This window comes from Melozone crissalis, unplaced genomic scaffold (genome assembly GCF_028551555.1).
Source record: "Melozone crissalis strain CALT ecotype California unplaced genomic scaffold, PUWL_Pcris_2 ptg000029l_1, whole genome shotgun sequence".
Classification (NCBI taxonomy): Eukaryota; Metazoa; Chordata; class Aves; order Passeriformes; family Passerellidae; genus Melozone; species Melozone crissalis.
The window spans coordinates 7,744,664-8,832,641 of NW_026535807.1; the positions used below are offsets into that span (position 1 = coordinate 7,744,664).

Sequence of the window (1,087,978 nt, forward strand, 5' to 3'; positions counted from 1 at the left end):
GGGGCGGCGCGGCTCAGGCGGGCAGCAGCGGCGGGGCGCGCATGCCGCGGACGGACGGGGCGCTCACAGCCGCCTCCGCGCACGGGCGGGCGGGCGGCGGTCAGCCGGGGCCCCGGCGCGCTCCATCCTGCCGTACAGGAAGTGGCGGGCGAGCCCGGATCCTGGCGGAGACTTTAAAGCGGGGCGAGGGAGAGAGAGGGAGAGAGAGCGCGGCGCGGCGGCGAGGCGAGGCGAGGAGAGGCGGCGGCGCGCCGGGCGCCCCGGCGGCGCGCCCCCGCCGCCCTTAAAGCGGCCGCGGCGGCGGGGCGGGGGCGCGCTCCCGTGCACGCTCCCGCTCCCGTGCACGCTCCCGCCGCCGCCTGTGTGCGTGGATCTGTGGAGGACGCCGCCGGCAGCGGTGGGCTTTGGGGCCGGTGTGTCACCGAGCCGCGGAAATTCGCAGTTTCGGGCTCCGCGCTCTCGCCCCTGCGAGTTCCGTGTCTCGTTCTGCCGCCCCCCGGTGCGTGCTGAGAGGGGGCTCTGTCCTTCGTGGGCCCCCCGCTACTTGTGTGCATCACTCGGGGTGCTGTCACAGGGGTCCGGCCCCACTCCCCGCCCCAAACCCACGCGGTTTCCCATCCCCTTCGAATCTGTCCCCCACAGAATCACGCAGCTCAGCGCTGCTCCCGGTATTTCCAGAAATCCTCATGGAAATCGTACAGATTTTGTTCTTCTCCAGTGGTACGTATCTTTTTGGGTGCCGCAAAAGACACCTCCACCCCCACTACCCCTAGAATCACATAGATTTTTTTCCTCCCCCAGTAATACTCATCATTCTGGATATTGCTGGAAGCATCCCACAAAATGCTATTTTTCCACCAGTATTGTGCATTATACTAGATATTTCCAGAGAGCCACCTCAAAATGAGATAATTGTTTGGTGTTTCTGCAAAGTCAGATGAAGGCTGTCCCAAGCCACTCTGCATCCACCCCCCACACCTCTCCGGCAGCAGTTTCTGAATGAGTGATAATTTTGCACAGGAAACAGAAGCAGAAAATGGTGTGAATTCAGGATGAAGGGATGGTTGCTTGCACTTGGTATTTCCTGGCTGTGCTGTGGTCTGCTGATGCTTAAATTTCATTCAGTGGTATTTTTTTGTCTGTTTCTTTGTTAATTACATCCATTGCAGGGATTCTGTTTCAGAAAGGAAAGGGTTTGGCCAGGTTTATCAGCGAGTGATGTGCTCAGCCCCGGCTCTGTCAATTGCTCTGCTCCTCTTTCCCTACCTGCAAACCTTCCACATTTGTGGTGTTTCCAGAGCAGAGGAGATGGTCGGCAGGAGGAAGAACGGAGAAGGAAAATTCAGAAGTCATTTATGGAATGGCAGTGATTTTCTCTCCCCCTTCCTCAGCTCGGGGGGTCACTGGAGCAGTGCCCTCAGGTAATGAGCACTGTCTGCAAGTGGTTGTGTGTCCATCCACGTTTACCCCACTCATCACAAGATGCCAGGGCAGTGGATTATGCTGCATCCAAAGGGCCCCTCATCAGGAGACATTTGTAGCCTTTCCTTTGACTTTCTCTCCACATACCAGGTCATGACTGCCAAAAAAGTGCAGTCCTCATTGGCCAAAACTGCTCATCCCAGTAGGGATTTTTCAAGTCTAAGGATTTAAGGACCTGATATTTTCTGCCCTTGAGGACACCACACGTTGGGGTGTGCAAAAATTAGAGAAGGTACTTGTGTAAAGATTTGTCTAAAGCAAAGCAAAAATTTATAGGCCCTGGAGAAAGGTCTCATCCAACTTGTCCATTACATCATTTCCCAGAACATGGTTTCAACTCTCATAAAAAACAAAGATACAATTTTAAGAGCTAGATTTTCTAGGTGTTTTTTGTTCCTATGAAAATCAAAATCAAATCCCCACCTGCCTTGACCTTTCAGATTCTGCCGTGACATCTAGGCTCAGTTACTTATTGGGCTGTTCAGAAAAACCTGCAAAATATTCCCCTTTCAGCAATTGATTGCAACTTTGCTGTTCTCTTTCAGCAGATAGAGAGGCAGGTTCTACACCAATACTGAGACTTGCCTCTTCAAGTGATGTCTCCCTGGTATTACAAGAGGCAATCTTAAGGTGTTTCAATCTAAAAGTGGGTTTCAACAAGTCTCATTACATGAGAAAAGTTATTACACACTATTGCAATATCACAAAAGAAGAGTAAAAGCAGTGGATTTTTTTTCCAAGAGCAGTTTGAATTAGTATTTTTCTCACTAATTCAAAATCCTTTGCAAAAGCTGTTGATTGCACCATTTTATATTTAAAACATATTTTTAAATTAGTTTACGGTTTTCTTTCCTGGAAAATGACAAACCTGAAACTGGACCCCTGTCTTGGAATTGGAGGAATTTTGCATTTTCTATTCTTGCCGCAAACATGACAGTAAGATATAAAATGCATAATCAGAGTTCTGAGTTCTGTCTCCTGAGGAGCACAGATGACTTCAGATCTCTCTAAGCTGCTAAGGAAGATTTTAGAATGGCAGAGCTCCCATCAAAAACCAGAGGTGTTCAGGCTGGATATCCACAGAAGTTGCCTCGGGTCTGAACTTCTTAAAACAAATCTGCAAAAGCCCAATGTCAGCACGACCAGCTTGGTTCAGCCTGCTGTGGTACAACATGTACAATGACCCACTTTTCCTGGAGTGGGAAATCAATCATTGCATCCTCACACATCAGTTTAGGAGCTCTGGTGGCTGAAGTAGCTTTGTTTCCCATTAGCAATTTGGGTGGGCAGAGAAATGGAAAGATGGATGATGGAGATGCGGAGAACAAAATTAAACACGGTTAAATGAGGATCCATTTCCTGCGTGCAGTATCTCTGAGCCCGAGGCACGCTGCCTATCAACAGTGCACAGGTACAAATGGGCCTGCAGACGGATCTTTAGCGGCCCAAGCACAGCAAAGTGCATCAGCACCCGCCCAAACACAGCAAAGTGCATCAGCAGGATGCTGCTCTGCTGGGCTGGGGCTGCCTGGCTGTGGAGCAGCCAGTCTGACAGGACAGCTGATTCTTCCCAGGGACTGAAGTACTGTGGCTGGTGTGATTAAAATAACTGCTGCTCCATTGAAGGGATTGAGAGGGGACAATTATAACCCAGTGCAGCTAAACCAGACCGATGGGTGCTCTGCAAACCTTGCAATATTTATGGTTAGCAAAGCAGGTGATGTCAAGGTGAGAGGAATGGGACCAGCAGTTTGCTTGGAACAGTGAATAAAAGATAACTTTTATCCTTCTTTTCCCCCCTCCTGTTTGAACAAGTAATATTTTTATGCTGTCTTCACCAACATATGGGTATGACTCCTGGGAAAGAAATGAAAGTCTGTTAATTTATTTGATCAGACATGAGAAATAATAGAAAACTGAAAGGAAGAGTTGTATTTGTCGTATGTTTGAATTAGTGAAAAGCTGAAGAAAGCAGAAAATATTGCTAGGAGTTCAAAGATGAGAGGTTTTATTGAATTAGAAAATTATTAATAGCATTAATCATTTCCAAAACAGGCTTCTTAACATCTATAATGACTAAGTAAAGGATTGGAGAAATAAAAATCAAAGAAAAAAGTCAGATACACAAAGTTACACTTGTTTTTGTGTCTAGAAAGAAAGGGATGAGTTTTCCTTTATTTATAGCCAGCCTCATTGGAATGGTTAATCTGTGGGGAAAAGACCAGGTGAGGATCTAGCCCTGAAAGGATAATTCAATATGAAGTATGAAGAAGCAGCTACAGTTCAGATTATAAGTAATGTGACATAAAAACTTCTAGATTAATTCAGCAGCCCTAGTTCCTGTTCAGTTTTGCATGGAAAGGAAAAAAAGGATGCTGAGTTTCATAAATTATACTATTGCAGAATTAGTTTCTTGAAGCCTGAGGACAGATGCATTCTTCTCAGAGTATGCTGTGAGGCTTTGAAGGTCTTAACAAGGCATCTGAGAACCTGCTGAGAACCAGAGGTGGAGGGCAAGCAAAGTGCTGTGACAAAAGAGAGGGCTTTATTTCAATATAATCATAGCGATGAGCTGTGTTGTTTGATTTATGAAGACATAAAAATAAATGAACTCAGAGATGCAGGTAAAGGAAAAGGTATGCAAGACGTTAATGGGTGATGCAAACTCTGGCTAAGACACAGAGATTGCTGCAAGTGTTACAGGCTGCACATCCACAGCTCAGCCAGCATGACAGGAATGGGCACTGACTTGGGAGATACTCCAAGATGTCCTGGCTGGGAAGGGTCCCACAGGGTTTGCACAAAGCTTTTTTGAAAGACCAATATATTTATTTTCTTGTGTTCTAAAAAAGGAGCCGCCACCTTAGGGTAGCCTTAGGCTAAATCACTCAGAACAGACACTGGTCACATGCTGAGATGCCTACTTGAAAACTTGGAATTAACCTTGAAGTCAAACAGTTCTTTTGTCTCCCGGAACGGCCCCAAAATGGCTGTGTTTGTAAAGTGTGTGTGGAGGGTTGGACTGATCAGCAGCGAGTTTCTCTCCCAAAAGCAGCTGCAGTTCAGAGCCCTGTGGTACGACCTTGCTAGGGCCCTGGGTGTGTGTTTAATTCACAAATCCTCTCCTGGTAAGAGAAGAATATAAAAATCTATCATCAGTGTGGCAGCAAGCAGAGCAAGCATGTTCATGACTGGAGCTGAGGGATGAGATGAGAGACCCAGATTTCTGTCCTGCTTGTCTGTGACCATGTCTGTGGCTCAGTGGAGTTACTGCCTTGGCAGAATTTAGGGTGGAAACTAACGAGACAACAGACTTATGGTCTTCCATTATTGGTGCAAATATTGATTGTAGGTTTCAATACTATTTGGGTTCAATGAAATTCTCGGGATCCTCAGCTGCAGAGAAGCAGAAATGCTTTGAGTGAGAAGGCTCTATCCACGCTCGATGTTTTTCCACTCTCGTGCAGCTTGCCAGGAAGATAACTGCAACTGTTAGGTTTTCCTACACAGTGAAGTTGACTCAAGGACAGGCAGGGTTTGCAGGCATGTGAACTCAGGCTGAATATAAGCTGCTGTAAGGAGCAGCAGGGGTGTGGTGTGCTGGATCCAGACATGCTACAGACACAGTTACCATGAGCAATCTTCTTGTCCACATTCCAGCCCCCTGTTCTTCCTGGACTCCACAAATCCAGTATCATAATGAGATACCTACTCTTTTAAAGGCCTCATGCATTCCAAGCAAAACATCATTAAAAACACAGACAAAATTGGTGAGAATTAATAAATTCATTGAAGGTGGAGTTTCTGCTCTTCCTTTCCCCTCTTTCACTCCTCTGCTGATTCCTGCCAAAGTTAGTGTGATATGTCCCTGTCCTCCTGCACAGATGTCAAAAAGATGTGTCAGAAGCTGCTGGTGAAGGGTAAAGACACAGGTGAGCTGTGCTCCCAAGGGGAGAGGCAGTAATGACTCTGTAACAACGTGTGACCTTCTGCTGTAAACCCATTGCAAATGGGGTCCAAAGCCAGGCCCCCGAAATTGCTCCACAATGAAGACCAATCAAGCAGACTGCAAAAAACCACTTTCCTAGTCAATCCCAGGAGAGCACTTTCAAGAAACAAAAATCTGTTCTATAAATGGTAGAAGCAGATTCTCAATCTGTTTAAGGAAAGAAAAGAAAGTTGAAGAGCAACGTTTGCCATACTCATGTTCACTCAGAGATGCACTCTCTTTGCAGGAATATGATGTGCAAACTTGTATATTCTGGCTATCTTTTTTAGTTGCTAATGTCTTACAAGAGCTTGTACAGATGTGAATAATTGCATTCCAGAAACTAATGCAGCCTCTGGTGGGAGGGTGCGGGAGGAATGGCCTTGACAGAACAAGGAAAGAAATAACACTTGTGAGGGACGCGAAAAGTAACTGTTACTTTATTTTGGGTCCCTGTGTTTCAACAGAGAAATTACAGCATAGCTCTGGTTTTGCTATTCCTCTCTGGTTTCAGATATCTGTGTTTTTTGCTGTTTGAGGGGGTTTTTTTTCTTAAAACATTAGCAGTTACTCAAATATAGACTTGTGTAAGGCACTCTGGATTTGAGTGTGGACAGGCAGTACATTAGCTAATATGATTCCATTAAAAAAGGATTCCATAGCCAGTGCCCCAATGAAATGAAGAAGTGTCAATATTAATAAACCTCCCAAAGAAAGGGATAAAATCAGATGCCCCAGTGACCCCTCAGACATGAGTGATTCAGATCAATACATACCCATAAGCACCGATGGAGAGAGATAAACAACAACAAGGTATCCAGGCCGCTGAGGTTTGGCAGTACAGCACACCCACAAAGTCTCCTTTGTTTGCTCTGTTTTACTTTCCATTCCCTTATTCTCCAGTGGCAGGAGCATGAGCTACTTGTCTGCAAGCTCCAGTTTCTTGCTTGGAGTTCATCCTGTCTCCTCTTGATGCCTGGACTAAAAAGGATTTCTTGGAAGCGTAAAGACGCCATCCAAAACATTGAATAAGCAGTAATCCAAATCCCTGACAGCTTACATCCCTAATGCAACCGAAATGATTTTCATTCATCTTTTCAATTGTCATCAAATACAGATCCACTGCAGCTGGGCACAAATCTACTGGGTATTCCCTTTCCTGGAATTGCACCTACTTGGATCCAAGTCAAAGTTTTGCCAGGGCAAGGAGGGATGTGACCAAGTACCGCAAAAATGCAGTTGTTACTTTCTGCAGTGTTTTGCTGCTGTGGGAGTGTGGCAAGGCTTATCTTTTCTCCCCAGATTTTCATGTTCACGATGCATATCTTCGTGCCATCAAGGTCTGGTAGTTACAATGCATCCTGCTCACAGCTACAGTGCTGGAGGGTTTGAAACATTTTAGAATTTCAGCATCTCTTTTTGTTGTTTTCAGATGAATGGAAGAAGAGGATTCCAAGTTCCTGAAAACAGTAAACACTTTAATAAACACAATGAACACTGGGCCCAACTCTACCTTTGTCTATGCTGGTGTAAGTCTAACCTCTCTTCATGCAGCTGACAGGTAATTTGAGACTCTAACATGGGACAGAGTCACACCCTTTAATTTGGAAGAAGACAATTGCTTCCTCTGGCCCATGTCCAAGAAAAGATATATAACATATACAAAAGAGACATAAGACATACATAAGTAGTAGAAACTGGGGTTTTTTGGGTTTTTTTTTGTTTGTTTTTTGGTGGGTTTTTTTTTTGGTTGTGTGTTTTTTGTTGGTCTGGTTTTTTGTTTTTGGGGGTTTTTTTGTGGTTTTGGGTGAAAATATTCAGTTCTGTACTGAAAACTAGGCTTTCCTAGCTAAGCCAAAAGGAGGGAATGTTTATCATAAGTGACCTGAAGAGTACAACTAACATGTGTTTAGAACCTTGAACTGTTGTGTTAGTCCACGCAAATTTATAATGCCACTTTTAAAATAACTTATGATGTCCAAATCATCATTATGATGGAGGGAAGCGAAGGAGGGATCTATTAAAGGTATCATCTTAAGACACATTGATGGGGAAAAAAGAAACTGAGAATTAAATTGTTAAGACTAATTCATAGCAAAAGAATATGAGACCTCACAATTCCTCCCACGGCATCACAGTTAGTAAAATATTACACCTTTTTTTTTTTTTTTTTTTTTTTTTTTTTTTTTTTTTTTTCCTGTAGCAGAAACACAACAGAATGGCATTATTCTCTCGGGGTCAGTATTAATTGCAAGCCGACGGCCACTCGTGAGCACGGGGGTGTTCCCCGGGTTTGCTGCCGAGCATCCCCAGCCCGGGGCTGAGCCCGAGGCGCCTTCGAGCCACACGGGGGAGTCGCAATGCGCGCACGGCCGGGACCGCGCTCATAAATCACTCCTGCCAACCTGATTCCTGCGTGCTGCCGCCTTGTCAGTCTGTCCGGGAGATAACACCAGATCTGCAACACTTAGCGCAGCAAAAAACAAAGCTGGAAACGCGGTGTTTCTGTAGCAGAACGGGCTGTGAGTATGGTGGGTCGGGGTTTTTTTAGGGGGGGAAATCTGTGCCGAGAGTGATTCTCTTTACTGAGCGCTGAGCCGCCAGCTTGCCTGGTGATGCCGTGTAGAACAGTAAGAAAAGTTAAAGAAATCTCAGTCATCAGCAATAAAGCACTAGGGATTTTGTGTAACCCATTGGGAAAGCAGAGGGTGTGGCAGGCTCGTAGGTGACAGGACAACACGGAATCTCACAGCGGCAGCGGAGCAGGAGCCAGGCCCCATCATCAGCCCTATCACCACATTTCTCACTGCAAGGGTTGCACAGCCCTCCACCCGATAGCTGCAGGGAGAGTGGGCACGGGCTCTGATGCTCCTGGCCCAGGATTTAATGGTCCTGCAAAACCCACCTTCAGTGAGCACAGGCCATGAGCAGTGGGATTTAATGATCCTACAAAACTCATCTTCAGTGAGCACAGGCCACGAGCAGTGGGATTTAATGGTCCTACAAAACCCACCTTCAGTGAGCACAGGCCATGAGCAGTGCACACACAGCCTCCAAATCCTGCACCTGAACCATCCTGAACCATCCTCATTCCCAGGTCCATCCCAGGTGGAGGGCACAGCGGTGATGAGGGTCCTGAGCAGGGCACAGAGGGAGGGAAGTTCGACCGAGCTCTCTCAACATGGCACAGGTTTTCTTGCAGCACTCCGGCCATCCTAGCGAACATTCCCTTGGATTTTCATACATCGTTCTTACGACCTTACCATCTCACACAGGAGACTTGCTTTCCCAGCTTATTGTTACCTGCCACTAATCCAGACGGCTGCTGGCACAATGCACCATTATCCAGCAAAACAACGCGTCCTGACAAACGCTGCTCAGTGAGCGCTGGCCACCAATCCGAGAGAGCCGGGGTCGCTGCTGAACAATACCAAGAGAGGTCTCACTAGCTTCTTCTCCCTCCTCCATTCAATGGGCTGTTAATAGACAAGCTGTTAGAGAGAAAAAGAACTAAATAGTTTACAAGCTTACATTTGAAGGCCTGTGAATTGCATTAGCTGAGCCAGCTGAGCGAGAGCCAAGGCAATCTCCCCACGATTGTAGAAAATGGCATTGAGGCATGTGGAGGCAAAGAAAGAATGACAGTGACCAGGTTTACAATATGCAAAGCTGAAATAATTACTGCTTTCTGTGGCATAGAATTTTTAGCTGAACTGCAATATGGAATCAAAGCATTCTGTTAAATGCACAAGTGTGTTTGTGTCTTCATATTTTTAAACTTTCTCTCTTCTATGCAAATATTTATTTACAGCGTTAATAAAAACTTCCTGAAGCTGATTTTTATTATTTCCTCATTGAGTCCCCTCCTACCTCTCATTCTCTGCAGAGGCCACTCTCAGTATGAGAAATGACCACAGTATTTTTCATTACTCTCTGGGTTTTTTGGGGCCTAGCAGTTATGAATATGAATGTGAACCACTTTCAATACAATTACTTGGACAATAATTTGGGATCTGTGGAGCTGGAATGTGCAACTGAAAATATTTGTAACCCTTTAGTTACCACCCAAGTAATTGACATAGTTCTTTTTAATATTTCATTCTGTCCTTTAACTTTACCAGAGGGGGGAAAAAAATTGAAAAGCAGCAGAACAAGACAAATTAATAATGGTGAAATAGAAAAATTGAAAAGTAAAGAATGGAACCATCAAATAATTCATTTTAAGACATTCTGTGGCAGAAAAGAATGAAGGAAAGAACAGTTAAAAACCAGCCACTATCGAACAATCATAGTTCAAAATTTGTACCTTTGAGAAAAGCTCAGAAACTTTCAAGGGGACCATACCTTCAAACAAAAGGATTGGTGTGGATCAAGTACAATTTCAGGTAAAAGATTTCAACTTGCTTACTAATTTTGTTCTTTATATTGTTCTCCCCATTTTCCATAGCCTTTGGTTAGAGAGAAGCCAGGTGCTGTCTCTAACACAGTCCTGCAATGACAGCAGGGAGAGCTGAGGGAGCTGCTGTAATGCAGCCCTCACAAACGACCTGAGGGGCTCAGGCAGGGGCTGCTGGGGCTTCCAGCAAAGCACACTGGTGGCTTTGGCTGTAACCTCCAATAATGGGCAGCTGTCTGTGATATCTCACTCAAAGTCCAGTTAAAGCAGCAAAAATCAAAAATCAGCTTGACAGCAAACACAACTTTGTTTTATTAAAACAATTTTTTGGTACATTTTCACATAGATCATTCAGAAACTGGACTTACTTGGGTCAGTGATCCAGAAAACAGCTTTTCCAGTCAGTCTTGTGCTTTGCCCATTAAACTTTGCCTCAAAATCTGAGTATATTTACCAAAGAGAAACCTTTTCGTCATGCTTAGAGTACCAGCCATCTATTGCTTATATCTGAAAGGAAAGTAATCCAGCATCCCTCTACATGGGGTAAGAATTTCTGCCACTATTGTAAGACCAATGGCAAAACTCATCTTGACCTTAGAATGGACAGACTGATTTCTGAATTGTTAAATGCTCTCTTTTGGTTCTAGTCCTGCAGTGTCAGTGCAGGTAAATGAGTTTCTGGAATTAGGCAAGTGAGATCAGAGCAGAGATTATGGATTTTCAGGTCCTTGATAATGAACATTTTTCAAGTAGGCTGAGAAAAATTCTCTTTGGAGGCTTCAGAGAAACCATCATGTCAAGGGTATTTTGTTTTAGTGAAAGGCTGAGGATTTATCTAATCAAACCTGGGAATCATTCTCTTTTGTTTTGGTGGGTTGGTTTTTGTGAGCTGTTGAGTGTTCCCTCCTCTTAGGTCCTTTCATTCACGTTAGTAGTTTCCTTATATTGGCTGATCTTTATTTCTGCTTTTAATATTCTCTATCGATTTTATTGTAGTGCACTTACATGCTGTTCAACAGTCCCCTATTACTGTAAATAAAGTGAGATAAATAACTTGGCTTTCTTTCTGCATGTGAAATATTTGGCAGCAGCCATCCCCACCCTCAACTGAGCACTTGACAGTGTCACAGTCAGTGTGTGAGAGCAGCTCTGCATGCCCTCACATGTCACCAGTGCCCATGCTGGTTATATAAAGCTGGCTTGGGCTCTGCTGATATTGCTGGCTGGCTTTATCTAGCAGGCAGAGGTACCAGTGGCATCTGTGCATCTGTTGGATGTGCAGATGGAGGCAGCTGCCCTCTCAGACACTGGCAGCAATAGCAGTGTTAACACGGGCATCTGTGACCAGGCAAGATATTGCTTATCTGCAGAGCATGGCAAAGTCACTGAGGCTCCTGTTTTCAGATCAGGCAGGTGTTATTTCTATCTGTCACTGACAGACTCGGGCTTAACCAGTCACTTAAATAACAACGATAAGATCCAAACCACAGCTTCATGGCTGTTCCCCTTGGGACTCCTGCTGGCTCAGGGAAATACCCAGCACAGAGCGCAGGAGGTGCATTCCTTTGGCCAGCAGGGTCTGGATGGCATTCCCAGCAGCTGCCCTCCCTCCAGAGCCCTCGGTGTTGGCTCTGTGTCAGCTGGAGGTCGAAGGCTCTGCCAAGGGCTGGGGCAGCTCCAGGGCAGCACCTGGCCCTGATCCTCAGCCTGTGCTGGGCTCTGGGGCTGTGCCTGAGCCTGGGCCTGCCCTGGGAGCACACAGCACAGCCCATCCTGCCTGCCTGGGGCACTGACAGCAGCTGACCTGAGAGCCTGACTGAGTGCCAGGAGCTGCTGGAGGCTCTGCAAGGCCAACTTCATTATTTCCCCCTGCCCCAGACAGATCAGGCTGGGTGCTGCTCCAGCAGTGCCCAGGACTGGCTGCACCATCAATGGCACTGGTGTCAATGGTACTGACACCAATGGTACTGATGTCAATGGTACTGACACCAATGGTACTGATCTGGCTGCACCATCAATGGTACTGGTGTCAATGGTACTGATATCAACGGTACTGATATCAATGGTACTGATGTCAATGGTACTGACACCAGTGGTACTGGTGTCAATGGTACTGATATCAATGGTACTGATATCAATGGTACTGATGTCAATGGTACTGACACCAGTGGTACTGATATCAATGGTACTGATATCAATGGTACTGACACCAATGGTATGATATCAATGGTACTGATATCAATGGTACTGACACCAGTGGTACTGATATCAATAGTACTGATCTGGCTGCACCATCAATGGTTCTGATGTCAATGGTACGGACATCAATGGTACTGACACCAATGGTACTGATATCCTCTGCCAAGGTTACAGTCCTACTGCAGGTGATGCCCTTAAAGTCCTGCAGGTTTATTCCCTGTTATTGTCTGTAGGCCAGCTCTGAAGATCAAACCTGGGTGGAGGTTCAGATCAGCACTGCCAATCTGGATTTGTTCTCCAGGAATACACAGATGCATCTTCCTGCTGTGCTTTGTGTGGCTGCAGCACAGATAGCCTCTCAAACAGACCTCCACAAGGGGTATGTTCACATCCAGACATGCTGAAACTATGCCAGCATTTTATCTGGTGTCTCAAATTTTAAAGTATGGAGTAACAGGTTTTGATTCACTTTTTCTTTAAATACAGACTTGAGATCTAAAAAGATTGCATTCTTTTAATTTTGTTATTGCAAAAGCAAATCTATTCCAGTTAGTTAATGCAAACTGCTTTGAAAAGAGCTGTGGAATGTCCTTGTAAATATTGTGTAGAAGCAACTAATTAAAATAGTCAAAATAAAAAGTAAAAATCACATGACTTTAAGAAGGCACATAAAGAGTAATCAAGCAGAGTAAAACAAATAAGATTAATTGAAGTTACAGACTCAGTATATAGTGTATTGTATTCTTTGGACTGAACAGAATTACATGCTGTGCAAGGGTGTTCTGAACTCCATTAAAGAGTAATCTTTGTACACAACAGTAGTGCTGTGCAAATAAATGTAGTGAGGCAAAATAAATAAGTTTTGAGAAATGAATGACTCTAGAAGGAGTTTGTCAATTAATTAGAACAAAGAGGGAAGTCTAGCGAACAACACAACGAGATGAACAGGAAAGAGTTCAGTTGCCATAACAGCTTTTGTTACTTTCTTACTTTACTTTTTGCTAATTCTGCCTCTCAAAAGCTTTGTGGGATTTTCTTTGAAGAGGAAAAGGGGCCAAGAAGGCGTGGTGACAATTTTGCTCACTCTTAAATGCTATCTTTAGGTCTTTGCTCAAAAAAAGTTAATTTTAACTTGATCATTTTGTTTTAACAGGGCAAAGGAGTGTGAACTAGAATAGAGAAAGAATTACAGAAGATTTAGTTCAGTTACATTTACTGTAGACAGCAAGAACTGTTCGCCAAAAGTGGTTAAGGAATTAACCAGTGCAATTTCATTATTATTAGTTATCATCTCTCAGAACTCGTGGAGGACAGGTCAAGTCCCAGAAAACCAGAGGAGGACAAATATAGTACCTGCTTTCAAGAAAATGGAAAAAGGAACTCTCAAGAAAGCATGTATTTCTTAGCCTAACTTTAAGCAGGTTATAACTGGAAAAAATAAATTAGATATTGTAAAATTTGTAAATGACAGCATTTTGGAAGGAACTGGAAATACCAGAGCACCACAATTAGAACTAGTGCTCTTGGTAAACCAGGGGAATGATTCCAATTTAACTGGGTCACATTCACTCAAGTGAAATAAAAAGAGCTATATCTAGGCAGGAGAAGCCAAATCTCTGCACACCAAAAAGGCAGGAGAAGCCTGGAAGATCTGAAGGTGATAACATCCCCAGTAAATGAGAAGTGAGATGTACTCATAGGAAAGCAAATCTTGTAAAATGTACCACCAGTAGCACTGCTTGTAACATGACAAACATCATTACTCTGCTGTGCTCAGAAGGATTGGAGGTTTACCAGCTTACCCAGAATGTGGTTTAAGTACCATATTTTTAAATAAAAGGTTCAGTCCCACTGGACAGGAACAGGAATAAATAGAACCTATAAACTAGGAGAAGAGGTTGGAGAAAGTGAGTTTGTTTCCTGTACACAATTGAGGAGGGTTTGATAACTGACTTCCAGCACATAAGAAGCCACTAAAAGGAGGTACTAATCCATTGTCCTCTGAGGTTAGGACAAGAAATATTGCTTTAATTTCCAAGAAAGGAGATTTGGGTTATCTTTCTAACTATAAACCTAGGTAAACACTGGAACAGGCTGCTGGAGTGTCTGTAGAATCTCTATTACTTGGAGTCTTAAAAACCAGATTAGATAAAAGAGCTGTCAGTCTTGTTGGATATATTTGATCCACATTCCTCAGCAGAGGTGGGCTACACCAAACATCCTCTAAGCTCCTTGTCAGCCCTACTTCCTCAGCTCCTGAAATGCTGTAGTTGCACTTTTGTTGCGCTCACACACAAATTTTAATAAAAAACAGACACAAAATCAATCAACAAAACAATGCAAAAAGGAACTGGAGAAGGTGGTTCTTGGCATTGCAAAGATCAGAGGTGAGTAAAACAAATCAGTACCTTTTTGCTCATTCTGATTATTCCAAATCCAGCTGTGTTTTAACAGAAGTACAGAACTTAAACAAAGAAGGAGGATGCTGAAGGTGGGGAAGGCAGAATTGGGAAACAGCAATAACTATTCTGCTACCCATCCTTTAAGACTGTATTGTATCTCCTGGAAGAGAGGGGAAACTGTGATTCTCTTTTTTTTCTCTCTGCTTTTGCAGAGTCCAGGCAGAGTTGCATGACCAAGAACCCATTTGGAGCTGAAAGGAGCACACCAAGGGTCACTCTGACCATCCTGGCCAGCATTCCCATGTTCTTGTCCAGCCCCACACAGCCTGTGGACTGAGACTGAGGATCCCCAGCATGGAGCCCAGGGGATGTGGAGAGGCAGCAGCAGCAGAGGAAAACAAGAGAGTGGTTCGTGCAGATTCCTCCCCCACACTGAGAAAGCTCCTTCCCCACACATGCCTGTCCCAACACAGAAATTTGCTGGGACAAAAGTGGCAGATTCAGCAAACACTGGGGGGTAGGTTAATATTTCTTTAACTATCCTCAGGCACTATTTTTTTTCTGTATGTTCAATTAGCCTGTGGATTTATTGATAAATAAATCAAGTCTCTGCTTTCAATTTTTGCACAGAGGGAAGGCACGGCTGAATAGCAGAATTTCAGGAATACATTCATCTAAGCATGTGAAATTCTCTTTGGTCTTTGAATCCTCTTGCAGATAAACTACTCTTACCATATTTATGGAGTACCAGCTTTTCAACATTTATTTTATAATCCATAGTCCTCTGCCCTTTTGCAAATAACTTCTGTTTTGTCTAGAAAAGCAGCCTCTCTCAGCTCACACAGCCTATGTGTTTGTGCCAGTCTGCATTATTTATATCTCCACTAAAGCCATTCCTCTTTCCCATGTTCTTATAATGGTGCCTATCATGTAATGCTTGGGCAACTATTTGTTGTTGCTGATGAGACTTTGGCCACTGCTCCCACCTTTATGGTACAAGCTTTCAGCAGAGCTCTGAATTGTTGGGCATCCAGCAGAGTCTCAGTAGCAGCAGATGTCCATTTCACAAGTGAGTTATCAGAGGTATCTAAGGGTGTTTGGAGTTTGATCTCTGCTTTTCTGAATGATGCTTTTTCATTTTGAAAACTCATGGTGTTGATGCTTGCTTCTAAGCCATCACAGCTTTTAAGTTTCATCCAGCAAGACATCAAAGTCAGAGCCCACACTGTATATTTCTTGCTCAATTACACCAAGAGAGGTGTATGTTCTCTTTAGACAAGTTGCAAGCAGTGGTTCCTGCAGATTAAGTCCCTGTTTGGAAATATCTGTATTTCACACCTGAGGGATGAAGGGACCAATACTGTCCTCTTTTTCTCCCCAGTGTGTGACAGTGTTCACAGGGGTCTTATGTTGAGGGAAGAGACGAGGATCTGACTCCATGTTTCAGAAGGCTTGATTTATTATTTTATGATATATATTACATTAAAACTATACTAAAAGAATAGAAGAAAAGGTTTCATCAGAAGGCTAGCTAAGCTAAGAATAGAATCAGAAAGAATGATAACAAAGGCTCTGTCTCGGACTCTGTTCAACCCAGCTGGGCTGTGATTGGCCATTAGTTATAAACATCCAACATGGGCCAATCACAGATGCACCTGTTGCATTCCACAGCAGCAGATAACCATTGTTTACATTTTGTTCCTGAGGCCTCTCAGCTTTTCAGGAGGAAAAATCCTAAGGAAAGGATTTTTCATGAAAAGATGTCTGCAACACTAGCGTAAATGCCTTAACTAGGAAAGATCCCTCCCAATCCTACCCATGCTGAGGCTCAGAGCAGTGCACTGTGACACCAGGCCAACCCTGACTCACTGATTCATGAGGATTCCCCCCATCCAGGCCATTCCCTGACTCGTGTGGATTCGGCAGCTCTTCCATCCCCACTGCCAGCCCTGAGCAGCTCCGTGCTGCTGCTCCCCATGGGAACCACAGCTCTCCCTGCAGGACTGGGAGCTCTGAGTCCTCCCAGAGCAGCTCATTCTGTGTGCCCTGCAGAGGGATTGTCACTGCACTGAGATTTCTAGCACAGCACCTTCTGCTGAGCTACTCACACATTAAAGGAATGCCCAATCCCTACAGTGGGATGCACCTGGGAAATAATCTGTTCCCAGGAGTTGCAAAGGAAAGGCTTCTGGGTTTTCAATATCAATATTTATCAAGCTATACACCCCCAGAGGAAGTGTTTGGTCCCCACTCCAGTCTGTTGATACTTTTGTCTGAACTAACCAACTCTGTCAATTGTAATTACAATCTAGAAATATTTTATATGACTTTAAAATCAGGTTTTAATATATTTAAATTAATTTGGGCTGGTGAATTAGATAGCCAGGAATTTGAAACTGAGCTTGTCTAATCCTCTGAGCTTCTCTTTTCAGCTTTTAGCTGCAGCCCAAACACTCCCACTTTCTGCAGGAGGAACCAATGGGAGAAAATTTAACTTGACTCAGTTATCCACATTCTGTGTTTTCTTGCAGCTATTTCATCTCACCCAAACCAGACTGAGTGTCCACCAAAAGTATGAATTTGGGTGGATGGGCACCACAGAGGGTCTGCCTGAGCCTTGTAAAGTTTTACAGTACAACTGGGATTGATCCGTAAAATGTGAGCCTCTTGTGATCTATCCTGCAGTCATGCTGTGTGCTGTGCAGCATGTCCTGGATTTCCTAACCTGTGCTTCAGCAGCAAAAAGGCTCAGTGAATTGTCCCAAGATATCCTTTTCCACACTGTATCCAGTGACCCTATCAGGGTTTACAAAGGATATTTTCAAACTCTTATGTGTCATAGATATGTCATGGTAATTGCCAGTATGTCCCAGAAATGTGCTAAATTCTGTAGTGACTACTTGCAGGAATAATCCCACAGACTATATGCTCAAAATTTAGTTTTTAATTTGTCATTTGTGATCCATATAAAGGAAACATCAAGAGCTCAATGTTACTAATGTGACAGTTCATTTAACCAGAGGCTTTGGTAGTGTCCTGTTTGAATTACCACTGAAGACTATGTTGAGCCCCTGAATTTAAAAGGCAAGGGAAACTATTATGCTTACCAGAGTCGGTTTTTAAGAAAACTCTCTTTCTTATATTAAGAAGTTCAGACAAGCTGTTAGCTTTAATAACTAGCTACTAGGATGAATTTCAAACCAAACACTGTCAGTCTTATTCATCTACCAGTTTGTACAGTGAATGCACCTTTCAGGAGAAGAGGAGAAGAAAGCAATCATGGATGAAGGAACATTCCTGTAAACTCCATTACCAGTTATGGAGTTAATCACTTCTCACTCTTCGACCATAAAGTGCAAAATTATATTTTAGAAATTTTCTGGTGTGAAGCTCAAGTTACTGCATAGTAAAGCACAAAGTACTGAAGACAAAGCTGTGTGTATGAAGCTGTGCCAAGGAAGGTTTAGGTGAGATATCAGGGAAAGGTTTTTCACCCAGGGAGTTGTCAGGCACTGGAACAGGCTCCCCAGAACAGTGCTCACAGCAGAAATCCTTCCAGAGCCCATGGAACACTTGGAAAATGCTCTCAGGCCCATGGTGGGGTTGTTGAGGTGTCCTGTGCAGGGCCAGGAGCTGCACTTTGATTATCCTTGTGGGTCCCTTCCAACTCAGGATATTCTGTGAGTCTTTGATTAACTGATGCCTGTCAAGTATTACAGTAGAGTTTAGGGAGGTGGGAGGCCAGTGTCTTGCCTCACACACTTGGAACTTCTAGAAAAAGTAGGAAGTTTAGGACAAGCATATATTTAGGATCTTTTCCTTAAATCTAGATCTTGCTCTAGATTATTACCTTGTGTATTATCCATAGGCTGAAGCAAACTATATTTTCCCCTATTATCCTACTTAAACCCTAGAAATAGGGTTTATTTCGCACACAGTGACTAGGTGGGAGCAGAGAGAGGTGTGATTGATTTTTGCTGTGACAAAAGCCACCTGGTTCTCCTGGAGACAGGACAGGGAGGGGGAACCAGGCACCCTCTGATGAGATCTTCATGTGTTTCTGCTCTACTAAAGTTTATCTAAGGCCATTTTCCCCACTTTGCTTCTTGGCAAGCCATACTTGGCATTCAAAGGAAATCTGTCCCAGGACTGTAATAATGGAATTAATAGACCTATGCAGGGCTTCCCTGAATCTGCATTCACTGAAAAACCCTGTACCCAGCACGTCTGTGAGGAACCATTCAAGCAGCTGCCTCAGTGCATAAAGCATTTGAAAACACTGGCCTTATCTCCTCAAGAGTAGACAGCAAAATGTACAGCCATGTTGAGGTTTCTGGCAGGTCTAGAAATAGTGCCTGCTGAGCAAATAAGGTCAGAGTGGGTGGGTGAAAATAGATTGTTCTCAAAATTTGGCACATAGAACTTTAAAAGTGCTTTATGAACAGAAATCATTCTCTCAGGTCTTGATCCTGCAAAAGCTCATGTGGGTAGACTTCTCAAGATCATAAATTTAAAGATCTGTTTATGTTTTTGCAGGGTGGGGATTTAGGCTAAATAAAAATGTGAAAGATTAGCCACAGGAGGCTTCACCTGGAAAGGAAGATATCCCTGCCTTTCTCTTTATTAGTTTTCCAGTGAGAAAAATTCTTGGCTAACTTTTTTTTTTCATTTGCCTACTCTTTCAAAACTTAAGAAGCAGTTCCTCTAAGGCACTTGTTTTGATTTTTTTCACTGAGGTATTCTAGGAACTCGCTTAAATCATTTGATGTTTGTGTTAATAACATAAAATCCTAGTGATCTGAAATCTTTATGTAATTAAGCAAAATAATACAGTTCCCTACATGGAACTAAAGTAGTTGGGGGCAACTCTCAGTGGAAATAAGAATGACTCATTCCTCAAGCAACACCAAGAATAACATATATATATATATGCTGTAAGTTCTCAATTGGAACATAGAAATGTGAGAGCTGCACTGTCCTCTGAGGGTTCAGGCTCCCATGTGCTGCTGGAGGGGACTCACACATGAGCAGTGGGTGAAGAAATGGATGGAGCAGGGAATATGGTGAGAGGGGTGGAGGGCGGAGTGAGGGATGGAGCTGCAGTGTGCCTGGAGTTCGGGGCTTTCTGCTTTAAAAATCCTAATCCTAGGTGTAACCCTAACCCTAGGTGTAACCCTAACCCTAACCCTAGGCCTTGGCAGGTAAATCAGCCAAAGGTTAGGGCTGGTCCCAAGTGACACCGGCCGGGGGCTGTGTACAAATCACAAACAGGATGGGGCTGCTGTGGAACTTGCCCTGAGCTGTTTTATTTTCCAGCATCACTCTCATTACATGGTTATGACAACGGGAAGATGCCAGCAGCTCACATCCCAGGCAGCAGACCAAGAATTTATTGTTACACCTTACTTTATAAGTTTTTTGGCCAATCACACAAAGCAAAAGCACATTGACAGTAGTTCTATCCAACCACTATAAGGACACGTACCTTTGGTTAAAACAATGCTTGCTTATTTCAAATACAACGCCTACTTGTAAGCCTTAAAACACAATGCACAGAGCTCCATTATTAAGCTTCAACCTTCCTAATATCTTGCTAGATAAACTTTTCTGTAGCTTAGAGAGTTACTCTAGCCAAGCGTTAATACACAGATCATTGTTCAATTTGTCCTTGCTTTTCTACAGTTTAAATAATTTTTCTGCTGACCAATCTCATGGCTGCTGCTTAGCTCTGATCAGAGTTCTACTGCCTCTGGGGCCTGCCTTTTGCAGCTTTCCCAAAACCCTCTAATTTTGTGGATTCCCATGCCAAAGAAAAAGCTGTGGGGGCAGCCACATTGTGGCACTTTTGTGCTCCCCTTGGGATGCCTTTTGCAGCTGCAGTGTGCCTGGAGCTCTGGGCTTCCTGGTATAAAAACCCTAACCCTAGGTGTAACCCTAACCCTAACCCTAGGCAGGTAAATCAGCTGAGGGTTAGGGATGATCCCAAGAGAATCAGTGTCACAGACATCTTTTCATAAAAATCCTTTCTTTAGGATTTTTCTCCCTTCTGAGAAGCTGTGGCCTCAGCAACAAAATGTAAAAAATGGTTATCTGCTGCTGTGGAATGCAACAGGTGCACCTGTGATTGGCCCATGTTGGATGTGTATAATTAATGGCCAATCAAGGACCAAGCTCTCTCTGGGACAAAGTTGGAGAGAGCTCCTTTGTTATTCATTCTTTTCTATTCTTAGCTTAGCTAGCCTTCTGAGAACGTTTCTCTCTATTCTTTTTAATATAGTTATAATGTAGCATATATATCATAAAATAATAAATCAAGCCTTCTGAACATGAGGTCAACATCCTCGCCTCTCTCTCTTCACCAAAACCCTTGTGACCACTGTCACAAATCAGTGTCCATGCTGACGGCTATATAGACCCTTAATATCCACAGGTGAGTGTCAGTGATATTGGCAACACTGTTTGGTGTCCCACAGCCCTGTTTTCCTCACCCCAGAGCAATTTGGAATCCCATATTATTTACCTCTTGTGGTATTAGACCCTGTTTCCCACTGAAATCTCATGTTCTTGTCCAGAGGTGGGGAACCAAGGCAGGAGCAGTCGTTTCCCAGAGCTCCATGGGCACAGCATGGCAACAGCAGTGTCCCACTGTGAGGGGACACACAGCACTCAGGGATTCTCAGCTGCCACAGGGGTGGGACTGCACAGTGACCAGAGCCAGGCAGCTCTTGGTGACCTCTCCCCTTCCACGTAAGAGCCACTCAGCTGGTGACAGCAACAGCTTTACTGAGCCCACGGCTTTATCAACACCAGCACTTCATTCCTGCTTCATCCCCTGTCCTCCCAGAGCCTGTCAGGAAGCCCAGTGTCCATTTTCCACAGATGAGCCTCTTCTGACAGTGAGCTTCACTCCCTGTGTGTCTCTGCTTACACAACACACCCAGCGACCCTGCTTCCCTCCTAGGGAGTGGGATGTTCTTTAAACTGATACGAGATTTGATCCTCCGTGTTTATGGTGCATATTGGATGAATGCTAAATTGCAGGAAGTTTTTACAAGCGGAAAACCTTGCTGAAACACATATTATTGAATGGACATCTTGCTGGGCTTGGATCAATGAAGCTTATACTGTGGCTTAGGTCTAATCTTACGACAATTCAGCAATTGAATCCACTTATGTTGGGCTACTGGCAATGTTGCAGGATGCATTTTGTATCTACTGATTAACTGTGTTCAGTTTGTGCTGAAAATGAAAAAGAAATCAATGAAAACACTTAGAAAACTAAAACAGAGAAAGAAATGAACATATAAGAAACCAAAAAGAGGAAACAGTCTTGTAAATTCTGTAGTGATGTTGAAGATTTCTCTCAATTAATGCATTTTTCTTGGTATCCTAGAATGATTCCTAGGTCATCACACTGAAAATTTAATTTTTAAACATTTAGTGCTTAAACTCTTAAAATAACAGCAGCTCTGGACATGTGGTGACTTAATGTGGGACCACTGCAAGATGTCCACTGGAAAGCCATTGACCAGCACACAGGACTGTGACTAAAACATAGTGAAGACTGTGACTAAAACATAGTGAAGAAATGGTTCAGATTGCTTTCCTGGAATCATGCAGCTGTGGGAATTAGCACAGGGATGGAGGTCTTTTAGACTTTTCTTAAGAACAGTTTGTAGGCAGTGAGTACAAAGAGGTGATCCTAATGTTTTTGCTTAGGAGGAAAAACTTCTATTACATCTCATGCCTTATTAGATATTGGGAACTACACAGAGGCAATCTGAGCATACTCCACAGAAAACCACGCAACGTTAGTTTGGTTTGCTCAGGGAGACCTCGTTACTAATACAGATCTGAGAATTCAGTTCTCCTAATTTAAGTGTTTTGGAAGTGATTCTCACCATTAGATTAATCTCCAAATGGGAAAAAATGGAGACATAGCAGTCTAGATTTGGATCTTCCAAAGCATTCCCAGGATCTGTCATTTGAGTCTTGCTAAGTGGCTTCATGCAGCTAGGGATATATCATAGCATGTGTATTTAATGCTTCTGAAAGGTGCTTAGCTGACAGCCTCAGAGGATGACTCCTGGGCACATTCTGCCTTCAGTTTTGTGCAAGCTACTCCTCTAGACATCAGTGAGCACTGCCTTTGCTTATGAGAGATGTAGGCAACTCACATTTTCCTCCTGTTTCTCCCCTGCTACTCTGACATATTGGCAACCTTGAATCTTCTCTTTTAATTTTCACTTTTAATTCTTACATGATTCTTAAATCTTACGTGATAGATCAAAGTTTTCTCACTGGAAGTCAGTGCTGGAACTGCAGCTCTATGAATGCTCTCATAAGTTTGTTTCATCATTTTAATCCTTAGACAAGTCTCAGCATCCCTTGATGATTTCTATAATTCTCCCCAAACACCTCTGCTGAATACATTATTCTGTATTTGTCTATGTTCTTACACCTTGATCTGATGCAGAGTTATCTCACATTGGATTTGTGTTCTGGTGTCTGTTTGTGTATGTGCATCTCTTCCACTGCTTTCCAAACGTGTCTGCATTGCTAAGCTCCTGTTCAGAGATTACTGCTTCCCCTCTCAAAGATGTAAATTTGCTTTAATTTCTTTGATCTTTGACTACTATCTTGGCCCACAGATCTCTCCCTTCCAGTTTCACTCTGTTTTATTCTGGTATCCAGTGGTGCTCACAGCACCATCCAGATTGGGCTTGGGCAAAAATATCCCAAGTATCTTGAGTGGCAGACAATCATTGCTGTCAGAATTGCCAGGCTTTGGCTGTGGGACATCTCTGTTTTTCTCACCCCAGAGCCACACTGAGCCACAGCTCCTGCTGGTGCCACAGCAGAGGCCAGGGCAGGCTGGATGGGGCAGCACCATCCTCCTGCTGCCCCCATGAAAGCAGAAGGTGCTGCCTTACTGTCTGCAAATCTTCTCTTGCTCCTCAGTCATTTCCTTCAGAAGACCAAGAACTAAATTTGTCAGTGCTTCTGAGAAACAAGGAGCTTTTTTTGATACCATGAGATTGAAGCATTGTGCGCTCCACACTTTGCTTAATATTCCCCCCGCCAGCTTCTGTTCCCATTGCTTAGGCTTTGTCGTGATTTGAATCATCTGCTTTCTGAGAGTAATCAGATTAAAATATTAGTTTTCTATATCTGAGATTCCCTTTCCTGAAACAGAAAAAAGCTGTAAGATGACGTGGTTCTTCAAAAAGTGCCATCACAAAGTTGTGTATTTCAACTACATTGAAATTCACATTGTCTATACTCTAAACATCACTTGCACAGATTATTTTACCATTACCATTAAAAGACAACACCAAGTTCTTCTTATGCTGTACTGATTTTCTAACTCCTTTTCCATTTTAATTTAAGCTAAAAGCTAACCATATGTCCTAGTTTAAGGGACAGGTGTCTGCTAGGGAAGACACCTCTGTCCTTCCCAAGAGAAAAGCTCCCACCAAGAGACTGCAAGAGGTGCAGCCCTTTCCCCCACCTTGGCCACTTCTTTTGCCTCTCTTAAGCACCAGTTGTTATCATCTTTTAGGCAACAAATAGGACAAAAGTCCCTGAGAGAAGGAAGAAAAAAAAAAAAAAGGAAAAATCCTAACCTCCAGCACCACAGCATTCCCACTGTTCAATCTATTGCTTCTCTGACAGAAAATCATCTGCTGCAAGTGTTATATTTGTAACTTAACAGAACACAAATCAGAAAGGAATTTTTGGTTTTCAGAGTTATGCCCAAAGGTTAATAACTGCTGATTGCACTGCCAAATACTTTTCTCTGTGATGTTACTGTGAGCATGCAAGCAAGTCCTGCTTTTCTCTGACTAGGGGGAAAAAATCAGATAACCTCAAGTGAAAATCATATTAAATCTGAAAAGATGCTAATGTGCTAAGAAGCTGGTGAGGTCACAGATGAGATGAAAAAAAGGCCACTATTTCCTAAGAAATAGATTCAGGTGAAAAAGATGAATAAGGTCCTGTGGATAAAATGGGAAGTAAAGATCTGTCTCTTGTTTCCAATAAAGTGCTGCAAGAGGTTTTCCCAAGAGATTTCTGTTAGTCTATCTCTTTGAGATTGCTGAAGTTTAGTTGTTTCAGCACAAAACCAATGAAATAACATAAACTCATGTCACAGCACATCCTTTTGCCTTGGTATCATCTGTCTGAAGACTTTAATGTTGACCAAGATACTGCATCTCATTATTTGTAGTTTAGTTTAGGTTCATTTTTCACGGAGCTAATGGATTCTTTGAGGCTTGCAAGCCTGAGTGAGCTGGACAGGTGAGGGCTGGCAAAGATCCATGACATGGGTATAACTCAACAGCTTTCCTATAGTTTGAATATCATAAAAGCTCAAATTTGATAACAGATTAGTGCATCATTACTTAGTGTAATATTGTACAGACTCTGATTAGTTAATTTACATTTTATCAGTAAATGTAGCCACATATACACAAAACTCATACATTAAACAATGCTGACATGAACATGGTTATGTGTGTGTGTATGCCTTTCCTTTGGTGCAGAAAGAGTAATTTTTATTGTATTTAATTATAATTAAACTGCAACAGCCACATTTTTATTAGAAGGTTACAAATTTCCTTAGCACAGGACTTCTCAATCCTCAAAGAAACAAAACCACCAGGCTCTGTCTCCTTACCCCTGTGCATGGATGGAAGAGGAACAGAGAGGGCGTTTGTCCCTCCTTGGGGACACAGGAGTCTTGGGTGCACACTGGAAAATACCCTTGCTCAGACATCATGAGATTACAGGTTGCTGACTGCCCTGCTTTGTATCTCAAAGACGATAATTTTCAGAAATTGTCTAATAAGCAAGAAACACTCCTGAAGTTTTGGAATTAGGTTTAGGTGATTTTATGCAATTCTCGCCTTTCAACTATTGGTTTCAACTTTGCCTTTCATTCTTTCAGGTTGTTCCTTGTCATGTTCTAGTTCAGAAAACATTAAAAGTAACCTTTTCCTAATGTTACAAGATATCAGGAGAGTTGTCTGCCTCAGTAATGGAAGTGTTTAATTTCAAGAGGGGGGCAAGTTATCATCTGGCTAATACAAAGGAAAGGAATTATGTCTGGAGGCAAGGTCCCTGGACTGGGACTCGGGGACCGTGTTCCCTGCTCAACTTTGTGCACTTCTTTCTACTGAATTCTCTTTTAAGCTTTCTATATCTCATTTACTTAGGCTTTAAGTTCTTTAGGGTTGAGGTTGTACCATGAGGTTGTACCATGAAACTTTGGGGTCCTGATTTTCACATGGAATGTCTGGATTCACTCTAAGAATTGGAAAGAAAAAAAAAAGCTCATGCCATTGGCTTAGTGTAGGAAACAGGTAAAGACAAGTCACAGGGCTTCTGATTCTTCTTCTAGATTCACTCCTAAAGACACTCTGTTCATCATCTCAGCCTTTCACCACCATCCGAAGTTGTTCTTTACAAAACAGGCTATGTAATGCAAATATTTTTTGCACAAGTTCCATCCCACCATTGCATGCTGCATTTTTGCTTGCAAAAGAACTATTCATTTGAAAAAAGAGAACAGGAAATATCACTATATTCAGAGAATTGTTCTGCTGAGGAAAAATAATTTATTTAATTAAAGTGAATTGACTAATTTGAAGATGTCTGGAGGCACCTCTGGGCAATACTAAGATAAAGGACAAAATGTATAGTTTACAGGAAACATGGAAAATGTTAAGATATCATTATATCTTCTCTGATGATTGTCTAAAAGTATTTGATGTGAAATGTCTCTTAATGAAATTTTTCCCCAAAATAATGATTACAAGGTGCTTCAGGAAATATTTAAGTCTAATTTACCTTTATTTCTGGTGTTCTAGGTTAATGAAAAGCATTCCCTAGGCATCTGCACATTGCCTGCTGTGTTTTTTCCTACTATGAATCTCATGACATAAAGCATAAGAATATTAAAAAATATATACATGCTACAAGGTCATAATGCACTTACAAGGAGGTGGAACACAGAACAACCTGGCTACCTGCTCCAGCACTCCTCTCTGGCGTCTGTGACATGAGCAGCAAGAAACAGCAATTATTTGTGAAGCATTATCTGTGTTCTTTGTTTAAGAAAGGAAAAAAGTAGTGAAACATCCCAGTTAAGGTGCTGAAGCACTGCAGCACCATTTACCACCCTAACTCCTTCCTAGTGGAGACTTCTTTGCTTGAAATACAGCACACTGCATTAAGTCTGTGCACTTTTCAAAGAACACCTCCAAAGATATCTGTAATGCAAAGGTATCTGCATGCATTGATATGGTAATCAAGTGTAAATGTCATAGTAGGTTACTTCAGATTATGTATTTTACAGCACAATTACATTCCCATTAAATTAATACAGGAATCTTGCATTAGCAAGTCACACTTGCTGGCAAATACTTACTAAATGGTTGTCTGCTACAATACAGAAAAATGGAAATTTTGACTGATGTTGAAATACACTATTTCATTGCAACAGACAAACAATAGCTGATCCATTTCTCAGATGTTTGTGGGTTTCTTTTTACTCATCCAACTCTGTGTTCACAACCTGGGTACCTGATACAGTGACCTGTATTTCAATATGTGCTTGGAAAAAACCCCAACAATCCCCCAGACATAATCACTGTGAGAATGGATGTTTTCATGTCCAAGGGGAGAATGTTCAAATTATTTATGTGTCTAATGCTATGCCTTCTTTATCTTCAGCACACACCTCTAAGTTCCAAACTTAAATAGTTTCCTGACTTGGGATTTTGTGTTGCAAATTTAAAGGTGGCACAATTGATTGTCCCATTTATAGCCTTGAGTGTGTTGGCATGTTACAAGGTTCCTACATTAATGATTTTTTCCTTCCAGTTGATGGTGTAGAGCTCTGAGTATTTGGCAGTGAGCACACCACTGGTGCTGGGTTACTTTGATACCAAGAGCTGGAATCCTTTTTTACTTTTTTCTTGCTGCAGCAAGAAAATGGAAATCCCTACTCACAGCCTCCTGATTTGCCAGGAAAGATGGAGAAAACTCCAGAAGGAATTAGCCTTCTAAAGAATTCCACCCAGAAGCTGTGTCCTTTTCCCAGAACTCTCCAGGACAAATTGGTCATTTGTTTAAGCTGGGCTCTTTGACACGCTGGGAGACATTGCCACTGTCTAACTTGAAATGCTTCCATAAGAAATACTGGATGCTGTCATCTTCCTCCAGTGCCTGAAAAGAGGCTGCTGAAAGTCATGGGGGCCACTGCAAAATAAAAACAATGGGATGGAAAGTTGGAGCCATTTCCTTGGCTGTGGTGGCTTACAATAACTTTCAAAAAGTCAATACTGCTACACTTAATTACTCTGAGTAAAAAAATTTGCTCCATATTTTCATCAGCCTTTCAGAGCAATAGAATCTCAGTCACCCCCAGCACAGCCTTCATGGTGGCATGGACCAGAATTAACTCTGGCTATGGAACCAGCCCAGATCGATTGCTGAAGTAAAAAGCCTTGTTACTTACAATGACAGACTTGCATTAAGTATGCACAAATCATAGGCTGAGACAGAAGAGTCTTTCCTGTAGCTATTGTCAAAGGCACTGAAACAAAGTATTTGTGTAGATTCAGTTCTCATCATATTAATGCATGCAAAATCTTTTTGGATTCCTTTCTACAGCCACAAACCTTAGCTCCATCCTTAATCTCACAATTTGGCCTCAAATTTACAAAAAAAAAAAAAAAAAGAAAGAAAAAGCCAGTCATGTAGCTTTTGCAGCTGTCTGCAACATAATTCATAGTGGAAAATTCATTTCAGCTTGATTTATTGAGGGTGCTCACTTAAATCTTCTGCAGCACGATAGATTGCATCTCAGTAAAAGGGGCCAAACCAAATGGTATTTGGATGAAGTATAAAGCTTCAGATCCTGACCTGAGCACATTCCTAAGGCTCGATGACTTCATCATCCAGCCATTGCTAAATTAAAGATGAAGAGCGTAGGAAGTTGTGCGTAGCAGATGCAAATGTGTTTTATATAGAATATGCTAACTTTGACTATTTTTTGGTATTGTTTGCACACCAAAGGAACATAAGATGAATTTGTACAGATTCTCTGTGGGTGTAGGAATGCACACTTATCTAATAAAGGAAACTATATATGAAAATTCAATTTTCTTGGAATTTTACCAAATTCATCTGTGTGAAATAGATAGTATTTTCACACTCATGCACACACATAGAGATATAATTTTTTTCTTCCAAGTACTAAAAATAATCCATCCTCATCATGAGTACATTTTAAGAGATCCATTATATGAGTTCAATAGTACCAAAATGCATAGATTACATGAAAATTCTGTGGTGATGTTCTTCCAGGACAAAGACTAAAAGTTTGCAAAGCTCAAGCTGAATATGTTTATAAAGAAAAGAAGTTTTAATGTCTGCTCTGGAACTGAAAATAATTGGGAAAAAAAATCTCCTGTATGCTAAGAAAGAGGTAAAATGGAAAGAAAACTTGAAAGCTGCCTCATACAGCAAGTAACATTATCTGTGATCTGCATTTTAAGAGCATCTTGAGAAAGAACTAAGTCAAAACAAGGATTATCAATACAAAAGTATCATCAGCAAGGATAGAATTTTATGGGCCTTTTTCGATGCTTACACAAATAGAAATAAACGTGCAAGTAGGAGGCTGAGAGAGGATTATGACATTGTATGGAATGATTACGCTTTTATTTCCACAAGTAAGCAAATGGAGAAACAATCAAGTAAAACTGAAGATATCTTGGCATCTTTTTGCCCTTTGTCACTCCAAAGAGGAAATTACAAATTTATAAGTGAAGGAAAACAAGGGTTCACAAGACATTCCTCCATCCAGTGTCAGAACTGCCAATCTCTGCCCGTTTGTGTGGGGATTGTGAACAACAGACCTTGGGCATGGCTTAGATTTGTGAACAGACACGAAGGGCCTCCTCTTAAAGAAATGGGAACATATAAAGCATGGCTGCTAAAAGGGTAAAATGTGTGCAAATGGTCATTCATGAAAAGCAACATTCGGTGGTGAAATAGCATTTTGGTTACCATGCCAGTGAATGGTACAGCTCTCATCTTTCTCCACCTACTACTTCTATCCCAATTTTATTTCAAGTGTCATTGTCCAAAACGCCCTGACCAACTGTTTCAAGGTGACACTGGGATGCTTGAGACATCTTCTCCACTTTTATTTTTTGATGTATACTTGTTAAATAATTCTTAAATGTTCCTAAGAAAGAGCTGGTATTTTTTTCTATTTCTGTATGAATGCCTAGCCCTCCTTTTTTTATATAAGCACAAACAGTTTCACTCATTGTATTTGACCTAAACCTTCCATTTTTTAACACTTTATTTATGTACAAAATTTACTATATCAAGATATTATAAGTCAATAGAAGAAGCAGTTACATTATAAAAAGCATGCATCTATTTCAACCTGATTTACCTTGTTACAGCTTGTCATTTGATTTCTTAATTAAAAAGATGCAATTTTGTTTCTATAGAGCACCCAAGGAAAATGAAATTCTGAGCCAAAAATAAACCAAACCTCTTCTGGAATATATAAAGAAATGCCCTATCACACTCCAATGCAAAATGTCATTAATTTGCTGCCTCTGACTAATTATAATAATTTGGTAAAAAAAATGTTTCTCACCTTCATTAATATTTTTCTTTACTATAGGAATAGAGATCTGAGACTTGGACAAAACAAGAAAGGTTGCAAATAGATAATTATTCTTTCACTCCTTTGAGAATCTACTGAAGTCTTCAGAGAGACAAGTTATTTAAGAATGTGCTTAAATGTCCCTTGTCACTAAAGAACATCAGCACATCCCTCTCTTTGCTTGGAGATTTAGGTATCTTTTTATTGTACTTGGTTGAATTGAGGAATCATTCTAAATTCAGAGATTGAGCACAATTTGTACTGTAAGACAGAAATATAAACACAAATTCCAACTTCCTCATAAAAGGGAATCTTAAGAATATTTGTCAACTTCGTGTAGCAGGGATGAAAGAAGATTTTACACAAGAATACTGCTTTGACAATGGTGCTTTGCAGTGCAGATTGCTTCTTGAGTCTTCCTTTCCAGAGTCTGATACCTATGAAGAGCTCACCTTTGTGGTGGCAAGTTCTGGAAAGCAGCTCTCAGGGTTCCTATCAAAGTGGTTTTGGGATCAGCATTTCAAGCAAAGGATATGCTACAATTGTTTTACTAATGCAGCCAAGCCCAGCAGTGTTCAGCAGGTGATGCCAAAGAGGTGTTATAAATGTTGTGACCAGTTACATTGTTAAGGGTTATTACTTTCTACATAATTTTATAATCATTTTACAGACATTAATGCAAAACATAAAAGAAAGCATTCCAGTTGAAGTTTAAAAATAAACTCAGGACTGTAAATGTTTATATGTGTTTATAATAATGTTGCCAACCCAAACTAAGCACTAGCAAGTGTAACATCACCTGGCATATGAAATTCCCAATGTGAGTGAAAGCCCTCAGAAATCGATATCAGTAAGTCTGTCTGCTGACATCAGCAAGCTTGCCAAACACCAAACCAAATGTGGGTCATTCTGAAAGCTGGTTTTGTCTGGTTTCTCCTGGAAAACTGCATTGTGGCACTTTTAATTTTTCCCCAAGAGTCAATTAAAAAATGAATGCAGGAGGAAGGACTTTTTTGCTGAGAGAAGTATCTTCTTGAGCTTAGATGATTATAGATTTAATGACTCATTTCATTAGCTGACACTGCTCCGAATGGCTTTTGTTAAGAAACTATCAATCACTGCTGGAAATTCAGCTTCAAGTATTTGCAAACAGTTAACAGCCAAGATGGATGGCAGGAGATGGAGAGGAAGGACATGGCAGGAGATGCTATGGTGCTGTACAGCCTGTTGTCTATACAGCAACCAGATGCCCATTGCTCAGCCCATTCCACAGGCTCTCTGCAGAGATTTCCTGCAGAGCACAAACCAAGGCAGGGACCTTTGCCTTGGGGCTGCCCTTAGAAAGTTGTGAACTCTCCAACATTGAGCATTTAGTCCAAAAAAGGGACACCTTGTCATCCACTGTCACTGAATGACATCCAATTCATCCTTGCCACTAGATGACAGCACAGCAACACACATCCAGGAAGGAACCTGTTTGCTATGGGTTAAGAATTCCTGGGGACACAGGTCTCAGGAATTTTAGGACTAGCCCCATGGAGGCAAGAGACGACATGGGATTTCTGTCTCTTTGGACTTCTCCATCCAACATGAATGATGAGAAGGAACTTGCATGGTGTCTGTGCTGCCGAGCAGGACAAAAGCCTCACCAGCCCTGGAATGCTCTGCAGATGGATGGTTTCCTGGTGTTTCTACTGGTAAAGCAGAAAGTGGGAGAACATGGAGGCCAGCACAACCTTCAATGCCAAAACACAGACCTGGCTGCTAAATTCAAATGTCTAAGGAAGGTATTTGGTACAAGTAGAAATTAGGATCCTTTTGAGATGAGATGTCTTCTGATGCTTTAGTTTCACAAGTCTTTTCTCAGCGCTGATCTGGGAACTTCAGGAATAGAGTAGACCTTTACATATTGGAAGACTAGAGAACGCTGGTACTGATGGATGCTTTGGGATGGAAACCACCAATAATTCTGTCATTATTTCATGTACACTTCTTGACACACTCAGGATTTCTGGTAAAATACTTCTGTCAGATGTTCTAATGAGAAATTAAAGATAACAAAGAGAAAAAACCAGTGAGTTCAATTTCATGAGCATTAACATTCTGGAGAGTTGATGCAAACAACAATCTTCCTTTTTTGCTTCTTTTTCTACTCCAAGTTATACTATTCTTCCAAAAAGAGAAAGAAGAGAGCTACCACACAAACAAGTCCCTGCTCCAAACTTCTATAATCCAGTCCACTTCCTGTGCTCAGTGCAGGGAGGTGGAATACATGATCTGTTGAGATCCTTTTCAATCCCAGTTTTCTTCCTTAAGTAATTGTGATCCTTGAGTTTGAATGAATACAATATTTAGTTATATTAATTCTTCATCCTTCATCTAGAAGGATGATCTAGGAGTAGGTCAATATTCCTGTGCCACAAGACAGGGCTCTACACCAAACTCTAAGGAGAAGGTCTCTCATGGTAGAGTAATTATTGAAGTAATTAACTGTTCCTTCAAAGGAAGTCTTGCAATGGTCTCCCACATTTGTGCAAGCACTCTACCTTCAGGATATTCTGAGATCAATCCCAGTCTCTTTCCTCTCCTCTGCCCTTTCCCATATATTTCTGAACATAAGACTTTTCTTTGCTTGTCAAAAAAAGCGGTACATTCTTGTGAAAACTTTTGCTTTTGAAAACCCTGCTTTTCCAAGAAACAGTCTTGTTTCCAAATTTTTTCCAATCAACAGATGGGGAGAAGTTTATAGTTTTCTGTGTGGCAAAAAAGAAAAGAGGAAAAACTGTGGATTTCATTTCAGTGTAAGATTTTAAACCACCCTCCAACCCCTCCCCCCCAGAAAAACTCCTGCCCTGCTAATCTGTCCTTTCTTAAAGGTGCACATGTCCAGTCCTGAATTATTAGAGTGCTTTCCTCCACCTTTGGTCAGTCCCTGATAATTAGTGCTATTGCATATGTGTAGGTATTCACCACATGCAGGTGGTGACACAACAGGACTGCAATACATTAGCATTTTGTGACCAATTCTTTAACATGTTTACCACTTTTCTTATAATTCTGCTTTCTTTCAAATGGTAAGGAGAAATTACAGCCCACTGAGAAAGGAGGAGAGAATAGTTGTGTGTGGGCAGAGAATAAGTGTATTACAGGATTTTGGGATTTTCTTTCATCTATTTCTTTCTATTTGATAATAGAGCTGGTTGATACCATACAGGGCATACTTTATCATTGGCAAAAAATGTGTAGGAGAAAAAAAACCCCAAGCATGCCATTAATTGCTTATAAATATATGCTCTCAACACTAGCAATCGGCCTTTAGGATTTCTAACCTCTAAATTCTGTTCAATTCCTTCATTTGAATACAATTATCAACTTGTATCTTTTCTAGCATGATTAAACACATTGCTTGCAGGCAGGTTATGATTAAATAGGAAATATTTGCATTGTTTGAAGTACACAGTATCTGTGTCTCTCTGTAGGTGTGTCTGCGCATATCCATGTTCCACTATAAACTTCTACATGTGTGGATACACACATGAATGTGTTTGCCCATGCCTGCAAGGAAACTGGGGAGTGAGGAGCAGGAAAGAGGAACCAAAGCTAAGTTCCATGGAATGATCTAAATGCTCAGGCCAGATTCTTCAATCTTCTGCACCCAGTTGCATCCAGTGTGACATTCATAAGAGCTCAGTACTGGTTTCTCAGGGAAGTTTAAGACCCAAGCTGCTGAGCCTTTCTCACTCTTCCAAGCACATAGCTTCAGGAGCTCAGCTGGAGGTTGTTATTTCTTTCCTAGAAGACCTGTGTTTTAAAAGCAAGTAGGAATAAAAAAGAAACTCTCTCAGCTTGCTGAAAGCTTTTTCTTTAGACAGTCATGCCTTGCATACATATGGTTGCACCTGCAAACACTACAGGAATATTTGTGCAGGCCTGTTGAAAAACTGGCCATAAAAGTAATTTTCCCCAAAGCCGTGGCCATAAAAAAAATTTCCTTACCCAAATTTTACATGCTTTCAAATATGTTTTTATTTCCCTTATTTATTATTTACTGTCATTCTGCCTCCCCTCCCACCCTACACAGCACCAAGGCTATGCTTGAGAGAGACACAAATATTCTCTCACGTTATGATCTGATGTTATAATGTGTTCTAATACTGAAATAACAAATGAGAAATTAGTGCCAGTAGTACAACATATCAGTATACAAAAGTATACAACAGGAAAAACCATGAGTGATGGCAGAAAGGGAAGTACCTCGTTTCTGCTCAGTGGTAATAGGGAATAATTTGGGCACTTCTGCCTATGGCAACTGAGTCTGAGCTTCACTTTTCCCTCACTTGGCTGGTTTAACACTGACACAGCACCATTGTGGCATTAAGACCAACTGACACTGGTAAAAACAAGGACAAAGTTAAGCCTCCTCTACCTAAATGTCATCCAGTTGGTCTTCTTTTCCTCACAGTCTCTACCTTTTCTCTGCCTGTGGCCAATTAAGTAGGAGGCTTCTTGTCCTTCTAGGGCAGGACATTTAATTTGTTGTTGCTGTTCATCTTGGAGTTACAGCTGTCAATCAGCCTCAAGCTGATTAACTGTCAGTTATGGTCCCAGAGGGGCAAAATGCAGAGAAAGGCCATGTTACCATTTGCACTTGCACTTCCATCATGAGAATCAGCAGTTTATCACATTAATATGATTATGATAAGAAAAATGCTATCCACGCATGACAAATTCTAATGTCTTAGGATCCACACTGTTGGACAGTACAGCCTTTGTCTTCATTCATGAACTTGCTTTACAGCACTGCTGAGAGACTCTACTGTACTCCTCAGCAGAGACACTTGCAATGCAAATAGCAGGACAGACAAAAGAGAGGAAAAAGCAGAATCAGAATCTTCATTCTAGTCAGGCCTTCTGGGTCCTCATGAGATTAAATGAACTGTCCAAGGCTGCACAAGTAGTCTGTGGCAGTGACAGTTTTCTGTATTTCATAGTAATTTGTAAACCTCTTTGCTACACCACCAACAGGTTTTCAAGTTGCCTTTTGATCTGTATTTCATACCGAGATCTTTTGCCTCGAAATAAGATCATGACTACTCAACTCTGAGGAATTTTGATGCCTTTTACAGTAGTTATCACACCTGGGAAATACTGAGCAGTTTCATTTTCTGATTCATCTCCCTCACAGTTCTGCCCATGTGGACTGCAGCACAGCGGTGGGACACCAATTTACCCTTCATGCATTCTCCCTGGCTTTGAAACCTATTGGTGCAAATGGCATTCTGCCTTTTTTCTTCTGGCATTTGTGATTCTGATACTATCAACAGGAGTCAATGATCCTTTGTAGCAAAAAAAAATAAATTAACCTCATCTATAACAGGACTTTTACAAAGATAGGAAGACTGATAAAGTTAAGGACTAAGAGTAGTTTTGAAAGTGTATTTGGTAGACACAAAGCAAAAAAATTTCAGAAAAGTCATGTATGCTGAAACACTGCTGATTTCAGGTAAATTGTGCAAAGTAAATTTGCCCCATTCACTTCTCTCTCATGTGAGGGGTAAGGGAATAGACAAAGTCAGAAAGGACTAAAACAATCCCAGATAATTCAGATTAAAGGAGCTTAACTGTACAGTTGACTAGGAAGTAGAAATGACTGTAGTTGGACAGGAAAAATCCAGAATTATTTTGGTAGTTGCATGGACTGCACTTAGAATGTTTGGGAATAGCATCCATAAGGTGCTAAAATGCTCTAATAAGCCAAATGTGTATTTGGGTATGTCGGAAAATCAGTTGAAAAGACTAAGAAAAGGTGGTTACACATATGGGGCAATGCTAGCATGACAGATGGTATTTGTTTTATTTATGTCTTCACAACTGTGTTTATGTTCTTTCAAGAAGCCTGTCTGGGTGGAGTCTTGCAGAGAGGTTGTACAGGCTCCTTCCTCAGGGAAGCTGTTGTGTGTTGAGACAGAAACAATTCCAGGCTTCATGGGGCCAGCAAAAGAGAAAAAGAATGAAGATGATGGCTTGAAGCTCATGCAAAGACACTGCAGAGATGAGGAGGGTGAAACCAGGCAAATCTTACAAGAGATGCAACAAGAGAACAGAATTTCCTCAGTGACTTAGGGAGTCATGGAGTTAGCTGGGAGCACCCAACCAGCTGCAAGGACAGAGGGACCTGGGACAGCTACGTACAAAACATTGTATGCAGCTCTGTCTCCTCCACCTGTCTTAAATAGTATTTAATAAATAATTCCATTTCCAGTTTTTCTTCAAGTAAATGTTGGTTTTTCTGAATTTAAAACCATTCTGTCTGCACTAGGTTGAAGGTCTAGGCACATCAAGTGTAGTGCTTGGTTGACTCACTCTTCTGGCAACAGTCAAAAAACAAAAAGCATTAAGACAACCTAATTTTATGCAAACACCTTTTAAATGTTTTCTGATTTCTTGGGAAAACAGAAAGTACTGGAAATTCTCAATGATAATGAATCCTTGAATTACAATTTCAGTCTTTAAACCTTTCTTTCAAGAGCAACAAATTGTATTGAGAAAAATATATACAGTAAGTAATATGCTTCAGAAATTTGTTTTCTTGCCAGATGTTGAGCTTTGGCTCAAATAAATTTTCTTTTAGAACACAGTTCCATCTCCAGGTAAGTTTCTGAGCACATCACTAAGGTATTGCTTTTTCTTTTCAGTTCTTCAGATAACTGCTTCAGGTGCTTTTGGCTACAGCAAAATAGAGCTCCTCTATGGTGAAATTATTTTGGTTTTATTTTTCAAGCCATTCCCTAGAGAATGGGATCATTCAGATGTCAGTTCTTGTTAGGTAAACAGCACATCTTAGACCTTAATGCAGAAGCCTCTCATTGCCACCACTGCATAGAGGATAATGCAAGCAATTTATACTTTCCATTTATGTTAATAGTGACTTATTAAAAATTCATCTGAACAACTGAAGCTGGTAGAATCCCCCTGAACACTAAATAATTAATAAGTCTTCCACAAAGGTGACCTAGGCTCAGCATGCAATATGTATTTTTTTGGCTTAGCATGGGAATTTCTTGTTCCCTACCAGAGGAAATAACCAGTGTCCCTATGCCAGTGCCAGGGAATAACTCAGTATCTTCCAAAGCTACATTATTGGATAAGACACTGCCAAATGCAACTGATGGTAAACGCCAAGGAGAGAAAAAAAATATTTCTTAATTTCCATTCTCTTCTGACACTTCCCCCCCTCAGAACATGGCAGATGTCAGGGGCTGGCTCTCTGTTTCAAATCCCTCTGCACAACACAGAGTGAGAAGCAGCAGTGGTGTTGCTACCATCTTCTATCTGGTGATCAATGGTTAGAGCAGGAAGGATATGAAAAATACAGACTCAAATCTCATTTTAGCTTCAGCAGATTTTAAGATAGATCTTCCTCCTTCTGTTTTCCCGAAGCCTGGTTGATTTTGAGAGTTGATTTCAGTTTTGACTGCTATAATTTTTATTTAATTAATATACTTATTTCAAAAATACAAAGTCATTGGAGAAAGAGTCCAAGACTCCTCATTTACCAAGTGAAAAGACAGATTTTATTTGCAGTGACTTTTTAAGCCTCTCTCTAAATACAAATATATTGAATTTTCAATTAATAAGCTTTTTTTTCTGTGCAGTATGCTATGAGCTCAAGAGACAAGTATTCTCTCTTAGAATAATCGATAACTGGGCTTTGAGGACAACATGACAGAATTTGCAGGGTCAAGTCACTCAATATGGATCTGTCACATCTCCAATTTCTGCATTCAAATATTTCAGCAAAATTGAGACAAACTCTGAACTCTTCAGCACTGGCAAAAGGAATTTCTGATCATGATCAATTACTTCTTGGCTGTTTATGATCATGGTCAATTACTGCTGGACAAGTTTGACACTTATAGACTCCAAGTGGTAACTGAAGAGTGACTCTGAGGATTAAATGAGGTGTGTGTCTAAACTCACTCTCAGTCACCTCTAAGGAGGTGTCTAAGGCCAGTGTAAGCGCTTTAGAAGACCTTATTCTTACTGAATTGCTCTCAGGTGAAAAATTAGGTCTGTAAAAAAGTGTAATTCTGTGCTTTTCATAAGCCATGTATGAGTAAATCCAATAGTTCCACTTGTACCAGCTGACAAAAGAGGGACACCTTCAATTCAATTCTGTAGAATGGGAATTATAAATTATTGAAATTTTTAATATATTATAATTAGAGCAATGACTAAAAATGCAGTAATCTTAATGAGCAATGAAGGTCTGAAGTCTGTTAAAACTTTACAAAACAATACTGACTTTTATAGCTGTGAAAGTTAAATTATTTATGCAAGTGGGATTCTAAGGTACTGATCAGCAAATCCAGTCCTCCAGTGTGTTAGCTCTTCTCATTCCATAAAACTTAAGTATCCATAGTCTTTTCACAGTAATTTAAAAAATGAACATGGAAATTTATTTCCCCTTCAAAGAGGCTCCAATTACTAATTCAGCTGGTTTGATAGAGCAAGGATGGTGAAGTAACTCAGTGCTGAATCTGAGCCTGCCACAACAATCAGTGTTTTTGGACTGCCAGACAAATCAGTCCTAACAGCATATGTTCATTCCAGAGTCTTGACAAGTCTACAAGGATGCAATACATATTTTCTTACTGTTACCAACTTCATGTCAATCACCAAACACATGAAATTGTAATGGTTACATATTTGAGAGGACACATATCCAGCTAAGAAGGACTGGAATATAAAATAAAAAAATGTTAGCAAGTTAGAAAATCATGGCACAAAAAAAAATCTTTTGGGCTGAGGGCTGTTAGAAATAGACAAAAAGAGGCCACTGGTGAGATTTTAGCATTCAGACTTGCAGACTCCCCCTATTATAACCTATTTATTAGGCACAGGAAGAATTTATCTGCTTAGCAAAGGAAAAGAATTCTTATTTGTTCCTCACATAACCTGGTTTTTAAATGCCTCTGTGACAGTTCTGTCTCCTGGTCTTGCTCCTATATAGCAATAATAATAAAAAAAAAAAGATATAAAACTATAGAACTTATATGTAAACAGTGTACTGTTTCTATAAAGGGAAATGCTTTGAGTGGCTTTAATGCTCCCTTAGAGCTCCCTTCATCAGTAGAGTGGCCAATGGAGCTACACAGCCCAAGGGAGACCAAACAGTAACCTGGGTCCCCAAAAGAGAGGGACAGCTCCTGTGGAAATGAGGAAGTTCCTCTCCTGCTTCCCCCTTCACTCCCTCCTTTGGATTCTGATTGTTTCTATGTGCTTCTCAGAGGAGACTGGCTGTCTCTAGCTGAGTACAAAGGTAACTTTAATACCTCTGCCTCACCTTGAGTTCTATTCTATTAGAGTGTCCTTGAATCCTATCAGGGAAAACAAGCCTAATGCCTCATAATTGCTCTGCATCAAAGCATCTCTCATAAGCAGGAACTACCCTGACTTCCTGCACTGTGCCCTTCCAGGAGTGATAACATCCCATATCTGATAAGGTAATCAAAGCTGACTGCAATATTGCAGGTGGAACTAGATTTTATACATTATGTCTTTTCATTAGTATTTTCTGTGTCGGCATTTTCCTCTTCCTGTGGATGTATTTCAGCAAGTGTGTGTTTTTTTCCAATTCACTGGGATGATGACTTCAGGTAGTTATTGGAAATAGCCCTTATCTATTCTTTTTCTGGTCAGTATTCTGCACAAATTCTCTTTTTAATAGGTACTTCCTACTTCCTTATCCAAGTCCAAATTACCTGTATTGTTGGAGACCCTGAATGTCAGTTGCTCCTAATTCAAATACAGTTCATATCCCTTGGTAAAAGACTGTGAATGCCCTGTGGTTCTCCAGCTATGCAGCCTTCCATTATATATCCATGGACTCATAAGAGTTGCACATCCTGATACTCCTGGCTGATGAGCAAGGAGACAAAGAGGAAATCATTTTACTTTGTCAGAAAATGTCTAGGTCTCAGAGTTATTATTACTGAGCCCACACTCTTTCTTGCTTGCTGTGAGAGGCAACATTTTTCTTTAAAGAAACTAACATCTAAACAGACGAGATAAAGGATTGAGAAAGGAATAATATTATCCATTTTATAGATAACTAACAAAGGTACAGGGAAAGTGAGATACACTCCTGTGGTCACACAGGAGGTCTTCGGCACAGGGGTGTTCCAAACAAAGCCTTCACTCTTTGGTGAGGAGTCTATGAACTGTGAGTTGCAAGGATGTTAAAGCTCTTTTGTTAAACCACAATTTCTCTTTTAAGCTACTTACAACAGGGCTTTTTACTGGAATCTCCTATGATTTAATTAATCATCTCCAGACTCATCATTGCAGATTCAGTACCTGTATTGTTATCAAGCTGGAATTGAGTTTGGGATTTTTTGGGTTTGTGAATGATGAAGCCTACCTGAATTCCTCCATGTTCTTTGTTTTGTTTCTATTAAAGCTCCCTGTGCCCCTGTTGCTGGCCAACGACCTGTTACATGAATGCTCTGTTCCCCATGTGCAGCAGGTGAGCAGAGTTGATGCTGCAGGTGCAGCCTGGCTGTGCCTGCACTAAACCCAGGATGAACTGTGAGTGTGGACTGAGCTCCCACTGAGCTCTGTGTTGTGTGGAAGGAGTAAAATTTACCCCAGCCCTCACCAAGGCTACACAGTTTAACACTGCTCCATAATCTATATTAGGGTCTCCCTGTCCAGCAAATAAATTGGTTTTCTCTAGGATGGGGTTAGGTAAGAAATGAGTGTGTAAATGGTGGGGACAATGGGGAGGATTTGACTGAGATGAATCAACACAGCAGTGCAGCTAATGCTAATTGAATCCTTCCACTCAGCACAGGATTACTTTCAATTGGTTCTAGAATGGCCTTTTCCCCGACACACTCACAGATGTCACTAGGATTAGGAAAGGACACACAAAGGACAACCATGAAAAGCTGTCTAATGGCATCATTCCCTTGTATTCCCTTCCTGGTTTGTCCCAGTCTTACAGCATGGCCTGAAAATGACCTTTAGGGAGGACAAAAAAATTCCCAAACGCCTTCAATAATTTGCATTGTTAGACATGATCTGAGTCTCCAGGGGTTTCTCTGGCCCAGAGGCCAATGCTACCAGGGTCAGAAGCAAACATGGATCTGCTTCAGAATAGTTTTATTTGGGAATGGGGAGAGTCAGAGATAACTGGCAACATTTGATATGAAAGAGACAAAACCACAACTGCACTTCTCAGGGAACAGTTTCTGTCTTGGATACATAGTTAAAAATGGGACTGAATTTGCATGTGTGCTTATGATCTCCAGAGTGGGTCAGGGCCTTTCTGGGCTACAGAAGCACACAACAGAAAAGCAGCCACAAAAAACCTGCATCAGAGACAGAAATTACTTTTCTGCTCTAGGATTAAGTGTATTCATCACATCATCTTAGCTAGAGTTTTTGTGGCTTGGTTTCCTTTGTTTGGCTGCTTTGTGTGACTATTAAAGGATGATTTGGGGAGGAAGAAAAAAATGTCTCTTAAGAAACAGAAACACAAAGAAAAAACCCTTTTGTTTGCAAGGGCATCAGACCTTAGAAAAGTATATAATCCATGGACCATTGGCACGATCAACTGTAATGGCTCCAAAAGAGCCATTGTGTTAATGTAGCTGATGAGTATTGCCTCTGCATACTAGAAATGAAAATTTAAGAAACATGCAGACAGTAGATAAGTGAAGCATATAGTCTTTGTAAAAATTGAGAACACAGCACTGTTTCATCAGAATGCAGAATAAACCACCAGCAAAATGTAACTTTAGCAGCATCTGATATTTTTTCTCAGATAAAGTAACTGATTTTTTGACAAAGTAAATGAAGCAGGTCTCATTCATCTAGATTTCATAAAAGGTTTTGATATAATACCATTTGAGAAATTACCAGTTAAGCAAGAGAAGTTGGGGAATAGTAGAGGAAATCTAAAGTAGGCAAGGAAGTATCTAAAGGAGAGATAACAATTTAAAGGGAAAGCATTGCAATGAAAAGAGCATGCTAATGGAGTTCTTCAAAGACTCACTTATTATTTTCATTAATGAGCATGACACAGAAAGAAAAATGTGTTAATGAAATTTCCTCAAAACAGAAAACTGGGAGAGATAATCAATGCAGAAGAGGACTAGAATAACATGTGGGTCAACTTAGATGATTTGATGATCTCAGAAATACAAATAGAAGAGCATTTAATATTGCATACTGCGAAGTCATGAGTTCAGAGATGAAAAAGAGGATTTTTGCTTTCAATTGGTGAAAGTCTACAAAGGGACACCACAAGACAACTGTAATGCAAAATAGAAGAGAGAAAACTTCATCTTAGGATGCATCAGGAAGGTATGGGAGACAGTATTGCATTTAGACAGTGATGTAAGACCTGATCTTGAATATGACTCAGAATCACAGCCTGAAAGAACAGGATTAATAATGTGATTAAAGAAAATGTATAGATTTTCATTTGCCTAGCAAAAAAACACCAAAGGCTGGGAAAGGTTCTGTTTAATGCCTGCCAAAAATGAAGAGAGGTAAACACCTGACATTTAAATCAAAATATTATCAATAATGGGAAGTTTCACATTGGCAATGCATTTGTTGTAGCTGAAAATGAGGAGATTTTGGCCACTGCAGGAGAGACATACCAGAACAACTTCCAATAGAAATCAGTGTCAAACACCCAGTGGTCTCTAAAACAGGGAGTGAACATTTTGTCAATGGGATGAACAGGAGATAGTGGTGGCAGCTCCCCAGATGGGAATCCATTTGGATCCCAGCTGTGATCCTGTGCAATAACAGATTTTGAACAGTGATCTCACTAACTAACCTCTGAGTGACTGATCCAGGATCTTGGCACACGGCCATGTGATTCAGACAGACTTATGTCACATTGTCTCATCTGTATGAGGACTGGCATTGCTTTCCATCTTACTGAGTTATACTGGGGATGAACTTTTGCATACCAGTAGTTCTGTACTTTAAAATAAATGTGTAATTCTAAGTAATTTTATTTGTACCCCTCTTGATTGTTTCTTTTTAAAATCTTTGTTCTTTAGCTTTTCAGTTTCTACAAATTTGTAGCTAAATATTCTGTTTTATTGTGCAAGTAATCTGTTTACTTCCAAATCTTAATCTGGGTTCAGTTTTTTGACACCCATTAACTTATGATTTTATTCAGCAATGACTAAGACTGAATGACACTAACAAAGTAGACAGAGATGGACAGAGACAGAATTTAGAGCCTCAAAAGAGTATTCTGATGTTGCTGTGCATGAAATTATACACTATTAGTTACATTATGTACTCTCATGTCCTGTATGGCAGAAAATCTGGGAGCTTGTTTGAAATTCTCTGGTTTTTACCTTTTTCTGCTTCCTAGGATATATCCCTCTTCAATCCTTTGGTACCTAACCTTTTTTCGGTGAGGTCTCAAAGATGTCTGTCAGATCCATCTCAGTCAGTTCCTTAAGATCCTTTGGTTGAATATGATTTAGATCTTCTGAATAATAAATATTTAAATTATCTAAATATTCTTTTACTTGCTTTTTATTAATTCTACTGCTAGATATTCCCAAACCTCATTAATATTTATCTCACTGAGCTCCATGATCTCCTTTTCTTTTCTATTAAATATAGAGAAAAAATGTAAATGTTGAGCAATCCTTTTTCTCTCTGGCCAGTATCAGTTGACCTTCCTTTTGATTTAGGAGATATTTATTTTCTTTTATTCATAGTGTATTTATTTTCTTCATGTCTTCTCCCAGGTTACTCCATTAACTTGAATTCTTTTTTGCCCTCTCCCATCCTTATTATTTCTATATTTCTGTATTACAGATGTAGCTGCTTGTATTTTTAGCTCTCATTTATTGTGTTCCTTGCCTTCTGTCAGTTTGTAAATGGACAGTGTTGCCATATTTACAACTAAGGGATTTTCTACGTAGAACTTGCAGATTGCCCCATAAAAATATTAAAATATGTGCTTTATATATTTGTCATACATGCAGCTATAGAAGAATAATGCCTGTTCACTTTTGCTAATTTGAAATACTGGTATTAGAAGTAGCAATTTAAGGAGGGCTGTTGGATGCAGGTATTTGAATATGAAAACTATGTGATTAAATACTGGCATCATTGTAGTCTTTGACATATTGCCATTGACTTCAGCTGGGTGAGGATTTTACTTTGATTCTGCATTTGTACACAGCTTTAACTTTAGAACTAGACCGATGCCTTTAGCTGAAGTTGCAACACAGTAACATTATTCCTCTGCTTAAGAGCTTGCTGAACTGGGCAATATTTTTCAGGTAAGAAATATATTTCAGGTAAGAAATGTTTTCACACATAGAACAAATTCATGTAGAATGAAGATGTTCCTGTTTTAGAGCTCATGAACAACTTGAGTGAATTCTTCCATTGCATTTGCTCAAAAAACAGTATCAAAATATTTGTGGACAATGTGTTATTTAAAAATATCTGATATAGTCACAGTCCTATTTGCAAAAGTGTTTTCCTGCAGTGCTCCATCCACAATACTCTTCAAAGAACAACTGAAACAATATTTTATTAATTATCATTAAGAAATAAAAACATCCTTAAATTGTGACATTATGCAACCCTAATTCAAAACTGGAAGGACTTCAGTCCTTCAGTTTTATTGTTGACAGGACTTGATGCAGGTTGCTATGTTTGAAGTTTGGGATAATGTCTAACAAAAATGCCTAAAAATACTAATGCTAGGCTATGACTACTCCCACAGTATGGGTGTGTATGTGCATAAGTGTTTTTTAAACAACGGTTATTCCACAGAATCAAAACTTGAATTGTGTAGATATTTGGAGCATCTTAAAAAATTTAGGGCCTGGGGAGGTTTTCTAATTGCAGAGAATTCTGCAGGACATGCATCTGATGTTGATCCATGTTTGTGAGTGTGGCTGAAAGCTTTGGTGGGACTATGGCACAGTGCATGGCTGCAGGCTTGGCACTTAAGGCTGTCTAGAAATACAGGCACCTTTTTCTCATCTGACTTTTATTTACTGGGTGTGAGCAGTTCTTTGAGCTGCATCATGAGTTTTTAAGGAATTTCCTTTCTTATGGTGTGCAATTAGAAGTCTCTCTATAGCAACAACAATACTCACTCTTTTAAGTTCTTTGTGCAGTTTCTTATTTCCCACTCAATAGATACAGAAATTTTGAATTTCTTAAAAATTAAGGCTTGCATGATAAAAAAGACACTATTTAAACTGCACCAAAGCCACAGTTTGTTGTAAATATCAGGGCTCTAGCTGTAGCTTATTTTATTGTAAAAGCTATCTTAATTATTTCATTCAGAATCAATAATGACAAATAAAACAAGCTCTTCAGACACTACGTAAAAGGACAATATGCAGACTACATTTCAAAAAAGTCTGGTTTTACAGGTTATTAATATGGATTCAGATTACTGTATTTTTGTAATTCAGATTCCATCTGGTTTTAACTTATGCTCTAGAAAATGAAAGTTTAGATAGAGATCTTGAGTATCTGTCTTACTGGCTAGAGCTGCTCAGAGCTGTAGTGCCAAAAGAATGAATGAATGTGAAAACTGACATGCAATGAAGGCTGATAAATAGAGATGCAACAGCATGAAAATTATAGTTATGAATAAAAGATTTATCCTCAACCCCATGATTTTTTGTATCATTTATAACATGATAGTGTACAATTTTCCACTGTCACTTAGTCCATGCTTCCGAGATTCTTCACAGGAAAGTAACTGATACTTTCAAGTCAGAAATACCAGCAATTGTTCAATAGCTAAAACAGGCAGTTGCAGGAGAAATGGCCATAACAATGAGCTGGAGCTGCTCATCTGGGATCATTTTGTTTATATTGATCTCTTGCCAGTGTTTGCACAGAATAAAATATCTTAGCTGGTTTGTAGTTTGGAAATAAATATAAATGTCTAAGGATGTATTGCCTTTATCCTTTCCCAAATGCTGGTGTGCCAGCAGGATGCTTTCCAATTTGTTTGTCTTCTTTCTTAAGTCTGTAAAAGCCTGTTCATACCAAGAATAATTAAAGTAATAAACAGACATTACTGGGTCCAACTAAATAGAAAATGAATATTCCTAAATATTTACTAAAGGCTTGTTGCAAAATGGCAGCATTAATCAAGTAAATCAACCAATATGGCCCCCACCATTAACAAATAAACATGTATGAAAAATGAACAGAATCCCCACTACTTTTCCACCGTTGTGCAGCTTTGACTCCATGATTGTCTCCAGTGTGGCAATGCATTAATGTTGAATTTCAAGCCTGGCAGCTGCTAAAGATTCTCTGTTCCCATAAGGGGAAGGAGTAGAAACAGAATGGAGCCTGCACTACAGGATGCTCCTCTGCCACAGGTTCTTTTTCAGAGTATAATGTTTTAAACCTCAAATCAAACACTGTGCTCTGGTTCTGGACCATCATTTCTTCACCTCACATTCATCCATTGCCCTCTGGAAAGTGAGATGTCTCATTGCTAAGCAAAGAGGGGAGAAATTGATGCAGTTGAATTCTTACAAACCTCCTGCAGATTCATATTGTATCTTATAGAATACTAAATACAAAGCAGATACAATTTATGCTATGCAGTAAAATTGCACTAGGCAGCATATTTATTGTTTATTTATTTGAAAGTGGAAAATTTCACCATGATAACCATTCTCTGATATTTAATACTACTCATGTTTGATTACAGAAAGAGAGTATGGATTTCAAAGTTAAAACCTTCATTTCACTTGAGGTGTTACGCACAGCTCGTTACATGAATTGAACACAATTTTGCACAAAATTATTAAAATCTTTTTCCTGCATGAAATTATTCAGGTTTTTCTAATTCATGGGAGACCATGTTGGATATGTCAGAGAAAGGTGATTTTCTAAAGTGAGTTGCAATACATACTTTAAAAAGCTTCTTCATATTGTAAGTACAAGACAAGTCCAAAAACGCTGAATGTGAATTTAATATGAAAATTCAGGTCAAATTTATCCCTCAGACTCCAGTAATATCTTTTTCACTGGCTTATTTTACTGAAATCATGGTACAAATACATGAACTTACTCTAAATCTTGAAAATTTTCATCAGAATCTGTTTGATTTAGTAAAAATTGTTTTCTGCACTGCTTAAGTTGATGTCACTGTACAAATATTTGCATATCTTAGTATTCTTCAGGTATAATCCCCCATAGCATTTAAGTGGAATGTCTGCAGTTTTGTAATAGCAAAATTACCTGCACAGGGATAGGCTTTACATTTTATGCTAAATATATTAAAATTCAAATTATGTCTTATGGAAAAGAGACCGAAACCAAGAGCTATTTATTAAATATTGCATAAAAATTTTAGAGCAGCCAGAGCCAGATTCTGCTCCCTGTGGAGACAGATCATAACAAAGGGTAGAATTGAGAAGAAGGCATTAGGAAAAAACATGGCAACCTTCTTTTTCAGCACAATGAGATGGTTATAATTTCACCTCAGTGCCCAAGGATAAGATTGCACTCTTTCAAACACTGCAGCTGCAAGATGGAATAGTCTTTTACTGAGTTTCTAGGTATCCTATTATCTATATCCTCTTCCCAATTTATCCACTGTATTCTGCTATGGTGTTACTAGATCCAACTGCATCCAGCTTTGTTTTTAAGCAGAGAGTACATTTTGGAGACTGAGTGAGGACCAGAGAATCCTTCCCCATCTTACAGGAATCATAAAATATATCAGCTAAGTCAAGCCTTTTTGCTTACTCACTGTGTGAGTGGAATGCCAATCTAGGTTAATATTCTGCCTATAGCTTATAGTCATTCTCCTCTACCAAATATAAAATTCTCCTCTAACCAAATGAAGGGATTTTTTCCCACCACTTATTTAGGGAAGCATACTACATTGCATTTAAATGTTCCTGTGTGGCCTCATGTCTGTGAGACTGAGACTGGAATTTATCTGAACGTTTTTGTTGCCATTTTGTTGGCAATCAGTCCAGGCTTGCTGTCTTGCCAACTAAGGGATCTTAATAGTACTGTCTGTTTCTTGAGTAGCACCATTTTTCTCTGTATTGCTCTATTTGCCTCTCATGCTAATTCTGCTTTGCTTAGAAGTTTCTTGTGATAGGAATGCAGTTTTGCAGTACTCTAATATTTAAAAAGAAAAAGGTATGAAAGCAGAACAACAATTTACAGATCTTTGTGTTTCTCTATTGAATTATTATGTTCTGGAAGACAAGCGGTTTCATAATGAATCCAGTTGGGAGGCATATAAAGTACTAATTTGAAACCTCAAATATCTTGGTCTTTCCCTGGAATTTATCAATATAGCTTTTGATTCATTCATGCAGCCTGTATTTTTATAAGGTTGGTCTCAGCTGGTTCAGCTCATAGCAGCCACAGCCACGGAGTACTGATGAAGAAGAAAGCAGATTGGCAGCCTTCAGTTACTTACTGTGAATCATCCATAAACCCAGACCCCTTCAGATTCTCCCTCCCTCCAACCAGCAGTAGTGGCACTTTACTGATAGCCCAATTTGGAATGCCTTCCTTTCCCCAAAGGAGTGGTACAGCTGAGAATGAAGTGACAAGACTGTGCTGAGACTGTGAGACAGTGAGACTGAGTGCTGTGAATTTTTGTCAGTCTTTGCACAGGGCCATGCCTGCTTTTAGTGCTGCCTTCCTACTTTCAGACTATATTCCCAGATTAATGCCAGAGAAAACTGGTCATGGTCTTCCGTTAGTCAATGAACACCTATTCAAAACTCCTTGGGTTTTTTATTGAAAGAAAGGTAAGACAGGGTCCTAGGTGCTTTATTAAAACTCCCAAATATGAAGAAGACATATTACCTGAACTTGTGTGATTCTAAACCAATGTCAGCAAACAAAAAGCATATGGACATCCAGTTAATGCTAAAAGTAATAGTTCTGACACATTCTGAACAGGGTTGAAAAAACTGTTTGGCTACAGCTGACAAATGAAGAATTTTCCAGGCCATGTTTGTGATTTATATTGGTTAAGAAATGGCACCAAACCCAAGTTTCTTAATGCCCAAATCATAATTGTGATATCTGATGCGAAGCTTCCTCCTGCAGAAGTCACACAAAGTTTGAATTTGCACAGTGTATTTGGCAATTCCAGTGTGGAGGCTCACTCTGCCCTCTTAGCAGTGGCAGGAGATTTACAGAGACAGCTTGCCAGATCAGAAGGGGAGGATCACGGTTGTCAGTTGTTCCCAGTGCCTTATCTGACTTGGGCAGCATGGCACAGGACCAGGGAGAGACTGTGCTGCTCTGTGCACTCCTTCCCCACCTGCAGCTCCACGATCAACTGTCCTTGCAACTGTTCCCAATGATCTTGAGGAACACTGGTTTGATGACTCCCATTTACCAAAAGTACTGTAATAATATCAGCTCCTTATGACTTAAAAGGTCAGAGTATGCGGCAATAAAAATTACTATGAGAGAGTATTTTAGAAGAGTTTAAAACTTGTTCCTGTGTTTTCTAGCTCCTCTCCTTTGCCAACTGCATAGGTGCTCCCAGAGGTAGGTGCAGACACCGTTTATGAAACCTACAGTCACTTTCAATCCCCCTTATCCCCCTGAAAAAAGCATTTTCCAGAGAAATCGAACAAAAATAAATCTAAAAACATTGGAATATCCTTACCTACTCAAAATAGAGCATAAAAAGAAAAACTCAAAATATTTAAGCTATCAGGAGTGTGGATAGTTTTCTGAGTTTTCTGTGGCCTAGTCAAGATTGCAACTGCATTTAAGTAGCTGCTGGCACAGCTGTTTCAACCACTGAATGTTTTTCACAAGCACAAGAATTGTCAAAGGATAAGTTACATTTTTGTCAATACTTTATCATCCTGTTCTTAAGGTAAATTTCCTTTGGGTAATCTATGGATTCTAAAGACAAGCTCTAAGATAGGCCAGCAGAATTTGATTAAAAACAGTAACTGATTTAAATCAGTTTATGTGATTTAGAAAGAAAAGTTCCTTAAATGACATTGTGTAAATGACAAATGGAAATTTTAGAAACATTACTCCATAGCTATACTTAGTCCTTCAACATTAGTTCACCAAACAATTTAAAATACATTTGAGCAAACCTGTGATTGGTTTTGTTACTTCCAGTGAGGTGCTTACAAGAGAAATTTAGTCCCCTTTTCTCTGTAAAACAGAGTTCTAAATCAACTTACCTTATCAAATCTTCAGAAGAAAAAGATAATTTCAAGCTTTCAAAATGAAACCTCTTCATGTAAAAAATTTAGAACTTTATGTAAGTTCTGTAAATCCATATGAACCATATTTTTCACCTCGAGCTTGTCTGTAAGACTAGGCCTAGGCTGCCAAAGACCAAAGATTGTAACCATGCTTACCTATGCTGCTTTAAGAGCTGTGTCTGTCCTGCAACTCTCCTGCCTTTTGCTTCTGCCTTCCTGATAAAGCACAATACTTTAATATACTCAATATATCTTGAAACTGTTTTATAATTTCTTTGGACATGACATGTCAAACCAAGTGCCAAAACAAAAGCAATTTTCCCTTGACTCTGCAAAAATGTACTCCACTTTGATTTATGCCTTTGATAGTGTCACAATATGAATATTCTTTGCATTAATATTCCCATCAATAGTTTAACAACTTCTGTAGGTAATACATGTGATGCTCAACCTTTTCTTTTATATTTAATTATTTAATTATTGTAATATGTGTTTTAGTTGCTCTGGTTTCTCACAAAATTGCCTAGCAGATTTTTAAGGCTAAATAGGCACCTTTAGTTAAATAGGCACCATATACTATATTTTGTTTTCAAGCATCACAGAAAGAATTAAAATAAAATCTGGAACAAAGTGAAAAGATTTACTGTTGTTTTTAGAAAAAGTGATCATAAGAGTAAAGTAAATACTGAAGTCTTTGTGTATAAACCTGTTTGCTTTTCTGCCTTTAAAATTTTAACACTTTGTGTCCCTTGTGTAAACTGAATATCTTCCATTACCAAAAATATTTGGGTAAAAAATACATTAAGGAATTTCACTGCTCTTTAGTTTCAAACCACAGAATTTATTTACTTGAAAGAGAAGTTTTCCAGCATCAGAAGACAAAGATTGGTCTTCATTCAAAAGTACAATGTTAACAATCTAAGGAATTACCTAATTTATTTAGTCTGTACTGATTAACTTCATTCTTGATGGAGACAGCTGCTATTGCATGTGATGACAAATGAAACTCCCTGCTATGCTGCAAAGTTTTCTGACTAAATTGGCTGGTTTCCTAATAGTCTCAATGGCCACAGAGAGCATGAAAAAGGGAACAGATGAAAGAAGGACTTGTGGTGTTTTTTAGGGTTTTTTCTTCTGTTCTTAAAATTTGAATTCAAATTATCAAGCTGTGTTGATTTGAAAATTGGTGTTTATATTTTATTAATTGTATTGTGTGCTGTGACACATCAGTGAACCTACAACAATTAACCAGCTTATTTTTCCAAGATATGAGTGTTGTTTCAATTATCCTTTTGAAATTTTATTTGTGGCGTGCTGTAATTATACCTTGCACATACATTTTGTAAAGTTTCCCATTGAACAGAGAAACTGCGCATTGTGTTGACAAACCACAGCTTTTTGTGTTTGCTGCTTTAAGCGTGCTGCTGTGAAAGCTGGTCCCCTGTGCTCCAAATGTAAATTGGACACAGCTAATTGCACCTACAGCTGGTGAGCAGGTTCAGTGAGTGCTGATTTCTGGAGGGAATGTGCCTCCACTCCTCGTGCCTAGATAGAGCTTTGAGTCCTCCTTTAGATGTGCTTCATTATTGGCAGGGGTAGGCTTCACTGCCACTGCTTCTTATGGGAGAACAGAACACTCTGTACTTGTTGGTACAAACCCAGAAATGTTTTTTCTGTTTTGAATGTAGACCATTTCTCATTTCTGCCTGTGCAAAACTCACTTCCCAAAACCCTGAGTGTTGAAACTCATTCTGAAAGTAAAAGCAACCTTACAGTCTTGTGCTGTTTGTAGAGTCCTTCGCTCCAGAGAGAGGTACAACACCTAACACAAAGAGAGGCTGCAGTGCTGTGGCGAGCTGCAGCTGCTGAGGGAGGGAAGAGGAGAGTCCAAAAAAGGATGTGGTGTTCTTATTGAAAATTCAGTCACTTGTGGGTGCAGTTATGGGAAATGCATAGAGTGTAACCTCAGCAGACATCTAGTGGTAACAAGCTACCAGAGAGGAATTAATGGCCAACTTCTCAGAAGGAGCTGTTTTGGTTAGATGCAGTATCATTGTTACCCTGCCGGATACATGAATATTTTTCCTGGCTTTTGAGGAAAAATGACTAAAAGCAACTTAGAAGGGACAGCCAGTTGGTCTTAAGTAGCTGATGTGTTGACCAGTGGAAAATACCTTGTGGCTTGAAGAAAATACTTAGTGAGAGTAAGCCTGCATCAGTAAGGAAGAAGTTGCCATGAAAGTGAAACTGTGCATGAGCACCCAAGGCCCAGCCGCCTTAGAACAGTGCTAATCCCACAATCTCTGTATCCCACCTAAATAAAACCAACAAAAGACAGCTTTAGAATTGAATGCTAAAGGAAGGAGTGAAAACTTCTTTAAAAATCCTATGACAGTTTGCTGATTTTCTGACAGCTACACACAGATTTTGGATTGTGAATTATATGATTTCACATAAAAGAAAAGAAGTAAACACACACTTTAAATTGCACAACCCAGCAGAAAGAGACTATGAGAAGAATCACCTTATTTTATCACAAAACTGGAGATTTTCATTTACTTATACCATTTTTACTTCTTCAGAACTACTATGTTCCTACTTCTTGGATACACAACAAATACTGAGGTAAAAGACAATAGAAAGTTTGACTGAAAATACATGCTATGTAACATCACAGATCTAAGGCTTGTACTTTAATATAATTTAAGACAGTTTCAAATTGGAAAACACAGAATTCATTGAAAAATAAATACAATTACCATGCATCACAGAGGAAGAGAGATTCTCATGTATCATTTTGCAGGTAAAACACCTTTTATAAGGACTTGACTTACTGAAACTTTGAAATTGGCAAAGTCAAGATATTAAGAGCTTGTGCTCCTCTTAGGATTAGAGGGAGGAAGAATACTTTCTGTGTTAGTATAAAGTAGCTCAGCGTAAAGGAACAAAGTGAACTGCCCCATCAAACAAAGAAGCAGCAGTGAGCTAAAGGAATGTTTTCCTGGGATCTCTATCAGGCTTTTCTTCAAGAGATTTCATGCTCAGCTGAATGTTAGAAGCAGATTATCTACAAACACACTTCACTTCTACTCATGTATTACATTTCCCTGTTAATAATAGAATATTAAAGCTGTTTTCTTGGTAAGCCAATGCTTCTGATGTAGCCCACCTCTTTGTGTGTCTCTCATATTTTAGCAGCTGCAAGTATTTACTTAACACATAATCTCTGGTTAAAGACGGGTTGCGGAGGTAGAAGTGGAGAATTATGGCTAGAGCTATTCAAAGAGATTAGAATTTGCAGTTTGTTTTCAACAGTGTGGAATAACATTCAGGATTGTTTGTTGGTGGTGTTTTTTCTGTTGGTTTTAAAACTTTGTGACATATTTAAGCAGATTTTCTGATGTGCTGCTTTACTGAAGTGTCTGCTTTCTCAGCATATATTTCAGTACAGTGTTTTCACAGTATCATGAGCATGGGCTTGGCACAACAAAACTGTCTTAAATTTGTATCTTTTCATGTTGACCTTAAAAGAGGAAATATTTTTGAATCTTTTATAAAAAGATGAGTCAACAAGAGACAACTCTCATAAAAGGAATGTATTTTCATGCGGGTGTGATGGGCACATCATCTTACACAGCATTCCTTGATTTGGATGGATTTCCATCTGCAAATGGCAGTGAAATTGTCCATATACAAGTTTGATGGTCTTTGCTTTTACTAATGATATGGTATCCTTAACAATTAACGACAGTAAAACATGCCAGGAAGGGTAAAGTGTGATCAGTAAGAAAGAAAGTGACCCTGTGATGGCACAAAACTTCACTTTTACTAGGTAAGGGAATTGCTCCCACTGTGTTTGCTTTTCTAAACAAAATGAGTGGTCAGGATGTTTCTCAGGATCAAGTGCATACAGGAGGAGCAGCCACTACTGGATTCTCAACTGCTTAATCCTAGAAGACAGGTGAACACACTGTAAAAGGGACATATCTAGGGTAGCTTTGCAGACAAACGTCTCAAGGGACCTGTTGCTGCGCAGTGTCACAAAGGGCTGACAAAATGTGTAACAGCAGGGGGAACTGATGCTGTCACTTCAGCACAGAGTGGTTTTTGGGATTAGACAAGGGACTTTGCTGTATGGGAAGTACAGACACTGAGACATAATGCACAGCACTGGCATCAAAAGGCAGTCTTGGTGTTCTATTGGCATTCAGTACACTTGATACCAGACATTGATACCACATTCATGGGTTAGCGACAACAGCTTCAATGTGAGCTTACAGGATAAACTATGACAACTGGAGTATGGGCCATTATTTGTGACAGTGTTCATTAATGCAGCAGCAGAAATGTCTTGCACTAATTCTTAGTGGTACTGATTCCAATACTGAACTGAAGGAGCTCCAACATCCGTGTCTGTGCGGGAAATCAGCAGGGACATCGCTGCCTGCACGGAAGCACAGACTGACAGTCTCACCGTTGCTACACAGAACTAAAAATCAAGGCAAGATGAGAGCAAAATGGAAGGTATCATCCCAACTCGTCTCCAGCAGGGTCTACACCAGATACGTAGGGCAACAGCACACACTGTAACATCACTTTCCCCACTTGTAATGGTGTGACCCTCTGGTATTGCCAAGGGAAGCGTCCACACAATTAATTAGTGAGGCTTTTCCCTGCGGGCTGCCCTCGGGCACGGCCGGCCCCGAGCACGGCGCTCCTGCACTCCCGGGGGTCCCTCAGCTCCGGGAGGGCTGGCACCGCCGGGGCGGCCACCGCGGCCAAGCAGCCGCTCGCCTCACCAGCCCCCTGTGCCCGCCACAAGAGGGGAAACCGGCGACAGCGAGGAAAATCGGCGATAAGGAGGAACATAAGCGATAAGGAGGAAAATCGGCGATAGGCAGCAAAATCGGCCACGGCCGCTCAGCCACCGTCCCAGCTGGCCCTGAGATCGCGGCGACCCCGCCTCCCGGCCGTGCGCCACCACAGGCGGGGCCGCGCACGCGTGTCACAGCGGGACTGTAAGTCTCCATTTTGTGTCAATTTCACCCCTTGTCCCTGTCCCTGTCCCCGCTGCCGATCGCTCCAGCGGCAGGAGCGGGCTGCGGGCGCTGCCGGGGAGCCCGAGGGCAGCGCTGCCCGCTCCCTGAGGCGGTGCCGCTCCCGTGCCCTCAGCGCCCGCCGCCCCCTCACGGCCCCACCATGCTCCCGTCCCTCCCCTCCGGATATTGTAATACCTCGTGGGGACGTTTCGCGCTAATTAAAATTGGTTTTTTTTGCCCCTCGTGGCGATGCTGCGGCCCCTCGGTGAGCGGCAGAAATAGAATGTGTTATAGCAGATCCATTCATTCCCATGCTCAGCAGAACGCAAGACAGACATTGCAACAGCCAACCCATGCTTGCATCGCCGAGACTGAGCAGTGGCTGAAGTTTAAATTTCTGTGCAAGGCAGTAACGCTTAAAACATTTCAGAAACCTTACGTGCTTTGTCGAAGTGATCGATCAAGTGCTTTTATACCAGTTCCTAAATGATTTTAGCTGAACATGGGTAGGCTGCATGACTATACTATACACTAGATAAAGGTAGCTATGTTTTTCTGAGGATAGCATATGTCCAAGGGATAGATTCATATTGCCGATTCCTAGTAACCCATTTCAGAAATTAATAAAATCAAGATTAAGGACAAGAAAAATCCCCACTCCCTACCCCCTCCCTAAAATAGTCCTCTTGTTCTTGGCTGTAGGATGGAACCTAAAATGTGAGTTCAGGGATTTTCAGCTAAAAGTTTTGAGACAAAGAATTATTTTAGGTTTAATTTTTTTTGGAGGGTGTAGTGTAATAAAAAATCTTACATGATTTTGTAATCTTAAAAAGAGTAAAATACAAAGTTCAGTTCAAGGAGCAATTGCACAATATGCCCACCTGTAAGCAGTTTTTAAAGTACTTAAGATGTTACAGAACATGTGCTAAGATGTTAATTTAGAATTGAATCACTGAAATGTCTAATGGAAAAATAGCATTAAATATTTTGTCTTTTTTGTCAGGACACAACGTCTCATTGCCAATAAATAGCAGGTCCCCATATTCCATAACCTACATTTCCTTTCAAATGCAGTTTTACACATTCTGAATAATTTCAAATCTTTAAACAACAGGAGAGTACTTTTCCTATCTTTAAAAGGTACATTTTGTGCGTTGAAAAATTCAAGTTAGGTCGAGCTGGCAACTCACCCGTGCCCATAGAAACCCTTCCTGCACAGCCCTCTGAGGGACAAGGAGACAGCACCAACAAAACTACTGAGCTGTGCATGGAAATGTGTGCAGACAGCTCACACTTGGATGAAGCTGGAGTTTGGATGAAGTTGGGAAAAGCAGCCTACAGCCTCCTGTTACCTGTGCAAGCAGCCTGGGGCTGTGGCTGGTTCCAAGGAAAAAGCTGTGGAGGCAGCTGTGTGGTCGCAGTTTTAGTCTATAGACCCCACACTGGTTTTATCCTGTGTTTGCCTTAGTGCCGGGAAAAACCTGAATTTAGTTTACTTATCAATTTCACCACTTACTATGAAACCTTGGGTTTATTTCTTTCAGTTTGATTTCCTTTTTTTTTCCCCTTTTGGGACATTTTGTCAGAGGTGCTGCTAGTTTCATTCAATGGGAACTATTACTTTTAAAAGTATAACAATTCTAATGTAAGTTCTAATTCAATCTCTTTGAAATGTACTATTATAATAATGCTAATTTAATTGGCATTGTAGCTTTAAGAAAACTTAGAAGAAATAAGGCAGGAATATATGAAAGCTGTGAGGTGTACTTGTTTTCATTCACTTATTTATTAAACACTTACTCAATTTTTCAGATGCTTTTATTCAGCTTATAATTTTGTTTTCTTTGTTAAGGTTTATGTCTCAGTCTTAGAGTGCAATGAGAAGAATATGTTACACAAAGTCTGGAGTCATAGTGATATATTTTAGTTTGACAGCCTTTGAAATGTGTGTTTGCAGTTTCCACTGACTTTGCTAGTGACCAAATGAATACTTTTACATTCTGGGAAAATTGGAGGACATAGAGATGCTATTGGAAACAATGGGTCAACTCATATAATTTAACACTGAACATGGGATTATCCACTTGTCTTGCATATTACAACTGTGTATGTACTTTATAGGATTTGCCCTTTTGTAGTTACAATGTATAATCCTCTCATTCGTTTTGTCATCTGTCGCATGAATCCTTTTGTGAATTTGCAGAAAATTGAATTACTCAGTTTTATACATGTCAGTCATTCTTTCTTCTCCAGAATCTGCAGATTCAATTATGTCAATTACATGTATTTATATTGTAATTTTGCCTATTTCTGCAAAGGTTAAAAATATTGTCACTTTCTAACTTTGTCAGCTGATTTGTGTATAGAATGTCTTTAGTGTGTAAATAAACAGCTTCAGACAAATTGGCCATGCTTACTGCAGAGGGCCAAATGTTGATATATTAAGTCTCCAAGAAAAGCGTTGTTGACTTCTGTAGCTCAGATCCTAACAGAAGAATGATTACAAAATGCAAATTGATTACTTTCAAGTATTTTGGTGCTGTGTAGGCAATGTTTAATTTTGTGTATCAGTCTAAGTTGATCCAGTTGATCCAGTATCATCCATATTTTCTCCTTATTAAAATAATATCTCAAGTGTCTTTTTTGCCTTCCTATAGATATTTTATCACTTAGATTTAAGTTATTCTTACAGGGCTACATCGTTTTGTTGCTTTGTTATTTCCATAAGCTCTAGGGGCAGATGGACGCTTTAAGAAAGTCTTAATAAATTACATTCATTCTTCTTGTCTTTCTCAACTCCACCAGTAATTTATCAAATAAAACTCTCAGACATGTTTGCTGCAATGTGTTCCTTGTGCATCCTTGCAGTTTATAGCTCATGTTTTCCGAGTGCAGTGTTCAAATGCATATGTAATCGTGGTTTTTTGTTTGCTTGTTTGCTTTTTATTTCTTTCTTTCTTTTTAAGGTCTAACCAAACCTTTGGGATTTTTTTTGCTGATAAAATGCCTGTTGGGTTCCTTTGGGTACCAGGGAGGGGAAATATGATTGTCCCTAAAGCTACAGGATAATTCTGAGTATCCATGGTAAACAGTCAATGTCAGAATAAGAAGCCATTCACTTTTGCATGTAAGTTTTTGTAGTGAAGGAGTCACCTCTCCACATAATAATGTGCACACAAACTATGGATAAAATTGGCTTGTATGGGAAAAACAGCTTCATAATCAGCATTTCAAAAGCTTTACTGGTAAAAAGGGAGCTTGCATTAGTTGAATATGATTCCTGTTGGAAAGGGTTGGATCTGGCCCGGATTGTGCCTAACCCAGCAGCCTCAGTGTCCCTGCAGTGTCACTGGGGTCTGTGCAATTAGATTTCACTTGTGCTCTCTGTGACTCAGCTCTTGAAAGGGTTTCTGCGGAAGCCCTTAATTAAGACTAGTTCCTCCTCCCTTCCCTTAAATTCCAACACAGTCTGCTGCCTGTATTCCTACATGGAACAGACTGGGAAATTGCTGTAAGAGCTCTCCTCCGCCGGTGCTGGGACTGTGAGGGGGAATCCCCAGCTATGAAAGGCCCCAGAGTGGAGGAGGTTCCTGGGCCTGTAATCCCTGAGGGGATGTGTCAGGGTGGGAGGGCTGAGGGTACCTGCAGAGGGGAGCAGGTCTTTGCACAGGTCCTGCAGATTGTTACAGTAAGAGGATAGAATTTTTCAAATTGATAGAGTGCTTCTCTTGGAAGTGGCGTGGTTATTCTAGTAGCAAACTTGAAAAATTGTAAAGAGGTCTTGGGGAAAAAAGCTGGTTTTAATCTTTTGGACAGTACTAAAGAAAATGTCCTAATTGTGAGATTTAAATAAATCTTTTTATTTTATTCAGATGATGTGCTTCTCCTCTCATCAATTTGCACTGCAATACTGAATATTCCCAGTGTAGCTCATCAGATTTGCATTGTAACACATAACAACAGCTGCATTTTCCTGCTTCACATTTGTAGCTACTTCAAAGTATAGAATTTCTGTATTGGCACTGCAGTGATGCCTGTTACTTTATCAAAATAATGCTCTGTCTTACTGCATGAGGAGCCAAACCCATTTGTGTCAATTTTTCTGAATATAAAGGGTTTTTAGCATTAATGTTTGCAGAGATTTAGCAAGGTCTTAAGTCACTAAAAATCTGATGTGTCTGGTAGGTATTGGCCTTGGCAGGTGTTTTGTTCAGAAGTCATTGCATACTGACTTGTTGGAATACTTCATATATGTCATTTATTTTGCTTTCAAAGTTATTTCTGAAATGTTAAAGAATAAGGCTTTAAATTGGCGTAGTGCTGATGCTTGGCACTAAGAATGCATATTATTTATCCTGTTCAGTGTTATTATGCAAATACTGAAAATTAAGTACCTTCTAAACTGTTTTGCTGGATTTGTGCACAAGTCTTAACTGAGAACTGAGAGATAATGAAGGCCTGTTAGAAAGCAGTAGGTAACACATGAGGCTCAAATTTGCATTTAGCTGGCATTAGGAATGAACATCAGTGTTCTGTTAGTGAAAACAAAATAACGATTCCTTAAACTAGTAGGAGTTAAAGTGTTTCATAGGGACTTTGGATTTTGAAATAGCTTTTAAATGGCATTAATGCAGTGATGTTTTTCTAGATGGTCACCTAAATAAAAAGGTGTTGATTTTATTGTTTTCTGTTGTCACTACTTTGCCTGCTTTGATGCTTTACCTGACTTTTTCTACCTTCCTGATAATTCCCTTTCAGAAAGAAAAAAAAAGAAAAAAAAAAGGAAAAGTCATCAACTTTGTATACTTTATCCATGATCTTTTAGGCCTTTTTATGAATCAAAACCAATAGCTTCATTACTTGCTTGTTTAATATACAGCAGCAGAGCAACCTAGCTGACAGTCTTTAGATCCCTCTGTGAAAGGACTTTGAAATTGCACTTGCAGAGAAATCTGTGTCTCCTTTTTATTTCTTGTGATGTGACATCTAATGATTTCAGGCTTTCAGTCTCTTTTTTGTGCATGTTGTGTTATTAAATATTTAAGAATTATATGGTTGTGATGAATCCTATTTCAGAAGAGCAGAATTTGGTTCATTGCAGAGAAATTTTCAGATGATATTTGTTTTTAAAACATTCAATCTTAAAAAGAGAGGGGGGAAGGTCAGAAGGGAGCTTGCCTAAATCTGGGGTTTATGAGTCTCTTAAATCTTATTTTTGCTCAGGCAGATGTTTTGCTGAAGAAAATGTGTAGTCTTCTTTAAAAATATGGTTATATTCACATAATTATCAAAAAACCAAAATGCAGACAAACACAGCTCAAATGAAGACCTAATGGTCTATCTAATATTTTTCTAGAAAATTTTAAGACCCAGGAATTCAGCTTCCATTGCTCTGCAAGCCTTTGTAGGAGTTGGATTTAAACTGCAGTGATGTTATTTTTTGGGGAAGTGTTGATTGTCAAACTATTGTCAACTAAAGTGCTCAGCTGTCATTATAGACGGGTGTAAAACAGGTTATTTTCCTATTAAAAAATGTAGTTTTAAAATATTTATATTATTAAATGTATTTATATTATAAATATAAGAAGTTTTTGTAAGTGTAGCTATCATGAGTTGTCCTGCTAAGGACTGAATTGGAAAAGGGAGAATACAGAGAGTATTCTTTGCACCCCCACTGTAGCAAGGCAGCTGTTCAGTGAGGGATAATAAATAGTTGTGGGGTGGGAATAGCTATTTGTTTGCAACTTTGTAACAAAAATCAGGATTAGTATTTGAGGTTCTGTGAGAGGGTTTGAATCAGGAAAGAGGTGGTTGGATATTGAAGCTGAACAGTGCAAAGAATTTAGTCAGGATACAATCTGAGGCACTCGAAGGTTAGACAAAACAGTTCATTTTAGCGTGGGTATTTTGATAGGAGTAGTCAAATAAATGAAAATTACTTTCTCAGGAAAACAAGTTTTTTTAAAGGTGTTTGTTTGTCTAAAGATGTAGAAAATTGCTTAAAAATTTGAAAGGAAAATATGAAACCAAAAGTTCTATTCCGTTTGGCAGCTGCTTTTCCTTTATTTTTCTAGTGTAATGTTTCTTTTTTGGTCGTGTGTGAGCATTCCTTGAATATTGAAAATAGGAATACAAAGGCAGCATTAGAAGGGATAAAATCATTCTACAATATTTATTAAATGTTTTATAGTTATTGTAACACATTGTAACAGGTTCTCTGTGTATTGAGACTGGATGATGCAGTTACCAAAAATATTTTCCAATATTGTAAGGAGCCACCCACTGCACTCAGTGTGATTTATTTCCAGGTGCCAGGGCCTCTGTAACTCTGTTTGCTAGGTCAGAATGCTTCACACTGACAGACTGTGCAAGTGTCTGTACACAGTGATCAGCTCCCTTCTCAGCTTCCTGATAAGCTGAATAAATTAAACTCCTTAGTAGGAAAAGATGAGGATATCAGATAGCTGTTGCAGACAAGCTGTAAAATTCTCTGTGAGCAAAGGAGAGAGAAGAAGACCAGAAGAGTGTGGCAGAAGAGAAATGTGGTTGTTGCCATAATCTGAAAGGGTTGGCTGGCCTGCAGCAGTTTCAGAGAATGAATCAGTGACACACAAATGGAGGAATGCTGTTCTGGAAAGCTGTATTGTGCATGATCCCACCTCAACATGTGTTAGCTCTCAGCAAAGCTGGTTTTCAGAACGCTGTTCTCTTGCTTATTGTCTCAGAGGCCACATGAAATAGTACCAGGTTTGCTCACAATGGTCAGAGTGTGGATAAAGGGAACAAATTCCTTAGAAACACATTTGACTCATCTTGCTGCTCATAAGAATTTCAAGGGTAGTACAGGTTCTACAAAGAAACAGCCAATATAGAAAATTCATTTGTGAGCCATGAATACTTATAATTTCATATAGTTAACACTATTTACTTTACATTTCCTTTCCAGCTGTTCTAAGTGGTTTATTAAACTGAACATCTCCTTGTAAATGCTAAGTGAAGCTCTAAAAGCAACTAGACCAGGAGTAATTTGGACTGGTGGTGTTAGATAAAATGCAATATTTGACAAAGCTATGTTATCATATTGCATCCCCCAGCTGGGCAAATAATTAATGAAGATCTCTGTCCTGCTCACTGTTGCTTTTTCTCAAAAGTACCAATGCCAAACTTCAGCTTTTAAAGTGCCTTTGTTTAGTTGCATTTTACTCTCATGCTGTCTCTTCCAGCTTGGGCAGAATCCTCTGGTTGCTGTTGGCATGGAAGCTCTAATTTGATGGAGGTTGAACATTGTGAACTTCAACAGGGCTTTTGGCTCCCCATGCTAATAATTCTCATTTCATCAGGCACAAGTGATAGAAGCACTTGCAGTGACCTGCTTTGGGGCTTCTATAAAATATAATTTTTGACTCCTGGTGTAACATTTGTCCTTCCACAAAGGAAGGTGCTGCCGGCTAGTTCAGCTAAGGCTCATTTGTGCATATTTCTGAGAACTTCTGCTCTTTGTAACTAGAGTTTTTTTTGCTAGTCAGCACTGCTTGTCAGGTTTTTGCTGTAGATCTTGATATTTTTTGGTCGTTAGCTCTGAAAAATCTAAGATAATCAATGGAACTGAGAAGCTTTAAGCAGCCATTGTATGCTAGATGATCAAGGAGGTAACTACAGGCCACTCCTACAAAACCTGATTTTTAAAATATTTGTGTAAATTACTTTTTCTTTCCTTTTGATGTCAAGTCTTCATCTCAACTGAGACAGAAACTTGCAAACTGGCAGAAAGGGCTTCTCTGTCTAGAGCTGAGTTATACAACTTCACCTGATATTGAGGGAATAGAATTTCAGAGGAATCCTTTCTGAAAAGAAACGATCTTTTCATAGGGATATTTAAAAAAATATTTAAAGATGGTTTTATTTTGGTAAAATGTTGTCTTTTTCTTTCCTTAAGTAGTTTTGTCATCTTTGTGTTACTACAAGGAACCTGAGACAGACTAACATTGTGCAAATCTGATTAAAATGATCTGTGCTGTTTCAAAGGTCAGGCACACTCAGTGAATTTGCTTTCAAATTATTTTGTTTATTCTGTGTACATATGCATCTTGAGCTCTATAAAGGTCAGGAGAAGAGATTAATTTTGGAATTTAAAATAATTTGGGTTTTTACTGCTGGTAGCCCTGGTTAGTTTCATTTGAACTGATGAAAATTGTTTTCTTTTGTTGGTTTTGTTTTGCTGTCAGTTTTATTTTTCTTGTGAAACTTGTTTGTAACTATGAAGTCCATTTGAAAATAAGACAGTATTAGTAATGCACTTTATTTTTTTAGTATTTTATGTGATCTTAAAAATTAAGTACTGTTTGTACAAATTGAATAGTAATCTTACTTAGTTTTTGGTTGCTTGGCTTCTTTAATTCATCTTATAGACTGTTTTCTCAACTAGAATAATATATTTAAAGGATACACAGCCTTTAACTGCCTCTTGCCACAAATGGTTTAATAAAATAGGCATTGTGATGCAATTCCTGTAGAATTTATGAGTCCTGCTATTAATGTTCAGCCTGAATAATATAACCACAAAAGGATTCGTGTGTGTCTTGTGAAGTGTAACTAATTGCAGTTTTCAGTCACAGAAAAAGTGACAATTAGTAAGGAATTGGGCTTCTATTAAATACAAAAGGAACTGCATTGCAAGAGCCTAATATTTGTCCTAAAAAAGGCTGTTATATAAACCCCCTTGCATTCCAGTTCTGTCTCTAGAATGGTTGAAATATTTGGGGTTGTTTGACACAAAAAAAATGTAATGGTACTTGTAGGCATGAAGAAATTTTCAAAACAATAATAATGATTTTCACTAAAGAAGAGGATATTTTTCAAAGTTTACATTCACTTGAAAAGTCTTGAGCTGTTTAACCAAATCAGATTTTCCTGTCAAGAGCATTCTGACATTTTCTTTTCTGACTTAAGGAGGTGAAATCTGAATGAGGCAGAACATGCTGACTGAATGAACACAGTACTAGAACGTAACAACATTCTGTGTTTTAATGCACATTTTACTGGAAGGATGGACAAATTGTGCAGTTATATGCAAGGTTAAGAAAATTGTTTTGAGGCTTTTTATGTGTAGAAGAATGTAAATCTCATGTGGGCAATTCTATCTCATGTGGGCACGTGTGGTGCTTTCAGAAGTGAGTAATAGATGTTGTTGTAAGCAGAGCACTTGTCTACCTTGCCAAAGATTGGTTCAGTGTCTATTTAACCTGCAGTTGCTTCAGTTTGTGTGGATGTAACCAGGCTTGGCCATCAGTAGCAACACACTGTTTTCTTTTTAGTTTATGAAAAAAAAATTTTAAAAATTATTATAGCAAGTCAGGGATTTGCCCAGGCTGTTTGGCTCTAATTTCATAGGGCAGACTTGGATTGCTGGGTGCCTCCTTTGAAGGACACAGAAGATGGTGGAGCCTCAACTGGGTGCCTTTGCTTCTGGGGGTTTTGCCAAGATGCTGCTCCTGCTTTGAGGCTCTTATTTTTCTTGCCTGCTTCTTACTAATTAGTATAATTTGTAAGCTTCCCTCCACTGATTCATTATTTTTGGTAGCAGGCACTGTCATTTCTCTTTACCTGAGTGTTTTCAATGAGAAAGATTTCTGTGTCAGCTTTTCCTCAGTTTTGCTGTTTGAATGCTACTCCATTAATTAACTTCAGTGATTTATACCTGTTGTGAGATGTAGCCTTCCCAGTGCTGCAGCTGAAGCTGTAGCTGTTAGGCCTTGACAGTGTAATGTAAGAAAAATTTTTAAAAAGTAAAATTGGGAATTTTAGGATATTTGAATTAGAACTTAGAATACATTTTATAACAAAAAAACCCAAAATTCCAAGTATTGATAATACTTGATTTACTTGGAAAAATTTCTGTTAAATAATATGTTATCCTGTTTTTCACTTTCTCAGGTGTCAGGGGAAAAAATTGCCTTCTAGTCTTGTGATAATAACACTTTTCATGTCACGTTAATTCTGATGCATGGCTGGTTTTTAGAAGACTTGCTTAGGTGGGATAACATCCCAGTGTGATGGATGCTGTGATGGCACAACTCTGAGAGGAGAGTTTGAGGGTACTGACTATCAGGGTCTGAGTGCAGTGGAGTAGAGAAGAACAGAAAGGAAGAAATGGTGGAAATACTGTTCTTTAGAGGAACATTAATAACACTTAACTTTGGGAGTGATATGTGAGGGCTGATGTTGCGCATAATCAGGATTCTGGCTTATATAAATAATTTGAATGCTACTTAGAGCTTCTAAAATTACTTTTTTGTTTTCTTCCAGAGCTGTGTTATGATATAGAATCACATTCATTTTCATATACTTACATGTAATAAAACATCTGTACCAGTGGAGATCTTTTTTATACAAAATAAACTCTTTTGAAAAGTTTGGGGTTGGTAGTAGATTCTAAGGTATTAGATACCAAGCGTCCTGTGAGATAAATTTGGAATCCTAGAATTAGGAATACTTTGTCCTTGAATTTTTTTCTTATTATTTGATACTGAGACCAGAGCAGTGGCTTTATGGAAATTTGGTGTATGGTGTGACTGTGGTATTGTGGGCGCTGCATAATCAAGTACTTTGCTGCGTTTGCACGTTTATTTTATTTTATTGTCATTAGGAAGCTTATAATATCTGTTTCTCTTGCAGTGTAGGAGTTACTTCCTAGATAGAATTCTCTAATGGATGGTTTCAAACTGGTGTAGCTTTATCTGAATATATATATTAATTTTGATATATTGTATTGAATCTGTTTGCTGCCATGTTGTGGTGGATTGCTTCGGTTCCCTTGGGTGCTTCTCATTTATTCTGCGTGTGCAATGCAGGTGATTCTGGGAGCATTCTGGGACTCTTCCTTTCAGATTCCTGTGGATATGCACTGCAAACAATGGAAACTCAATCTGAGCACAGCTGATGTTTTCTGAAATACAAAGCACACAAGTGCCTCGCTGTTCTGCAGTTGTGTGTGCACCTGGGATGGCAAATATCAGTGGCTGCTCTTGTCTGCTAGCGACAGCACTGCTGCATTTGTGCCTGTAAACTCCTGAGGCTGAAAAGTTGTGGCTGGATTCTTCCTTTGAGCATTATTCATTCTGTCCATATATATCATGTGTTTCTCTTGTTATCTGCTTAGGGTTCCATGCTCAAAATTGGCTGAATTAGTTATGCATTTGTTGAGTTCCCTTTTGTTTTGGAGAATGTGTGCCATGTCTTCAGGAAGTTTGAAGAAAAAAACTGGAGAATTATAAAGAATTAAGTATTGTTGGTGCTGATGAAAAACCTAAGCCAGAAAAAAAAATTGATAGCATTGTTTAAACAACTTCTCATAAATGTGTAAGATTCTCATTAGTCCAACATCAGAAGTCTAATGAATATTAATGAATGAGATCAAAGACATTTAGAAATCAAAGCAAGTAAACAACAATTATTTTTAAGAATTACATAAGTTTTTAACTGCACAAAATTATGAATCATCTTAATGGTATGGCTCCATGAGAAGTTTTTCTTGAAAATATTTTTCCTGAAAATTTTTGTGTTGAACTAGAAAGGCAAGTATGTAACGTAAACCAGAAAAATAGATACATCAAAACCTGAAATATTTAAAATGTCTTCATTATGCTGTATTGAAATACCTAAGTTAAACTGTGGAGTCTAACAGGCTGGGAATTTTTACTTGGCCTGAGTCCATGATTTGAGCTTGACTCAGACTGTCAACACAAATTGGTAAATATTGAGAAGGAAATTACTTTTGGATGTCTCAGACCTTTAATGTTTCTTTCTACATTTCTAGTACTTTTGGACTAAATGTGTCCGTGCTGAAACATATACATAGTGTAATTCTGTTTAAAAAGATGGCTTTACACATCATTTAATGCATACAAGATTTTGATCATCAAATATCAGAGTATGACCAGAACTATCTTCATCTCATTATCTGCTTTTCCAAATCTTATCTAGAACCAGCATGTGGTGTGACCTGTATACCACAGTTATTTAATCTTTGAACAGTACATGCTTGTAATATAGTATGGGGTATTCCAGCATCACAGTATGGTGTGAGTAAATCTTCCAAGACTGAGGGAAATAATTTGAAGAATTTATTAAATATTGCTTTTAATTTATCTTTACATTTTTATGACCCTTCATTTAATAATTATTTTATTTCACTAAAAACAAAAGCTTAATTTTTATATGAGATGGTGATCTAAAAATAAAAATAATAGATGCAGGCAACACAAAATAATAGTGTTCAGGCATCTTTTATTTTTATTACAGCAATTAACGAAAACATTTTCTATCTGTACAATTTTCTTTAGAAGTCTGTGATGATTTTAAGGCATTTAATCCACAAAGGCCATGATGGTGCTATAACTCCAAAGGCCCCACTCCCCTGGTGCAACGTGGAGAGTGCTGTGCCCATAAAGCACCCGCTCGCTCTGGGCAACAGTGACATTATTTGACAGTTGGTGATTCCAACGAACTTCAATGGCAAAGAGGATCCTTCAAATACTGTCAGAGAAACAGTTTCATTTTGAACTTGGATATAAAGCTAATGGTATCTAACAGCTTTTAGTGTCAGTGAATCAAATTCCTCAAGTAGAAAGAAGGGGTGACATTCTGTTTTAGAGTGACCGTATGTTTGACCCAGTTTGGCGATGGCGGTGTCATCACAATTGTATCTTGCTGCTGTAGGCTCTTGCAGCCTGACAGGCGGAACAAGTTGCTTTAGCTCACAGAGCTCATCTGTCACACTGAGCAGTTTGCAGCTTTCTGTTATCTGAATGAAATGTGGAGCGAGGACTTCTCCCTGCTCCCTGCCTATCAGCATAGTCAGCAACCTGCTCACACCCCATTCACATGAAATGAAATGGTAGAAGAAGAGAGAATTAAAAAAACGATTTCCAGAGATGCAAATGTAAGCCACATTTAATAATTAAATGACATGTGGTTCAAAAATAATAATTAAAAAAAGCATGTACAGGAACTAGATGGAAAGTTAATTTCCAAAGAAGAATTGCAATTTCCTTATCTGAAATGAGAGATGGAAACTTTTAACTTTTAAGACCAAAAACTAAGAACAGTTTTATAATTTGGTAGGGCAGTGACAGGCATCTCTTTTTTCATTATGAGCACTTACTTAGCATTTGAAGTGTTCAAACCTTTATTGAGATTTTATTACATTTTCCCAAAATAGTGCATCTAGAATTTTGTACCTTAGGCCAAATCTTGCCATAATCTCTCCACTCTTCGTAGTTCTGTGATAGGAGCAATGTTAGGGCACTGAGTTTGTGCTGGTTGCTCTTTGAAGTTCATATGTGACTGACTTGGCTGCTTTATTGTTGCAATGACCAATTTTTACTTGTTTTGAGAATATTGGCAAAAGGTGCACAAACTACAATTCTTAATAAATGCTGATTAGTGTTTTTTCCTATGTTAAGCATTGGAAAAAATTTTTCTAGCCTGTTATGTCCTGTTTTAAAAATATTTTTACTAGAGTAAAATTTCCAAATAAAACTTCAGCCAGGAACAACTACCAAGTGATTTCTGTTTGTTATAAAAGTAATAATGATTGTGGCAGTCCACAAACAAAATGATCCACATGTGATGCATGTCAGGAATGCCTTCTATCTCAAAAATGAGATAGATTATAGTTGAGGAGAAACCTGTTAATAATATTTTATTCAGAGTGATGCTGTACAACATTATTCAAAAGGAACACACCAGTTGGAGTTTTCATCATGGAAATGATGAGCTGAATCACCCCAGTCTAATGAAAAATAGGACTATGGAATGTATAGTGTGAATCTGTGAATTAGGAAGATATTTATATCTTTGGATTTTGCAGCTTCAGTGGAATAGAAAGGGTCGTTTTGTGATCGATGGATTTGTGGTGAATTGCACAAGATCTGAGAAAATGAGGATTGCATTTATCACATCTAAGGGGAATGTCAAAGTGTGTGTCTGCCCATAACCCCATCAGTGGTAAAATGATGACAGTGTGCCTTTGGGAGATACCAATCAATATGACTGTTGTAAAGCTCAACGACGACTGATTTCATTCTATCTGATGAGCTCTGGGGGTGGCTTAGAGAGCTGTGGAAAGGAAAAAACAAAAACATCAGGTTTGTACCCAAGACCTGCTTTGCAAAAGTTTGAAATAAGTCTCATGAAAATGAAATGGGACATAATGTTCTAGGTTTGAAAAATTATATAAAGATGTTCAGCTGAATTCTGTTCATCTGATCATTATAGACAGATCACTGAGAGCGTGACACAGAACCAGAATGAGTGTGCAATGAACTTTCCAGAGTGCAGTTAGTTGAGGAAACCAGTGGTTCTTGGCCTCCTTAAAACAAAGTAAAAAAAAAAAAAAAGTTGATGATAATTCATTCAGAAAGCTCACTGGTTTGCTCAACAGAAATAAATCCTATGATTTGTGGCCAGAATAAATCATTGGCAATGTCACAGATAAAGAATATCCAAAACAAGCTTAGAAGTAAAATGGAAGTGAACAAGGACATTTTAAACAGCAGAAAGCTGCTGCTTCTGTCACAAAACCTGTAACATATAAAGGCTAAAATATATTTCTTATATTGTTTTTCTTTTCCCAGTAAGAACTCTAAAACCTGAATCAGATTTTCTGTGGACAAGAGTGAGGGATTTCTGAGGGAATAACCCAAATGCATGCTGATAAAAACATGCATATATAATGCATATAGGCACACTTAAAATCTCTCTAAATATTTTCAGCAGTGGTGAAGACAAAAGCACCTGAAATCCGTGGTGCTATTTCCTAACTCTGAAGTTCCTAGCTAAAAGATCTGCAGCTTTGTTCCTTCACTTGACCTGTTTTTGTTGGAATGGGTATCTTACTCCTTATGAAGACAGCTCTTGCTAGTCTAAATAATTTGAAGAATCATTATAATTTAGGTGCAATTCTGAAATTAAAGGAGGGAAGAGGGTAGAAGTGGGAGTTTTTTTGGCTGCGGTGACAAGGTGCAGACAAGAAGTAATTCTCCATCAATTTTTCCAGGAAAACTGAAGGAAAGACTCAAACAATTTTGGTTTTGCAGAAATTTGTGTTTCTTCTTGTGCTAAACTTAGATAAAAATTGTACCTAGGGTTATGAGGTAGAGATGGATAGTTGTACAGATCAGAAGAGATCACTGAAGTTCTTCCTTTGAACTCCTGCATGGGGAATGTAAATGTCTCTCATTTCCCTTGATGGAGGCTGGTAACGCTCAGCTGAAGTGGATCTGCTGGAAAGCTTCTCTTCATTTGAAGAGACTGAGAGGGATTCAGTGCCCACTTCCCTTGGTAGTTAGTTCTACCTGTTTGTTAATCATCTTCCACATTAAACTTGGGGTTGTACAAGTTCATCTTTTGTCTGTGTTGAGTTGTCTCGCTGACATGTAAGGCAGTCTCTTTTAACTTCTGTGGCAATTTGGCATTGGCCAAAATTGCTTCAGCCTTGGCTCCCCTGTCCATGTACAGGACTGCTGGATGAGTTCAGTGTTAGTGACCAAACAATGGGGTCATTAAAGCAGCAGTGGGAAGCAACATCTGTTTGTACAGCCTTTTTCCATACAGTAGTAGCTGTACCAAATAAACATGATTATTAATGTACATGCCAAACATGTGTTTATTATCCCTTTGTAGTCCCACATTACAGAAGGAGGATACTCTAAAGGTAAGTGTATTTCTTACATTGCAGTGATAAGCATTGCCTCACACCCTTTGTGTTACATTCACAGATCTGCATGCAGAGATTGAAGCTAAAGCTGACAGGACAACTTCTTTAGCCACCTGGCTTCACTATCAGAAAAAAAGGGTGAGTGATAAAGGGAAAATGTAAAGAAAGTTGATATGCTGGAAGTTGATATGCTGAGGGTCTCCAGATCTTAGAGAATAAGTGCTGACTTCTGCTTTGTTCACAGTGGTTAAGTTGTGCTGGTGTAGTTATGTTTGCAAAGATTAATGCCAGTGTATTTAAAAATAAATGCACTGGTCCTGCATCTGCTCCCTTGATTAATAATGCCAGGTGGGAAAAACAAGAAAATTGAAAGTGACTTTTTAATGGTTCTTCTGAATTTGCATGAGGCTTGCTTATGTAGTAGTGTGCATCAAGGATTTCTGTGGAAAACAGGAAATTAAGATAGATAAGGCTGCATAACTGTGGATTTTCACTGTGTATTGAGTGGATAAATACCTAAAATTTAGGTAGTAGAGCATAATAGTAATCTGTGTGTATAATATCACAATAACTTTAGTCTTTTAAGATAATTCAGCATTCTATACTTGCTCATAAATGTGTAACATAATTGTTCTTTGATTAATAGCTAAACTAGAAATAGGGTGGCTTTTTTACTAAATAGAGACTGGATGTTATATAAGGCAGCCAGACAAAGACCCATTTTCATCAATAAGCTATTTTGCTGAGATTCAGGTATCCCATAAGCTTATATTTGTTTCAGCAACTTCATATTTTCATTTTTCACTTAATCTTCACCTTTTTCTGTTGTCACATTCAGAAAGTTGAAGTGGGATAATTAAAGCAGCCTGCAACATAAAAGAAAGATGTAGAAATTCAAGATAGTCACACTATGCAGTGAAATTTAAATTTCAAGTGTTTTTTGAAATAAAAATTTTCAACACTTTAAAGTGTTATAAATTGTAAATTGCTGTGATCAACTGTTTAAAGACCAGTTAAACACTAGATTTGTACAGCCCAGAAGAAGCAAATGTGTGCTATGCTGTGGTGTGCGTTTGCTTTTTTTTTCTGATCATGTTTGCCTTTTATGACATGGTACATTAATTTGTAATATATATAGGCAGTTGAGCTGTTATTAGGTAAAAAAAACATATAAGAAAAAAGAGATCGGAGCAAGCAAATATTTCTCATAACTAAAAGTATTTTCAAAGGAAAACATTTAAGAGATGCTAGAAAGTGGAGGTCTGTATGTGGCAGCAGCACTCTAGGTTTACAGCTGTTTGTACCTGTCTAATCTTCTTTTTACTTGAAGTTATGTGGTAACTGTGGTGTTGCCTGCCATAGGTGATCTTGAACCAAATAGCCTCCTTATAATTATCTTTAATTTAGATAGATTTGGCTTCCATTTCATACTCACACTTGCACACACCCAGTTCTTTTTCCTGCTCTTTATTTGGGAACAGGCTGAAAATGTCCGTTCGATCCCTCACAATACCTGTGTCCTTTAGGTGGCACATCTGCACAGCGGCTGTCAGGTGCTGTTACCCACATTAATTGTCAGACTTGCTTTTCCTTGGAGAGATCCTGGCAGGAGGAGAATTCTCTGGAGAGGAGGTGGTGATTAATTCTGCCCTCATATGAGCACATTTCTTAGATGCTCTGGTTGTGTGGATAGAAAGTCACCACACCTTTGTTGTGAATTGGTTTACACGAGCCAGCTCCATCCTGATGCTTCTGTCTCACCCCTTTAGCTCTGAGTTCAACTCAAGCTGCTATGATTTGCCCCTTAGCATTGGCTGCTGGTCTGGGTTTGATGTCAAATTAGGAGAACTGTGCAGCTTTTGTTGGGATTGAAGAGGCAGTTTGGGTCTGTCCTTTGTGTGTTGTGGAATGTTAAGCACAGGGGCTGGGTGAGCAGAAAATGGCAGTGAAGCCACGCTGGACTGCAGAACCTTGTCCTTGGCTGTAACAGAATTGCATGTGGTGATCTCTGTGGCTCGTTGAGGGCCTGATAGCTTTGCTTTTGAGCCCTGAGCAGCCCTGGTGAACTGAATCAATTTATCTTTTTGTGAGAACATGTGGCTTGAATTCCTGATTCTCTGGGCATGTTTGTGTTTGAGCTGATATTAGTCTGGCTTCAGACAGAGAAAACAGGAGCTCTGAATGTAACTTAGAGAAGAAAGGAATGAAGGGTCTTTCCTTCTATAATTCTATGCTCAGTTCAAGTAATCAGCAGAGGAGTTAAGAATTACAACACTTCTCTTTCTTGTTGGTCTTTTTTATAATGTGGAATGTATCTTTAGAATTGTTTAGATTGGAAAGACCTTTAAGATCATTGAGTCCCACCATTAGCCAAGCACTGCCCTTAAACCATGTCCCCAAGTGCCACATCTGCACATTCTGTATTTGGGTATAGGATGCTCGTGTACTTAGACTGTATTAAATATGGGACTTGCTTATCATGTCACTGAGAATTAATTTTATGTACTGTCAGTTTTAAAATAGTCTCAGATTTTCCAGATGGAGGAAGAGTGAATAAAGTAAAAAAAAAGAATAATAAAACCTTAATCACTGGCATATCACAATCTGGCAATAACAGTACTATTTATTAGGTGGAAAGATAGAAAAGTTCCATTTGCAAAGCAGCAGACTATGTATTCACATTTTTTTACTGCTTGCATTGCAGTGGATCTAAATTTGATCAAGTATCTTTGTCATTGAGAGGCAATAAATGTTTCCCCACTAATTGTTTCTAATGCATTTCTTTTAATTTTTGTGGACATGAGAGTTGAAAACACTGAAAATTGCTCAGATTTCATGAAAGAGCTGGAGCAATATTGCCTTAAAATAAAACAGGAGTGTTGAGTTCCTAGAGGAAGAAGTGTATTCCCTGAATGCAGTTTTTCCAAACCAGCTCTTTCATATGTCTGAGATTTTTAAGACAATTTTCTCTAGTATTTGTTTACTTGTAAGATGATTGACTTTAATATTTTTCTGGGACCATTGTATATCAGAGGCATCAGAAGGTTATATAGATAGACTTTGAAAATATAATTGCATTGACCATCATAGATTTAATTTTTTAAAGTAAGTTATCTGAATTTGGAAGCACCTAACTTTGGAAACCTGCTATGTCTTGAAAGAATCATGGTAGAATGGGAGTGTGTAGTTAATGTGTCCTTTTTAAAGAGAATATTTGTAGTTCCAGAATACCAATTACGTTATTGGTCCTGCAGAAGAACTGAAAGGTGATTGCCTGAATTAAGGTGACATTGGGCGGGAGTGTGATCGAATTTAAGTTCCCTCTTACCAAACACAATTGGTAAGCCCTTAGAATCTCCAAATAAATACTTGTGCTTTAAGGTCAGCCCAGACCTCATGGATTGCTTTTCCTTTCCCTGATAAAAGCAGATGCAAGCATGCCAAATTGCTTTGCTCCGGCTTAACCCCAGCACTGTTTGAATTCATAAATGCTACAAAAGGAAAGCTTATTACCGCATGTGAGGGTGAAGTGGGAAATGTCATGCCTACCTAATCTATTTCCTGGGAAGGGGAGAAAAATCTTTTTATTCTTTTACTAAGACCTGGGGAATAAAGTAAGGACTGGATGTGATGCTGATAATCAAGGATTGTCTTTCATATATTGAATTGATATCAACCCTGTGTTTTCTGTTGTCTCTGATATATTTTCTCAGAAATGAGACAGTAAAGGAACGTTTTTTCTGTATTGAATAATATACTATATTTAAATAGTTTTTTTTTAAAACTTATTTTACTTATTTCTCTACTATTAAGCAGCCATTTCTCTGAAGCTCTTGCTTTAAGGATAGATTGTTCAAACACTGACACATCATTTAGCAGATGGAACAAAGCAGTGCTGCATTTGGGCTGTACATGGTAACTATAGCAGTATTAGAAAGGGCATCAATGGGAGCTTTGCTCTGAATTGATAACAAGTACATAGTTTTAAATAACTTGGACAAGAACAAAACACTCCTAAAATAAAGTGCTTGAGGGGAAAGTAGGTTTTCACACTGTAAACAGTGTTCTTTGAAAGCTGGGAGAAGGAAAAAAATACTGTAGCACAGTGCAGTAAGTTAAATCATTACATTAATTGAACATTTGTCTATTTGCAATGTTTTTGCTTTGTGGATGTCAGTAAGATGAATGGTTGAGAAAGGAAGTGAAAGGGAAGTAGTAGTGGGTAAGGTTCAAAACAAAGTAATTAACATTCATAGGCTGTAAATTGTGGGTAATGTGTTAAGTTCACTTTCCTAAAACTGGTTTAGTGGTGTTGTAAACTGCTACCTATAACTGACTTAGCAAATCCACAAACACAACTTTTGTGATAATATATTCCTCAAGTTTTGAATGAGGATGACTGACATCTTGTGTTCTATCGATGAATCTTATTTTGTTTCATCATAAATGTTTCACAAAATTTTACTTCATTGTAAAGTTGAAATTCTGCATCTAACAGGTGTTGAATCCTTTTCTTTTGGAAGGTAGTGCTTAAACCTGAATGCCTCTCATTGTGGTTCTAAGCCTAAAATAGGGCAGATACTTCTTAAGCTATTTAGTAGACAGAGTATCAGCCCAATGAGAAACTGACAGGATTTTATAGGATGCAGATGCTGGAGGAAAATGTAGTATTTCACTGTTAGCATTTTGTTCCTGATGACAATCCAGTTATTAAGTTGCCGGTTTTCTCACAAAACATAGCATGTGGCTACCTAATTAGATTGCTTTAAAGCCTGTTGGAAATGCCGATATGTTTCTTATAATCCTTTTGCCTTGGGTTGCTGTTGTTAAAGGCTGACTTCTCCGTCTTGGAAAAAAGGCTTGTTCACTGGGCTAAACATGAAAAATGCATTATGCTTGATGTTCTGCTTGATGCTCTTGGTTAAAGTGTAATGTGCAACAGAATTCTCTCGATTTTGTGGCTCTTGAAGCTGTAGCTGGTGGGCAATAATGGCAAAAAGGTGCTCTGATTACAGTTATAGGGACGCTACTTAATCATCGTTGGTAAGAGATTAAACTTTAATAATTCAATTAAAGCTTTTGATGCAACTTTTAAAAAAAAGAATATCACTAATGAAAAAACTTGGTCTGGATAAGTGTGTGTTATTTGACACTGCAGACAGCATTGTCTTTGTACAGCATACTGCATATATATTTTACTGGAAGGGTTTGCATTTAATGAGGTACTTGAAGAAAATGGAAGGATTTTTTAAAATATGCTTTAAATTGTCCATGGATGAAACCTACCTGTCCCAGGCTTCACTGTACACTTTTAACTACTAAAAAGGGAACTCACATCTCTGTGTGAGAGCAGTAGGACTGAAATATAATTTTAGGGAATTGCTTATTTAAAGGCACCCAAAGGCAGTTGCAGACAAGTGAAATCACCAAGAAAATTTAGCATAATCAGGGTAAACACAAAACTAAAGTTTGAAGCTATTCAGTTGTCTTGTGAGCAAAAGCAGATCCCAAACTGGCATGTATTTATTGTTTTATTGATAATACCTCTGAAGAAGAGCTACTGAAATGCATCTTTACCCCCACACCACGTTTTTGTATCTCAGTCTATTATTCATTTTCAAATTATTCAAAGAATTTCTCGGAATCTCTGCCAATCTTCTCAAAGAAACTATGTGAGCAAGGAAGGTGGAAAATAATTTGTTTGTTCCAGCTGCTGTCCTGGAAAACTGTGTCTGGTGGCTGTCTCAGTCCCAGGTGAGCTGATTGCTTGCAGTGAATGTTCAGGAGTGGCTTCACTGTACAGAAACTCAAACTTGGGTTCAGTGCCACAAAGTGAGGGTGACTTTTGGCCATATTCCTGTTATGAAATGTCGAAGTCTTTTTGCCCTTTCAAGTGTTGGTACTAATGGTTAGAACACAGAAGCTGCAGTAGCCAATTGATTGTTTTTTCCAATGTCAGCATTTTTTATTCTGCATGAGGAACATAAATCCTTACCATAATTCACACGTACAATTTAAAATAATAGGCAAACCTGTTAACCTGCAGGTAGGTGAACCTGCTTATTCTTGTTATCCTGTGAAAATGAGATGTTGAATAAGACAGCAGTAATCAGAACCTATTATGTTTTATGCTACTTGAGTCAATACTTTATAAACATTTGTTTCAGTAGATTCCTGTAGTTAATGCTATAGTAATACTAAGCATTGTTGCTACCACTGTTTAAATAGTTTCGCAAACTGAATTTTTTCCAGGAAAATCTCTGCTGACTTCTAAGCCTAGACAATGCTGAAACAGCCTAAAAAGGACTTGCTCATTTCTTATGTGTTTAAAGACTCATTATAAGAATAAGAATTTAGTGATGAATTCAGAATTCCAATTTAATTGGAGAGTAGTAGAATGCATTTTTCCCCTCTTCTAACTTAGAAAATGATTTTTTTTCCTTTTTTTCCTACATGACAAAAGGTAATTTAAGCCAACCAGATGGTACATTCAAAATCTACAGAAGTTTGGCCCTATTTACTGAGTATTGCTCCCTGGGTATATCTCAGCTTCCCCTCACAGGACTGACAGATGCCTAAATGTAAGAGATTGTTCTTGTCATCGGAGGCACTGACACAAATTCAGCTGTGTGGGTTGTTGGCTCTGTCTGATGTTGTCCCTTCTAACGCTACTGAACAAATCACCTTGCACAAGGTAAGCAGCATGCCCTGTCTGCCTTTTATTGAAAGCTGTTTCTTCTGATCTGTCATGTCAAGATATCCTGTTTGAATAGTGTTCTTGAACAGTCTTGTGTTCAAGCCAAACTTTCACAGCAGTTTTCTGTTGCAGAGTGATCTCCCATGCAGCGTTTGACTGTGGATGAGTATCAAAGGGCCTGTTCACTGCAACATGAAAGGCTTTTACCTGCTGTGACTAAACCATGTTAAATTGTTACAGACATGCAGGTGTACCGTGTGTTGGCAGGAGTGTTCAAGCATAAATACCTTTGTTCAATCACCAGGTAATGAAACCAGCAAACTTGATTTGTCTCCTTCATGTGAATTAAAGAAACAGATTGACTAAGGGAGATCTTGCTGAAGGAGCATTGGCTTCTGAAAAGGTTCTGTCTTTCCTTTGAAATATATTTTGTTCACTATATTTTATGGGTTTTCTAATTGCATGTTGCTCAGAAGAGGTTTACTGTAAACCCTGCATGGTGTGCTCACAGTTGTATTGAAAGAGAATGTGATAAGCTACAGCTTTGTTGAACTAATTAAGTACTTCCTGGCTTTGTTAGTGTTCAGAAAACCTGACAACAGTTGTATTGTACTTTCCCCTGTATGTTTTGAAAAAGCTGTATTGTAAATGATACAAGGACAATTTTTTTGCTAGAGTGGTACCTTCTGTTGCACTGTTGACCCTGATGGAAAAGCTAAAAAAGACAGCTCTCGTCATTTTTTCTCATTATCAGCTGCCTAATAAAGTATTTCCCTATGCACATTGTACAATAAAATCATTTTGTAAAAGTGTGGGAAGGTAGATGTTCCTGTTGACACTCTTGGTCTAGGAGAAAAAGTGTTGGTAGAGAAATCTGCTCTCCAAAGGAGGAAGAATCATTAACAGTCTTCAAGAGAACTTTTGGAACAAATACAGGTATGGGCAGCCCTCTTTCTTGGGAGGGAACAGTGTGAGTGAAATTTAAAAAAACTCATAATGGCCTATGGATTCTGTGTACACTGGAGTGTCCATGCTGCAGAGTGCCATGTTTGAGCTTGAGTTCCCAGAGCAAGCTGCCATGGGTAGGGATGAGATGTTCACTTTTATTAGAGCTGTATTCTAGTCAAGGCTTTCCCTAGGTTTTTTAGAACAAGTAGGATGTACTTGGGATGTGAAAATGAGATGTTGGTTTGCTTGAGAATGCAGTTCAGAGCATCCTGGAGTTTTTTTATTACAGTGATGATGTTTTTAGTGTTTTGGTAGACACAATGAGGTGGAAGGAGCAGAGGCAAAATACAGTTATCTTCAGTAAGATGAAATAGAGTTAATAATGTATTCCTCTACTTGAAAAACTTTCGAGAAATTTTTCAGAAGATATTTTGATGAGTTCAGAGAGAAGTTGGTAGTATCATTAAATAAGTTGACAACTTCTGTAATCAGCTTTTTGGTATTATAGCTCAAGGGAAAGTCAATAAACTTTGATTCCCAGCATTAATGTAATTATTTTTCCTCTCTTTTTTTTTCTTTTCTGGCTCCTTCTGCAGAAGACTGCAGTAATGTAATATCAGATGGCCAAAAGCAATTCAGTGTTCAGAAAGGCAGTGTCCCCTAGGATGACGTACAAATGTAGGAAGACTGGGGGTGGAATAAATCATTTTCTCTGATCTTGTTAGGGATGAAATTATTATAGAGAAGCGAACGTAATTCGCTGAATATTCTGTGAGATAGAGAAGTATGAAGCTCCTTTGATTATCTAAGGTATTTTTTAAAAGTTTTTGTTTTCCCCTCACCCACAGTATTTTCCTTACACAGTACACAAAAGTGTGTTCTCATTGCCACTTGTTTTGGTAGCTGTAATATCCTACTTTAAGTCAGCTGCTATACTGATATAAGTCAGCTGCTATATTTTTGTTGATGGGAAATTGGACTTTAATTTTTATCTTCTCCTGACCTTAGCCTAGTGAGAAATTACTTCAAATGTTTCAGTGAAAAAACTTGCATTGTTTTTCATATTATTTAATTATTCTCATAATAATGTATTCAATTTCATTCTCAAAAGAGAATACAAGACAGGTGAGATGAGTGAATCATTACAATATAAATGCCCTGGTGAATAGCATAGGCCAAAGAACTTGCAAATTGACCTAAACCCACAAAAGCTTGATCAACCTACTGTGATAATATTCTTTTTTAAGGGGAAGAAAAAAAAAAAGAAAGAATATTAAAGGTGATGTACTGAATCTTTAAAACAAACTTTTCCATAGGTTAATCATCGGTGTGGTTATTTGAGGCTAACCAATAACATTCAGTTATGTCAGGTGCAGCATTAAAGGTGTGATTTCAGGTGTGATGTGGCAGCTGTGGTTGTGTAAATCTGATTTCAGTCATATAAACAGGCAGTAACTAGTAGCCAGCAGAGCAGACTGGCTGTGGTGTTTGTCTCAGTGTAAGTCTGCCCTGAAGAGTCCAGCACTAAGAACTTTGACTGGGTAAGTACAACTCTCTCTAATTCTTTAACTTTTATAGTCTGGGTTTTGAGGTGCGTTGCTTTCCAGTTTAAGCCTGAAGTTGCTTAGAATGATCAGTTATTGTTATGAAGGTTTAATGTCCCAAGTGCTTAAGTTTAGGGGTAAAAAAAGATACTCCCAACTGACTGGAGTGCTTATGTTCTAATTTGAGGAGAGACTTGCTTTTGAATAAGGTGGACACATTTTTATCTCATGAATTCACTGAACAGTAAGAGATACTGAATTTCCTCCTTGGTGGTTTACTCTGTAGTTATTCCCTGGGTAAATATTTGTAGAGCACAACTAATACAAGATGCTTTTCTCTGCACTTCCTCAACTTAAACTTACAGACATCCAGAGAATCAGTAGATTGTGTCATGGTTGTTCTCCCCTTTGTCTATCTTAGTAACTTCCCCAGAAAAACAGTCTTGGAGCCTTGTCAGTTCCTCCTCCTTGTCAGTACAGAGGAACAGGTTTCACAAGGCAGTTCCACGTTTGGATGATGTACCTGAGCATGTCTTATAAATTCCACTAATGTGCATTGTTATACAGTGAGAATTTGGTGACCTGTGGTAATTATATTGTGTGATCTTTCAAAAGGAGGACCAAGCTCACGTAATTGGCTTAGCTTCTTTGAAAAATGGTACTTTTTGATGTTTATCTTATACAACTGATATGTTCTGGCATTTAATAGGGAAAATATTTTACTATGTGTAAAACTGAACCTGAAATAAGTAATTTAAATGTTCTTTCCTTGTTGTTTCTCTTTATTTTTTCCTTCTTTCCCTTTTGGAAGAAACTGGTAATCAGAGTAGCAGACCTCTGGCTGATAAGACCTGTTTTATGTAGCTGTAAGTAGGGGTGCAGGGGTAGACTTTGAAATGCTGACAGGCCTTGCATAAACCAAGAGCTGATTTTTCTTGCCCCATGGCAAGAAAGCAAGATCACGATGCTTTATTATTGAGACAGGTCCTTGAGTAGTGTAGCTAGATCTTAACAAAATTTACCAAATGGAAACTTCATTTCTGCAGGTAGTAAAGCTGTGTTACCTTCTATTTTTGTTGTGTGTGCTTTGTTTTTTTGTGTCACTTCCTTAAAATGGTTGGTTGGTTTGTTTTTTCTGAAGGTATAATTTCACCTTTCCTGAGCACGTAGTTTACCCTTTGAAGTTATCATTAGAGTTTTTCCTTTGGCAATATATTTTATTGGAGCATCAGCAATGCAGCTGAGCCACTGAAAAATGTGGGAGCCATGGGCACATGAGGCTTGCCTGGTAGTTTTGTGTTAGTATAGGATTTTTTTGTAGTGGTCTTTAGTAGAGACAACTGTCAGTCATGTTTACCTTGGCAAAAACAAGGCACTGGGAGTAGAATAAGCCATAAACAGAGTATATAGGTAATACATGATAATAATGATGGTGCTTATTAGCAGATGCCACATTTGCATGTGAAACAGATTGGATAAAGAGCTGTCCTATACACTCTACTTCTGGAACAGCCAGTGCCAGTTGATAAATAAGTATTTAATGGGCTTAATGACTTTTTGCATGATTTCTTGAAGAAAGTGTGTGGTTACAGTTGATGATAGCATCACAGGATTATTTTGCATAGTGACTCGTGTTTTCTTCTTAGGTATGTGTATATAGAGATCATTAACTTCTGTTCATGGTGCAAACATTTACATAGGTTCAAAATCCTGAATGACCAAGCAAATTTTATAGTTTGAAGTAATCTTCCACAGACAGTTGACTGTATGACTAATAGAATTACATATGCGTAAAATTGCTTTTACTGGAGAAGCCAAAATGCAGAATAATAGCTTGTCAAACTGTCATTTGCCAGTGAGAGTGTAGATTTTGTAGTCCAAATTAGGTTGTGTTCTTTTTCTTTTTGTCAGGTCACATTCTAATAACCATATTGTGCATTAAACCCTGTGATTATCTGAACACTTGACAGATGGTAGGATGTTAATTTATATGTAAGAGACAGTGAGTGCCTGTGCAGCAATGGCATTCAACAAAATATGAAATGTCAAAATTCCCTTTTTTTGTTATGTCTTCGCTTATTTCAGCAAGGTAATTCTAGCAGAGGAATATTTTGTGTAGTTAAACATGTGCTTCATTTACTAGTATTAACAGATTTTGGAGTTTTGAATCTTAATTTTTATATTGAGAGGTGTTTACATGATGGTCTAGTATACAAGAAAATTGTAGATTACAGTGAAAGTGAAAGAGGTTATTATATTTATGAATCTAAAGTTTTTAATATGCATGTGTTTTAAGGAAAATGAGATTACTTTTAGGTTTACTTAAGAGTTACTATGATACCCTGAGCTGGGTTTATGATAACACAATTGTCCTAACTTAGACCAGAGTTACAGTAATTGTTATCAAAATGAGTAGTTAGTTGCTCCTAATATCTTACTTGTAACCTTAAGTTGTGTAAAATGTCATGGGAAAAAATGTGTTAGAACCCAAAGGATTTTGCCTTTTTTCTGCATTTGAGAGAGTTGAGGCTGTAACATAGAGCTGAGGAAGAAGTGTAAAAAATGGCACAGTTCAGCACCACACACTCCATGAAACTTGAAACAACTTTCTAAAGCTGCAGTACAGATACCCAAAGAAACAAGCTAAGGTTATAGTTTCCTTTAACAGTGCTGTTTTCAGAAAATTCTTTCTACCTTGAAATCTTGTCAAGGCATTCCTTATTCCCTTCAGTTCATTGTATACAATTCCTCTCTACCTGTGGTTCACAGGATTTGCTTATCTGTTACAGATTGCTTATCACTGTTACTCATGTTATCTGCTGGACCTTCAACTAAATGGTAGCACCTTTGAGTTGAAAAACTTTTCTTTTTATGAGTCAAAATCCCCAGGATACTTGTCTCTTGAACAAAGAGTTTAAGTTTGTTGTTTTTCAGTACTGAGGAAAAGAAAAAGAGGAGGCCAAGTATTTAATTTGCTTGAGACAGTTTTCCAGCAGAAGAGAGTTGAGGTAGAAAATCCCAAGTTTTAATGATGTATTTTTGTAGTTCAATTGTCTTTGCCTGAGACATCATTATTATGCATTTATAATAAATCACTGCTGTATTTAGGTATTCAATAACTCTTGACTTATGAAAGAATATGTTCCTTAATCACTAAGAAAATTAGTTTTCTGTAAACTGTTGCAGTACACGAAGAAAGGAGTCATCAAGCCTAGAGAGTGGTAATTACTTTTCTTGTGCCACAGCGGGGTTGTGTTGCTGTTTTCAGTGTGTGGGAAGGGCTGTGAATTGGTACTTCCAGAGTGCAAACAGCCAAGATCATTGCTGTTGAGTATGTAAGTCACAGCAATTCCTTAGTGGCTTTCATGCTTGGGGAAAAACGTGGTCATAAGGGTAGTCAATATGTGTTATGACAATACTTAGTATGGAAATATTGTCTCTGAAGTATAATTTTCTTTAGGAAGAACATGTATAAGAATTCTCAAACATACTTTGTAGGCTGCTACTTCAAGCTGAATGTTGTAATATCTCTCACCTTGTAGGTTTTGCAATGAACTCCTTCCTGTTACAATCTTGTCTTGAAGGCAGATAAGAATCAGGGAGTGAAATAATAAAAAGTACAGTGAAATATTTCAATATTTGCAGTGGAGCTACATTGGAAATGAAGTTTACAGCTTTGCAGTCAGAAGTGGTTTTTGTGTTATGGATTCTGGTGAACTAGCAGACTCTTGAGTAGCTCTTCAAAGCTGATTGCAATGTTTGTGGCTGCTTCTGATGAGAATCTGGGTTCTATAAATGCATAGTGATAATTCTCTATGTAGCTGAAAGAAGAGATGTAGTTTGTGGCCTTTTTTGTTATTTTTCTTGTGATTTTTGATATGGTGTGGAGTATAGTTTCAGTGCACCTAAAGTCACTTGAGTACTACTTATGAAGTGACATTTTACTTGACAGTGAGGTGTGTTTTCAAATAAGAATTATGTTTCAAAGTACAGTTTGAAATACTGAGCTTGTTTCTCTTTCTACAGTATATCCATCTAAAGATCTCTCAGTGTTTCATAAGCATTAATGAAATAAGCTGCACTGCAAGCCAGGTATTATCCCAATTTCACAGATTGTAGGGAGGTTAATTAACTTGCCCAGAGTCACTCAGTGGTCTGTGATGAAAATTGGTTTCTATTTAAAAATGAATTTGTCATCTCATGCTTTAGCCATTAGGCTGTGCTTCCAAAATAATATTTGTGGTTGCAAATAATGTTTGACTTATTATATACCATATATACCATAAGCTTTGTCTATGCACAAAATTGAGTAGAAGTGACCAAATCAGTTTTAACTCTACCTTTGTACATTCCAGCTGAATGGAGTTGGGTTTGAGCTGGGTTTAATCTAAAAGAAATTTAAACCAGGTAAATAGAGGCATAGACTTGGCATTAAGTTTATTTAGTGTGCAAATTTGTGCTAGTTTATTTCAATGGTCCCAGTAAAATTAATGTTCCTTATTGTCTGAGCTTTTAATAGAAGCATTATACTTTCACTTAATCTGGTTTAACAGAAATATCATTATTTGAAAAGTGAGGGGAAAAGTCATTTTTCAAATAACTTTAGAAGTCCATCAGGCATGTGACCTGTTCATTCCCGTTATTTCAGTTGTATAGCCACCACATTTAATTAAAAAAACCCCGTGAAAATTAGTTTCCTGTTAAGTGTTTTTACTTTCATTAATGAAACATGCAAATTCAGCTGGAGAAACTTATTAGTTTTAAGCTATAAAACTTTATTTCTGGGAGAATCCTTCTCTATAGCTTTGTTGGCTTTGTAGGAAAGAAAGTAATTTAGGAGAGAGGGCTTTATTTTTCTTGATTTATAGCCTTATTTTCCCTCGTTCTTTACCCAAGTATGCAAATCTGGTTGTAAAAGTGTTGATGCTTGGGTCTTAAGAAAGCTGCAGCTTCTTCACACTCCCACTGTTGACTCTTTGTGTCCTCTGACAGGTCATTTCAGCTGGTTTTAATATAGTTCCTGGGTTTACAAAATTGGCATGATGGTTATGAAATGCTTTGAGAACTTGAAATAGGTTTTGATTGGGAAAGTATTAATTTTATTATAAAAGCATAGGAAGCTTTTCAGAACGAAGTGATCTTTGGTTTTGACTTTAGCTGGGATTTACTGGATTACACCTAAATGCAATTCTGTTTAATGAAGAAGAATGGAATTCATCACCTAATTAACAGCACTTGACTTTATGCACCAAAATGCCTGGTTTTAAGGTAGCTATTTATTTCAAGTTTTTATTTTAGGGTGTAAACCTTTTTTTAAAATGCCACATAAATGTCACCATGTAATTGCTGATTACCTGTAATGCAACACCTATGTAAGGCATGCAGTTGTGGATCTTTTCTTTGAGCATTGCTGCATCTAAGGTACTGCAGTAATGCATAGGTGAGTGCTAAATTTAAACTGATTTTTTGCATCTTCAAATGCAGTAAGTCTTTAAAATCTACGTTAATACATTCAGAGATAAATTTTTTTAGGACTAAGGTGTTCAATGAGCCTTTCGGTGCTTCCTCCTCATTATCCCTCCTTTCACATTCCTTGATTTTATTTGAAGTCCAGCATATATTTGTAGCTCACCAACTGAAGTTTCTCTCAGTTTCTTTCTTTATTTTTTTGTCCAAGCAATGAGCAAATTTCTAAGACTGTTCTGAAGGTAGTGGTCTACTTAGTGCTGACAGCAAAAATCTGTCTCTTCACTTGTATCTAATTTCCATAAGGACACTGTGGCCTCTAAGTGCAATATAATATAAATAATGCAACATGCCAACCAGGAAAAAGAGTTTGATTTAATTAATGTTCATCCAACACATTAGTCCTTCATTACATATAATTACTTGGGGACTGAAAGTAGGCACAGCTGTAATATGGCTGGTGTTAAAGTTGAGATTTCTCAATAATGCATCTCATAGGTTACTTTTTCATGTTTTCTTCAACTTCCCTTCTCTTAGTGTTGTGCAGAAAACAACTTCAGTTAGAAGTGGATTGACCAGGGAATGTTTAGTCTTGCTGCCACTCAGATGTCTGGGAGAGCAGACCAAATTGTTCTGTTACAGGGATGTTAAATTTATAGCAGGTAAAAGCTTTCTGTGTTTGTCAGACTATTCCTTGAACACCAAGTGATTGCACCCCCAAGGCAAAGAGCCTCAATGAAAAGTGGCTGTACACAAATACAAACTAAATTCCTAGCCAAACAATTCCTAAACTTCAAGAACATGTTGCAAAGGAAAGCAGAGGGCCAGCCAAAGGCATGTGTCAAGATTTGTCTAATTATATTTGTACTGTACAACAAAGAATAAAGTTATGTTTCATCACAGTATTTAACTTCATACTGTTCGTAGTCTTGGTCTTAAACTGCATTGTTGAAAGCATTTATTTGTCACTTTTTGTACATATGGATGCTCTGGCAAAGGGACTTAATGACCTGCACTTGCGTCCAGCTAATGCTCTTCACTGTAAAAGAAATGTCCAGTCAGATAGAAAATTGTTCTGAGTACCTGGCCATGCTGAGAACAGAACTTGCTGAGAGTAGCACCCAGGTTTTCTGTGAATGGAAGTTCAGTCTCTTCTGTTGATTTATTCCTGAACAGAAAAAAATTTTGTGTGATATTCTCAAAAAAAAAAAAAAAGGTGCCACTGTTGAGAGAATAGATGAGTAGATATTCAGGTAACACTGTACATCTATAGGTAGGACAATATTCATTGGTTGTGTATTGCCTGATAACAGGGTCAGGTTTGTTATAGTCATGTTTTCTCTTAATATTGCCTTCAAATATTTTCATCATTTGATCATTGGTGTTGTCTATGCCCCAAAAATATGACTTTGTGTCCCAGGTCAGTTAGAGGCTGTTGAGAATTTATTTCAGGTTTGTGTAGATATGTTTGAGTGTCTTGTCAAAGTTGGAAATCAAAGGGTTAATTATTATTATTATTATTGATAGATCTTGGTAACTTATTTCATGTTTCTTTGTAATTGCTGAAGGTTAAATACTTTACTTGGTAAAAGACTGTAATTACATTTATCTTATAGTTGTTCTTAGTTTGCTATATGGCTGTTTTGGTACTCTCATCTGTCATGTCATGTCTTTTGATCAAAAGTCTCAACACTTCTGCCTCTTTCAAGGCACAGTGTTTAGCCTGGGAGAGTTTACTAATTGTCCTTGGCCCCTTTCACATTCAGGAGGGGGAGAATCTGCTGCAGAGTGACTGAGCACCTCCAGCACAGCTCACCAGGCTCTGCTGCCTCCAGGGACTATAAAGGGAGCTGTGCCTCACTAAAGACACACAGGTTGCTGTCATGCTTTAATGTTCCAGATTTGATTTTTGTTGTAAAGCAAGGAAAGTGAGATTTTTTTTAAGACCAGGCTCATAAGGTTCTGTTATGATTTGACCCTTGTTTTATAAAATATTTTTGTTTTAGTTAGAGAAACTGCTCATCAACTGTGGGGTTTGAGGTCACTTCTGCCCAGATTTGCAGCATGTCCCAATTTAATGTATTCACATAATAAGCATGATATAAGACTTGTCATACTTGAGAAGGTCAGAACTTGTGACTTGAACTTGAGTTCTGGCAGTTCAGAGGATGTGATGCTTGGACTTGTTCTGAATGTGCTGGATTGTGGGGTTTTTTCCTGGTTTGGTTTTTCTTTTTCCCCTGGAGAACAGTAGTAAATAACAAAAAGTGTCTTTTCAGTGATTGCTGAAGTTCTTGGTCTGAAGTAAAGATGAAAATTCTCCAAACTTTGACTCAAATAACTGATGATAATAGCCTTTTTTTTTGAATGGCAGGAAATATTTTGATCATAACTTGATTGAAAAACATAAGACTCAAATTGCTGCTCTAAATTTTACTGTTTCTTGTCCCTGTGCAAGGAATGAATTACTGGTGATAGAATATACTAATTATTTATTTTGAGAAAAGAAAATTAATTTTTTTAGTTAAATTTTATTAGGACTAAATTTTACTTGAAGTTGTGGTACATGCAATTTCTAAGACATATGTAAATGAACTCATTAGTGCACAGTCATATTGAAATCTATTTTGGCCCTGGGATAATTTGTCTTTTCAAAGCACAACATGCCATTACTGATTCTGAAAAATATTTTTCTTTTTCTTTAAGTGTGATATTATTTCTATTTCTTCATTCCATCTTTATATATATATAGCACCCAACCATAAGGGAGATGTTTTCTTTCCCCTCCTTTGTATTTTCAAATACATGTTCAAACAGACTTCAAAGTTAGTGTTGCAGTTAGGCCAGTGGAGAGAGCAGAGTAATGTGTGGTGACAGGCAAAGGGAGGAGGGTGGAAAGGATCCTTCTGAGATGGTGCTAGGATCGCATTTATGGACTCATCCCAGGGGAACTGCTTGGTATCCAAAGCAAGTAGGAAAGTGCTTGCAGAATTGGCAGCTGAGTGCAAATAGAATATTTTAGGTGGCACTTCAAATATTGTGATAAATTTGCTCAAAATAAATCTATGCTTTCTACAGTCATTTTAGGTTTTGTTGTTGCTAAAATAAAATCTCAGTGTGCTCGGAAATTTGTATTTACCATGAAACATGTAAAGTTCATTTTCTACACTTGTGCTAATTCTTTTTCTGATCTGATTTTACAGAAATAGTCGTATAAAAGTAGAAAAATTTGGTTGTACTATTACTCTGCTATAGTATTTGGTTGGAGTTTTTATTTATGTCTTTTTTAGTTTTGTTTTTTGTTTCAAGGAAAGTATCTGAGCGGCTTAAAAAGCCAAATGGTGCAAATATAAATGGATTGATTCACAGCTTTTGGATCCTGCTAATGCCTTCAGGGTGTTGGATTTGTACCATATTTGTTAATGGTATGGAGTGGATCTTCAGTAACAGATTAATGTCTTTAAGAAAGACAGGGTTTAAAGTTTCAAGTGTTTATGTGGATATAAACTGTTTTTTTCAGTTCTTTGTTTGTAATTGTTTGGTGTCCTTGTCTCTCTCCTCCTCTGAAATGTGTTTGTGAGATAATCTGATGTATGTAATCACAGCTCACCAAAACGTTTGCTGGTTTCTGCTTAGAATCTCATTGTGGGGGGTTTGGAGAGGCCTGAGGCTGATCTGCACTGAGCTTTTTGTTGACAGACCTTGAATTGAGTTTGCTTTTCCATGACTTTCTTCTATAGCACTTAGATACAGGGATCACTTTAAAAAACAATGGCAACCAAACCCAGAAGAAACAACTAAGCTTTATGAAGTTATTCTAATCCAACATCAGAAAAAACCCTAAGCAACTATGAAAAATAATTAAATTTGAGATCACTGTAAATGCCCTAGGCCTGTGAATATGGAGGCCTTTTATCTGTTAAATTTGTTTATGTAATAATAGATTATATATCTAGTATTCCAGTTTATAATTATAATAGGTACCTTAGCTTTAGAGAACTTAAAGACTACATATTTTTCTCAAACTTTAGTTTACTGAATGTGCCCTACCTTCTAAAATTAATCAGTCTTGCAATTGGAATGCAATTACTAGAAAGTGTGTTGGATGTTCTGGAGTTGCTTTGTGAAAAATAATTACACACACCCCCAACCACCACCTCCTCCCTGCAAAAGCAAAGCAAAATAAATCCAACTCAAACCTTAATTAATTATTAACTAATTCATTTGGAAAGAAAAAATACTTGAAGTATATTCTCTAATGTGTTTCATTTTGCCAGAGATCTTGACCTCTCTGGCATACCCGAGGTACCAGATGCAAGATTCTTAATGAGCAGAAAAAAAGTTAAAATCAAATGGATTATATAGATTGTGGTTTAAGAAATTATACTGGCAGATGTTAAAAATATTCCTTGGAGTGTACAATTTGGTTAATGTAAATTATTTTTGTGGATTTAATGATCCATGGATAGTAAATGTTTCTCATTTGTTACAAATATCCTGTGTCAAATCAAGAATAAGCTGCTGTTTTGTTTTGCTTCATATTTACACAACCAATTTAGTTCCTTTTAACCCTGCTTAAAGAAATTATGAAGAAGTTGCCAATGGTGTTAATAAATTTTCAGAATTTCTATCTTATGTCCTTGAAATTTCCGTTTAAGTCTCCCTTTTTCTAATTGCTTATTAAAGTTACGTTGAAAGCACAGCAAACATAACAGAAAGAAATAGAGTCTGTCTGGATCCTTGTTTTCTTTTCTAAGGGATATATGGAAAAAGAAAGCCTTTGTGCCAAATATAATGTTGGGAAGGGATACAATCTGAAATGGTTTCAAATGCTCTTCTTTTTTGAGGAAAAAATCCATTAGGCTTGCTCTAGAGTACACAGTATTTTGATTATGGCAAATGGGATGTGATCTCATGTTCACAATCTCTTAAGAACAGGATGAGTAGACAGAGCTGGTTCCTGGTAGTTGTTCTGTCATCCTGACCTTACCACTACTTTTGTTTCATTCTGTGAAATACAATTGACTCCTTAAAGGCAATTTGATTAAAACAACGTTGGAATCAAAACTGGGCCATTGAAAATGGAATTCAGTTCCTGGTTGTGGTTCATGTTCCTTGTAACCTTGATATGGAGGCCAAATTCAGTTGTTTCAGTGTCTTTTAATATGTGGTAATAGGTATTTTAGAACAGTAATTTAGTGAAGTATGAATTAAATAAAAAGTACAGGGGTTTTCCTTTTTTTATTAAGTACAGAAAAAGTGAAGTGCAGGGAATGAAAGTGTTTTATAAGATGAAATATTCACATAAATGTTTGAATTTTTCCATTTTGCTTAAACCTTTTTATGTTCTTATTTGCAACAGACATGTGCTGCTGCTGACAGTGATGGCTGAACCATCCTTACCTGCCCTCTTTTGCAGCTTCACAGTGGGAAGTCTTGCAGCCCTTCCCATTTGGGCAGGGTGACCAGTTTGAGGGAACAAGCTTTTTAGCTCCATTTTGTACTTAGCACTCTGGGTCTTGATTGCTTCTGGTGGGTTGATTGCTTCCAGCTCTCTTCAAAGGGACTTGCCTGTAATCACACAAAATTGAGCAAAAAGAGTTGCATGTGAATATAGTGAGGTGGCATATTGATAAACCAGTGCTGCCTTAGCAACCATTGGTGCTCAAGTGGTTTAAATTAAAAAAATTGTCATTAAACCTCCAAGTAGCCTGTGGACAACTTAAAAGCACTGATGGAGGAAAAAGAAGCTGAAGGAATTCATGACTTATTTGGTGATACTTGAGAACTTTTCAGTGTTGGAGATCTCACCCAGTGTGATAATGCCCTGGAGGACTTGGCTCACCCTGGAACAAGGTGACACATGGCCTACTCCTTTGTGGCCATGCTTACTGCCTAAAGAATGTCTCTTTATGTGATGAGGAATAGAAAATACCACCACAGAATGGCTTGGGTTGTAAAGGACTTGAAAGATCATCTTGTTGCACCAGCCCTGCCACAAGCACCTTTCACTGGACCTGGTTTTTCAGTGCCCCATCCAATCTTGCAGAGCATCCAACTCTGAGCAGCCTTTTCCAGCACCTCAGCACCCTCACAGGAGAGAGGTACTGGGACAGGCTGCCCCAGGCAGGATCCTATGCTAAGAGTTGGATGTTCTCCAGGGGCTTGAAAAAAATACACTTATTAACTGATTGGGAGAGGAGAAATATAAAATAGAGATATATTTCACAATATTTTTTGTTTTGGATTTTTTCTGTGGATTTTTAAAATGTTTTCTGGCTTTAAAGACATTTTGCTTACCACTTAAGAGATGATGGATGATGTGCTTGCATTGAGGAACAGTATACCTTTAATGTAATGGGAATCAATTTATAATAAAGCTTTTTTCCTACCACAGGAGAATTCTTAGCCTTCAACAAACTTGTTCTTAAATGCTGACTTTTTTATAGTACAATTTAGGTTAAGTTGTTTAAAATGAGGGTTGAACATAACATTTTTTGGTTTTTAATACATGTCATGGTTTAACCCTAGCTTGTGTCTCAGTACCACATGGCCCCTTACTCACACTCCCCCTTCATTCCCCAGTGGGAAGGAGAATCAATTGGAGACAAAATGTAAAACTCCTGGGTTAAGAGTGGTTTAATAATGGAAACAAAAAAAAAATAATAATAGTGATAATAACCGTGACAATAATAATAGTAGTAATAATTGTGATGAAAGGGAGATAGTGAGGTCTAAAAATGGAGAGAAGCAAGTGATGCTCAGTACAATTGTTGAGCACCCACTGGTGCCCAGCCTGTCCCTGAGCAGCCACTGGCAGCTCAGTCTATACCAAGATGAAGCAGATTGGGTTTTTTTCCTCAAAGGTAGAAGAGCTTGCTTGTGTGTGAAGTTTATTGAGGAAGTGATAATAGATTAAAATGTGTGCTTGGGCATTTGGTGTATAGAATTTCTAAAGCTGTATCTCATGTAAACCAGCTATGTTCAGGACTCAATTATTGGCATTTTAGATTCTCTTAGACTCTGTTATACTGTTATACTCAGTTTTAGAGTTGCCTACATTTATTGATTTGGGACAAATGCCAGTCCCTAATTGTTTCTTTCAAGTAGCATTTGTTGAGAGTCCCGACTCCATTATACAAATTCAGACTGTACAGTCCTTTGCCATATTTTGACAAACTCTCTGAGCAATTTTAGGAACTGTGGACTTGATCCATCCCAGTCTTTGTCTTGCCAAATTCTGTCTTTGATACTTAAAGCATCTTGAAACTACTTGTCTGTTGCTAGTTGCTGTATTTTTTTTTCCACATGTTAGTCTGTGTAGTTATATTGTGGATATCAGTCAATATCTCTGCCAGGTGGAAGCATTCTGTGTGTCACTTTACCTCTGAATCCTCTTGTGTACCATTTTCTCTCTGCAGTCAAGCAGCTCCTCAATCTTTTGGACAGATTTATGCAGCTCTTCTCCCTGGAGGAAATTTCAGTTATGCTTTTTGCTGGTTGCTTATTTTCACATCCTGTTCCCCAAGCCCCCAAAATTAAAAAAGTGCTTATGCTCCAATCCCTCAGTTTTCTTTCACTGCAGCTCAGAATCTCATGTTTTGATTCTCCTTTCATTCCATTATTTGCAAGTAGTTAGGGAGGAGAAAGTAGTCTTATTTCATATATATATGCACACACATCCATATTATAAATGTATATGGTTTGTTAGAAGAAATAAAGGATGTTTCCCTATTAGCAATACTGTTAGTGGAAGGTTTTTGGGGTGATGGTTCATTCCTCTCCCCCCACATTATAATTCTGAGAAGTTTTTTTCCTGAAAGGTTTTAAATTGAATGCAAGGAAATTTCTTTTTTTAGTTAAGTTCAACCTGCATTTTGGAATACATGTCTCTTATTGAATGTGACAGACACCTATTTGACAATGAAGATTATTTCTAGTCTTTAAATTAGTCCTGGAGCTGCAAAAATCACAGTAGTGCTGAAGAATAAAGGAAAGCCTGGGGTGAAAGAAGTTGATTTAAGTTCAGCAGATATGAGTTCAGTTCTTGTCTCTTGCTCTTTCCTGACTTCATTCCTGACAGTGGTGAAATAATTTTGGTTTTGACCAGTATTTTGAGGATTGTCTTCATTATTCCTACGGACTTACAATGTAAAAGGAATGTAGATGTGGATGTAGGTTATTTAGAAAAATTTTACCTTTCATTCTTTGCTTCCATCTGAGAGAGATGATGATAACTCCGTTCCTTTATCTCAATTTATGTTATGTTCATCAAAAAGGGGAACTGGTTTCTTGCACCAATAGCACCATCCCAGTAGGACTTTCTGAGAGTTCCAGAACTCACAGATGGCTGTAGGGGTTTCATTCATGAAAGTGCACCAGGCTGTGTTGAAGAGTCTTCGAGGTCTTGAAAACTGCAAGTGAAAAGCACTTTTCTTGGTGCATTTGTACAGAAATATAGTACAAGTTTCTGTTGTGTCAGCAGATTTCTTAGCTAGGCTGATGTTTAGCATACCTCTAAAAAAAGCAATGTAGTACAGTTTTGGTGGATATAGATTCTTTATGCAAAATGCCCATGCCACTGTAGTCTCTGCATTAAAATTCCAAGGAGGAATATTTTGTTTTAGCTTTCCAGTAGGAAAATTAAAACAACAGAATATGAAGTGGCAATAAGAATTCAACTTCCCAGATAGAAAAAGTAAGAGAAGAGTTTTTGTAAGTGTTTGGTTGTTTTAAATGCCTTGTCAAGGGGCTGGCCGGAATTGGATTTCAGTCCAAGTTAATGGCAGAACTGATAATAAGAGCTGTCAGCAAGGAGCAATAGGAGTAACTCTGATTTCTTGGCATGTCAAGAATTCCAGGAAGTACTGTGTTTCCCTGAGACAGAGTGACTCCTACAGTTGTGTGGGAATGTATTCAGTGTCTTCAGAAGACAAATAACTTCCAATCAAAATTAACCTGGATGATGCATAAAAACCTGGGGACTGAAATAGCAGCTGTTTGTGCTACCTGGAAGGCCACAATTTCAGTTGTGTCCTTGCCCTCCAACCTGTGCTGCTCTGTTTCAAAAGATGCCTTCCCAGCCGCTTTCTTTTTAGAACAAAATGAAGGTGTACTTTGCTTGTTGACACCTATGGGATCATTTATTTTTCAATGTAGAAATTATTAAAGTTAGAGAAGAGGTAGGAACTTTTTAATAGTTGGTGAGGAGATTTAAAATGTGAAGGCTTTTAGCAACAGAGTAAGTGGTAGTCTTATTTATGGTGCTGCAGAAGAGTTTTGTTTTGTCCTATGTTGACTGTTTCTTAGGAAAGCAGTAGTTCAGGATGTAGTGCTGTCTAGGTCATTTGTGCAAACATTAGAAGTGCTGTTGGATAATGCTCAAGCCTTTTGGTGATAAGGCTGAAAACATTTCAGAGGATTTCAACATGGGAACCTGTCTAATGGTTTCAGGTAATAGAATTATTGTAGTACTTCCAGGAATTGTGTATTGGTAGAATTATTAGGAAACACACATTGAATTAATCTAGTTCAAAAGTCTGAAATCCCATAGATGTCACAAGGAACTGAAGGTTACAAAGGTTTTCATTTGGAGGGTGAATAGGACAGGGCTCTGCTGAACTACTGAGGGTGTAGATTCCCTCCCCCTTAACTGTTACCTACAATGGACAGTTAAACAAGTTGTAGTGGCTGTGCAGCTTTGCTGCCTGATTTATTGTGCATTTAATTTCATTCACTAAAGGTGACCTTTTTGTATTTCAGTACACTGATACAAACTTTGCTGGCTCTGATAACCCAGGCTTGCATTGGGCCTTCCTGTGGTGGTAGAAAGGACACGATAATTGTACACACATGCTTATATGGCCTGGCGTTTGAGTGTTTATTTAATTGATTTGACACAATTTGAATGTCCTCATCAGAGTTGCTCACTTTTAGGGGGTTGGCTAAAAATGTATCTCAGCCATGTCCTTACCCATTATGTGCGAGCTATCCTAAGTGGCAGCTGCTTCAGCACAGTGCAGAAAATGTTTTGGACTCTTGTTGAGAGTTTGAGCTTCTGATATAGGGAGGAATTACTTTGTTATGTATGCACACACACTCTGGTGCCTTTGAAGGTACAAATCATAATTTCACCATTTCTTTGGAGATAATAGGTATCATATTGTAAGATGGCTTTTTTTTTTTGTTCCCTGAGTACTTTTTTTGGAGGGGGATGGTAGTTGTAGGTGGTTGTAGTTGTGTTTTGCCAGACAGGAATTGATCCCTGCAGAAGCTCTCCCAAGGGATGTAAATTAAATAATTGTTTAGACAAGGAGCACAAGGCTTCACTCTGGTCTTTTACCTGCCTCTCATACTTAAGGTTGTAACAATTGAATACCTGATAAGCCTTTCACTGTGACAGATCATCTCCTCTCTAGCTCTGGATTTTCTTTGTCCTTCCTGGAAGTCACAGGTCTGAATTCAGTTTTCTAGGAAAGTCTTAATCAGTAAAGCTGAGTTCCATTTCCTTAGTATACAATTCCAAGGGTAAATCTAGGCATTTACTATGAAATACAGGTTTTTACTCTGCCTCTTTCTTGTTTCTTAATAAAATGTCTTAGAGTAGCAGTATTTTTTTCTCTTTTCAGCTCCAGTTTAATGCTAGGATTCAATATAATTGACATATTTCAATTTTCCAAAAGAAGTTTGACTCTGATTTGATGTTTAGACACAGGTTGAATCTTTGCATATTAAGTATTCTAGAAGGGGATCTGATTTTCACAGCAATAAATTTCACCAACTTCTGTTTGTACAGCATTAGAAAACATCTGGTGTTATCAAAACCCAGACAAATGAACTTGCTTTAGAAAACACTGTGGTTTTCTGCTTGTAATGGCCTCAGCTGTTTATTTTGCCCCTAAATAAAAACCCAAATTTGTGTGCATGGAATAACATCAAGACCCTTGCATTAATAGATTTTGTTATTATCTAAAGTCTGGGGAGCTCTTTTTGCTTATGCAATGGTTTGTAACGTAGCTTTTTTGGCTTATGAAAAAGTGCAGTGTAAAAGCTGTTTTCTTTGAACTTGTAGAGAATTCTGTGTGTTTTTGTAGCTCTGATACTTCAGTTTTTCTTGTAAAACTTACCCAAGGAGCAGAGTAGTTTAGTGCATAAAGGTTTTTTAAAATGCCATGGATTTTAGAAAGCTGCTGTGCATGTTTGCAGCTGTGCAATCCACCTGTGGGAAGGAGACGTTATTCTCTTGACGTTTTGTTCACACTTCCATGTGCAACAGATCTATGGTATTAACTCTTCATTAATATATACTGTCTCTAGGTGAACTCACCTTTGTTAATCTGGCTGCTACCTCTATTTAACTTTTTAAGTATGTAGTAATATTTAAAGGAGCAGGGAATAGAACATTATCTAATTTCAGGGACTATTAATGATGTGTGCCTGATCCTCAGTGTACAGAGGATAACTGATTCTTTTTTTCCTTCCTATGAAGTTTGAGGATTATAGTGCAAATACAGATGAAAAGCAGGATAGTTGTCAATAGCGTTTAATCTTCTTGAAACCCACCTAAAATAGAAGAGACTGTAATTCCACCTGAATGGAAGTGACCCTAAGGCACAGATGTAAAAGATACCTAGTCTGGAGCTACACACCGCCTGCAGAATGGCAGTCTTCATGGTAGTTGTTTCCAACAGTCATTGCAGCTTTTCAGAGCAGAGGTGACTTTGGTGTTATGGACATTTCTCAAGCAAAATGATATCCCAGTTATTGGATTTTCTTCTCAGCTTTCAGGAGTCCTGAACTTGACCAGGACTTGGGGTGCTCTGAGCTGGAGCATTGTCTCCTTGTGGGAGATCAGACTAATATGTTTTCACTCATCCATTGACACCTTTTCAGGTGCATTATTTGCATCATGCCACACAGGTGAAACCGCCAAAGATGCTTGTTGCCATTGTTTGGCTGCTTTTGCAATTTTAGGGATTCCTCAACAGATTAAAACTGATAATGGTCCTGCTTACACTTCTAAATGAGTTTTCTCCTTTCTCACCCTATGGGGAATCTCTCATATCACTGGCATTCCTCAGTCCTCCACAGAGCAAGCAGTTATTGAATGTGCTTATTCAACTCTTAAGTGTCTTGTAGCTCAACAGAAAGGGGGAATGCAGGGATGTATGCCAATGGAACAGCTACATAAAGCACTGTGTGTTTTCAACTTTTTAAGTTGCTATGCTAATAGCAAAGCTCCCCCTATAATAAAACACTTTTCTACTTCTAAAGAAATGTTATTAGACTTAGGGCAAAAAGCACAAGTTCTTGTAAAAGACCCAGAAGGTGGGAAAATCATAGGCCCATTTCCCCTCATTACATGGGGAATGGGTTATGCTTGTGTTTCCACAGATACTGGTCCTCATTGGGCTCCAGTCAAGAACATCAGGCCCTTCATCAAACAACCAGCTGATCCAAATGCAGAAAAGGATTAATGTCTTTGAAGAGGTGGTTTGGGTTTCCTAGAGACGTCAAAGTCATAAAAGACAAGTCTTCTGTCCTCGGGGAGCCGGTGGATCGTATGTCCAGAGGTGGTCGGTACTTTGCTCCTTTTCCTTTTGATGACCTTTTTCTTGCTCTAGACTGGCAACACCCAGATCCCAGCCAGTTCATAACATCTTTTGAACGTGAACTTTCTGCAGGTCTGTTAATTTCCTTTCCCTGCTTGACCTGTCACACAGGGCATCATCAAGCATGGACTTTGTGTGAGTGTCAAAGGTGTGGGTGCCTTTGGTATTGTGCATCTCACAGAAGAAGAGCTCTCTGTCGACATTGTGACCCTTTAAGGAGCAGTCGGAATAATATACAGATTAAACAGCTGGTGTGTGGGTATCAATATGGTTTGTCTGAAGATCAAGAGTTATCAAGTGAGCAATGGCTTGCTGTTGTTAATGATTTTTGTACTGTTAGTTGAACTCCTCCCACAGCAGCAATGTGGAGTCCTCTATTGCCATTGCCTCAAGCTAGTATTTGACTTACACTAGCAAAGGATTTTCTAGTATTTCTTCCTGTTACTTTTACTTGGCCTGTTAATCAGCCAAAAACAAATGTATGGATAACTTTAGCCAATTTAAAAGGGCAAGATACTTTATGCTTGGCTACAGCCTCTCCTGAAAACCCATCTACTACTTGTCTTGTTGGTTTACCTTTAGATACAAGGCCACATCGCCTTTCAGCTCATGCTCTTCATTTTGAGAATTATGCTGATACGTGGAAACCAATGGGTCCTGTATGTCCCTTGGGCAGCCCTTGAGACTCAGGAATTAGAACTCTTAGGATCTGTGAAAATGGACCTTGTGTTAAATTTAATTATTCTGGGACCAGCCAATCTATAGCATGGGATGTTTCTCCAAGCCAACTCATATTCAAGACTGCAAGTGCATGGTGTAATTACACTTCCACCAACATCTCTCACTCAACTAATGTTCCATTATCATTTCCAGCAGGAGTGTTTATTTCTGGAGACAGAGCTCAGGCTGCTATTCCATCACATATTGAGGGAGGCCCCTGCAGTTTAGGGTGACTCTCGCTGTTGACACCCAACACATCCATGATTTTACAACATAAATTTCTGTGGAGAGGGAAGCGCAGTATTCATGTGTTTAGCCCTGACTGTGATAATAACCTCAACTTTTGGTCACTACAACAGTGTTGGGCTGTCTCCTTTTTGCTCCAGGAGTAGTGTCTGCAAAGACACGGATTGTTAAACCCGCTAGACTGCTTGTTAGCTCAACAAACTAATGCTGCTTCACTTGCTTTAACAGGATTGTTAACCAATATGGATTTGATTCAACATGGTTTACTGCAGAATTGAGCCCCTGTTGGGTTTTTGCTTTTAGCACATGGACATGTATTTGAAGATTTTTGATATGAACATTTCAGATCACTCACAGTCTATTCCTGTGCATATTAAAGCTTTAAAAGATAATGTAACCAAATTAAAAACAGTAGGTGGAGCTGATTGGCTTAACAGTCTTTTTGGAGACTGGGGGATCACTGGATGGGTCAAAAATTTTATTAAGATGGGAATGTGTGTATTAGGGAGGCTATTAATTATAGTGATACCTGCCTTGCTTGATTCAATGTATTCAGAGATTGAGTAATAAGTCAATAAAACAAATAATGATTGTAGAACAAAAAGGGGGAAATGTAGGAGATCAGACAGCTACAGAAGTTGAGTTGGGTAGCACCACAGACCTCCTGGCCCTGGTACAGTGGAAGCCATGGGAGAGATAAACTCAAGGCAAGAACAAGAAGTGAAGACATCACATCTGATTGCTCTGGTGCAAGAGGATATTAACAAGGACCTGATAACTGAAAAGATTATGTTGCTAAGGGAACAGGGGCAAGGTGTTCTGAGTTGAAAATTTTGTGTGGAAGTAACAGAACTCCAAATTCTGGTGATTAGTGTAATAAACTGGCTTTGCTTGCATACAGCATGGTCTGTCTCTCTCAATTGCTGCATCTCCTGACTCATGGGTTGGCCATGGGCTGCCCTTTGTGTTCTGACAGGAGAAAATCCTGATACAAGGCGCAGGTTCCATGGTTCCAGGAAAATACTCATGCTTCCTTCTCCAGCTCTGAATGTAAATAGCTTTGCGAGGGCAACCTTGCTCACTCCTTCCAGCCCTGGTGCTCTAAGTCACACTCCTGTTTTCTCAGGATTAAACTCATAATTGCTTCTTGGCCTTTTAAAGTTTTTTCCTTCTGGCACCTCCACCAAGCTGGGGTGAGGTCATGAAGGTTAAATCAGTGGAATGCCCCAGGCTTTGCAAAAACATTTCTACTACTTCAAGGTTGATTATTTCCCAAAAGTAGCTTCTAACAGAGACCTTTTAGGAGAGATCCAGTGACTTGGTAAACAACTTCTGCTGTTTCAGCTCCATGAATGTTTTTTAAAAAGCTTAAGTGCTTATATAATTTAGCCGAAGAAAGGTGATTTAGAATATTAAAATAAAAATAATTATTGCAAATTTCACAAACTACTTTCAGATTCCAGTTAGTAACTTTTTGGATGAAAATCTGCACAATTGAAACAAAGCAGCTGCTGTCTGCAGAGAAGTGAACATTTGGACAATTTGTCTACTTTTGGAAAAACCACAGTACCTTTTATGAAGATATATGGAAAAATAAAGGAAGGCTGTAATTTTAGAAGAAAATCCAAATGGTAATTTTCGTTACTTTCATATTTTAAAATTGATAATAAGATATTCCATAGTATTTCTTGCTTTGTGGAGAGGAAGATCAAAAATTTTATTAGATACAACTTATGCTAAAAGCATTTTATTCAAGGAGGTCTTAATGGTTGTTATTGAGCACTTAGACTAACAATCCTTACCCATTGTTAGTGCTAAATTACATTTCATTTTGACAGTTGACCATTGTGTCACTTTTCCAGAGACTATTTTCTTCTTGCAGTGAATGTGACATAAGGAGAATCGTTTATCTATGAATGTTGTTTCTTGTAGATTTTTTGTTCTTACCAAGATGCTTTAACAGGCTTCAAGATTTCTGGGAAGAGTGGGGTTTTTTTCGTTCTCCTGAGTTTTTTTCCGTGCAAAAGTCGTAAAGTGTTGAAAGCATAGATTTTCGTTGATTAATGTAGCCTTTGAGATTCTCAGCTTCTTGGCAACCTGTCCCTGAAGATTCCTTTTCTTTCTTTTTTTTTTCTTCTCATCACCTTCTTCCTCTTCCCGCCAAGATACAGAGGAGTAAAAAGGTATCTACCTGCTAGGGAAAAATATGCTTGAGCATAGCAGGGGGAATTAGTCTTATTCCTAGCTTTAAAGCTGAAGTTGTTCCTGAAGTTGTATGGACATAAGGCATAGTGGATCTGTGAAAACAATGTGACATAACAGAAACTTGATTTAGTGTAGCAACAGTTAAGCCTCTGATTATGCACTCCCGTTTCTGAATTGTTGTCTGTAGGTCTTTGCAATTAGAAAGCCTTTAAAAAAACCGGACTCTAGTGATTCAAAACCATGCTGGTTTGCTTTAGATTAGGAAGAAAACCCAGTTATATGTTGCCTTTGCATTCAGAATAATGTGACTGTCAGAAAGTAGTGAACACAGCGTGCATAGTCTTTTCTAATTGTCTTGAGTTTCTAGAAGATGCTTCAAGTTGGGGTTTCCCCTTTCTGTGCTTGACTCTGGAAATGCCTGTTGTTAAGTGGTGGTGAGTATGTCAAAGTACTTGCAAGAAAAATTTTTACTGTCTGTTTAGGCTTAACCAATGACCATTAGAATAAGCAGTGCAACTGCAGAGGAAAAAGCCACAGCTCTCAGGTTTTTGATGTTCAGGTTGTCATGCCTTTTTTCTCATTGGCTCAAAATCTTCCCTTTTTTTGTTCTGAACATTTTAGGAAGTGGGCTACATAGCAATGACTCTTGATGCTGAACATGGGGATTCTTAACTGCAGCTGTCCTGGAGGACAGCTCGCCGATGACATAAATAAATGAGGACACTTCTCTTGTCTGTGAGAAGTTTACAAAGCTGCTTGCTCTCTCTGACAATTAATGAAGAATTGGTTGAGACTTAAACAACCTTAAGACAACATTTATTCATAACATTTTCTCACTTTTTTTTTAATATTTCTTATCTGAGAGCTTCCTTGCATTAATACATGAATTTTGAGGTATAAATACCTCTACTTAAAAAAGAGCATTACACATATATATTTTCTATATGTAACTGTGTCTGAGGGAACTACAGTTTGGGTTTAGTATAACTAACTCTAAAGTTCAGAGGCTATTATTTATCATAGTCATGACTGACAGTCGTTTAAAAAAAATATATATGAATAGCTGGGGTCATTGTGCTAAAATATGGCCTTTTTTTTCCACTTGTGCTGGAGCCAGATTAGTTTTATTCACGTATCCTCAGTTACTCAGTATCCATTTCCTGATAGAGCCTTATGAGGTCAAGACCCTCATTTGGGACAGGACATTTTGTGTGTTTTGTTTACACAAATGTGTATTTAATTCACTTCAAGGTGTATGATAAAAATTCCTCAACTTTTCTTTGTAAGGTTCCAGCATAGACAGCTACTTCTACAAGAATCTAAAAGGGTGTGAAAAACTGCATTTGCAACTTCTGAAAACTAGTAGAATATGAAAAGTACTAGGATTTAGAGCAGGTTAAGTATGTCTTCTACTTGTATCTCAAGGTATTGCAGCTGTTGACAATCAAACATGTTTCTTACCAACCAGTTTTAGGAAATCAAAAGGTATTGCCAGATTTGGTACATAAAATAGCAGCTCTGAAACAATGATCTGAGTTACTGCCTTTCCCAGGCTTTGTAAATGACTGCTGTGGCTGATCAATAGGTTTTCTCTTAGCAGAGAATGTGGTGAACCCTCCTCTCTTGGTCCCATTCCAGCGTTGGATAATAAGACATAACTAATTCATCATCTCTCTACAGTTTGCCAGTAATCTGTTATTAATGCTTGTATTCAAGTAAATAAAACTAAACCTGACAGATGTAAAAACTGTTGCATTCACATCCTTATGATGCAGTGAGGTGTAAAAAATTGGCTAGGAACTGAAAAGTATAGCTTTTCATGAAACCTAATGACAGTGTCTAACTTCCTGATGAAAACACATTTTTGTGAATGTCAGTGCACAGAGAATTGTTTAGACAGACTGCAATGATGATTGCTAAAGAAATATTGGAAGCAATAAAATATAGAATAGCAACCTTCCTTTGGTTTTGTTATAATTCAAATATGTTTTCACTTGTGTAGTATCATGTCCTGTGAAGAGTCACATAGAGTGTGACAGCTGATCCTTGAAAAGGAAGTCGTGGGGAAAAAGGTTTTCTTCTGATATCTTGAAGACTTAATATGGATGTTGTCATGTGTTTTGTGTCTAAAACCCAATATTATGGAAATTTGAGACGGAAGACACTTTGAATTAAACTTTTTTTCTTGTGGATGGTGTTTGAGGCTCCCATTAACTTTCATTAGTAATTAAAAGATCCTCTTCTAAAGAGTATTTGGGGAGTAATCTTACTCAGTGGAAATACTTTGTTGAAGGGAGCATCTGGTTGCATTGTTTTTGCCTCTGCAAATCAAGCCAGCCAAAGGAGGCTGCTCTCTAATGGTATCCAATACAAAAGGTTACGTTTCTGAAAGGTGATTGTTTCCTTATGATTGTTTATATATTGCATTTAGGCTGAGGTACTGCTTATCTAATAATTGCAATACTTAGTGTATAATGACTTTTTTAGAAAGGAAAAGTTTTTATCCTCTTAAAATAATGGGTCACTATGTACGTGAGTTAGCAAAACCCTTTGAGTTCCCTTGACATTGGAAATAAATTGCGAATCTTTGATCTCATTCATCTAAATTATACCTCCGCTAGGAAACATCAATTAGAGGTTAGCAGGGTGCAGGCAGTAGAGCTGCACTGCTTTAGGTTCTTACAACAGAAGGAAGCCTTGAGGGGGGCTGTGTGTGTGCTCTGCCTAATCCCTGCTCTCCTGAAGCCTGGAATGCAGCAGGGCTGTGCAGAGCTGTCTGCTGCATTGGGCATTTGGAGACAAGGCCGCATCCTCTGAATGAGCTCAGGAGTTTGGCTGCTCTGGGGTAACTCTTAGTCCCCCATTATCTGCTGCCTTGACAAGAGGTGCGTGTCCTGTTATTGGTGTCAGTATCTCCTTGAGGAGTCAGGGGCATTCTCACTCAAAACCAGAAAGCAGAACTCCAGGTTCAAATGATTGCTCAGAGCAGAAAAAATCTGCCCTGAATTTACAATATTTATAATAATGTGTTCTCTAGCTGTTTGTAAAATCTTCACAAATCCCAAGTCTTTGCTGCCTTAGCTCCACACACCCTGTCCTTTCTGAATGAGTTAGGTTGTCTTTAAAGCAAATGAAAATATCACATTGTTAATTTGTCTGTTCTACTCTAGAAAATAATTTATTAACATGATCAGCAAAAAATACTTTAGGATACAACTTTGACACTATTTTTCTTTTTTATTTTCAAACCTTAATTCCGTGTTGCTTTTTAAAACCTTAATTCAGTGTTGATTTACGGTATCATGGGAGGGAAACAAAAATGAACTTTGAAAGAATTGAATTTTATTTTCTCTTAAGAGGTTAAAATAATGTACCTGTAGATTGTTTTGTTGTAACAGTATTTATCAGAGTAGAGTCGATTTAAGCTTCTGCTCTGTTACATCTGTGGAGAGACAGATGGCTGAGAAGAATATAAAGAATGTAGTATTTTTCCAGTTCTTTCTGTTTTCAGTGAAAGTGCTCATTGGGTTCCATGGCTGCCTGAATACAGATGGAGAAAACAGGAAGAGATAGTGCAAGAAAAAGAATTTGTATATGAAATTTCATCCAGTGATATACAGAAAAACTCCCCATATTTTCCACTTCTTCCAAACCAAATTACTGAAAGCTAAGTTACAACAAAATCCTAAAAATTCATATCTTAACTGAGTTTTTAGATTGGTCATGTTGTGTGCTCTTGGACAAACTGGGCTGACTTTTTTTTAGATGTTAAACTTTTATAAGTGACCGCGCACAATACTTTGTTCTGTCACTTTGAATTTCTGTTCATATCTCCAGTTCAATAAACCTTTTCCAGTGGTATCAAACATGACTCAGTATTGAGAAATGCTATCAGAATATTAAATTTGAGGTGCTTTGTTTCATTTTCAAGTTTCATTTATTGATAGGGCACATCCCTCTAATATGCTTAATTAATGAAACACCTCAGGCCCAATCCATCTGAGTGCTGCTGGCTATTCAGCTGGTCGCAGAGGGATCATCACAAATACCAAGCCCTTTTTTTGCTCCACTGTTTAAAAACAAAAGCTTTTCTCTCTCTCAAATGATATATTTGGTATATATTTGTTGAAAGAAGCCCCAACAAACCACAAGAAACTGTCTCCTGGTGGTAAGGTCACAGAGGTGATTGCTGTCACACAAGGGAGGAGCTTGACTACTTCTGCAGGGAGATACAAGAAGAGCTGGCTTATTGAATTGACAAATTCTGCCTCTAAAAAGGCAGTGAAGGAGACTTGCTGAGACTTCAGGATCAAAGAAAAGGTTTTTAAACATAGACATGGTGGAAGAGTAGATAGCCAGGTGATGGGAAGCTGAAGAAAATCTAAGAGGGATACCTGGCAACAAGAGATGTTATGGAATGTAAAGGAAGTTTTAGACTGAAGGATGTATTGGAATCTACAGAAGAAATACATTTGATATAGGAGATATGGTAAAATATGGAGTGCAGGGATGATGAGTTACTATTTCTAATAAGCAGCTTGCACTTACATTCACCACTGCATTTCAATAATTGAAAAATCAAAACTTTATTTAAGGAAAAGAAATGTTCAGAAATAGCCCTTTATATAGTTAATAGCCTGTCTGGTCAGTGAGCTGCCAAATGTATGCTGAGCTTAGTATTCCCACTGTGATTTCCTTTTCCATAATGGAAAGAGCAGGAATGGCTTTCATAAAGACTATTTGTCATCTTTTAAAGGATGTATTGGATTTTTTATTTTTTTTCATTCTGAAAACATGGCCTTTGGCATTCACAACATGCATTTTTCATAAATGCAATTCCTTGGCAGAGTGAACTATTCTGATGTTTGTAAGAAGTAGGATTGTATCAGGAAAAAAACTTCAAGCAGTTGAATGCAGGATACTATAGAGTTTTTATAATGCAGAAAAAGTGTTTCCTAGACAAAAAAACATCAGATTGTTTGAAGGTTTTACTGAAAATATTTTACTTCGAAAGCTTAAATTATATTTGATCTGTTAAAATTTTGTGCTTTTTCCTACATTCCTGCTTAAATTGTGATTAGAATGTTAGTTCAAAGATACAATTCCTAATGAAGCCTTCTCACATAATTTCTGGAAAATTATGTTGGGATTGTTGGAAAAATTAAGTTTCCATAACTCTGGTAATCTACTAAAGATAAAATGAATTAGAGTAGAATCACAATTCTTTTTCTCTTTCCCTCAAAAAAAATCCCAAACCCAAACTACCCACCCCAAACTTGTCTTGTTGCTTAAAGGTATTCTCTATAGATAAACCTTTTGGTGTTAGAATAAGAATTGTTAGATTTCAGTTTAGCAGAAAATAGTGCTGACCCCCTCTCCTGTTGGCCTTGGTACATTTCTTACCATTTGGTGTGAAAGGAAGGAATCTGAAAAATGAACAATAACTGCCAGCAGTATGAAAAAGTATATTTTAAATTACTCTATTAAAGCTGTTTAGCTCACTAGCTTGGATAGTGATAGCTTAGATATCTTGGATATTGAATAATTGCCCAATTTCTGTTACTGTAGTTGAAAAATTGTAAATCTGTTTACTTTCTCAAAAATCTACAATGCCTTCTAAAAATCACATTTGCAACACTTTTTAAATGGCATTCTTAAATCCCCACTGTTATCAGCAGCAGTAAGACTTTAGTAGCTAGTGACTACTGAAACTGTATATGACTTCAGTATGAAATATTCTGTTTTACAAGGACGTTTATGGAGTAAAAAGAATTCTCTGCCTCCTTCCCTCCCCATAATTAATAATTTTGTCATGTGCCCTCTCTGTGCCTCTTCTGTAACCATGGCTCACCTTAATACCAGGGTTTGACATTAGAAGCCTCTCCAGAGAGGAAGAAAATCATTCAGAAATGAGCTGTATAAAGGTTATTAAACCAACACTTAAGATTCTAGTCCTGCACATTTTCCTTTGCCCCTAATTACATGCCAAGAACAGCAATGTAGAATTTTTAGTATATACATATGCTGAATGTATCTTTATCAGTGCAAAAGTACCTACAGGGAACTGAAAGTTTACTCCTAGCAGTCACATATATTGCTTATAAACATTTGGAATGCTGTTTTTTTCAAGGATGAGGAGGAAATCTTGGGGGTTGAGTGTCCTAAAATTACACATTGAAGTACATATGCAATAGGATTCTTTTCTTACCCTTTGTTATATGGGTCAGGTTTTTAGCTGATGTTGTTTTATTGACTACACTGTTACTCTTTCTGTAAGTAAATGCAAATTGCACAAGAAAGTTTGGAACATTGAGTAGATGCTGTGTAAATTTATCCCTGCTTGCAATCTTCTCATTCGTCACCTCCCAGAAAGCTCCAGGTCTAACCTGAATATCAATAGCCACAATACATGGAACAGTGAATTAATTTTCTGAGTAACTTTGAAATGTAGGCAAAAACCCACTTACGTTAAGTTTTTCTGTTTCTAAAGCTTCTAAATTCCATGTAGACTGGGGAAAAGTTAATTTTTAACCACCAGAGCGTAGCATGCTCAGTTACATTGCCTGTACAGGTAGCAGACAGGGGCAGCTGCAGAGCAGTGATAATTTGCAGTGTGGCTGTTCCAGCTTGCAGTGAGTGACCCTGGTGAGGTGGGGTCCTTTCAATTAGCAGGATGAGGCAGTGAATTCCCCTGCCATTATGTTCTTGTTGCCAGGATCTGCTGCTGATTTACAAAGTATTGCATAGGTTGGCCATTAAACTCTAATTCCTTCAATAACAATTTAACACAAGCTTCCTTTCCTAATTTATAAAACTATCTGAGTCTTTTTTAACCAATATTTTCAACCTTGTGTGTGTCAAATGAATTATTTGAGACTGTAAAAGGTCTCTATGTCTTTATTTTTTGTTGGCATTTTCAGTGAAGTTTGCCTCATAATGAAATTATTTTGCCCTCATGAGGGGTAAAGAGGTAATTCAGCTTAGCTGAGCAAAGGTGCAATTTTTGATATTTAGTGCTTACTAAAAAAATTCAAGTAATTGAAGCATTTCTAAAAGCTTTAGAATTCCCAAACTGTTTAGGCTGCTTCTGCTAATTAATAATAATAAGGCAGCACCACAAAGGCATGTTTGAGCCAAAATGAGAATTTCCTAAATTGACGGAACTTTTAATAGAGTTTTTTCAAGAAACAGAAAAGGCAGTGCTAGAAAAAAAGTTGTGAATTATGAAAATCTGGAAATTCTATTTTATCCATAGGCATGGTTTGTAATATAGCATTTAAGTTAGCCTATTTCTCAGTTCTCCAAATTCAGATATTTTTTGACAGTAAAAAATTGGAATGCTGAGATTGAAATCACTGATCTGGCTACTAAGTCAAAAGAAGAGACAGATATTATAGAATTATGCTGGGTGTGTATGTAATGCTAATTTTTTTGTCTTGTTCATGGTTCAGTTTTCAGCTAAATACCCACTATAAAAGGTGGGTTAACTGGGCATGAACAATTATCAGGGGTCATGTCTTTAATGGTTGTTTTTCCACTTTAACATCTATGAATACAGATTTTGTTTTCTTAACAAAATATACATTTTTTCTTATTATAAAGCTTTCCCTCTTTCTTTATTTCAAGAATGCATCCCCATTTGTTTTGGTTTTCTAAGCACATGATAGTCCTAATTTGTAAATCAAATAATTCTGTTTATTTTGAAACACTTTCCCCAAGTGTAGTTTCGATGTTCTGGCCCTTGTGTCATTATTGATGTTCAGGGCAATGGGAATGGGGCAGCATTTCTGCTGCTCCTTGGCTCTTAAAATTCATGTCATTTGCTTAAAAATTAACTTTCATGGTGCACAAGCAGTGAGGGCATCTGTTGAAAAACTTGTTGATGTTATTTTTAGATATTATTCATTTCAATATGTGTTGCTTTTAATATTCTACTTCTTGGTCAAATGATGAGGAAACAGCTACACTGTAGTGTTATCACTATTGATACCTGTGGAGTGTTTATACTCAATTAAAATATGCAAAATTGAGAAATAAGTTTTGATTAAAAACTCATTTTACTTAGCTGATGTGAAGTTTGATAAAGGTTTTGAATCTCTGAACTAGCATTCATGTTATTGCACCAGCATCTGTGCTGTGTTCCAGATTTCTTTCTGATATTGCCTTCAAAATGAGTATCATGTCTCCTTATAGTTCTCTGTTGGATATTTTCTGGTTTGCCAGAAGGTGTTTAATTACAAACTAAGCTTATGCAAGTATTTGATTCAAACTGAAAAATGTGATTCTGATTTTTGGATCCAATCCTTTGTGATGTTTTTACTTATATAGATTGTACTATGTCTATTTTAGTAATTTAAAAACCTTTAGGTACTTTATATTTACTTTCAGGGTTGTCTGTTAAATTTTTCATGTGATGCAGTCTGAGTTCCTCACTGTTACTGGTGTGGCTTCTCCCTTGCTTACACGCAGGTTGTGTACACATATTTGTATTTTTATACTTGTAAGTATTTCCCTATGTACCTGACTCTGTCTTCTATCTTGAAAAATAGTTTGGGAACATGCAGTTATCAGTATGTACAAAAAAATTTTAATCAATAATGCTGACTGCTCCTACTTTGTCAGAATCTGTTGTTCTGTTGTAAAATGAATAAGCAGATTTAATTAGGGGAGTTAGAAGGAGTATTACTTGAGAGAGAGAAGCATTCTGGTGCATAATTGGTGCTAATTCAGGTATTTTAGGTACAAATTTTGACCAAATGCTTCCTGCCTTGACACCTGGAGGATGCACTGTTTGTGTGTTGAGGGAAGGAACTGTAGGGTCACTGTTTATATGCAGCTGGCCAGGGGATTGCAGCCATTCATTTCCTAAAGGTGGTTTTATTATCTGCTTGCTTGTAAATTTTACTGTTCCAATCTTGTCCCACCCTCTTTTTGAGGTGGCATTGAGGAAAGTTCCTGCTAACAGGCAGTCAAAGCACAAGTCATGTCATGGCCCACTGGGGTTACCTGGTTCTCAAGCCTCAGTAAGGGCTTTAAGTTCCTCTCTTGATACTTAGTCTGGAATTTAGTTATTTAAGAGTCTGACTTCTATCTTAAATCTCTATGAAATGAGATTTGTTGGAAAACATGCACAGCTTGAACTTCACTCAAAAGCCTGCATTTAGGGAACACATTCCCTTTCATGGTCACCCACAGAGCAAACATTTAGAAATGCTTTGCAGACAATTGATTTGCTTAATCCTTTATCAAGTTATGTTTTGGATCTCAGTTTTTAAGAGCCGATTTTGTAACACATTTTTTTTGTGATAACTGTATTATTGATACCTGCAGAAATAAGTATTCTATTTCTTGTGTTATCCCAGGCTTTTTCTGACTGTAGTTAATTCACTGTGTATTATGTCCCTTCCACAGAAAGTCAAGTGCAAGTAAATCCCATATTTGCTTTCATCATGGGGATTATGGCATACAGGAGTGAATCAGTTCTACATTTGACCAGTAACTCAGTAACCAGCACTGAATCACTTTCCTAAATAAAATCCTGACTTTTAAAAAGTCTCATCAAATGCGATGTGTTTTGTGCACTGAGTGCGTGTCTCCCTTCCAAGAGTGGCACTAGGAATGGCAAACTGATCGAAATTCTGGGCAAGGTACAGATCAGATTGATTTACTTGGTGTACAGTTGCTTTGAACTTGTTTGCAATGGAGACTTGTGGTACTAATGAAGGTCTTTTCTCTTGGAATATTTTTACTCCCTTGATCCTCATTTTTTCTGTTTGGTTCTTTTTTTTTTTTAATGGTAGTGTTGCACCATCTTATTGCACAATAAACTCTGAATTTGTTATAAAGCTGTAGTGTTCCATTAAAACTATTGTAACTGCTTGCTTAAATCCAGTTTTGATAAAGCAGAAAATTAATTCAGTTTCTAAACCAAGTAAATCTCTACCAACCTGTCTCATTTTATCAGTGAGAACTTGTGAGATTTTGTAGTTTCAGCAATCTTTCTCTGTTACTGGTACAGATCAGTGGAACCGTAGCAACTTAATATTTTTGTTGGAATGGGGATGAAGGGATAGACTTTCCTATGCTAGCAACAGGGCTAGCTGTAGCCTATAGAAAAATTGATTATAAGGATTTTTTTTATTGCATTACTGATAAACCCAGGCTGCACTGGTGTATAGTATGCATGGACACCTCCCTTGTACTTGATTTATAGCAGTTCTATAATTTTTAGAAAAAGAACTTTTGAATTTCTTGTAATAAGAACTTTTCATATTTTCTCTTTTTCTATGTGATTTATAAGAAGTATATTTCTCTTTTATACATTGCCCTGATTTCTAGGAAGATTTTGTAAATGTTCCTAATTGCCAGTTTGCACCCAGAAATCAGAATTACTGATTGCTTCGGGCCAATTTATAACACATCTCTTAGGCCTGTACTGAGTTTAGCAATTACAATATCACAATATAGTTCTAATAGAGGCTGAACTGCTTTTTTTTTTTTCTCATATTTGTCATTACCACTCAAATAACTCACTCCAAAGTGTCTGTTGGTGTGCTGCCTCATGAGTGTTTAATGATGACTTTCATTCAGTCTGAGCTGTCAGTAGGTCAGAGATGCCTCATATCTTGGACGGAGTTATGAAATATCCTGAGTTTATTACCCTATTAAAATTCATTTTAAATGTCAAAGTTTCTAATTTGAACAAGGAAATTTAGTTTAGGAGCATCTTCAAAGTAGGACACAATTTCCTCCTTGAGTATCAAGTGAAGTATCAGATAAAAATAATTTTACAGCATATGATATTTAATTTTTTCTGTGTTTTAACTTCAGGTCGTTTGCAGAGGGGGCTATAAGAAAAAATCATTCTGTGGTCTTTTATTATTTACTTTTTATGTTAAAAGCAGTTTGGAGAAAAAGCTTGTCTAACCAAAGATACTGATTATTTTAATAAAACAAACTCAAGCATTCTTAGCAAAGCCCACTGCGATTTTTTCCTTTAGAAAAATCTATGCTTTGCCATTCCCAGAATGCCTCATTGTTTGCTTTGACCCAGTTTGTTGTCTGTTCTGTGATGATAATTTAATTTTTCTCCCTTGCCAAGCTGTGGCCTGTCTGCCCAGGCCTTGTCCTCTCTGCTGGCTGCATTGTGTTGGGTTCTCTTCTCACAGCAGTGAATGTTCGGGTTGTTGAAGCTGCAGGTGAAATATTATGGGGCAAATAGATGGCCAAGCTAGATGGTAGTGTGAGTCTAGAATTGTCCAGATGAGCATGAAGATTATCAGGTAATGATCAAAAGAAATGTTTTTCTGAGCCTTTTCAGTGTGGTTCTGTTTCTGAAGTTGGACCCACAGTTGTTCTGTCAGCTGCTTGTAAAACCTGAAGCTGGAGCTTTGATAAATAGACTCTTTTCTTGTTAATAAAGAAATGTCATTAATGATATCAGATATCAGAGGTACTGGCTTGTTGCTCTCTGATTAGTTCCTTGCGTGGAACTATGAGATTAACCATGGACGACAAAAGACATGATAAATTCATTTAGTGATAAGGACTTAGAGTAATCAGGAAGTAGGTTGCTGGTTTGTGAAGCTTAAATTTAAAGTTCCCTCACAAAAAACCCCCAACAGTTGTGGTGTTCTTTTCAGTATCACTAGATCACTGTTGAGTTTTGAGAATGGCTCATGTGAAGCTCAATGAGGAAAATGTGCGATGTCTCAAATTCTGTCAAATAGTCAGATAGCATTTGGTATCACACAGCAATTTCAATTTCCAAAGGAAATTATAGCAGCATAGGAGAAAATAACTGTAATTTTTGAAATGGTAATCAATTTTGTGTGTTACAAGCCTCTTAGTCTTTGATACCTCCATCATAATGGTGTGTAACACTCTCTCCAGAATTCCCCCATTACTGTAACTTGCTCTCCAGACTAATTTACATGTTTGCATGCTCAGAGTCTGTACTCTGAGAGATAGAGATCATTTTCAGAGATGCTGGCCTGCATCCTGAATTGATCGTTGCTGTACCTGTGGGGCTGAGTAGCTATCCCTAATGTCAGTAGTCTATTTTGAATGTTAGAAGTCTGTATTGTATTCTGAATTACTTAATAAAGCAGCCTTAAATTGCTTATATAAAAAAAAAAGACATTAATGACAATGAACACTTGGATTTAATCATCACATTTTCATGACTTGAACTTCAAAAGTTTTAATGACATCCTACATTTATTTAGAATGTAAGTCACAGTTATTCAGTCATTATCAAATATTAGCCTTCTCAGCTGAATCTGTTCCTCTAAAAAGATTTGCAAAAAGTACTTGTTTCTTGTGGCCGCACAGAAAAGAGACTCTTGTTTTTGTTCTACAACATGAACAAAAATGCAACCTGTCTTAAATTCTGGTATTGATGTAATAAGAGTTAATATTGGGAAATTGAATTACTTTCATGTGCTCTAAATAAAAGTTTCAAGACAGTTAATTTCAGAATGACGTTTCTCAGCAGATGTGTGGAATTTATAATAGATCTCATCCTCACTATGAGCCTTAATATACAATTATATAAAAATTCTAGAAATGTCAAGTAGGGAAAAATTCTTAATGCAAATCAATAACAATTTGGCCATCTTGCTAGATCAGTTGTATTTTGAGGTTTGTAATTTTTCAATGAATAGACAATAATGTTTACATCAGCATTGTAATTTCTTTTTATATTGATTTGTCTTGATAGTTCCTGTAGTTATTAGCATGACTATTATTTGTTTGACACTACCACCTAGTGAATGTGTTTCTTGTCATAAGCTGCAGTGCAGCTTCCCGCTCACACACAGAAGATACCTTGCCAATAATACCAAAAGCAGGACAAAATATTATCTCCCTTTTACAGATGGTCTGCTTAATGTGAGTACTTACCTTGGCTTCTGGGCAGAGTTGTACAATGCATGGTGGAAACTTTGCTGCCACAACCACGTTGTCACTGGTTCTTTTGGGATTCAAATTGAAGCCATTTGGATTCTCTGTGTATAAACTGCAAAAGCAGCTCTTGATTTGAGCTGTAGGGTTGTGTACCATGCACTTCTATGGGGTGACAGGTTCTGTCACCAGTTCTCTGTTATTAAGAGCTAATAACAGAAGAGTCTTCCAGGCTGTGTTTGTTTAATCCACCATTCAAAACAGTCTCTTGGAAGTTAGAGCCTTGCTTTGGTGGGGTCTCATGTATTCAGGCTCGTGTTTTGTATTAAGGTCCAGAAAAGAGTTGAGTGCAGGAATCACGTTGCTGCAGAAGCATGAGTCCCTGCAGTTTGAGCAGCTCATCTTCCCTTCTTCTCGTGCTTCTCTCTGTTGTTTCTTTGCCACAGGATTTGGGAATCTCATCACTGCTCCCTTCAATCAGGCCCAGAGGTCCCTCTTCTGTTGCACTTGTGAGTTGGTGGTAGTCTCCAGAGTGATGCAGTGATGGGGTTTGGGCGAGGGGGTTGTGCTTGGTGGTGTATTTTCAGTGGCTCTTCACTACCCTTGTGCATTGCTGGGTTCTTTACTCACGTGCATTCACATAGATGAGGACAGACTGCAAAGAATGTTCTGGTTGTTCTGACCACTCTTGTGATCCCCTGAGTTTTATTGATGCAAATTATTGTATCTTGATAACCAGGGGCCTGTATCATGTGCTAGCTCAAACAACAGGTTCATTTGGTTTGCTCAATTTGTGTGTTTTTAATATTGTTTAGTACAGGTACTGTTGAGTGAGCACATATACTCTTAGGGGTGACACAAATTAATTCCACTCCCATCACAGAATCTCTCCATGGATTTATCACAAATTGCTGCAGTTGTGAGTGATTCCATGCTCTCATGAGAAGCATGAGATTAAATTCTGTCACTACTGTACTGTTTTTAATTAATTTAACCTCCAAACTAATCATTTCCCAGTGTCAGTTTCTTTCTCTTTGGTCAGTAGATAAATTAGTTAATGGCAAATTAATTAGTTAATGCAGTCAATGTTTAAAAGTTCCATAAAAGGGATAAGAATGACTGGTGCAGATTCTGTAAATGTTGCAGAAGTAGGGGTTCATGTCTTTAACAGGGAATACAGAAGTTGCATTTTTGCATTAGTTGCTTGACTGCTACTGTGGAATTAACTGTGGAACATGCTCAGCTACAAAACAAGAGTGGAAGCTGAAATATTGTAGTGCCAATAGCTAGATCCTGAAGTGATGTTTTTGTGATAGTTTGGAGAATAACAAAACCAAACAGGAATAACTCTGATCGAGCTGAAAAGAATTGAACTGTGCTGTTTGCTGAGGAATAGGCTTTTTTTTTTTTTTGAACATTCGTTAAGGTATCTCAAAAATAAGTTTTTTTTTTAATTTTTTGAAAGAATCTTGAGTCCTTAACATTATCTATTAATTAATTGCTTAGTTTAGTCTGTGCATTCTTACTCAAAATGTCTTTTGTGGTGAATAACAGGAAAACAAATGCAGTGAACAGAGAACTGTTGCACTTTTACTGTTTCAATATAGAGTGCTCGTGCATTTGGGTTTCCTGGGAGATAAGCCTTACAAGGAAGGCTTAAATAGGCAGCAGAGCAGTGACCCTTGAAGAGACCCATGGCCTGAGATAGCAATGTCTTCTCCTCATCCTCAAGTCCTGGCCCTCATCTTTGCCGAAAGTGAGAAGCTGGAGCTCATTGCAGTGTGTGACACTGAAAAAGACAGGGGCCAGTGCCAGTCACCATAGTCCCATTTAGCAGTATCTGTGCTCTGAAAATAGGTACTTGTAATTCAGTACTGGTAGAACACAGGGGGTTAAGACAGAGCTGTGTCTGCCCAGGGCTTGGGGCAATCACCAAGCATGGGTGAGACAGGATGCAAACATCTCTGGCTTGGGGAAGTTGAATATACTTGAAACAAATGACTTCTTGGACAGGTGGAACCCTGGTCTCTCATATATCAAATCAGGTTGTTTCTCTCTTCTGTAGGGGCTGGCACCTCCTGGTTGTTAATAACACAGACAATTTGGATTTCTGGATACTTCCAAAGAAGCCAAGATTGAGTTTGAGTGTCTCTGCTGATAACAATAACTGCTGAACTGGACTTGGGAAATGTTTGCCTGCAATATTTTCCACTAAATGAATCAGTGTAGTAGTTGGAAAAATTGCATATTGCTGCACCAAAATTAATTTTGAATCTCATTAATTATTTGAACTAGTCTGACAATGAAATGCACACCTTGCCCTTTGTACACTGTCAGTTGCCATATTAAGAACTTCAGCGCTTGAGTTTGATTAAAAGTTGTTTTAAATTGAATTTACTGCTTTTAATATAGATACTGGCTCAACAGAGAGGATGCAATGCATGTTTTGCAAGTTTAATGAAGCATTCCAAATGACGCTTTGTTATTAGTTTCAAAAGTGACATTGTGTTTTGTCATGACTTTTTCTAAATCAAATGTAAATGGGAAAAACACTGGAAGTTATCCTGAGGGTGCTCAGATAGGAGACAGCAAAAACTGTTTAATCTATTAATATATAGAAAATGGAATTATAAAGTGGTTGAATCCTTGCCAGTTAAATGGGTGTCAAAACAGATAATGGTTAACATGATCGGAAAAGAGGCAATTTCTTCAAAATGCAGTGGCTCATATGAAACAATTGCATACACAAAACTCACTAACAATTTTAGAAAACTGTCTCCTGTTACACTGCGTTTGGTTGACCAGATTTAGTGTTTGTCACTATTTAGAGATACAGACTTGGACTTGAATTTTTAGGAAAGACTTTCTAGCTTCAGAGAACCCAGGCTGGAGAATGTCTTCTCTAAATACATTATTTGTGTGAGTGTTTTGAGTGTTCTAGGAGACTTTAGTGAAGATTTATGCCCTGTTGGGTGTATATGAGGCTAATTCTGCTGTAGTTTGTGTTTAATACTTCATGGCATGCTCTGTGTCTCAGGTCAGTGTGTATAATTTGAAGCCTAATATGCTTGCTCAGTGCTCACAGGATTCTGCACTTTGAAACTTGAATTTTGTTTTTTTGGTATTGTTTTGGGTTTTCTTCTGGCTCCCCCAACCCCCCCATGCTACTTGCTCTTTAAGAAATAATGGTATTTCTCCTGTGATGACTCAGGTGTACTTTGAATTTTATCGGTGTTTCTTGTGTTTCATGCTTAATCTTTTCAAATGCAATTATCCATGTGATGTATTATAAGCTTCTGGGGAGAACAGAACATTATAGTTTCTACATGAATAGCTTGTAAGAAAATGACTAAGTGGACCTGTTTATAGACCTAATGCACCGGGATTCAACTCTAAAAAGAATGTAAGAACAATGAGCCCTGGTTAACATTCTGTGGAAACCAGCAGCTTTGATGTATGTATTTGTAGATGTCTGCAGAATACAGATAATCAGCATGTGAGGTGTGCAAATTAAAGATCTACTTGACCAGTCATAATTACAGCACTGTAAGGGCAGAATGGCAGTGAGAAGTAATAAAATGGTTTTTAATCTCTTGCACTGTAAATTGTAATCTGTTTGTGGTTAAGAGAAAATGTTTTGGTGGCTGCAGTATCCCATTCATGTGGCTGCTAGGGGGGATTTTCTTTCCTTCCAGATTTTACTTTGAGCGGGTGTTGCTTACGAATTTCCTCAAAGAGGAAAAGCCACTAAACTTTATTTATTGATTAAAGGTTCATCTGTCATGGGGGTTTGACTGTTAGTCTGACTTCCTTTTTAGTATTGAAAGACAGTTGGGGTTTATTTTATGATGTTTTAGCTGTCTGAATGATATCTTAGCATTTTGAAATTTAAAATATTTGTCTTCTGATTTGTGGAAAGTGTCTCCATTTGATTGTTGTCAGTTTTACCCAATTATTAGTCAGGGTTTTTAGGTGCAGTACCTTTACTGTGTTTTCTAACTCTGCTTTTTTATTTGGTTTTTATATCCCCCCACTAAATTTGGATTAATTATACTGAGTAGAAATACAAGTGTTTCTTATACTTAGGCTCTCTATTACAGCAACAGAAAGCAAAAAATATATGATAACACAATTCAGTAATTTTGATCTGCTGGGTGCTCTAGTTACTAAAACTATTTTCTCTCTATTAATATGAGAATAACTGATTGTTTTGATAACTGTTCTATGAACACTTGAACAATAATTTTGTCTTGAAGAGTATTTTTAGCAGCTATCTGCTTTTGTAACAATTTTGGTAACATATCAAACAACTTCAGTATTTATGAAAAGAATAAAGTTACTGAGGTCTTAATAGCTGAACTTTAATTGTATTGATAGTAATGAGGAATATTGTGAATTTAGAGTTAGAAACTTGGCAAGATTGAGAATCTGCTGGAGTGTTTTTTCTTCTCCCACGTGAAGAATGACTTTTCATTTGTTTCATTTCTAGCTTGGCCAGATACGCTGAAAAATTGGGATGTGATGCAGAGTATCTTGGTTGCAGGCTTGCAGTTCAGGCTATTAAATATAAGCTATATTTAAAACCTCATACAATTTTAGTAGCTTTCCCAGTAATGTTAACAGAATTGTCTCAACCTTTGCTGTGTTGTTTAAAGTGCTGACAAAAAAGGAAGCCTGAACTATAGCAAACAGAGATTTTTTTTTTGTCCTTTACAGAACTGCCATTCTCTTGTTTCTATCCTACTTTGATCATTATAGTCAAATAGTTTCAAGCATAGTCCTTTCATTGACTTCTTTTTCTTTCAGCTAGAGTTAGTCCTGTTGCACCAGTGCTATTCAGGAGAAGATGAACTGATAGTAACTCTGCTGTGTCTCTCTTGTGACCACACCAAAGTACTTTAGACCTTCCTAATCTTGCACTGTGTGATAAAAGCTTTAATGTCCTTTGCTGTTGCCCTGGTGCCAGTGCAGCTGCCTCACCCGTGGTTCTTGTTATCCCATCACTAACATCACTTTCCTTATATTGGCTAACTGGAAAAATCTGCTAAAAAAATTTCCAGTGATAACTGGCAGGAGAGGCAGTACTGTTTTTCACAGCAAATGCTTGTGAATCACTTAAAACAAACACACATCTGTCTTCTATTTGAGTGGCAGTGTGTTTCTATGATTCTTAAGTGTCTTTCTTCATCTGAAGCAGGCACCTGAAGTCCAAGGAGTAGTTAGAATGGAATACATGTTTTAAATTGGAGAGAAGGATTTATTTGCCTCTAAGTAGAATTTCACAATCTCTGGACAGATGCTTTCTCCCAGTTAATTCTCTCCAATGTACACACTCCATCTGACAGTCAGGATATGTTTTTTGTTGTCAGATGATCTTCCTCTGTGCATTGCAGCTTCTTGACACTCTGCCTTGCTGGGAAGTGTAACTCTAGCAGGAAAGCAAGATGGAAAACAAAAAACAGCAAAGAAAATGCAGGATTCCCTTAGGGCAGTAAGTTTTGCTTTTATGTAGCAGCCATTTTCTGACAGGACACATAACAAATTCCTTGTGTTTTTTCCTTGTGTGACTCTCCATGTTCCACACAAGGCATACAGAGATGTTTATGCCTTTTTCTACTTCATTAGAGCACTTCCTGGAGGAACAGTTCCTTTCCTCTCTATGGCTTTGCATGGCTTGTTTTGTATAGAAGTACAAAGATGGGGGAGGTTAATGCTGTTACTTATTTCAACAGGAACAAAATATGTGGTTTTTTAAGTACTATATAGAAGCAGGCTTGCAGGCAGGGTGAGTGTGTAAGTAAATACAGCTCTTACAGGCATCTGGTTTATAGACAGTAAGTATTTATCAAGCAAGACAAAAGCCATATCTGTATGAATATAAATGATATCCTGAAATTTGATTGCTTGTAAATGTGTACTGATCTGAAACATTCTTCAGAATGGTAGAAATTATTTATTCTTGTCTGTTATAATGCCTATTTTTTCATCAGAATATCTCTGAATAGAATTCTCTTCACTTTGACATAATAATAACATGGAAATCTGGAATGTCACTGGCAGAACTGATGGACCTAGAGTGTTTTAAAGTTGTATATATATTTGTTTAAAACCAGAATCAAGATACTATCAATAAGGATTTGATGAATTTTATCCTTTGGAGTGGTGGAGTTTGAAAAAAATGGTGAAGAGGGGGATTCAAAAGACACTAAATAGTAGTAATTAGCTTAGAATTTTATACCAACAAACCATTTTAGCATGGTTCTCTTCAGCTTTTGTGAGACAGGAACCTTCTGAATAGTATTGGAAAATATGTTAGTCTAAAGATGATTTTTATGTTGTTTTGTTTTAGATAGAGCAGTGTCAGATGTCCCATATTGCTCTGTCATACAGAGAGAAGTTGAATAAGCAGAATTAGAAATGTTTTTTTCTTTAGATGATTCTCTTTATTGTCTCAAAAGAAACATGGAGAATGCTTTTTAGGTTAATGTTTCTGCAAAACTCCCATTTATGGTGTTTCAGATGGTTCAGATGTCATTCCCATGTATGAGAAATGGATCTAGACCACTGCTGCTCCTCCTCTGAAAGCCAGATTTCCCTGAGCCAGAGAGGAGATGTGGGGCACTGATGTATACCAGGCAGATGACAGAATGTAGACATCATGGCATGTGTAATGAAAATTTACTGAACAATGAAATAGATATTGACAACACAGATTTCTTAGAGAAAGACAAATGACACGTGACATAATAGAAACATGAAGTGCAGTGTTTTGTGTTACACATAAACAACTCCTTTGAGAAGCATCTTGTTAAATAGAGACATTACTTCCACTGGATTGAAATGCACATTTTTACTACTTCTGCTTTTCTTATGACAGCATATTTATATTAGGAAAAAGCTTTCTTTGATTCTTCTGAATGCAGATGCATCACTGAAAGTTCTCACATTGGTGTAATTATTCTTCCTTAGGAATTAGTATTCCGTAACACTGATTTATATCAGTAAAATATATCTGTTCTATGGCTTTTATTGGTGGATCAAGTGAATACTACAGCAGTAGTTAAGGTATTACAGCTTAGAAAACTCTAAATTGTTCTATTGGTGGGTCTGGATAACAGAAAGTTTGCTGGAGTATCATCCTTAGAACAACTGCATCCAAGGACTGTACTGTTGCTGCTACAATTTAACCCATGTAGAGTGTGTTGTTAGAGAAAAGACAAATTTCCCCATAAAAATTGTCTGTGCTGAGAAGTTTGATCAGTGATTTAACCTTTTTTCTTGTGACTGGTATAGCAGGGCCAATGCAGATCTTATCTTATGTATATTCAGATTAAATGATTTTGAATTCTGGTCAAAACCAAGCTTTACACATCAATTATCTGTGTTCTTTTTTAAGCTAGACTTTGAAGCCTAGTAATGCTTAGAAAGTGTCATTGAAGATAAAAGGGGGTAGTTGAGAGAAAAGACTTTGGCCATAAAGGTTAATAAATATTATAAATACTCAACATTGGTCTAATTTGCTTCATTTTGAGAGGTCTTTGAAACTTGAATTTTGAATGCTGGCTTTCCCTTTTTGAAGGTTGTGTGCTTGTTGTAGGGGTGCATGGCAAATGGGTTAACTTTAAAGAATTATCAGGCATGTACTTTTTCAAAGTGATTTGAGCATGTTGCACTTTGGAGTGGCTTAGCCATTTGTGTATTTAGGGATGTTGTATAGGATAGAATATTCTATCCTAGGTGTCAGAATGCTCTGAGAGAACTGGCTCAAACAGGCTTCCCAAGTCCTTTGGAATCTTTAGATTTTTTTTGGCATTAAATAAAGGAATTAGAAAAGAAAAGGCGAAAATGAAAAAATAAAGCCTGCCCTAGAGCAGTCACTGGGGACACTATAATTTTTATTTAGGATAATTGTGGAAGGTGGTAAAAGAGAGTTTTAAAAGATGTGATGTTACTACCTGTTTTCTCAGACTTCCTGCTGTCTGCTGATGACAGCTGCTTCATTGAGATTATTGGTTGTGGCTTTTATTATAAGAGTTTGGAAGCTGTTAATGAATAATGTATGAATAAACCAAATGGAAGCATATCCATATCTACTTCATTAGCAAACAGACTTACAGGAATATACCAGCTTTTTGAACTTGCAATACCTAAAGTCAGTCCTTAATACATGCAACAAATTTCTTTTATGCTTTTGTCCCCAAATGACACCCTTATACTAAGTGACTTTTCAATGGGAAGCTTTGCATGAAAATAATGGCAAATAGGTGATGTGGCAAGAATCTCCAAATTAATTGTGTAATTAAAAAATAATTATTTATCAAGTGAATATAATTTTACTTTGAGTTGTACTTGACTGGGAATTCCTGTACTTTTTGGTAAGATGCTGAAGACAAGAACATATGACCTCAAAATAATCATGATGCTACCTGACTCTGGCTGCATTGCTGTCTTTGTATGTACTGAATTAGGTTTTGATTGACTTAATATATTTCTTTCCACTCTTTGTACATGTTTATGTTTTTCTTGTCTCACCTATTTGTGTATTTCTACACCTTCAGTTCATTTATATTCTTTATGGATTTGTTCTTTTACAGCAAATTGCCTCGTGTAAGGCTTAGGTATTTCCTGCAGTGGACTGAACCATCGGAAATCCTTTTTTTCAGATGCAAATTCTTGGGTGTAATAATAGTTTTTGCTTCAGTTACAAATCCATTGGATTCATAAAACTTTACCTCTTCATCAGCACTTAAGCATGTTGGATTACTGTGGGCTACCTTCCTGTTGGTAGGCTGGGAAGAGTTTATTTAGGACTAGATTTAGGTCTATTTTAGAAAATGCAAGTAACCCTTTGTGCCTTATGTGTATATTTGATTTAATATCTGCTAAATGCAAGGGGATGCAATTAGCTGTGGTTGTTGTTGCTGTTGCACTATGAAAGGCATATAATTCACCTCTCTCCTTTCCAGCCTTGGCCCCCTAGGCCCTTCCAAAAAAACTCATAAAAAACATCCTAAACAATCTCCAAATTCCCAAGACAGTAAAAGGACTGTGGGTTTTGGGATAACTTTTAGAGAAACTTGTTCTCAGTATCTTTTCTGAAGCTATGTGCAATCACCTGTACTGTATAATCTCCTATTTGCCTACTACTGCACAGTTCCACTGATGTGGAAAGGTCTCATGGAAAAGAAATTCAAGATTGTTATCTTTTTACTGCACTGAAAAATATCTAGAGTTTTACAAAGCTTTCAGTAAATTATTTGCAGTCCATTTAAGGAAGCTGGCTGAGCTATCAATAGGTAAGTCAGGTTTTTGCTTGTCTGATGTATCCTTAAAAACATGAATTTTTCTACTTGAATTTAACAGTGGCAGTTGTTCCAGAGTTAGCACTGAAAAAAACCACTGCATATTTTTATCCAGCTCTTCTTTGCTGAAATTGTAATGAAGGCTGCTGAGAGCGTTTATTTTTGATAATATAAAATTTTTATTTTACTTTTAAAGTAACACTCTGGTTCAGAGACCACTTTCAGATCTGCGAGTTCCTTAGGAACTTTGCTACAAAAATAATAGTATTTCCATCTTTGAGACTGAAGGTAGTTTAGATCTTGCCTTTTTACTTTTATGGTTCATAATCAGGTTCTATATTCCCTGTGGCCCTTCGGGGAAGGGAGCATCTCAAACTCTTGGTGTACAAGTTCTGTGGATCTTGTGGTTATCCCCCCCCATGGAGAATTTCCTTCTTCTGATGAAATATTTCTGACCACTGAAATCTAACACGTGATCTTTCTCCAGAAAGAGATGGAGTAGTTCTTACTAAATTAATCTTTGCATTAACTCTTAATTAGAAGAAATACTGAAGGTGCCATTATGGCATTATGTTTTGTAAGGAGTGCTCACATGTGCTCACATGGTCTATAATTAATGTAATTAATGGGCTATTATAGTTGGCAACAAAAGGTAACAAGAACTAAACTATTAATAAATTATTTTGTGACATAGAAGTATTTCCCTAGACTTTACTCTGCACATCTATTATTGGTAATTTTTTTAAGTGGAACACAAGGCCCAGGTAGAATGATTTGAGCCATACCTGAGCTGCTTAGGGTTGTTAAATATGCAATAAATAATTTAAGAATAATAAGATCAATTTAAGATGAGTAAGAGATTTTAAGGTCACTCAAATTCCATATAAACATTTTGTAATCAAGCTTTAGGCTTTACAGTTGGAAGGCCTACCCTGCATAATGAAAAAAAACATATTAAATAAACAGACTTACAACTTTTGAGGCACTGATACACACAGAGGGCAGGTAAAAGGATGTAATTGAAATATTTAAGTACAGACAATATTTGTGAAGGATGCATCCATAATTTTCCTGGATAAATGAAATTGCAGTGGGTTGCTGTTTGTTTTTATAAGCTCTGCTGCATCTGGCTATTAAGTTGACTTCTAATGGTGTGTGTAAAGGAATACCTTGCCCTTCATTAGTTCAATCTAAAATTCAAATTCTTAGAGCAGTGTGTAATGGCATTAGAAGTATTCAGACAAATTAAATGATTCAGTATGGTAACTTTGAAGAATCTCATTTCCATGCGGGGAATAATTTTTATCATCTGGCAAAAAGACAAAACTGTGAATTTTACAGTGACTGCTTTCTTTTGTAATGTTTTGTTGCATGGGGTTTGCTTTACCGGTAATCCATGCTCAAATCTAAGCTCGTAAATGCTTATCTAATGTTACTGACTTTTAATGCACATACAGATTTTAATCTGCTTATTCTTCTCTTTTGCACATGTTACTGTGGTCTCTGCTGGAGCAATTATGGTTTTGATGCAGTTTTTAATCATGACTTTATTTGGGATTTGTACTCACCTGTCTCTGTAGCACCATTATAATTTGTAGCATAATTATGGATGTAAAGCATTTAAAAATCTATACATGGTGAATGTGATGCCTGCAAGATACCTGTGCTGTATTCAGTTTATCAGTATTTTCATAATCTTTTGTTGCTGTGTGTGTTTATAAACCAGATTAATTTATCCTTTGAAAAATTTTATTCTCTTTCCAGTAGCAAATGTCAGGACTCTAATAACCTTTATTAATATTTTGTCTGAAATACTGAAAATTCACCAAGTTGGAAATGGCATCTGGGCTGCGTGTCCACCCGTCAATAACTGGTATTGAGTTGGGTGAAGTTGCTTCCAGGACCGCAGAGAATTCCATGCCTGGCTGACAGCAGGTCACTGCCTCAGGCTGCCAGGGGGATGGACTGAAGTTTCAGCAATGCTTTGGAAGGAAAGTTGGAGAGAGCTGCTGGGTAAAAGAACTTTCAACTGTGCTCATATTTTCTGTCTAACATTGAGAGTTCAGATGTCATTCTTCTGGTGCATTCCTTTTGGAGAAATCTGGGCTGCTTTGAAGTGACTGCAAGTTCACTGATTCTAGATCTACAGTTCCTGGCTATGTATTCCCATTTAGCTAATGAATTTGGATTGCAGAACACTACATTTTCTGCCTCTTTTTCAGTCATTTTTGGTTTTTAAATTTTTTTTAAAAATTATTTTATTTTTATTGTAAGGCAATAAGGAAAAGGTTAAAAATTACTCTGCTTACGGCAGCTCTCAATCTGAAGATTTTTGTAGCCATGCAGGAAGGTGATCAGAGCATTGCCCATAATCTATTGTAAATCCTTTACATGTTCTTAGAAAGCTCATGCATAATGAACCTTTGCTTGAAATTATTGTAAGCAGGGAAGAAACCTCCCCAGATAAGCATGAAAAATACAGTGGATCTTTCTAGGTGCTTCTTTCCTGAACATTTTATGGTTTATTCCCAAGTGAAATTGAAAACCATCAGGTCAGCAGCTGCTTTCCCTGGCAGGGGCCTGGCTGATCAGAGTATTTGAGAGCTTGGGAATTCTGTATAGCCTTAGATTCACATCAGGACAGAAGTTTGTTTGCTGCTTTATCATGTGTAGCAAACCATGTTCTGAAATCTCTGGTTGGCAAGGACATGCTCTTAGAGAACAAAAAAGAAGCATGAAAGTCAAAATCCTAGAGGCAGTTTCAGGCATGGGGTTGCAATAGTGGGCGTGGCATGACATGCTGACATAATCTATGTGTCTGTGAGGTTATTAAATCAAATCTTGACTTGATACTTCAGTTGTAGCCTTTGGGCAAATAGTCATTGAAACCTAAATGTTTTCTTGTCTGTGGCCTGGTTCCTTTTGGCTGATTCTAGTCTTTGTTTCTCTTCTGGTGATGTACAAGCTATTAGACTTCCAGGTGTTGTTAAAACACAATTCTGGACTTACTGAAAGCCGCCCTAAGTACAGGAGAAAGTGACTCACTGAAGGTTTTGCCTTATTTGGCCAGAATTCTGAGCATTCATCTTTTTGGAAAATTCCCATTGCTCTCTGCTAGGTGAGGTACAGAAGGTATTTATTGTACTGAGTTGGACTCAGAAGGACTCCTGGGAGCTACAGGTTCAAAGTTCAGCCTACAAAGTTGTGGATGAGAAACTTTATCCTCTGTGTATGCTCAGGGATGTATTGTGAGAGTTTGTTTGTTTTAGTGATGGTGTTTTTTCTCTTTTTCTAAAAATGACAGAGTAGATAGAGGAGCTATTTCAAAGAGGATAAATGAAGTTCCAGGCCTTTCAAATGAGAAGAAAGACATTTCCCCAAAACTGAGGGAGCATGAGAAAATGGGGCATGAATATGTCTCAAGTTGATAAATATTTCATGTTTTTTCTTTTCCTTGGGTTTACTCTGTTTCCTGGCATTTGGACTTGCAAGCAAATCTGAGGATATGACTGTGACTATCTTCTTTAGTTATATGTCTACTTTTTGGCAAAAAAGTTCTTCTCAAAGTACAGTCTCCTTGTAAAATGCTGCAGTTTGATATCCTACCTGTTTGGAAAATAATGACCTGGGAAGTACAATCTAAGTCCTGCCTTGCTCTAAAAAAGTGGAAAGCTGGTTGTTTTCACAGGCTAAACTTTGTTATCCTCACACATCAGTGCTGTGAATAGGGGGGTAAATTCAGTAGGCTCGTTTGTGTTGTTGACTTTTCTTTAAAGAAACTTCTGAAATGCAAGGATTTTAGATAAAAATATAAAACAAATATGCCATGGTCAAGGCAAGGATCAGACCAGTTCACTGTCCCTCCCATTTGTTGCAAGAGTTTTTGTAAATTTGCTGCATTCTTCAGTATTTGTGCAGAGTTCAGCCCAAACGGAGTACCTTAAACGATGCACTGTTCAGTATTGCAACAAATCCCAAGCTCTTCTTTCATGATTTCAAGAGATCTTTATCTTCTCATAAAAGATTTTTTAAAAAATCCTGGGGAGGAAGAGAGCCCACAAGAAAGATCTTTAAAGGTCTCTTCCAACCTACAACACTCCATGATTCTATGATTGGAAAAATGATTAAGACTGAAAACATTTTTTTGCTTTTCTCCTGTGGATCTCTACATTTTGCATGTAAGAGTTCTGGATACAAACTGTTTCTCAAAACTTAAGTGTGTTGATATTCCTCTCTTTATGGCATTCCCTAAAGATTCAGTTCCTGAAGTTTCTGTATTATCTTCAAGAATCAGAATTTTAGGATGGTTTCATAGTGACCAAATATAGTCATTGTGTTATAAAAAGCCTTACCTCAAAGCATTGCAATAAATTGTTATGAGGTCCTTCCAAATGTTTTTGAAATTTCTGTATCTCCTAGCAATCTGAAATTTTCCCCAGATGTCTGATAAACACAAGATTTCAAGCAGTATAGTAGACATGGCAGACACTAAATTCTGCAGAATGTAAATTACAGCCAATGTGCCCATAAATCCTCTTGGCATTTTTCTCCTGTAGGCTCAGCACAGTGTTACTCCAGTGAGTCCCATTTACCAGGAGTCTGGAATTTACCTGATGAGATACCAATTTAAAAATCTCAAGCAGGTCACTAGAAGCTTTTGATGTTACAAAATTTACTTGCTACTTTAGGTCTTTGATTTTTCTCATTTGATTTTGTGTTTTGGATTGTTCTAATGTCGCCATACTCTAGCAGTAGATGCTAGAACAAGTATGCATCCCAAAGTCTGTTCTAGTGGAAGCTGCTCTTAAATTACTATTTTTTAGCAACTTCCACTTAAAAGCTTGTGCATATGGGTTTTAGAAAATTAGAGATTTCAATTTTCAAACATCTTCTCTGTGTTTTCATATGACTGTTCTGTGTTTTCAAATTGGTCCAAGCTCCCGGTACTCCCACACAATGGTAGAATTTTACAAGTATTTGAATTTCTCAATGTATTTCATTTTTCACATTTTAAAAGTTTGACAAACCACATTCCTGTAAATTGAATTACTTTAGTAAGGAGTGATTAAGTTGAAAATCAGGAGCCCATTTGAGAGCTGCCTTACAGACCTACAGGGAGGAAGTTCTCTGATCCAGGGAGCTTAAGGCCTGTAAGTGGAACCTGGAAACAGCCAGTTTGGGCAGATGGATGTGAGTGTGGAACTTATTGAGAGGACAAATTCAGGAACCTCCTCCATACACCCTGATAAAGGATTGCCTCCTTCTCTCTTCAACATTGCAAATGCCAAATCCCTATAAAAACTTCCTGATAGATATATAAAATTAGTACTTTCTGCTCTGATCTTGCTGTATTTCTCTCTGAGTTCTCTTCATCCTCAAAGCTATGTGGTAATTTATGATAATTACTAATTTACTGCTTTAGGTTGCAATGAAAAGCCCACCAAAATAATCAAGGTTCTTGCTGCTCTTTGTTCGTGCCCTGTAAAACTGAACTTACAGTTTTGAGATTTAGATTCTGTGTGCTTTATCCCAAGGAGTGGAAATGGTGGAATTTACAGTCAAAACACAGGATAAACCTTCCTGGAACTGGGAACTGATGGAGTTTTAATGTAATGAGCTGAAATCCTGCCTATAACCTTTGACAGTTATTTTCCAGTATCTTTCATGTGTCTGTCTGCTTTAGTCTTAAATAATGATCCTAAGAGAAATGCTGAGGAGCGAGTGTGTGTGATGTCAAGGAAGGTCAAATTACTGAAACATTGGTATAGTTCTAAAACATACCTGAAATATGTTCAAGAATAAAGCTTCTTAATTAGTAGATGTGTGAGCTTTTTGTTAACATTGTCTCTGTCAGTCTCTTCAAAGTGTTGGCTTGAAACCTCATGCTTATACTCATATATGTACAAATAAATTTATCTAAATTGGCCTCTAGAGTTACCTTTGTGCTGCCAAATTGCTTGGCTCAAAAATAGGGGTATTTTTGCAGACTAAAGACTAGAATGTTTTAGCACCAGTCCTAGAGTAACCATCCTAGCGTGGTCGCTAACAGTCAAGTTTACCTTTTACAAGTCCTTAAGGTAGATATTTTTAAATCCCATGTCCCTACCAATCAGAATTTTCTCTTCCTTCAAGCCTTTATTTCCCATGTTAACTTCTTGTAATACCTAATGCTGTGATTTTTGTTGTTAACTTTTTGTTTACCACTGAGAATGATGCTTTGGAAGAATAGAAGACCAAGTATGAATTTCTCCATTCTTCTGATTCAATAATTGATCTCAGTTTCCAGAATTACATTTCTGGAACAAAATATTTCCTCTTCATAAAGGTTTATGCTACTTCTATAAAACCAAAACGGTTTTACTGGATGACAATAATTGTATGGTTGGCAACTAAACAATGGATAAGTTACTGGCAAGCACAGAGTGGCACCTAGATAGAGGGATTTAATAAAATCATTAAATTCCATTAATTTAATAGAACTACTACTTAGAGCACTTTCCAGTGTTTTTAAACTCTCTGTAGACTGACAAAATGCCACATTAGGTTAGTTCTGTTCATGGTGGCTTTTTACTTATACTGAGAGCAATCTTCATGTCACTAATTTGCAATAACTGTGGATTGTTGCAGAATCTTGTCTCCTAAACACTGGCATATTTCTTACCCCAGGCTCATATTTCCTAATAACTCATTATCAAATCACATTTGGAGAAGGGATTGCTGAATTACTTAGCTAGAATGCAGTCATAGGTTTGGCCTTACTCATGACCTTCACCAAATAATAAGAGGCAGCTGCATAGATCTTGTGCATGACAGCAATGTTAATCTTCACTCTCCTATAGCACACCAGTGTAATTGATGGTGAAATGCATAGGGGCATATTGCCCCTTCCTTACACACTGCAAAATCACTCTCATCATGCTCTGCACTGAGCTGTATGGTACAGGCTTTTGTTCTTAGGCTTGGAGCTAAAATCCTTGGGTGGCTAAAATAGGTTCTAACTAGGAGCTCCTAGCACTGTCCAAGAATGAGAAATATCTTTGCTTTTCCTTCTCTTCAGACCATGTATTATTTTACTGTATAGGTTTGGGAAGTTCATGTCAATTAATGTAGCCCTGTCAGAATTTTGATTACCTGTAGCTGTGTGATCTGTAAGGATAGAGTTGGGACTTGTTCTAAAGCAGATCTAAAGAAAACCTGGAATTCATAATACTTGGAGTGAGGCTTAAAACCTGAATAACAAGAGGTAATGTTGAAAATTCTCACCAAAGAAACAGTTTTTTCAAGGTTTTGCTTTATGACAGAATTCCTATTTGGTGCTTATCATAAAATATATTATATTGGTGGTAATGATTTCCAATCCTGTAACTTTTTACTAAACTGTCTATTTGGTGACTGGTTCTTCAACAGATAGCAGATGATTGATGCTCTAAATATTAGTGACTATTGAATTAATTTTGATTTTATAGTTTTGTGGCAAAAAAAGTAAAATACCAATTGATTTCTCCCAAAGTGAACTGTTTTGTTCTGAGGAATTCAGTAAGGCTCCCATTGAGAGTACATCTCTTCCCACACAGCAAATACTTATGCTTGAATTTCTCCACTGAATAATTTTGTGACCCACTCTAGTAAAGTCCTCCAAGTTGTGTTTTCTTCCAGGTGATTGAATAATACATGGAAGAGGCCTCCTGCAACCTCCTGATGGGAGCATGTATTTCTCATATGAGCATTCTGCTCTGGTTGCTGAAACATGAATAAGACCATCAGTGATTTTCTTTACAAGGTTGTGCAGCAATGAACAAAGAAATGAATACCAAAATCCATGTGACATGTATTCATTGAGTCCTTAAACAGTGATTGCAAACACCTTTGGGGGAAAAAAAATCCACCCCAAATCAGGTAAATCATGTAACAGTGACCTCTGTGGGTCTCTCAATCTACATGCCTTGTCTTTGAACTGGGAGCACAATATTGTTAATCAGAATGTTTTGGAAAGAAACTAAGGATTATTACAGATCCAGTAATGTGAAACAGCTTTAGGTACTCGGGACAAACTGCATATAAGGCTCTTTTGAATGTGAAATGAGGCTGGACAGTCCAATCCCCAGCAGGCAGAGCTGGGGTGATGGTTATTTCGTGATCTCTGATTGAGCTTATTCCTCTATAGCTCTTGCAAAAATTTTTTAATCCAACCACAAAAGCCAATTCTATGAAGCCAAGAGGCTTGGCATTGGTAAATAGAGTGCCCAGCTGTACACCCTGACCCCTGGAGAGGGATTGACTTTCTGCTGAAATATGTTGTTCTCCTGCTTTCTTCTGCTTTCCTGCTTGTAGCCTTCTGCATCTTCTAATTCTTCACTAAGCTAATGTTATTTAATGGGGAGCTGAATTGTGCAGCTGGTGTGCCTGTGAGAATTCTGAAATTAAAGTTTCATCAAGCCAGGATATCTCCAGACATTGAAACTTTCGGTCTTTCCCGTTCAAATGCGTGTAGCAATAATGGAACCCCAAGTGACCTTGCAAGTGAGCTGGTAACTGTAATAGTAATTCCCCAGAGAAATTATGTAATGAAATCAAAACCTTTCAATACTGAGCTGTTAGTTTTGCAGGGAGGAAACCTCACTGGTTTTAAAGCTAAAAGAAAAATCTTACTATAAATCTTATAAATCCACTTCTTATAAGGAACTACCTTGATACTTCTGGTTTGGAAAGTGGAGGTTTGTACATTAGTACACTGAAGATTTGTACATTTAGGCTTCATTTTCTTGTTCTTGCCCCTCTTTGACAGGGCTGTGGGTTTGTTTTGGTAATTGCAGTGGAGTGCAATGGAAATTATTCAAGAAAGCATGGGACAGAGAATGTGGGTGGCACAAAATGTATCCAAGTATCAAAGCCTTGGGTTTACCGTAAATTAATAATCTGTGGTCTCAGCTTTTGGAGGTGGGGGGAAGTGTGATCTATTCCCACTCTGTAAAGAAACTTCTTGGCAAACATAGGGGTGATCGGGTTGAAGAGGAGTCTCACTTGATTTATCATTTTTTGAGTACTTCTCAGCCTCCAAGTTCCCAAGAATTGAGGTTGTTTAGCACACAAGTGATCATTGCAAAGAAGGGAAATACTATAATAACTTTTTTTTTCCTTAGGCATAAACAGAACAGCTGAAACAGAACTGATAGTTGAACAAATTTTGAGGTTAGATAAGAAATACAAGGCTAGTTGAGCATGCAAATGGATCAGAAACCCAATAATCTTCTCAATATGAATAGGTTAGGAAAAAAACTTGTGTCAGGCTACCCTTGCAGATCCTGAGTTCTTTGATCACCTTTGCAGAGTAAAATGGTAAATACAGACGTGACCTGGGTTTATCCTGCCAGAAGTAAAAATATGAATTAGATTACATGCAGGTTGTTTGCTTGCACTTTGACTCAATGAGTGGCAGAAAATGTACATGCTGCAGGAAAGTGCATTTGTATTTTTATGAAGACAAGGAATTACCATCAGTCAGTTTATGAAAAAAATCCATTATTCAATATGTGATGTGAAAACTGTTACTTGAAAAGCACTGTCTCCATTAATTGTTAATTTGCATTCTGTAAGAAAATGTTTTGAGATTGCTGCTTATGCAATAGTTTAGCTATGGAACGAACAGCTCTAGCAGCTGATGTATTGGCAGACACATACCTAGTAAATTGGTTTTATATTATTCACTGCTAACCAGCAGCTATCACATATGTGATATTCATCCCTCTTCTCTTGTTTAAAGCTTTGGATGCTCAGTATTAATTCTTTATGGAAGTAACTATTGCTTTTTGATGATAGGGAAAAGGATTTGCTCTTTAATTTTGTGCTTTATTTGAGGAATTTCTACTTCCTTATCTGTGTCAGAGAATTTTTTTCCTTTGTAAACATGTCACTTGCAAAGGGGAAATAAAATTTAGAGTTTTACACTTTTACATAAATCTTTTTCTTGCTTTCCTGCCATGATCTCTGCTTTTCTCCAGCGACATGAGGTCTTGTCCAGCAGGGGGTTACTCAAAGCTGACCAAATAGCAGGAGACATGTTCATTCTAGTGACAGAAAGGAACAAATAGATGTGTCTTCTCCTATCCCAGCTTTATAATTAGAGTCAGAAGGAGGCAGAAAAAAGCCAGACTGAGTCTCTTAGAGACAGCTTGTTCCTCAAAGGAGAAAAAAAAGAGACAGTGGAGTGCTAAGAATAGTGAGGGGTTTTCTCCCCTGCAGTTTGTTTTATTGTGGGTGGTTTTTTGCCCCTATTCTGTTTCTCTCATGAAAGGGGCTGGAAGGTGATGCAAGCACAACCGAAATGTGTTTTCCTGGAGTGCAGCAAGGTGAGACTGATGGCTGTGAGCTCTGTCCTTACACTGGAGGTGAGCAAGGTCAGGGCTGCTCTGTGAGACGAGCAGCAGCAGGGAGTCAGGGAGCATCAGGGCTGGCTTGCCTAAAATATACAGAAAATACCAGATATCCACGTATGTTGGTTTTAGTCTCTGGTTTGGGTGTGTGGAGATGATTGTTCAAATGCAGTGGCCTAAAGTTTGCAGTCCATTGACATGATTCTCTTAACCATCTTGATCTTCAAAGATGTCTTGACAGAAATGTACTGTTCCCCATAACGAGATCACCTGGGTACACCTGGAGCAGTATCTATTTTTCTTCCATTTAAATAAATTTAAAAATTGATACAAAACTAATAATGTTTTTTTAAAATCTGAAAATAATTGTATCATTTTGAATCTTTGCAGGATCATGTACATAGTGTACTGCTTTTGAGACAAAACTTATAAATTAATATTAGAGATTTTTATTACATGATGTGTTTGACTTTGTCAGATAAGAGATGCTTGTGACTCTCTGCTTCCTGAGAACAAATCAGCTGGTATTTATTTGGGAACTATTCAGAAAACACCTTCTTGTTAATGATTCATTGCATGATCTGGCATCTGGTAAGCTACTATATTTTCTTTATGGTGAAAGTCCCCAAAAATCATTGAAGAACTATTCAACATCCTTATGCTTTCTAAAATACAGTAATTATGATAAAAATGTTCTTATTAATAACATTACTGAATGATGGTAAGCCAAGATCAATCTCATAGAAGAATCTGTTAGCACAGATAATAAAATATGTTAATTCCAGAGGTAGTCTCCCTCTTCAGCAAGCAGGTGGTTGTGGTTAGTGGAGCTTCTTTCCTGTTTTGCATATGGTAAAATACAGTGGAGTTAATTTTTAAAGGAATCTTGTAATTTTTAGCTGTTTTATTGATCCCTTCACTGAAGAACTGAGCATCTGGATCCATCTTGATTTGATTATATATATTTGTTTCTGTGATATTTTTTATGATCAGTTATTTTTTACTTTTGAAACTCTGTATGCCCTTGAATATGTAATGAAGACGACATCCAGTTCCTTCTTGAACCTTCCTGAGAATACAGTTCCAAATGCAGCCTGGATTTCCCCAGAGGCGAGTCTCCTTTATAAAAGTTTCCCTTGTCTATTCTGCAGCTGGACTTAAGAAGTAATATTCAACTGCAGTATTCAAAAGTATATTCAACTTGATATTTCATAGCATGGTTTAAAAAAAGGGGTTTTCTGACATTTGAAGATGTGGGATTTAGAGTGGTATCCAGATGACAGAAGATAAATTTTCAAGGTTTTTTTATATGTAACTTGAGTGTATTTTTAATGGCTAGTCACTTAAGATTATGCGTTTGGTTTATAAAATGCAAATGATTGAATCAAAACTTGTTAAAGTGAAGACTCATTACAAGAGAAATGAAGGCTCTGAAATAGATAGGGAAAGATTTATTCCTGCACTGAAATGAGTAAGTTCAGGCAATAACATTTGTAGATGGAATCTCTGAGACCCATTTCAACTGTCAGGATCTTCTTGTTAGATCCTTCAGTCCAGTTTGGTGTCAATTTTCTCTTTTTAGTGAACTTCAGAGGCAGCAGATAGGGCTGAAATGCTGGTGATTTAAAGACGGATGGGTGCAAAGTCTAGTTTTGAAAAGGCCAGACAGCTCTCTCTCCCTCTTTGTATATTTGCACAATAACTGTCTCTCCCATGCTTGTCACCCTTTAAAGTTTATATCACTTGTTGCAAAGGTTGTCATAGCAGTTTATTTTCCATCGCAACCACTCGCTCTGTAAAACCTTTCTTCCAGCATTCCCTTTGAAGATGACCCTTCCTTAGCTTAAGTTCATGCCCTTTGTTGTTGTGTTTGACACAATTTGCTATGGCCTTATAAATGATATCTTTTGTTCTTTTACAAAATTCTTGTGTAACTTCACAAAATCTGCTGTTAATTTATTTTTCTAAGGGTTAGATCTCAATCCTCTGAGTTTTTTTATGATCACAGATCTTCCAGCACCTACGTGATTCAGTGATGTGTTTATATCATTATTTTTTGCATTCTTCTCATAAAACAGTGATTGAAAACGTAGGTATTGTTAAACATGTGCTTTCAGTCTCATATCTGTGCAACAAGTAATGTTCCTCTGCCTAACAGCATCTTCATACATGAAACCATTCAAAATTGTATAAATGAGTAATCATTGCATTTTAACCCACAATAGAATAGGATTAAATGTTCTTTTCCTTTTTTTCAGGATGGCTTTTACTCAAAAAATGGTTCTGGGTAATAGACAACTAAAGTAGTAACCCCATTTATGGGCATAATCTGCACTAGAAAAAGTCAGTTACTGACCAAAAGCAATCTGGCTTTTTTGTCACTGAATTGCTGTACAAAATCATACACCTGCTTTAAAAGTACCTGCAAAACATGGAAATTTATCAAGGTAAATCTGTAACTGGTTTAAACTATTTTGGGTTCTGTAGGAAGAAATTCACCATTCAAAAGGGAATTGAAAAAACAATAAAAAGAAGTTTAAAGGAGTCTTCAAATTATTCCTTTTTATGTGCCCCAGAATGCTATTTGTAGCTTCATTGTTTATCTTCTGAAATTGACTCAAAATTTAAAATTTTCTCAATTTTGATTCTGTTTTGTTGCATGGGTCATTGCAAGCATCTGCTGATTTCTTTTGCCTTCCTGTAAGGGAAGGGACCAATTTAGTAATTATCACATAAAATTGAGTTTTGCACTGTGCAGTATGATAGAAAACAGGCTTTCTAAGGAAACTGTCAGCAAGGTTGATTAGATAATAATATTTTCTTTAGAATTCTGTAATATTTAAAATTAGCTGCATGGAAGGATTATGAACTTTGTTATAAATGATTTTTCTATCTTTTCATAGAATAGCATTAGTGATGTCTGTAACACATGCTGGTTTGTCAGTATTATATTCATGACCCAGGATTATTAAATACTGTAGGATTGTGGCAGGTTGACCCTGGCTGGATGTCAGGTGCACACCAAAGCCTCTCCATCATTCCCCTGCTCAGCTGGACAGGGGAGAGACAATGGAATGAAAGGCTCATGTGTCAAGAGATCACTCACAAATTACCATCCCAGCAAAAGAGATCTGACTTGGGAAAATTAGTTTAATTTATTACCAATCAAGTCAGAACAAGGTAAAGAGAAATAAAGCCAAATGTTAAACCCACCTTTCTCCCTCTCCCACTCCTTCCTCCCTTCCAGTGCTCAACCCTCATTCCTGCCTTTCATATGGGAAGTATCCCTAAAATTTTATTTTCCAGTGTAAAATAAACTTAACTAATTTTGATTACAGCTTCTTAGTTTTTCCTTATAAAAATTCTTTCAGAATATTTTAATATTAACAAAATTTCACTCTCTCTGTCTGAAACCATACTTACCTGAAATCTGCTCCCTCTGGCATGGATTATTTTTGCAGTTGCTCACAAATAGCTGGCAGCACCTTTCTGAGAAAAACAGGCTATGAATACAAAATATTAATAAACCAGAAACATGCAGTTCCAAGACAAAGAGTTTTTTAAAATTGCATTATGTATACTTAATGCCTAACTGACCTTTTCTGCTATTTCTTAAATCTCTTAAAAATTCATCTAATTTCAAAGCCAGAGTATTAGCCCATTTATATGTAAATTGCCTTTAATTCATGCATTGATTTGAAAGACTAATCCAAAAGATCCTTTACCACAGGTGACCTTTTTGACACTGCACTTCTGGGAAGACTGTAAAGTGGTTTCTTATGACCTCACATCCACCTGTAGCATAAAACATGTGCCTACTTCAGTCTGTATAAATCAATCATAAGAGAGTGGTTTTCAAGCAACATTGAATTATTAACACTGTAACTGTCTTGGTTAGTCATAGTTAAAATAGGTCCTATTTAAACCAATAATCATTTTCTGTTGGCATCCTTGCATATTTTAGATGTTAAACACAGTTAAGGCATTCACTGATTATGCCCCTTAAATAATAAATAGTAGTATAATCTAGTTTTTAATGATGATCTCCAAAGGTTGTAAATTTCAACAAACATTCAATATTTATTATTTGTCAAAATTTCATTCACCACGAGAGCTGCTAGAAGAAATATGCTAAAGCTGACTTCTAAGCCCTTCCCTTTGCAGAGGAGAGTACAAAATTGGAATGATTAACTATTAGGATTTAGAAATATGTTTTCATCCATTTGTGCTCCAAAAAGTGACTTTTGATCCACACCTGCTGCAGAGTACATTTCACTGCACAGTGAAGGCTCACCTGGCTTGATGGACAGTCTATTATTTATTATTTTCTCCCCATGACAGGTTTTTACTGGGGAGCTCTATAATAATTCTTCTGAATTACTGCAGGTTTTTATTAATAATACATAGTGTTGAAGAAAATAAATGCTGTATTTGCTTCTGATTTCTTTTTGAAAATAAGATTCATTTTTTCAATCAGTTAATGCTTCAGAAGATAAATGGTACAAAGAGCTAACATTAAAGATCATTGCCTACTTTCATAGTCATCAATAAAACAAGAAATGATTTCATGTTCTGAAAAACCATCTTAATGCAGAAATTAAGAATTTTTTGGACTAAAGAAACCCAAAATCTACCTTTTAAAATCCATTTAGGCAATGAAGTGTACCAGACAGTGCACGCCTATATTATTATTATTATACAATAAGTGAAAATTATTTGTGTTGCATGGTTCATATGAGAAGACATAAAATATTTTACCAGTTATAATAAAGGAATAATCCCTTGCCAAGGTACATACAGTCTTGGAAAAATGCAGTAACTGAAAAAAGTGTGGAGATAATGAGATCCAAATTGGTCTCTGTCTAGAATTATCACACACTTCTCTGTTTTATCAGGATAAATAAATACAAATGGTCTTTTTGGAGGGACAGGCCTGTCTGCTCTTTGACTAAGGAGCTTTTTTCAGAAGAATGAGAGCAAGGTGACAGAAGTAGTGTTTTATCATTTTCTGTTAACATATACACACAAAAAAATCCCCAAACTCATATGGCATTGTTTGCAGAATAAGATAAATTGCTTTCAGAAGAAGAATGCTAAACTTCTAAAAGAAAGTAGCTGTTGTGAAAAAGAATATTTCCTAGCAGATCTTTTTAGTAATGAAGCTATCTGCTTACCTGTTGTTTTAGCCACAAGTTGTTAATTACATTCTAATGTGGCTTGTTGAGATTTCCTACCATTAATAAGCTGTCCATAGATATTGGTTATAGTGTTTATTTTCTCTTCTGAAATACTGTTCAAGTGTAGCTACCATGTTAAACAGTGTTGTCTGGGCATGTATGGATCAAAAGGGATTTTATGCCGGAACACTGGCAGAACACATTTGGTGACAAAGAAGTTGGCATTTTGATGAGATTGGGAAAGATTGGTAAATGGAGCAATTACATGTTGAAAACATTTATTTCTTAAAATAACACCTCCAAAACACCTCCCCCAAGCCCCTGTTGATTGTGGGAGGGCATCTTTATGATCTCCCTTTTTACTGATGGCCTGAATGGCTGCAGCTGTGAAAATCACACCCACAAGGGACGGGGGTAGATGTCAGTATCCTTCTCTGGTCTGCTTATGCCTGTGATTGATTATCCTTGTTATTTGCTATGGTAATACAGTTGTCTGCTCAAAAATTAGATATAATTAGGGAATTGAAGGGATAGATGTCGGAAAGGGTACTGAAAATTAGCTGCTCCTGCCAACAGATGTGATGGTGTTTTTGGCTGAGCTAAGATGCCTAACATCAGATTGGTAATTCTGAAAGTTTTTCTGGGTTTGAAGATGCATGTGAAAAGCTTAAAATGGAAATATTTGATTTAATTACCAAACCTGGCAGGCAGTTTCCATGTAAGGACCAATTGGTTTTTCTGTTATCATGGGGTGATATGATAAAGAGTAGGACATTGTTTCCTGTCACAGACTTTGTCGCCTTCTGGATGGTTGAGAGTTAAAAAAAATTCAGTTTGTCTTACACTGGTGTAAATACAGACCCAAATACCTGTGTGTATCTGTTTGTGGACATGGGCTTATTACCCAGTGAACCAAATGCAAAGGTTGTAGTGTTAACAAGTGAATAGGAATGAGAGGGAAATAAGTTTTAATTAGTATTTAAATATTCTCATTATGTTTTCCCTGAGTGATAACTATAGTTGATGTGTTATGTTCTGGAGTGTACACAAGCAGGATGGAGGAAAAAAAGCCCAGAAAGACCCCAGCTGTCAAGTGTTTTCTGAATTGGTCAAAAATGTGTTACACTATGGAGAGTGATAATACTCTTACAGCATTACTACAGTTTATTCCAGCAGTGAATCTGTGCCAGTAATGGCAGTGTTTCTGAAAGCTGTGCATTATCCTCCTCCTGACTGGGGGCTGGGGTTCTGGTTAAAATGCTGGATTTTGATACTGGGTAGCAGTGCAGGGGAAAAATACTTCAATTTTCAGCTGTTTTAAATGGCAAGGATTCTGCTTCATGATGTATGCATGCAAAGGTCTCACTGTTGTGTGCATACAAATACTTGTCTTATACTAACTGTGTGCTAAGGGAATAAAATGAAGAACTATTTTTTTCTGTACATGTTTAATCAGTGTTTTTATGAAAGCATAAAGGGGAGTTCAGTGTGACGGGGGAGGTGATACTGCACAAAATATTAGGTTGAATGGCACTTTGTGTGGGTGGGAAAAATTAGCTGGAGCTTCCAGGGTCCATGTTTTTGCTCCTGTTGTTGCTGAATGTTTTTCTTCACCACAGAACACAGCAAACATGTCTCTCAGTAGTGCTGCTTTCAAGTAAAGCCTCTGTTGCAGCAAGTAGCATTTAATGGGGTGGGACTTATGACTTTATGCAAGTCAATTCCTGAGAGGTGAATTTATGTACAAACCTGGGAGGATCAGGGAGATTGATAATGATATATTCACAGGGTAGCTGTCAGCAAGAACAGGACTGCAGTACCAGGGATAAATGAGGATCTTGACTCAGCAACATAATACTTCACAGAGTGACAGCGAAAATAAGATGACAGAAAAGATTTACATTGATCAAAAGAAATACTGGTCTTGGGCAAAAGGACCAAAGTGATTAACAAAAAGTGATGCAACTGGAATTCCATGTGTAAGTTTTGACAGGATTCAGTGATCACACCTTGGAAATCCTGTGAATTCACATGTGAGGAGATGCTTTGATGGCTCTTTTAGTTCAGAAATATTCTTCAACAGGATGCAAACATAAAAAAGGATAAAGGGGCATGTTCAATGGTACCCTCAATGTCAGGAGTTGAGGAAGGGCTGCATTAACCTCTGAGTGCCACAGGGACAGCCCTGTCTGTGAGTGAGTGTGTGCATGCAGGATGGGCTGATTTACTGCCCAGCAAAGGGATAACAGGACTGGCCTTCATAAAGGATGTTCCAGTTCACCGGGTTTAATGTGCTGTGTTAGTGTGCTTGTGTTTTATGAGAGTTACACGTGTTACAAGGAGAATGGGGGCCCTTTCTGTAAAGACAGGAGATGCTCATTATTCCCTACCGTGATTTCCATGCCTGGAGTTGCACTATGTTACAGTGATGAGGTATTAATAAAACAGGAGATTAATTTTCCTGTTGGGGGATAGGGGCAATCCCCTCCTGTCACATCCCATGGGTGTTCAGTGGCCTGATGTCTCAGCAGAAATGTCAGCTGCTCAGGGATGGGCTCACTGCTCTCTTTGGTCCTCCAGTAAGCAGGGTAGGGCTCTGTGCTCCCCGTGAACTTGTGAAATACAGGGCTCAGGCCTCGGTGAAACATTGTCTGACTTGTGCTGTGCCTCAGAGGAGCAGCAGCAGTGCAGTAAATAACTGTGTCAAAGACAAGGTTCTGCTGAATCCAGGGAGGGGAGTTGAACAGTGCCATGGCATAACAGCCTGAACTGTGACAGGGAGGAGGAGGGTGGGGGTAAGGGGTAGAAGGACAAGTGTGTTTGAAGTGGCCTTACCTTTCACAGAGGATACTCTGAAGTGGTGCTCAGGATGTACCTGTCAGAAAATCCATGCAAAGTGAGATTTGCCTCTAAGCTTCTATTGCACTGGAATTTATCTCCTTTTTAATTGTGTTTTTAGGATACTCTGATTGATATGGAGAGCAGCTTAGATTTTTCCATGGAATTTTCAAAGAATGGCTGTTATGCCTTCTAAGGACAGAACTCCACTATTTCCTAAACCAGTTTCAATAGAAGTAAATGAATGAAACCCTATCAGCATTGCCTGAAGACATGTCTTGCAGAGGAGAAGGCTCTTGATATAGTAATGCTCTTTCAAATTCTTTCTAACCCAAACCACTCTATGATTCTGTGGCATTTGCATCTTCAGTATCAGTTTTGTTTGCATATCAGGCAGATGGAAATGTGGAATGGAGCTGACCCACAGCTTCTTGAGTCCTAGCAAAAAATATTATATTTCTGAGGTGAGATAATCAAAAAACATGATGACAGGCTTTGACTATGAAATTTTGTTGAGAAAACTGTTTCATGCTTTTACTGTCTCTATTCCACTTTTGTTTCCTTTTAGAGTATTTAAGTTGAAAATATTCCTGCTAGGATTCTTTTACTTCCTGCAGCTTAACAACTTCCAGAATTTTCCATACTGACTTTGCTTCATCCAGTTCCTAATTTCTTTAGCACGTTTATCTTTCTGTTCAAAAGGGATCACAGCTCACAGGTAGGATTTCTAGCAATCCTTTACAGACTCTTTGTTAGATGCTGATCGATGTTCTTGTATTTCTGGTCCTTGCTGCACACAAATATTCAGCAAAGAACCCGTGGAAGGTTATATTTCTAATTTACAAGAAACAGTCTGAGAACCTTTATATCTTGCATTTCTTTTGCCATTTGAATTTTGATACTAGACCAATTACATTGGGTTTTTTTTTTATGACCTTCAGTTTAGAGCCTTTTTTATTGTTCCTTACAAACTTTCTTTCCATGACAAGTGAATCTGATTTTCAAGATGTTTAATTTTTTTGCCTCTTGATATAATAGATAATCCAAATACCATGCAATACTGGGAGAACATTTTTTGCCTTCTGCAAATAGCATTTTCTTGTGTGAATTCTGAAAAGCAAATTGTTTTGCTTGTCCAATTTGTTTTGTGTAATTTTTGTGCAGTTAAACCAAAGGTTAAGGGTCCCTTGTTCTTCCTAGCTGCTGACTATTTTATAGTTTTGCTGTAGTAGCTAGTTCTGGGCTAATTCTCTATATGTGTAGAGCCTTATCCATGAGGCGTATTGTGTCTGATATTAAAATTTATTTTTTCTTCTGGAAATGAAGCAAAATGGAATATTTACTTGTTTATACCTCCCGTTGGTTATTTCAATATCTTTGTGCTGCAGTATCTCTTTGTCATTCTTGTAAGTGGTGTGCTGGTTTTGCTGGAGAAGAAAACCTTATCTAATACAAATAACTTGATTCTCTTTCAATCTCAGCCCAAAGGTGTTTAATGTTACCAGGCTGTACATCTCAGCATTACATCTTGTTAGGAGATCTCGAGTATGTTACAAGTGTTAAAGATGCGCTCTGGCTGAGCAATGGTTTAGCCTTGGATTTGGATTAAAGGCAACTGTTGCTATCACAGAATTAATAAACCTGTTTGGGGTTGAGACAAATACCTGTGTTCCAGCCCCTTTTCCTTTTAGGATGAACAGAAGTCTGGCTCAGTGTCAAGGAGTGGATTTCTATTTTGATTTTTATGTTTTGCTGTTGTTATTTTTTTTTCTGTGTGTGTTATTCACATCTTTCAGTATCAGTTTGTTTTGATAATACATGTCTAATTTCTCCATAACTTTAATATTTTCTCATCCCACTTGATATGATGGAGAAAAACAAACCTTGTTTTCTGGTTACACATATTTCCTGAAAAATTAACTTAAAACCCTTTCCCCTTAAATAGCAAAGCAGATATCTCCTTAATGGAGTTATTTCTCAGTTTTCTTTTCCTGAAGGCAGAAATATATTTGTTTCCAAATTAAGTTAGAATTACTTAATCAGAAAAATGACTTTTATGCATGAGCACCCATAATTTACTATCATTGCTTTATTATTAATAGTTACAACAAAGCCACAGAGGTCAGTTTGCCAATGGCATGGAATTTACAGATTCTGATGTTTTTAGTAACGTTAAAGGTAATTAAATCCAGCTTTGCTGTTCTAATGGGAGGTGCAGTTGATCTCACATGCCTTCATGGCTGGCTGGCACCAAGTGCTGCACGTTCCTCCTGCCTGCTGCTGCTCCAGCTTCACCTGAGGGACCGTTCAGTTCCTTCCTCTGCCTGCCTGAGTGCTGGGGGCTCAGAGAAGGCACTGCAGTTCCCCAGGAGCTGAATTGTGCTGATATTCCGGATGTTTTGGGCAAGAAACAAAGTTTCAGCAGGTTTGATCATCACCTCAGAGTGTTACTCGTGTCAGGGATTGTCCCTGGCTGTGTCTGTGCTGGAACTTGGAGTGGATGTGCACAGGGACTCCCTGCAGAGCCACTGAGGCTTCCCCAAGCAGAGAAGGTCATACTTTTGTCTATGTTCAGGGCCAAAAATAGGGAAAGATTACAACACTAGGTATTTTAATCTGTCTACAGATATCATTACTGTTTTGCTTATTGGGTAGGTTAATATATCACTGAGGACTTAATACAGATAACATTTTGTATTCTATTGTAAATAATGGGTTATGAAAAATGAGAAATAGAATAGACTGTAAATAAATAAATGGCACTTTTGGTGAAATATCCTTCTATAGAGTTTCCCTTTGGAAAATTTCTTAGTCTCCCTAAAAATGGCTGTTCTCACATCCTGTTCTGTGGAAAATCTGTTGATGTGAACTACTGTGGACTGGTAGAGCCCAGCATGGTGATAATAAACCAGTTTAAATCTTTAGTGTGTTAACTAACAATTGCATATTCTAACATCCCACTGATTGACTTTCTCAAGAGCCAGCCTGATTGCATTGTGATTCTGTGAAGGTCAGGACCTTGGTTTAGAAGGATCATAGAACTTGCTGTTCTCTTCAAATGGTGAACAAGAATAAACCCACTAGATCAAGCAAATACTTGACATTTTTCTTCCTGAGCTAGAGGACTCTTATCAAAAAACACATCTGCCTTCATACACTCTGAAGCATAGGAAGGCTCTCTTCATATTGATTATGGGTTTTCTCTCTCTTGTTACTGATTGCAGAATTTGTTCCTTGAGGAAAAGAAAATCATAAACTTCCCATGTTATTTACTGCCTGAACATCTAGACTTCTCAGAATTTTCCCTTCCAGAGGATTCTTCAGAGTACTTTTAGAAATAAATAGCTCATCACTTTGGTAGTCTTCTTGAAGTAAGTGTTATGTAAATAATGGCCCGGGTTTTATTGGCTTCAAAAGAACAGCAACAGCAAAAGGAAAATTCAATGTCCTCACTTTGCAAATACAATTATTAAACAAAATTATTTCAAAGGCCTTGATTTATTTATTTGGGAATCAGTGAACTTTGGATCAAACAGAAAATTATTTCCCCTTCATCTCTTCTTACCTCCTGTCTAACAAACCTGTTCCTTTCCCCTCTCCTGATGATTTTTAGGTGATTTTATATATATATATATATATATATATATTCCACTCAATTTAAACAAAGACCAGAGCCACTCATAATGCTGCCTAGGGAAATTTTATCAACATCAGGATAATATTAAGAGGACGAATCAAGCAATTAATTTATTTCAAGGTAAGATCAGCATATCTGACTAGATATTATATTACTATGTGTAGCAAAATTTCAAAGTTAATTTAGACTATGTGAAGTAAAGTCATCCTTTTTCAAGTGCATGAGAAGAGATGATTAAATTCCAGATTCCAGTGTAAATTAGCTTCTAAACATAGAGGTTTGCAGCTTGAATTGAATCAAGGAGTGTTTCAGAGGTTCAGAGTGTTAACTATTTGCTGATAGCTTTGCTCAATTCATTTCTAGAAAGGATATCTCACTGGGCTTGTCCAATTCTCAGTATATAATGGATTAATGGCTTGGAACTTTATCTATAATTCCTTGGTTTTATGTTTAAACACTTCATAAACTCTTGATATCCTTTTTTCCCTCTTGAGTTCATTAAGAAAATACCATAAAGCAAAGCTAGCCCTTTCTATTCTTTGTATTTAATTATTTAGAAAATGCATGGTGATATCAATATTCTAAACCACTGTAATGTAATAATTTAAGGACTTTGGGAAAAGTAAAAAACAAAACTCAGTTTTTTGTTGAGTCTTCTCTGTTAAGAAGAGCTGTAATGAGCAAATTCATCAAATGCCTGATGGGAAGAGTGGTTACTTTTATAAAGCTTAGAAAGCCAATATGCCTTTTGTGCTCAGCTTTTGCAAACTGGGAAGTGGTGACCATGCAAAAAGCAGCAGCTTGAATACAGAGCACTGGTTTTATTCTCTGCTCATTTCATTAACTCTTTTAACAGAAAACCTGACTCTAAAATGCATAATTTGCATTCCTGTGCCAAGGTTTAATCATTGAGTGTAAAGAAACATTTTGAAGCACTTTTGATGCTTCATATTTTCATGTTCCTTTTGTTACTGTTTCTTACCCCTTTCCCTAAAGGAAACAAAGTAAAAACAAGCAACAGCCAAAAAACCCAACAACCTCCTGGTGCAAAACAGCACACTTTGCCAAAACCCCCAAACCAATAAAAAACCCAACACCCACGGGGAGCTTTGTTCAATATATACAATATATATACACCGTGATGTTTCCAGCATCAACAAGCCCTGCCACTGTGGAAGCAATTCTCCTTTGAATGTTCAGCTCTTGGTGCCTAAACTACAGCTGATTCAAGTCAAGGAGGCAAAGGCAAAGTGTGGTTTCTCAGCATTTCCAGAAGCATAAACTCTTGCAAGGAAATATTTTTTGGCTTGGTAATGCCAAGTATGAGATATTCAGTGGCTTCTGTCATCTGTTTTATATTCTGGAATTTATACTTCAGCAAAGGACCCATATTATTAACAAATAATAATAGCATTGAGAAAAAGGAATCAAGATGGGTTTGTTTTGCTTAGTTCCAAATGTATTTAGCCAAATTCTCTGTACAGAGATCTGCATATCACCAAATAATTTTTACTCTTTGCTGAAAAGCAGTACAGCTTTTTTTGTGCTTCTTGAGATTCTGAACTGCTGGGAAGCAATGTGAATAATTGATACCTTTTATTACTCATTGCTCATTGCTTTTGCATAAAGAACAAAAAATGTCCTTTATAGTTTGCTCTCCTGTGTACTAAACTGGCTTTAGGCATGGAGAAATTAGCAGCTATAGAGACTACTATTTCTGAAGAGGTTTTCTGTTTTGTGACTAGCTTGATGGACTTGCACTTTTAATTAACAAATCAACAAGCTCTAATGTGGTAGCAGTAGAGCTTAGGTCAAACATAATCAGCCAAACCCGTTCTAATGAGTGAAATTACGCTAGGGATTAATCTGATGATGCAAAATGAAAGGGCTAGGAAAAGAGCTGCTATTCCACTTCCTTAGATGATACATGGTTTTCCTTCCAAAATATTTTAGCAACACTAAGATTTTGGATGTTACACACTCCTATGCTGGGAGCTAGTCAATATTTGAGGTTTATGTGCTGCTCCTATTTGTTGTCAAATGGAGTATAAAATAGGGCATTGCAATTGTGTTAAAATGTATTGACACTAATTCTGGTTCTAGCTAAATTCATCTGAAAAGAACAAGGAATTAATTTTACAGGTCAGCTTGAGATGTTCTCACTGGTGTGTACTAGAAGCCGGTTTAGAGAAGGTTTTGCAGGCTGCTGTCATGGTATTTTTAATACATTTTAACTTTCCTTTGGCACAAAGATACTCTAATGCTAGTAGGCTTTATATTTTCATGTAAATTATAGGATAAATGTGAAGCTCTGTAGCCTTGCAAGGAGGATAAGGAACAGGATGTCATATCTAAATTCTGTCTCTAGCTTTTTCACTGTTAAGACATTTGCCATGTTACTTATCCTTTTGTGCCTTGTTCAATAAAAAAGGGATAATGATGCTAGCTTAATATTGTAAAGTGTTTTCAGGATGAGAAGAACTTGCAGTGTGGCAGCATTGCTTTTCTCAGTGTGTTACTGGTGAACTTCAGTTCTAAAAACCACTTTGATCCTTTGGGAGAGAACATTCTCAGGTCTGTCCCCTGCATGTAAGATTTGGGGAATGATGGTGCTTTGGGTGTTTTAATGAGAACCGTATTTAAAAACTGCTGCTATCACAAGAACAGAGGGTGCTCTCTTACTATATTGAAGTGAATTAGTGACTGTTCTGGGGTTTTTTGTGGTTGTTTTGGGCTTTGTTGTTTTGTTTTGGTTTTTTTTTTTTTTGGTTTTTTTTTTTTGTTTCTTTGGTTGGGTTTTTTTTGTGTGTGTTTTGGGGGTTTTTTAGTTTTTTTTTTGGTATTTAGTGCCCACAGAAAAACCATATTGGACTCAAGTAAAAGAATAGAAAACAGGAATTCAGGAATAAACCATTTTGCAGAACAGTTCGGTCTTGTTTTTCCCCACTGTATGTCTTTATAGAATGATGAAATAAAGCACAAATACTTAGCCATGATGCATTAGAAATAAGACACACACAAAAAGGAAAATGAACAAACTCAATACAACATAAGCACAATGTTTTCCTTATCACAAAATGAATTTTTTTATGTCATATGCTTTCCCAGTTCATTCTTGTCATGGGAACACAATGCTGTTATCGACACAGCATTCCCTAGCTTGCTTTCCAGAACATCTCAAGTTCATTATTCTCTGTTAAGATATTTAGGAGCTAAATTGAGCAATGCCATTTCATTACAAAATATAATGATTGGAAAGAGGACAAATGGTTGTATCCTGAATCTTGTTTATCAGTTAATTCTTTATTATAGTACAGCAGCAATTGCATATGCAAAATGGAATTCTAATTACATTCTGCATAGCAGTGTAGTAGTTTTATCAATGCTATTTAGTTGCATAATGCACAGAGCACAAGCTATGGTACAGCAATATAAATAATTAGTTTAATTTGCTGTTAATGAATCTACAAAATGAAATTATATTAGTATTTTCAGAACAAGTGGTTAATTACAAACATGGTTTGCATATTACCCTCTGTTGCTGTTGGATGTATTTTTTGACATTGGTTGCAATTATTTTGTGTGGAATTTCTCATAGTGGGATGTGCCAGGAGGTTTGTGCCAAGCTGTCTAAATTTTGGCCCAGGCATTTCCCTTTAGGCTCCTGCACTAAGCTGATAGTGAAGGTATACTGGGGTTTGAGTAGTTTTGGTAATGGGCAAATAGAAGAAAGTGGAGGAGACATGAGGGGAAGTTGCTTTTTCTCACGTACCACAGGCATGGTTTCATCTACCTTCTAGCTATAAAACAGATTAGGTCTGAAAATGTGATTTATCAAAGATCATTCATGCTTTGTCTTTTCTGCAAAGAATTTTGCTGTCAAAAGGTCATGGTGTTTCTGACTGCAGCAGTTCAGCAGTTTTCTCATGTGGGCTGTATTTTATGGCTGCTTTTGCAGGAGGAATAAAATGTAAGTGGGCCCTGAAAACCCAGTCAGTTGGCAAACATAGCATGAGGTGTAATTACCCAGTCACTGTGTGGTTTTTAGGAAAAGAAGCTAGGGGGTAGTTAAATACACCTGGAAGACTGGCCCCAGAAAGCTCCCTCCTCCAGTTCAATCAATATCTTATTACATAAAAAACCATGATAGAGAGGTGGGAATTATGCATTCATGGCCGAGGCTTTGTTCTGCAAAGGTTGCTGGAATCAGGTAATCAATATAATTGTTATTGCCAGATGTTATCTTGTTAGGGGAAAGTAGCACTGATTACATCTCCTTTGTGGACAAGGTAATACTTATTGCTAACTGTGGGGAAAAATTATTAAGTTTTTAAAGCTGAAGTTCAGTTATGTTGACTGTCATTTGAAAATAAGTGTTTGAATGTGTTTTTGTCTGCCTTTGAGCAGGCATTCCTTTCACTCTAATCTCAAAATTCCTATTCTTGTCCTGTTTTTATGAAACTTGCTGGCATTCTGTGTTGATCATTATCTTCAGTAAACTCCAGTAAGGCTGAAAGAGCAACAAGCATATTTCCTTTTCATCTTTTAGCTCTAAGTGGTTCAGTATCTTAATTTTTTAAAACTATATTGTGCTGACAATAAGCTTCTAATCTAAATAACTGTTTGCTCAAAGGAGCTGAGCACCTAAATTATCCAGCTGCTTGCACATCTGTCTCTTCATTGATACCTGAACATGAGCTGCCTGAAGGTAGATGGTGCATATCTGGGCTACCTGCATTTCTCCCTCCCCTGTTGTCTCTGGACTGAACAGTGGCATCCTATCAAACTTTCAGTCTCCACCTCTCCTGGCCTTCAATTGTCTGTTTCTGTGCTAGGGCTGCTTCTAGGGATAGAGGAATTTTAGTATTTACCACAGTTGTTTGAGGTATTTATCTTTGCAGGTCTCTTTTGATCGCTAAGAAAAAAGGGTATAGAAAAAACAACATAACCTGTTAGTGGAACGAAGAGAACAATTCAGTGTGCATCAGCTTCAACTCAAGGGACAAGCCTGACTTGCCTTGGGTCCTGTTCCCTGTTTTTCAGCTATTTGAAAATACCATCACTTATTTTCTGGTCTGAGACTGTTCCTTTGCTTTGTTTTCTACCAAGTGATGTTTTTGGCTGGTGATTTCAAAAATAATTCAACAGTTATCTGAAATGTTGTACTTTAAACTGCTGCAGGCTATTAGCTAGCTGCTCTATAAATGTTTTGCTTAGAGTAATAATATGTGTCCTGCCCATGCCCAGGATGCCTCACATCTTCCATCAAGAGGAAAATGCAGCAGCACATATGAGCCCATGTTCTCAATGCTTCTTTCTTCAGCATCACTCGTCAATTTGCTTCTGACACTGACCCTCTCTCAATGGAGTCAGCAAGGCATGACATCGGACATTTCAATTATTTGTCTGTATTACTTGCTCCTTGATCACTCTTTTTCATCTTAGAGAAGAGTTTCAGTAGCCTGGGGATTTCAGTTTCCTCACATGAGAAGTATATGTTTGAGGGGGAGGTGAATAAGATGCTGAAATCTCTGCCCCTGCTTTTCTCTTGATTCTTACAGACTCTTCCATGTAATTGTGCTGAAGTTGTACTTCACTTGATTCAGGATTTTGTTCAGTTAACTGAAATGTCTTTGGTTTTCCACTCTGCTTTTTCTACTCTAATAAGCAGAATGAGGATTGTTGCTGTTGAAACATGTACACTTTCTGTTAAGCCACGTGGACCTGCAAATCTTTTTGGTCAGATTTGAAAAGTCAGACATTAAGGGGAATCACAGATAGGGTACTGACTGGTCAAAAGCAAGTTTATTCAATTCAGTGTCACAGTTAGACTTATTAGGCTTCATGTCTGCTTCTCTGGAAACAGAACTGCAATTTCTTTTTATCTCCTGTGGCTGCAGACTCACAGTACATGCATTAACCAGGGCAAATGTTCTGTAGTTAGTTTAGGAATTTACTCTAAAACAAAACTGGAGATTTACCCTTCTTTCTGGTTTATCAGTCTTGTTTCCTGCTGTGTTCACTGTTCTTGGCTTCCCTTCCCAGCTGGGACAGATTGCTGCTGCCCTGGGAAGGTTGGATGAAAGTTGAGGCAGTTTGTGTTGCACCACTGCCTGCAGTTGGTGCTCATGGGCATTCCTGCTCCAAGCCCCTGGGAATTCCCTGGCATTCATCATTCATATCCATGCCTCTGTTTGATGGGTAGGCTCTTGCTTCCAGAATAATTTCTCCAGCCAGGATCTTGCCTTTTTTTTTTTTTTTTCCTAGATCACTTCTTCTGAGACTCGTGCTTCTGTTTTTCCCAAGCTAAACTGTCTGTATGCAGAAGCACAACATGTCTTCATCCTCCAGGGTGGCTGTTCTCATGTCACAGGTCAATCCCCTGCTGCCTGGTAGCATTCCCAGTGTAAGTTGCTTTTCCCACATGCCAAAGTTCTGTAGTCAAATTGGTAAAATCCGATCTTTCTCAAAGCAAGTTAGATTTTTCTCTTATTTTATTGTTGGTATTTTTGCTTCCAGAAGAGCAGGTTGCATCATTTTCCTAATTTGCAAGCAGATTGTAGTGTAGGGTAAAATTTTCACCTGCACTTTGATGAACAAATGATAAAATATCTACACAGCCCCACTGTGTGCAGAAGGCCTGTGTCACTATGTGAGAGAAGGTTTGTTCATTTTTAACTGAAGTATTAACTGCTTAGGCCCAGACTTCTTGCACAATATTGATTTGTAACTTTGCAAAAAAGAGATCAGTGTTTGTATTTAAGAAAAAGGAATTGGGAAGTGCTGCATCAGAGCTGTGGAACCACAGGAGAAAGATGAATATTAGCTGCATCTGACTACTTGTTATTCTATCTCAGCATTTCATTAACATTGTAAGATTGTTTTGCACTTGGTTTCCCAGGGAATATGAAGCTTAATGTTGAAAGACATCTAGTCTGGCAGTTCTGCCCTCTGGAGGGTTTAGAAAGGACTTTTCAGAGGACCTGCCCCTTTCAGGGCCTCTGTTGTTGGTCCTGTGCTAATTACTTATACAAAATTTGATTTTCCTTCAGCAGACATCAAAGAAAATTTTTCTAATTTATTTTTGAGGATTTGTCCTGGAAATAGAGATGACCACTTAGAAAGTAAGAGCTTTTTCAATTTCATCAAAGCAGTCCTGCATAAGGTCATCCTGAAAAAATGAGTCTTCAATTAGAAATATGAAATGGACATATCAGAAATTATCAATATTAAACATTTATCAACAGAAGTATTCTAATATTGAAATAGTCTGATATTTCTTCGTGGGTTGCTCAGTAGATTTGTGAGATTTAACTTCAATTCCAGATAATGGATTTGACATTATAATGAGGATAATAGTAACTACTGGAAGTATATGTTCTGGAATTCTTTAAAATCTTTTCACTTGCACTTTGTTTTCCAAAGTATTTTACCCTACAGGTTAAAATGCAGCATCCATAAAGTTCTCTGAAAATGCCATAGAGTATTCTATTGCATTTTAAAAAAATCTCAAAAATATTCAGAATTTGTGAAATACAGACAGGGTAATATACTTGTTCTAATATTCCTATTTGCTGATATTGTTGATGTCGCTCCTCGCTCCTTATGCTGAGTCCATAATTTATCTTTGCATTAGTGCAACTTTTGCATTTCACTGTGAGTACAGTGGCCAAGTTTTTTGTGTTGCCAAAGCCTGCTAACATTGGTAGCACTTGTATAGTTCTGAAGACAATGAACTGGATGATGCAGTAGGTAATCCAGTTCAGTTGGGCGCTGAGCAGAATGATAACTCTGAACTAATTTAGAAGCAAAACCACTTTCCGAAATCTGAGTATCTCTTTTCTCTGTTAAATGGAAGGTTTATAAAATTTAATTCACAATGTACTTTAACAACTGTGTTCTTAACTCATTATCTCAGAAAAATGAGGGAAGTTGAAGAAATCCATTTTATTTGGCAACATATGTAGCCCAATTTGCAAAATACTAGTATAAGGATCTTCAACTTGCATAATTTAATTCGTTTGGAAAAACAAATTTGTATCTGAATTCTTTGAAAGTATAGCCAGGACTTCCTGTTGTGCACTGATTTGCTACTTGGGGGTGGTGAGTTTTGAACCAACACTGTGTATCCTTTGTGTTCCTTTCACCTGTTACTGTAGACAAGGTGGTGGCATTTTTAGTTTTCTTCTCAAACAATAATGAAGGTAGAGAGCTTCCTGTGTCAGGAGTTTATAACAGAAATTCTTCATCATGTATGTAAATTCTGTATCCTTTAAAAAGGATACAGAATTTTTACTGGATACTGAACATTTCAGAAATGTTCAGGTGTGAGAATGGATTGTTGCTAAGGAGTCACTGCAGTCCCTCTCCTGGGAACCACATTTGGCTCCCTTGGTGGAAGCAATGGATCAGCTCTGAGCAGCTCATCTTGAACTTCAGTCCACAGGCAGACGAGTGAGGGCTTGTGCTTTGTGGCAACCTGGGGTCAGCTTGTAGCTCCTTATTCCCAGCGGTTAAATTTCATAAAAAGTCAAGCAAATTATGTTGGAGAGCTTCCTAAAATTACTGCCCAGTATAAACAGTTTCACTTGAAAATGTTTATATACAAGAGTAAGCTGTGTTTACTGTGTAAGTAATGGCAATTTTAAAATAAATTGGCTATTTGTGTTTTTGATTATTGTTGCTTGCACTAGGCAGCATCAAGCAATTTGTGTTTCAGGTGCTGTCTTATAAAGTACATACTTTCAGGTAGTATTCTATGATAGTCATCAATTGACCATGACCCTCCAAGTTTATAAAATAAAAATCTTTCTGTCTGAAAAGCAGTAACTTTTTCAGCTCAGGAAGTTTGATTTGAATGTCTGAGCAAGTACAGACTTCAAAGCACTTGACAATGACTAAAGAATTCAGATTTGACATGCTATTTGTAATTACTGATACATGAAAACACACAGCAAGGGGAGCAAACTGGAAGAGTTGGAAGTTTGTGCAGAATTTCAGGAGCTTGTTCTGCTTGGTGGAGGTTGGTAGTGGGGCAGTCTCCTGGCTGGAGTGCTGAAATGTGGATCCAGGATTAAGAGACTGGGAATGGGGAGTGCTTTGAATGCAGGGAGCTCTGCTTTGAAACAGGAGATGAGTCCATGGAGAGCTCTTTGGGTAAAGATCATTAAGTAAAATGATCATCAGGAAAAATCTTTCTCCCTTACAGCGTTCTAGTTTGAATACTAAGGACTGGAAATACTTGGCATCAGTTTCCTGAGAACCTTTTGTCTCAACCCCTTTGAGACTGGCAAACTTTAAGGGGAGTATATAAATATATTATGAAGTATTTGCATATAATATTGAGCAACCTGCATACTAAAATTTAGAAAACTAATGTAAGGTATTCCTTCCTTGTTATTGCTAAAGAAAGGGCAAGAAAGAGTAAAATCATAGAGATGTGTAAAAGCAGATTGCATTCTAAGGAGAGATGAGAAAATCTAGGTTTTTTTGGTCTGTGTTTTTTTATTCACAGATCAGTGGTGCCAGGAAGATCATAAAGTGACAAATATGCATTGGTATTACTGGGAAATCTCCTTGTCCTTTGTGAGCAAAGGACACAATTTCCACAGGGACCTTCTTCCTATTTTGAGGCATCCAGAGGCTAATTGGAATCAAAAATAAGTTTTACCTCATGATGAAAGATCACAGGGTTGATAAGGTCTACCACAGTTTTCTCAGTTTTCTAGGCATGGAATAAGCTGGGTTTGATTGCTTAATACTTTCACTTTTTGGCCAGACTTAAAAAAAAGAAGATTAAAAATTCTATGACTAAACCTCCTACTGTTCCTGTGAGTTTTCTGAAATCTTCAGTATCCAGTAATTCTCATTATTGTTTATATAAGTCTCTTTCAAAAAAACAGATGAAGATGATCTATACTCTGGAATGCAACAAGCTGGAAATAAAATAGATTTTTAGCATGTTCCTTAGTAATGAGATACACTTGCTTTATCAAAATAAACAAAGCAGAAGAATAGAGGCATGTCTAGTCTTTAAAAGAAATCATAGGCCTTGCCTGATAATGAAGAACTGTTCAAGAGCAATTCATCCTTGGTAAATGATTACCTCTGTCATCCACCCAAGGTCAGTGACACGTTCAGTTAACAGCTACATCAAAGGCAGAAGCATAAATTAAAAGAATTTTATGACTTCAAGTCAGTTTGAGCATAAAATCTAAAAAAACCTGCAGTTTGTAGGGTGTCCCTTAGCCTTTTCAGTTTTTGCATTAGCTTTTGTTGTATTTTCTGTGCTATTTGTCATTGTTGATAATTCTTTACCAAATTGCTTCCAGAAGAGCCCAGGAAAATCAAATCTTGGTTGTGCTCTGGTACTGCCAGGATGCTGCAGACAGTGGACAATTCTCTAGGTGCACACAGTCAGTATGTTGGTGAGCCTGGAAATAATCCTACTAAAATGAATTTGACTACTAATAGTTGCCACTAAGTAAAAGAGGAAATTTCTGTCCTCAAAAGCAGAACATTTCCAGTGCTGGGGGCATGGAGGCAGGCACATGCCCTGGCACTCAGACTCCACAAGTAGTGCTGTCACAGCCAATATTTATATATGCATGAGGGTGGTTATTTTATTTGTGTCCAACACAGACATTTTAAAAGTTAAAATATAATTTGGAAGGATTTAAATTATGCTGTTGCATTTTGTGCCCTACTGCCCCAACAGTCAACCAGAATCCCTTATCGCTTCTTTCCCTGCAGCTTGATTTAAAGGTTATAAATAATTCTCCTCAATAGGTTTTGCTTTGGAGTCCAACTTTTGAACTTTAATATACACCACTCTACTATATTGTTACATTGGCAAACAGTTGACTGAGAGTAGGTAATGTGATTATAAAGCTGTTTGCTCTTGCCTACTTTAATAAAAAAAAGAAAAATAACAACAGAAAATGTGACTTAAATAGGCCTGAATGGTGTTAGGGCAAGATTATTCTGTTACCACATGAGAAACCTTGTTTGGTGTCACATGGGAGTATTGGGGATGCTCTGTAGCCTCTGAAGGAAAATAAACTGTGGTGTTTAAAGTTTTGTGTTCCCTTCCACTTCTCTCTGTGAACCCCCTGTCTGTCTGCTGCAGGGATGGTCTGAGGCAGAGATCACGTTGCTTTTTCTGCCTGGATGCCATGCAGTGACTCTGGATACTTGTTTGAGAACTTAATGTAATGAGAGTTAATTGCACAACACTGGCAGGGGCTTCTTCCTAGGTATAGACCCTTCTGCTTTATGTAGCATGACTTGTGGGGAGTAAAGTTTTAAGTTTATTTCCTCTTTGCTTTGACTTTACAAATAGCTGTTTTTAGAAGCTTCTTGTACTTTATGAAGAAGGTTTTATTTATTTTTTAAATTACAATGGCTGTGATGCAGGAACAGGAAGGAAATGAAGCTCTGTTAATCAGAGCTGTCAGCTCTTGTTACTGGAGCACTCTTTGTATCAATTTTTAAAGTGTTTAATAAAACATAGAGACCGTTTCTCCTCTTTCTAGTCTGTAGTCATCTGACTACACTGAAGTCAAAGGAAGGCACTTTCCATGTGCAGTGCAGTAATGAGAAGAGAATGATAGATTCTTTGCTGCTGAAGGTTTCAGCATCTGGTAAGCAGTTTCTTTTTCTAGGTTGGAAAAGAAAGCAGCAGTAGGTAGTGGCCTCTGTTTAAAACTCTTGATGCACTGTTGGCAGCTTTTCCTGGCTAGCTCTCATGTACTGGTTATCGTCCATATGAATTTTGGGTCAAATTCTAAGTAATTTTACTTCTGAAAATCAAATACAGCTCTAATTCATTTTGCTTGTGGAAGGACTGAGAGGATAATTTCATCTCTTGGTTTTATTACATATTCTGATTTTGCAATTTCATCCATGTGTATTAAAAACAACTGAGAGTGCATGTTTTTTCATGAGGCCCAGAAATGCAGTGCCATCCTTTCTGAAGACTCTGAAGTCTGTATTGTGTGCTAAGTGCATCAGTAGTTCTGGGTTTCCAGGCTGCAATCATTCCTGAGGCAGACTTTGGCGGCCACATAATTAAGACAGGACAGAGTGCACCAGTTTAGCTCTGGAAACAAGCAAGAGTTTTACACTGAATTGAGGTGGAAATTATGAGGGTGCATCTCAGTCAGCTCAGGCTATCCAGCTGCTATAACTACAGGAGGGAAAGGAACTCTGCACTTCTTGCTGATGGAAAATAAAACTTGTTTCACTATGATTCTATAAGAAAAGACATTGAGTAAAGGCATCTCTGTAAAAGTTAATACTGAAAACGTTGCAGAAGGAAATAGAAAAGTGTTTACAAGAACCATTTAAAAACTTATTAGAGTGTAAAGTAGTTGCAGGTCTGACAGTGGTGTGCTGACCTTTTTATTTTTTACTTCCTTCTTTTCCCATTTATAAGATTTTCATTGTATTTTACATCTGCAGCCTTCAGAACAAATTCTGGCAAGAGTATTCAGTGTCAGGCTTTCCCGTCCCTCATCAAATCTTATTTCCCAGAGGCCCCACCCCTGTTGTTGATGGGCTCAGCCTTGGCCAGGGGTGGATCCATTCTGGAGCTGCAGGAATTGGCTCCACTGGACATGGGGGAAGCTTCTGGCAGCTTCTCACAGAATCCACCCCTGTGGCCCCCTGCTACCAAAACCTGGCCACACAAACCCAACACAGTCACCATGAGGATGAGGGGTTTCCTCAGGACAGAAAAAAACCCAATTGTTATGAATTCTTGTTTCCTGTACAGAGAGATGCCTTGAACACTCTATAATGAAATTTTTATATGTGAGAGAGATTGTCAACATCATCCTATATTGTTCTTTGATGTGCCCCAAAAATACTGCAGCAGAAGGTGTTAAAGAATAAATCATGTGCACAGCCCCCCCCAGCACAGTTTGTCTCTTCACTCTTAACCAGTTTGTGTCAGGGTGAATTTCCTCCTTCCCTGGGCTTATCCCTTATGAATTCCCCATGGGTTTTCTGTTTGTTTCACGGGTGTGTTAGTACCTTCTTGCTCAGCGTTCATTATCACATCATTTCATCATTTCAGGGGGAAAAGTAAAGCAGTAATAATCTTGTGTCAATGTCCTTTACACAGTGGAACAAACTCCTTTACCCTTTGAATGCAAAGAAATGCTTTGCACAGTGGTTGTGTTTTAGTATCACTGAGCTGGTAATTGTGTGAAAAACATTAGGTCCAAGTCTTTAAGTATCAGCTGTTGCCAGTCTCTAGAGAATTTGCTGTGACCTGTGAGTATATCAGATGTAAGAAAATCGAGAAATGTGTGCATCTCAGTGCACATGACCTCCCCTACCCACACAACTGCATTAAAAATTAAAGAGCCATTTCTTTTCACTGCTGCTGTGGTTGGTCTGTGTTCTTCTCACACTGGGATATTAAGATCAATGATTTCCCCTCTTTCTCACTGCAAAATCCTAAACTCCACTTCTGGATTCAGAGCTTAGGTTGAATATATTTAAATTTTAAAATTTGAATAATTAGAATTTTATTTTCTCCCTTAAAGAACCTTGTACCTTTCTAATTTTTAGTAATGGAGAAATGTAAATTAAACAGAGCTCACTCTTTAGTCGTTCTTACTGGTTTTTGTTCTTGCCTTTTCATAGATAAGATCAAGGCTCCAGCCTTGCCTAAAGGGCTGCTAATCTATTTGCTCTTGATCTTTTAAACCTCTTTCCAAGAGGGCACAATTCTGACTCTAAGGTTTCTGGGTTGCTCTTTTCTTTGCTTTTCAATCCCTAAAGACTACAGGGCCTCCTGCTACGGCAGCTATTTTTATGTTCTTTCCTGTAGTAAAAAGTGTGTTGCATTTTAACGAGACTTCTGTTTTTAAACAAATGAAGAGGGGCCCTGAGCAGAGGTACTTGTACAACACTGTAACCATTAAAATGGTTCTCTTCAGGCAAAGTGAGATGCAGTAAATAAGGTCCTTTCTTGTCCTGACTGGAATTATTAGTGTGGGAGGCTGATAAAGTATAGTTGTAAATTCTGAAGGCATGTGGGCTTTGTGGGGGTGTGTGTGTTTGTGTTGGGACTCTTTGCTGTTTCACCTCCTCAATGTGGGCAAAGCTTTTTCTTGGCTCTGAGAGACCTGGTCCCCTCTTATCATTGAAGTGCTATTTGGCATTCTTGGGCCTCTGTTTATGAATCCATCTCTTCAGCTTTTGAAATGACATGGCAAATTCTTTTCCTTTTTTCATGCTGGAGCTGATGCCTAGCATTACTGATTTTAGAGGTTTTTTTAGTTTTGCTGTAGTTCTGAGAAATTACTTCCTTGTCTCCACATCCCAATGAAAGGAGCATAAAGAAAGAATGATTCACGGAGCATTCTGATGGAGATGGCTCTGTACACTAGAGAAATGTTTACTTTTCCCTCAAAAACCCAAGTCTGAAAGCAATGGATAGGTGAAAATAGAGACATGTAGATAATAAAAAAAATCTGCACTCTGCTAAGTGATGTTTTCTTGCCAGAGATTTAGTAGTGGTACTTCTGCTGCCCCTGGAAGGGGTTTGGAGCCCAGAAGCCTCTCTGTTACTGCTCATCCCTTCTAGCTGAAGATAGTGGCACTTCTGTATTGGTGGTGTAGCTGCCATACCTGATTCAAAGATGGCTACATTTCTGGAATCAGGGAAATTACTCCCATATAAGTAATTTCTAAATTGAATTTTACAGTTTGTCAAAAAAGATTTGTTTATTTGGAGGAAATAGCCTCTGTTTAAAACTGTCTTTCTTGTTGGAAGAGTTCTTCTTGGATAAAATTAGCTGGACTTGGTATGCAGGCTAATTTTCTTTTGTGAAACTTGATTTTCCTTTTATAGTTGTTAGCCTTACCTTGGAATGCCTTGGCTTATACAGGTCTGTAAGAATTGCATCCACCTTTCATCCAAACTGGAGGCAGGATGTGGATAGAATGTGCTAGCAGAACATTGCAGTAAGTTCCAGTGCCAGAGGAACTTGCTTGAAAATGACCACTGGACACAAAAGACCACTTTTCCATGTGCTGGTTCATAGGACTCCCCAGGGGTTACTTTTTCTGGTACTGGTTATGAGCTGTGGTACCTTGTGGTAAGCTGGTAGCTGGAAGTTGATGGAACTCCAGACCATACAGACATTTAACCATCTGCTTTGTATGTTTTCTCTTGATTTAGCTTTGCTCAGTTCAAGCTAAACCATCGTGGAATAAGGGACTGCAGAGACAAAAAGCCAAATATTTGTTTACTTTTTGCAAATGAAAATATTGTGCTAAGTTTACTGTAAATTTAAAACTTAGTTTTCTACCTGATTGCAAATAGAAACATATGTGTGATTAGTGACAACCAGCCTTCCAACTGTCATCCTAAACTCCTTAAGTTATATTTTGGAAGTAAATGAAAATCACTCTTTTTCTGCTTGTGATGGCAGGCATTTTTGGCACTTAGAAAAGAGGCTGCATACCAAGTTTTTAAAAAGGTACAGAGATAATGTTGATTAATGTGGGTTATTATGTAAGTACTGGACCAGAATTCATAACAGAATTAAAGGTGTAATAGAAATTAAACTTACATTTAATTTTAATTACAGATTACCTCATTTACTCAGTCCCCTACCACACTGCTCAATGATCATTATCATGACACAAAAAGCACCACAATATTTGTGAGCCTGCCATGTGCAGTAGTAAAATTCCTTAAAGGAAATAATTCCTAGTTTGGAGGGGCTGGCACTCGTGTAGTCACCTTAGAGTGCCTTCCACTGTCCCTGGACAAAGCCATACCACTTTCCCAAATACATTAATGTTGGAATTACATATTTCAGATCATCCTAATTTATTTGTTAAAAATTACTCTTGCTGAAAGATCCTGACCTGGGTAATTTTTCAAATAATGAGTTATCCTTAAGTGAAACGTACCAAACAAAACATGCACTTTATTTCTGAGCTCATATCTTTTAATAGTTGTCATTTTCCATCAATAGAAGCTTTTATACCTTTTTGTTTCTAAATTGCTAAGCTCTGTGTGGCTTGTAGCTACTTTTGTTCTCAAGACACTCCTCAAGCTTCCCTTCAACAAGAGAGATAGATGGATTTCTGTGCCCCCTTTGGCAAAGTATGCTTTCTAATTGATTTGTTGTTTTTGTGTTGCTTGAATATTCTCCAATGTATCTGCCTGATTAAAAAAATTATAAGTCCTTGCATGAGGCCTTATTCCAGCTCTGGCTGCACTGGTGCCAAGTGCAGAAAATAATTTAGGATCCATTTGTGTGCTTGGGACTTGCCTGTGTGCATGTGCAGTGATGAGGCTGAGCCTTTGCTGAAAAGTCTCTGACACTGATCTCAGTGACTCCAGAACTCTTCTAAACTCCTGATTCTCAGTGTATGCTCTTGATATGCAAACATGGCAACAGATACCTGATAATTTGATGTTTAGCAAAGCCTCTGCTTCTCTTTGCTCAGATTTCTCAGTCAAATGATTTTCTTGCTGAACATTTGTGTTCTACTCTACATCAGAGCATTCTTCAGTCTATTATACAAAAGCCTTATCTGCAATGATTTTAATTTCCTTTTAAATACCAGTAATGATGCTAGTATGGAATTAAATGCCAAATTCTGCAGTGTTCATCTAATCTCAGATTATTCTAATTTACGGTTATTTATTAGTGTCTATTAGTGATTAAAAAAATAGTGTCTTATGTCATGTTGAGTTGTTCTAGTTCTTAATGAAAATGTCCTGCGCTGTTTTTTTTGAAAATGTACCCTTTTGAAGGCTACCCTAATATTGAGGATGTACCCTTTTTTATCAGTCAAGGTTTCTAATGCATTTAAAGAAAAAAAAGGGTGAATTCTAGGTAGCTAACTTTATTTCCCATACATCCACCTCATATGGCATTAATTTTGCCTTATTTTATTGCTTATTAATAAAGTCATGCATTAACCATTCCAGTATTTTGCCTGACTTGCTCAATTTATGGATATTGGTTTTGCTTGTTTGTTTTTTTTTAACTTAGCAATGTAATCTCTTTGTGACGCTCTTTTTGCTGCTTGGCTAGCTGTCTCAAAGTTTTGGGATGCAAATTATCCAGATCTATTTCATTTCAGCAACTGTTAATTAACTTTCTCTAATTATTGTAGAAAGCACTCACCCTGCAATGGCATCATCTCACTTTTTCCTGAAAACCAATACTTAGTGAATGCTTTTGTCTTTTTTCTGTATTATTACTTCTATTAATACTTCTGCCACAAACCATGCATATATACAGCACAGTTATAAATTTAGTGTTCTTAGTGAAATCACTTAGTGTCCTCTGCGGCCCATTTTTTAAATATTTTTTTTTATTTAATCAGTTTTGCAATTGCTTAGTCCTGACTCATATGCATTGCTGGCAATGGCTTTACTTTCTTTTCTTCATTATGTGCCTTTCACTAATGATCTAAATCATGCTGGTTATTTTGAATTTTTTTTCAATATTACCTAATTTCTGTTTGAGTTAGGACTATCAATGAACTTGGAACTTGTTCTTAAACAGTGCCCAACTTTATACAACCCAAATCACTTTTTCTGTGTTGACTTCTATAGTGAACAATTCAAAAGTTTTTTAAATTCAAATTTCCATTACTGCAGAGTTCATTGAAAGTTGGCTTAGTTTCCTGTCACTTCACTTTGCTTGTTCTTTTGTATGGGGAGTTTTATTTTGTACACCTTGATCTTACAGTTTTGATGAAGGGGAAGCAAAGGCAAGAGGGTGATGTGTTCTAAGTGTTCTTCCAAGAACAGAGCCATCACATTAATTTATTTTTTTTAGTCTAGGATTGATAGATCAATCTGGAAGTCTACAAATTTATTTGTAAGAGGACACATCTGTTAGATGAAGTGTTCAAATGCTCTCATCTGGAAGAGAGATTTTGAGGTAGAAGTTGATAGATTGAACACTGAAACAATACCAGATACAGATTGTGAGTTTAAGCTTGGTAAACACAATCATTGTATTATCCTCCCTCCTCACTTGAATATTTGCTGAGAAAAAACAGTTCCTTAATCATCTGGATATAAAAGGACATTTGAGGATAGCAAGTTTTTGGATTTTGAACATTTTTTGATTTTTGTTTTCTCCAGTTGGTACTTATAAAAGCAAAAATTGTGCTTCAATTTGGCTTTGCTCTTGTATGTGAACACTTGTCTCCTATAAAGCTGCATAAAATGTGCTCAGTGTAACAGTGAAAAAGAATGAACTCCTGGAAGTTAATCAGATGACACAGAAAATTAACTTGTATCATCTTAGGGTTATCTTTGATTTCAGAAATCACTCTTTGCCCTGAGTAGGTGGCTCAAATAAACTGTTCAAATAGACAATGAGCTAATGGAATAAATTAGGAGGGGATTAACAGTAGATGTACTTTATTCATCAGAGAAATGTCAGAGTACTGTATATGCACCACTTAAGAAATACATTTTCCAGTTTCCATGTTATTTCATATTATTTTGATATGAAATAATGGGATGAATGAAATAATAGGAGTGGTCTTGAGTGGATTAGGCATATCCATTTATAATCCACTTTTTATTCCTCTTCAAGTTTGGGTAACTTGATTTTATTAATGTCATTTAAATATGGGTCAAATACAAGTCTCATATCTGGGAGATCCATACCACTGACTGATGAAATGGGCATATAGGCTATAAATTCTTTCAAAGAGTAAAATACATTAGGGAAAATTTACCTAAATTAATTTTGTGTTAATGAAGGGGCACTAAACAACTGCAGGGAAGACTGGACCTACAATATTGGTGTGATAAGTACCATTTCTGAGAAGATCTTTTGAGTTCAATTCAAGTGTTATGGTAATTTTTCCTTCCTGTGGAAAGGCTTTGGGTTGTGTCTTTGGTAAATTAAACCACAATAAAATGAGAAATTAATTTAAAACTATGTTGATTCAGAAATAATTAAATAAGGCAACTCTTACATCTAGTACACTCAAGGTCTGTAAGTGAATACATATTGTACTTAGGCTGTCCTGAATGTGTACCTATTAGATGCTCTGCAGTATAATAGTTTTAAATGTCTTTAAATGCAAACTGCTGCTGCAGTTTGATTGTTGATTTGAGGTAATACTTCACTTGTGTTTGGAAAAATTAATTCCTCTGGGGAAATCAATATTTGTCCTGTCAGATTCCATACCTTGGTTTTTTGGGGGACAGAATGGCCTCTGGGGAAATGCTGATTGTTCATATTCATTAGCAAGAACTATTTGTGGAACAAAGGATTGCTCAGTCCAGATCCCTCTGTCATTCTGCTCTCTTGTGTCTCTTCCCTTGAACATCCTGCACTGGGGTGGGTAAATTCTACCTTGTGAACTTGAGAAAGTAAAAGCTCTGCCTCCTGCTGCCATGGCTTGTTTCCTCTGCAGCAGCAATGTTTGACTGTGTGTGTGTTCAGTAGGGATGGGGAATATAAATGTGTGGGAAGGACACAGGGCATTTCAAATACCTGGAGGAATGTTAGTGAGGTTCCTCTCCAACTCAGAAATAATGACAAGCCACACAATGGAACTGCCTTGTTTTCCTTTCTTGTTCAGTGGGTGTAGGCATATGTGTATGTGTGCAGCAAATGTGCATAAAATAAATGACACACTACTGATATGCTCTGATTTGTCTTCAGAATTCTCCCATGAGTATGATGCTCTGAAGAAGACATCACACATATTTATTCTCTCTAGAAATACTTTTGTATCCAATTTAGTAAGCCATTCTCTATGGACGTGTAGAAATTGCAGGATAAAAAAATTACCCAAGCCAGGAAACAAAGTCACTTATCCACCTGAGTAGGCACGAGGTAGGCAAAAGCAGGATCCCTCCTTCCAGAAGGTGAATCTCCTACAAAACGGGGTCACTGCACTGTTTACCCCATGCACAGAACTACAGGTGTTCACCGGGGGAAGTGAGGCTGCTTTGGGTTTGAAATCACATTTCAAGGGATGCAATTGCTTCAGGGATTTCTTGTGAGGTCCTGTGACTTCATCTGAGATTCTTCATCCCAAATTGCTAATTCCACAGAGTAGCTGTTATCAGGAGTGCAGTGAGCCCCCAAAGCCCCCTTGCCTGCTTTAAAAGTGCCAATGTCCGGGGCACAACCTTAGAGGCTGCACCTGAGGAAATTTAGAGCTGCAGCATCCTGTGCTGTACATTCTAAAGAGATGGAAATCAAAGTCCTTTGTAAAACTAATAATTTTGAATAAAATATTCAGCTGTAGGAATATGGATTAGCCATTGCCATGACAACCTGTACACATTCTTCAGTTAAACAATTAATTACAGAGTATCAGTTCTGCATCTTAAAAGAGCAAGGCCCAACATTTCATTCTTTAAGGTTAACACAGGTGAGTCACAGCTTGGAATATCTATGTGGAACTGGAACAGTTGCTGTGTAACTGTTGAATTTCTCTTTCCATGTAACAAGTTGAAGGGGCTAATACATATCTAACATAAGAATCTGCTGCCCCAGAAGGTTTGTGATGTTTTTGGTGGGAACCTAAGGATCATTTTCTTTAGTTTTCATTCATAATCTACGTTTTCCCCCCTCCACATTGAAGAATATTGTTTCTGGGGTTGGTTGTGGAATGTCCGTCCCTGGAGATTCAGCAGGCCAAAGCCATGGTTGGAATGATCAAGTGTTTGCCAGTCCCACTGTTATCCTGAGGTCGGAATTTACACTTGTAGATCTCCCTTCCAGCCAACATTTTCTAGACAGCATCAGAGTTCTAATAGAATGAGCTACTCTTTCTCTCTTCACCTTTGATTTTCTGATGCTGGGGGAAGAGGAAAGTGCACAGTTTAGCTGGTTACATTGCTGTCAGAAAGAGAAAATAGCTAAGTCAAGTTTGAAGGTAAGGGGTTTTGCTTGTTACTTTATTTTGGCCAATTTGTATTTTTAATTTTTTTTAATGATTATTGATGAAAGTTTTTAATTTCATACCACTTTGGCATTGGAAAACACAAATTTGCTAGCAAGAAATGACACCTGTGTTTGATATTTTCAGGTTTTTACAAGTCATACCCTTGAAATGCATGGAAATTTCCGTAGTGATTTTGTAGCAGTGTTTGTATGTTTGTGTATTTGTTGCTGTTTACTGAAATTTGGTTACTTGGCAATTAAGTACTTCAATCGAGAGAAAAGTGAGAAAGCTTTCTTTGGAATTGTTTTTCCCTTTTGTTTTTTTCAAAAAGCTCATGAAGTGAGAAATGTATGCCCATTTTATTAGTTGTGTGATTAAATTATATGTTGTTTGGTTTTTTTTCTTTTTTTCCTTTTGCTAGGAAATTTTAGATCATTTATAAGATTTCTAGTTTCTGGATAACTTTTTAACATTTCAAGAAGCCAGAGTACTTCAGTACATTCTTGAAGATTTTAAATAAACCTTTTCTAAATTAGTGAAAGAAAATTAGAAAATTTCCAGGGAAATCCCTTGCTAGGTATCACGTCTATCAATTCATGTAAGCTGGAGTAATTTGCATCAGCTTCAATCAGCAGTTTTGTTCAACACTCAGTTGTAGTATTTGCTAAAGAAAAATATAATTATGTTAGGGCATATCTCAATTTTGATCAAGTACCAAATATTTTGCTGTTGAAACTGTAATGTCCCAACTTATATCAACAATGAACTAGTTAAATAAAAAGCTAAAAAAATTTCTGAAATGATGCTCAACAGTGTGAAAATCTCTGGAGACCTTCTGTAAGCAAAGTGAAACAGAAATCACTACCCTTGCAAGTACTAACACACAGAGATGTTTGTCTTCATCACTAGCTGAGAATGTGGCACATCACTATGTAAATTTGATTTGAATCCTAATTAAATATTTAAAAGATGTTGGCTTTCTGTTGCCTTTTTGAGAAGATGGCATATTCTAGATAGAAAACCTCCTGGCTTCTTATTCCTATATATTTGTTATATTATGAAAGATTCGTTCACAAAGTAAAACGAATTTGGTGTTGATTTGAACAAAAAATGCCTGCTAATTACTCTCTGAAGACAGATATTTTAGCTGGAATATAACAGGTTTTACTTCTCTTGGGGATGTTTAAGAGCACTGATCATACATAAATGATATTAATGAAATGGGAGTATTATTTTCTTAAGGGTTTGTGCAAGTAGTCTCTGGGAAATCTACTTTATTTTTTAGTATTATTTTGTATTATCAAAATTAGTTTGAGTTTGATTACATTATCCTATTTTAATACTTGAGTTCTAGAAAACTTTTTGAGCTGCAGCATCTGGGTCTGGTCTTCTATTTCTGAGTGTGACTCTTCTGGATTTTAAGGAGCAACTTAGATGTCAGCAGAATGAAGTCAGGCCTGGGAGCTGTCCGTGTTCCTGGAGTCTCTGCCTTGGTCAGGGGCCAGAGCTGTTTGTGTAGGGCTCTGTCTGGGAGGGCTCTGCTCTCCCAGGGCACTCACAGAGGTATCCATTGCCTTCAGTGTGTTTGTGCACTCTGGAGCAGGAGATTGTCACCAGAAAAGCACCATCACCTACTTCTGCAAGTGCAGAGGGGATTTTTTTTGACAAGGAATAAAGCACTGGAGAGCATGCTGGAGAGATTCTATTATTCTGTCATTCCCAAGTGCAGTTCTAACTTAATTTCTGCCTGATTTACTTCCACAGGAACTAGCAAGGGGAACACATCAGCTGCTGTTGTTGTTGAGAATTAAAATTTAATGCCTTGGATTAAAATTGAAAGGACAGTGCCCTGGTGTGTTTTCCCTTCCCAAGTTTCTTATGGCAGTGCACCGTAAGTGTGAACAGAAGGAACACTTGGATCATTCCAAGCAACTGAAGAGGAAATTCAGTGGAAACCTGCTGAATTTACCAAGCCTAGGCAAACGTGGTATTTTATTTTTCTAAAGAACTTTTTCTAAACCAAGATTTCCTTCATTACCACTTCTGCATAGAAATCAGAGATTCACAATGAGATTATAATTAATTCTTTTTTATATGAATCTTACATGTATAAACTTCACGAAGAGAACATTATTAAGAATTCAAAAGCAAGTGGGCACAAGAAGAGAGTGTTAAGACTGGAATTGCGACAGAAATTGAACTTCTCTTATGCATACACATTCTGATAAAGTAATCAGAATTGTCTAGAACACATAATATTTTCCAGAAAACTTCTTCCTTGCTCAGTGCACAAGATGGACAGTGCTCAATTAATGAGCAGCTATTAGAGATGTTGTTTTATCCTGAATGTTTGATATGTGGCCCTAAGCCTTATTTCCAGCACATTGTTCAGACCCTGCTCAGATGTCAGAATTATTAATTTCCTCATAGGCTTTTCTGTTCTGCTCATCACTACTGTATCCAAGTGCTACACAGGTTTTAAATTAAATTTATCTCCACAAAGCCCCAGTGAGGGATGTGGTATTATCTCTGTTTTACAGATGGGGAACTGACAGAGATTAAGGTCAGAAAAATTCACCAAATTTGGATGTACATTTTAGAACACAAGATTGGATTTTAGCGCCCTTCAGATGATACAGGATGTTCTGTGTTCAGGAAACACCACTTGCTACTTCAACATCAGGTGTGTTCTTGTTGCTGCATAACTTCCCCAACAGCTCAAGGCTGCAAACTGAACATTTACATGGCACTACTTATCACTAAAGAAAGCTCTGTGTTTGATATCTTGGGCAGTATCACACAGGCACTCAGAGCTTTCTCTGAAATAGGCAGAACTTCAGTGAATCACCTGCAGAAATGAGGCACTGGGGCTTGCTGAAAACTCTAATATGACTTTATTATTAAAGACTGTTCCTTAATGCTTGCACGTGAATTGGCTTTACACAAGCCTTCTGAATTCTCATCCTTGTCAATTTGGTCATTTGATTTTTGCAACAGAGAAAGATTAATTTGGAATATTGGAATTTGTGATCCAGTTAATTTGGGGAATGAATATTAATTGAGAAACCATATTGCCTCAAAGATGGTACTGTCTTCTCTGTGATAAACATGAAGAGGATATTTCCAAATGTACTTCCATTTATTTTCGTTGTATATTCAGAGTTCTTATCTCTGTGAAGATATTCTACATACCATAAGATTTGTGAGTAAGTCTAGCAAAATACTGTTTCTCTATTTGGGAAAACTTTAATTGGTGATTTTTACGTATTGTGTCCACATTTTGTATACTGAGTACATTTACATGATTTTCCTTGCATTCATTTTCTCCACTGGCAGTTTAATCCATGCTAGTTTTTGTTTTAGGCCTGCTGAATGCTTATAGAGTAGCATAGAGAATTTGAGGTAAGCCCTTAGTTCTTCACAGCTCTTTAAAAGCAGCTGCATAGATTTGCACCACAGCTAAACACAGTGATTTATTAGTCTTCTTGAGAATTTTTGTGGCATTAATTTGACCAGGGAATAAAGATTTCACTGTATCATTTTGTGCCCCTTAAAGTCTATCTCTGCTTTGTTTTCTTATCTATAAGGTTCATATTTCTTTAAAGTTTCCCAAAGCTCTTTGAAATCTTTAGCTGACAATGATTAGAGAAGTGAAATGTTTCTCACATTCATCAAGAAAGGTACCAGGATAGTGGCTGGTATGATAGAATTATGTAGAGAGTTAGAGAAACCCTTTCTTTAAACACCTTTTTAATGTTAACCTACAAAGCTTCTCATTAGACTGCATTCCTCATGCCAAGTTCCTATCTTTTGTGGACCTGGGGGACTACCCTGTGTGTATGGAGTTGGAGAGTTTTCTCCTAGCTATGAAGTGCACTCGGGGAAGCCAAAACATCTCTTATAACAACACAAGAAAATTAATTTTTCAGTAGTTTCAAAGTCTCTTTTGTTTACAGTTGTATTCATTTCCAGACTGCTGAGAGCCAGCTATTCCCAGAGCTTTATGGTATTGCTGTGGCATTACTTACAGAACAACTGCTTGCTATTGAGGAAAAAATGAAAGTTAGTGAGAACTTTGCTCGACTAAGTGTGATTTCCTACTGGGCAGCTTGGGTAGTACATGTGTATTGTGCAAATCACCTTTTAAATAATAAATTGCATCCATTATTCAAGAAGTGCAATGGAAGTCCAAAGTTTTCATTGGAAATAAACCATTTATGCCTACCTTCTATAAAATATGCTAGTACTGGAGCACTCAGGGCTGTGGGTGCAGGGCTGAGGCACTGAGCTGGCAGCCCAATTTATGAGTTCCCTGTCCAGAGGAGTCAGAGGAATTCAGAAATAAATCAGAGTTTCAGCTTTGACAAATTCTTGGAGCTACAGAGGGGTCCCTGGTTGAGATCTCTGCCAGTTTGCCATACTTCAGCCTAAACATTTATCCTGCAGATTGCAGATTAAGATTTAATCATGTCTATAGATTTCTAATTACTCATGAGTATCTTATTAGAAACCCTTGGCTGGCAAGGAGCTCCAAAGACCTTTCAGTAAATCGTAGAAAAAATTTGTTCCCCAATTAGCTGCAGAACAGTCATCTGGCACCCAGTTCTTGTTTAAAATGTTAGCAAGTTTACAGAAAAATGAGAACCTAGTACTCTCAGCTATTCCAATCCACCATGTGACCATAAATGTTTTTTAATCTTGAAAAGTTAAAAGCAGGAACACTAAAACATTTTTTGTTGATGCCTGAAGTGATACAGTGTAGGAAAGCGAGCCAGAAATACAGCAGAAACATACAAAGTTATTTGCTTGGTTTATGGCTTGATTATGTGACTCATGCAGTTCTCCATGGTGAGTCTAGGTTAAAAAAATAATGATATAGATTGTTTTCTAAAAGGAAAAAACATGAAGAATTTTATGGTAGTTAGAGATAGATGAAAAGGCATATTTTTCGGGACATTTAGCAATCATGAAGTAAAAAGCAACCAGGAGAATGATGTGCACATACAGCAAAATGTGTAATTATCAGATGAATAAGAAAATTAAAATAATACATTTGTGAAAATAATGAGCACTTAAATTTCCTATGTTTATTCAATTTTTTTAAAGCATTTCTTCATCCTTTACCAAGGACAATGCAGGCTAGCATATTGAAAATAGGTTTAGGCTCTTTATCAGATTTGGTTTTGGTTTCTCTGTATTTCTGCTTCTAGTATTAAAGTGGAGAAAATGCTTTATTACATCAATGATTTTGAAATTTGACTTGAAGAATATTGACAAGATCATCTTTGATTTCTCTTACTTCTGCAAATCAGTCTAAGGAGTTGCTGGACTTGTCTTAAAGCCTGATTCTGAAAGCAACCTAGTGAAGCCAAAAAAACTGTTTAATAGATTTCAGTGATTAATTTGCTAAGAGCCCCTGTTTAGTAGGAAAAGATTCCTGAAGGGCAACTTGAGGTGAAAATGTAACCCCAGACTTCTCAGGCTTTGTGTCCTACTGAAATAAATCTAATGTCTGTATATATTACATAACAGGAACTGCAAGCCGCTTTCTCTCAGCAGAAAATATCTTATGAAAAGAAGTCATAATGTAATATTCAGTAAGTAGCTGTATTTTAATAGAACTGTGTTTTCTGCAACCAGATATGAAACTTCTCACAAAAACATCATGTAAGACTGCCTGTATTTGCCTACATTTTTTGAGTCATAGTGTTCAGGATTAATCTAACCAAAAATCTGTAAGCAGGTTCCTGTCATGCTTTAGTGCTGGTTTGACAGCGAGTGCTCCTTTTTCAAAATTGGCTTATTCTTTCAATTGATTTGCAACCTAGCTTTCATTCAACATTACCTTGTTCAGCAAGGACCCTCACAGTGCTCTGTACAAAAATCCAGAAAACTCTGTTTTCTGCCACAGGTTTCTTTGAGAAAGATAAGGAAGTGACCAGAAAGCAGGAATGGTATTTGCCATTTTCCAAACATGGGCAAGTAAAGAGAAAGCATTTGAGGAAAATCAGAGGGAAAACCTGTGCAGAGGGGGGAGGTTAAACCTAGAAAAGTGCTCTTTGCATGCAGTCCACAATTTGACTGGTGTAAATGAACCAAAAATAGTAAGAACATGTCACACCAGATTGCATTTTTCCAATGACTGTAATAGGAACTTAAAAAAAAAAAACCTGTCAAATTTCAGCATTAGAGCAGCACTTCTTCTTTTTTTTATCCATTGGATATATATGTGTGCCATGGTAATTCTGTAATTAGCCTGTACAGTCCTAGCAGTTCACTTTTTGACCTGCTCTGCATGGTGGGAGCCTCTTTTTCCTCCTGCATCTCCCCAGGGTGCAGCCCTGGGCTGGCAACTCTCCACAGGGATAACCCTGCTGGAATCACCTGCCTGGGATGCACTCAGGGCTCTGGCAGAGGGCTCTCATTCTGGGGGGGACAAAAGGAGCTGGGGGAAAGATGTGGACATAAATCCTTTGAAATGATGCTTCATTAATTCCAGCATTCATGGAACAATCTGGTTTAAGTGGTTTTATGTTGGAGAGCAAGCACATATATAAAGTGATGAAATGAGAACTAATGGGATTTATCTTAAGGATTCCAATATCTAGAAATAAACATAAATGTGCTGTACATAAATGTGAAGGACCCACTATCTTGTCTTATTAGCTAGATATAAATGTAAATATGACAATAAATTTTCATTAAATGTCTATTTTCATTTATATGCCTGAGGAATTTTTAGACTAAGTATGGTGTCTGCATTTTTCTCTGAATGTGTTACATTTATTAATTCAGCAAGCTGAAATGCTTGCAGAGATACTCAGGTCTCACAGGAATAGCTCTAAATATAATAAATTCAAATTCACAGTATTACCAAATAGCCATGGTCTAATAATAATAAGTTTGCATTCAGAATGAAATTTTGGGCAAAAGGGCAAAAGAATAAAATACAAGAAATAAATCTTTAAAGGTGTTTACTGATTCAGGAGAGCTTTTGGAAGTGATGTAGCTGATTTCTCAGTAAAGAAATTATAAAATTCTGGACTGTATCTGGAAACTCATCATCCAACATTTCTGGCTCATACCTCACTTCTTTTTGCCTGGACTTGTGCAGGAGCAGCCTTTTGCCATAGCACACCCTGTGCTCTCTCTCTATCTCTCTGATTGTGCTTTGGTTTATACCACCATAAAGTTTTGGGAAGAGCCATTACTCTTTTCTCCCAATGGACTTGTTCACTCCTTGAATCTTTTCACTTAACTCCCTGCAGCTTGTCTTCTGCAGCTCTCTTTGCCCATCTCTGCTGTCCGACACTGTAGATGTGCAAATTGCATGCTCTCAGAGGAAATAGGAAGCCACTTCAGGGGAAGGCTTAGTCTTGGTGTGTATTTCTAAAGCCTGTAAAGTGACTTTATGTTTTGCAATGTAAGTAATAATAATAATAGTAAAAGATAGAACTGCTTTTTCTTCACTCCCCATTTTTAAAGCCACTTTTTTTTCCAATGAAGGGTTCAGCAAAAGAACATTCCTGGTTGTTCCATCATGTCAGCTCTCAGTCTGTAGCTTCAAAAGGAATGAGCTTGCTCCCCCATCCCTCTTTTTGCTGGGGTAGAGTTTCCCTTACATTTATATATCTCAAGAGATGTCACAGTCTTTTATTGCTCCTCTACCATGTAATGTAGCCCTAGGTAGCCACACTAGGAAAAAGGATTTTCATGGTATAATTTCTGCCATTTAATGCATACTGTATAGCATTTTCTTAATTTTTTTCCTTTTTTGCCTTTCACCCCTCTGCTTAAAAAAAAAGGCATGATTGATATTAATATTTTTCCCTAATAAAAATGTATTTTCCCTTGATCTTGGTGTTGGTAATACATTTTTCACTGTTCCTTCTTAATAAAAGCCATTGGTTGTTCCATTACTCACAGCAGTTATTACAACACTAAAGGTCTCATTCATCAGAATGACTTGCAGAGGCAAAATCAAACCTTTGAGTTCTCCATGCATCAGGATAATAGCTGTGGTACATGCAAGTTGTTAAAGAATTGAAATTTAATGTGGGTTTTTCTGTTTTGTTCTTTTGGTAAAAGTTGTTAGGAATGAATTGTTGATTTTGATAGATTTTATCCTGTTTCACAAAACATCCTCCTTAAAATCACTGATATAGTTCATGGATTTTGAGTTTCATGATTACCAGACTTGTCTTTGAATTCCTGCTGAATTTTGTTTGAGGAAAAATGAGGAAAAATGGGCACAGTTTTTGAGCAGAGAAGATTGTGAGAAGTTCTAGATCAAGTCTTGGGGCTAGAATTCTGCTTGAAAGATGACTTCTGTAATATTGTGGTGCATTGAGTTGGTGCATTCTGGCATGAAATGGACACAAACCAACTGCAGGACAATGCAAGACAGCAATTCTTTTTTCATGCTCCTAATTGTAAAAGGCTTTTAAAAAAGTAAAGTTGCAGGCCTAGCTAGGATGTCAAAACAACAACAACAAAGTGATGTTTGGAAACAAATCCTCATATTTGAAGTTGGCTGTTACCTCAGCACAGTGGCAAACAAGGGCTTCCACTGCCAGAGTGATTTTCTCAGCATGGTTAAATGGTGTGTGAGTCATCTTCTGAGGCACACAGTGTACACATGGACACTTGAAGAATGTCGAGCCTGTTTAGTGCTTTCAGTACTCTTCGAAACCCTCATTTTTCTCCAAGTTTTATGTGTTATACAACTCTTTTGCCTCTACAAACCTTTTCGTTTATTGTTTGTAACTTTGCACTCTTTACCTGAATTATAAGAAAAAACCAAGTTGGCCTAATTTGTATTCTAAAATGCTTGCTGTAGAAATGAATTTGACAACTACATCTACATCATTTAAAAATATTTATGCCCTCTCCATGTATTATGGATGTTAGATCGCCTTTGATGTCTAGCTTGATTCTGCATTTGCTGATTAACTTGTCAAAGTTGCAATTGCTCTACAGTGCAGCTACATGGTTGCTCACTTGCTTCTAAGTGTCTGCATTATTCTTGGTCAACAGGGTTCTGGGTATCTGAAGTTTGAGTTGTTTAGTTGGTTTTTGGGGTGGTTGTGAGGATTTTGGGAGTGGGGGAAAGTATTAAAAAAATTGCTTTGATGATGGACCAGAAAATTGGGAAAGAGGAAACTGAGGACAGACTTATGTACATGTTACCTGTGTGTGCCCACACATTACCTGACCAGGTGCAGTAGACAGGATGTGTAATGCCTGAAGAGGGATAGTTTTGAGAAATAAATGTGTATGCTAGTACACAAAAAAATGAGAATGCTAGTATTTTATTTGACCTGTAGCTTTTAAATAGGCTATAGTCTTTGTTTGAATTTTGTGTGTTTTCTGCTTTAGATAAGTTGATGGGACAGCTGGACTGGTTGCACAAAGTATTTTGAGACAGGTTTGGGGGGAATGCAGCTTTCCTCTCAGGAGCCAAAGGTGAAGATGTGCATCAGCTCACTGGTGATGGGCAGAATGGAGAAAATGAGAAAACCTCGTACAGCAATAGCCAAAATATTGGTGTCTTATCAGCGCTGATTTGGTTACAAAACCAAACTGCAGGACCTTACTGGCTCCTGTGATCCAAAGCCCATCCCAGTCAGACCCAGTACAACTGGGAACTCTCTGGTTTTTCTCAGGAGCTCAGAGCTCCCTCAGGTCACTGCTCATCACACTGTCCATGTCCTGTGCTGATCTCTGGGGTGGAGCTGCTTGCCCAGGGAGCTTTGTGCAGTCTCCTCCTTGGCCCACTGCTGCCACCCAAAAGGCACAGCCAGGCAGGGAAGGGACATTTCTCATGATGGTCACAGTCATGACCTAGGAAAACCCACTATAACAACAACATGGGGATTTTGAGGGGTGAGACTGTGAGAGCAGAATGGAAAATCCTGTCCCAGAGGGGCTGGGAAACGCTGCTGCAGCTCAGGGCAAAGGGAACAGAGCTGCAAGGCAAAGGCTGTGGGATTGCAGATGGATGTGTGGCATCACACATGAGAAGGTGCTGAGGTGCTGTGCAACAGGCCACAGTCTATTTTCATTGTAAGTGGAGATAATTTAGCTTGATTGACCATGCTAAGAAAACGGCTATCTATTTAAACAGTAATAATTTTGATGTTTTCTTCCCTGCTAGATTAAGCAGGGGAAGCCACGTGTAGTGGATTTGAGTCCATCATAATCTGTCTGTGATGGGAGGAATTGGTCCTTGTCAATGCCACAGGATTGGTTGCATGCATCACGTTTAATGGGCTTGCTGTTCAGTAGCTTCTGTGGGTGGTGAAAATGAAAAATAATCCACACAAGCTTTTCCTTTCAACATCGTCTAGAGCATTAAATACCATCCCCATGGAGAGAATCTAGGCTATGGCTGTCAAAGATACAGGAGCACCTTTTCTAGTTTTGTAATTCTTCTTGGCTTTTTCAGAACAGAAATGGCATAGTATGTGATGTTTTGGCTTACTGAGAGGGAGAACAGTTTTTAATTAGAGACCATTTTCTGGAACTGGAAGAACACAAAATATGTAGTTTAAATTTTGTGCAAGAGTGGGAGTGAAGGGTGCTGAGAGATAAAGCTGTTCTAGGGACATAGAGCCAGTAGAAAACCTAAGTGATTTTAGAATAAAACAATTTCTTTCTATTAGTGTTCTTAGGTATTTCTTGATGAAAATGTCAAATCCTGGCTGCAAGCAACAAGCACATTTATTGCTAGGTGCTTGAGTTAAATAAGTAATATTCTGGCTTGTGTGGATTTCATCCTTACAAAGTGGCAGTGAGAGGAGAAAATAAGTAAAAAATTCCAAAACATGAAAAGAGGGAAGGTAGCCTGCAGTGCAGGTCTTCATTGCACATTACTTCCTGAATATGGTGCAGAATTCAGATGTCTAAGTAGGACTATCACTTTCTCCATAACCAAACCTCTGAAAGGAAACAATGACAAATAGGGATTTAAGGATATAGGTACTCTGTTCCCTTGACTACAGTGTGTAACACACATTTTCGTATCTTGATGAATTAAAAAAAAATTAGTATTTTTGTAAGACCTTAAAGAAAATTAGAAAGGAGGAAGTTTTGTTTTGCCACATAAATTTTCAGTGTTTTTACATGAATTTGAGTATTGGCATCAGGACTGTCAACATTCATGAAGAGGTGATGTTAAATATGGTAAAACAAACTTTAAAATTTAAGAATACTCCTGGGAGTGTTTCTAAAACAGTCCTTTCTATTAGCACAGAGAGATAATGGTATTGTAATTGGTTTCCTTTAATACACACATTTGAAGTTAGCAGCCCATTTTGCATTCTCATCTTCTCCCTTTACAACCAGATGTGCAGCTTTCCTAAAACAGTGCTCAGGGGATTCTCAGCAAAAGCCTTGAGCTTGGTTCTCAGCAGGTGCTGATCTCAACACCTTGTTCTAAGGAGGAGTAATTGTATTTAAAAAAAAAGAGGCATTTTGGAGTACCAACACCATATCAATTAAGCATCCAATGGGGAGCTCTGTGGTGGCAGGAAGAGAACATGAAAGAACTGCTGCCATCACTCCTTGTAGTCAGCAAACTTCCAGCACTTTTCCAGGTCTCTGATTTTAACTATGACCTGTAACAAGCAGACACTCATCTTGATGTCCTGTGGACCTGTTTCTAGGTGAACTTACCTTCTGCCCAGAAGTGAACTTATTTTCTGTTCAGAGCTCTCACTGGGTATTTGACACAAATGATTCCACAGCTTATGCTGTTTAAAAACTGAAGCACAAACCAAGGCCTTAACCTGAAAACTGAATAAATCTGAAAAAGTGAGAAGTGTATAAATTTCCTCTCAAAAATACATTTAATATATGAGTAGTACTTATACAGACTGGGGAAATGCCATGTGCCTATTATGCCTTTTTCTTGGATCCAAAATTAAGAGCCAGGCATGGTTAAGGGATAAAGGGTTTTTATTTTGGTATTTAATAAGGATCCTTGTGGTGCAACATTTGGCCAAGGTGGAATGCACCAAAATGCACATTCAGGGTAGATCCTGCATACAATTTTATAGACCTTGCAAATCAGCATATTCAACAAAAATACCTCAATGAGAGGCTTGAATGAACAGTGTGATATCTTCCTATCCCAAAGTATCTCCTTCTAGATGGGCTTAATTTTAGTTTGCAGGATGTGTTCTAGAGGGGACCTTGGTTTCTCTAGCTGTTGTAGGGCTTTCTGGCCCCCCATTGCAAGGCCTTTAGGGTGTTTGGTCTCCTGGCCTAACAAAATACCAGGACTATGCTAAGTTATCAGACTTAAGGAATTACAAACACTTTTTTTTCAGGGCGTAATGATTTTTCTTAATTTTAACACTCTTTTTTCAGGGTGTAATGTGGATTTCCAGTGTCTTTTTTTTTTTTTCTTTTCCTAGTATGGGTTATACAGATTTCAGATCTGTTGTGGCTGTAAAATTAGCCTACTTGCTGTGTTAGCCTTTAATACTGTATTCCCACCTACAACTGCAGTAACACAGCTTGAAGGGAATTTAATTAGGAAAATGAGGCAGATGAAATAGGCAATGTAATGTATATCAGCAATATGAAGAAGAGTAAATACACTTTTCATCTGAATAGTCAGAATAGAAACTGTGTTAAACTGGGCTGAAATTTAATCAGAAATGGATTTCTTTCATTTTCTAACATTACTGTGTAATTGTCCTCCTTATTACTGGGGATTAGAAAGGCTACCGTCATAAAAGAGGAAACATCTTTAACCAATTATGTGTTGTTTCTAGTTTGTCTGGCACTGACCTCCTCTTTATGTGAAAAATGGAAATCCCTGGAGGAGCAGACTCAGCGTGGTCATTCCAGTCTGGGAATTGGGAAGCCTTGTGCACACACAGTTTGCATCTCGTGATCTGTGTGCACACACCTGTGCTCATTGATTCCTGCTGCTTTACAGACCATGCAAGCCATAAGTGGTAGAGTTCAGGTGAATAAAAACTTGCTCCACCAGTAGCAGCTTCCTGCCTGGCAGCACTCTGGAATATTCCAGCCTTGCTGCGCAGTCATGGATATTTCACTTGTACTCATTCCTTATTTCCCTAGTGCATTTTTTAGCATTTGTGTTGGTTCTGAGCACAGATGATTGTACTGTGCAGAAAAACACAGAGCATCACTAGGGCAGAAGGCAGCTGAAGTAATATATAATAGATTATGAATAATTGTTTAAGAAAAAGTCTCCCATAATCCCTTTGCAGAATTGGAGAGAGTAGCACTGGGAGGTCTGCAATATTACACAGCACAACCAGTACAACTCACACATTAGTTTGAAGCACATTTATCTAGTCTGAATCAAGAGATAAAAATACTTTATTCAGATAGATTTTTGCATAGTAAACAAACAGGGTTTTAATAAATGCTTTAATTCTATATCAAGCCACTTGGGCTGTAATGTGATTCTTCAAACTATTGCAAAGAGAGGTATGAAATTAGTGCTTTTACTTTACTGATTTTTCTAGGTATTTTAAAAACAAGAAAGGTAGTAAAGTAAGTAAATATCATGTGGTAGGTACATGATGAAAACATAGTACAGGCAACCTAATGTCACCAATCTTATTCTGCTACTTTTTTGCTGTTTTTTGCTTATGGCAGCAATCAGCCAGAGGACTTCTCCAGCTGATTACCAAATCTCAGGTTCTCTCCCTCCTTAAGTCGAATTTCAAATCATCATATTTTACGTTTAGCATTTGTGATTTTGAAGCCTTGTTTCTGTGCTTAATTCTGTCCCTTGTCTCTGGACAGTACCTTTATTTATCAGTGTCCTCAAAGACAGAACAAGAAAACATCAGTAGTGCTTTGATTTTTGTCCATAGCATTGCCAAGTGCCAGGGCAGGTGGAACATTTGATTTTTCAGCTTCCAGAGACACCAGCGTACCATTTCATCACTGGAGGGTATCCTGGCTATGGAATGCGTTTCTCTCATTTGTCAGAAGCATTTCCTTCCTTGCAAAGTGAACCATGTCTCTTTACTGAGTTGTGTGAAAACATTCTGCATGTTTTAATTGGAATGAAAAACCCCCATGGGGGGTTGCTGATGGACTGCTTAAGAGAAATGAGGCAGATTGATTGAAGTTCCTAATAGTCATTTTTTCAAGCATCAGCACAAGATAGCAGGTGTTTTCTCTGCTAAGCAATTCTTCTAGTGGCTAAAGAGACTTGATTTTTGTATGTTGTCAACTTTCAAGTTTAATATATGCTAAGGGACAAATCTCAGACACTTAATCTTCTCTTGTCTTTATGTGGAAAAGAATGTAGAGCCTTTTCACATCTTTGAAACAAGCATAGTTAAAATCTCCACTCTTCCATAATCTGTTTAAGCATTTCCTTTCATCTGTGATTTTCAGAAATAAAACAAGACATGATGCCTGCTTAGAAAATGTTTATTACATGGAAATTTAGTAATCTTATTTGTTACTGTATCATATACTTAGATTTATATGTGTTTTTCTGGTGTAAACCCTGATTAGATGCATCTGCTGCCCTTAACTTACGTTCTTCTGTGGAATCAGACCACTACAAAGCCAGAAGTTCCTTTAGAAGAACAAGTATTTCTCAAAGACATTTTCAAAGTGTGTGCACTTGGAGGGGGTTGTTATGTGTACTTTTTTATGGGAGCAGGTACAGGTGTGTGGGCACACAGTTTGTGGTAATTGGGGTGGGGCTGTGGCTGAGCCTCATCCCCAATGAGCTACAGCTGTGGGAAACAGGTGAGCAGCATTGACAGCAACGAGCCATGGTGTGCCCAGGGGCACTGACCAACCACCAAAGGGAGCAGAGGGCACACAGGTGCAGTGCATTAACCATGAGGGTATAAAAGGTTGGGCTAAAGAACAAGAAAGGCAGATGCTTGCAGCCTTCTGATGAGGTACGGTGTTATTCTGTTTGGGTGGATGCTTAAAGATTTCTGAAATTGTGTGGTGATGTTCTGTGTGTGGTGGCCATCTCAACTGTGATATATGCTGTGACACAAGTGGGATGATAAATCAGAATAAATCTCTTAGATTAAGACCAAGTTTAGGTCTTACTGTACAGAGTAAGCTTGCAAGTAAAGAACTGCCACAGAAGACCCTCCATGGCTGTAGCAGTAGTTTTCCCTGTCTCAGGCAACATATGAAACTGAATTTCCTGATTAGTCACTTGGTTCAAGTTGGGTAATGTGAGTATAATGCTTCCAATGTGTCTCAAGTATTGTCACATGAAATTTGTCATTTCTTAATTTTTCACCCTGCAGTACCTTGGATATTTCTGATTGAATTAAATACTTTAAATACTCTAGGGCTTAAAGACCTAAAATAGACACAGTTGGGACTGTGCTGTAGCTATTTAAGAGGGATTTTCATTCTTGTCACGAAGAGAGAAAATTTTAGTGAATGAAAGTGGAATTCTGTGACTTTCTGTAAGAGAAAATGTAGCAGTGATCATCTTCACGTTCCAGTTGCTCAAGCTAGACCGTGTGGATGGAAAATGTCTAAGTAAACTTTGTTCAATTTGCCAGTGTTTCTTCAGTTGAGGTATTTAATGGAGAGATTAAGAAAATGTGGTTTATTTCTTACATCCTGTGTGCACTGATTTGCATTGTGTCAGAAAAAATGTGAAATCCTATTTGTGCTTCTCAAAGAACATATGACCCAAATGTTTACAATGCAGGACAAATGAAAATGGGAGGGGGAAATTGCATTCCCTAGAATTCTGTAGCCCTGCCAAGATGATGAGAATAGACTTTAAGAAATTATATGTAAATTTTTTGCTTTGGAAAGAAGCCTTTTCCACCCCTTCTTCAAAGACATGATCAATTTATGGGAGGTATAACAACCATTCCAAGACTCCCAATTGATGAGCCCAGGAGGCACTTTCTGCTGGAAGCTGCACAGGCAGTTGGATTGTTTTATTCCTGTTGCTTGGAAAAGGCAGAGCCAATCTCTTAATTATCTTAAACATTGTTTCTTTCAGACCTTGAAAATCACCTCTGACCATGCTGAGATTTGGGCAGCACCTGATCAAGCCGTCGGTGGTGTTCCTGAGGACAGAGCTGAGCTTTGCTCTGGTGAACCGCAGGCCGGTGCTGCCAGGACGTATCCTTGCCATGCTGCTGCTCCCTGGGAAGGGCAGGACGTGCTCAGGACATTTGGAAGGCCAGGTAGGATGTGACATGGGTTTATTCCAAGTCCAGGCAGTGATGCTTGATCAGAAGATGCTTGATCAGTGTTGCAGAACTGCTGAAAACAGTTGCTTAGCAACTGTGACCTTCGAGGTGAAACTCTATTGACCTTTTCACCACAGAAGATATATAAACAATCAGGTGCTACTAAAGGCATTTTAAAGTCTATTGGAGTGGGTGCTGTTTAAATTCCATATTATGCTGAATAATACATCCCACTTCCCTATTAATAATGTCACTTATTTTTTGATGTGGTAACTCTTTTATGGAGGATTTTCAACTTTTCCTGGCTAAATGTATACCATTTGTCAAATGCCAGTAGAACCCTGTATGAAGACTTTGAAGACTTTTTGGGGGGGATACAGATTGCTTTGATTAATTTAGGTGGGAATGAATTAAATAAGCCATCTGTATAGTGCACACATTTCATGATGAAAATATGAAGCCTCATGGTGTAAGTAAAATGCTTGAGTTTGAAACTGCATTGTAACTTGGTTATACAAGATGCTCAATGTACCTGTTTAATGTGTTGTGTAGTGTGTTATTTTCCAGTCAAAATTCTGCTGCTCTGTAATTTGTGCTGATTTTAGTGGCTGGAAATGAAATTTTTCAGAAATAATTAAGACTGATCTCCTCTTGTGTAGAGGTTCATGATAAAATTTTAGGAGGAGCTCAGGCAAAGAATGAATGTGTTGGGGAAAAAAAGGAAGTTTTCTGGAGTTTATTGAAAGCTTTCTTGTTAGTTTTGTAGTTTTATGTTGATTTTTTCATAACTTAAAATCAAGTGATTTTTAATATAGATTTTTAAACCTAAAATTATTTTTCCTCTGAAGTGTGGAACCTTTCTTTCCTCCCACCAGTTTTGTAGGTTATAATCGTTCAATATTGAACTTTTTTCTCCAGCTCCTTTGAATGGTGTTTGTGTGTACGAGAAGTCAGAGCATGGCAAAGATGCACAGACTTGATAGAAACTTTAAAGGTGGTACTGTCTCACCAATACACTTTAATGAATTAAATTAACAGTTTCTCTGATCTTTGAGTTTCTGAAATTCCAGATGTAAATCCAAGGCGATTTACAGATTTCTCATAACAAAAACAATTTCCAAGCTACATAAAGACAGTGTCACATCAATCACTGTGTGATGCAGGGCCTGTAAGTGCCTGAGCAGTTGCTGTATGCATTGTATGGATCAGAGAATAAATAAACTCTTATCTGTTCTGTGAGTGCAGGTTTTAAAAACATTACTTGATCTTATTTTAAAATTAATCAGTTAAGTGAACAATTGCATCTGTTGTTAAAAATAGAGTATTTCAGATGAAGTGTTCTTGTTTTAAAGTTTTTTGAGCACCTAGTAATGACGAGTTAAGGAGCCTATAAAACTTAATTATTACAAGCTTCTTTTCTTCTTAAATAATTAAAGATTATAAACTCTCATTGTGTAATTATTGCTGACTTTTGGCAGATACATTTATTTGCTCAGGGTTTAGCTTTGTTATCCCATAATGAGTTTTGCAGTGTATTTTATAGTGTCACATTGTTTTAATAGCTTGTGTTGTAATATATAATGTAGTCTTTGTTTCTCCATTGAATAAATGTTCAGGTAATAAAAACCCAACCCTTTTCCTTTCTCATTACAATGAGAAGAAATTAGGAGAGATCTTGATGTAAAGGCTAGAAAACAGTATGTAAAATAGAGCAATTTGCAGTTGTAAGCCTTTTAAAGTGTCTGTATAATGCAGCATTCATCTTGAGACCTGGCAGTAAGAAGTGTATTTTCTTTGTTTTATTGCAATAATTTTATCTGCCTTGTCTTTGGCACACATGTGACATTTTTTTCAGTAGAAAATAAAATATTAATGTATGTGAATTAGAGAGACAAAGGAAATCAGTTTGAAAGCCAGATCACTCCAGGTGGTGGCTTTAATTAACTAGTAAGGTTGAAATTCCATCTTGAAACAGAACATAGGGTTGGAATTATGAATTTGCAGTAATAGTTTTAAAATAAAACTATTCTCTGGGAAAAAATCTGTCACAATGGCCTTGTGGAGTTCAGTGTGACTTCAACAATGCCAAAGCAGGCTTGTTCACTTAACACATTGGAAAGTTTTGTTTTGTGTATTTTGAGCTGCCAATCCTGTGAATTTATCTTGACATTTGAAAGGCAAATTGTGCTAACAGTTCAAAATTAGGTAGAGTAAGAATATGGTATTTATGGTAAGGAAAGGGTTCTCCTCTTCCTGGACAGAGGTGCCTCATTTTACCCAGCATTAGATTTCTGCCCACTGGGTGCTCTGAGTTCACAGACTCAGGAACTCAGTTTGTATTGGGATCCCTTGGTGTGATTACTGCAGATTCTTGGATAGGGAGGTGCTGGGTACTCATTGTTGAGTAAGGATATCCAACATTAAACTGGGATTTTCAGTATGTAAGCTGCAATGTGCACATTTGTGGGACAGTAGGAAGTATTGACCTCTTCTGGCACAAGGAGACAGAGGAGAGCTGCAGGTGGTCAGGGTGCAGGGTTAGTGCCTGTTCCCCTCAGGAGATCCAGGCCCTTTGCTGTCACCTGGCAGGCAGAGACTCGCAGGTGTTGGTGTCTGCACAGGCTGTCTGGGGACATTGTCACTTGTAATAATCAGGGGTCTGTCTCTGCTCTGCTGTTGTCTTCTTGTTGTCTGATATCAGAGCAGAAGGCACATGGCATTGGGGACAGTGTTGATTAATGAGGTACTGGATTTTGGAGTGTACTTTTATGATGCCTTTCTGACATTATTGCAGAGCCAAGAGTCTGGGTGGGAACCCAAATACTGCATTCAGTGCACATCTGGGCTGTAAGCTTGGAGTGGGGAGGAGGTAGCTGGGTGTTCTGGAAGCTTGCTGGGATACCCTTATACAGGTATCCATTCCCTTTTTTACAAGAGTCCTTGTTTCCTCTCTGTTCTGTCAGCTTGCTGCTTTGCAGAGGGTGATTGTGAAAAGCAGTCACTTGTGGCTCCCTTGAACAGCTCTGTGGTTGTTTTGGAGGAGGCAGCTATTCAATAGCTGGAGCAGTGCAGGGATGTGTCTATAGTCAGCAAATGCATTGTTTCTGTCACACAAAAGGCACAAGGCGAACTGAATCAGCTCATGCAAGCAGCATGAGCTCAGCTTCTCCTTGGCTTCTTGTTTGAATGACTTCATTCAGAACCTTGCTGCTTCCACAGAGCAGAGCTGTGGTGCTGTTTGAAACAAATTCCATCTGCTCTTGGACATGGACCTTTTGTGCTTTAATATGATAACAGATACCTTGTGAATGACCTACCATTGTATTGATGTTGTCTTAGCCCTGCACCAGAGCTTTACATGGTTTCACTGCCATCTTCAATAAAAATGAACTGGTTTTTATCACTGCCTTTCTTACAGTGTTGTGCAGGGTACTTGTTTTCATCTTGTGTTAAATATGAAAAATGAATTTTAGCATTAGCTGAATCCATTTGGAGACTAGGAATTTTTATTATAAATAAAATTATTCATTAGTTATGTCCATTTTTTTTCAGTAGACAAGGTATTGATCTTTAGATTTGTGTTCAGGGTGCCATAAGAACTAGCAAAAAAGGAACACAGCAACATTTGTAAATTGATTGAATGCAGAGTGTAATGACAGAGACAAACAGCAGATCTATGGCAATACTATATTATACAAAGCATTTTTCAGCAGTTTATTGAATTGGTTATTAAAAGGAACAATCTTTCCAGCTGGGAACAGCAAACTGAGGGTTATTGGGACCAAGTAATTTTGTAGAAATTTGTGGACACTTTGGCTCCCTTAGTAAGGGCACATCTATGTATGTAGTAAATAAGAATAAATATTTTATGACAACTTTTCATATGGGATTGATTATGAAAAGGTTTTTTCATCTAAAGAAACCCAACAAAACAGAAATGGAAGATTGTTTAACTGTTACATCCTGTATTTCACTAGACTATTTTGTACTGCTCTTTTCATAGATGTCTAAGTTTTCCCACCAGAAAGTATTCTGATTGTGGGGAATAGACCATGTATGAAACCCCAAAGCATATGATATTTTCTGGCACCTTCATCTCTACATGGAGATAATGGTCATTATTTGTGGCCGTGGCTGTGTGCTGTTCTGTGAGTTCCTGCCGCTTGTTCCCGTTATTAATGAGCAGAGAAAACATTAGTTGAACCAGATGCTGCCTTCAAAGGCCTGCTAACACCCCGAGCTGCAGTGTAATTGGTCTGCTGCAGGAGTGGGATGGGATCCAGGGTCAGGCAATGTGAGAGCAGCATCTGCTCTGCTGCACAGTTTGTCTGGCTGGGAGCTCCCTGTCATCTGCTGTCACTATGGCTGTGTCTCTTCAGACTGATGTGTTCTGTAGTGCCACAAATATTTTCCTAATGCTTTCCTTAAAAAGAAATGGTCTTTTAGAATTATCATTGTTACTTAATATATTTTCCAAGTAATTTTCATTTAGTTTCACATCTGACAGATTTTCCACTCAAGATAGTACACTAGAAAGAACAGTAGTATTCTCTCACAAGTTTGGTTGAAAACCATGGTATTTATCTTGTATATGAAATTTTAATTCTTCATAAACTTACAGAATTGCTGTTATGATTTTTTTGTACATTACACATTTATCATATCTATATTTATGCTCTGTAAGTATGAATTTGATGGGTTTCAGCCTAAATAAGTGTTAATATTACCCATAAAACTAAGATTAAGAAAATAAAATTGTTGTATTGCCAAATATATGTTTATATCTACATATTCCAATAATGTGCGCTGCATGTTTGCAACAACTTGTTTGAGTTATCTAATCTTGTAGGAAAGTACTCTTTAGTTCTCATTACAGAAGCTTCCTATACATTACCACTATTATTAGTTTGTTTAGCACAATGTGAAGGAGCAGTCATGTTCCATTTAGATCTTTAGCAAAGAGCTAAAAATAAAGGGGTTTGGTAAAGGCTGTCTAATTTAAATAGGAGGCTGGAGATGCAAGGGAATACAATGGAGACACAAAATGTTGTTCGGTGCAATAAGGCCTGGACTACTTACGTGAATTTTTCAAAATGTGTAGTAACTCTAGAAGAGGAGGGCATTAGGAGGAGGATGCAGTTCCTTTGCTGCTGCAGCAAAGAACTCCTGAAGAACTGATATAAATGATGCATCTTATTTGAAATTGGGAGAGGGGGTGGGGAAGTATAGAATATCTCTTCATCAGGAATGCAGAGGAAATTCAGACTTTATGTATTGTAAATGTCTGAAGCTCTTGAGAATTGCTGAAAACTCCTGAATTTTTTTACCTCAGATCCCAAATAAAGCTGTTCCATGACTCTTCCTTACTGATCCCTCAAGTAGAGTTTATTAATGCCTTATAATGTTTACTTGTACAAATAAGTGTAAGAAAAACAGTTCCTATGCTTAATAACTAAATAAGTGTAAGAAAAACAGTTCCTATGCTTAATAACTTTCAGCAAAATTAAGCTGTGCTGTGCAGAGGGCAATGAGTGGGACTGTGCCCTTGGCAGCACCAAGCCAACAGAGTATTTGCTGTGTTCTCCAGCTCCCTTCTGGGAAAAGGGCTCTCCTCCAGCAGCCCAAAGGATGACTGATCCCCTCTGTGTATGCAAACCACTTGAACTTGCTGGTGATAGAGAGGCCAGTTAATTATCTCAGGGCTGGAGTCATTTTGTTTGCCGTCTACAAACAAAAGGATGGTGTTTGAGTCGCATTAAGAAATGCTGCTACTGAAGATAAGAGATTCAGGGCTCTGTGCACAAAGGCTTGTCTGTATGACTTATTTGTGGGGATGGAGTTCAACTGTCTCATTTGGTCTGATAAAAATGCTTTCTCCCCCTTCAAATCTTGTCTTGCTTGGAAGGTGCTGACTGTTGAAAGAGGATGTCCTTCACCATAAGGATACAAAATTCTGTTTGCATTGTTAGAGTTCTGTTAATATAATGGTGTTGATGAAAATCCCATTCTAAAACCTTTGTGCCAGTATTGTAAATAGAAAGGGAAAAAAATTAAAGTAATATGGTCAGAAGTATTTCTTGCCTATTTGCAAATGGAATAAATTACCAGTTAAATCACTTACAAGTATTAGCAGATTAGTGGTAAGAATTCTCAGGCTGTAGCACAACCTACATTGGAAGAGGTGTTAGAAAAGTTGTGCAAGGCCACATAAGGGAGAGGCAGCAGCTCCTAGGCTGGAACCTGTTGCGTCTTACCAGGGCTGTGGAGGGTAAGCAGCTGCTTATTAGTCATGTGTTGAACCAACCTTCAACCCTGACTGTATGGAGAGTAATGAGATCTCTGGGCTTGTAAGCAGTGTCATAATAGGTTGGATTTATGCAACTAAATTTCTTGACTGCATTGCTAACAAATATTAAAATTCAGCTAAAAACTCCAATTTCATTTCTGTTGAATGGCTTTTATTCACCTGTTTGTCATCATTGTTGATTGGAACTTATAAATGGCTTAAGGCACATCATGCATGAACCTCTCTACTGCTCTGTGTGTTTCAGGGGCACTCACTGTCCAGTTCTGAAGGTGTGTTAGTAATGTGTGTCTTCTAAAAATGGAACTGCTTGTCCTTATGAGCTCCAAGGACATGCAGAAGGGCTCCCATTTTGTCATGTTTACCCTTGTTATCAATTCTCAAAGCATGTTACAACTTTAGTTTCAAAGTAACTGAAGTGAATCTTCTTTGAGGTTTCTGACATTGGGGTGACAGAAATACCTGGTAAAAGAATTTATTTTAGTATAGCAAGAAACCTGGCCAAATGTTTAGTGAGAAAAGCATCAATCTAAGGAGCTGGAAGAAGTCAGGCTTAAGAAGCAGAAGAGCAAAGCAATGTGGGAAGATATGAAATTAAGTGGTAGCAAACTTTTGTATGAAAAGTGGCAGGGAAACTAAGACAGGACTCAGGAAACATTAAATGAGTATTTCCTTTGGTATTTAACACAATAATGGGCATTGTTGTTTAAAAGACTGTCAAGTCCTGTGTGTCTTATCACTCTACAACTGCTTGGAAGGAGGTTGTAGGGAGGTAGAGATCAGTGTCTTCTCCCAAGGAACAAGAAATAAGACAGAGTAGTGGCCTGAAGTTGTTCTGAGAGGGGGTTAGATTGGACATTAGGAAAAATGTATTTCTCAAAAGGGTTGTCCAGCCCTGGCACAGCTGCCCAGTGCAGTGGAGAAGTTGCCATCCCTGGGGGATTTAAATGAAGTGTAGATGTGGCACTTGGGTACGTGGGTTAGTGGTGGCCTTGGCAGTGTTGAGTAAAGGGTTGGACTTCAAGGTCTTCCCCAACCTAAGCCATTCTACGATTCTGTAAATAATGAATACTTTTAGTCCAGCAGTTACTTTCTAGTCTAGTAATTTGTAATTGGTGTGCTTATTGAACAAACCTGTAATTTTATCCTTTTTATCATATCAGTAATACCCCAACAAACAAATGGACGGTAGATAACAAGTATAAAGGAGGTGTTTGCTGCTGTTGCACTTTTGACACTATAGAAAATTTATGTTCCTGCATCAGTAGCAGATAACCACAAGCTTTGCATTCAAATTCCAATTACTACAAACTACAGAAAAGAAAGGAGTAAAAACAAGTTTTTTCCCCCTCAGTACTTAACTGGATTTAAGTTCAGGTTTTTTTACTCATTCTGGCTAATGAAGGAGATGACAGTTACAAGCCATTCCTGTTACAGTTTGTGCACCTTTTGTCCTCAATATAGCCATTAGAAAGTGATATGCAGCACACACACAGTTAACCAAGTCTGGGCAAGCTATTGCATGACTTGTTCTTACAGCAGAATATAATTAAAAGAGATGATTGGAATACATGGTTATTCATAATAGATGTCACACAATTACCATAAGTAATGCAATACATGCAAAATCTCCATTTGTAATGAGAATAGATTTGCTGGAAAGTCAATTGGAAATTTCATTTATTGCTTATTGTTTCCAGCATATTGGGCTATTTTGTGCTATTCAGTGTAAAACAAGTATGTGTTTTCTTCAGAAACACATTTTTTGAGAGGCATCTGGCATGAACTTTCTATTGCAACTCCTAAGAGGAGATACAGTGATTCAATGTTAATCTGTCATCTCTTCTTGCTGTGAAGAGCCTAATATATGGTATTTTTCTGTTGAAACATACATTAATATTCCTTAATGTACCATAATTATATTCTAAAGAAGATATTTCATCATTTCACAAGTAACCATTTTGTACTCCTTATATTTTGAGTACCTCTATCATGGTTTAACCCTCGTCAACAGCTAATCACCACACAGGCACCTTCTTGTTCCCCTGCAGCTGGAAGAGAGAGAGAATTGGAAGGATAAAAATAAGACAACAGTGTTAGGTATGAAGACAGTTTAACAGGTAAAGCACAAGCTGCTTACATGAGCAAAACAAACCAAGAAATTGCTTCTCTGGTTCCCATGGGCAGGCAGATGTTCAGCCACCCCCAGGAGAGCAGTGCCCCATCACATGGAACAGTTCGAACACCCCTTCACTTCCTTTTTCCTGCCATACCTTCTTTAGATTCCTTCTCCTTCCCTTAGCTCTGCATGCTGACCATGACCCCTCGTGGTCTGGGACATCCCTTGGATCAGTTGGGATCAGCTGTTCCAGCTGTGTCCCCTCCCAGCTCCTTGTGCCACCCCCACAAGGTGGGGTGAGGAGCAGCAAGGCAACACTGCAAACATCCCTGAGTTGTCAATGCTGTTTCCAGCACAAATCCCAAACTGCCCCAGAGCAGCTCCTGTGGACGCTAACTCCCCCCCAGCCCAAACCAGAACAATCTTCAGCAGCCAAGAGGGAAGTAAAGGGCATTCCATGTACATGGGAGATAGGCAGGAATGCTGCCTGGAATGAAGGAACAGGCCACTGTGCTCTGCCATCCTAGTGCTTTCTCCAGGGCACAGAGTGATCTATATCTCTTCAGACTGCCTGGTGTAGGGGTCAGTCTTTTGAGGGTAAAGCCAATTTACTGTACTCCCTCAATGAGTGCAGGTGCAGAGGTCTAGAGAGAGTCCAGTCACCAATACAGATTTTTTTCAGATGCACCATAAAGAAAAAGGAAATCTTGAGCACGATTGATTTGCTCTGACACAGTACTAGACTTCCACATACCTGTGTAAAATAGCTTGAGTTTTGAGATGCAAGGCCTCAGGTCTGTTTGGCTTCAGCTCTTCTGGCTTCTATTGTTTTTAGGTAGGGTGAAGTCCTTCTCTCCCTGTTTTCCTCCTCTCCAGTGCACAGCGCAGGTAACTCATCCCCAGTGTGTTCTTTCCCTCTCTGGCTGCTCCAGAGGGGAGCACGTACAGGGTCTCCCACCTCCTGTGTGTCCAAAGGTGCTCACCTGTGCTCCTTCTTTTGTTCAGGGGATGTTTTCCTCTGTGGTTTGAAGTGATAAGTGAGATTATCAAGTACAGTGATTCCAAAAGGCACCATAATTGCTTTGCAGAGCTCAGCAGAGGGTCAAGCACCTTCTCTTAGCAGGTAATTGGGTAAATGATGTTTTAGTAAGTTGTCTTGAGTAAAGTTAGATATCAACATAGCAGACAATGGAGGCTTTGTTGTAAAATGAGGCTACAGTAGGAAGTGGAGTGCATAATTCATGGATACAGATGTATTTCACTTTATCACTCATACCATATCTGGGTTTCTAAGGCTGCACAAGTGTGCACAGGCTGCTATTCATTTGCTAATGTATTTTACTTGTGATGCTCCTTGTAACCTGCCGACTTCTACTGCTTCTAATCAAAACATGAACACCTCAGCATCTCTCAGTGATCTCTCTTGAGAAAATGTTCATCTTGTACAATAAAAGTTGAATATTCTCCTTCTGATGCTCCAGTGTAACATTGTACTGCATTCAGATGAGTGATCTCTCTGAGAGGCTGCCTAAGAGCTGTTGCTTTAGTTCAGGATTCAATGATCTTTTCCTGTTGGTAACTGGGAATGTATTGAGATGCCCTGTTACTATTTGCTTCATAGAATTAGAAATTGTGTGCCGTGAGTATGAGTTTAAGTATGTAAATTTGGAAATTCTACTTTTTGTTGGTCTGATTTTTTACTGGTGTGATGAGCATTTCTCGTCTGATGAACTTTGTGTATCAGAATACAAGACTTTGCTCCAACGTGTATGTAAAAATGGAACTATTTATGAACATATTTTTAAAATGTGTCATTGTATCATTCAGTATTTCTTTTTCTGTCACTCCCAGGTAGAATTTGCCTGCTTGTAGAGAAAGAATATATGATACAGACTATATATTTAAATTAAGCCATAGAAGTGAACATTGCCAGAATTCAGGCACTGTGAGCACACATTGCAGGAACACTTTCTTAGGCTCAGTTTTGTTCATGATGATTTAGTTGGGTAAAGCCTAACTAATTTGGGATTTAATTCACTTTACTACTTTCATACACCAAAGATAAAGGTGAGGAAAAAATATAGTGAGCACATGGCTCAGTAAATAAACCACATTCCTGTCTGGGAAGAATCCTAGAGCCCAGTTGTGAAAGCATTACATTTCTGGTGACATTATTGAGTTAAAAATCATGTGTGATTTGGGGAGCAAGAGGGAGAAAGGGGAAGGGGAACCAGGTCTATATATCTGGGAACAAATTTTCCAAGAATTAAAGTTGTAGATTAACAATGGAATTAATAAGAGTTACAGCTGTAAATCTGAATCTTGAGATTCCTGAATTAGGAGCAGTGATTTTTTTTTTTTTCATATTTAGAGTAGACTTTGTGACTGAAACAAATTGCTGGAGATGAGGAACATTTGTTATTATCTGGTACTTTGAAATCAAGATTGAACTTCCCTTTAAGATTAATAAGAAGCTAATATCTGTATGGAGGAATAATAATGGGATCTGGGTTGACATGGAAGAATTGAGAATAATTTCTCTTTTTCTCTCATTCACTGACTGATGTGGACTGTTAGTGGGACAACAATGAACTGTGACCTTTTTTTGCCATTCTCAAGCCTTCAAAATGGAATTTCATCTTTAAAAGAAAGATTGATATAAAAAGGAAGGGAAAAAGGTGCATTAGGAAGTGAAGCCAAGATAATTGGATAAGCTTTCAAAGGAGAGGTGCATCTTATTTCTGAAGGGGTATCACTTAACTTTGATAATAGGGAGAATTACAAATAAAGCAGCTTTATTGACCTCTTAAACTCATATTCCTGACAGGAGCTTGAAAGGGAACATAAAGTTATTCTATTTCTAAATATCTGTTAATAGCTTATTTAGAATTTGTTAAAATTCTGTCTAACTCATATAGTAGTGATTGTATTTCTATGAATTTTTAACACTTGTGTGAATTGCATTCACTCTAAGGCAAAATTCAATTAATTTGGACTGCATGTGGAAAAAAAGTCTGTTTTGGGTTTTTACTGCCTGATCATTAGGATGTAGCAGGACACCTCTGCCAAGCTTTACCTACCTGTTGAGTGTTTGGTGCAAGCACCACCAGCAATACTGCAAACAATCTGATGCTTTCTTCTTAGAGCCAATTGCCTCCTGTCTCAGTGTTCTGTAGCAAACTTTGGCATATTTTCAAAATGAAATTGTGTGTTCTTCCCCCTGCCAATTGCTTTAGCTCCAGGTAGTGCAAATTAAAGACGAAATGAAGGCAAACTTTTAAATTCAATTTGCATAGCTCTGTTATGGTGGAGAGAAATTACGTTGGGAGTGAAAACTCTGTAAACACTTTGAAATAGGATAAATGTATTTTTCTAATGACTCTCCTTAAAAAAATTTAGTGAGGCACTTGAGACATGTCTGCTTACACTGAGGAGCAGAGGAACTAGCAGAGTATTGCAATAAAGTTTTTTTTTTGGCTGTGTTTTTTTTTCTACAGTCATTTTGAGTGAATGCAAAACATAGAATTGACACTCTTCTTAGGTAGTGAGAAGATTTTCAGGATAAAAAAAAAGAAAGCTACTTAATTAGTGTCCAGTCATGTGGAAGCATACTAATGACATTTCTGCTCAATTAATGTTTCCTTGCTATGACCCTATCAATATTAATAAAATAAGTTATACTTGCTTGTCTTTCAAAAAAAAATCTGAATTTGACCTGGAGAAAGTTCATCACAAAAATATTGCGGAGTTGTACAATTCTATTTTTATCAGCAATGTTACTGGAGCACTGCTGACTTAACATAATATTTTGCTGAGGCATTTTAGTTTAGAAAACAATGCAAATTTTTCCCTTTTCTCTCATATTCCTTAACAAAATTAAATTAATTGCATCTAGTATCAATTATGACTTATTTATAAATACCTGTGGAATTGAATATGTTTTTTTAATGCGGAGAAACATCCTTCTTACATGAGAGTTTGGTGTTAAAAGCAAGGACACAATGGTTTTTATAACATTTATAAATGTTTTTATAACATTTATTACATCTTTATATACACATCTTAAGCTTGTTTGACCCATTTTTAAACTGTAGAGACACAAATTCAATATGAGCTTTCTTTTTCTGCATATGAATGATAACCTTAATCCAAACCTCCAGCAAGAGTCCAGGTCAGAATTTATTCATCCTTAAACAAGAAAAATTTGGTTTATCTGGCATTCACAGCAGCATTGCTTGTTTTACTGGAACCCTGATGTGTGGTGTGGATTCTTTATTCTTGTTGAGGACTGGTTTTTTACATTTTGTGGTGTTTTAGAAGCCCATGGATTTATGTGCTCATTTTTATCTGTCCAGTGCTTGTAGTATAGCAGACAGTTTGCAAAACTGCCTGCTAAAACCAGGGGCATTTTTGTGTGCAAATTAAACAGATGATTTTATATACCTGCCATAGGTAAGAATTGAGAGAATTATACATGGGCTGTATTTGGAAATGTAATGGGGTTTGATCTTCCTAATTTAAATACCAGCACACATGAGTATTTTGATATGAAACAGATCCAAAGCATCTGGCACTACTAAATGAAAGGGTAAAAGAATTACTATTTTAAATAAGCTGTAAAAATGCATGATCCTCTTCTGTGCAATGGTTAGATGGCTGTTGTACCTATGTATTCAAAAAATCTACTGCTTTTGAGATATTCTTCTCTCTATTCCACGTGGGGGCATGGTGAGGGAGCAGGGGAAAGGGAGTGATGTGCAATCCAGCTTTGAGTCTTTATCAGATCCCCCTTGATCTTTAACCATCACATTGATGGTACCTGAATGAATTTAACTTTGTACCTCAGCTAAAGTGTTGTCCATGGGGGATCATTTTATATTGCCTACAAGATATCAGAGTAAAGGAAATAATGTGATTTGATACCTGTGTTTTGTCACGATTGAAAAGGCACAGAGAGATGCTCTCTTTGTCTTTTTAAATAATGAAAGTTGAATCAAGATTGTCATCTGATCTGTCAGAGGATTCAGCAGCAATAACTGTCTCCCATCTTATTACTTCTCCTTCTCTTTTTAAACTTTTTAATCTTTGCAAGAAAAATTGGCAACTGTTGTAGATCTCCAGTGTTTGTTGTGCCCATTTACTGCATGACATAAGGATAGGTTCTTACTTTTAAAGCTTATTTCCCAAGTTGGTGATTTTGTGAGGAGATGACAGTGTTCTCACCTGTCAGATACCTCCTGTGTTCCTTATCCCTTCAGGTTTGCAGAGAAAAAACAAAATTTTACTAAATCCATGCTCTTTTTCCCTGCAGGTTTGAAGAGAGAAAAATCATGATTTATCTAATCTGATTCTGTTTTTAATTTGTAGTTTGGTTTTAAATGGTATTTAAGGCTTTTTCTGCCATGTGTATTTGGTGGCTTTGAGTTTTCAAAGCCATTGTTGAGAGCATTTTGCAGGTCTCCTTTGATAATTGTTCCCACTCATAGGCAGGGGCAATTGCATTAACTCTAAAAAGATCAATATTTGTCCTTCTTAACCAGATGTGCATACTTGTTATTCTTAACACTGGACCAGTTTGTCAGTAGTCACAGGCTGACCAAAATTGTTCATTTCTGCCATCAAGGGGTAGAAGATAGCTTTAAGAGTAAGGTACTCTGACACATAAGGAATTTGAGAATATTTCCCAGTTGGAATTTGCATATTTGGGAACACATGACCATTAGAAAGATGTATTTACAAGTGCTTTATTTAAAAACTAAAAGTGCCAATACAAATACTGAACAGAAAAGAAAAATAAAGAGGGTGGGGATATAAAATAGTGTGGAGGTTTTGTGTTTCTCATGAGAGACAGTGGACCTTTGACTGTCCCATTATTGCAGGGCTGAGGAACTTCCCTGTGAGTTCCTTATCCCATTGTCCTTGTTCCTTGCATTGGAGTGTGGTGAAAGCCAGCAGACTCATCTAAAACTAATGTTATTCCAACTCTTGAATCTAATTTTTGTTGCTTGTCAGTTGAGCTGCTGCACTCTGCAAAGCCTCTGCTGTCAGAGCCACAGAATTCTGAATATCTGTTTAAGAAGGTCCTTTGTGACATCCTAATTATATTCCATGACAGCCTTATTTGTTCAGTAAAATAATGAAACTGAAAACTTCCAAAATTAGTTTTAATATAAACAGATATTCTATGCAACACAGTGATAAACCTTGTGAAAGTGCCATTCCCATTGAGTAATTAAATATCATTACCTGTAGTGACTGCTGGGTTGTCTGTTGTTTGTTAGGGAAAGGGAAGCATAAGTGTGCTGCATATACTGAAAGTGATTTAATTTGGCCAGTTAGCAGCAAGGTTTAAGATTGATTTCACTTTCATGATTCATCTCATGATATTAGTTGCTTTGTGCCTTTTGATGTAAAAATATTGGCCCTAAAATGTTTTTTTTTTAATTTTATATTGTTGAGGCTTAAATTAATTGAAAATTAAGTTTAAAATATCCATTCCATATGAAAGAAAAAAAGGCAGTCATCATCTTTCTGTCCTCCTTGCTGGAGTTCTGGATACACTGAATGCTGAGGATGTGACACAGGCTCCTGTTTTCTTTAGGGCTTTAAATCTGCTCTGTTAGACACTGCATCCCAGGGCCTGGCCTTCACCACTCTGCAGTATTTGGTAATAAGGATGTGATGATGCATTTGGCACTAACAAAAGGAAGTAGAGAAGTAATTAATTAGGTTTGACTCTGCAGATGACAGTGTAGCTCAGATCACTTCGGACTGTAAAAATACCACAAATGAAAGACATTTGGAAGTAGTTCTCAGTAAGTGGAAAATATCTTCTTTACTGGAATATAATTTTAATGGAGCTGGAGAAACAGTAGGGGAATAACTCAGAAACTGGTAGACTCTTTATTCCCAGTTCCCTCCAATACCTTTTGGCAGCTATCAGAGGTTTAGAACAGTGAAGAATAGGTAATGAGAAGGAAAACAATATTTTTCCCCCAGTTCTTTAGAAGGCAAAGCAAGATAATTAAACATAAATAAACTCTTTAGACCAGCTAGTTGTATATGATGGCAGCTCTTTACTCAACTAAGATGTCTGCATTTATTCCAAGGCTGTTCTGGTTTAGTTGTTTCAGCTGTAACTTAGGGATGCCAACAGATATACATTGCTCTGTGAATAAGGCTGGACTAATATGGAAAAGGAAACCCTCTAATTTACTCACCTCATGTTCAACAGGATTCTTGAATTTTGCTGAACTTCTCTAGTTTGATACATGACTGAGTTGATTTGGATTACTTAGAAGCACATTGCCCATCAGTGGTTCAAGCTAGATGAGGAACTGAAGAACATAACTGCTGTAATATAATGAATTTTCTTCTTTTCCCATACATAAAATACTGTAATAAATTAAAGACAATCTGATAAAAAGTCTGGGTTTGTCTTTTAATATTAGACTCAGACTCATTTCAGAAGTAACAAATTTGTAGCTAAGAGGAAAGCTGGATTTTAATAAGACTTTTGTAATCTGGTAAAATACAATATTCAAAAAAGGTCTTGTCCTTACTTGTACTTTTTGTAGATTTTAAACATATTTTTCCTTGTATTCATTTTTCCATTTCCTTCCCTATTGTGTATATGTCTCATTTAGAAGATTGTAGTTGAAAGGGGATTCCTAATAAAGTCACAAGGATTTCTTAAAGAGTCCACTGAAATCAATAAGTAGCTACTGATAGCTTCTTAATGGCTGTCTAAGAACCTCTTTATGTTTTTCTTGACAATTGTTTTGATGGGGGAAAATAAAAGTTGTATTCATGCAAAGCAAGTCTTTTAGATTACTTCCTGTAGTGGTTTGATAGTAGGTATTATCACTGATAAGCTGGGCTGAGTGTAGTGTTTTGTAATGTTAGGTATACTAAAATAGAACTCTTTTAACTCCACAGCTGAATATGGTTCTTGCCTTTTTCTGATGTTGGTTTTGATCCTCTGCAGCAGATTTTGAGTGTGTTGAGGGAAACTTTAAGTCATTGTTCTCAAGAAGAGGAAAATATTACTGATAACAAATTTCCTTGCGTAAATGCTACATTCTCATTTTGAATCCAGACAGCTTTAATCAGCAATCAGTTTCCTGGGGCAGTTATGTCTCAGTGTTTGAGCCCTTGTTAGGATCACTAAGTAACCCACAGGACCAGCAGATATGATAAACTTGGTGTGTGCAGAACATGGTGGTTTTAGGTGTATCAAGTGAACTCATCTTCACATCAGGATTTGCTAGAGCTGAAGAACTACTGTTTGAATTTTCAATTTATTTCTTTGTCACCAGCAAATATTCAAAATCATGATCCTTCTTTTAAATGGAGATGCATCACACAGACTCTAAGATCTAAATGATATGTGCTAGTTTCATTTGGAAGTATAATTAAGGTGTATAATGTCATTTAACTGTTTAATGAACTCTGCATAATGTAATGGAATACAAATATTTGACCTTCCTGACAGTGACTGATGGATTGAAGTTGCACAGCATGATATCATTAGAATGTCAAATAACATCATTATTCATGATTATCAGGAATTATTCAGGTGAAATGGCAAATGTAATAGAAAGCTATTATTTTTGTGGGGGCCTCAGATTGACTTTCTTTGTCAGTATCAGTCTTTTGATGATACAGGGGGAAGATACTCAAATTTATTGAGCTACAAAGAATTAATGTTATAGGTTAAACAAATGTCAGTAATATCAGTAAAGTACTTTCAGTAGGTCACGTCATGTATTAAGTGTCTAAGAGTACTACAGGTAATGTTTTAACTTCTGCTAAAAACTAAAGCCATCTTTAGATTACAGGTGTTTGCAGCATAAAAGTATATCAATAACCACTATTTTCTGGCTGATATTTTTGATCAGCAGAAAGGAAAAATGCCATACAGTCTTTACAGTAGAACTGCAATTTCACCCTCTTTTCTCAGAGCCTACCTTGGGAGCCCAGACCTTTGTTCTGAGAGAATTTAAACTGAAATCACAAGGTGTTATTCTGTCACTTAAATGCTCAGGAAGTTGATGACTTGGGGCAGGAAGTACCATGGACTTGGAACACTCAAGTGCTTAAAAATATGTGATTGACCATTGTAGATGGCTAAGACTAACCATCCTCCTGGTTTCTGTAGCTGCCTAGGTGAACACATGCTGTCTGAAGATATTAAAACTACTGCCTTTGTGAGGTACTCCTACAGATTAGCCACAGACAATAGAATTTAGCATGGAATTTAGTACAATTGGCTTTTATTTCACTTCTCTGTTGAATTTTGTAATTTTTAAACTTGTATACACCCTCAGAGGAAGCATCCCTTCTTTTTACCCTCTTTTCCTCCCCCTCTGTAGATAACACCGACAGCAATTTGGAGTGCTTCTTGATTTGTGTATTAAACCTAAATCACAATCCTAATGCTCCAATTTACTTTTTGTTCATGATGTGCAAGTCATAAAACCCCTCTTAATTTGGTAGCTTGGGAATTTATGTGGAAGGATATTTTCTCTTAAGTGCCTGGATGATGTAAATGTGCTTGAATGAGCTGACAGAAGGCCAGGTGATTTCCAGTACCTATTTTTAGGGTGTTAAAATCCTCTGAGTATTCTTTTGCTCCTTGCTGCTCTGGGCTTCTACCTCAGTCAACAGGTTTTCAATCTCACCAGAACTCCCACTTCACAAGTTGTCAAAGGGCTGCTCAAGCAGGAAATGGGAACCTTGAGCATGGTGTGTGTGATTTGAGGTGTGGATTATTACCAGGGTGTTGAAAAGTAGCCTATCCTTGGATATGCAAAAGATGGTGAGATATAACCCTGTATTGATTAGGAAAGTCTGGCAATGAGAGAGAATTATTGTTGTCATATATTTTTCCTTTATAAAGCACTGGAGTACAATTACAAAACTTTGTTGGGGTTTCCAGCTGTTCACCCCCAGCAGCTGGGTGGGCAGTGCCTTGCATGCCAGGGGCTGCAGCTGCTGCAGTGCCATGGCTTGGTGACAGAGTGGGGACAGTGTTTATCAGATGCTTCCAAGTTGAACGTTGTGCATAGACAGTGTGTTGCTCCTCTGAATACAGAGGATCCTGGCTTGCAAAGCAGTTCCTCAAGAAAAATCCCTGTGCCAGAAAGCTCCAAGGGTGCTGACTGAGTCATGTGTACAACAGAAACAAAATCCTTTGTGATTTCCATCATCATGCTCTGTTATTTTATTGCACTTAGCTTACAGAACAGAATAAAACAAACACAACACCAGTCAAAAGGGTGCTGATTTGACCTCTGTGTACTTGTGTGAATGGTCCTTATTAATTTGAGGTCTTTCTATTTATTCAAATGAGGCCATTTAATAAAACAAGCTTTGAGTAGAACTTTCTAGGAGCAGATGCTGTATTTATAGAGCAAAACCATAATTTTAAAGCTTTATGAAATCATAATAAAAATAAAAGATTATTACATATTACTGTCTTTGATTACACATTTATAATTTATTCTAAATAAAAGGAATTATGTATATGAGGGGTCAATAAATTGTTTTCTCATAGATTCAACTGCCTTTCCTGAGCTTGCCAGTTTGGGCTGAATTCACAAGGACAGTAGTAGAAAGGATTTTGGATGTGAACATTTATCACGTGTGTAGCATGATAAAATTTACGTTTTTCACTTTAGGTTGGAATGTTAATTCCCTGCCAGATTTGGCAGAGGGGCAGATTGTATGTCAAAAGTAAGTAGGCAGCAGAGTGGAGGAGAGATACTAATGGGGACCCAAAATGAAGATTTTACAGGGGTTTGCCTTTTACTAGACAGTAGAGAAATTACACTAAACTGATTCCCTGAGGCATAGATCTGTATGAAAACAGTTTGAGTTTGGGTGGGTTCTTAAACTGTTCTCACAGTTATTGAAACCCTTTGTTTATTGTATCATTAGTAAAATAGAAATGAATAATGTCTTCCTATTTAAGAATCACATTTCCCTTGAAGCCTTTGAAATATTTTACTAAGCATATAATATTGTAATCAAATTATAGCTTAAAATTCATCTGAGACTGGAATTTGTGTATTCAGATACTACTTTTTGATTGTTGATCAGGCATGTGTTTTATTTTCAGGAAGCTGCAGCACTAGTACAGTATAATTTAGCTGATTCCTTTCTCTGGTTAGTTTGTTGCTTTAGTCCAATGCTTGTGCATATGTTATCTTGGTTGATGACATGGGAAAAATTGTAATGGATTAAAATGCTTTTTAATGAATTATAATTACCTGTATTCATAAGATATATGAAGAAGAAATAGCTTTGTGAGCCATAACAGTTATAGGAGGAGATATAAATTCTGTAAGGGTTATATTTATTTCAAACTGATGAAAAGAGAAACTGAGTTATGATATGGAAAATAAACACAAGATTTAGGCTTTTATCCTTTCCAGTGCAGGTGACTGAGGTTTTCCATAGGAGGATACATTTGGTTTTACTTGATACAAGGTTTTACTTGAAAGAGGGCAAATTATGCATATGTGGCATCCTTGATCTCTTTGTAGAGTCTCTCAACTCCTTTTCCTTTGGCTATACAGGACAAACAAATAGAAAATCCCTAATTTAATGATTACTAGTTGCCTCAAGAAATAGTAGGGTGGAAAATTGCATCTCATCAATTTTTTATGGCTGTTATTGGAGTCAGGGACTGTGTTCAGCAGGTACTTTGCACATTGATTGTGAACAACTGCTAGGTTCTATCTTGGGTTCTCAGTCTTTTCTGCTGGCTTGTAAGGATTGTCAGGTCTCTTATAGCAAGTTTAATGGATCAACAATGAGATTTGATATAAAAGATACTGTTTTCCTGTATAATAAAGAAAATCTCCACTCTCCTAGGACTTGCTTTCTTTAGTTTTCCATCCTGTCTGACCATGGATCCAAGCAGAAGTTTCACATACTTATTATAAGGCTATTTATATTCATGACTATTTCTACATAGAAGCAACAAAACGAACTTTTGAATAATACCTTCATTAGAATTAAGAAAACCCCAACTTTTAAGAAGTCTGTTGTTTTGATGTAAATATGAAGTAAGGAGAACACTGCTTCATCTTAAAGATACTGGTATTTGAATTCCACATTTTTTTCATCATCTTCAGGGAATGTTGCTTTTTCAACAGTGTAGGACTGTGAACTGTAAACATAAAGAGATATTAGAATGATTACACATTGAGTACTTCTCATAAATATCTTTTTAGTCTAGTTTAGACACTAGAACAAGTACTGTTGTAATGGCACATGTAGTTCTCTTCCTGATGTAGTAAATTTTAAGGGATCAATAACAGCTTAAAGACAGAATTAGTAGCTACCTCGCATGTCTCCATATGAATGTAATGGCTGTCTTATCTGTGAGGAGCTGATGGCTATAAAATGAAATGCATTTAAATAAATGCCTAAGGATGATTAAAATATCATACAGAACCAAAGCACTTCAGCTGTAGATAGTCATTAAATTGACCATTAATAACTTACAATATAAGGGAATATTACTGTATTCATAAATTTTGCATGCAGATTTTATTAAGCTGGCATATTATATGAATTGATTCCCTGACACCTTCTGGCTGTGGCTGTATAGATAATAGTGTCTTGTAGGAGTTTTCTATAATCTGGGAATTCTGATTGACTGTTTCCAGCTAGAAATCAGAGTTTTGTTCTGGGTGGCAATTCTTCCAACCAGCTGTTAATCAAGGAATGTAATTAAAGCATTTTGTTTAGAATGCTCATAATGTTTTGCCAGCATTTCTGTCCCAAACTCCTTTTCTTCCAATGCTTGTAACTTGAATATGAGAACACTCTCAGACCTGTCAATTGTGGTTACAATGTTTTTAACTTTTTTAGACCTGTTTTTAACCTCTGAAGAGCAGCTGTAGTGACTCCTTGTATTCAGCCAGGGTCACCCCACCACGGTTCTGTATTTGCAGAAAGTGTGTATGGGGTTGTGTGTGCTTAGACACAAATGAACACAGCCTTTATATTTGTAATACCTGCCCAGTGTAATCAGGCCTTCAGTGACATTTCTTATATGTGAATTAAGAGCAAATATTCCAAATTATAAAATAAGGTATATCTTTAGCATGTGATAATCATTGTAGAATGTTTTTTAATACTGTTCAGGGAGAGAACTTGTAGGACATAGCAACAGTAACCTAAAATTTCTCTTTATTAAAAAAATTTAAAAGTAGTTGGAAATAAATCAAAATGAAAAGTTTGAATCTGATTATTTCCACAGCATAAACTTAGGTTGATTTCAAATGCATTCAGTAAAATACAATATGTGGATCAAAAGGAAAATGTAATTTCTGCGTTTTGACAATATAATTTCTCTAGTATGAAAATATCTCCTGCTGATCAATTTCATCTTTCATACAAAGTATGGGGTTTTTCTCAACTGGAATATGTTTTAGTTTTTAGAATCATTTAAGTAAAATTAACCAAAAGGATAAAGTTGAAATATTTTAAACTTATCATGAGGTGAGAATTCATTTAAACACTTCACCTGTAAGAAATGTTACTTTGAGCAACCTCTATTTGCAATATGCTTCCATTTTAATATGAAGTCTTTTTTTCAACAGAAAACAAGTTTCTAAACAAAATCAGGTTGTTTAAGTTTGCTTAGAAATAGCAGATTGCCAGAAAGGTGGTGAGGAAACTCCAGTTCTTTGCAAAATGCCTTTCTCTGAGTGTCCCTGTGTGAACATTTTCTGCTTACACTTTCTTCTATAAGAAATATTCTGACTTGTTTAGAAGCAAGTCTTGTTAAAGGAACAACTTTTAATGTGCAAGGCAGTGCTGATTTATCTCAACCCACAGCTAAAAGTTAAATTCATACTTCAATCAGAACTACAGCACAGAGCAGGGCTGTTTTAGAGGGCTGGAACAAAAAGTATGGTAAGAGAGTTCTGCATTAAAGAGTTTTCTACACGTTAGCTCTTCGAAAGGCAGTAGTTTTTGTTTTCCCATATTTCACTTGTATTGGCACTGGGGCTGAGGCTGTAGGAAATGTTACTTTAAGGGGATCCTGGTCAGCAATCTCAGTGCTTGAGCTCTGGAGGGTGCTGAGCACACAGAGCCCAGACAGACAGATGTGGGAACCAGCATCAACCAGGGGCTGCTCTGGCTGGGGCAGGGTGACACGGGGCTTTTGGCTGGGTTAGAATGACACAGGGCTTTTGGCTGGGTTAGAATGACACAGGGCTTTTGGCTGGGTTAGAATGACACAGGGCTTTTGGCTAGGTGAGGGTGACACGGTGCTTTTGGCTTTACACATCAGTTGTTCATAGGTGTAAGATGCTCACAGAAATTTAAAGACATTGCTAGCATCAACTTCCTCACATGATTTAGCTGTGGGTTGCAGGCTTTTTCTCTGAGCTTCTTCAGCCTAAAGCGGACTCCTTATCTGCTAAATTTGCCCAATGCAGAATTTTTTGACACTCAAATACACACAGAGGAATGCTCACAGACCAATTTCCATGGCAACCCTGAAGTCACCTCTCAACAGACTTCATGCTGCTTTTCTATCCAGCTCTTTTGCAGTACTATTACCAGTAAATAAACTGAGAATTAAAAGTTTCTCTCAAAGCATATGTTTGGCAGGTGTTTGTATGACACACAGTGACCTCCATAAGAATCTGTTGGACTCTGAATTGTTTACCTAACTTCTTATTTTAAGTGTATTAAAGTGTAGTTGTTTAATGAGATAAACTAAGAGAAATTAATGAGAAACTAACAGAGAACATTTTTGGTTCATACTCCAACAAGGAAAAATCTCATCAAAATTCAGTTAAGAGTGCTTGAAGTCAAAAGTTTATGAAAACAAATCCCAGACACTCTTATTATGATTCAAAAAAGGAACCTAGACCACTCCAAGATGCTTCTATATATTTTTCATCTCTCTGATAGATACCGCCTCACCTTGCTAAGGTTAAAGAATTTATTGTTGATTATATGTGCATTACTGCACATAGTCCTGGTAGGAGAGGGAATGAGGTTTGAAAAAAGAGATGTTGGAACATTGGCAGTATTTTCAGGCTTGTGCGAGGCAATAAGGGAATTGGATATAGGGTTGTACAGGAAGGAACTTTAAATAATAGTCTATAAGTATTTATTGCTTTTTTGATGAAGTGTTGTCACATGTACTGTCCTACAGTAAGAAGTAGCAAACTAAAATAACTGAAGAATCTGTTGTAGTCAGTGATACATTTTTTAAAAATAAAATATAAGTAACAAATAAAAAGGTTTGGGGCGTAACTGAATATAGAAGAAGCTGCCTTGGCCTAAAATACTGATTTGGTGTTACAGGCTTTCCCCCTCAGCTGTATTCTTACTCAGATATATTTCCTTTTGCTTCTTTTTCCCTGGATGAAACATTCCCACACTTGACAGACAATAACAAGCCAGTCCCACTGAGCCCAGCGGGGTTAGTCAGGGCTTGGGAGTTATATACTGAGTGTTCTCTATTACATTGCCTGTGGTACATATATTTGTTTCTGGTGTTATTGTGGATGCTTGTTGTGTAGCAGCTCCACTGGAAAGGTTTAGATTGTGCTGCTTTGGAACTGGTCAGTCCTGCAGCTCTCTGAGCTGTTTGGGTTTGCTGTCTGCCTTGGATGCTGAGAGAAGCAAGCACAGCAGCACTGGAGGGTGACCTGGAGCAGTGCAGGAGCAGCAGCACAGGGGGACGAACCAAGCTGGTGTGACTGGGGGGCTGAATCCCATGAACTTTCCTTTTGCAGTGCTGAATATTAATCAGGGAAAGGATGGATTAAGATGATTTCCAAATAGTGCAAATGATACATGTGTATGAAGTATGTTAGATTGAGAAGCTGATAAATATTACAAAAAATGTCTGTAACTTATTTCTCTTTGATGTGCCAGAATGCTTCCTGCCATACACATTATCTTTGATACATTGAACTGATATTCGAAAGTCTTATGTCTAATCCTTTCACTTATGTTGAGCTTTAGAACTTAAAACACTGAATTTTAATTTAAATTAACTCTTTATAGTCTCTTAAAAAAACAACACTTAACTAGCTGAGCAGAAATCACATTTTTGCCAAATTTATGCTTGCCTTCAACAAATTCTTTCTCATCAACAAACCATATTGGTGTCAGAAAGTAAAATTTTGTAGTTTTTTGATGATCTTTTTTGTTCAATATGTTGAATTGAAATTGTGGAAGCAGAAGCATAAAAATGCTGGGGATCCTGTCACATAAGGTGCTGCCTTCTCTTGCTTGCTTATTTTTGGTGCTTCAGCTGTTCCTTTGGTGCCCTGTATCCCTGCTTGCAAAGCTAAGGCTGAAAAGCCAGAAGATGAAAAGAGACCTAGTAAATAGAAATCTGGTAGAGAAATCTGGTAACTGAAAAAGTCAGGAACTAAGACAAAACTAGCAAAAATCCTGGTCAAATCTTAGAAAGTAATGTTGGGTGGTGAGCTTAACAAACATAACCATGTGGGCTGCTTAAGCCAGTTGAGTAGAAACAATATTCTCCTTATTTTTTTCTTTGCTGAGGACAGAATGAAAACTTTCCAAATTTTTTTGTTTCGATTCAATCACAAGGGTTTTTTATTCTTGAACATAAAAGTGTTGAAATTATATTTGTGTTGAAATATTAACACAAATAAAATTTCAATTTAAGAGCTGACAGTTATTAGAACTTGTATTTCTGAAAAATCAGAAATATTACATTAGTGAACACTAGTTTAGTACATCTTTTTAAGGGATGCTTAAACCAACTTTTTCTTGAGCTTCTTCTTCAAGGGCAAGTGTTCACCTCCTTCCTTTGCTGACAGACTTCTCCGGTTAGCCATCTGCATTGAATTTCTATTCCTATGTCCTTGTGCTCTTCCTTTTTAGCATTCAGGTCTGTAAACGGCTCTCTTACTGCCGTTGCATTTCTTCTGGACAGGCTGTAAGGACATTGTCCCATGTGCTCTGTAAATACTGGTGGGGAAGGGGAGAAAAGCTTACACATCACTCCTTCTGCAGTGGGAGGAAAGGAAGAGATTTGTTCTCTCATGCAGTATCTATATTTCACTTCTCTTTCTTCAAGCCCATTAATGAAAGACAGATGCACTTCCTAGACATTGGAAGGGCAGTGAGTCTCCAGAAGAGCAGAAGCCAGAAGAATGAGAATCTCCAACTTGTTTTTGGCATTCCCAAACAATTAATAATGCTCAATGTGTCTTTGAGCCTTTCAGCTGGAAGAGCTTGTTTTAATGTCATTAATTTGGATTGTGCTTAATCCATTGCTGCCTCCCAGCAGATCACAAAAAGCTTTGTGGAAAATTTGTCCAACATTGCTGTGTATGCTTCCAGCAGGTTGTTACATGGCTTTGATGGATAGGATACAGGTAGGAAAAATCACCACAACATCTGGGAAGGCAAGAATGCAGGCAGAGATACTCTTCTGGAAGGTGACTACCTAGAGATGCTGACAGATGGTGAATAAACAAACTTGTCATGTGATTTGATCAACTAATTATGTGTTTGGACCACAAAGTGCAGTGATATCAAGCCAAAACCAGTCTATATTTGTTGTTGATTTGAGAGTACCTGGCACTTTGACTCAACTTAATCTCTGTTGTGTAACTTCTTCCACCTCAGCAATTATGATGGAGGAGAACATTGTTCTGTCCCTGACACTGCTGTCATAAGTAGTGTCACGATGATATCAACGTGAATGTTGCTATCAAAGGAGGCACTGAGGTTATTCTTTGTGCAGAGGATATAACTTACACCCATTCTGCCTGAGACAATGATGGATTGCTATGGAACGTTCAAATAGAAAAGAAACTTTTATCAAGTCATGGAAAGTAATGTGCTGGAGATTAATATGACACGATAGGGAGGGAGAAAAAGCAGCAGCAGAAACCTTGACTGTCACCAAGTTCCTGAGAGTAAGGTGTGCAATTTATGTATTTCTAGTCTGTTATGCCTTGTATTTTTAAAATTTAGGGGTTAAAACCAACACTACATTATAGGACAAGGATTCTATGCTTGTGGAGAAGTGCTATGAGACGATTAATAATCATTATTGAAATTCCTAAGAGTCTTTGACATCTGGGAAATTAAGGCCTGAGGGACTTCATCGCTGAGCTTTGCAATTCTAAAAAGTGTGCAGCATTTTTTACTTGTCTTATTGATGGTAACAAATTAGACTTAATCCTGATTTATCTACTTTTCCTGAAAAATCAAGACTTAACTGAGTTTTTTAATAATATGCATATATTACTAATGAAACTTGATCTACTTAATTTAACATGAAGAATAAATGCAGACTTTTCTCTTGTATGCTTTAGCATTCAATGAGGCAAATGGTAGATACCACTGTTTGGGAGGAAGCAAGTAATGTTTATTCAAGCCACTTGATTTTCCTGCAATTTATGGGATATGATAATTGCTGCAATTTTAAGATCAAAAAGCCATTTCTATTCATTTGAACACTAATGTCTTTAGGGGTTTGGGACTTTCTATTAATCCAAAATGTACAAAGGCTTAAAAAAAAATCCCAGATTTTAGCAATGAGTTTCAAGGAGTGCATGAAATATGATGGTTCTCTGTGTGAAATGAATATCATGGACAATTTTATCAGTGGGGGTGAATTAAACACACTAGAAATCCATGAATTGCCAATGCTGGAATAAAGAAATCTATGTGCTGTGCTTCATTATAATGGGTTGGAAACACAGGGAGTGTATGTACATGTATACAAATATGCAGTTAGAGAACTTAAAAAGCTGTTATCGAGAAAAAAGTATTAGAGTATTATAAGAAAGTTTCTAATTCTAATGAATGAGCTCTTTAACATGCTGGTAATGCTGCTTCATTTAAATTGAAAATAAAAGATTATATGAAAAGAATATTCTCCAAATGGCATCCATGGACTAGAAATAAATGCTCATGCAGTTAGCAGAAGCGCTGTGCTTTAATCCTTGTGCTTTCAAGAGTCTGTGTTATAAAATGTCTCTTCATTTGTGTGTGTCACACTGGAGCAGTGTCTGCAGCCTGGTCCTGAGTGAGGCTGTGCCCAGTGAGGCCACGTAGGGTGACAGGATGAGGGCAGGCTGGTCACACTTGCACTTGGTGGCAATAGCCGTGAATGATGTTTTCTCCTTGAGATGGTTCTGAAGTTTTGTCAAGCTGTGGCTTGTGCTCAGGACAGTTTGTGCATCCTTCTTGGAAAAATGCTGTTGTGCTGTGCTTGATCCAGTCTTCTCTTCCATGGTGGTTGGCACAGGGCAGACTCTTCAGGTTGCAGATTTTGATCCATATTGTGCCACTTCCTGGCATCTTCCAAAGGCTTTGTAAAGGCCAGCAACGGACTTGCCAAGGTGAGGTTGTTGGGACTGGAGTCCCTGCTCCAGGCTGCTAGGGACCATATATAGTGCATTTTATCATGAACCTAGTTGCATGTTAGGGCCTTAATATTTGCAGGCTGGTGTATTTTTGTATCTATTCTTAGACAGTCTCTTTTTTGGTAACAAAAATCACTGTGGTTAAATCATAGTGCATTCAGCAGAATTGATAATCTTTCCCCTGGGAAGTGCTTTCACTAATGACAGGATCCATAGGCTCTTATCCTAGATTGTGTGCCTGTTATTGTCAGAAATGGACCTCACTCAGCACAACCAGCTTATGGATGAAAACAATGAACTGCGATCTTACAAGAGTGAAAGCATGTGCATCCAAGTCCTTCTAGAGGGATGTTTCTCTGGGTGATATTGCAGAAGTGCACAAACTGTGTAAGTTCAAATATGAAAAATTAGGAACCTAAGTTTAAAACCAGTGTGTTGACTGCAGTTAACTATAAATTTTCCTCAGTATTACCTCAGAATCACAGATCATTCACCTGTTTGCACTGCAGGGAGATGTCTTTTGCACCAGCCCCTGGTAATACTGACAGGCTCAAACAATCCTTAGAGGAAGTGGTCTGGACAAACACGGCCTTTTTGGCAGGCCCTGTTTGGGTTGGTACACTTTACTGGCTATAACTTCTGATTGTTTGGTGACCATTGTGGAATAAAACCCAAAACCAACCAACCAAACCCCCAGACAAAATAAAAACCCCACTTGCAGGAGGATGACTGCCACCCTTCCTGCTTGCTGTGCCATGCCCTCAGAGTCATGCCACACCTGTTTGCCTGCTCCTGTTCACTGCCCTCCCCAGAAACTTCTTTTAATTGCACCTGCCTGTGCCTGAATGGCTAATAAGAGGACTTCATTCCCATCTGCCCGTTTGCCAGCATATTAAGATATCAATTGTGTGAAACTTGGCTGTAGTTTTCTGGGGTCCTTAAGCAGGAAGGTTACAGAACTCAAATGCTGTTAATCTTTTTCCTGAATTGGTGGTAAAACCTGAAAAGGTGCTCTAGACTGAAGAGCATTAGAAAAATTAGCCAGGGCTAATCTGGGACAGAAGACATCACAAAAATTTGCATCCCACTGTAATGACAGCATAGGATCCTAAGGGTTCAGAGGACTGGGTAGCTAATTATTTTAATATGTAAGTTCTCACATTTTGCAGATAGCTGAGGCATTTTTAGTGCCATATGACTGGGGGGAAAAAAGGAAATATTTGGAAAAAACCCTGGGAGGAAGAGAAACATATCTGCTAGGCAATTGGAAAGGCTTCCTACTGAGAAGCAACATCTGGCAGGTGTCATACTTTTGATAAATTTTCTAGGAAGCTGTGTCACTACAAAATAATGGGAAATGGGCTTTCCTAGGTGTTAGAACTTCCTTTCCAGCTTAAGATAAATCCTTATACTTCAAACGGAGGAAAGAAAGAACAGCTGGTAAGGTTTAAAATTTGATTAACACACAAAAAAAGGAGGAAGGAATGGGTTCACTTCTGGAATGCATCCAAGGGTTTTGGCTGGTATGTAATGCCATTTTTCTGGAGCACATGCAAGAATTCAATGAACACATATTTACTTTTTATAAACTCAAGTTGCCAGTCCATGTTTCCTTGGTCACTCTGAGTTAAGAGGGTTGCATATGGCTGATGTTTAAGGACAGTGAAGCACGAGAAAAAACAAACCTGTGATCCTGTGGTTGGCATTAATTTTTATTATAGACCTTAAAATAAGAGGTTAGAACCTAGAAAGAAAGGCAGATAAAATGTCATTTTTATAATTGAATTCTCTCCAAAGAACTGTGCCAATCATGCAACTGGTAAATTGCTATCACCCAAGATGAGAATTCAAGTTCAGTGGCTTATTGAATTATAGCAGTTGACTGAATGATTAACTTGCCTGTTTTGTTACCAGTGCATGGTGTAGAGGGAATATACAAATAAAAAAATCAAAGATTCCATAGAGTTGATACATTTCCTCATTTCTCTTTTGTGAACTTTATTGTTTAGAGAATCAAGTAATTTTAACTTGGAAGCTGTAGTGGAGATTTTTGGGAAGAGTTAGAGTGTTCCACTTGAATGCAAAGAATTTTTATTCTCTGGTAGAAGGCAGCTGTTCTTTTGAAAACTAACACAGAAACTTTACCCAGTGGGTTTCTTGCTTTCTCTCCATGCAAAGATGTACAAAAATTAAGTTTAGGAGCTATTTTTGTTGCTACTGCCTTATAAGTGAAATAATGTCACCTTTCCTCAGACTGCTTAGCAAAGTTGTGATCAAGTAAAGGTTGTGCTGCAGGGTGTGAAGAAATGAAGGAGTGATGAAATCAGGAGGTAGGTAAGTCACAGCCCAGATTTCTTGCTGCCTTGTGGTTTCCTTACGTGCTTGTTCTCGTTGGATTCCTGCACAGGTATTGAACTGAAAAGCTGCAGGTATGGAAGCCATAAAGAACTTCATGGTTTTTGGAATTGGGAGACATTTAAAATCATTTTTATTACCTTCTGTGATTCACTTTAGAACATATTTCTTTATTGTCATATAAATATTTGAAAAATATGAAGTGGAAATGAAGAACCACTGGTGCTTGATTTTGTAATGTCCATTTTCTTGAAAACAACTCAGCACTGGCTGTTCATGGCATTCTTTTGGGGAGCCAAGATAATGAGAAACACATAAGGAACAGTCTGGAAATTCTGCCTTTGGATGTTTTGAAAGATACTTCAAGGGAGTTTTTTGATCTTGTGCCTTTTAGGAAGATGTGTGGCATTGGTCTTCTCTCTTCTCTAACCCTCCACACCCCTCAAAAATTTTAAACAATAAAACACACAGCAAAAATAGAATTTTCAAGATCTGACTGAATGAAGAAGAGTTTTTCTGAGAAATTTTTATATATTAAGAAAATAGGATATATCCCAATAAAGATAAATTTCTAAAGTGATGGGAAATAGTCACAGATATCCTTTTTGAGGTTTTTTTTTCTTTTTATTGTCTTTCTTTTTTTTTTTAATAATTGTTCTAGCATACATCCGTATAGTATCAATTAAAAAGGGGAAAAATTACTGGAATTTCCAGGCTTGCAACAGGGATGAGGAATGAATACTTCTACTGTTTGCAAGAAGTCTTAAATCTTAACATTTCAGGTGAAGTCACATCCTTCAAAATTAAATGTACAAACCTTTCATCTCCTTAGGAGCCCTAAATCCATACAGAAAGCACTTCCTTTGTGAGCAGGGTTGAAGACATCTGCTCCACACCAGCAGCACAGGCAGTGAGTGGGATTACAGACTTATAATGTAATGGCCTGAGAGACCTATTTTAATATGGCTAAGAAAAAAAGTAAAGTATAATTTCTTTTTATCCTCTCATAAGAGTTTAATTAAAGGTTTTGTTTTCTCGAGGCAATCCTAATCCTGGCAGTACAGTAGGAGTAGAATAAATTGGTGTGAAACTTGCATGGTAAAAAGGGCAAAATCTTGCACATTTTAAACATGTTTAGTTTTTGGTGTTTTTCTCTGGAGTTGTTAAAACAAATTTCACTATAAAAATTATAAGTATTAGAAACTCAGAATATCTCAAAATCTTTCTTAAAACCAAGTTACAGAAATCTTGACTGGGGGAAGGAAATCCCATCTATTGCAATACTTATTTTAATGAAATGTGTAGATATTAATGGAAATCTGAAAGAAAAAAAAATTTTGTGATGCAAATAATGTGAGAGCGAAGTACACCAATCTTTCTTTTTAGATTTTTTTTTTTCTTTGAGTAGTATTACTGACTTTAGTGTTGAATTTAAAGCAAGAAAACATTTTGGTAGATTGAGCTCTGAGTTGTGCTGTGTCTGGAATGAGTAGGTTCAGGGAAAGGGTTGTTTTGGCTGATTGTATGAAAAGCCACACATTTTTTATCAAAACTCCATTAGTTCACTGCTGTTTCCCAGCAGTACAAATATATTATGAACTCACTTTTTATAGGTTTCTGTTTGACTGCTGGGGTCATCTTGCTGTTGGTGGGGAAGTCCTCAAAGCATCATTACTGTTCAGGCACAACTGTTGTGTTCCTGCAAAGGGGCAAATCCTGGGACAGAGTGATCAGCTTGTTGTTAAGGCTGGCAGTAAGGTCTGCAGAATGCTGGATTCCCTTCCCAGCTCTATCAGTGCCTTTCCTTTACTTTTATCTTTGTCTCAGAAACTCGGGAATGGCAGTGCTGTCCCCACAAGGCTGAGCAGATGTTTTTTGATCCCAAAATGTCTGGTATTTGACACTGCAAATAGAATAGGAATGGAAATACTTCTAAGATGCTCTGACATCATCATCATCATAAACATTCTTAAATACTGTGAAAAAGCATGATGCATTTAAAAATAGCGTGGCAGACAGGACACTCTTTCCTTCAGCCAAAACAAGATCAGAGAGATGCAGATTTTGAACTACCTTGTGATTCATCCCCAAAGCCTAATATTAATAGTACCCAATATTTCATAATTTGTTCAAACTTTGCTCTTAAAGAAGAGAAAATTATGTATGGGTGCCAGATAGGTTCTGCTGCTCGCTGCAAAAGTGGAATGCTCTGCTTTGAATCGCCCTGGTTAGGTCATTCCTTCCTCTTAGATCCATATGGTACTCTTTAAAAATTAAAAATCTTCCTGAAGAATAACTTTTAAAGTAAACTTTCACAGATGGGTTTTGGTAAGATGTCAACAAACATGACCTTTCAATCTCCAGTGCAAATGGCAATAAAACCCAAGCCTATCTAATCTGCCTGCAAATAGCTGTAGCTTCACTGATCTAGTCTAATCAAAGGAACAAGCCCACGGGGGTTTAAAGGATTTCTTGCTGTTGCTGCAGCCATTAATTTAATTGCTAGAGTACGGTGAACTCTCAGAGTACAGTAAATGTTTGGATCTGCAGGGGGATAAACAGCTGAACCCTTGGAAATAAAATCTAAAGCAAATAGGGTTTTCTCTGCAATTAGTGTTGTCTTAAAGTATGTTCTAAAAGCAGGCCCCAGTAGAGCTGACATGAGTTATCATCTGCATTTCCATGTGATGTAGCACTGGTTATTCCAGCATGTCCTGCAGGAACTCCAGTGAATTGCCTGCAACTGCCAAGTGAAATGCTGAGCAATAACAAGTGGCAGGAGTGCACGTGGGGGTGGTAACACTTATTCCATCATCTGCCTGGCTGCTGCCATCCTCGTCCTCCCCATTTTGAGATGCTTTTCCCCCCAAGGATGAATTTTCAAGGTGCTACTGTACTTTTTAGTTACATTTAAAGGTAATTACTATACAGGGCAGAGATTAAATTATTAGTGGAATGTAAAAAACTGATGATATGGATGAAAAGGACTTCTTGAACAGAATCTCAACTGTGCAGGTCTAAAGTGATTCCAGATTGAGGAAGGTGTCTGAATTTCAATTTTATGTGGTGCTTCTCAGGGCAGAGTTGCCTTCCTTTCCATCTCAAAGAAAGTTTGCTTTCGGTATTAATATTAATAGAAGCATAGCTTTAGCAATTTTTGTATAAGGTGTCTTTTTATTTTAATCAAGAACAGAAAATGAATATTTTTTCCAGGAAAAATTGTTTCTCTGTAAAAGTCTGAGCAATTTACTGGTCAGCAAAGTTGGGTGCTTTCCCTTTTGGCAATGCATATTCCCACTTATGGAATGATGAATCAATTTCATTTAATAATGAGAATTGGCTTGAGGCAAAGCCAAGCTTAGAATAAAACAAAAGAGATCCTTATTGGGTTAGAGTTTAAATTGCCCTCTCCATCCCAGCTCTAACATGGCTGCTTTGGCTGCCCTCTTGTTGGCAGATGTAGGACTGGACAAAGTCACTGTCCAGCCTGTGGAGGTCATGGGGCAGAGGAGGGTTGTATCAAGATGCAAATGTTCATCATGAAAGGAGAATTCAAAATCACTTGTAGCTGGAAATGCAGAATGCCAAGTACAGCTGTAGCTTCTTAAGATGTTTGTGGGAGATTTTCAGATATTTTGATGAGCAAGGACTTACATTCATGACCGTGAATTCTAATTAATTGGTGAGCAATAAATACTGAAGATTTAAGTGTAGCTTCCAGTGCTGCCAAATATTTAGGAGAAACAAAGCTTCTCATGATATCTTTTTAGTGAGGAGTGTAGGAGTACAGATGTATTAAGGAATTCATGTGTATGCTTTCTTTTTAAAGGAAAATTGAAGACCCCCTTTTGGTTTCCCATTGACAATCACAAACCCCACTGGAATTTTGTCATAATGAAGGATAGGCGGTTTAGTGCTTCCTCCCAGCTTCACAGTGTCATGTGGGTCATCCCTTATCATCCCTTCCCATGTACCATAGGCAGTTTTATGAAATGTATTTTTCACTGGGCTTGGATAATCCAGTAGAATTATTAATGAGAAGGTTAAAAAAACCCTCTACAAGTTGGCAAGTTTATTTATAGATCAAATGTGACCACTGAAATGCAGGAAATCTCTAGGGAAAACTGTTATTACCTGCCTCTAACAGTGTGATCCACATTAGAGTCTTTTATAAATGTACAATTGAAACAACCCCTGCCTTGCCAGTAGAACCTCCCCTGTGTGGAGCCCTCCATTGATTCAGGCACGTTTTTCTTTAATGCAAATGGCTTTCCAGTGTAGTTATTCAACGAGCAGTGTTGCATCAGCAGGTGCCAAAATGGGGCTTGGCAGCTTTTTTTGCAGTACTGTGCAGTTCTCAGGGGCACACTCTTTGTGCATCATATGTGTGACACTTTCTGTCAGCAATGTATGAGCTAAGGATAGGCTTTAAGCGGTGTTTAAGCACTAAAGATGTAGCTGACTATCCAACAATTTCAAAATTACTTTGGTGAATATTAATGTTTAATGAAAACCTTTTCAATTTCTGTTTGACCACAGCCAATATTTCTAAAAAGAGAAACATGAAGTATCACTTAATGCTGGTTGGTGACTTTTTAATCCATGGAGTGTATGTGGTTTTTTGTTTGTGTTGTGCTGCTGCAGAAAGGAATGAATTTCTATAAACTAACATTGTAATCTAGGACTACACTATCAATGTACTTAAAATCAGTCAGGACTATACTATCAATTTACTTAAAATCAGTCAGGTACAGAAGTAAGAAAATTCCAACAATGCCCTAATTTTTTAAAAAAAAGGTTTGCTCAGGCATGTGGTAATTAAACTGTCCATGACCGCATGTAATTACATCATTATGTACACAGTCCTGTTTCTGTAATTTGGATCATTGGACGGCAAAGTGTCAAAATCTCTCTAATGATGTTTAATTCCATTCTAACATTTCCTAGAGGAATTGCTTTGAGTTTATTTTCAAACCACAAAACTTAGGAAACCTCTTGAAGTTTGTGGAATTATGTAAGTTACAGCTGCTTTTCTGAACCGGTTTGATCATGCCATCACTAGTTGCCATACCTTCTGATCTGCCTCTTTGATTCTAACAAACAGGCAGCATTTAGAGTAACCTACTTCTCACAGATTTTCTCAGTACTTTTAGGAGCCTGAATATGGATTGAAGTGATTTTATTTTAACACAAATACATTCTTTAATTCTTTTAGGTTTTAATTACTTTGAAGAACTTCTATGTGTTAGTATGACTTTTTGCAGTGAAGTACAGTATAGGAATTGCCATTGGACTCTCTATTGAAATCTGCAAAATAATCCAGTATGGATTTTATTGTTTATGCTGTGCTCTCATTTGCTCCGTTTAAAAAATGAGAAGGGTGTATTTTAAGAGCTATAAATATAAATGTGGGCTTTTCCCCCTCAGTTAAGATTTTTTCACTTTGCAGAAATGTTTTCAAAGTAATTATATTCCTAGAATAATAATTCAGAAGGTTTGTGATTAATTACTACGGTTCTGCCATTAAATCTCAAGATATTTAAAGACACTCTTTCTTATAGTTGGATTCATCATTGAAATGACTAACTGCAAGGTTTTTTAATAAAAGATTTAATCTAGGTTGCTCCTAAGAGTCTGACCATTGAATTCAGTAGGCTTTGAATCGAGATGTAGAATAGGATAAAGAGCTGCACTGAATCTTACTGGATGTGAGGTCAATTCTCTGGTCTTTCAGTGACCAGCTCTGGTGCTGAAATGATTTTTGCCTCTTGCTCCCTCATTTTCTCTGTTTCAGCAATAGTCACACTATAATCACAGTCACTGAAAGCTCCAAGAACACAGATTACTTTCTGAAATGATGTTGTGGAAGAAGTGGCAGTTTCTCCATGGATGATGGAGTGTGCCTAAAGCAGCAGGAAGGCTAATTAGGCACAATCTAAGCCTCTGTGTCTCTGTTTCTGTATACGAGAGCAGAATAATTATTCCACTTCCCGCCCATGTTTTTAAAAATGCACTCATTAAAATGTAACCTTTTTGAGACAGACTCTCCCTTATTATGCATGAAGTATAATAAGGGGCTATTTTTACTCTAAATTAATAGACAAATAAAAAATATTTTGGGTTTAAAAAATGAACAAAATAAGTGAATTTCTTAAGCAGACACATGCTTATTCTGGAAGCCAGAGAGATATTTTGAAATTTTTATACAAAAGTTTTATTTTTAAAAGTGCATAAAATACCAGTAGCAGTTTGCATTGAGAAGAAAAGTTATCTAATACCAGGTAGTTTGATTCCTTCAAGAGGACTGGTAGCTCTCCAGAGGTCTGTCTATAATTGGCCTCTTGGGATGTCTGCTTTGTTTTTTGTGTCATGGACAGGGTGAGCATGATGCCCAATTATTAACTAGTACAAGCCAACAGAGTAATCACTTTAAAAAAAATCTTGATGCTTTTCCCAAGCTTAATAATACTGTCTGTTTGTTCTACTTTGGCTCCAAGGGACACAACCTGGAAATCAGGAGTGCTATTAAACTAATTTCAACACAGACCAAAACATGTTCTTGCCCCAAAAGGATGAGAGTGCAGAATATACACAAATTGGTTATGGTTCCTTTAATAGTGGTGTGTATGAACAGTAAATGCCATTTGTACCTGCCCTTTCTATTTATGGAGATTTGCAGATACAGAGACAAGAGCTGAAAGAAAATTACTTTCCCCTACCAGATTTGAGAGGTAGGGACAGACCAGTGCTTATGGAAAGACAATTCATTGTCTGAGTACCAGGAAGATGAATTCATTTACTAGAACTCAGCATCAAAGTGGACAAGAGACACTGCTGGACAAACAAGACTTCCCAGATTCCTTGTAAACATACTGTAAAATGTCCTAGCAAGTTGTTAGATGAGAGAGGATGGCAGCTTTCAAGTGCCAAGGAATCACTGAAATGCCTATTGGCTACAGGAAGAAAAATGAGATAGCATGGGCTTTTAAAACTTGGAAAGGTTTCCACTGCCAGGCTTGGAATAATTAAAGAATTTATTTCATGGTGAACATACTAGACATATGAGAAGGCAAGAAAGCTTATGAGAACTTTATAAGGAATATTTAGCCCAAAATGAGGAGTAGATAAGCCAAGTATCCCAGGAAGAGAATAATTAGAAGAAGGCCAGCAGTCTAAAGACAAACAATTAGAAACTGGCATACATCCAGCTGCTATAAAGTCAGATTATTTTAGGGCAAGAAATATACCACTGTATACTGAAATTACAGTCAGCTTATCTTAAGCAGCAGCTTGTATCCAGGCAGTGTGTGGTATTCTGTTCTGAACAAACAGAAACCATATCTCATTGGCAAAAGAATCAAAGATAAATTTGTGTGCAGAGGTGCTACTCATCAGGAATTATGTATTTCAACAGACAAATTCTTCAGGATGCTGATACTGTATGTATTAGGGGGAGAAAGAGAGAATTTTGAGGTTAGACAGACACCATACAGCTACTTCAAGAGTGCACTTTGTGAAAATCTTAAAATGCTCTCTGAGGGAAGATCTTGTTTTCAGCAGTGTTACCTGGCGTAGAGTGAGGTCTTGGTGAGGTTTTTGGGGGAGATGTCAGTAAACTTACAGTGTTTCAAACTGTACCTAATGAAATATGTACTCTTAGTGCTTTCATAGAGAAGTTCATTATTCACTTGAAGAACAAGTTCAACAGCATGAAAGCGCCTCTGTCCCTTCCTGCTGCATCCAAAGAGAGCTTCTGGTGTGATTATTCCAAATATATTTGGCCTTTGACCTCAGAGTAAGATTGACATGGCTCTTCATATTGTCAAGAACCTTCTTGTATGACTGTGGGGAAGGTGAGAAGTTAGAGGTTTCAGCTGTGTCTTTCAGGTAATAAAGGCTAACATGCTGCCCTGGTAGTGTTTCATGAGCTTTTTCCTGATTTTTATTATATCAGTTCTTAAAATGTAAACATCAATTTGCAATATACAGAAGAGTGGCTGAAACAGTCAGTACAGGAGTTGGCTAGCAGTGATGGTTTAAAAGAATGGGACAGGTCATTTTGGATGGGAGGAGGCTGAAGAGAACATGATGGTTTACAAACTTCCTAAGAGGCGTGGCAGGTTTGTAAAAAAGTGAAGAGCACATATTTTCCTCTACACTTCATGCTGAATATCCATATCCAGAGCCTTTCCTCTAGACTTTGACCTGAATGCTTCATAAGGTGTTCCTGGAATTTCTCCTCACACAGCATTTCAGAGCATTAATAAATCCACAGTCTGCATTCCCTGTTCCCTCCACCCTCCCCCTTGTCCTTCTGTTTCTGTTCTTTGATGTAACACCAATGACAACATTTTTAACGAAAGGTCTAAAATAGAATTGTTCCAGTGGTATATTTTTCTCTCCCTCCACCTGCTCCTCTAAAAAGCAGTTGCTTCCTGAAAAGCATGTCAGGAGCAACAAGCTTGCTGTCAGGCAGCAGCATTGCCTGGCTTTGTTACTTCTGCAGCCACAGACAGCACATATTGGAAAAGCACATTCCCCAAACTGCCTTCCCTCAGGGTCAGCTGCAAGCCACTTTTACATATCTGAGCTTGTTTTCAACTTATTTTCCATTCTTGTCATGATTATTTGTATTTCACATGATATCCTTACCGGTAATACTTCAGTATCTAATAGAAAAATGGGCCATTCTGAGAAATTAGTCCTCTATTTAGGAGTGTTTTATTTAAATATGACAATGTTTTCCCAAAATGACAACTCTTCAGAGTCCTTTTTGCCAGGCCAATCTTGAGAGCTTTAATTGTAATCTCAGCAGCAGGAAGCTTGTTCCAATGCAGTCAATGGAAGAATATCTGTCATTCTGTAAATCACTTTAATAATAGGGCCTTTTCATCTTCAGTAAGTAAAGCCATTATTATTACCAGGAAAATAACATGTCTTATTTGCTGGACACAGCTTGTCATGCTGTGTGAAGTCCAAACACAACTATTGAAGACTGCAAGGAAAGAGGACTGCCATCCTTCCAAGATAACTCAATCTTGTCTGTCTCTCTATAAATGCAGAAAACCTAGAACAAGACAGATATTTCAAAGTCAGTCAGGAGTTAGTAAATAGCAGAATTAAAATAATTTTTACAAGTTTTTGGTTCCTGTATATACACATCAACTCTAATTACATCATCAAATTATTTATTACTTTCAGATCTCTGCATCTTTCAGTATGCAGAGACAGTGGTGGAAGCTTCCGAAGCAGCTGTTGAGAGTTTTGCTTCCTTGCATGATTGAGTATATGGCCCTGATTTTTATACACTGTGCTAGGGCTAGCTGCAGTATCATTTGCTTTATAGACTTTCCTGTGACACTTATCAAATTGTAGGTGCTTCACAGAAGTAGTGAACCTCTGCTCACAGTCTCTGCTGAGAAACCACGTGATGATTTGTATGCTCATTTGTCTTCATAGAGAAATAGTGAGCGTTAACATCAGCTAATTTGAGAAACTCAATCTGAGTCATTATTTTTCAGAGCTCTGTTTCATGCAAAGTTCATATCTTCCTTTATTTGCAGCTATGAGAAATCTGAAGCACACAATTCAATAATTCACTATTTATGACAATTCAATATTATGACAATTCAATAATTGCACCACAACATGTAGGGTTTATTTCTAGATAGGGCACAATTCTCCTATGCCATTCCCTTTAGATGGTCTCTGTCCTTTCCTCTCATGTCACCTGGCTATCTGACCAGATTTTCCCTCATTCAATCCTTTTCTAAGTCTTCACACTTCTTTGTTTTTCTTTCTTCACCTCTTCTCTTGGTCTCTGAGCTCTTAACAGGATGAAGAAGCTTAACTGCTTATAGATTTGTGCTGTAAGGTGTACTCTGACCACTTAGTTGAATTTTCCACCATGGTTTGGGACAGTTTTTCGTGGCAGCAGAACCAAGAAGTTCCTCCATGAGAGGTGTAGTGGGGGTTACGTACAAGCAGTTGCATCTCATGAGAAATGCGTGAGCAAAAGAAACGTGGGAATGATTTTTTTAAGAGCAGAGCTGGTCCTTTAATTTAGCATTAGGAGCTCTGAAAGCATCAAACCTCAACAGAGGGAGGCTGTGTGGTGATGTAATTATTTGACTGAGGTGTTGGAATGGCAATCTCCAGCTGGCTTCATTGCACATCCAAATGGAGAGGGATTTTTGGCAGATGCCCAGTGAGCTCCTTCTTCCCACTGTTCATGCCTAAAGTGCAGGAGGGTAATCAAAGAAAAGGTCACCAAACCTTTATAGTAGGTAAAAGAAAGTTATCCACCATAAAGCCCACTGACCAAAACAGCCCCAAAGGCTGGTTAAATGCTATCTGCTTGGAAACAATGGTTTTGGGCATTCAAAGAGGATTTAGCTGGATAATGAGCCACATGCAGAAGTGCAGCACATTTTTAACAGCTCTTTGCTGAAAAGGAAATGTCCCAATGCTTTTAAAATTTTTTTTTTTTTTTTTTTTTGCAGTGGGGTTGGTGGGCAGTGCCAGTTCCTTTGGGTTTGGGACTGGAAAGGTCTGGATCCATTAATGCAGGGACTACAGTATAAAGAATGCCTGCATTTCCAGTGAAGTATCAGGACTGTAAAATTAAATATTTTATTACAGTGTAAAAGCTGGAAATTGGTAGTTTGAGGAACATGACTGAATCGGGTATTTTAGTATAGGCCTAATGTCATAACCATTAATTTGTTAAAAGGTGATAGATCTTTGTAAGCACAGTTCTGCTGGATGTGTTGTGTAGTACTGTAATTGTACATGCTTCTTTAGACTTGGGATGTGAATCATATTTACCTGTAGAATAAAATAATTTGATTAGTGAATGTATACAAATAGCCCATTTTGCAAAAGAGTCTATACAACAACAAAGATTGGATTTAACCTCTTTGTTGCAGAAGGCACATTGTAGTTTGTCAGTGCATATTGGACAGTAAATCCATCTTCAGTAAAGATCTGCTTAGGATTTTTATTCCTTAGCAAATTCCTGCAGTCACTGTGATATTTTACACAGGATGGGCAGAGCAGGCAGCCAGAGTCACCTGGCAGGGCTTCTGCCAACTTTCACTGTAGCCCTTTGTGAGCTTCACTGCAAGCTTTGTGTTCATGTGTGTGTGTCTGTGGAAAGGAGGGAAAAGAATTCGTGAGAGTGTGTATGTGCATGGTAAATTTTCAAAACACTGTACAGAAAATTGGCATTATTTTATTAAGGGAAAATTTCTGGAAAAATATCAGTATGGTGCTTGGTTTCTAGGGTGCACTTCCAACACCTTAGATTATATCACTTAGGGTTTTGGTGCTTGTTTTTTTTCCATTTCTCAATGACAATTAGCATTAATACTCTTGTTGCTCTGCATATTAGTTATTTAACTTATCATGATACTTGGGAAATCTAAAACTTGGATTTTATTTTATGATTCCATAATTGCAGGAAACAACTCATACTGGGCATTCAAAAAGTAAGACGCTATTTAAAATAAGTTTAAAGTAAAATTGCTGATCTTGAGTGTCATGAAAATACCTGGTGATGTTACAGGATGATACTGTGGAGATGAGATGTACAGTTCGTGGCTTTGGGAATGATGGGACAAAAGTTCTGCACTTCCCTCTGTCCTTTTCTTGGTGTTGTTTCCTATTTTTAGAGACTGGCCAGAAGGCTCTTCTAGGAGCCATTTTGTTAGGTTGTAACTAGGAGATTGCTGTCTGTGTTGTATTTATTTGGTAAGAGAAATGGAGCATTAATCAAATATTTTTGCAATTGATTGGTCTCCATAGTGGGAATTCTGAAGGAATAACTGGGTTTGGGAGGAAATTTAGATGATAAATGAGCTGAATGCTCATATTGTGTCTTCTAGACCTGTTCTAATCACTGTTATAAGTGACTCTGTGTGTTTTTTTTTAATCTTAAATGAGGTAGGATTGTTTTTACTCTCTGCAGATGTGATTGTCTTTGAGAAGAGCATCTCCATTTACTTCTTACAAATTGCTAGTCACAAATTTTATCTGCTGCTCTAGTTTTGCATATAAACAACTTTGGATTTTCTTTCTATAAAAACACAATAACGTGAAACAACTTTTTGAACTGTATTGTACAAAGAAACAGATCTTTGTGAGGTTTAAACAGGACAAGTTCAATAAAATGACTTTGTCATAAGGAATTTTGAGACAGTCTTAACTGTATTTGCAAAAATATGTCAGAGGCATTTTATAGTCCTCATGTTTTAAGTGCCCAAAATGCTGAACTACCACACATAAAAACTTTACTTTTAAAAATAGCCAGTTATTAAATTTGCTTTCATTTGAACAAATGAATAGATGCAAGACAGAAATTAGTTTCCTACTTCTAGAACTTGATTTATCTTCAGAAGATATATGCAGCAGCATTTTTCTTCTATGTGTTTTCTGAGTTAGAGCTTCTCAGTGTAAGTAAATATGTGTGTTTTTCTCATTACTTGTTTTCCAGTGTATGAATATATTTATAACCTCTTGTAGCTTCACAACTTCTTCCATAATGGCAGAAAAAACATTGCTACTAAGTAAATCTGTATAAAGCAATATTTTACTTCTTTTGCTTTAATAAGATTGTGTACACTCTTATTGGAAATCCCTACAGGATAAGTTTAGACTTTGAGTATCTGCAAGCACTGCAGAGCATTTCAGGGAATAGCTCTACAAGACCTCAGCAAGAGGAGCCCAAGTCCCTTCCTTGGGCTTAGCACAATCACGATTAAGCTGAAATCTTGCTTAGATAAAGGCTGGAACTATTTCAGCACCTTTGTTTCCTTCCAGAGCTGTTCTGTGCAGCTCAACATACTAAGTAATCATTTAAGGAGAGGGAAGGAGTAAGTTCTTGCTCTGTGGAGGACTCCTGGAGTAGCAGTCTGGCTCCAGAGAATGCAGTGGAGCAGCATGAACTGTGAGGCTGCCAGGACTCCACCAGCCAAGGGGTCTGTGATCTCCAGGGAGTAGAGAGAGGCAAGTGAACATGGATTTCTGGGCTTAGGGAAGGGCATTTTAAGTTTGAGCTATACCATTAAAAGGGAACTGGCTCTACCTTCAAATTTTTGAAGCAGGTTCTTGTTTTCTCTTTGCCTTGCTTATAGGTACCCAGAATAAATATTTGATGTCAGATTGAATTAACCATGTTGTTCTGAACTGAGAAAATGTTGTGCCACTTCATTGCAGTCTGTTGGGGAAAAACAAGATAAATAATGAAATAACTTAATCAAAAGCAGTTTGGGGTTCTTCAGTGTGTTCTTTGCTTCGTGTTTGATTTTTTTTTTTTTTTTTTTTTTTTACTTTCTAGTTCCAACTTTCAGCTGGAAAACCACTTATTGCTACTATTCCTCTTGTGGAGTCATGTACTGATTTGTGACCCAACTCACTTGCAAAGGATCCACTGCAATACTGAAATCCGTGATGGTTTCAGAAGCAGTGCCAAACAATTTTTTCAATGCTGTGTATCAGACAGTATTGAAGCCATTAAAAAAATAAAAAAGGGTGAAACTTGTGTATTTTGTATATTGACCATAATAAAATCTGTTGCTATCAGGAAAATGAAAGGAAAAAATAATGACTTCAATATATGAGGATGTGCAGTCACTTAGTGTGCTTGAAAAACATTCTCTGTATCTTCATTTATCATCATTAGAATGCATTTGCAAAAGAGTGAATTTACCTTCATCAAGTTGGAAAAGGCATTTGCCTTCATGCATCCTTACCCATGTAAACTAAAATGTTTTATTTTGATATTTTTGATTAATGCACGTGTGCATTACTCTTCATAAAATTCTAAATGACAAAATATGGGTGCAGTTTTTAAAACTAAAAATAAAATAAGAAAAATTGAAAGTTTTATGTAAAAATATTAGGGCCAAAGGGAAAAAATCAAAGATTTGACATAGAACACTAAATACAGAATAGCAGTTTGTTCTATGCACTAGAGTTCAGCAGCAGGAAATGATGCATTATAGCTTTCAAATAATTTGCACAGTTTAAGACTATATTTTAAGTAAAATCAGTAGCCAGAGTCTCAGCAGGTATAAATAATGTCTTTCCATTTACCTTGAGATATTTTTGTCATCTGTTAAAATGGCTGTGGAAGAGGAGAGCTGGTCACAAGCAGAATGTTTTCCAGTATAGGGCTGGATGTGTTTGAGATAATCTCCAGAGCTGTGCAGCATCTGATGTGGCTGCAGACTGGAATTGTTTAACCTACCAGTTTACCCTAAAATCCATCACAGTGAAGAAATGTGTCTACAAGAATTGAAAACTCCTTCCTCATACTGTTGTGTGTGTTAAGTTTGGCACTGAGCAGCAGAAGGTGTTTGTGGTTTGCATGTCAGTCTCTCGTGGGCCTGGCAAGAAGCCACATGCAAGCTGATGCATCCTGAGCCTCAACAGAAGTGATAAACAATCAAAATAAACCAAAAAGTGCCTCTGTCTGCACAAGCAGCTTCCTCATGCAGAAGGCAACTGATGAGTGGTGACATTTCTCCTCCCTGTGTTTTTGCAGCAGTTCCATTGGTTACGAGCAGGCACAAGCTGTGATAGGTATCGAGTACATTCCTTGTTTTTATGTCCTGGGGATGCCTGTGGGCAAAAGAGAATATTTTCTATTTTTGAGTTTGATTGCTCTTTTGCTGCTTTGGGAATATGAATTAAAACTGCAAAATGAGGATGCTATTGAGATGAGCAGGTTACATCTCTCAAGAAGCGCTGAAAGCTTAAAGTGAGCTGGCTGGGTTCTGTGAATTAGCTGTTAATTTTTGTTGTCTTTTGTGGATGACTGCAATGGGGTGACCATATTCTCCTGTTTTTATATCATGCCTTTTTGTAACTGGTTTTCCTTTTTATTTTCTTCCCAGTTTTGTCACCTTTGCTCTCAGTCTATGACTTTTCTAAATCTATGATCCATTCAGTAAAATCTCTATTTTCCCTGCTAGATTTTGATCCCCTTTAGAACTTATCTGTCTTCTACAGAAAGGAGAAATAGCCTTTGTTTTCTGTAAATACATGCATATAACAAATGGTATGTTTATTTATCTTGTCCTGTAACACTTATGTGCTCCAGTGACATTAGAGGCAGGTTGTGCCTGCTCTGCAGTAGGGAACTTCTGCTTCTGCCTCATGGAACTATTCTATTTCATTACCTCTTTTCAGTGTTGAGACAGGGGTTTGGTTGTTTTCTGGTTATTTTTTTAAATAGCTCCTTTGTTTGACAGTTCCTGTTCATAGCCAGGTTAATACCTTGTGTATTTTCTGTGCCTGATATGCCCATGATTTTCACTCAGGTAAATTAACATACTTGGTTTTCCTTAGCTGGCAGTTCCTCTCCTGTTGGCCCCTCTGAAACCCAAGCTTTGAAGAAATGACATGGAGGATATACAGTGCCAGTGGCATCTGGGTCTTTCAAAGACTGACACTGATGCTGGGAGCAGCAGGTCTTCTTCACTTCTCATATTTGTTCCTCTTTTTTCCTCCCTCTGCAATGTTTGCAGTCCATTTTATTCTATTTTTCTACCACTTTTTGTTTGTTCTGTATCCTGTAAGGCTGAACCAACCTGTCCAATAGGTACCAGTAGAGCTTCAGAGTTCCCAAAGGTGCTGTGAGATGAGCTGTGAAAAGCTTCCAGCCTTCCCCTGGCTGCCAAAATGAGTCAGGTAGCTCTGATACTGCATGAATGCTGACTTTCAGAACTGTGAAAAGCAATGAGGGTTCTTTTTCTGAAAATTAAAAATCTTGGCAATATGAGTCCCTATTTCAGACCATCCTTGTAATATTTTTATTGCTTTATAATTAGATGTATTTACTAGTGAACTGTGCTTTCTTTCTACTAGTTCTGTCCTCCAACTAAATCAGCATGGTCCTTATTAGTCTTTAATTTCTTTGAAAGCAACATCTATATTCTACTTTTTGCCATTTTCCCTTTGTGGTGTCACATCTACAAGTGCATAAACTTGTCATGCTCCCTAATCAAAAGCAAAATTTAAAGCCTTTTCATTTAGTGGAATATATAAATTTCTTTTTCTCTCTTTTTAAGAAATTCAAAATATGTCTATTTCAGGTAATGGGAAAAAATGAAATTCAGGATTAAAAGACAAATTTTCTGGCACGACCAATTCTTGCTTGTTTCTGATATGAGTTCAAGTTAAATATTGCCCATAAAATTGCTGCCTTGTGTTTCTCTTACAGAGGCATAACAATGATGAAAAAGAGCTTTCTCTATTTCTGTATTACCACTATGGACTGTTTCACATCTGTGTATTTATAGAGACATACCTGCTGTGCAACAATTATTATTTTCATAAACACGAGAATAAAAAGATGAGTTTGCCATTATTCTGCATCAGAGGTAATGACAAAAAAGCTTGGCAGCTTTTTTTGAAGTAGCAAATGAAGACAAGGACTGCAGATGCCTTGGTCAGGCTGGCCCCTGCAGGTGTCTGAATGGGAAGCTGGGGTAGGATGTGAAATAAAGATTACATTTAGACAGATGACATGATAATTTCACTTCTTCCACTAGAGCTTGAAATTGCATCTTTTTATGTTTCTATGATCCATTATTTTTGAAAGGAACACATGTCTTGGAGCATCCTGCACTGTCACAAAGATCTTGCTGTAGGTGTGAAATGAATCTGTGCAATCTCTGTGTTTACAGACAAACTGTAAAATATTTCTTCCCTTTACTAACTGTGAGCTGTAATCATGGGAAAAAAGTGTTCAGGTTTTGAAAGGAACAGCACATTTTCTGTAATTGAGATTGCTAATAATAATAATAATGTAATTTTAAATCACAATTCTATATCTTGATGTGATACAAGAAAGAGAAAATTAGAAATGTCCTGGAGTAAAGATGCTGCTTGTAAGGGACGAGAATGATAACAAGTACAGTGCTGATATAGCTGAGGGACAGAAGTCATTTCAGAGTTGTTAGTAAATATGTGGATATATAATATACTATGGAAAGGAGGAAAATAAAAATTTTAAGCTGAAAATGACAGTCTGAAGAAAAGAAAAATATTTTGATGATTTTAATATTTGCTGCTCTTAGGAAGTCTAGAAGAAATACAAATACATATGGCTTTATAATAGCAGTGTGATTTATTTTGTTTCCTGTGTTATATCCTTGCATATGCAGTTCTTCCAGAAAAATAAAAAAACAAAGTGGATAAAAGATCAAATACAAGTAATGATTTTGAATTTATAGAGTAAATTAATTTTGTTTAACTGTTCAGTTGAGCTGGTTTAAAAAATGTATCGTTTCAGAAAACAAGAAAATATTTTTCTGTAATACAGCAAAATGAAGTATGACTGTAGCAGCTTTATTCTTTTATCCTCCCTTATAGTCTATTCTGACCAGTTATTTCATGGCCTGAAAAAGGCATGAAGAAAGGAAGAACAGACAGTCCTGATTGTGGCTGGGTAGATTCCAGTGGTATAGAGGGGATGTGGAATACATAAAAGGAGTAAGAAGAGATAAAAATGATTGGATATGACATTTAGGAGACTAAAGGAATACTGGAATAATCATAAGCAATGTAATAGTTGCAAGAAATGAAGTCTTTCATTAGATCAACTCATATTGCTGGGAAAAGAAAAATATATTTTGAGTCAGAAACATGTTTTGAGACAGAAACATGTTTTCAGCTCTTTAGTTGTGGTCCACTTACTCTCACTGTGTCCTGATAGACTCTGCCTGTCCTTCTCCCTTATTTTTTGTACAGTATCATTTAACTTTCACGTTTTTTCAGAACTTGTCTTCAGTTTCAGGCTTAGGAAGTATGGTGGCTGGTTGGAATAAATATCTCATCACAAGGTGAATTAGCTGCTCAATGCCTGATCTGGTAGATATTTTTTAATAATCAATTTTGCATGTGATGTCTTAAAGTTCACATGAAGGGTTTGAGAAATTTCTTGTCAAATGCAGAAATTTCTTCAATCATTAGAGTGGGACAAGAAGTTTTGTGGCCTACTAACCCTAAACGATGCCAATAATGGAGTTCTAAACCTCTCCTCTCCATATGAGGTACACTTGTATAAAATGCTGCTGGAACATTATACCTTTAGGCTGTGGCTTCAGTGATTTTAATATATAGTGTCCTACTGTTTGTAAAAAATACAAAGTTTACCTTGCTAACAGCAGAATTTATGTTAGGTATCTCTATTGCACTCAGCACTGAGAAATATCACTTCTTTTGATTTATGTTAGGGAAATCGTGCTTGCCAAAGCACAGAATTTTGAATTTGAAATTAGGACATTTTTTGTTTGACTGCCATGACATCTGTTTCAGCTGCTTCAGTGCACATGGCTCTAGTTTATTGCACATTCTCTGGAAACAGTTTTAAATTGCAGGGCAGGTGTGTATTTTGAGTATTTTAAGTCCTGTTGTAAGGCATTCCCTGCACACATCTGAGACAAGAAAATAGGTCATATACAGGTGGCACTGGTATTTTGGGTAAAAGATTTAAACCTTTTTTTTTTTTAATGGAAGATATTTTTGGTGATGCTTAACTTAGACCTTGTGAGAGGAGACAGGCATGTAAATGAAGTCAACTTTCAGACCTCTGGGATCTATTACAGCATGAGTTACTCTTAACAGTTAATTAGCTGGGGCTGTTAATCAAGTTTAGCAGGTGTTGAGTAATGGACCGAGGCAGGGCATCTGCTGTGACCCGCCTCTCACTCTAATCTGGTTAGGGAACCTGATGCCAGTTGGAGCCCAGGATGCTTTGTAGTGACATCCAGCACTGCACTTTCCTGGTGCTTCCATCAGTGCTGTGACATCAAAGGATGTTGACTTTGCAACAGGAATACATAAGGAATCAGTCCAAAATTCCCAAAGTAGAACCTGTTAATGAATAGGTTCCTTTTCTTTACTTTGAAAGCATTTCTTTGCTTAAACTGAATGAGCAGTTGAACTTTTCTCTATGTTTATTATCTGTTTGCCTTCCAAAATGTAATGAAATCCATTTTAGACTGCTGCTTAACTAGGATCATATAGAGCACTGTTGTCAAAGTGGCAGGAAATTATAGTTTCAGCATGTCATTTCCAAGACCTCTCTGAAATAAGAACTTTTCAACTTCCTATTATGTGTTAAGTGATTTTGCATATTTAAGAATTGCAGGCTTTGCAATCCATTGTCACTGAGTAGCAGCTTCAACACTTTGATCTTTCTATAAACTCCTACCTTGACCATTGAGCTGCCTGTTTTTCCCAGCATTCTGTCCACAAAGTGGGCAGTGGCAGCTTGGAGTGTGAGGATTGATTGTTAGGAGCACACTTGGGGCTCACTTTGGGTCAATCAAATTGTTCAGGGAAGGGGAATCCAGTGCTGCTGAGTATGGTCTCTGTGTGTTGTGTCAGAATACAGAGTAATTTCCTATGTTTTCATATTTTTTTTTAATATCACCTTGCCTCGATTTATTTGCTGTACCCTTTACATCTCTTTCCAACTTTTGCCCAAAAGCAAAAAATAACTCAAACTTTAATTTCCTTCCTCTTACTAGATTAATCAGAGATGCTTCAAGCAGAAATGAACGCTGAGTCATGTTGTGAATATTGCAATTCTGTGCTTCTAAGCAAGGCTGAGGCTTTTAGATCTGTTTTGCCATTAAATGGCAAAACCAGTGTAATGTTGTATCTTTGGCTATTTTGCTCCAGAGCTCTTTCATAATCTACTTGTGCTGGTCATTTTCTCTCTCTGTGATCAAATTCATAACAATGTTTCATAGCTATTCACTTTTTCAGTGCAGCATGGACTTGTGTATCCAATAATTAGCATAATGCATAGAATAAGTGTGTTTAAAGCCAGTGGATAATTCAAAGTGGTAACCAACATTCCTGGCAGAAGAAACAGCAATATTTCTACTGTTGGCAGTGTTTGACATGTGTCTTTTGATTGGTGTGAGAGATTATGGTGCTCTCATTTATACAGGACCTAAAGTCTGAGATTTTGATTATAGATCCCTGAAATGATCACAGGAATTAGAAAACCCTCTGCAATATTTCCTTACATGAAAAGTAAAATTCTGATCCAGTGGGCTTGGCAGGCAGTTCCCACTGAGCTCAGGAGATTTAGGTTATCACCTGGCAAGTCAGGAAAAGCTCAGCAGAATTGATATAATATAAAGCAAAAAGTGAGGTGAGAAACAAGCTCAGAATAACTACATGGGAATTCAGAATGAGGGAGATGAAGATATCACACAGCTACAGAGAGAGCAGGAGGAAAATTGAATATAATCAGAAATTGTGCTAGGAAGAGAAGGAGCATCACATAGACTGTGAGTTTTAGGTGAGCAGTCTGGAGAAGATCAGGAGAGGAATATGGACCAGTTGGTCACCTGGGGATGGGGAGAAAGCATCCCCAGTGCAGTAATGGAGGAGCAGAGTCAGAAGGCCAGAGAACCTGTGCCTTGCTGCTCCTTTTCAGGAACAGGCATGTGTTTTTCTCATGTAATTTTTCTTCTGGAAGGTTGTCAGTATGGAGTTGTGCTTGGCAGTTTAGTTAGCTCTATCTTTTCTGTATGTTTGTTTGCCTTTTTTTAAAATTTAGGATATGTAGTTTTCCCTAATGGGAGTAATTCCTGTCTATTATGTACATTAAAAAGTATGGTAAAATTCCATGGGAAAGCTCTCAATATATGTGCAAAGTAGCCATAATCCAAAGTAGCCATATTTAATTCATGGATATTTGATATTTCATTTTCCCTATCCTCAAAAGTATGAGAAGTGATCAGCCCCTATTAAAGACTTAGCCAATTTTATTTTAAAATTCTGGTTTGTAGTGCTGTGATCTTTAAGACCCTCTGGGAAATTGCATGGAGTCTCATGACAAGAGTGATATTAACCTGTGCAATTATTGCAAGTAACAATTTTTAGAGCTTCTGAATGTGGTTTTCCCTTTCTCTTATTAATTTTGAGACCTTGTTCATCTCTTCTGCATTGGCCTGTGTAACCTCAGGGAGGATTATGGTTCTGCTTAACTGTTTGCCATCTTAAGACATCTGGATAAAGATGCCTTCCTTTCATTGTGGTAGTAAGACACCTTTAACTTTCAGAAAGAGCAAAATTAAATTTTAGCTCTTTGTCTCTCCTCTGGATAAAAAAAATAGGTGTCAAAACTTTGGACTTCTCCCTTGATATTAGTTTTGCCAACATATATACCACTGGCTCTCTAGACTTCTTTCCTGCATTCGGAATTAACCTGTCTGTTCCTCTGAGCCTTTAACCTTTGCTCCAAAAGATAAATCACTTCCTGGAAATGGCTGAAAACTGTTTGAATGGTTTTTCCCCCTCAGCTATGTCTTTTCTACAAATGCTTTTGTTAAGTAAAGTGGGTTTTAGTACTTCATAGGTCTGTTACTCTTTAGCAAGTTTTAAATTATTTTTAAGTGATGTTTTCTTTCCCTTTTCAGGTTTTTGCACTTCAAACTTTTGTTGTTTTCAGAGTGCTTTAATAACAGGCAGTACTGTGTGATTTTTGTCTTTTTGTGAGTGCATAGTGAAATTGCTTTGTAAGTAGTCAGAGTATTCTGTTCATCTCATTTCATACATGAAAACAAATGGTCTCTTTGAAGTTAGATGGTCCTGTGTGTTACATCACTGGTAGTCATGTAGGCTCCAGAAAGTAGGTTTTTTTGTCCAGTCCTTGCTGCTGATTAACTTGTAGATAGAATAGCTGCAGAAGGCAGCTATAGCTGTGGTGTATGACCTTCAAATTCTTTTAATGGCAGAGACAGAGCTTTGCAGACTTTTGAAAGTTTCTCCACAAGGACTTTAACTTTATTAATTTGGCTTTGATATCTATCTGAGAGTATGTAATGGACACAGCAGAAATGTGGATGTGTGGCAGTGGGTTGTCATTCTCTGATCCCAAAATGCACACTGCTGTGTACATAAGGATAATGTCTCAGTCTATCCTCTATTCCTTGGCCAGGAATAGAAACTGAAATTCTTTTGTGTTTCCCCTGGATTTCTGCCACATGCATTTTTGATTATTCCGGTTCTACCAGCAAATCAGAACAATCACAAGAAACTCCATGTCAAAAGTGCTTCCACAGAAACTTTTCAAGATTATTCAAATAATCTTAGGAGTCTTCTACTATTTCCACTCTGTTTTGGAGGTGCCCAGTATTATTAATGAATCAAAAGAGAAATGAAGTATAAACTAATATTAAGATAAATTAAAAGTACAAGTTTATTTATATGAAAGTATAAATTGACAGTTGTTTCATTCAACAGATGCAGCACTGTATACCCATGAAGTTTGTCTGTATTAATTGATCTATCTATATGTATAGATATGGGTGCAGAGATCAACTGTCCAAAATTCACTTTCTTCTTTCCTACCAGGATCTATTGCTGAAAATAATAAATTTTAGTTTCTAAACTTGGTATGTTTGAAGATTCAAAATTTTTTTCTGAGGGTAACAGTTTCTGTGCAAACTGACACCCAGTCACTCCATCAATTATGATCAATCAATCACATCAATCAATTATGGTAGGAGCATATGCTGATTCGTATGGCCCAATCTAAAACTTCTGCATTGCCTTGGTTATATTGATATCTGACATGCAACTGGAAGCAGTGAACACCCCAGGCTTAGTTACCAGCAAGTGTTCTGGCTTTTGGTGTAGAGGAGAAAGGTGCAATGGCTGTATCTTGGTTAGGACGCTGCTCCTGAGACTGGAAGGGAATTCTCTTCGATTTAACCAGGGCTGAGAAAAAGGCTCTTGCTTTCTGTCTGTATGTTGGTGTGCATCTGACAGGTGTCGGCTTCAAAGCCAAGACAAAGACATGAAAGCATATTTTGGAAAGTCTTTTGGGAGAGCAATTCTTGAAATAAATATTGGATAGGAAAAATAGTTGTGGTGCTTCAGCCAGATGAGAATTCATAGGGCTTGACAGGGGGAAGTTGGAGGTGGCTCAGTCTGTGTTACTGAGCCTATTTCAAAGCCACTCTATTTGGCAGAGAGGCACAGGATGCTGACTGCTGTGCAGGAATCAAGAAGCTGCCTCCACTCTTTTACTATTTGCTGCTCAGTGTGTTTAAGTCACTCATGGTCTTTGGCACTGCAGGATTTGTTTCAGAATGGTTTTTGGGACTGCCTTGAGCTCAGTGTCAGCAGCCTCAGAAGCTTGTTCCTACATGGCTGTATCTAAGTGCAGCCTTTTGCAGTGCTTGCTACACTGCCCACAGCAACACTGACCCTGCATCACAATCTCCTTATTTGTACTCAAAAAATGAGTTTATAGTATTTTTATTTGCCTTCCCATTCCACTCCCACGCATCCACCAAATCACTTTTAAGTGATTTGCTTTTGAAGCCAAGCAGAATCATAAATATTTAAAAACAATATTTTAGTGTTTTGAGACCTTGTTCAGGTTATGAGAAGAGTAAGTGAAATTTGGAATGTAGGAACTGCTGTTAATGACTGCAACAGTAGTGTAGGTTTGTTTGGTTTTTTTACATGCCAGACTTTGTTTGTTTTAGTGAAGTGAACCATATTATATTTTCCAACAGGAAGGAAGCTTCCGTGGATCTTGGTTTTTATAATTCTTATAATAGCATCAAACTGAACATTCTTACAGCAGAGACATCTGTTTTCACAGTTGCCTTCTGTAGGAAGAGACTTTGTTTTGTTTTGAAATTCATAGTTCATGTATTTTAGCAGATGATCATATTTAAGCCAGATTCTGATTGTCATCGTACAAATTGGGAATTAACTCAGTGTATTTCACTTCATCTCTCCCAATTTATGTTAGTGTAAAGGAAAACTGAATCTAATGAATTGGCTGTTCTATTTCTGTGTTTAATTGTGCCGACAAGTATTTTTGGAGAAATGAGACGATGCAATTGCAGATAGCTCAGAAAGCTCCAGTATTCTGGCAGCTTATTGCATTTATTTTGCTGTCCAATAGAGTGATTAGAAGACTTCATTTGGGTTAGACAAACAGTATGAGATACTGCAGCCTTCCATATGAAACTTTGAGCATGCTGGCACATTCTTCCAATCTAAAAAGATTTTGTAAATCTTATTAGAAGATTTTGTATTTGTTCTCTCAGATGCTTCATTCTGTATAGATTTTGTAAAACCTTTAGATTTTAGTATTAGGTGGAAAAGGCTCACTTTCCAGCATCTTGCAGCTACTGCAATACATTTCCTAAAACACGAATATCAGTTGTGCTCTGAAGGAGCACTGTGTGAACTCTTTCAAATTATACTCCTAAATCTGTGCAAGCAAATGTTCTGACTTTTGGACTTCAAGGCAAATTTGAGAGCCACACTTGGTTTCAGTGTGTGGAAATTCAACTATAAACCCAAGTATGTTGGGCTCAAATTGGTCTATTTTTCTTCCTGGTTTTATTTAGCTCTTGGAATGGAAATAGATGTCCTTAGTAAATCCTGAAGCTTTTATAGCTCTAGTTTTATCTCAGACAAATTATTGGAAAATGCATAATGCCATTGATCTGACTAGAACTAATAGGAGTTTTAAATAGCAAAGAAAATAAGACCTTTAATGCTGAAAACCTCTTCCTCCCTTTTCTTTCTTCCTTCCTTCCTTCCCCAAAACATCAGCAAAAGGACCTAATAAATGCAATTGATTTATTTTGAAGTGCTGTCTGTCTTTTTCAGTTTTCTTTTGAATAGCAGAGTCTGTGCCAGCCCTGGCTCCAGATGTCTGCGAGACAAGCTGTAATATGTTTCAGAAATCCCTGTTTGATGGCAATTGTCTGGGGAGAAAAACGAAATAAGCTTTGTCTTTGCTACAGTAACACTTGGCTCCTGAGAACAGCATCACAAGGAGAGAGGGCATTTCTGATCTAGGATTAAAAAACCTCTGTTTGCAGTTGTTGTGGCATATTTGTAGTAAGCACAAGCAGAGGTGGTTTTTTTCTGCAGCACATGCAGATGAACATCCTGTAGTTGTACCTTTTTTCTGCAGCTGCTGGGGCAATATAGCAGAATGCAGTGAGCCATTCTGGAGTCTGTGGCTTGAAGAACTTTGTCCCAAACATGTTACATAAGAGGTCTGAAGTTTTGCTCACACAGAGCAAATATTTTAAGCATGAGTTGTTTATTTGATGGGCCTTAGATTCCTGAGAATTTGGAATGCTGCACCCATCTTTCTTGGAGGTACCTTCAAATATTTCATTAGAGCAGAAAAGGCCAGAAGTCAAGGTGCTCCCATGCTGTGTTTGCTTTTCAGTTTGTGTAACACTTTGCTGGAATCACAGGGTTTTCTTTGCCATCAGCACTGGTTAGTGGTCAGTTCAAACTCTGCGTGTATTCTGGTGAGAAAATTCAAGATGTAATTTCCATGTTGGGAAATCTGGGCAGCATGACTTGAGTGCCTCTCTTGCTGGCAACATCCTTCAAAGCATTTAAAATGGAAAGAAAATGCAAGGAATTCCACCTCTGCCCAATTTTTAAAGAAAGGACAGTAACAGCAGAAATTATCTAACCTCACCAATCTTGACTTTACAAAGGGATAATTTATTATTAATGTTTTTTAAGGTTAAACTTGTTAATGTGTGTCAGATATAGTCTAACTAATTCCATGTTCTTGGCTTATGTGCCACATTTAATTGCAGCAATTGGAATGGATTTCAGGAAACCATATTCCCAGTGTCAAGTGGGTTACATTTTCTTGTTTGTTAAAAATGAAAAATTCTGGGAGTTGGATCCTGGCTCTAAGAGAATCAGCTATATTTCTCCTGAAGTGTGAATTCCTTCCCAAGTTGGCTCATTTTATTTGTCCTTTATTCAATTTTCAGTGGAAACATAGTCAGCTGTAGCCAGAAAAATGAAGCTAAAATTTCTTTAGGAGATTTTATGCATATGTGAAAAGATTCTCAAGGTATGTCCGTGTGGATTTGCTTTGGTGAAGAACAGTTACTGAGTACTAAGTCTCCAAACAAGTTGGAAAAGAACAATACCAAGATTTGGTAGAGTTGCTTTCCTAGAAAGAGCAGTTTGCTCACTGAATGTGGCTTTTCTCATTGGTGTTTTTTGTCTGTGTTTTGTAAGTGAAGTGATGCTTCCTTTTGTTTATGGAATGCCTAGATAACAATTAGGGATGTGTCTAATCCATGTCTAGAGCATGAATGTAACCATGCTCTACTCCTGAGCTGTGTCATAGGAATAGTACAAGAAAATTAATCTTATATTTGCTACTAGTGTCACTTACTACCCTATATACCTATTGTACTAAAATCTATTTAAAATAGTTTTTTGTTTGTTTTCAATTTCTGTGTAATAGCATTCTTTGCTGGTTTAGAAATAACAGATTTTTAACCATTTTAGACACTGGGTCTCAACCTGTCCTCAGTGGAATGCAGTTTTTCAAATAAAAGTTTGCATGAATTTTTTACTTACTGTAAGAAGAAATATTCTCCTTGCTCTTAATGCTCCTGGTCAAGGAGTCTTGTTTGAGTAGTTACTGCTAATTTGAAACTTCTTCTATTCCACGTGTCTCTGTTTATTTGCACTGTAGTTTTACTCTGTTAGCTCCCTTCCAATCCAGATATGAATGTGGATCATCTGACACCACTGTGAGTTAGGGATGTGTAACTTGCACCAGTCTGAACCTTGTTTCTGCCTCCTCTTCTAAAGGGCTTCGCAAGAGTCTTGTTAGACTTTTCCAGTTTAGTGAAATCAGTACGATTAGAGTCACCAGTCTGTTCTGGTCTCTACTAAAGGAAGCTTGATGTCCACAACTCTGTATCCTGAGGCCTTGGAGAACCCATTTTCCTGATATTACTTTTTATTCTCCTCTCTAAATAATGTCTTGCATTAAATGTAGGTACAGAGACTAAATGAAAGTGTTGTGAGAGAAAGCTGGCTTGTTACAGCCCTGATTGCTGCTGGAAGTGAAATACTGCAGAATAGACCAAATCAAAGCATTGGGAAGTGAGATATGGAGAGAAAACATTTCCTGGCTTATAAAATATCAAGGGAAGTAAACAAATGCACTCTATTTTTCTTGCTATTGAAAACCAGAATGTCCTTTTTCCATTAGGAGTGTTTTGCTATTCTTTTGGAAATCTCTTTTAATTAAGGCTGTATAATATGTTTCCAAGGATATGAAAGAAATAATTCACCATGGCTCCAGCAGCCACTGTTCCTTCCTGATGAAGAAAAGCAAATATTTCTTATCACTTGGAGAGGCAGCAATGATTAGAAATAGTCTATAGTCAGAAATCAATTACTCTTTCTCTGGACAGCTTCAAAATATTGTTGGCCATTTTGCTGTGTAATTCTGTGGTGTGATGATACTGCAGTAAGGTGTTGTGATCCTTTCTGTGCTGGGACATTGCTGGCAGAGCTCTCCAGCACATGAACTTTGCCAAACCCATTTCAAAGTTAGTGGGGTGCTACAGAATGTTTGCGATATCATCACAGAAGCCACTACAGTGGGTTTGACATGGAGTAAGGGCATCCAAACAGGAGAAGAATTACTCTGAGCTCCCCAGCTCATAAAGCTGCCTGCCAGCCTGGGGGTGTTGTCAGGGCACTTTTATCCAGAATGAACACAGTCCTGTTTTTGCAGTGTCAGGTGGACAAAGAGGAATGTTTTATTAGCTTCCTGTACTACCACAGAACTTGCTCAGAGTAATTCTTGGTTGTCCCAAAAAGAGCAGGAGGTGAAGAGGGAGCACTGACCACCGTGCCAGTGACCCTGGAACTGAAGAAGAATCTTGTGTGTGCTCCTCAGAAGTACAGCAGGGTTTCAGCTTCTGCCCAGGCTGCTCCAGGACCTGTTAATGCCTGCTCAGGCACAGTCTCCCCCTTCCCTCACCTTCACAACCCGACCTGAATTCCTCTGTCTGCTTTTTGGTGATTAGCTTAGTCTCCTTCACCATGTGGGGTCATCATAGGGAAAAACTGCCCGACAAGAGGGAACGTGAGCTGCTAAATATGGCAGTGCTAGAAAGTAAAAAAAAGGGGATCTTTCTGCATTGCAAAAGGTGATGTCCTTGTAAAAGGCTTCAGTCTGCTTTTTGTTCAACATTTTGCTGAAGAACTGTCTGTCTCATTTACTTGCTCACCACTAACAAAGAGGAGCACTGACAGCACTGGCTCCAGGTGTCTGTCAGGAGAGCAATAAAAGTTTCAGCCATGCCCAGTGTGATTGTGTTTGATAGGTAAAAACAGGCAGATGCTAATTTCAAAACTCAACTTTCAAGCAGACAATTCTCTGTATGTCAGGTTAAGGAAATGAGAAGTACATGTGACTTACAGCAACAAGTCACTCAGTTTCTTTTGTGATTAAAAATATTAAATTACTCTTTCTTTTTCTAGTGCTGATCATAATTTTTTACCAATAAGGCATGTGCATTTATTTTCTGCAGACACTGCAGTTTTACTGTCTTCCTTCAGAACAGAGATGTTGGAAATGAATCAAATGTGATTCACTGGACATACAATGACTACCTTTGAACAGCACTAATGGCTCCAAGAGCAGGATGTATCCAGTATCATCTCTGATGTACAAACCCTATAGTCAGTGGGGATAAAGTAGACAAAAGCCAGGCCCCTATATATTTTCCTCTCTTTTCCTTTGCTTTTTCCTGCTATTCTCCCTTTTACATTTTATTTTTAACTTCCATTTTAGGTGTGTTATTAAAGTGCTTTTAGCAAATTATTGCTTTATTTAAATGAGGGTTAAAGGGTTGGCATGGGACTGAACAGCACTTTCCCTTCAGGGCTCCAGGAAAGTTCTGTTAGGAATTGCTGAAGGATGCTGGACCTGTTGATTCAGCAATAGTTTGGTGTGAATATGGCATCTACTTGGACATTTGAGATAACTTATTTGTAGTACAAATAGTAAACATTTTATGAGCGTGCTCAAGTGGCAGAGTTAACCGGCCTTCAAGTTCTTGATAGACCACTTTCAGTGGTGTTAATATAAATAACACATTTCAACATACAAGTAAGCAACTTCTACATAATTACATGAAATTGTTTACTTGTAAGGACACTAAGGCTTACATATGAAAAAGGGCAGTATTTATTTCCAGAATGCACCCTTTTCTCCCTCCACTAGGTGAATTTACTCTCAATATGCTATTCTGTACCATGTAATTGAATGAAAATTTAAAGTTTTTATCTGGAAATTGCATTGATTTCCTTTTTGCTCCTTGGATATTCTTCAAAGTGATGGTGCTTGTGGCAAATGTCACTTTATCAACAGCCACACAGAACGTTATTTCCAGCTACAAAGCACCATGAAAGTATTCAGAGAAGCAAATAAAAGCTCTGAAGGATTGTTAGGATGGACAACTGCAATACCATCACCACCAGAATTACCTTAAATTCATTGCATACTCTGTGTGTTTTAATTAGTGTGTTGGTGAAATAAATGGGGACGTATGTTACCACAGGAAAGTAGCAGGAGATGACAATCCATTAAGCCCTGACAGGTTTTGTAGGCTTGAGAATGAATAATGAAAAAAAGTGACAGTAATTAAAACATGTTTACTTAAGATGACAATTACTTGAAATACGGTTGCATAGTAAAGACCTCATTATGAGCCAGACTCTGTATGTAAAAATTATCCTTATGCCAAGGGGTAATTAATTTGTTCTGGTAGGTGAGTGATAGGTCACTTGTGGTTCTGTCTCACCTTGTTTACATTTGATGATAATGGAGATGGTATTGTACTTTGATTTCTCATATACTTTAAGGTTCAACATGATGGTTTTATTGTTGCTTTTAAATGAAAGTATCTTTATGGATTCTGAGTGAAGACATGGTCAAGTCTTGAAAAGTATGTGGACTTCCAAACAATGTGTTCTGCATAACAAGATTTCCTGTTGCTGAAATAGTTGTTGCAGCCTATTCGCATCTTTTATCTCCCAGTTTTTACTTTGGCAGAGTGGAACTAAGAACTGTAATTGAACTATTACAGTTTCAGGAGAGCATTTGAGAGATGTAAAAATAATCCAAGAAAAGCAGATGATATATTTTAGAGATGCCTAAAACAGGAGTTTCCAGGAAGTCTCAGTACTCTGGGGTTTGTTCAAGGCTCATGGAATCATTGGACATGTAGCATTTACAATGTTCTAAGAGTCCCAAGTATGGTGAATTTTTTTTAGAGTTCAAACAACAGATGCTCCTGAGGTGGCTGCCAGTCTTTAGCATTTTCAGAGCCTTGTCTAAGGATGTGATACAGATTTATATTTGTGAGTAACCTCAGAAGAAGAGCTGAAGATTTTTGAACCATTTTTACATTTACTTTTTGGATGTCATTTTTTCCCCCCTTCATTGTAAGTGCTTACAGAAAGAGAGATGGCCACTTCTCTTTTTCACTTGCCACCCTGTGCCATGATCTTCTGCTGGAGTTCAACTCTTTTTGACTACAAAAGTTTGGCAATGTGAAAAAATGGAAGCTTGTAGAGAATCCCCAATGGATTTTTGTTATTGCATTTGAAATACACTCTGTATAATAAAATGCAGTAAAATAATGATAATGTCCATTACAAAGTTGTCTTGGGGATGGTTTATTACCCCGTACCATTTTGGGGTTTTTGATCTGTTTTGTTTTGTTAGTGCCCAGGGTGGCTGCTGTCCCTGCCCCAGCCCCCATCCTGCCTGGTCTGGGGCTGTTGCAATAAATGGGAGCTGGGCTGGGGTTCCTGGAGGGAGTTGGGTGCAGGTGAGAGGCAGCCCTTCCTTTGAGTGTTCTGTTCCACTGGACACACGTGGCCAGTACAGCAAAACCACCTTTTTACAGCATTTAAATGTAAGCATTATTAAAAAGAGGATGTGGTGTTAAAATGTCCTCCATTCCAAATAATTCATATCTTATTTCTCACTGCCTCTTAGGAGTGAAAGATACTGAGTTGCCAAACTGGTATCAGAAACATCTCCCCTGCTCAGTGTGTAGTGTTGTCTCATTTTTCTTGTATGTATTAATTGTTAATCAGTCATGGCAGTGTGAAGTCTGATAAACAAATTGTGCTTTCACTGCTTCACTGAAGAACTAACAGATCCTTTTAATGTGTCTTGGGAATGCAAGAATTGCTTTACAGCATCATGCTACTGGTCTGTCGTGTCCATTATCCTGTTTCTCTAACAGTGCTGAAAATCAAATGCTGCAAGGAAAATGAAACAATTCACTTACCAAAGCATTATGAATTGACGTGGTACTTGGGTGAGGTTGGGAAGAAAAATTCCTACACTGTGAGCTTCAGAAACACCTGATCTGCTTTTTGTTTCCACCAAGTTGCTGTACCAACATTTAGACACCTTGTCCTCTACAGGCTTCTTATGCTATGGGTGAGGGAAGAGGGATTGAGGAAAGTTCTTCTAACTATTGTCCTTTAACAGGAAGAATGCATTAGGCATGTCTTTGCTACATTTTATGAACTCTTACTTTTGTCTTAATTGGTGGTATCTGAATATCTGTACTATTGTACATAAATTTTGACCAATGATCATAATTCACTGCTCATCCCTCTGTACTTATTTTCCTAAATAATCTTTTGCATGGGCCTTTGGGGAAAAAAATTATTCTCAAATATTTTTTTCAAACCATGTTCCTTCATGTTTCAGCTTCATAGCAGGTCAGCTGTACATTCACACAAGGTTTTTGCTGATGTGGGAATGACTTGATAAACAGACACAATTATCTCCATATCATGATTTTCATAAATACAAATGTTAAGTTCTGACTTGTTCTGTTCAGGCATTTGATTGCTGCTTTCCTGCTGTACTGTTCACTTCTTGCAGAGAAAAACACTTTTCCTTCAAACTCTGGCCATCTGAAGAAACCTCTGACTTCTAAATTGAAAGGAAAAATTGATCCCAGGGTAAAAGATAATACTCATGGTTTCCAGGTCTGCAAGGCTGACTGTAGAAAATGGGGAGGAAGGATGCTGTCACCTTTGGTCTCTTCTGTGAGATGCACAAAATATAGGATAAGGATGGGAAAAAAACTGTGGGAAATATGTGTTACATTTTTAGTTTCAGAATATGGATTTTGAATTTTGTAGATCTTTGATATAAGCTTGGATATCAGCTTTTCCACTAGTGTGAGATTATTTGACCTTACTAATACTTCTAACATGACACCATTTTTCTGTATATGCATTTTTAGGATTAACAAAAGCCAGCATGTATATAATTCCTATTCTGTATATAATTTTGACAGTTAATGGAACAGGTAAATATTTTGTATTTTATTCTGTGATTTTAAAAAACACATTTCTTACTTAACTATTGGACTTTTGAAAGAATTTTATATTTTTTATCTCAAAGTGTCAGATTTAGTATATACAAATCCCACTGTACTACTATAGATAAAGGAACAATAAACTTTATCTTAATATAATGCCAGATTTTCTGAGAAGTTGTTGGTATAGACCACATTGATTAAATTCACAGTGAATTTTCTACCGCTTTGTGTAATTTCAAGTTAATATTTAGTAGAGCTCAGTCTTAGCTGGGAGTGAGCCCGCTGTGGTCAGTACTTACCTTCTTTCTGCATTCACTCCTATTGATTCCAGTAATTTAGTGCAGAGATTTTGAATTCCCACAACTACTCCTTGACCTGCTATTGAAGAATAGGGTGGATTTGTCTTGGCAACACAGAGTTGGAGTTCCTTAAATACCCATTAGCTTTAAGTTTATCCTTGTTTCACTTAGACACACACGCACGCACATGGAGCCATTTGTTCGCTCTCAGCTTACATTTTCTGGATCACATCTACTTATAAAGACATCCTTGCAGAGAGCAAATGCTCATTACTATCTCAGTAATTCCCCACTAAGGTCTAATTGATTGGCTTGTAGTCCCCAAGTCTGCACTGGAGAAGGTTTTATCCTATTAGAATAGCTGGCAAATTGCTTAACTCCCATTGCATGACGGGCAAAACTGTCCTTGATGAAAGTAAAATTATTCTGTGACATGCAAAACTGGCTTTAATGGGAGATTTATCTATCTGTGATTCCTTTTGTGCTGGGATTCCTTTTGTTTTGGTTTACCTAGGGTTTTTTGTGTTGGTTATTTTGGGTTTCCCCCACTGGAGGGTAAATTCTTCATGACAATGCTAAGAATTTATAAAATTAAGTAAGCTTGATTTGATATGAAAAAGAGCCAAATCTGTCATTGAACATTTTTCTTAGTTTTAGAAAAATAAAATTCAACTGCAGGCAAAATCAGACACTTGGCCCAAAGTAAAATTTTGCTTTTCTCAAAGGGATCCTTCATAATTTCAACAGTCAGAGTGTGGCTTCTGAGAGAGAGTAAGAAAAGCTGGAAGCATTGAGCCTATGTTTTCATGGAATCAAAAGGAAATTTGAGATAAAATTGGTATGAACCATGATTTTCATTTACCATTTTTGAAAGCAGTTGGATTTGGTTTTGATGTTTTTTCCTATAACTTCCCCAGTCATTTAAATTTCTTATTTGAATAAAGACTCTCGGGGGCATATTGGGATCTTGGTCTGTGCCTGAGATTCCCACTGACAGCAGTGGGAGATCTGTGTGTGAGCCAATGATGGTTTGTGGCCCATAGTTTTTCTGTGCCTTAGAGGCACAATACACTCCTGCCACTAAAGATTTCATTTACATATTCATTTTACATGGGGCTACCCAGTTCTTTCCCATAATAGTTCTTTAAAATATGCAAGAAAGGAGATTTGCTGCTGTTACAGTGCCCTATTGACCAAATCTGCAGAGTGACTTGGCCTTGGGATGCTGAGCTGTCCCAGGGCAGAATTGGCCTTTGGAGCTGATGCTGAGTTAATGTTCAAGCTCCTACCGTGAAATGTGTGGGGAGTGGGATGTGGCAGCCACTGTCTCTGTGACCTGAGCTCATTCCCACTGAACTCAGAAGAGTAGGTGTTGTTTAAATCCTACCCTGTGGGGTAAAGTGCTTCTGGCAGAGAGCAGAACCTCTGCAGGGTGGGCACCTGTACCATCAAAAGCTGAACCAGGAATGTCCCTTTCTTAGAAAGCAGACTGAAAAGGGGATAGTGATGGTGCCTCCTCCACACAGCAGATGGGGAAGGGCTCCCTTGGTCAGGGTGGTCCATCCTCAACTCTCATGGGTCAGGACAGGCTCTGTGCCACTGCAAAAGAATGTTTCATCTTCTCAGGATATTCCATGCCTTTTGCAAAGGAAAAAAGTGAGGATGTGCTTATATATTTATGAATATTTTCAAGCTTCAGTCAACCAGGGCGAGAGAAGGGAGAGACTGATGCAATGACCTAGAGACTGGGGAACTTAGGGGAAATTATAGTCAGGAATCCCAGGATCCAGTCCCTGCTCCAAGGTCTTCCTATGCATTTTACATTAACTGAGCACTGCAGAAAATGAAACTTCAGGTGATATTGCCTGTAACAGTTAGCAGCATCTGCTTTTGCTGATTCACAGGGATTTGATTGATGTGTTTTAAAATTGCTTTGAGGTTGCAAAATCCACATGGAGTATGAACTCAATATTTATTAAACAGAAATTTTTGGCCAGCTTCACATGATGGCTCCTAGCTTTGCAAATAGCATTCAAAACTATTCTAAAATTACAAATTGCCATTTTTATGCATGATGCTGATGTAGAGATGTCCAAACCCATGATATCCCATTCAAATGTCTTGTTTTCATTTGCTTTTAGATCTTCCAGATTTTATTTTCATGGCTAAGATCTGATACAAACACATTTTAGATCTGAGGCTGAATGGTTTCATGATGTTTGCACTTTTTTATTGATAATATTGCAAAGTTTAGGTGAAGTTATTAATCTATTTCCAAAAAGAAAATTAAGGAAAATGTTTTTGAAAATGTTCCTGTGGTGTTCCCTTTGAAAAAGTTTTTTAGTTTCCATGGAATTCTGATCCTGAGCTGTGTCAGCATCTCCTAAGGGACAGAGTGTTGGAGAACAGTCTGTACTTCAAGCATTCACACTCCTCATTCTGTTTGAAAATAAAGGTGCAAAAACAGGGAGAGGAAGAGAGAGCACTGAAATTAAGGGCAAGAGGAGTTGAAATCATGTCTCACATCATGCCTTTGGACTGGTGCGCGAGGAGAGCCTTTCTCACTGATGGAAGTGCTAGAGTAGCAAAAAAGCTATAAGCTTTTTTCATAAAGCTGGTTTAAGTTTTATCCAGCCCTTGCTTTATCTACTATATTTTTTCTGCAATTTCTGTGTGCTTTCAACCTCTCCTAATAAGATAACTTTCAGACCCCAAGTGATGCTTCTATGTACAGCCTTTGGGAAAAAAAACCAAAAGTGGTTAATGGATTGGGCTGTGAAAGTCACAGAATTATGGAAAACTGAAATATTTATAGACAGACCTGACAAAGAATTTGCTAAATAATAATGGAAAATTACAGAAGCAAGGTGGTCTCATATTTGGTACAGAATTAAATCAAGCAAACAGCAGAATTTGTTTAACCTCTCTGTAAAATTGTAATGAATTGCATCAGGCAGCAGCAACTCCTCTGCAGACCCTGTGGGGTTTTTTTGTTTTTTTAAAAAACGTAGTTCTAAAAGTTCATGGTGAAATTTCCTGTAGACAAATCCTTTAAGGTCACTTCTTGAGCCTGTTTTGGGGGAGTGATGAGGTTTTAGTACACACATCCAGCCTAGTGCTGGGGCTGTGATGTTTGACTGCTGCTTGGCCGCTTTCAGGTGATACTCTCTCACAGGGCAGCCTAAAGATGTGTCTGTTCTGATAAAGCATTTGTATTGCTTTGACTGTGACACATCCAGCCTCTCCCAGCCTGCAGACAGGGAATATGAGCCTTGTTAGCCTTCCAGTGTGTGCCAGAGTGGAGTGCACTGTGTGTGTGGCACCCAGCATAGCCCAGATTAAACACAGGAACAATGAGTGTGCTTTGAAACAAGTGTGTTTGCAGACAGTCTTATCTGAAGTGAAAGTCATCACTTATGTAACATAAAGCTTGGCCCTGAGAAGTCTTTTGTCCAACCCTTTCATCTTGTTAAAAGGTGATTCAAGTAGTTTTTTTATTTCCCTCTGGGCAGTTGATTGCCCTGATTTAAAGTCCAATGGCTGGCACAACAGACATGCAAATGGAGCAAGAGATGGAGATAAAGCAGGGTCTGTTAGAGGAACTTGGTTTTGTCTGTTCAGGACACTAAATGTTATTCATTAAATATACCTCTGTAGCCACAGATACAGTCACTTTTATGACTGTACTCAGAGATGGCTGGAGTTGTGCTTCTTTAATGAATGAAAGTCTTTCCTCAGTGCTTTAAAAATATACACACTATTAAGGAAGGTAGAAAGTTTTACACTTACTTTTATTCTCTGCAATCACTGCCTGAATGAGTTCAGTTTAATGAGAAATTGATACTGTACTAATCCAAATATATTTCAAAAAACCCTGAAGTCATCCTGAGTTCAAGTCAACTCTAATTTTTCCCTGTAAAAGACTGATGAAAGGCAATGACATCAGCCTTGATAATAGCCCTTCCTTTAGCTTATTGTTAATGATCACCATTGAATCAAATGTAGACTTGGTGGAATTCCAAGGACTTAAATGGAGCTGCACCAGAGATAAATTTTGCCCAGTTTACATACCAGGAATACAAACATTGAGGCCCATGTCATGCCCAATGAGCCACTTACTGCACTAACAGATGCTTGTTCTTGTTAGGACAATGGGAATTCAGTAACTCTGTCTTTCCCTCTTAGAAACAATTGCACCAATTTGCACATTTTAATAACTTCCCTCAGCAAGTCCATCTGTATCACGGCTTTTTTTACCTCCTTTTCAGTGTTTTGCCTATGTCAAGAGAAAGCCACATTTTGCAGGAATTATCACCATGCAAAGTACATATTGTCAAAGGAACTTCCTGCTGGGACACATCTGTTGGCTTGATAAGAAAGCAGATACAGAATAATACCTTTTCTACTGCAGCATGCTGTAAGGAGGTAACACAATTAACATAGGCTAATTAGTTGTATTTTACTCATGATATTTTATCATAAACATAAAACTGCCTAAACTTGTGGAAAACTTACTACAGGAGCATCCCTGGAACAAAAACCATTTATTTTTCTGATTATTCTTCCTCCTTTTCCTGTATTAAAATGCAGAGAGAAGATACTTCCTTGGCTATTTAAAAGCATGGTTAGGTTCATCAGCTGGAATTGGTTTTTTATGATGTTAGTGCTCTAGTTCCACTGGTTGTTATCACCTGAATATATTCCCTTTTAGTCACATTAATATTTGCTAGAAACTGAAGATTAATCAGATGAACTCCACAAGCAGCTATCATTTACAGGTTGAAATTAGGAGGAATTGTTTGGGAGAAAGGTTATTCTATAGCTGAAATCTGTATTGCAGTACAGGAATAGAATGTGTAGAACTAAGGGATCCTGAACTCTGGAATTTCCTCCTCTGAGAATGCTTCACTTTATGATATTCACATTTTGAGGTGGATTTCTGCAGAATCTTAGAAGTTGTGGGTGGGAAGGGAAAGTTTTTTCAGCATGTACTGGTGAATTGGGATTGAAGAGTTTTATTGTTTCAATATAGAATTTACAATATTCAGAGCTCTAAGTTCAGTTAGGTGTAATTTTGTTTGCTGTGGTGCTCAGCTCTTCAAGTCTTTGTGTCTGTTTTATGACAGTGCACTGATTAGACAAAAGAATCATAAAGATCACAATGACAAAGCAAAACTTTCTCTAAATTGAGGTGCTTACATAATGACCACAACTCACAAGTAGATTTCAAGCAGCAGACTGAGTCACACCTGTATATGAAATCATTATCTACATGACTTAGCAATTACTGCAGTTATTTGACAGTGGTGCTTTGGATAAGGAAAAGGAATGCTGGGAACTCCAGTAAATAAGTTCTTTATATATCTTAATTGACAAACATTTTTGAAGTTCAATAACCTTTCAGAAAAGCCTTTTATCACTTGATTTCGTGCTCTGCTTTTTAAGCTGTTTAAGTTTACAACTTATGCATAATTTTGTTTCTGTACAAAGGTTCTTTTTTTTAAACAAATGACATGGATTTCATATTTGACAAAATAAATGTGTAGCTTTTGGAGTATTTTTGAGAACTAAATGTCATTATTATGCTTTCCCCTTTCTTTTTTTTGTAACACCATCTGTTTAGTAAACATCAAAATGGATTGATATGAAACTTAAAAAGTTTATAACATCAACAAAATAATGCATGACAGATTATATAAGAACAAGTCATTAAAATGGCCTATAAAAGGACAACCATCTGTAGCACTAAAATAATCTTTCTATTGAAGACAGTAATAACTTTCTAAGTCAATGACAATTTTGGATTTACAGCATAAATAGTAATCATATGAACCAAAAAATTGGAACGTATTTTTTGTAATTAATGAACTCTTCCCCCCCTCACCAATTACTGTTATGAAGAAGAAGAATTAAAACAAAATACACATGTATGCTTAATAATGATTTGTATATCTTCTCCCAAGTTCACATAAAGCAATTATAAGTTCATGAAATATTATATAACTCTAAGTCTGAAGAAAATAAGCTTGTGTTTATGGAGAAAGTTTCTGATGTCCTCTGTCACTCTGAAAATCTTGGCAGTAGGCAAGAAGAGTGAAAAATGCTGAGGCTGCAACTTCAGTAAAGATTCAGATGCACAGAGATCCCCTCTTGGAGAGGCCAGTGGGTGTTTTCTGAGCAGAGAACAGCCAGCAGGTGTCCCAAGAGGAGAATATCTGTGAATTATTTTAATTAAAAAGCTACCTGTTCATAATGGTTTGATTTTTTGACCTGTTCAAGGGCATGTTATAGGGGAAATGTCTATTTTAGTTGCACACAACCTCTGCCTGGGAACCAGCAGCTGCCTCGCTCACACCAGGATGCCGTGGTCACCTCTGATGATTTGTGTCTTGCTGGAGGTCTCCTCCCTCTAACAGATTGATCCTGTTGGGAATTGATTTAATTCCTTGTACATGAAAATTTATGTTCTTGGACTTCAAGCAACCCTTGTAATTCACTTTCAATGCAAAAAGGAATCCACTGAATAGAAGGTATTACCTTTACTTCTTTTATTAGGCGTATAGTTAAAGCTTTTAATCTCCAAAGTACTTTAAAAATGCTAATTAACCTTCACAAAATTTCCCTCCCCTTAATGGTAGGTGGCACACGAATGACTCCCTGCTACATTATAATCCAGCCATTTCAGTAATTAGTTTTGAAGTACAGCACATGAACTAATTAGAAAATTGTGCAACTACCAGGCACCTGTTGGCCACAAATGCCTGGGAACTATCCAAAAATGTCACGTACTTTCAAGTGATGCTGTAGCTGTGTACCTCATGGAGTAATTAATTTTTTGTATGCCTTGAGATGGGTCTCTGGGAGCCAGCAATATGGGAGCTTTCCTCCTTCCCAGCCCCCACTGGGCCTGTGGGACTGTCTCTCCGTGTTGGAGAACTCTCAGGACCCTGGAGGGCTTTGCCAGGGAGATTTTATTTTTTTATTTACATGGTTTTTTCATTGCGTGTATTGTGCACAGGCAGAGCTGTGGCCAGGAGCCTTTCCTGACTGGGGTCACAGCTGGGTTGTGTCACTGAGAAGGGGGAACAGAGCACCCCCAGTTTTCATGCAGAGCCCAAAGCCATCACAAGGCATGTGGAAAAGGAAGCTTGGCCAGATGCTTCAGCTTTCTCTCCTGTCAGGGAGGTTTTACATTCCTGCTAAAGGAGAGGCACAGTAGGTCCATGTTGAGTGCTTTTAGCTTTTCAGGTTATTTTTCTTCTTTGTACTCAACTGTAAAGCAGAAATGAAACTTGCGACAAATACTGAGCACTTGGAGTGTGCATTACCTGAGTATGTAAGTGTTGGCTATAAAAACACTTCACCCTGTCTGTTCTTGCTGCTGAGTCTGCTCTCCTGAAATAAACTCCCTTGGTGTTTCTCAAAGCCTGTTTTGCTGCTGAAAAACAGAGTTCTAATTTCAGCTCAGAAGTTTGTCTGGATTGAATAAGCAATAGCCATGTTTCTGTGACATAAACTTAATTAAAGAAAACTATCTCCAGTCAAACAGTTCTTGCCCTAGAAGATGGAGCAAGCAAACATGGCTTCATTTGGGGGTCAGAACTCTCAAGGACAACAATCTGCTGCTTTGTGCTTCTCATGTTTACTGCTCAATGCACAGCCAAGCAGAACAGCCTGGAAGGGGAAATGGAGTGTTGCACTTCTGGTTTGCTGCAGTGGCACAGTCCTCATGTCTTACTGATGGTGATGCTCTGATTTATATGAGACAAACTCTTTTGTTCAGATAAGCACAGCTGAATTCCAGTTGCTTCCCATGTAGAGTAGTGAAGTTGGTTGCCTTTATCAATGTCATGGTATTGTACAGCCTAGGATAAATCCATTTATAGCATGGATTGTGACACTTGGGAATGTCATATCACTGTTTTTTGTCTGAGTTGAAGTTTAACAAGTTCCTCTGATACTCTGTCCTTTGAAGACAGATCTAATTTCCTCCATTTTAAATTCAAGTAGCTTTGTGTGATCATGGTTGTTATTGCTATGTTTGTGTTCTATAACTCAACATCCAGCTGCATAGAGTGTACAATGATCACTTCCAACTTTTTGGCATTTCCCTTTTCTCTGCTGCCCAAACATCTCTCCAAAACTCAGTGGTAAAACCCCATAAGCAATATTATTTCACACTAAACCCGAAATCATTGCTTCTATTTAAGACAGGACTAAACTGTTTAGGATGTTTTTCCAGAATTTGTCATGTCAACTTTCAACAAATTTGTTCAGTTGTTTCCCAAGATGAAAAAATTTGACTAGTTTTGCACAGAGATGCGTCGCTGTGGACTTTTTATCCTTTGAGGCATGTGCTGAATCTGTTATTTAATTTTGGAATTCTTCAAAAATTTTGTTAATATTTTTTTCAGTGAGAGAAGAGTACCCATTCTTCTATGCTGGCAGAGTTATGTTGGTGCCAGTTTGTGTAGAAATTCACTACTTCACAATCAGTCCATTCCTCTGCCTTCCAGCATCTCTCCAGCAGAGCTTACTGGGTTTCAGGAGCTGCCCAAACTGGTCTAATCAGCTGCCTGGAGCAGTCCTTACCCTGAGGGCAGAAGGGTTTGCTCTTGTTGTCTGCTGTGGGTTTTTCTCAATCACAGTGATTTTCTTAAGATGATGATTTTTCTGTCTGTGAGGTTTGAGGTTTCCTGTAGATGTTACATAAACTTGATACAAAATCAAGCCATTGAAACTTAATATTTCTGTGCTTTTACTTTCCATACTTTCAAAGGAAAGAACATTTTTTTTTTTGCCAGAAAATCTCATGTGCATTTCCTTTAATCGCTTGCTCTCAACCTTCTTCCTGAAATTAATCTGGTTCTCATCCCCAAGAAATAAAAATCAAAATAAATATTGAAGATAGTTTTCTTTTAAACTTGAAATTGTATTTACTCCCTACAGCTGTGTTTATCCACACTTGTCTTTTTATTTAATGTTGAGTGCCTCCAAGGTTTGTGGACCTCAGTGTAAGGCTTCTTGTTGATCAGTAGTTTTGAAAATATAATCTTTTCCTTAAGTAGGCATTAGACATAAATGTTAGACTAACATATACTTAAAAAACTAAGTAATTTTAATCTTTTCAGTACCAATAATCAGCTATGAAGCATATTAGAGATGTGTCACAACAATAAAAACCCTTTTTGTTTTTCTTTTTTCTACTGGTTTAGTAATCATAATTTTTAATTCTCACCTGCTGTGCTGCACTAATTTAATATTGTTGAATTGTGGTTGATTGAAACTGTAAACTTTAGCAGAGAATTTAGTGCTTTAATATTATTAATGAATTCAGTATTGGATTTTCTAAGCACTCACTGAATGAGAGAAGCAATAAATTAGGAGCTGTTTAGTTTAGTTCTTCAGCACTGGCTTTGCAGGGGGTTCACTGGGGGTGATTTTATGGAAAAAGATTCTGAGCAACTGAGGTGGATTTTCTTCCTTTCTTGTTTCCCCTTTTCCTTAGACAAGCTGAATTATTTAGGGTGTTGGTCAAAGAAGGCAGGATAATAGCAGTGACTGTTCCTTAGGAAAGTAAAAGAATTTGAGAAGCTGTAAAAGCTGCTGGAACCACTGTTAATTCAGGGTGGGAGTTATCATGGTCCCCTCACCACCTCAATGTCCTCATCTTGGTTGCCCAGGGAAAGTTGGGGGTTTTCAGGCATGCCTGGGTTTTAGCAATGCTTGTGATAGGAAAGACTTTGAGATTTGTTTCACAATATTTATAGGGTTGATTCATCTAGTATTTATTGGATATTTTTCTGTTTAATGAGTTTTTAAGGGTGACAACTGCAGTTAAAAAAATAGTGCATTTGATTTTGTGAGAACCTGCATCCTATCAAAACCTGCATCCTACGTTTCTTGACAAGCTCATCTGATTGCTAAATTCACGTGATCTGTAGAAGAACTTATATTATTAATTATATATTAATTTATATAAGTGTGTCCCAGCACTTTTTTTTTTTTAATAATACTTGGTAAAATACTTCCTTAGATATTCACTGCACAAAAATAGACATAGTGCTTGGTGGCCCTTGCAGACAGCACTAATCCTGTCCTCTCAGGGCATACTCAGACTTTACTAATGCCTTGTGTGATGTGTGATTGTCACCAGCTTCTCCTCACAGCTCACTGGGTAACAGGATTGTAGGTACTTTGGGTAAGGTAGGTCTTGCAAGTTCAAGAGCAAAAGTTGACTGATTCGTGTGTGATGAGTAATCCTCTAGAATTTGTCATCACAAGTAAAGGTTACAGGTGCCTCTTAATAATTCACAGTCTGTAGTATATTTGCAATATGAAGCTTATTAAATTTTAGCTTATCATTTGGGTGATAGGGAAATTAATGTAAAAAAATATTCATTTTTTCACCCGCAATAAACCTGTAACTAATTAACAAATTTATGACTTGCCTCATGTGGTTTTCATGGTGTTTTGCAGTCTGAGAGCTCCTTTGTCAAATGTGTCCAGTCCTTGCTTTGGCAGAGATGAGCACAGAGGTCACTGTGCCATGTGTTACACACTGGCCTGGATTTGCTTACTCCATAAATGACATTTGTGCATATGTGCAGGTGCTGACACTCCACACATTCTTGAGAATTTTATTTATTTTCTTTAATGATGTTGTTAATCAGAGAAAAAGATTAATCTGCATTAGCCTGAGGGCAGACTCAGTGAAAATGTCACGATCAAAGTGGGTCACTTGCTTGTTTTATCTCATTCATGGTTTATTTATGCAGAAACCCTTGGGTGTTCCTGCACAGGCTGAGGCCCCACTTGCACCCAGGATGCCCCCCTTGTTCTGAGATGAGGAACATCAGCTCTGCAGCCTTGGGCAGCTGCATGCAAGGCTGGGTGTGCTGAGCAGGGCTTTCCTTGCCCCAGGCAGGAGTTGCCCTCACCCACAGCATCTCCGGGCCCACACTTTTATCACCTGGTGGTCCTTATATCATTCTGCTCTTGACTAAGACATGTTCAGTTCTTGGCTGATTTTTTTTCCTTTTTTTGTAATACTCAAAAACCAAACAAATAACCACTTACTAATTTATTCTCCTACCTTACACTTACCTTTTTTCCTGCATTGTCCTTTAGCTTAAAGGTTCTTGCCTCCTTTTGTCATTTCCTATCCCATCTCAATCCCTTAGGGCAGAGATGTTTCAACACCTGAGAGTTCTTTGTCAGCTCCTATTCTGGTACACTGAACAAGTCTAAGTTTTCCAATAATGAGATATATTGAATAAACAGTTAAGGGTATGGCAATAAATTAAAAAATGAGCATTGCTTTTCTCTAGCCCAGTTAATATTATCTTGTATATATCTTGGTAAGTCACTTAGATTTACTTAAGTACAATGTAAAGTGCTATTACCTCTTCCCTTGCTGCTTCCCTAAAAAATAGATATAACATTTTTATTTGGTTAAGCAGATATTTTGGCTAAGATAAAAATGGAAACACAACTTTCCAGGCTGTGGTAGTCTTTTAGGATTCTACACTAGTTTAAGAAGCTGGTCATAGAAGATAACTTGACATCAACCTGCTTTGGTTTTCCCTTGGTTTTGGTTGAGTTCTTAGTTCTTAGAAGAAGAAAGTAAATGGTAAGGCTCCCAGGTATCTCAGATATGATCCAAACTATCCATGGCAAGAATACATAGACATCCTATTAACTGCTGTTGTTTATGGTATACAGTGAGTGCTCACCTGCCCAAGGAGTGCTAACTACTCGGTAAGGCTGCAATATTCAGGGGTGCTGGAGAAAGGTTTGGGTTTTTTTTTTTTTTTTTTAGTGACAGAATGGGACTAAGGAATATGATAGATGTCTTTGAAACCTGACAATATTTTAACAGGCTAGAACTAAAGCCTGTTTAAGCTTTAAGCTTTCCCTTCTGCTTTTGCATAAATCTGACAATTTTTGAGCTCATCACCTTTTCCAATCTAGGTCTCATTATAGAACTGCTAAAAGAGAACTTTGTAATAGGAATTGATTGCAACGTTAACTTGGGAGCTGTTATTTCCTTTCCATAATGTTCTTTTCTCCCTCCTTCAGTTTACTCTTTATTAAATCATTCTCTCATGCTGCCTGTTTGATGCAGGCACAGTTGTGTTGCTGCTGGCCCATAACAAAACATTTGTGGCACAGGTGCTTTGGGGAGAGCAGGAGCTCTTCTCAGGCCATCAGCTGCTGGGTGCTTTGATGTCTGGAAGACAGCTTTCTTAATTTCATTAGATAGAAGATGGCCCAGAAAATTAAATGTGCTGACAATTCTAAGCAGCCAGTTATGGGCTGTTTATTAGTCCTTGTAGTTTCCTGACAGCAATTTTTTAAAAACTTATACATTCAGAAAAAACAATGAAAATCAGGTAAAGCATTTAATATGTAATGAGATGAGGGCAGCTTTTATGCTGATATTGTGGATTTCTTTTCCCTCTAGTTAGGCAAAGTTTTGTTCAAAAATCATCACCATCACTGTCCCTTTTTAGAGACAAGAGGAATATATTAAAAATTGAGTGGGTTTTATACTTTTGTGCTTTGTCCTTCTCCAAAATTTTTCTGCTATAACTCTGCCTTGGTTGCATTTGTCTATAACATGCACTTGGTTGCATGATTTCAATATTGGCCTTTCTTACCTTTATGCTTCAACAAGCCCATTTCCCCCCGATTCTGTTTTCTGCTTTTCAGTTAATAGCTGTTCCAGTAAATGGGTATCATGCTCCAGAACCTTCACTCATGTTTCTTTGGCTGAATTTACTGTAAGGCAAACTTATGATTCCCCAGCTGTCACAGCAGCATAGTCCTTACAACCTTTGTCTGATGTACTGGAAATGCTTTTATTTCACCATGGAAGCCTGTGAGCATGAGGATGTTCTTTGATTCTGCAATAGTTTGGGGAGTCTTTTTTGATTGTGTTTTTCTTTTGTTGTTGCTCTTGTTGTTTTTGTTGTTGTTGTTGTTTTGTTTTGTTTTTGTTTTTTTTTAATACACAGTAGGAGGTGGCAATGTCTGTAGTTTTCTGACTTCAGTCTAAGGAACTGTTACTCATAACCTTCCCTTTACTGTGCTTTATATACTGAACTTCTTTATTCCCTGTTCAGGGAAAGTTCAGGCACATTCTCCTTAGCACAGCATACTGGCCAAAGGTTTGAGAGCCCTCGGTTCAAGCCTAGTTGTCCCTTTTGCTGTGTGTAATAAGCTGCACGAACAGCAGTCTCTGAGCTTCATGCCCTGCTTTCTTTATGGCACACTATATTTGTAAACACGTTTCTTAACTTACTTCAAAACATGTTTGTTCTGCCTCATTTATTTGCAGATAACTTACTGTCTCTTGGATCTTTAGCTTCTTGTTCTAATGATTGCTTTGAAATATTATTTTAATGAACCCATGTAACACATCATTGTATTCTTTTTTTTTGGTCGGACCGCTAATGATACCCATCCATTAAGTAAATGGTTTTGTAAGCAATACAAATGTAATAAATAAAGTTAGTTGGCTCTTTTTTACCACTTCTGTGCTGATAGGCATACCACATGCTGGGGAGGTAATGTTTCATGACCAGAATGTTTCAGGCTCTAGGCAGCCCGCGAATCTTTGTGTTTAGGTTCAGTCAAAGAGCTTCAGAGAACTTCCTGAACTATGGTTTATATACACTAGAGTTTATAAATTTTGAATCTGGTTGCAATGTCCTGTGGGAGGTGATCCTGAAGGGCAGAGAAGTCCAGGAAGGTTAGACATTGTTGAAGAGGGAAATCTTGGGTGCACAAGATCAGGCTGTTCCTATGTGCTGGAAGAGGGGCCAGCAGGGATGAGACCAGCCTGACTGAACTGAACTGAGAGCTTTGGCTGGAACTCAGGAAAATGAAGAAAAAGAAAAAAAGGAGAGTTTATGAATGTTGGAAAAAGGAACAAACAATGCAGGAGGTATACAAGGGTGTCATGAGTTTATATAGGAAGGAAATTTAAAGGGTCAAAGCCCAACTGGAACTTAATTAGGTTACTGCCTTAAAAGACAATAAAAATATTTCTATGAATAGGTTAAAGGAGGCTCTGGGAGAATCTCCATCCTTCATTGGATGGGAGGGAAAGCATCACGACCAAGTGTGAGGAAAAGGCTGAGATACTTAGTGCTTTCTTTGCTGCAGTCTTTAAGAGCAAATTGACAGCAATTGTTCTGTGAGTACCCAGTCCCAGAGCTGGAAGAGGGAGCAGAATGAAGACCCCCTAAGCCAAGGTCAGTGACCTGCTCCATGCACCACTTGGACACACACAGCTCTGTGGGGCTGGATGGGATCCACCCAGAGGCACTGAGGACCTGCTGGAAGTATTGACTGAGCCACTTGCCGTGGTTTACCAGCAGTCCAGGCCAACTGGGGAGGTCCCAACCAACTGGAAGCTGGCAAACATCACACAAGAAGGGCTGGAAGGAGGATCCAGGGAATTGTCAACCTGATCTTGATGCTGGGAAAAGTCATGGAGCAGGTCATCTTGAGTGCCATCAAGGGGCATTTGCAGGACAGCTAAGGGTCAGGCCCAGCCAGGGTGGGTTTAGGAAGGGCAGGAACACTTGAGCCACTGCTGAGTGGGAGAGGGAAAGGCTGTGGATGTGTCTACCTAGACTTTTGTGAATACACTACATATGAGTGGCTATAAATAACATCATTTCTTTAACCAGCAAGGGTTAGCATTGTGACAAGCTCTTATTTTTAATATTTCTAACATGATCACTTACGGTGATAACTCAAGGTGGATAGCAGGGGTTAATTTTTAACCATTAAATAAAGCCATTGCCCCTGCCATCCTAAATGAGGAATTTTCTAAATGAAAAGAGGTGTTTCCTTTGAGTTCTTGAGAGATCAATAACAAATGTCACTGTAAAACTTCTAGGGATGTGCCAACAGCATAAAAAAATCAAGCTGCTTATAAGTTATAAATGAGACCTTTGCTTGAACTACTAGAGATGATTCCCTAATGAGATTCACATCGCTTGATTTATTTTTTAATATATTTTAATTCTCAAAGGATATAAAAAATCTGTAAATTACAGCTCTGGAATGTAATCAGACTTAGTCACAAGAAGGCAAGGTTTAACCACGCATATGGAAATGACATAATATTTTACCAGGTAATTATAACTGGAAAATTTAGGTTGAAAGGATGGGTCAGAAGTCCTCTTTGAAATGTCATTAATTCACTGAAGAAATGAGAGTTACTATAAAAATTATTATTTTATCCCCTTTTGGAGAATATAACGCCTTTGCACTACTTCCAATGATTTAGTAAGATTTAAGCCAGATGGCACAAGCAAGCGTTCTCTTCCCCTAGAATTGCGAAGGTACCTGCCACTAAAGATCAAAGCTGACTTTATTAATGTTTTATGAGGTCTTCTACAATCACTACTAATTTTGGAGCAGGTGTAGGGCAAGCATTGTCAGCAAGAATGCTTCTACTGCCCCTCCTTTTTTTTTCTTTTTTTTTTCTTTGAATAGCATTTTAACATGATTGCCTCAGGCATTCATTCAGGGAAAGCATAGGGGTGATGGAAAATGGCAATTTTCATGTATTCCACACATTAGGATGATTTGGGGAAATTATCCCATTTTCTAAATATCCTACCATCATGAATTGCACAAAAGATTAGGGTTTGCTTTGATTGAATGGCATTTTTCTTAGATTTTGACTGTTCTGAACTCTAGTCTCTTCTTGACTGGGAACTGAAATACAGGGCAGGCTGCAAATTCTGGATTAAAGCTTTTGACTAGCGGAATTTTAATTTTTTTCAAACATCCTTCTACAACGCACTTAATAAAGGCAAATACGAATTCAGGTGGCATTTTAGGTTGATGCAAATTAGAGTGAAATGTTATCCTAAAAGTTCTGCATTTTGATGGAGAGAAATTAAGGTGAAGTTAATACAGGGTTGATAATTTTCTTGTGTACTGCATGGAGATGTTAGGTCCTGGGCGTATCCTGAAAGAAGAAGTCATTCAGGATATTATTTATAATATAGAGATACAGATTAAGGACACAATGCAGAAGTTTTGGGTTGGTTAGGAGGTGCTTGCTCCTTGAATTGACTCTTCTGAACCTCTGAATTCCTAAGTTGTTTTTTTGCACTCCATGAAACTCAGATTTTTATTTATTTATGTCTAAATACAATACATCCTACAATTTCAAAGATACTATCCCAGGAGATGCATTAATAATGGAGATGTGTCCTACTCTCCAGACACTGGATTCAAACATCTCAGGAAGAAAAAAAAAACCTTTAAACTATTGGGAAATACTAAGATACTTCTGAGCACTTTTTGCTTTGAGTTTTAGAATGACCATATTTTTCTGATTCAGTTCAAAGCTACTAACTTAGAATTACCATCAGTATAGGGGTGTGTACAGAAAAATTTGGTGTTTGCTGATAAACTGGAATGTATGGTTAAAAGACAAAAAATACACTTCATTGAGGACCTTTCCTAAATGACAATTAATTACTCTTTTAAGGTTTTTGGCTTTTTTCCCCAGAGAAATGCTTGAACTGCTTAACAGTAATTTGGAGTTGGCAGACCATGGACACTTTCCTGTCTGCTCTCCTCCTGCTGGCCAGCTTTTGTTGGAACATTGCAGGTTTCCCATTTGGAAGTGAAGTGGGAAATGTTGTCCTTTAAATTTTAGCTGTCGTGTCAAATTAGGTCAGAGTTTACAGCATGCCATGGCACAAAGTGATGCAGTGTGTTATGAGCAGAGCCTGCTAAACCCTGGTGCCTTCTGCTGCCAGTTGTACTTTATTTGAGAATGAAGTGACTTTCTGCTTATAAATCTTCATTAGATTCATAGCTCTCCTGAAAAGATGAATAGTGGGAATTACTGGGTCCTGCAATGTTGCAAATCACTTGTGTTGTTTGACTGTTCTGTTGGAAAATCTATTGCACTCAATAGCTCCGGTTTTCTGAAGGGTGGAGGTCTGAGCAGAGCACTGAATCACTTAATAAAATCATTTCTGTGCAGGAAAGTTAAGCATAACACAATTTGAAGCCCCAGAGATTTTCCAGGTGGCTTTACTGATTTACTGATCTACAGAAATGATTGAATTGCTATCAAAAAGATTAAGAAAAGGCTTTGTTTTTGTATGTAAAAAGAAGATTGTGAAGGAGAACTCCACCCACTAGAAAAATGGAGCTCTTCTGTTCCCAGGCCATTAAAGCAATCTGTTAAACCTTCTGACAAGAGCAATCCATGATATTGGCCTTTTTAGGCTGGTTCTGTTACTGGAAAAACCTGTGACAAACCTGGACAAAGGAATTCATGAGGTAAAAAAATAATGCATCCTGCTCCACCTTCCCTTAAGCATTCCTAAGATGAGAAAAAATGGATTGATGGGCATTATCTAGAACTGTTTTAGCCAGACTTTCCACTACCCTGGATATGAGTTGAAGGGTGAAACCCATATCCAGAAAAAGCACCAGATGGAATAATGTACTTCAGGCACAATGTCCTGGTGAAGGTCTTGTGTTAGATGTGGAAAATCAGTCCAATATCCCAGTGCTGGCTGTACTAGCTGGGATTTATTTGCCATACATGGTGCCAGGTGAGATATTGTCACACGTGTTTCCTGCCACCACTGCTTGATCAGGAATTGCACAATGCAGGAGATAACACAGGGATGGAGGGGAGTGCCAAGGGCAATGGAAGAGCCTTGGAAATGGAAAAGCCTATGGCTTTTATGAGCCATATTCCTCACAAGCCAGAGTTATTGGTTAAACTGATTCCTGGTGTTTGTGGTGTGCTCAAAATAAAGAGTGTGTAACAGCAGGTGTCATAAAAAATGTGATGAATGAGAGATTGCACTTCAGTGTTCCTGGCCTGCCATGGGGGACAATGACCCAGCCACACTCCTTATCTTGTGTCAGGCAAAAACAGTGCGGAGCTCTGGATTAAACTCCTTGAGGTGCCAGTGAAAACTGAGAGCTTGTCTGCTTGTTTGTCATGGTAGTTTAGATAAATTTGAAAGATAGCATGACAGGATTCAGAATAGGAGCAGATAAAGAAGTTCTGGCTAACAGCCTGTCTATCACTTAATGCTCTGATAAAGCAGCAGCACTGACTCTCAGGGCTGTAGGTGAGGCTGCTGAGTGCATAATGGCTGCCGTGTTTATTTGGCAACAAGGAGCACTTTGCTCTCCTTTAGCATGCCTCCTGCTGCTAAAGGCTTTGCTGCCTCTTTCTCTAATATGTCCATGGTAATTCTATACCTCAAAAAGGCCATTATTACTGTTAAAGAGAAATGGAAATGTGTGTATATGAACAGAAAAGCCTGTGTGTGCACACAGACATTGCAGATGTTTATCATTCTGCACCATGGACTAAGAAACTGTGTAATACACTGATTTTTAATTTTTTTTTTCCAATTTGAACTGAGGTTGTCTGCATCCCTCTTTAAAAAGGGATGTTAAAAAAACTAACCATGGAAATGTATATTGTTATTTATATCATGATGAAATGTAATGGTCCAAACTAAGTACTTGAATTTCATAACATTTAAATATCTGGAAAGAGATTATCTCCTGCTCTGAAAATCATCCCATTAGAAAGTGCAAAGTCCATGAATGACTGTGAGAGCAAAAGACTTAAGATCTAAAGGGTCAGCAGATTTGGTCAAGGTTAAAGATCAGCCTCAAGACCTTCATGGTCAAGGTTAAAGATCAGCCTCAAGACCTTCATGGCTTAAGTGAAAAGAAAATTATTCTCCCAATAATAGTGAATTTCTTTCATTTGCATGCAAATCAAGAGAATTAGAAGAGACATTTGGGTGAACTTGATCCATTTGGCTAAGATGTGCTTGGTTCCCTGTTGCTGTTTCCACTGAATTTTCAGCTGCTTGCATGGAGTGGAGAGTCCCCAGAGCTCCCCTCTGCCAGGAAACCCCTGACTGCTGGGCTGCTCCCTGACAGCCACCACCAGTTTCCTTTGGCAGCTTTGTGATTTTAGCCTTTAGCACCTCCTGTGTGCAGGTGATACTGGTATTAGATGTGTTTTCTCTGTATGTGCAAAATGTGTGGCAGGGCTTGAACAACATTGCTCAGCACGTTCACCACAAACAATTCCCTGGAGCTGTCCTTTGACAAGGCCTGACAGGTAGGGAGGATCCACAGGCTGGGAAGGTAACAGCAGGTCAGCTTAGCCTGCTAGGGGCTGCTCTCCATTTGTTTTCTTGGCCAGACAGACATGGCTGAAGATTCCCAGCGTTTCTCCCTCTGACGCTTCCAAGGAGACTCACTCCATTTTTAAATTTTATGTACTAATATGTTATTTAATAGATTCAGTGATGAACGAGTAAATAAATCAGTGTTATGCTGTATTTGTGGAACCACAGCTGCTTAAGAGGGATGTTTCTAAGTCCAGTAAGTCAAAACCAAAGGATTTTGAAATAATGGCAGTGCTTGATCTGAAATTAAAATATTTGGATGTCAGGTCACCCCAAGAAGCATAATCCAGCTGTTTTGTTCATGCTTGCTGTGACTGATTGACAGTGCACTGCTCTGCCTTTTAAAAAAAAATATTTTTCAGTTAGGAGAAAGTCCACTAACCACAGGGAAATCCCTGTTCTTAGACATCCCAGAGTAACAATTTGATGAAGTTAAGAACAATAATGAATAATAAAGAGATGAGACTATAGAACATCGGCCCCATCTGAGCTAATTTACCAGGTGGATGGAAGCAAAGATCTCAAGGCCTTTCTGGCCATATCTGTCACGCATCAGGCAACACAATGCAGATAATTTCAGCTATTCATGTGATTTACTGCTCTTAAGAAACAGAGAATCATCCATTGCTGCATTGGGTTCAGAAAAGTGGTTTTTATTGTGTTGGTTTTGTTTGTTGTTTTGGTTTGGTTTGATTTAAAAAAAATAAATTAATTCTGATAGGATTTTTTTGTCTTATTGTGAGCCCTAAAGACAGAAAAGAGCATTATAAGGCTCTGTGGAGAAGTGGTGTGGAGTTTGGGAGGTTAGGGAATGCAGACAGAGCAGCAGACCTATAGGGCTTGAAATCTGGAGTTTTGTGTGCCTCACAGGGATGTCACAAGTATTGTGTTCTCTCCAGTTGAAGGACAGGGACATGGGAAGCCACTGGCTTTAGACACATCTTGATTCAATTTTCTGTCTAAATGTGATGATTCAGTAGAGCATTTGCTTTAACATTTTTGCAAAGTTTATGCTGACTTGGATTTTCTGATTTTCAAGTGAGGTGTCAGATATGTAAGTGGATTACTTACTCTTCTTCCTGGCCCTAAGCAACTGCTTATCAGTCAGTGTGATCCAAGCTTTTATGAGAGTCATATTCCTCACAGAGTTATTTGCCTTATGTGTGCATGCAGTACCCAGCTAAACCTATGTTTTCTTTCTTTACTTTATAACCTTTCTACATAGAGCATTTTATGCATGTTTTAACCCCAGAATTGGTGTCATAGTCTGAATCAGATATTTCAATGTAATTATTACATTTTTAAGCTATCCCATTTATAACGTTATGGAGTCACAGACCAGTTCAAAACATCCTGATTTCCAAAGGCTGTTGCCCTGGAGCCTTCATAGCTCACCACATCTGTGAGCTATGACTGTGTTTCCTTTTAATTTCCTCAGGATCTGAGATACACAGATGATGTGTGATTCTGGGACTGAAATGAACACAAAAGAAGTGTTTAAGAGGTGTTTAGAGGTGTTTAACACAATTAGAGGTGTTTCATAAACCCATCTGAACTCCACAGAGGAGGGCAGAAATTAAGCAGAAGACTCTTTTTGTCTTGCAGCATGTGATGTAGGATGGCATTATCCAATTGCAAAGCTGTCAAGAAAGGCTGTCCTTGAACATGCAGCTTGTAGACAAAATCTTGTAATACCCAAGAATAGCTGAATCATAGAATCACAGAATGCTTTGGCCTGGAAGGACCTTTAAAGATCATCCAATTCCAACCCCCTATGATGGGCAGGAGCACCTTCCATTAGAGCAGGTTGCTCCAAGCCCTGTCCAACCTGGCCTTGAAGATTTCCAGAGGTGGGGAATCTGCAGCTTGTGTGGGCAATCTGTGCCAGGGCCTCCCCAAATTCTCTCTCTCAAGAATTTCTTCCTCTCTGATGTAAATCCACCCACTTTCAGTTTAAAGCCATTAGCCCTCACCATGCCCATGTAAAATATCCCTCTCTCTCTCTACCTCCCCTGTGGCCCCCTTCCAGTACTGTGAGGTGCTGTAAGTCTCCCCAGAGCTCTCTTTCCTCCAGGCTGAACAACTCCAGCTCCCCCAGTCTGAGCAGAGATGTTCCAGCCTCCTCTGAACCCTCTCCAACAGGTCCCTGTTCTTGTATTAGGGGACCCAGAGCTGGATGCGGTGCTCCAGGTGGGACCTTATGGGAGCTGAGTAGAGGGGGAGAAGGAAAAACTCTTCTAAAAGCTTGGAGTTTCATAAGGGAAATGATACCTTTCATCATGCGTTTGATTTGAACAATTTTAAGCTGACATTGATGAAGAATCCAAAGCTTCCATAATAAAATAATGGGGAGGATGAAATAAAAGATGTAATCATTCCTGTAGTTGCTTAAGTTATTTGGTTAGTGTATTTTGTCATATTTAACTTGGAACATAGATTAAAACTGAACTACATCCCTATAAACATAACAGTACATATCCCAATCATAGTCTCTCTTAATAAAATACCAAGGAGTTTTCAGCTGGAAGACGTTGCTGGATTTTACCATGTTTTTAGTGCAGATACAAATGCACAGATTGCTGCTGATTTAAAGCATGTGGAAAAAGCCCATGGAGATTTATATTTCTTTCATGATTGAATGCTGGTGCTTGGTGTTATGTGGAAAAGCAGTCACTTGGTTTAATAGTTGCACAGCTGGTGTTATCTGAAAAATAATCATTATGATAGAAAGCACACATTTTTCATGTTTTTTGTCAGGTCTGTCAGAATATGTTCTGTGCTAAGTCTACGCACTCCATCTGACATTCCTTAAATTAATATATTAACATATAATACTTTTAAGAATGTCAGTTATAAAATGTGACTGTAATTGAAACATAACAGAGTATGGCTGTGTGAAACAAAGCAATTTGCAGGACCCATAAAGTGAGGAAGTCACTGTGATCCATGTTTAGAAACAACATAACATTATTGTCTGGGAAACAAGTGACAAATTGCAAGAATTAAAATTATGCATAACCAGTTCAGCTTGGTAATATGTACTGATTTGTACATCTTTAAATTACAGCAAATATGAAAATATTAATTTGAAGTACAAACCAGCTTGATTACAAAATCTAGATTTCTCTTTGCTCCTCTGTACCTTATCAGGGCTTTTCAGCAAGTGAGGAGAGGCAGATCAATTCAGGCTGTAAATGAGCACATGATGTCACTTGTGAGGAGCTGGGGACTTGCTGGATGTCCATTATTTCTATCTGTGGTAACTGGAGAGCTGAACTTTTTATCTTCTCAGTGCCAGAGGCGGGGGTCAGCCTGGGAAAAAGAAGCTTATTTACCCAGTCTTCTCTCTTTTTTATATGTTAATGGACAACCCACTAACACATAATTCTGTCCTGTGTGGACTCCAGCAATAGGAGGAAGGATAAGGAGGGGTTAGAGTGTGAATGCAAAATGATCTGCGGTTGCACAAGTTATGGGGAGCTCCTCCTCTTGTCACTTTGTCAAATGGCAGAGGTTTAATCTCCCAAATAAAGGGATTGTGTGAGCTCCAGAAGGAAATGTTTCTAGTTCTGAATTTGAATTATCTCCTTTTAAACTCGTGAATGGAATGTGAGTGGCCCCATGCTGGATTGAAACTCCTCACTGTTAGAGATGATTGTGTGTCAGGAAGGAAAAGTGGTGAGTTAAGTTCCATGTGCTGGTGCCTTTTCCTTGGCTATTCCACATGTGCAGTTCCTACAAGAAACAAGATCTTGAGGAGGAAGAGGTTCTGTAATGGAAGAAGCAGCACACTAATTCTGTACTCAGAAAGACTTGTAGAATTTACCTGAACCATAAACCTTAATGGGTAAATGATATTGAATGTAATCTGTTGCTATCAGAAAATCCAAAGATTTGACTTAGGAAAACTCATAATATTTATATTGCTTGCTTTTACATTGCCATGACATTTTAAAACTCTTCACAGTATTTAAAAGCTTAACCCCACACTAAAGAGGTTTCTCTTTTTTACCATGAATATTTCATACCAAAGAAGAATACAGTAAGCTCAATTCAAATAGAAAAACTCAGGATTTACATGGACGTGTTCCAGCATATGTTATTGTTCCAGTTAGCTGCTTCAGGAAAAATCCTATAGAAAATTCACCTTCCCTGACATTAGCAGAACTTTCCAGGCACTCATAGCCAGGGTTCATTTGATGAAATAGCAACGAAATAGACTGCCCACTTTTAGTTTTCATACAGGTAGCAAATATAAGGATAATAGCAGAAAATATAACCTGTAAGTTATCAGAGTGCCAGTGATCCTCAGTTCCCCACAGTGCAGGCAGAAAAGAGAAAGTGTTTATGATCCAAAATGGAAGAAATCTTGAATATGTCCTTAATACAGAAGACAAATGCATTTAAATGTTGCGTTCAAGAAGTTCAGTTCACAGAGATGGCTCTTTTATTTTGGTGATTGAGTGGTTCTTTGGAAAGATAAAAAGTGTTCTGCACTACTGAAAAAGTGAGGTTCAGTTGCCATGGTGGCTTTGAGATTGGTAGTAAAAGGCTGTTTGTTTGCAAATGTAACTGTTTCCCCTCTCTCTGCCCTTGCTTCAATACTTGGCAATTTCCAGAGTGAATCTTGAGCTAATTGCTGATATTGCATTAGTGGTTTTTTCACCATGTCTCATTCACCCTCAGAAACACAATGGACACAAAAGGAAATGGTTTGAAAGAGAAGTAAAGTCCATCAGAATGAATTCTGATCTGTTTAAGCAGCGCTTATTAGCAGTGTTCACCCCTATTGTGCTGTTTTCATTAATTAATTTGCCTTTTCATGGCAATTTTCAGTGCCCTTTACACCCATTTTTGTCGGAGTCTTAATTGAAGACACCAAGTCATGATGAGCCTGTGCAAGTGCTCTGACAGAAGGAGCTGCTCTGGTCCAACAAGGGAAACACTGTGGTTGTCTTTGTCACTAATTGTCATCTCTACTTTTTGGTGAGGGGGATGAATTGGCTGCCACTTAAATGGGCTGCACTGTGCCAGGCCGTGCTGTAGCACAGGACTATTTCTGTGAACTCCAAAAACGAGCCTGAAGGAGCTGATCCCAAGCAAATGTGTGGTAAAAGTGTTGAGTTACAGTAGAGACACCAAGGTACCAGACCTCATGTTTAAATAAATGCATAGTTTTGAACAGCTGCCTCATTCCTGTATTAATTTTAGTGCTTGTGTTTTAAAACATTCTAATTTCTTGTGTTTTTGCAACACAGTGATATCCTGCTGTGTGTGGATCAATCCAAAATACTGTAATTAGTCAAGAGAAGTTTGACTTGTTTCTGAAAAGACACTTGTAAATCTAATGTGCTGATTTTTCTTTGCAGTTAGAAATTTACTAAATACTATACTGGTGACACAAGGAAGTGCATGCTCATTCGTAGTTTTTCAGCAAAATCTCAAGCAAGCATATTTTGTTCCTTTTTTTTCAGGACACAGGAATTTAAATATATGGAAAATAAAGACCCAGTGTTGTTTTTTCATATTATAAACAATGGCATCAGGAAAAACCCAAGTTAGAAAAAGACTTTGTCTTTTAAAATGAGGTGATCCCTACTACTGTGTGTTCTGGCTGTGGTTTCACATACAGAATTCTTCTAGAATTTTCCAGGAGTGTTAAGGATATTAAGGATGAGCCCATGCTTCCCACCTTCCCAGTTGCACACAGATGAGTGCAGCCAGCACGGATCCAGCTGGAAAGTTGCTTTTGCTTTGATCTGCAAGAATATTGGTGATTACACTTGCTGTGACGCGAAGCGCGAGTCAGGATGTCCCTTGTTGCCTGCCTGGCCCAGCAGGATGAGCTTCCCTCTCCCCATCCCATCCAGGACCTCAGGCCTCCCTTTGATCCTGACACTGGGCTTTGCACTAAAGCCTTTAATGCTTTTGAAGTGAAAGCTCTTCTCTCCCTCTGTGTTTGGGGCCTAGCACACACTAAAGAAAGAGCAGAATTTTGCCCTTTTATGTTTATATGATGGATTTTGTCTTTATAGATCCCAAATCACTTCACAAAATTTGTAGGTTGCAAAGAGACCTTGAGAGTTTATCCAGTTTATCCCTCTGCCAAAAGGGAGCCCAAATTATACCTGATTGATTCTTGGCCAACTTAAACTTTTTGTATTCTTGTCACTGGACAATTACAATTTTTTTTCAAATCTGAGTGCTTTTTTGTTTGATTGTTTTTAATTTCTTCGACATTTTGGTGAAGGTATTTTTTATAAGGGTCATCTTTTATAAGAGTCATCCCTGTACTGGTTTAGGAATTGAAGCTCCAGATTAGAATCGAAGAGAATTATATGCTCAAATTTATTCTAATAAGTAGTTGTTTTTCAGTAAGTGGGGTTACTCAAATATGATGTAAGTCAATCCCAAGTTTATATACTTGGCTGGACAAGACTTTAATATCCAATATTGCAATTTTTTTTCCAATGCTTATGAGATTTTTAGTTGTTTATTATAAACTGTATATTCTTTTCAAAGCTTTCTGGTGTCGCTATATATATAACATTATTATTTATTATCAAATAAGGTCACTGGATCTGTTCAGACTAATCTGTCCTGAGTATTGTAAAAAGGTTTCAGATTGCTTTGGGGTTATGTGTTTCTTGTTTCACATGCAATGGTTTATTTCTTTTTCATAAAATATGGGGCATTGAAAACACAGCTTGATTTCCAGGCCTATTTAGTTATGGGTATTGATCTGGTTCTAAGTTTGAGAAGAAAAGTACTTTGGATAAAGAACCTTATATAGGAGTTTGGATTAAGAACCTTATATAATAACAGCCATGGTCATAGGAGCCTCATTTCTCCTTATCCTGCTGCTGTATTAGTGCTGAAAACAGTACAAGGATCTTGTAAAACCCCCATTATTGAAATACAGCTTCTGCTTTGGTTTATCTTGCTAAATACTATGATTTATGCTTTAATATTTTGGAATATAGTCAGAAGATTTTCAACTTAAAACAGTTTTACATTAATAGAATATATTTTATCCACCTGCTAGTAGAAATGTATTTTATATATTCCTGAATTGCTTGATAAATATGCATGGTGAGAGAAATTTGGTTCGGAAGCGATGTGATAGGAATAACTTGCCTGTTTCCAAACACAAAAGATGAAACCTCTCAGGGATGTGTGTGTGTGAAAGGGACTGGTGGGTGCTAAACACAGCTCTCTGGTGTGAAAGCAGTTTTGGGCTCATGGGACTGCCAGCCATCCCTCAGGAGGTTGGTTGAACGATGGTTTTCTGTGGGAAACACAGCTGGAGCCAGAGGTGCTCCATGGAGCCCCAGAGCTGGGGCACTGCGGAGGGTCTGGGCTGTGCAGGGGAACTGGGCATCCCAGAGGGGCAGAGACAGAGCTTCCTGCTTTATTGCCCTGCACCTGTGTGTACCTGGGCGTGTCTGCACTGGAATCCCCCAGGAAGCCAAGAGACGATTCTCACATAATGAGGGAAGTGCAGTTGCAAGGCAGAGCAGAGACAGGGATTGTGTAGGGATCAGACCCAGCTGGAAAGGCAAAGTTGGAAACCGCTTTGGTTTTTTCTTCTTTTCCAGTAAGTTTTTTATGTTGCAGCAGAAGAACACTTGATTTACATCACTGGGTTTTTTTTTTGTCCTCCTGGGAACATGACATCACTGTTACATTGGCTGACTCCTTTGCTGAGGATAAAAAAAGAATCCAGTCTCAAATGTACACCTGTGCATGTGCAGCTGAATGAGTGAGGATTCATTCTGCATGTTACAGCAACCCAAGAAATTAATTATCATGTGTACAGCCTCACTCCAAAACATGAGCTGAACAGAAAAGCTTTATTTGTTTATAGCAGTGATGAGAATCTGAGCTAGATTAATTTTGGGACTGTATGAGTGTGGAATTGTGTGGCTGTAGGATGGTGTAGAGAAAGGGAGCAACTCTTTTGTGGAAGATTTTATTGAGCCAGCCAAGCCTAGCATTAGATTATTACAACACTTTTGTAGTGTATAACAGTGGGGTTTTTTCTCTTTCTCTCTCTCTTTTTTTTTTTTTTTTTTTTTTTTTTTTTTTTTTTTTTTTTTTTTGCATAGGAGCATAATTAGATATGAAAACAGCACAATCAAAGCATTGTGTCCCAAGCTGCCAGGATTGTGTTGGGTTTTCATTTCATGCTTGTAGTTTATTGTAGCTGCCTTGGTTATATGCCAGGTTATCTGAACTGTTGCAAAAGCAAATGTTTTGGGCTATTCTAAGCACTTTGAGCTTTTTGAAGGGCAGTTTCCTTTTGTGTGCTTAATTTGGGCTTTGGCTTTGAATGAATGATTTCTAACATTCAGTGCTCTGCCACACTCCCAGTTTCTGTGCCCAGGGGTACTCTGGCACCCCTTTCTCCTCTGTGCATTTGTCTTGAAGAGCTTAAACCCAAATGGCAGTGCCTGATTTCAGCACCCAGTTTTGGAAATCTGAATCTACATTAAAAAGCAGTCTTAGTGTGAGGACCACCAGCAGAGTTTAGAGAGTGTCTTAAATTACCATCACGGCAGTTATGATTAATATATTTGTCTCTTTAGGGCTTTTGTGGCACTGATAATATTTGCTGTTCTCACTAAGTCTCGATTAAATGAGTGCCTGAGACTGACGGGCAGTTTGTCTGTAATGACAAGTGCTTTACTGTAGCAGAAAAGGATGAGCTGCCCCAGGGAGACATCACCACCCACTTGAGCGAGATCCATGAAGGGTTTATGACCCGTTTGAATCCTGATTGAGCATCACTGTCTTGACCCTCAGGGAGCCAATTGTCTGGAATACTTGCTCTGTCAGTCTGAGCGATGTGCTCAGAATCCCTCTGAAACCTGGATGTCTTGATTGTGTGTAATACACACTGTGAATTATCAAAATGGTATAAAAGATAGGGAAATACTTTGTCACCGGGTAGCTGGGTGTCATTATTTAGAGAGCACACTGTTTTACTTGCCAAGTAAAATGTACTGTGAGTTAACTCTTTCAGGAATAAATTATTTCAGATCTGGCATTTAATGTATGAAGGGTGTCCTTTGAGGCAAATGTGTCTGATAGGTGATTACTGAATAAAATTAAACTCATTGAGGCAGAAAGTCTGTGCCTGGAGCTCTGGGGAAGGCTGGAAGCCTCTAAAGCCAAATCCAATTGCAGGGATGGTCAGTGCCCCTCCATGGGAGCCCAGGTGGGCACAGGCTGGTCACAAGTTCTGGCAATAGAACAGCTCTAAGGGAAAGCCAGGCTGATGGGGAAGGCAGCACTTAGCACAGACATGGCTTCTGTGCTTCTTCTGGTCATAAAGAAGGTTTTGTGAGTCCACAGCAAGAGTGGAGCTGGAATCCTGTCTCTGCAGTGGGGAGTGTTGGGAAGGGGCAGTTCAGGAGGGTGTTGCAAGTCTTTTTCTCTTATTGGTGTCATTGGCCTTTTAAATCTCAAGTGCTCTTGTACCAAACTCAGGATGGTCAAGTCATAACCCCCTGTGGAACAGGAGAGGGGTGCTCCTGTAATAAATAAACTGTGCTTCATCTGCTGGGCAGCCTCTAGACTGTGTGTATATGTAGTAGGGAAGAAGGAGATAGTTGACTGTTGCTGCAAAAATTTTAGAAGAAAAAAAGCCTCACAAAAAATCAAAACCAAAATTCAAACAACAAGATCACAAAAAGAAATCTTCCTCCATTTTACCCTCATCCTGCAAAAACAGAAAACAACAGCCAGTATGAGAAATGGGAAAAAAAATCCTCCTTTGTTTTATAGTTAAGTGTTTCACAGCCAGCTAATCTTTATTATTATGGCTATTGAAGCAATTAAACAGATTAAACAGAATTAACTGTTGTTTTTCTACTAATATAAAGATGGCCTCTTAATCCCAAATGCCCTTTTTTCTAAGTAAATTATACTTTCATTTCTAATTCCAAGAAGATTGTGGTGGGGTATGTATTTTTATCTATGCAGGTACTGTTGCTGTTAGCAACATTTTTTAAAATGACCAACTAGTATATGTAACTAAAACCTTGTTAAAAAACTCATTAAATCTTAAAAATGGTTAGATAAATTAAAGGAAGTAGTAGCAGACTCCTGTATAACTCAGTACAAGAGAACATCAATATTGTTCATTGAACAGTCTATTCTTCTAATTTTAAAAGAACAACTATTTGTCATGGTTCCTGTCCTTGGGCTGGCAGTTATCTAATTAAATGCATATGAAATTCAAAAGCATTTACTGAGGGACAGTAATTTTCCTTGGTTGTTTTTAAAGTCACCAAGAGGAAAGAAGAATTACATTGAACAGATAATGGATAAATTTCTCCATTGTGCATTAAGGTCTTGGATTGACTAATCATCCCATGGTTATTAATCAATGTGTTATCTTATAATTTGAAATTAGAGGATCCGTTCTCATTATTGCTGTCTCCAGGTAACAATACTTCCAGTCCTTGATTACCGTGACAGGCCAATGCACTGCCTTGCAAAATACCACAAAACTAATCAAAACCAGGTCAGATCTATAAAGAGCATCCCCAGTGCATTATGTTTACATGACTCTTCAGCAGGGTATTTTTCAGTCTAGGCGCTCCAGAATGCCCTCTGTGTTGTTTTTCACATTGATCTCTGTCTGCCCCTTTTTCCTTATCACCATCCAAATGGGATGTGCTGGTTTATATTTGATGGCATTGGAAGATAGAGACACTGCCTGAGATTTTTGCTTAAAGGAGGTGATTCCCTCAGTCATGCCAGAACAATTCCAAAGGGTGGATTGTTGCAGGGGGCCAGTAAATACATGTGCAACATAGACAGAAAATAGCATTTTAAAGTTGTGATTTCTGTACTAAATATAATGCAGTGCTCAAAGGGAGTTTGTAGGCATGATCTGGCCCTGACTGCACCTTGTGAAGATAGCCTGGCAAATTAGAAGGTACAGCAATATGTAAATATATATATTTAAGCACAATTAGGCATATATTCTGGTATTTTTGAAGACCTGTTTTTGACCACTGATTGTATATAAAGATGAAAAGATATTAAAGCAGGAGATATGAGGATGGACTCATGGGAAGGTTTTGTTACTTTCACCCCTATAGTGTTTTCCTATTTCTTTACTTCTCCCCTAGGGTCAGAAATCATCAGGCTTAGTGCACTTGAGGACCTTCTCTCCTATGGCTCATACTGAAGTTATATTATTTAGAGAGAAAAATAGTCCCTGATTCTGTAATTGAAGCTTTTAAGGGCATGATACAGACGCAAAGATCTGACTATTCATGTGCAGCTGTGGAATTGGGATATCAGAACTAGATATTAGAATTGGAACAATCAAGTTTAACAAGTCTTGATCTGTACCACAATTATAGTGAACAATCCAGAGGGTGATGTTGGTTTCTTAACAGATCTGTGGTATTATGTAGTTTGAATTCGGCATTAAAAAATACACTGCAAAATGTTTCTCATCAATGTCAAAGACAGTGCACTGTTTAAGGAGCAGAATGCTGCTTCTAACCCAAATTATCATTTAGTGAACTGCCAATAATGATCTCGGCTCAGGAATTTCCAGTATTGAGCCCTTTTGATGGCAGAATAATGATGCTGTGAACAGACTCCTTTTTCTGGTTTTGTCTACATCAGTGTCATGTTCAAAAGCAGTTAAATAATTCTAATTTTTGGGCTTGTTGCTGTGTGAATGCACACTTCTGTTGCTTTTTTAAATACTGGAAAAAGGCACTAAAAAGTCATTTCATGAATAGTGCATGTGGTTCAAAGCTAAATATTTTAGAGGTCTAGCATTCAACAGAGGTGAATAATGATAGACTTCACATTTAAAAAGTGAGGTATCCATTGTATTGGAGGAAGTCTGAGAAAGAGCAAGTCATTATGCACAATCAAATGAAACAACCTTTCTGTGGTGTGTTGGGATTCATATTATCTACTTTAGCAGATAAGCTACGACACAGCAGAGATTAATCAGTTATTTGCTGTAATTAAATCACAAAAGTGCTTCATCAGCTTCCTGATTTCAGTGCTCTTCCACTTGCTTATATCCTGGCTGTGCTTGAGCCAACACAAACATGGGAAAAAAATGAACTCTTTGAAAGAAATTATATCCCAACATGTCAGAGCTAAAACCTCCACAGTATTAAAATTATACCCTGCTGAAACTTATAATGTCCTGGAGAGATTTCATTATGCTATGTGCACTGAAGTTTGTGCTGAACTCCAAAATACAGTTCACACATATGATAAAATATTAAAGAAGGACAAATGTAGGGCTTGCCAAGCTGAGGTGCTGTACACTTGTCCGTGCATATTTGGCCTTTCATGACTTCTCGTGCATCTTTATTTATTGCTTCCAAATGAAGTGTATTGTCACGAAAATGACATTGTACTTGGAAAAATCCTATCAGGCAAAGTCAACCCCTAAAATAAGTGTTATAATAAATATGCAGAAATGTCATTCTTTACATTAGCCCAAAGGTTTTGTATAGCTTAAGGATATGTGCAGTAAGCTAACTATAAAAATAGAAGCTTGACAGTGGGGATGAATGTGTGTGTCAAAATAATATTACTCTTTCTGGGAGGATGGCAGAAAAAATGACACTACATCCACCAGCATGATTTTTATAGATCTGCCTCTTTGCCAGATGTCACCTTTTATAAACTACTTTATAAAAACATGACAGCGTAGTGAAGTAGTGTGTTTATAGCTTGATAAACTTTTGTAATAAAGTTAGGATTGGCTGAAAATTAAAGCCTTAGAGCCTACTCATTAAGCATTTGAGAAGCTTGCTCAGATTTAAAAAGGAAAATATTAAAGAAATATGCAGAATGAGTCACAGGCAGTAAGTGGTCTTTTTCAGGAGAGAATGGCTTATGGTTGTGTTTACCAGTATGCCATGCAATAACCTTTCCAGATATATTACTGGGATTTTAGAGAATAAAGTTTGCATTACTTTAAATGTAAACACACAGAGACAAAATATACAGTGTGTATTAAATTATATGTTTCCAAAGAGTGCTGTGAAGACATACAGGATTATACTATAAATATCAGGCCAGCACACAATTGTTTTATTACATAATAAAGGTCTGTATATTACCCTCTGCTGCACCATGTGACACATAATTCAGATTTTTTCTGACATGTCTAATTTATACAGGTCTCTGGCTCTGGAAATCATACAGGAATAATATCTTATACTCAAACTGTTTTTAGTCTGAAAGACTTCAACACTGGAATTGCTATCCCAGAGCAAACACTGCTCTGTGGAGGCTGGGGTCACCTCTCTGTGTGCTTCACTAACTGCAGTGCAGGGAGAAAAGTCCCCTCTGGTCTGCAGGAAGCTTTGACAGACACCTTGAAGGCAGAGATGCAAAGACCTCCTGTATACCCTCTTGTCTCTTAGAGAATTCCTGTCATACCTCCCTCCTTCCTTCTTCACCAAGAGAAACTTTTGAAACTCTTCCAGCAGACTTTATTCCATCCATATTAACACTGGTGAGGAGAGGCCATGGGCAGTACATGCAGGGTCCTGGGCATCAGCTGCCATCACAGGGGGGCTCTCCTGGACAATATGAGGTGAAATCCTCTGTGTGCACATGGATTGCTCATAACTGAAAGTGCTGATCTGCTGAGAAGCAGAAATGCCACCACCACGTGAAGAAACAAACCCGTGTTTATTTGCTCAGCCACCTCTTTTTGACAGACAAAACTTGAAGTCAAAATCATCCTCTAACATAGAGAATCTTCTGTACAGGGTGAACCATAAGCAAGCTGCTTTTTCACAAGTCATTTCTATACCTGAGAGTTTTCTAGCAATGTGAAACATATTCAAGCCAATGTTGAAAATATTACTATCCTTTTAGTTGTGTTTGAAGTTCTTAACCTTTCCCACTTCTACCCTCCCTAGAGATGCACTTTCTTGTGTAACTTCAAACTAAACACAGTCTTTCTCTTGGGCTATGTAGGTTTGCATTTTGTGTGGAAAAACACACACAAACACGATTTAGAATCACAGGAAAATAGGCTTGGAAGTCTCCCAAGAGGCGCTCAGTGCACTCTGCCATCCCATGCAGTACCAGCCTGTGTTGGTTTATGCTGATGCTCTGCCTCTCAAGTGTTTGTTTAATCCTTTTTCCCCACAGATCTTTGGTGATGGAAGTTCCACAATATCTCCAGGAAAATCCATTCCAGTATTATACTATTAATTTAGGGACATGTTGGGGGAAGGGTTTTTTCCCAGGTGTCTAACCCAGCCCTGTCAAATTTCCAGAAAAAAACAGTTTGGTATTTTTTTTTTGTTTTCTCAAGGGGTTGGAGTTGGGTTTTTTTGGTTTTGGTAGGGTTTTTGGGTTTTTTTCCTGGGGGGGGGGGTGGTGGGAGGGGCAGGTGTTTGGGTTTTTTTAAGCCTAGTTAAAAAAAGAAAAAACTGTTCTATGAAATTTTACTAAGCCTAATTTGTAGTCCTTGTGTATCCCAACAAAACGCTGCAGTACCACAGCAAGAGCACGAATTTGCTGGACAACTTGAAGCTGAGCTTTACTTTAGTATTTAGTATGGAAATCAATCTAAAAGAACCTTTTGTTCCATAATACATCTAATGGATGGGAGTTCTGCTTTGGCTGGCATAATAGGAAAAGTGGCTTGCTCGTGTGATTAATGGTCTCTTGCAGGTACAGTCACAGTGGGTGCCTCTCTAAGTGGGAAAGCTCCCACAACAATATGGAGGGCACAGGATACTGGATTTTTGTGGGAATTGTTCCTAAAGCTGAGTACACAAGAGCATGATGAGGGAGGGCATCTCCTGTACTGCCTGCAAGATCCCAAATGACACCAATCCCAAAACCCCTCTGTGACCCATCAGGTAACAGAGCAGTGAAGGAGTCACCTGCATTACAATGCCCAAGAGGGCATTGAAGGGCTCCTCGGGAAGGAGAACATGGCAAAAGCTTGAAATGGAGTCTCACAGAAAATAGCACAGAATATTTTTTTCAGAAAACAGCAGAGATTTCCTTCGGCCCATCCTCTCAGTGAGGAGCAGCCACAAAGGAGGTACTTCCAGGGCATGTCCTTCCTGTGCCCATCTCCTGGAGCCCAGTCTGTTGATAGCTGATGTGTCTCTGAGCACTGCTGACAATTCCCATCTGAGGAAAAATGTAGGTTATGCTAGAGACAGATCTGCTCCTTAAATTCTCTGCCCCATGACACTTGACCTCACAGATTCTGACAATGGCGATAGATTTTTGGGGAAGACACCTGGCTGTTTGGGCCCAGTGTTCCTTACATGTCCCTGAATTTATTCTGTTATTTATGCAGTGCTCAAACTGCTCATGGTACTTATCAGACTGTTAAGCAGCACAGTCCTTGCCTTAGAGAGGCAAGTGAATGCTCTAATGGAGGAATATGAGGTGCTCTGGTAAATATCTAAGTACTCAAGATTGGTTGAAATGGAAATAGAGGAAAATTACATTATGGCATTAGAATGGGCTAGATCTTATGATACATTTTTTGTGTGGTGAGGGTTAGTTTTGTTCCTCTAAGACTCCATGTAGCTTTAAACATGGGATCTTAGAAAACATTGATTTTACTGCTGATCCTGCTCTCTGTGGTTTAAGTAAACAAGTTTCACTTAGTTCCCTATGCTGAGCTTCGTGCTACTGCAGCCAAATGCAACTATCCTGAAACTAAATAGTTCAGACTTGAGGTTCTTTGGCTTGACTGCTTTTCTGCTGATTTTGTAGACTGAGTGGACTCCCTGAGGAGTCACATGAGCAGTGGGGTCAACTGCACTGTAGTTTGTCCAGAGAATTTTTTGACTGTACAATTATTTGCAGGTTCTAATACACCTGTAAATTTCTATATTCAGGTGTTGGTGTTGTAAATTAAAGAATTTCCAGATGCATGTGTTCTAGTGATGGAAGGAAGTTCTTATGTTACAAGTGGAGCACTTAAACAGCATTGCCTATTTTCTTCTAACATTCTGGTTTTTTCTTGATCGTTCTCCTGTCATGTTGCTTGTTGTGTTTTTTAGAGTCTTGGCAAAATGAAATCCTTTGTGGCAAATGTCATTTTTCTATGCATGATTCCAAAGGGATGGGGCAGTTTAGACTTTTATCTTTGCTTTGCTTAGTTCTAAAGAAAAAATAGGGGGGTCACCCCCCACCAATGTTGTACTTGTGAAGACAGATCAAACTTAATGTAACAGCATCAAAATTACACTGTGAATCGTGTAGCCATTTCATGCATTCTCTGTATATTATGTGTGTTAATTTGCACGAAATTCAGTCTAAGTGCCCTTGGAAAGGTGTAGGCGCTCCCATGCGCAGGAGGTTTAACTCTGACTCTGTGCACTTCATGGGCTCCCAGCTCAACCTGTGCAAGTCCTTCACAGAATGTCCCAGGAGGGAGCTTGACCTGTGGGTTTGTATCCAAAGCTGGATTCAAGGCCCAGAGGAATGCAGAGTGTTTTGTTTGGCTCCTTTCTGTGGAAGGTGCTCGCTCCCTGCCAGCTCTGAATGTCAGCTGTGAAGGTATGGGGTGATTCTGCACCACACACAATGCACTGCCTTCTTCCATTCCATTTATTCAATACTTTGTCCTTTATGTTTCCACTCTCTAGTCCTTGATGGTTCTTAAGAAACACAAAGTGAGGTTTTGTAGCTGATTTGGGAAATAGAATTATGAAAAGTTCTGTCAGGTATATTATATGATGATTTGATCATTTCCCATATCTGCTACTTCATTTCTTCATGTTATTTTGAAAAAAAACAATGAAATTTCTTTAAATTCTACTTGCAAGTTATTTTTAAATTGATTATACACAAAATATGAAGTAATTATAAAATAAAATGAAATAAAGTGAAAGAGCCTTCCATTGTATGCCTAAGCATTAGGCAGGAAAGATTTTGACCAAACTAAATATGTAGCTGGCCATTTCCTTGTTTGAATGCTGATTTTTTTTAAATGGAATTTTATTGTACTTCTCTTGAAGTAACTTCTGGAAACAGTAGTTTTCCATGACTTGTAGCCAGTGAGAGCTGTCCGGATCATTGTCAGGTATTCAGGCTCCTCAGCTGGGGTTTCTTATGCTGAGTAAGTGCCTTCTGAAATTTAATGTCACAGTCTACCTTCTTCTGTTACTTTTGGAATATATTGCAAAGACAAATGGAATTCAATTAGTTTTAACCCACAAGCTCCACTTCTTTTGCTCAGCAGGAAAATCTCTCACCCTCTTAATCTTCCCTTGGTTTTGGGAGATTGAGCATGAAGGCATGGAAGCAAGGCAGCAATTAGGAAATGTAACTAAAGATCTCAACTCTCAGAGAAGGAAAGATGCTAGAAAAACTGTACTTTATGTAGAGGAAAGGTGTTTGATTAACTTTGACTCAGTATCTGACTCAAAGTAGGTCAGCAGTGAGACACTGTGTGACAGTGTGATGAGATTGGAGAGAATTATTCCAAAAGCAGGATAATCTCTGAATTAGAAAAAGCACATGGCGGAATGGATTAAGAAGGGGTGTAAGTAGAGTGTTTTCCAGAATATTAATAATAAAACTTTTTAGATTATTGTTTCTGGTAAAACAGACAATGTTCTTAAAACTGAATAAGGTTTTTCTGGATGAGTACTTCGGACTTCGTGGCAATAAATCATTACTTAGTTGAGAAAATCCTGTCAGAAAAAAGATAGAAGGAAAGCTTTTACAAGTGATCCATTCACTTTTTTAACTTCAACTTGGATAGTTATGAAACTCATCCCAGGGATGTTGTTGTCTGGAATTATCATTTCGGTAAATATTTGAGCGAGGCTTACAGAGATGAATACAGGATTATGCAGGTGCCATTTAGTATCCATCATTTTTTCTTACTACTTTGCTAAATAATATTTAATTTTATTTATAAGTGAAAGATACAACCAGTGAAATATTTCATCTTTCTATCTTAATATTAGCTGAAATAAATAATTTTGTTTGTGTGTCACAAAGATATAGGCCCCTCTGTTTCTGCAGTCTTTGGCAGATGCAAAGTAGATTTCTTTTAAATAAAACTGCTTAAAACAAACAAAAAAACATGTCCAGAAAGTAAAGGAGGCTGTGTAAATCACGGCACTTACAAATTCAGAATCTGAGAATCTTGGTAAATGACTTCCTTTGACTTTGAAATTTTTGCCTGTGCATGTGATTGTTTTCTTTTACAAAGAAAATTAAGTGAAATGATCAAAGCACCAATTTTCATTACTCTTGTTTTCCTGACTACCCCCAAATGATGATGATTGATGTTTGTATTTTAACAGCTTCAGCTGAAGGGTCCACTTAACTGCATCTGTTTTCTATTTTATAATGGGCCAAGGTAAATAATCTTTTTCTTATATGTACAGTCCACCTTTGTTGGGGTTTTTTTGTGGGCAGAGGAAATCTACTTAAAATTCCATTAGTTCTTAAGAGCTGGTTCTTGAAACCATATAAAACATGTCCAAAAATGTGAACCATGAACATACCAGAGCTATTCACCCCAGCTGTCAGAGGAATATGTGTTATTCCTCTGTGTTCCATGCTTTAAAATAAATACTTTGTGGTTTTCATTTCTGCAGTCTCTGGCTACCCTGGAAGTGATGTTGATCTTGGCCACATGGTATAAAGACAATAATTGTTTTCCACAAGGTAATAATTATGTTCTGTTAATGTTATTGAAGTTGATTAACAAATATTTTACTTGTGGAATTCTGCTTTTCCAAGTAACAGTAACTATTCCTCTGGACATATAATATTTTAAGTTTGTGTGGTACAAACTACTCCAGTATAGGTGATTTCAATTTTTTGATGGGCTCCAAAAGAGAGCAACAGGGTTCACCTTGTGGAGTTGTAATTTCAGGAATGTCAGTTACTGAAATTAATTTTCAGATAAACTCAAAAGAAATATAGACAGAGGGAAACTTTGTGACAGATTAAAAGAGTTTGTAGTTCATCCCAGTAACAGGAACTAGGCAGCCAGCAAGTTTGAACTTTTAAGAAGAAATTTCAGTTCAGATTTTGATTAAGGGACTTCTTGGTCTGCAATTCAAGGACCTGTTCATATAAAAGCCCTGGAATTTCGTTGCAAACAGATTTGAAAGAGAGAGTTAAACCACCTCAACTTCAACCTCAGACAGAATGGATCTTCTTAATCATTATGAACCCGTGCCATTAGTGCTGAGGTGGATGATAAATAGCCTGTCTGATGTCTCCGTCCAGCCATCCTCCCTTGTAGCTGTGCTATTGCAACACTTTAAACTTCCACTTCTTTCTGGTGAGCTAGGAGACCATAGATAATCCCTTCAGTTGAGTTCATATTAATTATATTGACAGCAAAATGAAGTATCTTAATTTCCCACAATCGATCAGAAGATTCTTTGTGAGGCTGCAGGGCTTGGATAGCTGTCTGTTGGACCTGGTCTTCATGCCAGAGGTCTGCAAAGTGTCTCATATGCAGCCTTTTGCTATCCTACATAAAATCTAATTTCTCATTTGATAGATGTTTTGTGTACTGACCAACACTGGGATTTGACTTTGTGCATTGAAGGGGTCAGTCTATAAGGCACAAAAGGAAAAGTAACCTGTTTATATCAACCTGGAATGTCATCTAAAATCTCATGAGGAGCCAGTGCAGCTCAATGTGTGTGAAATGCTGCAGATGGAGCTCTGGAAAGCATCCTGGCCATGTGAGCAGCAGAATTCTTTTCCTGAAGGTGGGAGGTTTTGTAACAGCCCATTGTTAGCAAAGTTCTTGGTTTATTTTTAATTAATCATGTGCTGCTGTTTGACAGTACCTAATAGAACTAGAAAGCAATCACTTACAACAGGAAGCAACTGTCAATTAATACACTAACACACTAATGAATCAAGTTTACCAAAGGTGGAGTGATGGGAAAAATTAAACCCTGAGCTTCTGTGCACAGAAAATTCATCCTTTAGCATTTCACCTCTCTTTTGGTGGTTTTCAAACAGTGGTTCCTCCTTGTCCTTGCAGTGCTCATGTTGGTTCATGCTGATGCTGAACTTGCACAGGTTTAAACTTCCAACGTGATTAAATCTCACCTCTACAGCTCAGAAAACCTGAGTGTTTATTTTATTGAAAACAGGAGAAGGCTCTGAAGCCAGTGCTCAGTTTGATTCAGCAATGTTTTTATTATTATTCAGGTAGTCATTGTTTTCATAAGAGTGAGTCACATAATAAATGTGGTGGTGTACCAGACATTACCTGTAGTAGGTATTCCTAATATTTGACAGCCAGACAGATTTATTGGTTTGGGGCCTTTTTTTCAGATCTGGCATATCACTGGTACTTGCACACAGAGTCCAAAATGTGCTGGGGTATTTCTGTTTGCAATTCTGTGTACTCTGCCACAGGTAGGTGAAAACAAAAGCCTGAGACATTTCCATTTCAGAAACAGACTCCTGGCAATTTGGTATTGTGCCTCAAGGTTTCAGTAACCCATATTTCAGATTTCATTACAATGTGTTCTGTGATGTTGTTCTACATTATTTTTGTTTCCTGTTTAAAAAAGAAAAACAAAAAAGAATGCAGTGATTTTGTGAGCCTTAAGATGCCTTTGCAGTAAGAGTTGGCAAATCTCAGCACCCTCCCCTGGAATCTAGGCATGGATACCTATCTTTTGGAAATAAATCCTGCTGAATTGGCATCAGATGCACTGTGAAGGGGATGCAAACAATGAATCTATGAAGCTGTCAGCACTGTATATTGCCTTGTGGGCTGGGGTGTCCAGCAGTGCACAGTTCTTTCCATCTCCATGGAGGAGCAAGGCTGTGGAATGCCATATATATGGATTAATCTCAAACATGCAATTTATGGATTTGAAAGCTGCTGTAAATTTACCCCAGTGTTTTGCATTGAGGTGATTTGTATCTTCAAGCAGGAAACTGTGTGTATTTCCTGGACAAATCACTGTGATATTTTAAGTGTCCTGGAAGCAGTCTGGCACAAAGGAACGCTGCAGCAGTTCTGCTGATGGAGCTTGCCAGCTGTGGACATTGTGGTCAGCACTGAAGCCCTGGGTGTGGTGTAATTATGGTTTTGGGTTTATTTCACTGATTTTAATTCATATAGGCACCTGTGCTACTTGGATTTGGGTTTTTTACTCTCTTGATAGAAAATAAATTTAGATGACTGTAATTATGTTTGAAGTAAAATGGACACAGCCTTTTAAATTGGCTTGTCCTGCTGTTTCAGGAAGGGGTGTTCCTTGGGAAGCTGACATGAGGTTTGAAAGTGTCAGTAAACTAGAACTTTTTTCAGGTTGCCGCTGTGTGTTCTGTACATTAAAATATTTAGAATTAGCTTTTGATTTATGTAAAAAATCAAGTAAGGTTTGGCTCTATATTGTATATTTTCGAGTAGTATGTTTTAAATATTTTGCTTCGTACCTGCTTTAAAAGTAGCAAAGGCAGCAAAAACCCATTTTATTATAAAATTTGGTTTAATTATCTATGCTGAACAAGTCAGCAACACAGCATAAATAGGAAATAATATTGCTTTTATACTTTAATATATATATATAAGTAGCCTTGTAAGTTGTTCTCCTGCTTGAGGCATTTGGCAGTTTATTTCTTATTTCCTGAATATTTCAAGATGTAAGCTTTTTAATGTTCAAAAGAAGCAGGGCCATAAAGCAAATTGTTTTGAAACTCCAAGATGAATGGACGATTGCAGACATCGTTCCTTTAAAGCACCAGCTGGGAGACTCCATTAAGTTGTGGCAGCAGCACACGGACCCACATGGAGATTTCTGCAGCCTGAAATATTGTTATTGGCAGGTTTCTGAATAATTTCACAAAGGCACTTCAGGCCAGGAATCTTGTTAGTGGAACCCAGTCTTTATATCTCCAGCATGTAAAACTCAGCTGTATCCTCCTAAGACTCCGAGTATTATTTTTTTATTCAATTCACTGGCTGTGATTGACAAGGACCTCTTCATGAATATGTTAAGAAAGAACTGTTTCCTGGATATTATGTCCTTTCATATCTGTCATAACTAGAATATTCATGATGCTGTTTTTAACAGGCCTTCTATTGTAAAAGAAATATCACGGAAACATATTCTAGTTTTTATAAAGTCCAGGGAAAAATGAATGCCTTTGGGGCTGATAGGTAAAGGGTTTTTTTTAACAATTTAGAAATACAATGTGACAGCTGGCAGAATATATATCAGTGAGCAGAAAGCTCTTAAATATCGCAGTCACAGGCCTAGAATCGATAAAATGGTAGGGGTTGTATATGTATTTTTGTATTTTCTCATGGCTGTAGTTACATAATAGTTCCTGGTACATATCTCCACTTAAAGATGCAATTATGAATCAATTTCTTTGCAATTTTTATTTCTGGTTGCTGAGAGCCTTTTTTTCTGTAAAATCCTGCCAAAACAACATGCACAGCCATATGTCTTTGTTATAGAGGAACATTGGGCTGCTGAATGCCAGCTGCCCTTTGAGGTTCAGTGCTGGCATCTCCAAGAGAGGGATTCTGTGACAGAGAAGAAGGCAGCAAAACTGAAAGCCATGAAGAGCAGCCACCTCTTCCCTGAAAAAACAGGCAGATACAACACCCCCATGTTTTAAAGCAGGCTGAGTTATTTGTGGGAGATATTTTCTAAGCAAAAATATGATATTGTCAAAACAAATTTTCTGTTTAATAGAAAATATTTATTTGGTCAAAAGGCTTCTTTCAATAATAAATAGAAGAGAATGTTCTAGTGAAGATGTCCCTGCCCATAGCAGGGGGTTTGGAGCTAGATGGTCTTTAAGGTCCCTTCTAACCCAAACCATTCCATGTTTCTATGATTTTATGATTTTCACCTAACTTTATTTTGACTTGCAAAGGTAGTCTAATGTCAGTTTTTGAGATTAAAAGACAAATAAGATCCTTTTTTGTAGTCAGAATTGAAATTTTGACTTTCAGTATCATGTGACTTTGATCTCAGTCAAAGGTAAACACATCTGCTTTTTAGAGGAGTTAATTATTTCCCATGAACATATCCTTCTTATTTGTCTTAGCTTAGAAACATTAAAGCTTCTTCTAGAGAAAGAAGGTTTTTCTAGCTAATTCTAATGATTTCTAGTCCAAGAGGCATTATGTGTTACTGAACAGTTCAGCTGTGTTACATAACTTCGTTAATGTTGTACTGGGCATTTGCAGCATATTTCCAAATCAGTGATGGCGACACTTACAAATGTGTTATCCACTTTAATGCAGATGAGGGGACTTCCACCACTCTACCTGAGGCTGGAATTGTTAGAATTCAGCTCATTATTTCCTGGGAAAAGATTGGTCTAAGTGTTGCATAGATGCAAGTAACTCTTCTCTAACTGCTGGATGCCATCAGCTTATTCAAAATACATTGGTATCTTTTTATAGGTGAAAAAAAAAGAAGAAGAAAAAGAAAAAAGGTTAATGTGTTTTTGGAGAAACACTGTATTCTCTGTGGCTATTCACAGCATCCTTTTGGCTGGATATGCCATGGGCTGGGTACTGGGGGCAGATCCCTGCGGGCTGCAGCAGCGATTCAGGCCCGATGGAAGCGCATCTGCCACTGCAATTCTGTGCAACAAATGGGGCAGCCCCGTGTTTTCTTTTATTAATGTAAGAGGAACAAAGCTGACAGGAGCACTGTGTTCCACCTGCTCTCAGTGCAGCACTTTCCATCAGCAGGATCTGGTTCTCCCAGGGCTGAGTGCTCCCGTCCCCACCCGAGCTCAGAGCATCCCTGGGGCTGCAATGGTCCCTGCGGAGCTCAGGGCGTGGTGCGAGATGGAACTGCATAAACTGGGCTCAAATTGAACACACTGACCTGCAGGTGAAAGGCTCTGCATCCTATCAGACATCTTAGTGTCATACAATCCCCCAATGTAAATAAGTCCTGATCAAAATGCAGGAAAGCAGCCCTGCTTAGAAGAAGCGCGAACTTATTTTGTGGATCAGCGTGCTTAGGGAGGTCATGCCTGCCTGTCTCTGGGAGGGAGTACAGCTGGGTATTTACCCTGTCAGAAGGAAAAAAGATGTCTGTCACAAGGAAGAGTGAGATGTTTGTTCCCTGCCTTGTTGGTTTCTCTTCAGATGTTTTCTCAGGGCTTTTGTTTTTATAGGGAAGTTGTATGGCAGTGAGAGAAGCTCCAGTTCACTTTGAATGTGCAATGATCCCGGGGTGATGGGAACTCCTGGAAGAACTAAAAGGCACTGGGTTTTGCTTTGTCTCCAAAGAGCTTTCAGCTGGCACTGGCTGTAAAATCAATATAACACAAGTTGTGCAGGCTTCACTTTGCTTTATGTGAATGATCCAGGCAGCACAAGGGAAATTAGAAATTAGGGGTGCTCATTTTTGCTGTGTTGCCTGTCTAGATGGGTTTCCCACCTTTATGTTCAGTAGGATCTGTACTGGCATAAACTGGATAAGACTGACCCAGGGCCTGCAATTCACTGTTCATGTCTTAAGGATGCTCATAATAGAGATATTAATATTTTATTTCTAATAGCTAATGGAGTCCTAAAGACTTTATAGGCACTTTACCCCTTTATGTCACTGGTTTTGCATCGTAAGTTGCTGGTGATTCATTGGGATCTGAGCACAGGTCCACAAGATTCCTCCACAGGCATCATTGAACTAAATATTAAATTACCTTTTTCTTGCTCTTTGTAACCTCTGTCTGTAACTCTTATGGCTAAAGGGAAAAAGAGAAAACTGAGCTGGGATGAGTTAAACCTGGATGCTGTCTGTCTAAAACATGATTAAGTAGGGAAAAAAGAAAAGCAATCAAAGTGGTGTTTTTATGCCAAAAAGCAGTGAATAAAGAATGCTGCTGGCTTCTGTCTTAATCCATAAAAATTCCACAGTCAGAATGTCTATGGAATAATCCTTTCTGTAAGAAAGAAAAACAGGAAGAGAGAGAATTCACATTGACTAATAACAATGCATGAGTGTTAAACTGTGCTCATCAGCACAATGAACCAAATAGAGCACCACAAAACCAAACAAACAAAACCCCAGTCAGACAGGTTGGCATCCTTGGTGCTTGTGGTACTTAGTTCATGTGTGGGTTTCTCTTTTGGTGTGCTGCAGCTACATGTCTGGCTCTTGACTGATTTGGCAAAATTATGATAAATGAAAGAAATTATGATCTTGTGTAGTTTGCTTTTTGTCACATTTTGGTTATAAATTTTCTCCTGCTTTGAATAATTAATACAAGCTAGTATTTACTGCTGCATAGTGATGAAAGAAACATGGATGAGGAGGAACTGTATGTTTTCAGTGAAGAAATTCTTAATTTCTATGTAGGTTCCCTCATTTGGGCATTGATTGGTTAGAGACATGTAGGGATAAAACAATCTGACCAGTTTCACAGTGCTTGTAGAAGATAATTCACATCCCAGGTAATACAGGCAAATGCCCCTTTGTTGTGTCTGTAATGCACAATAATGTCTCTATGGAATGTTAATATTCTGAGATTTGTATTTATTTCCTCTTAGACCCTGGTTTTGTGAAGCTGCAGACAACTGATGAAGTATCAATATAGAGACATGTGAGGCAATTAGAGCTGTGCTTGACAAGCAAGTCTGTGTTCAAAGCATGCACAGCCTGGGTGGTTGGGAAGTGCTGACATGAAGGGGGAAGGGAATATCTGAAATAGCAGAGAATGAGTGACCTCATTGTGATGGTGAAATGGTGAAACAGGAGAACTAGGGGCTGGGAAGAAGGGAAATGGCATTGAGAGATTTTGGACAGAGGGTGATGAAATGGAAAATTCACATTCAAATGATCTTGAAGAATAAAGCTTGAAAGGCTTCTTGGGGTGAGAGTTGTTTTACTATACAGCAGCTTTTGCTGAATCTTGCAGACCCAGTGGGGCCATGTGCCACTCCTGTCCCCAAGGTGAGCCCTGCCTGCAGTGTGGCTGCTGTTGGAGAGGAGCTGGAGGCATTTCCAGCTGATGTCCCTCTCCATTTTGGAGCTGAAGGAGTGACCCAGAGTGACAGCAGAATGTTCATGTGGGACAGAAAACAAATGGTTGGGAATGACAATGGCTTGCTGACAGGTCAGCAAAGCCTCAGTTCCCAATAATGTCCTGTGTCCATCCTGAGCCTGACTCTGGGAAGTATTCTAGTGGTACATTTCTGAAAAGAGATGGTAACTTTTATTATTTTATTTTATTTTTTATTTTTAATTTTATTTTTTATTATTTTATTGTGTTTTCCTAAAAATAATGATGCGAGATTATTGGGGCAGAATGTGGGTGGAATGTAGAACACAGTGATATCTCCCCCATGTCTCTGAACAGAAAACAAATCACCAAGTAACTTTTTTATCAAATGCTGCAGCTCATCCCCAATAACAGCCATCCCATAAAATGTTCACCTAAAGTCTGTGTATTCCTGGCCACCATTTTAGGATATGTTTAACAAAGAACATTGAGCATCTTTTGTACAGCACCTCCAATACTGAATAATTAGAATAGGAAGACTTTCAAGTTGGCTTCAAGTTTTAGGTTGTTATATAAATAAGTTCACAGGAATCTCAGATGCTTTACATAAATCTGACAGCAACTATAAAAGGCTTTTGAACATTTTTGTTGCCAAAGTCCCAGGGATTGCTGGAATCTTAAATAGCCTGTTTTAAGCTTCAATTCAGAAGCTTTTTGTCATGTTTAATAATGTGGTGAATAATTCCTTTTCTGTTCTTAGTTTTCACATTTATAATCCACAAGGATCTTTGAGGCATGGAATAGATGCTTTCCAGATCCATGAGGGTGAGGGGTCTTTCCTACCCCAAACTCCAAACTTGCTTTCAAGCTCTCTTTATACTTGTCTTTGTCTGTGTCTGGCTTCTTCTAAAGGGCTGTCATTAGAAGCTGCTAAAATCAGAAGTTGTTAGTAGTCTGCAGAATTATGCTTGAGATATCAAAGTAAGAGAGACTAACCCTGATGATTAATGCTTTGTAAAACCAGATGTGCAACATGCAGCTGGATTAGGGAAAGGCCTGAACAGCAATGGGTGGGACCCATGGCTTAGGCTCAGTCCAGCTCCACAAAGCTGCACTGATGCATTTTCAGAGAGAATTGTGCTGCAGTGCAACAAGGCAATTAAAGCAAAGAACGTGCTGGAACACGAGGCACAGACATTCACAGAGGCTCAGAAATGCCAGCACCTGTCATCCCTGGATGACACAGCGTGTTGTTCCTGCTGTCACTGTCAGCCTGGGAGCTCCTAGAGCTGCAGGGTCAGAATTTCATTTCAGTGTAGTAGAAATGAGTAGAGCTTTGCCTGGTTTAGCTGTATTTAATGGCATTCTGAATATGAATTACACACTTCCCATCCACCAGCCAGGTCAAGTTTCAAAAGTGGCCTCATGCTAACTATTGTAGTTCCTTCAGCATTTGTGCAGGCTCTGAAATTGCACCTGTGTGTGTGTTACATTCCCAAACCTGGTTGTTAGTTTCAGGGGTAAGCAGGTAGGTTCTCTATATAATTTTTCTTTTAAAAATTGATTTTGAAAGGTAGAATTGTTGGAGTATACCTGATTTTGTGCCTTGTGAATAAGTCTTGGGAATATTAGGATTTAAGACAGTGTTTATGAAAATACATCTGTGTTTGAGCTAAACAGTTTTCTTTGAAGTTCCACTTCTTCTTCTTCATCACCACCATGAGAAAACACTATTTCTCAATGCACTGTGAAGGAATCATTATTTAGCAAAATCATTTCAGAAAGTATTTTGCTATGTAAATATGTGGAATAGGAAATGTTCTTAAAGGCATATCTTTTCAGGGCTGAACATACCAAATGGTGGCTTATTTGAAATAGTTTAAGTCCACACTAAAGCTATCTACAAACTTTAGAAATATCATTCTAGCACACATGAGTATTCTGAATAGCTCTTTTGTTTCAAAACCATGGAATTTGTCACAGGCCTTCATTTTGTAATCAAAACTTTAAGAATTTTAGGAAAATGAAACGGATTTTTAAATTACTCTAAAATGAATCTTATTTAATTAGACAGCATTGTGTAAATTGGGTTTTCATTTTGTGATCGAATGAAAAAGGTTTATCTGCCTGTTTTCATACCTTTTACTGATTCTGCCTCAACGATATTAATGCCCCACATTGTTGAGCTTTCATCAAAAGATGCAATAAAATGGTTTTCTTTTCATGAATAGCTCTGCTGTTTTGCAATCAAACATCTCTCTGCCATTTGTCATTGTATTTACCACCCTCCAGTTTCACTCTTTAATAAGCTTCTTGTATTTGCTGTTGTACATTTTCTGAGAATAATTTTTCTGTTTCAGAATAGAGGTTTGGTTTACTGTAGTTTTTCTAATCTCATTTGATTTTACAGACTCATAGAGTGAGATTGTCTTTCTTTTCTCCCCATTTTATTGTATGGCCTTCTTATTACATGGTTCCTACTATTTTATGACACACTCTCCTACTTCACTTTGCAGTTATTTCCAACAGATTTAGCATTTAGCTGTCCACATCCACTTTATGGCTATGTATAATGTATGGATGGCAGTACAGTGCCATTAATTTTTAATGAATTGGCTCTTTATCTAGTGCTATCTAATAAAGATGATCATCAGAGTGCATTGTCATACTGCAGGGCCCAAGAAACTTTTTAATATTCCTTATTGCATATGCATATTCCCAGATCCTCTCTTGCTCTCATTTGGTTTACCATGGCTCAATCACATTTCCATTATTTAGTTGAAAATCTGCATGTTTCAGTCCTAATACCTTGCAGCCTGTGTTGAGCAGTAAATTGGCAGAGGGATGTGCAGAAATATTAAAAGTTCCAGTGAGCACTGACTTCTCACTATAGTTTTAATCTCTGCTTTTCTGGAACTGACAATTACTAACTTAAACTGAAAATTAAACCAAATGAGTGCATCTGTGCTGATCCATTAAAGACTTGGCGTTTCCAATTGCTTGGCTTTCTTACTGCAGCTTCTCTGATGTCTCCCAGGTAACTCAAATGGGACACTGTGATGAGGCTGGGCAGTGGAGGAGGCAGAGTTACATCTGCTGAGTTAATTGTGGCTCTGCAGATGCTCTGGCAGAGAAACCCTGAGCTCAGAGTAAATAAGTATTTATTCACAAAATTATTTTATTCTGTCTCTAAGCACACTACATCTGCCAGCAGTGAATGAGCTGAATTTCTTTCTTAGAAAAGCTATATTTCAAGTTCTCAAAGAACATAACCTGTTCTTTGTGCCATGCAGAATGCTTTTCCCCATTGCCTCTGTACCTGTCTGTGGTGTGCCTGTGCAGGTGTGGATTCAGCACTTTTAGAGGTGAGAATGAGCAGTTCCAGAGGAGGAGCTCAGTGCAGCCCAAACCAACCTGCACACCAGGCCCACATTGTTCTCATTCCAGAACCAGTTTCCATGAATCTTGCTTAGCCATGGAACTGCCAAAATGGCAAGAGATTGCAGCTGTGCTGTGACAGCTGTCCATAAAAGCATGGAGTAGAGCAGGGAGTTAATTTAACAGGGGTCATGTGAATGCCCCCAGATGGTCACAACCTTCAGTCACTCCTGAATTTGAAGCAAAGATGGGAATGGAAGCATTTGTATTGCAAATGTTTGATTTCTGCCAGTGCACAGGTTTATACAGTAAATGTAAATACTCCATTCAGGTTTCATGTTGAGGACAGGTTGCCTTTTATAATCAACAAGGAGTATTTAGCATTAAAATGTAATGGGCTGCTGTTAAAGTCCCTGAAGTCAATTTGACATCATCTCTCTCCATTCTGGTGTTGGTGAGAACATTAAAAGCCTTGAAATCTAAGGCTTTAGTTTACATAATTAAATGTGAACCAACCTGCTGCATCAGATCTTGGACTGTTCTGCCGATAACTCTCATATCCCCCATTATTTCTCAGTTTTCTTCTGTGGCTGATCCAGAGGCAATCTCCCCTTGCTTCTCTGCTGTGTGGCCTGTGGAGCCATTTCTCACCTCCTCTTTGCATGTTTCTGAAGCACCCTGTACTTCTGAGGAGCAAAAGTAAATGAGAGTGGACTTGAGGCATGCCCAGAGGATCATCACCCCTCTCTGTGCTCATGGCAGCACCTCAGCATGTTCCAGGGAAGGTGTAGGGCCACAGGACACAGTGCTGCCATCTGAAACCCTCCTCTGGCCTCCAGTGAACATGTTAAGGCACCAGTTTTATTTTATTGCTGTAAATGCTAGATGTTATCATGTTCTGATAGTCACATAACTTAATAATTGATCTTCAGATACAGACAATTCTCTTGGGAATATACTAAAATTACCATTTTGGTTCTGAGTGGTTTTGTAAGTATTTGAATTTGTTTCTTTTGCTAGAACTAAAGTGCCATCTGTGTGTCAGTGCATATATAAAGTCCCTTTCTGTTAAGTAAGTGGCTCTTAAAACCCAGGAGATAATATTTAATTGCTGCCTTGAATGGGTGCTGTCAGTATTATTAATGTTGACTGGATTCGTAGTGTAATTTGAAACATTGGAAAACAGGTTTTGTTGCTTAAATAAAGGCACTTCAGTTCTAATTTGCTAGAAGACTTTTTAATTTTAAGCCTTCTTTATGAAGAAAATAATAAGACTATTACTCTACTGGTATATTTTCTATAAGTATATCTGTACCAGATCCAGCTGAAGCTGGGAACAAAGGTAGCTGTGTTCATTTACACACATGATATGTGGGGAAGCCCTTTGGTCCTTGCTCAGGCTGTAAGATTTTGAATTATATTTGGTTTTCTCTTATATTCAGAGGACTTTGTGCTATTTCAAGACATTGTAAGATGCTATAAATGCTGCTGACTTTTTGGTATCTGCTCCTAAAATAGATGTTGTGGAATAACATTTGGCTTCAAAGAAGCACTTTGTAAGTGAATCTTGACTGCTGGAATGAGACAATGGCAGCTGAAAAAAGAAAAACACTGAAGTAGTTCATGGATTTCTGGCCTTATAGAAACACAGTGTCCCTGGGAGCATCTGTATTGTAGTCACTTCTGTAGCTTGCATCAGACCTGTCCTGGCTTTGGACTGTTCATAGAAAGCTGTGGTTGGCATGGCTGGGACAGGAGTGCCATAAATCCCAGGAGCACTGGTGGGCAGCCCCCACTGGGCATCAGGGCACTGCAGCACCCAGCCCAGGCAGGGCTGGACAAGCTGCAATTCCTGCTGGTGATTCACAGCATCTCCCTTTACATTTGTACTCTCACAGCTACTGAGCATGTGGCTTGTGTGGTTTTATCTGGCATCTGCTGTTTCTCATCCTCTGTTCCTGCATATAAATCATTTAGGGGGCAGGCAGAGGGAGTGTCGAACTCCTGCAGTGGTGTTGAATTACAGCTGTGTCTAAAATCACAGCCAGCACAACAACCAAGAATTTAAAAGCAAATCTAATATCTTCTTTTTTATCTATAGTTTGTCTTAGTTGTTTTAGAATGAAAAAGAACAACCACAGTTACTCAATATTGGCTTTCACAAAGATAGAGGTCTTTCCAGCAAAGCAGATAAAAGCACACTCCCCAAACCCACTAGAATACATTTTCCCCTCCTACACACCATTGTTGTGTTATCATTATCCTCCCTGTCCTTCCCCCTTTGCCTAATAAGGATGTTTTTATATGACCAAAAAAAGAATGTCAAGTCTGTCATAACAGTAAAAAATGTACTTGGTACATGTCTGTATATTACAGTGAATAAGGATGCTTTGAAATAGCATTCTTTCTTTGAAATTTTGTTTCAATGGTCAAGGAACTGGCAGTTATAAAGACTGAGGTGATAGTGAAGCTCTGATAATGCAGCTATTGATTTCAGTGGGGCTAGGGTTCCACTCCAGGAAAGAATTATTTGGCTATCGTTCTCCAAATGGGAGGAACATGTGATATTCTCCTGCTGCTGAGTATAAAATATGTTCATTTTCAATAAATAGAACTTTGTCTTGAGGTTTATATTGTTATGTGTTATATTAATTATTTGAACATTCTCCACAGAAAGTCCAAGGCAGCATGTTCTTAGATTTCATGGATCCTTTGCAATTTCTGTTTTCAGGCTGAAACTCTTTCAGGGATCAGGGACTTGGTTAGTTTTTTGGTACTTTGGATGTAGGCTTCTGGTGTTCTGGGAAATATGTGGCATTATTTCTGTTTCAGAGCAATCTGCTTGGTAAGTAGTGCTGTCTGGTTCTGTGGAATTCTTGCTTCCTAGGGTTATCCCATTAGCTTAACTGTTATCCCATCAGGAGGAAAAGGGCAGTTATTGTAGGAAGCTATGTGAAGGTTTTATCTCTCCTTAGCAAAAAACAAGTATTGAGCAAGAAAAGGGGAGATATGCCTGAGAATACACAGGAGCAATTTCTGACTGCACTGTCCCCAAGGGCAGCAGCCTTGATCCAATCCAAGTCCTTTTTAACTCTGTCCCAGAACAAACATCTACCTTCCTAAAAAAATAAATTTAAAGGGATAGTTGTGTCACCAGCTGGACAATTTTCAAAGTGAAAATAGATGATTTCATGAGAGATGTTAAAATCTCCGTTGCATGTGCTTATTTGTGTGCCTGATGCCTTCTGTCTTATCCTCCCCATTCCCTGATCTCCAACAGCAGTGACATTATCCCAGCCAGCACTAGTTTGACATTTCCAAATTAGTGAAAGGAGCAGGCTACATTACTGTTTCCTTAAACATACATTTTAGTAACATCCTAAAAACAAAGGCAGGTTATGCAAATTACTTTCAAAAAAAAGGAAACAAGTTCCTTTTCTCTGGGGTCAAGTTTCCCAAACCCGATTACTGAGGGTTTTGTGTGTAATTTGCACTCACAGAAGCTACTTGTGCAGGAAAAGATGTCATTAGTCCCCTTAGACTTGCAGCCAGTGGTGGCCAGCCAACTTTTAACTCAAATATGCTCTTTTTGACAAGAATGGACAGCTCCCATTCTCTCTCCCAGGGGCACAGGCTGGGCTATGCAAGGCTCAGCCAAGGTTTGTCCCTGGCTCCAAAGGCCACCTGGCTGCCAGCAGGTCCTTGGGGTGGGAGCTTTGTTCTGGGCTCCAGGGGGGCTGCAAACATCTGCCTGCACACATCAGCTTATGCTGGTTCAGTGTGAATTAGCAGAGTTTTCAAATGAGCTGGCAGAGTGTTTGATCAGAACAGCTGTGATTTTTCTTTTTTCTTTTGCTGTCACATATACAGACATTTCTCGTTGCTCCGGAACTTTGTCTTAGTTTGTAAATTCTCAGGAGACAAGCAAACCCAGAAACTTCTAGAGCAAGGATATGTTGAACCAGAAAAAACAGGACCTGCAGCTTTGAGACACTGAATCTCTCTCTTGATAAGAGCTGAAGCCCTGGGGCATACATATATATAGCCAAACCCACAATAAATGTCAATGCACAAAATGTGTCACCAGGAAAGGAACTGAGAATTCACTCTGGGAACAAAGATCTGCAAATCAATAAAAAAGGGGAAAAGAAAGATTTCATAAGAAAACATACTGTGTTTCAACAATTTCACCACCTGCCCCACCCCGTGACAAAGGGCAGGACTTTACATTAAAAGCTCTGCTGAGATAAGTTGTGCTGTGATTTGCTCACACTACTGCTAATTTTCAAAATTTAATGCCATGACTGTAAAACTATCCTGATGAAAGAGAATGATATGTGAGCCTGGATATACTAGCACAGTGGCAGAAATGTGTTTCTCTTACAGATGGGCACCCTCAGTTCTATACTGAGCTTTTGTTCAGAGACACTGCCTGCTGTGGAAATCATGGCACATCTGATGTCAGGACCTCCAATGGTATTTTAATGGTATTATTTACAACTTGCATGCAGTTGAAGGCTTGACAGCTGCTTCACAAACAAGTGTGTTGGGAGGATTGCAGCCACATGTAGCTTATCACACAGAGGACATGGTGAAGCCAGGGCAAACATATTCAGTGGGAATATTTGCCTGTCAGTCTTAGTCCCAAATTGTTGGGTTTATTAGCTGGAACAGGAAAGCAGCCTAACTAGATGCCTTTAAGTAGAGGAGCTGTGCTCAGGAAGATATGGAAAAACTGGGGGTATCTGTGTATATATATAAAAGTTAAGCATGAGTGGGAGAAAGTAAAGACCTTCCAGAGTATGGAGCTGAATTATTTGGGCTCAGGAGGATGGGAGGGTGAGAGGAAATGTGTGAAGAGAAGGAGATGATATTTGAGAAAGCAGAGTGACCCATCACACTGAGCAAATCCAAGTGTGGAAGTGCAATAGTGGGAAGGCAAATATGTGTGTGGAAATGAACAGGTCTGTTGGGGAGCTCTGAGATCAAAACATGCAGTGTTTCTTATAGACTATCTAAAATTAGGCATACATGTAAAATGGAGGAGAAGAGCTGGGGCTGATAAAGACCAAACCAAGTCATTTTGCTATTAGTTCTCCTAGGAGAAGTATTGCAAATATGTGTAACCTGGTCTCTTGCCCCTAAGAATTTCCTTCCAGGTAACAAAGTGTTAGTTTGGTATTTGGGATCAGGTCCACTGGAGGAGCTCACTTTTAGGGACAGGTTCCTTGCACTGAGTTAGTCTGGGTGATGAGCTTGCAATTTGTAAATGCTCTTGAAGTGCCCTGGCTTTGTCAGTGGGAGAAGTGACCACAATGGACAAGTGATATTGACCTCTTCCCCCTCTCCATCCCCTGTGGCTGTCTTTTAGAATCATTGACAAAACCAAGCAAACAAAAAAGCATGTTGAAATTGCATACTATTTTACATCTCCACTTTTTAAAAATCAGATATGCCAAATGCTAAACTAATTACAGACAACTCCTGCGCTTATCAGGATCTCTTATCAGGTTTTTCATTCTTCTCTGACCACTGCCTACGTGACCTGAATTTGTGTGCAGCCTGGGCACCTCCTGGGTGTGCCAAGTTCTGCACAGGTCATTTGTGTAACACCGACTTTACAAAGGAAACCAGTTCTGCCTTGTTCAAACACTTTTCTATATCAGTAGAATACTATCAGAGATCTAATATAACCTGATTCAGGATTTCTTTTGGTCATTGTAACCCTAGATTAAAGCTAATTACTTGATAGTATCAGTCAGTCAATCAAGGAAGCCTTGTAAAATCAATAGAGCTCGTAACATAATAATATCCTTTGTCCAGGCTCTTTATACATCATCTGCCACCTTAATTGGTACTGATGTCAAGCCACACAATGGTTCAAATCTGGGCTGATTTGTTTTAGCAGCAACATGTTACCCAGCTAATGCAGGATCATTAACATCATTTTCCCAGTTACTGACCTTGGGGCAGCTGTTCATAGTTTGCTTATGAAAATTGTCGTTACCCTTTACTTGTTTTTATTCTTCTACTTCTTTCTGGATTACTCTTGACAAGAAGAGTCCAGAGCTAAGTTTCAGCTGATTGCTGAACTTATTTTTTCTAGCTGCTATGAATTATTTTGCAGCAATGAAGTTCTTATGATAACTAAGCAAAATGAAATCTCTTCAGTGTGTGACCTCCAAAATGATGATTCTACACATCATAAGGCTTATGGATCAGCAGTAAGAGCCTGGAAGGAGACTATTGCTTAACTTATTCACATCTTTGCCCCTATAATGCATATTAATATAGAATCTGACAGTTGTTGTATGGACATTTAAAAGGATGGAGGAGAAATTGTTTAAAAAATTCTTAGGAAGCCCTTTGGATTAACCAGTTTCCTGTCACCCAGTGTGCCAGATGACTGCTCAGACTATAGAAATTGCATCCTCCAAAACTTTTCTGTGCTTGAGAAATTTATCAACTCTGTCACATTTAAGAAATTTCTTTCCCTGCGATATGAACATTTCTCCAGGGATTTACAAATTTAGCAAAAGCTTTGCAAATAAATGGGATAAATTCCCTAGGCCAAATCCAAGTCTTGCTGAAATCAAAGGAAATTGTGACGATAATTTTTAGAGACCAAAATGAGGTTTAGCACGTAGCTGTATACATTGGAAGCTGATGTCCACTGGAAGATGGTAAATAAGATTACCAAGAAAAATGAACATAGGTAGAATTTATGTTGCTGCATGAAGATTACATGATATCTGCCAAATAGTGATAAGGGTGAGCAGCAATCAAAATATGTACTGTAGGATATGACCTGAAATAAGATACTTCATGCTCCGTGAAAATTATGCTAGTTGTTACCTTAGAAGGTGCCATGATAGCAGGCAAAAAATTTGTATATTATTATTATTGTTATTATTATTATGTTATTATTATTATTATTAGGAAATATTTGTTTTGGTTCTGCTAAATGATCCTCCAGACAGAGCTACCCATTTAACACAAAACCTTTTGGTAGTGTTTTAGGTTTTGATGGCTTTATTTTCTAGATAAATAAGTGTGTGTCATATTAAAATGACAGACAGTGTCTTGCAGAACCTATTGAGGGTTGAAGTACTCTGCTTGTTGTTAATAGGGATAGGGTTTATACATGCCACATGAAACATGATTTAAATATAGATATACATGAAGGAATTTTCCTTTTAGATTTCTTTAAATATCTATGCCTGCCAGTTAAACAGTAATACTATAAATAATAATAAAACAGTAGCAATGACCATACGGGGAACATGTGACCCTCAGATCTGTTCAGACCCAAAGTGAATGCAGTGCTCATGGACTTCATTTTCAGCACTGCTGCCAGCACCTTCTTCTGTGCCCTCAGGCAGGAGTCCCAACGTACTCCCATAAAATGATGTTGTTTCTCCTTCAAAACACTCCTTAAATATCTCATTTTCAGCGGAATATACACACAAATGTACTGGTCATGGGCAGAGGTTGTTTAGGAGCTAGAGACGGCTGTGGAGATGATGGAGGGCAGGTTTTTGTTGTGTGTTTCTGTTAGGGTTCCCTGTATTCTGCTCGATGATGAGGTTCTCATGGAAGAGGGCTTTATAAATCCTCCCTGAACTGCTCCCACTCTGGGGCTTGTGACTTGTTTCCCACATTCTATGTTAATGTAAATTATGAGGGTGGTGACAATCTTGGGTCCATCCCTTCAGGGCCTCACCTGGCCCAGCCTTTTCAAAGGATGGGGTAGAAAACCTGCTGCCCTCCTTGTGAGGATTATTGGCCATGAAACCTACGGGAGCTGCTGAGCTCTTCGTGCTGCTCTCTGCAAATGCTGCCAGGTTGCATTAGGACCTCCCTCAGCCTCACAGAGCCACAGTGAGGAGGTTTTGCTGCTTGCAGGGAAAAAGATTAAAAATTACAGCACTGGCAGGGTGGCCATCATCAGTCCTTCACACTTACTTGGTGGAAGAAACCAAGGGAATTTGTTTAGATATGCAAAACACAGTCCCAGGATTTTAATTTTCTGTACACATAACAGAAAAATTCCATTAGATCCAAATCTGAAGGAATACAGGTATTTTACTTCATCAGGGTCTATTAATTAGATGCAATTCACAGCCTTTAAAAGAGAAGTAGATGTAGCTGGTATTAGTTTAACATTTAGCTGCCATAAGTAAAGAAAAACAACCTCAAAATAACCTTCCTTTAAGTCTCCCCAGGCTTGTCTACCACGTTTCATTCTCATATTCACACAGGATGAAAAAAAAATAAAAGAAGGCTGAAACAGAATATTGCAATGATTCAAACCCCTTTCATCTGAGCTTCTCTCAGCATGTTATTCACCATATCACAACAGAAATGATCACACCCCTCAGATTTAATTGGCAAATCCCATTGTTATGAGGCCTCAACATATACTAAAGTGTCTCTATTTTGCAGTGAGCTTGCAATGTGCTATTCTCTGCTGAACACAATGAATATTTATATTCTTCCACTCTGGGAGATTCAGAATTGTTTTGCGGTAGCTGCATCCTTCAGGACTCTTTCATTTTGTTTCCTATTTCAAGCCTGTGTATTTTCAGTGATTGTGAAAGTGCCTTGCCAGTTCCTTCTGTCACTGTCAGGTCTTGGTTCTTAGACTGATGCCTATGGTATATTTCTGGAAAAAATCCACTTTTTCTTTGATATTGTTATTTAACATAATGAGAAACTGGAAGATGAGTTGTGACAACAATAAAATCCACCTTAGAAAAAGTTTTGTTTCATGCAAAGGATATTGCCTCCTCTTCCCTAACAGTGAATTATCATAAGGATAATTTAGAATCTCACCATCAGTATGTGATTTGTGAAGCTACTTTGTTAGAGTAGATGCAAAGAGAATATAATTATTTTACCTAAAACTAATCCCAAAAATTCTTAACTTTCCTTTGACCATGAGAAAAAGAAAAAAAGTGCCATGTACATGATAACATAGAAAAAGTATTCATAATTACTGCTTAAAGACCCTCTGTATTGTGCTTGGGAATACGATTATCTCAGAAGGCATGTTAAATACTATACAAGTGCTGGAATAATCCCAAAGCTACCTGCTACAGACAATTCCAATTTTATTTAAATTTGTATTTTCACATGGATATCACTGTCCTTTCTGAGGGATACAAGGTTTTACTATTGATTTTATGGGTGAGGTTGTCAAGAGTATCTGTAAAGCTTGAATTGATTTAATGTCAAATCCAAATACCACATTACTCCTCTGGAAATCTAATTAATTGTAATATATGCCATTTTAACATATTTCTAGTGAATGCTGTTCACCAACACTTGTAACAAATAGTTTAGCTTCATTTCCCAGGGGAAGAGAAATGAGGATTTCTTGATAATGGTAAAGAACATTTTCTAATTTGCCTCAGGATTTGCAGTGCATAAAAGTTTTATTCATGTGGCTACTTATGGATGGAACTACATGAGGATATTCCATATTCAGTGTCCTTTTTCACATGTCTTGCTAGGCTGGTTGCAATGTATTATGCCCATGTACTAAACCCTCTCTCCAAACAGCTAAAATGGAAGCAGAAGATTATTGGTGAATGTTTTTGATAAAGTCAGCTCTGATGGAAAACTCTCAAAACTGAACAAAAATAAAAATAAAATACTTGGTAGGCATCAGTGTCCCTGCATTGCTGTTGTGAGATCTGGTGATACAGGGACTGGAACCCTGATTCTGTGTCAAACAGCACTACATGTTATTGCATACTTATACTTTATTTGCATACCATACCTGAGTTTTGAGACTTAATAGGGGGAAAAAAAATGCAGTAAGACTTAATTTATGTCAGAATCCTTGTTTCATAGTGAAACCCTGAAATTAGTGCCTCAGTAGAAATTTTTAGCTCAATAATTTTTTGTGATGGCAGTTGTCTATGGACATTTGATGTGTAATAATAACATGGTTGGAAACTGAAATGGAAATTTTTGAGATCTCTGTTCCTGGAACTCTTTTTCATTGTAGACTATGTGTCACTGTACTTCTTGAGGTATCCAAGTTATCTCTCAAATTATCTCTTTTTAGTCTTCAAGATTTCCTTTTTGCCACAAAATTAATTGGGAGAAGATTTCTAATTACACTGAATAATTTGAAATACTCGAGGCAGAATGTACCATACTTTAAAAAATAAGACATTTAGAAGATTTAGACACGTTTTTTCAGGCTGTTGCATCTAAATAGCAATCCCACCGGCAATTATTGGTGTTGTCTGTCTACTTCTCATGGGATGCTTTGAAAAGGTACACCTCTGGCATAATGATGCAGAGATACAATAGCATGCTGTCATCATCAATAATACTTATTTTTCCTTCAGAGCTGATCATCCATACTGACAATTTAATGATTTTTCATGGAGACTCCAGACGGGTGGAAACTATGTATGTATTGTTTAGTTACCTCATTTGGAAGATGGCTACAAACATCAATATTCATTACCCTGAATGCAGCAGACACCCAACATTAGTTTTAGGTGCAAAAAGTGGATAGTTTCCTTTTCTGACCAACATAAATTAGAGCAGTTGGAGGAGACAGCCAGGAGAGAGCAATGCTTGGTTGCAGTGTGGTTATTCTGAGCTGTGCTCAGATGTGGCTGCACTCTGGCATGCCCTGCTCTGCTCCCCCAGCTCTCTGCAGGAGCTGCTGCTGCTCCCCGGGCTGTGCTGGGAGCAGAGGAGCTGTGCTGGGGACAGTGGAGCTGTGCTGGGGACAGTGGAGCTGTGCTGGGAGCAATGGAGCTGTGCTGGGAGCAATGGAGCTGTACTGGGAACGGTGGAGCTGAGCTGGGGGCAGTGGAACTGAACTGGGGGCAATGGAGCCGTGCTGGGGTCGGTGGAGCTGTGCTGGGGACAGTGGAGCTGTGCTGGGAACAGTGGAGCTGTGCTGGGAGCAATGGAGCTGTGCTGGGGACAGTGGAGCCGTGCTGGGGTCGGTGGAGCTGAGCTGGGAACGGTGGAGCTGAGCTGGGAACAGTGGAGCTGTGCTGGGGACAGTGGGGCTGTGCTGGGGACAGTGGAGCTGTGCTGGGGACAGTGGGGCTGTGCTGGGGACAGTGGGGCTGTGCTGGGGACAGTGGAGCTGCACTGCTGCAGCACCAGTGCTCTGCACGTGCCTGCCAACTCACTCATGGATCCAACAGATGTTTTCACTTCTTGGCCAATGGGAACTTTGTGAACCAGCTTTTCTCTTTCTGATAACAAATAAGAAAGTAGAAACAGCTGAAACAGCTTTTTTCTTTTTTGTGAAATACAAGTGACTTTATATTACCATGACCACACATCCTTTTGTTTCTCTGTGGTTTTAATATCTTTTTCCAAATAACAGACCCATCAAAGTATTTTTTATTTTTTCCATATTGAAACAAGGTGGCTTTAAAATAGTGCATATGGAATTTCAAATGAAATGTAGATCTCATTTCCATATCACTGTTTTCTTTACTCTTTTTTTTTTCTTCAGAAAACAGTTAAGGAGTCATTATATTTTCCAGCAAGCTGTCTTGTACACCCTGAAGGGAATATTATAAGATTAAATGCAGAGTAGCATTCCTCCAGCAAGGTGAATGTTTCTCATTACAGAGATCCCTAGTTGATCTCCTAAATATAATTCCCTGTAATAATGTGAAACTTCTGAATTATTTATTTTTTCATATTAGATCAGGAGTATAATTTCTGAAAATAAATTTATTGTCATGAGAAAATCAGCTTATGAAGGTTATCCATAACCATGGAATGAAAGAGAACAGATGCCGTGTTTTGCAAGACGATCTATTGTAGCCACTTTTTGGCTTTTAGGAGGAAGCTCTAAATGTGGACTTAAAAATTGATGAACCACGATTCTGTAAATGTACAGGCTCAGAGTCATAGCACTTTGTGTCTTTACTATTATATTTGATTGAATAAGAACATCTCTGAGTGAAGGTCTGTGCTTGGTTCTGACCCCCTCTGCCTGCCCAGCCCCAGGGACTGCCTGGGCACTCGGGGATGTGGCGGTGCAGACACTTCACTGAGCACTGGCTCAGCTCCCAGAGGGCACAAATCACTAGTGACTCAGCAATGCCACCACTTTACAAACCTCTGAAGGGCCTGTGAACTTTTATTTGAGTCTTTTCAGGAGTTACAGGTGCCTTTTATTCACAAACTCCTCCAGAAACAGAGTGGCTTGGATCAGTATGTCCCAAGCTTCCAGCTCCATCAGATATTTCCTTGCCTTCTGCCAGGTTCTTAAAGTGGTCATTGATGGCTGTTCCTCACAGTGATTTCTGGCACTGCTGGATCTCTTTCAGTGCAGTGAAAATAACAAAGGGGAAATATTGCTGAGTGTCAGGGCGTGCCAACCAAGGGCCCTGATCTTGGTAAAGATGGACCTTGGTTCACGTTGAGCTTTCTCTGGATATAGCACTCAAGGTGCTTGGGGAAAATTGAAGGGGGTATCTTCACGATGAGTGAAAATTTCTCTCATTTTTCCAATGCTTCTGGGTTTTTTTCCCCAATATGTTCACCCTCTCTTTGTGTTTGGGTGTTCATTTTCAGTCTCCCCAGACTCGAGGAGCAGATGAGGAAGCAAGATCTGTGTTTACTAATAGGAGACAGACTAGGACAAGTTTTGGGTTCTCCTGGCAGAGGGAGAGCCCTCTTTCTGTACAGGTCTTGGCACTGGCAGCTGACATTGCATTTCATCTTCTCAGGGCATCTCCAGGAAGGGGTTAAAAAGCTGCTTGTTGACAAATCACAAGCACAACAGTGTGTCAGCTCATTAGTAAAATAAACAGCGGTGTGCAAAATCAAACTGGTTTTTAGTCTGACAGACAGTACTCAGAAGACTACAAAAACACTTCCACAGAATGTTTTCTTCTCCAAATCCTGGCCTGTTTTGCAGAGCAGGCATTTACTGTTCTATATCTGATCAGACACTTAGGAAAAATGTTGCCCATGTTAGGCTGAAGGACTCAGCAGGTGAAGTGCCTGTCTCCTGTCTGGGACAGAGGTTTAAGTCACAGTTGAAGTTTCAATTAACAGGACCTCGTGGTTTCCTGCTGTGACTCTAATGGATAATGGTTCACATTAAAAAGAACTAAACATAATTTAGCACATTTTGGTGCAGATGGCTGTCGATGTTGAAGAGATGGCCACCTGGTGACTGTATTATTTTTCACCCCTGAAGAATGGCTGCTGAGGTCAAGTTTTCAATCATTGGCAGGGATGTGGAGGGGAATTTGTGCTGTGACTCTGTGTGCCACCTGGCCTCTCTAATTAAGGACTAACATTGTCTGCTTTGATATCCCCTCTGCCTTGGCGTCCACAAAATTCAGAATGATTACAGGCATCTCAGACTAATGAATGCTCTCTGGATCCGGGGAGGAAAACATGGTGATTTTTTTCTTTGTTCATTCTGTTTTGTAATTAAAAAATATAGAAGTGAAGAAAAAATGTTTTGTTCTGCGCCTGCCTTGAAGTATCCTTCAGGGAATTGATATAAAGTTAAAATCATGCCTGAATCATTGCAGCTGAGAGAGAGCAGGCAACTGCAGACCTCCTGTGTGCAGCAGTTTCCTTAGCTGTTACGTTGCAAAAAATTCTTCCAGGCCATTTATGCAAGAATTGTGTTACAAAATGTTTTAATTATGAACAATTAAGTAGTTGTCTAAGAGTCAAAAATTGCATTTCTTCTATCCTTGTGCATCTATTTTATCACTCGGGTAAAGCTTTGAATACAAATTCCAGCAGAGGAGTTTACATAATGCATGTGAAAGACCTTTCTTTTTAATATTAAAAAACAGGAATTATAATTTCAGCACCAAGCTGGGAAATGATTCATTATTTGGATAATCAGAGAAACAAAGATGAGCTGGCTCAGATGTATTATGATCCCTTTTGTGAGATTCATTAAATGGAGCCCCTGACTTCTAGAATCCATATCAGTGTTCTCTGTCTTAGGGGGATTAAACTCTGTTATAGATTATATTTCATTCAACCATAGTGGATTAGTTGCAGTTTCTACCTTTTAATTAAACAGCTGCTGTAACTAAACACAAATTTGAATTATTTAAAAGTCCACAGAATTTTAGTCAACTTACAGTGCTTGGATTTTTTAATTATATGAAGCTATACATTTTTTATGATGAAGGCTTCAGTCAGATCAATCGACAGTCACTAATAACTCATCTTTTCTAGAAGGCTGCAGCGTTTTCCCAGTGCATGAAAGTATTCCAATTAAATTAAAAATATAAAGCTTTCTAAGAAAAGGCCAATGTCACCTAAATTTTGTTTGTGGCTTTTGATGAGATGTTTGTGGTGTCTTTGTTGTTTTTAAAACTATTCTATTGGCTTAGTGTGTTGTCTAATTTACAATGTCTGTCTCATTATATCCAAGTGTAAACACTGCAGCTAAGTTTAAAAGGTGGTTGTTGTGCTGGATTGATGAGTATCATGCTCAGATCAAAATGTCATGATACTGGGAGTGTGTCAAAGCAAATATACCTTTGGTAGTTCTGTTTGTAATAATAGCTGCTGTGAATGCACAGACTACCTCTTTATGACGTACACAGAGCAAATCAATCAGTCAGGTAACTGTTAGCAACAATAATTTGTGCAGCTGAAATAATCCATTACCCGTGGTTAACTTTTGTCTCTAAGGCATTGCTTACTTTTTAATTTCTTGGAATAAAAATGGCTGAATAATTCTGGGTATCCATGAACCCTATATGTCCTAAAAGAATTTTTGGAGCAATTATAGAAAATGAAAATTGAAATATAGAAAATGTCAAACTTCTGGGTAGCAGTAATATGAAGGGCAGGTGTGAATCCTTTGACCAATAGGAGGAAAATATAGTGAACTCTGTGAAAATACTATTGACAAAATATAATTAAGACCGTTAAAGTCAAAAAAATTCCAGGTGCATGAAGGGTGCGCGTGAGTTAGAGAAAAAATCTGAAAACTCAGTGCTGAAGTGGTCTGATATATAAATACTGATATGACCAGATTTGGAAACAGTGTGAATTTTTTTGTCTACAAAGTAATTTTGTTAGGAGAAAATCTCTTATTTTATATTTGATTATATTGATAGTCTCAATGGTCCAAATGTTTTTCCATGTTAGTTTGTTGATCAATCAGAAAGTAAGTGCAGAGCCTTATTAAATCAACATTTTTTTTTTAATTTAAGCTGTTTCAAAAGAATTTATTTTAAGACTAATAAAACTCATTAAAATCTGAATATTTATATGAAAATTATAATAATTTTAAATTGAGATTACATTGTGGTTTGGATGAGAAAACCTGGAGTTTGAGAGTTGAGCAATTTATAGAATTTCCTGGCCGGTCCTACTCATAACTACAGAGAAATGAAACCCAGGATCCAGAGTCTCAGTTCAGAGGTATCAATTCACATTGCCCTTTGGGGTGACTCTGCACACCTGGAAGTTTCTGACTTCCAAGCTCAAGAACCTCAACATGTGGGTGGCTTATTACAGAAAGGTGAAGTTCAGTGCTTGGATTTTTTCTCATGTTGAAAAATTAACGCAGCAGAATTCAGGGAGCAGGGTAGTCACTCACTCCTTTTTTATGTACCAAAAGGGTTTCCACACGCCATAGACCTCCAGGGAAGGAATTGGCTTTCCACTTGAAACACATGTCTTCCTCTGAAACTAGAAAGGTCATTATTGAAGGATAACAATACAGAGAATTGGAAAAAAAAAAAAAAAGTTGCACTGGTAAGGATAACTAGAAATTCAACCAGACTCTCTGTGTCTTCTTGAAAGTGCATTGTCCTCTGACCTCTGACACAGAGATTGCACACAACAGATGCATCAACTGTGACCAAGCAAAATTATTTCTGTCATCTTTTCCTTGCAAGATTTTCAGCATTTCTTCTACTTGAACCTAACACCATGTATGTGCACTTCTGTGAAATACTCTTTGCATGCATAAACTGGTTGTTTAAGTCCTTATGAGGCTGCTATTTCATCCATTTTTTTTTTTAAGGGGCATGCTGTATTGAGGTGTTTGTGTCCTTGATGAGTATTTGTCCTGTACTGTAGCCTAATTTTTGTGGATTTTGATTGCCCAATTTCTGAGCATTCCCACAGCAAAAATGTGAATGCGCCATGGTCATTGTGGAAAGCAGAATAAGCCTGAAGCTGTGTTGGCTGTAGCTTGGAAAGTGTGGCTGTGTTTTGGTCTCCAAGCTTTTCAGCTGGGTATGATCAGGTGCTGTTGACTGCAGTCCTTGGCTGAACTGGGCTGATTTTCACTGCAGTGTGGGTTCTCTGGTGTTGGTTCACTGCTGTGGGGCTGGGAACAGCTGCTGGGGCTGAACCTGCTGCCTCTCGTGTCCTTTAGCTTGGCACTTCCACCACAGAGAGCACTTGGTCAAGTGACCACTTGAGGTTTGTTCATTCAGTCCTTGCCTGAGAATATGAACCTCAGTTACCTCGTTGGAATGCAACTTGGGAATCTGTTCCTGTACAAAAAAAAGGGTGTTTGGGGCAGCAGTGACCTTCAGAGTGTGGGGTCTGTGTAGGATCTTGGTGTGTGTTTTGGCTGAGCAGGTTATTTAGCCTTTAGGAAGGCATTTTCTCTGAATGTAGTGTTTTCCCTTGATACCAAAAAGCAGCAGGAGTGTTTGGGTCTGTACTTTTGGATAAAAATCCCCATAGAGTACAATCAATGCACATTCTATGGATTATTATTTATGTATTTTTCTTTAAAACCTACGTGCTGAGACTCCTCAGGGCTGTAAGACTGCTGATGTTCAAGTTACATGTTCAGTGGCTGTTTAGTTAGGGTTAACCTAATGCATTACAACAAATGTATTCTGAAAGGAATGCAAGAAATAAAAATAAGAAAGAAAGATGACTAAATATTGTTGGCACTTGAATAAAACAAAAAGCATAGAGTAATAATTTCCACAGTCCCTGCAGTCATTCCTGAATTTTTAATATTGCTTTGTTTATTGTACCTTTACATTGCAGTCATGTTGTTTACCAAATAATTTCAGGTCATTGTAGTTGGAGAGTGATGGCTTCCCAGAGTCACATTTTCTAGATGTCAATGTGTGGTAGAAGCTCCTGGCTGGGCTCTGTTCCTATTTGATTTATTTGATTGTAGGCTGTCAAGTTTGGGGGATTTTTAAATAATTTTTTCAATTGTGAGGTTACAAATGAGTCATTCTGAAGTGTTTCCCTTTCAGTGTTTTTAATGTTTGGGAAAAATAAGTCTAAAAAGGTCTTCATGTTTTTTCCTCACTCTTTTATTACCAGATCTTGCAAGTGAAAGTCCTTTTTACAATTACTTTCAAGATATAATTACAGCCCCATACATATAATAAATAAAAAGTTTTAGAATTCATATGAAGTGCAAGCTGCAGAGACATTTCAACTGCAATGTTATTGCATTAGGGTTATACTCCCTTATTTTGGCAGAGGGACCCAGAGAAGTTCATTTTAGGCTCTCTTCTGCCTGAAGGAGCATAGATTACCCTGGTACAGCAATCACAGGTTCCAAAAAGGACCAGCAGAACTGGGCAGGTAAATAGTTCTGTCCCCTGAAGTAATTCCCAGTTTCCAATATGGATGTTTTTTAGGATAATGACTGAGCTGTTAATGTTGTTGAAGGAGCAAACAGCAAGGGCCTTGCACTACACCTACACCTCTGGGAAAAAGGTGTTCACAGGAGAAGATGCCCAACCAAAGTGACCAGCTGTACTTTTAATTTGGCTGCATTGCCTTGATGGGAGGCACAGTGTTCCATTTGTGTGTGTATGAGGCACACTCTTCCCTCAGCTGCCTTTGACCCTTTCTGCTGCATTTCAGACCCTTTCAGCAGTGCAGAGGGTGCAGGCTGTGTTTATGCTCCTGCAGCCGTGTCCTTTGCTAAGAGGGATCTGAGCCCAGTGGAGATGGAGATCTAAACAGTGCAATCTCCCAGTGGCATCCTGCATCCTGCTCCTTGTATGCCAGCTCCTCTGTTCCTTGTTCAATTTTCACAGTCTTTACAGAAGCAATTTTCCTTTGACCTATATAGGTGTTTGCTTGACTGAAAAAGGAGTTCAGATGCCAGATTCAGCTCACTTGTGGCTGAGATGACAAATAGACTGAGAATGCTGTTACATTTGGGGTTACCATGTGGAAAGGGTGAGTCTGGTTTTGTTTACACATTTAATTTGTGTACACTCTCATCTAATTTTTAGAGAAATGGATATATGTTAACCATGAGGAAAATGAGAATTGATGCCCATTCTTTTCCCAGGGTATATATAGGACTGTGAAAATTATTCTACTCCAGTGAGTGTTCTGTTACATCCATAGGTCAGGATAATTTGCAGGAATGTTTTTTGACCAGCTATGTCAAGAACCTCCAGGCTTTTGTGTCTCAGCTGAGCATCCTTTATAATGGGGACAATGTAGAGGACTATGCTGCAAGCATAGTTGACTCTTGGATTTTCAGACTAGAAAGGACCTTTAAGATAAGGTAGGCAGTTCTTTTGAGTAACACAGCCAGTGGATGGATCACAGAATACCCTAAGCTAGAAATTATCCACAAGGATCATTGACTCCCACTCTTAACACCCATGGTAGCCCCTTCAGACAGAAATTGCTTGGTCTGAGCTTGTTTGCTAGGTTGGAGCATGACACCAACATCTCCTTTAAAGAAGGCTTTGGGCATTTTTAATTTAAACTTTGGTGAAAGAAATTGTGCGTGCAAGCAGAAATCTAGGCCTGTGTAATTGGAATAGAAACATAAAGTGACACTAAAGGAGGAAATTCATTATCATGCAATGTTATCAGGTATGGCAAGCTCCTGGTCATTAGCTTTTACATGTAAGAAGGAGAAACCATAGTTCAGGGAGATGCACAGAAAGAATAATGTCAAAAAGAGCTAAATTGTACTTGCAATTAAAGTAGTACAAAGAACACAGTATTTCTCAAAAGATAATGTATATAAAAAATGAGCTCTGCAGAGGAGTGGGGGACAACAACCAGGCTTGAAAGTCCATCATGAATCCTCATGACAGCAGAGAATCACCCCCAAAAGAACCACAAAATTAATTGATAAAAATCTTAAAAATCAATTTTTTAAGCATCCTGGAATAACTGAAGGAAAATCAAAGTGTGCTTAATATGCTGAGGTTGCTTAACACAAGATGTGGCTGTTGCACCTGAATATAAAGTATGCTGAAGTCTGACAGAGGAATATTCCTGTAAACCTGTAAATACATATTTAATAATCAGGACATGGTGTTATACATTTACTGTATGAACAAACAGCTGCCACATAATGTCCTCACACTGCTGAAGGGAGCCTATGAATTCTTCTTCATCTTTCTGATTAAAGTGAAGCCAGACATAGCCATTAGAGCTGTCTGCAAATGAAAGCTTTTAAATATACCTGCTCTTTCTCTGGCTCAAATCTTCCCTGGCTTATTTTAATCTTTATCCCCATCTTGGTCAGGCAGAATAAGGATATATTTTTTATGTGATGGTTCACAGGTACTAGGGAGCCTTTCAGCTTAAGGAGGAAAAACTGACCTAGTTTATAGGATGCTATTTATCTCTAAAGTATTTCTTCTTATTTGGTATCTGCCACATAATGAAGAATTTTGCCATACATGTTGTACTTTGATCAGAAGTCACAAAAGGAGCCTTAAACTTACTATCTTTCAGGGAGATATTGGAACTTTTGTTCTTGTGAATAAGGTAGGTGGTTAATACTACAATAAGAAATACTGGGTACAGCTAGAAACTAATGCAGAGTATAGGAAAAATCATCTGAAAGGAAGGAATAAAAGGAAGACTCATCTTTCTCTTAGGATCTCTAGGCATTTTTAAGCCTCAGTTCATAATTTCAAACTGCTTAAATAAAGGTAATTTCCAGTTAGAAGGGGGCCAGCCATTAAAAAAGCACAAGCAGTATCTTCTTGTATCTCCTTTGTAATATTTTATGTGCTTTCCCTAGGACAGTAGAAGGTACATTGTATAAAATCTCATTTGACCCCAAACATGATCACTTTTAAAATGTAAAAAAGGAGAGATTTATGTGGTACCTTATTGTTACAGTTGAATTCCAGCTGGAAATGCAAAGAGGAACATGTACAATCAGATATTGTCCTTATGATTTCCAAACTTATTTTTCAGAACTTGCTCTCCCTTGGATTTTTTTTGAGCCAACCCTCAACACTTTAGATAACCCACTCCATTTTTTTTTTTCATAACTATCAGAACAAATAGCTTCAGGTCCAGTTGTTTCAGGGAATGGTGCTGTAAGCAATTGTTTTGATGTCATTCTGAATAGGCTCCATTCATAATCCTGTGTTGAGCCTCATGCTTGGTGATGGGGAGACAGGTCCATGGAGAAACATGAGTGGTTGTTGTGCCACAGACATTTTTCCTTTGTACTGTGTGTGTTGGGGAAGAGATATTTCTAGGTAGGAAGTTTCCTTTTTTTTTGCTGAACATGTTAGCTGGGTGTTTGAGCCACACATAAATGTGGAGTTTTCTACTGGGAGAACGTGTGCCCAGTTTATTTTTTGTGTGCCCAAGCTTCAAAGCTATTGAGAAGTTAATGGAATGCAGTGTCAGCAGCACCTTTAGGAATGGGGAGTTTAGGAACAGCAATGACTCTACTGATGCATGTTCTCCTTCTCTCTTCAGCTAGAACGTGCTTCAAATGAAAAATTGCTCTAGGGGAATTAGGAAAGGCTGTTTTTTACCCATCAGTGCATTTAAGTCTATGTGTGGAGGGTCACACATGTAGGAGGTTTCCATAAAATTTATAATCTCAGAAATACCATACTATCAGCAAGCAGTTAATATTAAAATGCTTGATTCAGTCTTTGATGTTCCTCCTAACACACAAGTCCTCAAAAAGTAAGATATGGAAAGAATAGAAAGAAAGCAAAACAAAACTTCTCCATTAGACCATGTAACAGAAAGTTATACTTTTGTATTCACCTGTAACCTCATCAGGGGATGCCAGACAGTAATTCCTTTCTAGCTGCCACATAAAAATATCTTCAACAAACATAGTGATAGCTTCCCAGGAAAAGACTAATCTTTAATACAACAATAAAAAGGGCAAGGAAGAGGGAGGGGATGGTTGATGTATGAGTAATGTGTAGTATATTGTACCTGCTCAAATTTAAAACCAGTTAGAGCACAAAAGGCACATGTACCCCAAATCCTGGGCTGCAGAACAGGTTAGGGAGGGAGTTCTGCCCCTCTGCCCTGCTCTGGTGGGACCTCACCTGCAGAGCTGCTTCCAGCACAGATGGGACATGGAGCTGTTGGAGAAAGCCCAGAGGAGGCCACCAAAATGATCACAGGGATGGAGCACCTCTGCCATGAGGGAATTGGGATTGTTCAGTCTGGAAAGGAGAAGGCTTTAGGGAGACCTGGTTGTGTCCTTCCAGTACCTGGAGGGAACTTGAGGGAAAAATAGAGAGAGACTATTTACACAGGCAAGAGGGAATGGTTTTAAACTGAGAGGGGATTTAGATTAGATATGAGGGAGAAATTCTTTCATGTGAGGATGTTGCTCCACAAAGAGAAGTGACTCAATCTTCCCACTATCCCTGGAAAGCCAAGTGCTATTGGCACCCTGGCATTTTTCTAGCAGCTAAATCACAGTAACCATCAAGGCTCTTCCTTGACATTCTGTACTAACAACAGTGCCCCACAAGTGGAGGGTGGAGGAAACTCTTAATTCATTGCAGCCTGATTTGCATTGTCCTCTCATCTGTGCCCTAGAATCCCCAAATTTCTTCCTATTTCCCTGCAAGCCAGAGCAGGGTCTCTTCAGACGCTGTGGTGCAGGTGTTGCATTCATGCTTTTACTGATCTAGACTCTTCCATGGCTTCTCCTGTGTTTTTACCACTGATAATAAAGGTGCTGTTATTGCTGTGCCCAAGGTTTCACTCAGAGCAACATGACACCATTTTAATTGTGTGGTATTATCATAAAAGTGACCCAGAATTCAGTGTGGAGGCTGTGGAAGAGCCTGATTTCTCTCTGATCCCTGCACAGAATCATCTGAGGTGTCACTGGAGCTGCCTCTCCACAAACTTAAACAGATTTTTCCAGAACTAATGTTCTATTTTAAGGCTTTGAAAGTGCATTAACATAAGGATTTGTACCTAACACTGCTTTCTTTTTCTCTAGGCACGTGTAGAAATGCTTTTGTGAAGGAGAAATCTAATGATCTTATTGCAGAACTTTGAAAGATAATTGAGTTGTCTCCCATAAACTAATGTCTCTTATTCACTACTGTTGAAAGATCACAAATCTTTCTTTGGTGTGAGCTAGTTCTTATGTAAATTGTAGTAAATAATATATGTATGCATGGGCCAGCTAATGTAGGACTATACTCTGTTTGGTTTTGAGGAATTGTACACACTTGGCAGTGCAAAGGCAGAGAGGAAGGAGGAGGAGCAGTTAGTATTTCATATCCATGCATTGCAGGAAATAAAAGTTAACAGCTCTAGTAAAATTCATATGCTAGACAACTGTAGAGCTGAAGAGACAGTGAATCCCAGAGGGTTAACTCCTCCTCACCTAAGCAAAGTAAATTATTTGACTCTTTGAAATGTCTTCTGAAATGTAATAAAATCTGAAGGGGGTAAGGATCTTCATCTCATTAATACAGGGTCCCAGCAAATGTCATTTTCTAAGCTGCTTTGGGAAATGGGATTCTTTTCAGATTTCAGCGAATAGTTCACAGTCACAGTGTATTACTTTAGCAGCACATTTCTCTTCCTTACACATTACATGCAGCACAGTTTAAACAGTAGAGTGAGCTTATTTTGGCTTCATTCCTTTATATGAACAGAGAGAATTTTGATTTGCTATATATTTCACTGCTACTGTAGATTCCCTTTCCATCTTAAATGGTAGTTTATTAAGATTAAGTGCTTTCTTATGTAGATGTATTGAAAGGACCTTTGATTTGGTTTAAATTAAATTTGATTCAATTAAAATGTAAGATAGATTGAAGCACATTTGTGAGGAGAAAATGAAAAAGGCTCCATTAAATAGAACCCAAGCCATAATAGACATGGAATCAGGAGGTTGCTATCAGGTAGGCAAGTTGTGAAAATTGGGTACCAGAACATTACTTTCAATGAAGAATCCAACCTTGTGGTATCTAGGAGGGGATACAAAGAGCAAATAACATGGCTCATGCCCTAAGAAATTATCCAAAGTGACTAACTGGCTGGGTCAGGTCTTGTTAGCATTCAGCACCACTGCTTGGGCATGAAGGGAGAAAGAAGAAGAGAAACATGAAAGGAGACATTAAAGGAGGGGAATGAGAAAGGAAAAAAGGAAGGATTTGTGAAGGCATTATGAACCCAATCCTTTCTTCTTTGTACTCTCCTCGACCCACATTAAATCCAGGCTCTAGGATGTCCTCTGGACAGGGCAAAAGAGGATTGTGTGTAGCTCATCTGCACGCAAATCACTGCTCGAGACCTCTGAAAAGTTTGCCTTGGTGCTGAACCTTGGAGTAGTCTCTCACCCTCACCCAGGTGGGTTTGTGAGTTCAGAGCAGTGGGTTTGGAGCCCAGGCACTTCTGTAAAACACTTGTTCACTAAAACATGAGTGTCAGGCACCCCAGCTGTGCCTGGGAGGGGTTACAGCCTGCAGAAAAGAGCTGAGCCTCTCCTGGGAGCTGGCCCTGACCTCCTGCCTGCTGAGGAAACTTTCCAAGGTGCAGACCTTATCCACTCCTGCAAAGCCACTGGTTTTTTCCACAGACCATGTCACATTTAAGCAGCTTTTGGTCATTTTCAACACAGACCGAATTTAAATCAGAAGCCTTGAAATAGGAACTATTTTATTTTATTGTGAGCAACTAGAGCTGCTTAGCCCTTTGCATAAAGTTTAGAAAAGCTTTCTTTTTATCCCCTTTTTTTCTTTGCATATGTATGCTTCATTTCAGACCTGGAAATGCATAAAGGCTTTTGCATTCAGTAGCATTATATATAGATAAGATATTTTACCATTAAGTCATTGTATGGTTATTAGTCCCTATGATCAATGTAGCAGAGATGTTGGTTTAGCCATTCCAATACTAATAGGCCGCCAAAGAAACAGTTCATTTTGTCAGTTATGTATAAACTCTCTTCTCATTTACATAATTGAAATTCTTTAAAATGGTTGGATATTTTTTTCAGACTGTCAAAGTTAAATATTTAAATTCTCAGCACTGCATTGAAGATTTTATTTTTTGCTTTCTGAGGCAGTCACAAATATGAAGTTTAATGTTAGAATATTGATTTTAGAAACAGTCATCTGTAAGAACGCCAATTTCAACACTTTGTCTTGATTTAGTGAACTGCATTTAGATATTTTTCAGTCTGTTTATTGAGTAATATTACACATCAGATATACTTCACTTGTCATGTTGACCTAGATCTGATATTTTTCACATGTATAAAGTTATTCGAACTTGCAAAAGTTTTTTCCTCTTTGCTGCTTGGTACCAGTTATTGAGGCTTTGTCCGTAACTTGGTATTAATGTGCTATTGTTAAAAATTGGGATTTGGATGTTGCAAAATGAAAAAAAACAGTGTGCATGAGTGTGCCCGGGTGTGCAAGGGTGTGCGCGAGTGTGAGTAGTATCCGAGAGTGTGAGCAAGTGTAAGTAGTGTGCAGGAGTGTGAGTGTGAGTAGTGTGTAAGAGTGTGAGCGGGTGTGCAAGGGTGTGCATGAGTGTGCCAGGGTGTGCCCAGGTGTTCCCAAGTTCATTTTTCAAAGGCAGTCCCTAGATTCAGAGCTGTCTCTATGCACGCTGTTCCTGTAGTGAGTGCACAGATCTGTGACTTTCTCAGCAGAACTAACTCATGTGTTCTGAGTGCACATTAGGAAGAAAAAATAGACTGTGGAAAAATGTATTAGGTATTAAATAGGTCACTAATATATAATGTGCATTTCTGTTAATTGATGTAGCCAATGTACAGTGTAATAGCTGCAAAGGAGCTGTTGTGGTGCATGCTGTGAAGACATATTAAAACAATACACAATAGTAATTTAAATTCTAATAAGTCCTTTAACATACAGCAGTATTGGATCCAAGAGTATCTCTATGATTTCCCGGTCTCAAAGGGACAAGCTGTTTGGTTTCATTTCTACAATATTAAAAGAAAAGAAATTATGAGCCCAGCTACTTCTAGCGTATGGACTAAACGATGTGTATGCATCATGTTTTGGTGTGGTGTAACCTGAGTTTATTTTAGCTTAAAGAAGATTGAATAATCTTTGTGCTTTTAGTAGGAGCATCTAAATAGCAGTTCCCGATAGTACAGTGCTGATAACTACTTTAAAGGGTCTTTGCTGATTAAAATGCAGTTTGCATGATTCTTTTAAACAACTCTATACTTACTTGCCCATGTAATCTAATGCACTTCAAACATGGGAGATGTTCATAGTTTTTGACCTCAGTAAATGTGATAGCCATGGATAAAGAATTTTTCAATTACTAGAGAACAAAGCTTTGTGGCTAGGATAATACAGTGATACAGTAAGATACAGTATTTGTGGCACAGAAGGAAAAATGGGCACTGAACAAGGAGAAAGGATAATAAAGGTAAACACAAAGGATGTTATTTCCCTTGTATAATTCTCTGGACAATACTGTATCTTTAGGAACATGATGCCCAGAAGCAGTGATCACAAATTAATCAAATATCACCTGAACTAGGGCTGAAAAGGATTGAGTTAATAAAGCAGAGGGGGAGCTAAAAGTAAGGATAGCATGGGAAGTGTTGTTTGTCTACTGGAATACAGCAATAAAGATAAAGATGAGTGTTCTAAAAACTGCAATAAATTCATATCTCACAAAGAAATACTATGATATTTTTGTAGTTCATGTATTAAAAAAATAAAATAAAATCTGCCTTTAGGGATTTATACTGTAAAACCATAGAACTAATCCTTTTATAGGATCACCATAAAGGAAACCTCCTAATCCTTGTCAATGACTGTGTATGCAGTTATTGCATCAGTTCAGAATATTTTTACAAATTTCGCTGCAGCCAGACTTGTCTTGGAGCAAGATATTCTTAAATGTCTGGAACAGGCTGTAGAAAAGCTGCTCTTTCTGTGTGAGACACTGTATAGACCCTTTGAAAGTTCATCTAATGAATTTCGGTTTATACTAAAGAACTGTTGCTACTTAGCTGTCACCTCCCATTTGTCTTGAATGTAGCACTGCAGGAAAGTTCAAAGGTGTGTACCAGAATTTAGAGCAGTGGCAATTGTTGGAGCTGAGTTTAAGGTAGACCTCTTGGCAAGATTTACAAATGTGTCCTGGAACTCAATTTTTACACCCTTTAAATCATTAATAATTAGATACGTTGATCCCGTTTGCTTTTACTGAATGGGAAGAGTTCAGTTGGCTGAATCACTTTTAAGGAGACAAAAGATAATTTGTGCTGCAGCACACAGTGACAGTTTCAATCATACTCCAAAACTAAACCCTATGGCCATATTTGATTTCACAGGAAAAGTACCCCACAACTTGCTTGTAGTAGCAAGCCTGGACAAGAATTTCTGGCTTGCACAAGCTAATTTTCAAGCTATGGTGCTTCAGTTTGGAAGGAAGGGAAAGGCTTTGCTGGTCTGTGGCAGTGCTTGTTTCTTTTGGCCCAGCAGAGTTTTTCTGCTTTTTGCAGCCCTGCTGATCTGCAAGCTGCCAAGCATTACCACCTCTGTCTCTTTTTAAAAAAGAGCTAATATCACATGTGAAGGGGAACAAGCAAGTGCCTTCTACCCAGAGAGCAGCAGAATGGAAGAGATCACCATGGCAGCAGTGTTATTAAGTGCAAAACCACTTTTCAATCATTTTCATTATATACCAGCTCCCCAGCTGGATTCTTTTCCCCTAAAGGTGGCAACTCTATTGCAGGCTGGCTGCCAGGTCCAGGTGCCCGCTTCAGCAATGCCTCACTGAGGTAGCTTTGAACCCAATAAAAACACAAACCCACTGCCTTGTAAGATCTCTGCCCCAGGCTCCAGGTGCTGCAGGGACAGATGTGGATGTGCTTTATGGCAGTGGTGTCACTTCACAGGACTGATGTGTTGCCTTCCCCTCTCTGCTAACAGGGTATGGGTTTATTTTTTTCCCTTGTCAGTGCCTCTTCTTTTCAGTGAGACACAGCAGGGAATAAACTCATGAGTGAGACACCTTAGGAGCTAGCTACATGAGATGCACTTAGATTCCTCATAAAGTCCTGGAGCTGCAATAGGTTTGAGATAATTACACCACTATTATGCTTGATTGCTTAAATATACTTTAAGAATTCATAAACAAGCATAGACTCCTCATGAAATAATAATGAAATAAACATGGCAGATGCAAATTTCCATTTCAAATTTAGATGAGGTGCCTCTGAGTTCAGCTTGTTATTAATTTTACTGAAATACAGTATATGTAATTTGGCTATTTAGATGCAACATTCTTCCCTGTACCCTCTGGCCTGCTCTGTGTACACTGCCTGAATGTTGCACTGAACCCTCTGTGTCTCATGGCACATTTCAGGCAGGTTGTGCTGTGTCTGTTCTGTTAAACTGGGGCACAGGGGTGGCTGCCCCATCCCTGGAAGTTTCCAAGGCCAGGTTGGATGGGGCTAGGAGCAATCTGGGATAGTGGAAGGTGGCAGGAACTGGAATGAGATGATCTGTAAGGTCCCTTTCAACCCAAACCATCCTGTGAATCCACAAGGTGTTACCAAATCTGCAGGGAAGTGATGGGTCACATTCTGCCCATACCTTCAAAAAAATGAGCTGTTTGTGTCCATCTCTTACTGTGGTCTTTGCTTGGTAATGAACTTTCCATTTTAGCTCAAATAATGATGGAGTGACAGGAACTCATGTTGTTTAATCTCCTCAACAGGTTCTACATCTGTCTCTGCTGCCTGATTTCTTCTGTGGCAGTGAGTGCAATGGGCTGGCACTGGGATTTAATGTTTTCACTGCTCTCTGGACAGCAGGACTCAGTCTCTTGGGGGCTATAAAAAGAATGTAAAATATCCTGTCTGTTGGTCTAGGAATGCCATGCCTTCTACTGGCTGGGGTGCATTTTTCACCTTCAAATGTCTTTAAGGATAGCACCATTTTAAGCAAAAAAGGCAAAAAAATTGCATAATAACAATACCAGAAGAAAAGAAAGAACAACACTGACCAAAGAAAGCTCAAATTTAGTATTTCCATGTGGGTCTTTCTAATATCTGAATTGAAGCAGACAGAAAGAGAAAATGCACTGTTCTTTCTTTTTAAAAATGAATAGTACTGTAACTATTCCTTTTTATTTCAAGGAAGGAATAATTACAACGACTTAGTGTTTGAGAGCTCTTGGCAAAAACTGTTTTCCTAAAACAGTAACTGTATTGCCCAAGGAAAATAAAAAGGTTAAGTTTCTCAGAGAAACCCAATTGAAGTGTGCTTTTGCTCTAACAAGCCTTCTGCATATTGGTGAGCAAAACAAACTTATTGGTTGAAATTTCCTATGAAGGACATGGTGATGGGATAAGCAGGTATTCATCTCCAGGGAGTAATTTTAGTAACTCAGTGTGCTTTGCCTTTGCTGGAAACACAGGACATGGAGTTCACCCAGGGATTCTTTAGATTTACCAGTGGTTGAGAACAAAAATTATAGGTAATTTTCCTTTCATCTCTTCTTGCCCATTTATATTTCAGGGTCATCATCATCCCCTTAATATCAGGACCCCTCCCTGGAGCAATATGTGAAGATTACTCTTATTTTCTTGGAGGTAATGCTATGAAATTACCTATAGTCTTCAGGTGATTTACACAGTCATGTGGATGAAATCATATTTTTCCTAGAGAGATTTCCATCTGCTAGTAGACTGCTTTGCTGCCATGTTGGACAAGATTTACCAAAAACTCTTGACAAATATTTTTTAATCTTCTATAAATTCAGTATTTTAAAATGTATTTTCATGTTGCCTAATGTGTAGTAGTAAGCTGTATTTAGTCAAGTATGAGGGCTGACTTCACTCCATGAGGATTGTGAAATCTTTTAAAATGCTATAGCAGGTTTAAACAAGGGAAAAAGACAACTTCTATATTTTTTATTAAAATTTGCTAACTTTAGTTTCACATTTAATAGAATATTTATATCTAGTTTTTATCCCTCACAATCAAAAGAAGCTGGTGCCAGTATTCACCTGGCAAGTATTTATACAGCAATTGGAAACTGATAGAGAAAACTCTCCTCTTGCTAGCCAAAGAAGGAGTGCTATTAGATTACAGAAAATATTATCCTCTGTGCAGTACATTTTGCATTTATTTACCTTCAGATTTTTTTCCCATTTTATAATTTCTGATTTCCTGCACTGATTTCAGGAGAAGTATGCATAACCTCATGAATGAAATTTAATTCATGTCTAATAATGGTTCTGAGGCTATGTATAGCCTCAGCAGTGTGAAACACCATTAACAGGGAAGGTTAATGAAGGCACAGAGAAACAAAGTTGTTTGCTGATGCTGCATTGCTAAGTTTAGGACAGAAGACAGAAGTTGAAGTAAGATTGCTTCCCTTTCTGTCAAATATCCTAATAAAGGGATTTCCTCATTTCTGTGGGGATGTAACATAGGACACATTGCATTAACATTTTTAGGTATTGACTGTAAGGTCACTGAACAGTTCATAACTAAAAGCACTCAGTGGGAAAGAGCCTAATGCCAATATTTGTAATTGGAACAGGACTTGTTAAGACAAAGAAAAATGTGAAAACCAAATAACACTGATTGGTTGTCCATCAGGAATTGGACATCAGCCTCCATTCAAAAATTCTGCAAAACTTGGCAAAGAGGCCTTATTTAGTTACATTTTATTGTGGGAGCCTGTGTTGAGTTCTGCTGAGTGAAAGCTGTTCCCATCCTTATTTTAATATTTGTAATCCATGGCATGGATTGACACTGCTAATGTTCATTTCTAGTGTATATTGTCTATATTGTGCATTGTCTATCTCTTTTGCACACACACCCACCCCCCTCTAGTTTTGGTTTCCATTAGCTGCCCAACCTGCCCACTGCAAGAAATTGGGATGGATGGAAATTGGTGAGATGCTGTATAGAGGCTGTCTAGGTCAGCCCAGGCACAAGGGGGATGTGCTGGCTACATTTTAACATCCTGGAAATCTGGTGATGGAACAGCCTCACCAGCTGAGCCAGATGTGTGGGAGAGGAAGGGGAGTTAGACAGGAGGGTAGGCAGCAGCTTCCTGTGCTGTGTTACAGGTTTTGTAACATTGAGCTTTCCCCAGTTCCAGTGTAACACACTGGGTGGGTGTGCAGGAGGTCATTTTATGGCTGGATTTTGCTGTGTTTAAGGAAGGCTTTTATTTATTTTTTTTACAAGAGAACATGAAGGCAGTATTTCAGTTTTCAAGGTACTTCAAAATCTCTGAAAAGGACCAACTGAGAAAGGTCCCTAGCAGTTCAAGTTAAAAGAAGTGAAGATTGTAGTTTCTGTGCCCTTACTTCTTTAGATAACTTCTTATTTCAATAGATTTAGGTATTAACAGGCTTTTCCTGTACCCTTTCAGATTTTGAATTTCACTCTAGGCTCATATCAATTTTTTAAAAGTGAATTTACAAATAATATTTTGTGATTCCAGGGCATCCTTGGCTCACTTCATGCTGGGCAAGACATCAAAGAAATTGGTCAGGTTTCCAGCAATGGCACACATTTATATCACTTTCCCTATAAGAATGTGATTAATTTAATAATAATGGGGTTTTGCCCAAAGCATTCTGAATTTCTTTGATTTAGCATATCTTCACAGTGACATGTTTGGCTTTCTCATCATGTCCTTTATGCAGATTAAAGGTAAATATGTCCTGAATGATTGATCAGATGGAATCTATACTCTTTGAATGTATAATTTTAGCAGCTATAATTTAGCAGCCTCTGCACGTGTGTGTTGATATACAGCCAGGTATTTAAAGACAGCACACACCTCTGATTTTCTGTGTGCCCTCCTGATGCACACATGGTAGATTCTGTATATATCCTGTCTCACTGGATACTCTCCAACTTTCTGTCTGGTAGCAGGCTGTGTCAGGTTTCTCTTGAAAATATCTGTGTGCCACAGAGATTTCATCATTCCCAGCCAAGTGAGGGATTTCACTGATCAAATGTAGTACTGAAACCGAGGTCAGGGACCAATTTAAGCTACTGTGTTTTCCAACACACCAAATGTTACCTTGAGTTTTTCATCACTTGAGCAGAAATTTCTAAATCTTTCTGGACCTGTCAGGTGTGGAGAAAATTAAAAATTGTGTCATTTCCATGTCAAGAGATTACTTTGTGTCATTTCCACACAACCAGGCAGGTGAGATGGAAATAGTCACAAAGAGCTTTATTCACAGAGGCTTCTGTTTCTGTGGGCCCACAGCAGTTCTGGATGAACATCAGATCAACCACACCAAAATCAGAGAAAGACATTTTTAAACTGCACTCCTGTAAGGTAAAGAGTACTGAACAAAGTAAAGCAAATTGATGAATAGCTGTTGTGAGTTACTCATTTCAGAAGCTTCTCCCAAAGTGTCCAGCCAGCTGTGGAGGTGGGAGGTTGTGCAAACCCTTTGTCCCTGAGGGCTCTCCAGCTCATGGTGCCTCTGTGAACACCCTGGGTGCTGCATGGGGCTCCCCAGGACTGGGCCCACTGCACAAATGCTTTTGAATACTGTCAAAGGACCATGTGATGGCAGCAGGAACTTCAGTACTAAAAAACCTCCCCCAGATTTTTGATTCCATGCATTTATGGGTGCTCAATGCACCTTTTAACCAAGAGGTGCAATCCTCCTTTGCATGGAGACACACTGGCTTAAAAAACCTTGGGGGTTTTTAACCTTGTTTGATAACACTGTATCTCCTCCTTATATGGAAAATGTGATATTTTAAAAACACAAACTGTAGAGATACAGTGGAGTTTTATTTACTTTCCTTGAGCTACCAATGAACCCACAGTCAGAACATCCCAAGTTTCTGATAGTAAGCAAGGCCTAGTTGAGCAATGCAGTTTTTTGAAGTTTTTTGAGGAAGTTATCATCCTTTCATCTTTCTTTACTTCCTTCCTGAATCCCTGTAATTTACAATGTGTTTGCAGAAGAATTGGGGTTACATGGCCGTAGTTGGAAAATTAATTGTGCTGAGAAATCTCTGTATTTATTTTCCTTTTGAGTCTATAATGCAATGTTCTGCTTGGGTCCTCTGAACACGGCTGCAGTCGACTTCTAAAGACAAATCTGCCACCCCTCTTATCACTGTAACACATAACTGTTCAAAAGGAAGTGACAGAACTAATTTGAGCTTTTTCCCTAGGAGATGTCAGCTAGCAATCTTTGTTTAAACACTGTGATTGTTATTGAACTTAGTCTTAATTTAATTTTTAATCTTAAAATTAGGCAGTCCAGCTTTGAATCCATTCCCATTGAGAAGTGAAGATTAGGTCTATGTCTTGAGCAGTCAAACAGATTTGTAATCTGCTGTGTGGCTTTTAATGCAGTCCAGGTTCTGTGCCATTATGAACCATCTGAATCAAGAATTAGTAACTCTGAACATAAATATACATAATATATACTATATGTGTAATTTGTACTTCGTAGATAAAATCCAGCCAATGAAGACAGCACTTGTACTGCTGTATCCTTGCTGATAGTTTTAGGAGGCTATATTGTCATAGAAATATCTGACTCTTGCACACAAGATTCATGGCAGCAATGGGGTACATGTTCTCACTTAACAATGGAAATTCAGTCTTGCAGGGATCTTGGAGTGTCATTTTACAGAGGCATGAATTTTCATCCTGTGTCTAGTTCATGTAATGTTGTAAGCAAAGATTAATTTGACATGTCAGAAGTTGAAAGGATAGCTATATTTAGGACTATAATCTTCCCTTATAACATATCAATGACAGTTTTATATGTCTGTCAAAAGGAAAATGTACCTCTTATTACCCTTAGTAGTAGAGTAAAATTTATTTATTTTATTGGTAAGACAAAGGACACAAGATGTGAATTGGTATTTCAGCCAATTGTCTTAAAAATTATAGAGTGTAAGGGTATAATTTCTATCTTCCAAAATGCTGGCTGGATTTCTTAATGATGCCTAAAGGTTGTGGTGTCACTTGGAGCAATTACTGTTATGTCTCTCATTGCTGCCCTTTAGCATGAATGAAGCCAGAGGCCTAACTGCAAAAGTCAGAAAAAAATACCAATCCATTAAATTGACTATTCTGTTGTAACTACTGGAGATTTAACTGATGTCTTTACTGCTTTGTTGAAAATAATTGATTTTCTGTAGTACCTCAACTTCTTGCAATAGGTGATAAAGGCAGAATGCTGAGATAAATTCAGTTATTAAAGAAATATTTACTTCACACTTTAATGAATCAAACCATATTTGAGTATTTCAGATCAAGGCTATTGAGAAAATTAATCCCGAATTATCTTCAAGTTTTTTGAGAAGATTGAGGTAATTTCATTTATTCTTGAATGAAGACATGTAGAATGTCAATATGGCTGGCAGAAAAACTCCAGTTCCAAGGTGCACAAAAACATGATGCTGTGAAATCAGCTTCATTTTCACTGGAATGAAAAGGCCTTTTGAGAGATTTTACAAAATACAAGTGCAAGTAATCTGCTGCACTTCAAAGTTACTAAGTGCTTAGGGCATTCCTTTGGCAGGAACCAGGTTCAAGTTACTGAGAGAAACAGCAAAGGGATTTGAAGTTAGGTTTTCTGCATCCTAAATGAGTGTTCTGGTTTTTTTTTTTTTTTTTTTTTTTTTTTTTTTTTTTTGTTTAGTTTTTTTTTATTTCCCTTCATTTCAGTATGTTGACTGCTGAGTACATTTGTTCTACACATGGGGCATGGACCATTAAAGGTGTGGTGGTTTCCCATTGTCCCTTGCTAACAGGGACAACTTAAAGAAGTTTCTCTAAGTGAAGTGTGTTCAGATGAACAGTTTTGGCCATCCCTTGAGGTCTGTCCAAGCTGACTTTGTTTATTTGCCACTCTGCCATGTTACAGCCCCATGTGCAGCTCCATAGCAGGGGTGGCTTTGGTGGGGATGTCCTGGCTCCCTTTAGCTCAATCACATTCCTCGCAAAGCTCCTCTGGGATAATTTGTCTTCTGGCATGACCGAGCTGCAAATCCATGGAATCAGCTGGAGCACTGCCTCTTTGTTCTTTTGGCCTTGAACCTGTGTTTCCAAGCTTTAAGGAAAAGAGCACCAGGGATGGGATTTTTTGGAAGTTGTCAGGAGGCAAAAATTACCTCTCAGCTCTCATGCTCACTCTGTATCTGATCTGTGTTTTTGTGGGGCATGAGGAACCTTCTGCGGTGGATGGTGCTGGAAGCTGGGCAGATCTTCAGTAGGAAGACAGTAATACCAAGTAAGCTGAAGAATTAGAAATGCTCGTGCTTTCTGGTAACTCAGAAAGGTGATGACACCCTGATGTGAGCTGGAGGTTTTTTTCCCCGCTATGGCTACTCCCATAGTTGAGGAGATGCTTCAGAAAAGTGTTCCCTGTAAATACATGTTCTAAAATTCTGTCTCTGCTTTGGTCCCCTTCGAAATTTAATGGGAAACAGTTAGTAGAACACTTGATAAAATTTTTGGTTTTCTATTCTAAAAGCTTTCCTTAGGCTGCCTTATGATTTCTTAAGTGGCACATTTCAGTGGCTGATTATGCTACTGGTTATGCAGTACATAACTTGTAACAGAAAAAATCCATTATAAGGCTGTAAAAATGCATATGGGCACTGCCCTTAGCTGCCAGATCCATCTCAGTCATGCCATATCAGTTGATATTAAAATCTTGGTAGTTTTATGTTTTGTGGATTAGGTGCTGATAAAGAAGTGCTGAGTTTATCAAGGTTTTTTTCTTTTTTTGCTTTATGAACATCATGTAATCTGTGAAGAAGGAAAAACAACAGGTCAGTAGGAGACAGGACTGGCCCCAGCACTGTTGTCTGAAGTGGGCAATGTCCAGTTTGCTGGAACTGAGGGGCAGAGCCAGTGTGGGACAATGTGACACAGGACATCACCCCTCCATCAGAACTGCAACCTTGCTCTCTGACCTAAACCAAAGCTGGAAACCCACCAAGTTACAGGCTGCACAAGCACAAAAGAAGTGATTTGGAAAGGACTGAAAGCTCAGTAAGTGTAAGACACAAATATGGCAGGAGGACAGGGCTGAGATAAGATGTTGTTTGGAGAAGATGGTAAATGAATGGCAGAGCTCAAATAGACTCAGGCATCCTGACATCAACACTAACATTCTGTCCCCTTCACTGCATTTCTTGTGAAAACATCCTGCCCTGAAAAATGGCAGTAGGTGCATACTGAAGTAACCTGTGTCAAGCTAGATGTTTCATTTTATTTTCATTTATAATTCAGGAAACATTTTGCAGAAAAACGTCTCAATGGTTATAGTCATTACAAGCAGTGTGTGCTGCAGGAGGCTCATTCTGGGCAGAGAAATATTGTGCTTGCCCTCTGGATCTTTATTACAGCAAACAACCATCTTAAGCTCTGAATTGAATATTTGTGATTAAAGATATGTTTAAAACTGGAAGAGGCCAGGTAAATAGAATAAATATTTCCTTTGAGCAGGACAGGTGATGCCAGTGCCATCTAAATATTTAGCATTCCTTTTCTGACATGTTCTTCTGACTGCAGTGACACCTACTGAAATGGTATTGGATTCTTATTTGACAATACCCTTTTTCCAAATTAATTGCCTATCCGTAATCAGTCAACCATGGCTGCTGTTTGCAAGCAACATCTCCTGTACAGCTCTGAACAAGTGAATTAATGCCAATTAATTTCCAGTTATTATTCAAGAAACAGAATGATAGTTGGGGCAGTAGTGTCTCTTGCTGTCTTTATGAACAGTCTCTTGAGATCCTAAGGTCCAATGAAATAAAAAGAAGCAGATAGGAGGAGAGCACCATCACATGCTTTGTGAGAAATGGTGTTTGGTGATTAAATGCCTTTCTCATGAAGGGAACTGGAGTGCTGGGTGTTGAGAGGAAACTTTAAAGCAATAATCCCACAGGCTGAAAAAGGAGCATGACACTGCACAACATGCAAAGGCTCCGCTTTGAAAACAGAGCTCTGTTAATAGCCACATAGTGATGTTGTCCCTTGCTACAGGTGACCTTTTCTTTTTAGGAAGATATTTAGATATTTTGAAGTTTCACCTATAGATTTTTAAAAGTTATTACTCAGAGAGATTTTTTATTCCTACTAGGAGATGGTCCAGTTTGCAGAGGATTTTTTGTTGCTGCATCAGAATAGAGATGGAGTTTTAAACGGAGAAATTTTTATCTAAAATGTGTAAAATGTGATCTGTTTGGACATGACTACATGGTGGAAGAGAATTTCAGCCAGGCCAGCCAAAAAATTAGGCTGTGAGAGTGTGGGTCCTCCTGGGATCAAACCAGGATGGCAAAGGCAGGAGAAGCTTTGGGCTGGGTTGTGTTGGGAGCACTGCTAAGAGGAGCTGGAGCAGGCTTGGGAAGGAGACGAGAATCAGTGAGAAACAAAGTCTTTCTGCTGAGGATGCAGAGATAATGGACAATGACAACATAAGGTGATGAAAATGAATATATGTACATATGAATATATAATTGCAAAAAGCCTTGTTAATATATTGGAATTTATTCTCATGCTGCCACTAAAAAGCACACTTAGAATTCAGAACAGTCCTCTTGCCATCAGAGATGAACTGACTCTGGAACAATCAGACTATGCTTTTGTTTTTAGTATTTACAAGGCTGAATTAAGCTGCAAAATTAATACTGCTAAAATCATTGCTGGGTCTATACTTTTTAATTTAATTTTTCTTCTGTCTGGGTGAAAACTAAGTGAGAGTTTTTTTTGTAAATGCTGGTGTCCCTATGTTCATCTCATTTTCATTATTGCACATCAAGGCATCTAAGACTGGAAAAACATCAGGATCTCCCTTTGAGACCAGTGCTGAGCATGTAGGGCTGGTTCCTTTGGGTGGATTTTCCTTTCCTGGCTTCAGGGACATTCTGCATTTATCTCTTTTCATGTGCATTAAACATCCTGCTGATTCTCTGTAACTTATGTAATATTTTCTTACAAAAGGGTCCAGAATTATGATTCTCTGAATTGAAACCATTGATAGAAACATATAGACTTGTGAAAAAATTGGGGTTTATTTCTTGTGACTCACTTGAGCTGTGATACTAAGTGGATTCCTATTTGTTATTAAAGTCAAGAATACAAGAGGGATATGAATCTTTCCCTGGAAAAGATGAAATGTAATGAGGAACTGATCCAAACAAACTGAGAATAAGGCTAATATCCTTTCTGTTTCTTATTTAAATTAAAAATAATTATTGGGGAAAAAAAATTTGAACTGAACTATTGTGTGGCTATTGAGTTAGAGACAGAATTTGGTACCATTTTTTATTCATAGATCATAAATTATTCCTATAAATTTAATGTTTTTTAACATAATACCTACATTCATTTAAAAATAATTCTTAAAGAAAATGTTTTAGACATCTTTTGAGTTATGTGCAGCTTTTTAGAGGGGTGTATATATATTGCTGTGTCTATTTTCCTAGACAGGCCTATTTCCTAGTTTATTGACAAGGTATTCTTTTCCATCAGGCTTTAATTTGCTGACACATATCTATCTGTTGCTGTGTGCAGCAGCTGAGTTGTTCTATCTAAATGTAAAGAGTTTTCCTGGCTGGGATGCAGGGCACAGGATGAGCCAAGCCTCTGGGGTCTTGCTCACAATCATAAGCTGACACTGAGAGCATTTTGCAGGTGGTGCTTGAGTGGACAAAAGAAGTGAACATATACAGATCTAATGAACGTGCTGAATTGGTTTCTGTTCAACATTTCTCACTGGACTACCAGAGAAAGGAAATTAAATCAACTCACGACAGCTATCTTGCACATCTCACCTGGGAAGGTATGCATGAGGTAGGACAGGCACTGCTTAACATTAATCAGTCTCCTGAAGTCATTACATTCATGAGGAAATGTAATTCACATGTGATTACTTTTTAATTTACTCTGTAATCACATTCCAAGTGAACAGGGCAAGCTTAAAATGAAATTTAAAAGTCAAATACTGCTTTGTATTAAGAATTCACAATTTTTATATGCACTTAGGTTAATAAAGATTTTACAATAACCATTTGTGACTGAATATATAATTTTTGATGGAAGCTGGTGCCATGTTTTGGGTAAAATGTATTTGAATTTTGTCCAAGCATTGTAGTGGACCCTAGGCTTTAAGGATTATGTTTCATATCAAATTTTCCTCTTGTTTAAACTTTCTTATTTTAATAATAGAACAAAACAAAACAGATATATCCCAGATCTCATTTTGCATGAATTAATGCATTTTAAATTTCTGCTTTGCCTCTGAGGCAAATTAGATACTTGTTATATCCATCATCAGGAAAGGCAGGCAGGATTTCCTAGAAACAGAACTGATTTTATAGAATGACAAATGTGGATGTACAGTCATTTCATGCTTTCTTCAAGAGTTTCTTACACTTTTGTTTTGGTCCTAATTCCAGTGAATCAGTTGTGAAATTCCTGTTTGTCATAAGCTCAGGGATTTTCAGAATAACAAACCTTGAAATCACCTAAACTTTTCATCATTTTTAGCTCTAAGCTTATCACTTCCAAGGAATTGTTGTTTGAAGTGAGGTGGTCAGAAGATAGTTCAGTGTTACTGCAGCTGTGTATTGTGAGGGAAGGTGAGTGCTGGAGGATGTCTGGGGTAAATTAAAGCCAATTTACCTTGGTTTAGTTTAAAAGCAAAGTGAGCTCTTTCATGTAACACTGGATTTTTGTTTTATTGGTGCAAATCCAGCCCTCCCTGTGGGCTGTGAATGACCTTGTTATGCTTTCCCAGAGTGTGCAGAGCACAGTGGTGTGTCCCAGAGAGCCCTGATCCCCATTTTCTTAGCCTGGGAGAGGGGCTTGGTCAGCAATAGAGGGAGGACAGAACCATGAATTCACCTCTATACACTCACAGAGCTGAGGATGGAGACCAGATATCACACTGGCTGTCACTGGGGATTTGATTCTCTGAGTTTTTGGGTCCAGAAAGTTGAGTGGGGCCCTCTCCTTTGAGCTGGACTGCCCAACCTGTGGATGAGGAGAGGGCTGGATGGGTGCTTAGTGCTGAAAAAGGGTTGCAATTAGTTTTTTTTCTGGTTGTGTCCCTTAAAAGAATGAGAAAAAACTTTTTTTTCCTTCACAGTTGGCTCAGTGGAAGTGTTGATTTGATACATATGTTATAAATGATCTCTTGGCAAAGAAACACTATGATTTAAAAAGGTAGCAGCCACCTACATACAAATACATGCAGTTTAGAATTTTGGTTCATTTTCTACTGAGAACACTCCCTACACTCTTTATTTCTGCACAGAGTGATAGGGACACTGTGAATTAAGATGGAGAAATTCCTGTTGTCTCCACCCTTCATCAAGCAAGAAAGAATATTCTGCCACTAGAGCTCTCTGAGTCTCCCCAAAGTCTTCTGCCCTTTGGTTTGCTTTGCAGCATCTTCCAGAGTGAGAAAACAAACAGAAAATCCTCACCTGTGGATCTTGGCAGGTTTGTGCAGTCCCTGTCTTCAAAGCTCTTTGGCTCTCTCAGAATGTCCCTTGCTTAGTGGGCACTCCTCATGCCCTGTGTCACCTGGGACTGTGATTTGTGCCCCTCCTGAGGGAGGAATTGGGGGAATTTGGGACATTGCTTTTCACTGACACCTTTTCATGGAGGAGACTCATCTGAATCTCAAGTTTCCTCTGCTGTTCAGCTTGTGGCTCACTGCTGGTTTGGGGATTTCTGATCCCAGGGGCTGGAAGTCATCTGCAGAAGGGAGACCATGCTGCTAACATGTAAAATGTAAATACAGGTTTTTAGCTTGTGAAGTATTTTCATCTTTGTGACCATCAGTATAAAATAGATGTTTTGGTAGCATTTCTTAGTTGACTAGCAAAAGCCTGGTTTTTCATTTTGAAGGCTTATTGTGTAATATGGTAAAATGTGGCTAAGAACTGGTTTAAACTAAAATCCTTAGTCTCCTAAAATGCAAAATAAACAACTAAAAATCCTTTAAGAAAAAAAAAAATTAACTGAAACCATGGTTGCATGATCCGTCCTGGGCTTTTTAAATCTTTGACTCCTTCATGTTTAACAGCACAAACTGTTGTTAGATGAGCCTTCAGGTAAACTTCTGGATCTAAGCTGCTTGGGAAGTTTTACCTTCAAAGCAGAGATTGTCAGTTAAATCAGGCTTTGTTGTGTCCCTTGCTGCTTGTGTGACTTAAGCTATCATGATGTGTTTCAAGCTTCAGTAGTGAAAAACTTCTGTAAAAGGACAAGCAGAGGCTTTATATATTTCTAAGGCAGATAACCTTCATAAATAAGGGCACTGAGCATGCTGTTGCTAAATTACACCTAAAATATGGTGAGATAGTTGGAATTAGGTTTCCCATGTGCTTGATCTGTGCCCAGTTCTTCGTGTGGGTTTATGGAGCATGGATAATGAAAGAGACTTTGTACACTAACATCTGGAAAGCCATAAAAGTGTATTTATCACCACCCAAGATAGCAAAGCTGAAAAGTGCTGCAGACCTTGCATGGGTTGCAATAGTGACTGAGGAGGTGACTTTAATTGATAATGCTCTCCTGAGTATCTTCTGAGCTATGTCTCTTGTCAGATTATTAGAATTGCAATTATGATCAAGATAATTATTGTCTTTTATTGTCAAGGACTGGGTGAAATGCAGGTCATGTTCTGCTGGCTTTGGCCAGGACAGCATCTCAACAGCTGAAATGGGCTGTGAAGCATGCCAGAGGCTGTGCTGCAGTTGCTTTGCTCATCCTTTCTAGGGAGAGATGTGGAAATCTTTCAGTAGTGCCAAGTAATATGTAAGACCTGGAAAAAAAAAATCCATCTTTCAGGCCTCAACAATAATGTCTGTAAGGAGTTGTGGTCAAAATGTAGCTGAAAATCACCTACAGTGGCAAGTTGCCCATTCCTGAGAGTATACAAATCACCATAGGAATGAAGAACACCAAAGCTTCAGGTCCAATGTTTTGGTGGCAAATCTTGATTGACTCCTCAGCCCCCACCTGTCCTTGCAGTGAGATCTGCATCTGTAATATTTCAGGGGGATGCCAGAACAATCACCTCTCAATCACCAGGGCTTCCCTGGGCTTCACCTGGTACTGCTGGGTTGGAGACCTGCCATGGGATGTCTCCTGTCCCTGCATTTCACTTCGAGTGAAATGGCCTTGTTATTTTTTTAAAATCACTTTTCTGGGGAATTGATATCTAGAATTCAGTTTGAAAATATTAACCTGTTAACTTCAGGGGACAAACTGCAGGTTGTATGACCACAGAACCTTTTGTTTTGATGAATTTGAAGCAGTCTTGCTCTCAGTGGAGCTGCTGAAATGATTTCCAAAGCCTTTCACTTTCTCACTCATCACATCAGGGAGGCCAGTGCTAGGATACCATGCTCAGCTCTGGTGCTCAAAGGACATTGAAAAAACAGTGAGACTGCAGAAAAGAACAATAAATAGTCAATCAAGAAATGTAGAAAATGCCTGCAAGTGTAAGAGAGTAATGTGTATATAAGAATAAGGCAGAAAGAGCCCTCAAGGACCAGCTTCAGATGGGGTTGCTCATGTCATAAGCTGTGAGTAACAAAAGTCAAAGTTTATCCCACAATTAATTAAGAGAGAAACAACAACCAAATAGTTTCATACCACTTTAAGCAAAGATACAGAGGCAACTCAATTTGTGGGTTTCGTTTTTTTCACACAAAGAGCTTATCTGCTGCTTAAAATGGTCAATGAGAAACATGTTTCTATGGTTAGCATGCAAAGCTGTAGGAAAATATTCCTTAGATTTGACATGTTAGAAATAAATAATTTGAATTTTTGTTTTAGAATGACATTTTCTTCTGAGATCAGTCTTATTTAATTAAGCAGGTTCCATCATCACACATGCATCCTAACCTGGAAATAATTTAGTAGGACTTGAAGGGACAGCTCTGGCTACCCTGGGAAAAAATGTGTCATATCGGATGGTTTGGCTAGGTTTTTTTGCTTTTGTTTTAATTTAAAAAATCCCCAAATTTTACATATTTTGACATTGTGACATTATAGCTTCTCTGTTTGTTTTTATTTTTTCTCCTGTTTAGACAATGATCTCAAGAAGAAATTATTTAATAGCTCTAGACCACCTTTACCTGTTTTTTTTTTTTTTTAAGTTGTACAAAAGATTAGCAGAGAGCAGAATAGCAGATGAATGTGAATATCAGCATTTCTGTAAGACTTTAACAGTAACTGAAATTTCCTGTTTTCTTTGGCCTGTCCAGGCTACACCAGCCAGGTTTTACTCTTTCCAGTGAGCTTCAATAACTGCATTTCATTTGAGAGCAGAAGACAGCATTCTCTAATAAAACACATCTGGTGTAGCTGAAGGATCAGTCATGAGCTGACCTGAATGTGGGCTGGAAGTGCTCCTGAGGGGACACTTCTTTCTTCAGTCCTTTTAATCTTTTTTAAATCCTTAGAAGTGGCAGCCCAGCTCTATAAGTAGTTCCCAGTCCTAATTAACAGCCCTACCTTGTGGATGTGGTTGTATATAGACTTTGCTAAGCCAGAATTCAGTGAGACTGATTTGTGTTTACCTTTCATTAGGTCAGTGTCTCTTCCATCACAGAAACCCTTTTCTTGGAGGGAGCAGTCACAGGTAAATGTCACACAGTTTTTAAAGGAGACTTTCTTCATGCATTCAAGTTTAATTAACCCAAATCTGCTTTGAAAGAGTGTTTTCAGGGATTTCTCTGTAGCTTGGCAAGGTGTCCCCAGCAACAGGTCTCTCCCAGCAGTGTGACTTTGCTGAATCCAATCAGATTTATGTGCAACCCTGTTATATAGGTGCTGGAACAGAGAGGGGAGCAAAGTTGTGCTGCTCAGCAGAACTGTCCAGAACTAGGAAACAAAAGCTGAAGTGATTGATTGGGTGAAGATTTCTGCAAATGATACCAAAATTAAAACATTAGGCTAATGACTTTAAAGAAAATTGCATTGCCATATGCAATTTATTCACTAGAGAGAAAGCAAATGTGGTTTTACTTTCACAAAAAAAAAGACTTAAATAAAATTGAGCAAAGAAACCTTATTTCCCTCCTTTCTCTGTCTGCTTCTCCCTGGAACTTCAAAACTGAGTGGCTGTCAGAATGTTTCATCCATTTGACCTGTCACAGGAGAGGTCAGCAGTGATCAGTGACTACACTTTTTAACAGATGGAGGGCTGTAATTGACAATAATTCCTCAGCAATTTGGGAGACAGGGGTTGTTTCAAACTGGCTTTCAAAGGCAGTGCCAGAATGGAAATGTTAGAAACTCTGTAAGTGAATCAGGTTTTATTGGTGAGGCTGCAAATTTCTTTTTTACGTTGTTTCTGGGTAGGTTTTTTTGTTGTTGCTTTGGATTTCTTGGGGGGGAAGGAGGAGATGGGTTTTGTTGTTGTTTTTGTTGTCATTTGGTTTATGGGTTTTCTGTTTGCTTGGGGTTTTTTTGGAGGCATTTTTTTTTGTTTGGTTTTGTTTTGTCTGTAATGAAAAAAACTGCAGAATAAGAGCACTCACATTTTAAACAGCCATCTATTTTCCAGAAATTACTTGAAGTGTAATCAATTTTTACCATCTCCTGGGGTGCCCTGCAGCTAAGCTGAGAAGGAGCCCAGAAATGCAGTGACAAACAGCTGATGGGGAGGGCTCAGATGCCCTGGGCTGGACATGTGGCCCACACAGCTGATGCACAAATGCCCAAGCAGCTGCTGCACCCTGGGTCCATGCTCAGCAAGAGAGGCCAGAGAAGAATTTTAGACCTTCTCTGGAGTACTACTTGCAATAAATGAGTTTATTTGTTGAGCACTTGGTGAGAGCCAGGGAGCCCAGGTGAAGCTTCTGAGGCACAAAAATGGGTTAAGAACTGCACTCCGTGCACAGGATGGAGGGAGCTGTGGCACTTTGTGCTGGCCTTTGTGCAAGGACGAGCCAGTGAGCACAGGGGAAGTGTCCTGACCCAGGATTTATAGGAATTGCAAGGGAAATGCACAGATCAGTGTTGGGGGCAATGCCCAAAGCCAGAGTTCCATGGGGGCTGATAAGGAGCCCAGGTTTGTGCTCTCCCCATTCATCTCCTGAGGCAGAGCAGCCCTTGAATCTGAGCCACTCCTGTCCCCCTGCCACCACCTGCAGCCAGGGGCACACAGCTGTACTGGCCTGGGTATTGGTGTGACTTTTGGGTGGCTTTTTGGATGATGAGGTTACATATCTTGTGTTCAAGGACACATTCTGCTAAATGCCAATCTATGGCATTTTTTTCTCACTTCTTTTCTGAAAGTAGCAATTGGTTCTTTAGTTAGAAATCTGTGAAGCTTTGATGGGTATAAGAATTTGGATGGCTCAATACTGCAACATCTCTAAAGTCCTTTCTATATTTTTTTTTACTGAAAGTATTGCATATGTTTGTGGGGTTTATGTTTGTGTTTTCCACAGCAGCTTGGTTCCTTCCAAGAATCCTGTTTGGAGTTGTCACAGATGTTGAGGTGACTGTTCATTAGGTGCTGACAGGTTAGGCCTGAAGGAATTTTAAAAATATAAAAATTGTAATGTTTGCTTTTCTTTAAACTTTCTCCCAACCCACATTTTTCAGCTAAGTAAATCCCTTTCTTTGTCTTGCTAACACTGTGTAGAAATTTCAAAAACTTCAGGTCATTTGAATACCACTAACAGACTGCAAATCCTGAATGAGAAATGTCTGTTAGTGCTGCAGTTCCATACATTTTCTGTACTTAGACCTGATTATGTAAATTAATATGTTCAGCTTGGTAATGTAAATTGAGTTGATTTAGATCACAGCCCAGGCTGAGTACAGTGACTATTTGGGGTTATTTGGCACGATACAATATCATTCCCTTCCTCTCCACTGGATATGACTGCATGCTCCCCACAGGCCAGAGCACAATTAATTTAGAAACATGATCAAATTCTGCAATCATTACTGGATGTTGTCCACAGTCTCCAGAGACCACTGATAAGAACAACAATAGACTAAGACATGATAGTCCTCTCATCCAAAGTCTAATTACAAAGTTACACACTTCAGTTCTCAAAGGAAAACCTTTTAGCACAACTTCAGCATCTTTTGATTATCTTTTTGCACGATATCTATAATTTGATCCATCTTTCTTTCTTTCTTTCTTTTACAAATCATAAGAAACAGGGGCTAAATGTGCAATAATGCGAGTCCAGAGTGACACAATTAAGGACTTTGTCCCTTATGGATTTGCTGCTGTGATTTCTGTATGTGAGTGACCGAGAAATCTTTATTTTATCATCTGGAAACAGACACAGAGAGAACAGGGAAGTGATTCAGAATTCCTTCCATTTCATTTCTCGTGGTGCCCCTGGGACAGCAAAGCATTTCTTTGACCTTGTCTTGGATCTAATTGCTTCCTGCAGACTGTAATTATGATCACAATAATAATAATAATAATAATAATAATAATAATAATAATAATAATAATAGTAATTAATAATGGCATCAAGAGCTCTGGGGCAGATAGACCAAAATGATCACATAGCTTGAATAAAGGGAAAAGATTTACTTTTAGAAACTGAGAAATGAGATGAAATCACAATTTAAATATCACCTCTGAATCATTAAGTCTCAGGCAGACTTTAAACTAAAAAAGTAACATAATTAAAGACATCTTATTTATATTTGATAATTTTTTTCCTTACATTTTAGTGTTCTGAATATAAGATAGCGTTTCTAATCTTTGTTATCTCCACATTCCCAAATATTAATTTATAAAAAATTTCTTACTGCTAGGCTTTCTATCCTTCATCCAGATGGAGCAATGACTTGAAAAACAACATGGTGCTACATTCTGATCTGTGAAAACAATTTTACGGGTTCCTGCATTCAGAATTTGCACATTTTTTCTGGAATTCAGAGGTCTAATATGAACGAGTCAAATCACAGAACAAAGGCATCTTACAAATATTGATCTGTTTGATTTGAGCTCCAGCTGCCCTGGTTGGCAGACTGGACCCAGAGCTGCATTTGTGCTTTTCCATGAGGCAATTCCAGGAAGGAATTCCACAGGAATAGGACAGCCTAGGAAGCCTGAATTCCCAGGGAAGTACCTGAGTTACATTAAATGGACATTGAGGATAAATGCAGCAAATCTTGACTCAGACTTCTCTCAGTACAGGAGTAGAGGAATCCTTATCTGTATTAGAATAAGTTACTCTACTCTTCTTGTATTGCAGCTGTGTTTTGAGATTTAAAATATCCAATCTTTAAAAAAAAAGTGATTAATGTCAGTGAATGTAATGATGGGACTTTTTTCAGTGAGAAAGTAAAATTGACTCTTTTTTTTCTTGCTGTTTTTTTAAGGTTTTGGGGAGGATTAGCTGGAATTACTGTGCTGTATAACAACACATCCCAGTTAATTCTCTGTGTATTCATAGCAGGCAGTTCTGTAATGCAGACTCTTAGCACACATTTTGATTGATGTGAAATAAAGAAACAATTGGGTTACCTGGAACAGGTGTAGTGGAGCAGAGCTTCATTTGGCACAAACAACAATTAGTGAATGTTTCCATTTTGGAATGTAAAACAAAATAATTCTAAACATTTACTTTTTTCAGTTTCTAAAATGAAATATTTTCCATTTTCAGAATAAGGTTTCTTTCAAACCATCTTCTTAAAAGTTAGCACTTCTTTACTTAATTTTTTTTAAGTTCTAGACTGAAATGTAACATTTAAATTTTGTTAAAGAGAAACCTTTATTCCACTATTTCTGATCTGCTAGTTTTAATAATTGGGTTTGTTTGGTTTGGTTTGGTTGGTTTTGGGATTGTTTTTTGGTTCTGGTTTTTTGGTTTGTTTTTTTTTTTTTTTCAATTTTTGGTGATCAAAATATCTGGCTTGATTTTTCCCTCTGACTTCTAATGTGTGAGAATTTATTTTAGTATACACGGAGAGGATATTAATTCAAATTAAGTTTTGCTCAATAACTTTATATCATGAATAAAATTTCTCTAGGGTTTTTAAAAACACAAACCCCATGGAAACCTGGTTCTGAGGTCCTGCTGTCATGGCAAAAATATTGGTAAATATAAACCATACCATTTGGCCCATCAATATCTCCAGAAGGCAGAGAGACAAATGTGTGGGATGTCAAATCATCCTTGGGATTTTGCACTGCAACTTCGTCTAAAGCTCTGTTACTTGTTCTAAGTATTTTTATTGGTAAAGCTGTACACTGAAGTTCTATTTATAGTTTCATCATCTTTATGCTGAAGTGCTAAGGGACACAGACTCAAAGATGTCATGTTAATCTTCATAAAAATCCTAGCTTGTATGGCCATGCCCCTGATCTGGGTTTTTAAGAGAGCTTTGGTTTGATTATTCTGGCTTTTTCAATTCCCCAAAAAGAGGCACCAGTAAGAAATGACTGCTTTTTTTTTTTTCTTTTTCATTCTCTTGTTTTTGTAAACATAAATTTTAAGGGAAAAAAATTGCTGAAGTCTCATTGCCACTAAACTGACTTTACAAGTTAAACTGGAAGAGAGCTCAAGATACCACTTGAGCCATAAATGCAGTCACTCCTTTAATGCTATTAAAAAGTCTCTGCCTAAAGAAATCCATTGATGCTCTATATTCTAATTTACAGTTCTGTGACTCACATTTGTAGCTATCAGCACCAGCTGCCAACACAGTCAATTCCAGCAATTCAGAGTATACTGATTTATGATAAGATTCCCCTGGAAGAAAGCTCAGAAAAACAGGTACTGGAAAAAATAAATGTTATTGTATGTTGCAAAATGATCTTGTGTTCATTCCGTTTTCCAAATAAGATTACCAAACAGGCAGGAAAATGATGTCAAGATCATCTGATTAAAATGACTATTAAAAGTTAAAGGTGCCAAAGTACCTCCTGTAATTTTTCCCTGCTGTTTGTAATAGCACCCTGTGAGGCTTGAAATTGGAATTGGATTGTCATCTGCAGTGTTACTGTCCAATGCTGCTTTGCATCTTCTCAGCATCTTTCCTGGGAGTGTTGGTGCTGAGAATGGCTTGAAAGAAACACATTGCACTAAAATCTGCTGCTCTGCAGTGCCATGGGGAGCAGGGCAAAGGCAAAGGCTGAGAGTCTCCTCCTGCTGAGGTCCATCAGGTGGAACTGTTGCTAAACTCCCAAAACAAATCTTTACAAGCACCTTTGGGGGTTCTGTGAACACAGTCGTTATAAAATTGTTTCCTACATGCAAGAGGAGAGAACAGTGGGCATGGGGAGGTCAGGTGAGCAGAGCCCTGTGTCCTGAGCAGGGTAAGGAACAGCAGGGACCAGAAGCTTCAGGCACCTTGGCCTTGCTCTTTAAAGAATCCCTGCTATTTACACAGCCTGCATTTCTTCTAATTTGTAGTGGTGAGATACCCTGAAATACTGAAATACTGAAAGGTTTATACACACAGGAGTGGAGACAGAGTGAGCCAGCACCTTCCAGTATTGCCATTGGCCAAGGCTGTCAGTGGCCAATGCTGAGGAGTGCACATTCCAGATCTTTTCATTTTGGGATGAGTTGCTGTAAAACCAGGGCTGATTTTGTCCTCTGCTTCCTACTCCATATCCCCAGTGATCCTGTTCTCATGATGCTGTTTGAAAGGATTATTCAACTTTTGCTCATTCTGATGTGTTTCCAGTTTAAATCTGTTTTCTGATGGCTTGTTTTGGTGAGCCTTTCTGAAACCATGCTTACTGAAAGAATATGAATCTGTTGGGTAAGATTTGTCCTTCTCTCTATTTCCTGCTGCAAGGTAGTTTCATATCTCTCCCTTAGTCACATCCATCATTTTGTACTGGGGGAGTTCCTTCCCTTCTCCACATTTTATACTAAACAGTTGCTATACTCATAAATGGGATTAAAGGCTCTGCATGTGGGAAAGGCTTTTCAGTAGGGCTCTGCTGGTGACTGAGGGCTGTCTGCTGCTGTCCCTGTGAGCAGGGAATTCAACCCTGTCACTGTCCAGCAGTGAATAATAGCTGTGTTATGGACCCATGTTTGTGGGTCTGATTCTGCAGAAATTGAGATAAACACTCCAACCCACAGTGGTGTGAGCTGGGGTAGTGCCAGTGTTCACCACCTTGACTCACTGATTGCTGGATTCCTGCCAGTGACTCATTTGGGACCCAGCCTGTATCAGAGGTACTCCTGTGGGAACATTTGCAGGATCAGATTTTGTGTTTGTGCTCTGAGGTCATAAATCTCCCAGGGAAGAGTGTCATTTTTACATGGTGTTTTAGACATAAAATCTGTTTGATGTTTAGGGTAGAAAATTTGATTAAAATTCAAAATTAAAAATTTTAGTACCTCATCATTTGACGGTACCTGTCAACTTCCAGCCCAGGCTATGCATTTCAAATTCATGGGATATTTACTTGGAAATAAATTACAAAATTATGTTGTGTGTGGGGTTTTTTAACTTCAGAATGTAGCTTGTGTATCCCATTATAGAATATTTTTACCATCTCCTGTTAACCATCAAAAATGGATTTGTGTGTAATTGGTATAACTGGAAAATAATATGCTAAGATGTAAGTTGTTGTTTTTTGTGGTAATAGCTCAGTTAAATCGCTTTCAGTTATTCCTGCTGTTTGCAGAGTACTTCAAACCCCCTACCTGACTCTGGTTTCTGAACTTCTTTTTTTTCTTTTTATGCTGTGTGCATCATTTAAATTCTGTTTTATGCTTTGTAAGCAAACACTAATATTTTGTATTTTGCAAAAGACAGCTGTGAGGCTCCTTATTTTTCTCTTCAAGGCTTTTTACAGTTTCTTTACACATACAGTGTTAGAATACTTCCCTTGTTTTCTTCACCATTGAAATGCTTCTGCTTCCAGTCTGACAATTTTAAGCTCAACTGGGCTGTTTTCCCTTTCATCAATTAATTTGTCAGGAAAACCTGTTTGTTTCCCACTGCACTTCATGAGACATTGGTGAAATGACTGGCCTGGAATAAATCCAGACAGATTTTGGTACATTCAGAGATGCTAGAACCTCCCTGCACTCCATCATTAGCCGCACTGATCCTGGTATCATACAACAAATGGCATCACAACAGGGTCCAGGTGGAATAATTTTAGCTGAGACACTGCCCTTGAGCTTGCCTGAAGAGAAGCCAGTTGTCCCAGTCTTTCTGTGTTACAGCTGAGGAAGGATTCTCATCCTTTTCTGAAAAAGTGAAATCATGTGAGAATACACATTGGGGCAGATCACAGCCACAGCTGGGAGCTGCTGCTCTGCTCAGAACAGGAATCATAAGCCTGCCTGGGCTCTTCCAGTGCAAATCACAGCAAGGTGGCCTTAAACAGTTGAAGATGATTTAAGCAGAAGTGTTTTCCTTTGCTCTGAGCTGGAACTGGGTGCCTCACGTGCCTGGCCACTGAGTCTCAGCTGAAGGGACATAGATTAAGGTTGAGCTGCCTGAGCAAGGTTATTGCCCCAAGAGAGAGGCTGCTGCAGTGTCTCAGGGGAAGGAGAAGCCTGTAGAGGAAAAAGGTTCAGCAGCACTGAAGTGCTGGAGATGTGGCTTACCAAATACCAGTATTTTAAAAGTTCCCATATTGGGGTGGTTTTAAGCAGTATAACCTGATGCTTGCAGTGGTGATTTGCAAAGTAGCAGAAGTTCTTATAGCCCTGGTCACTCTCTGCTCTAACCTGTAGCACTTGTAGTTCTTCCTTCTATGTTTCCTCAAGTCACACAATGGCGAGGAAATGAGAAAGGAGCAAATGTGTCTTTAACTTGGGAAACCAAAAGCTTCAGGTCACTTCATGATGAGTCCATTCTTGGTGAGAGGCAGGAGGTTGTATTATTTTTAATATTTTATTTATTAGAAGCAGCTCCCCATGCATCTTATTTTTAGGCACCATTTTCCTGCACTGGGCCTGAACTGGTGTCACAATATTTTCTGTCTTTAGGTAAAAATTAGAATTAATATATTTTTAATTAGACCTTGCAACTGATAACAGTTGCAAGGTCTAATTAAAAATATATTACTGCAGCTAAGCTTCTCCTGCTGCTTTTGGCTTGTGCTTCTTTTAGAAAAGGTTTGTCACAGAGTGAGTTAATTTATATGTACCTGAGTGCATGGGCTATCAAGAGAGGCCTTGTAATTTGATGTGGTCACTGCATTTCTGGTATGACCCTTTTTATCACCTCTGTAAATCCCACTGAAAAGCTTTGCATTGGTCATATATATCTATATTTATTGTGAATACATTACACACTGTGGCATTTCTCTCTCACCTGTCAACTAAGAGCAATTAAATTGTACCCTGACAACAGAACAAATAATCTTAAACAATATGAATATACCTCATCTCCCAAATCCGAGAGCTGTTGCTTTCCTGTTGGTTTACCTACTCGTGCCATAATCTGAGAATATTTTTTGCTTTTCCTCCTGTTTTTAGAGTGCAGTTTGTTTTGCATTTATCTACATAGCAAATGTGGGAGAGCACATAGAAGAGAGGAATGGAGTGTCTTGACCTACATTAACTCACAGCTGGGGAGCAGCAGTGTTTCTGATTTGATCTGACAACATCTGCTGAAGTTGATGCTTTATCTTTCCTCGCTGTTACTTTTGGAGATCACTCTCTGTGATCTCCCCTGCCTGTCTGTGCTCTCACCAGCCCTCAGCTGCCCAGGGCATTTTTGTTCTGGGGAAGATAGTGGATGACTGTGCAGGCCCATGACCCTTCCCCAAGCTGTGTAGGAAGGGATTCTGGAGGAGGGTAGGCAGAAGTGATTTCTGTTCTCAAGTAGCAGTGCTGCCTATTTGAGAGCCTTTATTATGTATGAACTGCTCTGGAGTTGGAGACAGAGAGGTGAGGAAAGACACAGAGCTCTGGCTGCCATCCTCATCCTCTCAGCAGAGAGCCCTCTGTGGTCACAAGGAGGGATGGATGGATGGACGTGCACATCCCTCTGGGTTCTTCCTGGATCTTTAACCCTTTCTGAGAAGGGTTTATTGACAGCCCTGTTTCCAATAATCAGCCTGTATGTCTTTGTGTTCCTGACAATTCAGCAGCTGTTCTTTGGGCAGCTTTACCTCTGCTCATGCCAGTTACCCACAACCTGCTTTGGAGCACTGAGGATGTCCATGTTAGCTCTGGGTACCCTGGCAGAGTGAAGCTGGACACTGCTTTCACTGACAGAAAAAAAGAGGCATCAGCTCCATTGCCTGTGTGCTGGATGGGCCAGCAAGGGTGAGACACAGGCAAGCAGCTGAGAGTTACAGAGATGGATTGTGTCAGTGGCTCCTTCCAGCTGGGCATTAAATACAGGATTCCAGTTCTGATGAGTGCCCAAGGTGTGAGCACTGCCCTTTGAGAATGAAGCTCAGCATTTATTCTGCAAGTGCTTAAATAGGCAGTGTATCAATCTTAATCTTGGCCCAGTTTAGCTTTATTTTCCTTTACCACATTTGATCTGTGTGAATGGGCTTTTTCTGCTCTTAGAAAAAACACCAGTAGTATTTGCCTTGTGTTGGCACATTCATGTACCTTTGACTTTCAAGATGTCCACAGTTTGTTTAAGAAAGCATCTGTCTGTGCTGTTGGCACTCCTGTAAATGCAAACCCTCACAGTGCATCACAGCAGACCAACACCCTCCCACAGGGTATAAAACACTGCTCCATCTTAGTGAACAGCTCTCCTCATTTCACAGCCTTAACCTGAAACTGCAGCACAGCTTCATAGCATGCCTTAGAAGGCAATTGATGTGGACCAAAGGACTGGAGGGAGATGTTGGTTTCAGCAGTCTGCCATCTGCTGCAGACCTTCATGTGTGCTCATGAACCCTCTTCACCCTCCAGGAAAAGTGTGCAAACACTTCTTCCTCTTGCAGCCCCTCTTTTCTCTTTGTGTCTCTGCTATATGCCTCATTGCCTGCTTTTATTCCAGATGAATGCTGCCTCTTCAGCTCTTTGTGTGTTTCTACTCTTTCTACTTGTGTGACAGCCTTCAGCTCCTTTGAACACTTGTCTTTGTAATTCTAACTTTTCCCTACAAAACTGTCCTTCTGCTGATGTTCTGCTCCTATCTGTTGCCCATCATTCTGCACTTCTCTCCACATATTTACCTTTGTGCTGTATCCTTTTGTGTGTCTCTTCTCTCATCTGTGCAGTGGAAAATCCAGTGCTCCTCTTTCCTATTGTGGAAAGAGGTGAAAGTTATGGAGAGGAACAATGGTAAGTTTGGAAATCCTCCTTGCCAGACTTGATATGTTGTTCTCTTGCTTGTGACATGGACATTTCCCCATCTCTTACCCAAAACCACACATTTTCCTGTATGGCATCTGCCTTCCCAGATGTTTCTTCTTTTCTGGCATGCAAATGCTGGTTGTCAAGTGTCTGTCTGGGTCTTGGGACTACAGCATGGTTTCATGTTCAGTTATTCTGCTTTGAGCAATTTCTAGTGCTTTGTTCTTTCTAGGCTGGTTTTGTCAAAGGCCATCTTTGATTTTTTCCAATAATTTATATCCCAAACTAGTCTTGGTGTGTCTGAGATAGGCTTCCCAGAGTGTCTATGAAAATGGAATCCCTCTCCTGGCCAGTCATGTATTATATTTAAACTGTTGTGTAATTGCTGCCAGCTTAAGGTTGTGGTAGTTTGTATGTTACTGTGCAGCTTCTTGAAAGATTTGTTCCTGAGAATATCAGCTGCTCTCAAACTTTTAATGAAACTGTACAGTGTGTGTTTTTTCAACCTGCAAATTTCCAGCCCAATGTTCCTTACCATATTACTCTCAGTGCAGCCTGTGAAAGGGTTTCTGTATATTAAATCCAGTCCCTCTGATCTGAGCTATGCTGTGTAATTTCACTAATGTTGCAGTCAGATTCTCTAATGTACACTTAAGGTGATTAGAAAGAGTTTAGTGTTCTTTCTCTGTCTCTTACAGTCTTTATTTTTTCTGTCACTGCTACCCAAAGGAATTAAGAGCAGAAACTGTATGGAAACACTTCCCTTGTTACATCATTGCTTCACATTGTCAAATTCCCTATATAATGTATTCAATACCCTGTAATTATTCCCACTGTAACACTGGGAACACAGCTCTAGTAATTCCAATACTCTGTTTCACCACTGAAGTAACATTAGTTTTGGATTTAATAGGACAGTATATCCAAGTTTAGTGTATCTCACAGTTTTACAGCATTGGCATTCAGTGTACTGAGATTATCCATTTTCAACTGCTGCATATTAATGCTGGCTTTGTGTGTATGAACTTCTGTTTTATGAACATGCTGCAGTGCACTGGGCTGAAATTTGCAGATAGGCCTAACATAGCATTTTGGCTATGCAAGATAAAATTTGAGAGCACAGTAATAGCACAGCTTTCTGACAAGTGTAAATGCTGCTTGGAGAGAGTGCAGCAGAAAAGCTGAGGAGACAACCAGGAAGATTGTTCCCAACTATTAGGGGAGATTGGAAAGAGAAATCCTAATCCTTGTGTCACACACTGTTCTTGCTAGTTAAAAGAATTGCTGAGAACTCAGGTGTCTGTGAAAGCTCCTGCTCAGACTGTGGTTTCAAAGTACAGGTAAATATTTAACCAAAATCCAATGGAACAATTACCCTGTGATATTGCTGTTCAAATGAATGCTGTAAATCCTTTCCAGCAGCAGCCTAGTGGAGCCCAGTCCATGGGAGGGATGCATGGGTATCATTAGAGACAGCAGGATGGAAAGGGAATAAATGTCCCTTGGGTTTCACCTTCAGCTCTATGCATCCCTAGGTTTCTTCACAATTTGTTTTCTCAGAAATTGCCTTTCACATGTGACAACTGTTGCAGAATGCTGAGGAATCAAAGCTTGACCAGGACTTTCAGCCTTGTAGAGTAAATGAGGATGTCCTGGGTTCTACTAATTCCTGAAAATTGCATTGCTCTTCTTCCTAAGCCTACTGAACATAATGTATAAAATGTGATATCCTGGGTAAATTGTTAGTTTCAGGATTATATTCTATTTTATCTATATTCCTCCTCCTGCACTGTAATTACCATCTTTTTCTTAGCTTCCCACACAAGAATATAGCCAGTGCAGATTATACACAGTGGGTTTTATGGTCCTTGTACTGAAGATCTGCAGCCCTGCCCAGTGAGGTTTGGAAGCTCTGTGAGAGGTACTGTCAGTGAACTGGCTGCACTTTACCTGAGGGTATCCTGATTCTTCTGTGTAAGTCAGAAGAGCACTTGAAATTAAAGGCATTATAAAAATGCAATTTACTACTTAGAAATCTAAGCATGTCTATAAAATCAATCCAGTTTTATTTTTCAATCCATTGATAGTGTATCATTCTGGCTGTCTTTACTCCACCTGTGTTTCTCACTAATGGCTCTTTTGGGGCTCTACAACTGGGAAAAAAAAAGGAAAAAAAGGATAAAAAAGCAACATCCCTACCATCATTCACCTTGTATTGATACTGCCCTGACTACCAGCCTAATGGCACACACATGACATCTTAGCTACCTTTCTTGTACCCAAGTGGTTTTTGGCATTTCTGAAGGTTTTCAGGCACTTTTCCTGCTGAGGTGAATTGCATTGCTTTGGGGTGAAAATAAACCACTGAAAAAATAATTGTAAAATTTGATTGACAGGACTTCCTTTCACAATCCCCACATTTCCAACTCCTTCTCTGCAGGAAGCAACCATAAAGAACAGTTTCTACCTGGTACTTAAAGACCTAGAAGCTATGTTTTTACCCTCACTGCAATTTCCAGCCCAGGTTGCTTTCTGGGATTTTCAAATCACATTTTGAGGGCTTAGATCACATTGGCTAAACTCAAGAATGTTCAGCTGCCACAACAGTTCATTTAACAATTTTTCAAATGTTTCCCTGATGCCAGTCTCCTACTAGAGAGAAAATGACATCTGTTCCTTATTAAATCTGTGCATTCCTTTTCCCTTTCTGTTAAAAGGTGATGTCTAGCATTGGCCTGGTCAATGGATTAAGCTTTTTTCCTCTGTTTAGGTCACGTCCATGCTTTTACCTGGTGTTACAGAATGTCCTGGCACAGTTTCAAGCAGTACCCAAGGGCTGGACATCTGATAAATTTTGTTTGATGATTCCCAACACATCAAGCTGGTCTTCCTAATTTGATTTCTTCAGGGCTTGTGGTGCTCTTCCTTAGGAGCTTTAAAACATATTTCAGTTTTTATTTTTTAAAGGAATGAGAGAACATAACTGATCAAACTCGAGTTTTTTCTTAGACAAAAGTAGCAGTTGTTAAAGAAGGACCCTCTGACTTTTTCAAATGACTTTATGTCCAATTGTACTGATAAGCTAAAGAGTACAGATGTACAGAAGTTGAACACGAATACTTCTTTAATTGGCAACAGAATAATGTGTGCAATCATTTGGCTTTATTCTTTTTTATTCTATTTTATTCTTGATTTTTTTTTAACTGAATAGTCAGTAGGTACAACTACTACTGAAAAAGAATCTTTTATTGGGAAAATTAGCTGGGCCTGCAAAACATTTCAAGTGATAGGATTAACACAGTGGAGTTGTAACTCCTAAGAAGACAAACGAGATGCCTCTGTGTTTTGGATAGAAACTATTGCTGGATTAGTGACTGGCATTGGTATAGATTTGGAGCAGAAAATGCAGTTCAATACAGATGGGTTTGGAAGCTGTGTGCTTGGAAAACATTTTATGCTTGGAATTGTGTAGAATGAATCAAGCCATTCAATGGTGACTGGAGAGTCTCTCACTGGGTATTTGAGAAACATCAATTTCTCATCAGTCCTGGTGTGTTTTTTAAAGTAAAGATCAGGGCTTGTGAAAAGTTCTCAAAGTGTGATGATGTCCAGAGAGCTAGAAAAAGACATTTTGAAAGGTGTAAACTCAAAGGGGAAATGGTGGTTTCCCAATGCATATAAATAGCTGTAAACATTAATTTTGTGAGACTCCTGGCAGTAAGGTCAAAAAGGGTTTCCTAAAGTGTTTTGATTGTCCTCTAAGTTGTCAGTTCTGACAAAACAAAAAGGCAGCTGGAAATGAGAGGAAACAAAAGCCGATCTTGTCTGAGCTCACAGTCATTAAAATGAAAGGCAGGCATCCTGCAAGGGACAGCAGAGCTCTGCTCCTGCCTCACAGGCTGCTGAGGGAAGGTGGGAGCAAACAGCACTCAGGAATGTTTATTCACTGCTGGCACAGGGAGCTCTCTGGAGGACTCTGTGCAAGGTGTAAAATTCCTGGCAATATGACCTTTCCTGAGGTCCTCACAGAGAATTCTTCAGAAGAAAGCTCTAAAGGCAAAATAAATATATTAAAAGGACTCTCCTAAAAAAGCATTTCTATACCTATTAAATTATCCACTGAGTCTTCCCAGGGCATGAGGGTTGGTGTACATTATCATGTCTATCAGATGGGAGCATCTAAGGCCTTCAAATGGCTTCTTCTTAAAGTAAATCTAGCTGAGTCATGTCATCACATGTGTTTGTATCTTCTTTGAGAGATATTTGTAGGTATATTGAACATTTAATGCTTACAGAGGCTGCTTGGAATCAAAAGGCTGTATATTCAAGTTTTTTTTTTAAATTCCTTTGTATTTAAATGGACCCTTGAGGCACAGTCTAGAAGAAATTGGGAAATCCAGTGTAGTAAATGCTTTTCAGCTTTGCATTTATTGTTATTCAGGAAAGTTTGTAGATAAAATGAGTGCATTGCTCTGAACTTCCAAATCTCCTTTCAGCCATGCAGTAACACACTGAAGGTGGCCCCCGTTTTGAAGTTAGCAGAGGAGCTCTGGGCTCATGAACTCACAATATATTATTTGCCCTTACTAAAGTCTGATTTCTCTGGTATATGGGTATATGACTTTCTTTGCTATATTCTCTAGATCAGGGTTGTAAGTGAACTCTGTTTGAGTCATAGAGAAATCCATGGAGGAGTCTGCAACTATGAGGACCTTCACTTTGTGCCCCTAACAACAAAGCTTTTGTCCTTTGCAGTGCCTGCCAGGTACCTGTGTTGTGCCTGAGGGCAGAAGGAAACACTCATTTGAGCCAGAGGCACTTTCAAAAGATCTGCACAGGACATGCCTGAGGCTCTGGGCTCTCTGAGGACACAGGGAGAAAGAGAGGTCCTGCCCAGAGGAGCAGAACAAAAATTAGCAAAAGAAGTTCAAACATGTGAGACTGAAAATGTTTAAATTACTGTCTGGTTCTCCTCAGAAAAGGGTATTCTGGGCCGCATTTCCATGTGTGCTCACACAGAGATCACAGTGAGAAAAGCACTGTCTGAGCACTCCTGAAAATGTAGCTCAGTCTTGTTTTGAAGTGTTTTCAAGAGCTGTGGGAATAGTTGGATGAATGTTTGAATCTCTTAAACAATGGAGGAGAGAAAGAAAAGGTTAAAAGCTAGACAGTCTTCCACCCCACTCTTCAGACAGCCCAAGCTCTAAGAGGGCTGCACAACCAATAAAAAATGGTGAGATTTTTCCTCAGCAGACAGTTCGGATCCCAATTTTAATTTAGTTCAGTTTCTTCAGTTTAGTTTGAGCTTGCCTTTGACCTGGGTTTTTTTTTCTGGTCTTTATATGTTGACTGCAAACTCTAAAAGCAGAAATTGTGCTTTTCTGTCGTTTGGTGCCTGCCATGGTGGATTCAGCAGTGGGGTGGCATGGGAAGAATGGCAATGAGCAGGGATTTAAATGTGGGATACAAAAGGTTTTACTTGCCTGCAATAGATGGTGTCCCACTGGTGAAGGACTGACAACTACCTAAGTGTTTTCCAGAAATTTTGAGTCTCTTGGATTGGTATTTTCTAACATCAATCCAAGGGTTGAAATCTTTATAGGAAAGTCCAACAGCCATAAAGCCATTAAATCTTTCTCCTTCCCTAACACAAACAACAATATTAGACAACTCAATTAAAATCAACTTGGTTGAGATAAAACTAAAAGGACTTGTGTGGTGGCTGTGTGTACCAAGTCTCAGCTTAGAGAAATTTTGCAATTTGAGTATAAACCCTTGCAAACTGGGACTTGCACTGGTAGCAATGGTGCAGCCTTGAGCACAAATTGGTTTTTTAGCATAGCCGAGAGCAGTTGAACTAAGGGAGCAAGGTCAGAGTAGACTCCTTCTCTGGGTTTTCCTTTTGATCACTGAAAACCACCCAAGTACAGATGGCATGCAATCTATGTGCCTGAAAGCACCTGCATTCTAAATAATTAACATGACATTTACAAGGCTGTTTGCTTACTCTTTTCCTCTATTTTTCTACTTTTTTCTTTTTACCAATTACTTCCAATAATGGTAGCAAGTAGGTTTCTGCTCCTGACTGAGTTAGTGATTATAATGTCAAAGGGGCTTGTGTAATGTCTTCTGTGTCTTAATAAACCTGTCAGCTGAGGTTACATTGCTTTCTAATTTTCACCAGTGTAACATGCTGCTGCACAGCTGGGGAGAAATGGCAGACTCAGGAGCATTGTAGCCTGCTGCTGTATTTTATTATTAGATTGTGTCCTGATAAAACCATGCAAAGTGGTTAAGCTTTAAGTTTACAGATTAATCTTACACTTTAGCAATCAGTCTGCTGCTGTCTTTGTGTGCTTGGTTTGGAGTGTTTGATCTGTATTTTCAGCCTTTTGCATCATTTTTCTTAGTTTTCTGGGCAGTGCCTCATTTTAACATGCAGAATATAAATTCTGTTTGCAGCAGAGACAAACAATTAGTAATCAATAATAATAGCAGCTAGGAAAGCCTAATGAATTGCTGTGGAATATGTATGTCTTGATTTGTCTCTGTGTGTGTGATGTTTTAGAGCAAACTAAAGCAAGAAGTTATGGGAGGAGAATCCATAGCTCTGCAGATGGCTGGAAATAAAAGCATCTTATTGCTAAGGTGGATGCAGTGGGAGCATCAGATTAATGGCTGCACTGTGTGAGTTCAGTCCCTTATATTTACTGTACATAATGATTTGCTTATAAGTAAGTGAGGCCTTGCAAACAGGTCTGCAGAGACAGTGCATTCAGATAATTGTGGTTTCTACCTGGCAATTCTCCCCTTTACTGAAATTTCCAGGAGATGAGCAGGGGCTGTTTGAAGGGGAACCCAGGGCAGCTGTCCTCAGCTTCCTGTGCTGGTGCAAGAGCTGCATTCCTTCCCTCATCAGCATCCACTGCTGCAGGGGGATAGAATATAAGGAAATAAAGATAGTGTAGACAGTAATCTTACCCCTAAGGAGTTGCAGCTGGGCCAATTATCAAAGATTGGGAACAGGCCTGACTTTAGCAGGCCACAGCTGTAAGCAATGAGAAGAAGATGCTATAAAAGAGTGGGGTGGCTGGGTGAGAAGGGAACTGGGGTTAATTGGATGCTTTGTGAAGAAGGAAGAGTCAGAGCTCTGAGGAGTTGTCCATGAGAAATACCAAGAAGGTCTGAAACTTTGTGATAAGGAGATAACAGCATGGAACCCCTGCAATAAGATGACAACACACTGCCACTGGATATTTATTTCTTGTTTTACTCCGTCTCCTTCTTTCCTCAAGCACAATCTTTGTTATTCCCTGGCTTGTTTTTCCCCCACTCTTGCCACCTATGGGTTTCCTCTTTGTTTCCTCAGGCAGGATCATCTTGCCTGACAATGTCACCTCTCCTGGGCACTGGGCCCACCCCATCCTCTATAACATGCATAATTTCCAAATTAATGACTTAATCAGCCATAGAAAATATCAATGGTGCCTCTATCAGGGGAAATGCAACTCTGAGTATGTGACAAAGGTTGAAAGGACCTGGTCCAGCATGCTGGACACAAATTCAGCCTGCAAAGGGGGCTGGATTCAACACTTCAGTTAATTTTGACAAATGTGAGAAATTTCTTTTGTCTTCTTCTCATTACATTTTCAAATTTGCATTTCACAGAGTTAATCAATTATTAAAAGTGCCTCAAAATCTTCTCAAGACATATGGGGATTATTGGCATCTGTGTGTTTAAGGAAGCAGGTATTTTACAGCTTGAAAATAGCATATGCCTAAGGTTCTAATGTAACAATTTAGTTTTCAAGAGCTGCAGCAGCAACACAAGTGCCTGTAACTCACCTACCATATGCTGTGGTGTGAGGGGACAGCAACAAACACGTTACATATCCTGTTTCTTTGCTGCAGCTAGCTAAAAATGTGTATTGAAATGCGTTTGGGTGTTCAAAATAGAAAATAACATTAAATTAATTTTTTTTTAAAATAGAAACCAGAGTTTTAGTGGGTTGTGTTTAATATAGAAATGAAAACTGCCATGATGGTCCTGAGCAAGCTGGGTTTCTTGTATGTATGAAGTATGTATGTAAAGTATGAAGTCCAATGGATGTCACCAGAATTCTGTACCTTGGTCACTAAAGCACCATTGACAATTCCATCTGGAAGCCACTATTCCATGCATTCCAGTTTCCATGTTTTTCAAGGGCCGTGAACCTGCAAACATCGATCACAATTTAAAGCATTTGTCCTTTATTTAGTTAACAAGAAGGCACAGCTGTTTCCCTCCTTTGCCCACCAATCCCTTTTGCAGCAAAGCTGTCTCAGAGGACTGAGCTTACCTTGAGTCTCTCCACTCATGTAATTCTCCGTATGTTTGGGGAAAGCATTTCCCCAAATACTTCCTGAGTATCTTTCTCCTAATTAAAAAAACCCAGGGTATACCCTTAAATAAGGTGTGAGCCAACCAGCATTTAGGATTTTATGTGATCTTAACAGGTTGCTTAAGACACTGAAGGCAAATTTGTCCACTTTTTCTTAAAGCCTGACTTTAAGGTAGAAATTTCTATTTTAGTAATTTATTTTATGGCTACTTTCCTCCCAGGTCATATTTTAGAGAACATTAAAGCCATTGGCCCAAACACAAAGACTATAATCTTTCCCTTGGAGGAATGCTGGCTGACAAGGCTGCTAATGTGTCACCTTCTAATAATCTGATAATTATAAATGATGCAAACAGGAGCGTGGGGTGGAGGAGCAGCAGCACACACCAGGCAGTGCTGGCCTGATGACTGCAGCACAAAAGGGAGGGGGATTTGTAAGCTACAATCCAAAGGCTGTACTTGAAACACCAGGGGCATGTTTAATTACCCTGCAAGGCACAGCCTGTCATGTTCCATTGCTATTGCAGGTGTATTATGGGAATAAGGTGTTATTTATACATCACAGGACTTATTGTAAATTATATTCTGCCTTTTATGAATTTAGAAAAGAGGTTGAGTTTTGTCATCAAATCTGGCGTTCTGTTCTTCCAGAGGAAAAAAAAGTATAATTTGTACTTTAATTAACATTTTTTTTCTAGATTGCAGCCTGTTTTGCAACTAAGAGAGTGTTATTGGTTTGGAATTGATTTTGGTGTCATATGTTGTCATTTGACAAAAAACAGTTTTACTAAGCTGTTTGACATTCGAACAGCTGGTAATGTCACTTTTGTTAATGTCTTTAACCACATTTTTAACAAAACAGCAGATGCTCATCACAAAAGCCATTTTCCTCTTCCATCCAAATGTGTAAAATCAGCTAACTTACTGCTTCAATTAGAGCTGAACCTTCTAAACAAGGGAACTGACCTGAAAACAGGCAACCCTTTAAGGAATGCCCTTTGGGTGTATATCTGGTTAACCTCTAATCCTAGGAAATACCTTTTTTGGAGAAATCCGTTCTTCAGTACTGCAAATGGTCCCCAGACTTGCTATCTCTGAATGCTGAAGGATCTCTTTCAGTGCTGAAATACTCAGCAGTCATGGAAAGAATTGTTAGCTATGTATATAGAGCTATATGTTTTAACATCATAGAATATTTACAACTGAATAGTGGAGGAGTTAAGAGGAGCTGTAGTCTGGGATTTTGTATTTGTCAGATTGTGCCATATGTGAAATTGTTTATGCTTGTAAAATGTGACTGCATTTTGTTTGGTCACACAAAAGAGGATTTCCAGCCAGAGCTGCATGTCAGAGATTATTCTGACAGGTCAGAACTTCCCCAGAACTTGATCCTTTTATTGGTGAGTGCAAATTTTATGCATATTTGATTTAAAGTGAAAACAAAATTAATATGCATTTAGCAAACACAGCACACATAGGTAATTCTTTATGTTAGGTAATTTTTTGGAGTTTCTCAGACATCAAAACTTCAATTTGGCTTTTTACTGGGGTTCAACCTGGCAGGCAGCTCAGCACCACACAGGCACCCCCTCACCCTACCCCCAACAACAGTGATATGGGGTGACAGCTGGAAGAAAAAAGGTAAAATCTGTGGGTTGAGATAAAGAGAGCTTAATAGGACAGGAAATGGAAATGATGATGATTATCATAATAATGATAATAATAATAATTTATGATGATGATAAAATAATTAGACTATACAAAACAAGGGATGCACAGTTGAATTGCCAGCACCCACTGACTGATGCTTGGCCAGTTCCCGAGCAGCAGCCCCCAGCCAGCTTCCCCCAGCTCTGTGTGCTGAGCTGTGTGACCTGGGATATCCCTTGGATCATTTGGGATCCAGCCAGCTTCCCCCAGCTCTGTGTGCTGGGCTGGGTGGCCTGGGATATCCCTTGGGTCATTTGGGATCAGCTGTCCCAGCTGGGTCCCCTCCCACCCCCCTGACCCTCCCCAGTTCCTCACTGCTGGGATGGGATGGGGAGCAGCAAAGGCTTTGACTCTGTGTGGGCACTGCCCAGCAATACCCACAACACCCCTGAGTTACCAACGTTATTCTCATCTTAAATCCAAGGCACAGCACTGTACCAGCTACTAGGAAGAAAATTAACTTTATCCCAGCAGAAACCAGGACACTTTTGCTGTCAAGGTGACAGACTCATCCTCTGTGTCGTATTTTAGCAACACTTCATAAAATCTGAGCTTGGATGGTGAAGTGGGAAATGGCTTAACGGGGGAATTATTTAACTCTTCCAGGCATTTTATAGGAAGCAGTTTAAACGAACCTTTAGAAATGGTAGCAAAATAATTTTTAAAATAATTTTATATTTTTAATAGTGCAATACTGTCTTCTTGTCTTTTTTCTTTTTTGTATTTTCTCTTTTTTTAGCTGAAGGTCAGTTACAAAACTGTAACTGTTACTAGGCAACAATTAAAAATGCTATTTCTACAGCTTATAAATTCTGTTTATTACATAGAATATATTAAGCCTGCACATGCTTACTATAAAAAAGAAATTATTTGGTTCTCTTTATATGTGTGATGACAGCAAGAGATACCAATATATCATGATCAAGAAACATTTAGTTCATATTCTGAAATTGACCTTAAAAAATAATCTATGTCTGTACCAATCCCTGATAATACAAATTTGTTAAACTTTGTTACTAATTGTTACTGACATAAAATAGTAAAATTACCAGAATTTAATGTGAATTAGGTAAATGTTTTTCCAATTTATCATTTTTGTGATAATATTGTGGATCTAACAGTACTGCCCTTGTAGCTGTTATATTGTGCTCCAAAATTTCTGCTGCTGTCTTCTTCCATATGCAGCCAAGTGAAATACCTGTTTGTATGTTTACTCTCTCTGGGATTATTATTTATTATTTGATTATTTACTCTCTCTGGGATTATTATTATATATGCACTAGGCAGACTAACAGTAGGAAACAGTAGGAAAAGTTAGTTTTTACCAGATAAGGCACAATGCTAATGGAGAGGGAAATTTGTATTCCTAAGAGTGACCATTCATGCTCTGTGCTGGATTACAATAGGTACAAGTTTCAGTTACAGAAAGGAGATTTTTAGGTGGTCTCCATTTAGTGGCAAATTAAAATAAACTGATCCCAAATGTCAGGTTCTGAACATTTACTATGAACTGTATCTTACACTCTACTTCCCTGAAAAATTATATCTGTTCCAACTTCTGAAGGCATCCCATTGACCAGCTAGAACTAGAAAGGTAAATGATAAATGGTTGATTTAATAACAGCGCAGGCTAAATTCAAGTTGATTTACTGTGTTTAGAGTTTCACCCACTTAGACAAATGAAAAGTAAAAAGGTTTTTGTTTTATTTTTTGTTTATACATTACTATCTTATGCATTTTCATTACATAGAAAATACTTCAGCAGAGTAGCCTGTTTTAGTTGTTAGAGAGTGTGGCAGAGCAGGTGAAACTTCAGTGTTGGCTGGCAGTGTGTGACTGTGTTCTGAGTTTATCAGAGGATGACTCTTGTAGAAAGGCTCTTAGGCCCTTATTTTCACATTTACCTGACAAATTTCTTCTCAGTATTTCTCTTCCTTACTGGCTACAGTTTATTCCACTTGTGTCCAAACCATCATGGCTCAGTTCCTCTTCTCTTGCTTCTTTGACCCAAATAATAGCCCAGAATGCTGACTCATATTTTCTGCTCAGTGATCACAAATTGTTCATTCCTTGTCTACTTTTCTCTTTTACCCAGAATGACATTCCTGCAAATGGAGGAGTGATTTTGGAGCTGACTTTTTTGTGTAGGTTTTTCCATTATGTTTTAGGTGCACAGAAATCACAGCTTTTCTTGGAGTCACATTCACAACTGTTTTCCTCTGCTGCTTTAATTAATTTGGAGTGTTTGTTGGGACAATCTCTGAGTTTTGAGTCAGTCTCCAAGAAGTGCTTCTTGTTCTTACTCTGAAGTACAATTTGCCCAAAACCTTTTAGATGATGCTCTGGTGTGTGTGGTTCCTCACTGCTTCCAGCTGCTGCTCCATCCTTTCTGCCCAGATCATGGATATTCTTTCTGTTTGGGCAGAAAAATGCTTCAAGGAACCTTTTGTGTTTCCTCCAACAAAGGTTTCACACACTTAAAATATGCAAAATGTGTGCTATAAATCTCTACAGAGATGTTGACTCACTACAGGTAATTAACTATCATTTTGTTAAGATCCCTTTCACTTTCTGGAGAGTATGATCTAAAGGCCAGTAACCAGCTTTCCACTGACTTCAGCTTGTATCAGATCAATTCTTGATCAGTATCTATATTCTATATCTATTCTATATTCTATTCTATAGAATAATTCAATTGAGTTTAAAGATGGGTTTTAATTTCAATATCAGTGTTTTTCTTTAAAAGTACAAATAAATTATATTTGAAAGTGGGAAATGAAATCCCCAAAGTACATCCTCCAAAAGAGTTGTTTATTGCTATCATCCATCTTTTGGTAATAATAACAACAACTCAGAAGTCAGGAAATACTGAAGATTAACAAGCCTAAAACAAGTCTGAATAATGTGTTAGTTCTATTCAAAGTGGTTATTGAATGTAAGCTGATAAAAAGTCAAGGGGAAATTTGCCATAAATTATTCCCAACTGTTTCTTTTGTTTTCAGAAAGTCAATCTTTCTCTCAGAAGTCAAGAGTAATTGAAGTTGTTTCTCTGAATTTTCATGATAATTCCTTTTTTAAAAAGTGGTTGAGGTAATTTGGGTAAATAACTTAAATATCTCAAGAAAGTGACAGATTTCTATAAATGATGAAATGCATGCATTGCATTGGTTGTTGGTAACCACCTGTGCCTGAATGTAGCTGAATTGTTGAACTATTCAACTTTATCAAACATCAAAAGCCTGAACTCAATTTTTTAAAACATGATATAATTTATATAGTGCACAAAACTATTTTAGAAACACATACTGAAGCAGAGTTAGAAAATTCTGAAATTAAGATTGCCTGTGCAATTGACTGGGAAAAGTTTCTTTTGCCACTTGGGTCCAATCACAAAGTAGAACCAATGGACAGTGTGGGGTGCCTGGTTTTAATTCCATTGAGATGCAAACCTTGCATGGCCCATCCTGGTGGGATGTTGCTTGTGAAGGGATGTCCCACACAAACAGGTCCCTCTTGCAGAGTTTGTAATGGATTGAGCCACAAAACTCCAGGTAGAGTCTACTGTAAAGGGCATCAGGGAACAAACAACAGTTTTAGTCTAGATGTTTAATGTGCTGCTGGGAGAAACTGGTCTATTATGGGACTAATCATTACATAAAAATGGGGTGTGTGTGTATAAATATATATATATATATATATAAATATATATTCTGGGTTTACAACTTTGAGTGTATCAGCACTTGCTTGTGTGGGTCTTTGGTGAATTACACAACAAATCCCTTCTCTAGCAGCTTGCACAGCCAGTCTGTATTTACTCTCTGAGTCCTCAGTATTAGACTTGAAGTATTTGGATTTAACTGATAGCTCAGCCCACAAATGCCTTTCCCTGGAAAGACAGATTCCCTTTATCTGCTCCATTAGCAGTACCACCAACAACCTGCTCTTCTTCTGCACTTCAGGAAAGTCTCATAAACTGCACACATTTTTTTTGACTTGAAGTTTTCCTTGATCTGTGTGGCTTAGGAGATATGTTGTACAATGATAAAGTTTAAGCTGCTTCATTCAGCTGAGTGTGTTTCAGCTGAAACCTCCCTGGTTCAATGAACTTTTCTGCATGTGCAATAATATTGGAACTGTCTGATCTGGCTGAAAAAAAATGTTAATATCACTTTTTCAACCACAGCTGCCTGTGAGCCACAACTACCTTTTTGCCAGCTCCAGTGCTGATCAAATTCACATAAAATCACAGAATAATTCAGGTTGTAAGGGACTTCACAACTTCAATGGGATCTTCAATTTGTCTAAACTTCAATCTCTTACTAGACTGCAGAGATGTGGGAATAGAAGGAAAGGAAGTTTTTCATTTGTCCTGCAGTTTGTGACATGGTTTGGGGATTTGTGATTTTTCTTTTGTCTTTATCCAAGAACTGTGAGCATGAAAGATAAATGGAGTAAAAGAAGTGTGACACCACAGAGGAACAGGAGATAACAAGCATCCTGAAGAGGAAGGAAGTGCATGTGTATGCAGAGATGTATGGAGGGAAGGGCTGAGGGATCCTGGCATGGGCTGGGAAGTGTGCTTTGAGGAATTAACATTGTCTTTGGGGAGAGACAATGCTGGTGGCAGAGAGAAATATGAAGGTGAAGAGGAAAGATATGAAGAAGAGGAATACAGATGAAAAGGCAGAAGGGATGTGGGGATGTTTGGGACATGGTGAGCTGTCTCTGTCTGGGAAGGAGAGGAGGAGGGACAAGCTGTTCCCCAGCCATGGAGGAGGGTTTGTGGGCTTTAGGCAGCCCCAGTGGTGTGGGGAAGGAGGACCTGACCAGCCAGGAGATCAGTGTGGAGCAAGGGATGGAAACAAAGGATGGAAGTTCTGGACTTCTGCAGAGAATTCAGTCTATGGAGCCAGACCCACTGCTATCCCATATTTCTTATGGTAACTTCACTAAAAATCCCAACCCCTCAGTTCTGTGAGGGAACCCTAATATTTCATATTCATTGCAGAGAGTGTAGATCTTTGAGTGCATAATGAGTTTATTATATGTTGTACCCAAAGCTGATGTCACATTTTGCTGAATAGCACATAAGACATTTTGACATAATGCAGCTTTCTTGTTCCAACCTTTCAGCTAAATACTGCAAAGTAATAACAACAAGAAAATAGTTTCTGCAAGGAAGAAGAAGTATTTTATGACAAAAACAGCATTTGGAGTAACATTCTAGAAGAGCAGAGACTGTTTTTTTCCCCTTGTCATTCTCATTAAGGCTCTGAGAGATTTTTTTGTACTGTCTCTAGCTGTTGGAATACCTGTCTCCAAACAGCTTTCTGTAGTGGAAAATCCAATTTAATCTCAAAGAGTTTTATCACTTCTGCACTACTTTTTTCTTCTATTGGAAAATAAAATAAAAAGATCATATGTCAACTAGACTACAAGGTGTAAAGCTTCTGAGCTTGCATTAATAAATGTATGCATCAATTATATGCTTGCACATTCATGTATGTATAGCTGAAGGCAGCCTCTTTGTTGGCTAAGGTTTATTTATGCTGCATAGAATATATTTTTCCAATTTCTAGTGTTCTTGAAAGGCAGAATTTTTCCAGAGATTGTCCAGCTTTCAAGTCTTCATGAGATGAAACTTAATTTCTTTTCCAGGGATGAGGAACATGGGAAATTAAATAAACTTTCAGTCTGAGAATGCTACATGCATTTAATTACTTTAATTCAAATGTTCACCTTTTTTTTCACTGTGTGCTCCAGCTGGTGGAGGAGGTTGCATGTACTCACTTATGCTGTGCCTTCTACAAACTGGGGTGGGCTTGGAGAGCCCAAAGGAAGAGCTTACAGAAGACTTTTGTTTGAGCTCTGCAATTCACAATATATTTCACACAGAATTCACAGAATGACCAGGTTGGAAGAAACCTTCAAGATTATCGAGTACAACCCATGCCCTAACACCTAACAATATATTTGAACAGAGGGATCTCAAAATTGCCGCCTTCTCCTCTCTGAATTAAGGCAGACACGCCTGCCAAGGCTCCTGCCCCATGTGCAGCCATCTCCAGGGCTCTGATTGTGCTCAATTCTCCCAGGACCTCCTCCCACACCCTCTCAGCTTTCTGCCCTGAGGTTTCAGCTTAGCCCTGAGCTGTGCTTGTGCCTGTGTGCAACCCTGGGAGGGTTCTGGTCTCTGGTTTGCTGTTACTGGGATGGTTGAAGGACTCTAGAGGAAACATCTTTCTTCTCTCCCCTGCTTTTAGTGGCCTCACACCAGTGATTTGCCTGTGGCACCTTGCTGCCTTAAAGCAGCATCATAGCAGCTCTGAATTTCATATCCCTCTCTGCCTCCTGGCTCAGGTGTGTCCATCAGCTCTGTGGGTTTCCCTACAGCTGTGCAGGGAATGTGCTGCAGGAGGCTGGAGGGGCTGCCTGGAGGAAAACCCCTCTGTGCCTGCTCTTGGCCTGGTTTGGGGGCAGCCCTGTTACCTCCAGGGCTGGAAGATCAGCTCTCATCCATGTGAATGTAAGAAGGACTGGAAAGAGAAGCCCAGTTTCCTTTCTAAACAGCAGCTGTGTAGTTGTACCCCTAGGAGAGAGTGCTTACCTTGGCTGTGAAATAATGCCTGTAGCTAAAAAGCTTTCGGCATTGTAAATGATCACACACTTCATTTTGAGGCATTTTCCCTTTCCTTTGGGCAGTGTTGTACAGCTCTATTCCTCAAAACATGATGCTAGTTAATACTGCATCAAACACTTGGAAAATAACACTAATGCAACAGTAGAAATAAAAAGTACCCCAAAGTCAGGGAATACCAAGGGTCTTGCTACTTCTGCAGCCATTTGCTTTGCTATCCTCTACCCTCTTACATATTTTATGATGTTCTGAGGTATCACACTGCTAACACATTTATAAGGTCTGGGTTTGTGAAAGAGCAATAGAGACAAGCAGGTGAGGCTTCAGTTAAAATTTTGAACCTGCTGGAGTTTGTCAGTTCTTGTAGTAAAGCTTGCCTGAAGACCAAGTTCTTTGACCTTTAATCACCTGTTTGAGGTGGGCACAAAGCTTTGTCTGGAGGGAGTGTAAGATGTCAGTGTTGTAGGGCTGCCCTGGCTGGGCTCGTTGGCCCTGACTGTCTCACTGCAGCTGTACCTGGAGGCTCAGCTTCCCCAGAGTCCTGGTGTGTGGTGGGGCTGGAGCAGCCTCAGGGGGAACAAGTGGCTGTGGGGAGGTGCTGGCCCTGCTCAGGGCTCTGGTGGCCACAGGAGGGATGAACACTGAAAGAACAGAAGCCATCCTCATGGCTCTCCTTTGGATACCCTCCAACAGCTTAAAGTCTCTGCCTGTGGCCTGTGCTCTTATGGAGTTTTTGAGAGGGTTGTAGCACATGTTGGTACCCAAAACAGGTGATACCATTGTACTGGATGGGAAATTCCAGGCCAGGAGATGCATCTGCCACACATCCCCCTCACTGCAGGACGGCTGGGAGGGGACCTTGTGAGTGGGGACTGGGGCTCAGCTGGAGATGAGGAAAATCCCATGGCAGATCCCATGGAGCAGCTGTCAGGAATCAGAACCTTCAGCTGATCACAGGTGTTACATTATTTTCACTTGGATATTAACTGGTAGTTGGTATTTTGTGTGACCATGTACTGCATTTAGTGGTCCTGAAAACATCAGTGGTCTTTACCTCATCATCTGAGCTGTGCTTCAGGTAAAGCCATCTTTGCCTGTGTTGTGAATGTTTATTTCTTGCCTCCATTGTTTGTAAACATAATTTATAATGATCTGCTGCTGGTTATTATCAAGTATGGTGCACTCCTTTGTGGAAAATAGTATAATGTATTAGGGTTAGTAGTGAATCTTCTCAATAATGTGTGTGTGGGCATGCAGATTGTCATTGGTTCTGATACAAAGGGGGAAAAAAGGGAGACTAAAACAGTAATGCAGATGACACAGACAAAAATACTCCACAAGGCTTAGTTGGTGGTATTTTCACATTATTTTTTTTAAACCAGGCTGTAAAGCATGATAAGTGTTAGAGCTGTGCTATTGCATATCATTCTGGAATCTGTGTGGTGCCTGATTGGAGAAATTTTTATACAAGCCTAAGCTGCAGAAAAAGCTATTTGCAATAAGTGCTGGTGATGGATAGACTTGCAGTGGTAACAGCCTTGATTTTCACAGCTTTAATAGTAAATCTACTTTATTTATTGCTGTAGGTACTATGTATGTTAAATGATCAGTTAGGGGACTTCAATGTAAGAACACTTTGGTGTTCTTTAAGGAGATCTGAGCCCATGAGCTTTTTGAAGAAATTATTTAAAATGTTTTGTATGATTGAAGTGGACTAAGCAGAAAAGCATTCTATGTAGTTCCTCAATAGGGTAGAATTTTCATGCTGACAATCTGCCTGATTGCTGGGTGTCACTGGAATATGTTCATTTTATTTGACATGTACAGCAGAAATGAAAAGTAGCCTCTGATGTGAACAATATCAGTGTTTGGCTGTCACATCTGACAAACAACAGCTGAGTCAAACAAGGGCCCTTAGCTCAGCTAAATGCATCTGTGTGCATCTATAGCAAAATGTGTGTCCAAGTCAGCTTCTCTTTGCTCCTTTGGCCTTCAAAGTCACCTGCAAACTTTGGCCATGACCCTGCTCTGCATGGCAGTTAGGGAGGGGTATCTCACAGGAGTGGAGACACACTGAGGGCTCCTGGGATATCACTGGTACAATGATATCAGCACTCCTTATCACCCTCTTGCATCCTGTCCTCTGGTAGTATTTACTTGATTGACCGAAATTACACTTAAGTAAAACTTGCTATAACAGCAAAAACAATCACAGGGCAAGTGGCACCTAGTTTGGGTTTTCATGAGGTCTAAGCATCTGTTATGTGTATTTAAATAAACACAGCTTCCTCTGCCCTTTCTCTGTCCAAAGGGTTGATATCTTTCTCTCTTTTAGCCTCATAAAGATTGGGTGTGTTGGGAGATGTGTGCACGTCAGTGTTTAGAAACATCAAAAGAGATGTTGTGCTCGCATCAGTGATCAGCACTGAGTATCAGGCAGTATTTGGGAAAGAATCTGGCATATCCCTCAGTGACTTATCCGGGAAGTGTGAATGGCATTTAATAAAACAGATTTTCCAGCAAACGACAGGCCAGAGCCTTGAAGCAAAAAGTGCTTCTGCCCCGTGCCAATCATTCACTTTCTTCCAGCTCAGTGATTTCTCCCATGTAAAAGGTTCTTGTATTTAAACAGCTCCACACTGCAGCATTAGTAAGGTGTCAAATCCCTCACTGAAGCCATATAATAAAATATGAAAACCTGACCGCTAACCAGAGTTAGGTTACTCATCACTGCATGGCCTGCCTGCATCCTGTGCCGGTGCCTCACCATCCTCACAGGAAAGGATTCCTCCCTAATATCTCATCCAAATCTACCTTCCTTCTGTTCAAAGCAATATCCCCTTCTCCCATCACTACATGTCTTTGTGGAAAGTCCCTCTCCAGGTCTTCTGGAGCCCTTTTAGGTACTCAAGGGACCTCAGGGTTTCCCCAAAGCCTTCTCTTCTCCAGGATGAACAACCCCAGCTCTCTCAGCCTCCCTGCACAGCAGAAGTTCTTCAGCCCTGTGAGCAGCTTAGTTCTTCTCTGGACTCATTCCAACAGATCAGTGTCATTCTTGTGTTGGGGACCCCAGATTTGGACAATCCAAAAACATCTCTTTACCTTTCCTGCTCCCCTGTGCTTACCCTGGGTTTAGGTTTTGAGTTTTCATTTCATTCCATTTACCTCATTCTTCCTTGTATTGTTCCTAGTAACAATAAGCTTGTTGCCTAGTACACCTTTGAAGCTGAAAATTGTAGTGTAGACAAGATACTTTTGAATTTTAATATGCACTGTGCATGCTAAGAAAGCATTAGTATTCTGTCTCGTTTGCTTCCACTAATAAAATTATAATAAAAGTATAGTTTGCCTTATCTAACCTGATTTTTAACACATTAGATACCTCTTAGCCAATATGTTCCTTTCTTTTTTCCCCATAAAATTGTTGTTCAATGTAAATGATGCTCTAGCCACCTTTTCAGAGTTTAAATCATACTGTCAGGTACATCAGCATTGTCCATGACAGAAAATAATGCCCTATTGTTCCAAGGTCTTGTGCTCTTTTTTACAGATCATGAAAAAGTAATGCACTGCAGAATACTGTGACATTAAGCAAGTTCAGTTGTATTTTGAGGTTGTTAATTACCCTTACAAGGTGGATAAGAATTCTTGTGGGGAATCTCTTAAAAGAGAAGTGCTTTGCCCTTGGGATGTGTATTACCATATGGAAAGCAGGCTTATGTTCTTAGTTAATTATCTTTGTTGTTTCAGTTCATTTAAAGGAAATGTAATAATTTGTTGGTTGTTAGTACCTGTGTATTTTAAACTGGGAAATTGTTAGAATAATAAACACCCCAAGGGTGTGCTTATAGTGCTTCAGGAAGACACTTTCAATTATTTTTTCCCAAGGCATTAATTTTTTTAAGTGGAACTGACAAAAATATTAAACAAAGGTGATGTATGGCATCTTTGGGAAAGCTTATTTCATTATTATTGCTATTTTTTGCAGATGGTTTGAAACTTTTCTCCCAGTGATAATCACATTCTTAATACTTTCAGTGAGAGTGGAATCACACTGAATTTGACAGCTTTGAGCAACAAAATATCAACGTAATAAAATTGAAATTGGATAGGATGATAGTACTTAGTCTTGTCTCATGGAAATGTGAAGGTCTTGGAAATAGGTGAGGGAAAAGCTCAGCATTATAGTAAACAAATGGATATGGGCAGGATCCTACTGAAAGGAGAGCCTGGGATTAGTTCACCTGGCTGGTAACAGGATAGCATTTCTGTCACAGAAAATAGAAGTCCTTGCTGTGTAAGGTGTTAGGAAGCTCTCTGTTATTTGGGCAGTGTGCATCCTGCAGAGCTGTGTGGGATGCTGGTGATTCTGCTTTTCTAAAACATTTTCTAAAACGATCATGTCTGTGCCCAGGACTGAGGCCATGCTTGTTTTCCTGCTCCTACTGCAATTGTTGCTGCACAGTTCTATTGACTTTTGGCATTATTTGGAAAAGAATAATTTTTTATTCTTTAAGGTAAAATTCGAGTAACTTTTTCCTTTCAGTCAAACTAAAATTGCAGTTGATTGTTATTTATAATTTGTAGCTTTTGCTAGTTGAGTATTTTTTTATGTAAGCTTCTGAAAATGAGGGTCAAATTGAAGAGGTTATTCTACTGATTTCAAGTACTTGCTTTGGATTTACCTCCCTGAGACTGAGAGGAAGAAGCATCATCTAAATAAAAGAGCAATTGTTTCCAAAGCACTCAGAAATTAGCGGGTTTTAGTGTGTTTCATTTCCTAGAAGAAAACAAAATCATGTCTAAGCATTTCCTTCCTCAGCATTAGCTTAGGAAATCATCATTATTCTCCCAAGCTGAAGCCAAAAATGGTTGGGAGCTTGCTATACATGTCACAGATTTGGTGTACCCATTCCACCTGACACTGGGTTGCAGTAGGATGGATAGACCTAATTTAGGAGGAAATAAATTGAACAATTGGCATCTGTTGCTTCCCATGAACACTAGGAGTCTTATGGGTAAGATGTTCTGAAATGGAAAAAAAGCCTGAAGAGGAATTAAAGCACCCCATTTGTCCCTGTGTCAGCAAACAGGGAAATCAGTGCTGTGCACAGCTCCCCTGTGCCAGGCACTGGAAAAACTGATGGACCCTTTTGCCAGTGTTCACAGGCATGAGTGGAAGTGTTCAAATGTGTTCCCAGAGGGGTTACTGGGGGCTTGGAATGGACTTCATCTAAAAGTCCTCACTTAGACTCTCTTTTCAAACTGCAGCAGTTTTTTCCTCTGCTTACTACAAATAGCTGGTTACAGAATTGCTTTAAAGTTAGAAAAATCACCTTAGAATGTTTTGGCCAACAAACCACTCTTGTGTACATGCTGAGCCACATGTGCTGCCTTTCCCACATTTGTACTTGCTTTGTATTCCAGTCAAACTCCCAGAGCCAGGATTGCCCAGGTGTAACTGAGGGCAGGGTTTGGTCAGGACAATCTTTCTGCTGTTGCTGCTGCCATCTCTGTGGTGGGAGCCAGAGAGCACAGCTTGACTTTCAAAGGCCTAAGGTTGAGTTTGCAGAAAGATGAGCAAATTTGCTCTGGAAACATCAGTCAGACTGATGCCTTAAGTTTTCACTTTTATATTTTTCAGATCAGTATTGCTTTAGTGTATAACTCTGAACTCCATAGCCTGTCAGCTATTGTTCTCTCACTTTATTCAGACAAAACAGTTTCTCTCTAGGCCTGAAACTCAAGGACACCTCACTTTCTCAGGCCCCAAAAAATGTAAACAACAGTGAAGTAGGGGGGCAAACTGGGGAAATGTGACTCCATTACCTGAAGCTGTAATTGGACAATTGACATCTGATACACAAATAGACCAAACTTATATCTGTCCAAAAAAACCTGCGACCATCATCCATCTTGGGTGCAGCCTCTGTGAGACTCCTGCACTGCCTGAGGTGTATCCTTTGAAGGCCTTTCAATAAATGCCTACTTTTATCTTTTAGCCTCTGTTCTAGGTAGCCTCTCCAGGCATCAAGACCAGAGCAGAACTGTGTTTTAATTTGGTGAAATGGCCAGTTCTGACTAGCCTGGGTCTGGCAGTCTCCCTTCAGTATTGGTTTGGGCCTTCCTTAATCAGAGCATTTTAAGGTAGTAAGGCATCTTTAGCAAAACAAGTTTTGTTTTGTTCTCTCCCCTCTGATAATTTGTCACATCAGTTTATTAATATCTTTCAGCAGAAGAGAATGCAAAAACATATTACATGGAATGGAGGTAATTCTGCTGTCTTTGGGGAAATGTTTTGGATGTGTGTGGGAGTAGAGATTGCACTTAGGTATTTCATGTTCCCAAATCCAACCCTGCCTTGTTGGATGGGGGCTCTGCCAGGCTCATGGGGTGGCATGTGAACTCTATCTGAAAATAGACCCATTTGGTTCTGAACTGTAGTTCTCATCTAGTCTTTTAATTAAGTGTCTTTATACTCCAAGAAGCATCCAGCCTTACATTGTGAAGCTCTTACCTGCCTGATTATATTCCAGTTTGATTTCTATAAAATCTACTCTGAAAAAATCAATTGAAGGTAAACTTATGCTGGTGATACAGACAAGATTTTCACTGGTCATGAGCTCTGATTGGACATTCGCAGGTGGTCATTTTGCAGTGCTTTTCAGATATAGGCAAAGGATATATTTATCTTCAGAACTGTTATTTTAAACATCATAGCTACAAATGAGAGTGACAGTAGCTTGTAGTTTAGGTTACTTAGGACATCCCGGATTATTATGAAACAAGCACATAGGCTGAGGTTAAACACTGCCCTGTTTTTTTAGGAGAGCCACCCATATTTGTGTGTAAAACTAGGAGATCTTGGCTTAACTTGTCTAAATAACTATTAGCCACTGCTTTAATCTTTATATAAGCCTTTCTTCTCAATTAGCAGGGTATAAATTTGTTTTCAAAAAGTCTTTGTTTTCTCTCTGGTGTTGTTTACTTTCACTTAGATGATCTCATTTGATCAATAGAAATGTAGTTATGGAGAAGGGAAGGACGGAAGGAAGGAGAAAATGTAAATAGCATGTTCATTTGAATGTCACCTCAGTATGGTGAAACAAAAGATTGGTTGCCTTTACAGCAAAAGGGAGTTTCTCTGCTGTCCTATTTCATATTTCTCTCAGGTAATGTGAAGGGTTGCTGTGTAACTCCAGTCAGGAGCCAGTGAGCTGCCAAATGATGCCCAAGCAGCCCCTGTGTGCTGCAGTGCTTCTCTGTGGCAGCCTCCTCCTCCTCCCCAGGGTGGCTGTTGCTGGTCAGTCTGGTTCATTACTGCTGAAGGAAAAGTTTGCTAAAGAGCCTTGGTCAGTTGTGGGCAGCTCAGGCTCCTGGTTCAGGGTAGGAGGAGATAGTCTGGGCTGAACTGTGGTCCTGAGTAGAGATCCAGCATGTATTTGCCTGAGCAGACAACTGGAATCTGCATGTGTGGACAACTTCAACACTTTAAATAGGCCAGAAATAGTAAATAAGCAAGGTATAAGCTTTATTCTAGCCTTCCCAAAAGGAGATAGAGCTTGATTAGAGGTTAAATGACACTCAGCCTCCTTTGGGCTAGCATTGCCTGGAATCTCTGTCTGGTGTTGGAGGTAGCAGACAGAAGGGAAGGCAATGTAGCCACCATCAGCTTTGCCCACAGGAGAGTTCAAAGAGCAAGATGGAGAAAATAACTCATTCAAAGCCATCCAACCATTTATCTGTGTGGACTGGAATGTGTGAGGATGTCCTGCTGTGTGCTCAGCAGCCTGCAGGTTTTTCACTGTGGAGTGAAAAGCACAGCAGCAGCTCCAGGAATTAACTCTTGAGAAGTTGGTTCTCCTCACTGCTCCTTGAAGGATTGCTGATAGGAGAGGGAGGATTCAGGACAAAAGATTTATCTGAGATATTAAGCTATATCACCGAAAAATGGACAGGAAAACACCTCAACAAGCTGTGTGAGGAACTCAAAGGCCATTTAGCTGGAGAGAAGCTGCAGGGTATTCTGAGCATGGAGCACAGAGAAGCTGAAGAGATACTGTGCATTAGACTTTAATGAGCATTACACAAGATCTTCCTAAAGTATTGATTAGCTAGACATTAGGGACTTTTGAACCTTAAATGCCTGCAAAAGCATGCAGGGTTTAAAAGACTCATCACTACTCCACAGAATAAGAATCAGGTTCTGGGTAAAAGGACTGAACACGGCAAAGGCTTTGGTTCAGCTATTTTGGGCTACAAAGAGCCTTTGAGGGCTCAACAATAGCATCATGTTCAGAGCCCAAGAAGGAAAAAGAACAGACAAGCCATATATTGTGAAAGTCATCTACATGGCATTGAAGCTTGGCTGGGAGAGAATGAAAAGATGCAGATAAAACATGGTGCTGCATGAAAAAGCCTTTCTCTCATTTACATCCTCACCTCCTATTTGGAGAGACTTTTTAGAATCTAGGGCTATGAGAAGGAAAAGACACAATGAACAATATGTATTTCTAGTGTTTTCAGACCTCAGTACTTCATGGTCTTGAGGCTGGGATAATTTTTATAGTCTGGTAGTACTTTACGGTGGTGCAAATGTGCTCAACTCTTCACCCAAAATGACAGCTCTGAATATCCTTAGTCCTAAAAATCAAGGGTGCCTGAGTCTGCTGAGGGCTGGGTGTGCCAGGAGGTTAAGGTGACCCCACTAAAGAGACAATAGGAGAAAGCAGTTATCAAAATTATAGACTTGGTATCCTTGGTATTTGATGTGTTCCACCTACTAACTGCTTTGGTTTGTTTTCTTTCTCAAAAACTTGTAAAACAATCAGAAAATTTAAAGTAAATTATGAATGTTGTTATTTTGAAATTCATATAAATATCTGCCTAGATCTAAATATATATTAAATAGATATAGAGAAAGATGTATGACACAACAAGAAGTAGAAAAAAGTTACAGTGGATGTAAAAGAACAGAGTGCTAATTAAGAGGTCTGTGATGACTTGGCCAAAGAAGATGAGCATCAAAGATAGATGAACATTATTTGAATTTCCAAACAGAATAATGAACCAGTCTTTTTCACTTCAAATATTCACATAACACCTGTTCCATATAGGGATGCTCAAAGAGATGGAATAAGACTGAAGTTGAAAGGACAAAATTCTAGAATTATATACTCTCTTTATATGGAGGAAGGAAGGAAAAGAAAGAAAGAGAAAGTAAGAAATTAAATCAACTATACTAAATAAAACTGAAGAAAATGAGTCAAATAAGCAGAAGGTGAACCTGTATCTGATGGGAGCATATTTGTGCAGTGAAACACTGCAAGCCTTGCAGGACATGCTTACTTTAACAGAGATGCTGGTGCAGGTATAATGACCTGGGATTGGTCCAGTACTAGAAGGAATGGTGTTGGGACAAAGTGTGCTTGAAGCACAGTTTGCATAATTACTATCTTTTGGATCTTTATATAAGCAAGAACTTGCCATGTAGTGCAAATTTTGTGGTTATGTTTACTACTTTTATACACACTTGGGAGAATACTGCTATTTAGATGTGGCTGATCTGTTATTTCACCACTGGTTAATTTACCCAACATGGATATGTGTCTGATAAAAATATAAACCTTTTTTCCAAATTCCTACTAAGTTTTTATGAGATGAGACATAATTTGGATTAATTCCAAACTAAGCAAAAGAAATTAAAGATTTTTTTTTTTCTTAATTCTGTCTCCTCAGCATTTTACTGAATATTCAGGGATTTACCTCTGTGTGGTTATATATATATATATATATATATATATATATATATATATATATATGAGAAACTGCACTGTGTGAGAATCAATGGGTAGTCCAACAAAGAATTAGCAAAACATCTCCCTGCCTCCATGTGGATGTACAACAGGCATGAGAAGGGCATGCAAACATCCTTTCTCAGCTGTTATTTGCTGAGGACAGTGAAAGAGGAACAGCATGGCTTATGCTGGTGTATATTTGCAATTAACAGCTTTCACAGCTAATGTGCATCCTTATCTTTCTGTGACATCTAATCACCTGCAGAAAGCACTTTTTCACTTGTATATTCTAACATGAATGTTATCCTTTAATTGTAAACAGGCAGAAGTCAATTACCAGCAGTAGAGAAAGTCACTGCAGCAAACAAAAAAGAGAATATGTAGTCAAAAGATTTCACTTAACCGCCATTGCTCATTTTTCTACCAGACCTCCTACATTTCAGCATGCTCACTTTCTCCTGGGAGCTTTTTAGTCCATTGTCAGTCTGTAAAATTAGAAAGAGGAGTGAGTTAAAGCCTATGTAGAGACTAGAATTTTCCTATTAAAAATCATCTCTGCCTCAGTAGAATATCTGCATATCCATCCATTACAAACTGTTCTGAAACCTTTTCATCCTGTTACAATATTCCTCTCACACTACTTTAGTGCATTTAGCAACTACCCAGTTTGCCTGGGTAGTGCTACATAGGTGAAAGTAAATTCTCATGAGAGATGGAGAAAAGGTGAGGCAGGCAAAGTATGACAGGTCTGAGATGTATGCAAAGTTGATATGCAGAGTCAATTCCTACTAAATAAACAAATGGCTGAGCAGAGATAGTGAACAGGGCATTTTAGCAGATGATTACATTATTATAATGTTAAAAGGATAAAGACACTATGGCTCTGTTACTCTTCTGTACATTGAAGTCTGTCACATTTCTCTTAGATGAGATGGTACTTGGGCAGATTTATGCACAGGAAATATGTCAGTTGTCAAAGGCCAGATCCTGCAGCAGGCTCCACAGTGGGGCTGTGGTTTGCTAGAACAGGGCAAAGCCTTTCCTTTGGACATATAAAGTGTTTTATGTAAAGGGGTAGTAGATTGCAGCTCAGCAATCCTTTTCCATAAAGCACAGGACTGGATTAGTTGTAGCACATGACATGTGCAAACACAAGTAAAACAAGTAAAAGTCTAAGGAGGTGGGAAATTAAAACATCACAGTCTGTTTAAAAGGGTGGCTTCTAAGCAGGAACCTGGTAGTCCAGAACACTGAACATCCCAGTAATCCACACTGCTGGGACTTGTGCTGCTGCTATTGCAGCAAGGATTAGACTATCACAATAGGATGATGAATGAATAAATATAGGAATATATCCTGTTAGTGCTGCGTCTCAGGGGAGAGGAACAGTGAGGTGGAGAGGTATTGATTCAATTATTTTCCTAATTAAACAAGAAATATTGCAGGTAACTAAAGGCAAAGAAAGAGGTAGCAGAAATGCCCTCTGTGGAAAATGCACACAATAGAGTTGTTAAATGTGCCAAGGACATGGTGCTCATTCAGTCCCATCTGTGCCCTGTGCATGTGGGGACAGTGTAGGGGAGAAGATATTTAGATTGCTCTGGATTCATTAGCACAATAATGATGGATCTACAGAAGGAATTTTCAGAAGTTTTTGTGGCCAGGATTGCCTAGCAGAAAGATCACCATGACACAGAACTTTCTGTGACTCCACATTTAATTTGGATAGCAGTTCTTTCAGATAGATATTTTCTTAGCAGTTGATTTAGCAGAAATACCAGTCTTTCAGTTAAGCTGTCTTGTTTCTCAAATGTATATTTTAATTTGATAGGGTATTTGAAACAGCAGTATTTCTTACATGATCAGGCAATTAATTGTCCAGCTTATTCAATTTTATATGAAGAAATAGTGTCAACAGGATAACAAAATCCTGTAGCTCAGCACTGGCATGAGGTTTGTAATATCTGAATTGTGCAAATGTTTTAACTTAGAAATAAACATGAATAGGGTTTAAGCATATTTTCAGGGAATCTCCTGTGATGACACTTGGAGGCCTTGCTCCTGTTGACAATCAGAAATGCTGTTGCCTTGCACAGGTAAAAGCAGTAGTGGGCAGCATGCAGAGCCCAAATGCTCTGTGGGTGTGCAAAAGGAGGAGACATTTTTGCTCGTTGTCAGTTCTCACCTGCCTGGGCACACTCAAGGTGGTGTTTGAGTCTCCAGGTGTGTGTTCTGTACTGCTGGCATAGAGCTCTGCCACAGCCTGCCTGATTTGTCTGAGGACATGGTACCTATTTTCTTATCAAAAGATAATTCATGAGTATTATTAAGACAATGGATTTGACTTTTCAATGAGTTTATGTCTTTAAGAATAGTTTTCAGAGAATGAGTCAGCCATATGTTAAATCAAATTTAACATCCATTATGAAACACTGAATCATACTTTATATCTCTGTAATGATAATAAATGATCATCTCTCCCATGTTCCCCTCATTTGTACTACTGCTCATCAATCTTGCTAATATCACAAAGATTTATTAAATGAATAATCTTCAAAGTATAGCTGCTTTAATATTAATAGCCCCATTTTATGTTGTTTCTCTTACGATAATTCCATTTGTGTTTAAGCATGCTGACTTTAAAAGTAATAATCCTTTTTACAGTGAAATTTAATGAATAGAAAACCAGTAAATCAATAATAAAGTCCTTCTTAATGAGATTTTGTAATTATACCAATACATTACGAAATACAGGAAACTTCTGAATGCCCTTCACATGTAGGAGAATCACAGAATTAACAAACTATACCATGAAAGCTGAGGTAGGACTTAAATGGAAGAGATGCTGAGATACCATTGTGAATACATGCAGATGAATAATATATTTAGTCAATGTTTAACAGTATCCCAAGGCTGTTGTGTTATGCTCAGTGAGTTATGACTCACCTCACTTCAGAGTAAACTCTGTTAAAGTACATTCTGCATGGTTAGCTCTCCTGACTCTGTTAACACACCAGTCCTGGTGGTAGTCATAGTTGGCTTGTCTTAATTTCTGTTCTCCAAGAGTCTTTGGTATGCCTTAGTTGTGTTTCCAGGCTGACTGGAGGGAGGAATCACTGCATTCTCTGCTAATACAGATATATAATCTTTAACCCCACAACTGAGTAATGTGTTAAGCACCTTCTTAGTAAAGTTTCTCACATTAAAAAAAATGTTCTATTCAATATCAAAGTGGTGAAATTTGAAATATTAATTTTTTAAAATTATTCTCATTCTAAACTAGAGAGCTGGGATTTACATGTGTGAATTGGGTGATTTCTAGGAGAATTGAGAAAGCCTGGCCAGTCTTGAATATTTTCCTTTTAGTGAAATAAATAGGTTTGAGCAGATGAAGAGTGGGTCAGCTGGCTGAATGTGACAGGAGAATCCCTGGGCTCTGGGATGGTGTGAAGGCAAATCTGCTTTTTCCCAGGGTAGGGGAAATGAATGTTCTGATGTGTGGAGCACCACACAGTGCTCAACAAGTCCTGAACCTCTCTCTGCCATGTCATTAATAACCAAATAACACCCAGAGGGGCCAGATCTATTTCTTGGGCTCGCTGCTGGTGCAGGTATGGAGAACTATTATTAGAGGCGGGTTGGGAGACAAGAACTGCAGTTTGCTGCCTTGCCTGAGGTTCTTGTTTAGCTCTCAGCATGGGTGCAGTGGGTTGTGCTCACTGACAGCTCCTTATCCCTCCAGCTTCAATATTTTTGCTGTGTTGCAGTTTGTGAAGTGCCTGGTCTGGAAGGCATGTGAACAATGTGTTTTGATAATCCAGCTGAGACGTAATGAAAGCATGAATGACAGCCTAGCACCCTCCTGAGACAGCCTTGGTTGTGGCTGTACTTACTATCCTCTGCAGATGTGGAAGTTTTTGTTATGTAGCTAAACTGATAATCAAAAGCTGGGCTGATATCAAAGGTGACCTCCAGGTCAGGAACCTTCAAACCAGACACTCTGAAACTTCCTTGAAAAGGAGCTGCAAAGGATGAAGTGAAATTCAAAAGGTATCAGGCACCAGCCAAAATAAGTTCAGCATTTTAAAAATCTAATTGTAGGGCATGTTATTCTGATATCCACAGCTAAATGTCATTTAGGTGTTTCCTCAAACAGGAAATTACTTTCCTTGGGTCACCTGTTGCAGGAAAATAAACCTGGCCTTAGCAGTATAAGAATAGTTTCAAATTATACCTCTCAGCCATAGTTCCTAATAAAACCCTAGGAACACATGGCAGGCACCCGTGAATTTCAGCCTGAGTCTCCAGAGCACATTTCTGGAGAGAAAAAAAAAATTAAAAGGTCTTATTCTGTCTGTGTCAGAGAAGACAACAGGAAGGCCGCTTGGGATGGGGCAGTGCTCCAGTGCATGGAGTTAAAAAGGAGTGGTGAGGTTAATAAACCTGGTTAATAAAGCAAACAGGGGACTTGAGGCTGAGGATCAGTTCCCTGATCTATGTGTGTCTTAAAGCCTGTCCCATAATTTACTTTTGCTGTTCCTTTTCAATTAGGATTTTAATGAGCAGGCAACATGAAGTACAGTGTAGCTTTTATCAGAGCTGAAGTCTGTCACGTATTCTATTGCACAGGTGATGAAATAATTCCTCTCTGTGTTGGTCTTGTTGTTTTAACCTCATGTACTTCCCAGATAAAAATGTCCTCATAAAAGTATCTGGTTTTCCCTTTAAAAGGTTTATACCTTAATTCTACTGTCATTTTACTCTAAATTTTAACTGATAAACTGAATTCCTGAGAACTGGGATCATGAGGTTACAGTATCATAACAGCAAATTCCATGGGTTTGGTTTTGGTTTTTTTAAAATGTAAAATCTAACGGAGCATTTGTGTATAACTGACCCTACAGGAAACCTAGCTAACAATTACTGACAGTTTCTAAAAGCTGAATAGTTGCTTCCTTCTCACCAAAAGGAATTTAGCAGCACATAAGCTCTCTTGAGCTGCTGCACTCAAGCATCACAACTCCTCACTTTGCCCTTCTTCTAGTCTCCCAAGCTTCTCTGACTTCCTGAAATCAGACATTTTAGATGACTTGGGCCTCTAGGGCTCTCGCATTTTAAGAAAAACTCTTCCCCTTCTGGACCTCAGACCTACCTACTGGAAATCTTATCATCCATTTAGTTCAGCTTGTATTAAAATTCGGCAATTAATTATCTGCAGTTCTAATCCAGTGAGTCTGTGCAATTAACATCTGGGATTCAGCACATCCTTTTGCTGACTTTTTAATTTTAGGACTTGGAGACAGTAGATCCCCTCTAGGAGAACTGAAATAAGTGCAAGTAACCTATACCTGGTTATTTTTAATCTTATCTTAGAACCCGTCCTGTTACTCACTGGCTCTCTAGTACTTTAATGCTTCTGAGCAGTTCCTTTAATGTGTGACAGCAAACTTGTGTAACCTGAAGTGTCTAATGGATACAGAGAATGTGGAAATGGGGATTACTCTGTTCTCCCTTCCATAGCCAGCAGATGACATTGGCTTTTCTGTCTTTTTGTGAAATGGAATCACAGAATCATAGAATGGTTTGGGTTGGAAGGGGCCTTGAAGACCTTGTTACAATTCTCTGCCATGGGCAGGCACACTGTCCACTCGACCAGGACACTGAGAGCCCCATCCAGCCTGGCCTAATCTGAATGCTCTTTCTGTTCCTGGTATGACAGATTCAATTAATAAACAAACTTATCCTGAAAACCTATTACAGGAAGTTATAAATGTGGGAAAAGACCCCCTGACTACTAACGTTACCAAAAGCTTTTTCAACCCTGCCAATGGAGCTTGGTTACATATTCATAGAATCATAGAAGGTCTTGGGCTGCAAGAGACATTAAAGATCATCCGGTTCTAGTTTCATTTAGCAGTCAGGGCATTTACTATTAAACAGAAAGACAAAAGAGTAGAAACAAAAATTAAAATTCTACATATGCCTAGTCTTTCATTCTGAGGAACAAGGGGACTTCATTTCTAGGGAACAACAGTGGACAATGCAGCTATTTGTTTCACAATAGAAAATGGTAGGTAACTCTCTTCTGGAAAGGACAATTCTAGAAATGACTCGAAGTTTCTGAGCAGTCAAGCACTCAGCCATACCTTATTCTCAAGCAAAGCATCATCCATTCTCCTCACATCTTTTATAGGCAAAAGCACTGTTCAGGACACAGTCCTATTTTTTGCATCATCAAAGAACCTTAACTGCATCAAAGGAAAAATGGACATTTGTTCTTCATTCTCTGGGTGTTTAGATGCAAGTTGCACCTGTGTTACTTAAAATCCTACTGACACCTAAAATCCTGCTGACAAATCCTACTTAAAATCCTGCCCACAATTCATAAATTCCTTATTATTCAGCTGTGGTGAAATACAGTGACAACAAAATGTCGTTTACAAAATGACACAGCAATGTCCTGGTAGACACCATCACCAGTGATGACTCAGGTTTGTTGGGGTAAGTTCCTTTAGCATGTTACTTAATTTTTCAGTATAATGTGCTTTTCTTTTGAAAAGACACTTAATTTCAATTATGTATTTGTAGTGAAGGAAAAGTTTTGGGAGGAGATAAAAGCCCACTTTTTTTTCTTTCTTATCTATACCTCTCTTGTACAATTACATCCTGCATCTGTTCTTCTGAAGGATTTAGCATTTAGGATGGACTTGAGGTAGATTATCTGCAAAGGTGAGAATTGGCAGGTTTCTGTGTTTCAGTACTGTTTTTTCCTCTTGCCTGAAATATTCCTGAGCACTGCTGGAAGACCTTGTCAGAATATGTAAAGGCATAACTTAATCAGCCTTCACATCATATGTGGATGTGCCACAGAAGGAAATATAAAAAATCTAGAATAGTGTAACTTCTTACAGATGTTCAGTGATTTACAGGATTGTATCTAGAAGCTAGAATATCATGTAGAAGGTGTGGATTAAATATTTAAGAGCTTAGAGACAAACTCTCTTTAGTCTCTCTGTTTGGCTGCAGGCGTATGGGAAACACAAGGGAAGATGAACTCCTGTGTTTTTAACTCTGATCTTTTATTGTGTAGTGATGGCTGTGAGTCATCTACACGGGCAAAAAGCCTGAGCCTCCCCCAGCTGGTGTGGAAAGGAGTGGGCTGAGGGCTGGCTGAGCTCAGTGCCCACCCTGCAGAGCCCAGCTGAGCTCAGTGCCCACCCCACAGGCCCAGCTGAGCTCAGTGCCCACTCCACAGACCCAGTGAGCTCAGTGCCCACCCTGCAGAGCCCAGCTGAGCTCAGTGCCCACCCTACAGACCCAGTGAGCTCAGTGCCCACCCTACAGACCCAGCTGGGGTTCAGGCTCCATGTGCTCAGAGCCAGGCACAGCTGTGGGCTGGGAAGGGGCTGCTGCAGTGACCCTGTGGAAAGGAGAGAACAGCCAGGTACCAGGCTCTAGAGGCACCTACCTGAGCAGTCAGTTTGTAATTCCTCAGCAGAACCCTAGAGATAGGAAAGAACATATTGATGTTGCTTGGGGCTCAAGTAAAGTAGGGAAACGTCTTGGTTACAGAACATCCTTAGCTCAAACATGAAAATTCCTTTGCAAAAGGGGAGCTTCCATTAAACCATTATTAAATGGGCTTAATAGTGGAAATGACAACCTTCAGGTTCTAGGAAGCATGGACTTGCCTTTGAGAATTCTAAAAATTGACTTAATAAGGAGATTCAGAGGAAAGAGACTAACCTTGGACTTACTATTGTTTGTGTTTTAGTTTCTGAACATTTTGGGTGCATTGAGATACATTTTCAGGCTTTTCTTATCAATCAGGAAGAATAAAAAATAAGACTTGTGTTTGCAGTAAAAGCAGGAATATTTGAAAGCAATTTATCCCAACAACAAAAGAGAAAATCCAACTGTTGCAACAGTGAGCAGCTCTCCTGGAAGATGAAGCATGAGACTATTCTGCCTGTAACATTCACTGAGACAAGCTATATGAGTGGTCCAAAATGGATTTCACCCATGTATTGTCCATTTGAAAAGTAAGATTAATGCCAATAGAAGCAAAAGCCTTTACAGAGAACAACAGAACTCTGTCTATCAGAGATAGGTGCTTCTACCAAGCACTATGGAGGTGCAGCCTCCTTGTAATGACCTAAAGAATGCTGTCATCTGGCTCATTGCTTGTTCTGTTTATTTTGTCTTTCACCTTTGTGTTTTAATTAGCTCCTTTTTTTTCTTCTGTTGTAGTGATTTAGTTTACATGCCATGGAACATGCATTTGATTTCAGTGCAGCATGGCATGCATGCAAATAATACTCAGGTAGGTGCTGTCTGTTCAGAAGTTGTAGGGGGGTGATCCATTTTCTCACCTTAATCTGTTTAGAGTGAATAGATTTATGTAAAACAATTAAGAAAATAACAGCAGACTCCTATTCAATTAGAAAGGCAGATGTAATTCAAAACCAGGAGCTAAAAGTGGAGGACCTAAGGAGTACTGACCCTTTCTCCTTTTGCTGTTATTCATCTTTGAAGTGTCCTGAGTTAAATATCTGTTTTTTGAGACAGGACCCAGTGACTGAGTTTCAGCAGCTGCTGGTTTTGCATAGCTGTGTGCTATCAAGGACTAAGGATGAGGAGCAGTTGTTAAAGGCTGGGAGGGGAAGGGTTGGCTGAACAGCATTTGCCTTGGAATTTAAAACTGAAACTTACAGATTTATAACATGCTAAGTGCAGCACCTATTAACTGGAGTGCAGTGTGATAATATAAGCATTTTTCCTCACTCTTTCCCTAGACCTTAGTGTTTTGTAAGCCACCCTTAGCATTTACCTTTTTGTTTGGGATTAACAGAAAAACACAGGGAGCTTGAACTGAGGTCAAGAGCAAAGCCTGCCAGCATCCATTTTCCTAATGGTCCTAACCCTGAAAGGAGGAAAGTTAGTAAAAGAATATATTTAATGCAGCTTTGAGTCTCTGTAGGGGACAGCACTGGTTTCCATAGCATCACCAGAAACATCTCTCTGAATATGGAAGAGGATGTTTGGGCTCAGGGTTCATCAGGTTTGGCAGCAGGTGTGGAGTTAAAGCACCTCAGTCCAGAATGCTTTTTCCATGGCCAGTGGGCACACAAGGGCATTTCCACAGGATGAAAGCATTTCCTAATAGACCATTGAGGTCACCCAGTATGAGGAGGCTTCTCTTAAGAGGCTGATTTTAGAGGTGAAAAGAAGTGGGCAGTTTCACAAGCATATAAACCAACTGAGATACACATATAATGCTACAGTGCCTTTGACTCCTGCTCTTTCCTCTTGGCAGCTTGGCTGCTGAACTCTTTTGCTTCATGGTTTTACAGGAAATATGCCCCATTTATTTCAGCTGGGCTGTGGTTTCACATTTAGTCACAGCTTAATGGTTTCTGTCCTTGATGTTGTCCTGGTTCCTGCTCTCCACTGCAAGCCACCCATTGTGTGTGGTGGCAGAGCTGGTGACCTGGATCAAGGGACTTTCCTGGCAGATTACAACCCATTATGTGGATCCCCAGCCTCACAAAGACAGGCTCAAAACAGCCAGGAGATTTTCAAGTACTTCTTTAAAAAAGGAAATTCACATGAGCAGAGAGGGGGAGATAAGGAATCTCTGCAATGGGAGGTGCAGATAGAATTTTTTCCAGGGTTATCTGGCAGGCTGAGGCAGAATATTTCTTCCCTTAGAAGTGGAATACACAACTTTGTATTTTCATCATCTTTGACATTAGCAGTCTATATGACTAGCTCTGGCTATTCTCTTTACACTTCCACTCATGCTCTACAGGACTCTTGAGAATGGATTGGAATATCTTTCAGTTTAAAATAACTTTTTCTCTATAAATCTCTGCACAAAGATGTTGTGGGCACTAGTTAATCTAACATTTCCTTTTGGCTAGTATGTTATAATTATAAAGTGCAGATGATTTTAAGATAACTCTGATTAAATGATATTTCTGTCTTTGCAGCTGCCATTAGAGAAGCAACACAATAAAGCTTTGGAGAGTCACAGATTTTGTGTGTGTGCACATCCAGCTGAGTGAGACTTTTTTTTAAAACTATTTTTTTATCTGTTTAGAAATTGCCAGGAAAATAAAAAGTAAACAGCAATATTTATTCTGTGGCAGGTCTCTCTATTCCTGCTAATATCAAAGGCATGAAGAGCTTCAGGGAAATGACCACTGTGGGTAACTTTGACCCTTTCACGTTGCTTGTGGTGAAGGTCAGGCCTAAGGCCCAGAATCTCATCTTCAGTGTCCCCTGAAGGGACAGGAGGTGCTGAGCCCAGCTGCTGGCCCTTCTGGCAAGGGAGGGGCTGCAGGTCACTGAAACACCAAAAGGGGAGGGAGGAAAAGGGAGGGGACATGTATATACACTGATATATGTGACATGCCTGCATGTGTGTGTACAGAAAATAAATGGGTCTCTTGGTGGATGTTGCTCTGTGGCCTTGCATCTAAAAGCAGTCATTTAATATTTTCCTCTCTGGAGAACCTTACACTTGTTTTATTAGTATGTATTTTTTAATTTATCAAGTAAATATATAAATAACTAGAGCAGATATATTATTAATGCAGAACACTTGTGTAAGTCACTGAAAGTCGCAGATGTGTCATAAAAATAGATGGCAATCAATAGTCACAGGAAAATGTTATTTGTTTCTTGCAAAGCTGCAGCTATAAACTCCCCTTCCTGCTAGTAGGAGTGTTACTGCCAGAGCTCTGCATAGGTAGTTCAGAACAGACTGTATCATTCACAGTTTTAAAGAAATCAGCTTCAAGAAGCAGACTTCCAGGCAAATGCAGCACTGGCCTATATTGCAGAGTAGGGCTATTTAAAAACAAACCAGAAAAAGATGCCCAGGCTCTGAAAGTAGAGACATCTTTACATGGAGATGAATATTGCCTGTCCTTAATGTATGCACAGTTTTGGCCACTGTTTCTATTCGTTTTCTCATGGCAATGTGAGAGGGAAGAGGGGATTTACTGAAATTTACTTATTGCTGTAAAGCTAGGACATGTTTAAGCAGGCTTGCAGGCTCAGAGGTGTGCATGGTACCTAAGTTATTCTGTGACTGCTTCATTTGATAACATGGATAACATTCAGACAGCCCCTCTGTGTGAGTCTTCCCTTTAATTTCAAGGAACAGGTATTTAAAAATCCCTTTTTACAAAAAGGAGGCAGTGCAACACCTGTGCACATATTTCCTTCCTGTGGTCATGGGCCCATGTGCAGATTAGAAACTGTCCATCTTTGTGATTGCTCCACTTTGCTCAGTCCCTTTGATAGGTCTCCTCTAAAATGCATTCACTAAAGATTATTTTTTTTAACCTGTTGGCGTGGCTCAGTTTTGATGGCTTTGATTTTTCTGAAGTGATTTCATTGTTTGGTGTCAGTGTGTCTGGCACTCACTGGGGGTTTTGTAAAGGAAAGGGAGCTTAGGTTTCTGTGTGTGCCCATGGGAAATAGGTGTGAGGGAGACCCCATGGAGAACCTGCAGGTGTGGGGTGTCTACATGCAAACTGCACCTGTGTTACTTAAAATCCTGCTGACAATTCTGCTGATATCTAAAATCCTATTGACAAATCCAACTTAAAATCCTGCCCACAATCCATAAATCCCTTATTATTGTGGGATTTATGGGGTGCTGAGCTGGGGTGTGGATTTGGCCGCACTTCAGCCATCTCTGCCTCTCTGCCAGGCCTACCAGGTGAAGCACAAATTTTCCCCTTCCCACTGTCTTGTGTAAATTATTCCAGGGTGGGATTACACAGCCTTTCTTAAGCATGGCTGGGCAGTACCTGTCTTTACATTCAAGTCTAATTTTCTGCCAAACAGGAAGTGTTGGTGTGTAGCTGTCACCTTCTTTTCATAGGTATACAGTTTCTGTGACTTATGAATCATGAAGTATGAAAATGAAAAACCCTGTTGTGATGTGCTTTTGGCATCTTATTTCTTTTCACGGATTTCTTATTACACTTTGACAGGTGTCTGACACAAGAAACTGTCACTACTGTGATTTAACCTTGCTGTAGCACCTCCAATTTCAATGCCTAGGACTGTGAAACAATAGAACTCATCTGAGCTGTTGAAACATCAATAAAATTGCATTTAATGTTTTTAGAGTTGCTCTGTATGTTGCAGATTTTTTTTTATCCTGGTGCTCAGGATAAAAGCCAAATTTGTACACATTTTGGTGATTTTTAAGTTATCTTTTATGGGAATTTTTCTCAGAGAGGTCAGCTCAGACCAGCCTGATGTTTTGCAAAGAACTCAGTAAAATAGAGACAATGCTTGCTAATTCCTTATATAATTGTAAATTGATTCATTATGAATATCTAAGCTGTTAATACCAAAACAGTGTCACTTGGATAAATGGAAAGTAAAATCTATACAGGTATTTTTTTAGATAATTTATTCCCTCAGAAACCTGTGGTGAGTCAACAGCAGTCTACTTGGGTGCAGCAATTTTGTTTAATTCTCCAATTCCCAGAATCTGTGACTAACAGGAAAATGCCTCTTGGTGTGTTTGTGACTCTCTGGGGGCTGTGGCAGCACCCACTGCTGGTCTGCCAGAGCTGCTGCCCTGTGATGCCCCAGGTGATGTCTCTGCTGTGCTGCACACAGGGGCACCAACAGCCCCAAACTGGGCTCCTGAGGCTTCTCTGCAGCAGAATCCTGTTTTGTGAGCCTGTGTCCAGACCCAGCAGTGCCTGGCCCAGTTTCCAGCCTGGCTTCCAGCATGATTTCCTGCAGAGTGAGAGGCCCCTGGTGCTGACAGAGGAGCACCTAATCCAAGTCATTAGCGATCGTGGCACTGTGATTCCTGCCAAACTGGAGCCTGGCACTTCAAAACGTGCTGCCCTGTGTCAACCCCAAAGTATCAAAGATGAGGCTGTTGTCACCCTGCAGTGCTGGTAGGTGCTGTAGAACAGGCTGTCATCTGGGCTTCATTGATCACACTAAGCAGCTTCTTTACTTTCAATTACTCACAGGTGTCAGGAGGAGAAAGAGAACACTGGAGAGGTATTATACGTAGTGGCACTTCAAAGGTGATTACTCTTTCTTCCTATCAATCATGTTAAGGAAATTCTGCTAGTGCACTTAATAATCCTATTTTCCTTTGAAGAAAAGAAAAAGTCTTGATTTGAAGCTAGCCATAGAATTAGCAGTGTCATTACACATTTTTGAACTCATTAGAGTGTACTTAGTATGCCTGAGATGTAATAGATTTGAAAAGCAATTTCTCCAATGATGGCTTCAAGTGGATAACAATTTTTTCCCAAAACAAATTGTGAATCAACTAATCATTATTTTTTTCCATAGATTTTCATGTACAAATGTATCACAGTTCTTTAGCTGTGTGATTCATGAGGGGTTAAAATTATAATGACACAATATAGCAAATAACATACATAGCATACATTTTGATTGAATGCAAATTCTTCTATATGATTTCCTAGCCTGTTGTGATGGTTCAATTTTCCATTGCTTAAATCATGGTACCTACACACTTAGATTAAATCCAAGATTCATGTACAGCCAATCTATACAGAGGGTTTTGTTTACTTTGAAATCAATAGATTTGATAAGTGTGGGGTGGAGCAAGATTTGAATCTTAATAAAGATAAGGGATTTATTGTCAGCCCTTTCTAATAGGTTATGCCTGCTCCCCTGGCACTTTGCAGAGAAACTGTTTTGTGAGAAAATGACACTGACTTGTCTGCAGCTGGAGCATTGAGGTGATGCATGTGGTGCACATTGGAAAAACTCTGCAAAGGACTAATTGTTCACATCCCATGGCTCTTGTCTTAAAACAAATCTCAGCAGAGACTGCTGGGTTTGCTGCAAGAAGTGGGGTGCCTCTTCGCAGGCTTTTCAATCAAGTCTTCCAACTTCTCTCCTGTCTTTATTTCCTTTATTTTATAACCCTTTCCCAGTTTATCTTACAAGTGTCAGAAAGCATGAGCCCCTTGAGCTTTTTAGGGACCACTAATGACTGTGTAAGCGAGCCCATTTGATTTCCCTTTGGGCTTGATTACATGCCTGACAGAGCAGAAGCTTCCCAAGGGGTCAAAGAGTCTGAAGGGAGAAAAAATACAGACAAATCAAGAGAATTTCAAACAAATCCCCCTGCTTCATCCCCCAGGCAACATATGTGAGTCCGGCAGTGTTTTGAGCTGGAAACGAATGGCTCACTTTGAGAGATTTCATTTGTTGTTAGTTCCTCTCCAGACTCAGCATGGTTTGGACACTACAGTCAGGATCTTCTATTAAGAATGTTTGCTGTTCTGTCTGAGTGCAGCTGCTGGGAATCATTTTATTTTTATTCATGTATTAGTAAATAGGTGGAAAATACAGCTGACTGCTCTGCAGTATGACCAGGATCACCAAGACTGTTAATTTTCCTGGGATACCTAATCTGTCATAAACCTCCACCTGATTTACATAGTTAATTTTTCTGTAGAAGGTGGCACCCACCAGGTCCTTCATTTCCAAAGCCTTGTGAGCTGGGCATTGTGCATCAGACTGACAACCAAGGAAGCTGAGACACAGAAGAGATGGATTTCCCAGTGCCACGATAGGGAATCAGGCTGTGAATAGCACAGTGTCCATCCCCTACTCATTTCTAGATATAAGACCTAAACAAAGGACAGTGCTTGGAGAGAAATCATTTGAACCAGCATTCTCAACAGCTTTTGGTTACAACATGTTGAACTGTTATAACACAACCACATCACACCAGTTGGGCAGAAGTGTGAGTGTGAGATCTGCAGAAGGCTGCAAACATTCTCAGTGTATCACAATTATAGCCATCACAGCACCCAGCAGCACTGTGAAAACACAGCCTTGTGTAACCTGCAAGTTCTCACATCTTCCCTGTGCTGGGGTAGATTTTGGGTAAAAATAGGACAGCACAGGATAAATCAAAAGGATTTTGGATTTGGATTGCCCCTCTCCTTGATGAGGATCTATTTTTGCTTTGGTCAGCTCATGACAATCCAAAGTGAGAATCAAACCCTGCCTTTGATGTGATGGCAAAATGCCTTAATCACTCTCCAACGTATTGAATTTCTAAAATCCATTGTTTTTCAAACTGTTTTGGCTGCCTCTAACTGCTGGGAGCAGCTGCTCCTCCAGGGCTGGGGACAAGAACCTGCACCCAGTGATTAGTGGCTTCAGCAGCAAAGTCTCATTCTCTGTCCCTGAGAGCTCTGCCAGCCGTGGTTAATGTCAGTGCTTTGTGATCCTTTGAAATCTTCGGCCTCTCTCTGCGGAAAACCATTGTTTTTCTGTGGTTTGATAAACACTGAATGAGTCTGTTTGGGCTCTGTTAACAGGTAGTTGGCACAAAAGGTGTGTGGGGTTCAGCAGAGAGATTATTCTGCCAATCTGCAGCAGATCAGTGCTCCCACAGCTGCCTCTGCAGGAAGCAGAGGAAGATACCAAATATCTCAGACTTCATTCATTTCTGTTATTGGCATAGCCTGTTCTAGCAGATCCCTTTGTTACTCAGGGTGCTTTTTTCTGATGTGATGAGTGTTAGGGAAGAAAGCATCAGGCTCTTGGCATTGTACATAGGTCTAGAGGACATTCAAACACATGTAATTTTAACAGGTGTATTTGTTTGGTTGGTTTTTTGTGGTGACTTTCAAGCATGTTAAAAGCTTAAATCTTACATACAATCTTTAAATTATTTTAAAGAGATATGAAGATATTAACCAGAAATACATAAGAAAAAGATAAAACTACTTGCCTGAAGAAAATGTGGCTTTGATAAGCTAAGAAACATTTCATCTTGTCCTTGGACAATTGGTGAAATACTTGATGGTCAGGGAGGCCCCCAATGGCTCCTTGCTTCTGCAGTCATCCAGGGATACCTCGCAATGAGGTATAAAATAGTAAATAAATACCTGTGTGAGCTGTCCTTCACACCCAGGGCTGGGTTGGAGGCATTGCCAAAATGTGTAAGAAAAGACCTGTGTCTTGATTCAGGTGGAATTTCAGAGATAATGATTATTGCTAATTGCAGGCTAAGAGGCCAGGGGAGATAAATGATATTTAAAGAATGGAGTGACTTAAATGATGGGGACTGCTTAAAATGATGGGGAACATGAATGATTAGAATTATGTGTTTTGTTTGCACTTTTTTGCACTTTGATATCCTCATACCTTTGGGACAGGCATACATCTATTTTCTCCTTCTGTCCAGTGCTGAATACACTGCTGACTGTTTGCTCTCTCTCAACAAAAGATGAGACATCCCTTAACAGAAGGCACTTAATTATGGGCCTTACCATATAAAATTCTGATTTTATCTTTTGAGGTATTTTCCCCTACTAAAATAAGAGAGATGACAATTGGTTTGTGGCAACTGTTTCCATAATAATTATAGTTGCTACCTTTGATGGAAAATTAATGCTTTTCCTGGAGCTGGGTCTGTAGTAGTTTCTGGTGTAAGGTTAAAGAGAAATTGCATTTTAAAAATATCAGAGAAGCATTTTTTCCCCTAGATTTCTCTTTTGGGAATTAACCCAGATTGTATTATCAACATAATATATCATTAAAATAATGACACTAAATGATAGTTTACAATGTTCAGTACACACTCAAGTGGAAAAATATAATTAGCACATCTCTGTTGTAACTCTTTATTAGTTGGTTTAACACCAGTGTAGATTCTGGTAAGGACCCTAAATCACAGACTCTGTCACTGCAGTCCTGCTGCCAAAAGGTAGTTGGAGCCCTTAGATGAGAATTACCAAGTTTTCCGTGCCACTTGCTTTTGTCACCCCATAGTCAGGGGTTGTATTTTGCTGTGACTCCTTGGTGGCTAGAAAATGTTGCAGGGTTCAGGGGGAGCCATAGAAATTAGTTATAAACTGGAGTGAGTGCAATCTTCAGATTTTTTCCATGCCTTTTCCTTTTTTCTTTATTATCTTTTTTTACCCTTGATTACTACTTTAAAAGAAGAGACAGAAAAATGAGAGGGTGGGACAAAAAACATTGACAGATGACAGCAGAGAAATAGATGGGGAGCAATACAGAATAAATGGACAGAAAGGTTCTGGGCAGATAGAAAAAGAATGGAACCAGAAAGAAGGAGACAGGATGATGTCCTCAGAAATGAAATGAAATGAAATAAAACCTTCTGCCCCGATTGGCCTCATGGTGCCACTGAGCTGCCAGCCTCGTGTTGTTATTTTGCAAAGCTTGTTTGTGTGATGGGATTCACAAGCACAGGTCTGACCAGGGTGTACAGGAGGCAGCAGATTTGCCAAGGAGCTCAGTAGAACCCTCAGTGCTTGCCTGGTCCTGGTAGATAAAACCCCTACATTTTAAAAGGCACCATCACCTTGTAGCTTGCATTTGTGCATTTCTGCACATTTCTGCACTAGCATCCGTAACAATTTGCTACAAAACACAAGGAAATTATTTGTAAAAATGTATTTTCTCCTTTATCTCATGCAGTTGTCATTAGTGAGGTACTTAAGCACAGTGCCTGGGCTTAGAACTAGCTAGAGGCATAAATCAGTGGAATTGCTGAGAAGGTAGGCAGCACCTGGAGTCTGGCAGACTATTTCCTCAGGGAGGGGAAGCTGATGAGCCAGACTGGATTTCTTTGCAGCCATCAAGTTTATTCACAAAGAAAGCACCCTGTGACCCATTTCTCCAGACACATTAGACAGCAGATAACAAGGCTACTTCTCTGTGAAGCCAAGTCTGTCTTGGTTAGGGCTTTAGTCAAAGGGTCTGTGTCTGGTCTCACAGGGCAAATTACCAGTTCTGTTCTTAGTGCATAACTTTTGGGATGTTAGCACTTAAAAGCTTTAAGGTGTTTCTCTTCTTTCTGCTTTCTACATGCATACATATCTTGACATTATTATCTGGCAAAACATTTCTGTCCATATAGGCTGATTCCTAGCTTTCCCCAAGGTTTCTGTTTGGGTGGATGAGACAAAGCACAAAACCTGGCTGGTCCTGGAATTACGTGGATATGTCAGACCTGGATTGTATCTCTGTTAAGCTTTTTGCTACAGCGTATTAATCCTGGTGTTCCCATATCCTCTTGCTGGTTTCCAGTACTTCCTGAAAACCATTGAGCTGGAAATTTGATCCTTCCATGTTAGTGGTGTCAAAAGAATAGCAGAGATAGAAGGTCTATTCCAGCCATGCTTGGGCATTTCTGATTTAGCTGAGGTCCCTTTCATGGCTCATTTGGACAGCACAGGAAAAGAGGGATCCTAAAACCAAGCATAGGCACTTACATTCAAATCAATACTGGTTCTTCAGACTCACAGTAAATATGTTGTTCCTAATAAGATGACCTTGAACCTTCAGAAATGAACTGGAATGGTACAGCCTCATTTTCTGTGTATAATAATGGGCCAGAGATCCTAATATATTACTCAGGTCTCTTTCTGTATCACGATCACATCAGATGATCTTTCTTATTTCCCCTTTTGCATTGCAGAAAACTAATTTGAAATATAATTATGTTGCTGCTGGAGATCAGCGTGGCTGTTGGGCTGCAGAGTGCTCACCATTTGCTGGGTGACATTGTGTGATATTATCTCCTCATCTATCACAGTCCCTTCCTCTCTCATCCTTGCACAATTCCAGCTAATACCCCAGCCTCTGCCTGGTGAGCCTGCATGGATAATGACAGCTGTGAGTTTATGCTTGTATGTTTTTGTTTTGTTTGCTTTCATCCCAGGTCAGCAATGATTGCACAATGCTGCCTTAATACAGGAAGAAACACAAAGGTTTGTAATCAACCCGTGGTTCTATCAGCACAGAAATTGGAGCTGTTGTATTCACCGATGCTTTTAATATTTTTTAGGAAGGATTTTTTGAAAGGTCACTTGAAAATTAAAGCTGATTTTCCTTTTCGTTTTTAAAAAAGCCCCTAATGTTACATTGGCAGAGGGAGGGTGTTTTAATGAGAATGCTTCAGTGAGGGCGCCTGCTTTTCTACAGTGCATTGCCTGAGGATTTGATCCCATTTCGATCTGTGAAAGCATCACTTCCTTGTCATGCTAAAAAATAGAGTTTTTTTGTTTTAAGAGTGCAACTTTCTGACACCTGTCTATGCTTTGCTGTTTCCTTTTCTTATTTTGTAACAGGTAAGCCTTGGTATTTCAGCCTTTGGTTTTGTTTTGTTTTCTGAATGAGCTTGTATGAGGAGCACTTGCAGTGCTGTTTCTGTGGTGCACAAAAAAGCAGCTGGATGGTGGGGAAAATGGAGCATTGGAGCAGGGAAAAGTGGCCTGTGAATCTGGGGGCTTTCACACCCTGGACTATATTAACATATGGAGCTGTCCAACTTTAAGGGTTGCTTGAGAAAAACAGGATATGTTTTCACTTGAAATATTAGTTGTTGTGTGTCCATGCTTCTGCTTGAAGAGATTCTTTCTGGATGAATCTTAGAAGTAATTGGCACTGCGTTTAAAATCTTTAAATAAAGACAACTCTTTCTTCTCCCCCTCAGGAGATGAAAGCCATGCTGAAAGCTGTGTCTTTGAAAATGTGTTTCTGCTGTTGATGGGTCACTTGATGTGGTTGTCCTAAGAACCAGCCAACCCTGTTCTACAGACTGAAATTATACCTTTTTGAAGTTGGGAAAACATGTCAATATGTGTATTAATCTTGCAGTTGGAAGAAAACAGGCTGTTCCTTTCTGGGTCTCTGCGGGGGGAAAAGAAGGAAGACCAAAATCCTGGATAAAATCATGGGGAAGTCTCAGGAGTGCCAGTCTGTAGTTTATCCTCTGTACTTGGCAAAACTTCCTTGGCTGTCTTGGCAGCTCTGTGTGCACAACGTGCCCAATGATGAGACCAATTTGACCTCCTTGCATCAAATGTCTGTTTTATAGCCAGTGACTCTAAATTGGTTTAATTGTTCATTGAAAATGGAACATCTCTTGAGTTCTCCTCCATAACATCTGCTGTTATCTAGAATTGATGCATTCCTCAGCTTGCTATGGGAACCATTTGCTAGGGCTTTTCCAAATCTTACAGCTTCCCCATCACGATGAACGCAACATGTGCCAGAATTATATGAAAAACATTCCAAAGACATTGTTTAATCTGTTTTCTGTCCCAGAACTTGTCACCTATGCTTTTATCAGCAGTGCAAGGTCCGTCAGTCTCTTTGGAAACATCTGCCCTTAAGCCCAAGTTGGTAGCCCTCAGAAGAAACATTTTCTTTTCTCTAGTGGTCCCCTTGTGCTGCAGTTTAAGTTCATTATGTTTTCTGGCCAGACACACCAAGAACAGTGTTTTCTCTTTGCAATAGATCTATATATACCTCAAGATTGCTATGTTCACATATTTCCTTCCTTAGGTTCCTCTAGCCCATTACCAGTGATGTCATTTAAGATTTTTATCTAAAGCCTTCAGCATCCTCCCTCTAGGCAGAAGAAATCTTCCAGAGCTCAGTGGTCACTGATGTGTGACTGCTCGTTGTAAATGACCATCACTAATAGAGGCATTGTACATGCTGACCAAAACCTGATAACAGAAGCAGGAAAATTCCTCTGTTGTCCACTTTATTCTGTCCTTCCCATTACAGGTTTAAATGCTCACATCTTATAGGTGTTCTTACATATAGCATGGAGAAAATAGCTGCCCTCGTTGTGATTTCTTTGCCAAGATGTGCAAGATCTCTTTAATTTTGCAATAATTCTTTCCAAGCTCATTATGTCCTCCTGTGGACAGCTGATATGTGTTGGTTGCTTCAGCTGTGCCAGGATGCTTTGCTTGCATTAGCAGACATTGAGTTGAGAGGCATTTTGGTTTTATTAGCATGTGTCTGCCACTCTCCTGCTCACATAATACTGTGCTTATTTGCTGTAATGTACTGAAAATCTTTCCTACCACAAGAAGAAAAGTAAAAAAGGCAGGAACAGCAGGCTCACTATGGACATTCCTGACAGTATGCAACTCCCTGGAATTTTTGCTGCTTCAGTGACTGAGTACCTTAATATTTTAACTTGCACCACATTATCTGCTGTATTTCTCAATACTGGCATCAATGTGTTTTTCATGTTTTTCTTTTACTTTCCTTTTTTTTTCCTCCCTGGGTGCCAACAGAGGATAATGTGCTGTCCTTGCTGGTTTTGCCTACAGCAGAGTAATTTCAATATGCCATTCTTCCTTTGGCAGAACAGGAACAGATGACACTCATAAAACAGATCTTTGCATTAGTCCTGAGCCCTTCTCCCACATCCCTGGCACCAGTAAGATTTATTATTCTTCCAAATATCTCCTGGCAGGCTACTCAGAATGTTGAAAAAATTATAATAAAGGGTTTTATCTGAACACAAACAACATGCTTTGCTGCTCAAAAAGTATGGTAAACTATATTCTTCTGCCTGTTAGGCAGACACTCAAAGATGTATCATAAAATTATGAATAAGTAAGATGCTGTGTGGACCCTTAGGTTTGATCTGGCTGAAATGGAGAGGAAACTTTGTCTAAACTAGTGCAGGACCTCCAAAGTCCCCAGTTATTATTGAAGGTCCTGTTGCCCCATCTCTATGGAGCTGGAAATTGCCCACAGAGCCTAGGGGAGGCTGAAGGATGAGGAGATGGTGTGATGTGCTCTCCAGTGCCTCTGCTCAGCACTTTAGCTGAGACACCTTCACCTTTCCCTCTGCCTGTCCCATGCTGCTCTTTCACTAAGGTTGGATAATTATTAACAAGTTTTATATATATATATGTATATATATATAAAGGTAATAGCCTGGAAGTATTTAGACTTTCTATAGAGTAAAAGCAATTAAAAATATAATTGGAGACTCTGGAGCTTCCAAATCCACAATCTGCATAATCCAAAGCAAAATGTAAAGGGTTTTTTTGCCAGTTACTTCTGAAAATATGACAATTCTGCTAATAAATGCAGTGCTCTGGAGTTGCTATATAAATGGAGTGTATAAGCAAAGCAGTTTTGTAGTCTCAAGACAAACTTTTCTTTTCATAAATTTAGGATCTCCAGGGGTTATCTCAGTTAGAAGCTAAGTTTAGTGCTTCATCCACTGGATCCTTTGATCCATTGCAGATTACTCAGAGAAAAAAAAAAAAAAGAATCCAATCCTGCACTGAAGGAATCCACCAAAAAAATTTGCTGCTCATGGCACCACTACCCCAAAGTTTTTGTCTCAGGATGACTGAAGTTGTGTTGGGCTGTGCTTTTTGTTTAATCTGTTTCTGACCTTTCTGTCTTCCAAATGTGTGACACACATAAGTCAAATGATCAGAAAACTTATTTTTGCTTGTGTGGAGGCACAGCTCTGTCCCAGGGTTGGAACCTGTTGCAGTTTTTTCCCCCTGAGTCTGTAAGTGAGCTCGGTATCCCCCACAAGTATCCCAAATGAAGGGCAGCAGTTATGGTCATCACTCTCAGCAAGGTTCCCTGCAATGCACCACAACATTAACAGGTTGTACTCACAGGTTATTTCCAGTACCACTGACACAACATTGGGTTAATATATTCATTTAATGGGAGCCCAGAGGGAAATGAGATAGGGGATGAGAAAAGCCTCTGCAAATATGACAAGATGTTGATTCCCACTAGTAAACCTCTTTTGGGTAATAGTATTAGAGACTGTAATATCCTCCCTGCTGAAGTAAAACAGTTTTCCTGTTCCCAGCTGCTGTAGGTTGAAGAGTTGACGTAGCTGGGAGAGCTGCTCTGACCAGAGAGGCCAGAGAATGTCTGCTCTGCTCAGAAATATTTATTCAATAATGCTGCAAAATGCAGGGTGCTCTATTTCGGTAGTGTGCAGGAAGGTGGGAGATGCAGTGCTGCATGAAATCCAGTTGGGATAAAATAAGAGCCATGCAAATACTGTCACCTGTGTAAAACACCTTCCCAACAAGCAGCACCAATGAGCAAACAGCAGTTTGCTGCACCCTGTGGGCCCTGCCTAATGGGGGTGATGGTTTCAGTTTTAGAAATTTCTTTCAGTTATGTGACATTTCAAGGGAAATCATAGAGGGAATGAGAGTGGTCTGTTCCTTTTCTAATGGTCCTAATTAGGGAGCTACTGTTGCTTTGAGTGCTAGGGGGATGATGCATCCCTTTCTCAGAAGAGGGCTATTGCAGCACTTTGCCTACTCACACACCTATTTCTCAGGAAGTCTGAATGTTCCCATTCTCCATGGTTGTTGAATATTTCTCTTTAGATCTTGAGACTCTCCAGGTTAGCTATAGCCCTCAGGGCATTTGTGTTGGTTTCTCCCAAAACCAGAACTTGTGATGGGGGAGTTTAGAAATCCACATTTTGCATCTCCCCCTACTGCTGTTTGCAGTCTGAAACCTAAACTGCAAACTTCTCAGAGCAGCTGTCTGATCATAAATGGAATAACACATGGAGCGCACATCCTGTCCTACATCCCTGACATTCCAAATGTGCCAACAGCCCCAGCAGCTCTCAGAGGCTGTGGCTGCTGCTGTCCCCAGCCTTTCTCTCAGTGTGATGTTATCTCCAACACTCCCTTCTCCTCCTGCCAATTGCTGTGGAATACTTGTGAATTTTTATGTTGAGAGTGTTCCTTGCTGAGGTGTATCAAACCCCACTGCTCAAGTTCAAGATATTTGGGGACAGGAAATGTGGGGAAGGGAGGCTGGTGCCCAGAGCAAGGGACACAGAGCAGGTGTATTGCCTGGGCTTCTTCCTCTGAGGACATCAGGAGACTGCAGCACACACTTAGCAGTTAGATCACATAAAAAATTCAGATAAGACTTGCAGTCTGAGGGAAGGACCTTGCTCTTTTTCTTTACTATCAGGCATAAGAAATGGACCAAATACTTTGGGAAAAGGATGCAATTCTAATGAGATGCAAGATTTCATTCATATTTCTCTTGAGAGGCTTGTAATACTAATAGCCAGTGTTCAACTCTTCCACAAAACTTCTCAGAAAAAATAAAGTTTCACTTATTAGTAAGCAGTGCATGATTTCTAGACATCTGTTGGAGTTTTCCCAGTTTATTTAGTTGGAAGTGGTAAATGTCACACTACCCAAGGTGGAGGAGACAGTGAGGATTTCTCCTTTGGAATTCAATTCTTCCTTAAAACATTTTCACAGTATTTTATGAGCATTAACTATTTAATCATATTTCTTCTTTAATAATTTAAAGGAAATACAGCTCTGTAATCATACAAAGAAAAATCTTGGATTTTGTTGTTTTGGAGTTTAATAGCATTTAAGGTCAGTGCTTGAAAAGTAAACATTTCAATGGCAAGATCATTATGAAAGTGCTTTTGCTCTGCCTTGAGACACAGTGTATTTAATAATCTTGAATTTAAGAAATATTTATTTAGTAAGATACATTCTCAGATGATTTCAGTGAGAATATGGAGCTAACATACAAAGTACTCGTGAACTAGGGATTGCTTTCCAGCTGTGTGGGGAAAGAATGTTCTTAGTTAAGAGGCTCTCCTCTGGTAAGAGAAACTCAAATATTGCTGTAATTTCACTTCCTTTAGCCCACCCTTTATGAAGAGGTCTCATTTGGCATGATAATGTATGATTAAATTTATCAATTTTTCCCAGTATACCCTGCTGGCACCAATATGGAGAAATCTCCAGAAGGAACCCAACAGAAATAACTTATGTGCTGTGATTTGCTACACTTGCCTTCTGTAGTAAGGAAATATAGATTACAGGGATAATTCAGCTATTGAAGAGGACCTTCTGTTGGAATACACTGGCACAGGTTTCCAAGTTTCTGCATTTTCACTCGGTTAAGGATTCAGCCCTTCACCTCCCCAGAAAATTGACTTGGAAAACGTCGCACCTTTTGTGATCCATTAAAGATGCATTATGGAAAAGCAATAAAGAAGAAAAATGGGAGAAGTTAACAGCTCCTGTGGCCTGTCCCCGTGGTGTGCCTGTGTTTGCCCATTTTCCTTGGTGGGGATCAGGGCAGGTTGTTTACAGCAGGAGCAGGCAGTGCTGAAAGGCCCTGAGTGTGCTCCGCTCAGATGCAGGGCAGATCCTGTTCAGGATGGAAGGAAATGACAGAACAGAGCAAAGCAAGTGCAGCACATTAGTCATAGTTACACTCCTTCATTACTGCTTCAAATTGAAAAATGCCAACCACTGCACAGCTCGCTGGAGTAAGTTCAGAGAGAACTGCACACATTCAAAGGTCAGGAAAAGGAAAATTATAAACTATATTGTTTTACTGCCTCCACAAAGTGATTTATTTTTTCTTTGTCTTTCTTTCAAAGTTTAAAAGAGAGAGGGATTGTGCTAGGGAATGAAATTTTAGAAATTAAATTTACTTGCAATGCAACAGCTCTTTTATTTGAGTGGAAAGCTGTAAAGCAGGGCTGTATTTAGAGGCTTCCTTTGGGAACTGAGCCTCGCAAGGTGAGATTTGAGCAGTATTGGAGGCTGATTTCTGCATACAAGGCATGATAATTTAGCAGGATAGTGGGAGTATTTGCCTCTCCTAACTGCCTAATTTAATTTACCATTTTTTATAATTAGCTATAAAACACTTTTATTTATGTGATTTCCATGTTGTGAGATGACATTATTGTACACACTTGAAATGTTCCTAATTCTTTTTACTCTAACAAATAGGATGTGAGAAAACTTCACTATCCAAGACTTGTTCTGACTTCTTGGACTTTGTTTTCTCTCTCTCTCTTTTTTTTTGTTAAGCTTTGTTGTTGTTCTTTGGTGGGGTTTTTTAGGTTTCTCTTTTTTTTTCTCTTTTTTTTTCTGACGCATTCTGTTGTTTGACTGCATGCTCTGGAATTGCATCTATTTATAAACCAAAAACATAGATATATGACTGTGCTGAGAATCTTATGGGGTAAATATTCCTGTGTTGTTTGGGGTTTGTTTTCATTGCATACTTCTGGTGCAAATATTTTTGTTTGTACAAACTTCACGGTAATGGGTCTCAATGCAATTTTGTCTGATATTTGCTATGTTTTCTTTTTGAAAACAGACAAATATAAAATAGACATAAAAAGTGTGTTCTATTTCTGGTTGAGGCTATTGTGTTAACCATAATTTGCAGCACAGTCCACTGGTCACACTGACACAAAAATGGGCAACTAAAACATCCCTGGGGGATTCTGATACAAATAAAATGCCAATAATTATTATTTCACACACAGATAGCAAAGAGTTTAGATATTCTGAGGGATTGCTGCTTAAAACCTGTTGGTTATGTCTTTATAAAGCAATTGTTATTTCTGTATGTGTGGTAGATTTTTAGATTAGATTATTGTATTTTATTCTATTTTTCTCAAAGTGTGGCTAATTAAAGCAGCCTCCATGATTTGAAAGGTTTTAGGCTGATTTATCTCAAGTATGCCCTGGGTTTTTCAGCCAGGGTATTGGAGACCTGAATGCAAGACCAGAACTTTCTTTGTCACTGGAAAGCTGCTCTGTGGAGATGAAGATTATTGATGGGGGACAACATTTGTTTAGTGCTGTTTAAAAAAAAAAATTCTTCTCATGTACCTCTTGTATCCCCTTTAACATTTTCTGAGGGTGAGGTGCAAAACTGAGAGAAAAAAACCCATATTCTAGCATGATATAATTTATTAGCAATGCAATTTGAGTGGCAATGTTCTTTGTATGTAATGCAGTGAGTCACTGATAAAATAAGAGATTGAAATACACAAATACAATGTAGTCTGTTTACAAGGTTTTAGCACAAAACAGTCAAGCCAGTTGTCTTTATAAAGTAGAAAAATATAGTGATTTTTTTTTTTTGGGTAGAGTTTATTTGAATAATTTTCATTTTAAATTCTCCTTCTATGTTAGAAGATGTAGAGGTCCAATTAGCATCAAGCTCCCAGAAAGACTGAAATGACAAGGAAGCAAGCATGCATTTCATATCTCCAGTTAAGAGCATGAAGCCTATGAATTTTGTAACATGCTCTCATTTTTGAGATGACTTTAATTCCTTATGTAATATATTCAGCACTGAATTTTAATCAGTACACAGTTTGTTGATTCTTATTGTGTGAATTTGTAAAAATAGCTAGTAATTGTGCCCTGCATAGTAATAGGATGGTATTTTCATGGATCAATAATGAAGGATTCAGTGATCCTTAGTAAATCCCTAGATATCGATTCCATGATCTAAATTCATTTTAAGTTGATTTTTCTCCAGCTTTACTGTAGTGCTGTCCTCTGAAATCTCAGTGGTATTCCTCATTTGTTTTATTAATATGTATTACACACTAAAGATATGTCAAATTATTCAAGCAATTTAAGTGACACTTGATTGCTGAGATACTTGTTTGGCTTGGGGTGGTTATTATTTCCTTCTAATCATAATAACCCATTTGCTGTGAAACTTCATCTTTTTATTGTTCAAACAAGGTATAGAGCTTTCCAAGGGTTATTGTGCAATTTCATGTTGCCAGTGTCTGTCAACCATAAATAATTGTGACTGTCTTGATTTTTCTTTACACATCTAGATAGATTGCCCAGTGGAGCAGAGAATACCAATTTAACACTATTTAGGACAGGATTGTGAAGTGTATCTTGAGCTATGAATTATCACTCAGGAGATGCCAGTGTGAAGCTAAGTTCAAAAAGGATGTTCCTAAGAATGTGAATTCCTTAAACACAGTTCCTGTGTGCTGATTAGTTGGGTGCAAAAGGAAAAAGGTGCATTCTTTGGTGGCCTTTTAACAGAGCAGAGGTTTTCCATCAGAGAGATTATCCTGAGTTCTTTCTAAAGTCAGCCTGAAAGCAATTAAGAATGAAACACTTTAAAGCCACCAAAGTGTAGGACTCCAAGAGATGGAATAATCAAACTGGGTTTTATATTGGAAAAAAATACTGTCTCAGATTAAACCAACACTGATTAAACTTGGGGGAACCTGGAAGAAGAAAGGTTGGACACTGACTTCCAGAAAACTTAGGCACAGAACTTTACAAAATTTAGGAGTCTGACATGTCTTGAAATTAGCTCCATAAGTTACATAATTGTTGCTCAAAATGGCTTTCATGGTAGAAGTTTGACTCACAATGCTTCTATAGTCAAGTTTGCTGAAGCCAATAGTTTTAATTCTTAACACTGAGTTACCATAAGTTAATGGTGAATACAGTTGAATGAGTTACTAATTCTCTTCTGGTCCTTAGAAGTGGCAATCAAAAAATCCCAAAACACATATAAAATATTATATAACTGTATTTCATAAAAAGTTCCTACTTTCAAAAAAGTAGTTTGAAACTATTTAAATATTGACCTCTGTTATATTTAGACAAAAGTTGGATTTTGCTTATTTAGTCAATTGAAATGGTCAGCTCCTGGCACCCAAACTGGGTGGAATTTTTCTTGGAAACATTTTTCCTGTAAGTGTCATCAGCCTAGTTTATGTTGCTGCCATTACAGTTAGTGAAATATTAGGTACATAGTAGGAAATAGGTTACTTAGATAAACCTTTGAAATACGAAGTGCACTTTTTAAAAATAGTTTGTCTCATTTATATTTTACATGATATGCACAACTTTGTTATTCAGATTTCACTGTCTCGCTTCAGGGAGATATTATGAACAGCTGAGTTGTTGTTTGTTATATGCATATTATTTATACTCCCATTTTGTGACACATTATCTGCTTGATCATAGAAAGTAACACAATTTCAGGAACTATGTAAGATATTATTTCCCCTGCCCCTAAAATCAGTAGGTACAATTCCCTAGAGGAAATCTATCACTGCTTGTTCTTCATCTGTTGCTTGGAGCTGTGCCACTCTTTAGTCAAAAAAAAAGCTCTGTAGGACCTGGCCTGAAACTCAGGCAATTCACTGAAAACCTTTCAAGTGACTTTGTAAAACTCTCAGAAAATTGTAAGAATGGTGGAAAATACCCTATTTTGAAAAAAAAAAAAAAAAAAAAAACCGAAAACAAAACCAAACAAGTAAATTTCAACAAACCAAACCCAAACCAGTAGTCAAGCACTAAATAGAAAGCTCAGTCTGGGCTGTCAGAATCCAGCAGAAGTTAAGACACCTGTACTTATGTAGGTGTGCAGGGATTCCCCTTTGGGAATAACAGTGTGGCAAAAGAAATCAAATTATCTGGGGCAGTCAGGAAAGCCTCAGTCCAAAACATGACTTTTCATTGACTGCTGCCCACTAGGCATCTGCTGAGCACTGCTTGTTTAGCCTGATTAAAGGAAACCTTGGAAGGATATTTGGCTCTGTATTTCCATGTATGTGTAAATATAATGAAATGGTAGAACAAAAATTAATTGCTTTTTAGCCTTCTTCCCATTTCTGTGTAGTCATTCCCTGGCTCTTTGAAGCCAGCCTTGGTACCCAATATTGCTACCAGGGAAGTGTGGTAAGCTATGGATTAATTTGGCTGAAAGAGAGACCCAAAATATGGAGTGAAAATAAATTTCATTGAGATTCTAGAAATTCATCATCTTAGGATTTAAGTTCCAATCTGTGTTATAAGTTTGCATTCTGGCTTTTGAAAAGAGAATTAAAAAGACGTTTAGATAATTTGTATGCTGTCTGGAGGAACCCCTATTTAAGTGTAAAAGAAAATGTGTTGTCACTTGTTCTTGACTGGAAGACTGTTTACTTCTGTTCTTGATCTGAGGCCTTGGCACAAAAGGTATTCACTACTATGCCAAGAACAGCAATGAAATAAATTTCTTTTTAAATCACATCTGGATTTGAAGAGATTGAGATCACACTGGTTTAGGATGTTATGCTGCAGACCCCTGCTGCTATGGCAGTCTCACTGCCTTACCAAGTAGAATTCTTTGGACATTCTTTGTACCTCCTCAAATCCATTACTAAAATATCTTTCTTTGCTCTCTCACCTCAAGCCAAACACCTTTCATCTCTTCATGAGGTTACAGATGTACTGATGTGGACATGCTGTATTTAGCATTATGCTAACAGTATGCTCACCACTGCCAAGGAGATGCCAAAGAGCTTTTGGGGCTGGGCAGGAGGGAAGTGTTGACCTCTGTTTTCTCTTTAAAGAGGCTGATCCTCAGTCTTGCTGAGGTCAGTCTTTTGCTTTTTTGATTCTTATTTCTTATAGTTTATATATTTTCAAGTCAATGCTTTTGTTTGCATGGATAATAATCATCAATTCAACAATTACACTTTGATCCTTTTGCTCTTATTTTACATGGCTTTAGCTCATGTTCTCTATTCCAGCTGAAGCAAGTTTAATCAGTAAAGCTTGACCAAGGTCACCCAGCAATGTTGCTCCAACTAATCCTTGGGCTATAGGTATTTGAAACCTGGCCCTGGGTTGTAATTTTGGCAGAAAGAAATACCTGAGTAGTTTAGCTGGCTGTGCAGGTGGGTGCTGTGCTGCTCCTGGGCTGGGCAGAGCACCCTTCTGGCAGCTCTGCTTAGCTGAGCTTCTGTTCTCAAGTATTTTATTCTGGAATAAGCAAAACTACCTGAAAATGAGCCTGAAAGTACTGAGAAATTGCAGATGTGTTATTGAGAAGGCTGTGCACAATACAGGCAATGCAGAAGGGGCATAAAGCTGGGTCAAGAGTGGAATTAGAAAGTCTTAAGCATAAATGGCAGCTTTTCTTGTGGTCAAGCTGTCTGGCTGCTCAGTTTCTCTCTCTGTGAAATGTTTTTTTCTGATATGTATTACAGAGCAGACAGTGAAGATTACATGATTAATGCTTTGCATGGTATTTTGTGAATGCAAAGTGCCATCTATCTTCTAGATGAAACTGTTAGAAGCAATATATAAACCTGAAGTGCAAAGATTCTGTTACAAGTTTAGTATTAGCCCTTATCTAAACATTTTAATTCAAAAAACTTTACTATATATAGATTTGTCTTCAGACCAAGTTATTTAAAAAGCACAGATCTTTCTATCATGTCATACTGCAAATCATTTGTGTTTAAAAATGGGATTTTGATCATGTAACATCTGGCTTGATTAAGTTTTTCTGACTTTCCATCAAGTTTGTATTTTTATTTTAAAATGCAAAAACTATCCCACTCAGTGTCAAAATCTCAATATTTTTGGGGGAGAGCTTTCATTTTTGTCTATTCAAAGTGAAAACAAATGGTGAACTCCCAGAATTTTCCTTTAAAAGAAAATTTCATTTTCCAGTTCTTTCAAATATTTCAGTAATTTTGATGCCAGAACTGTCCTGTTTTCCAGTGACTGACAGTTGTCTGTACATGTAGGTAGAGCAGGTCCATGGGGATTGTTTTCCAAGGCAAGGTGGGCCACTCTCAGCATTGCTCAGTGTGGAAAGAAGCTCAGCTGGTGCAGGAAGCAGGTTCTTTTTTATGTTCTGGCCATTATATATTTTAAAGCCAAAATAATTGATTGGGGAACATAAGCTGTCTTTGTACCAGAGTGAAGGATATTCAATAAACAAATAACTGCTTATTTTTGTACTCAAAGAATGAGGGAACTGGAAGATTATTCAATGGCCATTGTGATGGATTTCCTGTGTGTTACAGACATCTCAAATGTGTGATTCTGCTCTTGAGTCTTTGCACAAAGTTTTATTTGTTCATAAATATTCTTGTTACTCTGTAGATAGATTTCTTTATACTTTAAGTATTTGTATGGAAGAGAGGAAACCTTCAGAGCAATGCCACTGGGCTTGAAGATTCATAATCAATGTGGAGCATTAGAACTGTGCATCACTCACCACATTTCTCATTGCCTTTTCTGGGTGGAGGATTCTGTTTTAAAATACTCTCTTCCATCTAGAGACTCATGTGTCTAGAAGAGTGTTTGACAGGAATTTTTTTCTCTTTGTGCTAAGGCAGGGTAAAGTGACAAGGAGATGCACACTAGAGATGTCAGTTCATAGCATCCTGGATCTGGAATTGCTAATGAAGTCTCTTCTGTGCCTCACAGAGGATGTGCCAGTGCATTTCAGCTTCAAGAGGAGAGAAGTACAAAGCAGTCAAGGGTACCTTCCTTATCACATAAGAAGAGAGGTTAAAAATACAAAAGAATGAGACTGTAATTCTGAATGGGAATGTTCTATTATTCATAAAGTATTTTGTTTCTGTAGAGAATCATATTATGAGATGACATTCAGATCTTATTACTCCTTTTGTTACTGTTGTGCTGTGAGGCTGTTCCACATTAGGGGGCTTCTCCTCCATTTGTTTTGCAGAACAATCCTTTTTCATATATTTTGGGTGTGGTAAGGCAAGAAAATTTGTGCTTTCTTGGATTTTTGGCTATGTTAAGAACTATTCATCATTTCTCTCTGAGTCACTAAGCAATGTGATTGGCTATAAGAAATTAATACCAGAATTGAAGATAAGGAATAGCAATAAGGGATATATAAAGAAAAAAAAAAATCTTCAAAATGCTGATGAACTATGCATTTATAACACTCTTCATATGTTGTTTTACCCTCCTGCATTTTAATTGTGACACTTAGGAGTAATACAAATGTTTTCCACAGCTCATTTGTATGCAGTGCAATAATTCTCCCTAATTTTGTGGGGCTTCTGTTCCAAGTGGGGAACAGGAACTTCCTCTCTACACCTGTATGATGTAATTTCTGACTTCCAATTAGTAAGAGTAGGGTTTTTTTCTGCAGAAAATTCTATTCTCCATTTCATTTTAAGGCTATTTCTTTCTTCTCAGTATGGCACTGTGATTACCCACTGTATACCTGAGCAGAAATTTGGATAAATGCTTCTGAAATATAGTGCACTGCAAATCAGCACAAAATGTAGATAATAGGTGAGTGACTGATTTAGATTTTCTGTTCAGGTCTTGAGGGGCATAAACATACCCCAGATTTTTCTCTCTAGTGCATCTTATCCCTATTTGTAGTAGCACCATTTCCAACAAACTTTCTATTTAATGCTGGGTAGGAAAAAAGAAAAAAACACATTGCAATTCTGAGTAGCTCTGGTGAATAAAAAAATATTTAGTCTTAGATATGATTTCCTTCCATGGAAAGGAAAATGCCACTCTTTCCATAGTGCATCAGCTTAACAAATTCACTGTGAAGGGCCAAAGCTGGCACAAGAGGAAGCAAGAGCTGCAGTTCCTTCATGCCACTTGGTTTTTCAGCAGGAGCAGCTTCATTTGTGGCCCCACCAGTAAGCTGTTTGGATACAAGCAAAGCCAATCATGCATAAATGCATGATTGTGGGTAAAAAAATGTGTAGATGATTTGAATAGGAAGTAATAAAAAAGGCAGTCAGGATGCTGTAAAATACAGAGCTCCTGGAAGTTTTCTCTTACATATTCAAGCACACTTATTTTTGTCCCATAATAGACATCATATAATCTAACTGTGATCTTTATGTGGTATTAAATAGCAAATATTTGCAATTTATCAAGCTAATGAAACAGGGTGAGTGGTCTGACACACAAACCTTTGGAACCTGACAGGTTTCCAGAACAAGAATTTCCATGCTATGGTACAAAAGTCTGAAGTTAGAAATGAAAAAAGAAAAACAACTTTGTGAGCAGGTGAGATGTGAGGTAGGAAACACAGCCTGCCTTGGCATGGACACCTGCACGTTTCAGGTACTGCAAGTTTGTGTTTGGTTTTTTTAATGTGCATTAGTGTTCAGAGAATCAAAGTCTAAAGTAGTACAGGAAGAGAAATATGCCATTTTCTCAGTCCTTGTGATCTCTATTAATAGCTTTCATCCCTGGTGTGTGCTGGGATTTACATAACAGAGACAAACATACAAGAATCTCTGAATAAGAGCACAATATTCTCCATCTCCAGCCCTTTGAGAACTCTGTTCCAAAATAATAGGCACTAGGCAAAACAAGATCTTACTGCTTGCAGTGGGCCACAAGACCCTTGTTGTTTGCCACAATGTTTAATTTGTTTCTTTCTATCTCCTTGGCTGATAATTGGAATACTCCACCTATGACTTTTATTAAGCTGCCAGTCCCAAGGTTAATAGACTGAAGTTTTGTAGATGCTTTGACTTCTTGTGCTTGGAATAAATTGCCCACAATAGAAAATGTAGATCAAGACCTCAGAAATCAAATTGACTAATTTTAGGAAGAAATGAGAGCAAGAGAGACTGTTATTTACAATTACTGTTTCTCTTTGCACGTTTGATCTCCTTTTCTTTTTGTTAGATAAATGCCTATGCAGGCAGATATATTTATCAATTTGGACATGTGTGTGGTTCTGCAAATATATCAGCCATTCTGCTGCCTTGCTTTTGCTCCCCCTCCCTGAAGCTTTATATCCCAGTGATTAAAAACATAGCTAGGTGTCTATGGAAATTTTGTAACTTTAATATTGGGGGAAAGCTTTAAATTTAATTATTTCTAAACTTTAAATTATGATCTGTGACAAAATAATTAGGAAAAATCAGAACTATCTCAAAGTTTCATGGGACTTTAAATGCTTGGTATTCTGTTGTAAATCAGAGTTCAGACTGGTAGAAATGTGATGTGCGAAGGATAAGGACAGATCTTCCTGGTAGTGTTATTCATCCACTTCTACGTGATAATGATTGAAACAGGGATTACCAATTAGGAACTTGAAATTTTGCAGAATAATTTGGTAGTCAAGGAAAAGTCAGGCATTGTTTGTTTCTATTTGTTACATTTAACATGTAGCTTACATTCTTAAGCTTTTTAAGAGTTGACCATTAATGTGGACTGCTAATAAGACTCTGAAGACTTTGATTTCCAGAAGAGTAGAGCAAATCTAATGTTGTGGTACTATTTAAAAGTTGTAAGCTTGGCTTTTATGACAAAATAACAGAGAGATTGATGTAAGTTTTAATTAATAATGCTGATGAAATGAAAAGATGATGCTTATCACTGTAAATTTGGAGCAAATGGTTCTTGTGGGACTGGCTGGGCAGACTTAAATTTGATTTCAAGCTGATAAGGCTGATAATACTGCTGTAAGATTTCCATATATCCTTCAACTTGGCTTCACTTGTCATTCTGGTGTTTCTGTCAGTAGTGGGGATGAAGGCAGTGGGCTCTCACTGCTCAGTTTTGCAATTACACAGACCAGAGTGACACAAATAACAAAGAGAATGACTTGCTAACACTGAGCACACCTGGACACAGCACCTAGTCTAAGTGTTAGAAATCAGGATCTACTCCCAGATGTTTTGGTGCCTTTGTAGCACACATTGCCTGCCTGGCTGCTGTCCTGATACACTTGACTGTAATTCAGCACAAGTTCATGACACCACCACCATTTCTGCTTTCTGCTGTCTGTAATTTGTCTTCCACAAACTACAGTTTGTGGAAGACAGGAATTGATGACTTTCCCTTTTGTCTGGAGTCTGTAGGGTCTGGGGCTGTTGATCTTTAGGAGCCAGGGGCAGCCTGTTCTTCCTTGATCAGAAAGCAGTCCTAGGATGAAGCCACGAGCCACGCAGAGTCCCCTCATCCCCTTGCTCCTCCTGGGGCAAGCTGAAATCTCCATTTGCTTGCTGGGCACAATATCCCCTCACACACTCATACCCTGTAGTATCCAGCCCTTCCTTTCACATGGGTCAGCACTGGCAGCCATCCAGGCTGGAAAGAATCAGATTCCAGCAGGCAATTCATCCTGTTTGCCTGAGATAGCTGCCACAGGACAGGAAAATTGCATTCTAGAGAAATCTTGCTTTTCCCCCTGAGGGATGGCTATAAACTAGATTTACACACATTTAAACTATCTTAATATTTAGATGGCTAAAGTTAGGTGAAGTGAGCAAAAGGTGTAGCATGGAATGAGGGAGAAAGTTCAAGACTTTTATATTTTCATATTTAGGACCTAAGGAGAATTTTCTCTCAGTTCACCCCGCAGCATCTATTGGATTCAAGAACAGAAATTTTTCTTTCTTAGCATCTTGAGAACCAGCAGGAAGCTGCCTGGGCTAGAAATGTTTCTAAACCACTGCTCTCAGGCCCTTCCCCTGCCCTCAGTAACAGAAATAGCTCTGCCATTGCAAGTGCTGCTGAGCCACACTTGCAGCAGCTCCTGACTGTCTCGCTGCCTGCAAGAACATTATCTGGGAAGAACCTACTTTGCCCAGATCCTTAGGAGCCCATAACAATTCCTAGAGAATATCACTCAACAGGGACACCTAAAGAAGAAATAAAAGATAGTTTAGCTACTCCCAAAGTTGAGAGTTGCTTTCAAGCAGTGTCTAAAATTCAGTGTCAGGTAACAGGCTTTAGGATTAACTCTTGGGACCCTGAGGAAATGGCAGGGACACCTGTTTTTATTCTATTCACAGTTAGGCACCTGGCTACTTGAAATGCTGCCCACACAAACGTGGCTTTACTCCAGAGTAACCCCCAGGTGTGGTAAAGGCACTGCACACGTTTGTGTATCATCAGGAGCATGGTGAGAATGAGCCAAATAAGGGAGTAACTAAGAAGCCTTTGATGGGGAACTGTACTTGCAAGTTATAATTTTCCCTCTGTTCTGATCCCCATGCAATTTATTCTGAAGTCATTATGTAAAGAAACTGCAGGCTTTCTGTCAGAAAGGTGCCTGTGAGGAGCGTTCATTAGAGCAGCAGAGAAAGGAGTGACACTGAGGGTATTTGCCTGTCCTCCTTCTTTCCTCCCACAGAGAGCAGGAGCAAACGTGCCTGTGGCTGCTTCTACCTTACACCTCTTGAAAGAAGTTTCTTTGAAAGTCTCTTACACAAGTCTTCTGTAGAGAGCTAAATATGCAGGTGGAAGTTAGCTGAGTGCACTGTGTACCACAGGATACTGGACTTGGGTGTTTATTCTGTAAACACAGAACCCCTGGGAGGGAGCAGCTGATTGATGTGGAGCACTGGCAGCCAAGCCAGAAAAGCCCTGACCACTCTTATGGGCAGCACTGGGCCATGTGTGATGGTGCAGCTTTGGGGTGCTGTTAGCATTTTGTGACAAACTTCACAGCCTCTCTGCACGGGGCACAGTCCACACAAGATGGCACATGGACTGGTATTTTATATCCCTTCATCCACAGCTCTATGCTGGTCTCACATGAGCAGGGCTTGCTCCAGTGCTGAAAGTGTGAGCTGCTCTGGTGGTACAGCAAGTGATCTGCACTTTGTGTAACTGGAAAAGAGCAGGGAGGACAGGGCTCTTCATGGCAAAACAAAGACAAGACTGTGGCAAGCTGGACACAGCATCATTTAAGGGCTTTCTAAACCTCATAGCTACACAGCAATATTTCCCTGACCACAATCTAAGTCCCTTCTATTCATTGAGGACTGCTAGAATGCGCTGTATGGCTACTGTGATTCAGCTGAGGTGTGGTAGCTTTGTGTCCCTGGCAGTTCTGCAATTATTTGTTGTTTACATATTATAAAAACTCAGGTAATGAGCAAATATTGTATGGGTCAGGATATAAATGTTTTGTAAAAACCACGTTTAGTCAGCTCTTGATGCTTGGTAGTCAGGCAAGCAGCAGTCAGGCAGAGAGGTGGCAAGTTATGCTGCCCTAAAGCCATGTAGACTTATGTGAAAATGTCCTGCTTATGCAAATGGATCATAAAAAAGGACAGAGTCTGGCCTCCAGCACATTTAATAGCATTCTTAGACTTTGCCAGGCAAGTGTTGCTTCCTGCCTCATGGTTTTGATAGATGGAAAGTTACTGCTAATGCATTTTTAACTCTGAGTATTGTAGTGAAAATGTCACCGACTGAAATGCATTCTCTCTTCTACGTGTGCTGGCTCCCTTAACATGTCAAACTCTGCTAAGCAGATAAAAGGTGTGGCTGCCATGTTCTGCCTCTGCTCTCTCAGTGTCCAGAATTTCCCATACCAGCTACTTCTATCCCCCTCATTCTAACCAGGATCCATCATGATCAGGACCCTCACTGGTGCCTTCTTATTCAAAGGAGACAACATGTTTTTAAGTACATTTCCTGCTAAAAAAACACATGGGGATTATTAAAAGCTTATCCATGTTTGTCTCCTTTCTCAGGCAAATAGTTGATTTTCCTGTACACCTATGATGTGGCATATTCTCTGCAGTCCATCCTTTTTCTGCATTCTCACTTTTGTATCAGTTATAAGAATGTTTTATTTATGAAAATAAGGAACTTTAAATCCTTTTTAGGGGAAACATTGCAGTTATTCATGATTTCCAGCATCCTCTGCTTTTCATTTAGCGGGAGCAGAGCCTGCCAGGTTGTGCTGGGGGCTTGTGGGGAGTAACTGTGGCCAGACAGCTGATATGTAACTACTCAAACTTAAGTATTCACTGAAGCATTTTCTTGTCTGAGAGCTCTCAAATCTCGGGTATGTGATCTGTGTGCTGAAGCTGTGCCAGCCAAATATTTACTATTAGCCTACTGCTTCCTGAAAAAATTAGAGTTCACACATATTACAAAAAGTAGCATTTTTCAGAACAGACATGACTGAAAGATGTGCTTTATTAGTTAAAATGGTTTGTTTTGCACTGTTGTAATTAGGGTTTAGCTCAGACAATGTTTTCTCAGTAGCCTCATGTTGTTTGAATAATTCAACTATGAAGAATATTCTGAGCTAAACTCTGCTTTAATTCCAGCCAATTTATGAACCTTCATTCAAACACTCTTCAAGATGCTACCATTTTAAAATTAAAATAATTTGCCTTTCTAGTTCCTGATTTCAAATATCTTCCTTCTGTTTGTCTAACATCCTTTGTTTAGACATAAAATACAAAGTGACATAACATGTTTTTGGCACTTTTATCTGATGGAAATAACTAAACTTTGGTACTGATTTGCTTTTTTGTTGTCTTAAAATGAGTCCACATGGATAGGAGGGTTCACATTGCAAACACTGCTGGGTTTTTTAGTGATCTGCAGCACTGTTCTGCTGAGTTAGATTATGGAAGATATTTAGCACAGTTTCCCTAGGAAATGGCATTTATATTCTGGTGCTGCACACCTCTGCTTTGAACATGTGCTTTATTTCTTCTCCTTCTGTGTTCCTGTCCCCAGTCTCTCCTGCATGGTTTCAGAGCAGGGACTGTTTCCTACTTCATCTGTGCAGGACCTCACACCTTGCCTCAGGTTTGGCTTTTGGGGCCTGAAGGGATTTTAGAGTGCAGATAAAAAAAACCAAACCAACAAACTGATGTTGATAATGAGCCATCTGCCTTGCCTGCCTTCAAACCAAGAGAAAAACTGGATTCAGATCCAAGCATTCCCTGGAACTTGGAGCCCATTTGACCAGCTTTGAGAGGGAAGTGGTCTTCAGTGGTGGGAAGGGAAAAGGGAAAGGGAAGGGGAAAGCAAAGACTTATTTCCCAAATATGTCCAGAGGTTTCCTGGTGACCATGTTTGGGTGCAGGAGGCATATTCTGAGTATCCTTTCTCATCTCCCTTTTCTCTCAGGGAGGGCTGGAAGTGTGAACTGACAGCAGTAAAGCACAGGCCCTTGTAAATGGGAACCAGCAGAGAGGAGCTGGGTCACAGTTTGCAAATCCTGCACAACAGGGGCCAGTAGTCTTTGAAATGCAACCCAAAGCCAGACTGCTCCTTTTTAAGCCTTCCTTGAATTTGTTAATAAACCAAATTTGGAGGAATTCTTTCTCACTATGAGGAAAAATATAATTTTATTAATCTTTAAAGAAAGTCCTTGTTCCCTTGGCCTGTAATTCCACCATATCTAGTACTTTGGAGGAAGGTCAACATTAAGTGAAACCAAGCCTGTAGTAATTTTTAGGAGCAGTGCATACCCAGTGAATTGTGAAAAATACAGGGATTAATATATAGGTCTTAAACCTTAGGGAAACACTTTGGACTTCTATAGGCAGCTTAATCTAATCTAAAGTGTGGGCATGGTTCTAAATGTATTTTCTAGTGAGCTCTGTGTTCCTGGAAGCGGTAGAGAAAATTGCTTGACCAGTTAATGGGATTAGCCAACCCCATTCAAAGGTTTACAGTCCACTATGGAGCATCTAATTGAGTAAGATGGATATTTCTAATATTCATTGCTTTAATTTTTATGTTTTATTAAAGTATGAAAGGCTCAGTGCCTGCTTGTAAGATAGCTGGAAGGTCTCCTGAGAGAGGGATTGTTTAGGGTAAAATAAACCAGGAAGACAGTAAAAAGAGGCAGAAACAAAATGTTCTGAGAGCTTCTATTGTGCTAGGGATGTTTATGCATCCATACAAATTGCTCAACTGGACCATATTACCTTCCTGTGATGGTGTCATTGATGTGGGAAGAAATTGTTTCTTAAGAAGCAAGAATAAAGGATTATGGAAATAATAACTGTTGTTAGAATTATCTGAAAATGCAGCTGGTTTTCCCTGTTTGCAGCTGTTGTAGTGCTTGCAAGAAGAACACAAAATGCAAGGACTACAGGCTGAATCTTCCTGTGCAGGATTCCAGCTGCTGTAGGAGTGGAAGGATGGTTCTCCCTGTCCTTTCTTCCTTCCCACCATGTCTTCTCTCTGCCCCTGGTGTCTGAACAAAATGTAGCTGTAAATGCATCTCTGTGTCCTTATTACCTCTGGCCTGGGGACAGAGGTGACAATGGTGACAGTGGTGACAAGGTGACAATGTCAGTGTTTCCCTGCAGGGTGTGGGACCAAGGATGCCTGAAGCAGCCTGGCCTGAGATAGGGTCCCTGGCTCAGCCAGGCTCCATGGCACTGATATCAGACTGATATCAAGTCCTGGAGTGTCAGACCCCCAGTCTGAGTCATTTCAAGGCTTTTCCAGTCAAGGGACAGGGACAGCTGCGAGTGGAGAGAAGCAAACCCCAAATACAAACAATTCTCACTCCTGAGGGCAGCACCAGAGGGGATGAAGCATTCCCACACGTGCAGGGGGATGGCCAGAACTGTGGGAAGTCATGGCTGGCCTGCAGGGCAAGAGGAATTCCTTGCAATGAGCTCTATTTGAGCATTCCCAGGTCTTGTGGGTGGGAGAGCCAGCCTGCTGTGTGTGCACTGAGGCACTTCTTGCTCAGCTCTGAACAAGCGAGGCGGAGGGCACACAGAAATGTACATTTAACATCTCCAGTGGTACCTTGTCCAAGTAAGGATGGAAACAAGCATGCTGCAGGCCTTAGGAAAGAAAGAAATAGATTTGAACAAAATCTCTAAGATACTTATGCCATAAACACATAAGAAGTCATCCTGATAATGAACATACAGAAGGTTGCAAAGGTAGTGGGGAATTAACCCCATTAACTTGAAAGGGGAAACAAAAGCATGTGTCAATAAATATTTACTCTCCTTCTGGTATTTGCAAGTGTTCTTATGTGCAGAGCAAACTGAAATCTTTTCTGTGGGATTTTGTAGAAGTAATATTAATATTAACTTTGTGTCTTTGTTGCTTTATTTTATTTCTTTGAAACAAGTAGTAAATTTACCATTGCAAAAATGAGATTTTTTTTCAGTTGTAAAATTTATCTCAGCTCATTTGTCATGAAAATTTGCCCCTTAGGACTAGTTTGAACAGTATCCCAGGTGTTTAATGTTGTTCACCTAATGAAGGCACAACTCATGAAAACAACTATTGAACTGTGGTACACTTCATGAATACTGAGGAGGCATTCAATTTTAAAATGCATGTAGTGGTAACTGGGTCTATAAACTGCTGCTCCTGAAGCCTCAATGCTGGATGCATATTTCTCCAAATGAATGTTTTTCACTTGCATGTTTTTCTATTTACTGAAGCAGTTTGTAGATCTCCATTTAGCTTCATCAAGCTGCAGAGAGTACAGTTATAATTAGTTTGGCCGTGGAGGGCTTGGCAGATTTTTTTTGTGAAATACTCAACTTCATAACATGCCTTACTAGTCACATTTCTGTCCTCTTAAATAAGAGGAAATGAATCGTGGTTGGATGCAAATAATGGAGGAGAAGAGGTAGAGAGCAAAGAAAGAAGGCTTTTATACCCAGGTGTGAGGGCCTGCTGTGCATCACACTTTGTTAAAAGAGCACGCTGTGTGAGGAGGAGGCAGGGATATTGGGTGGATGAGGAGAAACCTGCTGAAATGTGTCCAAAAGGAGTGTGAAAAAAAGGAAAAGCCTGACCCAGTTGCACCCCTTAGAGAGGAAGGGAACCAAATAAAAGGATCTGAGCACCACAGGAGCAGCTTCTGCCCGGGCAGAACAGGAGATCTCCTGCACAAATGTGCCATTGAGATGCTCCAGCAAAGCTGGAGGTTCTGAGATGGGAATGTGCCTGGAGTGCCTGCCCTGCAGGACGTCTTGGGGTGAAGCTGCTGTTGAAATGAGATGTCACCCTTACTACAGGGGAGCTGCAGCTCTGTCAGTCATAGCCTGGAAACAGAAAGTCTGTATTCCAGGGAGCTGAAATGAAATAGCTGTCGTTGTCTGCCACCCTGATGACAAACCCACTTTTCCTTTCTTTTTTCTTTTTTTTTTTTAAGCTTCATTTTGCAGTGCCTGGCCCAAAGGCAGGGGGATTTTGCTCTCTTCTCTGAGCTGATGTTCCTTAGCTCTACTAAAAATGCGTATCAGCATTTGCCAGACTCAAATCATTGTTCTTGACAGATTATGCAACTTGGATTATAAAAATCCAATGTTTTTCTCTTTCTGTCTGAAAATTCACAACTTGCCAGCATGGTGGGAGGCATTAGTGTTCTCATTTAATTCTGAGAATTAAGCATATTTTCAAATTTAGGCTGGCTAAAAGTAAGAATTCTGTTCTGAGAAAAAATGGTTGATGTGCTTCTGTCTGTTGTTCTGAAATGGCTGTTGAGTTTCTCATTAAAAATCACCATGAGTGTGTAACACACCACAGAACAGTCAGGATGCTCATAGCAGGAGACAGGTCTCTGTGCAGAATTACCAGGCTCCAAATAAATGCTCAAATGCCCATATTTTTGACTGATCTGAGATCACTTTGAGTCTGGAATCTCAATTTTTTTTTATTTTATTTTTAACTAGTAATTGTTTTGTAACCCTGAAAAACATTTACTTGTGAACCATCACTAACTGCATCCGAAAAATAAAAAAGAATGCCAGGTAGCTCTATTCTTCAACTTTTACTGTATCCCAAAATAGCTCTAGACCTCATTCTGCTCTGAGATCTGCAGTGCACATCTCTGCTCTGATATGCTGCTCTCTGTCCTGTATTTTTAGGGAAACCAGTAGGAGTTCAGAGCATGTGGGGCTGCAGAATCCTCGATCTTCCTTGCTGACCTGAGACTAGGTTTTCTTTCTGTGTTTGAAATGGATGTGCTGCTGTGATATTAAAAATGACTGTGAAAAATTTCATTCTTGCTGCAACCAGGTGGTCAGCATTTTGCATTTAGCCCTTTGTGTTTCCACTCAAAGAGCAAAGATGAACTCCTGATTCTGGGGATTTATTTTACTTTTGTTTTCATATTGAAAACACTGCAGATTCACTACCTGGTGTCACCTCTGCCATGATTCCTGTGCCTGAGATACAAGCAGATTTTTATTTAAAGAGCCTAAACAACCAGATTTGGTAAATGATGTGTCTCATGTATTGAAATGGTGAAAAGTGAAATGGTGATCTGGTGAAGAAATCTTATTGGCAGATCAAATTTCTTAGCTGTTTTGCTTGAAAGCCAGACGCTTAACATCATTTTAATGCAGTTTTTGTGTTTGAATTGATATAATAAATGTCAATGTTGAATAGCATAAGGTCATATTTTACTACTTTGACCACAAGTGCAATCTTCCAGGATTCAGTTTTATTACTATTATAACAGTCAAGCTGGAGAAGGTCACCAATATATCTTTCAATAGGAAGTAACATATGAATGAATAGTTTATACCAACTTTATTCTCTGCAATGTGCTGCGAGCTGTATTGACAAGGACCTGCCTGGGAAATATTCTCTGTAACTCTGGAGCTGCGGTAATTGTGTGTTGCTTATGATCATTAGGGCCTTAGTCTTTGCAAAGAAATGAACCTTTGAGGTTTGTACTCTGCTACTTCAAAAGAAAAAGGGCATTTTCTTCAGCAGTATAGATATTTACTCTGAAAAGCACAGCTACGCACCACACAGCATGATGAAAATGATCCAGCTTTTGCATACATACACTTTGGTTGAACAACAACAGTCCCCAGCAGGGCCAGATTTCAAAGGTAATACATCAAGAGAGTGTATCAAAACCTGTGTGCACCCTCTCTGCTTATAAAGAGAAAGACTACACTGATCTTTAAAGCTGAAGTAATTGGACACCTACCTGCATATTTACATTGCCTGACATAGTGTTACAATTACTCTTTTTTTTTGTGGATTCCATGGTGCATTTGTACAAGATGCAATAGAGACCCTTGATTTTTGATTTTTCTTTTGAGTGAAGGGCTGTGTTCCAAGTGAGGCCATCTCTGTTGCCCTCTGTGGAAGCTCCAGCACTACTGATTTTCTTCTGTTTGGGATTCATCCTGGTTTGTTTTTTAAAGAATTTTTAATGAATTTTTATCATGTGAGGATGAAATGCTCCTCAACTTATTAACTTGTATATCTTACTTCCTTAGAGAAAAGTCACCAGTTTTTGTGGAAATTGAGAGTGGGGAAAAAAATGAGGGGTTAAAAGGTTTAGCAACATCCAGTGCTGTACTGAATTATGTAAGGCAAAAATATTAAGTAATAATATTTTTCTTATTGCACATAGTCTGTTTGGGGATTATGTGCAGCAGGATATATGGATCCCAAGCTCCTTCCTTTACTTTTTTGGAGGCTTTAAAGCATTCTTGTAGCTAAAAAAGTTGTTACTTTGGAAAACTTTTTTGCCTTTCTTTTTCTTTTTCTTTTTTTTTTCAGTATCTCAAGGGTTAGCATTACTGAACAGTAAAACTATTTTGTAAAGCTGAAGTCCCCAAACTGTTTCTGCTTTGTGTGGTGTTGAGTGCACAACAAGCAATATCAGCTTGCTGCTGCTGCTGTCAGTCAAGATCTCGTATAGCTGTTGCAGAAGATTTGTGCATCCCATGCCAGAGGAGCTGGGTTTCAAATCTTGTCTGACAGCTCTGGAGGAGCCTGTGCTGTGCATGCAGCTATTTCTGTGCTGAAAGCTACGTAATGTGGGATGTTAGATATTTCAGGTGGGTTTTTCTGTGGCTGGATTTGTGCTGTGGGCTCCCTGAGCACTGTGAGGATGCGCAAGATGAGACCCCCGAGGTGAGAGCTGTGTCCCATTGTGCTGCACCCTCCTGCCCGTGGCTCTGCTCCCTGGGCTTGCTCTCCTGTGTGCCAGCAGCACATCCAGCCCTGCTGGGGCTCCCCTTGCTGTGCCCAGGCAGGGGAAGGGGTCCCAATGCTCTCCCACCCTCACAGGTGTAATGGGAAAATGGAGCTGCAAATGTCCCGGCTGCTCAGCCCAGCCTCTTCTCCATCAGTGCTAAGCCATGTTTCAGAAAAATATTTTGAAATCCTTCTCCTTGAAGAATCTGAATCAAGGTAAATAATTTTCCTGACATCTGCTTCCACAATGTTTTCCTTGCCATTATGTGCAGGTCTATTCTATTGCATAGCACTTGCCAGCGTGGGAACATTTTGTGCTCTGATGTATTCAAAATTATGTTTAATGACTTTGGCCTTCACCTATTAGGACTTTTATTTCTGAAAAATGTTTATAGCATGCAAACAGAGGAAGCAGGTGTGAACGTGCAGGCACATAAGCTAAATCTCCAAAAGAGAGTTTTAGTTGTCGGTAAATTTTGGAAGTTTTGTGATAGATCAGCGGCAGTCTCAGAAATGTCATCCTCCAAAACACAATTGTGTGCCTATGTGAGTTAAGGCAAGAAAATAATTTTTAAAATTTTAAAATTGTATTTTGAGATGCTTATTCGGACTCTCTCCTGCTTTGTTAAAAGTGATTTCCTTTTGTCCTGTAGGTTGTCCTAGAGCACACTTGGGGAGATTGGAGATGTTTTGATATTGGAGTTCTGAACAAGGAAACATGCTGAGTTTCAATGCACGTACACATCTATATATCTATGGCTTACACAAGTTTAAAGGAAATCAATCAGCAATTGACTATTGCAGAGCAGTGGTGATAGCATCTGCAAGTGGGGATAGTTTTCTAAGTCTAAACAAGGTTTTGAATGTTTTACTACTTTTTGAAGGCAAAATAACTCAAGGAGGAACCTTGAGTAATTGCAGAATTTCATTATTTTAGTATTTCTGTAAGTGCAGATGAAAATGTAGAGGTGTCACTTGTCACCAAATGTTTCCAAATCCAAAATCTGTAAAACAGAGCTGCTCTTTAGGCATTCTCTAAGTGGCCCCCATGGCTTTGGCCTCTGTCTGCTCCTGTTGACCTTTAAAGTGTGCTGGAGGGCTACCCCCTTCCCTGGGCCCTGAGGAGGGAGGGATGGCTACCAAATGTAATTCCTGGTGCTTTTTTCCTGCTCAGTCCTTGCTGGTTGGAAGGCCTGGGTGAAACTGCCCAAGGGCAAACACACTGTCCTGAACAAACAGAGAGAAAATGAAAGCGTGTAAAGCAAAACGAGCCCGACCATTCCTTCTCAGCAGCAGGGTTTGCTCTTAGCTTTATTCAAACATTGGCTCCCCATTCCTCCTCCCACTGGAAAACATTAAATTATTATAAGTGATACTGAGTGTTCCATGCATTTTGCAGCACCTCAGGTCGCAGAGGTTGCCAGTAAGTGCAGTGTTTTACTGCCAAGCTTGGGCCTCTTGATGTCCTGGCTGCTGCCACTGGAGGTTTGGGTGTCAGAATTGTGCTGCTTGTGTGCTGTCAGCTCTGCCTGTGAGCACAGCACAGCTCCATCTCCCAGCCTCCTAATGGCTATTAGAGGGGACAGCAGCAACCTTGCAGCTGGCATCTCATTCCATCAGAGTAGTGATAAACTATATTCAAAAAATCCTCCTGTCACTGCAAAATCCTTTAGTTTTGCTGACAAATGTTGGGGCATATTTGCATACAAATCCTTTTCTTCCAGGAAAAGGCTGATTTTTTTTTTTTGCTGGTGTTGTTTTTTTAATGTTTTCTAAACATAGTTTGTCTGAAAGTTTTATGAGCCACTCCTCTTTTTTTTCATGCACAGCCTGATGTGCTGTCTGCTTCTGGAACAGAAGATACTGAAACAACATTAAATTGCTTGTTGGTTCCTCTTTTGAGGGCAATCTAAGCATGTTTTGCTATGGAACAATTTCCCTTGCCTCTTACAACTCTTTGGCTTCTCATCTCCATTCATGACTTTGCTTATCTTGCACATATAAATTAGCAGTACAAATATAATTGGATCTGGCATCATGGCTGCAAGGGATTTTTAAAATTTTTCACTATTGGTTTAACTTTTTTTCAAGTTTGGTTTAAAAGGCTGGGGGTTTTATTCATTAACTTTCCATTCTAATCAACTGTCCTAAGAAAGTGGCAGTCAAATGGAAATTTTGTTTACTCTTTCTGATGGGAAATATGGTTTAAGAGAGGTTAATTTTCCCCTACTGAAAATCTACCCTGTAGAAGCACTTTTATCTCTTGATGACTGGCTGCATGGCAAAAACATCTCAGCCTAATCTATCGCATTCTTGGGCACCATTTTATCTCCTCTGCAATCGAATTTGTCTGTAGTGGAACCAACATTCTTTTTATCACCCAAGGTCTGATCTTCCAGCTTTCACCTTCAAAAGCACAGCCATCCTTAGGCAGACTGGTAGCTCAGAATGATTTATAACTGAGGAGAACTTTGAAGTTCCTATAAATAACCAAAAAAAAAGCAGTGTTTTCTGCCTTTTTTAGTTACACTGCAGTTTGCTTGCTTATGCTTAGGCATCTCTTGTGTCTTCCATTCTCTATCAGTGACATGCAGCCAGTAATGACTGTGCCACCAGTTTCTGAGTGGCCTGATAAGAATCCCAAGATAGTAATGTAAAGCCCAGGGAAAAATGATTCTCAAGTGTTTTTCACACCAGTGGTAAGGATCAGCGTGGGGCTGCATGTGAAATGCAGACACCACATTCAAGGGGACTCTGTAGAGAGCATGTTTAATTTCCAGAGCAGCAAGTCTGCACATCACTTTTGCAAGACTGAGCTCTCCAACTGCACACAGCCATCACTGACATGTTGGGAGGCTGCTGAGTGATTCACATCCAGCAGCTCAGCAAGGGGAGGCTGAACAAATGACACTGGAGATGCTTTCATTTGGAGGAATACCAAATGTTCCTGCTCTCTCAGCCCCTAGATATGGGATATCTACTTTGTGACCTTCAGAAAGAGAAAGAAATGCACATTTCTCAGCAAGATGGCTTTGATGGTGATCATAAACCCCCAAGATATGCTGTGTGCTTGTAATTTAAGGAAGAAACACAGAAATCTGGAAATTCATATGCAGATACCAAATTCAACATCAATTTTCTCCTTCACATCCAGGATGCAGTTGGAATACTGTCATCTTTGTTGGATTTTTGTCTCAATTGTTTGTCTGTTTTTGGCATATATTTAATTTCTCTTTTAACACTGATAGCATGTCAGATTTAAACCATTTTTTTCCCTTCCCTCCAGGGAACTGTCTACTGGAAATAAGTGCAGTGACATATTGTTGTTATCAGCTCATATTATGGTAACACAGAGAGTTCCAAACCAAAGATCACAGCCCAAATCTTTGGGGATATGTAGACATGCTGTGGAGCTCTAACAGCTACTCAGATCTTGCTCCAGTGAGACTTTTAGGACTGGGATTAATTGGGAGTGCACAGGGATCTTGCAGGTTGTCCCACTGGTTCCAGCAGTGGAAAGGGAAATATCCAGTATTGAGGGTGAGGTAGGATGTAAGGGTTGAAGGGCCATAAAATCAGATGGTTCTCTTAATGGACATCAGCCTAAAGTATCTGAAAACCTCACACTCTACAGCACTTACAGGGAGCTACATGCAATTATTGAGGTTCTTAAGGATGTTTCCATCTGGAGCTTTGCAATAAAGTGGAGAAAGGAGGAGAGCAGGTTTGAGTCTCTGCAGAGCAGAAACCACACTCGTAAACACAGATTTCACCTCTGCAAACATCCTTTCATACCCCTTGTATGGTTGATTTTTGTGTTGATCTCACACCTACAAGACATTCAGGGTCTCCCCTTGCTACTTGTGTGTTGGAGCATTTTTTCCCAGAAGTGACCCTGTGCTGGGCATGAACATCCTTGGCTGCTTTCAGTAGTATCAACATAGGGAGAAAACATCAGTGGCTTTTACAAGAAGCTGATGTTGTGCAGGAGACAATTTTTAGACTTGGCTCTTCAAGAATGTGTGCATTTCTTTGCCTCTCCACAAAGCTGGCTGTGGCTGACACCAGCACAGGAGGATCTGCACCCAGCTGCTTTCCTGCAGGTGATGGGAGTGGAAATGCTCCTGTGGGCACAAAGCCATGCCAGCTCCTGCTGCACAAGCCCTGAAGGAATTTTGGGCTGCTTGGCCCTTACAGAGGGCAGAGGAGAGGGAGGAGATGCCTTCCCCCCCATCTCCTCCATGAGCACCTGTTAAAGAGCTAAGCATACACTGTTCTGGATTTGCAAATCATTATAATGACAGACTGTGACAATAAAAAGAGCCATGAAAATAGATCATGTAAAGAAGTCCTGGATTAAAAATCCCCTGATACACTGGGACATGATAAAACTCCACTAAGTCAATAATCTGTGCATTAAGAACTCCTCTGGTTATGTAAAGGAACTAAAACAGTCTGTTTTTCTCAGTGAGCCAGAGGAAGCAGTAGCTTGGGTATGTAATAGGATGATAAAGAGTGCTTGCTTTTCAGTAGCCCTTACAGTGTAACTTGATTTACAGATCAGATCTCTGCTGCTGACAGTAGAAAGACTGTAATGATGCCAATGACCGTGTCTAAGAGAGTCTCGGTTGTGTCTTTATTCCAAGTCCTCAGAAAGGAAATAATAAAAACAGATAATCACATTAAAGTAATGGTTTCAGATGACACTCACACAAAATAAGGTTATTCAGTTAAGCTGCTAGTTTGTCTTCTTCATTCCCGTGTTCTTGAATATTGCAGGAGTTCTGGATGAGAGTATGAATTTATGTACCGTGCATGGCGGAGCCATTCAGCAGAGCTGGGAACAATGTGCATTAATGACAATAATAGCATTAGAACAGCATCTACAGAGGCAATCATGACACAGGGCCCTGTTGTCCTTATCCAAGAGAGCTTATTATGCAAGTGAAAAACAGGAAGGAGACCTACTTTCTGATTCCCCCCTCCTTTACAGCTTTCATTGTCTCGGGTGCTTTGTAAGCTATGTTTTAGCATCTCTGCTTGAGTTTTATTTTGTATTAAAAGGAGTGCTCTGTACGGATAGTTTCGTGTTGAAGATGTACTCCACATCTGTTTTACATTTTCTCAGCCCTTAAGTATGACTTTCTCAAAACTGACTCCCTGGCAGGTGAAGAAAAATGCACCTTTGGGAGCATTTTGTCCTGACACACACCCTCTCTTTGAACCTTCTCATCGACTCCAGGCTTTTTGTGTTAAAGCAGGTATGAAATAAGTTGTCAAAATTAAGTAGCTAAAGAATAGTGGCTTAAAATAATTTCTTTTCATGTTGAGCTGCCTCTTAGTCTCTGCTTAAATGATATACAGGGTCTTTGATATTTCCACCCCACCTTTCTACTGCAGCTGAGTGAGGGTTGATTCCCTGCTTAGCTGCGCTTGTGGTTTTAATCCCCAGAGACATAAACTACAGAAGAGACTATTGCTCTATCCCTTTTCCTTCTGAAGTACCAGTGTCAGCCCCCACTTGCTTTCCCTTGTTTACCCTTTCAGTGTCCTTGTCATGCAGCTGTCAATGTTTGCAAGGGTCTCCTGACACACAGAGGGGTGTGTGTGCACCTGGGCCTCTCTGGTGAATGCTGCAGAACTCCTGTGGGTGCTAACAGGGCTGCTCTCTGTAGTCCTGCTAAACAGCAAAGAAATTTAAATTTACAAAGCCAGTAATCAACTCTCTTACTTGGAAAGTCATTTCTCTACTACATCCACTTCAACAGTGGCCAATGCAGTAGAGATGCACATCCATTATCATGGACTTTGCAATTTTAAGATTCAAAGGAAGTGATGAAAATACACTGGGACATTTATCACATCAAAGATGTGATATTGCAGGGCAGAGATATTATAGTTTGTCTCTCTGTCATGCATGTGTTATGAATGGCTCTTTCACAAGGGAGACAGAAGATTCTGTAATTTTTTGCACTGTTCCTAAAGATGCTGATGCTTTAACAGAGGGCTAAGCCATACCTGCAAGGGGTGTAGTAATTTAGGTTCCTCCTACTCTCATGGAATTCTTTGAGGAATACTTAGTGTAAGATAGCCTGAATTATCCAAATTCAGTTTTCCAAAACTCCCTGTTATTCATGTTTCTCATTATCTATAAATTACATTCAAAATTGCCTTAATTACCTGAAACCTTGGTTATCCAGACATATTTGTTGTCCCCTGTGATGCTCTGGTAATTGATCTTGTACTGCATTGCTCCAGCTGATGCTTCAGTGGTTACAGAATGAAGGCACTGTTGGTCTGGATGTGCTGCTACAGGTTTGTCTTTCTCTCAGCATAAAGTTGGTGCAGAGCTACAAAGAGTACATGGGAAGCTCTTAATCATTGCATTGATAGGTATTTGGAGAAAGTAGAGCTGTTTTCAACCTCTTCAAGTCTAACAGGACCTTCCTTGACTTAACTCTGGAGGAAACAGAAGAGGATGAAATGAAACTTCCGAAGCAGTACTTCAAAACTGCCAATAAAGATCTGGCTTTTCACAGTTCCAGATGCACCGGTTTACTCTGGTCAAACCAATTTGCCTTCAAAATTAGGTGAGAGATATCCCAGGGTGATTCACCAATTATTAATCTGATTAATTTACTACTGTCACCCACCATAGATGCCCAAAACAGAAAAAATATTTTACTTTTGAGTGCCATAGACAAAAATGTCACTAAATGCTTATAGTTTGTACAGAACCTTAATTCCCACATTATGTGGTATCTTTCTACCGTGTAAAATCTTGTTTCCAGGAAAACTTATTGTCTGGTATATGGCATCCAATAAATTTCAAGAAAGTAAATTTATCATAACTAATATTTAGTAATTAGTTATTCCCTCATTATAGCTCCTGAATCATGACCTAGAATATAGCTTCATAATGATCACCTTAGTTTTTGAATATGATGGTGCTGCAGCCTTAATTAAGACCAAATGCTGAAGCATTTTCTCACAATATTCTCAGGTGGAGGGGTTGGATCACAAACTCACTTTCTCTGTTTGAAATGAGGCATTGCAATGGCATGTTAAAATGTTATAATTCCAGCAGGGTTATTTTGGTAAATTGAATTTTTCTGGTGGCGCAGGTCATTTGGACAAGGCTTGTAGCTGCTGAGTAGCTTTGCATGAACAAATCAGTTACTATGACAAATGCCATCACTCCAATATTTAGACCAAAACCATGATTTTTGACTGGTGCACCCCAAATGTTGTTTGGTCTCTGCTGTCAGCTTTGGGTGTGGCTGTTTATTTCAGTGGTCTTGTACATTTATAATTGCTATAGGGGCATTGATAGCTTCATGTAATTGTGACCAGTTTTGTCATCCATTTAGAAAAAGGATGCATCAACTGGAGCAATAAAGATGTATTTCTTAGCTGGGATGGGCTGCTGTACAGCAGGATTTCTTTACAGGATCCCAGAGCACCACAGCAGTTAGAGATGACATCCTTCTATATTGGAATTTCTGCATTTCTGTGTTGGTCCCTGGTTATTTATTGCTTTTGGGCCTTCCAAGATCAGAAGCTTGCTGTGACTCTAGGAATGTGGTCGCGATTCCTGTTACAAATGTAAGTTTAAACCTTGAGTAAATTTCCACCAGATGGGACTTGGATCAGAGGTGGTTTCTGAGCCACAAAGTCCCTGAGCTGCTCTCTCTGTGGTTCCACTTTGGTACCTGCTCCTGCCCCAGGCTGTCCCCGAGGCCAGGACCCAGCAGAAAAGGACAAATCCTGCAGTAAAATACCACTTGCTATGAGGAACTGAGCTTTTAGTTGACCTACTTGACATACCCTAAAGGCATTTAAAGGGAATATCAAATATATGAAAGACTTGTTTAAATGAAAAGTGAGCAGTTCTGAATCTCACATTTCCCCACTGTGGCCCTGTGTCTTGTGGAGTCACTGTACTTTGTGTAGCAGGACTTTGTACTTTGCTGTGCTATCTAGCAAGATTCAGACTATAACCCTTATCTATATTTAAATTAATAAGCCATATCTATATTTAAATTAGATGTATTGACTTTTAAAAGTAATGTTTATTGTTCTTTTCTTGGAACTATTGCATGTTTCACTGACATGAAAAGTTATTTTAAGTCCTTTCAGTGGGGTGAGAAGATCAAGTAGAATAAAAACCCCTCTGTATAAAAGCTGCAATGTGGTCTTCAAAGAGTGTACTTCTCATAGTGTGGAGAGATCCATGTCAAAGATTTGCAGTGATTGTTCTTTGTTCTAGTGGAACCACTAGTTCTCTGATATATTGCATAAATCTGATCTTCTGCATTAGTGTAAACATGTACTGAGCTGCCTTATCAAGATCAAATTGTTTAGATAATTTGTCTTATCTTTATGGCTTTTTTTTATTAATGCTAATATGTAGCAGAGCAATATATAAAAAAGTTGTATGTGGGTTTAATAGTCTGAAGCAATTTTTAAGTTTTCATTGTAACTTTATTGCATTTGCATTGGTTCTTAATCATCTTTATTGTTCAGAGTTGTTTTTTCCCAAACTAGCAAACTCTGTGAGGTACTGCTATTTCCCATATTGTACCAAGGCACTCCTCTAACATGTATTTAAATACAGTTCTACATGTAAAATCCATTAAAGAGTTCTCCTTCATGCTTTCCTATTATGAGATACTTACTCTTGATCCAGACACCTCCACAGATTTCCTCCCTAAAGTCAGCCCCTCCATCTTTCTGAATAAGGCTTGTTCTGGGCTGGGGGAGATGTCAGGTTTTGCATTGCTACAGGTTTATGGATGTCCTTATTATCTGGGTTTACTGGGAACTGAATGGGTGCCTTGACATATTGTTGCAATGAAGCAAAATATGCATTTGATTAATTTTTAAAGGCTTTTTTGATGCCCTCTGTGTGTACAAGTGTGTGCTACTTCAGTGTTCTCTTCCTTCCTAACTCCTCCTCTAAGCAGCATCTCTGAAACCATTATTGTTTTCCTCACACAGAGAAATTGCTCCCATAGCCTTCAAAATTTGAAGAATTGTTCAAGGGCAGAAAAAAGATAAATGACTGGCAGTTGTTTTTCAGTTATATTAATTTTATTAGTCATGCATTCTCCTGTGTTTTTTCAGAGCTTTGGGATTTCTTTCTCTGAGCAATTAGAGCTTTTTGAACAAAGCAAAGTTCTGCTTAGATGCAATGATGAATTTAATACCCCTGCCCACACTCCTCAGCTGAATCTGGAGACATTGTGGTGGGTTTTAGTACCTGAAGCTTTGTCTGTGTGATTCTCTCTGCTTGGGGCTCTTGATGCAAATTCATGTAAAACAGTGTAAGAAGAGAATCATCCCTCCCTCTGCCCCCCACGGCACATTATTTCTGCATTCCCATCAGCCTAGGGGTGTGCAGAAGGGTTCTTTCCTGCAGATGCATGAAATAGTTGGAAATAATCATTTATTACAGTTTTCTGCAGCTGGTTCTCCCAGCCCCTGAGCTCCCAGCACCCCCCCAAGGCAGTGCCCTCCCTGCTCACTGAGGGCTGGGCTGGTTCCCGCGGGACATCTCCCATCCCCACCCAGCTCTTGGTACCAAGAGATGGTGGCAATATCCCATCTGCATTGATCCCAAAGTGAGCACAGCCGCCATTCCCAGGGCAGGAGGAAATCCCAGTTGGGGGCTGCTCTGTGAGTGACTGAGGTGTGTTCAGCCTGGAGGGAGAGCAGAGGCTGCTGGGCTTTAAGTCACTTACCTGAGCTTATGAAATGCATGCAGGAATATTCTCTATAGTTCAGGACAGTTTTTTTAATGAAAACCAGTTAGTCAAAACCGAAATATCAATGAAAAAGTAGTTTTTGAGGTGTTTCCCAAAATTAAATCATTAAGGAAAATTTTGAGTATTAACTAAAACACTTTTTATGTAAAAACTAGAATGCTAAAAATACATGTTTAAGACTTCTTAAACTTTTGGAGATTTTATTTTAAACTTTTAGGGATTTTATTTTGGAGATTTTGACTTTTTGTCATTAAAATCTTTTGTTGTTTTTGTGGGGAGTTTTGGTTGTTGTTGTTTGCTGCTTGGTTGTTTGGTTTGCTGTTGTTCTGGTTTGCTGTTGTTTTGTAGATGTTGACTCTTGCACTCCCTCTTGTGAGAGGGAAGACTGTTTAATGAAATGGGAAATGTTTCTATTCTAATGTGAGCTATGAATTCCTGACTGTGTGAAAATAAATAATCTTCCTAAGTTAAAAAATTTTATAACAAATGGTATAGAAAGCTAACAATATTGGTGAAACCCAGGAGCTTCATAAAGTAGCAATTACCCTTTCACTTTCAGATATTTTGCCTTTTTTCCCTTGTATTTTGTTCTTTTAAAGCCTCACATATTAAGAAAACCTGTCAATTTTAATGTTTTTAAGTGGCTCCTCAAAAAGACAAAGAGAAAAAAAAGAACTTTATTCCTATTGTTAGAGTGTCAGTACCTGGAGAGCCTTTAATTTTTTCCTTTTTAAAGCTTTGAATTGTTCTGTTTGAAGTTCAAATTCAGGAATAAAACAAGAGTCAAAACTGAAAGTATGTTTCTATATAGCAAATTAATGGACTTAACCAGGAAAAAGCTGTGTTTAGCTCTAAAGCTTGTCACATAAAAGGAATTGTAACCTCTTTGGGATTTCTTTTTTTTGGTTTTCTTTCTTTTTTGACCCCCCCAAAGGCCATTTTTCCAACATTTCAGAACTACAGAATGTGTGTACCTTGATAGTTATGTGTGAAAATTTATAATAGGCACTTTGTGGGGTTGAGTGGAGTCCCATTGAAGTGAACAGAGAGCTTGGCCTAGGCTTTAAATACACAATTACAATAATTTAAGCTTCTGAGTCAAAATCTATATAAAGCAAATAAAAATTACTGCTGAGCCTTTGAATTTCAGCCTTCACTCTGTGGGAATTAGTGGAAGGAAAATTACATTTGAAGTGGTCACCATGCAGATGTTGGCCAGGAGTTTTGATTTTCTCGTAGAATTTGATTTTTCTCTCTCTGATCAGCTCAAAGCCAGCGTGCAGTTAGCACGTGCTCACTTTTCAGTCATGCCCCAAAATCCTCAGGGTGAGCACATCCTTCAATCCACAAATCCAAGAGGGATTTTTCCAACACAGATTGATTTGTGTATGCATATTCAGGTGTTAGGGAGAGAAAGAAGGCTGTTGAGAGACTTCTGCAAGATTTAGAGAGAGAGAAACAGTTGTTACAGATTAAAATAAGGTGCAAAGGTTTTTCACTCCCTAAAATGGAGAAGCTGACATATTAAATTGCATGTACTCTGGTGATGTGGACTGACTCAGAGAACTTGAAGGAAATAACAGCTGTGCACATCAAAGCTTAAAAATAGAAACTTCATCAGTCAGTAGCAGTTCAGAATGAATGAAGAAATCAAAAACTTATTAATTACAGTGCTTAGAGAGAGGAAAGCTAAAGTTCAAACTTTCTGAAGTTAGAATGCTGTCAGCAGTGCTGCAGCACGTCTGTGCTGGGTGGCAGCACCTTGTCCTGCTGAGCCACTGTTACAGGGGGCTCTTGGACACACACAGGCACCTGTGGCCATTTCAGACAGCCCAGGAGGACTCAGGGGTCCCACCTGAGTTATGATGTTATGGTGTAGGGCATATGGGAGACTCCTGTCCTTCTGGAGTGGCAGCTGGATACCCTGAGGCATCTCAGATGGGAGTGGATGCTTCAGTCTAAGGAGTAATTGCACATAAACATAAGCACAGACTCACTTTCTGTCACATTTTAATACATGATCACCTGAAGTGGTTTCATAGCAGGGTTTGCAGTGGGTTATTGTAGAAAGCAGTGAACAGTTTATCTAATTTTAAACTTAGTAAGAATTCTGAGGTGAATAGAACAGGTGTACAGCTTAAAATCAAACAAGGTATAAAATTAAAAACTATCCTAGTGTCAAAAACTTTAGTTAAAAACTATGATTTAAAGTTGCAGTGGATGGTTGTTTTCCTAATGACCTCGAATTCATGAATTCATTCTAACATTTTCCTTTTAATATATTCATAGTTAAATATAACTTGAATGTTGTCCTAATTACATTCTCATGTTAATGTAGCTCTGATTCAGAATTTCTATCATTATTCTTTGTAGAATTATTTTGAAATGATGGAAAGTTCAGAGAAGATGCTCCATTCTATGATTGTGCCTTTGAATTATTTATCAAATTCCGAGACAGAAATATAGCTAAGATCTAGTTTGGGTTATAAATGAGTTTTGGTAATGTAAGGAGGAAGTGCAAGTCCTTTTTGAGGAATGCCACAGGTGCAGCATTAGGTGCTGCAGGAGCACTGGGGGCCCCACATGAGCAGAGATGTTCTTGGTTAATGAGAAACCTCCACTGCACCAGCTGGCAAGTGCTGTCTAAGCAGATAAGACAGATGATGTATGGAAGAGGAGAGACGAAGAGAAATACAGAGAACTTGCAAAATGGCAGTGCAGGTTAGTGATCAAATTAAGAGAAAATCTGTCCTGTCTTGGCCAGAACCAGCCATCGCTCCCTCTGCAATGAGCCATGGAAACAAAAGCTCTCCCAAGAACTGTTTGCCTCACGTTTTCCACAACCCATTGCAGTGGCAAACAGCACAGTGCTAACATCAGATTGTAGAAACCAGCATTAATGCAAAAATTGTGGCTGTGGCCCTGAGCTAAGTAGAGAACAAACAATTGCTGGTGAGGCGTGCGCGAGTCTGAGAGGGTGAGACGCTGCTGGGGAAAACTCGAAAGGAGAAAAGGAAACTTGTCTTAATGTAAGCAGCAGTTTTGCTAGAGGTAAGTGAGGGGAAATTCTTCATTTATAAATGGTTCATTGAGCCATGATAATAAAGCAGTGCTGCAGAAGAGGGATAATTATCTACTTAAGTATCAGATGCCCTAAGGGTACAAGCTTCCCTTCTCTCCTTTGGAAAAATGAACTCAGATTAAATGAATGTCCTTTTTCCTGTTTTAGTGTTGACATGGATTTCCTTCTTATGAGTAAAATTAATTAGTTTTTCTATTCCTTTATTCCTGGTATGGAAATCAGGTCTGCCAATCAACTTTGCAGCTCTTCCCTTGGGCCCCAAGTTTAGCCAATAGCATCATTTATGGATGTTCTCTGTACAATGCACTGGGAAGGCACAACTGAATTACAAGGGGTTTACTATGCCTGGTAATTTACCAAGGGACACAGAATTGCAGGACTAAAACTCCACAAAACTAGGGGTTTTGTATCCAGCCAGGATTGTTTTGTTTCCAAGTACCTGCTTTCTAAATATATTTTTCTCCTTTCTTAAATGTTAATAACATAAGCTGTAACAAGCAAAAAGGAAAACAGGGGTGGCATAGCTGATTCTGTACAAAAAACCCCTGAGAGACAGATTTTCAAAGCAGATTAGCACCCACAGCTGGGACCAGTCTCCTCCTGTTCTCTTGGGAGCTGCTACAGGTAGAGCTTGCTCAATTCTGCTCCCACTATAGCAAATATCCATTACAGACTCGTCTGTTCTCATCTGGATTTAGAAAAATGATCAAAACCTGCCACTACATCTTTACTTTGAGAAAATGTCTGGTTTTCTGTCCTATCAGAATGATAGGTGTGATTCTTATAATACAGCCTTGGTGTATGTAAACATGTTGTCTCTGTGCTTATGGAAATAATTGATCTTTCACATGTATTAATCTCTCCTTATTTCAAATGTCTCACATGGTTCTTGACAATCAGGTTGATGTAACCTTTTTGTGAACCTGTTAACTGCAGAGCAGCTCCTAGTTACCTTTCCTGGATTATACAGAATATTCCTGAACACCTGCAGGCTTCAAGATGCAGTAAAAATAGAGATGACTGTAATACAATGGCATGGAACTTAATTTTCTTCAAATAGTCTTTTGAATACTTATTTTAATACTGGAAAAAATAATTTTCATAGCCTTTGGTCATGAAAGTTCAAGTGATGTTAAAGGTTACTTTAAGGTCTTCAATCTGCAAATTCTATTCTGTAAGTCAGCAAAGAATCCTGTCTGCAGGGAATTGAAATGAGAATCAAGTACTTGCTTGTTGGATCTACACAACTGAGGCTCTGCTAAGAATTCTGGACCATATTAATATGCTGCATAATTGACTTTCAAGTGAGGAATCATAGCAATTATTAATTACTGTGAACACAGCAGATCAGATGACTGTCAGCAGCATCTGTGTACTTCCATTATTTAGTTTATAGCTTCATTTCACTGACTGTCAAATCATAGTCACCGAGGTAGAATTAAATCAAAGTATATTTACAGGATTGTGAACACTGTGCTTAAAAAGAAATAGTCTTAATTATCTTAATCTATTTTAAAAACATGTTATAGTTACAACAGGTGAGCATTCCTTGTGAATTGTAAATAATGTGTATAAATAAGTGAACTGCTATGATCAGCATAGTGCCAGCTTGTCATATTTAGGTGCCTAAAATTAGAGGTGTCAGATCAAGATTTTCAAAAATATATATCACATATGGGGAAAAGCATTGTAAACTGCTGTCTCAGACAACACATCCAAAGCCCTCTTAAATTTCTTTGGCTTTCCTCCATTTTTAATCACAAAAGAAAATGTCTCTGGTTTTCACAGGAGATAAATACCAGCATTTCTCCATTGAGATGGTAAATTTGAGTCTGTGAAAAATCTGCTTTCCTTTTAAGGTCTCAGTATAGCACAAAAGCCTTATTAATTTTATCCATATCTGAGGGGTTTGAGGAAAAGAATTCTGAACAGAGCATCATACAATTCCCTGTAATGAGCCCTGTGTTTCTGATGCTCTTGCTGTGTCACCAGAGAGGAAGAGCTCAGGCGATTCAAGGGTGATCAGAACCAGGTTCCAGGCTGGGGATTGAGACTGTTATGTCTCGGGGTCTCTAGCTGGTCAGAGTGACGCTGAGAAACATTAGAAAGTCTCTTTTCCTAGCCCAGTGGTCAAAGAAGGAGTCGGAGCTCTTCATTTCTCATTCTCAAGGTTGTTTATTATATCTTATCTATAAAATTCTTTCTCCTGACCCACCGAGGTCCGCTCAGCAAGACAGTCCGAGGCACTCTGCCTTTCCTGGGGTGGTATCTTTTTATACTAAAAACCACATGTACAATATTTACAATAACTTTCCAATACCTATCACCTATGTTAGACAGTGAGCTTCTACTCTAAACCAATCTATAAGTGCCAGCATCACAGCAGAAGATGGAGGCCAAGAAGAAGGAGAAAGGCAGGACATGCCCAGATTGCTCCATCTTGCCCCCTGAACCTCCGTTCTAAAAACCCCAAAAATCTATTTTTCCACTCTGTGATAAATTCACTATCCTTCTACTTAAACTTTCATGGCTTGTAATTCTTCCTATAAAGGTTGGTAATTGTTTTTTCCAAGGGCTAAATCAAAGGCACAGGGGTCTTGGGCTCTGTGGCAAGGTCTCTGAGCTCCCTGACAGGGTCTCGAGTCCTCCAGGGCAGCCAGAGGAACATCCTGGGTTCCCACAGTTCTGGTCCACTCAGCTTTGTGTTTGAGCCTTGACATGGCCCCCTCAGATGTCCTTGTGTGTCCCCTGCGGCCGGTGGAGCGTTTCCGTGACCTGCGTCCCGAGGAAGTGGCTGATTTGTTCCGTACGGCGCAAAGGGTCGGCAGCGTGGTGGAGAAACACTTCTGTGGCACCTCTCTCACCTTCTCCATCCAGGTTGGTAAAACAGTCAGCTAAGAAAGGTTTAATGGTTTGTTTTATCAAGCTTTCAGCCTTTTTCCCCAGCCCAATCACAAAAGGAACTTCAAGTGGCATTAAATGCAAAATAACAGCAATAACCGACAAGAAGCCAAATAACTGCATTGCAGTCTTCCAGATTTGCCATTGAGAAATCTAAAGAGGAAACCAGTGGGAAAGTGCGGTTAATTAATTACTGCAAAACCTTGGATAAAGCCAGCAAACACTCTCAAATGCTGTGCTTGTTTGTGAGTATTTCAGGAAATATTCCTCTTTCAAAGAAGTGTTGGCAGGGTTGAACTCTAGAGAAGGCAGCCACAGCCCCTGTTGCACACACAACCCACTGCACACACTGGAGATAGGTGATCCCTCCTCACAGATATTTATATGCAGCAGAGAGCTGTAGCCATGTAAATACATTATAAATTCTGACCTTTCAGTTGTTTGTGCTGGGTGTTTTTGTACCAAAAATGAACTCTGTTTAAAGCAAACCAGGAGACTAAGCCCATTCATTAGAATCAGAATTTAAGCAAGCACAGTTTGATTAAATTCTTACTTCCGTGTGTGATTTTATGTTCACAAGGATCAGAAATCTATTGCTACCTATTGAAAAACATAATCTGAAAAAATGAAAAATAGAAACTGTTGTTTTTGTGATATGAGATAGTTTCCCTCTTTGCTGGGGTTTCATATGAAAAGAAGCTTTGTCCAAAGACTTAGTGTTGAATAGTCCTCAGGAAAAACATGCTAATTTAACAGACTGTAATTGATGTAAATGATTATTGAGTAAGATTTCTGAAATCCTGTGTGATCCTTGTTATATCCTCTAACCTGAGACTTTTCCCTTTGCTTACAGGATGGCCCTGAAGCTGGACAAACAGTGAAGGTGAGTGCTCATTATGCAGAATACAAATTAAGACACAATTATAGGAACTAATAAAAGATCAAAGCTCGTCATCTGCAGTGCATTGCTGTAGTGTTACTTTATCCTTGAGATCAAAAAATCCCAAGTGTACAATAGCAGTAAATACTTTTTATTGAAATTGCACTAGCTAATGTTTACACGTTTGCTTCCTGGACAAAAATTTTCAATCAAGAAAATATCTTTTCTATGCTGCTGGGTGTATTTATGCAAGGAAAGCCTCATGAAAAAGGCATCTGGTTATGTTTTTTGTTTGTTTTATGGAGAAAATATTGCCCTTCCATTCAGGATCTCTTTGTTTTTCTGTTTATTGCCTAATGAGTTGTAGCTAATTGTAGGAACAGTTAAACTGAACCACATTATGAAAATATACCTTTTGTCTATGCTTTCTCTCAGTGTATTCATATCACATTCTTGTTACTGAAGTTCAAATGTAATGGGCCCAGTGAAGCTAAAACCCAGATTTTAAGTGTACTTCCAAAAAAAAAAGGTGGGAGGGCGGAAGGGAAGAGAAGGATTTATGATTATATTCTCCACTTGAGTAATAACGCAGATAACATCCAAGATGTCTCTCCAGCCATGTTTCACTGCCTCATAATGCAAATGCAATTGCGTGTGTATTAGATGATATGCCTCAACGTTAGATAAAGACTATTTTTTACATTTGGAATCAGAGGAAAGTCAAATATAGCTATGGGTTAGCACTTTGTAAAATCAAATTAGATGTCTCAGAGAACCTGTTTGAGTTGATTAAGATAACTGTAACAACTGAATGATGGTGGATAGGAACATTTTGCTTTTTTTTTCAATTTGCTGAATTGACCTTATTTTTCCTTCTGCCATTTGCTGCCTGCTTTGAATATTTAACAGAGAGGTAATAGGGAGAGAGAAGAAGAAATTAGAATATCATGAAACTTGGGATGTGATGAAGGAATGTAACATGATTTATTTCTGTATTGTGACAAAACAGATTCCTTGACTCATGACTTTGAGTGCATTGGGTGGGTTTCACTGGCAGGGTCTGTTGATAGGTGAAATAGTAAGTTAAAAAAAATACTTGTGAATAAATTTTGTTATTATCACCAGTATGATTATGAAGAAAAACTGAGGATTTATTTTAATAATTTGGACGAGTGTTTTTCTCTCTACTAAGAAAAGGTATAGAGGAATGGTTATATGTGAGAGGAATTATTTATATGAGTGAGCAAAGATGTAAAAATTCCCATCTTCTGTGACTGTGAACAGTAACAAATGCTTATGTAGGCCTTAAAAAGGCAGAAAGTTCTGTATTGCTTTGGGTTTGTACTGGAAACAAAGAGCTTTAAGTGTTTATTACAAAATGGCAGCCACCCTTCATGCCTCCTTCTCACACTTTTAATAAACACTGAGATGAAAATGACCCAATGCTTACAACTTTGAACCCCTAGACTTTGCAATTATGAGTGTGTATTCATAAATCAGAGGTTATCAGTTTAAATTCTCTACTTTTCTGCATCATTGGGCAACACTGTAATTTATCATCATCGCTTTGGGATGTTTATCATCCAAAAATGCCAACAACTATTTTCTTCAGAGAATTTAGAGCTTTCAAAACTTCAATCAGGAAAGAAATTACTGTGATCAAGATCTTCTTTTAAGTGAACAACAGGGTGGATACATAAATAGCTGGTTTCATTTAAACTTTTCTGAATCACAAAGCTTGAAACAACACCTATGTGACCTACAAACAATTTATGAACCTTAAATTCAATGTGTCATGTTTCTGGATGTGGATTTATTTGGGGTTTTCTTTTCATGTATGAGAATCCACAATAATCCAGTCTCCTCTGAGAGAGCTTTTAATTAAAATTTCTGGAACAGACCAAACATTAGAAAAACATTCTAAAAGTAAAAATAGCAAAACATCACAAATATCCAAGGGAGTTTGTGGAGACTGTTTAAGTAGGGTAGGCAAGCGTATCTCAGGAGCTAATTAGGTGTAGCTGATTCTGCTTTGAATGGGGTTACATACCAGATGGTTTCAAGAGTCTTTTCCAGTTGTATTTTTTGTAATTCTGTGTACCTGTATAAATATATAAATAAATACTGCATGTGTTATGGAGGAACAGAAATACAGGAAGCAGAGGAGTATTTACTTTTCAATTGCTCAGTACAAAATTTTACTACAAAATAGAAAGAGCTATCGGCCTAGCTGAAGACAAAATCTGAGAAATTTAGTCTGAAAAAGATTAAGGAATTCTCCTTCTTTGTCCACAAGAAGAAATGATAATCCATGAACGAGAAAAATCTTGAACCTGAATATGAGTCTCAGGTCTGTCTTAGCAATGGAGATGCTGAAAATCATATGTGCAATGCATGCAGCAGGTTGGAGGGAGAAGACCTTTTCTATGTGATTTTGGCTAGAAATCAGTGATAAGATTGTCTGCCAGGGTTATGTGTCCCTTTTGGTGGTGAGAAAGCTTCTGCTGTGTGCATTTTGTGTTAAAGCCTTTCTATTTACCTAATGGGAAGCTGTTAATGATCTAACTGTAGTTTCACTATTGCTGTACTCTGTTCCTCCTTTGCATCCAAGGTAGCAGAGCCCGCAGTCAATGTTCTAGGGCAGCTGAGGGCAAATTCCCCTTCACTGTGCTTTCACTGGATGGGTCTTTGGAAGTAATTGTACCTGACCCTCAGTTCACCACTATTTGTGAGTATAGGTGGGTCTTTTCCCACCCTTTAGCAGCTGGAAATGTACACATGGTAAGGAATTCTGAACCATGTCCCCAGTCTCAGACAGCAAAATAAGGCAAAATATTCCTTCATAACATTTTTCATAGCTTTCCACCTATTGTACCTATTCCAGCCCTGTCACCTGTTTATGAGAGAAACAATTGTCCTTCTCCAAAGATGGTCACAGAATTGCACACTGTTTTATTGTGAGAGGTTCTTGAACCACTCACAACAGAGAACTTGAGCATCTCAGGCACCTGAACAGTGTGTCATCAAGCAAAACCTTCTTTTAGCATTCAAGAGGTTTTGAATACTTATTTCTTATTATTTGAGAAAGGGAGGAAATTGTGTTTAGGTATTCCCTTAAAGACTATTAATCTCTGCAATTTTGAGCTCTCTTTTTATTGGAGAACACAAAACCCACGGTGTCCTTGTGCCAGGAATGGAGGGTGAGTTTCATGCTGGTTCTGTTTGAGAATGCCTTAAATATCCAGGCAATTTCATGGATCAGGGAAATCAGCTCTGCATCTTAATGCAGGGCTCTTATTGCTATGTCAAGTGAGCGACGTTTCAAGATTTCCCTGGTATGTTTTATAGCCTTCTTTTCATCATCAAGTCAGCAAATGCTCTGGCTGCCTGGGTGGATGTATAGCTTAGTGTAGAATAAGCTCTCAGGTTTACCTTTTACGTGAGATTCAATCACAAGAAACTCCATGGATTCTGTACTCTGTAAAGGCTAAACAAATCAAGCTGGCAGGAGCATGAAGCAACTAATTTATCTGTAGAGACAAGATAATATTGCACAGCAAGTGTCCATTGCACAAACAGGTATGAACACATCCTCTATTTTGCAGCAGTGGTGAAGTCTCCAGCAGCTCAGCACCTCCTCTGTTATCCATGAGAAAGGAAGAGCCTGTTTGCCAATTTAGGTTCCCCTAAATAAATGAGAAAGCAAAGCTGATGGTGGCAGTGTGGGTATGTGTGCAGAAACTCATTTTATATGTCACACATTCCACTGGTTATTTTACTCTGAGAAGACTGTCTCATGATTATTTTTGATGTACATATTTTTCTTTTCCAGATGTTTTTTAATGCTGTGTTAAATCAATCCACTTGGCTTGCATTCCTCAGAAATCTTAACCTGAGCTGTGGAGCCCAGGGCTCATTTAAGCCCACAGCAGACTTCTCTTTCATCCTCTTTGTCTATTTATGTCTTGACCCAAAGTACTGGACTTGAGGTTTGAGTCTTAAAATTTAATCAGATCTCATTGCAGACTAATTGCATCGGAAGGATTAAATTTGCTAACTGCAATGCTTTTGATGCCTCAGCCTTCTTTCCCTGCAGACCAGCACAAGTGAGCCCTGGTTTAGTGAAGTACTAGAAACCCTCTTTTGCTCTCTTAGAAGAACAAAAAAACCTGGTGTTTGAGAAATGTGAAGACTTTTCTTACCTTTAAACAAATCTAAAAACTCAGATACAAAAAGACATGGAAGCAACAAATTTTTGAAAACCAGATTGTACTGAAACATGTGAACAAATCGTCTCCTGTGCTTTACCCTTAAGAATGATAATTCTCTTGGAAGCTTGTGAGACATCCAAAAATGATTTGAGAAAGTGCAGCAGTGTCTTTGAATTACTCTGAGAACCACACTAATAGTATTTGGTTGGAGACTATGTAATATTGTGGACAGGTAATTGGTACAGCAAATTCAGTAGTCTCAGGGCTGCTATGTCTGGTTTGAGCTCAAAATTTTCTTTCTATTTCAGTACTGTATTTAGTTTGGGGTGGTTTGGGGTTAGTGATGTATATTTGCAAAGCTAGGATTATACTGCCCCTTACAGAGACAGAGAAGCAGCAGGATCATCCAGATAGTTTCTCCCTCCCTTCCTTGAAGTCTTTTACCAGCTCTATGGTTTCCACTGAGTCAAAATAATAATTCCTGCCCTTTCCTTCAAAATTTTTTCAAAATCTGCCTTGTGTTGGTCTAAATCCCCTTTCAGTCCTTTGGCCTGACCTGTGTTTTCTATAATGCAAAATAAGTCGTAATAAGTCTTTGCTTTGTCAGGTCCTTACTTCTCTTCATAACATGTAGCATTCAGTTTTTGACTGAACAATAAAGAAAAAACATATTGGTATTTTGTTTGCCGGGCTTATAGATTTAAGAGGCACTGGTAAATCTGTAAACCCTTCCTCAAAACAAATAATAATATACAGGGCCTAGAATGAAAACAGTTCTTTTGGCCCCCATAATTTGAACAGATCAGTTCCTGTACTTCAAACAGGTGACAGAAGTAAGAGGTGTCTGTGTCCAGCATATACCCATGGAAAGTTTAAGAGATTGTTTTGAAGACTGAAGAAGATGAAAGAAAAGTGTGAATGTGGAAACAGCCCAGTGATTGATGGACATAACACCATCCTAGCTGTGAATACCAAAGGCCCCAAGGCACTGATAAATTGAAATGATGACCTGGATAATGAAGTCTGATCTAGAAATACTGGGTTGTGAAGTTCCCTGAAGGGATGGGGACGGAAATTTTTGAAAGATTCTCTTTAGCAGTGAATTATGATAGTTCTGAATCTAGATTATTTTGAATTTCCAGTAGTGAATGTCATGGCATGCTGTACCTCTGACTTGTAAAGCAATATAATCCTCTGTCTCTGTACAAACACAGAATAGTCTGTATAGTCTATAAACATAAAAATCCTAAACAAACAAACAAACAAAAAAAATCACCCAAAAAATCATTGTTAAAAATAGGCTGGTATAAATGAGGATAGTAAATGAAATTTCCAGAGATTTGAGTTAAAGAATGGTGATGAAAAGGAACATTTTACTATTCCATGCTAGCAGTTCTACCCTTCTTTCCTGCCATATGGATTTCTTAGATGAATGTTCTCTTTAGGTAGTTTAATTCCAAAAATATCCCCAGAGCTAGTCACAGATATTGACACTGTCTAAATTAAACTATAATAAGCAAGTAAGTGGGTTCAAATGCTTGTTTAAATTGCTTTGGCATGCAGATATTAAAAGTCCTGCAGCTCTGCTGGCCACATCCGGCTCCTCCTGGCTGGGCACGTTCCCCTTCAGCCCCAGGGGTTTCCTCTCCCAAAATCTGGTGAGTGGGAGCTGGACTGTGACAGTGTTCACAGGGGTTTCAGGTTGAGGGAAGAGATGAGGATTTGACTCCATGTTTCAGAAGGCTTGATTTATTATTTTATGATATATATTACATTAAAACTGCACTAAAGGAATAGAAGAAAGGATTCCCTCAGAAGGCTAGCTAAGAATAGAATAGGAAAGAATGATAACCAAGTTTTGTGGCTCAGACAGAGTGTCTGAGCCAGCTGGGCTGTGTTGGCCATTAATTACAAACATCCAACATGAGCCAATCACAGATGCACCTGTTGCATTCCACAGCAGCAGATAATCAATGTTTACATTTTGTTCCTGAGGCCTCTCAGCTTCTCAGGAGGAAAAATCCTAAGGAAAGGATTTTTCATAAAAGATGTCTGCGATTCTGGACCATGGAACCTGCAGCTCTGTGAGCCAGGAGGGGAGTGAGCACTGCCAGGAGTGTCCCTGGGAGGGTGATGTGCCTGTCCCAGCCTGTCCCAGCCCCAGCAGCCCCATGGTGGCTCAGCAGAGCCCGGGGCTGTGCCAGCAGCTGCTCCAAGTGGAACCCAGTGATCACCTTGGGTGACCTCACTAATCCCTGCAGGAAAGGGTTAAACTCTGCCAGTGCTCTTCATTCTGCCCCTCTGCAGCTCCAGGACAGCCTGCTCCTGCTTTGACAAAAGATTTTCAAATATCCTCTTTTTTTTCCCTTTTTTTTTTTTTTCTGATATATGTTCAGTTATTTGCATGACAGAGGAATCTTGAACAAATCAGTCTTTTTTTTTTATTCAATAAACAGAGTTGCATTTCCAAATGAAAAAATATTTCTTGCAAAAAGGTAGAAATATTTTCCTGTGAAAATGCTATAACTGAGTATTTGACAACAAAAACTTTTTCTTTGTGAAAACAAAACCTCCTTTGGAAATGCTGTTGTATTGAATTGACATGTTTTGACCAAAAAAACCCAAACAATAGAGGGAGGGGTGTTGAGAAATCCATGACATGCTGCTCTTTATTTGCCCCACAATGACTGAGATTAGGATCAAAAATCCTCTGTTTTAATTAGAAAGTATCTTTCACTTCTTTGTTCCCCTGTTACAGCAATATGTTTCGCATTTAAAGCATTCTCTGTCTCAGAGTATGTACAATCAATCAAATGCCACTCTTGAGTACAGGTCCTACAAATACTGTATTGTACTTGAAATGTAAAACCTCTTGAAATCCCATGCATCAGATCTAAAATCATTAATAGCACAGTCAAGGCTGTCTGATTAATTTTTGTGTGGTTAGTGTATGAATTTCTTTTCAAGCTCCATCTCATCCATAATACTTCTCTTTGTCAGTCTCATATCTTATAAAACTCTTCATCAAAGAGGAAATATTTGAGTTTGTTTTGTTTCTCCTTTTTTTCCAATTTTGTTACAAAACATTGTTTTTCAACTAAAATGTATCTCACCAAGAAATGTGCAAAATTATTCCTGTTTAATTCAGATGTGTAACTTGATGTTTTTCTTTGTTCTGTAGTAGGTGAAAATTGTTTATTAAGCAAGTGTTGTAAAGCTAGATTTCAGCTAAATAGGTTTCTGACTAACTCTTTCTTAAAGTTAATATAATGCTTTAAAATGAAACATGATGTGACTGTGCTCTGATCTCATGTGATTTTGCACATTTGTCGTTACATTCTTACCTCCCAGGTACTGCTTTTCCCAAGATCCACAGAAAATTATTCATTTGCTGACCACAGATTAGAAGGGATGTGACAAGACTTTTCTGCCTCATGCCAATGTGTGCCTTCCACAAGCAGGCATTAATCCTGAATATTCAAACTGTTCATGGTTGGGTTTATGGGGTGTTCTTGCCCAGGGGCATTTTCAGCTGACTGCTCTGAGCTAAACTTTGGTGCTCCAGTGTCCGGATGCTGTGACAGGGCAGGATCAGGGTTCTTTGTGTGTGGTGCTGACCCAGTTTTGGCCAGACAAAGGCAGCCACCCACTAGAGCCCTGGGTCCCTTATCAGTGCAACAAGAAGGAAAAAGTTGGCTCCATATTTTTCCCCTGAAAGTCATCTCCTCCTCTGAAAAGGAAAGAAGTGTGTACTTAAAGCTGCCCTTGCATATTCCCAAAGAGCCTGCACAGCTTGGAGGAGTTTGCTTCTTAAAAATGTCAAAAAGAAGGAGTGTATGTAACATTTTTGCATGTAATAGCAAGGGAATGGTGGCCTTTCCTTGCCCTGTGTTCCTGTGACACATGAAAGTGGTTACACTGCCCTGTTATCTGTGGAAAGCACATCTGAAATACAGGAATATCTGACCTAGCCCATTTTAGTTTGATCTGGCAGCACCATGTTAGCCCATGCAGGACTTTCTTTCTTAAAGTCTCTGCTTGAAGTGATTTAGAAATGGAAAACTAAGGTTAAAATAATAGAATAAAACTTGCTCAGCAAGCTCCAGACAGGATGACAAGGGTGAAAAGTAGGTAATATTTTTACTGTTTTAAAAAAAAGAAAAAAAGCCAATAATTCAGGATACTGCAGTGTGTTTCAGATCATGCTCACATTGGACAAGCCAAGAGCTTCCTGCAAAACAGCAAAACTCCCAGTAAAACAGGGAATCTCTCAAGCCTCATTTGCCCCATCTCTCCTGAAAGCTGCTTGGGTGCCACTTAGGCCACTCTCATGCCGGGTCTCTGCTCACTGCATAAAGCTAAGCTGTCCTTTGAAAGAATTTGAAATATGCCCTTAAAATCCAGTCTCAGGGAGCTTTATCCTCAGCTCCTGTGCTCACATTTTACACTGACCTTTCCCTTGTGTGCAGGGATGGGGTAAAACCCTGCCCTTGTGCAGTGCAGCTCAGCTGGGACTCCCCAGGGCAGGGTCTCAGCCAGGGGGGGTTTTGGAGCTCTGGACTCCCCTCTGCCTGCCTGGTTTGCAGTTTCAGGGACAGCTGCTGAGAAATCCTCTGAGAAATCCTCATCTTGCTTTGCCAGGCAGGTGGGGTGCAGCACTCCCTGCAGGGAGATGCACCCAAACCTTCTCTTTGGCACAAATCTCTCTCCAGGTGGATTGGGCACACCCACACGTACCAAATGTTAGGAGATGTGCCTTTAAAAAGTGAAAGGAACAGTCACAAAACATAGCCTGATTCTTCCATAAATGTAGGCAGTTACCTGCTAAAATCAGGTTGAGATGTTTGGCCTTTTCTCAGCTTTGGATCACATAAAAAAAATCAACATCTATGGGTGCAGTTCAGCACAGCTGCCTGCCTTTTTCTGGAGAGGAATTCCTGGTAGATAACTGGGCAGTTCAGGATTAGGATTCTTAAAATAAATTATTCTATTTCTGAATCAGATGCTGGTGCTCAGGATTTTCTTTCAATGCGTAACCACTGTTCAGTCCCTTGCTTTTGAAGGAAAGAAAAATTATCATTTAAACGTCTGCATAGCGAGTTCTGTAAATAAAAACCATCTCTGGGTATTTTAGTAATGATGCCACAATTGACATAAATTGGGGAAAACCCCAAAATTAATCTATCAACAATTACACTGTCTCCTTAACTGAGATTACAGACAGAAAATGTGAGCAAAGTTATACTTTTTGTGAGATACCACCTTCATTGCTACCATGAAATCTTCATTTCATGTCATCTGCCTGGCATCAGCGATCAGAATTCTCTCTGTGAGAGGCTGAAAGAAAATAAACTAGAAAGAAAATAAACTAGACCAGATGGAAAGTGCTCATGTGAATGATTGTCTTGATCTTATTTGTAAAGATGTTAAATCTCTAATGATGAATAATTCCTCTGATTTCATGAATGTTGAGTTTCTCAGATTTCAATTATAATTTTTAGTATTTGAAGTAAAGATAATGTCCAGAGGTAACACTTTTTTAAAAATGGATCTCTGAATGAGCTTTATTAATTCCCCATTGAGAAGGTATAGAAAAGGTAATATCACTAATTCCCTCACCTGGCCTTCCAGCACCCCGGTGGAGGGGATTTATCTTTAGGGAGTGGTCAGCCTGCCCAGATTGAGGAGTGCATCAGTTCACACTGCATTTAATCAATCCTTTTTTCCCTGCAAATAAGTCATGTCTGTGCTCAACAAAAGCCATTCTTTCAATTGTGCATTTTGGTGAGGCCACCCTAAGTTAAATTCAGAATTATGATCCAGCAGAATATGAATTTATAACCTGTCTTCGATTGTCTGAGCCTGATGTAAGTAGCACAACCTTGGTGTCTGGGGCAAGATTTTTCTCTGGTATAAATGGTTCAGCTCACTTGTGAAAACATGTGAAATAAATCAATGGGGCTTTTTCCATTCCTTTACAAACATTTTTGATCCTACAATAGTAATATTTTGATTTCATATAGTGTATAATTTAAGCCTACAGTTATTAGTGATGTGTGTAAATCCAATAATTCTGAATGAAAAATAGCATTTTGAGAAAATAACCTATGAAGCATAATTCAATATAACATTTTTTATTTTCTCTTTAAATATGTTTCACTTCACCTGGAGAAGTTCAGTTATAATAACTATAAAGTAAAATTAAAATACAAATAAAGAAGGAAAATACCAGTATTTATTATGTTCTAATAAACTCCTCTCAGTGCATATCCATTTAGTATCTTTTATTAACAATTATGAGAATCGTGCATGGATCCTGGGAAGAATAGGCCCTGTTGTTTCATTTCTCATCTTTTTTTTCAGTACTAAATCTTGTCCTGCAGTCAGTTCCATAGGGCAGACAGGCATTCCCACTGCTCAGTTGTTTCCTCTGCTCAACACATACAGTTTGAGCACCTCCTTTAGCATAGTGAAGGTAAAAAGTTCATAAATTCAAAAAAAAAAAAAAGCTGACAGAATTTGTGGCCACGCATAAAAACAAGGGATATGCAAATTATTGAATTAATAGATTGCTATTGATTACCAGTAAGGCCTAATTAAATAATAAATTTTCCCCCACACAATTACTTGTTTCATGTTATTCAATGATCAAATCCATAACTAGTTTGGAAGCTCAGCCTCCCAGAATTAAATGAGGTGCTCAAGAGAGCAAAGTTGTGTTTTGGAGCAACCAAGACAGAGGCAGGGTCTAGTTACATGGATTTATGATTTAATTTTCTATGTAATCTAATTTAATGTAACTATTGAGTTTCTAAAAAAAATGAACTTTGATTAGATTTTGTTGACAAAAATAAATACAAAATACAGGGTAGTTTATTCATTATCTGTTGCATATTGAAAGAAGTGGCTCATGGGTATTTCTGTACCTTAATGGGCTTTTTTTCCCCATTTCCTCTGCTTTTAGCAGTCCTGCACAGCAGGCACTTATCCTTCAGAGCCCGTCCAGGTGCAGCATGTTCCAAAGGTACAAAATCAAAAGGATTCAAAACTCATTTCTGTGGGATCCTTAATTCATTTTGTATAACTAACAGCTCCATCACTTCTCATTTCTGGATAGGCATCAATATTTCACAGCATTAACTGTGTGTGAGTCCAGGAAAGGCTGCGTTGGAGAAGGAGAGTGAGCAAATCAAACTCTCCAGTTTGAAACACTTTCACTGAATTGGGAGCTTTAAGAGCAGATCATGGGAGCAGGAAATGAGTCTTTCAGCTAATTCCCTCCCGTATAGAAGATGCTTTGTGCCAAAGCAGAGCTGTCCTGGTGAGCACATCCTGGAGTGAGATTCCTCAGCCTGGGGCTCAGGGGGTGCCTCCCTGGCGGCTCTGGAATTTGCAGCACATTTCAGGGCAGACCCTGCATCTCATGGGTCAGCTTTAGAGATGTTTGGTCTCTTCTCAGCTTTGGATCACATAAAAGAAATCAACCTCTATGGGTGCAGTTCAGCACAGCTGCCTGGCTTTTTCTGGAGAGGAATTCCTGGTAGATAACTTGGCAGTTCAGGATTAGGATTTTAAAATAATTATATTGTGTCTGAATCAGGTGCTGCTGCTCAGGATTTTCTTTCAATACATAACCACTGTTCAGTCCCTTGCATTTGAAGGAAAGAAAAAATTTGCTCGGGTTTGCTGAGCTTGCCTGGGGTGGGGAGACAAGATCTTGTTCCGTTCTAGGACTCCACATCTGTATGGTCCTGGTGTGGTTTTATCACCACTGTGCTGGGAGTGTGCTGTCCTGGGCTGGGGCAGGGCTTAGGAGAGCCCAAAGGTTTTGGCAGAGCACTGTTCCAGCTGGGCTTTATTTGTGTGATGCCCTGGGGACTTTGGCTGGCTGTGCCCATCCTGGCCTGGGGCTGCTGCAGGGGCAGGACCGTGGCTCTGCCCGTGGTGATGTGTGGGGGGATAGAAGATAAGGAAATAAAGATAGCATAGAAAGTAATCTTACCCCTAATGAGCTGCAGCTGAGCCAATTATCAAAGATTGGGAACAGGCCTGACTTTACCAGGCCACAGCTGTAAGCAATGAGAAGAAGAGTACTTTAAAAGAGTGGGGTGGCTGGGTGAGAAGGGAGCTGGATGCTTTGGGAAGACAAAAGAGTCAGTACTTGGAGGAGAAGCCCATGAGAAACACCAGGAAGATGTGAAACCTTTGTGATAAGGAGACAACAGTATGGAACCCCTGCAATAAGATGACAACAGCGATGGTCCTGGAGAGAGGAGGGATGGCTTAGGGATACAGGGATTCATTCTAAATTCTCGAGGCCCTTTGAACAAGCTGCATATGGGAAATGCCAACACTGTCCTTCCCTGAGAGCTGGAAGGGTTTGCTTTCCTTCTTCAGCACATAAAATGCATGGACCCATTTTTAAAACCCCTCTTCCTTGTCTTTCCATTTTCTTGTGATTAGCATATTCAATTTCTATATGAATCTTTCTGTTTGCTGAATACCTGGATACAGGAGCAAAAAGCAGTTGCTCTGTAGTAGCCTGCCTGGGTGACTCTCTAATTAGCAGCAGATTGCAATGAATGACATCCTGTTCCTTAATGGGCAGGGCTGTGTTTTGCTGATGTTGGGTTGACTTGACCTCAGGAGGTCTGGGCTGGCAAGCAGATGTCAGCTCTTTTCAGTAGACTAACTTCTGGTCACTCCAGTAAAACAGGGAATATCTGTGCAGAAGTGAAAGGCAGAATATTTGCAGTAACCCTTGAGTGAAACATGCAAACAAATTTCAGTAGGCAGGCAAAATCAGGTTGCAAACCCTATTGGGAAATGATAAATTGCTGTTAAATGTTGTAATTATCCCATGACATTCAGGACTGAAACTTAAATAAATTTTGCTGAAAACTTTAAAAAATAATGGAGAGCAGTAATATGATTTAATAAATTAGCCACAGAGTAAGGAAAAAAATAGAGCACAACAGAAAATTAATATTTATCTTTTACCAGTATGTAACAGACTTTGTTAAAAATTGTCAGAAAGTGAAGAAGAGTTTGTTAGACAAATTATAATTTTAATTGCAGACGTAATTGATTATACACAGCATGCTCATTAGGTTAAGGGAGAATATGAGGTAACTCTCAAGGTCATTACAGTAATAGATATTGTAGGCATGTAATTTGTGATAAGCTGGTTCCTGAACATCTAATTGCTCATTCATGGCAGTGTGTCTGGCACTTTTACTCCCCAAACACCTCTTTGTCCAATTTATTTAACACCCCTTAATATTCCAGGGTCAAATTTACTACAGGAGGCATCAAGCAGTGAATTTTCAGCCTCCAAATGATTACACCACCTCACCCTTTTTGTGCCTCAAAGACAGAGCATGCATTACAAAAATTAGTGGTCTGGCACTAAGCAGGGTACATACAAATGTAAATACTCACCCACAGAGATGAGCTGGGATTTCTCATGGAAAACAGCTGTTCCCTGCCCTCCCCAATGGCAGCCAGACATTGCAGTAGGATGCCAAAAGAAATGTTCTTTTTTAAAATATGCACTAATTAATGAGAAGTTTGTATTGTTCCCTGAAAGAACACACACTAGCAGTGCCTTGTTAATCCTTTCATTATTTTGTTTCACTGCTTTGACACAAAGTCATCAGTACTAGCTCAATATTGTCTCCTTGGATGAACATTAGTTGGAATGTCACTCCTCAGTTCTTGCAGGCAGACAAAATGGAAAGAAGCTCTTACAATGTATATCCACTTAAAATGAATATCAACTATAAGTGACAACCCTTCCTCACTTTGATATCATGCATTATATTCTTAAAGGGAATGAATCACTGTCCTCACTGTTGACATGCAAATAGTTGAATCCAGGCCACAGCACCAGGACAGGACTGGAAATTGAAGCCAGACATCCTGAAGTGCAGGTTGAATGATTTTCTACCCCTCTCTCCAGTCATTCCACCTTAACCCAGGATCATGCAGTCCCAAGGAATTAATCAGTGCCATCAGGTTATGCAGCATTGCAGAGCGGTGGCTGACATAAGAAAACCAAATTCATTCTCTTTAGACTAAAAAGTAAGGAGAAAATTAAACTTTTGATTCAAATATCTTTGGCTGTATTATCAAGGAATCTAGGACTCAGAGTTTTAGTTAGGATTTGCTTTTTTGTTTGTAATAAATAAACAATGAGGCTCTCAGAGCAGCATAACTTTCCTTTATAATTATTACCTTATTTGCAAGATATTATCTTCACTTAACATGACATAGCCCATAATTATCTGTTGTTTAATGCTGACGAGTGCAGTAGATACAGCTATAGATATTTATTCTTACACCAAATGAATCCCAGTATGATTTCACAGTCATTCTTTGTTAATATTATTTTTAAGATTCAGAGGTTTGAAGTCCTTCAGGAAAAGGATTCTATCTAGAAGCATCATGTTCCATTACTCGTTCTACTCTTGGTACTATGGTTTTGCTCTTTAAAGAATTGTCCATAATGATATATATTTGCTAAATCTCTCCTTTGCAATATAGAAATTACTCTGTTGACTGACTGACTGTCTGATTGATAGTGCAAAAATAATCCCCATGTTCACCAATATATATCAATCCCTATAACTACCTTGTAGATTGACCTGCCCAAAAAAATTGTTATGCAAACACACTGCCATCTGTTGTGTAGTTATTCTTCAGTAATAGAACATAAACTGGGGATATGTCAAAGTAATTTAGTAACTCCACAAATGTAAAATGAGACTTGGTAAATATAGTGTGTTACACTGAGTTTATAAACCCTTGTCATGTGCAACCACATAACAGGGATACCCAATGTCTGCAAGGCTGGCTTGTTTTGTTTCATCCATCAAATGCTGGTGCCAGATCTAGTTATGAAAAACATGATGTGAATTATAATAATTAATTTTAAAGTAAGGATTTAAAGAATTCTGGGGTTGATACAAAGCCCACTAAAAATTCTGGGAAGATCCAAGCAATTTATAAGACTGTCAGTGAATTCTAAGCATCTTCATTTAATGAGTTCAGAGTGGACAGTCACATTTATACTGGTGGTTGTGCTACCTGTTCAAGAATGTATATGTGGATTTGTTGCTCATTTTAGCAATGAAACCAACAGTACCCAAATAAAACAGATATCTCCTGGAAGTAGGTGCTGTTTTTTAATTGGAGAATTACAGTAAACTCAATAAGTTAATGAAAAAATTATTATTTGGATTCTGGTTCTCTAAGTGCAATTCTCAAAATGTGTTTAGACATCGTGATAATTAATGAAGAGGTTTCAAATGCAGCATTTTCCAGTATCCCTTCCCTTTGCTAATTTCCATTTTTTTAATTAAGAAAAGATAAATTGTATGCAATTATTGAAAATTATGTAGGTCATTATCTTGAATGAAACTGCAATTAAACTCGGCTTTCACACAGAAAGAGGAGGTTATCTTGTCACAGGGTAGGTGCTGGTGTCCCTGCCTTGGGGCCAGGGCCACTGTGGGGTCAGGTCCCGCCTCAGCCCAGGGAGCTGGGTTTGGCTGGGGCTGTGCTGAGAGACTCCCAAAGAACTGGAGCCCAAACCCCACTGGGTGCAGCCCAAGTGTTCACTGTCTCATACAGCTTTTGTTTAAGCAACCAGCAGGGCATAAATCCCCTTTTTCCTGAGCAGATGTTCCCCTTTCCCAGGCAGAACAAGCAGCAGAGGCTGGGGTGTCTCTGTGGGGTGATCCCTGCCCCAGCTGCTCCCCAGAGCTCTGTGGGATCCAGAGCCAGGCTGCTTGTCTGAGCCTGGGCACCAAGGCACAGATTTTGTCCCAAAGGACTGATAATTCCCTGTGAATGGAAGGGGACAGCATGGTGAGAGCTCTGCTGGATCCCACCCCTCCTGCTGCTGGGAACCCCTTTGGCATCTCTCCCTCCTTTGGCCAGGCAATGGGCACAGGTGCTGGGCTTGAAGGAGAGAAACCCTGCAGGGACCTGTGAGAGCAGAGAGAGAACATCCCTGAGCAGCAAAACTGAGAGGAAAGGACAGGGAGAGACAGTGACCCCAAAAAACAAGCTGAGCAAGATTCTCCTGCATTTAGCAGGTCTCTAATTTGACCCCAAATAATCTTTTTCCTTTTAAAATAAACAAGCAAAGCCATCCAAGCATAAAAGCAGGAGAATTTTATTGAAAGAATTAAGGAGGGCTACAGGTTATTTAACTGCTTACATTACTCAAATTGCTGTACCTGAGGAAATGTAAAGAAACTAAATTTATTCTGTTTTCTAGCCAATTTTAATAAACTAATTTAACCCTCTAACTTATGTTAAACTGCTTTAAGGTTTTCATATTAGATTCACCTTAGATTTAACTCTGATTATTACAGGCTTGGCTGCAATCATTGGTAATTACAGCTTCCCATCCTTTTCCAGAAATATAGAATGTGAAGTGCTTTGCACTTTAAACTTTTTTCTATTTATTGTTCCCATCCAGTTGGATGTACTAATAAGCATTAAAGTGCAAATAATTATCACCAGTATTTGATATTCATAGAGAACAAATGCTAATACAGTTTATACATCAAATATAAAAGTCTTTTAATTCAAAAAAGAAAAAATATTAAAAATATTATCTTTTTATATAAAAAAGCATTTGCAATGATTATAAATTCTATTGAGTTTGCAGAAAACTTGAGCTTTGGGTTTGCATATCATTAATGTTTAGCCTCAAGAAAGAGTTTATAATAAAGGGACTTAGGCAGACAACAGATAAATAGAAATGATACAGCCGAGAGGGTTGAAGAGTCCTGGGTATATTTGTTGTCATTCTACCATGCTGATTTCCATCAGAGGTGCTGAATATGCTAAGAGTTATGTAGAAGACAAAGTGAAATGCAATATGCATTGATAACAGCTCAGCTTGGAATGCCAGGAAATTATTTTCTTTTGGTTCTCCTCTAAGTTTCTTTTTCTTGTTATAACTTCCTGTGGGATGGAACAGGTTAGCCCTGTTCTTGCAAAGTCAGCTGGTTGGGCTAAACCTGCAGATCTCAGTGGAATGGTAATTGGGAGGAATCTAATGTGCTGTAAAGCAGAGGTCAGTGTGGGTAATCTGGTGTCCCCTGCTGGCTGTAACAACTGTGAGTGTCTCCTGCAGATGGGAGGGAAACGTTTCTGTGTAGGCACTGTGTGCCTCTGTGGCTTTGCTGCTTCTGTGCACTGGAATCCAGGCCCCTCTGGGTGGGACTGGGGCTTTAGTGAGGAAAAGGGATAAAAACAAATCTTCTTTGTTTTTATGGCAAGGCTGAGCTGAGTAGTTTGCTCCAAGGTGGTAAAACAAAACAAAACAAAAAAATTAAAAAAAGAGACTACCATTTGTTGCAGACAGAATTTAGTTTATACTGGGAGGAATACCTGAAGTATGAGGCTGGAAGGGAAGAGAGGATGCTCAAGAGCAATGGAGGGGGACACAGAGCTGAGATTAGGTGGGAAAGGGTTGCAGGATCCTGTCTGCAGCTTGAGTTGGATGTGGCAAGAGCTCAGCAGGGAACACTGAGGTATTTGTGCAAGGTGCACCACCATTTAAGCTAAACCCCTGTAGGTTTGGGATCAGACCACTTGGAAATTCTGTGTGCTTCTGTTGAGTTGTGTAAGTGTCCCTAAATAACATCTGCTAAAAGCAGTCCTCAAATGAAAAATGAAAATGCACCAGAAGTATGAGCAATATCAGCACTTTGGTTTCACAGTGTTTGCAATAAATGCTTTCGGTGTTCTGAGGCTGAACTAGAAGAGTTCTTTTTCTAAATAGATTGGGGTTTTTTTATAGCCTCGTCAATAAATGCTAGTAACCATAATCTCTTTCCCTAAGTGTCATTATGTTTTATGAATTTTTAATAGAAATTAATCACTGAAATATTTAAGTCTTAATTAATTAATTACACCAGAAATTTACAGCCAATGTAGTGTGATGTCTGTTAGAAAAAAATATTTAATAGGTTTTTAGTCCTGCCATTGTCCTGCCTTGTCAATGAATTACTTAAGTGTCATTTGTTAAATAAGTTAGGTCAATAAAGTTCTTTAGCTGTTTTTCAGAGAGTGAGCATTATTTCCAGATAATGTATATCTAATTCTCTTTTTACTTTGGTCTGTCTGTAATGGCTAGTGTGGGTTAGTATTAATTAGCCCTTCAAAGCAGATTAGGCAGGAGAGATCATAACACAGTCATACATAAAGGTTCACAGTGACAGAATTCTTTAATTAGGAAGTGTGGGTTAGTGGTGAGCAGTGTCCTCAAATGGATTGCCATCTGTTAAATTAAAGCTGCTTTCCTTCATTTGCTTATGTAATGTTTCTAAAGAAAGTGGCTCTTTTTATTTATGGAAATTATATATTCCCTTTCATTATTTTCTCTTAATTGATTCTGCATTCCTGTAATTAGTAAGCAATGGAAACTCAGTGCAGGAGGAGAGCCACAGTAATGGACAATATGACCCTGTAGTAATTGCCATATATACTGGAGAATATCATTCTGCTCTAAGATGTTCCTTTTGAAGTGTTCGGATTAAATGAATGTAAATTTAAATTCCTGTTTCCAGGGGAATAAGCTGCATCAGTTTGTGTCCTTTTTTATTAGGTTACAGCAAACTCTGGAGTGGGCCTAGATATGCAGGCTTTTCTCTTTCAGCTTTTTTAGATAAAGATTCCTGCTTTCACATTCTTTCACAACGTACTGATTTGGTTTGTAAATGACTGAAATAATTAATCTTGGGTTACTTAAATAATCATAGTGTGCTGGGGGCCAACATAAACAAGGAAATTCACATAAGGTAAATCGATTTTTGGGAAAATTTCCCTGGTACTCAAGGACATCCTAGAAATCTTGGACTTTTATTGACAGCTTTGGCGTCCATAGTTTTGTGGTTTTGCTTTTTCACAGCAATTTTCATGAAAGACCATGAAAAACAAAACCTCCTTGAGCTGAAATTCTCTTTTCCTCCTTTCTCTGATTTCTTTTAAAGAAGGAGCTCTCCGGTCCTGCAGTAATGGCTGTGGAGGGAAGGCAATTAGCACTCAGCCTCTGATAGCTGTGCAGACACACCCTTCTCACCAGGGAAGGAAAACCCCGCTGCTGTTGTCAGTGCCTGCAGTAATGAACTCAGAAGTTTGGATCTAGTGCTGGGCAGCTTCTGTTTGAAGCATGACATCTGTGATGGCACAAGTTACAAATTATAGTTAAGTCAAGGATTATATCTCCAAGTTCAGCAGCTATTGATTGTCATGTGGAGATATAAAGAGCTCTTCTTTCTCCCCTGGATAATAAAGATAATTAGATGTGCTGTTAAGAGATATTCAGCTTCTGCTGCAGCATCTGGCAATTGCCAGTCCCACAGCAAGAGATTGGCCCTGATGGATTGCTTGGCTGACTGGGGGGTGGTGGCACTTTTGGTGTCAAGGGTGTCACAGGGTGGTGTTAAAATGGGATGTGCTGGAGGCCTTTCAGAAAGGAGCAAGGAAAGGGTCTGAACTTAGTTAAAACTTACCTTGTGCCAGAAAATCCCAGAAATCTCCTCCACTGCATCTTTGAGGGTTTCATGTGGGCTTTCCTTCACTTGTGCAACATAGATATGGTAATTTGTGCATTATGTATTGAGAAATGGATCAATTAAAAGCATGGAAACAGAATTAATCAGATGTTCACTTTATTTATGAACATATGTTCCATATTATATTTCCACCGGGATAGCTAATGAAACTAAGTCAGAAAAAGAGCAGTTCCTAACATGCTCCTTATATGTTCTTCCATCTCTGCTTTCAGTTAGAAACAAAGTTGTTTTTAGTTTCTTTGAATTTCTTTTTAATCTGGTACTTGATGTAGCTTTAACAAGCAAGAAGTACCATAGAAGTCTCTGCAAAGCTCAAAAACATTTCCTTCACCAACAAGTTTAAAAGCAACAGAAGGAAAAGAGTCAGAGAGAGTTTAATTTAAAAACTCAATATACAATCCCTGAAGATACCCCCAAGAGGATATCACTGAGGAGAACAAGTGCTAGATTGCAACATAAAAATATTCTACTTTAAAGTTATCTCACCACAAAAGGGTCTTTAAATTGGAGCAGAGAAGTTGAGCTTGTGTCAAGCTATGGACAAGGCATTAATAGCAATTTTTTGGTTTGGTTTGGTTTTTGTCCTCTTGGGTGTTAAGATCTGATGGGGGGAAAATGCCAAGACCTGATACAGAACAGATAAAACACATGGAAAGGAAAAAAAGGCCTTTATGCTGCTAGTAGAAAGAATGCACAAAAGTATGTGCATAGGTAATATCTTCTCTAGCATTTATTTTCTCATTTCCAAACACACTTTACTTTTGAAACAGGTGAACCACGGAGAGAGACATATATTGTAATTTTCTTCTTATAGTCCCAAACTCTTCCTGAAAATGCAACAAAGCAACTCAGCAACTTTAGTGCCAGATGGATGAAAAAAAAATTGCATATTAAGCTTTCTTTGTTAATTAAAAATGGAATACCAAGGTTTAAGTTTACAAATGTCTCCAAACAGGGTGGTATCTTGGGACAGGGTGCTGCTAATGCACTCAGTATTGGCCTTGGATATTGTTTTCTTTGAATGTTAACAAGGTGATGTTATACAAGAGAGAAAAAAAGGTACACCAGGAGCAGGTAAAACAGCATTTCAGTGCATACCACAGGAAGCAGTCCTGCAGGGGTAGGGGTCCACACAAGATAGCTGCAGAATTTTGTTCTAGGCCTAATGCTTATCTTCCTATTTGAAGTCTGTTGCATTTATGTCAATTTAATGGTGCTTAAGTTTAGCCCCCCAAGCGAGAGGTGGGCAGAGAGCGCTCGCACACACTCCCAGCAGAATTCAATTAGGGCTCTCTGCAGTCCAGAGCCCAGCTCACCCTGCAAGGCAAAGCCTCTGCTGAATTTACATTGCTCATCTCTGTAAAAATGATTTAGCTGTGGCGTGCTGTGGGTGCAGGGTTTAACTGATGCTCCTCAGCTTTCTCCTGTAGGCCCAGCAGTGTTCAAGGTGAGAGAAGTCACAGCTGCCTCTTTGCTGCATCTCAGATAAAAAGGGGAAGCTGTTTGATCAGAGGCAGGATTCTTATCATGATACACTGCTGGTTCTGTTTGTCTTGTATCTCCTGGAAATCACATAAGGGCTTGGTTAATAGGACTGGATTTGGTGGCAGGGTGGGGGGTGCTACAAGGGTGGCTCCCAAGAGAAGCTTCCAGAAATCTCCCCTGTGTCTGATGGAGCCAATGCCAGCATTTCCAAGAGAGACCCTCCAAAGCTGAGGCCATCAGCACCAGGTTAGTGTCTCTGAGAGACCCACATTATTCTGATTTGATTGGCAATAAATTAAATAAATTTCTCCAAGCCAGGTCTGTTTTGCCTGTAACAATAATTGGTGATTGATTTCCGTCCATCCTTATCTTGACCCACAAGACTTTCCAGCTGTGGAAAGTTAGTGATAAGGGGCTTTGGTGGGCAGCTGCCATCCAGTCAGGGTCACTCCACCACACTATAATGCATTCAGGTTCTTCATGCAACTACACAAGTCCATCTGCTGAGTTGGCCACTCTGCAGTGTAATAGGGAGAGAGCTTGACAGGAGAGCATCAGGTTTTATGCCACCAAATTTAATGATAAATGCCAAAATAATATCTGGTAAGTATCAGGCTCAGGCAGTACCAGATCAGTGCTGACATTTTTTTTTCCCCTACACAACAGCTGAGTGTAAAGAGATGAGTGGTTTTGCTTACCTTGCAGCTGCTCCCAGGTGACAGCTCTGTTACCACCCAGAAAGTCTGACACAGAACTGGCTGCAACAGATTGCCTGTTCCCACATTCCTCAACTGCTAGAGAGCGGTGGATTACTGTATTTTTAGAACAAATGAGGATAAAAGCCACACTGTCGTTTTAGAGGGCCAATCTGGGGGTTAAATTCTGCTGTTCAGTGGTATTTTTCAGTAATTTCTACTCTAAAACAGGAACGAGGAATGAACATCTGTCATATGTAAAGGAAATAATGCAGAGTTACCCTCTAAGAACAGAATAAGTATATTCCATAATACAAATTCAGTGGATGAAGATGGATGATATTTCAGCTTCTGCCTATCACAACTCTCTATGTGCCTGGCTCATGTAATTTTGTCTGTTTGAAAATGTTGGCAGAAATTAATTCTTTACTAAAAAGCATAAGTACATCCATTTCCTTTACTTAAAAAGCAAAACAAAATTATTGCCAGGCATTGCCTCTGTCATAGCAGAAGTCTTATAATCAGACTTGCAATTATACAAATGTTGTCTTTATCTTAAAATAAAATATTTGACAGCAGAAGTGAACGCAACAGAAAAGTGATAGAGATGTCTCTCACAAGAGAAAAAACGTTAGTGTTTGGTGAAATCAAGAGGAGACAGTGAACTCATGCAGGGATGAAAAGAGGGAAGCAGGATGTTAAAAATAACCAGCAAAGGAAAGGTATTTACAGGATTTGGGGTAGGTGGAGATGAGATTTGCTGTGATCTCGGGCAATGCCCTGGCCCAGCGAGGCAGCAGTGGCTCTGGGCTGGCAGGGAGGAGCTGCACTCTGTCCCTGGGGAGTGGGACAGGCTCTGCACGGGGACATCACCCAGGAAAGGGAGGGAGCCGAGGATCCAACAGAGCATGGAGAGGGGATGGCAAGGAAAGTGAAAGATTTTCTAAAGATATACTTAGAGAAAATCAAAGAGTAGAAAGTGACCCAAGAGAAGACTGACTTTTACTGGCAAGAGAAGGGCAGGATTTAAAGGAGAGTTCATTAAGAAAAGACAGCTGGAAATACAACAGCCAAGAACTCCTCACATTATCATATTTATGTTACAATAAACTATGTTTATGGCCAGAAGGGCTTATTAGAAATCCTGTTGCTCTGTAGGTTTGCTGAGATCTGATTTTTGCAGATAGCTGAACAGGAATCTGTCCCTGAATGTTGCATTTCTCTCCTAGTCTCAAAGGCTTTTTGTAGAGGAATTGTCATGTCAGAAAACCAACCACACCAGAATGTTTTTAGTTTTACAGGAGAAAATACACTTTTTGTTTTTACTAAACATAAAACCAGGAACCATAAGCCTGTTGGCAAAAGAAGGAGGTAAAAAAGAGCATGAATTATTTAAAAAATAAAATCATAGTAGAAAACTTGACAACATAGTTAACTTCATTTGCTAACACACAGAAATAATCACACCTTTCCCTCTGCTTCCTCTGGATATTGCATTACAAAGAATTTTTAAAAAATTAATTATTTTTGGCATTGCCCCTTTCTTATAATACTATGTCAGAACTTTGAAGACATTTTTATTTTTATAATGTCAATGCTGAAATTTAAAATTCGAGCAGAATAAATTATATTCTGTATGTTCTCCAACAAAAGATATTCCTTGATATTCTTACACAATATTGATACTTCCAAGGCAAATGTGAGAAGAGAGATTTGTCTGAATAGTGAATTTTTTGTTTCATCTTACCACTAAAAGGATCAGCCTTGAGTATATCTCTGGTAGTAAGTGCTGCTTGTTCTCAGAGGATTTCATGTCAACTGATTTTTAATAATAATCAATAACTTTTTCTACTTTTGCTGATCCTGCAGTTAGTTCACACTCTTGAACAGATATCTATGGTCCTGATGGGTTATCAATGTGGGCCAAGGTAAAGTGGGTTTTGAGCTCAGTAACAGCATCCCTCAGTAAAGCCTTTGTGTGTTCCACTATTTTTTTACTTTATGAATTTTTGAGCTTAATGTCATCTACTTAATGCCCATTTGAACCACTTATTTCACACATGCTTATCCATATATCTGGTTTCTGGTGATTTGCTGACTTTACCAAAGCTTTTATACTTAATTTCTGTTCTAAGATAATTGAAAAATTAAGATGCTACAAATTTTCTGTTTTCTTTGTTCAGCAAAAAAAAAATTGCCTTAATACCCTTGTCTTTCCTGTGTTGTGAAGCTGCTTTGTCAGTGCTGTGGGAGTGAGGCAAAGTCTCCACTGTGAGGTCCTGTCACTGATTTATCTTTCATAGAACTTTATAGCTTTTTTCCCATAACTTTCATAGAACTGCTCTGTCTGATGTGGGTGTTACTTTGGGTTGGCAGTGTCCAGCAGAGGTTTAGGTGCTGAGCTGTTGCCCAGCACCTTTAGGGCAGAATCCCTGCTTTTGTTTTGCCGTCCAGTGAGTCCCAGCCCAAGGAGCCTGGCACACAGCAAGCATTGCACTCTCTGCTGCATCCTTGGGAAGCAGCAGGGTGTAAGTGATGCTCAAGTGAACATTATGTTGCAGTGATGTAGCTGTGCTATAAACCTTTTCATCTGTCCTGTGTTTTAATTATGCTGCGGAGCTCCCTGGTGAGGCAGGTAAAATGATATATTAAAATTATTCCATCTGTCAGAAAACAGAGCCACATCTTTGGAAAAATACACTGCTATCATTTAAAAGCTGCTCAGGAAAAGGTCATAAGAAAAATCTGATGGCTGGTTAAAAGGTGGGAGAGTGGGATGTAAATCAGGAGAGGTATTTCTCCTTCACTTGTAACCTGCCCAGGATGTTGGTGTTTATAGAAAACAGAGGGCTGGGATCTAATCTGGGAAGAGCAGGAGACAGAAATTCAGCCTTGTAGCTTTGCTGAGGGTTTGTCTCTCTGCCTTTTTACCTACAGCTATTCAGTTTCCCATCATTCACCTAGTTGATATTTTTGTGCATAGAAATCTCTGGGTGGAGAGTTGGTTAATAAATGAGCTTTCTGCTTCTGCAGATAGCTGGATGTGACAGATGTTTCACCTCCAGCCACTCTGTGATCCAAGGCCCTTTTCCACTCATTTCCAGTTTGAGGGTTTTGTCTCTTGTAGCTTATCAGTGCCATATGTAAGCTCTGGGGACAGGTAGCAACCTTTCACCTTTCCTACAATCCTTTTTTGGGTGAATTAACATTGTTCTGCATGAACAGATGAGCCTAATGAGGCTGAGTGTTTCAGGAGGGGTGAAGGTGATCGAGCTGCTCTCCATGCTCTGCTCTTTAATCACTGCAGACTTCCTCATTCAATCCCCATAAGCAGTAATTGCTCCTTATGCCACTGAGACAGGCATGAATAAATGCACTTTTGGCACTGTTCAGGCAAACTTTCAGCAGTGACTCTGTGGGGGATCCCAGGAGGGATCCCCCAGGGTTATTGTGTGACATGCAGGACAGCTGGAGGAACTGAGCATCTCTCAGGGTGAACTTGTGCTGCTGATCCACAGCTGTGCCAGCACAGGCTCGTGGAGCTCCTGAATTGCTCGACAAGGCTCCAGTGCAAAAGCCTTTGAGATGTGAGGGGTTGTGTGAGTGCCAGGAAAGGGCTCTGCCTGTGAAAGGGTGATGGAATCAAAGCTCTGGCTGCAGGCAGGGCAGTGCCACTCTCTGAGCATTCCCATGGACTCTTTTCCTGGGCTCCACAGTGCCTTGCTGCTCGTCCCCTGTAAGTCAGTGGTTAGTGGTGTGACTGTGGGCAAGCCATCCCTCATTATTTCCTCTCCCACCCTTTGACTGTCTTGTCTGTTTAGGCTGAAAATAAAATGTTTCTTCAGGACAGTAACTTGTCTCTTAGGATGTATTTGTTCAGCAAGTACAAATAAGATCAAGGCACCATGGCTGGGGTTTCTATGTGCTCCCACAGCATGAATAATAAATAATAGCAGAGGTAAACTGATTGTGTTAGTACCATTTATGTGCAGAGGTATTATTGAATGAGACAACAAAGGAATACAATGGGAACATTCCCAAGTATTGCAGCAGAAAATGATGATTTTTAAATAGTGGGGGGGAATTTACAGAGCAGATGTCTGCTTGCAAATGATGCAAAGGTTGCACTGTACTCGTGTGGTAACAGCAGTGCTTTTAATCTCATATATGGAAATTCTGTTGTTACTATTTCAGGAATGGAAAAAAAAATTAAATTGCTGGTCTTCTTGAGATAAACAAAAAAGGACTCCTCACCATCAAGGAGGGTTTGACAGTAGCTGAGATTTAAACCTTTGAGTATTGTGAGTGTTATCTACTTCCACAGAAAGGCTGCCTCATTTCCCTCTGGGACTTCTGATCCCAGCCACACGCTAAAACTATGCATGGCTGGATGCTAATGTTGCTATCTATAGCTTTGAAGTGATTGAACTCCCACCAGAACTTAGATTTTAATCATCACTTTGATCTGAGGCTCTGCTACAAGACCAGTTACAAATGTGTCTCGAATCTGTAAACCTCAAATTGTGCAGGACTACTACGTGTCACCTATTTCAGGAACAGTGCAAATGATGGTATTTGTGAATCAAAGTCAAATCCAAGGGGAAGTGTATGCAAAGTTACTAGAGATTCTTAAATAATCTCTTTCAATTTGTCCTGTTCTGTTTCTTTAGCTAGAAATAAGAACATTCTAAAGATATTGTCAACTTTCTACATGTTTACTTTCTGAAGTAGGAGAGAAAACTAAGTTCCTCTTATGACAATGGTCAAAGAGTTGATGTTATTGTCTATTTTTTAGTGAAAGGATATTTTTGGAGTGTTTATCATCATCCTATCTCCCCTTGTCTGACTTCTGCAATTAAACTTCCAGCATTTACAGTACAGGCTGAATCCAATGCTGGTTATTTCCTTAAAAGCTGCCATAGAGTTCATTCTTGTCTACACAGAAATAACTGCCAGAGACCCATTTGATGACTTCAAGTAAGCCAGTATTTTACTGTTTTCATCCTACACTAAAGCTAATGAGCCAAGTGGAAATTTCATATCTGATCAGCCACAGAAGTAAAAGGTGAAGGATTATCTTCTCAGGGTATTGTATCTACACAAATAAAGCCAGAACAAATGCATATTTTCAGAAAACTTTTCTTAGTTATAGAAGCATGGGAGTTCCTTAGCACTAAAGCAGGATGAAATAGTTGAAACAGACTTTCCAGATTAATTCTTTCTTTGGAAAATTCATTTTGTTGTTACTGAGCTTATTTGTGTTACAAAGAAAAAGATCATTATTGCATGAAGGATCTTTCATGTCATAGTTGAAACAAGGCAGAGAGACATGAAGGGCATGGTCAGCAAAGCAGTAATGTTATTTATTTGGGGATGTTTCTTGAAGCATGGACAGAAACCATTCTGGGTGGTAGACAGGTGTGCACTTCACCATTTTAGAGAAGTTTCTTTCTACTTTCACAAGTTTGTAATCAAAAGCTATCAAATGGATAGACATGCTTTTATATATATTTATATTTACCTTTTCTATAAGCATTTTGATGTATCAGGAGCATAAAACAAATAAATGAGGGTGGGTATCAGACATGGAGGCTGGATACCCCCATGTCTGCCAAGCACACCTGACTCAGGCTTGAGAGAAGCTGAGTGTGAAATTAATACCAGAGTCCCAAATGGCTGTGGATGAGACACTGTTTCACCACTTCATTTCAAGACAGGAACTCTGATGGTTTATCTGCATGGTTTTGGTCCAATTTGCCTAATTCAAGTTGCCTTTTTTGAGGGACAGAAATAAGATTGTGAAGCATTCGGAGCATCTGTGGTGTGAGCATAGAGCTCTACTGTGAGAAGTCCTTTCTTTCTTATTTAAAACTAAATGCTGAAGCTAAAAGAAAAAGGAACAACTGGCACCAGTGTATGCTGAAAAACACCAGAGTAAGGCCTGACTAATTTTGTTCCTTTGTGGAATTATTTTGGATTTTCAGTACCCAAGAGGGAAGATCAAATTTTGGGTCAATCACTGAGGATTTCAACTGAAATGCATTGCTCTTTTCCACAGACCCATAGGGAAGGCCTTAGGGCTTCTCTCTGGAAGGTGAAAGGTTCACCATGCTAATTAGAGTGAAAAAAGGAAAAGTGTGCTATTTTGACTCAAATGTTTTCAAAAAAAGTTATACTTAACAGGAAACTGTTAGTAGAAATAAGAATTCAGGGTGCCTCTATCTTCCATAATTTTATCTTATTGTCTTTGTAGACTTGGAAGTGAATTTTGGCTGTTGAGAATTGAAAGTCATTGCCCTAAACTTCAGACAGGGAGCTCAATGAGCCTTCCAAAAAAACAAACCCATGCACACACAAAAAGCAATAAAGTTTAAAGGTTAGGATTTCTTCTCCATTTCAAGGTTTCTTTGTGTCTTTGCCCTGGTATGATTGTGTTTCCCAGCTAACAGTGTTTACTCCCCAAATACTCTACCCCTAAAGTCATGCAGCCCCCTGAAGCTGAGGGGCCTTTTATAGATTTAGGTCTGATGAACTTGGTAAATGAACACTGTTAAATATGAAACAGAGAAGATCCTTAACAAAAAAAAAATTTAAAAAAAATAAAAGAAAAAAGAAAAAAAAGGTCCCAAACAAATAAAAAAGAAAAACCCCAAAAGACTTTTCTGTCCCAGTTGTTTCTGCATTGCACTCAGCATTACAGCTGGCCCAGGGAGCATTCACAAAATTGCAGGATCTCTGCCAAAATGCAGAAAACAACAAATATTAGGAGGTGTCTCAGAAGTATATAAAAGAAAGGATTTGCTCATTTGGGCTGTGGCTTGGTAAAATCCCTCCACATCTGCTGTCAAGTGTAGCCAGGCTCAGTGGAAAGCATGCTGGACACAAGAGGTTGTTCCAGGTGTTGGGGTATAAACTGATCCTTTCAGGTAGGAATGCAACTGTGCTTGACAGACTGAATTTGTCCACTTTTCATAGAGGAGGGAGCTGTTGTGTTACAATTTCCCATCCTACGCTAATAATACCTAAACAACAGCTACTCACATTTGTATTCAGTCAAATACAATCAATAGACATCTGTTGGTACATGAATGACTGTACACTGGTACCTGTTTACTGCTAATTAAGCTTCATTAGTGATTAGTTTGTCTTCAGAAGGGGAAAGAAACAACTGTAATTAAGGGCTAGCATTTTATGTGGTCCCATATTTTCCCTTTTCAGAACTTGCATTCTAACAGGACCATTAGTCTGCAGTGCATTTGTCTGTATTTAAGTGTAACTACATTTCCTTGAAAAGACCATCTGTTCATAAAGACCATCTTTTTCATGCTCCCTGCACTAAACTTTAGAGAGTGGTAGAATTAGCAAAGGACTGTATTTAAATGAAAATATATGTGGATTGAAACTAGGTAAAGCTGTTCTGTACACAGAATAGTTCTGTGCTGGAAAGATTGTAATTATCTTCCTCCTTTACTTTTACAGAGTTATTAATCTGCACTGAATTTTGCCACCTTTGACTGAGTAATTTTGTTCTTTCTACCTACACCTGAATGGAAAGTACCAAGTGGCAAATTATTTGAGTAGTGATTGTGGTGAAGGTGGTTTTACTTTGCAGAAAATGAAGCACTTATATTTTCATTTTGCTTGGATTGATCATAAATAGTCACATTTTAAACCTGCAGTATAAAGGTCTGGATTTCACCCTACCACAGTTCCAGTGAGTGCTGCTTTATTCCACAAATTGTCCTGTTGTAGAGTTAGGTAGTATTCAGTTTTAGAGTGGCCTGGATGAACAGCAGGTTGGTCTCTTTTAAATAACAATTTCAGTTTAAATTAATCCTGTACATAAACTGGGAGAGTAGACTAAAATGAATGTTAGTGAGGCAGAACTCACCACCATAGAGATTTCTATGAAAGAATGTGAAATACCCAGCAGTATTTTTTTAAAAAAATACATGGAAAATTTGTAAATGTAAATGTTTTCATATTGCACAAAACAGATCAAGCATTCCTGCTACTTCAGTGTAGATTATGCAAATACAGCCCTTGAAGATCTGCACAAACACAAGAATGACAATAGAGAGCAAACAAGATAACATTCTTATCTGGAATGCAGACAAGAAGGATAAATGTTAACTCCATGAAAAAGTTAGGATAAACTTTTTTGGTTTTGTTTAACAGTTCATTTCTTGTACAACTAAACTGTGTATCCTGGGCTTTCTTAGAAACCTCAGCAAAGCACACAACAACTTCAACCAGAAATAATGAACTGAGCACTGCTGAAGTACTTGGAATGTGATTAATTTTTTTCCTCAAAGATAAAAGAAAAATCTCATTAGCTAATAGCTGCTTCTCATGCAGTAATCAATGTAACCAACAATAAGGGAATCCTGTGACCATGAGTTCTATTGAAATGTCTCACAGAAGTAAATTTCTGTTTAGCAGACAAAAATGAGTTTGTTTTATGGTGCAACCAAGTGACACCTCTGCACTGTGGGACTTATCAAACCTTCAATACCAGTATGACCTTCTGTGTACTCTTATCACAAGCATGTGCATCTCTTCCATGACAAGATAACTCTGTATGGCAGAGAGGCTGCCAAAAAATCTCATTGCCTGTGTTCTCCACATGCTGTTATCTAGAGGAGCTTCACATTGTAGGGGGATAGAATATAAGGAAATAAAGATAGTGTAGACAGTAATCTTACCCCTAAGGAGTTGCAGCTGGGCCAATTAGCAAAGATTAGGAACAGGCCTGACTTTAACAGTCCACAGCTGTAAGCTGTGAGACGAAGATGCTATAAAAGAGTGGGGTGGCGGGGTGAGAAGGGAACTGGAGTCAGTTGGTTGCTTTGTGAAGAAGAAAGAGTGCTCTGAGGAGATGCCCATGAGAAACACCAGGAAGGTGTGAAACCTTTGTGATAAGGAGACAACAGCATGGATCCCCTGCAATAAGGTGACATCATCACATAAGAGGTGAGTTATGTATAAATGCAAAAAGTTTCCATTTTATTAAGAGCTTCTTCTACTGGAAAAAAAAAAAAAACATACCTGGGACTCTGCCTGAGCTGCAGCTCAGGGGGATACAGGGCAGCACTGGTCCAGAAGCCCTGAGGCTGTGCTGGCCCCAATGGTGAACCCCAGTTAATGAACCTGGAACCCTGGGCTGGGTTGTCTCTGGATTGTGGTCCTGGTGCTTGGATCTACCCTGGCTTGCATCCCACTGTCTGGACAGACAGAGAGCTCCTGTATTCTTCAAAAGCTGTAGACGGACCTAAAGCTGGAGGATGAGGGGTTTTCTAGTCCTGATTGACAGGAGGTATTTTCTCCTTTCTAATCTAGAAGCATTTTCTAAGGCTTGTTTTCTGTAAGTGGGTTGATAAGCTAGGGTAACAGAGTGTATGTGTTATGGTTCTACATATATTAGGCAAGAGAGGAAACTTTAATCAGCATTCAGATTTCCTCCAATACCTTCTACCTCTCTGCCAGTACTATGCCAGGAATGCAGGGGAAGAAGCAGTATTACAGCCCTTGGATTTGTCCAGATTTCACATTCATGTTTTGAAGATACATAAATAAGGCAGAAAATTGAAAAATATTAGGGTTTGGTTGGTTTGTTTGATTGTTTCTCTTTACAGATGGCATAGTTGGATCAAAAGTGGAGAGCACTGGGTAACAGTCCTTAAGAAGTGCAGATGGATCTACTGAAATTACAAATGTCTGTATCTGAGTGTGCAATTTCAACACTGTGAAAAAGCTCAGGAAGTGCTAAAGTAAATTTTGCATTACAAAGACAGCAGGCCCGTCTGTGCCTGCAAGGAGTGTATAAACAAGTGAGATTTAGTAGGAATATGTCCTTGAGCTTGCTTTCAATTGCTCAGCATTACTAAAAGCCACATCCTTTCTCTGACATGAATTACAAAAATCTAAATCAGCATAAAACAAACTATACAGCTTTGATTTCAGTTACAAAACTGTCTATTTATTTCTCTTTATGGTGCTGTTCTGCTCCCATTGTGCTGGTGATGATCTTGAGAGTGTTTTCAGTTGTGATTCTTGCTGCTGTTTGATGCCTTCTTGGTGCATCAGACTTGGAGATAACATTTGTTTAATGCCTCTGAAGTTCTGTGTCAAGTGTCTCTGCCTGCAACTACAAAAGGGATTCAGCCAAAGATTGTTCCCACTTGGCTTTTTGCAAGTCCCTTTTCCAGACACATTTCAAGTCCCTTTTCCAGAGACCCCCTGTTTTTCTGTGTCTTGCCCAAATGGGCTGCTCAGCTTGCACTGTTTGTTTTTGTGCTGCTCAGGTGCTCCTGTGTTCTGCAGTTGCACTGTTTGTCCATGTAACTCAGGTCTAATTTCAACGGCCTGTTAGAACTCCCTAAGTAATGGAAACACCCTGCTTCTGTGTTCTCCTTTCTGGTCATTTTTTAAAAACAGTTTTTCACAGAGGGTGGACAGCTGTTGAGCTTTCAGAAAAGAGAGGCTTGTCAGGGCTGTTGAAATGGTGCTTGTTGGAGTTCCCCTCACTAATTGCACGTGTTTATTAGCACTGTTTTAGAGAGGTAAGAAACAAAGAGGTTATTTTGTGCAGATGTGCACCAGCAGCCACCTTTTCTCTCTATACTCTTGCTGTCACCAGAGGAGCCTTGATCTAGAGCAGCTTTGCACACAGGTGAGAATTGCAATTACATGCCTCAGAAACATCTCTGCAAAATTAATCCTGTGCTCTACATATAAGCCCTCCATCGTAAGCAACTAAACAAATCCTGCCCATCATTTCTGTGATGTTGCTCAGAAAATGTGTAACAGGAAAAGAAATCAATATAATATCAATGCAATCGTTATTAGACGCAACTTCTTAAAGCTAGCATGAGATTAACTGAAACAAATCTGAAGGCTGAAAGTTTGATGTTGATGTCCTAAATCAAATTAAAATTGAGCTAGAATCGAGCACAGCATAAAATCTTATTTACACAACTTACACATTCTATTAAATCTTATCTCATTAGTTTAATCTTACTTGATAGCACCTCAAAATTTCTAATTTTAAAAAGATCCCATGTCCTTATTTAATGAATATAGCAATTAAATGTAATGCTATGTTATGATTCATGGGATCATTCCATTAGGATTTACTGTGCTAGTATACTGGATGTAAATCACTCTTGCCAGAGATGGGTGAATTATTACTGATGTGCAAAAACTACTATGTTTAAAGGAAGTTAGAACTGTAAAATTAAACTCTGAAGGATTAGGAAAAGGCAAATTAAGGCTGTATGTGTAGCTTTAATTTGGAAGATGAATGTGATACAGTCTTAAAGACTTGATCACAAGCTGCTACTTTATTCTGTGCTCAGGGTGGACAAGATCAAGTGTTTATTTTTATCTGCATCGTTCAGTGAAGTTCCAGATGCCATCCAAACTCTGCCCTGAATACAAGGTTATTAATGTCCTCTGAGCTTTCTCACAGAGCCTCTCAGCAGAGTATCTGAATGGCTCTGAAGCATTAATACACATATTTTATACTTTAAGTAATGCTCATTCTCTTTGGGTGACAACTTAGCTTTAGAGCTTGATTTCTTTTGCATACTTAGCAACCTAAATGACAGATTCAGCTTATGGCTCTTAGAGACTAAAGTTAAACTTGTCATTGCTCAGGGTTTCTGCAGACCAGTCCAGTGCGTTTCATGTGGGTGCCCAGAAGGTGACCAACAGTGAGATGTTCTGGCTGAGGTGACTTTCCCAGTGGTGCAAAATTGTGGCAGAGAGAAGGATAGGCTCACTTCTATAAACTGCTGTCTGATTACCTTATCCATGGATTTATCCTTAAATAAAGCAGCCTCATGTACAATTTGCTGTGCTTTCTGAAGTGTCTCTACCAGACAGAGCAAGGACCAAATCACAGAAAGCCTCACTTAACCTCAGTCTGCTGTTAGAACTCTCTTGAACCTTGCATGATACCACACCTTTCTTGAAACAGTATTTTCATTGTTCTTGCTTTTGATTAATGCTTTAACTGATAGCAATGCAGTATAGATGCATAATTATCATCATATAGACTGATGAAAATTTAATTTTCCAACGTGAAGCTGGTTCAAAGCCAGTGTGGATCATGGTAGGCCGAGTCTCCTTGGAACAGCCCCTGGTGAAAACCTCTGCCCTGCAGCTGTTGAACTGGATGCCCAATGGCTCACAAGGCTTTCTTTAAATTCTGCTCATCCCTGGTGTGAGCACCTCAAGGACCTAATCCTCTGCAGGATCATGTACACCAGTTTTCCCTCTCTGGAGGTGTTCTAAGCATGTTGTAACCCCTGGAAATGCTCTTGTACAGGTCTCTGTTCCAGTGTTGGTGGGCTCTGGATCTCTGTGAAAATGTGTCTCTGCTCTTTGGGAGGAAAGGATCCTTTTGGCTTTCTTGCCTAGCTGTGATGCAGGGCTGGTTTTGGCTAATTTCATCCATTATGCAGCTCAGGGAGAACTTAACTGAGCAACACATTTTTGCAGTGTTTCAACAGGCAGGGGAAGCAAAGTCAAAATTTCCTTCTGCGGTCTGTAATGACTGAGGCTGGGAAAACTCCAGCATTGTATTTGAGAAGCACTGGGATTAAATGATGTCATTTAAGAACTCATTAGCCTGTCTTTCAAGTGTATGCACTTTGGGGAATAATCATCTTTCCTCTCTTGCTTTGCCTTTGAGTTGTTCGTGTGTCATATCTCCCATGCCTGGGAACTGCAGCTTTATGGCACTTTGGATTGGATAAAACCCCTTAGCTTTGAAATGTTAAATCCTTCAATTAGTTCAAGATGAAGACTAAAGGCCAAACATTTCAAATGTGGGCACCTGAAGTCGACAGGAGCTGGAGGCATTCATCACCTTGGAAAATCAAACCAGATCATTTAGAGAGCTAAATTTAGACTCAGATACCTCACTTTGGCCAGTCCAATTTAATCACTGAGTCCCATAGTATTACTCTGGATCATATGTTTTTTCTCTACCCTTTGGAGTTCTGCTTTCCTTTCAGTGGAGGGAAAAGGCTGGAATTTATGTTTAGATATTTGTATATAATGTCCTCCTGTCCCAGCAAGCTGCTCCCTGTGAAAAGCTCCATCCCACTCCTTGTGCTGAAATCACCTACTGGGTTTAGCAGTCTAAAAACAAAGTAGGCCCCTAAAAATTGCTTAGAGAGGTCTACATTTACCTGCCAAAAACAAATACTAGTTTACATTGTCTGGGGGAACCTGTGGCCTGTTTTTCTGTCATCAGCCACTATCCCTCCAAGATGTGCTTTCTGGCTATCAATAATGCATGTCCTCTGGTCAAAAAAACATCTGTCTTTCTAAGCCTTCCCTTTGAAATGTATTTGGACACTATGAAGACTTGTATCCTACTCATAAGTTTTGACTTACTCCATAGTTTTGAAGGGAAAAAGTGATCAATTGAGGGTTGTGTGGTTTGAACACCTGCTTCTAACTGTACACATGGAAAGAATTGATTTCTTTAACTGATTTTTTAACTGAGTGAAGTGGCAGAAGGAGTATGGACAACAGTTTGCTTGTTCAAATTTAGGTGTAGTGGTGCAACTGCCCAAAGAAGTAAATCCACTGGTAAAGAGAGTTTTTTAGAGATTTGTATTCATAAGATGAAAAGCTTCTGAAAGAATGCAACAACTCTGGGAATCAAATGCCTTTCCATTGCCATGATCTTCTGCTTCTGCTGATTGTGAATGCTGAAAGTCTGCTCTGCTTCCCCAGAGTCCTGATAGGAAATTCATTGTCAGAACTGGAAAGGCAGAAAACTAGCGGAGACAAAACCCCAAACAAACAAAACTCTCAAACCCCCAAACAAGGAAAGGAGATTTCTTAATTATAGTTTACCCTAAGCAGATGTTAACAAGTCTATTTAAACCTGTAATCTGCTGCTGGCCTCCTGTCCTCATCTGTGGTGGCATTTCCCTGATCAGCTAATTCTGCCCTGATTAGCATTTCAGAAATTGAGGGGTTTTGTCAAACAGCTTCAGGAGCTGCTTTGGAATACCCCTTTGGGTGGTTGGTTTTTGTGAGCTGCAGATTACAAAGGATGATTTCCCAGCCTGCTCCATTATTTTTATTCTTGCTTTGATTTGAAACGAGAAGGATTTGTGACATTGAGATGCTCCTCCTTGCTGGACTTCGCAGTTTCACTGCCCCTGCTTGGATGGTCTCAGCCTTGCTCATTATCCTGCTGCCATCCCAGCATCAGCCCCTCTCTCCATGTCCTCCTACCTTGGCAGGGCAGTCCCTGCTTCTCTGGGTGAAAAACCTCTCTAAAGAGGCAAAGAAGAGATCTGCCTGTCCTATTATCTCCCCAGCTTTTCCCTCTTGTGGAGGGGACAAGGATCTGGTTCCATGCTTGGAGAAGTACAAAATTGAGAGTTTCTTTCCTCATAGAAATGGGGGAGAGAATTTCTTTAAGTTGTTTTCAAGTTATTAAACTGGTTTTTCCCCATTAAAATTTGGGGGGAAAGCATTCCCTTAAAATTCTTGCTAGATGAGGATTTTGGTGTAACTTAATTCATTGCACTTTTTATTTTCTTTGTGGAGAAAGAAGGTCCTTCTTTTTCCCTGGCCATGTTTTGTGTGGTGCTTCCCCAAAGGCACCTTCTTTCCTTGGGTTTGCAAATATGGACCTCTTCCTTTCTCATGACTAAGAATATGGAATAGTTCATCCCTGTCTTCATCTTCTTATGCTCTCCTTCTACCAATACAAGAGTATTCTATGTCCCTGGATATACCATGTGCTGCTTTCCCACACCTCCTGCTAAGAGTTGCTTGTGGCAGTTCTCATTGGAAAATACCTTCTTATCACCCAAGAACAACTTCTTTTCCCAGAGTTATCAAGATTCTCTTAATATCTGGTCTTTCTCCCTCTCTCCAGCAGTAGCAAGAGGAGGCTTGCTTGCTCAACTCAGTTTGGAACAATACAGAGGTAAATGTTCCCAGCAGCTGAGTTACCAACAGAGGAGTCTGTGTAATGCTATTTTTAACTTGAAGCTTGTCTTCATTTTACTTATCTGAGATGAAGGTCCTGTGATGATAGAAGATTTTTGATAAATAGACACAGTGGGATTGATCCCAGTTTCTTTACAATTTTGGATAGATTGAACTAGAAAATAATACCCTGTGAAAAGGGCCTTGACGGGTCTCTAAAATATTCAAAGAACAGCTTCTGAAGTGCCTAAACACCATTTGGAATAAAACATATAGGTAGAAGTTTTCATGAGAGCTTAACACAGATGAAACAAGGTTTTCAGAACTGATTTGCAATAATGCAGGTGGCTAATTTCTTTGAAGTGTGCTGAACATTGAAGTGCTTTGAAAATCTGACAAGACATTGATGTCAGTTGCTCCTCATTGCTGAGTGAATTTAGAAACTTGGCTTTAAATTTGGATGTGTGATGATCTGGCTTAAGAGCAATGGCTACCTAAGAAGCAAATAAACCAATGCATTTTTGCTTTCTTTTCAGGTTAGATGCCCAAGGGAAAGCTCTTAAGTGAGCATTTCTAATTTCTTGATTTGTGATTTGAGTTTCAGAATATCACTTTGCTTGCTAGTTGTCACTTTGCACACTCTAACTTCTAACATAGAGGCTAGTTCTGTTCATGTTGTTTAGCAAATTCCTATGTAGTAGGAATGGCATCCACTCTCCGTGAGCATGGCTTTCACTTCAGGTTTGTCCAGTGTCTATATCTGAAGCTAAAATTCAGTGTTATTGTTATGTTTACAGCCTGAACTGTGAGGTTTTGTATTTATTGCATTCTTAATCTGCTGAGATGCCAAGAGACTGCCATGATATGATTCACACAACTGGGGTTTTGCTTACTTGACTATAAGAAGATAATAGCAATAAAGACCGAGCCTATCCCTGATGCACGTCCTGGAAGCAGGGACTGTTCTGCTGAGGAGTAAATAGAGCTCATTAGGAGTTTCTCTCTGTAGCTGCTGCTACTTATCAGAGAGTCAGAACTGCTGCATGCAGAGCAGCACCCCAGGAGCATTACCCTTCACCTTCTAGAAATGTGCCCTCATGTAAAAATGCCTGTCTGCAGGTGCTGTTCTGGCACCTGGCTGCAGGGAAGCATTGAGCTGCTGATGCTGGAGAGAGGAACAAGTAGTTGGCACCTCTAAAATTCAGGCTTTTGCTCCTGGTGAGCTGAGAGAAAACCCAAGACTGCAGACTGATCTGGGGAGCTTCAGACTCTCAGAGATAACAGAAGGTTTGAGGGGAGCTTTGGATCAAGTCCAGTCTTAGCTGACCTGATTTGCTTATTCCCAGGCAGCACATATTGCTCTCTGAACATCCCTTGTTAGGAGTGCAGACTACATTTCTGGAGCAGCAGCTCCACACTGTACAACTAGCACCTTTTTTTTTAATGTGTAACTGGCCTGAAAGTTGGAGTGCCCAACTCTGCTAATTACATGGAGCTCTTTAATGTGATTCTGGAGGTGTTAAACAATGGTACCTGCATTAAATATGCTGTGCTTATGCAAACGTGGCACACAGATTGCAAGTTCTAAAATTTATCAGGCAGACTAATTATTTAAATGTGAGCTATAGGTTACATAAATAAATAGCTCTCCCTCAGTAAATGGTAAGGTGTCATGGTGTTAACCACGTGGCTTGTAGCAGAGTAGAATTAATGTTAACACTTCTGTAGCTTTCTTTCTCTGATTACTAATTCTTTCGATGTTGGTAGATGAACTGAATTTATGAAAGTTTTGCCTGCCCTCTAGGTCCCTATTTTGTATTCCTTGTGCATTGCAGCTTGCTTTTGACTCTGGCAGCAATGTTGGATACTAAAAACCATGGATAGCTCAGGCTGCCTGCTCAGCGTGTGGGATGAGGCAGATCCAGACCAAGCTGGGAGCTTTACTGGGGTAAGATCTCCACTCCCCCAGCTCTTGCAACCTGGTCTTTCAGCTACAGAAGCAGCCAAAATATAATTAGCAGCATTTATATCTTAGAGCAATGACATAGAATTGCATATATGCCAAGAAAATAGAGATCGCTCTGGTAATGAATCAAGAGTTTGCTGTGATGGGCTCCTGACATTTTGCTGTTATACGTGTGCTGCAGAAAAGGTGCATTTGTGTTCACAGAGGCACAAAGTGATAATATGCTGCCTGCAACTTCTGAGAATGATTTTTGAGTGCAGAGTTATGAAAGCTCCAGAAAATCCTATATGAGAAAAGCAGCTCTAGCTAGTCAGAGAGAGTTTCATTAAAGTTTGTTGCTGTTATTAGTTTTAAATTCACTTACGTCTCCTCAGTTTCATTTCCGGAGGCACCTGCTCTGGTGGTTTTCTGGCAGAAACACTGCAGAGGGTGGGGAGTGTAAAGTGACAGGTTGCATATTCCTCCTTGGTCTCCTAGAATTGCCTTTTTTTCCCCCTCCAGTCATGCTAATTTACGCACAGCTTTCATAATGAAACTTGAGCAGGCATCCTTCCCCATCTGCCCCAATTCCCAGTCCTTTTCTGCTGCACCAGCCGAGTTGCCTGATTTCACAGAAGTGAAAGGCGGGTGAGTGTTTCACACTTCACCCAAGGGCAGGCTGTGGGTCTGATCCTGCCGCCTTCAAACGCTGCTCCGGCAAAGCACAGGGAAGGAGCTGAGCAAAGTGCTCAGCTCTCAGAATCTCTGCTGGTCAGAGTGACCCCGAGATATGTTAGAAAGTCTCTTTTCCCAGCCTGACAGTCAAAGGAGGAGTCAGAACTCTTCTATTCTTGTTCTCAAGGTTGTTTATTGTTTCTTATCTATAGAATTCTCTCTCTGACCCATTGAGGTCTGTCTGGCAGGTCGGGTTGAGGCACACTGCCCATCCTTGGGGTGGTGTTGTCTTTTTATACTAAAAAATATGTGTACAATATTTACAACAACTTTCCAATACCTACCACCTATGTTAGACAGTGAATTTCTTCTCTAAACCAATCTAAAAATGCCAACATCACCCAGAAGATGGAGGCTAGGAAGAAGAAGGAAAAAGGACAGGGCATGCCCAAATTCCTCCATCTTGGGACCCTGAGCCCTCATTCTAAAAACTTCAAAAATCTATTTTTCACCCCGTTACAAACTATTATTCTACTTAAACTCTCTTGACTTGTAATTCTTCATATAAAGGTTGGTAATTGTTTTTTCCAAGGGCTAAATCAAAGGCACAGGGGGCTTGGGCTCTGTGCCAAGGTCTCTGAGCCCCAAGGGCAGGGGCTTGAGCCCTCCAGGGCAGCCAGAGGATTTTCCTGGGTTCTGACACCCAGCCGTGTGCAGGCTCCCAGCCCAGGCACTGCTTTGCTCTCCTGCATCTCAGGGAGCCTCTTGCCCACCCGTTTCATGGTGGATTTCGGAGGAAGATCGCGGTTTCATGGCAGTCATTCAGCAGCAGCGCCTGCGTTGCCGTGTCTCCGGAGGCAGCAATCGGATCAACTCCGTTAGTGCAAGGGATTAAAAGAAGCCAGATGCTCTCTTAATGGACAAACATACGGCGAAGTTGCAAAGTTGGCCTTTTGGGGAAACTGAAAGCAGTTTAGTTCAGGTTCAGCTTAAAGGGTTGGGAAAGGAATTGTCGATTAGTGTCAAACCGGGCTGACAGCGCGTCCATACCGAGCTCGCAGCTGCTCTGGAGCCGCCAGGCCGAGCCCCGTTACTGTGAGGGGCCTGGGGCCGCTCCTCGGCCTGGCAGCACAGCCCGGGGGTCCTGGGCAGCACCTCCCGAGCCCAGACCTCAGATGGTGCAGGCAGGGCACGTCTGTGCAATGGCAGCTCTGTGCAGTCCGAGGCAAACCCTGCAGTGCTGCTGCTGCACCGAGCCCCACAGCGCCGGGCTGGGAGCGCCGGAGGGGCCGGGCTCGGTCACCTCAGCAACCCGCGGCCCTCGCTCCTGGAGAACTCACCGGCTTTGGGCCAACCAAATCCCTTCCCAGCACCCTGAGAACAGGGAAAGGAGGCAGGTTGTGAGCCCGAGTTCCAGGCTGCTCGCAGCTCTGATCCCAGGGCAGCAGATCAGCATTCGAGGCTGGTGGTGGAGCTGTGCTGTAACCCCTCACAGGTCACCTTTGTACTCAGTGAAAATCCAGGTTGCTCTGCTAGTCTTTTCCTAGTTTGTGGAAAGGGAACAGACAATAATGGTGACTGCAGCTCCTTCTGTTTTCATTTTATTCTGTGAACAGCCACTGGTCAATCACGAGACTGTTGTTAAAGTACAGTTACAAGTTCTACATAAAGTTAGAGTGTTTAAATTTATTTCAATTCCTTCATTACTAAATGTTTCCTTCCGTTTCCTTCCGTTTCCTTCCGTTTCCTTCCGTTTCCTTCCGTTTCCTTCCGTTTCCTTCCGTTTCCTTCCGTTTCCTTCCGTTTCCTTCCGTTTCCTTCCGTTTCCTTCCGTTTCCTTCCGTTTCCTTCCGTTTCCTTCCGTTTCCTTCCGTTTCCTTCCGTTTCCTTCCGTTTCCTTCCGTTTCCTTCCGTCCTCTTTCCCTCCCTCTTGTTTTCTGAGCAGTTTCTCTATCATCAAGGTGTTGAGCTGCAAGCACAGAAGGCCATGCAAACAAGACCAAGGCAGATGCGCAAGTTTTTCACGCTTTAATTAAGTTGCGGGGCTTCAGAGGAATTTGGCTCCAGTTTCTGATGCTTCCATGCCCTGTCTTCTGTTCCAGTGTGGATGTTAAACCGTGCAGAAATGGACCGTGACCTACCTTTCATGCCAGCTGATCTGGCTGTAGCTGTTTTTGTGTAACTAATTTAAAAAGATTGATTGTTGGTTAATTACATTAATGAACTGAACCAACATGGGCACAGACCAGAGCTCAGCAGTCTCCTAAACAGTCATTAAGAATAGACATCTATCTTTTTACCTGCTTGTACAGCCTCCTGTTGGGTGGCAGAGTGTGTGGAATGGTAATTCTGAAGGTTAAATGACTTAGGGACTAATCACAGACTGTTCACCTCTGCTCCCCCCTGCCCATATGGCCCTGCTTGTCACAGTCAAAGTCCATTTGGACAAAGTGTCTGTTGAAAAGTCTCCAGGACAGCAAGTCTGGTGGTTTCAGCCGGCCTCCTGGCAAACACCAGCCTGTGTTACAAATCCACCAAAGTTCCCTGTTGAAAGGAATCTGTGGATTTAAACAATTTTGAAATAACTTCTGTCCCAATTAGGGTAATTCATGTTTATTAAGGTGAAAGTGTACTGAGCAGAACAGTTCACTCTTCTCTCTAGCCAGCTCATGAATATGAAGAAAGATTGAATCAATAATACATTTCTCTAATTAAACTGGTAAGTTAAAATCCAGGTTCCAAGTTAATCCAAGTTAAAATCAAGTTCTTGTTTTAGCAGGTGCTCAATGGAAGATGCATTTCTGGGTGTTTATCAGTGATGGCCTTGCAGCCATTCACCACACCTAGGTGAGAGCTGTGCAAATGTTGCCTGCCACACAAGGGCTTAGAAAAGTACCCTAAGAAGTTAATAAAATGTTTGAGAGAGGGCTATTGGTACATTTTCTAAACTAACTTGAAAATCATACACAGTGAATAAAGGCAATGGAGTGCATTTTATTTGCACTCCATTGGTGAGGTTTGGTGAAGTCTGTGGACATACTATTGTATAACCTTTGCCATTATTAGCCCATCTGTTTGCCAGATTTAGTCAAACCAGGAAGGACTTCAGCTGAAGTTAATAAGTGTGTTATCACTGGCTTGAGCAGAAAAAGAACTGAAACACGGCTGGATATTATGAAAGATGGTGAGAAAAATCTTAGTTATTTGGGAAGTCAAGGACAGTACTTTTGCACTGGTAGCCTGGGGGAAGATATTGGTCTCTAAAGGCTGTTGTCAGAATCTTCAAAGGTGTCAGTGCTGCTAGCACAGTGTTGTGCAAAGCCTGATCCAACAGGAACTGAGGAGTTGTTGCAGGGATTTCAGTCCCCTTTGGGTGATATTCTAGGTGCCCTATGAAGTCTGATGATTTTCAAGGAGGCTTTTTTGTATCCCAAATTCAACACTGAGTGAGGGAAGTAAGTCAAAGAAAAATGGGATTGACCTGCAGTCATAAACTACAGGCTGAAAATCTGCTTTCTTCATTTTCAACTGTCATTGAAATGGTTGAGGTGACAAAGGAGGAGACCTAATGCTGAGGGGTTTTTGGAGACTGCTCCATTCTCCATGGTCCCAGAGGCTTCCATGGACTGTTGAGGGGTGAACACCTGAGTGGTTGCACAAGGGGTTTCAGGCATTGGTTCATGACACCTTAAAAATACTTTAAATGAGAGGCAAAGAAGTTGTGGAATTAGGCATATGCAAATAGCATTAAATTATGGTTTTATGTAAGATCTTATGTTTCAAGCTAATTGAAAGACAGAGGCCATTGCTGCAGGAGAAAAATATGAAAAGAAAACTATACTGAAACATAAAAGTGTTTCTGATCAAGTAAAATTCTGTTTCTGTTGAATGTTTTATTTTGTTCCAGTCACATAAATTACCATCTTTGAAATACTAAAACTCCCACAATCAGCTTTTTATAACAGAAAATAATTTACATTTAAAAGGTTTAACTGAAGCAGCTAAACCTTAGTGATGAATGTGCACATTTGGCAATAAAACAGGGAAATAGCCCATGTTTTGGAACCCATAGCTGCTATATATAATTTTAATATTATAAAGAACTAAATACAGTCGAGTGAGTGCTACAGGTATGCACTAAGATATTTGCTAGTTCCTGGGAAATGTATTCTTAAGGGTATATAGTACTGACACAGAGCTTTGGAAATCTCCTTTAGCACTGATGGTTTCTGTGATGAGAGGCAGCATGGCTGGAATGCATTTCATCCTCCACAGAAACTTATGAACTTGGTCACATTGCCATCATCAGAAGCCATTTCTTTCTCAGGGCAGCAGCACCTCTCTTCCATCTTGTGGTGGGCTGGCCCTGGCTGGACACCAGGTACCCACTCTGTCAATCCCTTTCCTCAACTGGACAGGGGGGAGAAAATGCATCAAAAGGCTTGTAGGTGGAGATAAGGATGGGCAGAGATCAATCACCATTTACTGTCATCAGCAAAACAGACCTGCCTTGGGGAAATTAATGTAATTTATTACCAATCAAATCACAGTAGGGTAATGAAAAATAAAACCAAATCTTAAACCCGCCTTCTCTCTACCCCTCCCTTCTTCTTGGGCTCGACTGCACTCCTGATTTTCCCTTCCTGTGGCACAAGAGGATGGGGAATGGGGGCTGTGGTAAATACATCCTACTTGTGTCTGCTGCTCCTTTCCCCCACAGGGGCAGGACTCTTCAGGACTCTGCTCCCCTGCTCCAGTGTGGGATTCCCTCCCACAGGAGACCAGAAAACCTGCACCACCATGGGCTTCCCATGGGATCTCAGCCTTCTTTGGGCATCTCCTGTCCCACTGTGATCCCCCATGGGCTGCAGGGGCACAGCTCCCTCTCCATGTTTTGCACCAGGGGCTGCAGCAGCTCCTGCTGCTTCTGCTGCTGCTCACACCCCTCCTGTGGTGTCTGCAGGGCTGTTTTTCTTGCATCTCACTTTTCTCTCTGGCTGTACTTGCTTTTGCACAGGGCTTTTTTCCCCCTCCTCAAATCTTATTTCCCAGAGGCCTCACCCTTCTTGTTGATGGGCTCAGCCTTGGCCAGGGGTGGATCCATCCTGGAGCTGCAGGAATTGGCTCCACTGGACATGGGGGAAGCTTCTGGCAGCTTCTCACAGAATCCACCCCTGTGGCCCCCTGCTACCAAAACCTGGCTGCACAAACTCAATACACATCTTTAAATAATGAAAGAGGAGACAGAGACAGTATTTTCATTCTGCAGGAACCTTGTCATCATCCTAGAAGAGATTGCAGCAGTTGTCTAAAGGGACCACAAAATAGCCACAAAAATTAGAGATAATGATTTCCCTCTCAGAATAACTGGCATGTAAGTCTTGTCTTCCCCCTGTCACATACATTGCTGTTTTATTTTCTCTTCCTCTCCCCCACTCCCTGCATTAAAGGGGGAGTGGGCCATTGCTGCTATAATGCTCTTATTCCCTGCTAGAGCAGAGAAGATATATTTCAGTTTTATGCTCTCCTCAAATGTACTCAGACATATGGAAGAAATACCTTACAGGTGTTTGTATTCTTGCAGAGACTCCAGAGAATTGAAAACCCTCTGTATTCCAACAATAATCTTTCCCTTGACCTAGTGTGCTTTATATCTCACGTGGGAGGCTGAGTCCTGCTATTACTGGAGTCAGAGAGAAAATGGGTGGAAGTTTCAGCAAAATGGGGATGAGACCCTGGGTGTTAATTGTGGAGCTGCAGGGCCCCGTGGTGGGAGCAGCTGTGCTCAGCTTTGTGCAGCACTCAGCCTGCCCTGACTGAGCTGGATGTTGCTTTACATCTCCAAGATTTGCCTGGGGAATTTGGTCCTTCCTCTTATTAATATCAGAAAGTGAATTAGCTTTATGTTGTCCTTCATATCAGCCCTTTAAGGGGTCTCCTATCCTTTTAATTTAGCCTGGGTCTCTGAGGGAAAAACCCAGTAAAAACACACCGGTGTGGTGATTAGTAAGCACATTTTATATAATTACAGTGTTGGCATCTCAAGGGGAAAATGAAAGTTTGTGCTGTCCCTTTAACAGGACAATTTGATAATCCTCTTAGCATTTTCTCTTTTAGTTGATAATATTTCACACAATTTTACTTTGTAAAATATTCCTAAAGGGAGGCTTAAGCTATAATGCACAGATTATGGAAATGACTCTCATTAAGTATAGGCAGAGACTTCAGCAAAGCCATGAACTGCTTCGAAACATGTAACCCCCATTAGGAGCTTCATTTAAATGTTTATTCACAGAGCAGTAAATGTTTATAATAGAACATTTTATTGAAACATAAATTAAAGAACCCTAATTATAGATATTACAAGTATTCAAACAATATGCATTTATCAAGACTTAAGTAAAGATCAGAGATGGAGGAAATGCAGTTGTGCTTTCATTTGCATCTCAGCAATGCCAAATTTGCACAAAAATACCTGGGCAAAGTGACCCTGAAGGAAGGCACAGGGCCTCAAGGCAGGTGCTCTCCAGCTACCCCTGAATATGTGCCACCTTCTAAAGTAACTTCAGAGGCACCTCTTCTGATCATTCCCATCTGTAAAAAACGCTGGGGGCTGCCAGGGTTTTGGGTTGTTTTTGCAGAGTAGTGGTTGCTACGCCTGCAGATCTGCCCGGGTCAGTGCTGTAGAGGGGATGGACAATGAGTAAAGGCAGTTGATGGTCCTTGGCCTGACCCTCCCACCACCATGCATGGACCCTCTTTCCTAGACTTGCAGAGCAGCTTAGAGGTCAGGAAGTACAAGTTCAAAGAATCAGTCGACCTTTATTTCCAATTATTTTATTCCTTTGCTGCCTTTCAGAGGATCTCTTAAGAGATGTTCAGAGAGATGTACGTTGGGATCGCCACTTCCAACAAGCAGGCTTATTACCCTCATTATTGTGCCAGTTTTCTTGGGTTTGGGGCTGAAGGGGAGGGTTCTTGCAACTGCTAAAGCTGCCTTTAGCCATGGAAGTTTTAACTCCAGATATCAAGTGGGTTAAATAAATCTTCCTGTGCTTGTTTTCATGAGGTCTACATCCCTTTTCTAGCTCACCCACAGCTCGTTTCTTTAAACTTCATAGCAGTTGACATATGCATTATTTATTGAGAATGCTGAATGTGCACATTCTGAACCTACATGTTTGAAGATGTACCCTGCTGCAAGTCCCCCACTCGGTTTGGCTTCTGACACATTTGCAAATTCTCTTAATTTTGTTGCTTTCCAAAGTACCTGTTTTCTGTGCTGAGAAAGTGTCTGGATAATTACTCTTCCAGAGGCAAATCCATGGTGTAAGTGTTGGTGGGGATTATTGCAAAGCTTTATTTTTCCTCCTAAGGATGTGTGTACTGCACAATGTGATGCAGATTTACACAAAGGGCCCTCACTCTCCAGCTTGGTAGCACGTGGACACCCTCTGTGACCTTCTCTCCCAAGGCTTGTTCCAGTTTCTGTTTTCTTTCTTTGCAGTCTCTTTCTGTACAACATTTTTGATTCACAAAATTTTGACCACTGCCTTCATTCTATCAACAGCTTCAACCCTCCCTGTTTTCCAGTGGCTCTTCCAGTCCATCCTCACATCTGTCTCTGCTGTTTCCCCTGCTGCTCTCCTGGGCTTTGAGACAGGCATGGATTTCCCTGTCCTTCCCTTGCAAGCATCAGTCTGCTCCCCTGCACATCCTGCTCTCCAGCCTGGCAGTCTGTGCCACTCCTTTCCATCTGTACCACGTCCTTATGCTCCTCACAACAGCAGAAAAGCAAACCTCAGGTTTGTGTTTAAATAAACCAGAGCCAGGGGTGCCACAGGGGTGTGTCAGGCCATGCAGCCCCCCTGGATTTGGAGCAATCCTCACCCCCAGCACTGCAGAGCTGCCAGCTGGGGAGGAGATGCCAGGGGCCTGCACCTGTGCAGCCTCGTGCTCAAGGCTTCAGCAAAGCTGGAAAGGAAAGCACTGATTCCTAGAAATGGGGCGGTTTTGTAGGAAAGGAATGGTTTCAAGCAGTTTCCTGTCATGTTTTATTATTTTATAAAAATTAGCTCCTTTAAAGTGGTCTGTCTTTGACTAATTTAGAACTCCTAAATGAGAGAAAAAACACTAATGCAGGCAATAATTTTAAAGGCTGTTAAAATTGAGTGGTTTAGTTGTCCAAAACTATTTCCCTAATGTTGGATAGGACTTTTTAAAATTTTTTTAAATTTGTTTCTCCATCTTAAACCAATTCAGGACTTGGAAAATCATCAAGAACTCATAAATACTCACTGAATAGAGACTGTTTTCCCACAAAGATGTCTCTGCCAGGACTTACAGGTCAAGGGCCCTGGGAGTGAGCTTTCAGTGCCTAGAAAGAGCAATGGTACCAGGTGTGCCTGTGGCTGGATTTTCAGGGGCAGCAGAGGGAGAGCTTCCTGCTAATGAGCTGAGGATATACAGGCAGAGCTTTCCATGGAATAACTTTGTAACAGGGACAATTGAGCAGTTAATCAAGAATAGCAAACAAGGGCTCCATGGAAGCCCAGTTTACAGAGAGGACAAAATTGCCCTATTTTTCATGTGGCTATCTCTGTATTATGGCTGATTTTCTTTATCACCCACTAACAGTCTCACTTGGAGAATGGTTATTAGTTTGGAATTTCTACAGTTAATCTGGTAGTTTAGAAGAAGCATTATCACAGCCTCCCATAGGAAGCCCCTGTCTCCGTAATGGACAGGGCACTTTGCAGCAAGTGAGGTCTTACCTGAGAGCCACCATCCCTTTTTCCAGTGAAGTGGCTGCTCAATGTCTCCTGGCCAGCTGCTCTTGCTGCCTGGAGCTGCTGATTCCCCTCCAGCCCTTCCTCCTGCCTGGCCACAGCCATAGCAGGTCACAGCTTTTCCTGTCCTGCTGCACCCTGAGACCGTGGAAACCCACAGCTGCCAAGCTTTGATGCAGAAAAAATGAAAAGTAACAAGGGGAAGGATGAAGCTGCTGAAAGCATCTGGTTTTGCTGCAGGAAGGCACAGGTCAGCCATGCTCTGCTTTTGCAGATGTGGGGGGAGCAGCCCCTCATTCTCAAGGTTGTATGACCCTTTGCAAGCTTTTATGTGTTCATGCTGTAAGAACATCTATTGCTGATAGACCCTGGGTGCTGAGCAGCTCATGTGAAGATTATTATCTCCATTTCAACTGGAAGCTGAGCTCTGTTGCTCTGCTAACCAGCACAGCAGCTGAGTGAAAACAACATAATGTCTGTGAGTTATTGCAGGCAATGCCCATGTCCTCCCCAGTGGTGAGTGGCAGGGTCATCTGCTCTTCACTATTCTGGTCTACCTGGGAAATCTCTTTCACTGTCTATTTTTGTCTGGTGTTTTCACTTTAAATCACATGCAGTGGCGACACATTGGTTATTTGACCATAATTCAGTGTATAAAACCAGCTGTTACCAGTTACATTGCTTCCTGCATGGCCTTGAGTGCTCAAGTAAAACTTACCTGACCTGAATGCTTGTTCCTCCAACAACACAAGCTCCAGGTCTTTTGGCTGAGACTTTCTGGGCGTTTTGCAGCCCTGGTTCACTGGAGAGCAGCTTTAGTGGTGTAATCCCACAAATGCCTGTGATGCAGCCAGACTTTGGCAGTGTGGGATGAGTGCCCATGAGCAGCTCTGTGCTCCCATGGTCCTGATTGGAGCCATGGAGCTCCTCAGAGCATCCTCTTGCTGTAGTGGGAGGCCAGAGGCATCTCACACTGGCTCTGGCTCATTAGTTCCCCATGGTGCTACAGATCTGTTACTTGCAGTAAATTTTCTGATGCTCTTGTCATTCTGTATAAAGGCCTTGAAGAAACTTCTCTTGTGAGTGATTTTGCATCACCTGTAAACACTCACCATTAGAAGTTTCTCAAACTGAGATTTTATTTACATTGCAAAGCAGGGAGAGCTGCAGTCCCTACCGTAGAAGAATGTCAGTCTAATAATTTTAATTTTGAAGGTCCTATAAAATCCAGCTCCCACAGCCTCCTTCCAGCTACTGCTGTTCTAAATATCCCTGACTGGAAATCTTGCCCCTGGTTTCAGAAGCAACTAGCAAGGTTCAGGCATCTTTAACTCACACAGTCCACCACACCTGGAGATTTCTGTTGCATCCTCACATTGTCACTATTGTCACACCCAGCCTGGCAGTGTCCTGCTTCTTCCATCAGTGCCTGAGGAGCAGGGGATGGAGATAAGCAATGCAAGTGTGTGCCTGCATTTTCCTGCCCTGATGTGGGTGATATTGATTGGTCCATTAATGTAAATGTCTTGGCTGTTGTGTGTTGCTTTCCTTGCTTATTAATCAAAATCATGCAAAATGAGGGGAAAGCAATTTTTTTAGGAAAAAAAATGAAATGCCGTCAACAGTGAGTGATTACAGCCTGCTGGAATGTGATGGGGCTGTCTGCCACCCACCAGGCATGAGGCTCCCCACAATAACTGGGGAAAAAAATTAAAATGCTTTATTTTGACAGTTTTGGTCAATTTTAGATGTTTTCTGTTCCAGCAGTGTTTTGATGGAAGGTTTGCCTAAATCTATTTGTTTGGCTTAAAAAAAAAAAAAGGCATTCCAGTGTTTTGTTTGTATCCGACGTATTTCAGTCAATTGCAAATGGTTTTTTTTGGATGTGCAGGTTTTTGTTTTGCTTGGAAAAACAAATGAAAGGAAACAACTTTCATTTGTGGGCACCTTGAAGTTATTTTTGCTACTGCCATTTAGGGAGACCTCTCTATAGCCAGCAGTGGATGGAAAACACTGAGACATAAACAAAACATTTGGGATGTGAATATTCCCACTGAAGCAATGCACAGGTTGGAAATGGAGCTGGTGCTTAAGTGCCTTGGTGAATTGAGGCTTTAGCAGTAACAAATAGTACTGAGGAGTAAAATGATCAATTAAAGATCTCCTAATGAATCAAAGTATCAGCCACTCAGAGTAGAGAAGGGCAGAAGCTGAAAGGCAGATTGGAGAAGGTGTGAAATCTCCTGTTCGGTGTTTCTGACTGCATGGTAGCCACAGCTCTGCACTGCTTGTATTTCTTGGTAAAACTGAATAGAGGGGAAATATATGAGACACTGCTGCTGATCCTGTTTGTTTCTGATATACAAACAGTGAGGAGAATCCAGATATTTATTTCTTTCCCATACACAGAATTAAAAAAAACAAAAAAAAAAAAAACAAAAAAAAAAAAACAACCAAAAAACCCCCAAAAAATCAAACCAAAAATGGATGACTGGGAAAAATTACTCTCTTTTAAATTGATTGTTGTTACTTCAAACCTTGGGAATATTCATTTGTGTTGTGATACAGTTGATGGATTCTGCTGTGCAGCCTGGCAGTGTGTGAGAACATAATGCCTGTAGTAAAGGTGACTAACCCCTGAGAACATCCCCACCGATGCCAAGTGGCCCATATGCTGTCATAAACACTTTTTATTCTTTTTTTATTTTCCACACTGATCATAAGAGCCCATTTTGGGTAGAAGATCACATTAGGCTCATTCACTACCTGCTGTGCTGGTCTGTGCATCTGCAGTGCAGCATCTCTGCTCTGAGCTTTGGACTCATCCCTGCGTGTTTTCTGATATTCCAAATCCTCTGTCACGGGTATACATGGATCTTCTCCTGTGCATGTCCTGGAGCATTCTGCACCAGAGATAAAAATTATGCTTAAAGGTGGCCAAATTTCTGGGGAATGTGGTTGTTGATAGCTGATGTTAGGTTTTATATGTATCATCAAGAGAAATTCCTGCAAATTGATACTTGTAGCAAAACTATCGTTCCTTGTAGCAGAAGAGAAGGGAACTGACTGGCAGATGAACTGGCTCTATCCTTATGAATAAATTTAAAATCTAATGAGAACAACAGGTGTGTGACAGTAGTGAAATTTTACAGTACCCCTGCAAACTTTAATCTACACTTTTATTTCTCTTGAAGGTCTGTCCAAAAGTGAAATTTCAGGCCTAGGGCTACTGAAGACTGTCTTTAAAGTTGCTTTGTGATTTTGAGTAATACATCATACCAGCAGTGATGTTCAGATGATACATTGCACTAATACATCACAGGAGCACTTTTGCTCTTATGATATATTAGTATAATACACTATCAGAACACTATCACTGATATATTACTCAAAAACACAGTTTCTGACCCTCAAGATTCACCCTCATCTCTAGTCTGAATAGACTGAAAGCTGTGGATAATGATAAGAATAAGAAATCACATATTCAGTTTCTCTAGGGTAAAGCTGAGGAAAAAAAATAGTGTGGTATTTGGAATATTTCATTAACTGAAACATCCTTGTGTTTTCATTTTATTCACTGAGCAAATGTTATTATGGATAGAAGCTAACACAATATAGGTGTGTTTGAATTTTCTTACAAATAGCCTAAGAAAACCTTTTTTGATTTCATATTTCAATATAGAGTTAAGCCATGTTTTGAGAATGTTTCCATGAGGTGCAGGAGTTTCAGCTGATTTCTACCTCATCAAATTGAATCAGTTGCAAGCTATCTAAATTCTTTGCAAACCATTTGGTGCAGTTTCTGATTTTCAGTCATTTTTTTTAAAGGATTTAGGCACCATCTAAAAAGATCTGAAGGTGCATAAATGTGATCTATCACTCAGATTATTTGCTGCCTCTCCTCACTGAGGTGTTGGGGTATTTTTCCCTGAAGAATTATTCTCAGTTATTGTTTTTCTTTGCTAAAGAGTGAAAGACAAAGGGAAAAAGAAAAAAGAATGCATTGCAATTTTGTTAGTAGCTCAACTTACTGCAGGAAAGTATTTTTCCCAGTCGAGTTTGGGTCTTGAGGACCTTCCTTTATGGCATGAACAGTGTCAAGAAAAAATAAAAAAGGTAATAGTAATGACACAACACTAAGGGGCCAAGTCATGTATTTGTGTTCTTGCCCATAATTTTGTTTGTATTCCCCAGTTCTCATGAGCACTTTTGATGAAAACACATCACCACTCACCTCCTTCCCAAACTGGGTAACCCAAAGCTGCCTGTGCAGCCTTTGTGCAGCTCAGTGCCCAGCTCTGCTACCCCATGGGCAATGGCCCTGTACCAGGAGAGGGACACACTTCAGGCTCTGCCAAACTGGGCTCATAATCCTTATGCCTCACAGGTTTTGGGCCACCTGGCTCTCTGTCCCTGCAGGTGTGTCCCCAGCATGAGGCTTGTGCCCCACAGGTTTCAGTTTGTTGTGTTTGGGCTACATCCTCCAGGGAGGAAGAGAAGCATTGAAGTGTTTTTAACTTTGTGGGAGGCGCTGTCCTCTTCTGCCAGCCCTTGTGCCCATGTGCTGTCCATGGTGTGGCAGCTGCTCTGTCCCCAGAAGGGAGCCCTGAGCCCAGGCTGCCCACACGAGCTCTCCCCCACATCCCATCTCCAGTACCTTCTTATTCCCCTCTCTTCCAAAGCCACAACACTCAGCTCCAAGGGACATTGTTATTTCAAAGCTGTGCCTAAATATGTCTCTGACTGACAACTATGAATAATTCCACAGAGCCCCTAAACTTCCAGGCATTTCACTCTGAAGCTCATATAATACACCAGGGCTGCTCTCTAATGTTTTTCATCTTTTATATTCTCCAAAGAGTTGAGATACAGTTATGGAACAGGTTAATGTATTTTCCTCTGAATATAATGCTGTGGGAGCCTGTGCACGGTTACTTGTGTGTGTTGAGAATAATGCTGACAGTTCAGAAAAGAAAGTCATGAACTTGATAATGACCATTATTTTGTTTCATGTTTCCAGCATGTTCATGTCCATGTGCTGCCAAGGAAGGCTGGAGACTTCAGCAGGAATGATGATGTCTATGAGGAGGTAAGATTTACACTCCATCTCTTCTTCAGAGTTGGTTTTGCTGTTAGTAAATTGTTTTAATGGTCCAGCCCCTCCCATGGGTGGAGGGGTGGGATCTCTGCATTTTTGTTGTTGCAAATATCCTGTGACAGTGCCAAGATCTGTACTGGGATTTCCTTGTGAGCTCCCTCTCTGAGGGACGATATAGTTGGCACCTTTGGTACTTCAGTCTGTCACTGCACACAGGGTGCATATCTACAAATAATTGTGGTCTCTTATTTTGAGGGCACAGGGAAAAAGGGTGACCACGTGGCCAGCCTGACATGCAGGGAGGGTGTCCTGCACCAGCTGCTCGCCTGGGGTGCCAAACCTCCCCCTTTCCACCAGAGAAAACACAGGCAGCTTGTTACTGCTCAATCACAAACTGCCTTCTGCCCTGATTTTGGTAGGGCTCTGTTCAGCTCTGGACAAATCACATTGCAGCCCCAAAGATGAGAACTAAAGAGCAACTCTGCATATGGATGGACTATCTGCATGTGTGCAGATTGTGCAGCAGAGCTCAGCTCATGAGCTGTTCCAGTGTGACTGAATCACTGGCTTTTGTTTAAATGAACAATTGTACTGGCATTAACAAAAGGTTTTCCCCAGTTTGACAGCTGTCATAATGATTCTATGAAAGAATCTCACTATTGTTAAATTTATGGCTTGTTCTTCATAGGTTTGGTAGGATCCTCTTTCTGAAATATGACATCTCCTTCTCTTCCTGAAAGTAATTAATATAAACTTGTTCAGTGCTACTGTAATACCATCTGCTTGAAAGAGACATCGTGACATTTTCTGCTTTGGTATTTTTTCCTTTGTGAGATCTACATGATGACAAGTCCCCACTCACAAAAAAAAAAAAAAGGTGGAGTGTTTTAAACTTTTTCAATTACTTAAATATGCAAAAATGGAGAAGAAAGCATATTAGTGACAAGTTATATGAAGTGTAGTGCCTGAAAACTGTGCTAGTAAGGGTAAAAGCTTAATGAGGCTGCTGAGCAAGGAGGTCCAATGGAAGTAAATGATGGCAATCTTTGCTGGTGTGGTGGTTAAAAGCAGTTGAGTGAGACAAAAGTTAGCAGGGTTAAAGGGTTGTCAGGCACTGGAAGAGACTGTTCAGGGGAGTCACCATCCCTGGATGTGTTTAAAGGATGTGTGGATGGGGCTCTCAGGGACCTGGGTTACTGATGGGCTTGGCAGTGCTGCCTTGATGGTTGGATCCGGTGGCCTTACAGATGTTTTCCACCTAAATGATTGTATGGTTCTGTGATCTTTTCCTTTCACATGTGTTAAGGGGTTTCAGATGCTGCATCAACCCATCAAATCTCTTTCCATTTCTGTCATATTTACAATTCCATTTTCTTCTTTTTTAACACAGTTATTTCTCTCCTGTTATAGCTGAACAGAAACAGGCAAAACTCTGATGAACTAGACTATATATTTAGTGTTCTTAGATGCAAAAGGGTGGCAAATTGGGGAAGAATTTCTTTTTTATTTTGTCATTTCCAATTACAGCAATTGTAGGTGTTGCTTTTAGCAAACAGGAACCATAAATATTTAGACATAGATGTGATAATGCATCTTTTAGCAGAAGAATGTATAGCCTCAGAGTCTAACTAGCTATTCTTGAACACCACAGAGCTAACACACTTTTGTACAGACTGTAGCTGAAGAAAGATTTAAATTTTTTTGGATGCCAGGGAAACAAAAACACATTTGCTGCTATAAAAAGTTTGGTGCCGAGTTCCATCACTGTCTGGATTGAGGATGGAGGGACTTAAGAAACTTGCTATCACAGGTGAATAAAGCTATTTTGAAAAATGAAAAAGGGACAAATTATTGAAAATACAGCTGACTTTGGAAATAATTTGGAGCTTATGTCAGTACAGCAAAAACATTTTGATATAATGCATCTCTGTGATGTCAGCAAGTCATGTCCTTTTGACAAGAAGATACTTTAAAAGATTTAGGAAGATATGTAGATCATGGTGGGGCAACAGGCTGGAAATCAACAAGGGATAAAGTACCATTAGGTGAGATGTGGGAGCTGGAGAGAGCTTTAAATCTATTTTTTATGAAATTTGTACTTTAAAAATCCAAAACCCGTTCATAAACACTTCATTTCCATGTATTTGAGTGATAGATGGAGTTGTAGTTTAGGCAGCAAAGACCACCTTCCAAAATCATCCCATTGGCCTTTTCCTTGTAAAATGTGACATGGGGGCTGATCAGCCTCCCTCAGACACTCTGTGCAATTGTGAAGCACACTGAGGATAAATTGTGCATATTGCAGTGCCTGGGTTAGCTACCACAGCTAAAGGTTTAACAGCAATTGGGAGCAATTTTCACAGGCTCCAGGTCTCAGCTCTGGCTCAACATGTCTTTTGCAAACCCCTTTCTATCTGTAAGTGCCTTTGAGCTCTCCAAGCTCTGCAGTTGTCATCTGTATATGCTCAGCAGATTGCTGATAAATCCCACTGCTCTTAGTGTCTGACAGTGAAAGGAATGCCCAGATGCTGAGACATCACTCCTCTTAGGAGCCTTCTAGAACTGAGACAGCCAGAAAGTGCTTGCAGTCTCTCACTGTGTGCTTAATTTCTCCCATTCAGTTTTGGAGTGACCACTCATCTGATGGAAAAGGCAGAAGAAAGCACATCAGGTTATTCCCTGCTTAGTCTGTTTGCTGGGCTCTGAAATCTTCAGGCTTTTGGCTCTGAAGCTCTGACACAGCCCTGTCTAAAGCAGTTTTTAAGTGTAAAAAGTATAATTAAGGGTAAGGTGTTTCTTAGCACTTGTATTTTAATCAGGTATCTGATGGACACAACTGTCTGCTGATTTCTGGACATATTTTTAGATCTGTGGTAGTGGAAAATTAATTGTGGAAGGAATAAAACAGGGTCTGACACTTATTTCACAGCACCTTCTCTAAGGCACTCCTTGGTAGAATGTGTCACTTAATATTTTAGATTTTTTTACCTCAGTGCATATTAAAGAAGTCACTGTGTGATTTTTCCAAGATACAAAGAGAATAACTAATAGTAAAAAAAAAAAAAAAAAAAAAAAACTTCATTTAATATTTTAGATGTAGTTCTTCTGCATCTTTGCAGGTCTATTTCTTGGAAGAGTATTTCCTGGGAAGTGTTAGTTATCCACTCTCTGGGCTCACTGTAGTGGAAAGCTAAAGCTATAGTTTATCAGTTCTTACATTTCTCTGCAATTATTTGAAGCCTAATCCTGCAAGTGTGCACATGCCAAAGTTAAATTGGTCTTACAGGATTTTTTATAGGATCAGGCTCTTCATCTTTTACTATTGCTAGATTACTTTTCTCATCTTCCTCTTGAGTAGTTCTTATTCACTGATTCTTTATTTCTTGGACAGCAGAACAATAGCAGCTAAATATTAGGAAAACCTTCTCTTAGAATAACTCTTTATACCTCTGCATTTTCTGTTTGGTTTGAAAGAGATTATATTTCACATTTATTAATCAAGAAACTTTAAAGCCTCTTATGAAGTAGTTGCTTGCTTTGAAGTAGATGAGTTCTTTGCTATTATAAGGGCATGTCACAGTGGCTGATAAGAATTTGGTATGAAAGAACATCTTTACTGTAGAGCAGCCCCCAGTGTTGTTGCAGTCAGCACAAGTGCTGCAGTTGTTGGAGGTCATTGTGTCCAAGACATTCAAGAACATTATCCTGAAGAGCCTTGGCACTTGCGTGGGCAGCCCTCATTCAGTGGGTGTTTGAAAAGTCCATAGCACAGCCTGTCCCTGGTCTCCTCTGAGTGGTTAGCCATTACTGCAATATAAATAACATTCATCATCCTTTAGGCTGGCAGGTAATAGCTGTACTGGGCCAGAGACGATGGGGCTCTCTCAGAAAGGAAGACTCAATCAAAACTCTGCACTCCTGTTATGAGTACTGACCTCAATAAGTTAATTCTGAGCCTGACAGACTCAGATGGGTAAGGGCAGCCTGGCCTCTCAGTGGAACCCTGAGCATCCCTGGCATGCTGAGGTGGGTTTTGTGGGGCACACCCCTGTTCCTCCCCAAATTCTGTTTCCCTTGGTGCCTGCAGCCTCCTGTAGCAGATGCAGCTGCCACAGCAATGCACATCCATGGCTGTGCATGCAGGGCAAAGAATGCCCAGCCCCTCCCCAGCCTTGCTCTCCTGCCCTCCTGGTTTCACTGCCTGTCTGCAGTGCCCAGCCTAGACTGGAGAGCACTGAAAAAGGGGAAGTGTGAAAAAGAGAGGTTAACCCAAACCCCAGTGTCTCCATCCTCCTCTGCCTGCCAGACCTGCATCATGGATCTCTTCTAATGAACCTGAGTGAAACTTCCTACTGCGAGTTCTTCAGTAATTTACGAAATTTTGTAAAAAGCCAGCAAAAGAATTTGCTTCATGCTATCCTCCTTCCCCTCTGGCATTCAGGCAAGCAGTGAGAGACTCACTTAGGAAAAGATACTTTGACTTAGTGATCTCATTCAGCATGTTATGCTAAATCATTTCAGCACGAATACCTATTAGTAATCATTTCCAGTTCCAGGAAGGATGAAGGAGGCATTTTGGCATATGAGTCAAGAACCTGCTGGGCTGTTTCTTCAGGCTGGCAAAACAGGGGAACTGTGGTGAATTCAGAAGTTTAGTCAAACAAGCCAGAAGTTTAATTCTCCCTGAATGGCTTTGACTGTGACATGCCATCACTCGGAGCTGCAGACAGCATCCTGCCTGCTGCTGGGCACTGAACCTGGCACAGGGCTGGAAACCTGCACAGCTGCATGAGCTGCTCAAAGGCCTTAAAGGTAAGGAGTGAAGTAAAAAGATAAATAAGCCCTCATCCAGGTCTGTGAGACAAAATGGAAAGATGCCCAACAGTTCCTGTGAGCATCAGATTGAACTATTCATGAAAATTAATGGCATGCAGAGCTAATAGGCTGTTCCTTGGCCTCAGAATGATATTGTACCTTCTGGGAACATATTGTAGCCTGCTGGGAGATCAGTCTGCTGTGTCTGAACTCCCCTGGGGCCAGACCCTGCTCTCTCTGCACCCTGCATGGTTAAACCATAGAAAAGAACAGAGGCAGCACAGAATCTCAGTGGTTTTATGGGATGTTTTTTAAAGCTCTGCTTTCCCCAGGTACAAGTTTATTTCCTAATCTCCTGATGCAGCAGCAAATAAATTCTTCCCAGTAGGCTTCAGATTTTACCCTGGTCTTGCCAATGCTGCTTTTTCTGACTGCAGGCATCAGAGGAGGCTCTCCTAGCCAAGGAGTATGTGCCTTTCCCAGTTGATTCCTGAATCTTGTGATATTTTAGTGACTCCTGCAGGGCAGGGCAAATGAACTGTGTGTGAATATTTCCAGCTGGGTGTATTGCAATAGAACCTAGAACTGTGCCAATAATTGTGGTTTTGATCTCGTAGATGGATGGACAAAAAATAATTTTTAATTAACCTGAAATAATGTTTTTTTCCCATCAAATGAATTTCCTTTTTGTTTTAAACAGGATAATTTATTTTCTGGACCATAATATTTTGTCTGATTAGGATTTGAAATCCTGTATGATGCGGGCATGCCCTGCAAGCTTATTCCATATCCTCAACCTACATGAGGCAAAACTGACAAATTTGTCAGTAAGGCCCAGTATCAATACTGGAAGACATCCTAGGGTCACATTTATCTCCCTAGATGAAACCCCCACTGTTTGTGGCATTTTCTGGCCTCATCAGCCCTGTCAAGTATTTCTTAATTTGACACCTGAAATCTCTGAGACCTTCCTCTATGCTGTCTGTGTTGCTGCACTTAATTCAAGATAGCAGGATATCATAATGTGATCTGATTAAGAATCATTTCATTCATTTGTCTGGATCCTATGGAAGATCTTCCATAGCATCTAGAGAAATGGAAACAGCTATAGAAAAGAATTAGAAGTGGTTGAAGGTTTCCCATTGAGGCAGCCATCCCTCATGATCACACAGTGCCCTTTACACCTAGGCTTTGTCTGGAGGGCAATGTGCATTTGGCATTTCACACACCATGGATCAGCCTCACTGCCCTCTACTCTGGCTGTCTCTCTGCATTCCATCACTGCTCTTGATGCTTCTTACCTTTCCTGCCTCAGGGGTTTTACAATCATTGTCCTCCCAGGTTAAAAGACATTGGCTTCCAGGATTCACTTACATTTCATTTATAATATAGTAGATGCAAATTCTTGTGACCATTGCAAAGGATCTCTTGGCTCCTTGTGTAGGATGTTTGTTGTGTTTAGCTCATGGAGTATTTGCTCTGCTGTGTCCTTGATGGTGCTTCGTTGGCAAGTGACTTTCTGACAAAAAACCTCCAACCAAGGACAACTTGCTGCTAAGAAGATTAAAGTGAACATGGTCTCTGAAGCCTGATCATGCTGTCAGTGCTTAGGCTTGCTCAGACGCTTCCTGTGTATTCCCAGCCCTGAGGTAAAACTGTCTTCAGATCTCTGCTTATCCTTGGAGGCAGTGTAGGTTGAACTCATTCTGGTGGGAGAACATGCCCCATTAGTATCCTAGGTGCTCATGTTTTTGGAATTGATGATATGGAAACCAAACAAACCTATCAGGGAGCTGCCATTTTCTAAAGAGAGGTTTTTCTTTGCCAAATTAAAATGCTGCCTTAAACTTCAAATGAAATGCTCCCCTGTTCTCTTTAAGGTTCAGGATATTGGAGAAGGTAGTTGGTAAGCACAAACCAAATCACACTGAAATCCAGTGCAGACCTGGCAAGGGATTAAGGCCAGAAGAGAAGAGAAGCTGATCACAAAATGAGGATAGAACGAGAATGGATTTTATCTTTTGTTGCAGTGGTTTTGCCAGGAAAGCAATGCAAAGTAACCAGAGATCTGTTGCTGTACTGGGGGCAAAGAAAGTGTTATTTTAGTTTGAGAAAGGAAATTCTAATAATACATTGCAGCAGAGTGAGAATTTAGTTTAACAGAGTGTTAGCATAATTGTGCACAATTTGGTTTTATTTAAATACATTAAGCACCATTGTTTCTTTTCCATGTTAAGGATTGACTTTGGTGGTAGGTTGCAGCAGTTTTCCTTAATTGCTTTAATCCTTGGCCTTAAGAAAATGAATACTTTAAATTCACACTTGTTAAGTACACTGCTAATGAAGAACAGGCTTTAGCAATCTTTGGTGAGCCCAAACTATATGTTAAAAAAAAAAAAGAGGAAGCAAAAAGGAAAAAAAAAGAGAGAGGGAGAAGCTAATCACCAACCATTCTGTTAATGCTTATTTTAATCATCTTGCCTGCCCTTGCTGGCAGACAGAGCCATTTGGCTGCAGAGGCAGGAGGCAGCCATCGCCTCAAATGGCACTGATGTTGAGAATTGGGCCCAGGAGGACAATCTGACTTGTCAGTTTATATAGACATAAAGCTTCATTGTTGTGCACAGACACAACTAGCTTTTTAAAAGCCTATTTCCCTCCTGATGATGTGAGAATCTGCTCCCCTCTCTCCCACTGTTCTCCAGCCCTCAGATTTATTAGACAGTGTTTGTAGCCCTGCTCAGTGTGTCTGTGGTGCCACAGGGGCAGGTGGGGACCAGCAGTGCCACAGTGACCAAATGACCAGCTTTGAACCACGGGGACCTGTGCGGGCTGGGGGAGTAAAGAGCTGTGACTGCACACTGGGTGATGTCTCCTCAGAGAGTTTTAACACACTGATATCCCCGACGGAATATTCTCTGTGGAATTAAGTGTGTGTTTAAAACATACAGGATGCTCAGAAGTGAGGAGCTAACAGCATTTCCTTGGGGGCCCGAAAAGAAACATCTCCAAAATTCAATTAATTATGAGAAATGTATGATCTGTTTTCAAAAACTATTTTGCATGTGCGGGAAACTTTTATCTTTCTGACAGCTAAGAGTTGCAGCTAGCAAAGTGAGCTTACAACTTCTCCTGGCTGCCTGTGCCTCCCCGTGCTGCAGGGAGCCCATGGAAGGGTTTCAAGTGGCGCAGTGCAGCATTTTTCCCATTTCAGCTTTTGTGTCCTGCAAATTGGAGAAAGTGACAACTGGTGCCCACATCAAGCAGTGGCATTTACTGCTCCAAGGAAAAGAAAGCTTCAAAATTCCGCTTGGCTGAGTTACAACCCAATTATAGCTATCCAAGCACAGGTATTCCAAAAAAACAGGGAAACAGGGAAGTGAGGCAGCCTTTGTCCCGGTTTGGCCAGATAGCTGGAGCATTGTGTATGAGGTTGCCAAAAAATCCCCTCCTGCATTTAATTGCAGAAATTGATCATAGGTTTGTGGTAAACATGCAAGCAAATCCAGCTAAACCTTTGTGTCTCCCTTTTGCTACATAAATTACTTCAGTGGACTGGTATCTTGCTTCTAGGGGTTGTAATCTCTGTGGGAGTGGGGAGGTCTTGCAATAAATAGAGTTTTAATGGAAGGCCTGTTTTAGAATTTCTCTTTTCTTTGAACTATGACCTTTTTCTTTTTTTGTAAGAAAAAATCTATTCTCATTCATTACATGTGTGTCTCTGAAGGGGCAAATGCACACAACTGCCAGGCCACGTACAGCATGGGCTCTGTGCAGGGTTCTCTTCAGCTGAGACTTGACTGGGAGCAGTAATTGAGATTAGCTCCCTAGGAGATGGGCCTCTGCTCTCCTCCTGGCTTTTTTCTCAGTAAAATAGTTGCATTTAATGCATTTATGAGTAGACTATAAGTGCTAAGATACTTTCTTCCCATACCCCTGCCATTTCCATGGCAGGCTTCTGAAGAAATAACAATACATAAAGCTGCATGAACACTTAAGGTCTTCAGTGTCTGCTGCCATTGGCACTTTCATATTTTCTATTTGAAGATAATTTCATTTCACACTTTTTACATCTGAAGAGCCTGTTTTTGAAGACCTCCAAGTATATTTTTAATGTATATAATTGAAGTTTCCTCCTGCCTCTGTGAGTACATTAAGTAACAGTATTAGCAGGTTTGATGCAGAGAGGTGAAGGGACCTTGTGAAGTTCTGGAGTGAGTCAGGGCAAAACAGCTGAGTGCAGATACCTCCCTGAACAAGCAAAAGGTGGATTGATCACCCATCTACAGCTACATGGAGTAATTAATACAATATATGAAGCCCTTGCTTCCCTGTATGAAAGTATGGTCCTAAGACAGCTGGTAGATATTCTAGGATGTGCTCCAAAGGGTTGAGCAACACTTAAAACTGGAATGACTCTCAAGAACTTTGCTTCTATTTTTGGGTTTTGGTTTTTGCTTTGGTTTTGTTGGGTTTTTTTTGTTTGTTTGTTTGTTTTTGGTGGGGTTTTTTTTTTGGTGGTTTGTTGGTTTTTTTTTTTTTCCCCTGAAGAATAATGCTGCTGACATTTAAAGATTCAGATTGTCACCTGGTAGTGCACTGGCTTCATTCAGCCAAGGCCTGTGAGCAGCAGCAATTGCTGCTCTCTGAAGGTGAACACCTCAGGTGTTTTAACAAGAGGTGACATGTTCACCCAGCTGTACAAAAGGGGGTCTATCTTCAGTGGTATGGTGTCTCCTGGGACACCAGGAGGGAAATGCTTAGGGAAAAAATGACAAGAATGAACATATGTATGAAATGGTGCAGCTTTTTGTCTCCATAAAGGCAGATTCAGGGAGTCCTTTGCCATAAGTGGATTCTCAGGTGGTTTTCTAAAAAACGATAAGCAAAACAGCCACTGACTTTCAACAAGAGTCAGATGTCTGAATGCCTTAAAGACTTTGGAAAAGCCAGCCCTTTATCCTCTGTATCAGGTTCAGTGGCAATATTGATACTCAGCAGGATGTTATTGGCATGTGATTCTCTCTTTTCATCTTGCACAAGGGCATGAGGCAGAATTGCCCTCTGCTGCTGCGTGAGCAGAGGAGTTGTGGATTGATGTATCAGCACTTCGTGTTTCTGGGCTGTTCTCAGGAACATGTGCAAAAGGGAAATAACAGCAGAACAAGGACACTTCCCAGGTTAGGTAATGTGCTCCACTGACATCCTTTACTTTGCTTTTAAGGGTGATAAGCATAATGAAGCTGAGAACAATCTGGTGTTTTTCCACCACTTTTAGTAACTTCTTGTCATTTTGAGCTGCTGATGTTTCTTCTCAGGTGCTACCTGGTGATCCTTTTAACGTGTTTATTACTGTTGCTTCTTCTCAAGAAATAAATTTGCTGAGAGTAAAGAAAGTTGCTCATTAGGGCAATGTAATTAAAGGAAAAGTAGACATCATGCCAAGTTCCGTTTTCTCTACAAAGCACCACCTTGGAGATTGCCTGAAACTCAATTACTCATTGCTATGCTTATTAGGGAGAACAATGTGCTGAAATGATCCCCACTTCTAATAACCTTGTTTTCTACATGTGAATCATGTTAATACTTTTTGCTTTAGTGCCTTAATCGCCATGTGTAAAATGGGTCTGTTTCTAAAGGGGGAATAGGGAAGGTGGGCCACATGGTGGGTGTTCTCTGAATTGCCACTCTCCATGGAGAGTTTCTTGTTTCCTGCTGGTCCACAGTTATTTTGTGGCACTTTTTTTTTGTTGTTGTTTTTTTCTTTTAATTACATGGAACAATATTTATTAACAGATTACATCTTGATAGTCGGATTTCCTCTGGTGAAATGAAAATCTTTATCCTCTGCCTTGCTCTCTCCCTTTGGGGGAAGGAGTGTTCGGTATCTTTCATGTCACAGTCTCTTCTTTGTTACCTCATGGCTTCACCAAGACAAATCATTTCTGCAACAGAAAGCTGGTATTAACACTTGCTAAATAACCTTGTTCTGATAATCAGTCTGGTGCCCAGTTTTTTTCCTTGATCAGAGCTACTCTGATACTTTCCTGCTGTCCTCCTAACATGATGTCTTCAGCTTCTCTGAACAGGCTATGGCCCCAAAAATCCTGTGTACCCCTGCAGGTGTGTTAGAGGGAGGTGTAAATACCAATATTCTGTCCAGGGCTTTGGAAGAGACCTGAAGCCATGAAGGAAACATAATGTTCTTCCATCCAGCCCACAACATAATTACTCTCCTTAGCTTCATGCTCAAGCCTTCTCCTCTAAACATGCAGGAAACCTTTGTTAATGGGGTATTCCATCAGAACTGAAGGACAGAAGTCTTAATCATGCTAGTAAGGACAACCAAAATTGCCATGGGAATGTAGGGAAATTGTTTGAAGTTCAGGCCCAGTGGTGGCTAAGTTCATTTAAGATACCAGTAAGTTTCCCTAAGATTCTTCTTCAAAAATGCCACAAGCACTCATAAAATAGTTGGGTACAAACTTCACTTTTGATCAAAATCATGGATGAAACCATGGAAGTGGCTGAATGTTGAAAATATGTAAGGGACAGAGAGGGAGGTCATTTGTTCCTAAGCAAAAAACTTGACTGGCAAAGCTTCACTCCCAGAGTGGAAAAGAAATGTAAGGCTGTTTTCTCTTTGGTGCATTTACCCATCCCTGGAATTGTTGAGAGCCATATTGCATGAAGCTTGGAACCAACTCATCTCGTGGAAGGTGCTCCTGCCCCTGACAGAGGAGTTGGACTAGATAACTTTTAAGGTCCTTTCCAAGCCAAACCATTCTATAATTCTATGATAGGAAGAGGAAATTAGTCCAGGACATCAGTTCATGTACCACTGGTGTCTTATATATCATGTAAGACAGGTATCCTTGTTACCAGCTATGTCATATGAATATTAAGAAATCACTGCTCCTAAGAAATTCTGTGTGTTCATCTCAGAAGGAAGTGCATGTCTGGGCAGTTAACCATTCCTTCTCCTCCTTTCATGTCAGAATATTTCAGTCCTTTTATGCAGAGCACAGGCAGACATGATTGAAAAGGAAAGTCTTACCCTTTGATGTTTGTTTGTTATATTATCCACTTTTCATGGCTCTGTTATTCCAGAATCCTATTGAGCCATTCATTGGCAAGTGGAAATTTCCACTGCAGTCAGTAGGGTATTTCTGCCTCTAAATCACTTAATTTGGCCCCTGATACTTAACTTGGGGCCAGATTATCAAAAGTGTTGAGCACCAGCTTTCTGAAGGCTTAGCACCTCCCACTGAGGAAAGATTTTCAAACTGCTCTAAACAGAGCAGCTCCTGTTGTGACCCTTTAAGGACAGATTTGCAAAAGAACTCAGCAGTTCCATTTCACCAAGGAGCCAAGTCCTTTCCAAAATCTGTCCAGCTTTGCTTGGTGCCAGGCTGGAAGATAAGGACTTTTGAAAATGTAGATTTTAGCAAGCTCTCTGATGTGGAAAAATACTAAGTTCCAAACATTGGGAAGGACTTGAAACAAATGCTGGCAAAGAGAAAAAACCTCCACGTTTCAAGATGTGCCAATTTTATTGACTGATAGAGGGGCTGGAAGAAAATTTTGGATCTGAACAGGTTTTCCCATAATTGCCCACTAGGAGGTTTTCTGCACATTCTCCTGCAGCAGCTGCCAGGCAGGATGCTGGGGCAGAGCACTGCTGTGCTGAGGCAGCACAGCAATTCCTGTGTTCTCAGAAATGCATTCACTTAGCAAAATGTGGTTTATAAGCAAAGTGGCACAAAGCAGCCATTATTCTTCTACCAATCTTTCTGGGGAATAAAATACACAAAAAAACCGACACAACAAAACAAGACAAAAAAAAAAAAAAAAGGCAAAATACTGATTTGAACCTCATAAAAATTGAGTGAATTTTACAATTTTACTTTTGAAATGTTAGACCCAGGATTCCCCTTGCATGCTCTATACTGCCTTCTTTTCCAGAGAGCCTTTTCTGGTGTGGCTAGCAAGAAAAGTCTTCACAGAACAGTTTGTGTAACCTTCTGCAAGCTTCTGGGTTTCTAGGTGAGATTTAGTTCTTCACCTGAAAGTTATTGTAGGCAGGTGGCAATGGAGGATGTGATGCAGAGAGGATATTTCAGTATCTAAAATTCATGACTTTAGGCTTTAACCCTAGGCAGCACTTAAGCTCCCAGGAAGGCAGTTCTTAAGACTTTCAGAAAACTGAAGGTGTACATCTTGCATGTGTGTTCTGGAAGGTGGATGTTCCCTCCCCATGGGAGCTGGCAAAGGAGCACTAAAGCCTCAGCAGCCATTTGGGGACCTGGCACAGCCCAGTGCAAAGCAGACATTTGATTTTGGTCCCCTGTACTGCAGGAGCCTTGGCACATACAGACTTCAGGCCTCTGTGAACTTAGAGGGTGCTTTTCCTTTGCTTATCCAGCCCCACTTTGACAGAAAGTACTTTTTAAAATAATGAAATAGATGTAAAAGAAATAAAGCAAAGGAGGAGGCACAGCCTTGCTAAAAGCCTTTACTGCTGTCAGAGGACTGTGCAGCTTCTGTGATTATCCCTTGCCTTGTTCAGCAGTGTATAATTTAATGATTGCATTCGGGGCATGCTATTAACTTTCTTTTCTACTTCTATGACCCCAAAGCTCATTAATTCTTTTTCCTATTCCCCAATTGACACGTGTGTATGGGGAGGGCAGTGGCTAAAGAAGTGTTGTGGATTTCATATCTTTGCTTCGTCTGCCACATTATAGCAAATGACAGTTGATTAGGTCTTTCTATAGATCATTACCAATTGTTTTCTACCTTGCAAATGCTGCTATTACGACAAATCTATCATATCCTGGAGATCCTGTGCAGCTTGTTATTTCTGTGTGATTTATTACACTCGCAGTAGAAATGTTGTTAGCGAACATTGGGGAAGCAGTGAATATATTGAGAAATATCAATGTATCCTCATGTTCTGGCTTGCAGTGACAGTCAGTGATCCATCTCACTGACACTTACCTTGTTAACATTTTGATCAGATGGCAAATTTGTCATTTTTCCTGGTAACAAGTATAAGTTTGTACAAGAATTGCGGAAACATGGGGAAGATAAAGGGCCCCTCTCTTAGTTTTTTCCAATGTGATGTAATCAGTAATCTTTCTGGAAAATGAAATAATTACTCTGTGAAAAAGCTTATCCACTAGAAAATGTGCCAGTGTTAGAAAGCTCAGATTTCTCTTCATTTGAGGATTGAATGAGTTCTCTTTGCAGCCATTACTGACACATTGATTAACACACCAAACCAACATGAAATGATAATATAGAACAAAGAGGTTTGCAGTCAGATTTCCTCTCCTTGATTATAGTGAGGAACACAAAGATCTTGCAAGTAAAAGGGAAGGCATTATCTCTGGCAACAATGGAGTACAAAATGCTACAAAAACAACGTTGCAAATTTCTTCTCATACTCAAAGCTTTTTCTCAGCTGGGCTGTCGGCTCTGCAGCTCTCCTGTTCCAAAGCGTGGGCATGAAAACTGTGCTCGCAACACGAGTGGCTACATAGGGGGAAATTACAGCCCCTAATGAAATAGAGTCACCTCAAAGAGCCAGTGACTCACTGACAGCCCACAAACATGGGGAAGGGGACAAGAAGAAGAGTGGGATGTTGCCATTGGAGATTTAGAGTTGTTTGCCATCTCTGTGCATGGCATTAATAAGGGCTTGCCCATGCAAGGGAATGAACATGGCAGCGCTGACACAAAATCATAGAATCAAAGAATAATTTAGGTTGGGAAAGATTTCTAAGATCATCAACTCCAACCATGAACCCAGCATTGCCAAGCCACCACTAAACCATGTCCCTGAGTGCCACCTCTACACATCTTTTACAAACCTCCAGGGATGGTGACTCACCACTTCCCTGGGCAGCCTGTTCAGTGTTGGACAACACTTGCTGTGGAGAAATTTTTCTTAATTTCCAATCTAAATAAGCCTGTAGAGAGGATGTATGTTTGACTCAAGTTTCAGTTCAGGACCAAACCAGAATAAACCCTACACAAATAGCCTTTATTTCAGGACTTGTATGAAATTTTCTTTCATTCCATTGGGGTATTTTTCAGTTTTATCCAGTGAAAATTTGGCTGCATTATTTCAAATGGCCAGTGCCAAATGTAAGTTCTCAGTCAACATAATGAAAAAAACAGAGGTCAAACAGTTCTTCATTTCAACCAGATAGCTTAAAAAATAGAGTGGATAGATCTTGAGAGTACTTGTATGAGAGTTTAATTGAAATGATACAGCTTTTCACTCTCATCTTCACTAAATGATTTGGGAGGTCTGATCCTCAGCTGGGTTTGGTTTTATCTTGTTGCTGCTTTTCTAACTTTCTTTGTAGTGTATTGTCAGGTTGTAATGCTGTGAACAAAGGCTCAGATTGTATTCAGAGAGCACACACAGAAGCTGAGCACTGCTTCAGTTGTGTCATTTTGGTCATAGCAGTATAGCTTGGAATTGTTTCATTCCTCTGATGTTATGCATAGCAATGCAATAGTTCAGGCATCAGAGAACTCGAGGAACGAATCTTAGTGTTCTACATCAGTTTGAGAAAGCACAATGTCATCTTCTAGAAAGTCTAATTGTTATGATTAATATTTAGCATAGGGAAGTCTGTGTGGAAGGGCAAAGTTGCATCTGCTTGTTGAATTGAATGAGTTATTGATTTTTCATTTCCTTTTATTTTCAGCATCCCACTGAATAGCAGAAAATGTACAAGTACACATTTTCTGTAGCAGTGTCTCTTGGACTGTGCCTCTAACAAAGCCACTCTTCAGGGCAGCAGATACAGGAATGGGGATGATGAGGTGATAAGAGACAGGAGTCAGCTCTGGAGAGGGGTAAGGGCTGGCTTCACTTCTTGAAACTAGCTCTGACAGGGCATCTCACAGATATATTGGACCTGATGGCACAATCTTTCTATTGAACAGTCAGTCCAGCACCATAATTGCAACTTCCTGGAAACTCTGGTCACTTAGTAAGTGCTTCTCCTCACTGAAAACAAAGGGTCTTCATTAAAAATGAAGAAAAATATGAAAATTCCAACAAGTATTCCTGAAGAAACTTGGGCAAAATGTTTTTTGAGAGAAAAGCTAACAGTGAAACAGGTGCAAGGAGAATACACAGCAAAGTAAGTTTAACAGAGCTGGTTGACAAGATATTGCTGCAATTTGTCTTTAGGATCACACAGAAGGCTGACAGATTTTGCTAGGTCTTGGTGACATTCATATAAAAAAGTTTCCTAAATCACCAGCTGAAATTTCAGACAATGGTTTCTGATAAAGGGATGTCAGAAAGTTTCACCTTCTGAAATTGGTGACTCATTTACCATTATCTTCATTGAACAGCTGAGATCCTTCCTTTAGGAAGAGAAATGAAAAATTATCTTTGAATGTACCATATTGCTTCCAATTCCAGAGAGGAGAAGGGAATTAATGTTGAGGATGGTGTTGCAGTAATTAGTTTCAGATGCAAAGGGCTGAAAGTAAATCCCAACAAGCAGCAAGAAAGGGATTCACCAGCAGAGCAGCTGGAGGGTGGTATTTTTTTTCTAGAATATGCAATCAGTGTTGCTCATCAGTGTTTTGCTCCTTAATAATTAGAGCAAGATTAAAAAAAAAGAAGAAGAAGGAGAGCAGATTATTGCTGGGAACTCATTTATGGCTGTATCAGGAGTTAATATTGAACTCTGAAAGTGCTTAACACTTGGTGGAGATTGTTCAGTGCCTGACAGTGGGAATGCAGAGCACCAGCTCCTGCTCTGTGGTTGTGAGCAGTGTGCTCACACAGGCTGCTTGGAGTCCAATTCATTCCTATTTAAACCAATGTGAAGATCTATTAAGCTTGAATTAAAAATTCTCCATTGAGTACATGTAAGACTGCAGAACCCTCTCTTTCCTTTTCATTCAAGTGGCAGAACTCCTGCTCTTGGGCTGTTGGCATCTCTCTTTAGCGGTCATTGACACAGAAGAATTTCCTGGCCCTGAGGATTGAATTTTATCAGGTCATGGGACCTGCTGGATCTTGCAGAAGAGTGTTTTCTCAGACTGTGTTTTATGAGCTGGCAAATTGAAACTTGTGACTCTCTTAGGAGCTTTATTCAGTCATTTAGGTTTTACCTGTTTCTAAAATAGAATTTTTCAGTCAGCCCAACTTATTTGGGTTTACAAAGAACAAACATGTTTGTCCTCTAATTTGCATTAAGGAAAGCTTTCATTACTCTTGCATTTCATTTCACTACTGTGAAAACTAAACCCAAACCAAAATAAACCAGCACCACTGATGCAGCAAGAAAGAAGGTGTTGTTTAGTAAACATCTGTGCCTTTGATGGCTGTGGATAAGTGCTTGCTGGTGCCTGGAAAACCTGGCTACAGACTCAGAGTGAGGGCTCCATCCTGTGATGACCCAAAATTGCAGTAGCACCGCCTGGCAGTTGTGATATGCATAAAGCTGAGCCACAACCCACCTTAGGAACAGAGATCAAAATCTCAGAGACTGAAGAGGACCAGGAAAGAGGCTCCTTACTGGCATCTCTGCATTTGCAGGGAGTTTTCTTTAGATTAAACTCTGCTCTCACAATAAATCCAATTGGGTGCCTCTCAGTTTCTCAGTTCAGTTCCGTGTCTGCTGTGCTGGGGTTTCTCCTCACCCCTGCACCTTGAGGGTATGTACAGGATAAAAGAGAGAGGGAGGTGGGGGCTCTGGCAGGGAACCCTGATGGCATTTCCAGGCAGCAAAGTGGGATCAGCCACAACACAGTTCTTCGACTTCAGCTCAGTTTGCTGGGGTCCCTGGCTGACAACACTCCCTCCCTGCTTCTGCTACTCCAACATTTATTTCACAGTAAATGCTGTGAAATAAATTTCACAGTTTCATATAATCATCAGTATTCTAGGACTAAAATGACCTCCTTTTTATTTTATTTGTTTTACCAAAAGGTGAAAGGTAAATATCATTTCAGTACAAAGCTGTAAGTAACATGATTTCTGTGATTTTTCTTCCTTCACACATCCTCAGCCCTATTCATAGATACCTGATAAGGAAGCAGCAGCAGATGTTAAAACAGTACATCTTGCCAACCGTAAGATGGGCCATCATCAAAATAATGTTTTGTATGCAAGTGTTTATTTTTTTATTTCTGGCATCCAGTATCAGTAGGGAGGTTTTAATCTGAAGCTGAAAAAGCCTGAACAGGGTGTCCAAAAGCCAAACTTTTACCCAAGTGGGTGAGGAGAGCTCTGAACTCCAATGAGGTTATAGGCAGATATTGAGTTTTGCTCATTGCAGGCTCAACAGCCACTTAGCACAGCTCACTGGCCCTTGCTAATGGATGTGTTGTAATGCCCTGCATCTCTCACAGCCAGGAGTTTAGTTTTTAATGGATCTGAGGTCACTTGGGCTGAGAAGTCCATACCCCGACTTCTTGCTAATAGTGCTTAACATTTCTATGAAACTTAGTTGTGTTTCTTAATTTCTTTATTATGGGAGTATTGCACTCATGGCCCTGCTGAAATGAGGATGTAATGGATTCCTGCCTTTACCTCCAATTTTCCACTGCTGAGCAAACCTTCCATTGGGAGAGCTGGACTTAGGTTGTTGTGGGCATGAGAGGCATAACTTAGGCAGGATTCACAAAGAATCACAAAGGGTTTTGTGGAACTACTGTGGGGTTTGTGTTTGCTTTTTTGCTGTGTGATGGGCTGGCAACTTGGTAACATGGGCTGAGTGGCTGCCCATGTCTGTGTGGTATTATTTCTCTGCAAGTGCCAAATTGTCTTGTCAGGAAATCAAACCCACGGAATATATTTTCGTTGCCAAAATTATTGTAAAATTAGGGTTGGGTTTGTTTTTTGGGGGTTTTTTTTGGTTTTTTTTTTTTTTGTTTGTCTTTAATTTTGGGGGGCACTTTTCCCAGGTTTTTTTCTGGATGTTTGTTTTGTTTTTTTGGGTTTTTTTTCCCCACAGAATAGGAGTTCTGCTTCTATCTTTGCCTTGCCAGAGCCTCCTGCTTTCATTTCTATCCTGGCAGGGCCAGCCTGACTTTGTTTTGCCAGAAATCTGACAGCACTTCTATATTGCAGAGTTGTTATCAGAGTGTTTTAACAGCAGGTGGGGGACACTGGTGGATCTCAGGTGCCCAGGGCACAAACTGTGTCTGTAGGAGCCACAGAGAGCCTGCAGACCCTTTCATGCAAAACTTCAGCTTGGATTGGACACTAACTTAATCAGGGATTTGCTTAGTGTGAAAATACACATTTTTTCACATTTGAAATTATTTATTTAATTTTCTTGAGACTGTGTTTATTCCACTACATTTTTTATTAGGAAATTGGTGCTTGTTTCTTTGGTGTGGTGGCCCTTGGTTGGCATTCTAGTGTGCTGCAAAGAGAAGTCAATCTTCTCTGCCACTGTTTTTCAAAATATTTACCACTAGGAGATAGAACTCAATTTTAAAAAGCATTGAGAGCTTTGCATATCAGGGCATGTTGGATTCAAATGATATGAAGTGTGTACACAGAAAATAAGGGGTTAAGTCAGAGATGTTCACTTTTGCTGCAATTACTGGGATGAATACCCCCAGTTGGAAAGATTTTAAATAGACTGGGCTGGATACATGGGAAAAGCAAAAAAGGGTTGAACCGATGGGAGCGTTTTGTCAGGATGATGGAGTGAAAACTCCAGCAGGTATTTTCTGTCTGTTAATGTACCAGGCTGTGTAATGCAGTTGGGCTCTCCCACCTGAGGGATGTGTGTGCCAGTTGGCACCAGGCTCCCCTCTGGCTTGGCATGGCTGCCTTTCTGGGCCAGCCTCACTGAAGGAATGTGATTTGCTGTGAAAAATGTGTTGATCAGGCTTGGTTTTGTGCCACCAGGCAGATTAGTGAATTGCCTTGTCTGCCTCCCATTGCTTTACTCCAGCCAGCAACATCTAAGCCTTTATGATTTTGCAGGTCTTCATTAAAAATAGCTGTTTCTATATCTGATTACTGAGCCCCATCTGGGGAGAAATGAGCCTTTCATCTGTGTATTATGAGGCCATATCCGAGCACATTGATTCCATAACAGAGTAAAATCAGACAAACTTTCTGTTCAATTGCTTTTTCAGCTCATCTCCAAGTTCTCTATGAGCCCTGTCCTGTCCCCAGCACATAATGTCTGGGTTAGGGCTTTTATTTTTTGTTTTAATTGCTCTTTTACTGCTAAATGCAATTTTTGTAATTGCTTACATAACTCCAGGGTTTTATTTTTAAATTAATCTAACTTTGCAGTCATTCTACATATGTTGCTCCTAACATTGCCTATTATTTGGATTAATTCCACTAATTTATCACCTCTGTTTAGATATGCATTGTTTTTATAATCCTTACAACTGAATTAAAGCACACTTGTTGGGCTAAAGGCAAAGTTTGCCTCAGTAAATCAAGTGGATTTCTTTTCCCTCTCTGTTACTACATATTTACTTGGACAGGGTTTTTTTTCTGTCTGTGCTCAGGTAGCTGGCTGTAAAATTAGCAAATATTTGAGTAAATAAATTTAAATTATTTTGATCATAGAATAAAATGAATGGGTAGTGCTGACATTTTTCTTTTTGTCAAATTCTAAAATACTTCTCAAGATTTCAACACCTAATTAACAGCCAACTTCTTTTACCTAAGATTAGCACTAAAGTTTGATGGTGGCATTAGTGAAAGGAGCAGAAGTCATGATTAGCTTGAATTTTGAGTTGGTGCCTGGCTATTCATCCCTTGAGTATATTTTTAAATGGTTGGGTAGGCATCACCTAAAAGCCAGTACAGCCTGTCCTCATAAGCAGAAGCTGTGCCACCAGGTGCTTTCTTTATGCACAGAGCAAATGGAGACATTTAATGGTGGTGCTCATCTCTCATCTTCCCATTTTCCCCACCAATGCATTGTAAAGGGACCAAGCAAATACATAATGTGAGACTTATGGGCAAATTACTTTCTTAAAGGAAAATTTCCTTTGAAAATGGGCTTCCACTGTGAACAGGCTGTTCTTCCATGGGTACAGAACCAGAAACGCTGAAATCTTTCACTGCCTATATATTGAAGCTGTCTTTAGGGATGTGGAAGAAAGGGTTTTTTTCTGAATGTGCATGAAAGGAATAGCACACAGTTTATTGTTCAACAGCCCCTGCCAAACTCTTTTTTGATGAATACATGCATATATTTCTGGGATTTGGCATGTGAAAAACCCTTGTGGGATATCTCTTTGGGAATGATAGAATGTTAAAATATAACAGGTACCAAGTCCAACGTTTTCTCAACTGAAAAACTCCTCCATTGATGGTGACACTGCAAACAGCAGAAATGTGAGCCAAGGGTTTCTCAGATGTGCAGCAGAGCTCAGCTTTCCCATTGACTGTGAGCAGGCAAGGATGATTCTTATGGCTACAAAAGGGTGCAGGCTGCATTAGTAAAGGGCGACTCACATTTTGTCTAAAATGAGGAGTAGTCAGGGGTTTTCTCCTAACTCAGTGGCTGATCAATTCAGTACATGTGAAAAGATCTTTTTAAACAGAAACAAACCAATTCCCATGGATTCCACTATTAATTGCATGTAACACACAGTGTATCTATTATTTATTTTACTATCATGTTAACATTATTGAGATTGCTTATAGTTATTTTTCTTCCAGCATGTGGCGCTTTGATGATTTCTCACAAATTGCAATTTTTAATCTTAAATTGAAAATGTGTCCAGAAATTTAACTAGGCCCAGACTTGCATTGTAGAAAATAAAGAAAAGGATTGCAGCTCTCATAAACTCTTATCCATGAGTAATTATCTTGTTATGTTAAAGTGGTTCTCCTGAATATTAAAATAATTAGGACCAACGATCTCAGCAATACTTTCCTCAGATGTTGTAATTGGCAGGGGGTGTTAACTAATTAAATGTATTTCTATTGCTGGCTGGCTAAAGAAAAGGATGAAGCACTTATAATTGCTGAGATTTAGCAAGAGCACTTGTTTACTACAGTATAAACACAGAGATTACGGTGTTTGTGATGGGCTAATGGCTGAGACAGGAACAGAAATGCTTCCTGAGGGCATTTTTCCTTGCTCAAGGGGAGCTGGAATAAGGGGTGTTGGCAGAGGGATGGGGCTGCTGCAGCAGTGATCTCACAGGAAGGGTCCCCAAGCACTGGAGTTGCTGTGGGCTGCAGGGAACAGGAACACATCTCTCTGCAAGTCTGCAAGGGCTGAGCTCGTGATGGAAACAGGCTGGCAGGTCATGCATCCACCCCTGAGCAGTGTCTGTGTACCAGTGCTGGGTTAAACACTTGCCCTGAGTGCTGTATCCTGGGATCCCATTCCTGCAGACATTGGGTGGGTCTGTGCTTCCTCCCCTCCTCTGCAAACAACCACTGCTGCTGTCTCAAAAAGCTGGTGGTTACTTGCTCTTATTTCAAAAGGGGCTCTTTCTCTCTCTCTCTCTCTTTTTTTTTTTTTAAGTTCATAGGAAAGACTTTAAAAAAATCACTCTAAAATTGGCTATTGTCTGATCTCTGAAGTAATCAATTTTGGATTCAGCCCCCTATAACAGTTTGACATTTCAGGGTCAGCAGAACAACTTTCTGGCAGATTGAAAAGCTGTGTTTCTGGCCCCAGGGTAGATTAGAGTAAAACTGGGCCAAATAAAATGAGGTTTCAAAGCATCTCACTTCCATTTCACTGCAGTTGGAAAAGGCAGCAAGGGCTGTTTTAGGGAGCACAGATGCCAGAAACCTTGCCTCTTTCCATGCTTCCCTGTCTCCATTTCCCCACATGTGCTTCCTCCTCTTCTTTTGGAGCAATCCCAGGCACTGCACTGGAGTGACCCAGCCAGGCTGGATCAGCCACAGCTCCTCCCCAAAGCATCCCTAAGCTGCACAGGAGGGACTGTCCCCTTGGAGAGGTGGGACATGAAAACAGGGAGGTTCATCCCCCACCCCCAGCGTTTTCCTGCTTCCTCTCCTCCTCCTTCACCCTCCTTTATTTCCTTTGCCCCTCCTCTCCCCTCCTACTCCAGCTTTGTTCTCTGCTTTTTTTCATTCTCCTGCCATTTCTTCTTGTACTCTCTGCCCTCCCTCAGTCCACACTGACAGCGCAGAACAGCAGCAGCCTTTTCCCCAGCTGGGGGAAGCTGGAGCCCATGAGCTGCCTCAGCCAAAATCCACCTCCCCTGCTCACTCCTTGCTTTCAGCCTCCTTAGAAATGAAAATTCAGTTCACTAGAAAGGACATATGTTTGCGATCCCACAGCTGGTAGGTACATGAGTAGCAGGAGCGTGTGCCAAGGTTATATAGACGCATGTCACTTTTATCCCAGAATCCCATTTGGTGCCTGGGAACATCTTCATGCTGTAATGCTGTGGAGGTCATCATTACTCCCTGTAATCCTCCATGAAGGTTTTCCATTTTCATTTATACACAGTAATAAAATACACATCTCAGCATCAGGCATTAGGATTAGCACTGACAAGGCTTAAGCTGAAATGTTTTAAGGATGCATTTCCAATATGGATAGAATAGCTAGCACACAGCATGCAATTATGCTTCATGGAGGGCAGGATTCATGCTTCAGCACTGTTCATATCACAGTGGCACCAGCAGCATAAAAGAATTTTTTTAAAATATGAAGATTGAATTAATTTTTTCATTGTAGTACTAATCTAGTATTATTAATTTATTTTAAGTTTCTCATGTTGATAAGCCACCAGAAGTGTGAAGAGAAATGCCCTTTCTAATTTCATCATCTCTTCTTTATTTCTTTGGGGAAGTTGAAATCCTGGGAGGCTGCAATGTGGGGTTGGCTGTGCTCAGAGCAGGGACTGGTGTGTGGTGGCTCTGGACAGAATTGCCTGGGGACAGAGTCAGTGCCTGGGCAAGGCTCTGAGCCTGCTGTTCTTTGCTAATGCAGCTTTGAGCTCTTGTGCTTAAGTCTCTTTGCATCCAGCAGGGCTCCAGCCCCTTCCTAAATGTGTGTGAGCACCAGCCTGTGCCTTGCAGAGCTAGCTAGTGCCTGTGCATTTAGAGCCAGCTACACCTGCTGCAGGCAGGCCAGGCTGTGCATCCCTCTGTGGGCTGGGAGAGCTCACCCCCTTCCTGTCTCCCATCTCCCCTGAAAGTCACAGCCCTGCTTTAGCAGCCAGGAGAAAGCTGTTCTCTCCCTGGCATCTCCTGCCATCTGCTTCTCCTCTTCCTCAGCTGGAAGGAATAATGTGATAATCCTCTGGAGCATCCTTGGAGTATGCATGAGGACTGGATGAATTGGAAATGAATGGGAGATGCTTCTGGTGCAGCCAGTGGGTGTGACAGTCCTCATGTTGTTGCCTCATGGCCAAAATGTGGGGTAAAACTAGGGCTAACCCAGTAACACAAGGTGCATTGCTCCAGAGGGAGTCCTGCCTCCTGAAAATCCCTGTCACACACCCCAGTCCAAGCAACAGAAAGCTTTAGACCTCTCCTCCCCTATCCCTGCATCATGGAGGAGCAGCTGGCCTCATAACAAAACATAAATTCCCAGTGCAGAATGAATGAGAAGGAGCAAATGGATCCAATAAAGGCAATCATGTTTGCCCAATTTTTTCTGAGAGCCTTGGTTATTTAAGTGGAGGAGCCTGGCACAAGCATGGTCAGTGGGTTATGTATTCCCTTCTGGTTTCTGGCCATTCCACACTACAATAAACACAACTGTGGAGCCCAGCAGGTTCAGGCTGCTCTTACATTGCTAGATTTACAGTTGCTGGCATAATGGAGATATGAGGAATTGAGAAGCAATTTCATATATTGCTGTTGCCACTGCTGGCAGTTCCCTCCCCTTCAAGATATTTGTTGTGATAGTATGGAACCACCCCCTCTGAAGGATATATATTTAAAAAGTCCAAGGTGCTGAAGGAATGATGTAGCTCAGTGTGCTTGCCAAGGTTTTAGTAAATATCATATATATTTAGTATAAATGTCATTATTTTCTGTTTCCTTTTCTAATTCATAATTGGAGTTTAATTGCAGCCTTAAATGTCTCTTTATTTAGCGGAAATAGAAAAAAAATTACACAGCCTGTCATAAGAAGGAAAACAGATACAAGGAAACCGAAGTTTGTGGTATTAATTTTTCCCTCCTGATTTCCCCATCTTTGTGGTGAAAAGATGCAATTTGGTGCCTTGCAGGATGGGTGCTAAGAGAAAGGCAAAACTTAAAGACCTTAATTCACCAGCCTTAGACAATTCTCCATAAGTACCTACCCCTGACAGTGCTGGGTGCTGAAACTGCCTGAAAAATAGTGTGCGATGGGGAAAGCCACCCAACCAACAGCTCTGGGGCAGCTCTCCATGGTTTTTGTACTGAGCATGTCCCAGTGAGACCCAGCAGCTGCCCTGAGCAGTGCACAAATGCAGTGGCAGGAATAGCTGTAAGTGGCAGCTGCACAGTGCCTCTTGCAAAGCACCAGGCACTGGTGTCATATTTTATGGCTGGTGGAAATTCAGCCACTGAAAAGCCAGGAGAAATGTGTATCAGGTGTTGTCTCAAGTCAGACAGCTAAATAATACAAAGTCTTGTTGCAGTTGTGAATCAGGTCTCTGAGTAACTTACTTAGCTCAGCTTCCACTAGAGCCTCAGCACTGTTATTACTCTGTGATGTAACCAGTTTATGGAGCAGCATTGTTTGTTTGTGGTGGGGCAGTTCCCAGGTCCTGGAGGGGCTGGGAATGTCAGGATTATCCCAGTGGAAGGGCAGGGAGGCAGAGGCAGCCTGGCCCTGCAGGAGGTGCTGGCACTGTCCCATCACAGCTCTGCACGCTGTCCCCTGGCCATGCTGCTGCTGTCCTGGGCATTTCTGTCATGTTCTTGTCCATTTGGTGGCTAATGTCTCCCTGTGTAGATGAGAGCAATTTCTGCAGCTGCACGAATGGGGGCACACACACATCCCCTGAGCTGGGCAGAGTTTGTGCTCACAGCTCTGACAGCCCATAAGTGCTGCCAGCTCCTGCTTCCCTCAGACACCATTTCTGTGGATTTCAGGGCGTCATTCCTCCCAGGACCTAGTGCCCAGACCCCAGGGCCTCTGCTCTGCTCCCTACATAAACCCAAGCTCAGAAGCAGAGCACTGTTGTTCATGCATCTTCTGAAATTTAAGAATCAAAAAGCACATTATCATTGCAATTCATTATAGTGCCCTACATGTCAGCTCATGGGACAAAGGAAATCTGTGAGCAATACCTGATAGCAGGTCCCTAGCACAATGAATATTTTCCTGGTATAAAAACTTTTCATGATGAAATGGCCTCATCTCTGAGCAAAATCATTGTATTGCCCAAGCTGTTGTCAAAAACTTTTATGCATTGACTGCTTTTTCCACTAGATGATATTTACACTTCTCCATTCACCCCATTGATCTTCATTTTTGCAGGAAATTTTTTGGGGGTAAAATATAACCTTTTTTTTTTTTTTTAAAGGTAAGCATCCAAGAATTGTACTCGAGGGAAGATATACAGGGTAGACATAGTGACAACTTAATAGCCTGTAGTATATCAGATGTCTTCTATGCTGCCATCTTCTTGGGGAAAGTATTTCTATTCTGTGCATTAAACTATGCACACAGAAAGGTGTATAAACTCCCTCATTTTTTCTCTTTCAGGAATAAGCATTCTTGGCACTGGCAGAATGTGTGTGGTGTACAGGAGCTGCACAGCTCCTCTGCTGCAGGAAATAGAATAAAACATTTATTCCATTGCTCCCACATTCACAACAAGCCTGTAGATTAACTGTCTTTTCACAGAATACTATTTACTCGTTTCACAGAAAATACATTATTTCCTTGATTTAGTTTCTATTTGGTGTGCTAAAGAAATCAAATTTCCATATAGAAAAGTATACACAAAGGATATGACCTTTTAAGTTTAGCAGGGAAAATAACTGAGTGAATGTAATTAATATGCCATATAAATGCCAACAACAACATTAATGCACCATAAAATCAGGACAGTTAAAATGATATAGTCTGGAAATGAAAAAGTTAAGTTTCTGGTAGCTTCATTAATTTGCTCACATGGTATTTCAGTGAAAAAATCACAATCTCCTTATCTGAAGCAGGAGAATAGATATGGAATGAGAAAATGTATTTTTGTGAGGAGGAAACTGGATCTTGCTTAAGGCTTGACCAAACTCCTGAGTTGGCAGCCCTACTTATGCAGTTGGCATCATTTTTCCAGTGCTTGTACCTTTTAATTTTTCCCTAAAACCTTCTGCATGTCTCAGATCCAAAGCCTGTCCACACCTGTAGGTCTGTCAGCAGTAGTGTAGTAAAATACTTGCATTGCCATAGTTATACCACTGCAGTGTATCTTTTTCTAGACTAAATATTTTTTCCTGAACTTGCTTTCTCATTGAGAAAATTTCCCTGTCATGTTCATAGTCCCACATCCTCCTGTGGATAAGGTCTTCACAGGGGATAAGTGCTTCATAAGATTCAGATGGGCAGCTTGTACCTGACTTTAACAAAGAGGTCTCCGGGGAAAAAAAATGGGTTTTGGGTATTTTTGTAGTTCTAGAATGCAAAAATAACAGCCAAATTAATAGTTAACTTTCCAGCAAGGGGTTTACAGTGGGGCAGGGGTCAGCCAGGCAAAATGTGATCCCCACACCATGGGGATGCTCTTCAAGAGCTGAAACCATTGGAAGTCACTCTGCCACCTCTGTGCTGGGGCTGGCAAATGCTTCCATCACTGCAAGGGTATGTTGTGGCTGTCACCACAACTAAGGCACCTGTCCAGCTGTTCCAGGCTCAGGTCAGTTATTAGAGGTGAAAGAAATGGTGGAGAAAAGCTTAAAATAAGAGGGGATCTATTCTTCCCACTGTGTGTGCCCAGCTCCCATTAATAATGAAATGTTAATGATAGTTATGTGTTCACATCAAAGGCAGAGCACAGCCTTTCATCTCACTTAAATCTTATTCAAATAATTAATGGAAGTAGTTGTCTATAAAAAAAAATATTAAGAAATTCCTTTGTAGAGCATTTCAAACTTTGCTGCCCCTGGGGAGCAGCTCCTAGAATCAAGGATGCTAACAAATTGCATCTAAGTGGGTCTGTCCCTGCTTTCCACCAGCCTTGACTGCATTGCATCCTAAAAAACTGTGAAACGTTATTGGCATTGCAATAGATAATCCAACCAAAATCAAATCAAAAATCCCTGACAAGGCCTATGTTATGAAAATAATCATAAATTTTCTGCTGTGGTAGCTGTGTGTACCAGCATTAAGCATTCTGCTCAGGCCTGTGTCAACATTTAAAAAATAGGGGAAAAGATGTCATCTGAAGTTCTGATATCTGCTCTGCATCTGTTGTCTGGTGTGCCTGGTCCTGCCAAGCACAGGCACTGCCCCTTGCTCTGGTCACAGCCACAGGCCTGGAACAGCTCCCCTGGAGAGGCAAAGAGGGATCAAAGCCCAGTCCCCAGCTCTCATTAGCTGGTATTAGAGCCAGCCTCATTCCTGTTAGCTTTTAGCCTTCCTGCAAAGACTGACATGGCCCCTGCAGCTGGGGAATGCTCTCTGGGAATGCTCTCTGGAATGCTCTCTCGGATTGCTCTCTGGTTTCTGTTCCAGGATTGCTTCTGGTGGTGCTGTCCCAGGACATAGAGGTGGGAATGTGCAGCCCAGCTGGGCTGGTGCTCCATCTCAGGAGGGCTCCACATTGCTCATCCCAGGTACTGCAGCCTTGGGACTCAGGGAAAGCTCTTCATGGGCATCAGGGCTGCAAGAGGGGGCTTGAAGGAGCTGCCTGCTTCTCACAACCCTGACAGCACTCACACAATTTCTGCTTCTACAGCTCCACTCTGCCTTGCATGATCCCCAGGCCAGGAGAAGCTCCTGAGGCACAGCACAAATATTGATTTCAGGGAGAAAGTTTGCTCAGTGTTTTGGTTGCTGTCTGGAGCCCTCCCTACCCTGGGTCACTGCTGTGTGTACAAAGCTGGAGCAAACAGCGTTTGCTGGAGATGCAGAGGCACAGCCTGCCAGGAAGTGCTTCCTTGGATATTCATGGGATAATTACTCTGAAAATGATGCTGGTGTGCATAATGTCTGTAACAGAATGTAGTTCTGGGGCAGCAGTTTGGTACTTTGGCATTCATTTATCCATGGCATGTGGATCCCTGCCATTTGTAGTTCTGGGGCAGCAGTTTGGTACTTTGGCATTCATTTATCCATGGCATGTGGATCCCTGCCATTTGCAAACCATGACTCCTTTAATCTGTGACTTCCTCAAAAAAGACCTTGAAAGTAGAGGACAGAAATATATTTTAGAACTTCAGAAATCAGAAAGTTTTTTATACATAGATGTGCGCCATGGAAGTGCCTATAAATAGATATTAAAACGTGCAATTTATAGCCTATCATTTCATGGCCTTTCAAGGCTAGAAATAAAGCCATATTTTACTGTGAAAATGAGATTTGTAGTTTTCCATGGCTTAAAGCTCCTGTTACTAACCCTGATGGGCTGCAAGATGTTGGACAAGATACCTGTCACAGGTCTGAAATATATATTTATATATATAAAATATCTATGGATATAAATAAATTAGTGAAAATTATGATGTTTCCACCAGTAAAGGAACAAGTTAAGAGATTGTAAGATAACTTGGTGGTGCCTGGGGGGAATACTTGCAGTGAGAGTAATTTTTATTCCTCAGTGGTGGTGACAAAGGCAATTAATCCACTCTCCCAGCAAATGAAGTCGATGGAATCATAACCTCCTAATGGTGCTCCAAGGTAAAATGAGCTCTCTGAATGCACTTCTGAAATAATTCTGAAGGTGCAGAAACTCCTCTGGCAGGAGACCAAGGGTCCTGCATGGAGGATCTGGCTCCAAGGTTGGCTCCCTCCTGGATGGGATGTGCTCACTCCAAGCCTCCTGTGGGCTGCAAAGCAAAAGATTAATTAACAAAACGAGTGACCAATAAGCAAGGGGCTCAATTTCATCCTTAGACTTGTTTCTCATTTGTCTCTGAGTGTTTCACGGGGCTCAGTGATGTGTTATATTTGTATTAATCCATGCAAGGGCATGACCCCTCCTCATTCACAGAGACCTCAGCTTGTCCTGATGGCAGGGGAAGGGGGTGCTGGACATGTCACTTGAATTAGATGCCTCAAATCAGACTTGCTGTCCTCGAACCTCCTCCTGTTCTTGATTTTTATGTTGGTGTCTCCAGAACTTTTAGACCCAGTTTTCCTTATAAAAGATAAGGATTTGAAAGAATATGTGAACAAGATATTGCTGAGCTGCTAAAAACTTTAGTGAATAATTTAAATAACTTATTCAATATATATAAAAATTAAATGACTAGCAACAGTATCCCTCCTTTAGCATTACATATTTATTAAAACAATTTGGAGATGTAAATTATAATCAGTCATAGGTATGTGCCTAACCCTGAATTTTAATCTTAGCTGTTCCATCCCTCTAAATTAATTTTTAAAATGTATGATTTTTTTTCGTAATCTAAATCTAGCCAGAATTTTTATTCAGAAGTGTTTTAAAATATAACTGCTGCGTCCCAAACAAGGATTGCAAATGAGATTCTGTCTTTAGCTAAAACATAGTTTCTGGCCAGATAATTTATTTTGGTGAGATGATAGTTGCACAAGTGCTAAGTTCACTGTAACCTTGTAAGAGGTAATAGTTTTTGAAAAAAAAATATTCTTACTAATTAAAAAATGCTGATAGAGATATTAATTTGAACTGTAGAACTGAGAATTACTGTGCTGTGGTTGGGACACACAACAAAGATGGGAAATTACAGAAGAAAACAGAGACATTTTTGATATATTGAAATTCAGCATCCATTGTAATCTTCTTTCCCTTTTCTTCCCAGAATTCAGTTTTCTATGAACAGAACTTCCTCTTGGGCATATGGCATTTATTATATTTGGGCAAAGTACAGCGCTGAATTTTTTTAATTTAGGGAAATTTCAGTGAAATCCATTAAACCAGGAGAAATTTCAGTGAAATCCATTAAACCAGCTTCAGGAGAATCTGCATGACTTCCCTGGGAAGGCAGACTGAACAGGTCAAGGTCCTCTGGCTGGAAAAGAGAAAAAGAAGGAAAAATATCCCTAAAAATCACAGGACACCATGGAGGGGGTGAGTAGGAGAGGGTTATCCACTATTCCTCTGAAGAAAGGACAGGACATGTGGAAGTCTGAAGCAGAATATTTGGTACAAATTCTAGCATTAGGTGGTGCATTATTGAGCTGTGAAGGGTGGGAGCAGTTCTGGGGATGTGCTGCATCTCCTGGCCCTGCACGTGGCTGTGGCTCCTGTGTGGGTGAGGATTCACATTTGTCACCCTGAGCAGCTTTGGCAGATCACTGGGATGGCCGTGCTGGGCCCCTTTAGCTTTGGAGAGCAAGAAAAGGAGCCCCCCAAACCACAGACTGATTCCCAAACTGCTGTCTGCTCGTTTAGGATTGTTCTGTGGCACTGACTTTGTGACTGGACTTGGGGAAGTCCCTGGCCCTTGGATACCGAGTGCTGCCAGGGAAGCAAAGGGTTAAATCTGGTGGAAAAAAAGCCACAAAAAACCCCACTTTTTTGTTGATCACCTCCATTAAGCCTGGGAGAAGAAGCAGAGCAGCCTCCTGAGGGAACCTTTCAGTCATACATTTGTCAGCCCTGGAAAGGACAGTCGCTGGGTGTTGAATGAATGTGTCTGCAGTGGAGTTTCCCCAGGTCCAGGTTTCCCTGGCACAGCCACTGCCACATCAGGGACCTGCTCATGTACAACAGGGATGCCTCATGTTTGTCCTCTGAGGGGATCAAAGTGCCCTGACCTGCAAGAGATGTGCAAGGGAGGGGTTTAAATTGAAATGTTACATTAAAAACTTTGCAAATTACAGGCTCATTTTCAATTTCTCACCTCTTAGGTTAGGGTACTTGCGCTGAGACTGCCTCATTAAGTGCAATAACGCAGCCTCTAGGATCTCTGTGCTGTTTGATGAGGCAGATATCCTATCTTTGCTGTAATTTGGGAGAAGATATGTACCTTTTTCTTTTGTTTTTTTTTTTTCCTGAGGTCTGAGGTCCTCTAGTGTTAGACTGCATCTGAATTTTACTGTAATGTGGGAGCTCAGCAAAGTCACAGGATTCTGCTCACTGGATGATTGGTATTTCATGACTTCAGAATGTTTATTCATGAAGCTAGACATTATGAACTAAGCTGGATGGCAAAGGGATGTATTTGTTGTTTGGAAACTTCCTAACAAAATCTTCAAATTTAGAAGTTTGTCTCTAGATGATGAAGACTGGCAGTTTTCTCTCATTTGGATGCTAATAGTTGCTCTTCCTCTTTCAAAATTTGCATGGAAATCCTGACAGCTTTGTGTTAACAGTTACTGTTACATTTTTTTCTCTGAAGCAGGACTACTTCTGTCAAAGAGAATTTAGTTTAGAAAACTTCATCCTCTCACAAACGCAGCTCATTTCCTCACCTCCAGATGAATTTCTGTGTGTACACATGCATATTTTTCAACAGAGGCACAAAGTTGGTTATTGAGGGATGTGAGGGGTGTTTCTATAATTTTTACATTTTGGGGAGAAAGGCATTAAAGAGATGAAATATAACTTTAAACTGGCAGAGCAGTAACTAGAAACTTTCCATAGTTATGCCTGTTTGAAACTTGTGGGAAAAAAAGTAATGGAAGCAGAGGATGAAAAATTAATCTCTGAAAGTGCAGCAGTACCAATAGTGGGTGAAGCAGGGCTGGGAGACAAAAGCTCTTACAGTTCACCAAGAAGGACTTTCTTTGTACTGGAGAACACAGCTCACAACTCCACAGAAATGTCTTAGATGTACAAAGTTAAAAAACAAAACAAAACCCCACATGTATTTCTGGATGCTGTGGGAGAGGCTGCTTCCAAGGGGGGAAAACTTGCAGCACTGACTGCAAAGAGGAAAACAGAAAATGCACTTGAGGCTCCCAGAGCCACAGTCCCTCTTGGAGGGGGAGCAGAAATAGCCTGGTCCAGCTGAGCCAAATGAAAATACAAAATGAATCCAGGACTAGGCTGTGCCTGCTGGGATGCAGGATCAGGCTCCAGTGCCTCCCCTGGCTGAGCTGTTAACATTAGGGACAATGTCACCATTGTCACAGCTTAGGGGATTCATTCCCAGCTGACCTTTCTGAGGGTGGCAGGGCCAGCTGTGCCCACCCACAACACTGCTGAGGTGCTCCATCACCTCAGGTGTCCCAGACTCCTTTGGATGCCCAAAAAAACAACCCCAAATTTTCACTTGATGCTAAGAGCTGAAAAGGCAAATAATAAATTTACATGTTCTAATCAACGTATTTTTACTTTGCAGATATTCTAAAGACTAATTAAAATCTGAATTTAGCTGAGCAACTTAATAAATTATTAACACTTCTGTTTAGATGCATAATTTTTATATAAATGGAAAAAGGAATTTTGTGATGCAGTTTCAATTTTAAGTGCAGTCTCTGTGTATATGCTGTGTTGCTATCCATTTTAAAAAGGAGCTTTGATAACCATGATTAATCCATGGCCCTGCATTAAAGCTTTTCTCCAATCTCATGTTTTTGCAAATAGTTAAGAAAAGGTACAAATCTTGAGAGAGACAGAGAATCACACAAGGTGCAATACAACCTTGCCATCTCAGAGAGACAGATTAGGATTTATAAACTTTACAACTGCCAGGATAAGAGTGAAAGGAATGAATATTAAATATATGAAGCCAATGCCAAAACAGAATGGAAGGTGTAAAGCCTGCAACATATAAATCAATTTTTTCTCTTGGTGGATAAATTCTGTTGCAAGAACACCCAAATGCTGGATGTTCCAACAATCTTTGCTGCAATATTGTTTGTGAATAGGTGATGGGCAGCACGATGGAAATAGTGTCAGACCAAGCTGTGACTCCAGCAGTAAGAGAGGAAGGCTCTGAGAGAAAAAAGAAATCCCAGTTTGAATAAAAAGCACAATGAAAGCACTGATAGCAGAAGTAGTGCTTGGAGGACATGTCAATTGACAAATGAATTCCTGAAATTTTTAAGGAGTTTCAGGATCCTCAGCAGCTGAGCAGTGCTGGAAATATGTATTGGCAATTCTGTGCTGCGTGGCAGAGCTGTGTGGAGAGCTGCAGTGTGTGATGGAACGAGGCACCATCCCCTGCACACAGAGCTGGGGCCTCAGGGGAAACCAGCACTGTGGTCACTGAGGAGGAGTTTAGGGCTAGTGCAAGGCTTAAATTTGGGAGGGATATAGGGGGATGGAATATAAGAAAATAGTGTAGAGAATAATCTTACCCCTAAGGAGTTGTAGCTGGGCCAATTAGCAAAGATTAGGAACAGGCCTGACTTTACCAGGCCACAGCTGTAAGCAATGAGAAGAAGATGCTATAAAAGAGTGGGGTGGCTGGGTGAGAAGGGAACTGGAGTCAGTGGCTGCTTTGTGGAGAAGAAAGAGTCAGTGCCCTGAGGAGCTGATCACGAGAAACACCAGGAAGGTGTGGAACTTTTGTGATAAGGAGACAACAGTATGGAACCCCTGCAATAAGATGACAAGAAGGGTTGTGGGATTCTGTGCTTAGCAGGGCTGTGGAGACTTCCCTGGGAATGCTGGAGCTGAACAGGGACAGGGCTGGGGCTTCCCATGCCTGCAGAGGTGTGGGAATGCACTTTGCCTGCACCTGCAGCAAGCTCTGAAAGCTTAGAGTGCAGTTGGGACTGATCTCTGTAAATCAGCTTATACCCACAGCACTGTATCCTTAAGGAGACACTCTTGTTTCTGCGCTGAAGAGGCAAGGGAGATTATCCCTTTTGATGCAGGCTTGCTATTAGAAGAGCAGCTAAAGATGGTAATTTTTTAATCCCCTTTCCGAAAAAACTTCAGAGGAAGAAGACTTTGTTTTGTTTTGTTTTCTGTTGTGGTACTGTTATATCAAAGAGATTATCTTGAGCAAAACAGATTTACTTTGAATAGATCTGCCCCAATACTGCTGAAAAGTTTGGGGATTCAGAAACTGATAGGCTCTGAAAATTGCATAGAAAATACAGGATTTTGGAGATTGCTTGTTAATTTGGTGTCCCGGGTGTTCTGCCTTGTAGGCTGAAAATTGACAGAGCCACACTACCATGCATAAGGATTTAAATGTTTAATTATTTTGTGACTTTGTCAGTAAGGGCCTCCAAAGCTTGCTAAGGATCAATTCTGATTTTTAGCTAAATCAGAATTGCTACAAGGATATTTTATTCTAATATGAATATCAGATTTTATTGAAAATAATAATTTTTACAAATGGACTGTTGAATAAATATCATTTAAAATGGAAGCTGTTAGTTTTCCCATTGATAAACTGTATATTTAAATGCTCATTCTCTAGTATTTTTCTGATACTCTTGAATAATCTGTTTCAACAAATGTAATATAGGTACTTGATTTGTTCTTTAATCTTATTTTTAGGCATTTAAGTAAGGGACTGAATCTCCATAAATGCCTATTACCCAGAAATTTTGTTGCCTGAAGGAACTTACAGCAAGTGCCTAAACAGATTTCCAGGAGAAAAGTTGCAAAATATATGCAGAGCATTTATATAGGGGACTTCCTGGAGTTCCCTAGTCCAACTTGTTATTTGGATGTTAAAATCCAGAAATCCATAGGGCATTTCCCCATTCTCTGTTAGGTAAAAAGAAAATGTAACCCCATATTGATTTTTCTTTCCCTTTAAATAGGGCTGTGTATAGCCCTGTGTAATGGAATTCCAGTGTTAGGTGCTAACAGATGAAAATGCTTTGTTTGACCTCCTGTGACATACCCAGGAAAGCAAAATGGAATAGCCTAAAAACATGGAAATAAAAATGGGCAGGGTAACACATGAGAATAAATTGATGGTAGTACAATAAAATTGTTTTTCATATGCCTTTTTTGACATACCTCCAATCTGAAATATACAGGGGGAATTTTTTTTTTTTTTTGGCTTGATGATGTGCTGCCCAGATTGCTGCTGGTTGCAAAATTATGCAGTGATAGAAATAGTGTTTGAAGATGCACTCTAGGAAACTTCATCACCTTTATCTGCTCTTTTGGGTTTTTGGATCATTGTCTTCACTTTGGAGCTGAGATGGATGCTGACTCCATTAGTTGTTAATTGGGAGGAGAAGGGAGAGATCTTACTTCAAGTTTTTCCAGACTGCTCGGGGATGTATTTTCAACTAATGTCAGGCAAGCTTCCATCTTGCACTAATGCAGGGTTTTCTTTTAATTATTTTGCATCAATTGTAGCAGAAAGTAGCTGGTCTTTCATTACACTATTGGTAACAATAAAAGATGAGATGAATGCATTAGCTGCATTATTCTGTGAAATAATAAAACACATTTCCTTTCTCAGAAAGACTCCACCCAGGCATCCTGCACATGCTGTGGTTTAAATAAGCAGGCTGCCCATGTCAGTCCACCTCACTGAATCAGAAAATGGATTTCAAGCAAATAGAATGCCACTCTTGTTTCTAGCAAGACTTGAAAGCTACAGTTTTATTTAGCTGTAAATTTACTGAAGAAAGATTCCTTTAATATTTTATGACTCTAGTGGATTAAACCTTGTATAAATCAACAAATTAGCAGTTACTCTATATTTGCGTTCAGGAGAGGGCTGGGTAAGGTGAAGGCAAGATTACTCCTTCCTGGCAGGCTGACCAAACTGCAAAGCTAAATTGAATGACTTCAGCATGCTTAGAGCAATGCAGGAGTGAGGTGAGGATGATAAATAATACACACTGGATGCAGCTAAAGCAGGTGCAAAGTAGCAGGATTTTCATTCTTCTTTGAAGTTTTCTATTACTCCCCCTTTGGAGTGGATCAAAGGCATCTCAGTTTTGGGGGGTTCTTTGGGAACTCAAAATCCATGACATGGTGACTTCGATGCAACTTTTTCTGCTCTGATATATGTACATCTCTAGTCAAGTTTTCAACAGTGTTGCTTGCAACAGCTGGCCAAAAAAGAATTCAGTCTCCTTAAAATATTCAGAGGCACCATGCCTTCTCATAATTCCTCAACTTTTTTTGTTTGTTTACATAAATAATTTAAATCAGGAAAGAAATGCAGATAGATGAAAACAGGTGCTCCAAGTGTGGAGTGGGCTTTGGGGACTGATTTGAAACAGAAGCAAATGGTCCTTGGCATCTTGTGAGAATGTTGAATGGTTCTATTGTGCTTTCCACCCACCAGTGTGGTTTCCTTCCTTGTAAGTAGCAAAGTGCTCAATGCAGAGAGGGTGACTCTGTGTCCAGCAGAGAGGAGCAAATGCCCTGCAGAGAGATGCTGCTGTCATATTCCATGGTTTGTTACAAACATGGTGTGAACCTGCATGGCTGAGCCTGTTGCCAATTCAGGTTTTGAGATTCAAAATCAGAACGGCACCTTTGGGAGAAAGAACCTAAGAAAGAGGTGTGCCTACAACACATGAAAACATTTGAAATACTTTAAAAAATTCAAGCCTTAAGGCAACTGGTTTTCTGAAAACAGAGTATCCTACAGTTGGTAGTTTGGAAAATTAATGCAAAAACACCATCTGCTAAACTTCAGATGTATGAATACTATTTGGTCTATAGAGAGTACAGACTGTACAGGAAACTATTGATCCCCCATCTGCCTCAAAATTATCTTTTAAGGATTTCTCTCACTGAATCAAGTACTACATTAGTAACATAACATTATACAGAGCACAGCTTCCCAGTTGCTGTTAGAGGTGCAGGAAGTAGAGATGTTCTTCTGTCACCCTTCAGCCACCAGAGCACAGAAACAGCTCTTGGCTTTCTGCAGGTTTATTTTCTGTGCAGCCAAGAAAATCTCAAGTAGATGCCCTTGTCTGCTAACATCATGGGTTTGGAAGTGTTGTCAGATATTCATGGGGGGAGACCACACCTTGCAGACAGCGAGCTTCCTTCGTGTCCTCTTCCTCCTAATTAATAATTAGATAATGTCCAGATGGTGAACCAGTAGGAAGTCTAGTTTTTGTTGCTGTACTTCATAAAGTTCTTGTCCCTGAGAGCATTGGGGCTGAGATTTCTGTTCTAAACCTTCATCCCTAAGACAAATATTCCAACTCCAATATGCCAGTGGAATTGAAGCCCAGCTGAGCAAGGTGCCTCCCTGAGCACAATGTGCCTCTTTCCAAATCCTGCACTTCTTTATATGTAAATACCTCCATATTTCTAGACAATTTGCTGACCCTCTCATGGGTAGCCATCAAACATCTAAAATCATGTTCTGAAAAGGAGAAAATGTCATTTGTACTTCATTGTAACAGACTGCAAATGATTAAGAACAGTTAGAGTAAAATAAGCAAAAAAATAAATTACAGAAAGATGCCCCCAACCAAGAATGCTCTGCGGGTGTCTGTGTGGATTCACAAGACAAGCAAATATTTAACTTGTTTAATTTAAGAGAATACTATTTTATTGTTGGAAAATACATGTGTTTAAAAATGTATTTATTTCTGTTGTTGAACTTCTCCTGGAATGAGATCTGTGCAGAGGTAAAAGTATCAGATTTTCACCAAAACTGCAGAATAATTCTGATTTTGCCTTTCCAAGGAGTTGGTTGGCTTAGCATACTTTTCAATGCCAGCATAAACCCACAGCTCTGTCTTTCCAGCCTTTTGGGCCAGCATCCATTTGTCAGTGCCCATAATTTCTTAGGGATAGCATGCAGACTCATCAAGGAGCACTAAATTTAAAATACCCAAAGGGTGTTATGTCTCTGTGGGCCAGATCAGGTTTCCAGCAAGGGCTGCACAGGCTGTCAGTAATCTGTGTACCTTAACTCAGGAAGTGGTGACACAGAATATCAGTCATTCCCTGCAAGATTCACAGCCCCTTTTGCAGATCAAACTGGCTACACTCCATACAGAGTTCCATTTATAAATTAAAGGTTAATATATTAGCGTTAGCAGTGATATATCTGTTCATCAGGGAGCCAGTTGTTATATAGCCCCACAGCTTCAAAAAATAATTATCACTGTTATCTCTAAGGCTTTCTTTTGTTGTATTTAGGACCATGTCTCATGCATTATATTCATGTCTCTGCATATAATAACTGTTAACCATTTCTAGGCTTTTGTGAGCAACTTAGAAAAGCCTGGCGCAGGAAATTCAGGGTAGGAGGAGTTTGGGGAAGTACCAACATAGGCTCAGCCTGCTCTTTTATGCTTTTCTTGGGACCCAATTCCACTCTCTCATGGAGACAGGTCCTGGGCTGGAGGGGTTTGTGGTCAGACCATTCTCCCTAATGGAACACCAATCAGGACTTTGAGTTCAAACCTGCATTTGAACCCTGTAAGGAGGGGATAAAAGACCAGGAGTACTGCACCACACAAAAGTGTTAAATGTGAGCCAGTGATGCTTCCACTTAAATAGAAACTGTGAGAAATTAAATGTGTTGTGAAATGCATATAAGCCTAGGGACTGGGGTGCTCAAAGACAATTAGCAACTAAACATTTCATTAATGAATAATGATTAATTATAATTACTAATTAAAATTCAGGATTATGGTGTTGGTTTTGAGCATTAACAGGAGTAATAACATTACCATTTTTAATGAAATTCCAATAAAGAAAATTATAATACAAGTTAAAAAATTAGGTACAGGCAGCAGCAAGATTAGGAGTTATTGTTAAGCCCAGAGGCATAGAATTTTCCCAGCTGGTGAACTTAAGTTAAGTAAATTTAGTGCACTGTAATTTAATTACTAATCACAGTTTTTCTACACAATGGGAATTGATACTAGGTTTCTGTTTTACAAGAACAAAAATGAGAATTTGAATACCTGCTCTGTGATTGATTGGTGATGACATTCTGCTACGGGCTACAAATAAAACAATATTTTGCAGTATAACATTTTTTATGTTATTTTTTAAAAACAATATTTGCTGTAAACCATTTGGATTTAAATATATTAGAGTATGATTTAATTATTATTTATTTAATGATTATGATTTATTTAATGATTACTGTATTAGAAATTAAGTAGTCCCTATAGGTTTTTAATACAAATATAATGCAGCCTTTGTGAAGAGCATACTCAATACAATTTTGTATATAAATGGAATATATCTTTGAATAATTCAGAGAGACATATTAGTAAATGTCAAATTCCCAGAAGAAGAAGGAATTTGACCTACATTAATAAAGCTATTTAGGATTCATTAATTGTAGACAGATGTCTTAAGCTATTTGCTATTATTCACCTTTTCATGCATAATGCAATATGTTGGCTTAAATACAATTCCTAATTTACATACTGTTGGATCTGTTGCTCTTCTTGCTATTCACTATTTGACTTCTCTTAACCTGCCTGACTCATAGGTTCTCTTAGTAATTTGCTAACTTGTGAAGTTCTCAAATATCAAGTTCAATTAGAAGTTTTGTCACAGTTGGTTGAAGCCGAGCAATGGATGAAATTTCATTTTTCCTGAATTTTCTGGGAGAATTAGGAAGGATTTAATGAAACAATTTTGATGAGAGACCTGACTCCTCTTTCCCTTGCTGGTGAGGGAGATGGATTCCACAAAAGGAGACTTCATTCTGTTGGGTGTGCATGTTAGGAATATAAAACCAATGTGAAGAGTTTTGTCAACACTTAGTAAATATATTTGTAATTCTTCAAGCTGAAATATGGAAGCCACATACATGCTGAATGTATCTAGGTTCAAAGAAAATTTGCCTAGAGAGATAAAAGGCTTTTTATTGTTATTGATATTTATAATGAGGTCTTTATGCTCCAAAGAGATATTGCAACCAAGACAGTGAGCAAATTGGCACAGAGCGTGCCTGAGTATGTTCAAATAGATATAGAAATGGCTCTGTAGGAAATGTGTGAATCCAGTCCAGCAAAAAGGCTGATGTGGTGGCAGCTCAGGAATATTAAAATCTGTTCACTAAATTTGTCATTAGCTCTCTGGGAGGTTTGGGGCAGCCTCAGCCAGCAGAGATGAGCCATTCTCTAAATGAAGTTGGATATGAAGCTGCCGTGGGACAGGCAGTGTGGAGAGTTGCTACCCTAAATTAATGGTGATGTGAAAGCCCCAGGTATACTGTGGAAGACAGGTTTTTGAGGAATGATGCTTCCTTCTTGTGTTTGGAAAGTAATCAAATCTTCCTGAGAGCCATGGGCTTTCAATCACCGCCATGTGTGTTTGTGTTGGAGCGTTAGAGGGAAATCCTGTCTCAAGAGATGACAACCAAACCTCCATTTCACCATTACTGCTTTTTGCTTTTGTAATCTTTTCTTCTTTCTGTGTTTGTATTGTGGGTAAAATTCAAATCAACAAATTGTTGTTGTGATTTCAGCAGGTAATTAATTTGAGGAAAGCTGAGCACGTTGCCAGCTTTTCCTCCTGATGTTGCTGCTGGCAGTGGTGTGTTTTGCTGTTTTGAAGAGACCCAGAGACTGAGCATATCTGTTACCATAATAAAACAACTCCATACTGTTAAGCTACATAAAATAGCATGGAGAGGCAGCAAAGGAAGCCCAGTTTTGCAAACTAGGCTCCTAGGTTTTGTAATTAGTCTGCAGCAAAGATGAAGTTTGACAGTCTTGCTCTTATATTGCTCTCTGGGGTACAAGTGCATACATAGCTTTCCGAGAAGAGCTGAAAATCAACTAGTACCTGGAATACTAATCTGTTATCTGTACCCTTCTGAATGACAAAAATGTGCCTTCTGGCAGACTGGGAAATGCATTGGTTTCGTGCCTCTCCGTTGCTTAGAGGCTGTGTACAGTGGTCACCATGGAGAACCCAATAACTGGGGAGTTTCTCCTTACATTAGCATGTTTCCATGAAAAAATTGCACACAGCCGTAAAGTACTACTAATATTTGTGACATTAAATATCAGCTCATTTGTATTCTTCTTCTGTCCCAAGAGTCCTGGTCAGGCTGCAGACACTCGGGGTGACCTCCCAGGCACAAGAAGATCTTTGGCTGAGAAAAATAGCAAATAACTGTGACATCCCATTGTCCCCACTGAGCTGAAACAATCCTTCAAAAATCTTAGTTGGGTGCTGTGTGCACACATATTTGGCAGGGTAAATAAATACAAAAGGATCTTATTAGTTCTTAGAATGTAAAACTTACAATATGTGATAATTGCAAAAACTTCTAATTGGATATAATTATAATCTTCAAAGCATGTTGAACAGGGTAGTGTTTGATCGTGTTGTTGACCTTTTCACTCCACTTTCAGGAGAAACCCTCAGAAATGAGGTGTTGTAAAATTCATCAGAGAGCAATTAATTTGTGTAATTAGAGGGATATAATCTGAATTAATGCCTATGTACATATCAGAACATAAATGGACTTTAATGTGGCTGCACAGACTTCAGCTGGTAATGAGAATTCATTGTATGACAACTAAGAGAATACATGAATAGGACCTTGCTCATGCGAGACAGGCTCGGTGGTAGTCCAAGCATAAGTGGAAAACCAGTACAAATTGTCATTGACTATTTGAAACTTTTTATCTGATATGAAAAGGCAAAGCAATCTATTTTCTTAAGCCCAAGTTCTTGTCAAAAGAAATAAACCTTTAATATTTGTTTAAAAATAGGAATTTTCTGTCTCATTTTACATTTTCCAAAGAGTAGGATGTCCTATTTTTCCTTGGCCTGTGTGAATTGGATCCACCACGGTCCTCACTTTAAAACAGGCTAAGAAAGAGCTACCTAAGCCTACTGCTGCTGGTCCTGTGTCTTTGTCTCAGGATATCATTAACCGATAGCAAAGAGCACAGCAAAACTGGAACACTGCATCATTCATGTGACTCTGTTCACTTTAGAGACTCAAATCCAATCTGCAGGCACCATCTCTCATTGCACTGTTGCTCTTAGGTATAAATTTTGCTTTTCAATTAAAGGACAGGAAGAAGGATATGAGATAAAAATTGCATAAAGCTATAAATAAGAAGTAGACGCTCTCATGAATCTGTTTTTCTTTTGTATCTCTCTGGGAAAATGTTTTCTATTACTGGTAACTGGATCAAAGACACAGATTTGATGGGGCTTTTTCTGACTCATATAGTCCAGAAGCACAATTCTAAAAATATGTATTAGTTTGAATTAAAACTTGATGCTCCCAGGTTTTTGAAGCATAATTACTCTTTAGTTATCAGATATTCCTTTCATATTATATTTTTAGATAATATTTTCAACCCACCACTCCACTTATTTTTAATTTTACTTCATTAGCTCTTAGTTTTCTGTAAAGTGTGGTCATTGCCCAACACTGGGTACAAATCTTTGCTATTTCAAAATCAAAGTGTGATTTCAGGCTCCTGCTGTGATTTCAGATTCCCCAGCTGCAATGAGTGCTCATGAGGAGAACTACCCCTCTGTGAGCATCCCATGCTCTTCCTCTTCCCATTCTGTATTTTCTAAATTACTGAAGCACAGCTCCAATAAATAAACCTACCTTAAAATCTGTGCCAGTCAAAATATTTTTCACAGTTTTATGTGGAGGCATACATTGTTTTTATGCAGCTGTCTCTTTCTGAACTAATTTTATTGCCATACATCAAGCTTTAAAGACCATCTCATGTGAAACTTTGCCAATGCTTTAATGGGCTTAAAGTGCTAAGTATTCTTATTTATTTCTCTGTATTTACTTATAGGCACTGTAATGACAAGCAAATGTATGATCAGTGGCACAGAAAGCAGTATATTCAGGCTGAACATAATGCACATGAGCACGTGCATTCTGAGTGTAAGGAAATCCATAACCAGGGGAGCCTGTGGCTGTCTCCTCCTCCACTCTGCAGATTCTCATCTCCCATGGGGAGCAGGAGTTGGTGGACCCCCATACCTGCTCCCAATTCTCACAGGGCACTGGGAGCCAGGCCTTTTGCCCAGCTCTCAGCCCACAAAATCCCCCAGAGCTGATTTGGACTGGTAGGGGCAGAGGTGAAAATGCTGAGAGCCAGGGGCAGCTGTGGCACAGCTGGGGAGCAGCAGCCCCAGACACATCCAGAGCTGCAGTGAGCCTGGGATAAGCTCTTTCTGCCTCACAACAGCAGTGTTGTGACCCTCTAGTGCCAGAGGGTCACATTTCCATTTCCACCCAGGCTGGGTGGTGGAGTTTGTGCTGCAGGCAGGTGACCCCCATGGATCACAGCTGCATCCTGAGACAGCTGATTACCTCCTCCTCTGGCTGCTTTGGTTTTGCTGCTGCTCTCCTGCTCTAGAGGAGTTGTTTCACTCAGCCATGGCTGGGTAAGTGGTTTTTCTCCTGCCCTCAGCAGCTGAAGGTTGAATCTGAAAATCTCTGCTCAAAGTGACCCCTGTGGCTCCTGCCCTCAGCCTCACACCCAGGATCCAGCTGGCATTTGAAGGGTACTGTCCTGGTGGAAGTTGTCACGTTGTAAATGGGCATTTCAAATGAGAACAAATGCAGGAGGAAAATTAAGTCGTTGAGACATTTTAACTGAAAGAGGGAAAGGGAGACTTCAGATTGATAAAGCTGTAAAAGGCTGTTCTGTGCATCTCTTGGAAGCCTGAAGCTCACAGTCCTGCTGCAGAGGTGTCCCCAATAACCTGAGTGACCCCAGGAGCCAGGCTGAGATATGTGTCAGTAGAATTCCCCCTGTGGATAAGGAGCCCCTGTCCCCTGGGGAGAGGCATTGTACTGACCTCAGCCCAGTTGACTGAGGGCAACTGCATACATAGGGTGTCATTTAATATCTGGGCCAGGGAACTAAAATGTCTAGAGGGCTTGATAGGCAGAAAAAATTGTCAGAACTATGGTTAAAAAGCAGCTGGTTCCATCTGCTAGGTGGCAGGATTTAAGGCTTTGCTGTAGCTTGGCCAGCACAGTTGTGCAGCCACAGGAACCCCCTGAGAGGCTCCTGGGCTCACTTCACCTGTAACTCTCCATGCCAGAGTCAGAGGTATCTCTGCTTGTTTCTGTTTTCTCTTGTACCTTTATAATATTGGTGTCCGTTTTCTCCTCACCCTTAAACAACTTCCAACATTTTCATTGCATGTCCAACTTAATGAGAAACCTGGGATGTGCCTGGAGCTGTATCCAGGGCTGTGCTCAGATGTTGAAACCACTGCCTGAAAATTGCCTTCCTATGTAATAACCCAGAGCTCAGTGGATGAGGTGTACTGTGCTGTAGATGTTCTCTCAGTGCAATCTCTTTGAAGAAATAAATTACCACTGTGTTTTGCGTTGGGAGAAAGAGTGTTTTGTTGTTATAAGTGACCCATAAAGATAACAGTTCCAGAATTTGGCACTTTACCTTCGTGGGTCTTTTTCAATAGATTTAAATGATGATAAAGGATTTCTTATTATAAAGGTCTCTGAATTACTTATCTAAATTATGAGTGAGGTGGATGTTATCCTTGAAAGGATAAGCTTTCTGCTTGCTGTGTTCCCAGACAAAGTATTTTCCAACAACGTGGTCTTCAGCGTTTGCCCATTTTTGCACTGTAATGAGATGTATGCCACTACAAACCTGCATTAAAGGACTTTTTAATGCAGTGGGGAGCCACAGCTAACAGGCCTTCTATCAGTGTAAGTGCCATAGCTCAAACTGATAAAGAGCTAAATCCCTAACAAGCTCTAAGTTACAGCATGGAAATAGAAAGTAGACTTTCTCCATACACGTTTTAAGTACCTCATTAGTTCTCAATATGTCTACATGAGCTGAAAGTCATTGATCTCATTACTATGTATGTAAATGTGGCAAATTTCTTAAATTTTGCAACTTAGCTATGTTCAATTAACCAGTTTGTTAAAATATATGACTCTTCAATTAATTGCAGGAGTGAGAGCGTGAAAGGGAATGTATGCATATGTTAGGGTCTAGAGGACAGAGATTCTGAGTCTCATCCAAGTCTCAGCTATGGAATTTTTGGATTTTGAAAAAGCCACCCTCCACAGAAGACAGTGCACAGAAAGGGGTGTTGGCTGCTGGGGTGGGAGAGCAGCTGTGCCCTGCTGGGTGGTGGCAGCTTCAGTGATGCTGAAGATTGTTCTCTGTGTTACCCAGAGCATTCTTCACACTGTTTTGGGGTGTTTTTTCCCTTCTGGAACTGTCTGGGAGAACCTGACCTTCCTGCAGAGTGTAGCCAAGTCTGCACTGGTGCTTAAACTGGCTTTGGTGGATCCATGCAATGCACCTGCAGCCCAGGTGTGAGAGTTACTGAGGTGAGACCTCTGGTGCAATGAACAGTCCTTGTGTTCACTCTGCTTAAGGGATTTCATTCTCTGCATCTCAGTACTAAGAGTAGATTTGCAGGCTGGATTCCCCAAGCCTGAGCACAAGATGGTTCCCTATAAATGCCACAAAATGCAAAATGGCCACAAAGTCCTTAAACAATCAATTCCTCTACATCCTCTGCATCTCTGCAGTGCAGCAGTTACTGCTCCCCCAGGGCTGAGACATTTCCTGTCCCCTCCAGGAGAGCCCAGCAAGAGGTGGAAGTTGGCCTAAGGTTTGTGAAAGGAGCAGTGAGGGGCTTGTTCACATGCACTCCTAGCCCTGGGCAGAGGCCTTGGGGGGAAAGTGGTTTCTGTGGAAGCCCTACCATGAGGGGCTCGGGCTGTGAACTCACATCTGGAAAGATCAGGGTACCTAGGAAACAGTCCACCCAGGCAAAAGAATTGGGCTAGAACAAAATAAAACCATTTAAGGGGAAAATGTATGGTAGTACAGTATCTGAGATATTGAAATAAATGTGATAAGACTGGGAAGTCCATAGTGCAGCCTGTTTAATACACTTCTGTAGAAGATCTGTAACTAAAATTGTAGTAGCTGTGACCAAGTAGGGTGATTTCTAACATTCCTTGAGGCTTTATTTGTTATGTGATATTCACTGATAAAAAAATGAGCCATAAGGATGGGACAACTGACATGGGGGTTTTATTTTTACCTTCAGAAGTTCTTGAGCTTACCTGGACATCACGTGCTCCTGGCTAAGGCTGCCCTTAGGCAAGGCTTCCTGGTCTGCAGTGAAAGCTTTGCCATGCTCAGAATTACGAGATTTGGTTCTGGGGTTATTTCTTCCTTCAATGTTCTGACAAACTGCTTTCCCCTCCTTAGAGCTTGTGACTTCTAAGAATTTTTTGAACAAAGTGATTTGTTCAGTTAGTTGCACTACAAAAACCATACCTATAAATGTTTGCAGCGTGCCCTGCTACTTCTTCTTCAGTAATAAAAGAACATGTTCTTGTTCTAATAATTCTATCTTTTGGAGGGCAGGGGGTTATTTGTTTTGTGAGTAGTTTTGTGTGCGACTTTACCCATAAACCAGATGTTAACACAAGACTCCACATGTTTGTCATCATTAGACAATATTAAAAGCTATCATTCAATCACCATTTGGGAACATGAACACTGGGGGTTCTGCTACCTGCAAAGCAATAAAATTATTATCTGACACGTTTACAATCCCAGGACTGGCAATCTGCTTTTGCACAGAATAAGGTGTGTTGATACAATACAATGTCTTGCTGAGCTGTTCATATATAACATTTGCATTAGATAACTTAATTTAAATACATAGAGCACAGTTGTAGGTCTTATAAGTAAGGTAATGAGATAATCTTCAGATAGGTACTTCTGTAAATAATTGTGTCATTCTGAATTAATTCTGATTTTTTTTACCTGTTTTCTGTTAACTTTTGCCATTTTTGCCAAAGAGATTATAAAAGGCTGGATATTTGCAAACACTTGAGAACTATATTTCTATTTTATTTAACCATTTTTTTAAACATGGAAACAGTATCAGCATATTTTCCCGTTTCCAGAGGGTTTTGAAAAGAATGATAGGAAACCATAAAACTCCTGAAAGGACTTTACCTTGGCTGAAGACTTTATATATAAAGAGATCAATTTTCTGATAAGATTCTCTGGAATGAAAGGACATTTTGTAATTTTAGCAAACATGAATACCAAAACTAGGGAAGGCTGATTGGGACCTGGAGCCTGATACAAACCTCATTATAGACTGCACAAAGTTTCCTGGAACTTTTATGGCCTTTGGATCTGGTCCTTTAATGTGTCTGGTAAGGTAATGGTTGAAATAGCTTCAGTGTTCTGGCCTGTTCCCTGAATGTCACAATGCTGCCAATTTCTGTGGAAAGGCTTTAACTCTCTGGGAAGTCATTTCAGGGTGGGGGGAGAATGTTCCAGTGTTAGGAGCAATTACAATGCAATATTGCACCTCCTAGCCTGTCTGTTCCAGCCTAACATCCATAACGAGAAGCAAAGCCTGGTTATCTGTGCTGATTACACAGTGACAAATAACTCCTGCACAGTGCCCCGTTTTCATGGCAGTCAGTCAGCGCTCAGCTGACACCCCTTGCACAAAGGAGACGTGCTCTTGTTCAAAATTCCCACTGAAGGTGCCCAGCCTGGGGCTGTGCTGGCTCTCCTGCAGGCTGTGATTGCTGTGCCCTCATTGTCACCTTCCCCTTGCTCCTGACTGATGGGAAGGTGTGGGTGGGACATGAATTTGTGATCACTTTGGAAGGCGTGTGCATGTGTTACCCTGCTGTCCTAAACTGGTGCTGGTGATGCCTTTTGTAATCAAATCTGGCGTGTCAGCAAAATGGACTCTTCTAACCCGAGAGCAGTGAGAATGTTTATAGTTGAACAGATCTCCAAAAGCATTAGTATCAATTGCCTTTGTACTGTACTTGGATATTAAATGCAATGATTTCATCAGAAATTTATGAGTTTTTTTCTTTTTGGAACAGAACTGGAAATCTACTGAGATCAGTAGGAAAGTAAACTTGCTGCAGTGCTGTTCTGTCAGGTCAGGGCTTCTCTTTTCTCCATGAACTCCCTGAGAAATGCCTGCATGAGTTCAAAGCAAAATTTTTCTGTGGTTCTGTGGGTTTTAGTTCCAGGCACAGGCTGCATGGCTGCTTTTGGCCACATTAGCTGTATCATAATTAATGCTTTCTGCTCACCAGGAGTTAAGGATGGTGACCAGCCCAGCTTTGCCCCTGACACTGGGCTTCCTCCAGCTGCACAGCTCTTCCTTCACCCTCCCTTTGCCAAAACCTTGCCTCCAGTGCTGTGCTTGGATTTGTGGGATTTTTGTGTGTCATTTCCAGCACTGTGGATGCTGCCCTTCAACCTCAACAGCCCTCTAAGGCTCACACAGCTCACCTGCATTGCCTGGTGGGTGTTTTAACCCTATTAGCAGGTAGAAAGTGCAATTGAAATAGGAAGATTTCATTCAGCTGGAAATGTGCACAGACCTTCAATAAGGAGGTGGCCACAGAAATAAGGAACGTGTGACAACCTGAGATAAACCAAAGGGATAATTGTAAGAGGGGAAAAGCCCAAGGAAACAGGGTATGAGCAGATAATTGATACAGTAACTTTCTCAGTTATTTGCCTTGTGTATTACTCAAGTTTCTAATTTTTTTTTTAATTACTATTTTTTTGTTCCTTGGTTGCTGGCTGAGTTTAACACTTTCCAACAAGAAAGGCTCCTGACAAGGAGGTGGATTGTATTGCAGGTCGAGGTCCTGGATGGCTGCCATGCAAAGTGGTTTAGACAGAGAGGCTCCCACTAAGTGCTACAGTAGTTGCAAATTGGCAGATCTTCTCTGTGTGGATGCCAAATAGCCAATTCCCACTTCACAATGTTGAATAATGAGCATTGTTTCTACATTCTTTCAAGAATAAATTCCATTAAGATGCTTGGAATGTAAATACTTCCTCTTAGAGAAAGTAATGATTTTAATTTGTTTTAATTCTATTATTAAGTCTGTTAATAAAAATGCCTATTTAAACTATTTAAGACATCCACTGAAATTCTACAATATTAATTTTATGGAAAACTTCCAAAGAACTCTATTAGTTTTCCTCCATTAAGATAACATTATGGACTTTTAATAGAGCTCTTGGCTACAGCAATTTTTATTGACCTAGTTAGTAAATGAATTAATGTTAGTCCCAGTGTCTTCAAAATATGTGATATACTTTTAAAAATAAAGTTTAAAAAAAAGTATTTAGTAATTTATCTGTTACAGCAACTTTTACCACCCCTTGATAACACATATACATGCACTGGGTGAATTTTAGGTGTGATTTAGTTTTGCTTAGGACTTTCTGGACATCTCAAATAATGATTTTTCATCTCTCCATAACCTTATTTTTTAAGTCGGGCAGAAAAATCAATTCTTACATTATCTCACCCACAAGTTGGTTCCATACAAATAAATCTCAGGACGGGATGTGTTAATTCTTTTAATAATACTCTTTCTGCTCAATCAGATTGAATAAATGCACCTAGGTTACCTACAGTGGTGGCTGATTTCTTTTTACCAAATTGTGTGTGAGCTTTAGCCATGGTTGTTTTCATCTTGTTCTATTTTTGACAGGATTGTTTTTTCTGTAGTCTTGGGCAGAGATTGCTGTGGTTTCCTCGGGGGTTGCACTGAGCTCCTGCCCATGACTCTGAGGAGGACCCAATCCTGTTCAAAGAGCTCAGATCTGCTCTGCTCTGACAGCCCAAGCCCCTGCTCAGTCTGGGGAGCTCAGCTGCATCTCAGCATGGTCTCCCAAGCAAAGGATCATGACTGACAGTATCCCAAATTCATTATGAAAACATACAATTCTTCTGGTCCTGGGGACATTTGTGTTTCTCTTGCACAGGCATTGGACACACAAGACATTTACATGGTCTTTAAAGCACTGTGCCATTAATTAGTCCATCCAGTGGTCCACTAATGAGAATTTTATTTGAAAAGTAAAAGCAAAACAGATTAATGGTGTCTGAGTTAATAATTAGCTGAAGCTTATTTAAATTCTGTGTTAGGTAGGTTATAGATGAACAATGTAACTTTTTTTCAAGGGCTATTTCTTATAAAACAGCACTGTCTTATCTTCAACGTGAAGAATGATGATTTAGGTTTGATTTGTTGCTTTTCAGTGAATCCATCCACATTGCATTTCATATTCTGACCTGTCATGCTCATGAGTATGAGCCAGTAGCACATCATAGATTATTTGTGTAATGCAAGTCCTTTGTAATCACCCATCATCCTCAAATCTGAGCATAAAACAAGAGGTAGCCAGAAAAGAGAATCTATACTGCTGCCAGTTCTTTGCATGCTGTTTTGCTTGGGTACACTGGACAGATTACATCCCTGCCTTGCACAGCTGACACCAGAGAGATGGATGCTTAGCCACTGTGCAGAGTCCCACCAGTAATTCAGTAAGTGACTTGGGCTTTTCCTGAGTGCCCTCTTGAGGGCTTTTAAATTACCTGTAGGTTATTTACTGGGTTTCTGCATAAGAATCAAGCTCATTTCTGGCCACTGAATGCCCAGATGTGCCAGAGTGACTGATTCCGTGTTGTAGGAACTTGTGGTTTAGGTCTTGATCTTTTAAACACTTGCTACTTAATTTAACTTTATTCCTGGCCACAAAGTTGCTTCAATTTCTTTTCATTTACAGCTTTATTGGATCTGTCTGATAAATGTTAAGCACAGCATTTTTACATTTGGGTGTTCTGCAGTGAGCAAGACTTACATGTACAAGCACTGTGGCTAAATCCTGTTTTGATGCACCAGGATCTTCTTGGGAGTGGGCTGGCACAGGCTGCAGATGATGGGCAAGAAAACAAAGCTGGATATGGAAAAGAACAAGGTTTAAATGTGTCACTGCTGTCGTTCTCTGCTTGAAAATGGCACTGTGGGAGCTATGTGTGAGCACTAGACCTTGCTAGTCTGAAAGCCTAAAGGTTGTGGAGACTTGTTAGTGGAGGTCAAGGGAGGGATGTTTATTTTCAGCACTGTTCTCACACTGACAACTTGAGAGCGAAAGGGATCCATGGATGCGTATGCTTGGTGATTTCAAGTAGCACTCTTGCCACTTAGTTAGAACTGAGTAATTTCTGGCCAACACATCTATGCCACTTTGCCACTCATGTATCATAGCTTCAGGCCCAAGAGCTAAATTTGAGATTGTTTAGTGTTTGTTTATTAATATTTTTAAAACAGTGTAGCGTAGCGCAGTTCTGTTTGATTTTTCAAAATGTAAAACAATATGGTGATACTCATGCATCATTTCAGTCTGTGCTAAAAACTCCTCAGGTAGCAGGGTATTTTTAGGGATTGACTTGTCTACACTGTATGTAAAATACAGGGACCTCATAAGGCAAATCTGACATGTGTGCAGTATATGTGTACTGCTGAGAGGTCAGGTCAGCTCTGCACTTGGGCAAACCTTTGAAACAGAGTTTGTGTGGTAGATAAGTGATTCCTGGTGTGCATGTGTACTCCTTGTGTGGTGCATGGAGATTTCTGTGTGTGCCAGTTGCGAATCAGTGCCTGGCAGAGTGTGTAATTGCATGTTCCCTTGCCTGTATGGGGAAACAGAGGCTCCTCAAGGACCCTTTCACAGCCACAGTATCAGGAGCCTTTAAGCAATCTGACCATGCTGAGAACAAAAGCTGCAGCATTTTCAGGGTCCCTCCTTATTTCCAAAAGCAGTGATGCATCTCAGCAATTCATGCAGCCTTTGCTTGTCTTTTTGCAGGCTCTGCAACCACACCATGCTCCTTTGTACAAATTCTTGCCACTCTAGCTTAGGAACCCTTGCTGTTGTTTCTACCATCTGGAGCAGCGTCTCTGTATCTTTCTGCCTCATCAACTCCTCATCTTTTCAACTTTTGTCTTTTTATCTTAAGTAGATCTTCTCATCTGTGTATGCCTCTGTTTTCATTTTTTTTCCCTCACTCTTTTATTGGCCTTGTTGCTCAGTGCCTTAATTTATTCATCAAACAGTGTCTTGACAACACTTTACATCAGTGTATCACAATACACACATCTACTGTGCATTGCCTGAATTCACTTCTTCCTTCTATTTAATGCTGTCCATCTGGGAATGCAGTTGGTATGAAAGGCAGTAGAAGTTGTAAAGTTGTATTATATTGTGAGAGAGACAGCAGCATCTGCTGCTATACATATAAATACTCTAACTTTGCAACACTTCAACAAAGCAAATCATTTGGGCTAGTTTTAAACAGGAAAATTATTAAGTGATAAGATGCATGCAATGACTTTTAAAACAGAACTTGAGACTTTTAAGAACAGGGGTCAAGGACAAGGTTTGTTAACTTTTGTTTTTCATATGTATAATATGTACTAAATATATTTATATATAATATATTTAAATATATATTTGTACATGTGTTTGTGTGTACATATTTATTTTTTATATAATGCAGTATTGTTAAAAATCTGGTTTTGGAGCTCTGGGATCAAAGGAAGCCATTGCTTTCTTCTCTTTTCCTTTGGTTCATCTTTTTGACAATTTTGAAAATTGAAGCTTTCACCAGGGGAGCTCTGCATCTGACTGTCCTGGCTCCCAGGAGTGCAGGCTGCCTTTTATATCTGCACTTCTGTGCTGGAGTTTGCTGTTGGCACAACACCTGAGCTACTCTGAACCTCCTTGTCTCTCTTTGCAGGTAATCTGAATTCCTCAAGTTATAAGACAGATTTGAGAAATGTACCTCATAAAACAAATACCTGTGGCTTTGTTTGTCCAAGTGAGAATTAAATTCAAAATTTGATTTTCAGAAATCTCATCAGTCAAATAACAGCACTAATGCTGTTCTATCCTCCCAGTAGTGCATTCCTGGGGCTGAAAGTCTCCACCCCTTCAAACCTCTGAAAGCTCTGAGGTTTTCCAACACCCTCAGGATTGCACAGCATGTGGATGCTGGATTTTTTTTGATCTTGTGAGTCCCTTCCTCTGGCAGGGGGCTCTGTAGGGCTGAGCAGGATTGCTGAGGCCAATCCATGCCCCAAAGCAAAGGCAATCAGGGTTTAAGTGTTCAGGGGACAAAAGCAGTTAAGCATGGTTTGTGCTCAGAGAATCCTGCTCCTGGTCATCCCAGGACTATCCTGAAATCCCAAAGGTTTGTGGGTATGGCTAACATTACTGTTTTAATGGTGTAACCAATATTTGTTGATTCTCTGAGGGTTTTTTCTTCACTCATTCAATTTTGCATCCTTTGTCCAAGCTACTGTTTGTCTGAACTTTGTAAGCTGAACTAGAATAACAAGAGACAACTATTTAAAGAAAATAATTTAAACATGAGTGTGTTGGTAATAAAAAGAGTTAATCTGTGCAACAATATTACATTTGCCATTGTATTTGATTACTAATGAACACAGAGTATTCATCTTAGCAACAAGCAGAAAAGGGGAGGAAAGAGCTTTTGTATTAAATCAACCAAACGATGAACTGAGTCAGTGGAGGCTGTTTCAGTGTTCAGAATGCAAAATGTGCAGCTCATAACTATGAAATTTACTGTACCTTTTATAAGCATATTTTGATTGTAAATGTGTGAGAGATAAAAATGCTTCGTTTTTAAGGCAAGATGGACAGCTAATTTTTTTAAAGCATGACATTAATGGCTGGAACTGTAATGCCCTTGTTATTCAATCTTGGAAAAGTTTGCTTACAGTTCACTTCTAATGGCTCTTTCATACCATTATCAAATGACTGATAGTCATTGCAAGCATTTTAGCAGCTTTCAGATCTGTTATATTTTTAATTAAATTGGCTGTGAATTGTGTAAGTAGCAAAGGTTGACAAACTAGCACTCAGTGCAGCATCACTGCTTCTCAGTGAAGCTGTCACAGGACATGCATGATCTTGATTTCTTTAAACACTTTATGATTCTTTTAATCTGTATCAGATGTTGGCTTGGAACAGCAAGTAAACAGCTCTGGAGAGCAGGATGGGGTGTTGCAGAAGTTTCCCTGAGGTGCTTCCATGGAAGCAGCCTGGTTCAGAGTGCATGGAGCAGCCTGAGCTGTGTGATGGCTGTGGATTTGTGGAGAGCATGTTCTCTGTGCTCCAGGCCAAAGGACTTGTATGTGGTGCACATGTGCATGCTGCCAGCACTGTGCCCTGATTTCCAGCTGGAAAATGTCAGTAGGGTCTCTGGAGCTTACTGTTATTGGAGCAACAGCCACTTTCCTCCCCAGGGAGCTGCAGATAAACCTTCACCTCCTGTGGGCTGCTGCTCGGGCAGCTGCTTGCTTGCAGAATGAAAAATCAGAGGTTTCCCTCTTTCTGATGTGCCATTTATTTTAAAGTATTTAAGTTTCTGTTATCATTATCTTTGCTGCCTTTGTCTCCTTCTGCAAAGCACCCTTCCAAACTGGTAGAGCATCACTGCAAACTTGGGAGAATGTGGCTTTTCTTGTGTTAGGCTGATTTGCAATGTCTCATTCAAAACTATCTTAGACCAAACTAGTTCAGCCTTCCCAAAACCATGGTACCGTCAAAGGGAAGTAAAGCTGGGATTTTTAAGAGCTTAGTAAGTCCTAAAGAAAATAAACTCATCTTTAATATTTTGTTTCCAAATGTATGAGCCAAATCTTGAAGACTCATTAGTTTGTCTTTACTTGGGCAAAACCATATCAGAGAAAAAAGGCCTGAGGAAAAAAAGATCTAGTCTAGAGTCTGACTTGTTCTCAAGAGTTTACCATTTTTTCTCCTAATTCTTTTGTTTTGCTGTGTCCCTTTCTGTGTACATATCACTTCCTAAAAATATCCTAACACATTCTAGAATAGACAGAAACCTTCAATTTTTAGAACAAAAAGTGCAAAAATCATTGGTTTTCATTGCTTTCTGAGTTTCTGCTCTTACTTGACCCTTGTATTTGGTGTCAATGGGCAGCCACAGTTTGCTTAGAGCTTTGATCCAAGAAATGTGATATTTTCAAGCTTAGCAGGCACCTGATCAACTTCTGTGCTTGCTGTGGGGCTGCTGTGCTTGCTGTGGGGCTGCTGGTGGGGTAAAAGGCACTTGTTTGCCATCAAAGTGCTCTGCAGTGATTCAGCCAGGGAAAAACACTGGGGGAAGGCTCTTCGGGGAGCTGCTGTGTCTCATCTTTAGAGCATCACCTGATAACCTCAGGCCTGGCTCAAGATAGCAGTGAAAATTCAGGCATATACAAACAGGTTTTTTTTTTAAGAACAGAGAAACTTGAATCTAAATTCAGCCTCTACGGGGGTTGGCTGCAGCCAATGGGGTCAGATCCTGCCCTGCTTCACCAGGGTGGTAGTTTGTGCTTAAATGGATTAGCAGCCATCCATATCCTCTTGTTAGCATTGCAATTACAAATTAGTACAACATAAAAGCTTGGTATAATTGTGCTGGAAATGAAAAATATCTCTTTATGTTGCACATTTCACAGCCACATTAGCCTTGCAGAGTATTGTGTCAATGATTACTTTTTGCTGAGGGGGAGAGAAAAAGATAAATTACTTCTAAATCACCACATGACTCAGCCTGCAAACTCTGAGTTTATTTGTGAGACATTTATCTCCTTGTATACTTAGCAGGAAAAAAAAATTATCATTTAATTAATAAAGGTAATAGCCTGAGGTATTCTGATCAATAAGAAATAGTTTGAGAACAGGGCCTGATGCAGTGAAATATTGAGTAGTCTGCAGACAAACCCATGATTTTCCTTAAATCCGATCATACTTCTGCCTGGTTAGTTAGGGGAGCCTGCATGGTAAAGCACAGTGCTCTGCTGAAAATCAAACTGATAGACCAGCTTGAACAAAAAAATTGAAGCAGCTCCTTGTGCCTTGAAACAATTTCCCCTTTATGTTTGCTCTGCGTGACCTTTTGAGCTTTGTTTCCCTGCTGGCGCTGAAGCACAGAACGAGCTTCCAGGGAAGCCAATGGATGCTGCAGAATGCACCAGACCCTGCTTGGGTCAAATTCTGCTGCCAGTGGGGCCTGGCTCTCCTGTGGCATGAGGTCAGAGCCCCATTACAGCTCTGCAAATCCAGAGTTCCTGTGCTGGCTCCAGGGCTGATCCTGGATAACGCAGAATAACCAACAGCAAGACATGCCCTGGCCTCGTGTTGGACGTGAGCAGGGGGAGCTGCTGGCAGGATGGGCTGTGTTTGCTCTCCCTCAGCCCCAGGATGATTTCACTCCTTGCCAAGGCAGCCAAAGGCTGAGGTAATGCTTGCTGGGGGAAATACACAAATGTGTCATTTCTTTCGTTCAACCCTGCTAAAAATGTGTCCTTAAAGAAAAGAGCTGTGCAGATTGGGCTTTGTAGGCACTCAGAAACAGCAGGAATTCTTCATCTCAGTTTGCAGGGCAGCTTTGCAGTGGCAGATAGAAATGGAAGCAATACACCTTTTCTCCCAGACAGATGCAGAGAATTAGCTCCACATGTCATTCTGACATCAGTGGTAAGTGAAGTATGGGGTTTAACTGGAACATGCTTTAGAAACAAGAAGAAACAATGCTATGGACACCAGAACTTGATTGGGAAGTGGTGATTCTCAGTTCTTCCTTTCTGCATTGAAAAACCCAGATGCCCCCATGGTTCTCCTCTGTGGATTAGGTACCTTGTGCTGGGTGCTGCACAGCATCTGCTGGGGCATCAGATAAAACTGAGAGAAAAAGAAAATCATAATTGAAATGGAAAAAGAGACAAAGGAAAGGAAGGATGGTCAGGATGGTGGCGGATCCCCTTCAAGAGCTGCAGTTGTAGTCTGACAAATATGCTGACCTCAGTGTAGTTGTGGCTGACACTGAATATCTGGAGCAGAAATGAGCCCTCTCTTCACTTCCTCTGGAGCCTGCTTCACCCCTTTTGTTCTCAGACTGCCTTTTGAAGCTCCAAAGTGACATGGAAACACTAGTCAGTGTTATTCACCTTAATTTTCACAAAATTAATGTAATTGTGTAATTAATGTAAATTGTGCCAATTATGATCCACTAATTTATCCTGTGTTAATCACAATATTGAGTTTATACACAAAGCTGTCTTGTTTGGATGAATGGAGGCTCCTCCCTTTCTGTGCTGTTTTTATTAGCAGTTGTTGCAGTTTTCCAGATTGTTGTGTTAAACCTTGCATTTCCCTGTGCTGAGGGAAACAATTATGGAAGACCTGCAGACCCCAATTATCACTGCAGGTCAAAGGGCATGCTATTGAAATGCTCATGAGTAAACACTGCAGGATGTGGTCTTTCCTTGCTGGGGCTCTTTTTACCCCTTAAGCACCGTGCATATTTCCTATCTTTTTTTATAAAAAAGATCAAATGTTCATTAGCAACAACTGAAACATGACAGTGGTGAAGAGTGATAATAAGAGAAACTTCTGAAGATGCAAGAGAAGAAACATTAACAATGAAGGAAATGTTGTTTTCCTAAAATTTGTCAGAAGGTTTGGGTTTGCACTAGCAAATAATATTTTCATGAAGAATTTCATCTAATGTCTCACATTTTTTTCCCTAGTGTTAATCCAGCCCTACATGCAATTTTCTGACTCACATGATGACTTAATTTCTTTCTCTGTCAGCATTCAGATGTCTTCACTTGATCACTTTAATTAAAGCAGGAGTCCTTGCTCTCACATGTGGACAATGCGTAACACAGCCAGCTCTGCTTGTTAGGCTCAGAAGGGTTGTTATAATTATAGATGTGCCTACTGGTATTCAGTGCAATCCCACTTTAGCATTTAAGAAGCGATCAGCTTAAGTGAGTTCAAACACCTCTTAAGCATTGAAAGAAAACTTAAATGCCCTGCTGAATGGGGACATGAATCAGCTTCAGATTTACTGGCAAATTTGTCTAGAGAGAATGTCCTTCCTACCTAAGATCTTATTACATGAGTTGGAGATTTTCCTTTTCCTAGTGGTGCCAAAATCAGCACAAGGTTTGTCTTCACATCACAAACTGCAAATTGACACACACTATTTTGCTTTCTTTAGTTTATTGTCAGCCTTTACCACTCCCTTTATTAAAGAATGAACATGAGATACTTGTCAGTGTTAATTTTCAGGAGGCTCTTTAGATGTGGACTGTGATTTTTTCATTTTTTTAAGAGCCAATTTATCCAAATTTTTATGGATGTTCCAAAGCCCCAGAGATGAGTTGAAAGGATCAAAACTCTTGACTCTACCTGTGCCACTGAAATAATCCCTAGGAGAGAATTTACAGCTTTCCTAATGTTCTCAAGGCTGTCTCCTGAAATGTCTCCAGTTTCTGGGTACTGTCATCTGCAGCAAACTCTTAGGGAAATAAATATGAAATTATCAGCTCAGATAGTGCCAGTAGGCTGTGATAGGAGGCAGTGAATTGCTACCCCATGGGCTCTCTCTGGCTCCAAGGCAGCTGAGAGTCCTGCCAGTGTTTTTTGGAGGCAGGATGGCCCTGGCTGGCACCAAAGCCAGGAGAAAGTGTGGGAGGAGTCTGGAGGCTGCATTTGCTCAGGTGGAGCCCCACACAGAGCTTTGGTCCTGAGTACCTGCTCAGGGATAATAGTGCCCATTTCATGTAAAGAATTTCTCCTTAGAGGCAGAAGGATCCCCCTTGGCTGAGGGGATCAGAGCCACTCCAGGAGCCCAGAGACACTTGACAAAGAGTATGAGTAAAATCAGGCTTGAAACAGGTTTTGACATAAGAACAGATTCATGCATAAATGCAGTGTGGTGTTGGTTATAAATGGATGAAGTGGAAATAGAATGTTAGCAGAGAGTTTATTTTTAACTACTATTTAGACTTTCCAAAGTGTTGTATGTGATAAAAACCAAGGGCTGATAAAAATTCAGGTAAGGGCAAAATGTTACAATATTCAGTATTCTCTGACAGTAGATAAAACACAGAGAAGAATGTTATTGTGATAATGTGATAAGAAAACAAAATACTCCATCTAAAAATATTAGTTTATAATGTTAGCTAAATTAAGCAGTTATTGATTTTTAAAATTTGTTCTCCTCTTACTGGCTTTTCTTTTTTTCTTTGGAAGCGTTCAGAATTTATTATAGAATGCTCTCACTTTGAGTGGCACAGTGGAAGATATAGGCTCTGCAGCATGCTGGCTGCTCTGCCAGCAAAGTAAACAGCACTTCAGATAAGATTTGGGCTTGCAGCTTCTCTTAATGAGAACATCATCTTTCAGGGAACGGATTTGCTCATGTAACCAAATAGGCCATGCATGCCCCTATTTATTATGAAAATTAATATACAAAACAAACTCTATGTATCTATATGGGCAAGCTATATTATGCCTGTGTCTTATCTGCATAACTTAATTATAGCAGTGCTCAGCAGCTCAGAGAAGGAATGGCAGTGAAGCTCTGTGGCATCACATGGGTGCTTCAGCTGGGAAGGAAAATCCAGCATTGCTGATATGAGAAGGAGCCCTGTGCTGCATCCCCACTGCCACACTCTGCTGGCAGTGCTCCTCTTCACAGGGAGCTCCAGATGATATGCACAGCGCAAAATGCTTAGCTCTACACTGAGGTTAAAATCAGTATGGAATAGAACACAGGAATTGGTGCTGTGTGGTATTTGATGATAAACTTAAATTGGATGCCTGTAAGAGGAATAGCAGCTATGCCATATTGCTGCGTGGATGCTGTTATCTTACATGTGTGTTCATTTTCCTTAAATCTAAAATAATGCTGCAAACATGGAGTGAAAGGGAAAATAACGTCAGATTTGTAATCTGTTCACAAATGCTGCTCCTTTTACCACAACCATGATGCAGAGCAGGAGCTTCCTCACCATGCTTCCCCATTAAAGTGGGAATGGGATTAAATGGCACTGTCTTTTTATAAAATTCACCAGGAAAAACAAGGAAGGGAGAAGGGCAGGGCCATGAGGCCCAGCAGCTGCCCTGCTGTTGAGGCTGCTCAGTGGCTCCCCTGTCTCAGAGGCATTTGATAACTCTGTGAGATCTCTGTGAGAGATCTGTCCTTCTACCAGTGCCACACCATCAACAGGGTGTGCTGGTAAAACTTCTCTTTATTTTTCAATGCCTTTTTGTAGTTCCACAGTGGCGTAAAAGGCAGTGTGTTCTCCTTCCAGACCTATCCATAAATCTGTTGTTTTCCATTTTTTTTCTTTTTAAATGAAAATAATTTAGTTGTACCCATTGAGTTTTCTTTCCTATTATAAAACCTTCAACCAAAAAGCATTCTTTAAAAACTCTAGAGATGAAAAATGTAAACTAAACTTTAAAATTTTCTAGTTGTAAATTTCTTTGTCTTTGGGTTGTTGCATAGCAGATCAATTCCAAGTAATTATTATGTGAAAAATGTAGGACTTTTTGGTTCATATGTGTATTGAAAAGATGCAAAGCCAATATTAAAAGAATTTTAATTGGTTTGAGATAGTAGCAGGAAATGATTTTCCTTCATTTGTAGAATCAAGAAAAAATGAAAGTATCTCAGCTATTAAATTTGGGAAAGGAGTGCGTATTTCAGCACTGCAGTTACTGATGTGTGAAATACAGAAAAATGTTAATTGAGGTAGGCTTGTGAAGTGAAATTAGTTGCAAGTGGACTGTAGATGAGCAAAGGGATTCTTAGGGTGTTGCACCTCAGCCATACTTTGAGGTTAATTCATTAGAGATAATTGGAATGTTAAATAGCTTTCTATAAGGAATCGCTGCTACAGTGGTCTAACACTTTTAATCTGATTGAATGAAATGCTAATTACCAATATTCAGATTTATGCTATGCTTATTTATGTACTTGCCACCCTTATTACTTCCTTGACTGCTGATAATATTTTCTGTCAAGGGTGACAGCCCTTCAATCATCTGAAAATAAGGGCTTGAATGAGGGAAACCAGCAAGGGCTGCCTGTCCTGTCTCTATCCATGAAGTCTGCTAAACCACAGGAGCAGCTGAGCAGTCTTTAATGTTTCACAGCAGATTAAATCCTCACAACACCTCCAGAGCAAATGCAATGCCTTTGGTGGTTTCTGTGGGGGCTTGAGAGCATTTATATCCCATTGCACCAAAATTCCAACAAATGGCAGTTCTTGCCATAGACACGAGTGGGTTTGCAGCCTGAGTACCCAGATGTGGTCTGGGTGCCTTTGTGACCCACCAGGACCTGTTGCACTCCAGCCAGCAGGACAGACCCAGGGTTCTGGAAGCAGGGAGAGGAGATCTGGTCCTCCAGGCTCTGTCCCCTGGGCCGAGGCCATTCCTGTGGGGGGACACAGCATCCATGCCCTCAGCCAGGAGTGAGACAAATCAAATAATGCAGGATATATTCTCCAGAGAACACCAAGGTGAGCTGTCAGGAATGAAGAGAAACGCTGATTTACACCAGAAACCCAAATACAAACCCATAGCCTGTCACAGATTTTCTTTTTTTCTTTCCTTTATTTATGACTGTGACATAAGTGTCCTCTGCATCTATTTACTCTTACCTGGGGTCTCAGGCTTGCATATTTCATTTGCCCATATGGGCTGCATCACTCAGTGAAGGATGATCTCTGTGCTGAGAGGTGCCTGTGCCAGGTCCATGCATGTTATCTCTTATTTATTGCCTCCCTGGCGGCAGCCTGTCGCCAACAGGCAGATAATTAGAGTGGCTCAGGCTGGAGACCTGTGGAAAGTCTGAGTACTTTCATAATTAGCCCATAAATGCTGTAGGTTTGTGCTAGAATCCTCCACAATTTCCGCTATCAGAAGTTCAAGGTTCTTTCTTCGGTGACATATTTATCTTTTATTCTTATAAAAAGAGGAAATCCTTGCATTATGGATCTATTCTCATTTGTGTTGACTTACTTTTGATGGCTTCCTATTTAAAACAGACAGCTTTTGTTTTTGGAGAACCTTGGAATCATTTAAAGAGAAAAACTGTCCCTCTTTCTGCTTGTGCTCCCACCCTGTGCAGAAAGAGAAAAAGCAAAAGGAAGAAGTAAGAATAGGAGAAAAGTGTTACCAGAAACAGCTAAACCAACAGCATAATCTGCAAGTTCTGTGCGTACTGTTATGATATCTGAAACATAATTATCAAGCTTAAGTTAATTAGACTAATGCTTAGAAAATCTGGCATGGCAGATTGTGGTAAGCAATTATATATCCCGATTAAAAGATGTAATGTGCAGCGAGCAAAAGCAAAAAGAAAACTCCATTTGACACAGCCAGTGAACACAGACAATTAAGAAGTCAAGTAGATGAGCACCGACAAAGATACTGAACTTTGTGGAGGATGATGGGCAAGATGCCAATTTTTCAGTGGAACAGATTTTGCATAGTATCAGTCAAACTTTTGTTTTATGAAAATCCATGCTACTGTTTCCTAACTGAAATCCACGAAGGGCCACTTGCTTTTGCATTAGGGCTAGCTGACATGAATAGAAGGGAATGTGCAAACAAGAATGTGACATTGGAGTACTAGTTTACATATATATAGAAGTTGTGTAAATGGCTTTTCTTAAAAGCAATTCACAAGATGTCATATGAGAAATAAAGCTGTGAATACAGTGTCTTCTGCAATTAAGTTTAATAATGATTATGGGTCAGGATGAATGGGGAGAGCTTGTGTGCCTTTGTACCACACAGAATGTGCACAGGAAAGCCCTGAAACACACTGAAAACATGATCTTTTTTTTTTTAACTTTTGCTTGAAGAAGAAAGTTTTGCTAGAAGATAGTTTAAATAAAAAAGACCTAAAGAAAGGAGAGAAATGTAACAACAGACCTGTGAAAGAAGTTCAGATTGCAACTTCAAAATGTGTCTAAATAAATAAAATTATTTTGCAAGTTCTTCACAAAGTGTGTGACTGTACAACTGATTCCCCAATCAACTCCCTCCTGAAGGAGGAGTGAGAAACCTGCAAAGCCCTAGTCTGGTAAATTCAGATGAAGCAAGTCCATGCATGATCCATTCTCTCAGCATTTAATCCACAAGTTTTTGACTGTGCTTCTGGAATAACGTGCGAGTTCTTCTCAGCAGAGCCACGTGTTTTATCCATATCTGCTGGAAATTGCTTTCATTTCCGTTCATCTCATTGTTTCCTAAGGCATGAACAAACTGATTGAGCTGAAAGCATACAAAATTACTTTTTTGTCTCTGGAAATTGGGAGTGTTTGGGTTGCTTTAGGTTGTCTTTGTAGCTTTCCTACCCTCCATCCTGCATGGTGATGTGCTCCCCCTCCAAGCAGTGTGGGATTTTCTGTAGCTCTGGAGCATGTCCTGTGGATTATGCAAAGAGAAGGTGGTGATCTGCTGCCAGGGTATCATCACCAGAACAGAACTTGCAAAAATATTGCAAACTAAAAAAGTTCCTGTGACTTTCAGATGAGTTTTTTTAAAAATATCTGTGCTCAAAGGTTTTAATATTAATTCTGTCCAAAAGCAATGGTACTGAAGTCTACATACTAAATAATAATTGTTATGCAAATGCTATCAGTTTATGATTTCTACATAGAAACATGGGATGTCTGGGAGGTTTTAGCATGGGGAATAGCAACTGGTTTTTCCTAGGCAGTTTAATAATATTTTCAATATATTTTCATCAAAAACACCTTTCTACAAGTAGAAGCTACCAGCCTTAATTAACTGCCAGTCTATCCAGCTAAAATTAATTCTTCACAAATTCACAGTCCCTTCACTTAAATTAATTTCAGAATATTCTATTCCATGGCTATTATGCCATCCTTATTTTTCTGCATGGGCATTATGTGGGTACAACTTATTCCCAAGAAGGATTTCAACAGAAGGCCAACACTGCAACACAAATACATCTTTGTGATGTTTGTACAATAGGGAAAAAATTACATGGGCAAAACCTCCTGTGATGCCCCTTAATAAGACAACTTCCTGCATAAGTTTTACAGCAATATTAATGGGCTGGGTAAACTGGAACAGGGGATTGGCCATCTGAAATCTCCAATTCTGCTCCCATATATGGGTCTGGTACTATCCACTGCCACTGTATTGAGACATGGGAGCCTCCACTGGGTTTAAAACTGTTCCAGGTATTGAAGATTTTCTTCCTTTTTCCTGCTGCCACTTTAAGAAATGAATTTACAGACTCTGGGGCATTTGCCCTTGATAAAATTTGTTTGGTTCTTATCCCACTAGGTCAGTGGAATATCAATAGATCCTTAATGCAGTCTGTCTTTTAGAGTTTCTTTCATTTCTCAGAGCAAAAGTAAATGTCATTCATATTGGCAGGTTGTAATGGGAACATTGAGACAGTAGTTTTTAAAAATATACACAACTTCTTTCAAATAGTCTTTGCCTCTCTCTTGTTTCTTCAATGTGTTTATAGCAATTACAAGGTCAGATATCCCTTAAGATGGTAGAAAAGGTCATTTTGTTGTCTTTTCTACCCCGTGCCTCAGTGAAATATTCATGGTACAGCTCAGGTATTGGGCTTGGGTTTAATGTTTCGATGCATTGCCATCTGTTTTTTTGTTGAAGTTGTTGTTGTTGTTGTTTCCCTTGGAGGGGGTGAGGGAGCCTGGAGGCAGCAGGGAGGGATGCTGGCACATGAGCCCAGACCTGATGGAAGAGAGGAGCAGTGAATCTGCAGGAGCAGAGCAGCTCCTTTGATCCTCACTCTTCTTTTTTAACATTAAAAGTCCTGCTGGTGAAAACCTGCCATTGTGCATGTGGCTCATCAGTAGTAGATGTGGGAGGCTCTGTGCCTCCTCAAAGGCTAGGAACCCACATTAAAGTAGTCTTTTATACTATTTGCAAAGTTCATTTGTATGACAGCACAGGCATTGAAGCCCAGCTCTCACTGAGCCAAGGGGCATTAACAAGGCCCAGGGTGTGTGGAAATCCAAGAGATTTCCAGAGTGCTGCAGGGGCTCAGGGGCAAAGGGCAGCCTGAGCAAGGATGAACCCGTGAGGGGATGCAGAGCACCGGGAGGACTTGGCAGCAGGTGCCCAAATCCCTTGGCCACAGCCAGCTGCCACCACCCAGCTGTGACAGACCTGGGGACACCACAAGGACACAGAGACCTGGGCAGAGAGGGTTTCTCTACAGTGGGTTTCTCAGGGGTGAGTTTAAAGCTCTTTTTTGTGACTGTTTTTACTGTAATGAGACTGTTTGGCCCATAATGACTCACCAGGATTTTTCAGATTCTTTTTGATCATCTTGCTCTTTTTCAGCATTTCCCTCTTACTGCTGTTGATTTAAATGTCATGACATTTTAAACATGACTTATTATAACAAAACAGTATATAAAACAATATGCTGCATAATAAATGCAGCCATATTTTTTTGAGTGAATGTTAAATGAGAGCAATTTACTCTTCAACCTGTTTTACTACCTACTTACTAGAGGGCATTGGCTGCCTAAATCCCAGGGAGGCAATCTAGGTGGTGAAGTAGCCTTGCAAGGCTGAAAGCCAGAGAAGTATTTGAGGGGTGCCTGGGGGAAAAGGCTGACCCTGGGATGTAGCTTTATCCAGGAGTGTTGGGATCCTGAGCCCTGGGAAAGCAGAGCAGGCAGGATCATCCTGGGAAGGTCTGTTGGTGAGTGAGGGGTGCCCACAGAAGCACACACAAAATCAGGCTGTGAAGCCCCTGTGGTTCACCACAGTGTCATTTCAGACCCTGAAGTCTCCTTGAAATCCTCCTAGAGCCAGTGGAGGGAGTGACTCAGAGTGTGAGTTATTCCAGAACACATTGATGGAATGTTTTCATCTTCATTTCACGAAGTGTTGCAGGGGTGAGGAATTTTTTTAATAGAAATAAGCTTATTCCCCAGAGAAGAAGAAATACACTCTGACCACTATGGGCTCTTCCTGCACATCCCAGAGATGTGGTGAGAGAGGTGGAACTCCCCCCTGGAGATGAGGGCATGCTCCCATTCCCCTTGGTGGTGAGCTGGCTTTGTGCCAATGCCACAGCCCCTGCAGCTGAGATCCTTTGTGCTGTCAGAAAAAGGCAAAGAAAGCAAATAAACCAAATCAACCTCCTTAACACACATGTGTTTTCCTTGGCATGTCGTGAATCTTATTGAGAGTATGGCAAATATTTGTCTAAAGTTAAGAAGATTACTGAGGGGAGTTGTGACTTTGAGACTCACTGCAGCAGGAGCCAGAATACATCACCCTGATTCAGGCACCTCGAGGTTATCTCTGCTCTTGGAGTGGGACACGCACACGTCTCTGCAGCTCTGACCTCTTGGGAAGAGCCTTTCAGTCAAGTAATGCATGCACCTGCATGAAATTTTTGAATCACTGACTCTATCCTTGATTAAAGTGCTTTTCCTTGATTAAAAATAGCCTTTTTCCAAATGAGTAATGTTGCATGACAGGCTGTGCACGCAGGATAAGGTTTCCTCCAACGTTATCACACTGATGACATTGCCATTTCTTAGCCAGGTCCCTGTGTGACACATTTCTCATGTGCAGACAGCCCTCTGTAGCCCAGGCCATTAGGAAGCTCCCGACAAAAATCCACCTTCTCTTCCCAGGTGAGGAAGACTACACAGGTGTTCTAACATTATCTGCTAATTAGGAGGATAATGGGCATGGAGAAAATGTATCTAAACACTTTTATAGATTCTTGCCTGGATTGAAATCAGGTTGTAAATAGCAGTTCCCCAAGTCTTTGGCAAGACTTCTTACCCCAGTGGATATTCCTTCAAGTCTCTTCTTTATAATGTGCTCACTTTCCAAGAATTTTATCTCAGTTGGAGCCAAACTGGAAGTATGTCAAGATCTGAGCTCTTCAGAGTGCAATCTACATATTTCACTGAATGGTAAACGTGTTTTCCGTGCAACTGTCGTTCTGCTCATGGGCTTGCTTGTCTTTTATATTTTCAAAAGCAAATTTCTTAAGATTCCTTTTATATTTAGTCTTTTCTTTTTCTTATCAGAATTGTTAGAAACGGTGGTTTGCAGAGTTTATTTTAGCCAAGCACTTAAACATGTATGCTTAAGGGTTTTACTTAACCTTTATGTGTTTTCACAAAATTCTCTTCATCTAAGTGCTAAATAGGGTGTAGTTATTCATATGTGAAGTGTGGGGTTCAAGTCTTTCCTCAAAGCACAACAATAAAACTGAAAAAATATTTGCAGTCAGTATGACAAAGAGTCGACAGGAGGGTAAAGAACCACCACTCTCTAAACCACACTTTTGATAAACGGAGGTTTCCAATGGAATATGTGCTTTGCAGCAATATCAGCAGCTGGGAGGTAGCAGCATATTTCATGCATAAGCAGTAAAACAATTGGAGAAGGATTTTCCAGTAGATACTTTAAAAATTGCCTAATATAAAATGCAGATAATTTAGGCTTTTTTTCCCATCTCCTTAAATAATTCAGATTTAATGCAGCATGTAAAAACCACCCCAAAATCAGGGATTTCTGATTCATGCAAACACAGATATCTGTACGATATAGAATCATAAGCAAAGTCAGCAGATGAGAAAATTATAGGATGTGGGTTTTTTCTGCAGTGTTCACTGTAAATTAGAGCAATTAAATTACAGCAGTTTTGTAGCTGTAATTAAATATGGAGATGGGCCCAGAGATGTGGAAAGCTCTGAGCTGCTGAGGCTGGGAGGGGGAAAGGGGCTTGGAAAGGGGTGCTGATCCCACAGCAGCTGCTGGGGCAGAGGGGCCTCCAGCACCGATTTAACACAGAGTCTGGTGGATTTTGTGTGTGTACCTGCTGGGCTTGTTCTCTGCCTTGTTCTTGCCTTTCCTGGGCCCTGGGCAGAACTGGGGTGATCTCAGCTGGGAGACGAGCCCAGGGCTGGGAGCTGCTGCAATGATTTCCCCCCATGGTTTTTCCCAGGTAGGTGGAACAGGATGTGTAAGGGCATGTGATTCCAGCATCCCTGAGAAGCTGCTTTGTGAAACTGCTGTGCTTCATCCATTATTCTTTCATTTTACATCGCAAGTCAAATCAGGACTTGAGGCACAGCTGAAGGCAAATGGGATGGGGGCAGGAGGCTCAGACTGGCAGAGGAGGGCACCTACCAAAAAGCTCACACTCCTTTCAGCAAGGCAGCAGAGAGTGAGGAAAGGCTGGAGCATAGCAGGAGGTGCAGATAATAGCAGTAAATGCTGCATTTAATCACATTGTGCAGTGGGGTGGAAATGAAGTCTTACTCTGAGGTTATAAGTGAAATACAAAGAGAAGTGAAAGGAAAGAAAGCACTGGGGGAAGAGAGCAAAGAGGGGGAGCAGGGCAAAGGGGGGGAGAGGAGACCAGGGGGAGCAGGGCAAAGGAAACAATTCAGGAGTTAAGTTGTAAAAGCAGCAGCAGAGGAGGCTTACATGGCTGGAAGCCATCACCAGGACCATCCCACTATCACCAAAGGAGTTTTCCCCCATGGGGTGGAAGCTGCCCACAGCTGCAGTGCAAGAACAGGAGCAGGGGTGTGCTCTGCAGTGTTTGGGTCACAACTCTGTTGCCTTAAGGGAGTTGGGGGAAGCAAGGTGTAGCAGCAGCCCTGGGATAAAGTTTGTCTTCAGCCTCTGGAAATGGTTGCTACTGGTGAGAAGAAATTAGATTTTCAGCCTCCTCATGGTTCATGTGTTAATCTGATGTTGAGATATCACTCTGAATATTTCACCACAGTGTGATTTGACCATAGACAAGATGCCTGGATATCCCAAGGTGTGTTGGTAATAATGAACACCAGCAGCTGGGTAATGCCTGATATCTGATTCAAGCCACTGGCAAAAATTCATTCTTTCTATTTTTTGGTAGCTACTGGTTTTGATAATACTATATTTTATAATTGCTGAAGCAGCTGAGTTTGGTTATGTTGCTGCAGTTTTGTGTAATTACTCTCCATCACTATAATTTTTCTTTTAGTTAAATGCATTGGAGGTTATAAACTCTTAACTATCAACTGTAAATATTCATGGGGAGTGAGAATAGTTCTAACTACCATAAAAGCTTTTTCCCAATAATTTTGGCTAGTGCTCTGTATTTACACAGGTTGCTTTGCTGATGGTGTTATGGCATAAGTAGAAAAAAAATATACATATCACTTCAAGCAACAGCCAGTCATAGCCCCAGGTCCCCTGTAGTCTGCTCTGCTGAGAATTCTGGGCTGCTCCACAAAGGGCAGGAAGGAGAGGTCTCCCAATGTGAATGTGCTATAAAACAATATTGTGTTTCCCTTAAGAATTGCAGTGATAAAAACATAGCCCATTCTGCAGCACTAGCAACTTTAATAAAATAACATAAAGCACAGCTGTCAGGTCTGCCAGCATCTCACACTGGGAGACATGAGTGAGAAAATTAACACTTTTCACAAGCAGAAATATTCAAAGAGCTCCACTGTTTACATGTAATCAAGACTGACAGTCATAGATTATCGGTGGAAGAGCATTTTCTGCTTGAGGTGAAAGAAGAGGATAATTTATCAGGAAGCCCAAGAAGTCAGACATCAGTAATAATCTGCTTGAAGAAGGGCATATCTTAGAAATAGTGCATTTATTTGTACTGCAAGGCAAGAAGATGTTTGGAGTTACAAACACGAGCCTTGGTGCTTGAGGAATGTTGAGCAGATCCAGTGTGTAATTTGCTGGGCAGCTGTGATTAGAGACCTGACTAATGTGTGTCCCAGTGCTGGTTCAGAATATTAAAAGAAAAATTTAGCATAATACAGATTGTCTAAAAGAGCTGCTTGTGCTCTCTCATCCTGTTCCCTCCTTTGGGAGTTGTCCAGGCTCTGCTGAGGGCGTTGCTCACCTTCCTGCTGATGCTCAGGATTCAGAGATGCTCCTGCAGAATCTCTATAAACAGGTTGGGTTTTAGAGAATTTGGGGCTTTTGGAGTTTTGCAGTAAAACATTTTGTCCACCTGGTGCAATGCTTTTGCATCACCTTCCTCTTATGAAAACAGGCCAAATATCAGCTGCTTTAAAATGGTAACTAATTTGGAGCCCTACAGAAAAGGTTTTATAGGCTCACCTTGCCTTGGTGTGCTGTGAGTTTGCAGAAGTAGGATTGTTGTACAGAAAGTAGCACAAACTTCAACTAGTCTGTGTTTGGATATATCTGAATAAGGATGTCAGCTCAACTTACCCAGCTTTTACTCTGACAGGGGTAGGAAAGATGGATAAATCACTATTTTTAATGAATTGATATCTGGCAAATAGAGGCACTTTTTTGCCATTTAGGTTGAGCAGAACCTTGGAGTGTTCTCGAGGTGCAAGACAGTGTTGCTTCCTCAGCTTAATCCAAACTTTCAATACAAGTCAGATGGTTGCAAAGATTCACAGCTGGGACTTGGATGTGTGTGTCAACATGAGCACACTCTGAGGCACAGAAGTCCCCAAGAAACAAGTATCAACTGCTATGTTTGTTCCCCACCTGAATTCTAAATCAGTACAATTTATAACTGAAATATCTATGTTCTCCTCTCCTGAATGCAGCTTTACAACTTTTCAGCCATGTTCAGTTCTCCCCATGAGGGCCTCTGTAAGCTACTTTTTACTTTTTTTTTTACTTTATGTAAAATCATACTTTATGTAAATTTTTTACTTTATGTAAAATGTTTTTGTTTGTTTTAATTAAGAGAGATTAAGACAGTCTCTGTAGTATTTTGGCTAGGCTGCTCTGTGTCCTGGGGCTGTGCACTGGCAGAAGGGCTGCTGGGCTTCCAGGCAAGTTTCAGGCTTCATTGCTCCTCTCCATACATCTGTTTTAACCTCAAAGATTGATTATTTTTAAAGGTTAGCACTTATGTAGCAGAAGAAACCCTCACCTTTGCCAGCTTTGAGAAGTCACTGTGGTCTGTAACTGCACAGTTTTAATTTAGACAACAACAACAGCCATTGCAGTTTAACCCTCCTTATTACCACTCACTTCAGTTTTCTTGAACAGGAAAAAAAAAAATCACCACCTACCAGTCACACCCTCATTTCACCAGTCTCCACATGGAGCCAGCTCTCACCTGGATTGTGCAGAAATGAGAGAGAAGGGAGAGCAGCAGCCAAACCATATCACTGAAAGCAACTCTTCTGGGTAAACAGAGAGACCTTGAGGAACAGGGACAGCTCTCCCTTGCCTTCCAGCTTTTGCCTGTTGCACCTCCTACCAGCATTAGGTTGAATCAAAACTCTGCTTTTTTCAGAGAACAGCTCACACCTCAGTCAGATTTACCTCCCCTTGCCTTGTCCTGGTGCATTCTCTTGTGAGGTGTGAGCATTCCCAGTGCACAGAAAGCACAGGATTATGGATGCTCTTTCCAATAACTCATGGCCAGGTCAGCTGTGGTGCCTCCACACCCTGTGGGTGTGAGCAGAGGGTGACAGAGACCTGGGGACCCAGGGCTGACAATGTGTACACTGCACCAGTCCCTGCCTTTTGAATCTTTCTCTCTCATTCTGTGGCATTATTACAAGATGGATTTATAACATACTTAGCACTAATGTAACAATGAAGATTAGTCTTCTCTGAGTCGAGCAGTAATACACTTTAATTTGCCTACAGCTACTGCATTGTATTGGCATGAAAGGAAATGATTTTCTAATGCAGCTTTATCTGCTGAGCAGGGGGAAATCTGTGCTGCAGGGTATACAGCTACATGGGACTCTAGCTGGCAGCAAAATTCAGAGTAGGAGAAACACAGCATAAATGTGTTTGTGAGTTGGAGGTGTGCTAACAATCTTAGTTTATTGCTAAACATTCCATATCCAGTAATGCACTTTGCTTGGAGCTTCATCATGGCTTCATCTTTGTTTTTTCACCACTTCATCTTCTACACTATAATTTTTCCTGGAATAAGAAATTCAATTAGTTTTCAATTCATTAGTTTTCAATTTTTCTTTTTTTGTGACATTAAGAGGAAGTTGGTGATATGAAGTTCCTTAGAAGCACTGGTGCTGTTAATGCAGTCTGTGCTGTGCTCTAAACCTAGGGAACCACTGGAATCTCAACACTTGATCTGTTAAGTAAATGTTTCTGCTGTCTGGTGTAACTGCTGCCTTCACTTGACAAGTGTCAGGCGTTCTTTGAAGGGACATGTGCACAAACAGTCACTCAAGTGCCAGTATTTACCCTAATGTGGAACTTCCCTCTTCAGGAAAGCAGCAAAGCTGTCAGCTGCTCCCTTCTTCTTGAGTGGCAAAGGAAGAAATTATCATGTCTGGGACAATCTCATGTAACAGTTCCTGCATATGGGATAGAGCAAATTTTTGTGGGCATAGTGTGCCAGTTGGACACAAAAATTATATGTTTCTTATACTTTTTTTTTTCCCAAGAAATCAATCAAATATAATTATGCTTAAAATAGCAGGTTTTGTTTCTAGACCAGGGATGTGTCTTGCTTTCAGCAATGGCAGGGAAGGATTGATAACTTGCATGCAGAGAAGGAATGAAAAAAAATATTAATATAAACTCCTGGTGGGAAACAATTGCAACAGGGCCTTGTTATCACAATAGGTCTTTGATAGGAAAGTTGGGCAGAGGAAATGACAGAGAGAAAAATTCACAGGAAATACTGACAAGGTGTCCAGCTCACTCCACTGCTTCAAAGGATGCTGAGTGTTTTCCCACTGTTTTACCTGCCAGTTTTGCATCAATTGCCTACAAAGTGTCTGAGCATCAGCCCACAGAGCTGAGCCTGTCCCTGCCTGTCACACCCTGGCACCTGGTGCTGTCCTGGTAAATGCAGCCACTGTCACCACTCTAAACCAGCAACCTTCACCTTTCCTCTCTTCATTACCAGGTTCATCCATCCTGAAGGCACATGGAAGAGTTAGATTGATTGCCCTTAATTTGAAATCAAAACTGAAAAAATAATAATCTGATTTTTTTTTCTTGTCTCCCTCAAAAAGCTGCAGCGCCACGACAAAGATGATTCCCCTGACAAGTGGAGGACAGAAGAAGAAATGGCAGCTGAAGCAGAAATTCTGAAGAAATATTTCCAGGAAAATTAAAGGTAATGATCTCAACATTGACTTAGTCCTGCAGCACCCAAGCCTTTGCTCAAACCTCCAGAGGCTTCTTGAAGGCAACAAGGCAAATATCTAGAATGAAACAAAAGAAAGCAAAGCTCTTAGTTTTGTGTTGTTTCCAAAAGGTCACAGCACTCCAGCAGTGGCTGAAATGAAATGCTCCTTCTTGAACAATCAGCACCATCCTACAGCATTTTGTTTCCAGACAGCAAAAATAATGGTGCATCTAGAAATGAGAATCATCAGCATTTACTTAAGAGGAGTCTTTAACCTAAACCTCTGTTTTAAGGACAGAAAACAGCCCTAATACCTCTACACAGAGCTAAAACTGATATGTCTGTGTACAACATATGCATATGCACCTATACATACAAAATTGCATCAGAATTCAGACTATAGACGGCATAAATTATAACCTCACCTGTCAAGTATTAACTTATTTGATCAGTTCAACTTCCAAAACCAAGCCTGCTGGAAAACTGCCTGTTCTGCTAAATTTTCCACTGACCTTAAAAGAAAAAGAAAGATTTGCAGGGAGGAATAGAAAAGAGAAAACACTTGGCAAACACTAACATTGGTGCTCTAGAAATTGAGAGTTTTTCATTTTGTACCTGGAGTCCCAGGAGCCAGATTCTTCCTGCAGAAATGAACTGGCCCCTGGAGATCAATGTGAGTTGAGCTGGGATGTAATACTGCAGCAAGGATGCCAAATCTCCCGCTCCCCTGCTCCCCATATGCTGTTTGCCATCATCCAGCACTCTCACTTCTCTGTCATTTCTGGCTGTTTCATGTTTTTCCTCTGTAGAACCAAAATCCCAGAAATAACCCTCCTTTCTCTCTATGACTCACTGCTTGCAGCCTGGCTTGAGAAATCTTGAGCTAAACCCCACATTGTATGGGTGGCACACTGAGGTGGCAGCTCTCATCTCCTGTGCCATTCAAATGGCAAACTGAAATGCTTATTTGGATGGCATTTTGGATGACTCCATTTGGAGTTCCTCAGATTTCCCCTTCCATTTTTTTTTTCTTGCATCGTGACCATGCTCTTGTCTCCTCCAGCCGAAGTAGCTGTGCCAGCCCTTCTGTGGGTGCACAGAAAAAGCCATGGAACACATTTATTCCCATCTGGGGAGGAAATTCCTCCCCAGCAGCTGGCACCTCCAGGGTTTGGGCTACACAGTCACAGTTCTGCAGGGGCTGCTGGAGTTGCACTTAGACACCCACTTCTCACCTTCTCAGAAATATGCTGCTGAAATGTGAATTACTCAGGCAGGAAGAGCATATCCTTGGTAATGCATGTGTAAGCACTCTGCTCTAACAGAGGCATTATGTGGTGCTTCATCTATGGCCCAGCAACCAATGAATAGTACTTAGGGGAAAATGGCACATCCCTATTCCAGTGTGATATTGTTTCCCTTTATTGATTTGGTAGGTTTTGGGGGGATTTTTTTTTTTTTTTGGTCAGAAATAAATTGGAAATGCCTTTTTTTCCTTGAGATTCTCAAAGGGGCTGAAATTAAATCCCCACATATCAATAAAATGTTCTTTATTTCTTCTGATACTAAACACAAGCTGGATAGATGATATAAATCCTTTCCTGCAAGCAAATTAGTGTGGCTGGAGGTCTATTTCCATTTATTATGAAAATGAGTCAGTGTGTGTCTGCATGGATGACCTCTTGATACGTTTCCCGTGATATTAAGGTCATTACCTTTCCTAGAACAAACTGGTAAATTAAATCTTCCTGGCATCATTATCATGAGAGTGCCTAGTCCTTCCAACCCTTGATTCCCAACATCAGGCATCACTGTCAATCTCTTCTCCCCAACATTATTTTGCTTCTGAAGTTTAATGCTCTGAACCTGAGATAAAGATATATCTATGCATTCTGCATTTCTCAGCCTTTGTCTTCTCTCTTAACCTTGCTTCTAAAGCAATGAAGATGGAAAACTTTTGGCAAATTAACAAGGTTATATGCATCCTTCTTTGAAGCCATTTTTGCATTTCACCTACAAAGGATTTATTTTGCCATTTGTGGGTTTACCTGGATGACACTTGACTTGAGGTTTTTTCATGCAGCATGGGGAAAGTCAGAAAGAGCTGAATGTGGGTGTTCTGCAGCCAATAAATAGCAATTTTTAAGGCTTCATGCATTATTTTTGTGCTTCATTGTTTTATTTAAAGAAGCCCAGCTTAGCCAGCTTAGCCTGGGCAGACCAAGCTGTGTTTTAGGGCTTTTCCAGCTACCCTCACATTTATCACAAGTCCTTCTCCACCTGCCATAACTCCTGTATGACTGGACAAGGTCCAGTAGCACCTTTTACATGTATTTAGAGACTATCTAATCAAGAAGGACTTGCAAGTAACTTTTTCCTAATAAATACTTGAGTAAGGCAAGCAGCTCTTAGTTCTCTCCCTACTTCATTTGCTGGTGCTGATCCCTCTTGGCTGAATAACTACAGTTAAGTGCTTCTACATCAGTCCCCAGATGACCCAAAATATCCACCCACTTGCTTAAGGAAATGAACACATTTAGCCTTGCTAAGTTTCTACCCTTGAGAAAAGGCTTATCTTTAAATATTTTATCTGTGTGTGCAATATCAGCGAGTGAATTTGTGCTTTGCATGTGTTTCTGCTCTTCCCCTGGGTGTCCCCATGCCACTGTGTCCCACGTCATTAGAAGGACTTGTTCTTTCTGCTCACAGAACTGTGCCTGCAGAGCTGGAGCTCAGGAGAACTTCATGTGGCTCTGGAAGAAAGAAAGAAAAACTTTCTAGGGGAGGAGGATATTTAATATAGAATTTCCCCAGTTAGTCACTCTCTTGTGAGTAGCACCAAGATTTTACCTCTTTACAGCCTCTTTGGGAGCTGTTCCTCATTCTGTCCTCTGGTCAGCTGTGTTTGATAACTTGGTTGCTTTTTGAGGTGGATGCACAGGGAAAAGGTCCCTACTCAAAGAGCAGGATTTGATGCAGCACCCTAATTTCCAAGCCTATTTTCAGATGTGCCTTTTGAATTTTCTAGCTATGTATAGCTGGGTGTTTTGATAGTCTGTTTTGAGCATTTTAAATTGCACATGCCAGCAAAAAGGCTAAAGATTAAAAGACTTTAACCTTCAGATGGTATGTGAAAAATGTTTCTCTTCAAAGGCAGCTTCACTCTGTGTTGTTATTTCTGAAGAAAGAACCAGGCTGTACAAGTTTCAGTAGTTTTCCTATTTTGTGCATAACTGAAGTAATACTTTCATGCCATTAGAAAAGTAGTCAGTTTTAAGTACAATGTCAAAATGTCCCTTTGCATAAAGAAGTTGACAGTGATATTCTGTTGCCAAGTGCTTGGAGTTACAAATATTCAATAGCTTTTAATTGCTTAACCACCTGAATATTTTGCATACTGCAACATGCCAAATTCTTGTAGAAATCCCTTCAAATAATGTGTCCTGCACAGTCTTGCAGGATTTCTGATGTCAGTTCTCCCCCTTGTCCCCAGTCTGGCAATGTTTCTGGAGAATATAGTCTTTCCAGCTTTTCTAAAAAGTATAAATTTTATTCCTTTTTTCCCCACTCATTCTTTGAGAACACTCATCCTTCCTCACAGCTGCCTGATCTGCACCAAGATTCTGCATGTGTGAAAAAATGCAGTTCTATTGCCTTCAGCAGGGAAATTACCCCTGATAGCAGCAGCTGGCCAGGGGGGAATTTAAACTGGCAATTTGACTTGCATCTGATGCTGCTCCAGCACCTCTGGAGTGTGACAATCCATGCTGCATGCACGAGAGTGAACACCAGAGCAATCCCATCACTTCCCTTAAATTGAGGCAAGTATACAAAATGACTTGCAACACCCATCTTTGCTTGTTTTACTGTAAGAAAAACCCTCCTATCATTTCTGGTACTTTAAACTGCACAGACCCACAAAGAAATGGCTGTGTCTGTGATCCAAGGGGTGCATCTGGGATGCAGTGAGGACAGTCTGTCCCAGAAGATGCTGTGCCTGCACTTGCAGAGCAGGCTGTGCCCTGGGTGGGCACCACAGGCATGGTCAGGGGTATTTTCTGCACTTGGTGCTGCCTGTTGGCAAAGCAGGCAGCTTTGAGGAGCATAGCAGGCTGAGCCATGGGAAATGGGAGCAGGGACAAGGCTGCAGCAAGCACAAACCCTCAGTGTTTTCAGAGCCTCACTTGTTAAAGCAGGGCAACCTTTTGAGTGCTTACACTGGAGTCAGAGCCAGTGGTGCCAGGGCTGGGCAGTTCCCAGAGGACATGGTCTAGGAGCTGTTTGTGTGTAATCCTGAGGTAAATACACATCCCAGTAATCTGCTATAGATTCCTCTGCACTCCAGACTTAAGTGCTATTAATTATATCCCCCACTCAGAAGCCTCCAAGAAGCATTAATTAGAAAGCAGGAGCTGGCAGTTTTCTTGCCTGTGTGAAACTATTATGACCTGAGAATGAAGTATAAGCTTCAAAAGAAACACATTTTATGAAGGTCACCTTGAAAAATATCATAAAAATCTGTCAGAAGAGAATGCAGCATTCCAAGTGTGCATTTCAGTGTGACATTATGCTTTAAGTAGTTGGAAATAGCAAAGAGAAGATGGATCAGATCATGGGGTCTGTGCTTTTCCACCCAAAATTCTCTTTTTTCTGCAGTAAGTACATATACAGTAATGTTTTTGTCATTTCAATGGGATGCAAGGAAAATTAATTATCAACACAAATCCAACAAACATAATCTGCCCTTGCTGGTATTTTTTAAGTGTAAAATATCCAAACTCTCCAACTCTGCAGCAGGGAGAAGGTTTATACAGGAATTACATTACCTCTTCAAGGTGTAAACAGCCAGCAGTGGTGCAGTGACTGCTCAGCAGTGACACCCAGCCTGGAAAGCTCAGGGCAAAAGGCTTCCCCAAATAAATGTGCTGTGCTAATGCACAGCAGCCTCAGTGCTGAGGCTGATTATTTTTCTGGTTGAAGCATGTGATTATTTCTTATGAAAACAGAGCTACAGGAGAGCTAGCTAGAGTTATAAATGAAATGTCATCCTCTTGTGAGAGGCAGTGATGTCCCCCTCATACACTTGCCAGGGCTCTGTTTTGAGGCTGGAAGCAGTACTGTCCTGAAAGTTATACACCTCATTCTCTGGACTTTATATATTATTATACAAAGTTATTTCATTTCCCTATAGATGGCCATTTAATTCAGCTATCCAGTACATGAATTCCATAGAGCACTGCTTGGATCCTGTAATTATGGCTACAGTAGAAACATCAGGGCCAGGGACACAGACACGATTGTAGAGCAGAAATGCAAAGCAGCAAATGTGCTACTGTTGGTGAAGGAAGCTGACAGCCAAATGTTCTCTTAACCTGCACATCCACATCCTGAATGCCCACCTGGCTGCCTGTCAAAATCAAATATTGTCAGTGGGATCAGTTCTTGATTCATCGTTGGCTTGGTGTGTCACATTGTATGAGAGGAAAATGGGGAAGCTGAGCTTGGTGGTGGACATTTGCCTGAGGACCTGGGGTGAAAGAGCTGAGGTGCAGGACAATGCTGAGCTTCAAATAAGGATGATATCAACTGTGACTGGGCATTTTTACACCCAAACCTGTGCTGAAATGGTGCTAATCTCTTGCCCCCAAAGCTGCCAGAGGATGCTCCTCGCGAGCAGCCAGACCCTCCTCGAAGCAGATTCACAAAATCCGTGCCAAGCGATTCACAGGCTGCCATCGAACTGTCACTCACCAGGGGCTCACAATGGAAACTGTTGCTCGAAATGCCGTGGGAATGGGAAACATATGTTTCAGAGAGAGAGACAATCAAACAGAGGAGTGGGTGGCTGGGGAATTGCAGCCACAACAGCGGCGAGAGCTGAGCCCTGCGCGCAGCCCCGGGAGTGAGTTCGGGGCCGTGCCCTCATCCAACACTTGGGTAACAGTTCTGTGTTTAATAAGCTGAGATAATTTCCCCAGTGTTGAAGCCAGCTCTAAACATGCTCTGAAGTGAAGGTACAAAACTGAAGATACCAAGCCAAAAGCCTATTTCATGCTCCATTATTAGCAAAGGTTTGTATGGTGGTATCCTGTTGCTGTAGCTGCTGCATAATAGAACTGCCCAGAGAGACATTGGAACCAACAGCTCAACATGACCTCAGAGCTTCAGCACTGCCTTTGTGTGAGTGTCGGTATCCAGGCTGTGTAGGTGGAAAGGCATTAATAACTCCTGCAGTAAGTAGTTATTTGAGAAGGGAAGGGGGTGATGGATGTTGGAAATATGTTGGACTGAGCGTACTTGAGGCTCTGTTGTGTGCCAGGGTGTCTCTACACAAAAGCAGAGGAATGTCAGGGATAAACTCAAATGCCCCACTTGTGTCAGCACCTGGGGCTGCTGCAAGCCTCCAGCTGCCACTGCAGTAGCACCTGTGCCATGGGTTTGTGCAGGGATTTCACACACAGCTTCCACGGCTTCAGGCGCGCAGGATTTCTATTTCTCTGCTACAGGAACACCTTCACATCTGTCATGGCACCTATTACAGGGCTTTTACTAGGATGGACCACCAAGAGATGCATAAAATTGGAGCAGACATGGCAAGAAATGCCCCATCCATTCTCCAGCGTGGGGGCATTTTCTGGGTGATGGTCCCAAATCACTGGTGTGTAATTCCTTGGCATTAGGCAGAGTCCCACCACATGGTCAGGATGGAGGAGGATAAACAAGAGATGATAGTCTTGAAAGATTATTTGTGGGAGTTTATATAAGAGATCATGAGCCCCAAAGAGTCTTGCATGAGGCTATTACAGCAAAATAGATTTGAAGAGTAAGAAGCTGGATTTGATGACACAAGATGCCCTTTCTAATCCTTTGTTCCTATGAGGAGCGGTCAGCAGAGCTGGGGACTGTGCTGTCTCACTCAGGGACATCAGAGAGATGGCCTCACTTCATGTTTGTTTTTTGTAAAATGATCCTGACCTCTGTCCAAGGGTGCTTTGTGAGTTGGGAATGAAAAGCCTGATGTGAAAGGCAGGCATTACTATTATTTGCAAGTGCAGTTTATTGAAAAAGCAGATAAGAAATAGGACAAATCTCTTTCTTACTCTGGTAAATAATTTTAAAATAGTTCTGTGCAAGGCTTTTCTCCTTCCTCTGTTCCAGGGGCTGTAATGGGAGCTGCAATGAGCTGTGTGGGGGTTTAACACTGAACATTTCCTTTTGCCTATTGCTGTCAGTGACTCCTGTCAGAACACACTAATGAGCACCTAAGTCGTTAGTAATAAACAGCCTCACATTTTGTCTTACTAACAAAGATCAAAGCTGCTATTATATGTAATGATCTGTTATGTTTGATACTTCTCAGGTAACAAAGTGCTTGGAACACATCCCACGACACCAGAAAGTCCCCAGAAAGAACAACCTCATTCTCCAGTTCTCAGTGGCCCTGGAGCTGCAGCTTGACAATTTTATTATATTCTACAAATATGGGATTCTTCCATGAAAAATTTTATTGGACCTTTGGATATCATCAAGGTTGAATTCCAGCTAAGACAACTAAACAGCACTGGTTCAAACTATTGCTCTGAATTGTAACTCATATTTTTCTGAATTGTCTACTTGGGAATGAATCTTTTTAAATTGTCCCTTGGCCTAAATAGAAATAAAGTGCCAGGAAAATCAGGTAGCTACTATGTTTAGGTACATTATAAAGTGTTTACTCCATGTTGTGCTCTTTGATTCAGTTACTGTACGTAGGCTATTTTATCATAGAAAAATTAGATTTTTTAGCAGTGTGGCAATTCATACAAACCCAGACTTTGTTACAGACTAGCCAAGATAAACTTGGAAAGCTGCTTTTTCTTCAGGTGAGTTCTATACCAAGAAATATTAAGCTTCCTGAGATCTTTTTTTCTCTGTTCTTTTAATGCATTATGAAAAGGCCTCTGGAGTTTTAAGGGATACAAAACACTTCTGTAAAACAATTAATATGGGAAGTTGCTCATGGGATAGTAATCACATTAGGATTAGGCTGGCAGGAATGGCTGCTCCCAGCCACAAACAACACATGGAGCAATCCCTGGGCAAGAAATGCTGCGCTCAGAACCCTGCACAGGAAGAAACCCACTGTGGGTTAGTTGTTGATTGCAGGAAAAGAAGTCAAACAACAGATGGAAGAGAGAAGAAATGAGTCTGTAAGATGTGCATGAAAAGAGCGCCCATAATCCTCCTCTGGAAATGCAGGGAAGCAAAAAACAAAAGCTTTCTGTGTCCCACAAAGTCAGGATGAAAACAAAATGCCCCCAAATCTTTCAGTAAGAATCATGCTGAGGGAGGCCATGGGTGCAGAGCCTGCCAGAGGAACTGAGGAGGTCAGGCAGGTCCCAGCCAGAGCCTGGTGGAGCTCTGCCTGCCTGGCAGCACAGTGTGATCATGTTCAGAACAAATTCAGCTGCTCCATGATGGTCTGTCCTGGAGGGTTACAGCCTGACCTGAGCACTATGACAATGCACAATGGATGAGTTCTCACCATTTTCACCAAGTCTCTCTCTGCTCTCTACTGCAGAGCCATGCAGTCCATTGGCTTGAAGTCTTTATGCTTGTCAAATTTAAATAGAAATACTACAGCAAAATCACTCATATTTGATTCCTGGTTTTACTGTCATGCTATTTAAATATTGCCCCTGAAAACCACTTTGATTCAAAGACTTACCATGACCCAGTCTGGCCCCCAGTATCTTGCATTAGCCCTTTTAAAAACTGTACAGATTGTAACACTATTTCTTTTTCTGTGCAGAAAAAATGAAAAGTCCATTTTGATGGAGTCTGCACTTTTTAGACCCTGAGCAAGGGCTGAATAAACAGGAAATGAAGGTCAGGGAGCAAGAAACAACAGAGAAGGTAAGGTGAGCAGACAGACTGGTGAAAGATGCTGGCAAATGGGCCAACATAAATGGTTGTCCTTTTGCACTTCAGCATTTCAAGTTGCTGTGATTTCACACAGAAGGAAACAATGGTTGTGCTGCTGGGGAACGCTAAAGAAAAACCTCAGCATCAGTTACATTTTCAAACCTGCTGCTCAATGGTTTCCTATTTATTATGGAATATTCTGTATTAATTCTGTAGCCTGTGATGAGCAGGCTCTGTGCCAGCCATCCTGCATGGGGGCTGCAGAGCAGATGAGTGCTGAGCTCCATGGAAGATTTCATTTGTGTAAATGAGGAGCCCGTTATCACAGCACTAAAGGTCCTGGTTTTAAAAAAGGCCTCCTGTGACATTATGCACAAAACAACCTCTTTATGCAGCATGAAAATATTTATGTGCTTCGCTCCAGCTTAAAAATGGAATTTGCAATAGATGAGGGACATGAGAAAGGATTGGAGAGAGAGATAAGGAGAGATTAGAAAAGGCAGATCATGAAGTACATGACATCCTGCAGCAGTATGTGGAGTAAACCCTCGTGGTTTTTTTAAGATATGGACCTTGAAGATGCTGTCTGGATCATTTATATATTCTTACAGAGTTAATTTTCCACGGGCAAGGAGCTGTATGCAGAAGGTGCCATTGCTGGAAATGTGAGGAGATGCTGTGCTGAAGACACTGATGAACTTTGTAACCATCTTTGTCCTTTTCAGCCTTCATCTCTCACCCTCATGGGGGTCATGCCTGGGCTGGGGAATGCTGCAGTGCTGAGCTCCCTCACCCAAAGCAGGAAACACAGGAAAACCCACCAGTACAGGGGCTCAGATGGACGTGGCACAAGAGGAGTCGTCCCAATGGGGTGGCTGCATAACAGGACAGAGCTCAGACCCTCATTCCCTGTCTTTACACAGAAGGAAATTTCCCAGATTTTTTCAATTCCTAAGAGCTTTTCCTGAAGCAGCAGTTCCTCTGAAGGGCTGCAAGGGCTGTGTGCCTCTTTATCCATGAGTAAACCAGATATGGTTCAGCCACAGCTCTCCTCACTGACTTGTAGGAGCAGCCTGGGAGCTCCACACGTGCCCTGAGTGCCCTGGAACTTGCAGAAGAGGTGACTCAGGACACACACTGGAGAGCAGATGGGTTATTGGGAGCTTGATCTGATGGGGACACATCAGCCCATCCACTGCCATGCCAGGCAGCTCCAGTGCCTTCAGCAAAGGCTGTGAGTGCAGCATGGGGATGTTTGTTATTTGTCTTTCAGCAGTTCAGCATTGCTCTTGCTCCAGGTGCAGATGTACGAGCTCCAGGTTCTCCCAGGCAGCCCAAAATGGGTGTGAGCTGACAGATGAATGGGCTGGGGATGGGCTGTGTCAGCTCCTTGAGGACATTGTGTGTTAATTCAGAAACCTCTGCTGCTTCCAACCTCCCCCAGCACACACTCACCCACCCCCCAGGTATCAGGCTCTCTTTTGATGCTGTGCTTGAATAAGCCAGTGTTTTGTTTTTAGGTAATGTTGGAGAAGAGGGAAATGTTCTGCTGGCTCTGTGGGAGTCTGACTGGGCTGCAGGCTCAGGCTGATGCCAAGACAGCAGGTCCTGGCTGCAGTGGGGGGATCAAGGTCAGCTCCTGGCATGTGACAGTACCCTGAAATGTGGCCAGGGACTGAGCACTGCTGAAATAAAAATACCTGAATCCACGTGGAATCCAGGGTGATCTCATACCCAGCCATAAAGCAATAAAAATCTAAATGCCCAGTACCCACAGAGCTAATGAAAAACTCTCAAGCCCAAATACCCACACAGTGACAGCCATGAAAGTTCCAAAATAATTCCTATGCCAGCTTTCTGTGTCCTCCCATCCACTCCCCAGCTCTCACTGTCACTGTGGTCGATGGCTGCTGAAAAGCCTTGTCCAATTCCTGCATCCTGATGTGCAGGCCAGCAGCTCTGTGAAGGAGAAAATGCTGCTGCTCATGTAAGCTGTCCTGTGTGTTGGCAGGGCTGTGAGTTTCAGAGCAGAGTGATATATTTCAGCTCTTGTGAAATTTCTGAATAATCAGCTCATCAAAAAATATCATGCAGAGTTCCCTTGTAGTCCTTTCCAACTTGCCACCTCTCCCGCCAATAGCTCTGTAGGGTGACCACAGCTTGGCAGAGCCCATTAGCACAGCTCTGCACAATCACTCATGAGGAGAGCTGGCTGGAAAATACACTGCTCCCTCCTGAAAAAAAAAAAAAAAAGAAAAAAAAAGAAAGAAAAAAGATGAGGTGGGGCAGAGGGTGTGTTTGAAGATGAAGATTTTTCCCACTTCTCTCTCCAGAACCCTCTTCTGCTCCCCCATTGCTCCTCACCTTTTTTCCTCCTTTGACTTCAGAAAATAAAAATTCTGCTTAAAGTAGCAAAGACATTGGATGCTGTTTGATCTGCTGGTGATTCCTCCTGGCCCCCAGGCTTGGACTGGCACCAATGCACCTTCTCCACCAGAGACTCCTGAGCAAGTTGTCCTCGGACCTGAACATTTTGCTGCGACTGCCCAGTTTCTTCTTTGGAGTTTCTTAAGCAGATATTCTTGAGATAGATTTCTCTCCTTGAGCAGCACAGCAACCTGCTGTTTGGGCATCTGGGAGCTGGTACCTTGTCTCTGTGCATGGTGAGATGGGGGATGCTGGAAGGGCCTCAGTGCTGCAGAGACCAGGGGCTGAGCAGCCAGAGTCCCTCCAGCTGCTCCTCACAGACCTGGGCTGCCTCCAGGCATGCCCCCTGTGTTTCCCACTCATTGCAGACAGCTGTTCCCAATCCCAGGTGAACATGGCTTTGGCTGGGGAGAGCAGAGTCCCTCTGTGTCCCCTAAGGATGCTCAGCTGCTGCACTGTGGGGAGGGGGCTGCAGAACCCCCTAGGGCAGGTGGCAAACAGGTCCTGCAGAGGAAGGTGGTGCAAAAATCAGTGGTTAGTGCACTGGGATTAAAGCTGTGGCAGGAAAGCCTTGTACGGCTCAGGTTATTATAATTTTTTAATATTTTTATTATATTTTATAATATTTTTTTGTCTGTGGTAGCTGCATTGGCTGTGACACTTGGTGCAACTTGGGTTTAGTACTTGTGTCACATTGCAGACCCTGTGTGGGACCAAACTGCGTCCATCAGCAGCAATGGCTCCAGCACAGGTTTCCTGTTCTGCCCTCCTGGCTCTGTCCTGACCCACCTGCAGCTGCCAAGCATTTGCTCTGTCCCTCTCTACTTGTGTCACCATACCTTTCTGCTCGGGCTTTTGTCATGTCTTTTGTCACCATAGTGACAGGAAAAGAGTGATGATTGCTGGAGTAATTTCCCATATTAGCTAGCACTGGCTTTTCAGCCTAAATCAGCACTTCATTTTCCCTGTGCTCTGGCTGAGCATCACTGGGGAGCAGTGGCACCATTAAGGAGCAGTGGCAGAGGAGCCTTGGTGTGTTGTGGTGCTGCCAGTGCTCCCTGGGGACAGCCAAGGCAGGGACAGGGCCTTCAGGTCACCTCATGTCCCACCAGGAATGCAGAGAGAGAAGGGGAAGACAAAAAAATGTATTTGCAAAGGTTTCTCTCTGAGTGCATTTGCTCATTCTCAAGGTCAATAAAAGCAGGAATTTGGGCACTTGCACCTGTCCTGGGCAATAGGAAGAGCTCCCCAGAGGGGAGTGCTCTCCCTCACTGATACAGTGAGTGGGAAAAGAACAAAAACCCCCCTGTGCCCCCAGGCTGTGCCCTCTGCTCTGCACAGCCCCAGCCTGGGCTGGGACCAAACCTGGGCTCCCAAGGGGTGCTCAGTGCCAAATCCTGCTCTCTGCCAGGCCCCATGAGCCATGCAGTGCATCTCAGAGAGACACCCAGCACACACACACAAATACATACCTAAAAATCAAGATCATTAAGTAAGCAAATGTGTTTAAACAGCAAACAAGCTACTGAAAAGCAGGGAAAGGTCACAAAATGTGAAATGAAAGCAGCTCTTCTGTTCCTCATGCCAGCAGCACTGGTCCTGCCTCAGAGGATACATTAAGAGTCAACCTTCATTTTGAGCAGGCTGCCTTTTGTCCTTCTATCACAACATTAACATTATCCCCACATAATTTTATGTATTTAATTTTACAATAGACTGTGTCAGTGAGCACTGCCTGTAAATATTTGATCACCACCGTTCCTCTAGGATTATCTTATCAAGAGTAAAGATATTAAAATAGAAATCTTGTCATATTGCTGCCTTTATACTTCCAGCCTAAGAATTGATTGACAGAAAATGAACTGCCCGAAGTAGCTGTAAAGTGTCTTTTCACTGAGAGTTTTAATGCCAGAGGCTATAGAAAAAAAGGTTTGCTAGTCATTGGGAACGTATGCCTTAGTTACAGAGCTTTTGTACTGAAGATTAAAAAATATGAATCTGCTAGGGGTATTTTTACAAGTGTAAAATGGCGTTGGTCTTTTTGTATCTTTTTGCCATCACTAATGAGCCTTAAAAAGAGCTTTTCCTTTTTTTGCTGCACTTGAATTTTAGATGCAGCTTCACTGCAGCTCACAGACACAGGCTGAAGTTTTGCAAGAACAAGCTCTTGACTTTCCTAACCTAAAAAATTTCTTTTTGGTGATAAAATGGCTTGCAAGCCAGGACTAAATGTTCTTGTCTAGCTTGGAATATCAAACCACTGTAGACAAGTCAAGGTTTCTATTTATGGCCAGCTAAAGACACACTGGTAATGCCGTTTTAATGTTCCTAAATTGTGCTGAAATTGTCATGTGTCTGAAGAGCACCACACTGCAAATATACAGCTGCTCCCTGAGGGCTCGCTCAGCCTGAGCTCCAGCACGGATCAATGGGAGATTTTGCTGGAGTAAGGACCCAAGTGCCAATTCAGGAAGGTACAGCACGAGCAAACTTTAATCACAGGCTTAGAAATCAATAAAGAAGCTGGCTGGGGTGAGCAGACAGGGAGGGGTGTGGCTCCCACGTCTCTGCAGCTCCTGCACCAAGGTGGGCACTGGGGCAGCAGCTCCTGGCATCCTGGCATCCTTAATAAATCTGGATTAGTCTTGGCCTGATCCTGGAGGGCAGGAGAGGGTGGTTGGTTCACAGAACTGTCCCATTGCAATGACAAACTGCAGCCACCAGCATTAAACCACCCAAAGTCTTCCAGACATTAACAAAATGTTATTGTGGGATGGCTGAGGCTGGAGTGGCCAGAGACAGCAACCTGGAGCTTTCTGCTTTAACCAGAGCAGCCCTCCCACTTTTCTACCCTCCAACATGAACAATAACTGTATGAAATGAAACTAATTGCACATTCAGCAGCCCATTGTTGAGCTGTCATAAAGGGATTTACATGGGTGGCTCCATTAACAGCAGTGGGTGGGCCCCTCCTTGCTCTCCCTGGGCTCAGAATGTAGAGAAGCTTGTTCTAACATTTCACTCATGAGAAAGGTCAAGAGCTGTGCTTTTTGTTCAGAGTGCTCAATATATTCAATTAAAATATACTGCTGTGTTCATCAGCTATTAACTGTCTTTGCAATAGCTGTAATTAAACAGGTACTTCCCTGTGAAAGAAAATCTTTCAAGACGAATTCTGACATGGGGAGAGAGTGGGAATTTCTCCAGAGTGGGTTTGCTTTGTGTCTCCACATGAATCCCTCAGGCCCTGTGTGTTTTCCTTTTCCTGTTGTTGAAGCAAGGATGGCTTGGAGGTGATGGGCAGGCCAGATCCAGGTCCTGGCATGTCCCTTCCCTGGGCACACTGGGGTGAGCTGGACACCAGCAGATGCTTGGCAATGGTGGGAGAATAAAACCAGCCAGGCAATTTCTTCAATCAGGCAATTCACTTGCAGAAACAACATTTACAAAGTTCCACTTAGAGCCTCAGGGATAAGAAATGGAGAATGAGAGGAGTTGGCTGCTCAGGGAGAGTTTAACAAACTCAGAGGTTTCAGAGGGTTCAGCAGCTGGTAACACCAATCCAATGGGTGGAAGAGTTAAAAGCCACACAGCCTGCTTTGAAAACTTCCTCCACAAAGCCTGAAATGAAGAAAAACCCCAAAAGCCAGACTAGAGGAAAGCAGAGGAAGGAACTGAAAGAAGAAAAAAAGAAATTACCTGAGCCAACTGTTCTAATTATATACACACAGCAGTCAAACAGTGATAGCAATTGTTGGCACTCTTAAGACGGATAGCAGGGAAATGGAGATACAGTGGCAAATAACACACATTAAGGAATTAGTATTCAATTATGCTAAAGAAGGGGGTGTGTATTTACATTAGTCAGAAATCAGGCATGCAGAGAGATGGGTGACAGCAGGGAGAAGTACAGCAAGAAAGCCAGAGCGTGGCTGTGACAGGTTTCCCTGGTAGCTGTGAACAAGGGGGTGCTGAACCAGGCATGGCACCACCAGCATTGCTGGATTATGTCACAGCTTTTTGCATCTGACAGCATGCAGCATCAGTTGCAGAAGCCTCCAGGCACAGGGATGGAGCAGGACATGAGGAAATCCAGAGCCTTGGTGCACCACATGGGATAAACTGAGTGTTCTCCCTCTTGCCAGGGGGCTGTGGGGACAGTGGAGAGCCTCTTACCATGCTGTACCAGTTTTGAGCTCCTGTGTGTTCATGGTCCTCCAGGTCCTTTCACTAAAATATCCCAAAGCTCCTTGTGTGTTTGCCATCATGCCCACCAGATTCCCTCAGCAAACAGCCCTGTTCCTCTGCTGAGGCCTTTAATACAGAATGATCAAAGTAAGCTGCAGCCCAGTCCTTGAAAAAGCTCTCTTACCATTACTGGGCCCTATTAGCCAATTCCTCACCTATTTCTGGGTTATTTAATTAATGCCCATCTTCTCCAGCACAACTTGCACTGTTAGATATTCAGAGCACAAAAGCAGGGGATTCACTGAAATCCTGGAGGAGGGGAACTGTTGGATTTCCTTTATCTACAAGATCAGTTAGGGATTTCAGGTTAATCTTGCTTGATAAATCATGTTGCATTTTATCACATTTGCCTTCATGTCTCTGTAAATGGTCTTTATCTCAGAAAAAAGTGACCAAGCTCTCAGTACTGGACCCAGCAAGCTTTTCTTAAATACCTGCACAACATCAGACACACTGCTTGTACAAAATCCACCCCTGAGCTTATAAAATGGTCAAGCACCCACCTTGAAAACTGCAGGAGAGACTGCCCACTCTGCTGTTGGGAGCCCAAGCCTGCTCCTTAGGTGCCCAATAAAACACTTTATTTACATAAAATACCCCAAAAATGTCCTGTTGTAAGTTCCTGCTGGTTGACCAGAATCTATAAAATCCAGCTCAGCATGGGCTCATGTGTTTGGGATTTCATTTCTGCACATCTTTCTTAACCTCCAGTTTTGCTCCAAATCCTCCTCCTCACCCAAAACCCAGGTATTTTTTCCCACTTTGAAGAGGAGGCCACATAACCTGTTCACATACTCCTGCCCTGTGCTTTGAGCCAGCTGCTCTCCCTCCAGCCTGCTCTCCCTGGTCCTCCTCATGCCCTGTGTTTGTAGAAGTTGTGCATTTGAAAAGTCTTCCTCCCAAGGTCTAAATCTCAGCAAGTGTCCCTTCATCCTTCCCTTCCTGACCTATTCACACAGCTTGCTTTATTGCCAAAACTTCTTTCATTATGTTACTTAGATTCTGCTAATTCTTCTTCTTTTTAGTAACATATTTTTCATCCAATTCTGCTTCCAGTTCCTTCCTAGATGTTTTTTTTTTTCCTTTTAAACTGATCTGGAGCAGGTGGGACCTGCCTGCTGAGTGACAATGCAGATGGTGGAGTTGCAAAGCTCCTTGGGTGGTCAAGCACTTCATGAATTTTGAGCCAGAGATAAACAAAAAAATGGCCAAAATAAAAGTCTTTCCAGGGAGCAGAAAATCAACACAACAGCTTTGGCTGGCTGCATGTGGGGAGGAATGTGTCACTGCCTTGAGCTGCCCAGGTGTGTGTGCCCACCTGAGTTTCCAGCTTCTGCCCCATCCTGAATTTATCCAGCAGCACTTGCAAGCCCCACTGAGTCCCCCAACCAGAAGGGAAGGGAACACTGAATCCCAAGCCTCTCCTGATGCAAACCAGGCTGCAAATGATAAAAAACCCATCAGTATCTGTGCTACAAACACTAAACAGAAGATTTCTAGTCAAGTCCAGCAGCTGAGAAGCAAAGCATCCCTTTCCACCCTGGGTGTCCTCTCCAAAGGCCCAGCCACCTCTGCTGGCCCTGCAGCAGGAACCTGGCTCTGCCCTGTCCCCAGCCCCTCTCCAGAGCCACTTTTGGACTAGGCTGAGACACTGACTGTCAGGAAAACAAGAGGGAAAATTAACAGTGGCAAGACAGCAAGCCTGGGTGTGTGCACACCTGTGCATCTCCCTCAGGACAGACTGCAGCACACTCCCTGTTTGTCAGGCTAAACACAGCCAGATGCCAGGAAATGCTCACAGGGGTGGCAGAGGGGGAACTGAAATCTCATTGTTTGTAGAGTGGCATCAGGGGACAGAGAAACAAATACAAATGCTCAGGCACAAGCTCAGCCAAGGGTGTTTGGGGCACTCAGTCACAGTCCCTGAACAGGGAGGCAGCAGCAGCAGCTCACAGAGATGGGGACTTCCCCCAGACCTTCTGGGCAGGTGAGATGGGCACTGCTGAGCACAGCTGAGCCAAGCACCAGAGCCACAGCCTCTGCAAAATGCTTATATTCACTAGATACAGATGATATATAGATATAGAATGTGTTCATGTATTTATATAAAAAGATATTTACATATCTAAACTCCAATGCTTTTTAATGTTTAAAATATGTGCATATATATATAGTGGTTGTATATATATAAAAAGACCTTTTAAAAAGTCTTTAGAGATACACACATGCATGTGCATTTATAACACTTTTCTAAATATATTTATACATACACATATTCTATTATTCTATTATTCTATTATTATTATATTATATTATTATATTATTATATTATTGTATCATTATATTATGTTATTATGTATTAAAGATCTCATATAAATGTAAGTATATAAAGGTCTTTTAGAGGGCTATATGTGGATATATATATTTATATGCTTTACTTATTCATATAAGTATACTACATTAAATTATTATAAGCAATAAATATTATTAGATATACATATACTATAAACCATTAAATTACCTAATATTATCATGCATCTCAGAGTATTGAGGAGTCAGTGCTGAGATGATATGGAGGGGCAGAAAAAGAGGCCAGGTTGGATCTGGTATCACCCCAGTTTGTCCCAGGAAAAACCACCCAAGTGCAGCCACCAAATGTGCACATCTTACTTTTAAATCCATGGGCTGCTGCCTTTGGGTGTGACAGGTGCCCTTACCCCTCCCTGTTGCTGCTGCCCCATCAGGAGCTGTGCTGTCTGTCTGTCTGTCCAGGTGCTGTGTGCTGGCTGGTGCCAGGTGCAGCTGGGACAGAGGAGCTGTCAGGCTGTGACATTTCTCTCCTTCTCTGGCAAAGGGATCCTGCTGAAAGAAGTGAGGGAACAACATGAAAACCCCAGCCAGAGGCTGACAAGCAAACTGACATTTAGCAAAAAAGAAAATAAAAGTAGGTGAGGTGGGAAGAAAAGCCTGGGTGGGTAGTTCAGATTTTGTCTACAGCTGCAAATGTTTGGGTGGGCCTTTCTGACTCCACAAATGCACTTGCAGACACTTCCAGTCCTAAAATGCCAGCACAGGTATTTCCCCCTGTTTTTGCTGTCATTAGCAGCTCTCCCTGACCTGCAGCAGCTCTCCCACACCCAGAAGAGCAGCGATGGCTGAGGAAAGTTTGTCACCAGCTCCAGCTCCAGCAGCAGAGGGAGGTGGGCAGGCAAGGGTTAAGTAACAATTTATTTACAAGTGACAGGAGTGTGCAGAAATCTGGAAGATTCTTTTTCCAATTTTCATTTGATGACAGACACTTTATGGGCAGTTCTGCTGTCCCAGGGAACGTCAGTGTGAAATGGAGAACTGGTGACATTTACAGGCTGAAGTTTCTCTTTGTCCTCAATGACAAAATTAAGTGGAAGATTTTAAAAACTAACCCATGAATGTTCTTAACCAGGAGCGCCTCCAGCCTGTTTTTATGCCAGCTCTCACTCTGGCTGGTTAGACTCACTGCTTTCTGCAGAGAGGTCTGGTTGAGCTGCTGGTGGACAGCACTGCTCTCCACTCAAACTATTTCTCACTCAATTCTACCCTGCACTTCCACTGTTACAGAGAGCAGATGTGAAGGCTTACCTTGGGACAGATACATTCTGTACACAGCATTAACTTCACACCCATCCAGTCCCCATTTTAATTACACAGCCTGTGGGGGACCCAGGATAGTTTGCTGGCAGAGCAGTTGGTTTCATCAGCAATTCCCAAGCTGTCTGCAGCATCCTCACTCATGCAGGCTGAGCTGCACTGGAGATCCAGCCCATGGCAGCCAAGGATGCACTGCCTGACTTCAGGGAAAACACCCCAGAAAAGTGTAAAACTGCCAGGGCACACCTCTGGGCTGCGACAAGCTCCAGCCTGAGTTTCATCTTAAACATGAGTATTTTGGAGAAACCTTAATGGGATACAAAATGTGAGGCCAAAGTATATTGAAAGGATATGAAAGACAACTTGGACATAGATCACTGAGAAGTTTGTTTGATCTGTGACCCCTGTCAGGGAAACATCAGTGTGACAGGTCCCTGCAGGCTGCATCTCCGTGCTAATAAAAGCCTTTAGCAGCTCTCAGAGAAGGGTTTGATCAGAGCCTCTTGCTGGGTTTAACAGGTGGCAGAGCACAAGGCAGCATTGGTTTGTCACTGCATTATGAGCTCAGGTGAGTGAGCAGAGCATGGGGACAGCAAAGGGACACTGCAGAGAGCTGGGTGCCATCACCAAGGGCATCACCAGCAGAGACAGAGCAGTCATTACCCCACTTTACCCAGCCCTAGCTGGCCCACACCTGCAATTCTGTGCTCAGTTCTGGGCCTGTGACATAAAAAGGATGTGACCAGGCAGAGAGAGCCCAGAGAAAGGCTGCAAAGGTGAGCCAAGGATTGGGAAGGGCTGCCACGTGAGGAAAGGCTGAGAGAGCTGGGTTTGTTCAGCCTGCAGCAAACAAGCCTTGGGGAAGGCATTTATAGCCATGCTCCAATATTTAGAGGGTGGCTACAAAGAAACAGAGACTCCCTTTTCACAGGATCCCAGGGAAAAGGGAGGGATAATGGCTACAAATCACTTCTGGGAAGATTCCAACTAGACACAAGAACATTTTTCACAGTGGAAGCAATCAGCCAATGGAATAATCTCCCCAGGGAAGTGGTGGATCCGCTGACATTGGACACTCTGAGATTCAGCAGGGCAGGGTGATGGACCATCCTGTCTGACACTGCTTTTGCCAAGAAATGTTGGACCAGGCGATCCTTGAGGTCACTTCCAGCTTGGGGCTCTATGATTTGACACATCTCCTCTTTTAAGTGACACAAGAAATGTCCTTTTGCTCATGCTACAATAAAGCAGGGAAAAATCTAAAAGAGCAGCATTTAATCCATCAAACCCACAGCATCACACCCAGGTAAGGAGACTGCTTCTGCAGTTGTTCCTTCCCAAGGTGAACCAAAAAAAGGGCCATTTTGCTGCTTTCTCCTTTAAATTTCTTTCCAGGTGACAATTGGCTCTCCTGAACCCTTTCCCCACAGCCACTTCTTGTTAGCAGAGCTGCCCTTCTCACTGCCCAGAGTGCAGCAATTCCATCCTCTGGTTCCAGCCCAGGAGAGAAACTATCAATATCAACGTCAGGTGAAATTAAAATTGTCCCTGTGAGTTATTCTATGACACAAGCTAGCACTGGCTATATTAAATCTTATTAATTAACGTTAAATTAATTATTCTCCTTGCCTATAAACACGGAGTGTTACTGTGGAGCACAGAAGCAATTATTATCCAGGATGCTTCAAGGTACAAGTTTCAGAGTCAAAAAGCTGCATATTTGTTAGAAACAGAATGACAAATCTGTCACTGTTAGAGCCACTCTACCAGGACAACAAAAATCCTGAATAAACTGCAATAGGTCAACAATTTGCCAGAAATATCAGCTGAATCAGGAGCCTGAGGTTTCATCTCACTGGAACACTACACAGTATGCGCACAAAGAGCACTACCTCAGCATAACTCTGTGTCGCTTTCTGAGGGGCCAGCAAGGCGTAGCTCGTGTTTCACTGCCTTCTGCTCATTCAGCCTTAATTCTCTGCTGCTCCTCTGCTTTGGGGATGGGTGAGGAAGGGCATGGGGGAGCTTTGAGGATGGTGGGACAGGCAAACTTTGCCTCTTGCAGGACTGTGCCCTTCACAGTGGCAGCTGGTGGAGCACAGCAGTGGGCAAGACTCAGCTGAACTGAGCAAGTTTCAGCAGGCAGGGCACTGACTGCTCCTCTCTGCCTGGGAAGGGAGGCAAAAAGCAAGAGAGCAAGTCTCTCTTTGTTTCTGCTTGCTGGGAAAATGTTCTTCCAGCCAGCAGTGCTTTTGCAGTGCCCTTGCTGTGCCCTCCCCACGTGGCTGGTACAGACAAGGGGTGGCTGCCCTGTTCCCACAGGATCCTGCAAACCGGGGTGGAGTGGTATAAATGGGTCTATCAGGCTGGGGGATAACAAGCCACCAGCTATCTGCCAGCTGCTCACCAGGTCATGGCTGTGCTCCTTCAGGAGGCAGAAATGCTCTTGGTGTCCGTGCCTCCCAGAGAGACTGCTGATGACATTTATCCAGGTCATGACTTTCTCAGTGGTCCTGGGAGACCTGGAAGACAAAGCTCTCAAACAAAAGCCTTGATGGCCTTTTGAAAAGCTCATCTCTCTGTTTCCCTGCTTGAAGTAGTAGAGGGAAAAAAATGCCCCTTTACTGAAGTTGTTATGCCATGAGTCATTTGTGGTGCACAGGAGATGGGCCAGCTTCCCTCTCTGCGCCGCAGTGATTTGACTAATTACTCCTATCTGCTCCAGCAGAAGAGCAGCCTCCTCCAGCCTTTCTGCTGCCTGAGCCCTGTCTGTCAGCAGCAGAGGAGGGGGAGGTGATGGGAAACAGTGTCCTTCTGCTTTGAGTGGTGGCATTTGGTCTGGTCCTTACCCCTTCTGGGTGGCAGGTCCCAAATTCGAGCTCCGTGAAACACCGGAGCCCCCAAAGCCCAGACTGGGTAGACTGGTTATTCTGGGCTGGACTGGTTATTTGGGGCTGTCACACAGGTGTTCTCATCCCCCCCAACAGTCACAGTGGCCCCTTTTACACCAGCCCATGTCTCCATGTGCCCCTGGGGCACAGGACAGGGAGGATGCACATCCCATTCCCCCTGTGGTGCTCCCAACCATCAGAGCATCCCCAGGGTTAAGGCATGGAGCAGCCATCAGGCTTCAAGGGAAACAATGGAATTTTAAGGCAGTATTTTCTTTCAGCTTGCATCTGATGAGTTCTCATGGAGGATTTGGGGGCTGAAGGGTCACAGGTCTCACTCCAAAACGTCATCCAAAACATCTGGACAGAGGGTGAGGATAGGGACAGCCATGGGGCTTCTTCCAGTGCTTCCAAAATGCTTCAGTCTCCTCTGAGTGCTAAACAGGGCCCAGGGTTTCCACAGCTGTTAATTGGAGGTGAATGTTATTAAAGAATATTAGAAGGAAAAGACAGCTGCATATACAAACTAATTGTATTTTTACACTTGTTTAAAATCACAACTCTGATTTTTAATTATAGTGGATCAAAGAAAAGAACCATATTAATCCAATGTAATCACGTGTGAATTGATAACAACACTGTATTTAATTGGCAGTAAGCTCAGGCAATGTTAAATACAAATGAAAAGCACTGACACATTCTGAAGACTAATTAATATGACAGACTGGTAGCAAATGCATTGTTTATTAGTACTAATTTCCAGTGGCTGGTTCAACACCATTTTGTTGCCACAATCCCCAGTGCTGTGTCCATCAATGCATGATATTTAAAAGGAAAATTAAATACTATTTATTTTAAGAAGGAACAAAGTAGTTCAAAGATAATTAAATTATGTATTTCAAATACCAAGTTGCAGATAAAGAGCTTTAAAATACAGGATTTTTCTCTTTCCCCTTGATATGTGCATATAATTCACATTAATGTGCTACATCAGTGACAGAAGACATTTCTTTCTCTGCACATTTTAATGCAGTTAACAAATGGAGATTTTTTTCAGGGCTGACACAACTCTCAGAGAAGTAAACAGAAGGATTACCCTCAGGACCCTGCCAAAGCCCAGCAACTCATTGGAAGAATTTCCCTTGACTCCCATGGACTCTCAATCATATTTTAAGCTTTTCAGATCAGGACCTGTTATTTTCTTTTTTCATCCTTAGCAAGTACCTAGCAGAAATGAAGACCATTCATTCAGGTAACATCTTTTAAATGCAGTGTCCTGAAAGTTTGCTAAGGCTTTCCAGAGATTTGTGTGCATTAAAATTCTCCTACCTGACTGCACCACCTTGCACAGCTGGTTATGGACTGCAATGGCACATATTTGTCACACCTTGTTACAGCCTTGGTCAATAGAATAATGGAATAATCAATCATCTATATTTTAGTGTGAGACAAAATAAATACAGTGCATAATAGTCAATCAGGTCTTCACCAAGGAAAAGTTGAACAATTACAGTGGTTGTCAGTGATAAACTGCCTATGATAAGTATGCAAACATTGACCCCAAGTGTTACACTGAGAACATGGAAATTAAAACCATCTATCTTACTTGATTCAAAGTCTCCCAGATAACAAGGGTGGTATTTAAGGAAAACCTCAGCTGGACTTGGATTGCTTCTTTCTGTTAGATTAGAATTAAATTCAGTCAAAATTTAGAAAATAGTGTTTTAATTAAAGATACTTCACTAGCTCATAAATTATACATTCTCTGTCCTGTTGCAAAGTGTGGGTCTGATATAAGGTGTCAGATCTGCAGAGGATTCCTAAAGGTTAGTTCACATTTATGTGCTGTATAAGCAGACTTTTGGGAACGAAGGAGTAATTATTGAAGTTCCCAAATTGCTACCCCAGTCTGCTCAGCAAGTGCAGCCTCCCAGATTTCAGCAAAAGCAGTGTTTTCTTCAGAAGCTTAGTACTAATATGCAAAATAAGATGGTCAGAAGAGACCTTGGCCAAAAGCAGACATTGGCATAGAATCAAGCATGAAATATTAATAGATAATCATCTAGAAACTAATTACAAAATGTAAAAAGTCCAGCTATCTTGCACAGACCACTGCAAGGAAGAGTATTTCAGTTTCATTAGCACAGTAGCAGAAGGAGAATCCTTGCAAAGTAGTTTCTGAGCTTCCTACTGCTCATACCAACGTACATCTATGCTCGATAAAGAAATATTCATTTAAATTAGCAGCATAAAAAAATAACCTAACAATGAAGGTAATAACTCACTGAAACATACTTGTCCTGGTTTCAGCTGCTATAGAGTCAATTATCTTCTCAGTAGCTGGTGCAGGGCTGTGTTTGGGTTTTGGAGGAGAATAACACCAAGAACACCCCAAAGTTTAACTGTGGCCAGGCTGTGCTCACTCTGAGGCAGGGAATTTCCACAGTCCCATGTCCTGGCAGGGAGCAGGGCATGAGGAGCCGGGAGGGGCCTGGCTGGACTGTCCTGACCTGGCCAAGGGGATGTTCCACATGCTCGGGGCATGAACTGGGGGGAGTCACTGAGGCTGAGCATCCATCTGTGGGTGGTGAGAGACTGTCCTTTGAATCATTTGGAATAAAATCATCCTGGTTTTTATTCCATTCTCTATTTTCTTTTTATACCACCACCAACAACAACAACATCATGTTGTTGCTATTATTCTTGTTAATATTGCTATAAAGTTATTTACATTATTAAACTGTTCTTATCTCAACACATGAGTTTCACCTGTTTTCCAGGTCTCCTCCCCATTGCACTTGGGAGGGCAGGGAGTGAACCAGTGGTTGTGGGTTCTCAGTTGCCAGCTGGGATTAAACTGCGTCAATACTGTTGATACAAATTAGAAAACAAAACAAAACAAAGAAATATTGAGAGCAATGCCTTCCTAGAAATTCTGGATTCCAGTGCACCTATTGGGTCATCTCTAGGAACACAGACCAAAATGAAATGGCTGCTCATATAAAGGTGGCAGACTTTGTAACTAACTTGAACTTAAAATATCCTCTTAAAATTCACTTGGTCTAAACAAATTAAAATTAAATTCTGTGGGAATTATCTGGACTCAGATCTAAGAATGCATCAAAAAGCCATCTCTGGACTCTCCATTCTAGCATTGCTCTGTCAGCAGTAGTACCAAACTCTCCTGCCAACACCTCCACACCAGGAACTGGTTTGTGCCAGCACACCTAGCTGTGGCAGTCCTTCCCTAATTGCTAGGCCAGGTAACAAAGGCAGCCTTGCACCCTGAGTGGATTTATTCATGCATCTAATGTCAAGCTTATGCCCCACCTGTGCCCTGGCCTTGCCCACTGTGGTGAGCAAAGGGGCACAGCCACATCCACCACCCAAGGTCTCTGCTGAATCCTCTGCCATCCTGCCAAGGCTGCCCTTGCAGCCCAAAAGGAGCCTGGAAAACTCTGCCCTGAGGAGTGGGGCTGCCCTGCGTGACACAGATCCTCAGCAGCCTCTGGCCAGGAACTGCAGCATTTCCAACCCAGTCTCCAACACACACTGGCAAGGGCTTGGCACTGAGACAGTGGGTAACAGATGCCCATCAGGGCTGGAGATGAAAATAGGAGGATGGGAGAGGTAAACAAGGAATTTGGAGGAGAACTGGAGACATTATTGATTTGCAGCATTGCTGAGAGGCCTCTTTGCTGCTAGGCAGAGCTGGCACTCAGCAAGATGAGACCCTCCATCCAAAGAGTGGCTGTGATTGCCTGAACCACTGCTGAAGATGCACATCAGTGCATCCTGAAACGTCCTTGTACACTGACCCAGCAATTAGCAGGCTGCTGGTTCAGAGCAGGGAGCTGAGCCCTCTGTGCAGCTCTCAGCTGCATCCACCACATCGTGGAGCTTTGCAGAACCACAAAAACCCCTCTGAGATGGTTTCAAACACCCAGCACTGATTATTCAGATAAGCCACGATGAGATAAGCTGTGATATCGTCAGAAAGGGTGCAAGGCACTGTCACAAGAGGGAGAGAGATGGGAAGGATGTGAACTCTATTGAAGCGGTCCCACAGTGAAACAGTTTGCAGAGAGTGCACAACTTCCTGACAGCTCTCTGTGAGCAGCTCCTTTGATTGCACTGCTCTGTGAAGGAGCACTTGTCACTTTTTATTGAAGGAGAGGCAAAGAAAGCAAAGCAGCTTGTTGCCAGGAGAAAAGATGCCACTCACTTTAAGTTAAAATATAGACAGTTGCAATGCCCTGGCTGCTGGTGATGGAGGACCAGCAGAAGTGTGAAGGAAGTATCAATGCAGGGCAAGAAAAAGAAAACAGCAAGAGATTAAAAGCACAGAGCAGGGAAGGATGAGGCTCAGACTGCCTGTTTGTAACTGGGAATGCCTGACCATGCACGAAGGGAAAACAGCAGCCATATGCCCTCCAAAACCAGCAGCTCCATCAGGCTGAGTCGGGGTGCTGTTCCCACAACTCTTGTACCCAAACTCCTGTGAGACACCTGGACTGGGATAAACCCAGACTCAGAATGACCCAGTGCAGAGGAGCTGTTTAAATCCCCTCTATTAACAGTGCAGTTGTTTGGCATTGCACTGGTCCCTCCTTGTTATCCTCTCCCAGCAGGTGAGCAGCTCTAATCGCCCTGGGGAAGAGCTGCAGCCCTGCTCAGCCCGTGCTGCAGCTCTGCCTGCCCACACCATCAGGCTCAGTGAAATCCCCCTTGCAGAGCTAGAAATCCCTCACCCCAAAGCAAGAGTATTAAAGCTTTGTGATTGCATCTCTGTAACCCAGCAAGCAGAGGAAAACAACCTGGAGAAGGTACAAAAGCTCAACGAGAGCAGGCCCTTCCCCCCCCCCCCCCCCCCCCCCCCCCGCCTTCATTTGTCAGGATTCTGCTTGTTCAAGATAGTAATCAGCAAACAGAAAACCCTGCACAAAGAGGCTCTGGTGGAGAAAGCCCAATTTCCCCTCAGCCTCTGGTGCTTCTGCTGAGAGTTACTGTGGAATATTAAAAGGCACAAGAGATGACAGAAGTAACTGCAAAGATGGAGGAAATGACTCTGCAATATAGAACAAAAATGCAAGGCAATATTACAGTATCCCAAGTACCACAAGGCAAATCATTTCCCACAGGAACTGGCAAAGCTGCTATTTAACAGCTGGATCCTGCAGACTAACAAATTTGCTTCCACCTTGTTTTTACTTATAGCAAAGCAGAAAATATAAATAGCTACTGTTTTGCTAAATTCAGCTTCATCCTTGCCCTATTTGTCAACACAACTGGTGTAATTTCTAGCAAGACTCTTAGACTGCACCTCCTCACCCACACTTTGGGAGGTGTTTTTGCAATTCCAGCCACTTGTCCAATGGCAGAGAAGCTCCAACACCTTGTCCCAGCTACCAGGTTTGAAGGATCATATTCCTGTGCAATAGAAGGGTCTGGAGCACAAATCTGATGAGGAGCAACTGAGGGAACTGGGGGTTTTTAGCCTGGAGAAGAAGAGGCTGAGGAGAGATTTTATCCCTCTCTGAAAGGAGGTTACAACCAGGCAGGGGTTCATTTTTTCTCCCAAGCAAAAAGCAACAAGACAAGATGAAATTTCCTCAGCTGGGTGGGTGTTAGGCTGGATATCTGGAGCTTGGTAGTCTCTGCTCTGGTGCCTGCAGCACCCCCTCCCCTCCTCCTTCCCCAGCCATGCTCTCTGCAGAGCTGCTCCTCTCCCAGATGCTCCCCCCTCACCCCAGCTGCAATCCTGCAGGGTTTGGTTTCCTCTGCCCTTATTAAACCTGTTATCCCAGAGGCACTGCCAGCCTGCACCACCCCTGAAGGGCTCAGCCTTGGCCAGGGGCAGCTCTGCCTTGGCTCTATCAGACATTGGGGAAGCTTCTGGCAGCGTCTCACAGAGGCCACCCTTGTATTCCCCCTGCTACCAAAACCTTGAAATTTGACACACAGGCCTGACAGGATTGCAGGATTGTAAGATTCTAGGTGTAGAAATCACAAATGGTGTATCTGTCCTGAACAGATAAAGGATAAAGTCACTGAAATCCCAATATAGAGGCATATTGCACATTGGCATGCTGCAATGGAGGGTAAAGTGGAGGAGCTCATTTTTCATTGTTTCTAGTCATGCTGTATTTTCCTTTCCCTATGAGCACAAGGGCTCACTCAGATTCCACAGGGGTGCCTCTAATGCCAGTGTGTGTCTCATAGCAGCCCACAGCCATCCATCCTGGCAGTGGAGAGCCCTTGCTAAGGAGTTACACACACATTTGGCAACAGGCAGTACCAATGTCACCTTCCAAACCAAGGAGCAAACAGAGGAACAGCCTTTCCCTGGAAGCAGAGCAGGCAGAGGCTCCAATCCTGCAGTACTGGGCTGTCATCTGGACCTGGCTGCATTTCCCTGAGACTCATTTCTCCTCATCTCAGCCTCTGGCAGGGACAGGTGGCATATGGACATCTTCCTGCTCCTGCCCATCCTGCCAGAGGTCACAGCTTTCTATTCCCCAGCAGCCTGGGGCTGGCTCCTGGAAGCACTGTGGGCTCTTCCCATCCCCTCTGCCTTTTGGGCTCATCATCTCTCTGCTATGCACTGGCTTTGTGTGTGACTCCAGGACCATGGGATCTTTTCCTCCAGTGAAACCCCAATTTCTGTACAGAGCTCCAGCACACCCCAGGCACTGAGCCCTGGGAGCATCCCCCATGCCAGCAATGAATATGGGATAAGGGAACCTCACAAGTGTCTGTTAGGAAAATTAATCCACAAACATCAGAGGTTTATGTCCAAAAAGGAGACAAGGGAGTCCTTTTACTTTATTCCAATAAAGGGAGAGGCCATGGGGCATTCCCCTGGGATCCCTCTAATTTTTGGAGGATGTAGCCTCCCTTTTTATCCCAATTTCCAGCCGCATTTCCTTTCTCCCTTTCCCCCTTGGCTGGGGTACTTGAAAGGTTCAGACTTCCCAGAACACCTGATCCCAAAGATTCCCCTCTAATGTATAACCTTCTCTTTCAATTTTTAATTCTTATGAAATTTAGGGGGTTTTCTTCCCCATTGTTTCTTTCATCTTTCAATGTCTAATTTCACTTCTCAGCAAACCTAAAGTTTATTTGTACAAGCAAAATATCTTTTTCCATTCATCAACCAGCAGAACCCTTCCCATTGTTTCCTTTATCTCCCAGTGCCAGTTTTATCTACCAGCAGACCCAGAGATTGTTTGTAAAGACAAATCCACCATTCCTGTCATGTCAAACACAGCACGGCAGCAGTGCCACGGCCTGTGGGGACAGGTCACACAGCACTGGGGACAGGTCACACAGAGCCCCTGGGGACACAGAGCCAGCGCTGTCCCACGGCACCTGGGGAGCACAGCGGGTGTGCCTGAGCTGAGACAGCATCTCTGCTGTGTGAGGAACTGAAAAGGCTTTTTTGCTGTCTTTTGAGGTTGTTTTTTTCCTTTGTTTTTAAGAGAGAAGACTGCAGATCTTGTCTGTCCCGGGAAATGCGTTATAAAACTGCAATTTGCCTGTCTTGGCTCTTTCACCCCAGCACTGACCCCAAAGATGAACTCCCACAAACAAGTCTAATCCTGTTTTTCATGTTTCCCCAGGCTAATGAATATTTATGAATTGTTTCTCCAGAGCCAAAGCATGGCCCTTACAACCGGCCATGATAGTTCAATTTGTTTGCTTGCCAATTCTTCCAATTGTTTTTTTGTTGTTGTTCTTTTTGAAACTTAGAGGAAAAAAAAAGGATCTCATTCCCAGTTGGCTCTTATCAAAGTGTGTGGGGTTTTTGTTTAGTTGTTGGGATTTTTTTTTTAAACTCAGCTGGTGCTTGGAGACTTTCCAATCGGCTTGAATGATTAATGTGTTGCCACTGACTTGTTTTGTGTTTGTATTAACAAAAAAAAAAAAAAAAAGCACAATTCATGTATTCCAAAGAGCCAGTTAGGTATCTCTGATTGAGCATACCATGTAAGTTTTAAATTGTTCTTTGTATGCACAAAATGTATAGTGAAAAGGAAGCATTTCCACAGAGATGAATCGAAAATTCAGGGTTAGAGACATGGGCAAAATACCTCCTCTCAGCAAGCTGTGTATTAGACTGTAATCATTACAAAGCCAGGTCTTAATATCTTACATTTATTTAGGGGAAAAGATTTGTTCTTTAGCCTGCTATTTATTTAGCTAGTCTAAATTCAGTTTGAATAGCAAAACAGCTTTCCCAGTTTAGCTGCATTATCAAGTCAAGGTCATTCCCCTCAGAGAAAGATCAAGATCCTCTACAAGGAAGAAAAAAAAAATAAATTACTCTCCCCCTGATTGATCTACTGAACATCATTAGCGAAGGGTAAGAGATATCTGAACATGCTCTGCAGCCCACTGATGTGCATGGTGCTTTTCAGTGTGAAACAGAAGGAAGTTATGCAATTACCTTGAGGGAAAAAACTGTTCCTTTAGTGGTGTTTGGAAATAAATAGAGTTGTGAAGGGGGGTATCCTGAAGGACTCCTACAAGCTGCATGTTTGTGAGCCAATAAAGAGGTAAAGAATTGCAGCTCTCTTGATTTGCATTATGTGCCTCTTTGCAGGTGAGAGTTCAGCCTTTTCCAGTGCTTTTCATCCAACATTATAATAATATCTGCAGAAGTTTAATAGCACTTAATAGCATGTATTCCTCTAGAAATAATAACTGTTTGTGCTTAAACTCGTTAGATTAAGATGTGCCATTGTAAGGCCATGGCTCAGAGACTGCTTGGCAAAGCACACAGGGGCTCCACCCAGCAAGGGGAAATGTCACACCAGCCAATAGATATTGCATCATAAACCCCCAAACAACAAAAGTTATCACACTAATTTCTGTTATTTTATCCCTCTGTCAAAGGGGGAAAAAAAGGTCATTTGAAATCTGAGAGTGAAGGGCAGCCTTTCCCAAATCGTTTTGCTGCAAGGAGACAGAGCATTACATTACCAGGGATCCTGAAATTTTTCCAGGGGTTGAAATGACTCACAAGATATTATGGGGGTCTTGTCCATGTGCTCAGAACTGCCCAGGGTGGGGAGGGGGTGAGTGGGCCCTGCTGCATCTCCAGGGCAGGAGCTGCTTCCTCTGATTATTTGAGCAAAAGCAAACACAGCTGAACCCCAGAGAGGCAAACGACCATGAGCTGTGGTTAGGGCAGCACTGCAAATTCAGCACAGGGCAAGAATGCAGGGGGGCTTGCTGGCAGGAGGTGACACTGCTGGGGTGACTGACCCACTGAAGCCCAGCCCAGAGCCCTGGGCTGCCCTCCCTGCAGCCCCCAGGGACAGCTCAGGGCCCCCAGGGCACCTCTCTGCCCATTGTGCACAGACATTAAAGAGATGCACACACACCTCAGCCCCTGACAGCTCAACCAGCCACACCTCAGAACTCTCTGGAGAGGACACCTGGAAAAGGTCTGGGAAGGCTCAGTCAGTTTTGAACTGTAACTCCTGTTCAACAATTGAAAGTGTAAATAGGGATGGCTGTGAAAAGAGCCTTTTTATCCACAGAAAACTCCACAATCCAGGTGGCTCAGCCCCTCTGGAGGAGTGGAGGTGCTCTGTGTGACTCCAGCACACTCTCAGGGATGTTGGTGGGGCAGGGGACTGGTCTGAGAGCAGCTCAAGGTTTTGAGGAAAGGCCAGCACAGCTTAAACTTGTCTGCTGGCAGTGTCCTGCAGAAACCACACCACAGATGAGAAATGGGCTACAACAATCCCCTCTGCCTCCCTGCCTGGCCACTGCCCAGGCTAAGGTGAGAACAGCCCTGCTATGGCTAGCAGTTAAAGAAAATGACAATTTTTTGCCAGCTCACCTGGGTCACACCCACATTCACCCCGCTGGTAATGGTGAGTCAGTGAGCTCACACCACCCACGGCAGGAGGAGATTCCCAGAGTGGGAGTGATGATAACCAGAACCCAAATCTTAATGAACCATTAAGGAAAAACATTGCAGAGAGCCCCTGAGATCCATGCAAGTTCCTTGGGCACACACATCAGGCAGCACACTGCTGGTTATCAGTGCTGTAAATCAAAGCAGAATTAGCATAATTTTTCAGGTCTGGGGTTTGTTTTTTACTGAGGTCATAAACAAGCTGATAACACCGGGGGTTTTTTACACCACATTGTAATTGTGTTGGCAGCCTAATTTTCAACACTGTGCTCACCTATGCTCAGTCACAACCGCGTTAATGCCAACTTTCTTCGAAAGAAAACCAAATTGTTCCAGGAGCAAATCTGAATTCAGTGATATTTCTGTCAATCCAGTGGGCTGCCTTTCCTTCTGCCTTCCTTAGGAGACAATCATTGCCTGCTGGGACTTTATGCATAGATTGCTAACTTGCTGTGCATAAGCTGATGCAAAGAATGAGCTTTGTAATTTAAATAACAGACTGTGCAATTGGTGACAGACACACATGGTCATTCACCCAGTGGCAGAAATCTGACAGTGAAGGCTCCAGCAGGAAGGTGGAGAAATATTTTGCTTTTCTCAGGGAACAGACACACAGCCTGCAGCCATGGACATCTCTTGGAGGAGGACACCATATGCAAAATGAAGCAGATCCCCCCAAAACAGAAGGGTTTACACATATCCTGCTCAGAGCAGAGGGGCCTCCTGTTCTGTGCTGCTTACTCCCATTCCACCTGGCTGGATCTTCAGTCTGCATGCAAAGTGAAGATGTTCCTTGCTAAAGGATTAGAGAAATAAGGTGGGCTTTGGTAAAATGCTGCTGGTGGCTGCGTGGTCCCTGAGAGGGGCAGCTGGGGAGCATCCATCAGCTCAGGCAGGACAGCCCCTCTCTGCCAGGCAGGGTCACAGCCACCAACAATTCCTGCATCATCACTGGGCTCCCTCAGCCTCCAAACTGGGCCTTTTGCCCCTGGACACGCTGATTTACACCCTGACCCACTGGTGCTGTGTCCCACAGTCCCCCTGAGCCTGCACTGAGCATCCTGGGGACCCTCAGCTGGAGCAGTCCTGGGAAATACCCTGTGCAAAGCAGGGTCATGCTGCAGAGCAAATACCTGTTCAGGTAAAATAAACCTCCCTAATCTGGTATATCTTATTTGCATAACAGCAGAGTCTTTGTTTGGGGGTTTTTTTTAAGGTTTATAAATACCTTTTCTTTTTTTGAAAAGAAACAAAGTCTCTGACAAGGACTTTCATCATAAAATCAGTACAAACAATATTATAATACATTAGACTTGGAAATTACAACCTGTGATTATGCATCAACTAATTAAATTAGTACTGACAGTTTTCAAAGTGTAGGAGAAAAAGGCAAAATACATCTCTTGCTTTCAGGGATGATTTTTCCTGGAAGAAGTGAAGACAGACGAGCTGCTAGTGCTTTCTATCTGGGAATGAGGATTCACACAGGAAACTCCCACACCTGAAACACAACCTCTACTGATGCTTGCCAGGAAACCGATTTCACAAGTGGGAGCTATGGATGGTCAGCAGTGAGGAATAAGCAACAAGTGAAAGCCCTGCTTATAATGAAACCCAGGGAATTTGCCCTAGAAAAGACCAGGTACAGCTGCTGTGCCACTGAGCAGGAGCCAGCAGCCTTCTGGAAACAGATTGAGTTTCACTGCTCAGGAAGATGAAAGTCTTCACTTGGCTGAGAAACAGCATAAAAACAATTCTCAAATGAGCAAGACAGAGTGTATTTATGCATAAGTAGCATTAATAGCCTTTTGAGGGCTCTTCTAATAATTTAGGGTTGCTATGCAACACACAGGTCCAAACATGATTCCAGCAGCAGCAGAACTGAGCAGCTCCTCTGGTGGCTTTTACAGCACCTGGAGGGAGCCTGCACAGCCACTGGGCTGCACCCAGCAGGGTCCCAGCTGCCCAGGGCCAAGGGGACAGGCTAAAAGGCAGCCCCTGTAGAGTCAGTGCTCTGAGGAGATGCCCATGGGAAACATCAGGAAGATATGAAGCTTTTGTGATAAGGAGATAACAGCATGGAACCCCTGCAATAAGATTATAACAATTGGAGACCCCGACATGATTCGGCAAAAAGGACTTAAATACTGAACTATATGACCCCGTGGATTTGGGAAAAAGGACTTAAGTATCAACCAATGTGGTCCCGTGGTGATTCAGGAAAGAAGACTCAAACATTAAGCAATGTGATCCCATGGTGATCTGACTAGAGAACTGCATGAGGAAAAGTAAGAAGGGGAGAATTTACTAAAGCAACTGTATGAACTGGAAAAAGAATAGTTCTATTATTCAGTACTATGTGTTTATTGACTAGTGAAATATATTAATTGCAGCTATTAATGTTTGTTAAGCATGAGTATAAAAGATTTTGAAGATAAGTACTTTGTAAACTGAGAAAAACTGCAAAACTGAACCAACACTTAGAAATATATATTCATACTGTAATGTGTTGTTTGAAAATTTGTGTAACTATTAGCTCTAAATGAAATATATGAATGTGTCATAATATTAATTTAGTTGAACATGGCCTTCTAGAAATGCTGCAACTCTGTAATTAAAAGAAAAAGGGGAATTGTAGGGGGATAGAATATAGGAAAATAAAGATAGTGTAGACAGTAATCTTGCCCCTAAAGAGTTGCAGCTGGGCCAATGAGCAAAGATTGGAAACAGGCCTGACTTTACCAGGCCACAGCTGTAAGCAATGAGAAGAAGAGTGCTATAAAAGGGTGCTGCTTGAGAAGGGAACTGGAGTCAGTTGGTTGCTTTGTGAAGAAGAAAGAGTCAGTGCTCTGAGGAGATGCCCACGAGAAACACCAAGAAGGAATGAAACCTTTGTGATCGGGAGACAACAGCATGGATCCCCTGCAATAAGATGACAAAAATTTCCCCAGAGCTCTCACCTGGGCTATGAGGAGATGCAGATCCATCAGGTTTAAAACATCCAACTTTTAAAGCCAACTTTCTGTCCTCTAGTACACATCAGATAAACAAACCCAGTGTAGAACAAATCCAACCTGTACTAAAAAAACTCCTGCAGCCAGCAACTATCTTCTGCATATTTTATCCTATAATCCACTGCACTAATACTTAACCACCACACCAAGCAGGTGGAAGTTTGAGGGCCATTGAGCACCGTGAATTTTCCCAATGCATCACAATTACCAAAACACCTGTGCTAAATAACTTTGCGCTGAGCCACTGTGAAAATTCACAGAGTGCTCAATAGCCCTTGAAATTTCTCATTTCTACCTGGCAGCAGAGTGGCTGAGCGCTCACACATCACCCAGCGCACACAGACACCGGAGCAGGACCTCGGAAAGGCCTTTTCTCCTCGGCAGGATGTTCTGCCATCCCTGGGATTTGCAGGCTGCCCCTACTTTGTCTCTGCAATTACACTCACTGTGAGCTGGTGAAGTCTGTGTGAGCAGGCTGGGCACAGCCGGGCTCCCCTGTCCCTGCTCCCCAGCCCAGCCCAGCCCAGCACTGCTGCCTGTCCCAGGCCCTCCCTTCTCCTGTGGCAGAGCCAGGGCAGAGGCAGGAGAACGCAGTGGCCGTGACAGACTGAACCCCAGCTCAGGGCGGCCCCTCCCCGCTGCCCCTGCCCGGCTCCTGCACACCCAGAGAGGGACCCAGGACTCAGCTTCCTTCGGGGCTCAGCGGCAGCTCGGGACAGGCCGGGCCCTGCCTGAGCCAGGCCGAACTGGTTTGAACTGGTCGGAACCAGGATGAACTGGTTTGAACCAGTCAGAACTGGTCGGAACCGGTTTAAACTGGTTGGGACAGGTCAGAACTGGTTTGAACTGGTCGGAAGCTCTGGTGGGGATCTCCAGGTGCTCAATGCATACCATCTGTCCCTGTCCCTGGTCAGAGATGTCTCGTCAGGGAGCAGCAGGGCCCTCACACAGAGAGCAGTCACACAGGCTCTGCATTCTGCCAGTCCAAGGCATCTCCAGCTGCAGCGGCTACAAACCAAAGGCATTTCTACAGGGAAATCAAATCGCTAGTGGTGCAGAACTGAGGTCATTCATTACTCAGTGGAACAATTTACCTGAGGATGAGACATTCTCTGTCACTTCAGCTCCTTAAGTTGGACCTCTGTGGGACATCTGAACTCCACCCGAGCACCTTCGTTTTGAAGGCTGGAAAGGCAAGGGGAAGTGTTGCAGGAGAAATTGTTAGTGCAGGCTCTTGGGGCTCCTGCATGTCACCATGTGTCCCCAGAGCCCTGCAGTGCCAGGCTGTGTCCTGCTCTGTGCCCTTTGCTGCTCTAAAGGAGCAAGGCAGCAGAACATCTGCTCACAGGTGGGGTGAGCGTGGCCGCTGTGTCCCCTCTGCCGTCCCCACTGCGGGACAGGAGCTGCCCAAATCACAGCTACCAGGCTGGGCTGGGTTCCACATCCTCCCTGCTCCCCAGCTTGTATTGCTGTCCATTGTGGGCACAGGCAGCAGCTCCCCTGGACAGGTGCATGGCTCATTTTACATCAATAACAGCTTTGGTTTCCACCCCTGAGCAAGAGTCACCCAAGCAGCCCCTTGGAAACCTGGGGCTCGCTGCTGCCTCTTCACACACTTCTTCCCAGCCAAAATGCAATCAGAAAGAGGAATAGGTTTGCTCTGTCTCTCCCCAGCTCATTAGGCTGATCAAACATTGCCTATGCAAGCCTGGGATGAATTTGGGCCAACAAGGAAAGAGGTTTTGCCTGCCTTGTAGGTCTACAGATTGGGTTTCCTGCTTTTCACTGCTTCCCAAAGACCCTTCCTCTGCCCTGTGGATGTGACAGTGATTTGGTTAATCCAGAATGGGTACAATGACAGCTCACCAGCCACTTCAGCTCATCTGTGGGACTGCCCAACCTCAGCTTCTCTTTAACAACTCCACCACTTACTTGTAAAATGTTGCCATAATAATGAAGTTGAACTTCTATAGCAAATCTGTTGATACAAGTACTATAAACCTAATTTCCAGGGTTGCTTAGCTCATTGCTAAAAGGTTCACTGCATCTCTAGCAACCTCCAGCTGAAATCCAGATTATTTTTCAAGAGATGACTTTTTAGAAGTCTGAGGCTTTTATGTTACTTCTTGTATTTTAGAAAAGACATGTTTTGGAGCCCTTGACACAAATAGGAGGTGAAGTTCAATGGTCCCAATTTAAATGTGTTTTAGAGTTAGTGATGTTTAAATATGGCTATTTTTGCTACATTAGCATAAGAATGTGGGGACAAAAGCCCAATTTTTCTCATGTGGTTTTCTAGGAATTAGACACTTCTGATTATAAAATTATATAAATGCATCAATTCAGTAATACTAAGTGAAATAATTTAAAAACTCAAACAAAAGAGAAAGGAGCAAATCACATATACAGAAACACAAATCACATACAGACACAAACAGAATCACATACACACAAACAGAATCACATACACACACAGACAGGGGAGTTAAAACCTGGCTGGACAGGCACAACATCCCCCTTTGCCTCAGAGCTCCATCACACACACTCATCCAAACCAGGGGCAAAAGAACCTTCAACACCAAGCTCTGGAAAAGTAACTTCCTGCTAAATCCTCACGTAATGAGGCTGCCTGGCAGATTCTCATCTCCACAAAAAAATCCCAGGGCCCCCTGACTGTCCACTCACAGCGTGCACCAGGGCCAGGAGTATTGGAATATTTACCAATATTGCCGGATGGGACGTGCCTGAGCTTGTCTGGCCCTTGCTGCTGAACCAAATAGCGGCACTATGGTGTTTTCAACCCAGAGACACCTTTGGCTGGCTGGGTGCTGCAGCTGGGCACTTGGGGACAAGGCCAGGCCTGCAGGAGCTCAGGTTTACCTTGGTGGAGAAGCTTTAAGGCGATGGTGAAGGAAAGGAGTCGGTTCTGATGGAGGGTTTGGATCCAGAGCTTCATTCTGGCCCACAGGCCTCTGAATCCAGCAACAGCTCCAACAGAACTCTTTAGCCGTGTGGTTGCTGTTCCTTTTAACCCTGGGGAGAGGGAGAGGGAAGGGGTAGGGATCCCACTAACCAGGTACAGGAGGGGAGGGACAAAGGGACAAAGGACACCTGGATGGCCCAATGCCCCCAGGAGTAGAGGACATCCTTTGAATCTGCCCAATCCCTTCTGGAATGCCAGGACTGACAGACTGTGCTGGGAGGGGAAAGGAGAGGAGACTGACACACCTGGGGAAGGAATCTTCAGGGAGAAACTCGGGGTACCTGAGGCAAACCATGACATCACACCATAACACATGAGCCCCATCTGAGCTCCAGATGCCCCTGATGAGCCCCACTCTGAGCTGGGACTCTGCAGGGCAGCACAGGCACCCCCAGCCAGCCTGGGCTCCAGCAGCCTCTCCACCAGCTGGGCTTGTCCCTGCCTCCCTCTCCTGTGGCCACAGGCACCTGGTGAATGTGCTCTTGCTCTCTGCCACTGCTCATCTGCAGACAGCAGGACTGTGTGACCTCAGGGCTGCTTCATAAATTGTCAAACAACTGCCTGGGCAATAAAACAATTTACGTTCTCCGTGTGTTTTGGTGTATTTCTTGTTAGGCAATAACCAAAAACAAACATTACATTGCTCTGAGTACATAAAAGGCTTATTTCACTGATTACCCAGGCTTTAATTTTCTTTAAGCAACTCTAAGTGGGTGGTATTTGGGTACAATTAGCCATCCAATAATCACAGTGTTGCAGCCAAGAACCATTGCAGGCTGTCCAGAAGTCTCATGACTTCACTATGATGCACGGAGAAGGACTAATCAAAGTCCCATTATAATTAAAACAAATCCAATGGCCTGCTCATTAGGTCAATGTGGACAAAAGTGACTCTCCAATGTCTCTCTGTGCTGGATGGTTCACACAGATGCTGCTCTCTCTGCAGCAAGCAAGAGACCACTCCAAATGTGACTGGAAGGTTGTTTGCTTTGTAATAGGCACCTGAGTTTTATTTGGCTGGCTTCTAAATGATTCCCCATTCCTTTCTGATTAGGAGAGCTTTCAGATCTTACACTCAGAGCTCTCAGGCTCTTTGTTACTCGGGAATTCTTTTCTAATTAAAAAATAAATAAAAACACACCAAAAAAACCCCTCACATCTGCAAACAGAAATGCAGGAAGACAGCCAAAAATCAGATGCTGAGCATTAACATTTAGCTGTGGCTGTATTTCACTGTGGGCCTGCACACATCTTGTACAGAGGCAGAGGCCCTTCTGCTCCGTGTCCCCTGGAACAGGAAGTACACATGCTCCATCCATAATTGATGGCCCAGCTCTTCCACAAGCACCAACAACTGCATCTGTTCCTGCCTGCTGAGGGTTGGACCCTCAGGGTTCAGCTTCACCAGACTAAAGCTCTGCCTGCAAAGCAGCCACCCAGGACACGCTGGAGCCAGGCTTCATCTCCAGGTTACCCAAGGCTGGCTTGGATCCAGCCTGTCCAGGCTTGATCCCAGGTGCATCCAAGGCAGCAGCAAACATAACCACACTACACTCATCCTCTGAAGTCAACGCTGCCTTTGGCACCCATTTTGAGGGCAGTGAGCTTGGCCCCAGGCACAGAGCTGTCCAAGTGCTTAGGATTGGGACTAAGGCCTCCTGAAGCCTCAAGCAAGCTGAGAGCCCTCAGCACCCCTGGCAAACTGAATTTCTACGTGATTGCAGCCTTTGCACTGCCCAGAGCACAGACACAGCCCAGACACAGCCCAGCACTGCAGAGCTGTGCCTGCCCCAGGCACTCAGCACTTCAGCTCCAGCAGGGCACAGCCATGCTCCTGGCAGCCAGGCTGCTGCTAAAAGGCATCCAAAGTCACCTGGAAATGGTTTCATTGCCTTGTTACCTGGTGCATGGAGTGAGAGATGCCCTGAGTATATTTGTTCTGCTGAGGTAACCAGAAAGAAAGCCTCACCAAAGCAGGCTCTCTACTGCCAGAGAGCGGTTTTGATTTTCAAGGGAACACAAATATGTTTTCGAGCACAGACTTGACCTGTAAACAATTCTCCATTCCTTTTTCTTGTGGCTTTTATTTGTGCTTCTCTTCACCCAGTGAGACAGTCCCCTCTTGCAGCCCCTTGAGAGGCTTCTCAACAAGAAAAATAGAATTTTGGGCCCATCAGAACCATCAGAGGCTCCGGATCTGCCCTAGGAGAGCCCCCCATGCCAGGCCTTCCATAGCTGGTGGCCCAAACGTTGCATGGCAATATTCTTCAGTCAAAACAAAGCATTCTGCTCCAGGAAAACCCCTGAAAATAACACCCACAACTATAGAAATAAAACTTCTTTGTCAGAACACCCCCACATGGGTTCAAAAGACATTGGTTGGAAAAATTCACCCTGATATAACTGGTCTGTTTTCACCTCTGTTGTCTATTTCTCTTTGTTTTACATGATTCTTCTGTACTTTGGAGTGATCCATGTAAAACTAAAGGGATAACATGAAGGGAACAAAGGTGGATAAAAACCTTAGAGTACTTGCCAAACTGAAAAAATAAAAGAAAGAAAAAAAGGAAAGAAAACATCAAGTCAAGCCAATACAAATATCCCTCTACTTTTGTGTGCTTTGTTACATTAAGTTTATTTAATGATTCATTTGTAACAAAGTAGGGTGGATAATGCAGACTTGCATCACAAACCTCTGCATGCATAAGAAATCACTCATGCTCCACAAAGCAGGGTTGGATAACAAAAACAGAGCCCTCTCATTTGCAAAAGTGGTTGGTGGTCCAAGCCTGAGTGCAGATCTCTCAGAGCCAGTTCCTCCAGCAGGGCTGAACTGGTGGCTCTCACATGGAAGTGGTCAAGTCCTCACCAGAGCACTCCAGCCCTGTGGAGACAGCCCAGCCCTGTATATTCAGGCCTGCCAAGACATCCTGAAAGCACATCTCAGAGCACAGGGTGGATTTGGGGCAGCTGCCTCCAGGTGATGGCCCAGGAGACACCCACGTGTGGGTGGGCCAAGAGATCTCCCAGAAAATGCTGGGACATTTCAACCCTGTCTCAAAAGTGCCAGCAGGCAAAGGTCTGAGGCTGCTGAGGTCTGAGTCTGGCTCAGGGAGCTCAGGGATAATCTTTCAGTTCAGGGTCAGCTCTATCTCCACACTCAGGCTCTTTTAGTGTCAAAGCCCAAGATCTCCAGGCTTGCAAACACAAGGGAAAACGTCCCCTGTCCAAGCTGCTTGTATTTCTGACTGAATGGGTGGACAAACACCAAGGGGAAGCAAGCAGGTGGTGATATCACATAAAACAGACCAGGCTTTGCAGATGAGTTCATTGCCCTTCCAACATGAGCCCCTCACACTGCAAAATTCCTGCATCTTTCTTGTTTCCTTAACATTCCAAATATTTCACTCACAATTCTATGGGGAGTTAGGTCTCAAACATATTAGGCTTTCCTAAAATTCAACATTTCTACATGTTAATCCCTGGCTGTGCATGCCACTTGTGTCCTTCATCCAGGATCATGGAATGCCCCAGGGAAGCAGGGAATAACCCCAGCTCCCATCTGCTCCAGGAACAATAACCTCAGTGCTGGAGAGGGCATCTCCCAGGTGACAGGCAGCCAGAAATGAGCTGAGCAAGCAGGAAAAGAAGCATCCAGGGCTGTTTTGCAGAAAGGCTGCAGGTGTTACAATTATTGTAGGAGTTTGGCAAACCAGGGGAACAGCACACGTTCCTAAAGCGACAGCACAGCTTTTATACTTTCATTGCACATCTGTGCATCAGTGTCTCAGCCACTCTCCCAGGCATTTCAAACACACACCAGAGCCACAGAAAACCTTGGAGTGAAGTTCCAAACTCTCAACAAAATGATAAACGGGATCAGAACCTGCTCTGCTCCCTCACGCCACCCAGACCAGCTGCTGAGGATGGGAACGTGTGGCACAGAGAGAGGTGATTCAAGGGGATGCTTCATGGTGCTGTGGCTGCTACAGAGAGGGGAACCTGTCCCTGCTGGACACTTTCAGCCACTTGGCTTGGTGAATCTTTATCAGCTATGCAGAAATAAGAGCAGAGCATTCATTTGATGCCTTTTGCAAACTAGCCCTGAGGGAAGAAGTAGCCGACAGGAAAAGTTTCCACTTCTGCCAACTCCCCTCTTCCTTTTTTGTTTATTGTTTGCCCTCATATTTTCAAACACTTGCCATTTTCCCCAAAACTCCTGTGTAAGAATATAGATTCTTTTCTGCTATGAGACCCCAGCAATAAAGGAACATTTATTAGAGCAAGTATTTCCCCATCTCTGCTGAAGCAGAATTTCTTCTTTGGAAGGGGAACCCAAGCAAGTTTACCACTTTTGCTTTTCTGTGCATCCTGTAAACACACATTACCATTTCCTGCCCACCAATCCTGCAAAGGGGCACTTACAGTGCATTCAGAAAGGTTTTCGTCCCTTACCAGCTCCCTGTGGTCCCATCCAGTTTCTGATCTGAAGGGCAGTCAATAAAGAAGCCCTGCCATCCATCGAGGCTCCCAGTGAGAGCAGCAAACCCACCGTGCTGGTTTGTTACCCAGCAGCAGCAGCTGCCCTGGGCAGTGCCAGTGCTGGTTTGGATGTTTGTGTTTGAGTGCCACAGCAGTGAGGGCTGGGGGAGCCAGCAGGGCTGTTCAGTGCCAGGCTGCGCAGATTCACCCCCCGAGCTCTGCAGCTCCAGCACAGGGCGCTTTCGCCAACCGCCTGCATGGGGGTGGATGTCCATGGCACCATTTAATTTCTCAGAACAGAAAATGGGTGAATTTCTGGCTTGTCAAGGACATTGTACAGAAAAGAGACATTATTAATCTCTCCAAATCCTAGCTGGTGAGCGGGGCCTTAAAACAGCAGAACAGCAAAGCAAACACACTCAGCAAGTGGGCAGCGTGCCACGGTGAGGGACAGCATGGACAGGGCTCCAAGGGAAGGTGCTGCTGGCTCCTGAGCTCTTCTCCAGCTAATAAATAATGCTAAAAAGCCTGGCAGGAGGCAGCATAAACAGAAGGTGCTGCTCCATCTCATATAGCTTTCAGAAAGAGGGATATATTTTCTTGAGGCACCACAAATGTTTTTTATGCACCCCTGCACTGGCAGTGCCAGCAGCTGCTGGTGCCAATGGGGTGTGCCAGTGCCTGGCCTGCAGGAGGCAAAGGCATTCCCTGATGCTGCCAGGGAAAAGAGCTGCCCGGCTGGCCCAGAAGTGGCCTGAGAGACTGCAGACAGCAGGGGCTGTGTAGACAAGCTCTGTCTGCCTCTCCCACAGCCGCTGGGATCTGTGCTCTGCAGCATATCTGTGCTGGCATGCTGGCTATGGGAAAGCAGCAGGATGTGATAGGAAGAGCTGGTTTGCAGGGAGCTGAAAAGAGGAATCCCATCCTGCCCCACTGAGAGTTTTAAGTGCATTTTAAATTAAAATGAAACCAATTCTCTAAAGGTTTTGGCAGGAGGGGGATGCCCTTGCAGGGAAGCACTGCCCACCCATGGAGGATTTATTCCTCTGTTACCTCTCTCCTTGGCTCACCAAGATCCAGTCAGTCACTGCAGAGAACACAGCTGCACGGGGGAGCAGCTCAGTCCAGGGTTCCTCATCACACCAAGGAAGGTTCCAGGCTGGAAGAATCAGTTTAGTTAAGTCAGTTTAGTTTCATTCAGTTTAGTTTATTGGGTTTTTTCTTTACCCAACACACCCACTGGTGGAGGAAGGGGTGGGAACCCCTGACAGACACAGTGTCCCTATTTTCTCCACCTGCCCTCACATCACCATTTTCCCTGCCTTTAACTCAGCTCAGCCAGTGAGTCTGAGCCCAGGCTCACCTTGCTGCACATCCACTGCTGGACCCCAGCTGCCCTCCTGCTCCCTTTGTCCATCACAAACCACCCAGTCAGTCACACCACTCCCTCAAACCAGTGACTTTTGAACTTAGAATCAGATGCACAGCAAAAGCAGGTCCAGGCTCCAGCCAGCACAGCCTAGCACCTCAGAAGGGATGAGCAGACTCTGTTCCAGCAGGCAGCTAAACCAAACAGCTGCCAAATGCAGAGTCCTCCCCCACAGAGGTTCTAAACCTATGTTTGGGTACTTCAGGAGCACAGAGCTCCAACCAGCACTGAGAAGGAAGCACATCACAGGGCCAAATCTCTCCCAGACAGCACACTGCCTTCTGCTAATGGTCTTAAATCCTTCTTAACCACAGAAGTGCAAGAAGCAGATTTGGAAATAAAGGATGATAGTGGTCACTCAGCAGGGGATGGCATTATCCTAGGTGAGCCTCCCCCAGGAGGACAGCAGAGATCATTAGAGGAATTGCTTGTCCTTATTTAAGCCTCCCCAACTCTACCAGGAGCCCAGCTGACCTGCTGTTATCTGGTGGGTAAGCACAGATACAAGAGACTCATTACTCTAAGCTAAGGCATTGCAGGTCACTGTGCCACCTAAGAAGTAAAAAAGATAAAAGATTCCCAATTTTCCTGCTTCCTGGGAGCAGCAGCCATTTTGCACCTCCATAAAGCAGGTCTCATCTGAGCAATTTGGCCTATACAATAAGTAGCCAGCACTAACTAGCTGCCAGCTGAACACTAGCAAAAATGTTATATTCCTTCTTCAGTCCTATTTTTAAGCACTGACATTAAAAGAAAAGACACAGGGGAATTAAATCTGTGGGAAGTCTTTAAGAGAGAACACATTTCTTCCACCTGCACTTTGCAGATAACACCCTACATTTCCAGCTTTTCTGATTTATTCCCACTCATTTTTCTCTTCTTCTACCCACCCAATGAGTGGGATATTAGCAGACTAGGCAGACTGCAGACACCTCTCACAGGTAGATAGTTCATCCTACAGATGAAGGTCTCTTTTCCAGCTGCCTTCCAGCTCATCCTCACAGTTCTACATCCCTCTCTTAAGTAGTAAATTTCTTCCTCCTACTGAGCCCTCAGGTGATGCACTCCCCATCTGATCTGTCTGTATTAACAACTTGGCTACTCCTAATAGAGGGGAGGTTTGGTTTGGTTTGATTTGGTTTGGTTTTGTTTCTTTGGTTTCGTTTGGTTTGGTTTTCCAGGTAAATATTCAGACTGGCAGCTGCAGCCAAGAAACAGTCTCAGAAAATTTTGGTGGTAAATGGGCACAGAGGAGGAAATTAAACTAAAGGATGTCCTGGCAGGCTAGGGAGATGCAGGAGAGCCAGGCAGTCCCATCAAAGCCACTGCTGCCAGGCAAAGGCTGTCTGGAGGAGGAGGGACATGGCTCCGACTTTCATGCAGGAAAGCTGAAAGGAAAAGCAGCTGCTCTACTTAGGTAGTGCTTTAAACAGGGAGATTTTCTAACAATTTCTGTGCTTTATGACTGTGCTTTACAGGATTTTTGCCTGAGACAAAGCTGATGCTCCAGGCCAAACAGGGCTGCCAGGAAGTGACAGCTCCCCAGGGATTTCATCTGGCTGCTTGCCCGGGCCTTTCCACAACTCCCAGCAGGGCATCTCTCTCTCTCAGAGCCCAAGAGGCACAGGCTTGAATAGGCCTGGCAGTTCCTACCAAATTGGACAGGACAGACAAGAACCCTGGATCCAGAGGGTCCATAGCAAAGCCCAGACGTGGAGTTTGGGCCAAATCCCACCAGAGGTTTGCAGGGTGACTCAGCTTGGGTCTCTCTGTCCAAGCTAGTGTTGAGACATGCTAACAGGCATTTCACAGGGTCTCCAAATTACTGAGTTGGTTAGGATGACTGGCAAGGTGGCCCCAGGGCTGTAGTCCTCTGAACAGAAAGAAACATAGTCCTCCCAGGATTTTAGAAGCAGTGGGAACCTTAGAGAGAAGAATTCAAACAATTGTTATCTCTCTTTCTGTAACCATTGTTTATAGATATGGTTCTCCAGAGTGTGCTATTCATAGTTCACCAACAGTGTGAGAGAAGATTCCTAAAGGCCAATCAGGTCTTAGGTCCACCATTATTTCTATCAGAACTGTAGATTTCTAATAATAAAATGTCTTTTTCATGCCTTCTGATGATAGAGTCTCTGTATCACCTTTGCCTGTCCCTGATACCCTTTTAGTGATACAGGGCCACACTCCTCCCAGGATTGTCCTCCTCCTCCACCAAGCCCATGACACAGCTCTCCTCCTTCAGTGCACTGCAGCAAAGCAAAGGTTGAAGCACAACTGAGAAACGGCTGCAAGGTCTGTATCTGCCCAGCAGTGCTGCTGTAAGGCTTGGGTTGAGCCTCCAAAGCTGAACTTCCCAGAGCTCTCTCCATGCAGCACCTGAAACTCTGGCTGTGGCAGGACAAACGGCTCCTGCCATGCAGCAGGGTAAATAAACGGCTCAGTGCCATGCTGTGCAAAGCCTGAAGCACTGATGGCTTCCTCTGCTGCTGTAATAGCCTCATCTCCCCAGCTCTTATTAAGCCCAAGCCCCATGGATCCAAATCTTCACTGAGCAGAGCCCCAAGTAAGGAGATCAATCATTCATTCTGCAGCGGATGCTCCGTCACCACGTGCTGCGCCGCCATCCGCGCTGCCCAGCGTCATTCAGGCCCTGCAGAGGGGAGCTGCTGCTGCTGCTGCTGCTGCTGCCTGGGGTGCCCCAGAGGGCTCAGCAGCCCTGCAGGCAGCTCCCCACAGTGCCACACCCAGCAGGAGCCCATGGCATCATGCCGTGCTAATGGCCAGGACAGATCACTGAGCTGCCCCAGGGCCCTGCTTGGTGCCAGCGCTGCTGTGTCAGTGACAGGGCAGCATCAGTCACCCTCAAATGCCAGCCAAACCCCTCAGCCCTCCATCCCCTGCAGGCAGCCCAGCTGGGAGAGGGAGGATTACCCTGCACTGCCAGGAGCTCCTCCCTGTGCTGAGCTGAGAGAGAAAAGCCTCAGTGCTGGTGCTCAGCACCCTGTTCCCTGCAGAGGAACCTCTGTAGAGACCCAGCTGCCTTGTAGGAATGTTCATCTATGATTCAGGGCTTGCAGAAAACCACTGTACAGAACTAAGCTACATGCATGGAAATGCCAGTATTCCTCCCCCTTTCCCATATATGAATTTCAAATACCTCAGCATCCAAAGAGACCTCAGCATCCAAACAGGCTGGAGTAAGAGCTGTCTGCTGTTAGCAGCAGGGACTTGTCTGTGCTGGGGAAGCTGAGAGTCAGTGTAAGCACAGGCACAGCATTGCCACCGGCAAAGTCCATCTCACTCTATGTGCAACACAAACTCATGCTCTGAAGTGCACCAGGTGTGCTGGGGAGGGAGAATTGTGGCAGGGACTATCCCAGATTATGAGCTGGAAGGCTGCAAATGTGCACTGGCAGTGCATTAACTTCCCTATTATATTAGAATTTAACCCTAGACCTTAAAAATTCTCCTGGCCCCTGATAAGACACTGTATGTGACTTTCTTGTTTGCCTTACTCTCCCTCACCCTACACACTCAGCATCAGCTTTAGCATTGTGGCTGCAATCACTTTATTTCTTTATATTAATTAGTAAGTTGTAAGTTTTCTCCCCCATGAGCTTACAGGAGCTCAGTCTGGATCTCCCAGTGTTTCCCAGGCAGAGAGGGAGGAATACCTGGCAGCTTGGCTGGGCTCCCACTGTTTCACTGGACACAGCAAGGAGCAATCCAGGGAGTTTTGTGTTTTGTGACTTCTTTCTAACGAGGTCAGGCATCATGGTATTTCAGCTGGATTAAGGGTCTGTAATCACATGCCTGGTCTTTGGTTTCCATGAGCTGTAGGGCCTGAGGCTGAATCAGTCACTGCTGCGCTGGAGCTTCACCTTCCCTGCAATTAGCTCAGCATTTCTGGAGCAGCACCGTGGCCTCTGCAGCCTGAGGTCCTTGCACCCATCAGCAGCAGGACTCAGCTCTGCAGGGCTGGGTGACAGGAACACACCACTCCAGGCTGCCCACGGTCCTGGCCTGAGAGCTGGCAGAGGAGCGCAGGGCTCCTGCACCTCAGCCAGACTGTCCAGGGGGGTTTCAATGCTACAGGCTGAGAGACCACCCCGATTTTTGGGAAATATTCCCCAAAAACGAGAGGAGGCTGCTGTGGGAGGGCTGGGGCCACTCTCACACTGCAAAACAGAGAGCTCCATTTCTCGCTGCCCCACAAAGGTTTCTGCCTCTGGGTGAACCTCAGTCACAAGCACAAAAGAAACATAAAGCCTGCACATTCAGGAGGGTAAAGGTAACAGGACACTTCTATGCAAGATTGGCAATGGTGTGAGCAGCTTCCTCGAAGGAGAGATTTAAGGGGCAAACTGCAAACACCCAAGAGCAACTCGAGCTTCCTCTCCCACACAGCTCAGTCCAAGAGGGCAGTGGCAATTCCTTAAAACCCCTGGGAGGAGCAGACTTGGGAGGGGCACAGAGAAAACTGCAGATGAAAAAGGCACAACACAGTGAGGGGTGAAGGCAGGCACAGCCCCAAAGGCAGCTCTCATCTCCACACTGCTCCCCTGGCAAAGCACGCTGTGAAATGCAGTATTCTGTGTAGTGTTTTGGAATCAAGACCAAAACAGCTTTCATGGAGGAAATCTGAGTTAAAAGTAAGAGATAACTCAAAGGATGACACATCCTTAGTGCCTGCTGAGGAGCTCCAAGGGGAGCCCAGCCCAGAGCTCTCTGCATACAGAATATACAGAACTGCACTGAGCTGCTCTCCTGGCACTGCCTGGGCACAAACACACTCCATATCACAGCAGCACCTTAAGGCAAGAGCTTTGAAAATCCAGAATTAGATGTTGCTATTAGACATTACAAGAGAAGAGATGCTGGCTTTTCTTGTTGCTTCCATCCTGAGACTGGTTTGCACAGATAGGAAGAAGCATTGTGTGTGTTTGCATTACTCACCAGGAGTGAAGGTACCAGGAGCACCCACTGATAGCACAGCTCTCTGTCATGGACAGGCATCAGCTTCTGCTCAACTCCAGCAGCAAAACTGTCACAGGCAGCATCTAGCCAGAGCTTTGTTGCATGTAGACTGTAAGAGCTTGATCCAGTTCATTTTCTGAGGGAGAAATTAAAAAATCTGAGTTGTAGAGATTTGTTTCAGCAGACAAGAACCAGCTCTCCGTGTCTGGCTGGAGCTGTCCTGTCTGTGCACCTCTGTCCCATGCAGGACAGCCCCCGGAGCTGCTACCCTGTTAGTAATAGCACAAAACAGAGCATTGTTCCAGGAGAAAAATCCGTGTTTATTCCATGAAAGTGGGACATGGAAACAATTTTAATGCCAGCATTATTTGCAAATACATGACCTGCTGCCAGATGACTCCACAGTCACTGGGCAGTGCCCTTCTCCAAAAAAGATCATCAAAGAAAAAAGGCTGAAAAAAAGTAGTGATCAACCCAAAATCAAATTGTCCACACTTATTTATATATCACACTAGAGGCAGAAAAGCCTTATAGAACAATGTCAGAAAAAGTTAAACAGTAGAAAGGAAAAAGACTGACTGCTATGTCAAATTATCAGACTGCCAAGGAATAAAACCTTGTCATATATCATTCATGCACTAAATACAGCACTCTCACTTCTGCAGCCTCTTCCTTCCTTCCTTCCTTGGATCTCAACACTGTTTGCAAACATAAATGAATAAACCCTCTCACCTCCTGTGAAGCAGGTAATTTGTTTTTATTAATACATAAATGATAGAGGAAATTAATTAAGGAACAGAAAGGGCAAGAGGCCCAAGATCACACAGCAAGAGCACTTTAATCACTACATTCTGGCCACTTAAGAGTAGTGCTTGCATGTTAATGCTTTCCTGTAGGAAGCCAGCATTTCCAACACACCTCCTTTCCTCAGACTAAGGCCTCCCCCAGCCCTGGCTAACTTTCCAACTTTGCACCATCAGGGACATGGAGTTGTTCTTCACATTCACACCACACCTCTGTCCCCTGGTTTAATTATTATTTATGCTGAATATAAATAGCACAGGAGATGATCCTAAGATGAATAATGTAAAGGCAACAAGAGACAGAAAAACTGCTCCAGTCAGCTCATCTCCTACCTGCTTTATATTAAACACATCTGAGCCCTGGGTCTCTGCATACTAGAGGAGGATGGGTGAGTTTTAGGGCCATTGCACAGTATGAACTTTCCCAATGTATCACACTTACAGAACCTCCCATGCCAAATAACTTTGTGCTGATCCCCAGTGAAAATTCACAGTGTTCAACAGCCCATGAAATTTCTAATTTGTGATTCCCCACAGAGGAGTGGTGCAGGGGTGCATTTCTTGCTGCATCCCCTGCCTTGGACAGGGGATCAGGTACTCCTTGGAGCCTGACTGCACTGCCCAAAATCTGTGCTCCTATTTTAATTAATAAGCAATGTATATCTATCTGCTTCCCCATTTGCATCTAGTGCTGCTAATGACAAGAAAATACATCTTTTTAAAATGCTAACCTAGTAAGAGGTATTAGGAAAAGCGAAAGCTATTACATGTGCAAATTTCAGAGCAATTAGTCACAGAGGCAGAAGCACAGACAGGAGATTAGTCCTCAAGTCCTCATTCCCATCTGCTTCCCCAGTGGAGCCAGCAGTTTTGTGCAGACCCAGGAGGTGAAGGCCAGGCTCAGCCCCACCAGGAGGTGTCAAAGCAATTTCCCTGCATCCACCTTGCTGTCAGCAATGCCCTGCACTCAGCATCTCCCACAGCCTGGCTGGAATCAGGGCTGGGTGTCAGCAATGCCCTGCACTCAGCATCTCCCACAGCCTGGCTGGAATCAGGGCTGGGTGTCAGCAATGCCTGCACTCAGCATCTCCCTCAGCCTGGCTGGAATCAGGGCTGGGTGTCAGCAATGCCTGCACTCAGCATCTCCCAAACCTGGCAGGAATCAGGGCTGGTGCAGGCTGCCAGAGCCTGGCCAAGGGGCAGCACTCACAACAGGCTCACATCTAAAGAAACAATTTTCTTTCCCCATTTCCCTGCAGCCAACATGATCCCACTGAAGAAAAAAGCACTGAGTGCATCTAGAAAGAGAACACAAATAGCTAAATTCTGTTGGTGTGAAGATTTCTTCCCCTGACAGTGCTATTCTAGATGCATCACTGCATATTTGCAGTGGAAGATGGAAATACTTCTAACATTAAAGATAGTGACATTCTCAATTTATCTCACTTGGTGGAAAGGTGTGTGTGGGAGTGTGAGTGACTCTTAGGAATATGTCCTGAGTAGTTTGATGAAGAATAGTACACATTTCTCCCAGGATTTTTTTTAATAAAGCTCAAAATTGTAGTAGAAGATTCTTGGCAAGAGTTTAGAAAAAAAAAAAAACAGCTTTGGGAAATAAATCTCATATTGTGCTCCTTCTTGTAGGATTTTTGAGTCCTCTATCTCTCTCTATAAAAATACATTAAATTATTAAAAAATGGAATCCAAATTATTCTACAGCACTTTTGAGCACTTGATTGCTCCCAGTTTTTTAACAAATCTGTGGCTAGGGTTGCGGCAAGGTAAAACTGTGCCTGAACAGTCAGTGTTTGTCACAGACCTGTACCACTAAACTGCTTCTAAAAACAGAAAAAAAAAGAAAAAAAGAAAAATAAAAAGGATCTGGTTTTCAGCATCAGAATGTTGTCAGCTAAAATCACTCTCCAGGGATGTGGCGAATTTTAACCCATTTGAGCAGAATCAGCCACCCCTGCCTGAGCTCTCCAGCCCTGACCCTCATCTCCCCCCGGGGCTGGGGCAGCTCCATCCCCACCCAGAGCTGGCAGGGGCACCTGAGAGCAGGGCAGGCTCCCAGCTCAGCCTCAGCACATCCACAAGTGCCTCCCCACACCCCCAAAGCTGCTCCAATTCCTCACAGGAAATTGCAGAGTAAAAGTGACACAGGGCACAGACGGGGCTCCAGATCCGCCCCCCAATACAAGAGCTACAAATGCTCTATTTTCCTCTGGCTGACAATACATTAGCAGACACATTTTTGTTGTTCGTGGATGCTCACAGAAGACCTAAAGATAGCCTAGTATTGTCAAGAGAAAATGCAATTCTATTCCCTAAAATATCAGGAACACAGGCTATGAAGAGTTTGTTTTTCCCCAGTAATGCACTTTTTCATTATTGCCCTGGATTAAAATTAAATTGCTAACATAAGGACAAGCAGATGAATCTGTGGTTATGATAGCATAGAAAAATGTCAATACAATGCTTGTACACTGCATGCTCCTTCAGTAGTTAAAGATTCTTATCTCCAGAATATTATAAACTGAAACACATTGTGAGGGTCTCATGCTATTAAATCAAGCAGTGCTGCTCATATTGCTTCACTTCTGCCATCAGCCAGGCAATGCATCACCTCTGGGGAGAAAATTTCTGGGTCTCCTGCACAGGGAAGCAGCATTTTCATAGCTCAGAAGCACAACAGGAATGTGTTTTAATGCATGCAAATCTGACCCTAACATTGGCAAAATAAAACCCCTAAAATTTGATATCAACCCTAATCAAAACAAGTCCTGGCTCACAGCATCTTTGTAGTGGGGACACGGAGCTGCCAGTTTTTGGTGACAGGCAAAGTAGCGGCTCAAATTCTAAAACATTTAATAAGACAGTGACTTAAGGAGTCAAATGAATTGTATAATTTCTAATTCCACAACAACAAATAACACAACAATATAAAAACAACAACAAAAAATAAAAACAACATCCAAAAAAGCGATATAGAAACAAACCGCCATTTCAGAAAAAGACACATTCATACATTCTTCCAAGGTGCTTTACACAGACAACCTTTGCTCTGAAAATGTCTTTTCTCTTTCCAGGGTAGCAGCACACAGAGTTGGGGGCTGCAGCCAAATGCCACAAAACTGGATTGAATCTCATTGCCCCACACACTCCCCCAGACCAGGAGCTGGTCCTGGCAGCTCCAGCTTCACCCTGGAAAAGTTCCCTTACAAACCCTGCTTTTCCCAGTGTCAGTGTTCTCCTTGGATTTCCTTTTTAGCTGGTGAAGGGTGATTTAAGTTGCAAAATACATAATTTCACATGTTTCCAAGTAGTTTCATCACTAAGCCCTATGTAAATACACGGGACCAGAGACTGACAGAAGAAGGTTGCCAAAACCAATCATTTTGAACCAACTAATTGGGAAACACTTTTGACTGATAGTTTTGTTTTTTTCTTAGCAGCTGTATTTTACAAGGGTTATTCCCAGGATTCTGCACAAATGGACTTTCCCCATGAGCCCAGTGGCTGGTGTGGACACTTGGCAGTCCCAGAGAGAGAAAGGAGCAGGATTAAAGCACGAGAAGCTGCATGAAATCAGGCTGTGGAGTGTGTGAGCCCAGTGCAAACTGCACATTGCACATGCTGCAGGCAGCCCTGCTGGCTCCTGGGCTCTCTTAGGAGATCAGACAGGAAACCAGGGCTTTGTTCTAGGAAAGGCATAAAGGCCCTCAGAAGTCACATTACCAAAGAACTCTGCAGGCATGGGCCAGAGTGCAACATTTTGTTATGTAGTCTCACCTGGCTGGAAACACACTGTCAGCTTCTAAGGAAAAAGAATAAGGATTGGATTTATTTCTGTAAACCAAATCCTTTCTTGTTTTACTTGCTGGCCAACTGTTGAGGCTCATGCTTCTATATATTGCTGTTTGGAAAATATTAATTTAAAATAATATGGACAAAAAAAACCTATCACTGGTTATTGTTGGAGTCTCAGGGGAACAAAAAATGGCAAAAAAAATATTTCTGGACAACTTCTGCTCTCCTGTAATGAAAAAAGTAAAGGGAAGTTTCAAAATGACACCTCCATCCAGTAGAATTAAGGAATTGACTTTTCCTATCTTGAGTCAGAACACTGCAAAAAAATTCTGACAACCTCAGTTTAGAAAGCTGTCATAGGGAAAGCAGGTAATTCACTCCTCAATGCAGCCCTTTAATGTATAAGAAAGTATACTTTGCAAACTAATATACCTACTGAATTTCACTCTACATTATTTTTGTCTCACTTTTCACTTCCATGCTTTCACTAATTGAGCTTCTGTCTTTTGTTATTTGTACAACAATCTCTCAGGGGATCCTCTTGTTCTCTTTATAAAAATCTAGTTAAAGTGCTTCCGTTATATAACCATGTCTCTGTATTAACTTGTATTAGTGGGTGTACTTCAGCTGCATGGCTGGAACATTTAAACATACTGGAGAGGATGCAGAGAGTATAGAAAGCTTGGATGGTGTTTACATAGCCTTCCCACGCATTTTGGCAAAACTGTATTGCTCCAAGTCCTGTGACATGCTAAACAAAAACAAATTTGAGCACCAACAAGGGCAAACCTCAAGAGCAGAAACACATAATATGTGAATACAAGTGTTATTTACCATAAATCATATGGCTGAGAGCTTTAAAAGGAGCTCTTTTCCTATAGGATCTTGGTGTTACTGAAAGGAGTCACCCTTCAGGATGTGATACTCCCCACAGGAGAGATGAACATTAGTGCTCCACAATTATGTTTCATGAGACCTCACCATATGCCACACACAAAACTCATGTAGTGCAGCAATCAAGGCTCTATCCTACAAGCAGCTATGAGAAAGCTCAGCCATATTCATGCAAGGAGTGAAAAAAAGTAAACCTAATTATTGAAATTTATGGGTTAAGGTATTTACATAATGATTACAATTAACAAGGTGTTTATCTCTATTTTTGTTCTTCATCTATGTGCTTGGCATTTATATCAGTCATAGAAATTACATATTTTAAAAAGGAGAAGGTAATTCAGGTCAGCCAGGAAAAGCTTTTTGGGATCAAACTGGAGCAAGAGCTTCCCAGAATGGAAGCAGCCCTTCATGCCTGTCAGCATTTAGGGTCCAGCATGGCAAATATCAGACCTGGGAGCTCCCAGAGACCTCAGCCCCCTCAGCCTGGCTGGGAACACAGAGGTGGCAGCAGCCCCGTGCTCCCACCAGGTGAGGATCCTGAGGTGCCCCACAGCAAAGGTGACAATGGTGACAACAGCTCCCAGGTAAACAAACAAACAAACAAACAAACTTACCCATCCAGAAGGAAACCTGCCTGTGAGTGCAATACTTCTGCAGCAGCCCTCAGTGCTCCATGCTGGGGACAGCTCTGGGCCAGTTTGTGGGCAGAAGTGACCTCCTGACCATGCACCACAGTCTGGGTGTGCAGAGGGCTCCTCGCCAGCTGAGAGTGAAACCTTGCAGGGATGGGACATAAAACCTATGAAGATGAAATCTGGAGAGACAAGATCCCAGAGGAAAACATCCATTTCCAAAACTAATCTCAGAGGGCCACTGACTCCCAAGGGCCGGCAGAAGCCACGTGGTGTGTGCCATCCTCATTCCTGAATCTGAGGCATCCTTTGCAAAAGCAGAGATGCAATGACAGGGAAGACTAAAGGGGTTTGCTGGGGAAAGTGCACTCTGCTTACTGCTGCTGCTGCTGGATTTTAAACTGATAATCAGAGACTGAGCCTCTTCTGAAGCAATAGTGAGAAAACTACTGCTATTATATTGTTCAAATTTAGTTCAGTATTAGCAAAGGAAGTAGAAAACAACTCGGCATCTCCATCTTTCATCCTTGACTGAACCTCTTCTAAAGCAATAGTGAGAAAACTATTTGCTCTTCCTGCCCCTCCAGGGCAGATCCCAAGTAGTGAGGAGACTGTGCTGGTGCAAATGGGTCACAGAACTCCTTTGTGCTGTGTCACAGCTGGCCCTGGTACTCACAGCCCCTTGTGCTCCACTTGAATGCCCTCTCTGGGACATTTTCTGGGACTTTCCTTGGGCTTCATTCATCTTTACACAGCAAATGAGCATTTTTTTTGTCAACAATCAGTTCTTCACACATTTTGGCACCTGACCTACACATGGCACACCCAGTCAAGCTGCATGATACATTACAGAAACACTGCAAGGAAAGATAGATATAGATAAAAATGCAGATGTAGATATAGATATACAGATTAGATAAATAAAGCTATAGATATAGATATAGATACAGATATAGATGTAGATGTTGATATAAATATATAGAAAATATATAGATGATATAGATATATAGATATAGATAGACATAGATGATATAGATGAGATAGATATAGACAGATTAGATATAGATATAGATTAAATTTGATATAGATATAGATGATATAGATATAGATATAGATAAGATACATATTATATAGATAAGATATATATTATACAGATATAGATACAGATATAATATATATTAATACATATGCACTGTATTGTTTTTCCAAAGTGTCAGATCACTACATTATAACAGAGAGGCTATTACAGACAGGTTTAGTTAGCTGTGCATCATTTCACACCTTCATTACAATCTTTACTGGGAAAATGGATTGCTTTTGAGGCTCTCTCCATTCTCATTAAACTTCCACTCTTGCAGGGTGTCAGAACTGTAAAATGCCTAATACAGACAGTTAATTATAACAGCACTCACTACTTCAGCCTTTTCAATTACCCACATTTCCAGCAGCTGGAGCAGCCAAGCTCCCATCCAGGGTGAGTCACAGCACCACTAACAAGGGAGACCAAGGGTGGCCAGGGGACAACACGCTCTGCCAGACCATGCAGAACCTGGAAAACCATCAGAAAGCTTTCCACTGGCAGGAAACAGCATTGCTTGGGAGGTTTGTGATCATGGAAGGATGAAAGATGGAGATGCAGAGTTGTTTTCCACTTCCTTTGCTAATACTAAACTAAATTTGAACAAGATAAACATTATTAAGGAAGCTGTCCTAGGAGTTGCTCAGGGTAATAGAAGCACTTTGTCAGATGAAAAATTGGCAGAAATTAGCTTGAAATTGTTACCGAAAATGAAATCACATAAACAACTTTGATTTCTGCTCCAGGACACAAGCTGCCAGATAGGAGTTACCTCTCTCCTTGTCACATTCAGGCATGTGTGGCAAGCAGAAACCTCAGCTGATTGCAGGTCCCAGGGATCAGACACTGGAAATCTCGTGGTCCAACAGGACAACTTCCACTCCCTCCTGCAAAAGGGAGCTGTTCAGACAGAGTCTCTGACACTTCTGCACAGTAAACTGTGGTTTGTGGTGGCATTGAGGGTATCTGGCATTCTGGGGCTGGAATGGGGCTCTCTGCAGTTTCTGAACAGCACAAACACTTTGATCACTGTAAAGCCTGGCAGATTTTCAATATCTGCCCCACAAGGGAATGAAACTCCCCTGAGCAGCCCCTGAGTCCCACCCAGAGCCACCCCACCAGCTCCCCATGAGCTGGCTCCAGCCTCTCAAAGAAACCCCAGCTTCAGGTTTATCACAGCAGCAAACCCACTCAGATACAAACCAAGTTTTTCCAAGGATAAATGACCCCCCTAGATTGCAGGCCCAGCACATGGCCACAAAAGGTCACTGCTCTTCTCAGCTCTTTCCTCTTTTTACAAAAACCACACAGCTGAGGATTGTCCAAGTCACACCTTGCTGTAGAAATGAGAATTCCATTTTGAGCACCTAACTCTCAATGTATCTATGAAGAAAGCATCCTTGCTGTAAAGGAACACCATGTTCCAGCACAGACATCCCAAACACAGCAGAAAAAGCCATCTCCCTTATGAGGGATCAGAAGATCAGAGCTGTGTTTTATTAGTTGTATAAAAAGTATCTTTAGCTCTCAGTTGAAAGGAAAAATTTGCATTTAAATAGAAAGATTAATAACTGTAATACACAGAGCCCACACTGAATAATTTTTTTGTAACAGAAAATAATTCATATTTTTGTATAAATTGTTCACCTTAAGTCAAGCTACAAAAAATGATAATCACAATATTTTATGGAACAATTTTAATCTAATACAGCTTTGTTACATTATAATTCTCCAGTGTAAATAATGCATGCCTGCAGTCTTGAAAAAGGCCAGATTTAAAATACCTGTCTCTGAAAATTCAATAGGGTGTGTGCTTTTTGGTGTGTTTACACTGTGCACGAGTTTTACCTATTAAAATAAAAAGAATCCTTCAGAAGGATAATAACAAACCATTCCTTCTGCTGCAAGGACAGGCCAGGAGGTGATGCTTATGGAGAGCTTAATGAACTTTTTTGGAAAGAAAGCTTTTTCTCTAGAACACACAGTTTTGGATTCACTCAAGTATTTCAACATGATACCAAACTCTATGGTTGTTTTGGTCAGGCTTAAAACCTGAGCAGTTATGTTTTGGTATTCTTTTGGCATTGGGGAGCAGATTTTAATTTTATTTTGCAATTATTTTTCACCTACAGCTATATTTTTTTAACACTGACTCCAAGCCACAGGAAAACAACCTCCCTTCTCCCTTTCAATCTAACCAAGCCTTTAAAAATGTATAAAAGCATTGACGTGTCAGAGAAAACTTCCAAAAAATCCTCTAGGATTACCTTAAAGCATTTCCTTTTTTGTCTGTGTACATTTTGCTTTAGTGCATCTCCTGTTTGAGACAAATTTGGGATTCACCCCAGGACATGGCACTGGTTGTTTTCCCAGTGCTCGGGAGGAGGAGAGGGTGGTGTCTCTGGGTATAGCCCTGGGATGGTGTCCTGGGGCTGTCCCAGCAGGGATATCCCACCCTGGGAGGGGCAGATGGATGCAATTCCTTCCTGCTCCATCCCTCTGGGTTGCCAGTGTCCTCCCAGCTCCCCAGCCCACCACATGTGGGGGAAGCCATCAGGAAGGAGCCAGAGCTCCTGCTGCATTTGGGCAGAAAAGCTGCATTTCCCACCCTATGTCCTGGGAAAGAGGCCAGTGCAGCCCAGGGGCTGCAGCAACTGCTTGAGGCAGCTCTACTGCTGCTTTCTCTCTGCTGGAAGAAGGCAATTCCTTTGCTCTCCCCTCCTGGACTCGTGCCAGCAGAGCTCTACCACACTCAGAGCATTTCTGCTGCCTGTAGCCAGGGGATGGCTCCTGCACCCCACGGCCACTTGGCTCACACTGTGTCCTGTCCCCAGGCACAGCAAACCTGGCAGTGCCACAAGCTCCTGTTTGCAGTGGGAAAGGAGCAGTTTGCTCCCTGGCCTGGCTGTGAGATGCAGAGTCCATTTCCTGCTGCAGCAGGAGCACAGAGTGGGGAGCTCATGGCGTTTAATTTATCACATCCTCGTGCATTACAGACCTTCCACATAAAAACCTTTTAATTAGAGAAGAATCAGGAGGGAGTTGCCTGGTGTTTCTCCAGTGCCACACAGATAATAGCAGAAAGCAAACCCCCTTATTCTGCTTGGAGCCACTGGCACCACTAATTACTCTCCCAAAATTCAGCTCAGGTTCCTCTCGCTGCTCATTTAATCTTTGTCACTCTTGCTGCCTTCCATTTCATCACTCAGGCACCGAGCAACAGGCACAGACACAATCAGGGAAGTTTGGAGGAGCTGCTGCTGGCATGCAGGGGGAAGCCCAGCACTGCTGGAAGCCAGGGCTGAGAGCAGACAATCAGCAGAGGATGCAGGATGCTCAAAACCACTGCATGTGTTCATTAGGGAGCTCAGCTCCCTTCAGGCTGTAATGCACCTGGACTCCAGGGCCTGCAGGCTTCACTGCCACTGGGATATCTGCTACTGCCCAGCCTGATTTTAGGTTGGATGGTAGTGCAAGAATTGAGATATTCAACTTCACCTTGCTGCTCTCACCCCCTGTGTCCCCGTGTGCCCAGAGCCAGTCTGGTGCCACCAGCAGGGAGACCTGGCAAGGCTGGCAGCTCCTGGAGAGGCCCCTCATCACTGGAACTACAGAATTACAGCAAAAACCAAAGGGGTTCAGGAAACCACTGGAACTTGTGAAATGCTGTACAGACACAAATCGTCAATAAGCTAATTTTAAAATGCTCTTTAAACAGTGAAAATGAAAAGGCAAATAATAAACAACCAGTGAAGAGCACATGGGAGCTGATGCAGACAAGCCCCAGCATTAGCAGCAGCCCACCTGGGCAGCAGGTGAGGCTTGGGTGACCAAACTCCTGAGCTGCCAGTGCTGGCTGGACTCCTCCTGCCCTGTCTGATCCCTTTGGTTTGGCCACTCAGCCCCTCAGGGGACACAAAAGGATGGCAGGAGGCCAGGGACAGCTACTTCCCAGAGAGTGAGCTGGGCTGGAATTTGGTTAAGGAGGTGCTTTGCCTCAGGAGGTTTGGTACCGGGGTGTGAGGTGCATGGATGGCAGCAGATCACACAGCTGGAATTGCAGCTTTCATTGCTGCCTCAGCACCTAAAGACACAAACAAGTACAAGCCAAAACAATTATCCCTTTGCTCCTACAGAAAAACCAATCTAAAAAAACCCCAAAACTGCTGCTCAAGTAGGAATTTACGCTGCAAGTTTTCCCTTGCTGGAAAAGGCTTTTGGAGAATCTCCACCACAGCAGAGCTGGTTTAGGAACCCCCAGGGCAGTGCTGGGTCTGGGAGGTTGAGCTGAGCTGAAGGACACAGAGGCAGCGCTTGGGCAGGTCCCTGCACCCCAGTGTGCCCAGCAGGTCCCACTCTTGCTCCTGCCTCTGCTCCTGAGGTGATGCAGCTCCCAGAGCTCACAGGAGTTTGCAGAGAGGGGCAGTGGGGGAATGTGCCACAGGTCAGGGATTTCTGCTCCAGGGATGAGCCAGCACTGCACTGCCAAGGATGGTGGGCAACTGGTTTAGAGCCCAGCTCTTACAGCATGGTCCCAAGGTGCTGCTGTCACACACTGCTCTCCTGTGGCACAGACACTCTGCCCCCAGGGACCCTTCCTCCAGCAGCTGCCATTACTTCAGGCATTTGTCACCTTTTTTTGCCTATTGAGAGGGCCAAGACTGATCAAATCTTTTAGCAATAAAAGGAAACTAATTTTCTTTTGCACAATGTCAGTTAGCTTTGCGATATTCTGTCATATATTCCTTAGCTGCTCAATGCTACATTGGGAGCTTCTGAATGCAAATATTGCCTGACAAGAAGGATGAAACCAGATGATTTTTTATCTCAGCTATACATTCACATATCACATATCCAAAGTTAACAAGTGACTCTCTGGTGTAAAGGCATTTTCTACATTCCATGCATCCCACATAACAGCTATGAAAATCCTTGTCTATTATATAGTAAGATAGTTTGCTGCCTTTATTTTTCTGACCACTTGTGTATTGTACAAAGGACTGATGCTTACATGTTATCATCCTGCTCCCTGGTAATCTCATTCTGCAATCTCTGCTTTTTCATTGCCATTTTCAGATGTTTAATGGAGCAACACTTGGATATGAGATATCCCTGATATTTCTTTTGCCCAGTCTCCACTGTTTTCAACCTCAGAACTACTGAATAAATGGAAATATATTTACCAGGCCTGCTTTGCACTCCCTGAACAGAACTCCCTCTGGAGGCAATGAGAAATGTGCCTAACATGGACAATCCAGGTGTAAGTCTCCTTTTTTTCCCCACATTGCCTGTGTGGATTAACATGAAAAGAACATATTCACAGTTAATAGGCCTTGTCTGCTCCTAAGCCAAATATTACCATTAGGAAAGTGTTTCCTAAATGAAGAATCTATGTTTACACTCCACCACAGCCATTCCCTTACCTAGCTGCCTTTCCCTTGAGACCTTGTGAAAGTACCAGCAACCAGCAGAACTCCAAGACATAAATGTGCCACACACTGCACACAGGTGGGGATGTGCCCAAGAAAGCCATGCTGAAGATCATTTCTCCCCATTTCCAGCTCAGAGCTGCCCCACTGACCTTTTCTTCCCACCCAGCCATCTCAAACAACAGGAATGATCAGGCTAGCACACTGAAGGTCAGCAACATCAGCCCTGTCCATTTTCCCCTTCTCAAAAGCTCACACACATCCTTCCCCTCCCCAGGATCACGCTCAGCCCACTGGTCTGCGAGAGCATACATTAGAGGGAATTTTAATTACTTGAACTCGTGCTGAACTTCCTCTTTTAGCTGCTATTTTAGTGATTTGTTGACTCTCCAAGGCTCATTCAGGACTTTTTTTTTTTTAGCCCTGACAGAGTAGCTAGAGTAGACATGGATTTTATGTGCCAACTCTTCTGTATTTTTGGCACTCTGCTCGTCACATAGCAGGGCAGTGAAATACAAGTTCAAGAAACAGAGGATGCCTCCCACATATATCTGTGATGTCTCAAAGTAGCCTAAACTAATCTCTTCCTCTCTTCACCATTAGCAGTGATGCTAAGCTGGAAGCAACGGCTGAGGATGATTTAACAGCCACACAGAATCTTAATAAGATCTACTTACATTTATATTGTCCATTTCAGGCTGGCTGGCTGTTTCCTTAGCCACAGCCTCACAAAAGGAGCTGAGTGCACTGTTTCATTTTTTTGTGAGCTTTTTAATTATTTCAGCATTGTCTCTGATTTTTGTATCAGCCATCTGCAAAGTGTGGCAGGATGTGTGTAATCTTCTGTGGCACTTGTTGTACTTTCTCCATTATTATCAGATGGGAAAGAAAACCAAAGTTAAGGGAGATTAAGGTCAGCTACTCTCGACATCCAATCGCTGTATAATCCACTGTGTTATCGCCAGGGAAGATTATCAGCCTTGATAGGGACCATTCTTTGAGCCATTCAGCTCTGTGGCAGCCCACTTCTCTGGCAGAATGACATTTCTGCTCCATCTGAAGGCAGAGGAATCGTACAGAAATTTTCCACCACGTCCCAGTAATGTGCAGCAAGAGAGTGTGCAGGACACAGGAGAGGTGCTCCACTGCAAAGGCACCATGCCTTGTGCCCTGTGCTGTGCCTTGTGCCCTGTGCTGTGCCCTGTGCCATGCTCCATGCTGTGCCTTGTGCTGTGTCCTGTGCCTTGTGCAGTTTTCTGTGCCCTGTGCTCTGTCCTGTGCTGTTCTCTATGCTGTGTCATATCCTGTGACCTGTGCTGCACCTTGTGCCGTGTGTCCTGTGTCCAGTACCTTGTGTTGTGCCCTGTCCCCTGTGCTGTACTCTGTGCTATGCCCAGTGCTGTGCTCTGTGCCCTGTGCTCTTTGCTGTGCCCTGTGCTGTTCTCTGTGTGCTGTACTGTGCCCTGTGCTGTGCATTGTGCTGTGCCCAGTTCCCTGTGCTCTGTGCCCACTGCTCTACCCTGTGCTGTGTGCTCTGTTCTGTGCCCTGTGCTGTGCCAGAGCAGAAGCAATGCAGTTCTGCCCCACCAGTCATCTGGAGACATCCCCTCCCCTCCCAAGCCCCTAAAACACCACGGGGCTGAAGGAGAGAGCAGCAGCTGCACTGAGCAAGGGCTCCCTGCCAGCCAGGAAGGTGTTCCTGGGCTGGATGAGGCCTCACCAGGCACAAATCCCATGCTGCTTCTTGCAAAGGGCTCACAGGCGTGATTTTTTTGATGTTAAATGGACCAAAGAATTATTTGGGGAGGGTGAGGCACAAAGTGCAGTGTGCTTGGGATGAGTGACTCCATGCCCTGCCTCCAGTCTCCCAGCAGAGATGTGTGACATTCCAAAAAACACCCTGAAATGCATTATCTCCTAGCAGGAGCAATGAATCTCTCTCTAGTAGGACTATAACTCAGCAGACACGCTTCATCTACCAAAGTTCAGTGAGGCTGGGCCCCACACAGCTCTGAGCAGCACCACAGTGACCTGTTAATGGTCTCTGCATGTCTCTGTGTGATGGCAGAGAGCAGGGACAGCACCAGCAGATGCTGGGCTCTGCCACCCTCTGCATGGCTAAAACACCTCCATGGCTCAAGAGCAGCCAGAATACCCCATATTTCAGGATAATTTTCCTGTTTGTAGTTAATGTATGGAACTATTTTCCAACTGCCTTAACCCCCAGTTTGTTATCCACTCCCAACAAGCTGATGAGTGCTGCTCTTCCAGGAGATGTCTCTTAGCAACAAAGGCTCATCAGCTCCCTCCAGCTCCATGCTGGGGCTTCATCAGGGATGTCAAAGGAAGGCAAGATGGAAGAGCAGCTGCTGACCCCGGGCAGGCAGCATTCAGCTCCAGGAAACTCCCTCTCAATTATCACATTGTGCACAAGTGAATGAGGGCTCTTTGCAGGGGACAGAGCAGGAGGCACCATTGCTTTCCCACAGGAAGATCCACCATGGATTCCAGGAGCCGAGGCCTCACTGCAAGCCTCTGCTGCAGAATCTGCTGCTTAAAAATCCCTGCAGGGCTGCAGCAGGAAAAATGCCAGAGGGTGATTGCAATTTGGTCACACCAACACCTTCATTTGCTCCTGGGGCTTTTCAATCACTTACCAGTTACTTGTGTCACACCTATGCCTTAACAGTCCAAATTCCACAGCTCCTTTCCATGGATTTCCACTTATTTTTTGTTTTTAATGACTTGGGATTGCAGTACTCACCTTCTGCATCCATATCTTAAATACTGTGGATAACACATGGGGCAGGAATGGAAACTTCAAAACTGATGGATCTGGAACTGAGCAAATGAGAAACCAAAGCCAATACTGTGGAAAGAATCAAAATGACACAATTACAGCAAGCTACAAGCAAAGGAGGAATAAAAATTCATAAAATACTTCCATTGTTGGAAAACACAAGGCAAATAATCCAAACAAACCAACATGTTTCATTTTAAAAAGTAAAGTATTTCATTTCAGCATCATCCAAATGAAGCTTGTAGCTTTTTCTCTCCAAAACCTTTTTGGTGTGCTACTCAGTTTTAAAAGGAAGAATGAAAGGGAGATTTTTAAGGATCAGATCACATACAAAGTAGCTACAGCATCATTTGGTTAATCCAAAAATGATTCAAAAATTGCAGCCATGGGTATCCCCCTTTGAAAAATGGGGATAACTGGGGAGAGATGGGACCCACCTCATAAAATGGGGCCAGAAGAAGCCAATAGCCTACTGGGGACAGCAGCCAGTGAAATCCACAGGGACTGGATACTGAAGCCCACAGGAGAGCAGGTGGAGGTTGAAGATGTGCACAGGGCAAGGGGAAAATCCTGAAAATGACCTGAGCTTCTAAATTATATAAAAATCAATTAAAATCACATATAACATTTTGCTACATTGCTTTCTTGAGCAATAAATGACTGTAGCTGTCATGAGGAAGGAAAATGAGGATGATGGGAGGAGAGGCAGACAGTGAAGCAATTAAAACAAGGTTTTTTTCCCAGAAAAGATGTGGAGAGCTGAGAGCCAGGTTCTGACTGTGGTCCTGGGAAAGTTCTGCTTTCTGTGCCAGGGTTTCCTGCAAGAGAAGAGATCACCACTAATCCCACAGAATGTGTCACATTCAGAAAACTGGAAAGAAGCAGCCAAGGCTGAGGGGTGCCCAGGCCTGCCATGCAAACAGGAGCTGTGTGAGAGCAGAAAGGTCCAGGACAAGGTTCCCCAGCAGGGAGGGACTGTCCTGGAGCCAGTCTGGGGAACCTTCCTGGTGCCAACCTTACAGCTAGGGTAAGGTCTTCATTCTGGTAGACTTTTAAGTATTTTCTTGTATCTTTAGCATTGCTGCATCATATATAACTGTACTTTCATGCTTGGGTAGCAGCAGTAATAGATCAGTATCAAGATTTCTTGCATCTAATCTCAGGATAAAAGGTTTTATTAAATCATTAAATAAAATTGTCACGTGGTCTGCCTTTACAAAATAATAAAAAAAGCTCAGCTTTAGAACTGAACCAGCAGGGGGAAAGAGTGGGAAAGCAGTCATGAGCACTGTCCCAGAGCAGCTGAGCTAGATGGTGCCATACACAAATTCAAGACAAGAAGAGAGAAAAAGAAAAGCAAAACAAAAGATCCTTTTGAATTAAGCCTTTTCTCACCTCTAACAAGGCTCTAGAAACAGCACCAATCAATCCAAATGACACTTTAGTATAGAGATCTATTATATTCCTCAATGATCATATGGCTTTATATGTTATAATTTGGTTCTGAATTATGACCTACATCAATTATAATTGAATGCTGCTTCCCACTCTACAATCAGACTGTGATGAGAACAGAAAGGCAGTGGACATTAGAGGATTACTATCAGAACAACCTAATTTAATTAAGGAGGAGATTTATTAAAATGGTAACATTAACAGGTGTTTTATGAGACTAATAATTAATAAGGTTTCTGTAGAACATTTGTAAGAGAAATAGACAATATGCACTGGCAGCAGAACTCCCTGTAATGGGATAACAATAAAGCATTAGGAACTGCAGATAAGATATTGTGATAATAATCTGATACTGTAAATTATGGTTTGAAAAGGATTAAATATCATTACTGCAAATTAGTATTTATTTAATCTCCAGCAGGCCTTTGCACACTGCCTGGAGGAAAGGTGGGCTGTGGACAGGCCCTCCAGCAGGGACACTTGATGTTCTCCTGAGCCCCACTGCAGTGAGTTGGGCCCTGCCAACACAGCACTAACACTGCCAGTACCCACCTAGGAAACCACAATGGGGCTACAAGGGAGGATTTTTGACAGTGAAGTTCAGCAACTTATTTTTGACCTTTCTGAAGTTACCTTCAATCCCTGAACACAGCCCCAGGCTGCTCTCCAAGCTGCAGGCTCAGATGTGGCCCCAGGGCCAGAGCTGTCCCCTTGGCTCCAACTCTCTCCCAGCACACAGGACAGAAATGTGTGAATGGCAGGCCTGATTTCTCCCTTCCCATTGCAAAAACTGCAGGTACAGCAAGAGGTGAATTCCAGTAGCATGAGGAGGGAAAGTGGGGAGTGGGGAGAAAAGCAGGAGGGAGGACTCTGCTCTCAGAGCACAGAGCAGTGCCCCAGCTCACTAAGGGAGGAGGAGAGAGAAAACAGCCCCAGGTTCTTTTCTGGAAATGAAGGTGCTGAGGGGTTTTGCCAGGGTTACTTAGCAATTTACTGCTCATGTTAACACCTTTCTTAGCTCTAGGCTTTCAAAAGTTTTATCCCAGCTCTGGTCCTGGTGGCCCCCAGGTAAGAGGTGGGAAACAGCCACAGAGCACAGAGCACTTTCTCTAAACAGCTCCAGTCCCTGACACAGTGATGGAGGAGGATATTAGCAGTGGGAAATTTTTTCAAGGCCAGTACTTTAATGAGCTCCTAAATAATGACTTTATCTTAGAGGCACACTCAATACTCGTTCAGCATTGCACCAGAACAAAACCACTGCCTTACTTCAGTCAACAGCAAACCAGTCCAGAGGAAGCATCCCCCCACTTTGGGGAGCAGGGATGGGGCAGGACACTCCCCTGGCTGGGCACAGGGTGGGAAAGGTTCCTGGTGTGGCAGAAGGTGGAGTGGTCTCTGTCCCCCTCTGCCAGCTGAGCTGCCACCTGTCCTGCTCACTGCCACCTGTCCTGCAGCAAGGCAAAGATGTCCAGGCTCTGCTTTCCCACCCTTTCCCCTTGCTGGTTCAGTTCTAAAGCTGAGCTTTTTTTATTATTTTGTAAAGGCAGACCACGTGAAAATTTTATTTAATGATTTAATAAAATCTTTTCTCCTGAGATTAGATGCAAGAAATCTTGATGCTGATCTATCACTGCTCCTACCCAAGCATGAAGGGGGATGTTCATGCCACCTAAAGTCTGAGCTATGCTTTTTCCACTCTTAATTGGCATCTGATGGCAACAAGCACAGTCTGCAGAGCAATGGAACAGTGTCAAACAGGTGTTACTTCCCCTCTTGGGTGCAGAGATGCTGATTTTGGACCAGATCTCAGCTCCTTCTTTGCTCAGGGATGGGTCGGATTTGCTTTTTAATCAGACTGAGCCAAGGCACAAGACCTTTGGCTTTGCTCCTGGCACCCAGTCCAGCAAACATTTTGTCACAGTCCTCTTTCATGGATTGCCCCCAAATGGGTTTGGGTTATTTCAAACTTAATCAGTTTTGCTTCTGGGAATCATTCTGGTTAGTACACCTCAACTGGACAGCTTCGATCAAACTTTTCCCTGTTTTTTGTTTCCAAGTTCTGGACTACAAACACCTTGGAGATTTATGCCTAACCCAACATTAAATATTGTCTCTGGCGGGGCTTGGAGATTTCCTGCAGGAGACTATTTCCATTAAAAATTTCCCAGTCCAGAAACAGACTCTGGACATGTAATTTTTATGGTTCTGGGACTCTTATGAAAGCAGATTGGTAACTAACCTGTCTTGAAAGAGAAACCATCCAGCAGCCTCTGGAGCTCTCATACATCTACTTCCAAGTTTCATTTCATTTTTAGCAGCGTCCTTTACTTGTGTGTGTCCACAGAAGCCCAAGCTGGAGTGCTGGGAATACCTTGTTTTCCCCAGCAAGTACCTCGTGGGCAGTGGAGACTGAGAAATGCCTCTCTCCAGTGCAGTGTTACAGATCTTGGAGGTTCACAGCATGTAGCAAAATCTCCATCCTATTTTCCATGGGCAAGCAAGGACTCCCAGGCATTTTGAAGGACTCCTGTCCAGCTCCCACTTCACTGACTGGCTCTGTGAATCCAAACCTCATGAGGTCCTTTGAAATTCCCACCTGTAGGATGCACACCTTTTGTGACTATCGATTAGCCAAATGCCTTCAGTTTCACAGGAATGCTCTTTTCATTTGCTTTGTATCATGAATTACATGAAGAACAGGCTGGGGCTTGTTTGAACAGACAGCAGCCCTGTGCCCTACACAAATAACCTGTTCCCACCTACAACCCAAAAATTCCTACCTGCTTTCAAAGGCTGCACCCAGCTGTGCCAACAGCAGGAATCCTCTTGGCTTCACAGGCATAGACAGGGCTGCAAGAAATACCAATGACATATTTCAAAGGAAAAAGGTGCCCAGGCTATTCCCTCCATCCAAGGGAGTTCCTCTGTGCCAGTTTGAGCAAAATCATTGCAAAAACAATGCCTGCTTTCTTCCCTGGTACTGCTATTTAAATTACTTTTATGGGACGCCAATGTCAGTCACTGAGTTTTAATATTACCACGGCAACATTACAGGAGAATGAGTACTGAATCAATAAAAAAATTAAGGAAATACAGTTTTTATTACAGAGTGATATTTGGAATTGATCCCTCAGGCTTTGCAGTCGCCTCAGTTTTGTTTTATATGCCCGTGGATGGAGCATTGTTCAAAGCAGTTTGAATGCAGGAACCAATCAGTCGTAATCTAATTTTAAATGGACCACAAGCAAACTGAGAAAATAAAGACAGGCAGGGGCATCATGTTGACAGATGTGCCCATGGTATATTGGAACTCTGCTCTGCCTAACTAGGAGAAATACTTTCTGAAATTGCTTTATCCATGTATAATGTCAATAACAAGAACAATAGGGGGGAAGCTTGGTTTCTGCAGAGACATGAAGAATAAATTTATAGGACAAATGGTGAAAAGAAAACATAATGTCATCTCTTCATGGCTTTACTTGTAAAATGGCAAACTAACAGCCAGCAAGTGCATGAAAAGCATAGAATAAGCAGCATGGATGTTTTACTTGCTCAAGTTAAAAAGAATTTCTCTCTGAGGCCAAAATACAATTGTTCCTCCAACTCCTCAGGTGAAGGGGCTACCATTTACCTGAAGGGAATGTGGACAAACAAAGAGATGGTGACAATCAGCAGGTAGTTACACACAGCACTGTGTGCAGCTTTCTGCACCTTCACCTCACACTGCAGTGCTAATTAATTTCAGCTGCTTTCACTGCTATTTGCAATTATGATTTCCCCTCTCATTTCCACCACCAGCAGCTCTCACAGCTGACCCTCCCCTGCTCCATCCAGCCTGCAGAGCTCCAGGGAGCAGGTCCTGGGATGCCAGAGCAGGGAGACAGCAGCACTGAGCTGCCAGCTCTGCTCCCACAGCCAAACCCTGACCCCTACCAGCCCCATCCTCAGCCTCAGCATGAGATTTTTGTATATTTTGTGTATTTATGTATTGATAAATATAAAAATTTGTATTTTTATCAATACATAAATAGCAACATTGGGTGTTTGAAGCTTCAGCCTCTGCTCCTTCCTCACGAGGGCTGATGGTCTCTCCCAAGTCCATCTCCTACCTGCCAGCCCCTGAGAGTGATGTGCCCACTTATCAGACCGTGGCTCAGCTTGAGCTAATTCAGATGGATTTTCCAGATCATTTATTTAGCTGGGTAATCCAGCTAATTTCAGCCCCTGGCCCTTCCTGAGTCAACAGCTTTTATTGGTCCTTTACTGAATTTGCACCTTTTACCTCTTTATCAGCCATGGCTGTAATTCCTACTCTGTCCTGAATAAAACAGCTGTATTTGCTTCCTAAACATAAAGAAAACAGAATTAGAGGCTTTTCTTTAAATTTAACACCCAGTTAGTATAGGATACTACCATGGTGCATTGAGAGCTGTCCCTGTGAGACCTCTGCAGACCTACTGAAATACATCCACCATGATATGAGGAAAAAGTTACATTACCACAGGGGCGCAACTTCAGGAAACACTTTGGAAACTGATAACTTTCTAACAGAAAAAATAAAATACAGTGGTTGCACTGAGGTGGTTCAGCAGTCAATCTCCCTGGATCAAAAAACAGATGAAGAGAATGAATCATCAAGCTAAATATTCATCATGGATTCACTGCTAGGAATCATGGCCACATTTCATACTGCTCTGCAGATACCTGCTTGACCATTAATGCTGGCTGCTGATACTCCAGAAAACCAGCAAGGCAAAATATAAACTGAAAATGCTTTTCAGGCAAATAAACTGAGTGAATAATAAACAGGAGACAAGAGAAACAAACAAACAAACAACCCTTTCAACCATGAAAGAAGGTTTCTTTAAAAAGGAAAAACACCCAATTAAAATGAAAGCTGTAAAAATGCTTTTAAATGCAATTACAAATGGAGAAGTCATGGCTGTGATCTCAAGGAACAGATCAGCAGCAAGGAAGAGCAGGCAATAAGAAAAAAGGAACCTAAAGGTATCAATGTAAATTCTAAAACTTGTAGAATAATAAAAATATGGAAATTTAACATAATAGCATGATATTAAACCCTAGCCAGATTGAAAATTTCATAATAGATGAGGATGGAAAAATTGTCAGACATGATGCAGGAAATACAGAAATAAACTACAAACATTTCTGCCCTGTATTTAAAATGGTGGAAAATTTGTTCATCTTTTACAGAGACATGGCAACAATTTCCATCTCAACAGTAAAAGATTTAAGTGGATATTAAATATAAACATTTAAGTATGAGATTGAATAATTTGCTCTGCAGATTATCAAAATAATTGACAAAGATCCCCCTGGAGCAGCCGCATTTTGAATCATCTGCATTCAATGAGGAAGCCTCAAAGAAACTCCATGAAATTCAGGGCCACCCCCATACTGAGCAGCAGGGTGACCACAGCACTCATCCCCTCCATCCCCAGGCTGGGGTCTCATCCCTGCCCTTCCCCAGACCAAAGAGAAAAGGCACTGCTGTGTTGTTTCTTGCCTTTGAAAACTCTTTGCTGCCACTTTGGTTTCCGTGTTCCCCAGCCCACCTCAGAGGATGTTATTTGTTAAACTGATCCTACTTGAGAGAGTGAGTTTATTTTGATTGGATTTGACTATCACATCTAAACCTCAGAGCACTTGGGCTGGCCAGGAACATAAATACAATTAGTAGTAATAAAAAAATAAAGCAAAGCTGCACTTACTCAGTGCAGAATGCTCTTTAAGCCCTGGCCAAACAATTGGTTTTGCTTTGCTTTCCTGCCTGCTGCTTTTGCAGCAGATGCTCTTCAGAGGAAAAGCTGTATCACCTTCACCCAGAGCCCAAGTTTGACTTTACTCCACGTTTGCTCTCTTGCTTAAGTTATGCCAGCCCATCTGCAGGCACATCTAATCCTCTCGTTAGCGAGCTCCTGGTAGCTCAGCTCTGCTCTGCTGTGCTTCACATTACACAGATCAGCCAAGTATTGATGCAACATCACTGAGGAGAATCTAGATTTTTTATTTTTCCCTGTGCTTTCTTCTTTGGAAACTTAAAATACATGCTGGAAATAATTTCAAGGGCTGCTGAGCATTGCCACTGGGGGAATGCAAGGGGCTTTCAATACTAAGACTTAAAGACAGTTGGAAATTTGAAAGCGGTTACCTTTGAAATTAGATTTTGAGGTTAAATTCAAAGAAACCCGTGTAGCTTTTCCCAATCCCTCAATCCATGCAGTGCTGCTGGGAGGGGGTAACAAAAGCTCCTCTCTCTTGCTGGGTTCTGTGTCTCACCCCAGAGGCCAGATGCCCATCTGTGTGGGGCCAGGGAGGCCAAACCGGCCCTGCAAACCCACCTGAGAGGAAGGTGCAGCTCAATGTGCAAACAAAACTCCACATTTCTCCCAAGCCAACTCACCAGCAGGGGCAGGATGGTGGGGGCTCATTCCCACATCTCCATCCCACCAGGTCCTGGCTCACCAGGGACAAACTCCAGCCACCAAATGCTGCTGCAAGGCCTGTGGTGTTGTTCTCCATCTCTGTTTCAAAAGCTCCAAAGGAAGCCAGGACTGCCTGTGTTACATCCTTCCAATGACAAATCCTTTCCAAATCCTTTCACAAAGAATTGACACTCAAACTAGGCAAGGTAGACCAAAAATATTATGAATGCAACAGTACAGATAGGAAAAATACCATGAAACTTGCTAAATTGTACAGAAGTCTTCTGTGGTTCAAAAACAGGAAAAAAATTAAAACCAGTTATCCTCAGCTCAGACACTCCCTACAATCCATTTATCTGAATTCCCAGAGCTCCCTGGCCCCTTGAGGCACATCAGTGCCCAGCTCCTGTTCAATACAGGAAAGCACTGCTGTATCAAAGGGGAGCTGGTCAGAGCAGTCTTTGGCCAGCAAGTTGTGTTTCCCACTTGGTACCAATTTCCATTCATATGATGAGAGTTCTACATTACAAATTTTCACATTTCATCCTCCTGTAACCTGAACATGGCCACATTTGCTTCTGTGCCATCTCCACTTCCATGCACTGAGTGAAGGACGTGTGCCAAATCATCCTCATGGAGAGGTCACTTAATTTTGGTTTGTAAAGGCAAATCTCCTGTGAACTCCATACTTATCAATCAATACATAAATAGCAAAATTAAGCCCCATTATTCTCATTTGCCACAAAATTAAATGAATTAATTAGACATGGGAAAAGTGCTGATGTCTGCCAAATTGTTATTTCCAACAGATAAAAACAAATTGAGGAATGATGTGCAGACAGAAGAAGAAAATTAGCTTTCCATCCAGCAATGCAGTGAACTATAGCAAGGAAAACTGTAAATAACAATCAGTGGGCCAGACTTCTGCATCTGAACACTGAGACATGAGGAACACAATCTTTGTTGTAGAGGAAAAAACCACTCTGAAACAATCTCCTTGTTTTTGCAGAACAGAAAAGGCCCTGGAGACTGCTAACAACAGGCTTCAGCAAGAATGGTTCTTTCAAACTCTGATTTGCAAAAGGACTGCTGCTTTGTAATTATCATGAATGGTTTTTGCTAAACATCTCAAAGGAACAAAAAAGAGTGCAAACACTTGGAGACAAGTTGTGACCACTGGAAGTTTTTGCAGGTGGCTGAATAATAGCAGGGAGAGAGACATTTCAGGACTCAGGGTTGGAAAATAGGGAAAAATTGAAGCAGAGCATTGGAGAATTTGGAAACTTCAGCATTTTCTCCTGTCCTAATGAAGATGCATCAACAGGCTGGTTCTGAAGTTACAGTCATAAGACAAATGCATCACTGCAAACAGTGTTTGAAAGACACTTGCAATTACAGCTGCTCTGGAACAATGAAATATATACTGTTCCTTAAATAAACTGAAAAAATGATAACCTCTTTTAACTGTCGTGGTGTAGTAGAGAGATCTTCATATCTTCCTTAATGAGATTTTTATTGCCAGTGTAAATTTGTCTTGAACTGAATTTTTGTCTTGGGAACTCTGAATTATGTTATACCAAGTTGTTCCTGGTAAGCATGCAGGCTTGCACACATTTTTTGCTGTGAAAATGGCTCCTTCTGGCAAACTGAAAGCAATTGAAGCTCAATTTAATTAGCTGCCTTCTGTAAATATGCCATTATTCTTCTAGCTCAACGCTGGAGTTATAGTTACAAAGAGAACAGATAGCAATAATTATTTTGGGCCATAGTTAGTCAGCATTAGTTAATGCCTGAGTGTAATTGAGAGGAAATTAAGACAAGTGTGGTCTTTGGGGGGAAAAAAAAGAATCTATCAGTCTAGAGCAGAACAGACACTGCACCTGTGTGCTTCTTCTTGGGCTGGAATACAGAGAAAAGTTTGGCTAAAAGAAGCAAACCTTTACTCTGTGCTCTGGAACCAGAGAAGGACAACAATAAACACTTTACATATTCAGTCATTCAAAATTTGGTGAAAGGTTGAAATAACTCTTACCAGCCACCTTCTCTGAGTTTCTGTTTGCTTCTGAAGTCACAGCAGTGACCAGAACCTGCTGTGTCCTCCTCATGAGGAAAGGAGCCCAGAGCCAGACAGCTCAGAGAGCTCAGAGCACCCACAGCTGGAGGGGCATGAGATGCTTGGAAAGGTTTTGTAGATGATGTCCAAGAGTCCTTACGTGGCTCAGAACAGGGGGAACCTGTTCCAAGGACATTTTCCTGCATCTCTGCAGGAATACTTTCCAATGCCCATCTTAACAGAATTCTTCAAAGTGCCCCATAGCCCTTTTCGTTGGTCTGGATCTGCTATTCAAATCAACCCTCAGAACATATTAGTTTAATTGCATCACTATGTAGATGCATCTATTTAAAATTAAAGAGGCCTTAATTTGCCTTCATCCACTTTCAAAGTAAATTATAGCAAATGAAGAGTTTGCTAATTCTGAATGATTGTTCACACTCAGGTTAAATGCAGTTTAACTAACTCCCTTTAAATGTATGTATCTACTTAATTTTCATTACTTTCCCTTTATGTCACCACAACACATTCCTCTTTTTTTTAGGTTTGCAAGTGTCAAACTATATATATAATACTAAAAAATTATTATTCGGATACTGCATTTCTTTATGTAGCAAAGATTCTTGAATAAATTTGTGGGAACTCTTTTTTTGCACATGGGTGAACAAATTGTGCCCACTGTTTCCATGCTGGAACAGTTGCTAATGCAAGTGGTGGGTTTTTCATTAGCTTATTGCACCAAGCAATAGAATAGTGTTTTGAGGTTCATAATTCCAACAAAAGCTCTCTGGGTCAGACTGGGCAGCCCCAGTGAGAGCTGAGGAACTTGCCCAGGCCATCAACACCATCCTGGCTGGGATCTTGCACTGAGAGCTGCTCTGCTAAATGGCTCCTGGCTCCAGGGCTCACTCACTTGCTGTGCTGCCTGGCATGATGGAGAAACTCCCTCTCTGGTCCACATTTGCTCTAAGACAGGCCCACAAAACACTTCTTTTCACCTGCTGAATGCCCATCCAGTCTGGGAGCTCAGGACACCAGGGCTCACAGCATCCTGCTCCCAAATGCACTTTTGTCCACAGCCTGCCTTGAAATCAGGGGTTTCTCTCCGCACTTAATGGTTGGCTAATCAGCAACACTACAAAAAACCCACAAAGCCACTTAAGCTGCAGGGGACAAGTTAATGGGGTTTGAGTGGCACGACTCTGACAAGCCAGAAAGTGCCCAAACTCCACTGATGCTACTGATTCCTGTGCTATTTCCATGCCATACAGAACTCCACAGCAAATCAAAGGACCCCAGGGTACCTATTCAACAGGTAAAAAACTCAGCCCTTATGCAAATGAAATGCTAAAAAGGTTCTTTGTTTCTCTGAGGTATTAGTACTATTAATGCAAGGTGCACAAACTTCATAATGAAGTAAAATATTACCTTGTGGTACTTGCAAAGTGCCAGAACTTTATTGACTCTGTCTCTAGGAGACCAGCAATACTCATGGAGCTTTAGATGTCCTTTAGCCAAAGTTCAAACGAAAAATGTTTTCATCATTTAAAATTCTGTTGTAAAGTGGGATGGGAAATGGCATGCAGCTACTTAGAAATGAAGAGTTAGTACAATAACAATAAAAAAAGATCTAGTGTATGTGAGCACACATGGTTTCTCCTTTGTGTAACTTATGATTTCAGAGCATCTTGCCAAAGCTAAGCCGAACTATGAATACCAACTATTTCAGTCTCCAAGAGTTATAGTGCAGGAAATTCACGTCTCTGTATTCTTCCCGTAGCTGTCACTCAGGCTGCTCCTTGTGAAAGACCTGAATTCAAAAGGCAGCTTTGGACATTAATTTGACAGCAGATGGATCAGATAGATTGGCCCCCCATTTCAGCAGCACAAAGCTGGAATACATTGCTGCCCTGCATGCAGAATTGCTGCAGTGCCTGAGTGCACAACAGCCCCTGTGCCCTGCAGAATGGCACCACTGCTCCATGGGCTGGTGATCCATGGGTCTGTCCCAGGCTACTGCTGACCCACAGGCTCTCACAGGCAGATCAGGCACAACAGCTACACTGGAAACCATGGGAGAAGCATCACTTTCACAGAAACCCTTCAGAGAACTGCTCCAAACCAAGCCTCATCTGCTCTCATGGCTTCCAACTGCTGGCAAAGTTGGTAAAATATCGAAGATAGATACTCAGAGAATCATCTGATACTCTAATTGGACCTTCTCACAGAAAATACATCCATCACACCCACAATTCCACTAATTTAAGTTCGTTCCCTGTTCCCAGCTTCAAAAAGAGCACTCAATAACTAAATTGAGTGCTAGGGCTGCATTCAGCAAAGCAGCTCTGAGCAAGTGCCACCAACACTGACGCAAGCATACACCCTCTCAAAATGCTCCACCAGGCCCATTCAGATGGCTCCAATGTCCACAGAACCCTGTTGAGAGCAGGTGTCAGATATTCTGGCACAGGAGATGCAGAGCACAGGGGGAAGAAGGAAATCGAGGCATTCCAGGTGTGCAGCATTTGCTTGCACTGGGGGAGACTCAGAGGAGGAGCAGCTGCTAAAGAACAGAGCTGTGGGTCCAAATGAGTCCCCTGAAGATGAAAGATACAGACCATGGCTCCTGAGAAGATCACAAGCAGCTGGGGGTGTGCATGAGTTTGAGGGGTAAGATTTCCAGAGAGGGAGGCAAGGACAGAGTACAGAGTGGCTCTCAAAGTCAGAAGGATTGAATGGAAAGGCAAGAAAGGGCTCAGAGCAGGCAGTGGGTTGAACCAGAGGCAGCAGAAACATGAGCTCAACCTCTGTGCCAGGAGTCTGGGAGCTGCTGGTAACTCCTCCCAGCTCAGCAGCAGCTCTTCCCAAGCAATGCAGCCACAAGAAATGTTTTTTCTATACCTCAGAGTAATTCCAAATGGAGCATTAAATGGTTTTAACACAGGAATAAACACGAGTGGACTGTGAAGGACTCCTTGGGCAGTGAGTCTGGGCTTCTGCAGGACTCACCCCCATAATCCCTTTCACACCCTGAGGATCCTCCTGTAAAAAGGCAGCTTTGGGTTTTGCCTGATGTTCCTACTGTGCCATTGTCCCAGAATTGCCCTGATCAGACATGAAGGAGCTTCTGGCATCCTAAATTAATTCAGGACAAATCTATCCCTCTTTGTTCTCCTGCAAGTATTATCCTCAGCTGAAGCTGCTCTTCCCCACCCGCTTGGGCTTTTGCCCCTTTATGTGCTCACAGAAAACTAATCCCTTCTCAGCTTTTGTTTTTCTTGGCTAAGGAGGTCAAACTGAAGTTTAAATCTATTTGTTAGCTAAGATGTTGTAGCAGTTCCCATTAGTTTTTAAAGGGAGTTGAAATTATGTGATAAGGGCCACTGGTTTGGGTTTTTTTTTTCCCTCCTACAGGCACAAACTAGAAACACAGACACCAGACAAATAAAATGCATACAGGATGGTTAACACAACAATCCAAAGCTCAGTTCTACTCCTTACCTTGTGTAACCAGCTAGGATGGTTGAAAAGAAGCCAAATTTAGCCCTCCTGAAATGGAGGGAAGCCTGCCAAACAGATGTGCCTTGCTAATGTAAAATACCTACATTCAGAGGAAACTATTTACATTCCTATTAGGTCTGCTTTGCAACTGAAAACTTCCAATGCTTTTGAAACGCAGCAGAATTAGCACTGAAGCCTGGGCATCTTGCGCCCAGAGACAAACTGACAGCAAGGCTCTGCAGAAGGAGATCTCAACAGTGCAGTGTCAGAGGGGGAAATTAAGAAATGTCCAAAGGACATGCACTGGAGCAAGGAAGCCTGGGAAGGAAGGAGGTGCACAGACACAGCAAGGCCCTGATGGTGTTATTGCCCCAACAGTGACATTAAGAGAGAGATGAGAAAATCTACAAAGAGCTGGATTCCCATTAGCTTGCAGGGGCCAAATGCTGACCTCTTTTATTCCAAACTTACCTGGGTGCAACAACCATTCTGATGAGCAGCAGGTAGTTCAGGGCAGGCACAGCCACGAGTTCATAATTGGAGCAGGGCTGTGCTTTGCGTGGCAGGAGAGCTGTCTCAGTAATACAGATGAAAATATGCCATTAGACCTGTTATGCTGCTCAGCGCTGCCATATATAAAAATATTTTTTGAAGACACAATTCACTACAAAAAGAGCTGAGTACATTTCTCTGTCACAGTAAGGAAAAAAATATGGGTAGTTAGGTTTAAAGGAGAAGAAAGCGTGTGCCCTGCTTTCTGACCCTGGTTTTTGTTTATTGTTTGGATCCTACACCATATTTTTCTCGTTTTCTCCTTCAATTATTTATTAAGAAAAAAAGAGATGGAGAAGGCTTCTCTGTTCTTGTTTGTGCCAGAACTCATGGCTGCTGCTGTGGGAATACTGCTAAGAGCAGCTACTAGTGGTTTATAAAAAATAATAAAGTATATCGTTATCAAAAAATACCAATGTGATCAAAAGGATTATTCTGTTATGCCCTTGTCTAAGTTCCAACTGTAAATTAGAGCTCAGGTAAAAACAATCTGCAGTAGAGTATATAAAGTTTGGAAATTATAATGTGTTTCTATACAAACTCTTATGTTAATCAATGTATATATCACAGAGCAGTCCCCTCACCAAAAACGGGAATTTAACATGTATTTTTCTTACCCTGAAGCATTCATTCTGTATTTTATAGATGCACAGGAGCCGATCAGCCCAACCCCGCTGACTTTCACCGCGCTGCTCCGGATGAGGCGCATCCAGCCCCGCATCCCTGAGCGCAGGAACACTGCTCCATCTGCTGGGCTCCCGCTCCAGGACAAGGGCAGGCTGGGGGCTCAGGGAACACCCAGTTCCAGGCACAAATCCGAGGCTGTGACCCCAGCATCACTCCATCCATCGGGGCGCGTCCCCGGGATGGGCACAGTGCCCTGGGCAGCGCTGGGATGCACGGGGGGCTGCACAGGCACAGAGGCTGCACACAAACTCCCCTTGAAGTCCTCATCCTTCCCAAATAGTCCTACACCACCAGCAAAGCTCACACAGCTGTGCTGAGGATCCTCAGGTACACTCCAGGTTCCCACAGATTCCTTGCTGAGAAACACAACCCCTCTGCAAAAACCTCCCTTTGGTAAGGTATTGTTTCTTGGTAGCACATAAATCTTGTTTTTACTTTCAGCCCACAGCATCAACAGTTCTCAACTATTACTAGGGAGTCTCTTCCACTACCTGCTCTCTGTTCTGGTTTGTCACATATACACACAGTAAATTGCACAGACCCGAGGCACATCCAAACACACCTTCCAGTGCTCCTGGGTGGTATCTTACTCTGCCCCTACACACTCATACTCCTTCAGAAATAAGTGTGAGTTAGATGAATAAAATGGTGTCTTTCCCCTGCAACATAGCATGGCTTTGCATTGAAACAATCTGTTTAAAACCTCTTATTTAAAAAAAAAATGTCCTGGTCTTGATTATTATTCAGAGCATATTCAATGATTCAAGTAAAAAAAAAAAAACAGGCATTTGCATTTAACTTCTCTTTTTACTGTGCTTTATTCTCTTCCTGCATTTCTAAGAGCTCAGCCAATGCAAAATACAGGAACTGACTTCTTGGCTTTGTTTTTACATTTTAACATATCATCACCTTACAGTCAATTAATTTCAGTGTCCTTTTTCATTAACAAAAAGCACCAACATCTGGATTGCAAATGCTGCAACATGATGTTGATTTATAGAAGAAAAAAATGCTCTGCTGAAAATAAAGAAGCAAAAGCATGTAATTTCTGGAGGTGTTTTATTACTTCAGCAGCCAGCAGAGTTTGAGAGCAGTACCAAAACAGAGGGACTGGGTGACCTGGTGACTGATTGTAACACTCAGGGATGGTTTTAAACTCAGAAGTTTGGGACATGACTATTGCCAGACAAAGTTTTGGGGAGAACCTCTTACAGCAGGAAGCATTTGCAGAAGCCTCTGCTGAGCACCTTGAGCCAGCTCAGCTGCAGGTGAGCAGTGAGCACTGCCCACCTCACCCCTGGGAAACTGAGATTATTCCCTGGGAGCACACTGATCCACAGGAGCATGATAACAGGTGGCAAGTGAAGGGAGCTCAGAGATGATGAAGTGAGCTGGGTTTATGCACCCAGGATGCATAGTAAAGCAGCAGTCTTATCCCCTAGCATTAAGCATTATATTGATGGAGTGACTTTTTGGTCAGAAGCCATCTGCTGTTTCCAGGGGTAGGAGTCTAAAAGAATTAGCAAAGCTGGCTATCAAAAAGAGAAAAGTTTTACATGGCTGTGGGTGTTTTCATTAAGAACCAGACTAGCAACAGCACAGAGGTACAAAATAAAACCATTTCTGAAGCAAATGCACAAGGCTTCCTGCTGCTGAGGCCCAGGGTGATGGGCAGGGACAGTTGCCAATGCCAGCTGCCCTTGGAGGGGCAGAAGGCAGCAGCCTGGTATTTCTGCAAGAACTGAGGGAGTTACCTCAGGGATTGGGATTGATGCATTGATGGACTTCCAATCTGATAAGGAGAGAAGGGGAAATGAGAGACAGCAAGTCAAGGACACCTTGGAGGAGAAGCAAAGATGGAGCAGGGCAGGAAAGGGCAGCAGGGAAGGCAGGGACCAGAGGTTATGGGGTGCTACCAGTGACTGCAGCAAGAACAGGAGCAAGCCAACAGAGTGGCTGCCAACCCACACTGACACCTGAGGTTCTGGGGGCCAAAGCACCCCACAAACCCATGAGCAAGGCTGCATCCTGCATCCTGCAGCAGGGTGCCACCAGGAGCTCTGCTGGCAGAGGACAGGCAGACCTTGTGCACATCCCCTGGGGCTGCACTGCCACAACAGCCCCTGTGCCTCCAGGAGAGGCCGGGGAGGGCATAAAGAAAGTGATGTGCTTTTTCCTGAACAGCTTCAAAATTAACACTCCAACAATCCCCCCACATCCTGCCAGTTCCTTACTTCAGGGCTGAGAACACACCAGTTCCCTCTGCTCCTGACCATGCTGCAGAAGCTGGAATTTCTGGTTTCCCTGGAGTGTCACAGTCTGTCTGAATGCCACAAGAAGTGCTCAGCCATGGATGGCCAGCCAGGGCCAAGGCATCCCCTGGAGCAATCACCTTCACCAGATGCTTAGGGCATTTATTTGTTTCTCTCCACACTCCCATCTCCACCTGTGCAGAATAAACAGCCACACTTAAGGTGAAATGGAGCCTCACAGCTGACAGTGCAAGATAAGAGCCCAAGTCCCTGGTAAGAAGATGGGCAGCTTTTCAAATTTTCAAGCAGGTCAAGGCAGGGGCAGAGGGAGGGACAGGACAGGATGGCAGAAGCAGCCAGGACTGCTCCTCTGCTGTCACTCCTCTGGCACAAAGCAGCCAAATCCCTTCAGTTGTCAAATGTGCACTATACTATTGTTAATGATGCTATTACTTACCATATGTTTAGCAGTATGGCTGGATTTATTCAGTTTATTCAAATGTGGCATTGAACATTTTGGTGGAGCAAGCGGCCTCGGGCTCGGGGGGGTTGAACTGTGGGAGAAAGCAAAAGCTACTGCAGAGGAGGAAAAATGTTAGTTACTTAACAAGGTCAATAGCATAAATTCTTATTTTGTTTACTTCAGAGAGCACAGAAGCCAGTGTTTACACCCTGTTTCTGTTAATTACTTTCAGAGTAGGCTGTGAAATCATTTGCTCTCCACATAAAATTGTGCTTTATGCTGTTAAAAAAGAGCCTCCTGCCATTTCACCCAGGAATGGCTACACTCTAGAGAAGGATAAACTGATTCTTTTCCATCACTGTAGATGGGGTCAAGCTTTGATATTCAGAGCCAGAGCTTGCAGGACCTGGAACATTGGCTCAGCCACTTGAAAAGAAAAGGTTATTTGTGAAATTTAGATTGAGATTCAGATCTCAAACTTGTCCAAAGATTTGAGTTAACCAAAGAGAAGACTCTGTTAACAGCTGGCTTGCCTGGGTTTATCTCTTAATCACAAGTGCTCCCATCAATTTCATATAAATCTGTGTTCTGCATGTTCAAAAAGAAAGGCTTGATAATCACTGAAAGGAGCATAATGTTCCAAAAGGTGTGGAAACAGAGTCTTAGGAAAAATTAAATTTGTTTGAAAGCAGAATAAACCCAATACCTGTTTTGCTTCCCTTTGCCTTGCAGCCATAAAACAGATACCACCACCAGATACCCCCACCATGAATCTCACCCATATAATATCCCCATTGGATTCTCACCCAGTACAACCAGTTTAATTACCAAGATATTCCTATTACCAGAACTTATTCTGGTACTCTAGAACATCCTGCAGATTGGCTGCTTTGGCAGAAGAATGCAGCATAGTGACCTTTTTCACCCTACTAGTGCCACATTCTGGCTCTTCTCTGATATATCCAAGCACAGTTCTAAATCCATCACCAGCCCAAATTCATATTTTTATTCTGGAAGGCCTGCTGACAAGAGTTGACAGAAAGGAAACATCATCCAAAATTATCTTAAAATTCCATGTTATTGGGAGTCCTCAGCAAAACTAGTAAAACATAGAGCTGGAGTAATATGCAATTGGTGCCAGCTGATTTGCAGTTTGATTGGATCATGTAGTGAAGAGGAAAGAAACAGCAAAGTTGCAGAACAGTAACTGCAACCATAGTATTTTTCAAAGAAGCAAGCAACCTTGCAAGATCTCTTCAGCTATTTCAAATCAAATATTCTTCCAGATATTAACTCATCCCAATATAAACTGTGTTCAGCCCAATGCCCATGAACTGCACCTTCACTGCCCGTGGTTTCCCAGGAACAGCCATGGCAGTAATTAGTGGGCATAAAAATCAATTCTGAAGACTCCAAAGACAATCTGTGATTGTGGAAGTGACTGTGCCTGGAATAACAAGGAATACACTTTGCATTCAGAACAAGGCAGGCTCTTCCTTTGCCCACAACCACATTTCTGTGACTCCCTCCTTCAAGCCAAACAAGAGGTAGCTCTGAACCCAGCCACTACATGGAACTAGCAGGTGAAACAGCTTCCCTGAAGAATTTAAAATGCTTGCTGAAATCAGTGTTGCAAAACCGACTCCTTGTCTGGCTTTCATGAAACTACAGAGTTCTGCCTTGACATCCAAGCCCCTCTCAATTAGCACTTTCCTGCAGTGTCTAACATGGTGCTCTTGGAGCAGGCTGTATTTCTGCAGCCACGAGATGAAGACATGGCCCTCAACCCTCTAATCCTCTGCTTCTGCTAAAAGAGTGTAATAAGTCCTTACTTGCCCATCAGTGCACTGACAATATAGGGAACTGAACACCAATCCAAACCCATTCTGGTTACAGCACTGGGAACACGATGTCCCAACACACACTAGATAATAGAGGAGTATTTCATACCTCATTTTAGTGGATCTTCAAAACAGAAAGCCCATCAGCTTCTTCAAGACTAAAAGGTACTTTGCAGAGAAGAGCAGCCATCAAGCAAATTTTCAAGAAAAAGCGTGAACAAAACCAGCAAGTTTCTCCTGCAAACAGCATCAGGTTCTCTCTGTAGACAGCACTGTAATTTACTCAAAGCATCACCAGCCTGGCTGAGAGGCTCCTATTTTACAGGAACACGCTACACAGGCAACCCCAAGGGGCACCTAATCAATGGATAATACCAGGATGGTTCTTGCAGCGCCAGGTCTTGGTTAAAACAGAAAATGTGGTTTTTGCGGAATGGCTGCAAGGCCAAGGTGCTTTGTGGCACATACAAAACAGTAAATAACTGGATGTCCTTACTGCTCTGAGCAAACACAGCACAATCATTTGCAAAAAAAACAGCTCATCAGTAGCTGCCTTCATTACTTTCACCTTTGCACACAGTGCTGCAGATGTAGGGTCACAAGCACCATGTCAAGTAACAGAGAAGCAAAAACCTCAGCCCTCTTGTAATTCTGTGTACAACAGCAAAACCTCCTCAAGGGGACCATGACAGGAACTGGCAGGCTGTTTGCAGTGCCCCAGTGCTGCTGGCACTGCTGGCACACCATCCTGGGCAGGCAGGACCAGTCCCTGCTCACAGCCCAGCCTCTGCCACGCTGCTTCCAACACTGCTCCCAGCACAGCCCCACTCCCATTGCAGCTGGGGAGTCAAAGATTAATGGCACACAGAAACCCCAGGTCAAGGGTAACAAAGTAAGCAGAGAAAAAGGAAATTTCCGGTCATACAGAACACAGAAAGTACAATGCTCCATGTAAAAGGAAATTTTGACAAGACATTTCCTTTGGGTCAAGATCTAGGGCCTGGCTCAGTGAAGTAAAAGCCATGAGGAAAGAACAGTAACAGATGCAAAAGCATCTGGGACTGAAAAGGAAAAAAAATTAGAAGGAAGAAAAAAAAAGGAACATTTCAGCCCTGAAACTTAATAGTAGCAGGCTGTTCTTTAGCACAAATACTGCTTTGATCTGTCATAGCTTGCCTATGGGTTTGCTATCTTCAGCATTTCAAAGAAATCTCTTATCATTGTATACCTGCCTCAGAGAAATCATACCACTGAAGGAACAAAAAGGTTGATTGTTATTTTAATTGAATTTGTTTTCAATTTATTTTCAAACTGTCTGGGGGAAACCTTTTACACGCGCATTGTTTGATTTGTTTTTAACTTTGGTTCCATTATCCTAATAATGAAGCTTTTAAGGCATTTTAAGAAGCCTGTTTGTCCAAAAGGGTACTCACATTGATCAGATCAATACCTAGGTAAGCGCCTGAAAGCAGGAAATAAATATGGATTTTAAAAAGCCAGCATTATTTCACAGAATTTGGGTTTTGTTGTGAATTCAGATGCTCAGCATGAACTGCTGGCTTGATCTCTGCCAACACACACAGCCATGAGCTAATGTGCCAGGGGATTATTTTCCAGCATCCCTTAATGCAGGCTACCTGCATGTGGTCTCTTTCTCAAAGGTGCTGAACACTTCCAGCTCATGCTGCTCCTGGTGTTAAGCTCCAGGCCAAACAGGACAGAAGGAATCCTTGAATGAGATTAACCGTAAAGCCAGGATTTGTGCTACAATAGGTTAATTAGTTTTCCAGGTAGTTAGCTAATAGTTCTTTTTCCATTTTATAACAAACCAGAGTCACAGGAGCTGTGGAGCTGCAGGAAAGGGCACTGCACAAGGAAGGGGCTGTCAGGCAGCTCTGCCCTTCATCTGCAGCTCCCACTGACACCAGGGGCTTTGAGATGAGGCCCTGAACTGCACCAGCCCTGCTTCCCCCACTCCCCTGGAGTATACAGGGATGCTGTAATCCCCTGCTCAGAGCAGCAGCATCTCCTACTGCCCTTCCTGCTCAACCCTGTGGAGCTGCACTCTGCCATCCTGGACCTTTCTCCAAACCTGCTTCTCCTGCAAGCCCAGCTGGAACTGCTGTGTGATGGCAGCTCCCTCACTGCACACCCCCCTCCCACTCTAATATACCAGTCAGGCAAAACATCCTATTGCACAAGGAATCCAGAGGGTTTTGTGTTAAGACAAAAAGGGTTTAGAGTTACCTTTTCACTGCTGAGCTTTCTCCTCCAAGTGATATATGCTTCATTCTTTAAAAGATGTTTGGAGTCTCTTAACGTGTAGAAGTAGTTCTCATTAATAATGAAGGAGTTTCAGCTGATCTTCTAATGATCCCTTCCTTTAGTGCAGCTTTATCTCAGTTAATAGCTGACTTTGCCTGTGTGGCCTGATGCAACAGCTGTAGCTTATACCAAGGACTTACAGTCACTTGTTACATTTATGAATGAAATTCATTATTTCTTTTCCATGGTAGTAAAACAGCAGGATGACATTAGACAGACAGGCTTCATTTTATGTTATTATTCCAGTGGAGATCTATTAATTTTTCTGAATATTAAATTTCTTGAAGAGCAGAAATGAAAGGACAAAAAAGACTTGCAATGAGTTGTTTCTGTCATTCTCTTCCCTTTCGTCTTGCTCCAAAAAGGAAACAAACTGTCAGCACCATTAATTTTTAAAATGCCATTTTAAAATTAAATATTGAGCTGGGTTTTTAAAAGACAGGACAGTTTTAAAAATTAAAGCACTAAAACTAAACTAAGTACTTTTTCAGAGTAGAGAGTATTTCTTTTTGGCCACTCAACTATGGCTGCTTATTCCACATCTCCAATTTTTTATTTTAACTACAGATCCAAAACATCCACGATTTACTCAGCTCTATCTTCACCTAGAGCAGCAAACCAGAAGTTTTAATAATCTGAAGAGGAATCTATTTAAGATAAAGTCCTTAGGGAAGGGCCTGCCATTAGTCACATGGTTGTTCAGCATGAAGTTCAGGTCTCAGTTCCCTGTGAGCCTTTTGCAGTGTGTAAGGAAAACCCTCATGGCTCTGGGGTCCATCAGACAGGCTGGGCACTAAAGCAGGAATGCTAATGTGGGAACCTGGGCCAAACCTAAACCCAGGCAATGACACCAAGGAAATCCATCTGAACACAGGGGAGATCTCCCAGAGCTGCAATAATGTTGTTTAAAGCCATGCCTGGGATGAGCACAGCTCGTGTTTTGGATCCAGTGGGATGGGTGAGAGCCACAGCTGCCTGCCTGGCTCCCAGGGCAGCTTCCACATGAAAAACTGCTCCAGCCTCATTTGTTTTCATATCTCCTCATGAAAGCAGTAAGCTGAGGAGAGTTGCAGCTGCTTGCTTAGATCACACCACCCTTACCTGTGTCAAGGATCACTCTGCTGTTCAGGCAGCCCCACTGAGGTGGATAAAAGCCTCAAGAAGTATTAGATATGCAGGAAGGAGCAGGCTGGCCCAGAGTAAACACCAGTACCACAAGAGTGTCTTTTGAAGAGGAAACCTCTACTGCTGCACCTGAGAGGGCAACTCCATTACCCAGGAGCAACTCTGTGCCAGCCTGCTGCTGGCAAGGCAAATCTCTGCCAGGGACTGTCAGGGGGGCTGATGGCAGCACCAAGCAGAGGATGGAGGCCTGCCCTCCTCACACACATCTGGGGCACAGGGGTGTGCCCTGCAGCTGTCTGGGGACCTGGTGCTACACCCCAAGGCTTGGCTACACCCCTGCCCAAACAGCCACGGCCCGCCATGAGCCCTGCAGTCACTGCACTGGGGAGTGCTCGTGCTCCTCCAGCTGGAAACCCTTCCTGGCTCCACTCCTCCCTCACTTTTAGCAGCCAGCAAAGCAGGAGGGACTCGTGGCTCTGGCCTCTGCAGGTGGGCACTGCCACCACCCTGGTCCCCTGGTGTGTGCACAGTCCCCAGGAGCAGCACACCTGCATGCCAGCCTCCCCAGCGTCCTCATGCACTGCTGATCTAGATACCACCACACTGCCCTCCCACTTCAGCTTCAATTCCTGCTCCCTGCTGCTCTCAGTAGTGAACAATGATGCATTACAATTTTCAGGTGCCTAAGGCTCGCAGAGCTTTCTCAATATAATCAGCAAAAAGAAGGATTTTGCATCGAAAGCCAGTGCCAACATCCCTGCAGTGATAACCATCCCTGTATAATTAAAATGAACATTTCACAAAATGTCATCTCCAAGCAGCATATTTTAGATTAATAAAAAAAATTTAAAAAAAACATTTCCATGATCAAAAGAAGAGAATCATAATTGGGAAAGGGTGGAAGTGGGGGAGGACAGTATGACAGCCCCAAGAAGAATTACTATTATTATGGGGAAAAGTTTGCTAAAATACCAACTGCTTGCCCACAGTCAAAGGAAGCACCAGTTTACTTGTTAATCGCCTTAATTAATTAACTGGCATTGTCCTGGATTTCCTGAAGCTGGGTTTACTGTGGGAATCAATTTTAAAGAGCTTCCAGAAAGAAAATTTAAATTTCTGCTTAAAGACTTTACAGCTTAGTAAACAAGAGCCTGCTTCCAAACCATTTGGACAAAACCACAGCCATGATTTATGGAGACAAAGTCCTTTTTCCCACAGAGTCTGTTGTGATCAGCTATATTGACCTACTGCACTGCACAAACTCCCCTGAATTAATTCCTCTTTGAACTGCAGCAGCTCTTTTGGTAAAACAGCCCATCCTGATTACAAAACTGGCAGTGAGTCAGGAGCCAGTGTCATCAGGGTGTGCTGCACCAGGGGCTCCCACTGAGAGCCCTACTCCTTTCCACCACTGATGTGTTCAGTTCCATGCTCCACCCAGTGCTGGCCTTCCCTTCTGCTGGATCAGGGGCAATTTGGCAAGGCCTTGCTCCCTGTACAAGAACTTACAGATGGTGAGTGAGTTTTCATTACTAGGGCTGTAATCTTCCAGACTTTCTCAATTAAATGGGAATGAAAACAGGCCACGAGCTCCCTCATGGTCCTCTGGGGCTGTTCCTTCTCATCATGCTTTCCAAGCTCAGGATGTGGTTGCACCCAATGACAGATACTAGGGCAGCACCAATTTACTGAGTCCTGTTAACATACACAATTATCTGCTCTGTAACTTCTGACCACAGCACTGCATTGGACTTTCTCCCATCCCACAGGTTATCTAACTTGTGCTCTAAATTTTGCTTTATTCACTCTTTCCAGGGTTAGCAATTCTCACTCTATAAACTTGACTACTGGTCCCTTTTTGGCTGTGGTCAAACAGATCCTAAGATATCTGTTACATGAAAGAGCAGCTAAGAAAGCAAACACACACACACAGAGGAGTTTTCACATGTTAAACTCAAGTTTTCTTGACTTCACCAGGGCCCTTTCTTTCCTGGAGTTCTGCAGAGGACTCTGGTGTGGGGTAGAATTCACCTTACTGCAGACTTGACCCATCCAGGCCCAGAACCCAAAATGTCCTTTGTGATCAACAGAGTGGAAAAGGTGCTTTTAGGATTCATCTCTCTGCTCTTACACATCTATTTTTTTGATGATAAATGACATCTCTAAAGCACCAGCTTCCTCTCACTGACTGTGAAACTGCATGTCCAAACTAAGATGAGCACAACTACAGCAGGGTAGGTGAGTCTCAACCTTTGAGTCTAAATAAAATAGTGCAGATAAGAAAAGCATAATATGTATGCCCTTATTAAAGTGTTCCAGCAGTAAAACACCCATCACATAAATATGGAAGTGAATACTTCTTTAAATAATGCATTTTAAGTGCTAGTTTTGGTGTCAGATTCTGCTCTTACATGCCTCTAACTAGACAGGAGTAAGTAAGGAGTTCTCCCAGCTCAGAGCTGGTAAAGAATAGCTGGGTAGAACCTGCCCCTCCCAAGAAGAGGCAGACAGAGATGGGTTTTGGTTCTCCAACAGGGTCAGCAGCATGAAGGAGGGTGCAGAATGCATCCCTCTCACCTGTGTAAGAACATCACAGTCATTTTCTGCCTACAGGTGCAAGAGAAGATCACAGCCTAGCAACATTTCTCTATTTTGTGGAATGGCTCATTTAGCAATGACAAAATTTTCCTTGGGAAAACTATAGTCTGTGAAGGAAAGGCTCAACAAATAAAAAAAAAAGTTTTAAAGAGGAAGCTGAATGGAAGGCACACAGAGCCATTTTTCATCTGTTTTTCCTAATATGCAAATAAAACAGTTCCCCACTCCTCCTGGCAGGGGCAGAGGAGCAGCTAATGGAGCAATGCTGATCTCCTAAAGACAGAGAACATCTCAGAAAAATGACATGGAAGAGGTGAGCCTGCCATGCTGATGGATTACACCAGGCATTTGGGTGTTTATCCTGCCAAACAGCTACAGAGCTGCAAAACAGTGGTGAGAATTCTGTGAGGAAGATGTAGAATTTGCATAAATTTGTGTATGTCTCAGCCCCTGAACATGCACTTCTATGAAGGACTGAGAGTAAGAGAATCATCTATGTGCTGGTGTCAGCTTTGGGGTGAAATGCATCCTCTGGCATGAATGGGGACATTTACACAAGGAAGAAAAGTGTTGGATTTTCTGCTGTGTTGTTCATCAGCTGCAGAGAAATTTGGTGAGACCTGAGGAGGGGCAACAAACTCAGAGGGAAAGAGAGGGAGAGAAGGAAAGAGGGACATGGTCAGGAAAGGGTTGGCCAACATTTTAAATCAGCTTGTCATCCAACAGCTTCCCCCACCTTAGAAAGGGCTCCTTTCTCAGCACAGCTCTTCTGCCCTTGTCTGACTGTGGATTCCTCTCAAGGAAGCTGGAGTTGGTCTCATGGCAGTGGGGAGGATGTGGATCATGGCATTATGGATGCAGGGCAAGGAGCTGTGTCCTGCCAGGGGCTGCCCAGACACTGGGCAAGGCTGTGTGACTCTGAAGTTTGGTGGTTTTGGCCCACCTGGAGCTGCAGCAGTCCTGGCCCAGCTGGACAGGCTTCAGTTTGCACACAGCATATAAACTGGAGCTTATCTGCCATGGCCACTTCTCCGAACATCCTGCAATGGTCATTTTCAAGAGAAGACCTTCCCATTAACTTCCTGAAAGATTTGACTGAAGCTGTTCAGTGAACCCTGTATTACAGAGAACATTTTTCATAATCCCTAGCACTTTTTAGAACCTAGAAATTCAGTCCTTGTCACTCAACCAGGTGACCAGTGGGAGGCCAGAAAAGGAGCCTAAGAGGCAGAAGGGAAGGTAGAACAAGAGGGACTGACAAATGTCAGGTAAATCCTGGGGTCCCAGGCAGAAACATCAAAGCAGCCCACACCAAGAGTGCATTTTGGAAGGATAAATCTGCAAAGACTGAAACAGGAAAGTTCATTTTTTGCTGTAGGAAATCAAGTAGCAGTGATGGGTGCTGGGTAACCTGTCCCCAGTCAGGGCACAAAACCACACCATGAGCAGTTCCCACCCTCTCTCCCCTCTGAGGCTGTTCCACCTTTTCTGGGGACAGGAAAGGCACACAGTGTCTTCCTTCCCCACTGAAATCTCTTCCCCTTATCACTGAGCTTTTGGGCTGAATGACACACCAGTAATCCTGCACAGGAGGGGAAGTTTCTGCTGGGCAATTAGCAGAGCACCCCAGCATTACGGGGCTTTGCTTGACTTCATCTCCAGCAACAGCAAAATTCACCTGACAGTTCAGTCTTTCCTCTGCAAAAATCCTCCAGTACCAACACAGAGTACAAAAAATTCCTCCAGTACAACACAGATAAGTCATGTGCTGGCCCATTGCCCAGCTCAGTGCTTGGCTTGGCTTCAGCAGTTCAGCTGACAGCACATATCTCTTTCCTTTCCTTTCCCAAGTCCCTTCTCCTCCTGCCCCACCACCACTCACCCCCATGCACACACTCCACTCACAGGCAGGGCTGCTTGTGATGCCCTGCTCTGCTCACACAGGCCCCTGCTCAGCCTGTGCTGTGCCTTATTCTGCAAATTATCACACAAAAAGAATAAAATTAAAATCTACAAAATGACTGAGTAGTTCTGATATACCAGACCTCACTGGAAAAGAGCAAAACAGCCCTGAGAGAAAAGTGGGAGATGATCTTGTCATGTCACATCCAGCTTTTGCACAGACCATGTGCTGTTCCTGCAGCACCAGCCCAGCCCATTAGGCACACTCAGCCCTTCTCTCACCTCTTTAGACACCAGTCATTGATAATCTGTGCAATTAGTGTAAGGCTTACAGTTGGACTCAATGATCTTAAAGGTCTTTTCCAACCTGAATGATTCCATGATTAATCTTGCCTGTCAGTAAAGCTACAGCATCTCTGCACACAGCAATATCCTACAACAGCTGAATATATTGCATAAGAGCAAGAATCTCCTTAATGGATTTCTGCAGCAGGAGTGGAAAATGGGGGTGTTCCCAGCCACATATATCCTAGTGAGAGGTAATGAATGGCACACCCATAGCATTTTGCTAATAACCTTAAATAGAGTGAAGAGTTCAGCTGGGAGGAGAGAATTTCTTTTTTTCTGGTAAAAGTTTGATGAGCTTTCAGAATCAAATATTTCAGAGCTTGCTCATTGCTAATTAAGGGTTAGTATACTAAATTAGCAGTAAATTAACATTCATTTCTCTGCTAGTACACTAGAGCTGCAGGAAATTACCCAAATTATTCAGGTAGTGACATTCATCACTGGGTGGAATTACTGTAGCTTAAACAAGATTTAGTGCTACTCTGTAGCTAATATTCACAGCTGCAGGAAAAGAGAGGCAGGCTCCCTCATTCACAGCGATTTTGACAGCAGAGGTGCCAAGACAGTGGAAAATGTTCATCTGAGCTGTTGATTATTGAGACAAGAGAACAGGACAGGCCAGGCTTTGCTGAGCTCACTGCATGCTTGGGGTGCAAATGGTGAGGTGGCACCTGGCTGGTGGCTGCAAGTGACCGAGTGCTGCTGTAAAATGAAAATATCACCCTAAAAATATCTCTGTGCGGTTGCTGGGGATAATTGATGCTGGTGCAGCATTACTTCGAACCACTCATAAAGCTCCATCTGTGGCTGCAGCTCTATAGACATTTCATAATTATGTTTAATATTGCAATCCCCTATTTCTAGGGAGGATTTGAGGATCTCTGCACATTTGTCTAAGTGATGAGCATTTTATCTAGGGCTTAGGAGCTTTCCTTCCTCCCTGGGGAATAGCTGGCTCAGGAAACTGCTGGCTGCCTCCAGAGCCCTCCCTAACCCCTTTTTAGGTCAAACACAACTCAGCCACAGCAGGCTGAAGAAACCATTCAGGTTTGATGGTCTAGGAAAGAGGTGGTGAGCATCCCATTGGAGCCACATGCCCGTACCCAAGCGGACTTTCCTGATACATTCATCTCCAAAGCAAAGAGCACACCTGATATGCTGGAGCTTGGAGCTTGCTGCACTGCCAGGCCAGCTGCCTCCCAACCACTTCTGCATCATCAATGTCACAGACATATTTTCTGAAAAATCATTTTGCCATGAAAAAAATCTCAGGATTTTTTTTCTGAGAAGCTGAGAAGCCTCAGAGGAAAAGAAAAATAATAATTATCTGCTGCTGTGGAATGCAACAGGTGCATCTTTGATAGGTCCATGAGAGTTGTTTCTACTTGATGACCAATCAAAGTCCAGCTGTGTTGGGACTCTGGTCAGTCACAAGATTTTATCATTCCATTCCACTCCATCCCATTCCATCCCATTCCCTTCTTTGCTAGACTTCTGACGAAATCCTTTCTTCCATTCTTTTAGTATAGTATTAATATATCACTTTCCTTTAATATAATAGATATCATAAAATAATAAGTCAGCCTTCTGAAAGCTGGAGTCAAGATTTTCATCTCTTCCCTTGTCCTGGGACCCCTGCAAACACCACCACACATGAAGAATGTGAAATGTGCACAGCAGGGCTTTCCTGGGCACCCTGAGGTTTTGGGCAGGCAGCAGGAAAGGTGTGCAGGCAGGGAAAGTCCCCCTGGGGAGGACAAGGATGGTTTATGCCCTAGTGCAAACCAGCAGCCAGAGGGAGGGAAGCAGAGTCCCTGGGAGAGAAGAAAGGTGGCAAAGGGGAAGATGGAGCCTGAGAACAAAGCACTGCTGCTTTCTCATTCACTAAAACTGTGTGCCAAGAACCAAACACCTACAATACTTGAGGAGAAGCTCCTCAGGATACCATTTTAGCCTTGGCTATTAAGAACAGCCACTCTGTCGAATGCAGCTGCCTGAACAGACACAGTTACACAGACAACAGGACAGATCCCTTTTGATCACAAAGAAGTCCACGTGCTGTCTGAAGCCTTGTGCAGAATGGCAGCAGGGGTCTTCACACTCTATTTTTACATTTTCCAGCACTCATACTAGGGGAATGAGCCGCTCCCCCCCGCAAATAAAGGCCAAATCTAAAGCAGGCATTACTTTTTAGCTCACGGATGGAGATTTCAGATGTCACCACTATTAATTTTCACTCTTCTGGCTGTGTTCCTTGTCTGCTGCTGGCAATCACAGTGGGATCAAGAATGAGTCTCAAAACAGGAGGAAAAGACAGTTGTCTAGTTGTGCTTTTTATATTCTCTCACAAGCAGCCCAAAGCAGAGATGATAATGCATATCTTAATTAACTAACCCTCCACGAACTGCCTGGGGCAGGTTTTTATAGATACTGGCTTCTGGCTGGACAACTGGCAAGTAGACTTTTACTGCCTGGAAACAAAGCCATTGCAAAAAGCCAGTAAGTTAAATCAATGTTCTATTAATTCATTTTTAAAGTCTCACAGGAACATTGTACTCTTTGTCCAAAAATGTTGCAGAGCTTTAACAGCTGCCCTGCTGGCATGGAAAGCACAACAACAGGATCTTTAGATGTCTGTATGTGCAGGGACACAGCTCTCTTCTGTTTGAAATCCACCAGGTTTCATACAAAGCTGGTATGGGCCCACTTTTGTCATCCAGCTTGCCTTTAAGATGAAGAATCACCATATGGCTGTGCTAGGAAGGAGAAAATCTCTCCTCTGTGGGGAGAGTCCCCTAAGAGTTTCCCTCTCCTTTCCTTATCCTTTACGGCACAGGATCCCCACATATGTGCCCTAATGCTAAGCAGTGGCAGGAGGAACAAATCTACAGTCACCGCTTCTCAGCCACTCCTGGGGACAATAACAGAGGGATCTATTTACTTGCTCCTTTCTGACCTGCAGTGGAGAATGAATTTTTCTCAGTGCTCTAAGGAGGAGCAGCTGCTGCCTCCTCTCCCAGAGGGATAAGTTTGCTCTCCAGACAATGTGGAGAGGATAGCAAGGGAACTGAAGATCTTTTTTAGGGACAGGACTGTTTCTCTCATTAGCCATGGCCCCCTCTGAGCCCCTCAAAAAGCCCTTCCTGCAGGACCTTGTTACAGAGAGCCTTGGTGGAAAACAGCACTTCCAAATGTGCCTGTTGGGAGCTACATGGGATAAAATCTGAGAGTGCAGCAAGAGGAGATGGACAGAGAAGCCCAGATGTGTTATTTGAAGCCACCCTGTGGTGCTGTGAGGGGCAGGACAGCTGGCAGATCACAGCACTGGGCGCTGCTGGGGTGACTGCACCCCGACATGGCCCATGCACAGCCCCATCCCCAGGAGAAGCAGGAACCAGCTCACCCCAAATTCAGTCTCACTGTTCCCCAGCAGCTCACAGAGCCCTTCTGTGGGACCGGAGGTTCTCAATCCCCATTCTGGAGAGAACTGAGGTTTCTGCAGTGCCTTCCCTGATCACACCCTGAGCAGAGCCAAGAACAGACTGCAGGACTCCTGTGTGCCAAGCCACCAGCTCTGCATTAGGCTAAACTCTCCTACAAGCACAAAGTGCCTCAGAGCACAATTTTTGGGCACAGAGTTGGAGCTGTACAGAGGAGAGCATCTGTGCTGGTGCTGTACCCCAGGCTAGGCCTGCTCTTTGTCAATCCATCTGCACCCTCCCCTTTTCCCAAAGGGCTCTCCCCCACCAAACACCAATGCACATTTGAAGGATTTCCATCCCGTGGATATTTCATGTTTTTAACTTTCTACATTTTCAAAAGAAAACCAAAAAAGCAATTAATGTCTTGCAATGGCAAAGAAGGTATGCTGTGGCATTGGAAAATAGGCAGCATGTGATCCACAAAAGCTGCAGAACTGGTCTGTTACAGGAGGAAGTCACAGTGCCAATTTTTTAATGCTGTTTACCAAATCAAACAGGCATTCTGCAGCCCACCTGTTCCTACTGCCTCTGACTTCAGGATAGCCATTTTCTGAAGCCAGAGAAATAATTACTGGACCAGTTTATTGATGGCAGCTGGTTTGGAGTGAAAAAGTCCAAAATGTGCAATAATTAAAGACTGTAAGGGATGCAAGCTATTAAGAGGACAAAGAAAGCGAAATAAATCAATACAGAATGGGCAAATGGACACCTTCCATGGGAAGCCAAAACCTCTCCTCAAAGCTGATGTACTCAGTCAACTCACAGGGAAGTCCAAAGGTGAGGTGGGGGAAACGTCAACAATCCAAATTTCTGCAGTTATTTTTTTTTATGCAGGAATTATTACCCAGTCCTTGTCACTAACACAGAATTCAAAGTCCTGGAGTCAAGCAATGGCCTAGAGACCAGCATGTGCCAGCTGCTTCAAAAGGCCCTGTAAAATCCCATAAAGGAGAACTGTACACCAGTGTGTGCCTGGGGGATAAGCTGTGTGCAGCATTCAGCCCAAAGTGCAGGGATGGAGCTGATCCCACCCAGCTGGAGGTGATATTGCCAATCCTACAAACAAAGCCAATCTGCCAGTCTCAATATCCCACCTTGTGGCAATGAGTCCCACTGGCTAATTAAAACTTAGGTTAAGAGTGCTTCCTATCAAAGCTGTTCAATGCATTGACTTCTAATTTAATTTTATGTCTCTTTCTTCTCCAAGAGAGGAAAAAGCCATTGGTGTTTTATTTATATCCATCACAGCCCGTCTCGCCATGGCACTTCCCATGTATTGTTCTGCCTAAAATAAACAGACTTAACCTTTGCAGTCTCTGCTGCATGCAAATCTTCCCTCTAAACTATTTTCTATGCTTCTGATTAGGTTTGCTGCCCTTCACTGAACCTCTTCTATTTCCTGCTCTATTATTTTTTAATTAGGGTAACCAAACCAAGCATGCTTCTCAAGGTGAGGCCACATCACCATCTCTAGAACAACACTGTCATATTTTCAGTGTTGTCCTCTATTCAACAAATTAATGTCATGCCATTTTATATTTATGCTTCCCTGATCACTGCTCAGACCTCAGCAGATGTTTTCCATTGAGCTCTTTGAGATATTTTTTTGTTCTGAGGCTCACCCCATTAGACAATCAACTGTTCCATCCAATTAATAGTAACTTCCTTTTACTCACATTGCATTTTATTGTCAGTATTTTGATTAATAAAGCTTTGGTAAATTCAAAGAAAATTCTTAGTCACACTTAGATTTTATTAAATTTTGGAGCATTCAATTTCAGCAATTTGCTACTTACTTTTTCAGATTATCATAAAATACTCAGTACAGGCTCAAGGGGTGCCTGCCATACAAATGCCTGTATTCGTAATTACTGAACCTCTCCACAGAGATATGATTTTCAAAGAATTCATTTATCATAACATAAATAAAAACCTAATTTATTTTTAAAGCGTTTTAAAATCTCAAATCTTGACTTTCTGTACCTGCACCACAAGTCTGCAAAGAGGGAAGCAGTAAAGCCTCTGTCACTTCCCAGGGTGCATTCACATGCACATCACCAAGCCAAACAAACCCTCCTCCTCTGGCTGCTGTAACACAATTTTCAAGAAAGGTGAACATGACAGTCTTCAAAGGGATTTAAACAAAACAATGTCAGGAAAGGTTTCACCACCCCTTGTACCACACACTTCTGTAGCCTGTGAAAAGAAATACCCCTCAGTGAAATTCAGACTACATAAGGGTTTTGAATTCAGAATGTCTTTTTATAATGATATATTCATGCTTGCTGCCAACCATCAGAAACTTCCTATAGAGTGGATGCTTTTCTGTCAAAAAAAAAAAAAAAAGGCTGAATTGCTTTAGAGGGAATCAAGTTTTTGAACACCTACAGGGGGAAGACGAGAAGTGAAGGGAATCTTCAGCAGTGTCTCATCTATATGGATGTCCCTTCCCAAGGATTTCATCATAGAATGGTTTGGGTTGGAAGGCAGCTTAAAGATCCCCCACTTCCAAACCCCCTGCCATGGGCAGGGACACCTTTCACCAATCCAGTCTGGCCTTGAACTTCAGGGATGGAGCATCCAGAGTTTCTCTGAGCAACCCGTGCCAATGCCTCACCAGCCTCACAAAAGAACTTCTTCCTAACATCTAATATAAACCCATACTCTCAGTTTAAATGCATTTCCTCTTGTCCTACCACTACATATCCTCATAACAAGTCCCTCCTCCACTCCCTCACAGACCCTTTGGGCACCCAAAACCTTCTCCAGATTGAACAACCCCAGCTCTCCCAGCCTGCCTTTGTAGGAGAGGCACAGCCAACAGGAATATTGCACAGCAGTGGTCTCAACACCAACCTCCAAGGAATTCCACTCCTCACTGGTCTCCACTTGGGTGTCAAGTCAGTGACCAAAGGCATGGAAGCAGACAGACAGCCCTCTTCCCACCACAGAAATATTCCCAAGTTCTTGGCAGCAGCCTCCTGCAGGAAGGCATCTTGCTGTTCAGACACCTGAGAGCTCACCACAAATCACCAGTTAGTGCTGAGGCGGTTGGCAGTGGCTTCTGGGATATTATTAATTGCAAGAATTTATTTTGAAAATATTTTCCTCAGCATATGACATACTAAGTTGTCGGAAGTTACTTTCTTCTAATGAGAATTTCTGCACATTAGATAAGAGTCCATAAGCATAGCTGGGTGTTATTTTAAAAAGCTGTGTTTCTGATGGGAAGGAAAAATCATCACATTTTCCAGAGATCAGTTTTCTAGAAAGAAAAAATAGCAACTTTCTTTTTAGGACAAAAGCAATAGTTTCTACCTCAGCTAAAGAATCCCATCTGCTGTGGGCTCTGAGTCATTGGCTTATTAGCAAAATTGTCTGAAAGAAGCATAAATCTGATTTGCTCAAAAAACAAATCTGCACACAGACAAAAATTACAGTCTGCCACTTCCCTGTAAATGAGGCTCCTTCCCTGCCCTCAGTTCATTTCCATGGACAATGGGTAGCACCTGCTGCCAGTCAGATTCCTGCAGCACTTTCCCTTTATCCAGGAGGCCTTTGGCCAGTGCCAGCCCCCAAAGGCTGGTGCTTCCCTCCCCAGAAGGCAGCCCATCCACACACTGTAATCTCTGGCTTATGCTACAATTCCTTTTTGACCATAAGACACCCCTTCTTTTTCCTCTCTCGCCTCTCTATCTTGTGAACACCCCACGCTGGTTTGTGCCTTGTCACGGCTGTCACCACTCAGCACCTCAGCCCCTGCTTCCCTTTTCATGGCACATTTCTCCTCTGCTTTACACTGAGCCATCTATTACCACTTGGATGATCAACACAGCACACTTCTGGGGTCAGGTGTGAGACTGTAAGTTTGCTGGGGTTAATTTCAGAGTTGGTTTTTTGCTGGTACTTAGACACACACTCTTAGTAAATCATCAGAGCTAATGGGGGAGGGAGTCTGAGGAGGACGGTGGAGGCACAATTTACAGGCAATGTTTACAGCTCTTTTTTCTTTCCTCCATCCAAGCCTGTCATCTGGGGAGGCAGCACATCCTGATCTCTACCAACACAAGATCAAAGCTTTCCAGGTCTGTCAGAACTCCGAGCCTGTCGCTATCCCTATTTACACTTGTTTATTTTTATTATTGTTACCATTAATAGTAATTCATCTTGACAGCTCCTGAGCAGCCACATGGGTAAGGACCTTATCCCACTAAATGCTGTAAAAATGCAAACCAAAATGACAAGAGCTTACAGCTCTTAGGACAAGCTTGCAGCACAGAAGCTGTTTAAATGCTGGCCCTCATTCAGGCTGTTGGTGCAGGAAGAGCCAGGCTCATCCCTGGAGTTTAGTGCCCCATTTCTGTTACACTGAGACAGAATTAGGCACCCAGATGTCTCTGAAGTTCAGTCCCTGTGCACCTCATTTTCACCAGCAGTCAAATTATTGGACTGTTGTGTCCCTCACAACAACCTGCTCCAGGAACTTCACTGCTCAGTTCCTCAGCCACCCCACTCCCCCACACCAGCAAAGTGCTCAGGTGCCTGAGGAGTCTGAGAGCTTGCTTCATTTTGGCAGAGTAATTCCCAAGGTGTGAGGTGCCAGGAGCACAAAATCATCATGTTCACAGGCGTAGAGTTTTGCTTCCAACCACTTCTGTGATAAACAGCACCAAAGGAGATGCGTGCCAACTGCAGTTGGAGTTTTATGGTTGTTCCTTTAGCACCTCTTCGCATTTTGTTTAGTTCACTTCTGCAACAACAGCTGGGAGCAGTATTTCCTTCAAATTACAGAAAGATTTAGTGTTACCTTAATGTGATACAAGTGTAGGCTGAATTATATTTAGGAGGAAGTACAATAAGTGCTAATGAATAATAAAGGCTGTCTACCAGGGTATTAGCCCGTCTCTGGCTGCTGCCTCAGCCAGTTCTCACCTTCTTGATCACAATGGTTCTGCCACTCAACAGTGGGACCATACTGGAAACATTCTCCATTTGCTAAGGTTTCAGCTGGAAATAGATCCCTATTTCCAAACATAAGAACTGAGCTGGAAAACAGACTCTCCTTTCTGCTAAACACATCCTGCAGGATTGCAAAGCCAACACCTGTAAACTGACAGGCACAGAAAGAGTTTGGGGAGAGGCTCAGCCCCAGTTTCACTCCAAAAACCGGCAGCAAGTCCCAGATGCAGTCCTTATTTTGCCCTTCTCAGTTTGTCCATGTGCAATACAAGCGGGCATTTGGCAGGACGCTCATGTCTGAATCACTGCTAGGGACGTGTGGCTGGTGGGAAACACAAGTTCAGCCCAGTCAACAGTGAACTGACAGCTGCAACCAAGAATAGCACCAATATGGTTCACTGATTATCTGAATTACTTCAGGGTACCTTACAAAATCCCTGCAATGTATCACAGCCACCAAAGGAACACATTATTTTATGCAAAGAATATTTTGAAAGATGCAACAAAATACCCACTGACATAAAGAGCTGAGAAAATGCAGTGTTAATGCATACTCCTTTCCTTCTGCATTATTTATCCTTCATAAAATACTACATAAATACACTTGTTCCTACAGAGAGTCAAAAATAACCTATTTGACTTATCTATTTAAGAAATAGTGACATGTGTCAACCAAAACGTTCCAACACAGGATTTTTCAGTTTCAACAACTGTCAGAGGGCTCCTCTATTGAAAATAATCAATGTCTTTGACAGATAAAGGGAGGTAATATTATGACTTATTTTGATACAACTTGACAGCTTTTTTTTGGACAGTATTTTTCACTGTCAGTCTATTGGATTTGAATTTTAGCTGGGGCCCATGAGAAATATGCCTTTGGTCTTTAGCACTGAATCTCTGCAAATCAAAAGGGCAGTGGGAGTGCAGTAGTTACCTGCTTTTTATTTGCCATTATCTATCAGTCTCCACTTTTAATTATTCATTTTTAATACCCTTCCCAATTTTTATACTCATGAGATGTCATAATAAGGCACATTTAAACTATACTTTGCTGCTCCCTTGGCAAGATAGGACATTTCACACAGCTAGGCTTGGAAATGGAGCTATTTCCTAATGTCACAGTGTTCAGACTGATAGTTCACTTCCATCAAGAGCTCATCTCTTCTGTTCTTATGAGACTGCAGCAACTTAAAAGAAGTTATTAATATTGATTATGAAATATTCAAACACTTGTCCATGCAGGAGATTGTGGGGGTAAGGATCTCTTCATTAAAATTCTTTATTCAAAACACATCCTTGAATTAAAATAATTTTTTTTTTACAAAATTCAACAATGGATCCAGATCTGAATTCTTGTAAAACAAAATCAAGGCATTTAAGAGAATCACATAAATCACAAGCCAGTCCTTCACCGCTGCAAAGCTCCACCAAAAGGTGAGAAGTTCTAGACTTGGCAGACATTGCCCTGGGACAAAGAGAAGGCAGGTGCAGGGTGGAGAGGATAAAGGGAAATTCTCCATTACCCTGTATTTTGATAATAACCTTTGGATAACTACCATCTTGAACAACTTCTCCCACTGAGCAGTCAGGCAGAGTCCACTTACTCTGACCCAAAGTGTTTGTTCCTGGCTGCAATTTCCATGAACATTGTCACCATGTTTTGCCTTTGATGTAAATATGTGACCTTGTAGGGTTTAATATCTAAATATTTATTTGTTCCCAAGCCTAAATTCACAGCGTGATGTGTGAAAATTCCCTTTGGTATAACAATGCTCACAGAGACAAGGCTGTGAGATGACTGAAGGTACAAAGGTGCAGGAAGTAAAAGGACTTGTATTCCCAACTCATCATTCCATATACTGCTCAAGACAAGAATTGCATCCTGGCTTTTGATGTATTGTTGTTGTATATGTTGAGAGCTCGGTTATGTTTAAATGTAGTACTTCAGCTCCTTTGCTTAACAACACCTGCTAACTTGCTTGACATCTCAAAGAGTTTCTTAAAATATTCTTAAACCTTTGGCATCCCTTCCTGCCCTGGGCTCCATGAATAAAACATTTATCCAGTCAGCAGCTTTAGCAAAGAGGAACAGCCAAGTTCCATCCATCAAAGTCAGCAGCTGAATTACTGAGTGATTTCAGATCCTTTAATAACTCTGTTTCTTTATGACTGTGTTGGTAAACAATCAAACACTGCTGGCACCTGGCTTTCAGTGAGCATTAACTTTTTTTCCATTATCAAATACTACTAATAGAGCTCATTGCTGGTTTTGTTATTTCAATTTAAAAAAATGTCTGCAATGCTGTCTACCTTTGTGAGAATGCACTGAGGTTTACTCCTGATTTGTTACGAAGGTCATCAAAAGCTACTCACATTAAACCTGCTGGGACTTTGGAAAATAAAAAGCACAAGAATAAATAGAGCCTTTACTTCACATATAATGTGCTTCATTTATCATTGGGATCACCACGTAGTAATACACTGCCCTTTTGTAAGGTTGTTAATAGAAACTAAGCATTTTGGGGTGAAAAACCAATGATATAAAGCTTCTGTTGTTGTACAAGTCCAAGGAAGCTTGGAGGTCCAAGTACTACAAGGAAATTGCCTACAGATATTCAAAAAGAAGTTCCTGGTATGAGCCTCTGTGTAAAGGAGGGAGAATAGGGATAAGAGAAATCAGCCTTCTGAATTGAAAACCTAGCCAGAATGTGTATGAGCACATTTAGTTTGGATTAAATGGATATTCAAGATAAAAAATCTTTTCCTAGGACTTTACATTGGCAGACCAGGAGGAAGAGATTTTCCACACACTTGGATGCAAGGAACAATTTAGACTCTAACCAGGATATGCAAATGGAAAGCCCTGGTATTCAATCCTCTAACCCCTCACAAAGGAAAACTATTCTTAGGCATGCAGGAGTAGCACACTGAAGTCAAAGGGGTCATTAAATAAGGATGAGTGGCCAGGGTAGAGCCCCTGCTCTGCCTCTGTTCACCAGGGGTTTGTGCCTGGAATATAAACAGCAAATCTCCACAGACACACTAATAGGAGAAAAACTTTTGAGTGTCTGATCCTGCAAAAAGTATCCTTCCCAGCTCTGGGACAGAAAAATTACCAACGTGGAATTTGCAGAGGATGGAAAGCATGGGGAGTACAACAAGAGAAGAGCATGAGCCTCCCTAAGCCCACCTGGACTCTTGCTCCTAAAACCTTTGGGCTCAGATGAAGGTGCCAGTGTAGGATCACTCCAGAGACAGTTCCAGGGGGTTCCGGTGTTTTCTCTCCCCTCTGGGAAATCCCTTTTACCAAGCAATAGCTCTTTTGCCAGGTTTGAGCAGAGCAATGTGTGCAGAAATACGGGAGGGGTTTTCTCACCTCCTAATATGCATTCCCAGCTGCAGAACCAGAGGAAAACAGAGGCTGATTGCACCAGAGAAAACATGCTTTTTATAGGTTTCTGCATGTTTAAATGAGCTCTGTGCTACTGAAGTCAAGGGGCACACAGGTAGAGACCAGTAACATTTTCATTTAGAGGCATCTTAGAGCCTCTCCATAGGAAAATAAACAGACTCTTCAGTAGAATTACACCCAATTAAGCCACAGGTAAATAATTAAGCCACAGGCTTCACTATTTAAGCACTTCCCAGTTGCCTGGATAAGTGAAGTGTCACCATTATGGATTAGGCTTCTACACTCTAAGTTTTCTCTGTGGCATCTTAAAAATAAAAAGCAACACTCAGTCATATTTAACCAAAGAATGTCTCTGCTTCCTTTGTTGAAATGAAGGCAGGTACTGCTCCTGAGGAGCACAAGTTAGCTCATTCTTTGACTCCCAGGAAGGGTGATGGCAAACAATTATTAACCATGAACGTGATGGCTTGGTAAAACAAAAACCCCATGGCAGAGAAGCCCAGCCCCAACCTTCCTACACAGTTGGCTTGCACACAAACTCAGGCTGATCATGGCTCATCATGCCCACCCAGCCCACCATTCTGTTTCCCACCTGCTCCTGGGTACCCATCCAGGGCTCACATCCTCATGTGTCCTGCCTGCACTGCACTCCCAGCACACAGGTCCCTGCCCAAAGCCCTCAATCCAGGCTGGCTCCTGAGCCTTTACTGACTCCTTTGGGAACACTGCCAAAGGACAGGGAGGAGAAGTTCCCATCAAGATCTTCTCCCACCTGCACAGAGCAGTCCAACAAGGGCAGAACTGGAGCCAGGTGGATTTTAGAGTGAGACTCTGCCTGTCCTGCTGCCACTGGCAGAGGTTTGGGGACAGCATCTCAGGAATCTGCTTCCCTTGGTGAGCCAGAGACAGGAGCTCCCCCCTGACCTGCTACAACACAAGCAGAGCTGGGATCAGCCACAGCTTTGAGGCCTGGGGTTTTTTTTTCTATGTTTCTTCTAAAATTTGCAATTCTTCCTATGCCCTGTTGAAGGAAAAACATTGGACCCAATGGAGGTCTTTCTGCTGGGTTTGGAGTAAGACCTGTGAATTTCTACTTTCAGTTAAAAAAAAAATAAAATCCAAACCCTCATTCCATTTTATTGTTTGATCCCAGGCTCTACAGCTGTAAACACAAAAAGCATCTCACTCATTTGAAATCCGCAACCTCTCCACCATAAATCAATCTCCAGAGAAATTAGTAACTACATTTCTGGGGGGATTTTTTTTGTTTTGTTTGTCAATTTTAAAGATTGTGGATTACATAACCAGACATGTGGGTATCAACAGCAGCTGCAACTGGAATGCCCAAGGCAAAAAATCCTTTGTCTTGAATTTTAAAGAAGTCTGTTCTTCCCCTACATCCCCACTGAAACAAGTTTCACACTTTGCTACTGGAAACATACCCTGAAGACATTTACATCACAGGCTTTGTTATTATAAAGTTATAGCAAAAGACAAAAGGAACAAGGTTTTGTAACCAGAGGGCAAACATCACAACTGCTAATTTGTTAGGGGGTGACATTTCTGATAATGCCGTTTTAGTCGAGCTCCATATTGTAACTTCATCATGGTATCAAATCACGGCACTTAAAAGGAGAGGTACACGTGAACAGATCTATTACCTAAAACAAACAGAGGTATTATCAGGAAACTTCTCAGGACTGAGTTGTATATTGACTTCTGGTCAACATTTCCAGAGAACTTCATTAAATTTATGTCATCAAAAACATAACTTATGGACCTTCTGAACGGGAACTCGTACCGGCAGGAGTAACAATTGTTTTTCCCCATTTTGCGATTTATCATCCATTCTATTACATGCTACACGGGCTGTCATTTTTCTTTAAATGTGTTTGATAAAAGACTTCTTGTTCTACTGGGTCAGGTATTATTATTCACCAACATTATGTGGTAACCAGCACGGACGGCAGCAGCAGCTGCAGAGCTGGGGTGAATATCAGAGCAAGGCTCGGCTTTTCCCCACTGCACATAAACTGGGGAGAGGGTGAAGGGGAGCAGTCCCCATGGTGCTGAGCAGGTCACAGACACCCTGACAGTTTTCTCTAGGACACCAGGAGGCTGCAGGGAGTGAAATCAGCTCTGCCTTCCCCAGCACAGCCCATGGGAAGGGCCAGGGCCGCCTCTGCTCCCAGCACCCTGGGCAGCTCCATGGCAGCGCCGCTCCCGCACGCAGCCCAGCAATTCCCCAGGGATTTGGGAGCACAGGGGTGGCAGTGGCACTGCCACCAGCGAGCTTGGAGTGTCCCGGTCACCCTGGCACGGCTGAGCCATGGGCAGGGCAGCGCTGGAGCCTCCTGCTCACCCTGTGTGCAGTGCCCCCAGCACCCTGAGGCCCGGGCTCAGCACAGGCAGAACCCTCTCTGCGCTGCTTGCCAGCACTTTAAATGGTCCCCTCTCTGCTCTTAATTACCCAGGCTATTTTTACACTGTTCCACCCCCCCACACCCCCTTTCCTAATTGCCTGATCCAACTTTCCTGATCGTTTTGTGCTGAAGATGAATTTCAGGAGCCGAGGCCATTTCCACACGTAATTAACACCACCACTCCCCTCATTAGGGAGTGGCCTACTTTCCCTCCAGCACCGCCATTCCCCCCAAACGCTTGGAAGGGCGTGTTATTCCCCTGTAGCTCTCTGGCTAACATTGACTCCTTGTGTTTCTCAGGACTCTCTCTCTCCCTGTCTGCAGCTGGGGAATCCTGCCCGAGGATTGCTGGGTTCCTTCTCAAGTCCTGGCGCTGGGAAGTTGGAGCCCCCACTCGTGGATGGAGAGCTGTGCTCTGTCCCATTGCAGAGCCCCATCTTGTCACCCATCAGCAGTCAGGGTACCCAGCTGACACGGCTCTAGGTGCTGCCCAGACACATGAGAGTGACCCCAGCCCAGAGGGTTTGCAATCATTCAGAGAAAACAAGGAAAGATCTTGGAAATTCCGGGTTGTAAGGCACAAATACACAGAGCTTCCAGCAAACCTAGCTTTACCCAACCCAGTTGGGTTACAACCACCCTATAGTACCCAAGTGCAATTCCTCCTCAAGCTGAACTTCTCTTGCCTTGAGTATGAGTTTTGCTCCAGTAACTGGAGCTGATTTGGCACAGCAGACTGGACCATTCCATGTTCCCCTTTCCACAGTCCAGCATCCTGGTACTGCCATGTCCTACAAACCCATCACTTAGGAAGCAAAACCAAAAGCCTGTTTGCAGAGCTAACCCATCAAGAGCCCACATAGGAGGCTAAACTTAATTGTCTGTGGCTGTAGCAATATCAGATAAGCCCTGCAGAGGTAAACAAGCAGACTTGAGGGATTAACATTTTCTTTGATATAAACTTTGCAAGATGCTCTGTTGTCAAAAAGTCCACAGAGATTACTTGTGCTGTAGTAGGTGGTACTTCATTTTCCAGAATCTATGACCCAGCAGAAATTACTGTCAGCTCCCCAAGCAGCCGAGGGGTATCGATTCCCCCGTTACTACAGCAACCCATTAGTTACTCGATTGTGTCTCATGTGCACTGACTAATCTGCCTCAGCAAGGGCTCGGATTTTGACACTTTTTCATTCTAATCTTTAATTAGTTTATTTGATGCGGCCTGCACATTTTATTTTTATACTAAGTAGTTACTGAAAATACAGTCAAACCGAGCAGAGATCAAAGGAGCAAAACCAGTCTGCTGTCAACTAAACTAGTTATGCAAAAAAATAACAAGGAAAAAAGAGTAGCGTGCCATATCAAATGTGTAAGCCAGTTTCACTCAGCACTCCTGAAGCTGCACAGAAATCAACCCAGGACACTCCTCCATCCCCAGGCTTCACTTGAAATGAAAGTGCCCCTGATATGTCACCTCCTTTGTATCCCCCATTTCAGTGATTACAGTAAAAGACTAGAAAGCGTTCACCAGCAACTTTATCAACTTCCTTTGATACCAGCTCTTGAGAGGAATAGACTTGGAGAGCTATCTTCCCAAAATAGCCAGAGACTGGGCACCCTTTAATGGCTTCTCCTCTCTTTGATGTCAGGTACTGAGTGAGGGGTTTGCACAACAACCCAAACCTGCACAGAGGAGCAGCATGGTTGGGTAAGACCCACACTCATTCTCACAAACCACTTTACACATAAAACTGTAAGTTTTGGCCACAAACAAAAACAATTTTAACTTAATATCACACTCATTAAAAAGTCCCTCTTTCACCTGGCAAAAATATCCCAGCAGTGGAAACAAAAAAAATCTTCACGTTAATTCAGCAAGTTATGCGTATTCAAAAAACCCACAAAAAATGGAGACTGTGCAGTACCAAAGCCAAGAAAAAAATTAATTTATGTTTAACTGAGGTGCCATAATATCATCATTTTACATCTCTTTGGGGCACAAAACATCCACCCGATTCTTGTGCATTTAAATGGACAAACATGTAAAACCAGTGTCCCTCCATAGGTTTTACCTCTGCTCCATTTCTGTGTGTCAGGGTGTCCACAGGTCTCAGCTGCATGTTTGAGCTTACACAAGCAATATGCACTTAGTAAAGGGTTTGAATAAATCCCCTTAGTAAAGGGATGGAAAAATTGCTGAATTTTATGCAGTAAAAAGAGGTTTTGCTTTAGCTTAATTTGATAGCAAACTATGGATTTATGCTATGGCTTTTCTCCAGCTTGATGAATCAAGTGGATGAAAAGGATCCTAAAGAAGAAAGGCTTAGGATAAATATCCAGACATCTAAATGCAGGTATTTCCATTGCTTGGTGTTATCACCAGACTAGAGGGCAGCAAAAGTTTAATTCAAGCTATGGACTCGGTTTCACCAATATTCCCCACAATTTAAACTTCACAACACTGAAGAGATAGGAAGTGAACATTTGGACCACTCACTCACCAGCTCCAAGTCACTCCATTTAGCACAATCTCCAGTGCTTCAATCAACTTCAAAACTCTCAAATAGATGAAATGCGAACAGAACAGAATTCAGAATTGGTTTTATCTATGTGGTGCAGCGTGGGAGTGCACATACACATGTGCCAGCTGTTTTCCAAAACAAACCCACTTTGATCCATTAGGAAATTGATCCAGTGTGCTCAAGAGAGTGGCTTGAGTTAACCCAAGTAACCCATTTGTGGTATCATCCCTCTTCAACAATTCCCGGGATGTAATTCATGGAACTGCAGAGCAGTTATTAAATCACAACACTGCTCTCCAGAGAAACCTGACACAGACTGAGCCTGTAACAGGGAGAGTCAAGTGGTCCCCCTGTACACATCCAAGCTGGGCATTCCCTCTTACCTAAATGGAAACCTGTAGGAACACTGGATTTGGTAGTAAACTGTGCAGTATTTTATTAGTATGCATTTCACTGAAGATGGACAGAAGCACTAACAAAACACAAAAGGGAGTTTCTAATAACTGCTACTGAAGATACAGTGAAACATTAAGGTAAAGCAAGATGCATTTGCACCAACAAAATAACAGAAAATTCAAGGACATTGACAATTGGAAACTGACATTTCATACAATTTGACATACAGTTAGGGAATGGGATTGACCAGCTTATACTTTCTGACAAGGTGTTTCATGTCATCTATCCCTACTTTGCCATAGGTGAGACTTTCAGCTCAGCCTTTTTTCCAAGACTAACATTCTACTTAGGAGTAAACCAGTGATATTTGAGGCACAGGGTGAGATCTTAAATCTGTCCCCTGTACGCCTCTAACTCCTGTGTCCTTGTCTGGCTTGGGGAGCAAATACTGATAATTCTGTCCTCTGAGATTTCCCTTCCAAGAGCTTCCATTTCACCCAGAGCAGGCCAGGAAAAGCACTCCCCAAAGCCCTTTGCTGTACTAAATGCCTTCTCAATTTCTTATAAAGTCAGTGGGAGTTCAGTATGTCCCACAAACTCCTGTGGAGGTTGTAGATGCAATCCCAAAGGCCCAGCCTTGTTAACACTGCAGCTGAGCACAAGGCACGTCAGCCATCCCCTTGAAGTCTATTTTATTTAATTACCACTGTCAACTGTCTAAAAGGCTGTTAGTTTAGAAGGAACTTCAGGAAAGTGAGGTGAAGAAGAGAATCAGTGCTAGGAGAGGAAGCTTACAAATGATAGTGATGAATGAGAAAGCAAAAGAGACATTGAATCTAAGTGGCTGCTCCTGAGTCTTTATACACCATTACATATGCAGTTACACAAAAATAAAGCATGTTCATGCTCCTCTTCATATCTTATTTCACTCTAGTGTATGAATAATTCGATATGCCTGTAAGCAGAGTCCAGATTCAAAAATATTAAGGAATTGCACAGATACAGTAATAATGAAACAAAATTCCTAAGCCAGAGAAAAACCAGCTGTGTGTAATTCATTATGTCACAGGACTGTCATGTTGCTCAACAGAAAAGCCTGCTTTTTGCCTGGCCAGGAATCACCCTAAACCTATAGCAAAATATAAATTATGCTTCAGGACATTATATATTTGTTTTGCAAATATAACTTGACTTTAGGCACTTCCAAGAATAAAGGAATATGCAGATGTGCATCCACTGGTAGTGACATGACAAAGCTCCTGTTCTGCACGAGTTCTGGCAGCATCACCATGTCCATGGGCCACATCCTCACACTGGTACTGATTAGTGTAATCCCTTTGCTGCAGGGCAGCTCTGCAGAAGAGCCCCAGAGGAGCGTGTGGTTTAACAGCCTGTGTGCTAAGTGAGGGCAGGAACCAGTGGAGAGGAAAAGAACAGGGCTGTAGCAGCCAGTTTATCACACTTGAACCAAGGACTTGCTCCTCTCATATACTGCCCTTCCCAGCTGCCATGGCTTGGAGGCATTTTCTCTGCTCAGGGAGAGCTGTGCTTGTGGCAGCTCCCCCATGGTGGCTGGCAGTGATCCCATCACTGCTGTGTGGAGCATTAAGGTCAATATGCCTGTAACCATAAATACTCAAATACATTTTGCTAATGATCAACCATCGTCACTGAGCAAATGTGTTCACCACACACTCCAAGAGCACCACAGCATTGCTTTCAGAGGAAAATACACTGAAGAACCTGGACTTCTTGTCCCTGGAAATAAGCCATGTCTTCATGGCCTAGTCACCTCTATAAATACAATGAAGTATGGTAAATACATCTGGGATTACATTAGACACTGAGCAATTTGGGAAGATTGGTCGACTGTGGAAATCTAAAATGGTCTCACTAAAGCAGCTTAAGTGCTACTAGCTAAGCAGGTTTGGAGCCCACATTTCAATGCACAATACCATTCTCTATGGGAACTCACTTTGAAAAACTGTCCAGGCTCAATGTTCATTACTAGACTGCTTGATGATTTACTGTGTCATAAACTGGAACTTCTCCTAGTGCCCTTTGTGTTGATGATGTCATTTGAAGATCACTTCTCTTTATGGTTGGAACAAGCAGTAAAAAGATTTACAGTGTTCATATGTCTCCACCAATGGCTCTTCTGTACAATCTTTAAGCTCCAAACCCTGTTAGAGGGTGGGATTCATCTCACCTAACCAACATCCCAAAGCCAGGCCAGCTTTGCTGTAAGGGCTGTTCTATAGAAAACAAAAGAGACATGTTCAGATCATGCATCTTTCCACATAGCTCAACCATCTATTTGATCAATCCAAGCCAGAATAAAGTCACAATCTTATCTGACAAAGTTGTAGATGTTCAGCAGGATAGGACAGCAGAGACTAGAGAAACCTCTGCCCTGTAAGCAAAATAATTTAGAAGGAGAGGGAGTATATATTAAGATAATATGTGTCTAGCTTATCTGTATGTTTATGACTGGTTGAATCTAACTTGCATTATGTATTAGTGCAAGTCTTCCTTCAAGTTTCACTTAGCCTGGAAAGACAGTGAAATAAAAACAGTGAAAAGACCCAAACTCAAGGGATTTGTAAGGCTAAATCACATCACTATTCTCAGGTTTCTGCAGATGCAAGCCCCATAGCAAGCAGAGAAAACCAGTGGAGGTGGATTTATCCCAGTATTCTCCAAACTCTACAGGTGCACTACTCCTGCCTCACTGAGCTTTGGGTTAAAAGTGTCCCAGGAAGGGTTTGCCCATTTTCACCAGTAACAGAGAGTTCATCACAGGCACGATGAAAAACAAGCCAGAACAGCCACTGATCTCAGCTTCAGTTGCAGGGAATATTTACTCCTCCCATCTCATGGGAGGAACGTGCAATTTGGGCACCATAGCAAGTGGAGATACCCACATTTCTGGGTGTTGGGGGGTTCCCATCTTTCCAAGTCACCTCTGGGACAGCAGCAGGAACACCAGTCAGCATCTCATCCCAAATCCAACCTCTGCACACACAGCAAAAATTAAACCAATTGCACATGCACAACATCCCACCTCTTTAAGATCCTGTACCAAAATTAGTAAAACATGCAGCTACTCTATGTCATTTTTATTGTATATAAAAAGAGCCCATTACATTTATTTGTTACTTTTTGTTGCTGTCACGAATGCCTAAATAATCCTTCAGTGTTTAGAAACAAGCCACTAGGGACCAATGAGACACATTTATTGTAATTACATGATTCTTCTAATTAATTTTTGTCAGGAAATTTGAAAGTAAAAATCTCCAGCTAAATGGTCTCCCCCCCCTTGCTTCCCTTCAACCAACAGACACGTTCCTGAGCCTTGTTTAAAAAGCTCGTTTTCTTTTTGCCTGGTTGAAATAAAGTGGAATTGTAATTGAGAGTGGGCAGAAAGGAGAGAACATTGTCATTAGACCACATTGTTTAAATCAACCCCTAACAAGCATTTCATTTCGTTTGGGTCATTAACTACATTTGAGTGAAAAATGTAGTTTGCCTGGCAAATTGGTTGGTGGCCAAATGCCTCTGACTGGAGACTTGCCTGGGTGAAACCCAGAGACCACAGGCACACAAATTTTACAGGTGGGAAACTTAAACATAAAGGAAAAATGTTTCAAACCAGCATTAAAAAGTGGATGCTTATCAAAGATGCACAGAAAATTTGATATTTACTGATCTATGAGGTTGTACAGCCTGAGGCAGTATTCTCATAATTTATTCTATTCTCCCCTGTGACACAGATCACTGAATGTCATAGAGTAATTCAGATGAGATAGCCTGTAATTAGGGATTAATGCTATCAGCTGCTGGACTCACAACCACTTGTGACACGTGATACCCAGGTGATTTTACTAAAACAGTTCACCAGATCCCTGGATAAGCCTCAAACAAATCCATTTGAATAGTCAACCTCCCTTTCCCAAGCCACACCAGGACTTGGCAATAGTTCACTTTCTCTCTTTCTTTCTCTGACACAGCCCAGCAGGGAGCTGACCTGCCAGATGCTCAGCAGATGTCACTTGCCCCACCTCTTTGGTGGTCCACAGCTGAGTGTCCCGGACAGAATTCCTGTTCCCAACCAGGAGCCTTGCAGGATACACAGCACAACTTCAGTCTGAGCCTCAGCCTCTCCCCCATGGCCAAGTCCTCCCTGAATGAGTTGTAACTCTTCTATCAGGACTCTATCCATTGACATTTTCTACCAAGCCTCTGCTACAGCTTTTAAATTATAACATTGGCTACACACAAGATCTGAAGTTCCTCTTTTATATTCCTAGTCTGACATACTTAAGACATTTGACTGATTGACCCATTCATTTTCTCCTTGTGACAATTATCCCTCAACCTCTCCCAGTTCTTGCTCATGCCAGTGGTTTGATGCTCCACTATTCTCTGCCAATCCTATTTTCAATCCTTCTCAGCAGCAAATCTCTCCTCATTGTCTGTTTCCTGCACATGAGGTTCCACTGGGACAACACACAACATGGGGACAGTGTCTAACATTGTATTTGGTCCCTGCTACTCCCAATCTCATCTCTGGCTGCATGTCATACTAACTGCAGAGATACTTATTTGAAATAACCCCAAGTTATTCTCTCCTATCCTCCTATTTATGGAAAAGCACTGATTAACCAGAAGTATTTTTATTTAAACCAAAAACCAATTTATATTATATAAGAAAAAAAAGGTCAGGTAGATACTCCATTTATCACTATTACAAAGGGCTGTAACACAGTGATGAAAAGAAAGAGAAATTAATTACAAGTCAGAGGCTGCAATAACTCTCTCTGTAATTGTGACGAAAAATTTAAATTAACATTTCTGTCACCAGGAGAAGTTTGATTAATTTTACAATAGTGGAGATGCTATCACCTTAATATTGGTGGGTAAGGAAATTTTACTATTTGCAATTTAGATGTAGATCATTTCTTTAAGATTCAAAAAGTGCCTGCGAGGCACCTTCACACTTTATTAACAGCTCAATCAGTGCCATGCTAGAAATAATTAGCCAAGAGACCATGTAGTAAATACATCTAGACTAGGAAACCTGCAGAATAAGAAGCACATGATAAAATCCAGACCCCTACAAGAGAAACAGCCTCTATCCAAAGAGACTGCTGCTACCCAGCTGCCTGCTATGGCACTCTGCCTTCAGGGAAACAACACAAATACCAGGGTTTCTGACAGATTTGGTTTGTTTTGTGGTTTTAAGCCTCTGCTTGGCTGCAGAGCCCGAGGGCAGAGGGGATGGATCCAAGCAGTGGTCAGTGCCATCACACCCTGCCATGGCAGCCAGCCCCATGCCCTGGTGCCATCCAAGGGGCTGCCTTCCCTCTGGGGCTGGTGGGTGCAGGAGGTGGGAGGGGGAAGAGCTGCTGAGGAAAGCTGCTGCTGGCAGATGGTGAGTGAAATGCTGCAGGAAAGAAACTGAGGCCAGCAGGGATTCCCATGGTGTAGGACCAAGGGCTCTGCAGCAGCCAGGCAGGTCTCCTGCTCCCAGCCCATGGACACAGGCTTTACCTTCTGAGTCTGTTTTGTTTCCCTCAGCTTTCAGTCCTCACAAGACCCTGACCGGGGTCTCAGACAGGGCTTGGACATGCACAACCACTGGTATCCTGGAACAGCAGCTTTGATATTAAACACCCCACAGACAGACCCTGGCCAGGCCCTGCTTTCTCTGCAACTTGAGGGTTTGCTGTCCTTTCAGACAGTGCAGAGCTCCATGCAGGACAGGACAGGAGCCAGGCAGCCTCTCCACTCTTGCTGGGAGCAGAGGAACCCTTTGATCTCAGCCTTGCAGCTTCAGGCTTTGCAGAGCAGGGAGGGGCAGCACTGCCTTGGGATCCCTCTGGGGCTGCTCATGTCAACAGCCCAAATATCCAGTCTGCACTGTGCCTGTAAGGGGGAAATCCATGTGTTTCTGTGCCCTGAGACCTTCCCCAGCTGCAGCACACACAGGAGCAGGGGAGGAGACCCAGAGGGAGCACCAGAGCCCTGCAGCCAGGCTCTGAGTGACACCAGAACCCAGCCTCTGCTACCAGAGCAACCCGTGCAGAATCCCAAGGATAATGCAAGAAAGTAAGGATCAGACCAAAACCCTGGGAAGCTTTCCCAGTTTTTCTCTGCACTATTTAGCAAGGGCCATTAATTTCTTTCTTTCATAAACACTGTGAATGACAAAAATCCAAGAAATAAAATGAGCCTAATGAAAATGTTCTGGTTCTAAGGCAATCAATGGCATTTGGCTTACAGAGAAAGGGAAGCACAGCTCCCATCTGTACTCTGCTCCCTGTAATCAGCCAGGCTGTTTGCAGCATGGATCAGTGAACCATTCCTTAGGGGAACCAAACCCACATGAACAGCATCCATCTCCCTCCTTCAAGATCAAACTGACCCACATAGGAAGTTTCAAGAATGCTCTCAAAGCTTTGAGTTTAGGGAAAGCTGGAGCACTGGAAGTTTCTCTGCACCTAATGGTGTCTAATAAACCACAGGACCTGCTGCACCCAGATGCTGAGCAGAAAGGAGCTGATTGTGCTCGTGGGGGTTGGATCACCTCCTCTGCAGCACTGACCATGGGTGCAGGGGCTGCTGAAAGTATTGGGCTGAGCAGGGGAGAAGGAGCTTTCTCATGCTGTCAGCTTGTAAGCAATATTAAACAGTTGATACAAAATTTTCACTGAACTTCTTTACATAGAGTGAAGTTAAACTGGGGGAGAGATGGGCAGGAAGGAGAAAAAAAATTGAAAAAGGAAGAATGGAAGGCAACAGTGGGGTAATACAACCAAAGCAGTGAATTCACCATTCAAAGAACTTTGAAGGCCTATTATAGAAAACAGGACTTTGCCCCAAAAGTTGAAAATCCTTACAAGGAATGCTATGAATAAATGTTTACTCCAGCAGTGAAGATATCCCCAAAAGCAGGCAGGAGCTGGCACTGCCACACACTGCTGCAGGCAGCTCCAAAGCATTTGTGCTGTAGAGAGGGAGAGGCAAGTGCTCTGTCAAGAGCCAGGCCCTTTCCTGAGACACATCAGCCCAGGCTCTGACAAATGGTACCTCCAGGATGCTGTCAGAGGCTGTCACTGGGCATGTTCAGCACCAGTGTAATTCACCATGACAGTAACAGGCATGGGGCAGCACAAGGTCCCCAAACCACACTCATTTAAGTAACTGGAAAGCCAAGGAAGGCACAGGCTGGCCAAGGAGGTGAACTGCAGCAGGCACATAACAAATGTTTATTGCACATGGCTAAGGTAAGGCCACGTTCCTTCCTCCTCTTGAACTGACACAAAATTTAATGGGAGATCTTTATAAGGACAGGCTATGGAAAGAGGCACTAAAGGCTGTTTCCAATGACATTTAGAAGTAGGCAACAATAAAAAGAGGAAATTATAAAATACAGATACCAGACTGGCTGCAAAACTTAAAGGTGGAATTTCTGCATACTCTGAGCATTGTTGTAAGCCAAAGAGAAACAGCTGCCCTCTGAAAAACAGCTGGAAAAGCAAGATACCAAAACACAGCACAGTCCCACCAACTCCAGCCACCAAAAGCATTTACCCAATGATGGGGTCAGTATCATCAGGCAACTAAAACCTCAAATTGTTTCAGTTGCTTCATGGCTGAGCTGCATCTTGGGACAAGGCACTGCCAATATCCTCCAAGGAGAAGGATTTTCTGCCTGGCCAGTGATAATCCTTTCCCAAGAAAATTTAGTAGGGCCTTTCCTTTACACTGAAACCTACAAACAGGTTTTAGTGTAAAGGAACTAAAACTAAAGTAAACTACTTGGTTGTTTACTAACTAAGCAAACAAACTAAGCCTCCCCTTTAGTGCTTTGGCGGCACACAGCAGAAGTGGGCAGGCCCTGGTGACAACATCCCCCCCCCCACCTCTGCTCCTGTAGATGCCTTTTGCCAGTAGCTGGCACTGCCAGAATATTACAGAAACATGAACTACCAGTCCTCCAGTTAGTATTTGACAGATTAAACATTGCCTTGAGCTTTATTTCTTCAGCAGAGTTTGAAAAACTAACTTCCACTGGAATTAGCATTTAGCGGTAGCTTGCAGAGTGGCTGCCTGAGGCTCTGCTCTGGAGCACATCTGCATCTGGCAGGGATCCCTCTGACCCAGCAGATCTGTCTCCTGCTCTCGTGGCCCTGCAAAAGCAGGAGCTGAGATCTGGTGCTCAGCTGCCCTGCTGGGATGACCACCATGAGAACAGAGCACAGCTTGGGTGCCACAGAGGCTGGTGATAATGTTCTGGAATTAATTATAGCCCAATTGGTGTTTGTCCCACAAGTCTGATGGAGACATCCCCAAGGAGGGAGGCTAACAGGGGACAAGATGCTGTACATCTTCCCACATGGCAATTGAAAGAAGAAAAAAGTAGGAGAAATCATATGATTCTTTATTTGAGCGCTAAAGACACATTTAGAACTTATGAGTCACCCAAAAAAGCCACACAATTGTGTGACCTGGCAAGATATGAGGCTTTCCAAGAAACTGTCTCTGGACAAACAGATGCCATAAAGTACCCAGCTTCTCTGTTCTCTGTTCTCTTCACCCTCATCTCCAACAAGAAGTAGTTTCTCAGCTCAGGCAGGAGCCACAGAGAATCAATTGAACCTGCTTATTGAGAAAATACTTTCAAACAACTGATTCCTTATCATAAAGGATGCACTTGGGAACTACACACCATCTGTGAATTAGAGCCAAAAGCTCTCTAAAACTTCATGTCTTTGAATGGCAAAGCCTTTAAGAGGGAAGGGGAAAAAAAAGGAAAAAGGAAGGAAATTCAGGTCTAATAACATTGCTAGCAGCCATTTACCTTTGACTACTGAGGGGGAAAAAAAGAAAATCATTAAATGTATCTCTCACAGAATCCATTTTACAAGCTAATGTCACTTTGCTTTGCTTTCAATCAGAGATTAAGGTTAATCTCCAGAACTACTGGCGTGCATGCAGACACGGTGAAAAAATGCAAATAATTCCACCAAGGAGGCACAGGGAAGAAAGCTCTTTCTTCACCAGAAATCTATTACACTACATTAAAATGCACCATCTGATTTACAGTCCCTGTTGGGTACTGAAGTACAGCTGGGAACCGGCAGAAGCTCTGAATGCAGCACCAAGAAAGCAAATTACAAATGAGTGCACGTGTAGCTGTGTTCAGTGGGGGACAGGGGGCAAACATGGGCACAGGCTTTGAGTGCTTGTGGATTTCTGACCTAAACACACCTCATTTCCTGCCCACTGTGAGAGCTCTGCACCAAGCCTGAATGAATGCAGAAGGGTCCATTTATGAAGATACAGCCCTCATAGCACAGACAAGCAGTGACCACTTCCCCAGCCCTCCTTGGGGCAGTTTGATTCACTAGGGCCGAACAGGAAGCCCCAGCAAGAGAATAAATGGTGCACACAGAAACATCACCTCCCAAGATTGCTGTGTGCTGGACACAGCTCCCCTGCACTGAAGGCAGCTGTCTGACCCCATAACAGCAGCAACTAGGCAGCCACCAGGATTGCGTCTGTGTGTTCCTCATGAAAGAGAGTGGCAGCTTTATTCCAGGGCTGGAGTTCACAGCACCATCCTTTACAAAAGCTACCCAAGGTGCAAGGTACTGCTGGAAAACAAAAAAGGTAAATTTAAAGTTTTAATTATTCCAATTACAAAATTGTCCATAACTCATGTAACATAGAGTTATTGCAGTCCTTTCCAATACAAGAGGTATTGGTCCTAAAAATGAATGTACATAAAAGGGATGTATAACAGGTCAGATACACATGTGAAGAACACACTAAGGGACAAGCCACTTCCATTCCTTAGTACTAAGCTTTTCTGTCCTGCTCCTCAACAGATTTTCAGAGACCATCCTCAAAAACATTCCCCACCTGGTCTGGGTTCAGCTGTGCCCTAAACTGTCCCATCACCAGAGTCTGATGCTGCTGCCTGTGCCATTCCAAAGCTTTTTTCCTTATTCTCTTTTTCCTCACTTTTCTTTGCTTGGCTTTGTGCTTAACCAGAGCATGACTTTACTGGCCACAACTGACCTGGCATTTCACTGACATGTTGGTCTATTTACAGTTATATTGCTGAGAGAACCATACTTTCCTTTTAACTTGAATTTGCCCCTTGCAGACCCATTAACAGCAACAGGGAAGCTGGCAAATAATTATTTTTTGCTGTGGAGTAATTCCCTATATCACAAATTTTCTTTTAAAGCTGGCTGTACCACTGCCGCACATCCACCTGAGTAGAAGCACACACAGAGTGGAGCAAACCCCATTTGGGACTGCATGAAAAAGACAATCTGGAAATGTGTCAGCAAGGAAAGCCTGAGGACACTATTTTGTAAAATGTGTCTGAAAGCTGTGGAAGGTCTGTCTTGTAGTCAAGACCTCATCATTAAAATTCAATCAAGAAAGGCAGTATAACCTTCTAAGTTAAAACACTAAATAAAAGGAGATCAAGATAAATAGCAGATATCATCTGAGCCAGTCATAAGAACGGATGTGCATCAATCTCCAAAAAAAGTCACTCAAGATTGATAACACCAAAAGACAACATCTTGATAATCAGTTTTACAGTGATGGATTGAGGGAAAGTTTAATGAGTCAACTACCAGTCTGGAATTTCATTAGAGACTTTACAAGAGCTAGAAAAACCTGTAAAAACAAAAGAAAAATCTGCCTTGTAAAATACAATAGTGAATACATTTCTGTCCACACAGTGAATTATCACATACATTTGTGTCAGGAGGAGTTTGACTAGAATCTACTGCAGAAAATCCACTGCCTACTACTCTGTAATTTAGCAGTTGTGAGAGCTGATCTAACATAATGTAATTGTATTTTAATGTCTTCTGTGAGACAAAGGCTCATTAGTCATCCCCTAAAGAGAAGCACAAGCTGAAGTCACATGTCATTATACCAGGGTGTGTGGTGCTCACCACTCTCTTCACACTAAACTTCATCTGCAGGCAAATGCAATCTGATGGAAGGACCCTTAAGGATGAGAAGCTGGATTTTAGCTTCAAACTGAATTAAAATGTGTTTCATCTTCCACATTTACAGGTATAAGTTTAACACCAGCCAGGAGCTCAGCCCCACACAGCTGCTCACTCTTTCCTCCTTAGTGGGACAGGGAGAGAATCAGAAGGGTGAAAGAAAACTCTTGTGTTGAAATAAAGACAGTTTCATGGGTCAAACAAAAGCTTCACAAGAGCAAAGCAAAACAAGGCGTTCATTACCCACTTCCTGTGGTCAGGCAAGTGTTCATCCATCCCCAGGAAAGCAGAAATGTGAAAAGGTGATTAGGGAGGGCAAACACCATTGCTCTGAACCTCGCACTCCCAGCTCTACCTGCTGAGCATGATGCCCTGTGGGCTGGGCATCCCTTGGGTCAGCTGGGATCAGCTGCTCCAGCTGTGTCCCCTCCCAGCTCCTTGTGCACCCCCAGCCTTCTCACTGGTGGGGTGGAGACAGGAGCAGCAAAGGCTTTGACTCTGTGTAAGCGCTGCCCAGCAAACAGCCCCAAATCATCAACACTCTTCTAGCACAAAGCTAAAAGCCAACTCCATACTAGCTACCAGGAGGAACACTGACTAATCCAACTCAATTCAGCACAGCAGGGCTGGTAAAAAACATGCCATGTTTCTTGGGTCAAATCCTCATTTTATTTAGAGCAGCTTGCCCTGGATACAGCTCATCTCTAGATGACTTCACAGCCAAGGGCTGTGCTGACATTGCATCAGTAGAGAAGCACCCATGTTTGTTAAAACAGCACTCTCCTCTTTACAGAACACACTGGGTGCACTCGTCCTCTGGAGGCTTTGCTCCTCCATTTGTTAACCCACCTAGCCATTTGCCATGCTTTTCTCTGAGGTATAAATCCAAATCCATCCATGCTGCTTCAGGAGCTACAAGGCCAACATGGAGCTCAAAAACCTCAGAGAGTGCTGCAACATAACAAGAGGGTCCCAATTTGATTGTTTAAAGTAAAACTCTAAGTTTTTAAACTTTTAGTTTGAGAAAAGATAGTTTTTTCCCTATTGTTGATCCAAATGCCATAAGCAATGTGAATGCTAATATCACAGACACACAGTGATTATCAAACTCTCTAGGTGCTGCATTAAATATGTTGCCAACAGCATGTTTCTCACTGGAAGGCAACTCACTTCATAAGATTTTCTTCTTTTATGGCTGAAAGATTTTTCCTTATTACATTAAAAGTGTATAATAATGATCCAGCAATGTGAGCATCATGAACAAGAGCATAACCCTGTACACAAGCTATCTGTGCAAATTAATGACATAGGCAAAAACACCAGGAGAAAAGTTCAACTATCAAAATAGCTATATAGCCCCTGAGACTACCTAGCAGTGATAAAATAGCTTATTATCCCTTTTGTAGGCTAGCTATTTGTGAAAAATTTACATTTTCATACCCTAGAAATGAATTATTAATAACAATGAGCACATCCTTGCCAACGGAGTCCTGCCTGTGTAATCCTTGTGGAGAGACAGCACCACAAGGTGCTGCAGTCTGGTGCAGCACTGACTGCAAGAGGGCAGAGCTTGAGCTGAAGCCACAACTGTGCTTCACCAGAACAGGCATCCAGATATTTCAGTTTTGATCCAAGCTCCTACACCAGTGAGGGCCGGGCAGAAGCTCAGGAGGCAGAGAGAGACCAAGCCCAGCCTGGCCAGGCAGATAACGTGGTGTGGGCACCCTGGCAGTGGCTGCAGAGGCTCCTCATTCCTAAACAGAGAGATCTCACTGCCACAAAATTCAACCCTTTCCTCTCATGCTTAAAGTTTTCATTTTTATATATTTCAGATGCTGTACTGCACTAGTGTATAACTCTGAATTTCACACAGTGTTAGTAAGTTCTCTTCACATTCTGGCCAGACAAAACAATCCTTCTGGGCCTGAGAACCAAACACACCCTCTGCCTCAGGCCCTGAACAGTATAAACAAAGTGAATCAGGAGAGAGCAAACTGGGGGAATATGACTCCTTACCTGAAGCTGTAATTGGAGAATTGACCCCCTGATATGCAAATAGACCAAACCTATATCTGAAAAACTCATGGCCATTGTCCATCTTGGGTGCAGCCTCTGCAAGGCTCTGCACTGCCCAAGGTGTAGCTATTGAAGGCCTTTGATAAATATCCATATAATATGGCTATATGATTTTTATAATAGAAAATATATTATATATCATTTACATATTATATATCATTTATGTTATTAAAATATTATTACTATATAATTTATATTTTTTATATATAATATAATAAAATTATATATATATCTAATTTTTTCTCTTAACTCTGTCTGGCCTCTGTTCTAGGCAGCCTCTCCAGGCATCACCCCAGGGACATTGGCCACACCGTGGTGCCCACTTAGCAAGGTGGACCAGCTCCTTCTCCCCTACTCAATATAGTCAGAGCTAAATGCAAGCAAACCTGTGCTGCTTTCTGCAGAAGCCAGAGCAGTGGCCATTTCTGCAGTTTCCATTTTAAAAATGTAATATTCTGGCATGAGGAGAGATCTCTGTGTCCCTTACAGGGTTCCCACTGCCACCAGGTCTGCCCAAAGGGTGAGTCACAGGAAAAGCCTGTCAGAGCATCCCTGTGGCACTCACCAGCGAGAACAGGGCAGGAAATCTTCTTTAAACTGTGAAAAAATGAACATATTTAACAGATGTTGAAGTGAATACCTCTCTGGAAGCCAAACTGGCAGACGTTTGGGTCTTCCTAAGTGGATAATTGATCACAAGGCTATGCCAGTGATGTTACAGCAATGAAACAAGGAGGGAACTGGGAATTAAGGATCTCAAATAAGCCTGTCAAAAACATGTAATAATACTGTCAGATCAATTTGCTGTCAAATACAGGTATGATGTGATAAAACCACTGAGTTTTTAGTATATTATATTATTGAAGCAGTAATTTAAGAACACCTTCCAGGTAATAAATTACAATAAATCAAAATTTAAAACTTGAAAGCATGTACCAGAAGACACACAGTGTATGATATGAGAGAGACAAGTAAATTTAAGCCATATTCCCAAGCTGGAGTAAAGCAAATTCAATTGCTTTAGAAAGATAATGATCAAAACCTATTTTTGTATTAAATCAATAAATCTTGCAAAGTTCTAAAGAAAAACCTGCTAAATGCTTCTGCCCTTCACCCTCCTGTGTGTCTTAGTGCAGCAAAAGCAAAGGTGATAAAGGAGTTCAAGACAATGTCCTCAGAAAACACAGTGGTCAGTCATAAATACCGCACAAACACAATGGGTGGCATTTACAAAGAAGTTTTACATAAGAAAAGTCCAATTTCTCTGACCAACAGCACTTCACCAAAAAGAAAAATATTTTAGGGAAAATACTTGGCTTTCATTTAAAAATTATTTATTTATCATTTAAAAAGAAAGGGAGGGAGGGAGGGAGGGGAATGTTCATGAAAAGAATGTTAATGTCTTCCAGTTTCCCCAAAAGTGAGTGTATCCACAGCTCATAGTCCATAATTCACTTATTTATGTCTTCTAGCACAACAAAAGGGCAAGAATTAAAATCTAAAGTCAGAGGTTGGACCAGATGGGAAAATGCCATTGGGATGAGCACAAAAACACTGGTGCTTAAACAGCTTCAATAGGATGCAACCACCCAGCAGGACAACGTCTTGTCTGGTACTGCCTTAGGGGCCTGCCATGGTTTAACCCCAGCCTCTCCCTCCTCAGCTCCTCACAAGTGGGGTGAGGAGCAGGAGAGGCCTTGGCTCAGTGTAGGCTCACATAAAATATCCCTGAGTTACCAGCACTGCTTCCAGCACTGAGCCAAAGCACAAACTCATACCAGCCACTATGGAGAAAATCCACTCCAGGCAAAACCAGCTAGGTGAAAATGAAAGGAAAACAGTGATCAATTATTGGATTGGCAGCCAGGAGAGGTCAGGGAAGAAAACAAATGAAATCATATCTAGATCAGTGAAAAAAAATGTCCTGGCAGCCTTCAGCAAAGACCTTACAGCAAGAGATGTTTCCTAAACCCTTATGAGCACATATTATACCCTGTGCTCATAAGTTATGGGGGTATTGCTCATATGTTTTCCAAGTCAATCCATTTTGAAATTGGAGTAAATTTTAAAATCCAGAAGAAAAAAAAGAAGTTACACACATGTATCCTCTCCTATTTCTTATTGCATTTAGTATCACACAGTATCTCTGCAACAGCCATTAGAGTTATGTGGAGAAAAAGAGCATAAAGGAGAGTATTTAATGTATTTTTAATGCCTTTCAACACACTTCAGCACCTGGATTCCAGGATTCAGCAGGATACGGCCAGACAGCACTCTCCTCTGAAAAGGGATCATTTATTGCTTCACTCAAGGGAACATTCTTCCAGCACAGCAGGAGCACATGAGCTGGAGCCTGGCAGCTAATGCTCCACTGCCCAGGGATCAGAATCAGCAAAATGTTTCCTCTTTTATATTTTACATAGGCCTTCTTGCAGAGAATATTGTATTTCTCTGCCTTTGATGAACCTCTTTTCCCAGCAATCATTTGCCTCAGGTTTTCCCTTTAGAATTTGGGTCATAAGAAGCTTTGCTGACTTAACTTTCTGGCGCAGTATATTTCCCTCTGAGAAGCAGAGCCCCAGAGCCAGGTCAGTGTTACAGCAGAGCTCCTCTTTCTGCTCCGAGCTGGAACTGCTCCACAAAGATGTGTGGGTACCCAATTTCTGTCAGGGCTTGCACTTAAAATGCACTGCCGGTTCTCATTTCTCACATTACCCTCTCAAATGGGCAGAAAAGGACAGCTAACCTGGCAATCAGCTTCCAAAGAGAGCGGGTCAAGCTGGGCTATCTCACATGAGGAGCTGTTGGCTGCCATGAGGAGGCCAAAACAGCTGCAGGCAGCAGAGCAGCACTTTCCATGGGCTCCCTGGAGGAGCTCACAGCTGGGCAGGCCATCCCAGGGGATGCAGCATGGGAAGCACAGCAGTGAATCATCCTCCAGCAGATCCAGCCCCAGAGTGGTTCTGCTTTGCTTACTTCAGTAATGCACAGAATCTCATGCAAACACCTCACCCAGCAGAAGGATTCCAGCTGTTTTTCCTAAAACTACACCTGAGATACCTGCCTGGGTATCTGTCCTGATACCTGAGGCCAGCTGTCCTTGAACCTGCCCGAGGGACACTCCCAGAGCTGAAGGGCCCCAGGGAAGGGCACACAGTGGCACTGAGCAGCACCAGGCACCAGGCAGAAACCACACCAGAGCACAGGGACACTCAAACCATGTGAAAACTTCATCTGCATGAAAGACACAGACATGACAGCCCTCCCTTGGCTTGGAGCACCCCCTCCAATGAATGAGGCACCCCTGTATCAGAGGGCGAGCTTCAGCAAAGCTCCAAAGAAATGCTGGTACTCAGCAATTTGGCAAGAGCAAGGAGTAAATTGGAAATAAGCCCTTCCTTGTTCCTGGCTGGAAAGCACAATCCAAAACCAATGTCTGCTTTGCCCAGGTGGTGACCACAGGGCTGGTCAGTGCCCTGTGCAGCAGCACACAGCACTTGGTGCAAGCTGAGCCTTGCCACAAACTCCAGCATACATTCAGAGCTGGCACCTGAATCCCTTTCCCCAAGAAAGATGAATTGATACTGAACTGATTCCTTCTGCTGCTGCAACAAAATAAAGGAGCAAAGCCAGGAGCAAAGGAAACCATGGTGCTTTCACTGATTGTGATGGTTCAGTTAAACAGGTTTTGCCTGTGGCCATTGCCCCTGCAGCAGGTGCCAGGCAGGGGAAGCACTGCACTACTCCAACCAATAACTTTTAGGAAATGGAAATCTGCACCTGTTTAATAGATGTTTTCAATTTCTTACATCACCATCAGTAGCTGCTTGTCACTTGGCAGGTTTTCTGTAGCTTCTTAGGTCCAAGCTGATTTCAAACCCAATTGGTAATGTCAATGTGACTTCAAGATTTAATGATTCATTATTTTTCAGGCACAAGAGCAAGAGAATCTGTTAATTTTTTTGCCTGCACGGGGTCAGTGATTTCCTTCTGGTTTATTCACTTATGTATCATTAAAAACAAGGGCTGATAAGAAAAAAAACCCTTCAGTGACACATACCAAAAAGAGACTTCTTTAGTTTAAAAAAATACTATAAACATTCTACCTTTTATAACCTGCAGACAATTACAAGGGCAACAGTTCTCAGTGCAAAACACTTGGAGATTCCTGGAGAGCCAGGAATATTAGGCTAGTGAAAACTCACCACTCTACACTTAGATAAAATTCACATGCACACATATGCATTTGACATAGGCTAGAAAGTTTTTAGCTTTGTTCCTGCTCCTGCTTATTATGAAAGAGCAAGAAAAGAACCAAGCCACCCCATACCACCAACACACACATGAGATAACCAGAGAGCACTGGGTGAGTTCTGTGTTGATCTCTCCAATCAGGCTCTTACACAGCTTGTCCTAGACCTGCACACCTCACTGCATTTTAACCAATATTTGTGCTTACCTAAAATTGCCAGAGCCTGGAGAGAGAATGAAGGTTGGAAGAATTCACTCAAGGTTTCCCTTTCTGCCCTAACTTTGCTGTTATGTATGGGAAAAGGAGATATTACGCACATAAAAAGAAGAATTAGAGGATCACAGAAACTCTGGAAAGGTGATAAATTTGGTTGTCTCCATTCAGTCAATGCTGTCCTCTAAATAGCTGAGGCCTCTCATGGTTCTCCAGGGCCAAGAACTCAACAGAAGTTGCAAAGGGAAAAGTCAGAGTTCTTCAGTGGGCATTCTGTTGATGTGGGGTCACAGCCAGCACAACCCACCCTGTGCCTCCTGCAAAAGGACAGAGCAGACCTGGTGCTGGGTGGATCCCATACAGAGGGCATGGGTCATGCCAGAGAAATGTTCTTCTTCTAAAGGGTTCATTTTCCACATAATTGTTAACATTGACTCCTTCATGATCAATGGCTTTGGGGTCTTGGCAGCAAAAATACAGCCACCACTAAGATGTCTGCAGTTTCCCCCTCAATATCTCAACTTCTGCATGTCTCAGGAGCTGGGAAAAATTTTTTTCCTGCCACAGGAATCATGACTGGGACCTGAATCCACCAGGAGGAAGGTGAGTTATACACTAGATTGGGGCACACAGAAAGGGCAGAAGGAAAATATTTCAATCAAACCTTCCTAATTAGAAGGGAATGTGCTGGTTCCAGTGCGGGTAGGGATGGACTCTGAGTTGAGACAGGGCTGATGTTTCATTCATTCATTGCTTGTAGGAACTGAGAAAACAGCCAGAGTCCAGCCCCAGAGGCACCCACCTGGTGCAAGAAACTGCCCCTGTCAGTGGGGCTGAGAGCAGCACTGGCTCTGGGGAAGGAACCTGCTCAGAGACATTAACATGCTGAATACTCCTCAGCTAAATGGCCTCATTCCGCCCAGAATGAAGAAGCAGTTTCACAGAATTTAATGACTGATTAATATTCATTTAATAATTCTTGCCTAAAACTGCAGCAAATGGTTTTAAATTATGCCATTTGGGAGACAGCAGACTCAATTCAGCAGGATCACTGGGCTTAGACTGTTGAAGTCAGTCCCTGGATTATTTGGTTCTTCCTTCCCTTGCCAATGACTGCCATGTGTCTACCTTGCCTTTTTCTGCTTATTTCTGCCTTTTTCTCCATGATTCTTTTATAATACATGCAGCTCTAACAGGACACACAGAGTAATGGCTACCAGAGTGAGGCAAGGGCCCTACTGTTCTCAAACCTTTGGAGACAGCAGGCTGCTGCAGACCAAGAGGACAGGCCATGCTTGATCTGCTGCCAGCAGACTCCAAAGGGAGCAATAAGAGGAGCATGCAGGGTAGAAAGCAGATCTGAGCTAGCAAGCAGAGCAGCCTGGATCTGCTCCTGCTCCGTAGAAAGACTGGGAGTTTAAAGGTGCTTTTTAAAAAATGCACAACCAGAACAAAGTTAAGGTCTGATGGATCCCTGGCACTCAGCAGTCACAGCACCAAAAGCTGCACTCGCCATCCCGCAACAAAGTCCAGGGAAGAACAGTCAAGGGAGAACCACAAAAACCACATGATATTAGCGTGTCCTTGGGGAGCTGGCTCAGTGCATTGTGCCAGGCAGGAAAGTCAGGCTTTTCACAACAAGCCCACAAAGCAGCAACCTCCAGCATCATCTGCTCCTTCTAAAGCTCACCCCAAGCACCAGCCCCACCAGCTCCAGCACAGGCACATGGAAGCAGTGCCCAAGGAGCTTCTCTGGAGGGGAAAGATCCACAGCACTACAACTGGAGCCAGCAATATGAATTTTTGTAGTTGGAGATGCCCCTCCCATCCAAGCAAAGCCCCATTATGAGCCCAGGCACTGATGTGGAACTGTGCTGTTCCCACCTCTGCATCCAAGTGGAGGAAAGCCACCAAAATACAAAAGCAATGGTGCAGTGGTACCCACCAAATCCCAGAGAGCTTAATTCCCTCTCCTATTCTATCCAGAACCCCCTCCAGTGCAGACAGTAGCACCTTTCCCTTGCTGTACTGTGCCCTGGCAGTGTGTCCCCTCTTTTCCAGAGCCAATCTCCCTCACCATTCCCAGAGCCTGGCACTGGCCTTGCTGGCACCTTCACCTTCTTTGATGTACCTGCACCTAGACAACTACAATTCTTCCCTTTTCAGTTTTTATTGATTTTTGAGGCACTCATTTCTGAGATGTATGGTATCATTGGATTATACCATTTAGCAATTTATTTGTGTCTCTCTGTATGTTTGAGATTGATTCTTTTTTCCGCCAAGTCTCAACAAAGACGCTGCCACTGTTGTTATTTGGCTGTCACAACAGCTCACGTAGCCCTGGACTATTAGGCATTGCTGCTCCAAGAAATTTTGTGCTGAGGTAATTTGGAGACTAAATCAAGTTTTATCACTGAATGAGGTTAGTGGATATTAATGGGAAGGCAGGAGTTTGCACTGAATCATTAATGTGGATAAATGGAGAGCGCTTGTTTAATACTTTCTACAGCAAGTGCTAATAATGCCCTGAAATAGTGGGGAAATATTGCAAGTTGTATTTAAACACAGAGAAGGAGGCCTAATTTGACCTGTTCTGGTACATTAGCTGTGACCATACACTGGGACCTTCTGTTAGCCTCAGCCATCTCTCTGTGCTGCTCTTCTCTATCTCAGTGTTGACATCCTGACTTTGAGCAATGTTTCTGAACAAAGAAATACAACTGGGGCTGGGACAATATGTATTTGAGGGAAATTACTGCAAACAAACATTTCTATGAAGCTGAAATTTAAAAATCATTTTTGAAACAAAGAATATTAACTTACAAAGAAATAACAGTAAGAGCAATGTGTGACTCTCAGAACCTGCTCATCAATGAAATGCAAAATGCAATGACCTACACAGGCTCATGTGTACACTGATTAAGTTGTTCAGAAGTGCTCAGAACCAATGTGACCTTTGTAAGGTGAGCATGAAGCAGCTGTCTGGGACATATGGCCTGACCTGAGAGTCTGACATCCAGCACTTTCAGAAGCCTCTCTGTGAATGAATGCATGGAAAGAACAGACTTAGAGAGATGGACGAAGCCAAAGCAATGCAGAACACAGAGCATTCACACATTTTACGTGCAGGAAGAAATTCAGGGGCAGTGGAATGATTTGCACTGCAGCTCTGGTGCTGTCAGAGTTTGCTAAAGGAGACACTTTCACCACCAAGCAATCACCAGGCAATTATTCCCTGGTAATTCACACTAAGCAAGCAAAGTGAAGGTTCATTATCAGAAGCAGACACACAGGTCTGAGGTCACCCACTCTGGTAAGGAGCATGCAGTCTTTGTACACAGAAGACAGGCTGCAGGATGAGGGGATTATAGAGAAACACTGAAGTGTTCTCATGCTTGTAAAAGTAACACGGTATATTCTCTGTTTGCCAAGCAAAAGCAACTGCTCAAAGCTTGCATTGACTCCCTGTAACAGTGAGAATGAAGCTCAGCAGTACTCACTAGCTGAGGAGACAGACCACAGCCAGTTATAAAACAGCATCTGCTAGGCTGCTCTCCCACATATAAAAAGCAAGCCCTGGAAAAAGCAAACTAGGAGAAAAGACTCCAAGAAAAAGGAAGCCCTGCAGGGGGAGAGTTAAAAAAGGACTAGCAAGTCAAAGAGGTGCTGTTTGAATAGGGATGACCCATGCTGTTAGAAGAGCTTAGGTTCCCTTTTAAACAACTAAATGAAACGAATAATACTCTGAATAGGGCCCCTCCTGCCCCAGCAGGAGCTGAAGACAGGGCTGTTTGTCGCAATAAAATGTTTGCCATAGGTGACTGGGGTGTGATCTGCCCTTCCCCAAACACAGCTGATAAATTAGATAATAAAAATTAGTTAAGCAGCTGATAATTAGATAATAAAATGCCTCTCAGCATCACAGATCATGTGATTCCTTGTTGTCACAGAACTGCTGGTCTGTGCAGATCCCTTTGGGATTGCCCCAAGTGCTCCACTTCCTTCACGTCCTCAGCACTGCCTTTGCTAGGCTGTATCTCACATCTCCAATGAGCTGCAATGACACAACTGTTTTAGGGTTTCTAAAATTCTCCAGTCCCTGCAATGCCTTGGCAGAGCACAAGAAGCCTCAGATACCTCCTGAGCACAGCTGGTGCTCTGCTCCTGCAGGCAAGGCAGGTGGATGCTGCACTCCATTTCCAAGGCACAGCTTTTCCAACCAATCTTCCAAGTCCCCAGCACTGCTTTGCAATATTTAGTGTTCATTAGCCCAAGTGGGCATCAGTAAAGCAGTTAGTGTGAAGCTGATACAGTGGGAGTTTGGAGGATGCTCTTAAGGACAGGCAGTTTGTCTGTCACAACTGCAACTCAGGAGAGTTTTCATCTACCAAAAAAAGACATGGGCTAGCAGGCTTTCAGGGATACATAGGCTGATGCTGGCTTTTGATTTTTTCCTTTAGGAATTCAACTATATCTTAAGTAGCCCCCACATTTTGAATTATATTCCTTCCAGAGCTCTACCTGGCCTGTGCAAATTGAACACCCTTGAGAGCACTCAGGAGTGGAGAGCAGAGAGTTAAACTGTGAGGCACCAGGGTGGCATCCCTTTCCAGACAAGGAGGGGACATGCACGGAGCTCAGAGCAAGCCTGGCCTGCTCCATGCTCCCAGCTGGTGTAGAAAACAATGAGGCTGTTCCAGGGAGACAAATAGGGAAGGAATGTGTGCAAGCTACTTAATGTACATTGTGGCTGTTCCATCAGCTTTGGCTGGATAGCTGCAGTGAGTGGGACTGGCAAGGGATGTGGTGGAAGCCCCTGACTCCCTGCAGGGAAACAGTGATCCCAGACATGCTGAGGATTGTGCAGTGAAAGGTCCTGGCTGTGAGCACCCCACAGCTGCAGCCACCCAGAGCCTGCTAGGAGAGCTGCTTCCCCTGCAAATCCTTCCATGATTAGAAAATTCAAATTGAGTTTCTCCAAAACTTTCTCAGGAGTAAGGGGTTTAACCCAGTTGCAACTCACAGGTCAAGCCATGCAGCTGAAAAATTACCACTTCATTGGCTTTTCCAAGTAATAAGCTCCTGATATCATCATATTTTGCTGAATGCATTTCACAGAGTGAATTTTGAAATGCAAAGTCAAAGCCCTGCTGCCAGTGTGCCATCACCAGCCTTGTCTAAGCTGACCCAAGTAATTCCCTCTCTAATTCTGATGGAGCAGAGCACTGCAGCCATTTGAGAGGAAAGCAGCTGTTTCAGGAAGGAATGACTAAGTTAAACCAAATTAAATTGTTCCTGTGACCTCAGTTGTTCTTTGCAGCTTTGTAAGTGCAATTACAATTCAGTCACTATTTACCAATAAATCCTTCTTGTTATTTCAGAAAGTCCAGTCTATTTTTTGCTGCTATATATTTACTGAAAAAGCACTGGCAAGTGCAGGAAGTGAAGAGTTAAAATGATGCTAACAGCTACAGCAAAGAAAAACACGTGGGAAATGGAACATCACATAGCAACCAAAGAATGATGATGAAGAAATGATTACAGTGTAGAAAGGGCACAAAAGAACGATATAAAAGACTTAGTTATAAAAAGAATTTTGTGTAAGGGGAAAATATACATAAGTAGGGAAGATGCAGAGAAGTAAAGAAAATGCTTTTGAAACTCTGGAATCATTGGGTTAACACAGAACTATAATATTTTACAATATTTTGTTTCGCAGAAATTTATGCAGATTGGGGAAGCAGATGTTTATAGACCCTATAGAGAATCAAGGACAAAATAGATACTTAATTTTTTTCTCTGATTTTTTTTCTAACAGAAGAAGGACTGGAATTTCACTTTGTGACTCTTTAGGAGACATGCCCTATTGATTTGAATAACAACCCACTGGTGGAAAATCTGCCACATCTTCTTTCAAAGTGTTTCAATTATTAATTACAATCATAGTTTAAAAAATTAATCTTATTTCCAACATAAACTTTGATGCCTTTTTCTATTCTCTGCTGTGAAATAAAATTCAGTTTACTAACCAGGTAAGTGAAAATTTAAGGCACAAATTATTTTTTTACCTGCTCTCTGAACATCTTTTAAAGAACAAACATTGGAGCAATGAACACAGTTTCCATTAATTCAATACAGTTTTATACATTATGAGATTTGATATCACATATTCTTAGGAGAGCATGGAAGGGCATTGTTCATTTGCTCAGCTTTTCAAAGCCTTTGGAACATCCCAAGTCTTTCAAAGCACTTGGATTATCCAGTAGCCTGCTGCCTCTCAGGAACACAGGGCGAGACATGGTGAAGAAAAGTCACTTTTGGCAAACTCCCACCATGCCAATCCCTGCATTCAGAGGCAATAGCTGGGGTGATAAAGTATTTTCAATGTGTTTTCCAGCTTTCATTAGGGACACCTCACTGCAGCTTGGTTATCTGATGAGGCACCTGCTAGGAATCTCTCTTCTGGTTTCCTCTGTGTCTTCTTAAATTCTTTCCCTCTTAGTGTGTAAAGAGAACTACTTATGTTAGGAAAGGCAGGGAGCAGAGATGGTGATGGCATTGCTGCTTGAAGATTTCCTGCTCTCAGACCCACAGGACACCAGGGAAACTCAGATTACTGCAAAGACAGGAGGGGCTGAAATCTGTCTGGAGACAGGCATCAGCCTCATGCTGGGACCTTCCCTTCAAATCCAAGCTTCAAAGGTCAGGCTGGATGGGTTCCAGAAGCTGCAGGCCTCCCTGCAGAGGGGAATAGTGGCACAATGAGCCACAGCAGCTCCACCTCTGCAAAGGACAGAATTTTCCTGAGAATGAGCTATTGAAAAGCCACAACAATCTCTTTAGTCCTAACTGCAAATGTACCAATTTCCAAGGCAATATTCTTGGACCTGGGAAGTCTCTCACTCTCTTTCACAGAAAATAAATTCAAGCAGCAATGCTACAGGGAGTGGAGGGTGTGTGGGTGGGTAGGTGTGAAAGAAAATAATTATTTAGAAGTCTTAAAACCAGGGCGAGAAACTTATTTGGAAAACACACATTTCTTCCAAAGCAAACATTACCCCTCCAGCAGCTCCCTTCAAATCCTCCCTGAGCATGCTTAGGGTGACTGCAGAAACACTGCAAACACTGGGGTTGAAGAGTGACAGAACAAGAAATCACAGAGGATCTACTGAACAATATAACACTAAGATAAAAAATTCACATTTGCTTTGTGTATCCCACTGAAGATGCAAGGGCTTTTTTCAAAGCAGCATGGCAGTCTATAAAAAGATGGAAGTGCAAGGCTCACCCCTCTTAAAAAAGCACAATTCCCATCCTGCAGCCATATAACCCACATCAGCAGTGGCCATAAAACATTCTGCTATTATGGTCCAGGACATTGCAGCTACAAAAGGGTTCCTTTCAAACTCTATCTTCTTTTGTGCATCCTGCAGGCAATTTTACCACTATGGCCTTAAACCAGAGGCAGTTCCAGGGGTGCAGTGGGACCTGTGCTGCTTGTCAGGAATTGGGGAATGAGATAAGGGAGGACTTCCAGCAGGAGTGCAGCAGGCATGGTGGGTGTGGGAGCCTGATGAGACATGGTCAGGATGGAAAGCTGCCACAGGAATAGTGCCACTCCTCACCTTCCCATGGAAAACCCAATTTCTGCTCCATTATTCCCAGTTCTCTGTGTTGCCACAGTTGCACCACAAGAAATCATCTGCAAAGGGATGGCTCTGCCACAGAGGGGATGGAGTGAGAAGGCATCTGAGAAAGGGCTGCAAGAGGGGGAATTTGCCCTCACCAAGCAGGCAGAAGGCAGGGACAGACACAGAAACCCAGCTGAGCACAAAGATGCCCACCCACAGCCACCATTTGATTTCCCTATTTTATTTCCCCACCTTGGGAGCTGGCTGTTTAACCTGTGCCTGCAGCCCTGCTGCTGGGGCCTGTCTTGTGAACATGGCACTGAACAAGTCCTGCAGGGTGGCTTTGTCCCTTGAGGAATCAGGGAGGGAGCATTTCCAGGAGCTGAAGAGTGTGCTGAAATCAGTCAAGTTAAATGGTGGTATGTGAGAATAGGAATGAATAAACCTCGAGGGATATCATTTGTCATTTACTGTACTTGTTAAAAGTTACAAAACAGCAGTTCAGCAGAGGTTAGAGAAAGGACAGTGCAAGAACACAAACTTCCAACCCATTTCTAAAACTCCCTACAGCTCCAGTATTTTCCAGAAAGATGAAAATTTCATAAAGAAGAAAATACTAAGGATTAAAAGGAAACTTGTTTAATTGAAAAGTAATAAGCTGTTCAGGTCTTTCAATTGCCAGCAAGCATTGCTTTTAAGGTGAGAGATCCTGATCCAACCATCAAGAATTTTTGGACAATAAAATGTCCATGAACAAACACATGAAAATGATAATAAAGAAAACTGCACAGCCAGAGGTCAAACCTACTTTATACTAGAGGCTGAACTCTGATAATTCACAGTAGATTAAATTCAGCAGCAGTAGAAGCTTAGTAAGAAATTTGGATGTTAGGAAGATTTAAGCTGGGAATACGTCTTACTCTTATTTTACCAAAGGCCAGACACAGACTCATACATGTTTATGAGGAAAAAGGAAAAGTGACTGAATTTCAAAGAACAGGCTGTGTAGAAAATACTTTGGGCTTAGCAGGGTCTTTGGAAAATGCTGTCAAAAGTTAGAGAGCAATAACTTAAATTTTCATCAGTGACTTTCAACTTTACTTCCAAATGTCAAAAGCCAAAAACCAGGGCCAGGAATGCTAAGTACAAAATGGTTTTTGAGCAGACTTTTCATCTTCCAATGTGAAACTGAGAATTTTGAAAGAAAGCAAATGCTTACGATGACAATTTTTGATATTACTCAATATCAAGCTTTTGACTTCAAAACATTTTGAGGATTTTTTTTCATTCATTATGCTTTTAAGTCCAATCCCATTTCCTTTGGAAATAACACAATGTTTTTGATTACAGAGGGTGTAGGAATCTTCAGAGCAAAGCAGGAGGCTCAGTAGCTCAGGGCTGCACTGTGACTCCCCTGGGTGGGCACCAAGGCCCATCAGGCTGGGGACAAGGAGCAGCATCCTCCTGGGTTTGCTCCAAAGCAAATGTGAGCACGTGTCCAGCATTGCCTCCCATCCCCTGCCCTCATCTATCTGCAGTATTTATGTTATATGCTCTTCTCTGCAAAATATTTTCTTTTGGTAATTGCAGACTTCACTTCAAAGAGTCCACCTTGGCATTTACTTTGAAATAAGGTGACTTTTTGTGGGCCAAGAAGCCTCTTCCAGTGGCAGAGCCCTGCAGCCATTCCCCTGTCTACTCATCAATGGTTCAGGGATTCTGTGGGAGGTTTCTGTGCAGAGGAATTGCAGGCTGGAATTTCTCAGCGACAGCACAGAAGGGAATTTGAAGGGCAGTAGGGCAAATCTGCCTGCCATTGCTGTTAGCAGGTGACTACTACTGTAGCTTCCTGCCAGAGTTAAATTACAGCCTGTGAGATCTTTAGCTATTCCTGTCCATAGACTCTTTTTGAGAGTCAGTTGCCATTGAAGACAAGATATAATTTTGATACCTGCCTAATTTGCGTACCTATATCCTGCCTGACAGAATGATTTCCGTGCCTTTAGAAATGGAAACGTGTTCCTCTCAATTGGCATTCAGTCCTCTGGCTGCATGAGCATCCATCTGTCCAAAATCTTTAGAGAAACAGTTCACAGAGAGCAGTTAACTATGATCTCTCTCAAAAAAATTAGTTCCTGTTTTCCCTCTGACAAATGAAGACATTGTTTCAACAATATTTTCCTTCTCCACTGACAGTGCTAAATATTTATAACCTGTGCCTCCTAGAAATGCTGGTCTCCTCATGAATAAACACTAGGCTAACAAGGAGCAGCTTCCAAGAAGAATGCAGGGTGTAGCTGACCTATTCACACTCCTTCCCCTCTCCAGTACCTGGTTCCCCATGACAGCCATTTAAAATCAACACTGATCCTGACACCTGACCCAGAATTTTTTGTGTTTGCCAGAAAACATCCTTGAGTAGGCCCATCTGGGCAGCGTGTAGCAAACAAGGCCAAGCCTTGCATTGCAAAATGTTACAATCCAAGCCCCATGTTAAAAATGCTCAAATAAAACGAGCACATTTTCTTTAAGCCTTGGTAAATGCATCCCACCTCTGCCAGCTCCCATTTCAGCGTGTGAGCAAGCCTTGGTGTGGCATCCTTCTTTCCTCCCAGTCTTTGCAGGTGATTTCTTTGGTGTGGAGGCTCTGATTAGAAGGAGAAGGTGCCTCTCTAACCACCATGGCCTGAGCACATCCCTGTCTTGGGGAGCATGGGTTCAAACCTCCATCGGTCTCAGCTTTCCAGCTGTTTTCTCCCAGCTCAGCCACCCAGCCGAGGCAAAGCGGCTGAGCAGCCCTGGCCAGCAGTAACCCTTCCTCCCCAAAGCACAGATTTTACCCTCTTCTACATTTATATTTCAAGTTTAAAAGAAGGAAAAAAGGAAGAAAGAAAAATTATGATGTCTACTTGTTATGGTTTAGGCCTGGCAAAGCCAAGGCCCCCATAAATATACCTTTTACCTGATATCTGCTGTGAGATGTGGCCAGGAAATAAGCAAAGCAGGCTCCAACTTAAACATAAAGAGAAGTTTATTAACTAAACTACACACACAATTACTAAACTACACACACAATTACTAACCTACACACACACAGGGAAAAAAACAAGGAGAATGAAAACTACACAGAAACACTTCCTTATCCTCCTCCCACCAAATTCCCAAACACATTTACATTTCCCAAAAAATTATCCACACTCGGTCTGGCACCACCCTTTGGAAAAAAAAATCAAATCTTCAGCTCATAAGGGATAGACGGAGTCCTTCCTTGTGCCACGGACTTCTTGTCACAATCAGCAATCCGCCCGGTATCTTGCTATCTCGTGACATCTCCTTTCCATGCCGAGGTGCTCTCACCACCTGGCATGGGATGGGGCAGGGGCCTGCCTTCAGGGCCTTTTAAGAATGCCTCGTCTCGTTCCAAGCAGAGTACAGTCACAATCCTGGGACCTCTGTCCCCCCCCCATGTCTTCTATACCCCCTGGGGCCGAGGGGTCTCAAAACCAAACTCTCTTGACGCCGAGCCTCCGCTTCCCCCTGCAATACAGCCTCTGCCTCACCAGGAAACAGTCCATGGAAATACAACAAAAAAGAGTCCAGCAAAAACTGCCACTCCATCTTCCTCCATTCCTTCAACATCTCTCTTCTCCCTTTGCCAGACCCTCCTTACTGGCCTAATTTTCTTCCTTCATCTTCCACTCCTGTCCCTTTCCCAGGAAAGGGAATGTTCTGCGAAGCCTTCATTCCCCAAAGGGTTAAAAGCTCTCCCAGGCGGCCGGACTGCCCGCTGCCCCCCCCTTTCTCCTCCCAGCCGTGCTGCCTGCCGGCACATGATATCAAGTTTCAAGATATACAGTTCGAGCACGGGCTGCATTCTCTGGGGGGGGGGAATAAACTGGTCGCTCAAGGGTCTGCCACCCTTCCTCCGAACCCGGGCCTACCGTAGATGGGCCACGTGGCTTTTCCCTCCCCCAGCCCAGCCAGAAACTGGGCCTCACGCCGGAAATCCCAAGAGGGCTCCGAAGGCCAAGAGCCCTGCTTTTAACCCCTTGAGTTCGTAGTCTCAAGAGGCGGATCCAAATGTCCCACTGGTCAAACTAAGTGCCCATCTTAAATTCCAATTACCCATTGGTAATCACAGCAAAACAAAATATCCCAGATGTCCCATTTCCGGTCAAACCACGACACTACTGATGTTATTTTCACCATTTACCTTTTTTATTCTTCTGCAGTTTGGGACTACCTCATGCACTGGGAACCAGGTGCATCAGCTCTGCTTGAGTCCAAAGCCCCTCTCTTCCCTAGGGCTTCACCTGCAGCAAGGCCATTTGCAAAGGTGTCAAAATAATCACACGATTTTCAGTATAAGGTCCCTTTGTTATAAAGGATGTCAGAAAGGCAGACAGTTTAGAGCAGGGAAAGAGCTTTGTATTCTAATTGCTGCAAAGTAGGACTCCAGCACTAATCAAATTAAATAGGTTTTCGTTTCTGGGAGATGAGTGTATGAGCTGATGTGGAGATTTTTTTCCTTACATTAAGAGATTGGTTCTGCAAGTGGATAAAGCTACAGCACTGCTCCCAAAAGGTGCAGTTCCATACTTTCTACTCATATGGCTATTCAGCATTATTCCCCATTTTAGGACTGTTTTCCTTTTGTTTGAGCTGTTGTTGTTGTATTTATACAATCTTCTCTTTCCTTCCCAAGCCCCCTGTGCCTGTTCTGAGCCTTCATGGAGTTCCCAGTTCATGTTTCTGCTGTTAACACGGCCCTGCCCTCTCCTACCTGGCACAGCTTTGCACTTCTCAATCCCAGTTCCCCCTGAAACAACCAAGCAGCCTGCAGCAATTTTTCCTTCAGCTTTAGCCCTCTTATTATCACACACGACTCCCATTTGAAATTAGCCCATCAATATTTAACTTCCATCACTGCAGCTGGTGTGGAGCACGCACACTCCCATCCCTTGTTTGCTTGCTCCCACTGAGCACTGCTGAAAACAAAGCCTGTGATGTTGGGGAACAAGCACAAGTGAGGTAAATAAAGTCCTACAGAACTTCTGCTAGAAAATAACAGAAAAATTTCCCATCATTTCTGCACATATAATTACAATTCCTCTGCATGACTCCAGAGAAGCACCGAGTTTCTGCTGCTGAAGACATTTCACTCTCTTTCTTTTATAGATGAACTAAACTATGAGTGAGGCAACCCCTCCCAAAAATTTCCTGGCAAACTGCATTGACACAAGTTAAGTAACCCAATTATTGGCATGAAGAGTCCAAAGAGGAAGAGGCTTCCTATGGAAGCCCCCTTGCACCAAGCCCACAGCAGCTGCTCAATTCCTTTAAGTTCCATTGAGTTCCATTTCTCAGTAATTCAGTACCACCAATTTCTTTTCCAGATGGAAAAGAAACTTAATAATTCATATTTAAATAATTGCTTTATTTGATTCCTGGAATACTTACTAAAAAAATATAAACCAAACATCTTTTCTCTAGACAGAAAATTTTATCAGCGTTTGCCTACTTTGCCAAGATCCCATCTGCACAACATTATTTGATTCTTAATAAAGAGGATTCCAGAAGCATCATTCCTAATAGTGTTTAGATCACAGATAAAGATGCTTATTTATTTTCTTAAAGATTAGCATTTAAATCCTCACAATTGCCTGACTTTCCAAAAGCCTAGTAGGGTTTTTATTTTATTTAAAGGTCTATCACCACCTGTCAGTGCAGCATCAAGAAAACCCTGGAATGTGCCATTAGTTCAGAGCTTCAGTAGGACAGATGAGCTTTTTTAGTAGCTGTACTGTATTAATGCCTTGTTAGGGGTTCTTATATGTCTCTTGATAATAGGAATTACCTCTGGAGCAATAGCAATTTATCCATACATCTAGCTCACCCTGCTTGTCAGAGATAGTAACAGTTGATAACCCTCTTAGGCTGCTTTTCATCTTCTGTGGAAGCAGTCTCATTCCAGAATACATTATTTTAACCTGTCAGCCTATGAACAGGACAATTACTTGGACCAATGTAGGCTGAAAGTGTTGATAACTAAAGTTAAATCCAGCATTGTCACTCTAATGTTTTGCTGCTAAGTCAAGCCCAATGAGGCAGCATGTCTTCTCAAATGAAAACATTTGTCAAACTCATTAATTCAAAATCGACCTAGTGCAGACCTTGATTTGCACTGCTTGCTGACAAGATCAGGAAAGCGGCAATTGAAACAGTGAACTGACTATTGGGGCAAAGAGAGAAAATTATCAAGCAGAAAGAATGAAGCTGGTTTGTGTCTGTGAAGGAAGAGCTCAGCACACTCTAACAACCCCTCCCATTGCACTCAGGTATTGTAAGACTTGCACAAAACCCAGGGCTGCTCTGCACTCCTGAGTGCAGTTTTGTGTCCACAAAAGCTGCTTTGCTGCTCTGCATCCTTCTCCAGCCTGTTTCCCACCAGCACACACAGCTGCATTAACAGCAACATCATTTTGCCCAACAGAGGACCAGCAGCAGAGCTCCAGCCCATGCACTGCATGCAGTCATCTGTTCTTGCTGACCAATTTCTATGAAGCAAAAAGGCAGAAGATGTCAAAACCATTTCTTCCCTCCCTTTTCCCCCTTCCCACAGTGCCTCTGCCTCGTTTATCCCATGGGCACATCATTTCCTGCTAAGCAGAGCCAATGGTGATGCTGCTCTCTAACCTTTCTGCTTTCTCCTTCAGGGACTGCCTCAGAGTATCAGCACTCTCAGATTTGACCTTATCTTCCTCCTCTCCTTGTCCAAACCAAACACAAACTCCCCTGAAATCCCCCTCTCTGAAATCTCTGCTGACCAAACCTGGGGATTTGTGCTCCATCTGCAGCTTCCTCAAGCATTCTGCTCCTCTATGCTATTTTCCTGACTTGCATTCTGCACAGTTATTCTACTTTCCTATTTAGCCATTAGCCCCTGATACATCCCTGGCCAGGCTGTGCTGAGACCTCGTCACTTCATCCTTCCTGACATTTTGTAAAAATTGCTTAAAGAAATGTAGATCCAAGTGCCTCCTCTCTGCCACATCCCACTGCTGAAAACAATCCCTGGGCTTGTGTGATGATCTCTGAGTGCTTCAGGGAGGAGGAAATCAGCACTGACACTGAGCCAAAAAGGAACCTGAATACACTTTGAGCAAAAACATGATACCATGTGTATTTTTATATCAAATTTTCACAAGACAGTCCATTTTGACTAAAAATTTTATGCAGAGTTTCAAAAGAAGAAAAGGGCTGAGTCTCTTTGACTCTCCAGGGCGGGCCACTGCAAACCAGCAGGATTGCTCATAATCCAGACCCAGGACCAAGTTGAACTTGCTTTACCTTCTATGCTGTGCCTAATTTTACATTAAAATACCTTGAAAGCCAGAAATGTAAACAACCCAGCTGCAAGTAAATTAATGTTATTGATTAAGTTCCTCTTTTACATTGTTGCCATAACACTTAGCCCAGTTTTCATTTCCCTGCCATTCTGTGAAGACAAATATTTGCTTAGAGCAATCTGATAATTAGTATGAAGACTTTGAATTGAAAAGAGTCTGTGTACTTAATCCTGCGTTCCTTCAATGCCCATCAATTATGAAAATTTATATGAAATTATATACCTTTCATTCTTTCCTTTAGTTTATATCATTTTTAATTTTTTTTCCAATTTTTTTGTTTCAGATTGACAACCAGGCTTTGTAAAACACTCACCATAGCCTTCAATCTAAGGTTCAGAGGGTAACACATATTTTTATAATAGTTTGGGCAGATAATTATAGTAATAACCATATCTACAGTTTATTATTTGCACCTCTGGGTAAGGCCTTTAACCCACGCTTTTCAGTAAGACTGTTGGAAAAACAAGAGTGGAAACTAATGACCATATAATTTCTGTATGAAAGCAACTGGAAACAGGAGATCCCAAATAACCATCCATCAAGGCAGAAGAACAAGGGTTCAGCACAAAGGGGAATGCAGAGCTGGCTGGGTCCCATTCAGTGTTAATATTATCAGTACCCCTCCACTGATGAGACTGATGGAAAAGATATGATTTAATAACCCATGCTCCATTTAAAGTCTCAGGTTTATTAGATATAGAGGCTAGAAACATAAATGTTTAAAATGCAATCAGAGAAGTTATAGATGGCTTCATTGAATATTTCACCTGCCTGTGCCACAGAGAATGAGGAAATCTGTTGGAATTTTCATACACTGCAGCTTCTTATTGCAAAGTAAGCCAAACACTTGACACACATGTTAATATACCCTTCCAGCTTTTCTTTTCACTGTTTATTCTTTTCTTAAGCTTATTTTTGTGTAATTTCCTTTTCTAGTTTGTAAACACAGTTTCAATGTCTTAATTTTTTTCAAAGTCTTTGTTGACCTGTCTATGACATTCTGTGGTTCTTTAAAAGGCCAAAGTCCTTATTCATCACTCTCTTACTATCTTAATATCTACAGGTTGTTCTTTCATACTATTTCTTTATTTTACTAAGGACTAAACCTAAAAGTATCAGTGTGAAAGAGACAGAATGTATTTTCCACTGTGGCATTCTTCCCACTCCTTTGGGCGTCTCTAAAGGTCTCTATGATCTGTTTGAAATTACAGACAGCAGTTTAGCAAACAAGGCAATAATCCCCATTCAACCTTTACAACCCTCCCCATGTCCTGAACTGCAGACTGGGGGCCCACTGAGAGAAATAAATAAACTATGGACCTGTAAAAGAACTCACCACCACAGCACCACTGTCACTGTGCTGGATAACTGTAAGAGGCACATTGTTCCTTAAACCAAAAGAATCCAGTTATTTCCATTTAGTTCACACTATCATGGCATAAAGTGACATTTTCTTCTTCATTCTCTTTTTTTACAATTGATGCTAGAACCAGAGGTATTCACTTATTTGAAAACATTGCTAGGACCAAACAGAGAGGGGCCTGAGACCCAAGCACTACTGAAAATTGTGCTGAAGGTCAGAAGCCTTACAGTCTTATTTCAGTGTACCACAGGCAGTGCATTGAAGAACACAAGGCTGATAATTGCAATTATACCTTGAACAAACCATCTCATTGTGACGTGATGGGGGAGTGAAAGTAGTTAAAAATGAGGAAAATGCCAATAAATGTCAAATGCAAAAGAGAGAAAGTTGGCAGCAATGCACTAGAAGCCAGGAATGACACAAAATTAATAAGGGAAGAAAAAGGACAACTGAAGAAATCAATGGTCAATAAAACTAAGGACAATAAAATGAAGTTTATAAACTGTGTTGTACCAAAGAGTGTCTAACCAACAGCTACTGGTCCATTGCCACTATGAAAATGATAACATTGTCAATAATACTGTAAGAAAGAACCATGTTCAATAAACGCTTCTTTGTTCAGTTCTGTGTTTCAGCTAATACCAGTGATGGAGCCATACAACAGATCAATGATGATTAAATACTGCATTTTCCAGTAGTCAGTTAATAAAGATGTTAAACACTGTCTCTTACAATCATCATCTTTAATTAGTAATGTAGACAATTAATAACAAGGAGCTTAAAGCCTCTGGCTGAAGACTTCTTATGACCTTTCCCTGTTGGTCTTAAACATTCACAAAATTCCAGGCTCCAGTAAAGTTACTCTTGTCATTGTATTTCAAATATGGAAGAAAAGTTAATGAATTCATTGTCAGTTTCGAAGCAAGAAACCAAAATATACAAAAAAAAAAAAAAAGAAATCTGCAATTTAGCTAACAAAAAATTAATAGAAAGTATTTTGAGCAAGCTCTAAGCAGAAGTCCAAGAAGAACAAACACTTTTGCTTTGTGTTGCATAACATTACTGAGTTATTTAATACAGATCATAGCTCTGACTAAACCAGCTTTCTCCTACCCCATTTGGCTTTCACAGCATTTTGGAAGAGAAAACAGAACATTCCAAATTTACTGAAACAGACATTAAGCATGTGCCAAAGAGATGGAACCACTGACTGGAGAAACTCTTGGGGCAGCCCAGCCAAGACAAACCCTGCCCTGCCTGGACAGGTCACATCCTCCCATCCTACACACCCAGCACTGCCCCACACAGACAACAAAATCTGGGGATCACATCAAAGGAAATAATTTGGTGTCCAGACCAATGCAGTGAAAATACAGCAGGGCCAAGAAAACATTCTCTGAGCAACACTGAATTTATGGGCAGGGGCACTGGCAACGTAAGAACAGAGGCTTTGCTGTAGGACTTTGTGGATCAATGTACAAATTGTTATACTCATTGTTCAGTAGAACAATTACTAAAATCCATTTGCCGGTAAATGTGCCTTGTCTTGTAAATCATTGGGTCATTAACCTTAACAATGTCAGTGTGTTGTCACTATCCAATTCAATTAAATTACTGACCAAGGTAATACCTAAAAGCACATTTCAGACAAAAGGATCTACTATTATATCATTATCTGTGATGACACTTAGCATTATCTTAATTTTGTACCTGGAAATATGAATATATCCTAAAACTGAAATTATACTCTAAAAGCCAGGTGAAGAGATGCACAAACATCCTGAACAGAAAAAATGGGTATGGAAAGGTTAGGAAAAGGGGAAGAGAGAGGGAGACAATGGAAAATTGTGCCAGTCACCTCCATGGGGTCATGTGTGCATTGTTATTTGCCATATTTCAATGTTCCATGAGGTCAGGAGACAGGGACGCAGGATCTTCTCCCGCCCATCAATTATTAAACCTGGCAATGTGCCTCAGCAAATGTCCAGTGATGCAGTTTCTAAAAGGGGCACTGTCTCCACCATACCAGAGTGAGTAATACAGCAGCACATGGGAAGGGTGAGCAAGGAAAGTCTCCCATGACCTTCCCGGGCCAGCAGTGAAGCGCAAGCCCAGAGTCTGTTTAACCTGGAGGGGAAAAGCAGCCACTCATTTCCAGTTTCACACAAAAAACCAAGTGTGTGTGCGACTCATGAGGGCTGGTGAGCTGCTTTCATCACACTAAAGAGCCTCATTTAGATGTCTACATGTGCTTCCATGCAGATATTTTCATATTTCAGGCAGATTCTCAGCCCACACTTCAGGGCAGTATTTTTTTTTCTATCTCCCTTTGTTTCCCTCCAGTTTTTTCCTTGCCCCTAAAAAACCAGAAGCTTTATGATGGAAGGCACAAGCAGGCAGGCTCAGAGAGGTCACTTATTGCTATTGTTTATAAGCCTCTTGCTTTTCCATGGCCTGGGACCTCCCTGTGTGAGGTGCTGAAGAAAGCACAAGGAGAAAGGATGGCCTGTGCCATCAGAGAGATGCCAGAGGGCTGTGGGCAGATGGCTGGAGAGGATGTGGAAGCCACAAGACCATTTTTACCAGTACATCAGGCAATGAACAGCCTTGCTCCTGACTGTCTTTGTGTAAACCAGAGGGTAAACAAGCTTGCCTTGCTCTGGGGTCTGTGGTCAAAGCATTGAATTGGAGAACTCATTTTTTAACCCTCAGCAATCCTGTGGAGTGTCCTTGTAAGAGCATTGCTGGGGTACATCTGCTCAGGAGGAATGATTTACTGTGAATCTGTTATCTCTGGATATCCCAGGTTCTGGAGGGCTTCCCAGGGGATGTCCTTGTGAAGCAGCAACACAGGGGCACCACATTAAACCCAACAAGCTCAGCCAGGAGCAGCAGCCACTGGCTTTAGAACTGCTGATTGTGAGGCACTGAGGAAAACTGTGCTCCTGTCTCAGAAGTTTCACAGAGCTAGGTCACATTTTGTTCCTCTTTTGGAAGAAGACACAATTTCAGGCTGAATCGAGAACTTTATGCACCTTGGATGCACAAGGAGCCCTCAGAGCTGAAAGGCACACAATGCCACATGTGCTCCTCACATTGTACAGAAAAGGTATCTCAGCCCTCAGAGGTGGAGGGAGGAACACAGTGAAATAAAGCAGAAAAAAAAAAATCAACTTCACGCTTTATATAAGAGAGAATTTTGACCGAATAAATGCATTTTACTTTACATTTTACTCAGTACAGGTTTTATCTTGAATGGAAAAATGAAAATGATTCTATCAAATGTTTTCTGAAAAGTTATTTGGTCTACAAAGAAAGAAAATAGAACAGAGTGGAAATGAACTGAACTAAATCACCTGCAAAACTTCTCTTTTTATGGGAGACACAATGACAGGAATGGGCTTTAAGGATAACAGCATGCACAAAAGGTAGAGAGCTGCTTTGTTAATGGAATTACACTGTGGATCCCGAGCCAAATGGATGCAATTTTATGTCAACTGCACACACAAAAAATTCCCTCAATAAACATATGGAACATGAGGCTTCTTTTCCCCTTACTTTAACTAGGCAGCAGGGAAACATTATGACCAAAGAGTAGACATCAGTGCTAGAAAACTTACAGGGCTGCTTAAAAGGGAGTTCAAAATAAAATAGAAGGCAGACAAAATAATTGCTTGAGCACCATAAGAGATTATTGTTTTCCTTATAGGTTTTTCTCTTCTTTCAGGATGCACAAACCCAGGCACACATACACATTTTTGGAATGTTATTTTTCTTTTAACAGCAGAAGTATCTCCTAGATGTATGAAGAGAATAATGCAACCCATATAGTCCATTACAAGAGCTTGAGGGCTTTGAGGAGAAAAATATATTTATAATAGATGAACATCTGAATAGACAGACACAAAGCAAGGCTTAAATAAGGCTTTGTACTAACTAGTGATTTTTTTCAGATAACATACAATTAATTAGAAACCACTGACACTAACAACATTGGACTTGTATTACTTTCCTTGCTTTGGAACCTGGATTTGGCAGCACACTTAAGAGCTTTTCAGAAGGCTCCTGTTGATAAACTATTAGAGGGAAATCCACATCCCATTTGCAGTTTACTATCCTCATCAGATCATCTTTTAGTGGTCCCAGCTTGCATCCCTGCTGGCAGTGACTATTTGTTTTTAATAGAGCATCTCTTTTTAAAACTTACCTGACTCTAAGATGCTCATTATGTTTGAAATTATAGGAAACAAGGACAACAGTTCTGGACCCAAAAAACACTGGCTGTCAGTGCCCTCCTGTCCTCCAATGTCAAGTCTTGTAAGGATGATTGCAGTGCAATCTTTAAAACTGTTGTCTTCATCCCTCCAGCCTTGCAAGGAAGGATCTCAACAACACCCTAAAGCTTGCTGAGAGACAATAACTCATCCAAAGACAACTGCAGCAGCTTCCAGGGACAGATTTTCCTCACAAAAGTTACACAGATACTCCAACTACTTTATTGCTGTTTGGGAAAAAAAAAACCCTCTTAGCTGCTGCAGTTTCCAAACCCTGCTTTTAGAATTCTCTGCAGAATCAATATTTTACTGCAAAACTCTTTGCTCTTTCCCAGCTCTGAGCTGCAATTTCAAATTATAGCATCTCAGAGGTCTGCCTGAAATGGCCTTGGGTCTGCTCCCTCCAGTTTGATGGCAAATGTCTTAAAATGTGCAGGACTTCCCTGTAGGGAATGTGAAGGGTGATGCAAGTATGTAAAATCCAATGTCCACAATCTGATAAACTGTCCCAACATGTAACAACGTCATGATCCTGAAGAACAAACCTTGTGGTTCCATGATGCCCATTTTCAAATCCTTTTCATTATTTAGAAGACATTCTGGGTCACCAAGTGCTCCTGCTTAGGGCCAACCAATTGGAAGTTATTGATTATTGCTGAAACCTCCAGGCTGCCAGTGGCTCTGACACACGTGTGCCACAGAGCATGGCGTGAATACCAACCAATGTAATCTGCTCTGCTGATTCAGAGAGCCTTAATTGCAACAGACCACACAGACCTCACATACTTCATCATCCTGATAAGTTCTTATCACATGAATCATCTTATGGATTAGCTTTCACCGCTGGTTCTGGTCTTTGTTTCCCCCCAGAGGCACAGACACTCTGCCACTCACTCAGCAGCAGATTTCACACCCATTCTCCACCTTTCCTGAGGGTTTCAGAGTGATCAATGCTGAAATCACTTCACTCATACCTGTCTCACTTTGCCTGTCATACCTGAGAAGCTGTGCCACACACTTAGGAAACTGGGATTCTCCAAAAACTCCCAAGACAAGACTGGCTTTCCTCCCTGTGCTTCAGGAGCACAGGGAAACTAGACAGAATTTTTAGTACACCTCAGCTTCTAAAAAAGCTGTATGAGAAGTTCATACTTCACTAACCCACAGCTAGGCAAGTCTGCTAAATTTTTAATCATGGATAACCAGAAAAACACCCTGAAAACAATACAGGAAATCCTAACACAGCCTTCAAACATCAGTGCCTGGGCAGGTTGATTTGCTACACTAAGGGAAGCCTTGAGGTTACTGAAATGCATTATCTTAGCTCAACCACAATTTCAGGGTATTTCTGCAGGTCTTCTCTTACCAAAAGAATAGCTTCTTCTCAGCAACATTTTTTTACTAGATAAAAGTGAGCAGCAAATAATCCAAAATCCTATGTAAGGCATAAGCACAATGCAATCTCTGTGTTCAAATGCTGCAAAATAAATAATTTGCTCACCGTTTCAATGAAAATTCATTCAAATTGAGTAAAGATATTGTACAAAAGATGTAATGCAAGCATGCACAAGCAATTAGAAATGTTGCTCCATCTCCTAAATACATTGTAATTAAACAAATGTCAGCAGTTCAGCTTTATGCAGAGATGATTTGACAGTACTTGAGAATCTCAATTGTACAGTTCAAGACAGTTCAGGGGCCCTGTTATTGCTTGCAGTAATTTTTTTTTTCTTATGTATTTTGCACTGAAAACCTCTTTACCAAATTATATTCATCTTTGATAAACATCAGCTCTAATTAGGCATGGATGCATCATTATAAAACTTTGCTCTGCATCACAAGTGAAAAAGGTAAGGTAATCCTGTTGACCACTTTCCAGATTTAGAAATTCAGAAGGAGCCATCATTCTGCAGATATTGAAATCAAGATTGAATCCTTCAGTGTCAGAGCCAGTGTCAGCTCCCTCTCAGGCAGCTCTGCTCCCAAGGGACAGCAGTCTTTGTTCAAATACCTTAAATTCTTTAGCTACCTAAGGCTGGCAGGAACTCCAACCAAAAGCCACATTCCAGCGCTAGGAGACATCAAGAGAGAAATTGCCGCAGCACTTTTCCTCAGTGTGACTCTCAGGTACACAGGAGACCCGGTCTGAGTGAGTGTTAACACAAGGCTTCACCCAGACCCCCTCAGCAGAACAGCTGAAGAACACAAACACCATTCCCAGTGGAGCACAGCCACCAGCAGGATGCACTGCTGGGAATCTCAGACTCCGGGGAGCAGAAGGATGAACAGGGAAAAGCCCAGAAAGCTCTACCAACATCTGAGCTTTGCAGGCAGGACTTTCTCTATTGCCAGCCAGGGGCTTTGTACAAATCACAAACAGGATGGGGCTGCTGTGGAATGTGCCTTGAGCTGTTTTATTTTCCAGCATCACTCTCATTACATGGCTATGACAATGGGAAGGTGCCATCAGCTCACATCCCAGGCAGCAGACCAGGAACTTAATGTTACAACTTAGTTTATAGGTTTTTTTAACCAATCACACAAAGCAAAAGCAGATTGACAGTAGTTCCATCCAACCACTATAAGCACACATAAACATTGGTTAAAACAATGCTTGCTTATTTCAAATACAATACCTGCTTGCCTTAAAACACAATGCACAGAGCTCCATTATTAAGCTTAAAGTTTCCTAATATCTTGTAGATAAATTTTTCTGTAGCTTAGGGTGTTATTCTAGACCAGCATTAATACACAGACTATTGTTCTGTTTGTCCTTGCTTTTCTACTTTTTAAATAATTTTTCTGCTGACAAATCTTATGGCTAGCGCTTCAGTTCTGCTGCCTCTGAGGCCTGCCTTTTGCAACTTTCCCAAAACCATCTGATTTTGTGGATTCCCTCCTGCTTTCTCCTGCTCTGAAATCCCTGCCCACAGACTGGAGGTAGAAAGATGAGAAAGAAGAGACTGTCAGCTCCATTCCTGTGCTCACTGGTTGCTAATTACAGGAGAATGCAAGTGATCCCTAGATATGCCTCACAGAAAAGACCATGCCCAAAGCTCTGTGTTTCCTTTATATGACATGAAATCTTTAACAATGATGAGACATCCAGCAGAGAAAGGAGTTAGCATCCACTTTTGTCCAGGAACAAGAGAGTTAAATCATTGCAAGCACCTGGCAGCATTTCTTTCTGAGCAAGGGCTGAACAAACTATTACAGATTCTGGATGCAGGCAGCAGCAGAGCTCTGAGTGCTGCTCTGTGGTGCCCATCATATTTGTCTCCTCCTGTGCTCAACTTCCTTGTGCTGACAAATGAACAGTTAGAAGCTCTTTGTTATATAAATGTCAGCAGAGGCAAACAGAGTGGAAATTTGGTGGTCAAGTGTAGGTGGCCAAATACCCATAAAAAAAAGATTAGGTAGCTGATAGGGAATGGTATTTACCAGCTGCATGAGGTGTCAGGTGTTGTGGAGAGACATTGTTTTCACAAGAGAAGCTTGAAATAGGCTCCTTTTGTTTCTCCCAGGATTTTGTGCTCTCTGCAAGGGAACCCCCTGATCTCCACAAGGTAGAGATGATCCTTGAAAATACTTGAATAGTATGGCTGAACCCCTGGAACCTCTTCCACAGTGCCTTTGTGCTGAGATTGAAATCACAGCAACAAGGCTTTCTCACAAGGAGTGGAATCAGCCACCACTGACTCAAACATCTTACCAAGCTCCTCAGTTTCTCTGAAGGAGATTTATCAAGTATTTGTAATTATAAGTCGCCTGTGCTGCCACTTGCTTCAGAGGACAGTGGAGTCAAATGCCTGCTCTCAATGCCACAAGTTTCCAATGAATTGCAAGAAACTTCAGGCACTTTCTGTGCAGACCTTCAGGCAGGGTAAATTACAACTGTTCTCTCCAGCCAGTGGAGCTGGGCTGATTTACATCTTGGGATGATCTGCTCCCTTGTGTGGGACAAGTTTAAAGGGGAAATAGATTGTGTCTTGCTTGTTCCTTATCTTTGTCTCAAGTCTTCAGTTAAAAAACATTCCTTGATAATATCAAGATGAATTCTAAATTTGTTTGTCATTCTTTGGTCTTGCCCTTTCCCCTGCCATGGGTGTGGAGGGATGGCAGAGCCAGCTGCAGCACTGCTGCAGGGAGGGAGCAGGTGGAAGTCACTGAGTGCTTCTGTGTATTGAGGCTTTGCTAAATACTAATTTTCAGTGTAACAGGGCACATCCTCACCTGCCTGTGAGTCAGACCCAGAGCCAGGATAGCCTGGTGGGACAGCACCTCTTGATCAATGGGTCACATTTCTTCTTTACCTGACATTTAATTCCTTACTAGGACTTGTGACTGCTTGAAATCCAATATAAAAAGAACTCATGTGCATAAACATGAACACTAATAAGAACCTCAGTAACATCAGGCTCCAGCTCCTCACCATGAGGAGAGCTGGTAACTAATTAAAAGCGTGAATGAACAGACGTGAGAGATAAACAAAGTTCCCATTTGGCTGCAGTGTGATGTGAAAAACTGCTGAGCTGCCACTGACAAAGCTGAAGGTCTGGTCCTACAGCGAGCCCTAATTCCATGGTGAACATATTTTAGCTGCTCTTTGTCACTGTTTTTCTTTCAGTGATTCTTAAAGATCATTGAAGTGTGACTCCTACATTCGAGTGGCTGGTTTGGCAGCAGAGGACAGAGCACAGATTTTGGTGCATGCCTTATGAGCTTGGGCATCAACACTGCATGGCAGAAACCTGATCTGCTGCAGCTACACCACTTATTATAATTAGCAATCTGTGCCCTGTCTATACATGCTAAAGAATCACATTTCACAGCAAAATGCAAACTTAACCCATCTTAGAGTCCACCCAGGGATTTTGTACCAATTTTAATTAAAGCATTCTCCAGAACAATTTGACTGCTTTCCTTGTGTAGGCATAACCCAGAAGAAAATGGATTATAAAATTTCTCATTCTCATATATTATCAATTTCATGTTAACAATTGTTCTTCAAGTCGTCACTTCTGGAGTCGCGTTATTGTCTCGGAAATTCAACTTACATATTTCTTCTAATCCTGTGTTTCAAAGGATGACGTGAAAAGATAACCTTGTGTCCCAAAACTACTTAAAAATTTGCATGCAAATTATCCAATATGCATTGTTCTCCCTTTTAAACAGCAGTTATGTATATGCTGGTGCCATGCTGTGCAGGAGCTGTGCTCCAGATCTTTGAACCCATGAGTAAACAGAATGAAACTAGAACAATATACTTCAGAGACTCTTAACTGAGACAGCTGACTGAGCCCTACAATCTTCAAGACACCTGAGAAGATTCAGCAACCCCAAGAAGTGGTCCTGGTCTCCACCGTATGAAGACCCCTTGGTGGTACCGCTCTCTCCTGGAAAAGCCCAGGGGTGCCCTGTGGAAGTTTGGCCGTGAATCTGGACAAATCCAGCTCTGTGCATGCACAGCAGTGATCCTGCTCTGCTCCCTCTGCCAGAGGGGAGCCAGGACAGGGTCTGCAGTGCCCTCACAGGAAGGCTGAAGTCCTTCCCTAAAACATGATGAACAAAGATTGGGCAGAGCTGTGCTGCAATCACAGCTGCAGGTGCAGCTCCTCTGCAGCCCCAGGGACACCAGGGCTGAGCCTGTAAAAGGTTCCTGCCTGCCCATGGAGTCCTGCAATTCCTCCTCCTCCTCCTCCTGGCAGTCTGGCTCTCATCCCCATGACACCAATCCTGGTACTGAAAGGAGGGACAGCCACCCTGCCAGACAGTGGTGAATCACCTCCATCCCACTCCAAAACTGCCAGCACAAAGGAGTTAACAGAATCCGTTTGAGCTGAAGGTATTTATGCTTCAGCAGTTCCATTAATAGGTATTAAATAACACTCCTTTAAGCTACAATGCTGTTTCATAGGGTTTCAGCCTCATCTTTATGGATGCCTTGTCATAATTTCTAGAATTATAGAATTTCCAGCCACACACCTACATATATCTGCAAAGTTACAAAATAGTCAAAGATTATTTTTTCTGCCCACAACTAGCAGAAATGACTTTTCATTAATCAAGATCAGATGAGCTGAAATTAAATCAATTCTTCTCCTTAAAGTCTGAGATGCACAGAGAGGGAGCGAACAACTCTCCTCAACCCTGAACTTGGGAGCTACAGTGAAACTCCAGCTCTGGGTACATTTTCCATGGGTGGAATTGCCACACCATGTGAGCACTTAGAACCTCTGCTGGCTGCTCCTCTCCACTCACACACAAATGCTGCCTCAATTCCTGTTGGCTGAACACTTAGGGGACCCTCCCCTCTTTATGTTCCTGGATTACTCCCAAAAATTCAACCACAGCCTAACCAACATGTTCTGTCTTTTACTTTGTACATCATACACTCCCATTAGGCATCATCTCCAAAAAGGACCTTCCAGGAGATACAATTCCCCATTCCTTCAAGCAATTCCAAAGAGACTCAGAGAAGGTAGTGAGGCAATCTCCTACACATGGCAAATTGTGTTGGAGAGTAAAAAGATACCAGGTATGGAAATGTAATTGTGCCTGAGAAGGAGAGAAGTAAATGGGCTTCACTGTAACAATGTAAAATTCAGATTGCAAGTGGCTCCAGGACTCCCTCTGGCCCAGAATCTGAGCTCAGATCTCCCATGCATCACTTCTAGCATTTGTATGTGTGAATGCATCCATTGCCTAGCAGGAGACTGGAGAAAAAGCAGGAGTCTGCTGCTCTTCCTGCTGAAATCCATGGGTGTTTGGTTAAAACTTCTCTGAGGATCCCTGAGCACAGAGGATGCTCTTTGCATTCACAGACAGCACTCCCCAGGACACAGCAAGCCTTGCTGAGCACCTCCCATCCCATTTATCTCCACATGACATTGGTGGGAGGCTTTTCCTACTGACAGAGCCTGTTCTGCCCAGCCCAAAAGCATCCGGAGCAGCTCTTAGAACCTCCTGCTTGATAAACGGGAAACTTAAAATAACATGGGGGAGGCACATCAAAGTGCAATAAAATGAGATGACATCCTCTGCTCTGCAGAGGCCCAGACAGATTTCTGACTACACTGTAGCAGCAAACCAGCATGATAAAAGAGCTAAAGCAAAAGGTTATGATATGCTTGAATCACTCCAGAGAAAGCAAGTGCTGTGTGTAACTAGGGAGATAAATAATCAGGCAGACAGTGTAGCGCTGCCCCCTCACTCACTTAAATCAAAGCAGCTTCTTTTGCCACCTCTCCACCCACTTGGAACTGGCATCAGGGGAGTTTAAAAGTTGTCACTGGCAGGCACAAATAGAGAAGTGCAGCTCTGGAGCTGAGATACAAACCCAGAGGCAGCAGCCATGCCTCTTGAGCAGGGCTCCCACAGCCCTGCTCCCCTCCACAGCCAGGGCCACCCACAGCTTGAAAATATCCACAAGGAGCTTGGGAATCAGCAAAGCTAGGCTGCCATACCCAGGATATATCCTGGCCAGCACATACCAGCCAAACCACAGCAGCAAATACACCCAGGCATGGTTGGCACAAGCCTTTTTCTGAGATCCCAGTGGCATGTTGTCTGCTGAGCTGGCAGTGTCTGGCCCAGGACTGACTGATGCTGCTGCTCAGCAGCTTGGATCTGACCCCCAGCAGAATTTACATTCTGCCTGAAGAGCCATGCACTGAAATCAGAGGGCCATGGGAGTACATCCAAGGTCAGGTTTTACTGTAATACCTTCCATCTCAAAAGCAGCTGCATGTTTCTGACAATTATTTGAGAAGGTAATTGAACTCAGCTGTTTCAAATGTGATTTCCATACAATGTGCGCTGTACTTTGATCCTGAGTTGGGAAAAGGAATAAATAATCCTGTTTTAACCTTGATTTGACATGGCACTTGCTAGGCAAACACCCTGCCTGCAGATCTCACAGCCCAAGGAGGAAAGAATGTGACATTCTAGCATGGGGGAAGAGCTACTATTTGATATTTCTGCCCTTTAGTTCATGGTGTTAAAAAGACATCTAAGCTCACAAAACGGGTAAAAAACTGAAAAGAAAAATCTGCTTTGGCCCCCCACTACATTCCTGAAAAGGGAAACTGAAAACTACACATCTCACAAGGAGCAGGTACTTGATGGTGAAAGGAGAATCTTCCATTCTCTTGCATTATCTTGGTAGTAGAGTATTTGTTGTGCCTCAAATTAAGAATTTTCCCCCTAATGTAGGAAAAAAAAAAATAAAATCAAGTTTCCAAAATGCACCTTTCACATTGCAAGGAAGGCTGAGGAGGACCAGCTGTGAGAGAGAATCGCAGGTTTTCCTCACAGGATCTGGCATGATCACAGCAAGAATATCAAGGAACAGGAGAGAAGTTTCCATGCAGACAGGACTCCAGGGAGCAGCTGCCTGTGTGACTGCACTCACAGGGCTCTCCCCAAAGAGGGGCATGAGATTCAGGGAGTTTATTCTGCAGCACCCCGAGGAGTTAAAGTGACGTATTCTCCAGCTGGGAACAAAGAGGGAGTCCCAAGAAGATCTTGTTGGATCAGAGAGCTGATCCCAGCTCTGAGTGAGCTTGGCTATCCAACCATCCTAGAGGAAGTCTGGTAAGAGTAGAGAGAGAGAAGAGAGTGCCCTGACAAAGTTATGTGTGCACACCCATCCAGCCTCTTGGACCAAGGGGTAACTTCACACCTAAATTACTTTTGCACACACCTCTCTGCATGCAAAAAGTCAGGCCCTGCCTAAGAGGATCTAATTTTTGGGGTGCAGAGTACAACTTCCCTTCCCCAGAGCTTCCCTTCCGTGAAACATAAGGATGTTCTAGAACACACCAAGGTTTGGAAAGAAACATAGAAACAGGCTAAGAAATGCAACAAAATGGATGGAAAAAAAAGCAACATTATCATTCCAAAAGTGCCTGAGAGCACCAGCAACAAACTAGGGGCACAGCTTCCCTAGAAATGTATATGAAAGGTACATATCAAAGGAAAACATACATGATTGCAGAAAATGAGGTGAGGCACCAGTCTGGCTCAGCAGCATGGCAAATACTGACAGAAGGCTCAGAGACACTGATGGGACAGTAACTCCCTGATATTCGCATAAAGTTGTATTTAAACATCCAACAAGCTTTGATCTGCTACTCTTGCAAAGAAGCTGTTCTTGGGAGTCCTTCTGATCTAATCGCTGTAAGCTGCTCCGTTTCCCCTGCTGACACCTCTGTACAAAGATGCATCAAATTCAGCCATGCACACTTGGGTGCAGGTGTGGGCAGGCATGCACAAGGATATGCACAGGGCATGGGAAAAGAAAAACTGGGCATGCCTTTTGTCTTTGCAACCAGATCACTAGCACAGGACAGAAACCAAATGCCCTTTTCATCCTCCACTGTGCCTAACTGACTTCAGCAGAATTAAATACTGCTCGTGGTGAGGGAGAACAGAAAACTCCATCTCCAAATATGTAACGATCCACTCAGAATACACCAAGGGATTCAGTGAGTCTCTACATATGCTTCCTCTCAGCATGCAGGTGTAAGATTTAAAAATCCATATTTTTCTCCAATAAACTTAAAAACAGCTATAATACCAAGTACCAAAAGCACCATCTGTGCTTCACATATAGTGATGATGTTTTTTTTTCAGAGTTGGTGCTGCTTCTCAGTATAGCTCGATCTTATTTTGTCAACCGCATCATGAAAAGTGCAAAGAACCCCTGTGGATCCAAATGTCTCTGAACAAGCTGCTTTAACAAGAGCACACAACATATTTCTGCTTCTTTAGGGCACTATACTGTTGGCTCACATACTCAGTAACATTTAAATGTGTAGAAGTGTTCAGCCTGGACACCAAAATGCTCCATGCACCTTGGCAGTGACTGACTGGATGTTGCTGTGGCCAGCACAAGACAAGGGTTTCTTGATGAGAAAAAGAAGCTGAAAAATGTAAGTGCTCACGCAGATTTATTTTCCTTGCTGTGCAGGCAGCACCTTCTCGCTGTCCATCTCCTCTTTACTGCACATCCACCACTTACACCCTCCAAGAAAGTGCAGCCCAAGCACTGCCCTCTTGTGCACCTACCAAGTGCCAAAGCTTTTAAGTCCACTGAGGACCTTGCTGTCCAAACACATCTGCAGTAGCCAGCAGGCAGTGATGGACACACATGTCAAACTCAAAGACAGAGCCCAGGCAAGGTAAGTTTGACAAACTCCTGTCAGGTCTTCTCCTCCTTCACTTTTCCTCAGCTGTAAACTGTAACTTAAGCCTGGATCTGCTGCATCTCCTCAGAGCTGTGTTAATGCCATTTCCATTGACCTGCTCTGTTCAGGGCCATGTCAGCACCCACCATCCTTCTCAGAGCTACTGCAGGGATTTCTCACCACATTCAAATGTGGATGTGGGTGCCTACTTTAAGCATACAGTTACCAATTTGACATTTGGTGTTTTACTCAACTCAGAATCATGGAATCATTAAGGTTGGAAAAGATCTCCAAGATGATTAAGTCCAAACTTTGATCAAACACTAACATGCCAACCAATCCACAGCAAGAAGTGTTATGTGCAGACCCTGCTTCACTCTGTACCTTGGTAGAGTACCTCTCCTTGCTCCTTCTCCAAGGCCTTTTTTCTCTCAGTTTCTTTAATTCCTTCTTTTGTGTCTTGTAATGTCCATAGACAGAAACATTACTAAATGTTTCTTTACAGAAGTTTTCAGCATAGTACTGAGACAGCATTTGACCAAAAAGTTCCTCAATATATTCCTGGAAAGAAACATCAACTTTGAGGGTCAGATTTATTTCCCTTGTCATCCTTTGGTTGGTTTATTTTTCATCCTCACCTTTGTCTTTCCAGTGGAGCACAGCTTCATGTCTGCCACTTCCTCTGCAGCAGGAATAGATCTCAGCAAGGCCCTGCTCTGTGCATCACCGCCTCCTCCAAAATCTGTAATATTTTAGATGAGGATGAACCAGGTGGCTGCCACCACATAATCAGGTACCACACCAAGGGAGCTTCTCTTAGGAGTGTATCCTGACTGGCCTTCTCACTGTGCCTTCCTATGAGCTCAGCATGTTCAGTGAGGAAAAATTCACAGCATTCCATCTACCATCTAATACCACACATGTCTTTTGAAAGTTCAGATGGATTCATTTTGACCCAAACCCTTTTGTCCAAGTTCCCTTGTGCTTTGCTACTCCAGATGGATTCTCCTCCAAGCAGGCAATATCATACAAAGCAAGGATGTGATGGCAGATATCAAACTGCATTCTCTGCTGGTGATAATCAGAGTATTTTCACCCAGAGTTTTGCCAGTTATAACAACACAAAATACACCCCTGCATTTCTTCTCAGCCTGTCGCTTTTTAATCAGTTGGAATGACAACCATGCTATTCAGATTTGCTGGAGCTCACAGCCACTACTCAGAACCATTGCTTGAATGCTGATTTTTTTTTATACCATTCTTTGTAATATTTCTAATTCTTTCATAATTCTTTGCAAACATAAAAAAGAGAATATAAATGATTTACTAGTGAAGCAGTGAAGCATATTAACATTTAAAACCAATGACCAATTAGAGATTTGAAAACATCTGAATAGGCCTACTATTGAAAATGCCATCTGGTCTCCTGATTATTCCTTCCATGTACTTCTTCATGACAACCACAAAAAAGATGATTTGGACCAAAAAAAAATAATTCTTGAATTAAAAAAAAAAAATCACTTTTACTGTACTTAGCTGCTGTCAGCATTGGGCAGGACAAGCAATCATCCTCCAAACAGAAATGCTCAAAGAGAGATTACTGACAGAGACTTTGTTTCCTCTACTTTCTTTTTGTGCAGCTTCCAACCAACACCTATTGAATTAGAGAGAAAAGCTGCAAACATACCTAAAGCTGTGCTCTAAATTCACCCCATTACCTTTGTGTTTGACACCTCCTCCTAGAAGATATATGCTGAGCTCCAGGTAGATCATTTGTAACCTTAATAATGATGATGGCAACAAATACAGCACAGTGCCCTCCAACTGATACGGAATGGATGCTCAGTGCTTCACTATTCTGCAATGAATAAATCGCTTGTCAGCACACGTGCACTAGCATTTTTTCCCCCAATTTAATGATCACACAGCCATGACACAGCAGATATTCAGGTATTAGAATGATCAGGAAAGTCTGATTGAAAGATTTGGAGAGTGAATTTCAAGCCAAAGTTGCCACTGCCCTGGAAAGCAGCAGTGTGAATTGATTTCTGGGTTGGAGTAATGCTGCACAGCAGTTTCAGCTTGCATTGGGGTGACCTTCATTAGGATCCAGCTCCTTTGTCAGAACAATAAAAGCTCTGCCCTATGAAGCACATTCCCATGGACAGCAAGGTGCAATACCTGTGTGTGTGCATAAATTGGGCATTTGTCCTGGCAGCTGGGTGGCTGCACACCTAACTGTGTCCATGGTCACTGTATTGAGAGCAGAGATGCACTGAGGCACCCAAAGGCCACGCTGTAGAAGATAGGTTTATGTAAAAATTGTGAGCCATTTCCCTTTTCTATACAAGTTTTCTACATGAAAACAATCTGTACAGGTCTGCACAGGCAGACAGAAACCTCCTGCACTGGGAGCATCTGTATCTTGGGAGCAGGATTCTTTTATGGACACTGGGAAGCACAGAATCTCTCTGGAAAAGTGAACATGGCCTAATCCACATCCCCGCTGGGCACCAGGAGAGCCCTCACTCAGATGCTGAGCTCCCTGCTAGGAGACAATGCTGCTGCCTCAGCCATGCTGCATTTCAGGACATTCAGCAACATTTCTTTCACAAAGAAGTAGAGGTTTTGACATTAAAATTCCCAGTGATGGTTCCTCCCTCTTTACTGAATTTGTCTTTATTTTTTTCTGGTATCCAACCACAAGTCTGGGGGGTTTTTTTGTTTTTTGTGGTTTTTTCTGTTTGGTTGGGGTTTTTTTGGTTTTTTTTGTTTGGAGGTTTTCCCCAGCTGGCCTGAGAACATTCAATCTTTGCAGACAAATAAACACCTCCAGGTTTCAGATGTCTATTTGCAGTTTTACTGTTTCAGCAAAGTGCAGAGTATTTGTTATTTAAAAAATAGAAATTTCCATAGGAAAAGCTAGACACCACTAATGAGTTCTATTTCCCAGCATGTACAGATCCATCTAGCACAGAAGCACATTGCTCATGACCCTCCAGCAACACCTTCAGCTTTAGGGGACTGCTTAATCCCACTCTGCTTCTGACTGGAATTAGCAAAACAGAGAGGAAAGTGGCCCCTTATTGACGTTAACAATCTTCATTAGAAATTTACAGTATGACCCCTTTAAAAATTCACAGAAATCATTATTCTTCAAACATTGAAGTAAAAAAATTACATTGCAATGGACTGATAATGATAAATTATTTGTTAAATTTAAGACCAATCCCTGCACAAAAGGCACAATTGTTTTAATTTAGGGATAGGCAACGTTTGCGATGAAAGTTAACAACTGCATTATTATCCTGCCCCATTCATCTTGTCAGCTATCAAAGAGGAGAAAGTTCTTTAAAATTGAAGGGTTTTTTCCTTCATTTTGCTAAACTTTAGGCATTTTTAATGGCTTCCAGCTCCCCAGTTTATGCCTACATACACATGCACCCAGCATGCAATTTAGGCACGGAAAAGCAAGCTACTTTCTTTACCTCTTTCTACATTACATTGTTCAAAATGAGACTTTCACCTCTGAGGTTCTCATTTCTTCTTCTTAATTATTTCCAGGCAGGAAAAAGTCAAGCAAGTGAGGATAAGCCATTTTCACCTTTAGTTCTACAGTGGGAGAAAACCCAAGGACTCTAAACATGCTCTGGAGTATAACAATTAGCATAGCAATTAATTATGGTCTCCTCTACCAATGAAAGTTTGGTTCAGTGAAACAGCAACACCACGCAACTGCCTCACATTCTGAGTATGTTTATTTCTTCCCAAATTACACAAGTAGGCCTAGAAATGTCTCACTTTTTTAATTAGCATCATAGCAGATGGGATGACTAAGAGCCTGAGTTTAAAATTCATGTGCAAAATTTCTCTTCTGCAGAAGCCTATGATGTGATTCAGTGACACAGGCCCACCCCAGCCACAGGACAGCAGCTGTCCCTTACAAGACATAAATGGTCACTGCAGAAACAACTCTTGTGACCTCCAGGCAATGTTCAGGACCTTCACAGAATCACCATAAAGTCATAGAAAGGTTTGGGTTAAAAGGGATTTCTGAAGATCATCCAGTTCCAACCCCTGCCATGGGCAGAAATGCCATTTAACATTGCTCAAGGATATCCCATCCAACCTTGCCTTGAACATCTCCAGGAATGGGCACCCAGAACCTTCCTGGGCAACCTCACAACTCTTCCAGCCTCATCACCCTCACAATGACTTCCTCCTAACATCTAATTTAGATCACCAAAGCCATTACTCCTTGTCCTATTCTCCATATCATTTTTACAAGTCCCTCTCTGGCTCTCTTGCAGCCCTTTCATGCACTGGAAGGTGCCACAAGGTCTCCCTGAAGCCTTCTCCTCTCCATGCTGGGCACTCCCAGCCCTCTCAAGCTGTCTCCACAGGAATGGTGCTCCAGCCTGTGATCACCTCCATGGCCCTCAACCTTCCAGCAGTGGAGCCTTCACTTGCATTCTGCATTCCATGGGCAACTTGGATTCATGGCACAACTTGAAAAGAACACTCTGGGTTCAGACCAACTCCTTTGCACATCCCTGCATCAAACACCAGCTCTCCATGCCCCAGGCAGTAGTGCTGATAAAGGCAGATCAACACAAGGCAGGACAAGCCACTTGCAACTCTCAGGCCAGGGTGTGAATTGACATGGGAAGTTACAGCAAACCTCCTCTTCCTCCCTCACTGTGCTCCAAGGGGCAGCCCAGCAGCTGCTCTGCAGATTTCTTGCCTTAGCTGTGGCAGGCAGTCTGAAACTGCTTGCAGCTGTTATTGTATTTCTGTGCTTTTTAAAATTACACATTTCCCTTTAAATACAGTATTTGATTTAAATATTTGGAGAATGCAAATTTCTTTATTTACACATGCCTGAAAAAAAAAAACCTCTGACTGCTGTGTTCCCTGGGTAATTCAGGAATTCTCACCAGCCTCTTTTCAGTTAATTATTCTGAGAGACTGCCTGGTGAAAAATGAATCCTGCCTGGTTCCCCTCCTGAAAAACATGCAGCAAGTGGCAAGTCAGACTAATTCGTGCTGCAAGAGAGCTGTGCACACAGCAAACACAGCATGTGAAACAAATCAATACTGTAATCACCAATGCAACCTATCAAACCCAACTCCAGGGTCAATCAATACTGTATCTTCCCAGATGACAACTGGGGAACAGAAGCTTTTAATACCTTCCAAAGATAAATCTCTTCCTTTACAATGCGAGACACAATTTTCCAGTATGTTCTGTAGTAAGGGGAGGATTTTCCTAGAAATTAGCCAGATCTTAGATTAAAGCAGCCAAAGCTTTCTGCATTTGTGAGACCTTCCATACACCTCCCCAATTATTTTCAGCAGTAACACTTCCTGCTCCTGTGCTACACACCAAGCAATGCAAACCCTCCCATTTTGCCTCTTCACGAGAGCAGATCATTCCATGACTGAATTGTATCTGCCAAATTAAACACTTAATAGCCCAGAAACCCTTCCACACCACCATCCCACTGTGCTTTCAGGGGCCAGTTTCTGTAAATCCCAGATACCAATGTGTTAATGTCAGCTTTGTGTGACCACGGTCTGTAGATGTACTTCTGGGAATGAAACCCATCTGTCTGAGCACTGAGCAATGATTAATGGGTTTTTATCCCATGCTACCTCCATGATGCAGTGGGCTATTAGACCCCCTTGACAGACCTGAGGCACAGGGAGATTAAGGGGCCAGCCTGCACGGGTGAGTGCAGACAGACACACAGACACACACTGCCCTGCCTGTGCTGGCTGCATGGGGCTGCACAGACACACACTGCCCTGCCTGTGCTGGCTGCATGGGGCTCTGTTTGGGCTGGGAGCCATGACCAGGCTGCTGGGCTTGGGCCATGCTCAGCTGAGCCCCTTTCCCCGGCTCAGCATCGTGCCAGAGGCTCCAGGCAGGAGGAGCTGCCTCAGGAGCAGCCAGACAGGAGCAGAGGGCACAGGGCTGTCCTGGGCACAGGGACACTGGCTGAGGGCACAGATGAAAGTTTGACAAGAAAGTCTCACAGATATATATGCTTAGCAGAAAGATTTTTAAACATGGAGTCTGATGAAGGAATAGAGATGGAAGCAAGTTCGGATATGGAAGAAAAGAATTGCTGAGCCAGTCTTGCTGGATAACCAAGGAGGCAAAGGGTGTGTTAGTTCGAAGGTGTTTTTATGACTTAGAGCAAAGGATAAACCCACCTCAAACAAGTTGATGTTTTTACCAAGCAGAAAGAGAGCACAGGCAAACAAGTCAGCAAAGTTGCAAGTAGAAAAAAGGCCTCAGAATTTTCCTCTGCAAGAAAACTAAAAAACAAGTTCTAGCTTAAACTGTAATGTACTAACTTTTAGTGATTGGAGAATAGTAACAGGAATATGGTAATTATAGTAGTTATGATAGGCTATAGATAAAAGTTAAGGTATAGATTGGTTCTACTGTATTAAGATGCTCAGCAAAGAAAAGTCTATAATGCATTGTAACCAAAACCAAAGGGTGTCCAGGCCTGCCTGTAACTGACAGCTGCAGGCACAGGCTCTGTCACCCACGGCCCTGGACTGCTGGAACCTCTTGGATGGAATAAACTGCATTTTGGAGAGCCCCTGAGTCCCACATCCCTCATTTCGGGTCTTACACGCAGCTCTGTCTGCAGCCAGCCCTGGGGACACATTTGCAGGGACAGGGATCCTGATCAGGGACATGCCCTGACCAAGGGCACCCAGCCAGCAGCAGTGGAGGGGGGAATGAGGCTGAAGCCTGAGCAGCCAATTCACAGGATCATCAGGACTTGGCGGAATTACCTGAATTTGTGTCGGGGGAGGTTTAGGTTAGATAACAGACAAGGGTTCCTCACCCAGAGGGTGGCTGGGCACTGAACAGGCTCCTCAGGGAAGTGGTCCCAGCTCCAAGTGTGACAGAGTTCAAGCAGCATTTGGACAATGCTCTCAGGGACATGGGGGGATCCCTGGGGATGGTTCTGTGCAGGGCCAGGAGTTGGAATTGATGATCCTGATGGGTCCCTTCCAACTCAGCACATTCTGTGGTTCTGTGACTGTTCCTGTCCTTCATCTGATAAGCTACAAAAATTAGGCACACTAACTGCAAGGCAGTGCCTCAGAGAAGAGAAGAAAGAGAGAACCTTTAGAGACCCTTTAGAGGGTGCTCCTTCCCTCCCAGAGTTGGGAACAGGGCCCAGGAAATCAAGGGGATCAGCCACTGGAGCACAGCAAATTGCGCACATGTTTGCAGCAGGGGAGCTTCCATTTCAGTGCTTTTCATTCCAGCAGAAAAGCCCTTCTGGCAGCTCCAGGAACATATCATAGCTGGGAATGACTGCTGTTATTGCCCACTTTAAAAATACACCAGGAAAAAAATAAACAACAACATATTTCTCTCTATTTAGGATGGCTCAGGTTGAGATTAATTTGGTAAAAATCCTTAAAATACACCTGCAAATGCCCAGCCATGATTCTGGCACACACTCCAAGCATCAAAGCTTGTGCCTTATGGAGGTCTCCTCTCTGGAGAGTCCAGAGGCACAAAGAGCATGAACTACATATTGGATACAAACCTGTTTATAACAGCTCTCATCAGAAAAGGAGAAGGGAGCAGCCTTGGAAAGAAGCAACTGAATGATTAGTTCTTTGATTAATTGATTTTCAGGCCATTAAAGACCATTTTGGTCCTCTCACTCATTCTCCCATGTGAAAAGTCAGGGGATTTTCCCAGAGGCTGCCAGGGCTCTGCTGGGTTTGCTGAGGTGTCAGTGGGGACACCCATGTGCCCCAGCACTGCCAGCTCCACATCGGTGCCTCAGCCCAGCAAGGGCCAAATCTCACAGCCTGCAGACACTTCATTTTCCATTTGGCATCCTGCTGATTTCATCAGAAGTGTTAACTGAGAAAAGACTGCTCGTGGACCCTAAACCAGAACCTGGAACAGACAGCAATATTTTTAAATGCATTTCCCTCAGCCTCTTAAACAGCATGTCGAGTGCTGTGGTTCCCTCTGCTGCTGTGGTTCCCTCTGCCCCTGAGACATTGTACCAAAACTCTTTTTCCTTAGGAAGCCTTTCCAAGCCTCTGATGTGCATATTTTATAAAGAGAATCCTAAAATGAAGATGACAGTCTTGTGCACTACTCTATTTCTTAGCATTTTCCTCTCTTCTTTAACTTTCCACTTCAGCAAGCGAAGTTTAACAGAATCAATTTCTCTCTGTGCTCAGTAAAATCCTCAGTGGGAGCCACTGCTCCATGGGCTTCTTTTAGTTATTTATTGCCTGCTCCTGCATATGTTAAGAGATGTGCCACCAGCTTAGAAAACAATTAATCCTATTACTGTTTGGAACATGCATGCTGCAGAAGCAGTAACAGCACCAAGGTTAACTATGCAGGAAGACAAATAAAAAATAATTAGTTCCAGGGTGTGGAAATACTTCACCTTGTGCACAGCACTGCTGCCGATATTTTGGCTTCCCCAAGCTTGGATGTTTACACAAAACGTGACATATTTGGGTTACACTCACCTGCCAGACCATCAGCTACAAGCAGGAGCTCCAACACCCTCTCCCTGGAGGAGCCCTCCCTGAACTGAGCCCATTCCTGCTGCCCACTGTCATTCTAACACATCTACAGGTGTCAGCAGCAGTGTTTTTCCTAAACTCGGTCATTTTTGAATCCAAGTGTCTCTCACTTCCACTGACCTGCTAACAGAAAAAGCTGTTCTGAATGTGGAGATGAAGACAGGTCTCAGTGTGACAATCTGGATGACACAGGTCTGCCTGGGCTCACCCTGACCAGGCGTGTTGGTGCTGCCACTGCTGCTGCTGTTCAGAGGACAGAAACAAGATTCCAGCCCCAGGCCAGGAGAGATCCCTGATCTCTCTGCACCAGCAGCACGCCCTGGCTGAGCTCCACACTGCTGTCAGGGCTGACCACTCACCTCAGGGCACCTGCAAAGGCAGCTTGCTCTGAAAGATAAAACCTGCACAGCACAGGGGCCAGCAGGCTCTGGGGAGGGGATGCTGTTGTGCAGCAACAGCCAGGACAAACTGCCACAGACCAGCACAGAGACCCGAGCGTGTCACCAGCAAGGCCAGCAGGTGACATCCCTGCCCCAGAGACAGACAAACATCAAGTGCTTGGTGGATGTGCTGGGCAAAGGGCTGGCTCCTGCTCCTCTGGTGCACTGTGCTTTCAGGTTTGCACAGAGGATGGGACTGGGACTGTTTTTCACTCAGTCTCACTAAATCAATTTATCTGCAGGGTAAATCGATTCATCTCTCTTTGTCATCATTTCTACATCTAGAAAATGGGGATAGAATCAGAAACCTTCCTCTTCAGCAAAGCACTTTGGGATCATCATGAGCATGGTATGAGAACTCAAGTTTATTATACAGTGGCAGTTATATCATGCCACAACTCCAGCTCTAAATGAAGGCAGTAGTGCTATGAAAAATTTCAGAAATCACAATTTTGTACTCAATCAAGACAAAACAATATTTCAGATGTGGGAATCCCTTTCCCCTCTTGGGCTCCACAGTTCTCCCAAGGTTCTGACTGTGGATTCCTGTATCACACAGAGCAAGTCCCTCTGGCTCCCTCCAGGAACAGCAACCTCTCTGGACACCTATGGGGGCTCCAGCTCCAGCTGAGGGACCCTGTGACAGCCCACGGTGCAATGGCCAGAAAAAAATCAAATCTTTGTCAGATTTGCTTGACCTGAAGCCAATTCACATCAGAGTTTCCCAGCAGAAACCTCATATTCCCCTCTGACCACTTCCAGTAAGGAATCAGTGTACAGAATACCTTTCATCTGCTCTGGTCCAGGCTGTTACAACCCCTGCACATATCTGGGAATCCAAACTTCATGAATTTGTCTGCCTTCCTCCACCTTCAAGTCCAGGACAATTATTTTTTTCCCCTGCTTGTTGGGGTGGCAATTGCTCCTGCTAGAATTTTGTGGCCTGTGGCAGATGAGGCCACCGTTCACTGCTGGGACTTGTCAGGCTGACAGAGCCCCACAGCTGAGCACCAGCACTGATCCTGCCAGGCCAGACACTGCTGGTTTTTCCCTGTCAGGGCAAGGCTGTGGCTCCAGACACGCTGAGCCAGCCAAGGCTGATGTGTGCTGTGAACACCTCTGCTCTCAGTCACTTTCTGTGAAATTCTGTGAACAAGTTTGCTGCCACCAGTGCCTCTACGCCAGAGACAAATAAAAAACAACCCCAAAAACCCATCCACACTCCAAATCCTATCCTTCTTGCAAAAGTGAGTCATTCCTGTGCAGTCCAACAGGTCTCTGAAGGAGACCCCTGGACTGTGGTTTCCTGGCTAAAAGCACTGCTCCATCTTCTGATTCCTGCTCGCACATATGAATTTCTTAAGATTTCCTGGGCAGACCAGTGCCCTTCTCCCAGACTGCACACCCCTCCTGCTCTGGGCAGAACCACAAGTATTCTCTCTGACATTCTTCACCACCTTTCTCTATTCCCTCATCCAACCTCCTGCTATTTTGCCCATGTTTGTAAAGAGCTTTTGTCCCCAGCCCCAGCTCTCAGTCCCTTGGGATCAGGGAATTCAGCAGCCCTTCAGGTGTCAGGGACAGCTGGGACACAAATTCTGCCACTCACAGAGCCCAAAACAGAGCCTGGCCCCCACAGCTGAACTTCCCTCCCCCTGCACATAAACCAGGGACAAGCAGCTCCTCCTTTGCAGCTCAGGCTCCAGAGGAAATGTTTTCACAACTAAAACATAATTCTGTCTAAAAATCAGAAGCCAACAAGCAGTGAAACAGAAATTTCAAAATAATGAAACAGCTTGGTAACCCAATTCTCCACCCTGAAGTCCTCCAAAACAGCAATTCACTGCTTGAATTATGGACAGAAGTGATTGCTGAGCAAATCTGACCACTGCTACCAGAAAGGGAAATAAAGCCTCTCTCTAGTTTTACCTTCAGCACCAGAAAATTCAGGTGAACAAGGGGAAAAAGCAATGCAGGAGAGCAAAGGGAAGGTCCCCAGCTAGGAACATCATTGCCCAAATTCTGCCTTGGTTTCAAGCTTCACTCCTGGGCATTTGTGATTTTGACACACTTTAATAATTGCTAATGTTTACAAGTCTCCTGTTGATTCTGTTTATTTATTGGTAAACTATATATAGCTCTTATCCTAAGTGAAAAGATTATTAAAGTCAATAGAAGTTTTTCTATGGGCTTTTAATTCTATTCCCTAACTGCAAATAAAAAAAAAAAATCTGTCCAAGCCAATTTCAACAAAGCACCACCAGAACATTTACAGGACAGTTTTACTTGAGAATTTCTATTGTGTACTTACAGAACACCAGACATGAAATGAGAGTTCCCCCCAGTAAGGGATTGCTCTAGAAACACAACATATTGCTTCTGCTTTGACAGGACCAGGACCAAACTCTACAACAAACACCAAAAATCAGCAGCTGGCACAGGCAGCCAACACCATCAACAGATGTGCTTTCACTGCTTGGGAGGCCTGAATTTGGCCAGGAATTTTCACATCCACCAAATGGAATTGTCTGTCCCTGCTGCTGCTCCCTGCTAAGCTGATTCTGCACACACAGCCATTTACATCCCCTTGTGAGGAATATCTTCCATTTAAACCTGGAGCTTTATTAGTTACAGGGCCTCCTGCCACCCTGAGAAACCTGCCTGGCACCAAGCTCCCACTGGTGATTTTCTGGGTGGGTTACTACAGATAGAAGAATACTGCCAATACTCAGTGCAATTTTCAAAGCATTATTAAAGCAATATTTTTTATATTATTACCTAAGTCTAATACTGTTTTGAATTTGCAGTTGTGGAGTTCATTTTAAAGCACTTAATTATACTTTGAGAAGAAATAGTCTTATAGCACAAGTCATTTTTTTCAAGTACACTTGAAGAAAGGATAGTCCATGGCTCAGTAAATACAACAGTCTGAAAAGTTATGAGCTATCAGCCTAAGCTGAATTGACTTACTGATATTACCTGCAATGAATGAGTTTTAGATAGCCTCTCATAAATAGGCAGCTACTGAGCCTACAATTTTATGGATGTCTTGTACTTATCAATATAGATGAGAAATGATGCTGTCAGGCTTTTGAGGGGATACTAGGTGAACCACACCACTGTCAATTTAATTTTTATGATTAAATATTTGGTGCTGTTAAAGGATATTTAACATTTAATATAGCTGCTCTTCTACATAGCTGATAACTGTCATCTTTACATAATGCTGAAGCTGAAAATGGATGGGGAAGGCATATTTTTTAGAAGGTACCAATTTTTTTTTCCAATTTACTGTTAGATGTGTTCCAGTAATAGAATAATATTAGGTGAGTTTAAGAGGTTTTCAATATTCAGATGTACAAAAATTTAGCCTTAATGACAGCTGCAGCTGAGCTCAACATTTGATACAGAGGTTGCTGAATTTTCATCTGTGATAGAAAAACCTCTCCCAGGGTGTTGGGGGATGGCAGCTCATCCCACAGTGGGATCTTCAGGGCTCATATCCAGGCTTATCAGCTTTTATATCTTTAAGAGAGATGTCATCAATTTAAACATCACTTTCCTGTTTTATTTTTTTTTTTATTTTTACTTGTCAAGGTTAGTGTAGCTGAGAGAAATGAAAGATAATACTTTTTCTATGTGTTTTGCAGAAACCACATTTTGTGCAGTGACAGAATTCTGCCTGGGCAGGCACATGGTCCCCACATAACCACCCAATATTTAAGGAGTTAGGAGAAAAATGAGATACTCAGCCCTTGGTAAGGAAACTCACATGTGTACAGGTGGGTACACAGGCATTGTTTCCAGAGCTCTTGCATACAACAGCACACAAAGAAAGGAAAAAAAAAAAAAAAAAGACAATTCTTAAAACCAAAGAAATTGTCAATAAGCTGCACAGATTTAATGGAAAGATTTTGTGCTTACACCACTCTATTTTTTTTCTTTCAACAGCTGAGTGTGTTAGCTGTGTTCCCTAAGCAGAGTCCAAAGCAATTCTTGGTTTCTGCACCCACACATCAAAAAGCTGCAATTTTAAAAACACCTAGAGGCAGAAAATGTTTCTATAATTAAAAATAAAACCAAAATGTATAAACAAAACCAACCACACAACTAGAGTACAGAACAGGTCAGTTCAGGTCCTGATCTCAATTACATTTTCTGTCAAGTGGATCCCTTTGTGGAACTGAGACTTTGTATTTTCTTCAGTAACACTTACTACAGTACATTTACAAAGAAATCTTTATTGCTTTTCAGTGATGGAATTATATTTTTCTGTAATAAAAGCATTTATGTGGACTTCCCTTACCGAAGCACTAAAGTAAAGCGCAAGCCTTTTTAATCTCCTAAAGGTATCACTCCATTTTCCTACAGTTTTTGAATTTTCTCTCCTGTGTCCTGGCTCAGGGCTGGTTCTGGGCTTCACCAGGGCACCCCAAAGACAGACACAAGGCATTGTTTTGCAGGCTGAAATGTCTTTTCTGGAACAACACCCATTAATTGGGATGATGCTCGTGAACAGAGAAACCAGAGAAAATGTCGCTTATCAGTAACGTCGCTGATCAGTGACACTAAGGATGCTCCTGGGGGCTGTTGTAGAAGAACACAGACAGAAAAGCACCAGTGCAGTGAGGGTCAGTGCAGAGAGCCCTGGGCAGAGCCAGAGACAGCCCTGCCCAGCCGTGGTGCTGCTCACAGACCTTGCCTTGGCACAATGCGCCAGGGGCTGTGCTGGGCAGGAGCTGCTGCTGGTCCTGGGCAGGCTGGTCAGCTGCTGTCAGACAGTCCACACTCCCAAGCTCTGCTTCACAGCCATGAGAATTAACCATGTAAACTGAAATATCAAGCCAAGAAAGCGGTGCAATCACACATGCACAAGTTTGGGCACAATACCCCAGCTTTAAGTGGTGCTGCCTCACAGATGGGGTTGTGCTCATTGCTTCAACTCCTCTGATACAAAACACTTTAGGAGAGACCAGATTTTAACCACTCTGAACTGCAATGATCATGTGCAGCCTCTTCATATATAATGTTAGAGTCAGGTCCTCAGCACATGACACAGTTCAGTCTCTCAACTTGTGGATCACTGAATTAAGGATTTTTTGGGGGAAGTGTTTTTCAAATGAAACCTCTAATATGCGTGGTGCTCCCATTTCAGTGCAACAGAGCAAATTCAGATATTAAATTAAATAGACACGGTTTCAGATATTCAAATTAAGTTTCCACATCCCCCAGTGAAGTATATTTCATTATTTCAGGTCAAACCTGCAAAATAAATAGGGCAGAAATACAGATTTTCCATATTAAAAAAAGAACTCAGAAATTTTTAGCAAAAAATTCTCAAACACTTGAAAGGCCTCTTCTATCTCTTTGCAACAGAGGTAGGAAGGGCAGAAAATTATGACACAGTAATTATGATGATGGATGTTGAGCCAGTCCTTTCTATTAGATACACTGCTTGTGCAGGAAGCAGCACTACAGATTGCACACTTCACCAAGCAGGACACTCGAGATTATAATGGGCAATACAGATTAACAACATTAGGTTAAAGCTGGATAATTCTTCTTCTTTCTCATTTCTATTCCTTTCCCATGGAACAGCTTCTGCTTCACATTTCTGTGCTTCTTGCTTCCAAGCCCTGATCTACACATCAAGGAGGCATTTTTCCATTTCAGCAGGTACAAATCTCCAGTAATTGGATGGAAATTTATAAAATTGCACTGGTGTAAAATTCAGCTATGACTTAACCTGTCTGTTCTGAATTAGAGGTGATGATGTCTTTGCTTTTGCCATCTCATGCAAACAGCAGGAAAGATTCATCTTATTCAAAAGCAGCATGAGAATTTAAGAGAAAGACTTGTCTTGGCACAGTGTAAATAATCAGCTTGGTGCTATAAAAGGGCTGATTTATAATTTCAGTGTGAAACCAGAGCAGTATAACACTTTTAACATAGGTAGGAGCTGCACACTGTCCTGTGCTCATCCCTCAGATTTGGGGGTGCCACCAAGAAAAAGCCAAACTGCCTCAGTAATGATTGTCACCACTCCTGCTGTTCAAGGGGAATCAGATAAAGACCTTGGAGAACTCTGGCTCAGATCCTTGTCCCAGCAGCCCAGGGCTGAGCAGGGTTTACCTGCACACAGCCCCTGCCCAGCCCCTGTTTTCCTTGGCCCTGGGTCAGTGCAGCTGCACTGGGAGTTTTCTCCAAGTGAGTCAACAAGCTTGAAGATAAATTAGCCTACAGATTCATGGTGACACCAGGGACAGCAAAGCAGATGTGACTTTCATTCCTTTGGCCCTAATTCATTCCCTTCTCCGGTGACTCAGCACTTCAGGTGCTGAACTTTCCCCAGGAAGGGTCTGAGGTGCCATAGGTGCTGGATGGGTGCAGCTCCTCTCCATTTCCAGCCAGCGACAGGGACTCCGAGCAGCACTGCTCCCCTTTCCCAGGATAAGGCAGCAACTACACTTTGCTTTTAAGCCTCATTTTACAGCCACTCTCTGGCATGACCAACACATTAAAAAAGATACAGAAGTCCCCAGCACATGACACATTCATTCCTAGCCACCCAAGACAGCTCCCACAATGGCAGCTGCTTGCTGTTCCCTTGTGCTGAGCAATTGCCCATGGTCATCCCAGGCAGAGCATGGAGGAAACCAGAACATGGCTTGGGTTCTTAATGAATTTTTGCATCTCTTGTGCATCCTCAGGGGGTCCTGGGCATGGGATTCCAAGGCTCCCTTGCTCAGCAGCTGCAGCTCCTGGCAGGGCTCCCAGCCAGCTGCATTCCCACTGCTTGCTCTGCACTGATTCCTGAAGGACCCCTTCACCATGGGTCAGTGACCCCCCCCAGCACGTACAGGGCTGGATTCCAGCCTGGCTCATGAGGAGAGCTCTTAAATGTTTAATGCTAGCTGCAGTGGAGAAATGCTGTAAACATTCCTGTAATTGGCCTGCTTTAAAAAATTGATGTTGTGTGAAACAGCAAAGGAAGTTCATACTGCACTTTGTGGCTCAGAAGTGCTTGCAAGGCCTAAGAGGTAAAATCAGAGGAAAGACATTGTCTTGGCAGCACTTCTCTTTCAGTGTGATCTAGAGAGCAAATGTGCCTGTCCCCAGGTGTGTGTTGTCCTCAGCCAGAGCCATCAGGAGGGGAAAGGAGGGCTGGGGGCTACACTGAGCTTTGGAGCAGCTTCAGGCATCTCCTGCTTCTCCTGTGCTCAGCTCAGGGCTGCAAGGATGGACAGAAGGGCAGCAAACATCTGCAGAAGAAGAGTAAAGCCTGAGCATAAAGAAGGGAACTCCACAACTCAGGTGACAAAGACTGAAAGGACTGGAGATTGCTTGTGCTGTGCCTTATCAGTCCTAAGGACTGGTGATAGCAGAGATAATACAAAAGCAAGCTTACAGTGAATTTATGAATTGGTAAGTCACTTTGTTGTAACAGCCCTCAGTAAATCATTGTTTGTTCCTGCATTTCTGTAATGCCTTCTGTTACACATTCCCTACCTGCTCTCTGACTTTATCTGAGTTTGCTTCTTATTTGTCAGACAAGGAATTCAAGATTTCTCCTAAATCACCTCAGCAAAACTGACATTTTCACTCCTCTTGTTTCTTAGAAAAATGAGGGGGAAAGTGGTTCATTGTTTCAAGTCCTCATTCATCTGGCTGCAATTTCTGCAGAGTTGGGTTTATCATTTTCTTACAGAGAAACCAGGTTGGCACCACTGGATCCCTGGGTTAGAGGTGGGGAAAGGCTCAGTGAGCATGACCTGAACACACAAGAATGCCTTGCTCAGCTCCTGGCTCTGTTGGTCAGGTTTTTGGTGGGGACACAGAGCTCCTCCCTGTGCTCACAGCTGCTGGGCAGTGAAGATATTCCCTGTATTCAGCCTCTCACAATTTCAGCTCCTGTCCTCCCAGGGAGAGCACTACCTGTTTAGAGTAGACTTTCTGTAAATACACATATTTTGTCTTTGATCTTGTCCAGCTTGGAGCATCTCAGTGGTACCAAACAGAGGCTTGGATGTCCCTCTGCTTTCCAGGATTTACCAGCCTGGAGTGGGTGTTAACTGATGGTTCTGTTCATTTTGGTATTATCACCATGGAAGAGCTTTCTTGCTTATAGGGGGTTATGCTTTATCCCTTTTCTATCCTTTGAACATTGGCAGTATCACCTATATCTCTGTAGAAAAAAAAAAACCAAACCAAAAACACACACAAAAACCACCTCTCCTCTTCACTAAAGAGTTTGTGCTGTGTTCCCTTTCATTCCCTATGTGTGCCTGTCACTTCCCCTTATTACTTACACAAGAAAATAATTTGTCCTGTCAAAAGTTCTGTTGCTCCTTTAATAAGGAGTAATTACATGTGGAAATAAACAATCTCTCTGTTTTCCTGCAGGCACAGAGATTGATTGGCTCATTCTTTAGCTGCATGTACTAGACTGTTGCCTGCATGTGTGCAAAGGAGCTGGTGTGTGTGCAAAAAGCAAGGGAAAGAAGGAATTAATGAGGAAAACACTGCTTAAAGAAATCAGATTTGCATTTAGATTGATTTCTGCCCTGAAGCCAGATTACCAGATTAGTGTAACTTGAGTAAGATCAAGGTTGCCAAAAGTGACTTATGAGGTTCCACACACAATCTGAGACAATCCCATGTCTTCCACAATCATACACACACAAAAAAAAGATATTGCTCTGATTGCTGGCATTACAACCCAAAACACTCTGTTCCAACGTCATTATTCAACTTCATGCTAGCAGAGTTTATGAACCGTGCAAAGAACAACCTCACAAACAGAAAGCATCGCCTTGAAAGGAGAGAACTATTCACATCAATCAGGTGTGCCTGTACAGTCTCCCCAAAATTAAATCGGTTCTGATATCTCACAGAGATATTAAAGAATTAAACAGTCCCAATTAAAAGGAGTAGGATATTTTGTAAGACAATATTATGCATGCCATATTACGATTTATTACCCACACATTGCAAAAAAAAGAGAAAAGTTCCAACTTCCCCTCAATTTCTAAAATGGTATTTTAACTTACACTTCCAAGAAAGTTTCACAAAGCTTTTCTTTGTACCAAACTGGAAGGAACACACACACTGAAATTAAAACCTTTTCCAAAAAATAAAAATAAACTCACAAGATCAATTCATTGCTACTTCCTATATAGCAGGAACTCAATAACAGTCATAGTCCACTCTTGCCTGGTATAACATATCAAAGAAAATGCTCTGGCTTTTAACAATCATTGTCTTCAAGCTGTTTTTCCCCTTGGAGGTTATTAAACCTTCAGGCACTATTAATTCTCTTACAATGACCCTTTTGTTGTCAGAGGATGGGGCATTCCATAAGGAAATGTAATACTGAGGATGAGTAGGTGCCTATTCTTGACTATAGGTCAAGAATATTCAAGAGATTTTGTAAATTAAGCTGCTGAAGAAAGGAATAATTACGTGGCCCAAGGATTCTTGTGCTGCTGCAGAAAAAGGCCTTTTCTTGTTGGATTTCTTGGTTTTCATCACCACTTGCTGCAGGGATTAGGGTAAGCTCTTTTTGCTTACAAGTGGAGTTGCTCAGGAAAAGAAGAGCTTTCCTTCCTTTTCTTAGATAACAGCCCAGGCTTTGTGTGCTTTTTAATAAAATTCTAAAGAAAACACCTCCCAGATTTCTCCACACCAGAAGCAGCCAGTGCACCTTTGGCTCTCCTTTCCAAGACATGTTTTAACATTCCAAACTCTTTGGTAAAATGAGAATGATATAAGCACATTAAATCAATAAATAGCAATAAATACATCCTGCAGCTGGGTTTGGGAACACCAGACAGCTCTTGAATAACAGTTGGTAGTGATGGTGAGCTGGGGTATCAGCAGGACAAAGAGGGACGGGAGGGAAGCCCAGGAGGCAAAAATAAACCTACAAGGATGCTGCACACCCTAAAAAAGCAGCTTGTCCCAGATGCAAGACAAGAGAGAGCAAACAGCCAACAATGTAGTTGAGAAAAATACTTGAGATGAAAGCATTTATTCTAGAAAATTCCTCTGAGCTGAAATGGTGAACATGTGAAGCAGGATCAGCAGCAAGATTCTTTACAATGTGAGTGATGCCCTTAGGAAGATTAGAGCTGCAGGATTGCTTGAAATCTAAAAACAAGAGCTGCCTAGAAATTGGCATTATTAGGAAACTAAGAAATTACAGAAAAAAGGCAAGGCATTCACAGGAGGTATGGGAGCTATTTAGTAAACCATAGGAGTTGCTCAGAAGAAATACTTGCTACTTATTCTTTCAAAAAATCAAATAAATTGGTGATGTGGTCAAACAGGATAAAAAATAAAGAAAACAGGCTAATAATAGGTCCTTGTTTAAAAGTTCAATTCAGAAACATTAGATAGGAAGTTTAGAAATGCAGGCAAAATTGCATCAAATGAGCAAAGACAAATCAACATGCCAAAGACAAAAAAAGTAAATAGCAAAAAATTTTTCAATCCACAAGTCAAAAAGGAATCCTGCCAAAGAACTTGCAGAGCTGATAAGAAATTGAGCTGTAAAGAAAGACTGAAAAAAGATAAAACTATTGCAAAAATTTAATAAAAAAATTGAGGGAGAAAAATCCAGCCATAACTACATTTTTTGCATCAGATTTCTTGATGGAGGATATTAAGGATGTTCTGATATCAGAGTGGGTTTTTGTGGGGTTTTGTCAGGGTTTTTTTTCCCTCTTATGTGCAGGAAATATGCCTGAGAAATTGTGTCAAACTGAAATGTCAGTAAGAGACATTTCAGAATAAATGAATAAAATTACTAGTAACAAGTTACCAGCACCAACACAGAGCTGGATATGAAATTGCCAAAGCACTTACAGTGGCATGTACCCCATCGTTTACCTTCCCTTCAGCATTAAAGACAGGAAGAAATGAAAAAAAAAAAATTACAGCAATTTTTAACAGGCTTTTCAGAACACTGAAAGAGCTGGGTCCATTAAATCTGACTGGTTGGCTAAAACTACAACAAAGAAAAGAATTAGCAGGCACTTAAATAAATTCAATGCTGTGGGAATGCACCAGCATTGCTGCTGAAAAACATCTTGGCTCACAAATAGCCCAAATTAGTGACCTAGGGGATTGTGCCTCCACTTCAGAAAAGCTGACCCAAATATGGGTCATGTTCCTCATGAAAAGCTCTTCAAGGGCTCCAGGTGTCCTGGGATGATGCTCTGAGCCCTAACTAACAGGGCCAGAGGCAGCAAACTCTGCATAGGGAGGAGCCGTCTGTCCCCTGGGATGTGCTCACTGCATCCACAGTGACAGGAAAACTGATGGGAATCCTCCAGCAACCAACACTAATGAACACACAAAAACTGCTCCAGATGCCTCAGACAGTACAAAATTGCTCCAGATACCTCACAGATAATTTAGTTTCTGAGTATGTTGCACATAAAACAATGGGGTGATAAAATGGCAGGTGAAACTCGGTGTCAAGACAGGAAAGTCTTTCAGGGGAAACACAAGCATATCTATACACATATATTGATTGCTACAGCTCACCATCCTGAAATGTCTTTTCTTTGCCATTCAGTATGGGAAAAAAAAAATTATACACAAAATCCTTCCAATTTTGAAAATAAAATTAACTTTTGTGTGTTCGTCAACCAGGTCACACAGCAGAGAAAACATGGAAAACAGCCTGACAAAATGAAGATATAAACTCTTCCTTAGAAGTCAAAGGGAAGCAGATCCTACTATGGTTTATTTGAAATTAAGGTCCAAGAATCCCCCAGCACTGAGCTATGACAATCAGGTTCTTGAGCTGCTTCATGCAGCAAGCACCAGCTCTGTCTTTGCCCTGGAGAAATCACCACCTCCACTGTACAGCCTTTTTCAGTCTCTGTTTTGTAATGCACCACCAGGCTTGTTTGAGAGACACATTTGGTGCCTTCAGTTTGTGATTTTTGCTTCACTTTGTACAAGTCACTTCCAGAGCAGTTCTCTCTTAGATGGGCAGGAGTAAAATACCACAGAACAAAGCCTGCTGAGCTCCCAAGGAGCAGGAGTGACGTGGAGGAGCAGGGGTACATCCCTGCTGGAAAAGCTGCTAATCTTGATGATCTCTAAGGACAATGATCAAATTGCATAGCAAACCCAGAGTACACAAATATAATTCAGTCTTGAGAGTCATACGACAGCCTTTCCAACAGAACTGGAATTTAAGTCCTACTCTGAGTGCCCTACCCCAATCCACTGAAGGGAACTTCAAATCCAGCATTTCAAAAGGTCCTGAGCTCCTTGCAACGGTCTGCAATCCACAGCAAAACCAAGATATATTACCTGAAAAATATCCTCTTAAATAATTTCCCACAAGTTAGGGAAGATGAGTGCAGGCAAACCCTTTCCTTTTACTCTCCTCTAGACACAGAAGCACAAACCTTTCCATTTGCATTTTCAGGGTTTTCAAGTTGTATAAGTTGTGTTTTATTACAGAGACTTGTTGAAATGCTCCTAATTCAAGTGGAAAATAATAATGAATGTATGCTGGAGCTTTAACTTGGTTTGGATTAAGCATCCCTTCATTTTTTACCATTAATTATGTTTATCACTGACTGTCAGCTTTATGTCAAATTGTTACAGGTATGTGTATCATGAATTGTCTAAAAAGCAGATAAACATAAGGTCTCTGCCTTTATATTTCCCAAGAATACAGCATATTAGTCTCATTTAATATTTTGCCTCAGTTAATTTCATTTCAGAATGGAAAAAAACCTTTAATTGCTCTGAGATTTCAAATATTCCTACCCTCCTCCTGTGTACAGGGAATATTTTTGCAAAAAGCAAAATCTGTTCTTAAACAGCAGCTGTATAAATCAGCTCCTTTCAGTGAATGAGCTTAACCTGTTTGCTTCCTTGTTTCCTAGGACTTCAAGGTAAACCTCTTGACCCCAATCTTGACTTTCACCCTGTGCTGTTTGTGTGGAAGTGATCAATGAAAAACATGTTAAGGAGATGGAAGGGACTTGTCTTGCTCAACCTAAAATACTTGCTGGGGGATTTCTGTAAAATTCATTTTGGATTGATCCAGAGCATTTCATTTGACCAAAAGAAAATAATCCTAGCTTCACTATATGGATTATTTAATTTATATTTCTTTTAACCTTGAAATTCAGGTCACACCATTTCATGAGAAGTGCTTCTTTGTAGCAACAGGTTGAAAAGTTTTTCTCGATGCAGTGTGGCTGTGCAATGCCAAAGTGAAACGCTTCATTTGATTACTTGGGGAAGAGTACATGAGGATGGTGCACTGGGGTGAGGCTCAGGCCACATCACAGCGCTGAGCCCCCATCATGGGCTTGGCAGTGCCTGCAGGAGGAGAGAGGATTTCAGCCACCTGTGAAAGAGAGCTTTGACATATTCTAAGTTTCTGTCCCTGTTTTATTTTGAGTTACTGAGAGAACTCCATCTAAATTTGTAAATGGCATACATCACACCATCAAAATCTTCATTTCTCAGCAGGCACACTCCTCACCAAAATAGCATCCGTTCCTTCCAAACCTTCTGGACACATGAACAAGACACACCTGAAACAAGTTTGCACTCCATAGTTCTGCACCCCAGTGAATCCCCACTCCTCCCCAGCCCCTCAGAGGCATTTTCCATTTTCCTGGGACACTTCCCTGCTGGACTTTGGGATGTGCTCCCTGAGGACTCGGGCAGCCACAGCCCTCAGCTGCCCGAGCTTTTTCCATTTTTCACCCATTTCCATCCACAAAACCTTTCACAATCTACAACAAGTGGAAGTAATTCATATACACAGTCCCTAAATTTTATGTCCTTCACTGTGCCCCACCCCAATCACAAATCCCAGGAGGCAGCAGCAGCTCTCACACCAAATTACAGACAATTCATATTGCACACTAATAATGTTGGGAAATTTAAGTACTATGGGGAAACCAACCCTTCCTCCACTAAAACACTGTCCTACTCTTCAGCAGAAAACCACATTCTGTGACAATGATCTGAGTTTAAATGTCTCTGTTTCCACCCATTTGTACCCAGACAACTGAGAATCAGGGAGTTAGAGCCCACTTATTCCCCCATGTCTCCAAGAGTTTTTAAGAAGTAATTTCAGCCAAGAAAAGGATCTGGTTTTGCATGTTTACATGTTTTCTGCTCTCAGCCCTCACCCCTCTTGTGAATCTCATTTACAAGTGACAGCCCTGAAGAAAGTGCTTTTAACACAGTGCTCTAATAAACTATGAAAAAACAGATTTACAATCTAATCTCCTCATGTGCAGTGATATGTATTCAATAAATTGTTAACATCAGAAACCACAGTAAATTTGGTGTATGCCTAAGAAACTATAATCTATATTATCAACAGCAAAAGTTGTGGTTTTTCCTCAGTCCTGCTACTTAGATAAACTGGGAGCAGCCTTATTGTAAGAAAATATAATTTTCCTAGCATGCTGTTCATTAGTTCAAAGAAGCAACAGTCCACTCAAAAAAAAAAAAGTTAATTTTTTGTTGATTTTTCTGAGTAGTGTCTACTCTTTAGTCATTAGCTAGCAAAATGTTTACTCCTATAAAAATATCCATTTCCTAGGGCTTGTTAATTACACTTTATTGAGAAACAATCAGTTATTTAGTTGAGTTACCCACCCCTTTAGAAAATTAAAAGCTGAGATATTCATTTTTGCAATGAATATCTATCCAGTAATTACCATATTTACTTTTCATTTATGGGGGAATAATCTGTTTTAATTAAGCCTAACTGAAGAACTTTTATCAGATGTAATTATCCCTTTCGATAAATATGTCTCTAGTAATTACAGTTAACCATGGGATTTATAGCTCTTAAGTCATTTGGTGGGAAACATAATAAATCTTTAGTAATACATGCTAAATTACTATAAATTAATTCAGATCATTAACATAATAAACAAATTAGGAAAATTTCACTTAATTAGTTTGGGTGGTTAACTCAAAATCCCTTGTAAAGCTTCATAGTAATCAAAATTTTACCAGTATTTTTAGAGATAAATTTTTCCTAACAAACCTGTTTGAATATTTACACAGAAAATCAGATCACTGCTGGAACCCAGAACGCACATATTCCTTTTAGATCATAGAGCCCTTAGGAATTGATGCTGGGTAACATTTTAAATGTAGTTAATTGTGCCTCACAGGTTTTCAGGTCTGTTCCATTGCACAGTGAAGAATCTGTATGGTGGGAAAGGAAGGTTTAGAAGTAAAGGTGCTTCCTCTCTCCTTCCCTTGGTTCATTTCTGTGAGTCCTCAAAAAGGCAGGAACAGGGAGAGGTAAGAGCTGAGCACTCAGAGAGCAGGAGAAGGGATCCCACAGGGAAAACAAATCCCCTGAGCAGGCAGGGGTGGGTGCCAGCCTGGATGAACCCCTGCCCCAGGAGGGATGCACTGGGGACCAGAGCTGGGCTGGGACCCACAGGGACAATCCTGCAGCCCTGCCCAGGGCACATCCCAACCAGCAGTGCAGCTGTCTCCTAAATAACTCTTATTCCCTGTTCCATGATTGTTCCACGCCCAGAGAGCCCAAGAGCAGTGGTGGGGCAGAGAACTGAGATCAGGCACATGAGGTAATGACTCTCAGAAACCCCTTTGCCATCTTCCTCTTGCACTGAACCCTCAGTGCATCCACCAAAGGCTTCCTGAGTGGGTCCTGCTGCACCAGCATTGTTCTCCTCCTGTGCATGGGTGGGGTGACAAACCCCACAGAATGTCACTGTGCTGCACACACACACAGCCCACAGCTCCTGCAGACACACACACACACCATCCCAGCACTGCTTCCACCTCCTGCTACTTGGAGAGAAGTCTTGAGCTTAGTTCAGCCAAGTCAAAGCCCATCTCTATATTTATATCCAAACCACTCATCAGATTACATGTCCAAGGTGAGGAATGCAGATGAACACAGATGAGCTTTTTAGTCATGAACTTTTGGAGTTTAATCTTCTTAGATAAACTCAGACAAGCAAAGAGCTTCCCTGCAGGCAAAATATCCTTCATAAAGAGAGAACAAAGCATGCACCAAAACTTACTATTAAAAGAACATTTTAAACCCTTTTTTCCCTGAAGCATTATTGGATCTTCCTGGTGGGAATGCCCTGTTTATTCCATGCTGTCCAACTTTGCTGTGGTGATCTGAGAGGGACAGAGGGTATTTGGCTCAGGCTGGCTGATTTTTTTCAGCTCTTTAAGTTGCAGTATAAGTGAAGGACATAGGAAAGAGAAACCTTCCATGTCCTGGCTTCAGGTCTGAGACAATTCTTTGCATATAAAGAAAAATGAGAAAGCCATTTTGGAGGATCTCGATTCAATTTTTATATACTAATTTTCCCTACTCCCTCCCTGCCTAGCACCAGTCTTTTGGCTCCCTGTAAGGACCTTTTCTTCTGGCCTCCAAGGGCAGTTCTACCCATAGTGATCCAAGCTCCAGAGAATTCTCTTCTGCTCTCCTGGCTCCAGTCCCAGGACAGGGGCAAGCAGGAAGGAAAGGACAGAAATCACAACATTGTCACAGAAGATCAAGGAAAAAGAAAGAAAATCAAAGTCATGACTTCAAACCAGCATTTGCTTCACCCAGGAGCCCTGGCAGGACTCAGCAGCCCTTCTCCATGGAGGCTGGAGAAACTGGTCAGGAGATGGGCAGCAGTGTTTAAATTGTCCCAAGATAAGAGAGTGCCCAACAGACCCCTCAGGGGAGGCAGAGCAGATCCTCCCTTCCCCAAAGGGTTCAAACTCTTGGGGAAAAACTCCCTCCTACATCCTACAGAACACCAGGACCAGGGCAACACAAAGCATGCATCATGCACAGAGTTGGAGCTGTCCATCTGCAAATTAATGAATTTCACCCTGAACTGAACCTTTCAATACATCAGAAATGGTCCATCTCCATGTTTTATTTTCTAAAGATGGATGGTGCAGCTGTTTTATTTGACTTAGTGCTGGGAAACTCAAAATCCTATTTGTATTTCCAAACTGCCATGTTAACTTTCCTCCCATTTTTACTTAAGTCATTTTTTACCTTCGTCATATTAATGGTTATATAATAATATTAGACAACGTTTGCTAACCATTAACTCCAAAAATAATGGTTGTGCTAAATCAGAGCTAATTAGTGTGTCACAAACTCCAGTCCTAGCACAGGGTGATGACTGAACGAAAAGAATGTAATGTCACTTCACCAAGAATTACATATACAATTTTAAGAGGTATTTTAAATATTTTTCTTAATAGCTGTCAGCAGAAACGATGGGATGTGATTCTTTAGAGAGCATTGCTCTTTACTAAGTACAGGCAAGTGAGTCATCACCAGTCTTACACTGGCTGCAGAAAACAGATTTAATATTAATTTATGAATAGCTGAACTTTTTCTCTTTAACGTCTAACAGTGAATTATGTTCTAAAGCCTTTATATTTCACTGCACATCAGCAAGGTTGTCAGGAGCAAAAGATCAGGATAACATAATTCTTATGGCTTGTTCTCACGCACCCCTCATTTACTCCTAAAGCAGCCTGAATCATCCTGAAAGTAAGATGCATGGGGTGGCAAAATTTAAATGTGAAAGGAGTTGCTCTTTAAGGGCCATCAAGTTTTTAAAAGCGTAACTTCCAGCTGAAGCCGTGGGAGTGGGATTTGTTCTCTCAGACAGACACTGAGTCATTCACATTCATTTCCAGCGCCCCGAGCAAAGGAAGGTCAGGCCACTGGCTGTGCCTATGTACCTGCATCCCAGCTCACAGCAGAGGCAGAGGAAACGCAGATGGCAAAGCCTCCCAAGGCCCAGGATTTTCACCTTTTTAAATCTTCTCTCTAATTCACTTAATGGTATGGAGCAATGTGCAGCTACACCAGTTCCTCGGTGCCTCAGGGGTCACGGAGCAGGCTGCCAAAGGAGTAACTTCTGCCATTGTGACCAACAGATCACAGCATTTCATGGAGTCCATACATTTTTAACTTTCCAATGTATTTGCAACATAGACCTGATACCTCAGATCTCCACACACAGCAGAAAGCTACATGATAGTTTTGGTAGTCTCCACAACCAGACCCTTTAACCCAAATTTCACAACTGTGTAGGCAAAGACACTTTAAACATGCTCATGGCACACTGCAGAATTACAGTATTAACACTGGGTTTCACTTTTTTCTTGGTTTTCACATCTATGAAACATCTACAAACATACATAAGATCAGATACTGCCAGTGAGAAGATGAAAAGAAAACCAGACCTAAAGGATCTATTTCTAGAAGATGCCTTGGCAGAATTTTTTTCTTCTTCTTTCCTTTCAAATGTAAAGTCATTGCCAAGGGCTTCACAAGACCAGCAGAAAGTGTGATTCTGTCACCACACAGTGCAGTGTCTTGGCAAAGCCTTACCCAGCTTCCTCCCAATGCTTCCTGTGCAACATGGGGTGAGGAGCAACACTAAAAAACCCCACACAGAATTCCTTGATGTCACATCAGGCTGAGCTTTTTATATTAACTTTGAGAGATGACAGCCCTACTTCCCCTTCCTTTCCTTTCTTGATATTCCATCTTAGATCTCCATAGATGTCAGCTCCTACCCTGCCTTAGGATATGCAGAAAGCACTGACATAACCCTAGTCTTTGAGCCCTTCAGTGCAAAGGGTTACTAAAAACCTCAAGAGTACATAGCCACAAATTGCCCTTCTGCTGCTTATATCATGGTATGCTTGGACACAAGCACAAAAGAACCTTGATATTTCTGCTACTCAAATTTATATATTAAAATGCAAGTATTAATTATCATTTATTTTGAAACGTCATAAAGATGCTAATTACAGGCTCCTGGAAGTCTGGGCATAATTTTAGAATTGCCAGCAAGTGTGGAAGGAAGAGGCTTCAAGCTCTGGGGAGCAGACTCAAAAAGCTAACTTAGACCAAGGTGTAAAGACATCAAACACCTGGCACAATGTTCAAAGACACGTGGGCTGCAGCAGTGTAACTTTCACTGCTGAGCTCTGACAGATGAACTGCATTTCTCTAACATTTCAGAAACCTGAGATGCTTCGATTAGACCCTGCAAGAGACTCTCTAACACCTGATGGAGGAGAAGGCTTCGGTTAAGGATCTGACCTCTGGTATTATGATGATTTAGGAGGACAGCAAGTCCTCCACAGGAGCATCCACAGGACACTTAATGGAACACTATTCCCTTACCGAGCAGACAAAGGAAGAAAGAAGGTGAAAGCTTTTGTGTAGAACTCTATTATTACCACTACTGCCTGGGTGTTCTGTCTGCTCGAACGATCTCTGTGATCTCTCAGGTGTGGTGAAACACTGACTAATACTGGACATAGAATTGGTTAGCCCTGATGATCTTAGTAACTCTCAACACTTCCTGAGCAGGGAAATCTCAACAGGCAGCTGCTCTCTCCTCCCCAGGCTGCTTTCTCTGTGACAGTAAATACATACAGCACTACTGCTGCCTCGCCCCTCCAAGTGCTGCTGGTACAAACCATCAATTATAATTTTATAATGCCACAGAGGCTGGTTGTTATATTAGGTAATCATGGGACAGTTACAAAACCACGCAAGGAAAGTGAGGCCTCAGGCTGCTACGGTAGCTAACAAACCTGTCATTAATTACTGAGGAAAAAAAAACCTTCTGCCTTTTAAATAATTTATATAGCTGGATCTACAGTAGCAAAAGATTAAACCTAATTTAAATGGAATCTTTAAATTCCAAGGGAAAGTCTGACCCCTGGACTGGGCCACCACCAGCAGAGCACAGATAAGGACCAGGGCTAATGACGATCCTGCCCCGGGCTGGCATCCCAGCTCCTGCTCTGGGCTGGGATTCCCTCTATGAAATCATTTCAGACAAAGATGAAGGCCTGCTAATCTCAAGCTCGCACATTGGATGCCTTGCTTAAGCACCTTATCCCTATGACCAGCATATCTTTGGGAGGGTTTCTTTGTTTTGGTCTTTGAGCGAAGAGTAATGTAATCTTCCAACAGGGTTACTGTGCTCCTAGGTCTCAGTTTAATTGGGCTGTCCTGTAGTTCAATTCCTATGTACACTCAAAAAATCTTGGGGTGAATTCAATCCATATATATATTATAGCCCCCTGGTATGCAAAGCAGTGTGCTAATGCACTCCAAACTCATTTGCATTCCTCTTTCACAGGGACCAGCTTTAATTATACTGTATTTTAAAATGAAGTAAAACGTGGCAAAATATTAATCTCATCATTATGCTTCCTTATAGCAGTCCTTGCTGTATCTCCTGTTATATCTGAAAATAGATCAGTACTGCCCCAGTTTCCTGAACTCCAAAGCTTACTGAGAGGACTCTTTTCCAGTCTGGTAATTCAGGTACTAGCATCAACAAATTCTCAGATCAAATGCTTTCAAAGGTCTTGGACACTTTGGTTTTGCAGAGTTCTAAAGATCTGTCCTTCTAGCATAATATGGAAAAAATCTGCATACACATTTATTTATAAATATATATGATTTATACATACTGACACATACATACACTGTATGTCCCATCCCTGTAACAGGACATAGCTGTGCTAATCCTCAGCCTGAGCAGTCCATCCAGTGGGCATCCCAGTCAGTAGAAATAACTCCTAGCTGTGCTGGGGCATTAGTATCTGGTTTTTACTTATTTGTTTTAATAGTACTTCAAAGCATTTTATTCTATTATCTCTGATTAGAAGCTAAGAGACCTTTCTTCAGTGCAGATTGATGTCTTTTTGTACATATCCAATATCTTATTTTCAAAAGAAAATTGTTGCACCACTACTTCCATTTGTGTGCAGGCTCTGGTCAATACCTGTGTTGCTTTATCTCTCTGCACAGAGGGACAACATCACACAAGATATATTTTTCACTACTACAGTGGTCTTCCTTAAAACTACCTACCAGTTAAACTTTCTATTGCTTTTCAGTGTTAAGGTTATCTGAAAAATGTTATTTGACATTAGCATTCACCCATTATACTGAGCATTCCCTAAATCACATTTGTTAACCTAGACTAACCTCCACATAGTTAAATTAGCCTTTCATGTCTAATTATGCCCTGTGATGGGATATATTAGTTCCAATCCTCACAGTCACAAGGGACCTGTAGTTTCAAGTGACCTCTATAGTTGGAGAGTAATCCAAATAAAAAGAGACATGAAAGCAGGATCAAGGCCTAGACATGAAGGGTTTTGTACTATTTCCCAAGGTCAGTTTAAAGATTTGAAGACTCTTGGCACTTTTCTAATTAAGAGCTCCTGGAAAATTAACCTGGTTCAAAACCAACAGCAGGAAAGAGTAAAGAATCTCTGTGGGCACAAATTAACTTTTTATCACATGTTTGTATCCTGACAGATTCATGTGCTGTCCTCAGCTCCCTGTGCTAGCAATTCACATCCTGTATTGGAGAATATATAGAAGCACTTTGGAATGAGCTAATGGTTTTACCTGAATGATAAACTGTCATTATCTAATTGCTACACAACAATCAAAGTGGGTTTTGATGCTCTGTTAATCTATTATTTTGCAAGCAATGATCTTCCCATCCATTAACTGTCCTTATTTATCTAGCCTAATTCGGATATAATTTGATTGTTTGGTAATTTTGCTAAACCGTTCAATTTGCATTTAAAACCTGTTCAATATAAGTTAATAAAATTGTGTCAACTAATCAGTAAGGAAATTTTAAATTAGTACAAAATAAGCCTTACTTAAAGCAGATCTCAGAAGAAAAGACTTGCTTTGCAGACTGGACAAAGCTGTTCAGACTGAAAAGTTCATGGAGCCAAGGAGAAGAGCTATATGGAATTGAGTCTTAAGTTATTGCTGTTAATAAATCTTCATTGACAACTTAAATATATTAAAATAAAATAAAAATCGTGTGAGTCTTACTGCTTTTCTCACATGGCAACTGCTCCTTACTGCATTCCTCTTAAGGCCACATTTCAGTTGTGCACCTGTGCATGAGCAGGATGAGAGATGTGCCATGAATACTCAGCCAAAAATCGAGGCATCTTGTGTCCTTTTGCTCCACATCACCAGCCCAAAACTGGCTGAACTTTGCCCAGCACCTGAAACAGCTTCTCTCTAGCTGGCTTGTAAATTCTGAGGCCATGTCAGGTGGAGGAAGAAAATATCACTGCCAGATGATCTTCACATATTAACTTGTGGCTGTAGCAGAGAGCTGAAGCTTGAAGTTCATTTTTTTTTTTTCTGGTTGTTTAGCTATCTAGAAAGACACCTGGAAAAATGGGAGTTTTGCCACTGGCTTCACTAAGGTGAGGATATTTCCCTTCAGCCAGAAGTCATTCTGAGCCTGCAGTGAGCCCCAAAGAGAGCCCTTGTTCAAGCACATCAGCAATTTCCCCCTCCTCATCCACTGTTCATGCTGATCTGCCCCTTTGGTAACTTCCCTGCAGGGACACACATCAACTCAGCAACAAACACATCTATGGGGTGTCCTCACTTTATGTAATCTCCATCTCATCCAAGTACTTTTGGCCCTTGTAAAATGTTTTGCTGCTGTTTAGCACAACGTGGGGGTTTTATCTATCCCCTCACTCCCTTTCCATCTCTAGGTTCAGCTGTCACAGACAGTAACAGGAGGTGTTTGTTTATCAGCTCTGTCTCCCCAGTAATGCATTGAGGGCGCAGCAGCCCTGCTCCCACAGATCCCACAGCTGGCACCCACCAGGTTTGCACATCCACCATTCCCTCAGGCTCCTCTCTGCCCCTCACTTTGCTCTCACACAGATGAGAGTCCCTTCCCCACCCCACAGCCCAAACCCCTCTCGTATTGGACTGTCACCTGGCTGAGAAATGCAGGCTGCCTGTGCCATGGGAGCCTCTCACCTGCCCTGCAAGGACACAATCCCCAAAAAACCCCCAGGGCAGGAAACAGAGCACGCCTGAGCAACCCCAGCCTGTCATGTTGGCTTACATCAAGGGACACCTTCCCCCAGGCAGCCCTCCAGGTCACCTTCTGCCATCTCCAGCTCAGGGATGAAAATGCAAAATGACAAACCCTGGTCCTGTGGGTCTCCCCAGAGCATTAACATTTCCCATACAGTCACCTCTACCACAGACTCTACAGAAACTAGAAAACCCACAAAGTTCAATATTTTTTTTCCAGCTCAAAGGCAAGGCCCCTGGAAGCTACTCAGCAAATACAAAGCAGCACAGTCCCATCCTACACTCCTGTAAGATAGGAAAATGCTGAAAATCCATGAAGTTGTTCTAGGTGTCATGAATGGAGGATCTAGACCACTGTAGTTTACAAGGCCTGGCTATGGATCAAAACACTACAAATATTTAGGGTCTGTAAAGAGCTAATGCTAATGGAACATTCATATCAGGCATGAAAAAAAGTGCCCAAAAGCAGAGAAGATGTAATTATGTTCTATAATTTCCTAAAGTACTTTCAGCGCCCACATCTCAGTGCATGACTTTTATTATTAATGACTTAAATGCATAGAGTAACAAAGGACTGTGCTACCATTTGCAGTTCATAATTATGCCACATTTGCCTGCCACCACTGATTCACTAATACTAATTTTGTTTAACATACACTGTTGAGAACAGTGCAATAAATCTTGTGACATAAAGTAGCAACCACTCCAGCCTTGTCTGTATGATTTCTCTCATTCCACCCAGAGTAATCTTTTTCATAGTCTCTATACACTTTTTAAAGAATTAATAGCAATAAATGCATGTTTTTGTTGCATGAAATGTGAATTTGAGTGGAATTGTATTTGTTGAAAGGTCAGTGCTAAAAGCATCTCACTAAACATAGTACATCAGCTGGGAATCAAAGGTCTAGAAAGTATAAAATATATTACCAGTGGAGTCAGAACACAATCTAATTTGGCATTCTTTTCCAATACACACCACCATGAAAATACTTTATTTGTCAAAGCATTTCTCCATGTGACACAGATATCTTCTCTAACATTATATTGGTACACTCCAATTGGTTCCATTCATTCTCTTAGCCCTTTAGCCACATTCTTCAGTGCTGTATATCTGAATAATTGGGCTAGATTTTATATTCATTTTCACAACAGCCCACCATATTATTTCATTACAGGTCTTTGTAGCTAAAATCAATAATCAAAGTTACTTTTATAGTCTGCATGAAGTTTCCATATTTCTAGAGTGTGCATAGTTTGTATTATTCAAAGTTCCTACAGAAACCCCATGATTATAATACTGTAAAATTGACTTTTATGTGCATTTTTCTGCAAGACAGATGAGCAAAAAAATATAAAGGCAGTTAAGCTTAGACATAGTAACTTCTTCTGAACAAGTTTTGGAGACAGCCAAAATGTTATCTCTGGGGAGTAAATCAATAATATGAAAAAAAAAAATGTTTTACAAAGTACTTGGCTTACAGAAACCTTTAATGAATACTCTCCGTAGAGGATTACAATTCAGTGCTTATCCACTGCAAGATATTGGAACTTCTTACCAACTTTGCTTTAGTTTTTCAAGAAATTGAGGACTAAAAATAATTCAGAATTTTGAGCCACAATGCCCGTTAGTGCAAATGTTATGGATATGGTAATATTTGCCACACTTCTATCTACTGCAATTGATTTTGATCTGACCAGGCTGATTTCTTATCTATGGAGGACAAGAGCGCTCCTGGCTAGTTCTGTGGTTGCAAAACTTTACCCATCATTCTCCAAATATCACCAAAATATCAAACAATCTACTCTGAAGTGTCATCCTGAGCAAGCAGGCAAATCAGTTACAGGAGGTAACAATTCTCTTCACATCTGTTTTCCCTTTCCTTACCATCCTACCAGTACAACTGTATGTATAAAGCAGGACAACATGGACAAGTAGGATTTAATAATCCTAACAAGTAGGATTTTAAAAAAGAAGGATTTAGGTCACTAAAAACCCAGAAGTGGAATGTGGCTGACACTTCACCTGCTGTTTGTTTCCTCTGGTTCAAAGCCAGGAAAGCAGAGCAGCAGTGTTCAGCTCTGGCTTTGCTCACAGTAACATCAGAAGCAAATGCTCGACTTGGATCCTGTCAGCGCTCTCATCCTGCTCACTGCCTGGCTGCAGATGCTTTCCAGAGCAATGTCTTCATGCCAGTTGTTGAGATTCATTTGCCCAGATTTAATGGACCAACTCCAGACCCCTTTCTCAGCAATGTCAGCCGAGGGTCACCTGAGACATGTGCACATTGTGGGCAGGACAATGCCCAGAGTTCTGACAGCCCCACAGCCTGATCCACCACCTGCACCTACACTGACTGACAGGTTCCTGCTTATGCAGGCAGCCCCTTCCCCCAGAAGCAGCAGCAAGGAGAATCATGACAGCTCTGTCCTGCAGTCAGTGCTGGAACAGTCAGCCACATGCCAAAGTTTCATCTCACACTCCTAAACAAAGATCAAACAAGAGCATATTACTTGGTCCAAACAGTATCACTTCTTGTAAATGGATCTTTCTCTGCTGTTCTGAATACCTTATGTCTTTTATGAAGTAAGAAATATGCAGTAAAATCAGGGCAAATCTCCTACCTAAAAGTCCTGTGGGCAATTAGCTTTTTGATTAAGGTATAATTTCTATAGCCTTTCAGAAAAAGGGCGATAAAAAAATAAAACCTGCTAATATAAGTAATCTCTCTGATGCCAAAAGTCCAGCCTTAAACCATCTCCTGTCTCCCAAGAGGGAGCACCAATTATCTGTCCTTACTCAAGATGCAGTGTTTGATCCATGTTGCAGAGGCAGAACAGCACGTTTAGATTGTATCACACAGGCAATACAAAGCTCAACACCAAAAGTATTTTGCACAGAAATCTCTGCCATCACTGCTTGCTATCCTTTACAAGATACCAGAGAAGTACTCTGTGCTGGAGGAAAAAAAATAATATTATTTAATTTGTGTATCAAAGTGTAAAAGCCCAAATCAGGAATATTTGGAAGCTGACCACATCCTGCACTGAATTCCAGCCACACCAGGACTCTGCCTGCCCTGTAACATGTTCTAGCTGGAATCTGCTTCTTTATATGCTCGGACTTTGTCAGCTACGTAATTACATTCTTAATTCTTAGGGGAGGGGAAAATGTATATGCAGTTATCCATTAAATAATTTTCCATTCTTAAATGGGAAATTAGGAAGAAAGATGAAAGTCTTTATCCTTTACAAAATCAGAAGGGCCTTGACTGCGTACCTTGGTATATGACTTCCAGTACAATATTTCTGTAACCATAGAGTTCCCAATAATAAACACATGCCATTACACAACCATGCTGATCCCTTGATAGAATTTAGCACTAGATGAACTAGAAATCTAAAATTTTCACGATGATGTTATTAATTGCCTATGCAGTGGAAAAGTTCTGAAACACTCGTGAAAACTCTGCGCAAAGTACAGAAATTCTGAATTATACTTCAGCATTTTACCAACAACTCCTAAGTCCAACCAAATATGAATTCATATAAGTCCTTAGAGAATGGGAAAAAAAATCTAGTCTGGACACAAGGGAATATCAGATTTGTTCAGTAAGTGAGAATGTGTAAAAACTAAACTCTGCAGTGCCCCAGCTCCTGTCAGATGGACTCCTGAACATAATGCAAGTTGGAAAAACAGCAACTGGAGGATAATCCCTTCTTGGGAAGAAGCCATTTATGTAGTGGCACTATTTTCAGACAGCAGCAAACACAGAGACAGCAAAGGAACCCCCTTCACTCCTAAGTCAGTGACACAAACCTGGTACACATGAGAGCTACAGCAAAGCCACTCCTTGGGCAGCCATGGGTGAAACAGAAATTCTGCACTCTGCTCCTGGCAAATGAGCTACTGGAAACTGAAAACTGTGGCCATAACCTGAGTCCTTTCCCTTCTGTGACAAGCTCCAGAATGAAATGAATGCCTGCAGTCACTTTCTTGTTCAGCTGTCATGACTTTGGCCCTGGAGACCCTTTGTTCAGTCCCCTGATACATGTTCACTGCCTAGGAGTAGGTGGCTGCACTGTGCTGCAGGTGGATTTCCACTGCAAGGCTTGTCATCCTGCCCTGCTCACAAAATAACAATGCTTTTCCCCCTGATGACTGCCTCATTGCTTTGACTCTGATGATGAATGAGCAGTAAACATACCACAAAATTAATTCAACCCTATGGCAGATTATCGTTAGAAGCTGAAAATTACAAAAATAGACTCATTCTTATTACAGCTTTAAGACTGATAGGTAAATCTCATTCACAAAAGGAAACTATAATGACACTAACATAAATGTTAATGTGAGGTTCAAATGCAATTTTAAATATTTATCTTGCAGAGGTAAACAGCCACAGTGAATATCTGAAGAGTAAACACATATTAAATCAATTCAAGTGCTTGCAAACTAATCTATTCTCAAATGCATTTACTTAAAGGCAAAGAATCTACATTGCCAAGAGCCCAGACATTCCCTGGTGTCAACGTACTTGAAAAGCACCAGTCTCTTGTGAGCGGCCTTCTCAGCAGGTCAGCTCTCTGCCCAGCAATCACATTTCCTGGACTCTCTCATCACAAATTCTCAGGACAGTTTTGTGCACTCTAAAGTGGAGATTGAACATTTTTCCAAAAGGTGCACTCAGGTGTCAAAAAACCAAAACCTTCCTAACACCTCTCTGCTGTCTTTGAGAAGGAAGAGAGTTTAAAAATCCAAAACATGGATCCACATGTGTATAGCACTTTCATTTCATTGTCAAACCCCTGGACTAGCACCCAGTTGCAGCAGCAGATCTAAAACCCAGGAAACTCCCATAGGCTCACCTTCACACTGCGTGGAAATGTTGACTTTCAATGGTTTTGAATAAGTTTATTTTGATGGTTGATATTCTAACATCCCACAGCTCAGAGCTTTGGAAACATGAATTTTTGCCTTAGCTTCTTCTGAACCATAATTCTGGCATGCAGATGCCAGAACAAAGGAGGGTGCATGAACTGTGGTGCTCTTCTCTTTTGGCATTGCTGGCACACATATGGAAGATTCACCACTGAAGCAGGCAGTAGCTCCTTCTGAAACCTTCACCTTTCTAAAAAAATGCCATGATACCCTTAGAATGCAATACCAATTGCCAGGTACAGGGAAATAAGCCATAGGGGAAACTAACATCTTTTAATAAGGTAATGACTGTATAAGTATTTATTGTATTTCCATATAATAAAGCCAACAAGGTAAGCTTGTACCAAGACACACAAAAAAATGCAATTAGGAACTGTCAGATTGCTCCCTCCACATTATACATAAAATGGTTCAGTATCAGTAATTAAAACTATAAGATAGGAAAGTGAAGTCTCAATAACTCTCCATTTTAAATAAACACTTGGTCTGGACTTCTTATCACATGCACTTCTAAGCTTTCAGAATATCTCAGGACAGTAATTTAACACATTGCCAGAGCAGGACATTACCTACAAAACAGTAATTATGATATTTAATGAAGAGCAGTTAGAAAGTCAGAGCTCTTTGTAGCTTGATGACAGCATATCGACAAAGAGTTGGAAATAAGGATACCTAATTTTTTCTGCATAATGTAACTAATTATACAACAATTCACAGATTAAACAAACCTTGTATAAACATAATGCCTTCATTTGTAGGAATTCCCTCAGTTTAGTTAAGCAATTGCTTTTCTAATTCTTGAGGTATCATTAAAACCTTCCTAATTTGAATAGACACAGATGTGTACCATAATACCATTTCCAAATGTAACCCTTGATACTTCCATAAATAAATGAAGGAAGAATTGTATTTTTCTCATGTACTACTAATTACTTGGTGTAAGAGGAAACAGCAATTGCTAATGACAAAATTAAGGGTTTCAAGATGTAATTCTATTAGGTTTTTGCTTACAGGAATATTTCTCAAGGTGATTTCCAATTGACATGGGGCATACTTTATTTTTAAAGGAAAAGAATCTAAGCCTCTAGTACATTATTTTAACTTGGCCACTTCTCTAAAACAGTGGGCAATTCCTTGGCTATAACACTAAATGATGGCTGGATATGGACACCACTGCCAGCTTGAGCCAAAGAGGAAGGCAGTTAATGGACCAACATCAGCTGTTCTTAGATTATGAAGATGCTTATTTTACAGGATGTTATTATACTAATATGTTGTAAAAGAGTTTACAAGTACCTGGCTTTAATGTGTTCACCCCTGAAGGCGATCCAAAATCTGCTTTCTAGGCAATGCTCATGAATTCTTACAAATTTGAAAAACTACTTCTGTGGTATCATCTATTTCAGCTTTCAGGCTGTACATGCAGTAAAAAGAATGAGCAATTTAGTAGAAGAGAGATCACTTACAGACAGAGAATACAGTAATATAAGATTGATTAAATAAAGTTAGGTACAATTAAAACCAGATAAATTAGATAAACAGACACTTTCTCAAACACACACAAAAGAAATGAGGCTTATTTGTCCAGGAATTTCAGAATATTTCATGAGCATTGGGTTGAACGTGAGGCACCAAAGTTCACATCTAATTCAGTGAGCCACTTTTCCCCTGTTACTGCCAGCATCTCACAGCAGCTGCTCCGTACCTGGGAGCCTCTAGCAATGCCATCTCCCTTTTTCCTTCCCAGCTGTTCTTCTTGCATGTGAGCAAAGGAAAACAGACTAAGACAGACAGATCAGCCCAGGCTGGCACCATCTCTGGAGAAACCCATCCAAACCAAATCTCTTTGCATCTGTTTCCCAGGTCCCTTGTGGCAATGAATCTCACTTGAAGACACCTGCCTGAAGACACAGAGTCTTCACTCTGTGGCAAGTCCTGGGCCTCCTTAGGCAGACATATGCTCCCCATTCTTCTGCCATATTACTCTTAATTTCAGAGGCACAAGTCTCATCAGGCACTGAAAGGTGGCACACACAGGCAGCAGGTAACTGCTAGTGGAAAATGCTGTGTTTTATTTAGAAACCAGTCCAAGGGTGCATCACGACCTCACTGCTGCAGCAGCGACTGAATCTGAAAGGCTGCACTTGGCAGTAGGGCAGGCCTTGATATAGCATTGTTAGGCACAATTTATGGCTATAATTTAAAAATTAAACTAAGACAAAGCACTGAACTGAAAAGAGCTCAATTAACATGCAGGAGGCCAAACTTCCTGCTGATATAATTTCTCCAACTTCAATGGCACGGGAACAGAAGCGAATCTGGCTCATTATTTCCTATTCTTCTGAAGAGAGAGATGATACTATCTGTTATACTGTTATCACAGCATGGAAGGAGTTCTGCAATAGTGACCACTAATGCTGAATTCTGGGGAGAATATAAATGCTATTTCTTGCTTCCAAACAATGAACAGAGAGATTGAATCTGGTCTCAAATAAGCCAATATTCAGTGTAAGCCCTTATACTGTATCCTGATAGCTGCCGCACTCTGGCTAAAAATGAAGAAAGCCATGGATGCAGACTTTAGAACATGTAAATTAAAAATGTTAAATATTATTCTCAGGCAAAAGTAAAGAAATATAGAACCTAGTCCAAATCCCTCTGCAAATGAGGGTGATTCCAATGCTAGGAGCAGAGGGGTTTTACCCTCAGAGTTCAGACTTTACCCAGTTATGGAGTTATGTCTCAAACATAATTCTATCTTTTCTGTTTCTAATTTCAAAACTGTAGCCTATTTTGCCTATCCTAGGGTTGGGATTTACACATTTTGGCTTTGGTACACTGGCATTTACAAAGCTCTGTGCTGGGCTTTCAAAACAGAAATAACTTGTTCTATAAGCTCTTTTTATGCACAGGCTTCCAGTCTACACATAGGTTCCCTATACTGCCCTACAAACTATGAGTCACAAATAAACATTTCCTGTGGAATGGGACAACAGAAAAGTAGAAAAGCATGTTACTCTGTGCTTTCATCTTCAAGCATTTCTATTTTTTTACATATGCAAACATTGCCACATAGTGCTAACCTAGGAACAAACACTATATTTAGCCAGGCTTGGTGTCTTTCTAGCACTTAGTCCTTTTCAGCAATAGCAACCCAAGAGATTTCATTAGTCTCATTCTACTCTAGTCAAACACTTCCGCTGAGGAACGGCAACTAATTAAGCACATCAAGATTAATGAAAAATATAAGAAGCAAAGATACTGCAGTTGTTAAATCTAAAATACCTCTTGTGCCAGTACTTAAAAAAATTATATATCAAATTTCATTACAGTCTCATTTGAAGAAATGCTAGGAATTAATATTAACAGCAAATCTTCATTTCTTAGCTAGTCACTAGCAGTTACAAGGCCAGATTCCAGCAGTGGGAGATCTTCCTTTATTTCTATGGAAAATTAAACACAGTTGCATGCTGGACCAGAAAGATAGGAGGATGTCTCCAGAACTTCCCTGAGAAAGCAGGCACTGTTAAAGGTCCCTGTGGGTCACATTTCACAGGTAGGCCATGCTCTGCCATCTGCTAATGCTATCACAGAGCATTATCAACTGAGACAGTCTGCACCCTTGCCTGGTGAGATACTGGACAAGTCTACAGCTGCTTTGGGAGAATTAGCCAGGACACATCAATTTGGTAACTTTTCTGTAATGAAATGATAGATGGCCAGCTGGTGGGAAAGGCCACAGATTCCTGGAGCCATGCAGCATTACCTTCTGAATCAAAGCTGACACCAAGACAGGGACATCTCTCCTCAGGTGGAACAAGCCTTCAAGGAAATCAAGGCTCTTGAAAGAAAAATATAAGCTTAAGCTCAGGAGAAACTGAACTGCAAAGAAAAGCATTGTGTTTAAGGGGTCCAACTGGTCCTGAAATTGTTCTTCCTGGAGCTTTTTGACAGCTGAAGCTGTCTTTTGCTAAAAGTGGCTTAGAAGAGGAAAGATTAGCTTATGATAAAATGCACCACTGTCCTATGAATAAAGGCATTTACATGAATAAGTTGCAATTACTATTGCCCTCCTGTCTTGGAGATGAGTTCAATGTATATTTCCATGTGTATTCCTGCACAGATTTAAAACATTTTTGCTGTGGCCAAGGTGCTACCTAAGTTTTGCACTTCACAATTCATCTTTTCATCAGCTTCCTAATTCTCTCATGCTGCATTTTGGATGGAAAACCAAAGGCCAGCCTTATTTAAATATTCTGTTAATTTTCAGCCTTCAGCTTACAACTTTTCTGAAGTCAGGAGAAGTTTGGCATTGAATTCTGGTTGAGGCCATGGGATCCAAGATACAACTCTAGATTCCATCATATTTTGCATGAGCCTTTATCAGCATTTGGCTTCTAGTGTGGCTGATTACATACCAGCAAAAATTCTCTGCTATTCACTTTCCTTACCAGATGTATCAATATCCCAATGAATTAAGCTGCAATTCTTTTTCTCACACCTTTGGAATATGCTACAACCAATGCATGAACAGCTTGCTTCCTTGTTTTATATTTCAGCCCAAATAAGCTCACATTAAAACCCCTATTTGCTCATCATTTGGGGGGGGCAATGTCTGACCCTGATTCTCCTGGGACACAGAGGGCTGCCTTGGCAGATGCAGCCACACACAAGTGCCACAGACACTGCTTTCATACAATGTTCAAGGCTGCTGCTCAGATATTTTTTGCAGCAAGCCCATAAAACTGCCCATGATGTTTCTGGCTAAGTGGGTAAGAAAAAAGAATGCTTCCTGCATGAGCTAAAAATGAAAAGGGCTAATTAAATCAGTTCAGAAATAATACTGAAACGACGCAGTAAAGGTTCCTCTCTCTCACGCAAATGCATAAAGTTCAGCCTGGTCTGACCCGATTACTGCAGCCCAGGATGACAAAAGCAATGACCCAGTGGAAGAAGAAATCTCTCTGGGCACTTGCTGGCATGAGGTTCTGAACAAGGGGAAAATGCTGACATGCTGCAGTCTGTGGGGCAGGTGCCACAAACCCACGAGTCACATCCCATTCAAGGCTCTGAAACCTGTTTGTTGTGAAAAGTTTACAAAGTTTACAGTTTCCTTTGGGGGCTGATGGCTGGGTAATGCTGAGAGTGGATCTGCATGCAGGGCTGCTGGAGCAGCCATAAGAAACCACTGCTCACAACTGGCCTGAAAGAAGAGAATGGCCAATTTTCAATTTTTTTTTCCTGGCAGACAGAAGGACAGACTCCTAAAGCCATTCAGGCACAGCCATGGGGAACATTGAGCTGCCATGGTGTTCATCAAACATTTCTCCAGGCTTCAGCTGAGCTTTTTCCCCTACTCAGAAGAATGACAACAAAAATAGCAGTTTGCCTATTTTTGGACATATTTTACTCTGCACTCTGAGGTCAGTAACAAACCTGTCCCTTCAGCAAACTTTATTTGGCTTCTTCACATCTCCTTACATCATAAAGGAGCATGAATTGTTACTGTCCAAATACTAAGCTCTCAGTTTCCTTCTGATAAACCAGAAGTATGAGAATCACCTGGCATTCCAGAACTCCAGCTGGCCTTGTCATTGCAGACTCTAGAGGACTAACAACATTTACACTTGCTGCTGCCAAAACCAGGACAGAGCAGGCATAAACCAAACAAAAGACTGTTAACCTTCAATGACTATTTTCCAGATTAAAAGTTCAATTATGCAGGTGTTACATTTGTGGTGCAGAGCTGTAGTATTTCAGGCAATATGACTTATATAGGAAGATTTTTCTTGTCTCCCACTAAAGTAAAAAAAGGAAAAAGCAAAACAGCACGCACTCAAAAAAAGACAAACCAAACCACCTTTCACTAGTTTTTCAGCTACACAAGAACCACACTGTATTTTTTATTTGTAGCTCGTTCAGATTTATCCTTTCTATATTGATATAAACATGCTGCTTACTGATGCTGTTGTTTGCATACAGACTTATGTTACTTTCTTAGGGAGGAGAAAAATTACCAACAAATGTGCACTCCAGCAGACGGTGCATGCCGTGTGCTCGTTAGCAAGGTATCTTTATAATAGCAAAGCAGTTAAATATTGATCATGAAGCTGAGCAAGGGCACAAATGCTTTATCTAAATTACCTTGAGGTTTGAGGAGGTTGCTGAAGATAAAGTAGTCTACAGGGCTTACAAGAAGTCAGCCCACACAGGCATCTGCTGTGGAACGATCAGCAAAGCTGTTCCGAGGCAGATTGCAGTCTGACAGCCCGGGGCTCACGTACTCTGTAACTGCTCTATCAAACACCACCAAGGAATGCTGCCAGTGGCCCTCTATTCACAGGGGAAAGGGCTGGACCCACCTCAGCTTGCTTAATTCTGTAGGATGGTAAAGAGGAAAGGAGTGGACATGGGATTCCAAAGCAATGTCACAGCAGGAATTCAGCTTTGATCATTATGAGGGAAAATAAAGGGTTGTGCAGAGATTCCTTCTGGCCTAGCTGGATGAGCTCAGTGAGTATCCACACCAAGAGATTCCCAGACACCAGATAAAACAGGGACATGTTGCAATATCTCCATTGAGCAGAAGACTTTAAATAAATTAATTTGATTGCATTTTTTCCACATCTAACCTTTTCCTACCCATGTCCACACATCTTCCCTGCTTATACATCAGGGCCAGACCAGCCAGAAAGGGACGGCAGACACAAAAAGGTCCAAGGAGGTTTCATCTACAACACCCAGAAGTATCTCACTCCTAATCTACACAGTCAGCACCAAGTTTACACACCAGCTCGATTTGCAGAGGTGAGATTTTAAGAAGAAGGACCAAGAGAGCACACTGAGCCAAGCTGAAAGCCCAGAACCCTCTCAGTGCTGTCCCAGGAGATCAGCCCCAGGGTGGTCTGGCCTCTGCTCCAGCCCCCAGCACCCATGGAATGGTGGGGAAAGCAGAGAGCTCCAGTTACCATGACATCCCAGACAGCAGCCCTCCAAGCCTTACACTAATGAGTCTGGATTCTGCTGTTTACATGCCTCGTTTAAAAGTATAATGATTTAGGAGTCAGCAGGATTAAATCAGAGTAACAGAAAAGCATTTTGCCTCGAGGCTTTCTTTAGAAATTAGACAGATCACTTTCAAACGTGCCCAGTAGCATTTTAGTGTACCTTTGAGAGGTTTCAGCTCTGGTATGGCATCTCAAAAGCACAGGAAGAAGAAAATGCAGGTCTTCAACATCTAGACTGTATGAGGAGAGGGGAGGTTGGTGTCCCCAAGGAAACAGTTCAGGGCTTATATATGGAATCACTTTGTAATTCAGACTTTCTAATAAGACTCTCACAAAAAAAAGACTTGAAATCTCCATGTCTTTTCACTGATAAAGTAGGAGTACCCCTGGGCAGAACAAGGACAGCAGCAAACATGCTTTAAATTAAAGGGAAAGCAAGATGAGCAAGATGTGACCCAAATATCTGTGTGCCAGCGTACAGGCAGCATTTCTTGTCCTGGCCTCAGGGGATTCACGAGGCACTGCTCTAGCACTGCTGCTCCAGCACTACACAGACACCCCAGAACAAGTGCTCTCAGTCACATTCTGGTGTAGTTTTGCTCAGTACCTCTCATTGTAGCACTGAGCCAGACAGACAAAACAGACCAAGCAGAAGAAACAAAAATTGCAGTTACAGCTGATGGTGCTCAAGTGTCTAATTTTCACCATTATGGGGCTTCAACTTTTTAAAAATAAGTCTCCCATAATTATTTCAGAAATTTGGCCTAATTCCAGTGGAGGCTTTAATGGGACTCATTTTTGACAAGAAATAGGACATTGTCCCAATGGAGTCTCATTTGGATATGGGCCACCTGCAATTACCAATGAGCAGAGCTATGTAAGATGAAAAGCACAGGCAGTGTAATTTCTACCTTGCATCCCAGGCTCTGTGGATTTGTTACTCATACAGCCTGTCCATCTGGGGAGCAAACAGCATGTACTCCTTGATGAGAAACTCTGGCCAACCGACCAGCTGTGAAAAAAATAGATTACTCTTGTCATTTTTTTTCTCATAGGTAATTTGCTGGGAGTAAAAATATAATTTCTTTGAAGGTTTGCAGTTAAAAGAAGATCCAAAGGATAGGTCTTACTTGTATTTAAATTCCACCACACTTTTATTTGCTGAATGCAGTTTTGAAGATATAATGCCGATTAAACAGTTTTCCCTGTCATATGGAACACTGGAAAAGTGAATTTCTATTATTCACAGTACACCAAAACCAAATTACTGTTAAAGGGAAAAGTCCCTTTTAAAAGCAATACTACACTTTCTGAGAGAAAATATTTTTTCTATCATTTTCTCAATATCTTTTTCATAATCATATGTTCTTGCTGCACCCAGGAAACTGAACAGACAGTTTCTGTCTTATTCAAGAAGGTTTTGGGCAAAATTCCATGGTAGTTTTGAAATTAAAAGTTAAGAACAAGTCAGTGACCTAGAACTGCTCTTAAAAGACAGATTGCAAATGACAGACTAAATGACATTATAATATGAAAATTATTCTTTTTAGCTTTAATTCCATTGTAGTCACAGCAGTTCACACATCATGCTTGCTGACAGATTCACTGCTTGAGCTAAAAAGCCAGAGGGTTTTGCCACAGATTCTACCATTTTCTCCAGAACACATCACAAGAGGGTGCCAGAAAACTCATTTTTCTGAAAACAAAGAATGAGAAACCAAGCAGGTCCAGATAGTATTTTGGCTTTTGGATGTATTCAACCAATTTCTGCTCTGTATTTCTTAGATTTTGTATCTGATGAGCCAAGACTACTTAGACATACATGTAAGACTACTGCTTTTAAAATGTTAATATATTTTCCCAACTACCAGCTCATTTTAGGAAGTTATTGATGATTAGCACAACAGCAGGACTTATACTCAGCACCTGTCCTAAACTACACCCAGCAGTTGTAGATTTGGGTGTATCTGTGCAGCAATCACCCTTTCAGGGACAGTAGTTGTGTGGGAGTAAATCACATAAACTTAAAAGCAGTGAACGTAGGTATGGCCAAACGGCATCATGAGAAGTGAAATGCTTTATAACACCCTTTATTCCACCACCTGATAGAATTCTAAAATTTAAAAAGTAAATACTATTACTTTTTTATACCTAAAGGAGTACAAGAATAGCAGAAAAGTAGTCTGAAATAGAGAAAATACTGTTCTCCTATATGATTCCCCCATTATCTCTGTTACACATGACAGAAATACCTCTCCATGCTCGCTGCACTTACAATACTAGGTAATGGAAAGAGATGGATCTCGGTAATTAGGAAGAGAGGAAGTCACAACAGGGGAATCGGTGCTTGCTGTGTCTGATGCAGCAGTTGCTAACCTGACCTGACTGCAGAGGTCATGCTCAAGGAACAGCTCCAGTGCTGTTGATGCCTCTGACTTCACCCACCAAACTCCCCCAGAACAGCCAGAGCTGGTGAGAGCACATCTTCAATGTTAAAAGGAGAGAGAAGAACAGATGTGTTCCCCAATTGCAAAAACTCTCTGCTAACAGCTGAGCTGTGGAAAGATGATGATGGCAGAGAATCTGCACTACAAGCAACAATACAGACTCCCCTATGATGTCAAAGACAGAATGTCTCCATGGACAGAACGTGTCCAGCACCTGCAGCACTAAAACACCAAGAGAGGTGCTTTAGCAGAGATATACTCCCCATTTTGTATTGAAAATTTGATCCAAGGAAATAAGTAAAACTTGCCAGAAAGCAAAATTTCCTTTTTTTGCCTTTATCATTTGCATATTTCAGTCTATCACAAAGGAAAGCAGAGACTAAATTCTCAGTGGGTTATGAGTACAGAGCAAGTCAGATGAACCGGTTCACCTTGTAAGACTCAATGAATCTTGATTTAAGTAAACTTTCAGTAGAGATAACAATGAAAAACACCTGCCAAGGACTTAGTAGAAATCAGTGTACTATTTTCAAACACTTCACCCTAAACTTATCCTATTCTTCTATTTTTCCACAAAATTATGTATAAAAACACCATGGATGCACCCAATGGTACACATTGAAATAGTCAAATTCAATATTAGGCCTCTCTTTCTTACATATTAATAAGTAGTCAATCCAATGGAAGTAATTCCGAATAAATATTTATGACAGTTTTATTTTAAAAAGACCATATATATATCAAAAAAAGATACTTCTTTTTTTATCCTGAAGCACCAAAATTCACAAGTCTAGTCATTTAATTATAAATATATTCCACACTACACACAGAGGGATAAATATTTTAAACATATCTGCATAGACAACATATATGTATTTTCAACACAATATTTCAAGTGCATTCTAATCAATGATTTACCATAAATAGAAGACAGACTGTTCTCCTTTCATGATGCAGACAGGTGTGGTGAGCATTATAAAATACTGACTCAATGCACGTTTGTTTTGTTTTGACTGCACTGAAATCTTTCTAGTAGTGAATATCCCCACTGCAAAGAGAGCCTGACACTGAATTAGGAGCCATTTAAGTCTGAGAAATTAGTCTTTATCAGACCTGTGCACAGAACTAAGTTTCACATAACGAAGGCAACACGATTCAACTGCACAAGGCTGTGTTTTAAATAAAATGGACAGAAGGCAACATGCCCAAAACCTACAGTGCTCTGCTGCTACATGAAATGAAAAGATATTTAGCCAAATAATCTGCTGGCATATGCCCATGCACTTGGAGTCAAAGCAGTCATAGGAGTACAGAATCTGCTAACAATTATCCATATTCTCACACAGAAATGCATTGACATGAATCCACACTCACACAGGCTTATTCCTCATGCAGTTTCCAGATCACTCATCTTGTGGGTACAAAAAGATACATGCTCATATTTTATACAGTACATTTGAAGACTGAGCTACAAAAAGATTTCTGCATGTAAACGTATGGGAACATTTCCTCCGGGTGGAGAGGGACGTCAGGAGAATCTGATCTCACAGCCAGATCTGCAGCAACCACCCCGAGATAACCTCAGAGGCAGCTTCACAGCCAGCTGTTCTGAGCTCACAGAGAATTCAGGCAGCAAGCCAGAGCCAAGCCCAGATGCTGCTATTGGGAACTTTCCAAAGCTTTACATCTGGATCCTGCTTCTGCCAAATGCCCCATCTGCCTGCAAGGTGATAAATTCCACCTCTCGGAGGACAAGAAGCAAGAGAACACAGCAGGGAAGGAGAGCACCAACAGCACCAAATCAATACAGGGGATAGTTAACATTTGGTTAGAATTTAATAAAGTATTTTCTCAATATTCTCCTGCTCCACATTCCTACATCAGCTTTCCACAGAATGCCCAAAGTCCTGCTTTTCCATCATTTTCAGCTACTGGAACACTTCATATCCAGGAGACCTAAAACAACAAGCCATATGCCAAATGTGCAAGGGCAATACAAATGGTTTGTGGGGGGATTTTTTCTTCCCCAAGATACCAAGAGATGGCTCAGATAGGTCTGAAGAGTACAAGGATTTAAAATACTCCAAACATAGAAGCATCAGCATGGCTCTGCCCAGAGGCAGGACTGTCCTTGGGAAGGGTTGTAGGTTTTTAAAAGGCTGATCAGGAGACATAATTAGTACTGTGAGAGTTAAAAACTTATCCCTTTATGCTCATGAACAGCAGGCAGGAAGAGAAAACTGCACAGGAAAAAAAATATACTTCTACTAGTGGGGCAGCAGATCTTATTTTTGCAACTGAGGACAGTATCAGAACAGTCAAAAAAAAGAAGAATTCAGTCCAAGAGAAGTCACAATGGATATTCTGTATCCAGAATTGTAAAGCAAGGAGAGATAAAAAATAAAAAAGGACAACAAACACTGTGGAAGTGGTTTCATGTGCTTCAGGGTTTCTATTGCCCCCCTTTTTGGTACTTTCTCTTTTAAAAGCAGCAGTTGCTGAAATCCCTCTGAATATCACAGAACTGTGAGCTCTTCTCTCACACCAAACTGCAGAAAGCTCAGCTTGGGGTGGGACCCTCCGTGAAAAGAACTGCTCTGAAAAAAAATCCATAGCATTCTGTAGCTCAAAGCCTTTGTAACATCACTATTCTTAACAGCACTGGCTTGTACACTGCCCTAGAAAAGAGCAATTTTTCAATAGGGCTAAGTATTTGTGGAAAGCTTACATCACATCCACACTTAAAACAGATTTAAGGGCCAAGTTAGAAAACTACAGAGCTGTAGCACAGGCAAAGATCCTAAACTCGGTGATCAGGCAAAGAACAGAAAACTATTCAAGCAGGCTGCATAGCCTGGTCCAAGAAGGCTTTTAAAGGGGAGTTTATGTTCAGCAAAACTTTTGTGAGCATAGCATTAAAAAGCTGTTGGGATTCAAGCTAGAACTACAAAGTACTGGAAATAAAAGGTCCAGGAATGCTTTCTAGACCATAGTGTATAATGCTAGTATATAGAGATTAATAAGTACAGCAATGATGGCACAATTCATGGAGAGGAAACAAGCTCAGTGCTACACCTAAGTTCAGTGATTAGCAACAGATGGGTTCTACTTGGAAAAAGGGAGAAGTGAATTGAATTGCAATCTGGTTTTGTACAGGACCCAATTAATAAATATATAACAGCACTGTGCAGGAAGCAACTGAGCTTACTTCCTACCTATACATTCATAGTTGGCCAAAGACTTTATAAAACCTGGAGAAATAACAGAAAAAAAAACTTCTACATTTTAAAGACAAAAAAGTAATTTGCAAGCCAATGACTTACACATAGTAATGTTTTAACATTAAATATAACAGAGAACATAATGCTGCTTAGAGGTCTATCAAGCTGGTACCTTTGTACAAAGTACCATGTAAACAAGATAAATATCACCCCCCACTTCAAAGGCCTTATAAAATAAAAAGTACATGATGCAGTGGGTTTGACATTTTAATAAGATAAAAACCTCATGGCAAACATGCTAAAGAATCACAAGGAAAGCAGTCCAGAGAACAAAGACAAACAAAAACTGGAAACCAAACAAGGGTCTGGCAGTGAGAAGCCACAGAATCAACCAAGACTGACAACAAGCAACCCAAAGAAACCTCCTGAGAAGGTCTTACAAAAAAGAGGTATGAAAGGTTCTAAAGACAAGAGCTAGAACATACAAGATCCAGGTATGCATAGACCTACACATGTGTATATTGACATATATAAAATGAGACCTTCCTGGACCTGAAGCAAAGCTGGGAGCTCACAGAGGCTGTAGTGGAGGACAGTGAAGGGAAGAGAAGAATAGAACTGGACTTTGAGCACCAAATTGTGGCTTTTAATGTTGCTTTTTACTACTTAGTACAGCTACGTTCCCTCAAGTCCTTTTGTTTTGAGGAACTAATATAGGAGATTTAGGGTCCTTTTAGGTCTAGAGTGACCTGCACTATTTTCCAGTGTTGAAAGCCAGAGATTTATGGACATTAGTGAAAAGTCAGAATCTTTTATGACAAGGCAAGAACAGAGCATGTTGCCAAAAGAGCAGAGCCTCTTACTGGCAGGAACGGGACATTTCTGCAAAGGACTGGGCACATTTTGATTTAACAGAAGAGCAATGCTGCATTTCTGTCTATCAGCCAGTGTAAGATTAATGCCTTCTGATGTGAGACTACTGCACACCAGAGAGAGCTGACTGACAGAAGCATTAACTAATGTTTGTAACATGATGGTTTTACAATCACTGCCCTCATATCTTTTTAACTAAGGGCTCCTATAAAGCAGGAGGCGACACCACATGTCACTTTAATAAATCTCTAGAAGCTAAATTCAAAATCTAGCTGTTTGTGCATAGAGAAATACATGTGTGCATGTGCACATATATGTCCATTCCATGATATTTCTTTTAAGCTTAGTACCTATAATTACTGGTACAGAATTGCACAAGCTGAGCAGAATTGTTCCTTTTTAAAGGAAAAAGACTCCAGCATTGTTGAATTAGGGTATTTATAAATTTTAGGGAGAATATTTTTAGCCCTAAAGGTATTCCTCTGAAAACTCTAGTTTATTTATGTCATTTTCTATCAGGGCACATTAAGTTGGCACAAAAATCCTATCTCATTGCCAACCAAGTAGTTGAGTGGATTTACAGCAAACTTCAATGTGGCTCACAAGGGGGAAGCCCAAATTCCAGCTTTGACTTTACTGCAAAACTGATATTGAGCAATTTTAGTTAGAGATGAAAAAAAAAGTGTTTGTAGACTCAGGCTTCATTCTAAGAAAAAGCAAAACAAAGAACAGAATTAGTATTCTGAAGCCTGTGGTTAACTCTACTGAGCTGGAGACTTCTCATTTATCCATTGCTGGCTTGTGAAATTTAAGACACGTCCCCAGCTTCAGTAGGACTAAAATCAAAACTATTTCTACTTTTCCTCATCACTAATGCAGATTAATTCATTAAGAACTAAGAAAAGACCATCAATCAAGCTTCCAGGTAATCAATAACAAAAGTCCTGTAGGTTCAGACTGACCCATCTCTATTTTCACCGGGAAGCAATTAGCAGGTTGAGTGTTATTAGAGTATATTGGACCAATTCCAATAGAGATGTAGTGAATAGAATTAAACAGATTTCATTAACACCTGCATATTGAAATACATACAGAACAGGCTTGGTGAGAAACCAACAAGAAATATGAAATGTGATCCCAACCTGAATCGTCTCTTCAAACTGCTCTTCAGAAAAAGACAGCCCAGCTCTATTGACTAAGTCTCTATGTTTCAGCCAGATTATTTTTTTTTAGTTACTTTCTCATTCCCATCCAGTTGCCCTCTTCTTTTGCTTGGACATGGATAATAAAGCAGGGTTAAAAAATAAAAATAGAAAAGGATCATTTGACAGCAATGCATTCATTCTTCTTTAACTCCAAACACTGACAACTCCAGCAGCTACCTCGTATCTCCAGGTTCCAGCAGACTACTGGAAGGATTGATAACCAGCCTGCAAATAATTTCTATGTCTGTGAACACACTAAATACAGATTGTTTGTCTTCTATGCTAAAGGATCTCTGTATTACCATCCTGCTTCTCCTTAAGACATTTCTGTCGCTGCTTTTATGTTTTACTTAGGGTAGGGAGAAAAAAATTAAAAGATCTGTTAATCTTTTCTTGGCAGGTACAATTTAGAAGTGCAGTGGAGCAGGTAACGAGTTTGACCTTGTGGGAGTGGTGGGGCCCTCAGGGTACCCTGCTCTCGTGCTCTCTTCCTTTCTTTAGGACCCTGCAAGCAATGGACAGAGGCTTATGAGGAGATGAAAAGATTCCTTTTCAGTTGCTGTTGAAATTAACTGATCAGACTGCCATCTGTAGGGTCCTGCTCTTCCTTTTCTTGTATTCTCCCTGCTGTGGGAATGAAACTGCAAAGAGAACAAAAGTGCCACTCAATTCAGCTAAAAGGAGTTCTCTGAAATGGCAAGCTGTTAATGTACATACTAAAGATCATGTCCCATTGTGCTTGTCAACCAGTTTGCTCATCATTTAAGCTAACACTATCTCTTTGCTTTATCTTGAAAGTCCATGAGTTGCCATGACAAGTCCGGAAAAAAAAAATCTTAAACGTTTCTTCAGATAATTGATGAGATGTTAAGCTTGGGTTAATAAAGGCTAAGTATCAATTCCTGTCCATTTCAGCAAGGTAGGGATACTTCAGAAGAGAGCTCTGAAGACTTCACACAAAACCCAGCTACAAAAGAAGAGCTGAGGAAGTCTCCAGAAGTTTACATCAGGATACTCTCACTGGGGAGCAATGCCTGGGATGCTACAGCAGCAGGAGATAAACCTAAGGACAACATTCCCAAATAACTCATTTTGATAGTAGGAACAAAACCCAAATGATACATCCACTGCAGAACAGAGTTATACAAGAGGGACAGACTCATTTTCCAGTACAAAGAAGAAGCAGACAAACATAACAAGTGAAGACTTTACTTCAAAACTGTTCAATGTTCTGCATAAGGGTCATAATTTTTAGGTGCAACTCCTGAAAGGACAGAGATCTGACCTTGTGTTAAGCTTTGCAGGCAAAACTCAGCACATTATCAGCCTTCATAGTTAACTGTTTGCATTGGGAGACTTTTGGTTAAGCCAGCAGTGACTCAAGGATATTCTTATAGTGGAAAAGTAGTTTCAGGGTGGAATAAGTGTGATTTTCTGAAGGAAAAGGGCTGGAGACAAGAAGAAACAAGAGCTAAATGTTTTAGCTGATGAGCTAAATGTCCATGGGAGAAAAAAAACTATTACTACCATTTTTAATTTTTTATTTAAATCTCAAGATCACCATTAGAAATTAATGCTTGCCATGCAAAGGTGCAATGCAGCATAAATTTGGTGAAGACTATGGCTAGATCAATATTCCTTTAGCTTGTAAAAAGGCATCATGACCTAAAAAGCCCTAAAATACCTGCTGTCAATAAAGCAAAGTACATTTGCAAACTCTCAGGTTACATTATCTAGTACCTGATGCAAAAATGTTTATAAGAGCTCTCTACCATGTTTGGGAATTTCTGTTATCTTTATGTTAAATTTAGGAGTTGAGCTACAGTACTTGAACACAATGTACATTGTTTGTGCAAGCAGCTTTCAAGCTGGGGGAATTGTAGGACACTGAAAATTCTTTGTGCTTCCTGTTCATATGTGCATACACTGAATTGCCTGTAAACCAGATGCTTTGAAAGTGCTGGGACTCCTTTGTAGCTAAGGCAGAAGTGTTCTAGTAAGAGTTTCTAGCTTTTTAGAGAACACCTTACTTTAAATTATCTCTTCTCTCTTTCATCAAGATCATTAATTGCATGTGTATTTGCAGTGCTATCTGAGACAGGTGCCTCATATCTTTGCCCAACTCATTTGATTAATTGCCTCCAGAGCCTGCCTCTGGCTAAGGGGCATGCCACCTTTTACTACAATCCCTGCCAGTCACCAGCAATTTATTTGTCACATGTAGACACACAACCCTAGCTAAGAACAGTAAGAACTCATGTTACCATGCCCATCTCATTCAATTAATTGCTTCAGTGGCAAGCCCCTGGCCAGGACAAATTTGGGTAACTGTAGTGTTAAATCACCCATACAAACATTTTCCACATCTATACTAAATCCATTTACTGGATTCACCACTTGCCCATTTTCTGTCACCATTTCCCCCAGTCCTTGCCACTCATTTGAAGGTTAAATATCACATGCACAGTCTCAGCTCCAGCTGTTCATCTTGACTCTGCCCGCCCTTTGCTCCATGTTCTGGAGTCAGAACACACAGGTGAGATGTTGTTTCTCCCAAATCCAAATATATATTATTATGTAGAAAGTGTCATCATTTAGAAGGCAGGTGGTGTAAAACTCACATAATTTAATGTTTGTATTTTGTGCAATTTACCCATACCACTGGTTGTTTCACAATGCCCAGAGAGCTGCAGTTTATGCCAGGTGTGCAATGACCAGGAACTTACACGCCCTGAGAAGGAAATAAGAGTCAGAATGGGGAATTCCAGAATGCCCAGCTCAATAAACAGCACATGTCATTCAGCCCAACAAAAGTGTTCGATCAGGGTACACACATCCATAGGTTTGATGGAGAGGATCCACATTTTAATTGCAGCTGGGACCAAAGCCTGTGTGAGTCAGGCACAGGCATGAGGAAAAGGAGGGAATACACTGCTGCAAGTTCACAAACACAGAAAATACCAGATGAGATCCCTTCAGCAGAGCCCAGACTTCACAAAAATCAGTGGAGGATATGCAGCTGTCATTACCTACAGCAGTACTCCATCTTAGTCTGGCACTCATGGCTGATTGTACAAAGTCAGAATTACAACTGGTACACATCACTTCTAATTTCTTTGTAATAATGATTAATCACTAAACTCTTCCTCCCTCAAAAGTTACCCAGTAATGAAAAAACATCATGAAAACAGCATTATAAATGTGTGTGAGAAACAATGCAGCCTGACTTCTGGTCATTTTGTCATGGTTTAAAACCCCAACCAGCAGCCAAAGACCACACAGCCACTCACTCCCCCAACAGTAGGACTGGGAGAGAACTGGAAGGGTAAAAGCCAGAAAAGTCATGAGTTGAGACAAAGACAGTTTAAAAGGGAGAGCAAAAATCATGCACAAAGCAAAGCAAAACAAGGAATGAATTCACTTCTTCCCATGGGCAGGCAGGAGTTCATCCATCTCCAGGAAAGCAGGGCCCCCTCATGAGTATCAGTGACTTTGGAAGACAAAACACCATCACTCCAAACACCTCCTCTTCCTCCTTCTTCCCCCCACTCTATATATTGAGCAGGAATATCCTGCTACATATCTATATAAATGGCCTGGAATATCCCTTTGGTCAGCTGGGGTCACCTGTCCTGGCTGTGCCTCCTCCTCACCTCTCACAGTCCCCATTTCCTTGCCAGCATGGCAGTGTGGGACGGAGGAAAGGGCTCAGCTCTGTGTAAGCCCTGCTCAGCAGGAGCAAAAGCACTTTGTTATCACCATCACTGTGTTCAGCACAAATCCAAAACACAGCTCCAAAGTCACTGGGAAGAAAAATAGCCCTACTCCAGCCAACACCAGCATAATGTTATTTAACTTCAATCTCTACAATAAAAGTGAGTGAAAACCATCTGAAGTATTAGAGAAAGTAATTTATGATGGCAGAAAGGAATTCAGAAAAATTCAGAAAGGAAACAATACTGGAAAAATCTTGCTGTTCTGGCGTGGGTGAGCTGGTTCTGACAAACAGGCGCCTGCTGCTGCTGAACCCTTCACATGCCACAGTCACACCCTGCATCTGATCAGTCATGAAAGCACAAATCCTACCCTCAGACTGAATCTGGAAGAAGCTACATGACAAGCAGTTATCCTCCAGGTTCACAAAATTACACAAAAGGTCACATCTACCCTGGCCATTCTTCATTTAAGTGTCACCCACACAGCCATGTGTTCACAGGAGATTTATACACCAGTTAAGCAGCTGCTGTTCATTCTGGATGCAGGACCATGCTCAGACCAGCTACTGCAGTACAGCTGTATGCATTGGGAATGATAGCATGATTTCTCTGGATATTGTCCACATTTATGGAGCCTCATTTATTGATCCAGCAAAGGTTTCTGATACAGCTGACCGCACATTTTTGTTACAGCAATTTAAGCGTGACACAGATTTTACTGTGGCTTGGTTTAGCAGCAATAGAATTGGTCACTGGGTATTATGGGGGAGCTGGCACTGCAACAGCTCTGCTGTGTCCCTGCAACAAAGGAAGGACATTCCATTCCCCCAGACTGTTGATCCAACACCTTCCCCAAGTATGGCACATTCACTCCCCCCAACCTACAGAAGTCCACTGAAAAGTCTGTGACAAACACTCAGTTTGCTTCTTCAATGGAACCTGTCCATATCTGGCAGCCTGGATAGATCAAGAGACAACAATTTTCGATACCCTCTCTGCTCCTCAGAAGAGCAACATCAGAACTCAGAAGCTTCAACATCATCTTCCAGGCTTTCCCCAAATTCTGCAATTTAGTAATCTTTTCTTTAACCCTTATCCTAGCAGATGTCTAATTCTTGGGCTTGCAGAAGGATGTGTAAAATCCCTTACAAGCTGCAGTGTGATTTCACTTCAGCTGACAGTAGTTTATTTTAATATGTATGCTGCTGTCCAAAAAGTTCAATGCAAAGGTAAATCATTAATTCTGTGAAAGAAGTGTTTCCTGCTTTATTTACTGTGCTTCTCATGAACCTCAGAAAGCACAGAAATACACAGGAGAATCTCAGCTACAGGAAGTCTGCATGGTGGGACAGGAGTTTGTAGGAAACAGGGCAGTTCTGGTCTCACAGGTCTGGCAGGATGAAGGCAGAGGGGAGAAGCCACAGCAGGACCAGTACAACTCCTGCATCCAGAGAAGCAATAAAGCCACCATTGCTGGCATCATCAAACACCACAAGTCTGACTAAAGAACAGGGTTTGAACCCACTACTCAGCCTGGAAAAGGAAGGGAAGAGCAGGAGCAAATTCAGGAATGCCCCTGGGCAGGCCCTTTAGCCACAAGGCACAGCAAGCAACAGCAGCCCTTGATTTTCCTCAGAATTCAGCTCAACTTCTGAAAAATTATTGTAATCAGCTCTTTCATTTCAGGGGTTGATCATCTGCCAGAGCTAACAAAGAATTTGTTTTCCTCCCATTTTAGCAGATGCACTTGAGTTCTTTAGGTTTCTCCACCTCCAGCCCTAAAGCATCAGAGCACTCATGTGTTCCTGGGTGCTGCAGGCACAGGGGGGGAGGCATATCCTGGCTTTTCTGCCTGTGACACATCTGCTTTTTCCAAAGGCTAAACACTTCAGTCTGACTAAAAGCACTGGGTTAACAGTGCAGGCATCTGTGAGGGGTAATCATCTCTGTTATACAAAATTTACTTAATATTTAAGATTATGGTGTGTCCTCATGTCACCTTTAACCCTATGATGACAGTATCTTAAATACACATAGCTGATTCCTCTTGATGTTCAGCAGGAAATATCACATCATCTCCAAACTGAGAAATTAATTTACTTTTTCTTACAGGATATAAAATGAATTGAACTTTGAATGATATACAGCACTTAAGGCAATCTGATCCCTAATCTTTCTCAAAATTCCTCAGCAGAAGCAATGAATTGTCCAAAGAGCCAACCATTGGAGGGAGGAAGGCAGAAAACATTCCTCCGCAAAGCCAAGGGTACAGGGAGATGGTTTCTCTTATCCCAGTGGATCCTGGCATGCACAGCAAGGTCCTTGAGAGAGTTTCAGACACATAGGCAATATTTAAGTGTTACAATATGAGCACACACAGCCAGGAGCTCTCACAGCCTCACAGGTGTTGTTTGCCCCATGGAAATAGCTGCTTAAATCCATTCATACCCTGAAGGAAACTGTAGTATTTCCACTCTGTAGTATCCTTTCTTTCTATTCCAGCTCATCTCAGGTGATATTTCCATACCTTATGTGAAACAGCAAAGCTGATCTCTCATTGACATTCTGATTAAAGGTACTGGAGTGCATTCCCTGTACACTTACACACAAAATGGCTTAGGTCCCATTCCAAATTATATGCACTTACTGAAATGGGATCCAAAAATGGATAGAACTTGAGATCACACATTTATATTAATTTTAATGTTCTCAAGATTAGTCAGAATTTTTTAAGCAAATCATTCATTTACTTGAATCTCTGTTTCACATTAGAGAGGATAGTTGTACTGAGATTTTAAATCAATTTTGGAGTCCTTTTCTACTGAGGATTAAGCTTGATGATTAAAGGGACTTCATGTTAATTTCAATAAAATTTTGCTTCCCCTTTCATTTACTATTTCATCAATTCAGTAAGAGAATTTTGCAGTCCCAGAGCTCATCTCTTGAGGTCTAACACAACAGTTTCTTGGTAGGCTGTTCTTTTTCCCTTTCCCACTGACTGGGATAGTACCTAACAATAGTCTCTCTTCCCTTTGACACTGACCTGCTGGAAGACTCCTAATGTTCTCCTCACACCCCACTGTTCTCACTAAATGTATTTTGACAAAAGATCAAAAAGGTGAATGACCAGCACATCCCTGTGCCTGCTCTGGGTTACCCCCACAGGTTGTAGAGAGAGCAAATACAAATCAGTCTGTGTGCAAAAAGCCAAGAATAACTCACAGGCAGCACTCCTGGTGACCTTAGAAAGGTTCCCTCCCAATTATGAAAATCCCAGAAACTGCCAGACAACATGAGGCCAACAAACCAACAGAAAATTTCAGCCCCATCTGCAGTCTGTGTTATGGAAGCCCCAAAAGCCCCAGCCTACAAACCACACAAGAAAAGGCAGGAAAAGGCTCCAGCTTCATCAAACCTATTCTCCATCCCAAGGCAGGAACATGCCTAGCTGCTCCCCTGAAGTATTTGCCTGTCCAACAACTCTGCCCTGTCTGTCCAGGTCTGCAGAGCCGAAAAAGAGCCACAGTGGCATCATCAGGAGTTCCCCCAGGAAGGAACAGTCCTCCAGCACAGACATCCCCAGCACTCCACCCCAGGGGCATGGGGTCAAATGGAACTTCTGTTCCACATTCTCATGCAATGAATCTAAACAAAATCAAAACAAGCAGTGATTGCTTTTTACAGAATAGAGAAATTTTTCTCTGCATTGCAGTAATAGTAATTTTCCACCAATTTCCTTAAAGATTAGATTTTTCTAATTATAAGAGAAATATTCACAACCACCTAAAACTTCATTTTCTTTTCCCCAATAAGAATCCTTTCAATAAACCCTGATAGATTTTCAAATTCCAAAGTCTTTGTCACCGTAAGTTCCTTTTAATCCAAGTACACCTACCAAGTCCATAAAATATTTTCCAATTCCAAACCTGATATCAGCTTTGCAGACAAAGCACTCAAGGTCAACCCAGATGTCAAATAGCTCAACAAATGGTGAGGCTAGAAAACACTCTCAGCTGCATGACCACCTCCACAGCACCTTGCTCCTGGTGCCATCTTATCCCTCTCAGCTCTGTACTTGTATTAAGAAAAGCTACATAACTGACACCACCTACATACTGTCCATGGCTATATTTAACACTTCAAATCTGTTGCAAGTCTCTCCCTTATCCCTTTTTAAAGTAAACCTATCAAAGAAGTAAGTCCTTCTCTCTACAGAACATAGATATTTTTTTCCTCCCAGGAGACAGGATAAATTTAAGACCCAACACCTAATGACTGAGCAGAGACGGAAGAAGGAAATGTTCAGCTGTGAAAAGGGAAGAATTTCAACTTTTTACTCTGAAAAGCATGCCATTTCCTTCTTCCCTAATGTTCCCAATAAAAGTATGCCTAGAAAAGAGATTAGAAATAATTTTTAAGGGGTTTTATTCTCCACTGAGCCCTGTGCATTTGGACTCATAACAGCACTACAGAAAGATTACAGTGGATTCTAGTCATTCATTCTTCACCAAACACCTTTCAAATTCACCAAACAGGAATGGGTTGCTCTTCCTGCTTTCAATGGAAATTACCAAGCAACATCTCCAATGCTTTTGCTCATAGGTTGAGGATGGGTTTTGCCATTGTAAATAGGTTTTTTAGGTCTACTACCTCAGATCGTGGATCTCTTAACAAATGTTTGTGCCAACATTTCTCCCAAAGTGTGGTTTTACTGGTATGTCAAACAAGACCATCTGGGCCTGTGCCTTGTTATTCCTCAGACTTTATCCAAGACTTTCTCACCTCTCATTTCTCCTGCCAAGGGAGCAGCTCCCTCAAGGCACTGGCACAGGCTGCCCAGAGCAGCTGTGGCTATCCCAGCCCTGGCAGAGTTCAAGGCCAGGCTGGATGGGGCTTTGAGCAAGCTTGTCTATGGAAGATCTGCCCTGCCCACGTCAGGGTCTTGGAACTAAAAGATCTTTAAGGCATCTCTCAACTCAAACCATTCTGTGATTCTTCATCCTCACTGACAAACAGGCAGAAGCTCCCAAGCATGAACAACCTCAGCGTGCCCCTACAAAATTCTTCTCCTTAGAATTAAATCTGGAGTGTGCTGTGCTAATCTGCTACTTAGTCCTACTCTCAATTTCCCCCTCAGGCTTAAAAAAGGTACAGAAGCTGTGTTGCCCTGTCCTTCAGATAAGCAATGATTCTTGTATTGCTTTCAGCAGTTTGATTAACACAGCTACTGCTCAGTACAGACTCCAGAGCTCCTTTTGGGAGACACTTAGGCAAAAGGTTTGATTGAGAAAGTCACCAGAATCAGCCTGGGTTTAAGAAAGTAGTTTAACACAGCAGTGTCACTATTAAATGCACAGAAGCTTATGGCTTCCTAGCAGCTGTGAATGCAGAGCTGTTAGAGACCATCTTTATTATAACAAATATATAGAAATCCTTTGTGTTAATCTAGGGTTTTGAGCTGAGCCTAGGCTGCAGCCAGCAGTATCTATTTCATGGTACAGAGTTCTCAAGATGCCTCTGAAGCTTTTATCAGATACTCCAGCACACAGGTATTGAGCACAGGTGACAAAATACTAGAGTGCTTCCACCTCTGTCTGCACTCCACGATGGAAGAAAACAGGTTCTCTGCTCTGTGCCACTGCTGCCATCCAGAGCCAGGATGAATGGTGGTTTTTTTGGGAGTCTGACTCCAGCAGGAGGATTTCTGCTAGAATTTCATTCTGCAGCATTGCTATGTTTTATTTGCTGCATTTGCAATGCCATCCTTCTTCCCCTTTAAACAAATTGACTGTTAGAGCACATCACAGAGTGAAAACAGCTCTGAGAGTGCTGGCACTTTGAATGTTCTGCTGGAGTATGGGAAATTTGTATCTTTTGATGGAACAAAGTCAGTGGCTTTACTTTGCTGTCGCATTTTGTTAAGCCTGTGTCCAGTTTCATTTACATGGCTGTTAACATCCCCTTCTCCTTGCTTAGAAACACTGAGGCCAATAACACAGAGCTCACACTGGAAATGGAAAATGGAAATACAAGAATGCATCTCTCTATTTATACACTCACAGGCATAATGTCAGAGCCAGGGGCAGCAAGAAGAAAAATACCTTTGCATCTTACCTATGACAGCCAGGTAAATCTCAAATTCCTGAATGAATTTGATGTCTAAAATATGCATGCTTAGTTTTCTAATTAAACAAAACTGTATTTGCCATGTGCCGAGAGTTTTTTTTTTCCTTGTTGTTCTTCAGACTGTTGTAGGGATGTGGAAAAGGAGAGACATGCATCCTGCATCTTACTGCTAGATGCTTTTACATGAGTCTGTCCACTACATTGTGTTCTCTTCTGCTTTCCCAATTAAGACAGGTTCACAGCAAGCTCTTTAGCATAACATTTCCTGCCAGCTAATGCCAGAAGTACACAGTATGTTACAGTTTCACATGTTGGATTTAGCTCCCAAAGGTGTAGAGCCATACTTGTGACAAGAGTGGACACTGGTCCTGGCATTTGTAAAGCTGTGCATGTAGCAGAGGATGGTCACCAAACAAAGCAGCCCCTTCAGGCCAACCCTGCACCAGGTAGAAAAGGGGTAAGGGCAGGGCATGAGTAGATTTAAGCACAACAGAAAGGTCTTTCCATATGTGATATGATGCATAAACATACAAGGCAACATGCAAGGGGTGCTGGAGTGCATATTCCAGGTGCTGTCATGGAGGTTACTCAAACCCAGCAGCAGCACCTGACATCACCCAGGATGGTCCTTGGGAGCCGGAGCTCATTCCAGCTGCAGACTCTCAACAGCACTGTCCTGCATCTGCATCCCATTAAACACACCAGGAGCATTTAAAGACATATTAATTATTAATAAGGTGGGTAGAATTCAGCCTATAATGGCTTCAGAAAAGTGAAGTGGTTCTAGGCAGCATGGGGGCTGTTCTATCAAACTGCTGAATGCAGCAAAGGCATTCACTGACTTCCACAAAATGACTGCCTGTCTCAGTCAGTTCAGACTCATTTGACAGTGCTCTTGGTATAATCAAATATTTCTAAATTTAGAAATTCAACAGGGAATCTCGTTCTGTCTGAAACTTGAGAACAATGCCATCTTCTAGACAAGTTACTACTAGCACTGCAATTCAAATTTTATTTCTTCTTATATTTCAGTACTAATAATTGTGAAAAATGCATCAGGCCAATTTAACAACAGACAAACCCATTTTTGGTATAATTTCCCAGGACTTTGCATTATGACACACTTAGTGAAACAAATCTTATGCTCTGAAGATGAATACTTAATTTGATTTTTTAAACCATGTTATACCCTGTGTTCTACATAAGAAACAGGCAGGGCACATGCCTGTGCCTTAATCAAAACCAACACCATTCCATTAAGACCCACTTTCCCTTTGAGAAGAAAGGTGTCAGGCTGGGATTCAGCAGGTGGCACTGTTACACATAATTTAACACTTTTACAGGCTAGACATACTTTTTAATATGGAGATGGATTACACCTTTGTTAGGTTTTCCAGAGAAGTTCCTTTCTGGGGAGCAGGGAAAAAAAAGGACAGGTCTTCCAAAGTGTAGGAGGCTCTCTCTCTCCACTTTAATCTCTCTCACAGGAGTCAGCAGTTGAAACAGAAGTCAAGGTGTACATTGGAAATGCTGGGAGACAAGGTGCATTTAAATTCGACACCCTTTCTCTTTCAGGAACCAGTTGAACATTTAAATAATCCTCACATCACTTTGAAGAGAGCCATCATCCATACGGCTCTGCTTTTAACAGGGAGTCAACTCACAAAAATTCCTGAGGTGCAAAACCTTTACAGTGAGAATGCTCACGATATTTAGTGGCAGTTATATTAAAAAAAATAAAAATCAGTACCTAATACTTTTTATTACACTGAATGTTACTTTATTGTACTGAAATTGGTCGTCCCCTCTATGTGAGCACCCCAGGTTACCAGGGGTGGTATAACTGGGGTTACCAGGGGAAGAAATCTGGGTACAAAACTTCAACTTCACTCTCCTTTCCTGTTGTTTTTTCTGGGTTAAGCGCAGCCCAGGTCCTTGGCTTGGTGCCCTCTATCATAACTATTCCCATCACTAGAAGCTCCCAGATGAGAGGCACTGACTTGTAGTTCCACACCAAGGAAGCGTTGAACATAGAGAAGCCTTCTAGCAGCCAGGAAAACAAATTTGCTGCTGTTTTGGCATTTCCATCACTCTCCAGTCTACTCCTCAAGAGCACCAACCACCTCCCAGCAATGTGCACTGCAATTATGAATTAGGCTTGATGGCAGAAAGCTTTTCTCTAGGCTCCAGACTTGTTTTCCTAGATGTCCCTCACTCACGCACTCCCACTCTCACTCACTGCCTGCTCCCTCTCCACTTCCCACAACACAGCAGGGTCCACCTCTGACTGCCCATCAACTCTCCACAATAAGTTTTGAAATGGGATTTCAGTTTCAAAGAATTGATTCTTTATCACCTTTGGCAGTATTGCAAGGAATGAGATTTTCAATTGCTGCCTTTTCCTGCACAGCCAATGTTGGTGGCCAACACCTTTGAATCAGATCTAGTGTTATTTTTTTTTTGTCTGGGTTTTTTTTATATCTACTTGCATGGAATTCACCAAACACTAAACAAAGTACTTTTTTCTTGGTGATTTTTTGAGGGGTTTCTCTTTGTTGGGTTTTTTTAAAATCGTATCATTTAAACCAATTTGTGCCAACATCAAAAGCTTTGAACTTTTATCTAGGAGGTTGAGCTGAGCAAATAACAGATATTGCTGCCTGAGCTTTGGGGGAAAAGCAAGGATGTGGAAGCATCAGGAAAGATTTATGAGAGAGGAGTTCAGTCTCTTTTGAGGCAAATCTATACTGAGATTACAACAGCTTTTAAAACAGATGTTTGAGTCAGGAAACCACAGGTGGGGAGAGTCAGATGGCATCTTCTTAGAAGGACTAAAGGACTCTGGAGAGAAGATCTATAAGAGGCAGACTAGTATCCATTACAAACTCTGAAGCAAGCAGCCTTACTGGCAGATGACATGCAGGAAAAAAAATGGGGAAGATGCAAAAAAAGAGAGGAAATTATCAGATTGTTCTATTCTATTTGTGAGCATGCTTATTTCTTCATCAAGATGGTGGTCAAACACTGGGACCGGTGTCCAAGAAAAATATCAATGCCCCAAGCCTGTCAGTGCTTAAGGAGCATCTGGACAATAGCCTTAGGAAACATGCTTTAACTTTTGGTGAGACAAGTTATCCCTTGAGTGGGAATGATTTAAATATAATTTGTTCCTGGACACTAGACAAGGAGACTGTACTTCCAAAGACATGCTGCTGCTTTGAATTAGCATTTGCCTTTGAACTCATGTCCATTTGTAAAGTTAAGGCTTTGGCACCAAGAAGAGCATCAATGCTGTACAAAAGCTGCCTATTTGGGAATGAATTTTTCACTGACCTTCACAGGACATGGCCAATTTCCATGCCTGCAAGTTATTCTGATAGGGAACTAATATATGCAATTTGAAGACAATGCTGAGGAAACCAGCAGAGACAAAACTCAGAGACCAGTATCAGATGGGCTCAAAGAGACTTTTAATATGGCAGGACACGCTGGGCTATTCTCTCTGTAAAACAATACCATCTGCCTTCCCCCTTTAAAAATTAAAATTCAAATAGAAGCATAATTCTGACTGTTTCAGCCTTTATCAAACTCAACTGTTCAGCACAGCATTAAATAGTATGAAATAAGGACTCTTGGAGGACTGTGCATACTGCATGAAAGCATTCATTAAGTCTAAGTTATGGTTACTTTTGCTGTCAAGTCAACAATGCACAATCAGTGGTGGCTAAAATTTTAGGCTGGTGTGTTAGACTAACAAATAGCTTTTGAGTCATATAAATTCTGTTTCCTGCTAATGAGGACAAATTATATGTCACCACAGAATTAATTTCTTTCTTCGCACTAAACAAAATAACAGGAAGAAACTTCTTGCAGATACAACTTTGTAAAAACTTGTGATTTTGCCAGAAGCAGCACTTCTGTTTTCTGCATAAGTGCATACAAAGAGGAGGCAAAGGGAAAAACATTTGGGTTCAGACTTTTAAGAAAAATAACAGAAAATAAATTGGAAACTACACCTATACACAATTCTGCAAGTGCCCCACGTTGTCAAAAATATTTGGATTCACATGAAAATGAAGCATCTCTGAAGTTCAGGCTGTACTGAATTCAAACACAAACTTTATGGCCAGGACCATCATTAGTTAGGATGGCATCCTACAGTATCACAGACCACCAACCTGAGCTACTAAATTTTATTGAACACTCTTCCAAAAGTTTACAGGCTGCTCCTTGCTGGTTTGCCAAATGCCAGCTCAGAGTCATTCAAATCAGCACCACAAAACAACATCCCCAGCTCATTTCTATCTGACTGTATCAACACCATTTCCTATAAACCCCTTGGCATAAAGCACAAAGCCTTACCATAGACCTATTGAATGGTTTGGATCGAAAGGGATCTTAGAGATCACTTATCTAGAAAACATTAGCTATAGGGTATGTAGAGTAGGATTTGGGAATAGCACCATTGGCCACACCACCACAGATCACATTAAGAGCATAAAACTCCTCATGGAGAACAAAGCTTGGGCCTCAGGGTCAAAACAGGAATTACAGAAGCATTCTACCGGTACTGTGCTTCCTCAGGAACACTAAAACAAAATATTAAATGTTTTGCAGTCAAGACCATGCAGCTGAATCAAGATAAAATGGCCCCTAGCTCTGTAGAGCTCTATCCATCCAGTGAGCAAAGAACCCCAGAAAGCAAGTGCTGTATAGGAGCTACAAGGTGCACAAACTGAACTCATACCAAAGAAAAGGACTGGTTTTTCAATACAAACATAGTAAAGCCTGCTGGAGATGGTTCAGAAGAAAACACAAATAAGACTTACCTTAACCTCATGACGGACTAGAACAAAGGGGAAAGCTTGCACAAAGCAGCCCAACACCAAGAGCTTCAAATTTCATCCCGAGGCACAAAAAACCCACCCCCACCAAAACCCCAAAACACCTGGAGGCATTTATTTGTTTAGTAATTCCTCCTCAGCCCAGCTGCTCCTGGGAAGTGCAATTCAAGGTCATTTAATGACAAAACCTGGGCACCTGAGGGAATTACAGACTGTGAGTTCACAGAATTGTGTATTTGTATGCAACAGAAATCAGTAACACCTTGATTATAACGACTAAATCAATGTTTTCAGGTGAAAAGACCTAAGTCTTTGGGTCAGTGCAAGAGGTTAAATTTCTTCTATAAAGCCACATTAACAGCATCTCAGTTAAGGCAGTTGGGACAGAGTTATCCTAGGAAAATATTCCATAAACATTGATGTACTCATTGTTATATTTCATAGGAAGATCTAAAGCTTAAATATTTTGTATGAATTCTGCTAAGATTTTTAACTAAAAGAGATCTTTTTAACCAATTTTTCCATTTCTCCAGGAGTAAGCCTGACAGTCACAATTGATCCCTGTTTCCTAGTACCTCACAAGGATGTCATCCCTTTCTTTTTAAACCAAATCCTTTCTAGCATTTCAGAAGACAGAAATAAAATCATCTGCTCTCAGTTTCAGCTATAATAGTTCTGAATAATTTATATGTAGGAAGAGAAGGAGAAGAGATGTACAGCATATGACTGATCATATTAGTGTAGAACAGTCTGATAAACTGTTTTCCAGAGGAATGTCAGTCTAGTTGCATCTTTATAAATAACACACTGAAAACTGAACAAGAAGCTACTTCCAAAATGTAAATATTTCTAATGAAATTGTTGCATGTAAGAGCAACCCTATCTTATTGCACAGGTTTTTTTTCCTTATAAAGGCAGATAATTATTTGACTATCAAAATTCCTATTAGATTAGGAGAGGGTGCACTGAGGTATGGGCCTGAGAAGCAGGAATTCAGGTCTCATCTATCCATTAACTGTTCTTTCAGAGGCAGTGATGGATGGAGGATCTTGCTGAAAGGCAAAAGGCAAGTTCTGTTCCCAGTTCTGCAAAGTGATCCCAGACACTTGTCCTGTTACAACACTATGGTCTTTGCAATATAGCAATAGACTTCTGTGACTTCTTTCTTTTAAGGTCCACAAGACATAAAAATTTGCAAAGTCTAATGAGATCAAAAAATAAAAGGAACCTTGGTGCTTGTTCTAATGTGAAAGAATTAGTGAATTGCCCAAATAATTAGCTATAATTACACACTCCAATTAGCAAAACACACAAACTCTCACAAACCAAACCCATAACTCTCAGTCCAATTGGTCCACTTCCATGTGCATTTGTAGGCTGGCATCCACATTAGAACTAGAATTTTCCAGTATATGCCAAATAAAGGCCTTACTAGGAGGTGAGTAGGTCCCTGGGTATGGGAATAGTCCTTTGCTCTTCCAGCACAGCCATACAGAATTAATGAAATGGAACATTCAGAATTTCACAGGCTCAGCAGATGATGCAAATTTCACCCTTTTTCTCTCCACAGTATTCCCTGATTGTATCATTAGCAGAACAGCTCCCACCAGGAAAGAAGAAAAAGTGGGTGTGAGTGAGAAAGACTTTATGTATTATACATATACAGAAAAGTACACAGAAAGAAGCTCATGTGAAAAAAATAATTAGTCAAATGACTGAACCAAGACAAGGAGAACACAAGCAGAACCCTCTATAGGTTGCTGAGTGCCCCTCTGCTCCCTAAAAGGATCAATCATAACGGTGATTGCTGTGTAGATGGTAGGAACATATTTACATATTTAAAAATCCCTTTCTACCATTGGGTCAGACTCCTGTGAGAGGAAATAGCACAAGAGCCACTTGACCAATTCTGGGGAAGGTTAAAGCATTGCCTTTTAAATTTAGACCAAAGTGACTGCTCTTCCTTTTCTGGCTGTCTGTTCTGAAGCTGCTTGCTGAGAAATGACAGCTTCCCCACCTCATCCTGCGCCCTGCTTACAAAGTGGATTCTGGCAGGGAAAAAAGAAGTGTTCTGCTCCTCCTTGGCCGAGGCTGCTGTGTGCTGGTAACCCAGTACAGCCACAGAGCAGTGTCAGTGTCACAGCTTAGCCAGTCCCTCCTCAGCACACTGACCATGGAAAAGAGGGCAACATTCTGCTTTCTCTTGTAATAGAGAAAAACAAGTTAAACTCAATAAATCACCAGTAAAAGTGCTCATCAAATTGATTTTCAACTTTTGAGAGACACTTTACATCCAAGGAGGTATTTTCTAATCATCTCTGATACTTCTTATTTTCCAGGCATCCTAGACACTGCTATGAGGAAACAGGTAATTGATTGAGACCTCAAGATTTAATGTATTCACTGAACCTTGGTCTACTAACAGCTCATATTCATCTCAATAACAATTGAATAAGCAGGTCACACCATGCCACCAGGATAATTACAGACAGAATGTATGAGATTTTTAAAATCCACTAGTTTTTGTATGGCTTTAGTTTATATCAAGCATGAATGACAAGGAAGGTCCAAAAGGTTAAAGCAAATGTTTAGCACAAGAATCAGCTGTGATATTCTGTGATATTCAGAACCAAACCTGTTATGTTTAGGGAGGTAAAACACAGTTATTTTCACTTGGAAGATTGTTTTTTTCAAAGGTTTTGGGTTTGGTTTTTTTCCCAAATAACATTTAGCCTTATTCACATCTGAACTTAAAGGCACTTCATTACAATTTATAGTGAAACCCAGAGTGCAAATATGCATTTAAAAGTATTTATAAAAGCAATCACTTCTACAGTCCACAATTTCCACACTTAAAATTGGGTCTTATTTCTTCACATTTTGTTAGTTACACAGTAATTTCTGCTTATCCAAGAATGCCCTGCTCAGATGTAATATCGCGCTTTCAGCAAGGCCCTGGTTTTTACCCAATTTTTCACAGCTAAATTCACTGCAGTAGAAGAAGGTCAATAAGCAACTCTCTCAAGAGTCTTAATATATAATCCAATTATTTTATGCATTTTTTTAACTTGACAATGTGAAGGGTTGATAAATTGAGAGTTAGGCAGACACACTGGAAACAGATGTTGGAGGCAAACTCTTCTGGCTCCCTGGTCTCTGGGTCCTGGCCATCAGCCAGATTATGAGACTCCTGCTCATCCATACCAAGAACACTTCATTTAGAAAGCATTTACACCCAACTGCACCTCAAGGCTAATAACTCTCCAGGCTAATGTCAGAACTGGGCACCTACACGATTTTGCTGAATTGTGACTAGCACCAACTCTGCAGCAGCTCTTGTGGAGCTGCAGGTAAATGCTGACATTTCCACAGTGAGTTTTGGGAGTGTGCAGGTGGGAGAGATGATGCTACCAGGTCATTAGGATCAGAAAGAGACTTCTAATATGTCCAGGTACTCTTAGGTATCACGGAAAAATAATTAATCCCTGAAACAATGTTTAATATTGGAGACTTCAATGTAGGCAGGCAAAATAGTGCTTAGCAATGGGTCAGATGACCAGAGGTGCATCCTACAAGAATGTGAATGCTGCCAACAAAGAAGCTGGTAACTCCTCTTGGAATGACCAAGGAATGTGTCACTGGTGTGCTGATGTGGGAAGGCAGGTGTAGTAAGTGGGACAGTATGGGAGGGATTTGGAGACGGACTCAAGGACAGAAGTCACTTGTAATTGCCTCAGATTAGATGACAGCAATGGCTGTTCCCACCTGAGAACTATGCACATTCCCATGCCAGTGGAATAAGGGTTGTGTAATAAGATGGGATCTATGGTGCTCTGACTGCCATAAAAAGTAAATAAGACTATTACAAATAATATCTCATAAATAATTATTATATACATAAAAATAGAGCAGCAAGGTTAATAACTGGGCAATTGGATGTCTTTCAAATGACTGAAAGAAATTATCACATTTAATTAAAAATACATTTAATACTGATAAATTATTTTCAGATAGGGAAATTTCAGGCCATCATGCTGCAACTTGCTGTTTGAAAGATTCAGGGCGCAAATGTGGTTAACTTGGTATCAATAGCCTGGCCCAGTTAATCACTGCCAAAGTAACTGAAGTGTTATTGCAATTACCATCATAACACTTAGGACTCACAGTCAGGCATTACAATTTCTGTATATTAAAAAGACAGAACAGAAAGACAGTACCTGCTGTGAGCAGCTTACAGACTGGTTTGTCATGTGAGACAACAGAAGAATGGACACAAACAAGCAGAAGAAAACACACCCTGGCAACGCATAAAGCTCACAGCACAATGCCCTGCAGAGACCCCCCAAGCTTGTTGCTACGTTCACACCTGAAAATAGCAACATGGAAATGAGGTCCTACTGCTTGAGCACCTGCAACAGTCTACACTGTGCAGGCTGAACTGTGTTCTGGTCAGTAGAAGCCAAGGCTCAGCAGAAGGTAACAGCTCCCATTCCCTGCAGGAAGAGAGGGCCTCACTCACAAAGTGAAATTCATCTGAACTGCTGCCAGCAGTTCAAACTCAGCCCACCTCCCTTTGATACAAATGCTGCAATTGCTAGCACATGCCCTTGGCTGCCACCAGTAAATTAGCTGAATCATTACGATTTGTTGCCATAATTTCTTTTTCTATGATATTTTAAACAGTTTCTATCCTAAAGGTTGTCCATTCCATCCTTATATTGTAATTTTAGGAAGTCTGCTGTAAAATTGTCATGTGATGGAGCACTACAGTGTGTGTTGGTGATTAAAGATAAATTCCATGTATGGTTCAAAAGTTCAGCTCCAATTTGAAGGCTCTGGAATAGAAAGCGATAAAAGAGGAGAGAAAATGAAGGGAGAAAATATAGGATAAAAAATGCAGTTGAGAAGAGGGAGTAGAAAGTTGAAAATAAGCATAGAAGCAATTTAATTACTATATACAGCACACTTGTCAAATGCTACATTTCTCTGCTTTAACACCTGATCTACAGAGAAAAGCTGTTTGCTGCTCCTTCAGAGACAGTTTGGTTTTGCTTTATTGATTCAGCAGAAACCATTGAATCCTCTGCTCTTGACCTCTGCCAAATGTAGCCCAGAGAATTTCACCAGTGGATTACTGCATGGTGCTCAATAACATCTTGTTGAACTGGGGCACAGCTTTTAGGAAGACATCTGTTCCTGACTGGATCCATAGGTGAGTTGTTTCAATTATTAATTTCCCTTGCTTTAAAAAAAAAATGACTTTATTTCCCATTTGAATTTGCCAACCTTTGTTCTAACAGTCACAGGTTTGTACCCTGATGACAGCTCATCTATCAGCTCAGCATTACACAATTCATATGTGCCAACAATCCTGTCTTTGGAAGGACTTTCCTTTAGAGGGAGCAAGAAAAACAACCTTTAATAAAAACTCCTCAGCAAGAAAAACAGCCTTTAATAAAATCTCCTCTGTAACTAAAGAGTGAATCAGAAACTCCAGGGAGAAACGATACAGGGATCAATCAGTAACGGCTCTAGAAGCTAGAGCGACAAGCTTGGATGTTACAGCCTGAGAGCCTGCTGCTGATGCAAAACTACAACACCCTCTCAATGATTTTTTAATGACTCAGTGGTTCACATTGAACTCTGCAAATCATCTCTAAAATGGAATGAAATTTTGGTGCCCAGAATTTGTCTATCTTTATGACCCAGATGGAGGCACTGTAGCAAAAAGTTACCATAGTTACGTCTTAAGGACAGCAAAAGGAGGTTTCAGAGTTGAGCACTGCTGCTGCTTTTAACTCTTCTCCAATATTTGTGGCTACTCAAATATCCAAATATCACTGCATCAACACCAGCTGCCCAAAGCAGAGAAGTGCCAGGGCCAGGGAAGTGTCCTGGTAGCACCATTCCCTGTAGCACCAATAAATGAAACTCAGCTGGCTGAGGAAATCAGCTGTGTGACCCTGGTGTAGGGTTAACCCACCAAAGGCAAAGGGCTTGGCCAAGGAACATGATATTGCCAAGGCTGGCTTTGCAGAACATGCAGTTTTGACTGAAATGCACCGTCTTCAGGGATACAAATTACTGCTTCATGTATATGGACCTTCTGCCAAATTCCAAAGAGGGAAGAGAACAGAGAACTGACCAGAAGATAACTGAAATCACAATTTTTATAAGTAGCATTAAGTAGTCAGGCACACAGTAATACTGGCCAGATGGAGATTTGTATTAAAGCAGCAGAATCTTGCCTATATCCTCTAGTATCTCTCCACCTAGATTTTCCCAGTTCTCTGTTTGCAGGTGTTCTATGTACTTTCCTAAAACCTAAAAGCTGAATTCCATGCACCCATCAATTTACTTACTTGCAAGCTCTACGTTATTTTTCTCCTTCTATTACTGTGTATAGACACACACATATGCAAACATAGCTATGTCCAGTATGCATCTGTGTAGGTGCTAGTTGTAGTCAACACAGCACTCACATTTCACCACAAAAGAATTATTTCTTACATTATGTATCTTGCACACATTCCTTTATCTTCTCTCCATTTGAGCTATTTCAAGTCCTTTTTTTCTGGCTACCATTGTTTTATGTTATAGAGGTGGATATGTGAGGCAAACCAAAGGACTGGAATTGTATCACCATCTGACCCAATGTCAACCAACATTTCCTACATATTTCCCAATTCTGACATTCTCAATCTGAGAGATGTAAATACACTCATGAGGTGGAACAACACTCTGACCTTGCGCAGAGAGCAGATATATAAGAAGTGATTTTCAGCCAAAACAGTTTGGTTTTTGCTCTGTGTATCAGGCATGAAATTAAAAATCATCAGAGCCATGTCTTAGTAACTAAGTTTAAGTTTTCTTGCATGCATCTACAACTTTGTCTATGAGAGACCAGCAGGTAGATCACTGAGCACTGGAAGGGTTTGAATCAATATATGCTTCTGACTGACAGGTGCTCAACCACTGTGAAGGAAACTTCTCTGTCTGCCAGTCCTGGAGCTACTCTGGCAGCCACATCCACACCACCTGGGCTGGGACTGAGGCCCCTAAAGAGCTACAAATCCCACAGTCACATAGACAGACAGAGTTGAGCAGAAAGTTTCCCTTTCTGCTCAACCCAAGGTTTCCCATAGCAGAGCCTCAGATATCTCAATTTTAAAATAATTGAATCATGCTGCATCAACAAAATAACACCTTGAGCTCAAGTTGGGTGCCTCCAAGGAGGGATCCTGAACAAAGGAAGCCATAGATTTTATATTCTTACAGTCTAAGCACACAAAAGTCTGGGGCCATCAGCTCCTGTCGTGTCTCTGAGTGCCCAGTCACAGTTCCCAGCCTCTTGCCTGGGGCTCCTGTCACCCAGGGCTCAACCTGCAGCTGCACACTGAGCTACCTGCATGGGATGTATTTCTCAACAGCACACAGTACAAAACTACTCCACAAAGGGCCTCCTGGATGCTGTACCAAAGCAGCTAAGCAGCCATCCAGGCTAGGGTGGAAAAACAACATGGGAAAGTCTAATGTCAAAAACCGTGAATAGCCAATTACTGCTCTGTCTTCTCTAGAAATCCTCTCCAGAAGGTTTGGTAGACCACACAGGACATGTGCTGGATTGCAAGAAGACTGTTGACTGTCCCTTTGAGGGACACCAAAGGAGGCCTCCTGATTACAGCTACCACAAGGCATGTAAAGTTCTCTAGAAGGCCACCCCAGTTAATAAATTGGAGAAAATGCAGCAAGATTTTTTGTCTCGGCATTGTAACCACGGATCTTGTAACTAGAGAAAGACAGGAAAAGTTTCAGTGCAGGAAGATTTTCTTAGCTGCCTGAGAGCAGTTGCCTGGTGGAACAAGCACTGAGGTCTGGGTGGCAGGAATATCTTTATGCCCTTTTTGAAAGTCTTCAGCCATAACCATTTGCCTCCCCACAGCAGCTAAGAAAGCCATCTTGTGTTACTGTCCTTCAGTTTCAGCTCTACACCCCCTTATTTCAGCCCCATCCATCCCTATTTTCTATGGCTGGTACTTTAATAAGAATTGAACCTACTCACACTTTTCTGATGTTAACTTTAATTTCAGTTTCTGCCGAACAGGTGTCATGAGGAATTAGTACCATTGCATTTAGCAATTCAATTAATGAAAGTATATTAAAATTACAGTGGTAATGAGTAAAAAACTATTCAAACCATTAGCAGTGTCAGAAGTCCCAAATTTCAGTAAAAATATGCAACCCTGATGAATTTAATGTTAATTCTCAAGCCTGAGAATAAAATTTGAACTCCCTGCCATCCAATCACATCTCTACTCTTGGCCTATCCAGTTATTAATAATTTCTCTGCTGTTGATGAGGGCTATTTTGCAATTTTATTTCATCAATTTCTAGTGGAGCAAAGAGGACATGTAGTTTGGTTCCATTTTTCATTTCTAAAGACATGCGTAAATTTGAGTTTCTGACATTTAAATAAATCATTTTCTCCTATAGAAATGACAATAAACAAAAGTCAAACTCTTATTGATCTTCATCTCAAATTCGCCACACTGAATCATAGAATTGGCATCCAGAACCTGAGCATATAATAGATATTTTTTAGCATTATAATTGTAGAGGAAAGCCTGAATTTTGACAGCAAAAAAGCATATGTCACTGCTGCCTGTCAGCATATGTGGACAGCTTGGATAAAGCTCTAGAGGTGTCAGCTGCTCTGCTCTTCTCCCTGACAGCCAGGTAGACCCCACTGCTCTGCAGCTGTAGCATATGTCAATTAGCCAACATCCAAATGCAAATTTTTTCTTTTGAGATTTGCCCTGCCCCAGCAAGATGTGACATGACTTCCTGCCAGACCCACTTGTACTCACCTCAGCTTTCCATCTTGCAGAGAGAGAGGCTTGGAACAACTCGAGGATGAGTTGAGGCAATGGAGCAGGCAGGAGGATTGCTGATAAAGCAATCTGCAAAGGATCACATGTGAAAAAAGGGAGATTCTATGTTGGGTTGCTCAAAGAGCACAATTATAGGAGAAGAATCATGAAGTTCTTCTGCAAACCATTACAGGCAACCCAATCTGCAAAAATAATGACTGAGAGAAACAATCCTTTACACATTTAATGGCATCTATTATTCTCAAATATAGGACTGTAGATGTGCAGGCTTTGGTGACACCACAAAAAGAGTGAGAATGACAAACATGCCCTGCTAAGAGTACAATTTAAGGGAGTAAAACATTCTGGAATTACTAATATCTAATGTAGGATTGCATGTTGAATAAAGTGATTCAATTTTTCCAGAGACCTTCAGTGAACATTGCAGTCACACATGAGTGGATTACAGGAGCTGATTAATTTATGTATTCACTTTGAGATTTTAAAAATATAGATTAAAAGCACTTTGAATAAAAATGTAAAATTACATCCCATTACAAAGTCCTAGTAGTGATAAATGAAAGAGGTGGAAAGTGTGGTTTTGAATATTTCTCCACACCCTCACACTCTTTGTACTACATAGGATAAAAATATCTATTTTCTAGCTATTTAACTTAGAAATCAATAGGAAAAAAGTGGCCAGGATTTAAAAAAAAATAATTCTAATTAAAGCTCAGCATTTCCAGAGTACAGAAAATGTTTCACATACAATCAGCTATATTCAGTTCAGTAGGAAATTTCCCACTGATAGTTATGGAAGAAAGACTGGATCCTGGATTGTAGAGAACATTTGCATTCTTCATTTTAGTTATTGCTCAAAGTTCTGTTTGACCAAGTGGCCACAAAGAGCCATGAGAATGTGGTGACCAAAGAGCTGATGCCAGGGAGGCCTGGCACAGACACAGGCGACTGCCCCTCCTGTGACACACAGCCAGCAAAGCTGCCAGCTGTGTCAGGCTCCCTCCTCTTCCCCTCAAAAGCTATAAAATCTTCTCAAATACTCAAGAACTATTGGCTAGTAAGCCAAGGCAACTGCATAAAGAATAGCTGGAACCAGATTTTTAGCTGCATAAAACAGCCGTGATGAGTCAAAGTAAAGATGTGTTGAGGCAAGACTCCCCAGAGGGACAGAGCTTTGTGCAGGGAAGGAAGAAACACCCACAGAGAGCTGCATGGGCACTGTGTGCCACAGCATTCCTGGGCTGGGGGGACTCATTCATGCATGTGTCATTTAGCAGTCTAAATATGAACAAAGCTTTGCCCACCATCAGAGGCATTGTCCTTTCACAGGGCTTATGTTCTGTAAATACTGTGGACCCTCAGTGAGATTTCCAGGACAGTATTTTCCTCAAAACTGTTCATAACTTCACCTAGGTATCACCCAGCAATTAGTTTTCTTAAGCAGTTTTATAACGACAGTGCCACGACCTTACTCCAATGAAATTAATTCTATGGCCCTTTTTAACTTAATCCAACAAAAACCTACTCATCTCAACACAGGCTCATGAATCATTTTAATATATACATTTATACTAGTACAATTAGTGTTATTAATATAAATGAAATGAGAACCCTAACATTATTTTACACAGAGTAGTGATAGAATTATTAATGCCAGTGAGTATTAGGACAGTATTGAACATTAAATATGCTGTAGGTCATAGGTGTTTTTAAAGTACATGATCAGAGAAAATTTGTTCACTTTAAAAAATGTAGGTTCTTTTTGTTTCATCTCATATAAGTGATTTTTTATCTACACAAGTTAAACACATACATAGAGAATGATTTTCACAATATCCCAATGTTAAATCCCTCCAGTGAAAATGAAAATCCTTAACAGCAGACATAAGTTTAATTTCCTTAAACTACTTCTGTACCTGCATGTCTTCACTCAGGCACTACCTTTTGTAATGGGAATTAGTGTATGTTTTTCTTACTATGAGAGACCTCCAGCAGAACACCTCTGTCATTAGAAACATGAAATTATGAGAAGAAAGATCTGCTTTGTCCTGCATTTAATGCTCACTCAATTAACAGATTATTGAGTTCTTTTTCAGCTGTATCCCTCTTCTCTGGAGAAGCTTCACTCAACTTTTGCAGGGTCTCCAAACCTCATGTCTACAAAAGACAAACTATTTTTATCTGGATTTTTTTCCCTTATATTTAAGGACAACCATTCCTTCTTCACCTGTCCTCCAATCACCACTCTTCATGTAAACCCTTCCTTCTCCAAAACATCAGCTGAGAGCCACCTCCTACTTTAACAGCAACAAGAGCAGTAGATCACCAGCAATGAGGAAAGATGGACCTTCTATATAGAAGAGGATATTACCAAATAATATCCTCAACATCTTTACATTTCAACAAGCATAAGTGCAAATCATTTTCCAAAAAGTGGAAAATCATCATTTGTTCTAAACAAAAATTCAAGAAGTATAAAATCATTAGCTTTATGAGCTTGAGAAGTTCAGAGTACTCTGCCTGGCAAAAAAAAAGTCTGAAACTAGACACTAAATAGTATTAAAAATCCATTTTCCTTTCATGTTAATTCCCAAAATAATGATGGATTTATTTTAATGAGTATCTAGATAAATTTTCACTGCATTTTCTGTATAAGATAAATGCTGAAGTCTTCATTTAAACCAAGTGCAGGCCCTAACTACAGAATCACCACCAGAGCTTCTGGAAATCCATATGGACATCTTTTCTGGTGTGGAAAGACACACACTATTACACTAAAATCAGCAGGGCCAAGAAACTGTTTCTGCATTTGGAACAGCTTTCTGCACAAAGTGTGATATCTTTGTAAGAGATGTGCATAGAATAGACCTTAATCTTAAAGCTTTTGCTGAGAGAAATGAAGTTTAAGGAGTGTGATTTCGTTAAACCAAAAAGCAAGTGCAAATATCTAACAAGGGATACACCAGAGGTGCATGAACAGAATGAAGGTTGCCTTGTCAAGTGTTGTAGAAAATTATATCTATGTTCATACTAGAGACAGACACCTCAGAAAAAAAAAAGAAAGAGCATTTGATTTCATGAGTAGAAAACATTCATCTGACAGATTAATTATTTTTGAAGCAACAGCAGCAATGAACTGATTAATACATGGAGCTCTCTATCTCCATGCTCATATAACCATCACATTAAATAAATTCCATTTCCCTGAAAAGATTCTGACTTACTGAAAGGTCTTTATGCACTTATAAATGTGTCAACAAGCGACAAGGAGATAATAGTTTCCAGGAGGTGCTACTGCAATGTATATTTGATAATGAAATTTGCTGGGTAAATTAGCCAAAGAAAAAGTATAAAGGTCTAATGGGCTTAGTCTACCATTCAATGAAGCACACACTGCTGGCTGTAGCAAAGATATGATGGATGTTTTCTGCCATGGAGTATCACAACCAGCCAGGACAGAGATTAATTTATCTGTTTGCAAGGAAGATATTTTTACAAATAAATTTGGCCATGAGAACAAAGTCTTTTCTTTGACAAACCAACCCCCATTACCATAATTACCTGTTTACCAGAAAAAAAATCTATCTTTTGTCTAGAGCATTGCAACTTGCCCACTCCAGGAATCCTTTAGTGGATGTCCACTGAGGGTCACTGATCATTTAAATCAAAGATATCACTGCTGTTCTGATCCCTAAACAGATTGTTCAAGTTAGAAAGTGATAAACAGCAAACCAGCAGGTCCATTCTGGACATTTGGATGCTTTCAATTTGCACTTAAATTAATATTTTTAGATTTGCAATATAAAGTGAAGATTCAGAGACTTCAGGGAGCTGTTCAGAGAGCATACACTGGGAATTGTATGCCCAAAAAATTAATATAAATCAAACTCAAAGCTTGTACTCTACCAAAATAACTTAAAATCACTCTTGTTAATAGTTGATTAGCCGTACCAGCTAAACAGGGCAATGAGTGCTACTTATTACACAGGAGAGAAGAGCTGCCTGAAACCAGAAATCAAAATCTCAAGGCTTTAAAGATGCAGAGCACTGGGGAAGCCATTTGACCAGCACTCAGTCATACACTCACATTATATGATGAGTAGCTTATAAGAAAGGATTCAAGTGTCAGAAATGTGTCATGTGCTACCATGGAATGCAATTCAATATATATATCACTTTTGTCACTTCAGCTCATTGTTTAAGAAAAGGAAAAACCTAGTGGGATGTAGTAAAATGGCGATGGTGTATTTATGCAAATGCATCCTTCTCATAAAGCTTCTCATCAAACAAGATGAATTACAGTTCATCCTCAACTTGAGACAAATTAAAAAATATCAGAATATTTTACAGTTATGCAAGTATTATCACCTGGAAGAACCCAATCTAAAGGGATGATGTGATGCAGCGGGGAGCTCTGGGACCAGATTTGCCTAAGTAAATACATCCCATATTTCCATAGAGAAAAAATTCACATTGCACAGTTCTGTATTAATATAAAATCATGAAAAAAATGGTAAAACTATACTGGTATGTTAATGGACTAGGTTTTCAATATAGAAGCCAGATTCATTTTTCTTCTTATGAAATGCAACAAGTCCTTTCACATTCTTTCTGAAGTGAAAAGAATTAATGTTCATTTCTGGAAGTGTGAGAAATTAGGTTTTAGCTGCAAATATAATATCTTTACAGATTCTAGTGTGAAATTAATACATTGCTACTACACAAAATGTGTAATTCATGTACTGATAGCCAGTCAGATGTAGCAGCCATGAAAACAGAGGCTTCTGCAAATCATCAGCATACATCTGCAAAACAAGTGTTGGCAACAATCCTCTAAAAGTGGACTATGTGGGGGGGTTTAAGTACCAAATTTTCACTGCCTGTTACCTTTGCAAGTTAAAATGCAAAAATGGAAATTAAACTTAGAAAAGAAGATAAGTTTTTTTTTGTGTTTGTGCGTTTGTTAAAAATTATTATGTATAAGTAGGAAGAGAATTAGTTGTTTTAGACTCTAGAAGACAAACACCAATGCACAATGAATATAATTGGGGCATGAGCTGTAGGAGAATAGTAGGGGCATATATTGAAACAATGATGTAACTTGTAAGGGTTGCTGAGAGCAGGATTTGGGAAATACAGTGAGCAAATCAGAAGCTAGTGACACAGAACGTAGGCAGACCTTCACAAACTCCCATTTACTTTGAGTCTTTCTCTGTTGTGGACCAGAGTGTGAAGGATCCTCCCAAGAAAGTCACAGATCTCTGATAAATTCATCATGAGCAGATTGCAGGGGACACCAAGGAACACATAACATGTACAACAGAAGTTAAAAGAAACGTGTAAAGTTGTGGATTAGTTTATCAGTAATTTGAACAATGAAAAGGTAGATATCCTGAACCAAGAAACAAAACAATATCCCAAAGAAGCCAGAATCTGTAGAATATATTTCCTGAGAGAAAGAACTGACTGGATTTGAGAGTGTGCATAATAGGTACTCAGTGTCTGATGTAGTGGATATCACAGCCACAGAGTGAAAATGAGGGAACAAAATGCCATGCATCTGCCGTGGCTGCAGAGCCAGACTAAAGGGATCACAGCAGGAAAGCCGTGCAAAATGCCTCATTTCTGTAGCTCTTTACAGGGACCTCTTTCACATTTCAAGTCAGTGCCAATGCCCCCCACACAACCAAAATATGGCCTGAAAGACAGTTGACTTTGTTGCCTGAACCTCAGAGTATTCCCCCAAAGCATTCCAACTCATCCTTATGGGAAAATGCTGACAGGATTTGCAGGACCTTGCAGAGAGGCCACAGGGGACAGAGGCCTCATTCTCCTCTCAGTCACCCCGCGCTATACAACAAGATCCCTCTCCCCACTGAGCCTGATCCTGCTTTGCTTGCCAGCTGCCATTCATTGTTCTAATGGCTTCAAGCAGCCCCAAAGCCCATTAGCCACTCACTGGCAAGAAACTGAACATTTCCAAAGCATCCCAAATGTGCTTCAGCCCCAAGCTGTCAGCACAGCCTCCACAGACACTGGCAAAGAAATGAAGGGAGAGCTTTCACCAGAAGTGCAGCAGAAGCTGGTAGAAGCTTCAGAGTACTTGTGGCATAAAGATGGACATTAAGTCACCTTCATATGGAGCCACAAATGAGGGTCTGGCTCTTTGCACGGGACTAAAACGTGAAAAGAATCTTTTAAAAAGTTACAAGAGCAAAGAAACATTTTTTACTGGCTAGTCCTGTTCTCCCTGCTGTGATCTCCACACATTGGCATGCTGGCCTTGACAGATGCAAAGCATTTTTTGCCCTTCATTCTCATTTTGCAGTGGTGGCACAACTACAAGAAGCACAGTGAAGCCATTAATCAATTACTCTCAAATATCCAACTCCTCCTCAGTCCAAACAGACGTCCCACAAACTTGTCACTGCATGTCTCAGGGTGCCTTTGTGAAAAAAGTACTTTAGTTTGTTTTACTTATATTAAATAAAGAATTAGCAGAAGAAGCTATGTGTAAGGTTTGAGAAATAAGCAGAACTTGATAGAATCATAGAATGGTTTGGGTTGGAAGGGACCTTAAAAATCTCCTTCTTCCAATTCCTCTGCCATGGGGAGACAACTTTCCACCAGGTCAGGTTGCTCAGGTCTCCATTCAACCTGGTCTTGAACACTTCCAGGGATGAGGTATCCACAATTTCTCTGGGTAACCTGATCCAGTTTCTCACCACCTTCTTAGTAAAGAACTTCTTCCTAACATATTATCTAAATCTCCCCTCTGTAATTTAATTTTTCTTTGCCCCTACAATTCCCATGGGAAAACCATTCCAGAATTTTACTTCATCAACAACTAAAAATGTCCTTCTAGTTTCCACATTTAATTGTATTTATGATTGCTTTATGCTCATTTGTCCTTTTGCCAACACTGCTCTTTAGCTTCAGCACTTTTGCTTCCTCAGTCATTTCCAATACACAAGCTTGCAACTTACTCGTCTCCAAATGCATGACCTTGCACCACACAGCAGTGAATTTCATCTGGTTTTCATTACTCCAGGCCTTAAGTTCATCCACTTCTTCCTAGCTGGCAGACTGCTCCTGTCGAGAGTTCCTTCATCTGTATATTTCACATGTACACATCTCCTTTTTGGGAAAATTATGTGAACAAAAATACCAAAAAGTTAGTCAGAAGATCAGTTCTTTAAAATTGTACAGCAACCTAGTCCTCCAATTAAAATTTTCTAGTGTCTCCTGCAGCTCTCAAACCCTCACATGATTCTTTACTTGCTTTGCAATTTTCTTTCTGATGAGTATTATCCCTAATCTCCTTAGGAAATGCCAGATCACATACACAACTACAGTCCAGCTAGAGAAGTCCAGTTGCATTTTCCTATATAGAAAATGAATTATCTTATCAACGAGGTCCCTATAGATTTATCCTCAATGTATTCCATCAAATCAGTGCTGAGCAGTGGCCAAAAGGACAAGTTGCTGAAAGATTGTTTGCAAAAGTGCCAGGTGCTGTATATTTTATCCAGCACAGTTCACCTTCATTTCTCATAACCCAAACCTCTATTAGTGGCTAATGTGACACCAGTGCCAATGATTGGCAAGCTGAACCAAATTCCATCATGGCTGGGACCTGAGTATCCCTATTTATCTCAGCAGGCATCCCAGGGCACAGAACCTCCCCAGCCTTCCCTGTCTTTAGAGTCATGTTGTACCAAGGTGCAGTATAGTCTACAGCAGCCTGTGGTACAAAGCTCCACCTATAGCAGTAATCTTCAAAAAGAACAGAAAGTTCAATCAGGGAAGGGACAAGACAAAAATGTGATCTCTTCTCCCAGATTCACAGCATTCATGAAAAACTGAGCCAATAAACACAGTTTCACATCATCATGATGGCACTGGTGTGCAGGACTCCTGAATTATGCCAGTTTGATTTGCATCACAAACTTCTTCAGAAGCTAAGGGTAACATGACAGAAATTGAAGAGACTGAAAAACTTTCTCTATTTTGCAATTCCCTAAAGCCTATTAGTCCACACTTACTTTGCATCTGGCTTTATTCATAAGATCTAATGATGATAGCATTCAAACTATATTAGCAGAATCCTGTGAAAGCTCAGATCACCAGTGCACACAAAAGCACTGTGTGCTTTCACACATATGTATTGCTTTTAGCAATACATCCTGGTAAGAAGTAAATAAATGTACCATTCCACAAACTATCCTCTGTGAGAGTGGCTGCTGCTCCACAGGCAACCCCCAGAACATGGTTCATTAATTTAAAATGGAAGTCAGATAATTCACATTTTATATTTTAAGAGGAATCAGTTAAAGTCATACAGAATTCATGCTTTGGAAGGGAGTAATGCATTTATGTCACATTGCTTACTACCAAGTCTTTGTAGTAGTATCAAGCAAGAATATAAATGTATAAAAAGGAATATCATATTCATTTTGGTAGGTTTAAAATTGCTCATGCTCCCCTCATGACAGAAGAATTTGTCAGCTCCCTCTAAGAAATATACAGAAACATTTGTTTTGAGTTGTTTAAAATGAACCCACCACAAAATTATCTGAGACATGGCTCCCTTCCTTTTCCATCTGCTTACAACAGAAAATAAAAGCTGGCTGTATCCAAAAGAGGAACACAGCTTTAACCTCCACCAGCCTTGGAGGTTTTGACAACCAGCTACTCAGTCAAAACACAGCAAATATTGATTTACATTTCAGATCAAAGATATGAACAAAAGACCAAAGACAGCCAACTTTCAGAATGCACTGTGTAACATAGAAATGTAAGGCATTAGGTCAAGTACTCCAAATCTTCCTCTTGAAATTGGTGACATTTTTTAGTCTTACTTCATATGGAATATCCGAAGACATCAAGCTCCTGAAAGGCTGATGAGAATCCACAGCAGGATGCAGAACAGATGTTATTGATGCTGCCATTAGTGAGAGGTGGGGAGAAATGAAGTCACCACTCATTTGCTCTGGCAGCAGCCAGGCTGACAGGCACTCCCTGGCTGTCCACCCAGCACAGCTCCTCCTGGACACACCACAGCACAGACTTTCTGTTCTGGCTGCTGAGCAGAAAAAACACACAAAGGAGCTTGGACATCTGGGAACTCTGCACTGCAGGAAGAGTTTTAGGAAAGCAGAAACTGGTCAAGATACAAGATAAATGGCCAGGGATATAGAAATGGGGAAATATTATAGAAGAAAAAGGAAAAACGAGTGGGATTGTTGTCTTAAGGGAGTTATGAGAGACAGAGGAAGTTGAGATTGTTGGAGGATATAAATCTGCAAGACATCTGTCTTTATGAAGACTATTTTTCAGAGAAAAATTTTGTAAGAGCCAAAATTAAGAATGCTGCATGGAATCCAGTGACTCAGTCCAAAGAAATTCATTGAAAACTGCAGATGCTGTTTATTTCTCAAAATTTGTATTTTTATGTTTATTTATATTCCAAATCTGCAAAGAATTTTATTTGAAGTTGCTTGTATTTCTGAAAAAATATTAATTTTAAAAAATTAATTTAAAAGAAAACACAACAGAGGCATTTATATGAAGTGCCTACTATGAGAAACCTTAAACCCTAACAATGTGAACAATAATTGAATGAAAAAGAAGTATCAAAACACTAAACAAAGTTGGATGAGCAACATCAAACTATATATTGACTTCTCTTTTTTTCTTGTCAGTAAAAATAAATCAAAGGTGGAGAGAAAGGAAAATAAGCCCCACAGTTATCAGAACAAATAAAGGCTGTGTTTATCCCATTTCAGCACAAAGGAACACAGGAAATGTCAAAATAGAAGATCCCATTTTGACCCATTGCAACCAATATCCTTCTTTCTAATATTTTATGCTGCTTCAAAGGAAATACTCCATGGCATTCTCATTCTTTGTACAAACTATGTGATGGAGAGATGAAGAAATTCCTCTGTGAGTCCAGACAGCCATCCATTTTAGCAGTGGATCATGATGCTGCTCCTGAAATTCCAATTTTTATTCTTGTCTGGGCAAGTTACTAAAACTTTTTAGGTACTATAAACTATCTGCCTTAAGAAGGTCCCAATAATAGTAAATTACAGTGGTTACTTTTTTTTGTATATACACACTACACTCAATGGGATAAAGAGCATGGATCCATTTCAGAGACAAAACTCTGTGCAGCACTGGACTGGTGTGGAGATGGTTTCATTCTGAGAACAGCTTGAAGATTGTTTTATTCCAGACTGAGAACACTCTCCTCCAATTCACAATAGATAATGTGCTGAGTGCATAATACAGAAAATGTACAATGATTTCTTAAGAAATCGTTGGCACCTTAATTGTGTTATAAAAATCAATAGTTTATCATTTAATGGATTTACTGGACAGAGAAGAGTGGCTATGCTATTAAAGTTCCCACCAGTCATCCAGAGGCTGTTTTTCTTTAATCCTATTCAAAAATTCTCTGAATCAAAGAAGCATGACCCAACTACAAAAGGCATTACACAAAATATCCTTCTACACTGCAAAGCTGAAATGAAACAAGCAATAGATTGGCATAGTTTGGGCTGTGTGAAGACTAACTCTGTAAAGCACAGTAGCAGGTGCAAAGAGAACCTGGAAATGTTTTTTATTCCAACATAACTTGCCAAACTTAAGCACAGGTTGCTCCAATACTAAGGCAAACCATGACAGGTTGTCACTTTTCCTGTATGCTTTTCTTGTTATTACATAGCTTTAATGAACTATCCTGAGGGAAAGAAGGGGATTAACACATCCACAGCATAAAGCTGATGGATCTTTCAGTTACAGGAATTCACTGCCTTTCTTCAGCTGATACCACATTTTTTTAATCTGTAAACAGATACCAGTTGCCTCAAAATAAACCAAAAAACCATTAAAAAGGAATAAATTAATAATCTTTTTGACCCTCTGCTAATTGTCTTTCTACATCCATGAATGCTGGCTAACTAGTTAGTCATCCTCATTAAATATATCTTCATGATTTAAGGTTTTAATTGCCTGCTCTGGACCGAAATGTGGCCAACTGGTCACATGGGTGGATTCCTATAAAGCCAGACAAGACATAAGCAGCCAGTTTCCAGTATTACTGTCTGAGGACTCAATGCTTTCTGGAGTGGCACTATACTCCAACACTATTTATTTTACAGAAAGACTACAATTTTTTCCATGCTTTGTCAACGGAATTACTCTGGTGATGGAGAGCTGCCTTTGCTCTCAACTCACCACTGTCCAGTGTGGTGTAAAGAACAGAGAGATGCAGAGGGAATGTCTCCACAACTTTTCCATACCTGCTGCATCTTTGTCTATCCCCTTGTCAGTCCCTTTGACCATGACCCTTCTGGAGTCTCCTTCTGTGTTTGAGCATCAGGAACACATCAGTGAGAGGAAACTTTGTGAAAGTCTAATCTTGGGAGTAGACACCACAAAAATTGGCCCAACTGTTTTGTCATAACTATCCACAACCCTCAAATAAGGATTCTTACAGAAGAATCCTTATTCTTGAGGAATAAGGGTTCCTCAAGAACCTTATTGTGGGGCTTTGGAAAATAGGTTGCAAACTGATTCTCAATTTTAACATATTTACCCAAGAAAATATTTACCCAAGTCTTCTGCAAATTGCTGTTTTCTGAATCAAAGGTGTTACTCCTTCCTTCTAAAAGCAAACCCTTAAGATGATGGAGAGATTATATGCATCTCTCACAGAATTTATTTTTTTCTAGAAGATGAAACAGTCATGCTAATTAATGAATTTCACTTCTTTATTTATTTGAGCAGTAATTCTATTAAAGACCAAGGTACAAATAAAAATGAGAAAAAACTCAGAGCTCATGTACATGATGAAGAAGAAGAGAGCATTCTGCTGGAAATTGTTCAGAGAGCCACAAATAGTAGTGGATACAATGGTGACCAGGCAGTTAAATTACCCTGCATGATGTAATCTTGGCAAACTCACTCCTAGGAGGGTGACTGGCTGAGCAGGAATGTTCAGAGGAAATGCAGAGGGGCCTGGCACTGGGGCAAGCACGCCTTGGCTCCATGGCAGCTGTCACCAAGTGAAGGCTAAGCAGGCAGCAACCCACATCATGTCTCCCTTCCCTGCACATCAAGAATAGAATGAAAGAACTACAGAAAATTTCATAGGATGCCTGGCTGTCTTCTTTTTTAGTTTAAATTGCATTTATAATATATTTAGATCTCAAGACAAAACATAGCATTTTACAAAATACAGTATGAACGAGAAAGATAAGAGATCTCCAGACTACATGAACTGACAGTCTTAAAAGAGCAGAAACCAAACTAATTCAGAAGAGTACTGTACTGAACAGACTGGCAAATGGTCATTAGAGCTGAAATGGAGCTTTACAGAGGGAAGGGAGACTGCCCCAAGTGTGAGCAATGATATGTAATAAGGCTAAGCCAGGAAAGGATGAAGGAAAATACAGAACTATTCCTATGAATATAAACCCAAGCTATATCAGTGGGAGTCCTTCAAAAATGGCTGGGTTTAATATCACACATCAGATATCTAATGCACATTGAATACTCTCCTAAATTAAATCAATTCATTTCCCAGCATGATGCTCCCAACTTCTGAGTATTTTAATTTAAGACAGGAGACATAACCACACCTTATGCTTGGGTTATTTATGAGAAGAAGAGATGCTCATGTGTTCCATTTTCCTAGTCCAAGACACAATAGAAATATCTTCACTGAAATATGTTCTAACATGTAAGGGGTGAAGATAAATGTATTTGAGTTCTCACAGTTTTTCCCAAATTATTACCCAGGCACTTGCTGAACACTCTGCCTTTCCAGGGCTTTGGTAGTTGTACACTGCACAGAGGCTTCAAATATTTAGCCAAAAAAAGTGCATAATCCAGCAGCTCAGGTACCAACTGCAGCCAACCTACAGCTGCAATCTCAAAGAATTAATCATAACAAACACCTTGATTGTCTCATCACTATTTTTACAATGTGTCCCACATCACCATAATTCCAAAACAGAATATCGAAGTATGATGTGCTCAGGCTATTGATGGACCAAATTTAATGACACAAAAGATTTCTTGCCAGTCTTACATTACCTGCAATTTTTGGGTTACAAGACATACGGGGTTTTTTGTAAAACTGGAAAAAAAAACGGGACAGAAATTTCCTTGACAGTATGCCTAAAACCAGTTTCCAGTGGCAGCTGGCAAAGGGTACTTGGGCAGCCCAGATTTGCCCCCAGCATGCAGGTAGCTCTTTACACCTTACACTCACAGATGGCTGCTTCATACAACATTTCGAATTTAGGTTCTTCAGCCCAAATCTCAGTTTTTAACCAGAATTTCTAAACTACTCAGGCCTTAGCATAACTCCTGTCAGAAAGGGTGCAGGGTTTTTAGATACAGTGCTATGTGTAATTAATTTCAAAATTACTTCAGGTTAAACTGTATGTAATGAACTATGTAGTTCGTTTCTGTTGGCTGAAGAACTCCACAATGCTTTTTTAACCTTTCTTTTCCTATCATCATCTCTCTTCTGTCCTTGTTCCATTAACTGTTTTCATTGAATAACCCGTAGCTCTGCTTTAGTATTATTGTTTTCCTTATCTCCAATACCTAAGAACTCTAATCAGTGTAATCCAGTGTATGATAAAACAACATTGGATTTCTTTGAAAATCCTAAGGTAAAATGAGAAAGCTAAATACATCCTAAAACTGATTTAACTCATTCCCTTCCTTGGCAAAATCAGGATGGTACCTTCAGGATGAAAAGCGAGGGAGGTGAGCAGAGCAATGGTGAGCTGAGCACAGCAGGTCCCATCGGGTCTCAGCCTTTCAGTTCATGTGTTTCATTATGCCATGATGGGTTACAAGGTTCTTAATAATTGCTCTTCACAGAAACATTAAGACACACTTTGAGGAAGGAAACGGTATTCCAGTACTTTTTTGTGAAAAGGGTACAAAGTTTCATGAAGAAATGCTGTGATCAAAAAAGCAGTCACTTCAAGGGAAGATCTTCTTTGACTAATATCTCATTATAAAACTCCAGATCAAATTGGTTCCCCATAACCTTGTTCCCAGAGGTTTTTGAAGCCATCGGGAGGTGTTTGCTTGTACTTGTCAGTGATGTTAAACTAATGGGGCTGTCCTTCTTGCTTCCCTCTCACAGGGAAAAATGCCAGACGTCCGAGGCCGCTGTAATTCCTTGAAAACCAAGGACTTTGATGTGGCTGCTGTAGCTCACCCTTCATACCTCTCAAAAAAAAAAAAAAAAAAAAAAAAAAAAAAAAAAAAAAAAACAAACACTAAACAAAACAGAAAAAAAAATAAAAATTGAGACTGCAGCCTTAAAGGGGAAAGGGAAAATATGTTTCATGAGTTGACATGTCAACGACATTTGCACTGGGTGACACGGCGTCATTTCTCACACGCTTGGGGGCACCTGCGAGGGGCCAGCACAGGCTCTGGGACAGCCTCGGCCGTGTGTGAGTGGTTGGTGCGGGACCGGGGACCGCGGGCCCGCAGCCCCCACGGGCCACCGGCACCCCGCACCCCGGAGCCGCCGCCGCTGTCCCCGAGCCGGTACCGGCCCTCAGGGGCCGCGCCGCCCGCGCCGCCATCTTCAACGGCCCCGCCGCCCTCACCCAGGTGAGACCCGGCGGGGACGGAGCGGCCCCGACCCCGGTCCCGATCCTGACCCCGACCCCGATCCCCGATCACCGTCCCGATCGCAGCCCCGGCTCTGGCAGAGGGGCGGCGGAGCCGCGGCCGCGCCGCTGGAGCTGCGCAGCCAAGGGGGAGCCGCAGGTGTCGCGGTCTTGTGTCAAAGCGTTTTGCGGTCCAGTTTTTATAAAGCGAAAGGCTCGGGTTTGAGTTATTTTTCCCTTTAATTCTGCGCGTTGTGCATAAAAGCTTCGCCCGGTGCAGCGCCAGTAGGCTTGCAATAGCTTATTAATGGTCTTTCTGCTCATTTATTATGGTAACTTGTGTTTTGAGAAAATATATGGTGGTGTTACAAACTCAGCTTTAAATATTTAATATGTGGAATTCATTTGTCTGGGAGATACTAAAACCTTTCATCAGTGATGAACTGCTCTCCCTGGCGTGTCCCAGGCACCATAAATCAGCTCTGGCTTTGGGCCCATGATGGTGAGTTATATGTATGAACAGCCTTGGGTCTGAGCCTGTGTGCCCTGCCAAAAATAGTGTATCCGTGTCATTTTTCAATGCAAATTACTAGTATGTGCAAATTCACTTTATTTTGCTTCACAGATATGACTTTGGAATAAAAAAATCTCAAATAAATATTGCTTTGACAGCACCGGGATATTGATCAGAAGCTTGTATTCTTATACTTATGTAAATAGTGCCTTTTAAGATAAGGGACTAACCATGACTATGAAGGGTTTTAGGTCTGTGTCAGTCTGTCCATCCCTGTCTGTCCTGGATTTAGAGAAGTGCTTAGTACTAATTACATTAAGAGAGCATGAAGGTCTGTCTGCATTTGCTGTTTGTGAAATACTCTTTTTGCTTGTCACTTTCAAAGGACCAATTGTTGGAATCCAGGACTACATAAACACAAATATTATTGAAATATACATGAGAAGCCGTCACAGGATGGAGATATTTTTGCAGAGTCCTGAGTGGCTTGGGTGAATGGAAGGAATAAGGGGCTCTTTGGATACTGCTACTTTATTGTTGATGTAAGAAGCATGGTGAAACCAGTGATCAAAGCCACTGCAAAAACCAAGACAACACAAGGTAAATTCGGATAGGAATCTATTCAAAGATAAATATCTTTCATTGTTGCTTAGCTTTATAAATTACTTTCTTGATTATTTGTCGTTGACTGATATGATAGACCTGTGTTTCCAGTTGGACAGACATTCATGGTTCATGGTTCAGGGCACTAAAAGAATAATTTTGATCTCTGACTGAAAAATGAGAAAGCTACTAATCTATGGCATTCTGCAAAGATGTCATAAAAGTCGTATTTATTTGATAACTAGGCAAAAAACTGCTGTTTTTTTTTTTTTTTTTCTAAGTAGTCCCTCTGGATTTTAAGTACTTTTGAATTTTAGACTTTCTGGAGGGACTGGCAAGAGGAAAGGTGAAAAGAGGAAAAATACCACAACTATAAATTTTCCAGATTGTTCTCTCCTTTAAGAATTGCTTACTATAATTAAAGACAATAATACTTGATGCATAATGGAAGCACTTTTTAACATTACCTCAGTAATTACGTGACAAATATGTCATTCACTTAATGGTTTTAGTGACCACCAATCTTAATAGCAAAGGTAATTTCTAGTCTTCATTTGTAGTAATGAAATTTGGTAAGTTATAATTAAGCAATATAGGAGCAAAGATGTATTCAGTGTCACTTGCAGTATTTTACCTGCCTGAATGAAAAACAAACTGAAATTTACTGCTTTCACAGAGGTGTTTACAATGATCAGCTTTGTAGCTGAATGACTTGTCCAAACACAGATGCTTGTAAGCTTTGGGTTTACAAGTTTACCTTCCACTGAAGTTAGGAAGAGTCATCTGGCTATGAATTTGATCAAAATACTAATTACAAGTTTTGATAGGCCTGTTACAAATGCTGTGGGTTTTAAATTTCATTTTCCTTATAATAAAAAAAAAATTTAAACAAACTAATATTTCTGGCAACAGCATGGGATAAATTTACAATATCTGCTTGTTTTTCCATTTTTATTTTTTTTACAAACAACTTTAAGATTTAATTGTTGCTGATTAAAATAAATGTGGATAAATATCAATAGATTTCATCATGTTTTCATAAATGAATGATTATTTACTTTTTCAAATAGAATGGTGCCCTAATCCTTTAGATGGATTCATTCTTCATGAACTCATGCATATTGTCACTGAATTTCTAGTTCATTTGTAGCCATATATGTTTTCATAATTTTTTTTAACTTTGTTACTTTTTGGTTGTGAGAGCTGAACTGTTCATTATGAGAAGCTGTATTTATATTCACCTGGTCAGCATATTGTTTCTATTTGTAAAAAACTAGTTGCAGTCTGGAATAATATCCAGTCATTTAAAATAATTTAATTCTTAAGTTGTTTGTACCAAAACTGAACATGAACAGAAGAAAGTATATCAAATAAAAGTGAGGCAGAGTCCTGTGAAAGGATTCCTGTGTGAGTTGAGGAGCACTTCCAGCTCTCAGTGAAGGTGCTTCCTGTCTCTTGTGGCTGATTTTTCACTGTCTTTGGAGTGACAACTTCTTTTTATGTTCAGGGCCTCTTCACTTTCTGTGGATGCCAGGTGAGCCCCCAGACACTCAGTGTGATCAAAGAAGGACGTCCAGTGTCAGTCCTATTCCCTTTCCACTGTTCCAATCCTGTAACTGCAGACATCTCTTAATTCACAGTGACTTGAGCAGCCCTCAGATGACTGAAGTGCTTGGTTTGAGTCTTACAGTAATCACTGTCAAAGAAGAGTGCTGAATGTGAAAGAAGATAACTTGTCTCAGAAGTCTCTGCCAAATACCTCTAGATGGAGAGATTTCTGTTGCAGCTGTTCCATGTTTCTACTTTTCTATATTGAATGTTAAACTCCTCTTTAATTGTTTTTAATGTTTCCAGTGGGCATTTGAGAGCAAATAGCAATAAAAAAATATGTATCAAAGATTATTTTTAAGCATTTTTAAAGAATGAGAAAGTCTTCATTGATAAAAAATAAGGACTGACATAAAATTACTTGTTGGAATAAGAAAAGGCAGCCCTGGAATATAAGAAAAGGCAGCCCTGAGTACTTGATGCACAAAGAGAATGTTTTCCAAGACAGTGTCAGTGTCAATATTAATATTATTTTGGTGCTAATTCTTTTGCAGTAGCACTCTGATGCAGTTGATACACATTTCTATTCAGAAAAGTACTTTGTAATAGTAGTCACATGTTTTAAAATATGGCTGTATTGTCATAGGATTTTTTTCATGTCAAATCCTAAAGTTGTTTTTTTTTTTGTTTTTCAGCATAGCTTGCAGGTGTCTTTACTGACTGAGAAGCTAAATTATTTTCTGCCTATGAAAGTTGGAAAATGTTCAGAAACCACTATCAGGTAAAACAGAAATAATAATAATTCTAATTTTTACCCATTTTCATTTCATCTCTGAGAGAGCTCAATTAAAATAGCTTATCCTGAGATGCAAAAAGTCCAGCTACAGGAGTGTTTTGGAGTGTTTCATAATTCAGTATTTTTGGAGAAGTGTTATGAAGAAGTGGGTACCTGCTGATGCTGTCTGGTCTAGAATGGGCACAACATGAGTTTGCCAATGGCTTTTGTTCTTTACCCTTGTGGGCCAGGGAAGGCACAACTGCTTCCATGTTGTCATGGAAGGAGTCCCAGCTCCTAAGGTGTGGTCAGAAAAGGGGGTTGGTTTATGCCCTTGGTACAGCACAAGCATGTGACAGCAGCAGTCACATCATTAGGAGCTTCATTATCCCTTTTACTCCTTCCTGGCCTCTCTTTCCACCACACTTTGCCTTCCCTTTCTCTGCACCAATCCCATCCCAAAAGAACAGCCCACCCTAACTACATTTTCCCCACTGGTCCCAAATATTTTACTTCTGTATCCAAAATTGATATTCCTGATGCCGTTCCCTAGGCTGTCTCAGCTTTTCATGGAATTTCTGATGCCTAGCTCCCACTGACTTTGCTCCCAGAGATGCCCCATACTCCCCTGCAGTTGATTGTGGAGTTTGTGGTTTCTTGCCTAACTTCACTGGAACCCCTCATGAGGCCTAACAATCCTCCACAGCACCAAGTAACTTTTGTCAGCAAAAGTAGCATCACTGTTTGTTTGACATTTTCTCATGTCAAACAAACAGTGTCTGGTATTTTTACATGTCCTGTTCAGTTTAACCTCAAATCAGGGCCAATTCAAGGGCTGTGCTATTAACAAAATGTATTTGTAAAGATGGAAGAAAAAGCCACTTGTTTAAGATTTGCTGCAAGCACATACAGCTTAGCAGTTAAAAATCTTTCTTAACTTTTTGAGAACTTGATCCTGTAGTCCTTAAATGAATTGGGTAACTTGAAAATTGATAGTATATCATATTAAAAATCCATCCATTGTAAGTTTAAAAAATATTTTGGCCAGAGTTTATGGAATGCCATTTTGAATTTCCTTAGAATTGACTAAGTCAATCACTGGATCAGCCATGTGGCTGGAGCTGCCAGGTGTGTGTGGGCAGAGGAAAATACCTAATTCATATACAGTGCAGAGTTGATGTTCTCTGAAAAACTAATCTGAGGAGCATTTCTTTTGCTTGCCCCTCTTGCTCATTCTGACTTGCAGGCAATTGCTTGGGCAGCTGAGCATAAGGAGAATTGGGGAGTGCAGGCAACTAGAAATGAGAAGGGAACGGCAGAGTTGTAATGATTTATTAGGTCAACCATGCTGCTGAAAAATGCTTAGCAAACTGTAGGCTCAGTGCATCAGATGTCACAAAAAATGCCACATCAAATGACAAAAATCTAGAGGTGAATAATTCCCTAAGCAGAGATGATGAAGCCAACCTCCCCAAGAGCCTGTGTTGGAATTCCTTGAGGTCCAGTAGGCCCGTGCTCTGTGTCAGGAGTTTTCACCTGACAGGGACATCCATAATAATCTTTTTCCAGTAGTAATTCTCTGTTCCCTCATGAAGGCTGTAGCTTTTTTCATGGTGATACTGCCTGGAACAGATCTACTCCCAGGCTGCTTAAGTTGGCCCAGAAAAGTTAGTAAGTTTTTTTTTTGTCAAATCGGGTTGAAATTTGGTAACTTAGAAAAGTTACTGCAAAATATGTAGGCAGAGCCATTCACATATGTAGACAAATGGTGTAAACTTCATTTCCTTTGGAGATCAGACAAAACATCCAATCTGCATCACCTTTTATTTTTTAGCGGCATGTTTTAAAACTCACTTCATTTGGCAAATTGTGGAAATGAATCTTATCCAAATATAAATTAGTCATCTCTTGCATAGTTTTTGAATGTCTACAATAATTTTGCTTTTTAGAGAATGACATAATAAATAAAATAATTTAAAAATACTCCATAGTATTCCTTCAATTTTATCTTCTAATCCTCTAGTAAAGCCAAATATTGACTACACTAATTGATATGTTATAGTAGTCTAGAAGCTGTTATTTATATTCTGATGTCTGACTGATCAGTAGTACTGACTGTGGTAACAATATGATACAGAGGGATTCTTAGGTTCTCATCTTGACCCTTGATAATTTAGTGCTGGCTGATGTATCCTCAAACCATTTTATCATAGGGGGGCCGGTTTGTTGAAATATTCAGTGCTCAAGGCAAGAACCCAGGAGCAAAATGGAAGATTTTTGGCAACCCATCAGCTATATCAAAAGTAAGTTTTTAAAGAAATCTATGAAACCTAGAGTAGAAACCAGAAAAATGTGAATGAAGCTTAAAATTAGAAGGTAATGAGGGCTTTGACCTGACAGTGGAGTTGTCACTTACAGTTCTATCATTTTGGCAGACTAAATGACTACTTAAATTACTTCTGTATGCCTGCTTGCAAACTGAGTTGGTCACAGTGTAATTTTACAGTTTAAATATTTAGAAAGTAATTTTGGCACTCTGGTAACCAGTGAATTGAGCTTTGCTCACTGACTCGTGAATCCTGTTTGTCAGCAATATTTGTTCATAAAACACACAAGTAAAGGACATATTTTTGTGGATTATATTTTTGCCATCAAATGTGAGCCAGTCATACTTGCAGTGCCATCTGCATTTTCTGATATGTTACTAGCATGGTTGGCTGACAGGAGGAGAATTCTGTCAGGATGTTTATGTTTGTTGTTCCTTTCTGTAGGAATACGACAAAGAACTAAAAGGCTTTGTTTTTGTACTTGAAGGAAACAGTCTAATCAACAAAATGAAGCTACCAAGGGAAACCAAACAAACTTGTGAGTATCAAAGAATTCAATGTCTGTGATGCTGTTCTGATTATTACATCAATCTTATATTGAAATGCTAAACATTGTTCTCCCTTAGTTCAGACATAATTCAGCATGGAAAAGTTTTTTAAGTTTTTAGCAGGTCAGTGACAAATAAGTAAAACTTACAGAAATGCCATATTAGAGTAAATGCTGTAGGGAAGATCTAACATGTCCTGGTGCTGCCAAGGTCACTTTGTACCTGATCCTGCTACAGACCAATATCTGATAAATAACTCTGATTCCATTCAGCACTTAATAAAGTCAGTAATTCTACTGGCATTAATGAATGGAAACTAGGTTCTTGTCCCCTTTCTTATTTTACTTTTTAAAGAATTTTTAGTTTTGTATCAAATAAGCGCTAGTGGTACAAGAAATTTATACCCAAATTTCCTCTCTGTTCAGGTAATCAGTGTTTAAGGGTACTGTGGAGTGTTTTCCCAGGGTGTCTGTTGCACCACAATAATCCAGAGTCCAAGCAGTCTGCAATACAGAAGTCATAATATGCCTTAAACTCCATGAGAGGGTGCTGTACCTTGTAAGGCTTGTAGGAGTGACTTGAGCTGGCTTAGAATTAACTGCTTGCTTTTAAAGAAAAATTGAGATGGTGATTTTAAACAAATGGTATGGGAATCTTTTAGTGTACTTCTAATGTAGGGTATACAGTAACACGTAGGTTTCTCCCAATAAACACCAAAAAAAAAAATTTCTTGGGCTGGTGACTGTGTAAGGCCTTTAAGTTTAGTCTGATTTTCATGAAAGAAATTGGCTGTTATCTTCATTAAAATTACTATTAATGCAATGTATATTTTTGAGAAACCAAACTAATTTATTTTCAATGGTACAACAAACTAATACAGCAAACAGTAAACAATTAAAAGAAAAACAGTTGCTAACTGTTACTAAATATTAAAATGAGGATTAAGAATTTATTGTGTGGGTAATCACTGCTAAAAATAGTTTGGTTTTAAATTTACTGTAGCTAATGCTGCAATACTGCAGTCAGGTTTCCATCTGTTACCAGTCTGTTTCCTTCTGTTTGGTCTCTTCCTCTCTTGAGGTGTATGTACCTCAAGTATTTCATTAATCAATATATGGTCTCCCAGTTGCACTGGAACTTTGTATACTCTTCCAAAATAAAAGCTACTATATATGCAAATCTAATTTGAAGTTTTAAGGTGTCTTTTGGCCCTCAAAAGAAGAAAGTTCTGATGTGTCATTCTTTAGAGGAGGAGCCAGTGTTGCTGTTCAGGCTTGTGAAGTCAATGAAAAGCAGCCTTTGTGTCATCCCTGATGGAATATCTGAGAAAACAACATATGGTTCAATTCAGACAGCTTTGTACTGTTTTCCCTTGATAGGAAGCTACCTGAATCTTTTTGTTTGCTCCCTCAGTCAAACTCCTTTGTTATTATTCTAAAAATCAGAAGCCTCCACTGAGACGCATTGTCATGATCTGAATTGCATTCTTACCCAAGAGCTTTGTTGAAGTTGCTTAGTAAGGTGTAAATTGTCACCAACATGAGCGCAAGTTTAATGCCACTATAAGATAATCTTGATAGGACAGTATTGCTTCATTTTATAATTCTCATGGGATATTTATTGTCTTCATGCTCTTGGAGCAGAAAAATTGTAAGCTAAAAAAAAGGCTCCATTTACTTTCATGAGAATTCCACCAAAGCCACAAATGGACTTTTAAAACAATACTTTTATTGCAGTTTGAATTGGATTTCTTCAGGTTTTTCTCCTGTTCATATGTTGTGTGAACCTTGGGAAATAGTGTGGTAGGAGCATAGCATATGGTACAAAATGGAAATGCTGGATGGTGAAATGTGCATCTGCATGCACACAGCTTTTTTTTTTTTTTTCCTGTTTCTAGTGGGACTGGTGCAGCAATATCTGACACTTCAGATTTTTGTGCCATTGGGAAAAGACTTCGCCACTGAGTTACTGTAAGATGCATAAAATTTCTTTGAATACTTAAAGTGAATTCTTGATTGAGGTCATTAATTGTGGTGGCATATTTTGCATTAAAGCATGGTGACTTGTCAAGTCAATAAAAAGTAATTAAGCTAATGAGATCGTTATTTCTTAGATGTTTTAAATACTGACATTCCTTTGAAGACAGAACAAACTCCAAAAAATCCTGAATGAAGATGATGAAAAATCTGGAGAAATGGAGCACAAATTTATCAAACACATGAAAATACTGGAGCATGAGGACTGCCTGAAAATTCATGAGACTTATTCATTAGTCATAAGAGAGGGCCCTTTGGTCCAAGGCAAAAAGAAATACATATTCTAATAACTGGAGGAGAAAAACACAACCAAACAAATGCTAAAAAGCTAGAGAAACAAATGGAGTACTCGATTGGTATAATTTGTTCCACACTGTGAAGAAAGAGAGATACAGCAGAAACAGACATTTTATTAGTTAGGTGTGAAATGATTTAATAGAGTTTTAAACTTGGGCCGTTGTCAGGCTTTGGACAACATTTCTCCCTTAGTGACACCATCTGTTTATACTATATATAAACAGCACAACTCACTCAGCTTTGTAGCCCATAGAATATCTGAGATTGGACTAAGAAAAGAAATCTTGGGCCATTAGAAGCCCTGCAAGCAAAGATGAGTTGAATGATATCAATTAAATTAGCAATTAAATCGTGTAAAGTGAAAGAAGGATTTTATTTTTGTTTGACTTTCTGTAAGTTTGCATTCAAAGGGAAAAACAAACAGGGTATGTCATGCAACAGAGGCCAAACACCAAGTACCAACTCAAAACCAAGATTTGTTTCTCATGTTCATTCTGCAGGCAGGGGCAGAGATTTAATGACAGGTGCAGGAATTCAGATTTTTTTGTAGCGTCATCTTCAGTTTGATTCTTTTGGGTATTTGACACCTTCTTAACAAGAACCTCTTTTCTACTTCTACTAATTTCATTTTTCTCATTGCTTGCTTTTTTTGATAAAAACATTTTCTATCACCTCTCCCACCCTTATTTACCTTTTCTCTTTCCAGCTTATATTTAGACTTCACATTTTTTAATATTTTCTTTCTATTTCCTGTTCCCATCTTTACTGTGTCCCTCTTATAAAAGCAAATATATGTTTCTATTATATTCTTAGATACTTTTATAGATTTATATACATGTATATTGTATTTGCTATATATATTTTTTATGTAACATATACTATATTGCTATATAATGCATGTAATAGAAACCATATTAACTGTATTTTCTCTGGAGCTCCAGTTACTTTGAATGAAGGTGTTTATGTCTTAAAAGTACAATATCAGTTGTTCCCCACTGAGTGCAGCTGTATTAAAAAGTTAATAAAAGTTCTTTAAAAATAGTTTTAATACTGAGTTTTGTATTTGAAATCAACTGTAACTTACTTGTACCCATAAAGTCCTTCAATACTTGCAGAATAGACAATGCATTATTTTATCCTAGCAGACTTAAGATAATCCAGTAAATAATAAATACAAGTCCTTCTTGCCATGTGACTGCTGTTCAGTTCCCTTCTTTCCAGATGTTCTGAAAGCAATCTCTTGCTTGTTTGCAGACAGAGTGTTGATGGTGTTGTTGCTTTCTGAAGTTTAATGTTCAAAGGTGGTTTCTTACACAACCTGACTACTTAGTCTTGAATCTTTGAGCAGCTTCAAGTAAAATAGATAGCATGCCCAGCTATGAAATTTACTGTGTGTAAAAATCACTGACAAGTTTTGTAATAGCTGGGCATGAAGCTTTATGTTGCATTTCTTGCTCTCCCATTCTGCAGAGAGATGGAAATAGGAATTTAGTTTGAGCCTCATCTTCTTTTGCATTCTGTTCAGTGATTGATTTGGTCAGCAAACAAGAATTTCTTCAAGACCATCCATCACTGCTGGCATCAGCAGAGCTAAACTTTCTAACTTGCTGCTGTCAACCAGTCATTCGAGATTCCTGCCATAAATACTGAAATGTACAAACCATATATTAGCTGGTTTATCTTTTCTTCAGAAGAAATCTTAATAGAATTTTAGATACTTTTTAATGTGGCATGATTAGATGAATACCCCCACATTAACAGTCAATGTATTGATCTGTGTAGAAATGTGTAAAATAGATTGTGGATGAAAAATTTGATGAAGCATAATAAAATCACAACTAAGGTAGAGAGCATGTAATTTATGCAGCTTCTTTGGAGCAAATAATAGCAAAGCTATTAGTAATGCTGAACATAGCTGTCTGCTGCAAATGCAGTAGCCAGTTGTTAAATCTTCAGTGTTATGGATTTTGCTACTTTTCTGAAAAAGCAAAGGTAACTCAATGTTTGAAAAAATATTTGCATGTAAAAGAAAACAGCATCTGGCTTGTGTTGTCATTTTTGCTTTAATTCCCAGTGCATGGACATGTGGGTGTTAGTACTTCTGCTTGGCATTTTGACAAGCACTCAAACATTTATTCTTAAAGAACTGTAATGCCAGTCATGGTCACACTTTGTTTCTGATATGGTTTTTCTCAGTGTTTGGTATCACATGAAATTAGCACATCTTGTAATGGAAAGTTTTAGAGCAAATGAGTAGAGCAGTTGGTGTGCAGAAACAAACCATAGAAATTGTACCATAGCATAAAAAAAAAAATTAGAAGGAAACAAAAAGAAAACAAAAAGAGCAGACTGGTCTACTCTAAGAACAAGGATGAGGTGCTCAATTCCTGGTTGTGTACTGAAACATTTTGTGGTCTTATATGAGTCCCTGTGTATTGTTCTCTTTTTTCCCCAGTTCAGGCATGGTTCTTACTCATCCATTGCTGCAGCTCTGAAGTCACACTGCTTCTCTCCGTGTTGGCCAAAACCTGCTGCTTCAAACTTGTTTAAATCTTAGCATGGTAAACAGCTGTAAAACATGTGGCACAACTTGTAGCTGGGTGATCTGAGTTCTGTTAAGAGCTCCCCTCAGCTCTGCCATGAAAAGCTGCAGAGCAAACATGCCCATTGTCAGTGAGAGCTGCAGCTGCCCCCAAGCCCAGACGTGGTGCTCAGTATTAAAGTGCTGTGGGGCTCTGCTGTGCTGCCCCTTCCTCGAATCACTCAGTACCTCATGGACCATCTTTCCAGCCAGAATGTGCTGAGGATTCACAGGATTGCTCATTCACTCTAATGGTACCTATGTCTCCTAATTTCTTAATTCTTCCTGGTGTTCCAACCTCAGACTTTCAACCTTTGCTCAGCTGGCAGAGCACTTATCAACAGGTTGGCTCAGTTACTATCCCACTATTCATAGTCAAATTAGCTTTGTTTGCCACTAGCCTTAGCCAGCTCCAGAAGGCATCAGCTCTTGTTATATTCTGAATTAATGCAAACTCTGTGAGTTTCAAACTCTGGAACATACCTGATAAGTTTTCTGTTGAAGCTAGTTATGTATGAAGGAATCTGTAGGCGAAAAGGTGTTAAAAATCTCTTCATTCCTGAAGTAGTTGTGCTTGCTGCTAAGAAATCTTATTGCAAGGCCTGTGAACAGTACAGTGGAATATATATTTTGATACAATATTTCCTGTTTTCAAACATTTGTTTCTATAAATATAAGCTTATTACTTTGAGATTTTTAATAACCACAACATAATAGGTTTTACAAGTATAGCTAATTTATTCATAGATACCATAACAGTTTGAATTTATGTGAATTAGATGCTATCATAATCAGTCATCATTTTAGCTTTGCTGACAGAGATATCATAAATTATTCATGTTAACCTAAACACCCAGCATGTTTTCAGATACAGAACAATATGAATCTTGGTTAGTCTTGTAAAACTTAGACCAATCTCTTAAAATTGAAAGCAGGACATAGATGCTAACTCTATCATGTACATCTGAAATTATTGGAAGATTTTAGATAGAGAATGAAGGTAAACTTTATTGAATAGATTTAGCTGAGAGATTATTTGAAATTCTGGTATTTAGTAGCATGAGACATGTTCCTTGATTATTTTGTGAAGCAGGAGTGAAATACAGAAATATTCTTAGAAGTATTAGGGTACGCTGAATTTCATAATTTACAAAGGAGATTTTAACTCATATATTTGAAAGTTAAAAAATTTTAATAACTCTCCCAGTCATCACATCTTCTAGAACTTTAGATGGAAGCACTAATAAGTACTAAAGTATTAATTATTTTGGTTGGGAGAGGTCAGGATTCACCATTTCTTCATAACTGCTCATATTTTGAAAGATTTTCATTCTCACAACCAGATTTGATGATTCTTGTTTTGTGCCTGCCACTTGTGTTACTCATTCTTTATGGACACTGGTTAAGGGCACTTTATGGGGTTTTTTTCTTAATGCTCTCCAAAAAAAAACCACTATCAACAGGAAATTCCAGTATACAGTACAACTTGTTCTCTAGTCTGGATGACATATCAGTCTTCCAGATCTCTTATTTTGTAGAGATTTGATGATTTTCAATGTAACTACTTCTGTTTTTTGGGGGGCAGGATACATTGTTCTGGGTTGCAGATCAGACAGGCACTTCAGTAATGTGATATCTCCTACAAGACCAATTTACAAGTAGCATATAAAATAAAATGTATGTGAAGTACAGGGTGCCTCTGAATAAGGAAATTTGAGAATCTGCAAGCATGGCAAATCAGCTGACAATTGGTATTACTTTGTTTTTTGTCTTTAAAATGGAGGTGGTGATGATGATAATGATGTAACCTGTAATGTTTAGGAAGCAAATGCCTTTATGGAGAAAATGGCACTACAGTTGTTAAGGACTAATGTACTAATAGTGAAGCATTAGCAAAGAATTCTCTCTGGATTTTGACCAGGATACAAAGAGATTTCTGTTAGTATTAAATTGCATGGGAGCTTAGCAACATCGATGAAATACCTGCTTTTATGTTTGGTAAACTTCCAGGTTGCATCATTTATAAAGAGAAAGCCACTTTCATTTGAAGACCAAGTGATCCTGACAAATGAAGCATCCCTTCAATAGTTCAGTATTGTTTTTTCCTAAGTTCATTTTTAGCCTTGAATTGAACATTAACAAATGGTTATAAATTATTATCCATTTATCCATAGAGAAGCAAAGTGAATAGGCAATCTGAGCAGATGAGTCTATCTGTGCTCTTGGGTAGTTGCTGCCATTCACTTGCAATCTCACTATAGTTACCATTGTGAGCAAAATAGCCAATCAAATTTGAAGATGTAAAATAAAATTGAAAATTGAATTGGAAGGTAATTTTACTTTCAAATGGCTTGCAAATGTAGATGTTAAGTGTGAAATGAATGCAGTTAATGACCATAGCTGGAAGAGTTATGCACCTGCTGATCACAGGAATATTATTATAAATGAGGTTGATTTTCTTGTTGACCACCTCATTTTTCTCAACATGGTCTCATTACTTTTCTATCACATCTGACCCTTAGATATAAATACTCAAGCACAGACATAATAAAAATACATTAACTCCCATATAGATTTTTAAAATTCATCTTTGAAAATCAAGATGTGTGCTGCAGATGTTTCTTGCGATTGTAGGTTTAACATAAGTTCTACTCTTGGATAGCAGGAAAAAAAGTTGTGTGCCACCAAAAGTACTCTGGACTCATTTTCTAACTGAGAGATCTGATGTTCTAGCTCCCATTGTCTGAATTATTTCAGAAAAGAGTTTCTCCAGACCCTTTCTTTATTTTTATTTTCCAATAAGCAGTGTAATTGAAAAGTCTGAAAGTTACACTAACTCCTGATTATCTTCCTTCTCCTGGGAAATAAATTATTTTATATAATTTTAAGGCCATTTTCTTTTTTTTTAATTTACCTGTTAGAATGTTTCATCTACTTCTGCCTGTGAAATATAAGTATTTTTATTATTTTAAATGTATTTACAAAAATAAATTACACTTCTTTAGGAGTGATTATATCTGAGCATCTCAGGTTTGCCCCTTCCTTATGGCACATCTATTGTCGTAAAAAGTCTTACTTTAGACTTATATGGCAGAGTCTGATATAAATGTATGTCTTTTGATCAAAACAAATGTGTTCAATGTTACATTCTGGAATGTAACTGAGTTGTAAATTTACCAATGGCCCTTCTATAACCAAGGTTCTTATTTTTTCTTCGTGAGGGAGAGAGATAAACCTATTCATATAGAAAATAAATAATAAAATTTAAACATATTGAACTGATAGTATAGAGTAAACTTAGGTTTATTGCCAGTTGTTTGGAAATATGCATGACTTAATTCTAGGCTCTACTGCTGTGTTATAGCCTCATTTAAAGCACCATTCTCTGTTGAGAATTATGCAGTTTGGGGTTCAGCAGGGATGGTATTTTTGTTTCTCAGTACTCAGGTTATTGCAGCTGCCTGGTTTCTCAGCACAATTGCTCAGCTCTAAATACAACCAGGAAATCCAGGGAGCTTCAAGCAACCATTGCTCCACTGCTTTGGACTTCTTTGGTGCACTGAATTTTAGCACTTCTGAACACCCAAGATTTAGAGTGAAGAGTTTCTGGAAACTAGATTCATAGGTTTTTCACCAAAGGCTATATGGGAAGTAAAGTGATGGCTGGAATTATGCCTTAATCAAAAGCTTAGCTGTGTGGCCCATTTGTTGGTGATCTTCATGGAATTATTTCACATCTTGCTTAAACTTCTTCAAAAGATCAAGCCCAGGTACCAGCACTGTAAGACACTTGGAGGTGTTCTGATGAAATCACTTTTCAAGGACTTGATATAATTTGTCCGTTCATAAAAATATGTGCTGCTGATTTTGGAATCTCTCATGTCAAACAATAGCAATAGTGAGGATATAATAGTTTTTTCTTGGCACAGTAGTGGGATTTCTGCTTTTCAAGTGCATGTGATTTATAAAAGGAACTGCCAGTCTTTAAAAATGAAACAGATAATGAGTCTTCCACTTTGTTTTCATTTGCCCACCCATATTATGAGGATGAACAGATTAAAGGTCAGGTTATCTGCAAGGGAGAAGAAAGAATCAGCAAGTTCTGCAAAGCTGGTGAACAGTTTGCTTTGGGTGATGGTCTTAATGACTATGGGGGAACAAGAAGGTGCTTATGTATTTTTATTGCCTGTACTTGATATTTACATACTTGCAGTATACTTTGTACTGTCCTTGCTTAAACTCTCAAATTGGCAAAAATAACTAAAGTATGTAATTTGTCACAGAGTAATGTCCTCCTAAGTTGACCAAAGGAAACCTATGAATGTTTTGTGGTGTTATTCTGCAAATTTATAATTTTATTATTTAAGCTACGGGTAGTCCTTAGCTAATGAAAAAGTGTTTTCAGTAATAAATAAAATTTTAAAAAAATCTACAGGACAGTCTTTACTGTTTTAAAGTAAAACCCAGCATTTCAATGATTATGAGTAATTACTTTTAGCAACACTAAGTACTGACAAAAAAGTTGTTTTTTATAAGTGTTTGTCATCTCAGAGGGGCTGCTAATTACAGAGAAATACCCATCTGTTAGAAATAGGCTTGTTCAAAATAATAGGTAAATTAATCATTGTTTCCCCATATTCTCCCAGACTGCAGCCTTTAAAGTAATATCTGTGCTCTGGAGTGTTAAGGGAGGACTGCTGGGGACTGTCAGGGTTGTGCTGCTGCTGTGGTTTCACCCCTGGAAGCAGCTGAGCCAGAGCAGCCCCTCTCTCTCCTGGGGAAGAGAATGCACGAGGGTAAAAGTGCAAAACCTTGTTCCCTGAGATAAAAACAGTTTAATGGGGTGAGCAAAAGCTGCACATGGAACCAAAATCTAAACAAGGCATTAATTCCTTCCCATGGGCCTGCAGATGTTCAGCCATCTCCAGGAGCTCAGGGCTTCATGCTCTGTAATGGCTGCATGGGAAAACAAGGTAGCTCTCAGCTTCCCCCATTCCTTCTCCTTCCCCACAGTTCTTTCTGCTGAGCATGGCTCTGTGTTGTCTGAAACATCCCCTGGGTCAGGAGGCATCTCCTGTCCTGACTGTGTCCCCTCCCAGCTCCTCACACATCCCCAGCCTCCTGTCTGGTGAGATGAGGTGAGGAGCAGAAAAGGCTTTGGCTCTGTGTGAGCAGAGCCCAGCAGCAGTGAAAACATCCCTGAGTTACCAAAAACACATCCCTGAGTTACCAGCACTGCTTCCAGCACCAACCCAAAGCATAGAACTCTCCAAGATGCCCTCAAGAAATTTAACTGGATCCCAGCCAAAACCAGTACAGCTGCTAACAGGACTTGAAGGAAACAGAACATAAAAATTACCCTCTTTATCAGTTTAAAGGAAACCTTTTTTTTTTTTGTGACCATGGTTGTAGTCTGAATTTATTAGAAATGTTGAAATTCAGTGTCCTTGGTATCATTGTGAGATGACCTGAATAGTGAGCAATAAACTTCTGCATTATAATTCACCTTTGAAGATAAGTCCTTGTGAAGTAAAACAGATAGACAATGTATTGTGTTTACCTTTAAGCTGAAAAAAATCTATATGCAGTGACAGAGGCATTTTTAGGAAAAGAAAGCAAATAATGTTTTTCTAGTTAGCAGGCCCCAAGATAAGACAAACTTAAGGGGCCAAATACTTGTGATTATTAAAGGCTACTGGGTTCTTAGTTCATACAAATTTAATTCTTTCATACTCTGAAGGGCTGTGGAAATCTAGCAAAGAGTGTAGACTGTTGAAATGAAATTAGCATGTAAAGTGATTTTATATATGCAGGGATATAGCCACAAAGTTTGAATTGGAGAAAGAAATCTCATTACTCATCTTGTAAAAGTATTTTTTAATTCCATATTTGTTGTCACTGACATAAAGGTTTCTGCACATGAACAGGTTTTTTGTGATTTCCCAAAGATATTGGATTATTGAATTGACAAAGATCTGTTCCATTCTCTCCTGACTTTTCTTTTATAGGATAACTGATTTTGACAATATTAAAAGAAGATTGTATTTGTCAACGGTGCACAAGGAGTTGTCTGTAACCCCTCTGCATGCCAAAATTCCTCTGTTTATGATCAAGCGCAAAATAGTAGGTACCTTGGGAATGTTACTTGGACTGAGGTTGAAAATCTGAAATATTTTGTGTATATTATGAAATTTTTGGAATTATTACTTGTTTAGAACTCAGCTCCTACTGATTGAAGATGATTAAAGACACTTTTGTATGTCCCCTTTACCAGATGGCATCAGAACCACTCGTTCTTATATTAGGAATTCATTCTCATTTTATAAAATTACTGCTGTTTGTGATGTTTCTTCACCTCTCCTGTTGATCCAGCCTCTGTAAAATTCTCTGTGTCCCTGACACTGGTTCATGATAGTGCTCCTGCTCGTGTGTCCCTTCTCCTGTAGTGACCTTTGGTGACATTCACTGGAGGTAGACTGCAGCTGATGGCTGCTTTCACATTCCTCAGGTTCTTCCAAATATAGAACAATCTCTGTGTCAAACTGATGAGAACAAAACAAAAACAATTTTCTTCTCCTCGTTCCCCTCTCCCAGCCACAATATGGTTATAGCTGACAGGATACAAAGCCTGATGGTTACTGTGTAACCACGTAAGGATTGGAGCGTCAAATGCTGCTTTAGAAAATAAACCTGATATGAGAATAGTTAGATTTCAAATATTTTAAAATTTATATTTGCAGGAAGAGAACTAGATAACAGTATACTAAGCAGTTGTGAATTTAAGGCTAGACATGAGAGAGAATATTTTACAAAAAAAAACTCTGAATTTATAACTTTTTTTGAGATAGGTTAAATGAAAGCAGCTTTGGCAACTTAAAATTGAGAAGTGTTCTGCTTTGTGGGAATAAGTAGTTGGATTTTTTTTTAAATGAATATGTATCAGATGATACCCCTGAAGTTGCTGTTAATTCAAAATCCAATGAAATGAAATTTTTTTTCTTCAGTGTAATTTCAGTTAGTTGATGTCAGACTAGTACAGGTATTTCAGGATTAACGTGTGCATTAATGTACACCAAGTTAAATTCAAGCAGAAGATGAACTTCAGCTATGAATTTTAATTTAGATAATAAAGCATGAATCAGATATGTCTAGATGCTCTGATCATTTATAATGACAAAATATTTTAATAACCTTAATGCTTGACCAACCTTAAAGAGTAGATCTGTATTCCTGAGTGTATCTGAATACATATCTGTCTCCCTTAAATGCTTCTCTGCCTTTTTATCATTGCTTTTGCTTAAAGGAGGGAGCATTCTGCTTGCAGTGATTGATCTTGGAGGATCTTGATAAAGGAGGGAGTGATCTGCTTGACAAGATAGATCTTTTACATGGCTCTGATAGTTCCCCTTACTGTATACACAAGCTGATTGTTATAATCAGCATGAGGGGTTGTGAATCAGGATATAAAATAAGTTGTTTGTTCCATCAGCAGAACAGAGTTTGCATTTTCACATGCTAGATTTCTGTATTGTATCCCTACAAATTATTCTGTTTCAACCTCATCACTAGAAGTATCAGTTATAATTAAATACTAAATCTTTCAGTGCATTACTTGGTGTCTTCAAAACAAGTATTCCTTTCCTTCCAAAATTTCAGATTTAAGACCTGAACAGTAATGTATGCACCTAAATTTTTTCTCAAAAATATTTGCTATTTGTGGATTAGAAGCTAATATTTCTACCTTGACTTTATAAGGAAATCAGGCCTGTACAATCATTCTGTTTTTACTTTTCTTTTCCCTTAAAATTTCAACCATTGCTCAGCTGAATTTTACACACGAGTAATCATATAAAATATATTACAGTTCTGCAAATTAAATGAAAATTGCTGCATTTCTACTCAAGGCCATCTATTTGTATAGAAGGTGTGTTAGCCTCAGCTCATGGATTTTACTAAAGAGTATTGTTTTTCTTTTCTAGTGGTGCAATATGTGTATTGACTTGGTAACATTTACCTATGAAATATTCAGAGGAGCTCTCTTCCAGTCCTTGGATGGAATTACTATTTCAGCCAACTGTAAGCTAAGAAAGGTCTTCACTTTAAAATTCAAGCCTCCAGTTACAGCTGAGGAAGATGGTGTGTTTTAATTACTGTCTAGTCTTAATCATAACTGTTCATGTTATAAAATCAAAAGTTTCTTATTCATCAGATTGGCAATTTGAAGGATTACATGATTTAATAAAAATTAAAGTGGTAGTGCAGCATATTAAGTCTGAGAGTGTTGGACTTAGGGCAACTAATTAAATATGTGTGTACTCCTGTGTTTTAAACACTGAATTCCTTAGAAGTATTTTATTGAAAAAATTCTGGCAAGATTTATCGAGTAGAGAGCTTGTTTTAATGAGGGTGTCTGATGCTGATAGAAATCTGATTTTTGCTCAGGAACAGAGTATCTGAGAGGAAAGAGAAGTACTGAAAACAGCAGCATTTGCTGTTTGCTTTCTTAATTTTGGATGTTAGCAGCTGATGAGAGATTTCTTTCTGAAATAATGCAGACAAAATTGTAACAAAACATTTTATGAAACAGAGCTATGAAACTATAATAAACACCTCAGATCATGTCCAGTTATCCTAATGTGGCCTTGTTTATTGGGAAAGTAATCTTGGAGTGAGCTGAAAAATAACAGGGTTTTTTGGACCTGATATTGGTCAAGTTTACCAGTCTCCAGACTCACATCATAATCCTGAATCATCATTTTCCAAGGAGAGAACTTCCTTCCTCACTGGTATTTGCAGTAACAGAGGAGAAATTTCAAAAGCACAGCTGGCACTTTCTTATTTTAAAGGCACCCCTAGGAATAACTCAGCTTCTATTTTATTCAAATTTTCATTTTTCATCTTTTAAGGAACATACCTGAAAAACGTTTCTGGTTTCAGAAGGAGGGGTAGTTAACAGAATTATAAGTGTAGCAAAATGTATTTTCCATTTGGAAACACTCAGCCAATAGGAGAGAGTAGGCAAACATTGTGATTACTCCTCTGATTTTTTGTTGGTAAGATTGGAAAAAATATTAATTAAAAATGTCTACAGAGAGAATGTGGTAAATTCTCAGCAGGAAACTGCAGTTCAAGCTCTCACTGGCATTCATTTAATTTAATTCCATTGGTGCATTGTTTTTTCCCTTCCACTCTAAACAGCTTCTGAGATGTGCTTAAATATTCTAAATGAGTTCCAAAATTCTAAAATGCAGCTAACATAATGAGTCAACAGCTTTAATAAACTGTAAGCATACTAAAATATCACACTTTTAATTACTTCATTATCAATTCTATGATTATTACACAGCTGGTGGGCATTAGTACTTTCTGTATGCTTTTGAACTTCCTTATCTAGGCAAGAATATAGAATATAGAAATAGAATATAGAATATAGGAATAGAATCAGAATCATGGAATTGTTTAGGTTGGAAAAGACTTTTAAGGTCTTTTGTGTCCAGCTGTTAAGCCAGCCAAGGCCACCACTAAGCCATGTCCCTAAGATCCCCACCCACTTGGGTTTTAAATACCACCAGGAATGGTGACTCCACCACCCTGGGCAGTCTGTGCCAGGGCCTGACAACCCTTTGATGAAGAAAGAGTTCCTATTATCCAATCTAAACATCCTCTGGCACAACTTGGGGCTCTTTCCTCTCGTGTTGCTGCTTGTTGCCTGGGAGAAGACACCAACACCTACCTCTGTACAAGGTCTCCCTCCCTTCAGCCTCCTTTTCTCCAGGCTGAACAACCCCTGTTCCCTCAGCTACTCTTCTAAATTTGTTCTCTAGACCCATCTTAAATTTTCATTACAGCTGAAGGTTTGGCTGAATTTAAATGATTCTATACTTCATACCCAAGTGAAGAAAAACAATAGTAATTTTCTTATTATTAATTAAGTTTCATATAACAATTACTCTTTAATAAAGCTTTTTCCCTCTCAGAATGACTGGACTAGTTAGTTTAGTCCTACTGAATGTAATGACATCGTATTGAGAGCTGTTATGCTTTAACCTTGGCCAGCACCTAAGCAGCACACAGCCACTCCCCTCAGTGGGATGGGGGAAAGAAGCAGAAGGGTAAAAGTAGGAAAATGCATGGGTTGAGATAAGAACACCTTAATGCTAAATTGTTATTACCAGGGGGGAAAAAAGGTAAATAATACCCAAGAAGGACAATTGGTTTTTATTTGCATAATTTTACCAACATCAACTCGCCCCAGCCAGCTTTCCCTGCAGTTGATGTGCTGAGCACACTGCCCTGTGGTCTGGGATATCCCTGGGGTCAGCTGGGGTCAGCTGTCCTGGCTGTGTCCCCTCAGCTTCTTGTGCCCCCTGCCATCTGCTCCCTGACAGGGCAGCTTGGGGAGCTGGACAACAACTCACACTCCAGTGTGTCATCAGCTCTGCTCACATGCCAGATCCAACACACAGCCCTCCACCAGCCCCTGGGACAAAAATTAAATCTTTCCCAGCAGAAACCAGGACAAGGGTTGAGCTCTTTGCTTCAAACTCCTTGGTGTGGTGGAAGAACTGATTTCAAGGTGCAATGAGTTTGTTACCCTTTTCAAGTAGCAAATATACACTGTGTTTTGAATTTTTAAAATGACAGTAAATGCAAAGGGGACAACCATATATACAGAGAAATTATTTCTGTATGAGATCATTGAGATAGAAGAGGAAATACTTCATCTTTTCTGCCTCATGACACTGAAGCACACAAGCTTAAACTATACCTAGTTTCTTGTTTCCATAGTGATGCAGAACTTACGTATGAGTTTTATCACTAAGTATTGCCCAACAGTGATAAATAATGTACTGGCTTGGCTAAAAAAAAAAAAAAAAAAAATTGAAAAAATATGTCCTGCACTGAAATACAGCATGGGACATTTGATTTTTTTATTTGAATTGCAATACTTGATCCCTTATTCATGTTTGGGTTTCAGGTTGTGTTTTCCTCTTATTTTCCTTGGAAAATAGGCTAATTCATTTGCTTATTATATTCAAGTCTTCTAAAATTTGCAATTAATTTGTGTTGTAACATCAGGAATGGTTCTGACGTGGATTCCTTTCTTTGCAGAGAGCAGCTTTCATAAATTCAGTCTATATTGGTTATCAAAGGGAAAGCAGAGATAATCAGCTCACATTCTGCCATGCCTGGTGTCACAAGAATACATAGGTTGACAGCTTTTTAGTTTATCATGAAAGCATAATGGAGTCCAAAGTTTGGAATTAAAGCTTGTTAAATTCTTTATTTGCATATATGGGACTTCTTCGCTACTTCAATCCCACAGATATGAATACCATATTTAGCTGTTCATTTTATCTGAAAATCACTGTATCAGTGTTACAATTAAAGCTGAGTTGTAAAAAAAATTATCAAAATATATTTTATTATTGTTTTGTTTGCTCTCTTGACAAATCAAAGAAATTGATTCTCTATGACTACTCCAGCCATTAGTGTTTATTTCTATAACTGTATTCAAATTTTTTGGCCTAAAAGTATACACAATATAGTTTTAAAATTTGCAATAAAAAGTGACCAATTGCAGCAATATTTTCAAATTACCATAATCTATTTAGTTTTTATAGCCATATGAACTAAAGTATATGTAATCTACCAAATAACGCAAGTCCTATTGAATTCCATAGTGTCATGAAGTAAAGCCCATGTTTTCTGATTCCAGGTACATCCATTGTTACACCTGGGCCATACGAGGTCTTAGATGATATTCCTCCAACCTGCCAGCTCAATTCTGATGTCCCACAAGTTACACAACTGCTGGATTTAAATGAAATTCACAAGCCAAAAACAAAATGCAGGGAAAAGGCAGTGCAAGAAACAGGTATTCTGTTGTATTAGAATACTGTGAGTACAATCCATACAGTGTGTGTGCAAACAATTGATTGTTTTGTAAATATCCATGTTTAGAGTTCCAATGTCTTAAAATGAAACATGACAACTCCTGCACACTTGTAGTGCCTCAAGCACACAGACACAAGTGTGTTCTATAGTTTGAGATCTGTGTGGAGCCTAAACAGTTCTAATTTAATCCTGAGATTTGTAACAATATTTGAGATGTCATATGAATGTACATTGAAGCATTTTGCAGTGAAGTTGTTACACTTCTTTTTAAAGTATGTTCACATCAATGAAACGTTGCTGGCAATATGAGTATGCAGTGTCCTCAGCTTATACTCTGAAAAGGGAAATCTTGTCTTATTGGTGTCTTGTCTTATTTGAATGTTTCTTTAAGCTACAAAATAATGAACCATATAATTTAGACTTTAGCAGCATTGCACTGAAGAGATTTATTAAAGAAGCTGGGCAGTGGTGTGCTACAATACAAGCTATTGACTTGGATAAAAGCTAAGAGAAAGCAAAGAAAGGATTAAATTTAAAATTATTGTTACAGCTGAAGGCTAACAGCAGGAGAGCTAAAAAGCTTTTGTTCTACTCTCTGTATTGTTTATCATAGTTATGAATAATCTCAACAGAGAAGCAAATAACAGGGGAGCAAAATTTTGTTATGATACAGATACTGGTTTAATAAAGAGTGGGACTTCCGAAAGTTTTAAGTTTGTTAGATTGGAAATCCCATATTTACTTTTTCCTGAAAAATAAAGCAGGTAACATGCAGGAAATATCACAGTTTTCAAAGCAAGGTTTATTGGTTTTATGTCTTGTGGCCACTGTGTTGAAAAATTATGGTCTAGGGACCACTGTATGGGGTAAATGTGGAACATGACATCACATAAAATCTAGCTTTGCTAAATGCAGAGGATTCTACAGTGGGGAGGAATGATAGCTACAGTTAAGCTTTAAAGGATCAAAATTAAATGAATCAAGGCTGGCAGGTTATCATCACCAAAGATACAGCTCAGTAGAACTTTCAGATTTTAATATGTTTTTAAAAACTAAGTAGCAGGAAATTCAAATTCATAGGAAATGAAAAAGGTATCAAACCTTTAAATCACTTTTGCATTATTATCTGAAATACTTTATACATTATCAGCTAAACCATCTCAGAAAATATCTTACAGACCAAGAAGTGATTCAGGGAGAAGCAGCATGAATGATAATCTCTCACATAAGATATGCTGAAAACATTAAAAATCTACATAAGGGCATTTAAAAAGTAACCAGTGATACAAAGGATGTTCAATAAAAGCTGTTTTTCTTATCTCATGGCACAAAAACAAGACATCATTTGATGTGATGTTGCAGTTGAAAATTAAAAACTCATAAAAGAAAATGCCATGTTACACAGAATAAGACTAAAATATGAAATCTACTGCTAAAAGAGGCTAGTAAAGAAATTGGTATGATTCCAAAATCAGTTGCCAATTTATATAGGTAACAGTAATGTTGTATTTAGCAGCAGTAAAAATGTGAAGAGAAAATTCAATTTTGTGCTTCCAAGTATTGCCAGCCTTACACTAAGAACTGTGTTAAAGGCAGATGATTTCAAGTCCATACTGAATTATCTTGTGCTATTTCTGAAGTGTTGGGTTTGGCCTTTGGAACTGAATGTTAGAGAGATTACTGGCCAGTTCTAGACCAGCGTTTCCTGTGTTTTATGTTTAAGTTGGCATGTCTGCTTCAGTAAGATCTGTAAGCCAAGAATCAGTAGAAACTGAATTGTAGATACAAGTGCCAAGATGTGAAATTGCTTAAATAGACTTGAGTCAGACAATTGAGAGCTTTTTAGTAAAGCTGCTGTTTTGCTTTAAAACTGTGTATTGCTTCCTACCTGCAGTAAAGTCAACAGCAGAATTTCACCAAGGCAAAAATATTTCCAGTCCTTATTGTCTTGATTCAAAGTACTGATTATCTCTTTAAAGCAATTTTGTAAACAGATTGATCATCATTATAAAACAGAAGTATAGAGAAACATAGATTATTTATGTTCATTATCGGAAATCTGGAGTTGTAAAATTATTCATAAGTGGTGGTGGTCTTCAATCCCACCTTATAAACATAGCATGTGTCCTTCCAGACATGTTTTTTAAATTTCAGATGTTGGTCTGCTTGAAAGTGGAAGTTTTGGTATGCTTAGGTAAATTTAATTGGAAAATCTTCCTTTAATCCACTAAACTTTTTTGTTTATTTGATAATCAAAAGCCCAAATTATTTTTAGTATCATGCACTTTTAATTACACATATTATTTCATTATGTCATCAACACACTATTATGTGTAGATGTAGGTAATTAATTGCAGTCAATTAATGTGGTCATTAAGAGAGATTTTAATGCAAATCAGCTTTTCTAATTGGAGCTAACAACATCCCAAGGTAGCCAGTAAAAAAGAAATTGATGTTAAACCAAGACAGGTCATCTGATCTTGTGAAATGGCAGCTGTTAACAGCAACCAAATGTCACATCAGGAAAAGAGTCAGGTAATGGCAGCAGGGAGCTTCTTCTGTGCTTATTAGTACAGTAAATGATGATATTGGTGGCTAATGTATGATCTGTTTTTCATTTCCTTGATGACACTGTAAATAAAGCTGATCTTGAAATAAGGTTATGAAAAATGCTCAGGGGAATCGGCAGAATATTTTGTTTCTACTTTATTGCTTTATGAAGGTGTCAAATCTCTAAAGTGAGACAGCAATTTAATACAAGTTGTAGCAAGAAAATATCTTTGGACATTGTAAATATTAAATATAAATTAATGTGAAGATACCATTTTTATCAGCTCTGGAAAGGAGAATTCACTGACAATATTGGAGAATTATAAAAGGAAAATAGATAGTACGTGCAGCTCTACAACCCTGATGGTGAAATTAATGTGTAACCATTTTACTGTCCTTCCTTTTTAAATTTTTTGGAGAACATTCACCTGCATTACATGTTTACTTTTTGTCTTGAAGACTGGTTGGCAATTTCCATGCTTTAAAAGACTTATAAAAATAAATCTACAGTTTAAGCAGTAAAAAAAAAAAAAAAAAAGAGTAATAAATATTTTAGCAGCAATAGAGTGCATTTGCAATATTAGGGCTCAGCCCTGGTAATAGAGTAGATTCAGTAATTTCAAAAAGCAGGGTACATGTAAATAGTTCTCTGAGCTGTGACTGATATCTTGACAGTCTTGCCTTCATTTTTTTTGTGTTATTATTTATTTATTCTGTTATTTATTAATTAGAGTTCTTTTTTCTCCCTGTCAGAAGTTAGGTTTTCATTGAAGTTCTAAAGAAATCCTGCAAACCTTTTTTTTTGTTTGTTTATAAATAACCCACTTTTAAATAAATCTTTAAAGCAAGAAGATTAGAATTATATCTCTATAATAGACCAAAAGTTTCTTGCTGATATGTTGACACACTTGCAGACAATGTGCATTTGCTATTCCTATATTTCTAGGGAGTGCACTTTAAAGGCTTATAACTCTTAAATATGTTTAGTATTCATAATCTTTTTCTTTTAGTTGATTCTAAAAAAAAAAGCTACTTTTTATGGTTTGTAAGTACTGTAATTTTTTTTAATTCTTAACTTTCTTAACTTAGGCATTCTGGGTAATAGAGGCCAAGGCAACACATGCAATGGTAAAACTCAGGATGTATCACATATTGCATTTGGGTCAAAGATCCTTGGGCCACCTCCATCTTCAAACAGAAGAACCAATGCAAAGGTACCTGGAAAGGTAAGAAGGGCTAAATTCCAACAACACCGTGGCCCTTTTACAAAGGAAGATATTGATAAGGAGAGGAGTTAAACTAAAGGTTTATTCCAGAGGCTGCCTCCAGAGAACTGGGATAGGTCTCAGTGCCAGAGATCCTGTAACACCCAGAGGAGGACAAGGGAAATGCACGGGTGGCTCCAGCACAGGGCATGGGTATATTGATCCCACAGGAGAGGAGGCCAAGGGGAAATCTGGTTGCTGTTTTCAATGAATGTGGGGCTGTAGAGAGGCCAGACCTCTTCTAAGGGGTGCCTGAAAGGCCAAGGACAGCAGGCTCTAATTGCAGGGAGACCCTGACTAAATACAACAAAGTGATTCAGTACTGCAACTGAGCCACAAGAGAGTGGCGAATTTCAAAACTTAAATGAAACATGCTGATGCAGCATCAGACATAAAGATGCCTCTCTCTACAGAAATTGGTCTTACCATTCTTTTCTGAATTTTTTTCCTAGACTACTAAAATTTCTCTCTCTCTCTCTCTCTGTGGTGTAAATATTTTTCCTTACGATGAGAGCCATAATGCAGAGCAGAAATTATATTTCAGGATTCTCTGATAGTCAGCCTTACAGTAGCTCCTGTCAATTACAATGCCAGGGAAAACACCTGATCCCAGGCTGCCAGCAACAAATATGCAGAGTTTTGGAATCTGATCAGGACTACAGTTTTCAGTTTAACACCGAGAATAAGGGATCCAGCCAACTCTTGTGTAGGAAGTCACTTGAAAGTCAGGTTGTAAAATGATATTCCTTTCTTCAAAGAAGAAAATACTCCTGAGGTCTAGAATAACTATAAGTTTTAGTCTTTTTATTCTGATAGTGAATTCTAATTTTTTCCCTTTTCTTTGCGTTGTTCCATTCACTCAGTGGAAAAAAAAAAACTCTGCTTGCTACTTGACTGTAAAGATTGAAGATACCACACTGAATAGAGCCCACCATGAGGTTTTGTGAAAAGATACTGTTTAAAAAAGATTTGGAAATATATATTTGGAAAAAAAGTGTAATTCCTAATCTGTATTTTACCTTTGAGTATTTTGAAAGCTGTTATATTTTTGTCTTTCATCAAGAAATAATGTCTTTCAAGGTAACAAAGACCTTGGGTAGCAAAACATCGTGCCAACTTCAAACTTCAGGAACACCAACTGAAACCACACCAGAAAATGAGAGATTGGAGTCACCACTGTGGCCATGCAATGATACTTTAGATCAAGGAGGCAAAAGAAGTACTCTCCAAACAACTGCAAATGAATATCAAAATGGTAAGAGCATAAAGCAAAGAATATGTAGGCTTTTCAAACTGCCAAATTTTTGCATGATTGTGCCTTTGAATTAGGACTTAATTCTTTGTTTTTCTAATCCTTTATCTACTTAATTAATTACTGAAGACATATTCATTAAATAATGATTTATTCTCCTGTATGAGGGTGAATAAATGCTCATTCTCTCTGCAGCTATTTGTGTTGTGAGTGATTGAGCCAGGGATCATCACCTGCTGGCAGTACCCACAATTTATACACATGCTCCTCTTTCCTCATGCTGTGAAAATAACTGAGCTGCTGCCATGGTTCTTGATTGTTTTGCAGACTTTTGCAAGCCTATTTTTTATAATTACTATGGTTTGCCCTTCTTCTATACCTTTTGTTCAATTTTTCCTTCCTTGTGGCTGCCCTGCTCCTGCTGCCCTGCAAGATTCCCATGCTGTTTAGATGTTTGCACCCCAGTACAAAGCCCCATATGCACACAATATGAGTCTTCACAGGCATTTCATTTCTGCATTGCATTTCAGACCCTGAAATTCAGACTCTGACAACACCTGTAAGTGGAGAAGCAGATTTTCAGCTCACCTCACCACAAGTACCATCACCAGACAAGGACAGTCATATAAGATTATCTCCAAAAAATGCAGCCAAAGCCACATGGGAGATAACCAATGGTATGGTACTCATTTTATGTTATTTTACATTTCAGTTCTATGTGGTCTGAAGCAATGTTGTAAATTTCAAAGGACCCAAAATCAGTTCATATAAAAAATAAACATCTGTGTTGTGGGGATTATGGAAATCAAGCACCCTGCAACAGAATTTCTTTAGAGCATTGATAAAGATTTGCAGGATTAAGCAGAGTACCAGAGCAGTGAATGAATATCAAAAGAAAAATTCCATGCTCTCATGATTAAAGGAAAAGAACTAAAAATAATTTATTCTTTAAATCCCTAATAAATTTAACACTGAACATTCCAAATATGAAATGTACAAGAAATTTTACTTGTCCTAGATAAGAGTTTAGAATATTAACTACAGTACCTATGTAATATCACGAGGGGAGGGGAGAAAGGAAGAGGGAAGAGTTGATTTGTTTATAGAGTTCAATGGTGATTCATTTCTTGTTATTCACAGAAAGACACCTCAGCTTACATTTTGAGTTTTTTCCCTCTCTGCCAAAAAATGTGGATTTTTTTTGTCATACATTGTCTCTCTACTTCCTTTGCATGAGTCTGGGAATTGCATTCTTGGGGCAAAAGTATCCCTTGTCTCTATAAAAAGTAGTATTACTTTTTATTAGAAGGCATAGTCACCAATTTGAAAAGTGTTTGGACCATTCAAATGTGCTCAAAATTGCCCAATGAGATTTTCCTTCATATTGTGAGTGATTTCCTTTGTGTTTATTCTTTGGGGATATTAAGGAAAATATTATATACTCTGGCAGTTTCAGTAATTCATAATTGCTATTATGGGTTCCATAACTTGACTGAAAGAGATCCAAGATATTTCAGGCAAATAGAAGTCTTCTGGAGAATTTTTTCATTCCTTCCTATTTATGTGAATTTTGAGAAATCTGGGGCAGGAATCACTATCTTTACTTTTTTTTCATCTAGAACACCAAAACCTCTATCTAGTGACAAAATTTAAAAAAAAATTAATCAACACTTGTTATTTAATGAAAATATAGATGATATTACAAGACAACTTTAGGGCAGTAGGCTGGCCTGTCTGAATGTCCTCTCATAAATTCAGAGGCAGAGAACTGAGGAAGAAAGATGTGTGTAAAGTCTGTTCTTTTGCTGTTTGAATGTCAAAGAATGAAAACTGTTTCTTTATAATCTTAGTTGTGTGTACAGACAGAAAAATGCATTATGTGAGTTTGTGAGGTACAGTCCTACAGAGTTTTTCTCTGTATTTTCATTGCTTGTCACTGTTGTCACTCTCAGTCTGCAGATTTCTGTTTTTTTCAGTATATGAATTTATCACATTTTACATAGATGACTTAATGATTTCTTTATCCATTAGTACTGGATTTATTTTTTCTGAAGAACTTCCTATAAGGAACTTCTTCATCAGCAAAGTCCCCTTCTAGGCTTTGTTCTGGACATCTTCCAAAGTGGGATAAACTTGACCTGAGAGAAGAGGTAAAATGAATAAACACTGTTTATGCCAATCTTATTTACTCAATGCTGAAGCCTTCATTATAATGTTAGGCTGTGATTAGGAGCTTTAGCATAAGTCTGACTGTGTAGAAGGGCTAATTAGATGTTAAGGTGATCATTCTTGCATTTATGTTGTTTGCTGCAATATTGTGATTACGTAGTAGTTTGCATATTTTACTCAGAATGTACTCCAAATTATTCATTACAATTGACATGGAAATGATGAGTTAAAAAGAAACTCTAGTATAGTTTTTGTTGGAGAGGTAATGGAATTTTGTTTAGTCCAGAACTCCCAGTACCTTTCACTTGTGGACTATTGGATGACTGCTACACTGACTGCAGGTTACAGAAGTTCCTGAACTCTGTAACCAGCATAAAATGTCATCTTCAAATCATACAGACTTTTTTGTCTGCCCCCTGGATATTTCATTAAGAAAAAGAACTATGCAAATGAGTGTTTGGGTTTGACTTATTTCTATCTCAAGTATATTTCTTCAACAACTCTAGAAATGAATGTAGTTCTTTACAGGGTGGCTTAGACTAAAAAAGCAGAATATTCAGGCTAATATTATAGAGATATTAATAAATCTAAATTAGTTCTTTGTATTTCTGAACTCCTTTTGGTCTGGGCAAGACATTATAATGGTGACTAAAGTTTAAGAAATTTTTGGATATTTGAGGCAGAGCCAGGATTAGAAATCAGGAGTTTAAGTCTCTAATTGCCTCATGTTCTCTAAACACTTGATAAAAACTGTTGCTCTAGGATTTCTTTTTCATGTTTTGATACTTCATTCAAAACTGACTTAAAATCTTAAAAAAGCAAGAGATTCATCACACTGTTTCCTTCAGAATTCATTACACAATTTTTTCTGTAATGCCCTCTACAAATTAAACAGCGACAACTACATTGGAAGTTATTCTAGAATGAGAACAGAACAGGTGAGATTGGGGGGAAGTGGGTTGTTGCTAAGTCAGTAGACAAAAATATTAAGCTACCCCTCTCTATGCTTTCCCAGTTGTATGTGCATAAGAATTAGTGAATTCTCCTGGAGTGGGTTGTACACTAAGTACATAACCATACCCCAGAGGGCTCTTCACAGTGGCCTGAGCTATTAGTGCATATTTGTAAACCACAAAGGCAGCATGAGACATGTCAAATCTAATTTTATCATGGGGAAAAGACCTTCTGAATACTGAAGGAGTTTATGTTATGTATTTTGATGTTAGTCTCAGCACCGACAGGGAAACCTAATAAAATGTGTCTAGATTAAACTGGAAGGGTTGGTGCCAGACTGGAAAGAAGACTGCAAAGTGCTGAGATAAGAAAAAATACAAAAAGTTTTTTAGCTAGGTAACTTTTGAAGATTTTTTGTTTGTTTGTTTTGATAAATGCAGCAAGTAAAAATTTTAATATTTTTGCCTTAGGAAAAAGGGTAAACATCATTTTAGACTTAGCAACCAAAATAGCTGGGAAAAAGATTCTTCACATCCTGAAGAGTTGTCTAGCTGAAGTTTGGGGATAAATAATATTTTTATGTCATTTCTGTATAGCAATTTCTGAAGCTGTGAACAAGGCATCTCTCCAGGTCCTAAAACTTTTAAAACAATCTCAGTCTTGATGGGCCAGATTCCTACAGAATAAATAATTGAATAATTGAAAATACGGATTTAGTGTGACAGAGTTTTTCAGTCATGTTAGGTCACAGAATCAGTTGGGGAAAAAACAGTTCCTGAGTCTTTGTCCTTGAACATCCAAAGACTGTGTTCAGCCTCACTTGAAAAACTCATGAAAATATGCCTCTTCTCATTTCATTTTTATAGGGGGAATGGTAGCTTAATAAAGGTAGCTTATATAGATATAAAGTACACCGAAAGCATAAAATTGTGAAATGTTCATGACTGTGTTTTCTCTTATTATTTCAGTTGTTTTATTTGTGTACCACCCTTCACATGTAATTCCAATTGCCTATAAAACTGCTTTGTCAGAGGAATGTGACACAATCTTGAATGATAGTAGACTGGAGAATTCCACCCCAACACCCTCCTTTGAAGAACCTGTAGCTATAGATACAGAACTAAAAATCATTTGGCTTACTCATTGAAGGGTGTTTCCCAGAAGTTTTGAGTAGTCTCACTCATTTCTTGATGCTCTTTGAAAAACTAGTCCAAAATATTTATAAAATAAATGGAATCACTTGCATGTTCAGCTTTCAAGGCTTATAATAATTAGAAGCAGAATCCACTACATTGTTTTAAACCAGAAAGATTTTCTAATAGAATAAGAGTTTATTTGAAAAGCCTTGGGAGTTCTGACTAAAGATGGTCTTCATGAGGAGACTGAAAAATGGTCTTTTCTGGAATGAGAAGATGCAAGCCATGGTCATACAAGATACATCAAGTCCCAACCTTCCCCTGGTTCCTGGATATTAACTGGAGTTTGGTAGCTTTACTGTCTGTCTTCAGTAAACTGGAAAAATCACAGCAACCCAGTAAGAAGACAGCTGTTTCTCCTGGCATCTCAATCTTCTTTCTTTTGCCTTCATTTATGGTGATTCAGACTTCCTCCCACACTCTCACTCCTCCCCAGCTGCTGAATGTGCCTGAAGTGGTAATTCTAACAAAACTAAAAGTAAAATATTACAGTAAAGCACAAAATACCCTTCTAAACTTACTATCGTCTGTGGTGGCAAGCACTTTATTATTGCAACGCTGCTTTATTATTACATTTTTAGTATTTTTCATTGGGTTTTTTTAATATGGTTGATGGTAACTTTGTTTTATGGAGCTGGAAAGTTTCAATATCTAGTGAATAATCCACACCACACTACCTTTAATGAAGATAAGGGAGTATTGCATACTTGAGCAATTCTCTTTTTCTTAGATGCTATTTGAGATTGGTTGTAATCAATCAAATTGGCATTTTTTTTCTATACCATCATTCCAAACAGTAAAATATAAGTTAACAATAAGAACATAAAAATGGTCTTTTCATGTGTATCTGGTGCACTCAATCTTTAAATCCATTTCTGTAGTTTATTGTTTGTTTTAAAATTGTTAGATTAGTTGTGGCTGTGTTCAGGGAAACCTGGTGAAACAGATATCTTTATACATTTTTCATGTCACACTTTTTTATCAGAACAGTAGTTTGAAATTGAGATTTAAACCATAAGTTCTGAATGTAAAAGTGTGGAATTTCAGCAGTAAAGAAGGAGCAACTGTAATATTATGAACTTTCCACCAATGTGTTGTTATTTTTTTAAATGTCAGATACAAAAAATGCCTTTAGAAAAAGATCAATGGCCATATTAAATACAATCATGCTCTGCTAGAATAAAATTCAGTTATGGGTTTCAAATCTTGATGGCTAAACAGTTTCAGGTTTACATGTCCTGTACCAAAGCCTGTGTACTTTTTGAGCTCTGTTTAGAAATTTTATTACCTTTGCACTTTGAAAGCAATCTGATCTTTTTCATTGCATCCTCATCACTCTTGCTCTTCTTTAATAGGCCAAATATTTCTGTATTAGAAAAACTTAGTTTGCTGTACAACTTTCTGAGAAAATGAGAATGATCAGAGTAGCTGACAATTCGCATATTTTGGCATTGAAATTGTGTGTTTCAGATACATGGGTGTTTCCAGAGAGGTTCACTGAGAGCATTCAGTTGGATAGCAAGGAGCGCTTTGAAGCTACTGCAAGTTCAGCCTGCTGTGATTTACCCTCAGCCCAGAATGCCTCTGTTGAGCCTCCCAGCAGGGAAACAGCTGATCACCAAAGGAGTCAGAAAGAGGTTTTCACATTTTCATCCAAACCTCGATCAGCTCCTTACGGAACGTCTCCCAACATATCCCCAGAAAGTTCCATTTCCCCACTGGAGTTGGAGCCCGACAGTAACGGAGAACAGGAGCAAACCAAAACTGAAGATAGCTTTGAAGGAGCTGACAGCAGTGAGGAGGTAGGCCACCTTGTGCATGTGACTCCTGACAAAGCAGTCCTCATCCTCAAACTCCTAGAATGAGGTTCTGTCTTCAAGGCAGACAGAGAGGATAAATCATCTTTTCCCCATATACCGACGGGTGGATTTGTCTCTGTCAGGTTGCTGTGTCTAACTAGGACTCAGGACTCAGTGCAGGTGTACCCTGTGTAACAAGTTGACAAAAGAAACCTAACTCTGTCAGCCCCTATGCTAACAGAGAGATGCCAGAATTGTGCATTATTACAACAAAAAAAAAAAAAAAACCTGCATCATCGATCTGAGTGAGATCCAAGTCCTTTATGGCTGCTCAAGACTTCAGTAAATAAGACTTCATTGCGTTTTTTAAAGCTGCAAATGGAGACTGGTTTTGCTCATTGACATTGTTGAAAAGGAATTACAAAATTCCAGCTTTTGAATGTCACTTGATTATTGGTATTTCTGCTGCATATTCTGTCTGAGCATCACCAACTTTAATTCCTTTGCAATGCGGAAATCTTCCAGCAATGAAGTTAATGAAAGAAAACAATTTTTTAGTATACCTATCTAGTATAATTTGATACTATGTAGACATTTGCTGAATTGTCAATGTATGCAATAATTTCATTATGTCATTACAGTGACTACTAAAGTTCCTCCTTTTATGAACATTCTAGTATATTTCACTTCTAACTATAAAATCTGTTTCTTTGCATTTGAACCTGCAGCTCACAGCTGAGAAATAAAGTGTAACTGAGTCGCATAATAGCAAGATGGACTGAATTTAACTCTTTTACAGAATAACTGAGGGAATCAAACTATAAATTTCCAAAATGTGTACCATTAATAAAACTGAGGGATTATCTTCTTGAACATACATTTCATGCTGTGTAATCCTGGACTCACTGAAGTCAGTAACAATCTTGGATGCTTTCATGTGCAGCAGGATTGCACCTCAGCTGTGAGAGGCACTGCAGGTGATACTGCCTGACATCCTCTGTGGGAACATATGGCAGATCATGAGATGAGGATGAGGCTGCTCTCATCCTTTCCTTCTTGGGAATAAGAACACTGAGGCTAACACTAGATGCACTCCTGCATTATTTCTCTTTTCATCTCTTCAGTCCTGCTGATTGCTGTTGAGATGGGGTATGTGTGAACATCATACACTTGATTCATGGGATATTTTGCAGGGACTTTGTTAGAAGCATGGACATAAAGTTAATAAACTAACCTCTAAAATTCCTAAATTGTATTGAAATGATAATGAATATGATATCCAGTACCATATGATTACCAGAGCAGAGCAAAGTGATCTCAGCAGGAGTTACTGCTTCTACATTTAAGTTGAAGATGCAGTGTGAAAATAGGGAATATTAATAATTCAATTGAAAGACACCATCGTGGACATATTGCTTAGTTTTGGTTTACAGCTGTAATAAATTCTATTGAAATTATGAATGTCAGGTGAGACACAGGTCTTGGATGTTACCAGCATTCAAAATCTGACCTGACATTTTTAAAAATGTAATCAGCTTCAGATGTAAGAAGATGTTTATGGTATAGTCAGTGTATTTACCAGGAGAAGCAGCTGTTTTTCAGAATCCTTGTAAATTTAGAAACAGGAGGCAGAGATTAAAGAGAGATTTTGAAGTGTTAAGGTTATGTAAAACTGAACTGTGTAATGATGAGAGGGAACCAACCACTCTTGCTTTGTTTCCTAAATTTAGGATGACAACAGTGAACTCATCCAGAGTGCTGAGAACATTGAGAACAGCCACAGCAGACAAAGAACACCTGATTCAGCAGTTTTTAAAGAGATCCCATTAAATAAGATGTCACAGGGAAATGAATACTGGAAGAATAAGGAACACAGCAAATATAACTTCGAAGAGGCCGTCTTATCAAAACCACAGAGTTCCACCATGACAAAAACAGAATCTATTAGCTTTCAGAGAAGTTTAAAGCCTATCCTTTCTCTTTCTCCAATTCAAAGTAAATCCAAATCCTTTAGAGTAATTAGAAATGTATCTGAAGAAACTGAAAGATATGAAGGAGTTTCAGATCAATTCGAAAGATCTGTCAGTAAAACATCTCTCAAGAAAGTTTCAAATGGAAATTCATGTTTGACAGCACAGACTTTTGTAAGTGATTTTTTCTTTGAAATTGAATTACTAGGTTGTGTAGAGAAGCTATATTAGATATACCCATTTGCATGAAGTGATTAATAGTGCATCTTTCATTCTGATATATTCTGGCTTCATCATAACTGCATTTACTGGGCTCAGTCTGTTGAAAGTTGATTTTGTAGGGGTTTGTGGAACAAAAAATCATACTCCAAATATAACAGAAATCACAAAGGTTTGTAGATAAAAAGATGTGTCACTGAGCAGCTCACATTTTGGAAATAAATTAGTTAGAAAATAGTTTGGGGCTGAAAGGTTACAGAGGAAAATTGGCAGATTTTAAATTGCTGTGCTAACGAATGACCACAGCAGGAGTGTTAATTTGGGTACTTCATGGTCTCTCTGTGTCAGCCCTGAGCAATGATGAATTATGTGCCTGAGAGCCAGCAGCCAGGCAGCTTCTGTCCAGCAGTCAGCCCTGGATGGCTGGGAGAAAAACAGGGCAAGGACAGGGAAAGCACCCAGGGTACCTCAGCAGCAGGGCCCTGCAGGCTTCCCTCCAGCAAGCCTCAGCTTTGCCATTTCTTCAGGAAAGGTGGTGAATAACTGGTGGTGGAGGTTTTTTCACAGACATTTGTGTGTTTGCTTTTTGCATCTATATGGCCTTTGCCTTGTGACAGTGAATTTCAAAATGTAACTGCTATTTGTGAGGAAAAAAAAATATGTATCTTCACTTTTTTAATGCATTGTCTCATTCCTGATGCTTTCTTATTCTTCTCTTTGCTATAAAAAAGCAATGATTTTTTTTTTACCTAATATTCTTTCCTCTGCCACTTCCTGACTCATGGCTGTGTATCAGATTCCCTTGCAGGTGTCTCTTTTACAGGTCAGGGAGTTCTATGGTACTTAGTCCCAGGATTGCTGTTTTGTGATTTTTTTTTGGATAATTTTGCCCAGGGATGTTGAATTGAACTCATGATCATTATTGTAAGCATGGGGTTTGTTTTATAATATCTCGGATATATCTTGAATTTCTTATCATATCATTGGTCCCCAGGTATTGCACACTTCTGAGGACCAAAAGAATAGACTCCTCTCTTTTGCAGGGGCTCTCAGCTTTTCTGTGTGTCCTTGATGGGGAAATGCTCATCCTGCCCTGGAACAGATTCATTTTTGTGCAATGAGTCTCTTTTTGTGCTGGTGCAGGGATGGGGTTTAGGTGTCTCAGTGCTGTGAGGTCGTGTTTCGCACTGGGGATTCTGGAAATCTCTTCCTGCATCCTGCAAGTAGTTTATTGGACTGGTGAAGGCCCTGCACTTTTCCCGACAAAAACAGAACATCCTTTTCCATGAAGGTTGTGGAGACTGGTTTCCTTTGGGAAAGAAGGAGATTAGGGGAAAGTAAGGGGAGTGAAACACAGCAGCGCAAGTGAAAATCAGAAGCAGTGCTGAGACTTTATTATCATGAGAAGTATCAGTGGCTGGTGATTTAAAAGACCATGAAAAGCAAAAAAAATTAAAAAGCAAAGAAAATCCTTTTAATAGCAGCATATGTTCTATGTATTTATTATCTGGAAAAGACATTAGAATTGCCACTAGTGATGTAGAAAATGTGGAAGAAAGCAATGCATGGGTTCATTTCTATTTGGAAAGAAGATAATGTTTCTGTAATTTTCAGTGATAGGAAAAGCCCCAGTTGATACCAATAATCTGATTCTCTTTTTCTTAGAGATGGTAATATGCAGTGAATATGTATGATAAAATTTGTTTGTATTTTTCATTCCTTTACCCTCCTATTATAGTTTATAGAAATTTAATCCTTCTTTTTTCCACGAGCTACTTACATCTTTGCAATTAAATGTATTCCTTGTTTCCTGATACTTTCAAGTTTTAGAAAATTGTTCCAATTGCAGTTCAATTATTTTTATTACTTATCATAACTGTAACCTATTTGTCCATAATAAATTAAATCACACATGTATTACTTTCCTTAAAGATATTATCTGTGTTTAATGCAGTCATCAACTTTGTCCTGTAGAACACAGCTAAATGTAGCCTGTCTGGGTGGATTGCAGTAGTTGATTACTAATTTAAACAATAAGATTATTACCATACTGCAGTTGTAGCTGTAAATGTATTGCACATGTGATTTGTTCCTTGTATTTTTTTTCAAGAACAAATTCTATTATTAATGTATAGAAACTCATTAGCTACAGATTTTGGTTTATTGCTATAAAACATGAGATTAAAGTATCTGGCAGATCTAGGTCTTACATTTGATCAAGTCTTAAAATTTTAGGGAAGCCCTTCCTTGTAGTTCTTTGACATTTCTTTTTGTGCTCATACAAGGGGCCAGTAAAGGAAAAAAAGTGCTTAACCAAGTCTTCTGCAATTGATTTGCCTGCTGCTTAATATGCTTTAAGGACCTGGTTTCTTGCAATGTTTTATTCATGTTTTAATAGAGTTCTCTATTATTAAGTTCAAATATTTTTAATTAAGAAAGAAGTATAGCCCTCTGGGAAATATTGCAAGCATGTAGATAGCTGGTAATTAAAGTTTTCCACACGTACAACTACATTCAAACAATTCTGAATTAATCATTTGAACCTAGAAGAATGCAAATGTCATTATATATGAAAAAAATCCTTTAAACAACAGGTTTTAGCAATCTAGCAAAAGTTTTAAGTGCTTAATAAAAATACTTTATTGTAAGGGAAGGATATTCAAATAGACAAGATAAGCTTTTAATTACTAAATGAAATATTAATTTTAGACAAATTTAGGAGTATTGCAAAATTACTTCTTACATCAAAAGATTCTCCTAAATTACAAAGTTAACTCAATTTCAAATTCAGTTTTCAAATTCTCTCTTTAAAAACCAACAAAGAAAATATAAAATTTTTGAAGAGGCTTTTTGGTAGCAGTCATCTAAACTTGAAGAATAAATATTTCAAACTATTTTTCCTTCAGTAGTTTATTTTAGGGGATGTTTAACAGAGAAAATGGTCATAGCATCTCTTTTCCTTCCTGAGTGTGATATTTTCAGAGTGAGACCATTAGAGGAAAAGAAAACAGAATGACAATTTGAAATAAGCTGGGGAGGGGAACAGCAGATGTTTAGAATTACGCTGTAATAATTCCAGAAATCTATGCATCTTTCTTCATAGATGTAAAGGAAAAGACAAGCAAGTTCGGGCAATTTTTTGAGCTTTTATTAAAAAGAGAATGAGAAAAAAAGTTCTTTCAATAGTTAGTGCTTTTATTCTGCAGAGCACCAGTTCATTCTGTCAGTTTAATGAGTGCATAGCAATTATATGAAAGAAGAAAGATAAGCCAAAGCTTCTCTTATAATAATCAAATAACTGCAGAAGGTTTAAATATAGGAAAATTAACAGGAAATCAGCCTGTTCAATAAGATCAATAAAAGTTACAGCAGCTGCAGGTCTGGTAGAATATTGATACATTTGAGCAAAGCAGGCTCCCCGAGCACAACAAAGAGCTTTGGGTGAGGTGAACAAATGACTAATAGTCCCTGAGCTAGTAACAGGCTTTTAGAAAGGGTCTGGAGAACACATCTCACATTACTTTAGGATTAAAAATGGTAGCAGTCATCACAATATTCAGGAATTAAGCTTGGACCTCATTAGCTAGCTTTGTAAAAAAAGGAATGGTAAATGTGCAAACTGCTTCTGTCATCTTATGCTTTGTATCTTCTGTCATCTTCTTGTACGTTGTGTCTTAAATGCATAGGAAGAAAGCAAAAGAGGTAAAATTTCACTATGAATTCTGGTGTAAGGTGACTTCTATACCCCTGAAGATACACTAAAACATTACACTCCACATTTCATAGCAAGAAAAGTTGTCAGTGTTCATGTACTTGTACTGCTGACTCGTGTGAGTTCTTGAGGTCTTCAGTTACCCAATGCCTTCTCACAGCAAAAGAGACTGAGAGATCTTCCTTTCTGCCATGAATGTGATACATTCCTGGTCTAAAAGCTCCATTCTCTAGAATCAAAGCTCTGTCCTTCTTTGGGATGGTGTTATACATGATCTCACAGCCCACTGGCCAATACTCCAGTGATCCGTTCAAGTCCTGCTCACTGCCTGGATTCACTTTTCAAGCAGAAATGCTTTTTACTTACATTTAGAACCAAAACTAAATGTCTCAAGTATTAGACTTGTTCCTTTGTGAAAGAGCAATCTATGTGGACCCTTTAAAAAGGGGAAAGCTTTGCTTAAAGGAGGTGTTCTTTAAACAAAGACAGTGCCAGCAGCAGGTTGGGTGACTTTAAACTGTCTTGTCTTAAGGTTTTGAGCAAGGCTTAAGTATCAACTGCAAAATGGTCAGTATGTGTTTGCAGCTTTTGGCCTGTGGATCAAGTTAGGTGTAACAATTAGGGCTATATTAACAATTCCACCAGTGGATTTGAAGTGAAAGGACATTGAAGTTTACTTGAAAATTCATCCACTAGCAAACTGCCAGAATAACCTTTTAAATCTAGTGTTGACATGGTTTTCCAGAGAAGTTTTATGCTGTGCTTGACCAACAACTAAATGTTACACTGATGGTGTTGATGATACTGTGATAACTGTGGGATTGGCTTTGATTCAAGATCTGCATTTAACAGCTGATGGATTTTTTAACTTCTTAAGGCCTGTTTTTATCTTCTGTTTTTTATTGCAGTGGAACAGCAGCTTCACCAAACACCCTGGATCAAAACTGCAGTTCATTACAGTTCTTATGGTGTTCTTCCTTCCTGGAATTGTTTATAAAAATGCTTGATCTTCATAGATGAACAGAAACATGTTAACTAATTTTTTTCTAGTAAACATTTTGTTTCTTTTTCAGTATTGAAGCTTTTTGAGGATTCTCTGAGAGATTCTCCAAGGTCTCTCTGGGTTTCATTCATCTATTCTGTTCGGTGATCCTGTCTAGATTGTTGACTTTTCCATTTTATTTCACAGGAGTATGACAGGAAAAAGTACCAGTCAAATAGACTGAGTTCATCTGAACTACAGATGCTGGCCAGCACGAAGAGACAACAAAATGAAGAATTATGGGATGCTGGGATTTCCCATGGGCTGGGTGCCACACTGATCGATTGCTGCAATGTCACCCTAAGTATGAGCAGTGATGATGATACAGCAACCTGGAACTCTGGTTTCTCACCAGTAAGTCTAAACTCCCAGTATTTTCTCAGGGGTCTTGAATGCTAAATTTTCTTTGAGTAGAGTTGAAATTTAAGGTATCATTACCAAGGGCTCTTAGAACTTATCAAGGAAAACATTTAACCAAGACACATGCACTTTCAGCATGTTCTCTAGTGCCACCATGGAAAAAGAGCAAATCTGTTATATATATATATATCCTTCCTAGAATTCTGAATAATCATGTAGGCTGTACAGTTCATCACAATAGTGGCTGACAACCCGCAGGTGTGTGATATAGTACTTAAAAATAGTTCCAAAATGAATGAAACCCAGATATACCAGTCAGCAGCTGCATTACAGTGTGAGTAATGGAAAATAATTGCTTCTTACAATGATAAAGTCTCATTACTGAAAAGCTAAATGTTTAAAGAACTCAAGCAGGAGAAAGCAGCAAAAAGCTGCAGTAGTTCTAAGCACTTAGTATGTGATCATTACGTGTTTTACACCTTGGATCATTATTTGTCCTGGTACAAAGTGGTACAGAATCACACACAGCTGCACTATGTGACAGTGCTGCTATAAGAAGCAGAGTATTTGTTACATTCCACCAAAAAGTACTGAATGTATGAAAGCACAGAATAACATTTCTGGAACTATATAAAGGTGCTAGCAGGAGCTGCTGTAAAACTAGATAACCTCATACTCCATATATATATCAGCAATATAGCTGTTATTTTATTACAGTTGAGGCAATAATAAACAATGAATGTGGCTTAAGTAAAGCACATAGCACAGCTCTGAGGCAAATCCAATGTCAGGAAACTAAACACAGCTGTGTTGCCCCAATATACACTATTGCAGAGTAAATGCTCTAAAATGTTAGGTGCAAATTACCTTCAAGGGTCTACAGGGTCCAAATAGAGGCCTGGAGCAGCAACTTTCCACAGTGAATATCAACACAGTGCTGGAACTTTGGAGTACCCTGTTAAATGAAGGTTTCAAATGAGAAGAAATGTGTTGATAAGTGGGTAATTGTACAAATAAAAACTTGATTTACAGAGGAATATTTTGCAGGACATCAGAGAAATATTAGTTGGTATTAACTATTTTATATACATCTCCATTAGGCATTTTGTTAATTTAATATTTCCAATGTGTTTTCTCCCTGCTCGTTAAATGGCTCAAATATGGTACAAATCTGCAAGACCAGACAAATGGAACTCAATTAAATATAGAGAATAGCAGTCTCATTATTTTTTTAGTAGTTTAATTATAAGGAAATTGATAAGAATATTTAGACACGTCAGGTTTGGTTATTACAAATTACATGACTAAAACAAAATGAACTTTTAAAGTAAAATGTACTGCTGCAGTATTCAGTGTAGCACAATGTGATTGCAAAGAGTATTCTTTGATCTTACTGCCTTGATCAACTTCTGTAGCTTCAATCTAAAATAGTGTTTAGATAGTGTTAGTAATATAAATTGCAATTTAATATAGTTGTAGTTTTTCATAACAGCCCTTTATTGCTATCTTTCTCTACATAATTCAAGCATAAAAACCAAGATTTTGTCTTTGAGAGAGTTCTTCACATTTCATTCAGCTGACTGAAGAGTTTGGTGTGCCTTACACATTCAGGTTTCTCCTCTGCATTTTGCAAGGTGGACATTGAGGGTTCAAGATACAAAGGCAAGAACCTCATTTCCAAGGAGGCATAACTTAGGGAAGAAACCCAAACTTTCTCAGATAAAGACCAACCACTTAGTGCCTCACAAAAAAACAAAGAAATTCAGCTTTTAAGGTCTTCCATGCCCATTTACCTCAGCCTTTGTGGAGAGCAGCACTGGACCAGTACAGTGTCACTCAGTCCCCAGAATCTCCTGCTGCACTTCATCTTTTCCTTGCTGACATATCAGCCAGAGCACCAGCTATTCATGGACATGATGGAATTTTTTTGTGTGGACTTCTGTGTTTAACACTACTCAATGTAATTCTGTTCCAACATTTGGAAAAATGCAGAGCATCGAGGTGAGGGTGATAATTCACTTTGTAGTCCTTTGGTATCTAAGAAGGCTTTAACAACATTTGTTAATGGAGGTGATTATTTCATCACCCCACATTCTTTTAACACAGAAGCTTTTAAAAGAGTAGTTGGGGGAATTTTTGGTATGCTGCTGTTAAATGTCAGGATATTTTGATATTATTACAACATTTCAGAAGGCTTGGGAGTAGCAGTGGTGTGCCGCTATTCAAATGGTTAGCTGAAAGTCTTTAGTCATGCATTCTCTTTCTGTAAGACCTAAAATAATGGAGTTATAGAATACTTTCATTTGGAAGGGACCTTTAAAGGTCATCTAATCTATTCCTCCTACCACTGGACAAGGATACCTTCCACTAAACCCAGTTGCTCAGGTCCCCATCCAACCAGGCCTTCAACATTTGTAGGGATGGGCAGTCACAGCTTCTCTGAGCAATCTGTTCCAATGCCTCATCACCCTCATTGTAAAAAACTTCCTCCTAGCATCTGGTCTAAATCTACACTTTTAGTTTAAAACTGTTGCCCTTTGTCCTACCACAACATGCCCTACTAAAACCTCTGTCCCCATCTTTCTTGTAAAGTCTCCTTTAGGTTCTGAGTGGCTGCAGTAAAACCTTCCCAGAGCCTTCTCCATGCTGAAACCCCAATTCTCTCAGCCTCTCTCCACAGGAGACATCTTCCAATCCTCTGATAATTTTTGCAGCCCTGTTCTGAGCTCATTCCAGCAGGTCCAAGTCTTTCCTGTGCTGAGGAGCCCAGGTGGGGTCTCACAGGGACACAATTCCCTCCCTGATCCTGCTCCGATGCTTCCTTTGGATGCAGCCCAGGAGACAATTGGCATTCTGGTCTGACAGGTCATGTCTGGCTCTTCAACCCCCAATACTCCCAAATCCTTCTCCACAGAGCTGCTCTCAATCCCTTCATCCCCCAGTACCAGTAAACTCATCATTTTCTCAGCTTCCAGTTTTTATAAAGTGTTTCTTTTATATATATATTTATTCCTTATACATACTTCTTATGTAAAAAATATATGTGTAGAACAAAAGCAGATTTGTTTTATGTCTCTGATCTTTAGTACCACTATCATTTAAGAGAATTTTCAAATGCTCAATCCTTCCAAAATCAGATGTACAAACTGCAGAAAACTTTTGAGATAGATAGATAGATAGATAGATAGATAGATAGATATCTGTAGCCATCTTCCAGTTGCATAGGTAAATGATTTTAGCAGTGCAGTATACAGAAAAGAAATAGAAATAATCCTTATATTGGAATTTGAGAAATTAAGTACAGCTTGAAATTCTTGTCATGATTAAACTTTCATGCTTACATGTGTTTCCAGGTTGTATCTTTCTAAATCTTTAAATCAGTAGTATCAATTGCTTTCTCTTATGTTTTTCAAAGATAAATAAGGAGTATTTTCTTACAAATTTTTCTTCATTTTATACATTTGTATCCTTTAGGTGGAATCTATGGCAACAGCACCACCAGAAGGCAGCTTTTTGTGTATCTTTAATTTTGAAATACCTTTGATATTTTGCAAGGCAGGGCAGGGTATAATCATGTTAGATGGTGAATTTATGTATCAAAGCAATAAACCACATTCTAAGTGAGTTTAATTTTTTTCATCACTTAACCATTTTTAGCCTGATTTCCAGAGTCATTGAAAAGTGTCTTGTTACTGATTTTAATGAATCTGAGAAACCCTTGTCAATGTAAAGGCACAGAGATCAATCATATTATTGAGCTGCAGTTAGAACAGATGTCCTTAACAACTACAAAACAGATATACTGAAATTGTGGATTTATATTCTATGATAGTCTACCAAGAACTGAATATATGCTGTCAGGAGAAAATGTTGAAATGTAAGTGGTTTAGCTGCTGCTGTAAACTATGACAGCCAAAAAGGAATAAAATCACTTTGAATATTATACATTAGCTAGTATAGCCTCAGTTATAAATATGAAAAACTTCTGCTTTAAAATGGGTTTACTTTGAAGGAGAATTGTAAACCCTTGTAAAATGTGTGTGGGGCGCAGTTCCAATTCAAAAATATGTTTGTAGAACTAAATATTTTTAAATATTTTATTTGACCATGTCTTACCTAAATGTTTTCTTAAATCTTAAGGCCTATAAAAATCCATGCTTGATTTGCAACACTGTGAAAGACACAGTTCTGTATATTCCAGAATGTCATGTGAAGTTTATATTCACACAGATATAAATTATCCAAGAAAATTTGCAAAGCTTAGAAAACATTTCTGTTTAAATGCCTTGCTTTATCCTAGAGATCTTGTAAGACTTTCTTGCTCTGTCAGAGAATTGGCCCATTCAGCTTCTTGGATTGTTGTTTCCACACTTCAGACACCAATTAAGACACAATCCAAGCATTTTGGAGAAAGATCTATAGGAGAATTCAGGATATCTTACTACATATGGTCCCTGTTTCTCATCAGAAATGCAAAAGAGAAGGAAGATTCTCCTAATTGCTCACTGATAAATCCTGGAAGCTTGTAGTGATATAATAGTGATATAATGTTGCATTAGCAGAATCCAAATTATGCCCACCACTAAAACCTGTCTCTCAAGTTAGGAGTACTCACAGAGAAGAAAGATTACTTGTTCCACAAGCAACTCCCTAAATATAAATTCAGTCACATAAGTCTTGATCTGAAAAAATATTTGAAATAGCACTTCCAGGTTCATACCTAATTTGTGGTAGGTCTTTTGGCCTCCTTTGTGAGTCTTCAGAAAAGAAAGCCACTTAACACAGAAATGGTCTGGCAGAAGTGAAGCTGACAGACAAGAGGAGTGTTATTCAAACCCAGAATTATGCCAACTGTGAGCTCAGTTTGACAACCCCTGGAGGGATCTGTTCACATCAAGTCAAATTGCAGAACTGAGGAAGAGTATTCTTTACCATGAAATGAGACTAAAAATTATTTAGACAGATATTCTGGTTCATAGACTGACTAATTCACTCTCTGTCTTGTCTTCATCTTCCACTAGCTATCATCTGGGAATTGCACTATCCGCCACCAGGCAGTGAGTCATATTTGGTAGTAATTAGGATGTCATTCATCCTGAACATATATTTTTACAAAATCCCTTTCCCTTTCCATTTTCTGAAACCATGAGGACATACTCAGTTTTATACTAACTTTTGTTTTAAAAATAATTTAATAACACTTTTTTATTATTTTAGCATTTAATGTACTAAATTGAGCAAGTATTGTAAATGTACGCTTACATTTTCACTTCTTTTGCATTTCCTTCAATGACTTGTTTAGAAGTGCTTTTGAGGTGTGTGATAATGACAGGGAGTCTCTTCTGGTAGAACCATATAAATTCTGTGAGAAAATGTATTGGTGGATTTTAGAATTCTTGAATTTTTACCAGTTTATAGATATTAATTTTTCTTGCAAATAATCTTTTTAATGCCATAAACCAAATGTAGTTTGAAACTTTTGAGGCATGGGTAGGTAAGATTTGACTGGGAAATTCTCATTGATTTACAATGGGTAGGTAAGATTTGACTGGGAATTGATCATGTCTTGTATGAATATTCATACAGTCCACTGTTAGCTATTCATTAACAGTTTAATTCAGGCTTCAAAGCTGCAGTGCCATGGAGAATCATATGTGCTTCACTAATCTTCATTTGGGGCTGCTAAAATTGCTGTTACTGCTTATAACCTGGTCTGCCAGCCCTCTTACCTCTCCCTTGGTGTTTTCTACCCTTAAAAGTGGTTCATTCTGCACAGATCCTAACAAGATTTTCTTCCTCATGCTTTGTACACGTTCCAGAAGAGTTCCATCCAGACTCTTCTGTCATACCAGACTTTACCATCCCTCCATCTCTGAAGTCTCCTGGCTATCCCAACACTCTCACAGGCAGCAGAGAAATAACTGTGTGATCACCTCTTTAATTCATATGTATTTCCACCTAGACAAAAATCATCTTCAAAGTTGTACTTGTAGACAGTTATGACCAGAATATCCATTTTTAATTTCACAGATAAGAAAAGAGACTGTAAAAATTCTAATATCAGAAGCTGCAAATGTACATGCTCATACCAGATCTCTGACATACTTCTAAACAATCCATTCTTTTTGTTTTCCACAGCCTGTCAGTCAGCAGCATCACTATCAGAAAGAAATGAGCCCACTTTCCCATTCCAGCCCACGGTAAGATTCCATTTATAGCCCAGGCAGTAAGGATTCAGTTAGAGTGTTCTGAATATTAAATGTGACATTCTTTGATTTAATCTTCAATCTCTTTTCAATTGCAACCTCCTCTCAGAGGGCTTTATTGCTCGTTTTAGTCATTGTCTACAGTATGTCTGAGCTGTCTGGGAACACAGAACTGAATTCTGCATGTTTTGGATGTACCACTGTGTATTTAAAATATCTGACACAGGCCTTGCTCCTGCATCTGCTTTGATGTGTGATTCAGCAAATCATCCTCATCTCACATCCCTACACTCTCATCTATTTCTTTCTCCCTCTCTGCTTTGAAGGCTTAGAGCCAGAATTCTGTATGTGGCTGTAGGTGTCAGGGAATCAATTGGTTCCAAAAGATTTTAATGCTACTTATTAAGAAAGGGGTTTTTTCAAAAGGTAGCCCAGTTAGGAGATGGGGCAACAACACTTTGGGAGAGAGCAAAGGGGTCCTGTCTACAGCATATTTTGTGTGGCAGATTTTTAGCTTGATCCATTTTGTTTGGAATCAGGAACAAAATCCCTGTGAATTCATTGTAAGGTGAGATGACAAGGGGAGAAGGTGGCTAAGGAAAATTAATCACATTGAGACTGTTGAGACAATCAAGATTAATTGTCCAGTTTCAGACCTGCTTTGTACCTGTGAAACTCGAACATCACTTTGTCAATTTTTTAACTGCCTGAACAAGAGGTGTACTAATTTTTAAAAGCAGTCCTATTTCACTTCCACTTGGTGTCATTAATGTGGATTTTACTTGTCCAAGTTTTAACTGGATGATGTATGTGTGTGTTGGGGGACAGGGATAGGAGGAGAGGACATTTCAGTTACAACTTCTTTATATTTTACCAGCAGTTGAAATGTTTTCTGAGAGCTCACTGGCAGTCAGTTGTGCAGGATAATGTGTTTCTCCTCACACAGATGTTTTCAGCCACTTGTCTCACTTGCTATCCATAATTTTATGGATTCAAGATCTTCTGATTAGATTTTATGAAGTAAACCATCTGAAACTTTCTGTGCAAGTTCACCCTGTTGCATCATTTATTGCAAGACACAGCCATATATTTCCAGTATATTACTGGAGTTAAAAGAATAATCCTGGATTCCTGTTCCCTTTCACATGTAAATCAAGGTACTTCTGTTTGTCTAGAAGACCTCTCTGCCTTAGGTGATGGTTGTCTAAGGAACCATCTCCTTGTAAGTTGGATGGATGAATGGATGAAGTGGGCAGAGATAACTGACTACAGTTCACAGAGTACAACAGGAGGTACCTTGAGACAGAACTTTGGACTCTTTATTCCAAAACTTATTTTATAGTTCTGATGACATTAAAATTGCCTATATTTTAGTGCAAGGTACATTGCTTGTCATCTTTTTGCCCATATGTTGGTTAAGTCAGGTTTTATTAAGTTATTTTTATGCATGTGCTAAAGCAATTTGGTACTTGGTACATTTTATATACTGGAAAAACAAATAAACACCATTATCGGTAAAAAGAAAGTGTTTCATCATATCAAGTTAATATGATCAACAATGAAAACTTGTATATTCATATAATAAAATTTAAAACAAAATAGTATAATTTATTACTTAGTTCTTATGCTATTTTAATCCAGTACACACAGTAGACTTAAATTTCCCTAGAAATCATTTCTGAGAAATGCAGGTGGTATTCATAAAATACCTGACTTGCAAGTGCCTCATAAATTCAGTAACCCTTGTGAACTGCCAGAAAAGCATTATTGGGCTGTAAATACAGAAGATGACAAAATTATGAGGTCAGTTTGCATCATGATATAAAAACTGGAGAGGATGTGACTTGAATACCATTATTCACATCGTTACCTTTCATTTATAATGGAAAACTGTAATGTTTTTCACAGAGGATGTGTACCTAAATAAGGAGGAAATAAAATTAATGGCAATTCTATAACAGTTCCTAAACTGTTTCTAAAGGGAATTTTAACAAATCCTGTATAAGCAACCAGAAAATGTCTAAAAACTTTGTAAGCCTACTATAGCTTTGTAAGGAACACATGGAATATTTGAAATACAGCCCCTTTAGGTGTGTGGGTGTAAATGCTATGGTATGAAGACAGATACATGGTGCATTTACTGAATGAACAAATAGGTTTTTTTGTAAAGAGGGGAAAAGAACAGGTCTTGAAAGTAATTTTTGAAGTGTAGTAGTGATATCTTCTGGGAAATGAAGAGACCAATGTGGAAGCTGTTGTCCAGTAAATGTAGGTTCTGTCCATAATGAGATAAAAGGACAAGCCAGGAAAGAAAGGCTGTGAAGGTAATGGAAATTCAGTCAATAAAGAGACTCAGCTTGACTCTTTGTCCATTGGTTCCACTGGGTAAAGGTCATAACTCTGCCAAGAATATTGTTCCTGCCACAGAAACCAGCCCAGCTGGGGCTGCTGTGCAGGGCAGAGACCCGGGTAATGAGAGGAGACAGCTGAGGCTGCAGGGCCAGGGCAGTGAGGGGATGTGGCTGCTCCTGCCCTGGCCCTGCAGCTCCCACAGCTGATGGGCTGCTGGCAGAGCTCAGGCATTGCTTTCCTCTCTGCACACAGGGAGCTCTCGCTGTCTGTGAAAACTGAAAATTATGGTCATAAGTCCAAAAGATTCTTTTGCTTTCCATCGCAGTTCAGCTGTCATGTGGCATTTCACTTTTGCAGTGCAAGGACTACATTTATCTATATAACCAGCATCTCCTTAGTAAGATTTTCTCCTCCAAACTATTTGTGTGTCATAGGAGGTTTGAATGTTTCACTGAAGGAAATCCTGGAAGATAGTAAATATTCTAGAATTTCAGCCATACTGAATTGTGGTATCCAGAGCTATTCTCTGAAAAAGATCACTTGAACCTAATTTATTAAAAGACTTTTAACTAATTTATTAAAAGACTTAATTTATTAAAAGACCTAAACTTCTACAGATGCTCTCAAGAACATTTATTTCTGATAAAAGATTGTTTTTCTGCCTCTAGAGAAAGGTTTCAACTTATTAGAAAACCCCTACCTTTATAAGCATTGCCTCACTAGATCCTGTCTTGACATCCTACTCAACTCTTCCCAAACTACAAATAAAATTTGTTCTTCTTGTTCAAACAGTTGTTCCACAGAAACTGCACTGAAGCAGGGCACAAATATTTCAACATTTAATTGAGTAGCCTTTCACAAGAAGTATATTTTACTTAAATAATTTTGTGCCAATAATTTTGTGCCAAATGTGCATGTCTAAATTTTCAATTCAGTTTTATCCAGATGTTTCTTTTTCCGTTTCTTCTCTCTAAAACCAGCTGGTAAGTTCTGCAGCCTCTGACAAATGATTAAGAGCCATTGACCTCCCTTCATGTGGGCTTGCTATGAGCTGACTAAAGCAGGTTGTCTTGTCATTGTAACCTACATTTGTTAAGTTAGACTGATTGGGATGTCATCATTATTCTTCCCTCTACAATCAAAATAACCCAAAAAACTAAACAATGCAATTGACCCAAAGAAAATTAACTAACATTTTCATCCCTTCTATGGTAAATGTTATAGATTTGAGATTTGTCACCATAAAATGTTTCACTGATATGGAGAGTGGTGTGTTTGAGGAGGACAATAACTTTAAAAATAAAAAAAAGTTGGTTTTACCTTAAGGAAAAAAAAAGAAGCCAAATCCTCAGTTGCTACTTTATCCAACAATGCAATTTTCTTATTTTTGTAATGATATGCCTGCACAGCACTTCAGGTAATGAATCATGAGATGCATAAACCTGTACATTTAACAAAAAGTATCTTTTAATTATATACAAACTTGATGACTGGTAAAATTTAGGTATGTTAGTTTTAAATATAAATTATATGTAAATATAATGAACACCTCTTTCTGTGCATTCTGAACACTCTACTGGTTTTAGAGAATAAATTATTTCTTTCTTTTTGTTTGGAATTTTCTTCTAGAGAAGTCTTTTTTCAGAACCTATGGTTACCATATATATTGCCATTACCATGGTACCTGACATTTGCATAATTTGCATAATATCAGTGATTCCAGCATAAAAAACACATCAACTGTAAACTTTAAATATTGAAAGTATCTTCAGCTTTGAGACTACCATTCAAGTACTCTCATCCATCCCAGATGAAAACTAAACATTCCAATAGCTGGTGCATGTGTTATTATACCGTTGAGAGATTCTGTAAAATTAAACTCACCCATGAAATGGTGCAGTAAAAGAGGGATTGCAGCTATAACATTTATTTGCACTACACCAGAACCTCTCCCTCGTGCAGGGTGTGAAATTCAGGCACAAGAGGCCCCTGCGTTTTCATGCAAAGGTTTGAATAGCAGAATAACTTAGTTATGAAGCACATTTAAAGACTGTTTTTTTCAAGCAAAGAAGGATATTTATTCTTATGATTCATTATAAGATCATACAATACCATTACTTCTGCAAAACAGACAATATTACATTCTGAAGTAGTATAAAATTACACAACAGTTGTCAAAATAAGTGAACAAGAACAATGTATCACAAAATGTACTTTGGTTTTTATTTTACTTGTTCAGTTACTTACCCACAAAATAGAGTAATTTGCAGTAGATCTCCCAGTCGTTAATCTGAATTAGCAAAGTTCTGCTGCATTTGTCAGGCAATAATGTGCATGAAAAAGAACATGACAAAAGAAGAAAATGGCACAGGAACCATCTAATTGAACAGGTTACATTTTTTTAATCATGATGCTAAAAAGCTTAGCTGCAAAAAGGTTATGGAGAACCAAGCAGCTAACATGCTAAAGCTTGTTAAATTAATCCAAAAATGGCTTTCCCTTGTATGGGAATCTAAGAACATGGAAACGTGACAGCATATGCACTAAGGATTTTAGAAATTACTTTGATTGCAACAACACTTCTTAGTCACTAGACTCAGGTGCTTCCTGAACTGGTGGAAGAGTAAAATATAATTTCTTTTAAAATTTTGATTTAATTGTTAAAAGTACACAAAAAATAAGCACATCTTGCCTAACAGATACTCCATTAAATGTGCAAATCCATTTCATTCACTGATCAATGAGTATCTAATGTAGTTACTAGAATTTACTTGCTTAGGTTAGATTAACACAAAGGAATTTTGACACACCTTTGCAAATTCATTACTTCCAATTTATACAGCTGATCTTCTGATAAATGAAACACAAGTAGCAAGGAAGAAAGAGTTAGTACTTTACTTATATCAGGGGTTAAAACACTGGTTTTCTCTACTAGTGCCATTTATATTGCTAGTGAATATCAAGACTATGATCTAGCCAGCAAGCTAACGAAGTGAAAATCTAAAGGTTCAGTCTTTAAGTAAAATTAAATGTTCCTTCTATTTAACAGAACCTATGATAGCAATTTCATGTATTTAAACATAGACCAAATAGCAAAATATATTAATTACTAAGCTCTTAGACCTTCAAATTTAGGTCATTTGTATTTTTAGATGTAGATGACTGTGTATGGTTTTAATAACCTGCACAAAGTTATCATTTCAACTTTGTTAATGAAAGAAAAACTGGCAAACACTAACAGGTCAGATTTTCTGCCAATACCAGTCAGCATGATTATAGTGTAGATACCTGTAGTAGCACCTTACTTTATCTAAATATCTTGTTTAGTAAGTAGAATTCACATCTCCTTTGTTATCCTTGAATCCAGTCTAGCACCCCTAAGACTGTTCATTTAGAGATTTAAGACTTTAGGAGCAGATTCAAGTGTTCCCTGCACAGTTGCATTTGTACTTTTTATGATCTCGTGGACAATTAAATTATTTAGCTTTTAAGGAGGTCCCTGCCTCCATTAGAAGTGCAGTGTTTGGCAGAAAGGACTTGCTGAAGTGGTTTGGAGGAAGGAAAAAAGCTTTTTCTAAATATGCTTGTGATTTTCTCAATCTTAGTGCTAGGAAAAAAAAATGCAAGTTCCAGTAAGGCATACAGTAAATGAAGATATTATGTATTAGGGATGGAATGAATCTGTCACTTTGACGGATTGTGAGGCAGAGAACAGATTAACAGATTACTCATAGTCAGAATGCAGCTCACTGTGAAAAATGTGCAGGAAATGATAAGTGTTGCTTTGTGCTGATTTAATGATATCTTGAAACTACAGTAGCACTCCAGGAAAATAACACAATTTTAGCTCATGGCCTACTTTTTTTTTTTTTTTCAATAATCAATGCATTGCCAGATTGCCCTTAAATAGATTTGAAAATAGAACTTTCAATTCCTGCAAAGTCATAGCAAGATATTTATTTATGTTATCTTTCAAGATTTTTGTTAAAATATGCATTCAAAACTCCTTGATTTTTATGTATAAGTATATTCTGTATTCTTTTGATAGTATATCTTCTGCTTCTGTGAACTCTCCCAGATTTTCATTTAAAAAAACAGTGGTTTCCCCACCTGAAACTGTGTAGCACTAAACAGTTATTGATGTATAAATTAATACTGAATTTGTATTAGTTTATGGAATTTTTATGGAAAAACTTAATAATTTTCAAGAACTTGAATTGTTTAAAGCATTTTATGTACAATAATGGACAACTTAATGCTCAGGTGGTTTCATAATTATTACAGTCATATGTAGTGGCAAGACCTGAAATTATTTTCAAATAATAATGGCATTTTTTACACACATCAAACAAATCTCATCATTAATAGCCTACAAAAGTCATTGCTTCACTATTGAACCTATTATTTAAGATTATTATTTAATAATTATTATTTTTATGGAGGTACTCCTGTTAAAAAAAAAACCAAAACCTCCCATTATGATTCAGGACTTACATGTGACAAAGCAGAAACAAAACAGGTGTGTGCAGGTAATTTGCCTTAAATTAATAAAGTTACACATGTGCCTGAAACTGATGAGATATGGAAATAATTGAAAATTCTCATCTTTTAATCTGAAGGAGCCTAACCAACAACTCATACTCCAAAAAAGTTGGATCAGGGAAGAGATGAGGGGTCTTACAAAGCCAGGTGACTTTTTATTAATTTATCTAAGAACTGAGATAGTTTCCACTAAATTTTCTTAAATAGATGTAACTAAAATTAAAAACAGGAGAAAATTAGGTCTCTATCTCAGCAGAACTGGAGCATCCTTGAGATGGGAGCTGGCACTCTGCATTCAGTGCATCAGGGTAAGGTATCACTGTGCACTTTGAGCATTTGCAGCAGGATTTGCTCCACATGGTATTAAATACTGCTAATACAGCAGAACTATGCACTGAGATTTAAGTTGATAGCTGCACAAGATGTCAGGAATTCGTCCTTTTTTGTTAAAATGTTTTTCCAGTTGATTCATACATTGACATTTTCTGGCCCTCCAGAGTTAGTCAAATAATCCACTGTAAAAACACAGTTCAGCAAATGTGCTCCTCTTACTTCACCCAGGCACAAGCCCATTCTCCTCTCAAGTCCATAAAAATTCACTGAGTAAAGCAGTTAAATAAGATCTTTTGTGGTTTTAGTGATTGTACCCTTCAGGTGCTGAACAGACTGCCAATCTGATGTGTTCATAATGATACAAAACTAATGCTGGTTTTCATTCCCTGATTTGATATAATGGAGCCCTGGCCTTGCACTTTTGCAGTACACTGCAAGGCTGAACAAATATTTCTTTTAATATTTTTAGACAAAACCATACTAAAACTTTGAAGCATTTCATTTTTAATAAAGTGAATTAAATGATCCCATTGATTTAAGTAATACAAATTAAATGTGATCCAAAAGAAATGCAATAAAGTATGCTATCTCAAGACAGTGCAATATTAAAAATCTCTATACTAAGTGATTTGACATTTTCTCAGTCTCCCAATCTGCAAAAGTATCTGTGAAAAAATCAAAGTATCAAAGGTATTCATTAAGATTTCAGTGAAAAACTTCTGATTCTAAGGATTTCTGTTGATGGTAATAATTTTAATACCTTGTCATTGATAAGTGCTGCTTAATAAAACATCATTAATTTTCTCAACAGACTTTGCTGGTAGAAGCCTTTTTTCCGCAAAATTTACCATACTGTCATAAAAGTGAAAATTATGTTCATAAGTCTAAAAGATTCTTTTGCTTTCTATCACAGTTCAGTTGTCATGTGACCATTTCACTATATGACCACTATTATCTGAAAGTATTGTAAAGAATTTATAAGTGATATTTTTTTAAGAAAAATGTAACAAGCTTATATAACATTTGCATTATATTTTGGTATGCAGAATAGCTTTCAGAATAATGAAGAATTTTAGTGCAAGCCCTAAAGGTACATGATACTGTTGAGTGTGTGTGGAACCTATTCAGAGCCTTTCTACAATGCAGCTCACAATGTCAAAAGACAATATTTGGCATTCCACACTGTTATCAGGAAGCTCTGGATGGTTTATTGCATATTGATTGTATTGATTACAGCTGGAGGCATTGATAGCATAAATAGAGTGGGTTTAATTAGTCAGAATGTGTGATTAGCTTTTCTGTTTTAATGAGATAAACTGGCTTCTTTAATAAAAAATAAATATTCTCTATTCACTCAGAATAAAACCACAATAACCAGAAACACAGATCACAGTCTGTGTTGCCTCCATGCTGGTCCTTGACTTTTGTCAAGGTCTAACACATTTTTCAGGATGCTTTTTTAAAATTCACTGAAACCCTCTGTCCCACACACACACACACACAAATGCTTTAGCTTCTTCCAAAAAGCAGCTGCAGGTTTTACTGTGGGAGTTTGGTGTGACTGCTCAGCTGCAGCATCTCTCAGAATTCCTCCTGTAAAGCCTCTCCTCAGAATTTTATCCATCAACTGCCAGCACTTAACCTTCAGTGTAATTTAACCAGGAAGATTTCAGCACTCCTGACATTTTTTTAAAATTTCTCTTCAGGTTTTTAGGAGGGTAATTTAGACTTTGCTAACTAACTTACAGAAGTAGTAAACCAGTTTTTAATATAAATAGTGTAAAATGTTTTATCCTTGAAAGTAATACTAAGTCAACAATGAAACCCTAATACTGAAAGGTTTTGATTACATGTCTTGGTGGGAGAGGGTTGAATAGCAAAACTATTTGTTTTCCTTGGACACTGAGAGAAAACACATTAACTGAATCAAGACTGTCTTAATAGGAAATAATAAACTTTCCAACACATCTCTGTTGCATCTGCCATTGATAAAAACTTCTTTGCCTCCTTCTAGAACCATCAAAATCATTAGATCTTACACTTGCACCTCCTAGAAAAAGTAGTTATTCATCTACTGAGTCAGATAAATCAAAATAAATATGAATATGAATATGAAACTGAACACCTTAATAGAATATTTGACTCCAATAAATGAAGGACAAAATCAAAGATAAAATCACCTGGCTACTCAAAAAATCATCCCATCTCTGATTTCTCAGACTTAATATTTCATGCACATCTTCCAGATATGAGACTTCAAACTAAAATTTATCAATTTCCTGAGTAGTAAAACCTATTAATATAGCACAAATACTGGTTTAAACAACATATTATTAAATATTAACAACATATTATTTAATTTTAACAACATATTATTATGTTCCCTCATTGTTTTCTCCATGATTTGCCTCTTTCTTTTCCATTGGAGTTAATTACCTTACTAGCTTTCTTTCCTTCTTGCTGACATCCTCTCTGCTTTACAGGTCCTATTTTCTTTAGGAATTCCCTGATACATGTTTTATATGAAAAAACACAAATCTTTAAATGCTTCTGGTTTATGCCAGACTGGTAGAACTGCATATGTACTCTAAAGCTTTTATACTTTGTAACTGTGTTGGTCTGACTAAGATAATTCTCTTCAGAAGTGAGCACTGTCTTTCTCCTTGCACTTTTGTTTCAGCAGCTGTCCAAGCAGAAATATTCTGGTTCTTCTCTGGTTCTCAGACATCGCTGCCTTTTGCAAAAGCTGTGGTGACTGTGGAAGGAAATGCAGTTGGGAAGCAGAGGTGTTATTTAGGACTCAGTTCTTCCTTACCTTCCCCAAATCTGATGCAGTTTCTCTGAGATCACCTTTGCCTCGGCTGCCTTTGTTTCAGTGCACTTGTAGGGAATCAGGCTGGTGCTGTTGCTTTGTGCTGCCAGCCCTGCTGTGAGGATGGGCAGAGACATCTCGTGGGTTTGGGGCTGATTTTCAGGCAGATCAAATCAAACATGCAAAGGACAGCAATGGAAAATACACTCCACCATGTTACTGAGTACAGCCTGCATTTAACTGTTATTCCTAAAACTTGTAAAGCTTTGGTGTGGACAAAGAGGCTTTGGCTGCACTCAGGGCATGCAGATAAGGTGACAGTGACACACATGGCTGTGGGCATTGCTTGTACCAACTCCCAGTGGCCTCGGCTGAACAGCAGAACAGAGGGACTGGCTGTGAGGTTGGCCATGTATGTGAAAATAACATGATGCTATAAGGAAATTTTAAGGTATGTTTTTTACATTCTGACATGATGGAAAACTCAATATCTCTTTCTTTAAATCTGCCATGCTACTTGCTGGGTTTCTACACCAACAGTTCTGTTTCCTGAGGCGGAAAATTAGTTTTTTCCATTTTGACTGCAAACAGATAGGTGGTTGTCCCCAGATTCAACCCAGATTATGCACACATGCCAACAGGAGATGATGTAGAATCAATAACAAGTCCAGAAGTAGCAGAAAAACTAAAAAAAAAACCAAAGCAGTCAGCATATTTTAGCAATTGCACCAGATGACTGAGCCTTGCCAGATTTCTCTGACAGAAGCAACTTGTACATGAGATCATGAAGGCTCTTAAGAAACTAGAAGTCTGTTACCTATTTCCTTGGTGTTGGACCATCAAGTTGAGACAATTGCAGTCTGGAATGTAAAGAAATCTGCCAAATTTATCTGGAAATCTGGGAAAATTTATCCCTTTTGGACAAAGCCATGGATGTTGAAGTTACCTCTCCAGCTCTGGCTAATCTCCCCAGCCTGTAGCACAAGTTCATATGCAAAATGCTTTTGTGGCAGCTGTTGGAACAGCCAGACATAAGATAAATCAATCCCAAACCAAGTTTAATTTACTCTTTAGAGCTGCACTGCTCCATCAGCATGAAGCAAACATACGGGAATTTATCTCCTTCCATACCTCTTGCCTTGCAGTGGAATAGTTTGGTCAAAAATGTTGGATCTGGTTCTATCAAAATGAGGTGATTCACTGAGGTCCCTCAGACTCTGTGTTCAAGTGTTGACTTGCAGTTGTTCAGTCTAGTTAATGATGATATGGAAGCTTTAATGTGTTCCAGCTCTTTACTGCTGGAGAGAAGGGAATTTAAGGAACCATCAGCTATGCACAGTGTGCAGAGATTAATTTCATATGTGAAAAGATTTACAAGACATGGTCACCTAACAAAGAATGTTTGTGACATGGATGTGTCCTTCCAGGGCTATCTTTCTCTGATATGTGTGACTTTGTCACTGCACTGCAGTTTGCCACAAAAAAATGTGACAACAATAGCAATAAAAACAGCTGTTCTGTTTTCCTTTATCTGAGCTGCAACAATCAAAGACAGTGTTTCATAAAGTGGGGTATATGAAAGGAACATTGACTTTGCATGAATGTATGATAGCATGAAAATCATTCTTAGAAGTTATGACACTAGTGTCCAGAACAGACATAATTTGTCCTTAAATAGAAGTACTCTCTCCTCTATGATGAAGATCCCATCAAAATCTTCTTCTTCACAGAAGTAAAATAGATACAGGACACCTGTTAGAGTCCTCTATATTGTCTTGTCAGTAGCTAGAATCATGTTATGTTCAATAATAAATTTTTCTCTATTACATACAAGACTTTATAACAATAGGAAATGGATAGAAAGAATTATTTAGGATGTATTTGCCTCAAAATGGTTTTTTTCTCCCATATCAACAACAGCATTCAGACTCAATCCAATGTTTCCTCTTCAGAAAAATGTTTGTGGCATCCATTTCTGTCTGAGCTCAGCTCTAACTCACCGCCCATCCAGACAGGGAATGTCACACCACATTCTGTGTCTGTCACCCGACTGCAAGGGCACCAAGCACTGCCAAGGCAGTGGTAACCAAACCAAACACATCTTGTGATTGTCTTTGAGCCTCTTTCTGTAGAGGGGGTAAGGATTTTTAATCAAATTTACTCCCACAAGTTGTTCCCAAGACTCTATTCCCCAGAAAATGACTCTAATGGGTCCTGTAGGCGTTCAGAGGATAACTGTGTGTGATACTTGCACACCCTGTGCTGAGAGAGCAACATCAGCTGAAATCTAAAATGCAAACCTGATTTAAATCACAGATTTTAATGTGAACAGAAAAGGTGAACAGGCCTGAATGGAGAAAGCCTTAACATTTAATAATTATATTAACTGTAAAGTTTATTTTTATAGTAATAAAATCCAGCTTGATTTTGTTTCAGAACACTTGGCAACCTGAGATTTCTTCTGGCTTTTTTTTTTTTTTTAAATAATCAAAAGAATTAGAAAAAAATAGGAACACAAACTGGGTTTTTATAGATGATATTTTGATTTGTATTTTTCAGGGACTCGTTAAATGTGTTCAGTCCCCCTGTCATTCCTGGAAGCCAACAACTAGAAGAGAACACTAAATCTTCAGCAAAACAGAGACCTCCAGGTAGGAATTTATGAAGACAATGAAAAGAACCTGGGTAGAAAGACACTTCTAAATGTTCTTTCTGTAGTGCTGGTACTGCCTTCTCATAGCTTTCTATCCAACTACTTTCTGGTTTCAAGTTTCTTGTTTATGAATCTCAGCTCAAGGCAGCAGAGTTTTCCATGCAGTATTATTTGCCTTTGTTAGAAGAACAACAACATGCAGTTGCTGTTTCCTGGTGTTCTGGCTCTATACAGATTAGCTCATAAAAAATGCATCTTATTTGTTAAAAATAAGGAATTTATGCTAATGGGGATGGCAAACCTACATAAGAACACAAGGACTAAACATTCTTATTCAGAGGCATGATTATACTTGCATAAGAGATACTTCTCTTATGAAGAAAAATTGCAGATTTAGCTCTAAATGAAATCTTAGAGTGATTTCCTGAGGACTGTTGTCACCAGAGTTCCAGGCTGTTGCTTATTAATGGTGTTTGCTTAGAGAATGGTAAAGACCTTCACTGAAACTGGAAAGTCAACAGCAGAATAAAGACAATGCCTTGTTTTCCTCCTTTTTCTTATCATTTATGTTAGGAAACAGGGTAGAAGGATCATCACCACAGAGTATCACAGAATGCTTTGGGCTGAAGGGGACCTTGGGGTCCAGTTCCAACCCCCCTGCCATGGACAGGGACATTCCCCTCAGCCAGGTCCAGCCTGGCCTTGGACACTTCCAGACAGACATTCCCATTTTTCTTCAGGGCTCAAGAATTCACTGGGAGCTCTCATAAATCTGACCCCTCTGTTCTGGCTGTCCAAGGGGTAAAGATGTCTCAGGGATTTACTGTCTAAAGTAAATTATGCCCCTCAAATTGGGAACATTTTCATAGACATAGACTTGTAATTGTTTGTGACAGCAAAATACAAATTTTCTGTCAGGAAGAGACCTTGGTTGGAAGAATCAAGTAATATGTTGTGTTAAGGGTCCTAAATAAGCCAAGCAGAATTGAACAGTCATCCTTGAGCTATAGGCACATTGCATAAAAATTCATGAAAGGTCCCAGAGAATGGTTTTCATTAGTATTATGAAATCCAAGGCTTGTTGGAGTAAACCTATAATTTTTAATTTTTTTTTTAAATTGTGTTACTATCTTTAAAAAGCTTTTAAAAATAAGTATATTTTGGAATTCGTATTTCTCCTGGTATCCACACTAGAATTTCAACACTGTTTTGTGAATTGTTCCTAAACTCATTTTCCTTTAAGCTGAAATATTTTACATCATGTGCCTATGATTGCACATGTGGAGAAGAGAAATTGTCTATATACCATAGCTTTTTTTTTTTTCCTTTTATTTTGTACCTTCATTGAGTAAAATTCTGGCTCATGTATACGTAGGATGTTTGTAATTTTGATAACTTCATACAGAAATTTTCTATCTCCAGATACTCAAAAAACCCTTCTGTACTGAAAGGATCATTTCTCCAAGAAACAAGAGAGAACAACAAAGCCATTCCATGACCTTCCCTCCCCAAACAGGACAGTTTGGATTTTTTCTGAGCTACTGGACACCCCTCTCTATGAAAGCAGCAGAGGAGCTGCAGTGCTGTGTGATAAAGGCCTCACAGATTGGATCATCCCCATCAAACATCAGAATCTGGGTATTTTCCTAGATACCTTGGGTTAAAAAAAATCTAATGGACCATGGTAGATGGTTTGGAGTATCATTTTTGAAAGAGGTGCTAGATAAATTGTGTCCTGTGATATATCTTGAGCACCCTTGGGAAAAACTTTTTTTCCTTATTCATTTCAGTTGAGGTCAGTAATTTGTGTGGTTCATTACTGACAGTTATATACCAGATCTGAACAACAAACTGAATGCTCAAATTCATTCCAGGAAATTCTGCTGCTCTGCTCAGCCTCACTCTTTTTTTTTTTTTTTTTTTTTTTTTTTTTAATACCACGTTAGATAATTACTTAATTCTCATGTTGGGAAGTGTCCCAAGATTATTTACTCTGTGCAGTTTTCCAGTGTTCCAAGTGTCACAAGAGAACAAAACCATATAAAGAGCCCTGAAAATCTGCAATGAGTCATAGTCTATTCCAGATAGGAATTTTAGCTAAAAATATCCTTAAGTAAAAATAGTATAGCATTAGTACATTAATAAAGATTGGTCAATTTTTATATTTTAAAGAAATCTTTAAGTTGAGGCTTAACTTTGGGGGGAAAAGTGATTCCTTTCTAAGAAAGGATTTCACTCTGTAGTTCTTTTCTTAACATTTGCACCATCCATTAGTTAAATGGTGAGATGCAATGAGTAGTCTTCTATTCAACAGGTTTCCCAATACAATAAGAGGAAAAATTAGACTCATAAATATGATAAATTTCCACAGATTTTTCCATTATTGGGCACTGATGTTTCTGGGGTATATACAGTTTTGTTTATCTTGACATAGCAAGAAAATCTCCAAATAAAGTGACAGTGATAAAGCTATAAGTGTTCTGTAACTTACTTTATGGTACCTTGGCCTTAAGACCTCAGTTTTCACTTAAAATCAAATTATTTTCTCACCTCAAATACCATTTAATTTTTTAGTGATTTAAGAACAAAAGCTTTGATTTTGCTTTCACCATGAGATGCAAATTAAACTGCAAAGAGTTTTTTTCATGCAATTCTGAGCAGCTCCAACCCCAGAAGTGTGGGTGGTGGCAAGATGAACAACGATGGAAATTTTCTTTGAAAGTGACCTGTTGACCAGTTAATTTGGCCACAAACACTTCTGTCCTGTCTGTGGTCAGGCTGCCCAGAATGTACCCCTTGAAACAAGAAAGACAACTTCTAACACAACCATTACATACTGCTGGAGTCTTTCAGAAGAATATAATTTAATTTAAGTAGTACTTCTATTCAGGAAGAAGAACAGCAAGGAGGTTTTCGTATGTCTGCTAAGAATTGGATACTCCATCCTGCCATTGGAAATTTGTTGCAACACCTAGAAATGCCTTTTAATGCATTTAGGGGTCTTGTGAGCTGCTAAAGGAATTAAACCTGACTTTAAAAACAAGATAGTTCTAGAAAACTAAGTTCTCCTTCTAGTCACATGAAAAAACATGCAGGGAATTACTGATATACAGGTATAAATCCAGCTAGTCCTGGATGCAATGTAATTTTGATTTGTATGAGTTCAAGGCCCATGGGGAAAGAGGTATACCTGTGATGGAGCTGAAGAATTTCTTATTCCTAACTCAAACCAGGGAGTGTATTGAGTGGCCAGTTTCAAGCTAAAGAGGGAGAGACATTTAAGCTTAGAGGAGAACAGAGAATCATTTTAAAGTGAAGCATAGGCTCTGGAAAGCAAAATAATAAAAGGAAGAATGCAGTGGAAATAACAGCATGGTTTCAGGTGAAATTGTGAGGCTGTGTGAGGGAGTGAGGCATGAACACCATTTGCTTGTGTGCTGTGATCTGAAATGGAGAAAAAGACATTCAGTTCTTCCCCTTCTTTCTGCACTGCATCACTTTGCCCAAGAGCTGTCCAAACAAAATACCCCAGTTGACCTCATTTGGTGTCCCAGGCCTGATGAAGCACCCACAGCAGGAGGGAAACAATTTGGCTTTGCCTTCTTATCTTTGGTTGGGGTGAAGGACAGTTTCTTTCTGATGGTATTTGTTACATGCTACTGCGGAAACAAAACTGAAATCTCTTCTGAAGGGATGAAGTGCACACTTCTGTATGCATCAAATGCTCCAAGTTACTTTCTGGTCTCCAGATAATGTTCTCTATTTATTGCTGTGTGATCCTGGCTGAAAATAGGATCTGAGAGTTGTGAAACCATTGCTGTTTGCATAACAGGCCATTACCTGTCATGGAGCTTTGGGGTGTGCAAAGCACTCAGTATTAGCAGGCTGAGGATGGGATGAACATTTATGATGAAATTCAAGGTACAGATTGCATTCAGCTGTGAATTATCTCCTATCAAAAAACTGTAGATCATCTGACTTAAATTTAGCTTATATGAAAGACACACAGGTTCAGAAAAGAAGCTATAATATATAAAGCATCTGTAAGAAAAGCCTGTAGGGCTTTATCAGTGTATTCTAGACTAAAGATTCATTTCTGTTACCTGAAAGTTTTCTTAAAGTTCTTTTACATAACTTTAGACAAGTTAGATTTAAATTTTTTCTTATCTGGAAGAATCTTTTTTCCTGTCTGATATTGAAAGATCTTCTTTTGCACAGCTTTACCTATCCTGGATATTCAGGTGACATTTTGGATACCAGACATCCAAATTCTTTCAATCTTACAAGCCTTAAGTATGCGCTGACTGTCTTTGTTCAAGCTAAAAGATTATTAAGAAGGTTATTGAGGAAAATACCACTTAAGAATACTTTTATCCACCATTAGTAAAGGTACTTTTGGTGAACTGCTCCATTGAACTTTGAAAAGTCCAGTTGTTAAGCAAACTCCAGCTGACCTCATTCCACCTCAAGTTAAGTACAAGTCTTCAGAAATATAATAAAAATGTGAATTGCTGTTATCTTGAAGGCAACAATTCAGAAGTCAGAAGATTATGCATTTGAAAGAAAAAATGTCACATCTGACAGAAAGATATTTCCATGTTATTGTTTGAGGGAATAAGAGTGATTTATTCTTACTTTCTCCACTTCACACAGGTGAAGATCACCCCAGTGCTGAAGAAGATGAGCAAGTTTTGACTCTTTTGTATGTTCCATTTCTGAACTGTTACTTTGACCTGAATTGTGGGAAATGCTATGAATTGGCATAGTCAGAACATCAGAGGGTATTATTTTGTATTCATAGTATCTTCTAACTTCTTGCAAAATCTGACTGAGCCATATAATTTATTATATAACTTGAAACTTAAATTAAACAATAGTTTTGCAACCAAATTAATATATTTGGCAAAGACTGTCTTATTTTTATAGCTTTGTATTAAATTGTAATGCAGTGGAAGATCACATAGCATAAAAGTTCCTTGTGTCTAAGACAGTTATTTGCTAGTCTAATTTATTTCCAATATTCACAGCTTCCATATGAAAACAAATGAAGCTGAATCAAGAAGGTTGGTGGTGTTTATATGTAAATCATGGTTTTACTCAAATAAAAAAAAAATTCCTTGTTTACTGTGTATTTTGTGAGATGCTGAGGGTATCAGCTGTAACAGCACAGGGCTGAGGGGTGGGGAGGGTTGGTCCAACACTCCAAAAGTGAATTCTTGTGCCAGGTAAGGCAGGGAGGTGTTTGTGATTCCTGTGGGAAGCTGTGCTTGGAGGGCTGGTCCAACTTGTTTGTGTGAGGTTCTCCACTACACTTTGCAATAAAATAATGCAATTCCTTTAACACATCTCTGTTGGGTTTCAGTGCAGTTTTCAGTGAGGGCCCTAAATTCCAACCTGGATTTTTAAATTTCCTGCATCACTGTGGATTTTGCTTTTATGGTATGTAAAATAAGTCTACACAAAGAATACAGATAAAGAGCACAAAGATCACAGAGAAAGAATACAGATAAAGAGCAGAACATATGTAGCATTTGCAAATGAAATCACTATATAAAATCAATCAAATAGCGTGCGTGTATTTTATTTGTTTTATTTATTCATGGATTTATTACTGTGCATGGATCCTGTGTAGTGTTCTTTGATCTAAAATCCAGTTAACCTGACCCTGATGTTTCTGGCTGCTGCTCAGCTCCAAGCTGTGCCCAAATTTGCCAGCCCCAGAGCAGGAGCAGTGCTGCTTGCCAAGAGCATCCCCCCCAGCAGGACACTTGTCTAAAGGGTAAATAAATCACTGAAACACCAGCTGCCTGTATAGGAGAAAAGGTGTTGCTTAGGAGTTGTCCATGACACACGAAGTCCAAGGAGTTTTGTTTTAATGGAGTTGAGTCAGTGGAACAGCTCTGGAGCCCCCCAGTCCAGTACATAACATTTCCTGAAGGGAATGTGAAAGTCACATGGCAAAAGTGATCTATAGGCATTGCTGGTCATTCCTGTTCTAAGTTTCTACTTGATTATATCCACTGCTATCCCACTGTAATTATTTTCAAGCTGACTACTCAGTGAATTTTTAAGAATAATGTATTTGAAATGTCATAAAGTGAGCTTAGTAACCTCAGTGCAAGTGATTTAAAATTATATGCCTGTAAATTATATGTAATTGTAGATTCCAGTTAATGAATATCCTTGAATCAATTGAAAATGCAGTTGTTAATAGTGGCTTGGCATAAGATCAGATTGTGTATTTGGCTCTGTGGCAGGTACAAACACATCATCACAAATTGATTCAAGGAAGAGTAGCACTGAAATCCACAGGAAGACAGATACTGCACTGAGATAATTTACTTACCCTGCCTTAGCCAGAAAGATTTGTACTGTTCTTGCTAATGCCCTAATCAGTTTAAAAGTTCAATGAAATCATAATTTTGACTTTCAGAAATCAGATGCTGGCTTGTACATACTTGTGCATATCTCTGGCCATTTTAGCATCATTTAGTGATCACAACCACACTTCCTCTGTTTGTGGCAAGGGTATTTAAAACATGTCATTAATTTTCTTTCATAGCCACATGTCTCACAGGAGAGGTTGGGTGTGCCAGGGCACCACTGTGAGTCCAGACTGGGTCCCTGATGCAGCTGAGGTTGCCACTCCTTGGGAGAACAGACCCCAGCTAAATGCTGGCTGCAAACTGGTGTCAGGGGATTGTCTGCCAGGGCCTGTCTGGGTGGGTGTGCTTGTCCTGGCACTCACTCACCCTGTCACACACAGAAGGGCACCAGTAAGGGTCACGGACGTATTTTATGAAATATCCTTTTGCTAGGATCTTCTCTCCTGAGAAGCTGAGAGGCCTCAGAAATGAAATGTAAACAATGGTTATCTGCTGCTGTGGAATGCAAGAGGTGCATCTTTGATTGGTCTCATGTGGTTGTTTTTAATTGATGGCCAATCACAGTCAGCTGTCTCGGACTCTCTGGTCAGTCACAAGATTTTGTTATCATTCCATTCCTCTCCTTTGCTAGCCTTCTGATGAAATCCTTTCTCCTATTCTTTTAGTATAGTTCTAATATATAATTTTCTTTTAATATAATATATATCATAAAATAATAAATCAGCCTTCTGAAACATGGAGTCAAGATTCTCATCTCTTCCCTCGTCCTGGGACTCTTGCAAACACCACCACCAGCAAGCATCCAAAGCTTGGCAAAAGGGAGTCCTTGGAGACTCCACACCCTTATCCCTGCCTGTAATGAGCTAAGGAGGCAGGTGAGGACTGACAGTAGGTTCAGGGTGAGTTGTTGTTCCCAGTTCACAGTCAAGCACAAACAGGATCTGTTTTCTTGTCATTAGCACAGCAGTATTTTACAGGTAAGCAGCTGTAACCTGCTTTTCAAGATCAGCAGTTTGGGATCCTTGCCCTTTGTGTTCTAGTTAGCAGCTTTATGTCTCCAGCACCCATGGGGATTGATTGCCATGAGGTTGTGAACAACAGCCCTGCCTGGAGCAGCACCAGAGGCTCACAAGGGCTCTGAGTTCTGCTCACAATGTTTTCCTTAATCATCATCCTGTGAACCTCAAACTAAAGCACTGCTGACACACAGCAGGGGCTTTGTTGAGCCAATTTGTCAAAGCCAGCAGTTATGGCAAGTGATGAGGAACACAGAGATTTGCTCTTAGCAGTCATGGGCAATGGTTGAGGCCATGAGAATCACAGTTTTCACTAGAGCATGCTTTCCAACAGGTAGAAGTACCTGTGTCTGGGCATAAAGATTCATAAATGAAACTGCAGGGATTTATTTCTACAAACTGGCATCAGTTATGAATTTTGGGAACAGAAATTTTGAAATGCAGTAAATTTCAGTAAGGCTTCAATAATGTTCCTTGGACCTGCATTAAAAATAGAGGAAGTTAGGTTAGAGCTGCTGGAGTCAGCAGATCACATCTCAACCAATTGGTCTCCCAGGCCTTTCTATGTTCCTCACACATGTGAGATGTAACTGATACCTTCGCTTTGTTTCTGCTTGCTAAGAAACAGTCAACCAGCTTTCAGATAGTTCAGGAGTAAGAAGAAATCTTTAAAATACATTTTATTGCTTTAAAACACAGCCCAGAGCAGCGTGTTTCTGGAATGTTGCTGGAATGATTCTCCTCATCTCTCATTCTTTTTGTCTTAGGTCCATCCACCATGGTTTTGTCCAAAGTCCAGCCAGATTTCAGCCCTCAGGTGTGTGTGAGAGCAGCAGCACTGAGGTGCAGATCACTGAGCCTGGTACCTTGTGCTGCCACCTGGGCTCCTCCCAGCAGCTCTGAGATTTCACACTCTTGTACCCAAGTGTTGTCTGTACCTGAGCCTCATTGTGCCAAACAAAGAACACACTCTGTCCTAAGGAGCTTACAGTAAGAAATCAATATTGATTTTTCTCCTTTGCTGTCTGGGTTACTAGGTGAGAAAATATGAAAAGTCCTGCTTTATTATTCACAGATTCTTCTGCCATAAAGCATTCTGCTCAGAGACTCATCCTCTAAACACTGAGGCAAGTAGCAAGGATACACAGGCTGGAAAATCCTAGAAAATAATTTTCCATAATGCATTTCATATTCAATTTTTTTTCCATAGGGTTTTTCCTTTTTTTCAAAAAAGAGTTTAATTTTTTTAAGCAATGGGCTACATGCAAAATGAAAAGACAATCCAGTCTTTCCTATGTGATATTGCTGATAATCACTGCTTTTCTCATGGTTACTATAGAAACTTGGCCTCCTTATCTGCCACCTTTTTTGGCATCTTGAAAAAAACTATTTAAACTCACTTCCCTGATAAACTGAACGCTTGGCTTGACGATACCCACGGGAATATGTAAGTGTAACAACAATATTTGTCATTTCTTCTTATTTGGTGTTTAACTTGCTCATTAGCAGCTGCAGAGGCATTTCTGACTGTGATGTTCAGGGATCCTGCTGCAGGCACTGTCAGCAGCACAAATGCAGAGTCCTGGATGAAACCCAGGAGCGGCTCCCAAGGCTCACATGCAGCAGCCCAGGGTGCCGAGACCTGAGCAGGATTTTGCTCCTGTCACACCCCTCTAAAAGCAGCTCTGTTTCCAAGTCTGACAGTTTTCAAGCGCACAAATAATCTGTGGGCATTAAACTGCATGGTAAGAGTGATTATGAAAGTTCCTCTGGTAAATCAGTGGTGAATCAACACTTGTGATGCTTTTAATCCCTTTCCAAGCCTCATCCAGTCTGCATGGCAGATGAGAGTGGGCTTGGGCTGGGGATGCCGAGGAGCTGAGAGACATTTCTGGAGGTGAGCACAAGGCCAGTGCAAGCACCAGGTGTCCCAGCACCAGAAGTGTGCTTGTAACCAAGGCTGTTTTTTGCAGTTCTATCAAAATGTGGCCCAGCTGGGTCTCTCCCCTTACACAGCCCCTGCACTGTGTCCGTCAAGGTGTCTCACAGGAATCCCCTCAGCACTGGGGGAGAAAGGAGATGTCAGCCCTGGGCAGCTGCTCTGGCTCCCAGCCCTCAGCACGAGGGTCCAGCGTGGGCTGCAGGGGCAGAACGTTCTGCTAAAGCCAGAGCAGTGAGGGATCAGCCCTGCAGCTGGGCCGCCTTCAGCACACCTCAGGGTTTAATTTGTTACCGTGCTCTTTCACCAGGAGTTTTAAAGAACAGACAGGTTTGAAAGATTACAGAAACAGGTTACAAAATTATTACAGAAACAGGTTACAAAACAGCACAAGAAAAATGCTATCAAGAGTCATTAAATAAAATGCAATTTTACTTTTATATTGTGGCTGAAGTGCTCCTGGGGACTAACACTGTGTTCTCATCCCAGTCCTCACAGGTATCCTCACCTGGCCTCTGCCAGGCTATGCCAATGGTGGGTTCTCTGCACTGACCCACAGAGCAACAGTAAAACACTTTTCATAAGGAAACCCAGCTAGGCTCCCAGTGCAAACTGCTAGTGTACTTCAAAAGATGTTTACATCAGACTGCTTAGGGGGTTCTTTGATGAAAAAGTTTATTATTGGATGATTGTGCATTTTATCTGCATGGGAGACCAAAAAACCTGAGGTCACAGAAATTACTGACGTTGTTTTAGAGCACTGCATATTTATTAGACCATCTGCTGCTGCAGCACTCCAGGCAGAAACCTCCACACAGGCAATCTATTCCCAGCTACTGTTCTACCACCTGATGTGCAAAATATCAAAGCTCTGGATGCATTTCTTACAGCACTGAGTAATTTCCTAATGAATACACAAAGCTCAGCAAACATCCCATGCAGGAGTTTCCTGTACCTTAGGCTGCTGTTTTCTCACTGGGGCTTGAGAGGGGCCTCTGAGGAGGAATTCCATTGTGTCAGTGCTCTGAGATGTTAGTGGGGTGAAACTGAGTCATTCAACCGTGTGCCAAGGCAGAGGAGCTGGGTGCTGAGGGTCTGGCAGCTCATGGTGCCAGGGATGCCTGGCAGGGCCCTTGCTGTGCATCACACCTCATCTAACATGAGCTATAAATCCTCTTGTGCCAATAGAAGGAAGTGTCTGTCAGTCTGTCCGTCTGTAAGGAGCGCCAAGGACTTTTACTGATATCTCCTGTTATCTTTTACTGATACCTCCTGTTAACTTCCAGCTCATAAGCAAACCAACCCCCAGCACATTCTGAGACGCCCAGGACAGGAGTGCCAGCTCACATGGATCCACCATCCCATCTCCTGCTGCCATTCCCCCTCCAGAGCCACCTAAGAGCTACACACACACAGGCAGAAAGTATTTAAGGAATTTAAGGTATTTATACCTTCCTCCAAGTGAAACAGGGGGTTTGATATCACTTTGTGCACTCATCACACTGAAGGTCATCGTGGGAACACTTTGCCAACGTTGCAGGTTAATGATGCATTGTTTAAATGGGAATGAGCTGTCTGTAGTCAAATTTACAGCTGGATTTAGCACTGAGGGCCAGGCAGAGCCCAGCTGCTGAACCAGGTGCCTGTGGCAGGGAGCTGCCCTAGCCCCACTCCCTGGGAGCTGCCTTTTCCCTATCCCAACAGCCTTCCTCCTCCCTGGGCTCTGCTGGCCCCATCCATGGGCACCCTGAGCCCAGAAAACCCTGGTGACACCCATTTGTGGGGCTCTGCATAAAGAACACAGTGAAATAGGGATAAGGGTGCTAATTCATGAATTTGCCTTCCCTCCCTGGTCCTCTGGCACCTCCAGCTCTGCAGCCCTCTCAGCAATAAACTCAGTGCCAGGAGATTAAAATGTACAACTACGTGACACCTTATAAACCACATAAATATGGACTGGCAAGGCCCTGTAACAATGAAGGATTTTGCACAAAATGTTCAGGCACTAATTCAGTCTCAAGGCTCTCTTTCCACTGCAGTGGGTATGCAGTGCCATTATGAAGCCTTGACTGAATTATAACCCTTTATTCTTCTAGGGCACCTTTTTTTTCTATCTTCACAAGGCTTTGTTTTGATCCAATCATGAAAATAAAGAGCATTAGAAATACAAATTCACTTGGTGATAGATTTGTTTTCCCTCTAAAAACATGATATATGCTAGGAAAACACCTATTAACTTGTAGTTTATTTTAAAGTTAATGCATAATTATTATTCTGTGGAAATTTTTTCCCAGGGAAGAGTTTAGTTTGCTGAATGGTCCCTTTCCATTTGCAGCACTGATGTTTCTTTTCCCCTGCATTAACACATTACCAGATGTTATCAGAACAAATGGCTGTGCTTTTGGCTTTGAATTTTTCTTTCACATTTTTGACAATTGTTTTTTATATCTTGCATAAATCACTGTAACACATGATAAAGTAAAGCAGATTCAATGCCTGTGAAGAGTTAAGACACTGTTTCTCCTTTATGCAACAGCCTGTAACTATATTTTAAAGCAGTTAAAATCTTTTATCAAGCACACTGGCACATTTGTGCAGCTGGATCACTGAGCACACTCTAACAGCCCTTAAGAGCTCTCTCACAGTGTCAGGTAAATCCTTTTTAACCCACGGTTCATTGGCCACAGTGGCTCTGGATGACGCCAGTCCCCTCTGGGCAGGGGGACACCAGCTGCCACATCACCATGGACATTCCCAAAGTTCCTCTGGAAAAACCAATCCAGGTGCTGCAGATCATCACTGCTTCCACAGGGAATCCAAGCTGGAGAGATGACACCCTTTGCAGTGGTTGGTGAGTGGGACAGCCCATGGCCAGGCAGAGAGGAGCCCCCTGATCCTGGTGGAAGGAGCTCCTGGAAAAGCCCCAGTCGTGTGTGGGATGAGGAGCAGGAGCCTTCATCCCAAAGGGTCAGTCCTGGGGAAGCAGGAGGTGACAGCTGGTGCTTGGGGACATGTGTGGCTGCGAGCAGCTTGATGGCACCAAATCTGCACACCCAAACACCCAGGACACCCTTGTGCAGTGCAATCTGCAGTCAGTGTGGGTGGAAGGGGGTTATTCTGCTCCTTTCATGAGCTGATTTATGACTTGTTTACTTGTATGCTTCACCCACACTGCTAATGGTGTAATTAAACCTTGTTAAACTGCTCAGGCCCCCCTCAGGCATGTGTTGTAACACATTTTTTCCCCCCCAAAACCATAATTATTGTGTAGGGGGAGGGAAAACCTGGGTGGTGAGGAAGGGTGTCAGGCCAGCTTGCTTGTAATAAATACCTGTTTAGCAGGCAGAGGATGTTTAGTCCTAAATCAGATTGTGCATTAAAAGTGGAAATTGCTGAGATTGGTGTTTACCTGTGAAACCAAAATTACTTCATGGAGAAAATAATTACAGATGCAGGCTCTCTAAGAAAGCAGTTTTGAGCCTTTATTAAATAGTTAAAATCTAGATGCAGCTGTGAAGCTCAGCATCAGCACATTGTGTGAGGGCTGGCTGGGAGGGGGCTGTGAGCTGTGTGTTGTGCACACCCCACTGAGCTCTATCCCACAGTTTGCAATGTTTTTCTAGCAGATAACAACTCCCATGAAGTAATATTAAAGCAGGTGAAACAGGGCACAGGGGAGGCGTTTTAGTACCAGAAAAGGCTGATGAGTTCAGGGAATTATTAGGGAAAAATGAACTTTATATTAATAATAGTCATCTATTAGCTGTAACAAGACAGCAAACACCCTAATGAGGGAGCACAGAGGCACAGAGCTCACCAGGGCTGCAGTCCCTGTTCCAGAGGAGCCCCTGCCTCTAAAGCAGCTTCAGTTCAGTGCTGGATTCACTCAGGGCCTCTCTGGTGAAGCAGATCCAGTGCTCACTGCCAGGAGGGTCTCTCCAGATGTGATCCCACAGCTGGGGCTGGGTGGGTGCAGCTGGCAGAGCTGCCCTGGGAGCAGTCTGGCTGCAGGGGCAGCACCACGGAGGAGTTTGTGGCTGGGTGGCAGCTGACAGATGGCAGCAGAAAGCCCCAAAGGCCAGGAAGCTGCTTACTTGTCAGAACCCAGGATATCCCTCTGGGTGCCCTGGAGGGCTCAAGCCCCTGGCCAGGGGCTCAGAGACCTTGGTACAAAGCCACAGACACCTGTGCCTTTGATTTTAACCCATGGAAAAAATTACCAACCTTATATGAGGATTCACAAGCCACAAGAGTTTAAGTAGAACGATAGTTAGTTTGTCACAAGATAGAAAAATAGAATTTTAGGGTTTTTAAGAATGAGGGTTCCGAAGCCAAGATGGAGGGACTTGGGCGTGCCTTGTCCTTCTTCTTTCTTCTTCTTCTTAGCCTCCATTTTCTGGGTAATGTCAGCATTTTTGGATTGGTTTAGAGTAGGAACACACTGTCCAACATAGGTGATAGGTATTGGAAAAGTATTGTAAATAATGTACACGCAGTTTTTAGTATAAAAAGATAACACCACCTCAGTGTGCCACGGACCCACTTGCTAGACAGACCTTAGCAGGTCAGAAAAAGAATGTTACAGATAACAGAGAATAAACAACCTTGAAAACCACAGTTGAGGAATCCTTTTTCCATCTCGGGGCTGGGGAAAAGACACTTTCTAACACCTCATGGTCATCTCAAGCACAGAAACCCTGAGCCTTGCTGTCACCTGAAGCTGCTGTGGACACAGGGCCAGGAGCAGGGTGGCCCTTCCTGGAACTCTCCCCCAGCGCCTGGCTCTGCCAGGAACGCTTCCCTCACACTGGAGCTTTGCAGCTGGAAACTCACCAAAAACTGCTTGGATCTGGGCTATTTTCAGTCAGCCCTGGCCAAAAGGAAAGCCTTTCCTGAAAGAGGTGTTCCTCCTGGATGGGTGGATTAGCTTGGGATGTGGGAGAGTCACTGGAAGGACAAAGAGCCCTGGGTTTGGTGTGAAGCTGGAGCTGCTGTGTCGTGTGTCCATCAGCATTGGGGCAAACAGCAGCTCCCCCCAGCACACACCACTGGTGAGCACCAAAAATCAGGTTATTTGGGAAGGAACTGCTGAGGTATTCAGAACAGCAGCTCACCACAGTGCAGGCAGTGTGAAGGTTTGGGTTTCATAGGCTGAACATGAGTGTCTTTAGTCTGGATTAGCAATTTCCCCTTCCAAGGATGGCAGAACTGTGGTGAAGGACCCTGGGCAGCCCAAAGGCTTCACCCTGACTCTTCACCTCAGGAACTGCACCACTCTCCATGCACCTCCTGGATGGATTCTCAGTGATGGATTCTCAGTGATGTGGGAAGTGGGAACAAAAGTGGGGGAAACAGATGGATTCTTCTTATGGAGATGCATGGAAGAAAATTCTTCACAATGTTTTTCAGGTAATTAGCCAGTGGTACAAAATGGCACATGGAATCATTCCTAAAAATGAACTGCTGCCCTACACAGAAGTTGATGGATATTAAAGCCATGCAGTTTTCAGGGAAGTACAGACAGGAGTGCAAGGAGTTCTCACCCAGCTTGGCTCAGCTACAGTGTGTGTGTCTGTGTGTCTGTGTGTTCATTAAAGGGAGTCATTAGTTCTGTAATCATTTCTCTTGAGTCAAACACAGGATTCCAGCTATAAGAATTCCCACCAATGGTGAATTTTTGGATGCTCTAGAAGTGCCATTCATTGCTGTGAGAACAGCATCATGCACTGCCTCAGTCATGAGGGAGTCTCTGTGGCATGTTACACAAATGTCCCTCATGTTTGGCCAGTCTGGTTTGAAAAGCTCTGGAGGAATTTGCACTTTTTTACCATTTCAAATTAATTTTTAGCATTTCAGATTTTGCACAAATTTTACCGTTTCCTTTGGTAGCATCAGCCATTTGCTCTGGGGCCAAACTGGCTGTGAGCTGCATCGTGGCTGAACACCCTCTGGAATACAGAAAAGGCAAACATAAACTACTGAAATACAGCAGACAGAAGAAAGAATTTCCACCCTCTACACCCACGATGCTTGAGCTGGTGGTGCACTGTCACCATGAGGGACACTGGCTCAGGGCTCCAGCCTGGGGTTCCACATTCTCAGGCATCTCCTTTGGCAAGTGAGGAAGGCAACTCCAGCCTCCCACCCATCAAATCCCTCAGCCTGCTTGTCTCAACCAGGAGTAAAGGCTAAATAAACACATCTAAACAACTGAAAAGCACGTCAACATCCAACTTCAAAATAAAATGCAGTCAAGTGTGAAATTATACCTTTTATTCCATAAATCTTCAGCAAGCAGCACAGTTCTATAGCTTGTATCACGCTTTAATACTGGCAGAATTTAACACACCATGCAAAGCCCCATAAGGTAATTACATTTCATCTCAACAAAGCAACAAAATCCCAGCCCATTCAACCCCCTCCATCTGAGGAAGGATTATAGACAATTCAGCACATGTTGATTTTTCCTGGTGATAAATCCAAAGCAGGTTACCAATGAAATGTGAGTGTGGGCTCCCAAGGCAGCTGATTTACAGGGGAAAATAGAGATGTTATTTGGTGTCCTTCAAGGCAGTGTCACCCTGCTTTCTGAATCTTCCTGAGCTTTATCCTCCACCTAAAAGAAGCTTAAAATGTAAAACTTAACCTTGAACAGACCACTTTGGTGATGCAGGGCATTTACATCCTTCACAGCAGATTCCTATCCAGATTTTAAAGAGTTATTTAATTTTGCAATAAGTGAGGTTGTATGACTGATGATGGAAATGATATAGAAAGCCAGCAGAAGACACTCACAGCCCCACATCCTGTAACACCAACCACCAGTCTCCAGAGGTTTGGGCATTCCAGACCCACAGGCCAGGCTGGAAATATTTGTCATCAGAGCATGTGTTGGTTGCCCTTCTGCCAAACCAAGGGTATCTCTGTATACAACAAACCACAATTAATTTAACTAATTTATCTATTAACTGCCCTCAAATAAAGCCTCCAAACTTTAATTAGACCTCTGTGATTAAATGCAATTAAAACCCTTAAAGCAAGTCAACAAGGACTGCAGGCACTCTCATTCCCCAAGCCAGCACGAAGCTACAAACACACACAGGAATGGATAACTGAGGGTGAGGACAAAAGCATCTTTCCCCAGGCACAAAGCAACATGACTTTCTATAATCCTTTACTCAGCCTCTGCAGCAAGACAAGACCTTGGAAAGGACACAGAGGCCTCCTGAGGGATGGGGTGAGAGGCTTAGAAGTCCTAAAAGGGGAGAGGAATGCAATTGCCTGCCATGATGGATGTTTGTTGCACCAGCCCAAATAATGATGATGCCCCTCAGCAGCCCTGGCAGTGATGGGGTTCAGTGATGGCACAGACACAAGAGAAACTTGTTGAGACACTTTTTTCACTTTTTTTTTCATAATTTGTTTCTTGTGCCTTGTTTCCTTGCATCTGAACCAAGCAGTCTGTGATAAACATTGCACAGTGATGGGAAACAGTGGGGGAAAGCCATGACAGCTTCCCAGCACTTGGTGCTGTTGTATAAAACTGAAGGCAGGCAATGCAGAAATTACTTGCACAAGCCTTTCCACACTTTTTCAGCTGATACACCTCATGAAGGCAGCTCAGTTCCCAGCTCCTTCCAAAAAAACCAAAGACTTGAAGTGGTGCGTGCAATTGTATTGCCATAGTTGAGTCTTGTGCATAGAGAGGTCAGAGGGAAACCACCACAATTTCCAAGACAGAGGGAATGGCACTGAGCAGTGGCAGCACAGAGGATTAGATTGGGCTAAGAATCACCTGAACACAGAGTGGTCTTGGTGGAAGACATAAAATTTGATGGGAAATTTTTATATCAAAAAGTTCACAACCTTTCTAGGAGGTGATGAGTAGTGGAAAACCAAAATGAGGGAAAATACTGCAAGGCAAGCACTAGACAGATTGCACAGGGCAAAGAATTTGGTAATTTTATCATCAATTATGATGAAATAGGAAGACAAAAGTAGAAAGGGCAATGAGAAACCAGGAAATGTCACTGAGGTGGGGGACAGCAAGGAGGTGAGCAGCAAGCAAGGAAAAAAATCAGATCTCTAAATATAAACCACGTCCCGGTCCCTTGTTCCAGCTGTGGTCATTTCTCTTGCCCTTTAGACTTTTTGAAAAGCTGACCCCAAGCTGTAACTTGAACAGCCCCAAATCCTCCCTGCTAATGGCAGCTGTATTCAGAATTGTGCTCTGTAGTGTAGGAGGAGCTGCAATAGGCACCCTGTGGCTCCCCAGCCAGCACAGCTCAGAGCGAGCACGGCGCCAGGAAAAACCCAGCAGGTGCAGGAGAGCTCCCTGAGTTATTTCCTATTCTCTGTCTGGCAGTAAAGACACAGCTACACCGGGTGGTAACTCTCAGCAGATGGTGACTTTTTAAAGTTGATTGCTGTATAAATGATACTTTCTGAGTTTGTTCGTTTTAATTCAGATTCTCAGTAGTGTGTTCAAATGTCAGAGAGCATCATATTTCTATCTTTTATTTCCTTTGTGAGCAGAAATCTTCTTTAAGAAGTCTAGGAATTACAGCTTGGGAGAGAAGATAGACTCCCTCGATGAAAGTGATCTACTTTACAAATGTTACAGAATACTATAAAAACAGGACATGCAAAAAGCCCCACTGGCTTTGTTCTCAGTGGAGAGTTTGAATTTCTATTGCACTTTTAAAGAGACATTTTGTCTGCACTGTAATGTTTTATTGGATCTGTGAGGTCCATTAGCAGCACAAAAGCAGGATTTCCTCTGCTGGCAGCACAGGAAGGGTGGGGAGATGGGGTGGAAGACATCAAATTAATTTACTACTGCAGGTAAATAATAACAGGACAAGTGAATGAGAACCTTATTTACCCCCCAGATGCCCTGTAGCCCCAAGCTGGGGTGGCCAGACCCCCATATCCTGCTCTGCTGTAACCAACCAGCAGCTCTGGCTGGCCCCAGTGCAGGACTGTCGTGTGTGCTCCTTTGAATATTTGCTTTTCGATGACACAGACACACCAGAACTGGCCACAAACAAACACCCCATGACCCAGCACTGAGGTCCATCACCTGATGATGTCAGTACTCTGAAAATAATGGAGGTGACAAATGGCTGAAGCACCTGTGTGATTTGCACTACTGCCACCCCCTGCCACCACAAGAAGCCCCTGCCCGTGTCCCCAGCTTGGGAGAGATGCACCAGATCATCACAGGTGCCACTGTGGCAAAGTGGGGACATTCAAAGGGCTCTGGTACAGTCACTCATCTGCCCTCTGCACTGCACCTCCCCTCAGAGCCTGTGTCTCAGCCCATTTATTTATTGCACCTCATTGGCAAAAAAAGGAAAGACATCCCCTGGCCAGAGGGAAATGTCCCAATTAAAGAGCAAACGATGCAGTAAAACAGCAGAGCATTCTTGAGAGCCGTGGTAAAAGCGGCCACCTCTTGTCCTCAATTTATGCTGCTCCCATCACCCTGGGCATTATATTTGTGCTGACAAGGATCAGTTTAACCCCTGCCTGCAATCTAATAAAAAGCTGGCATGGTGCAAGCATGCATAATCTTTCTTCAGTGTCCTAGAATGGATGCAATAAAAAACTGCTGCTGCTGCTCGATGGTCAGAGCCACTGCCTGGAATAAATAACTCCCTGTCTGAAGTCAGCAGTGGGAAGGGCTTTGGACCAGAGGTTTTTCAGACCCTCATCCCTTTATAGAACATTATAATCATGGGGTTGTTTAGGTCAGAAAAACCTCCTATGATCATCAAGTCCAACAGTTCCGCCAGCACTGCCCAGTTCACCACTAAACCATGACCCATGAGCCACATCTGCACATCTTTTAAATCCCTCCAGTGACTCATCCTCCTCCCTGGTCAGCCTGTTCCAATGCTTGACAGCCCTTTTGGTGAAGAAATTGGTCCTAATATCCAATCTAGAACTCCCCCATACAGCTTGAGCTCACTTCCTCTTGTCCTGTTGTTCATTACTTGGGAGGAGAGACCAACCTCCATGGGGCAACAAGCTCCTTTCAGGGACTTGTAGGGAGCAGAAATGACCTTTCTGAGTCTCCTTTCCTCTGGGCTGAGCCCCCCAGTTCCAGCTTGGCACCCCAGCACATCTGTGAGTGCAGCACGTGCCTGGTGGCAGTAACCACCCACCACCCCTCAGTTTGTACCAGGGGAAAAGCAAAAAGAAGAGTCAACAAACAGCAGATTCTTGCCCCTCTCATCATTAATTGAGCAAGGCAGCACAGCAGAGCTGGCATTACGCTCTGCTACCCTTTGTAATGAAATCACTGCCGGGCGCAAGAAACAAATTCAGCGATATGATACTAATAGGGTTAGAAATTTCCCATGCAAATATTAATAATTTATATCTACATGCCTATTTTTTTTTAATACTGCTTGCAGTCTGTAGCAAGGGAGTGCTGAGGTTTACCAGCCTCTTGTCTGGGGAAGGTGCAGGTGTTACCCAGCTGGAGACAGAAGCCCCCAACACAATTTCACCAGGGGCTCAAATTAGCTTTTGGAAATCATGTCCTGGCCTATTTCAAAAAGGAGACAATGCTTAAACAGGAGCACTGCTTGCATGGACCAGCGAGCAACAGGAGATGGATGTTGAGCCTTGGTGCGCCCAGGCCCCTTCCCACAGGCATCCCAACACCTGCACCAAGAGCCAGGGATGCTGATGCCCCTGCAGGAGCCCAGGGGGCAGTGAGCTGTGGCCCAGCTGCCACAGAACACACCAAGCAGCCACCTGAATCCTGAGGTAGCTGGCAGCAAAAGGAGCAACCTTAGGGCTGCAAAGTCAGAGGGATTTAGGGACTAAGGAGAGGACATTTTATTTTAGAAGTAGGGAAGGATTTGTGTTGAATGTCTTTTTTCTCATCGGTAAAAAAGACTCGGAAAGGAAGGGCAGTGACTGGGAACCTGCAGGGTTGAAAGAGAAGCTAATTCCCTCAGACAGGCGTAATTGCTTCAATTCAGAATGGTAAAAATGTGGAATTAGGAATAATCAATGGCTGTTTATGATCTGTGTCTATACTGTGAATTCAGCTAATACGGAGTAATTACACCGCGCTAATTCCTGGTATTTGTCATCGTTCTGTTGCAGAGGAGTCCTGCGGAACACTAAAAGCAGATTGGCTGTGCTGGGCGCACAGACCAGGGCCTGGGCACGGCACGGGATAATTTCTGTTCAATATACCAGCGGCTGTGAGTTCCCTGGTTCCCGCCGGGGCTGGGCGCTGGGATGCGCTGCACAACAGCACCCCCGGCAGCCGGCACACCGACCATCCATCCCTGCCGGCCACACAGCACCTGCTGCCTCGCCCTCCTGTCCCATATTGTTATTTCAGCCCTCTTTAAACTCTGTCCTCACGCAACCCCTCCCATCCGGCAGCAGGGAGCCGTGCCGGATGCTCGGTGGCCCGCGGCACCGGGGATGTGTCACGGTGTGCCGGCATGATTCACTCACTGTGTGCCCGGTGGAAGGAACAGCGCTGGTTCCGAGCTCTGCAGCAGCGCCAGAGCAGAGGCGAGCCGAGGGCGGGATTGCTCGGGGCAGGGTGAATAATCCCGAATAACCCCGCAGCAGCACAGGTGGGAGGTGTGCCGCAGGGACAGCCCTCGCTCTCACCCATGTGGCATGCGGGACTGCGGGCGGTGTTTAACACAAACACAGGAGGTACAGAGCGTTTCCTTGCCGAGGAGCTGCACTTAACACCTGCAGTAGTTGGGCAGGAGCAATCTGAAACCAAACACCCGCTGTGCTTATCAGTGGCCAAACCTTTCCTAAAACAACTTGTCAACACTTCGTCCCAGTGAGCTCACTCCTGAAAAGCAGCTCTTCCTGGCACTGCAGAGCCCAACCAGGGATCTCTGGGGGAAACCTCCTTCCACATCCTGGGAGGGATAATCCTGCAGCCACTTTCTTGGCACCAGTGTCCCAATGCTCCCACCACTCACTGAGGGTCAGTGTACCCAGTGTTGGCACATGGAGCGAGGAGGAGGAGGAGAGCAGCTCCTCACTCACCAGCTCGCTCCTGCTGGTCTACCAGAGTGCTGATCACAGTGCAGTGAGTTTGCACCACTGGTTATTCATTCGCCAGTCTGGCAGATTTTTGATACCACATCTATTATTTTTTTCTTGATTCCTCTTTTTCTATGTCATGCAGAACCCCTTGGGGAAGCCTGTGAATGAGGCTTGGTGCATTTTAACTGCACTGCACTAGTAAATTATTTGCTGAGTCAAAACTAAACTGGTGCCCCACTCCCAGCACTTGACACATTCCCTAATGTTAGGTGGGATTTAAAAGCCCATTTTTGCTGTGTGCCACAGTGGATGGGCAAAACCTGGGCTACCACAGGATACAGAGATGAGACGTGAGGGTTCCCCATACCAGGGTGTGCCACAAGGAAAGCCCGCAGCTCCCCACCCTTTCCTGTGGTTTCAGGGAAACATCTTGGATGAAATGTTCAGTTCCAGAGAGCAGAAGCATTTCACACACGATTCTGTTGTTGGAGGCTCGGGGCCCTGCTGATGGTTTTTGCTCAGTTGTGCAAGCAGCAGAAATGGCTCCATCTCCATGGAGGATTTGGCCTCAGGTCCCTTGAAGGAGGAGGGAAGCTCACATGGACCAGGCTCCATGGAACACCTCCCCAGGGTGTTACAGTGCCCGGGCCCTGGGGCTGCTCCTGCAGGGCAGCAAGCAGGGGACACAGCAGGGACAGCGCTGGGCGCGCCAGGGCTTGGGGCACTTTGTTATTGAGCTGAGCTGGATATTGCCAGCAGCTAAACAAACCAATAGGAGGGATATTTCCCCTGAGAGGCAGAAGGTTTTTGATTCAGACTGTGCTGTTTAAGCTCAGACTCTCACCACAGCTAGAATTTCCTTCCGAGGGCAATAATTATCCCAAGGCAGAGCCCAGACTTTTCTGTGTGTTTGCTTTTCTGCTCCCTGTCTGGAACCCTGTTTGGTTTAGAGGCTGTGATTTCCCCCAGTGTTCAGCACCTCCTGCACCTCTTGCCCAGCACTGAGGACCGGAACTGGGGAGAAGCAAAGAAAGGCTCAGGGCACAGCTTTATACAGAGATCACCTTCAGGTTTTACACTAATTATCAGGAAGCAGCGTTGGTCCCACAGGGGCTCTGCTCCAGCCCTGTGCAAGCTGCAGTCCCAAAGGCAGCACTGTTGCTCCCAGCCCCACGACTCCTCCACTGGTTCTTGGATGAAAATCGCTTCAAAAGCTCCAAGAGAAGACGTTTGGTTCTCCTAAGTGGTAAGAATGGAAAAGAAAAAGGAAAGAAGGAATGGAAACACTTCTGTTCTTGGCTGCCAGGTAAATGAAGTGCAACACTGGAAAAAATAAAGAGCCCCTAGCGCTAACTTCAGGAGTGATTTCTTCCTTCAGAACCATAATAACAACGATGGTAAATGATTAAAAAGAAAACAGCCTAAATCTATACCTTGAGTTAACTCAGGACTCCTTTTGAGCTCAGGACTGTTGCTGGATAAATAAATGCTTACTTGGAAAAGGAACCTTCAGCTTCCTTTAAATCACAGGCAGAGAAGCAGAACTCAGGACCAGCCACACACTTGCAGCACAGCTGGTGGGAAATCCCGACAGATCAGGTAATTCTGGTTTTACATCGCTTTGGGGAACACCACTCCTGGCTTCATGCCCCCTGTTCCCATTGCAGCACCCCTGCCAGCCCAGTGTGCTGCTTTGGGGAAAGAGCCGAAAGTCAGGGCGCTGCCCACCCTGGGAGAGGTTCCCAAAAAGGCGAGGGCCAAAGGGAAGCAAACCCGCACAGGAAGCGCTGCTGGCCGCAGCAGTGAGTGAGTGCTCTGTTCTCCCTGCCGCGGGGAGATAAGGGGATAAGGAGATAAGGGGATCAGGCTCGGGGAGGTGCCAGGAGGGCTGGGCAGGCTGGGCAGGTGCCGAGCACACGGAGCCCCAGCTCGCTGGGATGTGCCAGCGCGCCCAGAGCCCGCCCGGACACTGAGCGGTGCGTGGGCTTGGCCCGTCCCCTTGTCCCCTGGAGCATCACTGAATAATGTGCTTTTCCTTGGACTTGCTGGCAGGTTAGGGGCTTGCCTGGGGGAGGTTTTAGTTGTTCTTCATCTCGTAGGAGACGGGAGAGGAGGTGAAGGGGAAGCCCTGGGCATCCTTTCCGTGGGGCACAGCTGGGCTGGGTCATGGGCTGAGCTGAGGGGAGCTGGGATGGGCTGGAGTCAGCTCTGTGCTGTGCCATGCTGTGCCATGCTGTGCTGTGCCGTGCCATGCTGTGCTGTGCCATGCTGTGCTGTGCCATGCTGTGCTGTGCTGTGCCGTGCCGTGCTGTGCCATGCTGTGCTGTGCCGTGCCATGCTGTGCTGTGCCGTGCTGTGCCGTGCTGTGCTGTGCTGTGCCGTGCCATGCTGTGCCGTGCTGTGCTGTGCCGTGCTGTGCCGTGCTGTGCTGTGCCATGCTGTGCCATGCTGTGCCGTGCTGTGCTGTGCCGTGCCATGCTGTGCTGTGCCGTGCTGTGCCGTGCTGTGCTGTGCCGTGCCATGCTGTGCCGTGCTGTGCTGTGCCATGCTGTGCCATGCTGTGCTGTGCCGTGCCATGCTGTGCTGTGCCGTGCTGTGCTGTGCTGTGCCGTGCCATGCTGTGCCGTGCTGTGCTGTACCATGCTGTGCCATGCTGTGCTGTGCTGTGCTGTGCCATGCTGTGCCGTGCTGTGCCGTGCCGTGCTGTGACGTGCTGTGCCGTGCCGTGCTGTGACGTGCTGTGCCATGCTGTGCCGTGCCGTGCTGTGCCATGCTGTGCTGTGCCATGCCATGCTGTGCTGTGCTGTGCTGTGCTGTGACGTGCTGTGACGTGCTGTGCCGTGCCGTGCTGTGCCATGCTGTGCCATGCCGTGCTGTGCCATGCTGTGCCGTGCTGTGCTGTGCTGTGCGGGCCAGATCATCGTGGCCATGGATGAATTTGCAGGGAGTTCACTCTGCAAATGTGGGGCTCGTCCAAGGTCAGGCCACTGCTCAGGGCATTGTCTGTTTTCTCCTGCACTGCTGAAAGGGTTGGTGTAGGGACCAGGTCTTGCTGCCCACACAGTGCCCGTTACTGAATTACCAGTTACAGAATTACTTCCTTTAAAAAACTGATGGCATCATCTGGAATTTTGAGAAACCAAGCTAGGTGGAAGGGTAGGAGGACACAAGGTACCAAGTGCTTTCTGGTAGAAAGCAGCAAAACACCCCAGATAACTGTGGGCTCATTCCAGGGCCAGTTCTGCCATGAGATGCCCTCTCCAGCCATTTGGTGGATGCAGAAGCTGGCCAGGCATTTTTATAAGCAAGAAAATTTATAAAGCTCTCTAGCAAACAGCAGCTTCCTATTGATCAACTCAGCAAATTTCAGTCACATTGATTCCTTTTGAGGCTGGCACTGGCACTGCAGCATCCTCCATTCCTGTGGTGATAAATCCTGAACGCAGGGTGGACGTGCTCCCACCCTGCCAGTGCCTCCTCTGCACCCTGCATTCAGCTGTGCAGGAAATCCCTGGATTTTGGATGGGGCAAAACTTGACTCAGGGGCTGTGGGCATCTGGCAGTCACCCTTTTGGGGTTGCATCCCCACTTTGCACCAAAATGATTTTGTTCGCAGTCAGGGACCTGTTGGGAGGGAGAGGGACACGTGGGGCTCAAAAGCAGGGGGGAAAAAAAAAGGAAAAAGGCAGAATTTTGTGGGGAAGAGCAGTGAAGTTTTCCTGCAGCACCGAGGGAGAACAGGAGCAGTGACCGGGTGCATCCGGGAAGGGCTCCCCGGGAGGGCAGGGATCTGTCTGTCTGTCTGTCTGTCTGTCCGTCTGTTCCCCAGCAGCAGTGACTCAGCTCCGCCAAGCGGCGCTTCAGGCCAGAGCAGGCTGGGGTGGAGCTTTTTCCTTTTCAACACCGCGAGCCGCTGTAGCAATATTTGTCCAAGAACTTTCTTGTTCCTGAAATGTTTTTTTAAGCAAACAAGTTTGAGGCTTTATTAGACAAATAACTCTGTTTAACACCTATCACAATGCCTTCTTTTCTCCCTCTCCTGCCAGCAGCCCTCTGGCAGATGCCAGAACACAGGTGCCTTTTATTCTGGCACAACTCTAGAAAGAAAAAAAAATTATCAATGCAAACAATTAAAAAATAATATAATAGAAGTCCCAGGACAGGGCCACTCTCTTGTAATGAAATCAGGCTCTAGGAATTTCAGCACCCAGGGACTCCACCCAATAAATTTTATCTGGGATTAAGGTGAAGATAAACAGCCCAAAGAAATATATGACTTCCCTAAAGCACTGGCATTTATTGTTTTATTTTTCCATTTCTCTTCCTCTGCGATGAAATCAATATGTGCAAAGAATAAAACCACAGCTTTGGTGAAGGGGAGGGCTGTGCAATGGGCCCCAGCGAGGCCAATGTTCACTGTAGGACTGGGCACCCAACAGGGAAGGTTTTGCAAACCCAGCAGAGTTTTTCTCCACTCTCTGTGTTCAAATCCCACCCCAACTCTAAATCCTCACCAGATCCAGGCTCTGCTCAGGGCACTTGTGGGGAAGACAGCAAGCTCCCAAGGCAAGCCAATACCAATTTTGAAGTCTTCCCAACTTGCCAAGGGGGTTTGTGAGAAGTGGCCCCATTTCCCAGCCCCATCATCAGATCAGGCATGGGATGGGGAGCCAGAAATGGGAAGAGGGTCCCTGTGTTCATAAACTTCATGCTGAAAGGAGCAAAAGGGAAGAGCCTCGTGCTGCCCCTCCACATCCAGCCACAGGCAACGTTTGTCCTCTAAAACCTTTAAACTGTCCTTTTTCAGGTCTGTGGATCTTATACCATGGGCTTGCTCATGCCAGCTCTGGCACAAGCCTTAAAATCCATTTCAGAGTGACTGTGCTGAGGGCTGGGGTGTGGGGAAGGGCTTGTGGCATCACAGACCCCCCGTCACCTCCCTTGGGGACAGATTCCTGCTCACAGCCAGCCTTGCTCTGAGGGGAACAGCTGCAGAGAGAGGGGAGATGCTGCTGGGAATCCAGAGTGCCCAGCTGATACACAAACAAAACCACTTTGTCTGGGTACATGGGGGGACACAAATCCCTCCCAAGGGTCCCCTTAGGGCAGGTGGGCCAGTCTCCTTGGGGAGCTGGGAGCAGCTTTGGCAGACTGTCCTTGCTGCAGTGCCACAGCAGGTGTGGGGACAGCAGAGGGTGTCACAGGGAGGAGTGCCAGGCTCCAGAAACCTCAGCTGAAACTGGTGGGGCTGCCTAAAAACCCCAGACAGTGATGCTGCAACCACCCCTGGGTGTAGGGAACCACAGGGAGCCTCTCCTCGGGGCACTGAGGGGGGACACAGCTCCATCCACAGCCAGGGTCAATAACCCAGCCAGCCCTGGGAGGGGACCCACAGCAGGGCTGGGCAGGAGGAAAAGCTCTTCTCTCCTTCCTCGTGACGCAGCAGCCTGAAATCCACGTCCAGCCCAGCCCTGCTACAGCCCGCTGCTCCTATTTACCCTTCAAACAGGAAGAGCAACTCTCAGCACAGCTCATTGACAAATTCTCTGTCAAACATTACTGAAGGGCTGCTTTAGTTGCTCGTGAACTCTCAGCACCCATCTCACAAGTGACAGTTCAGCACAGGGCTCCAGCCTTGCCAGGACAGAGATTCAGCAGACTGCAGCAGCCCCGAATCTCAACAGGTAGGAGTGGTCCCAGCCCTGGGGAGCCCAGTGTGGGGTGGCAGAGCCTGTCCCATCGGTCAGGGTGGCACTGGGACAGAGGACAGAGGGCAGCAGGTGGATTCTCTGGGGTAGGAAACAGTTCATGCTCCAAATGACAACCTCTCCCTGTCCCCGGGGTGAAGACACTCCAGGTGGAAATATTCCTGGGTTGAAGTCGGGTGTCCACAAAGCTGGCTGCTCTCCTCAGTGCAGTGGTGCTGCCCTTCCTCCCTTCTCCTTTGGATTTTAAGGAAGACAGGCTTGTTCCCAGCTTGTCCTCAGCATTTTGCAGTGCCCAATATTTGAAATCTACCCTGCATCATCCCAGAAGAAAATGTGATTGAAAGCGTCCTCATTGCTACCAGGAGAACAGAAAAGGCTGCTCCAGGGCATGAACGGGGAGCACAGGGGGCAGCAGACCCGGGGAGGGTTCAGAGGCTCCAGAAGGAAGCTCAGGCAGTGCAGCTGCTCCAGGGTTTAATCAGGGTGGGACCTTCTGCGTGGTAGGAGTTTGCATTTCTTTGATGACGTCCTCACTATGGCAAATGTGACTGAACATAGCAATCACCTTCTCACCTAGAACCTGCCTGGCTTTGGTGGGTCACAGGCACTCTTTAAGGCATTGCCTTCTTTCCTCAGGGTCACCTGTGGCTGTCAGTCCTTCCCAGCTGTGCTCCTGCCCACCACCATGCGGGTAACAAGTAAGGAGGGACACATTTACTTTTCTCTGGGTTTCTGTGGTTCTTTATGCATCCTTCTCATTTACATGATGCCTTCCAGGCCCAGCAGCCCTGCCCTTCCCCTGCCAGGGACATGGGAAAGGGCCTTTGTGTAAGCATCAGGTTTTTACAAGATTTGTGTCGATTTCAGCCTGTTGTATTTTTCCCAGTGAAACCTTCTGTGACTGGGAAGAGATGGCTATTGAGACGTTCCTGGTTCCATAAGAGCCATTCAGCTGCAATAAAAGTACATTTTTCTGCTCTCTTTCCATGCAGGACTGGAACGTTTTGCTCTGATGAGCGCTGCTTTAAAGCCAAATGCCAATCACAGTTGTACCAGCAGCTGCTCTGCTGTAGCTAGTGACTAATTGGGGGATAGCAGCCTTCCCAGCACGGGGAACATAAGAAATATTTGGATTTACACAGCCTTCTGAGTAATTATCAGATTTACTTTAACACAGAGAGAAATATGAATAGTGCCTCCCAGCAGAGCAGAAATGCCTATGTGAGCCCCACCACATACCCTGGAGATGGTAATTAAGAGATCAGAATCCATTTGGAGGGTGAGGGATTGTGAGCTGCCTTCCCACACCGTGCAGGCACTGGCTGTCACCCTGTGCCTGCTAACCTGGGGACACACGGATCAAATCCAAATAAACCAGGGGGGTGGTGTGGTGCCTGCCCCTCCTGCAGCTCTCACCCTGCCCCTCTCACACTCCCAGGTGTGATCCGGGCCATGCTGCTGCTCCTCACCCTGCTGGGCACCTGGTTCCTCATGCACACCTACTTCCAGCACAGCTGGAGAGCCATCAGCCTGCGCAGCTGGCTCGGTGAGGCACGGGGGGCTCCGGAGGGACGGTGGGAGAGGCTCCAGGGTGTGAGCCAGCCCCAGAGCTGGGCACAGCTGCCCTGAGCACTGGGATTTGCAGCCTCTGGATGAGGCTTCAGCCACCAGCTCTGACCACCAGGGCAGGGAAGGGATGTGTGGTGTGTGGTATGAGGTGTGTGTGGTGTGTGGTGTGAAGCTGCACTGGGGTGGGTGGGTCCAGGGATGCCTGCAGCCATGAGAAGCAGTTTTACAGAGCTGGTGCCTGGACAGCTGCTCCTTCAGGGTGTCTAATCCTCCTTCTTGATACCCACAGGTGCCCCGAAGAAGCCCAGCAGTGAGTATTGCTCTCGACTTCATCACACAACTCCAGGGTTCAGGGTAATGGTGGAAGCCTGGGATCTCCTTCAAGAGCCCCTTCCCTAAGGCAAAAATCCGCCTCTCCCAAACACGGGGGATTTTGTTACTGCACACAGCAGTGGGGTCTTTGGCAGGCCCCAGCCTTGGCCAAGAATGGGGAAGCTGTGGGCAGAAAAGCCTTGGATACCATCTCTGAATGCTCCTGGCACACAGCATGTGTCACACCTGGAGCAGCACCTGGCCTTGCCACCATAAACCCCAAACAAGAAGCTGGTCCCAGCCCCAGGACAAGCCTCCTTCATGGAATAAACTGGTCCAGGTGTTGCCTCCTTGGTGGGCCAGTACATCCCAGTCCAGCCCCTCTCAGCCCCTCAGGGACACAGCCAGTGTCCCCCCAAGGGGACCAAGCCATGACCTTCAGCTCCACTCCTCCCTCACAGGTGAGAAGCTGCCCCGGCACAAGTGTGGGAACCAGAGGAGCTGCCCCCAGAATCATTTTGCCTTCAAGATCATCAGTGGTGCTGCAAATGTGGTGGGACCCTCGATCTGCTTTGAAGACTTAGTGTAAGCAGCACATGGCAGGGACAAGGCAGCCCTGGCTGGCCTGGCCTCCAAGAGGGCAAGTTTGGCCTCTGCCAAGCACATCAATGGCCATCACAGTATTAGTGGCTAAAAGAAAAAATATAAATAGATTTATTTGCTACCACTTTTGGTTATTTTGCTATCTACAGCCACGGCATCCCACCACAGTTTCAGTGGTGTCAGCATCTCCAGGGCATCCCTGCACTCACCAGTGCTCTCTGCTCTCCTTTCCAGCCTCATGAGCAGCGTGAAAAACAACATTGGCAGAGGCCTGAACATTGCACTGGTGAATGGTGAGTCAGAAGGCACTGACCCCCTGCTCCCCACTGCCAGGGTCCTTCCTTCCCCAGGAAAGCACAGGCCACTGAAAACCCCATCCCAGGCACTGAGGCTGAGCCCAAAGCACATCGACCTGGTGGTGCATGGGGAGCACAGCCACAATCATGGTGCACTGCCAGTGAGAAGGGAACAGACCCACTTGGGTTGTGCACAACCAGCTCCACAAACTCCTCCAAGCAGCACAGTGGCCATAGCAGCAGCCACAACACACTGAGGGAACAGCAAAGCAGTTTGCTCATGGCCAGGCAAGGCCCAGAGCCACCCCAGGGCAAACTCACTGTGCTGTGTTTTCAATTTTAACCTTTCAGGAACAACTGGGAAGCTCCTGAAAACTGATGCCTTCGACATGTACACTGGAGGTAAGCTCAGTCACCCTGCCCCTTGGTGGCTCCCAGCCAGGGCTCACACCAGCACTGCTGGCTGCTGCAGCTGCTTCTCTGCCATGTATTTAATGATAAAGTCAAGTGGGCTTTGACCAGTCGGGGTGGTAAAAGCCCAGCTTCCCCTGAGGCCATCAAGCCTGGAGTCCTCACAATGCTTCCACATCCAAGATTGGCTTCTTGCTCCTTTTACAAGCATGTAGTAGCCTGGAAAACATGATTTCACTCACCTGAATAAACCAAGGCACTTGAGAAAAGTACTTTCTGAGATCAGGATACACTAATCCTGATACTTTGCAACCTGTAACTCAGTTTTGGCACACTGGTGGCTGAGCAGCTGCTCATTCCCCTGCCTTTCACAGCAGGATAAATGAGGGAGCTCAGGGAGACAGGGCCCCCGTGGGTTTGCAACCTGCTCTTGGTAACTCTGATTTTAAGGAGAATCACCAATATAATGAGATCTCCAGCCAAGTTTGTGAGTGAGATGCTCAGGGAAGAAAGCAGCAGTCAGCTCGTGTGCCACTAGATGGGGCCTTGGATTCAAGCATCCCACAGACACGGGATGAGGAGAAATTCCCCCGGTCCAGCTAGCACGATGGCAGGGAAGGAGCCTCTGAGGATAGGCAGGTTCATTTCTTGTGTTGGGAGGTAAATTTACACAGCTGGATTTTAGAGTTAGCAAGCAAAGTTTAGGAGGAATTTCCACCCTGCAAAAGGAGGGCATCAGTTCTGTGCACTGCAGGAGAGCCCAGGAGAGAACACAGGATGGGGAATGCATCATTTGGGAGCCCCCCATTCCCCCAAATCCTGGCTAGCACCAGCACAGTCAGGTTATTTCCCAGCAGCCCAGAGGAGGCCCCCCCAGCTACCATGCAGAAGTACCTCCTAAACCCCCTTTTTCTCTCTCAGATGTTACCAAGCTGCAGACCTTCCTCCAAGGGATCAAGCGTGGCACCCTTGTGCTCACAGCAAGCTACGACGATGCTGCCACAAAGTGAGTTTGCCCACAGAAGCAACACCGGGCTCCCCAAAACCACACAGCTGGGGCAGCTGGGCATGCTGCTGCCACCAACGGAGACGGGGAAAGAGGGGACACCCAGCTGGCACCACAGTGACACCTCCTTTCCCTCTTTCAGGATGAATGCCAGAGTGCGGGAGTATTTCACGGAGCTGGGCAGCAGCCATGTGGGCACGCTGGGCTTCAGGGACAACTGGATTTTCCTGGGAGCAAAGGGGCTGATGAACAAGAGCCCCTTTGAAAAGGTACATGGCCCTCCCTGCCAGGAGCTCTGCAGGCTCCATCCTCTTCATGGCACCCCCCGAGCTGCACCTGTGTGCAGAGGACAAGGAGCAGTGGCATTGTCCCCAGCTGCAGCTTCTGCCACCTTGCAGACTTGCACTGCTCCAGCCTCCTCATTCCCTCTCTCTCTTTCTCTCTCTTTTTCCTGCAGCACATTAAAAATGATAGAGAGACAAATAAATACGAGGGCTGGCCCGAGCTGTTGGAGATGGAGGGCTGTGCCCCCAGGAAGATGGACTAGCCCCAAGCTCCAGCCTGCCATGGAGGGCAGCCTCACCAGTCACACAGGGACACAGAACTGCCTGTGTCACAGCAGGAGCTGTGCAGGCCTTGGAGAGGAGCTGTACAAGTGCCTGCAGAGCTGAGCAGACATGTGGCCAGGCTGCAGCCAAGCCATCCTAATCTGTGGGTCAGTTTTGGGTATTTTATTTTTCTATCTTTTAACTAAACAACTTCGTAGAAGTTTTTGTAAATTTCTTAAATGAGATTTCTAATTACAAAACACTACCTTCTCCTTTCCATTTTCAAGCATAATCAACACTTTCCCCCACAGGCAGAGCATGCCAGTCCTGTGCCACCAGTCAAGCATCACCCATCCCACAGCCCTGCTCACAGGAGCTCCCCCTCCCCACATGGCACTGGGTAAAGTCATCCCTGGGGATGCTCAGACTTTGGTGGTTTCCCCTTGGAGCTCTTGCCAATGTCCTACAGTCTCCTACAGCCACAATAAGGCCAGAAGTCCACAGGGATAACACAAAGCAATGAAGGTTAATATTTGCAGACCAAAGTATCATTCCTGGGTGTTACAAACTAGTTTAAACCCAGAAGAGCAAGGAAAACTAAGACTCTGTGTATAAAACAGCAGGAACTTTGAAGGTTCAAAATATTGCTGAAAACAAGATAAAAACAAACAAGATTAAATGTTGATACCAAAAAATTGATATATTTTGATTTAATAGTAAGAGAGGCAAAGAGACAGAAAGTCAGGAAAAGTTAGAAAATGCTAGAATTACTTTTAAAAGCAGAGGACAGGTCATCACCTCACTGTGCTGCCTTGGTTACTGCTGAGACAGGGTGGGGGGAGTGGAGCAGGTTTTGCAATGTTTTTTCTGCTGCTTGAAGAGTCTCATCTGCCCTCCCCGATCTCAGGAGCAGTTTATCTGGGATGTGGCTGCCCATCCTCGGGATGCAGGAGCCCTGCCCAGTCTCTGCAGCTGAACCTTGGTCTGCTTGTGGTGCTCCCTCCCTGCCAGGGGGCACAGGAGCAGGGCAGGGGTTCCACAGCTCCCTCCTGACCTCGGTCCCGGGCTGCAGGATCTCCCCAAGCAGCCAGTGTCAGCTCCTGGAGGCCTCAGGGTGTGGTGGAGGCGGGGGAAAGGCAAAGGTCAGGGATTCTGCCCCTCGCTTTCCCCTCCACATTCTGCACCAGTTTTGCCTCCCTTTTTATGGGCCTCAAGGCAGGTTACTCACAGTCCATCCCACCTGTAGTTTTCAGGTGTTCAAGAGTGATTATGATAAGCAGACACAATGACAGAGCACTTTTTGAAGCCATTCTCTTTTTATCATGTTCTTACACTGGGTTAAATCCAGGCTAAATCCTCTGTGGCACATGCCCGTCAATGGTCAGGATAATGCCAGGGATGTGCCAACCTTGGGATGGATGGATGGATGGATGGATGGATGGATGGATGGATGGATGGATGGATGTGCGGATGGATGTGCGGATGGATGTGCAGGTTTCCCGGGCAGCTGAAGTTGTGCGGCACAACCAATAGGTGGGAGCCTTTCACCGGCAGAGCCAGAGCCAGCAGCGCTCCTGAGCGCTCCAGCGCGCCCGAGTCAGGCACCACCGGAGCTGCAGCCCAGCCTGGGGCAGCCGACAGCACCCGGAGGGGATAGATCCCTGCCCAAAGGCGGGCAGGAAAGCCCCGCAGTGCCCCTGGAGCAGTCCCCACGCTCTGCCCAGCACCGAGCAGGTCCTGGGGAGCAGCTGCCCGTCCCCTGCTCCTGCCCAGAGGCATCAGCCAAGCTCGGTCTGTTCCCAGCCCCTCCCGAGCCCGGCACTGCTGGGATCAGATCAGCTGCACTGGGTTTATCTGCCATCAGAGGCAGGGATGAATTTGCATCATGTACAGACTTTAATTTCCGATGATTGTATCTGGGTTTTCCCCATTCTCTGAAGCAGACCAGCAGTTTTGCAAAACATGAGGATGGTGTGTTTCTCCTGGAGCATTTGAAGGGTAACAGACTGTCCTGCACAGCCTTCTCTGCTTCCAACAGCCCCTGCACAGCTCCTAGCAGGCAGTTCACAGGGTTATGGGAGCCCTCGGGTCACCTCAGGGGAGCAGAAGTGAGGAACAGGGCAGGACAAGGCCAGGAAAGGCACAGCCTGAAGAATGAAACCCTGGATCCAAAACTCAACACCACCAATCAATTGGTTTTCCCTAAACAAGGAAAAATCCCCACATAAACAGTGCAACACCTGTAAGAACTTCAAAAGGCAGAACTGAAATAAAGCCCCAAAACATCACAGAGGAATCCCCAAAGAGGTGTAGTATTTTGTCCCAGCTTATCCTCCCATGCTCTTAGCACACACCTGATGGCACTGAGGGAAACCTGTGCCATAAATCGATTCCTGAATCTGCTGCAACAACAGCAGTTAATCCCAGGAGCTGAATCATCCCTACCCGTGGCACAGCAAGAAATAACACAGACACAACAGCCCTGCCGAGCTGCCAGCATAAATATGCCAACTATTTTAAGCCCCTCAAAGGATTTAGATTCACTCACAAACCAAACTGAAAACAGCCCAAGAGTTGTAAAGGTGGCTCCACTGGGTAAACCAGAGCACAGCATCAACTACAGCCCCAAAAACAACCAGCCCCATTCAGCTGCAGGAAACTCTTCCTACCCCTTCTCAATGCACATTAGAAATCTGGTTTAAAGCCAAAATCAAGGAAATTTATGGTTCAACATGCTACAGGCAGTTAAAACTAGCTCTGAATCCATCACAGAGCAGTTACTAAGGTACATCACTATTTTCAAGAAATAGGGAGAGCTAAAAGTGCAATTCCTGTGCAGGGACCTTCAGTAGCAGCCCCAAATTCCCTGTGTCCTGATAAATAAATCAGAGTTTTTTAAATATCCAGACACTGAGAGACAGGGAATAAATATGAATTCATGAGTCAAATTGAAGTTGCTAATTTCTTTAAAAGGATTTGAAAAGGACAGCGGGTGCAGGGACAGCAATCTCCAAATGAGGTTTTGCAGTGCTGTGGCATTTTGAAAGCTGTGTTATTGCAGGGACAGGCACCTACCTGGCTGCTCTGCACTGTGCCACATCCCCAGAGTCTTCACCAAACAAGAGCCTGAGCTGCCCAGATTCCCTTCAGGTCACCTGGGCTCACCTGGGCTCACGGGAGGCACCGAGGCTGCAGCAGCAAACAGGCAGCCTGGGGTGCTTGTGAGAGCAAAGTTTGCAAAATCCAGGGCTGCTACAGGAGTCAAGAGCTAGGATGCAGACAGGCAGCAGAAGGATAATCCTCCTTTATTTTTTGGGGTCCATTTGGGCAGAGCACCACAGGAGTCTCTAGGAAAGATGCCACAGGCAAGGACCTGCGGGTGCCGGGCCGCAGCTGGGCGAATCCGCATCCTGTGACATCTTGCCCTGTCAAGTGCAATTACCGTAATCTTCCACAGCCTCTCAAAATACGGATCCCGGCTTAGAAACCGGGCATCCACAGCATGAAAGCTGCCTTTGTGCCCGGGCAGAGCCTGGGTGCGAGCCAGCCGTTAGGTGCATGAAGAAAATGAGTTCTCCACGTGCTGGAAGAAGGGAGGAAAAGCGAGCTTTCCCAGCCGAGCCCGCCACAGCCGGGCTGGATCTGACGCCGGTGTTCCCGCAGCAGCCGCGGAGGGCCCGGGAGCAGCGGGGCCGCCGGTGTCCCCGGCAGTGACGGGGCCGGGCCCGCGGGGAGCGCCGGGGCCGCGGCCGGGCCGGAGCCATCGCGCCATGGGGGCCTCGCACGGCAAAAAGGTAACAGGGCACCGGGGCGGCTCTGCTCGGGCTGGGATGGGGTGGAGAAGGCACCCCCGGCTCACGTGGGGCTCCATTCGCCCCATGCGTGCCGCTGGCAGCCCGGGATTAAGGGACGGACCCGCTCCCACTCGTCAGGGCCGGATTAAGTAATTCCAGCTAATGGGCTCAGCCTCGGGGCCTGCCGGGGCGTTCGGGACAGCCAGGAGGGGATCAGAGCATGGCAAGCGTGGCTTTAGAGCGGACAAAGTTTGGTTCTCTGAGGAGAAGTGTCAGATTTGTTCTGAATGCCTCCAGCAGCCTCTGGGATGTCTCCTGACACGCAGGGCACAGCAAGCCCTGAGTGTTTCTTGGCCTGGGAAGAATTGGTGCCAGCTCCCTCCCGGGACAGGGAGGGGCTGGGCCGGGTCCCACAGCACCAATGTGTATCCCAAATCCCCAGGGGAGAGAGGTCAAACAGCTCCAAACTGAAACAGATTTATGGAGTCAGAGCCCTGCAGAGTGGCTGGAGATGGTCCTGGTCCCACAGCACCAACGTGTATCCCTGTCCTCCAAATCCCCTGGGGAGGGAGGTCAAACAGCTCCAAATGGAAACAGTTTTATGGAGGCAGAGCCCTGCAGAGTGCCTGGAGATGGTTGTGCTGAGGATGTTGCATTTCATTTTGCTTCCATGGCTGATGACATCAGTGCCTAGAGATGCATCATCCCCGCTCAGTTGCAATGCCCTGTCTGGAATAAGACTTCCATAGCTCATCTCCCAGCTCTAAGAGAAACATACTTGTGCACCACACTAGGTAATAACTTCACTGGAATGGGGACAGCAGTGACCCTTTGCCCCAACAGGGACCCTTCACGCTCAGCTGAGCATGACTGTGGCTTTCAGAGGTACAGGCACAAAGTACCTTTCAGAGTTTTGCCAACTTGCTGGACTTTCTTCCAAAACCAAAGCTAGGCACCCTTGCAGGGCAAGTATGTGAAAAAGCAGCCCAGTGGCCAGTGAGACCAACACCCAGAAGGAAAATCAGAGCTGAAGTGGGACTAGTAAACATTTATCTGTTTTTCTGGGCTTCTGACAAGTGCCAGGTGCAGGAGGTGCTGCTCCAGCTCCCATCCCAGGTACCAAGGCCAGGCTGGCTCTGGCACACACTGGAGCCCTGGCTGTCCCCGTGGCTCAGGACCACAACACACTCAGGAGGAGCCATGCTCTGCCCACAGCTAATCCCCAGCCCCTGCTCACGTGGCCCTGACCTTCAGGCCCCAGCACATTTGCAGAGGCATTACTGGAAGCAGGGAATAAGCTGGTTAGGTCAGGCTTGGCTCAGTGCCACCCAGCTAAGCCCCGCTGCATACAAAGCAGCCCCTGCCTGCCTCCTGACCACCAGACCAAACTGCTTTTGGACAGCTTTCCCCACTGTTCCCTCTCTCTGAAACACCAGGATCCCACCACAGCCCAGCACTGAATGGCCTGGCTTTGAAACGCTGCCGGGAGCTTGGGCTCTGCAGCTTCCTGGCAGCTCCTAAAAGCTGAGGCAGTTTTACTTTCATGGGTACCAAAAGGTCAGAGATGTCTCTCCCATTTCAGCCTCCCAAATGTTGCCTGGCTTGACAAAAGCCTGTGCCACTGCCCAGCTGGCACCAAGCAGGGATGTCTGACTGGCAGCTCCTGCTCCTCTATCCTTGGGCTGATGCTGATGGGAGATGAAAACAAGACAACTCTTTCTGCTGCCTTTCCAGGCTGGGTGTGAACAGCAGGATCCAGCTCTCCTGAAGAGCAGGATGAGCCCAGGTGCCAGGAAAGCTCCCCTTCCCCCAGCCCGTGCAGGACCAGGGCTCAGGGACCTGAGGCACAGCTCAGGGCTCAGGGAGCTGCCAGGGCTGAGCCCATCTGTCAGCAGCAGCCCAGAAGGACTCACAGGGAGCACAGAGCAGGGCTCAGCCCCCTGGCCAGCACAGCCTGCATTAGCAGTCTCAGCTGCACCTCTTTCAGGCTTAGTCCAGAGCAGCACTCCAAGGGGATTACAGTAGTGGATTGTGGAGTGCAAGGCAATCCCCAGCTCCACAACAAAGGGACCGGAAAGGCTGCCAGCATGAATCCAGGGACATTTTTCCTTTAAAAGGATGCATCTAGTCCCAAAAACCCTTGTTCTCATATCACCAGTGTTCTGTGGGCCCAAGCCAACAGCAGGGCTCCAGCAAGACACAGATTTTTGCTGGGCTGCCCTTCTCTTGAAGGGAAGGCAAGGACTTTGCCACAGGCTGGTTCGTGCGTGCTGCAGAGCTGGTGCTGATTGTGTGATGAGCTGGTGATGGTTCCCTGCTGATTCCTCTGCTCTGCAGGGCTTCAGCCCCACTGGTGTGGCTGACATCCCTCTAACCTCAGCAAACATCCTTCAAATAATCTGCTAGCACAGCCTCACCAGCAGCAGATCCCCAGGGTGCCAGGGCAGATGCCCCAGACCCTGTGGCAGAGGAGGAGATTGTTCCCAGGCACCTGCACCTCTCCACTTGTTTTCTCAAGGCAGAGTTTGCATAGTGGCTGTTTCCCCAGGGAAAGTTCTCTGTCCCCAAATTCCCAAGAGTGTCAGTTTACACTAATGTCAGATGAGCCTGGATTAGCCCTGCTGCTGAGCAGGGAGCTTTGCTCTGTGGCTGGTTTAGAACAACAAGAGGCAGCACGCCAGTGCCAGGGAGAGAGGCTCTGCTTGTTCAGGCAAACCACAGTACCTGGCTGCCCATGCTGAAAACAGGGCTTTGAGAACACCCTTTAAAACTCCTCCATCTGAGCAGGACAGGACAAGCACTTCTGGGACCTGCTGGTGGGATTTCCCCACAACCACGACTTGCCCCGCTAGTGAGGGATCCCCGCAGTGTGGCCAGAGAAGCGTTTTAGCCTGTGCCACAGAAGGACAAAGAGATCTGAAGCAGGCAGCACCTTGTGACACCCCAAGAAGTCCAGCAGCCCCTCTCAGCTGGGAGGAGATATTTCTCCAAGGCAGTGAGCTGGGACACCTCTGCTCCATCACGCTGCACAGAGCAGCAGGCACAGGGAGATTCTCCTGGCTCTCCCTGACAAGTATTTCAGAAAGCTGGTAGCCAGTGTCCCTGCCAGCTCTTTGAAAGCGTCCCTGTGCCTGGGCAGCACAAGATCCCTCCGAGGGACCAACCCTGCCTGCTGTGACACTGCAGCCCTGGCCATCCCCCCCATCACCAAGGGCTCCCATCAGCAAGAGGGGCTGCAGGTGCCAAGGCCCCTGAGCAGAGCAAATCCCACTGACAGAATGCCAAAGGCTGTTTGGTGGCACTGGCCCCAGGAGCAACCCAAAAACCAGATGGCAACCAGGAGCCACAATGTGTCGGTGTCCTTGAGCATTGTGCTTCCTGGGGAGGAGGGTTTGCATGTGCTGCCTGCAACAAGCCTTGCTGTGGGGGCAGAGATGAGAGGCACAGCAGTGAAGTCCCAAAGTGCCTCAGGAGTAGGGACATTAGTGATAAAAAATCCATTTCTGGGCAAAAATAACACACACCCAGAAAATAATGGTTCTGCACCATGAGACAGCAAACATCTCTAAGTCCTCTCATCTGTCTGACACAGCACAGTCCAGAGTGGGAGAGCTGGGCAAGGGCTAGCCCCAAAACCTCCACAGAAGCCCTCTAAAGTGACTTTATCCTGCCTCTTGCCTTCATTTTCTTCAACCCTTTAAGGTCCCACATGGAGACTCTAAGTAGAGACACTGCTCTGGGTTTTTGCAGCTTTTACAGTGGAATAACATGCTGTAGCACCCAGCTCTCAGAGGCCAAACTCATTACTCATACAGTGGGGCTGCTCCAGCCCCAGCTCCTAGAATGAGATCACAGCTTGATTTCTTACTTCTCCATCCCAAGCATGCAGACAGCACCAGCAAACCAGCTCCAACACCTAACATCACCCATTCCCTGCCTCCAAACAGGCTGGCATTCTGGTGCTGAGAGAGCTCAAATGGGCTCAGTGAGACAGGGAGCTCACTTGGACACAGCTAGCCCAGGCTGAAACTCTGCCTTCATGCATGACAAGCAGCACTAGGGTTTGATCCATGGGTGAGGGTGTGGGGCAGGACACAGAGGAGTGTGCTGCCAGCCCTCCAGGGCAAGGGCAGAGTTATCCAGCACTGGCTAATGCTGCTGCAGCACTGGGGCTGCCAGGGAGTCATGGAGAGGGCTCAGACTGAAGGGAGGTGCACGATGTGCTCATGGGGAGACCAAGAGCAGCAATGCATGGGAAATGCTGCAGCTGGCTCTGGGATGGCTCAGCAGTCCTCAAATAAAAATGGATTAAAGTAATTAAAGGCTTCACTGGTTCACTCTGCTCCTGGGGGGCTTAAGTGGCATCTGCTGCCTCCTCCGGAACCCTGCATTAACAGGGATGCTTCATGTCTTCTTTTGCTGCCTCCTCCATTTGCAGCCCATGGTGGCATTTGCAGCCTGGCAGGTGGCCTCTCATCCCAGACAGCAGCCAAACCTCCTCCCTTTTGAGCAGCCAAACCTCCTCCCTTTTGGCCCCTTCCCCTGGGCTCTCCTCCACCAGGACCCAGCTGGCACTGCAGGGATCAGACCCCACTCTGCTTTGAGCAGCACTGCCTGGGGCTGCTGGGGCATTTCTGCCCTTGCTTTTCACAAATTCCTTTTTTCCAAGGTAAGGACCAATTGAAGTGACCCTGGGCAGGTAAAGAGCCCAACAAGGGGGTGTCATAAGGGCACATTTCTGATGGCAGCCCTATCCTTGTCCCCTAACATATGGTCCCTAGTTGAGAAATGGAGTGGTGATGCCACTGCAGCCTGGCAGGTCTAGGACAGCATGACACTGTGCCAGAAATAAACACTCTCCCTATTAATCATGTGGCATAAGCCTCACTTTTTGCAAAACAACATTCTTCAAGGCATTTTAGAGTGTCTTAATGGTCTCTCTGCAGCATGGCAACAATTCACTCCAAAGCTGTTGGAGTCCTTTTGTGCCAGTGACTGATGTTCTTCCTGTGCAATCAGCAGCATCCCCAGAAATAGTGGAGCAGTCCTTCAAATCAGCAGTGGTATCACATCTCCAGCACAGGGCAGGAATAAGCTCCTGAGACACATCAAAAATGGTTCATCCATTGCAGCAACAACTTTTAGCCACTGCTGACAACACTGAGGTGGGCAATAGAGGAATTTCCAGCAGTGAACAGGGCTACAATTTGGCTTTGTCCTGGTATGCAGAGGTGGTGTGTGCTCTGCAGTTTGCAAGGGATCAGATTAAAAAGCACTGAACTGAAGTGAGGATGTCCTTGGGGACCAAGGCAGAACAGCTGGCCCGTCGGTGTGTGCTCTGCCCTGCTTTGTGCCAAGAGCCTCTTGGTGCCCTTCTCAGTGGGATGTCAGGCTTCACAGTCAGCTCCAGTGCTGACAAATGAGCCTTGTGCAGAGGCTGCTGTGGGGCTGAGCCCTGCCACTGATTGCTCTCATTAATCTGCAGGAAATTTTCTGCTGAGCTCTGGTGTGTCACATTCCACCTCCCCAGCCGTGTGCTGGGAGCAGGGTCAGCTCAGCCATGGTGGGAAGTTCCAGCAGGCTCCCTGCCCCAGGGCTGGCAGCTCCAGCAAGCCTCCATCCCCATGCTGCTGCCTCCCTGCTTTAGTTGTTTGGGGGTTTTTTCCCTTTTTTGTTGACAGTCAGTGAGATGGGACTCAATTTTCCAGCTTTCACACCACAGGAGGGCTGTGTTTGCCCTCTGGGGCCACAGGGATTTGGGAGGGGGAATGACATTGGTGAAAAAGGCAGGCAGGGGTCAGCACAGCACACATCTGTGTCAAATTGTGTGTTCTTTATGAATAAAATAACACCAAGCACTATCTGAAGCATTTACAATTTTCTACTCCACTAGGCAGCAAAGTGGCCACCTGGCTGCTGCTCCCAGTCACTGGCACAGGAGCTGAGGAGTGTCAGCCTGAGCCTGATCCCCTTCTGCAAGCCCAAATTTACAAATTCCTGTGGTCAAAATATCCTTGAGGCTGCTGGCTGCTCTCGTGAGAGTTGCCACATGCATCTGCCCTCAGCTCACTTCAACCCAAGAAAAGCTGCAGACTTGTAGAGGTCAAAAGACCAGTAATGAAATCTTACACCAATAACTTGATATTTCTTAGAGTCCTTTGCAATATGATAGTGAAATCAGCTATGGTTGTGGCCAGGGACCAGGAGTAACACAAGCCCAGCTTGGTTTGAAAAGCCAGCTCCCTCTGGGCAGGTGTGCATGGAGGGCTGGGCACGGGCACAGGACAGGGATGGGGCTGGGCTGAGGCATGGACTGGATGCTGTGGTGGCTCCCAGACCCCTTCCATGTCAAGGGCAGTGCTGTGGCAGCAGATTTTATACCTGCTGGCCCAGGAATGCTGGGATGTGCCTGGACACTGACTCCTGGGAGCTGCCCCTCCCAGCTGCACAACCTGCCAATGCAGCAGTGTCCCACAGTGAGCTGGGAGCACAGGAATGTGCACAGTCAAGCTCCCTGCCAAGGAGGAACCCTCCCAAACCCGGCACTGCTCTGCCTCTGCAAGAGACAGGAACCTGCAGTTTCTCACAATAATCCTGAGAGCAGCTTCACCCTGACCACCACCAGCAAGGCACAACCAGTCTGCAAGCTCCAGGGTGTCACACTGCCTTTCCTAGCCCTCGAGAAATTTTGGAAATTCATCCAAACTGCAGCGCTTCCTTTGGCCTTCAGGGAATTAGCAGCAGTGTGAGGCATTTGGTTGGGCTGCTGGTTTTCTGTGTTTCTCCTTACCAAAAACACAGTGTCATCCCAGCAAACATGAGCCCCAGCTTGCTGAATCAAACCAGCCTCAGCACCTCACATGTCAGGACTTTGCAGCAAAACAATGGAGCTGACAGATTTTTGTGCACTGACATCACAGATGGAGAAAAGTCTTACTAATCCTCCAAAGTTCCTTCCAGTGGATGACTTCATTGATGTCTCTGGATCAGTCCCAGCTGCTGCAAATGAGCAGAGATAAACCAAAATTCAGCAATAGCACAGGAAATTTGGGCAAGATCAGCTCAGATAGCATCTCAGAGCCCAGGGGCACATGAAAACATACAAGATGTTTTCATACAGAGCACCGAAAACAGCAAAAGGTATTTGGGGCTAATCAAAAGTAATGGTAGAGAACAGTTTCGTTAACCTCTAAGTCACAGGTTTTGTGGCTTCATCACAAACAGAAATGGTGGTTTCGATCTCCCAGGCATCAATGAACCTTGTTCCAGGTCATGACACCTCCTTTCAAAGTCTCTGGGTTTAGCAATGAGACTATTTTAATCAATGGATGTGGTCATTAATTGCACACCGATGTCAGGAGCTGTCACAGCACCTTAGGGACAAAGTACCTTTCTCTGAGTCCATCTACTCCTAAATAGCTTGAGCAACATCTAACCCTGTTAATGATGTCTCTCTCACAAACCAAACCTGTGGGTTGTGACCTGAAGTCACATCAGCCCAAGTGACATTTTGCCCACTTTTATTCCTCTTTATCACCCTGATCAAATTGCAACCATTTCTTACCTAATTCATTAGCTCAGACTTTGGCTACAGTGCAATAAAAATGCTCTGATACTGCCTCTTAATGGCAGCTGTATTGATCTGAACTTGCCTGAAGCCATTCTCATCACCCTCTCCATGGCTGGCACTCTGACCGTGCTGATGGCTCTTTTCCCTGCTTTGTCAGAGCACAGAGTCCAAAATTACTGTCAGCTCTGCTACAAGTAAACACCACAGGACCCACACGTGGGACAAATAACACTGATTAATGGTTTATTCAAATTGGCTGGCTTTAAGCTCCAGTGGGAGCATTGCAGTCCCCTAGTGGGGAGCCAGGGAGGAGGACTGGGGTTAGAGCTGGTGGTTCAAAGCAGCCCATGCCTGTGATATTGCCTCCAGAGATTTACAGCTCTGCTGTGCATCCGAGTCAAGGCCAGGAACAGTCCTGCCAGGACACAGAGGTGCCCAGGATGCTTGGGAGTAACACAGAGTAGTGCATATAAAGCATGGAACTACTTGCTATTTATACCTTGTGTTGTTGCTTTGTGGGATTTAACCCACTTAATCAGCAGGCTAATTCCAGCTGAAACAGTGGCTGTCCTCACTGACACGGTCAGAGCAGGATGGGGATCCCAGGCAGGAGGAGCTGCCTGCAGGTCCCTTCAGCAATGTCTCCAGGACTGTCCTGCTCAGCTGCACAGGGGCACAGTGTTACTGTCTGATGCTAGATTTTATTACTGCTTCTTACTGCTGGCAAGATGCAGTCACACTGCACACAGAAGTGGTTTTCACACGGAAATAGAAGGGTTTGGGAAATAGCAGGCATTTTCTGCCCATTTACTGCAACACAAACTCCCCATCTGAGCCCTCACTGTGACAAATTAAAGCCTCTGACTGTAACACCTGTCCCTCAGCTGCCTGGGGACTCGGTGCCATACCCTGCTTTGCCCCATAGGGAGCAGGCAAGTCTCCATCACCCGGGCAATCATTAACTGCCCTGGGGAGCTGGGGAGGTGCAAGGAGAAGCTGTCCTGCTCTGCAAATACACTAATGGCTCAAGTGGAGATTAGCAGGAGTGTGTTACCAACCAACCTGTGCCAAGAGGTGACAGGGTACCCAGCATGGTCTGACCAGCCTACACATCCCCTGCCTTTGGCTTTGCACCACCAAGGTCACCAGCACAGCGCAACCAGCACGACTTGTGAGGCTGTACTGGGATTGCACAGAGTTTGTGCTGGGAGCTGGTGCCACAGGGTGGGAGGGCAGGCTGGGCTGCACAGCCAGTCCCTAGCACCACCAGCAGCACCTCAGCCCAAATCAAGCATTAACTCAGCAGAGCAAATGTTTAACCAGCCTCCAGGGCCTCCCTGCAGCAGGAGGTGAAGCGCTGTCTGCCTCCGAGTCCAGCCTGGGTGACTTGAGCAGAGCAAAGTTTTGTCTGCACATTGGGAGCCTGACCTGACTGGCAGTGATGCTGCCATCCCAACCCTGCTGAGAGTGGAGATTTAATAAAATCCAGGCAGAACTTTTGCTCTCTCACAGCTGCAGCCAGGCTCCTCAGCAGGCACACACTGTCACTGTCACTGCACTCCTATCAGTGGGCAGCACTGCACATCCAGGCAGCAGGGCCAGGGTTGCTGTTGGGAACTGGCCTGACACATCTGGGGTTTTTTAATACACAGGAGACATGTCCACACAAGAAAGCTCCTGGTGTCACTCTCTTTAGCAATTGGCTAAAGAGATGACAGCCAGCAGCCAACATCACTAACACAAAACTCAGCAGCTAGAAGTCCATCTAATGAACAGCCCTGGTAACAAGAACCTGGCTGTGGGCTCCTCCAGAACCATTTTCCTGTTTCCAGTATTTATTAATAACCATACAGCCACCCACCAGTGACACTCCAGATGCAGCATTATTTTCTCTTTACGTGCACACTGAACAAGAAAACCATGTTATTCCTCCAGCATCCCAAGTCCCAAGGGATGAACCCTCTGTGCCACACATGTCAGAGAGTTGTTCCAGAGCTATCCCAGAGCCATGCCAGAACTGCCTGGGTGTGCCAGCTGCTGACTCAGGGACACCCTGGGCTCGCTCCTCTGGGGTGATGCCCCCAAAGATCCCCCCACAAACCCCTGCAGCATTCCCAGCCACACGGGGCCATCTGTGTACAGGAGATGGGCGATGCTGGAATGAGCTCCCTGTGTCACCTTCTCCTAGGACATGGAGCCACTTCCTAAGACACACAGGGCAGCTGGTGAATGATGCAACTCATTGTCTGCAGGAGCCACTCCAGATAAATCTCAGCCAGCAATCAACCACCCCCACAAAGTAACCTTCATGGAGCTACAGGGGCAGCACAAAGGCTTTTTGTTAATCTCAAAGGCACAGGAGCACAGGGGGAGTTCTTACTAATTTAGATAGCAAAGAGAACTGTTCTGCAGGGAGCTCCCAGAAAAAGAGCTTTGCCATGAAAAGTCCCTTGGCTCAGGAGAGGAGCCCAGATGTGCAAGCTGGGCAGGCACCAGGGTGCATCAGAAATATATCCAGAAAATTTAGCTGGCCTTTTTCTGATTTTACTCAGTTAAAAGCAGATGTTGATGGATCACAGCCCTTTTCCACTCCCACATCCACCAGCTATAACCACGCTTCCTTGGGAGCTCAAAACAGGTTTACATCAATGCTCTTTTCCCCTTTTGACACATCTCCAGTGAACTCACAGACCTGAAACTTGTTCAAAGGTGACCCAAGGGGAAGAGCACAGATGTGTACCCATTTCCTTTTCCATTCACATTGAGCCAAATGGTATTTTTGGAGTGTGCATTGAGCAGCCAGGCCATGGGACAATGCATGATGTGAGGGGAGTCTGTTGGGCCATGAAGATCTTGTGGGGCACAGATGGGCTATGAGATCACAGCTTGAGCAGAAAAACTGCATAACCTCCCCACTTAAAGGCTTCTCCTTTGCCACAGCCTTGGTTCAGGTGCAAAAGCTGTGTGGGGTCTTTCCAAACCCTGCCTGTGAGTAATCCACAGCTGGACAGGTCCGACAGACTGCGCTCACAAGCACACAGGCACACCACACACACTGCCAGTAAGGACCAGCCTGCCTCTCCTCTCCTGCATCTGAGGCCCCATGTCAATTAAACTGAACAGCTCCTGGTCAGGAGGTTAAAAATAATAATAATTTTTTAAGTCTCTGGTGGCAAAGGACTGGCAACTTCTCCTATGTTTCATTTCCTGTGATAGAGCAATACATGTACAGTCTTTTCTCATTTCTCTCTTGTCTTTTCTTCCAGAAAGAATATTCCCTTCAGTCCAAGGGCCCAGGTGGAAGCAAGAAGCCAGGGAGTGGCAGTTCAGGTGAGTGCCAGCAGCCCATGCTGACCCTCAAAGAGCTTTGGAGGCAAACTGGGAGGGGCTGGGGCTTTGGCTCGCCCCTGGGGCTGCTGAGCCCTTGGCTGGGATGGGGGAAATGTTGGGATGTGGAGAGGCGCAAATTGTGGAAAGGTGCCAGTGAAAGAGCACCCCTGTGTCTGTGAGAACCTGGCTTCTTTCTCCAGTCCTTCACAGGGCCAGGAGTGTCAGGGCAGGACATGGCCTGGACAATGCACCCTCGGGTGCCACAGAGTGTGAAGGTCACTGGGCACCCCAGTGGTGCCCCCCAGCCTTCCCTATGCCCTTCCTCTGTGTGAAAATGGTTTTGCTTCATCCTTGACCCTCCTGGGCCTGGGACACTAAAACCCACTGAAGAGCCAAAAGGAGTCGCTGGAGTGGTTTAACCCCTTCTTCTCCCCTACCTTTGCAGCCTTTGGTTTCCCAAACTGTGTCAATTCAGGGGCAGCCACTGTGGCACCTTCCAGCCATGGTGATGATGGAGACAAGAAGCCCAGCTCAGGCAGGGGCTGCCTCTAACAGCATAGAGGACATAGGGCAGCTGCTGTGGCATCACAGGAGCTCTGATGCCACCAGCACCCCTTGGCCCCGTGTAGGGGCTGCTTGTCCCTCTCTCAGCCCTTTCCCCCGGGCCGTGCAGCGCTTGGTGGATGGCAGGGTGTTGCAACATGCCAGGGAATAATCACGATAGCTGGAGCGGTTGCCCTGGTGCCGGCTTGGCTGTTGCAGTGGTTGCTAAAGAGAGTGGGCGTGCGGCTTCCTCTGGGGCGATCTGATTTCTCCAGGAGCGTGGTTAAGGCACGCTGAGGAGAAACCGTCCTCGGTGGAGCAGGGACACGAGCAGGGACACGACCTCTCCTCCAGCAGCAGCGGCTGTGCCGAGCAGCAGCTCGGTGCCCGGGCACGCACAGAGCTCTTTGCTCTGGGGAGGGAAAGGATCAGCGCCTCCACCTGCGCTGGCAAAGCACCTTCGGACAGCGAGGAGCCGAGGAGAGAAGTTCTCAGGGCGGCACCGAGGAGCGAGCAAGGCCGGCGGCTGCTGCCTGCCGAGCTCGGGAGGTCCCGGAGGGTGGCAGGAGCAGCAGGGAGGGACCAGCTGCCACCTCCACGTCACCTTGTGTCCCTGCTGCCAGCGCACGGGCCCGGCGGGAGCCGGGCACTGCCTTGGAGCGGCCAAAGGCACCGGGTGACTGCCGGGGCAGCAGCAGCAGCAGCAACTCCATGTCGTGGGGCACAGGGCAGCACCTGCCCCCCGGGCTGCCCCGGGCCTCGCTGCGCAAATCAGGTAAGGGCCGGGCCCCGGGATCCCCGCTTCTCCTGCTCTCCCTTCTATGGGGATGGGCTGCTTCACCCCCTGGGATTGCTCTGCACTGCGTACACAGCTGACTTGGGACCCGGCTTTAATTTTATTGGCGATATCATGCTACTTTAACACTTCTGTAGCTGTTTGAGAAGCTGCCCTTCTGTTTCTGCCTTTCCATATCTCGCAAGAAGTTCCCTTAGAATACCCATCCTGCAATTCAGACCTTCCTGGAAAAGGCACTGGACTGGAGAGGGGACTAACGCAATCCCTACAAATCAACATGGGAGGGTATTTTCTCTATTTAACAAAATACCTTTGAACTAAGTTGAAGCATTCATTACTGATTGATGTGCATCTCTGTCATTGGCAGGCAAATGTGCAGAGCAAATATTTGGTGAGATATTAAAACTAAGTTTATCATTGTCAAGGGGGACTGCTAAGCATCTGCCACTGTCAAACAAAACTAAACCAGTGCTCCACACGCTGCTTGTAAAAGGCATGGGACGTCTTGGTGATTGCTTACAGACTAGGATCCCAGCCTTGCTATCTTTGCTTATCACAGTCCAAGGTAATTAAAGGAAATAATTAACCAGCACACCCAGTCCTGCCTGCCAGCAGAGAGGCTCTTGCTGCTGCCTGACAATAACAAGCATTTCCAACTGGTAACTTCTACATGCCAGAATGCTGGGCAAGCCTCAGACCTGTGGGATTTCTCTCTTCTAAACCCATGTGCATGAATGCAAAGTTCAGCAGATGCTCATGGTGACATCCAGAGTCCTTTACCTTTGGGGTCATGGCTGGTGACAATGTCTGATCAATCTGTGCTCCCTTAGGTGCAGAGCTGGTGCAAATGGGGACCCAGCCCTGGGGGCTGCAGTGCTGGCAGGGGCTCAGCAAGGGCAAGCAGGACTGGGGACAAACTGGGGAGATGGGGATAAACTGGGGAGCCTGGCTGCACCAGTGAGAGAACACTGGCTGTACAGGTGAGCAGCCCCATCCCCAGCATGTGCTGAGCAGAGACACAGAGGTAGGAACAGTGGTGACGTGTGGCAGCAGTGCTGGGAGCTGCAGGGATGTGTCCTCCAGCCCTGTTTTACATTTCCATCAGGGTTTTCTCTGCTTTTCTGACCTTGTGACCCCGTGGGGTTTATTTCTGACCGTCAAGGCTGAGTGGAGACAAGGGGACCTGGGGTGTGAGCGCCTGCTGCCCCGAGGCAGCCACTTGATAGCTGGGAACTGCTTCCCACAGCAGCCACATCGAGTTACACTCACCCTATTGCATTATAAATACCAGAATTAGCCTTGCTTAATTATTTAAAACTATAGATTAAAAGCAGACAAAGGCTCTTGGACTCCTTCCCAGAGCACACCTATCATTTATCAGAGGCACGGTCGCCTGGTGACAAGCTCAGGGGAGCGTGCCAGCTCCATTGGTATGAGGAGCTCTGGCACAGCTGGAGCCAGAGGAGAGGAAAATCACAGTGAGGGTGGGAGCTGCTGCCATCTCACCCAGGGAGGGTAATGTTTAACATCTGCCAATCTTCGGGCTCACATTATTACTATTATTATCATTATTATCATTATTAATATCACCATCCTCCATCTCCAGGGCAGTAAGCCACAGCAGTCATTAGGCTGATGTGAATTACAGGTATTTTGTTCCAGGTTGTTGTAACAGCAGCACACGGATTACTGGGGTGATAAGGCACATTTTGTGGGTGTCCAAGCACTGTGAGCCTCCCCATCAAGCTGCGCCCACATCCAGGTACCTCCCTCTGCCCTGAAGCCACCAACCATGCCAAAGGAGCTTCCTAAACAAGTGCCCAACTTTGAGGCCAAACCTCCTGTCCCCCTGGCAAATGATCCTCTGCAATGCAGGTGCACATTGATCATCAGACAAAGCTTTGGGGCTTTCAGGGACTGACATGAAATTCTTTCCCATTTTGCTAACCCTCGCTATTCTGTATTTCTAAAATACAGTTAATTAACACCAGAAAAATCATGCACATAGCAAGTGCCGTCACTTGAAGAATCCAAAACCAACGACAAACTTTCAGCTTCATTCTTTGTAGGACTTAGCATATAGCATGACCTTTTCTGCCATTACTCTCTCACAAGAAAAGCTGTTGAGCCAAACTCCAGCTGCACTTCGGACACTGGAAATGCATTGACAGAAAGTTCATACTCTAAAATGAAAAAAAAAAAAAGTTAGTTCTGGTTAACAGAGAAGCATGCAAGAGTTTAAAAGTAACAGAGGCTGGTTTAAAGATCCCACACATCTCCACTTGCACATGCAAACTCTTGTGGGGAGTGAGGGCAAGCCCTGCTCCTCTGAGCCTTCCCAAGAGGGGTGAGGGACATTACTCTGACCCTGAAGAAAGGAGGGTTCCCAGGAACTGGATGCTGTTGGGGTCTGGGGCTCAGAAAAGGGATGGTTTCCCCCCATAATTGCAGTTAAAAGTGTCAGAAACCTGCATTAGCCCCCAGGCTCAGGCTACTTGTGTAAATAGCTTTAAACTCGCTCTGCTGGCCCACACTGCTGTGTTGGTTTTGTAGCTGCCTGGCTTGCAGGACGTGTATGACCAGCTGCTGTCAGCAGCCCTTTATTAATCTCTTGGTTCTTTAAAAAAGACTCATTCATAAATAAATCCTGGGCATCCAGAAAACCAGAGGTTTTTCCCTGTAACCACAGTTGTAAGTGATCATTTCTGCTCAGGAAGTGGTCTCTTGGATCAGGGGTTTTACAAACCCAGATCCAGGGCTCTGACCCTGGACATCCTGAGGTTTTTGCCCAGCCTTGTCCCTTCTACCAAGTGACAGGGTCTCACAAGGTTACAGCAGCAATGTCCCCTGAGTGCAGATCCCATTCCCAGAATAATGCCTTCTCAATGTTTTTACATGGGTGGCATTACACAAAGGCCCATTATCTGCCCAGAAATGGATGCCAATCCAATATTTTTAACAAAAGCAGTTTGGTAATCATCTGGCCCTATTGAAAAAACTCTTCTGAGATGCTCTAGTTCAGTTCTCAGATGACACAGACAGCAGAAATAAAACACTGTGAACCACATTTGCTTTCTAGATTTCAGCTGAAGTTGAACACTGACCTGTGCTGCAGAAGGCAGCACTGACAGCTTTGCAGTTTAAGGATGCAGGTGGCATGGAAAGGGCTGAGGGATGGGCAGGGGAAAAACGAGATGTCACAGGGGGCAGGATGTCAGGAGACCTTGGCAAAACACAAGTGAGGCATTTCACATAGAAACCTGCAAAAAGCAGCTGCACCCTCCATTCTCCTGTACAGGTGCATGTTGACAGGTGCTGGGCAGGACCCCAGATCTCCACTCTGCAGCTTCCTAAATCCAACAGCTATGGATTAACTCCATTTCCGACCTGTTTCATTTTTCCCTTGTAAAGAACAGCTGTAGCCATGCAGGCAGCCTAAGCAGAGCTGCATCCCTCAGGTTACCTGCCCTTTCCAGGACTGTTAATCCCTTTAACATTCCTGGGGGTTATTTCCATCCCACAGGAAGGTGGCACAGGCTGCCAGCAGCAGTGCACAGCCCTGACACAGAGAGGCTCACACAGCAATCCACCACCAGGAGACAAATTGCTTATAAATGCTCTGTGAAGGGCATCTCCTCCTTGTGAGGGAAAACCAAAAAGCAGCAGCAGCCAAAGGAAGCATAGCCCAGCTCCAGCTGCGGCCAAACCCTCATGTCCAATGCCTGTCCTTGGGCATGAGCCAGTCCTCTCCCTCCTCCTCCTCTTCCTCCTCTTCTCCAGGAGCAGGCTAAAACCTTGCTCCTTGTTCTGGGGGGCTGCACTAAAGCCACTTAGCACCTCAAGCAGCACACCCTGTTTTACACTCCTAGTAGAGCATATTTAATATAAATTTGCAGCATTCATGCTTTCAAAAGTATTTACTGCTGCACCAAAGCTGCCTGATAGCCTGTTTCCCAGAAAGATTGTGGCTGAGCATAGTCAGAAGTGGAAACAATTTGTCCCAGGATTGCAGAGTGATGATTTTGTTGCACCTCTCCCAGGAACTGGGGGATTTATAAGTGCTTCCAGGTGGTCTGAGCAGGAATTTGGGCTTTGCTTTAGGTCAGAGCAGAACAAGATATTAAAATGTCACTTTTCTCCTCCAGTCAGTCCCACACCCTGGGGCAGGAGGGTCTCTGCTCTCTGGGGCACCTCAAAGATGCTGAAAATTCCCTGTGTGGTCTCCTGAAAAACGAATGGAGACTGGAGGCTCATTTCACACTATGGTTGAGAGAGAAGATAACTCCATGTGTGATGGCCAAGTACCTGCCAGGGCCCTGGCATCCTCATCCTGGCAGTCTTGCTTTTTTCTAAAGAAAAGCAGCTGGAAACACATATTCCCTAGAAAGCTTTGAGCTTCTAGAAATGAGGAAAGGGAAAATACCTAAAAGTAAGCAAAGACCTGAGTTGTTGAAGCAAACAGATTTACTTTTTATAAGCAACACTCCAAAGCAGACCTATTTAAAAGGTCACATTGTCTTCCTCAGGCAGCAGGGGGTATTAACATCCACGTATGGTTTTTTGTTTGTATCTTGCAAAGAACAAAATAAAAATGTCCAACACTTTTTGCTGATTTATGATGCTGGCCAGGAGGTGCCAGGGCAGAGCCTTGTTCATTGATCTGCAGCTGAATCATGCAAAAACAGACATCCTGCTGTAAATCCACTGCAGAGACCTGCTTGATTTACACCTCCAGCACCATAAATAATGACAAAAAGCAGCCTGATAGCACTCTGTCTGTGTTACATGGACATGCATTACCTCAGGTCTCAGAGATGATAGATCTACCCCCTGACAAACATTTTGCACTGGCTCCTATTTGCCAACCTGCAGGAGAAAGGATGCCCCATCCTTACCCTCAGCATGGCCCCAAGTTGTGCTCCAGACATGCCAGTATTTTTATATTCTCATTTTTCTTTTTCTGCTCAGGGTAAATGAAGACATTCCTTGAATTGTTCAGGCTGAGGGCTTCTGAAGGTTTAAATTCTTGTAGAGAGGCTCAAGGCTCCTTCAAGTCTCAGTCAGGGCTTTGACTTTGTCCCCAGGGCAGCAGTACAGACACCTATGGGAAGCCAAACCCTCGAGGTGGGTTTCTGCACACTCCTAGGTACCTTTAGTGCCATGAAAACCAAGCACAGAGGTACCTGCTGTGTCCTGGACCCCGCAGTTTATTGAGGCAAACTGCACTCCTCATGAGGACTTTCACATGCTGATTCAACAGAACCAGCCCAGAAAAAGCTTCCAGTCCATTTCAGTTCCTCCCACTCCTTCCTTCCCAGTTTTTCTCTAATTTGTACTAGTTTAAGGGAAAAGTTCCCTATCTGCCTTCAGGAAATAGGTTGATAAATTGCTCTTTCAGTCATGCAGTGTTAGATTACTGCAATCTGGAAATAACCACATTAGCCCATCCAAAACCTCCAGGCTCACCACAGTGCTCCCTCAAAATGCTGCATAAGACAGAAGGGGGGCCCTTCTCTGATGATCCTGGGTGTCTGGGGAAACACCACAAGCCCAGACTGAAGGACTGGATGACACCATTCCATGTGTGTGCATTGCTGGGTGCTGGACCTGTGTGGATGTGGGGAAAGAATATCTGCTCAAGCAAATCTCCAAGGATCTGGGTCTGGGAGTAGGGAAGAAGGGACTCCTAGTTCTGAGTTGCAAAAGGAAAACCATCCATCATGGAGGCAGGGGAAAAGAGTATTTAATAAATAGCAGTGCTGCACCAGTGCCCCAAGAGCTAGCACAGCTTAGCAACAGGACCAAGAGCTAATTGGTCCAGAGAAAAATACCAAAGTCACTTGAGTTTCAGCCATTTACACACTCAGGTGTGTCCTTCAGGCTTGGTTGGCTGCATAATCCTTCCACGCTCGCTACTCACAGCATTGTCCCGTAGCAGAGCACATCAAGTGGATTTGAGATGGACAAATCCAGGAGGGACATGTCCCAGCTCTTCTCCTGACAGGCATCAGGATTTGGTACCAACACACAAGCACCTGTGGGCATCTGTGTCACTGGAGGCAGCTCTGGACTACACAGCAACAGCAGGAAAGGGCAGTGGAATGACAAGGTGACATTGTCTATTGACAATTGAGCCCAGTCTATTAGTACAGCTTCCAAAACCTGTGTTTCCATTAAAAACACCTGGCATTTTATTGAAGTTACTCCATGGAGATACATTTTTGTTTGGAAAATGAAGACATAGCTTTGCCATTTGAAATAGGAGGTTAACCACTTCATTCATGCCAAAACAAACCTTTGTTTTTGTACGTTCTTTCCTTCCTTGTATTTTCTCTGCCTCTTCTGTGGAGAAAGGAAAAAAAAAAAAAAAGAGAGAGAGAAATACAAGAAAAAAATGAAGCCATTTTACCCTAGTGAAAATCTGATATGTTTTCTCATTGTTCCAAACCTGGCTTTCATCTAACAAAAATTAGCCATGAAATTGCACTGCCTTAACCCTTGGCTGTTCTTCAGTCCCTGCATCTCTCTGGAAGGCAAAGCTGAGCTCCCAGTTTCAGCCTGGGGAGTCCAGCCCTGCAAGGGTTTGAGTCAGCCTGGCACTTGCCACCAAACATCAAAGCACACCACCTTCCCTTCTGCCAGCAGTGATGTGTGATCCTAGAGAAAATAATGTGATACAAAAAATCACTGGTTGCAGCTTCCAAGCACCCTCTAAATATTCACCGAACTATTCACCCCAATTACACTCCTGTAATGGGCTCTGATTTGTTTGCCTTTGTTCCCAAAGCAGTAGGGCACTGGCCACATTAACATTCAATGAGAAGTTGTTTGATATTGAATCTTTTCTTCAGCAGTATTATTCCTTACACAATTTTGTTTGATTGCAATCCACTTCACATTTTTAAGTGCTTACTGACTGTGAAAGAATGACCTAGCCCGCTTTCTCTTGGCTTTTTTTATTGATTTCTCTTTTAAAAAGGTTTTGTTCCTTTTATACATGAGATTGAAATAAAAGAAAGAGGCAACATTACTGAACAACTGTTTTTCTTCCAGCTCCATCAACCCATATAACTTCACAGTAGGCCTCAAAAAAATGCTGTAATAATGAGACACTTAAATACATGAAGCTGCCTACACCCTTTTCCTGGGACTTTTTTGGGTTTTGCTGGTAAACTTCCAAATTGTTCAAATGAACACTCAGGAATAAATTGCTCTTTCTGAGCACCTGATTAGACCATACACTGAGTAATTGGAGGCAGACCTACTGTGCTTCTCATTTAAAGACACAGCCCACCACATGCAGTTTGTCTTATAACTTGTGCTTTGCACTCACTCTGTATAGGAGTTTTTTGTAAAGAGAAAAATGTAAAGGAATTGGAAAACACCAGCAGTGAGCATGCCCTGTGATTTGCCTGAAATCCAAGCTGCCATTCCTTCCAAAACAGTGGGCTCTTGTTCTTACATCCAGAACATACAAATTATTGCAGCATGATCACAGGCTGCATGGGCGAAGGATGCTTTTCTTGGCACTGGACTCAATCCTGATTAATAGGTCAGCAGGATATCAGTAGGACTTCCTCATGCCAGTGTTTCAGAAACCCCTTAAATCCCACAGCATCCGCTTGTGCTATGGGACCAACAGCCCCATCCAGAACGCCCAAAGCAGCAGCTCAACACAGTCTACACCCATGGCTGCTTCCAGTTTTACTTAGATCTATCTTGCATTAATTAATCCTTGGCACTAAATTCTTGCAGCCACTGAAGCGAGTGGCTGGCAAGTAATTTAAGTGATCTAATTAATTTGAGTCATCAACAACACGAAGGGAGTATTTTTTAAAACCTCTAAAAATCCCATGCCGGCAGATGAAGGCACGTGCACTGTGACACTGACATGGTGTCAAGCAGCCAGGACAAGCAGCAGCTCCTCTCCTCTGTCTTTCCTGGGGTTCTCACACCAAGCAGGGTGAGACTTCTCATGCAAACACCTCATTTTTTCTTCCAGCATCGATGTACACGGAAATACAGCGGGAGCGACCAGATGGTGGGAATATCCTGACTCACCCAGACTACATAGATGGAAACCCAGACCTCATCAAACCTAAAAAGCTCCTAAATCCTGTAAAAGCCTCGAAGAGCCATCAAGAGCTGCACAGGGAGCTGCTGATGAACCACAAAAGGTAAGGGGAGGTTGCAGCCTGCCCCTGGAGCGGCCCAAGAGGTGCTGAGCTGTCAGAGGAGCTGAGGCACAGGAGCCAGTGACAGACTGCAAGCTGGAACAGCAGGATAAACCCCCTCACTTGCAAACACAGTGTCCTCACCTCTTTGGCTGCATCCTTTCCTCTTTTCTCTGATGTGACCATTTCTTTTACAAAAATAGAACAAAAAGCCCACACTCTGCCATCCTGAAGCATTGGCTGGCACTTCTTAGAGTCACAAGCACTGGAAGATGCAGGGCATCCCTGCAGCCCCTTTTTGGTCTCCCTTGGAGGTTTCTGGTATTTCTATCTCTGTCACTGATCTGCCAAGTCCCCAGCAATGCACAGCATTCCTGTGCACTTGAAGGTCAATCCAAAGGCAGGAAGAGGTGCAGGCTGGATGCAGCCACTGAAAGCTGAGGTAGCAGCAGGGTGAGATCATCTGCACAAGGCTACTCAGCAACTCCCTAAATATCAAATGGGGAAAGACAGGCTGGAATTCATATTCCTGACTTCCTACCCCTTCACCCCAATTTAACTCTTTGGGGGTACAGATACAACATCAGGAAAACCATACCAATGATCAAGAACCTACAACTACATCATTCCATTGTGGCAACTGTCTGAACATCAGTGCAATAAAATCATATTTGGCTCAGAGGCTTTTAAGCACAGCAAAAAATCTGCTGGATTTTTATTGACATTTTCTGAACACCCTGAAATACCTTGACACAATAGCTCTTTGGCTGCCTAATTAAAAGGAGCACAGCCTCTGTTCTAAAGGACTGCAGCCATCACAAGAAGCAGACACGGATATTAATTCAGTGAACAATCAAGCCTGCCAGCAGGGTGCATTAATCAATACTGGCACTGGCTGGGCTTGGGTTTGATTTGATTTTCCCAGAATCAGAAGAATTACAGGGACCTTTCTCAGATGTCACTATACCAGCCAGATATTTTTAATAGTCTCTGGCATGAGAGTGACCATCTCCTCCCTAGTGATACTGCCCAGTTTAAAGGGTCACCTACCAGCACTGTCTGACCTCACAGAGCATTGTTCCAGTCTAACCATGATGGAACAAGGAACCCCTGCAATGGAAGCAGCAGAGAGGAATGGCAGTGAGGGAGGTGCAGACCCTGCAGCACCAGATCACAGTGGCAAACACAAACATCATCTCTTTGTGCTCCAGCCCTGCGCCTGCCACTGTGTCACGGCCACATGTGGCACCTGTACTGGCAGGAGGCAGCTCCAGCACAGGCATCCGGCACCACCTACTCATGTGGCCCCTCTCAAGCATCAGTTTAAACCCGTTCTGGCTCTGACCTCCCATGTATTTTTCAGCAAATACGTGAAACAAACCTTACTGCAAAAAGTAGTCCATTGTTGCTGGTTTCTTGTCACTCTCAAATCTACCAGTTTTGCTTCCTGCTAAATATTACCATTGAGGGAGAGAGGGGAGAAGGGGAGAGAGAAGGAATTATGACCTGCTCCTGTTTCTGCTTTGGTTGGTTTTTCCCCCTCAAGCAGCAGGGAGAAGCAACTGAAATCAGCAGCTTGTGTAACAAAATCCTTATCTTACTCAACACCTCTGGGCACTAACACAGGCTGATTAAATCAAAGAATAGTAACAAATCTACAGGCAACATTACAAGCTGTGTCTCCAGCAAGCCAAAGCAGGTTTTCCTTCTCTCAAGCCTTGGGAAAAGCAATTTTGCAGCATCCAAATTGTTCCTGCTTCAAAAAGCATGATGAAAGCTCTGGGGCCAAGGCCATGGCTGCCTTCACTGATGTTGCTGTGAACTTTGTCCTGTCATTAAGCAAAAAAAAAAAGAAATTACAATAGGAAGTATCGTTAAAAGTGGTATTGGAAGGATGCAAGCACTAAGCCCCAGCCATGCTGCACCTGGAGAGGGTGGTTCCTCTCTCCTGCCTGCCAGTTTAGCTTCTCATGATGTGAGGTACCACCTCAGCACCCGCTATCCTGCCAAGAAATCCACAGCCCACAGGATCTGATCCCTCTACTTTCAAACAGCCTTGGCCAAAACCAGCCAGCGTTCTGGTGCTGAGGAGGAGCTTTACATGAACAGCACTCCCAGCCCAGGGCACCCTGGGCAAGCCCTTAGCACAGGCATGGGGAGGTGCCCTCCTCTCTCAACACAGACCTGCACCCACAGGAATACCAAACAACCCATAACTACTTCAGGTATGGCAATATCCAAAGTGTGAGGTTTCTGAAATCTGTTCAGGGAACACTTTCCGTCTCTTTGCCACACATTTATTCCCTGCCTGCATGGCCCTGCTGTGTCTCCTTTCCCGTGATCCCACCCCTCACAGAACTGGGGCTCACCTGAGATGCATCAGGTGGCCAAAGGAAAGTCAGGCACTGTGCCATCAGCAAATCCTCCGGCTCCCAGAAGGAAAGGACAGTTCATTTTGGCCTCTTGATCCTCAACTATCCATGTCAGCAGGGGGATCGTCGGCCCTCAGCTCCGAAGCAAAGCTTCAGATGAAGCAAAGCTTCAGAGCTTCAGATGGGAAGCGCGGGGAGGAAGGAGCCGCCAGGACAATTACTGCAGCCCAATGACTACCCCTGCTGGTGGGAAAAGAATCGTCATTATTGCACATGTTCTCAGCGCCGCTGAATCGTCACCTGGCACGCTAAAACCAGTAACAGCAGGAGCCTATGGAAGGTCCCTTTTCCACACCCGACACAGAAAGCTGTGGTACCCCCGTGCAATGGGAGCAGACGGACTTCCAGCACCAAACGGGCCATACACGAACAGCAACATGTGCCCACCCCAAGCAGCAGCCCAAGGCACCATCAAACACCCTCAAACCTTGTGGATGGATTTGTGGGCAGGGCTGGGTCATAGATCTCCCATGGATCTCATGGAACACAGGTCTCCCGTGTTTCCACTTAGGACCAAGACAAGTTTTGGGGTGCCAGGCTGGCAGTGGTTACACCCCAGGTGTAGATGCTCTGGCTCTCATTTATCTGCTTTTTATCCACAGAGGTTTGGGTGTGGCCAGCAAGCCAGAGCTGCAGCGAGTGCTCGAGCACCGCCGGCGAGACCTGCTCATCAAACAGAAGAAGGAAGAGGAAGAGGCAAAGAAATTGCAATCTCCTTTTGAAAAAGAGCTATTAAAGAGGCACCAGAGGCTGGATCAGGTAGAACTGAGCTCTCAGCCATCCTTGGCTTAACAACCACCTCACACAAGGCACAGGGCAGATGGGTGGACTGAGGCTCAACCCAAGCTATAGCACTGCTACCCCTCCATACAATGTACATCTTCCTCTGTGCCCCACACAGCTGCAGCACTCCCATCCCCACAATGGGATCTACCACTTCACCCAGGACCCCATTGCACACCACTCACCCTGGGTCTCCTCTGGGTCCCACACAGTGTCCATGGGGGTTTTTCCCAGTTCAAAGCACCCTAAACTGCAGGGGGCAATAATGAACTGCTTTGGACAATAATAACTGGACCCAGCAATAATGAAACCTTGTGTTTTAATGTAGCTGATGCCCTTTTGTCCTTTCATGTGCACAAAGAATTCTTTCTTACAGCTGGAGAAGGAGCAGGAGAAGCAGGAAGACCATGCACCAGAATTCATTAAAGTCAAGGAAAACCTGAGAAGAACATCAACGGTGACAGGGGACGAGAAAGCAGCATAGCTTCTGCCAAAACCCAACGGGATCCTGCCAAGGCCAACACCCCCACTGAAATCTCTGTACATGGTGGACATTCCCAGCCACAACATTGGGGCTTCTTGCAGTTATTAACACTTGCTCCAGTAGAAGGCACAGAAAAGGTTTTCCCAGACCAGAGGGAATCACTGTGGGAAAAGTGCAGTATTCACCAAAGTACTCACACAAGTGGATGCAGAGAGAATGGTGTTACTTCCCCCCCAGACTGTGGGTGCACACTAACCACTAGCTAACTCTTGGTTAACTCTAGAGTCACAGTGAATATTTCAAACAGGGAAGTCTGTGTAGGAACAGCTTGGGGGACTCCTGCTTCTCTGTGGAGGCAGGTTTGCCAAGCACAAGGGGTCAAGAGGGCAGCTGCAGCTCTGGAAAGCCTCCTAGAAACCTGGTAACTAAAAGGGACAATCTGTGTATTACTGAGAACAGCCCAAGTGACCATAGTGGCTTTCCCAAGGGTCACTGGCTTTGCACCAGTGTGCCAGTCAAGCTGTGTGTCTCAGCAGCACACCTGTACCATCAGAAATACCAACCTCTGTGTGCCCTTACCAGAGCAGCACAGGCAGGTGCAGCTGTACTTCACATGCACCTCTAGACACCATTTCAGCCATTTCAAAGTGGCTTTTTAGGCAGTTCCATGATCAGGCAGAAAATACATTGGGCTGTTCCATCAACTCCCCAGGTGGAAGGCAAATGCTCTGTGCAGAAAGCAAAGGCTGAGTGTTCCCAGCACAGGTGTCCATGGAAGTGTGCAGTGACCGGGCAGCAGATCCCTGTGGATGCAGACAGACAGACAGACAGACAAACAGCTTCTTGCCCCTGCACTTCTGAGCTTCATCCTCTCTCCCAGCAGCTGGGCATGTGCTACCATAGGGACCCACGAGAAATGCCCTGTGATGGAGAGGGGGTGATGTGGTCATGTCCCACGGGTGCCAGGCTGTCCTGTAAACCACCCTGTGGTACCTGTGGGCACCAGAGAGTACAGGGCATGTAGGTCCTGATGCAGAACCACTTGTCAGTGCTTCTCATCCCCTTTTCCAGAGGTCAGAGCTGCCTCATTGCAGCTGCCACTTTACAAAGCTTCTTCTTGCTGCTGGTATAGCCAGGCTGAGGTGGATGGTGCATCTGCAGCCTGTTTGGACAGAGCCTGTCACACTTACAGGGCACCTGTGTCCTGGGATATCCACACCTAGAGCTAGAAGTGTGTTTTCAGGAATATCTCAGCTTCTTGCTTCTCACACCAACCCTGATACAAAGCCTGAACAGCAAAACTCACCGACTGCCTTTGGACACTGGCTCCTAAACAGCCTCAGCAGAACTCGTCAGCTGGGCAGGTAATACCTGGGTAATCAACATTTATTATCCACATCCTCAGTGGATCTCTATGTAACTTAAGGGAAACTGGGCATTTATACATATTTATAAAAAGTTACTAACCCATTCTCTAGTCTCCTGGTGCAGTGGGATGTTTCATTTCAGAGGGCTGCTGCTTGACCTGGCAGCTTGAGTAAAACATCTGAGCCACATCACGTGTCAAGAGCAGTGACACAGCTATGGAGCTTCTGTGACAGACTGGCCTGTAAAAGCCCTTAACTCAGCCTCAATCCTTGAGCATCCCATCCCATGGCACTGACTCTGTGTAGTTTTTAAAGCCCTTGCTCATATGCTTGTTCTAAATATGATTTTATTTCAGAAATCCATATTGCGTATTGTCACTATGGGTCAAACAAAATTTGAAAGGATCTATTAACAGCCTTTCCCACTGTGAAGCTTTTTATACAGGTTATGATTAAAACCATAAGAAAGAAGCAGCATCCAGTATTTTTTCACAGGGGAAAAAAAGCCAAATTTCTCCAAGGACAAAAAACTGTTGCTAAGGATGCTTGTATATAGCTGTAAACAGTGCTGCATGATACTCCATAGGTAACATCAGTGTAAGTAACTAGCCAGAATTACTCTGCTGAGGTTTTGTCAGGAGTTATGGTACAGATTAAGTAACCTTGATCAAAGAGCTCCAAAAAATTCAGCAAATTAATTTGTAATTTTGCCACGGATGGAAATGCACTCCAGGAGAGGCAATCTGTCGCTCCATATGCCCCAGTGAAATCCATGGTATCAGCTCACCCTGCCTGGGACAGGGGCATTTATGCAAGTCCTTGGGTGGGAGCCATCCAGTGAGGTCAGCAGTGAAGAGGCAGAAAGGATTTTGCTGCTCTTCTAAAGTATTCAAATATTACCTGGAGGGGAAAAATAAATCAAAGTGTCTCCCTTTGTCCACCAAGCACAGAGAGGGGCTGCACACAACACAGCCATTGTGGCTGGGGGTGTCTGGGTCATTTCCAGCAGAGGTCCCAAAGGATGAGGGAGGGCTGGGTGACACTGTCCTAACTCAGGCCGGGCTAGCAGAGTCACAAGAAATCCTCCCAGCAGTGGGGAGACAGCAGAAAGCCCCGACCCAGCTGCCCACCAGGACCCCACGGGCTGTGAGCTGGGACACAGCAGCAGGGACAGCCAGCACAGGCAGTGCCCTGGGGCACACAGCAGGGCAGGCAGAGCTTCAGCCCTGACCAGAGCTCCAGGCACATGGGAAATGATCCTTTCCCTGCTGAAGTACTGGCTTAAACATCACAGCATTTTCCAGCACAGCTTTTCTGACCCCTCTGAACTGATAACCCCCAGCTGGGCTCAGACCCAGAGCCTGTACAGCTTTCACCAATGCTCTTGAGCTTCATGGAACAGCAGTGAGGAGATGGCACCCTAAAAAAATCAGTGTAGGTATCACCAGGAAGATTTTGGGCTATCTTTGTGTCTCTATTTCTTTTGCATTAATTTTGTTCCCTATGCATCTAAAGCACATTCCTGAATAAAACTGGTGTATCCAGAAGGTACAGATTATCAGAGTATTGATGTAAGACAGTTTTTTGCACTGTGTATGTTGGTTATGTGGTATATAGTCTGTATTCTGTGTTGGTGTTTATAAATTTATATTAAACTATATGTCATGCACTTCTACTGAATTAACTCACTGTTTAATGTGGACATTTCTGAAGAAATAAACTAAATTATGATTGTATATTTTGCTCTTTTCCACAAGGAACTGAAAAAGCTCCAAGGATACAAACAGACAACAGCCAAATAAACTAAATGAACATAAAAAACAGTGAAGTCTGACACCAATTCCTTTATTAATGTTGTGTTAACTCACTCATCAATGAGCTCTTTGCATCATCTGCACCCAACACTGCTTATCCCCAGACATCTTCTCAATTTGATAAAAGTATAAGGGCACACAAATTGTGAATCAGGCTTTGTGCACTGAAATTCCAATATGATTTCTAACTGACTGTGGATGCCCACCTGCCTGGCAGGGTAAAATCCACATAAAGCTTGGATTTAATTTAAAAACACATTTTTGAACTGACAAGTAATCCTCACACTAGTGAGCCTATTTAATTATTTTTAAACATTTTTAAAGTTGCTTTAGCAGCAACCAAAGACCACAGGTTTAGGAGATAAGAAAAAGAGATGATGCTTCACATGTGCAGGTCACACGCACCATGGTTCCTGAGAGCCAGGACTAAAACTGAATGCAGTGAAGCAATGAAAAGGACTTTTCTGTCTCATTAGCAACATCCTTATCAACACAGATGCCAACATCCCACTCAGAACAGGGCAGAGGTGGTGCTTGGATGCATTTCTCTGATACCAGGTATCTGCTGGGGTTGCCACACTGGGAGGTGTTCCCTGTGGCACTGGTGTGGCCAGTCAGCTCCTCACTGGGGGTGAGATCTCCTCCAAACCTGTTTTTCAGCTCAGGTTTACAAAACATCTTCCCACCTCTTTGATGCTGACAACAACAGCTCCCTGCTGCCCTACCATGGCAGGTTGTGTACTTCATTTCCTGGCATAAACCTTTCAAAGCAACAAATCTTCTCTACACCTTTGGTTAGACATGAGACCAGGGCACTCATGCAGGACTTTGTAAAATGCTTTATCAACCTTCCCCAGCCCCAGCAGTGAGGTTTCAATGGGCTGTGCCCCAAAACTCCTGACAGTGATCACACACCTCCTTCCATGCATGGATGCCAATGGTAGCTGTTCATTGTGACAGTTTCTCTTCTGTGGAAGAGAGTAAGAACCAATCACTTCTGCTCTTTAAAGATAAAAACCTTTTAGCTATGCTCTAACTGCTCCATTGCCTGGGATTTCTCCAACTGCCAGAGTTTTCAATACCAGCTTTGCTCTTTATCCAGGTCATGCTGAGATCTCTTCTCCTATGCACACACTCCTGAAGTGCTCCTAGATAATTTGCTGCAGTGAAATTTCCTGTCAAGGAACACTTACATTTTACTGCCTGATTTACTCCTCGTGACTGCCTCAAAAATGGGAAGTTCTGGTTTCCTTCCTCAAGCCAGTGGTACCCTCAGACTGGCCCTGGCTGAACACCCCTTCCCAGGAATTTGCCTCTGCCTATCCTAGGTGTTTCCCCATACTTGGATCATTTCCCAAAATGATCTAAAATTGCCATGGACTGAAACTTCATCAACTTTGTGTTGGTGAAAGCGTTATATGAAATCTTGAATTCGTCATGATACTGGTGAGATCCAGCGTAATGAAAATGGGCAAAAATGCAGAATTATCAGCAACATAATAATGAGAGAGTGTTCCAACACACCACGACCACGTGATCTTGTGGGTTTTGTTGGTTCTCATCACAGTCCATGAGATCTCTGGGCTTCCACAGGCACTCTGAGCTGAGCTGGGTGTGTGGCTCTGGTGGCTGTCCAGCTCAGACCTCACTAACACAGACTGGCAATGACCTACTCAGGCAGCACCTGAGCCTGCCCAAATATAAACCTGCATGAACATCAGGCTGCAAAGAGATTCGGGGACAGGCTTTTTCCAGTCTGTCATCCCTCACCCTCCCTTCAGGAGAGCCAGACCCACCCGCTGAATTACAAACAGCAGTCAAGAAGCACAAGGCCGAGCACTTCAGACTCCAGCAGAAGGAAATGTAAGAACAAATGGAAAAATCCCACAGAGCACTTCAAAAGGATGTACTGCCTCCCTACCACTCATGACCCTGAGTCACTGTGGGACAGACACTGTGTAGTACAGAGCAGAAACTGGCACATCCCTAGGACACCCTGTCGCTCTGGGAGTGGATGGAGCCACATGGCATCTTTAGTCCACCAGAGTGATCCCAAACACACCGTCCACTGCCCGAGAGCCACTCACTGCATTGCAGCTGGCTGCTCTCATTGCCTGCTGCTCCTCGTGGCTGCTGGGCTTGGTTCAGCAAACTCAGCTCCAAGCTTAAAATTATCGTTACCCAAAACTACATCTGATGTCCCAACATTTGCTTAACTTCCCATATTAAAGCAAGCCTTCTGTAATGTGAACCCCAGGCGTTGCACCCCGTGCCCTGACAAAGCAGTTTCCAGCGTGGGTCTCAGCAGCAGCACAGGCCCATGGATGGGCCGTGCCCAGGGGGGATCCTCTGCTGTATTCCTCTCCTCAGGCTCACCCTGCTGTAGCCATGGTCAGAGGGGTGTGAGGGATGTGAGCTCCCATCTCCTGCCCAGCAGGGACAGGCTCAGTACAGCCGGAGGTGAGGGAGCCCAGCCCGTGTCAGGCTCCCTCGGGCCCCGGCATTCAGCACAGCCGGAGGTGAGGGAGCCCAGCCCGTGTCAGGCTCCCTCGGGCCCCGGCATTCAGCACAGCCGGAGGTGAGGGAGCACATCCCGTGTCAGGCTCCCTCGGGCCCCCGGCACAGCCCCGCACCCCGGCCCTGCACCCCGAGCTGCGGGAAGGGCTGAGGGCAGTGCCCTGACACTGCCGGGGAAACCCTGAGCACGTCAAAGCCCCATGCAAGGAGCAGCGCCAGCCCCAGGCGTGCTGCTCTCCACCCGGAGCAGGCTACGAAAACAATAAACCAAAATTAAAAACACCAGAAGAAGGGCAGGGTGTCCATTCGGGGACAGAGCTGGAAGAGCAATCTCCAAGGCGCCAGCTGCCCTTAGCGGATACAAGCAGTCCCGTTTGGAAGCGCAGAGCCCACCGAGCGCCGTGGGATTTTCCTGCCTGCAGAGGTCAGCGCTCCCCGGAACACCCGCGGCCCGCGGCGCCGGCTCCGGGGACAAGGTCCCCCCACAGGGCTCGGCAGCCGCGGCCCAGGCAGGAGGCAGCAGCCGGACGGCTCCACGGAGGACGCCTGAGACGAGGTACGTGGGGGACTGCGTTTGCACGGAGAGAAAGCAATCGCATTTTCCTCCCGCAGGCGCACGGAAGAGGAAGCTGAGGCCGAGGCGGCCCCGGTGCCCAGCCCCGCGCTCCAGTGGCGGCTCAAGGGCAGTCCCCGGTTACCCCGGCTCTGGGTGCCCGCCGCGCTGTCCCGGGGCCTTTCTCTCTGCACCAAGACACCTTGGACTAAAGACCTGGATATCAGAAAAAGCAGGAATTAATAACACATTTGCAGTGTTTTCCAGAGTTTGTATTTCTTAAAGTAATCTGATGCATGGAAAGGCAGCAGCTTCTTCAAGGGAAAAATCTGATTTGTTTTCTACTCACTACGGTTTTGTTTTTACTAGTGTCCTGCGACTACCAGTCTCACTAACATGGGTTAGGGGTTGAGCCCCAAGGACAGAGGCAGCACAGGCAAGGCCACCAGTGCCTGTGAGTGCTGGGCCAGAAACCCCTGTAAACATTAACACACAGCAGTGGGATATTGCAGCATTAACTTTTCATAGAATACTGGGGACAGACTGGGAAAATAAAAATATTTTATGTTGTAAAATACATCATAAAACCTTCAATTTGAGTTCCTGGAAGTGCTGTATATCTCCACTGTCTATTGCAATGAGGAGTGCCTAAATATTCACGCAACCCTTGTGCAGGTGCAACATCTTGGCCAACCTACCAAAACCGTCCTCGCTGTGCCAACACCTCCATCAGGCATCCAGTGACGGGTGGCAGTGCCAGAGGAGCCCTGTCCCTTTGCAGAGCAGCGCAGGCTCCGGGATGGCACTGCTAGAGACCAGCAAGCACTGTCAGGGCTCGGTGCTCGGCAGTGTGAACCCCGACCTCGACAGCGAGCGGCAGACGGCCTCCTTCTGCATGGAGAGGCTCACGGCCCTGCTGGACGGCGGCGCCGAGCAGACACGGATTCGGAGGGCAGTAGGTGAGTGACCCTCAGACAAGGCCCTGCTGAGGGGCTGGCACAGGCCATGCCTGTGTCCTGCTGCTCTGCTGCTCCTTTGCAGCACAGTGGGGTTTGTGCTCCTGGGCATTTGCTTATCCCCCATCTCTTTAAAAAGTGGGAGTGTGGAGCTGAGTCTTCTCTTCATGTAAATCAATGCAATTCCTCCGCAGCCACTCCTGCTGTCTGAAGCTTTTCCTCCTCCTTGCTCCCATCCCCTGTCTCTGGCAAGACTGGTTAAACTGGAATACAAGAACTGGGGGTCGGGGATCCATGTGTGAGGGCAATGCGTGCAGGGGCTGGTGCTGCTGTGCAGAAATGCACATCACGTGTGAACCACAGCCAGCTTTCCTCCTTGGCACATTGGGCTCATCCAGGTGGAGAATTTCGTGCGTGGGTTGGCTCAGCCAGGCTGAGCTGCTCTCGCTCGTGATGGGTGTGCCAAAAAATGACTGTTGCTCAGGAGAAATAGAGGGAAAAAAACTCTCACTGTTGTCTCTGTAACTGCGTCCATATTATACACTTACCAGAGGAAAACAGCACAGCCACTGGGATTGCCCTCTTCACAGGGCCCCTGGAGTTCAGTATAACCTTCCACATCAATAGACTCAAGGTTTTAAGGCAAAATGGACAAGGGGAGTGTTCAAACTGACACAGAAATAGTGACTATGAGTTGTTGTGTAACAGTGCAATGGGCTGGTAACATCCTGAGCAGGACACCCAGCAGGCTCCAGCCATAATCCACCCTCTGGCTAATGCAGCTCACCACAGCCTGGTCAAAATGCAGCTCACCACAGCCCTCACTGCCCTCACAGCAGTTGGAGGCAGAGGGATCCTTACCATCTTCTGCCAGAAGTCACCTCTCCCACCCTGACCAGGGAGGGTGCCTTACCCTGCAGGGTCACCATTTCCACTGAACCACCATTTCCCTCTCTCAGGCCCACTCAGTTCTCCTTGTGCTTCCCCAAACCCGCTGCTTTCCAGAGTTAGATGTGACAGCCATGGGAGCCAGAACTGGCAAAACAAAACCTGCCTGCAAGCACCCTAAAAACCACAGCAAATCAGTATCTATCAGTCCAGTCCTGCCTGCTCTTCCTGAACGTGACTCAAGGCACTGCCTGCACTTCCCCAGCCCCAGGAGAACCAACTATTCTGTGTTGCTTTGCAGTGGAAGCCATCGAATCTGACCCTGTGTTTAGCAGAGAAAATCAGTATTTCCAGACCCAGAATGAGAGGTACGAAGCAGCAGTCAGGAAGGCTGTTCATCTCCAGAAAAAGATGCATGAGATGGGATGGACTGAGAATGGACCTGAATATAAGTACATTTACAGGTGATTTCATTTTTTTTTCTATGTACAACTAATTTTTTGTTAAAGAATCAGCTTTAGCAAATGCTGGGAAAGGCTAACAGCTGACAGATGAGGTTTGGATAAAAATGTGCTGCAGGTTTTTACTTCAGCATCACACTTGGGAAAAGGGAAAATAGTGGTACATGACTGGGAACTTCTCAGAGAGCAGCACATGGGTACAGTGTGATAGATCAAGCAGTTCACAACCACAACATGAGATTTCCACTTCAACAACCTCATTACTTGTGCTGCAGCTCACATACCATCCCTTAGACATTTTTAAATGTATAACTAGAATTGGAAGTGGTGCTGTTTCAGTTCCATTACTGACTTCTAAATAAATTAAAGATTACATTTTGTGTATCTAGAAAACACATATTTTATTAAAGGAAAAAAAAGGAAAAAACTCACCTTAGTTTGTAGGTAAATGAGAATAAAGTATTGTCACAGTCCTTTGCTTTAAAAGTTTTCTCAACACTTCGTGTGGGGTTGAGCTCCACATTTCCATTGCTTGCCCCTCCTTTCCCCTTTGCTCAGTCAGTTCCTGGCTGGCTGTTGCCCAGGGCACGCTGTCTGCTTGGCGGGGTCACATTCCCAGTAGGAAGGTGCAAGTTCAGAAGTGTCACTCTGAAGGGCAAAGCCTGTCCCTTACACAGCACTGCTGACACCCAGAGCCAATTTTTGGCATTTCATAGACTCATAGCACAGTTAGAGTTGGAAAGGACATTTAAAGGTCATCTAGTCCATCTAGCCTTCTGCAATGAGCAACAACATCTTCAGCTAGATCAGGTTGCTCAGAGCCCTGTTCAGCCTGACCTGGAATGTTTACAGAGAGGGGGCATCCACCAGCTCTCTGGGCAACCTGTGCCACTGTTTCACCATGTTCACTGAAAATGAGCTCTTCATGATGTCTAGTCTAAATCTACCTTCTTTTAGTTCAAAACCATCACCCCTTGCCTGTGGTAGCAGCCCTGCTAAAAAGTTGACCCCATCATATGAAAGATGATAATTTTTTATGCTGAGCCCTTCACCACTTACAGCGAGCAGAACTAATGAAGGGGGAAATGTGCCATGAAGAGCTCTTGGACCTGATCATTATATTCCCATTAAAAAGCAGCTCTCCACTGCTCCCTCAGAACAAAAAACATCCCACCCAGCTGTGCTTTTATCAGGCCCCCTGATGCCAAAGGCTGCAGCAGGACCAGCCCTGGGCTGTCCCATTTGCTGGATGAGGAGCAGAGCTGTCTGGCAGGGCAGCTCTTGCCTGATGGAGCTGCAGGTGAGCACCAAGCTCTTATGACAGAACCCTGGCTCCCAGTGCCAGGCACAGTGAATCACTCACACAATTTAAAATCCAGCTTTTCAAATCGCAGCTAAAGGAACATTATTTCTGGCCAGGCTGCCAAGGATTCATTAAGTCATTTTCTGTTAATCAAGGCAATTTTCCTTTAACTTCTTTGTTCATATTTCCCCCCCACACTGTTTCAGCATGATTAATTCTCTCTCAGGGCCAGTATAAAAGAAAGGTCAGAGTCATTTGTTAACAACAGAAGGTATCTATGTGAAAGGAGATGCTCTCTAGAGCATTGCAGTAAAGCAATGTGCTAACATCCACTCAGCTGCTGAGAACAGCACAGGCACTCACCTGCACATGTACCTGTATCTGTGAGGTGATTCAACCATGATCTGAGGAATCCCAGGAAGAGGGGTATAGTTATATTCCTCATGTTTTCTTATTATTTCTCACACACTAAAAAAGCTTAAATAAATTTCTCATTTGCACCATGGAAATCACTGTACCCAAGTTCCCATACACAGTTTCTGGAATGGTGCTTTTTAATGTATGCAGATGGTGAAGGACCAGAGGTTACTTGGATGTATTTTCATTTTTCTACAAGAAAATAACATCTGAATTTGGGACAAATCTCCATGAACCCAGTATTGTTCACTGACAGCAAAAGGCAGCAAACAAACAGCAGAAAGCACAGCAACAAACCCAACATACCATGGTATTTCTCCAGAATGGGAATGGGAAGGTTCAGGAGATCCAGGTCCCAGATACCTACATGTGTAATTCAGTCTAATATGCCTCACAGGAAATTGCTAGGGTTTGGGGTTTTTCAAGTAGGGTGCTGTTTTGCTCTTTCTTTTTAGTTCAGCTTCAAAATCTGACTTAAATAATCAAGAAAAAAAATCCTCTGAAGTAAAATAAAAATGTAAAATGCTCGCGGAGTGTCAGGAGCTCTGGAGCTGGGTTGTGCTTTTAGCTCAGCATCTGCTACTCAGAACAGATAATTCCTTCAAGACCAAGTGAAATGAGCAAGCAACACATATGCAAACTCTGTTATGAAAAAAAGAGACAAAAGCAGCTTGGAAGGGCACTTTTCCTGCAACACTGTGCTGATGCTGGGTGCTGAGCAAGGTATGACAAGGCAGAAAGCAAAAGGCAGCAGGTGGTACTGTCTGGTGACCGCTGCAGTGCCACTGCCTCATTCATCACATGCCTGGGACTCCATCCCCTGAAACGCTGCCCTTGTGCCCTCTCTGCAGGGCACTGTCAGGAGATGTCGCGTTCCTCCTTCACCGCGTCTTCATGAGAAGCATTTCAGTGCTGGGCTCGGACAGACAGGTTGCCAAGTGGATTCCTCTGGCCACCCAGCACAAGCTCATTGGGAGCTACGCCCAGACTGAACTGGGGCACGGTAAGGCTGCAGGGAAAACAGCTTTTCTCTATGACACAAGCCTGCAGCCCAGATTCCCGTGGGAATTTGACTCCACACTGTCCATCCTTTACTGGGACGGGGGTGGTTGGGTTCTCGTTCATGGTTCTAATCAGAAGGGTAACCACAAAACCCTGATAGTACCCACAGCCAGCTTCCAGGGATCCTTTGCTCTCTCCATCCCTGTGATATACCAGGAAATAGATACATAGATAGATACTTTTTTAATTTCTTTTTTAAAGGCACTTATCTTCAGGGTTTGGAAACAACAGCAGTCTTTGATACTGCTACTCAGGAGTTTATACTGAACACACCAAAGATCTCTGCCATGAAGTGGTGGCCTGGAGACAGTAAGTACCACACAAAATATCTTGGTTTTTGCCTCCTTCAGTTACTCCATCTACCCTGGTTAAGTTCAGTGTTTGAGGGTCCAGGTGCTAGCAGAAGACTGCAATAAAAGATACTCACATGGACAAGCAAGTAAGAGAAAGGAGACTGTCCAAGTTCAAAGGCCACAAAGGAGCCACCATCATCTACAAAAACCTTTGGGTTGCAGGCTGAAGAACTTCACTCAGGAAAGCTTTTACTCTGCAGGAATAAATCTTCTTTTTAAATAATACTCAGACAACCAAAAACTGCAGGGAGGTCATCAGCATAAAGGATTCGAGTTATCAGACAGTCTCAGCATAAAGGATTCAAGTGTGAAATTCTTTGCTCCCTTCAGGAAGGTATTTCACAGAAAATAACTGGAGTCACTGTAACAGCCACAGCACTTCCCACTCTCACCACTACTATTAGCTCAAACTGTTTATTTTTTCTCGTATTCTGTTACAAAACTGTTAATCCAAGCCTCATGGGCAGCAAGAGACAGAATGATGGTGCAACTTCTGAGAGCTAAGAGCAGGCTGATTTAGGTTGTGCTGACCCATACCTAAGACCCAACACATAATTAGTACTCATCTCTCTTAACTGTGTTTGTGCTGTACCTTGTCTTAAGGGAATGGGGCTGTTTTTCTTCTCACAGTGGGAAGATCAGCAACCCACACAGTGGTCTTTGCCCAGCTGTACATCCATGGGAAGTGCTATGGCATCCATCCCTTCATCGTGCAGATACGCAGCCTTCAGGACCATTCCCTCTGCCCAGGTAAATAACCCCAGATGCTGCAGCACTTGTGCACATGCTCTGCCTATTTTGCCCTTAAATGTTTTCTAAAACATTGGGCCCAGGGCAAGTTATAATTGCCAAAACCAAGCCAAGAGAGATAGCCAAGGTGCAGTTATCATTAACCCCAACCTTTTGATCTGAAGGGAAATTTAACATATCTTCACCATGTCCAGACCAAGCCCTTGACATTACCAGAAGCCTGGGTTGCTCTGAGCACCTCTGCATTAACACCTCAGTTCTGTCCCCAGCCAGCACAGATCCATCTGTCAATGGATCATGGAAACAAACTACTACAAGGCATTCTAATGCCTGTTTCACCCCTCGGGCAAGATCGCCCATACTGGGGAAGAAGCAGAGCTGACTGTGCCTTTCTTTGGAGGTCCCCATCCTGACACAAAATGGGGAGGAAAAAGTTCAAGTGGAAGCAAGCAGGCTGTGTTTTCTCCTGCTGCAGGCGTAACTGCAGGAGACATCGGTCCCAAAATGAATTTTGAGCACATTGACAACGGCTACCTCCTGCTGAAGAACGTGCGTGTCCCCAGGGAGAACATGCTGAGCAAGTTTTGTGAGGTATGTGTGGACTCACATCACAAACTTGTTGTCAGACTCTCATTCCACAGCCAGAGAGACAACAGGGACCTGTCTAAATTTGGGACAAAAATCTTCCTTTGAGTGTCAGCAAGTCTCTGAGGTTTTACCAAGGGCAGAAGGTACCTGAATCCTAAATGAAAATCAGCATCAAGAATTCCACATTCAGAAGCTGGGGATCATGGGGCAGGCAGAACCTACCTCTGCCACAAACAGTAAGAGTTTGTCTCTTCAAATGGATGTCTTTCATCCATCATCCATAAAAGCACTGTTTACATTCAGTGAAGGATTTTTATATCCATTTTATTCCATGCATAGCAATTACACATCCACAGTAGTACTGACTAAGGCAGCACCTGACAGCCTCTCTCTACCCTAGGTTCGACCAGATGGCACCTATGTAAGACAGGGCTCCCAGCAGATCAATTATTTCACAATGACGTCCGTGCGCATTTCCCTCATTTCAGACGAGGTTCTGACTCCCCTCCAGAAGGCGTGCACCATCGCCATCCGCTACTCCGTGGTTCGCCGCCAGTCCAAGCTAAAGCCTGGGTAATGCCACACATCCCACTGGGAAGGGGACTGCACCCTGTGTTCCCCCACACCAGTTTGTATTTCTTCTCCTCATCTTATCTTTCAGCCCATCACTGGCTGATTTCCTGGCCCAGACAGGGCATGATAAACATGCTTCCCCAGTATTTACATTAACGAGCTTCAGTCAAAGTACAAGAGAATGTTTACAGTTCTTTCCAAGTTTCATACTTTGAATAGGTCAGTGGCTCACACATGCAACTTGCTCTTTTATAACTGGCCTTCCCCTATAATCCCATAACTGAGCAGAATCCAGACAAAATGGACAAGTTGCTGAATTCTTATTCCATAGTGCCCTACTAGTGGATGTGACATTAAAATACCTTCCAACATCCAGAAATCTAATATCCAAACTTTAAGCACTGAATTGTATTCAGTGTTGAATCCCCATTATTTTTAAAGAAATATGTTCATTTGAATGGACTACAAAGATTTCCATTTAAATATCCTTTCAAAAGCAGAAAGATCCTAGTGAAAACACAGTTCAGTTCAAACACAAACCAAACAGAAAAGCACAGCAGGTGAACTATTGTAATAACCAGTTCCAGTGATTGAAGTCCTAAATGTACCAACCACAGAAGTGATAAAGAACATCCAAAAACAGCTCAGAAAACTTAAAATAATTCAGACTCACATACTTTCAGGGAAACATTTCTACGCACGGGGCCACAAAGATTCCATTTAAAAAGCCAAAGTTTATCAGGTGCAATGCCACTGCCTTTTCTGGAGCACCTAACAACTTGCTGTCCTTGAAGGCCTCATTCTCATCCTCTCCTGCAGTCTCGGTTGCCCTCTGTACTGACTGACCACACAGAGCCTTCTCTACACTGTTAGGCTTTTTAGGGGTTGTTTCTCCAACAGCTCAGCAAGCTGGACAGATTTGCTGCCACACTGTCAGCTCAGTCTTGTGCACACACTGCTTCTTGGTAATGAAAAATGCCATTTTCATTCTGCAGCAGGTGAAGTAACAGTAGCTATGCCCATGTCCACACTCCCCCTACTTCATCAGCTGTCTTCCAACAGGGAACAAGAAGCAAAAATCCTTGACTACCAGACTCAGCAAGAGAAACTGCTGCCCCAGCTGGCAGCAGCCTATGCCTTTCATTTCACCAATGACTACCTGCAGGAGCTATTCGACAAGGGGTACAGAGAGATCCAGAGGAAGAACTTTGACATGCTGCCAGAGGTGAGCTGCAGCAGGATTAACTCATACAGCACTTCTGTTCCTTAAATGTTAAAGTATTTTAGCAAATTGGACAAGCATTCCTCTCACCACTAGAGAACTGGAGAAAGAGGAAGCACTAATTGCTCAAATCACGTGTCCCAGATCTGCAACCAGTCAGCAGCAGCATTCACTGTACCACCCCAAACTTTTTGTTTTGGGAACCATTGCAGAGTGAAAAGTCCTTGAAAAGCATGTCCAGAACCTCGTTCCAAGTAGCTGGTGGCACAAAGTGTTATTACACAACTTCAGGTCCAGTGCGCATGCACGAACATCTGAGCCAAAACCAAAAATGGGACTTTTTAAACAGAACAGAATATTTTGCAATTAAGTACTTGAAATGAAAACACATTCTGAACAAAGGTGGCCAAAGCCAGAACTGGCTGAGAGAAATCCAAAAATGCATAATCTGACTACAGTGTGCCCAGCAGGAGCATGTGCAGCATCCCAGAGAGACACCAAAGGTCAGGCTCAGGGAACTGGGTGCTACCAGCATTCAAAGGGGAACCTGACAGGGATTTCATGCCCAGATATTGCACAAAATTAAAAAAAGGAACTTATTCTGAGGATTCCACTGGTAATACTCTGCTTTTTTTCTCCCTTTTTTAACAGCTCCATGCATTATCTTCAGGTTTTAAAGCCATGATCACTCAACACTGCACAGCAGGAGTGGAGATCTGTCTCCGGGCCTGTGGGGGCCATGGCTACTCCCTGCTGAGTGGACTGCCTTCCTTGTATACCAAAATACTTGCCTCTTGTATTTATGAAGGGGAAAACACCATTTTGCTGCTGCAAACTGCCAGGTAACAATTCAGATATGTTCATCTAAAAGCCTGCCCCCTCATTTATTCAGCCTTTACCACTTCTTCTCCAAAACCAGTAAAACCAGCTACTCTTTTCTCACAGCACCATCTAAAAATACAGCTCAGGATATAAACTATTCATGCCTTCAGTCTAACAAGCATGGAAGTGTGTGGGAACTGGCTTATCTCTTCTGTTTTTGGTTTGGGGATGTATGCAGGTGCTGCTCTGCATAACCTCATTTTCCTCTTTGCCTGGTAGCACAAGAAAGGTATTGCTGTCAAAGTTTTGTGGGTAATGTTTTAAGCAACCAATGTGACAATGGTGCCATGTAATGCAATATTGGTAAAGTGGGGTCGATTCAGAGGAAGCAAAGTTGTTGGATGCTGAAAGTGGCTGAGTATGCTCCAAGAACATCACATTCCTCCAAACACGCAGACTCATGATTATCAAGAGTAGATGAAATACAGGGTAAAGAAACTACAGCTGCTTGAACTTTTAATAATGTTTGTTTTTACTAGAAGGAGAAAACCAGGGCACTTCCAAGGGTCAGAGCACCACATAGCTCTGTGCTGCCATGCAGATATTTTTGCACTCATTACTCCTTTTTGCAAGATCAACAGCAAAGTCACGAGAAATGCTGTAACCTTTTAATTCCAGACCTGGTCAGTCTAGCTCATAGCAGAGGTACCAAAAAACTAAGGGAGTGGGGAATGCTCCTTGTAAACTCTCTGCAAGGGTCTCATGTGTTAACATAATGTGACTGTGTGTTGGGGATCACAGAGGGTAAGACCAGAGCATTGAGACTCAGGTTGCAAAGTTGATAATGTATCTAATCACTACACTGCTGAGACTGCCAATAGCCACAGCAAGTTTCTGCTGAAAAAAATATCATTATGGATTGCTGTAGTGTTTAATAAGGCAGACAGACCCACCACAGATCAGGTTACTGTGAGTAACATACAAAACCAAAGGTCATTACTTGTTCAAGTCCATTCTGGGCCACTCATGGGATGGGTCACACCTTGCTGCTCCTCACCTGAGCCCACTTTACTTTTTGCATGTTTGTTTGCTGCAAGATCAGCACCATGCCCTGCTCTGACTGTTACCTCTTCCCAGGTTCCTGATTAAGTGCTTCATGGCAGCCAGTGCTGGCCAGCCTGTGCCACCATCTGTCACTTATCTGGCTGCAGTGAAACATGGGAAGTGTCCAGCCAAGAACAAGTTGGATTTTCTCAGTCCAGATATTTACACTGAGGCCTATCAACACATGGCAGTCAGGTCAGTACAGAGGATGGGACACAGAATTTCTCTCTTTGACATCAGAAATGTGTTAAGAGCTCAGCTTCTTCCTTGCTTTAAAGGGAGGTAAAATAAAATAAGTTAAACTAGGATTGGTACTGAAAAAGAAAAGAAAGGCTACACAGGGTTAACAGCCATGTCAAATGTTCATTATGAAGCTTCCACACTCAGAAGTTTTTAAGCCATGTGCTACCAAACAACTATATTTCAGAGTTGGTGGCACTATTAAAGTAAATCCCTGACCACATCACTGAGTTAACATCCAGTAAAATCTTTATTGGACCCTGAGAAATTCTATTAAAACCTTAAAATTACACATACCTGAGAAAGTGATGTTTGTTTTCAGTTTACATCACAGCAAGAACAGAGCTTCTCATTCTGTCTGTAGCCTTTTAACTCCACACATTTAGCAACTCAACATAAATAAAAATTATATCATGAGTGGTCTCAGAATTATGTACACAGTTATGGGCTGTATAGGTGCCACCTCTGAAAGTCAGGGAAAAAGACAACCCTGCTGTCATTGAAACCACTGTAAAAACAGCCACTCTTTGAAAAGCTTCATCAGTGGGAACAGGATTTGAATCCCTGTGTAGAAAAGGAGAAACATAATGTGACAGCAGTCCAGTATTACTGTTTGTTTTGCAAACTCTCCTTACACACACACAACCCAAGAAAGGCTCAGCCAAACCCCTGGTAAATACCCTGGAAGCTGAGAAGGCAGAAATCCTTCAGGACCAGGGTGGTCTGGGTTCTTCTCACAATTTATACTTAGATTTTGCATAATCTAAGTTCATTCATACTGAGTGTGGGTAACTCCAGATGTCAGAAATGCCACTTTGCACTTCAGTCACACTCACCTCCTGAGTGCAAATTCATGCATGTGGGATGCACATATAAGATGCTTTGTGCTTTTTCAATTTTCCAGGCTCACAAGAAGCACAGCAGCAAAACTACAGGACTTGATCCAGTCTGGAGTCAAAAAGCATGATGCATGGAACCAGTGCACAGTGCAGCTGGTGCAGGCTGCAAAGGTTAGCAAAATTTATCTGCTTATCTGATGTTTGTCTTTATGAAACAATATGCAACAGAAATGGCATGATTAGCTTAAAGCCTCAGTGCTGTTTATTGTTTCTTGTTGGCATCTAAGAGACACCACAAACACTGGCACTGTGGTCTGCATGGTGGAAAAGTTGTATTAAGAAGCAATTCCTTACCTGAAAAATTTGCTGTCTGTATAGGCCAGGTAGAAAAAGACTAGGAGAAATGAAAGGGGGAAAAAATACATTCACAGTTAGGCTGCCACTACTGGCAGAATCAGACCTCCCATATCCTGCAACAAAACCCCATCTCCAGCCAACACTCATCTTTCTATAAGAATCCAGCATTTCTGGTGCCCAGAGGAGTCTTCCTAAAGCCACTCCACTGCAAGCTGGTGGAGTCACAGCAAAGGGTGAAACATGCCTGGTACTTCTTCCATCTGCTGGAAAGACAACTCCAGGGAAAAGAGTGAAAACCAGTGATAAGTGCAATGTTAACTACTGCTGAAAGATAAATCAAATTTATACGAGATGCTTTCAGCTGAAGTAGCATTGGGACAGCAGCAGTTGTTCCCTAAAACAAGGGTGAATTAATACAGAATTGAGCAGAAAAGAGGGGAGAAAAGCCCTAAATATTAATGAAAACTAAATCTGTTGATAGTGCTGTATCTCCAAAAGCCAAAAATTTTTTTAATATGTAATTAAAGTGCAATTCCACTACAGTTATGGTGAAGGCCTTCCCTTCCCATCCACAACTTATTTTAACATCATTTAGCATCCCATCCACAAATTTTAACGTTAACTATTTCTGAAGAGCCTAACATAAGCAGAGGGCTGGCTGTGGTATCATCAGCACTGCTGGCAGACTCTTCAGAAAATGGGATCCAGGCCCCCAAAGTCTCTTAAGTATTTCAAGGGCAGGAGAAGTCTCCAAACCCCTTTAATTTTCCCCATAACTTTAAAATTTTGATATACTGCTGCCTTCTTGGGGCAATTCTGTATTTATTTCTTATTCCATACCTTCCCTGGTGGTTCACTCCCACATCTGGCATGGCAGCTCTCTGAACTGACCCCTGCGAGCTCTCAGCTGAGTGGCTCAGACACTGGGCAGACTCCACTCTGGTTAATTGCTTGAGTTAATTGCTTGAGTGCCCACTCAGGGCCACTCAGCTTCTCAGGCAGGTTCTGCACTCCACACTGGCCTCCACCTCTGCTGCTTCACCAGGAAAAGCAGCAGTGCAGGTGTGCCATGCTTACACCTGCAGCTGGAAGGGAACTCAGCAGTGGAGGAGTGAACCCAGCATCAGCAACCACCCCAGCAGTGTCAGTGTAGCCTAATTAATGCATGCATCTCTCCATCTCTGCTAATACTTTATTGTGGGTCAGACATTCTACTGGTGTGTGACCCCAAAATTACCAGTTTACTTAAAACCACAAAAGTGGGAGGTAAATTGGTTGTTCTTCTGTGACAATGGTGTTTCCAGAGCTGGAGCCTTGTAGACACTGATCCCAAAGTACCATGAGCCCAAGGTCTTCAACAGAAGTTTTCTCCTATTGATATACAAGCAACATTCACTTACAACACAAGCACATTCCAATGCGTTTCCTTCACAGAAACTCTTTGGGATATTGATCAGAACTATTTAGAATAAATATCAGCATGATTTCTGAAGCAGTTTTCTGGAGTTTACAAATCCCATGGTGTTGACTGTTTACACATTCTGAATTCTGTTGTCGCTGTAAGCCATGAATGTGAAAGGCCTGGTCACCCAGCAAACAAAGGATACAGACTGGAGAAGTGCCAGGGAAATGAAAAGGTTTTATATTCTTTGCAAGAACATTTGAGTCATTTGGCCTACTAAAGTGTTTGAGGTGCATTCACTGTTGATTGCATTTGTTTTCCAGGCTCACTGCCACTACATTGCAGTGAAAAACTTTGCAGAAACTGTGGAAAAACTCGAGACCAAGGCTGGCATCCAGAAGATTATGAAACATCTCTGTGACCTCTTTGCACTGCACGGGATCTTCTCAAACACAGGGGCCTTCCTGCATGATGGATACACATCTGCAGCTCAAATGGACATGGTCACAGCTGCCTACCTGGACCTCCTGGCTGTCATTCGGTGAGCTGCTTTGGCAGGACACACACAGCTCTCCAGTTTATCCCTGGGCTGGATATAAAAGGGTGCTGCTGTACCTATGGCAACATCTCCACAGTCAATTCACCTCATTCAGTGTTTATTTCCAGTGCCTGGCAGTACTAGAAATTGATTGAAACATCTACTCAGAGCTTGTTTTCGTGGCAAAACAGACCCCAGTGTCCTCTGCAATCTCTAAAGTTCTGTAACATAAAGTCTTAAATTATAAATGAAGAAGTCATGAACACTTTCTACCATCTGCAGTAGAGTGAAAGCAGGGAAATATGTAGTCAGAGCACACTGGCAGGAGGCAGCCACAGCAACCCATCACACATTGCAAAATGTGCTCAAGCCACAGCTAATACAGCCTCCTCTGTTGCCATGGCTGAGCTGCAACTGGTACCCAAACAATCCTGCCTACAGCTACTTCAGATGCATCTGCTCTACACCATTTATCACCAACTCTGTGAATTCTGAGTTAAGGTTTTCACTTACCACGGCACTCACAGAGGCTTTTTGACAAAGGGTTCAGCTGTTTGTTTAGAACATAGTAACTTATGGTGCAGAGGAGTTGCTACTGTATCTAAAATTCTACCTAAGCCACCGGGAAAGAAACAAGAACACACTATAAGCAAGGGCTGAGCCAAACAAGAAAGGTTTTCAAAACTGATAACAGAATCTGAATTAAGTGATAATTTTAACATAACATTTTCAAAAGCCTAACATGTTGTCTTTGGAATTCATTGCAATTTCTGTGTTAGTCCATGCCTTGTTAACTGGATTCAAGAATGGAGTATTTACATGTTTACAGTTAGTAGAAAGGATATAACCACTTCCTGGTCTGTAGCAAAAACCCAGCCTTTCCCAAACCCTTTCAGCTCTTCCCCAAAAGGAACTGGAAGATAGAAATGCTGACATTTGAGCAAACCACTTTGCATCCTGGTACCTCAGGTACGAGGTACAGCCAGCACAACTTCCTACACCCAGGATGATGGAAGGATGAGGGAAAAGAAACCATCTCCTGCTTAGGAGGTGCTGCCTGTGGTCTGGTGTCCATACTGGCCCCTGGGCTAGATGGGCCCTTGGATGGGTCAGGGTTTTTTTGCTCTTACAGATATGAATAGAAGAGCTCAGCACCTCATAATGAGATAATGGAAATACTGAAAGGTGGATGAAGGTTGAAGATCAGCAAAGCAACTTCACATCAATCTAGTAGGAATCTTATTCCATTTTATAAGACACACATACAGTATTAAAAAAATGAAACAAAGACAAAAATCAAAAGAACAAACTGGCAGAGACTACTGAGAAAAAATCTGACATAAGTCCTGAATCAGGGATGGAGCCCGGGTGATGGAGCCAGGGTGAAGACCCTGCAAACACCCACTCAGCAGTGCAGACAACTCAGGGCATTGGTAGAACATCACAGAATGACAAAATTATTAGGGTTGAAAGGGACCCCTGGAGATCATCTAGTCCAATCTCCCTGCCAAGGCAGGGTCACCTAGAGATGTCTCTGAGGAATCAGAACATACAGGATTTCCCCCCACCCAGTAAAGACAAGAGGAAAACTGGCAAAAGCTTTCCAGGAGACACATGGAACCTGCCAAGTTTATCTTTGATTTATTTTCCCATCTTGCAAAGCAGCACCTGTCAGTAACAGGAATGTCACTCCTGTGCTCTGTAGGAAGGATGCTGTGCCACTGGTGGATGCTTTTGACTTCACAGACAAGAGCCTGAACTCTGCCCTGGGCAGCTACGACGGGCAGGTTTACCAGCGCCTCTACGAGTGGGCTCAGAAATCACCCACCAACCAGGTAGGGATGAACTACAGCTGGGCACCTCCAGCAGCCAGGGCAGAAACTGCTTCTCTTCTAACAAAGCAATACAGACAGGAGACAAGAGCTTTTCATTCCTCTTTGTATCACATGGTACAGAATAAGCTAAAATTAAAGTCTGTTTACATATTATGGAACAGCATAAATGCAGGGTATTTTCTATACACTAATGCTTCTACTAGTGCAAAACTTGGGGTTTTAAATATGTTTAACCAGAAAGGGTATAAGTGTTAAACAAGGCAATTTGATCCTTCATGGTCTTTAGCACTTTGCTTTCTCAATTCATCCATACTGTGGAATAATGGAAAAATTTTTTGTGATGTAAATATGTATTGCTCTGTTTGAAAACTCATTTGGCCTTGAGTGGGATTTTTACTGTGGTAATTGGTATCCCTCTGAAATTCCACACTTGAACACAAAATTTGCCTTCAGCAAACATTCAAGTCCAAGCATATTTTCTGAGGTTAAATAGTATGCTGTCCCCTTTGGGAGGAGCGTGGTGTGCTGGTTATGAAGGACAGCACGTATTATAGGAAAAAAGATCTTGCACATAGTTGAAGCAGCTGCTGGTTTGTTGGTTGTTTTTTAAGTAGTGCAGCTTTATGTGTTTCAGAGATTGTTCTTAAGAAAAAAAACCAGCCTTTCCCTTCTTAATTGTCATTAATTCCCTTCCACATTCTCTTTCTGAACAGATGAGCCCAGCCTACGAGAGGTATTTGAAGCCACTTCTGCACAACACGCTATCGAAATTATGAAGAACATGTTCAAAGTGAAGGGGACACATTTCCTCCTGTTCTTTGTGCAGCAGTACATTTATGAAGCATCAGTAATGACTAATCAGAATTAATAATCAGTTGCTTACTTGCAGTTACAACAAGTATGAAAGATTCTCAGCCAGCCATTTGCAATTAGACAGATGCCAACAGCGCTGAGTGGTACCTGCTGCTGTGAGACAATCCAGTCAGGAATGGTCCAGGGTTCACTGTTTTCTATCCTCAAGTGTCTTGACAGCATCAAAACTCTCTTTTGACTTTCTTATTCTCTTTCTAAATCCACTATATGATGATTGAGGGGAAAAAAAAAAAACCACCACCACACTGTGAACTCTCTCTCAGTGTGTTGTATCTGTATAGTGCCTTCAGAAAACCCAAACCAACCAACTTTACTGAAAAATCCACAGTGAAATCATGATTGTTTGTTTTTAGGAACAAGTTGTTCTCTTTGATCAGAAACTATATTAGAAAATGCATCTGTTTTGACAATTAAAATAGCTCTTGATTTGCTCAGTACTGGAATATTCCTGCCTAATGAAAATGCAGACAAAGCTGATGCCAGCTCCAGTCTGCAGAATTTACCTTCCCATTAATAGAGCTGCTCGTTTCTATAAATCTTGAGCTCCAATAAAGTCTATTATTTGGAATACTGCTTCTCTAATTATTATACTTCATAATTATGGAAAGGGCAAGCTGATCCAGGCCAGTCATTAATTTGCTCATAAATTAAGTGTTGCAAAGAACATCTTGTGATTATAATTCAATGCCAGTTAACACAAATATTTCTTACCACGTGTTGCAAGAAAGAAACAACTTTTCCTGAGCTTCATGAGTTCTGCTTCTCTTCCCTCCTTCTTAGCAAGAATACAGCTCTCACTGCTGCCTCTTATTACATAAGTCAAAAACCTGCAATGTATGAACAGGAAGAGACCAAATATGACAGAGAAATACCCCCGAGACAGCCTTTAGAGGCAGATAAGGGATGGAAAGCTCCCACTTACTTGGGACAAGAACTTCATGGGAGAACAGGATCCACTCCATGAAACAGATCCCAACTCCCTTACTCCCAGCTGCAATCAAGTTAGATCATAACCAGAAATTCTATTAATTACTATGACAAAGGGACCAGGATAAGTAAAAATGTCTGTATGAAATTGAGTAAAGCCATAAAATTTGAGTGCCTGGACTTGAACATCACTAGAAAAAGCATTTTGCAGTCAGAATTACATATATATGTATAAAGTCACTACATAAAGTGCTGACAAACCAGGCAACTCTATTAGCAGCTACAAGTATTTAGGCTCTGTGTTCCCTCCATCCCTATCCCTTTAGCCAGTACAAATATTTGCCATCTTTCTATCAATCTAAAGCAGTTTTCAGAACACAAGCTTTGTCTTGTGTCTAATGAAGACATTTGAATCAACTCATTAACATAATCAACTAATTCCATAAAAAGGAACAAGTTCCATCATTAATGGAAGAATCCAGGGCCCTACCAGAACACCCCAACTACTCCACAGCACAAAAAATCAGGATTTGGGTGGGAGGTTTTTTGTTTGGTTGGGTTTGATTTTTTTAAGTATGAGAATTCTAAAAGACAAAAAGAAAATACAAAACAGTATTCTGTATTTCACATTTTTATTAGCTTCTTCTGGCAGGCATTACACTTGGGAATAATATTGCACCAGGCATTAAAAATATGAATTCTACCACAGGGACATTTTGCATTTAGAATCCAATATAAATATTTGTAATCGTATTTCCATGGCTACAGATAATATTTGGTTGCTTGATTTATATGCATAGAAAGAAACAGTTGTCATAACTGTAAGAAACTGTACTTATCAAGTACTTTTAAAGGGTGGGATTTGTTTTCCTAGAATATTACAATACTGTTTATTGATTTAGAAACTAAATTAGTCTACACAATAGCAGCTTCTCCCCAAACTGCATTTTAAAATCTTTTTTGTTTCTTGCTCCCAGTGTCATAGCATTAGATGGATTAGAAACCATTTAAACAAGAGGTAATTTTAGCACTTTGAGTCGAGTCAGAGAATTGTGTTAATGACACAAAATACCCTATTGTACTGATTCTTCGGACTCCCTCTTTCAAACAAAAAGGTGTCTTGACTGAACAGGCACATGCACGGTTTTTTTTCTGAACTGGACAAAAGAACAGAGCTGCTAGAGAATGAAACTCCTCCAGTCCTCACTGATAAACAATAAATAGTCGTATAAAAAAAGCCCATATTGTTGCTTTAGTCAAAATCCAGACTCTCTTGGGTTCACAGTCCAATGAAGTTGCTAATCACTGAAGTGGCTCCCGTGGAGTCAGAATCAGTCATCTGTTTTCCGTGCCAGTCTGCAGAAAGTCCAGTTGTGCTCCACTGTGTTCTCGTTGGCACGCTCGCTCATGTGGTGCACGCGGGTGTTCCTGATGGTGAAGCCCTGCTTGGTGATGTACTCCATGAGGTGCACGCGCAGCGACACTTCCTGGTGGTAATCGCACGGCCCGAAGGTGAAGGACACCTGGCAGTCCCTGGTGTCCATCATGTGCTTGTTCCACTTGGTGAAGTGGTTGGAAATGCCTTCCAGCAGCGCGTGGACCTTGGTGGTGATGGTGAGCTGCGTGATGATCACGGCCACCGGGTTGGAGTACTTGGAAAGCTTGCGGGTGCTGGACAGCTCCACCACCTCCTCAAAGGTATCCACAGGATACAATGGCTTGGGGTCATTGAGACACTGGATCAAGGGCTCAATCTGATAGAAGTCTGCTTCCTTCCGGAGCAGGTCAAACTCCTTGAAGTCCAGTGGCAAAGTGAGCTCTGAGGTCCTTAAAAAGTTAAGAACATAACGGAAAAGTGGTCCATCTCTGTCAATAAAGTAATTGCCCTGAGAGTCCCTGGCAGTGGGGAAGTCTCCCCTGAACATGGCCCCGAGCATTGAGTCAGGATATCTCGTTAGAGTTGTGAGGGAGGTCGTGTACATGTGTCCACCCACATTTAGCGTGACTGGATCAGTCATCTAGAAAGAGAGAAATTGCAGAGTTTATCAAGCCCCAACAAGAAGATTCGATCACCTTGCTGACACACAGAGCAAACACTGCTGGAAAACTGGGGGAATCACACTTCTCCTGTTCGGTGCCTCTAAGGGCTGCTCAAACCTGAACAAATCCAAGGCACCTAGCAACAAGGCACAACTGGCAACTCGACAGGATGATACTTAGCATGCAGAATGCACATTTCCAGAATGCTTTAGAAATCTTAACAACTGAGCTACTGTCGCAGGATCAAGTTTAGCATTCAGGCAGCAAGTTTTTTCCTATTCTACAGATGGGGAAATGAGAACAGAGAAATTTCCCGAAGAACAAGTTAGTCAGAATGAGGCCCAGCAACGTTCCTTACTTTCACAAGCTGTCTCTCATTCTAGAACAAAACCAAAACCAAAAAAAAAAAAGGAAAGAAAAAAATCAGCCAAACAAACGTTAAGCCTCTTTTTATCCCTCAAAAGAGGAAGACAATGCAGGTTTAAACATAGGACCAAGAGCTCACTATCAAAATAATCCACACTTTGGCTCAGAGGCTTCATTAAAACAGGCAAGGAGAAAAAGAACTTTCAGCTTTTAACTCCAAAAAGAAATATTTATTAACAAATTAGTGTGCTGCATAGAAGTGGAGAGCAGAGCACAAACCAGTCTGCATCAGATTCCAGATAGCACATTGAGGAAGCAAGAGAGAAAGGAACATAAATCCCATCTGGCCATCAACTCTAACAACCAGGACTGCAGCCAGCCAGAGAAAAGAGACATATGCATGGCAGCAGAATGAGAAGGGGAGGAAAATAAGATGTGCTTGTCTAGTTTGAGACAAGGTTTACAAGGAAAAATACTTTTCTCGATAAATAAAATGACAGACGTCCTTAAAATAATAAGCAAAAAGCATAAACTATTTTCAGCTTTTGTGTTAGGAAAATGATAACAGTGAGCTCAAGGCATCAGTTCAGTCCTGGCTGACTGTGCCCAGCAAATGTGAACCTGGGCACTCCCCACAAAGTGCACAGGAGCTGTGCAGCACTCCAGGGAAGGTGTGCAAGCTGTTGTACAGCTGTTCTAACAGGCATAGTTTCCCTTCTCTCATGACTGAAGCTCTGGATCTATGAAGGCAGATCTGGAAGGACTCTGGCTGCAAGAGCCTGGAAGCCCAGCTGAGGTGCACAGTGCACACCTGCACTCACCATATATCCCCAGTCTCCATTATCCATCTGTTCACGTGCTTGAGCTGTGGGATTCCAAGTTTAACAGGAGGCTGCTGAAAGGATACACAATTCCTCTCCTCTTATCTCCCTGCAGGAAAAAGCACACACAAACACAGAACAAAACATGGCAGACCATCAGCACCTACAAGAACACCAAGGGGAATGCTTTCCAATCAAAGGCAGGCTCTCTGCCAGGAAAGCATTCAGCTACAAAGTCACATTAGCAGAAGAATCTGCAAACCCTCTTTTCCCTCCTTCTCCCCTCACATTACCCACAGGACTGCCTCTGGAGCACACACGGCCACTCCACCAGTTGCCTGAACATCCCAGATTTCTTGAATAACAAGCAATGTGCCTCTGAGGACAATACATGTTCACAAGCAACCTTTCACCTGGGAAACTGTGAGTACTTTGAAAGACAGATGTTATTTTCCCAATTAAAAAAGTTTATTTAGCCACCTCTGAGGTCACACATGTGATCTGTTAATATTAGTCAACATTCCCATGCTCCAGTTTCAAACTGCTCAGAAAAATAAATCAAGCATGAAAGTCAATGAACACTAAGAATAAAAAAACCCTCACTGCAGAATTAATAATTCAGTAGTGGAGAACTGCAACTGATAGCAAGAACATTAATCTACAGACAAAGAGTATGAAAGGACTTCCCAGACACCTACTCTCAAAAGCAATCTCTGTAGGGACAAGCCAGAGGACATCTAACATGCTGTCAACACACACCAACAAAAGCAATTTGAGAAGAGATTCATGCTGTGACTCCCCAGAAGATGCTGAACTGTTGACTTGCATAACAAGGAGACTGTCCACAGGAGCACAAGGCAAATCCCCAGCCAGGCTGTGCAGCTCAAGAAGGGGGAAGTGAATGACCTCAGAGTCCAGTGTTGATGTGCCAAAGGTGGCCTGTCAACCTTGTCAAGCGATGGAAGGACAGGGAAGCCAGTCATCAGCCAGCCTTTATCCCTGCCCAGAGCTGCCTCTCTGCTAGAAGTGCTGAAAATTTAGGTCAGCCTGTTTTAAGTAGGGTAGAGCTTCTCAGCTTTGTTTATTTTTACATCTTAAAAAGACCACACAGTTCCCAAGACTTCTGGTCCCATCCTCTTTACTAACAAACTTCAACATGCAGCCACCCAGCTAAAGGCAGCACAAAGATTTAGCCAAGCCAGAGCCCCACGTTCCAAAACTACTCATTGTTCACAGTTAATTCCCAACCAAAAAAGATACCTTGCCCTTCCCATGCCTAGGAAATGAGGTGGGTTTCATTCACCACAGAACAAGGCAGCACATCCCACCTCTCTGTGCCCTGCTGCCCTGCCCAAATCCACAGCCTGGGCAAAACAGTGCCCAGCAGGTCCTGGGGACCCAGCAGCACAAGCACAGCCCCAGCTGCATCTCAGGTGGATTAAAGAGTATAAAAAACAAAATCAGTATATGAAAATAGTGAGGTCAGAACAACAGAAGACTAAGGAATACTAAGATACAGAACAAGTCATACCAGGATCCTATTTTTACAAATTAGAGACAGAGTATGCCTCAAGAGAGGACATTAAAGCACATCCCCCAGCAGCAGATAAACCTGGAACACCAGCTCTTTTGCCAACATCTCTAATTATTTTTTTTAACTGCTCACAAATCAAGAACTCAATTCTTTCAGGGTTTTGCTGTTTGCTTTTTTGTTTCATTTTGTTTTGTTTTTTGGGGGGGATTTTGGGTTTGGGCTTTTGTTTGTTTGTTTCTTTGGGGGGGTTGTTTGGTTTGGTTTTGGGGTTGTTTTTTTTTAATTGTCACTCAAGTACAGTTTGTAAACTTTGAGCAATAGACCAGACCTTTTAAATTCTAGCACTTGAAGGTGTTATTCTGCTCCAGTACAAGATGAGGAAAACATGAAGAGGCATTAAAACCATATGAGACTGGTACAGATTTCTGACACTCACTCAAAAGTGAAATGATGCAGCCAGCCAGAAACCTCTCCAGTAATCATGACAGAAGAGATCTGCAGTCTTAATAAAATTAACTCAAATTAGACATCCAGAATATTTCAAAGGCAGAGATGTCCATCAGTTATTTTAACTAGGGAATATGATGCTATTTTGGTCAGCATGTAAGTCCAGTACAGATGAATCAAGACTTCATCAGGGAAAGAAAGCGATGACACTGCAAGCCGGTGCAAAGGCATGATTTAATCTTTGATCACAGCTCTGCTGTGTAACACCAGAGTGAAAAATTTACAAGAGCAATTATCTGGAACAAACCTAGCCCTAAACATAGAAGGGGCACGGAGAAATCTCTGTGACCTTTGTGTAAGGACCCAGAGCCAGGAGGCACACACAGAGCGCCCAGGCAAACCAGTGCTGGAGCGAGATGTGCCACACAAAAGGAGATACCAGGAGCCCATCCTGAAATGCCTGAGAGTGATCCCAACCCTTCACTACCTCCCTCATCAACCTGGGAGTTCTGAATTTACACACAGCTTCACAGGTGAGAGTAGCTTAGTTTGGGTACAGCCTGAGCTAAGGACTCACCAACCACACCACAGCAAGGCTGAGGATGGACACCCTTCATGACATGTGCCCTCTCAATGATGCTTTAAATCCTCCTGAACGGGACACAGTGATCACCAGGGGGTGGGCAGACACTCCATCCATCCCCCAGCACAGGCAGCCTCAAGCCAGCTCTGTCCTTGTGTCACACACCAGTGGACTGCACGCAGGAACAAGCTTGCCAACACAGCTACTCCTGTCCAGACAGCAAATTACAGATGACACACAGCCATATCCCAAGGCAGCCTACATTTGATAACCACAAAAGAATATGTGAAGTGAAATTCAGTCAGACAAATTGCTGACACAGTTCAGCCAAACGGGATGTCCCTCTCTGGTGGGAGCAGAAGTGCAGGGACGGTGTCAGACCACAGTCCTGCTGTGGTGACACTGCTGTGCCTGCAGGGAGGGGACACACAGCAGGGACACGGGCACTGGGGCTGCTGCCACAGCCCAGCACAGCCAGAGCTGGAATGGCACAGTGAGAAGCAAGAAAAGCACTCAGGTCATCACTTTACACTCGACACACCAAACTGGATACCTGCACTTATAAAATGCTTGCTCTTATTTCATTTGTTATGACTCAGAGGATTACAGGGCTGTTTATCAGCAGCACTGCTGCAACAGGTAGTGCCACTAACTCCAGCAGGGCTTCTCCCACAACACAGCTGCAAACCAGTTTGCAAGCTGAAATTCAAAGAAAGCATTTAAGAGTCAGATGAATGTCTGCACCTGTGAAAACACACACACAGACACACATACACAGGCCAGGGAGGCCAGCAGCCCTGCCAGGCATTCATCCACACTGCTGGCACTACAGGCTCCCACCACTCCTGGAGAGAGCCCTGCAATGGTGCAACATGCAGTTACTCAAAGGAGGAGCAGAAATACACCAAGCTGTTGTAAGTCAAGAGGCACAGACCACCTGATTTGCTCTGAATGTTCCTCACCTAGTTTTTCAAATAAGAATTAAGGGATTTACTCCTGGCAATAATCTTTCATGGGCAGTTTGGTATCAATATTACAGCACAGGCTGTTTAACCTCAAGAGTTACCTTTGATTCCTATGTCAATAGAGAGATGGAAGGAATTCTAGCAATGGCAACTTAAAAATGAAAAAGAGCAAGGTAAGACTCTGACATACACTTGGCATTTCAGCTACTCACCCCCTTTGTGAGCTCCCTGCCTCTCACACTTAGATCTCACAAGATGAGAAGGAACTCCATCCACCAGCACAGTTATGCTGTACAGGGACAACCTCTCTCTTTCCCAGCCAGTCAGAAAATTTGAAAGGCAAGTTCTTACTGTAAATTACTGGTGACTCACCTGAACTGACAAACACTGAGCAGCACCAGTGCTGACTGCTCTCCACCAAACTACAGTGAGCTGATGGTCTGCAGGGCACCCCTGAGCCCCAGCTCTGTGCCACCCTAACCAGGGGAGTGAGGAGGAGGAGGAGGAACGTTCTCAAAACAACCAGTTACCAAATCTTCTGGCAATTCAGCAGATCAGCTTCACTAAAGAAAGCACCTACTGCCTTCTACACATGTCAAGTTTATCATGACTAATGCAGTTTATTAAAAGTTAACTTAGCTTTTGCTTTTCTTGGGTTGTTTTATACTAATACTCAGTCTTTACCTCAGGCAGGATGGAAAAACGCTCACGCTAGCCACTCAACATTTTCACTCCTTTATGTTTAATTGCTTCACAACAAATTCCAAGCTCCTAAAGTTTCCATCCCTTCCCCAAGGAGCTCTATGACATCCTGTTTTAAGCCCTGATTCCAAACCTGTATTTCAATTGCTTCTTGTTGGAAGAGCCCACATCCAGTACGACTTTGGTCCTCCTATAAGAGACCCAAAGGAGGACTCTCACATCCAGCCTGGTCCTGCTGAAGCAACCCAGGGCACTCAGGCTTCCAGGACCTGTGATAATAATTGGGGTTTATCCATGCACTTTGCTTCTGTGATATTAGCCAGTGCTTTTCCATTGAGGAAACACGTCTCTGAACAGTTCTGGCGGGGGGCAGGTGTCAGACACACGGAGCATCCCTGCACACAGCTGGGGCTTGGCACTCACACGGACCAAGGAGGGACAGCCACATGGGACAGAAATCCCCCCGGGGAGCGCAGAGTGGGGTCCAGGGCTGCAGCAGGAGCCGGGAAGTGCCCGTTTCCATCCCAGAAGAGCCAACGAGACGGTGGTAGAAGAACTCTCCCCCGGATCACCGTGATTCAGCAAAGATGCTGGGATTAACCCCTTGTGCTCTCTCCCCGCAAGTGACCCGCGAGCCCATGGCCTGACCCCCACCCAGAACAGAGCCCCAGCTCTGCTCCTCTCCCGCTGGGGAAGCGGGACCCGCTCCCCTCCCGGTACCGAGCAAAGCCCCGGTCCGGAGCCTCCCTGCCAGGGCTCAGCGCCGGCACCCACCGGGCATCCCCCGCGCCCGACCGGGAATGGGACCCGTAACACCCCCGGTCCCAGCCCCACGCCAACTCGGGGCCTCCGCTCTCGGTGCCCGGCCGGGCACGGCCCCGGGAGCCCGGCACGGCACGGGCACCTGCCCCGCTCCCGCTCCCGCCGTGACGCGCTGCCCTCCGCGGCTGCGGCCCCCGCCCCGCACCGCCCCCCGAGCCGGGGCAGCCCCGGGCCCGGCCCCGCGCCCCCCGCCCGCCCCGGCACTCACGGGCGCAGCTCTCGGCACTGAGGCGGAGCCCGGCGGCAGCAGCGGCGGCGGCGGGGACCGTGCCCGAGCCCGGAGCGGAGCCGCCGGCGCGGGCGGGGACGGCGCGGGGGAGTGTCCCGGCGGGCCCCGCCCCGGCGGTCGGTGACGGGGCGGGGCGGACGGGCGCGGCCGGGACGCGCGTTCCCGCCGCCCAGGGGCTGCCCGGCGGTTCCGGCGCGTCCCCGCGGGCGCGTCCCCGCGGGGCTGCGCGCGCCCGGCCGGGGCCGCGGGCGGGGCGTTCGGGCGCGCGCCACGCGCGGCCCCGCGGGGGTCCCCGCACGGCCCCGGTACCGGAAGTGGCGCAAGAAGGCCGCGCGCTCCTCGCCACGCCCGCGCGCCGCGGAACCTCTCGCGAGAGCCGCGGGGAGGCGGGGCCGGGCGGCCCAGGGCGAGAGGACACGGGCAAGATGGCGGCGGCTGCGGCGGCCCTGCGGCACCTGGCGCTGGGCGCCCGCCTCGCCCCGCACGGCAGCGGCGCCCGGGCCCCGCTCCAGCGGCTCCAGCAGCGCAGGGGCCTCCGCCTGTCCGCGTCCGCCGCCATACAGGTAGCGGGGAGGGCTGCCCCCTCAGGGAAGGGTTCGGCCCCAGGCGGGCGGGCGTTGAGGTGACTGCGCCGCCGGGCTGAGGTGACTCCGGCGTGTGAGGAGCCGGTCCCCGCTCAGCCCGCCCGCCGCTGTCTCGCAGGTGACGGTGCGGGACGCGCTGAACCAGGCGCTGGATGAGGAGCTGGAGCGAGACGAGCGCGTCTTCCTGCTGGGCGAGGAGGTGGCACAGTACGATGGCGCCTACAAGGTACGCGGGAGACGCTGGCGGCCCGGGAAGGGGCTTCAGGCGGGCCCTGACTCCTTGCTCCTACCCTGCAGATCTCCAGGGGTCTCTGGAAGAAGTACGGGGACAAAAGGGTGATCGACACCCCGATATCTGAGGTGAGGCTGCCTTCTCTCCTACCCTACTGATGCCGTCATCAGCTGCTCCCTGGTCCTTATCCCTTGGTTTCCTTCTCTTTCAGATGGGCTTTGCAGGAATCGCTGTCGGTGCTGCTATGGTTTGTACATTTGCATTCCTTTACTTCTGCTTTTAAAAATTGAACCGTTTTTATGTCAAAACCCATATTTCAATACACTTAATAGGCAGGGTTGAGACCGGTGTGCGAATTCATGACGTTCAACTTCTCGATGCAAGCCATCGATCAGGTGATCAACTCCGCTGCCAAGACCTGTTACATGTCTGCGGGCTCCATCGCCGTGCCCATCGTGTTCCGCGGCCCCAACGGCGCCTCGGCGGGCGTGGCCGCGCAGCATTCCCAGTGCTTCGCCGCCTGGTACGGCCACTGCCCCGGCCTCAAAGTCGTCAGCCCCTGGAGCTCCGAGGATGCCAAAGGGCTGCTGAAAGCATCCATCCGGGATGACAATCCAGGTGGGCACGAGCAGCTCATAGCAATGCCTCCCACTGGAGGAATGGCTGGTTTTACCCACAAAACAAAGATTGGTTAAACCCTGGAGCACTCAAGGTTGGCTTACTGCAGTTTTAGGGTATGTAAAAAGACACAGAGGGATTTGTGCTTTTCTCTTTCACTCTGAGGAGAGGCTGGCACAGCCCAGGGCTGGGTGAAGGGATGTTGGCAGTGTCTGGTTTGGAGAGCACTCTGAGCATGCAGAAAGGCTTCTGTAAAAGAGCTGAAATAATCCTGAACCTTTTCACTATGTGATGGGAAACAATACCTGATTTTTCCTTACTAGCTGCCACATAACAGTCCCTGCCATGCTAACAGCAGACTGATTTTGTGCTGATGCCAGGTGCACAGTTTTAGTGCTAGTTTGGTATCAGCCTGGAAACCTGAGAGTATTTACAAATCTATCATAAAGGGGTTAAAAAGGGTGAAGATGAGTTAGGAGAATTATTATATTACATTACATTCCTGCATTTATAGTGCCTATGTAACTCAATTTTACAGATCATGAAATTCAAATTATAAATTCACAATGTCCTTATTCAAGAGCAGGGCAACCTTTGACTTTATTTTTTCACAAACAGTAATTAAAAATATTAGACCTTTCTAAAACTAGTGGTTGTACTGTCATGTACCAAAAGTAAAATGGCTCACCTCATTTCAGAGTAGTTGTAGAAGTTTCTTAAATAATTCATTATTGAAGTAAAAACTTAGATTTACTCTTTTTTTTTTAATTCCTTCTGCAAACAGTCCTCACTCCCTTGTTGCCTGGGTGGGTTTGCTGTCTTGAGCTGCAGGACTGTTAATGGTCAGTGCAGGCCTGTGCCTGCGGCTGTGCACACTAATCCAAGTATGTTTCCTTCTAGTTGTGGTGCTGGAAAGTGAATTACTCTATGGTGTTCCCTTTGAAATGTCTGAACAGGCACAGTCAAAGGAGTTTGTTGTTCCCATTGGGAAAGCTAAAATAGAAAAGCAAGGTAAGCTGAGAATGCATTTGTTTCCTTATTAATTGACATCCTTTGAGACTTTTCTTAACCTCTCATCTATTCAGGGTACAGAAAAGTATTTCAAATGTTAAGTATTCAAATGTTCTTTTATCCACTGTTGTGGTTTCTTGTTCTGTTGCCCTTACAAGGAAATATGACCTGATTGTCCATATCTCAGCTTAAACCATACCCTTCTAGAGGATTCCATAAAGGATTTGTTCTGTAGTACAGATTGGGTAGGTGATGGCTGAAACTGCTTTTTCCTCACCTAAGTATGTGATTTTGGTCAAAAATGCAAAAAGAGATCACTGTAGTGTTTCTGCCCACTTTTTCATAATTTACCTCTGAATTATATGAATATTTGAATAGGATAATCTGAAAACTATATTAAATACCTCTTCAGTTCCCTGGATTCAAGGGCAAAATTTGTGTCTTAACATGGTCCTTCCTCTCTTCATACTATGTCTGGGCTCAGTATTTCAAATAAATCTAAGAACCTAAAATTTACAAGTGAATCCTAATGCTACTTGCAAGGAGCCTGAGGTCTGGAAAAAAGCTTTAAATCTCAAGAGGTTTTTTCTTACTCTTGTTTCTGTTGTAGGAACTCATGTTACATTAGTGGCACACTCAAGACCTGTTGGCCATTGTTTGGAAGCAGCTGCTGTACTTTCTAAAGAAGGTGTAGAGTGTGAGGTGAGTGAGGTTTGGGTTACCTTTCTCTTTCTCTAAAGTAGGGGTAAAAGTAGCATCTACTTGTTCAAGTTCTGCAAAACTTCAGTGTATTACCTACAACAGTCTTAATACTTGCAAGTGGCCTAACAGCATGTGCCTTTCACGTTTCTGAGTCAAAAATTAATTATTAAGTCTTGTCTTTGGAGTCAGAACTGGAAGTTCTGAGGGGCCCTGTACCCAAGCAGTGGTGGGTGACAGGCTCAGGGCACAGCTCTCAGGGCACAGGGCACAGCTCCCGGGCTCAGGGCACAGCTCTCAGGGCACAGGGCACAGCTCCCAGGCTCAGGGCACAGCTCACAGGCTCAGGGCACAGCTCACAGCTCCCAGGCTCAGGGCACAGCTCTCAGGCTCAGGGCACAGGCTCAGGCTCGGGGCACAGGGCACAGCTCACAGGCTCAGGGTACACACTCAGGGCACAGCTCTCAGGCTCAGGGCACAGCTCACAGGGCACAGCTCACAGGGTGTAGCTCTCAGGCTCAGGGCACAGGCTCAGGCTCGGGGCACAGGGCACAGCTCCCAGGCTCAGGGTACACACTCAGGGCACAGCTCCCAGGCTCAGGGCACAGCTCACAGGCACAGCTCACAGCTCTCAGGCTCAGGGCACTGCCAGGCTCACCCTCTCCCTTTCCCCAGGTGATAAACCTGCGAACCATTCGGCCGATGGACATAGAGACGGTGGAAGCCAGCGTGGTCAAGACAAACCATCTGGTCACTGTAGAAGGAGGTTGGCCCCAGTTTGGAGTTGGAGCTGAAATCTGTGCCAGGATCATGGAAGGTACTGAGTTTCACAGCACACTGATCTCATTCCCTACTCTAAATCCTGATTATTCTTGATGAAGCCAGGCAAAAGCAGAGTTAGAGTTACATCAGGGGAGTGGAGCTGTCTTACTCTGGAGATTTTCACGGGGTGGGTGACCAAACCCCACAGTGCATGAACACAAACAAGCCAGAACACTGCTTTCTGGAATGTTAGAGCTACAGGAACAAAATTGTTTATAAATAGAGTAAGATTCAGAAATTGAATCAAGATAAAAGCATAGTACTTGGCAACCTGACACTGTCTTCTGTTTCAGGGCCTGCCTTTAACTACCTGGATGCTCCAGCTGTGCGTGTCACCGGTGCTGATGTCCCCATGCCTTATGCAAAAATCTTAGAGGATAACAGCATACCTCAAGTGAAGGATATAGTATTTGCAGTGAAAAAAACTTTGAATATATAAGTTGTAAATAGATGTTTTAAAATCCTGCTCTACAAGGCATTCTTGGTGTTGGGCATGTTGTATGCATAATTTCTGTTGTATAAGCTCCATGATCTTTTTTGTACAGTGGGGAAAGTATAGTGACCTCCCAAAATATTTATATGGGGTTACCCCCCCAAGCCACACTTTCTGTCTGCAACCATGTGGTAATGCTTGTTTGTTCAACAGTACAGCTGGGTCAGTGCTGCTCTTTGTGGAGAAACCCCGTTGTAAACTCAGCATGAGGGGAAATCCTCTGGTTTTGTGGCTTGTAAGTGCCAGAGGAGCTGTGTTGAAGCTGCTGCAGCAGTGAGTGAGGGCAGAGCTGCAGAGAGCAGGAGCAGGCCTTGAATGCTGCACAGCTGCAGGAGCCTGTGGTTGCAGGGCTCATTGGAGAGCAATGATCAGGCTGATCACTGGAGCCCAGCCCTGAGTGCAGCAGAGGCTGTGGCAGCCCAGGGCTGGCTTAGGAGATGCTGGCTGTGTCTGCTTTGAAGAGCACTGTGCACATGCAGAAAGGCTTCTGTACAAGAGCTCAAATAAAGATCCTGAACCTTTCCACGATGTGATAGGAAACAATACCCGATTTTTCTTTACTACCTGCCACATAACAGTGATTAAAAAAAATGCCCAGATGCTTTGCTTTTACTATTCAAGTTTTTTGTGGTTTCTTTTTTTTTTTTAAGCTCCTCACCTAGGCTGACAGCAGCACACTCTTACTATAGCTCTTGCAATGCAAAATGAGTTTATCCAGCTGCACTGAGCCCAAGCAGCAGGTCTGTGGAGTGTGTATGAAGAGCTGGGACACATTTAGAGCAGCCTTTGGAGATCCCAGGGAGCTCTGCCAGGCCTCCCTCAGCAGCTCCTGGTACAGAGGGAAAGCTGCCTGGAGGGGCCTGTGCAGCAGGGGCTGCTCTGCCCCTCGGGTAAATGGGGGCAGAGGATCTTCTGTGAGCAGGCAGAAGAGTTGGGTCCTGTTTCTGCAGAGCCAGGAACACTCCCCAGAGTATTTCCTGTAGCAGAGATGCTGCTCAGTTCTTGGGAGGTCTGGCTTGGAGGTTGAATCCCACTGGAACATACCCACCACATGCTGCTGAAGGAATTCCATTAACATTTTAATAAAAATGAATATCACAGGTTACATGAAACTTTGTACAGACATTCTCTGCATAGTAACAAACACTGATGTACTTGAATTTAAAAAAATGGATTATCTATAATCCTTTAAAGTGCAATTTGTTTAAGGTTTTAAATCAAAAAGGATCTTGCAATAAAGTTTAAATGATAGAATTAACTTGAAGTAACTTTTCATTTAATTAAATCAACAAAAACATCCCAGTGCCCTATAACCTCCCACTTCAACTGCTTCCTCATTTAAAAACACTTTCTCCTAGAGTTGCAGGTAGGATGTCCATTTAAACAAGCTTCATGAGACAGCATTTTAACTCCACCAGCAAAACATGGTGGGAATAAGATTTAATTCTCCAGTTCCCTCACCTGTGCAGTATGTTTCAAAGGTTGGATTATGTAAAACAAATTGTTGACTCCATGCAGCAAGAATTAAGATGAGTTACAAGTGCGTGAAAAGAGTTGAAAAACTGAGCAGACTAAAACTACATTCCTGTAATTTGAAAAATGGGGTGGAATGGAGCTAGGAAAAATGCATTAATTTACCATCATCATGGTCATTCCTATTTTCAGATTTTTTTGTTCAGCTACAGAGGAGTTGCTGTTCCCCTGTAGGTGTAGCTGGAGAACCCAGTTCCTACAGCCAAGTAAAGACCGGAGTGCTCATCCCAGCGGGGCACAGCAGGGATCAGGGTGTTGGGATCGCAGCAGCCCGGGCAGGCAGTGCTGGAACCGGGCAGAGGGGAGCTGCAGTGCTGGGTGCTGCTCAGGAGGGGCAGCACAGGAGGGGACAGGGAATTGAATCCTGCAGTGACCGGCGGCCTCAGCTGATCCTGGGGGCGCTGTGGTCGCACGTCTGTGTTTTCTTCAGGGTTCCTTTCTGGAAGTTCTGGATGGAGCTGAGCAGGGCTCCTCGGCTGGCGCTGACCTCGGGCCGGGCCGGGGGCGCCTCCGCGCTCCCCTCTGAGCCCGGGGGCGGAGCTGCTGGCGGCGGCGGCGGCGGGGCTGGCGGGATGGACGATGCTCCTGAGACATTCGGGAGAGAAGGTGGAGTTTGGTTATGCCGGGCAGGTCCTGCCCCAGGGGCTGCGTGGCTGGACTTGCTCAGTCCCGCACTAGTCCCGTCATCCCTTGAATGCCAGTGAGTGTGAAGAACAGAACAGATGGAAAATGCCAAAGTGATCCAATCCCTCTATCTGCAGGTGAGATAGCATGGCATCTGAGATACCTCTGAAATGAAGCCTGAAGGGCCTCAGGACTCAGATGCAAAACGTGACTCATATGTGATCTTGCACCAAGGAAAACAGGGATCACTGAAGGGGACTTCCCAGGTTCAGCTTCACCTGCTTGTCCCTAGTGAGGCTGTTCATGTTCTGTGGGACATGAACAGCAACAAGGACTGGAAGCAAATTTTACTACCTGTTCTTACTTACATAACTCATTTTACAATCCTATGAATGAAGAACCACATCCCTGTAATATTTGTGATGACCATTTCACTTGGCCAGATTATACCTCATTTTTAGAGTACTAACTGCAGATAGAGTTTTCTGGAAGTGTTTTACACTTCCAAAGTTCTGTTTGACTTTCTCCAAATATGTTGTAACACATGGCTGTTTTGACAGACTGAATGAATCACAACACTGTCACACACACCTCCAGCCTGCCTCTCTTGTTCCCACCTTTGTACTCTGTCCCTGCCACATCCACTTTCTGCTTCTCATCCAACCTCAGCCTGCACATCCTGACTCCCTGGGGAGCCAGAGCCCACAGTGGAACGTGCAGCTGCCCCAGCAGTGGGGGCCTGCAGGGAGCTGTTCCTGGCACTTCAGAGCCAGGCAAGCGGATTTCCTCATTCACCCAGGAATTCTCCCAACACCCTGATCTTGTGCAGCCCTGCTGCTACACCACTGCTACACCAGTCAAATAACAATGGGCCATCTTGTCTCATGTTCTGGAAGGAGTAGGGACATAAAGATTAATATCCTGGTACTGCTCAGCAGTGAATTTGAACTCTAATCTAGATCATGAGTTATGCCGTAGGAAGACTGAAGAGACAAATGGCACCTAGTAACACTTGCTTCCAGTAGCTCTGACCTACAAAGAGGAATATACTGGTAAATGGCAAGAACTGTGATACTGGGCAAGGAAAACAACATGAAGGCAGCCAAGAGACTGTTGTTCCTCAAGTGAACTGCTTGGTAGAAGTGAGCAAATATCAAGTAGGTGAGCAAATATCAAGTAATTATGTAACATTATGCCACTCAGACTCAAAAGGGATTTGATGAAGGATAAAGCTCAACTACAGAAAAGAAGCAGAGTTCTCTGTGCTCCATTTGTCTGTCAATTCCTCATCAACAACTGTTTTTAGGCTAACAAGTAAAGTAAAAACACAACTGCTGTTATTAAAACAAGCAGTTATACTAGATGAAAGACATAATTCAAAACTTCCTTATTTTCTATCTGTACCAGTCTTTGAAGAAAGACTTTTCCCATATGAGAGCAAGCTCAAAATGCAGAGTATTCACATAAAGCATCCAATTTTGGCAGTGTACATTAATATGTGCTGTGACTGTAGCACTTCCAGCTCTTCAGGAGAAATTCTCATTGGCACAAAAGCCTTCTGTGAAAACAAAGCATTAAAGTACACATTGAGCTCATCTTCACTCTCTTCCCTTCCAGAGGAAATACTCAAGTCCCAATAGAAACACCAGAGATGAACTGAAACAATTTAACCTGCCTGTTGCCTGTGAATCAACTGCTTTCTGAGGTAACCAAAACTTCACAGGATGGCAGCACAATCTGAAATTACATACTGGGGCCTTCTAACTTATACAAATCTGCTTTTTACACTTGCCAAAGATGTACATCAATTTACTGTTAGAAATACTGACTAAACATTCCCAGCACTAGAGTCCTGCTTTTCTTGTGGATGGATGCCAGGAAAGAAAAACTTGGCACTTGTCCAAAGGAAGAATAAGACCAAGAGCAGTCCAAGAACTCATTTAGTGGTTGAAGTGGTCAGAGCAGGACTGGTGCACCAACCTACCTCCAAACAGATCATGCAAACTGCTGTGAAAGCACCAAGAGCAGCTCATCACAAAAGAAATGCATCAAAGAGATGCAAGAACTGCAGAGAACAGACAAGATTTTTGTCTGGGATTGCAAGGTGAGGCTGAAAGAGACTATGCAAGGAGTTGTACAAGATGCAATAGGAAATGACCACGAAAGCAGTGGGCAGGGAATACAAATACAGTGGTAATGTGGTGAAAGAAGGCACATGTTCAACACACAGAGAGCAAAAAGGACACAAAATGCTTGGATCACTAAGTATTAGTAGGCCAACATTCCACATGCTATCTTCAAATTTTGGTCTGGTTATTTTACAAGAGTAAAAAGACAGGGATGTAGGGGCAGAGATCACCTTTCTTCCTGGAAATCTGTTAAGTTCCTCAGGACTCACTATTACTGAAATTGAGCTGTAGTTGAACTCTTGGGAGACTGCTAACATAGAATTGCACCTCACACTTGAGCTCTGCTGTGAGACATTAATACACTCAGGGTTCAGAATGACATCTGACAAGCTATGAGCCTTATATATTGAACCTGTTAATTAAGAAATCTTCAAAAATCTTCAAATCCATTCACTTCAGTCAGGTAATCAACACCAAGCTGCCCTTCCCTTCTTGACACGAGTGGTGCAAAGAAATCTGAGTTCACACACATTTACATCTACAGAGGAAATTGTTCTGCCCTACAGTGAAATCTTTTCCTGTATTTACTAGAAAAAACATTTGAAACAAGTGCTTAGCTATCACCAGGCCCTTCCACTACATCCATTGAAGGATATTGCCTGCAAACACACATTTTATTCATTCATGCAGTTATAAGAATAAAACACTCAAACAAGAACTTACCAAGGGTTTTTACAGGGACATTTTTGTTAAAAGAGTGTGTTAAAAGGAATAGGAAGTAAATCAGATGCTGTAAACTTGATGCCTGAATTGAAACAAAAACTTAATTATGAATTTAAAGTGACAGCAATTGTGCAAACAGCATTAAAAACTTGGCTGAGAATGGGATGTGAACAAAGAAAATAATTTTAGTGATAGTTTTTAAAGATGCTGTATTTCATTAAAATAATCTGTAAGAACATTCAGATTTTTTTTCTTCTATTCCCTCCCAATACTAAGCAACTTCAAGATTTGCATCCAACTTTCCCATTCAGAAACAGAGCATCTTTAAAGAGATAAATCAGCATTAGCTTACTTTTCCGAAAATTCACGTTCAAAATGATGCATGCTCTATTGAAGACAGCAGAGAAAGAGAGAGGACACAAGTTAATCATCCAGTTCTCGTGTCAAAGTAAGAAAAACAGACACTGTTAGCTGAAAAGTTAGTACAGAAGTCAATATATTCTTACTCACTGACAAATATGAGGACAGCAGATTGACTATTTCATATTACATTTACAATACTTCACTCAATTCTGAAAAATGAACAACAATTTTCCATGCTCTAAGCATTATTATACCTGATAACAAATACAACATCCATGCTTTCAGTTGCACATGCCATAATTCAAGCTCCACAGGATTAAAGTGCATTTAGAGAGATTTAGAAAGAAATCTGCAGGAAGGTTGGACACAGAAGACAAAATCCATTCCGTTCCAGAAACACTTCCTGCTGTATCAACACCTGTATTCACGCTTGTGGTCAGAGACACCCAGGAAAAGCACTTCCTAAAGCATTCCACCTGTTTTACAGGAAGGTGAGGGGCAGGAAAGATGCACCATAAGGGTGCCAATGAAACACATGTCATACTGAAGGATTCAGAACAACTGGCACAGAAAAAGATTGTTAAGTACAATTCTTTCACTATTCCTGCAGGTAAATCCAGAGAAGCAAAAGTGACCCCCTCCAAATTTGTCTCTGTTGAAAGAGATCTTGCTGTATCTTATGGGCTTATTTGATTTAGAAAATATTCAGTGAAATTTTAAATAACCCATACCACACTGTTCTGCAGCCCTTCTGATCCTAGCCACTGCTCACAGCCACAAAGAAAATGAACAGATTTTCACAGCAGGAGCAAAGAATTGGGGGAAAAAAAAAAGAACCACACCAGGAGAATGTCAGAAACACAGGATGTTATATTAGAGTCACTTGCATGATCTAACTATGTATTTCAAATGCTCTTTAGCCAAGAACCTGCAGCACCACCAGCCCAAAACATTCTCACCAGTGAGAACAGCCCATGAGAGCCAACACCTCCAGAGGCACCTTCCCCCTCATGCTCTCAGTCCTGCAGCTGCCACCACACAGCAGAAGCCAGCCATGGTTTTATTCCTCACTCTGGTTTCCATCCACTCTCCCAAGCTCTCTGCTGCAAGCCAAGCCTCTCAATGCCTTTGTTCAGAGACAAAGAACCTCTCAACACATGAGAAACCCCCTGCAGGAGGCTCCTTCCCCAGGGCAGGCCAGCCTGGAGCCCTTCCCCTTTGATCAGTGTCTCTCTCTTCACACAGCACACTCTGCATGAACAGTTACAGGCCAGGATGGGAGCAAAGCTTCTCTTGAGGGCACTTTTTCCTCATCAGCCTTAGTTCTGTCATGGTATTGTATCAGCAGGATGCTCTGAGAGGCCCCAGTTCCAACACAGCCATTCCAAGCCAGACAGACAGACAGACTGAAAGCCTCAATGCCTTTTTGAGAATCATCTCACCACACTGACACCCACGAGCAGTTTTGGTACAGAGGTAAATATCCTTAGTAATACAAGGAAATCAGAAGAGAGAAATGCAAGCTGCAGATGCATCACTTGTCACAAACAAAGTCCTACCATGGGACCAGAGTGTCTTTCCTCAAGGCAGTAAAAGCAGACTTGCCTAGAACAGCTAAAACTCCAACACTGCTGGTGAAAAAAAATCTAGTTGTTGTTATTCTCTCAGAATTAATATCTGAAATTTCTTCTACGAACTCTACTCACAAAAGCATTCCTGAAAATGTGACACTTGGCTTTACACCTCATAAACAGCACCCAGCCATCAGCTCACTAAAGCAAGCCCCAGTGTGAGGACAGGCAGGGCCACCAGCACCTTGTCACACAGGGGGGACCCCCACAAGTCACCAGGAGCACACTGGCACAAGATGACCAACAAACACACTGTGACAATATGCTCTGAATTGAGACAAGTTTTGAGCACAAACCTGAGCTATTTTGACCCATATCTGCACATAAACCTGCATCCCATGCTTAAAATTTGAGAAAGCTTTCAACCAAGTTCCAGCAAGTCTGAGTCAGAACATAACTAAAGAGTAGTTTCATAGGGGAAAAATGCTTTCTACACATCTGTCCATTTTGGAGCCACATTTCAGCTACTTCCTTATGGAAGCCCTGGCAGAACTGGCAAATTCTCCAGATCACAGTCAGTGCAATAGCAGTGTTACTGTGCAACACAGTAACAGTCATTATCTTGCTTAGGCTGACTGGGAGAAGTTAGTTCCTACAATACACATTCCCCATGCCCTCAACTTGAAGGAGAAATTACTAATTTGAGTTTCAGCATGACTGATTAGAATTACATCACACACACTGCAGTGTCCTTTGAAAGATTATCCACAGCAAAGACAAATTTGATTGCATTGCTTTGGTTAATGAGTTGTGCTGTGGGGAAAGTTCCTGGAACTAGAAATCCTATGGCAGGAGTCACCATAAAAAATGATGACTTCCCCTCTGGAAATGCATTCTGTTAACATCTTTGGTTTTTAGTATTGGCCAGTGCTCCTCTTCCAGTCATTCAGACTGAAGAATACGCACTACCGCTCAATATTCAGATTTGTAATTCAACTTTCAGAGCATTTCTATTCCCCACTCAAGCAGATTCTTCACCACTTCCCACCCCTGTCTTAAACATTAGCAAAACTCTCTGCACAGCCACCCAGCAAACTGAAAAACAGAACTGTCCGAAAATAATAAAGATACTATTTTTAACCCAAATTAGTCTTGTTTCTAGATTTGTTTCTACAAACTCTACTGGGTTATCAATGGAGTGTAGCAGAACTGAGGAGATTTATGAAGCTTAAGTCACTGAATTTGTCACACCTAAAATTCCTGAAAATAAATCACAGCAGTACAGGAACAAAAAGAACAAAGAAACAAGGGATGAACGAGCAGTATTTCAGAGTCAGCAGACCATTAACACCAGAACAAATGCATACTGCAACATGAGGCCCAGAAAATGCCTGGAAATTTGCAATGTGGGTAGGCCTGGAGTAACACAGACTTCAAAGCAAGCAGGTCCACCCTGGGTAAATCATATCATGTGTATCTCAGAAAGGTTATAGTTACAAAAAGGTTCTCTGTGACCCTCAAAAGAGAGCACAAGCCCACACTCAGGCTGCCACAAGGTAACTGACATCTCCATGTTCCATCCTTGAAAACCATCATCTGATCATCCTTGGGAATAACACCACCACTGAGGGCAGAGGGGAGTAAAAAACAACATAAAAAAGATAAAAACTGTAATGATTGTTGAACATACCTGCTGTGGAGGGCGGAGTGGGGGATGATGGAGATGTTAAAGGAGAACTGGCCCCAGAGCCTGCTGAATAAAACAACAGTCAGGTAACTACAGCTGTGGCATGGCAGCTCAACACAGACAAGGCAGAGTGCTGGGAGCAGACCAAGTTTATTGACTGAAAATCCAGTCCTGCTTCCACATCTTGAGAAATGCACCCACTCATAGCAACAGTGGCTCTACAGTGCAGAGTATGAGAGAAGCCCCAAAGGCATAGGAAAGGCACCCAGCATTTCTCAGTGGGAAACATTTCTGCTGCTTAGGCTGTTGGGTACAGCACACAAATTCTGTTCACCCTAAGAGCTGTGCCAATGCATGGGTGGCACCCCATCTCCCCTAAGAGAGGATTTTCAGTCAGTGCTGTACTCCACAACAAGCTGCTTTTGGACACATTTTAGCCAAGCAAATCAACTCCGGTGATGTGTTTGATCCATAGTACCAACCACACCTTTTAACTAAATGAAAATTTGTCAAAGGCTCTGTTGTTTTGAAATTTGGCACTGAAGCAGCAATTTAGCACATAATTTTCTCATTCATCTTAACACCTTGCTATGTAACACAGATCACCAGAGAGTCTCCCTGAAGACTGCATTATTTGATGGCCCAAGTAATGGATGTTGTTGTTATTCAACTCAAATACCAAACAGAATGAAGAGACTGATCTTTTTTTGAGGAATGGGGCACAGAAGAGACATTACTTTAAATTTGGCAACTGAAAATATAACATCAACAATATTTTTAAGCCCTCCATTTACTTATTATTAAATACCCAAAACAGTGGTACCAGACTTTGTAAAGTGTTGGTAATCCCAAATCTTTCAGACAGAAGATGACAGGAATAACAGAAAAACTGACACAGCTGTGTAGGAGCAAATTCCCCTCTCTGTAGTTACCTGAGTTATTTGAGTTGCTGTATTTGGCTGAGTGTTCTTCCCCACTTTCATTGGCAGAACGTTTTGACTTCTTTAAAAGGGAGCAGAGGAAATGGAAGATAGGAATGAATAATCACTTTCTATGAAAGGTAAGGACTGAACTGACACACAGATCTGTAAAGGCCACCCATTATATCACACAATGCCTTTCAATGCTCAGCATCCCCTCCCCATAGCCAGCACACACTGATGTGGTCACAGGAGCTGCAAGGCTGCTCTGAGCTCAAACATCTCCAGGCAGGCCCCAGGGAGCTGCAGTGCCCTCTGACCATAAGGGAAAGGAAGGAAACTGGCACACAGACCCCTCCCAGGAAAGAGGAGGAACAGACAGTGCTGCAGGCTCCAACCCCTGCCCAGGAGTGGGACAGGGCAGAGCAGCTCCTCTGGGTCTGGGCTGCTGACCAGGACTGGGTTGTTCAGCAGCCTCAAACAGGCTGCACCATATGCAAGTCAGCTACCACTGTAATTTAAACATTTTAGTAAATCTATTCCTTAGTTAAAGAAGTGAAAACAACCAGGAAGTAGTGCAGAAAAACACAGGAAGGAGTAGAGTCATGTACATATGGCTAAACCTGTGCATGGTAAACATTACAAAAACAAACACATCTTTTTCTGTGGGAGAAACCTATTTAAAGATTGCTTACTTTTCGTGCCAAGATCTTCCTTTTCTTTTTTTCCTCTTCAGAGCCATGATGAGATTGAGCTCTTGTCAGCCTTCTGTGCTGGTGAATCTGCAAAATTAAAGAAAAAACAGAAAAAGACTATAGTAAGATCTCAAATGTTTGAAAACAATGTTTGAGCTACAAGAAAACACATTGTAGTCACTTTGTGAATGTTTGGATTCCCTTTCTCATTTCTAGTTTTTCCTTTACTGTTTCTGGTAGAGGATGGAGACTTGTACTGAAGTTAAAATGATCCTCTAACTTGGGAGCCACTACCTGTGAAACTGCAACTCTTAAAATAATGAAATGCCATACAGTCAACAGCTGTTATACAACTCCTGATATTGCACTTTTGGGAAAGCAAATCTGCTGGTGAAAATCTTTATTATTCAAAATCACTTTTGAGCGAAACTCACTTTCTGCATGTAAAAGTGATAAGGGGAAATTAAATGTCTGTAGGAAATGAAGAAATGTAGACATTACCAATTTCTGTTCCTCTGTTAATCGCTTTTCTATGCATTCCTTGGAGATTTTCAATGCTTCTTTTAGCTTAGTAGGAATCTAGTACAGAATGGGGAACAAAATTATAGCACAAAATGTGATAAAGGAAAGCACAACTTCAAAATCAAAATTCACCATTCATGTGATGACATTTCTCATCTAAAGCCCCAAGATATGACACTACTCCTTTAGTGAAGCAGAAAAGAAGACTAGATGAATGTTTTTCTACTCCAAATCTACCGACAGATCAGCAGGGACAAAGAAAACACCAAACCCTGGCAGTGATACTCTAAAAGCAAGGACAGATAACTACTTTGAGACTGCAGTCACACCCCCAAAATTCTCGGAGGCTGACAACACAAGACACAGGGCACAAATCCTCCAGGAGAAGCCCCTGGGGCAGCTCTCAGTGGGACCAGAAGGGGCCCCTGAGTGCTGGAGCTGGCAGCAAGGTGCTGAAGGTCTCAGGCAGCAGAACTGGCTCCCAGAGGTGCTGCTGTGACATGGCATCTCCTCTCACTGCAAGGGACCTGCAGGGCCCAGAGCCTCTGCTCAGACAGAGCAGCACCACCAGCCCCACAAATGGGCTCCAGCTCAGCAGCTGCCCCCAAACACCCCTGGGTCACATCCAAGGGGTGGCACAATGTTCTCATAGGGTGGCAAAGGAATCCAAACGCTGATGGCAGCAGCCAGAGGCAAATCAAACCAGATCTCCGCAACTCCTTCTGTCAATTAATATGTAGCTACCCACATCCTGGCACTTCCACAAACATCAGCAAATCAGTGTTCAACTCTACCTTGAACTGTGGTTTCTCAGAGTTTGTTAGCAGGACATCACTGAATAATCTGTAAGTTGATTAAAAAAAAAAAAAAAGAGGAATATTATTCCCAAGAGACAGGCAAAGCCAGAACAAGAATTCTATTGGTACTGTTCACTTAAACCCCTCTTTCTCCTTTTGCTTCTCTGTCCTCAACCCTTGGCCACAGATTTCTAGGTACTGCTTCTCATTTTCTAAGCACTGCTGTAAGATTAGCAGCACCCAACCCTCAGAATCTAGCCACTACTTATGGCTGAGAAAACTGGCTTGTGTGAGCTGTTTTGAAAGTGGATAGAACAGATACAGCTATCAAAGGCAGAGAAAGGTTCTCCCCAAAAGAGAATACCTTTTCCTCAAAAGATTATAGATTTTTTTATTTTAAAAAAAAATTCCATGGACTTTATTTTAAATTTCACCAAAACAAAATCATAGCTCTTGTTAAAAAAACTTCTCTTAGCAGAACCCTTGTCTTAGAATTAACAAGGAACATGTGAAAGATCAAGTGAACTTAACATTTGAAATATCTGAATTCTTGCCTGTCCTCTACAAAAGGCAATTAAAGCAAATATTGCAATATTTTCTCTCCCCTCTATGGTATCAGCAGAAACACAATAAATGATTAATCCTTTTCCATCCAAAACAAAGACACTAGAGGGCAATGGTAGTCTGAAAATAAACTGGTTAGCCCATTTCAAGATACTCTGTCCTGGAGAACATACTAGAAAATTGTCACAGAGAGACCTCAATCCTGGCTCCAAAATAAATATTTCTGAGTTGCTGTTCACTATGGAAAATTATCACAGGCTTATGGTAGAGAAAATGAATTCACATCTAGAATCAAGTTAATTCAGGAGAATGAAAAATTTAGAAACAAAGCAAATTTTAAAGTACTTCAAAAATCCATGAAAGTTCATCCTTGTTTACAGGACTTTCTGACCCTTTCAGATTACATGTTCTTATGGTTATAATAAACATATATTTCAATTATATTAATTACTTTAAATTACATTAATTGCATTGCATATCTATGTAGAAGACTTTTGTAAAGAGTATTGGTATGAAGGGAATGTAGTATAACATCTTCCATGTCAAATGCAGCTGGGCATAGATTGTTTATTCAACATCTTTAAACACCTGAATATTTCTGTATTCACAGAGTTTTCCTACAGTATTTCTACCCTGCTTGCATTGTTCTCTCTACCTCACACCATAAAAAGCAGAGGAGGGGAGGAGAAGAAGGAATTGAAGGCTGCAGTGACTCTTCCCAAGCAAGGAATCTGAACCTCAGAGCAGGCTCCAAATGCACTGCAATCTGTGCTGTGAGAGCAGACCCAGATTCAGGTATGGACAATCTGCCCCAGCTACAGCATCTCACACTGAGAAATAACAAAAGAACCTCCCACCAGAACTGTGGCTCCATGCTGAGCATGCTGGTGCCATGTCCCAGCGTGGGGACAGCAATTTCCCTGGAATGCTGTGCCCTAAGTGCAGGCAGGGTGGCACTGCAGGCTGGGGTGGTGCCACTCAGTGGCACAATGACAGTGCTCCCTTTCTGCATCCTGGCCTTGCCCCCCTGCACTGCATAACTGAAAGGGAGCCTGTAAGGAAATTTATTCTGTCTATGCTTCAGAGAATCCCCAAGCCAGCCCTGCAAGAAACCAGAGAGAAATCCATTCTACATTTCAGACCCAGAGCAGCTCTAAATGTCACTGCTGAGCAAAGCAAGAGACGTATTTCACCAGTCCTAAGTGAACTGAGAGCAGAACCTTCTGAAGTAGGTCTGAAGGCAACCTGCAAAAAGACTCCTTATTCTAAATAATTTAAATCAATCTGTACATGATCTCAATCATGCTTGCATTACTTTAATGGCTGGATTAATTCAAACCATGCTAAATAAAGTGCATAAGTAACAGCTCCAACACACCGAGGGACAAAGAAATGTTAAACACACATATTAACAAGGGATGGGTTCTGTAAAGTCTATCAAGCTTCACTTGGGATACATCCCTCAGAAGAAGGAGCAAACCTTTCTAAAGGGGAACAAGAGCAGAAAGTTTCTTCCTCCTGAAATAATTTAAAACATTTCTATGAGTATAAAACAAGTCGAGCAGGACTTACGGCATCTGTAAGAGCCGTGAGACAGTTGGCATCCCATTCTTCAGAGCTTCACAAGTCAGAATGGACTCCAACACTGACACTGCCAAAGAAAGAACAAGAATGAACACATTTTTGCACAGCAGGACAGCAAATGATTTAGAATGGATGTTTGGCACCGCTTTTTATGCTCCCCTAAGTATTGCATCAAGCAAGCAGTGATGAAGCTCTGTGGCACGTGGTTTTTATTATAGCATTACTATTACACATAGAAGCTTTTCAAGAATGTTAGACATGAGGCAAGGGAACCCAGGCATCTCATTACTTGCTAAACATTGCTTTGTCACTCAGCTAAAAATGTTTTACTCATGCACTAGATATATTTGACGAAGAACACATTTTCTATTTGACCAAATTGCTAATTCTTTCTGGGCACAGGGTGCAAAGACCTCAGGCTGCTATTTCACAGCCCTTCAGCTTAGGTGAAGTCTAAGAGTGCACCCAGGCAGCTGTGACTGAGATGTTCTGCACTGCATACTAACCAACAAACACTGATGGAGCAGGAGGGAAGCTCTCCACTGGAATGGTGTCTGGAGGTCTTCCATAGGTCATTTCATACAGTAAGTGTCCAAAGCAATGAACATCAACACCCTCTAAAGTCTGTGGGAGAGCAAAAAAATAAAACCACAACTCGTTAGTTTTTCACAACTGGTTAACCCAGTGATCTGGCATGTGAAGACAGAAAAGAGGAACCAGTAAGGCAGCTCCTAACCACAACCATTTCCCTGCATAACTGTAGCTCAGATGAAATCTTCATGCCACAAGCTACAGCAGCCTCTGCTGCCTTTCTGTACAAGATGGTACAAATGGGAGAGCAGTGTAGCCATGTTCTGTAAAAAGGTGTGAAGCAGTAAACTCTTCACAAAGCACTTTAGAGATCTACACACCAACAGAAGTCCCAACCAAGCACACTTTCCTGGCTAAGTCAAACAGCAAAGAATGAGATTCATAAAACAACCAGCTGTCACTTTACGGGGAAGTATATAAAAAGATGGGAAAAAATGCATACCAAACAAACCCAGGAGAGTCTCTTTTGCTCCTCCTTAGGTTTGTGTAAGCTGTACATACATGCTGAGCTCCCAGACAGCATATTTCCAAGATTTCTGAATCATGTTTAAACAGAAGAGGTTCCTCTTACTGTGAGAGGCTTTGATGGCACTAACAGATTTGGACTAACCATGAACTTGTGATCATTTCTTTGACAACACAGTAGAACTTGTTTAGCAAGGTCAGCAAGCAGCTCTCTCGTGATGCTGCACAGAATTTATTACAATGAGAGCCTAAAGGCAGGGAATGATGTTGCTGCAACAGGGCAAATCTGTTTTCATATCTTTGCAGTTAGATAAATATTTTGCTTTGCAAGCCTGCAGTCAAACAGACACCCCTCAAACAAATAAAAATAACCTTTTCTATTTGGATAGCTAGAATCTGCAAGCATCTGATCAATTTTCACAGTCCCCACCAAAGATAAGGCCGATTACTGCTCCCAGCTAAGCTAAGTAAGTAGCTGTGCTCACTGTACAGACACAGAAGTGAAACTGTAGTAGACAATATGCAAATTCCTATGAAATACAAACCCGGGTGAAAAGAGATCTTAAAACAATTGCACTTTACCTCTATTTGTGCTGGCACTGTTGTCATAAAAACACTCACCTGCACTCCCCCTCTACCTGCTCACCTTTGGCCTCAGCCTCACTCCAGTGTGCTGCAACAGAGCTGCTGTGCAGCCAGACAGGGATTTGGGGGAAGCAGAAAAGCAATTTGATGGAGCAAAGCTCAGATTAAAAAAAAAGGGGGCTTGAGAGAGGACTTTTCATTCTAGTCAGTTCTCCACAAACAAAGGTTGAGAACAAAGATTCGCATAAGAGTCAGATGAATTCCTTGTCTGAGCCTTACATTAATTTTCCGAAACTGGGAAAAGTACGATCGATAAAACGATGGGAGTCCCAACAAGGAATTTTCTAGATCCAGTAACTTGCAGGTATCCCCATCCAGCATCACATTGGCAGAGTGAAGATGGCCATAAGGAAATCCTTTCTCATGGAGGAATTTTAATACCTGAAAAAAATGGAATAGAGAAGACTATCACAAGATGCTCTGATGATCACAAGATTGTAAAATCATCAACTTAAATGCTCCAATACTAAATACATAATAAATAAGGCCCCCATTTGGAATGCTCACTCAACTTGATCTTCTATCTACATCCTCTTTGGCTGACTATTCCTTCCCATTTCACTGGTAACACTTTTCACAAAACAAATATTTGATGCTGATCCTCAAAGCAGGCTTATGGACACCTCCCAAAGAGATCTGGAAACTAAAATTTAAAATTCTACTGAATATGATGGTTTGAGTGAAAAAAAAATTAAAAACACACTAACAACCATGAATTTATGGTACATGTTCTGCAGGCTATGAGTTACTTCTTTCCCTTTTTACACAAGGAGCAGACTGTATTATCACTTCTCTCCCATTTAAGCTCCATGAATATCAACTGCATTTCTTGGGGGGGGTCATAAATGGTCTCACACAAATATATCTAAATTCAACTCAGCAGATCTCAATTTACATTTAGCCTTGAAGTCTGCTGCTGATATAAAGCTTGTGTACTCAGAAATTCATCCACTTTCTGTAGTTAGACCAGTTGGCCACCAAAATAATAAATTAAAAAAATGGGTAAATAAAGAAAAACAAATTACCTCTAATATTTGCCTTCCATATGTTTTTATTTGCTGAAGTTCAAGACCTTGAATTTTTTTAGGATTGCAATACTTCTTCAGGAATGGGTCTTTTGGCTTTGCCTTTAAAAGAAACACACAAATCAAGTACCATGCCCAAAAAAGTTATTACTTGTCTTAGCTTGCTTAGCAATTGATGGAAAACACTTTTATAAAAAACATGTATGGTCATTCCAGCATAAGTTGTGCCATTTGACTTGGGGGTAGGGGGAAGATGTTACCTTATAAATAAGGTCCTTTAGTGTCCCTTTTTCACTGAATGGTCTAATAACCAGCGCTGAAGATTCGTTGGCAGTGGCAAAAGTGATTTTGTAAATATAGGGATGCTACCAAAAGAAGAAACTGAAGGTAAATTTTAGATGATGGATTTTTTTAAAATCATTTGTGTTCAATTCATAAGAAAAGATCAGTCTGAATTGTATATTTAAAGTAGTAAATTGGATTCTGTCAGTGGCATGGAATAACTCAAGTTATTCAGTCTTAACCTGGAGTAAATGCAAAGAAAACTTCACAAAGACATTATTCAATTAACATATAAATTAAAAACAACAAAAAAAAAAATCAGCCAGTCTTTCACATGCTTAACATCCTTAAAAGAGACTCCAGAGACTCCTTTTGTAGTCAAATGCCAGTTTTTCAGGCAGAGATGTCTGCTGGATTTATAATGTGGCATTTCACAGGAGCTTAAATTGTAGACCCTGCACTGCAGCTCTACTAAGATGCTCCCACCTTGAGTCCAAAGAACTGAAAAAATAATGATACTTGTTCCACTGCCTCATCCACTGCTGCCTGAGAATATCCCAGCTCACAGGTTGGCAATTACACCTCACAGCACTATCCTAACAGCCTGAAGGTGTTGAGGAGATTAAATAAAAGCTCATGATCTCACAGTACTGCACAAGAAGAAAGAAATCAAATCAACCACAACACTGAATCTCCTGTAATAATCCTGCAGGATTATTACTTGTGCTGAGAACAGGTTACCTCATAGTATATGAGAAATGTAATTAAAAGGTTTGCAAACCTTTAATGAAAGCAACTCTAAAATTACAAACTATGCCAACTAGGCTACATGTGCTTTTCCAAGATCAGTTCTTGACACACACCTTCATGCTAGCACAATTTAAAAATCTTCAGTACTCACAGAACAGGAAGAAAGAAGTTTCACAGCATACTGTAAGTCTCTGTCAGACAAGTATTTATCAGGGCCAAGATCAGCCTGGAAGTAAACAGGAAAAGAATGGCATCATAATATACGTTGCATTCCATACAGAAAATGTGATCAATGTTCTACCCTGGCAAATCAGGACACATGTTTGAAGGCATATTTTGAAGAGCAAGCAAGAAAATTACACATACAAAATGAAACCTGAGGAGGCTGAGTAAGGCCATACAAACATCCTGACCATAAATAAGTATTACTGCCTCTTTCCTCCCACAGACCTGACATGCATTACTACCACTGAATGAACTTTGCCAACCCTAAACTGGGGGACTGTGTACATTAGGAACTGATAAGGCACCTCCTTCCTCTGCAGCAAGAAAAACTTCCCTCCTCCCACTAAAGCCTCCAGGCTTTGGTGACCTCCATGCTCCAGTGAAGTGTCACAAACAGCTGTGCTCATAGAACCAACAGGGCAACACATTTCAGCACAGGAGCAAGAGCAGCTCCCATTAAGGGAGTAATTCATGCCCTCCTCACCTATTAGTTTGTCAGTACAACTAAAGATCTGAGTAGGAAAACCCATGACTTTAAAAAGTTCATCTCATTATTTTTAGTGAGCACATTTATATTATGACCAACAGCCACATCATGACAAGTAAAGAATCCTGAGGTGCAGGTTTGGAAACAAGTGACCAGGCACAGAAACTTCCAAACTGGATTTGCCACCAGAGGAAAGAAATACAGGAAATTCCACACCACACATCTACCTAAGGGCTCCATCAAAGCCTGAGCTCTTCAATCTCTCTCCCCATCACTCACACATGATAGCCAAAAATCAAACTTTGAGTGAAATTGAGAAAGACTTAAGTATGAAATTAAAGCATAGATACCCAGCTTAACACTAGCCGTTCCTTTGGTTGATTCTTAATTTTCATTAGGAAATATTTCTTACGTATTCGCCAACCTAAAAAAAAAGTGAAGAAAAAAGTCAGCAGGGGCTTTAACTAAAGACAGCTAAATATCACACAGCTTACAGGCAGGACAAGGTCTGTAAGCAAAGACAGCATTGGAACCTCTCACAGTTGGGGAAACAATCAGAGAAGTTTTCATGCACACATCCCTTCTTACCTATATCTTTTAATGGTTCAACTACTTCCCACTTTGGCTCTGATCGGAAGAACATTGAAACATGCTGTAAGGCAATTTCTGGAAAGAAAAAAAGAAGACAGAGAGGGAGAAAAAGAAGAAAAAAATTTAATGTTTTTAACTCACTATGTAATGTAATTATCCATCTATGAAGTAAGGTCCAATGCCAGAAGGAAGCGTTCAGGAATTTAGACTAAAAGTCAGCAAAATCAATTTGAAAGGAAATCAGATAAAAACACAGAGGGCATTTGCATTTTTAACCTGATAACTCAAATCCAGAGAGAAAACAGAGAAAGCAGTGCTTGGAAAACTTGGCTTCCCAATCTCCATTCTGTCTGTACTGGATCTACATTTCCAAGTCTAAATCGCAGCTCAGATTTCCCACACTAGGTGTACACAACATTAGAACATCAAATGTTCCTGCTGCATCTGTAAAAGTGCTTTTATCTCTTTGACATCCATCTATGTTGCTAAGCATAGTTTATGTAAACTCATTAGTTGTGTTTCACTAAAGGTTATTGTGCCCTTTTCTGTGCAGGCAGAGGTATTTGGCCAGCTATCATGAGCCTCCATACATTTTGGGGGCCAAGGGGGAGGACACCCATCTGGTTGGTGAATTCTCCCACAGCTGGGAACACAACTGGTTTATTCATGAAGTGACTTGAGGGGAAATCTCAATGAGAAGTGGGGGGGAGAAAGGGAATCATGCCAAGGGAATCATGGCATAGAAACACAGCAAAAAGGTAAGGATGTGATGATCTCTCTGCATGGTATCTTCTTCCTTTAGAAATATGCTAGAAAAAAAAGTGTAATAAATATCATCTCTCTGCTCCAGTGTTTAGGAAATGAAAAACTGATGGTGTTTCTAAAGACCATAGGCAATGATGTGTGTCACCAGCTTCCCAGCAACTTGCAGAAAAACAATCTTGATGAAAGTGCTCAAAATTAACACAGAAATCACAACGCCTCCTTGAGAATTTAAACTGCTTGCTCAGCATTAGCCAGACAAACTGCATCCTTAAAGAGTCACTAATAATTTACAACGCCTGCACAGCTTATCATATTGGGAAATGTTCTTTGCACTTTGAAGCTGAAGACCCAATAATGTTACACAAAGAGAGAGAAAATAGACAAGTGAAAAGGAAACAGTGAGTTCCTGCTTCAGTAGGCTCTGCTTCTAAGAAAACAAGCTTTGCATTTTACAAAGAGTTGGTTTGCCTATGAACTAAATTTGTGGAGTGGGTTTCATCACTAAGAGGAAGTTTTTTCAATCTGTAAGACAAATATTTATTGATATCCAATGACTGAAGCTGAAGTAAGACAAATTCAAAGAAGAAACAGTTAGTAATGAAGAAACTGATCACTGGGATATCATTTTAAGGAATGCAGTGACTTTCCAGTATCTGTGGGAAGAGGGTATCTGGCTTAGTCTAGCCTTGAAAAAGTACTCAACCTAGCTCAAACAATTAGTTCTAAATTAGCTCGGACCTCAAAGCAAGGGCAGGAGCTGGACAAGATAACCACAATTCTTGAAAGATTCAGTGTTCAGATAATGGGCAGTTTTAACAAAACACTAAGCTAACAAACTTATCTCCACCTTACACTCTGACAGAAAAATTATCTCCCAAAAGCATCTCTTTGCATTTATTATGAATTATGAAAAGTAGATGTCACTCTCACCAACCCCCTCCTCCAGGTTCTGCACATACAGATCTTGACCCTCTTCACCCCTCTGTGAAATAACTCAAATATTTATATTTGACAATCCCAGCAGGATCCATGCACAGAGCTAGAGAAGCCTTATCATAAATAATCACATGCACAGTAGGATAATTTTGAAGATTATGATTCAGTGTAGATCCTGGCCAGCATTCACACAAGATACACAGCACACACTGAAGTCAAAGTGAAGCACAGTTTTGCATTTTGCACTTACCAGTGTAATTTACAGAATAGCTGTTTGGGTCCAAGAATTTCTTTACCAGTTCACAGTTGGACAGTATGTGATGGGTGGTAATTACATCCAGGTAGACCTGGAGGCCCTTCTGTCTTTCAGCAATGAATTCACGCTCCATATTTCCAATCAACTTTTTTGGAGGAAGAGGTAGACTTAGAGTTGAGATCTTAAAAAGAGAGCAAAAATTACTAACCTTGCTCTCAAACTAAAGGATATAAAACTAGCAATCCAGAAAGCAAAAGTTTCTCAGCAGCAAGCTAACTACTGGATAACTCTCTTTGTACTGTGTATGTACAAGCTTTTCTATTTTTCCTAAGCACTGTTATCAGAGTCAGATGACAGCTCACATCCCACTGTGAAGAGATTAGTAAATGGAACAACACTGAAAATACAAGGAGACAAATTTTTGCTAGTGAGTCATACATTTAAGATCACTACCCAAAACTTTCAGATATTAAATAGCTACAATTTTCAGCCAGGTTCTTTTCATGATGTACTTCTAGCAGAGCACAAAAACAATTCACACCTGATCATTTTTTCTGGGTAAGATTTATGCTTTCTTATTTCATCAAGTGCAGATTAGTAACTTTCATCTGCCTCTATGTATCTGTAGGTAATGTTAAGTCCGATTAGTATTTTAAATATGTAATTTCAAATATAGTGTAGATTTCCATTTTATCTTCTGAATTTGTTCCTGTACATTTTTTAAACATCTATACATCCTTCAACCCAGAAATAGCTGCAATCTACCAGGAGATGTACACTAATTGTATTATACTGACACAAGAGATCCAAAACTTAAGGGAAAAAAATCAGAGAAATCCTTCAAAATAGGACAATGAAAAAAAACTAAAAACCTTGTGTAACTCAGATCAAAGAGATGATCTTCAGTGTTTAGATTCAATTACGCCATGTGAATTGCCAGAATACATTTTGTGTGTTGTTAACACATCGTTGTCCTGCAGATCAAAGCACCTGCCCTGGGTAAGCTGAATCTCCCTGGGAGTTATCTTTGAGCATTGTGTGTTGCAGGAATCAATTACACCAGATGCAATAACCTCATTTCTAAAGCAAACAGTTCACCACGGGAGAAGACTGGGACTTCTGGTGTTTGAACAACTTTCATTTTAACTAGTGGAAAAAGTAACAGATTAGCTCAACAAACTGGGGTAGAAGGAGCATCCCCCTTCCTTTCCACCTCCTTCATTTGAACACAGGAGTTGTCCTCTGATAACTTTAGCACTTCTCCTACTTCTCGTTTTCTGACTTCAAATTATGGACTGGAAAAGAACTACAACTATGTCTGAATTACAGAAACTATTAATAAAAACCAGGAAAAAACTAAAAGCAACCATATATCACTTACAGCCAGTAATCCACCAAATTAGTTTTAGCACCAGAGGCAAACAGAACTCTCTTTTGGCAGATCACTCATTTCAATTAAAAACTGAGTTTCTAAACAAGAACTGAGTCCTTTTCTAGTATCATTCACTTAAAATGCATGTCAAATCATCACCTTTACCTAGACCTGACAGCTAGCTACCATCAGAGAGAAACCGACTCTAATTCACATGTTTTCCAACCACTATAATTTGTTTTAAAATTTATAAATCAAATTTCTACTATTTTTCAACAGAAAGTAACCTTCAGGCCCAGGTTTTTGCAGCTTTCTGCCAAAACACACAGCACAGCACAGCAAGAGCACTCGAGCACAGAAGAGCACCTCACTGAGGGCCTGACCTTGCAAAGACCTCACATGCCTTCAGACACCACTTCTCAGCTCACCACTGGAGCCAGGATGGGAAGAACCTGGGAATTAACATTCTTATCTTCAAACCACAGCCTGCTCAGGAATGTCTGTTCAAAAGCTGCAATAAAATGCTTCACAAAAGCCAGATATCTTGCTGTGAATTCCAGTACTTCCAGTACCAGCACTTCACTTGACAAAACAGAAGAATGATCTCCACTGATCTCTGTCAACTAAGTCAAGAGGAAGAAATGCAGAACTGACTGGGAGAAGCTTTTCAATCTGGTACAATTGAGAGTTCAGGGAACCTTTCTTGAAATTTTCTGATACAAATCAGAGTTACCTATCTATATTTCATTTTTTTTCCAAGCTGTTTGGCAGGACAGCATTCCCTAACCTAGACAATTTTTAAATTATCAATTCTTACTATGGGTAGTTCTAGATTAAGAACAGAAAATTTGCATCCCAACTCAACTGCAGCTGTGCTCAAACACATCCACACAAACAGAGAGATTAGTCAAGTATGCCACAAGAACTTGGAGAACTTGGGCTGTACACCCAAAAGAAGTTCCATCAGTTCTTCCAGCAGATCTTTAGCTTTGAAGGAAAAAGATTAGGGTTTGGTATCTTCTTATTTGTTTGGAGTTTTGTTTGCATACTCTAATTTAAATATACACAGGATGAGAGCTTAAAGAGTGTTGAAACATGTCATGGGACCTGAATACTGTGATGGAATATTGTTGTTTAGAGTTTTGGATGGAAACATCTGAGAAGTGTTGTGTTGTCTTAATGGATGAGGAAAGTTGAGCTTGGCCTGCTAATTTAGCCACCCTCTCATATCCTCCCATTAGAGGTACATTTTGATAATTCTTTTTAATGTTTTTAGTCATCCAAGCAGCTAACATTTTTGTCCTGGATCTTAGTCTCTCTTGTTTCAAATTTCCCTTTTGTCCCACTCTGCAAAGTTGTTGTCAGGTAATTCCCTGGACCCTCCACTTTTATCATTCACCTCTATTTCAGATAAAAAGGCTTTCCCTTTCTAAACTCCATCACACATAACCTATTTACATTCACGTAATAGATTTTCCACATAGGCCTAACTTTGCAGAACCTGTCATTTCTGGATTTTAAGTCTTAAAGCTCCATTGCCTTCTCTACTAAAGCTGCCTCATTTGAAAGGTAAATGAGAAGGCAACAAATCCTTTTCCTGCCTTAACACATTCTGTTCCCCATGGTTAAGAGCAACTTGTTATAGGTGGCTGCAAAGTGAACTCTTCCTTCTTTTTAAAACTTTTACAAATTTTTTTCCTCTGTATGACCCCAAGGTACTCTGATGACCAGTATCATCTCAACTCCTTGTGTTCCCATGGGTGTTCGTCTAATTTTAGATCGTGGATGTCTCTGGTGCAGGAGACACCTCTGTATTGCATTTGTTCAGCACATCACAGAGGAGGTTTCTAGGTCATGATAAAAGTTCCTACGTGCTACTGCACAGTTAACAGAATAATTCCACAAGGCAATAATAGGAGTAATTCCACATGGCAGCCAGGCTGCATCTGTTGAATTATGACTGATTTGCCCTGATCCACCTGCAGCAGAGGCAGCAGTCACAGTGGGCTCTCAGAGCACACAAATCAACTCCCTTGCAGGGTTTTGCTCACTGAGGTTCATCAAGCAGATAGTTGATTTGATTTGGGGAGGAGGGAGGAAGTGGGAGCAGTATTAAGGCCTTGAATTCATGAAATACTTAACAAGGGAAAAATTTTAAAGTCACAAAAATCTATCCTCAAATCATGTCATTCACTTTTTATCCTGTTTGCCCAGTATGGAAATCCCAAGTAAAGAGTTTGTCCCCTGTAGATGTTAATCACTGCTGCTTCCCCCCTGTTCCCAAACACACTCACACTTCTGCTTTTTCCCACACAAACTAAAAAGAAAGAATTGTCCTAAAAAGCAGAAGAAAACACACAGTAAGTCCAGTGTCTGACCAAGGAACACTCCTCAGTGACACAGAAAACCATCACATGAGAAGCAGCATCTGGTAGTGCTTTTAGAGGAATATAAATAATGAGACACATAGCACTTCAATGCTGAATTTATAAGGTTGTTATGTGCCTTGGCTTTCTCCAAATCAAAGGAGGAACAAATAAAAACACATAAAACCGGAACAAGTCACAGGACTGAAGGGAAAGATTCAGTATCTGCCAATTTTCTCCATTTCTATATAAATTGATCCTGTTGATGTTAATATTCAAATTTTACAAGAGAAAACCTAAGAGTGAATAAGTACACATTCATGTTACATTTGAAGTCACAGTTTCTCTTTACAGTTAGGCAAATTCTTTTCTTTTTTCACCACAATATATAAAAATATCATAATTCTGAATATATTCTTCTAATTACATTTTTTATTCATATATAAAGAGTGAAAATTACCTGCAGGCTATTATTCAACAAGTCAAAGTCACTATATCGCCTCACAATCTGTAAAATAAAATGCAAAGTTCAGGAAACAAATTACTTTTTCCATTAGAATTTTACTCCTGAAAATCCCATCAGAGAAAATTAATTCCCATTTACAATCATCTTCTTTTGCAATTTTTGTACAAATGCCTAACTGCTGGATTTATGACACATTGCCAGAGAGCAAAAAGGAGTCTTTAATCACAACTTGATCAGACAGAAAATGCATTTCTAAAAATTATCTTAAAACAGTACTTGTGAGCAAAGTTGTCTGCAAAAAAGGCATTTATGCCATATTAGATGGAAAAACTTTTCACACTCATCTTCATTACTACTGCTTGGTTTCATTGGGCTCATATAAGCAGAGCTGTGATTTCAGCACTGAGAAAGGCAAACTGGAATTTCAGATTTTAAAACTATGGTTGTACCAACACACAGTAGAAACACATGACAGGCATTTTTCCTGGAATATTCAGAATAGCAGCAGACAACATTGCCTTCTGTAGCTGGCAGCAATACTGTTTTTCTCTTAGTTTTGACCAAAAGAATTCAAGCACTTCATGTTCTCAATTTCAAATCAACATTTCTGTTTCCAGCTCAAATTTTAAAAGCTAGGAATAGGCAATTTTCAAACTTTTCCTAAAAAAAGAATCCTGTTTCCATGAACTACAACTTAAGAAATTACCTGCCAGCTGTTTTCTGTTGAAACTCCTCTCTGGACACGGATTATGTATTCCTAATAAAAGGAAAAAAATCATTAGAAATGAGAACTAATGAGTTGAAGAAAGTTATAAGGCACTTCTTCATATAAGACAACTAACATTCAAATGCAGAAAATTCAGATCCAGCACCTTGGGGAATGTCAGAGCTGGGTTTGCTCAGACCATCCCTAACAGTTGCTCTGCTTTGCCTTCCCAGCATAGAAGACAAGGAGAGCTCCAGGAGCTTGCACACTCAAGTGGTTTAATTTAATTTAGTTACAGAAAAGGACAGCAAATTGAAGATGCCACAAACCAAGACACATAACTGTTAGATTAGAACTGAAGTATCTATTTTCAGAAAGTCAGCCTGACACGGTCCCTCCATATTCTTTCCTCTTACCCATTTGAAATCACAATTTTGGTATCTTCCTGCAAAACAAGAACCCAAATCCTCATAACTAGTAACATAAATCCACAGAGCTGATAACATTTAGCCAGTGTAATTATCTTTGTAAACTGTGTGACAGAAATCAATTAATGGGACACCTGGAAACCCATATTCACCACTAACATGTTTTTTCTTGTTTTGTGGCCATTGCTGCATTTTGGGAAGAGGCTACTTCACACACAGGCAAAAAATTGCAGCAACTGCTTATTCATCAAGTCTCAAAGGAACATTGGCTGTTCCTCTGAAAAACCACACCAGTGATGATTCACCATGTGCAGTCATTCATCTTTTCTAGGATTTTGGAAGAAGCTGAGTTATTGCTCAATCTCTTGTAGCACTTGCTCTTTATCCAGTGATTGTCATTTTCTATTGAGCACCAAGAAAATGCTCCAAGAGAGGCAGAACACAAATTCATTAAACAGCCATCAAAGCATCTTTTTGCACACAACCACACTGGTCAACACAGCTCTTCTGGAGACCCTTATGATAAACAACTTGGGACACAGATCTTCTCACAGTAAGATTATACTTAAAAAAAAAAAAAACAACATATTTGGAGCACAACTATTTTTCCCCACACTTACTTGAGCATTTTCCCATCCCATCCATATCTGCTTTTGTGCTCTAATGCACCAATGAAGTTTCTTTTTAATGTCACAGGGTTTGCAAGTGGAAAGAGAAGAGCAAACACTCTCCAGGTGTGGCCATTAGCTCTGTCTGTAAGGAAGAGCTGTCCCCACCACAGGCTCTCCATCAGCACTGACCATAAAGAATTATTGTCCAACTCAGCACTACCCTGTCAATACAACTAAGGAAAAAGCCTAAATGGTCTTCTGAGTTGGTTGAGGGCCTTTTCCCCCAAAGCTGGTAATGAGATTGAAAGTCAAAGAACAGCAATAGTAGAAAGGCCAGGATAAGAAATATAATCCCATTCCCAGTATCTGCCACGGCTACACATAATCAGCAGAGCACAGGATGCTGAGCTCCAGTGAGAAGCTGACACTTCCTATTGCCTCTGTGTGGCAACAAGCTTGTCCTGGGATTATAATTAGCACCACTGATACATGCTTCCCATAGGACCAGAGAAGAGCTTTCAACTCTTCAAGTCCAAATGCACAAAAACCTTTATTTCTCTGCCAAATTCTGGTTTACTTAGGGAAAAAAATTGAATTACAAAAATCTTCTTCTGAGACAACCTGACAGTGGGACTGAGGCTGTGCCCATAGGAAATAAATGAAAGCATAAGGAAAACAGAGGTACACTCAGGATCATTTCTGTTTAGCAGCATCATCAAATGTAGGAAAACAGGGTGGAAAAAAGAAAAAGCTAGTAATTACCAGAGTTCACTCCTGCAAACAATTTTAGGCATCAGCAACCAGGCTGAGGGAGTCTATTTTAGCTACACTAATGTAGAAATTCCCATGGCATCTTTCACTCCTACATGAATAGCTCAGAATTTTTCCTATGGCTCAGTTTACCAAATAACTTCAAAGGAGCCCTAACAGCTGCTGGTTGGGAAAGAAAGGTTTCAGCTTGCAGCAGAGAGATGACCTGCGGCTCTGTTTGCCCATGGGCAGCAAGGTCACTGTCAGCAGGAGCCTCCAACAGGACAGGCCACAAAACCACTCCTAAAACACAAACCACACCTCCACAGAACCATTCCTAAAACACAAACCACACCTCCACAAAACCACTCCTAAAACACAAACCACACCTCCACAAAACCCCTCCTAAAACACCTTCCCTGCCCCCCCCACAGGTAAGGTTTGTACAGGTGAGGTTTGTAGATCCACTGCTCTTCCTGTCAGTATTGCCAAACCACTTCATGACACAACCTTGAAATTCCTGCAGCAGCTCAAAATACTTCTTAAAAGATGCCAAGCAAAGCAGTTTTACCTATGGGATCATTTCCTGGCTGCTCCAATTAGTCAAAAAAAGCTGAAATGGGTGCTGGGAAGAGGAGGTCAGGAGCAGGGAAAGATGTGTGACCCCTGTTGCACACTGTCATTTCCTAAAGTCTTCTTCCTAGTACTACAGAGCTCTGGATAGAGTTTCTGAAAAGGAATATTTTCCAAATAACCACATGGATCAGTGACAACCACACTACATTTCTCCAATCCTTTGCTGATAACAGTTTCACACTCACTGCGTGGGATTAATGTTATCCTGAACTTACCCATTTTCAGGCAGAGCCAAGATTTAGGTGGCTTGGTTTTTTGGGTTTTTTTCTCCCCAAAATTCATCAAGATTAGTCCCTAGTGTTCCAGCACTTATTAAAACACTATCAACAGCAACTCGGAGCTACTCAGCAAAATTTTGTTAACATTCCTGAGTGAAAATTGCAGAGCAAAGCACTCCAAATGTTTAACAATTGCTCTTTATCACCATTCCTGGTTTTTGAAACAGGAAGCAAACAGGAAAGAAGACTTTTGCAGAGACAAAATAGGAATAAAAAAGTGGTGAGTTAAGAGATTCTTATAATAAAATGTAGAGTCTCAACAATATTGGGAAATACATTCTGTTTCCCCAAGCAAATAGTCTAAATTTCCAGCTCAGGATAGTCAGTCTCTTTTTCCACAGATTTCTGCTTTACATCTGTTTAATCCAACAGGCCTGAAAAGCCAACCATTATAAAGATCCAGGTCACCTTCAGGTCACATCAACTAAAAGTTTGAAAGGGCTTTATTTTATAAGCATTAAAAAGAGGAAAGCCTAATTAAGCATGAATACAATCCCTGCTTAAGTAGGCTGGATTGGAACAATTTCTAGTAAGAAACTCTTTTAAATGTTTATTTAGAAAATCTCCCATGTGAAAAGCAGCAACAACATCAGGAGAGCTGCTCAGCCTCAGAGGCCTCTCTGTTACAGGGCCCAGCATTTATTTGCTATTGCTCAAGTGCCATTGAGCCCATCTGAGGTAGGAGCAGCAGCAGTGGTTGGTGTTTCTCCACTTTTAAACAATTCAGGTGTGTGTGTGTCTGCTGCACCATTCACACTCTGTATCCCTCTGTAGTAATGAGTCAGCCATTCAAGTGAAAGCTATGAACTAGGACAACTGCAGGGAAAAAATAGGACACACATCTACATGGAATGAAACTTAGTGAACATGAAAAGCTTTGGAGAGAGATGAGAAATCACAGATTTTCAGTGCTCTGCATCACTGTGACCTTCACCAGAAAGGCAAATTACTCACTGTTTTTCAGGAAATACTCAGTAGCCAACAAAAATATTCTAATTAGGGTTTACTAAAGTACAACATGGAAACTAGTATTTTGACTACAATGTTGACAGGACCTACAAATGCAATACTAATTTAGTAAGATCACCAGTGGAAACCGTAAGTTTGGAATATTTAAAATTAAGTGTGATGAAAGAGTCATCTTTTGTGAGCTCAGGCTGGAGAAGAGGTGGGAGGTAATCGAGTTTACTGACTAACTCCAGGGGAGGAACTGCATTTCTGAAACCTCAAACAAGTGAGCTAAGACAGTTCCCAGTGTAATGCCATGTCTATAAGTAATTTCATGTTTGTTTTTGTCCAAAGTGAATAAAGCCTTGAAAAGACTGAATTCCTTGTAAAGCAGATGTGCAAAATCTTTTACAAGCTTTTAAACTAAACCCTACAGTCCTAGAAATATGTGGCTCCATTTTTCCATTTGGAACAATAAAGGAAAAATATAAATGCTTTTTCAATGTTTTTCTAATCTAACAGCCATGAGTGCCAACATTCATCATTGCTTAAAGAAAACTAAAAACCCTGAAAGATTGTTAGGAGAGGGATTTATTTCAGCTGTTCATTTCCAAATGCCTTTAAGACAACAATGTATTGAATCAAAGCTGGCTGTTTCACTACTTCAATTTCAAAATATAAAACACATGAAAAAGGAAAATTACTTCAGAAGAATTGAGAAATGTTCAGAAGAACATGTACAACTCACCAGTAGTGTTAGTGCTGAACAGACTTGAAGGTAAAGTTCTTAATAAGGAAAATGTCAGATTTTCATGGAAGAAAATAGCATCCTATTTTAAGGCTTAGAAAGAAACCACTATTAAATGGTGAACACACAGATGAAATATTGCAATATGAGGCAAGTTTAACAGCCAAAATTTATTAAAGCTTTAGTGCTGAAATTGCCTCTGTTGTCAGAACACAACATTTGGCATCAAGATGAGACACTTGCAAATGGCTTAGTATACTGGATGTAATCCTGCTCCTATTGAAGTCCAGGAATGCAACAAAACTTCATTTTCTGCAGAAGGGAAGGGTTGGTACCCAGACCTACAACGGGACTGACTCACGGCTGTGGAAAGGTGCCCAGCACACCCCTGGGGTCACACAGTTACTCTCCCTGAGGCATCGCTGGTGGCTGAAGCATAAAAAGGAGACAAAATGAAACTGACTGGGCTTGCTCTTGTAATTTCAAATCCATTAGGTGAGATGCCACTGGAATGCACCTGCAATACGTTTTTTTTTTGCTTTCAAAATGAAAAGGGCTCCATAAACCCCATGCTATAGAGTTAATTGTATTTAAGTGCACGTTCCAACAAAACTCAGACTGTTTGTAACACACTTAACCAGGGAAACAACTTCTACAAACATAGAAAGGGATCATTTTCCTCCTCCAATTATGATTGGAAATAAATACACAGAAAGAAAACCTCAGTGAAGAATTTCTTTGTTGCAATGCAAAACCATGGAGATTATGTTCCAGCTCAGATGTTCTAAGTCCAGTAAGAACTCCTGAGCTCTCCGACTCGAACGAAGCTTGCTGAGCCTGTGAGCCTATCAGATAATGGGGAAGTTGGCTCCCTAACAATCTAAAAACCCATTTATGGGGGGGATTGACACACTCTTACTAAGCAAAAAGTGCAAATCCTCAAAAGTTCATTTTCAATAGTAGCTCTTAACCCCTTCTGAGGTTTCTTGAGAATTCAGGTAAGAACATAATGGTCTCAGGTTTTGTTTTCAGTTTTGTTTCTTTTAGTTTCACCTTCAGCCTCAGGAAACAGAAACTCAGCCTCTGCCAAGTACAGCCCTTGACTCAATGCTATGAAGTTTACACTTACCCAGTCTGTTGTACTAAATTTAAATTAACAGAAACTGCTTAGAACAATACACAAGCAAACTATTCATTAGACACAAGCTTTGGTCTTCTGTGTGATATTTCACCATGTCTACAGAGCTTTTCCTGAAATTCTTCACCTTTTCCTTAGCTGTTTTTTCAGAAGACTGGCTATTTTCAGCACCAACAGAAGGTTTACATAATTAGTAGTTCAGTTGCCATGTTAAAGTTGCACCTAAACTCAGCCTAAGCCATCTTCATATGAGTGCTTTTAGAAGCTATGATCTACAGGAAAAAAAATACAAACCCAAGTTTAAAACAACTCTTTCAACACTAAACAACATTTTAAAATCTTAATATATAATGCTGACAAAAGAATAAAAAAAAATTCATGGCTGCCTTTGCTTTAGAACAGGCCTAGTTCTCCAAACATTAGTTTGGGATAAAGGATTTTATAGATCTACATCTTCTGAAGATACCACTTTAGGTGGAATGAAGAACAAAACTGAAAAGCATTCATTTAATGACAATCTATTTTCTTCTAGTTATAATTTAACAAGGTAAAATACAGTTTTCAGGCCTCACACAAACACTTCAACCCTTATTTCTTAGAAGGGCTTCATTTACACACTTCTGGAGAGACAAGGATTTATTTCTGCAGCTTATTTTGAACCAGGAAAGTTCAAATCAGGGACAGCATCACCCACCAATAAACAAGCTATTCACGCACCAGGGACATAAGATGAAGTATCTGAAATGACAGAATAGTCCACTTACATCAAATAAGAAACCAAGTCTCTGCTAATGGCTTCCTGTATTTTGTTATCCCACACTGGCTCTGTATAAACCATCTGCGCTACACACACTTCAAGCCATCTTTCAGCTATCAACAGGGCTTCTGCAGTACAACAAACAATTACTAATAGATGTATCTTAGAGACAGATTTTAACTCAAAAGGCACGGTGCTCCAGCATTCTGTTATTAAGAAAAGATCAGAAGAAAACAGCAGAGAATTTTCCTGCACAACTGTTAGTAACAGAATAGAGAGATGAAAGACAGGGCTATCACACTCCCTCACACAAGATGACACAAGGAGAGTCTGGATTGCAAAAATTCTTCCAAGTGATCATTCTAAAAGAATCTTGTGACTTTTCCAACCAGAACCATGCAAACCAAAGGAAAGAACACAAAACACTGTTGTCATTTGCACTAAGGAAAAAGCATAATAAGGAAACAAGCTACTAACGAAACATAATCTGGTCTGCTGGGGAGTATTAGGAGTTACACAACTTCTCACAGGACTTGGCACACCCATCCTTCAGCTATTGAATCAGGTAAAAAGCATCACACTTGCCAGGAAATAAACCTCTTTAGTCTTACTTATAAGAAGAGGAGTTGCACCAATTGAGACCCACAGCCTGTTGGATTCACAAGACCTCCTAGACAATTTCTCATAGAACTTCTGTTCAGAGAAAGACTGGAACGTCAATAAATGTGAGTTCCTCAGACAAAAAATAAACCACTTCTTGGTGTGAATTATTTATATGAAGAGTATGTAATAAGACAGTCTGTAAATTAGTGTATACCCCATGGTGAACCCGCAGTTATTGTTGTTCAGGTTAAGGGTATGCAACAGATGCAGGGAACCAGGAAGCAATCCACAATGCAGGCATCAGAGCTGGGTAAGGGACATAAGGAAACCCTCTCTCCATTCAAAGCAAGCTTCCCACTGGAGTACCTGCTGCTGAGCTACCTCTGGCCTCCTCTCCAGCATCCCTGCTCTCAGCTCATTACAGCCAGTTCTCTGATTCATGTTACTGCTTGGTCATACTATAATGAAGCCCGGTTTTCAAAGTGGAAAATAACTGCAAACAGGACATTGTAGAATTTGGATTATTGCTGCATGCTGAAAGACAGTTCTTATGGAAGCACTGTGCATGTGTCCTAGGCATCCCTAAAGAATTAATCCGTGACACCCAAGTCACGGCAGGGTTTGTTCTGCTGAGTGCCACCGCTCCCCGAGCTGAGAACCGGGGCTGGGGCTGCGGGGTCCCTGCGGTTCGCAGCCGCCGCTCGGCCCCACGGCAGGACCCGGAGGCGAATGCAGCCCGTTCACGTGTAACTCCATCACCGCCACCGGAACGCGGCGGGCAGAGCCCATCCCTGCTCCGCGGGCTGCACACCCCGAGAGCAGCAGGAATCACAGGAACGCACAGGCCCGCTCGGAGCGGCCGCGGGGCAGCCGAACCCCGCAGCGGCCGCCCCCGCAGAGCCCCCCGCTCCCTGCCGGGGGTGCTGCCGGCTGTCCCCGGGAGCCCCGTGGGCAGAGAGGGGCCGAAGGAGCCGAACGAGCAGCGGCACCGCCGCTCCCCACCGCGGGGCTCCGGGGCGCTGGGACCCGCGCCGCCTCCCGCCCCGCTCCCGCTCGCCCCCAGCGCACCCCGCAGTGCCCCGCCGCAGCCACCGCCTCCCGCCACCCCCGGCCCCGCAGCCGCGGGCTCGGCTCCGGCCCCCGCCCAGCCCCGCTCCCGCCGTGCCCCGGCCGGCACCGCGCACCCCGAGCACCCCCCGGTGCCCCCGGTACCGGCTCCCTCCATTCCCTCCCCCGCCCCGGCCGCTCCCGCCTGCCCCCGCGGCCCGGCCTGCCCCGCTCACCGTGTGCGAGTGCAGGCTCTGGCTCGCCTCGATCTGCGCTGTCAGCGGCACCGTGTCGTCCAGCAGCACCTTGCCGGCCGGCGGCTTCTCCATGAAGGCCATAGCGGAGCTGGGAGCGGAGAACCGGCGCCGCCAACTCGCTTCCCGGGGCAGCTCCCGGCGCGGCCGCCGCTGTCAACACGGCAGCGCCGCCGCCGCCGCGGGGCCTTAGCGCCGCCGCTGCCACCGCCCGCCGCAAGGGGGCGCCGCGGGCGCCGCTCCGCGCGGGTCCCGCCCCGGGAGCGCGGGACAGGGAGAGACGGGGACAGGGAGAGACGGGGGACAGGGAGAGACGGGGGACACGGAGAGACGGGGACAGGGAGAGACGGGGACACGGAGAGACGGGGACAGGGAGAGACGGGGGACACGGAGAGACGGGGACAGGGAGAGATGGGGACACGGAGAGACGGGGACAGGGAGAGACGGGGGACACGGAGAGACGGGGACAGGGAGAGACGGGGACAGGGAGAGACGGGGACAGGGAGAGATGGGGACACGGAGAGACGGGGGACAGGGAGAGACGGGGACAGGGAGAGACGGGGGACACGGAGAGATGGGGACAGGGAGAGACGGGGGACAGGGAGAGATTGAGGACATGGGCGAGAGGAGGGACACGGAGAGACGGGGACAGGGAGGGATAGGGGACACGGAGAGACGGGGACAGGGAGGGATAGGGGACACGGAGAGACGGGAGACACGGGCGGGGATGGGGAACAGGACGGGATGGGGACACGAGGAGGTTCGTCCCCACGGGGTTGGAAAGGGGCTGGAGGGGAGGCCATGAGTGCAGGCTGGTCACCCCGCCACCCAAGCCTCCCGTGCCTGGTGCCCCCGGTAGCACCGACAGCAGCAACAGCAGCTGCAGCCCCGGGGGAATCAGCCCCGAGACACTGCTGGTCCTCCCAAAGAGACCAGGAAAATTATAAGGGCACTTGCTGCTCTTTACCTCTCAGGGGGTTTTGTGTTAATAAAATAATCAGAATATACTGTATATTTTACTCGATTCCTAGAATATAGGCTTTGGAGTTGATCTTTTTTGTGGTTTTGGTTTCTGGTTTGGTTGTTTTTCAGAATACAGATTTAAAGTTGTTAACAATTGAATTCCTCAATGTGACTTTTGATTGCAGCAGCATGAGAAACTTTCTATTTGAATACTGCTTAGTGCTTGAGAACCTACAAGTTGGGCACCTGTCTGCATTTCCTCTTTTTACACCATACACAGGAATTACTCTCACTTAAGATGTTGTAAGAGTGCAGAGCTGGGGTTTGTCATACACCTGGAGCAGGTGTCATGAACAGCTTCATCTCTCTGTCTTGCAGCTCCATGATGAGGGGAAAATGGGCTGTGTTGCTGTGGTTCAGCAGCCAGGCTGGAACAGCAACCCCAACTCCCCAAACTACTGCTCCTGCAGTGACCCAGGAGGTCAGGCACAGATCTGATTCATTTTGTTAACAGGCATTAACAAGACAACTTCCACTTGGAGAGGCAGGGGAAGGAGGGGCCTGCTTGGATGAAGTGCTTTGTCCAGCAAAAGCCAGTGACAGGCAGTGACCTCAGGCAGAAGGAAAGGAAACTTGAAGTGAAACAGCTCCTAGAGAGAAGAGATAAGGAAACCTCTTCCTAATTACTGCTTCCAGGTTGCACACAGGCCAAACTCCAAGCTTTGGAAAGAGAAGGCATGGAGTCAAACACCTGACACATCACCCCTCCCTCTGCTCCAGTAACTAACAGCTGGGGTTAGAGTGCAGCACACTCTGGCAGGGCAGCTGTTTTATCAATAGCTTTCACCACAGGCTGAGGAGAAACTCTCTTTTCTTAGCAGACAACTCCTGAGGTTATTTGCAGCCAAGGAAAGTTTCAAATGCATTTCTGCTGCAGAGAAGACAGGGGGATAACAGACACTTTGCCAGGAAGTTATGTGAGCCACCAACTGGAGGCCTGAGTCCTGATGGCCTCAATCCTTCCTAAAAGAAGTTCCTTAGTGTATAACAATCTTATGCCAGTACTAAAATAATTTAACCCAGATGATTTACTAATGAATTTGCCAGAAGTCTACTCTACCAAGGTACTTTCAGTGGACAAAGGGAAATCCATGTTCACACATTTAAGCAAAGAGAGAGAAGCCATACAGTTAGTACTCAAATCATCTATCTGCCCTTGTTTGCCTTGCCCTCAGGAGCACAAATACAGTCAGTACAAGTTGTGACAATATATTTTTTTAAAGCCTTCTTCACTCTCTTTCTGGGAGGCAAGTTTCAGAAGAAGCACAAGCTGGAGCTGCCATGCAGATTACAACACATCTTGCAGTACATGAGTGTCAGCACCTCCACTTCTGTTTCTTTTGAACACAGCACTGTCCCCTCCTCGGTGCTTGTTGGCAGTACAGCTGCTTTGTACAGAGGGAACAAGTTTCAACTGAACTTTGCTGGTGTGGACTGCAATTTTACCAGAAAGAACAGCCTCAGTGTGAGCCCCACCAGTCCAAACTTCCCACTGTGGCAGCACAAAGGCTTGTCTGAATGTGCCACTTTGTCACAGCAAGTGCCTGGTTCACCTTGGCAGAGAAACCCATCATGGTGAAAAAAGGAAAAGCTCTAATTTCAATGCAGTTGTAGTTAAGTTTGTGCACTTTCAGACATTTTGAAAGGCTTTTGTTGCAAATTTACTGGTTTTGTGATTTCACATAAAAAGAGACTCAAAACTAAGTGTACATTGGTTGTGGCTGAAGTTGCACATGATGAACAGCTCTAACTCTCTGGCACCATGACTTTCACCATCCCTTCCATAACAGTTTTCCCACCTTCCCTGACCTGACACGATACAGAAATGTGTGCAACAGAACCCTTCAGTCGTTTCACTTCTGCTGCAGCTGTGACTTCTTCACCAACATACAAAGGAGCTGGAAAACGAATCTCCTGGGAGAGAAATATACATCCTTGACCAGGCATTTTGGTGCCCAGAACTGCAGAAATAAGTCCATTGATCAGAACTCCATGGACAACGGTTCTCCCAAACCTAGACTTCTTTGCAAATTCTTCATTTAAATGCAAAGGATTTGTGTCACCTGTTAAATAAGAAAAAGTAACTACATCATTCTGTGTAAAAGCCTTGCTAAGTTCAGCTTTGTCTCCAACTTTTACGTGTAAGTTCTGAAATGCAGGATGTCCAAGCAGTGTGTTGATAAACATTGGCTTTGTCAAGGCTCTTTGTTGGAAAATCCCTCCAGAAATTCCATGCCTGAAGGGCCACAACATTTCCAGGAACTTCTCCTGCATGCAGCTGAACCATCAATTGCCTTCAGTCCAAGACTAATTCTCTACTGTTGCCAGATAACGCAAGCAGAAACGGAGATGTCTGGTTTGGGGAAAGAAAAAACAAACAAAACTGAACAACTAAAGCCTTAAAAAAATCCACCATCAAATGCTCTCAGAGTCGAAAATACTTCAATTTTCCTTTCACATGACAGATTAAAAACTTAGAGTTATGCCTGAGCAGACTTTTGTCTACCCATTGCTTCAGAAACAAAGAATTCTCAGAACTCATTTTATTAAGCAGCATCCTCTGGAAAAAAATAAGCTCTGGAAATGCATGTTAAACAAGGTCAGTTGACAATAACCATTAGAAAGGTGGAAAGTGGAGTAGGGAAAATAAAACCTGGATCAAGATGTCGGTCATGAACAGCACTTGCCAGAAATTATTTTCTTGCAGATGTATTAATGACATCAGGACTTGTCACTGGAGTGAAATCATGAAGTTATGAGACAGCCACTACTGTCACATTGTACAAGACTCATTTTAAGATGAGAACTGCTCAACCAGGGGCCCACAGACCTGCACTGAAAGGCACATCATTCCCAAAGCAAGGCAGTTTGGCATCTAGGCCATCTTTCTATGAAAAGGCAGCAGGCTGAGGCAGCCTGCCAAGCTTGGAGCCAGAGCTGACAGCTGGGGGAAGGCACCCAGCCCCACAGGGCTTTACCTGCAGCACCCGGAAGGCACACCTCCTGTTCTGGTAGAAGCCCAGCAAGGTGAGAGCACTCCACAGCTTGACAAGGCCACTAGATAAAAAGAAAACAAAATATATTAATGAAATTTGAGGTTTTCTGTTTTCCTGCAGCATAGACATCTCAAATAGAAAGTATGTTATGCAAAGTGTAACAAACACTTAACAGTTCAACAGCAGGTAATTTCAGTAAAGTAGCAAAACTGCATCTTGAAGGATTACTGCAGTGGCTGCAGTCTCTTGTCTTTGACACAGACTTATGTACTGCAACCTAAAGTTCACTTTACCAGAACTGTTCTTGTTCTCAGTGGGCATTTAAGTTCATTCTTCACCCAAATCACTTGCAGTTGTCATCACCATTTAGAGTAACCGTTCTCATCTTTACTATAGAAAGAGATTTAAAGTCACTACCTCAGCAATGCTTACTTCCTGCCTTAAAACCATTAAAATCATTCTGGTTTAAAGCAGGAATAATGTACTGATGCACAAAGTTACCAAGACTCAGTAATTATTTTCTGTATGCTGTATGCAAATATCTGCAGGTTAGGCTTAATTCTTCACCGGTCATTCTTAGTTTAAGAGTTCTATTTTATTACAAAAAATATTTTCATGGCATGGAAGCACTGACTGACTGCACCTTACCTGCTAATGACTCTTAATATGGCAGACAGAGTTTTTTCCTCATAGGTTAAGACATCAACAGGCAAAGCTGCTCCAACCTATGAAAACAAATGTTACTTAGTAAGTATCACCCTATGTTCTTATCGTGGTTTATAAGCAACTGATTTCACCCTCAGCATGTTACATCATTAAAGGTGTTATAGTTACACTCAAATTTCACACAAGTGTTTCAGTCACATTACTGGATATTAAACAGCACCCTTCCTCTCAGAGGTCTTTAGAAACCCCTTTTATTTCCACATTACAGCCAAGAGGTGATGTGACCTGCCTAAAGTCAGCCAGCAATAGAGTAAACAGAGCAAAACCAATGCTGTGGACTTTCCCATCCAAAAGCTGTTCCATTCCCACAGTTCTCTTTTTAAAGCCTCTCTCCAGCAAAAGCATCAATACCACAAATTCTAAAAACAATTCTCAAAGAGTGGTTTGAGCTGGAAGGGACCTTACAGAGTTCCCCCAGCTCCAGCCCGGCTGCCGGGTCAGAGGCACCTTCCACTGGAGCAGGCTGCCAGGGATGGCTGCGGGCACCGAACCGAACCGCACAGCTCCACCGGCAACGAGTCGGGAGGGCTGGCTGCTAACCGGGTACCGGCGGGTCAAACCCGGCCCATCCACCCCTGGGCTGTTCCAGGACACAGCACCCCGCTCCCGCAAGGCTCTCCCGGCCCGGGCCGGAGCCGCAGTCCCGGTACCGGTGCCGGTCCCACCTCTCCGTGCAGCTCCCTCAGCGCCGTCACCACGAGCTGCTTGAACTGCGCGGCGTTCGGCCGGGCCCCGCCGTCGGGTAGCTCCCTGCGGGAAGGAGAGCACAGGGGTCAGGAGGGGCCAGGAGGGCTCTGAGGGGGGCTCGGGGATCCCGGCTCGGGGGGCGGTCCCGGTTCGGAGGGTCCCGGTATCATGGGTGCCGCTCACAGGCGCACGCGCAGATAGTGATGCTCGGCCACGCTCCGCAGCACGCGCCGCTCGAACGCGGCCTCCGCCATTCCCGGCCCCGCCGGGCCGCGCGCGCCGCCCGCCCGCCCCTTCTACGGCGGCCGCGCGGGGTCACTGTCGCCATGGAAACCTCGCGGCGCCTCCGGTGTCGCCGTGGCCCGGCCCAGGCCCGCAGCCGTGTCCGCGGCACCAAAAGCAGCCCTGCGGACGGAGGAGAGCCAGAGCGGTGTCTGAAGCTGAGACGAATCTCTGGGAAGCGGCGGGAACAGACCAAGAGCGGCATGCAAACCTTTAGCTTCGCGAAGGCAAACACGGAGCGCCGCAGCACAAACACACCCCTGCAGGCGGGCACGGAAACGCGGCTGCGCTGGGCCCCCGAGCTAAGGGGCTGTTCCCGAGACAACTTCTGGGAAAGTTTACAGACACTGAGGAGACTCTGCTGCCCCAGACTCAGATTTGCAGGGACACACAGCTGAAAGGAATTGGAAAGCGCACAGAACGATCCTGGCAGCCTGTCTGCACTCACCAGTCAACAGCTAATTGAGATGATAAAATAACACAATTTTAGTAACTTGTACCTGTTCTAAAGATTGCCATTAAATGTATCCTTACCACAGAAACAGCAGAAAGGATGGAAGTACCTTTGCTCTGCTGAAATAATTAAACATTATCCTCAAAAAAACCTCACAGAATCGTCCTTCTTTTACCAGAAGGTTTATCCAGGAATTAGCATCCACCCCAGCAGGGTAACACTGCAGAGCAGCCCAATGTACATCCAGCAGCCTTGAGTCAAGGCCCAGCTCACAGAACACCTTTTGCCTGCACCGTCACATGGCTCAGTCTGTGCAAAAGTCCTCATTATTCCAGCAGAGCTTTCTCAAGCTTAACACCACAATCCACCTGAGCTTCGCTCCTGGACTGACTTAAAAATGGTACATAAGCTGTACCAAACGTACCAAACTCTGCCAAACATTCAGAAACAAAACTTCAGCAAAAGCAAATATAATTTCACACGTACCAAAGTAATTTTTGGATTGTTAGTTAAGTTAAAGAAAAGGCAGTGTGCCACGTAAAGTTCAGTAGCTGTACGTGTAGGCTAACAAGATACCTTCAGGAATACTGTGTTTCTCCTGGGAACTGAGCACCAGTTAGTGTAGTGCTCAATAAATCAGTTCCACAATAATTTGGCAGACTTACCAGAGCAGCCAGTTTAATGGGACCAACACTACCTACAGTAGTTTGTATTACTTTTAAGATATTAGTAAAATTTCATCACCAAGCAGCAAAACTTGGAGGTCAGGTGCTGTATAAAATGTACTTTTGTTACTGCAGTGGGGCAGGTGCTGCAAGAGGAACTCACTCAGGCACTCCCAGCGCATCCAGGGAGCTGCTGGAAGGCTGGGGCTGTGTCAGCTGCAGCGAGTCAATAACGAGCACACACAGGACTGTACAGGAAGGCTGGACACAACAGGTCAGTTTTTTATTAACCAAAAGTGAAGCTGAACCCCAGAGTGGTTTACTTGTTAAAACCATATGTTTATATGGCAGATATTTTTCTTTCATGTTCAACACTACAGTGCAAGAATCAAACTTCGCAGCTGTTCATCCTTTGAGAATCAAGTAGTAAAATGAATTAAAATAAGGGTCCCTCAATGAATCAATTAAAAAAAACTCATTTAACTCAAAAGAACAGACCAATTTTAAGAACTGTCTTATTAAATTCTCCCAAGTGAAAGACCTTTAAAAGCACTTGGAGCCTTGAGGTAGCAACTTTATGCAGAATTTAATTCCCCTCCTGCCCCACAGAGGAAAATTAGTAGCGCATCATTAGCTCCAGCCAGCTAAGCTGTGTTGAGTGTCTCCTGTGAGGTGACTTTCTCTTGCCTCTTGAAAGAGCAGTGTAGTGCTGCAGAGCACCAGGAGGAAATCCACAGGGAAGGCCTCTTGAATTAAAATTTATGGTTTGAAAGAAGTTGAAATGATCAGCAACGACTGTAACAACAAAAATTATCTGAAGTGAAAAAACCCAACGTGTATTTTGGCAAGACTAGTTTACAAATACAAGTCAAGAACAAGAGTCTGCTTTCAGCAAAAGAAAGGAAGAATGGAAGTGACATTCAAAGGAGTTTCAGGGTTTTTTTGCCCTCTGTGCAAAATTGCACTTTGTTTTCAAAGTTTTATTTTAAGTTCTGCACTTTTGTTTCTAAGAAGGGAGCACTTCCACACTTTTTTGTTCTTTTACATTGTTAAACCTGTGCTGTGACATTAGACAGAAATACCAAGTGCCAGGATATTTAACCACTGAAAGCTCCTCTCACTGACTTCACAACAATCACAAGCAGGGAATCACAAACAGGAGATGTCTTCCTCTAAGCCTCAAAATCGTGATCCTCTGTGCCCACTTTGCTGCTGAGTTGTTTCATTAAAAACTAATCTCTCTTCACTGCCAATTTCAGAGACTCAGTGGCAGATTTACTGAACACTGAGTGGTAACAAAACACCTGGGCTTACAACACTGCAACAACTGCAATGAACAGAGTGCAAAGGAACGAGCTGAGATACAGGGGTGGGGCAGATGGTCACTAACAGGTGCTGTACTTGCTCCCTGGACTCAGTATCAGCACTTGCACATCGCTCACTGCTGGTGCTCTAACCAGATTCCTGGCAATATTGAGTATCTTACTAAAGAAGCTTTCTTTCCACTACCTTCATGCTCCAAACCCGTGCAAACAGGTTGGTTAAACCAGACCAAACTAATCAGGCACATTGCACATTATAGCTCTTAAATGGATGAGCCTTCTTAGCAGCTCATTTTCTTTCAGCTCAAAGCCAGCTGCCTCTCTACAGCACAGAATGATGCTGCACAGAGCCTGGGTGCAGGATGGCACTGCCCAGTTTGCCATTGCTCCAGGGAGCCCAGAGAAAGGTAAAACTTCAAAAGCTTGTTCTTGTTCACATGGGATCCCAATACTTTGATTTTATATTCTTGTCTTTTCCTTTGACTTTCAGAAGCCATCAAATTCTGCCTTCGAGGCAGAAACATCTCAAGAATCTGAGATCAGCCTTGCCTGGGTTTTGGTTAAGCTTTGGAGCAACTGCCAGTGTTTGCCTGTGCTGAGGTTACAGCCCTGTCCTGCACAGAAACAAAGGCATTACAGAACCCATCTGTAAGGCAGCCCCACCTGCCAGGCTCCTCTGGATAAAGGAGAGGACATTCTGCCTGGGAGCAGCAAAGGCCAGCTGGTGATTAATCACAGCAAGTTTCTCTTTAGCTCACATGACAGTTTAGGCAACACAGAAATTCAGGCTGGTTTAGAGACCAGTTCCTGTTTGGTTCACAGCACAGTCATGAGCTGGCTCCAGAAACTCTCTTTGTCATGGAGCCCAAAGTATCTTAAAGTTATATCTGCTATCACTGCAAGGAGCTGATGAGTTGTTTGGGGTTTTTCTCCTTCTTTTTTTTTGTTGGTTTGGTTTGGGTTTTGTTCGATTTTTTAAATTCTGTGATGAAAATAATTATTTTTGTCTTTGGTGTTAAACCTTGGAAGCATGAGTGAAGAGTACCTGCTGCTTCTTTGGCTGTAACTTATGACAAAAAACAGCCCAGGAAAGCAAGTGAAATTCACTGTTCTAAAATACATGCAGTTAGAACAGCCACTAGACATCACGACCAGAACTTTAATAATATGGAAACACCAAATTCAGTGGTGTCCATTACAAATCATTTGCATTATATAAAAATATGACTGCAATTACAGTAACTGGACAACAGTCATTCAAATTTATCAACTTTCCATCTTACTCATATTGCAGGAAATGGGAGGAGCTCATCCACTGTAGGGAAAAAACTGTCCAGAAATCATCTCAGAGTTGCTGCTAAGCATCTCATGCCTTAGAGAAATGTCCACTGTGATAACTAAAAGCAGGAATTCAAGATTAGCATCCTTCCATTCTTGCTTACATGGCCATGAATAAAAAGAGCAAGTTCTGTTACACTAGTATTCACTATTAAAAATTTATAACCCCATAAAACACCAATATGCTTTGCATGAGCTGTGGAAGAATGCAAACTCAAAGGGTCACTAGATTTATTACCTCCAAATTCAATGTCTTAATATATATAGTCTGTTTGAACACCATAAAAACATCCTTCTCATGGTCTGATTCTTATTTAGATAATACCCTGATAAAATCTCAGCCATATGCCAATTAAGGTCCTTAAAGCTATAGAAACAGAATCTACCTAATAAATGCTGCAAATTTAACAGGTATTTTAGATAAACATCATTAGCTTAGTTATCACCTAAACCAAAAAGACTCCTCAAACACACCAACTGCGTAGTTAGCAAAGACATTTGCTTTACAAAGTCAAATGTTGCCAACTTTTGAAAAGTTTAGCAAATCAACGTGGTATTTGGAAGCATTCAAGTGTCTAATGAAGTTAAAATACTGTGAAATGTTAGGACTAGGGGAAGCTCCTGTAAACAAGTACAGAAGTAGTCTTCATTTAAATTACAAAACATTCACCTCCTTAAAAAGCTTTAAAACTGACCCAGTCAACAACTGCACCCTGGGAAATGTAGCAGTATAAAGGATCTCTGTAAGCAAGAGAAGGTCATATATTGTTATCTCACCACCATAAAATGTACTCAGTGTCAGGAACAAGGAGCAAATTTGGGGAGATGACAATTATGACACTTTCAGGCCATCTGATCTGAACCACTGCACTTTGTTGGACAGCACAGAGTAAACCAATTTTCTTTGCTGCTCAGAAAACACTTAAAATAAGTTTTCTGCATCTGGTTGCTAAGCAGACTCTCCCATGTCCCCAGCTCAATTTACTTGGTTTAAAGAGTTCTCTGTATTTATTACCTGCTGCTTTCAGCAGGTGGACCAAAACTTCAGTGCCATCTTATTCATTGGCTCCATTGATACTTTAACTTCAAACCCAGATGCTACAATCAAAAGCAAATTTGACATTGTGTAAGGAAAGCATCAGATGAAGGTAATCAGCCCATAAAAGGCTTGTATTCCACAGGCTGCCTCTGCAGAACAGGCAACCTCCCACTAGAGAATGTGAAGGGACAATTTACCCCAACAGTGAGACCCAGAAGGAAGGAGGCTCCTATGTCTTGCACACTTTGGGTTTCGTATCAGGCACTTGAACTGTTGGACAGACGCCATTCTGAACCAAGTAAGTGAACATAGGGTTAGAATCATCTTTAATCTAGGTCTAATAATGAAGTATCAGCAGCAAAGTGGAGGCAGGGAGGAGTGAGCAATCCATCTGTGCTGAGACTTGTTTATGGTTTCTAAAATGCCCAAGAAAACAGCAGCAGTAACTGTTCCGTAGTGTCCGTTGTCCTTGTGAGTTGTGTTGCTGATAGGAGGCTTTTCTGTGTCTTGAACTAAGAAGGCATTGAGGTACCCTGTGCCTAATTCCCTGGATCCATCAGGTCCATGCTAGAGCCAAACATTGCCACCAGTTGCTCCTCATAATGTGTAATATTCCTCTTCATAATGTCCATGCAGGGTCCAAGCAACCTCTCAAACGCTTGCACATCCATGACTGTAATGGAACAGAGGTGAAAACAAGACTGTCAAAAAGGACACCAAATACCAATCTGCTTTTTGAACTCAGAACACACACCTTCAGTTCAACACACTTAGGGCTGACGCTTGAAAAGAAGCCACAGAAACAGAAATTATGTTTCTGATTTCTCTCTGTACTGTTATTTGGTGAAACAAGACTAATGAAATACAAACCTGATCCCAAGGATAAACACAGAAGGCAAATACACCCACAGTGGTATTAAAAGATGACCTGAAGACTGTGTGACAAACCAGTACAGGCCACACACAGAGAAAACAGAAAATCAGCCATGAGGAAGCAGCAGTGCTTCTCCAGCTTCCACCTGGAGCTCCCCTCCAGCCCATGCTCCCAGCCTCTGGAACCTGACTGCCAGTTACCAAAAGGTTTCTGGGTTTTGGATGGCTGCTCACTCAAGCATGGTCCATGAGACAAGCAAAGAACAGAAAAGGATGACTAGAAACACAGACCACCTGCTTACCTAAACATTTGACCTCCCCAACAGCATAGGCAGAGGCTGCTCTGGGTTTGTTGGTAACAAGTGCAAGCTCTCCAAAGTACTGCCCTCTGTGACACCGGGCAATCTCCACCTCTTGATTGGCTTCTTTACTCGTCATGGTCTGTCAAACAGTGCAGTTGCATTATTTGCACACAGCTCTGTCCTTGTACAAACCCACAGTTAATAATCCCAGACACTTTACACCTGTGAAAGCTCCTTAGTTTCAGGCCTTCAAACCAGCAACTCACAAGTCATGGTAGAACAACTCAACACCAGGTTCAGCTGGAAGTTGGGTAAGAAAAATGTGTGCCAGCCCACAAGTTTTGAGACAGGCAGGTATCTACTGCTACAGCTTTGGGAACTGCTGCTGTGCAGCCTAACACAGACTTTGCTTTATCATGCACCACATGCTGCTCCCCTGGCTGCTTCAGACTGCACAGAGACCCAGGCAAATGCCAACATCTGGTATGTCACTAAAGATAACAGACCCCACACTTTGTAATGTGCAATCTTCTACAATCATGGAAGAAAAGTTTTATCTCCAGCCTTAAAGCCAGGGAAAGTGTATCAGTGTGGAAAGGGATGGGATGGGTTGAGCTGCAGGCTCTCTCAGTCTCTCACACATCAGGTTAGTTTGCAGAGCAGCAGACAGAAACAAAAGACCTTGGCACTTCAGTAAAATGACTTCTGACTGCTTCAGAGCAGGTATGGGATTTTACAACCTACATCACACTAATAATGATGATCAACATCATAAAATAATATATTAAAATAACTCAGGGTGGGCTTTTTCACATCTCTTGTATTAATCAGTCAAATCAGGGATTGATCAATACAAAGCCTAATCACTCAATTTGAACTCACCTTGCTTTTTATCAAGATTTTTACTTCTCCAGATTCTACAATGTAAAAACAGTCTGCTTTGTCACCCTGTGAAGAAGAAAAGCTAAAATAAATTCTTTTTTACTTGACTGTGAAAGTATGTATAGATGGTATTCATGCATTCAATTTGAACTAGGCCTTCTGCAGAAATCTGCTAGAATTGACAAACACTCAGATTCTTAACATTAAAAGGTGACTGGTTGGGTAATGCAGCAGAGGAGCCCACAAGGAAGGAAGTATTAGTGCACATCATTCAGTAAGGGGGCAGGAGGAAAGGAAAACACAAAGGAGATTGATGATATATAGCAAAATCACTTAAATGAAAATCTTCTGATCCTGATTGAAATAGGCAACAGCTAGTGAAACTAAGCAGAACCTAGAATTTTCAGAAGCAAATTTTAATAAAACAGGGATTTTATTTAACAGTGACTATTTCTTTCAGTAGGAAGAAGGTGCCATTAAACTCTCTGTGGCCCTGCTTGAGCAGAGGGGTTGGACAGGATGACTTCCAGGGGTCCCTTCCAACCTCAACTATTCTGTCATTTTGTGAGATGTTCTAGAACATTTTTCACATCTCTCTCAACCTCATCATGTTTAAAATCTTCAAGTGATCCCAGTTTACATCTGCTCTGGAGAGCTCCACCAGCATTTTGTAATTTTAATTTAAACTGTGACAGGAAGGACATTTCCTCTCTATCTTTGCCCCTGTGGGCCTGGCATAGGGCTGGAAGTCAGAGGGGAGATCTGCAATGTGCCTTCGCTACAAACCAAAATCCAAGGGACTAAAGGCTTCAGGGAGACAAAGGCTGGAAAAGGAATGGATAAGGGAATGGGAGCAGCTCACCAGAAAATCCTGAAACAAAGTGAGGAGAGAGAGAAATCTGACATTAAGTCAAGTGGTCAAGGAGATAAATGTGAGGGGAAGGATGGAGAGAAATGGTTGTAACTTGAGTGTGAAATAAGGGTGGGAGAAGATAATGCAAGATTTAAACATGGATTTAAACAGAAGAAACTGGGCCTTTAGCTAAGCTTCCTGGGGATGGTCATAAGCCATCCAGTGCAAACTTTTCATTCACCACTGCCAGCCATCACAGCATGAAATAATGCTCTATGCAAACTTCTGAAAGAGTAACTGCTGAAAGAGTATTTTATTTTTAAAAAGAATGGAAACAAAGTGAGTGGGAGACACCCTCATAACACTACTAACAATTTTCAAGTGCTTTAAAGCTTACTGCCCTTAACTGAAGGGTCACATTCCAGAAAGGTAATTAAAATTTTAAATTACTCACAAGGGAAAAGAGGTTCCTGGTATTGATGCAACTGCTTTAATTTAAGAGTTATCATATCTTTTCCAAGCACAGAATTTCATCATCTCTAGCACTGTACTACCATCACCCAGACCTATCCAAACTATTAATCCTCCTTATAAGGATAATTACATCCTTGCCCTTAATTCAGTTATTAAAAAAGAATAAAACCAACTGTGTAATTGGATCACTGATGGTATGAATTCCCAGTTTTGATACTGATTTATAAGCTCTGATTTTGCTGAGAGTTCAGTTTTCTCAGGGTCTTAAGCAAAAGGAGTTTCAACTTTAAAAACTGAGGGTATTTTTGGAGTGAAGTAATTTGACAGTTATCACCAAACATGCTTCCTATATTCAGTTATGTGACATTCAAGACAATTAAGATCAATTATTCAAGACACTATCAAGGAATCATATTCTGTCTATACAACAAGAACAACATTGTAACCAAAACCATGCAGTTTCAGGTAAGCCTTTCTTGCATTAATTTCTACTTGAACTGGAACACTTTTACAACACAGTAACCTACAGCTAAATCTGATGCATAATTCTAGTGTCTGTAACAGTGCTCAAAAAGTTGTTTCTGTCACAGCCAAAAAAAAAAAATCAAACAGCTACAGCTTGAGTTCATCCAGCTTCATGTTCTACCACCCTGGCCTTGATCTACTGCAGCAGACAAAACATTCCTCAGTCACTGAAGGACTCAACTGAAACCAGACCACTGAAATAGCTCAGGAAAGCACAAGAAAAAACAATGGTTTCAATTAACTCTGACAGTTTCTTAGAGCTAGTGAGTCCCTGTTTAATCTGGTCACAGGGGCCTAGGAAAACTCTACATGGGGTATTTCATGGTAAACTGCATGGACATTTAATTTCAGCTCCTGAAGGCACACTCATCTTGAATCCTTGCAAAGACTACTTTAAAAAACATAGATGAGAGAAGAAATACCAAGAAGCTAAAGTAATAGAATAAATTTGCAGCAAAATACATACTGTCTATTCCCCAAACATTCAAGAAGTGGTCAAATAAATCAGAAATAAATATTAAAAGAATAAATGCCAAGTTGGTCCAAGTAATACAACTCTGCAAGTCAATTCCAAACAGAAAAAACAGAAGCACAGAAAGGAGAATGATAAAGAGAACTTGAGATTTCAAGTACCTGAGAAATGATACGTTCCCCATCTTGGTACACCTTCTCTCCTATAACATCCACTATCTTCATTCGCTCTGATGCCTGCAACAAAGAGGAAAATTAAAAACAATAATCAGTTATAGCTTATCTCTATGAACTCTTCTGAATCTCTATGACCCCTCCTGAAATGAACAGATATTCACTAGACACACAAACACACAATTTATAAATATAGCCCCAAAATGACATTATCATAGTACTGCAACACAGGTGTTAAAATGACCATAATCAACAGGAAAATAAAATTGTCCAGTGTCCCATCCCTGGGCTTGTCTGAGCACTCAAAAAATATCTGATTTGGCTGGTGTAGAGCAAAGGGGAAGGGGGAAAAAAAATCTTTATTTAAGATTCAGATGAAATTTGAAAAAAACACTCTGAAAAATGTTATAAACTTCCTAAGAACAAACTCTAATGAGAAATACCAGCAAAACATTTCAAAAATATTTTAACCACTATATACTTAAACACATGTGTGGGAAGAATTGTGTCCAAGAACTCATTCCTAGAGTGAAGAGGAAGGTGACATGACCAGGGATTTGCACTGGGAGCAAGGGCAGGAGCAGCACCTGCCATGCCAGGACACATGTCTGAGTCTTCACAAACAGGAAGGGAGAAAAAAGTTCTCTCCAGTGTTTCCCACCACCCATTTAGAACCCCACAAAACAATTTCACTGCTTCAGAGCAGCACAAAAAATCATACCAAGAAAGGAAGAAAAGTCTAACAGTTAAAATTCAGCAGATGATTCAGTTGCAATCAATCCATTCATTCCCCAAGTGCACCTTCATCTTGCCTATCTTTGAGAAATCAGATTCTGGTCCATGCATGATTCAACTGCAATGTGTCATGCAAAAAGCCATCTAGTGCTAATGAGTTATTTTGCTGTATCTTTAAATATTTGAGTCATTTCTGTGCTCAAAAAAAGTCACATTGATGGAACCAGTTTAAGGCAGGCACTGAGAGAAAAGGTGTTGTAATTTATCCCTTCCACAGCTACAATGTATGTCCAAAATAACACACAGTAGAGGCTGCTGTTCACACCTAATGATATTTACAATTTTGTAAACTTCTCCCAAGGGGATTAAGAGCTCAAATACTAAAGATTAATGCTGGAAAGCATTTTGTTATAAGGAAAGTTAAATTATGGTTTAAGGCAGAAACAGACTAATGTAAAAGCAGGTTGGTGAGTTCCAAAAGCCCTCTGACAACACAGGGTGAATCAATGGAAGTGATAATTTCCATATTGTTCCTAAATTCACGCACCACACACCCCAACAGGGCAGTGTGACTGCATTCTCAAGTCACAGTGCTTCCCTTTAGCAGTTTAACTCCTGAATATTAAGTTAAGCTTAAAGCAAGACTTTACAGCTCACACCTTTGTATCAAATTTAAAACCATTCCTGGCTGATAAAAGGTCAGGTGTCCACTGACTGTATCCTTACTTCACTATCACACCCTCACAAGAAACCACAGCCCTGACTACCATACTGCATCTTGATACCTGTTCCCTGAAATACCTATTTTTGATGTGGGTTTTTTTGTGTAAAGAACTTTTTAAAAATCCGACTGAGATAAAAATCAGCAAATCGCTATTGTGAATAAAGGATCCGGGGAAAAAACCCTAAAACTATTTCAGCAACGCAAATTAATTTGTGTAATGTATGTGATACCAAAGCAATATTTTGTTCTAAGCAAAAACAACAGATTTTTGATATAGATAGCAGGAGCACTGACTGGAGCTGCTGCTAATGCAAGAACTTGATGCAGATGTCTCTAAGAGGTTTTACCTCCAAGGATTTAAGAAGGGGCACAGACTCAATAAATAATTCATAAGTCTTCCTCTTCTTTGCGTTGTTTTTCAGTATAATTCTCCTGAACGTCACTCGATCCTGCAAGAAATAGCACAGAGAAATTCATTATTCCTCTTCACTGAAATGCTCCCTGTTTGAAGAACTGACAAACATGGATCCAGTATTTTACAGCAAATGCCAGGGCTGGGAAAGCAGCTGCTGAAGTGATACCACATCCACTATGACTGCAACAGCTCCTGTTAAGAGTACTTCTGGCAATAACAAATTAAAAAATTGGGAGCTGTAAGACTTGTTCCTTCTCAGACAACTACTCAGGGATTCAATTTTTATTCTGTCTTATACAGTTTTTCTGGGTTGAGTTTTGGGGTTTTGTTTGCCTGTTTGCTAATATATATATATCATGCTTCTGCATCAAATGAAGAAGTTTCGCTCTTCCTGCTGAAGCCAGTGAAAATTGGCATTTCCAGCACTTGTTAGGGCAACTGCAGAACTAACTCTGATGGGATTCTTCTCTGCTTGAGTCACAGATTTCCAGCGTTGAAGATTTATCCTGCTCTCAGGTCAGGAACAGAGGATCAAACGCCAAGGGGGCAAAATCCCCCCGGCCCCGGCGGCGCTGCGCCCCGCGGCCACAGGGCGGCGCTGCGGGGCCGGCGGCTCCGCCAACACCGAGCGGAGCGGGAGCGGCACCGGGAGCGCGGCCCGAGCGGCACCGGCACCGCACGGAACCAGCACGGGCACGGACACCGGGCACCGCAGGGCACCGGCACCGCAGGGCACCGGGACCGCAGGGCACCGGGACCGCAGGGCACCGGGACCGCAGGGCACCGGGACCGGGCACCGCAGGGAACCGGGACCGGGCACGGACACCGGGCACCGCAGGGCACCGGGCTCCTCTCAGCGTCTGCCCCACCGGGATCCGCCAACAGAGCCACAGCTGCAGTTCGCCGTGTGCAGCTGGGACCGTAAGTGTAAAAAAACAAAAGAAGTCAGAGGACAGGAGCAGAAATTTGGTCAGGAAAATGGTACCAAAAAAACCCAAAAATCAAAAAACCAAACAAAAACACAAAAAAAAACCCAAGAAAACAAAAAAACCCAAACAAAACAAAACACCACAAAAAAACCAAAAAACAAACAATAAAAAAATACTCCCCCTAAAACACCAGAAACCTCCTGAGAGCCATTCCTCCGGTTCCCAAAACCATCAGCTGGTTTTGTACCTAAGCAGCAGCATTTTGAGGTGAAGAGGTATTTTCAAGTAAGTGGACATCTTTAAGGGATGCAGGCTGCAAATAATTATTTAGGTATTTGAATAATAAGGACTAATAGAGGTGATATAAGTATGCTATATATTATAAGTATATAATATAATTATATACTTATATATATTATATATTTATATAAGTACATTATACTATACTATAAGTATAATGAGGACTAATAGAGGTGATATCAGTGGAACATGAAAGTTGAAGGATGAGGAAGATGAAAAGCAGGATGGTATTATTGTTATCCAAAGTAGAAAAACAGATGATAAAGCATAAGGGATTTTTCTGTTTTTAAGGAAATCTTCAGTGGTGAAAGTGTCTTCAAATGTTTGTATTTGGAGAAGCAGAAATACACAGAAACTGTGGGGGGATTGTAAAAGCATTAAAAAATCGGAATTCACCTGCTTGAGAGCATCAGTGAGGGAGGAAAAGCAGCAGTGTTTGAGCAAGAAAAAGCCAGGCTGTGAAGGCAGCAGTGAAGGCAGCGAGTGTGACCGTGAGGCTCCCCCAGACACATTCAGCAGCAAAGGCTGAGGACATTTCCCTCTAGAAGGGACCCGCTGTGGTAAATGCTTTGTGCCTGAGCCTTCCCTGTTTCTGTCGGCCTAAGCCTGCAATGCAGCAGGAATAATCCACACTTCCCAAAAGGCAGATAACCAAAGAGCTTAAGCAATGACTTCTGCATACTAATAAAAATATGTTTAAATTATATTAAGGACAAAACAGTACAATAAAACATGGCAACAAACAGAGTAACTGGAAGAAATAACTGAAGTTTGAGATAAAAATGCAGCCTTAGTTAATAAAATGTTACCGAACAGATGATTAGCAAGAGGTCCCTGTTCATCTACACCTTGCTAATTAATTGAATATAATCACAGAAAAACTAAATCCAAAATTAACCCAATTTCTGCAGTTCTTTTCAAAGGCAAACTGGAACAAAGAATAATCTTCTCATTTTCTTCCTTTTATGAATGAGTTCAGTTTGTAGCTAGCTGCTTTGTTCTGTCTTCCTTCAGAAATGAGATTCTGACATTGCTCCCTGGTTGATTTACCAAACTCTTTTCTTTCAGGTCACAAATAGAAGGGAAGTCAGATCCCCCCAGCAAGGCCGGGATGGCAGGAACAGCCACGGGCAGCAGCAGCTCATCAGCCCCACAATCAGGGTCACAACAGCAGCCAGCCCCCAGCGAGGAGCCCGGGGCTCACAGCACTTGTGGCTTCAAAGCTCTGCTGATGGCACAATCCACTCATTATGCCAACCCTCAGAGATGAGTAAGAGAGCACTGGGAAAATAACCCCATCCAAACAGTGCAGAGAAAAGAAGTAAAAAAGGAAACTAATGGCTGCAGCTTCACATTCAGCACTGCTGGGCTAGAGACAAAGCAATACCATCATTTAGCTCGAATCTCATAGGTCATGCTGACCTGAGAACCTCTTCCAAGGTAACAGAACCAGAGTTTATTGTGAAGGAAAACAAAGCTTTGGGCAGTTTTCTGGCCTCTTTAAATTACAAACATCCTCAAGAAGATATTTAACACATTCCCATTCCCTTAAGAGACAAAATGGTAAGAAGGTGAGTTGAAAATAAGGAACATAATTTAGATATGGTGCTTTAATGGCTCCACTGTCCTCTGCAGGATGAAAACAAAACCAGGTTTTTCTTCCCCACTAACAAAAGCCCCAATTACAGTAAAAGCAAAACTATAAAGGGACAGATAGAACTAGTGATATAGTTTTTATAGACAAGTTGTTCCAGAAAGTCAGCCAAAAAGATTTGCACAATGGATCTGTCAAGCCAGGAGATGAGATAGCAGGTCCTGATAAAATACCTATGAGCAGAGGAGCCATATCAAGAGGAGCTCTGGACACGCTGAGGTACTGCTTAAAATATTATGATATGAGAGCAACTTCATTTCCTTACCAGTCCCCAAAGGGCTCCTTCTGTTGTGGCAACAATGGTGGCAGCTCTGGGAGTGTTGTACATCAGTGCCAGCTCCCCAAAACTGCCGTGGTTATCGTAGCGGCCCACACAACGAGACTGGTTGTCTTTTGCTACAACAATGTCATACAACCCTCTGGAAAACAACAGAACAAACACTTTTTATTAGACAACATCCCAGTGCAAATCTTGAGAACAGCTTTTTGCTGTTATACAAACAGTCCTTTTATTGCTGTGTGAGATGGAACTTTTTGAGCTTTCCAACTGCCTGATTCTCGGCTGCTTCTATCTACACTATTTTCACAATAATTGTCTCTTGCTAAAGCATTTCTATCTATACTATTTTCACAATAATTGTCTCTTGCTAAAGCATTTCACTCCTGATAGACATGGGCAGGATCTACTTGGTTTCCTCTGCACAATATTTTGATGCTGCTGTTCTGGCCAAGGTGAGAAGCATTTTCACCATCTTTAACAGTGACATTTCACAGCACATGTGTTACCCAGTGAGGCCTCTAGAGAGACTCAGATTCATCTCTACCCATTTTCTCAGTGCCAGCAATGCTGCAGGACCTTTGGGACACACTCAATCCAACTGCTCACCTGCTACTATGGGTTTGCCTCAACTCCAGCTTCAGGGTATATCATACTCCAAGATGCTCTAAACCCACTGATATCTAGGCAAGATCTCTGAACAGAAAATGGTAACTGGTATTATAAAATACCAAAAATGGTATTATATATCCCATAAAATCACTAGGAACATAAGTAAAAAAGAAAATGAATGACCAGAAATGGTACTAGGTGAGGAAGGAAGGCACATGAGACTGCACAACAACCCTACCAGACACCTTATACTCTGCTGCTTGCTTACACCTAAGAGAGTAAGAAACCAGCAGCATACTAAAAGTAAACCAGAAAAGGATTACTATTGATGGAAAGTGTCACTAATTCTTGTAATGTCTGATATCAATTTAATGACTCTGAGAGGCACCAGAGGCAACAATCTTCAGAATTGGGGTTTTTTTTATCTGGAAGAGCCAGATGTAAACACCTTAAGCAAAAGCAGCAACAACTTCTTCCATCCTTCAGCCTGAAAGTAACTTACTAGTGCCATTTATTTCCAAATAACTGTAGCCATGTAACAACCTTCAGTCAAGCATTCTGCTGTCTTTGGCCCAAGGACTAATCTGGTGATGTAACACTGGGTGACCTTGGCTCAGCTTTACTGAGAAAACTGTTGCTGAGCTGTGAGAGTGTCCATGAACTAAAGCCCTGCAAGATAAGAAGAATAAAAACAGGCCCAAGTGTAATTGTTGAGAAGGTAATCGTTACGAGCCCAAGGACTCAAGCGAAAAGTACTGACATGAAAAAATATAAAACCCTCAGGCAGAAAAAGAAAGCAAAAAAGCAGAAGAGGGCAGCTCAGCAAGATTGTGGCTCAGTGTGTACCAAGAGGCAGCAGAGACTGCCCCTCCTGAGTGATGACTGCTCTATCAGCACAGACCCTGCCCTGCAGGTGCCTCCTCAGCAGCAATGAGTGTCCCATGTTCAGCCATGCAATAAATAAATCCCTCTGAGCTCTTCCCTCCTTGCACAGGGCACTGAACTCCGCTGCTCCCTCAGGATGTGCCTCCCCTGCCTGCTGCCCCTCTGTGCATGGTGAAAGACACTCAGACACCTGGTGAGGAAGTACTGCAAGCAGAAGGATTTAGGAAATAAAGGCCTGTGCCAGAACACAAAGTCACTGCTCATTTAGACAGAAAGAAACTAATTCTCAGGAATATTCAGGCATTAATTACTTGGGAGTAACAAGACATGCCTAATCATGGAAGAGCTGGAGTTCTCCAAACTTGCACTTGCACACAGTGGAAACACTGCGGTTTTCCATAAGGACCAGGACTCTGCTATTCTTTTGCATGAAAAATTAAGTGTGGGGGAGATGTAGGAAGACTGGAAAGGGAGAAAGGACTGAAAATTCCTAGCTGCAGAAGTTATTCCTAATAACCAAATAGCCAGCAAAAGAGTTGCAGCCAAGTTCCTGCTCACAGCAAAGGCTGCCATGGTGTCACTGGACAGCACCAATTTAATCTCCTTCACTGTATGACCTTTCTGTCACATACTCTTAACTTGGGAACAAAAAAGAACAAAAACCTAAAAGCCTGAAAACTTCCAATACAACTATGTATTGACACAAAAAACCTGTTGTGGAGTATCACTGCATCAGTAGAACAGAGATCATAAAAGCATTTACCTGAGTGCCTAAGTTAAGGTTCCATTTCACTTCTTCATTTTAGGTTAAAACTCATAGCAGAGAGCTTTTAATAACCAACAGGATAAGAGCCTTGCACAGAAACAAATCAAGATAGCTGATAGTATCTCACATTTCTGAGAGGCTCCCAAACCGAGTTTAAGGTTCCTCAAAATCAGGAACCACTGCTGTGCACAGATCTCATCTCTGCAGGGCTGGTGGCTCTGCTCCCACAAGCTCTGATCTGCAGGACCTTGCTCTTATCTGTAACAGCCTCATCTCTCTGCTCAATGTAGCAAGAGAAGGAACTCAGCCTGCCTAGCCAAAGACATGGGACTGGATGGAGGGAGAGCAGATGAGGAAGACAACAGAGTGCAGAAATGGGGCACTGGTTTAGGTAATGGGGTGGGATAGCAGAGGACAGGGAATGGCTGGAATATGTTTAATGCAGCCCTATGTTTTGTAATTTCACTAACCAGAAAGGGAATGTCCTTAAAATGAACAAAAAGCATTTCAAACAAACAATTTCTAACCTAGAAATTCTTTTGCAATTCAAAAGGCAACCTGTCTCGAAGAACTGCTCTGAAAGCATTTCATACAATATTAATGGTGCCATTATTTCAGTGATAAAAAGATAACAGTGCACCAAAAAAGCAGTTTGCTAAGAACATGTTCTAACAGACATTTATAAATCACTCAGTAATATTCTGTTTAACATTACAGTTTTGCAGAAGGAAATAAATCCATGTTCTTAATTAGTCTTTGGATATGGTTACTCAAAGTAACATTAGCCAGATTTTTTTCCAAAAGGGTAAAAGGTACTTAAAATGCCCACGCACACAGGTATGTATTATATGCCTGTTACACGTATATGTGATCCCAAAATTATGATGTGAATTTGCTTGATGGAAGAAATTCCAAAATGGCACCTTAAACTCTGCAAATACAAATCACAACCAACAGAGGAAGAGCACCCCCAACTCTCTCTGAAGTCAGTCATCAAAACTAATTGAATAAAGTCCAGGTTTTTCCAAGGTGGCCACTACCATGGATTTTTATTTCCTATATTCTCCTTCCTGAAAATAATGTCCTACCCCTTCCCCTTACCACAGAGCTACTTTGCTGCTTTTCCCCCTCCTTCCTTCAAAAAAAAATTTAACCTGGTCTAGAGACAACATGTAATATGGCTGGTTTTAAGCTGTGCTTATGCTGACAGGCACAAAACCTCAACTGAACAAATTATTTTCCTTCATAAACTGTCCTGTAGTAAACATTCCTTGCCATTTCTAAGAAACTGAAAAGAAAACATCCTCTACATTTCACAGGCACAGCTGCTTACCGCTCAACGACATAGAAGTTATCTCCATCATCCCCTTGGTCAATCACATGTTCCTGAGGTTTCACCTTCCTCTCAAACATGGCATCAAGGACCTGAGACAGCTGCTCCTAAAAAACAAGCAGGAGTGGGGGGAAAAAAATCAACTATCAGAAAACACACCTTAGTGTTACTGCTCTGTGGGAAATGGATTTATAGAAAATTTTTAAAGGTCAACTTAAAAGTCTGACACTGCTGGACAAGGGTGAGCTCATTTCATTTGGTGGGGATAGTGAACTGGAACTTTTGTACACTTGACTGTACAAAAATACAAGTAATACTGATGTTACATGTTGATTTCCACTAGCAGCTCACTCCTTTCCAGCTTATTAATATAAGTTCAGTAATGCAGACAACCAGACACAGGCACAGAAGAGCCATTATCTCAAATATATGTCCAAATGTCTCAATTTTCACATTTCACTGCCAAAGCACACACCTACCTTTGGTATAATCTGACACAGCTTCACTGCAATGGACACACATCAGTTCATATCAACAGTACATTTATTTCATTCATTTCATAGAAATGGCACCATGATCTATTCTATTCACCTATATCTATTAATTAATCTGTACTATCATCATCAAAGAGCCCCACTCATGATCAGGACTGTACTGAACAAGACTCTCCACAGACTTATTTCCCTGGATAGCCTGTTCTCTTAGAGCAGCTGCAATTCTAGCCCCAGATGAGACAGGACAGGTACAGAAGTGGAGCCCCAACAGAAAATGAGATAAAGCTGGTCTGCACAGCAGGCTCCAGCTGGGTTTCCCTGTTGAACCATGACTAAACTTCCTTTTTTTGCAAGCAGCACAGCCAGGGAAACTGTGAAAGCCAAGAAAGATGACACCATATAAATGCCTTGCCTTGATACTGACCTGCTTTACCATCTTTGCTATTCCCAAGCCCATAAACAATATACTTCCACTGCATTTTCAATGACCAGATGTTCAAAGTTGAAGATGTATATCACAGCTGAGTTTCTAAAAATACTCTTCATCAACACACAAGCCAATCTTCATGCTGCTGATACACTTGAAATATTTACTGCACTCCTGAAGTTGGGAATTATCACTGCAGCATCTCTTGGCACCACTACACTGAAAATATTCCTTATCTTTTAAACAGAATTCTGCTTTCTTGTCTTTAAAAACTGTGTCTGGACTTTTAGATCATATTAACTGTACATAACAAAAAATAAACTCCATTTAAGATTTGCTTGAAATGCTATTACCTGATCTAGGTTTTTGAAGAGCAGGATATCTTTACATGCTTCCTGCAGTCTGCATCGCTGTTCATCAGTTTTTGGATGAACTACCTTTAAAACAAAGTAGAAGAGAACAGTCATGACAACAAAGAAATATGATTACAGACTAAACCTTCAGCATGTAAAAGCAGAGCACAATTTAAGTGTCAAAAGTATACAGTCCTTTTTGTTTGCATAAACAGTATTTATATATAAACACACAATGCAAGACAGAATGAAAGACACATAAGAAAAATACTATGTTGACAATTAACATCTGAAAAATAACAGTGAAGAAAGACAAGAAAGAAGTGGATGCCTTTTTTCCATTCCATTCCCTTTCCTTCTAACACAGCCACAGTCAAAGGTTGAACATATCAAACAGGGGAAGAAGTGAACAGTTTTCTTCCTGAACTCTGACTATGTTAGTCGCAGTGTAACTACTGCTGGCACACAGGCAGTTTATATCCTATATGAGACATCTATCCAATAAGAAGTTATTGAATAAGAATGGTTTTTTTCTAACAAAATTACTTAAATAAAAGCTTTGTTGTTTGAGATATTTTGTTATTTCCTTCTATTTATAAGCATCAGGTTAAAGGAATCAATACTCACTGTATCACGAAAATGTTTATATATGTGCTTGTTAGGGGCTAAAAATGAAAATTTATTAAAAAATTAATTACCTGACATGCACCACATTAACATTTCTTATTTCTGGAATAACAAGGATTCCAAAAACCAGTTATATCAGTAGGTATTTCTAACAAGTTCTTTCCATAGTTATATAGGTCACAGATCCTTGTTTTAAAAGAAAACAGAATATTCAATCATCAGCCAAGAAAACTAAGACCTTTGATGGAACAAATGTGTCCAAGTTTACAAACATTTGAATAATCTGACACACTCACAGTAGTTTTTTTTTCTTTTTATAGCACATAAAAATTATTTACAAAGTATATTTATTAAGTATCTCTTCTTTTTTAAGAGAAATTATATTAGACTTAGATTTTCATTGCAGAAGTGTAAGCATCCTTTGCAATGGAATCTGGAAAGGAACACCAGAAGTCCAGGGAGAAAACACTGATTCCCACCAAGCAGGCTACAAGATTTGCTCACACAAACCCACCTCTGAAGAAATACCATTACAGTATCTGGATTTGCAATTCCTAGAAATTCCCAACTTTCAAGAACAAGAGAAAAAACAGGTGTCCACAGACTTAAAATATTTCAACCAAGCATTTCTCCTACCCAGGCAGAACTGCTCTGACAAGACAGTAAAAAGCATGTGAGGAATTTTAAGCACCCATGAAGAAACAGCTGTGGTAAAGCTTAACTAATTCTTCTTAACAGCATCGCGATCTAGGAATTGCCTCAACAAGCCTTTAAGAGAATTAAGAAAGGAAAATAGCAAAAATTTTAAAGATGGTAGAGTTAAGCACAGCTCTCAAATCCTTTGAAGTAAAATTGTACTAAAGCTGTAGTGACTGAAAAAGTCCATGAGACAAAGTGGCTCTGAATTTCAAAGGAATGTCACTTTGCCAGTGTCACCACACCACGCTCAGCAGGAAAAGCACAAGTGGTAAGAAAAGGCAATGCACATCTGACTGTCAGTCTGCAGAGAGACCCATGCATGCAGTGATTCCCTCACTCTTACCCTTTGTTCTGTATCTTCTTCCTCTTCATCTGGATTGAAAGCTTCAGCACAAACTTGGAAGAAAAAGAGAGAGGAGATAAGTAAAAAGAAGTAATTACATGAGAACAGCAAACAAATCAGTTTAAGTACGTTTCTTCTGTTTTCCTACAGGAAAAACAAAATCACTTTTCATTTTGTCATTATAATGTCAGAGGCTCAAACCCTGACTGCTCTCTGAGCAGGCACAGCACGGCTGTGCTCAGACTCTCATGTAAAAATTCTGTGACTTACTAAATAATCTTGCCTAGCAAGAACTCAAGCATGGACACAGCTTTCCTTTCAACTGGTATCAAAGCTTAACAACCTCCATTCAGATTCATTTACAAGCATCTTCCCTAAAATGCAGGAGAAAAATACTGCTGCTCCACTGCTTTGTTTTTTGCAGTGCCATGTACAGAGCAAAACACTGAGAGAAAGGAGCACAGGGAAGGATGAGGCACTCACTCCACCTCAATTCTGATTTGCAAGTGAGTATCTATATTTTGGGAGGTTTTTTGATACAGAGAAATCATGTTTTCACAGAAATTAACCTGGGAAATTAACCATCAACTTCACCATAGTACAGTCTAGGGAAAAACAGTATTTAGCCCCATCCCCCACACGTTTCTCTATCTTACTACATTTTAACCAAATTAATGTCAACTGATGATACAAAAACAACTCTAAAATTTACAGAGTGATTTTTTTAAAAGGATGAGAACAGTTGTGGAAAAGCGCACACTACAGAGCACTGGGACAAGGCTCTGCCAAACATGTCATTATACCTACAGGATCAACTGAAAGAGAGGCAAAAATGCAGAGCTGCTGAAATTTCAAACCCTTTTTGTTCAGTTTTAATTCTTCAGAAAAGGCTTATCTTCAGTTATCTCAGCATTTACACACAGTCTTCCAACACTAAACACAGACACTCTGGCCACCAAAAGCTCACAGTTCTAGCTCAGATTTTCTTATGAATTCATGGATGTTTACAGTTCTTGCATGTGGAAGTGATCTGCACATTGTAACCACCGGTACTGACAGCCCTGTTTTCATCTAGCTGTGCTCTTACCTTCATAAGGGTGGTCTCACTTCTGAGGTTATACATTACTTATAAAATTTTACAAGGAAACATAGACAAGCATTTTCCTTTGTACTTTATCCAGCATCCTGACAATAGTGAAGACTTGGCAGAATGCCCAGAAGCTCACTGCAATGACATCTAACTGCTGAATGGAGTGAGAAAGTATAAATAAAAATCCAGAATGTCTAGAATTCAGCAACTTGTAAATAATTTGAAAATGCACACATCTATTGACCCTGTCATTGTGCACTCAGTAGGACAATAAAAATGCAAAACTCTAGCACAATTTACTAGGAAAGATTTGTTTGGTTTTGTGTGTCTTGATTTTTTTTTTATTTAGTATTTTTTCTCCCTAACTAAAAGATACAAGTCTTTCCTAGGAAATTGGATTTTAATTCATTTTTTTCCTGGAGAGAACGAGGAGACTCAAATACAACAACAAGCATTCCACTTACCAAACCACAAAGTAAAAATGTAATCATATAATCATCAGGCATTTAGGGAGTAAGTATTGCTCATACAATAAATCCATTTAACAATACAGAAACAGTTTATTGACAGTGCACCTACCACACACATGCTTTTAGCTTAACAGAGCCACCCACACTTAGGGCAGACACTTGACAAAGGATAAACAGAATTCTTCCCTAGCTGAAAAAGAAGTATAGTCCATGCTAGAGTCCAAGGATGGCTGGTTTATAGGAAGGTGGATGCCCACAAAGCTGCAGAACTTGGACTGATAGGCTGATCCACTTAATATGCAATACAAAGGCACTAACAAAGAGAACATTATTAGCATTTTGGTGTGAAAGCTTCCTCCTCCTTCCATTTTACAGTAAAGATCAAAGTCTATTGTGAAAGCTTTGGATTTTCAAATAAGGAACAGTTACTAAGAAGAAAGGCTCCGTGGTTTCAACAGTATGGTGAAACTGGAGATAATTAACTCTCTCCATTTTTTACAACTAGTGAATCACAGAACTCCAAACTGGAGTCCAATTCTCTATTAAGCACAATATTACATACTATAAATGGTCACATATCTATGAATTCAGAGATCACTGTACAACTAGACCATTCTATCATTCAAATTTTAATATTAAGCTGCAAATCTGATTTTGTTCCTACCTCAGCTGCAGGGAAGCTATTTCTAAGAATACTTCAGAAAATTCAGGAAATTTTCTTTAAGATTTCCTTGGGAAAACAAGTTTTATTGCCACAACTAAAACTAGAGCATCAGAGCAAAACCTTATCTCAAAACACACATCAAAGCAACACAGTCATCTGTAATTTCAGTATGAAATGGCTTTGGTTATGGTTTGTAAATGTATGTTTCCCCTATTTCATCTTACCCAGTAAGGGTGAAAACAGGTCCCAAAGCCCACCAAGGACACAGACTAGGACTTAGTGCCCTTCCCTTACATATGGAAATCTCTTCTGTAATGCCTGTGAATGGGCACCACAGAAATACAATCAAAACACGGCAAAATATCACTTCTTCCCATGCTGTCACATAGAATGCCTTCCCATTATACTTTCCATTCTTGAACCTCCTGCTGGGATTTCTTTTTCCATGCAGAAGAGCAGGCCAGACGTTTTGACTCCAACCTTGGGCAGCTCTGATTGACAGGCCTCTACTTACTTGCAGGCAGAGCTGTAACACTTAATGTAACATTTCTGTTGTGGTATACTTTAAAAGGGGGAGAGACACAAAATTCTCAGGCTTAATTAACATTGTGATACTCTGGAAAGCCAACAGAAAGCTTTTCAGCCCACTACCTAACAACCAACAGTATTTTCCAAATACTTTAAAACAATGACTAATGAAAAGATACAGCAGCATTACATCAAACCCACCCCATGTTTTATGGGGCAGTATGTCCAATTTTTCTTTCCACTATTGTTAATTGGTAAATCACTTGGGGAAATATGTACTGTTGAACATATGACCTGTGTGTCAGTCTTACCTGCAAAATGTTTCATGTTATCTGTGCTGCTTTGCTATTCTTCTGGCCGTAAAGGACCCCCATAACTACCCTAAACTCTGCCAACCCCTGTCAGAAATCCAGGGAATTTCAGGACTCCTGAAGGTTATTCATTTGTGCATTACAGTACAGCCAGTCCTAATGAAAAAATATCTGATCTTTCATCATGACAGAGTGAAAACAGCCTTGACCCATTATTTGATACGTGACTGAATTCACATATTAACTATTAAAGTGTCCCAACAAAACACACTCTGAGGCAAGCTTGTTCTCACAAGATTCTCCTGAAAAGTGCTGTTTTACAGACTCATTTTAAAGGCAGTTGGAAGGGATCTCTCTCTGAAGATCATCCAGTCCAGCCTACCCGTCCAAGAGGAGCTATTTGGAATTCTGGGCTACTTTGGGGCTGACCTGGAAACCTCCTGAGGCAAAGATGGCACATCTCTCTGCTAACCTGCTCCAGCACCCATGGGGGAAGAGGTTTTCTGAATGTGCAACCTAAAGCTCACCAGTATCTCCATATAATTTGAAGTGACTTCTGAAATCACACCTTGCCTAGTTGAGATTTTCAGCACAACTCTGCCCTTGAGCAAGTGCTAAGCAAGAATCCATCAGTGGAAGTTACACAGCAGTGTGACACATCTACAGCTCTATCAGCTCACACCATGCAGACCAAGCTTCCTTCCAAATCCACCCATACATAGTTCAAATAGCTTTGGAACATAAAAAAAAAAAACGTTTTCAATTTTATGAAGCTTTGAGATAAAAAGAAATTCAGGCTTTTATCCTACCATCTACATTTAGTCTCTCTTAGCTTTTGCAGCTCTCATGCTGCACCTTCTTTGGCTTTCAAGAACATCTGTTAACACTTCTGAAGGCTCAGAAATGATAGAGCTCCATGGCTGCTTTGTTATGCAGGTGACAGCATCTGAAAGCAGCCGAGATGTGTGGAGCTGCAGCAATGACATCAGCAGTGGATGGGTGAGGGGAAGCAGGGGTGGGGAGAGAGGCAGAAGCAGCAAGACAAGTTTGCCAGTACAAACACCACCTTCGTTTACGCAAGTTTTAATCACTCTCAAGATAATATTTTTCTGCAAAATAAGTGTTTTGTCAAGATCAAAGTCCTTGCACTCTATAGAAATCTGTATGCAAAATAACAGTTGAGCTTTTAGCTCTGGCAAGTTAATAGAGCCTCCAAGAGAAATGCACACCATCCAGGTCCCTGAGAGATCTCTGCTTTTTGCAAAATAACAGCCAAGAGGCCGATGCCTGAACACCTTCAAACACACACAAAAGAAGGAAATTTAAGTTCTATGTTTTATGTAAGGTGAATGCATTATTAATATTCCTGTTGCTACTGAAACAAGTAGCAAATAGATGCTCTGTCATACTCTCTTTTCAATTTTGGATCCCACCTGCAGAGTGAAATCCAATTCACTCTTCCTTACTTATGAGGATGCATCACCTCCAATTGATCCTATCAGACCCATTACTAAAAATCCACTCAGAGCAGAACATGAAAACCACATTTCCAGTTATTTATTCAGATGAGTAATTTTAAACTCTGTTTAAAGCGGTGTTCTTTGCATTTGAGTTTGTCAAAGCTTCAAGCATTTTTTGAGTCTGTCTCTCAAGGACAGATGCATAGGCTGTTCTGGGAGCACCATGCCAGCTGGAAAGATGACCACTGCCAGTGGCTTGTCATTCCCTCTGACAGCTGAGCTGCACTTCAAAACCGTGCACTCAGATGAATTAGGAAGCTCGAACAGCACTTACACACAGGCCTTTGCTGGCACAGCTAAATGTGATTTTCCACACTTGGAAAACAACTCCAAGTTTCCTCTCACTTCTGTTGCTGGTTAGCTCAGAACTTTTTGGTTTAGAAACTGCACTTTGTTTCTCAAGTGAAAGATCTCACCATGTCAAAGCAGACGACAGATTCGTACCTCAATCCAGCAAGTGGGAAACAGAACCTGCAACCATTTGCACCACCTGAGCCATTTTCACATTTATGACAGTTGGAAAGAAAAGCAACACTGAAACTCAAAGAACAGTTAATATGTTCAGGAAAATCAGCCACTTCAGCCTTCAATTCACTAGTGAGAACTGACTGAAATCAAGGGTAAATTTTTTGTTAAAACCAACGTTATTGCATCAGCCCAAAACTCAGATCTTGGGTCTCAAAAGACTGGTCTGTCACTTTATGTGCCACATGGCAATCTCCACATGCAGGATAGTCCACAAGAATACCACCTCCTGACTTCACTCTTAATTCTCACAGAGGTATAACTGAGACATGATTTACAATTAACCAGGACCTGAGCAAAAACCACCCCATCAACCCTTAGTCAAATACCAAAGCAGAATATTCAAACATGCAACCACTTGCATGACCGTATATGTCAAATCAAGTGTCAAATTTTTTTCAGTGGAGAAATATTTAGAAATGATTCATTTCAGGGGGAAAGGAAAAGAATGGATTTTCAGTTCTTGTAACAGCTTCAAATGTCATTTAAAGTTAAAAGGAAAGTAAATCAAGTAGGTTCTTCACAGGCAGAGTTCTTGTGTGTTACAGATTAACTCCAAAGGCACTCAGACTCAGCACAGCTGTGCCAAACCAGCTCTGTCCAGTCAGGATTCCAGGTTCAAGCACACTCCACACTTGGTCCCAGAGGCTGCTCAGGCTGGGAAGCTGCAAAGATCACTGTGTCAGGAAAAGAAGCCCATGAGACACTGATGGAGCCTGTAAAACCCTAAAACCCTGCACTGTTTCACCTAGACATGCAGAAAGCCACTCTTGCACAATAGGTTGAAGTGCTCATCTGGCTCTACCCAAAGCCTTGCCTACAGCCCAGAGTAAACCTGAAAATGCCCAGCTCTGATGTGGACATCACCTGTGTTCCTCAAGGGCCATTAATTTAATTTAACAGAGCAGCAAAACTGAGGTCCAAGGTGGAGCTCGGAGAAATCCCACTCTAGTTCACAGTTGGATAAACACTTTTACCAAGAGAAGTGCATGATTCATTACAGTGCTTGCTGCTAACCTTGCCTTTAGAAATCTCTGATAACCATTTCCTCACCATGATTATGTACTTCCCAACAGCATTATCTAAATCAGACTTCTCCAGCTTGTTCTGTTTCCATCAAGAGAGAAATGCGACACTTCCGGTGACAATGGCTTGTGACATTGTCACACACTCCCACCTCATACTACTCCTCAGTAACAAGTTCAGCACAGACTGCACAATCAATTATAAATTCCACCTTTTATGATAATGGGTTTTTTTCTTCGCAGGAAATCCAACTTTACATGCACAGACACCTTTTCTCCCAAGATGCCTAAGTACAGGCAACATAATAAGCCCTTTACAATTATGACAATTGGCTGACAACTATTTCCATAAGTGCATTTGCTTTATGTATTCTGAATAATGCAGTTTTCACATATTCTTATTACATTCATACAGATTAATAAAGATCTGATTTAAGTGTTTCTTTAAAAGGCTTTATCATCATATGTACAGTAAAACAACTGAGACAATGCCTTACAGCAGAATAGCCATTAATTTTTTTTTTCTTCTACTACAGCAAGATTTGGCAAAGTATTTAAAATTACATTTCCCTAGGGGCAAACGAGAACTTTGATGATGAAAGAAGTAGAATAATAAACGGAAAGTAAATAATCACAGTCTGTTTTTGATTCATATCTTTACACACATATAATGAAAGCATTACAAGCAGACAATACTGCTTCAATTAGATTTTAAAGACAAGCATAAAGCACTTTTAACAAGATACAATGTGTTCCTACTTGATTATTACTCCTAGGTAGGCTTTGTTCAGGGTTTGTTTTTTGTTTTGTTTAAGTCCTTCTGCAGCCTGCAGGATCTGGCCTGGAAACCAGCCCCAGCTCAAGTGACTAAGGGACACAGCACCAGACAAACCACAGACCAAAAGCTTCACAGCACCCAGGAATCTGCTCCAGGGATCTGGGAGGAAAAGACCTTCCCTATCATCCTAAGAGGCAACTTGTTGGGGGTCTTACTGAACTGCAACAAAACTTCAGAAGACAATCCTCAGCTTATATATCTTGATCTAAATCCTCCTCCTACTCAGGAGCAATTAAAATGAAATACTTGTGCCAATGTAGGACTAGAGACAGAATTCTCCTAAGCACTTCTCCTACCTCTCTGGCATATCCAAATGAACATGACATTTGCCTTTTTTTCTTTTTTTTTTTTTTTTTCAACTAAACCAACAGCTGTTTATCATTGTATTTACTTCATATAGTTGCCTATTTAGTTGTATCAAGGCACAACTTTTACTTAATGCTCTTATGTATGAGTTATGCCAAATGTTTTAGCTTTTCCTACCACTCTGCATGCTCACACATTGGGGGGTTATATTCTCTCACCTCACTGAAGCCACATGCTGCAGGAGAATAATGACAAACCCATGAGGCTATAAATCCTAGCCTATAATTTTTGATAATTGAAAATTTACAGTTTCCAGAGGACCTATGATGAAAGCACTCTGGTGATAAAATGAACACTCTGCAGGTCTCTCCTGCCCGATTCCAGAGAATCATCTGCTGACTAAACCACACCTGGGACTCCTGCACTTGGGGCTTCCATTTCTCAGCTCACAAGAAGAGAGCCCAGCATCCCATGAGACACTGGGACTTGCAGTAAGAGATAAGTCTGCATGAAAATTAAAACAACAAAAATACTTCCATCACGGTAGAGGACTAACAAAAATAAGACAGTTTTCCATGTGGCTGCTCATTGGAGTAAACAGCTCTGACACTGACAGTAACTACCAAAAGCAAAATACTGCCCTTTCAATCTTAAAACAGAAATTTACAATTTGCTACTTCTGTTTCCAATTCCCTTTACTACATTTAAATAGAATGGAAGCAGGTTATTTTGGAGTTATACATTACTCCATCTGGTGAAGCCTGGGAAATTCAATTGGAGCAAGCTTTATTCTTGCAAGTCAAGAAATCAGAAGACTGCAATGGATAAGCATGCTGCTGACCTTGTTCAAGCCTTCTAAGAGAGCCTTACTGATGAGATAGTCAGCCATAAAAAAGGTCTCCTGGAAAACATGATGCTACTACTATTTCAGAGCACACAGATTCACAATTGTAGAAGAAAGCCTTCTGCTTTAATGATCCTGGTTTAGCCCATCACATAAATTTTAACACATTTCCAAATGTGTTACGTAAGCAAGGCAGATAGAACCAGGAATTCAGCACCAATAATACTCACATGCCTGAAACAGTGATACTTTCCCTGAGTTAAAAACAGCACAGGGAATGTTCACTTTCCCTTCAGTTTACAGCAGAACACCACAAGTTCCAAGAAATGGCTCAAATATACGCCTTCCCCCCAGAAAAGGCATGTAGCTTACAGGCTTTCAGTTGCAAACTGCAGCTAGAAAAGAGAATTTAGCTGGGGAATAAAACAGGAAAAGTGGTTTTCTAGTATAGAAATAAGAAATTTTCTTTCAATATACAGATCAAGCCTTTTTTTTTGTTTTGTAAGTGCAATTCTGCCATATGAACTGCTAAACCTGCAAGAAGGCAAACAGTATTTTAAAATCATCTTGAGAAAAGTGCAGTAAAGCACTTTCTGCCTTAAAATTTCATTCAGCTACTTCTTTCTGACATCTCTTGTGACAGAGAACCAAAGCATGCCAAAATGTTAAAAGGCACTTCTGAAATCAATTATATGATATGATTTTCAAAGATTTCTAAAGAACGTCCAAATATGTTAAAAACCACATTACCCTGAATAGAACAACAAACACCTATTTACCTGTAGCAAACCAGGAACAATAAAAAATTAGCATGGCTTGACACAAAAGGATTGTGTGCAGAGGAATGACGTGGAAGCCCCCAATTCCCTGTGCTTGGAAACTGCTGCTTCCTTTCCTGGCACACTGGAAATCAGGAAATGTGGGAAGTTACTGTTGGAGCCCTTGAAGAAAAACCTGGCAGCTCCCCCCATTCCTGTGGGGCTGCTGAGCAATTCCAGTGCCCTGGTGAGCACCAGCCATGGCAAAGGTGTGACTCCTTCACTCATTCATCTCCAGGATCAGCCAACTCTGGATTCAGCATCTCACCGAATAAATGAATTGTCTTTGCAGGAAATACACAAAATACACACTTGCAGTGGTCCAGCAAAATACTAATATTGGATAGAACTTCATCAGCTGGAACTTGTGTGCCTTACTGCTGACCAGTTTTGAGTTTTTCCATCAGAGAAGATTAGGGAGCTTAAGAAAATTGGGGTCTTTCCTCTCCCAAATTTTGGAGACATGGGAAAACCACACCAAATCAGATAAGTGCTTCAGGCAGCCAAGTACCCACACACAAGGCACCTCCCAAAGTCAAGCCTGACTCAAGTCTCTACAAATGAGGGCTCAGAGCAGCTCCTTAGATACCTTTAATATTTCCTGAAGTGGGCTTTCATAATGCCATTATATTCCTTACACTGAGTTTTTTTGTATTCCTATAACATTTTGTGTTAATTTCGGCTACACACAGACTCAGCAAGGTGTTCTGGTGTTAAAAATTACCAAGCAGAGTTCCTGAAAGTACCTCCTTTCACATTTAAATCAAGTCTGTTTAAACTTATCTGTTCTCCATGGATGGACTATTTGACCTATTCCACATTTAAACTGAAATTACAGCAACCTAAAGTTGATTGAGGGTATTAATCAATATAGGAGCATAACATCTCTGACTCTGTCTAAAACTTTATATTAAAACAGGGATGAAGTGCAGCCTTATATATTCACAAGAAAAATGGAAATCACATCTGACTCTGAGGTCACTCTAAAGATACATTACAGCACCAGGTTTTGCACCAAGTATAAAACTCTTTTTTAGCCTGTATTGTGACAGGCATTTTGAGATTTGTGTGTTTGACCAACAAACCAAACTTTCATCTGGGCTTTAATTCCCATGTTAAAAACCATCCTGAGTTCAAAGAACAAAAACAAAACAAACAAAAAATTCTCTATCACACAAAAGAGAAAAGTTTAGTTCCAACCTATCAAAGGGAGAACTAAATTTTATTTCAATCATCAGCTGAAGGCTGATATTTTCAAAAGTATTTATGTATACAAAGATATGGACCAACATTTATGCAGGCTTGATAAAGACCTTTAATGTAAAACAATTAATGGAAGTTAACCACTTGCACCTTTTGCTACCTGAATACTTTTGGAAAACTGATCCATATTGCACTACTTGCTTAAAAATGTGCATAGCTAAATTTGCTCCCAACTCCTAAGGGCTAATTTCAGTTAAAACATTTGACTTTGGACAAACAACTTCTAATTCTTATGTTACACTCTGGCCATGAACTATTATTAAGAAAGCATAAATAAAAAATATGAAGGATTAATTGATTCTACTTCACTGCAGCACTTATGTGCATTAAGCAGACTGGATGAGATTTCTTCTGACCAGGAATTGCACTGACTTAAATTTTAAGTACAGATGCTCCCAGTGCTGTATTTCTCTTTATGTCACAAAAAAAAATCCTGCAGAATTGTTCACAACACTGTGAAATCCAAGTAATTGTGAAGTCATGACTATTAATTTCCAAAAATAAGCATTTTATTATTCACTGAACGTCAATCACATGCCAGGAATTTTTAAATAAGTCCCAATATTGCAAACAGAGAAAACAAGCTTTTTTTGTTTAACGAATAATGATTCAGACACTTTCTTACAGGAGAGCACCCACACAATTTATCACCACTTTCATCTGTCATCCCACATGCTTGGCTTTTGCTCATATCAACATTTTTTAAAATGAATTCTTTTCACTGTAGTTATGATACTGGTTTTGCAATCATTAGGGCTAGCAAAAATCCACAGAAGGTTGTTGATACAGGAAAACTGTGCCTTTTATAAAAATGTGGATTTTTGAAGTCTCTTATCATTTATCACATGCCTGGAAATCTATCAGCAGAAGTTATTAAGTGTTGTAAGATGGTGAATAATCAATATAGAAATTAATTAAATAGCTTCAAGAGAAGAAACCAGATCATGATTTTCAAGTCAACCTCTGATAATCAGATAAATACACAGAGAAGAGAACAGCACAGAGAAAGTCAGTCATCACTCAGTCTTCCTCCCTTGATGATTTCAAGTGCTGAGATTTTTATCACTGAAGTAGCAGAGAGTATTCTGCAAGAGAAATACTCAAAACAACCTCCCAAGAGAAGCAGTGCCTCTTGTTTCATTGCTGCCATTTAGATGTCCTAATTTAACAGGGTCCCAAAACAGTCTTTCTTACCAAATACTAACATGCTGTGTGGCAATAATTAACAGAACAGCTTTATTAGAAAATGATTTTTGTTAAAGCTGTCATTTTAAAGCACTAGAAGCTACTAATAGGAATTTACTATGTGTAATATTATCATATCCTGACATCTCAACTTGCCAGGGTGTGAAGAAAATGCTGCATTGCACTCAAAAGCACAGAGGAATATCACACTTTAGCAACATATGTGCATTATGAGATGATTGCTCATTTTGGCAGGAGCCAGACTAATGAAGAGTTCAGGGGAAGGAGTCCCCACCACCATCAAAATAGAGAAGAATCAGTGAGTTGGAAGAGCCAATAGTAAAGGCCTCTCATGGAAGCTGATGTGATCAGAAAAAGCCAGAAAATGTCAGGGAATATTGATTTACACATTATTAAAAAAAAAACAAAAAAAAACCAACACAAACCCAAAAAAACTCCACAACACCACACCATAGTGTCACATCAGATAGCTAGAAACAAGAGAAACATGGAAAGTACTGATTCTGAACCCAGCATCTGCTGGGGACACTGACAATTGGCAACTGTCAGGGGTCCACACAATGCTCATGTTTGTTATACACAGGAACACAGGATTCAGGAACATTTCAACAAAATTAACCTCTACACATGAAACCTTTATTCAGCAGCCCCATCTCAGGGGTTTAGCACCCAGAATTTGATCCTTCTCACTCCACTGAGTCTCTGCTGAAAGCTGCCCCACCAAAAGGACCAACTGAGACAAGTCTTGTTAATTTGATTCTTTTTTGTATTAATATGAAAACAGGCATAGATCCTGACAGTTGTGTTACTATTAAGGAAATAACTATTATATATTGCTTCCCTTGATCATATAGCTCAATTATTCTGCTTACAGTTGTTGAATGTGAAAACTGTAATTTCATTCCAATGAGGCCAAAGGAAGGCTCAGGAGGGAGTACAGGCACATGCAAAAGAGAGATTATTACACCAGGTCACTCAGATAAACTGAAATAATTGTAGAAAAAAGATGAAAACTTTTTGTGACACATGTATAGTACGGGTGTCATTTCGTCAGATTATCCTATCCCAAGAAGAAATCTGCAAGTCTGCTGGAGAGTGGGTGTTCTGTGGAATTAATCAAAAGTGTCTAGAAATGGCAATAGAGAAATCTATCAAAAAACTTCACTTTTCTGAAATATGCTAAAACTAAAAGAGGAGGAACTATGCACAAGAGAGACTCTAGTGGGCGTCACACTCTCCCTTCCAAAAACACAATTAACTTTTCATTCATATCCTGCCAGGAGCAGAATTCTCCTCAGTGTTATGTACCAGTTCTTATAGTGGGACAAATAGAAGTGCTCTCTCCCTCTAGTTTTGAAACATCTTTGATATAACTGAGAAAGGAGGTGTCTCTGATTTCTGCCACCTCCCTGCACTGTGTAGTCAGTCCCCAGCCAAGGACACAGATACCGGCAGGCTCTGCAGCCTTCCACGACAGAAAATGAAGTGACCAACATAATTAAGTTTGTTAGAAGCCGCTATGCTTGGAGGAAGATCAAGAAATGTAATGAAGCAAGTATGAATTTCAAAGTTCCCAGCCCAGTTCTTGGGAGGAAGGCCTCCCTAAGGGATTCAGGCCACTCCATCCAAGGCTGAGTCAGTCAGCAATCCATGGAACACAGGTTAGTTTCCCTGGGAGAAGGCTCAGACTCTGCTAACTCAGAGCAGCAGCAAGACAACTGCTCTGCTGGGTAACTAGCACTGAAATTGCATCTCAGCCCATGGCACCCCAGAGCTAGGAGGTTTCCAAATCAGTGAGCTGGTTTTTACCATTTTAGTTTCTACCACCAAAATAGCTTACGATTTTACAAACAGGATTATTTTAATGAAGTCAGCTCAGATACAAATTAGAGCTGACCAACCGTTTGTGTGCACACCATGGATCTCAACACGTTACATGGCCAAACATGCCACACACAAGCCAGCTATTCACTAGATTAATTTCTAGAGGAACATGAAGCTCTCATTTCTCCTTCTCCCTCCAAGCATTCTGTGGAAAAGGCTGTTTCTCTTCATGAGAACACTACCACTCTGCACTTCTATAAATAATTACATGAACATGATTAGATAAATCCCCTTCTTCCAGGATGACCCTCCTGCACAGTCCATTTTGAGTAAGTCTTAAAGAATGACAGCTAAATATTTACAACACTGGTAGTATTTGCCAAAACAGTTTAGATGTTTCATAACCAGAAATAAACACCTAAATGAAAATTTAGTAATCATTAGAACAGATTTATTCTATGGGTTTATGTATCTCTAGAATTTTCAATAATGCACCAGGGGAACCATGATCATCCTGTTATCTGTAGGCAACTAATCAGAATCAACCTGTAGAAAACACTTCAAGTTTAATATTAAAAAATTAATAAAATAACTAAAAAGAGATCCTCTAACTGCTATGTGTAAGAGAGCATAATAAACACCTGTTAGGCTCCAAGAACACACCTGTAGTTGAATGGTTTACCAGAACAATTATTAGCCCGTCATAAACTGCATGTAATGTAGACAATCACTTTATCAACTTTTCCTCTAAAAATTATAAAAAACTATATTTTTCTTTTATTTTTGACCTAGTGAATGAGGACAATGCTGTAATTCCCTAGGCAGCCAAACACTTAAAAAGAACAATGCTTGCTTGAATTTACCTCAATACATCCCGTGTTAGCTTTTAAATGCTCTGTAAATCTATGATTTTGTGCATGCAAATGTTGATAACAGCAAGCAACTGAGCTCTGCTCTTCACTCCCCTTACAAACACACACTGCACTGGAAACACAGAAATACTGGTTGGATTGACAAGGTTCAACATGGACTAGCAGAAAGCTCTTCTGAAGAGAAGACCACAAAATGAAATTACAAAGAAGAATTATGTGCCAGCTTTTCTATGGTTTGTTCTGCTTTACTTTATAAGTTAAATGCAGAAACATTTAGCTACTATGCTAAATAATCTGTAAGGCAACAGTGGTTTGGTGTTTGCTGTTATTTTCTCATTTATAAAGACAAAACCTATCTCACAAAAATTGCAGAATGAAAACTTGCTGAAAACCTTATGCATCAAACACAAGTCAAACAAAATTCAGAGCAGCAAACCCAGCAAGTCAGTCACTGATTTTCTGCAAGGGATTGTAAAATGTGGCTGCCTGTGATGGCAGGGGGCTGAGCTCAGTACCCAGCCTCATTCCTATGCAGTTCTTGAGAGAAACAGCAGATATGAAGTGGAATAAACCACCCCAGCAAACAACCCCCACCCCAAAGCAGTTTCTCTGCTTTTCCTGCCAAGAGAAGGAAAACTGCATCTCTTTGTGTGCATATGGATGGTGTTTGCATTGCCTTTGCATTTTAACAAATCCCACACTGATCATGACCTATACAGTGTATACAGAGAGAAAATTGATTTTTTTTATATTCTGGAAAGTATTTAACATAGCAGTAATATACACATATTCTGTTATTGTTTGTCTCCATGACAATTCTAATATGAACTGTAAACTCTGAATATTTCTAGCTCTTCCTGAAGCAGGAGCATTATTAAGCAACTAAAGCCCTCCTTAATCTAATTGCACAAGTTAGCAATTCAATTTTACATTTGCTTTTTAGTTGTTCACATTAACCTTTAGACCCCCTAAATGAGAGAATTGTTTTTGAACTAAGAGCAGCTCAGTACTGTGTGAGCACCAACACTGCATTTCAAAAAGATTCAAAAAGTCAAAAAGATTACAAACACTTTCTGATTAAGGCTTAATTTTTTAACTTTGGGAATAACTCAGTCTTTATTTAAATTTAAATCTGAGATTTTTTCACTCCTCATTTCTAAGATTTTTCTCCATCAGCAGGATCCAGGATGGATTAGTTTAATTAGAAGAGAAAGTGTCTTAGGCCTCTCCAAATACTCTACAACATATGACTCTCAATATTTACTATCAGAGCATCAAACTCCACCATCCAAGATGAAATTCTGTCCTGCCTAGATTTCTCATGTAATCATATCTCAAAACTAGAGCACTGTCCATCTTTAAGAGTTATGAAATTCTCATTATACTCAGTTATTTGTTTGTAGTGGCATAAATAAACAATTATCTTTAATAATATCCAAGCAACCAGTAGGAATGCAAATGAACTGCATGGGTATAAGGACATTTTGCACATAAACACATATTAATCTCATATATATGTGGTATATAAATAAATAAATGTATTACCAACAATGCCCCACCATAACTAACATACCCAAAAACATGTCAGATCACCCACATGAATTACAAAATGAGTAGACTTGAACTCAAAACTAGAGAGAAAACACTGAATACACTGGCATTTTAAAGATATTTGTTAAAGCAGAATTAAAACTTTCTGGACCAGCTAAATGTTAGTAAAATATTTGAAGACAAAAAAAAAGTACCACATGCAAAGCAAGTCACATTGCACTTCAAATGAAAAAACAATGTAATATCTTCTCATCAACATATAACATTTTGCTCATGTGATACTCTTCAAAATCAACTTGCAAAGGAATTTTTTGGGAGTTAGTTTCTCATTAAAGCATTTTATATTGGTTGAGATAGGAAACAAACAAACAAATAAGTATAATCTGTGTCTCTAGAACAAGTGAACAGCCACTAATTCAACTACTATAAATATCAACTGCATATCTAAATGTGCTGACCATTGGCGCCTACAGTGAATTAAGAAACAATTCTCATTATTTCAAACAAAAACAATGCCAGAATTATGAGACATAAGGCAATAAGAGAAAGGTAATATTTAATGTACTTCCTTTAGTCAGATACACATTTCAAAACTATTTCAGATACTTTGAATTCTTAAAAATAAACCATACCTGATACTCTTCTGTTGTATCGGTTAACAACTGGAGCTGGAAAAAAAGAAAAATAAAATTACACATTTGTATTTATTATTACAAATATTTTTAATTATTTGCATAATCATTATATACTTTCAGTACAGAAACCCCATACAAATCTCTTTTTTAAATGATACAGCATAAAGCTTTCATCCATTCACTTGCCAGCCAGTAAGCTTTTATTCAAAATGAAACTTCATATTCCTGAAGGCATTACATGCTAGGATGGATGGTAAGTAGCTTTGGGCTGGGTTTTTTCCTTTTTACCTAAGTCTGACAAAACATACCTCTACACAGATTATCCAATCATAACCTATCATCAGCTAGCAGCCTCAATTTATTTGGTATTATTGCCAAGCATTGCAGCACTTTAGGTGAGTTCTACCTCATTAAGGTGGATCAAAAGCCAAAGAAGTTTTGGCCAACCCATTCTGTGCCCCAAGCAGGGCAGGGCAGGGCTCCCCCAGTCCCTGCAGCCCTGAGCAAGGCTGCCTCACACATTGAAACTGGAGAATGCTGAGGTGCAGCATCCATTGCCTCCTTGCTCATGCTGTAGCTCTACAAGGCACGTGGATTTTGGACTGGGATGAACTGCCTGAGTTCCACTGTGCATATCCATTCTGACATTACCTTCAGCAAACAGCACCTTTCCCCCTTTTACAGTAACCAAGGCACCGTCTTTGAGAGTTACTTCAGTCTCAAAAAAAAACCAAAACAAAATCTGCCTGTAAAGTTTCACCCAGAACAAAACCAAAGCACTCTCTTCTCCTTCACTCTAACAACCAACATCATTTTATTCTGACTGCTTCATAGGTTTTCATTTTCTTCCCTTCAATAGGTAATTCTATTTTTCCTGATACAACCTTTCTATTCCATTCTTTCAATATTTAAGAATTAGAGGAGCCTTTATACCCCATCAAAGCAAATGCATCACAGAGCCAGATTTATTAAACACCCACCACAAAAATCTTAATGACCCCATCATTTCTTAGAAACTTTTGAGTATCTCAGCACCACCAGAATACAGAGAACAATGATTACTTAGCAAAGCCAGAAGAGTTCAGCTTCTTTGGAGCACTTACAACCATCCTACATCTATATGAAAACACAAAACTGCAAATAATACCCCAAAAATGAGATCAAAATTATTATTGGGTATTTTTTTTAAATAAAGGAATTCAGAAGAGGTTGGAGGGGAAAGGAATAATCAGGCTAATTCCATAGTTTTCAGCTAAATCTATTAACAGGGAGACAATGCTCAGCCTCAAAAGCAGCTCAGGATTAAATGCAACATTATTATGAATTTTACAATTTAGATCTAAACTTCTATAATATGATATAATCCTTATAAAAATAACACTGACACAGTGTTTCATACATCAAGCTTGAAGAGGTTCAAAAACACTGAATAACAACCCTGAGAATTCAAGTAACTTTCTCTTCAAACCTTTCAGCAATTTACGACCAGCAGGGACCCTTCCTGCAAATAAGGGCAGGACTTATCTCACTTGCCAAAAGACACCAGGGATGGGAGAAGTTTACCCCACCTTAAGGGGAAGCAGGGATTGGGAATACAGATCCATGCAGGTTTATTAAACAATCTCATGATATGAAAGTGTTCAGACATTTTGCCCTTTCTTAACTTTTCCTCGTGGGTATGTCTGTGACACAAAACTGCTCTGGACAGTAATTTGCCCCCGTAATTATACTCACATCTAACTGAATAACTACTCAAAATTGGCCAATTTGGACCTAAAGAAACAGGAAAATTCACTACTTTTGTCCAGAGACCCAGTCAAATGCCTACCAGTTCTCTAAGGTTTTGAAGAATGGGAAGACCGAAACAAATTAGTTCAGTTTCCACTACAAAGTCCTTTATTACAAAAGACAATACTAAATTCAAAATGTAATTTGATATGTTTGCTGTACAAGCACCTCATCAAGGTCATAACAGTTTTCAGTAAATTATTAACCAGTCTCATGAACGGATTCAGATACTTTTAATCAACACCGTTAGTGAGTAAATACATTATTTCAGTTTCTATCTTGCACATACAGAATTTCTTCTCCACCTTATGACTTCTACACCCATTTCTTGCTCATATTTAAGAATAATATTTTCATGTCTTTGAACAGAATTAATATACTACAGAATACTCTGGTGTACTTTGGGTAACATAGAAAAAAATCCAACAACGATGTCTTCTTTTGGAATCTTAATTATTTTATCCCATAGCAGGGTTCAGTGTCATCAAAACTGCATCAAGTTTTCCAATGTTAAAAATGAGCAAAACACATAACCTTTTAAGGGCAGTTAAGAGACGACTATTATTCTGCCTCCACAAAGCTTTTAAGATTAAAATGATAGTTTGCATCTCTTACACCAGTGACAGTTCTAACATGTATAAAATTCACTTTTATGTGTTGTCAGATGACTATTTTTATGCTAAAGAGATAAAAATCTGACATTTCCTAGTAGAGAAGATTGGTGAGGTTTTCTTTCCTTCTGGCTTACCAATGAAAAGCTCTCATTGCTTATGACTATTTTCAGTATTGCACAGTCATATTGCCACTCCTATGGCACCCTTGTGTTTTGCTATTGGAAGTACACGAAGGAAACGCCTGGCATTGAGCACTGCTAAGAGAAACCTCTCCTGAAGGTCCCATGAACACCTACGCTGGTCTGTGGACAGATTCCAAAAAATCAGATGGGGTGGAAGGGAATAATACATTTACTGTTAATACAGCCTAGCTCCTAGGCTGAGCATTAAAGGGCACCTAATTTACAGCAATGGTGATGGACACACCAATAACAAATTCCTACTACACCAGAGCAGCCCCCAGAGCACAACCCTGCCTGCACTGTGACAAGAATCCAGTGAATCCAGCACTGCAGGACCTGGTACCACTCAGAGATCTGGAATCTACAGAAACAAGATTAAACTACAGCTTTGAAAGAGGAAACAATTTTTTTTTTTTTTTTTTTAATCTCCAGTTAGAACTCCCCCCTGCTGCACACCCATGGGCCACATTCAGTTTGAACAATGGCCCATGTCTCTGGTAATGATATGAATGTTATTATACTTTAATTGCAAAAACTATAATGAGATTAGAAGATTTTGTTGTGAGATGATTGCATTGTAAACTCCCCATTATGTCAAAACCTCAGGTGCAGCAATATTCGAGTTTAAAATGTCTCATACCTTTGGCACAGCTCCTGCTTTTACTTGGCTCATGGGAACCAAGACACAGTAATTGGGTAAACACAACAAAAACGGAGGTAAATTAAACCATTGTACCAGAAGAGAGCAAAACGGCCCAATTTCCTCCCTGGCAGCCAAAGGCAAGCGATTCTGGCACTGGAAAGGCAGATCAAGCTGTGCATTCCACACTTCTGCCAGAACTGACTCAGGACAATCATCCTACTCCACTGTTCAAGAAAAATCAGGAATGTCTGCTGAACATGTACGTGCCCTCCATTCTGTGATTAGACACAGACTGAAGTAAGTACTAGATAGGAACACTTAAAAGGCTGCTTCAGATTGTCATTATATTGATTTAATAAAAAATATTTTAATAAATTGCATAAATAGGTCAATACTGTACATTGCAGACCTTAAATTCAAAAATGTGCATTACATCAAACAGCAGCAGTGCCATGCAGTTAGTGGCTACTGCTAACTGTACTGCCACTTGCTAGTGGCTCCATTTCACTGGGTTTTCTCACTTGAAAAATCAGGCATGTAAATCAGACACTGGGATTTTAATTTTTTTTTTTGAATACTTTCCATAAGTGACAAAACATGAATTTCTCCAATATCCTTCAGTTTGCTTTGGCATTGAGATTTACTTTGAAATATCTGATGCTCAATTATGGCTCACTATATTTAACTCACAATAGTTCTGAGTGTGGTTATAAGCAGGTATAAAATACAGCCCCATAGGTGAAAAATGGACACAGATATTTTTCTTACTGTTTTTAAGCCAAATCAAACCAGCAATTCCAATATTTAAGGCAAACAAGTGACAGTAAAACCACTCTTTACAACCAGACCTAAAAGCACACTTTTCCTACAGTGCGTGGGCTCCTTTCTCTGTCATTGACTTTGAAAAGTGACTGGTAAAAAAAACCATCAGGCTTTTTTAGATGTACACTACTACCGTAACAGGGAAAGCTGTTTCTCTACACTACTCACAAGCCTGAAATGAACAGAGGTACAACCATCATTCTCCCAGCTACTGCTACCCACTTATTACACATACTAATAAAAATTCTTACAGAAAAAGACAAAACTCAAAAGATCAATTCAGGGTCACAGGAAAAAAAAAAATTCTGGGGCAAACAAAGGACTGGCATTCCAGGCATGACAGTAGAGTACAAGGTGCTACTGCTCTGTACAGGATGTACCTTGAAAACTTACTTCTCTTTCTTCACAAGCACTTTGCTTTTCACTATGATCTGTCAACATTTCCTAATTTCAACTAGGGTGGAAAAATCACACTGTTTGTGATTCTGAATACGATTTACAGTAGCATACTAAATTAAGCTATTGTGCATACAAATATTTAATACAGATCTTCTGTGTAATCTAATCAACAATTTTTGAAGGTTTCCTGATGAAAGATGGAGCACAGCTCATAGTAGGTGGCATAAACTTAGTATAGCACTCAGAGTTCAAAGAGCATAAGCACAAAACACCAGCTTTATTACAACCAAGTAGCACAAATCAGTGATTTACAGAGTACTTTCCCATTGGATCATGGCACAAAATCATCCTGTGGGAAGAGAAACAAAAAGAGAAACAGAATGTAAACGGTTCTAATTTAACAAGTCAATTAAGTTTATCCAAACAACACATGAGTTGACACTAAAAACTATTAAAGCTGAAATAGCAGAAGCAGAGTGGAGTATAAATCTGAGGCGTGACTGTCTCTCTGGAATGCTGTATCAAGTTACGATAAGGAAGTGCCAGACTACAGCTGTCAAACTGTTTTTCTACACACCAAGATGTTAATGGACTTACATAAATAGGAACCACCACAACTCTGAGAAAACTCATCAATTCAAGATCAGCTTTTTTAGGATTCCTGTCAATTAAAAAGTAATGCTAAAGCAGAAAGAACTTTCATCATCAGACATGCAACTGTACTTCAGTAAATACCAATCTGAATCTTTTTTTTCACCAGGTAAGTAAAACAGAATTCCCTCTGACTGTTACCAATATAACAGCTGCATATCCATGATTTCCTTCAGGATGTCCTTGCTGGATAATGGCAAATTCTCACTTCCCCCTTCCACATCTCTGCTTTATAAGGTGAGGACCACAGGTAGGGCTACAAACTACTTAAGATTTTTTCAGAGGCAGCTCTGGAACCCAAGAGATCTCCTCAAAGCTTCTCTCAGAAAAGCAGAACAGACAGAAATGGATCAGAGTTTTATAGACATCCTTTTATTTTCCTTTCTATTCCCTTTAATTTCCCTTCTATTCCTCTGCCTACCCACCCCCAAAGAGGAGGATGGAAACTCAGAGCCCGGTTAGACAGGCAGGAGAGACCCTGATGGTGTCAGCTGAAGCATGCCAGACATTTGGAGGAAGACAAAAGGTCAGGGAACACTGGGAAGAAGTGAGTTTTCAGAGAACAAACAGAGGGAGGACAGAACAGAGAACATTAAAAAATAAAAAAGTGGAAACCATGATCCACGATTAGGTACACACAGGCTTTGCTTTTCTGTAAAAGACTTTTACATCTATTAAGTTGGAAAACAATAAAAATTATTACATTGCTATTAAACATTGTTTTCCTGGCTGCTGCTGTAAAAATAACAGAGACATAGACACCTTGTTATTTCTCAGTATTGAAAAACAGCTGTCATCAACAGCAAGAGAACAAAACATAAAAACAAAGTTGCAACATATCCTGGTCTCCAATTTAATTGCTTTTCTTTTAATTTGTATTTAAAAATTACTGACAAAATGAAGAAACACTGTCTGAAAGCCTCATTTTTGAAGAGTCTCTGACCCTGGCTTTCCAAGTTTTTTAGAGCCCCTCTGATAGAAAGAATGTAGCAACTTCTGAAGGGAAAAGTTGAGTCAACAAGCAAAGCATTTATGTCAGTGAAAAAAAGATGTTTATGAAGTTAAAACTGTTGTGCTATTTTGAGTTGGCTCTTTTTTGGTTTTCAAGTACAGTAGAAAAATGAACATGCACTCTGGAATGGACAGACTTTAAACAGCTGATCAATTCAAGAAAGAAATCATTGCTTGACTAACTGAAAGGAATCTGGTGAATCTCTGGTTACAATGGCACTTCTTGACTAAGGCCTCCAGAGTGTTGTTTGTTTTTAAATCAAAGATCCTTGTTTCCAATGTATCCCTGTCTCAATATTCCCTTTCCACAACTGAACCTGAGCAGTCATGCATGGCACTGCTTTCATTCAGAGATATTCATTCTCACAAATAAAGGACCATTACCTGCTCCCAGAATTCAGGAGCTTGTACAGCCTGACTGAAGCCTGGGCCCAGGAGAACAAACACCTTCCAAGCAGCATTTCACATTATCTGACATTGCAATGGCATGACCCACACAGCCCTCTCCTATTTCTTGCTGACATGTCTCAGATCAAGCCAAACACAGCACTTTTTTATTTTTTATGAGTGTAATCTATATTATGAAGATCAAAGAGATAGCAACAAGGCATGCACTTGCTTTACAGACATGAAATTAGAAAAACTCCTGGTGCTGAGGTACAATCTCAGCTAAAAGGACACATTTCACAGTGATTAAAGATATAACCATATGCTGATACTACAACAGAGATTGTCAGGGACTGAAATGAAAGACTTGGGAATGTTATCAAGTATTAGAAAGACAAATCTATGCACTGCACAGAGAAAGAAGGATGCTGCAAAAAGCCAGGAAAGTTAAGAAGCAGCTGACAAATCTTCAAAGCATTGTCAGAAGAGGCAAGACACTGGAAGGTACAACAAAGCAAGTGAAAAATGGAAATTTGCTTGGGCTTTAGGAGTAGGCTTAGAGAAGAAGGCATTTCAGAGAGAGAGAAGCTAAGGAGCCACATTAGTAATAGCAGAAAAATTAAGCTTACAAATCAAACATTAAGCAGATGATAAAAAGAAAAGATCCTAAACATATTTGAATGTGACTTTCACTGGGATTGTGAGACAATGGAAAAGCCAGAAAAGGTCAAAGATGAGAATGAGACTGTGGAGAAACAGAAATATCACATCAAGAAGTAAGTGCAAGTTTCCTTAAAATAAATGCTTCATACAGAAAAAGATATTGGCATCTTATGTAGGGAACCACATTTCCCAATCAGTAAGAAACATGGGCAAAGCACCCCCATGACCAGATGCACTGGCAGAGAACAGAAATCCTCCTCCTTTTCCAAGGCTCCTGACTAACCCCTCCTATTCTACCAGTTCTGCTTTCAAACCTCACCTCTTTATCCACCAGTCTCCTGATCCACCAGAGATCAGAGATGGATGAGGCAGGAGGATTAATACCTCAGGGTACTTAGGATTTTTGAAACATCACAAAGATAAATTTTCTCTGAAATCTTTTCATTAGAAACTTCAGAAGTGCTGTTTAAAGCAACATTTGGCTCTGACACACACAGTTCTTTCAGAGCAACACTTTCTGTATTTCAATTGGTTTTTCACTATGGTTTTGATTTCTAAGGTTTAACTCCACATCCTCATACCTTTTAAAACATCAAATCCCAAAGACTTTTGATCAGACTTTTATCCTGTGCCTGGTTGAAAGGTGCAATCACTGTTACAAACTAACAAAACTTAAACCTCTTTCAGGCTTTTTGGAAAGCTGAGTTCCACCAAACATACTTGGAAGTCCTGGAGATAATTCCTAAATGAGTCATAAAAAACGTCATTTAACTATATCTAGCACATCAGTCTATTTTTATTATTTCCAACTGCGCTGCTTGCATAAATCTCTTTCTACAAAATAATTAACTGTATACAGGTGAATGCAATCTGAGTAAGCTCATATATGTGAACAAACAAAAAAAAATCCCAAAACCACAATAATAGAATCAGTCAAGGGAAGGTGTTTTTCCATTTTCAGAAGCCTAATTAAAAGTCCCACCATTATTCTGAACATCTGAATGCAGAAAACATTGTAAAAACTAATAAGAGCAACAACTCACTGGGGGCCTCTCACAACAGGAGGTCAGACTCACCACAAAATTCTAAAACTCCTCCCTAAGTAAGATGGTCCCTACATCAGCAGTCTGGGACATCCCCATCACACCCAGCTTCACAAGGTCTGACATTCCAAGCAAATTAATATTATCCTCAGGATAGCACAGAGCCAACTTCTCTGAAGGGGGCATGTATCAAATAAATACCATCAATGAAGCCAAGGACTTTTTCTCAACAGTCTGGTCAGTAACTTTGAGAGAAGTATTAGCCAGGCAATGTAACTGTAATAGACAAATATAAGCCAAATGCAGATCTTGGAGGAAATCTTCATAAGGTAATAGGGATGAAGTGGAAAATGCTATCACTGGCACTGGCTTTAGTGTTTATACAGCCTCAGGAATAAGCAGCTGTAAAATTAAGTTTGAAAATAGTGGAAGACATGCATGTGACAGCTATGGTAAAGGCACAAGTGATGCAGTGCATGGCTGCAGGTATTTCACACCTCCTGTCACTGTCTTTTCTGTAACCTCTTCCCCCGTACCCTCCCCTCACAACCTCCATTCTGCCCCAGAGGAGAAGACAAATGCAGCTGCAAAGAGGAGAGGTACGATTCCACTCCCACAGAAACTCTCCTACTTTCAGTTTCTGTATCAGACTTACCCTGCTTGTTTTTAAGGCCTTTAACCAATTCCTCCAACCAAGGCTTTGCTTTGTGTCTCCTGCATGCCACAGAAGCATGATAAATATTTCAGCAATTAATACACATTTTCCCAGCTGCACTGCTGCTCTCTCCTGACAGTGAACTTTGGGGTTACAGTGCACCCCTGATGTCCTTGTCATTCTCTACATTCCCCAGTTTTGTTCTACCCCACCTGTGCAGGATGGATTTTTCCTGATACACTGCACAGAACACTTCCAAATCCCAGTTAAACACACATACACCTGTATATACACCTTTACAAGGCCTCTTCCAGTGAGCAACTCCTCAAATAACTCATAGACATCCTATATTGCAACTATTATCTGTCCTCTAGGCAGAGGCATATTTTAAGGCACAGGAAACATTGCATGTACTCCTAATATTTTTCTAGGTACATCTGGCATTTGAGAAAACTTCAATATGGCATAATTCTGTATTTTTATTTGAATGTATAATGAAGAGTTGATTTCCTCCTATATGTAAAGAAATATGATGATGATGATGCACAGATATTCTTGCGGGTTAGCAATGAAAAAGAGAGAAATAAGAAAATTTTTGACTGCCTATCAGTTTTCACCAGAAACACAATTTTACATTCACTGCATTGTATTTTAAAGAGATTCCATCTGCTCTATCTGTAGTGCACATTAATATTCAGAAGACATCTGCAGTGTGCAGACCAAGCTTTTAATTGGAATCATGTCACAGCTACCATCACACAACACAGAATGTAAATGTTGGCTATCTGCACTTGGCAGCTGCTTGGCAGGCTCAGCATAAAGTCCTACTGAGACTGATAGTGTCTTTAAATAATGCAGTATCAGGATATAAAAGCTATCTTGAGAAATCAAATATTGACTATCATATCCATAACTAATATCACTTACTAGCACCCTAAACTACTTATAAGCAAAATATGGTTCATATTCAGCCATCATTTTCAAAGAGAGACAACAAATTGATACAACTGAGCACTCACATCTTTCACTAGGATAGATACTTAAGCAAATTTAACTTGTACACAAAAGGGGACAATGACAATTGAAGCTCAGTACAAACAAAATGGTGTAATAAAGCTCAAAGCATTTATAAAAATCTAAAACTCAAGCATTGCTAAGGACATAAGAGCACCTAAATAAAAATTCAATTAACAGGTGCACTCAGTGAATTAAGATACTTTCCTACAATGTCAGACTAATTATTTGAGAATGAACAATATAGTTACCTTTTCTTGGAATTAAAAAAACCCACCCAACCCTGAGTCAATAGCATTATCATCTGCTTCAAATTCTTGCCAAACCATGGTAACACAAAATTACATTTTCCCAGTCACCTGCATATTTTCTGCTGATACTCTGCTTTAAATTTCTGACAAATGGAGCAGTGAGCAGCAATCTACAGACAGAGAAAATTGTATGTGTGTGTGTGCAGGTTTATACACACAAACAACGCTCTGTCCAATACAAGCAAGTGGTTGTTACACTGACAAACTGGTCTCAGGTAAGCTGCAAGAAATTTAAGTCTATCAGTATGTAAGAATGACAAAGGAACTCCAAGAACAACAACACTTGCTTTTCATGAAATACACATTTCCTTGGGGAATTTATATGCCACCACCTTTGCCACTGTACTGTAAAAAACACAAAGCCAAAATTCAAGACCACAAGCCATAAAGGTACACAGTTATACCACCACAAAAATAATTATGCAAGTAGAGGCAACATCAGAACAGAGTCATCATGATGCAGTGTCCTCCTCTGATAGACTAATTGGATTACTGGATCCTCTTAGCTTCAGAGCAGCTCCCAACACAGATAAGGGATTTAAGAGAAGGGGAAGACACAATTGTTTGTGTTCAGAGCATGCATACACTCAATGTGTACACTCAGTCTCAAACCTGCACTTGCAGATCTGCCACCATTTGATGGAAGGGTAGGAAAGTAAAGAAACTGAGAAGGCAGAGCTGGGTTTCAGTCCCAAACATGAGAGCACAACAAACCCATTGCTGACCACTGATTGCAGTAGAACTTCCAATCTGTGTCAATGTCAAGGAAAAAAGGGCTGGGCTGGTCTCAGCATTTTCCATCAGTGATGTGCAGCTGGTCTGCTTAAGTTTGGACTACAACAGAAAAGAAAAATTATCATGGGCAGCTGCAGATGAGATGCAGCCTAAGAAGCTTTTCCTTTCACCTCTGAGCTGTTTAGTCTCAGACAAAATAGGTTGGAGCCACCCTCACAGTCAGGTGTATCTCATGTGACAGTATGAAACAACTGAACTACTTCTACAAAAGAGCAATTTATAAGAAAAATATGGAACAGGAGATTTGAAGCTCAGCAGAAACAACCAGCAGCATGGAGAGAGCCTGGTGTGTCATACACCCAGCAGGCATGTTACATCTGCCAGGTCAACCTGAGTTCAGGATTGATTAATTACAGGGATCTAGGTAAAATTTAAGAATAGCATCCTACAGATACAACAGGCACATAAAAGCCCATTGTTCTTTGCCTGGGTCACTCCATTACCAATGAAGTATTGGTATTTCATTACCAATTCCTGCTGACATTTGAATGATGAAACATACTGTGTTTTTACATAAGATAAAACTGCAATAGGTTGTGCTGTCATCTGATTTGATCTGAATAAAAGAGCACAAGGAATTTCAATCAAGTGTCACTTCAAGCTGATTCAGAGCTTAATCTCACACATCCACATTTAACTCAAGGCATAAGCACACATTTATGTGCCAGGGCACTCTGGACAGCTTCTGATGCAATGTTTCTGTGTCAGGGATGTGGTGCTTCCCTCTTTTGTGGTATTTGCAGGGGTCCCCAGGATGAGGTGAAAGATGAGTGAAACTGACTCCATGTCCTTAGAAGGCTAATTTATTATTGTATGATATTTATATAATATTAAAGAACACTAAATACTAAAGCTATACTAGAGAATAGAGAAAGGATACAGACAGAAGGCTACAATGAATGATAATGAAAAACTCGTGACTGACTCCTCAGAGTCCAACACAGCAGATGGTGATTGGTCATTAAGTAAAAACAATTCACATGAAACCAATCAAACATGCACCTGTTGGTAAACACTCTCCAGTCACATTCCAAAGCAGCAGAACAGGGAGAAGCAAATGAGATAAATATTGTTTTTTCTCTGAGGCTTCTTATCTTCCCAGGAGAAGAAATCCTGGCAAAAGGATTTTTCAGAAAATGTGACAGTGACACCTCCTACTCAGCCCTGGTAAGGTCACACCTGGAGCTCCCTGTCCAGTTCCAGGCTCCCCAGAACAAAAACCTCATGGAAATACTGAGGTTTGCTTGGACAGAGTCCAGCAAAGGGCCATAAAGAAGATGAGGGGACATGAAGCATCTCTGGTGTGAGGACAGACTGAAAAAGCTGGACTGTCAGCCTAGAGAAGATAAGGCTCACAGGAGTTCTTATCAATACCTGAAGGGCACTGAAGGACAATAGAGGCAGTTTCTCCTCACTGGCACTCACAGCAGGACAAGAGCCAGCGGCCACAAACTCAAATCCAGAAAGGGTCCACCTGAACATCATGAAGCACTTTTTTACTGCCAGGGGGGCCATACACTGGCATAAATTGCCCAGAAAGGTTCTGGAGCCTCCATCCCCTCAGAAACTGAAAAGCCACCTGGATGTGGTCCTGGGCAACCACTACAGGCAGTCCTGCCTCACAAAAGGGGCCAGGCAAGACCTCCAGAGACACCTTACAAACTCAACCATTCTGTAATTCCACAGAGACCCTCAACAGCTTATTAAAATTCATGCTGTGCTTCCAGTTTAATTTCCAATGCAAGTAGAAGTAAAATTCATCTGCAGGTAGATGGATCTAGTTTCAGGTATCCTTTTTCCAGGTAGGTAACTACAAATTCTGACACAGCCACTGCACAGATTTTGGGCTGTTGGGGTCTAATTTGTTTGGCTGAGTTTTTTTAAGGGAAGAAAGGTAGAAAGAGCAAGCCTGAGAAATAGCCTGGGCTTCTACAGGTTCTTACTATGGGCACATTCTTCATAACTGCAAAGTGAGCACTTTCTTGGGCATTTTTTACAATGCTCACTATTGACATACTGCAATATACCAAACTACTACTTATTCTAATAATGCCACATAAAAATCAAGGTGCATCCACATCCTGGACAACCCTCAGCAGGAGTATCAGCCAGCTTAGCCAGTGTCACAAAAGGCATCTATTATCAGCTGATCAGCTACGACCTTTCTAGGATTTAGCACTCTATCCTGCACAAGTGATCACCTCTGAAGGTTCATTCTTGCCTGAACAGTTTGCAAATTACCTTTCTCAAACAAGTCTTTCTCAAAAGAGCAACAATTTTAAAAGATGGCTCAATTCTTCTGGAAGTCTGATTTTTACAGTTTTGGTGGATTTATATTAAGTGCTTAAAAAAGACCGATGATGTATTGTTGATCTCTGAAATTACAGAAAATTTATTCAAAGAACTGGTGTTTCTACATGATGATGCGTTTAAAAAAACTGCAGAAAAAATCGTATAATACATCACACCACATTTTTTAATAACCCAAACCAGAAAACATTGGTCAGTTGCTTATAAGAAGTTCTACATGTACTTGGAACTGATTTTCTTTCCAGTTTAAAAAAAAAAAAAAAAAGGCAAAACAAAAACCAACACAGCAAAACCCTCCCCCACCAACTCACAGTTTGTGTCCTTGCTATATACAGATTTATCTACAGTAGTGATAGAAGAGGTACACTGGATTTACAGGATTTTATGCTGTAGTGGGGGTTTCAGAGTCACAACACTGGACACACACCAGGTTTTCTGCCTTGCTTTCCCTCATCCCTAAGGTGCAGGATCCTCCATATGAGCACAACTGACTCTACAATTGATGATCATTTATTGTCTGGTGCTTTTCTAGTGACAAAATGTGAATTGCACCCAGTGCCTCTCCAGGAGCCAGCACAGGCTCTGCAGGAGGGTGGCAGCCAGAGGACTGAGGGGTGACACAAACTGATCAGGCAGAATGTACACAGCAGAATGAGAGATTCTACAGAAGCATCATTAACATCTCTGGCAATTTTGTGATATTATGAGCACAGAACATGAAGTACTACTTCACTGCCAGTACAATATATTCATCAGTAATTCACAAGTGAACCTTGTTTCATTGAGATATAATTTGGTTACAGCTTCTTTTAGTAAATAAAGCATAAATAAATTTGAGTGGATTATAAATATGTATGTTTTAAAATTTAAAACTGTTTAATCTCCTAATGTGGTCAATCTTTAGGTTATGGTACACAACCAAATTAGTAAGCAAGAACAACTTCTGTACTGCATCTCAAAATAAAGTGTTTCATAGCTTTTCTTCCTTCAGATTTACACTTCTAACAACATTATATCAACATTCAACAGTTACTTACAACATATAGCTGTAAAAAGAATCATCTCCATGCGAAAATGTATTTTGACAAGACAGCCCCCCACACACACTTCCAGTAATTGCATCCTGTGCACTTTCACAGGAAGAGGATTTTTGGGAAAGAGAAGGGTGAAGGCAGACATATGTTCTGTATCCTAAGCAGGGATAATAGTAAAAAATATCACTGTGTTCTACCCAGACCAAGGAAAATCCTCTTTATAGAGTCACTTAGGTTGGAAAAGACCTTTAAGATAATTGATGGAGTCCAACCACAAACCCAACACTGCTCCATCCACCACTGAGCAGGTCCCTGAGCACTGTGCCAAATCTGCTCATGGACGTCCAAAGTCTCAGCAAGAGCCTTGGACAAAGAACATTCATTCTGACAATTTTTGGATGCAACAATAAAAAATTCCCTGACCAAACTGAGGCACAGCAGGTGGCAAGTGCTGCATGGTTCAGCTTCCAGATGAATTGATTTTTAGGAGCAGAACTTCTAGGATACAACTCCCCCGAGTCACACAGTGCTTCACAACAAATGTACACACTGCAGATCTTCCAGCTATGGAAAGCTAAGAAAAGCTAAAACCACTAGAAAAATCAGTACACATCATGCAAAGTTATATTATTTCATAGTGATATGAAAAAATTGGTAAAATAGTTAATAATTATATGTTTCCAGCAGTAAGAAATTAAAATTACTTCACAGGGATTTAAGAGATGCTCATAAAAAATACAAGTCATGTTTGTGGCTTTTTATCATGAAGTTACAGGATCTTAAAATTACAATTAAAAACATGGTATCCAGGAATGTTTAACACTACAAAAATTGGTCCTTGAATATCCCCACTCTGAATACAAATAATTTTTAGCATTTTATAACAAAACTACACATGGCATTTTTCCCCAACCCTCCCCAAAGGTGTGAAAGACAGAAGACTAAATATTAATCTATTCTAATAAGCCATCTTTCATAATTTATGAACCCGAGAACCCTGTGAGTCTTACAAATACTTAAACATTTTAATCAGAAACACTGGCAACATCAAATGTTTAAAAATTGTTTCTGAACAATTACTTTTTTCTGAAAAAAAATTAATAAAGGGGCAACTAAATCTTAGCATTTTCATTCCAGGGCTGTACAAGAGAAATCTTGCAGAGAGGGGTACCCCCATACCCATGAGAACCAGCTCCTTCACTACAAATGTCCTTGAGGAAGCAATTCTTCCTGAACGATCATAATTAGCACAAGTTTGCCACAAAAATAAGTATTTACTGGAGCCTCACCAGGAAAAATAACACAAAAAATATTTGTGTCTTTTTTCAAAAAAATTTCTTCTATGGAACACAGTTTTCTCAATAGGAAGCAGAAAACAATATGCTGTCCCAAGGGAGGAAGAACCAAAATGGAAATGAAGAGCCATTGTGACATCCTGCTTTACAGCAGTTTGTCAATATGCAATCACCAAGAATGAGGAAATTGGCACCATGGTTGATTCAAAAATACAGAGGAAAACTACAAAGCAGTTTCTCAACCCTCATCCAAAACCCACATTTCATTCCCCACACAAGCTCCACACATGTTTTTTACAATGTTCTGCAAGGACAAGCTCAGATCCAGAAGGACAGAACAGGGACTGCTGGAAGAACATGCACTTTCCTCCAACCTGCAATCCTAATCCACACAACAGCTCATAGCGGGATTTTGTGACAATTTGCTCAGTTCTGCTGGTCAGGCCCCTGATCTGACCATGCCTTCACTAACACCCAAAAAGCAATGCAGGGTTCCAGACTTCTGTAAGATGACCTCACACCAAAAGCTGACATCATGCCAGCCCCTGCAGGCTGGAGACCATTTCTGAACAGAAGCAAAGCTGTTCTGCAAGCCACCAGGAAATAAAAGGAGAGAACAGAGAGTGCCTGAACGTTTCTTACAAAATAAACCCCAAGGTGGTAGTTGGTTTTAAATGACAATAAAAACAATGCTACAGAAGGAATACCTGCAAGTCCCTACCTCATGCCCTGAGCTGTTCCTAAAGATGATTTCTCCCCTAAAGAGAAATTCCACATCTATGCACAGAGAGCTGCCACTCTCAATCATTTACCATTTCTACAGAGAAAAGAAATGTATGGAAAGGACTAGCAGCAAAACTGCTACTAATAAATGCTGGCCTTTGTTATACATGATTTATTGTGTATTTATGAGACAGAGGCCAAATCCTAGCAGTGTGAAAATTGTAAGACAGGGTGCTTTCCTCTAAACCTCCTCTCTCTTGTAAGCATCCTTCCCACTACAGCAGAGAACATTGCCATCATCTCCACAATTCCTATGGTAAAACACCAATGACCACAAAACTGCTGCTTGTTCTGCACAGTGGATTTCTGGAGCTTCTATCCAATGGCCCCTCTTTCAGATCTATATTTTTAAAAGGAAAAAAAGCTTTTGCATTAAAGGATCTCATAAGCACACAACCTTTATTAGTATTACTATCATATAAGACTATGCAGGTCTTTTATGCAAGAGCATTTTGTCCACACTCAAGATTTCCCAGATTTCCCCCGAGCTGCTTTTCTAACCAATGTTTGTTTGATTTATTATTTCCCTTCTCTGTTTCATATTACAGTGAGGTAGAAAGACATGAAAACTGCAGACTGGAGAAGAGTACACACTATTTGCTGTGGAACTGACAGTACCTCAGGAAAAAATTAAATTGGCATGAATCAAAGAATCTTGATGGATCAAAAACCACCAAACAATTGTTACATACCAAAAAAGTACTGATGCAAAGACAGGCATGGAACACAAAGAACCATAACTAAAGGAATCTACAGAACCATCACAGAGGAAGGAATAACATCACTCTAAAAAAGGAACCAGCACGTTTGTTGAGTTATATTCATTACTGTCTCCCTCTTCTTTCACAAGAAAATATGAATGATCATTCATGAAGCTGAAAACGTTACTGAAGCCAGTGGGAAACATTCATAGCTCATCTTGGCTACATTTCCAGTCTTCATTTGAATAATGAGCAACTGCTCTGTCAGACATTAAGGGTTTTAATGACTGACTGGTGAATAGCTCCAAGTGAGCTTGTTCTCTGCTGTCTCCTCCTCTTCCCCGAGACCTCCATTGTTCTATTTTAGGTAAGAGGGTACAAGAAAATTTCACTATTAGCATGAGGGGAACACTGACAGAACTGTCTCAATTCTAATAGTAGTTTATTAAATGAACAAAAAATAGCAAAGTTAAACAGAAGCTAATGTTCAGTACAATATCTAGTACCAATATACAATATCTTCCTTTACCTTAATTTTAGAACCAGCTAGAAAAATACAATTTCAGAAGTTTCATACAACTTTTCTAACAATAAACTTCCTCAACATGGAAACTCAGGATTTTAAGAATTCAGCAATTATTTCTAATGGCTAGTTACCCACTTCAGAGTTACTTATGCTCTTTCAGAAGCTCATACACAGAGTAACTGCAGAATATCAACAGAGCAGAAACAGTCAAGAATTCATCTGTACAGTTATAGCAACTATGTAAAGCTGTTTCTGAAAATAAGCTTAGGAGTTATGTGAAAGGTTACTGGTAAGCAACAGACTACAAATACGAATTTAAATGAAATTTTAAACAAAGAAAATACTGCATGCTTCTTCACATTTTAGGACACACTGATCACTTAAAGCAGAACAATTATGTCAAGCCACTACACACTGAAGTAAGAGGGCATCTTTCTCAAGAGATTGAAAGGAATATCTAACAGATGTTACAGGAATATCAGCAGTGCTGAGGGCAAGACATTAAAAACAACTCTACGTGTACTATGTCAAAATTGCAATAAATTTAGCTCTGATAATTAATACAGAAGCTCATCTTTCCTGATGTAAACCAATGTACACTTAGCAATATCCAGGGATATCTGTATTTCAGTCAAACCCATTATAATTCTCTGTTTCTCAGCCAGTCAGGACCTTTTAGCCCTTTGCTTCAAACTTCTAGTTCTTTTACTGTCTCAGGTAAGGATGTATTACAGATACATTCTCATTAAATTTCCTTTGTACAGAGGACTACTTCCTTCAAGCCCCATGAGCTACAATTTGTGGCTTCCTTAGAACTACATTACTTAGTTCAAAAAATTCCTAGTCTAACCTTGTAATACAGTAATTGCACCTTAAGAACAAATGCTGAAAAGCAATTTTATTGTGATAAACAAATACAGAAACAAAAAGGCCTCCAGGGGGGGAAAAAAAGTATTTACATGCTCTGTCCAAACAACTAAAAAGAAGTAAATCAGTCTCCCTTAATACTTAGTTTATCTTCAAAATTCCCCCATGAGAACAAGATAAATAGAGGGAGTGAAGTTCCATTAGTACTAACAGCAGCTACTCAATCCTTCAGATTTAAGTCATGCAGAACTGCCTCTGTAAAAGCAAAGACATGTGCAAGTACAGCAGCTGCACAACAGTAGTCCTTCAGTTCATATTTATGTTAAACACATTCAAGATATTGTGCTGCCAAAAATTAATACAATTAGAAAATTAAATGCAGAGATCTATTCCTCTTAAAACAGATGCATCACTAATACTGTGCTTTACAATTGATTTCATGTCATTGAAGGAGACCAATGAATAAAGAAAACTCTCAAGCTTCTTCTATACCTTCTGGTCACTAGGCTTGTTTGAACATACCTTTCAGAACATAAAGCAGGAATATGCATTTCTTTTCTTTGTATACCAAATTCAAGGGTTCAGTGCAATCAGATCATAGAATTGTTTAAAGTGGAAACGACCTTTAAGATCACTGAAGCCAACCATTAACCCAGCTCTTTCCTCTACCTCCCTAAAAATCTAGAGGCCACTTATGGAGAGCACAAAACACTTTTGTTATAACCACTACTTTAAAAAAGGTATGTAGAACTAGTAATTATCAGATTATGAGAGTGCTCACTGTGCTGCCTAGATTTTAAATACAGTAGCTACTCTTTGGATTTCATTTATATTGCACATTTGAAGAGAAAGCTAGTGTGCTTTATTACCAGTTAATTAACAGTTAATGATGAAGTAGGTAGGTGAAAACACTGGTAAAAACTTCAAAGTACTTTAATTTTAAAGATGGTATCTCACAGCAACATGTGCAATCCCCATGAATCTGATTTATATCTAAAAACTTGAACAGTATTTTTCAAAAGGACCACTATTCTTTTTATGCTATGCTGCAAAAGTTTTAACATCATCCAATTCCTGTAATTCAATAAATTCCATTGAATTATTTCAGGGAAACAGCAAGGAGTTATGCCTAACCTGTGAATTGATGTAGGCAGAGCATAAATGCTTTGTGATTGATATAACACAGTGATTTCTGAGGAATTCCACAAGACACCGGTTCAGAATAAGAAAGAATAAGCAAATGATGCTTAAAAATAAGTAGATAGGCAACCTAAAACAGGTTTAATTTAATACCAAGTGTTTCCATTAGCAATGAAATAGTTAAATATTTCAAAAATGCACTGAACTCTTATTCTGTACCACATTCAAGATCTAATCATGTAAACGAGCATTTCTCCACTCTCTTCTGCTCAGATATTCTAGTGATGTTTTAAAGATGACATTTAGCAAATCCTCGAATTTTAACTGAGAAGCTCAGTGCAGAGCTAAAGAATCTTTTCACCTGCCCATCCAGATTCATATGCACCATTTCCCATCACAACAAGACAGCATACTGAACAGGATTATTTCAAAAGCAAAATACTAAGAAGGGCTCTGTTTTGCTCAGGGAGCAGCTGAAAAGCACATCATCTTTCCTTCAATATCAAGGCAAAATCCTGAGAAGGAAAAATTTTATTTGCAATAAAATAATTGTAATTAGTTGAAACATCCGAGTTGCTCAAATTAGTGTAATCCCGAAAATATTTCAGTGCCACTGTTAGTTATACTTAATACTCCCAAGAACACATACAGGTGGTTTTATTGTCACAAAAAATAAGACAAAACAGTAAGTTAATCATGTAGCACTTTGCACTTTTGTGCAACAGCCTCAAGGGACAGGGAAGCAGAGCCTCTGCCCTCCTTCAGGTGTGCTCCTCAACAGCAGCTTTCCCAAAGCAGTAATTCAAACAGTGAACAGACCATTTCTGTGGCATTAATTTCAGCCTCAACACATCCATTCAGAGCCTGCTTGCTAGAAGTACAAGTGTCATGGTCAAGGACACACTTTAAGAATACGTATCTGTCCTTGGCTACGTTCTCAGGCTAATTTTTGAAGGTCTTGCTTTGCACCTTTCCCAACCCTCCCAACTTCTCAATTTTTCAGTTATACCAAACAAATCAATGCTCTGAGGAAAGTGTGGTATCATCTCTTAAATTCTCTGCCACAGCCCAGTGGATAAATGTTTCTGAGGGCTCCCCCAATACAATCACCATTTTTTCACTCGTGCCTTACAATGCACTCTGCTGAACAGCCACATCCTGATGCCCTTTGATCACATGTACAAAACCAGTCAAAATCAAGGATGAAACTCCAGGGGGGTCAGACAGGAAACACAAACCTGGAAATAATTTCCTAAGCATCACCTAAGAGTGATCATCCTAAGAGAATCAAGGTTTGGGAAGGTTTTTTTGTAGCCTAGCTAGTTTCAGTGACTTTTGCCACATGGATGGAGTTCCACTGTGGCATCACTATGGCTACTTGAAGACATTTGCCACAAGGCTTACACCAAAGGCCAGGACCTCCTTCTGACTTGTTTCTGTTACCATATGCAGTCAGCACACAAAAACCCCACATAACTTATCTGCAGTGTTATCTCAGTCTGAGTGTGCAGACGCAACCCAGTGACATACACAGATTTCATACTGGGCCAGACACACACACGAACAAAAGCACATTATTTCTAAAGATCTCTCCTACTCCCAACAAACACAGTAAGGGTAATTGTTTAAACTAGCTGTAAGTTTCCTTAACATAGTCATTTACAAAAACAACTGGTCAATTTCACCTTTTTATTTACAAACAGACACGGAAACATGTTTGAAAGATCCATGTGACCTGTCACAGCAATTCAAAGGTAACAAAGCATAACCTAGGAAAGCACACCAAAGTCTTTCCTAAATTTCCTAAGATGAAAAACTGCAGTCTTTACAAACAGTATTTTGGTCCATTCAATGAGATTATCTGGCTCTCCCATTGTGTACGCTTCCCCCATCTCCACATCTTCTTTAAATACAAAGCAATATAAGCACCCAGGATCTTGTCTTCTGCAAGGCCCAAATATTGTCGTACCTATGACAGTGATCAAGAACCAGAACCTCTAAATTAACATTTTTCATTGATAGAGACAACATTACAACAGAAACCTAAATAAGACATAGCCATGGTTGACTGTCACTGTTAAACAATGCAGGAAAGAATCATTTCCCTGACCCTCCGGAGGGATCCTCACCTGCTGTCACGGAGAACATGGCACTGATCCTGGGAAGCCACAAGGGGGGAACAGCTTGGGTTTTCAGAGAGGAAGCAACACAGCGTTACTGACAGTGGCACTTGCACAAAGGGCTCCACTACAAGAAGTGACAGTGCCCAGCCTTGTTAATTTAATTTTCTCTCTGACTAAGTTAGAAAGATGATAAGCAGAAACATGAAGCAAAGGAACCACCCTTCTGCTTTGGACAGCCTCGCTATGGAAAGCTGCATTTGAAAAGCTGTACGGCACCATTAAATTTTTACATTTTTATCTAAAAACATTCAACTTCACAGGATCCCTCCAGCTGCAGCTGCAACATTCAAAAATAAAATTTTACACTTATTTCCCTGAAGGTGGTATTTCAAACCCCAAATCTAGGTAAACTGATCACAAAATAGCAAAACTGCACCCAAAGACATTAGAATTTCTGGTGGAGTGGGTTTTCTGATTGGTTTTGTTAGTTGGGGGTTTTTTTTGTGTTTTGGGTTCCTTTTTTTTAAGGAAGATATTAAATACAAAGACATTGCACATTTTTAAGAATTACATCCAACTATCTGACATTTTTCCCATGTGGAGTTTAATTTTAAAATACATTTCACAGGAAAGTCTAACTTCTTTCATATTTAGATGTTTGAAAATACTGCTGACTTGGTTGCAGGGCAAAAAATCACTTGTAATTTCCAAAAATCTGTGCTCATATTTGAACATTTCCTTAAATTCAATTCAGTCACCACCAGCGTCCACACCTTTACCCTTCACCTTTCATCTATTATTCTTCATGCCCTAAACAGAACTTCTGTCTCATTAGTAAAAACATCCAAACCCAGACGCTGACTGCAAACTGGTTTTCAATTCAATCTGTCCATTTCACTCTTGTCCTCTCGCACATTCCACGTCCTGTTTGTTTATTTTCATGAGCTTAAGATATGTTTCACTTTGTGAAGTTCCCAGCCTAAAAGCACTGCAAAAATAGCTGGTGTCTCAATGCTTCCTTAATAAAAAACAATTATTTGTTCCATAGCTTAATTCCTTCCTGCTTCCCTGAAACTGTTAACCAGGGAGTAGATGTTAAGAGCACACTGCATCCACAAGGTGACATCCAGTAATTGGCCTAAAAGAGGATCCTCTATCAATAAGAGTCAGAAACCTTTATGTTATAGGTCAAGGGCACAAGATTTTCAATCGAGGGCACTGAAAGTTCAGGGAAAGCACGCCTTTTCTCACCTTTCCCTCCCCTTTAAGCTACTTTCTAATAATGAGAAAGTATTCAGTTCAAAAAATTCTGGGTGTGCCAAGCACCACCATTCACAGGCATTTTAAATAACTGCTCACACTGAGGCTCGATTACAAACACTCCGCATAGCCTAAAACACACAGTACAATTCTGACAGAATCAAAATTTCAGTATCACAAATGGCATTTCATTGTCCAGCTCAGGTTAAGTATCTTTTCCATCTTCGAGGCTGGCAGTATAAACAGCAATACACAAGTGGCTTAGAATTTTAATATGTTGCTAAATAACGAAAGTTATTTCAGTGCTTTATAACAGCCACTTTAAATACACAACAACGGCAATAAACCACCCCAGTTTCAGCGAAAAAATCCCAACCACACTCGTCCACGATGATTTAAAGACAGAAATGTAAAGATAAGTACAGAAGAGGTTGCACAATAACACATGATCTTCCCTATCACATGCTTGGCAGCGCGCTCGCTGCCCGGCGATACCCGGTCAGACCCCGGGGCACTCCGGCCGCCCGGGGCAGCGCCGGACACCCCCGGCACGGGGCTCCGGCCCAACAGCCGGGGCCATCCGGGGCTCCCGGAGCCCGGCCGGAGCCCACGGGGAGCGGCGGCAGCGGGAGCCGGCGGAGCCTCTCCCCCATTCAATCCCCGCTCGCTGCCCGCCCTGCCCAGCGGCGGCGGCCGCGGCACCGGGCACGGCGGGGAGGCGGCCCCGGGCTGGAGTCCCCGGCAGGACCCGCGCTCCCGGCGCCCCCTCCGCGACAGCCCCGCACTTACGCTCGAAGTCGGAGTCGGACTCGTCGTCGCCGCGGTCGGGCTCCTCGTCGCCGTTGGACTCCGTCTGCATGGGCTCCCCGTCGAAGCTGACCACCCTGCGGCCACCGCCCGCCTCCTGGTCGCGGGCATCCCGCAGGCGGGCGAAGTACTCGGCGGCGAAGCCCAGCAGGTCGGACGGCCGGTGCCGCAGCACCTCCACCGTGTAGCCCTGCAGCAGCTCGGTGAGGCCCGGCGGGATCTCGATGCTCATGGTGCCGGACACCCGGGAGGCCGCCTCGCCTCCCTGCCTCCCACCCTCCCTGCGTCCGTCCGCCCTTCCCCGCGTCCGCGGCCGGCGGTGCCGGTGGCGGTGGCGGTGGCGGTGCGGGCTCAGGGCCTCCCAGACGGGCGCGGACCGACTCCCGCCGCTCCGGTCACACGAGCCGCGGGGCGCGGAGGGGAGGGACGGGACGGGGCGGGAGCGGCCCCGAGGCGCAGGCGCGGAGCGGGCGCGGGAGCGGGCGCGGGGCTGCGGCCGCGCGTGCGCGGGGGCGGGGGGGCTCATGCGTCACGGAGGGGCATGGCGGGGCCGGGGCGGGAGCGGGCACCGGGAGCGGGCACCGGGCACGGGGAGCGGGGGAGAGTCGGCAGGGATGGGACGGGTCGCTGCGTGCGTGCCTGGATGGTTCCGCTCTCTGGAAAACTGATGGGCGCCCGCCGCTCTGCGCCCGCCGCAGTCGTTAAACCCCGGTCACGGCGGATTGGGCGGTGTTGGGAGAGCTCCGGGCCACAGCTGGCGGCGGGCTGTGGGGAGGGCGCAGGTCAGGCGGGCGCCTCCCGGCCGTCGCTGCTGCGTCTTTATTTTTCTCTGGCTTCACATCAGTGCCCCCGTACGCTCATTCCTTGTCAGAATCACAGAACAATTAGGCTGGAAAAGACCTCTGAGATCAGTGAGTTCAGCTTTGACCAAACACCGCCGTGTCTAGACCACGACACCGAGTACCACATCCTTTAATCCTTAACCACGTCCAGGGACGGTGACTCCATCCCTGGGCAGCCTGTTCCGATATCTAGTCACCCTTTCTGTGAAAGAATTCCACCTGATGTCCAACCTAAACCTCCCCTGGCACAGCTTGAGGCCACGTCCTCTTGTCCTTTTGTCGGTGTCATGGGAGAAGAGACCAATCCTCACCTGGCTACACTCGCAGGTATACTGGAGAGCAATAAGGTCCCCCTCGAGCTTCCTTTTCTCCACGCTAAACACCCCCAGCTCCCTGAGCTTCTCCTCACCAGATTTGTGTTCCAGACCCTTCCTCAGCTCCGGTCCCTTCTCTGGGTCACTCCAGCACCTCAATGTCCTTCCTGAACTGAGGGGCCCAGAACCAGACACAGCAGTCAAAAATTCAAAGCCACTTGTATATTGCCTCACCAGTGCCAGGGACAGAGGTTCTCCTTCCTCACGGAGCATGTGAGGGTGTTCCAAAGCTCCCACAGCAGCAGGAGAATGAGGGCGTTTTGACCTTGATTGGATCCAATCGAACTTCCATCCAGTTCTTGGTTGGAGTTAGATTTAGGACCTATGACCCCCAGGTTCTTGTCAGAATTATGTCATTAGAGAACAATTAAGCCAGTGCAAGGTCTTCACACCTTTTGGCAAACACTGAATAGAGCCATGATATAGTCTGAAAGGGTGGCAATAGTATGGATCTGATAATAATAAAGAGTTACAGATAAGAATTGCAGACCTAAAGGTCACCTAGTTCCAAACCCTCTGCCGTGATCAGGAACACCTTCCACTAGACCAGGTTGCTCCAGGCCCCATCCAACCTGGCCTTGAACACTTCCAGGCATGGAGCATCCACAGCTCTGTGTCACTGCCTCATCACCCACATCACTGCCGATACACATGAGCTTTGGAGATACCCATTGAAATGCCCTTAACTGTGCTTTATTCAGATTTTTGCTTGTGCTTGTTGTACAGAACCTGTTATCTGTGTGTACAAGGGAGGTTTGGCAGATGCCCAGGGGCTGCGTGGAGTGGAGCCATCAGCCCTTAAGGTTTGACGTTGCTGGGAAGCTCCTTGTGGGACAAAACAGACCTGTGCAAACATGACTCAAGGAGAATACGGATGTTGGCTTAGTGACACCGCTGCGTGTTGTCACTGTACATATTTTTATTTCATTCTTCTGTTTCAACAATAAAACAGCAGAAATCAACTCATTCTCAAAATATAAAATTTCACTTAGAAGCCCAGAATTGGCTGAGGCGGCGTGCTGTGTGTTTTGGTTTCGTTTGCTTGTGTGCCAAAGAGTCCCCTCGCTCATCCAGATGGTTCTCACTGCACTCCCAGAGAAATGCAGCCTGTGCATCCCTGCTGCATGGAGGGCACTGTGGCAGTGCCAGAGCACCACATCCAGGGCTTTTCCTGGTGGTGCTCACTGAGGGAGGCCACTTGGAAATCTCATGGCACATAAAGGTGTTCTTTGTAATGCAGCTCCCATATTTTCATACACAGTAAGACTAAATTGTTCATCCATACAAAGTGAAAAATTTTTCAAAAAGCACAGAAGGTAGATTTGCCACATCTCAGCAGTTTATCCAAAGATTTTGTATGAAGTTGTTGCTCTTAATTTCTGTTACTCTACTGCCTTTTTCAAAAGATAATTGATACTGATTTTTTGTTTGCCATTCCTACCATTATTATCTGTCTGATGATCTCAAACATTACAAGAGCACATCTCACTGCTCAATATATGTACTTTAGCTATTGACACAATTGGTACAGAGAAAAATTCTCATCAATGAGAATGAGAACTAACTATGGTTAGTCCCCCCAAAAAATTAGGATTTCTGACAAGATCTTCCCTTTGCTGATTGGGTGCTGAAGATATTGCTGGTGAGGAAGAGGTAAAAATGAAATTTTAAAAATTCTGTAAAAATAGTAAAACAAAATATCAGTAAAAAGCAAGAAAGTTCAAAGAAAGAAAGGGACAGTCTAATTCCAATGGAGTACACTTATTTTTCTTTCCCACTTTTTTGCACAACAGCCTTACAATTGCCTGCTTTTGGCATTAGTCAGCTCTTGTATTAACTTTTAATGTTTGTTGATAATTTTGTGTCATTTGTGTCTGTGAATATTAATCTAGTTATTTATTTGAAAGAAAAGTGTTACCAGTAAATATTGTTAAGGCTCTGAAGGGCTACATTGTACTGGCCTTCTGATATTTATATGTCCACACACAGCTAATCAGCTTCAGGGGAAAGTAAAGAGCACAGCTCTGTTTATTCTCTTCCTGAAGGTCAACGGACAAAATCAAAAGCATCCAAGGTCACACAAAGTGCATTTTCAAGTTGATTTACGCCACAGTTTATCCTGTTTCTTTATATACCTTTTTTTCTTTTTGGTAAGCATCAGAACTGAAGGCACAAATATGCAAGAAGCTTGTGGGCAATGAAGTTAATTGTTACAGTGCCTGCTGTGCATTCAGAGAGCACATCATCTGCTTTCTTTCTCCCTGAATTTGCATAACTTTTTAAATTATTACTATAATAAGCATTCACATTAAAAGAATGTTAGAAAATAAATTAGAAAATGCACTTGCAGCCTTAATTTGATCCCCTTTATAATAACATTTTTAATTCAGGCAGCATGACCAATGCAATTTCTTTCCTCTGGCTTCATGGCATGTTCAGCAGCCAGTATGGAGTTAGATAAGACTTGTGTAGCTGATGAAGCTGGTCCCCACAGCATTCCTATAAAAAAAATATATATATCTTTCAGTATATAGTTGTCCTAATAATTTCTTAGTGGCTAAAAGCTGTTCCCATATATACCACATGCCTGTGCTCCCAAATGGTGAAGTCTCTTCCCTTCACTCTGCCTGTTCTACCCAGACTTTGTGACTTTGATGTGTCATTAGTGAAGCTGTTGTGAAGCTCCAGTGCTTGTCCTGCTCAGGCAGGAGCTGCAAAGTTGCCAGCAGCAAAAGCAAAATGGTCTGTGTAGTCTTTCACTGGGGAAAAATAATCAGATTAAACTTCCCTACTGGCTCCTTAAAAAGTAAAATAAATCCTTTTATAACGAGTAATAATTCACTTCTCATAAACCTGTCAGCACCAGCCAGAGCTCAGACACTATATAAACATATGTACATCTTGGATTAATTACACTTTCCTTCAAATTCCATACAAGGATCATGCAAGAAAACACTAAATATTCTGATGACAGTTTTTAGTGAACACAGCCTCACGTTTTCCACATGCCCCTGGTGCTGAAGCCAGCAACCAAGGTTTGTCCCAGCAGCAAGTTCCAGAAGTTAAATACCTGTTAGATAAAGCAGCACTTCTTTTTCTAAGATCTGTAGCACTCTTCCCAGATTTACCAAATTCCTCCTACTCCTGGTATTGCAGGATTTGGCAAATTATATTTCTGCCTGTGTTTTATTTGCTACTTTGTGATTTTGTAAACCTCAGTCTTACCTCAGCCCTCTCAAAATTAAGGTCTGACAGTCCTGCTGGTCTCTCCTCCAAAAGCAGCTGCTTCGCCAGGATGACATGAAATGCTCCTTTCTGAGGCTGCTCAGCTTCTCCGTGCCTTTCATGAGCTCTGTGTGCAGTTCTGTCTCCACAGCCCAAAACGTGGGCTCACCCTGGTTTTACACAGCAGGAAAATGGCTCTGTCTGTTTTGTCCTCCAACACTTTTCCTTAGATTTTTTTGTCTGCCACATCATTATGAACTGAATTTATCCAGTCTTCATTTTAAGATATAAAGAGATTTAAAAACTCCCATTTCCCTTGCTCTGTTGCTCCCATAGCTGACCACCCCCATTGTAAAAAACATGCTGAGTTTTGCATTTTAAGTTTTCTATGTTTAACATTCAAATGTTTTTCTACCCACTGCTCTCTCCAGTTGCTGCAAATGTGCATAAACATCATGTAACTTTGTGCACAATGTACACAAACTTTCTGAGTTTGCATTTTACCAGGAGTAAAAGTAACAAACAAAAGTGATCCTGCCCTTAAAAACCAGGATGTGGAGACCCTTGAACACCATGTGCTAGATGAAACTGCTGCTCCTGCCTCTCTGTGGTTCCTGCTCAGGAAAGTGCTAAACCTCAGAAACCAAACTTAGGTGCTCTAAGCAGTAGGTTTGCTTGTGACAGTAAGCAAGATTTAGTCTGTATTTTGTTAGCCTTTAGAGTGAATAGCTTGAGTACTCTATACTTCAGCAAATCATGTGGGACTATCAATAGTAGAAAGACAGGAGAAAAAAAGATCAACCTTTTTTTTTCAATAAATACATATAAATACTTGTGTCAGCTTGAAATTTGTTACCTTGACACTACCATTAGTCCGTCAAAAATATTTTGGATAATTCTTAGAAAGATACCTTGCTGCATTTGTTGATAAATGTCAGAGTATCAAGTTGGGGGAAACATCTGTATAAATGTCCAGATTTTCATTGGTAGATTTTAGTTTATGAACACAGAAAGTACTGATTCTGTTGGTAACAATTACAAATTTTCAGGAAGTAAAAAGCACCAAGCTTAAAATGATTTTGTAAATCACCTGACCTAGATGTTACCTAGATGTAAAAAGAAATCCCTCTGACTATCATGTCATACTTTTGATGTAAAATGGCACGTGTTTGAATCTAGATAAAAGTAGTTTCTGTGACATAAGCCGTGTGGGATGACCATGTTGTTTAAACTACCCTGAGCAACACTGAATAGCAGATGTAGAGTTTATGGTTGCCACGTCAGAGCAGCCCTGAGCAACAGCCCTGCCGTGCAAACAAGGGATATTCAAATAAGGACTTGGCTAAGCCCTTGCTTCTCTTGCATACAAAGTGGTAGCTGTACCCATTTTGGTTGTACTTTCGTTTCTGGCCCCAGCACTGCAAACATTACATTAAGACCTTCTCCACAGAGGTTGGTGTGAGTTCTGGGCAGGAGGAACTGCTGGGAACAGACCTTTGTGTGTGTCCTGTTGTAGCCAGTCCCCCACTGGGTAGCCCTGATTCTGCTGGAGGATACAGACATCACTACTAAATAAAGATAGAAGGGTTTCAGATTGCTCTGTTTTAAGAGAAGAAAGAAAATTAACCTCCCTGTGACTTGTTCAGAGACTAATCTGAATCCAGACTATCAATTGCTGTCTGTGTTTTCCAGTAGAACCTGTTCAAACACAAACTGGTTGATGTTGAGGGGTTTGTCATAAAAAGAGCTCTGCAATTTATTTGCTCCTTAAGCCTTTGCTTGAAAATCTGGAATTGTCTTTTGCTGTCTGTACAAACTTGTCCCCTCCCCATCTTCTCACATTTCCACCTGACACAGTTCAGGTTATGAACATTTCTGTGCTGGTCCCAGCCTGCCACTACCCAGACATTTATGGCTTTGTCACTGTTGCTACAGCTCTTGTTTTCACATCTTCTGTTGTCCCCTTTGTAGACTGAATGTCATTAACCATTTATCACACTTGGCATTTGCCCATTTATCATGTATCTTCTCCAGATGCTTGTAAAATAACCATTCCCTTTCCCCTCACCTCCAAGTTTTACTCTATATCCACAATCTATCCCTCGCCCCAGGATGCTTATTTCACCTGGGGGACAGCTTGAGCCTCCTTCCAGATCTGTCTCTCCTCTTGCAGCACCTGATCTCCCACTGAGACAGAAGCCAGAGCTCCTTTGCTCTTTGGCCATGTTTTCTGGTGTCCAGCAGAAGGCATTGACACATTTCACTGTTCCCAGTGTTGGTGTCCTGCCCTTTGGTGTTCACAAACCCATCCCAGGCACAGAAGTGCTGTACACAAACATTGGGCAATCTTGTGATGAAGGGCTCATTTTTCAGGTCAGTATGGGGTGTTAAGTAATTCCAAGTGCTGAAATTGCAGTATTAAATTTAAATTACAACAGTAAAAATTAGCTTTATCTGCCAAATCCCCAAATTTTTATATTTGCCTCTGAAAACCCTTTTGTTGGCCTCATTACAGCTGTTAGCATTTGTTTTAATTAAACTCATAGCACAGTATGAAGATGAGTTAACCAGTTTTCAGAGAAAATCAGTAAGCAGTTCCTATTCTGTTTTACTGTCATTGTTCACATCCTGTGCTTTGGTATGTGCATTACGAAAATGGTGGTAGAGAATTCTGTATCTCAGGGAAGGATAATGGAGATATGAAACTTCTCACTTCTAGGCTGGTTTTCCAAATCAGATTAGGTTCTTAACTTTTATGCAAGTATTTGATGTTGGACTGCAGCTTGGATGTCTTCATTCAAGGAAACAGGTGGTCTTATCATCCAAGGCAGAGGATTACAAGGCCACATCACCATGTCCAGATCCCTCTTTGCAGTCTCAGCAACAAATGATTGGTTGTAGAGCTGAAAAATGCTTGCTGCCTTCAACATGACTTAAATCATGCTGCATATGAAACTAACTGAATGGGTGTTCTGTGTAAAGTGCTGCTCCTGAGGGGGGTTTTGAGTTTAATTCCAAGGCTATCAGCCCAGAAGAGTTGCATTAGGAAAAGAGGAAAAGAAGAATTTTAGGTTTTAGAGAATGCAGCAGCACTGCCTTTTGTTGCAGTTGCTTTGAAGTGTCTCTCCATTGACATCTAGTGTCCGTGCAGGAAGATCTTTAGATTCCTCACAGCCGTGCTGGCAATATTTATCTATACATTTTAAAAGATTTTTTCCCTGTGTAGTTATTAAGAGCTCTTATTGATCATTCCAGGTCAGCCAGTATGTGATGGTGCAAACACAGCAATCTCCCCACTCCTGACAGTGACATCAGAGACATCCCTGTATGTCTGTTCTGAATGGCTACAGGAGCCCTTTTCAGTGCTTTGCAGTGCAAAATATTATCCCTTTTTATTTTTTTCTGTAAATATCTACAAAATATTTTAAATCTGTATCCCTTTCCTCAGAGCATGCAAGCAATTGGGAAGCAATGAATATTCAATACAGATCTTACGAAGTATTGTACTTTGTAGTCAGGCATTATTCTAATTATATTTAATTAAAGAAGAGTCTTTTCAATGATAGAAATCTCTTTTTTACACTCTATTTTATCACTGAAAGATACTTAATAAAGAGGTGCCTTTATTCTTCAAATGGTGATAGTTATTTTCATACTTATTTATTTATACTATTGGAATCCCAAGTTTTTCCAAAAGCATTTGTTGCCATTCTGTTTTGGCAAAATCTTGAGCAATGGCTGTGAGCAATTAATCATGCCATTGCTGTGCACTTTGTTCTGTGAGCAGCTCTTCCTTTGCAGTGCTTCCTGCTGCTCCTCCAATCAGCCTGAAGTGCTTCTGTTGGGCTGTGCCAGAGTCACAGCCACACCATGCTTGGTCCTAAACTGATGTGAAGTCCTCTCCTACTCTGAAAACACCCTGTACATCCATACTTGGATCATCTGCATTGTTACCTGCTCACAAAGGCAGTTATTCCAAATAAATTATATTATGAAAGCTTGACAAGATATATTATCCTAATATTTGTGTTGCAGCTTCAGGAAAAGACAACTGGATCAAGGATGCACAGCAGACACAGCCTCTGTCCATGATGGACTCTGTGTATCCAGGGGGCTCAGGAGCTCCATCAATTCTTGGAAGTGTTTTTATGATTCATCCCTTTCCAGCCTTTCCTCAATGTCTCATAAGCCCTAGGTGAACTCTCTCTTGAATTGGTGACACCTGACATGGTAGGGTCCTGTCCTTGCTGGCTGGTGGAAGTTACTAGTGTGAAAATAATAGATCTTTGCCTTGGAACAGCAGGAAACCTGCTGGAAAAGAGCTAGAACAGCCTTGAAATTCTCCTTTGAAAGTCAGACGAGAGTGAAGCAGTATTTTCCACCATTTCTGGAAAAGGAGCAGTCATCAGTTTCTATGGATGGTCACATATTTTCCCTCTTTCTCCTTTCAGTGTTCTGTTATTTAAAAATTCTCATTCCATTAACTGTCAGAGAGTCTGTGTTGAAAGAACCTGCTGAATCAATGCATCCAGAATAAGAATGACAGCATCATTAAGATGGATCCTGCTTGGATTATTCATAATTTAACTATAAAGCAAAACATGTGATCATGAGTAATAAAGGAATGTGACATAAATTATTTCATTCAGAGCTGTGCATTAATGCAGGCCCTGGCAAAGCTGCTGCAACAGCAGCTGGAGCCTTTAATTGCAACTGCTTTAATTGGGGTTACAGATAGGTGTTAATGCCTGGGTTTGCCATGATCCTTTGGCCACCCCAGCTTTTCATCCCCGATAGGACTCGGTGCTTCCAGCAGCCCCACATTTCCCTCCATGGCGTCAACGGAAGGTGGCAGGAGCCAAGAGCATCGTGTTGCTATGGCAACGCATCCCACTTCCCTGGGGATGCTGTTGCCTCGGCGACACCGGCGGGCGATGCTGGTGGGAGAGCAGGACAGGCCTTGGAGAGCAGGACAGGCCCTGGAGAGCAGGACAGGCCCTGGAGAGCAGGACAGAGCCTGGAGAGCAGAACAGGCCCTGGAGAGCAGGACAGGCCGTGGAGAGCAGGACAGGCCCTGGAGAGCAGGACAGAGCCTGGAGAGCAGGACAATCCCTGGAGAGCAGGACAGGCCATGGAAAGCAGGACAGAGCCTGGAGAGCAGGACAATCCCTGGAGAGCAGGACAATCCCTGGAGAGCAGGACAGCTCCTGGAGAGCAGGACAGGCCCTGGAGATCAGGACAGAGCCTGGAGAACAGGACAGGCCCTGGAGAGCAGGACAGGCCCTGGAGAGCAGGACAGCTCCTGGAGAGCAGGACAGAGCCTGGAGAACAGGACAGCCCCAGTTCAGGGAGCATGGGAACCCAGAGGTTCCTGGCTGCTGCATGTGGGACCCTGCACCCACAGCAGGCTCTGGGAAGAGAGGCTGACCCGTGTGTGTTCCTTCAGGTGCTGAGACAAAGCTACAGCCACAAGGAGCTTCCCGTCATCAGCTGGTGTGTTAAAATAAGATGGATGGCAGGAAAGGCAGTGTCAGTGGGAGGGTTCTGCTGAGGGCAGCAAATGCCTGGGGCCACTGTCCTTGGTTTGTATGATCAGCACCTGCAGACATAACACAACACCTGAAGTCATTGTTGCACAACCCATCTGTGAATGGAGGTGAACTTGTACATTGATTTTAGGGTGGTCCAGCGCTGCTTTTCACTGTGTCACCTCCAGTACCCAGCACTGTTATGAACAAAATTCGGGTAATATTTTTTTTGTGAGAAAAAGTTACAAAAAGCAGCCAGACCACGGGTAGCTGCTGAAGTTCTTCGTGTTTTGTTATTGTAATCACGAGTCGTTGTGGCTAATCGCTCCTTTTGTATCAGCAGAGCCTCGCCCGAGGCTAAGTTGTACCTTTCCCAGAAGGGTGGGAACCTTCCCGAACAGTAGAAGGTGGGGGGGGCTATGCAAAGTGACTCCAAGACCACAATGCAGCATGGGTCCCCCGGTGTACGGAGAAAACCCCAAAACAACGAGCCACCTAAGAGTTGAGAGACTGGAGTGATGTCTGGACGTGAAGAGCCGAATGCTGAACCTGCAGAGATGCAAAACACCTTCAGAGCCTCTCGCCCTGACCAAGAGAGACGACCCCGGCGGTGAGACAAGGCTGACTGAGCCGGTAAAGGTACCATCTGACGGGATCAGCAGGCCCTAAAGGCTCCCACGAGGACTTGATCCCCAGCTCTGCCCCTTGCGGACAGAGCTGCGCATATCCTCCTCCTCTGAGTCGCCCGGGAAGACGACGGAGACTGCAGCCCCGTCGAGCCACCCAATCCTGAGCTGATCACTTTTAATAAAGGCATTGAAAAAGGAGAAGAAGTCTCCTGGCCCTTTTTGTTTATTTCAGCTGGGGGCGCTCGTCCGGAATAGCCACGCCGCAAGAAGACTCAGGACTGGCCATCTTGGATCTTCAGAGGACAGCTGGCTACCAGGACCAGAGAGATCGGCTCAGGACAGCGACGCAGAGGAGCACCGGAGCACCGGACTGGTGAGAAACCCGGTGGCGGGAGTGGGAGACGTGCGCAAGTGTGTGAGTGAGACGAGGGCCGGCAGCCGGACCTTCGAAGTGAGTGGGACCCCTCAGTACCGCGTTTCCTGACTCCTGCGAAGGGGCAGGCCGGAAACAGGGGAAAGCGAGTGGAATTAGCGTGAGTGAAGTCGTCTCCCAAGGGGGAATAAAGGGCCCCCCCACTCCGGGCGTGCGGAGTGAATTACTGTGTATGAGTGGCACGCACCCCAAAGTCCTGACAAAGGGAGGTCAGGCACTTTTGTAAGTCTCGAGAAGGATTCGCGTAAGATTTGTCAGTCCCGAGAAGGATTCGGGTGTTTTCGCAAGCCCTGCAGGCAAAGTAAGTCCTGACAAAGGGAGTCAGGCACAAACCCCAGCGAAGGAGGCTGTGGTTTGCTTTTAAGTCCTGATACGGTGGAGCCTAAAAATTGGCGAGTTAGGCAAACTAAAAATCAGGCAGTTGTTTTTCCTGACTGAGGGAGTCAGGCACGACCCGGATTCTTGGCCGAGGCATCGTGTGTTCAAGTCCCGATAGATATAAGACCTGACGAAAGTTGGGCAATCAAGAGATTGGGCAGTTGTTTCAGTATAAAGTCCTGAGCATCAGGCAGAAATTTGAAGTTCAGTGGAGGAGGCTGAAGCTCCTCAAACAAGGGTTTTTTTGAAATTACCGGTCAGTTGAGGCACCTTTGAGACTTTGTTATAGAGACCTGCAAAAATGGGATGTTGTAATAGTAAAAAGACCGGCAAGAGACTGAGAGACATACCTCCCGGTAGTCCCTTAGGAGAACTGTTAGTGAAATGGGATTCTATAGAGGCCACGGAGGGATTAGATAAAGTGAAAATGATCCATTATTGTATGGAAGTCTGGCCAGAATTAGAACTGCAAGGGGGATGGCCTTGGTGTGGGACAAAGGATAAGTGGATGTGCCAACTATTAAATAATTATCTGACAGCTCGAAGAGATACTGATCCTGAGCAATTACTGTATGTATCGTGCTGGTTACAGAGCGCTGTTGGGGATGAAGGGGTGCGAATTTGTAAGGTACAGAGGAAGAAAGAGGGGAACGAAGGAGGGGATGATAGAACTAGTAAAAGATGGGACCCCCTGGATTATTTGCCTCCTTCTGCCCCTCCACCTTATAATCCTCTTCTACAAGCACCTCAAATGGCAGGTCCGGTTCCTCCCCCGGCTGCCATCTCACTACCACCTGCTCAAATTCCTCCTTCTACCTCTTCAGCTTCCGCTATGGTAAACCCAGTATCTCCTCCAACCACTCCCTCACCACCCCCTTCAGCTCCTCCAGTTCCTTCTGCATCACCACAAGCGCCTACTCCACCTGCTGCATTCTCCACCCCTTCTCCAGCTCCGCTGAATATTCACTCAGGCTCTTCTCCCCTTCCTATTGCTGTCCCTTTACCTCCTCCTAGTTGGGGCACAAATGCCTCCTCGCCTGATAAACAGCTATCAGCAAATACACCTGCTGATGGGCAGGAAGTTCAGGGTAACCCAGATATCCCTCAAAGTAGTTTGGCATCTGAAGATGGGCCATACTGTAGCACCAGATCCAAGACCTCCAAGGCGGAGAGACTCTTTCCCCTCAGAGAGGTTCCTATGGGAGGAATAGCGGGAGGTGTTGGCTTTGTGAATGCTCCCCTAACTGCTTCTGAGGTGAGAGGATTCAAGAAAGAGTTGGGGCATTTAGTTGAGGACCCAGTGGGCATAGCCAACCAAGTGGATCAATTTCTAGGTCCAAATATCTACACTTGGGGGGAGATGAATTGCATCCTGAGTATATTATTTTCCCCAGAAGAAGTCTGGATGATAAGGGCGGCTGGCATAAGAATATGGGAGAAAGATAACAGTCCAGGACCCCAGGTGCCAACAGGTGAACAGAAATTGCCACTAACGGAGCCCAGCTGGAACCCTAACCAGGAGGAGGGGAGGAAGGCCATGAGGGAATATAGATCTTTGATAATACGGGGGATCAAAGAGTCAGTTCCCAAAGGAACTAATACCCAATTGGCATTTGAGGGTGCACAAGAGAAGGATGAAGCTCCTGCTGCTTGGCTAAATCGCCTAAGGCGGAACTTCCAGTTGTACTCTAAAATAGACACAGACACCCCAGAAGGTCAAATGCTACTAAAAGTCCAATTTGTTACCAAATCTTGGCCTGATATAAGGAGAAAACTGGAGAAGATGAAAGATTGGCAAGAGAAGGACATAAATGAATTGTTAAAAGAGGCACTGAAGGTGTATTTAAGGAGGGAGGAAGAAAAAGCAAAGGCCAAGGCTAAGATCATGGTTGCTGTAGCTAGAGAAAGTGCAGAGTGGGCGGGTCCACCACCAGGAGGAGGCAAGGATAGGCCAGTACTGTCAGGTGCAAGAGGGATGGAAACACCTCAAGGCTCTTTGAGAGAGCGACATTGCTATTACTGTGGAGAGCCAGGACACGTCAGGAGGTTTTGTAGAAAGCTTAGTCTCGATGCGGCAATAGCCAGGGAACAAGATAATTTAGGGAAGATCCTTAGAGGTGATGATTAGAAGGTCAGGGGCTTTACACTATAGGGGACCCAATGCAACATCTAGAAGAGCCCTTGGTAAACATGGAAGTGGGACCCCTAAATGAAGAATTTGAATTTTTGAGTAGATACAGGAGCAGATAAGTCCTGTCTCAACAAAGTACTAAAAAGTATAGTATAGTATAGTGAAAAAACATCTGAAGTTAGACAAAACCAGCTAGGTAGAAAGGATATCCAATAGCACCAAAACTGGCCAGTAATACTTTACTTGTAATAAATTATGTGAAAGTAAAAGGTACCTTATTGTTGTCTTGTGTGTGTGAGAGTGAGTCACGAAGTCAGCCTCAACTTCCCGGGCAGGTGGGAAGGTGGCAGTGGAAGTGTGTGTATGTGTGACCTGCAAACCAGGCTTGTGTCCCCCGGGCGGGTGGGGGCTGTGGCCAAAGAGTGTGTGTGACCTGCAAACCAGACTAGTGCTCCTCAGGTGTGTGAGGGAGCTGTAGCTGTAAGAGCGTGAGTGACACGCAGACAGCCTCACAAGTGAATGTGCACCAGAGGCAACCAGTCAGGGCCCTTCCAAGAGGCCCAGGGATACTGAGACCTGTGGGCCAACCCCAGGGTGAGAGGGGGCTACAGGGACCCGTGATTTTCTAGCAATAATGATCCAGTTTGTGTCTTGAAGGTGTGAAAAAAATAGACAAATTAGAATAGAGGTAATGTAGATTGTGCATTATAAGTTTTACCACATTACCTTAGAGGGAAGTGTATTGTGTAGAAGAATGGTGTAAGAAAAAAACCCCAAAAATTTAAGTGTAAGGGGTTGAAAGAAATATCTAGGCTCTAAGTGAAAGTAAGAAACAGAAGCAAGAGATAAATAAGATCTTGAAAATAGAACAGAAAACCAGTGAATTAAATACACAGATATAAGAGAATAAAAATACTTTGGGAGTAAAGTTAGCTGAGAAATACAACTCCTTGCAAAATACAGAGTATGCAGAAGTTGATGAGAGAAACATGCAAGCTATGGAAAAAGAAATTAACCAATAACATTAGACAGAGAAACTGAGTTTTGATAAAATCATTAAATAGCAGACCATTAATGCCTGTGTTTGAAAGCCTGTTTCAGGTATTCTTCATTACTAATTCGACTGTGCAGACCAAAAGGAAAAAGGTTGGACTCACATCACTCTCACCCCCTGGCATTGGACCAGGATTCAACATCAGGGTTTTTTTTTTCCTCTGGCATTGGGCCAGAGTCCACACCACTCACCCCCGGGCACTGGATAAGGATTCATCTGCTTCACAAGTTAAATCACCTGAGTATACTGTGGTAAAAGGACCAAAGGATTTAAAGTTGACTCTCAAAGGAAGAGTCAAAAAGACTGAACTGTGTGGGAAAAATTGGTATCAGAGTTCTAATATTGCTTAAAATGTTTCAAAACTGTTTTGTGTAAACTATGTGGGTAAAAAGTTTAAGACTGTAAATAAGTAATTCTAGTTAAGTTCCCCAATTTATCTCAAAAAAGACTCCAGGTTAATCCTCTACAGAGCACTCCCCTGGGAGGGGAAACCAAAATTGGTAGGGAACAGACCAAGAGGGGTTTAACCAGAGAAGCGGGTAGAAGGGACTCTAAAGAGCTTGGAAGCTTTTCCTCAGTAAAATTCCCCAAGAGGCAAGGCCGGGTGGGCAGGCTCTGCAAGATGACCCATACCGGACTCTTGGGAAGGGTAGTACTGATGGCTCTGATTGCTGGTGGTGCTCTGGGAAGCCCAGCTGAGCGGTGCAGTGAATGCTACCAACTTCTCTGTGCGGAGGAAGTGAGCTCCTTGTCGAGAGTCCACATCAGTTCTGACCCTGATCGTGTTAACCCCTCCCAATTGGTCCTTTATCAGAAAAATAAGAGAATGTATTGGATAGCATACAATACTGCCACTTTTGGGCAGCCACTCCTAGGAGAGTGTACTGTAGGGGAAGCCTGGTTGTGCTTTGAATGTGATGCTGCTGAAACAAGCTCAGCAGATCTAGTAAAAAGTAAAGAAATGGTGAAAATGGTAAGAAAAATTGTTTGTTACAAGTATTTATATAAGTGTACTGGAAAGGAGATCAACCCCTTTTGGAACACATTTCAGGGGAGCCCAAAATCCCTAAGTTTGATCTCATCTGGCAACTGCATTGCTAGAGTGATAAAACCAATTCTCTTATTACCCAAAGAAACTGGATCAAGTTTGGGAGTTCCTATATATAATGATTTGGGAGAAAATAAACAGAACCGGGAAAGTGAAATAGAAATTGAGAAAATCCAAAATTGTAAAAGCCAAATTGGGATCCCAATATCTATGTTAAACAAATTAATCCGGCTCCAGGCAGTATTAAAAATAAAGAATTCAATTATTAGGAACATTTCAAATGAAATAAAAAGATTAGCATGTGTAAATAATCAAGATCAAACTCCTACACTTGATCCCAGTGAGTGGGAGAACCTAGAGATTTTCAAAAAGGATGTATGGGAAAAGGTAGTTTTTCTCACTGTGTGTGTACTTGGAAGATTGCTTTTTTTACTATGCTTATTTATCTGTTTTAGTAGAATAGTACTTGCCGTGCAGACCAACCTGAAGAAACCAAAGAAAGTAACAAGGTTTAGTAACCATGATTACCAAAGTGCACAAGAGATTTATAGTAGATTCAAAACAAAAAAATTGTGAGTTGATGCGAGCTTGGAATTTAAGCTCGATCAAAGAAAAAGAGGGGGGACTGTTATGAACAAAATTCGGGTAATATTTTTTTTGTGAGAAAAAGTTACAAAAAGCAGCCAGACCACGGGTAGCTGCTGAAGTTCTTCGTGTTTTGTTATTGTAATCACGAGTCGTTGTGGCTAATCGCTCCTTTTGTATCAGCAGAGCCTCGCCCGAGGCTAAGTTGTACCTTTCCCAGAAGGGTGGGAACCTTCCCGAACAGTAGAAGGTGGGGGGGGGCTATGCAAAGTGACTCCAAGACCACAATGCAGCATGGGTCCCCCGGTGTACGGAGAAAACCCCAAAACAACGAGCCACCTAAGAGTTGAGAGACTGGAGTGATGTCTGGACGTGAAGAGCCGAATGCTGAACCTGCAGAGATGCAAAACACCTTCAGAGCCTCTCGCCCTGACCAAGAGAGACGACCCCGGCGGTGAGACAAGGCTGACTGAGCCGGTAAAGGTACCATCTGACGGGATCAGCAGGCCCTAAAGGCTCCCACGAGGACTTGATCCCCAGCTCTGCCCCTTGCGGACAGAGCTGCGCATATCCTCCTCCTCTGAGTCGCCCGGGAAGACGACGGAGACTGCAGCCCCGTCGAGCCACCCAATCCTGAGCTGATCACTTTTAATAAAGGCATTGAAAAAGGAGAAGAAGTCTCCTGGCCCTTTTTGTTTATTTCAAGCACCAGGTAGGCAGAGGATTAAAGATCAATTTACATAGGCAAATGCCTTTGTTAATGCTGTGAGCACAGAGCCTCCCTCCTGTGTGCCTGCAGACACTCCAGCCATCAGTCCCAAGGCACAGGAAAGCAGTGACAGGATCTCAAGAGCCCCCAGACCCTTTGTCACAAGAGAGGTTTTGGATATCTGCACCAAACCTTCTGTGGGCTTCACTGGAGCCTCTGTGTGGCTGCCAGGAAGAAGAGGGGATTCAAAGCCCAGTGCATGGACTCCAGTTATGGACACCAGTCATCCAGAGCTCTTGGAGAGCTATTTGAGAAGCAGGGAGATGGTAAAGGACTGACAAAATTGCACAAGAGAGGTAAATTCCTTCTAATTTGTCTGTTCATACGAGAGTCTATTCTCCCTTCACGCTGTTGCATTAAGGAACCTCTTGCCTACTGTAATTAGCCCTTGAATAAACACCATGTCTGCAATACAAACCTCTTGTCCTGATTTTGTGAGTTAGCAGTGTTTTGCTTTTTTTTTAAACCTTACACTAATTATTGCAGAAGAGCAGAGGCTACTCCAGGGAGTCTAGTGTTACTTTTTGCCTGTGAAAATATTACCAAATGCTGCATAACTGTGCTCAGTGGTGGTGTTAACACACCTGGCTTTAAGCAGATATTGTTTGTACTTGCAGCTACACCCTGCTACTTGCTCTATCCTTGTATTTCTGTATTTTTTACTCTCTCTGAGCCATTCTGTGTGCATTTTCCACACAACATTAGCTCTCTTTCTTCTCACAATCAGAGCTGTGGTTAATTGTGTTTACAAAGGATTCCTGAACTGTGGGAAATATTCCTCAGAATGTGCAGTTTTGCTTCATTTAGCCTTGAAAGGATGCTGCTTCCCCTGACCTCTTGTTGGTTTTTTCTCAATGACTCTGGTAATTACATCAGTAGCCTTGGGAGTCACATTTTCCTTTCACATCTAGGAAAGATCCAACCTTTCCTTACCCTTTCTCAGTGGAATCACATGTCCAGCCCCTCCTGTTTTCTGTGCCTCAACCACACCGGCTCTTTTTCTGACTTCTTGTTTCACCCTTGTCCCAAATAAACTCTGCCACTTTCCTGGGTCATCATTTCCACCACTCTGTATTTCTATGAAATTCTCAGTCTTTCTTCTCCTCTCCTGCATCAAACACATTTCTTATCTCCTCCTTTGACTTCCTTTACAGCCAATCTTCTGTCAGGTCTGTCAGCATTTGTTCTGACAGCACTGTCCCCAGAATTCTGGCAGCATTTTGACGCCACATCAAACAGATATGTCAGTGTTTTTCCCACACCTCCCCTCCACAGCTGGGCAGAAACATCTGCAAAGAGGGTTTGGGGCACAAAGACCAGCATGGTTCCACATGCTCTGTCCTGTTGAGGGGATTCATCTGCCGTGTTTCACTTATATTTAAAATCCAACTGCCTTGTGAAGGGTTTTTTTTTTGCTTCAGCACACTGAGGAAGTGAAAAATGGCAGCCGGGAGCGCCCCTCAAGCGCACACATTTCAGGTTCTGAGTCACTCACAGCCCCCCAGTCCCCACCCTGCTGTGCCAGCTCTCTGCAGTTGTGTGTGGGGTTCCCTTTCAAACACACACAAGCACTGTCAGGTCCTTGGGGCCAAGCTGCACTCAGCAAGAAGCTGCAGGCAACATGCAGAGAAAAAACCTGTTTCCTCTCTCTCTTCACACCTCTTTAAAGGAGACTGGTTTTTCTGAGTCACAGCTAATGCAAACCTGTTGGAAAAGATTCAGTCTAGATTTACACCACGGCTCAGAGGAACATGAAAGACCATTTAGTGTTCAAAGTATTATTTTTAATTATTAATCAAGCTCCCTGTCTGGCTGAGCTCTGTCAGACTCTTCTTTGGGTTTTGTAGAGTTTATTTCTCTTGTCATCCTGAGCAGAACACGGGCTTGCTGCTGAAACGAGAAGATTGCTGGCAAAGTTTGGCTCTGTCTCTGCATTTGCAGCAGGATCTCAGTGCAGGGGATGTGCACTGCAGCAGTTCTTTTGTTCATATTTAATCATACAAGAAAGAAGAAAATAATTAAGGCCTGTCTCCCTCAATCTCCTCCCAGCCTCAGAGTATTTCAACCCTTTGAGATAAAGGAAATGGAGCTTTTTCTGACAGCAAAGTGCAGCCCAGAGCATATCAGGAGTGATTCTGCCCCCATCACTCCACAGTTTCCATTTGGCAACATTTTCCCTCTGAGCAGTTTCCTGTATGAAGGAGCAGAGCCATTAGAAACAGCACTGCAAGCACCAAAATCTGATCAAAGCTGGAAGCACGGTGTTTGCTCTTGGTTCTCTTTGCACCTTTGACAGCCCAGCTTGCTTCACTGTCCCCCTCAATAGCTGACTGATTTCTCTTTAGCTGAAAACACCCTTAGGCATTTACTAGATTTCAGGATGCAGCATCAAAAGGGGTCTTGGCTCAGAAATAGACTTTTTTTTTCCTATGTAGCTATTTTAGCTGTTTATTGTCTGCTCTGCTTTGTATCTCAAGTTAAAATCACTCCATTTGTGCTCTAAACCCACCAAATGCTTCAAAGCCCAGCACAGGCTTATGAAAAATTTACTGCTGAAGAATCTTGAAAATTGGAAATGCCTCATTGAAAAGGGTGTTTCAAGCCTGCAATTTTGGTTGGCCTTGGGCTGAACTGAAACCTTATCAGCAAAGACAAGAAATGGCTGGAAGGGGCAGAGAAGGATGAGGAGAGATTCTGGCCCCAGGCTGAGGAGCTGGGGAGGTGGCCCAGGATGAGGAGGGACGGTGCTCCACCAGACCAAGGAGAAACATCCCAAGCCTGAGTGAACCCTGCCAGACAGCTACAAAAAACAGTCAGTGAGAAGACTGTTGATTGATGAAATTGCCTGAAATGAGGAAGGAGGGAGGAGGCTCTAATATGTAAACACTTTAATTGCAATGTTGTTTATTCTGAGCTTTCCTAA

General features: G+C 41.0%; 11 protein-coding genes across 23 annotated transcripts; 6 read left to right on the forward strand and 5 right to left on the reverse strand.

Annotated features, from left to right (window-relative positions):
* Positions 1 to 55,363: 55,363 nt before the first annotated feature.
* FHIT (fragile histidine triad diadenosine triphosphatase) lies at positions 55,364 to 571,626 on the forward strand. Its single transcript, XM_054280974.1, has 8 exons — positions 55,364 to 55,443; positions 71,244 to 71,320; positions 182,760 to 182,881; positions 434,916 to 435,061; positions 435,939 to 435,968; positions 489,352 to 489,420; positions 562,886 to 562,989; positions 570,362 to 571,626. The coding sequence occupies exons 3-7, from the start codon at positions 182,782 to 182,784 to the stop codon at positions 562,985 to 562,987; spliced, it is 447 nt and encodes a 148-aa protein (XP_054136949.1). The 5' UTR covers positions 55,364 to 55,443; positions 71,244 to 71,320; positions 182,760 to 182,781; the 3' UTR covers positions 562,988 to 562,989; positions 570,362 to 571,626.
* Positions 571,627 to 811,480: 239,854 nt separating this feature from the next.
* Positions 811,481 to 875,747, forward strand: CFAP20DC (CFAP20 domain containing). The gene is made up of 17 exons (XM_054280947.1): positions 811,481 to 811,575; positions 813,822 to 813,907; positions 816,115 to 816,204; positions 816,673 to 816,766; positions 818,674 to 818,746; positions 827,699 to 827,813; positions 829,670 to 829,830; positions 833,390 to 833,568; positions 837,228 to 837,364; positions 838,484 to 838,658; positions 839,186 to 839,332; positions 844,445 to 844,776; positions 846,504 to 846,917; positions 851,864 to 852,057; positions 858,202 to 858,276; positions 870,881 to 870,972; positions 875,628 to 875,747. Exons 2-17 carry the CDS (start codon positions 813,887 to 813,889, stop codon positions 875,738 to 875,740), a joined length of 2,412 nt encoding a protein of 803 aa, XP_054136922.1. The 5' UTR covers positions 811,481 to 811,575; positions 813,822 to 813,886; the 3' UTR covers positions 875,741 to 875,747.
* Positions 875,748 to 898,747: 23,000 nt separating this feature from the next.
* Positions 898,748 to 902,812, forward strand: FAM3D (FAM3 metabolism regulating signaling molecule D). Its single transcript, XM_054280967.1, has 9 exons — positions 898,748 to 898,766; positions 899,507 to 899,614; positions 899,927 to 899,947; positions 900,411 to 900,534; positions 900,787 to 900,845; positions 901,200 to 901,250; positions 902,181 to 902,265; positions 902,408 to 902,534; positions 902,723 to 902,812. The coding sequence occupies exons 1-9, from the start codon at positions 898,754 to 898,756 to the stop codon at positions 902,810 to 902,812; spliced, it is 678 nt and encodes a 225-aa protein (XP_054136942.1). The 5' UTR covers positions 898,748 to 898,753.
* A 3,532-nt stretch (positions 902,813 to 906,344) lies between these two features.
* Positions 906,345 to 933,909, forward strand: FAM107A (family with sequence similarity 107 member A). Of its 4 annotated transcripts, none has more exons than XM_054280963.1 (5): positions 906,345 to 906,607; positions 917,444 to 917,507; positions 926,849 to 927,023; positions 930,055 to 930,211; positions 930,597 to 933,909. In XM_054280963.1, the coding sequence occupies exons 1-5, from the start codon at positions 906,584 to 906,586 to the stop codon at positions 930,717 to 930,719; spliced, it is 543 nt and encodes a 180-aa protein (XP_054136938.1). In that variant the 5' UTR covers positions 906,345 to 906,583; the 3' UTR covers positions 930,720 to 933,909. The 4 variants fall into 4 exon arrangements, with proteins under 4 accessions (XP_054136938.1, XP_054136939.1, XP_054136940.1 ...); XM_054280964.1 differs by having other exon boundaries at positions 906,417 to 906,607; positions 930,612 to 933,909; XM_054280965.1 differs by lacking the exons at positions 906,345 to 906,607; positions 917,444 to 917,507 and adding an exon at positions 918,350 to 918,825.
* A 2,868-nt stretch (positions 933,910 to 936,777) lies between these two features.
* On the forward strand, positions 936,778 to 954,635 carry ACOX2 (acyl-CoA oxidase 2). The gene is made up of 15 exons (XM_054280949.1): positions 936,778 to 936,973; positions 937,646 to 937,929; positions 939,116 to 939,278; positions 941,847 to 941,998; positions 942,259 to 942,366; positions 943,041 to 943,160; positions 943,636 to 943,751; positions 944,149 to 944,321; positions 945,384 to 945,546; positions 946,195 to 946,385; positions 947,503 to 947,664; positions 948,614 to 948,719; positions 950,631 to 950,848; positions 952,551 to 952,680; positions 953,394 to 954,635. Exons 2-15 carry the CDS (start codon positions 937,770 to 937,772, stop codon positions 953,454 to 953,456), a joined length of 2,025 nt encoding a protein of 674 aa, XP_054136924.1. The 5' UTR covers positions 936,778 to 936,973; positions 937,646 to 937,769; the 3' UTR covers positions 953,457 to 954,635.
* A 101-nt stretch (positions 954,636 to 954,736) lies between these two features.
* Positions 954,737 to 963,043, reverse strand: KCTD6 (potassium channel tetramerization domain containing 6). Of its 4 annotated transcripts, none has more exons than XM_054280958.1 (3): positions 962,969 to 963,043; positions 957,708 to 957,816; positions 954,737 to 956,498 (listed from the first exon to the last, which is right to left on the reverse strand). In XM_054280958.1, the coding sequence occupies exons 2-3, from the start codon at positions 957,732 to 957,734 to the stop codon at positions 955,812 to 955,814; spliced, it is 714 nt and encodes a 237-aa protein (XP_054136933.1). In that variant the 5' UTR covers positions 957,735 to 957,816; positions 962,969 to 963,043; the 3' UTR covers positions 954,737 to 955,811. The 4 variants fall into 4 exon arrangements, with proteins under 4 accessions (XP_054136933.1, XP_054136935.1, XP_054136936.1 ...); XM_054280960.1 differs by lacking the exon at positions 962,969 to 963,043 and adding an exon at positions 961,609 to 962,244; XM_054280961.1 differs by lacking the exon at positions 962,969 to 963,043 and adding an exon at positions 961,449 to 961,580.
* A 371-nt stretch (positions 963,044 to 963,414) lies between these two features.
* Positions 963,415 to 968,706, forward strand: PDHB (pyruvate dehydrogenase E1 subunit beta). Its single transcript, XM_054280957.1, has 9 exons — positions 963,415 to 963,552; positions 963,692 to 963,799; positions 963,871 to 963,933; positions 964,017 to 964,052; positions 964,138 to 964,423; positions 965,324 to 965,434; positions 966,045 to 966,136; positions 966,809 to 966,950; positions 967,249 to 968,706. Exons 1-9 carry the CDS (start codon positions 963,415 to 963,417, stop codon positions 967,392 to 967,394), a joined length of 1,122 nt encoding a protein of 373 aa, XP_054136932.1. The 3' UTR covers positions 967,395 to 968,706.
* Positions 968,707 to 969,321: 615 nt separating this feature from the next.
* Positions 969,322 to 1,001,460, reverse strand: PXK (PX domain containing serine/threonine kinase like). 7 transcript variants are annotated; one of them, XM_054280954.1, is made up of 19 exons: positions 1,001,269 to 1,001,460; positions 993,089 to 993,139; positions 992,377 to 992,424; positions 988,173 to 988,359; positions 986,219 to 986,296; positions 985,981 to 986,054; positions 985,070 to 985,144; positions 984,147 to 984,251; positions 983,887 to 983,988; positions 983,081 to 983,242; positions 981,667 to 981,784; positions 981,149 to 981,227; positions 979,010 to 979,058; positions 978,195 to 978,272; positions 977,694 to 977,780; positions 977,011 to 977,080; positions 976,082 to 976,141; positions 972,458 to 972,539; positions 969,506 to 969,566 (listed from the first exon to the last, which is right to left on the reverse strand). In XM_054280954.1, exons 1-18 carry the CDS (start codon positions 1,001,368 to 1,001,370, stop codon positions 972,484 to 972,486), a joined length of 1,581 nt encoding a protein of 526 aa, XP_054136929.1. In that variant the 5' UTR covers positions 1,001,371 to 1,001,460; the 3' UTR covers positions 969,506 to 969,566; positions 972,458 to 972,483. The 7 variants fall into 7 exon arrangements, with proteins under 7 accessions (XP_054136926.1, XP_054136925.1, XP_054136929.1 ...); XM_054280952.1 differs by having other exon boundaries at positions 976,082 to 976,144; XM_054280956.1 differs by lacking the exon at positions 969,506 to 969,566 and adding an exon at positions 972,810 to 972,844 and having other exon boundaries at positions 972,457 to 972,539; positions 976,082 to 976,144.
* A 2,575-nt stretch (positions 1,001,461 to 1,004,035) lies between these two features.
* On the reverse strand, positions 1,004,036 to 1,004,583 carry HTD2 (hydroxyacyl-thioester dehydratase type 2). The gene has a single exon (XM_054281051.1). The coding sequence runs from the start codon at positions 1,004,581 to 1,004,583 to the stop codon at positions 1,004,056 to 1,004,058; it is 528 nt and encodes a 175-aa protein (XP_054137026.1). The 3' UTR covers positions 1,004,036 to 1,004,055.
* On the reverse strand, positions 1,004,575 to 1,006,974 carry RPP14 (ribonuclease P/MRP subunit p14). Its single transcript, XM_054281052.1, has 5 exons — positions 1,006,902 to 1,006,974; positions 1,006,697 to 1,006,781; positions 1,005,954 to 1,006,030; positions 1,005,288 to 1,005,366; positions 1,004,575 to 1,004,662 (listed from the first exon to the last, which is right to left on the reverse strand). Exons 1-5 carry the CDS (start codon positions 1,006,970 to 1,006,972, stop codon positions 1,004,606 to 1,004,608), a joined length of 369 nt encoding a protein of 122 aa, XP_054137027.1. The 5' UTR covers positions 1,006,973 to 1,006,974; the 3' UTR covers positions 1,004,575 to 1,004,605.
* A 3,413-nt stretch (positions 1,006,975 to 1,010,387) lies between these two features.
* Positions 1,010,388 to 1,068,418, reverse strand: PRKAR2A (protein kinase cAMP-dependent type II regulatory subunit alpha). Its single transcript, XM_054281071.1, has 11 exons — positions 1,068,042 to 1,068,418; positions 1,044,233 to 1,044,268; positions 1,027,946 to 1,027,998; positions 1,026,277 to 1,026,360; positions 1,025,003 to 1,025,109; positions 1,021,395 to 1,021,548; positions 1,018,179 to 1,018,280; positions 1,016,361 to 1,016,435; positions 1,013,876 to 1,013,941; positions 1,012,994 to 1,013,132; positions 1,010,388 to 1,012,491 (listed from the first exon to the last, which is right to left on the reverse strand). Exons 1-11 carry the CDS (start codon positions 1,068,289 to 1,068,291, stop codon positions 1,012,358 to 1,012,360), a joined length of 1,200 nt encoding a protein of 399 aa, XP_054137046.1. The 5' UTR covers positions 1,068,292 to 1,068,418; the 3' UTR covers positions 1,010,388 to 1,012,357.
* Positions 1,068,419 to 1,087,978: the final 19,560 nt, after the last annotated feature.

Bases quoted from the DNA above. Each gene is read 5' to 3' on its own strand.
- FHIT (XM_054280974.1), top strand. From the start codon at position 182,782: ATGCTGAGATTTGGGCAGCACCTGATCAAGCCGTCGGTGGTGTTCCTG. The intron at 182,882-434,915 runs GTATCCTTGCCA...TGGCCCCCTCAG, and splicing joins CAGGCCGGTGCTGCCAGGAC to ATGTCCTTGTGTGTCCCCTG. The intron at 489,421-562,885 runs GTAAGATTTACA...TCCCTCAAAAAG, and splicing joins ATGATGATGTCTATGAGGAG to CTGCAGCGCCACGACAAAGA.
- CFAP20DC (XM_054280947.1), top strand. From the start codon at position 813,887: ATGTTCAGAAACCACTATCAG. The intron at 813,908-816,114 runs GTAAAACAGAAA...ATTTTATCATAG, and splicing joins TGTTCAGAAACCACTATCAG to GGGGGCCGGTTTGTTGAAAT. The intron at 816,767-818,673 runs GTGAGTATCAAA...TCCTGTTTCTAG, and splicing joins AAGGGAAACCAAACAAACTT to TGGGACTGGTGCAGCAATAT.
- FAM3D (XM_054280967.1), top strand. The intron at 900,535-900,786 runs GTAAGCAGCACA...TCTCCTTTCCAG, and splicing joins ATCTGCTTTGAAGACTTAGT to CCTCATGAGCAGCGTGAAAA. The intron at 901,251-902,180 runs GTAAGCTCAGTC...TTTCTCTCTCAG, and splicing joins CTTCGACATGTACACTGGAG to ATGTTACCAAGCTGCAGACC.
- FAM107A (XM_054280963.1), top strand. From the start codon at position 906,584: ATGGGGGCCTCGCACGGCAAAAAG. The intron at 927,024-930,054 runs GTAAGGGGAGGT...TTTTATCCACAG, and splicing joins CTGCTGATGAACCACAAAAG to AGGTTTGGGTGTGGCCAGCA. The intron at 930,212-930,596 runs GTAGAACTGAGC...ATGTGCACAAAG, and splicing joins GGCACCAGAGGCTGGATCAG to AATTCTTTCTTACAGCTGGA.
- ACOX2 (XM_054280949.1), top strand. From the start codon at position 937,770: ATGGCACTGCTAGAGACCAGCAAGCACTGTCAGGGCTCGGTGCTCGGC. The intron at 939,279-941,846 runs GTGATTTCATTT...CCCTCTCTGCAG, and splicing joins GAATATAAGTACATTTACAG to GGCACTGTCAGGAGATGTCG. The intron at 948,720-950,630 runs GTTAGCAAAATT...TTTGTTTTCCAG, and splicing joins AGCTGGTGCAGGCTGCAAAG to GCTCACTGCCACTACATTGC.
- KCTD6 (XM_054280958.1), bottom strand. From the start codon at position 957,734: ATGGATAATGGAGACTGGGGATATATG. The intron at 956,499-957,707 runs GTGAGTGCAGGT...CTCTCTTTCTAG, and splicing joins ATGGAGACTGGGGATATATG to ATGACTGATCCAGTCACGCT.
- PDHB (XM_054280957.1), top strand. From the start codon at position 963,415: ATGGCGGCGGCTGCGGCGGCCCTGCGGCACCTGGCGCTGGGCGCCCGC. The intron at 965,435-966,044 runs GTAAGCTGAGAA...TTTCTGTTGTAG, and splicing joins AGCTAAAATAGAAAAGCAAG to GAACTCATGTTACATTAGTG. The intron at 966,137-966,808 runs GTGAGTGAGGTT...CCCTTTCCCCAG, and splicing joins AAGAAGGTGTAGAGTGTGAG to GTGATAAACCTGCGAACCAT.
- PXK (XM_054280950.1), bottom strand. From the start codon at position 1,001,370: ATGGCCTTCATGGAGAAGCCGCCGGCCGGCAAGGTGCTGCTGGACGAC. The intron at 984,252-985,069 runs GTGAGTACTGAA...TTCTTTTGGTAG, and splicing joins AACTTCTTTCTTCCTGTTCT to CATCCCTATATTTACAAAAT. The intron at 983,989-984,146 runs GTAACATCTTCC...TTTCTTTTAAAG, and splicing joins TAAAGGACCTTATTTATAAG to GCAAAGCCAAAAGACCCATT.
- HTD2 (XM_054281051.1), bottom strand. From the start codon at position 1,004,583: ATGCAGGAGAAGTTCCTGGAAATGTTGTGGCCCTTCAGGCATGGAATT.
- RPP14 (XM_054281052.1), bottom strand. From the start codon at position 1,006,972: ATGGCGGAGGCCGCGTTCGAGCGGCGCGTGCTGCGGAGCGTGGCCGAG. The intron at 1,005,367-1,005,953 runs GTAAGGTGCAGT...CTTTTTATCTAG, and splicing joins ATATTAAGAGTCATTAGCAG to TGGCCTTGTCAAGCTGTGGA. The intron at 1,004,663-1,005,287 runs GTAAAGCCCTGT...TCCCCAAACCAG, and splicing joins GTGCCTTCCGGGTGCTGCAG to ACATCTCCGTTTCTGCTTGC.
- PRKAR2A (XM_054281071.1), bottom strand. From the start codon at position 1,068,291: ATGAGCATCGAGATCCCGCCGGGCCTCACCGAGCTGCTGCAGGGCTAC. The intron at 1,027,999-1,044,232 runs GTATGGTTTATT...TTTTCTTCCAAG, and splicing joins ATACAACAGAAGAGTATCAG to TTTGTGCTGAAGCTTTCAAT. The intron at 1,025,110-1,026,276 runs GTAATAGCATTT...CTTGTTTTTTAG, and splicing joins TCTTCAAAAACCTAGATCAG to GAGCAGCTGTCTCAGGTCCT.